Source organism: Mesoplodon densirostris, chromosome 5 (assembly GCF_025265405.1).
Source record: "Mesoplodon densirostris isolate mMesDen1 chromosome 5, mMesDen1 primary haplotype, whole genome shotgun sequence".
Taxonomy (NCBI): domain Eukaryota; kingdom Metazoa; phylum Chordata; class Mammalia; order Artiodactyla; family Ziphiidae; genus Mesoplodon; species Mesoplodon densirostris.
In genome coordinates this window covers 109,951,064-111,094,617 of record NC_082665.1, presented here as the reverse complement: position 1 = coordinate 111,094,617, position 1,143,554 = coordinate 109,951,064, and the positions used below count along the sequence as shown (strand labels likewise).

The following is a 1,143,554-nucleotide window of genomic DNA, read 5'->3' as shown; positions in this document are numbered from 1 at the left end:
ACCCCAAGGGGCTTCAGTGGAGGGAAAACACAGTTGGTTAGGGACTCATGAGTGAAAAACCCTCTGTAGATCATATTACAGGTTACTTCCTCTGATTCTCCCAGCAACCCTAGAAGGATGGTTTTATCTCCTTCTCTCTGGGGATCCCAGAGTTGGTGGGACCACCCTCAACCAGGGCACACTTGGATACTCGTGACAGCACACAGCCTCCCACTCAGGACTCCCAAGCACGATTTGAGTCCAACAAGCCCACCATGATGCACACTGTCTTACAGCAGAAAGGGCTTCGCTGAGTTTTCAGATAATTTTTTAAAGTTATTAACCTGTGAGAAATACAAGGGCACGCATGGAAAAGCAGGAGAAATTTACTCTGTGTGTGAGAGAGAGAGAGCACTGAGGCACTGCGGCCTCCCTGGCAACTGGATGCTCTATTTTTGCAGGTCTGTCGCCTCTATTACAGTGGCTGTTGGAAGGACATGTGTTTCTATAGAGTTCCCTGTAACCTGTGAAGGAAGGTTTGTGCCTTTGGGGAAGGAAAGCCTGCTTCTGTATTTGCAGAATTCTGTGAACTGGAGCCTAACAACAGACATCTGTGAAAGGCTCCAGTGCCTGGAAAACAGAGGGAGGATTTAAATAGCACCACTTCCTCTCCCTCAGGCTGCCTTCTCTGGAAATACTCGAGAAGGGAAGTGAAGCACTTGGAGACTGAGATTTTGAGGTCCAGGAAGAAGGAAACTCTCAGCTCCAGTTAAATTCTGACAGTCGTGAAGCGTAGAAAAACTGAGCCCAGCCACCTCAGTGCAGAATGATTCCAGCTCTGTTGCAGTCATGGGGACTTCTTTGCAAGGACAATGAATGTAACTTGTTCAACAACCTCCCGGATATGAGAGGAGTGCCATGCGTCGAAGCAGCCCCCAACGGTCCTCAGCGCCACCTGCCCAGACAATGTTTATTCCCAATTCAATAAAACACATCCTCCTATCTCTGCTTAACCAGACTATATACATTGAAATACTATATACACTGAAAAGCTTGTACCTGGATAAATTACGTCTTGCCGCAGACCCATCTAGAGCCATTTAGATTTGAAAAGGATCATCATTCCCTAAGATTGCCCAGAAAATTTATTTTAGCATGTGGTGCTCAAGAAAGTAAAGGCAGTATAATTTCTAAAGGAAGCAAAGGGTCAAGGCTTAGAAACGAATTATGTCCGTACTTTTTGACCTCATTTTCTCATTTGAGGGAATTCATGTAATGAAAGTTATCCTAAAAAAAGAAAAGCCTACAACACTGCACTAATTGCATATTCTAGGCAGTAATGAAAAATTGGGAACCAGCTAAAGACCCAATGGCCAAGGAATTGCTAAGCTACCCAATTGATATTGAGCAGACATTTAAAATATGTGTTGCAGCAGCTGGAGTAAACGATGTATCTTCTTGGGTCAAGAAAAGCAAAAAACAGAGATTTTCTCTGGGATGATTGAATAATCTTTACATTGGTAAAGACCAGAAGGGAAATACTTGGATTTATTGATAGATTGACCATAAATGAATTTTTTAACTTTATATCATGTTAGTTGTGCTTTAGTAATAAAAAATAAAATATATGAATAAATGTGTTGATTCACAAACTCAGGAGAGCTTCCTGGGTGAAATCTGAAACTGACCCCTGTACAGAAAGGCCAAAAGAGACCAAAGAAAGCAGCAGACCACTCCAGATTGGTAGGTGGCAGGGTTCATAATCAAGGGAACTTACATACCAGGCTTGTCTTGTGTGGCCTCAAGGTGAGTAGATCTCCACACCTGCCCGCCAGAATCTTAAAAGCTTATAGAGAGGCCTTAACTGGGTCCAGTCATATATTCAGTCCAGATGGTCTCAATACCACACTGCTCTCTCAAGGCTGTGTCCTCAAAAAGAGCTGCCATGGTGGGAATGGTGGGTGAAATGTACATGTACATTGCAAGGACAGGGCAGGGGTGAGGAGCCGCCCATTGCCCAGTCCACTTGCTGGTCAGCTAGCAACCATGTCCTCTGGATGACCTCCTCCAACAATGCCAAATAAATACATAAGAAAGTGCTACCCTGGGCTTCCCTGGTGGCGCAGTGGTTGAGAGTCCGCCCGCCGATGCAGGGGACACGGGTTCGTGCCCCGGTCTGGGAAGATCTCACATGCCGCGGAGTGGCTAGGCCCATGAGCCATGGCCACTGGGCCTGCGCATCCGGAGCCTGTGCTCCGCAACGGGAGAGGCCACAACTGTGAGAGGTCCACGTACCGCAAAAAAAAAAAAAAAAAAAAAATCAAAGGGAGATCCAACATAGTCAACCTCCAATGAATATGTGTTTCCCGGAGAAGTAGATGAATAACTACCTGAGAACTACTAATCTGCTTGAGTGGCCACAACCCCAGCCAGAGGCAAAGAAAGGTGGAGTCTGGGGATTTTTTTTTCCCTCTCTCAAGAGTTTGATATAGAACAGTTTGGACTTAACAAAAAACATCATATTTCTGATCAAGAAAGCAGGACTGACATTACATAGAGATACTGGTAAAACTCGGGGCTGTTTCATGGTGAACCCCTTCTTAGGGCAATGTACTCTCCATTTCCACAGCACGATTTTCCTCTTTGTCCGTCTAGTTTTAAGAAGTCCTTCCTGGCTCCCTGCTCTCTCTGCCACTCTGGAGAGCCTGCGTGGCCAGTCTCAACCTTGCTTTCTTTACTTTCCATGTCTGTCTCCTAAGAGCTCCATTAAGTCTCCCTGAGATTTATTTTTTAACCCTTGCAACTCGAATGCAGATATCTGTGATTTCGACAAAGTTTTTGCAATATTAATAGCTACTCGAGTCTCCCCATTACCACCTCCCTGGATCCTTGGAAAGATAGAATGCCTCATTAGAAAACACCCATCTATTCTAACCTCCACATTTTGTAAATGAGGAAACTGAGGCCCGGATGGGTCATGAATCCCCTGAACTCTCAGTTTAGTTAATTTTTTAAAAGTTAAAGGCAATAAAGAATGAAGTTACAGCCACCATAGGATTAAAAATATAGTATCCAGAGGAATATCTGTGGGCTGACCAGGAGCTTAGAAAAGTCTATGATTTTTTTTTTTTTCTTTTGCGGTATGCGGGCCTCTCACTGCTGTGGCCTCTCCCGTTGTGGAGCACAGGCTCCGGACGTGCAGGCTCAGCGGCCATGGCTCACGGGCCCAGCCGCTCCGCGGCATGTGGGATCTTCCCGGACCGGAGCACGAACCTGTGTCCCCTGCATCGGCAGGCGGACTCTCAACCACTGCGCCACCAGGGAAGCCCCAAGTCTACGATTTCTTACCAAGAAATGCTCCCCTCTTGCAGGTGAGGTAGTGCTGAGCTAGGGAGGAAGTGTGAGCCTTAGCTCCTGTGGCTTGGGTTGCATTCAAAGATGTCAACTGTGTTTTTCTGATGGTGACACCTCTACCCACATGAAGGGGTTAACATTCTCGAGGCACAGGCCCCAAGTAAAAACCTGCTTTTAGTTTTGACATTTCGTAAAGGTAATTTATGTGAATTTATGTGTGCAGCCTTTCCTGGGTCTCTCTGTGAGAACAGCTGAGGGATGTGCAGTGGATACACAACAGTACTCTAACACCTCGAAACTCTGTGCCAGTTGAGATAAGAAAATTGGCAAACAATTCTTCACAATTTCACATTTGTACATTAGTGATAACACGCCAGCAGAGCTGCTCTGTGTCCTGAGGGAAAGTGGAATTTATGGAGGGTCTTTTCCCTCCCAGCTTCTCTTCTGCCAGGCAGGGCCCTCTGCTCTGCTACCTGAGCTTTCACTCAGTAGATGGGGGTGGGAGGATGAGGGGAGAATACAGGCCCGGGATAAAGAAGTGTGGGTCCCCACTCCCTCCCTCCCTCACTGGGTAACCCTGGGCAATTGCTTCCCCCATTTTGTAAAGCAGTTCTTCATCTACAAAATGAGGGGCCAGACTTTATGGTTGGCAAATGTGTACTCCTGAAAATGACTCACCCGTTTCCATCAAAACAGATCCACTTATCTGTTTCTGTACTTCCTCTGAAGCTTTCATTTGTGGGGGGAAATGTATTGAAGTCTGAAGTTGTTGGACTAAATTATTCCTTCCAGCTCAATCACTCCACAAGATTTAATTTTTCTCCAGTGCCCAGAAGATTCCAGATCTAAGCCTACAGAGGCCATTCAATATGATTTCCCCATCCCCTCTCCAGCTGAGCAGGTTAGTTCCTTGTGATGCAAATGTTGTGAGGTCAAAGGAGGAGGATTATGATGGCCATCGTGAATTCAGGCACCCACTGTGGAAATTCTGGGGTGTTTGGCCTCTGACTTACCTCTAATGCAAGTGGATATCCCCAACAACCAGAGATGTTAGGGACACCCACAGTGGAACATTGGACACCCCACCTGCACCATGGCCAGAGACATGCTAGATCCTCAATAACTATTCTTGCATTTAGGAAGGGAAAAATTTAGAGGTTTGTTGAGCTTCTCACACAAAACATTAAGTTTTAGAGGGGTTTCCTCAAAAATATACGGAAAAGAATTGATTAAGATAAGGATATTGGCTAGAGAACTCGGTGAGATTATAGATCCCTTGAAATTAACTTTGCCCATTTCCATGAACACTTCCACCACTCACCCAGTCCAGGTTACAATGACACTGGAGTTCCTGACTCCTGTAGTGTTTGTCACACTGTTCTGTAGTCACCATTTACTTTGCTCTCCTGGCTTCACTCCTGGGCTGTGAGCAACTCTGGAGCAGGGACTGTGCTACCCTCATTTCTAGAGACAGCCCTTAGCATGGGATGATCCAGAACAGGCACTTAGAACAAGTTCTCAAATGCATGAATGGATGCCTTGCTTGTTTCTCTGTTAGGTCTGAGATCTGAGGGCAAGTCTTATGTCTGATCCATTGCTGTTTGCACATTACCTCATGCGTCATCCATGAGCACTCAGTAAATGCTTGTGCACTGACTAATGAAGCCCTTTGTGGGGCATGAATGGAAATAGCTCTGTACACATGCACTTACTTACACTCAGACACACATCGAAACACATGCCACAGTCTTTCATCTACAGAAGCTCATAGTCTAGTGGAGGTGATGGAAACATAAGTGGATAACTGCAGACTGATATGATAGACCCGGAATACAAGAATGTGAACAAATGCAATGGAAACAGAAGATGGGAGTAACAGGGGTGAGTGGAGAGAGAGGCTGGAGAGGGTGGAAAGTTAGAGCTATGGAGAAAAGTGCCTCAGAGCTGACTGCATGTTAGAGGATGGGTGAGGACATTCCTGGCAAAGGTGCAAAGGTGTGAGGTGTGAGGAGAAGGGTGTGTTCAAAGGATGGTGGGTAATATGGTGCATGTAATTCAGATATCAGCTGCCCACATCCAGCCCCTACCCCTTGAAGAACTGGTAACACTTGGTTAAAACTTCGGATCTCTGACAGGATGAAACTCTGGAATCCTCCTCACGTGTCCTCTGTATTCCCTTCTCTCTACTGTCACACCTCCATCCCTGCTGGTATAGGTCCCCCACAGTCAACCCAGATGCAGTGTCTGGGCTCAGCACTGTAAGATTCCACTTGCTTCAAGAACTTCATGAGATTAACAATTTCCTTAAAGATTTAGAGCAGTTGTGGAGAGGTGAGTCACATTGTGTATGGTCCAAATTTGCCCCATTCATTTGTTTCTTCTCTGTCCAGGATAACAATTTCTGCTTTGTGTGTGTTTTCATTACTTGAAACACTTATCTATTTTATCCACATAACCTGATCTCTCAGGTTCTCCCCTCAACATCCCAGAATAAATGGAATTCCCCCACCAAGATGAATTCTGGAGGTAATTATTAATATAAACCTGTACAAGGATTTGTGAGTCAGGGAGATGTGTCTGAAAAAGTAGAAGGCATCCAGCCTATAAGCCAGACATCAAGGGTAATGACTTATCTCAGGCAGTAGCAGAAGCATCTACTTTGCAGTTGGCCTAGGTCAGAGAGGGGACAGGAAAGTGGTGGCATTCTCCTCCTGTGGAAGAGAATAATTAAGGTTAAATCAACAGCCTCCCTACATGCTCCAAAGAAAGAAAAAAGAAGCATGTGAGGAACTGACCAGGTTAAAGATATTGGTCCCAACAATGTACTTTGGGGGTCTTGTAAGCACTCAAATATTTTTTTCCTGTACAAGTGAAAAAGAAAGGAGCAAAGAAATGAAAAGATTCAACCAAGGCCAACAATTCAGCTTGCAGCAGCTCCATTTTTTTCTCTCTCTAAAGTAATAAGATCCCTGATTTTGAATCTGCTGATTCAGAAACTAGATGGTGACAATGCCTAGAAATTAGAGCCAGCCTCTTTCCCAGTTATTGGGACATCCCAGGGGAGTGTGTGGATTATGCTACCAGGGATTACTACCTACCCAGCATTAATCCTGGTGCCAGGGAGAGGGGCACTAGCCCACATTCCTCAACCAGGTGTTCCCATCTGGGAGCTCTGTTTCAGGAAGTCATCCCAGAGCCTGGGTTTCCTGCTAGGCCAACCGTGACTTCTCACATACAGATTTCATGAAATTCAGGGAAAGACATTTATCCAAATGCTGACAACAGTCTTTTTCTCCCCCGAATAAAAACTACAGCCTTTATTATATTAATGACGTTTTCATTATAAACATTTTTATTGAAGTAGGACATGCATTCCAAAACTCATAAGTGTGCAGATCAATGAAGTATCGTAAAAATAAACACACACATGGACCCATCACATAGATCAAGAAACACCACATTACTGACATCCTGACAGGATTATTTTTCTCAAAGTGAATATTCAGTTGGTTTAATGGAATCACTGCCAGACAGTTGACATCTAACTCAACACCCTCAGTTTACAAATAAGAAACCAGATGCTCCCATGGGATCAGGGAAGTGACTACCTCAGGTCACAAAGCAAGTTAGAGGCAGTACCAGGGTTTCAGGGCCCTCTTTCCTGTTTTCATTGCCTTCAATTCCTAGGAAGCCTTAGCTGGCCTGTGAAGAAAGAGGAACTTGCTTGGTGACTCCTTTCTCCAGGAGTCTGAGGTCAGCCCTCGCCTGTTCCCATGAAGCCAGGCTCTGAGGACCTGTCCTGAAGACTCTGCTCTGAAACCTACACAAATCATCACTTTCCTCAGTCGGGGTGCCTGGTATACTTCCAACACATGGTAAACTGTTAAGTGAATTAATGAAGAGACACTTCCTGTTATCAACAGATGCTCTTCAAATCCTCCCTCTTCTTTTTCCATTACCAGACTGGTTATTTGGACCCATGGCCTGTGAGATGGCCTTCCTCTTTTCTAAAGAAGTTATCACATGGATGGTGAGTGACCACTAACTGCGTCACAAGAAGAACAACAGAGGGAACTGGAGAAACTGAGTTGAGAAGAGAGAAAATGTGGAGGACTCTGATCACTCTCTTCGGATATCTAAAAGCTTACCAGGAGGAAAAGAGCACATTTATTTCATTTGACCTTAGAAAGTCCAGGAAGGATGAATGGTTATCTTGTTTTTCATAACCAAGTTTCTAGAAAAAATGGTCCATTCTTGCCGTCTCTCATTTTATCTCATCCACCCCTTAATCCACAGATTTTAGCGTGTCTTTGAAATATTCTCAACAAAGCTCTCATGATTTAAGCCAATACTTTCCACTCTTTATCTCCTTTGCTCTCTTTTGCACTGTTGATTGCTGACTCATGCTTCTTGAAATTCTTGTTTTCTTCTGTTCCTTGGCATGGCAGATTCCCAGTTTTTTTTTCTACTTCCTTGTTCATGGCTTATAGTTTCCTTCATGGAAACTATACCCCCATGCCTCTCACGCTGATGTTTGCCAGAAATCACTCTGTATGCTCTCACTAAGCTATCTCCTTTGTTCTCAGTGTTTAACCACAGTTTGTAGATCTATGACTCCCATATCTACAACTACAGTCAGATCTCTCTCCCAAGCCCAAAATCCATCTACACAACTGTCTACTAGATCTGTCCTCTTTGCTGGCCCATAGGTAATTCTTCCTGTCCAAAGACGAACTTATCATCTTCTTACCTCCCCCATAAACATGCTCCTCCTTTTTGTTCCAAGCTCAGTGAAGGAGGTCACAGCTATACAGTTGCCCAGGCCAGAGAGCTGCCTGATTCCCTCTTCTTGCCCAATACTGACCAATCAGCTGCTTAGTCCCACAGTTTTTAATTCCTTAGTAGCTACTGAATTCTCTACTTTGCTCCACTCCTTGCCACAGCCTTAGTTCATCTCTTGAGGATCATCATAAAGGTCTTCTAACTGATTTCTCTCCAATATTACTCTCTCAAATGTATGCAGCACACAGAGGGAAGACTCATCTTCCTAAAATACAAACTGTATCGTGTCACTAGCCACTTACCCTTCAATGAATCCCCACTGCCCTCTAAATAAAATCTGACTCCCGAGCATGGTAGGCAAGACCTTCATGATCTGAACTCCTACTAACCTGTACAGATTCATGTCTCACCAAGTCTTTTCCTTCCTTTTTCTTCTCCCTCTTCTTCTCCCATCTTCTTCACCCCACCACACATTTATATCCTATGCTTCAGCTGTACTACTCTACCTGTAGACTCATAAATTCACCAACCTCCTACTCATTTCCTTTACCTGATTAACACCCATTTCCCTTTTTTGTCTCAGCTTAGAAAGCAGCTATAGGCTTCCTTGGCCAATCTCATCTCATGACTTACATGCCTCTCCACTGTTTCTCCTTATAGACCGTATTTATCATTACAACAGAACTTATCATACAGTACCTGTCAACTTGCCTTAACTTTCACAGCCTCCTCACTAGTATGTAAGATCCCTGATGATAGGGACAGGGTTTTGTGGTTTTTTTCACTACAGTATCCTTAGCACTGAGTGGAGCACATAGAAAGCATTCATTATGTGTCAACTGAACAAAATGGATCAATAATAAACATCCATACTCCATGGAGCGCCCATGGCAGAAAATGCAAAGGAGATTCATCTTAGAGAGTCTCTCTCCTCAGATGTGATGGAATGGGACCTGACAAGTGATGATTTGAAACCCTTTCTTCTAGACCAAGCTCCAAGCTCACCAGTTCCCTCAAGTTTAGCATAAATGGCAATTTAGAAATGCAGTTTGACCTGTGCTCTCCACAGGCACCATGATCTTTTATCAACCCATTCTTTAGTCATTGCCTGTAATTGGTCTCCAGGAGGAGATCATGAGCTCCGTGAGGGAAGGAACCATGCCCTCATTTGTCCTATTGGATGCTCACAGGATGCTGGTCCCTGTGTTTGGCACAGTGAGCTCAGTCACAGAGGATGTCACAGAAGCTATCTATACCACAAGAGACACAGAACAAGGAAAAACTCCCTTCTGCCTGAAACTACCCTGCGGGCTAAATGACAAAAATGAGAGCCTCTCTTAAGAGCTGGATGGAGGAATAGAGGAGAGTTTATCTGAAAACCAAAGGGCAATATTTGTTGGGGAGCAGGCATTTGAAAGGGGTGGGAAAAGGCCAGAAAGCAGAGTGTCTAGTGTCACAAAAACAATACTACTACCTTCTCATCTTGTGGGTCACCATCACTGAAGGACAGTCTGTGGTTTAATAATGAAGTACACACTGAGTTCCTAAAATGCTGAATGCTAAACAAGACACCTAATTGGACAAACTAAGTAGTATAAGAAAGTGTTAGGGCTTCCCTGGTGGTGCGGTGGTTGAAAGTCCTCCTGCCAATGTGGGGGATGCGGGTTCGTGCCCCGGTCCGGGAGGATCCCACATGCCGCGGAGCGGCTGGGCCCATGAGCCACGGCCACTGAGCCTGCGTGTCCAGAGCCTGTGCTCCGCAATGGGAGGGGCCGCAGCAGTGAGAGGCCCGCGTACCGCAAAAAAAAAAAAAAGAAAATGTTAGAGGAATAGTCTAAGGCAACTTTGACCCTTTTCCACTCCTACTAGGCGAGAATGTAAACACCTGAAATTCAGTCTGTTCTACAAGGTGCAAGAAGATCTAAATAGGTCTAGAGAGTTCCACCAGAGAGAGAGAAAAGGCAAGAGAACTAGAGCAAAGGGGTAGCTCTCATGAAAATAATGAAGGCCAGGATACAAGTATAGAGAAACCAAAGAAGTTCAGTTTCAAGAGTGACATTCAGATTCATTACAAGATGATTGAAGAAAAGTTCACAGTTCAGAATGCTAAAGAATAAAAACTATATATATATATATAGAGAGAGAGAGAGAGAGAGAGAAAGAGAGAGAGAGAGAGAGAGAGAGTATGCATATATAGTATATATAGAGAGTATTTATATAGTATATATATATATTAGCTTGCTGAAGGTAGTTAGATAAGAGAAACAGGTGAAGAACAGTAACATCTGTCAAAAAAGGCCTTTTCTTGTTTCTGTATTTCAGCAAGAAAACAAAACAAAAATATGTGTCTAAGAAAATAGAATTATATACACCTATAAGTGCATAATTTTAGAAAGTAAGGATAAATATATATTTATGTGTGAGTATATGTGTGTGTATATTTATGTGTATATTTATGTGTGCTACAACTACTATTAAAGCAATGAGTAACATTAGCCAGAATAAATAGTAAATGCACTGAGAAAATTAAAATGCTACCTTGATATTCAGATTTCCTTGGTTCTGTGAATGTATATCTCAAGGCTGGCTAACTCGGGAGAGGTGATGTTTGGTTTTGTTTGGTTTTGTTTTTTGCAGTACGTGGGCCTCTCACTGTTGTGGCCTCTCCCGTTGCGGAGCACAGGCTCCGGACGCACAGGCTCAGTGGCCATGGCTCACTGGCCCAGCCACTCCGTGGCATGTGGGGTCCTCCCGGACTGGGGCACGAACCGGCGTCCCCTGCATCAGCAGTCAGACTCTCAACCACTGCGCCACCAGGGAAGCCCTGATGTTTGGTTTTGATCAGCCTTTCTGTAAATGTATGACTTTATTCAGAGTGATCAAGATAGGGGTAGCATATGGACCAGGGAAAACAACCATTATTAAGTGTGATCAGTAATGTCATCTTCATATACTAACTGTAGGCATATGTCCTAGTAATACATCTCAACTTCTTTCTCTGCAAAAATGTGCATGGAGACACCTGCCCTGCTTACTTCCTGAGATTTTTTTGTAAAGATCAAATAAAAAAGTTTTGAAAGTACTTTGTAAATGATGGAGTGCCTTGATCTTACATCTTTTGAAGAGCCATTAGTATATTATCATAGAAGGAGAAGGTAATAAAATAATATTTGAGCAGTGCTATTGGCAGTCTCTGAAAGACGCCAAAGGGAAAGTGGCACTGCCCAAAGGTTTTAGGGAAGGTCAATTCTATATTGACGGAGTTGAAACTACTGGCAAGATGTGGGGGTGATGGTGAGGAGAGGCAATGTATTGAGACCAGGGCTGTGCTAAACCTTCTCAGGAGGCCATCTTCCCACCCAGCCCTGGGGACCAAATGGAAACCAAAGTCCACAGGGCCAGAATTTGATGCTGCCCAAGTTACTTGCACACATACTTCCTGAGTCAATTCCTGCTCTAGAGTATCCTTTCAGAATCCAAAAGCAGTGAAAAAACATCTGTGGCTTATGTATGTCCTATTTGTGATGGAGAAATTCAACTGAATTGATAAGTTTGACCACTCCTTAAAGCTTCTCTTTTGAGATAAGTGTCACCAAAGTAGGTTAGTTCACAGTATAACCGTTTGACAGAATCTCTGCATCTAAGAACTTCAACTGTGACACTGCATGGTATTTAAAGAGATCAAGGAAATGTTTGACACATCTCCAAAATACATTCCCTGTTATCTGTAAGGGAAGTTCCATCTTCCTTTCTTAATGAATTGGGACCAATCTACAATATCCAGTACTATTCTTAGTTAATGTTATCACTACTTCTCTTGCAACCCCCCAAAAATAGGTAATGCCAGGTTCCAAATACCATCAGTGTTTGACTGTGAAACTCTGTAATTCTCCCACCAAAGCCCAGCCAGTGGATAAACTTATTAGAAAATGCTACAGAGAGAGCTAAAACCAGCTCTCCTGTTGGGAGTGACTGAATGTAGAATCTTGAATTTAGGAGGGACCTTAGATAGTTCATCATATCCAGTAGGTATCTCTAAGCTGGTTACTTTGTTTTTCTAATAACGTTACCTACCTATAGATTTAGGTCTCATGACAAAGGAAGTGGGATTAATCAGTACATCACTAGAAACTGTGCTGGTATATTTTAACATATGAAATAGAGAGATCATTTAAAATAAGTGATATATCTAGCTGTCTTTTTAATTCATCATCTTCCAGTGGCAAATCTAAGTGCATTCCTATGCCATTGCCTTTTTGAAAACAGTGATACTATTTTATAATTTATTTTATTAGCTAAACCACCTAAATGAAGTTTAGATAAAATATTATGTAGCTGTTATAATTAACATTGTACAAATACAATAGAAAAACATCCACAGTATATTTTTGAAAGTTATAAAATAGGACATAGAATGATCTTAGTTTTTATCAAAATAAAATATCATTACATATAACTAATATATATGTATTACAAGAATATCCACAAAAATGTTAACATAGGTTTTCTCTGGGTAATTTAGATTATAGTTTTTTTACTTAATTATATTTTCTAATTTTCTACAATGAAAATATTATAAAGAAAGTAAAATAAGAAAAAAGTATCGGCACTAGTCAGAACATTTGAAAACATAAAGGTTTTTTAAGCATTCACATTTTCATCACAAATTACCTATTCTCCAGTACAAGGGGAAAAAATAGTTTCATACAGTAAATACACCAAAATTTAGCCCTCAGAAATTTTCCAAAAATTAAAGTCAAAAGAAGACTAAAATTCATACCCAAATAAAGACTTTCCTATACACAGATGACTGTATTTTTGGGCAATGACTTTTATCTGCCCACTAATATGCAAAAGCTGCATTCAAGAAATAAAATCAAAGAAGTTTTGAGAGATGGTGAAAGATAGTGTCTCTTGGGCAAGTTTTATCACAAGAATTTATGAAACTGCTATGTGGGCCAAGAAGTTACAAACTCATTATGTAAATTATGTAATGGAAAAAGGTGGGAGAAATATTGTCTTAGAGAGATAAGTCCAATGCACCTCCAGTGAACAGATCCTAAGAACAAAGCCCTTAGTTACAGAGGGACTGGACAGAATAATTTGGCAGAAGTTCTAGTTTTCCCAGCAAAAGGTCATAGCAAGTGATGTGGAGTTGGAGAGGAAAGGGGTGGCAGTGACCCTGTTTTAAAGAGTAACCTTGGGGAGGGATAGTTGGGGGGCTGTGGAGGGGAGCCATTCCATACCACCCTAACCTTGACCTAGGCCAGTTTCAAAAACATTGGTCTGAAACGAACTAGAGGAAAATAATTTTCCTTTTTCCTCCTGTGTTACATCAAAAGAATTAGAAGTCATGGTATAGCCCATCTTTCTTTGAAAAAAGGTCAAGAAAAAATGCCTGGCCAAGGGAATCCATATCCCAAAACATAGCCCTAAATTTCTTTCAAGCCTGCTAACTCTTCCATGACTCTTCTGACATCAGTGCTTCTCCTTGAATACATTCTCTCTCTTAGCAGAGATGACATTACTTAAATTGAACAAGGTTTTTTTCTTTCTTTCCCTTTCATGCTTCTATTTTCTTCAACTTTTGCAAAACTTTAATTATTGTTTGTTTTCCATTGTTAAGCTTCAATCCTAATTGAAGCTTAGCTGAGCTCCATTGGCCTGAGGCGACCCAGCACTGGAGCCTACCCGGCTCTTTGGTGGGGCTAATGGTGGACTCTGGGACGGCTCACGCCAAGGATTACTTCCCAGAATTTCTGCTGCCACTGTCCTCGTCCCCGCGGTGAGTCACAGCCACGCCCCACCTCTGCAAGAGACCCTCCAACGCTAGCAGGTAGGTCTGGTTCAGTCTCCTATGGGGTCACTGCTCCTTCCCCCTGGGTCCTGATGCGCACACTGCATAGTGTGTGCCCTCTAAGAGTGGAGTCTCTGTTTCCCCCAATACTGTCATCAAATCCCGCTAGCCTTCAAAGTCTGATTCTCTAGGAATTCCTCCTCCCGTTGCCGGACCCCCAGGCTGGGAAGCCTGACGTGGGACTCGGAACCTTCACTCCAGTGGGTGGACTTCTGTGGTACAGTTGTTCTCCAGTTTGTGAGTCACACACCCAGCGGTTATGAGATTTGATTTTATTGTGATTGCACCCCTCCTACTGTGTCATTGCAGCTTCTTCTTTGTCTTTGGATGTGGGGTATCTTTTTTGGTGAGTTCTAGTGTCTTCCTGTCGATGACTGTTCATCAGTTAGTTGTGATTCCGGTGCTCTCACAAGAGGGAGTGAGCGCACATCCTTCTACTCCGCCATCTTGAACCAATCCAAACAAACCCTCAGCTGAGCTCCATTGGGAGCTCAGCCAATCAGTAGGAGGGGCTAAGCCACACAGTTTAGCTTCCTCCATTGGAACCTGAAAGATGCCTTTATTTTTTATTTAAACACAACTTTGTGGGCTATGTGTTAAGATCACTCACCTACAACTCAAAGACACAATAATGTTTGGAGAATTAATTAAGCCAACTTTTCCACAAGATAATGGATAAGGAACAGGAAAGACATAAATTGATTCATTTCATGTAATCAATTCCTGTATCAGGAAGTAGGCTGGCATAGTAGAGAAAGCTTTGGAGTCAGACAGACCTGGGCTTCAATCCAGACTCCACAACTTACCAGCTGCCTGAGGTTGGGTAACAATTTAAAAATCCTGAGCTTCAGTTTTCTCAAACGTGAAATGGATCCAGTATTTACCTTGTAGGACAGTGTAAGAATTAGGGGAGCTAACGGATCTAAAGGCTTACCTAACAAAGTACTTAAAATATAGTGGGGTTTCAAAACATAGTTTTCAAGGTTTGAGGAAAAGGATGGATAGAAGGAGTCTAATAATCAACTGAATCTATGTGAGAGCAACTTGAACAACTGGGAGAAGACGCTACGATAACTAGTGATGGTGGAAAATGCCTTAAAGTGATAGGAGTCAGGAAATCTGGGTTCAGATGTAAGTCATTTCTTCTCTCTGGGCATAATTTTTTCACCTGTACTAAGAGGGTATTGAACCACTTGGCTCCCACATTTCCTCCTAGCTCTGGTGGTCTAAGACTCCACACAGACCTGATGGGGAATCTCTATTCTAAATCAAGGTGGAGAGCTAAGAGGTCATCTGCAAAGCAGGTCAAATACCAAAAATAATAAGGCTGGAATATATTTAATTGTATCACCTTTATCCCACTACAAATCAAAACTTTCTAGTCCTTGGTTGTATGTTTAAAGAAAATTGCATCTTTAAGAGCATCCTGGAAAAGAAATCAATAAGAACAAGAGACCAAGCTACCAGCTTGTTTTTGTTTTTGAAGTTAACAGGCAAGGAACACTGAATGGTAAGAACTTCTCATTTGGTTTCGTTAGCTGATTCCTCCAAACTATGAGAGCGGCACTTCAGAGAGGAGTGGCCTTCCTAGGCTGGGACATCATCCACCTAGACCTGGTCCACCCAGAGTAAAATTCTCCCTCCCTCCCACCCAATTACAACATTGTGAGTAAAGCCTCTTCACCAGTCTCTGAAATAACCCAGTCACAGCTTCCTGGATCCCTGCACATCATAAAGGCTTCCACTTAGAGTTCATCTCATTTAGAACAAAGGATTTTATCTTTGTCAATTAACTACAAGACTACAAAGAAGATTCAAAACTAGATCTTCCTGCATGGAGTTCAGAACTTAGAAGAGGAGATCATGATTTAAGCATCAATCCTAAATTAGAGGTACTTATTGTATCACACTATATGTACACACTCATAGTGGAATATTATGCAACCCTCAGAGATGGCATTTTTTAAGACAATTAAATGACAGAAGAAAATTCACAGAATAATGCTAAGTGAAAAGTAGGGTCCTAAGCTACACATACCCTATGGTTTTATTTTCAAAACCACAAGTATATACAAATAGGCAAATAAAGATACTAGAAATTAACATATTGAAGTGTTAAAAGGAGTTTATCTTTAGGAGAGGGAGGTTGTAAAAGATCTCATAGAATAATTCTGTAGATAAATATTAATTGGCATGAAAAGATATATTATTATGAAGCAGAAATGCAGCTTATAAAATAATATTAAAAATCACCCACACATGCATTGGAAGCACATGCACCAAAATGTTATAAATGATTATTTCTGCATGACTAGCTTATGGATGATTTTTACATTTTTTTTACATCTTTCTAAATTTTCCAATTTTTTTTTGGCACTGAACATACATAATACTTATGATTGAGGGAAAATATATTCAAGGAAGTATACCAAGTGAATATAAGTCAGAGTCATAGGGCTATGGCTACAAAAGAAATTAATTGAAATAGAATGGAAATCAAAGACCCCAAAAAGTGGTGGGTAAAGAAGCAGTCATACAAGAAATCTCATCAAAGGTAATGTGACACAAGGAGCTTGGAAGGACTCCATCCTAGTCAAAGATGACTATACCTGTGGGCTATGGAAACATAGTTGTTTTTAAAGTCCATCTAATAATCGTTCAGCCCTACCTCCTTAAAGAAGGTTTCCCTAGCTACCAAAACTCATTTGTGACAGATGGACCTTCTCAACAAGATGAAGCATCTCAACAAGATGAAGATGAAACATGCACCATTAAGGTAAATGTCCTTTCCCTCTACGGCACTCTAAACTCCTCTAGGTCAGAAACCACCCTCTGTGCTGCTTGATAACCCACCCCACTGTCAACACTGAGTGTTCTGAACAGAACAGATGCTTAACAGATATTTATGGTGCACACCACATGGGATATGGCAGAAGGACAAGGATAGAGGAGCAAGGGAGACCTGGAGGTAATCAACCAAGCACTACCAACCATTGGATATATAGCCTTCATAACAATAGTATGGAGAGATTTTCATGACTTGACAATGAGGAAACGGTGATGACACAGGCAAAGAACTACTGCATTGATAAATGTTCATTTATTTATAGGGATAGATGTTAGTGATTCATTGGACCCATTTAACTTTTCTTATTACATTATTGGCCATACATAAAAGCAAAAGAAGAAAAAGAAATCTTTCCTTAAATCGACCATGCAGAGAAAATGAAAATAAATCATTTTGATATATATCCTTTAAGACTTCTTCTACATTTATGACAGATAATGTTATTTTTTCTACTTCAAAAACTGAGTTATGCTGTAAACATCGTTTCAAAAGCTGCCCTTTACACTTAACATATTGATGAGGATGCTGACACTGACGATGGTAGCAATGTTTATTAAGCACTTACTATGTACCAAACACTGGGCTTTAATTGCATTGGCTCATTTCACACTCACCATAGCCCTGTGCTCCAGGTATTACAATGATCCTCATTTTCCAGATTAGTTACAATGATCCTCATTCTCCAGATTAGTATACTGAAACTCTGAAAGGTTGAGGAATTTGCTCAAGTTTGCACAGTCAGTGATAAGAGCTTTAAGTTGATCAAATATCTCTCAGATTTCAAGCCCCTATTTTCCACCACTGTGCTACACTACTCAGCTCATGAATAATTTTCTACAACAGCACATTAGTGACTGTGTAGGGTTCCATTATATAGTCATTCATATTTATTTAACTCACCCCTTATTTTTACTTGTTCATGTTGCTTTTTTTTCCCCTTTGCTTTTATAATGACCATGCCCTGAAGATCCCTGTAGGTACAGTTTTTCATAATCCTTAATTTTTTCCTCTGTATAAATTCCTAGAAATGGAAATGCTGGGTCAAAGAGTTTCTAGATTTAAGGTTCTTGGTATATATGGCCAAATTGCTCTTCCCAGCAATGTTGTAGCAGCTTAAGTCTTAGCAGATTATGAAGCTTATTTATATGTGGAATCATTAAAAAAAAAAAAGCTCATAGATACAGACAACAGATCAGTGACTGCTGGGGGTAGAGGGTGGGGGGGGAGCTAAATGGGTAAAAGGGATCAAAAGATATAAACTTCCAGTTATAAAATGAATAAGTCTTGGGGATGTAATGTACAGTACGGTGACTATAGTTAATACTACTCTATTGCATGTTTGAAAGTTATTAAGAGAGTAGATCTTAAAAATTCCCACCACAAGAAAAAAATTTGTAACTATTTGTGGTAATGAATGGTAACTGGACTTATTGTGGTGATCAATTCCCAATATATACAAATATTAAATCAGTATATTGTGCACTGGAAACTAATATAATGTTAGATGTCAATTTTACCTCAATATTTTAAAAATTACAAAAAATTTTTAAAAGAATATGAAGCCCATTTTTCTGCAGGTCAGGAGACAGTTTCATAATTTAAAAATATATATTTGGCAATAAATAGTTTTAAATAGCCCAATATTTGTTTAAATTTGCAATGCTTTTTTGTTTTTTAGTTGTGAGATTGAAAGGTTAGGGGAGTGTATGTTTGAACATTTTTATTAGTTTCATCTCCTTTGTCTTATTGATCCACAAGACTTCTTCATTTATTAAATACATTAACAATCAAACGAATGTTTATTACATCAACAGCTGTTAATGACTGTACTGGCACTCCTGAGAGTTATAGGCATGAGTAATGATGATGTGAAAATTTCAAAACGGACACATCCATTATACAGGTTTATGTATCCCTAACTATAGAGCAAAATGAACCATACCAGCTAGCTTGCAAATTAGTGATTTGATTTGCCTCATTCATTAATTCTGTTTATAAGGATATCTTAACTTGGATACTCTACTTTTTTCTTATATGACTTAGGTTAACCTCCATCATGAAGCTCTACATGGTATGAATTGTTTCATTTAATTTAATATTTCAAACACATTTTGGGGGGACTTTCTCTGTGTCAATCACTGTGCTAGGGAAGAAAGAGAGAGGTGGAAAGTAGAAGAAAACCTGCAAATATAATTTCTTTCTCTTTTTAAGGAGCATGCTGTCAGTGAAAGAATTAGATCTGCAAATAGATAATTACAAGATGGCTGGATAAAGCCTAGATAGTAATCTGTACAAAGTGCAGTAGGAGCATTCTAGGGGCATCAAAGAATCACACTAAGCTGTCTAGATACATTTGGATCGAAGAGCTCTTGCACAAAGCAAAACAGGTGCCAAGGACCCAGTATGACCTGCTGCTGAAAGATAACAGCTATATTTTATGTTCCCTTTTGGTGCCATCAGTGATGAGAGAGAACACCTGCAAGCAGGCAGGAGGGTGGGGGGCTGAGGGGGAGAGGGGACAAATGGTATGCAAAGTTTTTTATTCTAGACATTGATGACAAATTGAAATTATAGTGGAATAATCATAGTTCAGGTATACAAAAATGGAATGGAGTGGCCAGTGAGGATCTGGTCTCAGACATGTCCCTGCACCACTGAGAACTTGAATTTTCTTTACCCAAGGACACCACCAGCATATTCAGAACAACAGCCAACAGCTGCAACTTTATGGTGTCAAGGTCCTGCTTTGTAACCATCAACCATTTCAGATCCTAATCAATCCTTGCTTAATAAACATTCTCACTTCTTGCCAGCTGCGATTCTACTTCTTGACAAACAACTTGTGTAACTCAATAGCCTTGCAGCTTTTGCCTTTATAAGCTTCCTCTATTTTGCTGTCCAGCAGTCCTAACAAACCCAAAGTAAATGTCTCTTTATTTCAAGCAGGTCTCCTTTTCTGCAATTTTGGTTAACAACCTGCACTGTCCAGGGCTGGATCAAATAATATGTGTTTCACTGTATCCCTGTTTAGGGACTAGCAATATCCTGACCCTGAAATATGTGGTTGGAGCTCCATGTAAACAGAAAGAACTTTAACAGTGTATCAACCTCAAGTGGACAGAAAGCAGAGAGCATTAAGAATGTATCGTGAATGTCAGTGAGCAGATAGAAATTCACTACTAGAGAAAGAGATTGATGTGAGAATCAGTCCAAGATTACCTGCCCAAGAAAGTGCATTCCCACCCCTCAGCAGATGGTTCAACCTGAAGCCCTGTGTTGACCATATTTGAAAGGCTCTTTCCTAATATTGCAAGTTTCCATTGATGCAGATGCTGAGTTCTAGTTCCCTCTTAGGGTCCCAAACATCCTGCGTCTGGTATAACAGCACATGCAGCTCAGGAGACATACCTGAGAAGCATGAATTCCTGGGATTTAAAAAAGGTCCTTAAATAATAACAAAGTGAAAGTTCTCTAGAGCTTCATAGAGAGTTCTAAAGCTATAAGTGACCTCCAAAATTATCTGTTTAGTATGAGGCAGTGGCAGTGAAGAGAAAGGGGACTTCGACTTTTTGAACCAAGGTGTGAATCCCATCTGGTATTAATTTGCTCTGTGTTTTAGAGCAGATGACTTCAACCCCCTGAGCCTTATTTTCCTTCCCTGAAAAAAAAAAAAAAAAAGTAAGAAATAACCCTTACCAGGACTACTTACAGGGGTAGGAGAGATAAAATAAAATACTCTGTGTGGATCAATCAAGTTACAATCTCTATAAATAAAGTACATTTCCATCATCTTCCAAAAGTAAGCTCCTGATGTTCCTTCCAAAAACCTGCTCCTCTCATGGTCTTCTCCGACCCAAATGAAGGCCACTCCTTCCTACCGGTTGCTCAAAAAAATCTTGGAGTCATCCTTGTCTCCTTCCTGTCTCATTCCTCCCCATTAAATCAATCAAACACAGGTCGAAATGCTTCTCACCACCTCCACCACTACCCGCTTGTCCAAGCTTCCACAGCAATCATCTGGACGCTAAGGAGAGGTCAAAGTACCTAAAACTTGCAATTGAAAGGAGTCTTAAAGGGCATCTAGGTATAGCCCCCAAAATGACAGAGCTAATGCTTCTACTTAGGGGTGCCCAGCACCATTCACTACGTGTAATGGGCAGTGAAAGAGTTACAGCCCCAGAGACTACAGGCTGCCTGGCCCTGTGCACACCATGTCATCTTTCTGAGCCTCAGTTTCTCTATTTTGAATAAGGTAATTGGTTAAGTGATTTCTTCAAGACCCTTACAGCCAGAAAGACACTTAAGAATATATAGAAGCCTGCTAAAAATTACATAACATTGCAACCCACTGCATTGTGGTGGGCCCACGGGGATGAATATTAGTACTGTCATAACAAACTCAAACAGACACACACACACACACACACACACACACACAGGAAACATTTCTTTCCACAACTAAGAAAGATGCAACCTTTAGCGCATGAAGAAAACAAATGATAACTAAAATTAGCATCTTAAAAAATAAACTACATAATCACCGAAGATGAGATTTTCTTAAAACTGTAGGACAATGAGATATAACGATAGCTGTCATAAGAGAGGAAATTGTAGGAGTCAATCTGAAAGGATTTGGGGATGTTTTTCCCCCTATTGAGATTTGTTTTTCCACATACCACAGTAAGACAGAAAAGCTAAAATATTTCCCCAGGGCCGGGCCGTTGTGATCGGTGCCTCATAACACTGCTGATGACATTAAGAAATTGTCATTCATGTTGATTGATTTGTGTATATTGAAGAATCCTTGCATTCCTGGAATAAACCCCACTTGATCATGGTGTATGATCCTTTTAATGTGCTGTTGGATTCCGTTTGCTAGTATTTTGTTGAGGATTTTTACATCTATGTTCATCAGTGATATTGGCCTGTAGTTTTCTTTCTTTGTGACATCTTTGTCTGGTTTTGGTATCAGGGTCATGGTGGCCTCGTAGAATGAGTTTGGGAGTGTTCCTCCCTCTGCTGTATTTTGGAAGAGTTTGAGAAGGATAGGTGTTAGCTCTTCTCTAAATGTTTGATAGAATTCGCCTGTGAAGCCATCTGGTCCTGGGCTTTTGTTTGTTGGAAGATTTTTTTTTTTTTTTCTTTTTGCGGTATGCGGGCCTCTCACTGTTGTGGCCTCCCCCGTTGCGGAGCACAGGCTCCGGACGCGCAGGCCCAGCGGCCATGGCTCACGGGCCCAGCCGCTCCGCGGCATATGGGATCCTCCCAGACCGGGGCACGAACCCGCATCCCCTGCATCGGCAGGCGGACTCTCAACCACTGCGCCACCAGGGAGGCCCTGTTGGAAGATTTTTAATCACAGTTTCAACTTCAGTGCTTGTGATTGGTCTGTTCATATTTTCTATTTCTTCCTGGTTCATTCTTGGCAGGTTGTGCATTTCTAAGAATTTGTCCATTTCTTCCAGGTTGTCCATTTTATTGGCATAGAGTTGCTTGTAGTAATCTCTCATGATCTTTTCTATTTCTGCAGTGTCAATTGTTACTTCTTTTTCATTTTTAATTCTATTGATTTGAGTCTTCTCCCTTTTTTTCTTGATGAGTCTGAGTTGTTTTTCCACATACCACATGGTTAATGGTTTCTCAATTTTATTTATCTTCTCAAAGAACCAGCTTTTAGTTTTATTGATCTTTGCTATCATTTCCTTCATTTCTTTTTCATTTATTTCTGATCTTTATGATTTCTTTCCTTCTGCTAGCTTTGGGGGTTTTTTGTTCTTCTTTCTCTAATTGCTTTAGGTGCAAGGTTAGGTTGTTTATTCGAGATGTTTCCTGTTTCTTAAGGTAGGATTGTATTGCTATAAATTTCAGCCCCAAATGAAAGCCAAAGCATGTGTCAGGCTCCACGTAGTGATCTTCTCCAATCTGCATAACAGTGTTCAGTTAACAAGGCCGCTTTACATACGTATTCTCATCCATTCTCTAAAAATAGTCCATTTGATGAAGCCTAGATATCACTAGAAAAGCTCTCTCAGATGAATTCAAAATATCCCTCCCAATCTGCCTGAAAGAAAAGAACACCTTTTGTTTGCCATTTGACAGTTCAGGAAGCCCTTTCACTTCTCTTGGCTTTTAGAGAAAAGGTGTGACCTGCTTGGGTGGGGCGGGGTGCAAGGCATGCAGCAGAGAGGGAGAGAGAAGGAGGCATCAGATCTAATCTTGGCCTTAGTCTGCAGATCAAACTTGAACAAATCACTTCTATTCACTGAGCCTCAGTTCCTAAGCCACTGAATAGAGAAAATTATACCTATCCCATGGTTCTTACAGGGCAGTTAAGATCAAAATCAATAGAGAGGTAAGTATGTCAAGGGATTTTATAGGCTGAAAAATACTGGTCTACAAATCTCATCAACCCTGAGCAGTAAGGAATAGAGCACTTTTCATTGGGTCATGGAGAATAGGAGTCTAGATGGAACTACAAGGCAGTAGTGGAGGAGACTCAAGACACAAGTTGGGGACAAGAGGAATCAGCTCATAGAGAGGAGACCTATCTCTTTGTAGAACCAGTGACAAGCCACCTGGCCTTACCTGAGTAGACTCTGGCCAGTCCTCAAGGATCTTCCTCTCTTCTTGGACAAAGCGGGCCAGACCACAGACAGTGGCCAGTGGAGACGTGGTTGGCTCAGAGGAAGCCAAACAAGAGGGTGTTTTCGTGCTGTCACTCCACTCGGTCTGAATCTTGCCTCACCCAGAGGGCTGAGAGTGACGTGCTCAACCTCCAACAAAGGGTCAAATGAAAGGACTGGAGATATTTACAGGGAGGAACTCCATCTGTCAGAGATGGGGAACTGGGTTTGTGGGTGGAGCCTTTCTTGTTCTACAATGACACGCCTCTCTCTCCTGTCCACTCCTTCAAGAAGTCCTGGATTTTTCTGCCCACTCCCTCTTTGATTGACCTCTTATGATGGCGTGGGCAGAAGCAGCCTGCTGTCCATTCCTCCCTGGCATCTGTATGCTTCCCATTCGCAGTAAGAAAGCTTAAGCCTGAAGAGTATACTCCTTTTATTAATATTAATGATGAGTTGGGTTTTTTGGCTATTTGTGATTTTGAGCATCATCATCACTTTCAGATCAGGAGAGTAGAGGCATGTAGAGCAGTATGTCTATAAGAACAAACACAAACTCTCCGGTCAGTATTCCTATTAGCATATTTGCCACATGACACTCTTTTCCATTTAAGTGGATGTCCCTCTCACTAGACTATGAGGTCCTTGAAGGCAAGGACCACATCTTATTCTCCCATAGATTTCCCACAATGCCCAGTATGTGGCAAGCAGCAAATAAATGCATACTGAATAAATGGTGATCAATTGGTTAGTATCTAGTCAGTGAATCCTGATCTGCCATTTAATGGCTTTGCAACTTATGGCAAGTCATATTTTTACCATTTCGAGCTGATATTTCTGTAAATTGAGGATAACATTCCTCCTTCAGGGATGTGGATGGAATTTGAAAGGCAGCCTATGAAAATGAATGTAGGATAAGACTTGACATGGCAACAATGGCTAGAAAATGTAATTGAATCTTAGATTTTGAAACCCAAATAAGAGTTTACTACTTAGAGAGTCATTATAAAGTAAAATATGAACTGTGAAGAGAATCATAGGTCCACATGTCTTTTTACAAGTCTCCACAATATCTATGATGTAATCAGTTTATGCTTTCATTCAGCAAGTAGTTAACTGAGCAAAGACCTTGGCCATTCTCAGTTCTCAGAGCACACAAGGATCGGAAAATGAACTAGACACAGCCTCTGACATAAGGAGTCAGGAAGATGAAATATGTAGAAAATGATGAACACCTCAGATAGGATCAGAACAAGCACTGTGGTAAGTCACAGGAAAAAGCAATCCAGGGAGGCTTCACAGAGGAAGAGGCACTCTGGGCTGTTAAGAAGAGCTGGCATTTCAACAAGTGCAGACGATGGAGTTGGATATAAATGTTAACTGTGAGATGGACTAAGCCACTGTTCCCTGATCTCACTGATTTTTGTCCTCCTTAATATAGACTCCAGGATGAAAAGAGTTTCACATAACTGGTATGTAGGTCACACCACTTACACACCACAAAACTACAGGGCAATTAGAAGTAATTGCGAGACAAATACTGTTCCCACTGAGCTCCAAGTGTCTTTATGATGGCTCAGGATGGGGGCAAAAGGCGGAGAGGAGCAGAGAGATGCTGGATCCCAGCCTGGTCATTTAGGAGGGGGACCAACCAATGCATTGCTGTTGAAGTTACTGCTGCATTGAGCTAGTTTAAAGGGCAAGATGCTCTGTGAAAAGACACCGTGTGTCCACGTGGCAGCTATCTAATTATCACTAGGTTTCCAGGGGCTGCTGAACCCTCCTCCCAGCTCCTGCTGCACTCCTGTCACATTGCAGCCTGCGGTAACTGGAGCAGGAAACAATATACATCCAGGAAGACAACAAGCAGAAGAAAGAACGTCACACAGAAAACATGGGCTCTGGTCCCTCATCTGCCGCTCAAGGGGATCGGCAGCAAGTAGCTTAGTCTTCGCCAAGCCTCAGTTTCCTCTTCTGTGCAATAAGAATTATAATACAGACCCCACCCACCTCCCTGGGCGAGATTCTGGAAGTAATGCCAGCTTTGTGAATGATAATATTTAGGCATGAATGGGCAGTGCTATTATGATGGGACATATGATGACACATGGGATTTGCCTCATGTCTACCGTTTCCAGTTGTATCACAAGCTATGTACAGATCTCTTGGTCGACGAGAACATAATCAACAGCTGTGGAGCACAGAATCACAGAAAATTTTTACTAGATAGGCACTTAGATATCATTTCTCTTGGAGTGTTGCTCCTTCTCTCTCTTTTGCAACAGCCTTTACAATTAATTCCCCTTCCTCCGCTATTTCAATCCTGTGCTCCCTGGGAGAGAATGTAAGTTGTTCCTTATTTGGGTTAGGAAACACTGGTTTATTAGACCTCCTCCTCTCCTGCCATTTTTCAGATGGGGATGGAGGAACACCCTGATGCACACTCAGCTAGCTCTCATCCTGGCCTCCGCAGGGCTATTCTCTTACATATGTCCCGAGGGCAGCAGATGGACAGGAGAAAGCATGAGTAGGCACGGATCCTCACCACATCTGAACCAGAACCACATTTTCCGCCCTAGCTTTCCCCTCTCCCCAAGTGCAGAGAAGGATTGGTACATAGCCATGCATCACTGAGGATAAATAGGTCTGTCTATAAGAATCCCACATCCCTACTCCCCAGCTATGTGCCCTCCGTAGGAGTCTTTTAGGAAAAAGGAGCACAGTGATGATAAATAGATCCAGGCAGCAGTTGTTGAAGCAAACAGGAACCAGCAGGCTGCTTATCAACTGAGAAATGTAAGTGGTAAGACTTTCTCCTTCTCCTGAGTTCCAATAGCACACAGCAGGCATCGCTAGTATTACTCCTATTGTGGTTAGTTTTCTCCCCTCATACATAGCTGTCTACTTTCTGTAAAGGCAGGGGCAATATCGTAAACATTCTTTTCAGGATCTAGCATGGTACAGGAGCTAGAGGTACCATCCACTAAGGAAACAGAGGTGCTCAAGAGATGCCTGATAGATGGAAGGCTGAATAAATGCACGAATATGTGATCTACTCTGTTCCCCTTCCCAGCCCCATGAGGTCTTGATGCCTGAGAGATGACAAGCAGGAGAAAGAAGCAATAAGTTCCCCCATGATTTTGACATGGAACTAAATTCAGCCCAAAGCATCTTTTTTCCTCTCTCTATTTACTCTGGACAATCTGTCCCTTATCAGATGAGCTCAAGGCTGGTTGGAAATATGCGTATTTTATTTGAAAATATCATCTTCTTCCAGTTTTGTTTTGCTGCACAGACATTTGTCTGCTTTGCTGTGTGTTGTGCATCAGATAAGATTCAGACAAACTGCTTTGGCTTTCTAAACTGTTTTGTTTTCTCCATTCAATTATCATTTATCTCATTTCCTTTCCTGCATCTCGCTCTTACTCTCAAGTTCCAATTTAACCCACAGTGAGAGAGCACAATTTTGTTGTTACTCAGCTTCAGGCTGAGAAAGGGCATGGAAACTAGAAGGTCTGAGATTTAGTCCCCATTTGTCACTAACCAGCAGTGTGACCTTCCAGGAATCACCTTTCCTATCTTGGCATGCTTCTCCTTTGCAAAATAAAGTCTGCTCTTGACTGCCACAGAATCTAAGGGCAACTGCTTGAAACTCTTGGGGCACCAAGCTGCAGTCACCCTTGTGCCATTTTCCACATTCAGTGCAGCTGGGGAAGACTTCTCATCACTTCTGGCTTTGGTTCAAGGCAACGGTCTGGGGTCTACTGGCCGAGTCAAGCCCCTCCCTCTCCACCCCAGATTCCCACCCCACTCCCTGAGCCACCCTCCTGCAGGGCAGCTTCACGGGCCTGCAGTCTGAACATTGTACACAGCCCAGCTTACGGAAGGGCCCCATGTTTTGTTTTGCTCTGCTGTCACCATTTTGAGAGCCTTTATAATTTTTGAACAAGGGGCCTGCATTTTCATCTTGCACTGGGGTCACAAACTATGTAGCCAGTCCTGCCCCTCCTCTTCCACCCCCAGCCCCCAAAGCAAGAAAACTAAGAATCATTAGGAAGAGGGCAAAAATGGTGCAGCTTTGCCAGGCAGGAATGGCCCTGAAGGGATCATCCCGATGCAGAGCCTCCCTTCCTTATACATATAAAACCATTAAAAGGACAAGGATGTGGAACTGGCCATAAGCTTCATCTCTATCAACCTTCTCCCTCTTGGGAGGCTTGGGGGCCTGACTCATGCCGGGGTGTGTCTCACCATTCCTGCTAAGCCCTGGGCTCCTCCCTGCTCTTAGGGCTCAGGTGGAAACGTGGGCTGTCCTGGAGTGGATGTGGAAACCATCCAGACACCACCCGACATGGCAGAGCTGGGCAGGATCTCAGAGAAGAACCCAGACAGCCATCACAACCGAACTTCCTTTATCAGTGAAACAAACTGGAGCATATTAGAGAATGGACTGACCCAAGTTCACACTGTGAGTCAGTTTCCCAGGCTGCTCTTGTCATTAATTCTCTTTTAGATCCCTTCCCCTTTCTAGGTAGTTGGGATCCACAGTGGGGGGCGGGGAACTATTCTTCAGTCACGCAGATAACATAGTCCCACACCCAGTGCAGAGACCAGCAGGTTCTGATCCTCACTTTACATTAGTCAAATTAAATCAAGATGATCCTGATATCTTAAAACTGCAGCAAGATGAAATGATTACCATTGGGTCTCTTCTCCTATCCCAAGTTCTTCTGAGAGCCTGAGTCACTTCACATGTCTCAGCGGGAAAGAAATCAAAGGAGGAGGGGAAGCTTGACAAAATATAAACATGTAAATAAAGAGATTAATGTAAACTACAATGCAAATAAGACATGCTTTTGAAACATTGAGACTCCAAGGAAAATAAGAAGGGCACTAGTTAGGATAAAAGGTATTGTACATCTGTGTAGGTATGGAGAGTTACTTCTGGGTCCTAGTTCACTAACTCTCTCCAGGTGTTCCTGGGCAAATACATCTTTGAGAAAGTTTCTCTCTCTGGCCTTTGGCTTCCTGGTCAACCACATGAAGAACATCAGACACACTCAAAGTGACGTCCCTTTGAGGGCTGGCATTCTATGGTTCTAAGTATCAACTGTTATCACCTCCATATCAGTGTCATGACCAAAAGACTGATCTGCAGAGTAAGATTACATTCTAGAACCTAAGTTCGTGTGGCAAAATAATGAAGACAGCAAAAGAATTCAATTCAAAAAGTTGAGCTCTGACTATAGGAAGTGACCCAGAGAAGAAACATAGAATTCTTCTGATGCCAAAGAGGATACAACTCTGAGTGACAAAAGCATATTGGGGTGGGTTGGACCCCCAGATCAAGCCTTGGGCAACAAGGCTCCCACTCCCAAGTGACTTAGTTTGGACTGACACCCCCAGCCCAAGCACAGTCATTTGCACAGTCATTCTGTTCTGCTGGGACATGTGAAGATGACAGGAACAGTGGCCTCTAAGGCCAAGGCTATATTACTGAGGGACTTCAACACTAGGCCAAGAAATTTGTTCTTAATTTTCATCTTATTAATTTTGGGGGACCATGTTCCCTGATTGTCTTGACAGTTGATGAGTTCCTGTGAGATGTGACAGCCTCAGATAGCCTCTGCAATCCCATGGGGAAAGGGAGGGAGTGTCCCTTTTGTCTGACTTCGTCCCTGACCCAGCCACACTCCTGCAACATGAGGGATCCGGCATGTCGGAAACATTCTGTGACATCTGAACCAAAGCCAGAGCTGCAGTGTGGGCTTCATGACCCCAGTCTCAGGCCACACCTTCAACTCAGGGCATCCTTTAGTGCTGAGTCCAGGAAAGACAACCCTGAAGATAATTGATGTGTGGGCAGTCTGCACCACTGGCTTGAGAACTTTTCACTAAAAATGCATATTCTCGGGTCCCATTCTTGATTTGCTAGGTGAGAACCCCTGGGGTGGGCCCAGGAATTTCCATGTTAAGAAGTTCTGCCACAGAGCTTTTCTGCACACAAAAGCTTGAGAAGTAGAGTGTTAGACTTTCTCGATCTACTACCAGAAAATTCCAAAATGGAACAGCCTGTGAAAAACCCAGGGGCAGGAGCTTGAAGGCTGAATCCATCCACCTGCAAGGAGGCAGTGGTGAAACCCATGCAGCTGGGCGGTGGGCAGAGTGGAGTGTGTGGTAAAGTTAGAAGACAAATAATTTGTATATAGATAACCTACAGCCCTTTTATTTCTGTCTTGTTCCTGACTCCAGGATGCTAGAGGTCTTAGGTGAACTTTGAGTTTCAACACTCTCCATCCCAAATTCATAGCTGGATTCCTGTTCTCTCACTGCCTTATTATACACAAGAGAGGTGCTTGCTTAGCAATGATAATAAGAATAAAAATGCAAGGGACAGGGGCCAGAGCCACCCACATGATGTGAAGGTTCACAAGAGAGAAAGCCTGAAGGCTCTTGTAAAGGGAAGGAGTTTGGCCATCCATGCTTCTAGAGAGGCTCTCTGCCACGTTCAGGTGTGGGGTCAGTGAGGACAAGCTCCCACACTCTAGAGTTTTCTTAAGCACCCAGGTGATGTGGGACTGCAGAGGGAACCTGCCACACAACATGCCATATCCGTTTTCAGAGGGTGTCAACACCCTCCTTCCCACACCTGCTGTTCCCAAATATCACAACCTGATTTTTTTCTCCAACCTCCTGTCTTGATGATGATGATTAAATATTCATAAGATGCTGTGATGCCAGCATACTCTGTGAAATTTCAGATACCTTTTTTTTTTTAATGGAAGCTTTTTTTTCTTTCAGATGATCCCAATTTTGAAGAGAGGTAAAAAGAATGACAAATGCCAGTGATTCAAAAACTAGAAACTGACCCAAAAAATCTAGTATCCTAAGTTTTCACAAATGTGTACCAAGCCCACAGAATCCCACTTTAAGAAGAAGAGGAAAGCATAGAATCTAGAAAACAGAGACATCCAGGAGTTGTTCGTACTACAAAAGAATTTGTCTTTTTAGCATGGGGTCCATTTACATAGCAAAATCTCCAGCTCTGGGTAAAATACAAGTAAATTTATTCCCGTCTGTATATATTTATCATTTAGTTAATTATCACGCAAAAAGAAATTCACCTTATTTGAAAATAAATGTATATTTTTTAGAAGCAGAGTCTGTTAGCTAAAAGCATCATCTTACCCAGTTGTTTTCAGAATGAAATTCAGGGGGCCCTGGGTCAATCAAGATGCCTTGGGGGCCACCATGAGCCATAGGCTGAGCCCAAAAGGGTAGAGCTGGGGGGTGACCATCCCAAGTCACCCAGCACGATGCTACTCCCCCCAGGGTATATATTAGAGGTATTTATAGGATTTAATTTTTAAGAAGTTGGGCGGAGGTCTCCGTAGTACACAGAAGCCTAATTCCTTAATTTTACATTTTGGGAAACTAACACAGAGAAGTGACTTCCCCAAAGTCATATATTTTAGCTTCAGTCCAGTATTTCTTTTTACACTGTAACTTATTGTCCCACAGAATTTGATTAAAGAAGCTTGTTCATCTCCTAGAAAAGTTAGGGCTTAAGCCTGAAATCAATCATTAAAATAACCAATCATAACACACAGCTCAGAAATAATCATCAACTGAAGGTAAATTGCAAAACGTTTTCTTGTTGATCAAGCCTGACATTCTCAAAAGTCTCCAGTTGAGCTAGATAATGTCAGTGTTGATCACAGCTCCGTCTTGAATCACAACACAGATAACTTGAGCTAGCACCTTCTAAAATGTTATTCAAAATAGCAACTAAAGTAAGGCGCCGTCAAGTTGAATCAATGCCTCAGTGAGAAGAAGTCACTCAGAGGAAGATGTATTAATAAGAACCTTATGTTGGATCAACGTGTGTCCTATACTCATTTATTTCTAATTATTTAACAAATACCTATGTAGTTGCTTGCTATGTGCCAGGAACTGCTGTAAGCGACTTACGAATATTAATCATTTCATCCCCACAAAAACGCTGTGAGGAAGGTACTATATATCATTGACATTTTACAGGTGGGAGAGCTGCTCACGAAGAGACTAAGTAACCCTTAGTGGCCACGATCACACAGCTATTCAGAGCGACGAGTCTCAGAGACAGTCTCCTAGGTCACATTCAACACAAGGGGTACTATATCACCATCAGGATTATTTCACCAACCTCCTCTGAAGTTACTCCAAGACCTCCGAAAAGCAGAACCAATTAGAATCTGTGCCATTAATTTCATTATTAACATTCAGCTGATAATATCATCTAATACTAAGGCCTTGTAGTCTGCCAGCACTGCGTTAATATACTTATATGCATGACAAGTCTATTAGGGAGACGGCATCATTAGACCCATTTGGCAGCTGAGGGAAGAGGCATAGAAAGGTTATGAAATAGGCCAAAAATTATGGGAACCTAAAAGGTAGAGTTGGAATTCAAAAGCAGATTTATCTCATGACATGATGTATGTTCTAGTAGAGTTCTTTAACTGACTCCTGCAGATTTGTTTGTTTTTCCCAGAGTGTTTTTACAATTTTTTTTGAATGAGATGCTAAAATCTACTAATTGCAAAATTTCCATGAAAAATCCAGAGTTGGTAGAGGCTTCCCTCTTTAGAGGAGGCATGCCCTTTCCAGGATGTCATGGTTTCCCATCTTCGGACACCTAGCTGGCTTCGTGCCGTTATGTTTCTAGCCTGGCTCCGTGAAGCACTTAAGCTTGAGCTGCTGGGCAGGATACTCCGGGAGGCTCCCTGTGGCAAGTGATCCTTGGCAGACCCTCAGAGTTTTTCAAACTTGAGAAATGTATGGACACGTTTTACAAGGAAAAAAAAAACAATAGTGGCGCGAACCTCTGAAATATATCAAAAATCTTTGAGTTGCCAGAGCCTTATTCAAAAATCACTACTTTAAAAGGTAATTGCTGTGACCTACGCAAATATTTTCAACTGCAAATTATCACTGCACAGCATAAAGATTGATACAGCTTGTCATTTTCATTAACATTGAAATAATACAAAATATAAAAGCTTCTATAGCATAATGCTCTCAAAGGTCATCAGCCATGGTGTAGCATGTATCAGTCCTTCATTTCTTTTTAGGGCTAAATAATATTCCACCGTATGGTTATGCCAGATTTTGTTTATCCATTCATCCATCTGCGTTTGTCAGAGGCTGGGGGAAGGGGAGAGTAGGGAGTGGCAGCTTAACAGTTATGGATTTTCTTTTGGGGTGATGGAAAAGTTCTGAAACCAAATAGGTGATGGTTGCAACAACATGTAAATGCATTTGATAGTTAAATGGTAATTTTATGTTATGTGAATTTTACAACAATTAAAAAAAAACTTTAATAGCACACGAACCTTCCAAGAAAACTGACTTCAAAGAAGCAGTAATCAAAGTTAACTTATTTAGGTTCTTTATTTGATAGACTTACACGTACTCTGATCTCTTTTAAAATAGAAACCAGCATCACTGATATGAACCATTAGAATCCCATTGTGTTTACTTTAAATTCATCTGGTCAGTTCCCCTACTTGTATCTTATATTCACAGCAGCCTGGATTAATCTGTTTTTAAATGATTCCCAAGGCTTTCCCACCTCTGTGTCCTTACTGTCTGCTTGACTTAGAACTTGGAATGCTGCCGTACTAGCCATCAAAGACCCAGATAAATACCATTACCTGGCCATTGCTAGAGCCAGATGTAAACATCACTTCTGATACAACTTACTGTACCTTTCTTGTTCTCTCAAAATAGCCCTTAGTGTTTCCTCATTGCAAATCAAAATGAGTACAAAATCGGTATCCTGTCATTAAAGACTCTTAACAATAATGCCTCACCTTTATTCCCCATTATGTCCCTTTACATATCATATCTTCCATCCAAACCAAACTGTAACCATTCCCCAAATGTGTCTCATGTGCTTCTACACCCAAGCCTTTTCTCAGGATGTTCCCTCTGCCTGGAGCCCCTCCTCATCACCTCCGCCTAGAGGAAGTCTTCATTGCCCGAGACTTTCTCAACTGACCTTCTCCACCGAGCTTCCTCCAACTGTCACCAACCTGCCACAGCTCAGGTGCTACCTGCCTCGACTTTTACCCTCCATATTCTTTCACTTCTTTTCCAGCACATACAGTCTCTGTCTCATTATATAATTATTTCTGGACTCTGCCATTCCCTGACTAATCTGGGAGCTCTTTGAGAGAAGAACTGTCACTTTAATCACAGTAAGTCCTGTCATCCCTGGCATATAATACGTGCTCAATTAACATTTATTTCATGGAAAGGAATGTTATAAAATGGAACAAATAAAAGGTGAAAAAAACAGATAAAGACCTAGGCACAATCATTTAAACCTAGTGCCAGGCTTTTGATCCTAGAGAATGAAATATTTTGTACAGTCGTGGCATCTGAAAAAAAGTAGTTGGTGAGGGGAGGCAGACAGATGTGGATAAGAAGGACAAAAGGAAGAACTTACTATTTATTAAGCTAGGGAACCAAGTACTCTGTGGGGCAGTTGGCATATTTGTATCGTTTGGCTCTTGCAAGATCTCTGCATTCGATGGCTGAAGAAAGCTAGGAGAAGCAAGAGTGAATGCATATGTCCATGCCACTCTCTCACGTCATCCCAGCTTACCATGTGTACACTACCAAATGTAAAATGGATGGCTAGTGGGAAGCAGCTGCATAGCACAGGGAGTTCAGCTCGGTGCTTTGGGACCACCTGGAGGGGTGGGATAGGGAGGGTGGGAGGGAGGCGCAAGACAGAGGAGATATGGGGATATATGTATATGTATAGCTGATTCACCTTGTTATGCAGCAGCAACTAACACACCATTGTAAAGCAATTATACTCCAATAAAGATGTTAAAAAAAAAAGAGTGAAGGAATTAGTTGCTCAAGGCCACACAGGCAGTCTGATTCTAATGCATGTGCTATTTCCCGAAGCATGTGGTTTCTCATAACAAAAGAAAGGGGAGAAAGACTGTGCCTATTCCCTCTAATCTTCCCCTCCATGCTGATCTTCTACTAGATTACGTCAGCAGTTATATGTAACAAAAAATTAACGATAAAAGCTAATACATGTACATGTCTACCATGTACTCAGTGAATAGGTACTTCACAAACATTGTCCTAAAATTTCCTGATCATCCCATGAGGTAGGTATTACAAATATCATTACAAGGAAGGAAGCTGAAGTTCAGTGATGTGTCCATGGTCATGCCACAGTGCAAAGCCAAAGATCCAACCCAGATCTCTACGAGGTGCCCTTTCAGTTAAAGCTCATTTCCTCTACTCCATAGACTCTAGTCATAAGGGATAAAAAAAAAAAAAAAACACCTTAGAAGGAATCATTGCTTTGAATATGAAGGACACAAGAATTTTCCATTTGGTGATCTACATTTTTATCCCCCAGAGAAGACTATACATGGAAACAGTTCTGGCAGGTGAAGAGGGTGGGACAACGCCAACACCCCAACACTTCCTCTGAGCTTTTACCTTTCCCTGGACTTCTTTTATTTTGATTCCTGTCGCCACCACCAAGCTAAGTCCCCACCTCCCAGGGCTGGGGAGGCAAGGAGGATGAGAGAGAAATACTTTCCCTCTTTTCTTCTTCACTCAAGGTAAACAATGTTTCTCCTTGTTTTTCTTAGCACAACTGAGACAGGCTGACACATTCAAGATGAAAATTTACCAAACACTGAGAAAAACCTAAAAGTAAACAAAGAAAATAACAGTACAAAATAGACGACTGATCCTAAGACTTCTAATTAAAGAAGGGGTTTAGAGCGGGGGAAGATGGCGGAAGAGTAAGACGCAGAGATCACCTTCCTCCCCACAGATACATCAGAAATTCATCTACACGTGGAACAACTCCTACAGAACACCTACTGAAAGCTGGCAGAAGACCTCAGACTCCCCAAAAGGCAAGAAACTCCCCACATACCTGGGTAGGGCAAAAGAAACAAGAATAAACAGAGGCAAAATGATAGGGACGGGACCTGCACCACTGGGAGGGAGCCGCGAAGGAGGAAAGGTTTCCACACACTAGGAGCCCCTTCGCAGGTGGAGACTGCGGGTGGCGGAGGGGGGAAGCTTCGGAGTAGCGGAGGAGAGCACAGCAACAGGGGTGCGGAGGGCAAAGCGGGGAGATTCCCGCACAGAGGACCGGTGCCCTCAGGCACACACCAGCCCGAGAGGCTTGTCTGCTCGCCGCCGGGGCGGGCGGGGCTGGGAGCTGAGGCTCGGGTATCGGGTTTCAGTCGGAGCGCAGGGAGAGGACTGGGGCTGGCGGCAAGAAGAGAGCCTGAAGGGGTTAGTGCACCACGGCTAGCCCGGAGGGAGTCCGGGGGAAAAAGTCTGGAGCTGCCGAAGAGGCAAGAGACTTTTTCTTCCCTCTTTGTTTCCTGGTGCGCGAGGAGAGGGGATTAAGAGCGCTGCTTAAAGGAGCTCCAGAGACGGGCGCGAAGCGCGGCTAAAGGCGCGGACCCCAGAGACGGGCGTGGGACGCTGGGGCTGCTGCTGCCGCCGCCAAGAGGCCTGTGTGTGAGCGCAAGTCACTGTCCACGCCCCCCTTTCCGGAGAGCCTGTGCAGCCCACCACTGCCGGGGTCCCGTGATCCAGGGACAGCTTCCCCGGGAAAGCGCACGGAGCACCTCAGGCTGGTGCAATGTCACGTTGGCCTCTGCCGCCGCAGGCTCGCCCCGCACTCCGTGCCCCTCCCTCCCCCCCCCCCGGCCTGAGTGAGCCAGAGCCCCCGAATCAGCGGCTCCTTTAAACCCGTCCTGTCTGAGCGAAGAACAGACGCCCTCCGGCGACCCACACAGAGAGGCGGGGCCAAATCCAAAGCTGAGACCCGGGAGCTGTGAGAACAAAGAACAGAAAGGAAAATCTTTCCCAGAAGCCTCAGAAGCAGCGGATTAAAGCTCCACAATCAACTTGATGTACCCTGCATCTGTGGAATACATGAATAGACAACGAATCATCCCAAATTGAGGAGGTGGACTTTGAGAACAAGATTTAAGATTTTTTCCCCTTTTCCTCTTTTTTTTTTTTTTTTTTTTTTTTTTTTTTTTCTTTTTGCGGTATGCGGGCCTCTCACTGTTGTGGCCACTCCCGTTGCGGAGCACAGGCTCCGGATGCGCAGGCCCAGCGGCCATGGCTCACGGGCCCAGCCGCTCCGCAGCATGTGGGATCCTCCCAGACCGGGGCACGAACCCGTATCCCCTGCATCGGCAGGCGGACTCTTAACCACTGCGCAACCAGGGAGGCCCTCCCTTTTCCTCTTTTTAAAACGAATTATCCTAAATTGAGGAGGTGGACCTTGAGAGCAAGATTTACGATTTTTTTCCCCCTTGTTCTCTTTTTGTGAATGTGTATGTGTATGCTTCTGTGTGAGATTTTCTCTGTACAGCTTTGCTTCCACCATTTGTCCCAGGGTTCTATCCGTCCCTTTTTTTTTTAAATTTTTTTTAATAATTACTTTTTTATTTTAATAACGCTACTATATTTTATCATACTTTATTCTATTTTACTTTATCTTCTCTCTCTTTTTCCTACCTTCCCTTCCTCCCTCCCTCCCTCCTGTGTTTCTTTCTTTCTTAATTCTTTCTTTCCTTCCTCCCTCCCTCCCTCCCTCCTGTCTTTCTTTCTTTCTTTCTTTCCTCCCTCCCTCCCTCCTTTCTTTCTTTCTTTCTTCGTGCCTTTTTTCCTTCCTTCCTCCATCCCTCCCTCCTGTGTTTCTTTCTTTCTTAATTCTTTCTTTCCTTCCTCCCTCCCTCCCTCCTGTCTTTCTTTCTTTCTTTCTTTCCTCCCTCCCTCCCTCCTTTCTTTCTTTCTTTCTTCGTTCCTTCTTTCCTTCCTTCCTTTCTTTCCTTCTTTCTTTCTCTCTTTCTTTCTTCTACTAATTCTTTCTTTCTACATTTTCTCCCTTTTATTCTGAGCCGGGTAGATGAAAGGCTCTTGGTGCTGCAGGCAGGATTCAGTGCTGTGCCTCTGAAGTGGGAGAGCCAAATTCAGGACACGGGTCCACAAGAGACCTCCCAGCTCCACATAATATCAAGCGGCAAAAATCTCCCAGAGATCTCCATCTCAACACCAGCACCCAGATTCACTCAACGACAAGCAAGCTACAGTGCTGGTCACCCTATGCCAAGCAACAAGCAAGAGAGGAATACAACCCCACCCATTAGCAGAGAGGCTGCCTAAAAACATGATAAGACCACAGGAACCCCAAAACACACCACCAGACGTGGACCTGTCCACCAGAAAGACAAGATCGAGCCTCAACCACCAGAACACAGGTACTACTCCCCTCCACCAGGAAGCCTACACAACGCACTGAACCAACCTTAGGCACTGGGGACAGACACCAAAAACAACGGGAACTACGAACCTGCAGCCTGCAAAAAGGAGACCCCAAACACAGTAAGATAAGCAAAATGAGAAGACAGAAAAACACACAACAGGTGAAGGAGTAAGATAAAAACCCACCAGACCTAACAAATGAAGAGGAAATAGGCAGTATACCTGAAAAAGAATTCAGAATAATGATAGTAAACATGATCCAAGATTCTATTTCCAAGCTCCAAAATCTTGGAAATATAATAGACAAAATGCAAGAAACAGTTAACAAGGACCTAGAAGAACTAAAGATGAATCAAGCATCAAATAAAAACACAATAAATGAAATGAAAAATACTCTAGATGGGATCAATAGCAGAATAACTGAGGCAGGAGAACGGATAAGTGACGTGGAGGATAAAATAGTGGAAATAACTGCTGCAGAGCAGAATAAAGAAAAAAGAATGAAAAGAACTGAAGACATTCTCAGAGACCTCTGGGACAACATTAAATGTACCAACATTCGAATTATAGGGGTTCCAGAAGTAGAAGAGAAAAAGAAAGGAACTGAGAAAATATTGGAAAGGATTATAGTTGAAAATTTCCCTAATATGGGAAAGGAAATAGTTAATCAAGTCCAGGAGGCACAGAGAGTCCCATACAGAATAAATCCAAGAAGAAATACGCCAAGACACATATTAATCAAACTGGCAAAAATTAAACACAAAGAAAACATATCAAAAGCAGCAAGGGAAAAATGACAAATAACACACAATGGAATCCCCATCAGGTTAACAGCTGATCTCTCAGCAGAAACTCTACAAGACAGAAGGGAGTGGCAGGACATATTTAAAGTGATGAAGGAGAAAAACCTGCAACCAAGATTACTCTACCCAGCAAGGATCTCATTCAGATTTGATGGAGAAATTAAAACCTTTACAGACAAGGAAAAGCTGAGAGAGTTCAGCACCACCAAACCAGCTTTACAACAAATGCTAAAGAAACTTCTCTAGGCAAGAAACACAACAGAAGGAAAATAACTACAATAACGAACCCAAAACAATTAAGGAAATGGGAATAGGAACATACATATCAATAATTACCTTAAATGTATATGTACTAAATGCCCCCACCAAAAGTCACAGATTGGCGGAATGGATACAAAAACAAGACCCATATATATGCTGTCTACAAGAGACCCACTTCAGACATAGAGACACATACAGATTGAAAGTACGGGGATGGAAAAAGATATTCCATGCAAATGGAAATCAAAAGAAAGCTGGGGTAGCAATTCTTATATCAGACAAAATAGACTTTAAAATAAAGACTATAAGAAGAGACAAAGAAGGACACTACATAATGATAAAGGGATCGATCCAAGAAGAAGATATAAAAATTGTAAATATTTATGCACCCAACATAGGAGCGCCTCAATACATGAGGCAAATACTAACAGCCATAAAAGGGGAAATCGACAGTAACACACTCTTAGTAGGGGACTTCAACACCCCACTTTCACCAATGGACAGATCATCCAAAATGAAAATAAATAAGGAAACACAAGTTTTAAATGATGCATTAAACAAGATGGACTTAATTGATATTTATAGGACATTCCATCCAAAAACAACAGAATACACATTTTCCTCAAGTGCTCATGGAACATTCTCCAGGATAGATCATATCTTGGGTCACAAATCAAGCCTTGGTAAATTTAAGAAAATTGAAATTGTATCAAGTATCTTTTCCGACCACAATGCTATGAGACTAGACATCAATTACAGGAAAAGATCTGTAAAAAATACAAACACATGGAGGCTAAAAAACACTACTTAATAACGAAGTGATCACTGAAAAAATCAAAGAGGAAATAAAAAAAATACCTAAAACCAAATGACAATGGAGACACGATCACCCAAACCTATGGGACGCAGCAAAAGCAGTTCTAAGGGGGAAGTTTATAGCAATACAATCCCACCTTAAGAAACAGGAAACATCTCGAGTAAACAACCTGACTCTGCACCTAAAGCAATTAGAGAAAGAAGAAAAAAAACCCACAAAGTTAGCAGAAGGAAAGAAATCATAAAGATCAGATCAGAAATAAATCAAAAAGAAATTAAGGAAATGATAGCAAAGATCAATAAAACTAAAAGCTGGTTCTTTGAGAAGATAAACAAAATTGATAAACCATTAGCCACACTCATCAAGAAAAAAAGGGAGAAGACTCAAATCAATAGAATTAGAAATGAAAAAGGAGAAGTAACAACTGACACTGCAGAAATACAAAAGATCATGAGAGATTACTACAAGTAACTCTATGCCAATAAAATGGACAACCTGGAAGAAATGGACAAATTCTTAGAAATGCAAAACCTGCCGAGACAGAATCAGGAAGAAATATAAAATATGAATAGACCAATCACAAGCACTGAAATTGAAACTGTGATTAAAAATCTTCCAACAAACAAAAGCCCAGGACCAGATGGCTTCACAGGCAAATTCTATCAAACATTTAGAGAAGAGCTAACACCTATCCTTCTCAAACTCTTCCAAAATATAGCAGAGGGAGGAACACTCCCAAACTCATTCTGCGAGGCCACCATCACCTTGATACCAAAACCAGGCAAGGATGTCACAAAGAAAGAAGACAACAGGCCAATATCACTGATGAACATAGATGTAAATATCCTGAACAAAATACTAGCAAACAGAATCTAACAGCACATTAAAAGGATCATACACCATGATCAAGTGGGGTTTATCCCAGGAATGCAAGGATTCTTCAATATATGCAAATCAATCAACGTGATACACCATATTAACAAATTGAAGGAGAAAAACCATATGATCATCTCAATAGATGCAGAGAAAGCTTTCGACAAAATTCAACACCCATTTATGATAAAAACCCTGCAGAAAGTAGGCATAGAGGGAACTTTCCTCAACATAATAAAGGCCATGTATGACAAAACCACAGCCAACATCATCCTCAATGGTGAAAAACTGAAACCATTTCCACTAAGACCAGGAAAAAGACAAGGCTGCCCACTCTCACCACTCTTATTCAACCTAGTTTTGGAAGTTTTAGCCACAGCAATCAGAGAAGAAAAGGAAATAAAAGGAATACAAATTGGAATAGAAGAAGTAAAGCTGTCACTGTTTGCAGATGACATGATACTATACATAGAGAATCCTAAAGATGCTACCAGAAAACTACTAGAGGTAATCAATGAATTCGGTAAAGTAGCAGGATACAAAATTAATGCACAGAAATCTCTGGCATTCCTATATACTAATGATGAAAAATCTGAAAGTGAAATCAAGGAAACACTCCCATTTACCATTGCAACAAAAAGAATAAAATATCTAGGAATAAACCTACCTAAGGAGACAAAAGACCTGTATGCAGAAAATTATAAGACACTGATGAAAGAAATTAAAGATGATACAAATAGATGGAGAGATATACCATGCTCCTGGATTGGAAGAATCAATATTGTGAAAATGACTCTACTACCCAAAGCAATCTACAGATTCAATGCAATCCCTATCAAACTACCACTGGCATTTTTCACAGAACTAGAACAAAAAATTTCAAAATTTGTTTGGAAAAACAGAAGACCCCGAATAGCCAAAGCAATCTTGAGAACGAAAAACAGAGCTGGAGGAATCAGGCTCCCTGACTTCAGACTATACTACAAAGCTACAGTAATCAAGACAGTGTGGTACTGGCACAAAAACAGAAACATAGATCAATGGAACAGGATAGAAAGCCCAGAGATAAACCCACGCACATATGGTCACCTTATCTTTGATAAAGGAGGCAGGAATATACAGTGGAGAAAGGACAGCCTCTTCAATAAGTGGTGCTGGGAAAACTGGACAGGGACATGTAAAAGTATGAGATTAAATCATTCCCTAACACCATACACAAAAATAAGCTCAAAATGGATTAAAGACCTAAATGTAAGGCCAGAAACTCTCAAACTCTTAGAGGAAAACCTAGGCAGAACACTCTATGACATAAATCACAGCAAGATCCTTTTGGACCCACCTCCTAGAGAAATGGAAATAAAAACAAAGATAAACAAATGGGACCTAATGAAACTTCAAAGCTTTTGCACAGCAAAGGAAACCATAAACAAGACCAAAAGACAACCCTCAGAATGGGAGAAAATATTTGCTAATGAAGCAACTGACAAAGGATTAATCTCCAAAATTTATAAGCAGCTCGTGCAGCTCAGTAGCAAAAAAACAAACAACCCAATGCAAAAATGGGCAGAAGACTTAAATAGGCATTTCTCCGAAGAAGATATACAGACTGCCAACAAACACATGAAAGAATGCTCAACATCATTAATCATTAGAGAAATGCAAATCAAAACTACAATGAGATATCATCTCACACCAGTTGGAATGGCCATCATCAAGAAATCTAGAAACAATAAATGCTGGAGAGGGTGTGGAGAAAAGGGAACACTCTTGCACTGCTGGTGGGAATGTGAATTGGTACGGCCACTATGGAGAACAGTATGGAGGTTCCTTGAAAAACTAAAAATAGTACTACCATATGACCCAGGAATCCCACTACTAGGCATATACCCTGAGAAAACCATAATTCATAAAGAGACATGTACCAAAATGTTCATGGCAGCTCTATTCACAATAGCCCGGAGCTGGAAACAACCTAAGTGTCCGTCATTGGATGAATGGATAAAGAAGATGTGGCACATATATACAATGGACTATTACTCAGCCATAAAAAGAAACGAAACTGAGCTATTTGTAATGAGGTGGATAGACCTAGAGTCTGTCATACAGAGTGAAGTAAGTCAGAAAGAGAAAGACAAATACCATATGCTAACACATATATATGGAATTTAAGAAAAAAAATGTCATGAAGAACCTAGGGAATGGAGACACAGACCTACTTGAGAATGGACTTGAGGATGTGGGGAGGGGGAAGGGTAGGCTGTGACGGAGCGAGAGAGAGGCATGGACATATATACAGTACCAAACGTGAGGTGGATGGATAGTGGGAAGCAGCCGCATAGCACAGGGAGATCAGCTCGGTGCTTTGTGACCGCCTGGAGTGGTGGGATAGGGAGGGTGGGAGGGAGGGAGACGCAAGAGGGAAGGGATGTGGTAACAGATGTATATGTATGACTGATTCACTTTGTTATAAAGCAGAAACTAATAATAAAAAAGGGGGTTTATTGAGCACCAAAGTCTATTGTATTCCACCAACCAAAGATTATCGTAAATAATATACCAGCACCTTGCATGGGGTCCCCACCCCCTTGATGCCCATGTGGGATTATCTTCCCACCGTGAAGAAGAAATCGCCCAATCAAATCCCCAGAGTCAACTCACAGACTGCCTAGGGTCCTTCCACTCAATTTTATTTTTCTTTCAGAAAATTCAACTCATAGATCATTTGTCGAGAGGTGCTAACTGACATCCTGGACATCCGTAAGTCCCAGTGAGGTCTGTAGCCCATCTCAGTTCAGGCTGACAACTCCACCCACTTCCTTCTCAGCAATGTCTACCCCTCCACCCATCTGCCCACCCAACCACCAGAGAGGTGTTCCTTTGGAATTTGAATTTTAGAATTTATTATGACACGAAGCAGAGAGTGGCAATGTCTGAGAAGGCCACCTCCTACACTCTTTCGCAATGCTTATAAGACTGATGACAGTGAATCTTTGCAGCTCAAACTCCACAAAAAAACTTTCCATCAAAGCATCAGCTACCACAACAGACTTTACCCTAAAGTTACGGGTATGAACCTGCAGGACCTGAGAAAAACAGACGTCCTGTTTCTCATTGCCCATCCCACATTACATTCCTAAGACCAAGAACAAATAGAAGATAATTTAAAAACACCAGCCCCTGAATCAAATCATTCCTGTGTGGGACTCATGGCTGACTTCAAGTCTTTGGTAATAACAATGACAAGAACACGTAAATAACAATATCGGTATGAGCAAACGCAGCTGCCTTATATTCGTGCAGCGCTCCATAGTCTATAAACACTTCCCATCGTTCATCTCTATTGGGCTTCCCTTCAGTTCTAAGAAATCACCAGGACTGGGGATATAACTCTGTCCTTCCATCTTCCCAGCCTCCTCCTCCAGAATCATCTCTCACTTTCCCCTGGTCTCTCCCTTTCTATGACCTTGACACACCATGCTTGCTTATGCTTCTCTAATTTTGTCCATCCTATTTCCTCTACCTGAAATACCACCTCCATCTCTTCCTTTACCTGATGAAATATGCCACCTTTGGAGACCTATTCCTTGGGTAACTTTTGTAATTCTCAGAGTTGGTTCTTCCCTTGCTTATCTCTTTATCTGAAAAGCTGGAAAGAAACTTTATCTTTTTTTAAGTGCATTGCTCAGATTAATTACCATTTAAAATACTTTTTAAAGAGTATACTTTGATTTAACATTGAAGCAGAAAGTTGTGAGCACAGAATGGCACAGACCCAGGGCAGCAGGGTGTAAATGTGGTGTGAGTGGAGTACATTTTTATCATTATAAGAATAACTGCCAGCTACTCTGAAGAAAATTTTGGAGACAACAAACTTTGTTGTCTTCACAGCTTTCACAATAATTCTTCTTAAGAAGAAATTTGCCTTTGTCTAGGGCAAAAAGAAAAAAAAATACCTTGATAAGCTCTTGAGATAGAAAATGTGTTTTTGCGGACAGCTTCAAAGAAGTGGGCAAACATCTGCAGTGAAAATGAGAGTAAGTTGGTTTTATTCCTCAGAAGAGGGAATGAGAAAAGAAGACAGCAGAGCTGTGAAAGGAAGGAAAACAGAGAGAACCCAACAAGATGGGAGCAAACTGAACTAAATAAATGGAGGCCAGTGTAATTCCACGTTGGTGGGAATGATGGTTTAAGAAAGGTGATGCCTGCTTTTCCCATTTGATGGTATTAAAAGGCTTTAGGTCCACTTGATTTCTGGGAGCCTCGGTTTCCACAGCTGTCCAAAGAGAATAATAATGAAACCTAGTTCACAAGGGCTGCTTGGTGGACTGAGTGATACAAATTAGTAAGAACAGTTTGAAAACCAGGAAATAAAGATGGTTACTATTTCCTCCATGAGATGGTTTGAGGGACCCTCCCACGGTGATGGTGAATAACTATGACGTCGTCATTCAATATCTTTTCTATCACAAAAGGTTTGGGCAGAGTCTTTGTTTTATAAATGTAATCCCTGAGAACAGAAAGAGTGATGTAATATTAATGAAGTCCCGCAGTAAATAGACAATATCCTTTTAATCCATTTGCTTATTTATTCAAGCTTTTATTAGTCTATATAATACACATTGCACAATACATGGCACTAGTAATTCAGTCTTTGGTGTTGTTAGACAGATCAGGTTCCCCACAGCCAGAAAGGAGAGAGGATGGTGGAATTTATGAGAACTCCTGTCACGTAGACCCAGCAGGCTCCAACTCATCAACCTGGCCCAGGGAAGAATATGGAAAGCATGTTCACAAAGCAGATCTGCCTGTCCTCCTGGGATGCAGCAGGAGGGTGTTTTGTTTTGTGCTTTATTTTCATGGAAATGTCCTCCCTCAAGGTAAAGGATTTCTGCCACACTGTCTAAACAGTCTAATCCCTTCCTTCTTTGCTTTTTCTCTTCTTCCTTGTCTTTCACCAAAAGCATCATTAGGCAAACCAGAACAGAAGGTGGCCGGAACCTGCCCTGTGTGTCTGCCTCAGAGAGCTCCGAGCCAGAAGGAAGGTGCCCCTCACCGAGTTCCTGGCATTTGATGTCCAGTCTGGAAAGGAAGTGTGGCCATCTGCCTTGGACTCTATTGAATAGATAAGAGCCTCACAGCTCAGTCCTGTGGACATGTGAATCATGGACTACTTGGAACAGAAACAAGCCCTCTAATGCAGCCTAAGAAATGATCACTCCAGGGTCAGAATAAAGCCCAGTGGGATGGCAGGGAAGAGAAGATAAGAGAAGCAGGTCAGTGCCTGCTCCTCAGAATGCAAGACAGAACCATGGCTGGCTGAAGGCTCGTTCAAGCTTCTAAGACACACCACTGATATTGGTGAGAACCAGAGAATCAGGTTCAAGGAGCCTCGTGGAAAACATTGGCTCTGGAACTCTCAATTTACAGATGAGAAAACTGAAGCTGAATAAGAGAGAGGGACAGCAGGTGAGTAGCAGAGTCAGAGTCAGAGTCAGAGGGGCCTGTCGCTCCTCTCACTACTCTAATAATACTCGTCACTGGCTGAGGATAGCCAGAGAAGGGTAGTGTTGTAAGCGGCTGTTTCAGTGATGCTCTGTGTAAGGAATCTACCCCACAGCCTGAGAACCCCATCAGCAGACCATCAACAGGCCTCCAGATAATACAGTTTACATCAAAACGACTTTTATTTCCTGAGTGTTTTCTCAGCTGTGCCTTAAAATAAAATATATGTGTCTAATCTCATCCAGCTCTGTGCTACCTGCTGGCATCAGAGAACAGTGAGGAAGTGCTGATAGAGAGAAGCTGCAACAGAGAGTGTGAAACTCTGCCGGGAAATTAGGGGAAGGGTGATGGCAGTGGAGAAACCCATCTGACCAACTGAGCTGGGTGCATCTCCCATGAATGTCATCCTGGCTCAGCTCTTTCGCATAGTAAGAGCAGAAAGGGCACAGCCAGATGGACCTGGACTCACTGTCACAGAGCAGGTCTTTCCCACCACAATAAAGGACATCCTTCCAGTGACCATCACAGACTCTTAAAGTTAGCTCCGACTTTCTTTTTCTCCCATTTTGCATCCATTCCATCAGTAAACACTGTTGGTTCTAACTCTATAATATAGCTTATATTTCTTCCCTGTTGCTGCTATAACAAATCACCACAAATGTAGTGGCTTAAAAAAACAACACAATTTCTTTTGTCTTATAGCTTTGGAGGCCAGAAGTCTGCAAGGCTGCATTCCTTTTAGAAGCTTTAGGGGAAAACCTTTTCTTTGACTTTTCAGAGAAGCTTCTGGAAGCCAGCTCTATTCCTTGTCTCATGGCCCCTTCCTCCATCATCCAAGCCAGCAGTGTAACATCTTCTCTCTCTGCTTCTCCTATCCTCACATTGTTTTTTCTCTTTCTTACTCAGCTGCATCCCTCTTGTAAAGATCCTCGTGATCGTGATTACACTGGGCTCATCCAATAACCCAGAATAATCTCCCCACCTCAAGATCTTTAAACATACCTGTAACATCCTGTTTGCCATAAGGCTCTAGGGATTAGGACATGGACATGTTTGGGGACCATTATTCAGCCTCCCGCAGAGCCCAACTCTGATTATTTTCTCAGCAATCTTAGCCTCCATTATCACTCACCTGGTCTATTGCAGTAACGTCCTAACCAGTTTCCCTGCTTTTGCCATCCCTCTACCAACACTGCCCTCCCCCACCCCCAGCCCTACACACAGGAGTCCTTCTAGAAACAGCAGTCAGAGTGATTTATTTGAAATGTAAGTCAGATCACGTCAGTTCTCTGCTCCATACATTTTCTGATCTCCAAAGCCCCTGTGATCTAGCCCAGTTACCTCCTCTGGCCATTCTCTTCCTTGCTCTCTCTGCCCCAAACACACTGGCTTCCATGCAGGTCCTTGAGCTTGCCAGGTGCACCCATGCCTCCTAGCGGTTTGCACTTGCTGTTCACTCTGCCTGGGAACACTCCTCTCCAGACCCTCACATGCCCACCCCCTTATCTCTTTCAGGTCTTTGATGAAATGTCACTGTCTTAGCGAGACCTACCTTGACTGCCCAACTTAAAATGGCAAAATCTTCATAATAAGTCCACTTCCCCCCTCTCCCTCCGTGAGTTATATTTCTTTCTAGTATTTATCTTGATCTGATATACTGCGGGATTTACTTATCTATTATTTTCTGCCTCTATCACCGCCAACACACACAGACATGTACACTACATGAGGGCAGGGATTCTTGACGATTTTGCTCACAGCTGAAACCCCAGCACCTAGAAGAGTACCTAACACACAGTAGGCACTCCACAAATATTTGATGAATAAACGATTGAAGGTTCTTAACCTCTCTAAATCAGTGAATGAAGTTACTCCTCTGAACCTCAGTTTTCATACCTATAAAATGGGAGTAACAATATCCATTTTGCAAGTTTCTCAGGAGGTGTTTTACACATGCCTTCCATTTTCTGTCCAGCATCCAACCTTTCTTCCTATTTCTGAAGAATATCCCATGATGTGAGTTATGGATAAGATGAAGTGCCTTCTTCCCATCCAAGAAAAACAAAAGAGTTTCCCTCTCTTTATTTCCAGGCATTTGGTAAATGGACATATGATCTAGATTTGGCCAACAGGTGCTTCTAACCAGAGGTCTGGCTTTGGAGGCATCATGGGATTTACTTACAAGGCTCTGGTCCAGTCCAGTGGCATCTAGACATGGTGCTGTCTTAGCTAGTCAGTTATGGCTGAAAGATCCTCACTGCACTGGGGGTCTTCTAAGACGTGATCCTCTTGGCCCTCTTAAGACTGCGTTGGCTTCTGCCAATGGTCCAAATCTATTCCTCCTCCCTCTCCTCAAATCAGTCAGCCCTCTATGGCTTCCAATCAGTTCTTCTTTTGCCTACACTAGTCAGAGATTTTTTTGCCTGCAGCCAAGCCCCTGTAGTAGACTCAGGGGCGAGATCTGGAATAGATGCTACTGGTGCCCCATCCAGATCCCACTTGCCAACTGGTGCACCCATCTTGCAGCCCCTGAAGGTAGTGCAGCTAACAGCTTACACACATGATGTTCAAAGAACTGCCCTGGGCTAATGGAACCTGGCTCCTCAGAGACACTTGGGAGGTTATCCCATCCCTCACCCCTTATATTCAATGATTGACTGATCAAGGAGTCAAGAAGCCCAGACCTCTTGCTTCAGGTTGGAACCACTCTCCTGTGTGAATTATACTCCAGACCTGCCCTGAATCAGAACAAGTCTTGATGTCACCTGAGATCACATTGTTCCTTGGTTCTTCCCTTCCCTCTCCTTCCCTTTCCTCATTCCCTTGGTGACTTTTTTTCTGCAGAGCATACCCTCAATTCACCATGTGCACCCAAATCCCTTCTCAGTTTCTGATTCTAAGGAACCTGAATTAAGACAGATCTTGACTGATAACCAGATGAAGAGAACTAAAATATTTACTTGGAACAACCCTATAGCCAGTGCCTGGCACATAAATGCCCAATCAGTGCTAATGATGATACCTGTCAAAGTCTGGCAATGGTAAACTCATTATCTGATATAACCTCCAACTCCATCTATATTGTGCTCCGTCAGAAGAAATATTTTCCTTAAGTTAAAAGATGTTTCCCTATATACGTCCTGTTCCTTTGTCCTATTTCTCTCCTCTAGAGTGATCCGAGCCACACTTGATACCACTTTCATAAGATAGTTGTGTAAATAACAGTGTGGCAACCTTAGTCCTTCTAAGGTGTTCTCTTCACCAAACGAACATTCCCAGCCAAGCTGACACAACTGCCCCACCATCACACAGTCCTTTGTAAAGGAAACTGCCCTTGTACCATCTTCACTGAGTGATGGGATCTCCCTCTGGGTTTAGAGTAGTTACGTTCATAGGCTAGAACCTGCTTCTGGCCAAAACTGTTTAGACCAGGAAGTGCCCATGATCTAAGGGTTGCTAAAATATAGGCTAATCAACAACTATGGAATGACTTGAAGAAAACAATCGACCCAGCCAGGAGTTATGGTAATTAACCACAGTAATCAGATCATGTCTCACCAGATTTTATATTATGGACTAAATGACGAAGTTTGGTAGCATAAAGAGAAAAGGATAGATTCTGAGAGAAGCAGTCACTGACAGCAACCGAGTTGCACTGAAGACGAAGCACAGGATCAAGGCAGGTGTGCCTTACTTCCCACAGTCCTTAGAGCAGGTTTAAGTCAGTCTGTTGGACCCAGATCGCCTTCCCTTTCCAGACTCTGGGTGAGGCCTGATGGTTAAGATTTACCTGGCTTCCAGTAAATCCAGAGGCCTGTTTTCACATGTATGTACCCTTAAAATTAATCCTCCATCGCTTGATCTAAGTGGAGTGACTTTCCCTTTGTCACAACCAAGGGAACTTAACACCCTCAGTTACTAAGTACAAAGTAGTACCCTATTCTAAAGCCCTTTGCAATGCAGTGGTTTTAGCTATATTTCGGGTCAGTTTTGACTCCATAGAACATCTCCAACGTACCTACACTACAAAGTGAGAAGACTTTGGATTACTGAATTTGGTTACTGGATATCAGCTCTCCCTCTCAACTCAAATCAGTTTCTTCAGCATTGGTGAGTAACTAATAATACAGGAACTGCAAAATCCACCTGCTCTTCTGAATGCTTGAACTTATTGCACCCCAAGGACAAGCAGTGCTAAGGGACTCATTTTGGAGGCATGCTTGCCGTTTGAATTATATCTGCCCTGATCTTTGCCCAGACATCTTGAGAAGTGAATGGGAGCCAACACTGGACTTTTACTAATTGAAAATTACTCAGCAGTTTCAATCAAAACGTTGGGGTTTTTTTGGTACCTGAGACAAAACCAATGAAATCTAAGGCACTGTCAGAGATGGAAGGTCCTGGAGAGTCAATGTCCTTATTTCACAGGTGGGAAAACTGAGGCCCTAAGGTGAGTGACTTACCCAGGGTCACGTATGCAGGAGCTGGGAGAGCCAGGGCTCTAATACAGATGTCAGAACCTCCAGCACTGCCTCTCTCCATCAACATTCACTCCTCCCTGCCCTCAGGGAGCTACAAAGGAAGCTGAACAACCCCAATGCATGAGTAGCAGGGCATTGTATTTACTTATTGATTTTCATTTGAAATTATTCCAGGAAAAAAAAAAAAGGACATCTGGTCTTAAGGAAACTCTACTGAGGGCCCACATGTCTTCTGTATCCATATGGGTTCTTATATTGAAAATCCATTGGAAAAGTAGTTATTGATCATGTACTGGGAGCCAGGTCCCAATCCAAGCACTGAAGGCTTCTTCCTTCGAGGAGTTCAGAGTTTAACAAAGGGAGACAAGCAGCAAAACCAAGAGTTACAACTGAGTGAGGTAAGTGAGCAGTGGATATTCATACGAAATCTAGACAGTGCTCAAAGACCCTCCGGCCTCGCCTCGCTGCTCTTCATCAAGGGCTATAGGCTAAGTTACGTTTCCACTTTCTCTAATAAAACATAGAAGGGCGTCAACCCATTCACTCCAAAGTGTGCTATTCACTCGGTTAATGTTTACTGAACTTGGCACTGGGTGCATAAAAGGACACTGGCCATTGTGTCCTCAGGAAAATAACAATTAACTTAAGTAATGCAGGCAAGAGTCTATGCTAAAGTACCTGTTCAACCATGTGGAAAATTCTGTGTACATAATCAAGTCCTGGGAAAAGTCTGAATGGAAGTTAACATCTTTTTGTGAAAGCTTCCAAGAAAAGGTGGGGGCCTGAGTTGGAAAGATGTGGCAGATGTCAGCTGCCAGATGGCAAGAAGGAGGCAGTTCCGGACACAAGCCTGCAACAGAGAAGCTAGTGTGGGAAGGTGAGAGCAAACTGACCCCATCGTGCTGAAAGAGTGGGCAAGGCGTGAGGAAAGACAAGGAGCAAGAGAAGGAATGAGAGGAAGTGCTGTAGGGTGGGTGGCATTTGTGTTTTGAATCTGAAAGGATAGAAGGATAACCGCATCAGGGGAACAAAGCAGCTTTTGGCCATCAAGGGCACAGTCACTGTTGATCAATTAGACTGAAATCCCTCTCCTTGTGGCAAATGCCATCCAGAGGCTATGCGTCTTTACAGAACAGAAAGACCTGCAGCTCTCCATAATTCAGCCACTCATCAAAAGGCTCTTGAATATTTTCCCAGAGTGCAGTTCTTAGAATGAAAGCAACAAGTTGCACGACATTAGTGCGAGCCAAAAGATTCCTTCTCAAAACTCCTTCATAGATGGTCTGTGGGCTGAGGCTGGAACATATGCTGTAGATACTGAATGTGAGTTTATATATTGGGCAGTAGACAAATGATGCTTAATAGACACTGCAGAGATGACTGGTCTCTAGTCACCTTCCTACAGATGCCCTCTTATAACGGGAGCTAGGGACCGGGTGATAGAGGTTTAGTGTTTAAGAAAGTTAATTTACTCATAAAATGGGGGTTACCATATAATGGGGTTTTCAGAACTGTAAGCAACTCTAGTAAAATGCATAGGAAAGAAGTCAATCTGAAAAGGGTACATACTGCATGATTTCAACTATATGACTTTCTGGAAAGGCAAAACTTTGGAGACAGTAAAAAGCTCAGTGGTTACCAGGGAGTGGGGAAAGGGATGAATAGGCAAAGCACAGAGTATTTTTAGGGCAGTGAAACACTAATGCAAACTGTGCACATTGGTTGATTATGATGTGTCAATGGAGGTTCACCAGTTGTAACAAACATACCCCTCTGGTGAGGGATGTTGATAATGGGGGAGGTTATACATGTGTTGGGGAAGGGAGTATATGGGAAATGTCTGCACCTTCCTCTTAATTTTGCTAAAACTGCTCTAAAAAGAAAGAGTATTTTTAAAAATCAAAAATAAGTAACACATTTTTTTGATTAATTTAAAAGATAGGAAAAGATCTAGAACCTAGTATATGAAGACCCATGTCATAGGAGGGAAGGATGTAGTTACCTCCAAAACCAGGCAGAGATGATCATGTTAGCTAAGGGACCCTCCACAGTGGTAGGTATCAAACCATGTTTGGCTGGGCCTTAATATTGCCCCAGAGCATCCATATATACCAAGGATGGGAGATGGGAGATGGGAGACAATTCTTCAGGCTCTGGACTGTCACTTCTGCTTCAATATGAATATCTATGGCTTCACCTCGTTCACATAATGGATTTCCATTGAAGATTTCAAATAACAAGAGGGTCCAGATGCTTAAAATCGTACGTACAGACACTTGTCTATATTAATTTACCAATGAAATCTGATCCCATCTTTCCCTGCTAACTCATCTTGAGTGGAGTTATTGCCTTGCTCAGACATTCAAGGTCCTTCGTGGTCTGGCCTCAAACTTCTTCCAGCTTTTTGTCCATAGCTTCTTTCCCACATTCCTTACTTACCAGCCAGACTACCTAACAACTTACACTTTACACTCCTAAAATGGTGCTTTTTAAGTTAAAATTACTTGCTAACATGTCAAGTGCTTCCATTAGACTGGGAACTCTTCAAAGGCAGGAACCATGTTTTGTTCATTACTGCTTCGTAACAAACGGGAGAACAGCCTGGCCCCTTCTAAGCGTTTGTTGAGTAAACGTTCTCATCCAACTTGCAGTGACCAGCAGTTCCCACCAGATGGCAGTGTGTGGATATCAATCAGAAGGGAGGGGAAGGGTTTAGGGCAAGTTGTCTTTCATCTCTGCCCTTGCAGACCGACAAGCAAATCTCTGCAGACATCAGGGCTTGTGACTGGGCAGGAGAATTCACATCGTTGAATCAGAACCTCAGGCGGCCGTTGCATTCCCTCGATACTGCCTCTCTCTGAAAACATTCCTCCTGGAGGCTGAGAAAGGATTATGCTGCTCTGTGTTCTAGGAAGGATGGAGGAACTTGGAGTTGAGTTTGATCGTCACAGGCCCAAGGTGACCATCTTTTCAACACTTAGGAAAAATGGCCACCAACACCCACTGATTGCTGCCATCTGTTGAGGTTCTTTAACCTCCTGCCCACCCCCGTCTGTCAGACCCAGGCAGCAAGCAAAAGTCAGCCAAACTTGCAGGCTGACTTCTTAAGACAGTGTCTTCCTGGGGTTCCTGCCTTCCCCACTTGAGAACACTGGGATGGTCAGCTCAGCAGACCTGAGGTGCTCTGAGCATAGGGCACCTCCCCTCTTTACCTGGGGACCATGTGCTCTGCTCTGGAGCTTCTCAGAAGCAAATGGCTCCCAAATGGAAGACATCCCCAGTCCAAATGAAAAGCAATGAGAAACATCTCCAAAGAAGGTCCCAGACTAAAAACACCCAGGGGCAAAAGGGGCCTCACCTTTTCACGTCCTTCTGTTTCTGTGAGTCTCTCTCCTCACTAGAGTCCAGGAAGGCAGGAGCCTTCCCTTCTTGCTACTATGAAAGCTTCTATGTTGTTTCTGCCATCATCCTAGATGCTCTAGCTCCTCTAAACTCATCCTATTCTTACAGACTTCTCCTTTCTCACTGCTAGAGCAGAATTTATAATGGGATGTGAGTCAAGAAGATTCTGGAGAGTTCAGCTTCTTTAAACTAAGCAAGGCTCTCACTTCTAAGGGGGTCTCCCTGGAGATGGGACTCACTGGCTAACTCTGCCCCACCCTGGGCAACATGCCTCATTCAGTGAATAGCAGGGTGGTTAACACCCAGGCTTTGGAGTCAGCAGACCTGGGTCAGCTCTGGCTATGCCACGTCCTAACTATGTGATCATGGGTGAATTGCTGAGCCTCTCCAGATCCTTGATTCCTCATCTATAGAATGGGGAGAGTATCTACATACCTCAGAGGGATGTTGTGCTAGTTAAATGACATGTAAAGTGTTTAGCACAGTACCAGTTCAAGGTGCACTAAATAAATGCTAGCAATCACTACAAGCATTAACAGAAATACCCTGCAGAAGACACAGCTCCCTAGGAGTAATTCTTGGTGTTACACTCAGTGCGGCTTCAGAAACATCTAAAGAATCCAAAAGCTCTTCATAAATCATGTCAGGACCCAACCCTTAAATGAGAGCAGTTTTGCTTTTATTTATTTAGTCTTTCATTCAATAAGATCTATCTGAGTCTATAAGCTGGGGCAAGCTCGGGGGAGGCCATGAAGATGCCCGTTTGTATGAGACATGGTCTCTGTCCTCAAGGAGCTCACAGCGCATGGAGAAGCCCACCCATAAGCAATTATAGTGTAGTGGGATCCATGCTCTAACCTGGGTATGCACATGATACAGCAGATGCAGAGGGAAGGAGCCTGAGACCTGACACGCCTTGCAAGGCATTGCCATTCTTCATGCTCTAACCCTTGCCTTCCTGTCAGCGTCTGCTCCCAGAAATAACTGTCTCCCTGATGATACATTATGATATCACAGACATCTAAACTTGGCACTGACTATGCTCTCTTATGGAATGCCCGCCTGCCTGGAAAACGCCTACTAATCCTCCAAGTTTCTGCCTAAAGGTGGCATCCTGTGAGAAGTCTTCCTCAGTCCCCCCAAGGAGACTTAGGGGCTTCTTTTCCCCAAGTAGCTGTGATCTCACTGAAAGTGGGACCCACACACTTCCACTTTGGCCCTCAGCACTTGACTCAGTGGCCAGTGCACAACTGGCATTCAGCAATGGTGATGCACAAATGAAACCTGCTTCCATGCTCCCCACCCCATCCCACCCCTTGCAACTAGCACTGGCCTTATTTCAGCCAGTCCAGGGAAACCCAGCTCGCCGAATAGAAGGTCCACTGTCCATCAAATCACCTGGATCCATTATAGGAATGCTCTATTGCCACAGAAAGTTTTCTAATGTCATCTGTAGTTTCCTTCCTTTTAATGCCCACAAGTTTGGGCCTGGTTTTTCTCTTTAGATCAATGCAGAATAAATACGTTCCTATTCTCTTCAATATGGCAGCCCTTCAAATAAATGAAGACATCAGACAAATATAATATGAATATAAAATCCTCCTTTGTGCTTTTCCTCTTCAAACACACAGAGCTAATTAAGCCATCATTAACACACATTATTTAAGTGCCTAACATACGCTGAGCTCTTCTTAGAAGCTTTTTTTTTTTCATAGAGATCTATGCATGTTTGGTCCAATTTCTTCTTAAGCAAGAAAATGGTGAATGGTAGACAAATTTACGATAGTGGTTACCTCTGGAGGGGAGATGAGGAAATGGAATGGGAGGCTCCCTTCTCCCCAAAGAAAAATAAATTAATCAGTTATTACATCCCCAGAGAGTGTTCACTGGATTTTTCACACACACACACACATACACACACACACACACACTGTATTTTATTTTTACAAGAGAGAAATAAACTGACACCAAGCACTGTAAATGGATGACCACAACAAAAGCAACAATGATTGCAATTACCAAACACAAAACACACTCATACTATGTCATAATATTGACATTCAGTCCAGTAATCCTCCACTGTAACAGCTCCTTTACTTTGCAGTGAAAATTGATTTGTATATTTTTTGCGTCTGAGTCCTTGTGGGTTCTTAGAAGCTTTGAGTGTCATAAATTTAGTCCTGATACCTCCAACACCACCAGCATACACATACCTAAGTTTCGATTTATTTCATCATGTTGGTTTCAGTCCCATGTTCTAGAGGTTCTAGATCATTTTAGATACTAAAGCTTCATTATTGTTATTAATATTGCATTAATTTATTAAAAATATATGCCAAGCATAATATTAGGCTTCTTTTTAGATACTCATATTGAACTGAAAGGGCAAGCAACTATATTGCTTCTTTATAGGTAATGAGACTGAACCAGCAGAGATTAACCCCTGTTCAATGTTACCTTGCTGATAAGGGTCAGAGACAAGAGACAAGGTCAACCCAGCCTTCCTCCAAGGCTAGGCCTCCTTCCACTGTATGTACAAGGCCATCTCTTTGTGCCAGTCTGTGGCATTGCTTTTCATTTTAGTTTGGTGTCATCTGTAAATTTGGACATTTCTCCTTCTAGAGAACCTTTCAAGTCATGAATAAAAAATATTGAAAAAAGCTTTTGGTCCTCACCAGGGATCTCTTTCTAGCTGACATGGAGCTGTTAGCAACCCTTAAGAGACATTTTTGTTACCTAACTGTGAAACCACTGAATATATGACACGATCCTGCTCATATGTCACCATCTTATGCAAAATCATGTCACAGGAAGCCGTGTGAAGTCCGTTGTTAAAACTTCCTCATCCTGCTGATTCACCAATTTAGTGGCACAATAAGAAAAGAAAATGTGGTGTTTCTAGCATGACCCGTTAGTGGTACACTTGCATGAACTTCTAGTGATCAGTTCCTTTTCTTCAAAATGCCCACAGATCAGCTGTGTAATGATCTGTTTCAAAATTTCAGCAGGAACCTAGATAAAACTCATTATTTCCTCGCTTCAGTGTTTAGTCCTGTATTAGGATGCCAAGTAAACCCCTTTATTCAAAGGGAAAACCCTTATGAACTTGTCAAAATGTTATCTGTTCCCAGGGCTACTGAGAAGCATCACCAGTTACGTTGAATGCTCAGTTTGACAGCAGAACCTCCTGCTTCTTCATTTTGGTGCATGATGTCACATCTGTATTTCATGTCCCTTTTTCTTTCATTGCCTATTTGTCACCTGGAAGAGTGTTTGGCTAAATTTCCCTAACACCCAGATTAAAGGCTAAAGGTTCTTTAAAATTGTAGGAATAAATGGCTGCCTATGAGGTATGCGGATCTCAGGAGTCCACTTACAGGAAACAGCTTTCTTGCCCCAAGTGTGTTAAATCCAGGAGGATGTGGGTGGGGTCAGATTGTTCATCATTGTATCCCCAGTGCGAGGAGCATAGTAAGTGCTCAGGAAGTATTCTTTACAGAGAGTGGGGAGAAGATACAGCAGCTGCAGACCAAAGAATAAAAATACGAAAGTACGTATACCTGTAGGAGAGGGAACTCAAAGTTTCGAATTCATACTAAAATATGTGTGACTGATATGAGAGACTTCCTAGAAACCAGGTCTTGTTGGAAGACTGCAGGAAGAGTTCCCGAAGATTCCTAAAGGAGGATGGGAAAGCTGTGGAGAGAGGAAAGGGAAGGGAAAAGTAGAAGGGCCGCGGAGCTGCACTGGAAGCAGTAGAATAAGCTATAATGTTGGAGACAGAGGTCCAGGGTTTAAGCCTCCAGTGTCCACTGTTGGCTGTTTGCCCTTGAATAAACCTCACACCTTAACAGAGCCTCAGTCCTAAGTGATGTGACAGAAATAAGAAGTCACATCTCACAGAAGCGCTGTGAGCATCTAATGAGATAAAGAATATGAAAGCACTGTATCAAATCAGTGTCACTTACACCCAAGTCTGTGTTGGGGTCAGCGTGAATAGAAGAGCAGTGGATCACAAGAATATAGTTAGGATGGGTGAAGAGACTGCTGTCTAACTGTGAGCTTTCAGGCAAACTTGAGATGTTTCTGACTTAGGAAAAACGTTGATCTCCACCGGGTTGAGAAGACAGTGCTTATGCAGTATTGGAGCAGCTGAGAGACAAAGCCATACACATACCCATCCAGCTCTGGGTCCTCTAGTCCACTGAAACTCAGTACATCCTAAACTGAATTTAGAATCTTTCACAGAGAATCAGTCATCCCTATTTCTGTTACTGATAGAACTGTATCTCAAGCCACTTGAGCCTGAAATCTGTGTCTTCATTATCAACCCTCTACCAGCCTAAGGTGGGGGGGCGGTGGTAGGGATGGAGAGAACTGATGCAGATAATTGTCATCCTGAGACATCTTTTCTCTGCTCTGAGCCCCATTATTCTCATCTGTTGAATGGAGACGACTCCACCTGCCCCACTTGATTTCAGCATTTTATGAGAATCCGTGATTAATGTAAAAGCTTTTTGAAAACTGTAAAATGCTCTGAAAAAAAATAAAGATGTTCTTAATATTTGCAATAGTTAAGACTAAACCTGCAAGACTGCCTTTGTCTAGCTTGTATGCAGAAAACTGAGTCCAAAAAACTGCTATTTAGTAATACCAAAAGATATTGTCACGAACAATCATACTACCACTTGTCTAATTGTTCTACTTGTTGTCTAGCTAAATAGCTTGAATCTACAGAGTTCTGATGCTGAAAGAATTAAGGAAATCATTACCACATTAAAAGTGCAAAAAATTTTTTAAATGTATTAATGAGGTGGTGGGAAGTGGGCTGAGAGTAAAGTAAGTTCGGAAGTGTTTGGTTTCCCTAATTAAATGGAGCTAATGAGTTTCTCCACTGAGCCTCAGTGCTGGGCTAAACAGTCGAACAAGCCTCAGATTTCTGTGATCTCAATAAGAAATGGCCAACTGGCAGCTGAAAATAACCTGAGTCATAGGGTGACTCATCCTTCACACCTTTGGGTGAAACCTTTGCATCAAAAGGCAGGAGCAAGTCACAAGCACCATGCAAGGCTGAAGTCAGATCCTCTGGGGTCTTCAGAAGATGCAGATTCCTCATGACAAGGGACCTTAGCATCATGTCATGACGAGGTACAGAGAATCACAAAGTGAAAGCTACCCTAGATCACGGATCAGAACAAAGTGGCAAAGAGGAGATGGAATTTAATTTAAATGACATTCATTGAGCCTGGAGGTGGGGAGTAGGATAAAGAGATATAAAAGGCATAGCCCTGCCCTCCTCCTACAAGCTTTCGAACAAGTTGAGGAAATAGATATGATTTTTTAAAATTAAAAGACAATTTAGAGCATCCTCAGGGCTTCCATGATATTTCCAGATATAAACAATCTCTCAGCATAGTTTATGAAGCCAGTTATGACATGGCCCCACCTCCCTCTCCATTTCTGGCCACGCCCTGAATTTCTCACCAGCACACACAAGGGGCGTGGATGGAGCTTCTCTCAGACCTGGAGTGCCCTTTCAGACCCCTCTGTGTGTGTGTGTGTGTGTGTGTGTGCTGCCCCTTTTGCCTGAAATGCACTGTTTTGCCCTCTGGCCTTGGAGAACCATCCTTAGTGAGGCACATGGTCGAAGCCCTTTCCGGTCACTCCTTCTGGTCACTCTGTTTCTCCCAGTTCCTCAGACTCTCTGTGCTCATTCGCCTGTGGGACTCTGCGCATGCACTTTCCTGTCTCTCCCATTCTTGTTCCTACTCAGTTCTCAGGTGTCCACTTAAATACAGCATAGAGAAGCGTTCCCTGATGCCCCACCGCATCTAAATCAGGGCCCTATCTTATTGTCAGCTAGAATCCTGTTTTCTTCCTTCATTACACGTATGGAAGCTTTGAAGTGAGTAATAAATAATAAATTGTGGCTTAATTTGTCTTCCAGCTTCCCTGTGGCAGGAATGGATTGTTTCCCACTACATCCCTAGTGCCTAGCACTGTGTCTGGCACACAAATCATTTTTAAGAGACTAAATGAATCAATGAATGAATGAGTAGAATTTCTTCCTCCCGATGTCCTGATCCTCCAAAGTACTCTTCAATTGTTGAAAGAATATTATGTCCCAGGTCTCTGGTGTTTCATACACCTTCTGTGCCTGTGATTCCTGCTTGGAGCACATCCAGTAAAATGTATAAAACTTCCTATTTACAGAATAGTTGCACAACAAGGGCATCAACTACCTTGAAATAATGATTTTTCTCCACAAAATGATGCAAAGACCTGGAGGCATGAAGCTTCCCTCCCCCACTGAATTTAAAGCATCATGTGATTTATTGAAAATTGGTATCTTTGAATTTCCCAAGGAGACGTCTATTCTGTAAAGCTTGATGTAGTCTGGCAAAACATCACTCATCACCAGATAGGACCCAGCAGATAACAGGCCCCCTGTAAATACTGTGCTCGATGCGGCATGGACACACCCCAAGCAAGTCCAAGAAGAGCAGCCAGGCTAGAAGGGGGGCTCAAAGCTGCACCAGAACAGATGAACCGGTTTGCAGGGCAGAAAATGAGACACAGATGTAGAGAAAAAATGTATGGACACCAGGGGAGGAAAAGCCACTGGGGGCCAGGGGGATGAATTGGGAGATTGGGATTGACATGTATACACTGATGTGTATAAAATGGATGACTAATAAGAACCTGCTGTATAAAAAAATAAATTAAATAAAATTTTAAAATTAAAAAAAAAAGAAAGCTGCACCAGAATAGGAAGCTGAAGGTATAAGAGGTGCTGCATGAGAGTAGAGAATGTTTGCAGGGTGCCTGATAGCCTCTCCAAATACCAAAGGGCTACCACCCAATTCAACTTTGGTTGTGTGTCCCAGAAGAAAGGCTCAAGATGGGGGTGAGATTTTTGATTAATATAAGGAAAAACTGTTTCACAAAGTCATACAGAAGAGAATGGGCTGCCTTAGAAGGGACTGACATCCTGGACACCAAAGGGATGCAAGCCCAGAACAAGAGAACAATGAAGGGTGAATCTGTAAGAGGCGTGAAGCATCTGATTTGGGACTGGGGATGGTAGGGAAGAGGTAGTGAATCCTAAGGGGCATAACTGATTGAGTCAGGTGTGTGCTTAGGCATTTAATCCTCACAGTATCCTAAGTTGTGAAGGTACTCTTATCACCCTCCATTTCATAGATGAAGAAACTGAGTTATACAAAGCTTCAGAAAGTGCCCTATGGCACCAATCCGGGGATGGCATCAAGATTCATGCCCAGGTTCACCCTACTTCAGAGCCAGTGCTCCAAAGACTGCTAAAGTCCCTTGCAAACCTAATACTCTGCGACATTTTGAACATGGAGATATCAAGGGAAAAAAATCAATAAACCAGTCTCAAATGTAACTCATGGAGCTGAGTGAGTCCTTTGCCTTCTCCCTTCCTTTGTCCCCCAGTGTAATGCCTATGCTTGTGAGTACAGAGCATCTAACCAGGTTTCAAGTTTCCCGTGTGTCTCTGTGCGTATAGAGCTGACAGGGCTAGTTCATTTCAAGTAACCAAGTATGTCTTTGGACAGCTCTTGTCAAGATCCAATAGAAGAGCCAATTCCAAAAATATGTTCCTTTAGTGGTTTTTTAGGGTTCTCTGCTCTGCACGGATTGACAATGTGGTAACAAGAGACATTCTGGAGACTGGATTTAATGCAACCATATGCTAGACAGAATGAGAACCCATATTGCAGCAGACCAGCCGGTACATTTCCATGTTAACAGAAGCTTGATTGCAAATTACATTTAGTCTCAACAGCTCAGTTCACTGCACACAGATGCCATGGGGGACTGTAAAGTTAGCGAGATGTGGGGGAGTACGACTAACATTTTTTTCTTGAAAAAAAAAAATCCTTCAGCTGATAGAATGCCAAGGAGCATCAGCGCTGATGCTGAAAAGAAAATGCTGCTATATTTGTTTTGCCAGGAAAGGAAAAATAATCATTGTCGCGAGTTGTTAGTCAAATTATGAATACGAGCTCGGCTGGTAATTGTCTGATAATACAAACAGTGATATTAGGGCTATCAGATGCTTCATGCGCTGTTTGACAGCTAACATGTACATGCTCTCTGAATGGGGAGTTGGTTCACTAATTCCAAAAGTTAAGCAGACAGAAGGGCGGGTAATGGAGGAGAATTTCCCCAGGCTCCTGGCTTCATATCCAGGACTGGATCTGGGTCAGCTTCCTAAAGTGTGGTCAGTATCTCCCCCATGCAGAGGCGGATCTGTGGAATTATAGAAAGAGCACAATATGGGTTTGCGTTGCAGGTCTATCTTTACTTGCTGTGCAACCCCGGGTAAGTCATCTAACCACTCTGGGCATAGGTTTCTCCACTTCTAAAATGGGAATGATAATATTCAACCAGGTCCTCTTTCCAAGGATATTTTGAAGATCAGCTGAGAGCTGGTGTGTGAACATACAGTAAACACATGGTGCTCTAAATGTTGGGGCTATAATTTGCCTACTTGGCTGAGTTTCTTTTTGTTCCCATTTTAAGAGCTGAGCTGAAATGATTTCTTGTCCATTGTCTCGTGGCTGGAGCAGAATTTTTTTGTCTAGGTACAAGCACTTTTCAGTTAGGATTATCCATCTTCTTTCTTTGAGGAGTCTGGCTACCGGGCATCTCTCACCCAGAGCCTGACTTGACTCCTTTATCACGTGCTTTTCCCATAGGGAAGCTAGAAGGCTTTCATCAGATCTCATCAAGGATGCAGAATGCCTTTATTCTCTCTACCCTCCTGTACTCCAGACTCCAAGCTGTGGTAGAGACTGTTCTATTCAACAATACATACATGTTCTCCCCTTAACTGCTAGTTCCCAGAACCCCATTGCAGCTAAGTGTGGCCATGTAGCTAGGTTCTGGCCACAGGAATATGAGCAGAAGTAAAGTCTACGACTTCTTGGTCTTATCTTTAAACTTCTTGCCTCATTCTCTGTTGCCATCCACCAGCTGAGTGGCAAAGACTCAAGGATCTATGGGAGGACAGGGCCAAAGATAAAAGGAAATTGGGCCCCTGAATCGCTATCTGGAGCATAATTCCCTGTCAACCTGCTCTAGGCTCTGAAGTGAGTGAGAAATGAAAGTCTACTCTCTTCATCCACTGAGGTTCATTGGTCGGTTGTTAAAGTCAGTAGCCTACCATAAAACCCAAGCAATCATCTATTTTATCTCACCATATAAAATGTACTGTTACCAGAAACACAATGAGTATCTCAACAAACACACCCCCAACACAGCACGCACATTCACACGTTTCCTCTGCCTCTGTCATGCCCCTCAACCCCAACTATATACTTTTCTACTGAGCAAACTCCTATTTCCAGGGTTCAGCTCTGAAGAACCCACTCAGATGGAGTTAATGGCTTTCTTTTTTGGGTTTTCACAGAACTTGTACATGCCCCTTATTGGATTATAGTGGAATTATGGTTGACATACATCTCCCTCCTCTTAAGGCAGAGAAACTGTCCCATTCAAACCCTTAGTGACTGTGTGAGAAAGCATCTTTCTTACTTTGCTTGTTTTCTTTAGTCCACTAGCTGTGGGATTGGGGGCCCTGGGGCTATATCTTCAGCTTAAAGATGGAAGAGCACAGAGGCAAATGTAAATGCCCATTTAACTTTACAAGCTCTCTTCCTACAGCTCAGGAAAAGAAAGATCATATCTCTCTTTCTATGCGTCCACGCGGCCTGCACTTGATACCTACAGAGATGTGAGGAGGGGGCGGGTACTGGCCTGAGAAAAGCCTACAGAATGTGTCATGGGCATGAAGCATGCCCCATGAATGGAGGCCTCCTCCCTCTCTCTGCTCACCCTGTCCCCCACTGTCACCCCACTGGGACCCCTATTGATCATCCTTCAAAAGGCAAGAGGTAAAACCATGGCCTTTTCACATCAGAGTCCAGCTCAGCCTGTCAATCAGGGATACTTGGAAGATACAAATGTAGAGTTCTGTCCACAGCAGGATGAGATGCTCGCATCAAACACTGCTTTGTACAACTTAAGGACACCCTGCTGGGTTCCAGCTCTAAGGGAACAAACCATTCTTGTTTTTGTTTTCCAGTGGCTATTTCTCTTGTTCCTTGTTTTGGTTTGTGATCTATTCCCCTTCCCCCACTTTGGGGTTTTCAAGAACTGCTTTATTTTCTTACTTTCTTCTATTTGTTACTTTGGGCTTTTCTATTTGCTGCTCTCACATCCATCTGCATTGGCATTAACTATTTTTTTCAGATAACACCTAGGGAATGCTCAGGGATCTTCCAATGGCAGTGAGACACAAGGATGGCTAAATTAGGGTCCTGGATTGGGAATGGGCAGTCCAGCTGAGTTCCAGCTCTATCCCCTACCAGGGACAAATCATTTCACCTTTGTCGCCTTGTCTCTACAAATAAAAATATGAACTTGGTCCCTCTAGACTGTAAGCTCCATCAGGGCAGGGGTCATGTCCATTTTGTTCAAAACTGAACATACCCAGTGCTTGGTATGTTGTAGGCCCTCAGTAAGGATTGTTCAGTGACTGATTGTCTATTGTAGAGACCAAATAAGGTAACAGACATAAAAAAATCTTTGTAAATCCTATAGTGGTATACACAGGAAAGCGTTATTATTGCACAGATGGGGAATGCATGGACTGTCCTCAAATTGAGAGTTGCTTAGATATTTTAAGATATTGAAAGATACTTTGGCAAATATGTTTCAAATATGCATAATATCCTTGGAGTGGCCCAGGGATGCAATTCAAATGGGAGACAGGGTGGAGAGGTAATTGCTGTCTTAACAAAGACAAAGAGAGGAGAAAGCAGCATGTGTTAGAGTGGCCTGGAATGTTCTGAAGCAGAAGAGTTACATGTCAGAGGGGAATCTTATGCTCACTTGTTCTAGCAGAACAGGTTTTATTGGCTGGCCAAGGTCACTGAAATCTAGAGTCAGATAAGGATTTTCCCAAGGAGTCATTATTTCTTAATGTGTTTTATATTTATTTATAATCCCACCGAGTCTGAAAAATGACTTGTCAAAATAGACCATCCCAGCTGACGTTTGAGCTGGTCGAATCTCTCATCTCATTGATGGGAGGAGAATTAAGAAAATGATGTGTCCAAGGTAACTCAGCTAGGTGTGATATTCAGTGCTAGCCACATTCTGAACACAGCTTTCTGAATCACAAATAGCTGGGAACACTGATATTGGCCTATAGCAAGAAGGAAGATTAAAACACAGAAGAGGCACACAGAAAGAACAAGGGCAAAAGTAGAGCCGCTTCTTGGGTTTCTATGGCTCTCCATCCCTTGGTTCCAGCTCAGTTCAAGACCTAGTTACTTCCTTGCCCTTGGGTTCTGACACCCTCACATTCTTAAAATAAATTTCTCTTTGTAGCCTGGCTAGCAGAGTTGGGTTTCTGTTCATGGGAACCAGGAGTCTTTACCAACCCAACTACTTGCAAGATGCTCCTTGAGGGTTCATATGTTCCCACAGCTCTGGCACAATGCCCTGCACAGAGAAGGTGCTCAGTAAATATAAGATTTGATACTGAAGCTTCAGGAATGTTCCCCAATATCCTCTCTCCAGGAGTAGCTCTCCTTTCCCCGAAGTCCCCTCCCATACAGATCTTGTACTGTAATTACCAATAGGCTCATCCCATCTCCCTTTCTCAATGCTCCCCTGTCCCAACATAACCCCCACAGCTTGCCATCTAGACCAGGTAGTAGTGGGGGAGGTGAAGAGGCTGGAGACCACTGTCCTAGAACTGTAAGCTTGTGTATACATGAAGTTCATCAAGCATCCACCATAAATTACTCAATGAATGTCAAAGGAAGTGAAAGAGAACAGAATCACCATTCCAGACTTGTGGCAAAGAAATGAATAAAATATAGTCCCCAGCCCTTAAGGAGCTTAGAATTTGTTGGGAGATACAAACAAATACACACAACTAGAATATAACTTAAACATCGTAAGAGACAAGTACAGAGTCCTCTGAGAGCTCAGACATCATTCTGAAACGTGGGATCAAAGAAGGCTTCAGAGAGTAGGAGACATTTGAACTGGGCCGTGAAATATGCGTAAGACTTCCCCAGATGGCCAGAGTCAGGGAGAAGGGCATTCTAAGCAGAGGAAATAAAAAGTGCAGTGACAAGGAGGGGTGGACACATGTGCCAATGATGGGAGGCTACAATTCATCTGGAATGGCTAAACTAGTATTTTCCAGGAGATGCTCTGGAAAAAAATGCTCTAGGGCCAATAAGTATGGGAAATGCATCCTGTATTCCCATTTAGAAATTTAAAATGCCTATTTGCCTATTAAAGTCTCTGAGAAATAAGTTAGGAGACTACATAGCTAGTCCAGGGAAATATGGCACAGGGCCTGAAGAGGGGCAGTGGAAGTGAGGACAAAAGGGCATGAATGTGAGAGAGATCTCAGAGGACGCATAATCAAGACTTACCAAATGCAGAAGAGGAAGGGATTTAAAAGGACCAAGTTTTAGCTTGTTGGACTGAACGGGTGGCAGTGCAATTTGAGAAGAGAAGTATTTGAGGAAGATAGCACAGATTTTGCTTCAGTCCTGTTGAATGTGAGCTGACAATGGGGCAACCATGTGAAGATGTTAACAGAGAGCTGACAGTACAGGTCTAGGTTCCAAAAGTGCTGCTGTAGTTCAAGAAGATGCTGGACAACCATTATAACCATTATGGAAAAGATCAATAGCTGGACAGGGCATTGGATTGGATAAGCTCCAAGGTCCCTTTTGGCCCAGAACTAGTATGATTTTATGGCCAGAGGGGCCCACACTGAGGAGTGTAGATGGTCCAGTCTCTGCCTGCTGATCACATCCAAGTGCATAACCTCTTGCAGCCGGTCATGGACGTAATGACTGCAGAGGAGTTTGACATCTGCACACATCCCAATGAATGGAAGTGGTTTTAAAAGAAATGTCTTTTACTAGTAAAACTTTGTAATGACCTTGTAAAATGGTTCCATTTCTTATGGCCTGGCCTCACTGGGGAGAAACAGTGGAAATACAGGATATTCAAGAACCATCATGGAAATTGAGTGTGTTCCTTTCAGTGTATTTCATTGACCCTTCCTAGGTATCCATGCAGCCTGGGAGAGTGGAGACAGCACTGGGCTGAAAGTCAGGTAGCCGAGGTCCTGACTATATCATTAAACCACTTTACATCCTTCGGAAAACTACCTACCTTCTATGTGTCTCCATGCTTCGATTTACACATGTGTAAAATACGTTAAAATAATGTTACCCTCACTGCTTATTCCTAAGGTTGTCAGGAGGGTTCAATGAGATGGGTTTGTATTGTGAAAGATAACATTAACAATGAGGACCGCCTGTTCTAAATATACATCTTAAACTAGTGGAGCCTCATGGGGCCCTGGACACTGAATCACAGAACAGGCTCATTTTGCAGATGGGAAATCAAGTCCCAGGGAGGGCAGGTGATTTACCCAAGATCAGACAGGAAGCAGAGCAAACCCAGCATATAGGTATGTGCTCTTCCTTCCAAGCACCACTGCCTTCCAAAGACCAAGAACTGGGACCGTGGCTGGAAAGAAACCACAGGCTGGAAAAAAATGTGGTTGCCAACCAATAGTATTCAGAACCCCAACCAGCAAATCAAGCCTTCAGTGTGAGTAGGCCAGCTAAAAACTATTTACCCCATATTTCTACAAACTGAGCAATCTTCCTTTGTTTGTGTCAAGCTGAGTTGGCCACAGCTGAGTCTCCCTGACCCCTCAGCTCAATGACTTCAACATACACTAACACATTCTATGATGGTGAGCATTTTTATATTGATATCTTCACTGACTAGATGAGAAGTTTAGACATATGAACTTCACCCTCTCTTGTAGATCTTCTCCTCTCTAACTCCAGAGGGAATGTTCTAGGTGGGGAGCAACGAGCTGTCCTCTGACAGCAAATGTGTGTGGGATGGTTTCCTACACTGACCAATTGTCCAGCTATCTAACGCTAATGACTCAGGATTAAGGTGGACCCCACGGGTTAAGAGCTCATTTCCACAAGACTGTCCCCATTTCAGATGCCAGTTTTATCATGTATACCTCTGACCAAAGAGTTATCAATTCAGGGGTTTCCCACAAGCCTCTCCTCACGTTTGATAATTTGCCATAGTAACTCATAGGACTCAAGAAAGCACTATTTACTATCACAGATTTATTATAAAGGATACAGGTCAGGAATAGCCAAATGGAAGAGATGCATAGGGCAACACATGGGGGAAGGAGCATGGAGCTTTTCTGCCCTGAGTGTGTTACCCTGCCAGTACCTCAATGTGTTCACCAACCTGGAAGCTCACCAAACCTCATTGTTTAGGGGTTTTTATGGAGGTTTCCTTATGTTGGCGTGATTGATTAAATCCTTGGCCATTGGTGTTTAATTCAAGCTCCAGCATCTCTTCTCATTCCAGAGGCTGGGAGATAGGGCTGAAAGTACCAACCCTCTAATCATATCTTGCTCTCTTTCTGGCAACCAGCACCAATCCTGAAGCTATCTAGGGACCCTCAAACACGAGTCATCTCATTGAAAAAAAAAAAAAAGACATTCCTATCACCCAGGAAATTCCAAGGGATTTAGAAGCTCTGTGTCAGAAGATCAAAAGATGCTCTTATTACTTCTATCACTCAAGAAATTACAAGGGTTTGAGGAGCTCTATGCAAAGAACCAGGGACAAAAACTGAGTGGTGTATATTTCTTATTATGCCACAGTGGTCCAATTTTATTTAGGCAGTGTCTCCTAAGTGACCCTCCTGGATCTGACTTCTCTTTCATCTCTTCTCCCCACAGTTGTCTTGTTATCTTCCCATAGCGTCACGCTTCTCCCCCTCCCCAACTCCACAGAATACAGGGCAACACCCAAAACTTCATCTTGGCATTCAAAAGCCTTTTTGATCTGGTCCCAATCTGTCTTTCAAGATTTATTTCTTCTACTCCCTTACTTGTACCCCACACGCCAAACTAAACCTGGACTCTTCATTGAATTCTGAATACACACAGGCCTTCCTTCACACTAATCTCACACTCTGGTAGGCCATTCGTCAAGGTCCACCTCTGTTTCTTTTGCACCTTCATAGTCTCATGTTTTTCCTGTTTTCAGCACACATTTTCTTTCATAATACCGTGACGTGTGTACTTGTCCCACTTCCTCATTAGATGGTCCTCATGTCCATCCCCCACTGCACTCAGCTCAGTGACTGAAAACCAAGTCTTAGCCAGAAAATAACATATTATTTGAAAGAAAAAAAGATACACACACTGCACCAGAACTGAAGACCACCATACTCAAAAACAAAAGCAAAAACAAAAACAAAACACCATTGGCTAAAGATGAGAGCAGTTCCATGCAGCTTCAAATCAGAGCGAAGTAGCTAGTCCTCCAGACAAGCACTTGGAAAAACTGTTTTACCTGTTCCCTCTCTTGTCTGTTCAGTTGTCTAAGTTGCTTTGAAGTCTCTAAAATGGCCAATAACTCCAATCAGAGCGGCATTTCCTTTCCAGACAGGAAGACTGCTAAGGAGAGAAGCCACGCTTGTTTTTGAGGTCTGGGCTGCTGCGGTGACTCATCCAGTAAAGCCAGAGTCTGTCTATTTTGATCTTTCTATGTTCAGAGTCTATTTACGGTTATAATTTTCTTTCTTTCTCTTTCTCCCTTCCCACCTGTGGTGACTTATCGGACTGGTCACACACATTTGACAAACGGAACCTGTATGAGGAGACAGTGAGCAGAATGGAACAGGTTTTCAGCTAAAACCCAGGAATGAATGAATGCTTGTGTTTACAGCTCTGTTGATAGTGTTTTGGTAATGACTTGGCCTTTTTCTCCTTGACTGAATATTCCCTTGGGCCTGCCAGTCTGGGCTCCTGTTATTTAATGAGAACATTGGAGCACAACCTCAAGATGTATGCAAAAATGACCTTTTCTTCGGGCTCATTCCAAATGCAAAGAAAAGTAGAGCCCCAATTAGACAAGGTGCTTCTGGAATACAGCTTTGGAATCCACTCTTTTCCCCAGAAGCTCAGAAGCTTGGAATCACACCCTCTCAGAGCCAGAGAGAACCATAAAGATGATCCGGTTACCCATTTTCATTCTGTGGATGCAGAAATCCAGGACCAGAGAAAAAAAGCAAGTCGTCATAAATCACCACCGGGCAGGCACAATCACAACAAACTCAGGCTTGGGGCCTAAGTCTCTACATTGTAGTCAGTGTATTTTTGAATGGGTAGAGATAGAAATTAACAGCTGGCTAAATGGTGGTTTACAGAAAGGAAAAGCTTCTCTTAATTTCCCCTGTGTGATACCATGGCAGCATTACGTTCTCCTTTAGCTGTGCTCACAATGAGAGAATAGCAGCAGAGCAAAGGAATTAGCCTCTAACTATAAACTCAGTCTCACACTTTTAGCTTTAAAACGCAAGAGGGAAGAGATATGGGAACATATGTATATGTATAACTGATTCACTTTGTTATAAAGCAGAAACTAACACATGATTGTAAAGCAATTATACTCCAATAAAGATGTTTTTATAAAAAGCCAATATAGTATTAGCATAAGAGTCAGTGGTGTTGAGTCTTAACTAGGACAACCTCTGGGGTCCCAGAGCTGCCTCATTCACTCTACATCTGCATTTTGGCTTCACCTGCAAAATGGGGAGGGAATTCATTTACTGACTGTGAGATTTCTTATAAAGTTTAAATGAGAAAATATGGTCAGAAAGTTCTTGGCAATATAAAGCTCTGTTCTACTCGTGAAAAGGATTTTTTATGTTGTTAGACTTCTACTTATAGGGTCTTATTTTCTTCAACTTGGTGATTTCATAGTCTCCTATCAAAGGTGACCCCTTAATTCTAAATGAGAGATTTTAAAGATTATTTTTCACTACAAATGTTTCACATGCTCATTGTAGACTACCTGGAAATCCAGAAACATATTTTTAGAAAAGAAAATCAACCATCTCATTACCCAGCTATAACCACATCCTTACACTAGGACTAAATTATTATAATTTTGCCTTTTTTGTGAGTTTTTTCCCAGGTCATGAAATATATGTATATAATATATATCTGCATACTATTCCAGCAGAATGCATCATAATATATTTAAATGACAATCATTTTTTAAATATTTAAGTAGTTTATTAGTGATTTCCTTAACATAAGTTTAAAGACTGCATGCAATCCAAGTTGGAAGTTCTCTGAGCCATCCTATAAATAGGGTGACCCTATGTTCTCTGGTCCAAAACAGGGCATTTTTTTAGAGTAGAAAGTCAAACTATTGATAATTATGCTGTGACAAAAAGCATAAATCTGAACTGTTTTGGGCAAAGTGGGACATATGGCTACTCTACGTACAGTCATAAAGAATTTTAGAAATATCACTGTCCCCAGGCAACATTGCATAAGGTAAAAAATACACACTCCAGAATCAGAGCATTTGGGTCCAAGATTGGGATCCACCATTGTTAGAAAAAATAACAGAATAGCACTGGACTTCAGTTTCTTCATTTTAAAGTACAGGCTACTACCTGAATCTCAAACTTACCTGCATTTGAGTAAGAATGTAAATGAAGGCCTGTTGTAGCTGGAATTAGCTCAACAGTTGGGAAGATTTTTTTTTTAATGGTATTAGTGCAATGGAGCTGGGTTCTCCGCACATCAGCATTCTTCATGGGGTGTTCTAAACAATTCATATTCTGCCTCAATATGCAAATGATTCCTCCAACAGGAGATAGGATAGTAAACCACTGACCCACACAAGGAGAAGCTACATTTGCCCCTAGACGGATCTCATTACACTGCACATAAAAGGACAATTAGTGTTCTCTTTAAAGCTGTCCTTTAGCTTTATTGACTGCTGGTTAAGATAATAGGCTACAGTTTAGAAATCGTTTGACCATGCCAGTCCTTTATCCTCTGATGATATTTGGGTCACTGGGATTATACCTATATGGTCTGTTTCAGTCCCCTGTTAAGAAAGAAATCACTAAGAACAGAAGTTTAACTTTTCCAAGTAATTTCCAATTTCCTAATGAGGAACAATGCTTGAATTCTCTGAAGCCTCATAGTTTCTCTCAGGCAGGAAAGGAATTGTGTGTCCCAAAGGTAGTCAACTGGTTATCTTTTAGTTGGGTTCTTCTCTCTATGAATTAAGAGAGACTATGGTGCTTATAACTCTATGAACGAAGGCATCCAAGATCTGCATATACATCATCATATGACTGGGGTTGCTGCACACTACACAGAGCGGACCTTGCAGTGAGAGCTTGATAACTGCATTATGGATACACCTGTCCTTGCCATAACCACCAAAGCAGTCATTTATCAGTGCAGTATTCAACTGAAAAGCTTCATTATCACTTTAATAGAGTGCCTTAAGTATTGACCTTTATCAGCCTCCTTGAGATATGTGTACATTTTTCTTTTCTTCACAGTGCTTCACCCAATGCCTTGTACAGAAATAAGTGTTTGATTAATACTTGTGAAGTGAACAAAATAATTCCCATCCCCTTTCCAAGGCACACTTGAAACAACCATACCTTTACAGTAACCCAAACTCTTTTACTTTCTCTTTCACCTGTGCTTTAGTAACAGGAGCAATAAACTCGGAATTACAATAACTGAGTTTAAATGAGAGTGAAACTACAACTCTTTCCTACAGAAGAATTTCAATTAATAAATGTAGAAGGAATAAGAAAAATAGAAAATGGCCAGAATACCACAATAATCGTGCAGTAAGCTAGATCCACCAATAGATGCTAAAATTAGTTGGTGAAAGTTTAAATAGAAACATGGTATTTATATCTCCTCAAGGCATGTCCTCTCAAAATATTTAGTAAACACAAAGGAAAAAAAATAGTAAATTTACAGTGGAGAAATCCAGCAGATGCCTTTTTTTACCAAGTGATTAAGGTTAATGCTTCCAGTAGTACCTATCAATGTAATCTGATATGCCTTGAGAAAAATACATCCCCTCTGCATTATCCTTCCCAATACCTTCAGTATAATCACAAAAAAAACATGGTAAGCCAGAATTGAAGGTTATTCTACAAACTAACTCATCAGTACTCTTCAAAAGTGTTAAGATCATGAAAGACAAGGAAAAACTGTGAGGCACGGTTCCAGATGGCAGCAGATGACAAAGGAGATGTGGCAATGACAGTAGTGTGGGAATCAGAATTGGATCCTGGGAAAGAAAAAGGATATTAGTGGGAAAATTGGTGAAATCTGAATAAAGTCTGTACTTCAGTGAATAATACTGTACCAAGGTTAACGTCTTAGTTTTGATTATTGTTCTATGGTTATACAAGGCATTAATGTTAAGGGGAGTTGGGTGAAGGGTAAACATAAATGCTCTGTACTATTTTTGCAACTTTTTGGTAAGCCTGAAATCTCAAAATAAAAGTTTAAAAAAATAACTGAACTTGGGTGCTAACACTGCCACCATACATGTCATGTCCTTGGGTAAGTCGCCTCTGGGACCCTCACCTTTCACCATCTCTAAAGTTAGGAGACCTGTCCTCCTATTTGTTAATGTGAGGTCAAAATGAGATAAGGGAACTAAGGGCACTTTTAAAATTATAAACTCTTTCTTTAAAAAGGTGTTTTTATTATCATTTACCCCCCTTAGACGTTTCTGCCTCATCCACCTAGGGTTGCCAGATAAAATACAGGATGCCCACTTAAATTTGAATTTCAGATAAATAATAGATTTTAGTATAAGTATGTCCCACATGATAATTGAGATACACTTAAAAACCGTATGTTTGTTTATCTGGAATTCAAATTTAACTGGGTGTCCTGTATTTTCATTTACCAAGTCTGGGAATGGTACCTCCACCCAACTTCCAATACTCTGTCCCTTTCTTTAAGACAGCCCTTTCTTGCCTCATTCAGTCTCTCTATACAATGCTGATGCTCTCAGCTCTGAGCATCCTTCAGCGCAAGGATTCCACCTATGCACTATGGCAGTCCATGCTCCAGGAATAACCCATGAAGGTTAGTCAATAACAGGACGCAACTCTGGCAAAGTGAGTTCACAGGGAATGTGTGACTCAGAGGAATCTCTTCTCTCTGACTTGTGATTGTACACAATTTATTTTTAAATTGTTAGGGTATTTTTATGACCCACCATTCACAACAGCCCAACGATAGTCTTATGCACATTTTTAAGCCACAAGGAAAAATCAGAACAACCAACAGCCCAGATGATAGACCACCTCTTGAGACCTGTGGTCTGGTCTTGGGGAGGGAATGAGAAAAAGAGGTAGCGTTGAGCACAACACTTCCATATACATCACCTAATCACATGGGGAAGTAAGCCTGTTCTCTCTTTCCTGAGTAACTGAGGCTGAGGGAAGATGAAGAACCCAGACTCTCTTAAACTTATAAGGACATGACCATCTTTTTGCTTTAGGTCTTTCATTGCATACACTTCTTATTCCTCCAGAGCATGTGGTCATCAAGGTTCTGCTCAAGGGCCACCTCTTTTTGTGAGTTTTCCCCCCTGATTCTCCAAAACAGGTATGGTTTGTTTTTTTTCAGGCTTTCCACATTACTTTGAAAAGAACTAAGACTTTTACCTGGGATTGTGGTCACACATGTGCACATTTGATCTCATTTTTTGGCTTTGAGGGCAAAGAGTGTGTTATGTTCATGTCAAGATTTCCTACAGTGCCTCCAAGCAAAGGTGAGACTCTCTAAATTGGGGATTGAGAGGCCAAGTCCTGGTTCAGATTAACCACGAACTTGGCCCATTGGTAACAGTACATACTGTTACAGGTAGAATTTCAACGTTGGTAAATAGTGCCTGTTTATTCACATATATAATTGCCTAGATGATTTCTAAGATCCTTCCAGGTCTGACATCCTGCACTCCAGGACCCTGATGTCTGATGGAGCAGGCATCTGAGTAATGGGCTTGCGCTGCCTGGCTACTGAAAACAACTTCCCGTATCACAATCTTCCCTTTTGATTGAGACTCCTACATTCCTTCTCTCCACCTTGGAGGTATATCAGAAATATTAAAAGCAAGGATCTTCTGTAGGGGATGCCCCAGGCTCCAAGCATGCCATTGAGCGAGCAGTAGGCTTTTGGTGAATCAACAGCATTAAATCTCGGCTGTCTTTTCCCCCAGGTCATCTTCAGGAACGATGTTTGCTGCCTCAAAGGGAAGATGCAGTTTAATTCTAACCAGCAGTGGTCACAGGCTCTAAGTTTATATGTTGCTTTACAGAATATTCCTGCTAGATTTAAGTAGAGTAACTTAAATTACATTTCATCTTTTGGGGCCTTAGGTTACCAACTGTTCCACAATGGAAACCATGTGAAAAAGAGATGCTCTTCTTTCCTCACAGTATTAGGTAGAAATCAAATAAGATATAACTAGTAACCACTTAGAAAGTGCACATCACAAGCCAGGTACTGGGTACTTCACATGTATCATTTAATCCTTCTAATGCCCCTGTAACTTTGGTATTACAATTCTCATTTGAACAATGAGGAAATCTATGCTCAGTAAGTTTAAGCAAATTGTGCAAGGCCACAAAGCTAGGAAATAATTGGAATGGGATACAGATGCATTGCTGCCCCACAAACCCATGCTCTTAACCTCATGCTCCCCACTTCTTACATGAAAATGCTTTAAAATCAGAAGGCATCATGCACATGAAGGAATTGTCACTTAATCCTCACAACACATCATGGGATAGTAACACAGATATTTTTATCCCCACTTTATAAATAAACATAGATCGGACCTATTTTTGTCCAGCTAGTAAGTTGTAAAACTAGGAGCCAAAATCATTGCTTGGTTCCGTGACCAGATTCCCTCAACTAAAGAAAGAGGTATATAGTTCCCTGTACTATACAGTAGGACCTTGTTGTTTATCCATACTATATATAATAGTTTGCATCTGTGCATAACTGAATGATTTTGCTGTACAGCAAACTAACACAACACTGTAGATCAACTATACTTTAATAAATATTTTTTATGTAAAAAAAAGAATAAAAGGTATTGCCAAAAAAGAAAAAAGAGAAAGCCATAACATTCAAGCTCTGTCTGAAAGTAGAATGGTATATATTTTTAATACTAGAAGAAGGTCATGCCACCTAACAAGAGCATGGCCCTCCCCTCCATGTGTCTTCTGAGTCAAATTGACTTATTTCATCTGGAACAAGGAATTTTCCTGATGTCAGCACCTCATAGCTCGAAATGGGCTTTTCTGTCTCATGTATCATCCCCCAAACCTAAACTGCCAGCAAAGTCCTGCTTCCAGAATTGTTATTATCTATAATGATGCTCTAAACTAAGGGAAAGAGCCGACCTCCGTTCCAGGCATCAGCAGTGCTCGTTGTGCTGGCAGGGAGAAATCCACCTTGCACTTTGTCAGGAAAGTTCATCTGACAGGAGACAATAAAGATGGAAAGCCACGAGGGCAATGTTCCCGCAGAAGCACTTTCCTGATCATGAAAGACATTTTAAAAATAAAACAAAATATAACAACAACAACTAAAAAACAGAAGCTCCATTTTCTGAGCAGATAATGAAATCTCTCACTGAAAAAAAAAAATGTAAAATCTGCCATGAAGAATCTTGCAAAAGAAGAGGATGGTCTGCTCAGAGGTCTGAGGTCCTGCAGCTGCCAGGATCCTAATGTGGGGCTGGAAGGTGCTGCTTCCTTTGTGGCTGTTATTAAGAAGTCACATGAATAGGGATACCAAAGAAGGATTAAGTGGGAGAGAAGTTGTTTACATGAAGCTGTAGATTTTCATTTCTTTGCCAATCCCCTACGTCTGTGAACCTCAAAAAGCAGGAGAAGCAGGGAGGAATTAATCAACTATAAATAAACAACCCTGGAAAAGATCATATGGTCTGGCAGGGCCAGGCCTCAACAAATAATAAGCACCTTCATTTATGTAACACTTTATAGTTCACGGTACAATTCCAGTTAGATTATTTCTTTTGATCTTCAAAAACAATAAGGTAAGTCAGCTGGGATTAGAATCCCCATTTCATATGGGAGAAAACTGAAACCCAGAGAAGAAGCAAAATTTGGCCAAGGTTACACAGCCAGTTTGTAACAGAACAAGAATTTGGACCACTTTCTCTGACTCTAGAATACAGCTATCCCCCCACTATGCAACATTATTATCATAAAGTAAATGCTGAAAACAATAACACTTATGGTTTGAGTATAAGTACAGTTCTTCATGTAGCTGCATAGAAATTAAGTGAATAAAATCTACCTTTATCATCCAAGATTAGAAAACAGAAAGTGTAAGTGAGCACTTAGTGCAGGCAGGTACCTAAAAGATCACCTATTAAACCAAGTCAGAGTGAATCACTTAGGATCTCATTGCAAGATCTATTGTTGCTTTGGTAGAAAGTTTACAAGATAACAAACTACGTGTCACGATTTCTTTAAGGTGGGTCTTCTATACAAAGATAGGTCTAGTCACTGCAATGGTTCACCCATTCAGCAAATATTTAAGGGCTTCCCTGGTGGCGCAGTGTTTGAGAGTTCGCCTGCCAATGCAGGGGACACGGGTTCATGCCCCGGTCTGGGAAGATCCCACATGCCGCGGAGCGGCTGGGCCCGTGAGCCATGGCTGCTAAGCCTGTGCGTCTGGAGCCTGTGCTCCGCAATGGGAGAGGCCACAACAGTGTGAGGCCCGTGTATTGCAAAAAAACAACAACAACAAAAAACACAAAGAAACAAAAAAACAAATATTTATCTTGCTCCGCGCCAGTTGCTAACCTTCCCAAATTGAATGCAAAACTACTTCAGTAGGTAGGTTTCATGGAGGAAGAACTAAGGATCATTATTTTTAGCAATGACTACAAAATAACAAATATTTATTTAAGATAAATATTTTCCTCACATGTGAAATGCGGAGGACATTGACTCGTGCTACCAGGAGTTAATAAAGACAACTTATATTGTTTGTCTGTATTTTTTCTATAAAGTCCTTTGGTCTCAAAAACTCATAAGAAATATGTCCATACAAAGCAAGAAAAAGAGGAAGTCTTCACTTGAGGGGAGGCGGGCGGTGGCGGGACGGCAGAAGAGTAAGCCAAGCCCTCCTGGTCAGCCTGTCTCCAGCCTTCTCCTGCCAGAGCCCCATTAGGGAACCACTGCTTTATTCCCTGTACAAGAGAGCCCTCAGGCCCCTCTGAGCCCCCAGTGCACGTTGCAACTGCCTCTCTTCTAAGTCACCGCGTTTTACTGTCATAAGGAGTTTTCCTGCCTGACCTCCCCCCTACCCCACCAGACTGAGCAGCCCTTGAGGATACGCCCCACGTCTTATTTCATGTCCCCACTCCAGAGCCTTCCCCGTACTGTCTCCCACACTCTGGAATCTGTTAATTAATGCGTTCTGAATAAAAGTCTGAATTAGTGAGTGAGCGAATGAACATAAGTATCTTTAAGGAGGAAGGCAATATTCTTGAAAGATCTGATCAGAACAAATATAATTAGGGAAAGACAATATTCTGGCATCACTCTAATGCGTTTTGAAACCTAACTGATCATAGGGTAACACCCCTATTTTGTAAATGGAGGAGACGCCAGCCTCGATGGACCTGCCAAGACCAGCAAGTCAGGGTCTGGGCAAGAGGGCCCCAGGAGAATAGTTCCCAGGCACATTCTTGTCCTTAAGGAGAATGGCTGCTGTCAAGTTAATCAGCCAAATCCTCCTGATTACCAGAGGTCAAGAGCACAGGCAGCAAACCATTTCTCTGCTGGCTTAGGCCAAGGAAAGCCTTGATAGAGTGCCAGGAAATACAATGAATGTTTTACCTTACAAATGCTGAGGAGACAACATGTTCCTTTTAGCATTAATTGCTTAATTCAAAAGAAGCCATTTAGAATCTGAGCCTGGTCTTTTTCCTTGATGAGTAATTTCAGGCTGCCTACCAAAGCTTTTGTTTGTTGGGAGGAGAGAGGAAGAGAAAGCATTTTGTTAAAGCATTTTAATTTTCATATTTAATGAAACAGACTGGGTAGCAGGTTCCTTTGATTTTATTTTTCTATTCTCTGAATACCTTCTTGTGTATTACATATTCTGCTGGAGCTTCCTACAAGAACTTTTCAATATTTCATGAGTTAAGGCTGTCAAACGTTACCCACTGAATCAAATACATTTCTTGCACAAATATTTGGTTGTTATTATTATTGTTACAGACCAATCATAAAAAGCTGGAGAGAAAAAGGGAACATGTACTGATGTTGCTCCATAGTCTCTTGAGCACATAAAACTATATAACTCTCTGAAGCCCTCTTTTTATTGCTGCATCTAAAAGGCTTTGCATTCTTTACAGAATAATTTTTGAAGGGGTTATTTCTCCTTATTAAAAGAGAATTAGGGCTTCCATGGTGGCGCAGTGGTTGAGAGTCCGCCTGCCGATGCAGGGGACACGGGTTCGTGCCCCGATCCCGGAAGATCCCACATGCCGCGGAGCGGCTGGGCCCGCGAGTCATGGCCGCGGAGCCTGTGTGTCCGGAGCCTGTGCTCTGCAACGGGAGAGGCCACAGCAGTGAGAGGCCCGCGTACAGCAAAATAAATAAATAAATAAATAAATAAAAGAGAATTAATCAATCCATCAGATATTTCATTTGTTTTAGTTAATTAACAAAAACATTGAGAAAAACACCACTGGATTAGTGTCAGGAGGCAAGCTCGCTCATTTCAGCTATTATTTATTATAGTGCTTTCTCTCTCTTTCTCCTGGATAAAAGGAGGGCAGAGACTTTGTCTGTTTCATTCATAATTATAACAAAACAAGAACAGTGCTTGGACCACAAAAGGGGCTCAATCAATATTTGTGGAATAAATGAATAAGATAATTCAACGATTTGGCTTGCTTTTTCTGGGCCTCAATTTCCTTGTTTGTGAAAAACCAAAAGAATTGTTAATGTCTGTGTTCTCCAGCTTACATAGTTATTGTAAAGATCAGAAGAGATAAATAATGGCTTTGTGAAACTGTTGAGTTTATGCACATAATTAAAGGAGCAACAGCATTAGTAATAACAGAGGGTCTGTACCTAATCAGCTCCTGTGACCTTGGCCTAAACATTCCCATTCTCTAGGCTTTTGTTTCATCATCTATAAACAGACAGGCTTGGACGTGATGATCCCTAAATTTCTTTCCAGCCCAAACCAAGATCTTTAAACCAGTCAGCAAATACTTAGTTACTCCCCACTCTATGCAAAATACTCTTCTAGGAATAAAACACCAAGGAATACTGGAAGAGATTTCAAAGAAAAACAAAAACAATAACTTTTCTAAAATACTTCTTCTTGGTTATTTTTTTGAAATATAAAAGCAATCATTAAGCAAAGAACATGGGAAGATGTGAAAAGCAGATTTCACAAGAAAAAAGTCATTTGGGGAAATCAAAAATTGAGTTAGCTGCTGGTACATATCTTGTGGAGATCATTCTGACCTTCCAAACTGCTTGTGCAACAAACTTGGATTTGACATTTTGTGTTGGCTTTTACCATCTATCTAAGGAGAACTATCTTTAAAAAGAGCAAGAGTATGCTGCATAAAAATGTTCAGGAAAATGTAGATTTGGGGGGAGGGGAGCCAAGGAGAATGCAGCACAAATATGCTATTATGATTTAAACAATCTACTTCCTTTGAGTGTGTGGACAACTCAAGGCCATTCCAGCACAGAAAGAATAAGCATCTTCACAGCTCTCTGGGGAATTCATTGAACCAAGGAGTCAGAAAAAATTCCTCCAGAATTCAGCTGAGCTGTGAAGGAACCAACCCATCAACAAATGTAGGTGTTATATCCATAGCTTCTCCAGGAAATTAAACCTATAAGACCACAAGTATATTCACAAAATACCCTCAGTGATATTTATAAGATCATTCATGATATAAAGCTAAATATTTTTCTAACATAACATGTCCAAAATTAATTTCATATTTTTAATTCTCAGACCTACTCATTTCAACTCACCATTTCATCTACACAAACCAAAAAACACAAAAGTTTTTCTTGATTTCTTCTCCCTCACCTTCTATGCCCAATGATTTATCAAGCCTTATTTTTATAAATGATCCTCACAAAATCCAAAGAAGGGCACGGGAATACCTCTAAGTGGAGGAGTGTATTTGTCAGAGTATGCCAGGCTATGCCTCAGTAACAAATAATCCCTGGAATACCAGTGGCTTAACCCAACAAACATTTACTTCTTGCTCATGATGCAGTTTGACATAGGTTATCTCTACTCAGTGGTTCTCCTAAGCCATGATTCAAGGATTCAGTTGCTTCTGCTTTTTAGCTAGAAAAAGTATATTGTAGAAAGAGAGATAATATATGAGATATTTTCACAGGCCAAGGTTAGAAGTGGTTTACATCTCTTCTGCTCACATTCCATTGGTTAAAACTCAGTCACACAATCCTAATCTAATCCTTAATCTTAATGAGTCACTCAGTCCTAATCTAACTTCACGGAGGCTGCTAAGAGATGTAGCCTTCTAATGTATTCAGGGAAAGGAAGTCGTACAGTGAACTCAGAGCCACAAGGACTGATCCTTAAATTAGATTATCTTATCCTATTAAAAGAAATTTATCAGGCACTGAGATTCACAAACACTCAGGGTTCTCTACCTAACTGACAAAATCCACTCCTAATTAAACTGTTCCTACAATTCTTGTGGTTTTATCCCCTAAGAAAGTTAAAATATACAGATCTGTGTCTTTATTGTCACTTCTCTCATTCTGAGATAAAAGACTTCTGCACATACATTTCTGCACAATTTAATAATTTACCTTTAGCTTTCCCACAAGTGTAATCCTTTCTCCATTACACAATAAAATGCTTTACTAGTCAAATAAATTTTCCCATTTTCCCACATTCCTTTGAAACTGCAGAGATCTCAACATAACCTGGGCTCAGGCAGAGGTGTCTGACAATGAGGAGAAATTTAGATTTCAAAACCCTGAAGTCAGTTGACCCACACCATCAAGGTTGACCAGGTGTGCCTTTCAGCTATAATTTAGACAAAATTTCCTGAGTCCTTTTAACATTTTAGCCTCTCCAGCCCCATTTAGCCATCCAACCCTCATTCATCTTTCAGGTCTAAACATAGATATCACTTTTCTCTGGGAGGCTTTCCTGGCCTCCAAAGTCTGTTTGGGTGTCTCTTTTATGTGAACTCAAAGTACACTGTTCTTACTTTTCTCATAGCATTTGCCATGCTCTGTGTTCAAAGCATGCATTTCTTTTTCCCCCGATGGGGAGGTGGTCAGTATTCCTCACTAAACTGTAAGCTCTTTGACATAAAGATGAGTTCTGGTGGCAGTGATGGTGGTGGTGGTGGTGCTCATTGTGTCTCCATCTCCTAAAGCCATGTAGATCCTCAAAACCATGTTTGTTGAATGAATAAATGAATGAATGAATACATGCATGAATAAGGAAAAGTAGCAGCTAAATAAATTTTGGAGTAATTTAAGGGAGGCCAAACAGTGTTGGTAATTGGTGATCACCGCTGAAGTCCATGTAGATGGGAATAAGAAAGTTTCATAAGGATTACCTCTGGAAAAGAGCAATGACTTTCAAGGCACACTTGAACATCACTTCTTTCACAAAACTTGCTCTGGTCACCTCAACTTAGAAGTGGTCATACTCCATAATCATAGGACCTATAATGCATGGGGCATTTCTTATAGCACTGAATATATGTGATTTGGGGTCATAGTGTCTTTTTCTTATGGTTCTAACTAGATGGTGAACCCTTGAGACAAGGAATATACTGTGTTTTAGTGCGTTTCCCAATACTTAGTTCACTGCCCTATGTGTAGTAAGATTCCTAAATATACGTTGTAGATATTATACCCTATAAATGTATGTTGAATTGAGTGTAGATACAACATATAGTAGAATTTTATATCTGAACACACAGTAAATTTTCACATCTTTAAATCTGTTCTTGTGTGTTTATGTTGTTTCAAATCTTATCTTAAAGACTCTGTTTCCAGTCTCTCTCCCATTTCATATAATTGTTCAGGAATATCAATGACTAATAGTTTATAGACCATAAAGTAGCTGCATGACTTTTGGCAAATTCTTACACCCTGTGTTTCATTATTCTCCTTTGGAAGTAGAGGATAGCAAACCTTGTCCTACATAAATCACAATGTGGTATATAGCTCAAATTGGATATTGTTTATTATCACACTTACAGTGTGAGAAAGTCTTTTAACCATTTTACTTTACAGGCCACTTGAAGGCAGACTAGCTGTTCACTTTGAGGGAAGAGACCAGCATACTCTTGGGGTAATATAGCTCCCACCTTTATGAGAGTTACTCTTAATCAACCAAGTTGTTCCTTTGCGTATCTTCTGGGACCGACCAAGGTGGGCAGTTTAGCTTTTGCCTATAAAATATTCAAATCGGTAAGAAGAGGAATTCATATTATTCTGTAGACCAAACATTCTCTTGTCATTCTAAATTATTCCCTTTAGCATCATTCAATATATATAGAGAGACAATGAGATCAAATGTCAAAGTAAAGATAATTTTTTAAAAAATGTTTTAGATTTGAACAATAAGAATTTCAACCTATTATCAAATTCTCTTGGAGAAATTGAGATCCAAAGATTAATGTCCTTATTGTATGTCTTGTGCCAAGAGACAAAATATTCCCTATTTCTTTTTCATTTCAGCCAGAAGGTCGATTGGCTCAGAACCCTGGACAGAGTCTGAGTTCCGGTATCATCCTCAGCCTGTACTCTGTTAATACAATAGGGTAGTTCCTTAAATACATTCCAAATTAAATTAATATAATCATGGCTTTCTCGTGGCTCACGAGTTTAAAACACCAGAAAGTTAATAGACACAAATGTTATCACAATGCCTGCTCCACACCATCAAAATATAAAAACCACAAGCAAATTCCCAACCCCTAGAACAAAGACACCAGTCAAAATGATGCCCTAGATCTCAAGTATAGAACATTAAGACATGTAGCTGTTGCCAGAGCACAAGCAGATAACCAGGATATCTGAGTAGAGGAGAGTAAAGAGAAAAAAATAATATCCACACCTTTCAGCCTTACCAATCTCTTCACCCAGAGTCTACTTTGAACAAAACTTGGAAGTTATACTTGGTAAGAATAAAAATCACTAAATTAAGAATAAGGATATTTACCCTAACTGCATGTGGGGAGAATTCACCTGTGCATACTCTCAACTTTTCTTCAGAGACTGACTTTCTTGCTTTTTTTCCAAGTTTAGAAATTTTCAGTGGTCGCAGCCCCAGGCATCAGTCATTGTTGAGTTTGTTTGTTTGTTTTCCTCAATCAAAAATACTAAACCTCTAAAAATAGCCAACTCTACCTTGAACCTGTGCTCCTGATACATCAGCTCTGGATTGAGAACTAATATAGCCTCCACACTCTATTTTAAGTGGGCATTGTAAGCATAGTGGCTATTGCCACTGCCTCTGACAAACACTGTCTGGTGTTTTTGCAGTAAGCACTTTTGCTATAGACATTTTTGCCACAAACTTTTCATTGCATAACTAATTGACCTTAAGGCAGTTTTGCTGTGAAAGATAAAATAACTTGTTGACAGTTTTTGGTTTGACAGTTTGGTTTTAACTGGTTGAAATGTGTTAGTATTTCTTCCAGTTAGTGATATTACTGATGGCTTTATTGAGCTGACAGATGATGCTGATTTAGCCCAAGAGTTGGTTTCTTATTTTGAAACACACTACAACGGAGGAGAGAGGCCCAGGGCCTCATAGGTGCAGAGTTGAACCCATATTTCCCATAGAATTCCAGAATGTCTGTCAACAAACATGTGACAAGATGCTAAGAGCAAACAACACAATACAAAGCTCAGTTACAAACATTCATCCTAGTATTTGGAACTGATACCTCTCTTAATGAAGGAAGAAATTTTAGCGAAAAAGAAAAAGTGTGATGCCGAACCAGGAGACGAATCAACACACACACAAAAAATGTATAAAGACTATGAACCAAAGACTTGAAAGACAAATGCTTAGGTACAACCCACAAAACAAAGTCATTTATTTGCACAGTATTGCCATGAACCTACACACATTTTAAATGTATTCAAATATTTTGTGTTTCACAATGGAGTCTTTTTAACTTTGTTATTCATATCTCATGTTTCATTACATTCTTTTTAATTCCCTCTTTTATTTTTCATGATTTTCTCTTTTACAGCAAGTTAGTTATATAGCAAAAATGCTTGTGGCAAAGATGCTTAGAACCCAAACACTGATATTTGGGGTTTTGTTACAGCAGCTGCTATCACTTACCCTTACTAACATAGGGACTCCTTCACAGAGAAAGTTATGAAGTCATGAGTTCTGAGTTTTCCAGTTGTGTTTATTTTCAACAGGATCTGGTCTGTCCACATCTCCCAGCATTACATGGTCACATTTTGAACATGTTGTCCCATCAGATTAATATTTATATCAAGCCTGGACACCATCTCTATTGACTTAGTATTTTTTCCTTTAGTATGTCTCTGTGTTTGGCACAGTTAAAATGCCCTTTCAGGTCTCACACTTTCTCACTTGTTTCCCGGATATTTGGCTCTTCCCCATGGAGAGCTCGGGATGCCTCTGCCATCTCCAACACCTCCTCATCTACTAACATGGCCTCCACTGTGCCTGCTCTGGCTGCAACTGGAGTAGCTCCAGAAGCCATGTCACAAAGGTGTTGCTTCCTTCTACCACTTCTGGACTTGGATGCAGTTCAAATCCATAGGGTATGGAACCCAGCTTCCCCAAGGACTAAGTACAAGGGAGTCTCTCTGTAATGAGAAGTTTGAGTAACAGGTGGTTGTAAGGAGCTGGCAGGTTAATTCCCCTCCCTCCTCCTTCCAGAGATGACCCCCATGATTGAACAACCACTGATTGCTTATGAAGATGTGGACAGCTCAGTAACTCCCACCTTGTATTTCCTTACCCTCTTCCTCTTTACCCTCTTTTCCCTCACCCTCTCTGACTGAGATTGTACCTCCCAGTGAAGTATTTATATTAAACTTTGCCTCAGGTGAAGGAAGAAAGACTGTTTGAACTAGAGAAAGAGAGATTTCCTTAAGGGAAAGTTTGAGATCTTGGAGGACAGGCAAATTGATATGAAAGGAAAGGGGGATACAGCCAAGTCTAACTTCTCTTTGAGAAGAATATTTTTAGTGCCTTTTTTAAATTATTTTATTTTAAATTGTGTTAAAATATGTAAAACATAAATTTTATCATCTTAACCATTTTTAAATGTACAGTTCAGTAGTGTTAAGTACATTCACATTGTTTTGCAACCAATCTCCAGAACTCTTTTCATCTTGTAAAACTGAAATGCTACACTCATTAAACAGGTCTCCATTCCTCCCTACCCCCAGCCTCTGGCAACAACTATTCTACTTTCTGTCTCTATGAATCTGACTACTCTAGATAGCTCATATAAATGGAAACATACAGTACTTGTCTTTTTGTGACTGGCTTATTTCACTTAGCAAATGTCCTCAAGATTCATGCATGCTGTAGCATGTTTCAGAATCTTCTTCTTTTTAAGGCTGAATAATATTCCATTGTATGTATATGCCATATTATTTATTCATTTACCTGTCAATGGACACTTGGGGTGCTTCCACACTTTGGCTATTCTGAATAATGTTTCAATGAACATGGGTGTACAAATATCTTTTTGAAACCGTGCTTTCACTTCTCTTGGGTATATACCCAGAAGTAGAATTGCGGGGTCATAATTTAATTCTATTTTTAAATTTCTGAGCAACTGCCATACCATTTTCCACAGTACCTGCCCCATTTTAAATTCCTCCCAACAGTACACAAGTGTTCCAACTTCTCCACACCCTTGCCTAAACTTGCTATATCTGTATTTATCTATTTTATAGTTGCCATCCTAAAGGGTGTGAGGTGGAATCTCAGTGTAGTTTTGATTTGCATTTCTTTGAAAGGGATTTTTAAAAGAGATTTTTCAATTGTTAGTAGATTCAAACAAATAATGAGCCCAAGAAAAGTCTCACAGAGAAAGAGAGGGATGATGATAAGAGTTAGAACTCGAGGACCCGGAGGAAGATGGCGGAAGAGTAAGACGCGGAGATCACCTTCCTCCCCACAGATACATCAGAAATTCATCTACACGTGGAACAACTCCTACAGAACACCTACTGAACGCTGAAAGAAGACCTCAGACCCCCCAAAAGGCAAGAAACTCACCACATACCTGGGTAGGGCAAAAGAAAAAAAGAATAAACAGAGACAATAGGATAGGGACGGGACCTGAACCGATGGGAGGGAGCCGTGAAGGAGGGAAGGTTTCTACACACTACAAGCCCCTTTGCGGGCAGAGAATGCAGGTGGCGGAGGGGGAAAGCTTCGGAGTAGCGGAGGAGAGCACAGCAACAAGGGTGTGGAGGGCAAAGCGGAGAGATTCTGGCACAGAGGATCGGTGCCCTCAGGCACACACCAGCCCGAGAGGCTTGTCTGCTCGCCGCCGGGGCGGGCGGGGCTGGGAGCTGAGGCTCGGGTATCGGGTTTCAGTCGGAGCGCAGGGAGAGGACTGGGGCTGGCGGCAGGAAGAGAGCCTGAAGGGGTTAGTGCACCACGGCTAGCCCGGAGGGAGTCCGGGGAAAGGGTCTGGAGCTGCCGAAGAGGCAAGAGACTTTTTTCCCTTTTGTTTCCTGGTGCGCGAGGAGAGGGCATTAAGAGGGCTGCTTGGGGAAGCGCCGGAGACAGGCGCGAGCCGCGGGTAAGGCGCGGACCTCGGAGACGGGCGTGGGACGCTGGGGCTGCCACCGCCGCCGCCGCCGCCGCCGCCACCGCCACCGCCGCCGCCGCCGCCGCGGGACCTGTGTGCGAGCGCGGGTCACTGTCCGCCCCGCCTTCTGGGGGCCCTGTGCACCCCGCCACTGCCGGGGTCCCGGGACCCGGGGACGGCTTTCCCAGGAAAGCGCGCGGAGCGCCAAGGGCTGCTGCAACGCCACGCCGGCCTCTGCCGCTGCAGGCCCGCCCCACACTGCGCGCCCCTCCCTCCCCTCTGCCTGAGTGAGCCAGAGCCCCCGAATCAGCGGCTCCTTTAAACTCGTCCTGTCTGAGCGAAGAACGGACGCCCTCCGGCGACCTACGCGCAGAGGCGGGGCCAGGTCCAAGGCTGAGACCTGGGAGCTGTGAGAGCAGAGACAGGGAAATCTCTCTGTGCAGCCTCGGAGGCAGCGGATTAAAGCTCCACGGTCCACTTGATGTGCCCTGCGTCTGTGGAGTGCATGAATGGACAGCGAATCATCCCAAATTGAGGAAGTGGACTTTGAGGACATGATTTAAGACTTTCCCCCCTTTTCCTCTTTTTACAACGAATTATCCCAAATTAAGGAGGTGGACTTAGAGAGCAAGATTTCAGACTTCTCGCCCTTTTCCTCTTTTTACAATGAATTATCCCAAATTGAGGAGGTGGACTTGGAGAGCAAGATTTTTGATTTTTCCCCCTGCTCTCTTTTTGTGAATGTGTATGTGTAATCTTCTGTGTAAGATTCTCTCTGTATAGCTTTGCTTCCACCATATGTCTCAGGGTTCTATCTGTCCGGTTTTTTTTTCAATAATTACTTTTTAATTTTAATAACGCTACTATATTTCATACTTTATTCTATTTTACTTTACCTGCTCTTTCTGTTTTTCCTGCCTTCCCTTCCTCCCTCCCTCCCTCCGCTCCTCCTTTCCTTCTTTCTTTTTCTTTCCTCCCTCCCTCCCTCCCACCCTTCTTCTTTCCACTTTCTTTTTCTTTCCTTCCTCCCTCCCTCCCTCCTGTCTTTCTTTCTTTCTTTCCTTCCTCCCTCCCTCCCTCCCTTCTTCCATTCACTCTTCCTTTTGCTTTCATTCCTCCCTCCCTCCTTTCTTTCCTTCTCTCTTTCCATCCTTCCTCCCTCCCTCCCTTTCTTTCTTTCTTCCTTCCTTCCTTCCTTTCTTCCCTTCTTCCTTTCTTTCCCTCTCTCTTTCTTTCTTCTACTAATTCTTTCTTTCTGCTTTTTCTCCCTGTTATTCTGAGCCGGGTGGATGAAAGGCTCTTGGTGCTGCAGGCAGGAGTCAGTGCTGTGCCTCTGAAGAGAGAGAGCCAACTTCAGGACACGGGTCCACAAGAGACCTCCCAGCTCCACATAATATCAAGCAGCGAAAATCTCCCAGAGATCTCCATCTCAACACCAGCACCCAGATTCAGTCAACGACCAGCAAGCTACAGTGCTGGTCACCCTATGCCAAACAACTAGCAAGGCAGGAACACAACCCCACCCATTAGCAGAGAGGCTACCTAAAAACATAATAAGGCCATAGGCACCCCAAAACACACCACCAGACGTGGACCTGTCCACCAGAAAGACAAGATCGAGCCTCAACCACCAGAACACAGGCATTAGTCCCCCCCACCAGGAAGCCTACACAACCTACTGAAACAACCTTAGCCACTGGGGAAAGACACCAAAAACAACGGGAACTACGAATCTGCAGCCTGCAAAAAGGAGACCCCAAACACAGGAAAATAAGCAAAATGAGAAGACAGAAAAACATACAGCAGGTGAAGGAGCAAGATAAAAACCTACCAGACCTAACAAATGAAGAGGTAATAGGCAGTCTACCTGAAAAAGAATTCAGAATAATGATAGTAAAGCTGATCCAAGATTCTATTTCCAAGATCCAAAATCTTGGAAATAGAATAGACAAAATGCAAGAAACAGTTAACAAGGACCTAGAAGAACTAAAGATAAATCAAGCATCAATTAAAAACACAATTAATGAAATGAAAAATACTCTAGATGGGATCAATAGCAGAATAACTGAGGCAGAAGAACGGATAAGTGACCTGGAAGATAAAATAGTGGAAATAACTGATGCAGAGCAAAATAAAGAAAAAAGAATGAAAAGAACAGAGGACAGTCTCAGAGACGTCTGGGACAACATTAAACACACCAACATTCGAATTATAGGAGTTCCAGAAGAAGAAGAGAAAAAGAAAGGGACTGAGAAAATATTTGAAGAGATTATAGTTGAAAACTTCCCTAATATGGGAAAGAAAATAGTTAATCAAGTCCAGGAGGCACAAAGAGTCCCATACAGAATAAATCCAAGGAGAAATACGCCAAGACACATATTAATCAAACTGTCAAAAATTAAACACAAAGAAATCATATTAAAAGCAGCAAGGCAAAAACAACAAATAACACACAAGGGAATCCCCATCAGGTTAACAGCTGATCTCTCAGCAGAAACTGAACAAGCCAGAAGGGAGTGGCAGGACATAATTAAAGTGATGAAGGAGAGAAACCTGCAACCAAGATTACTCTACCCAGCAAGGATCTCATTCAGATTTGATGGAGAAATTAAAACCTTTACAGACAAGCAAAAGCTGAGAGAGTTCAGCACCACCAAATCAGCTTTACAACAAATGCTAAAGGAACTTCTCTAGGCAAGAAATACAACAGAAGGAATATACCTACAATAACGAACCCAAAGCAATTAAGGAAATGGGAATAGGAACATACATATCAATAATTACCTTAAATGTAAATGGACTAAATGCTCCCACCAAAAGACACAGATTGGCTGAATGGATACAAAAACAAGACCCATATATATGCTGTCTACAAGAGACCCACTTCAGACATACAGACACATACAGATTGAAAGTAAGGGGATGGAAAAAGATATTCCATGCAAATGGAAATCAAAAGAAAGCTGGGGTAGCAATTCTTATATCAGACAAAATAGACTTTAAAATAAAGACTATTAGAAGAGACAAAGAAGGACACTACATAACGATAAAGGGATCGATCCAAGAAGAAGATATAACAATTGTAAATATTTATGCACCCAACATAGGAGCACCTCAATACATAAGGCAAATACTAACAGCCATAAAAGGGGAAATCGACAGTAACACAATCATAGTAGGGGACTTTAACACCCCACTTTCACCAATGGACAGATCATCCAAAATGAAAATAAATAAGGAAACACAAGCTTTAAATGATACATTAAACAAGATGGACTTAGTTGATATTTATAGGACATTCCATCCAAAAACAACAGAATACACATTTTTCTCAAGTGCTCATGGAACATTCTCCAGGATAGATCATATCTTGGGTCACACATCAAGCCTTGGTAAATTTAAGAAAATTGAAATTGTATCAAGTATCTTTTCCGACCACAATGCTATGAGACGAGACATCAATTACAGGAAAAGATCTGTAAAAAATACAAACACATGGAGGCTAAACAATACACTACTCAATAACGAAGTGATCACTGAAGAAATCAAAGAGGAAATTAAAAAATACCTAGAAACAAATGACAATGGAGACACGACGACCCAAAACCTATGGGACGCAGCAAAAGCAGTTCTAAGGGGGAAGTTTATAGCAATACAATCCCACCTTAAGAAACAGGAAACATTTCGAGTTAACAACCTGACTCTGCACCTAAAGCAATTAGAAAAAGAAGAAAAAAAAAACCACAAAGTTAGCAGAGGAAAGAAATCATAAAGATCAGATCAGAAATAAATGAAAAAGAAATGAAGGAAACGATAGCAAAGATCAACCAAACTAAAAGCTGGTTCTTTGAGAAGATAAACAAAATTGAGAAACCATTAGCCAGATTCATCAAGAAAAGAAGGGAGAAGACTCAAATCAATAGAATTAGAAATGAAAAAGGAGAAGTAACAACTGACACTGCAGAAATACAAAAGATCATGAGAGATTACTATAGTCAACTCTATGCCAATAAAATGGACAACCTGGAAGAAATGGACAAATTCTTAGAAATGCACAGCCTGCCAAGACTGAATCAGGAAGAAATAGAAAATATGAATAGACCAATCACAAGCACTGAAATTGAAACTGTGATTAAAAATCTTCCAACAGGGCCTCCCTGGTGGCGCAGTGGTTGAGAGTCCGCCTGCCGATGCAGGGGATACGGGTTCGTGCCCCGGTCTGGGAGGATCCCATATGCCGCGGAGCGGCTGGGCCCGTGAGCCATGGCCGCTGAGCCTGCGCATCCGGAGCCTGTGCTCCGCAACGGGAGAGGCCACAACAGTGAGAGGCCCGCACACCGCAAAAAAAAAAAAAAAAAAAAAAAAAAAAAAAAAAAATCTTCCAACAAACAAAAGCCCAGGACCAGATGGCTTCACAGGCGAATTCTATCAAACATTTAGAGAAGAGCTAACACCTATCCTTCTCAAACTCTTCCAAACAATATCAGAGGAAGGAACACTCCCAAACTCATTCTACGAGGCCACCATCACCTTGATACCAAAACCAGACAAGGATGTCACAAAGAAAGAAGACTACAGGCCAATATCACTGATGAACATAGATGTAAAAATCCTCAACAAAATACTAGCAAACAGAATCCAACAGCACATTAAAAGGATCATACACCATGATCAAGTGGGGATTATTCCAGGAATGCAAGGATTCTTAAATATACGCAAATCAAGCAATGTGATACACCATATTAACAAGTTGAAGGAGAAAAACCATATGATCATCTCAATAGATGCAGAGAAAGCTTTCGACAAAATTCAACACCCATTTATGATAAAAACCCTGCAGAAAGTAGGCATAGAGGGAACTTTCCTCAACATAATAAAGGCCATATATGACAAACCCACAGCCAACATTGTCCTCAATGGTGAAAAACTGAAACCATTTCCACTAAGATCAGGAACAAGACAAGGCTGCCCACTCTCACCAATCTTATTCAACATAGTTTTGGAAGTTCTAGCCACAGCAATCAGAGAAGAAAAGGAAATAAAAGGAATCCAAATTGGAAAAGGAGAAGTAAAGCTGTCACTGTTTGCAGATGACATGATACTATACATAGAGAATCCTAAAGATGCTACCGAAAAACTACTAGAGCTAATCAATGAATTTGGTAAAGTAGCAGGATACAAAATTAATGTACAGAAATCTCTGGCATTCCTGTACACTAATGATGAAAAATCTGAAAATGAAATCAAGAAAACACTCCCATTTACTATTGCAACAAAAAGAATAAAATATCTAGGAATAAACCTACCAAAGGAGACAAAAGACCTGTATGCAGAAAATTATAAGACACTGATGAAAGAAATTAAAGATGATACAAATAGATGGAGAGATATACCATGCTACTGGATTGGAAGAATCAATATTGTGAAAATGACTCTACTACCCAAAGCAATCTACAGATTCAATGCAATCCCTATCAAACTACCACTGGCATTTTTCACAGAACTAGAACAAAAAATTTCAAAATTTATTTGGAAAAACAAAAGACCCCGAATAGCCAAAGCAATCTTGAGAATGAAAAATGGAGCTGGAGGAATCAGGATCCCTGACTTCAGACTATACTACAAAGCTACAGTAATTAAGACAGTGTGGTACTGGCATAAAAACAGAAACATAGATCAATGGAACAGGATAGAAAGCCCAGAGATAAACCCACACCCATATGGCCAACTTATCTTTGATAAAGGAGGCAGGAATGTACAGTGGAGAAAGGACAGTCTCTTCAATAAGTGGTGCTGGGGAAACTGGACAGGGACATGTAAAAGTTTGAGATTAGATCATTCCCTAACACCATACACAAAAATAAGCTCAAAATGGATTAAAGACCTAAATGTAAGGCCAGAAACTATTAAACTCTTAGAGGAAAACATAGGCAGAACACTCTATGACATAAATCACAGCAAGATCCTTTTGGACCCACCTCCTAGAGAAATGGAAATAAAAACAAAGATAAACAAATGGGACCTAATGAAACTTCAAAGCTTTTGCACAGCAAAGGAAACCATAAACAAGACCAAAAGACAACCCTCAGAATGGGAGAAAATATTTGCTAATGAAGCAACTGACAAAGGATTAATCTCCAAAATTTATAAACAGCTCATGCAGCTCAATAGCAAAAAAACAAACAACCCAATCCAAAAATGGGCAGAACACTTAAATAGGCATTTCTCCAAAGAAGATATACAGACTGCCAACAAACACATGAAAGAATGCTCAACATCATTAATCATTAGAGAAATGCAAATCAAAACTACAATGAGATATCATCTCACACCAGTCAGAATGGCCATCATCAAGAAATCTAGAAACAATAAATGCTGGAGAGGGTGTGGAGAAAAGGGAACACTCTTGCACTGCTGGTGGGTATGTGAATTGGTACAGCCACTATGGAGAACAGTATGGAGGTTCCTTAAAAAACTAAAAATAGAACTACCATATGACCCAGCAATCCCATTACTAGGCATATACCCTGAGAAAACCATAATTCAAAAAGAGACATGTACCAAAATGTTCATTGCAGCTCTATTCACAATGGCCCGGAGCTGGAAACAACTTAAGTGTCCATCATCGGATGAATGGATAAAGAAGATGTGGCACATATATACAATGGAATATTACTCAGCCATAAAAAGAAACGAAACTGAGCTATTTGTAATGAGGTAGATAGACCCAGAGCCTGTCATACAGAGTGAAGTAAGTCAGAAAGAGAAAGACAAATACCGTATGCTAACACATATATATGGAATATAAGAAAAAAAATGTCATGAAGAACCTAGGGGTAAAACGGGAATAAAGACACAGACCTACTTGAGAATGGACTTGAGGATATGGGGAGGGGGAAGGGTAAGCTGTGACAAAGCGAAAGAGAGGCATGGACATATATACACTACCAAACGTAAGGTAGATAGATAGTGGGAAGCAGCCGTAGAGCACAGGGAGATCAGCTCGGTACTTTGTGACTGCCTGGAGGGGTGGGATAGGGAGGATGGGAGGGAGGGAGATGCATGAGGGAAGGGATGTGGGAACAGATGTATATGTATGACTGATTCACTTTGTTATAAAGCAGAAACTAATTTAAAAAAAAAAGAGTTAGAACTCTATTGTTCTCTCCTTTGCCCCAGAACCAAATGCAATTTCAAATAAGATAAAGAGTAAGGGAAATAAGGCACGTTGAGCTAATGCTAAAGGCTAACACCTAATACAACTTAGACACCATGTCTCACCTACTGTTACTTTGTGGAACTCAGTTTTAGCTTTTATAATTTTAAAACCCAGCCTGCAATCCTGGAAAAATACACAGCAGGGAACCATTGGTCAACTATTAAGACTTTAAAGGTTTGTATAATGAAATACCAACTGCATTGTACAAATCTATGCCTTCTTTTGTCCAAAGTAAACTGTAGATGTGTGTACTAGTGGAAATCCAGCCACATGGATAAAACATAAGCCAGTGCCAATCACCTAAGTCAGATACACACAAGAATTTGGCTTACCAAAGTATCAAAGCCTACACCTATTGCCCTAGCTATTGTGCAAGGCTCAATTTCTCCTGGAGGTCAGCTTCCAAACACCAGCCCTTGGGATTATTTCTCAAGGTTCCCAGCCCATGCACCAATCTGTTGAAGTTTGCATTGGGAGACAGTACATAACACTCCTTTCTCCTCTCAAGATCTGATCCACTTAAATGACTCAGGAATCATCAAAGATCAAAATGTCAGTTTTACTACATAGAAAAAGCTTTTCTTCCTCCTCAGTTTCATGCTCCACTCCTGAATTGAACACATACATCCTGTCTTAAGCAGAGCTGGGCAATATAACCACAAGCTCCCACAAAGCAGAGTGTGTGTATGTCCTGGGATCAAGTCTCTCCAACATTAGGTGACGTGGAGCAAAAACAAGTGTTGTCTTCCCTTTACTTCTGCAAAAACAGAAATCCCTACTTTACGTACTTTACTTTCTCAAAATATTATCTTTGTCTATTAAGAAAAGTTACCTCCAGTGCCTGAATGGTTGGGAAAGGCTCTGGAAAGTATAAGGGAGACAAAAACATTTCTCACTTTAATATCTCCAAAAACTATTTTGCTGCATATAGAAATAATAGTAGAAGTCTCTAGTTGATAAAATTTATGTATTATTTTTATTTCTAATTTAAATTTTCTATAACAATCATGCATTATCTTTAAAATCAGAAAAGAACACTAGAGCATTTTTTTAAAAAAGAGTGCAGTGTTATCATTTGGACAAGTTCATATAAGAAGAAAATTATCAGATTTTATGAATTACTGTTTCCCCACCTATGAAATTTTTTTGAAGGCAAAAAAGATAACCTGAATACACAGCACCTAGATGTCTGGCATAATCTCTGTGCCCAACAAATTGGTTTCCTTCTCTCCAAAAGCAGCAAAGCTTGCCCTAGAGCTGGTGCCACTGGAAGGAAGGAAGGGAGAAAGGAAAGAAGGAAGGAGAGAATATAATTATATAGCAATATCTCTTATGGATATAGATGCAAAATTTCCACAAAGTACAATCAAATAGAATCCAATAGCATATAAAAAGGATTCAATCAATCCTTTTTGTCTTCACCATGACCAAATAGAGTTATCACAAGAATGCAAGGCTGGTTCAACATTTAAATATCAGTCAGTGTAATTCATCATATCAACAGAATATAAACAAGGAAAAAATAGATCACCTCAATAACTACTGAGAAATTTTTTGGCAAAATCTGACATCCATCCTGATTAAAAAGAAGAAAACCTCTCAGTAAACTGGGCATAAAAGTGAGTTTCCACAATCTACTAAAGAGTACTCACAAAGAGCTAAGCTAACCTAATACTTAATGATAAAAGACTTTCCCCCTAATGCTTTTCCCCTAAGACCAGGATCAAGAAAAGAATGTCTGTCCTCACGACTTCTATTCAGGTACAAGCCAGTGCAACAAGGCAAGGGGGAAAAAAGGCATATAGGATAGAAAGGAAGAAATAAAAGATTCTCTATTCACAAGTAAGATGATTGCCTAAAGACAGAATCTCAAAATGTATCCAAAAAAGTAACCAGAACTAATATATGAGTTTAGCAAGAGTGCAGGATATATGGTCAATCAAATTTCTGCATGCTAGCAACGGATAATTAGAAATTTAAAATGTAAAAGTCTTATTTACAATAGCAGAAAAAAGCATGAAATATTTATGTATAAATCTTTCCAATTATCTAAAAGACCTTTGCTGAAAACTATACAATACTGATGAAAGAAATCAAAGAAGACCTACATAAATGGAGGTATATACTATGTTTATGGATCAGATTACTCAACATTATTAAGATGTTAATTTTTCCTAAATTGATCTACAGATTTAAAGCAATTCCAGTCAAAACCCAGTAGGATTTTTTTTTTTAGAAAATGACAATCTGATTCTAAGAGTTACAAAGAAAGGTAAAGAAGGCAACAATGTTGAAAGAAGAAACAAAGTTGGAAGATTTATACTACCTAATTTCCAGACTAACAAGGATACTATATATAGTCAATTACTATAATAATCAAAACAGTTTGGTATATAGAGAAAGGTTAGACATATAGACTGATGAAATGCAGCAGAGACTCCAAAACAGACCCACACATGGTCAACTGAGTTTCAATAAAGGTGTAAAAGCAATTTCAACAGTCGTCTTTTCAACAAAAAGTCCTGGAACAATTGGATGTCCACTTGCAAAGAAACAAGCAAGCAAACAAAACAAAAAGAACATAGATCCTTGTACCTTATGCAAAACTTAAAATGGGTCATAGACCTAAATGTAAATACTATAAAACTTCTAGAAGAAAAAGGGAGAAAAAACCTTTATATCTTTGGAATGAGCAAAGAGTTATTAGATAAAGCATAAGCCATAAAAGAAAATTTGATATACTGGACTTAATCAAATGTAAGAACTTCTGCTTTTTAATGACACTTGGTAAGAGCTTAATATGAGGCATAGATTGGGAGAAAGTATTTCCAAATGATATGCCTGATTATGAACTTGTAGCCAGAATATATTAAAAACTCTCAAAATTCAGCTACTAAACTAAAAAGCAATTTAAAAGTGGGCAAAACATTTGAACAGATAATTTACCAAAGATATAAAAATGGCAAGTAAGTCATGCAGATTAAAATCACAATGTAGGGCTTCCCTGGTGGCGCAGTGGTTGAGAGTCCGCCTGCCTTTTCAGGGGACACGGGTTTGTGCCCCGGTCTGGGAAGATCCCACATGTCGTGGAGCGGCTAGGCCCGTGAGCCATGGCCGCTGGGCCTGCGCGTCTGGAGCCTGTGCTCTGCAAAGGCAGAGGCCACAACAGTGAGAGGCCCACGTACCGCAAAAAAAAAAAAAAAAAAAAAAAATCACAATGTAGTACCATTACATACTCATTAGACTAACAAATAAAATTTTTAAAAAACTGACAATACAAAGTGGAGCAGGCAGAACTTCTCACACATTGCTGATGAGAATGTGAATTGTTATAGCCACTTTGGAAATTGATCTGACAGTATATTATAAAGTTAGGCATAAATCACACAATGCAGCAAACCTATTTCAAGGTATTGACTCAAGTAAAATGAAAACCTATGTCCACACAAAAACCTGTGTGTAAACGTTTATAGCAGCTTTATTTGCAGTCACCAAAACCTGGAAGCAACCATGGTACATATGTACAGTCAAATACTACTCAGTAATAAAAAGGAACAAACTATTGGTACATGCAATAATGCAGATGAATCTCAGATGCGTTATTCTAAGTGAAAGAAGCTAGACTCAAAAGGCTTCAATAGTTTTGATCCCATTTAAATGACATTCTTGAAAAGCCAAAATCACAGGGAGAAAAAACAGATCAATGGCTGCCAGGGGAGAGGGACTGACTACAAAGAAACACTGGGGAATTCGGGGGAGTGAGAGAACTGTTCTATATCGTGATTGTGGTGATGATTAAAGACTAAATGTTTGCCAAAACTTGCAGAACTTTGTACTAAAAGAATGAATTTTACTATTTGTAAATTTTACCTTAATTTTTTTAAGTGAGAAAACCAGTTCTTGATTGTACAGCAAGTATGTCTCTCGGTCCTCTCACCTAGGTGTACAATAAGCATTCATTTTCTATAATTCAATGTAATATTTCTATATTGAGTTTCTATTCTGCTGGGTTGGTGGACAAACTTATTGCCAATTCTTCCTGAGACTTATCCCCCTATTCTTGTCTCTCCCAAGCTTATGCCATAGTTAGGACTCCATATGCAGTAGCAAGGTGAGAGGGCAATTACAATAGAGTTACAGTCATAAGTCCACATGAGTTGCTGTATCCATTGTCCCATGGTGCATGGCTGATTATATCTGGTAACTCTCCATTGTTCCCTGTCACTCTTGGGGAAAAGAAATTTTTCTTACAAGGCTGCTGCATATCAATTTTTACATCGTATTCCATGCAGGAGGCTGCCATTTCCCCTTTAGGAACTCCTTACTGCTCCATCAGTGCTGCTGGGAAGTAGGGGGGAGGGTCCTTCTTCCCTCTGGACCACAGAGCTCTCTGAGTCATCCTTTCTCTCTCCCCCTCTCCCTTTTCCTCTCTTTCTTTCCCTCTCTCTCCCTCCCCCATCCTCTCCCAACCCACACACCCTCACAGGCTTACAAAGTGCCCAGAGGAATACTCTGCTCTCTCCTCTGCCTGCTTCTGGCCAAAATACTTTGTCTATATCCTTAAATACCAACCTTTCACCTTCTCTACAAAACTCTCAAAGTTCCCCTGAGGGCTTAGGCTTTTCTGTGACAAATGTCAGAAGGACAAGCAGGCTATTTCTGAGCTCAGCCCTTTCCCTGCCTCCCCTGAAGCCATCAACTACTGAGTTAACTACAGGGGTGCAGAGAGAGGGAAGGGAGAAACACTGGTTGGAAAAAAAAAACAGACTGATATCTTAAAATATTACTCCATCTCACTTGGATAAAAAAATCTACAGGTGCTACCTTTATTGCAGTTTCTCTACAGGAAGATGGAAATATCTGAGCAAACCACATCATTTCACAAGGTACCATAAATGTTGGGTTTTGATTTGACATGGTTAAAATTATGTTATTATGGTATAAATTATGTTATTCTACAGAATGCAGAAACGAATGTAAGGAATAATATGTGAACCAACAAGTGACAAAGAATGTGCATAAAATCTTACTTAGAAAAGTTGTGGTTCTATCAGCATTCTGGACAGTTGTTCTGAAGAAAAAAAAAAGAAAGAAAGAGAAGAGATTCTAAAAACTACAATTTATTAAAACTGTGCTGCCCAACGGTAAGTAAAAAATAATCAGGGAAAAAGACTAATTAATTCACATATTACATATTCCCCTTTTTCTAATCCTCCCCAATGGCAGTCATGCACTTTTGAGGTGGACATCTTGAACCCTAGGCTCACTTAAAACAGTCTTTTTCTAGCAAGCAGCTAGCCCGGAATCTCCATATTCTGAAAGCTGCTGTCAGCTTACCCATGCTTCCAGCCCCACATGAAGGTAGCCTGCCTTGCTACCAGAGAGTCCAAACAATCACACACTGGTTCTGAGAGCAGAGAGCACTCTCCAGGTGTCCAAGAATCAGGGAAGCTACTGTCCAGACATAATGAAGCCCCATACTGCACAAGCCAGCAACTCACTGGAGGGTTAGAGGGATCACATTTAGTTGGGTAGGCAACCAACCTGGTTTACCCTTGGGTGTATATGGTAGAAATGAGGTGGTGACTTCCCCATCACACAAAGTACTCAAGCAGGCAAGAGATGACTCTGGAGGACACAGTGCAGAGGAGATTCAAAGGCAGTTGGTCTAAATGACCTATAAAATCTCCTGCCACCGTGAGACCTTATGATTCTATGAACTTCCCTTTTTTCAAAGAAGTGAGAAAAAAATACTACATGATAAGAAATTTCCCTTCCTTAATGAATCAAAGCCTGGCTGATTCCATACAGAAATGAAAATATATGATACCATATTCAGGAATTATATAACCTGAGATATAAATCAGAGATAGTATACAAATTAAGGAATATTTTTTTTAATATACATCAATTCAGTGAAATACTTGTAGTGATATACATAACTCTTCATTTGAACTAAGTTTGTGTTCTATGACTGTTCTGGGTTTCTATGGTTTTCTGAATGTAGGAGGATAAACAATTTCTTGCATTGCTTTCGAGTCTCCATATTATTGCAAAGCAATGACAAATAAAGTGAAGTAATAACAGGAAAAAAAGCATAATTTGTAATAGACGTATTATGAAGCAAAAGATATGTTTGAGAGTATTTTTAATTTTTTAAGCCACTGGCTTGATAAAAACTAATGTTTGGGCTTCCCTGGTGGCGCAGTGGTTGAGAGTCTGCCTGCCGATGCAGGGGACACGGGTTCGTGCCCCGGTCTGGGAGGATCCCACATGCCGCGGAGCGGCTGGGCCCGTGAGCCATGGCTGTTGAGCCTGCGCATCCGGAGCCTGTGCTCCGCAACGGGAGAGGCCACAACAGTGAGAGGCCCGCGTACCGCAAAAAAAAAAAAAAAAAACTAATGTTTTCATTTTGACCAATTGCTCTCATAAAAAAAATACATTAAATGTATTCAGATGGAGACATTGTTTCCTTTAATCAATATATATTACATAGAGCATGTGTGAAGTTCTATGAACCCCAAAGAAATGGGATCAAGTCAGTGAAATACTCCCCTCACATTCTTCCCTAGCATAGGTCACATGAAGAAATCAAGTTTTAAAAGTCATGGGGTTGCAGGAGACAAAGGAAAACTCTCTGTACCTTTTGCTCAATTTTGCCATGAACATAAAACTGCTCTAAAAAAATAAGTATAATGGAAAAAAAATTAAGGAGATTATATTTTACCTAGATCTTTCTAGGAAGTGGTTACTATTTTTTCCCAGGTTAAAAAAAAATTAAATTGTGGGCATTAAATCATTTCTAAAAGAAACTATTTTTTAAAATTACTAATAGAAAGAGTACTAGAAAAATAAATAAAAAATAAAAGAACAAAACAATTTTTTCAAATCAAAAAACTTATTTTAATTAAAACAAAAGCACTAAACTGAGTCAACAGCTCCACATGTCACCATCTAAGTGAGTGTGTGTTAGTTCCTTTTTCTGGACCTCAGTTTCATCAGACAAAAATTGGGACAGTAATGACCACCCTTCCCTACCTAAAATGACAGGAACCTGAAAACCCTTTGAAAACAACAAGGCCACATACAAATGTAAGCAAAGAAGAAAGAAAACAGTATGCTTTAGGAATCATTCATTCATTCATCCAACAAATATGTGAATTCCCAACATAAACCAGGCTCTCTGCCAAGTGCTGGGGTTTCCACAATAAATAAAGCAGACAGAATTGCAACCTTTTTGGAGTTTACAGTGTAGGGGAGAAGGCAAGTGTTATATAATCATACAAGTAAACATATTTAAAATTGTGATGTTTGCCATGAGGAAAAGATAAAGGCAAGTTGGAAAATATATCATGATGGGTGACATGATTTTCATGGGGACTGGGAATAAGGGGTAAAGGAATCAAAGAAAAGTTTCTCAGAGGCTTGAGGCATGAGGAGTTGGCAGGAAAAATTTTGATGAGAAGAGGTTGCAGGGAGTATTCCAAGCAAAGCAAAAAACATGTACAAATGCCTTGAGGTAAAAAAAGCTTGACACATTCAAGGCACTAGCAGAAGGCCAGGGTTGCTACTGATGGTTTTTGTGTTCCTGCTACCATGATAATGATTTCATACTACTTTTGAGAACAGACTGGAATAACTATGAATATTGACACACTAATTTTTACTTAGGCTAAACTTTCCTCAACCAAGGTTTCCAATTTAAATGTCTCTATATCCAAAGCAAATCCTAATCTCTACGGTTTTAGTGTTTATTATGCCTAAAGGACATTTGAAATATCCTCTATCCTGTAGGCTTCAAAGAGAAAGTCAACCCGTTAAAATTAAAAAATTTTTAAAGAAAATTGATACACCAGAATCTATCCTGAGAAAAGCTAAGTGGAAACGAAACTATAACACATGAGCAACAGTTGAAGGTCCTAAGGCTGGTGGTGCTGAAAAAGAGAAAACAAAGGAGACACAGTCTTGATCCCACGTACCTCCTCAAGCTGTCATGTGGAGAAGAGGTGATGCTGACTGCCTCTAGTGGACACCAGAGGATTTCACAGTTAAAGCCTGCAGGAGGGCAAAATGTTCCTCAGTGGATAAGAAAGAACTGGATAAGAGTGGGAGATGCCTAATTTTGCAGAGGGAAGAAATAGGTATTCCTCTAGAAGTCACAAATAAATCATAAATATAAGTACAGATTACATCGCTACTTGGGGACACTTAGAGAAGATTCAGGTATCTTTAAAGACCAATGTAGTAAACAACCTCTAAAGTGTCTTCTGGCACTGAGAGATGCCATTGAAAAATGTCACCTTAACAGAAAGATTTAAGAAACTATTCTCAGTAACAGAGAAGTTTCATCTCCCAAAGCCTTTAACCATTTAAAAGACTGACACTGTGATGTAAAAGAATGAAATTAGAACACTCACTAAGACCACACACAAAAATAAACTGAAAATGGATTAAAGACCTAAATGTAAGGCCAGACACTATAAAACTCTAAGAGGAAAACATAGGCAGAACACTCTATGACATATATCACAGCAAGATCCTTTTCGACCCACCTCCTAGAGAAATGGAAATAAAAACAAAAATAAACAAATGGGACCTAATGAAACTTAAAAGCTTTTGCATAGCAAAGGAAACCACAAAAAAGACGAAAAGATAACCCTCAGAATGGGAGAAAATATTTGCAAATGAAACAACTGACAAAAGATTAATCTCCAAAATTTACAGGCAGTTCATGCAGCTCAATATCAAAAAACAAACAACCCAATCCAAAAATGGGCAGAAGACTTAAATAGACATTTCTCCAAAGAAGATATACAGACTGCCAACAAACACATGAAAGGATGCTCAACATCACTAATCACTAGAGAAATGCAAATCAAAACTACAATGAGGTATCACCTCACACCAGTCAGAATGGCCATCATCAAAAAATCTACAAACAATAAATGCTGGAGAGGGTGTGGAGAAAAAGGAACCCTCTTGCACTGTTGGTGGGAATGTAAATTGATACAGCCACTATGGAGAACAGTATGGAGGTTCCTTAAAAAACTAAAAATAGAACTACCATATGACCCAGCAATCCCGCTAATGGGCATATACCCAGAGAAAACCATAATTCAAAAAGTCATGTACCACAATGTTCATTGCCGCTCCGTTTACAATAGCCAGGACATGGAAGCAACCTAAGTGTTCATCGACAGATGAATGGATAAAGAAGATGTGGCACATATATACAATGGAATATTAGCCATAAAAAGAAACGAAATTGAGTTATTTGTAGTGAGGTGGATGGACCTAGAGTCTGTCATACAGAGTGAAGTAAGTCAGAAAGAGAAAAATGAATACCATATGCTAACACATATACATGGAATCTTAAAAAAAACCAAAAGGTTCTGAAGAACCTAGGGGCAGGACAGGAATAAAGACACAGATGTAGAGAATGGACTTGAGGTCACGGGGAGTGGGAAGGGTAAGCTGGGACGAAGTGAGAGAGTGGCATGGACATATATACACTACCAAATGTAAAATAGATAGCTAGTGGGAAGCAGCCACATAGCACAGGGAGATCAGCTCGGTGCTTTGTGACCACCTAGAGGGGCGAGATAGGGAGGGTGGGAGGGAGATGCAAGAGGGAGGAGATATGGGGATATATGTCTATGTATAGCTGATTCACTTCGTTGTAAAGCAGAAACTAACACACCATTGTAAAGCAATTATACTCCAATAAAGATGTTTAAAAAAATAAAAAAAGACTGCCACCATGATCAGGAGTGGGATGGCCTTGATACCATGGCCATCTGAGAGTTGTTGAGAGCTTTGTAAACCATAAACGGTTTCAACAAAGTATTTACCAGTGGAGAGAAATTTTTATTCATCAGAAACCTTCTTTAGCATTACCCAGTATGGGTTTAGAAGAAACTGTTTGGTAATGGAAATTAGGGTAGGGGGTGGGAGCCCCAGGTATCTGGCTTGAGCAAAAATCCCCAGGTCTGGGGAAAAGTTGTTTTATAATTTCTGGAGGTAGATGGGGATGGGTCAGGAAAGTTATAGAGCCAGAACAGATACTGAAGGTTGAAGAGCTATGCAAATGAAGGTAATGGGGCAGAAGAATGCATTTCAATATGAGATAAAGAGCAAATGTGACCCAAGAGAGAAGGTATGTCCAGGAAAGTACAAGAATCAATAGTTTGGGTGTACGTTGTGTGAGCTAGTTTGGTGAACAGGTAAGCTAGAGCTTTGCTCATGAAAAACATAAAAGTTGACCCAGTAGGTCAGGGATTCTTAACCTTGAGTTTCTGTTAGTCTTCTGAACACGTGAGTATAGTCACTTATTGGTACAAATGAGAGCTTTGTTCTGTGGTGTCCGAGATTTTTCTTAAGGAATCTGGTAACTCAGGATGAGCCAAGGGCAAGTCCTGGCTTTATTTATGTTGACTGAAGTATGATTATGAGACAAGATGGGATACAGAGACTGATAGAGATTTTATCAGATCATCATGCTGATGAAATTTTTAAAAGGTGACCTGCTATGATAAATTGTCCCTAAATCCTCCTCCCAAATCCACCCCAAATGAGGCATTAGAAAGTTAGATAGCATTTACTGAGCGTCTATTACCTACCAAGTATTGTATTAAGTGCTTTATTCTCAACTCAAGCCTGTAAAATAAATGCTATTCTCATTTTACAGCAGAAGAAGAGGTTAGCTCCTTTAGTCATTTCATTTAGTCATTCATTTATTGAGTCAACTTATATTAGTTAAGTACCTCTTATATGCTACTGTGGGTGGGGGCATCTATCAGGTGCTATTACAGGGGGAACCTGCCAGGAGCTACTATAGGAGACACCTATCGTTTTATCTGTTCAGCACCTCTTCTTCTGAATAGTACCACTTCTGTTTTGGGATCTTCTTCTTTCTCCAGTCTATATGTATCACTAAAACTTCCATTTTCTCATCTAACCCTATTCCCTGACCACAAGCGATGTTCAACTAACTTTTGGGATATGGGACTAAGAGAAACTCAAAACAAGGTCTGGTCAATAGCTGGAAGCTATAAGGTGAAATATTGAGGAGCTGAGATGGGCCGTGATTTTGCCAGCTAGAGGAAGTCCATAGTGAAAGGGGAAAATGAAGCTGCCATAGCAACAAACAGCAGAGACATGAGACAGAGACATGAGATCCTGATGGCAGTCATTTATCCGGTCCATTGTATGCCTTTCTCTAGGTGTTCACCTCTTCCTGAGATTCCATGAGTATATCCCAGGATCCTTCAAAAATTCTTTCTACATAATCCTGTCTTTTATTTATTTATTTATTTATTTATTACTTCTAATAGCTCGTTACTGTGCTCAGCATGGAAGACACAAAGATGAAAAACACACAGTCCCTACCTTACGGCACTCTTAAGAGGTGTTTCATAAGGACACATGTGTGGACATAGACCATTACAACATTATTAGTGGGATGGGGGGGTGACATGATCCCCTACGTTGTGTATCTGAATCAGCCAACTACCCCTTTCCTAGCCACTCATCCTCTGTAAGATCTCAATCCACTTCCTCCCTCCAGGCATGGGCTCTCTAAGAATCTGGCTATAGTGATGCACAGTAATTGATGCAACGTCAGGGGCCTGCAAACATTTTCTGTAAAGGACCAGATAATAAATATTTTGGCATTGTGGACTATATAGACTCTGTCACAACTATTCAATTCTGCTCTTATAGTGCAAAAGCAGCCATGGAGAATATTTATGTGACTGACCATGCCTGTGTTCCAATAAAACTTTATTTACAAAAACAAGTGAGAGTCTGGATTTAGGCCCATGGACCATAGTTTATCAACACTAGCTCTAGGTGTTTGGGGCAAAGTGAAGTTCAGAACCATGATGTACAGTGTTAATCGATTGGCAGACGTATGTACCAAGTGCTGTAGAAACTTGGAGGAAGAAACAACCTGTGCCATGAGCATCAGGAAAACACATTTCTGCAAGAGATGACATCTGAACTGAGTCTTTAAAGGAACACAAGGTGGAGTTAGCCAGAGCAAGAAAGGATGGTAGGAAAAGAAGCATTTACAAATGCAATGATCTTTGAAAGGCACTGGCACTTGAGGGACTGCCAATAGTTCCCTACTAGTGGGGCAAAAAGTAAAATGTAAGGAGAATAGCAAAAATAAGAAAAAGGAGAGAAGCAAAGAGAATATTATTTTTTTTACAACTTTATTGGAGTATAATTGCTTCACAATGGTGTGTTAGTTTCTGCTTTATAACAAAGTGAATCAGCTATACATATACATCTGTTCCCATATCCCTTCCCTCTTGCATCTTCTTCCCTCCCACCCTCCCTATCCCACCCCTCCAGGCGGTCACAAAGCACCAAGCTGATCTCCCTGTGCTATGCGGCTGCTTCCCACTAGCTATCTACCTTACGTTTGGTAGTGTATATATGTCCATGCCTCTCTCTCGCTTTGTCACAGCTTACCCTTCCCCCTCCCCATATCCTCAAGTCCATTCTCAAGTAGGTCTGTCTTTATTCCTGTTTTACCCCTAGGTTCTTCATGAGAGAGTATTTTTTAAAAGACTTAATATACTAGGAAATTTAAACTTTATCCTGAAAGTTTGGGGGTGCCATGGAAGAATTTTAGGCAGAAATCATCTGCCAAAAATCATTAATCAGACATCACCCAATTCCTTTTTTTTTTAAACAATCTTTTAGGACTATAAAAAGTAGAAGCAGGAATTTTACATAGGAAAACACTGCAATTGTTCAGATATGAAGTGATAAGGGCCTGAATGTAGGCAATGAAGTCAGTTGAAGCATTAGAATCAATAGGATCCAACTTAGAGATAGATTGTATAGAAGATCAAGAGAAGGAAAAAGAAGATACCCATAGGGCAACTGGGTAGAAAAAAGGGGATAGTCATCAATATTGAAACATTTGGGGCATGGTGAGTTTAGTTTGGGACATGTTGAGTATGAGATACCAGTGAGATTCAAGATGAGATGCAGAAGGAGAGTCATCAAAGGGCTGTGAAGGTAGGTCAGCTTTTACATACATCTCCTTACTACATATGACCCTATGAGGTAGGTGCTGTTCTTATTTCCATTTTTCAAATGAAGAAACTGAGGTAAAGGAGAGGCAAGTGGAAGTGGTTTTTACAATAATTCCAGCTGGATTACAGAATTGCTACTTAACTGAATACAGGAGCAAGTGACAAGTTCATATGGAAAGAGTATGTAGGATGAGAAGAGAGGAAGACTGAGGCTGAAATCTCAGGAACAAAAACTCACAGGAGATGGGGACAGTAGTGACTGCGGTTATACACTAAAGCCAAAATGTCTGAGTTCAAATCCCAGTTCAGTTGCTTATTAGGAGCTGTGTGATTTGAACAAGCCATTTAGACACCTCCAGCCCTGTTTCCTCATCTGAAAAGTGAGAATAATAATAGCACCTAGCTTCTAGGTTGTATGCATTAAATGAAAGGATGTATGTGAAAATCTGTCCAGGTAGCATGGCAATAGTGAATACTCAAGAAATAGTTGTTATTATGGTTATTACTAACTTGAAAAGGAAAAAGAAAAAAGAAATGACTGGTAAAATAGGAAAAGTAGGAATAGCTACAGTCCCAGAAGCTAAAGAAAGAGAAACTTCAAGAGACAGGAAATACACAAAGCATCAAATACTATAGAGAGGTCAAGAAAAATAGGTCTCAACCAGATCTGTTTGGTTTACCCACTTCAGGGTCATGTGTGGAGTTGTGGAGGCAGCAGCCAGACTGGCTGGTTGAGGAAAGAGTGGGTGGTGAAGAGGTAGAATCAACAATAGCCAAGTATACTCTCAAATGGTTTGTAGGTGAAGGAAGCAGGGACTGTTGGCTAAAGGAGGTATCGGTGGGATGTAGTTCTTAATCAGTTTGGGTTGCTTAGGGAGGAGAGATAGGCAATTTTCTATGCTGCAGGGAAAAAGCAAGTAGTGAGGAAGAGGCTGGAGATTCAAGGAATAGGGGAGAACTGTTAGAACAGAGGGCTTGAGGAGGAAGAGGTACATAATGAAATCCAGAGCTCAGAGGGCAACTGACCTGAAAGGTAAAGAGATATCTATTTGACAGAGGCAGGTATGGACAAGATAAGGAATGATCCCAGATACAGTTCTCATCTGATAACATCAACATCACTGTGAAGTAGCAGATATGGTACATTGCTGACAGTGATAGAGCCATAAGATAGAGCAATTGAGTCTCTAGAAAATTCTACAATATGTGTTGTAGGAAATAAAAGGAGGACAAATTCTGGATACATAAAAGACTTTACAGGTGTCATTGATGACCAAACTGAAGTTGAAACCATGAATTTATAGTGCCTCCAATTTATGATTTTCCCCAGTTGGCTCAGTGGTCTAAGTGCAGGAGCAGAGGAAACAGAGTGGAGTTGATCAGAATGTGCAGTGGTCAAGAAAAGGGATGTATGATACCAATAAGAATGGCTCTCTAGGCTGGACAGAATGAACAGATGGACAGGAAAGCCGAAAACTGGTAGGTGAAGGAAGGTAAGCATGGACATCACAAGGAGTGTCGAAACCTCAGGGAATAGATGAAGAGGGTGAGAGGTGGAAAGATAGAGGTTTGTGGTCAAAGGATGAAATGCTGAAGTTTTTGAAAATCAAGGAATTGGATAGCCCTCTAATAGTGACCACCCAGTACAGGGGTAGGACCTAGGAAAGGAGGGAGAACAGCCAGTTGCATGCCTAAGTCTCCAATGAACGTGGAGAGAGATTAAAAGGGCTATGATTGGCAGTGGGGCTGGGGTGGAATGTGGAGGATTTGGGTGGTGTAGCCAAAGACTATGCTATTTGAGAGCAACAGGGACTAGGAGGAAGGATAATGACTTGGAAGCAGCAATGTGGGGTGCAGGAAAAAGTCCCATTGCTCCGACGTCAGGGTAAGACTTAAGAAAAGTGTGTTGGAAATTCAGGTAAGAGAACTTCCAGACAAGTGGTACACCCTGGGGAGACCAGCTTTCAGTAAATGCAGAAGATAAAGAAAGAACTCAATAAAGAGACTAAAAATACGAGTTTGTCAGCATGGACAGGCAAACTTCAAGGGAGCAACACAAATGGCTGGGAGGGGTGATGTGCAAAAGAGAAAGGGAGGAAGCAAAGCAGGACAGGGATGCAGGGATGTGCCCGGATGAGCAATAATGACCCAAGGGCATGGTTACCAAGGAGAGCTGTGATGTGAAGACTGGCAGAGCTCACTGCCTACGAATTTCCAAAAGAAACTTTGGAATAAACCTATTCTGATGTTAGAAAACCATGGCATTTGCTCAGAGTTCCAAAAAGCATGTTGGTGAAAATACGATGCCTCCAAAATAATATTTTTCTGTGTGTGCAGGGCAGGATTTTCTTTTACCAAAAACATAGCTTGTGGTGGAAACTGTAGTGATTCCACTACCAAGTAAGAGGGCGCGATCTCTCTTGGTGGCACGAACAGCTACCTTGGACTGATCAAGCCAAGTGTCCCAGCTCACCTAGTCACCCAACAATAAAGCCTATACTCAAACCCTTACCTAATGCAATCAAGGTCTGTGCTTTTTGTATTAGTTTACCTCTATTTAAAGCAGACTACCAATAAATATTCTAGCTGTTTCTCAGAGTCACTATAGAGGAAGAACAAATGAGTTAACATTTGCAAAAGCAATGAATTTTGCTAGCAGAGATACACCGTACAAATATTAGTCACTACTACTACCAAATAATTTATGATGTGACAGTTTGAGGTATATACTATAAACAAAATATGAAGTGCAATAGAGTGGGGTAGAGAGGTAAGGCCAAGACTCAAGGGGAGTGACTTGGCAAGGGTTTCTGGAGGAGGTGAGATTGGAGCTGGCCATCGAATGATGTGTATTTTTTGTTTGTTTGCGGTACGTGGGCCTCTCACTGTTGTGTCCTCTCCCGTTGCGGAGCACAGGCTCCGGACGCACAGGCTCAGTGGCCATGGCTCACGGGCCCAGCTGCTCCGCGGTATGTGGGATCCTCCCAGACCGGGGAACGAACCCACGTCCCCTGCATCGGCAGGCAGACTCTCAACCACTGCATTACCAGGGAAGCCCGAGGCGTTTCATTCTTCCCAAAGATCCCTCTCCTCTAAATTCCCAGCCATACCTTGCCTAACTCCATTTCAACCAAGCTGAGGAATTCTGACCTTCAGTAGGGAATGGGGGAAAAACCAGCAAGCCCTCCCTCTGCTCACTGGAGCCGGGTGTGGGATGGGAGAGCAGGGCCCACCTACCTCACAGACCATCATCTTCCCTTGGCAAAAACACTTCTTGCTTCTCCAGCACAGCTCCTGTGGCCTGACCTCTTTTTCAAGCCTGTAGTCAGCCTGCTTATCAGGCCTAACCTCCTCCAGCTGGATCTTGTTTTCCACTTGGCTTCTTTCTTCTCAGCTGTTTCCATTTTAGGCCTCTGTTACTGATTCTTGAAAGCAAAGTAGCCAAGCTTCTTTCCTCTGCCCAGGTCATGGCAAAGGGATTGTATTTGGGCACAATGGACCTAGGTGGGACCAAGGTGTCCATCATTGGCCTTCTGGTAGAGGTCTCATTTGGGTACAGCTGTGCCTTCTCTAAGAGTCTGGGGCTCAGAAGAACAGGACTAGATAACCTACTGTGTAAGAACAAAATGAAGAGAGACTCAACAGGGAGGAACCGCAAAGACTTTGTTTTTCAAAAAAATGGCTAAAGGACAATCCAAGGCCCGAGGGAGTAGATCCCTGAACAGCCATTGTCCACTTTCCTTCCATTTTGAGCAGCTGAGCTACCAAGGGGCACTCAGTCCAGCCCCACGTATTATACAGCTTTTTTCCAGCTCTGAGGCCCAGCATGTACAGAGCCAGAAGCTCACCCATGCTGTCACATAAACAACAAAGACACACAGAATCCTTTCTCTAAATTTTTGTGCCACAGATTTTGTGTTGTGTCTCCACCTCCAGGAGCAAGTGGCTTCCTGGAAGGCTCAAGGGGATAAAAGAAAGCAAGACTGGTTCTCCCTATTACCCACTGTCACGCCACCACCCTGCCCGCCTTCCCCTTCCCACCCACAAGCCCTCCTACTCCCCAGGGTGCCATTTTGGAGCCAAAATCCACTTTGTCAGTGTAAGAACAGCCCTGCCTTCTCTTGCTCCACACACCATGTGACCCTGGAGAACCTCCAGGGCATATTTCATCTGGCATCAGCAACTAGAGGTCACCGTGACCCAAGACTTCCTGCATTCTCGGGCCTGGCAGCCCCTGCCAAAGCCAGCCATAGCGGGGGAAGGAGAGCGCCACTTGGTGGGGAGCAGACCACGTGTGGTGTCTGTCGCCCTGGCTGCCAGCAGACAGCAGCACTGGTTTTCCACTGCCGGCCATTCATTGGACTTGGAGAGATTTGTTCCTTCCCTGGGACCAAGTCAACAAGCTGAGACCAGAGGAGCTGCAGCCCTGGCATGCAGAGTGAAGCCATTTCTGTTTGCATGCACACTGTGGGCAGCAGCTATGCTCCATGGCCCCCAGAGATGCTGATTCCCCACCTGTCCTACCTGCTGGGCACTGCAGTGTGACAGGGTTCAGGATTCCCAGGGATTGCTTTTTTTTTTTTTTTTCCTACATAAGAAAAAACAAATTGTTATAGAGCCCAGAGACTTCATGTTTAAAGAGAGTGAAGGTGAACCTCTAAGGCCGGGAAACAATTTTAGGATTGGTTCGCAGAGGCCCCTTGTATGCAAGAACCATAAAGTTTTAGGGCAAGAAAAGATCGTAAACCAACCAAGTCGGTGGTTCTTCATCCATTTGGTAAAGAGACCCTTTGGTAACTGATGAAAACAACTCACTCCCTGCCCTAAAATAACCCATGGACACACAAGATTTGCTCACAATTTGGGGAGTGCAAGGACTCCTGGAGCCCACCTGTGGAAGGTCTTGTCTACCTCCAGTTCCATTCCTTTCCCACTTAGCCCTCTCATTTTGCAGAAGGGGAAATGTGAGACCCAGAGAGGATGTAAACTCTTGCAAGAATAGAGGCTATAAGTGGTCCTATTGAACCCAGACCTCCTATTCACATCTTTCTAAGAGATCGCATGATGCCCTCTCACCCCTGGAGACCCTCTTCCCTTTGTCTTATTTTCTTTACTCTATTGTCTTTCTTTTTCTTCATTTTTTCCCCTTTCTGCCTTCTCTCCTTAGTTCTTCCCTCTTTCATTCTCATATTCTTCCTCTTTAAACCTTGTTTCCTCTGTGCTTTCTCTGACCCCATTCTCTTCTTTTTTTCTGCCCTGTGCCTCAGGCACTCAATCGCTTGATCAGTCTTAACTCTGAGGTCCTCTGATTAGGTCACCAGCTCCTGGTGAATCCAAAGACATAACATGTAAACCTAGGAAATAATGAAATTGAAGAAAGTAGTCAAATCAAGAAGAAAATCTCTCTCCCCAAATCTTCAAGATAGATCTAGCACAAATGGGTCTTTTCACCCTTAGTAAAGAAAAGATGCATACATAAAGAGGGAGAAATACAAAATCAATCCTATAGATCAGTGGTTCTCAGAGTATCATCCAGGGACCCCTAGGGATCTCTGAGACTCTTTGAGGGGGTCTACAAGGTCAGAATTGTTTTCACCATAACGCTAAGATATTCTTTGCCATTTTCATTGTGTTAACATTTGAATTGATGACACAGAAACCACAGTGGTTAAAAATTTCTGGGGCCTTAGCATGTGTCAAGGCATTGAAACCAAATTGGATTCATGGTCACTGTACTCCTCACTGCTATGGAAAAGAATTTTTTTTTAAAAGTAAATTATATTTAAGAATGCCCTTAAAGTAGTGGTTCAAATTATGTATTTTATTAAATTTAGAACCTTGAGTACACATCTTTTTCTGTTCCATGACAAAATGAGAAACAGGTGTAAAGCACTCCTACTGCCTCCTAAAGCATAATATTTGTCTCAAGGAAAAGTAGTTATGCAACTGAGATGTAAGCTATACCGATCAACTTTTCCAGTTTTATCTGGAAGAATGACTGACAAACTGTGGTTATTTACACCTGTGTGTTTAGCAGATGTTTTCTTAATAATGAACAAAGTGAAGGAGAGGATGTCACTTCAAGGGCAGACTGACAGTACTTTTTACCAACCGTACATTCAAGCTTTTGGTCAAAAATTAGAATGTTGGAAAATGTGTATCCACCACCATAAACTTCACGGCTTCACAATACTTAAAACTTTTCTGATTAGATCAGTGGAGATGGTAACAAATGTGACTACTTGAATTTTGGAATCAAATATGTCAACATTTGAAAGATCAGTGTAAGTCAGTAAAGCAATGTTTTCCAAATGACCAATGCCTGCATTGGAAAAATATCCACTTGAAATGTAAGATAGATTAATAGATTTCACTATATCTGAGTATCAAATATTCATTAATATGGTTTCAGACTCCACAAGGCAACTAAATTTTAAGAAACTACCACATATTGAATTTTTGATGTAGTAGCAAAGAAAAATGTCTACAATTATCTGAAAATGTTATTAAAATATTCCACCCCCTTTCCCAACTGCATGTATGTACAAGGCAGAATTTCCTTCATCTACTTTAACTAAACACCAAATTATTGCAGGTTGAATATAACAGAAGATTAAAAAAACTATGTTTCAAGTCAGACTTTAAAGAGATTTACAAAAATGTAGAATAATACCACTGTTTCTTTTGGAAAATATGTGAATTGGTGAATTTTTTTTAATTTCTCAGTTTTAATTTCTATTACAGTAAATATGAATAGGTATAACCCATACAAGAAAAACTCTCTAGAGTCCTCAATAACTTGAAGGAACACAAAGGAGTCCTGAGGCTAAAATGTTTGAGCACCCCTGCTACAGACTGTCCTAGGAGGAAAGAGGGATAAATCAGTGCAGCACTCATTTGCTGAACATCTAGAATGGGCAAGGCTCAGTGCTAAGTACTATGGGGGATCGAGCTCTTACAGACCTCACGGTCCAGTGAGAAGAGAAGACATTAAGGTCGATAACTACACTACGAGCACAGGAGTGCCACTGGAGAGAAAAAATGAAGAGCCACCAGAGCGTCACGTGGGGTATGGGAAGAGGTCTAGAAAAGTCTTCACAGAGGAGATAACAGTCAAGAAGCCCAAATAGAAACTGAGCATTTAGACAACAAAACCAAAAAGAGGCAGAGGGGATGGGGAGGGGTTGTGCCTACCCAGTAAGGGGAAGAACCCGGGAACAGAAGAGCAGATGGTTTATTGGGTGGAGAGTAAATATTCCATTAGGACCAACTGAGGTACAGTATGCAAAGCCTCATGGGAGAAGCCCCTTGTACAGTTAGTGCTCCAGAAATGTGTGTCAGATGAATCTATATATAAAAACAATGATTGACTAAGCCATGGATGGTCTTATCTGTATCTTATCAAGCCCACTTCCCACAGTGTAAAGGAGAAAATTTTATGGATAAATCTGCTAGAGGCCAAGAGAAGTGAGATAATTCATACAAAATCAGAGGCAGAGCTGGGCCCTGATCAAACTTCCCTATCCTGTCTTCAAAGTCTCCTTCACCAGTCAATTCCTTCTGAAGTCAAGTCCTGGCTGGAATTTCTCAGCCCAACTTGGAAGTGATACCGAATGAATAAGGGTGAGCCAGACCAAAACTTGGAGATTTATCATTTGAAGCACTTCCTCAGAATACCCACACCCTGATAGGAGCAGTGAGTACTCAGAAATGAAAACACACTGCTCTTGTCCTCATAGTCTCTTGAACAAGACATTCAGGGGAGCAAGACCCATCTGACCATGACTGAGAGGGAGTAAGTACAGAGCAGAGAGAAGACCTCTGTCTAAAGACCTCTGTCTAAAGCTTCTAAAGAAGATTTCAAGAGGGATGGAGAAGATGGGAGTGATTCAAGAGACTTTTAAAGGATAAAGGCTGATTAGATACACAGATACAGAGCACTCATTCACAGCCCTGCAGGGCTGCAAGTCTGTCTTCTTTGTCTCTGGATCCCTAACACTCAGCATAGGGCCTATCACAACAGAGACATTCCATAAATGTTTGATGAGCTACTCTGAATGCAAGGGTGAGAAAGAGTTATGCTACTAAGACCCAATTTTTTTCCATCTTTATGAAGATATTTTTGATGTATAATATATGTAAGTTTAAGATATACAACACGATTTGATACACATATATATTGCAAAATGATTACCACAATAAGGTTAGTTAACACCTCCATTGCCTCTGATAATTACCATTTTTGTGTGTGTAGTGATAACTTTTAAGATCTACTCTCTTAGCAACTTTCAAGTATGTAATACATTATTGTTAATTATAGTTACTGTGCCATATTTACCCAGAACTTACTCCTCTTATAACTACAAGTTTGCACCCTTTGACCAACATTTCCCCATTTTCCCTACCCCCCAGCCTCTGGCAACCACAATGCTAGTGTCTATTTCTTTGACTTTGATTTTTTTAGATTCCACATATAATAAAGAACATAGAGTATTTGTTTTCCTCTGTCTGACTTATTTCAGTTAGCATAATGCCCTCAAGGTCCATCCATGTTATTACAAGTGGCAGAATTTCCTTATTTTTTATGGCTGAATAATATTCCATTGTAAATCTATACCACATTTTGTTTATGCATTCATATCTTGATGGACACTTAGGTTGTTGCCATGTGTTGGCTATCATGAATAATGTTGCAATGAACATGGGGGTGCAGATACCTCTTTGAGAGAGTAATTTCATTTCCTTTGGATATATACCCAGAAGTAGAATTGTTGGTCATATGGTAATTCCATTTTTAATTTTTTGAGGAGTCTCCATACGATTGCACCAATTTACATTCCCACCAACAGTGCACAAGGGTTCCCTTTTCTCCACAGGCTCACCAATACTTGTTGTCTCCTTTCGATAATAATCATTCTAACAGGTATGAAGTGATACCTCATTGTGATTTTGATTTGCATTTCCCTAATGATTAATGATGTTGAGCATCTTTTCATGTACCTCTTGGCCATTCCTAAGACTCAGTTTCAAATATGCCACACATTATCTATGCTCTGGTCTGACTCCGCACTCTCCGCTTCTCCACCATTAGAAATCTTGCCAGTCATCGGGACCCAAATCTGCCACTGCAGGCAGCCTCTCCTGGACTGGCATTCAAAAGGTAGAAGGTGTCTGATTTCACTGCAGACAGAGCTTCATAGGCAGCCACGACAAATGAGACAGTAGTCACTGCAGATCGAGTCTGTGTCACCTTCACACAGTCTTTCTCATCTCCCTCTCTCATCAGGCAGGGACCACAAGAACTGCATTAGTACCCTAGACGTGAGCCAGAATCTCCGCAAGAAATGCTACAGTCAATACGCATGACAGAAGACTGATATGATGTCCTGGAACTGGGAGAGCAACCTGCAAAAATGATGCCAATCATCTCCTGAGGTCGTGCACTGTGCTCCTCCAGGATGGATGGGCTGCTCCCAGCTTGACCACAGCAAGGAGGAAGGCTTCAGTGATGGAGACAGCAAGAGGATTAGCACCGCTAAAGAAGGGATACTGCGTACTTCTCTCACTGCCCCATCAGCACTGACATGTGCAGAGATTCAGCCCTACCCGTCATCTCCAAAAATGCCCACATTTAAAACACTTCCCCTTTGGGGGATCGGCTGACAATACAAGTGACACCATGAGATAATTAATTACACCTGGGTGAACTTTGGTGCCGTAACTCACAGAGCTGTGTTCATCAGAACAAATGACACAAACTTAAGATGTAAGCAGGAGTCAGTGAGCTTTCAACAGGATAAATAGCAAGCCAATTCCAAACCCATGGACCCGAAGCAGTCTGGTCAATCTAAGACTTCCTAAGCACCATTTAAAGGGGAATCTCAGAGCACTTTCAATAGATATTTTTTGTTTATCAACAAAGCTTTAAAAGTGGGGGATTCAAAGGCATGTTGGAGTGAGTAGGAGAAGTGGGGGCAGTCATGGAGTGCTTGAGGATGTATAAGAAATAACTAATTTTACTGAAGAATATCTATTCATCTTATGAATCCAGGTAGAAGGTTACCTGTCCAAGACCCCCACTTACTCAGGTGGAGTGAGGCCTCCTCTAAGCTCATCTCACGTGACACCTTTTGCGGCACCTTCTTACAACACACATAATGTGTCATAGTACTCTATTTCCAAGTCTGTCTCCCTATAGGACCCTGATGGTCCCTGAACCCAGGGACTTGGTGGAATTATCTTTGTGTCCCAGGGCTGGAACCTAGGGCTGGGCCCATAGTAGGAGCTCAGTATATTTAGAGGCTGTATTTTGAGTGCGGCTCAAGTGAAAAACTGAAAAATGAACAATTGATTAGAAGTGGAGATAAACCTAAACAAAGCCAATGTCCCAAGGGCTGCTCTGACCATGTCTTTCTGTTAAGCTGCTTTCTTTACCAGGAATAATACTGTTTGATCTTAATTAAAAACAGTTAAACAGCTCTTGGAGGCACAGTAAAATTCAAACTCTAAAGAAATAGATTTGATAAATATAGAGAATTGGGATTGTGCTTCCTTTGTAAAACAAATACCTTTAAAAATAGGGGGGGTTCCCTGGTGGCGCAGTGGTTGAGAGTCCTCCTGCCGATGCAGGGGACACCGGTTTGTGCCCCGGTCCGGGAAGATCCCACATGCGGTGGAGCGGCTGGGCCCAGGAGCCATGGCCACTAAGCCTGCACGTCCAGAGCCTGTGCTCCGCAACAGGAGAGGCCACAACAGTGGGAGGCCCGCATACCCAAAAAAACATTAAAAAAATAGGGGAGACATTTTTAAGTGTGTGAGCTTTGAAATTCCCAGAACCCAACATACTGGAAATTAGTGGCCTGAGTCCAAAATACAGATGGTTTCAACTTTCTTTCCATTGTCCATCCACATCCTGAAAATTATAGGAAAAATTCCTACAATAAAAGATCACATTAAGCTGCAAATTCAAATCAGTCAGGTTCCAAGATTTAAATGGCTTCCTCTTTGGCATCTAGGTAAATATTACCAATAAAATCCCTACAAGCCCACAAAATAAAAGACCATTTTATTTAGCTCACAGAAACAATCCATACAACACAGGACAAGATGTCTCTCCAATAAACTTATGAAAATCTGCCTTTTTGTAAGCCGAAATTACTATTCTCCCCGTTCTCCCGGGTTACATCTCTAAGGTCACTATACCCAGAGCTCTCTCTGAATGTCAAGGGCTACTCAATTAATCTTCTTGTTTGCAGAGATTTGAAAGCATTTAAGGAAGGTCAAAAACTAACATCAAGCAAATGCAGCTGAATTCCCCACTCTTGTGCAAATTTCACCTTCACTCTATTCTTCTTTCCCCTTTCATTGTCTTTTCTTTGTTGACACTTTCTCCCCAACTTCTCCTTTTTACTTCTTCTTTCTTCTCTTCTCTTCCTTTCTCTCTGTCTTTCTTATTTGCTTTACTCTGTTCCCTTCCCATTATACAGGGTTTGGCTTTTGGGTTATTATCCAATTACCCTGGAATATTTGGTCTATTTCATCCAAATAACTATGTCTTCAGCATCCTTCCATTTACTCCCAGGAGTAAAGAAAGAAAAGAATATAGGATGAGAATAAAGACAAATTGTGTTCCTCAATCTAAGTAAGTTAGAGGGACGAAACATACAGAGAGGATGATTGATGTGGTTTAGATTTTCATGGTTTGACAAGTTCCATCCATTAAGTGAGTTAATACATGTAACACTTAGTGCCTTTCATGCCACAGACACTCAAAAATGTTAATTTAATTGTTTCTGTCATCTTAATTATTAGCTGTGCTCATCAGTCCTATCCAGCTCGTGCTAAACAGTTGGTAGCAGTGGTTTGCTCATATGCTAAAGCAGTGAAAGGCAACTCTGAAGTTGGGAGGGGGCTGGATCTAGAACCCCACATGCTACCATGCACTCCTCTGAGCAGAAGGCCTGTTCCTCCTCCACCACACAGGAGCAGGTAAGCAACAGGTAACTGACAACCAACTTAAAAATAAGGAGAACAGAAGAAAAAAAGGAAAGGAGGGCTTCCCTGGTGGCGCAATGGTTGAGAGTCCGCCTGCCGATGCAGGAGACACTGGTTCGTGCCCCGGTCTGGGAAGATCCCACATGCCGCGGAGCGGCTGGGCCTGTGAGCCACGGCCGCTGAGCCTGTGTGTCCGGAGCCTGTGCTCTGCAACGGGAGAGGCCACAACAGTGAGAGGCCCGCGTACCGCAAAAAAGAAAACAATAAAAAGGAAAGGAAAGGAAAAGGAAGGGAAGAGAAGGGAAGGGGAGGGGAAGGGACTAAAAGATAAGATTTGAGAAAAACCAACACCAGAAGAGAGAAGCCACAAACTCCACAAACACAAGTATTAACAATCAAGAAACAGAGTAAATAGAGGATACAGAGGCAGACATTTAAGATTAATGATTCAGATTTTCAGAAAGATTAAAGCAGACATCACAGTCATGAAAAAGGAGCAGCCAGAGCCTTGCTTATCAAAGTGTGGTCCACATCACCATGACCTGGGAGCTTGTTAGAAACAGAAATCTCAGGTCTCTTCCCAGAATGACTGAAACAAAGCCTGTATTTTTACAAGATTTGTATGCCCACTGCCGTTAGTGGAGCACTGTGATAGAGGGCTTGGCATTTGAAAGTTTGACCATTGGAAGAAAATAATTGGCAGGCAGAAAAGAAGAAACAGATTTAGCCGAATTAAAAATTAGTGAGTTAAAAGCCCCAGTGGAGGTGGTTTCTTTCAGTATTGCATCTGAGCTCTCACTGGCAAAGCAAGACATTAAGAGAAATTAAAGGAAGAGATATTTTTCTTAGAATCTTATACTTAGTATGTAAATTACCAGTGAAATAAGGGAGCAAAATCAAGGAGTATTTAAGATTGCAAAGATTCAGAAAAGTTACTCTGGGGGTGGGTGGGGAGGCAGGGGGCACAAGGAAACATCTGTGTGAAGCACAAAGAAAATAAATCAAAGATTAAATAATATATAAGATACAAGAAAGAGTGGTGAGTAAATGAGGTAGAAACCTAGATTAGGTTTAAATAACTCCTGATGCATGATTTTAAAATATTTATAACTAAAATCCCAAATAATCTCAAAATGGAAGGGGGCAGAGGGAAAAGAGAGAGGAAAGAAGAAGAAACTACTTAGGTTCTGGTCCGATTTAGAGGTGAATAAAGGTATTGAGTAACTAGATAGTAATAACAAAATATGTTTAAATGTATATGTCATGAAAGACTGCAAGCTGTATGATTTCATTTATATTTAACTCTAAAAAAAAAACAAATTAATCCATAGTGGCAGAAAGCATATCAATGGCTACCTGGGCCTGGAGAGGGTTAGATGGAGTGGGAAATGTACTGTATGGAAAGTGGTACAAGGTATTTTGGGGTGATGAAAATGTTCTATGTCTCAATGTGGTGACGACTAAATGTGTATACAAATTTGTCAAAATTCACCAAAATACTATACACTTAAAATGGGTATGTTATATTGTATGTAAATGATACTTCAATAAAGTTGATTTTTAAAAATGCATGTGTCACATAGACAAAGTAACTGAAGAGTAAAAATTAGATGTATCACTTCCAAAATACTGGAAGAAGAAAGGGGGTAGGGGGTAGTTTGATTAACTCAACAGATACAACTGGGGAGTATCTGATAAATACGCATAATGATAAAAATAGCTAACATTTATTTGGTACTTACTCTTCCACAGGCAAAGTTTTAGATACCTTACGTATAATAATTTCCTAATGCCTATATCAAGGCAACAAATTTAGCATGATTATAGTCATTTCCATTTTATTGTTGAAGACACTGAGGCACAGAGACTTTATAGAACTTAACTAATGTTAAACACCTAGTATGAAAGAGCTAGGGTTCCAAACAAGGTCACATAACATTCTGCTTTACTTTTTTTCATAGTAAAGAGAAACCATAAAGTAAAGTGAAAGAAACAATTGCAAAAATGTCATTAATCAAGCAAAAAATTCATGAAAGGTTGTGATCTCAGTATAAATGTTTACTTTTGTTGGTCAATATTTAAACCCACTTTCCAGATGGCTCTTGAAGAAGCTGAAGACATGAGTTCCTAGCCCTTATTGGGAGGGGACTATATATTGGGACTTGACCGGAAGTGGATGACCCAGAGCCAGAGCATCAACAACCAGCTCCTGTAAGTGAAGCAAACATTAGTCTGGGCTAAGCTGCAACATCCAGTTGCTGGAACTCCATAGTAAATACACACACACACACACACAGAGAATATGCAAAACACTCGTGCAAACCATGCCCATCACTAGCAGCCATCTTTCCCTTTTGTTCCCAGATATGATGGGGACAGGACTTACACACCTTTACATGGTGAGAACAGCTCACTCTGGAGCAGCTCCTTGACGGACTTACCCACCTTCAGGCATTGTGTAGCCTCTAGCCTTCTCCACCTGCAGGGGACATAATTTATACATGCCCCACTTGCTGACAGAGCCTGTTCATGGATTTTGGTTTTATTTTTGTTTTTTTGAGTCTAGGCTGTACTACTTTATGATTTATGTGATTGTGGACAAAATCATTCAATCTATGTGTCCTCACTTGTTAAACAGCGTAATAACACTGTCCTTACATAATTGCTATGAGGAAAGTGCTTGCAGCTATGCTTGGTAACGTTTGTGTGCCTGTACTATCTCTTACTGCTATGTAACATTTTTATTAAGCAGCTACTATTTATGAGGTGATAGAAATGACAAAAATGTGGTTGCCTTCCTCTAAGGATGTAGTCTCTCCTGAAATATTTGGGTAAGATCATCATGTTTGTAGCAACTGCATAGATATACTAAGTACCCTGTCTTCTTGGCATTGGGTAAGGTTATCACAATAACAGAGAAACAACAGTTTTATGAAACTCACCTTTGTTTAGACAACACTGCAGTGTTCTCTCTGGAGGGTGGGAGGGGTGAGAGGCCCAAGAAAAATGAGGCGAGATGGCCATTCTGAGAACCACACACGAAGAGACGAAGAGACAGAAGCTTTTTGGCTTAGGAGAAGCTTTCCCCAGAGACTGATTAGAAATGAAACAAGTTAACCTAATTAAGCAAGTGCTACTTTAATTAAGTTGAGGAAAATATAAGTTGCAAAGGTGGGGAAGACCCTTGGACTTTGTTCTGATTCTTCTCAGAGAAATGGTAGAGATCTTGCTGAGAGAAGTATGAGGAATGACAACCTGAGAGGAATTCTGAGGCAAACTTAAATAATGATAAAGAGCTAAGAGCATTTTACAAGGATGTCTCCTTATTTTTATGATAGAATGTATCTTCAGGAGAAAATTTTTTGATTTAGCAAGTCTTGTTGACAAGCTCAAGTTTGTGGGTCATCTCTATTTGTACACTTTAAAAATTTACATTTTTATTAAAGGATTGATAGGGTTTGATATTAGAATATCTAACTAAAAATACACTAACAGGGGCTTCCCTGGTGGCGCCGTGGTTGAGAGTCCACCTGCCGATGCAGGGGACGCGGGTTCGTGCCCCAGTCTGGGAAGGTCCCACATGCCATGGAGTGGCTGGGCCCATGAGCCATGGCCGCTGGGCCTGCGCGTCCAGAACCTGTGCTCCACAGCGGGAGAGGCCACAACAGTGAGAGGCCCGCATAACGCAAAAGAAAAAAAAAAAAAAAAAAAACCACTAACAGGATCTTCAAGATGGCGGAAGATTAAGATGTAGAGATCACCTTCCTCCACACAGATACATCAGAAATTCATCTACACGTGGAACAACTCCTACAGAACACCTACTGAACGCTGGCAGAAGACCTCAGACCTTCCAAAAGGCAAGAAAGTCCCCACATACCTGGGTAGGGCAAAAGAAAAAAGAAAAAACAGAAACAAAAGGATAGGGATGGGGCCTGCACCAGTGGGAGGGAGCCACGAAGGAGGAAAGTTTTCCAGACACTAGGAAGCCCCTTCATGGGCAGAGACTACAGGTGGCGGAGTAGGGGAAGCTCTGGAGCCACAGAGGAGAGCACAGCAACAGGGGTGCAGAGGGCAAAGTGGAGAGATTCCCGCACAGAGCATCGGTGGCGACCAGCACTCACTAGCCCGAGAGGCTTGTCTGCTCAACCACCGGGGTGGGCGGGGCTGGGAGCTGAGGCTCGGGCTTCAGTCGGATCCCAGGGAGAGGACTGGGGTTGGCAGCATGAACACAGACTGAAGGGGGCTAGTGCACCATGGGTAGCCGGGAGAAGAGGCAGGAGACTTTTTCTTCCCTCTTTGTTTCCTGGTGCGCGAGGAGAGGGGATTCAGAGCGCTGCTTAAAGGAGCTCCAGAGACAGGCGCAAGCCGCGGCTATCAGCGCGGACCCCAGAGCTGGGCATGAGATGCTAAGGCTGCTGCTGCCGCCACCAAGAAGCCTGTGTGCGAGCACAGGTCACTATCCACACCTCCCCTCCATGGAGGCTGTGCAGCCCGCCACTGCCAGGGTCCCGTGATGCAGGGACAACTTCCCAGGGAGAACGCACGGCGCGCCTCAGGCTAGTACAAGGTCAAGCTGGCCTCTGCCGCTGCAGGCTCACCCCGCACTCCGTACCCCTCCCTCCCCCCGGCCTGAGTGAGCCAGAGGCCCCGAATCCGCTGCTCCTTTAACCCCGTCCAGTCTGAGCGAAGAACAGACGCCCTCAGGCGACCTACACACAGAGGTGGGGCCAAATCCAAAGCTGAACCCCGGGAGCTGTGGGAACGAAGAAGAGAAAGGGAAATCTCTCCCAGCAGCCTCAGGAGCAGAGGATTAAATCTCCACAATCAACTTGATGTACCCTGCATCTGTGGAATACCTGAATAGACAACGAATCATCCCAAATTGAGGAGGTGGACTTTGGGAGCAACAATATATTTTTTTCCCATTTTTATTTTTTGTGAGTGTGTATGTGTATGCTTCTGTGTGTGATTTTTGTCTGTATAGCTTTGCTTTTACCATTGGTCCTAGGGTTCTGTCCATCCGGGTTTTTTTTTTTTTTTTTTTTTACTTTTTAAAAATTTTTTCTTCACAATTATTTTTTATTTTAATATGTTTATTTTATTTTATTTCATTTTATTTTATCTTCTTTCTTTCTATTTTTTTCTCCCTATTATTCTGAGCCATGTGGATGAAATGTTCTTGGTGCTCCTGCCACACGTCAGGGCTGTGCCTCTGAGGTGGGAGAGCCAAATTCAGGACACTGGTCCACAACAGACCTCCCAGCTCCACATAATATCAAATGGCGAAAATCTCCCAGATATGTCCAGCTTCACTCAACAACCAGCAAGCTACAGTAGTGGATACCTTATGTCAAACAACTAGCAAGACAGGAACACAACCGCACCCATTAGCAGAGAGGCAGCCTAAAATCATAATAAGGCCACAGACACCCCCAAAACACACCACCAGATGTGGACCTGCCCACCAGAAAGACAATATCCAGCCTCATCCACCATAATAAAGGCACTAGTCCCCTCCACCAGGAAGCCTACACAACCCACTGAACCAACCATAGCCACTAGGGCAGACACCAGAAACAACAAGAACTATGAACCTGCAGCCTGCGAAAATGAAACCCCAAACACAGTAAGTTAAGCAAAATGAGAAGACAGAGAAGTACGCAGCAGATGAAGGAACAAGGTAAAAACCCACCAGACCAAGCAAATGAAGAGGAAATAGGCAGTCTACCTGAAAAAGAATTCAGAGTAATGACAGTAAAGATGACCCAAAATCTTGGAAATAGAAGAGAGAAAATACAAGAAATGTTTAACAAGGACATAGAAGAAATAAAGAGCAAACAAACAATGATGAACAACACAATAAATGAAATTAAAAATTCTCCAGAAGGGATCAATAGCAGAAAAACTGAGGCAGAAGAACGGATAAGTGACCTGGAAGATAAAATAGTGGAAACAACTACTCCAGAGCAGAATAAAGTAAAAAGAATGGACAGAACTGAGGACAGTCTCAAAGACCTCTGGGACAACATTAAATGCAGCAAAATTTGAATTGTAGGGGTCCCAGAAGAAGAAGAGAAAAAGAAAGGAACTGAGAAAATATTTGAAGAGATTATAGTTGAAAACTTCCTAATATGGGAAAGGAAATAGTTAATCAAGTCCAGAAAGCACAGAGAGTCCCACACAGGATAAATCCAAGGAAAAACAAGCCAAGACACATATTAATCAAACTATTAAAAATTAAATACAAAGAAAAAATATTAAAAGTAGCAAAGGAAAAACAACAAATAACATACAAGGGAATCCCCATAAGGTTAACAGCTGATCTGTCAGCAGAAACTCTGCAAGCCAGAAGGGAGTGGCAGGACATATTTAAAGTGATGAAGGAGAAAAACCTACAACCAAGATTACTCTACCCAGCAAGGATCTCATTCAGATTTGATGGAGAAATTAAAACCTTTACACACAAGCAAAAGCTAAGAGAATTCAGCGCCACCAAACCAGCTCTACAACAAATGCTAAAGGAACTTGTCTAGGCAGGAAACACAAGACAAGGAAAAGACCTACAATAACAAACCCAAAACAATTAAGAAAATGGGAATAGGAACACACATATCAATAATTACCTTAAATGTAAATGGATTAAATGTTCCAACCAAAAGACATAGACTGGGTGAATGGATACCAAAACAAGACCCGTATATATGCTGTCTACAAGAGACCCACTTCAGACCTAGGGACACATATAGACTGAAAGTGAAGGGATGGAAAAAGATATTCCATGCAAATGGAAATCAAAAGAAAGCTGGAGCAGCAACACTCATATCAGACAAAATAGACTCTAAAATAAAGACTATTATAAGAGACAAAGAAGGACATTACATAATGATCAAGGGATCGATCCAAGAAGAAGATATAACAATTGTAAATATTTATGAACCCAACACAGGAGCACCTCAATACATAAGGCAAATGCTAACAGCCATAAAAGGGGAAACTGACAGTAACACAATCATAGTAGGGGACTTTAACACCCCACTTTCACCAATGGACAGATCATCCAAAATGAAAATAAATAAGGAAACACAAGCTTTAAATGATACAATAAACAAGATGGACTTAATTGATATTTATAGGACATTCCATCCAAAAACAACAGAATACACATTCTTTTCAAGTGCTCATGGAACATTCTCCAAGATAGATCATATCTTGGGTCACAAATCAAGCCTTGGTAAATTTAAGAAAATTGAAATTGTATCAAGTATCTTTTCCGACCACAATGCTATGAGCCTAGACATCAATTACAGGAAAAGATCTGTAAAAAATACAAACACGTGGAGGCTAAACAATACACTACTCAATAACAAAGTGATCACTGAAGAAATCAAAGAGGAAATTAAAAAATACCTAGAAACAAATGACAATGGAGACACGACGACCCAAAACCTATGGGACACAGCAAAAGCAGTTCTAAGGGGGAAGTTATAGCAATACAATCCCACCTTAAGAAACAGGAAACATCTCAAATAAACAACCTAACATTAAACCTAAAGCAATTAGAGAGAGAAGAACAAAAAAACCCAAATTTAGCAGAAGGATAGAAATCATAAAGATCAGATCAGAAATAAATGAAAAACAAATGAAGGAAACGATAGCAAAGATCAATAAAACTAAAAGCTGGTTCTTTGAGAAGATAAACAAAATTGAGAAACCATTAGCCAGACTCATCAAGAAAAAAAGGGAGAAGACTCAAATCAATAGAATTAGAAATGAAAAAGGAGAAGTAACAACTGACACTGCAGAAATACAAAAGATCATGAGAGATTACTACAAGCAACTCTATGCCAATAAAATGGACAACCTGGAAGAAATGGACAAATCTTAGAACTGCACAACCTGCTGAGACTGAATCAGGAAGAAATAGAAAATATGAACAGTCCAATCACAAGCACTGAAATTGAAACTGTGATTAAATATCTTCCAACAAACAAAAGACCAGGACCAGATGGCTTCACAGGCAAATTCTATCAAACATTTAGAGAAGAGCTAACACCTATCCTTCTCAAACTCTTCCAAAATATAGCAGAGGGAGGAACACTTCCAAAGTTATTCTATGAGGCCACCATGACCCTGATACCAAAACCAGACAAAGATGTCACAAAGAAAGAAAACTACAGGCAATATCACTGATGAACATAGATGCAAAAATCCTCAACAAAATACTAGCAAACAGAATCTAACAGCACATTAAAAGGATCATACACCATGATCAAGTGGGGTTTATTCCAGGAATGCAAGGATTCTTCAATATACACAAATCAATCAATATGATACACCATATTAACAAACTGAAGGAGAAAAACTATATGATCATCTCAATCAATGCAGAAAAAGCTTTCAACAATATTCAACACCGATTTATGATAAAAATCCTCCTGAAAGTAGGCACAGAGCGAACTTTCCTCAACATAATAAAGGCCATATATGAGAAACCCACAGCCAGAATCGTCCTCAATGGTGAAAAACTGAAACCATTTCCACTAAGATCAGGAACAGGACAAGGTTGCCCACTCTCACCACCATTATTCAACATAGTTTTGGAACTTTTAGATTCTGCAATCAGAGAAGAAAAAGAAATAAAAGGAATCCAAATTGGAAAAGAAGAAGTAAAGCTGTCATGTTTGCAGATGACATGATCCTATACATAGAGAATCCTAAAGATGTCACCAGAACACTACTCACTGCTAGAGCTAGTCAATGAATTTGGTAAAGTAGCAGGATACAAAATTAGTTCATAGAAATCTCTAGCATTCCTATACAATAATGAATAAAAATCTGAAAGTGAAATTAAGAAAACACTCCCATTTACCACTGCAACAAAAAGAATAAAATATCTGGAATAAACCTATCTAAGGAGACAAAAGACCTGTATGCACAAAATTATAAGACACTGATGAAAGAAATTAAAGATGATACAAATAGATGGAGAGATATACCATGTTCTTGGATTGGAAGAATAAGCATTGTGATAATGACTCTACTACCCAAAGCAATCTACAGATTCAGTGCAATCCCTATCAAACTACCACTGGCATTTTTCACAGAGCTAGAACAAAAAAATTCACAATTTGTATGGAAACGCAAAAGACCCCAAATAGCCAAAGCAATCTTGAGAAAGAAAAACGGAGCTGGACGAATCAGGCTCCCTGACTTCAGCTTATACTACAAAGCTACAGTAATCAAGTCAGTATGGTACTGGCACAAAACCAGAAATATAGATCAATGGAATGGGATAGAAAGCCCAGAGATAAACCCACGCACATATGGTCACCTTATCTTTGATGAAGAGGCAAGAATATACAGTGGAGAAAAGACAACCTCTTCAATAAGTGGTGCTGGGAAAACTGGACAGGTACACGTAAAAGTATGAAATTAGGACCCTCCCTAACACCATACACAAAAATAAACTCAAAATGGATTAAAGACCTAAATGTAAGGCCAGACACTCTCAAACTCTTAGAGGAAAACATAGGCAGAACACTCTATGACACAAATCACAGCAAGATGCTTTTTGACCCACTTCCTAGAGAAATGGAAATAATAACAAAAATAAACAAATGGGACCTAATGAAACTTCAAAGCTTTTGCACAGCAAAGGAAACCATAAACAAGACGAAAAGACAACCTTCAGAATGGGAGAAAATATTTGCAAATGAAACAACTGACAAAGGATTAATCTCCAAAATTTACAAGCAGCTCATTCAGCTCGATAACAAAGAAACAAACAACCCAATACAAAAATGGGCAGAAGACCTAAATAGACATTTCTGCAAAGAAGATATACAGATTGCCAACAAACACATGAAAGAATACTCAACATCATTAATCATTAGATAAATGCAAGTCAAAACTACAATGAGGGGCCTCCCTGGTGGCGCAGTGGTTAAGAGTCCGCCTGCCGATGCAGGGGATACGGGTTCGTGCCCCGGTCTGGGAGGATCCCACATGCCGCGGAGCGGCTGGGCCCGTGAGCCATGGCCGCTGGGCCTGCGCATCCGGAGCCTGTGCTCCGCAACGGGAGAGGCCACAACAGTGAGAGGCCCGCATACCGCAAAAAGAAAAAAATAAAATAAAATAAAAAAAAACTACAATGAGATATCATCTCATACCCGTTAGAATGCCCATCATCAAAAAATCTACAAACAATAAATGCTGGAGAGGGTGTAGAGAAAAGAGAACCCTCTTGCACTGTTGGTGGGTATGTAAATTGATACAGCCACTATGGAGAACAGTATAGAGGTTCCTTAAAAGACTAAAAATAGAACTACCATACGACCCAGCAATCCCACTACTGTGCATATACCCTGAGAAATCCATAATTCAAAAAGAGTCATATACCAGAATGTTCATTGCAGCTCTATTTACAATAGCCAGGACATGGAAGCAACTGAAGTGTCCATCAACAGATGAATGGATAAAGAAGATGTGGCACATATGTACAATGGAATATTACTCAACCATAAAAAGAAACGGAACTGAGTTATTTGTAGTGAGGTGATGGACCTAGAATCTGTCATACAGAGTGAAGTAAGTCAGAAAGAGAAAAACAAATACCGTATGCTAACACATATTCATGGAATCTAAGAAGAAGGAAAAAAAAAGGTCATGAAGAACCTAGGGGCAAGACAGGAATAAAGACACAGACCTACTAGAGAATGGACCTGGGGATATGCGGAGGGGTAAGGGTAAGCTGTGACAAAGTGAGAGAGTAGCATGGACATATATATACACTACCAAACGTAAAATAGCTAGTGGGAAGCAGCCACACAGCACAGGGAGATCACCTTGGTGCTTTGTGACCACCTAGAAGGGTGGGAGGGAGATGCAAGAGGGAGGAGATATGGAGATATATGTATACATAGAGGTGATTCACTTTGTTATACAGCAGAAACTAACACACCATTGTAAAGCAATTATACTCCAATAAAGATGTTAAAAAAAATACACTAACAGTGACTACCACCTACTGGGCACACGACTATGTCCCTGATATGTTGTATATTTGTTTTTAATGACCCTGACAGGAGGTGTCACTATCCTCATTATACAGATGAAGAAGCTGAGGGTGATAGAGACAAAGAAACTTGTTCAAAGTCACAGAGGCAGTGAATGACAAAAATAGGACCTGAAGTTGGATCTGCCAAGGATCACAGGTAATGACATGGTTATGATTCCACATCTAGAATTTGTCAGAAGTAACTTGACATAGGGCACTTGGAAAATAGTTGTTTAATTAATTGACAAGAGAACAATAAATTCAGTAGATGAATAATGTTAGACCTAGGAGGATATTTCAGATCAAATCCAAAATCCTCATTTCCCAGACCACAAAACTTAGAAAGGAAGGATGACCTATCTAAGGAACAAAGCAAATCAGTGACAAAGCTGATATGAAAGGTTAAGTCTCGTGATCTCTGCTCCAACTGTTCCCTAGATCCTTGGACAAGACCACACACCAGGCCCATGAACTAGTCATTCAGCTACAGTGACCATGAGGTGCCCATCTTGGCCTTCCCTCTCCTTCTCTGGGTTCTGCTGGTTCTCCTCTGTTGCCCACGTACCTTCTAGAAGAAGCCTCACCGTTGCTGTTCTAGCCCTGGTCAGAACCTAACATTCCAGCCAGAGTGGTCAGAGTTTCCAGGCCTCTGTCTCCAGGGCTGTGCTGGCTTCCAGGCAGTATCCGTGAGAAGTGCCTCTTCCGCAGCTCAGTGCCACCCTTGGTCACCTGGGCCCCAGTGGTTCTGCTTATGCCAAGAATCTCACAAAATAGTTTTTAAACAAGACCTGCCAGCTTCCTCCACCCTGCCCACCCCAGTCCACACTAATTATAGGCACTCAAAGCCAGTCAATGGAAAACTGAAAGAATGAACCATGCTGTCTTCTCTCTTTTTCTTGTCTTTCTCTTCCCACACTCTGTCCCCACCCAAACTTCATCTCTCTCTCCCCCCAGTTATGTATAAGACACAAATACCCATAAATATTTCCTCCGTGTGTGTGTGTGAATGTGTATAAACGCAGCAGTGATGTTGTAAGCAGTCAAATATTCTGTTACGCTTGGTATTAATTTGCTGGCCTCTTTTAAGTGTCAGTCACACAGTTAATGGCTACTACAGCTGCCTTTATTAAAGTTCTGACCACTGGAATTTCTCTCTCTGAGCTCAAGAAATTCAAAATAAATTGTAAAGCTTGACACAGAATCAGTCTGAGCAAATAGCAGTGAGTGACAGGGCACCTGAGAGTATTTGTCTCTTGCTCAAGTACTATAAGATGTCGCAAGTCTTGAACTGGACTCGGAATCAGTTGTAGGAACTCCATTAATGGGGATGTGTACAGGTAAAGCCCAGAATACTTCCTGCAACCTTGAGGAGTTAGGCAGAGAATTCACCAACTGTTGTGTGGCCTTCTGACAAGAAGCCTAACAGGTTTCTAGGTTTTCATCCTACTGGATGAAGTATACTAAAAAAAAAAAAAAAAAAAAAAAAAAAGAGTTCCACATATTCATCTTCCCTTGGTAGATCCTCTCAAAAGCTATGTAAGGTCCAGAGAGGTTAATTAATGATCTATGCAAAAACATGCACCCAGGGATGGCAGAGCCTGGCAAGGACCCAGGTCTTCTCATGTGAAATAGCATGGCTTTCCTGTGCACATACTTACCTGCAGACCATCTTTCCACAAATGAGACACGCCCTCTCCTATTTTCCCCCTTGGCTGTCCCCGTCTTGTCACTCACCACTAACAGAGTCCTCCCTGAAGAGACAGTTATACAGTCTACTCTTCCCACTGAGCTGAGGCCAGTAGATGTTGATAGCTTATTATCAAATGGGCTCCAACTCTTTACAAATGAGTTTAACCCCCTCTTAAGTCTCTTTTTGACCTCAGAACAGAAATTAATTGAACCTAGATGACTCCCAGGCAAATTTCAACCTCTACAGGCAGATAAATAGTACTACAAAAAGAAAGTTTCATCTATATGGAGTTACAACCAAGGAAACCTAAAACATGTAACACCATTAATGTTGTAGGACATTGTAAGTTTTGGCATACAGTTTTCACAAGGAAAGAAACTGGAAGAGAAGATAATTATATTGAGTGTGTGTATGTGTGTGTATGGTGGATTTTTTTAATGGAAAAAAATACATCACTACATTTTAACAAAACTTGAGAATAGAGAGGTAATCTTTGTTACTAAAGGATACAGAGTAAATAGAGCAAGAGGTCTTCTTGGTCTGTATTTCCATTAAATTCTCTGTATCATTCAACACCTTATGACCATACTTTGTTCTTTTCTTCCATTCTTTCATTCAAACACGAATTTTGGCTTGCTTATTATGTGAGGATACCTTACCAGTTGAACCATATTCCCTGCCCCTGTACAATACTGACTCCCCAACCTGCCCTGACTTGTCTTTTCATTTTCCTTCTTAAATGTTACATGTCTTCCTAACTTTTTAATTGCACTCTGTTACCTTTATGTCAGAAAGAGAAAAACAAATACTAAGTCCTTTTTACCTCCTGTTTCTTAGGACATTAGCCAAGGCTAGTCCTTTGCTCTCACAATAATCCCTCTCCCATGCATTCTCTTTTCATCTTCTTTTTATTCATTCTCCTAGCCAGCTGATGACCTCCAAAACTACACTGCCACTTCTGTTCTTTCAACTACGTGCCAGTAGTATGTCTGTTTTCCTAGATTTGTCTGTTTATATTTTGTCATTATCTCAAATCCAACTCATCCAAAGGGTACACATCATCTTCTCTCACCAGCTCAGCTCAATTACAGTTATTCTTCCAGTTAGTCAGGCTGAAAAATTGGCATTATTTTTAACTTATTCTTCATTTTCACCTCTTATAATTAGAAAAGTTTGTCAAACACTGAAGTCTATTTATTCCTCTCTATACCTGCTGCCATTACCTTGTGAAGACTTGCTGGTCCACATGTGAACTACTGCAGTGGCTAGATTTGTGGCTTCCCTGTTTCTGGTCTCTTCTCACTCCAACCCACTCTGCATACCCCTTCGAGAAATTGTTCCTTCAACACCATTTTCATCATGTCACTCCTCTACTCAAATATCTGTAATGATTTTTTTATAAATAATTCTGAAGCTCCTTGTCAGGTTTTCAAAGCATACCATGTCATGGTATAATCGTGTTGACTAGTTTAATCCCAGTACTACTCTACATTCACTTTCTCATCTACCCAGAGTGGCTTTCCTATTCTGTCATAAATATGCCTCACACCACTTTGTCTTTGCTCACGTAGGTCCCATTTTCCACAAGTGGCTCATTCTTGACCCTTCAAGTCTTGAGATTCAACTTATCCTTCAAGACCTAACCCATGCTCCTCTTTCTTTAGGAACCTCTGTTGGTCAGCTTCCAGTTTGCTCCCAGGTCCATCCTCTCCCTTCCCTTGTGCTCCCTGTATCATTACTAGGGAACTAGGCTCCTTTGCCCTCAAGCTTCTAGGTAGCTTTGGCCCCCAGAACCCATAGGAAAAGAGTACAGGGGAAGAGGAAATCTAGCAGCGTTTTTCTTTTCTTTCTTCTATGCTTTCTGTGATGTCTCCAATAATGGCTATGTCTCCTCCATGGCTCCGCCTAATATGGACAGTCCCAGCTTCTTAAGTCTGGAAACAACAACACCTTTCTTTGGTCCTACCAGGTTAAGGGTGGTTTTTGTTTTCTGTGTTACCTCAACAGCCCCTGTTTGGTTTCTCAGCTCTTCTATCACAGGTATGGCCAATTCCCTACATTGAAATTCCCTCTATTTAAATATTTAGCATTTCTGTTTCCCTGTCCAGACTCAAGCAAAGTTGAACAAATAACTTTAAACATCCTTCCTTGCTCTAACAGTCTTTGTCCATTACCACATAATGTAGCCCTTTGTTATATAGGGGTTGGAATTGTGCAATGCTTTTTCTCATTTATTCATTCATTCAACAGATGTCTATTAATATATATAATGTACATTCAACCATATCAGGTCTTGGAGATTGAAGGGTGGACACAAAAAACTATTGGGTACAAAGCATTTATAATCTTGGTGGTAGGGAGAGGTATCCACACACAAGTCAAGCACCAACATAGCAGTACTTGGATAAAGGTAGTGTGAATGTGACAGAAAATGATCACTGTCCATATTTAAACTTTTTGCCCTAAGAGATGACGTTTTAAATATGTGTTTAGAGGATGAAGTTTATGTCTAGACGGTCATTAAATATCAACTGGTTTATTTTTTCACAGTAGAAATTGCATATGGTATTACTGGGTTATGGGAAGTATAGAATGTCAACCAAAACCAAGAAAATCAAAAAGATTTATTTATTTATTTATTTGGTTGCTCTGGGTCTTAGTTGCAGCATGTGGGATCTTTAGTTATGGCATGCGAACTCTTAGTTGCAGCATGCATGTGGGATCTAGTTCCCTGACCAGGGATCGAACCCAGGTCCCCTGTATTGGGAGTGTGGAGTCTTAGCCACTGGACCACGAGGGAAGTCCCTCAAAAAGTTTTTAAGTCCAAGAATCAAACACCAATTAATCCTTTCAAAAATTATTGTTAGGTTGCATTGCTATTGAATTAATAATGAAAAGAGATCCTTAAAATGAAACAAATTATTTATTCATTTATTTTTTAACTATACTGGGTGCTGGTGAAAAAATGTAAGTCATGATCTCTGCCCTGGAGAAGCTTACAATCTAGTATGGGACACAAACAAGTAAACAAACAATAATGTATAGCCTGATAATGATAATTATGGCTACCTACTATGTACCAAACATTACACTATTACTTTACTTAAATTACAAAAACAAACATTTTTGCAGATATTATTACCACATATCACATTATTATTGTATAGAATAAATAAATAAATAAAAACATAGACTCAAAAATTGAAACTTTGTTTAAAGGACACAGCTAGTGTGTGCTGGAGCCAAAATATTTAAACCTAAGTATGACTAAACTCAGAGTCATGAGTCACTAATTACACAGTGCTGCATACTGTATCTGTCACCACCAGATCATTTTCCTTCATACAACTGTGAATTTATACAGCAATAAAGAGCTTATAGAACTTAGCTTACAAAGGAGTTTAGACTACAACCTAGCTAAGGGAAAGAGCTTTCATTGCTAATCTCATGTTTCCTCTTCTTCCCTTATTCAATAGGAGGTATGTAGGAAATTAAGAATGCATTTGTAGGACATTCTAATTATAGAAACACATTTTTAAGGAAAAAGTTTTCAGGAAAAATGTAATGAGACAGTGTTCTTCAGAGTAGATTAGCTGGAGAAAGTTTCTGTGACCAACTTTGTTGGGAAGAAACCAACTTTGTTAGCTTTGTTTGAGGAACATTGCATTAAATTTGAACCACTATATGTTTGGTTCTGTTCAGGTACAAAGCTGACAGTGCAATTTCTCATTTCTCCAACTAAAACAAAGTTCAGAAAAACATGTAGTAAGAGATATTTGTATCTCAACTAACCCATACTGAGTTCTTGAAAAGTGTAAGGTGTGAATAGCAATAGGCCGGCTAGACTGGAATTTATGTTTCTCTATATCACTTTTTAACTGAGCTATAATTAACATACAATAAAATGAACAAATCTTAAGTGTTCAGTCCAATGAGTTTTGACAATTTTATACACCTGTATAGTCACTCCCTCAAATAAAATATTGAATATTTTCACCATCCTAGGAAGTTCCTTGTATCCTTTTCCAGTCAATTCTTTCCATAGAGGCAACAACTTTCTGACTTCTAGCCCCACAGATTAGTTTCACCTGTTCTTGGACTTTGCATAGAATCAGATAGTATGTATTTTTCTTTTGCATGTAGCTCTTTTCAGTTAATATATTTTTTATGTCCACCCATGTTGTTATGTGTCAGAATAATTCATTATTCTTTATTGCTAAGTAGCATTCCATTGAATTAATATACCACAGTTTGTTTTCTTATTATCCTGACAGGGACATTTGCATTGTTCCCAGATTTTAGCTTTATTAATAGGTTTGCTAGAAACATTGTTGTTTAAGTTTTTGTGGACTTATGCTTCATACATTTTTGAGTAAATACCTGCAGATTGAATTGCTCAGTCATGGGATACATACACATTTAACTTTAGAAGAAATTGCAGAACATGTCTCCATAGCCATGTACCATTTTACACTCCCATTAGCAATGTATGAGAGTTCCAGTTGCTCCACATCATCACTGACAATTTACTCTTGTTGGTCTTCTTGATTTTTGCCATTTATAGCTTATCTCACTGTGGTTTTAATTTGCAGTAAGCACTTTCTCATGTGATTATTAGCCATTAATATATATTCTTTTGTGAAGTGTTTGCCCATTTGTCTACATTTAAAAAAATTAACTTCTTATCTAGTCTGATTCAACATCATAATATTTAATTTGATAGTTCAGGTATTCATATATCAATTCCAGAATAAACAGTGATAGATTTGCCTAGGTGGCCCATTAGTGTATCCTTGGAAATTATTGGGCATGTTTTGCTTAGTTACATTACTCTACCTCTTCCAGTAATAATATATATGTATTTAAAAGCAGGGAAGGAGAGATCATTAAGCCCAGGGGTTAACAGAAACTTCTGTGTGGAATCATTAATCACTTACTAACCATCTGCTTTTGGTGATGAGCCCATTCTGTTTTATTACAGAAGGGTTTTTGTAAAGAACAGTCTTAGTGACACATAATACACATATCTTAAAAATAAGTGATATTTGACAAACTATGGCTTGTTGAGAAAGGAGCAAACTAAGGTGATTCAAACACCATTACAGCTGAAAGGGAACTTAAAGCTCATCTCAGCCAAACCATAATGTTCTAGAAAAGACTGAGGCCCAGAGACTTAAATAATTTCCCAGCCAAGAACATAACCCAGGTAATTTTACTTATAGCCCAATGCCCTTTCACCGTATTAAGACTCCGTTAAAGAAGAAAAGTACTCTCATCTCATTTACAGTCCAAAGTATTAAAGAATGTCTAAACTCAGTAGAAGTTTAGAAAAATACTAAATGGAGAAATAAAAGCCAACAGAAAGGCTACTTGGAGTCACTAAAAAAAATGTGGAATCTGAAGCCAGGAAACCCAGATTTGAATCCCAACACTTTCACTCATTAACTGCACTTTAATATCCTCAACTGAAATTTGAGGTTGATGACAATAAATATGTTGTTATATTGAGAAACAGAGCAGAAGTGTAAATTGGGGAGGGGATGTTGAAACAGAAGACCTGCTGGACTCCAGAGCCAGAAGTCAGGAGTGGCAAAGAATAATGGGATAAAAGTGTTTTATGTAAGATGGGTGACAAAAACTAGGCTCACTGTTTGAGGCTAGGGATTTGCTGTAGGGGGTGTCCACATGCATAAAGGAGACAGGGGGGAAAAAAGGGTTGACAATTTTATCCCTGAAGCTATGTTTTATAGTTTATAGAAAGCTGTGGAGCCAAGGAAGTAGGACTACAAAAACACAGCCTGATGTGAAACTGAGCTAGAAACCCACTGACTCAAAGATTGGATCTCAGACTCCCCTGGTGGTCCAGTGGTTACGAATCTGCCTGCCAATGCAGGGGACACAGGTTCGAGCCCTGGTCTGGGAATATCCCACATGCCACAGGGCGACTAAGCCCATGCGCCACAACTACTGAGACCGTGCACCACAACCACTGAATCCCGTGCACCTAGAGCCCGTGTTCTGCAACAAGAGAAGCCACTGCAATGAGAAGCCTGTGCACCGCAACGAAGAGTACCCCCTGCTCGCCACAACTAGAGAAAGCCTGAGTGCAGCAACTAAGACGCAGTGCAGCCAAAAAAATAATTAATTAATTATTTATTTAAAAAAGATTGGATCTCGATAACCTCTAAAATCCCATAGAGCTGAAACCTTAAAATGCCATTATAATATCAAGCTTGGGACTGGGTTTATAGGAGAGGTAGTTTCAAATGCCTGTGAAAATAAAAAACTACTGACTATGAAGAAAAAGAGATAAAAATAATTCCTCTGACTCAAAATGGGCCCATTAGCCCAAATTTGAAATGAAATGATGAAATATGTAGCTAAGAAAGACAACCAATGAAATCAATGATTAGAACATGAATTAACTCTTTGTAAACTTAATTTTAAGAGAAGTGTGAAAAAGACTAAAATAAGAATGTTAGCCTAGCCAGAGATAAAGGAAGGCATAACATAATTAAAATGAACCAAAGATATGAACAAATGATAAATAATACAAGAATAAGTAGATATGACAATATGAACTTAATTGAAAAAGACCAGAACAGAGATAACAGAGACATAGAAATAGAAATATTAAAGAACAGCTAAGAACCATGGAGAATAAACTGAGATGCTCCAACATATATCTAATAGGAGTTACAGAAGAAGAGAAGAGAAGAAAATTAAGAGAAATATCAGAGAAGTTTCCCAACTTAAAGAATAAAATAAGTTCTTAAAATAAAAACACTCCAAATACAAATGTGAATTAATAATGACAAATCTACACTACAACACATGAAGCTGCAGAATTTCAGGGACTAAGAGAAAGGCCAAATTCTACACATAACAATTATACTAATGGCATGAATGAAAAAATAACACATATTTGTGCTTACATTTCCTAAAAGAAACATGGAAAGGATAAACCAGAAAATAATCAAATTGCTTACCTACCAGGGACACAAGGGACAAGGGAGAATGACACTTCTATGAGTATCCTTTTTTTGTAATGTTTAACATATGAGATCATGTTAATTACCTACAAATTCAAAACATAAAATTAAATCAGCAAAGATGGGAAAGGGAGCAATAAAACCAAGTACAAACAAATCAATGAACATAAGTATATCAAATGACTAACATAATCACACTAAATGGGAAAGAAAAAGAGCTATTCAGGTAACTTTTGACCCTGTCCTTTGTCTATCTTTCATCTAAAGAAAAAAAAAAAAGAACTGGAAGCAAATCTTGAATTTTTAAAAATTGGTTTGTTTTCATAGTGTTATAACAATATTTAAAGAATTTTTGTGTGTTAAACAAAAGAGTAAATATATTGAAATTTGGGGGAGCTAGCGTTCTTACTTGGAAGGAAGGGAATACAAATATGGAATGGGGAAAGGGGAGGATTAACTCTGTGGGGGTGAAATGGAATTGGAGGAACCAGTTTAAATTCATGATTTCATATGGATGTCTATTTCCTGGACCTGTCCACTGAAAGATCTTGAAACAATGACACTCCCATAGCAATGAACACAACTAGTGCCCAGATCTTGGATTCTAAATATCATTCTCATTAAAGAAACCAGTGCTCCTTGGGAAGATGGCTGATTCGAGAACTGGAACGGGGGAAGTACAAAATAAGTATGAAACATCTTGTGCCAGAAAGTTAAAAAGTATCTAAAAAATGGAGGCATATACAAATACACAAAAGTCTACTTGAAAGTGCTACCATTTTAAAATCTAGGACAATCTGAGTGTAAAAATAAGGATTGTTGTGGATTATAACCAGTTAAATATAAGAATCCATCAATCCATACTAATAATAAATAGGTAGGTTGATAGATAGATATAGTTGGATGGATAGATGGAAGGGTAGACATTTAGATAGGAGAAATGCTTCCTTACAGATGAATGCCAACTGGTAAATATAGAAGAAATGATGAAATTAGAAAATAACAGTTTGAAACCATTATAGTAAAAATTAAATTTAGGCAAAAAGCAATCATGAATTTTGGCTAGAGGAAGGTAGTTTTGTGAGTAACAGGACATTTACAAATCTAGAAGTATATCACTACAAGTTACTTATAAATTAAGAAAGGAAAAAGCTGGAGAAACCAAACACTTTAACCAAGTGATCAACATTAAGCTTACCAATGAATGGGAAACAAGACATCATGTGTGTCTGGATGTGAGGCCCCCAAGAAAGACACAATATCATTTATAGAGTAAACGAACCAAAAGGAATATTATCATGAGGGAACATCTGAAAAATTCACATTGGGGAACAATCTTTGAAACAGTGGACCAGTATTTTTCAAAATTATCAATAACATGAAAAACAAAGAATAACTGAAGATTTGTTCCCAATTCAAAGAAAATAAAGAGCCATAGCATCTAAATGCAATGCATGACTCTAGATTGGATCCTGAACTGGGGGAAAAATAACAGTTATAAAGGACATTATTAAGGCAGTTGACAATTCTAGAATATGATGTGTAGATAAAAGTATTGTATCAATGTTAAATTTCCTCAACATATTGATGAAAGAAGGGAAATCCTTGAGTAATAAGCCCATCTGTTATGCCACTTCCTCTATATAGTTTAGAATCCAATTCAGTAAGAATATTAAATATTCATTTTCCCCCTTCATCACTGTCCAGTCTGCCTGATGAGGCCCAATATGGCCAACATTTCACATTCCCTGATCACTACTCCTCAAGTAATTGAGGCTTAGCTGTATTCTTCATGCACATGCCAAGGAGGAGAGAGATGATACTGGGCTTTAAGAGTGCAGCCTGCCTGAACCCAGCTCCGTGGAGACTTTCATAGAGATCCAGGTCCTGATTGTATTTGTGGGAACCGAAGCTGGATTGAAATGAGCACACAACCTAATTAACAGATTTTGAACCTTAGAAACCTTCATTATGCTAAAAATCCCACATCATCTTTTGAAGCCAAAAAAAAAAAAGTAGCTCTGTTCATTACTTTATTGCAATAAGTGCATCATCTCTGCCTTTGAATATTCTGAGGCTAATGGCGTGCCAAAGTATGCTGCAAAGAAAGATTCCAAATGTAAAATAGATAGCTAGTGGGAAACAGCCGCGTAGCACAGGGAGATCAGCTCTGTGCTTTGTGACCACCTAGAGGGGTGGGATAGGGAGGGTGGGAGGGAGACACAACAGGGAGGACATATGGAGATATATGTATACATAGAGCTGATTCACTTTGTTATACAGCAGAAACTAACACACCACTGAAAAGCAATTATACTCCAACAAAGATGTTTAAAAAATAAAAATAAAAAAGAAAGAGGGCTTCCCTGGTGGCGCAGTGGTTGGAAGTCTGCCTGCCGATGCAGGGGACACAGGTTCGTGCCCCGGTCTGGGAGGATCCCGCATGCCACGGAGCGGCTGCGCCTGTGAGCCATGGCCGCTGGGCCTGTGCATCCGGAGCCTGTGCTCCACAATGGGAGAGGCCACGGCAGTGAGAGGCCCGCGTACTGCAAAAAAAAAAAAAAAAAAAAAAAAAAAAGGATTCATAGTAGTTTTTCTTGTAGGGAGCTCTCTGTATGTATATACATATGCCACTGTGAATGAAATTTTTTACACCTGTGTGATGGCCTCTTTCAGCAGTGTGTGCACAAGGAGGTGTGTGTTTACAGATGCACACTGGTGTTTGCGGGTGTAGGTTCATGCCTCTGCACAGGCATGTGGACACCCCTGCACTGATGTATTTCTGTGTGTACATGAAAACTTACACACTGCTGAGTATAAGGTCAATAAACAATGTAACTATTCAGGATCTCACAATTGGAAATGACATTAAATCAAACTGAAAATTGTTTAAGCAAAAAGGAAACTTACTGACACATTTAACTGAATTGTCCAAGATTAGCTTTAAATCCCCATTTGGGAAAGGGAGAAGTAGGGAACCACACCTAGTGGTGACTAATTCTCAGCACAATGCTGCTGAGCAGGAATGCCCAGGATTCCCTGACCAGGAGTTCTTGCTTTTGGTCAGCTGATCTGGGAGCCTCCGCTGAGCTCTCCCCAAGGCACTTTCCATTTTTTGAGTTTTGGTCTCTTTGCTTCTGGGAAATTCCTGGGGCAAATAAAAAATCCAGAAGTCTTATCAAATCACCATATTTGAACCCAGAAATTGGTCAGGGGATTTCTGTTTCCTAGCAACAAGCCTCTCTTCATCCCCTTCACCCTCAGCTTTGTGGTCTGTCTTGATCAGTCAAAGGCCAGTTTGAAACAGTGGTCACCCAGGGAATAAAACTTCTTCAAGCCCTAACTTAGTTTTCTGCCATATTTCTTGGGCCACTGCGTTTGCTCATACTAACTGAAGATGAGGGAAATCTGTTTTTTCAACACTAAGACTCTGGGATTCCTGGGTACTCAGATATCTGAAATTTCAAGTTATAGGTAGAAAGCGTTTTCAGAGCAAAACTGTATTGTCATTCTCTCTTTCTCCCTCTCTCTTTTTTTTTAACTATATGTTTATATAATTTAAATTATTATTGAGATTATTGTTGATTTACATGTGGTTATAAGACAAAACACAGAGATATCCTCCAGACACTTTTCCCATTTTCCCCATTGGTAACATTTTGCAAAATTATAGTACATTACAATCAGGGTGTGTGGACTTTGATATGATATAATCAAACCAATCTTATTCCAATTCCTCCAGTTTTACTTGTGATTATTTTTGTGGTGTGTGGTCTTTGTGTGTGTGTGTGTGTGTGTGTGTAAGAAAAGATGCTCAACATTACATCATTAAGGAGTTGCAAATTAAAATAACATGGAGATAACACTATACACCTATTAGAATGACCAAAATTCCAACAACACAAATGCTGGTGAGAATGTGAAGCAATGGGGGCTCTCATTCATTACTGGTGGGAAAGCAAAATGGCATAGCCACTTTGGAAAACAGTTTGGTAGTTTCCTACAAAACTAAACACATTCTTACCATATAACCCAGGAATTATAATCCCTGACATTTACCCAAATGAGTTGAAATCTATATCCACAAAAAGCCTGAGCATATATGTTTATAGCATTTTATTCATAATTGCCAAAGCTTGGAAGCAAGCAAGTTGTCTTTCAATAGGTAAATGGGGAAATAAATGGTGGTACATCCATACAATGGAATATTATTCAGCACTAAAAAGAAATGAGCTATCAAGCCATGAAAAGACATAGAGGAAACTTAAATGCATATTAGTAAGTGAAAGAAACCAATTTGAAAGGCTACATATTTTATGATACCAACTGTATGACATTTTGGAAAAGCTTAAACTATGGAGACTTAAAGCAATCAGAATTTGCCAGGAGTTGTGGGGAGAGAGGGATGAATAGGCATAGCACAGAGGATTTTTAGGGCAGACAAACTATTCTGTATGATACTATAATGGTGAGAACATATCATTATATATTTGTCAAAACCCATAGACTATACAACTCCAAGAGTGAACCCTTATGTAGATTATGGACTTTGAGTGATAACAATGTGTCAGTGTAGGTTCATTGATTATATTGTTATTGGTACAATAACAAATGTACCACTCTGGTATGGGATGTTGATATTGGGGGAGGCTTTTGCAGGAGAGGGGGAGGAGGAAGTATGTGGATTTTCTCCCTATTTTCTACTCAATTTTGCTGTGAATCTAAACCTGCACTAAAAATAAAGTCTATTAAAAAAATTAGTTGGGCGTATTTGTGTGGGCCTGTTTCCAGGTTCTCAATTCTGTTCCATTGATCTATGTGTCTATCTGTCCATCAAAACCACACAGTCTTGATTACTATAGCTATATGCCTCAATAGAATGATTCCTCTCACTTTATTCTTCTTTACAAATTCCTTTGCTTATTCTAGAGTCTTTGGATTTCCATACAAATTTTGCAATAAGCTTGTCTATGTCTACAAAAGACAGTTCTGGGATATTGAAAGAAATACCATTTTAGGAGAATTAACACCTTTAATATGTTGAGTCATCCAATCCATGAACACAGTATGTCTCTCCATTTATTTAGGTCTTATCTGATTTCCTTCACCAACATTTTGTAATTTTCATATTCTTAAAAAAAATTGTAACTATGTGAGGTCATGGATGTTAACTAAACTTATTGTAATCATTTTACAATATATACATACATCAAATCATTGTGTTTTACACCTTAAACTTATACAATATTATAGGTCACTTATTTCTCAATAAAACTCGGGAAAAAACACCTGTTTTGTTAAGTGTAGACACATAAGTGTTTTATTTTCCTTGGAATGATTTTTGAGTTGCAATACCCAATGAAAACTTTGAACTTTTAGGCTCAGGCAAGTTTCCTTGACAGATGTTTTACATATGCAGTCACAATACATTGCTGGAGGAATTAAGTGCATCCTGTGTGACTCCACTAGCAGAAGACTCTTAGAAGCTTGTGCCTGGTTTCCTTCAGACTTTGCGCCATACACCATTCCCTTTGCTGATTCTGCTTTTTATCCCTTCACTATAATAAACTGGAACCAGGAGTATAAAAACTTGAGTCCTATGAGTCCTTCCAATGCATCACCAAACCTGTTTCTAATGTAAGCATTTTGGTGCTATAAATTTTCCTCTCAGGACTGTTTTAGATGCCTCTTACATATTTTGGTGTATTGTATTTTTCAATATAATTTGGTTCTATATATTTTTTAATTTCCTTTGAGATTTTCTTTTTTACCAATGAATTATTTAGAAGTGTGTTATTTAACTACATATTTAGAGATATTTATTTCCATTATGGTCAAAGAACACATGTTGTTAGATTTCAATTCTTGTCAATTTATTGAAATCTATTTTACAGTCCAAGATATGGTCTGTTTTGGTGAATGGTTCACAGGCACTTGAAAAAAAAATGTTTATTCTGCTGCTGTTGAGTGGAGGATTTTTTTTAATATGTCAATTAGATACTGTTGGTTGATTATGTTATTCACATATCTTATATGCTTTCTGATTTTCCATCTAGGAATTCCATTATTTGCTGAGAGGAGGTGTTGAAGTCCTGAATTACAGATTTAACTATTTCTCCTTTCAGCAACATCAGTTTTTGCTTCATGTATTCTGAGGTTCTTTTGTTTAGTCTGTACACTCTAAGAATCATTATGTCTTCCTGGTGGATTGATCCTTTCATATGTAATTTAACTCTTTTTCCACTTTATCAGGTATTAATATACCCACACCTGCTTTTTCGTTTTACTTTGCTTTGCTTTGCTTAATGTTCTCATAGCATGTCTTTTTCTATACTTTTATTTTTGATATAGCTATGTCATTGAGTTTGAAGTGTATTTCTTATAAACAGTGTAGAGTTCTTATGTACTTATTTTTCTAACCAGCTCTGCCAATCTTTGCCTTTGATTGGTGTATTTAGACCATTTACATTTAAGATAATTATTGATGTGCTAGTATTTAAGCCTGCCATTTTATTATTTGTTTTCTGTTTGCTTTCTGTAGTTCTTCTTTCTCTGTTTTTTTTTTCTTGCCTTCCTGTGGGTTATATGAACTTTCTTATGATTCCATCTTGATTTATTTACAGTGTTTTTGAGAGTATTCCTTTTTATGGTTTTTGTAGGATTTCTTTGGGTATTACACAGATCATATATGGCACATCACATTCTACTGGCATCAATCTTTTACTACTTCAAGTGAGGTGTGACAAACTTTCTTCCATTTAGGTTCCTTTACCTTCCTCACTTTTAAATATCATTGTCTTGAGTATTAGGTGATGTTAGAATTTTTGTTCAATAATCATTTATGATTTAGAAAACTCATGAGGAGAAGGGTAGTCTATTGTATGTACTCATATTTTTGCTCTTTTTGCTATTTCTTTTTCCTAATACTCCAAGATTTTTCTTTTTTTATTGTTTCCTTTCTGATTGAAGAAATTTCATTAGCTGATCTTTTTTTTTTTTTTTTTTTTTTTTGTGGTACGCGGGCTTCTCACTGCTGTGGCCTCTCCCGTTGCGGAGCACAGGCTCCGGATGCGCAGGCTCAGCGGCCATGGCGCACGGACCCAGCCGCTCCGCGGCATGTGGGATCTTCCCAAACCGGGGCACGAACCCGTGTCCCCTGCATCGGCAGGCGGACTCTCAACCACTGCGCCACCAGGGAAGCCCTCATTAGCTGATCTTTAAGGGTAGGTCTGCTAGCAACAAATTCTCCTAGTTTTTCTTCATCAGTGAATGTCTTAATTTCCTATTTTTTTTTTTTTTTTTTTTTTTTTTTTTGCTGTACGCGGGCCTCTCACTGCTGTGGCCTCTCCCGTTGCGGAGCACAGGCTCCGGACACACAGGCTCCGCGGCCATGGCTCGCGGGCCCAGCTGCTCCGCGGCATGTGGGATCTTCCGGGATCGGGGCACGAACCCGTGTCCCCTGCATCGGCAGGCGGACTCTCAACCACTGCGCCACCAGGGAAGCCCATCCTATTTATTTTTAAAGGACAGTTTCACCTGATAAAAAATATTCAGTTGACCATGCTTCCTTTGAACACTTAAAAAATGTTGTGCCAGGCTTCCCTGGTGGAGCAGTGGTTGAGAGTCCACCTGCCGATGCAGAGGACACGGGTTCATGCCCTGGTCTGGGAGGGTCCCACGTGCCACAGAGTGGCTGGGCCTGTGAGCCATGGCGGCTGGGCCTGTGCGTCCGGGGCCTGTGCTCCACAACGGGAGAGGCCACAGCAGTGAGAGGCCTGCGTACTGCAAAAAAAAAAAAAAAAGTTGTGCCTCTTTCTTCTGACCTCTACGGCTTCATGTGAGAAATCTGTAAGTAATGCCTCATTTCTCTCTGGCTGCTTTCAAGATTTTGAAGCCATTTTGAAAACTAGAGATTTTGTCTTTAGTTTTCAGATGTTTAATTATGAAGTGTCTTTGTGTGGATTGGGGGGAATTTATCCTGCTTGTGATTTGCTCAGCTTCTTGAATCTGTAAGTTTCTGTTTTTGCTTTAAGTTGTAACATCTTTGATTACTCTTTCAGCCCCATTCTCTTTTGCTCAGCTCTGGAACTCTGATGTTATGACTTGGGGTGTTATTGTTATTGTCATACAAGTCTCTGAGGCTCTGTTTTGTTTTCTTTTTTCAGTCTATTCTCTTTCTGTTGTTCAGATTGGGTGAATTCTATTGATCTGTCATCAAGTTCACTGATTCTGTTCTCCATCACTTCCCTGCTTCTATTCAGCCCATCCAATAAGTTTTTTTTTTAATGTCTGACATTTTATTCTTCAGTTCTTTAAATTCCATTTGGTTATTTTTTGTAAATTCCATTTCTTTGCTGAAGTTTTCTCTTTTTTCATTTGTTTCAAGGGAATTTGTAATTGATGTTGAATCACTTTTGTGTGGCTGCTTTCAAATCTTTGTCAGATAATTCCAACATCATATTCATCTCCAAGTTGGTGTCAGTTGATTGTCCTTCTCATACAAGTTGTGATTTTCTTAATTCTAAGTATGATGAGTAATTTTCTATTGTATTCTGGACATTGTTTCTATTATGTTAGGGGAATCTAGGTCCTATTTAAATCTTTTTACATTATCACTTTGTTTAGATTAAGCATGAAGGTAGGTCCTGGCCTACATTTTGTGCTGTGGTTCTAATGATAGCATAATTTGCACAGCACTTTCAACATTACTTTTGTCTGGTTTATGTGAGGATATTGGGGCTGGTCCCTGCTGGTGCTGCCTGAGGTGGTGGAAGTATTTCTCTGGGCTGGGCCGCTGTGTGTTCCTGTGTTCTAAGAGAATTCCCCAGCTAGCCCTCTTCTTTTGGCTAAATTTTTCTTCCTGCTTCCACCCACCCACACTGATGTCTCTGGGTAGCGGAGGAAATTCTCAAGTCCAGTTAGGAAGCCCACTTCCCTCAGCTGCTCCAGTTCAATTGTTCTTGCTGGTGATGTTTAGCACACCCGATGTTGTCATAGAGACTCCTATTTAATCTAGGAAAGAAGAAGTCTACCTGGGCTGCCTTCCATTGCTGGGCTGGAGGTAAGGAAATTCTGGGATTCCTTTTTCTGTTTTGGTGGAGGGGGAACTATATGAGAAAACTTGCCACTGTGTTTTTCCTCCGGTCCTGGGGTTCTAAATGAGTTTGCCTTTTTCTTACCACCTTTTAGAGCTCTCCTTTTGGTTGCCTTTTATTAAATAACGTAAGAGGGTTTATACTTGTGCTTAGTGAGGAGGAACACAATCTATGCCATCTTGTCCAGATGTCATTCTCTTTTCATCAATAAGCCAGCTTTAATCTTAGCTGATCTCTTTCTTATAGAGCTTTTCTGGAGGCCACGTTAGCCAGTAGACTCTAACGTCATGAAAAGTACTGCATAGTCCCCAGAAGAATAAAGGAACTCTTTCTGCCTTTCATCCAACTCAGTCAGTTCTACTTTTTTTTTTTTTTTTTTTTTGGTCAGTCACTTGCAACATCTCACTTCCTGGATTAATTTCTATATCCCTTAGGACCATGGCATAAGCAAAACAAATTGATTAACTAAAATTTTCAAAGGATTTTATTGTAAGAAGAAGGATCACTTGCAGAGTTGAAAAAAGAGGGGAGTGTGTGGAAGAATCAGGCTTGATAGGTCATAAACAGGTAATCCCAAAAGTCTCAGTAGGACAAACATCCTGAGGACTTCATCAGTCTCACCACTGAAATGTGAAGAGGAAACATTTCTTCTATTTTGGGGTTATACTATTAAGACTCAAATTACCAGAAAAAAAGGGGTCCATTTGCCTACATTTTTCACAGACCTATTCCTTGGTCAAAAGATGGCAGAGCTCTTTGATTAACAGCCTTTCTAAGACAATGCATGATGGAGGAGAGATAATTCCCTAAAAGAATTTTGCAGGGCTCCATCAGCCCCTTACACTCACTAACTAGTTCTCTTATTTGTAATCATCTCTTGGTCTATACCTAAATCCTGCCTTCACATTTTCTTCCCTAAAATAATATAGTCTTTGAACTAACTGATCTTCTCAAGATTCTTTACATTCCAAGTGATAGAAATCCAACTCAACCTAGCACATGTATACAAAGAAAATGTATTAACTTAGATAACTAGGAAGTTTACAGGAAAACCTCAGATAAAACTGGCTCTAGCAGTTCAAATGAAGTGACTAGGATCCAGCCTCTCCTTCTCTCCACCTCTTACCTCTCCTTGACTCTTCTTCAAATGTAGGATAAGCTTGGCTCCTTACCACGATTTCTTATCACAAGGTCTTGATGACCTGGTACTTTTCTAGCCTTATCGCCTGTATTTTGTGACTCTGACTTCAGATTCTGGCAACAAACTCTCCATATTCCACAAAGATGCTACACCTAAAACACTTTGCTTACCCAACCCGTCTTCACCTACTAACTCCTCTGACCCTCTCCCTCCTGTGCTAGAAAAAATAAATCCCCCTTCCTCAATGCAGGTTTGTTAAATTATTAGTTACTCTGCATGCAATTTACATAATGTCCTAATTTGTCCTTATGTATTGTTCTAAGAATACAATAACAATACAGGTAACATGTAAGAACCTCTGGAGCCAGACTGTCAAGGTTTGAATTGCAGATACTCAGCTATGGACTATATGACCTTAGAGAAATTATATAACCTCTCTATGCCTCCATTTCCTCATTTGTCAAATTGAAACAATACTATTATCTCTCACAGAGTTGCTGTAAGGATTTAATTGAGTTTATACATGTGAAGTTCTTAGAACCGTGCCTAGTACATAGAAAGAGCTCCGTAAATATTATTCTTATTGTTATTGTTAAGACCTCGTTATGTGCTAAACACTTGGGACTATGTCATATAATCCTCACAACAGACCTGTGAGTTAGATAATATCATTATCCACATTTTAGGTATTAGGAAACTGAGGCTTGAAGTGATTTAATAACTTGCCCAAGATCACAGAGCTAGCAAGTGATGGAGCCAGAACTGGTACAAATCTGCCCTGGGACATCCTAATGATCTTGGAGTCTTGGTTGTAGTGTGCAGAGGGGCAAAACTAGATATGTTCATAGAAGGAGGATTGTCTACATAACACTTTCCTCAGTCTGTGTTTGCTACATCTTGCTCGTGAACTGGTCTCTGCATATATGGGCCTTCTCATAGCCTCTGAGTGTGTCCTCTACTTAGTATATTTTGAGGTCCATTTCACCAATGCAGCCTGAGCAGCAAAAGCGTAAATCATCCATCTTTTCCCCAGCCTCAGGAGTAAAGACCGAATGTGTGTTAAATACAGCTGTTGTAAGTTGGCCACATCCTGGGTAAATCACCTTTACAGACAACCTACTGCTTTCCCAAGAAAGCATTAGCTTTAAAAAACCAGCATTAAGGATTATTTTTCTTAAAACAGTTTCATGATGCATGCCTCTTTGTTGAGGATCCTTATTTGTGGAGATTGTGTTAATCCTAACAGTAACTTGACCCTTCTAAATTCAGTGATCTAGTGGGATGCTTTATGAGCCCCACAAAGTGGTCCATACACAGATATGTATGCATACAGAATAAGTTAGGTTGAATGTTTGGTACTATGTTATAATAACCAGCTAAATTCTTCATTTTCTACCTATTACACTGTCAACTGAGGCCAGACCATTTTGTGGAGAATTTTTATGTCCCAAGATTACATGCTTTGATCACACAGAAGGAGTCCATTGTTAAACTGGTCAGAGTTGGCTTCAAGGAGAACAAAACACAGGGTGGTGGAAAGATCCCAGGCTGCTAGGTTAAAACCTTGGCTCTAGCAAATATTTAAATTACTTGTCAACTCTAAGGCCTCATTCTTCTTGTATGATTTGTGTAGGTGAAGGTGTATTAGGTAATATCTAAGGCCCCTTTCTGGCCAAAAATCTATGGGTGCAGAACTCACCATCCAGGTAAAGAGTAGCCCAAACCAAATGAGTTTCAATTAACACTTTGGAGGTCCAGAAGAAGTTCCTGACATACATATATTCTTATGTTAATACACATACAGAGGTATGAACTGTGCTTCAGAAATGAGAAGCACAGTTGTTGTTGTTGTTGTTGTTGTTGTTGTTTTGGGGGTTTATTTAAATTTATTTTATTGAAGTATAGTTGATTTATAATGTTGTATTAATTTCTGCTGTACAGCAAAGTGATCCAGTTACACATATACATACATTCTTTTTCATATTCTTTTCCATTATGGTTTATCACAGGATATTGAATATAGTTCCCTGTGGTATACAGTAGTACCTTTTTGTTTATCCATCCTATACATAATAGCTTGCATCTGCTAATCCCAAACTCCCAATCCTTCCCTCCCCCACTTTCCCTCCCCCTCGGCAACCACAAGTCTGGAGAATAGCTCTCTCTTGTCTTCTATCAGTGGGTCCATTTCTTCTGGTGTTTTATTTATTTATTTATTTTGTTTCAGTGAAAGGTTTGCCCACAGCTGTTAATACTTTCTCCCTTGGGCCACACAGAAGGGTGGTTAAAGAATTTGCAGAAGGTGATGGGATTGTGGAAATGAGACCATAAAATGTGTAAAGAGCAATCATGTCTCTGTAGGAAGTGCATCTTCTCGCACATGCCATCTTATTATCATCTCTGATGATTTTCTTTTTTTCTTGCCTCGTGTCTAGACAAAATAAAACTGCCGAAGGTTTATGAAATAATTTCCAATCCGAAAATTTTCATTTTCAAGATATAGCCCAGAGGGGTTATTTTCTACTTCAATGATTTAGACCCAAAGAGATATGGCACACAAGCAGGCACTTCATGGCTGAAGCATACATCATATGCTGGCAACACAAACAGTAATAAGCCCAGGGCTTCAAATGCCACTGTGTATAGAACATTTTTGGATTCACTCACTTATTTCCGAGAAATATTTTCTTGCTCAGCCTTTACTATGCTCCCAGCAACTTCCCAATCCTAACGGGCCTTAGAGAGCTTACAGAAAGCATGATAGATGTGATGTCAAGCTGTTAATTTAGCAATGCTCCAAGGAGGAAGAGAGAGTGATTAATTCTTACACTTCAGAAATTATCCCTCTGGGTGGGGAGGGAGGGGGGAATCTCAAGATGCCATTGGAAGAAGAAAGAGTTAGTGGGAGTAAAAAGCTCAGGCAGTTGAGATTACACACCTTCTTTGATATTCACCTGGCGTTGGTACTTCCCAAAGGGTCTACCATCATTTTGATTAGTAGCCCCAGACAGTGAAGTCCCCAAAGGAGTCAGCACGAACCAGAATAAAAACTAAAAATCCCACCCTGGTCCAGGACTATGTATTCAAGCTGTCCATCTGTCAGCATTGAGAGAATGGTTCAACCATTCCAGCTGGAGCTGCACACAAGTGAGGGAGAGAGAATAAACAGCCATACGTCTAGTATTACAACAATGGGAGTAGGCATGAAGTGCCCTGCATGTCCTCCTCTCCTTCTTGGTCTCACTTCTCTATGTCCTTCTGGTTGCTTCTGGAAACACTTCCTTTAAACTGGCTTCTTTAAAACTGAATTTTTGCCACCTGGTCTGCTTCTGGGACCACAACCCAAGTAGGGGACATTACTTAGAAAGAAGATGGAAAAGGAGATGACACTAAAGGCTGTGGCATTGATGACTTTAGACTGGGAACTGGGAGATGCTTTCCCATAGCCAATTGGTAACCTTGAAAAGCACCTCCTATTTCTTGCCTAAGTGTTCATACACAGAACTTCTAATTTGGTCCAGAGGAACTACATAACTAAATACCAGGTAAGATTTCATTGGAAAAGATAATTTAGGGCAAATGGATATTTATAAAAGACCACACATATAGACATGTCTCAGTAATATACATGTTAAATCTCTTACATTGATATCAATTTTTGTAGCATCCTTCTCCATCTAGTTGGCCTTGACAGAAAGAGCCATACCTATATTTTCAGAATAAAATAAAATAAAGCTGCCTGGATTCCAATATCTTTCTCTGCCTTAAACGGGGGTTGTACTTGTTCCAATACTTTTTTCCTTCCCTTCTGGGTTCAGTGAAGACTCAGGTGTTTTTGGTGGTAGTCTAGTGGTAGTCTGAGGTGGTGTTAAGGGATGCAGTTGAAAGTGTTGACTAACAGCCATAAAACAAAAATTGCCTTCCCTGGACAGCTTCCACCACAGGGAAAGAAGAATGGAAAATGTCTTTAATCTTCAAACTTTTTAGAGAAACCAGTAAATCTTTTCAAGAAGCTTTAAAAACTCTATTGTAATGTTTCTATTATACAATCTTTGGATTTTCCCTGGTTTGTCAGATGAATCATTCCCTTTTCACTGTATTTCCCTGCTGGGTTTTTGACTTAAAGAATTCCCTGCATAACTACTCCCTACATCTCAGGCCAGGAAATTTTTCCTAGATATTTCCAAGAGAAACAGCTAGCTCTGCCTCACATATTTAATCATTGGATCTTTGCAAGAGTCCTGAGAAGCGTACTTGATCATCCCTCTTACAGGACTGCATCATGTTCTCTGAGTCCACATGGGCTGTGTGTACCTCAGTGCCCAAGAGGAACAGAGTTTATCAGCCATATCTGTCTGCCAATCAGTGGACCCTGAAATTAAATCTTACTGTCACTAACCTAGAAATTCAATGTGCACATGAGGAACCACTGATTCCCAACCAAGACTCAACTGGGCTTTTGCCTCAGTTTCCTCAACTTGCTGGTCCCCGCACCCTGCCTCTTTGCAAGGCCCCAGGAGTCTGCTGACCTCCTGCCAGTTCCATTCTGGGAGCAGTGTCCTAGCTGAGACCCTGAGTCACTATGCTGTACACCAGAAACTCACACAACATTGTAAATCAACTATACTTCAATAAAAATAATTTTTAGGAATTCCCTGGTGGTCCACTGGTTAGGACTCCAAGCTTCCACTTCAGGGGGCACGGGTTTGATCCCTAGTCGGGGAACTAAGATCCCACAAAAAAAATTATTTTTAAAGAAAAAGAATTTAATATTAATGACAGTGATAATGATTAAAATTCTACCATTTAGCAGAGAATTACTCTCTTCCGGCTCCTATTCCATTCACTATACAAATATTTTCCCATTTTACAGATTAAGAACTGAGGTTTAGAGAAATCAAGAAATCTGTTCCAGTATTACTATTATAACTGACAGAGTCAAAATTGAATCTAAACATCTAATTCCAATATCTGTTCTTTTTTCCACTTATACCACAAAATGTATAAATTCTGATCTTATTATTTAGAACATTTTGAGACTTATTGCCCTTCTTTCTCCTAGTGACAAATAGCAGTTATACAAACCATTTGCCCATGAAGATGAAATGAAAAACTGGACCTAGACATCAATGAACCTACTGTAATTATTGCAATAGAATGCTGTGCAATTGGCAATTAGATTGTATTAGCGCTGAAAATAAAATCGTATTTGTTTGGGAAGTCCTTTAGTATTCTTAGAACTGAAATAATATGTTTGCCATTCACGATATTTATCTTTACTGTAGTGTTTAAAAATATATATATGAGCATTGGTTAAAAATAGACCTTAGCCAATGAAGGGCATGGTTAAATAAGCTCTCTGAGGGTGTATTTCTGCTTATGCTAGATAAATTAGATCTTCCAGGGTAGCAGCGTTTTATTTGGTCATTTTCCAGGAGTACTAATGAATACTCTGATTGCCTGAAAGAGTTCATTTTCTTCACCCAGGATGAGCATTACACTTTCAAAGAACAATCACACTTTGACCTAAAATGTAATACTATGGCCTTTTTACGGTATACTAGCCTAGGTTTAAATGAATGAACTCTAATCCTTTGTTCTGAAAATAGCCTGCTCTTTCTCAAAAATGTCCAGTGGCTCTCCACTTTCAACAGAAGTCCAAAGCGTCTGTCATTCTAGTTTCTTCTCAAGACCACCACCAAGTGATTTGATTTCTTCCCCACCTCATGTATCCTAGACCACAGATCTTTTCTGCCCAAAATAGTTCCTTCCTGCCCTTGCTATGCCTTTCTTAACCTGGGTCTCCTCTCCTACTCTTTACCATTTTTACGTATAAAAAACATACCTGTCTTTCAAGGCTCTACTCAAATTCCTTCTTTTTCATGGTGTCCCATTTAATCTCTCCAGCTCTGAAGTCCCTGGGATACTTATCTCTTTCTTATAGTACAGGTCACAGGCTACCTTGTATTTATTAATTTATGTCCATGTCTCCTCTGTCTCTTTCCTGTTAATTCTTTGAGGAGATGTACTGATTTTAGACATCAAGATTCATTTATTTATCCAACATTCCCTAGATATCAGCTTTGTGCCTACTATTTATAGAAAACAGACACCAGTGAAACACTAATATTGGATCATGAGATAGAAAAATGAGACATAAAAAAAGTTCAGTCCCTCGTGTTAGTTCCCTCTCCTGGGTATAGCTCAAATGCTGTAGATGGCACTCATCATTCAAAGACCTCATTATTTCGAGAGAGCCGGCTTTCTCCTCTGGTAATGAAAGTCACTTCTTGTAATGGCATTCTTGTGGAAACTTTTGGCTCCAGTCAGTAGCCATCTTTGGATCACAACCCAGCTACTAGTTTTAAAGAGCAATTCAACCACTAGCCCCAAGCAGAAATGCCAATGTCACCGTGCCCTTCTCCAATTCAAAAGAGTGGGCGTCATAGAATTCCAGGGCCATTCCAGCACCGAAATTGAGGTGGTGAATGGCATGCTTTCAATATACACAAGCCAGACCCTGCAGGAAGTTGTCGCCCAAAAAATTTCAACAAGCTAAGCACAGGATTGACTTTGGTGACGGACTGCTTCTTAGTAAATCAACAAATTGTTCTTTCACCTGGGGAAAATATGAAAAATAAAGAGAATACTTAATGTCACAGAAGGTCAAATCCCATAAAAGGCCCGCGTGATATGTGGTTCAAACTTGCCATGTTGGTGGATGGAAAAACTGAGCCTCAGAAAGAAATGGCTTGCTCTGGGTCACAGAGAAAGCCAGGGGAAGTGTTGGGAGCCTCTCCACAGCCTGACCCCCCTGATTCCCAGTCGTGGGGTCGTTACAGTGCTCCTTTTATGTCCCTTTTCATTTGCACCTTCTCCATATTTTTTCCTTAAAGAATCTTATTTTTGTAAAAACTCAGACTTAATTAGGCCCTATTATATTCAAGCCAGTATTTGATGCTTCAGATTTACCTTCTCTCTTAGTTTGGATTTAGTCTGTGTATATTCTTGCCTCTGTTTTCTGAGCAGGACCCATTTATTTGTGACCTTAGAAGCGAGGTGAAACTAGAAAGGCCTTATAATTAGTAGGTGCAATAGTATTCTCTGTGGCCTGACAAAGGAGAATAAACAGTGGATGGTCAGTGTGATCAGTGTCACCAGTCACAAGTGGTGAGGGGAACCAGGCCTACTATGGCTAGTTGCCACTGTCCCCTTTATGTAGGTCTGTGGGCCAAGACTGGGGTTCTAGTGCCCATCCTGCTGGTGAGCCACCGTGCATCTCATGCAAGTAACTCTCCCCCTCTCTGGGCATCAGTTTCCTCCTCTGTAAAATAAGGTGCCTCCCAGACTTAGCAGATTATATGCTGTGATATAATGCTTTACCTAAATGTCAAAAGAAACTATTGCATTTTCTATTTTTTTGGCTTACTTTTCTTTGGGCAAGACCGAGTTCATTTTCACCAGGGATTGTCAAGTGTGCCCTAAGCAGCTAAGATATAAAGAGGCAGTCAGAAGCCCTGGACGTGAGAGCCAACTCTGACACTTGCTAGCCCAGTTATTACGTAACCTCTCTGGGACGCTGTCTGCTCATCTGCAGACGTAAGATGACAGACACCTTCCTCCTTGCTCTTCATTCAAAACCCATTTATTGAAAATCTACAGTGGACCAGGGTTGGCGTGAGGTTTTTGAGATGTAACTATCTAAATAATCCATAAATTGTGAAACACCTTATAGGTAGAAAATGTTACCAATATTTTTATTCACCTCTAATTTAAAACTTTTTATGTGTCTAGCAGACTTGGATGACTCAAAGGAGGATAAAATACATGCTAAGATGGTAGAAAAATAAATGCAACCAAAAAGCATGAAACTGGCAAAGACATTTATTCTTGATAGCTTAAAAATTCATTAAAGTTGCAATCATGTCACCAAACTTCATCTTCTTTTGGCTTTCTGATACTTATTTTATGACCTAGGGTATTTTCCAATTCCTAAAGATGAGAATATTTTAGTTTTTCAATGTTTGGGGCCTCTTAAGGACATAACCAGCCCTGATACCCATCAGGTAACTCAATTCCCTTCAACTATTGTTTATGGAGCACCCCACTAAGTCAGAAACAGGCCTCTAAAGTTGACATTAATGACCCAGAAGGATCCCAAGCTTAGGAGGAGGGGTGTTGATTTTTATATCAGAATCCAAATTATTAGGCTTGAGATTTATGTCTGGATTTGTGTCTGACATTCAGCATTTTAAAGAAATAAACAGACCTGAAGCAACAGGGACAAGATGACTCCGTGTGTAAAGGTGAGGGCTCTGTGCAAGGCAGTTGCAGAATCTGCTGGGTTCCTCCCCCATTTGAAACCCTAGCAGAGAGTAAGCTCAGGTTGTCGAAAAGAAATTACTCTTCTCTGCCAGCAGAGAGCCCCATCACCAGGTAATAGGGCAGAAAATTGCCAACATCTGTGTGAATCACTCAGACTAGGAAGTTCCACCTCCCCACTTGAAGGTGGCAATTGATGCCATGAGCACCTCACCCGTGCCCTGTGTGTGATTTTGGTTTGCTCCCTAATTAATAACAGAAGTATCTCCCACATACTGGATGCTCCATGACATATGTTACTTAGTTAATCCTCACAGTAGTCCTGTGAATTAGGTAGTATTGTTAGTCGCCTTTGACAGATGAGGAAATTGAGACTGAGCGTGGTTAAGCAATTTGTCCAAATCACACAGCTAGAAAGGGACAGAGTCAGGATTTGAACCAAGGCTGATTTCAAAGTTCAAATTCTTAGCCATAATGCTGTGTTTTCCCTGTTACCTGGATAACTCAAGCAGCTTTTAGTTCATCATCTTGGACCCGGCACTGAGTTCAGAAAATGTAATGACCATGCTAAGTGAAACTTCAGCTTGTGAAATGATCCAGTTTCTAGAGGAAGGTGAGCTCCTCTTTAACCAAGTGAGAGAAAGCAGAAAAGGGAGGAAGGGAGACTGCTGCTGTCCTAAAATAGCTGTGGCTGCTCTGCACTTCAATAACCCCTCCCCCATTCTGTTTTCATCCATCATATCTAGAGCTGTGATGTTATGCAGATAAAGGGCAAAGGGGTCCCAGTTCAAGCTGCAGCTACTTTCAGCCTAAAATTGAGACAAGTTTGGAGACGCCCAGACTTATATAGAGGGGGTGCTCAGGACTGAACAGACCTGAGGAGTCTCCTGGGAAATAAGTCAGTCTAAGGAATGTTGCCAAAACCCAGGCAGAGATACCTGAAACTGCATCTGAACTGGAGAGAGGAATAATATTGAAGACCACCCAATGTTTTCCCTTAGACTCTTCACTCAGCTCAGTCCCCAGGAACTTGTACCCAAATCCTGGGGAAAGAAGACTTGCAAGTAAACCTTTAATGGGACTTTTCACCCATTGTCGCCATAAAGTTTTGGGTGTAAGGGGATACACCACCATGGGAACAGTGTAAGAGACAATAGCACAAAGAGGGGGAAGGGATTTTCTCCATCTCATAGACATCAGCAGGAGTAGCACCAGTATCAGTAGTGGTACCAGCTTTAGAAGGCAGGCACAGAAATGCTCTTAATGGTGGACAGAATGGCATTTTGATTCCATTGGTGGATGCCAAGGGCCTCAGCCACAGCAGGAAGCAAAGCAGTTTGCCTGAGGTGGGATTTAGAGGACAAGAGAAAAGCCCAAGAGAACCCTTGGCATAACTCTCTTGGCACCATCCACAGGGCATACCAGCAGCAGGGACAGTGATGAAACTACCAGGGAAACGGGCACTTTGGCAACCATGACTGAGGAGGCTTATTTTTGCATCCATAGGTGTACCTCTGGGGATGCTTAAAAATAATTGGTGGATGGTTAGAGAGTAGAGATCCAATATCTCACTCTTTTCTTGAATTTCTAGGGAGAGAGAAAAGTCAATTTAGTCTTCATTAATATTAATTCATCTTCATTAAAGTTCATTTTATTCCTCACCACAATGAGGACATCATGTGGAAGATAAGATTTATAAGAAATGTGATCTCACTTCACAGAGGGAGGTGAGACCCAAGAGTTATAACCGGGTCCCAGGGAAACTCTCTTAAGGATGGGACAATGTCTCTTAAAGGAATGGATCAATGGCCTGATTCCAGTAGATTCTTGATATTAACTTATTAGGGAATGGATATTTGTGGAGAGAATTCCACAGCAGGCTAGAGCTATGTTAGTTAACTTTTTGGAAGCCACTTCCAGCTCTAATGTTCTGTGGTTCTTTGAAAAACTAAAAAAAAAAAAAAAAAAAAAAAATCTGGAATGAGAGGGAGATATCTGAGAATGATCTCCTTTCTGAGGTTCCCTCTGAAGTGAGACAAACTTCACTTATTTTCTTGGTTTTCCTGAAATGGCAGGAAAACAAGGAAAATTTTTGTTTTAATAACTTGGTGTTCAAAACTAGATTTGTGGGCTTCCCTGGTGGTGAAGTTTGATTAAGAATCCGCTTGCCAGTGCAGGGGACACGGGTTCGAACCCTGGCCTGGGAAGATCTCACATGCCGCAGAGCAACTAAGCCTGCGAGCCTCAACTACTGAGCCTGTGTGCCGCAACTACTGAAGCCTGTGTGCCTAGAGCCCGTGCTCCACAAGAGAAGACACCGCAAAGAGGAGCCTGTGCATTGTAACGAAGACTAGCCCTTGCTCGCCGCAACTAGAGAAAGCCCACACAGCAATGAAGACCCGACGCAGCCAAAAATAAATTCATTCATTCATTCATTAAATTAAAAAAAAATCACAGATCATTACTTAAAAAAAAAAACAAAAAAACTAGAGTTGTGCTAAAACTGAAAAAACTTTGTGGCTCTTGGTACATGTTTTCACAGCCATATTCACTTATGGAGTTGCTTCCCTTTCACTATGCAAAGGGAAAGAGCAGCAGGGGGTCTCCAAACTTCTAAACCTCCTGTCTGCACTCGGAGATATCATGGATTTCTCTTATTTGGCTGTCCCTGAAACCTATATTCTATCACCACCATCACCATTCTCCTGGGTTAAGAATTGCCTTCATCCTGTGCTAACAACACTTTTTTTAAATGCTCCACTATATTCCTAATACTTTTGATGTATTTAACTTCCTAGATAGTTTCCATAACAGAGCACTGAAAAGTTTGGAGAGTGCCAGGGAAGGGGCAGTATATGGGCCTTGACAGTGTCCTAGGACTAAGGTAGAATGGGGCAATTACACTCCAGATTCAGCAAGGAATACAAGCCTGCAGACTCAGGATAGCCTGCTCTAGCTTTATTATGCTTTGTTTCTTGCTGTTGTTTCCACCAAGCAACATCTCCCGACCCAAACTATAATGCTCTGACTATCCTTGTATATGCCATCTATGGCTCCGTGTAAGTTTCTGTAGGGTATAGATCCAGAAGAGGAATTTCTGGCCATGGGATTCACACATATTCAATTTCCTGACAGATTGCTCTACAGAATGGCTCACCAGTTTACACTCCCACCAGCAGTGCATGGGGATTCTCATTTCCCCACATCTGTGCCAACAATGGTATCATCTGACTTTCTAATTTTTACCAATCTGGTGGGTGTAAAATGAGTCTCATTGTGATTTTAATTTATATCCCTCGCATTGCTTGTGTTGTTGGGGATCTCTTCATGAACATGTAGGTAATTTGGGTTTCCCCTTCTGTGAATTGCCTATTCATAGTCTTTGCCAATTCCTCTCTTTTTATTGTTGATTTGCAGGAATTGCTTAATTATTCTAGATATTAATCCCTTGTCAGTTTTAAATGCTGTAATTATCTTCTCCCAGTCTGTCTCCCATCTGCTACCTTTATGTACAGTGTCCCTTGCTGAACAGAAATTCTTAATTTTTAATGTAGTCAGATCCATTTTTCTCATTATGGTTTGGACTTTTTGGGTACTGTTCAAGAAACATTTCCCACCCCAAAGTCACCAGGCTGTCGTCCAACATTTTCTCACTAGCTTCTAATTTATCTATACATTTAGGAGTTCAATGCATTAGAAATTTTATCAATTCTTATTTTTCTCTATTTATTAAGCCACTTTTGGCAATACTATATGCTAAAAAAATCCATCTTTCCTTCACTGATTTATTGTATCAATCTAGTACATATAAGGACATCTAATCATTTATCATCCAAACTGAGAGAGATTTGAGAGTAAAGGGGGATATTATTTGTAATTTTAGTAGGCCAACAGGCACAAAGTTAGGACTTTGCCAGGCAAATTGGAATAGTTACCTTAATTTTATACCATATATCATATGGGACTGTTTATGGCTCTTTAATCTTTTCCATTATTCTATTTATCTGTTAATGTTACAGGCCTCATTGTTTCTTTTATGGTTATGTAGTAATACAGAGTACAATAATTATGCCCTTTTGCTTTTCTTTTCCAAAATTGTCATTTACTTGTGGACTTTTATTTTTCAAAATATATTTTAGACCCAGTATTTCAGATGTCTCTGCAGAAGTCTTGCTTACAATTCCAAGTGCAGTTTATTTAAGTTGGGAAAATTTGACATCTTTAAAATGTTGTTATCCCATCCATGAACATGGTTTATCTCTACACTTATTTAGATTTTCTTGTATGCCTTTAGATAGAGATATTAATTTCTCCAAAATCATCTTATACAATTTTTATTAGGTTAATACACATATCTTAAAGTTATATTGGCATACTGTGAATAACAAACACATTTTACTTATTTATTCCTGGTATGAAGAATGCTGTTGGTTGTTGTATCCATCATTTATCCAAATTATGATTCTACACCAAATAGCATAAAAGATTGTATTAGTTTCCACAAACAGTTATGTCAACTGAAACTCTTTCTCTTTCCAATATTGATATCTCACTGTGTTTCTTGCTTTACTATACCAGTTATATTCTGTAGCATTAGGTTAACTAGTAGTGTAAATAAGGCTTTCTTGTCTTATATGAAATATGTCTAAAGTTCCTTCTTTAAATAAGATGTTTGCTGGAAATATTTCATATATAGCTTTTAGCTAGTTAGTGATGTACTTTCCTATGCCTATCTTTGTGAAAAAAAATTGTATAGTATGTAAAATTTGAATTTTATTCAGTAATTCTCTACCTCTATTGAATTAAGCATATGATTTATTTACTTAGTAAACTAATATGCTATTTACATTGATAATTTTTTGATGTGAAAAAGTTCTTTCATTGTTGAGTTAAACCACATAAGATCATAATGTGTTTTTTTTAATTAATGTAATTTGTGATCTAATGATTACTTTGGAATTTTTACATCTATGTTTATAAATAAAACTGGCCTTTTTTAACATATAACATTTTTATACAGTCAAAAATCAATGCTACACTAGCCTCAGAAAATAATTTAAACACTTCAGCCTTTTTTATTTTTTCATTATCTAGGACACCTGTATAAAGAGGATTATTTGTTTCTTAATTTTTATTTTAAGAAATCACTTACAAACCATTTAGTAGAGGATAGAGGTTGGGATGGGGACTTTTCCAAGAACCATTTCAGTTTCTTTTATGATGTTTGAATGTTTATTTATTTATTTATTTTTGGCTGTGTTGGCTCTTCTTTGCTGTACGCAGGCTTTCTCTAGTTGCGGTGAGTGGGGGCCACTCTTCGTTGCGGTGCACGGGTTTCTCATTGCAGTGGCTTCTCTTGTTGCGGAGCATGAGCTGTAGGCACGTGGGCTTCGGTATTTGTGGCACGCAGGCTCAGTAGTTGTGGCTCGCAGGCTTTAGAGTGCAGGCTCAGTAGTTGTGGCTCAAGGGCTTAGCTGCTCTGCGGCATGTGGAATCTTCCCAGACCAGGGCTCAAACCTGTGTCCCCTGCATTGGCAGGCAGATTCTTAACCACTGTGCCATCAGAGAAGTCCCTATGATGTTTGAATTTGAAATTATTTTAATTTCAAATTTTCTATTTTTTTTCTGCTGTTTGTGGATTTTTTTACAAAAATTTAATTATTCCATCTAGGTTTATCAGTTTATAGGTCTTTCATGTATTTACTGTTTTTGTAATCTCCTTTACATGTATAATTATATATTATACCTATAATTATAACCATACATCTGCTCATTACATCTATAGCTATATCTTCCCATTTTGTATTTTTCTAACTTTTCTCTTCTTTTTTTATCAATATTACCAAGTACCTATATATATTATTTATCTTATCAAACAATTAAAATTTATTTGTTTATTTGTGCTCATTTATATATTTTTATTGTTTCTTATTTCATTAATTTTATTTTCTGCTTTTTATTATTTCTTTCTTCCTCATTTATATGGGATAATATTATGTTGTTGCTATTTTTCTTCTTCAGTGGAAAATGTTGTTCTTTTTTTTTTTCTTGCGGTAAATGGGCCTCTCACTGTTGTGGCCTCTCCCGCTGCAGAGCACAGGCTCTGGACGTGCAGGCTAAGCGGCCATGGCTCACGGGTCTAGCTGCTCCATGGCATGTGGGATCTTGCCGGACCGGGGCACGAACCCGTGTCCCCTGCATCGGCAGGTGGACTCTCAACCACTGCGCCACCATGGAAGCCCAAGTTTTTATTTTTATTTTTTTATTTTTTTATTTTTTATTTTTTATTAGTTTCTGCTTTATAACAAAGTGAATCAGTCATACATATACATCTGTTCCCACATCCCCTCCCTCATGCATCTCCCTCCCTCCCACCCTCCCCATCCCTCCCCTCCAGGCAGTCACAAAGCACCGAGCTGATCTCCCTGTGCTCTGCGGCTGCTTCCCACTATCTATCTACCCTACGTTTGGTAGTGTATATATGTCCATGCCTCTCTTTCGCTTTGTCACAGCTTACCCTTCCCCCTCCCCATATCCTTAAGTCCATTCTCAAGTAGGTCTGTGTCTTTATTCCCGTTTTACCCCTAGGTTCTTCATGACATTTTTTTTTCTTATATTCCATATATATGTGTTAGCATACAGTATTTGTCTTTCTCTTTCTGACTTACTTCACTCTGTATGACAGACTCTAGGTCTATCCACCTCATTACAAATAGCTCAGTTTCGTTTCTTTTTATGGCTGAGTAATATTCCATTGTATATATGTGCCACATCTTCTTTATCCATTCATCCGATGATGGACACTTAGGTTGTTTCCAGCTCCGGGCTATTGTGAATAGAGCTGCAATGAACATTTTGGTACATGTCTCTTTTTGAATTATGGTTTTCTCAGGGTATATGCCTAGTAGTGGGATTGCTGGATCATATGGTAGTTCTATTTTTAGTTTTTTAAGGAACCTCCATACTGTTCTCCATAGTGGCTGTACCAATTCACATTCCCACCAGCAGTGCAAGAGTGTTCCCTTTTCTCCACACCCTCTCCAGCATTTATTGTTTCTAGATTTCTTGATGATGGCCATTCTGACTGGTGTGAGATGATATCTCATTGTAGTTTTGATTTGCATTTCTCTAATGATTAATGATGTTGAGCATTCTTTCATGTGTTTGTTGGCAGTCTGTATATCTTCTTTGGAGAAATGCCTATTTAAGTCTTCTGCCCATTTTTGGATTGGGTTGTTTGTTTTTTTGCTATTGAGCTGCATGAGCTGTTTATAAATTTTGGAGATTAATCCTTTGTCAGTTGCTTCATTTGCAAATATTTTCTCCCATTCCGAGGGTTGTCTTTTGGTCTTGTTTATGGTTTCCTTTGCTGTGCAAAAGCTTTGAAGTTTCATTAGGTCCCATGTGTTTATCTTTGTTTTTATTTCCATTTCTCTAGGAGGTGGGTCCAAAAGGATCTTGCTGTGATTTATGTCATAGAGTGTTCTACCTATGTTTTCCTCTAAGAGTTTGATAGTTTCTGGCCTTACATTTAAGTCTTTAATCCATTTTGAGCTTATTTTTGTGTATGGTGTTAGGGAATGATCTAATCTCATACTTTTACATGTCCCTGTCCAGTTTTCCCAGCACCACTTATTGAAGAGGCTGTCCTTTCTCCACTGTACATTCCTGCCTCCTTTATCAAAGATAAGTTGGACATATGTGCGTGGGTTTATCTCTGGGCTTTCTATCCTGATCCACTGATCTATCTTTCTGTTTTTATGCCAGTACCACACTGTCTTAATTACTGTAGCTTTGTAGTATAGTCTGAAGTCAGGGAGCCTGATTCCTCCAGCTCCGTTTTTCATTCTCAAGATTGCTTTGGCTATTCGGGGTCTTTTGTTTTTCCAAACAAATTTTGAAATTTTTTGTTCTAGTTCTGTGAAAAATGCCAGTGGTAGTTTGATAGGGATTGCATTGAATCTGTAGATTGCTTTGGGTAGTAGAGTCATTTTCACAATATTGATTCTTCCAATCCAGGAGCATGGTATATCTCTCCATCTGTTTGTATCATCTTTAATTTCTTTCATCAGTGTCTTATAATTTTCTGCATACAGGTCTTTTGTCTCCTTAGGTAGGTTTATTCCTAGATATTTTATTCTTTTTGTTGCAATGGTAAATGGGAATGTTTTCCTGATTTCATTTTCAGATTTTTCATCATTAGTGTACAGGAATGCCAGAGATTTCTGTACATTAATTTTGTAACCTGCTACTTTACCAAATTCATTGATTAGCTCTAGTAGTTTTTCGGTAGCATCTTTAGGATTCTCTATGTATAGTATCATGTCATCTGCAAACAATGACAGCTTTACTTCTTCTTTTCTGATTTGGATTCCTTTTATTTCCTTTTCTTCTCTGATTGCTGTGGCTAAAACTTCCAAAACTAGGTTGAATAAGAGTGGTTAGAGTGGGCAGCCTTGTCTTGTTCCTGATCTTAGTGGAAATGGTTTCAGTTTCTCACCATTGAGGACAATGTTGGCTGTGGGTTTGTCATATATGGCCTTTATTATGTTGAGGAAAGATCCCTCTATGCCTACTTTCTGCAGGGTTTTTATCATAAATGGGTGTTGAATTTTGTCGAAAGCTTTCTCTGCATCTATTGAGATGATCATATGGTTTTTCTCCTTCAACTTGTTAATATGGTGTATCACATTGATTGATTTGCCCAAGTTTTTATTTTTATAGATGTTTTTAAAGCACCAAATTTCCTTCTAAATGCTGTTGTTCCGATCTTTTATTCCTTTTCTTCCTTTCATCTGTTTTAATTAAGAGTTTTCAAGGACTGCCCAACTCCAGATATTAATTTACCTTTATTCCACCATAGTTCTGTCAGTTGTTGCTTTATACATTTGAACATACATTGTTATGTTGGAAGCAAATATGTTTATGATTGTTATATATCTTCATCTGTTGTTTGGGTTACCAGTATGTTACATCTATCTTTTTTTTCCTGATGATAATTTTTCTCTGTTTCTAATTTGTTCAAATTTGAAATTGCTATTCTGACTTACTATCAGATTGTATTTGTCTAGTTTTTTTATGCCTTATTTTTAATCTTCCTGTACACTCTTCTTTAAATGTAGCTTATATAGATAACATAATGGTGTTTTTAATCCAAACTGAAAAGGTCTGTTTTTGGTGGGTGAGTATAATCATTTATATTTATTGTAACTACTACTTTGTTAGAACTTACTTCTACCAAATTGTTTTGTGTTTTTTATTTATAAAAATTTTTATTTGTTTCCTATTTTCCCTCCCAATATACCTGTCATTGGATATGTCAAAATTTCTTCTGGTTGTTTGGAAATTATGCCTTATATTTTTAATATCCTGAAGTAATTCTTAAATTTTCAGGACACATACCTGTATTTAAATCACCAACAATTTAAAAGCTAATCAATATCTGTATATTTTCCTCAACCAGACAAATGCTTTAATGTGCTCTGATGAACCTTTTGTCTCCCCCTGCATCTCCCCAAACCTTGTGGGTATCATTGATAATCTATAGATAGAATATTCTACACTTTTTTTCTTTTATTAAGAGGGAAAGCAATTTTACTGTTACTTGCTTAGTTGTCTCCAATATCTATTCCCCCTCTTTCCTATAGTGAGAGAGCATTGGCTTTTAATTGAGCACACAGCTACTCAAAATAAAGACTACATTTCCTAGCCTCATTTGTAGCATGACTATGTGATAAAGTTCTGGCCAAAGATATGTGAGAAATTATGTGTGCAATTTCTGGAACGTTTACTTCAAGAGAAGGAACATGATTAAATAAGTGGTGCTGGGAAAGCTGGACATCTACATCTAAGACAATGAAATTAGAACTTTTTCTAACACCATATACAAATATAAACTCAAAGTGGATTAAAGACCTAAATGTAAGACTGGAAACCATAAAACTCCTAGAGGAAAACATAAGCAGAATACTCTTTGACATAAATTGTAGAAATTGGGGGTGGGGGGTGGGGGGAGGGAAGAATCTGTCTCCTAAAGCAAAGGAAATGAAAGCAAAAATGAACAAATGGGACCTAATTAAACTTAAAAGCTTTTTCACAGCAAAGGAAACCACTGACAAAGCAAAGACAACCTACTGAGTGGAAGAAAATATTTGCAAATGATATGACCAATAAGGGGTTAATATCCAAAATATATAAATAGCTCATACAATTCAACCTCCAAAAAAAAAAAAAACTAATTTAAAAATGGGCAGAAGAACTGAATAGACATTTTTCCAAAGAGGAAATGCAGATGGCCAACAGGCACATGAAAAGATGCCCAACATCGCTAATCATCAGGGAAATGCAAAACAAACCCACAATAAGATATCACCTCACATCTGTCAGAATGGCTATCATCAGAAAGAACACAAATAATAAGTGTTGGTGAGGATGAGGAGAAAAGGGAACCCTGCTACACTGTAGGTGGGAATGTAAATTGTTGTAGCCACTGTGGAAAACAGTATGGAGGTTTCTCAAAAAACTAAAAATAGAACTACCATATGACCCAGCAATTCCACTCCTGAATATATATTAAAAAAAAACCAAAAACACTAATTTGAAAAGAGACATGCACCCCAATGTTCATAGCAGCATTATTTACAATTGCTAAACTATGGAAGCAACTTAAGTGTCCATCAACAGAGGAATGGATAAAGATACGGTATATATATATATATATATATATATATATACACACACACACACACACACAATGGAATACTACTCAGCCATAAAAGAGAATGAAATTTTCCCATTTCATTCTGGATGGACTTGCAGGGCATTATGCTAAGTCAAATAAGTCAGAGAAATACAAATACTGTATGATATCACTTATATGTGATATACAAATATAAAAAATAAAAGAAACTAGTGAATATAACAAAACAGACTCACAGATATAGAGAACAAACTAGTGATTATCAGTGGAGAGAGGGAAGAGGGGAGGGGCAAGGTAGAGATAGCAGTACAAAGATAGAGGTAAAAAGTATTATGTATAAAATAAGTTAGTTACACGAATATATTGTACAACACAGGGAATATTGCCAATATTTTATAATAAATATAAATGGAGTATAACCTTTAAAAATTGTGAATTACTATGTTGTACACCTATAACTTATATAATATTTTATGTCAACTATACTTCAAAAAAGAGAGAGAGAAGGGACATGACCTTTCTTTTCCTTTTCTTTCATCCAGCTGCTTGAAACATATTTTAGTTTTGAGACATTTTTGATCATCAATGTAACCAACATTTTTAAGAGAAAAGATTAAAAGGAATAAGCAGCCAGGATTCTTGACAATCCTGTGGAGCAAAACCATCCCACCAGTCCTATACCACCTACCACTTGATTCTTCTTAGGAAAAAAATAACTCATACCTTGTGTATTAGTTTTCTATTGTTCCTATAACCATCACAATCTTAGTGACTTAAATAAATTTATTATCATACAGTTTTGAAGATCAGAAGTCATAAAGTCATGGTGTAGACAGGGCTATATCCCTTCTGGTGGCCCTCAGGAAGAATCTGTTTCCTTGCCTTTTTCAGCATCTAGAAGTTACTTGCATTTCTTGGGTCATGGCCCCTTCTTTGTATCACTCCAATGTCTCCTTCAGGTATCGGACCTCCTGTTCTGACTCTGAGCCTCCTCCCTCCTTATATTACACTGGGCCCATCCACATAATCTATGGTAATCTCTTTATTTTAAAATCTGCAACATAACCCCATCTGCAAAGTCTCCTTTGCCACGTAGTAACAATAGTCATGTGTTACAGAGATTAGGATGTGGACATCTTTCCAGGCACCGTTAAAATACCTTATAAATAATACCTTATTTAAATAACTGTTAACTTTGGATCAGTTTTACACATAGCTAGACCTAAATTCTAATATTCCCTTTTTTCCCAAACTCTATTAGATTCTTCTTATTATCCCTTGTTTTTGTTATTTTTTTGCTTCTTTTCTTGTTAAGATATTTCTTCCAAGAGTGCTTGCAGAGAAGACTGTTGTTTGGAAAACTCTCTTTGACATGTCATGTACAGTCTCTGTCTCCCCACTTCTCAAACAAGAGCTGCCTGAAATTTCCTCTCTTGGTCTTGACCATCCCTCCACAAAGCCAATCATCAACAGTATTAATAAAGAACCCAGTCTGTGCATATTTATATTTCAAGAGCCTAAAACAGTGCCTAGAACACAGTACTTACTCAGTAACTTTTTGCCAAATGAAGCACTGAATTTGTTTTTATGTGACATCCACAGCAAAAAGAGAAAAGCCAACAACATTGGGATATGGCAGGAGAGACACTAGAAAAAATATTCAGTTATCTCTCAATATTGTATGCCTTGACTTCCAGAGATATGCACATCTATATAAAAAGGCTTGACATAAATGTATAGATATATATAACATCACTCATGCACATATCAAGTACATGTGTACCATATATCCTGTAGATAGGAGTTGTCTTGCCCACTTTTCAACTTTACATAGTTTTCAGTGCCTTTTTTAAATTTTGTATTGAATGTTTGCTCCAGCAGTTGGTGATGGAGTATCAACATTGACAAGAGACCTCTAATATTGTGGTCAAGGGCACAGACACTGGAGCAAGATAGTCTGGGTTCAGGTGCTGAGTTTGTCTTTTACTAGCTATGTGACCTTAGACAAATTACTCAACATTTGTGTGCCTTAGTTTCCTCATCGGTCAAGTGGGATGATGGTGATAAGAGAAGCTAATTGATAGGATTTATGAAGAGTTTAAATGAGTTAATAAACATAAAGCATTTAACTAGTTGCAAGTAGTAAGCTCTATAAGTGCTATAATTTTTAATGGCACTTATGAAGCCTTCAATCAATTTTAAATGAGTAAATTAAATCGTTTTTCCCTTATACTTTATTGTGAAGTTCGCATGAGCAGCAGCGAAATGGAATCCATCCCATCCCATGAAAGATTGTCATAGACGATAATCTGCCCATTAACTTTTATTTATGCCTCTAAGAGGAGTGGTCCACTCCACTCCCTAGGGCGGACTAGAGTGGGGTGGGGCATGGGAGCACGTTTGGAGTAACCCTTCCAGTTCCTCTCTTTGCTTCTTCCCCTGCAGGGGGATTGCCTGCATTTAATTTTTAGTAATTTTAATCGGGAATAATCGTTGCAAGAATGGGAAACTGGTTGTAACTCAAAGCCAAGTTATCCAGTCCAGATTTATTAGGGAAAATAAAAAGCTGAGCCCAGTGTATTTTGACTCCTGAGTCCAGTGACTATTCAAAAATCGTTTGAGAAAAGGGTATGATTGACACCTCAGAGACAGTGTTGCCAGATAAAATACAGGATGCTCGGGTATATTCGAATTTAAATTTAACTATGTGGTGGTTTTGTTTTGCTTTTGTTTTCATCTTTTACTAAATCTGACAACTCTATTCAGAAATTCCAATAATCATCTTACTCAATTCCCTCATTTTATGATGGGGAAACTGTGACATTGATGATGAAATAAAGTCTCTTCCACCTAGCAAATGGGGTCCAAGAGTCAAACCCAGGTCTTATTATGTCTTTTCTTAAGTGAAGCACAAAAAATGTCAGGAGTATTGAGGTTAAAAAGCAAGTAAAGGGGGGAGAAACATCTCTGGTTTCTACCTCTGACCTAAAAATATCTTAAATTTGGGATTCAGCTTCCCAGTCATTTGTGAAGCCCTATACTACCTTATTGTTGTTCCTAAAATCATTAACCCATTAATTAAGATCTTGTAGGCCTGCTCTGGAAAAGCTTATTGAATTGCTTTTGTCTGTTCTACAATAAACGACAGACAGTGGCAGTTTGGCATTAATTACGTTAAAGCCCTATCCATCTCTATTGATGTTAGCTCATGTGAAATGTTTTATAACATCAATATTTTATACTGTTTATTCCCTGCTCTTTTCATCAGAAGCAACAGCATCATAAAACACTGCACCTCTAAGTGAACCACATTTCCACGAGCCTGTTTTTGACTGTGAAATCACACCTCACACATAAACTGATTCTCTGTTTTTCTCCTTGAACAAATTTAAATTTTGATAAAGAGGTATTATTTTCTCTGGCTCCCTTAGCACAGGCTAGTGGACATTATCATATTAACAACTTTAGGATAGAAAAAAAAAGGTTTAATTTTCATTGAACTTCTTCCATAACTGTTCAATCCTGTTCAACCCACCTAAAAAAAAATTCTCACATTCAACCCACTAAATCACTTTGTTTTTTCCATCGAAAACACTTATTCGATTCCATCTCCAATAAGAAGTAGACCATGACTGGGGCCATTCAGAAAGTTAAATTAGTCTCCCTTCTCCTCTATTCTAAGATTCTTGCTGTTTTCTCTAAAACGCTTGTCATAATCTGCTTTGTAGGCAAACTATTTATGCATGTGTCTACCTTGTCTGCTGGAATGGGAGCTCCCTGAGGGCACGGGCTATGTTGAACCCTAACCCACACAGTAAAAATAAATTATTGTATTTGTTTATCACTTCTCTGTTTACAGAGACAAATGACCATGCTAACTGCCATTCATTGAGCTTACCATACTTCAGGCAATGTGCTCAGCATCTTATCCAAAGTATATCACAACAATACTGAGTAGTAAGAAATGTTAGCACACCTCCCTTAAAGGTTAAAGAAAACAAAACAAAACTGAGGCTTCAGGGATAATTCAAAACAACTAGAAAATGCTAGAGCAGGAACTTAAATCTAGATCTCTTTGCACCAGGAGTTCTTTGTTTGCTTAATCATTAGTTATAATTGGTGAAGACCTCAGATGTGAGACCATGACTGTGATCCTTCTCCATCCTTCACTTAGTACCAAGGAGTGCAAAAGCAAATGCACAGAAAGTGATGCTATGGCCCTGGAGAAGAGATCATTAAGTGACATGACTGATCATCTTCCAAGGCTTGATTATCTGGCCTTTCATTATTTTCCCCACCTTTATACAGTGGGCAATATGAAGAATGCCCAAGGGTCTACCTCAAGCACCAGTGTTACGTGGCAAGTAGGGCACTGGAATGGGGATCAGAGAGCTCGAAGCCTGGTCCTGACACTATAATTTACCAGAGTTTCTCCATCTGTAAAATCATGAGATCAAACTGTATAATCATAATATAGATAATAGCTGTATCTTCCTATAAGCCATGGGAATATGAGCTTCCTGAGAAACCCAGCAACTGGCACACAGTAAGTCCTCAATAATAAATACTTGGATAAAGTAATGAATACATGAGTGAATAACAAAAATATGGCTCTTACTCCAGTTCCTAGGAAACACAAATAAGGTTTTCCTTCACTTCAGTGCATGAGAGAGGATGCGAGCTCACTGTTTGCAATGCTGGTGTTTTTAAGCCTTCCAACACACTTCCATCTGGCCCTGGTTTTCCATTTTTCCGATCTGAAACAACTTTTCCCACTCACTGGAATCACTTCTTTTCTTATGTTTACAAAACAGATGATTTGGTGATTTTACATAATTCATCCTAAACATAGACTAACTCAAACTGAGTCCAAGTACCATCCACCAGCAGCAGGGAACATTGCATTGGATGTAAAAAAAATGATTCTGTATGCCTTTGAAAACCTAGTGACAACTGCAACCTGACAATATTTTTAATCTCAATAATGTTGCCTCTGTGAGCTTGTCCTGCATACACCCTGCATGTGTTTACATTCTTATACAGGGTTTATAGTGTTTTGGTTCATTACAGAATGGTTGTTCAAGTGAATCCAGAAAAATGAGATTTTTAAGCATAGTTCTGGCTTTCTATTTACTTACCTTACTTAGTCCAGATGTAAACTTTTAGAACAGCTGCATCCCTTAGGTGCAAAGGATTTACTGGTTGCTTACAGGCATTTTGGGTTTCTGGTGGGGTATATTTTGAGTTTCTCTTGGCAGGGTCAGTGGAGGCAGAGTGGAGAAGGCTGAAATATAGTTGTTTACAGAAGTAGGCCTGAGAGATAAATGTAGTGGAACCACAGGCGTCATTAAGTGAAAAACTTTTATTTTCTGGTTGGTCAGGGAAAAAAGAAAGTGTTGATTTGGGATTTTTGTCTAGTGCTTTCCCACCTTCACTATATAAGCAAACATTTATAGAGCATGCCAGGTACTTTTCTAAGCACCTTACATATACTGACTCATCTAAAACTCATAACACTTTGATCAGCCCTGCCTTTCTTACAAAGAAACAAAAACCCAGAAAAGTAATGCCATTTGCCTAAAGTTATTCAGTTATATAAGTGGTATAAATCAGGTTTGAAACCAGACAGCCTGGTTGAGAGTCGATGCTCTTACCAACCATACTGTACATACCAAGCTGTGTCTGGACTATCCATTCTTGATTATTTCAGTGGCTTCCTAACCGGCCTCCTTACTTCCCACCTAATACCCACACCTTCCAACTCATCCTTCACCAGCATAATCTGCTTATAATGCAGCTTTGACCCATGTCGTTCCCCAGCTCAAAATTCTTCAGTGGCTCTCAGCCATCTTCCCAAGTCAAGTGATACATCCTCACCCTGCTACTCCAAGGCTCTATAACTTTGCCCCAGCCTCCTTTTTCAACCTATTTCCTGTATCTCTACCTCCACAAGTATGCTATTCCAGCTAAACTTAAACCCTACCTACCATTCCCAAAACACAGTTTTGATTTTTCTATGTCCATGATCTTGTTCATAGGGCATGGAAAACCCTCCCCAATACCAAGGCTAATATAAACCTCACCTGCCTTCCAATGTGCAAAAATCACATGTTCTCTGTCATGGTCTGAATTAAATCCCCCTAAAATTCATATGTTGAAGCCCTAACCCCCAATGTGACTATATTTGGAGATAGGACCTCTAAGAAGGTAAGTAAGGTTAAATGAGGTCATAAGGCTGTGTCTAAATCCAATATGTCTCATGTCTTTATAAGAAGAGGAAGAGACACCAGGGATGCACACGCAGAGGAAAGGCCATGTGAGGACACAGCAAGGAAGTGGTCATTTGCAAGCCAGGAAGAAAGGCCTTCCCAGACCTCTCTGGCATCTTGATCTCGGACTTCCAGCCTCCTCAAGTATAAAAAAATACATTTCCGTTGTTTAAGCCACCCAGTCTATGGTATTTTGTTATGGCAGCCCAAGTAGACTAATGCACTCTCCCTTACTCCTTAAGGTAGGGATTCTCAATCTTGTGTTCAGTGACTGTTTTTGAGTCCTTTAAATTTTGGGAATGCCCTAATAGCAGACTAAAAATTAAAAAACAAACAAAAAAAAAACCCTCAAAAAATCACTATTAAAATCAACACGATCACTTCTGAGGAAAAACAGTGTCTTTGAATGTTTAAATATCACATTTTTTGCACTTTTTCTGGGTCATTGTACTGAACTGTATTTGTTTTCATTTTAGACACGTTGACTGATCTGATAGTACTTTCTTAAATATTTGAAAGGCAACATTCTTACATATTCTAGAGAACATTCCAGAAAGCAAGCACAGGCTTGATTATGCCAAGTCTCTTCCTTCTCACTGTCAGTAAGTTTCTCCCTGCTCTTACCCTTATTTCAGGTGAGATGTCAATCACTGGAGTGTATGTAGTCACTAAGACCACAATTTAGTTTAACACTGTTCACATTTCATCAGCACTCCTGAAAAGCACACCAGCAAACCAGTTAAGAATTACTGCATTTGAGCAATGACCATCTGAGAATCACAGGATAACACTATAGGTAAATATTAGGCATAAATATTAGATTTATTTCTCTTGGCAAAGGACTTTGCATTAATAAATGAATAGAAACAAAGGACCAGAAAGTGTTGGTAAGTAGAAGGAAAGATTACGGGGTGATTTTAGTGTAGTTTTCTTTTTTTAATGTCTCTCTGCATTTCCAAATTTTCTCTGGTGATCAAGGATTACTTTTAGAATCATGGGGGTGGGGGAGGGAAGAAATTTTTACTGAATAGAATTCCTAGCTCTCCAGTCTCCAGGGTCCTTCCTTATAGGATGTCAATGGGTCTTCCTTCCCTAATTAGCACGTTTCTTGCCCTGCTCCTTGGTCTAGCATCCACCCTTAAGCATCATTTACATTCACCAGGTCAATGTCCTTTCCCTCAGGTCAGTCAAATAATTGACCATATTAATGGGAACTAGTGAATTAGTAGGGTTCAGTGCTCTACAACCCCGATTAATACATTTGAATTTTGATCATGCCTTCAAAAAACACCCCCCCAAATTTGGACTTTCTAGCCTTAGTACTAGCCAGTGGTCCATGAAAGTATGGGTGGGGCTAGACCAGCCTTCTAATCACTAACCAGAATGTGGTCACTTATTCAGTAGCTCTTCTCTGTGCCGGAATAAATCATTAGTCCTGTGGTATCAAACAGACAGCTGCAGCACCACGCCAAATTGCAAGGCTCTAATTAATTCCCATAACCTGTCTCGTAACCACTTTTGCTGATCCACTCACTGTCAATCTGGAAAAGTCAGGAGGCCTTAGAGAGACAAAAGAAAGTATTGAGATGTCTATACCTTACCCTGCTGGGAGACAATATAGCATAATGCTTAAGGACTCTATTCAAACAAACAGATTTTGTTTTGATTTGTTTTGTTTTACTTAGCACATCTTAAATTCCAAATGGACTTGCCCCATGACTGTTTCCTTTACCGTACCCATTTGATGCCTTCCAGAGTCCATAAACCCTGACATGCATCATGCATGGAGCAAGAACAATCTCTGACAGCAAAGAGCAAACCCAAAATGAGAATGACATTACTTTAGAGCCTCCCAGGCATCCTCCCAGCCCAAGGAAGACAGTAAAAATTCTTGCTTTGAAAGAAGGCATAGGATACCAGTTAATTTCTCATTGAGACATTCCACTATTTAGTTAAAATAAAATAGTGCCAGAGCTTGGGTTAGAACTATATTTCAGAAACCCAGGCCAGGGTTATTGTCACCACATTAATGATTCTCAACCTTGGCTGCACATTGGAATTACCTATAAAGCTTTAATAATTACCAATGTCTAGACATACCCCAAGAGATTCTGATTTAATTGGTGTGGAGTATGGCCTGTGTATCAAGACCTTTAAAAGATCCCCAGGTGAATCTGATATGCAGCCAAGCTTGCAAACCACTGATCACAGTGTACTGCCTCTCCTAGTGACTAATGGCCAACAATCCAGGTCCCATAGATATAGTGAATGAAATAGTAGATGGACCTACACTTTTCACCCCAGCTTCCCCTTTCTGCCCCCTCTCCCTATTCACATATGTGCATGTACATACTTAACATAACGAGTTGTTTATTTAACCAGTGGCTGTTGCATGTGTCATTGCTTTTGGTACAGTGGCTTTAATTTAATAGATGCCCAATTAATGCTGAATGAATTAGTTTACTAATGATTTGTTTATATAGGCCTATATTTAAAAATTCCTTCTACTCTTAACCCTTTTAAGAGTAATAAAAATTATCCCCAAGGGTAGAAGAGAATTAGATGACTTTTTTTATAAAAAGACAACACATAAAGGGAATTTCCTTCCCAACTCAAAGGAGAATCTCCTTGGCCAAGTGCACATGCCCAGAAACACTTTTGTTAACTACTTAAAATAAGGGAACATAACTCCCAGCTGATTTCTCTTCCTTATAGAATCATTAATGCTTAAAAGGTCACAAAAGCAAAGCTGTCAGCAGGATTTTCCTGGATGAGTAGATGCTCAACTTTGGCTGAATCATCAGTAAAAATGATAATTTTCTCTTCATTTAGAATTTTTCTCGGAACACACCTCAAACTACCCCTGGAGCGCTCTGGAGAGGGTCGTAAGTTCTGTCTCAGAGCTTGATTTGCAGATACCTCACCCCAGCTCCCCAGTCACCTCTCACCTGCTCCACTGGGAAATCAGTAATTGCTTAATTAAGACTATGAGCCCCCACTATGCATCAGACACTTTACCGGACACCGAGGTGATGAAAGATCTATGAGTTCAAGCAGTTTATGATCTGATGAGTAAGAACAGATGTACAATTCTGAAATGGACTCTAAAGTATTCTACGGGGTGTTGGCTTCAAATTCCAGACAGACAGACAGACAGACAGAGCAAGGTGGGCCAGGGTAGGTGGAGAAAGCTTCCAAGGGCAAATTCCCAGCTCTAGACTTCTAGTGGTACATGTATTTGCACTGAGTACAGGCCTCTGGGCAGGCATTTGAGGAGATAATGGCTAGATGAAGAGGAAGAAGCTTTACTAGCTGGCTCAAAAGGACATCTGAAGAGCAGGTTCCTGAAGAGTTCTGCTCCATACAATCATTGAGGGGTCCATGCTATCTTGTGACTCTCCCCTCCTCTGCATCCCTGGGTTCCTCACCATTCAGACAGATGGTGAGTCCTAGGAGAGACAGGATCAATGACAAAGGTTCTTAAGGGCCAAGCCTGGAAGTGGACACATCACTTCTATTCTTATTCCATTGGTCATAACTCAGTCATGTGGTCACCCTGGACCACAAGGAAGATGAGAAAAATTTGTCTGCATGCTCAGAAAGAGGAGAATAAATCAATATTAAAGACTAGTAACAGCTTGCACCACAGTGTGCTGTTCTGGCCATCAAACTTCCAGTTTACTTTTTTTCAACATATTGAACACACTTACATCCTCCCCAAAAAACACAACACAAAGTCCCATCCAGTCACTGCACCAAACTCAAAGTCCAGGATGTCTGAATCCATCCTCTCTGTCCAATCTGGATATATCTCCTTGTGGTCCAGTGACCTACAAGCTACATGGAATATATAATAGTGAATAAGGAAGGATTACCAAAATAGAAATACTCATTTAACAAAAAAGAAGAATGGGAGACATGCAAAAGTGACGCATCCATATTAATTCCTAAATCTCTCTAGGAAGGCATTTTGAAGGCCTCCTACTATGCGGGTGGGGAAGATTAGTTGACTAGATGTTGAAGCTGCCCTTGGGAAGAGCTCTCCTGTCTATTTGTTTCTATGACAGCTGGCTCCCTCTCTGGGAAGTTCTTGCCTGTCCACCACCCTATGACCATATCTGAAGTGAATGTTTGTGCTCTTTTGGAGCAGTCCAAATTTCACAGCCAATTTCCTGCTGGTATAAATATGAGAACCTGAAGAAAATAGAGCAGCTTTTTCAGTCCTGGATCATAGTTTCTCTGACATTACAATGCACTAGAAAATTTGATAGGTTTATAATCTATTTGCTTCTTGTTAGTTCCTCATGCAAATACACACACTCTAAGTCTTTCCTAGAGAGAGGAGAGATGAATGTTGGTGAGCATTACTGGTTTCTGCTATAACTACCCAGTGTGGAAGAAAGGGGGGAGATAAAAATATGCATTTATATTTACTTGTTATTTTAAAAATAAACAGTAGAATGATAAGTACAATGAGCAAGGGAACACAAAGTGAATAGAGACAGGCTGGGAACCAGATTCTCAGTTTATATCTGTTAACACTGTTTGGATTTTTGAAACACATAACTGTAATATTACCATTATGCAAAAATGTATTACTATTTCTAAAAAATAGCAACTTTTAAAATGTACATAAAGAAAACCTGGTGCTCACGTACATCCCAATAGCCTGTCTTCAGCTCTTCAGAAGCATCAGTTCTCTTTGTGGGCTTCACTGACAGTGTTTATTTTCCCTAAATTTTGCTCAGATAAAAATGTGAGCACATTGAATCAGGGGCAAGAACCAGGTGGTAAGATTCACTCCTAAATCCTCAGCCTCTCTCCAGCTCCCCAGAGGAGTGATGGCAAGAACTAAACATACAGCTACAGGTGCACCTAAAAAATTACAACAAGGACAACTCAGGAAAACATAAGCCATGGCATTCTCTGGCATACATGAAAGGTCTTTTTTAAAAGTTACAATTGGGGAATTCCTTGACAGTCCAGTGGTTTGGACTTGGCGCTTTCACTGCCAGGGCCCAGGCTCAATCCCTGGTCGGGAACTAAAATCCCACAAGCCACTCGGTGTGGCCAAAAAAAAAAGTCACATTTGGATAAGTAGAGGAAAGGAGAAAGGACTTCTCAGACTAGCCTGCAAGACAAGAGGAAACTGTGAAACCAACTCATCCAAGGATCAAATGAAATCTCTAATTCATACCCAGACACCAAAAATGAAGCAGGGTTTACACAGGGTCCTGCTCTTAGAAGGGCCCAATCTTGGTTTAGTGCTCACTCTACCATCTTGAAATTCTTAACAATTTCTGAACAAAAAGCTATATAGTCTCATTTTGCACTGCCTCCCACACATTATGGAGCCAGTCCTGCTCTTAGATAAAATTTTCATATCTTACTATAGCTTATAAGACTTTCATAACTAGGTCCATTTTCTCTGTCTTGTCAGCCACTCATCTTGCTCTTTCTGACTGAAAACACACACACGCACACGCGCACATGTATGACTCAAATATTTGCACCCCATCGCCAACCCTTTATTAAAATACTATTCAATCTGTAGATCTCTGTTTCAACATTATTTTCTCTGCCTTATCACACTCCATTCCATAACTAGTCCCAATCACAGGCTATCTCTGCTGCTCCAATATGTCACTCATCTCCCTCTATGGCAACTGTTATTTGCTTTTCTGTATCTTTCAGAGAATGCTAAGATCCATGTCACTGTGTACTACTTCATCCACAGTGTATTATATAGTTCCTATAATATTATGGATATATGTACCTAATACTTCATAGTGAATGGTTAACAAACAGTAATTGTCGTTTTTATTTTTTTTCAAAAGAAATAAATATGTAAATGCTAAATAAAATAAAAATAATGAAGCAGGGGACTAGGCAACACAAAATGACTCTGAAGTCAGTCAATATACTAGGCGCAGCTCTGCAACAGCATTGCACAGTGATTAGCTACAATAAGTCTCCATAAGTTTTGAAGGGCGGTGTTAAAGAAGAGGGCAGAAACTTGGTCTATATGGTCCCAGGCAACAGAAGTATAAGCCTAGATGAAAGTTCCAAAGTGTCCCCAATTAAGAAAGTTTAAAAACAGTGGTCCAGGGCTTCCCTGGTGGCGCAGTGGTTGAGAGTCCGCCTACAGATGCAGGGGACACGGGTTCGTGCCCTGGTCTGGGAAGATCCCACATGCCACAGAGCGGCTAGGCCCGTGAGCCATGGTCACTGAGCCTGCGCGTCCAGAGCCTGTGCTCCGCAACGGGAGAGGCCACAGCAGTTAGAGGCCCGCGTACCACAAAAGAAAAAAAAAAACAGTGGTCCAGATATGGAATGGACTGCTTTGCATTTTGAGGAAAGAGTGCCACAGAGGCCTGGGGCTGCACTAGCTGGAGGAGCTGCAGGAGCCCTTGGGGCCAGGTGGTCTCTCAGTCCATGCCAACCCTGAAGCCCGGGGACTCAACACCTTGTGGGTGACTTTGGCACTGTAACTCTCTCTCATTCTCTCCCTTTCTGTGCCACTGCTTGAACACTATGCCTGGGATGTGGTGTGGACCAAGTAGTAAGTAGTACACAAACACAATCACTGTTTCTGAAACCACAGCTGCAGGCAACAATGGCATGTGAAAACAAAAGTGTTTGTTTCGCCTTTAACACAACTAAGGGGATAAGCTGTGGGGAACACATTACAGAACTTCATTTGGAAGATTCAAAAGCCATTAAAAAGATAATAATAATAACAGCTCATATTATTAAACTCTTAAAAATATATGCTAGGTGTGGTTAAGTGTTTTTTATATTTTAAGTCATTTAATCCTCGGAGGAAGTGGCCTTTGAGCAAGTGCTTAAAAAATAAAAAAAGAAACTGACATTCAATATAGTGGGCGGGTAGAATATAATGACTGAATTCAGGTCCTGGGTGAAGCCTGTGTTGGTTCAGAGCAAGGTCCCAATAATGTCCTCTAACCCTTTTTGGTACTGGAGAATTCTGGCTCAATATTCATCAGATGAAGGGCGACATCTACAGACATGAAAAATGTAGATTTAGAAAACTCCTTAGGGTCATCATTTATCAGCGTGTAGCTACAGGGAGAATGGAGTAAGCAGAGTTTTGTTTTGTTTTTTGGTTTTTTGTTTGCCTTTTGTTTCTTTGTTTTTAAGTTCTTGAGTTTGGAGAGACATTTGGAGAGCTTGGTATGAAGTATTCTGTTCTATAGCTGGAGCTGCTAAACCTTCATGGATAGACTTACATGTTTTTGTTGTGGTTGTTGAGCATGAAGATAAATAGATTGAGCCAACCTGATTGGCAAGACTCTCCACAGTTCAACAACTCGTATCTAAGAATTACAAATAACCCCAAATCACAAACTCCTAAAAAAGAGTTTGTAGTCTAACAGCAAAGGAGAATGGTAAAGACAGGGACTAGAAGCCAGAGAATCCTGCTTTCAAATCCAAATTTTGCTACAAGTGTTGATAACACTTGGACACAATCTCTAATCCTCCCATTCAGCAAGGCTCTGGTGATGGATGTGAAAAGACATGTCTTTGGTACCCCTGAAAGGAAGGTCTTTTTGACCCAGTTGCTGGGATTGCTGTCACAGGTCACATTCAGCAGTCAACCCTCAGGGATTGCCTCCCATGAAGAGCTGCCTTACCCAAGGTGACACCCTTCCTGTTGTGGCACATATCCAAGAATGGAGGCTGGGCTGTAAAGGCCTGGCCATTGCAGTCAAGGTGGGACAACTCTGATGGACCACTTTAGCTTCAGAGCTCCTTATGGTATTAGCTGAAACTATCAGGCAACTGTGTTCCCTTATGGCAGCTCCACTTCTCCCTCTGCCTACTCCTGCATTGGCCCCCTCCCTCCCACAGGCACTGATCCCAAGGATGATCCCTAGTAAATATACTGGTAACTAATCTCTGTATTAGTATCTCCCTCCCAGAGAACTCAATCTTCCATGGTCACTAGTATTTATCTGCATCATCCTTCAATAAAACAAAGGTCAAATTTGCATGGGATGACCTTGAAAAATTAGTTTACCTCTTTGGGCCTCAGTTTCCATCTATAAAATGGGGGCACTGCATATAAGGGCTCTTCTATATGTATGAGCCCATATAATATGTGGAATTTGCCCAGTGACCAGCAGAACAGAAAGCCCTACCTACACAGTGTGAATCCAGAAACTGAAAAATTCACCTTGATTTAAAATATTACATTTCTGACCCAGGTCTCTAATGCCTAAAGAGTCACATTTCTGCTCTATGATTTAGACTTCAGATTTGTCAATAGCTAAAATACATTAAACTCGTATAAATTCAAATAAAAATGTTATACTGTAGGATGTAATATGTAACCTTCATGGTAACCACAAAGAGAATAGCTATAGAATACACACAAAAGGAAATGAGAAAGAAACTTAAGCATTTCATTACCAAAAATATAATTAAACACAAAATAAGAAAGCAACACAGGAAATGAGGAACAAAAATGTATACCACATACTGAAAACAAATAGCAAAATAACAGAAATAAGACCTTACTTATCAGTGATTAAATGTAAATGGAGTCAATTCTCCAGTCAAAAGAGAGACTGCATCAGAATTGATGAAAACTCATTACCCAACTGTATGCTGTTTATGGGAGACTCACTTTAGCTCCAAAGACACAAACAGATTGAAAGTAAAAATTTTAACAAAATTGACAAGGCTTTACCCACCTGTACTGAAAGATAAGAGAGAAGAATCTAATCACTGAAATCAGATATGAAAGTGGAGACATTACTATCTACTCTATAGAAATTATAAAAGGGTACTATGAACAATTGTATGCAAACAGATTTGTTAACCTAGAAAAAATGAATAAATTTTAGAAATACAAAATCTACCAAGACTAAATCATGAAGAAACAGAAAATCTGAATTGAATCCATAACTAGTAATGAGAATCAGTATCAAAAATCTCCCAGCAAAGAAAACCCCTGGTCCTGAGAGCTTTACTGATTAATTCTAACAAACAAATAACTAATACCAATCCTTCTCAAAATTTTCCAAAATACTAAAGAGGAGGGAATAGCTTCTAACTCATTCTATAAGGCCAGTGTTACCATGATTCTAAACCCAGATAAAGTCACAACAAGAAAAAAAAACACACAGATTAATATCCCTTATGAACACTGATGCAAAAATCTTCAATAAAATACTAGCCAACCAAATTCAGCAGCATATTAAAAAGATTATACACCATGACCAAGTGGAATTTATTCTTGGAATGCAAGGATAGTTCAAGAGATGAAAACTGATCAATAAAATACACCTCATTAACAGAATGAAGAAAAAAAATATGAGTATCTCAATTGATGCAGAAAAGCATTTGACAAAATTCAACACCCTGTCATGATAAAAACGCTCAACAAACTAGAAATAGAAAGAAACTATCTTAATATAACAAAAGTCATATATGGAAAACCCACAGTGAACATCATACTCAAGGATGAAACACTAGAAGTTTTTCCTCTAAGATCAGGAATAATGCCAGGATGTCAAATTTAAACATTTCTAAATAAAGTAAAATCAAAATGCAATAAAATTGGAAAGGAAGAAGTAAAATCATCTCTGTTCTCAAATGATATAATCTTATATGTAGAAAACTCCAGAAATTCCACACACACACACACACACCAAAACAAAACCTGTTGAAACTAATAAATGAATTCAGCAAAGTAGCAGGATCCAAGGTCAACAAGCAAAAATCAATTGTATTTCTATATACTAGCAATGAAAAATCTTAAATACAAAGACAAGTTCATTTACAATAGAATAAAATACTTAGGAATTAACCAAGTAGGTGAAAGATTTGTACAATTAAAACTACACAATAGTGGTGAAAGGAATTGAAGACATAAGTAAATGGAAACACATCCCATGTTTATGAATTGGAATATTTAATATTGTTAAGATATCAACAGTACCCAAAGCAATCTACAGATTCAATGCCATCCTTATCAAAACTCCCAATAATTTTCTTGCAGAAATAAAAAATCCACCCTAAAATACATATGGAATATCAAGGGACCCCAAATAGCCAAAACAATCTTGAAAAAGAACAAAGGTGCAAGTCTCCTGATTTCAGAACTTACTACAAAGCTACAGTAATCAAACCATGTGGTACTAGAATAAAAATAGACATATAAACCAATGGAATAGAATAAAGAATCCAAGAATAAACTCTTGCATATATGATCAAATAATTTTTGGCAAGGGTGCCAAGATGATTCAATGGGGAAAGAACTATTCAACAAATAGTTCTGGATATCCACATGCAAAAGAATGAAGTTGGATCCTTACCTAACACCATATACAAATATTAACTCAAAATTGGTCAAAGACCTAAATGTAAGACCTAAAACTATAAAACTCTTAGAAGATAAAGTAGCACCAAAGCTTTATGACATTGGATTTGACAATGATTTATTGGATATGACACCATAGGCACAGGCAACAAAAGAAAAAATGGATAAATTGAAATTCATGAATATTTTAAAAATTTGTATATCAAAATATCAACAGAGTAAAAAGGCAACCCACAGAAAAGAAAAAAATATTTGCAAGTCATATTTCTGGTAAGAAATTAATTTCCAGAGTATATGAAGAATTCCTAAAACTCAGCAATAAAAAAACAACTGAATTCAAAAATGGTCTAAGGACTTGAGTAGACGTTTCTACAAAGAAGATATACAGATAACCAATAAGCACATGAAAAGATGCTCAATATCACTAATCATTAGAAAAATGCAAACCAAAACTGCAATGATACCACCTCACACCCATTACAATGGCTACTATCAAAAAACAAAAACAAGTGTTGGTGAGGGTGTGGCAAAATTGGAACCCTTGTGCACTGTTCGTGGGTGATTATAATGGTATAGCTGCTGAGAAAAGAGTATAGCAGTTCCTCAAGAAAATTAAAAATACAATTAACATATGGATGATCTGGCAATTCAGCTTCTGTGTATATACCCAAAAGAATTGAAAACAGGATCTCGAAGAAATATGTGTACATCCATGTTCATAGCAGCATTATTCACAATAGCAAAACATAGATGTGACCCAAGTGTCCATCAACAGATGAATGGTTAAATAAAATGTGGTATATACATACAATGGAATGGCATTCAACCTTAAAAAGGAAGGAAATTCTTCAATATGTTATCACATGGATGAAACTTGAACATTATGCTAAGAGAAATAAGCCAGTGACAGAAAGACAAATATTGTATGATTACACTTATACGAGGTACTTAGAGTAGTCAAAATTATAGAGACAGACAGTAGACTGGTGGTTGCTAGGGGCTGGGGAGAGGGGAGAATGAGGAGTTGTTTCATGGGTACAGAGTATTTGGTTTTACAAGACGAAAAATGGTTAAGGAGATGGATGGTGGTGATGGTTGCACAACATCACCAATGTATTTAATATCCCTAAACTGTACACTTAAAAGTGGTTAAGATGGTAAATTTTATGTGATGGATATTTTACCATTGGGAAAAAAAAATTTCTTCAAGGGAAAACATTCTTCTCCTTCCCCTTCTTTCGGTTTCTTGGTTTTATTTTTGGTTTTGTTTTTGCTGTTTCTCTTTCTAGCTTAAATATCTCAACACAAATTTGTTGAACCTGAGGAACACCTAAATGAGTGAATACACATCCCTGGTTGGGAAGATTTGATATATTATGTTGTTAACATTCTCCAAAATTTATTTTTACATTTAATATTATTCCAGTCAAAATTTGAAGGTCTTTTTGAAACGAGAGTTCTTTGGAAGACTTATACACCCAGAAATAAAATGGGATTAAAGAGCTATAATTCTTTAAATAGTGGAGCAGGAACACAGAGATGGGTAAATTGAATGGAGAAGAAAGCTAAAAAAACAGAGCCAAACACGTACAATAATTATGTATTTACATTAAAAACGAGGTAGATGCATTGCAGTTTTAAAATCCAGTCATCTGTATACTTATATAGGAATTTTTGCAGGTATATCTCAATAATTTGAGAGGGCAAGCATTTTAAATTAGAGACGAAATAAAAGATTCAATGGTTAAAATGTATTGATCAATTTAACTATTTTGAAAAATAAAACCTTAGATATTAAACTTATACCATAGACTAAAATAAATTTTAGTTTAATTAACCCTTTAAAAATATCACTGATATTTATATGATATCAGTATAAGGAAGGCAACTGTAATATAGTAAAAGATGTACACATTGAATCCAACAACAATCCACTGATCAAATAAATTAGATTGAAGCATATGTAGCAGTAAACAGTTGTTACAAATTGAAAAAAAAAGTCAAATACTCCAATAGAATAATGGCCAATGGCTAATTTTTATATATAACTTTCAGTCTACTCAATACTTTTTAAATATCAGTTTAATCAGTAGGAACTCCAATAGAATAATGGCCAATGGCTAATTTTTATATATAACTTTCAGTCTACTCAATACTTTTTAAATATCAGTTTAATCAGTAGGAACATGTTATTTTTTTCTATCAAATTGGTAAATTTGTTTTTCTTTTTCTTTATGATAATGTCCAAATTTGGCTACAGTGTGAGGAAATACACAACTAGTGGAAATATAAACTGGTATAATCTTTGGCAATATGTAGCAAAAGCCTTAAGTCTTGCATCTTCCAGAGTATTTGAGCCAGCAAATCCAACTGTAGGAATTTATCTTAAATAAATAATCATATGGAAAAATAGGTATGTATGTGAAAATTGTTTATTAGAGTACTATAGCTAATAGAGATTATTGGAAATAATCAATGTTTGACAAAGGGGAAGATCAATTATATAATCTATAATATATTCAAATAATGGATATCATACAGCCATTAAAATAATTTAATAAATGCAATAACTTTCATTTCTTGCCAGACATTTTCCTAAGTGCTTTACATGTGTTAATTCATTTAATCCTTATGAAATCCTATGAGATATATACTACTTATCCTTCATGTGGAAACGAGCAAAGAAGTTAATTTGACCTATATCCATGGTTAGGAAATGGCAGGATGGAGTACAAAGTTGAGCAGTGTAGCTCAAGAGCTACAACTCCTAACCACCTTGCACAATCCCATATTGTGGTGAAGGAATATTTAATACTCTGCACAAATGCTTTGCTCCCTTCAGAATCGTATCTCTTTTTCAGTAGCTCTTATTATAGGCATGCCATGATTGCTATGATCAATGAAGAGTGTTCAGACACCAAAAGCCACTTTTTTGCTCACGTCAAGAATCCAAGAGGCATCCTTAATTCTTCCTAATCTCCCACCCCTATGCCATCTAGTCCAACAGCAAGTCCTATTATCTGTACCTCCAAAGTATGTCCCAGATATGACCACTTCCTTCCTTCACTGTTCCCACCCAACAACAAGCCAGTTTTCACATTCATTTGAAAGATCTCAATACCTCCCTAATTTGGTCTCACTGCCTCTACTCTTAACTCCTATGATCTTTCCCACACAACAGTCAAAAAGATATCTTTCTTTTTTAATATTTTATTTATTTGGTTGCTCCAGGTCTTAGTTGCGGCAGGTGGGCTCCTTAATTGTGGCATGCGAACTCTTACTTGCAGCATACATGTGGGATCTAGTTCCCTAACCAGGGATCAAACCCAGGGCCCCTGCATTGGGACCTTGGAGTCTTATTCACTGCGCCACCAGGGAAGTCTCAAAAGATATCTTTTTTTTTAACATCTTTATTGGAGTATAATTGCTTTACAATGGTGTGTTAGTTTCTGCTTTATAACAAAGTGAATCAGCTATACATATACATATATCCCCATATCGTCTCCCTCCCACCCTCCCTATCCCACCCCTCTAGGTGGTCACAAAGCACTGAGCTGATCTCCCTGTACTATGCGGCTGCTTCCCACTAGCTATCTATTTTACATTTGGTAGTATATATAAGTCCATGCCACTCTCTTTGTCCCAGCTTACCCTTCCCGCTCCCGTGTCCTCAAGTCCATTCTCTATATCTGCGTCTTTATTCCTGTCCTGCCCCTAGGTTCTTCAGAACCTTTTGGGTTTTTTAAGATTCCATATATATGTGTTAGCATATGGTATTTATTTTTCTCTTTCTGACTTACTTCACTCTGTATGACAGACTCTAGGTCCATCCACCTCACTACAAATAACTCAATTCCACTTCTTTTTATGGCTAATATTCCATTGTATATATGTGCCACATTTTCTTTACCTATTCATCTGTCAATGGACACCTAGGTTGCTTCCATGTCCTGGCTATTGTAAACAGAGCTGCAATGAGCATTGTGGTTACATGACTCTTTTTGAATTATGGTTTTCTCAGGGTATATGCCCAGTAGTGGGATTGCTGGGTCGTATGGTAGTTCAATTTTTAGTTTTTTAAGGAACCTCAATACTGTTCTCCATAGTGGCTGTATCAATTTACATTCCCACCAACAGTGCAAGAGGGTTCCTTTTTCTCCACACCCTCTCCAGCATTTATTGTTTGTAGATTTTTTGATGATGGCCATTCTGACTGGTGTGAGATGATATCTCATTGCAGTTTCAATTTGCCTTTCTCTAATGATTAGTGATGTTGAGCATCCTTTCATGTGTTTGTTGGCAATCTGTACATCTTCTTTGGAGGAATGTCTATTTAGCTCTTCTGCCCATTTTTGGATTGGGTTGTTTGTTTTTTTGATATTGAGCTTCATGAGCTGCTTGTATATTTTGGAGATTAATCCTCTGTCAGTTGCTTCATTTGCAAATATTTTCTCCCATTCTGAGGGTTGTCTTTTCATCTTGTTTATGGTTTCCTTTGCTGTGCAAAAGCTTTGAAGTTTCATTAGGTCCCATTTGTTTATTTTTGTTATTATTTCCATTTCTCTAGGAGGTGGGTCAAAAAGGATCTTGCTGTGATGTATGTCACAGAGTGTTCTGCCTATGTTTTCCTCTAAGAGTTTTATAGTGTCTGGCCTTACATTTAGGTCTTTAATCCATTTGGAGTTTATTTTTTTGTATGGTGTTAGGGAGTGTTCTAATTTTATTCTTTTACACATAGCTGTCCAATTTTCCTAGCACCACTTATTGAAGAGGCTGTCTTTTCTCCACTGTATATTCTTGCCTCCTTTATCAAAGATAAGGTGACCATATGTGCGTGGGTTTATCTCTGGGCTTTCTATCCTGTTCCATTGATCTATATTTCTGATTTTGTGCCAGTACCATACTGTCTTGACTACTGTAGCTTTGTAGTGTAGTCTGAGGTCCAGAGCCTGATTCCTCCAGCTCCGTTTTTCTTTCTCAAGATTGCTTTGGCTATTTGGGGTCTTTGGTGTTTCCAAACAAATTGTGATATTTTTTGTTCTAGTTCTGTGAAAAATGCCCTTGGTAGTTTGATAGGGATTGCACTGAATCTGTAGATTGTTTTGGGTAGTAGAGTCATTTTCACAATACTCATTCTTCCAATCCAAGAACATGGTATATCTCTCCATCTGTTTGTATCATCTTTAATTTCTTCCATCAGTGTCTTATAGTTTTCTCTATACAGGTCTTTTGTCTCCTTAGGTAGGTTTATTCCTAGGTATTTTATTATTTTTGTTGCAATGGTAACTGGGAGTGTTTCCTTAATTTCTCTTTCAGATTTTTCATCATTAGTGTATACAAATGCAAGAGGTTTCTGTGCATTAATTTTGTATCCTGAAACTTTACCAAATTCATTGATTAGCTCTAGTAGTTTTCTGGTAGCATCTTTAGGATTCCCTATGTATAGTATCATGTCATCAAAACATACGTATTTTTAATGTGATTCAGAACACATCACTCTCTGACTCAAAATCATGTAGTGTCTTCACCCAAATTCTTTACCATAGCCTTCAAAGCCCTAGCATGCTCTGGTTCCCTTCTATCTTTCTAATATCATATAATAGCATATTTGCTTCCTGTGTCCCAGCCATATTGATCTTCTAGATGTTTTTCATACAAGTCAAGCTCGTTTGCATTTAGGAATCTTCATGTACACACTCTTCCTTTCTCTCAATCTTTTCAAGACTGCCTCCTCCTCATATTTCCAGCTACAACTCACATTCTACCTCCTCACAAAGGTCTTTCTTTAAAACCCAATTTAAAATACACCTCATTACTCTTTATCCACCCCACAATTTTATTTTTATTTACATCTAAATTATGTTACTCTTGTATTTCACACATTTGTGTGTTGGCTGTCTACTCCCACAAGAATGTAAGTTTCACATACTTTAAACCATCAAACCCCCAGAACCTAAAATAGTGTCTGGCACATAGTAAAAATTCCATACATTTTTAGTTGAACAAATGAGTGAATGAATGAATGTGAATGAATGTGAATTTTTTTATTTGTCCCTGAATTGTTTTCACTCACAACACTTCCAACACTGAATGTGTGTTTTTTTCCTCATGCTAACCAATTCTCACACCAACTGGATGTCTTACATTTCAATTCTGATGCTAACTACCCCAAGTTAGCTTTCAGGGCTCAGTTCCACAAGACTGTCCCCACTTCAGATGCCAGCCCTAAGTATTGGATCCTCAAGTTACCCATGCTTCTGTCTAACTTGGCTACAAGTTTAAGGGTTCCCATAACCACCCCCCCAACCCCATCCCCCCTGCAAGTTTCAATATTTGCTAGAACAACATACAGAACACAAGAAAATGCTTTACTTACTATTATCAGTTTGATATAAAGTCTACAACTCAGGAACAGCCAAGCAGAGGAGATGCATAGGACAAGCTACTGCAGGGTGATGTGGAGGCACAGAGCTTCCATGCTTTCTCCAGGAACACCACCCTCCCAGAATCCTGTTGTTTTCACCAACCTGGAAGCTTTCTAAATCTCATTGTTCAAAAATGTTTATAGAGCTTAATCTCCAACCACACCCTACCCCTTCCTGGAGGTTCATGGGTGAGGCTGAAAGTTCCAACCCTCTATTCTCTTGGTCTTTCTTGTGACCAGCCCCATCCTTAAGCTGTTTAGGAGCCCTATCCTAAATCTCTTCATTAGCATAAACTCAGGTGTTATGAATAAATAAAAGACATTTCTACCGTTCAGGAAATTCCATGGGTTTTAGGAGCTTTGTGTGTCTCAAGAACTGAGACAAAGACCAAATATATTTTTAAATTATATCACAGTCTCTAAGAGTAAAGTTAAATCCTGGTGTGTAGGAAAAGGGTATATCTCTAAGGTAAAGCAAACTGAGGGAGAAGAAGAATCATACATCTCAAACAAGACACTGGGGGAGAAAGTGAAGGGCATCCGGGGATGGCAGGAGGAGGCAAGGAAGATTGCAGATGAATTGCAGAGGGGAAAGTCTCCCTCTTTTGAGTTGGTAATAGGCAACAAGATGTATAGGAGATCACTCCTGAACTGTAGTCATTCAGATGTTCCTTCCCTGGATATATTACCAGGAGCTAGAAAAATAAGAACTCTTTTCAGGAACCTGAAAGTTTGTGCTAGTTCTTTGAGGCTGGAGGGTAAGTATCTCAGACAGTGAGCTAATTGGGCAAAATATAGGGTGACCAACACATCCTAGTTTACCTGAAACTGTCCCAGTTTTAAAACTGAAATTCCCATGTCCCAGAAACCTCTTCAGCCCCTGGCAAACTAGGATAATTGGTCACCCTAAAAGATCAGAATTTTGCACGTTCATAAGCAAAACTTTATATTTTTCTATCTTTGACTTGAGTTCCCTATAGCTTTCCTCAGACTCTGATATATTTAAAAATCCCAGGAACAACTTTCTGCAATATACAGAAATTAAGAGTGTTTAAAGGGGACCACCTGATGGTGTCAGTGTGATTATAGTGAGTGAGCCCCAGGGGAAAAATGACATATAAGGAAACAGAATTTGTGCTTCTTGGCCTAGCGATTCTCCTACCTATGCCAAATCTTGAAGACATTTTGCCAAGAAAAAAATGAATGGAGAGAAGGAGAAAAACATAAATGATTTGAATTAAAAAGCATATTAATCTGGCACTGATGAACCTCAATTCCTTTGAGTTGTTTTACCATCAATAAAGATGGAATTTATGCCAGTTAATCTGCCCTCTCACACCAAGTCCCTCTTGTGGTCAAGTTGCTCATAGCTAAGAGATGCCAGCAATACCACCTTCTCAGAGTTTAAGATTCCATTTCATTTGAAAATGTATTTGATAAATTCCAACATTCTTTCCAGGTTAAATATTTTTTTCAGTGGATGGTATCTCATTTTTTAATAAGCTTTTTAAAAATTAAGGTATAACATGCATACAGAAAAGTGTGCAGATCCTAAGTGTACAACTCCATGAGTTTTCAAAGTAAACACACCCATACAACTAGTAAACAGGTCAAGCAACAGAATATTAACACCATTTCAGAAATCTCTCTTGTTCCTCCCACTTCACTGCCCTTACTCTCACACAAGTGTCCACTATACTGACATTTTTTTAACAGCCTTATTGAGATATATTGACACTTAGTAAACTGCACAACTTAACATTTTGATAAGTTTTGTCATGTATATACCTGTCAAACTATCATCACAGTAAAGATAACATGTCTATAACCTTTAAAAGTTTCCTCGTGTCCCATTATAATCCTTCCCTTCCAGTCACCAATTCCAGGTTAAATTTTATAATAAAATCGGAAATAAGAAGAGATGGATATACCATTTTGATTTCTGATCCTTTGTATGTGACATTTTCTATTATCTAGCAGCTTTTAGAAACTTCTGTTTGTCCATGTTATTCTGGATCTTTTTCATTCATTATGATAGGCACCACAAGTACACTTCCAACCTCAAATGTCATGTGTTTTGGATTGGGGAGGTTTTATAAAATTGATACTTGAATAATTTCTTCTCCACTGTTCACTCTGGTCTTCTGGAGTGCCTAGTTGTTGGGTGTTAGAGCTTATGGTTTGACCTTCTAATTTTCTTTTGTTTTCTCTTGTATTGATGGTCTCTGTGCTTTTATTCTAATAACTGGCTTATTTCCTTAATTTTATATTTCAACTATTTTTCAGACATTTTTATTGTCATATTTTTAATTTCTCAGAAGCTCTGTCTTATTCTCTGGTTGTTTTTGTTTGTTTTATCTTTAAATATATTAATATAAAACATCTTTGTCTTATTTTCGGGATGTTTTATTTTCTCTTACCACTCTGAGGAAACTATTTATAATATTTTAGTTGGCTTTTCTATTAAGCCTGCTTGTTTCAAATTCCTTTTTATTTGCTATTTATTTATTTATTTATTTATTTATTCTGTTTTGTGAGAGACTTTTCTCATATGTTTATCTTTTTCCTTGGAATTGTCTGTTCCCTTTGCCAAATTTTCTGTTAGTCTGAGAATTTCTCTTGGTGCTATTAAAGAACTCTTTATATATTAAGGATATTGTAGGCAATCATTTTCCTACTGAATAATCATTTGTCTTATTTGAGTATCTGTATAGAAAATTTTTAATTTTATGTGGTTAAATTTAGTTGTCATTTTATTCAGTAGTTTGGATAATACTGAGGCAAGCCTTCCATAATCCAAGATTGTATTTCATAAAATGTTACATTTTTTTCTAAAACATTTATTTTTTAACATTTACATTGTTATTCCATCTGAGACTAACTCTGGTGTAAAAAGTGAAGTAAAGGTTCCACTTTGTTTTTTCCCAGATGACTAGGTACATGTCCTAACATAATTTATTGAGAAATTCACTGATTTGGTACATTTAGCTGAATATCTTAGAAACCTGATCAAAGTGATTAAATCAAGTAGATGTTTTTCCCCATATTTAACCAGAAAGCTGAAAATAAAAAAGTCTCATAGCAGGTTTTGTAATGTCATTAATATCCTAGTCTCTTTCTATTATTCTCTTCCTTGAACACTTTATTTTCATGGTTGCTTCAAGTCATATAAAGGCTGTCTGACCCCTTACATAAAATCAGCTTATTCAGGGAGGAAGGGAGAAAAGAGAGGATAAAGAGAATAAAGGGAAGGAGAAGTATCTTATGGATCTTCTTATGAGTATCTCATGAACAATATTTGCTGCAAGAGAGGCTAGAAAATAATTTTTTAAACTATATGTATTGCTGCCCTAAACAAATATTAGGCTTCCATTAATAAAAGAGAAAGGGAGAATAAATTTTGGATGCACTACTAACAGTTTTGTGTACTAAATTGTTACCTGTGGACTTGGTAGATGACCTACTGCATTTGACTACATATAAAATAATAATGCAGAGCATTTTATAAAGTTGTTAGAGCACATGGGGATTAATTAGTTATATGTACTTAAAAATGAAGAAAATTAATAAGGCAATCATTAACTCCAGGAAAACCAAAGAACTGTATACAAAAACTCAAGCAATCATGATTTACTATTTATCTCAACAATAAACCTTGCTTCTATAATCATGATAATGTAAATACTGAAGTCCTTCTGACTTCAGGAGAAAAGAAAAACCATTCCAAACAGCCTTTAAGGTTCCCATTTTTCCATCCTTGCTCATCTCCTGGGTTCCAGGTTACAGTGCATCAAGGACCTCTGTGAGGAGACTAGTAACAACAGGAATATCACAGGCTCTATGGATTCAAGTGGACTTCACATCAATTAGGACACTCTCCAGCTTAACTTTTCTCTACAGAGTCCCTGATAAATGGTTACTTGCCTTCTGCTTGAACATATCCACTGACAGGGAGCTCACTATTCCTCCAGACAGTCTATTCAATTCCTGGACAGCTCTAATCACTGCCAAATCATTTCTTATAATTAGGTTAAGGTCAACCAATTCTACTTCACTCTACTCACCCTTTTCTGCTCCATAAAGTTTTACAGTATATGTTCAATTCCTCTTTCACAAGAAAGCAATCAGTTATTTGAATATTATTGTCAAGCTACTCACTCATAATCCTCCCCATGTCAAACTCTTCCCCAGGCCCAATCATTTGATATGGTTTTACATTCCAGTGACATTTTGGACATCTTCTTTTGGATGCACTTCATCCAGTTAATGTCCCTCTTAAAATACGGCACTAGAACAGAACACATGATTGCCAGATGGAGTGGGAAAAAATATGAAATCCAAAGTTTCTGAATTTCACATTATATTTAGAAGGTACCTTGTAATATGTTTCCTTTTGGGGTTTTTTTGGAGATTTTTGGCAAAAGATACGACTGTTTGTCTTTATAAAAACTTATGGAAAACCATGCATTTCATCCCCCAGACTTTTACCAAAGACATCTGTCCCTTTTCACTATCCACAATGCTAAAAAAAATGCCAAAATCTAGGCATGAAGTGAAAGAGAACGGGGTCTGAGTGAGCCATCCTCTCTTTCAGGAATCAAAGGAGAATTGTAAACTAGGATTCTTTTAACAATGTTGAATATCAAAGAAGTCCAGGATGAGATCTTTTTCCAACACCCTGCCCTACCCACAAGAGACCATGTCCCAATTTGCTGGATTCAAACAGCCAGGGTCTGTTTCTGATCTGCAGTCTCTGTCAGTATTCTTTTTCTTCGTATCTACTCATTCCTCTTCTTTATACTCATTTAGAATACAGTAATGGAAGTAGCCTGCCACGAGGCTTTCCTTTTTGCCACTTTTTCTCGGGAAATGTGATTAAAGAACTTGGAGTGGGCTGTTTTACGCACAAATATTCCGACAGTCTCTTAGCAATAAATGGCTGTCGCTTCTATTATCTGTCTGGCTTTGAGCTCTATTATCTGTTGTGAATTGTTGCAGGGCTCTGTAAAACAGTGTTTAAGCAGCCTCATTACTCCCTTCCACACCTTCTGCTCCATCTGAGAGTGCTGCTGCTGTGATTGCTAGGTAATGTTTGCCATTAGACAAGGCACATAGAAGAATCAAGTTATGACTAATTCACTTGATGGCTGTGTGCCCTGTGTCATGCTCATTAACACCTCTCGACTTCATTATTAAAGAGAATCACAGAGCAGATCTCAGTGGGCTCACATTTATACTATAGTATGCTTTATTTTTCCATCTGAGCCACATCCTTAACACCAACTTCTCCTGATCACCCTTACATTCTACCCCAGGCCTATTCCACTCAGCCACACTTAACTAGGTCTTTCACTGAATAAATAAATGTTTATGGGGGTCTGTTGCCAAGAGGCCTTTAGGTTATCTGGAAATGTGAGTTTATACCCTCTGAAGAATCATCCAGCCAACTTTCAACTGAAAGTCATCAGACATGCTCCTGATGGAAGTCCAAAGGGAAAACAATAACACCTTAAAATATTGAAGTCTACTCAGCCCTTTTGTAATTATTATTTAATTTGAAGTTTACAACAACTTTTTGTGGTAGACTGAATAAATAGTACTCTATCAGTAGCTTGAACACTAGATTTTCTAACTCTGAAGAAGCATCATATAGAAGACAAACAGGTTATCTACAGTTACAATGCTGGGCAAAATAAAAAGCAATAGTATTATTTATGCTCGACTTTCCCAAGCTTAGTGATCAAAGTAATAGCAAAAGAAGAGAGAGAGTATTTTCCTTAGTACTGCCTTATAGTGTTCTCATCCAAGACTATAGGGGCGTCATACTTAGCTGCCTTAATCATTAACTCCAGCTGAATAGTCATAAGTTCATATGGTAACTATTACTATTGTTCACTATTATCTAGGTATCCTCTACTTCTGAGTCCATGGAGGATTGCACTGATCTGCCTCTTGAAGTTGGGCATGGCCATGTGATTTGATTTGGCCATGAAATGTGAGTGGAAGTGACAAGCATGGTTTTCATGTGGAAACATTTATTTGCAGATGCTTTAATCTATAGCTTAGCTCTTCCCTTGCCATGAGAACTACAGAAGCATGTAACCATATGGCGATACCATAAGATCTAAATAGCCTAAGATACTGAGTTAGCACATGGAAGACAGTAGCTCTGGAGGAACACTTGGACTTTTAGTAGAATTTGAATGAGCACTAGACAAAATTTTGTTATGACAAATTACTATGATTTTGGAGTTGTTTGTTATCACAGAGTGTATAGCCTATACTGACTGATGTAGTTTTCATTTGCTCTAGATGTATCATAAAATTAAGCCATTTGTGGAAAATAAAAATAGATGCAGCATGGCTGAAGGCAAAAGGAAATAACTGAACTTAAAGTCAAAAGTTCAAATCCACTCTACGACATGAACTCTGCCGGGTACCAAATAATGGTTGGCAAGGTTTTACAATGCACAAGGACAACCATCTGGTATGGACAAGTGACATCTGAAATCTAATCCATGCTTTTCTCATCATGGTTTAGTGCTATGCCCAAGAGCAGGTACCTTTCTCCAATTTACACAAAAGTGCTTTATGTGAAAGCCGATCTCACTTATTTTTAGATGTCCTATGAGACATCAATTAACTTCTCTAAAGTTTTCATTTTTTTCTCATCTTTAACATAGGAACAAAAATCTTCACCTCTTTGTCTGTTAGGAAATTTAAATTAAATAAGAGATATAAAAGTGCATATATAGTATCCATATGATAGACCAATAGCATTCAAACCTGAAGCGTTAACTTTGATTGTTGAAAGACCCCTTCAGAAAATGTGGAGGTAATGTTTGTATTACAAATGACCACTTTTCAAACTAAGTGGTTTGGGAAGCTTCACAAATGTGAGTTACATTGCACTTGTTCCAATGTTATGATAATATGTGTTTCCAAGTGACAGAAATCTGGTTTGAACTAATTTAGTAAAAAAAGAGAAGGGGGGGTGAGTGGGAAGAGAGTGGTAATTGGTTCACATAAACAAAACAAGATTTGAGTAAGCCAACCACCAGAAGAGGAGAGATGAAGCTGGACTTTGAAACAACTAGAATCAGGGACTTGAACATGATCATACACCTCTCTTTTTTCACGTCTTTTTCTTTTTTGCTCTTTTCCTCTCTATTTGTCACTTTCCTTTCCTCTCACTGCAAACTTGCTTGTTCCAGATAACAAGAAACAGAGCTGCAAAGGTTTCTTGACTTACTCTCTTTCTCAATAATATTTCAAGAAATTCTAGAAATAATTCTGATGGCCTAGTCTGATCAAGGACACACACTTAGACCAATAAATCATTTCCACATAAGAAAACACCCTGGGACTTCCCTGGTGGCTCAGTGATTAAGAATTGCCTACCAATGCAGGGGACATGGGTTCAATCGCTGGTCTGGAAAGATCCCACATGCCGCAGAGCAACTAAGCCCATGCACCACAACTACTGAGCCTGCACTCTAGAGCCTGTGAGCCACAACTACTGAGCCCACGTGCTCTAGGGCCTGCATGCCACAACTACTGAGCCCATGTGCTGCAACTACTGAAGCCCATGCACCTAGAGCCCGTGCTCCGCAACGAGAAGCCACCACAACGAGAAGCTCGTGCACCACAACAAAGAGTAGCCCCCACTCGCCACAACTAGAGAAAACCTGCACACAGCAATGAAACCCCAACGCAGCCAAAAAAAAGAAAAAAAGAGTACACCCTGACTGCCCCAATTTGAGTAATATACCATCCATGGACCAATAAACTGGCCAAAAATGGGATCAGGGTCATAGAAAATCATGGCAGCCCCAAATAAAACCAATCAGTTGGAATGGAAGAAGAAACAAAGAAATGAAAAATATAGATTAGAAAATACTATAGATGTCCAGTTTAGATAGTAATTTAAGGTGAATCAGTTGGGTAATGTGAAAGTAACAAAAACAAATTCAACATTCTGATGGGAAAGGAAGATCAAATTATCTTTATAATGGGTTCAGTGGCAGAATTTAGCAACGTATTTCTAGTTGTTTGAGTAATTTTCCAGAAAGACAGATTGTCTGGGCCAGCTGGATGTTTTCCCATCCATTACTTCTCCCATTATGGGGCACTATCCATTCATCAGGGAGATTTAGATGAACCAGAAGCCATTTAACTACATTTCTCAGAATCCCCTTTGTTCTATAGTTCTAGATAGGGTTTATCAATAAGAAAAGCTCACATGAGATTTTGGAAGGCAGAAGTGATTTAGGAGGTCAAGGCGGCCACACAGAGGGCCAGAGGAAAGTAACATAGCCGACCAAAATACTCGATTGGGAGCTTTCCCTGAGACTCAAGAATTGCAGCAGTTTCCTGGTGAAATTTTTGAAACTACTCATTATAGGGTTTGAGGCTGTTTCTCTGATATTTTAACTGCACCCTTCCTAATCTTCCCTTTCCCAGAAAACTCTCTAATTCCTATATTAAAATATTATTCTATATTCTATATAGAATTCAAAAACTCTATTCTTTATATAATTCAATATTATATACACTTATATTCAATATAAAACATATTCCTGCATTGCTTAGACTAACTCTGTTTTCCTGTCCTAACAAGACTGGTACAGGTGAAGATCCAGTTTGGTACAGGTGAAGATCCAGTTAGATGCAAGTAAAGAGATTCTAGGCTGGTTCACTGTAAAGTACAAGAATCAGAGTGAGTTAGTGAAGAAAAGGAATGAAAGATAGAGAGAATCGGGGGATTGATCACCCAGTAAAATAATACAGCAAATCTCAGGATGCAACCTGACAGAAAGAATATACTTACCTATAAACTGTCCAAGTTTTTTTTCTTGTGCTACAAAGAATGTAAGTGGGACAACTGGTAACTGTAAGATTAGATAATATTGTATCAATGTTAATTTCCTGATTTTGATAATGTACCACGGTTATGTAAAAGAATATTTTTGTTTTCAGGGTATACATACAGAAGTCATTAGGTTTTGCAACTTATTCTCAAATGGTTCAAAGAAATTGGGTGGAAAGAGAGAGAGAAAAGAAGGAAAAGAAAAGAAAACTGGAACTCTCAATTCTACCCAGCAGTAACAAGGAGCTCACCAATTGTGTGTCAATGGAGACCAAGTTGGGAACCTAGCTTCCAGCCCTACATGGCAGTAGCAATGCAGCGTCCTACCCTCCCCGTGCCTAAGTGGACTCAGTAAAAGAAAGCTAAAACAGAAGGTTTTAGTAAGATTCAGTTTCTCATAACATAGTTCAAAAATGTCCAAGTTTCAATTAAAAAAAAAAAAACCCACTCATGCCAAGGAAGATCTCAAATTGAATGAAAGAAGACAATCAATAAATGCCAACACTGAGATGACAGTGATGTTAGAACTATCTGACAAATGTTGTAAAGCAGCCATCATAAAAATGCTTCAATGAACAATTATAAACACAGTTGAAGCACATGACAAAATAGGAAACGCCAGCAAAAAAATAGGTCCCAGCAAGAAACAGAAAATAACTCCCCTCCCCAAAATTAACATTTTAGAACTTAAAAATACAATAACTGATATTTTAAAACTCAATGGATGGGTTTAACAGCAAAATGGAGGGAATATATTAATTAGTGAACTTTAAGAACAGTAGAAATTACCCAATCTAAACAAAAGAGAAAAACAGACTGAGAGGAAATGAGCAAAGTCTCAAGTACCTCTCAAAGTCTCAAGCAAAGTCTCAAAGTCTCAAATATAACAAAAGATCTAACATTTGTGTAACTGGAGTTCTAGAAGGAAAGAGAAAAAGGGCGGGACTGAAAAAATACTTGAAGAATTAAGCCTGAAAACTTCCCAAATTTGTCAAAGAAAATGAAAAAAAAAAAAACACAAAAACAACACATAAATTTCCAGATTCAAGCTGAGCAAAGCCAAAGAAGGAAAAAAACAAAGAAATCCCCAACAAGATGTATCACAGTCAAAGTTATGAAAATTGAATACAAAGAAAAAAATATTTGAAAGCAGCAAAAGAGAACCAAAAGCAAACCTCTATGAAAAACACCATTCAAATTACAGTGGATTTCTCAGCAAGAGCAAGTGGAAGCCAGAGCAAGTTGCACAACATTTTCCAGCATAAATAAAAGAACTGTCAATCCAGAATCCAATGTTCAGTGAAAATATTTTTCAGAAGTGAAAGGGAAATCAAGACATTCTCAGAAACAGGAAAATTAAAAGAATTTGTCATCAGAAGACCTACCATAACAGAATGGCTATGGAAGTTCTCTAAACAGAAAATAAATCATAAAAGAAGGAATACCAGGAAGGGAGAAAGTACATGTAAGAAAAAATATGGATAAATAAAAATAGACTATCCCTCTCCTCTTTTCTAAATTATTCTTGTTTTCTAAATTATTTTTGACAGTTGAAACAAAAAATCATAACACTATGTGATGAGTATCTAAAGGTATGTAGAGAAAATGTTTAAGCAAGTTATATTTTAAGTGGGGGAAGGCAGAGAAATATAAAGGGAGGTAAGGTTTCCTATGTCACTCAAACTGGTAAAATGACACCAATAAACAGTGATAAGTTATGTGCATATAATGTAAAATCTAGAGCAACCACTGAAACAGCCATAAAAAGAGATAACATTCAGTTATAAGTCATAATTCTAGTTATTACTTTAAAAGGTATATCTCAGAAATAACTAAATTTCCTTGTCAATTGCATTATTATGAACTTTCATCAAATCTTTAACCATGGTCATTTTTAAGTCTTTTGTCATTTACAGACAGTTCTGGGTGTACTCTGATGCTTTTGCAAATATGTTCCTATAAAAGGATTTCATCTTCAAGGAATTCATGGAAAAGACTCTGACAAGTACATGTTTCTGGTAACTGACTGTACTGCTGAACTGAATGAATAAGCATTTTCAGAACTCTAATGGAAAACTGATGAACTCATAAAAGTGCTAACAAAAGATCAAGATGAAAGAAAAATTAATTACATGGGACTGAGTGAACTGATGAGGATGATTATAATTTTTGTGACTTTCTGTTTGAATTAAAAAAAAAATCCCACAAGGACTCAGAGGCAAAAATTATACAAATCCATTTTCACTGAAAAGTAAAGGAGCTGTTACAGTGGAGGATTACTGGACTGAATGTCAATATTATGACATAGTATGAGTGTGTTTTATGTTTGGTAATTGCAATCATTGTTGCTTTTGTTGTGGTAATCCATTTACAGTGCTTGGTGTCAGTCTATTTATCTCTTGTAAAAATAAAATACAGTGTGTGTGTGTGAAAAAAAAAATGAGAGGGCAGGATATTCACTCCCAGAAAATGAAGAGGGGGTTGGGGGAAGGAAACCAAGGAAGGATGAAAATCAAGGACATAGTCTGCAAAACAGATGGCTAGCATTTCATATTTTTATGTTTTGGAAATAGAGGTCTTCAGAACACTGAAAAAAAAAGAGATAACATTCAAAAAAGCTATAGAAAAATCAAAATGGAATTCTAAAAACTTTCAAGTAACCCAGAGGACATTAGGAAAAACAAAAACAGAAACAAAAAATAGAATAAAAAGACAACAAAAAATGGCAATCTTAACCCTAAGATATCAATAATTATAGTAAATGTAAACAGGCTAAATACATTAATAAAAGGCAGAGATTGACAGAGAAGAAAAGAAGAAAAGAGTGATATAAATCATGCTACTTGATATTAAGGCTTAGTATATACTTTCATTAATCAATTCAGTTTAGTATTCATAGAGGAATAGACACATAGATCTGTGGAACAAGATAGAGAACCAAGAATTAGATTCACAAAAATATGCCCAGCTGATTTTTGACAAAGGTACAAAAACAATTCAATGGAGGAAAGACACCCTTTTCAATGTATGATACTGGAGTAACTGGACATCTACAAGCAAAAATAAATAAATAAAAAGAATTTCAATATAATCCTCACATCATCTTATATAGAAATTAACTCAAATGGACTTAAATGTAAAATAGAAAACTACAAACTTTTATTTTAAAGAATAGGAAAAAGTCTTCAGTATCTCGGGCTGGGCAAGAATTCTTATAATTGACACTAAAAACATGATCCTTAAGGGGAAACAAATGATAAAGTGGACTTCATCAAAATTAAACTCTTACTCCAGGAAAGACTTAGGCTATAGTAGAACAAGATACAGACTGGGAACAAATATTCACAAACCTCATAAACAACAAAGGACTATTATCTAGGATATATAAAAACTCTCACAACTCAATAGTAAAAACAAACAAACAACCAAGCGTATAAAAGATGTCCATTGTCATTTGCTAAGAAATTTAAATCAATACCATAATGAGCTATCACTACACACCCATCAGAATGACTTAAATAAAATGTAGTGACCACACCAAATGCTGGTGAAGCTGCAGAGAAACTGGATCACTCATACATTACTGGTAGGAATGTAAAATGGTACAGCTACTTTGGAAACAGCTTGGCTATTTCTTTCAAAACTAAACATGTAATTACCATACAAACCAGCAATTGTACTCCTGGGCATTTATCCCAAAGAAATGAAGACTTGTATTCATTCAAATCCTTACACACAAATGTTTATGGCACTGTGTTAGTTTCTAGTGCTGCCATAACAAAGTTGCACAAACTGGTGGCTTTAAAAACAAAAATTTATTATCTCACAGTTTGGGAGGCAGAAATCCAAGATCAAGGTGTCAGCAGAGTTGCTTCCTTGGGAGGGTTGTAAGAGAGACTCTGTTCCATGCCTCTTACCTAGCTTCTGGCAGTTTGCTGGCCATTCTTAGTGCTTCTTGACTTGTTGAAGCATAACCCCAATCTCTGACTTCATGTTCACATGGTGCTCTCTCTGTGTGCATGCCTGTGTCCAAATTTACCTTTTTTATAAGAAAAGTCAAACTGGATCAGGGCCCATCCTATGACCTCATTTTTACTTGATTACTTCTGTATAGACGCTGTTTTCAAATACAGTTATATTCTGAGGTACTCGGGGCTAAGACATCAACATACGAATTCTGGGGAGATGCAATTCAATTTATAACAAGCACCTTTATTTGTAATATTCCATTACTGGAAACAATCCCAATGTCTTTAAATAGGCAAATATTTAAACAAACTGTGGTATGTCCATACCATGGAGTATTACTCAGCAATGAAAAGGGGGAGGGGGATCTATTGATACACACAAGAACCTGGATGACTCCCCAGAAAATTATGCTAAGTGAAAAAAGCCAACCCCAAAAGATTACATACTGTATGATTCCACTTCTGTAACATTCTCAAAATTATAAAATTATAAAAATAGAGAACAGATTAATGGCTGCCAGGGGTTAAGGAGGTAAGAGGGCAAGCCAGAAATGGGTATCGCTAAAAGGGGAATAAGAGGGATCCTTGTGGGAATGGAATGTTCTGTATCTTGACTCTATGAAAGTCAAAAATCCTGGTCATAATATTGTGCTATAGTTTGGAATGTCTTACCATAGGTAGAAACAGGGTAAAGCATACACAGGATCTCTCTGTATTGTTTTTTATAACTGCATGTCAGTTTTAAGTTATCTCAAAATAACTTTTTAAATATATACATAAATACATAAATTAAATGTTAGTTTTAAGTTTGTGCTATTTTTCTCAGATTGCAATAAACATATATAACAAAAGCTGAAGACTTAGAAAATAAAGGATAATACATGGGGAAACATTTTTAAATCACTCATAATACACATAAGGTTGGACTGTTATTTCTAAAAAGTAATGAGGTTACAATACATACATCTGGGATCACCCTGCCCCTTAAAGGGTAGATAAGATTGAGTCAAGTACATCCTTACTTCCATGTCCCTTTCAGTGTTCTATAAAAATTGAAACAGTCTCCCCCGATTTCTGTTCTTGCCTGGAGGTAAGAGCAGGAAGTGATTAGAGCTCACAGATGCCTGTGTTTCTGAAGTCCTGCTTCGGTTGAACCAGTTCTGTTTGTGGATCATCTACCAATTCTGCTCATGACATATCCAAGTTGTTGCAGTCCCACCCCTTTCCGAATATTCTACTCTCTTGAGATAGGTGTGTGCTTAATATGTTTTACTAGTGATCAAAGGAAGGTAACTGAAGAGAGAACTACATCACACCAACAAAATTGTATTCAAACTGAACACCAGACTTCTTTGCTCTAGAAAGCCTTTGATTCTTCCACAAATGGATATTGTCACTGTCCAACTTTCTCCTGAGGTCTTCAGCCTTATGCTACCTTCTAATATCTTGTCTTTTCCCTCTTATTTGTTCACTTTTCTTCCCACATTCCCAAATTCCTATTCATCATTTATTCAAAGACGGTTTCCTTCTCCTTTGTTTTTCTAACTCCTGGTAGCCCATGACCTCTGAGTATCACTTTTCCAATAAGCATCTTGTCAAGGATTTTTCTAAACTAAGACATTATTTTCCTTAAGAGAAATTCCTGTACCATTTGTTAAGGAAACCCATTTATTTCACTTACCACAGTACAAAAGTGTATGCTCTCAGTGGATTCTGACTAGCCATGTGTCAAGGGACATTATCTAGAGACAGAGGTGATCAAATACTCTGATCTTTGGTTTCTCTGTATCATTTCTAATATTGGCCCGTTCCAAACTGGTTAAGTTTGGGGAAATGAAGGATTTAAACAATCATTACATGAAAAAATAATAATGCTAATAAGTGAGGATATCTGTTACAGTCATTCTTCCTTCTTTCTTGTTAACAAACCCCAATGTTGCCTGAGCAGTAATATGCCAAATCCCAAAGTATCAATCATAATGGATATTATGAGCTGGATTGTATCTCCCCAGAACTCAAACTATATTGAATCCCCATTACCTCAGAATGTGACTATATTTGGAGATAGGGTCTTTAAAGAGGTAATCAAGTTGAAATGAAGTCATTAGTGCATTAGAGTGGGCCTTAGTCCATTATGACTGGTGTCCTTATAAGAAGAGGAGATTAAGACACAGACACACATAGAGGAATGACCATATGAAGCACAGGTAGAAGACAGTTATATACAACCCAAGAAGAGATGACTCAAAAAATAAATAAATAAAAAATAAACAACCCTGTGGACACTTTGACCTTGGACTTCTAGCCTCCAGAATTATGAGAAAATTCATTTCTGTTGTCTGAGCCACCCTGTCTTTGTTATGGGTGGCACTCTGTTATGGCAGCCTTGAGAAACTAATACAATGGCTCCAAGTCAATCATGGAAATGTATTTATATTTTGCATATGGCCTGGTTAGGTATAACAGGTAGTCTTTAAGAGCTTTCCAAAAACTCTTATGTTGTGCTTTAGACATTATTCTATGAAGATATGATGCTTGGAACTGTAATAGCCATCTTGAAAGCATGAAAGAAATACAAAGAAAATTCCAGGAACATTGGTCTTAACCTCTGACACTGATGAATTGCTGACCCAACCCGAGAGCTGTTAATCTCTGGATGTCTTATTTTGTAAGTTTTATTAATAAATCTGAACTGTTTGGATTGGTTTTGAGAGGTACTCACTATTTGCAGCCAAAAGCATCAAACTGTTACACCTGTAAGCATTGCTACAACTGTTTTCATGTGAAGTCAGTCCCATTCTTTGTCTAAAATCTGAAAGACTCATTTTCAGAGGTAATATTAGTATAGCAATCACCAGAATGAATTTCAACACATTTCAGAAAGTGGAGGGAAATGGATAGAGGTACACTAAAAAAATACCATTAAATTGTATCTAAAGCCTTTTGGTAGAAGGTATTCCCTCCCTAGTCATGGCATATTAATTCCTTCATTCCAAAAACATTTCCCGAGCATCGTCTACTTATACTATGTTGGTGTCGTTTCCATTGAAAGAGATATTGGGCTTATTTATACTTTTTCCTGACTCTGGTTCAAGATTGTTTACTGTGTATATGGAGACTAAATATTTCAGCAAGACCCATTTGGCTGACGAATAGAACCAACTGAGTGAGGTAAAACCTGGCCTGGTGACTTTGGCTCCAAAAGCAGCCAGACACTGTTCCTTCCACTTTCTTCCCCACACCATGATAAAGCATCCACACTGGTCCTATCAGAAAATACCTGAAGAGACAATGTTAAAATGCACAGTCAGTTGGTGGCTACAGAGGGATGGTGCAGCTGTGAGTCTCTGCTCCAGGAAGCATCCCAATGACACAGGCTGCTTTCCAGAGAACAATACCATTTGTAAAAGCATGCTGGCGCCACCAAGACATGGTCAAGCGTCATTCTCCCTTGAGTCTTGCTGCTCCAGAGGTGAGAAAACAGCTGACAAAATTGATGGCAAGTTAAGTCATCCTTCTGAACCAAGCAATTCATAGCTGGAGTGAAGAGGGAAAAGTAAAATAAGCCTTGGGTTTTTGTTTCTGTATGTATGTGTGTGATGACAGCCAAGGAATCATTATTTTCTCTCCAGGTGCCCAATAACTGAACAGCCACTTTTGAGGGCGCCAACGCTACCAGCTCAGTATTGTTGTTACCCCATTAAGGGGTGGGTAGAGGCTGGCAGTGAGACAGACTGTTTTAATTGGCCTCCTCCTGGAAAGGAAAGAGCCAAACGTTTGCGGAATGCTTATTCGAGACAGTTTCAAAGTAATAAAAGTGCATCTTTGATACACAGAGAGTTTATGTTCTTCATAAAAATGCTAATTGCAATCTTTGCAGAAAGGAGTGGCTTGAATGCTTACCCCTTCAGCTTTTTAATATGAATACGGTTTACTATGTGGATGACCTTGTATTCATTAACAAGGGACAAGGCTTAAGTCCTCTCTGCAGCCTTTCAAAACCCACTTCAAGGATTCTACCACTGCGAATCTGAGAGCATTCAAACTCTTTTCATGGAAAACTGGAAAGCAATCTATTTGTTTCTTTAAAAAAAAATTTCTTAATACAAATACAGAGGGGGAGTTTAGAATATTTTTTTCCTTCAGTGAGTATGTTTTTCCAAGGTCAATTTGGAGATTCTTCCTATTTGGCTGAGAAAAACTGGAGCCCCAGTAAGCGTGTTCACAGCCCTCTCTCTGTGGCTTGGAAGCCTTCCCCACCTACAGATGCTACAAGAAGTTGCTGATGTTTTTCCAGGGTCCCACTATTTGCTTCTCTCGCTACAGAGAAGGAAGACAGGGTGATGAGTGAGGTTTTATTTATCCTGTGGGATGACTCATTCAACGAGACTTTCCAACCCAGAATCCTCATCTTTCTTTGCTCTATTCATCCGCACCCCCAGCCCCTTTTAGTTTTTGGTCCTTGGGTGGGTTTCCATTCACCCTCTCCTGTCGAGCTCTTCCTCCAATCTCAAAAAAATAATAAGAATTTTTTTTTAAGTTAAACTTCCTACAATTGCACTCAATTTACTCTGAGAACGCATTTAGAGGGCACGGGTTTTGAAACATAATCAACAAAGTAATCAATCTGGGTTACATTAAATACCATCTTTCCAGACTGAGCCAAGCCTTAAGAGGGAAAACAGCTCCCTTCGATCCCTCCCACCATGAATGGGACTCTGTTTCTCAAAAAGGTTTATTGAATATTTCCCGAAATGATGTCGTCTTTCCAACCGGGCCTATGCACAGTCTTTCTCAGAACCCCGTCCCATTTTTGGTCCAGCTGCAGGCAGGTGTTACCCAACAGTGTTGGGCTTCTCTGCTACTCACAGCGTCTCCACAGCAGATGTTCTGTATTCTCAGGAATCCTGCTCTTTTTTTTTTTTTTTTTTTTGAAAAGGGGTGGGGTGAGGAGACACTAAACAGAAGGGAATCAAAACAAAGTAGACTAACTGGACCGACAAAACATCACATCATCTAACCAGTTTTTATTGCAGCCACACATCCAGGAGATCAAATGTCAAAATCTGGGTTCATAAAACCAATTTCTAACTTCTCTATCATCTTTTCTAATTAATTATAAAACATACAAGATATTGCTCTTTAAATTTTGTCCTTCCCCATCTGCAAATTGGGCAAAGAGAAAGAAGGAACACAGAGCAGTAATATTTCTTATGAGATGCTGCTGCCCAGTCACATAATAAAATAGTTATATGGAAATCGTCTCTTCTGCCTGTTCTAGATCTGGCACAGTCCAGTACTGACCAAGGAGCCCAGGTTAATAGTAGCTTCTGTGGACTGCATCTTATAGGAAGTCAGGCTCTACCCCAGGCAAAAGTGACCAAGGCTGGGAGTGATCAGACAAATCAGACTGTGTGTTAGGGAAAGCAGGGGGGTTTTTTGTTTTGGTTTGTTTTGGTTTTTTTGGTTTCTTTTGAGTGTAACTGCTTTACAATGTTGTGTTAGTTCCCGCTGTACAACGAAGTGAATCAGCTATATGTGTACATACATCCCCTCCCTCTTGGACCTCCCTCCCACCGCCACCCCCATCCCACCCACCTAGGTCATCACACAGCACCGAGCTGAGCTCCCTGTGCTATACCATAGGTTCCCACTAGCTATCTACTTTACACATGGTAGCGTATTTCAAAGCAGGGGTTTTAACTCAAGGAAGACATTCTACAAATACCAAGTTTAGGTCAAGGTTAGCATCACAGAGCCAAGAGTTCACAGCCAAATTAATCAGTATCAAATGCTACCATGCTCTCCTAAAGAGAGGACAGGTACTTAATGGGGGGCGGGGAATGAAGCTGGTGAGTATGTTATAGTTGTGAGGAGTGGAGAGGTCTTCCTAGAAGTATTGATACCTGCATTAATGAAGGTGTCTTTAATTAACCAAGTGAAGAATTGCTGGGTGTCACGAGATGAAAAAAAGTAACAAAGGAAGAAAGAACCACAATAGCAAGAGTATGGAGACAATAAACAGCATTGCATGAGGGAGAAGCACAAGAATATATAAATGATGAATTAATGAATGGCACAAAATGAGGAAGTAATGGCAAAGGACACTGATGGCATTTGAGAAGGAAAGCAACACAGTCAGATAAATAAATATAGCAAGAATGTGTTGCAGGATCTTGGGAGAGTCATAAGACAGAGAAACCTGTGACCTCCCCTGTTTTACTCCTGTGGTCACACTATGTGCAGTTTTATAATTTAAAATTTTTAATGTATATCTTCTCCCAGGTATGATTCTTTTTTGTCTTCACCATGTCGGTATCCCCAACACCAGCTAGATATCTAGCACATAGGAAATATCCATCAATGTCTGTGTTAAACACATGAGTATATGGATAAATGAATATATAAAGTGTATAAAACCCAGAGCAATGACAGCCACGATAGAAACAGAGATAAACCCAGGCAAGTCTCTATGAGGTGTTAAAATCCATAGCACTTGGTGATTGATTCAATTTGAGGAACAAAGAGGGAGAAGTCAAAGGTGACAGTTTAGGAACTAAGTGTCTGAGTAAATGCCACAGGTTTGGGTGGAGGTGATAGGAGGCTACATTCTCAGGACCCAGAGTAAGACCAGGTCCAGATGGAGAGGAGGTTGGCTTTGGTCCTGTTGAGTTAGGGTAGTGATAGTTTTTGCTGAAATGTCTAAAAGAGCTAAAAATACAGAACTGGGGCTCAGAAAAGAGGTCAAAGCTAAAGAGAGAGATTTGATTTTACCTGTGGAGAGTTTGTTCGTTAAAGCTGTGGGCAAGGATGAACTTGTCCAAGAGCGTGGAGAGAGAAAAAAAAGCAAAGACAGAGCCTTAGGGAGGGTGGCAAGATGAGTTGGTTTCTGAAGCTTGGGGACTGTGTCTTGATATCCTGATTCAGTTATCTGATCTCTCAGCCACCCAACCAACCCAGAAAACAGCATAGATCCTTGTCCTGCCTAGGGAGAGGAGGCCTTTAAATGCATGCGGCATTCCAGCCCTTCACTACAATCAACAGTCCCTGCATTAACAATTAACAGCCACAGAGCAGCTCAAAGATTGCCACTCGAGCCTGTACCTTGCAAACTTATTTTTCCCTTTGATGCTATTTAGTGTCTGACAATGTTATTAAAATGAAAGAATTTTTTTTAATGAGCTGGAAGGAAATCCATTTAACCAAATTGTTCGAAAAAGGAATAAAACACATCAAGACTCTTTGCTTTGCGCCAATCCACCAATATAGGATCCTGCAAAAACTTTCTTATGTAAATATTTACAAGGAGAGTAAAAAAGGAAAGTGGTTTGGGGAGCAACCAGATGGAATAATACAAGAACAAACTTGAATATAGTCAAAATGGGATTCGGCAACAACAGGGCATCCTCTTAGGGATCTACTATTGCCTGGGGGGAGAGCAAAGAAAAATATAGAATTAAAAAGAAAACCAGCTCTGGGAGAGCATCTCTTGAGCCCCATTTCAGCTAATCTCTGAAAACTGGGTTTTTGTTTTTATTAAAATCTTCAAAAACCAATTATAGTAGGCTCCCTAATAATAACATGTATGAATTAATTCATTATTCATCACTCCTCTGGAACCAACTTCTACCCTCTCCGAAGTCTTTCAAAAGATGCCATTTTGGTGCCTGGGGGTCCATGAGCAGGAGTGGGGCTTCCCCCTGGGTTGTGAGCCTATGATGCTTTCTCAGTTTTCATTTCTCCATCTGCCTTGGGTAGCTTGATTACAAAGAAAGGGTCATTAACAAATATATCAACTATATAATGTTTTTGTAACTGCTTTCCTGCCCTCCCCTCACCTCTCCCTGGGTTCCCAATGCAACCCTCTTCCAACTCAGGGAACATTTGAAGCAAGCTTGGCTCACAATGCATTTTGCAAACAAACCACAGAATAACATGATGGTAAAAATGTTAGCTGCAAATTTAATAAATAAGGAAATAAATAAGTGCGTAACCACAGAGGCTTGTCTGGTTCCTCGGTCCTCTGACCACAGAGGCCCTCTGCAGCCTGTCCTCACTAGTGGGGAGGCCAGGAAACTGGGAAGACACTTCAGCCTTGCCCAGGGGTCTCAGAGGTGGAAGTTACACAGAAATAGATTTTTTTCTCTCTCTCTCTCTCACTGTGAGGTAGACAGTTCTATGTCAAAGCTATCCAACAACAAAAGACATCACCAGAGAGTGGGAGAGGTGGGCTTCTTGCCACCGTTGTCTCAGATTCACCCACCATTTTTGAGCACATAATAGGGTTCTGTGTCTCAATGCGTTCACAGGACATCTCTTTAGTAAGCTGGGGAAGAGGATATGATTAGTTCCATTATGCAGATGAGCAAACTGAAGCCATCAAGAAACAAGTAGAGGTCAGATGACAACATTTCACAGATGCTATAAAATCTCCCTAATAATTGGAATGGAGGAAGGGAGCATAGAAGAGCCATGTGTGATTTTTAACCCTGCTTTCAAGACTGGCTGCTGACACTATTTATAATAGCCAGGACATGGGCAACCTAAATATCCATCAACAGAGGAATGGATAAAGAAGATGTGGTACATATATACAAGGGAATATTGCTCAGCCATAAAAAGGAATGAAATTGGGTCATTTGTAGAGATGTGAATGGACCTAGAGAGTGTCATACAGAGTAAAGTAAATCAGAAAGAGAAAAACAAATATGTATATTAATGCATATATGTGAAATCTAGAAAAATGGTGTAGATGACCTTATTTCCCAAGCAGAAATAGAGACACAGATGTAGAGAACAAACATATGGATACCAAGGGGGAAAGGAGTGGGGTGGAAGGAATTGGGAAATTGGGATTGACACATACACACCATTGATTCTATGTATAAAATAGACAACTGATGGGAACATACTGTACAGCACAGGGAACTCAACGCACTGTGGTGTCCTAAATGGGAGGGAAATCCAAAAGGGAGGGGATATATGTATATATACGGCTGATTCATTATGCTGTGCAGTAGAAGCTAGCACAACATTGTAAAGCAGCTATACTCCAATAAAAATTAATTTATAAAAAGTAAATGTATCCAGAAGACAAAAAAAAAATAGACTGGCTACTGAGATATCGTCATTTACAAAGATTTTGAGATGAAAACACCAAAGTCAAAACACCAGGCTTGCCAAGTTTTTTCCTAACTTTTACTTTGAAATCCTGATGGCCCCAAACTCCTCTTCACCAGAAGACTTCTGTGGCTGATGGGTTCTGCTAAGAGTATGACCACTACAGTCCAATCAAAGATGCAATGGGAGGCTGAAGCCTGGGCCTGAAACTGAATAATAGAGTGCAAAATTTTTGATTCAGGGCCCAGAATCCAGTATTCACTAATATTTTATGCCCTAGGACAGGGCTTAAGTATCAGGAATAGAAAACAGAATCCCTCATGTTTAATATTCACCGAGACAGCAGCCTGCTAGGCACTTTATTCAGACCTCCTGCATCACACAACCATAGAGGACCCCATTCACTGCATGGTCATGTGAATAGTGTTGGGCAGTGTACATGACCTGCAATGCCATTCAGGAAAGTCTGTCTTCAAGGAGATACCAAAAAAAAAAAAAAATCAAGAAAAACACAACCTCAAATAAGTTAACAATCAAATGAGGGAGACAGATGTGGATGCAAATGATGCTTAGAGGTGGGGGTAGTTATAAGCGCAATGCATAGGCTGAGAATGAAACCACTGTCCAGTTTACTAATCTCACATCAATTAATACCTTTGGTTGTCACAACTACTCCATGAATAAGAGGTATTATCCCCTTTTTTTCCAAAGAGGAAAACAGAGTTTCAAAGTAGGAAAGTGAGAGACTTCCCTGGTGGTGCAGTGGTTAAGAATCTGACTGCCCATGCAGGGGACACGGGTTCGAGCCCCGGTCCGGGAAGATCCCACATGCCACAGAGCAACTAAGCCCGTGAGCCACAAATACTGAGCCCATGTACCACAACTACTGAAGCCCATGGGCCTAGAGCCCATGCTCTGCAACAAGAAGCCACTGCAATGAGAAGCCCACACACCGCAATGAAGAGTAGCCCCCATCTGCCGCAACTAGAGAAAGCCCGCACGCAGCAACGAAGACCCAACACGGCCAAAAATAATTAAATAAATAAATAAGATTCAATGCTTCCTTGTAAAAAAAAATAACAATAAAAAACATAACAATAGAAAAACAAAGTAGGAAAGTGATTTTTCTAAAATCTCTGGCTCTTAGGTAGGAAGCTAAGCCCAGCCCAGGTCCCGAGGCCCCACCTCAGACCCCCTCCCCTGACCCTCCCCGCCATGTTGGAAATGCTGTTGATGAGGGAACAATAGCATCAGGGTGCCTGCTGCTAAAAGCCACAGTCAGGGAAGAAGGAAAAGAAACTTTAAGAATGCAGGAGGCATAGAGATGATGCAAAGGAGACTGGAAGATGGGGTTGTGACATACCATGACTCACAGCACTTCTGGATTTATTAAAAGTCAAACCACATTATTCCTTGTCTAGAAGGTAGCATTCCAAATGCTGAAGCTTTCTGGCTTTAATACAAATTTTATTGTAACTCAATTGGGAAGGAACTCTTTCTAAAATAGATTATGCATTTGTCTGTATTCTAAAACAAAGCATAAAGAATATAAATTAGCCGTTTCTAAAAGGACTAGAGGCTGTCATTTTCTTCACTGAACTCTAACGTCAGATGACATTCTAGAGGACTCTCTCAATTTCAGGACTGCTTGACTCCACACTCGACCCAGATTGCTGTGATTTTTCCATTCTTGAGGATTTGTGGTAGGGTTTTGTTTTGACTTTCTGTCTCCTCTTTTATCAAGCCATCCCCCTTGTATTTCTCTCCATTTTCAAGAGCCTACCTGTAGTAGCCCCTTCTCTCACTTTTAATTTGCTGGGTTTGGTCTCCTATGTATTTATAGGTGACCAAATTTATTAGCAGTTTGTATAAACTAAAAGTAATCAAGCTCTGAGTGAAGACTACAGCCCATCAGCAAACTGTAAACATTTGTGCATTAAGTGTGAGCCCTTCTTGTGGCTGTGCCCAAGTCCTTTGCTCTTATTTGCCGGGTTTACTTGTGTTCTTCAATGAGTGGCCTTCAAGATCTAAGTCAAGTAAAACCTCCTTCAGAAAACATCCCATGAGTCCCCAGCAGAAATCACCTCTGCCTCTGAACTCCCAAACCACCAGATGTGCCTCTGGGGCGGGGCGGGGGGCACACTGCCTACCTCTGGGTTATTGTCAGTGGGGCTGCTCCCTCTACTACAACGGAAGTGTAAAGACATGATTTGCATTTGACTTGTCTTTAATATCTTCCCCCAACCAGGGCTTTGTCCATAATGAAGACATAACCTGTTGTCTTTAAGGGGATTTCATCCTAGTAGAAGAGGCAAAAGGGAGGAGGAAAAAGGGGAAAAGTGGGTGGGGAAGGAAGATAGGGAGGAGATGGGGAAGGGAAGAAGAGAAATAAGAGGTGGAAGACCTTTTATTCCCTTAGCTCAGTTCGTTTTCCCAAACCAACTATCAGCAGCACCAAGTGGGACTATTTCTGGCATTTCCTGAGCCTCTTGCTAGATTCTGTCCAGTGGCTGCCAACAAATGTAGACAGTTGCCACCAGAGCTAGGACAGAGGGCTGAACGTGGGCACCCAGGTGAGCCCCCCCCCCCAGGCCTGCCTGAAAGGACACCAAAGGCCAGGAGGCACACACACACACACACACACACTGCCAGGAGGCTCGCGGGAGGAGAGCGCTGCCCCAGCTGGCAGGAGGCTATACAGTCCGGTCACTGCAGGCTCTGCCTTTTCCTGGCTCCATAGCCCTGAGCTCATCCTGGGGTGAGCTCACCAGAGGCCCTCCTGCTTTCTCACAGTTATTCAAATGAGCGAATGTTTCATTTTAAAAGACTTTGTTTAAAAACATGGTCTCAGAACTTTCTCTGTTCCTCTTGCTCTCGTGCTCACCAATGCCAGAGTAAGAAAACTAGGCCAGTTTGAAATCAACAAAATGAAAGCTGTTAACATTTGGTTGGACTCCCAATATATGCCCTATGAATATCCCCGCTTTGGAACTTCCACAACCTGTCTTCTTCCAGATTTTTTGTTGAGTGAATTGATATTCTGATTCACCACGGTATCTTCCCAATGTGCGAAGCATGGTGTTGCCACATAGCGTTCGCCTTTTAAGCTCTTGTGGCTTGGATGTTGCAAAGTCTCTCTGTTGTTTTGACCTTTCCAGTACCTACTTTCTCCTATTCTGGCAGCAGCACTTCACTTTTCCTTTAGAGAACCACCGCTCCGGCTCTCAATCCATGTGGTTTATGAAGAACTGACCTCACTCCTCTAGGCTCTATTTGTGGAGGAGACCCAGGCTTGGCCAATCAGCATATCTAAACTTGCTGGCCACAGTGAATGACTTAGAGATGGGCACATGCCCGTGTCACTCCATGGAGAGTTAATTGTGGAATTTTTGCCAAAATTACTTGGGGAACATAAAACAACTTTCTGTTACCGTTTGTGAACCGATAGGATATAAACCTGCAGCTGCTGAGAAACACCAAGAAAAAGATGCTTGATAAAGAAGCCAACACAGAGAAAACCATAGCTGATGGAAAAAAAGAAACATCGTTCTGATTTTCTCACTGGCTATCTGTTGCAATTATTTCGTTAGGTGGCCAAAGCATGATTTTTCACTTAGTCGACTTTGAGTTGGGTTTGTTTGTTGCAACCAAAAGTGTCCTGATTAGTACAGGTGCAGAGACACATGTAATATAAAATTCTTATTGTTATAATGTTTTATAGTCTGTAAAGTACCATCATATACATTAACACATTTAAATATCATAAAAATTCCCAAAAGTGGCTATTATCATGTTCCCTATTTAATAAATGAGAAAATGGAGATTAATGAAATTACCTAAGCTCCAGTAGCCAGTACGTACCAGAGCCAGGACTGAAATCTTGTGTTCCTGCTCTAAATCCAGTGTCACCCACCCTTGTTACAATCAAAAGGAGGCAAGGTGAGCCCGTGTATAACGTTAAACAACACAAAACATGACAGTCCATTCAATGGTAAAATATACCAGATAAGGCAGCATTTGTTTGGCGGTAACATTGATGGTCCTTAGAGTAAATGATGTGTGTCCTCAGAGGGGAGAGAGCTCTGAGGACTGGCCAGCATTAGGAGAATGTATGGAGGGGAAGGGATTGCACTGCTGGTAAATTTTCCTAGAGGATTTTAAGGCATCTTGGGGTATCACATTCAGAAAGACCTCTAAAAAATCTTCTAGTCCAATCCCATCTTTTTACAAAAAATAAAGAAAGAAAGAAAGAAAGAAAATAAAGAAATAGTAGGATTGGTAAGAGAAAGGGGTTTGTTATTATTATTATTGTATTATTGGTCTTTCACTGACTATCTACCGACTTCCAGGCTCTATTTATGTACATTATCAACACTGCAAGTTAAGTATTATTATCCCAATTTTCCAGATTTGAAAAGCAAAACCCAAAAGTTTTTTCCTTGGTTCTTTTGTACAAGCTGTGCTTTTACCACAGATGCCCTTCCTTTTTTATCCAAATGAGGAGCACCTTCTTATCTTCCAAGATGTCCCTGAGGACACCTTCCACAGAGACTTTTCTACCCTCCACTCAAGCGCCAATGAACCCTGTCAAAGCACAACACTTCATTAGACTTAGAGGTTTGCACTCACCCAGCCATCTCCCCTCTACCAGACTGTGGGTTCCTTGAGGTTAGATACTCTATTTTATTTACCTTTGCATACCCAGTACCTGGCTTAAAAGCTGGCACCAGAGCTGATGAGAGGAGTGAGAGAATGAGAGAAGAAAAAACAGAGGACACAGCCTTAAGTTTAGGGATATGCCCAAAGTTAGGAGGCTGTGAAAGAACTGAAGACGGTCAGGATGGAGATGTTTGAGTAGAACCAGAGTAACGTTGGGTCTCAGGAAACACTGGGAAAGAATGTCTAAAGTATGCAATGCTGCCAAGAGATCCAAGAAAACCAACTGGAGAGAAGGTCAGACAGTGGATAACCATGCTGGTTTTGCAACCTGCTGGTAATTCTTTGGAACAAATTATCAGGGCTTTTAGATTTATTGAGAGAAAAGCTTTCTTCTGCAAGCAATCTGGAGGATTTATAAAGTTGAGTGATGGTATAATTACGCTTCTGTCTGGTTTGCCTAAATGACCAAGGGTGAAAGACCTTTGGGGCTTCCGGTTTGTTTCCATCTTCAGAGCAGAGAGAAGGGTTGTAGCAGCTTAGCTCTCCAGGGGGAAACCCAGCACAAATGATAGTGAAACACATTTTGTATGCCAAGGATATCAGGGTTCAAAGCCAAAGTGTAAGCCAAAGTGATAATAAGCTTCACCAGGGTTTAGTTAAACTCATAGGTGAGAAATTCTTAATGGATTACTAAAAAGAAAAAAATCTAGAAATACGGGAGCAACTCCCCTCATTTTAATTGTTGCAGTGAGAGAGACAACTCAGGTCCTTCTCCAGAATACTCTCCCTGGCCACTATCAGAGACCCAGTCCAGGGTGGATTAGCCTTGGGTCTCTTCCTAGGGGCAGGAAAGAACAGTAAACCAGAAGACCTAAATTCAGTGTTTCTTCTGACCAGAGGTGTAGTGGTTATGCAAGACATTCCCCTGCTCTGAACCTCGATGTTTCTACCTGTGAAGTGGGTAGTGTAATAATAGCTGTCCCACAGGACTGGTGTGGGAATCCAGCAAGATACTGGCCTTAAAAATTATTTCTAGGGGCTCCCCTGGTGGCGCAGTGGTTGAGAGTCCGCCTGCGGATGCAGGGGACACGGGCTCGTGCCCCGCTCTGGGAAGATCCCGCATGCTGCGGAGTGGCTGGGCCCGTGAGCCATGGCCGCTGGGCCTGCGTGTCCGGAGGCTGTGCTCCGCTACGGGAGAGGCCAAAACAGTGAGAGGCCCACGTACCGAAAAAAAAAAATTATTTCTAACCTCTAAAGTGTTATCCCAATACTACAAATTTCCAGCCTGGTAGAACTGCTTTCGTTACCAGTAGAGGTAAACAGTGGAAAGGGCCCCAAAGTGTGAAGTCCAAGCCCACACAACTCAATCTTTTTTCCATTTATCTTTTGACCTTTAGGATTCATTAATCTCAGTATAAGCATCTGCTGAGATAGGGACTTAACATTTTTATTCTTTCATTACATATTTACTGAATACCTATTATATGCTAAACAGTGTTCTAAGCACTGGACATATGAAGGGAAGAATAACAATAGTAAAAATAATAATAACAACAACAACAACAACAAATACCCAGTATTCCTTGAGCATTGTCTATGTTCCAGGCTCTGTATTAAGCAGCTGACATGTACTCCCACATTTAATCTTTTTAACACAATAGGAGTTGGGCATATTTATTAACTTCATATCACGGATGAGAAAACTAAGACTTGAAGACATCCAGTAATTCACCCAAAGTCACACAGTAAGTGGCAAAGCCAGGGCTAGACCTAGGATTGCCGCAGGCTGCTTGTCCCTAAAGCCTGTACGGTCACCACCGTGCGAGAGTGCCGCAGTGGACAGACAGGACCCTTCCTCTCACAGCACTTGCAGACTAACCTAGGGTGCAGACAGGTCGTCGGGCAATGACAGTAATTGCCCCCATGGGGAGCACCTGGGGAGAGCAACCTCTCTCAGGCAGGGGAACATGCAGGCCTGCTGCCCTGTGCCTGCTGGCCAGGGTCTGAGGCAGAAGGCAGCACCTGACTCTAACCGGACACTTTCAGTACAGAATATTTTCCTCTGAAATGGTTACAACCTTTTAGATCTAATCATAATACTACCCCCTCACATTTCTGTAGGGCTTCATGTTTCTGACCTCTGTTTACAAGGTATTTTACACTCATGATCTCATTTGATCCCACAGTGATGTAAGATGGGCAGGGCTTGGACAGTTAGCTCCATTTTACAGCTAAGAAAACGGAGGCCCTGAGAGAGAAGGGTCCCGAGTCATTCCAAGTAGCAGACCGGGACTTCAAACTAAATCATCAGACTCAAGTCCAGGCTCCACCTAATACCATCTATAGCACCTTAGTCCAGAAGATGTGACAACACTGAATTACCTCTCTTGTCACACCTGCAGATGTGTTACAATAGACCTCAGAGTAGGGTTTTGAAGTTCTGCTTTCCATAAACCTATAATTTTTTAGGTAAAGCTACTTTGTAGTTATAGAGTGTCTTTTGTTACTTCTCAGCCTCAGAGTTCAGAGAATTTTGTACCCCCAGGATTACTTAGCCATTAACTTTGATTTCCCCTGACCTTGTCTCATGTGATCATCTAATGTGATCACCTTAGTAATTTTAAAACATTGCTGATCACAGTGCATATCACTTAGGGATGCCTGGCACACACAGAGCACATCAGTATCAGAAATGCACTGTACTTATTCTCTGGGGCAAGGAGAGCCCTCCAAGCAGATTCTTCCATGGGCCTGAGCTTAAGAATAGCATTAAGATATGAAATCGATTTCCAAGTATCATGAAAAAGTCTTCAGAGACTTTGAACACATTTTCTACTTGCTGAATATAGTCAATATAGTTTTAAATACCAGAATATGTTATTTATTTCCACCATTTCCCTCTCCCTCTTGCCCTTCTTCCCCAAATGGCACCCAGCCATCTTGCCAGGGGAAACTCCATGCAGGCTGCCACTTTTATAGTGATTAACGCTTGGTAAGGACAAAAATTATTACCACTGACTCCTATGTGTCTTAGTAGTTATGAAGAATAAGAAGGTGGTGAATGAGGGGGTTCTATATAGAGGTCTGAAAGCTATTAATGTAAATTTAAGGCTCTTTCTCTTCTAAATCTTATCCAGGATTGTTCATGTAACCAAACATCCTTGAGTTTGATTTCTGTTGGTCCTGGGCATGTCGGAGAGTTTCTGGGATAACCAAGCTGAACCACAGATTCCTTTTCTTAGGAGACTCAGGTTGAAATACTTTGTTATTCATCAAACTCAAAATTTGAATATGTGATCTGAAATGTATACGTGTCCTTACAGTGACAACAGAGCAGAAATCCAATGCAACCTGTAAAACCCTGGGCATATGATGATTGCCAGGAGGAGAGGGTGTGGAAGGGAAGGCCCAGCCAGACTGCAATTTGAATGTGTATCTGGAGGACTCAAGGCTACTAGGGCAAGCCACCAGACATTGTAACTGTGTAACTGAGGGCTGCCGAAATCACTACTCTATCCTCCAAAGCTATCCTTTGAAAAGAGCACAGCTCTGATCATGGTACTCAGCAGTTCAAAATGCATCCCTTTCCATCCAACTCCAGAGTGGTCCATGTTGTTTGTCGCAGATGTGATTCCCTCCACCTGGAATGCCCCTATCAGACTTTTTCTCCCTGGAAAACTCCTACATCCTGATCTCCAGCAAGCTCAAATGTCACCCCCTCTGAGAACTCTTCCCTAACTACCAGTACAGTTAGTTGTTTCTGCCTCTGTGCCCCCTTAGCACTCTGTACATACCTCCAGGCTAGAAGTAACTGTTGCATTGTAATTTTTTATAGGTCTCTCTCCTTGGCTACGTTAGACAAATATCATACTATATATATATATATATATATATATATATATATATATATATATATATATATATATATATATCTCTTCTCAGTGTCATACACAATGGCTGACACATAGCAGGCACTTAAATGTTCGATGAAAGAAAGAAAAGAGAAAAAAGGAAGAAAGAGAGGGAAAAATCAGGGAGGAAGGAAAGGAATGGAGAGGTGGAAGGGAGGGACAGAAAGGAGAATGAAGGAGGGAGAAGGAAACAGAAGAAAGAATGAAAGGAACTCTGTTTTCCCAACTGATAATCCTACTGTGAAATAGGAATAATCCCTCCTCCCTCTTTGCAGATATGAAGAATCCATATTTATTTCACATTCTCTCAATTAAGTTGCTTATTTGGATCTACTAAGACACTTATTGATTATTGGTTTTCTATTGATTCTGAAGAGATCCTTAGGAAGATTTGATAAGTGTAGAAAAGATAAATAAGTGTACAACTAATAAACTCTAGATTACATAAGCAAACATTACTTAATTACATTCCTATTAATACACAGACTCTGTAATGAATTTTGAGGCATTTAATTATCAATTTGACAAGATAATCTAGGGGTAGTCAACGATTATACCAGTAAATTGTTTTTCAAAAATCACTGAAAATTATTAAGTCTTGTAACAGACATCAAATTAACTTGCTGGAGCTGTCTGGTTAAATAGACAGCAGTTAATTATGAGGTACTTACACATGCCTCACATTTTAATGTGCAAGCCTTTTTAATTGTGTAACGTCAAAAATGTTGTGTAGGGGAACAGTTTACCCACGGGGGATATTCCTGTTCTGTGCAGTGTGGCCACTGGACAGCAGGAGCATTATCTGTGATGTCCAGTCTGGCTTGTCCCACTTTTCATCTTGGAACAGAAAGACAGAACTCCCTGAGAAACAATGATTGTCATATGCAGTCCGGCCTCTGGGGCCACTCAAACTCTCTCTCTCAAAAGGAGTGATGGAAAAGTGCTCACATGACAAAAGTTTAGGATAATAGTGGTAACATTTGCCACCTTATGAGCACCAGCTATGGGCCAGACACCATGCAAGATGCTTTACGTGTACTATCTCTTTTATGGTCAAAAGGTAGAAAATCCCATCAATAGGCAGGTTTCCCTCGGAACGCTTAGTGGAGGAGGAGGAATAAGAAATTACATGTACCAGGCCACTGAGATGACTTCATCTTAGCTCAAAAGAAGGCTGCTGGCCACAAGGTCTGGAACCAGACACAGAGCAATGGTCCCAGTGTTGAAGACATAAACCCAGCCAAAGATCATTTACTCTTCAGGAATCCCAAGTACCTATTTTTCCAACTCTTCTCCAACCTGGATTCTGTGGTCCCAGGAGACACCTCTTTCCCCATGGCTGGGCCGCTTTTTATTTAATGAGCAGAGGAAAGGTGAGACTTTATAAAGCATCTTTATTCTGACCCTCACAGTTCCAGATTTGACATTCTTTCTGGAGACTGACTTATTCACCCTATATCTTACTATCATCAAAACTCACAAACTAAACACTGGCACAAACTAAACACTCAAGAGAGTATTTCTTGAATTGCCATGAATTGAACTGAATAGGATTGGACTGGATTGGATTGGATTGAATTGGATTGATAAGGTTGGATTGGATTGGATTGGATTGGATTGGATTGGATTGGATTGGACTGGATGGGCCTGCATTAGATTGCAATCCATTGGACTAGACTAATGGAATTGAACCTTGTAAGGAAGGAGAACAGACTCTAGAACCTATGTTTCTTTACTTTTAGGCCAAGGCACTTTCACTGATAATAAAGCAGCATGAGAACTATGCAGGGACTCTGTCGTCAGACTACAAAGTCCTAAGTTAAAAGTTCTAAGTTCCTAAGTGGTGATCAGTGCCACCACTTATCAGCTCTGTGACGTAGGGTAAATTCCTTAATCTCCTTGTACCTCCCTGAGTAAAGCTAGGACAATAGTTGTACCTACTTTATAGTACTGCTATGAAGATCTATTCAGTTAAGTCCTTGGAATAATGCCTGGCACATAGAATGCACTATATAATGTTTTTAAAATAAAAATAATTTTTAAAAAATCATCATTTTGAATTGTATTCCACTTTACCTTTTACACAGCCCTTTCACATATGGCAACTCACATCACAGATGCATTGGAAGGATTATCCCTATTAATCCCCATCTTGCGAATAAGAAAACCAAGGCTCATAAAAGCAAGTGCAGATCAAGAAGTCAAGCAGAACGTAAATAACCATAGGACTTGAGCTCAGTTCTGTCTTATTTAAGGCATATTTTCAGTTCAGTTCAGTATGATATCCCTGATAGTTTTCATATGTAGTCCTGACTGCAGTGTATGCTGTTAGTTGCCTGATAGACAAGAGTTAAGTAAAGTCATAGCATCCTCAGTGTTATTGGAATAGGCTTTTTCTTACCCAGTACTCAGCAAAGCAAAGGATTGCAGCCTGGACTAAGGTGAAAGGTCTGTGATGTAGTGTGATAGAAATAGCTGGACTAAGGTGAAAGGTCTGTGATGCAGTGTGATAGAAATAGCTCCACTGAAGGAGTCAGGAAACCTGAATTCTGGCCTTGACTCAACCACTAACTTTTGTCATACTGATAACTAACATTGATTGAGGGCTTACTCTGTGCCATGCCCTGTATGTATGTATGTATCTTTTAAACCTCACAGCAAACTGTGGGCATAGAGACTTTTATTATTCCATTTTTCAGGTGAGGAAACCAAGGTATAGAGTAAATAAGTAACCTGTTCAGGTCAAATTGCTAGTAAGTGCCATAATAACTCTTATTTGTAGAATGAGGGCATTAGACCACTATGACCTCAAAGGTACTTTCCAACCCAGTCCATCCATAATTCAGGGAGTTCTTGCCTAATCCTCACTCCCCTGGGGGGTAATTCTGTGGTTCTGAGCAATGCTACATCAAACCTCAGACATCTCAAGGTCTCCCAGGACACCAAGGTTGAAAAACTGGTGAATTGTTGCATAATGTGGGATTTTTCTAATCATTGAAAGAATGAAACTTAAGTGAAAAATAGTCAGAAACTAAAAAACCCAACTCTTCCCCCGCTTACCAATTTCATGTATACATTTATTACATTTGTAATCATGAAGTTCATTCTATTTTGCATTTTTCTTTCTTCCCTTAATTTACTATCACAAACATTTTTCCAATAATTATGGCTAAAATTCTTCATAATTATCATTTTCATGACTATATAAACAATCAGCAATAACTACCAGATGATATTTGACCAAAATATCATAATAAAATGATTACCCCTTTGCACAATTATTTAAGCAGTTTGGGGCGTACTTTTTAAATATATAATGCTGCAATGAACTTATTTGTGCAGTTCATTTTCCTCCTCAGATATGTTGTTTCTATAGCATACATTCCCCAGAAGGCGAGGCTAAGCAAAAGGTGTACCTATGTTTGTGGCTCATACACTCTGTAAAGACAGAGTGTAATGTTGATAGTGACCACAAATGGCCCCGCATTGATGAAATCTTAAGACAATGAATCTGGTTCCAGATTTTGAGTGAGTATTACTGGTTTGCTAAGGTCAGCAAACATTAATTTAATAGAGGTTTTAAATGCCGAATTCTTGGTGCTTGGCTTCAAGGGGGAAAAGGTCTGTAAGAAGCGCTTACAAGAAACAGACTTACAGGAGTAAAATGAGATTTTATGGGAAGTTTAAAAAGGCAAAACCTTCAAGAGATTAGTACTCAGGAGACATAAGCCAACCAGTTCTCTTGGACCCCACTGGGATATTTTTATCTTAATTCTAAAGAAACACACTGCCCTCAGTATCAGCTGATCAGAAAATGTGGTAAAGTTGGGAATCGTCTGACATATTTTAACTTAAGACATTCATCTGCCAGTCAGTAGGCCAAGTCCTTTCTTTAAGCATACCTTTTCCAATTCCAGAGTTCCTTCTCATTTTTCTTGACTAAACCACTCCCATAACATATACTCCATTATTTCCAGTTTCAAGTGTTTTTGTTTTTATTTTGTCTGCTTTTGTTTTATTTGTCTTAATGGAGGAAATCTCTAAAAACTTGCAGAATTCTTCTAGATTTTAATTTTTGTCATCCTTTACGATTGTTTCACCCACAAATTAACTATAGAGTAGTTTTTGGCAACTCATCCCCTTTAAGCCTTTCCAAAGCAATTAATTATCATTGAAACAATCTCTTTGTTTTCACACTCATACTTCATTTGTTTGCATAATATTTAAGTTATATAATTACATTAACTAATATAATTAGCATAAATAAGTTTGGGGGGGGAAAGGTCAACTGATCCTTGGTAAGCATACAGTTCAACTGATGGGAGGAGATGGGCACAGGACACCAGCCAGCAGCCTCACAGCCATGACTATCTAGTGTGCTGTGGGCATCTGTCAGAATGCTTTACAAAGGGAATTGAGGGCTTCTGGCAGCTAAGTGGGAGTTACATCTACTGACTAATGAGTGTTCCTCAACATGGAAGAGAAGGAAAGAATGAGAACTGAATTCCTGGACCCTGAATGCAGAAGCAGTGTATACCTGCTGTCTCCATGTCAACAAGGGGCTAAAGAGACACTAAGTGTAACTCTATGAAAAGAGTTAGAGCTTACGTCCTTCACTTTATTGGAAACCTAATTCTAAGGTTAACTTGGCGATTTATATGAATTTTGGGGTGATCCTAGACCCTTCTGGTGAAATCTAAGGAGGTTTTTTCTCTCTCTCCAAGAAAATTCACAGAAGCGTTAACGACTACATGCAACTTCAGAAAGCTCATAGATCTCCTGGTGCAACCTGGTCCTATAGGATTCTGAAGATCCCAAAATAAGGATTACTATTCTAAAAGGGAGGAGTGCTTTTGTAATGGTAACAGTGCCACCATTTGGGAGGAACTCTGCCAAAATGCAATGTACACTTGAAAATCTTAAACATTAGCTCTGGACCAGCACTTAGAGATCATGTAGTTTCCCTCGTCTTAATAAATTGGGGCTCAGAAAGGGCAGCAGTTTGTCTGAAGTCGTCTGTCCATGAAACAGTGCTCAGAACAGAATAAATTATTTTTCTGTACTCTACTAGCTTAAGAAAATAACCTCTCTAATGGCTAGTGAACAGGGCCGTAGGTGTATTTGAAGCCTAAATATCTGGCCAGAGTCCATCTTCCAGATTCACTGAAGGTGAGAGATTCTGGAAGGTGTAGGAATTGGATCCTGAAACTAGAGCACCAGCAAAAGGTCCTGGGCTCCACTTCAAGCTTTACTACAAAGTCACTGATGCTGGAAGTCATTTCTATTCATGTTTAATTAGTCCCATTAGATAGTTTGACTAGGAAATTTCTAAGACTCATTACCAATTCCCAAAAAGAAGTCTGGGTTTTCCTCCTTTTCTTGGCCTTTTTTCCCTTTCGCACAACCCAGAGATGATAGCCACTAGGGGTCAGACTTGCAAGAAAGAGCCCAAGTCTTGGATTTTTTTTTTTTTTTTTTTTTTTTAATTGGGAGGAAATGAGAGATCTCTAGCCTGGCAAGTAGCACCACATTTAAACTCTTTCAACATGGGAGACTCTATTATATTCTTAAGACTTCTAAGAAACAGAGGTTTCCACAACCCTCTCTTCCAAGAAAGTCTTCCTTATAGTTAACGTAGATCTCTCAAATATAATTTGAAACTCTTACTGCAGTGCTTCAGTGGATACTGGTAATTCCTGGCTGTTATCCTCTGGGTAAGATGCATGTTCTTCTGAGCAAGCATCAGTTTATGTCTCACTCTTTCAATAAGTAGCACCTAACCACCTGACACTGTTCACAGGATACACAGACATGGACCAGCCCTCAGAGAGTTTTGATGATCTCCAACATCTCTGGTGTTGGCTCCAAAGTTCAGTGATGAAATGAGATTACGTGTCATTTTCTTACGTAGGGCCTCATTTTACACTTTTCAAAATAGAGGAGTCACAGTAAATGTCCTTTAAGCTTCTTTCATGTCTATGGCTGTAGGATTCTATGGTTCTACTTGCTGGGCTATTCTAATCCTAGTAGCCTTCTTTCAGAATTCTTTCTTTCAACCATCTTAATTATGCTTTATACTTTGTTTCCCCTCAAAACGTGTCCATATTTTATGCCTCAGATGCACCTTTTCTCTAAGTATTCTTCTCACCCAGAGTTTACCATATGCACTCATTTTCCAGGCTCTGTTCACCCAGGAGCACAGAGGGTGCCCTGGCAGAAGGAAAGCCCAGACACATGCTCCTCAGCTGGACACAGCACAAGACCCACAGCCTCTTCCCATCCCACAAGGAGCTTAGTTTAGTTGTTGTCTTGTTTATAAAATACTTGTTCTATATTATAAAGTCTCTGTATATGTGTAAAAATTTCAACCAATAAAAAAGTGTCTAGGGCTTCCCTGGTGGCGCAGTGGTTGAGAGTCCGCCTGCCGATGCAGGGGACACGGGTTCATGCCCCGGTCCAGGAAGATCCACATGCTGCGGAGTGGCTGGGCCCATGAGCCATGGCCGCTGAGCCTGCGCATCCGGAGCCTGTGCTCCACAACGGGAGAGGCCACAACAGTGAGAGGCCCGCGTACCGCAAAAAAAAAAAAGTGTCTATGTTCAAGAATAAAATTTCCCATTTCTTCCTCTTGCTCCAATTGCATGTCTCATAGGTAAAAACTATAAACATTTTGGTGACTTTACCTCCATATTTTTTCTTTTTGTACTCACACACGCAAGCTTTTTGTTTTTACCAGTTCAGAATTCTCAAGGAGGTATGCACACCACTTACTAAAGATAGCTTTTTAGTGGGAATGAACAAACTGCCAATACATACAGTAACAAGAATGAGTAATTGAAAACATTATATTGAATGAAATTAGACTTATACAGACATGTACAGACTATATTATTCCATTTATATGAAGCTCTAGAACAGGTCAAAATAATCTATGGTGAAAAAAATCAGAATAGAGTTTCTCTCTAGTTGGGGAAGACAGGGATTGACTGGGACGGGACACGTGAGAACCTTACAGGGTGATGTTAATACGCCATATATCCTAGTAGCGGTTTGGGATACACAGATGTACTATTTGTCAAAATTCAGTGAATGTGTAAGACTGTTCATTTCATTGTATATAAATGTATATTAAAAGAAAAAAGTCAACAAATATGGATCTCTAGCTAATGATATTCATGCTGAAGAATTTAAGAAGTGTACTGTTATCTGTAAATTACTTTGAAATACATAAAGTGTGGATTGATGGATAAAGGAATAGATAAACAGATAAATGATAAAGGAAGTTTGGTAAAATGTTAATGGTAGAATCTAAGAAGTGGATATATGGGTGTTATGAAATTATTTCATCTTTGCTATAGGTTTAAATTTTTTCACAATAAATGGAAAAAAGAGTACCTTAAAAATTTTTAAAACATACAAATAGAATAGACTATTATTGATAATTGATTATTATTATTGATAATAAGAGTAAGTCATCACATTTTTGAGCCCTTAAGAAATAGCATAAAAGCGAGAGGCCCAGTGCTGTCCTCTAGATCCTCACAAATTAGTAGCTACATCAGTCACATAGGCTCCAGGAAGAAGAAAAAACTCTCAGGAAATAATAGTAATAGCTATGATATATTGCACACTCCTGCTATAAACTTCCAATACATTATGTTGCTAAACCCTTTCACTTTGAAAAATATTAGCTTTCCTACTTTAAGGAAAAACACGATAATAAGGCTTGGACTACTTAAGGCAACTAATTCAAAAATCACATGACCAGTGAATGGCTGGGCCAGGATTAAAATTGAGTCTTACATAACCCCAAAGCCCATGTTCTGCTCACTAGAATACACTGTCTCTCACACAATGCCCCTCCTGGCCTCTGCCTGCCAGGGAGAACCACAGACCTGGCATCAAGGAATGCAGAGGATGCAGAGAGAGGGGTCCCCAAAGTTGTAATGGAGCAGTAGCTGTCTTGGTCTCTTGGACCGCTGTGGTGATGGCTAAAGTTAGCTCCAGAAACCCTCAGAATCAATCAGTGCAGGCTTCAACATAAAGTGACAACCTTCAGGCTTTGTAGAGGAAGTTAAAGGCAGTAAACTCTAAGCCAGCAGTAAAAATTAAATGTGTTCTGATGTGTTGGATCGAAACTCGGAAACCTCATGGATTCCGCCCTCCCCCTTCCCCACATAACAGCTGCAAATGTTTGTTTTATTTCTCTCACATCTGGCCAGCCCATGTGTAAACAGAATGAAGGGTCAGTGTGAGGATCTGAACTCCTCATTTCTCACAGCCTCTTAAGGATATAGTGGAATGGGACAGAGACTGGGTTAGGAAATGTTTTTTAATTTCATTGGGATTTAAGCAGCAGTTTCCAAAGGCACATTAGGATCTCTTACATATGGGTCCTTTTTCACGCCTTTGTAGGGAAGCAGTGTTGGGGAGTGGTGAGACCTCTGGATTGAGAATTGGATGACCCAGATTCCAATCCGGGCTCCTCTAATAACTGCCCTTGAACTTTGGAGAGATTTTTTCTTTCTAGGTCTCATTGTACCATCTGGGTTATAAGAGGGTGAAATCCTCTCTAAGGTTTCATCCAGCTTTAATATTCCATTTTTCAGCATAATTTCAGTGTTTACCATATTACTGCCTCTATTTATTCAGTAAGTATATTCCTAGCCACTGCCTTTCCATTGTCTGCATGGTACTTCAAAGAGTATCAACCCCCAAAACTTTTTAAAGTTCGGTAACTTTCACCTTGTTTCCCTCCAAAGAAAATGTTAGAACTAAACTCAATGCTAAAGACAGGGTTCAATCTACCAATTATTGCTTCTGTTTAAAAAGCTAATTATTTAAGCAAGGTCTTTTGCCTTGTTCAAAATTATAAGCAGATGAAGTATTTGCTGAGCCAGATTTTTAATGTGAAATGTATGACTTTGATATTCAAATATACTTTTAAAAATTTCAATACATTTTCATTTCCTAAAAACTAGATCAAGGTAAAGTTCTTGTTTAAAGTAAGCATGCTATTAGCCTTGATAAATGAAATGCAAACAAAATAATGCATTATGAATTTATAAATATACCTTGAATATAAGGTAAAGACTGTTGACTTAATTTAGTGAGCAATGAATGCCTGATGACAGTTTTTAACCTAAGGAGTAATACAATCTGAGATTAGAAATTGAGTTATTTTAAGAAATTGCCCTTTGAAACCCAGCCATTAGGCCTCAAGAAAGTAGAATCTATAATTTTATGCCCATTTCACTAGACCCAGTTTCCCCTCTTTAAATCCTATTTTTTCACCCCAAGATGATCTTTTAGGCTGAATTACCACGGTGGATTCTTTCCCCAAATACTAATCAGCAAGATGAGACAAAAGAAAGGAAATTGAAATAGAGGGAATGAGAAATGGAGAGGCAAGAGAACCTCGGGAAATGGATCCATCTTATTTTGAGCTTGTATTTAAATAGGGGGAGCTCGGAGCTTCCCCAAGGGGAACCCAGGTCTCAAGAAAATCCCAATCCTTTTTCATCCTTTCAGAGTCCCTGTTGGCCCCATTTCCAAGATGGTTGAGACTGCTGGGGCCTGCTCTGGTCCAGCAGAGGGCACTCTTGGAACAGAATTAAGGACAGTGGTGGGAAACTCTGGGAGGACAATCTCAACCTCCTTCAACGCAGGGCTGGCTGGTGTTATCTGAGCCTTCTGCGCTGACCTGAAAGACAGATCATTGGTCCTTCTTGCCTTGTCATATAGAATTCTGCCATAGTCCAGTTAAACTGCTGAAGACCCCATTTTCTAGTTCTACCTCTCTTCCCACTACCAAGAAAAAAAAAATGACTAACTGATCCTTAAGAGATAGGAAATGAGTTAAGAAACGTGGCATCCAGGTGACTGCACAGAAAAGCTGCTGAGAGCTGAGAAATCAGGAAAAGGTTAACCAGGCTTGGTATGTGTCAGAGAGAGTCAAAGCAGCTTAAACAAAATCACCTGTCTGGCTCTCCTTACCTCACCATCCACAAGAAAATACCTACATTTTTTTAAGTGGTGGCAGATATCATGGACAGAGCCCAAATAATGACACAAAATGAACCTTAAATTAGGAATGGTTAGCAGAAATCCACAAAGGTTTTTGAGCCCAGGGATGATGCAATCAAAGCTTAGCAACTGGGTCGCCTAGCAGAAGATTTATCCATTGCAACCCAGCTAGTAGCAAAAAATAAGCACCAAGGAATAGTGCAGATCTGGGGTCCAGCCCTGGCTCTGAGGCTTCTTGGCTCGGTGTCTTGGGCCAAGTCCCTTGGGTAAGTCTCTTTAAGCCTCATTTTCTTTGTCTATCAACTGAAGGAGTTGAATCACACAATCTGTCAGATTCCTTTCACATTTTATATTCAGAGTATGGGTTACTAGCATCTTAGAATTACAATTTAAAATAGTTGGGGGGGGGAATCCATGTATGGCAGGTTAAGGGTAGCTGTCCATTCATTCAATCACTCATTATTCAGCGAACACACAGGTCCTTCACAGGACAGAAGAACTTGTGTCAGACTTTCAGCCACATCGCCACTCCCCTCCAGATATGCCCTTCATTCACCAGCAGTAGGGGTGTGGTGTGGGGCTACAAGTAAGGGAGAAAACATCAGTTTCTTAGCTGGTTTATAGACTCTGAGGTGGATTGTGGAGCTCCGTCAGTCAACTCATGTAGAGACTTGTAGGCAACTAGAACACAAGTACTAAAAGGGACCTCAAAATTCAACTGCTCTTCCCCATCATTTGATAAACGCTCAGACACAGATCTCAAGACAACATAGTAATTGATAGAGCCAACCTGGATTATTTAGCCCTTATGGGTGAAATGTCACTTTCACCATATAAACTCCATACCTGCTAATCCCATAAACTCACTAGATTATTTAGATTTTCTTCTTCCAATTATTATTGGGTCCTTGCACTGCTTACAGAAAATCACAATCCCTTCAAAACTTCTGACACAAAACTGCAACTCAAACAAAGGAGCACTAAGAAAACAGTTTGAGTAAAGGATGTTTTCACTAGGGATGCTCTGATATTTTGATATTTTGCTTCAACTAAAGTTAGGAGGGCTTCAGTCAGTTCATTAGTCATAAGTGGACTTAATTCTCCACTTCACACAATGACTCGGATCAAGCTGAACCCTCATTTATTTATTTATTCACTTATTTACATAAACTTATGTGGAAAAAATTTTTAGGAAGCTTACAATAAAAAGCATACGTATTTTTGGGCTTCCCTGGTGGCGCAGTGGTTGAGAGTACACCTGCTGATGCAGGGGACACGGGTTCGTGCCCCGGTCTGGGAAGATCCCACATGCCGCGGAGCGGCTGGGCCCGTGAGCAATGGCCGCTGAGCCTGCGCGTCCGGAGCCTGTGCTCCGCAACGGGAGAGGCCACAACAGTAAGAGGCCCGCGTACCGCAAAAAAAAAAAAAATAAAAAATAAAACGTATTTTTATAAGATTTTTTAAAATTAATTTATTAGTTATATTTGGTTGCATTGGGTCTTAGTTGCTGCGCGCGGGCTTTCTCTAGTTGTGGTGAGCGGGGGCCACTCTTTGTTGCGGTGCGTAGGCTTCTCATTGCGGTGACTTCTCTTGTTGTGGAGCACGGGCTCTAGGCCGTGCAGGCTTCAGTAGTTGCAGCACGTGGGCTCAGTAGTTGTGGCTCGCAGGCTCTAGAGCTCAGGCTCAGCAGCTGTGGCACACGGGCCCAGCTGCTCCATGGCATGTGGGATCCTCCCAGACCAGGGCCCAAACCCGTGTCCCCTACACTGGCAGGCAGGTTCCCAACCACTGCACCACCAGGGAAGCCCAAGCATACGTATTTTTAAATCCAACTATAAGACAGGAGCATACATTCAATTATCCCTGAACCTAAAGGAACTATTGCAAACCCCAAAATGGCCCCCCAAAACCCCACTTTTAATAATATATTCTTCTTTACTATATGAGTTCACCAAGGGTTTTCTATGTGGGTCTTTACCTAAGAACCATTAAATAATTTAACAGACGATGTCCCAATGGCACCTTCATAATAAAGAATCTTCTAGGTGTCAGTCTTATAGTGGACCTGGGTAAATGGCAAGTCATATTGTCAAGTCGTATTTTAAAGGCAGAGTTCTGAGGCCCCGAACCATGTAGCCCTGGATGGTATAAGCCTTCCTGGAAACCTAACACAGGAGAGGGTGAGATCCAAAGCATCTTGAGGGGCAGCCGGTTAGCATGAACCTCAATTCAGTCTTCTCAGACAGCAGCTGCCTCAGCCCGACTAGGAAGTAGGCAGCAGACAAGTCTAGATAGAGGTTGCTGACCAGGCCTTAAATCCAGATGTGCTGTGTTGGGACCTGAAGAAAGATCTCTAGGTTCTGGACACACAGGGAGTCCTCCAGACCTGCTTAAGCTCTTAAGACTGCTCAGGCTTCCTACCTGAAGACCAAGGCTGCCAGACATAGCTTTGTGTCTAACAGAGCAGTTACCACCTCCCCACCCCCTCACACACACACGCGCGCGCGCTATTTCCTGATGGTCTTTACTGTAGCATCACAGCATGTTCAAGTTATTCAGGGCCATTTTACCCATTTATTTTACAGAGATGGAAACAGAAGCTCAGATGGAGGAGAGCCGTCATTTGCTTAAAGCCAAACTGGGATGTGACAGATGCCAGCTCCAGAGTCTGCCCCTCCATCTGGCAGATGTGTCTCACTAAAACACACTGCAGATCGTGCCGTGCCCCGACTCAGTCCCCTCCACTGATCCCCCGCGGCCCTCAGGAGAGAGTGCAAATGTCCCCACCCAGCAGTAAAGCCCTCCGTACAACAGTCCTGTTTGCTTTTTATTGCCATCTCCCTGTTCCCCTTCTTGATTGCTCCCATGACACTCACTCCCACTCAAACAGCCCAGACTCATTCCCACCTCCATCTTGAGACTGATTCTCCTGCCCACTTCCAGTTTCAGAGAGGTCGTTCTCAGTGAACTGAGGTGTTCCAGAAACTAAAGCAGCATCCTAAAATGGCTTCACATACCCTTCATGTGTGCCCCTCCAGAGAGTCCAAAATACACTGACAGGACATTTTTACTTTTAATCATACTTTTTTGTATAATTACCAAGGCCTCTTAAAGCCTCAGCCCCCTCCTGTGTGGTAGGAGTGGCAAATACACCCATTTTATAGGGGAGATGAAGGAAGTGAGACCCAATGCCGAGAAAGGGCATATGATTCATGCTCCAGAAAGCAGTGAGTCAGAGGAGAAGGCGAAAAGAAGACCCAGCCTTCCTGACGCTGGTGCTCCATTCTCAAAGCCAGGCATCTTGCCTGCTGTTATTTCCAAAGGCTTGGTGTCTTTAAAAATAAGTCAACAAACACTCAGCCCAACAGGCTGACTTTTGAGAAAACTTATGATGCAAAAGGCAAGAGACCATATCCTTCCTACCCTCTGAGCCATACCCAGAATGTTAACTACATATTTTGTAATAAAGCAACTCTGAGCTTTCCAAGTTGTGACCTCCTAAGGCAACTACATAAATGAAAGTAATTCTGAAGAGTGGGACTGTTAAAGAAATTGGGCAAGACCACAAATCCAGCTGAGGCTGGAAATGAGGGCTTCATCCCACAGACCGAGTGACCTTCTCTAGCGTTTGATACATATTTCCAACACCTGGCAGCTCTCCGACTACTGAGGGGCTGAGAAGCATGGGAAGAATTGGAGTAAGCCACTTCTAGTTGGGTCAGAACATCTGTAATCTTGGAAAGGCTCGTCAAAAAGAAAGTGGCACTAAGTCCTGTAGTTCTTCCCGAGGGAAGAAGAAGAGAATCAAATGCCTCCAGGCTGGAGAAAAAGGTAGGGCTGAGAGCCCCCAGGGAATTGGGTAAGAAACATCTCTTATATATTCTTCACAACAGTTCACACATTTATTAAGTCTACTCATGTGCCAGGTACTTGGATAGAGACCCGAAGTAAGGTAACCACAGAATTTACCCTCCAAACCAGAGCACTCCAGAGTGAAAGAGGGAGCCATTAATTATACTAGGGCAACGGGCATAAAGTAGGAAGGCAAACCAGGATATTTGGTCACCTTAACCTTCAGAGTTGAGATCAACAATAAAGGGTCCCTATTCATAGAGAAATGTCTACCCCATAAGAAGGATATAATAAGCACAGAGACGGCTGGTTATACTGAGACAGTATTTAAAAGTCCCAAGAAGAGTTGAAAGAGAAAGATATCACATCTCTAGACTCTTTCTAAAGAGGAGTTGTCATTTGAGCTGAGTTTTGAGGGATGCAAAGGATCTGCATGTGTGGTAATGAGAGGTCAGTCTTCCAGGTGACTGTAAAAAAGCAGCTTTGGTCAAGCTCCTGTGACAGGGGAGCGTGGGCCTCCATGGGACATGGTGAGGAGGCAGAGTGGATCTGCTGTGGCCGCAGTGGAGGGTGGAGTGAACCCAGTCAGGGATGGGACAGGAAGAATGCTGATGCCCGGCTGGACTCGGTTTTAATTTTGTGAACACCACCAGGGATGAGCTGTCCTTTCCTAAGTGGGGTTGCATAAATCAGCTTTCCCGGTCTTGGACTTGGGGTGAGACTACCCAGATGTTCAGACTCACAGGGCATAGGCTGCTGCCGTTGTCACCAGGCCAACTGTCTTCCCTCCACTATGTAAGGGTGTCTCATCATTTGAGGAACTGCTCGACCTCTTCTGGTTTCAGTACCAAGCACTTTCTCCCTCCATCCAGCCGCTGGAGAAGTGGGTTTGGACGTTAGGGGGAAGTATCTGTTTGGCAATCCAACAGGGCTAGGCAGCTTGAGGGGGTGGATTTTAAGGGCTTTCCCCTTGTGAGTATTCAAACCTTTGAAGCTTCTTGGTGAGACTACTTATATTCCTAGTTTTCAGGAGTACACACAAGTCCAGAAGAAGTTTGGACCTTGGGGCTTTCAGAGGAGTCAAGAGAGACAGAGAGAACATCTGTGTATCTGTGACACTTAAGCAGAGCTTTGCAGTTTGTAAGTGACATTCACATTTGAGCCTCACAATTTTGCGAGATAGGTCAGGAAGGTGTTATTGTGGCCGACAATTGACATATAAGGGAATGAAGGAGCAGAGAAATGGGTGACTCATCCAAGGTCACGCAGCAAGTGACAGAGCTCAAGTCTCCTGGAGCCAGGCCCTGTATGCAGGCAGCCACCCCACAGCCTGTTCTCAGAAAGGAGACAAGGGAGGAGGGGAAAGAGGAAGAGGAGGCCGAGTGGGAGGAGGGAAGGAGGAAGAGGGAGCGTCGCAGAAGAGGGATGGCAAACCCTTCCCTCTAGTCGTGGGGTCTGGGACGGACCTAAAACCTTCTCCCTTAATCCTTTCCCACCCCAGTCCCATTTTCCCTCCTGGACCCAATAAAATGGGCCCGAGGCCGTGCGGTAGGGAAGGGCTGCCGGGTAACGTCGTCCCAGAGGCGCGAGCTTGGCCCCGCGGGGTGGCCCGGCCTTTCAAAGGCCACTTGTACACTGGGACGCGGCGCAGGGGCGGCCGGAGAGCCCGGGCCAGGAGGAGGGGCCAGGCCTGCCTTTGGTGCCTAGAAATCAAAGCAGCCAACCTTGGGCTTTTTCTTCCCCTCACACTGAGGCACTTTTATTGGCGAGATGAAGGGAGGCAAAGCGGGCCTACAGTCCTCGCTTTGCTTTTGGAGGTTAATGACCCAGTTAGCAGCTCTTGGCTGCGTTTCCGACATTTTGCAGACATCAAGCCCCGCGTCTCTGCCAAGTACATTCTGTTCCCTGGAGCTCATCCAATGCATCTCAGATTACTATGTAATGCGACAAAGAGGGAGAGGTGGCTGGGAGGGCGGGGGAGCGGGCGGGAGCGGGGAGGGCGGGACGCCGGAGCGGCGGGGCGGGGTAAGGGGGACGCCAGCCTAAATATAGCTCTCCTGCACACGCAGCCCCAAGGTGAGGATGCGGAGGGCGCCGGGGTCCGGGCAATACGTGAAGGAATCCTGCGGCCGAGAGCCAAGCCCCCGACCCGGGGCGGCGGCGGGGTGGGGGCCGCCAGGGACTCTGGGCGCGGAGGGCGGGGAGAGGAATGATAAGGGGAGGGCCTAAAGGAATAGGCCCCGCCCCGAAGCCCTTCCCCCTGCAGCGCCAGCTGTGGCCGCAGCCCGCGCGCTAATTATAGACGTGAATGGAAAGCGGCAGCTTTTGAATGATCGTGTTGCTCGCGCTGCCTTTGGAGGCTGAGGAGCAGGTGCTGCCCCGCTAGATACAAAGTGATTCATTTAAAAGCCCTCTGTCACGCACGCACGCTCACCGACGTGCACAAATCCTCTGGCTCTCTCCCACCACCTCCAGGCAGTGCTTCCAGAATTGGTTTTAAGAGGCCTGGGCCTCGGGGTGTGGGACAGAGACTGGCGGGCGGGCGGGGGGGGCTTTTCCTGTCTCTTTCAACCATCCTTCGAAAACTCCCCGTGAATAACAAGAACCTTAGGCCTTTTCAAGCCGTGGGAAAGTAGCATCTTGTTTTACGGATGGAGAAACTGAGGCTGGGAGAGAAGCTGGGATGTACCCAGGGCACAGGATGAGTCAGTGCAGAGCCAAGAGAGCCCGGTCGCCTGACGGCCTCTCCCTTTCCCTTACCAGGGTGGAACCTGAGCAGAGTTCACTTCCGTGACATTCACTTCCAGGCATGGATCCTTCCTAAGTCCATCCATCCTCCCCCTCCTTTCCCGCTTCAGCTCCTCCCCCATCCTACCCCGCACCTCCACCCACTCCCACACAGAAAACTTGCTAGCGCCATCTGATTCTCACTGGTAGGTTTAATACTTCCAGGCCTGGGAACTGGGTAACATGGAAACCATGCCCATCTTCCTGTCAGGATTGTGGGAGTCAACCTGATGTGCCCTCTGTCAGCATAACCATGGCATAACCACGTCGCGAGGAATTCCAGAGGCGGCAAAACCTAGACGCGTCTTCCTCAGGGCCTCATGTGCCCCTAGCACCCACAGTGGGCTGAATGCTCTCACTAACATCATGACCTAACCCAGGCCACACAAGCACAGTAGAAAGTCGTATGTCCATTTCACAGAGTCCCTGTAGAAATGGGGTGTCGGAAGGGGAAGTGACCTGCTCACAATCATCTGCTGATGAGTGGCCAAGTTGGGAGCCAAACCCCGGACCCCCACCCATGCCCTGGGGTGTGTCCAGTACTCGTGCTGTGGTCTGCAAGGGGGAGCAAGGATCCACTTAGTCCTAGAGAGGGGTCGCTCAAAGTGACCTGGGCGTCTCCAGCATGACCGCTGGCCTCCCCTCCCCATGATCTTGGGTCACTGCCCCAATATTCTTGCCTCCATCCTAGGCCATGGCATGAAACTGGGCACAAACAGCTGCTGCTTTCCCTAGGGCCAGAAGTCTCCAAACCTACTCACTGCTCCTGACTCCAAAAAAAAGGCCAGCCTCACTCACTCTGGGACTTATTCTAGCCCCTTACCTTTGCTGACCACTCTGGACATAACTCTTTGCCTGTGTCTCCCCGGTGCCTTCAAGGTCTCCACCAGATGGATGGATAAAGGAGCAACAACAAGTATCACGCTGAAAAAAATGAGAGAGGGAATAGGTGTGCATATTTTAATTGTTTTGTATTTGCCTCTTGGAAGCAAGGCACTGTATCCTAGTCTTTGTAAGTCCCCAGCCTGCCCAACATACACAGGGTCCAGCCCAACGAACTGAGCAGAGCAGACCCACAGATGTTAAAGAATCATAAAACTTTCACACGGCGGAGGAAATTTGTATATACCTAGGCTGGCCATTGTCATGTGTCTCTGACAACACAGATGAGTGGTTCAAGAACATGAGCTTTGCATGTACAAGACCAGGCTCTGCCCCGATCAGTTGTATGATATTGAGAATATCGTACAATGCTAATCTCTAGTTCTCAGTTTTCTCATCTGTGAAATGGGCATGATTATACTTCTCTAGTTCTCAGTTTCTCTCTAGTTCTCAGTTTAATCTCTCTAGTTCTCAGTTTTCTCATCTGTAAAGTGGGCATGATTATACTTCATAGAGGTCTAACCGAGCAGTACTGGCAGTGCTGATCCTATGTGAATGATTGTCTACCTAGTTTGGAACACACATTCAGCTATGGGTAAGTTTTTTAACCTCCACATGCCTTAATGTCCTCATGTATAAGATGAGGATGATAAGAGTACCTCTCTTATAGTGTTGCATGAATTAAATGAGCTGATAGATGCAGAGGGCTGGAAATTGTGCTTGGCACAGAGTAAGTGCTCAGTACACATGGCTGTCCTTTTTATTGGAATTAGATCTAATATATGGATCTAATATATGGAAAGTCCCTAGCATATTGCCTAGCAGAGTGTCAGCACCTAGTAATAATAATAACTATTATTATTTCCTCATCTATAAAATGAGATTGTAATAGCTTCTCTCACACAGGATTGTTCTGAGGATTAACTTAGATAATATCAATATATATGAACTCTCTTTGTAAAACTATACAGGACTGTTCACATGCTTCATTATTAACTGTATTATTGGGGCAGTCATTCAACACATATTGTGTGTTACCTGCACCTCTTATTTGAGATTCAGAGATAAATAATATCCATGTGTTCAAGGGGCAGATAAGCAGGTAAGGCCTAGGATGGGTATAACTATACATAACTATCCCACACCAGGCAGAGGGTGATGAGCGCTCTGACTAGCACAATAAGGTGAATGCCATGAGGCATCAGGGAAGGAAGGCAAGCAGATACACTGAGGCAGAAAGAGGAGTTCAGGAATGGCTGCAGCAAGGATACAGGTGCATAAACAGAACCTGGATGAATGAGCAGGATTTGGACAAGTGAGGATAGAGATGAGAGAAAGACATTCCTAGTAAAGGAATCAGAAAGAGCAAAGACCCAAAGCAGGAATAGAAAGCGGGTAATTGGAGAACTGCAAGCACGTCCGTGATCAGAGAACAGAGCCTGACAGAGAAGGGCCGGGGAGGTAAGCTAGGAGGCCAGGCAGCATAGTCCCAGGGAGCCCAAGAGGGCCCTGTGATCCTCACTGATGACGTGGAGGAACGATGTGCTGGGGACAGTCTAGGGATGAGGATTCATGGTCAAACTGAAGAATCCCATGTAGCAGAAGTGCAGACAGAATGGAGGAATGCTTTTGCAGGGCCAGAGCTGAAACGGCAGGAACTGGGATGGTTTCATAGCTCCTTCATAGCACCTCTCAGATTTCATAACTGTATATTTACTTTTGTGTTTTGTTCTTTATTTTGACATGTAAGCTCCCTGAGTGATGAGAGTAAGAATCTTTCTTTTCTTATTTATCCCCAGTGTCTGCCATGGTGACTGACACATAGTAGGAGCTCAATAAAGACTCACTGAGCAAATGTATGCTCCCTTGATTCCAAGGCCAAAAGCACCACCCACGTGGTCCAAAAGCAGTCAAAGGATTCTCCGAGGTTTTTCCTACCTTTTGCTTCAGCAAACAGGTGTCCCCAGGGTTAAAAATTCGCTGAACAGGAGAGCCGGACTTATTTCACAATCCTTCAGATAGCTCTATTTTTAGAAAATAAAATTAAAAAAGGAACTGGGAAAAAAGGGAAAAGAAGAAACCTGGAGCAGATACAAAATTCCTCCTGTAACTCTCCATCTCTTACCTAGTTACCTTAATTAGCATCTTCTGTTTTTAGTCCTTGCTTTCTAAAAAAGTAAAAAAGAAGAGGAAGGGAAGAAAGAAAGAGAGAAGAAAAGAAATTATCCAAGAAAGCTATGAGTGTGATCAACTGGTTTTGTTGCCTTCTCTACCCCTCTATGACCTGGATCCCTTCCCAGCTCAAGTTGGGAAGCAGAAAAGAAATCCAACTGGTTTCAGTTGTTAAGGATTTGGGACAAGCATCTGGCTGATAGAAACTTTGCCTACTCTCTTATTTCAGCCTTCTTTAAAATATCAATGTCATTGCCTTTCTTCCTCTCTCTTGGGATGGCAATTTGGTACTATGATTCCTGATCAGAGGCACAGAAGGCCAGAGGTGGAACAAACAGAACCTAGAGGTTATTTGGTTCAACTCCTTTATGTTATAAATGAGAAAACCAAAGAAAAAGAGAGAGGCAATGAATTCTCCAAGATCATCCAGCTCATCTGTGATGGAGAACAGGACCCAAGACTTCAAATTTCAAGTTGAGTCTCTTTCTATACTCCATGAAACCCCCTTTAATGAAGTAACATTCATATGATAACATATATCACATCATATCTCCCTGAAAAAAAAATAAAGATAGCTTTGAAAGAAGCAGATCTGGGTTTGAATCCCAGTTCTACTATACACTAGCTGTGTAACCTTAGGCAAGAAGCCGGATCTTCTACAATAATAATAGCCATCATTGCTGGGCACTGATCTTGTGTCAAACTCAGAAAAGTTAAGAAACTGGTCCAAGGCGGTACAAGTTTGAACCCAGTCTGTCTTATTCTAAATCCCATGATTTTTCCATTGTACTACACTGCTTCTCTATGCTTCAGATTTCTCATCTGTAAAATATGGGATATTTTTAAGAATAAATGAGATTAAAAGTGCCTAGAACTGTACTTGATGTATACAGTAGGTGCTCTATAAACAGCAGCTATCATTATTTTGAACAACACATCTTGAATACATGTTACACCTGAGGTCTTACCATTTTGATTACAGTATATTACTCAAGAATGTTAGCTACTATCAGTCATCATCACCATACTCATCAGCCTCCCCCCCTCCCGGTCTCAGCTTTCCCCTGATGTGTTCTCTCAAGGGGTTGGGTTCCAAACATGGAAGATCTAAGCAGAACAGGTAAGGCAGTGTGGGACCTGAACCGGCCTACTGGTGCTGGAATGCTGAGCAGACAACTCAGGTCTGGCAACAGAGCTACAGCCATTCACAGACCAGGCAACTGAGTATCCAAGTACAGATACTCTGGAGGGCAGAGTACAGGGATTTGAGATGGGCAAAGCCAAAGGCAGACAGACCACGGCTTCAAAGACCAAATCATGGGAGCAAGGTCCAAGTTACCATTTCTGGCAAAAGCCAGACAAGATGTTAGCTAAGAGGAAATAAACCTGGGTAGGAAGATCACCAGAAAAAGAACATAAAAACCAGGATTAAAGCAAAAACCAGTTGGAAGCAATTGAGATTAAATGAACCTAGGGGAGCTTCCCTGTTGGCGCAGTGGTTAAGAATCTGCCTGCCAATGCAGGGACCCCAGGTTCGAGCCCTGGTCCGGGAAGATCCCACATGCCACCCGTGAGCCACAACTACTGAGCCGGCACTCTAGAGCCCGAGAGCCACAAGTACTGAAGCCCGCCCGCCTAGAGTCCGTGCTCCGCAACAAGAGAAGCCACCGCAATAAGCCCGCCCACCTCAACGAAAGAAAGCCCACGCGTAGCAACAAAGACCCAACGCAGCCAAAAATAAATTAATTAATTTTTAAAAAATTAAAAAATAAGGCTTCCCTGGTGGCGCGGTGGTTGGGAGTGCGCCTGCCGATGCGGGGGGTGCGGATTCGTGCTCCGGTCCTGGAGGCTCTCGCGCGCCGCGGAGCGGATGGGCCCGTGGGCCGTCGACGCTGCGCCTGCGCGTCCGGAGCCTGTGCTCCGCAGCGGGAGAGGCCGCGGCACAGTGAAAGGCCCGCGTACCGAAAAAAAAAAAAAAATTAAAAATTTAAATGGACCTAGGTCTTCTGAACATGACAGATGAGTCTTTTATCCCCCCTCTGATTATAAAATCTAATAAATAACCATGAAATTGTCTTGGTTATATAAATAACCATGATATTATTTGTGGATACATCGTTTGGAGTGAAAGTAAGAAAACATTCGTGGGAATGATACCTACCAAATTCAAATGGTGTTTTCCTTGGTAGAGAGTAGGAGGGAAAGAAGGAGGGAGGAAGAGGAAATGGCAGGTGGGGGCTTTAACTATGTGTGTTACATTTAATTTCTTTTACGAAAAAAGAGATCTGAAGCAAATATGGCAAAATGTTAGCATCTGTTAATTCTGATGGTGAGTACATGACATCTGTTATATCTTTTCTGTACGGTTACATAGTTAATAACTTAAAATAAAAATATAAAGCATAAATGTATTTAACATCTAATAAATTGTATTAATATGTAATCACTAGAAAATCTGGGGATTTCATGAATAATAACATAGGCAGATAATGAGTTTTAAAAGTTATGATGTTGGTTAGCTGATGTGATATTTCTCAGGTAAGACAATAGGTCTTAATCCAATGAGATTCATAGAAGAAATTCGTGGTAGGTTTGCGCACTGACAGTCCATATATGTGTGTTAGGAGGAAGACTTCAGGATTCTTCAAATCATACTATCTGGCCAACTATTCCAGAAGTGCCCAACTGTTGATCCCTAACCTGGCTGGCCAGAAAGTCCCACTTTAAGATAAGAACCAAGATGTTATACTCTCATATGGAAAGAAAATCTAAAGAGACTTCTGGACCATCAAAGCTAATGTTACAAACTTCACAAACTAGAATTCATGGATGGAAACCCAGCAAGGATATGAAGAACAGAACACCCCCCTCAACCACTGCATCTGATTGACATTTACAGAACACTCTGCCCAACAAGAGCAGAATACACATCCTTTTCAAGTGCACATGAAACATTCACCAAGATGGACTATATCCTGCGTCGTAAACCTTCTGGATGTCTCCCATGAAACAGGGACCTTCAGACCCTCACTCAGAAATGAGTCTCATTTTACATAAAATTGATGGACCATCTGGAGTCTCTGATCACAGCATGACAGAAGAGAAAAACAGAATTGCTTCCCGATGGGCGACACTCATCAGTAATAGCTGGATGCCAAGCCATTTGGGAGGAGACAAAAGAGCTATAAAATACAGACACAAGGGCCCAGAGCTTAGCAGTCGAGGGCCATCTAGTTCAGGGCCAAAGCATAACAGGCCCAAAGGTGCCCGAGGCACTCCTGTACTAATACACTCAGTGGTTTAGTAGAAAGAGCATATGTGAGTCAGCTGAAGAGGGTTTGGGCTTGGCTCTACCACTAACCCACCAGAGGCTGTGGGCTGGTCCCTTTCACTTCTCCTTTCTGGGAACTGGCTTCCTCTTGGGCAAAATGGAGTCACTAGAATCTAGTGGCTAGGTCTCCAAGTTGATTTCCACTTCTATCTCTCTGTGACTATTTTTGTGTTCATTCTAATACCCCTGGGTCTTCAAAGAAAGGATAAATAATTCTTGGTGACTTTTGTGTTCGAAAGCAGGGCACAGTGTGAGACCTCAGAGGGCGTGTTTGCTTTCATGCCCTGGCTTGTTCCCCTCCACAGTCGTAGGCATGCTCACAAGTATCCCAAAGGGTTCCACAAGGACATATTTACAAACAGCTTCCAGAAAGCAGTAAAATGGCAAAAACAAGCCTTGCAAGAGAAATTCTGTATACCAGACAATTTAATTCAGAACAATGAACCACATGAGGGTGTATAAATAACTAATTACGCTGGACAACATGAACAGCTTTTGGGGATGATTGCAAAATTGGGGAGGAAGGAAATGTGATGGATATTTATATATTTGGGCTTCAGTCAAAGATTTCATATTCACTCTTAAGCAATTTGACTTGCAAAATTAGCTCAAACTAGAACACGGTCAAACGACTTGAAACTGGCAGAAAGTCTGCTATCAAAGGGGGATGTTTGTGCCCAAGCGTCCAGGAGACTGGAATGGAGGGTTGGGTGCATGCCCGTGCCGTCTCTGCAGGATGTTCCGTGAGAGGTACCTTTGTCTCCACAATGACCCTGAGGAGGAAAGACTATTCAGGGACATTTGTAATAAGTAGTTTCAATGGGAAGTCGAGCTCATCTTGTTATCACACAAGCACATATTCCTGGACGCTCAGTTCCACATTTTTCCTGAGTCTGTACTGTGTGATCAGTACTCTGCCAAGTCCTGGAGATACAGCGACTGGACCTCTGTAAGAAGCACTGCGATACCTCACTCACCACTGTATGTCTGGTGCCTACCTCTGCCTCTGGTACCTGTATACCAGGTGTGCAGAAATACTCGTCTGACCAGTGAATTGTTGAATGAAATGAGTAACACACAGTCCTTACCCAAACAGAATGCTCGGTCTAGTGGATGACATAAAACTGGGCAGTTCTCTCTAATACAGAGTGAGTGTCAATAGTGTGATCACCAAGGTGCCAAGGGCTCTGTGAACACAGAGGAGAAGGAGTAGTCAATTCCGACCTTAGGGGTTGGCAAGGCTCTTTCCTTCCTGCTGCAGTGTCCTCACACACCCATTTCCCTGTTGATACTCTCTGCTAAGTCCTATTCATTGTCATAACATCACTTCCAGATTTGAGCAGGACCTTGAAAAAGATTCTGACAAAGAGAGATTTAGGAGAATTCCAAGAGGATACGGTAGCATGACCAGAAGCAAAGAAAGAGAAAAATGCAGATAAGAGCGACTGAAATGGTCCCCAGGAGCAGACCTGTCTTCCCCATAAATGACACACTAAGGAATGGCAGGGGGAACCATCAGTGATTTTTGAGGTAGAGAAATAAAAGCACCAGAGCTGGAACTTAAAAAAGTGGCTCAAGAAGCTTTCTGAAGGATTGATTGGTGGAAAGAGAAACTGGAGAGAAAAAGATAGTTAGAAGGCTGCTAAAGTAATCCGTGGGAAAAGGGATGGGGATCTGACCAGGGCAGCCCTAGTAGGAATGAAAAGATCAAAGACAACACTGCAGAATGATTGGAAGGAATCAACATGTGAGGAGACAGGAGAAGGAGAACCCAGCAAGAACCCTCAAGTTTCTGCCTGGGAGACTGGCTTCAGGGAATTGAACTGTGAGCAGAGATTGCAAAGCAGCAAAAGGAGGACGAGTTTGGGAATGAAGTAAAAGAGTTTGATAGGGACAGCCAGCGTTGGAGGTGCTGAAGAGCCATTAATGGGAATCAGGGAACCACCCCCAGACACGAGGAGATCAGGACTAAGATGTGGACTTAGGCGGCACCTGCCCAGAGTGGGTACCTCCATTTTCCCTGCACAACAGCTCAGCCTGAGCCTCAGACAGTGACCCCAATCCTCCAGGATGCTAGAACCCTCTTTCTGCGCCTTTGCTGGAAACAGCGGAGGCACACCCTGCTTGTTATTCAGTCATTGGCACAAATGGAAGCACAGCTCTTGGATCCTGGAAAATCACCTCTCTAACTTGAAAAGCTATTTGACTGTCTCTCCTTCTGCTGGGTTCTTCCAACCAGTGCATGTAGCCTGGGCTGTCCCAGCCCACACTCCTAGTGAGACAGGAAGGAAGGCGGCAGGGCACAACCATTAAAAGAACAACACAACCGTTAAGAGTGGGATACGACATAAACTGGTTAGAACCTACTAGGTCCAAGATGGCAGAAGATTCAACTTCCGGTAGACCTTGAGCCTCATTCTACGCTCATTGTAATAATTAGCATGCTAAATACACACCCGCAGGCATCATGACAGTTCCAAGACTGACCATAAAAGGCCAAAAAGTGGGTGGTGTCCCAATTCCTGGAAATCCCCACCCTTCTCCAAGGTAGACTATTCTTCCCACTCGTTAGCCTATGAAATTATCCAGCCCATAAAAACTAACCTCCCCATATTTCGGGGCCACCTCTTGCATTGTGAGATGGCCCACACTCTGCCGATAGAGTATGTATCTCTCTAAATACAACCGCTTCCACATTACAGTGGATCGATCTTGAATTCTTTCCTGTGGGAAGCCAAGGACCCTCACTTGGTGACCCGTCCCAGGGGCTCACCCAAGACCTGGGACATGACCACCCTCTTGCACCCCAATTTTCCAGCAACACAAGCAGCCAAAGCTAAATTCCCCCTCACCATGTTGAGCCAAAGAAAAATATGGACTTGGCAGAAAAAGAACACAAACAAAATCCCCACATAGCTAGAAAACATTCTCCCCCCTAGCAGAAACTTTAGCTTTGACTGACAGAAAGATTACACCCCTAAGTTTTTCCAAACGTAAATAATAAGGAAACGCAGCCAAGTGCCAGATGGCTGTGAAGGAACTGCCCAAGGTGAGGGGCACCACACGGTTAGTTGGTCATGACAATGGACAGAGAGAACATTGCTTCTCACCAGATGTCCAGGGTCAGGCACAGGGAGGGCGAGGCCAGACCGATGCAGACACCCTCAGCTCTCAAGGAGTTTTTCCTTGAAAGAGAAAAACAAAGGCAGGATGAGAACTCCCCCAGCTGCTTCCTCCAGGAGATCTGCTGCGGCAGAAGTCGCCCTTCACAGATCTGCCAAGAAGGAAGCTTTGAAATTACTACTGAGGACACAGGGTCAGAAGTTCCTAGAATTACTTCCTACTTGAATCAAAGAAGCGCAGGAAGAGAAGGGGGTCTGCCGTCAGATGTGAGTGATTTTGAAGCCTGGCCCACGCTCCGATCCCCTGGAGAGCTTGACTACCTCTGGAAGTGAAGGGGGATCCTGCCTAGCAGCCTGACAATCAGCACAAGCCATTTGCTCTTTTTAAGGCCCCAAAGGGAGCAAGAACATTACTGCCCTAGGGCAGGGCCACGGCACCCTTCTCCACCTCTCTAAGGGATGCCCATTATTTTCGTCTTAATTTCAAAATTATTTCTCGTCTTTGATGTTGGTATTCTTCTTCTTACTGTGGGAGGCAGCAAATTTGGATTTGGAAAAGGCCCGAGGTTAAAACCCACTCTGGGGCTTCCCTGGTGGCGCAGTGTTTGCGGGTCCGCCTGCCGGTGCGGGGGACACGGGTTCGTGCCCCGGTCTGGGAGGATCCCACATGCCGCGGAGCGGCTGGGCCCGTGAGCCATGGCCGCTGAGCCTGCGCGTCCGGAGCCTGTGCTCCGCAACGGGAGAGGCCACAACAGTGAGAGGCCCGCACCGCAAAAAAAAAAAGAACAAACCACTCTGCCACTGGCAGGCCTTTTGGTTTCCCTGCTGAGGGTTCTCAGGCCCTTCTGAGGAATAGATAATACTGTATGTGCACATGGGAAAGGGCTTTGTGCCTTTATGCTCTCCACACATCAGAGATCATAATCAGGCACTGACTAAACCTGTCAGGTGAGTTTTCTTCCTCCTCAACTGCTGCTCCATTTCCCCTGAGGGTCATGCAATGTGGTAAATGGCCGTCACCTGCCTTCTCCGGCTGCTTTCTCTCTGTCTCTGGCTCTGTCTCCAGTGGAATTGACATGTCTACGGAGCACGAGGCTACTGAGCATCTCCAGTCTGTGAGAGCTGCTTGCGTGGCTGATGTTAGAGCAAATTAGACAGGAAAATAAAGCAGAATGATTCCCACCATTAATATAATCCATAACGAAGCACAGCCAAGCTGATCAGAGGATGCTAGATCAACCAACCTTGCCTAGAATATTTTCAAATAAAGGGAGTTCATTCGGATGGATGGGAACTTGGAGCCAGATCGTCCTGGGTTCCAGTCTCAGAGCCAGTTCTGGCTGGGTCACTCCAACAGGGACACCTAACTTCTCACACTGTCCTTATCAATATAATGTGGTTAATAATAATAACTAATGAAAAGAGTTATCAATATCAAATTAAATGAGATAGTAACTGTGGAAGTGTCTGTCACATAATAAGTCCCCAGACTTATGGGTTTCCTTCCTTCCTCACAGGACCAGAGAAAAAAAGTAATAGCAACAATGACAGTAGAAGCTAATGTCTATATAGCATTTGTGATATAGCAGGCACTGTTCTAGGAGCCTTACTTGTATTGACTCAATCTTCACAACTCTTTCCATCCTCATGTGACAGATGGGTGAGCTCAGTGAGATTAAGCACATACTTGAGGCCAAGTAGCTCTCAGGAGCAGAGTCAGGGTTTAACGCAGGTAGTCTGACACTCAAGCATTGCGCTTACCCACCATGCTCTAGTGCTTCCCATGATCACGGATAATAACCCACAAGGGCGCTTTCTGCTTTGTTCTGAGATTTGATGCATAGGCTTTTCCCCTCTCATTAATAAAAAATGGCCTTCTAGAAAATATATATTCTAATTAGTTTTTTTAATATTGCAAATGTGATTTCCTGTCATTTATAATGACTCAGCTTCTGACAAGCTTGTTAATTGAATGCTATTTTTCCCCCACCTAAACCTCCTTGGCAAAGTTCACACGCGTCATGCAGTTATTTATGGTTTCAATATCCTATATGTAAACTGAAGAATGTTTACTAAAGTTAGCATTAACAGTGATTAATTTAATTTCACTGAGTAACTGGGGAACTGAACAGGTAATTTAGTATTTACAGAAGAAGGTCAGGCGTGGTTTCTGGGAGGGGCCACCAGATCTCTTCCAGAAGACTTTGCTCAGCCTTGCTTCCCCCAAAACTACCCAACTGTGGATCAGGAAAGAAAAGCACCGCCTCTACATTTGCTTCTGGCTGATTCACTTTTCTCACTGTGATGGGATCTACTCCGACACCTCCACAGACACTGTTGCCTGTGGAATAAAACCAAGCCTCAGCTAGGCCTCAAGGGTCCTCCACACTTGTCCAATATTCCAGACTGTTTCTCCAAAACTCTCTTCTACCACACTCTAGACTCTGCTCTTCCCCAGTCACTCAATGATCCCTCCTTCCCCCGGGCCTTTGCACAGGTGGGGCCTTCCCCTTCCACTCTGCCAAAGTTCTAGTAAATGTTCAAGACGGTTTAACCTGTGCCTTCCCCACATGTATGTCCCAGATACCCCCAGTTCAGAATTATTTTTCCTGCTTGAGTTTCCCACTGCATAAAACTTTGTTAACATTTTAGAATTCATCCCTGATCATCCTGAGTTGTGTGTGTGTGTGAGCTGAGAGTCCACCCCCAGAGGCTAAACCAGCCAAGGAACTTTTTCCACAGTGACTATGAGACAACTTCAGCCATCAATCTCTGAGAGCTGGAAAGAAAACTCTTCTTCAAGCATCTGGAGATTTACTTAACTAAAAGAGTCATTCCTCCAGAACGTGTGATTGTGATTTCTCTTATTATCCAGAGTATGAATAAGAATCATTATCATGATAAATTAGTGGCAAGAGTCATTGATTTATACAAAGGAAAATTAATAATGCACCATGAAATTGTCTTTATAGAACCTTATTCAGGCATTCTTTGCACATACTCTCTAATAATAAGACTTTGGACTTCCCTGGTGGCGCAGTGGTTAAGAATCTGCCTGCCAATGCAGGGAACATGGGTTCGAGCCCTGGTCCGAGAAGATCCCACATGCCGCGGAGCAACTAAGCCCGTGCGGCACAACTACTGAGCCTGCACTCTAGAGCCCACAAGCCACAACTACTGAGCCCACGTGCCACAACTACTGAAGCCCGTGCGCCTAGAGCCCGTGCTCCGCAACAAGAGAAGCCACCGCAATGAGAAGCCCACGCACCGGAATGAAGAGTAGCCCCCGCTCACCGCAACTAGAGAAAAGCCCGCGTGCAGCAACGAAGACCCAACGCAGCCATAAATAAATAAATAAATAAATAAATAAATAAATAAATAAATAAATAAATAAATAAATAAAAACAACCATATGAATATTAAAAAAAAAAGAGTTCACTCTGTAACATTTTACAATTGGTATATCAACATATGATTTCATCCTCATACCAATCTAGAGAACCTGGACTCATTGACAATTTACAGATAAGCAAATCTAAGTCCAGAGAGACAAAGAGACAAAGAATTATTTAGTGCTAGAGTTGGGCCTCAAACTCAGGACCCCTGACTATATGCTGGATTCTCTTCTCCCAGATGTTGTGTTATAGACTGAATGTTTGTGTCCCCCCGCAAAATTCATATGTTGCAATCGTGATGGTATGAGGAAGTGGGGCTTTTGGGAGGTGAATGGGTCGTGAGAGTGGAATCCTCATGAATGGGATGAGTGCCCTTATAAAAGGGACCCCAGAGAGACCCCTTGCCTCTTCCTCCAGGGACATGACAGCCATCTATGAACCAAGAAGCAGCCCTTCACCAGACACTGAATCTGCCAGTGCCTTGTTCTTAGACTTCCAGCCTCTAGAACTCAGACACAAATGCCTGTTTTTTAAGTCATCCAGTCAGTGGTTTGTTATAGCATCCTGAACAGACTAGGACACATTGCCAAGGGTGGAACCTCCAAAAGGTACATTAGTCAGGTGAGCAGCTTCCTCTCCAGGCACCGGGGGTCTTCTCCGAGGCCTGGGTGTATATTGTTTGTGCCACCCTAGCTACACTTGGGCAAGCACACTTTAGGTGTCTCAATGCTGTGGAATTTCTCATCCTCAGGTGTTTCGGTATCTATGGCTCTCCAGACTTCTGAAAACATCTCAGGGACTTACTTTCAATTTTTGTATCCAAGTCCCCTACATTCAAGAAATAATGTTATATCCTTAACTCTCTAAACCCCTCCTTCTCCCTGTCACCTTCACCCTGCACCATAAACTGCCTTCTTCTTTCAAATTGAAATGTGACATAACTGTACCCAGAGGAGGGGTTGTTCTAAGTGAGTTCAATCTGCATCTAACTCGGTAGAACATTAGTTCACAAGATAAACTCCCCGGTTACATAGAAGAGAGCTCGGCACACAGAAAGCACTCGGTACATATTATTGCTGAGGAAAGTTAAATAAACAAGAAATAATAATATTAATCAGCATGTTATTTAGATTTGGGGAGGTAATCACCATCAAAACTAGAGCCAGGGTCTTCCCTGGTAGCGCAGTGGTTGAGAGTTCGCCTGCCGATGCAGGGGACACGGGTTCGTGCCCCGGTCCGGGAAGATCCCACATGCCGCGGAGCGGCTGGGCCCGTGAGCCATAGCCACTGAGCCTGCGCACCTGGAGCCTGTGCTCCACAACGGGAGAGGCCACAACAGTGAGAGGCCCACGAACCGCAAAAAAAAAAACTAGAGCCAGGATGGTTAGACATCCTTGCCTCTGAGTAAAATGACTCATAGTGGGAGGGACATAAATCAGGAGTGTATTGTCTTTATTATATGCCTTCCGCAGTATTTGATTTCAGGGAGGAGTCAGCCTAATCCCAGCCGAAGTCTTTTTTTGGCCTTTCTACCTGTTAACCACATCTTCCCCACCTGAAGATGGAAAACCGCCCACTGGGGAGCCCGATGTTTGCACCTGTTTTAACCATGTGTGGCTGTATTAACTTTAACAAGAATTCAAACATTCAATATATTTTACAAATCAGTCTGTTTATATGCTTTGCACCTGTGGTTTCTGGGTTGCATAAACAAAGGACCAAAAGCCTCTAGCAAGCATGCTTCCTTCACTCTCCTGCCTGTAGCCTAGAACAATGAGGCCAAATGGAAGAAATAAGCAAACACCAAAAGAGAGACGCACAGCCCTTTCACAAGCTCAACAATGTTTCTTTCAGAATGGTTTACTAAGCCATCTCCCCATCAATTTTCTCATGATCCTGGGCCCAGTGTCCACTGAAGTCCCAAACCACCTCTTATGTCTCCTACTGTCCACATTGAATCTCAGGCCTCCTTAGCCCGGGTCAGCCCTGCCCATGCAGAGGGCAGAGGGAGCGTCCCTCCAGGCTGGTCTCATAGAAGGAGCCCAGGGCACGTCTGTAAGGCTTCTGATTAGCCAGATGCTGAGGCTGAGTGTGGATGACGTGCCACACTGGAAATGACACAATTTAAACAAAAGCCCCAAATAACTGTTTAAGTCTGAAATTAAACAAGAGTGACAAAGTGGAGTGGGTAGAAGGAAGATGTGGGCTCTGGGCCTGCCTCTGCTGCCCAGTGGCTGGGGGTCTCTGAACAAGTCACTCCTCTGGACCACAGGCTGCAACTCCTCACAAGAGGAGGACAAGACCCTGCCTCACCAGCCTCATAGGCTGGCTGTGATCCTCAGAGGAGATGGAGGGTGTTAAAAAGTTTGGGGAGCTATAAGCCTTTGTATATTTTGAAAGCTTCTGTTACCATGCATTGGGTTGGAAAGAGGAGAAATTATTTTAGTTTTCCCTGGTCTGGAACTTTGAGTCACAAAGCAGCTAGCTCAGCAGCTTTGGGGCAGACCTCGGGTAGGAATTCTGGCCTCCTGCCTCTGGTCCTAGTTGTTAAAATCCAGCACATTGCTCTAGAATAGAATTCATCATATACATGTCAGCTTTAAAAGCCAGCCTGGAGGGGCCAAGGGCTGCTCGCCAGGCCCTCCCCACAGGACCCCAGAGGACAATCGCGCTGACTCTCTGAAACCTGTGCTTTCTCCCCAGGCTTAAACTTTCAGAGTCAGGTTCAGAAAAGAGGCATTGAGGGCCTCTTGTTTCTGGGGAAGGTTCATGGCATTTAGCTGAATCCCAACAACCTGTGAGGCAGGATCAATTAGCACCCCATTTTCAAGATGAGGACTGGGGTTGAGAAAGGTGAAGTGAGTTACTCAAGCTTACCTGGAATTCCAGGCCCAGATCTCTTCAGCCTGAGCTCCTGGGCTTTATGGTGACTGGACATGGGGCCAGGAAACCAGCTGTGAGGTATCAGAACCCAGCTCCAGACTAGACTGGGCCAGAGGTGGTGGATATCCCACCATCCTCCCTCCCTGCAAAGCACTTACTCTCCAGGGAAGTTCTAGAGGCTTCTGGGAGGAGCTTCTTTAACCCAGCAATAAGAGTGCTGCCAGCTTAGGGGAGACATCGAGAGGGCCTGTCTGTTTCTCTGCTCGAAGGGGCCCTTGCAGGGGATGGTCATACCCACCATAAATCTCCAGGGTCTTCATCTGGCAGGGTACCCTCTCCGGGTGACCTGCCCACGTCAATTGGACTCAGGCTGAGTGGGCGTGGCCTGCACAGGTTCCCAGCCAGCCACGGCCTCGTCTGAGACATCCGAGTTTCCGGTATGCACCCGGGAACAATTATAATAGGTTCTAGGAGAGGGTCTCTTGGTCTCTGGTCAATACAGGACTCAGGAGAGAGGGCTGTCATCCTGAAGCTGAAGCAGCCCTTATATTGTCTAAAGATCTCTGGAGGCCATGCAGTCTTTGTCTCAGGGTTTGTTCTATCCAGCTCAGCATTTGATATAGGTTCCAGCTCAGGACTAGGGGATACTGGCTCTAGGACACCCTTAAGCTAAGAATTGCATTGAATCTCTGGATCTGGAGGAAGCTCTGGAGCCAAGGCTGGGGTCCCAGATAGAATGCACTCTTCCACTGATAGTGGATGCGATTGTTCCCACAGGCCTAACAGATAGCCCTGCCCCTGCTCTCTCCAGGTAGCTCAACCTCTTACAGTTATGCTTCAGGGCGGCCCCTGGGCTCTTCAGCTCCCACCTGGGCCACAGGGAGGTAGGTGGACCTCTGGGGGGCGAGAGGCTCACAGCCTCCTCCCGCCTCTCTGACCATGGCCTGGGACTTCTGGGTCTGGGTTTAGGAGAGTCAGTCTGTGGCTCTGGGACCAGGGTTTTGGAGAAGCACTGAGGCCTGAGCCTCTCACCCGGAGCCAGGCACTGCATAGGGAGGGGCTCCAGGAGGGCTGAGGGTATGAGGGGCCAGCTCGGGGTTGCTGTGGGGGAGGATGGCAAGCTACGCTTAGGCTTCTTGTCTCCTTAGCCTCTGGGCCTTCAGGAAGGAAGTTGCTTGGCTTCCCTGACCCCTGGCAGTGGGCTGGCAGGAATCAAATTCTGATAGCGGCATTCTGAAAGGGCAGCTGGACACAGCCAGGGCAGGCAAGGATCCTCCCTGGGCCTCTACACATACACAGGCCATGAAAGGGATCTGTGGGGCTGGAAATGGGTAGGACCTCGACAGGGTGAAGGCTGCAAGGTTGGGGCAGTCACAGATTTTCAGGCCTCAGAGTCTGAGTTGTCTTGGAGGGTTCTGGGCACCAACCTGAACTGGAGGTGATTCAGAGAGAATTTGTGTATCCTCCAGAGCCAGAGAGCGGGAGAGAATTTGGGAAGGCCTGGAACCTGACTGGGTTTGGTTGGAGTGCTGCAGGAGCCACTTCCTTCCCTACAGTCTCTGGAAATAAACCCATGGGTCGGTCTCTCATTCTGGGCTTTCCTGGGTCTAGCAGGAGAGGCCATTGCTGGGCAGAAGCCTGCCAAATTCTTCTGGCACAAATCCAGGAGCCACAGGTGGAAGGACTAGGTTGTTAGAGCAGCTGTCCTGAACAGATTTGGAGGGCCTGGAAGGTTCGAGTAACCGTCAAGCCCTTCCACTCCACAACACTTCCCCCAAAGGCTACAGAAAGGCCAGGCTTGTGGGCACAAGCACCTTGTCAGGAGAACACAAATCTAGGCAAAGGGAGAAGGCTGCCAGGCCACCTACTAATTCAGGAAGGTCCTTGGGGGTTCCTGGGAGACAAGCAGAGCATGGCAGTGTGGCTGGGGACAAGCAGTGAGCAGAAATTCAAGTAGTGATGGGGGTCAGGGGACCTGGAAGAAAGTACACGTTCCTACACCTGGGTCAGCTTTGGGGGCAGGCCAGGTCCCGCTAAAATGGGAAATGTGAGAAGTCAAGGATATTAGCTGGAAGGTAGGATTCCACTCCATGAGTTTATAAAGGCAGGGCCCCAGGCCGAGGAGGAGCAAGATTGGCCCCAGGTTCCAAACGCAGGCAGAGGAATCACAGCACCAGGGCCAAAGAGGTGAAGTAGCCACGGTGACTTGGTGCTTATTTCCCAGAACTACTGATCCCGGGCTTCTTAAATTCTAATTGATTTTTTCCTTAATAAAAATAACATTTATGCACCAAAGAACCTAGGGCCAGGCTGAGCCATTACAGGGTCTACATGGAATCTGGTACAAGTTACTGGAAAGAGGATGGAGAGCCCAACTCCATCACTAAATCCCTGTTTGGCCTTTAATAAACCCCATCACCCCCTTGGGCTGTCGTGACCTCATGTGTGAAAAGAGGGTGTTGGATCACAGCAGAGGTTTCCAAACTGCTATCTGTGAAGCCCAGTGATCTGAAGAGGGGTCTCAAGGAGTCAGATAAGACGGAAGCTAGAAAAGGAGGCCAAAGCCCCATACCCACAAATGCCTAGAGTACTTCCATTTTTAAGTTTAATACGTTAGATTTCCATACAAGATTTTATGTGGAAGCTGCAACAAGAAAAGGAATGAAAAGGAAAGGAAAGGAAAGGGGGAAATAAAGACTAGAAAAGAAAAGGAAAGAAAGGAGACAAGACAAATAAGGGTTCTGAGCTGGATGATCTCCAAGCTCTTTCAGTCCTGTCCTTCTCTGACTCACCATGACGCTCTCCTGCTCACATTTTCAAGAACCACTTCTGTTCCTTCCTGCCACCCTCTCAGGGAAGCATCCATACATAAGCCCAGAAAAAGCCACTGGTGAGATCTCATTTCCCAGCTCGGAGGAGTGCTGGCTCACAGAGGAGGAAACTGGGGGGTTTATGTGGGCTGGGAGGGAGGAGATTTGAGGCCCTGAGCTGTAAATCAGGCTCAGAGGTTTGGATTCCCTGCCGCGTGACCTTCAGATGCCCCCTCCACTCCAGAAGCCGGCACGCTAACATCCAGGCCGAGGGAAACATGCCCAGCTCCCAGGCTGCCCCTGAAAGCTGGGCCCACTCTCAGGAATTGTTTTGATTTTTTCAGGGAAAACTAGTCCAAGCCAAACCTTCCCTCCCAAAAACAACACAGGCAGGGATTTTCGATGTGCTTGGGAGATGAAGCCTTTGGGCGGCTCTTTGCCATTGCCCCCGGCCAGTAAGACCAACAGATAACATCCATACCTGAATCAGTACAGATGGCTCCTAATTGCGATTTCTTTCTTTTCTGAACACCTCCCAGTCCTGCCGAGTCTCGGGACTTCCTATTTTAAATGGGTTTGCTCTCCCATTTGCCAGCCTGGCTGCATGGTTGCACATCCATCAATAGCCAGCCCACGAGTCCAGGAATTCCACAGTTGCTTGGAGATGTGGCAGTCCAGCTTGAACTGGGGGCCTCCTTTATGCGCACACACAGCCACCCAGCCAGGGCGCTCTGCTGCCCTCTCACACAAGAGGAGGGGAGGTGGAAACTACCTGACCGTGTAGGATGGTGGGATGAAATCTGGATTCCCTGGGGCCATCACAGCTGGACCCTCCCTCCATGTGAGCCTCGGTGGATCACCTGCCCTTTCCAGGCCTGTTTCCTCCTCTGTGAAATGAGGGAGATCCCTCACTCACTCAACCAGCATTTACCATGTGCCTGCTTTCTGGTGAAGTGGTTCTCCTTGACCAAGGTCACAGCCCAAGGAACGGCATGAAAGCCACATCAGTCAAATTAACTCTGGAGTTCAGTAGAGTAACTGATGTCAAGACAGTTCTGCCTGTGTAAAGGAAATGAATTAGACGTATTCTCATCCCTGGGAAAGCTAACAGTGTAGGGAAGGAGAGTGTGACATCGAGGGATAATCACCTAACAGGGTGGTAAATGCTCTGAGAGGCTGCTCTTACAGTGCGTCCCAGAAGAAGTGACAGCTAAGTTGAATTTTAAAGGCTGAGCACCAAGCAGGGGAAACAAGGTGGAGAGAAGAATATGGGAAGGGGTGAGTTTGGAGAATTTCAAGTAATTAACCAAGGATAGGATGCCATTGGGTGAGAAGGGCAGAGGAAGTAAGAGATGGAGCAAATCAGATCTGCAGGGGCCTGTGTCCATCAGGCTATGTGTATTTCAGGTTATGGGCTACTATTTTTGTTGCTGTTGTCATTTCCTGAAGGCAGTGGGGAAACACTAAAATGCAGGGGAATAAGATAATCACATTTGTATTCTAGAAGTCTCACTCTGGCCGTCTTGTAGGGCATGGCTTGGAGAGGAAGAGAACTGGAAGACAGGGAGATCACTCTGGAAGCAAGAGCAAGAGGAGATGGTGTCACAACCCATGTCAGGCAGGACGGGAGTGAAGAAGGAAGCGCAATCCAAGAAAAGAGTAAGGGCTGTGACTAGATGAGCATTCTCCACTGCTGACTTTCTAGGACTCGACAGCTAAAGAAGTCTCCCGGCACACATTCCACCTCCCATTTTTATCCATCCCTCCTCCCATCTCCCACACACCGCGAAGTCTGGCCGGACCCTCCCACTCCCAGGCTTGGATAATAGGTGTGGCAACAGGCCCAGGAGTTCCCGCCATCCCTTCCACCAGCATGTTCTGCTGCCTGAGCAGTTGGCTGCCACCATGAGTGTTAATTGGAGAGACATCTGAGGTGACCAGACTGGTGACGCCGCTGCCATGATAGACGCACTCCATCTGCTCCAACAAAGCGCGTCTCCTGCACACAGGAGGCCGGTCCCACTCCCTGGGCCTGGGACTTGTTAGAAGTGAGACTCAAAGAAGTTAGATTCACGGGCTTTGAAACTGAAAAACGCCTCTGAGAACGTTGCACCCAAGCCGCTCAGTTGATGAGGAGGAAACTAAGGCCTATGCCACCCAGGCTTACTCTTGGAGCTCAGGGCTAGGACAGCTGCTGACCTGTCCCCTGTCCTTTCTTCGTAGGTGGGTAAGGTGGGAAGCCGGAGACTGAGCGTCTAAAATCATGAGCTGACCTGTATGGGTCCCTCCACAGACCTGCTCAAACTCTCCACGAACTGGTAAGTGTAGTGACTTGACTTTAGGATGAAATTTTCATGGAATCTATCAATTTCTTGGAAAATTTTTATGGAAGTTTATTCTATGATCTAGCTGGAAGGGACTTCAGAAATAGTCCAGGCCAATGGTTTTCTCACTGGTATTCATTTATTTGGGTTTTGTTTTTGTTTTGTTTTAGTACTAGAGCCTTTTTCAGATAATGAAACTGAGGTTCAGAAAAGGTAGCACTTGGGTAAGATGACATAAGTTTAAGTGATGAAGTTACAAAATATGGTTGGAACTAAGCTCTTGGAACCCCAAGCACATAGTTCACATCCGTTATCTTATTTGGTCTTCGCGACTATTCCCACTGCTGCCCACCCCCAGTTCCACCATGGATGGGGACAGAGAGGAGAAAGTTCCGTGGTGAATAGTGTCTGTCTTATTTTAAGCTCTAAAATCTTCTAGAACAGACTCTATTAATATTGCCTGATCAATGTATGGTATTTTCTAATTAAGTATTCACTTTCACGTATATAATCTCATGTTCACTGTGAAGAATGTCATGTATGCCATTTTACAGAAGGCAGAAAATAGAGAAATGAGGGAGTCCCATCCAGGGGCCCCTATACCCGGGAGTGACCGTGCATCCTGAGAGTACCCCCACCCTCCTCAGTTGCCTTTTGTGGACTGAACTCCAGGGTGAAGGAGGAGAACTAAGCTGCTGAGCTGAAGAGATGCTAAGATGCAGCATCACAAATAGCACTGCAACTTCCTTGATCTTGGTTCATCAACAGGGAGATAGAAGTCATCAAAGAGACCAATCTGAGATCTGTAATTAACGAGGAGCCAAAGCATCCTGAGGAACCAGCAGTGATTGGAGGTCTCAGTGAAGAGAAGAAGGATGTCTCCTTTCTGAGAGTCAGCCAACACCAGGAAGCCCCAGCTTGGCCTCCTCTGCTGCCCAGATGCTGAGAAGGTAAATACGTTGGACCAGGCCTGCCAAAGGACAAAGGTGAAGCTACGTGGCAGGCCCTAACATCAGCAGGGGAGGCAGTGCAGGTGAGATTGGATGCCAGAGGACCATCAAGGCGCTCCTAGGAGACCCTGGTCATCTGTGGGCCTGAGGCACATCCTCCATCTGGGTGGGGGATGGAGGACCGTGCCTAGGAGGGGCTCAGGACTCTGTCAACACCCCTCCGCCTGGAGAATTTCAGAATAGGTTAAATCTGGCTCTAGTGACCCTGGGAAGGAGAGAAAAACAATGGAAAATGCAGCTATAGTCAGGGCCATGGTTTTTCATGGAAGGGGGCTTCAAATGCATTCTAATTTAGCCTATTTTTGATCATGCAGTGATTGAGTCACTTGGCAATGACAGCTGCCTGATTCTTGGAAGCAGCTAACAGCCCTCCCATGGCAATAATCGTGATAAAAATAATAAGAATAGCAGTGGTAATTATTAGTATAAATATATATTAAAATAACTACTATTACTTTAAGGACAGTTAACAGATATAAACAGCTTTTAGTCCACAGCAGTCTTTACTGTTTATTATAGCATTTGCTTTTCACAAAACTCACAGTTGGTAGGCAAGGCAGGAATGGTAACCACACCCATTTTACAGAAAAAGAAACTGAGGCCCAGAGACTAGGACTGGATTCCCTAAATTGCACAGTACATTAGTGGCAGAGCAGCCAGGATTTGGAGGTGGGAGAAGGGAGGAGGAAAGTTGAATAATCTGGACCTGCTAAGTCCCAATGAAGAGGGATGCAGAGTTCCCTTTGGAAGGGATGCATAGTGTTCATCCTCCTGGGTAAGGTGGCCTTGGAAGGATACACTGTTGAATGGGGAGTCAATATCCCCAAAGATCCAGCTGTGTATGTGGAACGTGCCTTAAGAGGAACACCTTAAAAAAGGGAGATTCCCGGGACTTCCCCAGCCATCCAGTGGTTAAGGCTCTGTGCTTTCACCGCAGGGGGTGCAGGTTCCAATCTCTGGTCGAGGAGTTAAGATCCCACATGCCCCGCTGCATGGCCAAGAATGAATGAATGAGTGAATGAATAAATAAATAAGTAAGTAAGTAAGTAAGTAAATAAAAAGGGAGATTCCGGTCTCTGGGCCTTGAGCACAGAGTGGACAACACTCACAGCTGCCCTGGCCTCACCTACGTGATAGATGCCACAAGACCAATGGAATAGAATGAATAAGCTGCTTATACACATCTCCGGCATTGCTCTTAAAGATCGCGCTTACCCCCTGCCCTGTCGGCTCCCGCTGCTCTGATGGGAGGAGCTTCTTGATGTCCAAGACTTGTTTTCTTCTTTGTCTTTGGTGCCTATTACATTGCCGTGATCAGTACATGTTGATTTCATTGTGCATAAAGAAATAGATGGATATACCAAGAGGCAACTGACCTGGAGGCTGGGGAGACATGAAATGCAACTCTTGACGGAGATAACCTGCTTTTTGGTGCCAAGAACTTGGTCTCTGTGTGTCTTCCCCTATGAGACCACTAATATTTACTCCCTTGGAAAGTTCAGTGGAACAAAAACAACATGGAGTCTGAGAGACAAAAGGTTAAATAGCGGCATGCACCCCAAGGCATCACTGATAGGCTCTGCTTAATAAATGCCACACAGATGATGTCCCCCTCCACATTAGGCCTGGCATCATTTCTAACCTGATGAAAACCCAGCTACCTGAAATGATGCTCGTTTAGCTGTTCCAGCCCACCTGGCTTCACATGTACAACAGTTTCAATCTAGTTCTGGGACTTCACCCAAAAGACCATTTGGTTTAAATGCAAATACCCCAAACAGGGCATTTGATTTAAATTCAAAGGCATAATAGGCATCTACATGTGCAGAGCTCTGTGTCAGGCACCCAGGGGATAAGACCATTAATCTGATTGGTCCTTGCTCTCAAAGAGTTTGCAATATTACGAAGGACAAGATAGTACCAGGCAAATAATAAATAAATGCTAAGTAGAGAATATTAGTTTCTTCTTGCAGCTTTAAAAAATTACCACATACTTCAGGGCTTCAAATGACACAAATGCCTTATCATATTGTTCTCTAGGTTAGAAATTTGAAAAGGGGCCACCAGGCTGCATTTTTTCTGGATGCTCTAGGGGAGAATCTCCTTCCTTACCTTTTCCAGCTTAGAGAGGCGCCCTGCATTTCTTTGCTCCCGGCCCCCTTTCTCCATCTTCAACAACAGAATGGCAGCCACAGAATGGCAGCTTCTCTTCTCTCTGATCTTCTTCTGCCCTTTTATAAGGACCACTGTGATTACACTGGGTCCACCTGGATAATCTAGGATAACTTTCCCATTTCAAGATCTTAATTGCATCTGCAAAGTTCCTTTTGCCATGTGAGGTGACATGGTCACAGGTTCTGGGCATTAGGACATGGGCATTATTGGGGGCCATGATTCTGTCAAGCACATAAAGGAACAGTTAGAAGCTTTGGGGGTACAAAGAAAGCCATGGTAAATTCCAGCAAGAGGCTTGAGGGTCAGAAGGGCGTCACACAAGACAAAACATTTGAACTGATCTTGAGGGATAGGTAGGATTTTATAGGGTGAGAGGACAGAAGAAACGATGACAAATAATCTGGTGAGAGTGGAGTATAAGATCTATATGGGAGGGAAGCACTGGGAGAAGAGGCTAATGGTATTGTTTAGGCCAAACTGAGGAGCACCGCCAATGCCATGTGAAGCCCTTTGTGTCCTCTATGCAGGAAGACCTCAAACGTTTTTTAGAAATGTCCTGTCCTTCTGAAAGATCATTTTCGCAACAGCTTGGAGGATGTATAAGAGAGGAAGAATGTACAAGAGAGGGTAAGGCGACCAGTTTGAAGTTGTTGTCATAGCCAATGCAATAAAAATGATGACCTTGGCAACGGTCTGGAAAAAGGGGAAGATGTAGAGATACTGAAGAAGTAAATTTGTGAGGACTTGGTAATTAATTATATAGAGAAGGTTAGGAACATGGAAGAGGTAGAGCTATAAATGCAGTAACTTGAACTGATACCCTTATGTTGATTGTTCATGAGATGAACCATTAGCTAAAATGCATATGGGAAAAGGAGCAGGTTGGGGGAAGGAAGGGGATGGGTTCAGTTTAGGACATGCTGTTGAATCCATGGGGCTTCCAGGTGGAGATGCCAGCAGATAGGTGGAGTTTCAGAATTGGACAATAACTGACAGAGCAAGACCCCTTACATCTGGCTGCCTCCCATCTCTCCGGTACTAGGGTCATAGCTAACATAAGTTTTTGAAATGAGTTGTTGAGAATTGTCATCACACGGCAGAAATTCCAGTTCTCAAGATTGAAGGAAGCATGACAAGAAGACACACTGCCACCTCCAGGCTAGTGATTCTCAGACATGAGATTTTCACATGTCACAACGAGGGAACAATTGTGGGTGCTGTTCTCAAAGAATCAGGAACAGAACCCCTGTGTATCCATGACCAAAGCCAGCCTGTGTGGGGCTCAGGTTATGAGCAGAGGCAGACAAGAGTGGGTAAGAGGACAGAGATCTCTAGGAGTGGGCTTACTCTCCTCCATTTGTACGTGTTCCAGCTCAACCCTCCTTCTACTTTCCTGCCTCTATGACTTATGACCTCCCCTTCTACTTAGATTGCTTTTTCTTCTTCCCATCAAGGCTCAGCTCAAAGGCCACTTCCTCTGGAAAGCCTTCCATGGTTCACCTCCAAGGACATAATACTCTTTCCTTACCATTGGTTGTATATTTTTTATGATTTCCTGCCTGTAGTATCTATTACAATCATCTGTGTTATAAGTATTATAATTAGTATTATAATCATCTGTGTATTTAAGGCTCTCTTTCTCACCTAACTCAGAATTTCTTGAGAGTGCAGATTTTGCCTGATCTATTTTTGTGAGCATGCCGGCACCTTACGTAATGCCCTACACACTGTCAGTGCTCCGTAAATGCAGGATGAATGGATAAAAATAGTTGTTTAGGCATTTACGTTATTCCCTCCTCTCTCCCCACCCTTTGATAAACAGACTTTGAGTGACATCCTTGTGGGCAGGGGTCAGTTCTTACTAAACTCCCAAAGCCTCTCTTATGGATACCTTTCAAATGACCGGAAATCCATCAAACATTGTTGAACTCACTTGGGTTGATGACTTATGACTTTAGCAAAGAGACATAGAATAATGAGGCCTGGGATATACTTATGTTGAAGCAATATGCCATGAGACATATTTAGGGCAGGAACTCTGCCTGTCTGATTCTTATCAGTAGCCCCATACTTTGTGTTTGTCATATTCTAGGTACCCAATATTTGTTGAGTATTTGACTACCTATAAAATAGAAAAAGGTTGGGGAGTAAGAAGAGATGATTTCTAGGAGAATTCTGTCTCTCCTAACTGTACAACTGTACATGTCAATCTGTATACCTCTGATGCCCTTGGAAATCCTGAAATGAAATATAAATTTACGTCTCCATCATTATTGCAATGACATGGTCTTTGATATGTAGTTGGTGGCCTAATTCTTCTTCAAGCCTCTTGAAAATTCTACCAATAACATCTTCTGTTTTTGTTAAGGACTATAGTTTAAAATGCATTTCCTCACTTGATCCTACAAGCACCTATGGGGAAAAGTATTATTATCTTATTTTACAAGTGAGAAAACTCAAAGCTCAGTGGGGTAAAGTGATTAGCCCAGGGTCACACAGCTTGGCTGTGGCTGAGGCTCCAGGTATCTTGATCCCAAGTTCTATGCTTTCCCCCTAGATCTCACTGCATCTTAGCCACCAGTAAGGTAAAGTTCTATACTGTATGAAAAACATTATATGCAAGACAAATTCTCCAGTCTGCAGTTGCTACCTCGCCCATGCTGGCATAAGCAGGCAGGTTCACTGGGCCAGTGAATTCTTCTCTCTCTCAATGCAGAGTCATTCCAGCTGTGTCAATACTCTGGCCTGTGAGGCCCAGGGACTCTGGTCACAGAGGTAGAGAACTTTACAGTGAAAAATAGAAGAGTACCTAGATATCACCTACTTTTACCTAAGGCACGAAGAGGAAGTGGCTTCCGAGTTCTCCTGAGTCCAGATCTTTAAGTCATTGTACCATAACTACTCAGTGTCTCATGAAGATACATGGGGCAATCAAAACTGAATTCTCTGCTTTAGGAAAAAAGTGAGGCTGGCCTGCATTTGCCCTGACCTGGTGGGGAAAGCCTGAATTAATGAGGCAACAAAGACTAAGAGCCCCTTCTCTCTGGGGGTAAAGGAGAGTGCACCCCTAGGTCCTTCAGAGCAAATCCCACAGCAAAGATGCTCTCAGGAGCCTGGGGGAATTGAAGCCTCATCCCTTGAGGACTGTGACAACCTGAGAGTCTCTGCTCCAAGCCACAAGCTGCCTCTGCCTATGCAGGTGGGCTAGAACAGGCCAGGCCCATAGGTAAACCTGAGTGGTGCCCCAGGAGAGGTCTTACCTCAAGACCCCCAGATCCAGATGGCCTCTAGGGGACACAAGGTATGGGACTTGATTTTTCCCTAAACTCGATAAAAAAGTCAAGCTCAGGTCCTCCATTTTCTCCTCTGTAGAGTATGGCAGGACAGCCAGGGCAATTAAGTGATTTCATCATTGACAGACACTAGCCCACTGGAACATTACCGTTTTATCTTTACTTCTAAAACAGCCGACCACTTAATCCATAAACAAGGCAAGAGAAAGGTGTTTTCTGACTTTTGACATTAGACAGGATTTTCGCCGTTAGTGCTTAAAGCACTCTACACACCGTTGGCATGTTGTAATTTAGTAAATGCTTTCATAGTCATTATATCACTTCACCCTGCTAGTAACTCTTGTGAGGGAGACAAGCCAGGTTCTCATTCATTCACCGGGTAGTTACTAGGTAATGAAAAGGCTTTGCTCTGTGCCAGCAGCTGTGCTAGATGTGGGGATCACGTGTGCAAAAGGTGACAGAAGGGGAAACTGAGGCTCAGGAAGACAATGTGATTTTTCCTAGGAGTACAGAGGTACTCTGCAGGGGAACTGGAGCCCAGAGCCAGTTCTGCCATGTGGCCTTTTCCTTGTCTACACACACCTCACTGCCCATTTCTGCACACAGAAATTCAAAAGGATGATCATCTCTCCCTCTTCCTTTCTTCTCCTCATTTACATATTGCTAAATGATGAAATTATACAGTACATAATTCCACACCAACTCTGCTGCTTAAAAAAAATTGGGAATGGAGTAATTAGGCAGAAAGTATTCTCAATTAGGCAGTGGATTCTGTTTCTAAAGCAGTAAATGGGGAAGAGATATTTTTTAACTGTCTCTTGCATACATTGCCACAGAATGATTGCTGCCTTGGAGAGCAGCAGCACGGCTCTGAAATGGAACCCTCTGGTCTGGCCTCCAAGCAGTATTTTGTATCTGAGTTTCCTGCCTAGTTCCAGACTCTCAGATTTCAAAGGTAACCTCACACTTTAGAATCTTTGGAACAAAGTGGCAGTCAAGACCACCACTTAATTCTAGGTGTCTTCTCTAGATTTCTTTGTTTATTTTGAGGTTGGAAATGTGAAAAGTCCAGAGGTCTTGCCAGAACCCTTTGTGCTGGGAAGCAGCAGAAAATGATGGAAAGTATCTGGGTTTTCCGGAGCTGTTGTTGAATTCCTGAGCTGCCACCTCCAAGTTGGGTGGCCTTGAAGAATTCTACCTCTCTGAACTTTAGCTCTCTGGGCTAATGAACACTGGGTAATTCCAGCCCGAAAATAATAGTGAGGATGATGGGAGGTAATAGTAGTAAGTGTAAGGACGTGATTTTAGTTCCCAACAAGTCCTTTCCTGGTCTTATCCACACCGGAACATCTATAATCCCCTGTAACGTTCTCTCAAACTATTTCTGAGCAGCCTGAGGGGGTAACTCACACATGCTCTCACACACAGCATCATTTGGAATATGTCATTTTGGCCCTTCTAGTTCCTGCTGTTGACTCTAGCAATGAACTGAGGCAGAATCTCCACACTGCCACCCCAAATTCAAGTTCATGTAACTGTCAAAGGTGCAGACACCACTCATAGTGGTGCCCTCAAAGCATTAGAGCTACCTTGTGCTGCCTCCTTCTATGTTTTGTAGGCTGATGTTCCATGGGCCCCTACTGGAGCTGCCTGGCGTTCCTAATCCTTACAGACTTTAATGACACATTGCTTCAGATTTATTACAAGCATCCATTCTCCTGAATTCTGGCATGGGTAGAGGCAAATGGGTACAATATTCTGAGAATGGCCCCTCTCCTTTCCCAAGGTTCACATTCTATGGACCTTTGTCCTCATCCCTCTCCCATCCCTTAGAAGCCTTCCTTCCCAGCAGGTTTCTTGGTCACCACTGCAAATAGTCACCCGCTGACCTATCCCACAGACCTTCCAGTCCTCTGCCAACAGATCTGCATCCTAGGCTAGGATGAACTCAGCCTAGCTGCATGTCAACATTTCCATATCACAGATGTCCACACTATATACATAGACGTGTATATATACATATACATAAATATACAATACACACACACACACACACACACACATATATATATATATATATATATATATATATATATATATAAAGCCACAGATAATAAATTGTTACATTGTGCTATACTGGCAACTGGAGGATACAAGTAACTATGGGGTAGATTTTTAGACTGTCAGGCTAAAGTTGCTTTCTCTCAGATCTTGAAAAGTGCAAGAATCATAGTCTGTTCCAGGGACATGGAATGGGCATCAGCTGTACTGCACTCTTTCAAGTATAAGTGCCACCCATGTGAAATCCATTTCCATAATTCAAATACTCAAGCCAAAGGCTGCTGGGGTATCCTGAACCTCAGCTGGACTGGGACCTCTCAGAGGTGGGTCCTCTCATTTGCAGAAGCACTCAGATATCCCTCGCCAGACCAATGGCCATCAGCCCAGCAATGCCTGGCAAGGTCTGCAGCATCCTACTTGGAGGTTTTTCTCTTAGAAGGTGACGCAGAAACTCCTTAAATGAAGAGAACTGAAGACAATAGATCACTTCCTATGTCCATTTCACAGAGGAAGACAGTATTTCAAGGAAGCGGATGTTTTATGTCTACACAGATTTCCACTTAGCCTCTGACCTCTTCTACGGTTGCTGTAAATCTGATGACTGCCCAGCTGTCAGCTTCCCAGACGGCATTTCTCTGCCATGCCCCTTTAGGAGAAGAAAAAGTGCACCAGAGGAGAGAGAGACTGTCTCAGGCAAGGTCTCTGTGAACAAAGCAAATGGCTGTAGCATGACATTAATGAGAAGCTGAAGGGGGGTGAGGAAGAAAGGGGGTGTGCGTGTGCAGGCGCATGTGCAGATGTGTGTGCCCCTTGAAGCTCTGTCCTTCTAATGATCTTTTCCTCTTGGTACCTCAACTGGGGTGGGAATTGTTGCTTAGGAATCAGTTCTGAGGTTGCAGTTATGGCAATAATGTTGTTTTAGGATTTCAGAATTGGATTTCAATCTTATCCCTAGTCACCAACCGACTAAGTGACCTTGAACAATTCCTTTAACCCCTCGAGTCTCATTTTTTTTGCATAGCTGAGAAAAATGTATTTATCCCACAGCATACATGGAGCACCCACTCTGTACCAGGCTCTCTGCTAGTTGTGGAGTTTTGTGGGGGGAGGGGAAGAAAGGAAATAAGCAACACTTTCTATCAAGTTCTAACGGGACTGCTTGATTCTTAACACTCTCCTCTCTCGGCTTGCATGGCACCATTTGCTTTCTCTGTGATCAGAACCTGTCTGGCCCCCACTCCCGATCTCATCTTTCCCTGCACAAGCATCTTTCATGTACACATCTATAGACTCTCCCTTACGCTACCTTCCATATTCTCGCTCTCCTGAACTATGAAGTACGTGTGCTATTTAGATTACCCGACATTTTTCTGTATACACACTCCCAAAGAACCATTTCTTTCACCTTCTTAGCATTAGCACAGTTATAATTTTATCTTCATCCTTATTCTTTAATTAATGACTATTTCACTCATTTGACTGAAACTTTTCATGTAGATAAGACTCACACCTGCTCTTCTTCACAACTCTATCTGCAGAGCCTAGCACGTTCCCTGATACCAAGCGGGCACTGAATATCTGTTAAGTGAATGAAGTAATAAACAGTTTGTTTCTACCCTGCTCTTCCATAGATTCTCCTTCGGGTTTATTGAGCCCAGCTGCTTCATTTTACAGATGAGGAAACTGAGTTCCTGGGGGCGAAAAATTTGCTCAACTTCACACTGTGCCTTAAAGGCTGAGGGAGAACTACACACCAGGCTTTCTGACTCCAGGGAAAGAAGATAGAATACCTATCATGCTGTTCTTCCTTTCCTTTTGGAGTGTAATTGAAATGCCTCAGGGCTTACCAGTCTGTGACTACCAAAAAACAAAGAGGTAGGGGGAGACTTATTTTTTACTGAAAGTATGATAATACAAACTCCTGGTTGCCAGAAAGCAGCTTCCGTTAAGGTAACTCCCATCTGTAGTTGGGAGTCCCCAAAAAGGAGAGTCACAGGGACCCACAAAGCAGAGTGTCAGGAACAACCACCATTCATCCGCCCTACTCTTTGCCTCTCCGCCCACTTGTCCACAACCGATTTCTACAGAATGAATTCTAGAAACCTCCCGGTTTCCACCCACCATTGCAAGAACATCAATTTTGGTGTCAAGCCTTCTGTCTCCAATGTTTTTAGTCTGCAGGATGCAAGACCGTCACTTGTTTCCTGCAGAAGGAAGGAAAGCAACTCCTCCCTCCCCCATGCCTTATGTACTGTTCTCTGTGCTCAGTCTCACAAAGGCTTGTGTCAATTCTCCAGATCCTATCAGTCTCACACTCTTCTCTCTACAGGAGCCACAAATCAGCCTGAGGACCAGTGAGGGACAGCAGGTACCACTGATACCCTGGATCGTCTTCCCCAGCACAAGCCCCCAACCAAGTCTCTCAAGGGACCTTGATGAGGACTGAGACTGGGGAATGTGACGTGGTGTCTGTCTGCGCTGCCTTAGTCCGAGCTTGGCAGTCAGTAATGTAACTTTTCATCAGTACCTGGGCTGAGAGCGCACAGAAGCTCAGACGTTTAGACAGCAAAGCTGATGACCTTACTTCTCCTTTGTAACAAAGGCACTTTTTGCTGAAATCAAAGCATTGCAGGTAAAATTACCTATTATGTGTCAGGGACTTCCTTTATATTGTAGTGCGTCTCTCACTGAGTGCAGCCCACTGTGCTTCTCATAGAAGACCCCTAATACATGTGCTTTCCATTTATAGCACATACAGGGTAACTCAATTATTTTGATGCCATGGATTTTGTCAAAACAAACACGTAGCTAAAAGTCATATGCCAAGTTCAAAGGAGAGTGAAATGGAACAAAGTGCTACTTGGTCTCTCCCAGCAAGATCCTAGAGGGTGATGGAGTTTCTCTGCTCTTTTCTCCACCCCTTCATTTATTCATTCATTAGGATTTGGGCTGGGACCTGGGGGTCCCAACATAATAAGACCCAGGCCTTGGCCTCAAGGTGCATTTAATGTCCAACTCTACTGGACACATGAAAACAGAAACAACCTAGCATCCGGCTTGCTAAAAAAATGCTGGCCATGGGGATGTCTGGGGGAGAAATGGCTAGAATCCAGATATCAGAGGAGCACAAGTTAATTCCAGAAAGATCTGAAATAAAGAGGAAAATGCCAAAACAGGAAATTGGATATAATATGGACAAATAAAGTCCTGGAAACTGAATGGGAAAGCAGATGGCCAAGTATGTCCAGACATTAGGTAAGGTCACCAAGCCATGTGTATTTGGATGGCAACAGAACCAAGCCAGGAGGAAAGAGAGAGCACATACAGGATCATAGCCTCTCCAGTCCAGGCAGGCTCCTGGGTACCTTGGGCTGACACAGCCAGGAAAGCGGAGGGGCAGCTCAGACCCTCTGCTGGGCCTCAAAGACCTTGCAGGGCCCTTTGTGGACTGAGATTTGATGTGTGACCCCAATTTAACAATGTTCCCGTCTTGGGGGGCAACTCTCAATCACTTGATCAAGGTCATATTGAAGAAGATTTAGGGCTAAAAATAGGGCCCCCCCGAACTCCACAAATTCTCCTGGTTGTCTGAGGACTCACAATTCTGCAGAAGACAAGGCCCAGAGAGCTCCCCTCAAAACTACGGATGTGGTAGGGAAGTGGAAACCAAGCCGACATTTGGTGTGTTGTAGCATTCCCAGCTCTGGTTTAACACAAGTGATGTGTTTCGCTCACAAACTGGCACTGAGAGCTCATTTACATTTAAATAAGAGGCTTGTTAATGCCAGCAGGAGGACGCTGTCAATGCCAAGCCTGGCTCAGGATTCCTGCCAAGGAGTTTCTAAGAGCATTGCTCTAGGAAACTCCCCCAGAAGAGAAGAAAGCATGCCTTCTCATTAAGACAACTCCACCACAGTGACATTTGCCTCAGAGCGGCAAGCCTTTGGCTGGGCTGGAAGCAAGTTGTCAAGTCTCAGAAAGTTATTTGTCTCTAAGACTGTCTTTTAGCTCAGTTTGGCTCCATACACACTCCAAGACCACCTGGCACATGTAGGGTGGCCTGGTCAGGAGGGTGGCAGGTTCATTCCTGACCGCTGGCCCCTCCAGTCACATCAGGAGTTACCAAGAAGCACATGCAGATCATCTTGCTACATAAAGAGAAGACCTACCCCATTATTGGACAACTCTTATCATTGGAAGTTCCTTCCAGGCATTGACAGGAAATATGCTTGTCTCTTGTAAGGATGGTTCATTCAAATACCTACATATGCCAAGCAGGGAACATAGAGGATGAGACGGGCTGTTTACAAAACCCTCCAAAGTGGTTGGGATTGTAGCTGTCTAGCCTAAAGGGGAATGCGCTACTCAGTGAGAACTGATTTTGGTTTTGTAAACATGGATCTTGTTCTCTGTGGCTTAAAAACTAATGGGGGGACTTCCCTGGTGGTGCAGTAGTTAAGAATCCACCTGCCAACACAGGGGACACGGGTTCGATCCCTGGTCCGGGAAGATCCCACATGCCACGGAAAAACTAAGCCTGTGCGCCACAACTACTGAAGCCCACACACCTTAGAGCCCGCGCGTTGCAACTACTGAGCCCACTCGCTGATACTACTGAAGCCCACGTGCCTAGAGACTGTGCTCCACAGCAAGAGAAGCGACCACAATGAGAAGCCCATGCACCTCAACGAAGAGTAGCCCCCGCTCACCACAGCTAGAGAAAGCCTGCACGTAGCAACGAAGACCCAACGCAGCCAAAAATAAAAATAAAAATAAAAACTAACGGGGAAGTCAGATAATTAGACAAGAATCACAACACAATTAGTGAGATGCTATGATGGGGAAGTAAAAAGTGCTGTGGGGTACACAGGAGTAATAGGGGTACCTAACTCATAATTTAAAGGTCATGAAGGGATTGATGTTTAAGTTCAATCTGAAGGATAAACAGAAGTTACCTAGAAAAAGAGGTTTAGGAGAAAGGGAGGGGCAGGTACCAAGGTCCTGAGGCCATAGCGAGAACAAACTACATTAGAGAACCTAGAGAAATTTTGTATGGGGAGAGCTTAAAATTCAAGGGAGGGGAAAGGATGAAGAGGTAACTAGGGACTAGACTGTGAAGGGCTTTCCAAGCCACTGAAGTGTTTAGGCTTTAACCTAAGAGCAATGAGTTTAAGCAGAGGAGTAACAGGATCAGGGTTGATGTTGGCTGAGTCTTCTAAAGGTTAAATACCCCCAGTTCTGGTAAAGGAGGCAGCACAGTGAATAGAGAAGAGCTCAGGACTTGGAGTCAGAAAGCTGTGGTTCTGGATGTAGCTTCATCACTCTGTAAACATGGACAAGTCTCATATATCTCTCCTGTAAACTGAGAAGAACATATACCATTGCTGGTGAAATAATGGTGACAGGGTACTGTCTCACTCTGCTGGTGGTAACGATAAAAGCATAAATTATTATGAAAATGTTGTCGGGGCTGTCTGACAACATGTATCAGAAGCCTTAAAACGTGCATTCTCTTGGACTTAATAGTTCCATTTCTAATATTTAGCCTAAAGAAAAAATTAAGTATTGTTTGCAAATATTTAACTACAGTGGTATTCTATGCAGTGTTTGTAAGAGCCAAAAAAAAAAAAAAAAAAGAGTGTAATTTAAGTGTCTGCTGACTGGACATTCTTCAAGTCCTTTCTCCTGCTGAAGTCATTTTGGCCGTTAATATTTAAGCAAGTTTGGCTCAGGGACTCATCTCAAGTGCAGGGAAAACCCTGGGACCCTGATCCCAATATCTCTGGTAGTTCTCGTTCTCCAAGTTGACTCTGCCTCCAAAATCTGTTTAATTCTCCATCCCTGCTCTGTTTTTGCATCTGCCCCTACTGTCGCTTTTCTGTCAAGTACAACTCTGCGTAAGACAATCCACCCCAAACATCTTTCACTCTCCCATGTACCTTGGCGAGGAGTACACAGCAAGGAGTGTGGTCAAGTTTTACTAAGGGTTTGGACAGTGAAAGGTTTCATGTTCAGCAGACAACTACCTTTCTCAGTGCCCTCCTCCCCCCATTCTAAGCCTCTTTCCATCTACTCTCTTCTTTGCTTTCCAGGATCCTGCATTCTTGGCCTCTTCTTCGGCTACCCACGCCTAAGCTATTTCCCTTCCCTTATACTTTTCAGATTCATCTGGCTCTCTACTCTTCAATTCCTACCCCGTACTAACCAGAGATTCCTGAATGGACTCTACTCAGTATCTTGTCCATTAACAGCACAGAAGAGCCTTAACTTAAGATTTCTTTCCCTTTCTTGCTTCCTCAATGGTGTCTGTGAATGAAAAGACACACCAGAGAGATTTATTTCCCCATTCAAATGCATTATTCCAAACTCTTCCCATTTTAGAAGGCAAAAGACGCACAAAAAATTGGTTTTGGTTTTCATCTTCTTACCACCCTTGGAAATAATCTCCATGTCCCCAAATCAAGGATGAAATCAATCATGTTACAACTGTGCAATGGAGCACAATGAAGAGGGTAAGATAACATTGTAGAACAGATATCAACATGTGAAAATGTTCAGGATCTTTGGTTAAGTGAAAAATGAAACTACAAAACAATATATGTATTGCAACTCCATTTAAAAAATATGTATCACTTGTTTGCATGTAGGAAAAAAGACTGGAAAATGGCATTACTGCTTATCTCTAGAATTTTAGTTTTTAATGGGAGTAATTTTGCTGCTAGAGGGCATATGGCAATGTCTCATGACCTGTTTGTTGGTCCAGTGGGGGGAGGAGACAGTGTACTACTGGCATCTAATGGGTAGAAGATGCAGGGATGCTGCTAAACATCCTACAGTGCACAGGACAGCCCTCCAGCTCTGAATGTCAGTAGTGCTGAGGTTGAGAGAAACCCTCCTCTGGATGATGGGCTTATGGAATAATAAAGCTTTCTTTTTTGCTTGTTTTTATTTCCTACTTTTTCTACAACGAGCATGTAGTTCATGTGTAGTTTTTATTTGTTTGTTTTTGTAAAACACATTAAGAGAATACTTCTGAAAAAGATTTGGAGCAAATCCCTATATTTTTTCTATGGAGATAACTCATATGAAGGTACTTAGCACAGTTCCTCAGGTCTCCTCATCACCACGGTGACTTTCTCTAAACTCACGCTTTTAAACTGGGGCCAAGGGGCAGGGGACCCTCTACCCCAGAAGAAGCAGATGACCCTCTCCCCAGCTGTGCTTCTAGTCAGTCTCCCTACATGGCCTGAGCCTTTGGGCACTGTCATCACACAGCTGACCCAGTGAACTTGCTATTCACAAGTTTGTCATATATGTGGTCTCCGAAGGCATCTCAACAGAACTAGAAGTGGAGCAGGGTTCTGGCAGAGGAGACAGGGTGCCTTGCACACCCAGAGTTCCAGGCTACCAGATCCTCCACTCATGGAGCCACGTCTTGGGGATGCCATTACCTGGGAGAACCTTTGCCAAGGAATGGTTCTTGTGGTAATCAAAGTGTGTTTGCTTAGAAGCTTAATCACTTGAAGAAGTGGTTTATTGCCCCCCCACAGACTCCTCTGCTGTGAACGTTAGTCCTAATTAGTAGCTGAAATAGTGATGATTTAGCAGAGCCTCTGTATTTGATGGCTGTGGTTTCTGGGCCACCAATCACAGTTGAAAAGGAAAAGGCAATCATCTCTGCCTTGTAATGAATCCTTCATCCTAACTCCCAGGGAGCTAAAAAGGCCCTGTGGGAGGGAGATCACCTTGGTGCTTTGTGACCACCTAGAGAGGTGGGGTAGGGAGGGTGGGAGGGAGGGAGACACAAGAGGGAAGAGATATGGGGATATATGTATATGTATAACAGATTCACTTTGTTATAAAGCAGAAACTAACACACCATTGTAAGGCAATTATACTGCAATAAAGACGTTAAAAAAAAAAAAGGCCCTGTGGGGACTGGCTTTTCCTTTGACCCTAAACCTGGTAGAAACTGAAAGGCTGTAGTAATGCCTTGCCCCCTGAGAAAAGTGAATCCAACAGCTGGAAGGGGCTTTGGTTGATTTTCGGAGCAGCGCTGTGCCTTCCTATGAATGCATCCAGCTTCTTTCAAAGAAAGGAGCAAAACCACAGAGAGGGGAGATGTAGTATGGGACAGTTAATCTCCTCTGCCACCAGACTGGTTGGGGGAGAGGAGAAGTTGAGTGGAAGCTAGGAGGGCCAGCAGCCTGGAAAAGTTGGGTGAGGCATGGGCTGGCATCTTCTGATGTTTTGGAAGGAGAGAATGAATGGAGAAAATATTGGGACTGAAAAGCTTGGGTTAGACGATTTCAGCTATCCATAATCTGCCATGATGAGGGAGAAGGGACTCTTCTGATCTTCCAAAGGCACATTTGGTGGGTGTCCTTCCTCTCTGTTTCCACTCTTTGAACACAGTTCTAGGGCTTCGGTTCTGCTCACTTCTCCATTTTCTCTCTGACAGAAGTCATTACCAACCTGTCTCTAGTGATCTAGTCCACATGGAAAAGGCTCGGGACCTCTTTACTCTCTGTAAACACCACTCTGCAAAAAAACTTCCCAGAAGGCAGAACTAAGAGGAATAGTCTACAGGGAGATGGAAGGAACTGCTGGCAGCCCAAAGGTGTGAAGGCTTGTTTTGGAAGGAACAGAGCTCCCGAACTAAGAAAAAGGGTGTTTACATCGCGCCTGATGGGGGGTGGGGGAAATGTCTTGGTGTCCCAAGGACACCACAGATCTCAGGATGGGCAGGGAAAGTGTTGAATCCTCACTAGATGACCTGGGCAAGGTCCTTTCCAATTTGGATTGTGATATTCTTTGTTGCTGTTGTGAATAACACAGGACAATAAAAACAAAAATGAAAAAATCCAAGAACAAAAAGCCATTGCTAAACTTAAGGGAACCCTTGGGAGGTTGTTTTTATTTTTTTCCCTCTTCCATTCTTTTCCCTTTCTCGAGTGGTTATGATGAGCAGCAAATTATCGTGTCCAGACAGCAACGTAGAACAGCCTGGAACGTTTCCATTCTACTGAGTCCAAAAAAAAAAAAAAGTGCCAGAGGAAGTAATATTAGTCAGTACTTAGTCACACTTGAAAACAATGGGATAGTTTAGGTTGGCTTGACATCACACATTTGCATCTGGCTATGGCCACGATGAAGTCCTTTTAGTGAGCAGATTTTGTCCCGGGTTTGAAGAGATTCCTCCCTGCCCCTGGATTACAGTAAAGCATACAAAATGGTTCTTCACAGCTCCTGAGAGAAAAAGGTTTGCATACAAACTCAGAAAGACTTGGGAATGAAACAAAAAATGGAGTGGGAAATCTCTTGGCGACAAGAAAGGGCAAGTGTGTACTGGTCAGGTCTTCCTCTCCTCCTGGAGAAGTGTAATTGTTTCCCTCCTGCTCTGCAGCCACACCTCTGTGTCCATTTCCTTTAGGGACCACTCTAGCAAGAGAGCATATCTTAACCCTTACCACCCCGTACAGAAGTGCCCATTTACTCATTCATTCATTCATTCATCCAGGCTCCTCTTCATATGCATGTATTCCAGGCCTATTACACCTGGCTCAATGCATACAGGGACGAATAAAACACAATTTTCAACCTTCAAGGTTTCAGTCCAGATGGAAATTTAACTAGAAGAAAAGATAGAAAATTTTACTTTAGTACAATATGGGAGCTTTGCTCCCCATTTTCCATTCATCTGCATCTACATTTACTAAAGAAGTTATTCGTAGGATTTTATATAAAAAGTGCTGAAAAGTGCTTAGCCTTCTTCTAAGGCAGCCTTAAGGTCATTAAGGATGTATTGAGCACTTGACTCTGCACTGGAGTGGAAAAAAGAGTTATCAGAAAGCATTTCTTTTGGAATTCCCTGGTGGTCCAGTGGTTAGGACTCCATGCTTTCACTGATGAGGGCCTGGGTTTGGGGAACTAACATCCCACAAGTTCTGCAGCACAGCCAAAAAAAAAAATAATAATAATAAGAGCATTTCTTCCTTTTCTTTCTCTCTTAACTATTATATTATGAAATATATGATAGGTGTATAACACATACTATAATGTATAATAATAAAATGAAGGCCTATGAACCTACAATCCAACTAAAGAAATCTAATATTAATAACAGCACTGAAGATCCCTTATGCCGTGTTTTTCACCAATCACATCTCCCTCTTTTTATCCTAACTCCACAACATAATGAGTTTTCTTGTTTTAAAATTTCCTATAAACAATATGATATGAATATATCTATTTGTTTATGAATGTTTTCCTCTAACATTGTTTCTGAGAATTGACCACATTGATTTATTCAATTATAGATAATTAGTTTTCAGTGTTATGCATCATTTTATTGCAGAAATATACTATTATTTACTTACCAACTCTCCTTGGAAGGACATTTGTCTTATCTTCAGCTTTCTGCCATTACAAACAGTATAGCGCCGTATGTCTTTGTACATGCCTTTGGGTTACATGGGCAAGAGCAGCATTGTTGGTCATGGGATTTCCACATCAACATCTTTATTAGATAATGCTAAATTATTTTCCAAAGTGATTTTAACAATTTATACTCCCACTAATATTGTATATAAATATCCATTGCTCCATGTCATCTCCAATATTTGACATCATCAGCCTTTTAAATTTTTGCTGATCTGGTGGTATATGATACCACCAGATAACTTATATCTTATAACAAATGATAACTTATATTGGTTTTCATTTGCATTTCCCTAATGACTAACATAAGTGTTTTTCTTATGTCAACTGGCCATTTGTATTTCCTTTTCCATAAAATGACTGTTCTTGTCCCCATTTTTCTATTGAATTTTCTTTTTCTTAAGAATTCTTTGTATATTCTGGATAGTAATCCTTTGCTATTTTTATGTCTGGCAAATAGCTTTTCCTAGCTTGAAGCTATTATGAGTCTTTTGATTAATTACATTTCTTAATTTTAATGGGGTTTAAATTATTGTTTTATTTACAGCTTTAATGTTTTTTATTTTGTTTAATAATTCTTTGTAACATAAAGATTCTTTTTAGCAGGTCTTAAAGTTTTGTATACATGAGGTAGGCTTTGGATGTTATTTTTTTCCACATGGAAAACCAATTATCTCAGCATCTACCCTTGCCATAGTGATCTGAAATATCATTCATGTCAAAGATTAAGTTACCATAAATGGATGGTTTTGTTTTAGGATTCTCAGCTGTGGTCCATTTAGATTACACATGTCTTTTTCTTATACAAATAATACATTGCCTTAATTACTATAGCTTAGAAAATTTTTATCTGGTAAAGAAAATTATCTTTTCTTGTTCTTTAAAAATTTTTTGGTATTTGGCATTTGGTTTTCTGAGTGAATTTTAGACTCAGCTTGCTAAAGTCCATAAAAATTCTGCTGGGACTTGGATTAGCGTTCCATTAAATCTATGAATCAATTTAGGGAGAATTTACATTTTTATGATATTATTTTCCTATCTTTGAAGATGGTATATCTTTCCACTTATTTAGATCTACTTTAATGTCTTTCAATAAAGTTTTATGATTTTCTTCATTTAGGTATTTTATATTTTAAAAAAGATATTCTAGGGTACTTTACATTTTTGGTCACTATTATATACGGTTTATTCAAAAATACATTATCAAACTCTTCGTGGCTATTGCACAGAAATAAAATGCAGTTTCGGTATACTAATGTTATATCTAGCAAACTGTTATGTGTATAGCATACTGATTTGACAACCAAATACATTAAGAGATGATCAACCTGATAAGTCTAGTAACCATCTGTCACCATACAAAATTATTACTGTTATACTGACTATGTTCTTTATGTTGTACATTACATCCCTGTGACTTATTTATTTTATAATTGGAAGTTTGTACCTTTTAATCCCCTTCATCTATTTCCCCCAACATCCACTCTCCTCCCCTCTTGCAATTACCAGTATGCTCTATCTATAAATCTGTTTAATGTTATTTATATATTATTTTGGGTTTCTATATATAGTTTTCTGTAGTTATATCATCTATGAATAATGGCACTTTGGTTTCTTACATTCTATTCTTTATATCTTTTATTCATGTTTTTATTATAACTGTACTGGTTAGAAACTTCAGTACAAAGTTGAATAGAAGTGTTGATAGTGGGTATCCTCTTTTATAATTTAAAATAACTACTTCTAATGTTTCACCATCTGTGGTGATTTTTGCATAGATAGACTTTACTCAAGGAAGTTTCTTTCTACTCTTAGTTTGCTGGGGTTGTTCTTTATTATGAATGTTTCATTGTATTACATTCTTTTCCTGCATCTACTGAGATATTATGATCATAACACTACTATTTTGTTCTGTGAAAGTGGTGAATCACATTAATAGATTTTCTAATGCTCAACTACTCCTATATTCTTGGGATGAACTCAGGTTGAGATTGAACTGTATGATTGCCATTCTCTCTGCTCACCATTCCTTGTGCATCACTGATATTCCTTCCTGGTTTATTTTCTTTCTTCCTGAAATATGTCTTTTAGAAATTTTTTTAGTTATGCTCTATGGACATTAAGCCCTCTCAGTTTTTGTTCATTTTTTAATTGTCTTTCTTCTTCCTAGAAATGGAGATTATATATAAAACTCTTTTTCTACTCTCTTCCACATTATTAAAGCTGTCAGTATGATAGCACAGGACTCAGGGTCAGGCCAGGACACAAGATCCAGCCTTGTAATTAAATTACATTGTGACCTTAGGTAAATTCTTTCCTCTCTCTGGGACCTAGTATTTCCTCACAAAATCAGAGAACATGCTCTCTATTTGCCCTTTCTAGCTCTCACATTTGATGAATAGGGGCAAATAAATATATGTGCAGTGTTAAAACACAAAGCAGAAGGGGGCCAAAGAACATAAAGTGAGTAATTTGTGGAAAATAGGGAAAGGAAAGGCAAGTTTACATGTTGTTACATGCCCTTCTCTGTTTACAGCTTTCTGGCAAGAAGTTACGAATACGCCGAGCCCCAGTGATGTATCTACCATTTGTTAATTCAAAGACACACCTGTGTCTTGTACCTTTGAAAACAGTGGCCTCTTGCAGAGCTCTCAGACCCCTCAGCATTAGTAGGCTGAAACATGAGGTTGGAGAGATAAAACCCAAAGCCTAAGTGGGAAGGAGTTTCATGTACCCTCTAGTTCTAGTTGTTCTTATGTTTTAGACTGGACTAGCGGTCAGGGTACTGCGTTCTCTTGTAGATCTGTTTAAAAAGTTAAAAATGAGTGTTCAGTGAACGAATGGTGATCTTGGATTGTTAACTTTATTTCCCACATTCTTAGCATATTCATCTATAAAATGTGGGCAAAAATCCTTCCAGATCACAGAGCTATTAAAAATGATATGATAAATAATGAAAAGTTTTGAAAATGCTGACTTATACTCTCCCAAGTGTCTGATTCTTCCTGTCTTCTTACCATGGTTATTTGTCAGCTTTACTAGAGACTTCTTGAAAGCAGGAGTTATGTCTGATTTATATCTGTATCCCTCAAGGAGCCTAGCACAGAGTAGATTCTCAGCATGGGAAAAGTATGCATAAAACAAGTGGAATAAAAGTGTGAAAAGTCAGCCAGCCATTAGTGATGTGAGTGGAGAACTCTCCATTTGCTGCCCCCCACCCCAGGAACTGATTTATTTGGATCCAACTTTAAAAGGGGAAAGTTCTTTACTTGAAAGTTTAAGACAAAGTGGTCAAGTAATTCCTGAACATATCTAACCTTAAGATCTTCTGTGCTAACAGTGGAGAAGAGTGGGTGCCTTCATTCTCTTGTTGGCATCATATTTGCTTTGAGAGACGTTCCCTTTCTCAGAGGACCATATGGAAAGCAAATGATGTCAAAAATGAATCACAGTAAAGGAGAAGAAAGGAGACAGGGATTATCCATCTCAAAAAGAATTCCACACATAGGCAAGTAAATGTAATAACTTTATTGGATTTCTAAATATAATAAAGTAGTTGCAATTCTTTTACAGAAAAAAAGGAATATGATTTTCATATTTATTCTTATAGAGCATTGGAAAAACATAATTGATAGGAAAAAATTGATAGAAGGTAAATAGAAACATGATTTAATATAGTTGGTAATGTATAAAAACAAAAGAAAATAACCCAAATCACTTGCTTATAACAGGTTTTATTCTCTTATTTTCATAAGGAACCACGAGGGCTATTTTGGATATGTGAGTGATGGTTCATGATGTAGTGGAGAGATGCAATTTGCTAAGAATAAAAAAGAGAAATCTGTATTTTGGGAATACCATGGTTCTGTCAGTATCATACATGTGAAAAAAGGCCTATTCCCTATACGTTTTGTGTGTGTGTGTGTGTGTGTGGCTTTCCCTAAGTCAGAGAATGTTATTCAGACCCGCAGCTGATCATGGTGGGTCTTTGATTGTATTTAGTTAGTAGGAAGTTCTTGTTCTTCGACACATTTAGCACAGAGAAAACCTGGTTTCTCCCCCTTTTCCCTTGATCTGTCTACTTGTAAGTACCATTTAACATTACATAAAACTCTCTCATAGTCACAATCAGATTGAAACCTGGAGCAAAGCCATGCTGTCTCTTTCCCAGTCCATCTTGTTTCCAAGGAGGAAAAACTCTGTAGAATCCCAATGCCCCTTTTGACATCACACAGAGATTGAACTCTTATCTAGTACTAACATCTGATTCTCTAAAAAAAAGAAAGAAAATGACTAGTGTTGAAACTGAATACAGTAAAAACGGAACAAGAACATCACCAGGAAGGGTAGACAGTTTTAGTGAAGAGTATCACTTTTTCCAAGAAGACAAGTGGTCTCATAAAGTGATAACTAAGGAAGGGTGGTCCACACTCTGGAAATTATGAAACCATGATCCGTTCCACCCTCCTCCCTAGTTTAAGTAGTGGAGCCCCTTAGATGGAAAGCAGAATGGTGGCTGACTTCAAGGGCATGGGAAGCATCTTCTACTGCTTGTCCCCCTTTACTTCCATTTGGTGAAACTAGGTGGCATAGGAGACAACTTTGTGACCAAGAGGATGCCAAGAGCTTCCTTGGGGAAAGGCTAAATGGAGGTATCCTGCCTTCCAAAAGCAGAGGCAGAATCAAGTGAATGTGGAGCCAACTGACTTGGGAAGAGAGCGACTTGGCAAGTGTAATTTGCCAGCTGGTTGAGTCAGACGACACATTGAGAAAGATCTTTTTTGGAAGCACGTCCTCCCTTCAACCCTTTTCCTAAAATCGTGCGTAGTCTACCTCTTCCTATTTGTCCAGACCCTCTCCTATTGCCACACCTGGGTAAGAATCCAACTTTCTAGGCTGAGCTGCTGCTCCATCGACAATATCTACAGTTATAATGTCAGTGACAGAACCATGGAAACAAAAGCCATTAAATAACATGGGCTACTATTTTTAGGAGTCAAAGTAAAGATGCTCTAAGGATCTGGCAAGGGCCTTTGGCCCCCTGAGCCTCCAATTCTCAGAGCCAAGACTTTTCTTTAGTTTTCACTGATGTTATCCTGAGAGATAAAAGGAGAAGCAATGTGCTGACATGCTAAGCTCACCAATGCTTAGTTTATAAAACACACATATGACACACATCCTAATACAGACCCTGGCTCATTAATTCCCTTAAACAATTTTTTTTCCTGACTAAATGTTCCAATTCCATAAAGCATAATATATTCCCTTGAAGTAGATACAGGAAACCTCAGCAATATGCCACCACCCAGTAGGATAAAAATATAAAGTGGCTGTATCAGCAAGGAATGCTCAGGGAATGTGCTTGCAGCCTGTTTCACGGTGCCACTTGGGAGGGGATATTGGAAACGAGGGACTTTGATTTGGCAAGGTTTCCTTATCTTAGCACCTACTCCTTTCGATGGTATGTTTTTGAAGGCTGCACGGTATGACTCTGGGTACCGTGTGTACATACATATGTAGGAATAACGTCTATGTTTCTCAGAATAGGCACTTTTTTGAAGGCAGTAAATCTAAAAGTAAAGTTAATAGAGCCTATATTTAGTGCTCATCTTCTCACTTTGCTGATGTGTATGCTGAACAGAAGATCACAGATTTGAGTCAGTCTCGCAAAGAGGCCGGAGTCGGCAAATGGCTATATTCAGAGCTGGGGAAGTCTTGCCAACTCAACTGTAGCTGTTAAAAGGCAGACTTGGAGAAGGTGCAATCGTTTTTCTCAAAGGTGACAGCACAGAAGGAGAAAAGCCTGTGACAAAGCCATGAAATAAAAGCTGGTGTGTATGGCTCAGAGAAAATTACTATCCTCCAGCTCTGCATCTTCATGTCACGTCTACTTCATGGCACAGATTTGCAACCCGAAAGTTCTTTCTTTTCCCTTCCTTTTTTGGGGGGGTGCATCTCATAATTGCACATATTCCCAGTAGAGAAAGAGACAGCCCCAAATCTGTTTAACTAATGATAAAGAAAGATAAAGGTAAAGTTTAAAAGGCAAAACAAAACAAAAAAAGTAATTAATTGCATAGATACCAAGGCAAAAGTTCAATACTGCATCCTGCTGTGAAAGTTTTGCATTTAGTTTAAATTTTCACTGAAGGCACATTAAATCACATAATTTTATTCATGCTAAATAATCAGACAATCAATGCCATCTTTAATTCTATTTGCTTTTTCATATATTTCCTGAAAATTAATGAGGACTACTTCAGATTTTTTGGGGGGAAATATTCTGACATTGTTTAATAAGAAATAATTCTTGGAAAATTTGCTCATTAGCTTTCCCAAGAGAAAAAAATGGGTACTAAAAGGAAGAAAGTCATTTAAAAATGATTTTGCAACTAGTTAAATAGAAGCTAATGATGGGTGACAAGATTTAGTTTCCAGTGTCCTAAATCTCTTTCATCAAGGATACACCTCAGTTAAGATATTTCAGTTAAGTAAGAAGGCTGGTACGGTTTATCCCAGTTTCAACTTGCTACCCAGTGAGGAAGGTCCAAGGCACTTTAACACTTTTTGGCAATTTTGCCCCGATATGTTAATGTAATGACATTCATCTAAAAACTAAGCAGAAGGCATGTAGGGTTAGTAAAATGCAAACACTGCCCAAATATCAACTCACCTTCTACTGTTTGAAAGTTAAAATATGAGGCCATTCCTATTGTTGGCATTTGAATAATAAAATCCCTTTTCCTCTCAAAGTCTGTGTTTGAAGGAATGAAGCATGTTGGCAGATACATCATAACCTGGCTAAGCTATTCGCCTACTTCTGGTTTATAATACTAAGTGATCATCAACTGTCACCCAAAGAGAAAGAGAGATGAAAAGAAACTGTATTTTTTTCCTTTATATTTGTCTCCCAAGAATGAAGAAAAATGGAGACATACATCCAGGAAAACCTAGCTCTCCCCCTTGTGCACTTTCTAAACTAGCTCAGAAATGGAGTGAAATAATTTGGTGAGGGAAGACATTCAGGCTTTAATATTTACTCCCTCGTGATGGGGGAAAAGGAGTCAAAAAAACAACTCATTCATATGCCTCGGTAGGAAGCAAAGCAGGCACAGTACAAGGTGGCAACACAAATGCATCAAATAATAATCGCCCAAGAATAGTTCTTACCCTTTTCCCAACAGGTAGAAATATAAAGAGAGCCTCAAGCAGCAGAGATAAATACCTTAGTCTCCACCCTCACCTCAAATTGCTTTGGCATATTTTAAGAGATAAATGGATGCACACAAAATTTAAATAGCTTTTTCTTTTCTTTTTTAGCAGTCACTAAAATGGGTCAGGTCTAGGAATTATTAGTTTCTTGGCCTGAAAAATCCAAGTGTTTTAAAATAAGATTTCCTTTTTGAAGGATCAGCCTTCTTGGAAGATGTCTGCATGTGTGTGTGTGCATGTGTGTGTATGCGTGTGTGAGAGTGTGCGCCTGTGTGCAAGCACGTGCACGGATGAGCATTTTGAGGACAACACAATTGTATTTTCCCTAAGTATGGGGGGTAATATTGTGTGTAGTGGAGGAAGAAAAAAAATACACTCATAATTTCCTTTACATTATGTAAAGATAAATCGGAGTTTGTGGCTCCCTGGATTTTTTTAAAGGGCTGCTTTTTCATATTCACAGCTTCACTGTCCTTTTATTCCCTCTAATAAGACAGCACAGTTTCTGCCCAAGTGAGTCTCGGCTCAGTCTCTTACTCACCCAGATAATTCTGATAAGTTCTCAGAATGCTGCTTCTGCTACTCCACTCCTGTAGTAGGGGTTATACCTGTTATTCTACGAGAAATCATTTTTCACTCTATCAGTCATCACATTAATCAAACCTCAAAGCAAGATCAGCCACCTTTCCAGTGTCTAAATGTTGCCATCTCAGCCAAGGAGACTCGTCTGCTGGCCCCGCTGGCCCCGCCTGTATTTCCCAGGTGTGAAGACTGGAAAGGGGTGAGAGGCCATTTGTTATTTAACTTGGCCCTCATTAATCCCCGGGGAATTCAGCAGAGGGATGATGAGACCAGCTTGATGGATGGAAGACTCTAGGGAGAGAAAATGCCTAGAAAGCTTATTAGATAAGCTCATTTTAAAGGTTCCCTGCAGTAGATTTAACTCAGATGAAGATATTTTTCAATCAGTGGACAGATTTTAACTTAAAGCCAAACAACTATAATGAGAAATGGGAGGAACTAAAAACCCAAGAGCACATATCAAAAGGCACAGCTTCCTAAGGGATGCAGCTCAAGAGAAGGCATGCCCAGTTGTTGAAATGCCATGTAGAGCAGGCTCTAGCATATACACGCAGGCTTCCAAGTAAGTATGCTGGAAACAACATAGTACCAAACACCTCATGATAAGCACACACAAATCACAAAACGACCACAGCTGGGTAAGCCCAGGCTATCAAATAGCAAAACCAAAAGTCACAAAAGCCAAGTCGCAGAACGGCAGTCAATCCCATAGCATTTGTTCACAGACATTTCAAGGTCAAGGTCGGTTGGCTGGCTCGGAAATGCCTGATGCTGTGACATATACTTGGTGGGCCTCGATAAATGTGAACTGAGAGAAGAATATGCATTGTTTACCTACAGCAGTTCCTGACTCTGTGGGGCATAATTCGTAGCCCACAGGAGAATCGTTCTAAGGGTCAAGTCACTTCTGCATGCCACTGGATTCTGAATGACATGGTCTTGGTTGATAAACAGAACCTCACAGTTCCAGAGAGTTTTTCAGTTAATGTAAAGTAAACCATGGTCTCTGGGGAAATTTGCTGCAGTGTACTTCAGTGCCAGTGTTTGTTCTTAGCGGTGGCCCTTCCTCACCGGCTCCATCACACTGCCAATCAGAATACCTAGTAGTTTCCCACAAGATGACACAGAAAATGCATGCAAGCTCTAAATGATCTCAAACACCACAGTACACACATGGCTCTGCCACCTGATAGCTGAGTAACCTATGTGAATTTCCTTGGATGCCCTCAAACAGGGGGCACGGTGGTCTGTGAGAAGCATACAGCGTGCTCTGAGGTATTTTGTGCCCTGAGAGCGGCCACTGGAGAGAGCACTGGACTTGCAAGACCTGGGTATGTCCCCAAATCTACCACTTACCAGCTCTATCGCTTTTGGCAAGTCACTTAACAATTCTGAGCCTCAGCTTTCTCTTCTAGGATAGGGCTATTAATAACCTTCCTCCCAGGGCTGTTTTATGTGTGAAAGCAGTTTGTAAGCTCTCTTAGGAATTATTATTTCAGAGCTCAGAAAGCCACCTCCAAGTCCTGCCCAGGAGCCTGATGACAGGTTCTGCCGATAGGACTCTGGTATTTAAGGCTGGGATAGAAGGGCTGCAAGCCTTGTCCTCCCAAAGACCAAGGAATGGTATTGACACTAAATAGTAACTCGGGACAATATGGAAAGAATGTATAAATTTCTATGTAAAATCATGACATAATGTAACCTCCTTCCTTTCACAGAGGACAACTGGCCAGAGGTGATGCATTTCAATAGAACCAGTATTTTCTGCTTTTGACGTTTTCCTTGTTAGAAGTGGAGATCACACGCTGACATTTCCTAACATTTTAAGGTCATTATCAGCAGAATGAATAACAGGAGAGGGTTTCATGTGTTAGTTACTGGTGGAAGGCATGAAGCTATAGAACAACGGTCAGAACAGTTTGTCTTTTGAATAAGAAAGTAAACACAGCAACCCCAAACTCATACTCTAAAGCCTAACCCTCAGAAAACCCTTCAGACTATTTTTAAGGATGTTTAAAGGTTTTTATAATCTTCAGCTAAAACAAAAATCCAAGTTTATTTTTTGTAAAGTAATGTGTTGCCAAAAGCAAAATATATTTGGAAGGAAAACAGAGGGAGGAAGCGACATTTTATTATGTACTAAGGATTAATTTTGTATGGCACCAAGGAGCACCTAAGCCCAGAAGGCTGTTTCTGGGAGCTTGGAACAAAGCATGATGGAGGAAATGGAAGAGCTTAAGAAGTAATGAGCTCCTTGATGCAGGTGATGCTTAAGCAGAGTCTGGATTATCACTTAGCAAGAAATCTATAAGGGAATTTTAACACCAAGTGGAATAGATGAATGTGGAGTCCTTTCCAATTGTGGACCTAGAAGCAATAGGAAAATAGAGGTGTCCTGCTCATTGCCTTGTGGGATCAAAAGATAGGGGTGTTTGGTGCAAGAGTGGAGTACAGAATTATGAGCCAATGCAAATGTGCATTTTGTATGTTATCAAAAAAGATTCCTGTTGATACTGTATGGGTTGGATTATAATTTGACAACTTATCCCATCTTACATTTACATAGAGATGAAAAAGCAAATTCAATCAATCTTGCTCTATGCTTTTCCCCTCTCACTGACCTTGAATATCTGGAAGCATTTTCTCCTGTGAAGGACATTCCAGAATCTGTGATACTTAAAGCAGGTCTTCTCTGAACATAACCTATGCTTTCCTTTTGTTTCTGGTGCCGTCAATGTTCTTCTCTAAACTTCTAAATCAAGCCAATGAACCAAGATTCCTTAACAAAGTTCACTCTTCCATGAAGCCTTACTGATACCACTGGGGAGAATTACTTTTCCTGATGCTATATTCCTTCCTGTGGAGTGCAGACTGAACCTATTTGATTTTACTGCAGTTAGCTTCAATCAAAGTTACTTAGGGGCTGATTCTCTTAAAGTGATTATTACATTGAAAAGATGAGTAAGGGGTAAAGATGTTAGAAAGACAAAAGTATAGAGAAAACATGGACTCCTAAGGGTAGTTCTTAACTGATCAAGTAGGGAAGCTGCTCACTTGGTCTAGAGTGCAACATCTATAGGTACTAACATTTGAGCCCAGAAGAATGAAAGCAAATCTCAAAACCCAACCAGCCAGAAATATTTATGTGGAACCTGTAAAGAGCCCAGGACTCCTTTTGTGTATTCAGTATGGGAACATGGACAAGAAATGTCTTATTCTTGAGAAGACAAGAACAAAGGGAAAGGGTTGAAGAGAATTTATGAACATTGACCAAGAAGTGGGAGTCTTATGGATGACATATATGCTAACTAGCTCACTTCCTCTTTTGACTTTTTGGTAACAACAAAAACAGTAAAGGACATAGTGTAAGAGGACTGTTTTGCACACATGGGAGATCTATCCTCATCAAGCTTTCACTCTCCTAGGTCTGAGTCCTTGGGGAAAGTTTCCACATCGAATATCAGTTTCCTTTGGATGATTCCAATTCCACTTACTTTCAACCCTGAAGAAAGTGTTTTTACCTAGCCTGACCCAAAGTGCTGGCCACATTTCACCAAGTAGATTGAAACAAAATTAGAAAATATTGTTGGGTCCAACTGTTCAAAGGAGAAGCAAGAGGGTGATTGGACTTGACACCATGTCAATCAATGAGGAAAAGTTGAAAGAGTTAGTGATATCTGACCTAGAGGCAACCATTTAGACATTAGACATTAGACTCCTTGTGCATAGCTCCAGAGCCAGAGTTTTGTTTAACACGGAAGAACTTTTGTAGAAAAAAGCTGCCCCAATGGTAGAAGGGACTGCCATGAATACTACTACATACTAGCCAGCTCTAAGAAGATGTGAAATGGAGACTTGTCAGGAAAATAACGGGAGATTCAGATCATTAAAGGACGCATGATTTGTCTAGGAACAGCACTGGGGCTTGGGGTCAGCTATAGCCCTCTACACTGGTGTAGAACACAAGATGACATAATGACACCTGTCTCAGTCTTGGTAGATCATTCTATTCCTGGGGTTGAACACTGAATTTAGAAGCTATGTTCAGTTCCAAGTTGATTGCATTTGTGGGTCATTTAATAAGACTTCTATTTGGGCCTATTAGGTAAATGTCTAACAGAGTTAGATGAATGATGTTTTCTCTTGACCATAAGTGAATAAGTATCCTGGAAAAAGTAGCAAGCACACAGTAGGGAAGGATTAACGTAACCATCTTAAGGTATTACAAAAGAATTAGCTATCCGTTTCCCTCATCTTTCTAGTATACATAACATTTTGCTTGTAGAATCCTACAAAATCTGTGCTATAACAAGGGCTAGGATAAGAGATATTTATTAGTGTGGTTAGAAACTGCTGTAAATTAAGTAACAATCAGGAATAAAGAGCGAAGATTTTAGTAATTTTTTTTTGTAACTTCACGGGAGAAAAGTCAATGAGTTTAATAAAATGCATCTTCCACACAACTTCCCACAAAATAAGCCACACGCATGTTGGATAACAAAATTATAGAGTCTACAACTTTTTGCACAGGGTCCAGGAAAATAAAAGAGGTAAAGGAGTAAGTGTCTTTCTATATTGAAGGAAAAATATGCCATTTTATATTTCTTCTTCTTTGAACTTAGTAAGCTAAAGTTAGTTTTCTGTGCTTGTAACTAAAAAGGAAAAAAGCAGTACAAATTAATTCTAGCATGGCTGTTTAGGCAGGGCCTTACAGGACGTGGATGACTGGATTTGAACAAGAGGCCCACAGACCAAAACAACGCCTGCTTACTGTGCTCACCAAGTAAGTACATCAGAAGGGATGAAATACTGAATGTGTGAAAATAGAAACCTCTAACCTTCAGAGATGCTTAGGGTGTAGTACAGCTTAACTAAGACTACGTAAGAATATGCATTGCCATCTGTCACAAAGAGAACGAGCTATGGCCCTCTCACAGAGGGATGAAATGACATGTATTATAAAAGTCTTGTGTAGTTATGGCCATGCCATGGGGCTGAGAAGCAGCTCACATTTTAATTCTCTCCTGACAAGGGAAAAATACATGGTTAGCCATAGTGATTTTTAAACGCCTCATAAACTTGGAAATATAAATATTTTACTTGTTTAAAAAACTACAATTGCCAATCCTTAAAACCCTTATGAAAATTCTGAGTTACACTGTACAAGAATCTTATTGTTTAAATTGTGACCTGCCCCTTTTCTCAAATTCCTCCTTCCCCGCCAAAGCCCTCTCTTCTTGGAGACAGGTAAAAAAAAAAACCAACCAAACAAACAAACAAAACCCCCAAAAATCCTCTGTCTGTTTATCAAAACAACACATTCACTGAGACTATCATTAATTCTCAGCTAATACATTTGTGTATTGAATTATGTATGTGTTAGTTATGCTTCTACTTTCCTCATATGTGACCCTCTATATAAAAAGGAAAATAAAGATCAACTTGTATAAAACAGAAGGGCAGAAACCAAAAATAGAAATACAGTCCTAGAATTATAAGCTTTTTCTAAACAAATTTATAAAAAATGGACACGGAAGGCATGTTTTGATCAGTATTAGCCAGAGTTCAAAAGAATCTCAGACTCATTTTAAGACAATGTTTTACCGAAAGACCCAGATTGTTCTTCTCTGGTTGCTTTTTATAAACAGACTACAGGTCTGTAATCTGTGCTTCAGGAAAAACTCTGTTGCTGACCTACTCCCTGCAAAATACTGTGATTCAAGTATTAGGGTTTAATATTATTGTCATGGGAAAAATGCTGATACGTGTAAAAATTCCAGAAGGATAATAGCTTTCCCCTGCCATAAGGAAAGCTCTCAAGTTTCATTGATCTAAAATAACATGCCACCACTTAAAAATATGATTGTTTTGTTGGTCAAAATGCTTTGGATTGGGCCTCCCTGGTGGCGCAAGTGGTTAAGAGTCCGCCTGCCGATGCAGGGGATACGGGTTCGTGCCCCGGTCTGGGAGGATCCCATATGCCGCGGAGCGGCTGGGCCCGTGAGCCATGGCCGCTGGGCCTGCGCATCCGGAGCCTGTGCTCCGCAACGGGAGAGGCCACAACAGTGAGAGGCCCACATACCGCAAAAAGAAAAGAAAAAAAAAAAAAAAAAAAAAAAAAAAAAAAAATGCTTTGGATTAAAAAAATATTTCAACCTAATCTTAGAAAGATCACTTTGCCTATAGCTGAGAAAAGTAGGCCAGTCATAAAGGAATTTGCCAAGAACTCTGTGATCTGAGTCCCTGATGAAAACTCATTAAAATAAAACTGAAAGACTCTATTAACTCACCTCACTTTATGAATAAACACAATCTGGAAAAATAGGCACTTTTAAAGAAAGAATTGATGAATGACACATATATTTTGCGGTACAATTCTTCCTTTAATATGATCATAATTCCATATGGATTGTAATGCATTGATTTAACTTATTTATGAAAAGTCCAAGCACGATAACATTAATGAGTAGGAATGGGAAGGAATAAGTAGGGAGACAAGGGGTGGGGGGAGAGAGAGAGAGAGGAAGAACTCTCACCACGCCACACAGCTTTAATGAGATCACTTTTTAAAGGTTGAAATAATAAGTGAACTAAACAACAGCTTCATGAGAAAAGTTATCCATCAAGGAAATAACTTGACCTGAAATGTTCATGATTGCACCATAATAATGACTCAGAACCAAGATCCTCAACTTGTTCTGTACACTATTAAATTAAAAAAAAACAACAACAAACAAAAAAATTGTGGCAATTAAAAAAAAAGTGGACATGCCGAATAGATGTTAAAGGCTCAAGTGGAAGTCTGTCTTCCTTATCTAACTAAAATGAGAGTAAGACCGCTAAGTCACTAACAACACCCAAGACATCACCTTGTGGCATAAGAATATTTACCTAATTGAGGAATCCGTAAGGTACTTCTAAGAGATGGCGAGAACAGAAATACTGTTAGAATACATTAAGATGAAGAGTTCAGATTTCTCTGGATTTTGACTTTGTGATGAGTATATCTTGGAGATTTGGGGATGGTTATTTAAGTGACAGACTCTTCAATGGAGCATTCATAGTAGTGTAAAGATTCTTTAAAAATAAGGCACAAATACATGTTGCTCTCTGATTGTCTCCCATGAAAGTGCACCAAAAGAGCGATCTCAGGAAATGAACTTGAGGCACATTTTGCAGAGGTATATCTTTTCCAGCCTCCTGGTTTCCTACAGATGGCTAAAGCATGGTATGGAACATGCTGTCATATTTCATTCATAACACACATGTACTGTAGCTCTAGGCAACAGATGGACAATCGCTTGTTTAAACTACAAATGTGAAATACTAAGGTAGAATAGCAATATTTCTAGAAATGTATATGGAAAAAAAGCCTTTCCAAGCCAAGAGGAATGGTGAGAGGCTGTGAGGTTATATCAGTGTTTCCCTGATCTCCCTGGCAGCTGCCATAACTTCCCCAACACCCTGCAAAACTTGATAATGGAGGGATCAAGGGGCAGCTGACAACAGATTTGACAAGAGAAGCCCAAACCATATCAAATAGAAATAACACTGTTACTCCTGGCTGGTTCACATTAATAGGATTTTTACTAACTAGGAAAACTGTTGGAAGTTGTGTTTTCAGAGTCCTGTCTATATTCCATAAACCCTCTATTATAGCCCCATGGTAAAATGCTCTTTTTTTCCCCCTGGGACCCAAATATAAAACACTTGAGAGTTTTATATGCTTGAAACATCATCACAAACATCTCTGCAGAATCTTTCACAGTGAGAAAACAATTATACTGCTGATATCTCCACTGTATTAATCAGCATACACTCAATGTAGTAATTTTGATCAGAGAAGTTGCTCTTACAGAAACTATTGGTTAATGAAAGAAAAAAGAACCCACATCTTTGAGCTGCAGAGATGTTCAGGATCTCAAAGTCTTGATGCACTTTGCTGGGACACATGACTTATTTTTGAGTTTTAAAGGCCGATTTGTTTGCAGATGAGCCTCCACACTGAGTCGCCATGAGCTGGAGATCCAGGCAATGGAGAAATCTAACTGTGAAACGGTCTGCAGAGCCCAAGACACAGTGGGTTTCTTTTTCCTTTTCCATGTCTCTCATGTTACATAAAATTACCAAATATTTGTGTTCTTGACAATTTTTTTTAAAGCCAGTATATTTTTAGTATATTTTTACAAACTTTCTCTTATAGACTCTATGATTCTTTTCTATTATTTATGTATTTAAATGATTAACAATCAAGACAATATATCAAAAGACAGTAGAATGATAATCCTTAAGGTATTAGGTCTTTATATCTCTGTTAGAGGCAAAATTTCATGTAGCTAAAACAGTAAAATGTGATTTGGCATTGCTGACACCAAATGATTAATAGAAGATAAGAAAGCAATATAAATCATATATTTAAGAAATCCTGAAATAAAATATTTTAGGATCCTTTCCTTATTATACCTTGTGAAAGAAAAAAAATCTAAATCTAAATACCTATATATGTAGGTGTGCACATTCATTATTATAAAAGTATGATAAGTCTATATTAAAAAGAGATTTACTTTAAAAATCTTTGGTAAAGATACTCTGAGGTTATGTGATAAAAATGCACTGTAAAGATTGTAAGTAAGCAGTATTCTGGCAATGCCACAGTGAGGGGTCTGTGAAAGCATTTTTTTATAACTCTCTCTTTTTTTTTGGCATGTAAACATTCAGTTACATAAGGACTTAAATGTAACAAACAAGTAGAATGTTATTGCATTTTTATAGTATAAATATTTCATAAATTCTCCCTCCTTTGGCAAAATTCATACTAATAGGACTGCACTCCAAGAGATAAAATCTAATTCATACTAATAGGACTGCACTTCAAGAGATAAAATCTCTCTCTCAATAAACTGGGCTCTTTGCTTTTGACCAAAAGACAATTTTCCCCCAAGTATTTCATAGAAAACAAGTTACTGAAACAATTCAAGCAGATTATATTATCATTATCACCTCAATTGTCTAATAGTCAGTATTCTTTGAGATCATCCGCATGGTCTGGCCTTTCATTTGGAAGACAGAAATTCAGAGATACAGGTGCCATTGTATCCTAAAATTCACATGCTGCCCGAAGTGGACCCCTTGTATTTCACATTATGAGAAATGTGAGGTCAAGGATAAGGGCAGCAAGGTAAGGAAAGGACAGTGGTCAAAGGACCCTTTGAAAAGCTGTAACTGTGGTGGTTCTAAAACAAAACCGTTTGGTGACCAAAGCAAATAAGCCACAGATTAACTCAGAAGAGCTATAAGCTGAAGAATTTCTTACAGAAAAAAAAAAAAAATCAACCACCTTTACGATTATCCCTACTAAAGTAAAATAAATTTAATTGGGACTCTTGAGGCCTGGGTTGCAATTCAAAACACGCACAATTTTTCATTTCTGAGAGTTAAAATTAAAAATTAGAAACAAAACTCAGACTAGAAAACTTTATCACTTTCTAATCATGAAAAATATCTGTGGAATCAGGGAAGGGTATACAGGGGAATGTAGCTATATTTGTTATATTTGATTTCTTAAACTGGGTGGCACAGAGATTCATTATATTATTATTTATACTTTTGTGTATATTTAAAATACTTCATAATTTAAAAGTATATACTTGTGAAAAATTTGAAGAAAGTTTTAACTAATCTTAATCCAAGATACTTAATTAGTTTACAAAACAGTAACCTGCTACTAAGAGAAGTGCCCTTCCTTAAAAGAAACATGTTAAAACGTAATAAAGTATATGCGGTCCTGGAGCTGGCAAGCAAGCATTTCACTGCCCAATAAGAGTTTGAATAAAGATTCTAGGCAGAGACTCTGCATATTTTTAGCTCAAAAAGGCAATTTTTTTTCAGTGATTGTCTTTGTAAGTGTGGTGTAAATGTCACATCGATGATATGAAAATGTCTTCTGCAGTATGTAATTTGAGTTGCAGAAGGATTATAAGAATAATGAGACTGTGGTTTCACAATCTTTTCAAGCTTTCCTGTCTTTTTAAAGTAAACTACACAAAACGAACACAATTTTATGTGCCCTGATTTGCAACTGTCAGGCAAAAGGGACCTGGGCCTGGAAAAAAAAAAATTTAAACTGCTCTTTATAGCTATTTTCCTCTAGAGAAAAAGTCAATTTTGGTACCTGTGTTTGGATATTTTAAAAAAATGGCAATATTTCTGACATGAAAAGCGAAACAGTATTGGAAATGTTATATTCTAGAGAAAACCAAGTTTGTCCATATTATTATGTCCAGGTAGCATGGAAAAGGAAAATCTTAAGATAATATTTTGGGGTAATAATGAGTTTTTCAAATATAACCCCAAAATGCTTTATCCAGCATACCCTATCTGTAATTTCTTTAGAAAAATATTGAAGTTTGGTTCTCTCTCACCAGTATCTGTTTTCAAATGAGCCCCAAACACTGGTCATTATAGATTTTGAATTAGGATGGCTGCAAATTCAATGTGAGCTTCTTTTAACCTATGTAATTTACAGCTTAAATTCTTTATAGCCTGACATATAATTGTGCATGTTTTTTCCCCAAGGGACACGACTAGTTTAGAGCAACAGAAAGATCTATTTTTCAATACACAGAAAAAGAATGGCTATCTTTTATGCTTACTGGCAATGTGGAAGTGATACGATGGAGCCTTCAAGCCTAAAAGCACCTGTGAGTTGGCAAACTCACCCAGGAAAAGCTGTGTGACAGCAAATACCACACTAAAAAAAGCCATTCAACCAGATGAAAAGTGAGACAAACATAGGGATTAAAAGTTAAAGGAATGCAGAAGTGAATGGGATGGAGCATAATCCGTGCAAAAATGTGCAAGTCCTTGGGAACAAAGGCCCATCAAGGTCCTACATGATTAAATGTGAAATGTGTATTTGGTAAGAACTTTAAAAAATCTCATACTCTATGTGTTTCTAAAGAAAGGTTAATAGTGGATGAAGTAGAGACCATCCCATAGCTTGATTGCCTTTCCTCTCTTTTCCTATTTCTCTTCTTATATTTTTCTTGTGTTTCATCCTTCTCAGAGCCACCAACTAACTGCTAAATAGGTGACTGGATTTAAAGGTCAGTGCTAGCCTTGGCGGTCAACACCCTGATGCGGGCAGAGTTGCAGGTCTTGCAGAGGATGTGTCCATCCAAAGGGTAGCAGCCTTGGTTATCTCCTTCAGACAGGAGACCACCACAATCCTGGAAGAAGGAAGACAGATGGAAAGGATATCAGTGAAAATGGAAACAAATTCCTTTGCTTTCCATTCAAGGCTTCCATAATGAGGCCAACTACTACCTTTCCTCTTCATACACCACCAACCCCTTCAAATCCTTCTGCAGGATATAACATGGTATGTCCTGCATTAAGCTTAAGTAGAGACTGGGGACATCAATATGAACAGGGTGAAATGACCCTCCTGAGATCACTTAATGGGAAATAAAGGTACAGGAAAGGAAGAACCTGAGGGTCTAGGCTCCCAAGTAGTAGTTTTGCTCCCCTCACCCAAACAACAAGAACAAGCACAAGAGAAAATAAAACAAGAATAGATCCCAAATCATTAATTCATCTTTGCCAATTATCATTCATTTAAAGATCTCTCAAAAGTAATATACAGGTGCAGGGACAGAATCTCCTGGTAATTCCAGGGCAGAAGCTAAGTTGTAGAGTGACTCCTGCTAAGCAGAAGGGTCACCAACGGGCTCTACTTACTTATTCCAACTTTAGAAAGAAAATAAAGTCTTAAGGTTTGGGGGCAGGGGGTGGAGGGAAATGACCTGCTGTACTTCCTAAAGGATACAGCACAGAGGAGAGGACACTGTTTCTCTCTAGTCATAAAACCTAGTGTAAAAGCTGGAAGTCTTTTATTCTCTTTGCTCATGTGAAGGTCAGAGAGAGGCATGTAGGGCCAAACAAAGCACACTGCATGAAACAGGTGGTCGTTACAGCTCAGGCGGTGAATGGAATGACTGCAGTCCTGGAGAGCAGGGGCCACACTGCCAACCCCACCAGCCTGCGTCTTGGGAAAATCTCCTCTTGGGACTAGAAGAGTCAATCTCATGAGGATGTGGTAATAAAGAAGTTCATACTATCTCTCGCAGACAGCTAATGCTAACTGCTGCACTCAGAAGAGCTGGTAGAAAACAAGAAAAGTGCTTTCAAAGAGGGGCTCTGGGCTTCCCTGGTGGCGCAGTGGTTGAGAGTCCGCCTGCTGATGCAGGGGACACGGGCTCGTGTTCCAGTCCAGGAAGATCCCACATGCCGCGGAACAGCTGGGCCCATGAGCCATGGCCACTGAGCCTGCGCATCCGGAGCCTGTGCTCCGCAACGGGAGAGGCCACAACAGTGAGAGGCCCACGTACCGCAAAAAATAAAAAAAAATAAATAAATAGAATAAAAAAAGAGGGGATCTGGGTAAGTCATAGGATGAGGATAAGAAAATGTTTTAAAATCATTCTCTGAATGTTTTTATACCTTTTCATACCCAGATTAGAGGAGAAAGACTTGCTGCCCTTTGCTGTATAAAGGAAGACATGGCCCTCGGGCAAGAGGCTTCCCTTGTTACTTCAAGCCTGGATTACAGGCCTCTTGTAAAACACAAGTCCCGTGAACACAGACACTAGGGGCTCCCCCAGATTTAATAATTGCTATATTTATGAAAATTCGGCTCTAGTGGGCCTGGCAGGGTGAGGGGGCGCTGACCACAGACCTCACACCGGTAGCAGTGAACATGGAAATCACGATCCAGAGCCACAATCCGGACAGTCTCTTCCTGGCCGGGGGCTGGCATGATAGGCTCCTTGCACACAGAACAGCGGGGGGCAAACTTCCTGAAAATGGAGAGATAGTTCTGGTTAGATACTGAGCATAGACATTGGCAAAAAAGATGAGACTTGGAGGTGAAAAGAAAAGAGCCAGGACACCTGGTCTGCTGTCTTGTGTGACCTTGAGCAAGTCACTTTCCTTGAGTCGGCTTCCTCAGCTTAAAATAAGAGACCCACACTTGGTGACTGTTGAGGTCCTTCTAGATGATAAATACCATGATATTTGGTGAAATAGGGGAGTGAGTGTGTGACCTGCTTCTGCATGAAGAGCTACCGTGGCGTGGGATTCACCTGTGGATAGATCGCAAACACAAACCCTAGGCTTGGGCAGGTCAGCCAGAGAGGCAAGGAGGCCCCTACTTGTTTCTGACTTCTGCTTCTAGACTTTTGTATGTGCTCCCCAGGCCCTACCCAAGTATCCTGAGGTTGGTAACTCTGCCTCATTCCCAATTATTAAGCCTCTTCTTTGAAATGTGTCTTGAATTCTAGGAATGAACACAAGAAACCTCAAATACGTATCTTTTCAAAGCAGCAGAGGTTAGCGAGTTTAAATACTCTTTATACCAAACTTCCTATGGCCAAATCTGCACTTCTTATATCTTGGTTGTGTTAAACTTTTGTTTAAAAAGAAAAAAATTATAAAGCTGTCCAGTTCTCTATTCTTCAAAGGATTTTAGAACTTCCAAAGGGTATGTGTATATGAATACACCACCCAACACACACACACACACACACACACACATATACATACACACACATATACATATGTTTTTGAGGTTAACTCTTGGTGAGGAATTTTAATATTTCCTAATCTCTTAATATTCCTTAATATGACCAATGGCCATAACATTTTTTTTTCTCATAACAGATTAATAGGCTGCAAATATAGGCTGTGCACCCATCTGTATCTTCTGGAAATTAGGTGTGGTATTTATGAAGGTGTGAAATGAGACGTGATTTGAAACGGACATGGATAAGAACTGAAAAGATTAAAAAAGAAAGACTGAGCAGCTCAGCTTGACTGAGCAGCTCAGTAATGGTTTTAAGATTAATGATGTTAAAATTTATCTATTTGTAGAGAGACTTAAAAAGAAATAATGATAGTAATCTAACTCTTTGCAGAGCACTTTATGGTTGTCAAAGCATCTTTACATACATTATACTCTAAATGTACATATTAATTTTCCTGGCAGCACCCAAAAGGCATCTGTATGGCTGCAATCTAAATAAATATGAATTAAGCAGCAGATCAATTGATTGCTATGAAAGAAAAATTTAAAGGATCATGGTACAATTGCGGCAGTAATTAGAGTTGTTATAATTGGTATTTTATGCAAGAAGTTCATACTCAGTGGCAAAAAAAATTGCTTTGGACTACTTGATTATTTTTGAATCTGGGTCATCAGTAGTGAAATAAGCAGCCTTCTGGAATCAGCTGCAAAATTTCCTTCCCCAAACCCACTGGGACTGTAAACTCTGTGAGGTCAGAAGTGTGCCTTGCCTATCACTTTATCTGTGAGTCTTCTCCAATGTCCCCAAGTAGGATTACTAACTCCTTGAGGATAAAATATTTTTCACTGAAATTGCCTATTTTAGCAGTAATTATCTGCGTATCTTTGGAGACCTCAAAACTGTGAGCTTCCAAAGGACAGGATTTGCTCTATTTCTGAGTTTCTAGAAATAACTAGTGTGACTGGTGCAGAAGGTAGAAAGTCAGGCAATATCTAATGGAATGAAGTATTTGCCACATTTCGCATAAAAAGATGTTGCTTAGGCCTTTATGTTCAATCTCGAGGTTCCTCTTTGGAAAGGCACAGGCTGTATTCTTGCTGAGTAATGATTTCTTCTTACCAATTGGCCTCATTTCTATGATGGGAAAAGGCAAAGTGAAGAGACAGGAAGTGGTTTCCACCGTCCCCACTGTGTTCCTTGGCCGGCATTTTGAGGATTGTTAAAAATCCCAGGTGGTCTATTTCAAGGCTCAGCTCACTAAGCAGACAATAGTAATAAAATTAATTTGATAAAAACATTTCTGATGGTTAAAATTGTGTGCTTATTATTGTGCCAAGCCTTGTTAAGCACTCTATACACTTAGCCTTATTTTTTACTGATAGCAAACATTATTAAGAAATACTTTTATCATTTCTGCTTTACAGCCATGGGAGCCAAAGCTCAGAGAGGGATGATCTTAATCATGGGGTCCTGGCACATTTCTGGCAATCCACAAATGGATGCTGAGTAAACAAATAAATGGATGCATGTAACATGCCTGATAAGAAAGCACAGATAGTGGAATAAAGACTCAACACAGTGAAAGGGTCAGTTAAATAAATCTGCTTTTCTGAGCTCACTGTCCTGGCACTGGGAATACAGAAATAAACTCAAACTCCAGCAATCACACTGGTGAGGGAGTTCTACGTATTTCTGCATTTGTTCTATTAACATATATACATATCCTACCAAATTGCAAAAATGATTTAAGGGGGTTACTATAAAATAGCGTGTGTGCCTGTGTGTGTGTGTGTGTGTGTGTGCATTCTTTATTACTAATCAGGCTATGTAAAGTGCTACCTATAGTGAATTTACAAAACTATAAAACATAGAGAAGGAGATATAAATTCAAACATGGGTTTAGGGAGCGTTTGAGATCAGAGGAGGATTATTAGAGCAGATGATAATTGAGTTGGGCCTTGAAAGATGGCCATTTAGGTGAAATGGGAAAGTAAGTCTGTGTGTGTGTGTGTGTGTGTGTGTGTGTGTGTGTTTTGGGGGTGAGGGTGCGATACAGACAGTCTGCCAGGGAACCAGTTTGAGCAGTCATCTGAAATGACATATGGGGAAGAGTTTCTGCCTAATAGGATGGAGGATTTGGGCCAACCCTAGCTGATGGCAGTTATGGAGGGGATGGCCCATAAGCAAGGCTTTAAAAATAGCATTTCAGAAGCTTGTTACTCAGAGTGCAGTCCAAGACCACCTGGGACCTTGTCAGAAAGGCAGAATCTTAGGCACTCCCACCCCAGACCTCCTGAACTAAAATCTGCAGTCTAACAAGACCGCTAGGTGACTTGTAAGCCCACTGAAGTTTGGGAAGCACCAGTTTAAAGGACGGGTTTCTAAGCAGGAGAGATAAATTCCTTCTCCTGGGCCTCCTGCATCTCACCATAGCTTCTATTCGCAGGCTGTTCTAGTTTGAGCCAAGCGGATCTTTCTTGAAAGCAGAGAGCCTTTCTTCACTCTGGGCCCTTTGTTAGTGCCTGAGTTGTCCCTTCTGCCAAGAATTCTATTTCCCATTTAAAACACTCTACTTCCAGAAGCCTACTCAGATCCCAGGGCCGAGTAATATCTTCTGGCTCTGACAGCTCAAGCCCTTGCCTGTGCCTCACGTCGTCACCTTTACAGTCTTTTCTGCCTGGTATCACACAGAATCTGCACTTATTCTCTCCCTTCCTCCTGGCAAGCTCCTTGCAGACAGGGGCTTCTCTCTACGTATTTCTACCTATGCAATTTCTCTCCTTTAGCACTAAGCACGGTAATTGGCTCATAGAGGGCTCTTCATAGATGTGGTTGAACAGAATTGAAATACATCTCCCAAATGCTCACAAATGGGAGATCTGTTCAGAATGACCAAGAATCTGCAGAAGGCAGCTACGTTCCCCTCTCTGCAGTCCACTCTTCTTAGCCATGCGATGTCCATGGCTAAGACATGGCTAATGGGTTGGACTTGTAGCTGCTTTTTATTCCAGTCCTTTCAAGACTCAGAAACGGAGTTCTGTAAAATGTATCTTTTATTCTTCCTTGGGAAATGGGGAAAAGATCAAAAAGCTTATCCCCCTGCATACCTGCCAATCAGGCAGACAACATTATTTTTAATAATTTGTATTTTAACTGGCCACTGAATTAGCGGTGATGGAGAGCATTGGGGGTTTCAGATTCTTTTCCCCTTTCAGCTGCTCCAGTCTGCCTTCCTGGAGTGTTCAGACCCACACACATGTCACCAGTCACAAGTCTCTAATTATGCTCCCCACTCCTAGAAATGAAAGATAAATGGCATAGATATAAACTTACATTTGTCAGAATTGATTTCCTGTTTTAATTGAGGGGTGTAACATATCAGTCTTTTTCAGCAACAGAAACTCTGTGCTCTGATTATATCTATCAGTCTTTCTTGGATTTGGGTAAGTCTAAGAAAGGAGAGAAACAGTGACAGAAATACCTTCCCCAATGGTATCTTTTCACTTCCCTTAAATAGAGGCAGGTTTTTTTTTTCATGTGTAATTAGAAGCTAAAAATATCAATAACGTGAAGTACAATTTATGCTGCGACTGCCCTTTCAAAGTGAGCCCTTTCTTGTCTAATTCAGGTCGAGAATTCCTGCCTCTGGGGTTTTTTTTTTGTTTTTTGTTTTTAATTTATTCAGCTTCACATCTTTTGGTGAGGTTTTCACTTTCCCTGCTACTTGAAAAGTGGTCAGGAAATTCTTTTTTTAAAATATGAGTCTCAGGTCCCCAAACTGTTTGTGGCAAGTACCTCCCAGTTGTTGACAATCAACAGAGCGGTGAAAATTAACCCACAAGACTGCACATCTGGAGGCCATAGAACAGATACCCAAACTGGTGAGCCATATGAGCTTCATCTCTCTGAGATCCTCAGACTGTTCTTAAAGCCACTGCGAAGCAAACACGAGCCAGAAACCTCAGTGTCTGCCATTTACAAACCACATCTATAGCTGTCATATGGTTCCTAGAAATATGCAACAAATGCGATCAACCAATTAACCAACCAACAAACTGGCCAAATAAGAATAAGCAAAATGCAAAGCTATACAATTTTCATGAAAACTCCAGCTATAATAAAGAGGGATCTACAAATTAGAGAAGTGAGGAAGTGGTGACATAATTTTCCAGGCCCATCAGTTAAGTGGTCTTGACCTTAAGATTCCACTTTTTAATCGTCATTGAAAGATTAGAAAATATCCTGAGGAAGAGAAGACCTGGGTGGGGGAAGAGCTTAGCAGAGGGTATGAATATGCTGATAATGGCATAAAATAGCCTCCAAATATGTGAGAGGCTGCATTAGCAAGAGGGGTTGAACTGTTCTCTGTGCCAGTCCCTCCCATAACCTTCTATATGCAGAGTGGCCAAGACGTAGAGGTCAGCTCTAGAGAGAACCCTAGGCTGTCAAAGATGGGAAGCTTTAAGACAGGGTCTGGTCTAATGACCAAACTGAAGAGCTCAGAGAAATTGGGCAATTTTTCCACTGTCACATATCTTGTTCATGTTTAGGCCAGGGAGAGCTACCCCAGGATCCTGCCTCTTTCCAGTACACATGTTCTGTGGCTAAGTCAACTTCCTCATAATTAGAGCTACACAAAGATGTGATGGATAAGCCCCAGGGAAGTCTTGAAGCAGAGGCCAGGCTGGAGGACCACATGGAGCACCTAATATCAATTCCTGCATTGGAAGAGGGGATAAATAACCTCTTTTTAATGTCCCACCAAATCCGGAGATCCTATAGCTCGGAGAGAGAAGAGTGTGAAGCCCAGATACAGGCAGTAAGAATAGACCCCAAGAGGACAATTAGGCTGCAGGAGGGAGAGTAGATTGCCTACTTGTGGAAGTCTTCGATGCAGTGGATGAGGCCGCCAGCGTCCACAGTGAATGGGATCCCATCCAGGCTGCGGTGGCACATCACGCAGGTAAAGCAGTGAGGATGATAGGCCTTCCCAGTGGCTCGGAGAATCCGCTCCATGATGGGCTTGGAGCACACGCTGCACTGCTCCAGGGTATTCTGAGGAGGAAAAGAAAAATGCCAACGTTAGGCTAAGACGTGAAGAGCTCCATTTATGTAGTAACTTACAGCATGACAAGCACTGTTACAGAACACAGGGGCTCATGTGCTTATCACAGTATTGGAGGAAGGCAGAGTATATATCTTTATTACAGAGAGAATGAAACACAGATGGATCAAGTGGCTTTTCTAAGGTCATGCAGGTTCTGGGTGGCAAATCTAGGATTTAGAACTCATGTTGTCTGACTTCTACTCGTGTTCCTTTCCAATACAGCAGGGGTAATAGCAAACTTTTCTGTAAAGGCCCATGTAGTAAATACTTCTAGCTTTGTTAGAGCAACTCAATTTTGCTGTAGTAGCAGGAAGGCAGCCATAGACAGTGTGTAAGTAAATGGGCATGACTGTGTTTCAATAAAACTTTATTTACAAAAGCAGGCTGGATTTGGCCATGGTGATAGTTTCTTGACCCCTTAACTACACAATCCGGGTTCTCCACTGGAAGAATACTTCTCTATTACTTCTAAAACTTGATTAGTCATCAAAATCCTCATGGGGTCACCAGGGACCTTAACATTTTAGAGTGGTCTTTCTGACGACCCGTAGAGAGCATGCTGGTTGCAAAACCCAATCAGAGCTCAGCATAATCAATGAGGCTTTTGATCATTTAAAGCCTTGATTCAAACACCATCTCCACGCTTAGTGTTGTGAACTCTTGATGGAAATGTTGAACCTAGAGGGGTTCCAGTTTTGCGAAATGAATTAACAAAGTCAATTTATTTGGCTTTAAAAATATGCTCAGCTTTAAAAATAAATCCCCCCCCCCTTTAAAAGGGATACCATTTATTGAGTCAGGACTCACAAAGATTGATACAATTAGCTGTTAACTTCCCATCCTTGCCTAGAATACCATGCTCTCTTACCAACAGCCAGGTTTCACATGTAATATGTTATATTCCAACTGAGAAGTCTGGATTGACTCAATGAGTTTACGATTTAGAATAAACCTGGGATGGGGATCTGATTAGAAACATGCAGAACTCGAAGGGATGTGGAAATCAAGGAATAATTTCCCTCTTACCACTAGAACCTTTAAATGGGCATGAGGCAAGGCGTGCCTATAGGTAGATAACTAGTGCGATGATGACAACTACAGCAACAGTTCCTGACTGGCTTCTTGTTTCCATCTCTCTTCCTGTAACACTTGCCCATCCTCACAGTGACTTCCAGTTTCCTTTCTAAAACACAGATGTGACCAAGCAGCTTTCTTGCTAGACAAACTTAGATGGCTCCACAATGTGAAAACAGCTCGTTCTTTACCTGACATGCAAACTCCCTTTTTAGGCTCAGATTCCCCTGATGTCTCAGACTGCTCACGTTTGTTCAAACCTATGAGAAACTTCCATATTTCTGTGCATTGGCTAATGCCTAGAAGGAATCACAATTTGCTATTTTGACCTTTCAAGGTACGTGTCAGAAGGCATCTCCCTGGTAAAGCCTTTCTCAATGCCTTCAGTTGGAATAAATTGCTTCTTTCTCTCCCCTTCCTGAGCACTTAATTCATGTTGCTTAAAGCACTTACAGTGTTCACTGTATTGAAATTATTTGCACATATGTCTATTTCCTCTACTATACTGCAATTCTTTAAGGGCAGGGACTATGTCTTAAGAATGTATTTCTCTGTTCCATGCTTCACCCAGTATACTACCTGGGATAAAAAGAAACTCAGGATGAATATGTGCAAAAAGAATGAAAGAAGGAATATTGTTTACATCCCACTTTGGCATCACAGTGCTGGCCTGATTCCCCTAACTCTGGAATCCAGAGGACAGCAAATCCATCACCGTACTCTCCTCCAAGTTGCGGTTGCTGGAGGTTCTGAAATTGCTTAGTATGCCTCTGGTCACAGTCTAAACTCATGGAAACTATTAACCTATTTTCTCCCCATTTTGAAGTGGTGAAATTAAAATAGCAGAAGAACATAAGATGAGAGTCTGGAGATGACGATGGTCTCGACAATGAAGGCCCTGGTTCTTTTCTACCCTGGTGATCTGAGCTAATGTGGCTGGAAACTGTCTTCCCAGGGTTTGTGTTTTGCTCTTCTGTGGGTTTTAACTTTTTTTTTCTTTTTTTTAAAGCCAACCCTGTAATGGAGTTGAACAAACGAGAAAATGCTTGACCAGAAAATATTTTTGTTTGCATTGAGGCTTGGCTGCAAGATTCAAGCCCATTTACTCAAAACCAGCAGCAGCATATAAGGTAGAGTCAGTTTCTAAGGAAAGACTTTATGGTCCATGTTTAAAAAACAGGTAATCTGAACATTTCTGCTACAAAGGAAGAACAGTGTAAAATATACCTAAAGTGAGACTATTGTAAAATGCCCCTAAATCAGAAAATAAAGGCTCCAAGAATGCATCTGACTAGAAGCTTGGACTAGCAAATGGTTGAGGAGGACATGTGAATCTTCTTGAGCCAGTTCTCTTTACTTCTCCTTTCAGTCTTCAACTGGCCCACTAGGACCCTTAGGCATATCTGCTCCTAAAGAAAGGATAAAGACTCTTAAAATGTCTGGGAGGAGGGCTCTGGGAGTTCCTCTAGTCCAGGCCTCTGATTTCCCAGGTGAGAAAACAGACCTGGAAGACTGATACAGCTGGGACCTGAGTCATGGAGATGATTAGGGGCAGAGGATGGGTTGGTACCCCAGTTTCCTGCCTCCCAATAATTCAGATAGGTATCTGATGAATTCATTATGTAGCCATAGAGAGACAAAGTTGCCTGATGAAGAATATGAATTGTCCCTCTGGATTTGTCAACATCTACTGTATGACCTTAGGTAAATGATTTCTTCTCTCTAGACCTTGGTTTTCTCACCTGTAAAACAATGATTAATTCCAACTCTGCAATTTTGTTACTCCGTGATATATCAGTATTAACAGAAACAGGTAAAGGTCAATGTTTCCATTACTAGAGATATACTAAAAACAACTGGACAACCCTTCACCTAAGGCTTGAAATGAGGGTTCATGTGTTAGAAATCTGGACTATCTAAACTTTACTTTACCTTACCACTTGGAATTCCAGAAATTGCTAGTGGTAGAATTTTAAGCACGATAGAGAAAGATCTTTGTGTCTTTTTATAGAAGGTTATTTTAAAGCCAGACTAAAAGATACACTCTTTATATATAAACATGAGGCTTTTCTAAAGTAGGTTAAAATGAAACGGTTAATAAATAAAATAGTATTTAAGAAAATAGAAAAAGAAATAACAAGTCTTCAAGCAAACAAGTGGAAGCAGGGTGTCTCTAAGTATATCTACTCCAATTACATCTTGTATGTGAAGCAGGGGTGCCAAGTTTGACAGACGGGAATTAGGAAGGAAGAGGACACTCCAGCATAAGAACCTTCAAAATCAGTAGAGTGCTTCACGGCCTGGCTCTGAACCCATCTCTTCTGGGACCCCACCCGTGGAGCCCACCTTCCAGCTGCCACACTGAGCTCTCTGCCACATCTTTAATAAGCTGTGTTCTTTTACAAACCCAGACTACCTCACATCCTTCTTTGTCTAGAGAAGACCTACTCATTCTTAAAAGTTAAGCTCAAACTTAACCTCTTCTGCAAAACCTTTCGTAATTCTTCCTTTGCTATACTCCAAGCAAAATAAGTCACTTCTTCCACTCCCATAGGATTGTATGATGCTTCTATGACACCGAATATTATAATGTCCTTGATTTAAAGGTTTATGTCAACCTCCGTGACCAAACAGTGGCACCCTGCTCTCCCCGTCTGGAGCTATAGTCATAGGTTGAGTTTGCTAGGAATCAGATTCTGAAACAGAGTTTTGCACTAAAGAAGTTATTGAAGAGTGGCTTTGAGCTCATGCCTGTGGGTGAGAACAGGAAGCATCTGGATAGAGGGAGGAATTGAACTATGATTCAGTTATAACAAAGGCTTCTGATGGTTTCACGGAGAACTCTGGAGTTAGGATGGCTCTGCAGAATTGTCTTTCCTTGAAGCTAGTGGGTAGGGCTTTTATATCCCTACATCTGCCAGCCAATGGATACGGGCTGCTTGCAAGGAAGAAGAGAGGGACTCAGCTGTGAACCATCAGCAGCCAACAATCCCAGCCAGTGGGGGAGTGAGAGCCTCAGTTCTGAAGGGCGTCTGGGCAGTGCAATACAGCATCCACAACAGTAAGCATCCTTGCCCAGGACCTCCATGGTCCATGACACACATTAGGCAACAAGTAACCAGGTGTGAAACACCTTCTAGATTAAGCTGAATGAAGAGTCTAGATTTTACGCTTTTTAAAAATCCTAGGCCCTGTTTGAAGATTTTTAAAGATTCTTTGAAAATGTTTTAAGCAGTTACTTCATTGAGAGTGTGGTTAACAAGAGATGTTAAGAGTAGCATAAAAACCAAGAAATTATTTAACTGCTAAAAGGCACAGCTTATAAACTTTTCTGAAATGATGGCAATACAATTGTGATTAAAAACAAAAATTTAAGTGAAAGTAAAAATAAAATCACCAACAAATCTTGTACACAAAACTCCCAAATGCAACTGTTTTTAAATTAGAGATACAATCTGGTTGTATCTTTTCTATCCTTGGATATTGTATAAATAACTTCTCTAATTCACAGTCAGAAGAGCTGGAAGAATCATCTGAATCTAAATGAAGCATACAGGTAACAGAAGCATTGACTACTAGTTAGATGATGGAGAAAATAATATTTCTAAAATTTATATATTACTTAGGTGTATGTGTATTCACTGTTGAAGATTTTAAATCAAGAGCCAAATATTTGAAGACTTGGAAGACTATAAAGTATTGCCATTTAGAAATGTTAAAATTTTCATTTCATAAAATTAAAATGTGATCTTATGTTCAGTCTTTATTTATTTATTTATTTTTAGGTACCAAAGCAATACTGGAACAGAAAAGACTCTTGGAAAGATTAAGGGTGACATCTCATGTTCTACATACAGTTTTGGTCTTGTTGAGCTAAGAATAAAAGAAAAAAAAAAGGAGAGTTAGAAAATATGAGACTTTTAAAAGTCTTTACAGATTATTCTGGTCCAGAAGTTTTCAACTTCCCTCACTTGCCTCCCTCTTCCATAATCCTTTGTTCAGGGAAACAATTTATCAAAGAAGCACATCCAAAAGAGTCCAAAATCACTTCTGGATGAAGAACAGGAAAGGATGGAGCCTATGGGGAATCCATATAGTACAGTTTAAAACCCATCCGTCTGGTCCAACTACCAGATTCAAGAAACTAAGGTGCAGAGAGGGAAAACTACTAGTGGAAGATTTGGAATTAGAGTATAGGTCTAATTCTCCATCCAGTGGATAACCCCACTGCTATACCACAGTATACCTAGTCCATATTTCAGTAGACATACTCCACATTACAAATATAAGGCTGACGACCTGCAAGCTACATGCATATAAATAAAGAGAGGAAACATGTTGAGATCTTAAGATAGTTCGTCTACTGTCAATTTTATTGGCTCCCATGGGTTAAGACAGAAAATTCATTGTTGGATCCCTAGCATCTACAACAGTATCCTTGCATAAAATTGATTCTCCACAAATATTGGTTTCATCATGAATAAACTCTGGATACTTGACATAAAATAAAATTATTCTATTTAATCATGCAAAACAAGTCTCTAGTGCAAAGCTTCTCAACCGGCAGGCTAAGACACAGTGTGCCTCAAATGGGCCCCAGGAGTACCATATTTGGGAGGGTCAGAAGGGGCCAGAGATTCCATAGTCCCTGAGCAGTCACCTTGGGCCAAGAGAAGCCTCATCTACTCACGCCAGTGTGCTGAATGAATGCCATCACTTTCTACATGAATCGTGATGTGAAAAAAGTTGGGAAGCACAGCCTAAGTGTAGGTGTTCCCAACAGAATAGCAATGCGGTACAGTAAGAAGAGAACAGGGCTATGACTCAGCAAGCTCCATTGAAATGCCACTGACATTATTTAAACTCAAATAATTGTATTACATACTTTAATTCTGGAATACAAACTTACTCTTGATTCTGGTAATCAAGGCTTCCCAGGTAATGACAGTACTTCTGGGTTTCCTTCACAAATGAAGACATCATTTTATCTTGGTAATTTTCCTAATAAGCCTGCAGTACAAAACTGCCCAACAGCTCTGCCTCCCAGTGAGGCACGCGTTACTTATTGAAAGTTCTTGTGCACTTTCCAAATGTCCTTTGCCTATATCTGTATCTTAATCTAAATCTATACTGTATTTATATATAATATGTGTTTCAAAACAGACTGAAAATAACAATGGTAAGCCTAGTGATACCCCATCCCTATGACTGTGATTTTCCAATTAGAATAAAAATTCCTACTCTGTAGATGAGAATTCTGATTTTTCAAAACAGGAAAAATTTTGAGTCAATTTATCAAATGGCATCAAAACCTCAGATGTCTTCTCTTTTGATGTCATTACCGCCACACAAAAAATGACAACTATGAAACATGTAACTGAAAATTCAGTAAAAGGACTTCAACATTCTTATTTTTGTCACTTCTGTTACTCTTTTTGAGCACAACTCTTTGCATCCAACGCCTGTGTTACCTCAGCTTTCTCATAAATACCCTTTAAAAAAACTTTTCACATGATTTTCTGATGAGCAGAGCTGCCTCCCCACATAATTTAACATTGCAGGAAGCCTAAAGAGTGGGACAAAACATTTAACATCCTGGCAGGTATGGCTGAAGAGAGAACAGACGCACACCATGCCTGCCCTCGGAGGTTCCCACCATGGTAGGAGAGGTAGACACTTCTGTAAATAACTGACTAGAGGCGAAGGGGACAACAAATTGCTGTTATAGAGGAATGAGTAATGTGTGATGGGAACACAAAGAAGAGAGTAATTACTTATAAATGGTGAGGGAGCAGGCAATGTGGTGGTGATGTACGATTCTGGGAATCTATTCTAAGTGGGATTTGAGTTGGCTCTTGAAAAAAAAACCCACATTATAACACTTTTTGGAATTAATGTTGCGTTATGACAAAAGTCTTCATTATATAAGTCCCAGATATGCCTACACTGAGACAAAATTCATTTCACAGGAAGAATATTGTAACAAAATCAGTGTATTGGGCAGCATTGGTAAAAGGGAACTCAGCGTTGCTAGAGATGTGTGTCTTTGTGTTAAACTAACTCAAACAAAACATGTGTGACTATTAACATAGAATTTGGGGAAAACAATTCTTATAAGATTTTCTGTTTATATTTGAACTAAATAAACTGGAGTTAAAATTAAGAAATGTGTCTTAAAACTGCAAGGGAAAAAACCCACAGAAAGGACACAAACATCAAGGCAATTAGATCATTTTATTCAATTTTGCCATGAGCCACAAATCACATTCTTCACAAAGTAAATAATGCCCTCCTGTTTATTCTGAAGCACTTAGGTTGGGCTTACAATCTGAGCTTTAGCGAATTAAAAAAAGAATCGCCATTAAAGGACATTTAGTTTGTCTATACCTTCAGGCCCAGAGAGGTGCTATTTTACCTTAAAATGTGTAGCCCTTGTGGAATGCTAGTTCGTTCAAAACAGAAACAGTTATCTTGAACGTCTCCTAACCCTTGAGAAAAATGATGGGGGAGCTGGGACTTGATGGGCGTGTCAGACCTTTATGCCAGGAGCAAAATTAAAAGATCACAGCACTCCACTGAGATTATTGTGAGAGGGGAAAAAAAGAGTAGAATTCCTTTCCTTCCAAGCTAAGTCAGATCATAGATTTCCCTTTACAACATCATTAAGGTACAGTCTGTTGGGACTTGTTAACTCAGGAACCAGAGAAGAGTCTGTGTTATGTGAGGTAAGAGAATTACTGGTAGATTTAAGAGACCTGGGTTTGAAATCTAGGCAATTTTCCTGACCTCTTAGATCTTTTGTTTCCTCATCTAGTATAGAAGAATGAAAATATTTACACGGCAGTGTTGTAAGGACTAAATGAGATCACATATATGAAAACAAGTACACAGTGCCTGGCTGTATAATAAATGTTAGTTTTGTGTAATTCTTACATATTCTAGGAGAGTAGAACATATATTGAATTAATTTGACATTCCTTGATCGTTAAATTATTATATGTAAGCACTACATTTCTAATTTTTTTTGTTTCACTATCAAATCTCTTATATTTTACATCTCTACTTAAAGAAATGGATTATTGAAGGAATTCTGTTCATGATACTCTGGGACAACTGAATTACATAATAACATAAAATGGGCTTCTGGATTTCTAAGAGGTTTCCCCCCTATTTCCATGAGAATTTTGTGGAAAAGGTGTTCTTCCTTTTATGTAAAATTATTATACCTCAAACCCTTAAATATCTTAGTTCTTCATAAAAGCAATTTACATCATTTTATACTCTTAAAACAAAAACTGACACTTTGCTTTTGTAGTTTTTAAAGTTTAGTAACTGTACACAACCAGGACCTCATTTGATCTCCACAACAGTCAGTAGAATGGTAGAATTCCTATCCCTGTTATGTTCCATGTGCCTATAAATGTGGTTGGATTTGAAACGCTATGTCTTTTAAGTCCAAAGACAAAGTTGTTCATTCTTCTACTTCACACTGTTCTCCAATTAACAGATTTTTCCTATCTCTTGCTATCTGGTTCCCTTTAATGGCAATTACATTGAATGGAGATATTAACCTTCAGCAAACTGCTGTGCTATAGCCTTTCACAAATACACAGTTTGCTTGAACTTGAAAAAAATTATTAAAATCATCTTGCCCAACTCTCTCGCCTTATATACTAGGACACTGCATTCAGGGAAGTTGATTGCCTAATGTTGTAAACTAGTGAAAGAGCTGAGCACTACATAGAAATCAAGGTTTCTAACCAATTACCTTGGCTTCTAGGTAGTGCTCTTTCCAAACCCCATACTAAATCCTTTTTGGAGCACCAGAACTTCTTTTTGGTGTTCCAGCCCTTGTTAATGATAAGAATATGACAACTCTTGTTGATTAGTTATTGATAATTATTTACATGACCAATGGAAAATCATTAGGTGGAGTATATTACATTACTTGGGTTTTTGTCACTGTCAAAACAAGGCTGTCTCACACTGTTAAGTATAGAGGTTCTCTGGCCAGTAACTCAGAGGGGCTAATCCTAAACTCAGCATCATGGCATGATGTATTAGGTCCAGCTCTTATAATGCCTGCTATTTGCAACTTGTAAACAGAGGTTATTAATAGACATTCAGACCCGTTTCACTGAGGCAGACACTTTGCAGAGTAGCTAGAATATCACGGCATCTTGAACAAAATTCCATAATCTGAGTGTCAATTTTCTCATCCATAGAATGAGATATAATTATCCTGTCCTGTCTACCTCCCAGAATTGTGATAATTAAATGAGATGAGAAATGTAAGACGCACTCTTTAAGAACATAAAGAGATGTAAAAGTATTGTCATAAAGTTCTTTTCTCTGGGTAAAATTACTGTTCCACGTGGGAACAGAACCTAATTATTAGTTCTTCAGTTTCTGACTAATCAACTGAGAGGTTACTTTGCATTACTCTTATTACTGGAGAGAAGAAAATATGATCTGTACACACAGACATCCACAATACTATGTATATTGAGTTTGAGAAAATACAGTGTGTTTTTTTCCTTTCATTTTTGTTGTTTTGTTTTCAACAGATATTTTTCTTATTATAATTTTACATACTTGGAACACCTAATAAGTGATGGACCAATTACATATCAGGCATTTAGGATGTACACAGAGAAGCCTCATGGAACATGTAGTTTACTGCAGATACACCTGGCAGGGTCCCTAACTAAACCCCTGATACCTGTGCCTGTGAGGCACCATCTTAATCACCCTCAATCATGTTCTCTTCAATTTAGAGTAGACAGGAGGTGCTGATGGGGAAAATGACTTATCTCTGGGTCCAATACTAAGCCCAGCACTATTTGAAACTGGAATTGTTGAAATAGATGTTTATGGAAATCCCACATGGTACATTGATGAAGAGAAATGACCCTAAGCCAAGGGCTGTGCTCTAGTCTTGCAAAGCCTAGCCACTGGCAGGGAGGCATGTGCAAAGCATTTGCTTCTCTGGGCCTAAACTCCTTCACCTCTAAAATAAGAGACTTAAGTTAATAGACCTCTTGGTCCCTCGAAACTCCATGATTGCTTTGAGGCTGAACAAAACTTTCAATAGGGCAGGGCTCATTGTCTTGTCCACTGCTTCACCCCTAGTTCACTGAAAAATGACTGGCACGTAGAAGGAACAGAATAAATATTTTATTAAGTCAGTAAATGAATGATTGGGAATGAATACTCCCAAGAGTCATCCAATAGCACTTATTCCCATAGACAGACCTGAAATTCCATCACCATCCTCAGATGGCCTTCCATCACCACACTATGTAAGCAGTCCCCTCTCCTGAGCCAGACTCTAGCTCATGACCCTATTGCTTTCTTCACAGTCCTTATTACTATTTGATATCATCTCCTGGATTTAGTTGCTGACATACTTAGTGCTTATCTCCCCAGCAGCCTGAGACACGAATGCATTCACAGCCTTTGGAGCAGTACTTAACATATAACAGGCACTTCATAAGTATTTGTTGAATGAAAAAAGTAAATGACACTTAACTACCTAAGGTCTCTTCCAATTCTTGGGTTTTTTGGTTCTACCTCAGCAGCAGTATGTTTCTCAGAAAAATCAGTGCTACAAACTTTGCTAAGAATATAAATGATCTGAAGTTAATCATACAACACAGTCAGTAGGACAACACTCTTTTTACTTATTGTATCTGTCTACCATGGGTAACTGACCCATCCAGGGGCAAAATCTAAAACTGGGGTTTCAGTGATGATGTTTTCAGCCCCATGTATACATAGCAATGACTGCCTGCCTGTGCATTTCAGATCAGAATTAAATCTATTGTGAATCATCCATTAGAATCAAGAACTGCAAGCAGAGACTAGAAATGTTCCCAATACCATTCTGCTCACGTGTTGGTTCCCTTCAGAACTGCCTGAAACTCAGCTCTGCCAAGATGTTTATCTTCTACCTGGCTTTATGAATTGCAATTACTTCCTAAATTATAACAAGCCGTAAGTGGTCTGAGCCAAACAACTAGGGTCACAGAAGGTCTCTCCTTGTACTTCTGGGGATGACAGAAAAGCTTGTTTGAACCAAACTTGATCCTCTTTCAAAAGAAAGAAAACTTTAAGCCTTTAACTCCTGGGAGTGGCAAAGAGAACAGCCAGAGGGCCATGAGCTAACTTCGATTCTCTAGAGATCAGTCTAACAGATTTGGCAATGATTTGGCTTCTGGTGAAAACAAGCCCTTCTAATTATAATTCTGCCTGTGGAAGACAAAAGACAGCACCATCACTTAGAAAGACCATGATGACATGGCAACATCATGGCTGTGACTGTGTAGTTTCCTTCTGAGCAGATCACTGTCAATGTATATGTCAAACACTGGGCTCTGGCACCTATTTATGAAGACGTGACCTGAAGAGTACAAAGTGAAGCCGGTGAAGTGCTTTCCTTTCCTTCAACTGTATCTTGGCTGTAATATTTTCTGACACGAGAAATAAAATAATTCCATGTTTTGGTTCCTCTCTCTACCCTCACTGTGCCGAAAGTGGTTTACATTAAGTAGTTAAGAAAGGCAGAAACAACTAATATAGGGTTTTCCATTCTGTAACTACTGAAGAACAAAGGGGACAGAAAATACAGATGTTTTCTCTTTGCTGCTAAAAAAGCGTGGTGGACTAACTCTTTCAGTGTCTCTGGAATGCAAATTTTCTTTCACAGTTTAGCAGTCTTTTTTGGATTTCAGCACAGTGAACTAACACTTTCCTGGATTCCAAGACCTCCAGAGAACCAGATGGATGAGAGGAATTGGGAAAAAAAGAACCCACGCTACTTGAAAAAGGTATGAATTTCTCACTCTGCATCTAGCCAAAAGCTCTGAAAATTAGAAGAGTGAAATCACTTTGGGTTTGTTCAAATGCATGCCATCCTAGAGTTGTTTGTGGTGGGGTAAAAAAAAAATCTAAAATGATTTGATGGTTTAGAGTCTGCGTTCAGTTTAAACTAGGAAGCAAACTTTAACAGAGATGATATGTTTACTATCAAAGGCAGGAAAGGATGTGGATGGAGATTACACAAGAGCATCATCCAATATGCCTGTGCTCTAAAGCCAGTCACTACTCCCCAGTGCCGAACTTTTTAACTTAACACTCAAGGCCCTTCAGGATATTGTCTTCCCTTCCCTTTCCAGGAACCTACCCCACCATTCCCCCAGCACAGTCTTTAATCTGTCAATACAAACTTTTTAACACTTCACACGCCTTGTTCTTGCATGATTTTACATCCACTGTTGCCTCTGCCTTGAACATTTCTTAACAAGTTAGATGGCTCAGATTTTATGACCCAGGGCATGTGAATGCAACCTTCCTTACTAATCATTTCCCTACTCTTCTGTTCTTTCACAGCACTGTGCATACCTTCATTATAGCACAGACCCTGTGTAGAGTGTCATCTGTCTATATGCTATGACACAGTGTACTTTCCAAAGATGGGACATCAACACATATCTCATCCCATATACTCCTCTTCTAGTGTGACCCTGACAGTCCATCAGGCAGAGATGGATGCTTGGGAGGACATTTGTAACTGCCTGGCCAATGGAATGTGGTAGAAGTGATGCTGTATGACTCCCAGTGCTACTCATAAAATGAGAGATGGTTTTCTTTTGAGACACATACCTTTGAAGCCCTGAGTTGTCATGTTAGAAGTTGAGCTACCCGGAAGCTGCCACGCTGAAGAGACTACACGCAGATAGAGGGAGATGCCTGAAGAACCCCAGTTGTTCTAGAACAGGTACTCAAGTATTCCCAGGCTGGGCACCAGACGTATAGGTGAAGAAGTCTTTGGGAGAACTCAGATCCAGGAATCTCATGAGGGACCCCAAGCCAGAATTGCTCAGTTGAGATGCTATCAAATGCCTGACCCACCAAAAGTGAGAGATAATAAATGTTGATTGTTCTCTTCAGCTACTAAGTTTTGGAGTGGTTAGGCATGTAGCCATAGTAACTGAAATATAAGCACAGTTTCCATATTTGATTACGAGCTCTTCCAATATAACAATTAAAAATGTATGTTTCTACCGTGAAAGAGGGTGAATGAAATATGGAAGAGATTGTTTGTTGAAGAAATACTTGAATGAATAAATATTAACTTTTGGACATGGCCATATAAATTAATATCCTGTAACTTGATGAGGCCAGTTAGGTTTATTCAGCTAGGGCATTCTGAGTAACAATAATGCCCAAACCATATAAATGTAAAATAGATCTTCCTCTTCCATACGGGGGGATAATGTGTTTTTCAAATTTGGCAAGCTATTGTTTATTCCCAGTAATAGCCTGAGAATAAACTGGTACAGAACTATATGTATAGAGATCTTTTTCTTCAAAAGCTTCCAGTACTATTCTTAACATCTCTACATGTGAAAAGATAACAACTTTCTCTTAGTGTTGGCATCAGTTAATAAAGACAAATTACCTATTTAATTGTACTGTCAAAAAAATTAAGGGGCTACAACTTCACATACAACATGCAGTAACATCAAAGTGAGAAGGACCTTAGGGACCATCTGCCCCAGTCAATCTGTCTGATCCATAAATCCCCTCTGTAACATCCTCAGTCAGTCAATCAACACTTGTCCAGTCCCTGGGACTGCTTGTGCCATGTCCAGTCACAGCAGACTGTCTCAGAAGGTGTCCATTCTACCAGTAGGTCTAATTGTTAGAATATTCTTTACTATATCAATTTACATACCTGTCACCTCATTAGCCCTATTTCCGCCCTCTCAGGACAAGTCTGTTGCTTTTTCTATATAACAGCCCTAAAGAATACTAAAAAAAATTGTCCCTCCTCTTAGCATTCTCTTTATTGGGATAAACACCTGGATTCCTTCAACAATTACTTAAGGGACATGACTTCTTTCATCTTATCCTCTTGACCATCCTCTTCTGCACCAGTTCCCTTCAATGTGTGGGCCCCAGGAATAAACACATCACTCTAGGAACTACTGTTTCCCCTCTTCTACACACTCCTATTTATATGAGTGCTGCTGAAGGTGCATTTACTTTGATGTGGTCTTATTTATTATTATTGATCTTGGGGTCAAATTGTCTCCCTTACAAGTCTTTTTTTTTCTTTTTTTTGACATGAATGTCTGTCAAATTAAATGATCCTCATATGTACTTGGCGAGTTAATTTTTAAAGCTGAGAATAAGATTTGACTTTTGTCTCTCTTATATTTTACCTTGTTGGATCTGGGTTACTGTTCCAGATAATAAAAATTTTAGTAATATTAATGATCATATTTTACGTATTTTCCTCCCATCTTTTACCTCAAACCAGTAAGTTCAAGTTAGATATATTTCAAGAGCTACAATTCTGCTACTATTAAAAGATGTTTGACAGCAAAATCAGTATAAATTTCCCTCTTCCTGCATCCCATGAGGCACCAAGTTCTACTATTGTGCCTACTAAATATGTAAATTCATCAATTATTCTCTTTCTCTACCATATTATTCTATCATCTCTCACTTAGGTATAATCACAGTAGCCTCCTAATTGGCCTCTCAGCCTCCCTGTTTCTGTCTACTCCAATCTGCCACCATATTGATTTGTTTACAACACAATAGCACGGACTCATCAGACAGCTTTAAAAACTAAAGATTCCCGGACCACTCCCAGACCTATTTCATCGTTATCTCTGGGGTCGGGGCTCAGACATCCATAACTTTTAAGAAGTTCTATGATTGTGCCAGAGCTTCCCGATCTTTGAAGACTGTCTGAAATGTGAGTTTTTATAAAGCAAAAAGGAACTGATGATGCATCTAAACAAATTTATTGTGGGTATCTGGAGAAGAGTTTTGTCAAGGATTTAGATTCCTTTCAACGACCTCCTAGGAAACTGAGGTGGCCTCAGAGGAAACCCGAGGAAGCAAGGAGAAAGGAGATGGGAACTAACGTTTGCAGCGCTAGATACCTACTTCCTTACTAAGCACTGGACTAGGCTTTTTCATGGGTATTATCCCGTTTAATTCTTAAAACAATGCCACTGATAAAATACTATCATTATTTTAGAGGAGAAAAAACTCAAGTTTATATTTTTAATCCATATGTACCTGAAGTCACAAATTGGAACACAGGAATTAAATGTGGGTCTGCCTGACTCCTATCTACAAGGCCTAGGGATTAATAAATACAAAAATATCTTAAGCAAAGGAGAAACACTGCATGTTGTATGGACACATACAATGATGAATTTATACATTTCAAAGTGGTCTATAGGCTTTAATTAAAGATCACATCTCTGTGAGAAAAATCTAGAGTCAGGAAACAGAATACTAGTCCTGGAAATGTCCTGAATTTGCCATGGTATGCCTTGATAGTTGTTGTTCTATAGCTGCTCTTCCCATCTTTCTTTAGAACCTCCAAATTTTAGCTAGGTACACAGCTGTCCTGAATAAATATTACATTTTTCAGCCTTCCCTGCAGGTAAGTTTGGCTAGGGACTTGAAGGTGGAATTGAAGTGTCCTCAGAGGGAAGGGGTCTGGTCTCAGTCCACTGGGATGCAGGAGCTGCCATCTTGGGCCCCTCAGTAGGCGCCACAAGCTGAGTAAGGCTGAGGAAACCAGCAGGAGACTGGGTCCTTGCCTACCACTGTCCTGGATCTCTACTTCCTTCCATAGAGAGAAATCAACACTGTTTTGTTTCACCACTGATTTCTGTCACTCCAGCTGAACCTAATTCTACTGAATACACTTGTTTTGTGATGTTCAGTCATCCCCCTTCTTTGTGTTTCAGTTTTCTCATTTATGTTAGAAAAAGGTTGGACTAGATGACACCTAAGGTCTATATCACATTCTCTATGACTGAATGACATGCCCTATAGAAAAGATTCCAAATTGAAATCAGGCTCTCAAAGAGATATCTGCACTTCCATGTGCACTGCACTATTCACAATAGACCATGTATGGAAACAATCCAAGTGTCTCCTGACAGACAAATGGATAAAGAAAATATGGCATACACACACACTGGAATATTACGCAGCCTTAAAAAAGAAGGAAATCCTTCTATTCACAACAATATGGATAAACCTGGAGGACATTATACTAAGTGAAATTAATCAGTCACAGAAGGACCAATACTGCATGACTCCACTTACACGAGATATCTAAAATAGTCAAATCACGGAAGCAGAGAATACAATAGTGGTTGCCAGAAGCTGGGAAGAAAGGGAAATAGGAAGTGCTTATTGAATGGGTATAAAGTTTCAGTTTTGCTAGTAAATTCTAGAGATCAGCTCTACAACATAAATGCCTATAGTTAATAATATGGTGTTGTGCACTTTGAAATTTGTTAGGAGGTCAGATCACAGGTTAAATGTTCTTGCCACGAAAACCAAAGCAAAACAAAAGGGACACAAGAAAACTCTGGATGTTGTTGGATATATCTATTATCTTGATTGTGGTGATGGTATCATGGGTGTTTGCATTGTCCAAACATCAAATTCTACATTAAATATGTGCAGTTCTTTGTATATCAATTATACTTCATAAAGCTGTTAATGGAAAGAAAGTCCTAATGTTCTAAAAAAAATTCTTACCTCCAGCAGCTTGACACCTGACCTGCTAGTGATTGGCCCTTCAAAATCCATAAGAGGGCTATGTCAGTATCAGTGGAAGCTACTGGAAGAGAGGAATCCACCCCAGTGCAGAATGCCAGTATAAACAGTTATCAAGCAATTGCCTATCGCTGGATATCCTAAGGATAGTCCACTCAGCTCAGCCCCACCTGGAAACTCACGAGACAAGACTTGAGGCTTTAATAATACCCACAGGTCTCAATCTAGAGTTTGTATCACCCCATGGTGGAGACATGCATAAGAATTAGACAAGATTATTAATCATAAATGATTAACTGTAATCAAGGCTCGTAGACTCTCATGGGATGGAGAATAACAGTTTATGATTTGTGATCATAAATACTTATTTGTTTATTTTCAAAATCTGCCTATCAGGGCCAGGATTAAGGTAAAGCAAGTGAGGCATTTAGGGAGCAAAATTTAAGGAGGTGTTCACTTTTAGGTTAAAGGATAAGTGGCTGGACACTCAGCCACTCCTCTTATGTAACCTACAGTCCAGCCAAATCAGATGCTCGCCTTACCCTGAACATGTCCTACACTTTCCCCCTTGATGCTTCTCTTCATATGACTCTTCCCACTTCATCTCAGCCTGGACAACATCAGACTCCAGTCATATGTGCTCTCTTCTCTGATGCCTTACCCGAGTTAGTCCCTCTCAGGTAGAATTGGCTGATACCTCTTTCTTCATCCATAAAACTTCTGCAGGTGTACTGTTGTGGCATTTCTGAACTGCGTTCTGGTTTTGTGAACGTTGATCTTTCCCACCCTATTTTGAGCTTCTTGAGAAGGGACCAAGTTTTACCCATCTTTTGCATCCCCAGCACAGTGTCTGGTACAAAACAATAGGGATGAAATAAGAGTGCTTTTGCTAATGTATGACTCAAAAAAAGCTCAAATGCGAAAAAGCCTTTAAGTTGATTTTGTTGAGGTTAACAGTGTGAATCCTCCTTTGGTTTAGTAAAGACTAGAATTCATAGAGAAGAGTTAGGTTTAAAAGACAAAGGGAATAGCCTGGAAGTTTGGGCAGCAACTGTAATCATTTTCCTTATCTGAGGCAAGTACAACAGTAAACACGTTGTAGCCATGTAGCATCTTTCTCCCGTGAGCTCTCAACACATTTCAGACATGATCTTCTTCACCTTGTGTTTGAATCAACTTGCTCCAAGGTCAGAGTCAGTATTTGACAGAAACAGCAGACGTAAGAGCTCTCGATTCCCATGTCAGTGCTCTGAGTTCCAGAGCACACTGTCTCCATTAACAGTGTTCTTCTTGTCAGGGATACACGGTATATACACAGGAGGAAATTTATGAAAGAAGCTGGCTCCAAGATCTGCTTAGATATGCTTCTACACCCACTCATGTTCCATCAAGGAGAACAAATCGCAAGCACTCCAAACAGTTACCTGAAGAGAGGACCATTTCAAAATTCTAGACAAATAACGCATCTCTTGCAAGTGAAAATTTACTTTATGGTGTGGATCTTTTTTGTAATTCACTAATTCTCCCTCAAGCCCATTGAATTTCTTAATCTCTCTTAAGCTTTTTACCATCCTCCCCCACATTTTCTGGTGACAGGAGGATAGTTTCCAGATTTTGGGGCTGCCTTAGCCTCGACTACACCATCAGGAGACACCTACCCATACAGAGGTCTTATCTCTGCAATGCACACAGAGTGTGGTCACTTAGTAAACATTCTGATTATGCCCCACCTGGTCCTCCACTGGAAAACAGTGGGTATGAGGCCTTTAAGATATGATTTTCTGGATCTAATCACAATTTGGTAAGCTATAAGGCAATGATAAAAGATCTCAGACTCTGTGAGTGTGCACATGAAATTTACACTTTATTTTGGAAGTTCCAAAGTTAGAGATTAAAACTTCGGGCTTTAATTTTGATGTTATAATGAGGAGTAGCAGAAATGACAACTCCAAAGTAATTGCATTATCACCTTTATTGGGTTCATGCCTTATGTGCCATGAATTTTATATGTATTATCTAAGAACCTCAAAGCAACCTTGAAAAATAGAGACTACTATTCCCAATTTACAGATAAAAATATCAAGGCTTAAAGAGGCTAAGTGATTATCCAAAGTTATTCAACTGGAACATAGCTGGGCCAACATAAAAAAATTAGCCTTTCTAACTCTGCAAGTCCATGCTCTTTCTTGTCCAATATATTGCAAAGAATATACCCAAGGAGATGGATAATAAAAATGATAGATACTCCCCAAATCCATTTTTGCTTAGAGATAGAATTTTGAATTTTCCACTGTATATGAGTAAATATACTAACCTCTAAACTCCCTTGGTATCCAAAATAATTATATTATTTTGACTTAAAAGAAGCTGGAAAAATATCCTTCTTCACTGTTCATCTCCCTCCAGTTAATTTCATTCTAAGGACAGATACAATTTCTTAAAGTGAAGCAAAGTTGCCTTTAAAATAAAAAATTCATAGAAAACATTTCCCGTAAGGAGAATGGTTGTGTTTCAAAGACCCCCTCCCTCTTTTTTTTTCTATGAATTGGGAAGAGAAGGAGAGGAGGTATTAATAAGTTGAGTTCTAAAGTAAAACAGACACTGCCAAGTGAATAATATTAGCCCAGGACTAGCTGAAATATAGGTAGGCCAGCACTTGACTGTCTGGTGCCTAAACTCAGATGACACAACTATTACTACAAACAGGAGGAAAAAACTTAAGTCAATAGTTTAGAATCCACCACCAAAGACAATGGTTCAAACATGGAAGGGAGACAGAAAGTACAAATCCACAACGTAGTTTTGAAGTATGATATAAAATACAATAAAGTATGATATTGCTGATTAACTTTGCAAATTAATAGTATTTAAGAACATGACAAATAGGTGAAAATTTAAGACCCAACACTTTTTAGGGAAATCTTTCTTGCAGCAAGTTCCAGACAACATTTCTTCTCTATGCTCCAAGTCTAGAAAAGGAACGTGTGGGGTGTGGAAGAGGAATAAGGACCAGAGATATTTGTCGAATAATCTGATGCTTTGGATACTTCACCACAGAGATGTAAAAGAGTGAAATCCTAGGACTGACCGAGAAGGATGTGATGTGTAGAGCCCAGAGGAAGGATTTGCAAAGAACCATGGGATCTCTGAGATGAAAGAGCTGAAGGGTTATCCAGTCTAACCAGACCATTTTACTGATGGAGAAACTGAGGCTTGGTGGGTGATGAAGTGGCCAGTGATACTGCTGAGTGGGGGCAGAGTTGCTGTCTGAACACAAGTCTCTTGACTCTCAGGCCAATGTTCTTCCCAATTCCACAAGACACTAGTGGAAACAATGACGTAATAAACGGCTACTAGGAGAAGCAAAGGTATATATGCCTAATGGTTCAGATTGGTTTCAGGTGACAAACACCTGAGGCCCTTGGGCCTGAACAAAAGGTGGATTTGACCCAAAGATTCAATACTTACTTATATCTCTATGTTTCCCACTTATATAAATTCAGGACCAAATAAAAAACGAGGAGAATGGATAAAGGAATTGGGAGTACGTTCATACAATGGAATACTGCTCAATAACAAAAAGGAACAGACTGATGATACAACAGCATGGATGAATGGGTGAATCTCAAAAGCTGCATGTTGAATGAAGAAGCCAGACACAAAAACAAATACGGTGTGATTCTATCTATCTGAATTTTTAAAAAAGACAAATAATTTATGGTGACAGAAGTTGGAAAGTAGTTGCCTCTGGGGTGGCAGGTGGATATTGGTTGGAGACCAAGGGAACTTTCTGGGGTGATGTATACAACTGTCAAATCTCATCAATAGTTTAGAGGCCCCTAACAGAAACACTCATGATCTGAGTATTTTATTGCATGTAAATTATGCTTTTTAAAAATGAGAAAAAAGCAAGAAGCAAGTAATAATATTAAGTGATATTATAAATAAATGCTAAAATATACTAATATAATATTTTAAAATTAAATAAATAAATAAAAATAGGAAAAACATTAATTTTATAGCCCATTTAACAAAATGAATGTCCTAACTAGGCAGGGGTCTTACTCTCAGAGTGCAAAGAAAGAAACTAAAATTGTGCTTTTTCTTTTTATAAGGATGGACATCATTAGAAAGAGATGCTCTATTTCTCTGCTGCCTTAAATAGCTCCTATTCATAACTTAACCTTTTTTTCATAATGAGATCTGTAGCTCTTTCAATCAGTTCTTTCAATCAACATAGAAAAGTTAAAGAACACTTTCAGAGAAGGAAGGGATGCTTGAAATCATCTGGTTCCAACACACAACTGGGTAGTTGAGAAAACAGATTCAGAAAGGGGAGGTGACTTTACCAGAAGAGGCAGGACTAGAAGTTAGTTTTCTAAGTTTTCAGGATAAGCTCTTTTCACTGTACCACACTAGCTCATGACCTTGAGAGATGCCTTAAAGTTAGCCTGCCTTCAGACATTCAGCTTTATAAAGCACTGTCACTGAGAATACTAAACGCATACAGGTACAAGTTATAGAGATTGCTTTTCTAATGTGTCTTCCATGTGGGCTGACAAAAAGAATCCACAAAGATTGTGTCTCACAAGCACACTTTATCGCTAGGCTTGTCCTCATGAAGAACCTATGGTACTTACGGTTACCTACGGTAACCCCAGCCCTGGTGCTCTCCTAATTCTCCTGATAGGTCAGGGGTGATCTGAAGACCCCACAGCCCACAGTAACCATGTGCATTGGGACCTGAGAAGGAAGGCAAGTCCCAAAGACATCACCATTTCCCCACGGGGTCTGGATGCTGCCACATCAGACTGCTGCTTCACCTTTAGTACAAACTGAGCCCGAGCTTGCTCTGCGGGCCTGAGAGAGCCAGAAACAAGGCTGGAGGTGGAAAAGAACGTTATTGGATTCTGGAACAAGCCAAGATGCTATTACTGGCTCATGTGATTTCATATCATGGGCAAGTAACTTCACCATAGTTTCCTCATCTGTAAAACAAAGATAATAACGTCCCTTTGTGGGACATAGTGAAAGTAAAATCCAGCTTCTCCAAATGCAGAGATTCACTGTTACAAGGGCCGGCATAACATCTTTCCTTAGCTTGGGGAATAGCTGTATGGCCTCCTTTCCCAATTTCAACATCTGGTCCTCTAGGTCTGAGAGGAAGACATGGTTATGTGCAGGTAAAACACAGCCTAACACAAAGTTGCGCACCCAACTATCCCTCGAATTCACAGATACTGGTTCCCAAATAGATAAGGGGTGCAACAAAGATCCAAACATATCATTCCCTGCCTCCACCAACAGCTGGAAAAAGGAAGGGAATCTTGAGTTTCTTCGAATATGAAGGAATAGGAAAACATATGGTGGGGAAAAGAAACTACCTCTGTTTCGTGATAAATCTTTATGTCTTTTAATTTTCTAGGAACTAGAATTGGAATAATATCCAGCACCCTAAATTGACTTGATGGGTGCTTTTTTTTTTTTTTTTTTTTGCGGTACGCGGGCCTCTCACTGCTGTGGCCTCTCCCGTTGTGGAGCACAGGCTCCGGACGCGCAGGCTCAGCGGCCATGGCTCACGGGCCCAGCTGCTCCGCGGCATGTGGGATCTTCCCGGACCGGGGCACGAACCCGTGTCCCCTTCATCAGCAGGCAGACTCTCAACCACTGCGCCACCAGGGAAGCCCAGGGGTGCATTTTTCTCACATTTTATTTGTAAAGCAGACATTTATAATTTACTATTTGTGGATAGTAAAACTAAAGTTCAGAAAAGTTAAGTCCTTATCCTGGATTGGCTGTATAAACAGTTAAGTGGTGAGGCTGGGTTTTATACTTAGGCCTGTTTGATTCATTCCTATGGCTTCTCCCCCTTTCTCTTGCTGTTGACTCAAATAAATAACCCTTTTAGCAGATGTCTGAGCCCAGTCTTGACAATCATTACTGCATTTACTGCTAGTCCTAGAAGTGACGTGCAAAATGTTTGCTAGAACCTTGGGGGCTCTAAGTACAGAATAAACATCAGCTATCCTTGTTGACCTCATAAGGGAGCTGGGCCTTGAAGTCTAACCTAGGGTAACAGCTGACACTTGCAGACAGCTTTTAGATATTTAGGTAAGACTCTATTAAAAGCACCAATAAAACCTTTTTCCTGTTTATACACCACACTGTCCACTAGCTTCAGAGTTTTTTGTTTTTTGGTTTTTTTTTGCGGTACGCGGGCCTCTCACTGTTGTGGCCTCTCCCGTTGTGGAGCACAGGCTCCGGACGCGCAAGCTCAGTGGCCATGGCTCACGGGCCCAGCCGCTCCGCAGCATGTGGGATCTTCCCGGACCAGGGCACGAACCCATGTCCCCTGCATCGGCAGGCGGACTCTCAACCACTGCGCCACCAGGGAAGCCCAGCTTCAGAGTTTAAAGAGGCTTTGCGTAGCCCAAATGCCTTTCCCTACTTGTAGGTGCAGTCAGGGTTCTCTCTCATTAAGAATTTTAGGTAAAAAAGACCTCTTCTTTGGCGATTCTTATCAAGTTGTGAGCAGACAGAGGTGTGGGAGATACCACTGCAAATTGTCACTCCCATCCCCCAGCTTGAACGTCCAAAGTCTTATAAGAAATTGCATTTCACATTTTTAAATGGGGAATGAAACCCACTCGTGTGAAATGAAACTGCTTCCAACCTAAAGCCGTATGTTTTCAAGGAATAAAATTCTTTCTGGAATATATTGTGAGAAAGACGAGACAGAGAGGGGTGAGGGGCTGGATAAACCAAGCCTTTCTCACTCCGATCATGTCAGATGTTCAGGAGCTCCACAGCCTTAGGAAAGAACCTGGGTTTAGGAGTTTCAAAATGTGGGTTCGAATCTCGCCCATTATTCAGAAGCAAACTTGTGTCACTAAGTCCTTTATTCTCCTACAGTCTCTCTTTTTTTGTCTGTAAAATGTAGATCATGATACATCCAATATTCTACTACATTCTATTATTTAATACATTCTAGATTTAAATATAATATATCTAATTAATGTAATATATATCTATATTAACATTCTAATATACTCTATTATTCAGTAATACAATACTAAAGTAAAAGAGAACATTTATTTTAATACTGGAATATCATTAAGTAATATTAACAATAATAGAATGATAAAATAATAAAGTACTGTATAAGTCATAAGATGTTAAATAAATAGTGGATGTCATTTGAGATTGTTACTCATGGGAAGCTACCTGACCAAAGAAGATTCGGAATAGGAACCACTAGAGATAGTGGTTTTTAATAATATGAGTTTGCATAGGTTAATCCCTGGTCTGAAACTGTTCCACACTTTCCCATACTAGATAGATAGGGCGACAAGGTTTCCAGGGTTCCTGACGTTCCTAAACTCATAAGGCTAAAAGGACACCGTGCAAGGATTCAGACAAGGATTTTATAGAGCTAAGTAAGGCTCTCCTCATTTCCTAGCCATTCTGCCTCCTTTATTTGACTCGAGCAATACCCCTTCCTATTTCCTAACTTGTTAAGTTGTTAATTTTTCTCCAAGTAATGACAGTATTTAGAAAGACCCCTAAGGTGGAAGAGATTTTGGAAAGCAGGGCTGCAGGCATAGCAAAAACAAACCATGGCTTTAATAGTCACTGGCCATCAAACTTGAAATAAGAGCAATTTCAAGATTTGCCAGAAAATATGAACTCGGTCAGCAGAACAGAATGAATTTCTCAGCTGGTTATAAAAATGACTATTGTTCTCTTTTCCCCCGAACAAAAGCAACCTCAATTTAGCTATGAACACAAAGGACAGAGGTATTGCCTGACAGTGAGAATAGCATCGCTGGAGATGAAGCAGGTAGCCCAGATTACTTCTTAGCTCTTCTGTACCTATAGAACCAGTCAGTCTAGGAACAGTCACAAAACAGAGTCATATTACATTTGTATTGAAAAACGTATTGTGAATATATACAGAGTATCTTGATTAGGGAGAGTGCAAACTCTTAATTCATTCCCTAGCCATAAAGAATGCAAATATCTCAGCTTCATCATCTGTAAATGATATGGATGTAGACAGGATCTCTAAAAGCCTGTGCAGCTCTGAGAGTTTAGGAATTTAGGACACATGAACACAAAGTTAGGCAACCAAGCTGGCCATGAAAGCCAGGAATTGAGTCTCATGGAGTGAATGCCATTTTGTGGGAAGATATTGAAAAGATTAACTCTGTCATTGGAAATATTTTAATTTCTAATCATTTGAGCTCTACTGAAAGTAGAGTAACACAAACCATTCATTTTGGTATTAAAAAGCAATAAGAGGGGATATGGGGATATATGTATATGTATAGTTGATTCACTTTGTGATGCAGCAGAAACTAACACACCATTGTAAAGCAATTATACTCCAATAAAGATGTTAAAAAAAAAAAGGATAGGATAGTTATACCAAACCTTAATGAATGGATAATATCAAGGCTGTACAAACTGTTTAAGAGAATTCACAAAGAGGTAAATGGCCAACTTTGCACTTGCATGACTTGGATACAAAACTGGACAAGGAGTGTATAAGAAAAATATAAATGAATTAATCTCTGGTATGAAAATAGATGCACAAATTCTAAACAAAATATTACCACATTGAATCCAGCAATTTATTAAAAAGTACATCATGACTAAGTAGGATTTACCTTACTATCTCAAGGATCTTTTGGGCATCGGAAAATCTTTCAATACATTTCCTCAGCTTAACAAATTAAGGGAGATAATTCATATGATCATTTTAGTATAGGGAAGGATTTCTTAGGACAGAAAGTCACATTAGAAAAAGACTGATAAAATCAACTACATTAAAATTAAAAATAACATTCATGCTTAGTAGAAGACACCACAAAATGTGTTTATAAAGCCACAAACTGGGAGAGATGATTGCAATGTATAACACTATGAAGGGATTAGTACTACAAGATAATAAACAGACAAAAAAACAAAGAACAAACAAAAACATTGAAACAGTTGACAAAGGCAATTAACTGAAGATGGATTCTGAAAGGCCAGTAAACATAACCTCAGTAACAGTGAAATTTAAATTAAGACCGTTATGAGATACCAATTTATATCCAGTCACCAGAATGACACAAAAGTTCTGATTGATACAAAGTACTGTAAAGATATAGAAAAATAGGAACTCTTGTACACAGCTAATAGGATTATAAATAGGTACTCCATATTCAAAGACAATTTAATAATATTTTAAAAGTTTTGAAACGCACATATTCTCCCATCTAGCAATTCTACTTCCAGGGATAGTTCTTTAAAACAAAACTCTAAGAATCTGAAGGATGTTCATTGCAACATTGCTTGTAGGAATACAAAATTGGGAAAAAATAAAATGTCCATAAGGAAGAGAATCACAGTGTAAATTTTAGTACAATGGAGTATTATGCTTCAATTAAAATGAAAATACTAGGTTTACAAACATTTATTTGGATGTATCTTGAAAACAATATTAAGTGAAAAAGAGATTCAGAATTTTACATAAAATATATTTATGTAAATGTAAAACACAGTATGTCCAACATATAATGAATATTAAAATAAAAAGCAATAAGAAAAATGTACCAATTAAATGTCTTATGAAAACCTAGGTGGTGCATCTAACTAACAGAATTAAACAGCTCCTGGAATCAAACTGAAAATTCACCCATGCGTTCATTCATGCATTGAGCCTCTACTGAGTGCAAAGCATAATTATAAGCCCTGCAGGGATAGAGTGAGGAATCAGATCATGGATGCTACCCTTGTCACGTTGCACACACAGAAACAATACAAAGGAACCCCATACAGGCCTGGAAAGTTGACAAAACTGAAAAGTCATGGAACACCAAATGCTTATTGTGTAAGTCTAGGGAAAGTATGAAAGCCCTAAGACCGGCACCAAGAATTGCTATAGAAATATGAACACACAGAAACGTTTTGTGTTTGCCCTCCTCCAAGAATATAGACTAAAGAGAATAATCTTTTATTTTATGCTTAAAGGGACAACATCAAAGAGTTGAAGGCTCAAGATGTGGGGAAGCGAAAGCTCACACAAAGAGAAATCAAAACAGTAGTTTGGCAGTAGAAGCTTTTGATACATTTTTCTTTATTATCCCCCTTCTTTAAAGAAAATTAAAATAAACATTTCCTGGAGTTTCAAAACACCTAACATGACCCTACAGTTCCAGACAGAAGTAATATATGAAATTTATCTGAAATAAAAGGCAAAATTGCCGGAAAGCATTTGTTCTAAACCCTGGCAGACAGGTGTTCACAAGATAGGTAACAAAGCCCTTGTTTTCTTTATCAAAAATGAAAAGACATGCACAGGAACAAGATGCACATGGGAGACGATTATAATGGTTTCCCTGCAACAAAAACTATTGTCCTTGCCTATGAAGACTGTGCAGAGGCTCGTCCTTGAATCAAGAGCTGTTCCTTATTGTAAACACCTCTCCTGTTAGATAGGGATGGGCACACGCACCCTGCCCACACACACTCTACTGACATCGCAGTGGATGGAGCTTTTCCTCACGGTAGCAGATGTCCTTTCTTGCTGCCACCACTGATGGCTGCTGGAACTCTTTCTCATTTGCCTTATAGCTTATTCTCTAGGGTCAGGACATGTGAATAATTATTTTATCTAACGCTGGATTAAATGAGTTTCCCTGTGGGCTAAGGGATGCAACTAATTGGTATAAACGTCTGTGATAAAATGAGAATAAACCATAAGGAAAATACACAGAACCAAGCAGGAATTAGTTCTGCCACAAACTCTTCCCAGGACTTTCAGTGAGGCAAAGTGCTCCCTCAGGGTTGAGTTGCTTCATCTCTGAAAAGGGAAGGCTGTAGTGAATTCTGTCAAGATCTATGAATTGGAATACTCATTCATCTCTGAACTACTAGAACATAACTCATCTATAATTTGGGCGCTTCCCATACGGATTGTCACCAATCATTCAAATCCTTTCACTTGGGGTCCCACATGCTATGGCAAAATTTAGGATTGCATTACTGGTCCATGAGAAAAGTGGAACCTATGAACAGTCATTCACTTATGAAATAAACAGTTATGGAACATCAGCTTTCTTCATTGTCTTATGCTAGGCACTGGGGTTATAATGAACAAGACAAGGAGGTTTTCTGCATTGCAAGAGCTTACCACCTAGTGGGGGAAACTGAGGAAGTAAGAGAAAACTTAAAATTTCAATGGTGGGCTTTACGGTAGGTTGATTAAAAATTCTCTAGGCTCAAAGATGAGAAAGCAGGTAACTTCCTTGGTGGGGAAGGCTGGTAGCATGACATCTGAACAACTGAGATCATCAGCCAGAGGACCTCCAAGAAACCAGGCTCAAATATTTCACTCTAGCATTCAGCTTAACACTGGACTTCAGGCCAAAAATCCAAAACAAACAAAGAAAAACAAAAAATGAAAATGAAAAAATAACAATACAGGTTTGATAAAGGGTGAAGACGCACAATGTAGCACTGACAGCACATTGCTATACGCTCCGGCCACTTGTTACCACGACACGTATTATGCTGACAAGAGAACAGGGTGGGTACAGAGGCAGGTAAAATTCAGACCAAAGGTAGGAAACATTTTTGTGAGACCAAATATAAAAGGCTATATAGATATTTGGCTGACTGAACACTTTTTAATCTAAGTTTTTAAAAGGAGGGGTTTGTGGAGGATTTTGGCTTTAATAATGAGATCTTGGTTTTATTCTTCCTAAAGTGGGCAAAACAATAAAAATATCATTAAAATAAAATAGTGATACTTTTAATAATAATGTGAACCATACAATGTAAAGATAGATAGCAAACAGGGTCTGTTTTTCTATTTTGCTTTTCCAAATGAGGAGAATCACAATACATAAACAGTCTGTACAAAAAGAATTAGCAGCGCTTTGCTGGGATATCCTTGAATGGACAGATTAAACAGCCTCATAATTTCTTGGGCTCTTGGGGATTAATTTACTTCATCGTGGCTCGTGTTTGTAGGGAGGACTCCTAAAGAAAATAAATGAGTTTGGGGCTGGCTGAAAGTGTGAAGTGGCTGGATTTGTAAGTGAAGACATTTTGCTTAGTGAAATCTCTCATCAGGTAAACTGCCAAGACTCCAACAGCCCTTCAAGAACAGACAAACACGTTCAAACCAGTTTTGCCTGTAGACAGAGCAATGCTAATTGCTTCACCCAGATTCTCTTGAAACTTCCTGCATGCAGAAACATTCAAATAGCCAAGCTGTATACACTGTCTCCAGGATCCAACCCTCCACCTGTGGAAAGGAATTCAAGTTTCAACTCTATCTCGCTGCCACAGGTTTGCTTTGGAGTCTAATTACCAACTAAGTTTGATGACAGTGTAACTGGCTCCAGGGCCTTCTTGTTCCTTCCAAACAAAACGAAAAACAAATTCCTGAAGCAAGACCTGAAATGCACTGCTGGGAATCCAGGGTCAGTGATGCAATTCCCAACAGGGGCTGGTCTCCTCTTATCTTCACATCAGCAGCTTCCCTGGAGAGCCTGTCTTCATAAGCATGGACCAGCTTTAACAGATATTTACTGACAAATGACTTATTTTAATAATAATAATCATTTGCAATCATTTGCTGATGTACAGCCACCAATATTTTCATAGATACCATCTCACTTCATGGCCACAATTCTATAAGGAAAATATGCAGAGCAGGGCTTATTAACTTATTTAACTGGGTGAAAGTTTAGACTGCGGCACAGCAGTAAAACTGGGAGCAAGAGATCCAGTGCTATCTACATGTCACATGCATTCCCCTTCAGTCCTCCTTTTATGAAAAAAGATGGCTCTGGACTGTTAGCCACTTGGCATAGTCCAGACCCAAGAGAACTAGGGCCTCCTCACCGGCCTACCTGAATCTATGGCTCATCCTAACCTATGTCTGCAGAGTGTATTACCTCCACAAGAGCTGAGCTTGACAACATGCAAACCTGTTTAACACTGAAATGGGTTGCCCTTTGAAATGGTAGCTCCCTGCCACTGAAGATGTTTAAGCAGAATCTTGGTAACCACTTGAGTTGGCCAACAGTAGAGGGGACTCCTTCACTGGGTGAGGCTTTTCTGAAAAGTATCTGTTTAGAATACTGTAAAGAGTACTGTATTAGCTTTCAATTGCTGCCTAACATTCTTAGTGGCTTAAAACAACATACATTTATTATCTCATGGTTGTTGAGGGTCCATGCATAGTTTTTCTGGGTCCTCTAGTAAATCTCACAGATTTGCAATTGAGATGTTGGCTGAGATGCATTCTTATCTGGAGGCTTGACTGGGGAAGAATCTGTTTGTAAAGGATAGTTGATCCGTGATGCAACAGAAACAATCCAGGATAACCACAGAATCTGAATAGATTCCTGGACTCTGCAATAATCTTGGCCCACAATGCTGAGCCTCTTACTATAACAAGACAGATCAACACATCACTTAGTATCACTGGATTGTACAGATATAGAGACGTCTGGGGCTTGCCCAGAAAAAACCTTCTTCACTGTTTCTTAAGTATGTGTGTTCATTGGAAGAGGGGCTATTTTAAAATGATATTTAAACTCTGGAGAGGGGGGTTGTGCATACACTCTTTTTTCAGCCTACAAGCTTAAAAACGCTTTCATAAGTTCTATATTCTTTACCATTAGTGTCAAATCTTAGATATACCTGAAAATTCTAAAGGGCTTCTGTTTCCCTGATGTGTGTGGAAATTATAAAAAGTGTCCATTTCTTTCCTTCACATACATCAGTCATTATATTTTCACAGAGTTTATTCATTCCCCCTGACATTTATACATGGCAATTTATATTTTCTGAAATTTCTTAACATGTCTTTTAATCTTCAAAGTATTCCTGTGAGTCAGGGAGGGCAAGAGTTAGTTTTATTTTACAGAAGTGAAAATTGAGACTTTAAGGCATTTTCCAGGGTCACAGGGTGAGTAAATAGCAAAATTTGGGTGAGAATGCAGGTCATCCAAGTGCCAGGCATGAACTTTTTCAAACTCGATATTATTGATTCAGGTAATAGTAATTCAGGTGTTGACTCTGTCTTTTTTGCCATGTGCACTTGGATTTTTCACTTCACTCCTCTGAGCATGTTTCCTTACTAGAAACATGCAGCTGATAATATCTGAAGTTTGTACCTCACACAGTTGTTCTAAGGATCAAACGAGAAAATGTAAGAAATTGATCTTTTACTAGAAAGTGCTAAACAGCTAGAATAACATGATTACTAGAGGTATATGGCATGCATGTGGGTTTTGACAGGGGACTGGGTGACTCCCAAAAGAGAGAAATGGTTAAGGTTGCGTGAAGGTGGAATGAGGCTATAGGAGCTGGCTGGATCCACGGTCAAATGATCCTCAAAAGGCTTCTGTGAAGGAGCAGAGGGGTGTGTGAGTCAGGGAGACAAGGACCATGAGTTTGGCCTTCTGTGAGAGGTGGGAAGGATGGTGATGAGAAAGCAGGGAGGGGACGAGGAGAGGATGCAGCTGGTGTTTAGATGTGATATGAGAACGGGGAGAATTAGAGAAGGATTCTAAAAACTGGCTTCCAGGAAAGATGACTGTGTCTAGGAAAGGGATATCCCATTTGTTTCTTTCTAATTTAGCAAGCGAACATAGATTCTTCTGTGTGCTGGGCGCTATGAGGGACACAGAGACCAATGAGAGGAGGTTGTCTTCAAAAGTTCAGTCCAGTAGGAGAAACAGACACAGATGAAAATATAGGTATTTTGAGAAAAATGGAATATTAGAGGCACAACGTCAGATAAGAATATCATACACACAACATATACACATATATACTATCTATACATCATATTTATATATTATACAATATATAACATCACATTCATAATAATACAAACTAACAATCATTCAGTGTCTACAGGGGACCAGCCCCTGTGTTGAACACTTAACAAGTATCATCTCATGTAATTTCCACAACAACCCAAGAAGATACCCCGAGAAGAAGATTTCTCTTATGATCCCTGATATAAAGATGAGGACTCTGAGGCCCCGTGAGGTCTATTAACATGCCCAGTCACACGACTTGGGTGGATGGAGCTGGGATTCCACCTCCAGCCCATGCTGTCTGACCTGGCACTGAGACCTTTGGTCCCTCCTCCTCTGGAACTCCCTCTTCCTTCCCGGCTTATTTTCTCTCAGCACTTATTACTTTCCCAATATTCTACATAACTTCCAATGATTTTGTTTATTGTCTCCCCCTTTGAATGGAAGCTCCAAGAGGAGGAATTTTTATGTCTTTTGCTCACTGTTGTATCCTCAACAACTAGAATGGTACCTGGGACCAAGTATGTCCCCAATCATATTTTGTTGAGCAGGTACATGAATAAATGTTAAGAGATCACATTATCCTACTGTGGGTCTCCTAGCTAGGGAAGAAGGAGGCCAGATGGAAACATTTGGAAGAAGAATGCGATGTACCATGAAAAGGTAGACGGAGAGGAAAGTAGGAGAATGGAAAAAGTTATGCAGATAAAGAAACACTGAAAGCAGGTGGTGGGGAAGCAGATGGGAGGAGCCAGGGTTGTTTGCAGGTCAGTGAGGAAAAGGATGATGAGAGATTTACAGTCCACATTCCACCAGGCACTCAGCTCAGTGCACACTCAAAGCTCTGAATTCCCTCACGTCACGCTGTTATATGGTTGGAGAAAGGAATCTTCCCCCTGCCCCACCATTTGGCTCCTGCCCACGTCTCCTTCTACTGCTGAAGTGCAGAACTCCCAGTATTTTCTTCCTGTCTACTCCTCTCCCCGTTGTGGGAATGTCAGCCAGCTCCACTACTACTTCCTTTCGTGTTGTCAATGACCCAACTGCCTGACCTTCACTCATTCAGTCGTTTACCGAGTACAAAATTGAGTAAGACTTGTCTTATCCTCTTACCTGGGTTTCTGATTCAGCTGTGCAGAACCACCACATGATGGAAGTAGTCATGTTTCCCTCTCAAGTCGCTGCTATTTGGTTTGTACTCTTTATATCAGCAAGAAAATAAAGGTATGTGGTGGTGTGCTGTAGGGGTGGGAAATTATCTTCCCATAATCATGTGTCTTGGCAATAGTATGTTTATGTCACTATTATTTTAGCTTTGTTTCAAAAGAATATCCTGAGTGGTTGCCGGATCGGAGTTACAAGTCCTAGCTCTCTTATTTCCTTACTATGCGATCTGGACTGGTCATGTATAAATCTTTGTTTCCTCATTTGAAAATGAAGATGGCATGGTAGGTGAGGTGGTGGTAACATTTTGAAGTTCCAGACGACTCTAATATTCCATCCCACTATTAATAAAATTTCTCAAATCTCCTGTATAATCAATCGCTTTTTAATAGCCCCAGTCAATGGAACAACTCACTTCGGCATCCTGCATACGGTTTCTGCCATTTATTCATACACCTATTCAACCAGTAGTCTTTGAACAGCTACAGTGTGTGAGGAACTAAGCCTGCCCTAAACCTGATTAGGAAAGGGGCAGGAGATAAGATGGGACCCTACTATCATCTCAAGGAATTTCATATCTAGTAGGTGATAAAGCATATTCAACTAAAAAACAAATAATACAAGATAAAACGTGGCTGAAGGTATCCTGGGAAGTACAGAGATGACAGTGGAAATTCAGAGGAGAGGACTGTCACTTTCAGCCAGAAAAATTAGGGCAATATCTTTTCAGAGGATGAGGTATTTGAGTTAGGTCTTAAGGGATAGGACGCATGCCAGTGGTAGAGGTGATGGTGGTGGTGGTGATGGTGATGGTGGTGGTGAAGGAATTCCAGGCAGAGACAACAATACAAGCAAAGACACAGTGATGGGAAAACCTATTGCTAATGTGAAGGGATCATGAAGGAGGTTAAGGACATAGAGTTACCAGTCAGATCATGGAGGACCCACAATGCCAATCTAAGATATCTAGATAGTATGTGATAGATATTATTTGACATTGCACATTAAGCCATATTCCTGTTTGCATGCAGTCTTCTGCCTATTAAAATGTCTGTCCTAATACATACTGCTCAATTAAGACTAATAGGCCAGAACTTTCCAGATGAGACCTTGAGCTAATTACTACTGAAAGTTAATGGGGCAAGAATCTACACTGAGGACAGCAAGATGTGTCCAATAAGTAAATCAGCAGAAACCAGAAAGTATTTTGTTAGTGCCCCAACCCAAACCAAGCATTAATTGGATGAATTCAAAAATGGCAAAAACCCCTCAGCCTACAAGAGAGCATGAGCCACTCTCGAGAGAGCTAACCTGTCCACTAGAGAGTCTGGAAGTGTTTGCAAGTGTACTGTTCTCTTCAGTCCATCTTCTGGCAGCTGCTTCTGAACCCAAATAAGTGACAGGCTATAGAGACTGAGCTGTCTGCCACGTAGAGCGGCACATAAAGACCCAGGGTAGGGGAGGGTGAGAGGAGACTTGAGGGGGTGGAGAGGAAAGAAAGGCTAGGTAGGATTATGTCAGCGGGTAGCCTAGGTAACAAGAAAACATCTTGTATATTCTGCTTGAGAGTTCAGTGGCACATGGAAGAAAAATGTGCCCTACTTCTGTCAACATCAACAGCATGGGAACAGGACATCTCTGTGCCTCGGTCAAGGTGAGAGCAGAGCTCTCCAGGACCCTTAAGTCTTAAGCATTTTGCAAAATAAGAAACACACAGATTTGGAGTGTGTGTGTGTGTGTGTGTGTGTGTGTGTGTGTTGGTGGGTGGGGGGAGGTGGCATTGGAGTGCGGTGGTGAAGAAAGCTCTCACAGTGAGTGGGAGGTATTGTGAAGGTCCCAGAGTATCAGGATTACATAGTTCTGAAGGCAGCATCTTATCAACTCAAGGGGTTGAGTGGATATCCTGCAAGGGAAGGGCTCAACCCAGCTGACAGGGGTCAACTCCAGAGACAGGACATGGAGACATGTTGTTATCATCCTCAGTTTGGCAGACCACAGGGTTCTGGGGCAGAGAGAGAGCACTGGACTTTGTAGGTTCACTAATGAGAATATTAGTGTCCTAATAATTATGGCTAATTTATAGCTAATACTTAATAGCACTTACAATGTGCCAGGAAGTGTACTGAGATATATGTCTGTGAACATACACATACATATATATGCATATGTGAGAATGAGTATATATGTATGAGTATACAGTCAACCCTCAAGATCTGTGGATTCCGCATCCACATATTCAACCAACCACAGATCAAAAATATTCGGGAAAATGTTCCAGAAAGTTACAAAAAGCAAGACAAATTTGCTGCATGCTAGCAACTATTTACAGAGCACTTACATTGTTTTTACAACTATTTACTTATGTAGCATTTACACTGTATTAGGTATTAATAAGTAGCCTAGAGATGACAAAGAATACAGGAGGAGGTGCATAGGTTCTATGCAAATACTAAGCTATTTTATATAAGGGACTTGAGCATCTGTGGATTTTGGTATCTGTGTGGGGTCCTGGAACCAATCCTCCCACATATATTTGTAGACATATATAGTCACAGACATTCTCATTTAATCCTCATGGCAATTCTGTTACAGAAACTTACAATCCTCATTGTAGATAAGAAAACTAAAACACAAAAAAGGTATGTAACTATGCCAAGACCATCTAACTAGTCTGTGGTGGAACTGGGAGTTCTATACAGACAGTCAGGTCATGGTCCATATTGGGGAAAAAAGGTGAAACTGCCAAGCATAAAGAAAAAATGTACTTTCACACTTGTGAGCTCTAGTGAGTATGCATGTGCATGCATGCTCATGCACACACACACGCACACACACATTAAAAGAGATACTCAGGTACCACTGCACCTGTACTGAAATGAACCTCAGATTGTGAAGGCGGCATAAATGGTCACCACTCTAACTTTATCACAGTGTTGTAAAAAAGAAAAATAGATGATATTAATAATCAGTACTAACTTGGGTATATGGTTTTATAGGTCATAAGCACTTTCAAAATCAGACATTTGCATAGAATGTGGGGGGCGAGCAACCATAAGCAGAAGGGGTATATATTTTTTGCTTTTTATGCAGCTGCTTCTGGTCACTTAAGATGAATTTCTGAGAATCCATAATAGCAACATGATTCTCAGATATGCCCTCACTCGTCATTCCCAGAACCATTATCCCACTTTACTTAAGGCTTCTAAAGTTCAGTACGTCATCCTCACCTTGGCCTTGGATGACTAAATTTATGAAGGAGACTGTGAGGTTTCATTTTGGAACTCAGATGAAGCCAGAGAAAAGTGCCAAAGATGACAATGGACATATGGTACTTAAAAATGATTCTGACAGAATTCAGAATAAGCATGCCCACTGATTTCACATCTGTGGTGATGCAGCTGACATGCCATCAACACAAAGTAACCACCCCCACATAGCAGGTTCACGATCTTGCACGTGGTTCAAGGAGAGACAGAGCTCTCTGAGGGTTGTACTGTTCCAGTAGCTCACAGGCCAACTCAAATTGATACCATCCACACTCAAACAGCAATTCCCAGCACTCTGGAAGGGGCTGTCATTCTAGATCAGTGCTGTCCAACAGAACTCTTTGCAATGATGAACTCTTTGCACTGTCCAGTATGGTAGCTACTACTTATTTGTGACTGTTGAGCATTTGAAATGTGGCCCATGGGACTGAGGAGTTGAATTTTTAATTTTAATTTATTTACATTTAAAGAAGCCACATGTAGCTAGTGGCTACCATATTGGACAATGAAGTTCTTGATCACCTAGACCAACATATTCATTTTACTCCTCCCACAAGTCATCTCCTTTAAACCTGACATCACCCAGATGAGTGAATCCACTGTTCAGAAGACAACACTGTAGCGACAGAGGGTAAATTACTTGCTCAAAATGGCACAGCCATTCCACAGCAGAGCCAGGATTATAAAATAAACCTCCTGATTCTTCTTCCACTTAACTACATATTTCTGAGATGAAATTATGATACAAATAAATAGATTAGTATGAGTCAAATCATGACCATTAACCTCCTCTTTTCTCCTTAAAATTAATGACTTTTGTAGCAAAGTATACTTAAGATCTAATGGTTTTAAGAATTAGCAACAGTGAAAACAACAAAAAAGGTCAGCCACAAAGACTGGATGTGCAAAGGGCAGAATGTAAAAGTTTTATGACTAACAAATGACAAAACTGGTGAGTTGAAGACATAATTTGAAAATCCTAAATTAAAAGTTATTATTAATAGCATAATCTTTTTGGACTAGTAAAAACATGCTAAAAACCCCCATTAGAATCTTTGCCAGCTGATTACTATAGTTCAACATCTTACCCCTGCTATTTGCTAACTTTATTTAACTTCGTTTGTTATTTGCCTTTCTGTACTAAAGCAGCTATGGATTGTCATAAAAATCAAAAAGTATTTTGGAGTCATGGGAATGCAAAATAGCCTCCTCAAAACAAAACATTTTAATTTGTTTTACTTGTTCTTTTTTTTATTAACATTTACAACATAGAAATTGTGTTTGTTTTTTCCTCCCTCCACCCAAATCTGTACCCAATAAAAAATGTTTCCAAACTGGGATGCCAAGTTTCCATTCAAATCCCATTTTATTTATATCCCTGGGTGAACCCTCCGTAGAACAAAGATTCACACTGAAGCTTGGATGAACTTAAAGTTGAAATAGTGAGATAAACCATCCGGTAGCCATCTGAGTCCTCCCAAGCCTTGATGGCGCTGGGAGAGGAGCCTTCAAAGGAGAAGCGCCAGCTTCAGCAAGGCCAGGCTCTCTCTCTGGCTACTAGGGAAAGCTGCTTATAATCCTGAAGGTATTTATTCTCACCCATCTCCTCTAGAAAGGCTGAGAAATCTCACACCTCTTTGCCATATTATTTTGATTATTATCCTGGTTTGCTCCTCTCTCACAGATTGGCTGGAATTATGAACAAGACTCTCAGAAGGAAGTACATAACTGAATTATAAAATGTCCAAGTAAAACCTTTACACAAAGAGACAGGCCATCTAACCTGAACCCAAGCCTTTGTGCAGGACTGCTCCCCTCTCAAGAAAGCTACCATAGTGTAAGGTTTACAGTTTCCTGTACATACATGTATGTATATATACACACACACACACACAACTATGACAGGGGATTTTACTTTGGAGGGATTTCACATTGACATAAGAAAGAATTTCCTGTACATATGGTCCCCAATTTTAGACACAATGCATTCCTGGAAATTGTATCATAAAGCAGATCACCAGTAGGGAAAGCTGTGATTGTGCCTGCTCCTTTCATTCAACAAACATCTACTGAATGCCCACTATGTCCCAGGCACAATGACAATCTCTGTCCCATTCACATGGTCTTAAAAATGATCCATGCATCAGACTGGGTAAGACTGTAAGAACAGAAATAAGTGTTTAGGAGGCTATGTCAAATGAGAGAGCAGCAGAGCACTGAAGAGTAGGCACTGCCAGGACACTCTTTGGACCACTGAGTTTGGAACTTAATCAGGAACTACCTGAAACCATGACTTTCCAAGCAGACTGTCAGCATCCTGTGAACATATGCCATGTCAAACTCAGGTGACACAAGACCCCGTGGAATTTCAGCGCTCTCATCAATCTGCTGCTTCCTCTATCACTCTTGACCCATTTCTCCCAGAATTTGGCTCAGACCTTCCTGATGCCTCATGCCTCCAAATTCAGGCTCACTTCTCTTAGCCTAAGTAGATGGCTTCAGCCTTCTTTGTCAGAGAAGATAATGTTCATACGCCACCTATTCCCCAATATTTTTCCACTCCACCTCAAAGAGTCCTTGCTGTCATTTCGTGACCTCTGTTTCCTTTCTCAGAGGAGAAAGTGTAGCCAATCACTTCCAAGGTAACCTTGACAGTTAGTAGGGACTCTTTCAAGGCCAAGGTTCAATGCTTCTAAAACCCAGGGCAGGGCTTCCCTGGTGGCACAGTGGTTGAGAGTCTGCCTGCCGGTGCAGGGGACGCGGATTCATGCCCCGGTCTGGGAGGATCCCACAAGCCACGGAGCGGCTGGACCCATGAGCCATGGCAGCTGAGCCTGTGCGTCCGGAGCTTGTGCTCTGCGACGGGAGAGGCCACAACAGTGAGAGGCCCGCGTACCGCAAAACAAACAAACAAACAAAAAAAAAACAAACACAGGGCAGTTCTGTATTAAGTTCTGAGTCTATAGGAAGAGCACAAAATAACAATTCCTTTAAATGCCAGAAAGAAATAGGGTACCAGGGAGCTCTCAAGGAGCTGCTACTACTCTCCTTCCTGTGGAAAAGTAGCCCACATAGAAAGGAATCAATAGATCACTCAATATATCCCCAAAGTAAAAATTGGATTAATGCCCCCAAATTGTTTAAGGATGTTTCCTGCAATCTTAATGTATAAGAATAGAAGAATAAGTGAATGGTGGTATAATCATGTAGTATAAATGTTACACAAATGTTAAGAACTAGGTTCTTAGAGAATATTTTTGGGAATATGTGGGAAAACGTGCCTGGAAATAAAAGAGATTTGGAATAAAACCACACACACATATTATCATCAACTTACATACGTAATGTAAAATATGTAAAAAGGTATCCAATATGTAAGTATAAATAAATTTTATATAATATATAACATAAGATCATATATATATATATATATATATGATTGCAATTTTGTTTTAAAAGGAAACAAAGAAAAAGATTAGCAGGTAAGCTATTACAAAATGTTTGTAGTAATTAAATAGTGAATTATGGAATTACAGGTGTTTTAAAATTTCCTCGTCTTTTTTAAAAACGTGTTTTTGTAAAAAAAATGCTGAGCATCATAATAAAAAAAGATTTAAACCAATAATTCCCCACACGGGAATCATCTAAAGAGCTTCAAAAAATACTGATGCCTAGAACCCACCTTCATATATTCTGTAAGTGGTCTGAGGTGCTGCCTGGGTATCGGAACTTTATTTCTTATATATTTTTTAATTTATTTATTTTATTTGTGGCTGTGTTGGGTCTTCATTGCTGTGCTTCGGCTTTCTCTAGTTGCAGAGAGCGGGGGCTACTCTTCGTTGCGGTGCACAGGCTTCTCATTGCGGTGGCTTCTATTGCTGCGGAGCACGGGCTCTAGGTGCGTGGGCTTCAGTAGTTCTGGCATGTGGGCTCAGTAGTTGTGGCTCATGGGCTCTAGAGCACAGGCTCAGTAGTTGTGGCACACGGGCGTAGTTGCTCTGTGGCATGTGGGATCTTCCCGGACCAGGGCTCGAACCCGTGTCCCCTGCATTGGCAGGCAGATTCTTAACCACTGCACCACCAGGGGAGCCCCTGGGTATCAGAACTTTAAAAGCACCTAGGTAATTCTAATGTTTAGCTATAACTGAGAATCAGTTTTAAAAATATGTTTATTTTCAACCATATGCTTTATTTATTTTAAATATACACGTTCAAAAAAGAATTTGACTTGAATTACAAGTAAAAGTCACATTCACTAAGGTTGTTGCAAGTAAAATCTGAAAAAAAAAAAATCAGAGACTACAGAGAAGAATGGAGGAGAGAACTGTACCAGAAACCTAAAAAAGATAGTTACTGTAGCACAGCATTAAATTTAGGCTTGTGCTTCCTGGTGGCCAGGACAAAGAAAGGAATTTAATATAAAATAAAAATAATTAATTTCTATTAAAGAAACTTAGAACTAAATTCTAAGAGAAAATGACCTTGGACATTGATATAGTGGAAAACATATTTATCAATGTGTCACAAAAAATAGAGACATCTTTTCTTATAGAAGTTTCTAACACTGACTTCTCATAAAAGCCAAAGGTAAAAATAAAAGCAAAATACTATAAAGTGTTTGATATTAATTTTGTGAAACATTTCAGTGGTGGACTGAGCTAAATGGTCTGGGCTTACTGTAGGTGACAATGTATTTCTTTACTATAAGAAAGATTATTCAAGAACACTGGAAACTAAAATGTGTGTCCTTTCGAAACATTGAACTTCCATATATCTGTAACACAGAAGATAATTTCTCAGTTTAGTACTTTCAGATATGTAAACTGACCAGATATAGGAAATTTAACTTTGGGGCTATGTTGGGGAGTGGGGTACCTTGGGGAGATGCAAATACAAGCAAAGAATGAAATAGTTCCAGTCAGCAAATATGAAAGTAGGTTTTTTGGGAAAAATATTGGTGTGAACGTTTGAGAACTGCTTTCCACCTTTTATACCAATTAACACACACAGACTCAGCCGTAAACAAAAAAGATAACGCACATACTTCTGTGTTTTAGTGATAACTTCCAAAATATATTTACAAACATTTGACTCAAAATAACTTGAGAATTTCAACTTGAGTCTCCTCTGATCTTTACTCAATTGCAAACGCACACACATACACACACGTGCACACACAAGTTTACAGGAGAGCAAAACATACCAGGGAGTAAAGAAATTCTATGGGGGAAAATTTTTGACCTTTAACACAGAAGCAATGATTTATTGCTAACAGTCTTTAATGTGAGGGCTTTAGAAAAATACTTAGCACACTTCCTTGGGAGAATCTGCTAAAAACAAAACTGACCCTATCACACAATAGTGAAAATAACTTGAGTCTTGTGGACTCTGCATGTGTAGCTGAAGTCACAGACACTACGTAAACTTTTGCAATCTCTAGTCTGCCTCACGTTAGAGCACAAAGCTTCCTTTTCAGATATGATGGCCAAATATTAAATATATATATATATATATATATATATATATATATATACACATACATATATATGTATATACATATAATTGCACACACATATATATAACACATACAATAATTTAATCTCTTAAGGCTTTTAAATTGATGGCTGGCAGAGTTAGTTGCTTAAAAATCCAGGTTTGGTCATGCTTATTCCACTGCTCACAAACATTCCTGTTGACCCCCAGAGGTGACACCACTCAGGACCCTCCTTGAAGCAGCCCTAAATGTTCCTTCCGATCCTTCTACCTTAATTTTCTACTTCTGTCTTTTTACATTCCTGCCCCACTGGCTGGATGATCACCACCCATGTGTTGATCTTGTCCAACTCTGATCCTCGGCCCAGGCTCTTGGATCTTTCTCCTCCTTTCTGCCCAACGTTATCTGCCAAAGATTCTACTCAGTCTTTTTTTTTTTTTTTTTTTTTGCGGTACGTGGGCCTCTCACTGTTGTGGCCTCTCCCGTTGCGGAGCACAGGCTCCAGACGCGCAGGCTCAGCGGCCATGGCTCACGGGCCCAGCCGCTCTGTGGCATGTGGGATACCTCCTGGACCGGGGCACGAACCCGTGTCCCCTGAATCGGCAGGCGGACTCTCAACCACTGCGCCACCAGGGAAGCCCTCTACTCAGTCTTTAACACGCAGTTCCCATCTCCTCTACAAAGTTTCCTCTCCCTGATCACCTGGTTAAAATAAATCCTTTCTCACCCAGTTTTATATTTCTATTATAACACCCTTCAACTTCAACTTTTTTTGTTTTGTAAACAACTTAAGGTTTTTCCTTTCCTCTTACAAACTCCCAGAAAGCAGAGTTTGCTGTGTGGGTCTTTGTAGCACCTACAGTGAAGTGTACCATAGGTATTTGGTACAGATTTTTTAAAAATGTAGTTGGATTTTAAAAACCAGACGAATCAAATAGAGTCATAGAGGAATAACAGAGATGGCAAAAATTTCATAAATTATACACATATAGAAATAACATATGTGTTGCAACTCTTTAAAGATGAAGGGAAACAAATTCTTAAATTAGCTTCAACTGAATTCTCACGACAATTATCAGACAATTATCTTCATGGCAAATTATTTTCTCTTCCTACAACCCAAGTTGGTGTTAAAACAGACGCTGACCATACAAGGCTGGGAAGGAAGCTGGTACGTGTTATGTGTTTACAAGGAGTCAGGTACTTCACATATATAATCCAGTAGAAACACTGCAAGGAAAAAATTTAACCCAAACTGCCTTGTGCTTTTTTTATTTGAAGAAACTGAGACTAAGAAAGGTAAAAAAATTTTGCCCAGGGCCACACTGTTTGAAAACAGCATAAACCCTGGACTGTAGAATTACAAAATCTACACTCTTTCTACCCCACCAAGCTGCCTCTCACAAATACATAGTTAAGACTTTAGCTGAAGATGAAAAAGAGAATGGTTCTCATATGACCTTACATTGTTTTATGGCTTTAGAGCAACACCTGTCCAACTGACATGGAACCATCAATACAAAATCCTGACATTTGCTTAGAGTTGTACGGAAAGAAATAGCTCAAGAGAGAAAGTAACAATAGAAACTACTATAGCACTCAGAAAAGCTTGAAAATTATTAAAATGAGGATGCATGCTTATATCAACTATTAAATAGTTCTGTCAGATTACACATATTGTATGTTATTATTCCCAAAAAGCACAGGTAGATGTACTAGAAAAACAAAAAGGGCATTGATTAGAACTCATGAGGCTGATTTCAGTACAGAAAACCATGGACTCAGCGGTGGTATCTTGAGTAAGTCTTTTCCTTTTCTGGGTTGTCGTTGTGGCCCATTTGTTCAGTGAAGGGGTTGATTACATGATTTCCAATGAACCCTTTGGTTCTGACATCCTGTGAGCCTGAGGCTACTGACTGATATATCTACAAGATCTCACTAACAATGAAGACAGACTCTGCTCATGCCCGCCCTCTGAACATTATTTGATGTGCATTGAATTATGATTCACACCATTTTCCTAAAAGTATTAACTCATTGTTGATGCTAAGTTAAGAATCAGAAGGAAGAACAAAAATGTGAACGCCTAAAATAGGCCTCTGAAGGCCTTGCTACTTTCCTTTAAAGGGTACCCAGACACTTCACTGCACTGTAGCATCTATTTCTTCACTTTAGGTTAGGATGTGGAATTTCAGTTTTGAGACAAACACAGGATCTGGTTTTCCACTTTTGTTCTATATACAAAGCACACTTACAACCATTTTGAATTCAAGCAGAACTCCTTTCCATCCCACGAGCCCACAAGAATTCGAACAGGGCTGGGTTTTGTTTTGGGGTGGGCAATGGCAGGGCTGCAAAACTACTTGTAAAATGGAAGAAGATGTGATACGTTGCAGAAAAGGGATGAGCTGCCAGGAGCAGCGAGGATGGAAAAACCTGGCATCCTAACTGAAACAGCTGCAGAAGAGGCATCTAGTTTGTTATATTCATTTACGTATCTTTATAGTGCAGAGCTAAGTGCTTAGGCAGCCCTTTTGAAATCTGAAAATGTGTTTTCCATTCATTCAGAGCTTATACATTGGCTCAAACTAGCTCTTGTTAGGAAGGTCATCTGGGAGGTCATGGCCCATTGTATGCCAGAGTGTGCATTAAACTTCGATAAAGCTCTGGGAAAATAGGGTGAGTGCTGCTGGGAGGATCTGTAGAACTGTACCAATGTCCACTCCCACCAAACCACTCTGGTAGCCAGGGCCCATAACACAGGACATTCTCACAAACAATTATAATGGGGAGATGACAGGAAATGGATTCATTTGCTCAAAAAACTTTGTGTTGGCTTTATATTAATTCATTTCAAATTTATTTGAAAACGGCCCTGTCTTTTCAAGGAGCCCCATTTTCCCCTCTCCATTATTTACAAATGCCTGTTTCCATTCAACAATCAAAGAGGCAGAGGAACACCAGAGTACTGGTTGCTTCTCACTGCTCCCTTTTGAGGGAGAAAAAAGGAGATCGAGAGAGGCTTTTCTTCTATCAGTGAAGGAGTTGTTATCAATGTTTTATTGCAATATTTTTTGTACCCCTACTGGGTGCTTAGCTCTATGTTAAGTGCTGGGGATTATATATGATTTTTCCAGTATTTAGGAACATAAGATTAGTTATTTCACATATTGGTCTTGACTTCCCAAGTACATTCAAGTTCTGTTTATTCCCGGCAAGTAGATAAAAAGCATAAGTTTGTTTGACACTGAATCCAAATGGCATAGGATTTTAGAAAAGGGGACACTCTCAGGAAAGGTTTCATTAATACTGATTTTAATATATATGATGGGAGGTATAAGCGCTGCCTGATTTAGGAGGGAGAAATGGGAGAGTAAATCAAAAGAGCTTCCCAGCAGATGAGGAGATTTGAGTTCTAGCTTAGATAAAGAGAGTAGAAGCAATGACTATGAGGTACCGAAGTACCTGTGGAGTGTTTTATAATTTATCAATCATAGTTTCTGATTTTACCTCAATGATATCATTAGGAGAGAAGGTCAAAAGTGGGCAGAAACTTTACTCATTTGAAAAAAAAAAAACCTCGCAAAACTAAAAAATCATATGGGCAGGATATAGATTTATTTTTCTTCTTATGAAATTTACTTTTGGATTCTCTCTGAACACAATGGACATAAGTGATCAGTAGTTGATGCAAAGACCTTAGTAATGAAATATGCTTCCCTGTGGCCTGTAGGAGCCTGCCTGCAGCCCACCATTGGCTTGAGGCAGAGAACATGGCTAGTCTACCCTGAACAGTTGCCAAGGGAACAGCCAGCAATTTATGACATTATGTTCTGATTAGGGTGAAACAGACTGACCCTGTAACAATGCCAGGAGAAGACCAGCTGCTTGGAAAATCACAATGCTTACCCAAAGTCTTCTTTCAAAAGACACATGCAGCAACAGAAAATCCAAACCAACATATACGACCATGAAAACAATTGCTTTTTCCAACAAATCCACTGTGGAGTCCTGGCCTAAATATAAAAGTTGATTACTGCTTCTATTTTTTTTTAAGCAGTTAGAATCCCCTGATATTTTGTCTCATTCAGAGATATAATCTTAAATCCAGACTTAGATTATTAACCAACATCAGCCAGAAAGGAAACGAGTCTATGATGAAGTACTCTTAATAGCAAACCTATACCTGTCTCTATAGTCCTTGAACATCTTGGCTTCCTCATAAAATATTCATGGGAATAGATGCAAAGTCTAATTATGCCTGTATCACATCAGAATGTTTACAGAAAGGCCAGAAAAGTTATCCAGGTGGCCTGGGAGCTGCCTTGAGTTCAAGGGATAGGGTTGAGTTTGGGACAAAATCCAAATGTCATGATGAGGCTTTGTTATCCTTAGGGTAGCCATCAGAGTGAAGAGTTAGGGGCACTAAATTCTAGTCCTTTAAATATGTACCTATGAATAAGTGACTGGATCTTTGCAGATGTTTAATACATTTTGGCTGAGGTTAACAGTAACTAGTGTTCATTAAGTTTTAGTGTGTGTGAGGCACCGCCTGGCATGTATTTTCTCATTTAATCCTCACAATTGCCCAAAGGGAGGAAAGACATATTATCCTTGTCCCCATTTATGGATGTGAGCACTGAGTCCTGGAGACAGGAAGAGTAATTAGCTTGATACTCCATAGCTCACAGGCAGGGAAGCCTGTCTTCTGAGCCCTGCCTCTAACCAGTCTGCTATCTTGCCTCTCAGCTGAGAGACTGAAGCAGTGCAAGGCCCAGCTTCCCACAGTGGGTGACAGATGAATCATATGCTGTTTCTGTCTTCTAAGAGGTTACAAAATAGTCTGTGTTTTAGTGTGTATGTGTGTGAATGTGCATTAGAGTAAAAGAGGGGTGGAGAATACATTGTAGAACCAAACTAACCAAACATGGAGTCACTTATGTCAGGGACAGCATGGAGACAGTCAACGCAGGTGCAAAAAGGAAAATTCACCTTGCAGGGATTTACAGCTCTTCTCAGAAATCAGCAGAGGACACCAGCCAATCCCCAAATGCCAAGTCTGTTCATGCCATTTCTGGACCTATTTGTTCCCCTGACTCAGCTTTCCTGATCCAAATAAGAAAGAAGACCACTAGGCAACCTATCAGCTGAAAAAGCCAAATAACTTCCATATTTGTCCCATACAAATCCGTTAGCCTGCGAGTAACTCGGAACTCACTGGTTCTGTAGCCTTGAGTTTCCTCAGCTTGCAAGTCAAAAGCTTTGTAATAAACTCATGTTTCTGCTTTGTTTTATTCAATATGCAGAGTTTGGGTTTTGACAACATAATGCGTGCAGACAACTCTCATCCAAGCCAGAACAAATCTACTACAAGAGAGGAAAGAAGAATTTGGGGAACAACAAAGAGGAATTTTAATCCCATTGGACCTGCGAGAAGCCATTTAGTTTATTTGAAAGGGAATATAGGAAATTCAGGTGAGGGGGCAGTTGAGTGGAATTTCAATTAGAAGTAAATAGAAAAGCTTAATTCTTTAACCCAGAGCCATTTCCATAAGAGTGGACTGTAATACTGTTAGGGTATAATAAAGAAAGGGGGAGGAGGGTTTTTTTTTTTTTTTTGCGGTACGTGGGCCTCTCAGCATTGCGGCCTTTCCCATTGTGGAGCACAGGCTCCGGATGCGCAGGCTCAGCGGCCATGGCTCACGGGCCCAGCCGCTCCGCGGCATGTGGGATCTTCCCGGACTGGGGCACGAACCCGTGTCCCCTGCATCGGCAGGCGGACTCTCAACCACTGCGCCACCAGGGAAGCCCCAAGTGGTACTGATTTAATAGATCACTGATATGGTTAAATAAGATCTGGCATGCAAAATGCTCAGCACAAAAACTAGCACAGAATAAAGCATAAAGTCGGTGATATTACTGAAGAACCCAGAGGGACATGCATGATTGAATAAATGGGTGTTGGTGTTGCTGCAGTTAAATAGCTAAGGTATTTGTTCATCTCACTGGAGGCTAATAAGTTCATGCATATGAGAATATATGTAGTGTATAATTTCCATTATTCAAAGACCATTTTTAAATTTAATTCATGAATTCTGTATATATCTGGGTGGCACAATTCTTTAAGCTTTCAGTGCTCCATTTATTATCAGGACTGGTTCCAGAAATTGGGGAAAACAATAGAAAACTTCACACTGATTCAGAAGCTATGCTTTGTTCATAATCACTCATCAATTCCCCTATTCAACTGGGTTCATTCTCCTCTCCTTCCTCTGCCCTCACTGATTGATACTTTAATTTAAACAGAGAACATAAAGGACACTAAGAGAAGTGCAAATTTTTCTCTTGAGTCAAACTTGTACCTGGAACATTAGATGTCTGGAGTAAAGTTTATTAGACATAATATACAAAAACATTAAAATATAATTGGCTCCTGGGGGTGAAGGAAATCTTAAAAATTACCCATGAATAAGTGAAAAATATGTCACTCTGGGCTTAGCCCTTTGAATTATTTAATAATCACATCTACAAAGCCCACACTAATCTACTCCATCAATAAACATTCTGGAAACTATTTAGTTGGTTTTTAAAATATAATCCTAAAAAATCCTCAATATGCACAAGAGAAATGAAAAAATAAACACAGTTGTGAAAGAAACAAACTGAATTGTGCTTTTTTGGGTCCTCCTAGTCACCTTTGCAAATTCCTTCAAAGTATGCATTTAGATCTTTTTATGTTCTGATTACATTCACCATTAAAACACTGGGTAAAATCCACCATTGCTACTATTGTGGAATTGGATGTTTATGCTAGCTGCAAGAAATAACCTTTCAGAATTCTCTGGTTGTATGGAGACTGTTATTTGCCCACTGGTACTGCAAGTACCAATAAAAGGAATTGGGAAGCATTATAATGAAGAATTTTGTACCTGAAACACACAGAGGAAAAAGAGAATAACCAGGATTCTCCAGGTTTTACTTTATTCTCTGCTGCCTAGATCATCAACTGTATAAACTACCTTTGGTTTTGAACAACAAACTATATTTACAAAATATTTAAAAATTTGCTCACCCTTGCCCTTGAACAGGCCAGGAGGAATTAAGGGAGTAAGAATTCTGTCCTGGGGCTTCCCTGGTGGCACAGTGGTTGAGAGTCCGCCTGCCGATGCAGGGGACACAGGTTCGTGCCCTGGTCTGGGAAGATCCCGCATGCCGCGGAGCGGCTGGGCCCGTGAGCCATGGCCGCTGAGCCTGCGCGTCCGGAGCCTGTGCTCCGCAACGGGAGAGGCCACAATGGTGAGAGGCCCACGTACCGCAAAAAAAAAAAAAAAAAAAGAAAAAGAATTCCGTCCTTATTTTTACAACCACAAAGTTCACTACCCAAGGTTTCACAAAGAATAAAAAGATGAGTAAGACAATGTTCCACCACTCAGAACTTTGCGTACAGCTGGGAGATTTCAACAAGTACATATCTTAGTAGAGTGCAACCCTGGTCAAGTCCTTTCCTCGCTCTGGGCCTTAGTTTTCTCATCTGTGAGAATTTAGGACCTGGCGATCCCTAAGGGACTGCCATTCCTTAATGAATGGTTCTGAGATTAGTTCTTCCAGGGGAAAAAGACCCATATATCCTCAATATCTCCTTAAAACAAGGTCATATATTTCATTCCTGACATAATGACTCTAAATTCTATGAAATCTCTGAAGAAGATGACTCTGAGATCAAATTGATGTAGGATGATGCTGATGCTGATAATGATGATGGCAGCTAACATTTCTTGAGCACTTAAGATATCCATGATGGCGTATTATTTGATTCATGTTGTTATTATGATTATTCACATTTTAAAGAAGGGAAAACTGAGTTTTACCCAGCTGGGATGTGTAGAACTAGGATTCAAGTTAAAATCTCCAGATTCCAGTTCTTAGCTGATATTTATACTACTATACTTGAGGGTCCACATCAAATGCCATGTTCTCCAATATGCTTTTCCTGATTCTTCCAGTCATGATTTCTCTCTCCCCACTCTTTTTTTTTTTGGACAGAACTTGATCACATCCCTATATTTTAAGCTCCTCAACAGCAGTGACTTCTCCTTCACCTTTCAATTCCTAAGTGCCTATTATGTTAACAGGTTCTCAGTTAATGTTTGAGTATGTGAATATCCATAGATGTGTTATGTTACATTTTAAAAGATGGCCTGTGGTCATTTAAGACAGGTGTACTTTTCTATAAGTTATACTTCATGGAAAATTTTTAATAAAAATAATTTATCAAGATGATACATGTATACCTTATAATACATATGTATGTATATATATGTACTCTATAACTCATCAATTCTACTCCTTTGTCTATATCTTACAGAAATATTTATATATGTGCACTAAAAGACATGTGATCAAAGAAGCATTATTTGAAGTATTGAACCCAACTCTAACTAATACAAACTTCTCTCCATAATAGAATAGAAAAAAATTTAATACTTTTTTCATAAAATGGAAAGCTATACATATAAAAAAATGAATAAACTGAGATGGATGGTTTCTTCATAGGATGAAGAAAGCTGGAAAGACCACTGCTACCATCCTTACAACAAAAAAACACGCCAGACAGTCTGCAAATCCACATTTTTTGAACCCATTAGAGAAGTGAGGCTGTTGAATAACCAACTAACATGAAATCTAAGGAGAGACAGATGCCTCCAAGGAGAGACAGGATCCTGAGGCAAATGCCTCTGAATGCCATACTATCTGGTAAGAAGAAGTCATCTAAAATTATTAACACATTGTTAAAGGCTGGTTGTGGATGAGTATAAGAACACAGAGCTCCTGGGCAGTGAAGATAGAAGGGAAATTTGATTCACGACCTCTTTGTAGGATTTTCTGCACAGAACTCACCAGATTCTCACAAGAACAGCCTGAGGTAGGGTGAGAGTCCTGATAAAGTGTCTGTTCTGGTGTAAGCCTAGGGAGGGGAAGAGTGCCAGCCCTGCAAAAGGCCTAAAGCCCTGCCCAGATCCTTCTCTCATATTTCCCTTCAGAACAAAAGCCTTAAGCCCTTGGGAAAAGGGCAGTGAATCCTGTTGCCCTTAGAGCACCAGTGAAAATCTACTGTGGCTAGGGAAGGAAACAAAATAAGACTGTAGTCCTAGGGGAGAGGCAGGATCATCGAGACAGCTTGCTCTTGAGACCCACAAAGTGCTGCCCTAAAACTGAGATTGAAACAGAATGGAGAGCACCTCTCTGGCTTTATGAACATCAAGTAAAACATCATAGCAGTCTAGTATTGGGAGAGAGACAAGAGAGAGTTCTCTGAGGTACAGGCACAAAGAAAAGACCTGAATCTGAGGGTGGGACAGATACTGAGAAAATCCCTTTGGCAAACCACTCCCCACTGCAAAGACAACATTAAAGGAATTTGAAACCTGTGTTGCACTGAGGGTAACCGAAGCAAAAAAAAAAAAAAAAAAAACACCCCAAACTAAGGGCAACTCATGACTAGGCTGACTCAAGCACCCTACACTAAAGGCCTAACAGAAGAAAAGATATGTCTATTTTCAGGCACAGAATATTTTGGCCTAAGTCTCTACTATCCTATACAAGATGTCTGGCTTTCAAGAAAAAATTACAATGTATATAAAAAGCAAAAATAACATTATACCTTATAGTGTATATAACTCTATAGCCCATCAATTGTACTTCTATGCCTGTACTTTGTAGAAATATACATATGTGTGCACCAAAAGACATCTGATCATAGAAGCATTATTTGTAGTAATGGACCCAACTCTAAATAATATAAATTTCTCTCAGTAATAGAATAGAAATAATTATGTTATTTTTTATACAATGGAAAGCTATACATACAAGAAAATGAATAACTGAGATGGAGGGCTGCTGCATAGGATGAAGAAAGCTGGAAAGACCACTGCTGCCATCCTTACAACAACAAAACATGCTGGACAATCAAGAGACAAAGCAAACAGCAAAAACTGACTCAGAACACAGATATCAAACTGTCAGGGAATTTAGAATAACTGATTAACATTAAAGGCTTTAATGGAAAAGGCAGAAAACATGCATGATCCGCAGAGACACAGAGACTATTAACTATGAGACTATGTCTTGTTGTCTCTTATGAGAATAAACTGAAAGTGCTAGAAATGAGAAACATAGAAGAAAAATGCTTACAATAGGCTCATGTGTACTCTCAACAACTGAGGAAAGAATCATCAAAAGTGGAGATAGGTCAATAGAAATTATGCAAACACAAGCATGCAAAAGAACAGAGCACCAAAGAGCCGTAGGACAATATCAAACATACATGTAGTTAGAATCCCAGAAGGCGAAGAAAGAGGGAATGAAGCAACAAACAACAATTTGAAGGGGTAATGTCTGAGTATCTCTAAAATTAAGGACAAACAACAAAGTGCAGGTCTGAGATGTAAGAAATTAAGGGACCATCAGGAAGGATATGTATAAAAACTAAAACTAAAATAAGAAAATGAAAAAAAACCTATAAATATACCATTTTCAAACTGTTGAAAAACAAAGAAGAAATCTTGAAACCAAAGGAGAAAAATATATACTGCATAGAAAGCAAAGAAGAAAAATTTTACAGAGACTTCTTGTCAGACATTATGCAAGTGGGAGAATAATGGAATGACATCTTCAAAGGGAGGAAAGGAAAAAATCTGTCAACATAATTCTCTACTCAGTAAAAATATCTTTCAAAATGAAGGAGAATTGAAAACAAAGATTAAGGGGGAATTCATTTCTCACAGACGTCTACTGCAAGAAATGTTACAGGAATTTCTTCAAGCAGAAGGAGTATGACACCAGACAGAAACCTGATTTACACACACAAAAGGAAGAGTGCTAGAAAAGCCTAAATAAATAAAGTTTTTCTTACTTTTAATTGCTCTAAAAATTGTCTAAAGCAAAATTAGCAGCAATGTGCTGTGTGTTCATAGCATATCCACAAATAAAAAGAAATGACAAGAGCATAAAAAATGGCAAGGAGAGTGGGAATATTCTATGGTAAGGTCCCAATACAGTACGCATAGTGATATATTATTTGAAGGTGGACTCTGATTAATTAAGATGTATGTTGCAAATCAAAGGACAACACTAACATTCAAATCAAGAGTATAAATAATTGAAAAAGAGTAAGAATAACATAGTTGTGAAAAATACACAACCCAAAATAGAAAATAGAAAAAGAATCCAAATATTTAGAAATTAAATAATATAATTCTAAATACCCAGGGGTCAAAAGGAAATAACAGAGAAATTAGAAAACATCATGAATGAAAATCAAAATGCAACATGTTAAAATTTATAGGATGCAGTTAAAACAGGGCCTTTCAATTAAATGTTTATATTAGAAAAGACAAAAGACCTCAAATCAATGATCGAAGATTTAACTTTAAGGAAATAGAGAACAGCAAATTAAAGCCAAGGTAAGAGAGAGAAACAAAATAATAGAGCAGAAATCAATGAAAGTGAGAGCACAAAAACAATAGAAAAAATTATTGATGGAACCAAAAGCTGATTCTTTTGAGAAAAAAAACAATAAAATTGCCAAACTCTATCCAGACTGATCAAAGGAAAAAAAATTAGATAAGACATAGATTTAAACATCATGAATGAGAGAGAAAACAATACCACAGTACCTACAGATGTTAAAATAATAATAAGGGAATACCGTAAACCATCATTGTGCCTATAAATGCAGCCATTTAGATTAAATAGACCAATTTCTTGAGAGACACAAACTGTTAAAGTTCACTTAGGATAAATTAAATTTGTAGGTAAAAGCTTTCTAACAAAGAAAATTCCAGGTCCAGATGGCTTCACTAGCAAATTCTGCCAAACATTTAAGGAATAATACCAATTTCCACAAATTCTTCCAGAATTTAAGAGAGGATGGAACACTTGTTAATACCTTTTATGAGACTAGTATTACCCTGATACCAAATCCAGACAAAGACATTACAACAAACGACAACAATGATAAACTATAGACCAGTATCCCTCATGAAGATAGATGCAAAAATCCTTAACAAACTACTAACAAATTAGATCTAACAATACATAAAATGTTCAGTACAACATGACCAAGTAGGTTCTAAATGATCAGTGCTCTTTCCCCCAAGTTATCTCTCTGATATCATCTCCTACTATCCCCCGGCTTGCTCACTTCTCCATGGTTACTCTGGACACTGATATTCCTCCAGCACTGAAGGCACGCTCCTGGTCTAGGGTCCCTTCCTTGCAACTTTCAACTCACTGTTCAAAGATGGTCTTCTCAAGTCTGACCCTGACCACCCAATTAAACGTTGCAACTTCCACTTGTACTGCATTCTTGATTGCTTGCTTTTTTTTCTTTTTCTTCTCCATTGCATATATCATTTTCAAATATGCTACATAATATACTTTTGTGTCAGGTTTATCATTTATCGTATATCTTCCCCTGCTAGGAAGGCAGAGGTTTCTGCTTCTCTGATGCCTACAAAGACCCTGGAATATCTGCTGAAAGAACTGAATGAATAATTTTGAAGTAACTCTAGATAACTATATATCTTTAAAGGAATAAAGAAGATTTTTGAGTATGCAAGAGTAAGTTATCTTGTAATATAAATATCTACCACTTTCCCATTTAAAAAATCTATTTTGAATAAGCCTGTGAATTAATCTGTTATACTGTCTTATTTAATGAATAAACTGGTATAAAAGAGTCCTGTAGATGACTGCAGAATTTAGCCCCTTCTTAAATGAACCAACATAGAAAGAAGCATTCAAAAGAATGTCCTCAGCTACTACCTGGACCATTTAGAGTTATTACTCCGCTCTTATTTCAGAGAGAATGAAAGAATAAGAGCCATAGCTACATCTTTTTATTTTTTTCTTTCAAGTCTAAAAAACTAAACTGGGAAAAATCAAGCCCATTTCAGAGGAGATGAGTGCTAAAATATCAATGCTAGTCTACATGATATGGGGATATGTTAAAACACATTTAATTACCACAGTTCCTGTTCAAACTAGCAGTCCTTCTTTCAACACCATAATAAAGGGCAATAGATACTTGGATTATTCCTTGCATTTTTGTAAGGTACTATGCTATTCACAAAAGGTAAGAACATTCATTATGTCTCTACTCTACCCTAGTCAGGATGACAATGCATGCATTAGTACTCTCACTGTAAAAGAGAAAAAAAGAACTGAGGTTTAGAAATGTTAAGAAGATCTGCCCAAGATTAACTGGCAAAGAATGGCAAAGTAGGTAAAATAGGAGTTAGGACTGCAGTAGGAGTCAGGACTCTAAGGATCTGGGTACTTCTCTCGTATTAACTAGCTGAGGGTCCTCAAAGATTATCTCTTAACTTACAGAATTGAAAGCTTGGTCCAAATAAGCTACTCATAACTGTGGACAGCAGATTCCTGCTGGGCCTTGAGTCATCAGGGTCCTCAGATGAATGCATCATCTACGAACTACATAAGGTAACAGATAATAAAGAAATAATCAAAATAATAAAATAAGTCCTGAGCATTGTCTATAGTCATATGCATACTTTCAGTTTCAAATATATGTTGAACAAAAATAAACAAATGGGATCTAATGAAACTTAAAAGTTTTTGCACAGCAAAGGAAACCATAGGGCTTCCCTGGTGGCACAGTAGTTGAGAGTCCGCCTGCTGATGCAAGGGACACGGGTTCATGCCCCGGACCGGGAGGACCCCACATGCCGCGGAGCGGCTGGGCCCGTGAGCCATGGCCGCTGAGCCTGCGCATCCAGAGCCTGTGCTCCACAACGGGAGAGGCCACAACAGTGAGAGGCCTGTGTACCACAAAAAAAAAAAAAAAAAAAGGAAACCATAAACAAGACAAAAAGACAACCCTCAGAATGGGAGAAAATACTTGCAAATGAAGTAACTGACAAAGGATTAATCTCTAAAATTCACAAGCAGTTCATGCAGCTCAATATCAAAAAAACAAACAACCCAATCCAAAAATGGGCAGAAGACCTAAACAGACATTTCTCCAAAGAAGATATATAGATGGCCAACAAACACATGAAAGGATGCTCAACATCACTAATCATTAGAGAAATGCAAATCAAAACTACAATGAGGTATCACCTCACACCAGACAGAATGGCCATCATCAAAAAATCTGCAAACAATAAATGCTAGAGAGGGTGTGGAGAAAAGGGAACCCTCTTGCACTGCTGGTGGGAATGTAAATTGATACAGCCACTATGGAGAACAGTATGGAGGTTCCTTAAAACACTAAAAATAGAACTATCATATGACCCAGCAATCCCACTACTGGGCATATACCCTGAGAAAACCATAATTCAAAAAGTCATGTACCACAATGTTCAGTGCAGCACTATTTACAATAGCCAGGACATGGAAGCAACCTAAGTGTCCATCAACAGATGAATGGATAAAGAAGATGTGGCACATATATACAATAGAATATTACTCAGCCATAAAAAGAAATGAAGTTGAGTTATTTGTAGTGAGGTGGATAGACCTAGAGTCTGTCATACAGAGTGAAGTACGTCAGAAAGAGAAAAACAAATACCGTATGCCTACACATAGATATGGAATCTAAAAAAAAAAAAAGTTTCTGAAGAACCTAGGGGCAGGACAGGAGTAAAGATGCAGACGTACAGAATGGACTTGAGGACACGGGGAGGGGGAAGGGTAAGCTGGGACGAAGTGAGAGAGTGGAATGGACATATATACACTACCAAATGTACAATAGATAGCTAGTGGGAAGCAGCCACACAGCACGGGGAGATCAGCTCAGTGTTTTGTGACCACCTAGAAGGGTGGGATAGGGAGGGTGGTAGAGAGATGCAAGAGGGAGGGGATATGGGGATATATGTATACGTATAGCTGATTCACTTTGCGATACAGCAGAAACTAAAACACCAATGTAAAGCAATTATACTCCAATAAAGATGTTAAAATATATATATAAGTTGAAGATATTATGAGGAGTAAAATAATTATCAGTATTAGGTATTATGGAATTCATGACAGCTCTCTGTCAGCATCTTATGTGTATCGACATATATTAACAGTATAGTTCACATGATTTAGGTGTTTGTAATGAAATTGGAACTTAATGTTTACTTTCTAAGCACCCTTCCAATTTAAAAATGTTAAGTTGTAGAGCCTGAGACAGATCACTATGACAAATCTAGGGCTGTTTCTCCCATAGGAGTGGTTTTTCAACATCTTTTTAGACCCAGGAGACTTTTTTTTTTTAAGTCTTTATTGAATTTGTTACAATATTGCTGGTGTTTTATGTTTTGGTTTTTTGGCTGCGAGGCACGTGGATCTTAGCTCCCCAAACCAGGATCGAACCCGCACCCCCTGCATTGGAAAGCGAAGTCCTAACCACTGGACAGCCAGGGAAGTCCCCACGGGAGCCTTTTTTAAATCTCAAGCCCAAAGTTCAACATGAAATGCAAGTAAAAACTGGGCAACTCTGTTTGATCAATGTCTCTGTGTAGCTAAAGTAAGAAGGGGGAGGTAGGGCTCTGGAGAGCCCAACCAGTCAGGTCAATTCTTCCTACTCAGGGTCTTCTCCAAGGAACCCACGGGGCTCTGCGGGGCAGTTTCAACATAACCACCAACAAAAGGTTAAAACTCATATTACTTCCGATACATCCATAAGAAAAACATAACTCAACCAAAAAAAGGACAGAAGATGTGAATAGGCAAATGGCTACTAAGCATATGAAATGATGCTAAACCTACTAAAATTATAAAAATGGAAAATAATCCCATTTTGGGGGCAGAAACTTAAAATATGAACATGTACAAGGTCAGGGAGGGTATGTGGAATCAGATATTCTTATACACCATTGAGAAGAATGAACTGGGACCAGTTTTGGAGGACTATTTCAGTAGGTATCAAAATGGAAATGCACATACACTTTTGACTCAGCAAGTTCATTCTAGAGATCTATTCCACAGAAAGTCTCAAAATTGCATAAAGATAATTGCACAAAGATATTTGCTTTTTTTTTTTTTTTGCAGTACGCGGGCCTCTCACTGTTGTGGACTCTCCCGTTGCGGAGCACAGGCTCCGGACATGCAGGCCCAGCGGCCACAGCTCATGGGATCCTCCTGGACCAGGGCACGAACCTGCGTCCCCGCATCGGCAGGCGGACTCTCAACCACTGCGCCACCAGGGAAGCCCGATATTTGTTTTTAATGGCAAAAATGGAAACAATGTAAATATCCATTGGTAGAGAAATGACTAAATTATGGTTCATGCACCCTATAAACACTATGGCACATGACAAAGGTAGATCCATATATACTATCATTTTCAGAAAGATATCAATCCTCTATTAGGGGAAAAACAAAAGTCCTGAGATATAGAATATTACGTATGCTGTGTCTGTATGAATATGTATGTACGCGTATGTGTTTATAATGTATAAAAAATTCTGGATTCTGGAAGTAGATACACAGAACTGCTAACAATGGCTTCTAGGGAGAGGAGTTGGGAAGAATTTCACTTTTTATTTTAGATATTTCTGCATAATTTTATTCTTTACTAGAAGATCAATTACTTTTGTAATTAAAAAAAAGAACTCTACTGTATAGCATGCTGCCTCTCTACATAAACATTGCTTGAATGAGGAAATGTAAGCCTAAATTACACATGAAGTGCAAGAGACAATTCTGAACCTCACTTCCATACCCCTTTGCTGATAAAGTCTATAAAAAGAAGGTGACAGGCACACTTTATGGGAATTTCAGCCCTTTACACATTCTGAAGATAGAGAACACTAAATACTACTAATGATGGAAAGAAAAAGGATGTCACAACAGTAAAAAAAAAAAAAGATTTAGTGGCATTAATAAAGACCTTTGTTAAAACAGCAAGACACTACTAAAATAATTAATAGGGTGAAGAGGACATGGAAACGGAAGGCAGTGAAGAGTGGAGCCTGGAAGTTTGCAGTGACCCCCATGTCATGCTTCTACAATTCTTGTGAAACGCATCTCTGAGAAAAACGAGATCAACGTACAAGCCCATAAAAAAGAGAGGTTTAAATTTTAAGTGGTTTTGTATCTGTTGAGAATACAAAGGTTAAATGGGTATTAAAAGAGCCATAATTCTTTCTGATTAAACTTTGATCCAAAGATAGAAGAAAATGTTCAAAATGAAGTGGAGACTTTATTAACAGTTACAGGAGATGCTATGAGAGTTAAACAAAATCTCACTGGCTGTGGGGGAGCTCTTCTTTCTTTCTTTTTTTTCCAGCTAAAGGTGAGGTTGTAAAATTGGAACCTTCTTGCTGTGCCAGACTGAAGGAAAACCTGTTAAAAGGCAGTTGACTAATTCTGGATTATTTTTTTATTATTGAGAAGACTTGGCTTACACTGAAGGGGAAAGAAGCAAAACAACTACACACATGTAGCTGAACTGGCAATTAAATAATTATTCATCACAAATAGTTAATCACCCTTTTAAGTGAAGAGGGTGGAACTCAGCTGCAGCTGTATTTTCACACACTGAGCAAGAACATTCAGCAGCAAGTGACAGAGTTCATAAAACGTAAACCTGTAGAGGCTTCACGGAGGGTGAAATCTGCCTCCTCTTAAGCATCTTTCCCTCATTTCTATTCAGCATCTTCCCAGCCTGGGCCACCCAAGTGATGGTGAGTACTGACTCAAGTCAACAAGTGGCTACTTCACGGTCCCACTGAAGTGTTCTTTGACACCAGGAACTGTAACTTCTATTTCTGCCACCTCTCTGAGTAGTATTTCAAAGCAGCTATATCTTATACTTTAAAAGGCACATAAAAGAATTGGAACCTGTCCAGGGCAAAGAGACCAAGATGAACACAGGGAGAGAGCAGAAAATCTGACCTGTGAGGAAAGACAGGATGGACTTGGACTGTTTATTTTCCAGAGGAGGCTGTGTAGCGGGGAACTGAGATTTTTCCTCGAATGTCTGGGAGAGTGAACAGACTTTATTATGTCCCTGGACATGGCTAGATTTACGAGTTGCATTGCCTATTTAAGTGATAATTCAGCTTGGAGAAAGTATCAAGAAGGTAGTGTCAATAGCACAGGTCCCGGAGTCTGACTGCCCGAGTTTAAGTTCCAGTACCTCCAACATCTGGACAAATTACTAAGCTTCTCTAAGTCTCAGTTTTCTATTTTATAAAATGGGATGGATCAGAGTACCCATCTCAAAGCATGAAATGTACCACATAAGTATTTACTAAATATTAAAATTATTATTTACAAGATATTTTGTATTTCGCATAAACAGAACATACCAACCACAGACATATCAATGTGTGCAGGATATAAACTACCCTCTTTAAATACCTACCATAACAAAGTCCCACACCAGGAGTTCTCTTATAAGTCTTCTCATTTATTTCTCACCATAGATTCTCCTAGTGAGGAATTTATGAGATTTAGATAGGTTAAGAAACTTGTCCATGGTCATAAATAAATGTTTTAATCATAGAGCTCTATTTGAACTAAATTCTTACTGACCTCAAAACACTTTGTCCCACTAGAAGGAGCTCTAGGAAACACAAATGTCAAGAAAAGTTACAGGCTCTTCTCTCAAAAGCTGCTCTTATGGAGAATATAAGACATACACATATAAAGGCATAAGTATATCAATAAAGATAACCTATGTCATAAAGTGAGTAGGAGAGAAAGTGATTACTTCCAAACTGTGAGACAAAAGGAAGCTTCAGGGATGAGACGACACTGGAGTTGGCCATGTAAGATTTTGACATAAAGGTGAAGGGAAAGGCATTTCAATGCAGGGCACAGAATGAACAAAAGCAGAAGGTCAGAAAAGGGTAAGAGTTTTTTGAGGAATACAAAACAGGTCAGGACAGCTGAAGTACAGGATGTATGAAATGAGGTGAGATTATCTGCTTTTTGATAATTCGGGTCATACGAAGGCTTTGATTTCTCCAACTCTTCTCTATCTAGAAGTCTAGAAGATTCCATGATTTTAATCTTTAGGCAACACTGAATCTGTAGGAATGAACATTCATCAGGCAACATGGATGGGATGGATTGGATTAACTGCAAGACGCCTTACTACCATTTTAATCACCATGAAGCTCAACCCTCTGGCACAGGAAGCATTACTATGTATGGACTGTAATACATGGGCTGTATCAGCTCATGTACTGAGGAAGAACACTCAATAATAGCTTGACCATGGTTTTCCAGCAAATTCAGGCCAAAGATAGCCTTTGAGTCCTGTCAGTTTCTGTCTTTCCCTGCTTTGTTAAATCACCAAAGTCCATACTCCCCAGTTCAGAGCCCAGACTTGTGTTATCAAGAAAAATAGCTGAAGACAATTCCCTCAAGCAGGTTTTCTATTCAGTGGGAGAAGAATAAAATCAACAAATTTGTCCTCAGGGCAGATTTTGTGGAGATGAGAGTCTTGAGTTCCAATTTGAAAGTTAGTTCCAGTTTTAGAAGGAAAAGAAAGGTCATCTCAGTGGGAAGAAGAAGGGATGAGGAATAAGTGGCCTGGTTCAATCAGAAAGGGTGTTTTAAAGATTATGGAGAAGGGAGAACTACAATTGGATCTGTGTGGAAAAGTGGAAAGTATATTGGACTAGGAATCAGAAGGCTGTAATCTAGACCCATTTCTGAAAACAACTGCTGGAAAGTTGCTGATAAGTTGGAATTGGGTGGCAGAGGCAAGGCCTGGAAATATGACTCCAAATCCAGTTGTGTCTCTCTACTGAATCATGTAGTAGATGATGCAGACAGGGATCACATTTGGAAGAGGAAAAATCCTTCACTCTGCAGGTTGTGTTCTTAACTAAGTCATGTTTCCATCAAGCTTGTCTTACTCTTAGCTCTAGGAAATAATGAGGAGAATTGGGGACGTGGAGAATGCATGGTGTGTGGCTAAAAACCACAGCACTTAGGGAAAAGGCTCTGCCATTCACTTACTCATGATGTTGCTTTCATATCTCCCCTATTGCCAAAGACCTTTCAGGAAAAGCCTATGATGGATGAGTGGTGTAAGAAGTAATGAAATGGCTGGGCTTTCCTTTACTTTTGGGAGAGTGGCTAAAATCCTTAGCATGGCCTAAGTCGTTCATGGTTTACCTCTGAAAACCCACCTTGCGTCATGCTTCTCCCTCAGCCTCTGAGCTCTGACCACACTGGCCTTCTTTCAGTTCCTCAAATCAGCATGCTCTACTGTCTGAGATGGCCAAACTCCACTCACTCCTCCTGCCTCAGTGAAGGAGCACTTCTTCAGGAAGGCTTTCTTGACCCCTCCGTCTAGGTCAGGTTCCTTTGTTTTAATCCTTTTAAGACAATCTTCTTTTTTTAAAAAAAACACTCTGTCCAGTTCTCTGTAGAACACAGACTTCCTGAGAGCAGGCTGCTTGTCTGTTTTTGCTCACCACCGAATATCCAGTTGCTGACCTGTGGTGGGCTCTCAATGAATATTTGGTGCATAAGTAAATAAACATTTTCTTCCTCAAACATAAGGTAATCCCTCTATGAGGGATTACCTTATGTTTGAGGAGTTAGAGGTTAAATTATGGGCATGGAGGAGTTAGAGGTTAAATTCTCTAGTTGGGGCCCATGGAAGCTATTTGTTAGTCATTATTTTAAATCAAACCAAGATAGAAAACATATACAGGAATAAAGATAAATTACATTATGGAAAAGTGTCTTTTACATACATTGTTAAGCTAAGTGACCCACAGAGTTTGATTTGGACAATTCCAGGAAAGTACACTGATGATGATGATGATTAAAGCATGGCTAGACATATACCAAACCACTTCCTCTTCCTTTGGGGCACATGGTGGCTACGTTTCCAAGCATTCTTTGCAGCTGTAGCCAAAGGACTGAGTCCCGGCCAATGGAATATGAGTAGAAAGGAAACACGTTACCCAGTCTGGCCCAAAACCATCCTCACCATCTCATGAGATCCTCAATGTTCTCTCTTCCCTCGTCTGAGAATCTAGTATGGGACCTGCAAACTCTAGGGAATGGTGGAGCCAGTGGATGGAATAAGGCAGAGACTCTACCTCCCCAAATGGAAAGCACCTGCCAAATATCTGATTTTATCAGAGAGAAATAAACTATTGTGTTAAATCACTGAGATTTGGGAGTTTATTTGCTACAGCACTCAGCACTACTTGCCCAAACTAATACACCAGGCATGGCATTAAGAAAATTATATTTTTAAAGTTATCTTCCTCCATAATATTTGAGGTGAAATCATAAGGGTAGATTTCAAATCAACTTTCTGCCCAGTTCTACTGCTCCGTTTTTTTTGGTGCTTGTAGATTCCCCAGGGCTGGACAAGATCTTAGGGCCATTTTGTCTAGCTCCTAGCCAATGCAGAAAGTAATCTTTGTCATCACAGGTCACCAATAGTCTCAGCCAAGACCCTCATAAGAGAAGGCAGGAGGACCCTTGAGATGGCTCTTCTCAGCCTGTATTGATTGTTATAAAATCGTTTCTTTTTTTTCTTTTTTTTTTTTTTTTTTGCGGTCCGCAGTCCGCTCACTGTTGTGGCCTCTCCCATTGCGGAGCACAGGCTCCGGACGCCCAGGCTCAGTGGCCATGGCTCACAGGCCCAGCCGCTCCGCGGCATGTGGGATCCTCCCGGACCGGGGCACGAACCCACGTCCCCTGCATCGGCAGGCGGACTCTCAACCACTGCGCCAGCAAGGAAGCCCTATAAAATTGTTTCTTATGCTGAACCCCAAATCTCTCCTTTGGCTTCTTCCAGTGAATTATTCTTTTAACACTTAAAGAAATGGGTTTAAAAAACCATGTGCCCCTCCTTGCCTTCTAATATAAATCCAGTTAAACATAAATTGGGAGCATGATAGAGTGGTGGAGGACAACCACAGTCACTTAAACCACAGTTGCAGAACATGCGAGAAAGTTTGAGAAAAGAAATCTAAATTCACCTGTTTTGCTGGAGTCACTTAGGAGCTGTAGAGTTACCTTCCTTACAAATGAGCTACTAAAAGTCAGATTCTTATGTGATATTTGATTATTAATGATTTGAAGTAATATATTGCCGATGCCTGGGCCTTACTTTTAAATATTCTGATTTCATTGTTCTGGAGTGGGGACTTAGCATCAGAGTTAAAAAAAATTACCTTTTTTTTTGGTTTGTTTTTTGGCTGTGTAGCTTGTGGTATCTTAGTTCCCTGACCAGGGATCGAACCCACGTCCCCTGCAGTGGAAGCCCAGAGTCCTAACCACTGGACCGCCAGGGAATTCCAATTTTTTAATGATTTGAAAGCACAGCCAGAGTTGAGAAACAGTGAGATACACTTCTATCAACTATCAATATAAATTATCCATGTAGGAATACTGCAGGGAATAAAATGTAAGATTGCTTACAAAGATTCTTGTCCAAAACAGCCCCTAAAATCAGGATGGATTCATGGACTGAAGAAAAAAAAAAAGCATCTTTTCTTGCCATGATTTTCACTCATTATCCAAGCACCCTAAATTGGAGGAGGATGATGAGTCTTGATGAGAAAGGCCTGGCTGGAGGTCAACCAAGACAAGGACTTATGTCCTGCAAAGCACTTCCAAAGGAAATTATGCCAGCAAGTCACTTTATGTATTACACAGGAGAAGCCCAGAGCTCCTTACAGACATGGGAATGTGAGTTCCAGGAGGACAGGGACCAGTGTACCTTGCTCCCGGCTCTATTCCAACATCTGCAACACCAGCCCCTAAGCACCTAAGGGTGCATGCAAATTCTTTTTATAGGTTCTTTGAATGATATTGAAGCTAGTTGGATAAGAAACTAGAAAAGCTGTCCACTCACTCATAGGAAGAAAAGAATGGCTTCTAAGAGATCTGGAATACCCCTTTGCTAATTACTAAAGCTCATATGCCCTAGATGAGCAGGCTTCACTTAAAGGGTGGTCATTCTGGCTTCAGAGCCAGAGAGTGAAATGATTGGTTACATCCCTCTTCTGGGTCTCAAATTCACTATCGGCACAATGGGAAAGGGTATCTTGAGTCCTTTATCTTGACAATCTCTTCCTTCTAGATTTCTAAATAACAAGAAACTCCTCTGTGCCTCTGACTGCTATGTGCCAGCCCCTCGGAAGCTAACAGCCACCACAGCTGGGCTCGCTCTGATGTGGACCAGTGCCCACTAGAGGGACTAGAGACACATTCACTCGCAGCCCACAGTCCTGACTTCTTCCCTTCTTCAGATGCTTCAAGATGCTGTGGCTTCTACTCTTTATAAAAATCTTCTCTTGCACCAGAAAGTGAGGGAGTTTGAAACTAAATGTAGCGTCGTCTTCATCTTCCACTCTCCACACAGCTAATACTTGAATGCAGTGCCTCATTATCCCAGAGGTCTTATTAGCAGGGTAGGGTGACTGAGCAGAGGATCCCACTTTGATTTTACCTGATTTCTGATTTCAACACACATTATGAGTGAGTGGGGAAGAGGCGGGACAGACTGATCTAAACCACTCTTGTCTGCTTTTTGCTGTTTCTCCTCTGCCTCAGAGTCAGCCAGGTAGGGTTGTTTACTTTTAGAAGAATCTGTGAACTTCTAGATGGTTTTGACTGCACTGCCTTAGAGAAGCTGGTCCTGCCAGGAACAGGAGTCCTTCAGAAGAAGAGGGAACAAGTGATTCTAAAATTCTGCCAGTGCATATCTGAATTCTTGTCTTAAAATTTTTAATAAGAGGTTGACTGAAACCCTAAACAGAAAGGTAGGATACACGGTCCCACCTCTCACCAGTGTCCAAACTGGTAAGGCCCAGCACAATCAGAGGTGGAAGTAGTGAGCTGGCCTTGGGTGGGGGGCAGAAGGGTTATCATGGTGCCACCCCCTGAGACCATAAATATTAACTGACATGTGATAAAGCCATCTGATTGGAGCTGAAATCAGGAAAGATGGAAAGCAATTCTCGAAGTGAGAATGATTCCAAGTATTCTAGCCCTTCCCTATTAAACAGAATCTTGAAGGACGTTAAATTGTCAGCTCCTATCCTGCCCTAAAAACTCTGAGGATATACATGATCATACTGGGCACAGTGCTTGGGCTGTGGGAACAGAACAAGGGGAAGGTAGTGGGAAGAGAGCCCAGTGTAGGAGCAAAAGCAGGGTGCTCAGGCTCAGAAGACGTGGGGTCTGTCTGATCTAAAGCTTATCCATGCAGTCCACGCTGATGATGCATCTACTGTGTGTCAGGCACCAGGTCATGGCAAGGGAGGTAATAGTGCCTTCAGTACAATCGGAGGACAGAAACTTTCCCTGTCCTCTAAGAGTGGGCTGCAGACAAGCAGAGCCCAAATCCAGAGTAAAAAATAGTAGGTGCTATGAACTGCACACATTGGCAGGACAAAACTGTCTCGAGAGGCCAGGGAGGCTCCATGGAGGAAGTGAAAAGTCAACTGAGATCTGAAGGATGGCAGAGAGTATTCTAGGCAGACAAAGATTATGCACCAAAGGCTGTGGGTGGACCAACCATGGTGCAACTGGAAAACTCAAAGTATCTGAAAGTAACCCAATGCGGTCAGAGTGGAGAGTGAAGGGATGAGGCTGGAGAGATACAAAAAGTCTGCCTTATCTCAGCCACCTCTTTGGGCAGCTGACTCATTCAACACATGTGTCATCGGCTCAAGGCCAGTGACAAAAGGTCCCATAAACAAGGGCACATTTAAATACGTTAAGAAGCTTTGCATTTATATACAGAATAACTAGGGACAGGGAGCACTGGGGAGAACTGATTGAAGGGCTTGAAATAAAGGAGCAACATGATGAGGTTTGAATTTCAGAAAGATCATTCATTCTTCCATTAAGAAGATATTCTGGAGTAGGCGGCAAGCCCATGAATCTAGGTGGCAAAGGCGCCAGAAGGAGCAGAGAGTAGACAGGCACTCATTTGTCTCAGATGTAGGGCCTTCATCTGCAGAAGGAGGCTATTGTTGAGAGGTGATGTGTGGCCTCTCGGGTCCTCCCACGCTGAGGCCTACGCTCCATGACAGCTGACAGATCACACGGTGCAGGAAAGGCCAAAGATTAGTCACCTGCTTGCTATGATGATTTGGGGTGAAGGTGGATATTCTGACTTGCTGAGTGGGATTATTAATTTTTTCTTACTTTAAAAGTCATATAAATATAAAGCTTCTGAAGTGTGTTTTTTCTTCTTTAAGGTTTTTCTATTGTGGTCAATTAAATTGGGCAAACCAATGAAACCCACTGCAGCTCACTGAAATAAGAAAAACTGTCTAAGCTGAATGCTAACTTTTCAAATTTTTATATGTATACACATGTATACTCATTTAAAAATCAAATTGGCACAGAAGGATATAAAGTGAAAAATAAAACTCCATCCCAGAGGTAACCACCCCAAAATTGATGATAACTACAATTTTTCTATGCCTGTACATAAATGGGTGGTTGTGTGCACGCATGCACACATGCGCACACACACACACACACACACATACATTCACACATAAACACCCTTTTAAAAAGTTTCTCTTTAAACACAAATGAGATCTTTTATGTACTGTTCTGCTCCTTGTTTTTTCTTTAAGGAGTTTTTCTTGGGTGTCTTTTATAGCACATATAGATTTACCATGTTTAAGTCTCCATGTTGTCGTATGAATTTGCCGTATCTTATTTATTTTGTAATTTTATTTAACTAGTCTCTACAACGTTACAAACAATGCCACAATGTATATTTCTGAACAGGTACTGCTGTGCCCTTGTGCAAATCAAACAGCATACTGTTTGAAATTAAATCATAGTCTCGAAATATGGGTATAATTAAAATTTTGAAAGATAGTACCAAATTTTGTTTCCAAAAGATTGTATAAATTTGTACTCTAATCAAAAACACACAAGAGTACCTGTTTCCCTCAGCTTTGCCAAAAGCAGGTATTAAACTTGTAAATCGTGGTCATTTTGATGAGGGGAAAATGGTATTTTAAACTACATTTCTTTAAATAAAATAAGGCTGAACATCCTTTCATAGGTTTAGCAGCTATTTTTATTGTCTCTTTTGTGAATTGCCTGTTGATGTCCTTACTCTTTTTGTCTAATGGATGATGCTTTTTAAATCAATTTTCATGTGATCTTTATATAAAACCAAAACTATTTGTTCCACTGTTTATTATTTTTGTTCACATGAATAAGTCACTGAACCACAGTTTCCAAATGCGTGAGGATTAAATGAGATAATGGATATGAAAGCATATTGAGAAGTATAAAGCACTACAGACAGATAATTCTTAGACTTTACAAGATTTCTTCACTGGAGTGCTCCAAATCATTGCACACATATAATCTAGCCACACAATGGGACACAATGAGATGTGTTTACTGCCATAAAATAAAGACACCCTTTAAAGGGATGGGCACGTCAAATGCTCCACGGGAGCCCCTTAGTCAGCGGCAGAGCCAAGCAGGTCCAACTTTCCTGATTTCCAGTTCAATGTACTTTCCACTAAGCCAGACGTGTTATAATAACTGTTAAAAAACAACAAAAACCCCCGACTCTCTATGGATGAGGTAACATATTAGGTGAAATAACCATTGATGTTGGAGGGACCACAAACTGGGAGGATTAGCCACGCCCTACTGCGATGAGCCAGCCAGCAGAGTAGCGGCCACTAAAACTGAGAAGGAGCGCCAAAGACTCATGATGTCACACTTAGAGTCAGTATCGGTTAGACCCTGAGTCATTCTGGTCTATACAGTGTGAGAGAACTTGCAAAAACAATTGAGAAGAGGGCTGGCAAGATTCACAGGAAGTGACTAAAAGGTCTGGAAATCAGGGGCTGTGCAGTGGAGAATCATTCATCCAGTACACGATCATTTACGCCACAGCTGTCCCTATAGCACTTATGCATATGGCTTTGTGTTCAGTGATCTCATCTTTGTTCAGTTCAGTCCAACCCAGCAGTCAAGGAACGTCTGAGTGCTTACTATAGGACACATGAGGAACAAGATAACATCTCTGCCCTTGGGGAGAGTTTATAGAGAATGGGGTACATGAGAAATACATGGGTCATTGAAACACAATCTTCTAAGTGGTATGGTAGAGGTAAAGCAGAAAATGCTACCACAGTGCACTGGGGAGGACAAGGTACAAGGACCACACTTTTATTGATGTCTAAATTGAGGTCTTAAGGAGGATAATTCTTGGCTAGGTGATGAAGATGGAAGTGAGAGGGTCACGTATTCCAAGAATGGAAAGTATTTGCTCAGCCACAGAGGTAAGAGAAAGTCTCCCTGTTTCAGAAGACTGTGTGTGTGTGTGTGTGTGTGCGCGCGTGTGCGTGCATGCACACACATGGGCATGTGTATGTGGGTGCATGTGGCTATGGGCTTTTTATATGACACTCTGAGCAGTGTGAACTTTATCGTGAAGGCAGTGAAAAGTCACTGAAGGATTTCTGAAGGTAGATATAAAGGAAGCTAAAGTATTATATCAGAATTTGGTGAGTGATGGATAAGAGGAGACAGTGAAACAAGGGCAGGAATCAGGACAGCTCCTGTGCCTTTAATCAGGGAACACAAGTGGTGTCATTCACCATGGAGGAACGCAGGAAAGAGCTTTTTTAAAAGGGAAAATCGTGTGTTCTGTTTTGAAAGTGTTGAATTTGTGGGCCTAGAAGCCAATTTATGAAGACTGGTAAGCGGATAGATACATCCTCTGGAGCTCAGAGGGAGCTCTCAACTGCAGATCTTGGCCAGAGAGCTTTCAGCACATAGATGATATTTGTGGTCACGGGAGCCGATCACTTAGCAGAGCGTGGAGTGAGACCAGAAGGGGGATTAGGGCAGAACTCAGAAAAACATCGAAATAAGGAAGGAGGAAGGAAAAGGAAATCTGTTAAAAAAGAGTGGGAGCTGTGAGTAGAGAGGTAGAAGGAGAACCCAGAGTGGATGGTGTCACAGAAGCCAAATGAAGAACACGTTTCGAGGAGATGGTGTCAACAGCTTTAAATGGTGAACAGGGTTCAAGCGAGATAAGTACAGAGCAGTCCCCAGCATATTTAGCATCAAAGAGGTCACTGGTGGTGCTGAGGAGTGCAGTGTAAGTGGAGAGGTGGGGACGGAAGCCAGATTGCAGGGGGTGAGTAGTGAGTAAGAGGTGAGAGAGCAGAGAGAACAAAGCTTAGATGTGTGTGTGTGCATGCACCTGCACGCACACACATGCACATATTTATTTCTAGGCAATTTTATTACATGTATACATGTAATATGTCCACCACCACAGCCAAGATACAGGATGGCTCCCTCACCATAAGGATCCCTTCCATTGCCCTTTTATAACCACATCCACTCCTACCCATCCTTAACCCTTGAGTTCTCCCCTCAACTGTAACCCTTGGCAAATGGTGATCTGTTCACTGTATCTAGCACCCTCTCAAGAATATTATATAAGTAGAATTATGCAATATGCAACCTTTTGGGATTAGCTTTTTCCACTCAGCATAATTCTCTTGAGATTCATCCAAGTTGTGGTGTGTATCAGTAATTCATTCCTTTTTTATTGCTGAATAGTATTCCTGGGTAAGAATATACCACCTGTTGAAGGACATCTGGGTTGTTTCTAGTTTGGAGCTATTATAGATATAGCTGCTATGAACAGATTTTTGAATAAACACGTCTTCATTTCTCTGGAATAAATGCCCAGAAGTCAACTGCTGGCGTATATGGTAGTTATATGTTTAATTTTTAAAGGAACTTCCAAAGTGTTTTCCAGCATGGCTATACCATTTTACATTCCCACCAGCAAGGTATGAGTGATCCAGTTTATTCACATCCTTTCCTGCATACTATCATCATTGGCCATTAGGGAAATACACATTAAAACTATAATGAGGGGCTTCCATGGTGGCGCAGGGGTTGAGAATCTGCCTGCTAATGCAGGGGACACGGGTTCGAGCCCTGGTCTGGGAGGATCCCACATGCCGCAGAGCAACTAGGCCCGTGAGCCACAACTACTGAGCCTGCGTGTCTGGAGCTTGTGCTCCGCAACAAGATAGGCCGCAATAGTGAGAGGCCTGCGCACCGCGATGAAGAGTGGCTCCCGCTTGCCACAACTGGAGAAAGCCCTTGCACAGAAACGAAGACCCAACACAGCCAAAAATAAATTAATTAATTAATAAACTCCTACCCCCAACATCTTCTTTAAAAAAAGAAAAAAATAACTATAATGAAATATCACTATACACTTAGAATGGCTAAAATGAAAAACAGTAACAACACCATCCAGGTACCTATTTGAGACATGACAGCATACTGATGGTACTTAGATGCCTGGGAGGAAATGAGAGTGACTACAGAGAGAACTGAGGGAGAAAAGGAGCCAAGAAAAGCTAAACAATTTAGGGACATGCAAGAAGGAGCAAGACAGCGAACCTGAGAAGTAGATAAATAGAAAAATCAGAAAGCTGGAGATGTCAAGGGAGCTGGGAGGATAGCTTTTTAAAGATGAAATGTCCATCCCACCCCCTGCTGAGATATCACGTCAGATGAACACTGACTTTGATCTATGGTTCTGGCAATGTGGAAGTCACAAGTCACAGATGTCCTCAGCCAGGGTAGTGGAGGTAGGAGTGCTGGGGAGAAAAGCCAGAATGTGAGCTAAGGAAAAGGAGGCAGCATGTGTAATGAAAAATCTTCTAGAGTCTGGCTTTGGGGAGGAGATAATGCAACAGCTAGAGAGAGCTGTGTAGGCAATGGGGGCGGGGGGTGGCAGGGAGGGGATCTACGTCATGCTAGAACACAACTGGATGCTAATGAGAAGAACCCAATCAAGGACCCAATCAAGGACAGGATCCAGGATGAAGAACAGATGAACAATGGAGTGAGGGCCCTCTCAAGATGAAGGAAACGGGATCAGAATACATTTATGCCAATTGGTGTTTGTTTGATAATCTGACGAGCTCTTCTGCTTGTTGTAACAGAAGGAACAGAGAGGACAGGCACAAATTTGACAGCAGAAGCTGAGGGAGTGTCTTCTGGTGGCTTCCATTGCCACTGCGGAGAATGAAGCAGTCATCTCTTAAGGAGGGGGGAGTGGGGATGGGGTGCAGTCAGATACTGGGGGGTAGAGTAGAGAATGTAGGTAACAGCTGAGAGCAGCATGTAAGAATGTAGGCTGTGAGTGGGGTTAAGGTGGGTCACAATTTATTCTGCTATCAACATGCCTGGATGTGTGCTTTTCTCCAGCAACATCCAGCCACTTTGGTGAGCAAAAGACAAGTGGTTGAGTTCATCCAGATTACAGTATCGCCAGGAAAGAGTGACAGGAGAGAAAAGCAAAGGATTGAAGGAAGACATTATGATGTAAATTTCTATGGTATACTTACAATCTATTTTCCAGAGGAGGTATGGTATGATAAATGTCTTCAGGGTGCATCTCAGCAACAACAGATAGCATTTATTAAACACCTATTAGGAGGCAGGCACCGTGCTTGGCACTTACATGAACTCATTTAACCTTCCCAGGGGCCCAAAACTGTAAGTACTATCAACCTCCTTTCATAGCCTTGCTTTAGAGAACTAAATAACCTTGACCCATCGCAAAGTAAGAGTAGTAAAGTCTGGGTTCAAACAAATTTCTCTTTGATTCAGTCTGAGTTCTGTGCATTGCCTTGCAGCCTTCAGTTCAGGTACATGGAGACTGAGCCAAGTGACAAAAATGGTCCCGAATGTCACAAGATACTGAATTTGGATTTTTCATCTTGGTATGTCCTGATGTGAATTTGCAGTTGCAGGTGCAGCTCAGTACCCTTTAACTAAAAAAGGCATTAACTGCTATTGTCATAGTATTTCCATGCAGGGCACATGAATAACTCTGCTACTCTTTAAAGAAGACAGGTATACCATGTGGGCTGTGGATGCAAGCATGTCGGGGCTTTATGGACAAACAGGTCCTTTCCTGTGTTCGACTTTCATGTTGGGAAGACCGGTCGAGGTCATTTTCTCCACGGCCCCTTCCTTGACAAGAGTCGTCTCTGATGAGTGATCATCTAGAACCTGCTCCTTTCCTTCCAGTGGCAGGATGCTCCTGTTTGACATGCTGTGTTCAGTCTCTTTGGGGATCTCTCAGGTATCTGCCTTCCTTTTTATGCAGTATATGTTGCTGAGGGCTGAACATGACCCAGGAATGGCAGTAGCCGTTGTCTCAAAAAGTTCTATCTGATATTCACAAAACCCTGAAAAATATTGTTATAGCAATTTTACATGAAGAAGAAAGTGAAAACCCTGTTTACCTCTCCCAGTGAGTTCTATCCCATGAATACACACAGGACCAATCTAACAGCTCTTTCACCCAAAAGCTCTCCAGTGCTGTCACAGTCAGGGTCCAGATGCATGCTTTAAATACAACTTGAAAATGAGGTTGCTTAATCTCCTTTGAAGGGGTGAGCATTGCTTAACAGCTGGAAGTGTCTCCTCCATTACTGGAATTGGCTGCGCAGTATGGTGGTTACTGGAATGGGCTTTATGGCTGGGACACTTAATCAAATGTGGAAAATTTCAGGAGCATTCTGAAAGAAAGAGTGGGTCCCATTTGATAAGGACATGAACCCAGAAACAGAATGGTGTGATGAGAAGGCTCCCCGGGCAATGGTGAGGTGGGATAGATGTGGAGTGATGGTGGTGAGGTCAGAGAGGCAGTGAGGAGGAGGTTTTTCACGAGAAGGGAGAAACAGGTAGAAGCATTGGACTTTTACTGCAAGTCCAGACTAAGCATAAGCTTGGGCTTCTGGACGACTGCGTCCGGGTGGCTGGGGAAACTGGCTGGAGACTAGGAGTCCCGAGCTTGAGCTCTTCCCCTGACCCCATAACTTACTTGTTTGGGATCATCACTCTTTTCACTGAAGTCTCACTTCTCCCACTTGTGTTTAAGAATTTGGATACAAAATGAACCTGTTGCTGGGAACCTTTAAAGAGGTTCCATTTGCTGTCTCAGTTCTGGTCCTCACAGACCACCCATTCCCCCAAGTTACCGCAGATTCATTTTGGACAGAGAGGCTACAATGCTCCAAAGAAATGCTGCTCTAATGCAGCTCCTAGAAACCCAAAGGATTGCTTTCAAATTTACCAAAAGCCTTTGAATCTGAGTAACACCTCCGGCAAGGGTATAGAAATCAAAGCTCTCCCTCCCCACCAAAGCATTTAAAAATACATTCTACCCAGGCAGAAACCAAGGAAGAGATAACCAACTAACCGATGCTCTGTTTAAATGACAAAGTTTAGAGCCACAATGTCTTACATTCAAATCTTCTGACCGGCTCTGCATTCTTGAGTAAATCCCTTAAAACCTTCTGAGTCTTGACTTCCTCATATTAAAAAACAACAACAACAACAAAACATACACACAAAAACAAAACCTGTACACCAAGCTCAAATTTAGATTGGAAATGTTTTATAAACTGGAAAGCACTAGGTATTATTATTATTGTTCCTTAATTCTAAACAATTAATGGACATCACCTATACCAAGACAGTGCTGACTGCTAAAGGTGCAAAGAAATAAGTAAGTTACCCCTGGATGGAGATGAAACATGTACTTTAATGTAAGTTAGAAAATGATAAGTGTCGTAAATCTCGTTTTACTTCTTATTAAAACAGATTGAAGAGAACAAGATCTAATATGCAATTTTACTTTATTCCAGTAGAATTGGGCGATGGGTTATAAAATTTTCCTTCAACTTTAAAACACGTATTATTACTCAGAATCTTCTTTTTTGTTGTTGTTATGTATTTGTCTTTTAAATCAAGTTCTACATATCCCAAGAGGTCAATTTCTTTACACAAGGCAATGGAAATTCTAAGTACTACACTGAAAGAATGATATTGATATGCTGGACGAATCCATTAGAAAGTGGTCAGGATGGAGAATTTCAACATTCATTCAACACATGAATGGAGAAGAAGAGAAGATTTAGATGGACTTGAGAACTTTCTTCAAATACCTAAAAGGCTTTCAGATGGAAGATGTATTAGCTGTCTACTTTGTGGACAGATGAGTAGCTGTTGTAAGGAAACAGACTTCCGTCTAAAACAAGAAGTAACCTTATAACCTTTAGAGAATTCAACAAAGGAAAAAGCTGCCTTGAGAGCTAGTAAATTTCCCATCACTGGAACTACGCTTATTTAAAAAAAATAAAATGATAAATCCATTGCAAAACAACTTTGCAAACTCCACAGCAAAAAGACTTCTTTTGAAAAGTGAGTAAGCACACCTCTGTTTCTTTCTTTCATAAACTGTTCACTTGCCTAACTGGCACAAAATGAAAGTAGACCTCCATAGGCCAAGACCCACCCAGAGAAAGAGAACCAAATGGCACACTTGATGAGTTTGAAGGGGCCTTTTATGTACTACTCAAGTGAGCCTCTGCCATCATTGGATCCCTGTGCTCCATCCTACATTGATCCACAACCCTTCCTGATTTTCTGCTGTCATTTGTACTAAATGCAATAACTTATTGTCTATAAAGTCTGCTTTACAATCTGATTTTACTCATCAAGGGAATGTGTCTGCAGTATGTACTTTCTCCAACATCCCTATCTCTTGACAACGTTATCAACAGGTACTTTTTCAGAAAGGGAGGTGGCAAATTACTTCAAACTGCATGAATTTCTATAAGTGCAATAACATTCCTCAATTTTTAAAGGGCATCTTTTTTTTTTTCTTTTAAAGTTGTCATTTGAATTCAAACTCTTTGGAAAACATGCGTAATAATCTTAATGATCCCACTGAGCAGTTTAAATTCAAATTGTGGAGCATCTGAAACACCATGCTGGCAGCACTTTCCATAAATTACTTTCAAATTCAATACACACACACACACACACACACACACACACAATTTAACCAGTATCACACTCAAAAATATTTAAATTACAGTTTCTCTTTTCTAGTCCCATTTAAATTGTTATTTGGTTGATAAATTAGTGTCATACTATCTGCTTATAAATTTCCAAATTAATTTTCAAGAAAATAATTTTGTGGTAGGCATAAATTTTTATTTGCCCTCAGGATAAATGGAACTTTGCTTTGTGGTAGGGTTCCTGGCTTTGGTGTGAGCTTGTGCTTGTGCTTGTATGCACACATGGGTGGGTATCTTGGTGTTTGGTATATCAAGTCCAGTTTACTCATTTACCTTGCAATTCACTCTGTACACTATCATTTTTAGGAAATGCTGGGAGACAATCAAAAAGGCCACTTTTGCTAGAGAGACTGCTCAACCTAGATTCTTTATAATGAGCTCCTATCTACAGCAGAATTGAACTAATTACATCTTGAGAATTTAATGATTAAAGGAAACTCTTAGATACATGAGAGAAAAACCTCATTTTTGCTTTATTTCTAGTATCTTTGAAATTAATATTTGTTCACAAAGCTTGCCAGTAACATTTCAGAAACCAGGAAATATATATAAGTGAGCTGGGAAATATTCTGTTTGTAATATATGGTCGAAATAAAGCAATACAAAATGTGGGCATTGTGCAGCAGAATTCCAAGCTTGTGCAATTGACACATTTAATCACAACTTGGCTATGAGGAAAAATTTCCCCATAATTTTGAAAATATGGGTGTTCTTTGGCACTGAATAGCACTGAAATCCATCCCCTTCCTGTGCAACACAGTTGCAATGTTTGATACCACTCAAATTATCAATGAAACAGTAATGATTAGATACTTGGGAATAATTAGAATTTTAAAGACTGATTAAAGGCTGTTTTGATGTGTTAACAGCCCCTAATGAAAGATACAATTCACTGACTGAAGAAGAGAACAGTCATACAAGTACAACACTCTAAACTGCAAATGTTGGGCAAAGACTGGTTAAAATAGAGGATCTACTCTATTAGTATGTTAGTATTTAGAAGCTATCTCATAAAGTTGTTTATTTTTCTTAAAAGTGATTTTTAAAAGGCTAACTCAAATTTGTAAATTAAACTCTGCTCTACTCAAGGGCCAGCTGGAAACGTCTCCAGCGTGAGAGTCAGAGGGAAAAATCATCAGCATCATCAACAACAGATATTGACTGAATGCCAGTAGAGTATGAGGCCTGTGCTTGGAGTCTCGGGGGAGACAGAGACACATGCCATGGTAAGATATTTACAATCTAGCTGGGGAAACAGGACTGTGACATGCTTAGATAAACAGCTACAAAATTATTCCCCCAATCTTATGTGTCCCCCTTCCCTCAAAGACCCAGTATGCACTTAACATGCTACATATTTGTTTGAATGGCTATCTCCTTCAAATGGGGAACTCCCCAAGGACTCGGGGTTGTATCTTTCTAAACTTTGTAACCCTAATGCCCACTACAATATTTGAAATATAGAAGGTGCTTAGTAAATACTCAGTGGTTGGATAAATGACTGAAGATCATTTAGTCAGGCAACTGAGATGCCAAGGTAAGAAAACCAGACTCCCAGTCAGAAGATGGAAGTCAGAGCCCATTTCAGTTTCTTAGCTATATAGGCTACTTTCTCTGAGCCCTAGTTTTCTCATGTTTAATCTAGGAATAACACCTGCCTTGTGGAATTGTTGTGAGCATCAAATGAAAAACAACTATAAAGGTACTTTGGGCACATGCATTTAAGTATAAGGTATTATTATGCTAAGCAACTGGTACAGGTGGTAAATGCTAAAAGATATATAATTATCATAGCCGGACAACAGGTAGGTTATTAAGTGAAGTTGCCTAATACCATCCAATAGTAACTTAGGGAATTGGGAGTCAACTTATTCCGCCCTGAAAGCCTAATCATTCTCTTCCATGTGAAGGTAACACAAATACCTAATAATAAACCGGTTGTTATGTGATTTAGGAAGTTCACTTGGCTCTCTTTCACCTAGAAAAACTGTATTCTGGGCTTCAGTTTACTAATATGCAAAAAGTGGGGCTTGGTTAGAGAGTCTTCAAGGTCCTTTCAGGTTTCAATGGCATCATTATTGACTTCCACTCAATTCTACTAGCAAAATGGACTTAAACCGTCCAAAGGTATAGTAGCACTTTTTCATAGTTTTTAAGTACCCACTTTTTCCAAAAAGGAAGAATAGCATCAACATGGCTTTTCCATTGGTTGCTGTTACTGGTGGTCTCAGGACAAAGGAACTTGGCCTTTGTAATAAATCCAATTAAGATGCCATCAGAAGAAGGTAATGAGTCCGAGACTATCTTGTTGCGTATACAGAAAAACCCATGAACCAGAAGATATTCTTTACTTCCTCTGTTCCCACTTTCTCTGCAGAATAATACACATATAATGAATGTTCAACAAATCCTTACTTAGCAACAGGCTGGTTTCTTTTCCTTTTATCCCAGGTGTTGTAAAGGAGTTCAACATGGAAAACAAATGTTTAGAAATTGGAATTATTTTTGTGCATTCTTTTCCCCCTATCATATCCAACACTACTTTCAAGCCCTAGCTCAAATGCTGCAGCATCTGGGAGGTCTTTCTTGGTGTTGGTGCCCTCCAAACCCACCCTTTTCTGAGCTCTCATCACTGCCTGAGTCTCCCTCACAGACAGATTGTGCCTTATATTATACTTGTATATGTGTGTGGTGCTGCTTCTCTGTCTAAGGGCTCCATGAGAGCAGGGATTGCACCTCATGCTGCTCGTATCCCCCACAGCATTGTACAGCCCTCTGTACACAAAAGGTGTTCATTCGATGGCTCTCACAATCAGCAAATAGTTTATTCTTCAGTTAAAAATATTCAAGAGACATATGTTTAAATGCTTGCTTTTCCCAAGGCAATGGAGACAGTAATCCTCCCCTCCATCTCCTGGATTCTATTCCATAAAAACTCAGAAACACTCTTGAGCAAAGTCTGACAGCACAATTTCACAAAAACAACCTTCATTTTATTTTACTTTGAACTTAATTAATAGTAATGCTTAACCTACCACCTCTTAATTATATTGGCAAGTTGGTGAGGCTTATTGATCTGTGCCTGAGGAGTTAATTCCAAAAGAGACTTTGACAAAAAGTACTGTATTAGAGAACACATCGTTATTCTGGCAGCTTTTCTGGAATGACCTGCAGACACTGCCTGGCCAGACACAGGCCAGTTTGGCTTCCTGCCACTTGTGCCAATTTCCTAATGATCTAATAGGAATGCACAGCAACTCTCCAAAGAACCAAGTTTTTCTCTTTTCTCTGGTCTAAAAAATGAGGTAAGATCTAGTGGGTAAAAGTGTAACCTTAAAGGAAAATGCAGCAGGGCTATATGATGTTTTAAACATTAATAGGTCCCTATTAAGGGCCCACTAAAATTCTTTAAAGGCAACAGGATACGCAAACACCTGTTAAATATCTCAGTATGTAGCTTCTATATCTAGAAACACAGGCTATTCTAATCACCACTCCATCAACCAGGACCAATAATGCATTTACAGACCTATGGCCAAAAGGTGTAGTTCACTGTTATGGACTGAATTGTTTCCTCCTAAAATTCATGTCCAAGCCCTAACTCACAATGTGATAGTATTTGCATATGGGGCGTTTGGGAGACAATTAGGTTTAGATGAGGTAAGAGGGTGGGGTCCTCATGATGGGATTAGTGCCCTTATAAAAGCAGACACCAGAGAGCTTGCACTCTCTTTCTTTCTCCCTGTCATGTGAGGGCATAGTGAGAAGTCGACCTTCTACAAGCCAGGAAGAGGTCTCATACCAGAAACCCACCATGCTGGCAGCTTGATCTTTGATTTCCAGGCTCTAGAACTGTGAGAAATTTCTATTGTTTAAGCCACACAGTCTGTGGTATTTTGTTATGACAACCTGAACGGACTAAGTCATTCATTTAAAAAGAAATAAGTACTAAATACCTCCCAGGGTGAGAGGTATTGCTTTGGGCACTATTTTGGAAGATGTGGAGTAAGGTTTGGGCATGAATAGGAAAGAGACACAAAGAAGAACAGGAAAAAATGAGCCTGCTTCTTAAGGAGCTCACAGTCTCTATACATGCGGGTGAGACTCTCTGCATAATGTAAGGTTAAGACAAAGGTGAATGATTAAAACAAAGGTATAGATAAAAGCTCTGGGGAGTCAGAGGAGGAAATGCTTATCTTCAGCTGGAAGGACACAGGGAAGGATTCTCAAAACAGTGGTAACCAAACTGGGACCTGAGGGCTGTGAAAATAAGAGAGAGAAAAAAAAAAGCCTTGTTGATTAAAAGAAGACCTATCTGATGACAGGCCATCTGTTAACTTGAATTTATTTAAGAGAAAGGTAGAGGCTAAGATTTAGAATGAAGGAGCTCAAAGTTCTGCTCTAATCCTATGCTAATTCCTCATTTTCCAAAGCCCTTGGTTTTTTACGCCTTGATTTTGTTAATTTGTAAAAAGGAATAGTAACAGTTCTCACTCACCTGTCAGGGTAGAAAAAGAATAAATATGTGGTATTAGAAGAAACTAAGATTTACCATGTGACACACTGGTACTGGTCTCTTCCTCCACGAAGATGCTCTTGTTGAATTCCTCCTTTTTCCTCCAAATATCTCTACTCCCTTCCCTTAGTTCTTTCCTCTGAGGCCCCAGCACATTCAGTGCTATCTACTTTATGGAAAAACTATTTGTCTATTGGTTATGCTTTTATAATAGAATTTACTTAGAGTTTTTGCCTAAACTAGAATAAAAATATAAACTTTCACTTTTTTAGGGATACATTTTAGAAGGTTCAGTTTTATTTTAACTACTGTGTCCCAATGGCTTTATTGATATAAATTGCCTCAAATATCTTTTAGCATTATTAAAGAGCCCATAAAGTAAAAGTAACTTCTGTGGAAGATGTTTATAATCCAAAATAACTGATACAATTTAAAAACTCATCACATATGTGCATTTGTGATTTTCAGATTTCTTAGAGTTCTCAGTGCATCTATGCATTCATGACATCCCAAGCAAGTCTTCTCCCCTCTCCTGGCATCCTATTTTCCTGTATTGTAAATGTAGGAGACTGAATTATTAAATAATCTTCAAGTTAAAAAAATACTTTTCAAAGACCTATCAGGTATACCAGATATACCAGGCCCTTGTCACTACGAAGGGTTCAAAAAGAGTACCTGCCTTGCTGTAAAGATGATGCTAACCTCACCTGGCATCCCCTGACTCTGCAGGGAGGTGAGTAAAAGAGAGGTTCAGGAAGCAATTTTTTTTTTTTTAAGTAAGCCAGGCTATGGGAGATAATTACCATGTCCCATTCAAAGTCATCAGAACATCAGAGAACCTCCACCCTAACTCCCCGGCAATTTTCCTGTGTGTTTGACCTTGAGTACAGCAGCTCATATGAAGATTCTACAGCTGGAAGCAAGACAGCTGGCTTCACTCTCACATCCCTCCTTTCAATCTTTTACATTTACATTTCAACAGTGACTGCTCCCAGGCTCCGGAGCCAAGTTCCCTTCTTTGCTTCTTATACACACATAGAGTTCCAAACCCAAGGTATAGCAAAGGGCAAATGGTCAAAGACTCTCTCAGCAGACACTGTGATCTAGAGGGAAACCCAGTCCTTCTCCAGCCCCTCTCATCCCCAATAAATATCAGAGCAGCCATAGGCTCGCATGTTGGGACAAGAACTAAGAAAAAGAAAAAAAATGAATAAAATCTGATAACCCCCGACTCTAACATACACACACACACACACTCTCTCTCTCTCTCTAAGGATTTCAAATCAGTAAGGAAATGTGCCAGAGTCTCAAATGACTATAATACCAGTTGTAGAGGGTTAAATCCTATAAGAGCAGGAGAAACAAAAGCCTTGCATGTTCAGGAAAGGCCACATCTATTTGGGGAAGTTCCAGGAAAGCTTTTTAAGGTTGGATGACACAGATTTTCAAATGATGGAGACGAAGAAAGGTACAAGACAGACAGCAGTCTGGGCACAGAGAGAGAAGGCTAAGATAGCAATGTCTGGGAGAAGTGTCTAGTTTGGTCAAATGTTCGAAAGGAATGTGTAGGAGAGAGATGGGGATAAAAGTGAAGTATTTGGGGGACTAGTTCTTACAGAAACTGGGGCTGGAGGTACAGGCACATGGATCTCAAACCTGAGCATGCCTAAGAATCTCTCCTCAGAGCCTTGTAAAAGATGCTAATTTCCTGGCTGGCTGTGCAGGGATTCTGGGGAGTGGTCCAGAAGTTTATTTTTAATGAGGACTTCAGGGTGATTCCAAAGCCAGTGACCTCTGACACGTTTGGAGAAACCAAGTTTCCAGAGTCTCATGACTGGCCACTGCCCTTCAGACTCTTAGAGCTCTCAAACCAGTAGTGTGCAGGTAACATTGCAGAAACTGAAATGCTGGAGAATAACCGTCCTTTGGTGATGCAAGTTAGGCAAACTTCCTTTGCAGGTTTTGTAGGTGTGTCCCTGAGGCTTCGTCTGTGCAGTTATTTACTGCTCAAAGCCCCCATACCTTGAGCTTTATTCAGCCCTGTCAACCTCTGAACCCTCACTTAGCCACTGAGGTAAGAAATACCACTTTCATTCTATTTGTGAGGAAATTGAAGCTAAAAGAAATGAGGTGAATGCAGCATAGTAGCTGGCCAAGCTGGGTGTGAATGAGGTCTGACTTTAAATTCCATATTCTTTCTCATTTGCTGCTTCACATCAGGTCCCCTAAGTGAAAGACTGATATCTTACCTAGGACTCTTGAACTTATTTTCAGGTTTATTTTTAAGATCAATTTGAAAGCATAAACTCACTCTCTCTCTCTCTCTCTCTCTCCCCTCTGCCCAAATCCTTTTTCTGCCAATTGAAAATCCTATTTCATTTGTCTCTTCTGAGGGTATGGAGTAGTTCAGAAGACGCTACTAATGCAGGTTCCAAGCTGTAGCTGGGTAATTATCATTCCTTTATCCTTTAAGAGATATAAGATAAATATGAAAGAAAACGAGGAATAGACTCCTTCCCTATTTTCTTTCCATCCTTTTATCTCTAAAGTAGGAAGTTTACTGAACCACTGCCAACAATTCACTCAGCCTAATGAAGTATATAAGTAATAGGATTAAATAATCTTAAACCATTATTACAGTGGTCTGATGCTGACATTCATCCAAACTCTGGCAAACACCGAGTGGTGAGTTCATGCTTGATTTAAAAATAAACAAACTAGGGCAGTGGGAAGGTTCTAGCATAAAGTTTCAGAGGCATTTAACCTGGAAATCTGAGACTCTCCATCTTGGTTGGGGCTGAAGCAAATGCTGTCCTATTTCTAAACTCTCCAACCAAAATTTACGCAACCAACATTTTCTAGGGATGTTTCTCCGGGGCCTGTAGCCCCATATGGTTAAATCTCTTGATGTCAGTCACAAAGAAAGCAGTTCTTTGAAGGCATCATCAAGGCTCATGGTTTCTATTTCTGCCCCTGACATTAATAAACCATATAACCTCAGGCAAATCAGTCAGCTTTCTTGGGCTTTAGGTTTTCTTGGCTATGAAAATGACGTTATTGAATTTCTAAGGTTCCTCCTGGCCCTTAAAAAAGCATTCTAATTCTATGACAACAGAAATGAATATAGTTTGGGATAGGAACTGGAGGAAAAGGTTTTGTTCATCTAGGTCTCTTTCTTATTCCGGGAGGTCTACTTACAGGTGTGAGCTTTACTACCCTTATCAAGGACTGCCTTGAAGCCTGCAGGGATGTGGTGGGCAGTAATCCAAATCAGCAAAGGACTGGGTGCTATCTGGGGAAAAGGGCTAAATAAAAACCATTAGCAGAGGACAGTGCAGTAACTATTCTTCTCCCACTGAAAGCTGTGCTGTTGTATAATTACAAGGTGCTGATATAAATGCCTGTTAAAGTTAGAGGTGCTTTCCAAACCATATTCAATCCCCAAATCATTTTGCTCATGAGTTAATTATCCTTGTAAAATTTTATAGCATTCTTCACTTAGATCATTTACACTTTGAAAGGTTTACCTAGGTGTTTCATATTTTTTGTAACTTCTGTATAGGGATTTTTTTTTTCCTGTTATATTTTCTAAACTTAAATTCCTGATTTTAATGTTGGTAGGTTACTAAACTTTTCTTATTCTAATACTTTAGGTTTTCTCAGATTTTCTTAAACAATAATCTTATCATCTGTAAACATTTATACATCCTAGTCTTATAATTTTGAGTGAAAAAATCTCAGAAAGATAGGCACGATACAATGCCATTCATTTAAAATTAAGAAACACTGTATACAAACAATACTATATATATATATTTATATATTATTTATATTTACAGGTATAAATATATATTTTAGAGATATGTAGTAAAACTACAAAGAAATGCATGGATATGATAAAAAAACAATTTAGCATAGTAGCTACCTCTGTACAGGAGTCTTGAGAATGTGATTAGTGCAAGAACCTAAGGGATTTGAACTGAATTTCTAATATTTTATTTCTTAAATTGGATAATGGATACATGGAATTTCATCTTATTATGTTTTTTAGCTTTATCTGTGTTAGAAATATTATGTAATTGAAATATATATAAAACAAAGAAAGAGTCATATATATAATATATATTTATCCTTTGTTTCTAAATTTCCATTACAAAGACTAGAATGTTAAGAATAATATTGATATAATAGCAGGGATTCTGTGCATATCTAGGAAAATCTAGGAAGAAGGCTCACTATTGGTTTATTTTATTCTATTGAAATTGTACATCTTTTTTCTTCTATTTTACTTAGAGCTCATTTTGAGTTACTGCAATTGTTTCTGTTTTTAAACAAGAACGTGTGACAAATTTCATTAAATACCCTTTTGGCATCTATGGAGATGATTATCTAGTTTTTTTTAAAATTTGATATATCAATACAATGAATTATGTTAAAACATTCCTGATACTATTCTAACATTGGAATCATGGAATAACCTGGGTTGTTTTATTATGTGGCATTCAATTTGCTAATATTTCATTTAGGATTTCTGCATTTGTGAAAGTTTGATTAGCATAGAGTGTTCTTTGGGGGTGAACCTAGGTTAGGTATTATTATTCAGGGTCAGGCTAGCTTTACAAGATGATTTGGGAAGCTTATCTTCTCTTACTAAGCTCTGAAAGTTGAAATAGCACAGGAATCAGTTGTTCTTCAAAGATCTGAAAAATCCTGTTAGTGAAATTTCTTGGTTCTTTCTCAGGAGGTAGCTCTGCATTTCACCCATGTTTATGAGGTTATTTAAGTTTTCTTCCCCTGTATTTAGATATGCACAGAAAATAGCCTCTTTTACATAAAATTTTAAGTGCAATAATTTTTATATGTCTTCTATACCTATGCTAAAAGCTTCTTTTTTCATTCCTAATTTTCTGTAAATTTTGTTTCTCCCTTTTTTTCTTGATTATCTTCACTGGATGTTTATTTTATTGTGCTTTTCAAAGAATCACCTCCTGGACCTGAAAATTCAGTATTTTTCAATGTATCAATAACTGCCTTTATTTTAAACTAATCCCTTCTCCCTGTGGGTTGATTTTATTGTCCTTTTCTAGCTTTTTAGGTTCATATATTTGCACTCTTGTTGCAATTAATGATTCTAACTTTACTTGGAATTCAAGTTTGGCTGCATCTCATCCTCCTGTCATACGGTGTTATCATTATCACTACTTTCTAAGAATTTTTTAACCCAAGAGTGTGTTTGTTTATCCTTTTATAGATTTCTTGTCTTACTATAACATATGTACAACTCTGCCTGCCAAAGTAGGAACTGTCTACATTTTCCTAACAGACTATATTATGATGCTTTTCTAAATCTTCCACAAAGATTTGGAAAGACATAATCTCTTTGGTTGTATGGACCAAAGAGATTATATTAATCATATTAATCATATTTTCAACTTCTATAATTGGTTTGTCAGAGACTGCAAGAAATGTGTTACAGTTTTATAAAGACTATGGTTTTACCATTTTCATTTCATATTTCATCAATATTTTTATAACATATATTTCAACATAATGCTATTTAATGAAGAAAGACTCAGAGCTATTCTTTGGAAACTGTGACATTTATCAATAAAATAATGTTCTTTGGCTTGATAGTTTTGTCCTAAATTGTATTTTGTCTGCTATATTTTTTTCTCTCTCTCTTTTGTTTATTTGGCTGTGCTGCATGGCTTGTGGGATCTTAGTTCCCCCACCAGGGTTTGAACCCGGGCCCCCTGAAGTGGAAGCATGGAGTCTTAATCACTGGCCACCAGGGAATTCCTGTCTGCTTTTAATATTATAGTTAGTAGGTAATTAATATTATTTTCTTTTGGTCTGAATTTGCCATTACATCTTTTCCTATCTCTTTATTTATTTATTTATTTATGTATGTATTTATTTATTTTTTAACATCTTTATTGGAGTATAATTGCTTTACGTTGTTGTATTAGTTTCTGCTGTATAACAAAGTGAATCAGCTATATGTATACATATATCCCCATACCTACTTATTTTTACCTATTAGTTTTATTGGTTCATGGCTTATCACCAATTTATTTGCTCTGGATTTCCCACACACTTTTTGATTAATTTATTTGTCTGCTGGAATATTTCTTTGAGTCACTTTTTCAGAAAGGGCATGTACATAATACACATTCTTTTTGAGTGTCCATGGAATATTTAAAAGAAACTATTTCTGTAGAAGGCAAAGTTTGATACACTATTAAGTAATAAAAGCAAGTTATTAATTCATAGGAATAGCATGACCTCATTGTGTTTGTGTATATGTGTAAACATTTATACAGATGTGTGGTTACATTTATAAGCATATATCCATACAGAGGTACACTGAAATAGAAAAGGAATATGTAGTAAAGAGTAAACTGTTATAATATTTAGACGGGAGAGCTACATACCTTTTAAAATATTTTCCAATTTTTCTCTAATAAGCATGTAATAATTAAAAACTGAGTTTTCATTGTTTTTTAAAAAAAAGTTACTACCATAAGAAAAAATATTCTGAGCTGAATATGGTAATAGAGAAAAAAATTAATAGGAAAAAAGAAGTCTAGTAATAACAAATGAGATTTTCAGTGATTTGCTGGATATGTGGAAAGAGCTGGACTTGAGAATCAAAAGCCAGGGTCAAGTCCTGGATCTGACACTCATGCTCTGTGGAACTGAGCAGGCTGATTTTTTCTAAAACTCAGTTTCTTACTACTGGAAATGAAGGCAATAATAACTGTACCTATTTTCTAAGATCACGAGAGAGTGACATGAGATAAAAGAAAAGTGATTTGTAAAAGTTAAAGCACCACAAAAAACGTTAGTTATTCCTATATTATTTTTAACCATAAAAAGAGGCTTTTGTCTTAAAACCTGAGTCATTTCAAAGACAGCAAAAAGTAAATGCTCAAGAAAAGACAGGGCTATGGTTTTACGTTGGTAGAAGTTCAGCCTTCCAGGTTCTGTAATACTGGAATGCATGACTCACGTGGTCATCAATGAAAATTGTGGGAATCGAAGGCTATAATCCCAGGCGGCTGTCAGTATCTGCACATTTTTAGGAAGCTGAACACTAGTTTCAGGGTGGCAGTATGGATCCAGCCATAAAATGCAAGTTAAATCTGTTCCCTAGTCTTCATTTTTGTCTTTTACTTTGAAAATATCAAAGCCACTGTAAATGGGACTAATAATCTTCCCCTTGTCTCTCTCACAAGATTCTAATAGGTATGGTAAGGTGCAGTAATAGAGGCTCAGGAGCACTGTAAAATGTAAGGGGCTGTACAAATGGAAGAGATAATTATTCATAGTAGTTAGCATGGTTAAATCTCTCAAGAGCATACTTGACAAATTATCTTCTCGCTTGAAGCACTTTTCTCCTTCCTGGGTGAGTGCTTGTGGGATGATGATGTAACATTAATTAGAAAGTGTGTGTGTGTGTGCACCCATGTGTGTGTGTGAGAGAGAGAGAGAGAGAGAAACACTCCTTGGAAATGAGAGAGCAGAGGTGGGCAATTAAGAAAAGAGGAGGAGGGAAGTTCATGTGAATTTTTCAAGTTTAGTCCAAACTCCAAGTCCTTTCCTAATACCCACATAAAGCACTGGTCATAACTGCTTTTAAAACATTTTATTAGGAGGAATTGAGCATATAAAAGGACAACTTTCCTGCAGTGGTACAAACCTACCTCCTAATGTAGCTTGAAAAGTTAGAATGTTTTGACTGTAGCCATTTAGTGACAGAGGGAGCAAATGGCTGTTAGTGTGTTGGCCACGAATGCGTCAAATTCAGGAAACTTCAAGTGTTTAGTCTCCTGTGGAGTTGGCCTCCTATTTCCTGAGGTCTTTTAATCGCTTGGATTGTAACTATAATAAAAATGTCTGTACCAACTTCCACTGCTGGAGAGTCAGGAGTTGGATTTCACCCACTCTGAGTAAGAGCCCTGGTTTAGGGGAAGATCTTTGGCTGCCATTTCATAAACAGACTTCCTGAGAATCTCTGATGCACTGTGTCTCTAGGCCCAGACTCTTTGCCAATGCTGAGAACACAGCAATTCTGTTGTAAATCTGTACTTATGAGTAAACCTGTCTCATTAAGGGCAGAAGGACACATAAGTGGGAGGCATGGTTGCTGCCTATACCAACACAAAAATCTTCTTAAGCAAAACATGAACCTCTTCTTCTCATATATGTCCTCATATTCTTTCTATGACATCTATTTATTTCAGTATTTCCATAGCAACTGCAGCAATGAAATTACCCCAGACATAGAGGATTTCTAAATTCTATCAGATTAAGCTAAGGGAAAAAGCAATGATAATAATGTTATTAATCAGATTAAGCCCTTATATTAGTAAACAATTTCTTCATGATGTACAAAGTATGACACTTGTTCATTCCTTCCCTTTGAAGACAAGGAAGAAGTTAATATCTCCCTTTAATAAATGAGGATACTGGTACCCAGAAATTAAATGACTTATCTAACATCACACCAGGAGAGAAAGGACTAGAACCAATGTATTCTATTTACATCCCTTTCCTTCCCAAGGAAGCTTAGTGCTCTTAATTTTAATTTGTTCATTGATCCAAATCCATAAGAATAATCAAAACTAAGCTTTTAAGAGATCTATCATCAAAGTAGAAAAGCTTCTCATTGATTTTGCTAATCACAAAAACTCAAATTAAAAACTATTACATAATGCATCTATTAAAAATTGGTTCAAAATAAATGTAAACAAACCTCTTCAGTAGTGGATAGGGTATAGTTTAACATTTGGTCTCATTATTGCTCATGGTTCTGAAAATTGGAAAAATCTTTTAAGGTAAATCCAGTAAAAGTTCTCCAAATTGCCATAAAGTAAACTTGGTAACATAAATCAAGGGATTTATGTTAAGAACATAATTCAAAATAAAATAACATAAAATTTTTTACTCATTTATGGGCATGTTATGTACAATACTAGAAGTTTGGAAAATACCCAATATCTTCCTAGTGGCCAATGGTTTTAAAATGTGGTGTGTAAACATAATGTAAAACTAAACAGACAAAAAGCTAAAATGGAAATTATTAACAATGGAAAGCTATATACATATTTACATTAAGTCAATCAATAGAACATACAAAGGAAAGCCTGTATAAAATGATTAAAGAGAATTACAATGCCTTACTAAATCCAATTTGTTTGATTACAGCTATGTATATGTAAGGATTAAGGATTCAAGAGATCATAGGAAAATATGAATAATCATTAAATCCAAGATAAAGCCATAACTGGTATAGTCTCTCTCCAAATTATGTAAATGTTTAATTTAAATATGACCTTAAGTTGATCAGTAACCAACATAGGCAAGAATAAATTAAATTTATATTAGACTGGTCTCCTTCCTGAACTCAGAGCATCAAACAGGGTGGTCCTTACACAGAAATAATTAACTAACTAAACCACTATCTTCAATATTCTGATTCCATCAACCAAAAAGGAAGAAAAGAAGAAAAAAAGAAAAAAAAAAGGAACAGACTGAGCCCAGAGCTTAGGTTTTCTCTGTTTTGTACAGCATGTCTTTCAGACATCTTGTTTCCACTAGTGGAACAAGAGGCAATTTGGATGAATGACATTGCTCTATCCTAAGGGCTTTGGTTCCAAGAGAGATACATACAGCACTAGGGTCCTCCTTAAACAAACTCTATTTTCAAAAAAAACTTATTTCATTTTATTCTCCCAGCTTCCCCAACCTCCCCCAAAAGAGAGCTCTTTACATTTTTCGTGTGGCAGCTTATTGGACTTATGAAAGTTCAGAAGAACTTAAAATGCTAAAACATCCATCTGAGGGCTTGAGGGCTGTGCTGAACTCTGAAATCAATATCGAACCAGGAAAGGTCTTTCAGTAAAGCTTAACTGAATTCCGATAAGAATTAAATTACATTTAGAGTCACCACGGATAGATCTCATTAAAGAAAAATCTTGATTAAAGTTTCTTCAGAGGGAGTGAAGTCAAAAAGGATGGTAAGAATTTCCATTATTTGAATTCACCCACTTCTTCCAAGGATGTGATTAAATATCACCCAGATAGTGCTCCTAGTCATGAGCATAGTATAGTAACAGGCAACCAAGTCCTAAGGAAACACATCCTAAAGAATCACTGAGCTGCTCCACCTGGAATGGAGATGGAAACCTCAGTCCACCACTGTAGAAGCTCATAATTAGCCAGCTTACACTTTCTTAAGTTTTACTATGCCCTCAGGAGAGCAAGCAAAGCATTTAAAAATGAGAGTGGGGTTAAGTCTGCGATTTCCCAAGCCCGATGCATCTCACCTTACACATGTAAGGTGCTCACTTTCAGAAACGCTAAATAGGCCAGAAATCTTATGAATATTAATCTCAGAATAACGTTAATTCCATTAGCCTTCCCTGAGCCAGACAAGTGTACTTTACAAGGACTGCCTCATTTCATATTTGCAAGTCTGGGGAGAATCCAGCAATCATCACCATTATATATATGAGGAAACTGAGGCTTAGAAAGATCAAGGAACTTTCCCAAGGAGTCAAAGTATTAAGTGATGCGGCATGCCTCAGGCTGGTGTAACGTCAAGCCAGCCTCTGCCACTGCAGGCTCGACTCGCATCCATACACCTCCCTCGCCCTGGCCTGAGTGAGCCAGAGCCCCCGAATCAGCGGCTCCTTTAACCCCGTCCTGTCTGAGTGAAGAACAGGCGACCTACACACAGAGGCGGGTCCAAGTCCAAAGGTGAACCCGGGAGCTGTGTGAACAAAGAAGAGAAAGGGAAATCTCTCCCAGTAGCCTCAGGAGCCACGGATTAAAACTCCACAATCAACTTGATGTACCCTGCATTTGTGGAACACCTGAGTAGACAATGAATCATCCCAAATTGAGGAGGTGGATTTTGGGAGCAAAGATATATATATTTTTTTCCTTTTTCTCTTTTTGTGAATGTGTATGTGTATGCTTATGTGTGTGAATTTGTCTGTATAGCTTTGCTTTTACCATTTGTCCTAGGGTTCTGTACGTCCATTTTTTGTTTTTTTTCTACTTAAAAATTTTTTTCTTAATAATTATTTTTTATTTTACTTTATCTTCTTTCTTTCTCTCTCTCTCTCCCTCTCTCCCTCCCTCCCTCCCTTCCTTTCTTCCTTTATTTCTTTCTTTCTATTTTTACTCCCTTTTATTCTGAGCCGTGTGGATGAAAGGCTCTTGGTGTTGCAGCCAGGCATCAGGGCTGTGCCTCTGAGGCGGGAGAGCGAACTTCAGGACACAGGTCCACAAGAGACCTCCCAGCTCCACGTAATATCAAATGGCGAAAATCTCCCAGAGATCTCCATCTCAACGCCAAGACCCAGCTTCACTCAACGACCAGCAAGCTACAGTGCTGGGCACCCTATGCCAAACAACTAGCAAGACAGGAACACAGCCTCATCCATTAGCAGTGAGGCTGCCTAAAATCATAATAAGGCCACAGACACCCCAAAACACACCACCAGACATGGACCTGCCCACCAGAAAGACAAGATCCAGCCATATCCACCAGAACACAGGCACTAGTCCCCTCCCAGGAAGCCTACACAACCCACTGAACCAACCATAGCCACTGGGGACAGACAGCAAACACAACGGGAACCACGAACCTGCAGCCTGTGAAAAGGAGACACCAAACACAGAAAGTTAAGCAAAATGAGAAGACAGAAAAACACACAGCAGATGAAGGAGCAAGATAAAAACCCACCAGACCTAACAAATGAAGAGGAAATAGGCAGTCTACCTGAAGAAGAATTCAGAATTATGATGGTAAAGATGATCCAAAATCTTGGAAATAGAATACAGAAAATACAAGAAACGTTTAACAAGGACCTAGAAGAACTAAAGAGCAAACAAACAATGATGAACAACACAATAAATGAAATGAAAAATTCTCTAGAAGGGATCACTAGCAGAATAACTGAAGCAGAAGAACAGATAAGTGACCTGGAAGATAAAATAGTGGAAATAACTACTGCAGAGCAGAATAAAGAAAAAAGAATGAAAAGAACAGAGGACAGTCTCAGAGACCTCTGGGACAATATTAAATGCACCAACATTCGAATCATAGGGGTCCCAGAAGAAGAAGAGAAAAAGAAGGGGAATAAGAAAATATTTGAAGAGATTATAGTTGAAACCTTCCCTAATATGGGAAAGGAAATAGTTAATCAAGTCCAGGAAGCACAGAGACTCCCATACAGGATAAATCCAAGGAGAAACATGCCAAGACTCCTATTAATCAAACTATCAAAAATTAAATAAAAGAAAAAATATTAAAAGCAGCAAGGGAAAAACAACAAATAACACACAAGGGAATCCCCATAAGGTTAACAGCTGATCTTTCAGCAGAAACTCTGCAAGTCAGAAGGGAGTGGCAGGACATATTAAAAGTGATGAAGGAGAAAAACCTACACCCAAGATTATTCTACCCAGCAAGGATCTCATTCAGAGGGAGAAATTAAAAACTTTACAGACAAGCAAAAGCTAAGAGAGTTCAGCACCACCAAACCAGCTTTACAACAAATGCTAAAGGAACTTCTCTAGGCAGGAAACACAAGAGAAGGAAAAGACCTACAATAACAAACCCAAAACAATTAAGAAAATGGGAATAGGAACATACATATTGATAATTACCTTAAATGTAAGTGGATTAAATGCTCCAACCAAAAGACTGGCTGAATGGATACCAAAACAAGACCCATATATATGCTGTCTACAAGAGACCCACTTCAGACCTAGGGACACATACAGACTGAAAGTGAGGGGATGGAAAAAGATATTCCATGCAAATGGAAATCAAAAGAAAGCTGGAGTACCAATTCTCATATCAGACAAAATAGACTTTAACATAAAGACTATTACAAGAGACAAAGAAGTACACTACATAATGATCAAGGGATCAACCCAAGAAGAAGATATAACAACTGTAAATATTTATGCACCAAACATAGGAGCACCTGAATACATAAGGCAAATACTAACAGCCATAAAAGGGGAAAGGAAAAATCACAGCAGGGTACTTTAACAGCTCACTTTCACCAATGGACAGATGATCCAAATGAAAATAAATAAGGAAACACAAGCTTTAAATGACACATTAAACAAGACGGACTTAATTGATATTTATAGGACATTACATCCAAAAACAATAGAATACACATTCTCCTTAAGTGCTCATGGAACATTCTCCAGGAGAGATCATATCTTGGGTCACAAATCAATCCTTGGTAAATTTAAGAAAATTGAATCGTATCAAGTGTCTTTTCCGACCACAATGCTATGAGACTACATATCAGTTACAGTAAAAAATCTGTAAAAAATACAAACACATGGAGGCTAAACAATACACTATTTAATAACCAAGAGATCACTGAAGAAATCAAAGAGGAAATCAAAAAATACCTAGAAACAAATGACAATGAAAATACAATGACCCAAAACCTATGGGATGCAGCAAAAGCAGTTCTAAGAGGGAACTTTATAGCAATACAATCCTACCTTAAGCAACAAGAAACATCTCAAATAAACAACCTAACCTTACACCTAAAGCAATTAGAGAAAGAAGAACAAAATAACCCCAAAGTTAGCAGAAGGAAAGAAATCAAAAAGATCAGATCAGAAATAAATCAAAAAGAAATGAAGGAAATGATAGCAAAGATCAATAAAACTAAAAGCTGGTTCTTTGAGAAGATAAACAAAATTGATAAACCATTAGCCAGACTCATCAAGAAAAAAAGGGAGAAGACTCAAATCAACAGAATTAAAAATGAAAAAGGAGAAGTAACAACTGACACTGCAGAAATACAAAGGATCATAAGAGATTACTACAAGCAACTCTATGACAATAAAATGGACAACCTGGATAAAATGGACAAATTCTTAGAAACACACAACGTTCCGAGACTGAAACAGGAAGAAATAGAAAATATGAACAGACCAATCACAAGCACTGAAATTGAAACTGGGATTAAAAATCTTCCAACAAACAAAAGACCAGGACCAGATGTCTTCACAGACGAATTCCTTCAAACATTTAGAGAAGAGCTAACTATCCTTCTCAAACTCTTCTAAAATATAGCAGAGGGAGGAACACTCCCAAACTCATTTTACGAGGCCACCATCACTCTGATACCAAAACCCGACAAAGATGTCACAAAGAAAAAAAAACTACAGGCCAATATCACTGATGAACATAGATGCAAAAATCCTCAACAAAATACTAACAAACAGAATCCAACAGCACAGTAAAAGGATCATACACCATGATCAAGTGGGGTTTATCCCAGGAATGCAAGGATTCTTCAATATGTGGAAATCAATGAATGTGATACACCATATTAACAAACGGAAGGAGAAAAAGCATATGATCATCTCACTATATGCAGAGAAAGCTTTTGACAAAATTCAACATCCATTTATGATAAAAACCCTGCAGAAAGTAGGCATAGAGGGAACTTTCCTCAACATAATAAAGGCCATATATGACAAATCCAGAGCCAACAACATCCTCAATGGTGAAAAACTGAAAGCATTTCCATTAAGATCAGGAACAAGACAAGGTTGCCCACTCTCACCACTCTTATTCAACTTAGTTTTGGAAGTTTTAGCCACAGCAATCAGAGAAGAAAAGAAATAAAAGGAATCCAAATAGGAAAAGAAGTAAAGCTGTCACTGTTTGCAGATGACATGATACTATACATAGAGAATCCTAAAGATGCTACCAGAAAACTCCTAGAGCTAATCAATGAATTTGGTGAAGTAGCAGGATACAAAATTAATGCACAGAAAACTCTGGCATTCCTGTACACTAATGATGAAAAATCTGAAAGTGAAATCAAGAAAACACTCCCATTTACCATTGCAACAAAAAGAATAAAATATCTAGGAATAAACCTACCTAAGGAGACAAAAGACCTGTATGCAGAAAAGTATAAGACACTGATGAAAGAAATTAAAGATGATACAAATAGATGGAGAGATGTACCATGTTCTTGGATTGGAAGAATCAACATTGTGAAAATGACTCTACTACCCCAAGCAATCTACAGATTCAATGTAATCCCTATCAAACTACCACTGGCATTTTTCACAGAACTAGAACAAAAAATTTCACAATTTGTAAGGAAACACAAAAGACTCTGAATAGCCAAAGCAATCTTGAGAAAGAAAAATGGAGCTGGAGGAATCAGGCTCCCTGACTTCAGCGTATACTACAAAGTTACATACAGTAATCAAGACAGTATGGTACTGGCACAAAAAGAGAAAGATAGATCAATGGAACAGGACAGAAAGCCCAGAGATAAACCCATGCACATATGGTCACCTTATCTTTGATAAAGGAGGCAAGAATACACAGTGGAGAAAAGACAGCCTCTTCAATAAGTGGTGCTGGGAAAAGTGGACAGGTACATGTAAAAGTCTGAAATTAGAACACTCCCTAACACCATACACAAAAATAAACTCAAAATGGATTAAAGACCTAAATGTAAGGCCAGACACTCTCAAACTCTTAGAGGAAAACATAGGCAGAATACTCTATGACATAAATCACAGAAAGATCCTTTTTGACCCACCTCCTAGAGAAATGGAAATAAAAACAAAAATAAACAAATGGGACCTAATGAAACTTGAAAGCTTTTGCACAGCAAAGGAAACCATAAACAAGACCAAAAGACAACCCTCAGAATGGGAGAAAATATTTGCAAATGAAGCAACTGACAAAGGATTAATCTCCAAAATTTACAAGCAGCTCATGCAGCTCAATAACAAAAAAACAAACAACCCAATCCAAAAATGGGCAGAAGACCTAAACAGACATTTCCCCAAAGAAGATATACAGATTGCCAACAAGCACATGAAAGAATGCTCAACATCATTAATCATTAGAGAAATGCAAATCAAAACTACAATAAGATATCATCTCACACTGGTCAGAATGGCCATCATCAAAAAATCTACAAACATTAAATGCTGGAGAGGGTGTGGAGAAAAGGGAACCCTCTTGCACTGTTGGTAGGAATGTAAATTGATACGGCCACTATGGAGAACAGTATGGAGGTTCCTTAAAAAACTAAAAATACAACTACCATACGAACCAGCAATCCCTCTACTGGGCATATACCCTGAGAAAACCATAATTCAGAAAGAGTTATGTACCACAATGTTCACTGCAGCTCTATTTACAATAGCCAGGACATGGAAACAACCTAAGTGTCCATCAACAGATGAATGGATAAAGAAGATGTGTAATGTGGAATATCACTCAGCCATAAAAAGAAACGAAATTAAACGAAACTGAGTTATTTGTAGTGAGGTGGTGGGACCTAGAGTCTGTCATACAGAGTGAAGTAAGTCAGACAGGGAAAAACAAATACCGTATGCTAACACATATATATGGAATTTAAGAAAAAAAAAGTCATGAAGAACCTAGGGGCAAGACAGGAATAAAGACACAGACCTACTAGAGAATGGACTTGAGGATATGGGGAGGGGGAAGGTAAGCTGTGACAAAGTGAGAGAGTGGCCATGGACATATATACACTACCAAACGTAAAATAGACAGCTAGTGGGAAGCAGCCACGTAGCACAGGGAGATCAGCTCACCTAGAGGGGTGGGATAGGGAGGGTGGGAGGGAGGGAGATGCAAGGGGGAAGAGATATGGGAACATATGTATATGTTTAACTGATTCACTTTGTTATAAAGCAGAAACTAACACACCATTGTAAAGCAATTATACTCCAATAAAGATGTTGAAAAAAAAACAAAAGAACAAGTATTAAGTGATGTAATCAAATTCAAACCCATGTTCTTCAAAGCGTGTTATAGTGTTTCCCAGTATTGTTCATGTGATTCCTAGGTCATAAGAGATAAAAGAAAACTGAAGGAAGCAGCCATAGGAGTATCATTCAAGTAACAAGAATCAACAATGCAGTCAAAAAAAGGGTGAAAAATAGACACAAGAATTACAAAAAACAGTGTATTCTGTGGTCACTTAGTGTATGGACAAACAGCCATAGTTGTTTCTAGAGGCTGAGCTCACTGTAATAAATAAATTCACTGTGGTCCTAGATCAGTGTGAACGACAATCCACACAGTCTGTTTACAAAGGCAGGGGATTTTGTAATTTTCTCATTCAAGAAAGATTTCTAAGAGTGATATTTGAAACATTTTTACATCCTAAAGAGGCATACTTTTGTTCACTAGACTTTTCCTGATATGTAATTGTCCCTTCCAAAGAAACGGGATATCACTGTGTTTGTGTTTATGTTCTGGATAAACTAAAGCCTTGTGGTGTGTTTATGTTCTGGATGAACTAAAGCTTTGCAGTGTCTGCAACAAATACGAGACTAGTGTGACCAACTGAATTTAATTCTGGCTTTGACACTAATAAAATAAGTCATTTTGTTCCCCTCTGTGTATTCTCACTTCTCTTTTTTTTTCTTTTTCTAAATTTATTTATTCATTTTTGCCTGCATTGGGTCTTTGTTGCTGCATGCAAGCTTTCTCTAGTTGCGGCGAGCGGGGGCTACTCTTCGTTACGGTGTGCGGGCTTCTCATTGTGGTGGCTTTTTTTGTTGAGGAGCACGGGCTCCAGGCACGTGGGCTTCAGCAGCTGTGGCACGTGGGCTCAACAGTTGTGGCTCATGGGCTCTAGAGAGCAGGCTCAGTAGTTGTGGCGCACGGGCTTAGTTGCTCCGCGGCATGTGGGATCTTCCTGGACCAGGCCTCGAGCCCATGTCTCCTGCATTGGCAGGCAGATTCTTAACCACTGTGCCACCAGGGAAGTCCCTGTATTCTCACTTCTAAAGAGAGGAGTTAGACAAATGATCTTAAGCTTTTTTTTCCAGCTCCAACATTGTGTGGCACTATAATGATGTTTTATGTGGCCAAGTTGCCCTTGGGGAGGAAAATGAAATAAAATTGAACTTAAGAGATGCAAAGCAATATTTAATCCTGCAAGATCTTAATCTCGAAGATATTTCAGATCATTGCTACAGATTCCAGGGCTGCAATGAGTTTGAGCTGTCAGGTTATGGGAAAATCCCAGTGAGGCCAGAAACTTCTGCAATAAACCTGAACCTTGGGGCTCTGCAAAGCTATGTGTATAACTTCCAATACCTCACACCCAAGGTTTCTCTTACGTTGAAATGCCGGGGGTGCTGAGGGCCAAATCATGCCTCTTGTGTGGGTTTGCAAAAAAGCACTACTTTTTCCACTAACAAGTGTTCAACAGAGCGATAAAATCGTGTAGAAGGATAGCAAGGAAATTTACTTTAGATTAAAAAAATTTATGTTCATTTATCAAACTGCTCTATCAGAAGATAGCTTAACGTGTAGATTTAAGTAGCCTGACAAACAGCTAAGATAATGTGACTATGAGTATTTTTTAGTCACCCAGCTATGTTATTAAAATATAGTTGTGTATTTTAAAAAAGGAGACAATTATTAGCTCAGTCAGCATGACTATTTATTTCCCTTTAAGGTACTCTATAATAGCTTCTCTAACTGCATCATGAAAACCTGTTGGGTATGACAGGTAAGAGAAATTCTGGGCAGAAAAAAGGTGATTCAAAGGACCCAGGAGTTTGAAAGAGCACTCACAAGTCCCAAGGCCCTGCAACGTTTCTCTACAGATACGACATCAAATACGGAGTGAGATCTAATAAGAAGTGGTGTGACTCTGCTACTTGGGAAACCTTCTGATGCTTTAAGGGGGAGCGCGCTAGCTTGTACATATATGCTTGTAAGCCACAGAGTGATGATCTTCCTGGCAGGCCACTAATTGAATGGTAGCCCCATCTAATGAACCCTTTGACCTCATATGAACAGGGGGCATGTGGATAAAAATTAAGATATACCAATTTACACACATGCATATTTTGAAATCTGATGAGAAGCAAAGATCTGATGGCTACGTTTGAGCTAGAGTGACGGGCATTTTGCCAAATAAGTCATCTTTGTAAAGGACCTGAGGACCAAATCTGAACTTACGATGTAGCAGGGCTCACAGTAGGCTTTCTTCTCCACCGCATAGAAGGGCTGCCCTCGGAGCTTGTTGTTACAGATGATGCAGGTAAAACAATCCACGTGGAAGACCTGATCCATGGCAGTGCATCCTGTACCTTCCCCTACTACATTTTCCCCACAGCGAGCACAGCGGCCTGAAAGAAAAAAGGGGTTGACTGTTAAGAACACCTTCAGTCCTTCTAAAGAAGACAGGGTGTGGTGGGGACAGCACATTTGTAATGTCAACAGCGGATGGGATCACCACCACCGCCATCACCATCATGAGCAGGATGACCACTACAGCCCCCATGAGGCCAGCATGACGGGGATTTGACGAATCAGTTGAGAAGTTGACCCTCACAGCCAAGGTCCCATGGAGAGTGACTGAGTAGAACTCGGGTCTCCTGATGTTGAGGCCAGTGATCTGCCTCTAATCTCACACACAAATTAAGAGGAACATGACTCAGGATGGTAGGAGTGGAAGGCATAATCTAGAAGAGTCTTTCTCCTTGAACAGACTATGTGTCCAGCTAGACTGTGAGGGAACTGGGTCCAAACTCAAACTTCAACTCCTTCCACAAAAGCCTGGCTTGCAAAACCTCTGCATCCAGCCCTCAGTGACAGGCAGATAAAAAAGTAGTCCCTTTTATTTCCAGATAGCGCTGACTGCTAGAAAGTGTTCTTGTATTGAGCCGGAATGCTTCCTCATTCTGTTACCCAATAGTCCCAGTTCTGTCCTTTAGGAACTCAAGAAAAAAGTCTCATCTCTTACACTTGACACCCTTTAAGATATTACAACTTAGCATTGCCTCCAAGTCTGTTTATAGTTTGAATATCCCTTAATCATGCAACATTTCCACAGACTGTAGGATTTTGAGTCCCTCATGGTCTTGGTTGTCACTGTCCAGCCCAGTGTTCTGCAAATTTTCAGCATGATTAAATTGATTCGTGGGGCTTCTGACCACATATGGACACTGTGTTTAGGTTAAAAAAAACTGCATTAAAATTTGAATAATAACATTAACATGTAATTTACACACAAAAAAGTTATGTCATTGAGAGGCACTGTGCTGGCTGCAGTCTGTATCCATAGCTGGCTTCACCATGGTAATCTTGAGCCAGAGGTCAGAGCCGCATTCAGTTTCCCTTCTTATCCTTTATTTCTACGAAGGTAAAAAGTTTTAACAAGTAATTACAAGTCACTGGGAACATCAGCAAGAATCGGCAGGCTTTTACAGATAAGCTTTAGCAAAACTAGTGCTTCCTATGGGTCAGGCATTTTCTATGTGCTTTATGTATACTAACTCATTTCATATTCACAACAACCTGTGTGACAAGTACTATTAGTATCCCTATTTTACAGATGAGGAAACTGGGTTACATAAGTGGTTGACTACCTTCTAGCTCAAGCAGTCTAGCTTCAGTGTCGATGGTCCTAACCATTCTGCTGTCTTGCTTCTGCCTAGTTCTGTGCATCAGGATTGAACACAGAGCTGAAACTATGGAGAAATTTCTCACTAAGGGCTGCCCTCAGCCCTGCATCACATTGGATTGACGACTATTTCACACCTAGAAGGGAGGAGGTTTTAAATGTTACAAACTTGGGAGAAAAGAGGCAAATGTGTTTCTAATCTTCTCTTGCGCTGGCCCTGGAAAGTATTTCTTTACATTTTGTTGCAGAATTTGAATGCATCTTTAAAATATAGCCCAAACTATAGAACATTTTCCCCCTAAAGAATGAGAAATAACAAGCGCTGAAAAAAGAGTCAAACTTTTGGAAACTGAGCCACTTCCACCACAGTTGATATTTTTATTAAGTCTTGACATCATATTCTTGACATTTGATAAACTTTTATAAAATAAATGTTTGTAATAAACTTTGTGGCTTGATTTACAAACTTCTATCCAAGAGTGAACTTGTGTCTGTTTTTTATTAAAAGATGTACAACCTTAGAAAGGTGCTTTAAAATTTTAGACTCTCATTGCCTTTAGTATCAAAATTAGGATTTTCATTTGGCACTATTTTGTGATTATTCAGAAAAAAAAACTTCACTGATTTACTAGAAAGTTCACTATACTATGTTTGAAAAGGATGCTGAAAGTCTGAGAGCTTCATGCCACTATCTGACAACATTTCACTACAGAGAACATATTGGGAATTACAGGCGAATGGATCACCAATCCATAAAATATAGGTGAATTGATCACCAATCTATAAAATATAATTTAAAAAATTACATCATCATCATCATAGCATTCCAAATTTTCTTTTTCAACTGCTTGTGCAAAATAATCACATTCATCCCAGTGTATATAGATTCATTTCCAATATTTATACTGGAATTGTCTTCACTAATGTTTACATTTGTAATATTAATCTAAAGTGGTATTTATGGGATTATCTTTATTACTATTTTTTCTACTTTCAAAGAATCACATGCAAATCACTGATCTATTTTGGCGAACTGAAGAAATAGGGTAATATAGTAATGATAAAAAAATGTAGGTTTATCAGCAGTAGAAAAAAAACATACTAATGACATGAAAATGCTGTGAGCTTAATGGCAATGTTACTGAACATTGGATAAACAACACCGATCAACACAGGTTTGGTGGTACATATGTAATCTTTAAGAATGTGATTCATTAAGAGCATATTGGATTCCTGTGAATATTGTAGTTTTACAATTCAGATTCATTAAATGCAAGTCAACAAAATAATTATTTACTACTCTTTCCTTTTCTAGACACCAAACTGGACTCCTTGATACTCCATCAGGGACTACCAGTGATCTGTGGACCACACTTAGGAAAAAATCTGTTCTGGCCAAATGTGATTGACTATCGGTCATGGTGATCGATGAGACAGGTAGAGGTAGCAATTATGATTCCAGACCATGGCTGCCCAATGCGTAATATCTGGAATCCAGGAGGCTGAGCCTACATGGTTTATGGAGAGTTTGAGAACTACCCATGAGGATCTAGGAGAAAATTTCAATCACTGATTAAAGGGAAAGATTGGAGCAGAGCCCTAAAGGGCAGGATGAAAAGCTAAGCTTTGGAATTCTCGTTGTATTCAACAGGCATTCCCCAGGTATTTACTCTTTGCCCAGTACTGTAATCTGTATGATACCCAGAAATGAATTAGGCGACGTCAGTGCCTTTCACATTAATTATGAGACTATATAACATCCTACAATCACATGACAAAATGTGCTGTCATCTGAGAAAGTGCTCTGGAGATGTGGGAGGAACATCACACTTGAGAGGGCTCAGGAAAGGTTTTGCGGAGAAAGAGGCATTTAAGTCCAACCTTAAAGGATGGAATTTTGACAGGTGGGGATGGAAGAGAAAAAAAATTCTAGTTTTTCCACATAGTGGATGAGTGGCTGGGTTTCCTGGTTCCAGAAACTCTGCAGTGGCTTGGTGGTGGGACAACAAGGTTTTGTCCTCTCAGCTATGAAAGCAGATGGACTGTGTTCACAAGGAACAATCTTTTCCTTTATATTTTGGAGAATATTCTTCCAGAGTGGGTCAGGCTAATATGCTGGACCCAGACATGACCAGCTTGCTGCCTCCCGTATTTTTCCTATTCTTGGGAGAAATCAGGGACACCACGCTCGAGGGCAGTCAGTCTGGCACCTTTAAAATCACAAGCACAGAAAAGGGCAAAGAACAAAAATTAAAAATAGCTCTCTCTACACTTTCTGTCTACAGCAGGACAGAAAAGATGCCCGAATGTTACCTTTTCACATTAACAAAAATGTACAAACTATACCTTTTAGGGAGACATTCACAATGGAAAGAAAGTCACTAGAGCATAATACGTCCTTGCCCCTAGAGGGGTTCATGCTACACATCATTAAAAGCATCCGGCAATCTTGCTGCCCATCTTGGAGACAAGTATCTCAGCGCTTCTAAACGAGAAAAACCAGGGGAATGGTACCAGACTTGGAGGCATGAGAGTATGAAGGAAACATTGTTGATTAGGGGCCAGTGGGAAGCTCAGGGTCAAGTTCAGACCCAGGGATGGTATGAGGAGCTCAATGGCAAAGCTTAGCACAGTAACTTAAAAAATCCAAGGACAGGGCCTCCCTGGTGGCGCAGTGGTTGGGAGTCTGCCTGCCGATGCAGGGGACACGGGTTCGTGCCCTGGTCCGGGAAGATCCCACATGCCGCGGAGAGGCTGGGCCCGTGAGCCATGGCCGCTGAGCCTGCGCGTCCGGAGCCTGTGCTCCGCAGCAGGGGAGGCCACAACAGTGAGAGGCCCGCGTACCGCAAAAAAAAAAAAAAAAAAAAAAAAAAAAAAAAAAAATCCAAGGACAGAGGGTTAGACAGCCTGGGGGGAACTTTGTCAGTGAATTGAGATGCCGGAATCAAAAAAAGTTTGTCCATGTATTATCGTTTGTTATATATCGATAACGCTTTGTATCGATTGTGGAGCCAGTCAGGGACTCTTCTCACCCCTCCCCCTCCTTCTTTCCCACTCCCACAACTATTACAACCTCTGCAAAGTCTCTGAAATGCTTCTCTTCCATCACAGGTCTGCTGCCCAGATTGGGATTATTATCTTTCATGGGTCATTGCAATGACTTCCTGATTGTTCCACTAGCTCTGACTTACTCCCTCTTACAAATGGACAGGCTTTATGGTGGTCTTACTACTTGAGCTAAGTCTGGAAGTTTAGATAGTTTTTGAACAAGCCATTTTAGGAATGGCATGGGTGAAGGGTGACGTTACAGGCAAATCTACAAGTTAAGCAAGACAGGTGGAGTAGTGGGACATGAGTTTTCATATTCACTGGTGCCAGCTTTCTCTTTCTGTAATGTGAATTTATTTTCTTTATAATATGAAAATAAAATTTCATTTAAAAATGATGTTCTTGTGACCCGTACACCATTAATACGATAGGCCATAGACCCTCTTCTGCAGATACTGCTTGTTTCTGAGGTGAGACCAAAAATGTCCAGTCATTTTGAGCACTGGTGGCATGGTGACGGGGGGGTGACATACTCTCAAACTTGTGCATCATTCAACATCAAAAGCAAACTAGTACATTTATGCAGACATAAAGCCAGGTCACATATGTCTCCATCTCCTCCTTGCCACTTGCCTTGTAACAGAAATTTTTGGCATAAGCAAAATTAATAGTCTATCTTTAAATATTATAATGAATTGAAACTCTATATGCCAATTGTATGATCTATCAGCTTTCTCACTAAGCACCTTTTAAAATATATTCTGAACAAAGTCCTGCTCCAAAAGTTGAATCAATAAAGTTATATCAGAGTAGTGAACTGATAGCAAATTATTCCTAGAAAAAAGCTTGCTCCAATTTACCCTACATGTGTCCACTGGAGTTATTTTCCTAAAGCACAGGCTCCATTAAGTTGATTCAGAAATTATCTTCCACTGAAAGTACAAAAAGATCATAGAACAAGTTTGTACTCTTTATGTGACAAGTCCATATGACATTCACTGAAGTCTAAGATGATGGCATTTTCTAATCACCAAAGCTTTTACTTTATGAAACCCTGTAGTGTTAATGCATGGCATAATAGACAACCTGTTTTTTAAGCTGTGTTAAGTCCTAGGACAGTGATTCTCAACCTTTCCTGTATGTTGGAATCATCTGGGGAATTAAAAAAAAAATACTGATCTCTGGGTCCCAGCTCCAGAGATTCTGATTTCATTGGTCTGAGGTGTGATGTCTTAGGATTGGAATTTTTAAAAGCTCTCCAGGTGATTGCAAGTTAAGCCACTGTTCCAAGGGGTACCTATTTCTGCACTGCTTGTCAGAATAACAGCTGACAAGAATCGCCCAGACAGACCTCATCTGCACGCAAAACAGTTAGGGGACAGACTGCTAACTATGAGTTGGCTGAAGAAAAGAAATTTCTGTGGCATCATAATATATCTTGCTTTTCACCAACAAGAGTAATTTCCCTAATGCTGTCTCTTTATGTCCTAGTTTGAAGAGTTTTCAATGACTTTCCATCCATTGATAACATATATGAAGAGAATCAGCTAAGTTTTACCATAAAATACTTTGACAACATTAAGCCAGAGAAAGCAGTTCACATATATTAATTACAAGTATTCCTATAGAAGAGGCTTCTTTTGTGCTGTAAATAAATTTATCATATGGCACTGCTATGTGGCCTTAGACAATACAGAACACACAAAGAATGTCAACCGATAGCCTTTTAAGGTAACGATACCACACAGTATACATCATACATCAAATCAAGTTTTATATATTTTCTTGGACTCTGCCTTTAAATACTGTACCAATATCCGGTCTCCTATGGTTAGTGCTATTTAGCTCTGTGAATCTTGGGATCCTTAACATATATTAAAAGCTGGATTGCAGGACACATCTAATTTTGTCACTGCTTGTGTGTATATAATTGTACTATACTACTTCACAGTTATTGCTTAGATGGTCCTTGCAGAGACGGCTTGCAGATTCAATGGGCACATGGATAGGAATGAGAAGCAGAGGGCAGATAGCTGTTCTCCTCTCTTTCTCTTCTCTATTCTGTCTCTCTCTCTCTCTCTCTCAGGCACACATGTGCACAGGCAGACAACAGGAAAAGGAGCAATGACTACAATAGCACTAGAACCAACGGTAGACATGTAGAGCTTCCAGAAGGAGACAAAATAAGAAGCATTTTAGTATAAAATAAGAAATTAAGCTAAGTAACAAGAAAACAAAACAAAACAAACAGACTCCCAAAAATTGTCCAAGAGAATGGTTTGGGAATTGGTGGACAGAGGCCTGGGCAACAAACCAGATGAGATGGAGTCAGAAATGAGTGACCTGGTAAAAGGAAGTCATTACAAAGTCTAACCATGAGGTGATTCATTTATAGACACATATTTGCTTAGGTTGGACCTTCAGGTAAGGAGGTAAATTGGGAGGGGAAGTCCCACATAGGGCTGCATAAGCAAGCATGTTTCACTGATGTAAATACACTGACTGCATTGTGAAGGAGCATAACAAAAACATAAAAGAAAATGACTGTATTTTTTCCATTGGGTCAGACACTGCCTTAAGCTCTCTACATGCATTCTCTCGTTTAGTCCCACCAACATTTATCTATTCTTATCTGATAGATAAGAAACCAGGGGTTAAGTCTCTTGGCCAAGGTCTCAAAGGTAGAAATTGAGGTGAGGCTGGGATGGGAACCAGGTCAGACTTCTAAAGCCCATCTTCTTAATCAGCTTGTGGTTTTCTAGGAATACACTTCATTATTCAATCATAACTGTGATGTTTTCGGCATTGCTGAGGAGTGGGGTGTGTTCCCACTCCCAGGGAAAGAAGAGCCAGTAAAGCATCACTTCTCCAACACCCCAAGCCTCAGGCGAGCTTAGTGAAGTGTCAGAATCAGCTACACATGGTGAAATCAGTACAGCTAAGGGTCCTTCAAAGACCTTTGGTTGAACCCTAACCCTTACCCTTTGTTGAATCTCAAACTCTGGCTTCCCACCAGGAACGCTTTTAAAATAATACTGATGGCCACACTCTGCTTGCAGAGATTCTGATTTATTTGGTTTGGGGGATGGGCCCTAAAATCACGATGCTAATGCGCAGTGGGGTTGGGGACCATTGTTCTAAAGGGAACCACGCGTTCATATGTTCCACAAAGTGGAGTTCATCCTAGAGTGTTCTTAGAAAGCAGTGATGTTTGGGACCAAAAGACCTGACCCTAAGGAGCTACATCCTAGGAAACTGCAGAAGGAGCAAGTTGGTCACCATGTACCCTGGTCCTAACCTTCACTAAACTAATATACACAGGCACAGTGGTCAGGAAAATTACTTTCTGACAACAACTTCCAGTCTCAGGAGGAGCAGTAAAAACATAACCAAAAACCAGACAACAACAAAAGCAAAACAAAAAAACAATACTGCTTTGCAGTTTGGGATACAATATATGGTGCCCTTTGAACAAAATTATATATTCCATGGTATAAAGGCAATCAGACAGAATTGCGAGTCTTGCCTGTGTTACTCACTAGCTATGGGAACTTGGAAAAGTTTCCTAAATTCTCTGATCCTGAAGTCCCTTGTTTTCAAAACAAGTAGTTGAGTCATCTATCCAGTTATTCTTCTAAGAAGAATAACTGTGCTAAGTCCTGTGCACAGGGGTAACTTTTTCTCAGCCTCTGTAAAAAGGAATGGATAAACAACAAGGTCCTACTGTACAGCACAGAGAACTGTATTCAGTATCCTGGATAAACCATAATGGAAAAGAGTATAAAAAATGTATATACATATATGTATGTATAACTGAATCACTTTGCTGTACAGCAGAAATTAACACAACACTGTAAATCGACTATACTTCAATAAAAAAAAAAAAGTCATGACGATTGACTGCCTTGACTACCGGGTCACCAAGTTCAATGATGGGAACAGCTACAAAGTGCCTAGTACAGTTCCTGCTTATTTCCCCCTCCAACTAAGGAGGTAGAGGAAAACTTCAAAACGAAGAGCTCATTATGACTAGGACCAGAGATGGTGGTCCATGAGCGGGCAAGAGGAAGCTGCATCTATGAGGCAGTTATGTAAGATTTATATTTACCAGTATGGTATTAATAGAATTCAGTGCTCGAAATTCAATCCCAATCTTGAAAAAAACCTGTGGACCCCAGAGTGATGATAATCATCAAGATTTATTCAGCACTTATTATGTCTCAAGCACTGTTTTAAGTATTTAAATATATTATCTCAAGTAATCCTTCCAACAACCTGATGACGTAGGTCCTCTCTTTATGTTCATTATAGTATAAGAAATGGCAGCCTAGAGAGATTAGGTAGCTTGTCCAAGGCCACAGAGTTAACTACTGAAGCTGGAATTGGGGACCAGTCGGTCTGGCCTTAAAGCCCACTTAACCAGTCCTTTAACCTGGCTTTTGACTTTAGAATTCCAAAATTCTTAAAAACATCTGGCCTGGCAGATGTAAGCTTGCATAAACCTTACAACATTCCTAACAGGAATATTAGTATCTGTTTTGGCTAAAGCAAGATTTCTTTTCACTTTAATTTTTACACACGGGCATGTTCATATCCCGACTCTTAATTTTTAATCTATTCTTCTATATTTAAAATTTATTTCATGATTGATCTGTTAACGGAAAAAAAAATCAGTGTTTACTAGTACAGTTAAAACTGCTACTGCAGTGTTTATTTTTGACTTATGATTAAAATGTGCTCTAGGGTATCTCTGATGGGAATGTGCATTTCCCTCAGCCTCCACTCAAAGCTGAAAAAAACTTTGTTTGCCATGTTACTTTTAGTTTGATTGATGGGAAATCTCCGAATGTATTTTGGTTATTTAAGAGCAAACCTAACACTGGGTGTTCCCGAAGCTACTGTATTTCAAAGCCTAACAATAGCCATAATTTTCTCCTTATAATATTAACAAGCACTCCTTATATTTATATATTGCCTTATAATAGTAAATGTACTTTCTTACCCGACGCTACCAAAAAGAGCAAAATGAAAGCTATAATTAACACTACTTCTTTTAGCTTTCTGATATATGAAGAATGAGAGTAACCCTGCAAATTCACATAAAACTTCATCGTTTCCATGTTCTCATTTGAACCTTACAAAAACTAAAAGCCAGATAAGACAATTATCCTCTTTTAACAAATGAGTTAGCCTAGGAATAACCTTGTGCATGACTTGAAAGGTAGATAATAGAGTCGGAATTCAAGCTCAGTTCATCTGACCCCAAGACTACTGATCTTTGAGCTGGACCACGTTACCTGCTTGCATGGTGCTGGACCCAGAGATGGGTGATATTCTCACCTGACACGTCCCAGGGAAGCCAATTAGTCTTACCTGGGTTTTGGATTTTCTACTTAGTGCCGAAATGCCCATAACACATTGTTAGAGGATTTTAAAAGTCCTAAAATGTAAGAGCATGTGAAAACTTAGAAACCATCCAGTGCAACCTCATTTACAGATGAAAAAGCAAAGGCTCAGGCAGAGGCAGCGCCTAGATTAAGACCCTACAGCAAGCCAACAGCAGGTGAGACCTGAATTCAGGCCTTCAGGCTCTCAGTACAGTGTGCTTTCAGCTGCACAAAACTAATTCCCAATGTGCTGCCTCAGCTGTTAGTTTCTTTCCACTAGCAGGCGCTGTGGCCTGAGCATAAGGTAAAGTTTCACTGTATCAATAAATCAAAGTACTGTGTGGGGACTGCAGTCCACAGGATGACTCCTACATGATTCCAGAACAAGGTTAACGCCATTACCCTTGAAGCAGCACAATCATTCCATTTCTGTCTGAAACACCTGGTATACTTTGGATTTGTACATCTGTGTGCTCTGAAAATGGAAAAAAAAAGGGCAGCAGGATGTGGGGTGCCAGGTCCCGCAGAGGTACCTTGGGAACAAAGAAGGCCAGGTTCTGGTTCCTGTTTGACCATAGCTGGTCTGAATCAATTTGGTTTGTACATTTGAGTTACATTCAATATTCACTTGATAGGTTTCCAGTTTTATTTTGTTATTTATTATTATTTTTTTAAAGACTAAGAACCACTTGAGTGAAATAAGTGGCAGATTTGTGGCTAGAAGAACTGGGTTCTTGTCCTAGAACTATCATATCTGTGACTTTGGGTAAGTAACTAGGTGACTCAAAGTGTTACTGGGAGGAATATACATATACTAAATTATAAGTGACAAGAAGATGTAAGGAATTCCTTCAAAACATATCACTGTAAAATAAATTTTGTTATGAATATTAATACAAATCACAGGCACAACAGAGCAGAAAATATTTACGTATCTGGGACTTGCATCCAGAAATCACATTCTAAGGAATTCCTATGCAAAAGCTACAAGATGGAATGCAGTACTGGATGTGAGTGGAGACGTTGTGAGGAGCTAAGCTTCTTGGAAATGCTGGCAGTGCCATTTATCTTCGCAGTGGAGTGGGCAGATGGATGCCATGAATATTTGACACATGATGCTACATCGGAGCTCAGAGGGAGACCCAGGCGTGAAGTCTTAGACCTCAGGCCATCTTCGCCCTTGCGTGTCTGTAAAATCCTCATTGCTAAACTGCAGTCGGCATGGATTCCATCTCTGGCACTTGCATAGCAACACTGAGCTCTCTGAGCATTGAACTGACGTCTTGGGAACAGTTATTAATACATGTATGTAAGCACACAGTATGTAAAAATATGCAAGATTGAAAGCGATTAGTGGATTGCTTTTAGGTAATACTTCCCACCGGGACTATGCTCCTGGAAAAATTCCTCTCTCTCAAAAAGCTTGCACAATTGTCTGCTATCACTTACCAAAATGTTTGGGATAAAAATGGTGTCAATTTTAAGGAAACACACTTCTCAATTTTCTTTGTTAACATCTGAATAAAACATGAGAAGGTTCCTACTTTTCCCCTCTCCTCTTTCATTCAGAGAATAAGTCCCTTCACAACCTTGCTTTAAGTGAGAGAGGAAATAAATAGTCACCCTTCTTTGCCACCTCCAGAATAGCACTATCACTGAGTTTAAAGGTAGAAAAGTTTAAATTCCATTCTAATAAATTCCACTGGCTATCATCATTTCTGAGGTGCAGTGCAATGTTTTATAAAAAGAACAGAGCAAGAAATCACATTTCTACCCTTGTAGAAGCTTATGGTCCTGTGAGATCACGGGAGAGCAGCACAAGAAAGGCACAGAAAGTTCTACAGGAAGGATCTGGTTGGGATTGAAAGAACACTTTCTGGACCATATGAGAGTTTGAGAAAAATATGGAACATTTCCTTAATGTAACTGGGCTGGATATATACTTTCTATCTCCTGTTATAAAATGAATATACTGAATTAACTGTCAAGTGTTTTTCTAAGCACCCTCCCAGTCTTCAGTTTTTCATTCTAAGGTACATTTTATAAGATGAATATGCAAATTGAAGTTAGAGTAAGTCTGCCTGAGTGTAAGGAGAATAAGCTCAATAATAATCTTTGGACAGCTTTTCAAGACCCCAAATTTGTTGAAAAACTACAAAAGTTATGAACTAAAAAAAAAAAAAAAAAGAAAAAAACAAGAACACCAGGCAATAGGCATGTTCTATTTATGTCAGCAGAGTATTTCTGGTGATTCCTCTTGTGCTAATGTAGTTTCCATTTTTAGATTATCATATTTGGTAAACATTTAATTTTTACAGGATGACTAATACCCAAATGCCTCAAATCTAGTGAGATAAGTAAAGGGCTCTTCCTTACTAAGGCTTATAGGGAGCTCCCAGAAACCAAGTAAATCCACAGAAACTGCACAAAAACAGATAAGCTCAGTAATGGGTTGCTGCATCGGCTCCTGAGTATGTGCTTTTATTTGTAGTTCTGTCTTGGGCAAGAGATACCACACAAGGGGAGTGCAAAGTTGAAGGTCTTTAGCAAAAATATGGACTGTAAACACAGACTGGCATTATCAGCATTCTGTTAAGTTCAAAGAAGAGATAGTTACAACAAATACAGCTTGCTTTATTTCTGAAACAAAACTGTGCACATATTTGTGGCCATACTACTAATTAACCTATAGATTGTTCCTTTCATCTATTCAGAGTGTTTTTCTGCCCCCTGTTACAACATGTTGGGGTTATTTTTTCCCATCTGGAATACCCTCAAACTGTTCTCTTAGAGGCACTAGAGAGAAGAATGGTACAAATATGAAGAGACTAGAGACACTGACTTGTACAAAAAGATTAGAGGAGCTATATCTGTACATATAATGTGGCCGAAGGATGACTAAGGAGTGCCACGATAATGGTCTATAAATATTTGAAAGGTGTAAACACCGAGGAATAATTTAGCTTGGTCCAGGTGGTACAATTGGAAGCGATGGTGTATCTTTTTTTTTTTTTTTTTTTTTTTTGCGGTACGCGGGCCTCTCACTGTTGTGGCCTCTCCCGTTGCGGAGCACAGGCTCCGGATGCGCAGGCTCAGCGGCCATGGCTCACGGGCCCAGTCGCTCCGCGGCATATGGGATCCTCCCGGACCGGGACACGAACCCATATCCCCTGCATCGGCAGGCGGACTCTCAACCACTGCGCCACCAGGGAGGCCCGCGATGGTGTATCTTAAAGAAAAGGGAAGATCTCCATTAAAGAAAAATGTTTAAATAAATATAAATGTTTAAATGTTTCAGATGTTATCCATGGGATTCAGCAAAATTGAAACAGAAAGGCAGTTTAAAAATATTAGCATAGGGGCCTCCCTGGTGGCGCAGTGGTTAAGAGTCCGCCTGCCGATGCAGGGGATACGGGTTCGTGCCCCGGTCTGGGAGGATCCCATATGCCGCGGAGCGGCTGGGCCCGTGAGCCATGGCCGCTGGGCCTGCGCATCCGGAGCCTGTGCTCCGCAACGGGAGAGGCCACAACAGTGAGAGGCCCGCATACCGCAAAAAGAAAAAAAAAAAAAATATTAGCATAAAAGTCAGAAGACATGGGCTTATGGGTTGGCTTTACCATACATACACAGCTATGTGACCTTAGGTCATTTAACCACCATGGGCCTCAGATACCTGTTTCATAAAGTGTGAGCCAGAATTAGATATTTTTAAAGTGTGCTCCGAAGAACCTTAAGGGTTCTGAGGATTCAGCTATGTTGGATCCTGAGAAAAGAAAGAAGACTGGAGGGGAGTGATGATGACCAGAGCCCCTTTATCAGTTTCATCTCTACACCATCAGCTTCCTCAGAATAAGTTTTTAGGAATTTCCTAAGTTAAAGAAGTTTGCACGAGAAACTTTCCAGCTTAAAAACGTTGAGGAAGGTATTAGAGATCAGTTTTAGACCCGTTCTTGTTCAGAAGACTCCTGAGAAGACAGAAGACTCATTAAAATTATGCTTTCACAAAATGTTTACTGAGTACCTACTATGGGCCAACATAGTTGATAAAGCAGTAATGCAGATACACCCTTGTGGAATGCACATTCCAAATGCAATTTTTAATATAGAATTGCCCAAAATTCTAAAATGAATAGAGGCTTAACTCATGTAATTCCATGTAACATTGAAAATAATTCAACACTTATTGAGCACTTAGTATCAAATCCTTGAGACTCATGATATATAATATAGAAGGCAAACATTCAAATTAAGCAGATATTGAGCACATACTATATGTGAGGCACTGTGTGACAAACTAGCAATCTTCAGTTTCCATCCCAGTGGCCACTCAGTCGTGTGTCTTTGTGCACAACCAGTGAACGTCGCCATGAGCACAGCCTGACTCATGCTCCAACCTGCTACCGGAGTCAGCTGGATTTGATCCTAAACCTACTCATACCATTTGAACTTGTTATTGCAATTAAGCTATTTAATGAACTATTATGTAAGTTAGCAAAAAAGTGAAAATGTTTTAATTTTTTAAAATAACATCTAAATACAGCATTTTGGAAAAGTTCCAGAGAGACATTTCACTTAGGGAAAAAAAATAAATTATTCAGTAAGGTATGAATAAGCAACTTTAAAATATTAGGAAAAAAAGCTTAAAAACTGTAAAGCATTCTGCACTCACATTATTTCACAAGTGTTTTTAAATTCTTGCTCTCCGACAATTTCCAAACAGGTTGGAAATTGTCGGGGACCCATTATGGCATTATGCACAATGACACAACAGACACAAAGCTGACAGACCTCAATCAAATATGCCTTGTTCATATTTCAAAAAAAAGGTGAAATATGCATTTTATTTATTTATTAAAATAAACTTTATTGAGGTATAATTTACATGTAATAAATGAACTCATTTTAAGTGTGCATTTTGATAAATTTTAAGAAATTCATAGGCCCTTGTAACTATCACCATAATCAAGTCCTAAAACATTTCGATTACCCTGAAAAGTTCCCTTGTGTCCCATTAGAGTCAATCCTTTCCCCCAGTTTCAGAAATCCACTGACTGTTCTCTGTCACTATAAATTTGTCTTTTCTATGATTTCATACAAATTGAGTTATATAGTAGATACTTTTTTTTTTTGGCAGGGGAAGAGGTCTGGCTCATTTTGCTCAGCATAAAGTTTGTGAGGTTTTCCCACGTTGTACTTATTGGTAGTTCACATTTTTATTAATGATGGGTAGCATTCCATTCTAAATATATAGCACAATTTGTCCTTTGACCTGTTGATGGGCATTTGAGTTGTTTCCAGTTTTTGGCTATTGCAAATAAAGCTTTTATGAGTTTTTATGTACAAGTCTTCATATGGAAAAACGTTTTCATTTCCCTTGGGTCAACATATGGGAGGAAAAATGCTGGGTCATATGATAAATATGTGTTTTATTTCTTTAAGACACTACCAAAGTGTTTTCCAAAGTGGTTGTACCATTTTACATCCTCACCAGCAATGTATGAGAGTTCTAGTTGCTCCATCTACTAGTTAACACTTTGTAATGTCATTCCTTTAAATCTCAGTTATTCTAATCAATTTGCAGAGGTAGCTCACAATTCGTACTTCTCTTAAGACTAAAGGTTTGGAACATTTTTTAATTTGCTTATTGGTTTTGTATATTTTATTTCAATAAGTGTGTTCAAATATTTTGCCAATTTTTAAATTGAATTGTTTGCCTTCGAGTAGTAAGAGTTCTTTCTATATTTTGGACACAAGTGCTTTGTCAGATATGTATATATTTCACTTATTTTCTCCCAATATATGGTGTGTCATTTCATTAAAAATTTACTGAGGTGGGCTTCCCTGGTGGCGCAGTGGTTGAGAGTCCCACTGCCGATGCAGGGGACACGGGTTCATGCCCCGGTCCGGGAAGATCCCACATGCCGCGGAGCGGCTAGGCCCGTGAGCCATGGCCGCTGAGCCTGCGCGTCCGGAGCCTGTGGTCCACAACGGGAGAGGCCACAGCAGTGAGAGGTCCGTGTAATGCAAAAAAAAGAAAAAAAAATTTACTGAGGTAACACTAGTTTACAGAATTATGTAAATTTCATGTGTGTACAACATTATATTTCTACATCTGTATACCCTACAGCATGCTTACCACCAAAAATATACGGATGGTCATAAGAGGGGAGGAGGGTAAAATCAGATGGTATTTGTCTTTCTCTTTCTGACTTATTTCAGTCAGCATAATACCCTCTAGGTCCATCCATGCCATTGGAAATGGCAAGCTTTCACTCTTTTTATGGCTGAACAATATTCCATTATTTTTTATCCATTCTTCTGTGGATGCACATAGGTTGCTTCCATATCTTGGCTACTGTAAATAATACTTCAATTAGGGTGTATATTTCTTTTTGAATTAGTGTTTTTGTTTTCTATGGATAAATACCCATAAGTGGAATCACTGGATTGTACGGTAGTTCTATTTTTAATTTTTTGAGGAAACTCCATAGTTTTTCCCATAAGTGGCTATTCTAATATACGTTCTCACCAACAGTCCTCTAGGGTTCCCTTTTCTCCACATCCTTGCCAACACTTATTATTTCTTGTCTTTTTGATAATAGCCATTCTGAGAGGTGTGAGGTGATATCTCTCACTGTGGTTTTGATTTGCATTTCCCTGATGATTAGTGATGCTGAACATATTTTCATGTGTCCATTGGCCATGTGTATTTCTTCTTTGGAAAAAATGTCTATTCAGATCCACCGCCCATTTTTCAACCAGATTTTTTTGATATTTAATTGTATGAGTTCCTTATACATTTTGGATATTAAGAATATCATTTACAAATATCTTCTCCCATTCAAATTGCTTTTCACTTTGTTGATGGTTTCCTTCACTGTGCAAACATTTTTAATTTGATGCAGTCCCATTTGTTTATTTTTGCTTTTTTTGCCCTTGACTGAGGAAACAGATTCCCCACCCCACCCTCCCCACCCAAATACTGCTAAGACCAATATCAAAGAGTGCATTATCTATGTTTTTTTCCAAGAGTTTTATGGTTTCAGGTCTTATATTTAAGTCTTTAATCCATTTTAAGTTTCTTTTTGTATATGGTGTATGAAAGTAGTCTAGTTTCATTCTTTTGCAAGTAGCTGCCCAGTTTCTCCAAAAACATTTCTTGAAGAGACTGTCTTCCCCATTGTTATATTCTTGCCTCCTTTCCATAGATTAATTGACCATGTAAGTGTGGGTTTATTTATGGGCTCTGTTCTGTTCCATTGATCTATGTGTCAGTTTTTGTCCAATATCATTCTGTTTTGATTACCTTTGCTTTGTAGTATAGTTTGAAATGAGGGAGCATGATAACTCCAGCTTCTTCTTTCTCAAAATTTCTTTGACTTTTTGGGGCCTTTTGTGCTTCCATACAAATTTTAAGATTTTTTGTTCTAATTCTGTGAAAAATGCCATGGGTATTTTGATAGGGATTGCACTAAATCTGTAGATTGCCTTGGTTATCCTAGGACTTGGGGCATGCTGGGTGACCTTAGCAGATAGGCTAGAGCACCTGGACCATGTTCCTGCAATACTATAAGGTGGAAGGGGAATGCAAAAAATGGCACTCTCTGGCTCCTCTGACACTAGAGAGAGTTCCAGCAGTTTCCTGACCATTTGGCAGATGCATTAGGGCTAGCAAATGGATTTTTTTCCCGTATACTCTAGGTGTCCTTTAAACTGCTCCTTTTTCACTGTGCTTCAGAGTGGGTGAGTCTGTGTGCAGGCCCCTCAGTGATGTCCCTTTCCACTGCAGGTTTCTGCATTGAGGGTGGGGCTCCTGTCAGTACTGTATCTCCATCTGTCCTACCCGTCTCTATGTGGTCCCTCTATCGTTTGTTGTGCAGAAGCCACTCAATCAGCTCTCAGTTCTTCTTCAGGAGGAACTGCTCTATATGCAGGTATAGATTTAGTGTGTCTGTGGGAGAAGGTGAGTTCAGGGTCTTCCTACATTGCAATCTTGGACTGGAAATTCATTTCATTTTTAAAATGGGGTTTTTGAAAAGCCAAAGTTTAAAAATTTTTATAAAATACAATTTATTGTGTGTGTGTGTGTTTTTTTTTAATTTGGCTTGTGGGTTATTTATTTATTTTTATATCTTCTCTAGGAAATCTTTTCTTCCCCCAACATCATAAGGATTTTCTATGTTTTCTTGTAAAAGTCTTATAATATAGCTTTGACATTTAGGTCTATGACCCAAAACATGTGTAAGACCTTTACAATGAGAATCATAAGACATTGCTGAGAGAAATTAAAGAAGATCTAAATAAAGTGAGAAATATGCCATGTTCATGTATTGGAAGACAAGTTAAGGTGTTATTTCTCCCCAATTTTATTGGCACAAATTGGTAAACTGATTGTAAATTTTACATGGAAATGCAAAAAATGCAAAATAGTCCAAATAATTTTTAAAAAGAACACAGTTGGAGGACTTACATGATCTGATATCAAGATGTGATCTAAAGGTACAGTAATTAAGACAGAGGAGTACTGGTACAAGGATAGATATAAAGGTAAAAATATTAAAATTAAATTATGTAATCTCTCTCTCTTTTTCTCAACTGGGACTCCCCAATTCAAAGTGCATTTTGATTAGCTCAGTGGACCCAAATGCATTGAAGAAGGTTCTATTATATTTCTTTTCTATAAAATTTTGCCATGAAATTTCAAGGTTTTTTGTTTAAATAGCATGTTTAGGAAAGCATCACACTTCCTTTACTAATTTCCTCTATAAGGATACTAAAAACTAGTATTTTGATTTTTTTGATGGTTCATACCAGTGAAACATACGAATGCCTTTTTATTTGTTTTCCTCTCCAGAAGAACATTTGTACATATTTTATCAAATATATTACTATTGTCCCTCAAATTGTTTTATTTGCAAAAAAAAATAATTGTGTATGGTCATGGAAACTGAGAAGAGGTAGATGATCAGCAGAGAGGTTTTACAATCTGTCAAAAGATGGAATTAATACCTGGTTTTTGATGTTAAACAAACAAAAGAACAAACAAAACTACACACTTTATTTTCCTGGTGTGGGAAAGATGATAATCATTTTGCAACTCACAGATTCAAATTTAAAAGTATTTCATTACGATGAAGCCATTTTTTTTTTTTTTTTTTTTTTGCAGTACGTGGGCCTCTCACTGTTGTGGCCTCTCCCGTTGTGGAGCACAGGCTCCGGATGCGCAGGCTCAGCGGCCATGGCTCACGGGCCCAGCTGCTCCGCGGCATGTGGGATCCTCCCAGACCGGGGCACGAACCCGTGTCTCCTGCAGCGGCAGGCGAACTCTCAACCACTGCGCCACCAGGGAAGCCCTGAAGCCATTTCTTATGGATCACTACATAAAGATATGAATTTTACAACCTGCTGAGCCTATCAAATAAGTTTAACTATATGATCAAAATCTGAAGACAAAAGACTTCTAAATGGTCCTTACCCTATGAATTCAGGCTTATTTTTCATTTCTTACCATTTATTGTGCCTGAAATATTTAAAGTAAGTTATGAGGGCCTGAAGTATGAAGCACTCCTTATAAAGGAATATTCTTCACTAATAAGTGAATGTAATTTTTCTAACTCTGTGGAATAAAATATTCATAATGGATTAATGTGAAAGGATAGAGACACAATTAAATGTAATTTCTCCTTATTAAAATTGATGTCAGATATTGGGCTTAGATAACTATGCTTTAATAAAAAATATGAATGTAGCAGAGCATAAAATATGTTACTATATTACCTTTTTCTTGCAGTCCTAAAATGCAAGAGTACACTCGGAAGTCTGCAGGTAGATCCATTACTCATTGCTATTATTATGAGCAAATTAAGGCTCACAGCCTATTAGGTACCATAGTCCCTATTACAAAAGCAACATTTAGTAAACAAAGTGGCTTGATGATGCCTGAGTTAACATCCACATTAGCTCTCTATTGACAACCTGGAGGAAATCACCTTCCAGAGTCTGTTAGTGCATATGGAAATACATTTTGGCCCTGGATAGACATAGATAACACCCTTGCAGAGTTCTGTGGGCATTCAGACTGAGAAGCAAAAGGCAAATTTTTTATTACTTTTTAGTATCAACAAATTCGAGACAATGATGGCCACTGAATGATAATCGTTGATCATTTACCTTTATGAAATGTGAGATACACGTGAAGACCTAAGAAGCAACTTTCAGAGATTATTATAAAAAGGCACCATTGTCAGTCAAACTGTTTTATCAAGCAAGAGTAAGGGATTACTCCCAATTCTGGCCTTTAGCAGGAGATAAAGATAGGATGATGGCAACTCAAAGGACTATCAAAAATTCTGGTCTTTAGTAGGCTTATAGATAACACTGTTACATCCACGTCAACCTGGTTTATCAAGAATATTTGTGACCCTGAAGTAACTAACTCCCATATTCAGTTACAAGGCTCTTCTATCAGATGGGAACAGATTTTCAGGAACTTCTGGATTTATCTTATCACCCCATCCCCAGTTTCCCAGAATTCATCTTCTAAAGAATCATGCAACGACACACCATTTGAAATGAAAAGTCCTCCATTATAGGAATATAGAAAGTTATCCCTATACAACCTCCTAAGAACCAGCATAGATCCTTCAATATTATAGAGAATTACGTGTTTCCCTCCTGACTTCTGTTTTCCAATTGCTCCATGTTTTCCAGCCTCTATGTCTTTGCTGAAGTTACTCCTACCTTCTTCATTCCCTGCAACCCCTTTTCACCAATCACAAGTATAAATAATTATCCAAAGCCTGTCTCAAATGCTGCCTTCTGACAGAAGCCAGACAAGAAACCAGTCCTTTCCTTCTCTCTTTCTAATAAACACTGCAATATTCCCCTGCTATGAATTGCCTGTTTAAAACTTTGACCCATTTTTCTGTTGGGTCATTCAGGAACCCTTTCTTTATACTCCCAAAGTATATATAACATCTCCCTTCTTCAAATTATTGTAGAAATTTTGGCTCTTTTCAGGCAATCATATTAATTCAGTTTGTGTTACAGGGATTTATATAATTGACTGATCCCCACGATAAGATCTTGAGAACCTTTACAGCAAAAACATTTATTTATGTACCCATGGGATCCCAGTCTGTGCCTGATAGAAAGACTTCAAATAAGTATATACAATGGTAAGCCCCCATTTTTAAGAGAATTTTTTGAACAATCAGGACAGCAAGTCTTTGCAAGAAAGGAGTTTGATATTTAGGCCAGTTAATGTTCTCACGGTGAGAGTTGAAACATACATTGCTCCTTGGTTTATAGGAATTATGTCTTGATAGTGCCAAATGAAGGAATAAAATGAATATAACTTTCATATCAAAAGTCAAATAGACATAGCACCAGGGATCCAATTAAATGTTCAAAGTTAAGAGTTAGGGGACACCAGAAAACTTGTGTCATCAACAAACATTTGTGATTAAAAGCAGCCCACATTCTATCAAGTGACTATGTTTGTAAATGGGAATCCCTTGTACCTATATAAAGCACCACAGTAAAATAGAGAGCTTTAAACTCACCACTAGGGTAGACTAAAATTCTCCAGATGGTCTCAGTCACATTACTATATTTAGAAAGGAGCACTCAGGAGCAAGGTTTCTGAAGTCATATTATCTGCCTTTAAGACCTGGCTTTGTCACTTACTGGTGTGTGTCCTTGGGCAAGTCACCTAACCTATCTGGACATAAGTTTCCTCCCCTGGTGAAGCACATATAATGTTTTATTATATAATAATATTATTATTCAATATGTTTCAAAAGGTATAGTCATACCTACTTAAGCAGAGTTGCTGTGGGAATTACATGTCAATGCATAAAAAGAGCTTTGCAAAGCACCTAGTGCATCTATAAATACCATCTTTACTGTTATTGTTATTGCCAAAGAGTCTGCGGATACCCCGCATGACTGATCCTCATTTGGAATAACACTGAAAGCTTGTTTGTTATGAAATTTAATTTCCTTATAAACAGATCAAGATGTGGGACTAAGAACAAAAATGCGGTCCCTGACTCTACTGAAATAAGAGCATACAGGTACCAAAAATAATAACAGCAAAAAGTGGGGGAGGTGAGAAGAGGAAGAAAAAGAGAATGTATGTTGGGTAGGAAGGTTACAACAGACAAGATATTTCAATTTATGTCTGGAATTTTTTAAAAAACAAACAGCAAATGAGAACAGGTTGCCACAAGATGTGGAATAGGCTACATCATAGAATAAGGTAGGTTGGAGCTAAGAAAGAGGTAAAGTGAAGGCTGAACTGCAGACCATTCTAAACTAAAGGTTTCTGGACATGATGACTACAATTTCCATCTGAATCGCAGGGTCGGAAAAGGTGGATTTACACTTCCTTAGTCCCATACTTAGAGGGTGCTGCCACATTTCCTAAGGCTATTAAACATTTCAAAATCCATGGTGGGTATATTCAGCAACAAACCACAGCCAACGCCAGCCAAAAATCACTCTGATGTTGAAGTGGTGTGAGGGTCTAGAACTGCCTAAGAGCACAGATATTACTGAATATATGCTTTCCCCATCTCAAAGCTGATGTCAACTGGGAAGGGGACAACTGGCATCAGTAATTTCTTAGTTCTCTTCCAGAAGAGTGAAAAAGGATGATCAGTGGGAAGGAGTTCAGAAATTCATCCACAGTAAATTTAGTCTGGGCTACTTATTGTCTACCAGGGTTGGCAGGCCCATGGGTATACAGGGAAGGGCGCTTGCGTAAAACACTGGCTCGTAGAATCTTTGAGCCAAAAGAGACAATCTCAACAAATCTCTCTGGATTCTAGAATCCAGGTCCCCCCACTTCCAATCTAGAACTCTCTTCACTATCTCACTCATAACTTCATTTACTTGTTCTTTCTTACATTCTTATTTTGCTAGTTAGTTCTATTTCTCTTTTTTAAATGTATTTTATGATTACAAAAATAGCACATGTTCATTGTAGTTACTTTGAAAATTAAGGAAAATTATGAAGAAAGTAATAATCATATGATCTGATTAGTGAGAACTAGTCTGTTTACATTTTAATGTGTTTTCTTAAAGAACTTATACACGTATTTTTAACTTACGTTTGATCATACTAAACACACAAGTTTAAACCATTCCCCCTCCCACAGAAGAGCATTTTCCTAAATATATTAAATTCTTCAAATACAGTATTTTAATATTGCATCATTTGGGATCTACAATATTTTATACAACAGGTCCCCTACTTTTGGTAATTTCAACTTTCAATTTCTCATTATAAATTATTCCTCAGTGAACATTTTTGTAAATAGGTTTTGTTTAAATTTCTATTTCCTTGGGATAGGTAGATGATATATGTGTTTATATGTGTATCTATCTCCCTGTCTGCCTGCCTATCATCTATTTGGATTGAGAAATATGAAACATTTAAAGTTCTTGAAGAATACTGCCAAATAATTTTCCAGAACTACTGGGCGGATTTATACTCCTACCAGCTGCAGATGAGGGTAGATTTTTTTCCCTAAATCTTTGCTAATTTCATATGAAAAACTAGACTTCAGTTGCTTTAATTTTTGTTTCATTTTAGTGAGAATAAAATTTAAGTTAATCATCCACTGTACTTATTCTGTTAAGAGTTATTTACAGCCTTTGTGTTTCCCTATTGGGATTTCTCCAACTGTGTAAAAGTTTTCATATCATATATATCATATATAATAAATATTTATTATCATATTTTTTGCAAATAAAATTCCCATTTATTTTTTCTTAATTTTAATCTCTGACATTTATAAATACTTTAATTTTTTCTCAAATCTATTGCTAATATCTTTTGTTATTGTCCTTATTGCTTTATAAGCATAAAGCATAAAGAACATCCTTTCTCAATACTAGATCAGATCAATTCAGATCTGATTACATTTCACCAGAGGTTATTTTTAAATTGTTGTTAGTTTTTAAACATTGAATTCTTTAATTCATCTGGATTGAGCAGATAGTATGAGTTAAGGAACTTTTTGATTTTCCAAAAGCACTATTCTTTGGATAAGCCATAAACCTTATTTTTAAAGTAGGTTTAACTTTCAGGAGAGGTTTGTGACAGGTCCTGTCTACCTCTTCTAATTTCACTCATCCAAACCACCTCTTGCATGCAAGGCTAGCGGGTCCCTAAGTCAGAATCCCTCTAACTCTGCTACAATGGTTAAATGAATCAGTTGGCCTATCCCATGTCCACCTTTGCAAACTGGCCATGGTTGGTTTATAACTCCTTATGTCTGACATATCATTCTGAAAAGATTTTGGGGCATTTCTCTTCCTCTATGACTTTAAAATAGATTAGGACATTACATACAATGAAAATTGGATCACATTACATACAATGAAAATTGGATCACAATTAAGGTGATTTAACTTGGTTAATTCATTTAAGCATTTTGCCTTTGTACCTATAATACCTTTAATGTTGATATGCTTAGGGCAGCTCTGCTGAAAGATTAATCAGACCATTTAACTGCCTGAAACGAAAACACAATAACCTCTGAGGAACAAGGTTAGAAATGTCTAGGTCAGTGGTCACTGCATCATGATCTGGCTTAATGAGAAGAAGCAGACTCAACAGCATTTGAATTTATAGATATGGATCAGTTGGGCTACCTGCTAACAAAAAAAGAACTCTGCTTGTGATCAAAGATTTGAACTACACTAATTTGAACTACATATGCATATAATTTTCAAGGGTGGAATAACTGAATGCTGGGTTCACATGTAGAGGATGGCCTTCTTGAATTCAGGGCACAGGGTGACACTGAGTGGCTACAATTTCAAGAAGGGCTGAATACCCTCAGGCTCTTGACCATATGCTCCCCAAACCTATCAGTGTTTCTCCTGGACTCTTTTCAAACTCAGCAAATGCATCCTTTCCACTGAAGTCACTGGGATGGATGACAATCTTCACAGGTCATCTAATCCATGCACCTGCCTTTAGGCAGGGCTGCTCTTAAAACCACCCAAGACAGATGGTTCTTTACTGTTCTCAAAATTCCCCAGGGAAGGAGGTTCCACAGGCTGCCACAATAATCCATTCCCATGTCTCCCAGTCACCCGCAGGACACTGAATCCTAAGTATTTACTTAATAGCAGGTGGCAATGAGACAACTCTTTGTCTCTCTCTGAGGAATTGGAAACTGGCCAAATTAGCCATGGGGCAATTGCCAAAGTGTACAGGAACCCCAATGTTGCTCTGAGCTTTACAGATATCAAGTTAAGTGAGGGTATTTAGTGTTCCCAGCTGACAAAACACCAAATCCAGCAATGAGCTGGGCACGTTTTATAATGCTCAGTCTGGAATTTATATGTCAGTAATAAAGTTCAAGGCTTAATTTCTTTCAATTTAAAAAACAGAAAAATAAAAAGATGAAAATAACTTGGGAATAAATTTCTAAATAATTCTTAGATGGAAGAACTGAATTATAAAATATTTATAATAAATCTAAAAAGACATATCAAAAACCCATGGGATACAGATGAAGTTAGAGGAATATTTATAAAATTAAATGCTTTCATTATTAAACAAAAGAGACAGAAAATAAATGAACATTCAGATTAAGATGCTACAACAATGGAAAAATAAATGAACTAAAATAAGGTAGGAAATATAAATTAATAACACACTAAATGTAATGAGTTAGAAAACAAACAAACAAAAAACAACTCCAAACACACATACACATATATACATAAGAAAACTCTTAGAAGAGCTTGGCTAAAAGGAAAACAGGGAAATTAGGCAAAATTTTTAAAAAGAGATAAATATAGACAAAGATATTTTAAAAATTACAAGTGAGTAATGTGCCTACATCATGCTAACACAGTTAAAAATGTTGATGAAATGGATGATTTTTTATAGCATTTGGATATAAACTACCAAATGAATTCCAAGAGAAGTTTAAACCCTTCAGCAACCCCATAGTCACTGAAGAAATTTAAAAGTTTGTTAAAGATTTACCAATGAAAAAGAGATGACTTTAAAATTCAGTTCACCCTAATGTTTAAGGAAGATATAATTTCTAAATGAATCAAACTATTCTAGACCATATTAAAAAATGGGGAGCTTTCAAACTGATTTTAGGAGGTTAGCCTATGCTTAATACCAAAATATAATATTGTGCAAAAAGAAAAGTAGAGCTCAATCCTAATTTATGAACATAGGTACAGAATTCTAAATGAATAGCATTAACAACTTGAAGCTATCAGTTTATTAAATAGTAAAAATTATAAAGTAAAATGTAAACCAACAATGTAAGGATGGGTCTACTTCAGGGATTCTACTAACATAATTCATTTACATGAATAAATAAAAGAAAAAAAATGTAAGTAAGGTTTAGTAAATCTGAAAATTTAATAAAATTTAATGGCTATTTCTAATTTAAAAAATACAAGAGAGAAATAGATAGAAATCTCCTATAATAAAAAAAGTATTTGACTGAAGCTACCAGTAAACATTATGTCAAAATATGAAATGCTGAACTCATTTCTATTGAAATAAGTAACAAGAAGAGATGTCCAATATCATTGCTACCATTCAGTAACATTTAATAAAACTATAGTAAAGCCATAGGACAAGAAAATGAAATAAGCAGTATAAACATTGGAAAAGAAAGGACAAAATTGGTAAATAACACTGTATGATTAAAAGAACCCAAGTAACCCCAACAAAAGAATTATAGAATAACATAATTCAGTAATGTGTTTGGATAGGTAAGTAAAAGTCAAGAGCTTCCTTTTATACAAGCAATTAACATTTAGAAATGGAAACAAATGAATACAAAAATTGCACAATAGGAACAAAAATTGATTTAGTTTACTGAGGAAAGATATATGACTTAGATGAAGAAAATTATTTAAAAAATGTACTGAAGGGCATGAAACAGAATTTAAGTAAAGGGAGAGAATATCACAAGGAAGCCTAATTTTTTAAAAAATTGACTCTAGTACAGAATTATGGAGCAACATGCAAATAGTAACTTATTTTTCAGAAGTATTATAGAATTGTTTAGCTTTTTCACAGATTTTTTGTGTGTGTATGTCTGCATGCATATTAGCATGGATATACGTATACAGACACATACATATACACAGACACATACATACATACACACATTTTTGGTGAAGGAAAATAAAATGGGATGAGTATACTTTACTGTAGACATAGTCACTCTGCAGCACAGAAATATAGGAATGTTCCATTTAGGCTATGCCTATTGCACAGTAACAATGAGACTTGGGTTAGAATTTAGGACTATAAAGGTAATCATCCCTAAAGAAACAAAGTTCAAACCCTCTGCGGATATGACTATGGCAGCAGGAGCTCAGAGATAGCCAGTGCTGGTGCTTTTTCACCAAGTCTGACTTCCACTTACTCTCCCACTTTGATACCCATGGCCAAAGTAGTGGCTAGACCAACTTTTCTCCCTGGCTCAGGTAAGAGAAAATCAAGTATCTCTGAGGTGAAACAACAGAATAAAGAGGAGCAGAAAGAAGAAATTTTACAACTCTAATAGTTTAAAGAATATTTTTCACTGATATTATTCAGTTTGATCTATATCTCAGTACTGTAGGAGACATATTTAACAATTTTATGAAGAAGAAATATGAATCAGACACCTTAAATTTTTTTTACTTTTCTCTTGTCAGTAGGATATAATTTTATGATCAATATTGGTTCATCTAATTGTTATAATCAGTCAGCATTAATATGGCAACTTACAGTGCAGTGGTTCCTGGAAGAGGGAATTTTGGATGTAAATGCAAGTGTATCTTGAGGACTATTAAAACGCATCCCCTTATTTCTCCTCCTACCCAGACCTCAGAATAAGTTCACTCATTTCTGAATTCTGTCTAACCTGATTCTTATGGTCGGAAATAAACATTTCCACTTGGGAGCCATGTTTGTTTTCTAATTGAGAGAAAACCCATGCTTTGATGAACACATCCTTCCCCATAGTACCAGTCATAAGATTCTTTATTTCCCTTTAGTGTCTTCCATAGAGCTACTACTCAATTCTGGAACTCTTGGCTTAACTATTTCCAGGAAACACAACCGTTTTATAGGGCTACCTAAGACTGGCAGGGGGTTGGGGATACAGAAGCTTTCCTCCTGGCCTCTTCTCTTTACCCATAAACTCTTTTTTTTAAACATCTTTATTGGAGTATAATTGCTTTACAATGGTTAGTTTCTGATTTATAACAAAGTGAATCAGTTATACATATACATATACATATATCCCCATATCTCTCCCCGCTTGCATCTCCCTCACTCCCACCCTCCCTATCCCACCCCTCTAGGTAGTCACAAAGGACCGAGCTGATCTCCCTGTGCTATGTGGTTGCTTCCCACTAGCTATCTATTTTATGTTTGGTAGTGTATATATGTCCATGCCACTCTCTCACTTTGTCCCAGCTTACCCTTCCCCCTCCCTTATCCTCAAGTCCATTCTCTACTAGGTCTGCATCTTTATTCTCATCTTGCCGTAGGTTCTTCATGACCATTTTTTTTGTTTGTTTTTTAGATTCCATATGTATGTGTTAGCATAAGGATTTGTTTTTCTCTTTCTGACTTACTTTACTCTGTATGACAGACTCTAGGTCCAACCACGTCACTACAAAAATCTCAATTTCGTTTCTTTTTATGGCTGAGTAATATTCCATTGTATATAAGTGCCACATCTTCTTTATCCATTCATCTGTTGATGGACACTTAGGTGGCTTCCATGTCCTGGCTATTGTAAATAGAGTTGCAATGAACATTGTGGTACATGACTCTTGTTGAATTATGGATTTCTCAGAGTATATGTCCAGTAGTGGGAATGTTGGGTCGTATGGTAGTTCTATTTTTAGATTTTAAGGAACATCCATACTGTTCTCCATAGTGGCTGTATCAATTTACGTTCCCAACAACAATGCAAGAGGGTTCCCTTTTCTCCACACCCTCTCCAGCATTTATTGTTTGTAGATTTTTTGATGATGGCCATTGTGACCAGTGTGAGATGATATCTTATTGTAGTTTTGATTTGCATTTCTCTAATGATTAATGATGTTGAGCATTCTTTCCTGTGTTTGTTGGCAATCTGTATATCTTCTTTGGGGAAATGTCTATTTAGGTCTTCTGCCCATTTTTGGATTGGGTTGTTTGTTTTTTTGATATTGAGCTGCATGAGCTGCTTGTAAATTTTGGAGATTAATCCTTTGTCAGTTGCTTCATTTGCAAATATTTTCTCCCATTCTGAGGGTTGTCTTTTCATATTGTTTATGGTTTCCTTTTCTGTGCAAAAGCTTTTAAGTTTCATTAGGTTCCATTTGTTTATTTTTATTTCCATTTCTCTAGGAGGTGGGTCAAAAAGGATCTTGCTGTGATGTATGTCACAGAGTGTTCTGCCTATGTTTTCCTCTAAGAGTTTGATACTGTCTGGCCTTACATTTAGGTCTTTTATCCATTTTGAGTTTATTTTTGTGTATGGTGTTAGGGAGCATTCTAATTTCATTCTTTTCCATGTAGCTGTCCAGTTTTCCGAGCACCACTTATTGAAGAGGCTGTCTTTTCTCCACTGTATATTCTTGCCCCCTTATCAAAGATAAGGTGACCATATGTGTGTGGGTTTATCTCTGGGCTTTCTATCCTGTTCCATTGATCTATATTTCTGTTTTTGGGCCAGTACCATACTGTCTTGATTACTGTAGCTTTGTAGTACAGCCTGAAGTCAGGGAGCCTGATTCCTCCAGCTCCATTTTTCTTTCTCAAGATTGCTTTGGCTATTCGGGGTCTTTTGCGTTTCCATACAAATTGTGAAATTTTTTGTTCTAGTTCTGTGAAAAATGCCAGTGGTAGTTTGATAGGGATTGCAGTGAATCTGTAGATTGCTTTGGGTAGTAGAGTCATTTTCACAATGTTGATTTTTCCAATCCAAGAAAATGTTATATCTCTCTATTTGTATCATCTCTAATTTCTTTCCATCAGTGTCTTATACTTTTCTGCATAAAGGTCTTTAGTCTCCTTAGGTAGGTTTATTCCTAGATATTTTATTCTTTTTGTTGCAATGGTAAATAGGAGTGTTTTCTTAATTTCACTTTCAGATTTTTCATCATTAGTGTATAGGAATGCTAGAGATTTCTGTGCATTAATTTTGTATCCTGCTACTTTACCAAATTCATTGATTAGTTCTAGTAGTTTTCTGGTAGCATCTTTAGGATTCTCTATGTATAGTATCATGTTATCTGAAAATAGTGACAGCTTTACGTCATCTTTTCTGATTTAGATTCCTTTTATTTCTTTTCCTTCTCTGATTGCTGTGGTTAAAACTTCCAAAACTAGACTGGCTGAATGGATACAAAAACAAGACCCATATATATGCTGTCTACAAGAGACCCACTTCAGACCTAGGGACACATACAGACTGAAAGTGAGGGGATGGAAAAAGATATTCCACGCAAACGGAAATCAAAAGAAAGCTGGATTAGCAATTCTCATACCAGACAAAACAGACTTTAAAACAAAGACTATTACAAGAGATAATGAAGGACACTACATAATGATCAAGGGATCAATCCAAGAAGAAGATATAACAATTGTAAATATTTATGCACCCAACATAGGAGCACCTCAGTACATAAGGCAAATACTAACAGGCAAACAAGGGGAAATTGACAGTAACACAATCATAGTAGGGGACTTTAATACCTCACTTTCACCAATGGACAGATCATCCAAATTGAAAATAAATAAGGAAACACAAGCTTTAAATGATACATTAAACAAGATGGACATAATTGATATTTATAGGACATTCCATCCAAAAACAAGAGTATACACATTCTTCTCAAGTGCTCATGGAACATTCTCTAGGATAGATCATATCTTGGTTCACAAATCAACCCTTGGTAAATATAAGAAAATTGAAATCGTATCAAGTATCTTTTCTGACCATAATGCTATGAGACTAGATATCAATTACAGGAAAAAATCTGTAAAAAATACAAACACATGGAGGCTAAACAATACACTATTTAATAACCAAGAGATCACTGAAGAAATCAAAAAGGAAATCAAAAAATACCTAGAAACAAATGACAATGAAAACACGACGACCCAAAACCTATGGGATATAGCAAAAGCAGTTCTAAGCAGAAAGTTTATAGCAATACAATCCTACTTTAAGCAACAAGAAACATCTCAAATAAACAATGTAACCTTACACCTAAAGCAATTAGAGAAAGAAGAACAAAAAAAAAACCCCAAAGTTAGCAGAAGTTAAGAAATCATAAAGATCAGAAATAAATGAGAAATAAATGAAGGAAATGATAGCAGAGATCAATAAAACTAAAAGCTGGTTCTTTGAGAAGATAAACAAAATTGAGAAACCATTAGCCAGACTCATCAAGAAATAAAGGGAGAAGACTCAAATCAATGGAATTACAAATGAAAAAGGAGAAGTAACAACTGACACTGCAGAAATACAAAGGATCATGAGAGATTACTACAAGCAACTCTATGCCAATAAAATGGACAACCTGGAAGAAATGGACAAATTCTTAGAAATGCACAACCTGCCAAGACTGAATCAGGAAGAAATAGAAAATATGAACAGACCAATCACAAGCACTGAAATTGAAACTGGGATTAAAAATCTTCCAACAAACAAAAGCCCAGGACCAGATGGCTTCACAGGCGAATTCTATCAAACATTTAGAGAAGAGCTAACACCTACCCTTCTCAAACTCTTCCAGAATATAGCAGAGGGAGGAACACTCTCAAACTCATTCTATGAGGCCACCATCACCCTGTAACCAAAACTAGATAAAGATGTCACAAAGAAAGAAAACTACAGGCCAACATCAATGATGAACATAGATGCAAAAATCCTCAACAAAATACTAGCAAACAGAATCCAACAGCACATTAAAAGGATCATACACCATGATCAAGTGGGGTTTATTCCAGGAATGCAAGGATTCTTCAATATACACAAATCAATGAATGTGATACACCATATTAACAAATTAAAGGAGAAAAAAACATATGATCATCTCAATAGATGCAGGAAAGCTTTCGACAAAATTCAACACCCATTTATGATAAAAACCCTCCAGAAAGTAGGCACAGAGGGAACTTACCTCAACATAATAAAGGCCATATATGAGAAACACACAGCCATCATCGTCCTCATTGGTGAAAAACTGAAACCATTTCCACTAAGATCAGGAACAAGACAAGGTTGCCCACTCTCACCACCCTTATTCAACATAGTTTTGGAAGTTTTAGACAGAGCAATCAGAGAAGAAAAAGAAATAAAAGGAATCCAAATCAAAAAGAAGTAGTAAAGCTGTCACTGTTTGCAGACGACATGATATTATACATAGAGAATCCTAAAGATGCTACCAGAAAACTCCTAGAACTAATCAATGAATTTGGTAAAGTAGCAGGATACAAAATTAATGCACAGAAATTTCTTGCATTGCTATACACTAATGATGAAAAATCTGAAAGTGAAATGAAGAATACCCATAAACTCTTTAATACATTTGTTTAACCCTCATCTTTCTTCCCTTAATCTTCTCCTTCCTTTCTTCCAGCACTTCTCTGTAAGTGAAAAGAAGGAAAGAAAGGGCGATAGGGAGGGATAGAAGAAGGAAAGAATGAAGAAAGGAAAGAGTTAAGATATAGTAAGGGAAGGATTGGAAAAGAGTGACCAATGTTGAGAGAAACCATAGCTTCGTTTCTAATAACTTATGAGCTTAAATGTTCCATCAAAAGGATCAAGCTTACCAGGGAATCAGAAAATTTGTTTTAGATACTCCAGGACCTTCCTATGGTTGTTTAAGTCAGAATGACTTTTTTCTCACAGTGGAGTTATCAGCACAATAAAATTTGTAGACAAATCTCAAGTTTTCCTTTACTACAAGATTAGAATCCATAGGAAGAGTTGGGACCCTTAATAGATAGGTTTTGGGGGCACCTCCATCCATGTCCCAAGGATGAGCCTGGCAGTGTAATCTCTAGAAGACCACCAGAAATTTACCAGAAGAGAATTTTGGTAGGGAGCATAATGGTTTCCATATCCTAATCCCTAGAACTTATGAATATTTTATGACAAAATATAATACATGACAAAAGGGATTTTACAGATGTGTTTAAGGATCTTGAAATAAGGACATTATCTGAGATTACCTAGGTAGGCCCAGTCTAATCTCAGAGGTCTTAAAATCAGAGCGTTCCCAGTTGCGGTCAGAAAGAGACTTGACTATGGAGAAATGATCAGTGATGCTATGTTGCAGGCTTTGAAGATGGAAGAAAGGGGCTACAAGTTAAGGAATATGAGCAACGTCTAGAAGTTGGAAAAGGGAAGGAGGATTCTCTCCTGGAACCTCCAGAAAAGAATGGAGCCCTGCTAACATGTTGATTTTAGCCCACTGAGACTCATGTTAAACTTCTGACCTACAGAACTGTAAGATAATAAATGTGTATTGTTTTAAGTCCCTATGTTTTTGGTAATAGGAGCAATAGAAAACTAATACAGGCCTCATAAACTAGTTCTGACACAATCCTTTACAGTTGATAAAATACCCTTTCATGTCACATCAAACCAATTTGAGAATGAAGAAGGGAGGAGAAGCCCTCACGTTCTGCTTACCCATGCCCTACCTTCTTCCCCTTGTGAAAGATGATTTGAACCAAGGTTGCTATGATAAATCCAATCATATACTTCCTTACCAAATTCCTCTAACATTTTTTTCTTATTGTTTCTACGTTCACAAATGAGTACCAAGATATCTGTTACCTTAGGATAACTCACTCAATCCATAACTACCAAAAACTTTGCAAATAAATGATACAATAAAATGAAGTTTCCATTTTTATAATGAATTTATAGTAATGGAAAGAAACAAGTTTTAACCTGGGCACTGCTACTCGGTGGCTGTGGCTTGGACTACTGCTTCTCTCTGGACATCATTTTCTTTATCAAAAAAATGACAGAATTAGGAGATGACTTCAAGATACTTTCTATGCTAAACACTTCATCTATTTTAAATTCTTAAGGAGGAATCCATACCTTGAAATGTTTTCTGCTTGAAGGTAGGACCAGCACAAATAACACACATGCACATACACAAACATAGAATGATTTTCTGAGGATCTGTGTATTTTTTGAAAGTTGAGAATCATCTTTAAATTTGTAGGTTCATATGATCACTTTTAAAATCTGCTGATCCTCCATCAGTTGAATCTGGTGAATTATTCACATAGCAGTACTCAGCAGCAGTATCGCTGATGTGCAAAAAGCAGAATACACACAAAATACACCAAGAACACAGTTTCCTTGACTTGCATTTTTGCATACCCAGGCACTTCCTGTTTTGAACTATGAGTAAAAAGATAGCCATTTCTTTTTTCTCACTCCACAAGTCACTTAAATCTGTTCTCATGAAATCTCCAGCTTCATTATCCCTTGTGAACTGGCTCTATAAAGTTATCTAGGCCACTAGTAGTGTTACATGGCAAGAGAAGTGGCTATCCCCTCAATTTTTTATAAATCACTAATCTGATATTGCCCTCTGTTTAACAATAGTTAACAATTTCCCATTTTTCCACAAAAAAGATACAAAAGTTCCTTTCTATGACATCACACCTGATCTTTCATCACTACCCCTCAGGTTCTCTATACTCCCATGTCCCAAGACTTTTCCCTCAACTCAACTTTGCTTTAGTCCCAGGGAGCTTCTGATATGAAGTCTGTAATGCTTCCTGTTCCCCAGTACCTCCTGCTTTCCAACCTCTATTCTTTTGAACATGCTGTTTTTTCTCTAGCATCTTTCCTCTCCTTTTCTACTTGGAAAAATTCTATTCCTCCTTGAAGACTTGGCTCAGGTATCACCCAGTAATCTCCGCACTCACCCACAGACCTCCAGACGTTCTCACAGCCACATGCACAAAGCTCCTTCATAACATTTATCACATGGTAAAAGGATTATTACATATTTTTTACTCTTTAACCTCTAGTAGTCTACCAATCTCTTGGGAGCAGAGATCTCTCAATTTAATTACTTATAGCACATTTTTCCCCCCAGAAAAGATTTATAACAACTCTTGATTCAACCCACCTAGGTCAGTGATGGACATACGGTAGGCTCTCAATAAATATCTACTTAACAAACAAGCCAAATAACCTTAGAATCTACTGTGTCATTACTAGATACACTGATTCACTAGAGAATAAAGATCACAGAAAATCTAGGAGATAATTCTCCTTCTGAGTTTTGTCATCTCTGCTATTTGTTCTGTTATCAAAGGAACAGAAATTGAAAACAGACACAAAAAAAGCTATGCAACCCACAAACCTACTATTATGAAATTGTGCATTCCATATTGATGAGCTGTTACTTTACTAGAACCAAGTGAATAGGTGGAGAACAGCATAATATAGCAAACTAATCCTCTCTTGACCAACTGATTTGTTATGGGAACTTGGGCAAATTAATCACTCCCTTTGTTTTGCCTTATATTCCTCTAGAACTATCAAGGAGGGCATAGTGCATTCCACAAAGGCAGTTTTGAGGAATAAACAGGAAAATTGCCTAATACCGAAAGTCAGAGGGCCCAGGTTCTACAGGTAGATGTGAAATAAATGAGCTGTGATCTTGGGGAAGTTACTGTCACTCTCTGATTCTCAAACTTTATGACATGAAAATTTATCAGCAATTCTCAAGCCACCCCCCTCCTTTTTTTTCTTTCCACCACCTGGGAACTATGGCACACTCCATCAGCTAAATTTTCTCAGAGTAATAGCATGTTCTCAGTGGAGGTGGGCCTAAGGTTATGTCAGAATCACAATGTATGTACAAGGTAGGTGTGTGTGGGTGTGTAGGTTTAGTGATAAAGTTCCCTCAGGTGATTCTTAGTCTTCAAGTTGAGAACCAGGAAACTCCCTCCAGATCCTGCCAGCAAAAACAACCTATGATTTTATAATTTTATGAATGAATAGTATGAATGGCACAGAAAGGACAGTAGTGTAAAATGCAGACTGCTTGCAGCATAAGTAACTACTTATGAAAAAGTATCATCATTAAAAAGTCATGTGCTGAGCAAACAAGAATGGACTGGTTTATGAAAATTTAGTCTGTGCCTCTTACTATCTTATTTGTGTGACCTTGGACAAGGTACTGAACTGCCTTTGGACTGAATTTTCTCATCTGTAAAATCCAGATACAAATGCCTCCCTGCAGTGGGATTAAGCATGATCAACTATGTAAAACATTCAAGCATGGTGCTTGGAACATAGTCAGTACTTATTAAATGGCTGTCAACAGTTATAGGCCAATCTGTGCTAGATGTACGTAAATGGATCCTGATGTATTCTTGTCTTTAAAGGCTAGGGTTCCATTTCTGGTTTAGAATCTCATATAACTCAGTTCTAGAATGAACTGTCTAGAACTAATGTGAGTGAAATGAATATCAAAGTTATTTTAATATGTTCTATATTTACTCAGTGACCCAAAGGAACTTGTTAATATTTTACTATATTAACTGGAAATTCCAGAAGAACTTATGTATGGCCATCATCACAGACTGGCTTCAAGTTTATACCCAAACATACAAAGTCTAAATAAGCTATATCATAATGTTCTAATACTCTTAGTATTGTAATAATTTAGTGAACATTTTCTGAACAGTAACTGTGTGTCAGGCACTGCTGTGAGTAATTTACATGTATTAATATTAACTTTAATCCTCAAAAACACTCTCATAAATACTATTATAATCATCCCTATTTTGCAGATGAGGAAACTGATGCAGAGAGGTAAAAATTCCTTAAGGCCGCTGTGGCAAAGGAGAAATTCAAACCCAGGAAGCCAGATCCCAGATCCCAAGCTTTGGGTCTGTCTGGTACAGTGGATAATGGTAGGAGTTCTAGATGAACTGTTAGGAAACCTAAATGCTAGACCTACCTGGGTGTCCTCAAATAAGCTATTTTCTTTCTCTGTCTAAACTAAAAGATTTGGATTAAATCCAAGGCTCTCCAGCATTAAAATATAAGAATTATTATCCTGGTTCAAATATTATCTCTCTCCTTTCTGTGAAATTCTAATTCATACTATCCAGCATTTTGAATGACAAGGATTAGTGTCTGAGGGAGCCTCCGGTTTTTTACTTTAAAAAAATATATATTTACTTTTTTTTGTGGCCTCTCCCATTGCGGAGCACAGGCTCCGGACGCGCAGGCTCAGTGGCCATGGCTCACGGTCCCAGCCACTCCACGGCATGTGGGATCTTCCCAGACCAGGACACGAACCCATGTCTCCTGCATCGGCAGGCAGACTCTCAACCACTGTGCCACCAGGGAAGCCCTATATTTACTTTTTCAGGTGCTGTTTTCTTTTGTTTTTCTTGGCATGTGTTATGTTGGCAACACAAACCATTGTGTCTACATTTCTGTGTTTGTAAATGTTTATGTTGCTATTTATTTCCTTTGTTTAGGAGAAATAACAATTTATAAAACACAAATGAAAAGGAAACAAAATTAGGCAGACCAGATTTCACCAGCAAGAGGAACCTCACAACTACATTTGTCACATTTTTACTGTGTTACTTCTACCCCAACCGCCAATGCTGCATTCACTGTCCCCCTTCTTCTGCTCAATTTTTCTCTATAGGATACATCACCATCTGACATAGGATGTATTTGACTTATTTATGTGTTGTCTTTCCTTACTAAAATGGAAGCCCATAACAGAGGCTTTATGTCTGTTTTACCCCTGCTTTGTGTCAATGCCTACAACAGTGCCTGCACACAGCAGGTGCTCAATAAGCACCAACAAATAGAACTACATTGCTTCCGGATAAGGAGGATCTCGGGGGGCTGAAGGCACGTCACTACTGAACTTCTTCTGTTTTCTCACCTCACTTAATGTCATTATCCACCGAATACAGAAGCTCGGGAATAAGCCTAACCACATCCCTCTTACTCTCCCCTGAATTGTCACAACATGACTGCCTTGGCTCAGGCTCTTTATTGTCCCCATAGACTGAGGCAAATGACCTTCAGTCTCCCAAATCACCTCCTGTTCAACGCCAGTCTCTCCAACAGTACCCAGCATGATCTTTAATCAACGTCTATCAGATCATGTAGTTCCCTTGCGTAAATCCTTCATGGATCCTCAGGGCCTTCAGGACAGACTCTAGACTCTTTAGCAGGAAACAAAAACCCCTTTTGATCTGACCACTGATCATCCTTTTAGTCTCATTTCCCCACTACATTACCCTAGTCATTCTGCACTTTTTGTAATCCTCTCTTGGTCTCTTTGTATCCACTGAATCGTTTGTCTGAAATGCCCTTAAATTCATGGTTTACCTGGGAAATTACACCACATTCAGCCCCAACATCACCTATGCTGGAAAACCTTTCTCCACTTTTCCAATCACACTAAGCATTCTAACTTTTTTCCTCCCATAAGACTCTTCACCTAACTCCAGTAATACATTTATCATATTGTAATTCAGTTATTTTTAAAACTTCTCTTTCTCTTTTGTAGACTAATGTTTAATGGAAATTAACACAGTGCTTGGCACATAGTAGGCCGTCAACAACTACTGAATAAAGAAATGAACAAACAAATACCATAAATGTCCTATCTAGAAATCCTTATCCTTCTCATTTAAAAGCATGTTTATAAACAAATCAGATCCCAAATCCTTACCGATGAGACAAAAAAAGTTTAGAATTTTCCTAGTCTTACCTAAACACATCTTGTGGCCTGTCTAAGGTATCTCTTGACTTTGACAGTAACTGCAGTGCTGAGGCCATTCCTTCCATAGGTATCTTCTTACGTGATCTCCAAATGAAAATCCACCTTGAACCTAATGTATCAGTGAGAATGCTGCTATGACAGACACACAGTGGAAGGTAACCAGATGCACACACCTGAGTTGTATTTCCTTGGTCGGCCAGAGGAGAACCAGAAGCAATGGTATCCCCACACCACCTGTGACCAGATGTAGAGCAGGGGAGATGCCAGGATAGTAGGATGTGGGGTAGACTGTTCCCAGGATTGCTTTAGAAGCACAAGAAAAGTTTTCTTTAGCATCAGCGTATCACAACAGCTTCCTGAAGACAACACACATCCAAAATTAGGAGTGGGAACTAAGTCGAAGAATCAGTTAATCAGTGTCTGGCTTCCTGAACCACCTTAATGAAATAAAATGCCAAAATTCATAGATACATTGACACTCCCTGCTGACAGCCTAAAATAGCATCAACTTCCGACTGAGTGAGCCAATTGCTAGCTATTGCACAGAACTCTTCTACCTGATGATATGTCAATAGGGTGACCTTATTTTCAAGATAAATTCCCTTCTCCTTGCTGTCTCTCATTTCTGCTTTGACAGCGAGACTGAACTTGGCTTTTTCTAAGGCTCACTAGATTAGAAGATGCCACTGCAGATGGATTGCTGAAAGTTAAAAGTAACTATTTCCATGTGTGAAAGAAAGCTTCACTGGATTGGGATGAAGCATTGGGAGAAGGGACTTTCTGGATTTAGATAATGTTAAAATCACAAGAAACAGGTTTCAATTTCAAGAGGGAACAGAGGAATAGAAATGTACATTTCAAGTGCTAACAAAAATAGTTTTACATTCAGCACTTGTCTTACATTGTCTGGAGTAAGTAGCACACATGGGCACTATTATCCTTGTAGGGGAGCCAAGACAGTATCCCTGAAGACATCTGGTAGACTGCAAACAGAATGATGGCATGCAGGGATTTCTATCTGCTGCCTGGCCAGTTGTGGGACTCTTCAATCAGAGGAAATCAAATCATACTAAAAAAAGTCCCCCAGGAGAAGCAGAGGGAGAAATAGAATGGAATTTGGCAGAAAAGCCATATGATGAGCACAGGCTTTGTGGCCCAATCTTCTGCCAGGCCTAGTTAGCTGACCTTCTGCAAGCTATAGTCATTGACAAAGTACATACAGTGGTTAGGAGGCAGACTCTGGGTTCAGATTACAACTCCAATAATTACTAGACCCTGGGCAAATTATTTACCTTCTTTTTGGTTCCGTTTTCTCATCTGGAAAAGAACAATGCCTACACCTCACAGGGTTATAGTCAAGAAATGTGTATAATGCATGTAAAACTTGCAGTACATAGTAAGTGCTCAGTGCATGCTAGTCTTATTGTAAACAGAACCATTAGTGGGGATATTTAGAATCAAGTCAGACTAGAGAAACTCTACTGCAAGCAAAAGTCTTGATGGAGGGGCATAGAGAGATTTAAGAGCTCATCTAGCTCTATCTCCTTGTGGTGCTCTTCGGGGAAGAGCAAGATAAGGAAGAGGTGGACTTTCTTCACAATGATCTTATGGTAAGGTAGAAGGTATAGACATATAAACATATATTATGTATATTACATAGTATATATAACATATATACACATGTGTGTATGTATATATAGATGAGAAATAAAGGCCATGAAAATTATGAATAAAATACAACAGTAACAAAAATTTAAATGAAATTAATGCTGACTTAGAAATTGGAGACTATATCCTAGGGTAGGTTACAGTGCCTTTCTATCTGTACCAAACCCTTTTTTTAAAAAGCTAGTAAGCTACCTTTGCAAGTAAGGTAGATTATACATCTGAATCCTGGACTCCAGCAGGACAAAGCCTTCATTTTTCTTTAATCATTCACATCAATAACCAAAGTAAGTTAAATTCAAGGAAGCAGCAATTATACCCTGGCCAAGTTTCTGTTATTTTGCTGTCACCCTGCTCCCTACTGAACTGACAAAGGAAACTGGGATCAGATGTGGTCCAAGCTTGCCCCATCTCTGACTGGCCTCTAATTGTTCAATAGAGATCACAGGTACATTTCTGAATGCTTTGGACAACTTCTGATGAGTCCCAAACTCTCCTGATTGGAATGCTTTAAACAAAGCAGGAAAAAAAAAATCAGCAAAGAAAAAATTAACCATGTTTTCTACTACCTGCAATTCTTAGCCTAGTAGTAATACACTCTTTGTTCTGTGGAAAAACACTCTATATTGATTCTGCTGACACTGACAGTAAAGCTGTGTGGTGGCTGGCTTTATTTTAATTTATTTTTTCTTCACATCTCAGATGAGAAAGTGGGTTATGATTCATCCTGCACAATCTGAGTCAAAATTCATTTTTGTCTCTTTTCAATTAGTTCTTCTTCATTCCACATTAAAAAGCAAGAGTAGTTTGCTCAGCAAATGAGAACACTGTGGTATGTCTGTGTGTTGCTTTCTCACACACAATGACTGAAAAACATTTTTTGTAATGATATTCCAATAACAAGAGAACATCATAAGAAAATTCAAAGTGTTAATTTAAATAGAGATAAACAGTGACATTAAAAATTCAGAGCGGCTGATTATTACACACTAATCATAAGCGGCATAAATCAAGCTAGATGCTGCACTGGGAAGCAATATTGACATCTCTTAAATTTTTGATTTGTTATGGTTTAGAATACATTTTCACATATATTTCTTTAACTTGGTCCTCACAATAATTATATAAAATAGATAGGATAACCTTTATTAATAGGTGAAATGACTGAAATTCAAAAAGCTTAAGAGGTTATATAAAGTTGCTTAAAGTACATGTAATTTAATCCAGAAAACCTACATTAAGAATTTGGTTCCATCTCTTAACTGGTCCTTGTTTAAGCTGATTTCTCTCTAATCCTAAAACTGTTAAAAAAATGTTTTCAGGGCTTCCCTGGTGGCGTAGCGGTTAAGAATCCGCCTGCCAATGCAGGGGACACGGGTTCGAGCCCTGGTCCGCAAAGATCCCACATGCCACGGAGCAACTAAGCCCGTGCGCCACAACTACTGAGACTGCGCTCTAGAGCCCGTGAGCCTCAACTACTGAAGCCCACACGCCTAGAGCCCGTGCTCTGCAACAAGAGAGGCCACCGCGATGAGAAGCCCGTGCACGGCAACAAGGAGTAGCCCCCGCTCGCCACAACCAGAAAAAGCCCGTGCACAGCAACAAAGACCCAACTCAGCCAACACTAAATTAATTAATTTTAAAAAAAGTTTTCAAATAACGCATAATATGTTCTAAAGCACATTGCAAATGTCAAATGTCACCAATGTCACACAGAGAAGATACTTGGATTTCTTGACTCCAAGCCCAGTTTTGGTGTCACTATGCCATGTAACAACAGATGAATTATTTATTTTTATGACAATGCTATATTATACACTGAAGACCATGATCACATTCATGGTTACTAATATTAATATTATTTATGTATACAAAGTATCATCAGTGAACAACATATTAAACCAGGAAAATCCTTAAACAGTGATGCTAGAATATCCAACTCAGTACACAGTGTTCCTTATGTTCTACAATCTTAGTTTATGTTTGTTAACTGACATTTAAAGCTACTTCAAATGATGTGAACCTTCTCGTAAATCTTAGGAAATGAGGAACAATACTGAGCAGAGTATAAAACAGTCTAGGAAATATAATTCTTGGGTTTCTTTTCCAATTCTTCTGAAGCAAGCAATGTTGTAATTCTACATAGGGCAGCTATTTTCCTACCCACTTATGTTTTAACAGTGTATAGAGGACAGTATATGAAAAGTATTTGAGGTAAGTAAATTAAAAGGCCAAAGGATCCCAAGAGATCATGAATCAGTCTATGAGAGATGAGGTCCATGGAAAAGAGGCTGGCCTAATATGTCACAGCAAGATTGTGGGACAGTGACTGGCCCAGAATCTGGCCTCTGGTTACTTGATACCTGGCTCTTTACACCACTACACGGCCTCTCATGATAACATGATGATGCTGGGTATAAAAAAATTTTTTTTTTAGTAAAACTTAACTCAGTGGGTAACCTTTGACATCATTTCACCATAATATTCCATCAATTTATCTTCTGGTTGAGTTATACACACATTTCTCAGTATTTGAACATTGGAGGGTTCATGAATGAACATTTTAAATTTAATTATGGTATTTAGTTTCATGCCTTTTAGGGGAAAAAAAGCAACAAGTACCTTAATCCATAAAATCAAATTATGGATATTATTGACATGAATGAAGACAAAATAGGTTAAAAAATAAATGAATTGATTTAAACAAAAATGTTAGGCAAATAATAGTACAGATGGTTTGCATATGTGGTGAAAATTATGAAGCTGGCCTCCAATGACCAAAGAATGGGAAGCTTTCAAGTTGGAAGATTTATAGCCGGCTCTCTAACTGTGCCATGATCCTAGGGCTGAATGGTGTGTGTGTGTCTGTGTGAGTGTGTGTGTGAGTGTTTCTGTGTGAGTCTGTGTGAGTGTGTCTGTGTGTCCCTGTGTGTGTGTCTGTGTGTGTCTGTGTGAGAGTGTGTGTGTGAATGTGTCTGTGTGTGTCTGAGTGTTGTATGTGTCTGTGTGAGTGTGTGGAGAGCGAGACAGTAGATGTTAGTAACTGTTTTCAATTACCTCCTGCCTACTGTATCATCTTAGCCTCCTTCAACAAGTCACTCCTGCACAGTGTTTGTGTTCCTTCTTGTTGAATTTTAACAAATGATGTTAACTTCCAGGTAGGAGTGGAGCCAGGTCCAGGACTGATATAAATTGAAATTTTGATAGTCAGAGAATCAAATGGGGACTGAGATCAGAACTGTGCAGTGCTGTAATGAAACTGGGAGAATTTAGTGTAACATGACTGGCATCAGCGTGAGAACTAGGAAGAAAATCAGGATAAGGTCATTAAATTTGGACCTGCTTGTGGGATTTCCCAGTTTATCGGCCTTGGATATTTTCTGCTCGCTTTTCTCTTAAAGCATTCAATTGTCTTTGCTGAGAACTCTGTCCACAAACAGTGCTTCACCAATAGGTCTCTCTATTCCCCAGCAATAGGTGGACTCCTCTGGCATTTTATCTGGCACAGGCCAGCTGGCAATAGTGGCAAAAGCCCCTGAACCTGAATGAAAAAGAATGTATTTTCCACTTCCAGTCATGAAATCTGTTTTCCATCAAAGCCCTTGGTGCTAGAGGATTGAACAAATGCTTTCTCTCCTTGGTCATTATGTTACCTTATTTCTTTTCTCTCCCATAGCACACACTTCAATGATTGGTATATTGCAAGCACTCAGTAAATATTTGAAGATGAGTGAATCGGTTCAATTGAAAGTACAACAGATGCCTACCAAGTAGAACTCTGCAGATGTTCAAACAATGGCTTTGCTGACAGTCAATTAATTATGCCTTCTGACAATTCTAATGTCACTTCAAAGTCTGGAAGGAGATGATTATCTGGTTTTAGAGAAAGTTGTGGGGAAAGTTCAGGTTGGGGGAAAGGAGCGTGGTTTGCAAAGGAAAGGGAGTTGAGTTCACAGTTATCTGTATTTGTGTGTTTAAGATCAGAAAATGCGTAATTAGCACTTGTAGGTTTGGGTCTCAGCTCTGCATGTCTCAGTACACAACCACAGACAACCTACAAGTTGAAACTTTCTTTTGCCATACACATTGTGTGCCCCTCCAGCTCTTTCTCTCTCAGGACATCAAGCTTATTTCCACAGTTATTAGGTAAAGGATGCTTGATTTTAAAGTAAAAATCTCTTTTATACTTTTTTTTTCATTCTTTGATAAAGAGAATGGTGATCCCAATGCAACAGAATGAGTGAGTATCTGCTGTATGTATGAAACACCAATCCTGGGTGAGTCTTCCCAGCCTTGAAGGGGTGGTAATATAAGAGAATGGTCTTTTATAACTGGTTGCTAGGGAAAAAACATGTAAACATGGAGAAAGGATTTTTTTTTTTCAGTGTGATGCCCTGCCCATCTGACCCAATTAGATTAGAACAGAAGAAAATTGAGGAGGTAAGAGATTGTCTTGGGAACCAAGGACCACAAAGGAATCCCAGAGGGAAGAAAATATGATTTAGAACTTAAAAAAGAAAATCCTAACTATGTAACCTATCCATTGACGAATTTCAATCTTTAATTTTCAAAGAAAACACACGGAAAAGAGATCAAGTCCAAGGGTATCAATCTAATTTTGACTGAAGTTCAATGATCGTAGCAACCATGTGCTGTTCTACCTTAAACATTCTCTAGTGCCTTTAAGTGATTTAAAAAAGGAATGAGAAAGTCTGAGTTATAATCCATGGCTCTGTTACTAATTAGTTTGTAAACCTAGAAAACTCCCTTATTTTCACAATATCTAAAGATGAGAGGATTTTCCTAGATAGTCTTTAAGATTCCCTCTAGCTGTAACATTTTAAGATTCCATAAGGTGTTAAATAAATGAAGTATTTTCCCTCTGTATTTTATACCATGTCCTGCCACAAGGAATATGGAATGTCTGCTCACAATTTTTATTCATGATTTAATTAATTAATTAAACACTAAATATCTACTATGTGCCAGGAATTGATCTAGGACCAAAGATGGGGTCACAGCAGTGTACTAAACAAAAGCTACCTTCAATCAGACTTATATACTAGTGAGGTAAACAATAAGGACTACAAGTAAGTGACTTGATGAGTATGAGAAAAGAGGATATTGGCAATCTCTTCAGTTCATTTATATTTGAAAATCAAGGAGATAAGGACAGTATATGTACAAAGGTTCTAACAAGTTTTTATCATTTTATTTTATCATTTTTAAGGGCAATGTGTTCTTAACTCAAATTTGAATAAGGTGTCACCGCGTCTGGGTTCACAAAAATAGCAGGCCCAACCTACTCCCTTACCTTTGTGAACAGCCCTGCCGTTCCTCTTCTTACCATCAGAGACTAATTTCTGTTCTTTGTTCAGAAAAGAAATTTTGGCCATAGAGTTCAAATCACTCCCAGCTGTATGACCTTGAATGAGTCATTTGGGCTTTAGTTTTCTGGAACATGAAAGGTTGTCCTAGATAGTTTCTAAGATTAAATTATTCTTTATGATACTACAAGTCTAGGTTTCCAAATCGATGCTTAAAAACACACTATGTAGCCAAATTAATTAAAAATTAATGTGTGCTAAGATAGAACACATAAAATGCTTAGGATTATTATTTATTTAGTGCTGTGACCATATATTGCCCCAAGCAAACATTTTACCAGAAATCACTACCACAAAAGGAAATACATCAAATATGTCTCATTAATAGAAAACATTCTATTCCCATGACCCACAGAGACCTTAAACAAAAAGCTAGAGAGAAACAAAACCAAGAAATCCATTTTTTTTCCCAAATCAATACCACCTTTTCTCTAAACCACTTATTTTCTACTTATTCTTCCATTGTGGTTTTGGGGTTTTTAATTAATTAGGTTATTTTTCTGTGAAAATAAGATCCTTACGGTTTCAGGTTCCATCTGTACTAAAGGCAGCTCCCACTTGGAATCACTTTCTAGTTTGTAATTGACAGGAGCACTTTGGAAACCATTTCCTTGACACAAAATAATAAAAACAATGAAATACAAATTACTTAGCACTTGCCAGTTGAAACCCTCTAAAAACTTTTCAAAGCAATCACATTGTTCCTTGTACCGATGAAGAAGCTAAAACACAGAGTATGTTCACTGATTTATCTCATAGTCTATGACCAATCCAGTAACATGGTGCTAAGAGAGCATGATGGGGTGGAAAGAGAACAGGATCTGGGATCAGTAGGCCTGGGCCCCTGTGGAATTCTGATGCTAATGGGATCTATGACTAGCAGGGGCGGCAGAGGGCTCTGAGGCATGGGGAGTCCCTTAATCACACAGATCCCGTTTCTTCATATACCAAATGGAAATAAACATACTGTCTGCTTTGCAGGGCTGCTGTCTAGTTTAAATTAAATTATATAACAAGTATAAAAGTGCTTTACAAAGCACTATATAAATGTTAGTTGTAATCATGTAATAATCATGATAAGCTGGGGGTAGCACTAGAAGTTAGATACAAGAGCTTGATTCCCACGCAAGTTGAGACACCTAAGTCACTGAATATCAGAGTTGGACAAGTATTTTTGAAATCTAATCTCATAGTCCATTGAATGCTTGAGTACCTTTCACCACTTCCCCAACAAGGGGTTACTGGGCTTTGGCCTACGCTCTTCCAAGAAATTTCTTCTGTCTGTTAAACATGTTAATTCATTATACCGAATGTAAATTTGCCAGCTTCCCCTCACTTGCCTTTGTAGCTAACTTTGGAATAACACATATTAAGTCTAGTACCTTTTCGACATGGCAGTTCTCCAATAGCTTTCAGGGCTCCAGGTTTCCTTTTCTCCACTCCTTCAACTGTAGCTCAAATAGTGGTTTCCAGTTTCCTAAGCCTCTTAGTCCAAGTCCTCTAGACATGCTCACTTATCCTTTGGTCTTACTAGAATAGAAAAGAAATAAACCATCTTCCCCATTGTTTGGGGCACTCTGCTTCTACTCACGAACATCCTTTGGACCTCCATCTTGCTCTCAATTGAGAAGATATATAGTACCAAGTATGGTGAGGTCATTTTATCAGTAAAGTACTCATAGCACACTCCCCTCCATGCTTTTCTTCTCTTAGGGCTTGACACATGCCAGGTCCCCACTGCCTCATATCTTCCACCCTGTCCACCTGTCCTTTGAAGCAATAAAGCCTACTTCCCCTAGAACCAACTTCTGGCTTTATGCAAAAACTCACAATATGCCTCACTAACAATGCTCAAGAGATAAACAAAAAAATTCTTAGATAAATGCCAAGTTCTGTGAAGAGAATTTACCTAGTGCTGCTCTAAAGGCATAGGGATTCTTCAAATGGCTCACTAAACAATATTAAGACTCACACACTTCAGTTTTTTTTTGGAAGAAGGAATAAGACAACACCATGTAAACACTGCCAAGATAATTACAGCTTCCTGCTTAAAAATAAGCTGGTAGATATTTTTAGTCCATCCTCAGATATATAACATTGTTCATTTCCAGAGATACTGTATTCCAAGATTGTAGCCTTCTGCCTTAGGGTCTGTACAGACAGAACACCATTATTTTGGAGAGAATCATGCCATGGCCACAGATTGAGACATGGAACTTCTCACCTACAAACATGCTTTCTCTTTCAAAATGAATGAAAACACAAAACTTAGAGGCTCTAGGTAAACCAACCAACATGGAGAACACCTGCATAAATTCACAGGCATGGCTCAAGGATATCTAGAGACAAACTCAACTTTCCTTTACATTTCTCCCTCAAAACTATCTGAAAAATATAAGCTCCAAATGCTGGCCACTAGCCCTGTAAGCTCCCTAATTTTCTAGCAATGAAAACTTTCTCCCCCATTAATTTTAATAGCTAATTTAAAAATCCTCCCTCTCCTATTTTAAGTTCTGAACTTTACCCTAAATTATAGTAATTTATAGTTCATCACCCCCTGTTCTTTCTATGTATCTACACCTGGCACTGAGAATCTCCTCTAGTAGAAACATAGTTTTCTAGTTGCCCAGGGAAACAGGTTGCTCCAAGATGCAAGCACTTGAACCAAGGCCTGTAGTCTTGCAAATGATGTAAACTAAAGATCTACTGCCTGGTTAACTGAATTAGATGAGAATTTCTCCTTACCTTCAACTTTCTTCTATATTTCCTCTCTTCCCCCTATAGCACAGCATTCTAGGCCCACTCAAGTACACACTTGCTAATGGAAAGACACTTAGGAATCTGCTACAGCCAAAATTCAAGTCCAAGTAGATGAAAAATGTTCAGAACATGAGAGGCTATCTTCCCTTCAAAGATCTGGACTTATCATACTGCTCTACTATGATTCATCTGCTATGGCATTTAGCTAATACTGTAATGCAACAGATACAATTTTTGATGAAGATGTAAAAGGAAGGGCATGGAAGCACTAAAACTAGCACATTTTCAGAAGAAATCATTAAAAAAAATTAGCTCAGACTCAATTGAAGGTTCCAGCTTGTAATATTTTATCAAGAAATGACTTGAGGAAACAATCACTATAGCTCTTAGTGATTTTTAGTGATTTGCTTTCCCTTAAGGTCAACAGTCAGCTAACATGGCTGATAGAGAGGCATTAGATGGGTTATCTCCCTACAGTATGTATCTGAGCCATGGCAGAAAGCCTATGCTTAGTGTCACATCAGTTAATTCAGGAGTTAAAGATAGTCAAAGTATATTGCCAGTGACACTGAAGTCTGGGCTACAGACGCCCTCAGAACAGTTGGTCTCTTACTTAAAGATCATGAGTCCAGGAGGTAAAGGATGACATGAGGCAGGAATAGCTACCTACAGGAACAGCTTATGCCTTTTTGTAACGGTAATGAATCAGAATGGACTTGCGATCTGAAGAATAAGTCGAAATCCTAAAACTTATAGCTGTGTGACTTGAACAACTCATTGAGTCTCTCTGAATCTCTGTTTCCTCATCAGAGAAATGAAAACTTCATGGCCAGATATATGAGTCAGAACATGACTGGGAGTGGGCTTTTTAAACTTGTAGAGCTTTAAGTAAATATAGCTTTCATCATTTCCACCACAATCGTTATCATCTCACCAACAATAGAAAGGGTATGTGTCCAGTAGAAAATAAAGAAACAGATAAACAAGAAAGGGAAATTTTAAAACAGTCAAGTTTACAAGATATAGGAATGACTCTCTATTTCTCCCGCCCAAGAAGGGAGTGTTAAGATGATTCATTTGTGGGACTTTCCTGGCGGTCCAGTGGTTAGGGCTTGGTGCTTCCACTGCAGGGGGCACAGGTTCAATCCTTGGTTGGAGAACTAAGATCCCGTATGCCGTGTGGCACATAAAAAAATAAAAGATAATTCATTTGTGATAGGCTTCAATACTCCTGGGGGGGAGAAAGGGTATCCTTCGTAGCTGTGCAGTTATAGTATCTCTCATTGTTATAATCTGAAGAGATTCTGCCCTCCTCATAATATCTCTACATCTATCTATCTTGTTTCAAATAAGTTGCTGACATAATGACACTTTACCCTAAATACTTCAACATTTTGCTCCTAAAAACAAGGATATTATCTTATATAACCACAATGCCATTACCATACCCACAAAATTAACATTGATGTATTATCTAATATATAGTTCATATTTAAATTTCTCTAAACTTGCCCTAAATACTTTGGGGTTTTTTTTGTTTGTTTTTCTTTTTGTTTTTTGTGGCACATGGGCCTCTCACTGTTGTGGCCTCTCCCGCTGTGGAGCACAGGCACCAGGCGCGCAGGCTCAGTGGCCATGGCTCACGGGCCCAGCCACTCCGCGGCATGTGGGATCTTCCCGGACCGGGGCACGAACCCGTGTCCCCTGCATCGGCAGGCAGACTTTCAACCACTGTGCCACCAGGGAAGCCCCAATACTTTGTTTTTTTGATCCAGATTCAATCAAGATGCATGCCTTGCATTTGAATGGCATGTCTTTTTTCATTTTCTTTAATCTTGACGTTTTTAAAGAATTCAGGACAATTGTCTTGAAAAATGGCACATCATTTGGATTTGTCTACTTCCTAATGGTTGGATTTCAGGTTAAATATTTCAGCAAGACTATGTTACACAGGTGATGATGTGTACTTTCTACTACATCATATCAGCTGGCACATGTCATTTTGTCCCATTATTGGTGATGTTAAGTTTCATCACTTGGATTAAGAAAGTTTCCAAACTCTCTATTTGTGAAGGTATCTTTTCTCCTTTGACTTAAGTCACCTGTGAGGTGATATTTTGATATTTCTCCCCTACTTTGAAGCATGCCATAATTATAGTTCTTCAAACAAAGAAAAACTGCTAAGAGTAATGGGAAATTCCATAATGAAAAACAAAACAAAAAACAAATATATTTATGAATTATTCCACTCAAGGAAAAAGAAAATAGGGGCTGCACAGAAAAAAATGAACATGACCACAGGGGAATCTATTCCATTGACACCATTTATTTACATTTTGTTCCCTCTCACTCACTGGTGCAGCTCATAATCTAGTAGGAGATCTTTGACATGAAAGCATTTAATGACCTTCAGCAAATCAGCTATAGTGTCAATGAAAATTCCAGCATTAAATAGGCAAAGTGATAGAAAAGGTGATGGGGTTGAGTTGGGGCTGGGCATGTTAACACAAGAGTGAAAAGTTCTTTTAAGGTGGTGATTAGCAATGCTATTTCCAGCCCAGAATGGAACGCAGGTAAAATTCTGATAGAGAACAAGAGATGACTCTTCTTCATCTCCCTTGGGTCAGGCCCTTCTGTTACAAACACATTATCATGTAGCCTTCCTTCTCTCATCTTCAGACTTAACTCTGTCTTCTATGCTCACCTAGTGCCTCAGGCAGACCCAACACAGTGCTGCACCCCTTGCTGCACTGACATTCCTTACATACCTGCCTCTCTCCTGTCCTTCCCAGAACTTGTGAATCCCCTGAGGGCAGAGACTCTGCTTGGTGTCCCTTGCACACAGCAGCAGGCATGGAAAACATGTTCGGGAAATGTTTAATGTTTGAGTAGAACAGTAAACCATAGTTCTGTTAACCCATCCTTTGCTTCCTGCTTTTATCTAGCCAGTGAGAGGTAGAGCTGGCATTCAAACCAAAGCATTCTGGCTTTGGAATCCACATTCTTAACCACATTTCATCAAACAGTTCCCATAACCTTTGATCTCAACGTGCAGCATTCATTGCATAAGATAAAGTGCTTAGTCTTTAGGCCATTGGTCCCAGCCTACCTCTCCTACCTTATTTCCCAAAATTTGTTCCATCCCACATGGGTACCTCATTCCAATGATTTTATTGCCTATTATGTTAAAATTCTACTCCTCAGAAATGACATCACTTCTCTACTATCATCGCACTTCCAAATCTCTATTACCGTAGTTTTAAAAACAACCCAAAGGCTATCCACTCCACAAGCACTTTTCCATTCCTGCCTCACAATGTTCTCTCTCCTTTCTTCTCAGTTCTCAAAGTACTTTGGCTGAACTTCAAATAAGTTACTGGTCGCTTTCTGTCTCATGTTAGGATTAAACACCACAACGCCTTACACATCCTCTCTTAAGACTATAAACTCCTTTAAAGGTAAGACCCACGTCTCCCTAGCTCCACATGTCTCCAACACCTACCTAGCACAGTAGCCTGCACATAATAGGCCCTTGGTGGATATCTGCCGTATAAAGTAATTTTCCTTAAAAAATCTTGGCCTCAATTTATATTTTATTCATTCTATCTACTTAGAAGAGAATGCCCTTCTCTTATTTTCCATCTGTCCAAAGCTGATCTCCTCTGTAAAACCCTTCCTAAATATCCAGACTAAACTTTGGAAGTGAAGGATATGTTTATTACCTTGGTTGTGGTGATGGCAAATATAAGCGTACACATACATCCAAACCCACCAAATTGTATACATTAATTATGTGACTTTGTTTACTTCAACAAAGCTGTGGAAAAAGTTTTAGAAGAAAAAAAAAAGCATAGACCTGGAGTTTGGATTCTAATCCAGTCCTGCAACTTATTAGCTGTTGGTATTGGGCAGATTACTTAACATTTCTGTGCCCTGATTTCCTAATCTGGAAATAATAATAGCATTTACTTCACAGGGTTATATTTTTTTCTGTAAGGATTAAATGAGTTAATTCTTAATAAAGTACATACTGTATAACAGTGCTGCCATATTGTAAGCACTCAATAAAACTTATCATTATTCCACATTCTCTCTCATGGTTTGTAATACTCATTTGGCAATGATTATTTACCAATAGGTGACATATGTTCTATTTTTGCTAGGAACTTCAGTTTAAATCACGTATTATTAATGGCTTTTTAATGGGCATATCTTGTTTTCTTTAGTAAAGCATGGGATAACTTTGATTATTGAGCATATTCTACATGCCAAGAACTTGGCTAAGTGCTTTCTATAAATATTTCATTCAGTACTCACTATAAAAGTATAAACTAGGCATTATTTCCACATTATAGATAAAGCAAAACAAAAAGACGTAGAGAATAAGCAATTTGTTCAAGTTGTCTAAGCTAGTGAGTAGTAGAGCTAGGACAGTTCTTGAAGGCAAAGATAATATTTAATTGATCTCCCAGAGCGATTAATATATACTCATTAACACAGTTACTACCTATGTTCAATGTTTTTTATTGCTATCTATTTTGTTGCTGTGAAAATTGAAGCATGTATATTTGGTATGTTAGTTTTTGTGCTTGGTATACCTTAATACAGAGGCCTTATTTTTCACTCTTAATAAGCTTTTTAAAAAAGTTACCTTAGGCTCCAATATAAGCCCTTCTCCCACGTCAATGACAAGAGCGTGATATACTTTTAGTATAACATAACTAGAGACTTTTTTTAACTATTCTCTCTGCATTTGTGCTAATCTATATCAACTTACATTTAACTTTTAGTTTTATGTACTTCTCTGCATTAATGCTGTTTCTACAGAGAACTTACTATGAAAGAAATGCTAAAGCACATTTGCTTCACACCTATGATTCACCAAGGTGGGAAATGGGGTTGAGGCAGTTGAGGAACGGGCCAATATTGCTTAGCTGGTAAAAGGCAGAAAAGGAACCAGAACCAGAACTCTTTATCCCCACTACTGTGCTCTTTTAGCTAAGCTACACTGTCTCCTGCATACAAAGAAATGTCATGTTTTTCATATTTTAACCCAGTGCATTTATGATGTGGCTTTGTGCCCTCAGTTTACCTGTCATTACATCTTCCCAAATAGGAAGCAAGTGGGAAGGCAGGAAAATAGGAAGTGTATGAAGAAGTAGAAGTCCCGTGCACTTTTTCCACCTCTATGCCTTTGCTTCCACTGCTCCCCAAATGTAATATCCTCTCTCCAGATGCCTCAAAAGCAGTGCTACTCAGAATGATCTACAGATTCCTATCTGACTAAGACACTCTGTGATGAGACAAGTACAGACAGTATTTAGAAAATATGATAGCAATTTAATAGAGTAATTTATTCCTGTTAAATCTAATAATGGTAAAACTCATTCTTCCATTTTGTATTCTGTTTATTTCATTTTCTTAGTAACTAATTTTAATTGTACTCTATGGAAATATTGGTCTCCAACAGATTAGGGAGAAAACAGAAAATCTGAAAGGCACTGCTTTGAGTCCAGGTTCAAGAACCACCAATTCTTCTCAAAAGCATTCCCGATGTTCTTGATGAATAGAGCTTTTACATTTTGTAATATTTGACCTAAGCCTCTCTTATGCCTCATAGCTTTCTACCTAGATTAGCAATTGTTTGTTTTTCTTATCTTTTCTAAATAATTCCAACCTCCCTGAGGATAGGTTATGTATCTTTAACACCTCATACTTGGCGTATAGTTCATAAATTCACATTACACAAATGGACTGGATGGATTAACCATTGATAATTATTCACAGGTTTGGAGAGAGAAGTTAAAAAAAATACAAAGGGAACAACTTTTCCTAAATAGGGAAAGGACTGAAAGCACAAAGTTTAGATACTACCCGATTTCACATTTTGTAAATGAACATTTAGATCAGTGAGAGACCTGAACACACACAGAAACCCTATTTATGCCTAATAAGAAGCTAATAAATTGTCAAAAATTAACTTTTAAAATCAAATTTATATTCAAGAAACTCTGCATTACCCCTGAAATTTTAGTCCAAGCTAAACAGACATCATATTTACAGCAGTCTCACAAAGCAATTTCCAGAACACTCAGGTGTGTGTGTACATGCATACCAACTCCAACGCATCCAGACTCAAAGCTTTTACCAGTGGAGCCAGTACTATTCCTAATTACTAATTAAGGAAAACAGAACAGAACCTTTACTTCAGAACTCAGCCCTAGACCCCACTCACCAAAGTATTCATCAGCGGGTGGATTTTCCATGTCATACAGCATCTTCTTGGTTAGATGCTCGAGCTCATCTTCAGGGCGGAATGAGGAGGGGACAGCCGGAGGCCCCATGGATCCTGTTTGTCCACTCTGAAAGGCAGAAAACACAGTCCTTTAAGTGCAACCTAGACATCAACCAAGGCAATCAGGTAGTGTTTGCACTGTAGAGGAAAAAGCACTGGACAGGGCTATTAGGAGGCCTGGGTTTAGAATTGGTTTTATCAGCTACTCAGTGTCTGACCTTGGGGGCACTACTTCACTCACTTGCCTTATATAGATGAGCCATGTATCAGGCTTAGAAATCCATGTTTACAAAGAATAGGACTCTATTTCATTCAACAGTTGCTAAGCAGTCATTATGTGCCAGTTGTAGATTTATAAAAAAAGATGAAGAAACTGAGTCTCTTCCCTTACAGAGCTTACGGTCAAGTAAGAGATAAAGGCACCCTAGTAATTAAAGATAAAGCAACTGTAGAAAGTGCACAATCAGAGCACAAAGGGGACTCCCACGTGGCTGGAGAGGAAGAATTCCAGAGGAGAGGCATCAGCACAGACTAGGATTTATTCAGCTAAAGGAGAGGAACCATAAACGTTGAAGTTTTTTTACATTCAGGTGAGGAAGAAGCCAGGTGGCATACGGAACTCCTATTATTGGGTACATGGGGTCCACAAAGTGAAGGGCCTTGTGTTCCAGTTAAGGAGGTTGAGTAACCCCCCTGCCCCACCCCACTAGACCACCCCTGCACTGCAAACAACCAGATGTCAAATGAGGAGGTAAATCAGCAGCAGTAAACACTGGATTGGTATTAAATAGGCGGATGTGCCTGAATTAAAGCAATGCAAGGGAATCAAATGCCAGGTGAAAGAACACTTGAGGTGATCAACCAAGAATCTAAAGTATGTAAAGAAAGAAGAAAGACCAGAGGCCAGATGTAAAATAGCTGGTGCTATGTAAATAAGAGGGAATTTGTTATATTTTCCTTTGCCTATATTATAACTTTGACCACTTCCGATATTACACCCCAGTATCTTCAAAGTATTAAAAATAAAAAGACTGTTAAAGGTTTAGAAATATCAGTGATGATATTCCCCATGGCAAATGGGAAGAGCTGACATTGGGAATGCACTGCCTTGATCTTTATGCGCTCTTAAAATTGTTGACCAAGAGTTTCTCCTTTCATGAATAGTTTACAAGAATCAGTTCGACAAGACTTGAAGCTGCATATTCATTCACCCGTTATCTTCACTATACCAAATGAGTTCTTGGATGTGACAATCCTGTGAAGAACAAATCCTTGTACAAAAGTTTCATTATTATTACCAGCAACATTTCAACAACTAAGAAGGGTATTAATTACTTGTGTTACGGCTAGGGCATGAAATGCCTTCTAAACATATGTGAAATTGTTGATTGGTACCTATTTGGCCTTTTCTCTCTAATTATCTTTCATCTGGCATCTGTAGGATCATTACCTCAACCTACTCATTGTGAGGTAAAGAAATTGACACCCAGAAAGATCGGGCAGGGTTAATTAGGATAAAGCCAGGACAAGAGCCCATCCTAGACTCACTCATTTGTCCTAAACATTAATCTCAGGGCCTCCTCTAAACCGCAAATAATGCGTGCCCTATTGAGTTAGTGTGAGGGTTAAAGAAGTTCTTGACTCATTCATATTTGTTTTGCTTATTAGTTTATGCACACGTTCTTACAGTGCCTATTTTGTGTACCCTCTGCAAGCATCAGGGAGGAACACAAAGACGTATTTGACACAGTCTTTGTCTTTGAAAGGACTGGAGTCTAGTGAGGGTGAAAGACAGACACAAGTGATCATCAGTTCTATAAAGCACACTATATTGGGGGGAGTGTATGCAGATATAAGCATTGGAGGAGTGATTTGCTAGTATAATTAAACTTCAAATTGCTCATACATGCTATCAACTTTCAAGAAAATTTTACAGAAATATTCATATAAGAACATAAAGTTATTATGGCCAGAGATAGCGAAGGGATATATGGTGTGGCAGTGGCATTGTGGCTGGAGACAGATTTAATGAGATGAGCTTGTGAACCTGTCTGAACTTGAGACCCCCTTCTGTAAAATGGGCTTGCAATGCTACCTCACAGTCTTTGTTAGAATAAAGATGAGATAGCTTGCATTTCATGCTAAATAGAGCTTAACTACTTTCAAGCCATGGCAACCAAGGGACTCTAGATCCCCCAACCTGCCTCTGAGGGAGGGGACTATCCCAGTTCAGGTGACAACATTGAAGACAAGATAGGAAAATTATCTACAACTTGTTTTTTGCAGGTTTGCAATTAAGAGAGAACTTGAGCCTCAAATTTGGTATTACCTGACTCTAAATTCTATGTATTCTTTTCCAACCAAACATTGCTTTCCATAGAGAATGTGCTAGAAAAGTATGAAATATTAATGGTGGTGGCTGTTTTAATTTAAATCAACAACTAGTAGAGAAAATCTGATAATTCCTTCTTCCAGTCTTAGGGTGAACCCTCAGGGAATGGACACAATTTATTATTGTTTGGCCCTAAAATCTGCTGGCTTCCCTTTTCATATAAACAAAGGCAGCAAGAAAGCCAAGTCTGTCCTCTGTAAATAGGAGCCAGTAATTGAGATTCTACCTTTAGCACTTACATTTCAAGCAGAGGCATAATTTCAAAGTACTTAACTTGTCAGTATTTCACAGATTTTAAGAAACAATACGTATAGTATACCTTTTATTCTACAAATACTCCTTCCTATTTGCTTGTGATACTGTTTCTGAAGTTTGGAAAGGCTCCTTTCTTTTAGATTCTAATCTCATATATTGATGATCTTGGATTCCTGGTATTCCTTCTGAATAAAGACCCCAGGAGATCATCTTTCCAGTGTTTCTGGACCTTATTTGGCTAGAGAACTCTCCCCACTGCCCCCACCTCCAGTGGGTAATACTCAACATCTGTGGAATACATAGTGGTAAAAAGTCAAGTTCTTCCCAGTTGTCTCTCACACCCAGGAAGATATAGCTCAGGACTTTCTTCAGGGTTCAAGTCTCGTAAGTAGTAGTTTAGCACTTTCTCACTGTGATGAAGAGATCCCTTTCAATTTCTCTCTCCCGGGAGTGCTTAGGACTCAACACATCCTAGGAAAAATTAATAATTGTGTCCAAATCATTTCTAAATAAGCAGCTTCTAAAATTGTGTCTGGGCAATAAAACACAATTGAAAATTTATAAGTGGGGGGTGAGGGAGGGCTGGCAGGGGATGTGATAAATTATTTTGTTTTTTATTTCTTCAGAAGTAGAAATATGAATAGTATCAGCAGTATATTCATTGTGACATAATAACAGTTCCTTGTATCCATATGACCCTTTTCAAAGTGCCTGCTTTCACATATGTCATCTCAAATGTTTATACAACAGCCCTGTGTGATATATAATCCTATTTTATGGATGAGGAAATTGAGGCTCAGAAAAGATAACTGAGCAATGCTGTGCACAGTACCAGCCCTGAAAGCCAGCAGAGCCCTGACTGAGACTAGGTATGCTGAGATGGCTGTGTTTTGGCTCCACTTCAATGCCTTGCTGGATTCCAATATTGTTATTTCCAAGCCGTCCAGCTCTATCACTATAGTCATTTGGATTTTAAAATACTGATTGTATTATCTAATAAGCAAAGATGTTTTTCAGAGTGGAGGCTTACTGCTAAATAGTGAAACAAAAGCACTACAAAACAAATATAAACACAGCCTCTAGCCTTTTCTAAGAAAAAGACATTCTTATAAGTATCAATATTAATCACTAATATGTGCATTCCTTGAAATGCCTGGATCTCCTAGTAAAGGCAAAAAAAGAAAAAAAAAAGACATTACATGACCCACAGATGAAATTATTGAGAAATAAATTTCAGAGAATTCCTTCACAATTCTCTTAACATACTTTTCCTAAGGAAATGCCAAGTACTAAGCACTATCATTATAAAGTCAAATTATTCAGGATTCCTGCCTCTGACAACTCAGTTTAGGAAGAGAGAGACATGAAAATAGGTAATTACCATAAAGTGTAAGTACAAAAACACAGGCATGAATTCAGTGTTCTGAGATAACAGAACACTGCCAGAAAGGAGGTGACCACTTAGTTTGATATTGAAGGATAAACTGGATTTTACCAGATGAAAGAAAGGAAGAAAGAAAGAGAGAGAGAGAAAGAGGGAGAGAGAGACAGAGAGGGAGAGAAAGAAAGGAAGGAAGGAAGAAGAGAGAGAGAAAGGAAGGAGGGAGAGAGGCAGAGAGAGAGAGAAAGAAAGGAAGGAAGGAAGAAGAGAGAGAGATAGGAAGGAAGGAGAGAGAGAGAGAAAGAAAGAAAGAAGAAAAGGAAAAAAGAAAGAGAAAAACAGTAAAGATATTCCAAGAACAGTATGTATGAAAGAACATGAATATTAGCAAAAATGTTAAGAAGTAGAGGAAGAACAGAGCTAGGAAGAGGCTAGAGAAATGGGTTGTGGTCAAAGTCAAGACTGTTTTAGGCAACAGATAATCTTTAGGAGATTTAAAATGGTGGGCTGACGTTACTAAAGTCATGCTTCTGAAATATGCCTATTGGCAAATATCTCAAACCCAAAGCCAATGATGACTTAAAAAAATGCAACCAGACATTATGGTATTTCTGAGCAATTTAATGGTTAATATGCTTTAAAAGAACTTTGATATGTACTATGTAAATTTGCTAACTCCTCAGCAAAATGTGTTTCCTCTTCCTTCTGAGCACATAGCTAGATTATTTTCCATTCTCCCTTACAGTTAGATACAGCCATATGAGGCATAGGAAGAAAGGAGCTCACTCCTGGAGGAGAGCCATCCACTGACCAGGCTGGCTTGCCTCGAACTGTTACAGAAGGGAGACTGGAAAGAAATATGCTCAGAGGTTAATGGTTAAAAGTGATGGGCAGTGGTTTACATTCCTTTTATTTATACTTTCCTTTTTCTACAATGAAGATTTTTTCCTCAGATGTGAAAAAATATATATTTTTTCCTGACACAGAAAATGTCCAAGTATCTACAGCAGACTCTTCTCTGCCATGGTTCTTTCCTTGCCAGGGGCCCAGCTGATTATCATTCTGGGGAAGGCCTAATATGAATACCACAGCCAAATTTGGATCTAGGCCCCTGGTAAAGGTTATGGATGAGACTGTGCAAAAATAAGGACTGTTTCTGCAAATAAAATGCATATGGACAGAATCTGCTTGGTGAGAAAAAAACTCTGCCAGATTAAGAATAGCACAAATAACTGTATCCATCATACTTATATAACACTTCATGGTATTTGAAGTGTTTTGTATTTTCTTACATCAGAACCTATTAAGTCAAAAGACCTATTTATCTCTCTAATCTTAGTTCCACCTTTAACTTGTCCAGTCATTTGGATCAAATCATTTCTATTCCCTGAGCCTCGGTATGTTTATGCGTAAAATGGTGTTTTCAAAGATTCCTTTGATTTTAACTCTATCACATTTTTGTACCCATAATATGCAGATATTTACAGATATTTATAGTGAAATCACAGGTATACATATTTATGGCAACTTTGTAGTTTATAAAAACAGAAACACTGAGCAAGTGGAGACCTCATTATTATAGAAATTTCCATTTACATGAGGACTTAAACCACTTGTCAGCATCCCCTGAAACAATCTAGAACTTCATTCAGCATTCTAAATCTGAGTAAGCAGCTGGCAGGTCACAGGGTTTCTGCAGCCTACAGAACTTTCACTACACATGGGGCATGAAATCAAGAACATACAAAGGTTAACCACCCTTTCCTACCACCACCCTTCCTTGGGTGGGGAAAGCAGAACTGTCCCTCCTAAAGAGAAAAGGAAGCATGGTAAACAGCCTACGCTAAGGTGCAAACAGCAAAGACCCCTAGGAGAACACCCACTTCCTTGAATCCTTGTTACACCAACTTAACTAATTAAATATATGTGTTAAGAATCCATATTACAAAATGGCTACCTAATCTGTCATCACATCAGCCTTCTGGGTTACTCTGATGTTGACTTCACCATGGGCCATTTTTCTCCCATGAGTCCTTACCTGCTGTTGACTTCCTAGTTACAGAGTGCTAGGTAACTGGAACTTAGTGCAAATCTGAACCTTACCAGAAAATCACCGCCCAGGCAGATACAACACTGGGAAAAGGCAGCCAAGATATTCAGAGGGATTACATGATAATGAATACTCTACCACTCTAGGTACCAGAGCTTCTCATTTTTCTTGTCCACTTGCAATGATGTACAAGAGGTTCCTTCTCTCAGAGGGAAAATAACTTCAATTATGTGTTCTTGAAAAAACAAACACTGAAATTATCTTCTTTCAAACCGTAGAATTAGCCCCATTTTGAGCTGAAAGCCTGCCAGAAAAAAATATATTTCTGATATTTTCGTTTTTTTTCTCCCCTTATTTAACTGTGTCAAGTTTTCAGTTTGCAATTTCCTGAGGCTGCTTCTACTTTCTGACTCTCACTGAATTACCACACTCTATGCTCAATGTCTCACTGTTCAGTGGAAGGGGCACCCCGCTTCAGGCCAAAGGCAGAAGATGTGCTGGACACCCACCCTGCTTCAGGTTTAAAGCAATGGGTCTCAGAGAAGGAAGGGGGAGGAGGAGAACCACTTATTAACAATTAGAAACCCACCAGTGAACAATCCTCACAGCTGCATGGGAGCAGAAAGGCATGTGCTTAGTTCTTCTATTCCTAAGGTCCATTTTCTTGGAGAATGAATGGTTAAGGGCACAAAGAAGACCATCCAGAAAATGTGGCTTTAAAAGTTTGATTTTACCTTGGACATCCATGCCAGTTAGTCTTCAACTTTCAAAAGGTTTGTTTTTCTTACAACCCGTTTTTCATATTCCTTTTCTCATGCCGTGCATGGATGCCCCTAAATCACCCTTCTTAGGCCAAATTTGGAGTCATAGCCAAGGACTGATGATTCTGAATGACAGCCTGGTGGAGTTGCTGGATGTCACCGCAGCCAGGGGAAAGTGCTGGGTGTCTACCTAGGGGCTGTGGTGTTTGCACACCAGAGAATTACGGTAACGTAGGCTGAGCTGAGAGGTAGTGGCTTCTCTCCATGCCCACTCCACCAGTCCCCAAAGTATCAAGGTAGCCTTAAGAGTGCCTCGCTTGGAGCATGCTTATTTCTGGCCCTGACAGCTAGGGCGCCATTTCAGTTCCCTAAGGGTTTGTTTCTAGATTAGACTTTCCCATCTATAAACTGGAAGATACTAATATCTAATTCATATGAAGAAGCTCTGTGAAATATTAAACATAATATTGTGTTTAAATTACAGTTGCGGTTACCAGGAGGGACACCTTACAAACCACTAACAAAGATGATTTTCTTCTTGGAAGTGGAATGTTTGCAGATAATAGTATCTCTCCAGTAACTCTTCACTCTTCTATCTGCTGATAAAGTACTTCAGTCTAGTCTATTTGAATTTCACATTAATTGTTGTAGCAAGAGATGTAATTCCTCTGAGTCTTTTTAATTGTAAACCTTGAAATACATGACATTTGGTGAAGGTATGCTTTGCTGGCTCTCCAAATTGTTAAACTCTCTACTTCTTAGCCTTTGGCACCAAAGATAAACAGTAAAGCAGAGCTCATGTTTGGTTATTCAGAACGAAGTAGCCTCCCTTATGTGTTCCTGCCTAGATGAGCTCCAAGCAAAAAAGGCATAACCACATATGCTCTCCCACCTGGTAGGCAGGTAGGAAAGGTCAGAAGCAGGAGTCCCAGATACTCAGGGTCAGGTTGAAGCTAAAGCAAAGATCTCTTACCAACCTGCTTCATAGTTCTCGTTTCATGACTCTTTCTCTCCATACTCCCATATTCTCCATACTTTCCATCCTTCAAGAAGGCAGGCCTTCCTTAAAGGAGAAAGCCAGTGGCTTCTGTGGCAGGTGATAAGATCTCTATCAATTTGCTTCCTTCTTATATACCACCATACACGATTCCTACACAAGGCTACTAGAAGCTATTTCCACAGCACGAGAACTAAAAGCTACCTGCATTTCTTTGCTCCATTAATTAGGCCTATGTGTGCTATGCAGAAGGGATCTGATACAACAAAGGAAAGAAAATGACAAGACATTATTTCCATTGGTAGGTTTCACCTCAACAAGACTCAAGACATAAAAAGTTTGATGAATGGGATGAACTGTTGTTCAAGGTTGCGTTTTCAAACAAAACGAGGTCTTGGTCTTTGCTGTGCTCCACTAGTACCTGGCAGTGACTTTCACTGAAAAGACATTTCATCTTTATTTGATTGCCTGGAACAATGCAAAGGGCTAGCTGCTCTAACACTGGGAAGAAAAGTGTTACCACAATGCACTACTTTCCATGCACTGTCCCATAGAAAAGCCATCCTCAACCAGACATCTTACTGTTTCTCTTACCAGGGCTGCAGCCTTGACCATGGTTCTAATTCACTGGGGCTTTACCAATTCCTTACTGTTACATATTTAGATTGTTTCACAATTCTTGTCATTATCATGTTAAAAAAAACCCCAGAAAGATATTAAAATAGTACTATCTGATAATGCCAAATGTATACAAATATATATGTAAGGGTGCCAGCATGTGTGTCTATGTAGGTATAAAAAAACAGATACTGGAAGAAAAAAATACCAACATGTTAACAGTTCATGTTAGGATGATGGGAATATTAATTTTTTTTAAATATTTTAAAATTATCTAAATATAGTAAAAAAATGGATGACCCTTAAAAAATAAGAACTATTCTTTACAAGACATGGGATTTCAGTCTTTTCTTTAGCATTTTCAGACACAAAGCCAGAAGAAAAAGAAGAATGTAAAGTGGGGACAATTTGTTGAAAAAAATAAAGGCACCTAGATTTTCAGTCAGATATGCACAGAAACACTTTCCTATTATACAAGCTGTTTCTATCTAAGTGGGCTTGACAGATGCCTGAACGTGACACAAGACACTGAAATAACATGCAAATCAGTTTTCGGTTTTAATATACAAATATGACGCTTGGCACATCACTTTCCATGGCTGAGGTGAATTTCTGTTTTTGAGTTTTTCGTGGGAAATGCACGCCAGCAAACAAATGGTTAACTCCCCATATTTCACCTAACACAAGGTGGTTTTCGTTTGAGTCAGAAAGGTTCTTGCTCAGCAATCCAAGGCACTTAGGATGCAAAGGAAGGGCATGTGTTTTGTTCAGTAACAATGCCACCCGCAGCAAACAAGTCCATCCACTGACAGATGCACTGATCACACGGGATTTCTGGGCCTTGGCGGGGAGGCAGGTGAAGTGTGTCCATGAGAATAACAGAGAAAAGGTTTTTTGCTTGACCTGTGAAAATCAAATCAAAGTAGCTCAACATGGTGGGAAGATTAGCTTCTGGAGACAAAGACAAGCAAGGAGTCAAAAGTCCTTGCTTCCAGGATACTGAAGCAGTGTGAAAAACTGTACCCTCAGTGAAATCTACATTAAATTATCCACAAATACTAGTAATTAGGCATTATGGCAATCATCAAGATAACTGAGGTGTATTCAATATCTCAATTACTGGAATTGAAATTCCAGTTCAAGGAATTTATAATTCAGTCAAGAAATCAAGGCACATGAGGGAGAAATAAAGAACGAAGCAAAACACTGACTGCTGATGGTAATCAGTATGGTTTAGACACTTAAGAGTATAGGCTCTAGGGGCTGGCTATCTGCTTGGATTCAAATCCCACATCCACCACTTACCACTAGTGTGACTCAGGGCAAGATGCTTCATTTTACGAAGTATTAGTTGCATAAACCATAAAATGGGGTCAATAGGATTTACCCCATGAGTTAAATGAGATGGCCCATATAAATCATTCACTGCCTGCACTGATTAAGAGCTTATTCTTTTTTTTTTTTTTTGTGGTACGTGGGCCTCTCACTGCTGTGGCCTCTCCTGTTGCGGAGCACAGGCTCCAGACGCGCAGGCTCCGCGGCATGTGGGAATCTTCCCGGACCAGGGCACGAACCCGTGTCCCCTGCATCGGCAGGCGGACTCTCAACAACTGCGCCACCAGGGAAGCCCTAAGAGCTTATTCTTATGCTTAAAGATATGCTACACAGTAATAGATAGCACGTGAATACTCCAATGGATGATATGAATTTAGAGGAAAGAGAAGTTACAGTGGACTGGGGCATACCAAAAACACGCCACGGGGGATGAGAAGATTGCATTGGGACTTGAAGCAAAGGAAGAAAGGCCTTTGCATTTCCACGCTCCTTCACAGGCAACAAGGAACTCTCGGGCAACACACACGCACACTGCATTTTATTTAATACTTTCCAAGGCAGGAATGTGTGTCGTCTGTACAAAGAAACAAACAACGTTAGTGGTTTGTTAAGTGACTATGTTAAGTGACTTAGCCAAAATCACACCCATAGGAAGTGGCAAGCCAAGAGTTAAACATGAGTCTTCTGATCCAAGCTCAGTGTTTTTCCACTAATTTACAGCTGTCTCTATATATTCATTTAGAAATATGAAACTTACATGATCTGTCATAAAGATTAATCAAGACAGTCAACCTCACTGATTAAAGCATGATGCTAATTATATCAGAGGTTGGAGACCAATGTGGCCCCATTTACTTTCAGAAACATTGATTGTGGTGTAATGGAGAAAGTGTGGGCTTTGGAAGCAGAAAAAGCTGGTTCAAATACCAAGTTATATCCCTTATTTTGCATAACACTTCACAAGTTTTTTTAAACTTCTCTTAGCATAAGCATCTTCATCTGTAAATGGGGTCAGAGGGCAGGCAGGGAACAGGGAATGCTTCCATTTCAGGGCTGTTGTAATACCTAAGATGATACATGGCATGTGCTAATATTTAATCGGGGCTCATGACTTGTATTAAATGCTCACAAACAGTCTGTCAAATTTGAGCTATGGCTGCCTTTCAAATGTGGCAGAAAGGTGGATGAGGGAATATGAATGACTCAGTGCCATTCATCAGCACTGCAGTAGAGGGGGAAATAGATCATGCTCTGATACTGAATCTAAAGGTCAATAGCATTGAATACTTCTAACTGATCAGCAACCTTGCTTCAAATAACAGTAATTCTATTGAAGGAATATCTCCTTCCATAAACTCTGAAGGGTAGAGATATGTAAGTATTTAATTTATATATTTATTGATTTATAATTGATGACACTGAAAATAATTAAGGTATACTGAATAGTTTAGCACGGACCAGACAATGTTCAAAATACGTTAACTCATTTAATCACCGCAGCAGCTCCATCAGATCAGAGATTCCAATTTTACAAATGAGAAAACTGAGGCACAGAGATCACCTTGACAGTACCTGGGGACTTGGAATCAGAATGCAGTCATCAATCCAGAAAGTGCATGCTTAACCATCATACAATTGCCTCAGCCTCTCAACCCATCTACATTTTTTTTCAGAGGGATTTTATGACCTATCTACTTATGTTTAGGAGAATTTAATCTTGTATTATGAAGTCTTGAACTACGAAAGGAAACTTCCTAAGGGACAAATACCAACTATTTTTTTTAATTGAAGTATAGTTAATTTACAATGTTGTGTTAATTTCTGGTGTACAGCAAAGCGATTCAGTTGAATATATGTAAATATATTCTTTTTCATATTCGTTTCCCTTCTAGTTTATTACAAGATATTGAATATAGCTCCCTGTGCTATAGAGTAGGACCCTGTTGTTTAACTATTTTATATATGGTAGTTTGTATCTGCTAATCCCAAACTCCTAATTTATCCCTCCCCTGCCTTTCCCCTTTGGTTTCCATCAGTTTGTTTTCTATGTCTGTGAGTTTGTTTCTGTTTTGTAAATATGAAGTATTTACTGTGTAGAAAGATGGCAACCTAGAAAATAACAAGCGTCCTCTGATGTAGGTGGACTGAGCACAAGAAGTAGAGAGACAGGGCCACTTTTGATGAAGCAAGAGAAGTAGAACTGCTCTTCAAAAGACTACTTCCTTTATCAATCTCTGACACAAGCTGGGGGTTAATGCTAAATCTTAAAACAGTAAAAAGAAATGATAACTAGCACTGTACTGGAAGTGAGCAAAGGAAAAATCATGTAAAGGGTCATTAATACTCTGATATAAAAAAACTAAAAGATAATACCATTTCCTAGTGACCAAAGTAATAATTTTTTTTCTGCTGGGTTAAAAGTCCAAGCATGAATAAAACACTATGCAATATTCTATTCTAGAAGAACTTGGGCCTCACCGAAATGTAAAACGCTGTAGTCTGCGTTAGTCTACTGGGAGGTAACTGTAGATCCCCGGCACTCTCTGAGCATTCCAGAAACAGAACACACTAGACATCATTTAGTGGTAGGTGAATCCCCTCATTTATAATGAGAAAACTGAGAGTCAAGGAGGGGAACTGAGCTTTCCCAGGTCACCTAAAAAATGAGTGGTTCAATCAAGAAGGGCTCAAATCAGGAAAGAGGTCTGTTTTGAAACTAGTTCGTTCTTTTTCCACCGTGAAAGATGCACTCAGCACAGTGATGCATTCTCGATGCCCTATAAAGTATGTTCCCTCTTGGCACGACTTTGGGAGCCCTCACGTCCATTTATGCAGCATTCTGAGATCCTGAGATGGAAGCTGCTTTAAAGTGAAAATCATGGCTGTTGTTCTCGGCGAGCTTGCACAGACTGACAACAGCTGGCACAAACAGATGTGGTCCCCAGAGGAGTCTGCAGGCTGTGCTGGTGTCACCCCCGTGCCAGTCTCCTCTTCCTTGACTTAACAAAAGGTGTCTCTCCTCACATGATGCAGACCCCACAAGCCACTTATCGTCACAGGGGAGTCCAGAGTCCTAGACAAGCTGGCCTCAATATCTCCCCTCTCTTTTTGTCTTATCCATTGTTTCCTAATGACACACATGGCTTTCTGAAAGAAATACTTCCTTCTGGTAAGAATTTTCTTGATCCAGGGCCTTATTCAATTGCCCAGGGATTATAATAATACCGTTTATGGAGTCACTTACTGTCTACATGTGTTATCTCATTTAGCCTCTGAAATAATCCAACTACATGAACACTTTTGCTACCTTCACTTTACAGATGAGGAAACAGACACAGAAGACTCCAAAGAGCTTTGCTCAAAGTCATGGAGCTGGTGTGAGAAGGAGCTTGGATATGTATCCAACCACACTGATTCTAGAAACCGCCTCTCAAGTTCTAGTAACTAGAGATTAAGACCCAGAAGGATGGGGTTGAAAGTGTCACTATAATGAGAATGAAGTGGGGTGGTTAAGAATCCACCTGCCAATGCAGGGGACACGGGTTTGAGCCTTGGTCCAGGAGGATCCCACATGCCGCGGAGCAACTAAGCCTGTGTGCCACAACTACTGAGCCTGCACTCTAGAACCCGAGAGCCACAACTACTGAGCCCACGTGCCACAACTACTGAAGCCTGTGCTCCTAGAGCCCATACCCTGCAACAAGAGAAGCCACCGCAAAGAGGAGCCAGTGCACTGCAACAAAGAGTGGGCCCTGCTCGCCGCAACTAGAGAAAGCCTGCGCATAGCAACAAAGACCCAACAGAGCCAAAAATAATAAATAAATAAAATTTTTTAAAAAAGAATGAAGTGGATTTGATATCATTAAGTGCCCAAAACTTACAAACAGTTATTGTTATAACACCACCATGAATATCATCAAAAACTCTATATGTTTCATCATCACTGTCATTCTAACTATGCTCACTGATAGGTAGGAAGCAAGTTATTACTGGCTTTATTCTTTTTCTAACCAAGAGACGTATGGCAGTGACTGACCCAGGTCACTCGGCAGGCAGTGCCTCAATCCTCATGACAATGCTGAATGTTATGGACTCAGCTCACATTGCTTCTTGAATATAAAATGAGCTTGTGGGAGAAGAACAGGTATAAGATGTTATAGTACATCAAGCACATTAAAGATCACATTGTTTCACATATGAGATGCAACCTAGCAAGTTCCTAATAGCAGAGAAACTAAACATAACTGAGGAGATGACTGTAAGTAATACATTTATTCAAAGCACAATTGCCGAGTGCCTAGCAAGTGCTAGAGCTAAAGAAATTAAAGAAATAACTGAGACATGGCCCTGCCCTCTAAGAGATGTAGTAGGAAATATTAGACATTTGGAAATATCCAAAAGTAAAATATCCAAAAATACAATAACCAGAGTTAAATGTTTTAATCAATGCTACCAGAACACAGAGAAAGAGGAGGTGGCTCACATTGGGAAGATGAAGGGACATTCACAAGAGAAGGTGGCATTTTAATCACGTCTTGGATGAATAAGGAATTTGGATATCCAGAGATGTAGCAAGAATGACATTCCAGGTGAAGACCCCAAGGGGGACACACGAGAGAGTCAAGTTGATAAGTTATCATCTTTCATTTCAGGTAAAAATCACATGTAATTGACCTTTGGCTCTTCTGCCCTCTATGTTCCTTTTTGTTTGTTTCACTGTGCTGTGCATGAAGATGTCCATACTACTTTAGTGAAAGTGAAGGAATTGTCTACTGGGACATCCACCCCTACATGAGGCTGCAGGAGAAGATGTCTACAGATCAGCTCATGACCTCGGCACAGCAGGTCAGCTGCTCCAGACTCGAGTGCATACTACTCACTGAAATGTTTGCTTTTTGCTGCTGATCTTAAAAAAATGATTGCTGTAGTGAGAGGCTGAAGAAAATGAGCATACAAGTGGCTGTGATGATTTCTGATGCCAGCAACTCAGTGCCTAGAGGAAGGTCAGAGTAGAGAAACATGGGGGCCCGGGGATTTTGCTGCAAGGGCTGTGCGGACACATAAAAGATGAGAATCATGATGGAAGCTGTTTATGTATTTGTTTGTTTGTTTGCTTTTGCAGGTTCCACAGAGGGATATGCTGTCTTTACGTAAAGCTTGGCTGTACGTTTTCAGGAATCCTCCCCATTTGCCCCTTAGAAATCTACATAGGTATCTATGTCCAGTTGATATGAAACACTGTCATACAAAACCAGATTGAAAAAAAAAAAACTAAGTGTGCTTTACTGTCTCTTTAGCTTAATCTGCAATCTCGGATAGTAACTAGAGTCAAAAATTACTTTCTCCAACTAAGAAGTCTATATAGGAAACAAACACAGAGCAGCCTGGTGGTTAGGAATTTTAGGTCCCTCTTTGCCATAAACTTGCTAAATACAACTTAGATAGTCATTTCCCCTCTCTGGGTCTGGTTCTCTCCAATGGGTATAATCTTCAGTCTCCTAATGCATGTTTCTTACGGCAAACAAAGGGAGCAGGAGAGGTAAAATCACTCACGTAATTTGTGAACAGCAACATGCATAAAGGGGACACACAAATCATGCGCATCCTCCTCTTCCTCATCATCACAGCTAAGATTTATTGAGTCAGGACCTGTTCTAAATGCTTCAAATGCACCTCACCCTCCCAACCTCCTGCTCAGGTAGTTACTCTTATTGTCCTCATTCAGTGATGAAGAAATTGAAGCCTGGAGTTGTAAGTATAGTGCTCAAGGTATCATAGCCAGAATTCAAACACAACTACAGTCCATGGCCTTGACTGCTATACCATGTGTGGTATTATGAGTGTTGCACTGTCAGTGTTTTCTATTCTCTATTTTCTAAACTTTTGGCTATGTTGTTATGTTGCTCTCGTAAGTTAAAATTAAAATTTATTAATCCAAATCGTATTTACTGAGCTGGCACAAGGTGGCAGATACTGCATGAGTCAGCACTTTGATTAGAAAGGTGAAGATTAGAAATGCAAAACACCCCACGACACGGTAGCATAAACTGACGTTAAATGTAGCTGATACTATTTCTTCTCTATGGAAAAGACACAGACAGACGTATCCTAAAGGGTAAGAAAAAGGGTCTTGGATGAAGATAAACAACAGTGGTTAAGAGGTAACCATAATTACCAACTAAAAATGTCCAGGCATTGTACTAAATCAATGTTCTACAAATTACATGAAATAGCATTAGACCTCTTTCTCCAAATGAGGAAAACAGAGGCCCTGGAAGGTTAGATAGATTGTCTACAGTCTTGCAGGTAGTACAGGGAGAGCCAAGATTCAAATCCTGGACGGTCTGGCTCTAGTGTTTGTGTTCTTAACCATGAAACTACCTCTAGAAGAGGGAGGAGGATGGGGAAGGAGAGAAGAATGCCATGACTGTTCTCTTATTCTACCTGGTTCTGACTACAGGGATTTTGGTGAGTATTTATAGAACCCATCTATATTTCACACTGCTATTTATCATCCTTTAAAATGTGTTATTGCTTGTGCTCGAAGGGAACATAGAAATTAGGCCAACCTCTCACTTCCAACTTGTAGATTAAAGAAACTTGGAACATTTTGCGGAATGTTAAAAAAATTAGAGGTAAAATTGGGAAATAAATGAAAACTTCTCTTTAAACAAGTGGAGCAGTCCCTTTAAAGCCACATATTTTTCACTTCGAAGGGTATATCACACCTGCATCACTATGGCAAATTTAGAAGCTTGTCAGTTTAGCTTTGCCAAGTTCTAACTTCCAAAGGGAAAGCCTAACCCACAGCAAACAGCAAGGAGGTCAGATGGAGGCTGAGATGTCAGATACTATAACAAATACCGGAGTCAGAGCCAGAGGACTAGGATTTCAGCCCTAAATCCGCCACATACTAGTCACATGACCCAGCATATGTCACCTGATCTCTCTAGACCTTATTCTGGACCAAGTGGGTTCTACCTATACTTCACAGAGTAGGTTTGAAGATAACTACCCTTGGAAGCATTATAGAAATCTTTAAGAGTTTGTCAAATGTAAACATGGTCAATATATTGAAGACATGGTCTATGATGGAATAGGTTTACCTTGTGATCAGTCAGGGAAAGAGAGACAGCGATTTCACAGGTCAGAGAAGCGTATCAATCTTAAGAACCCCATTCTGCGCTGCCTACGCTCACTGACTGAGCCAAAAAACGAACCCAGATCTCCTGACATACCATCATGGGTTAATCAGACAAAACTGTACTAGTATCTTTCCTCACAGTTTCTCTGATGTAACAGCAAACCTCTTACAAACACATAGCACAAGGAGCTTTATGACTTTGGGCAAGTCAGTTTACTTTTGTGGGTCTCAATCTCCTTGGTGACTGAATGAATACAGTAAAGTGTTCAAATTCTGACCACATGGACTTCAGAGAGATTTTATTAGGAATGAGTGACATCATGAATTGTGAAAATGTGAAAACAACAAAATGTCAGACAAAGACCAGGGACAGCCAACACCACCCCTTTAAGCCACTGTGAGAAGGACTCAGTCACTTGCGAATACAATTATAAGCACAGGCAAATCAACTTCTCTTGCCAAGAAGTTTTGTTGCCCTTGATGAAATGATAGCATTTTGGCCAGAGAGAAAATTTCGTCATTTTCCTTTGACTTTGCTTCTGACTTTTACAAGATGCATGCCTGGGATTCAGGGACTGAGGATCCAGAAGGCAGTACAGTCCTGACTGCAGTTCACAGCCTGGAGTAAGCAACTTGATCACTGCCCAAGCAGAGAAGAGATCTGCCAGCTACAGATCCTAGGCTGAAATCCCCCCAACCTACAGGCACCAGAGTACACAGGCCTTCCAACCAGACAGACATCAGAAGTATACTTCCTGAAGCCTACCACAGGCCAGGCACTGTGATACAGAAAGAAACAGATTACAAAGCTCCTGCTGTGTCAAGCACATCCTATCTTCTCATTTAATCTTTCCACATCCTCAGTGAGGCAGGCACTAAGAGCCCTGATTTACGGATCAGTGAACTGAGGTGCATACAATAAAAATAATAGAGCTGGGATTGTAATCCAGGTTTAACTCTGAAACTTTCACTTTTTTTTTTCAGTTGAACAAAAGTGCCTGCCCTCCAGGAGCTCACAATCTAGTGGGAAAGTCAGAAAGGCAACTCAATAGACTGTGAGCTCCTTGAGGGCAAGGACCATTTTTTATTCTTTCTTGTATCTTCAGAGCCAAGCGTGGTATCTGCCATGCAGAAGGTGCTTAATTATTGTCTGCTGAATGGATAAACCATAATCAGATGTTTTCTCTCTTCAAATACAAATCCACTTACACCACTCCTCTGTTCTCACACACCTCTGCTGGGTGCTCTTTGCCAATCCCCCGAGAATGACTTGACAAAGTTCTTTGCAGCCCTGCCTTCAAAGCCTCAACTTTCACTATTCATGCCCTTCCATATGCCCTGTGCTCCATTTCCCTAACCTCCAACCACCTGGCCATGGAGGTGGCAGTCAACAAATATTCACTGAATGAACACACGAATATGAGAAGGGAACAATCAGTGCTATGTATGAGCCCTGAATATAATAATGCCTTGTGAACACCAGGGTTAGATTTATCCATTAGGAAGCTTCACAGAAGACAATGGATTTGGGCCATCTAACTCTAAAATCTCAAAGGCTGGATGACATTGCATAGGGAAAATTCAGTCCTTTTTTCTTTTACTATTAATTAGACAAGTGACATCAGAACAAAACATTTTTCTTTAAATCAGAATATAAGCTGTGGCAAATTGTATCTTCTCCTCAAGGATCTGGGTGCAGGGCCAAAAGCCCATCATATGCATTATTGTTTTTCCTCTCCTAAGTACTCAGGGAAAATTGAGTCTCATCTAGCATGCGGTTGCTCTTAGCAAGGTCATGGTTCTTCTGCGGTGGTGCCTAGGGCAGTTAAGGTAAGAACTGTGTTTTCAAAAGGAAGAAACTTCAGTCATCTTTGAAAATAAGACACATGGTTAGCCAGGATGGCATGGGAACAGTCCAGGCTTTGGTCAAGAAAACAGAAGGAGTAGGAGAAAGTTGGAGACACTCCTAAGTTAGCCCTTCCATCCTTGAACCCCGTATTGAGTAGACCATGGTGCACTGCCCGAGGAGACAAGAGATCTGTTCCTACAGGACTGTGAGATGTCGGGCATCACTCAGTTTGCTCATCTCTAACACGAGGCAGCTGGAACTGAACTAGATGATTTCCCATAATTTGGAAACTGGAAATGAGAAAGCACGGAGAAAAGAGATAAGCTGAAACCAAGCCTATAAATCTAAAGACTCGTTAGAAAGCCACAGAATTCCTTTATTATTTTGACAGCAAGCCAAATTAAGAAAATCTGTCCTTTCAGAGAGCCTGACATTGAGACACTCACATCAGTACATATACTTCACCTCAGCACGCACATACCAGGTGCCTTCACTGGTCCCCACGCTAGAGTCATAAAGCCCCTGCTTACTATCTATTTGAAGATTAGAAGCAACTTTCATATCCTTGATGTTGACATCCCCTTGCCCCTGCTTTTTCTGTACTGCCTGAAAATGTGGCCCAGAGATAAGAGATGGAGCAGAAGCAAAGCTCCAGCTCCCTGAGCATTTGATGAGTCTGTCTCACATTGAACCTTCTCGTGGTTGCCGTCAGAGCATTTCCATTTCCTCCCTCGGTTCCCCCATCCTCTAAGTCATGGGTTCTGAAGCCTGGCTGCCCATTGGAATCACTTGGGGAGCTTAAGAAATAATAATGCCACTCCCCACCCAAGAACAATTAAATCAGTATCTCTGGGGATGAAGTTCAGGAATTGGTGTGTTTAAAAGGCTCCTCAGATAATTCTGACCAGCAAATGGGGACAAGAACAAGTGCTAGTTTAAAATTGGAAGTCATATACCAAGTTAACTTCTCTTTTTTTTACTGTCTGGCATTCCTCATGGGAATCCTCTATCCCTCCTGCATCCATGGTGCCCATTAGATTTCTCCCCAGAGCCATCAGTCAGGGTAAGAGTTGCAAGAACGGCTGTGGGGATAAGTTGGAGTCACTCAACTTAGTTTAAAGGAGGCTAGAACTTTCTATACCTTCTCCTTATCATCATTGCCTTTCGTATAGGCCTGTGGCTACATAAAATAAAACCATCCAGAGGAAGAGCTGGTACTTTGATTGGTATGATTCATCTTTCATGTTGTTATCAGTATTAATAATGCCTACATTTATCAGACACTGAGAGTGTGCAGGCACTGGGCTAAGTGTTTTATATAGATTATTGCATTGAATCCAAAACCCCTGTGAGGCAAGTACAGATAATATCCCCATTATACAGATGAGGAAACTGAGGCTCAGTGAGGTGAACTATGCATAACACACTCTGGCCCAGGCTGCCTGCCTTCAAAGCCTGTAATTATACACATTAGGCCATGGTGATACCCTGACTGCATCACTGTGTTCACAAAGATGGAGGGAAAATGAAGCTCTCAGTATGTCCACGTTTGGCTCCAAGAGTAAAAAGCCATCCTTTGGACCTGTTTGTGTGCCTAATAATACCTCTGACACTGGCCTAAATAATGGCCAAAGTGAGTGAAGAAAAGGGAGGTGGTGCTTGGTAGAGGAAAGAGAACCTTTAGAGGAAAATCGGTTGTTAAATTAAGAAAAATTTTAAGCATAGGTGATAAACTAAGCATGGCAGCTAAACTCAGCACAGGCTGTGATATCAAATGTTTTTTCAAAAGATTTCAAGAGGCATCTGAAAAAGGGAGCTGTGCAGCTCCCAGGCAGCGGGTTCGTCTTGCTGGTTGATAAAGCCAGCACCGTGGAGAAGGGAGAAGAGCTGCAGCTGTGTGTAAGCCATTGGAACTGATGCCCAGGCGGGCAAAGAAGCTTTCCTCAGCACTTTGCCCTGCTAAAGGGCACCCCCTTCAGGGGGCTCTTTACTCCTGTCTCTGCTTTTCTCAGTGGAGACTCATACGTACCTAGGAAGGGGAGACCCAGAAATTATTTAAGAAGGGTAGAGAAGGTTGACCAGGGGAGCAAGAAAAATGTCTACAACTCAGAATTCCTTGGCTCCAGTGGGACATGGGTTGTACTAAAGCAAATGGGTTGAATTTGGAAAGCTTCCTTCACCAACAGAGAGGTGAATACCTTTTAGGGAAGTGGTCCAGCTTGCTTAATTTGGTTTATGCAACTGGGGTGCTCTCTCTCAGGACGGCAGGTATTAGCAGTTAGCTTCTCTACCTTGAGCAGAGTGCTGCAGCAGACGCAGGTGTGCTCGCTTGCCATGCTGGTCTTAGATCTATAATTGCCTAGTGGCCTCACACAGACAAATGAAATTACTATTCTTTCAACACAACCACAGAGGCCATTTTCCACCTCAAGGCTACCGCCCATATTATGTCCACTGTCATGAATGCCAAGGGCCAGACAGTCCCAAACATCCTCTGTAGGGTCAGTGCTACTTGTCTTCACATCCTACTTCAGATGCCTCATTCCTTGATCCTGAACCCAAACCAATTTCTTCTTCCTCTCACCTCTCAAAGCATAGCATAGTGCTTATGAGCACAAACACCAGAGCCTACTGCCTGGACCCGTTGCTATTAACCGTGTGACTCTGAGCAGATGACTTACCCTCTCTGTGCATCAGTGCAAAATGGAGATAATCACAGTGCTCACATTTCAACGGGCTGTTTTGAGGATGACATGAGTTAATAAATAGAATGGTGCTTGACATGTAATAAGTGCAATATAAGTACTTGATAAATGAATAAGTGCCCCCTCTGAGGCACCAATTACTGTACATAAAGTAGTGTACATTATATGTTTTTAGCACATTATAGGAACTCTTTCTTTTAACATCTTTATTGGAGTATAATTGCTTTACAATGGTGTGTTAGCTTCTGCTTTATAACAAAGTGAATCAGTTATACATATACATCTGTTCCCATATCTCTTCCCTCTTGCATCTCCCTCCCTCCCATCCTCCCTATCCCACCCCTCTAGGTGGTCACAAAGCACCGAGCTGATCTCCCTGTGCTATGCGGCTGCTTCCCACTAGCTATCTATCTTAAGTTTGGTAGTGTATATATGTCCATGCCACTCTCTCACGTTGTCACAGCTTACCCTCCCCCTCCCCATATCCTCAAGTCCATCCTCTATAGGAACTCTTAAGTGTTTGTTTCGGGATTAGTAGTGTCCATACTTTCACAGCATGGACCCAGCACCTGACCCAGAGAAGGCAAATGGTAAATGTTCACTGAAATGAATTGTGTTGAACTAATGAGTATCAATGCCACATTCCTATGATTCTGCAAACCGAATAGCAAAGCAAGAGGCTTTGGCTAAGATTGAGCACCTTTGTTATCCTATAGCATCTTCCCAACAGCACACAGAGAAAACTAGTAAAAAGGAATTTTTGTTTTCTTTTCAGTGTTGTATAATTTTGGTCTCATGTTAACATGCCTCGGGGAATAAAATATGTATTTACATAAAATTTCTGGTAATGGCATCTTGAAAAGTAATTAAATGAAACAACAGATTCTATCTGCTGAGGGCTCCGTTTCTAACACTAGGTGTGTGATGATGTTCTGGAATGTGACCTGGACAGCTGCTCCCCCCAGTCTACCCATGAACCACAGGGGAGAACCTGGCTCATCTATGACTTCAGGAAGCCAGAACTATCTTAGGAATATGCAAGAACCTGGCAGACCTTAGGCCCACTGACATAACTCCCTGGGTAAGGTGAACATAGGTGTTCCATAATTAAGAAGACAAACTTCCTTCTCCTTCTCTGCCAGCTTTCACTCCCCAAAAGAGTTTGGGAGAGAGTTCAACCTAAGAACCTGGAGAAGATTTTAGGAATCATCTAGGTTAATGGTCCTCAACCTTTTGCCCCTAGGGCCTGGTGTGCCATGATACCTGTATAATAGAGCTTCGGGATGACTTCAAAATTTTAAAAAGCCTAGGGCTTCCCTGGTGGTGCAGTGGTTGAGAGTCTGCCTGCCGATGCAGGGGACGCAGGTTCATGCCCCGGTCCAGGAAGATCCCACATGCCGCGGAGCGGCTGGGCCCGTGAGCCATGGACGCTGAGCCTGCACGTCCGGAGCCTGTGCTCCGCAACGGGAGAGGTCACAACAGTGAGAGGCCCGTGTAACACACACACACACACACACACACACACACACACACACACATTTTAAAAAGCCTAAAATACACAAGTATTTGGCTGGGGTTAGACTGTTTACTGATAAGAGTATCAACTCATTGCAGTGACATTGGTTATATCACTCTATGATCAAAGTGTCTGAGCTGGAGTATAAAAACTGGAAACTGGATATGTAATATCTTTTATATGTAATATCTTTGCATCTATAGAATAAGATTTCTTGACCCTCCTATTGTTCACTTACACTGGCTTACTTGCTGTAAACATATAGACAACTAGAAACACACAAACACAAACACTGCCCTCCCTACCTCCCCAACTGTGATTTCCTAACTGACCATTCATTTTCATAAACTTGTTTTTAAGAAATTTCAAGAGTTTTCCCTCATTTCACACCTTGTGCCTTTCTGTCAGATTAGGAAATAATCAGAGTGCACAATCAAAAACCCAAGCGGGCAAGGCAGATGGACCAAAAACACAGCAGTTTGACAAGCTGTTTCCCTAGGAAACCAGGCAAAAAGCAGGATTTTGACCAAATATAGAACTGGCAGTCAAAATGTGGAAACAGAAACTTCCAGTCGTGGATGGGTGGGAAACCCAAACAGCCCACCTCTGCAAACCACATACAGGAGGTGAAACCAAAGGAGAGGCGTGCTTCATTGGGTGAATCCAGTAAGCTCAGAGGACATGCACTTCCACGGTGCTAATTCCAGGATGAGACACTCACATGGGTCTCCAGTGAGTCTCCTGAGCCATTTATGAGAAAGGAAAAAGGAAAGAAATGAGTCCTACCTACACCGAGCACCTCAAGTTCATGGACTACAGCCTGACTCATGGTCTAATGGAGAATCAGACTCATGAATGTGTAGACATGCCTTTCACCCCATTATGATCTGTCTGAGTGGATAAGAAGAGAGGCCTTGGGGAGTTCATGGGCTACTCACTGCCACTGCCACAGAGTCTGTGACTTAAGATCTCCTTTGTACAGTTTTTTACTGACTCATCTCTCCCCTCATGGGCTTCGGATATAAGCAAATGCTTGTTTTCTCTTGTACTTCACTGTAGGCCTGTATCACTGTATACCTTATTCCTCTTTGTAGTCATCCTGTTTTAGGATAAAAGCAAAACAGAGCAGTGCCTGAGAATAGAAAGTGACTGTTGCTACACCTCAATTTGCTGCCAAATGTCTTCAGGTTCTTCCATGCATCAGGGCCTTAAGGGGTGTCCTTTCCTGGCTGGTGTGTATGCACCAAATCTGTCTGCAATGATAGGGGGACACGGCATGTGATGCCTGGCTTCTGTTTCAGTAAAACATGATATTTCATTCAGATTGCATGGTGATTGATTATTGACACCCTTGGACACTCAGTACAACTTAGTAATTTGCATGGATGTTTATTGAGTTTGCCAATGTGAGCTACAATTAGGGTGAACATAAACTTTTGACAACAGCCCAGCCTAGTTCTACTCCTGAAATGCCTGCTCTGCTGCTTCCTTCAAGCCCTTTGCACTTGCCAAAGGGACCATAACGAACCCTGTTGCATGTCACTTGGCCTTGGCCTGACCAAGCAACAGCCCTGACAGGTACCAGTGCTATCAGGGCAGGGAGAGTCTATAAGAGGAATTAACAAGGGACTGGAAAAGTACAAGCTGAGAGCTGCAGGGGGTGTGTGTGTGTGTATGTATGCATACACTGACACATATGCTAATAAAGGCAAGAGGATGGAAAAGAAAGGCTTTTCCTCCCCCCAAAATCACACAATCTGTGTTATCATTGGATTGAAAAATCAGTAATTTCTTGTGTACGCATCATGCATTTAAATTTGGAAACAAAATTTCCTTGTGTGACTTTTCCTGCTTTGCTACTAATATAGCAAATTCCCAGAAGACAGAAGGGAAAGGATATGGAAATAGAAAATCTGAGTTCAAGTCTTGGTTGTGCCCATGACTGGCTATGTGACCTTGAGTGGTCTCGAGGCTTTAGGTTTGCTACCTGCAAAACAGGAAGACAAGCATGGTGTTGTATTCACCTCACAAGGTTTGGATGACCAAAGAGTTAATATCTTCATTCATTCATCTAACAAATATTTATTGAGCTTCCCCTCTTTGTCAGGCACTGTTCAAGTAGCTGGGGACAGAGTCATGAACACAACAATGTCCTTGCCCCAAGACAGCTTATGCTTGTGGGTGCACAGAAAGTGTGTGTGTGTGTGTGTGTGTGTGCTTGTGTCAGAGAGAGAGAGAGAGAGAGAGAAGCAGAGAGAGAGCAATATACACACATATTAAAAAGATACACAAACAGATAGACACTACACACCCATGTACACAATATTAGGATAGTGATGAATGCTATGGAAATAGTGCAAAACTGTACGTGGTAAAAATGGCATACAAGTCAAAAGTGTTATTTAGCGTTATTACATTAGGGCCCTAGATATAAGCATTCTATAGTTGTAATATATCCTTCCTTTCAGCTTTCCCACCTTCCCTCCCTTCTCTCCCTTCCTTCCATAAATATTGGTTAAAAGCATACTTTGAGAATTGCATTGGGGTGCAGGTTCATAAGGGAAGCAGATAAATTAGAAGCAGCTCCTGCCCTCAGGAAGCTTGCAGATGGCATAAAGATAAGGCGTTATATAAGTTACCATCGTTGTAGGTACATCGTGATCAAAGCGATTTCAGAGAAGAGTAGGTCTAATGCCTTGGAGATTTCCCCCAAAGAGATCACTTGCGCTTGGGAGGGCGACAGCTCAGGAAGTACCTCCTGGAGGCGAGGGGGAGGCAGAGCCTGCGGGGGGGAGGGCTGTCCCAGGAAGAAAGGAAGGAGGGAGCAATAGGAGTGTGTCCTAACATGGACTCGTGACGCTGACTGTCTCCCAGGACGTAAACGGGAAGTGAACTTGGGAAGATGCAGTGGGGATCCATCAGCCCCGCACCGTGGAGAATCAGCCCACTTAATGTTCTCAGCTCCATTTTCTCTGTAACAGGAAGTCCTCACTTCTTCTGGGAAATTAGTTTTCCAGCCCCTAAGTTCTGGCCTTAACCAGAGTAAAACGAGATCTGTGTTTCATAATGAGATTTTCCCTAATCTCAAAGTTTGGGTAACTATTACACAGGCTCCTTTTCAGTAACAATGACACAATGATCCTTTCACACATGACTTCTAAGTAAAATGATAAGTAAAGGCATCTTCCTCTATTGGGTCTGTATCTCTACTTACTTCCTAAAGTTACACTTTGAGGAAAGCTGAGGCCTTTCCTATAAATTGAAGCAAATGATTCTTTCTTTTCTTGCTGCTGTTTGAGTCTGAATGTGTCACTGTCATTTTCCGCTGCTGATTTGGGGATAAGGCTGGGTAGTAAGGAAGTGTTCTTCCATTACTGCAAGCATCTGTAATATGAAGTTAGAGAACTAAGTTATGCTCTTTGGCTTGATTTCAAATACCCTTCTTATTATGAAGGGTGTGAACTGGAAATAAAGATGTCTTCTTTCATTTGAAAGATTGTGAGCATTCCTGCTTGATAGTCCAAATAAATGGATGAAAGCTGCCAACAGTATGTGGCTTCAAATTAGCTTGTTCTTAAAGCCACAGTGAACTGAGACAATCAGCTGTGATCCAATTTAGAAACACTCCTCTAATTGTTACGACTGAAGAACAAAATCTGAGCAGAGGGTAAGGAAGCATATAGTCAGAGCCTACATTTCCCATTTCCCTGAGAGATGGAAAAGAAAAGAAGAAGATGATGATGATGAAGAAGCAGCAGGAGGAGCAGACTCAGCTCTGTGTTTGTAAAATAGCAATTTGAAAAAAGTGCCAGATCCCTATAAACTACCAATGGCATTTTTCACAGAACTAGAACAAAAAATTTCACAATTTGTAAGGAAACACAAAAGACCCGCAATAGCCAAAGCAATCTTGAGAAAGAAAAACAGAGCTGGAGGAATCAGGCTCCCGGACTTCAGACAATATGACAAAACTACAGTAATCAAGACAGTAGAGTACTGGCCCAAAAAAAGAAATATAGATCAATGGAACAGGACAGAAAGCCCAGAGATAAACCCAAGCACATATGGTCACCTCCTTTGATAAAGGAGGCAAGAATATACAATGGAGAAAAGACAGCCTCTTCAATAAGTGGTGCTGGGAAAACTGGACAGCTACATGTAAAAGAATGAAATTAGAACACTCCCTAACACCATACACAAAAATAAACTCAAAATGGATTAAAGACCTAAATGTAAGACCAGAGAGTACAAAACTCTTAGAGGAAAATATAGGAAGAACAGTTTTTGACATATATCAGAGCAAGATACTTTTTGACCCACCTCCTAGAGAAATGGAAATAAAAACAAAAATAAACAAATGGGACCTAATGAAACTTCAAAACTTTTGCACAGCAAAGGAAACCATAAACAAGATGAAAAGACAACCCTCAGAATGGGAGAAATTTTTTGCAGATGAAGCAACTGACAAAGGATTAATCTCCAAAATATATAAGCAGCTCATGCAGCTCAATATCAAAAAAACAAACAACCCAATTCAAAAATGGGCAGAAGACCTAAATAGACATTCTTCCAAAGAAGATATACAGATTGCCAACAAACACATGAAAGGATGCTCCACATCACTAATCATTAGAGAAATGCACATTAAAACTACAATAAGGTATTACCTCACACCAGTCAGAATGGCCATCATCAAAAAATCTACAAACAATCTACAAACAAAATGCTGGAGAGGGTGTAGAGAAAAGGGAAGCCTCTTGCACTGTTGGTGGGAATGTCAATTGATACAGCCACTATGGAGAACAGTATGGAGGTTCCTCAAAAAACTAAAAATAGAACTACCATATGACCCAGTAATCCCACTACTGAGCATATACCCTGAGAAAACCGTAATCCAAAAAGAGTCATGTACCAAAATGTTCATTGCAGCTCTATTTACAATAGCCAGGACATGGAAGCAACCTAAGTGTCCATCGACAGATGAATGGATAAAGAAGATGTGGCACATATATACAATGGAATATTTACTCAGCCATAAAAAGAAATGAAATTGAGTTATTTGGAGTGAGGTGGATGGACCCAGAGTCTGTCATACAGAGTGAAGTAAGTCAGGAAGAGAAAAACAAATACCGTATGCTAACACATATATATGGAATCTGAAAAAAAAAAAAAAAGGTTCTCATGAACCTAGGGGCAGGACAGGAATAAAGGTGCAGACATAGAGAATCCACTTGAGGACACGGGGAGGGGGAAGGGTAAGCTGGGACGAAGTGAGAGAGTGGCATGGACGTATATACGCTACCAAATGTAAAACAAATAGCTAGTGGGAAGCAGCGGCATGGCACAGGGAGATCAGCTCGGTGCTTTGTGACCACCTAGAGGGGTGGGATAGGGAGAGTGGGAGGGAGATGCAAGAGGGAGGGGATATGGGGATATATGTATATGTATAGCTGATTCACTTTATTATAAAGCAGAAGCTAACACACCATTGTAAAGCAATTATATTCCAATAAAGATGTTAAAAATAAATAAATAAAAAATTTTAAAAATGCCAGAATAAAATGATTCTTTCTTCTGATGGCTGCTCCTCTGGGAGCAATGAGCATTCAGTGCTTATTGGCTCATATTCACCAACAATTCTAATGACTATTTTGCTGCTGCTTCCTCATACCAGAGGAGATTAGAACCAGTAAACATTAGAAGGTGGTGGGAAAGACTGTGAGAGGCAGTGCAGTGACAGCAGAAATGGCAGCTGACAGCCTGAGGGGACAGGAGAGACAAATTCCTGCATTACAGCAAAGTCAATAATAGATGGTCATGATGATGACCTTGAGTCATCAAGAGGTTTCAAATGCTTAGAATGGTCTTTATGGACGGAGAGAAATATGAAATGTATTTGAATAAGGTTTTCAAAATAAGCCATTACAACTGCTTTCCATTATTATTATTATTACTACTAATTTTGTCTCTGTTAGAGGAGAAAGCTTAAGCTTTGTGGAAAAGTCAAGTGTAAGGTACAAAGTAGCTATATAGAGCATGCATATAACACATTCATGAGTACACAGAAATGCACCAGTTCTCCACTGAGGCCACATGTTTCTCTCTCTCTCTCTCTCTCTCTCTCTCTCTCTCTCTCTCTCTCTCTCTCTCTCTCTCTCTCTCTCACACACACACACACACACACACACACACACACGTATTCAAAGTCTTGGCAAACTAAAGCAAGATAATCACAAATATTGAAATGTGTATTTGCTTGGCTAGAGTGGACACGGTAATAGCCATGATTTTACAAACAGGTGAAAGGGCACAATCTTAAAGAAGGTGGCTCCTATTATATTCCTGATAGTAAGAAAAATAATGAGTGAACTTTCCCATAGATTTTCATGATTTACAGCCACACCTGTGTTGTTATCTGCATGTTTTCTAATCACCCTGTGAGGTGGGCCTTCCAATGATCTCCATTTTACACCTGAGGAGTCTGAGGTGTCTAAGCCTTGGCCCACGGTCACATGCTGCTGGGTGACTGGAGCCCAGGTCACTAGTTACCATCCCACATGGCTTCTTCTGTTCAGCACTACTCCTCCCTTAGTCAGGGGCCTCTCTACCAAACATACCCCAAAGCTCACTTTGCTACTCTTACTGTGGATTGTCTATTCAATGCCAGCCACTCCCCATGTCTTCTCATTCAATCTTCCCAACCAATCTGTAAAGCAGATTATTAGCCCCCATTTCTCACATGAGGAAACAGTTCTCAGAAACATCAAGTTACCTACCTACATCAGCAGATTTATAATCTAACTGCACTCACTTGAGCCTGGCCTTCTTCTTGTGCAACTTTTTCTTTCTTTCCACAAAACTCAGAATTTTCACTTCCTTAATTATCTTTTTCCTTATAAGGGCAAGATCTAGGCCTTATTTATCTGTGTTCCCTCATCGTATCTAACATGGTACATGGGACATAGTGGATGCATAGAAAATGTTAGCTAAATATACGTCTGTGCATAAAGCAAAGAGTATAAAGTTTGGAATTGGCAAGACTAGGATTTATATCTCCTCCCTGGTATTTTTGAGCTTTGTGTCCTTGGGAAAGTCTTCATAAGCCTTAGGAGTTCTCTGCTAACTAGTAATGCAGAATTGTGTAACGTATTCTGAACCCAGAAGATAATCAATACTTTCTTGGAAGATAATCAATACTTTCTTGGTTAAGTTACAGTCCAATTGATTTCCCCATATTCTTTTGGGTGACCTATTCAGAACGTTTTAGAAATAGTTTAACAAAATGCTTTTAACTCATAAAATAAATCTGAGTTATATGTAGCTATACCAAATGTAATGTCCCTCACGGGAAGAAGAAAGTGGTTTGTCTTATTAACATTCAAGCATACTTATCTGCTCATTCGTTTCCTTTTTCACTCATTCATTCAAAATTGAGGGAAACGAGCTGTAAGGCAGGACCATGATGGAAATGGAAGGTCCAAGAAGAGGGGCTCTGCTGATACTGGAACAGAAGCTGGAATGATGTGATGAGTGTTATAAAGATAGAAGTATGAAGTAGTGTTTCCGGGAACTTTCCAAATAGCTCTTTATCTTCCATTTGGTTGAGTGAATAAAGAAATGATAGAGAGCTTAGTTGAGGGTTTGGTAATTTCCCATGTAAGTCAGAAGAGGCATGACCATACTGGGGCCATATTGGGGTTACTCCAGGGCTACAACTTGTTTCAGAGTATTAGGAGTATTAGGATCCTCTGTCATTTCCAAACTGTCAAGCCCCTGTCTTCCAGCAAACTACACCTGGGGGTCACCTAGGCCCGCGGGAGATGAAAGAGGCGGCTCTGATACAGACACATCCTTCTTTTGGCCAGTTTGAGTGCCTGCCCCACTTCCCTAACATTCTTCAGGCTCAACAGTGACCTTGTAAAATGGTAGTTTCATTTTAAGCCTCCTATTCTCGTGATTTTTAACTGAATTTCACTAGAATGCAGATGACAGAGAAGCTCAAAGCATGACCTCCACACCCCATTTTCCAGTAGGAAAAGTTCTGATATATCACCTATGGCTCAGAAAGATTTAAATACAGCTCTCAGAGAAACTCATCTTCATATAATTCAACTGGATTCAGCAAGGATATATCAATGATTTTCATCCTTATCCAACTTCCTTATAACACATAGTCAAGGGACATCTCCTTTGAAGAGATACTGGAAACTGAGAAGCACATTTAAGACCAACACAAAGCCACAGATAAGTCAATTCCTAAATAAAATACCCTCAATGATTCTGAAGATGGGGTAACAAGCCACTTTGACTTAGTAACTATTCTGAAGAGAATGAAAGATGAAGAAAATGGTGGATTCTAAAAATAACATGATTGTATTAACTGTTGCTGCACACTGATAAAAACGTAGTGGAGTGAAACAACGTACATTTATGGTCTCAGTTTCTGTGGGTCCTGAGAACCATCGTGGCTTAGCTGGGTCCTCTGCTTCAGGGTCTCACAGGCTGCAAGCAAGGTGTCTGCCAGGATTGTGGTCTCACCATTAAGTTCAACTGCGGAAGGATCTGCTTTCAAGTTAACATGGTTGTGGGCAACATTTAGTTCGTGCAGGCTGCTGGACTGAAGGCTTCAGTTTCTTTTAGCTACTGGCTGCCCTGAACTCCTTGTCACATGGTCCCCTCCTACGGCAGCTTACAACATGGCAGCTTGTTTCTTCAAAGCCACCAAGGGAGAGAGCCTCCTTGTAGGACAGATATTACAGTCTCATGAAGCACAATCCTGTATGAGTAATCTTGTACATGCCATCACCTTTGCTTTATTCTATTGGTTAGAAGCAAGTCACAAGTCCTGTCCACTCTCAAGGGCAGTGCCATACACAAAGGTATGAATACCAGGAGGTGGGGATAATTAGGAGCCACCTTAGGGTCTATCCGCTTTCATGACATTTTCTGCCTTCTGAATAAATATCTGTCTAAGAGGCTGCAGTGGTCTTAAATACAAGAGAGCGGTTTTCATTTTCTAATTGAGAAGGAACTGCAGGTATTGATGAAGATTTTGCCCTGTCATCATTTGTCTGATACAGAACACTTACTTTTTCCTCTGTTAAGCACAAAGACATATGATAAAGAACGGAGAAGGGGCTTCCCTGGTAGCACAGTGGTTAAGAATCCGCCTGCCAATGCAGGGGACAGGGGTTTGATCCCTGGTCCGGGAAGATCCCACATGCCACGGAGCAATTAAGCCCGTGAGCCACAACTACTGAGCTTGCGCTCTAGAGCCCGAGAGCCACAACTACTGAGCCCGCACGCCACAACTACTGAAGCCCACGTGCCTAGAGCCCATGCTCCACAACAAAAGAAGCCACTGCAATGAGAAGCCTGCGCACCGCAACGAAGAGTAGCCCCTGCTCGCCACAACTAGAGAAAGCCCGTGTGCAGCAACGAAGACCCAACGCAGCCAAAAATAAAATAAATAAATAAATAAAATAAATATTAATAAATTTATAGGGCTTCCCTGGTGGTGCAGTGGTTGAGAGTCCGTCTGCCGATGCAGGGGACGCGGGTTTGTGCCCCGGTCCGGGAAGATCCCACATGCCACGGAGCGGCTGGGCCCATGAGCCATGGTTGCTGAGCCTGCGCGTCCGGAGCCTGTGCTCCGCAACGGGAGAGACCACAACAGTGAGAGGCCCACGTATCGCAAAAATAAATAAATAAATTTATTTAAAAAAAAAGAATGGGGAAAACATTTTTGTTGTTTTTGTTTTAAATCCTTCACAGTGTAACCTCTGGACAGAGTTAGAAAACTCAAGGGTTACTTTGAGACGCATTAATCCTGCTCTGAAGTCCAGCCCTGGACTCAACTTCAGTGCTAATGGCCTGTCCTATACCCACTTCAAATTACCTAAGAGGTGGGGAAACAGAGTAGGTGAGTGAAAACACTTAATTGAGAGTCGCTACAACCTGCCCTTAGGATAAAGTGTAGCTGTTTCAACAATTTGGTGTATACTCCCAAAAAGTACAAGGCAGGATTTTATCAAGAACATTCCATGAATAGACAAATATTCAAGGGTTGGAGTCCACTAGAATTTGGTAGTGACTGCTACTTACTTTTTCTCCAGCATGTTCCCTTTTCTAATGCTTTCTTCTCAAAAATATTATCTTTTTATCCAGCCTATCTCAAATCCTGAATTAGAGATGAGTAATCTTTCACTCCTAGTACTCTTACTCATTAATAAATAAGGGGATTTCACTCGTCAAAACTTAAAACTGGCTTCCAATGTAAAAGGGAAGAACACCAAAACTTAAAACTGGTGACTATTATAAGAAAAAGGAACACAGCAGCAGAGACATTAAGGTACAAAAAGGAAAACTGAAAATTATGAATTTTGAAAGCATGATTCCAGAATGTTTTTTTATAAGAATGTCAGCCCTTAACATTTGAGGAGAAAGAACACACCTCTTTTGATGCATACTAAAGTAGTTAATGTATGTCCCATACTGCAGTGGGCAATCAAAGCACACTACGAATTGTAAAATCATTAAATGCTAGAGCTGAATTAGAACTTTATGATCATCCAGGCTAATCCCTACAATTCCAGGAGGACGCTGGGGAGCTGAGAGGTTATACACTAACAGTAACCTGACGGTAGGAATGGAATTAAACTCGGTACACTTGGCTTCTAAACTTAGTCGATTTTACCACCACCACTTTGTGATGTGTTGTTCTTCATACCCAAACAGCCATACATATACCAGGAAATACAGACTCGAAGATATTTCTCCTATTTGCTGGAGCTATTGTCTCCCTCTTTCTCCCAATCTCCTTCCCTCCTTTGTACTTGTGTTTTTTGGTGAAGTTTTTGAATAGGGAAGGAAGTCAAATGATGGAAATGGAGACCCAGGCTACCCATTCACATCTTATTATTCCTCAAAACTGGTTAACATCCACGCGCTCCCTCTGCGAGGCTCTCATTATACCCCAGCGAAAAGTGACTTGACACACTGCCTCATCTCTGTAAATTAACCTAATCAGTGCCAGTTATTTGATTGTTTCAATTCTTCCATCTTTTTATCTACCATCCAGAAGGACTATTTTTCTCCTTTTATATTATATAAATAACTAAGCCTAGTGCTAGGCATGTAGGAATGGCTTAAAAAATATTTCTTGATTATTCCAATGCCCACATAATCATAATTATTTTCAACGGGATTGGAATGGTATCAAAAAGTCATTTTGTCAATGACTTACACAACAGAATACCAATATTTCATTCACACATCTCTAGTTGCTAAGGCAGGATACATGCTCTGGGATTACAGACTTTGAAGTAATAGATATGTCATAACCGCTGAAGCTTCCATCTTGATCTTCTGTATGGTTTTCCATGAGGTGGAAAGAGCATGGACTTTGAAGTCAGAGATGTTTGGGTTCATAGCTCACCTCAGACTGTATCCTCAGGCAAAATATTTAGTATCTCCGAGCTCCAGATTCCACATTGCAAAGTGGAATGGTAACCCACACTTAGCAGGGTTACCATGAAGATTAAATGAGAAACTATAAGAAGAAGCCTAGCCCAGTGTCTGTTGCAAACTAGGTACCCATTATATGTTACTTTTCCTTCTTTACCTTCACTGAGAGTATGAGTTAACTCAGTACTTGGGCACAGCAGTATCAACAAAACCAAGTGAGGTTTACAAAGGAAGAGTTTCCTAATCTAAATCATATTGTGGTATGCTAAAAGATTCAAATGCATTACTGTGTATCCAAGACAGGATGGAAAAGAGGGCGGAAAGCCAAGCCACTTCTGCAATGAATGAAAAGTGAGAAGAAAGAAGGGAAAGAAATCAAGCAAAAATAGTAAAAATTTACCCAAAGTGTCTACAGAAAAGAGGTTGGGAAACAATGAATTGAAGAGTAGTAGGAAGAAAGATTATTAGGAATTTGAAAGCTGGGAACTCCTTTGTGCCAAAATTAAAAGTTAAAGAGTTTCCAACCACATTTTTGTAAACCTAGCATCCCTGAATGTACTAAGTGAACACTTAGCCAAATATGACTAGCTCGGCTCAGAATGCGGCAATTCCATAGGGAGGGCTGTCAGGCTAATTCGGTAAACCAAGAGTTCAATAATATATTCCAGAAAGCGGTGGTGTTTGTTATGACATGCCCATGGTTATAATGGGTTGGGAATGTTCTTCCTTATACTCTACAGGAATGAGATGCAAATAACCCAAGGGGTATATTTCATCAGTCATCTCCCAGACAGACTGAATCTTACTCAATCTTCTCTGAAGGCAAGACAAAGAAAAAAAAATTACCAAAAAAAACCAAAACAAAACAAGAGGCTCTAATTTTCCTCAAGAGACTGGGTGTCGGTCTTGGCCATATTCCAATTCATCGCTTTTCAGTTACTCCACCAATACACCACCCCCGCTCCAGTTTCAGCAGGGCATGTTAAGTTTTCATTTCTTGTCTTCAATATGGAAAAGCAGCAATGTGGTTCATTTCTTTTATGCCAGGAGGGGCAGGAAGGTGCACAGAATCCAGAAGCATAGCTTCAGGGAGAGCTAGAACAGTTGAGATCAGCTGGTTAAATTAATCCTTAGCTGATAAATGAATTCTGCCAAATGACCTCTCCCCCATGATGTCTTAAAAGCCTCAGAGACAGAAAACATGAGTCTAGTCATCATCGATATTATAGATCCTAATTTAAAATGGGAAAGTATCATAGAAGTGCTATGTCCATTAATTATAGAGGTTGTATGCTATCAAACCATATTATAAATATTTAACAGTTTACATAAATGTTGATGGCGTGAACACATCTTTATCTTTCTTTGACACTATTTTATAGTTTGTTTGTTTGTTTTCACATGCAGGGCCCTCAGCCATTCAAGAAATGATGTAAACTGACCAAGCTCACAGGGGCCCTCACATGAAAAAAAGAAAAGAGGGCCTTCTTTATCACAAATTTGCTTGGCGGAAATAAGCTTTCCTGGCTAGCAATAAGCTTTCTCTCACCTGAACCTCCACAGGTTGTTTTATGTGTACCTCCCTAAGCAATCTCATCACTTGTAGGAAAGTTATTTATATGATATTTCATTTCCTCTATTTGAACAAACAGACCATGTGGCCTCCATCTTAGTGCCCAAATGGGAGTTAAGACAGTTGGAGAGTCTCAGTAAAGGAGTGCTGAATGGAAGCAAAACAAAAGAACAAATGAAAAAAGAAATCAGTTTTGTCCTCAGATATAGAATTTGTGTTAAACTTTATGTCATGAAGTCTATAGCAATTCGTACACTGTATCAACTCCATTCTTCCAGTTCCTGTCCTTTCAGGGTCCAGACATTTAGAAGAGAAGCCATTCTTTCTTTTAGCCACAGTTCAGGGAGCAATCCTAGAAGGTATTGTCAAGGCAGTGAAGAGAATGAACAAATTTTTTTTGTGGAAAGAACAGGTGACTCAAGAGTAGTGAAGATGCAGACTGCAGTGGCATGGAGTAGGAGGAAGGCACCTGCCAGCAGTCCCTGGGGGCAGGGAGTGAGTTGGCAGCAGCGAATAGAAACAAAATGGTACACGTACAATCATTTTCAGGCACACTCACTGAATATGAGAAAGGGCAAAAGACAAATGGTATTTTTACTTGTGTCTTTCCCATCTCTGTACAATAACAAGAACAAAGACAAAACAACTAATCAAAAAAGTTGCATATATTAAAATAAAATAAGTGCAGCCCCTGTGGACAACAGTATGGAGGTTTCTCAAAAAACGGAAAATAGAATTACCATATGACTCAGCAATTCCACCCCGGGTATACATCCGAAAAAACCAAAAACACTGATTTGAAAAGATACATGCACCCGGATGTTCATAGCAGCATTATTTACAATGGCCAAGATGTGGAAACAACTAAGTGTCCATCAACAGATGAATGGATAAAGAAGGTGTGGTATATATACACAATGGAATACTACTCAGCCATAAGTAAGAACAAAATTTTGCCATCTGCAGTCCATGGATGGACTTCGCATTATGCTTAAGTGAAATAAGTCAGGCAAAGACAAATACTGTCTTATATCACTTACATGTGGAATCTAAAAAATACAACAAACTAGTGAACATAACAAAAAAGAAGCAGACTCACAGATGTAGAGAACAAACTATTGGTTAACAGTGGGGGGCGGCGGGGGAGTGGGCGGTACAAGCTATTGGGTGTAAGAGAGGGTTAAGGATGTATTGTACAACACAGGGAATATAGCCAATGTTTTGTAGTAACTGTAAATGGAAAGTAACATTTAAATATTGTATAAAGATTAAAAAACAAAACAAGAGCCTAGAAGACAATGTACCAAACTCAGCAGGGTGAGCCCTGGGGAGTGAAGGCTGCTAACGGTGACTTCCACTTTTTCTTTCACATATTTTTGCATTGGTGATAAAAAAAATAACATCCTTTATAACAATTTAAAACTTAAAGACAAAAAGCTCACCCTAAACAGCATTTGGAAAACAGACTGCCTTTTTTTTTTTTTTTTTTTTTTTGCGGTACGTGGGCGTCTCACTGTTGTGGCCTCTCCCGTTGCGGAGCACAGGCTCCAGACGCGCAGGCTCAGCAGCCATGGCTCACGGGCCCAGCCGCTCTGTGGCACGTGGGATCTTCCCGGACCGGGGCACGAACCCGTGTCCCCTGCATCGGCAGGCGGACCCTCAACCACTGTGCCACCAGGGAAGCCCCAGACTGCCTTTCATGAAGTACCATGAAAGATTATAATAAAGCTGAGCCCTGCCTTCCAGGAATGCAAATAGCTTCCTCATTTCTGCTCCTCCCAGTTCTTACTTAAATTCTTGTACAGTCAGTTCAGACTCATTCAGTCCCTTGATACCAAAAGTGTGAGCAGGAAAGCATTCAAAATGCAAAAATGAAGATTAATGGAGGATTTTCAAGCACTTCTATTTAAACAATGTTTTGCACAGAGTGCGTTCTCACTCTTCGGCGGCAGTGTTGCTAGAGACCACTGAAGAATACTTATTTTTTTCATAATTAGATGTCCCACAAATGCAGCAAATGATGCCAAAAGAGCGCAATGTTCAGAGCTGTCATTTATGGTCAAATAATTAGTCGACATTACATTCAAATGCTACCTCTGGTATTACAGCCTGAAGGGTTCTGTATTTCACTGAATGCAGGGACCTATTCCAGTAATTTGTCTAAAATAAAACTCCTTGCTTTCTGGAGAGAATGGGTCAACCCCTCTAAACCAGTTACATTTCAAAATGCAAATAAGGAACAGCACAGAATTAAGTAGAAGCTTTTTCCCCCTAAAAAATAACATATGCAACTACCTCTCAATTGCTTTTCAGTAAGTAATCTCCTTTATTTAAATCACATACACATATGCAAACATGTATGCACACATATGGGTGTGCATATACATGCTCAGTGAAAATGTTTATTAGGTTATCTTCACTTCTGAAGCAAAATTATGTTTGGTATGCAGCAGATTACCAGGCAACTCTTGAAAAATAGATGATACATGGGTATTCAAATTAATTCGCTCTTTGATGAGACATTTATTGCACCTCTGCATGCAGAAGACCTTGTGCTATACAATACCATGTGGGGAAATCAAAAGATACAAGGGACCCCCGTCTGTGCAGAAGTGTACAAGTACAGGGACAAGACAGTAATACAAGGTTTAACACAGAGTGACTGTGTGCCTTAGCTAGGTTTTAGTCCTGGAGTTTTTCCAAAACTCAGTTATTACTAGTAATACTAGATGTAAAATGGTAAGTAATCTTAAACATCTATAAAAATACTATAGAAGCTCAGAGTACGAAGGCACTCTGCCAGTCTCACATAGAAAATGGTGACATCTTTGATTCCTCTCTGCCTCTCCCACCCCACACCTAATCCAGTGGCAAATCCTGTCAACTCTACCTTTGAAATATAGACACAATTGGAACACCTCGGCTACCACCTGAGTCCAAGACACCATCATCTCTTGACCAGTCTATGGTAATAGCCTCTTAACTGCTCTCTTGCTACTGTCCTTTATCCCTACAGTTTATTCTCTGCAGAGCAGCCAGAGTCATTCATTTAAAAACTGGTCAATATGGCACATATATACAATGGAATATTACTCAGCCATAAGAAGAAATGAAATTGAGTTATTTGTAGTGAGGTGGATGGACCTACAGTCTGTCATACAGAGTGAAATAAGTCAGAAAGAGAAAAACAAATACCGTATGCTAACACATATATATGGAATCTGAAAAAAAAAATTGTTCTGAAGAACCTAGGGGCAGGACAGGAATAAAGATGCAGACATAGAGAATGGACTTGAGGACACGGGGAGGGGGAAGGGTAAGCTGGGACAAAGTGAGAGAGTGGCATATACATATATACACTACCAGATGTAAAATAGATAGCTAGTAGGAAGCAGCTGCATAGCACAGGGAGATCAGCTCTGAGCTTTGTGAGCACCTAGAGGGGTGGGATAGGGAGGGTGGGAGGGAGATGCAAGAGGGAGGAGATATGGGGATATATGTATATGTATAGCTGATTCACTTTGTTATAAAGCAGAAACTAACACACCATTGTAAAGCGATTATACTCCAATAAAGATGTTAAAAAAAACAAAAAAACAAAAAAAACTGGTCAGCACATGCCATGCTTCAGCTCAAAACACACTATGCCTTCTCAACTCATTTAGCATAAAATCCAAGTCCTTCCATGGCTTATAAAACCCTACAGCGCCTGGTTCTTGGCTGCCTCTCTGACCTCATGTCCTTCAACTCTCCCCCATCGTTGCACTCCAGGCACCTGGCCTTTCTTGTTTCTGCATATTTCAAACCTGCTTGGGCTTCAGAGGCTTGCATTTCTGTTCCCTCTGCCTGGCACGTTCTTCCGCAGATCCTTTGCACATCCTACATGTCATTCAGGTCTCAATCCAAATGCACCTAATCAAAACAGCACTTCCATAATCTACCCCACTGCATCCATACTCCATCTTCTTAATCTTTGTTTTTCTTCCTAGCATTTAATATCATTGAACCGTGTGTGTGTGTCTCTGTGTGTGTGTGTGTGTGTGTGTGTGTGTTAACTGCCCTTTTCTACCCTCTAGAATTTAAGTTCCACGAGAGCAGGAACTTTAATTTGTTCACTGCTGGGGTGAACACTTCAGCACCTAGGACAATGCCAACCATATAATAGGAGCTCAAATTCTGGTGTAGGTCCTTAAAGGGTGGAAGGATCTAGACATGATAAGGATGGAAGCAGTATCCAAATTATTCAACCAACAAATGTAAATCAAGTTCCAGTGCTTTGAGGACACTCATTCATTCAAACTATATTGAACGCCAACTTTGTGTGAGGCACTGTGGTACTCTATGCATAAAAAGGCCAAAATGGAAATTATGGGTTGTCTATGAGTAGACCAAACTCCAAGAGGCTGGGAGATGTAAAATACCTCTCAAGGAAGTTGGAATCAGGTTAACCACTAAGGTCTACAGTGTTAGTTATCACCTGAAAGGAGAAGGCTAAGAGCACTTGATGTATTGAGAGTAACATCAATCCAATCAATAACCTCACTATTCAACCCGCCTTATGATGCCAGAGCTGCACAGACCCTCAGTGAACCTCCTGACCAATCTTCATTTCAGGTGGCATGAAAGTTGTATTTTCAGAACATGTCACTTTACTTCCATTGCCTAATCAAGCAGTTCTGATGGAGAAACTGTGACATTTAACACTGATCAGAGCTGCCCTGACCCATTTCACTCTAGTGTCACTCAAGTTTGAGGAGTGAGCTAGGTTAGATTCTGAGAATTCATGAATTTGTGGATAAAGGGGGCAATGGGACAAACTGTTAATATTAACAAAAATGTTTCTCCTTTTATCATATCAAGATATAATTCTTCCTATTGCTATTGTGAAGGAAAAGGGGAGGGGAGGGTATTAGTCAATCGGATTTGTGCTTTTTTTGAGAAAATTGCCAATTTTTATTTTTCATTTTCAGTGAAGTAAATATTGAAACATGATAAACTGAAGGAAATGCTGACAGCTTTGCCAACACTTCTAGATGTCAACTTTTATAGTTTTTAACATGATTGCAAAGAAGGTCATGTGAAATTTTTAGGGATACGGGATAGTATGCCAAAATAATTTATTTCCCATATATTTATTAAGTGAAAAAAAGGCAATGCTAGGTTCAATGGAGATAGTAACTATAAATACAAACTATTTCTCTTTTCAAGGTTGCAATATCTAGTGTCAGGATAATAAACTATAATCCAAGATAGGCTTTAATAAATGCCATAAAAGAGGCAGAACCATTTTAGCCTGGATGGTGCTTGATCTGAGACTTAAAAATTGGAAGAATTTTAAAAGGTAAAGAGAGCATCCCAGGAAGAGCTAAATTGCATGAACAAATGTGTGGAGAAAAGGCAACTGCTGTGGAATATGTGCTGGGGGCTGGAGGTATTAAAATTGGTCCATTAGGTTGGAAACACGTAACTGACAAGTAGCAATGATGGGCGCCAAGGCCAAAAAGGTCATGAAAGACAATTATGGAATGCTTCGGATGGCAATGGGGCCAGCAGTAATAATGGTACTGACTGAGATAAAAAGTCTGTGGCCATGAGATGTGACAGTTCAGAACTCCTTGACTTCATTTTGCTCCCCTGTCTCCTACCCCTATCCAGTTTGGAGGCAAAGGAAGCTGCATCCAAAAATAAGTAAAATCTTCAAATATGTTTGTGGTAAAGGCCTTAGCTCCAACCACATGTGTTAAATCCAATAGCAAAATTATAAAGGGGAAGAGGAAGTAATATGTGTGCCAACACAGAGGTGAGTTTAGTTCAGCAGGAGATCCATCTCAAAAATGCCCTCAGCCAGAATTGGTTCAAACCCCAGTGGCTGGCCTGAAGTAGCCTTGGCTAACAGTGGACACAAATATGAACTAAAAGGGTGGAGACTATTGGCTTAAATAATGGGCAACCTGGGTTCTCATCTTGTGTTTTCTATTAAATAATGTAAAACGCCTATGTGACCATCGGCAAATCCCTTCCACACCCAGACTCTTGCTTTTCTCATCGGTAAACAAGGAGCTTTGACTAGACAAATTAGGGCAGTCTTTTAACTCTAATAATCTGACTTCATATGCTGTGTGCTCTGAGTAGGTAAGACTCTACAACCACCTGAGGGCCGACATGGAGTAGAAATGGCCTTTTCTCTATCATGATCCCACTGCCGTTGCCCAATATCAAAAGGCTCCCTACTTCCCTCCACAGTTTTCCTAAAATTATACCTTGTTCCTTCTCTCCTAGTCTATATATCACTTAAATATCCCACTGAACTCGTGTTTGTATCTGATAGAGCTCTTAGTACAGGATCTTACAAATAATGTTCATTCAATAAATATTTGTGGAGTGAATGAATGAAATGTCAGAGTTTTTGAGTAACATAGCAGATTATATTTCCAGAAAAATCTTGAAGTATTAACAATAAATATCAAGGAAGATTACACATTGTTGCTCCCATTATTATTGTTATTTTACTTTTGTATATATCTTAGGCAATTGGCCCCAAAAGAAGTAACTGTCCAAAGGAAAAATCAGCAAATCATTCAGCAATCGTGTATTTCCATGCCAGATTGTGATTCGTAGCTAAAGTCTTTATCCCCAGATTCATGCATCAGAGAAGGATAGGATGTGAGGATCTAACTTCCAGGCTTGCCTCTTATGCTCACATATCTATCAAAGAGGCCGATTACATATTGACTATTTCAGTGCCACTGGTGATTCTGGAATTAAGAGTTGTTCAGCACTGAAAATTACTTGTTTGTAAGCAATTACACATACTGCACTTCTTTCTAAGTTATCTAACACCTATTTAATACCTGAAGAGTTACATAGTTCACAAAGAAACCATACCACTGAGTTACGGTGTTTGCAGTGAACACCTCCCAATACCCACTCTGCATAACACACAGTGGGTGTAAACTAAATGACTTCCCATTGTACACTGTTCATGTCACAGGCGTAAAATCATAAGAGTTTCCATCTTCAGAGTCAAAAAAAAAAAAAAGGAAATAGGAAAAAAAAAGCCCCTAATTTAACACATCATCTTTAAGAATAAATGAGGTTACAAATCTACATTTGGAAGAACAGAATCTAGTCCATATGTACTAGATACCATTTTTTTTTTTTCAAACTCAAACTCCGGATTTCAAAATGTATACTCTCTCTCTATACTGAGGTAACAGCTTGTCAGAGGAATGTGGCAAAAGCAACAGCAGGACTAGCACAGCAGATGGGTAGTATTTTTATACTGGCTTTTAAGTGATAATGTGAGTTTACATAGGGTCATCCTAAATATTGTTTAAGTGCATGGAATGACTTGAGTCACTGTCTAACCTTGAGTAGGCTGTTTTGCTTTCAGTTTTTGTCTAAATTTGCTGCCGTCAAGGCTTCATCGAGAGAAGTCTATCTTTTCTTTGAAATAGGAACTGCACAAATTTCTCAGAAACCCTCTTTTCCGATTCTTGTAAATGTTTTAAACTGACATTAAGAACATAGGGAAGAAAACAGCTATGATAATTTCTCTAGTTAACACAGTGGACTAACTCAGTCTCCGCCAACAGGTCACAAAGGATATGTGTGCTGGGAGAAAAAACATAAAGCCCTGCAGGGTGGTTGGTGACCCTAAGTTTTCATTTCCACTTTCCTCTGTGAATTGGCTTCAAAGAATCTCTGAGCCTCAGTTTCCATATCTGGAAGATATGCTTATCAATAACTACTGTACAGAGTTGTGGGGGGGGGAGGTATCAAAAACAAAGCAAGCACCCACCAACGCACTCAGGGTTCACACCCTTCCCTTCTTGCACCTGGGACTAGTTCACTTTATGATAAAATGGAGGGAACAGTCTTGCTGACATTTAAGTTCAAATTCAAAAGATTTTAAGGATTTTTAAGCAATCCTATGTAATCAGAACAAAAATTTCATCTGGTTCATTTACAAGTAATGTACATCAATCTTAAGAAAATCTTAAGGAAGCCTTAGGATGGTAACTATTTTTTTTTTTTTTTAGGATGGTAACTTTTATCAACACCTTTTCTGTGTGGCAAGCCCAAGGGATAGAACACACAAGGACTAGGAACAGTGGCTTCCTTTATAGTGAGACTTCTTAAATGTGGATGGGTAGGTTGGAAGAGAGTGGAGTGGAGGTTTCAGGATTTTGGCAAGGTGTTAGATACTAGTTCCTTTGAAAAGCTGGGATGCCCAATATAATACAGTCAGAATGAAAGCACCCAGGAGGCAGTTATTTTTTATTATTGTGTTCAATACTGTATCTCCAGTGCCTAGAAGAGACACACTCAAAAATATTTATTAAAGGACTGTTAAATAAATGGCAGGCTCATTCAAGCATATCATTTTCCCTCTTCCCTACCGAAAAATCATGGTCCTAAAGAGATCTGTGAGGTATGTTCTTTTTCCCAAATAAGAAAATACTGTGTTCAGAATTAAACATCTTACCTAAGTTTACATATCCAGAGAGTGCCTGAAGCAGGATGCCACCCCAACTTACAGTTTCCTATTCTTTCTCCTAAGCCAGGTTACCTTGATGAATCTTATAAGTTGAAAGGCATAAGGTCAACTCATTTGACCACAGACAAGGCTGTGAATCATTCTGACCTTTCAAGTTCCACCCCTGTAAGGATGAGTTAATAATATAATACTTCAGAGAATCACTGGCTCAAAAGAGATCAAATTATAAGTGAGTAAATGGAGAAATAAGAATGTGTTCTCAGGTCTCTTGGGTACAAAGAGGAATATGTGATTTTGCTTTGTAAGTGATAAAATACTATAGAAATATTAATAATTACTGACATTATGATTCTTGGTTTATAAGCTTCTTTAGTTGAGGCACTTATTCACCTACTCATGAACGAACTGGCCAGCACCTGATAAGCAGTGTCTGGCAAAGTTGGCATTCTGAGATTGAATGACTGGATAAGTGAATAAGAATGATAAAATCTTAGAGTGGTAAATGTAAATGACTATATTTCTGGTAAAACATTAATTGTAGAATTATAGGATGGGTAAGATCCTTCCAAATAAGGCAGAGGTTAAGATAAAATGATGCACTAAATGCAAAATTCATAGGTCCCCATTTACTTCTTCAACAAAACTGATCCTTGTTACAAAGGAAAAGACAAGTTGGCCTCAAGATACGTATTTTTAAAATTGTACTTAGGAACAAAGTAATATGTTAGCTATATTTAGAGAGGAAATTACAATTTTCTAATAAAACAGTAACTACTCAAACATGAATTGTAGGAACTATGATGAAATAAATTGATTTACCAGAATCTTTCTTTCCTTTGTCCTAAAATTCTACCCTTTAGATTATCTGAAAATTTTATATTTTCTAGAACTTAATGTTCAGCACAGAAAAGGGGGTCGTACTATTTACAACAATATTCAACATATTCAATTCCATTAAAATGATAGTTTAAAAGGTCAAACAGGGCACACAGTAACAAAATCTGAATTTGAGAGGAACCAGCGAAAAGAAAAACAGCACAGGATTCTCAGGCAACCCCTGATCACAATCAGTGTTAAGAGTTCCATAAATCCAGACAGTGGTTCTCCAAAGACACCAGAGTGAGAGGATCGATTCCTTCAGGGGGCTTAATGCACTGGGAGTGTTTTTGGTTGTCACAATGGGTGTGTGTGTGACGAGGTCGTATGGGCATTTAGTGGGTAGAGACCAAGAACGTCAGTGTGCTTCCATGCACTAGACACTGCCAAAAAATGAGGAACTCTCTTGCCCTAAACGTGAATAACACCAGTTGAAAAACACCAGACTACACCCTACTTTACTCCCAAGTTTTCCATAATTTTGATCCCTAGTAATATTTCTGTAGCTAATCTGATGGTTAATTTGATGTGTCAACTTGACTTGGCTAAGGGATGCCCAGATAGCTGGTAAAATATTATTTCTGGATTTGTCTATGACGGTGTCTCTGCAACCAATTAGCATTTGAATCAGTAGACCAGTTAAGAAGATCTGCCCTCACGAATGTGGGTGAACCTCATCCAATCCACTGAGCGTCTGAATAGAATAAAAGGGTGGAGGAAGGGCAAATTTGCTTTCTGCTGGAGCTGGGACATCCATTTCCTCTGGCTCTCTGGTACCCATGCTCCGGGTTCTCAGGCCTTTGGACTGAGACCAGAAATTAAACCATCAGTGCCTCCCCACCACCAACCATACTGCCCGCCCCCCCCCCCCCACCCCGACTCTGGTTTGTAGACCTTTGGATTCTGACTGAATTAAACCACCACCTCTCCTGGTTCTCTAGCTTTCAGACAGCAGACTGTGGGATTTCTCAGCCTCCGTGATTGCTTAAGCCAATTCCTAAAATACTTAAATATATGGATAGCCTACTGGTTCTGTTTCTCTGGAAAACCCTAACACACATTTCACCTGAAAAATCAATCTTTGATCAAAAAGATCACTAACACAAAACACAAAACAGACGATATTGACAGTCTCAAAATTATTTACAATTTTTAATTTTTTCACATAACTAGAGGACATAGCCGGTGTAATGGATCTCTCTCTCTCACACACACATTCTCTTTCTCTCTTTCTCAAATGGTAAAGGTAAGTAAAATTTTAAAAATTGTTTTGATCAGACCACTGAGTATATGAAGGTGTTAGAATACACAGGCCTTCAACTTCACAGTTTTAATAAAAGCAGACATCTTGATAGTCAAAGAAATAGGTCAACTTGAAGCACACTGTGTGATTTTCTTTGTTCATTCATTCAAACAAGGTTATGGAACACCTTCTAGGTTTTATGCACTTAGCAGCATACCAACATAGGAAGCAGGAGATTAAAACTTCCATTAGAGGTGTATGATCAAGGGCAAGAGGAATTCAGAGAGGGGCATTCACTTTTAGCTCAAGGAGCTGAAAAGGCTCACTGGCTAGGTGGCACCTGAAAACAAAATGTTCCTGCTCTACCCACCCCGACACTCTGAGTATGGCACATGGTGGTGATACACAACTTACAATGGACTGGGTGTGCAAACCAGGTAACATTTAACTGTATAAATTCTAAAGCCAATTTCATTATAGTACCTTACAAAGCATTTGCCCCAATTACAAAATTCCACAAAAATCATCCTGAAGACACTAAATGACAACAGTTGGCTTTTTCCCACTTACCATAGTTTTTCACATTGCATCAGAAAACAAGGTCATGGCAGTGTGTTCTAAACATACGTGTAATATTTATCATGTGCACACATACCGCATGTAATAGCCATGCTACTTGTTGTATGTAGCTTTAAGCAGTAACATGCTTGATACTTAATATGACAAAGTAGGGTGGAGAAGAGAATAGCAAAAACTTGTTTGAAAGAACTAATTTTTAATTTATTAGGTGCAAAGGGATTTAGAAGGCCAAAAAAAAAAAAAAAAATAGAGCCTCCTGTGGAAACACTTCATTTACCTAACAGCTTGAAATCTTTACTGTGGATTATCTTTAATGTGAGTTCCCCCACCCCTTTTTGAAGTTTGTATACTGCAATTAAAGGAAATATGAAGCCTAGAAGCCGGGGACACCACGGACCTTTAACCATCCAGATCTGAGATGCCTGCACTTGAAACAAGAATGGGACGTCCACGCAAGGTTCACGTTCAGATAGAAACGTCTTCCAGTGATTTTCATGCCACCCCCACCACTTGTCCTGGGTTTTTTCTTCTCTCTTGCTTCTCCTTTCCCTGCGTTTTTTCTGGGGACTTATACTGTCTTCTGTTCCGTTTGATGACACTTTGTCAATTAGATGCATTCCGTTCAGTTCAGAAGTTCATGAAATTCAGATAACACACCATTCTTGCAAACTGACTGATGTTTATTAATGTAACATGTGAAACGGGTAATTCACCAGGGAATCTGAGCCATTCTTTGCATCGCTCAGACACCTAGAATAATGCAGTGTGTCTGGAATTCATCAGGGACATTATGATATTATTTACACATTTAAAGAATCCTTGAAAGTCACATGCCTCTGAGAAATTCAAGAATGTGTGCATTGTGCAAAGATAAATCAGATCTAGGCAATATGCTGATTCACAGCCCTAAACAGCTTTGATTTTTGTGTCTGCATTGTGGGGGCTGGAGAAGGAGAGGGGCAGGGGAGAGGCAATAAGAAGTTCTTTACATAATTAAGCGCTGGGTTTTTAATAAGATGTTTGAGATTATTAACAGCTAACCTTTAGGTTAATAACATTAATCTTTAAATTTAAATAGTAAGTGCAATTTTCAAAGTTATTTTCCTCTGTTTGTTATGTCATTAAGCTGGGGTTTTCTATTATGTTTTTCTAAAGAATAAAAACAAACATAAATGAAACAAATATTAACTGATCCAGTCCTTAGTCACATAATCTTGCTAGCAGGAAGGATTTCCAAGTTACATGGAATTGAAAGAACTGGAACTCAGGGAAGGGCATATACCCACCAACCATCTGCTCCCTCAAATCTTTATAACCTTCTGTGCCAGTTGAGCCCATTAAGACAAAGGTGGTGAGCTGAAGCCCAATGCCTACCACCTGCTGGGCACTCTTAGATTCTCTTTGATAAATCTCTTCCTCTTTGGAAGCTCACAGTTTAGGAAGAAATAAACAAGTACCATGTGTGCATAACTGAGAGCAATTATTTAAATATTGCTAATGTTCCATAGATAAGCAAAAGACTGAGCTGATGATTCTGCCTTCTTTTCCTTCCTCTCTCCCCTCTCTCTTTCTGATGACACTCACTGCAGGCATTGAAATGTCATCGTGTGTACAAGTTTGCTTATTGCAGTAATGATCAATAATTTTACTTAAGAGTTAAAAAAAGAGAGATTAAGCACTCACTGAGCATCAGAATATTCTTGTATCCCACCAAGGCTGCTTTTTACTACATGAATCAAAGACAAAAGGAATATAGAGAACTCAAAGAAAAAAATCAGCTGCTTGCAAGTAATCTTTTAAACCCATTTCAAGATATGCTATAAACAAGGGATAGTACACTGGAGCAAATGTGGTTGGACAAAAACATCTTTGTCAAGGGGATAAGAAGACAAGCACAGATGGAAAGAAAATATTTGCAAAAGATATATCTGATAAAAATTGCTATCCAAAATATACAAAGAACTCGTAAAACTCAACAATAAGAAAATGAACAGCATGATTAAAATATGGGAAAAGACCTGGACACCTCACCAAGAAATATATACAGATGGTAAGTAAGCATGTAAAAAGATGCTAAACATCTAATGTTACTAGGGAATTGAAAATTAAAATAACAATGAGATACATTACATATTTGTTAGAATGGTCAAAGTCCAAAACACTGACAACACCAAATGCTGTCCAGGATATGGAGCAATAGGAACTCTCATTCACTGCTATGGAAATGCAAAATGGTACAGCCACTGTGGAAGACAGTTTGACAGTCTCCTACAAAAATAGATATACTCTTACCATAAGATTCAACAGTCACACTCCTTCATATTTCCCTACATGAGCTGAAGACTTCTGTCCACGCAAAAACCTATACATGGATGTCTGTAGCAGCTTTATTAATAATTGGTAAAACTTGGAAGCAACCAAGATATCCTTCAGTAAGTATATGGATAAATAAACTGTGGTACATCCAGACAGTGGAAGATTATTCAGCCCTAAAAAGAAAGGAGCTATCAAGCCATGAAAAGTCATGGAAGAAACTTTAATGCATGTTACCAAGTGAAAAAAGCCAGTCTAAAATGGCTACACTAATGTACAAGTTCAACTATATGACATTCCGGGAAAGGAAACACTAAGGAGACTGTAAAAAGGTGGCTGATTGCCAGACATTAGAGAGGAAGAACGGATGGATAGGTAGAGGGTTTTCAGTTAAGACTTTCAACGGTAAAACCATTCCGCAGGACACTATAATAGTGGATACATATCATTATACATATGTTCGTACACATGGAATGTACAACAGCGCGAGTGAAAGTTACGTGAACTTGGGTGATTATGATGTGACAATGTAGGTTCACTGATTGTAACACATGAACCGTTGTGGTGCAGGGCGTTGATGGTGGAGGAGGCTGTGTGTGTGGAGGCAGGGCGGGTGGGAAACCTCTGACCTTCCTGTGGTCAATTTTGCTGTGGTCTAAAACTGCTACAAAAAGTAAAGTCTTTTCAAAACACACACACACACACACACACACACACACACACACATCTTTGGAAATTCACTTCAGGCTGGGAAAGACAAGAAATCCTATGATGCTTAGCACTGTAGCCTAAAATAGTTGAAAGAAAGAGGCTTTTAAGAGAGAAAGGATGGATTGACTCCAGGTTCTAGTCTCTACTAGTTGTTTAACAACTTCTCTAATAACCTCCACATCTGTAAGATGGGATGAAACACCTAAGGGGTTCTGTGAGCATGAGAATGAAGATAATGGACACACAAATGCTTCACACTTCAAAGCATGTGCGTGTTACTGAACGCTTCTGCTTTTAGGTGGTTACGGTAACTTTCTTAAAGAACTGATTCCAAAGAACTTAGGTCTTCTGTTTGCATATGCAAAAAGAGAAAAAATATCATGCATTCATGGCGGGGAAATAAAATTGGAGTAGGAGGTAAAAGCCCGGAGATTGGTGGTCTTAGAAGGATTCCCACCCATCCCAAAGACAGAGGCAGAAATTAAGGAGGTTGGGGGCTCCCCTGGTGGCGCAGTGGTTAAGAATCTGCCTGCCAACGCAGGGGACACGGGTTCGAGTCCTGGTCTGGGAAGATCCCACATGCCGCAGAGCAACAAAGCCCATGCGCCACAACTACTGAGCCTGTGCTCTAGAGCCCGTGTGCCACAACTACTGAAGCCCGCGCACCTAGAGCCTGTGCTCTGCAACAAGAGAAGTCACCACAACAAGAGGCCCATGCACCGCAACGAAGAGTAGCCCCCGCTCGCCACAACTAGAGAAAGCCCACGTGCAGCAATGAAGACCCAACACAGCCAAAAATAAATTAAAAAAAAAGTCCTAAAGAATAAAAAAAAAAAAAAAAGAAAGTAAGGAGGTTGGGAATGTAAAATGAAAAGCATGTACACAAATGCACACATATGTGAGTTGTGTCATGTGTCATTCCACATCCATTTATTCTCACATCCTTAGGCATTAAAAGATCCAACCAATGTAGTCTAGAATCAACTCATTTCTGTTACACGTAAAATGAAAACCACTTGGGCAAGAGATGAAGAATGAAGGGAAATGGATTAAGAACAATAAGGATTAAAGACAAAGGTTAGCAGGATTGCAAAATCCTTTCCAGCTCTCAACTTGTGTGTGTCACATGAGTGTGTGTGTAGGATCCAATCCACAAGGCAGAAGCAATAATATAAAATTAAAACTGAATAAACTAATCAGTGCAACGCAAGAAGCCTGATGGTTAGAACCTTTGCCAAGCTATGAAATGAAGGAAGGATCTGGAGCAATCCTGCAAGGGGGGTACTCTGGCAGCACTTCTGGGCTCTAGTGGGGCCTCCCTCCAAGCTCCCAACACACGTGTTTCTCCACCAGACTCTTATTTAGTATAAATCGAACTTTGATAAACAACTGTGGCAACATCTGTTACATAAGTGAATAAATGAATGGCAAAAGAATATATTGAAGGCCACCCCAGATTCCTTCCTTTATTAGCAACTTGTGAGCCACAGAGATAACCAAGTATACTAGCTCATCTGATTGTTACACAAAAATGATTCTAGGGAATGGATTAGTAATGCTATTTTATAGATGAAAACTGAGGCACTGAAAGAAGATGTAACATGGGAATATGGCCATTCTAGAAAGCAGCTGAGTCCAGGTCTCCGGACTTAAATAATAATGTTCTATCCACTGTATCATATTCCAATCATCTCTAAACAAAGATCATTAAGTCCCTGGGAGGCAGAGGGCAGAGAAATATATCACATATAACCAATTATTCCCAACACCTAACAGGTTATTTTATACCATAAAGAATCGATCAAGATACACTGTTGTTTTGCAACACTTATTAAGCATCTAGACTATATTTGTTAACAAAACTGAGATGAATATAGGCTGCCAGCTCTGTGGTCATAAGAGTACCTTGTATTTCTTGTAAGGACATTAAAAATTTCCAAGTTGTTCTATCATTATTTCTCCTGCAACTTTCAAGCCTTAGTGTTGTGGGGAAATGGGGCCCTAGAGGATCATCAAGTAACTCTTTTGGCTCAAAGGCAAACATAATCAGCCTAAAACACCAGGTCAGCAGGCCAGCAATGAAGCCAGCAGCAAAAAAAGGACCTCATTGTCACAGTTTCCTGATTTTGGAGGGAGAAAGGCTAAAGCCCCCAAACTGAGAGGCTCTAAAAAGTCAAACACACATACAGATGGAATATTCATATCCTTTGTATTGTTAATCCACAGTTAATGTCTAAAATTCATGAATCCTCAGATAGAAAACATGCCCTTTTTTTTTGAAACAGGGAGCAGTGCAAATGCCAGGGAGAAGCAGCTAAATGTTATTTGCAAAGTAGGACTGGGAGATTGGAGAAGAGTGGAGCATAAAAAGGATATTGTTTGTTTTACACCTATTAGTCCTATTAGGCTTGTTAAACTAGAAGAATGTATTACTTTAATTTAAAAAAAGAGAGAAAAAACTTGAGAAATATGGAACATTTAAATGACAAGATTGCACAGCAAAGGAAACCATAAACAAAACAAGAAGACAACCTACGGAATGGGAGAAAATAATTACAAGTGATGAGACCGACAAGGGATTAATTTCCAAAATATACAAACAGTTCATACAACTCAATATCAACAAAACAACCAACCAAATCAAAAAATTGGCAGAAGACCTAAATAGACATTTCTCCAAAGACATACAGATGGCCAATAGGCACACAAAAAGATGCTCAACATCGCTAATTACTAGCAAAATGAAAATCAAAACTACATAAGGTATCACCTCACATGGGTCAGAATGACCATCGTTAAAAAGTCTACAAATAATAAATGCTGGAGAGGGTGTGAAGAAAAGGGAACCCTCCTACACTGTTGGTGGGAACATAAACTGGTGTAGCCATCGTAGAGAACAGTATGGAGGTTCCTTAAAAAACTAAAAATAGAGTTACCATATGATCCAGCAATCCCACTCCTGGGCATATATCTGGAAAAGATGAAAACTCTAATTTGAAGAGATACATGCATCACAATGTTCATAGCAGCACTATTTACAATAGCCAAGACATGGAAGCAACCTAAATGTCCACCAACAGATGAATGGATAAAGAAGATGTGGTATACACACACACACACACACATATACACACACTGGAATATTACTCAGCCATAAAAAGGAATGAAATGATGTCATTTGCAGCAACATGGATGGGCCTAGAGATTATCATAGCAAGTGAAGTAAATCAGAGAGAGAAAGACAAATATGATATCACTTTTATGTGGAATCTAAGAAAATGATACAAGTGAACTTATTTACAAAACAGAAATCGACTCACAGACATAGGAAACAAACTTATGGTTACCAAAGGGGAAGGGGGGAGAGGGATAAATTAGGAATATGGGATTAACAGATATACACTACTATACATAAAAGTGATAAATAACAAGGGTCTACTGTGAGCACACTCTCATAGGGCTATAAGAGAGGTTCAATAACGTGCTGGGGGCATGCAGAGGAAGAAATTACTTCCATCTGGAGGAATCTGTGAAGGTGTCATAGAAGTGGTCTTTTTGAGTTTAGCTAACCTAGATTGAAAATGAAAAAAAAAAAGGAGCATTCTTCACAGAGGGACAGTTTAATTAAAAGCCGAGAAATAGATGACTAGTATGCATAAGGATCAGCGCTTTGATTGGATTGGGTAAACTATGGAGACTGCAAAGGACAATTGGCAAAAAGTAATGGAGAGAGAACAACAAAAAGTCCATGGATATCAGGCTCTGCAGTGCAGGCTTCCTTCCATTGTCATGGGAAGCTGTTCAGAGCAAAATTAAGGAGTAGCAAAGTGACTAAAGCAAAATGAAAAAGCATATAAAATATAAAGTAAGTAGTAGTAAGGCTAAATTTATATCAGCCTGTGATCGATGATTTAAAATACTGAGGAAGGCCAAGTGTTGCAAATAACATAAGGGCAAACATTTTTGAAGTTAAGGTTGTAATGACAGCCACCAAATTCTTTGCCATTTTATATTGTTTCTCGCCCAGGTCAAAGTAAAACAACTATAATAAATGTCTTACACGCTCTGCTTTTGGGTATACATTCCTTGACAGCTCTGGGAAACTCAGACATCACTACAGTATTAAGGGGAATGTGCACACTGGAGGGGAAAGAGGAGAAAATAACTGAATTCAGATATGATATTCTGGGACAACTTAAACCCCCCAAACAATTAGGCAACTAATAACGTCCTTGAAAACTTGTAAAACATCCCATGGAAATGGGCCAACACGGACCCTATTTGGAAAGCCCTGTGAGAAAGTAGGAATCTGGTATTATTTTCAAAGGAGGTAACAGAATCTCCTTTTCAAGAGCTATCAAATGGGTGGTTAGCTAGAAGCAGGATCATGTAGTAGAAAGAACAAGTGATGTGATACCGGAAAGCCTGGGCTTGAATTCTCGCTTCATATTCTACTGGTCCTGTGATCTTGACAAAGCCTCTTCTCTAATCCCCAGTTTCCTCACCCGTTCCACAGGGCTGTTGTGAACCTCCAATGTCAATGTTAGTTATTAGTCACTATTATTCCCTCAAGTGGAGAATTTTCATGGAACATTCATTCCAAACGGAGAAAATGAGCTTGATTTGCTCAACCTCATACCTCTAGCCAGTGGGAAAGTCATGTTAAGAGTGACGGCTCCAAAACCCTTCCAGATTTAACCACTAGAAATGGCTCACCTGCCAGGAGGGCACGGTCTGATGTCATTTGCTGTAATTGGGGAAAAACAGAAACTTAGCCACGAGGCCTTGGCAGGTGAGCAAAAAGGTTGTCGCTGTTTTTTCCCAACACTTTGTTTTTAAATGTAATTGTTTGTTTGCTTTTTTTGAGTCTACACAATCTGATTTGGGATCTCAAACAGTTTGCTATTACTTCACGGCTTTGAAGATCAGCTTCAAGAAACGAAATCAACGAGCTGTCACAGACAATGAGCATTAAAGCCGCCAGTATTTGCAAGCATCACCAGAGGAAGGAGCCCTCAAGTCCTGTCTTCAGGACCCTCACTTAGAGGCCTGGCAGTACCCCTCACCTTAGCACTGCTTGGCATGGGGCCTCTTCTTAAATCAAAGTGTTTTCTAAATGTGAGATTTTTACTGCTTGCAATTTGGGCAAGGAAACATCAACATCACATGTTGATGTTTTCTGAAGTCACAGTTAAAAGCTGCATACAGTAAATTTTGCCTGAAAAGTTCAGACCAATGTCAGGATTATCTAAGATAAATAAATCTGCAGTTCAGCCAATTCTCTATAACCTCTAGTAGATACCTTTCTCTATTCTTTGAGAAGAACTCATTTCAGTGACTAGAATCTTGGAATCTTGAGGCTGGAAACAACCTCCATGATGATCTATTCAACCCCCAACCTCTGCTTCACTTGATGAATCCCCACTGCAATCTTCCAGTCCAGAGATGGAAATCTCACTACTTTCAAAAGCAATGGCACTTTATCTCAGACAGCTATGTTTTGGTCTTCCTGTCATTGAGCTAAGCTATCGTTTCTTCCATGTACCTTCTTCCACTGATCATTATTATACTGTCATGTTTATTAAGCAATCTCCCTAATTCTGTCTGCCAAAATTTTGCCTTATTCATTTTCTAAAACCCACTTTAAATTTCATTTTCTCCTAGAAATTCAGCAGGGCTATTCTACCCTTTTCATATATCCCTTCTCTCATCTCGAACCTGATGGTGCTTACCAACCTCTGGGTTCTTTTCTATTCTGGACCTTCTTACCCTGAAGTTAAGAGGGGAACAGGGGCATATTTTAGACCCACACAGATATTAGGTGACTGGATCATGCAGATGTGTCAGTTAAAGGGATAGTACATCATACCCTTCACTGCAAAACAAAACATAAGCCTATGAATACCTCATTTTGCATCTTCTGTTCATAGTTGGCTTTCCAACGATATACATGCCTTCACCCAATGAATAACTTCTACCACTTTATTTTATACATATATATGTTTTTTCCATATAAATTATGTCTCCTCCCACCCTACCCCAGGGCAATTTTCCCCTTCTACAGGATGCCAGCCGAACACTATGAAATCCCTGGACTGAAACTACTGATTGCATGAGTCTGTTCTCTGAGTATGATTAGGATTATTTTCTCCCTACTGGTGTAACCAAGTTGAAGCTATTGTCCTCATTACTGACTGATTAAAGGGACTGCAGGTGGGTGTGGTCTAAAGTTCATCTGGGAAGGGATCCTGCTACCTGCAGGTGTAGATTCTCCTATCCTCAGCCACTAATCCAGGAAGGGACTGGCTAAGCTGTTGGAGACCACGAAGAAACTCAGCAAGACTGAGAAATATTGATAGATTTCATCATTTTGCTGAGTGCAGTGCTTAAGCATGCAGTTATTTGCAGAAAACTGTGAAAAACTGCTCCATTTGGCATTGTCATTGATTTGTGGAAACGTGTGGAGTTTGCGTATGTGTGTGTATGTATACACACCAGTTCAGAGAGAAAGAATTTGATTGTCTGCATTTTGAGGATTTGCTGATTTTTACCCTAAAGTATGTGGGAATCTTAAAGTAAACTGTGGCAATATTAATAAGAGGTGCCACTTTTTTTTTTTTTTTTTGCGGTACGCGGGCCTCTCACTGTTGTGGCCTCTCCCGTTGCGCAGCACAGGCTCCGGACACGCAGGCTCGGCAGCCATGGCTCACGGGCCCAGCTGCTCTGTGGCATGTGGGATCTTCCCGGACCGGGGCACGAACCCGTGTCCCCTGCATCAGCAGGCAGACTCTCAACCACTGCGCCACCAGGGAAGCCCCAAGAGGTGCCACTTTTAAGCCATACTAACAAGCACAGGCAGCTTTAATCTCCAGAATTCTCTGTCTCTCTAAGTATACTCAAACCATTTCCTCTATCAGGAATATCACTCTCCTAATACTCTGTACCCTGAGGTCACTGATTGCCCAAGCGCAGTGGTAAGACCCAATCAACACCACTTTCCTCTTGAAGCTCCTCTCAACTCCCAAAGGACATTGTTCCTCTTTGGGGCACTGAATATACTCTGCTTTCTGTACACATTTTATATTGGTGCAAGTCTATTGGATTTATCTTTTGCATAAACCTCAGTATTCTTGCTAGTTCCAAACATGATGAGGTCCCCAGCATAACTTATATTTATAAAGCATAAAATAGAGGTCATGGACATTTAATAAAGCAAGCAATGAAGTACCTTCATCGAGTCTAAGCTCACAAAGGACAGGGGATGCTGGTATGGTAACCTCTCACCCCATTCTAGCACCAAGCAATGGCAATAGTGGCAGATCACTAACCGAGCTCAGTTTACAAGCCTGAGGACAGATACGATAGGATAATCAATTAAATATCTGTCGGTTTTATATCTAAAACCCATGAGCAGATGCCATCCAACTACTGGCAGTCATTCCTTAATTAATGAGGAAATGGACATGGTCAAAATGTATAAAAGCAAAAGCCAACAAAGAAAATACATTTACTTCATAAACCAAATGACTGAGGGCTGTATACATGACCATGATTGGTTGCACTGGGGCAGGTGCTTTAGAAATGCCTGTCTTTGCAGACTTTGTTATCTTTCACCATCTGGCTCCTTCTTCAAGTTGGAGCATCTCATATAGATGAGTGACTTCAGTCCAAGAGTTTCTCTGTAACTTATCTTTTGGATATCAGGAATTCATGCTTTCATAAAAACAGTGCTCTAATTGGAGGTTAGGCTCCAAGGCTAACCCAAAAATTCTATTAAACCTGTGATTATGTGAATCATATTTTCTGAACCCCAAATAGAGACATGGTATGAAAAGTTCAAGGAGAAGAGAAAAACAATGATAATAACAATACTAACTAAAGCTTGCACAGCCAGGGACTGTCCTAAGAACTTATCATGTGCTCATTTAATCCTTACAACAGCCCGATCAGGAGAGTCCTTGCCCAGAGACATTGGGAGATGTGCTTAAGGTCCAGGCTAGTAAGTTAAGTAGCAAGATTGAAATCCTGATCAACTCATTCCAGAGCCCATCTCTTAACCTCTATACTTTATGACTTCCAGCTAAGAAAAAAAATGTACTGAAAGCTCCAATTTATTTTTTTCAAGGCCACTCTTGTTGGGATAAGAATTGGCAGTAGAATCTGTTCCTTTAGTTGCGGAAGAGTAGTGGGAAGACAGACATTTCTAACACACATTTACAATACAGTGTTAGAGGTTTCCATGGTCCAAGTCAGACAACTAAGGAGAAAATAGAGGTTTTGGGGGGTACAGAGCTTGAACATTTGAAGCTAGGGATCTGGAGAGATGACCGAGCACATAAATGGAGAAGAGACATCTGGAACAGGATTTGGTAAGGGGAGTGGGCACAAGGTCAGAAGCCCATGGTTACCAGACCGTGAATAATGGGACTTGGTGAATGGTGGCTTTTGAGGCCCCTCCCACTTCTCTCACATTCTATGAGGTGTTGGCATTTCACCAGATTCCCCACCCTCTGTCCAAAACTCCCTTAGTGAAGGAGGGAACTGTGTGATGAGGGGGTACAGGGTCTATGTGCTGGTATCCACACCAAGGAAGGGAAAGAGGGATGACAGAAAGCCGAGAAAGCTCCAAGTCAATGGGGAAGAAGAGAATCCAATGACAATCCAATGAGGGCAGCCATACTTATATAAGAGGAAAGCATATGGAGTCCCGACCATGGTTACTTGAACCAGCAGCATGTACAATAATGCCAAGTGCAAAAAAACATTTCTTAGCAATGTCTGAAATAAAGCAGGTTACTTTAGTGCAGACAAAGTCAAAGGCCCCTTTCTCCCATCTTTCAGACCAATTACAAGTTCCAGGGAATATTTGTAGACTTAAGTCAGGGAAGTTTGACTCAGGGGGACAGTCTTGTGGCTCTGGAGCCAGAAGAAGTAGGGTCAGGTCAGTTTTACTGTTTACAAGCAATGGAAATTTGAACAAGTAACTTATCTGTCCTGATCAACTCTCAGTTCTTAAAAAAAATAGAAAATTATTATAACTAACTTCCATTGTAAAGACATTACAGACAAATAGTATTTCATAAACTGTGATGCCATTGCTAGCATACCAAATTATTTCAAGGTAGAGTTGAAGCTACTAGAAATAAAATATTTGTTTCTACCCTTGATCATCTATCAAGGCTCATCCTTTCAGATGCAGGTGAAATTTTAACAACCCTGTGATATCTTTCCCCAAAATTACAAGAAGTCAGGCCACCCCTACTCTATGCATTCTCTCGGCCTCCTTATTCTATCTCCCGTACAGCATCTATCACTGTGAGAGCATTTGCTGATTTGCATGTCTGTCTCTGCTAACAGACTGGGAGCTCAGACTGTGTTGTATTTGCCTGAATATCCAGCATCTGGCAGAAATTCCTGAAACATGCAGTATCCTCAGAACAAGCTGGTAGAAGAAGATGAGGAATTATACTCTATGGATTTCTTGTCCATCATCTCTTAGCTTGGGTTTTCTGTTTTAAGTTTTTTTCTCTTCTTAATTGTTCTGAGTTTTATTCATGGAGAGTTTCAGGACCACATGTTACATAAATAGAAAAGTATGATTAGGGACATTAGAATTTTTGTTTTCTTTGTCTGCTTTCCTTCAGAGATTCATAAGTTCCCCTAGTTTGGCAAACTTCTTCTGTAAAGAGCCAGATAGTAAATATTGTAGGGTTTGTGGGCCATTTGGTCTTTGTCACAACTACTCAACTCTTTCTGTAGAGAGAAATCAGCTACAGACACATACACAAACGGGTATGACTGAGTTCCGATAAATATTTACAAACACAAGTAGTGGACCGGATTTGGCCCAGGAGCTATAGTCTGCTGCTCCCTGTCCTAGATACTAACTGAAATCTTTTTTTCTACTATTTCCAACAGCTCCAAGTCACTTAGATAATGTGAAACACTATGTATCAAATGCCCTATTGCTCCAACAACTGATCCTAAGTTGCAACCAAGTGCTTAACACTGGTGAAAATGCTCGCGTCTTGATTTTCAGTCTTTTATCTTCTGACAGCACCTGGTATAGGTCCACTGAAACCCAACCACAAGGACGAAGATAATAGGAAAGACAAACAGTGCAACCAATGTGTACATATCTTGGCTAAGATGAGCAGAAGTAAAGGTGCAATCACAATGGCAAGCATTCAGGGTTAGAAACAATGTCTCATGATAGCGGAAGAATGTATGTCCTCACTTTATGCTAGTACAGTGTCTGACGTGGAAGGAATGCATGGTAAACTCTCAAAAGATAGATGGGGAAATATGATTCTGGCTCACAGGCATCATTGACGGTAGAAAATGCCTGAGTTTGTGATTATAATGACACCATCTTCAAGAAGTTCTATGTGTCTCTTTTTCTTTAACTCTTTTATAGATCCATAACATTTACTCAGCTGTTTTTGTCTCCGTTACTCACAAGTTATTCCTAACCGAATTCTTTATCTCCATTAGGATATAGAAAAATGTCTGTCATACTGAGGGTATGAACTTTTGCAGAATGAATGGATGGATGGATGGACGGATGGATAAGTGGATAGACAGATGCTGTGTTATCATGTGAGGAATCTTTCCCAATATGAAACATATCATTAGGTGGTAACTCAGATAGATAGATATATAGATAGACACATACATAGGCTATAAATAGTAAATGACAATAATGATATAGAAAAAGGGCAAGGTAGAAGCCAAATTCATAATTATTACCTATGACTGAGGCAAATTCCTTCAGGAAGAATTCATCGAAGTCTCCTATGTGCTTCCTTGGTATCCTGTTCATTATACCTAGCTTACAAATTTGGAAATAGCAATTTACACATCTGTCTCCATTCCTCGATGATGAGCTCTCTGTGGACAGGAATCATAGCTGACTCAGGAATCATAACTGATTCATCTTCTGTCTCTGTCTCAGATGCTGCTTCATTTTTTCTGTAGCTCACTGCAAGGCCTGATCTAGTAAAAGCCTCCATAGCTATTTGAAGACTAAAAGCTCTTGGATGCCTGACAGAGGAATGTAGGGATTTTGCTATCACCTCAGCACTATAACGATGGTCTTTATCTAACTCACAATTTCACCTGTGGTTATCATTTCCCACAGGGGGCTGGGTTTCACCGCAGGAGCTCTGAGTTTTCTTACAGTCAAGTCCAGTCTCCTTTGGGGTGGCTGAGATGAGGGCTGGTTTGGTTACAACTGTTAAAACTAGAGAAGCATTAAATCAAAGTACCTCAACTGTCATCCAAAACCTGGAGGCCATTCTGGCAAAATAGCCGTATCCCCCGTTCCTCCAAGGATTTTTTTTTTTTTTGCTTGAGTAGTTACAATATAACAATAGTCTGGATTAAGCATCATCGTTTACCTGTAAGTGGTGCTGTCAGAGCAAGATGTACTGGAAGCTTAAAGCTATTTTAAATTTAGGGTTTCGAGAACTGTAAAACTAATTAGCTTCTATTACTTTTTTGCATTTGAAATTTCTTTTGTTGAATTTACGTAAAATATGGAATATCCTTGGTACAAATAGAACATTCCTGCTATTAAGCTGAAAATGACAATGACGATAGCACTTTGACAAAATAACACGGTGATAAAAGCATTTTGTAGCAAACACTTCACATGCCAGAATTAGAATCAAGCAAACACTCCTCTCCTATCCTGAAACATTACAGAAAAGAGGGAAGACCTTTTCAGAGAGAAGGAAAACATATTTTTTGACATGTGCATCTTAGCTTGGTTACAAGAGCTAAGAAACCAACACAACCTAGCAACATGCTGGCCCAAACTGGCCAACAATAAAATAGAAAGGGGAAAAAATAAACCCCCATGCCAGATCCGCCTCAAGCGGAAATCTTCTTGGTGCTTGACCACCAAAGTCTGCAGTTAACGCTGGAGAAATCCGCCAGCCTCAGGAATACTGGAAACAAATACCTAAATGATGGTGTCATTTATTTAAAATAAGGGTACCATGAAGAAGATGGTTCTAGAAGCATGGGAGCTGGAGAGAGCAATGGAAGGAAAGGGAAAAAATGAGAGACCAGTAGGACAAGAGGACAAGGCTTTTACTGCAATGGGCCAAAACTGATATGTCGAAGAGAGCTGAGTCAGGCCTACAGCTATGTCATGGTTCCCTCCTCATCCATCTTCCTTTGTGAGTATTCATTATCTGAAAAGAAAGACCCCATGAGCCAGTCATAAGCACACACCAGGACCTAACTTCCCATCCTGATTTGGCATTAGGTGAACCCCTGCTAGCTCAGTGTATTCCCAGGGGCCTGTGCGCGTCATCTATAGAGTGGAAATAAGTAAGGCACGGCCCTTTGGGAGCTCATACTGGTGGTACAGAAAGAACTCAACATCCTTCGTCTAGCCTGCATGGCCCAGAGAATTACACCAGTAGCTCATTTTCTCCAAGTAATTCTTAGGGAAAGTTTAATCTGAAGTCGACTGCATCATGTGCTCAGATCAATGCAGAGTGTCAATTTATTAATGGAACATGAGAGAAGTCCAATACTAATTTTCCTATTTATATAGTGCTCTATTGTCTATGAAGCACTTTCTCACTGAGTCTTACATTTAAACCTCACCATAGCAGAGTGAAATAGACAGGCCAAATGTAAGTATCCTGGATTTCCAAATCAAAACACCGAGACCCAATAGGACCAAATAGCTGAAGTCCTATCTTCTGACCACAGGCTCTGTGTGCTGGCAAACTGTGCAGCTCCCTTCACTGGTGCTGCCTCGTCTTTAGTTATGAAAGAGTAATACTTTTTGAGAAGCGAAAAATATGCTAGGTTAGCTAAGGCAGAGCAGAAAAGGATCAGGTCAGGACAACAGTGATACATTAGGGAAATGACCGGCAGTGACCCTTTTCTTGGAAAAATGTGCTTGAGGGAAATTCAGGTGCTCAGATGGTCTCTATTAAATCCTTGTGGCCAGAGTGGAGGTAATGTTTCTTCTGAGGCCCCCATAATAACCAGGACTCATGTGAACGCACACTCTGTCTCATACCCACACACCTTTTATTGTCTCTTAAAGATGTTCAAGGGGGAATGGGGAGGGAGGGCGACGGCAGAGAAAGGTTTCTCTTAACCTTGGAAGAGCCTCAGTAGCAGCTGTGTCCTGAGGTGTAAACACACTAAATTAAACAAAAACTAAGAGAGGGCAAGAGAAAAGGAGCAAGTGAATCAAGTCTTCTCTTCTGTTTACAGTCCTTCCTGGCAAATATTTTGTCACTAATGAAAGATCCATTCATGAAGCCCTATCTCCTAATTAGGTAGGTGCTTCCAACCAGGCCCTGCAGCAGAAGCCCCTTAGACTGGGCCAGGCCCCCTGATACTAAACACTGTATGAGGACCACTGTTAGGGTCCCAAGGTAGGCAGTGGCTTGCACAGGACAGACCCAGAGTCATCATGGTGGGACTGGGGGGTGGGAGGTGTACTGTGCTCATCTCCAAGTGGGGTTACACAGGGAAATCCAGAAATGAATAGCCCAGAACAGCAGTCCTAATAGCATAAGAGGAGGACTGAAGGGAAGAAAGGAGGTAAATATTAGTGGAGCATCCATTATGGGCCAAGCATTAAGCCAGACACTGACATGTTATCTTACTTAATAAAGGCCAACACCCTGCTTGGCATGCATTATTCACAATGAGGCTCAGGGAGGGGAAGTAACCTAACTCTACAGACATGCCCAGGAAGTAGTAATGAGATCTGCACTGAGGTCACAATGATTCCTTGGTCCTTTTATAGTTTCCTGATGCTTTCCTGTGTTTATGCATCTAACGCTCAGCACAATGTGATATAAAGAAAACTTGTGCTTTATTTCCACCTCAGAAACAATTTAGCCTTCTTCTGTCAAGTGAGGGCATCAGAGGAGATGATTTCTAAGGAAAATTTCAGATCTGGTAATGTTCCAATTCTGTGGAACTCTAGGGGCTTTCTGTACCTAAATGTAGCAAGCTACCGGTGGTTTTGAGGTCATGCTTCACAACATACCAGCTTACCAGGGGTGATTCTACTTGATATCCTTACCTTTATAAGCAACCTTACTTCTGTGGGCTTCAAATGACTCATCAGTAACACAGAGACAAAAATAACCCTGCCTTAACTAACTCAAATTTGCAGGGAGTTTATATTACTTTGTATACAAAAAGTCATTTTGTAAATATTATCAGCACTCCTGCTCCTCCAAGGGTTAGGCTATAGAGTTCCAGAACTGCCTCAATTTGCAAGACGTTGGGTATGGTTCTAACGCATTGCTGCTCCAGGCAGTGGACTGAGGTTCTGATGGCCATCGTTGGCCACTCCCCTGCATAAATCCTAAAGGACCATGGAGGGCAAACAGATATTAGGATCTTACGGTCAATGAATGAAGCTATGTAGTATATTTCCCCAGCATAATGCCTTATCATATCCACAATATCACTCCTTCCTGACAACAACCCTTAGATGTAGGGAAAGAATATTTTCTCTACAGGTGAGGGGACGTATATAATGTCAAAATCAGAAGAAATATCAGAAATGATTTCGTTTTACTTCTTTATTTAAATTTAGGAAAACAGAAACCCAAGTTTTGGAAGATATGGGCAAAGGTATTTGAGATATAAAGATGTTTGGTACTCAACATTTATCTAATGACTAGAAAATTTTATTTTCTGCCAATATTGTTTAGAACTGCATTCATTCTTTTGATCTAAGTTATTTAAAGATTTTTGGGGGGAATTCCTTTCTTTTTTTTTTCTGTTTTTGTTCAAGGAATGATATTTGGCATTGGTAAAAGGAAGCACACAACACATTTCTTCTAAATGTACTATCCCTTTACAAATATTTTATGACCAATGAAAGAAGGGCTCAATAGGTTTCTCTGAAGCTATGCTCAGTTACAAGGGACCACACGGCAGAAGTGATGTTAGAAAGAAGGGATCCAGGTGCCTACACAACAGCTATTATTGGGCACCTATCACCTAATAAGAAGAAAGTGACACTGCACTCTACTGGTGAGTCCACACCTCAAGGACAACATCTGGTTTTGAGCCATACATTTCTTAACACGGATGAGGGCAACACCCTGAATACAGATGTGGTCCTCAAAACCATATTAAAAAAGAACCATTTAAGAACTGGCAATGGTCACCCAGATGAAGAGAATATTGAAAACATTTATGACTACTGATGTAAATATACTAAAAAGAAAGCCATGTAAACAGGTATGCCCTCCCTCCCTCCCTTCCTTCCTTCCTTCCTTCCTTCCTTCCTTCCATCTTCCCAATATCAGAGAAAAAGTTCCAGAGCTTAAAAGTAGCACCAGGGTTTAGAAAGCTTTCAGCTTAATAAAAGCAGAATAGATCTATGCAAAGATGGGATGAACTGTTTTGGAAGGTAATAAGCATCTCATCACTGGGAATAATTAAGCTTATAATAACTAAAGTAACCATTAACTAAGTACCTAGTATGTGTCCAACAGGGCTACCTGTTTACATGTATTTTCTCATTTACTCTTTACCACAATCCTATAGGTACATGCTATTATACCACTTTGCAAACAAAAAAGCTGAAGCTTAACATCACATAGTGAATATAAAGCAAAGAAAAATTCTGAGCCCAGTTCTACCTGATTTCAAGATTTATACTAACCTCTTTCTTCCTATTCCTTTCCTTCTCTGCACCCTATACCAGGCCACAGCCACCTAGGAATGGATCTCTCCAACAAATATAAGATTCAGAAGAACTGACTTTCCTTTTGTTGAGTTAATTAGTCTGCCTATAGTCAGTTTTATGCCACCCATCACCCATAAGTATGGCATTTCCTCCCAATTGTTGATCCCTTGAGTTAAAGACACCATCGTGCCATATAGCAAAGCCTCACAGATGAAGCCAACGTATCCTGAATCCTTAACATTAAAAGTTAATCTCCTAAAGCGAGACCTTACCAAACACTGAATGAGGGCATTTATTCCATTTCTTAGTCCGGCACTGTGTGTGGCTTCAGGAAAGTTGTTGACTACCAAACGTTAACCAAACATCCTATTTTTAGAAGAATATTTAGCTCCATCTTTATAGTGTCTGGACTTGTAACTACCCATTTCTCTAACATTAGGCTGAGCCACACAAGAAAATTACTACAGTGATAGTATTTCCAGGGCACACTGAGTCACTGTCCAATGTCTAAAATGGGAAATAAATAATTTGTGAAGATTTGTTGGCACAGTGAGAAGGAGGGTACTCCACTGTTGCTGTTCCGTAGTAAACCTCAGGGTTTAATGTGGGGGAAATGATCTATTTCCCCCCAAATGGGGTTGCTATCTTGTTTTTTTAAATAATACTTCAGGCTTAGGAACAAGAAAGTAAGAGTGGGCCAGTACCATCAATAACTATCACGTGTCACTGCTGTAAAAGCAAAGATGCAGGGCCTCCCTGGTGGCGCAAGTGGTTGAGAGTCCGCCTGCCGATGCAGGGGATGCGGGTTCGTGCCCCGGTCTGGGAGGATCCCATGTGCCGCGGAGCGGCTGGGCCCGTGGGCCATGGCCGCTGGGCCTGCGCGTCCGGAGCCTGCGCGTCCGGAGCCTGTGCTCCGCAACGGGGGAGGCCACAACAGTGAGAGGCCCGCATACCGCAGGAGAAGAAAGGAAAAAAAAAAAAAAAAAAAAAAAAAAAAAAAAAAAAAAGCAAAGATGCAGTTTGCTTCTGATGGTAACAGGCCTTTTTGGGAGAATGAATGATCAGAGTCACCCTACCCAGCAGCCAGCCAGGAGACAGGCCAAGGATCAAAGGCCTCAAGATTCAAATCCCAGGCCACACAGAAAGAAAAGGGTGTCTATCAGAATAGGCCAAATGTCACAGCTATTGTGGGAGGTTGCCCTGCCCCCAGATGAAGTAACAGAAGTGTTTTGTCTGTACTTCGTCCATCCGAAACCTTCCTTTGCTGCCAGCTTCACCTCCAAAGGAAAAGAAGAAGAAGAAAAACAAAACAAGCCCAACTGATTATACAGGCGATGGTAATGTACCAGTCTTCACTGTGGCCAACACTATTTTGATCAAACCTAAGCTTCTTCTTCTTTATTTTTTAAATTAATTTATTTATTTTTAACATCTTTGTTGGAGTATAATTGCTTTATGATGGTGTCTTAGTTTCTGCTGTATAACAAAGTGAATCAGCTATATGTATACCTATATCCCCATAAACCTAAGCTTCTTTTAAGATAGTTCTCCAACAAATATTTCTCTTCAATTTTGATCTTCTCATAGGTGAAGAGAAAGGAAAGGATAAAAGAAACAAACAAAACTCAAAATACGATTCACTCTCCCAGCAGAGCAGCATGGTGCAAACAAAAATAATAGTTACGCTCCTGGGTTCTGAGCCCTCACAGTGTTGCTGTAGAAAATAATTTTAATGGAGAGCCAGAGAGTCTTGCAAAACACATAACGAAGCCACAATAAAGTGGGATACTTCTCCTGCTGCTCCGATTAGACCACTTCCATTCAATGGTTGTAACTAATGGCTTGTTTTTCCTCTGGTATTAGGAGCCCTATTACTGTGCTGAACATAACATACCTCATTTTGTTTTCCTAGCCATGCTTGTCTCTTTCCCTGATGACTACAATTCTATATTTATGAAATCACATAAAAATAATCTATAATCTTCCTTATTACTCCCTCCCAAATAGCATAAAATTATTCAGAGGACAATAGATTAATGTACACTCCAATGCAAGTACCCTTTTTTTTCTAACCACTTCTAACTGACAGTCTCTATCCCTCTCTCTCTCTCTCTCTCTCTCTGGCTGGAGAACACACTGTACATTAGAGATAATTGACTGTGGAATATGATGATGTTTATTCAAAAACAGGTCACACAGACTGCAATTTGAGAGTCTTCCTTTATCCTCCTTACTTATTCTCATCCAAGGGAAATGCATAATACCGTTTCCTGCCAATCAGAAATATGGAGCCTTAATTGCTCCTTTAGATTTAACCTACTGAGCAAAATCCACTGCAAATGTACCCACCTCCCTTGAGATTGGCGACATTTAGAAAACTCACTTCCGATTACTCATGTGTAACAAACTGGGATGAGATAGACGGTGCACTCATATCATTTTAACAGTACGTTCTACAGTTTCTAAACAAGCACATTATGACATTTAGACTTGTCTTCTCAGGAATTTCACAAATGGACAGTAACCGCTGAGTGGGAAGGTATGGCTGGGGGGAAAACATCTCAGGCTATCAATAACCTCTGGCAATGGTATGGACATGAAGACTGGTCTTTGACTTTGGGGTAGAGTTTTTCCTCCTGTCTGCTGCTGGTACATTCTGACTAATTCAAGTAAAAAATGGAGTTGTCCAAAAGGCAATGAGAATTCTGCCACTGAAAGTGTACTCATGTAAATCATTTATGCTTGTACAAAGAGGCAATCATGTTGAATGGGTTGAATTTCACCCTAAGGTGACATTCATAGGGATCTAGTTCTCAATCTATAATACCATTCAACTTTTAGGCCAGACACTGGGTAGAGCAGGTGACTAGTAGCATACTGTCATCACACACACACACGCGCACACACACACACGAGTCCATCACTTTCCTGCCACTTCTCAATGTAGTCTAATATAGGCCCGTGTTTAGGAAATGGGGTCAGATCACAATCACAATGATCTCATTCATTATAGTCTTTTAATAAATGTTTACTGAGTACTGGGCTAGGTGCTCAGAAATATGCTAGGTCTAGAAACATTAAGGGAATGAGATATAAACCTGGAGTTAGTTAAGAACTTGTTATTTGAAACATCATTGTGATATGTCCTTGGTATTTATTTAGAGAAGTTCTCAATGAACTTGTGAGCTAAATACTAAGCATCTTGATTCATAGGCTCTTTAGGCACTTGTAAAAGAGAAAGGAGTCCAATTTCCTTGTTTCGTAAAACTGAAGAGAGATGACTTGTCTAAAACCACTTATGGATTATTAACTAGAGCTAGAGCCTAGGATTTTTGACCTAGAAAAGTCTACTTTCCTATATCCCACCCCACTTCATTTTTTAATTTCAGTTCGGTCACTTAAATCTGGTATTGACTTAACAAACGTTTATTGAGCACTTATTGTGCCATTTGAATGCTGAGGAATAAATTTTCATTATTTCAAGGGAAGTACACATCAGTTCTTCCATCCCCCAAGGCATCCTCTCATTTCCCATGGCATCAAATTCCAAAACAGAGAACATCTAGACTCCAATATATCAGAAATGGTACCCAGGATGTTGGTGTATTGAGGCAATTCCCAGTCCCTGAATACTTGGAGTGGGGTACCCCAGGAACTCAAGCAGCATTGTCATGTTCAGCCCACATGTGGTTCAAAACGCCCTGAGTATGTCGAAATAGTCTGACAAAGCCTGCTCTCACCATATTTGTGGTGGGCTAGAAACAAACGTGCTGGGAACCTCTTGAGAACAAGCTGTCTTATGAGATCTATGCTCCACAATTCAAATGAAAGAGCTTGAGAAACACATCCAGACTGTTTGGGTAGATGCAATTCAGCGTTTCTAATCTCCCACTACTGATGGCCAAGAAGCACTGTCACAAAAGGGAACCTTTCTAATAGCCCAGAATGTGAGACAGAGGCTTCTGAGATCTCAGATCACTCAAAACTCTATCCTTTCTTTTTCCAGATGTCTTTGGAATTAATACTGAACACCAAAATTCATAAATTTGAAGCATAAAGTTTTGACACAGAGCCCGTGAAGTTTGTAACCAGGAACAAGAATAATTTCAATCCAGCTGCAGATTCTCTGCGATGTCAGGGGTTAGGGGGATAGAGCAGTCGTGGAGAACCAGAACTGAATGGTGGGCTGGGAGACCTTGTGCTAGTCTCCCTTCTGTCCTCTATGCCTACAAGGCCTTGAGCACTGGGCTCTAAGCATTACTTTCCTTGCCTATTTCCTACCCGACTGAAGTCTTCACAAGCAAGGACTGTATCTTCTTCATCTCGGTGGATGCAACTCCTAGCACAGGGTCTGGCACATGGTAAGAGCTCAATCAATGTGTGTGGAGTAAATGAGAGGAATAAGGGCTTGAACTAGATGTTACCTAAACCCCTCTCTAGCGCTTTAGTTTATTAGTTCAACCGAGAAAATATCAGGGTGGTCGCCTGAAGGTCTGAGAAGAGGGACGATAAGGAAGAAAGCTTTGATTCCAGAATCTGAGGCACTAAGTGCTTCCTGGTACTTTCTTTTTATTAAGGTTTATGGAACTACACTTTATATGGAAGATTTTCATTCAGCCTTTTGTAGAGATCTCCTTAAAATATACCTTGTGCTAAACCTCTAGACTGACTGAAACAGGTAGTACGGTTCTGGTCTAATCAAGCTATGCAGTTTATCTGATAGTTCCATGGCAGACAGAATGACCCACGTATGGAACAGAGCAGATAATGAGATCACAAAGTGAAAAGACTTCAAATGAATTCTTATGACCAAAAGCAAAAGAGAAAAAAAAAGAGGAATGCTATGTCACATTAGAAAATATTTTGATGAAACATCAGTCAAAGACAGAACTGTGATAGTTTGAAGAATTACTGTATGAGTGATATACAGATATATTTTTCAATTATATCCCTGCTGTTTTACTTGTAAATATTGTGACTGCATTACTCGCCATTTGTCAGAAGAGGGATTGATTATTTTTAATGGCATATTCCCCTCACTCCACTCAATTTTATTTTAATATACTCACGCCATTAGAATAAGTTATCTGGAAAAAAAATCACCATGGGGAGCAAAATTATGTGAGATACAAATGTGCTCGAGACAAGTGTGTTCATTCACTATAAATGGAAGAGTAGTGTTTGTACCGTCTTTCCTATTATTATTCTTAAAAACTCAGTACACAGACAGCCATTCCCACCAGACAGTAATATTAATAGTGCTCACAGGGCTGCTATCTGCCACCATTAACCCTTACAATACCAGGTACGTCAGCAACTGATTCATCATTACCTTTACTTCTCAAATTACAGTAAGAACTGTCATGGAAGCCACAACAAAAATCAATGTAACATTTACTGAACATGTGCTCTGTACAAAGAACTGTGTTTCCACAGTGAAGTGGGAGGCAACCCGGCTGGGTTCTGTTTAGACTAGTTGGTGCCTATGCACTACCAGTTGCCAAGGTATTGTGCCCTTTACTACAGAGTTCCTTACTCTCAAGGGACTCACAGTCTAGTATGTTGACAGCAAAATGTCTCTTTCGCGAAGATTAAAATAACCAACAGATCTATATGACTTGGCAGAATAATGCAAAGACGACTGAACATGCAAATATCCCTGTTGGTTCCATCATCACGTCACACTGGGTGATGCCGGGCCAATCACTTGCCTCAGATCTCCTGTGAAAGAGAAATTTTTCTAGATTCTTCTCCCCCTGGGCCACGGAAAGCTCAGAAAGAAGGCTGTGCCTAGACTGTCTTCTATGGGAGACAGAAGAGTCGCTGGAATAACTGAAACAAAGGAGCAAATGGGAGTGGCGAAAAAAAAAGGAAACAAGCAAATACTAAATTTGGGAGAGAGTTGAGGATTAGTGAGAGAAAAAAACAGCAAGTCAGGGCCTCCCTGGTGGCGCAAGTGGTTGAGAGTCCGCCTGCCGATGCAGGGGATACGGGTTCGTGCCCCGGTCTGGGAGGATCCCATATGCCGCGGAGCGGCTGGGCCCGTGAACCATGGCCGCTGAGCCTGTGCGTCCGGAGCCTGCGCGTCCGGAGCCTGTGCTCCGCAACGGGGGAGGCCACAACAGTGAGAGGCCCGCATACCGCAAAAAAAAAAAAAAAACAAAACAAACAAACAAAAAAAAACAGCAAGTCAAAAATGGAGCATCAACATTGCTACTAAATATCATTGAAGAATAGATTCTACCTGTCCATAGGTGGTAGTACTGAAACACGGGGTCTTAGTGAAAGGGTTGTCTGAAATCTATCTCTGGTGAAGTAGACAAAGCTATTAGCTTAATTCCTTCAGATGCTGTCACATAAATGACTTAAGGGATCCCACAATAAAGATGTGATCAGATGTTCTGAACCTTGAGCCTTAAAAGAGGCACCAGACTCTGGTAGACATTTCTCAAAAGCACAGAGATGGCCACCACATCAGGGATTTCCCCTTAGTCCATTTGTTTTGACCATGTTACCAAATAAACCTTTAAATGTTACAGATACAGAAAAAGGTCCTGTAGAGGTGCAGCCATATGCAGCATCGGCGGTCTGGAAGGCCCTTTTGTCTTCCCAGTATCACCAGTCCCAATCCTAGCCATCCTTTAGGCTAGATCAAATGCTGCTTCCTCATAAAGACTTCCCTATCGCTCAAGCTGAATGTGACCCTAAATCATCTGATACCAGTAGATTTTCAACAGCTTTGGCTACCCATCACTTCATCCTGTGCTGTAGGCATCATCATATGTGTTTTATCCCTCCTAACACGGGGTCTGGAATATGGTATGCACAGAATAAATATTTAAGAAAGAGAAATATGGAAGGAGGGAAGGAGGCAGGAAGGGAAGGAATAACTCTTCCCAAGCAAATACCCAGAGTAGAAGAGATACTTTTAAACAAACATGGATTGACAAGAAATGAAGCTTCAGGGCCCATCACTTCCTTCGGCCCCTTCTAGGACCTTCGGAGGGTCCAAGCAATGTGTTCCTTGCTGCCTCTTTCCACTCTGACTGTCCCCTGTTACATACTCATGTGGGACAGTGTTGGAATGGTGTCAGGAATTTGGGGGTTTGTTTAGGGGAAGATGAGTTGAGCATCATCAGATACATTTATGTACGGTTTGCTGTCACTACAGTGTGTGCATAAGGCATGGCCAATTACCATTGTGTAGGAATGACTTCCTGGCATACTTTCAATGCCCCTGGGTCCACTACTCCCCTAGCTCTGGGACTCAGGGGTATGGAGCCAAAAATCCTGTGACAAGAATGTGTCCTGCAACACCCAGCATGTGGATTATGCTGGTAGAGGAGAGAAACAGGGTGTGAAATGTATGGAGCCAGAAGCTAGGTCAGCAGAAAGTTCTACCAATTGTCAGATGTGTAAAAGTATACACACAGAGAGGGCTACTCAGTACTCAGTGATGCAAAAACAGATGCTTTCCCTTATTAGGACTGTACTCAGTGATGTACTAGAAGCAATTATAAATGTACCACTGACTTGATTTTCTTTTTTGATGTGGATTTCACAAAATAGAATGTATCAGTGTATGAACTTACAGCAACAGTATACGTATTTTTGTAACAGCTTTCAAATAAAAGAAACTTGATAGAAGATTCCCCAAATTTGACAATCATCTTAAGTTTTAGGACATTACCAACAACAGTTGTACAGATTAAAGGAAATTTTCCAAACTTTTAATAGTAATAATAATAATAATAAATTTCTATTAACCATTTAAGAAGAAAGGGTGAAATTATCTTTCTTTTCTCCTTATGGAAAAAAATTACAAAGTTGGGTTGCATGGAGAGGTGACCAGAGAGCATGCAGCCACAAAATGTAAGAATTTGGGGCATTTAATTAATTAATTAATTAATTAATTAAAATGATATTTTTCTGGATTTTGCGACTTTTGTCATATTTCCCAGATTTTTAAAAACAATTTAAAATATGTTTCATTCGCTTTTCTCACTTGAAATAAGTATTCATTTTCTTACATAATTGTTTTGGGGTGAATTATGTCCCCCAAAATTCATATGTTGAAGTACCCTAGTACCGTAGAATGTGACTGTATTTGGAGATAGGATCTTCAAAGAGACACTTACGTTAAAATGGGATTGTCAGGTTGGGCCTAATACAACATGACTGATGTCCCTCTAAGCAGAGGAGCTCAGGACACAGATGCACAAAGAGGAAAGAGCAACTGAGGACACAAGGAGAAGATGCCCATCGATAAATAAGCCAAGGAGAGAGGCCTCAGAAAAAGCCAACCCTGCCAACACCGCGATCTCAGAATTCCAGCCTCCAGAAACATGAGAAAATGAATTTCTGCTGATTAAGTCATCCAGTCTGTGGTACTTTGTTATGGCAGCCCTAGCAAACTACTGCAATAATTTTCTGGTCATCATTTTGTATTTTTAAAAGAAGTCTCCCCAAAGTGATAAGCTTCAAAGCTTTAGGTCCCACAGAATCTGAATATATCTACACACACACACACACAATCTCACTATTAACTGCTAGGTATATTAACTATAGTAGCGAAAGCCAAGGCTGCTTTGTCAGAAATTCTTACTTTTTATACATACTTCTTTACAAAAACTTTCTATCTTGAACAGTCATTTATATTGTAGTAACTACCAATTAGGATTCAATCATTTAATCAAAAGGTTTATTTGGCTTCTGAGATTTGTGTAACCTTGGCATCTACAGAGACATCATCTGTAGAGCCTTCCCAGATGGAGCACTTAAGAACACCTAGATATCAGTAGATATCAGCCCCAGCCTTTTATTGACTGTCCTGTTTAATGAATTTCCTATTTTTCAATCTAAATTTTAAGCAACTGCAGAGGGCATTCTGTAAACAGAAAAGCTGGGGATTGCCATTCCTTTTAGTTCTAAGTTGCATGCTATGGATTTTATAGACAAGGGACAAGGATTCTATGATTTATACAGTGTGCAAAATTGGGGAAGTGACTTGGATTCTCTAAAATTGTGTCATCATCTGTAAAAGAAGATAATTGCCCACTCTTTGTCCATCTCAACAAGTTTTGTTTTGTTTTGTTTTCAGGAACAAATGAGACAATGGATATGAAAATGTATTACGTTAAAAAGTTCACTGTTATTTTATCGAAGGCGATGGTAAATCACCTATCAATGTAGACATAGGATTGTTCTTGATCTCCCAAATCTAGAGGTTTAAAAATTGTTTTAAAGTCCTGCCTGTGAGACCTTGGACAGTCATTCTCTGGGTCTTCATTTCTTGTAAATGGGCAAGATGGCTTCTTAGGAAAGCAAAGGGACACATTTCATCTCTGACAGCCTAAAAATCTGTGAACTTCCCATTACTGAGAACATTTTTGTGGTAATTAGTGTGTTCCATAAGATTACTGGGAAAGCTTGTTTTCATTTCTAGGACATTTTTTTTTTTTTTTACTTTCTAATTGGTTAACACTCAAAGTAGAAAACTAGACTCCTGTTTTTAACAGGGACATTTAGCATGGAATAAGCATGGAACCAGAGGATATAAAATGGAAACCAATGACTTCCTCACCTGAACACCTCTTGCTAAAGGAAAGGGTCCTTTGTAAACATGATCCATGCAGTTCAGAAAAAAAAGGAAAGCAAGCAGCAACAGCCCACTTGTGCTCCCCCTATTAATAGCCTGGTACTAGAACTCATAGAACTGCCACAGAAGGCTGAACAGTCCTGGGCTTTGCATGTGACCAGGTTCACACTTCCACGGTTCATTCAGTAAGGCTTTCCAAACAAACCTGGCCTAGGTTCACTCATTTGGCATTTCTCTTGTAGGAATGCAACTCAATGCTCTACCCAAAGGTTCTAAGAACGACAGTTTGGGATATTTATTGATTGATTTAATCCTCTCTCAGGACCGGCTCATTTTGAATCAATGGCAAATGTCACGAGTCAATGGAACATTCACTTTGTCTGGCTTTGTACTTTGGATATAAGTGGGTTGGGTTTTACAGCTTATTTTAACTTTTTCTTTCCCCTTACCCTTTTCTGATCAGCTCTTCAAAGACAATGTCAATTATTCATGCCAATGTACAGAACAATGTTACTCCTGGCATTTTGCAAGCAGTTAACATGTTTGGGGGGAATTATATCACACTTGAAAAACTGGGCATTGTTGGTTTTGTTTTCTCACTTGGAGACACTATGCTGATGCCACACCTTGGCTCTGAGGAGGCCTTCATATCTTCATGCATCTTCATGCAACTTGTCCTGCAGCTCTCAGAGCTCAGTAGTACTTTCCTCTCGGAGATTCAAGGCTACTGGCTAGATTCTTGCCTATGACATTCCATTTGGCTCCATTCCATAGCCCATCCATCACACCCCTCATGCTGATGCTTCGTAAGTACCGGGCAGGAGAGACCAGTAGATGAGGAATGAAGAAATGAACTTATATCATCTATTAGAAAAATAATTAGGAAAGCTTTCCTGGCAGATAACCTCTCAATAGACTCATGCTAAGAAGAGGGATCCTCAGCAGCTTAGCATATGGGTCCTACTCATGATCAGAAAAGAACGTGATTTAAGGTTTACAGCTGGGTTGCTGCTCATCAGGGAGGATTTTTGTTAATATCCTTTTATAGAGAATTTGTGTAGCATCATGCATGGCTAAGAGCTTGTCATGTGGTCTTGGGCGAGTAGCCTAATCCCTCTCTATCTTGGTTTCCCACTTAGTAAAAATTCAGGATATTAATAGTACTTTCTTTTATACTTTCTTCCAGGACTAAACGAGCCAACGCACATGAAGGCATTGCAAAGAGAAATAATAACTCGCCTTGGGTGATATCTAGCATTCATATTTGAAAGCAGGTTTGAAAACTTCAGAACACACACACATTTTGCCACACTAGATTTTCAAGCATAAAGTTTCTCAAGTGATTAGAATGTGCTTGCTGAGGGGACATGAGTTCCCACTAGTTAAAAATCACTATTGTTAATATTCATCATTTATTAGGTATTACTTACCCACTAACTTTGGTAAGTAACAAAAAGCTATGTTATGGTCTTCACCAGGCATGCTTGTATTTTTTTGTTGTTGTTAATTATAATTTCTAAAAAATTTTTATTGAAATATAGTTGATTTACAACATTGTGTTAGTTTTAGGTGTACAACCAAGTGATTCAGTTATATTGATACATACATATAAAATATATATGTTTACTTTTACATTCTCTTCCATGATAGGTTATTAGAAGATATTGAGTATTGTTGCCTGTGCTATCTATACAGCGCAAGCTTGTCTTGCAGTTATAACATGTAAAGATATAAGTGGTGAGCCAGCCTTTACACTGATCTTATTTTTAGAAGGTAAATGGCAAGAAAAATGGAGAATCAGAATGGCAGTCAATTAATATTGAAATAAATCTAAGTTAAGGAAGATCTTTTGATTTCTCAGCCATTAGAGGCTCTGGATAATAAAACAATCTAATCTTGGCTACTTTCCCACCCCTCATTTTGAATCCCACTGATTCAAAACTAATAGAGGTCACATCCTACATGAACCCTTGCAAAACTGAAGATCACTACTTCTTCTGAAGGTCACTAGAACTCTCTCAGGCCCTTTCTTTTAGCATTTACAATACCTGTCTTGTGTGAACTATTTGTCCATAAGTAACTGATCACGGGGGGAAATGCTCTATTCTCTAAGCAAGTGGGAATGCTAGCTCTATTTTTTTTTTTTTTGTACTTCACACTGATCAATAAGAAGGTAAGAATGGTCAGAGACCAGTGTCACCAATAATACATATCTCAAGCTCTTTGAGGATGAACTAAATTTTAGTTGATTTTTTGCTTATCTTTTGGCATCTAGAAAAATGGTATATGTTATTTGTTGAAAGTAAAAATTTAAGAAAAATAGTTCTATGCAGCAATATACTAACATTGGTACTTTGTAAGCAGCTCTTAAGATATCCCCAAATTGCAGGTGCTGGGAAAGCGGTCCCCTATTGATAAACACTTTGGGCCATTTATACAAAGAATCGTTATAAAGACTGCAAAGTATTGCGGTAGTAGTCGTTTCAAGGCAAAGGGATAAGCTGAAAAGAACTTGAAAGAGGAGGGTGAGACAAAATATCGAGCTGATGAGAAGCACATGTCAAGGTGAATGACATGTGGTGTGAACAGAAAGTCTTGAAGAACGCAATGTCATCATCATCTGCCTTTTATTGGTTATACTGCCACCAGGGGTGGAGACTGGATGAGGAAGAAGGTCCCTGTTATCCTAGTGAGCCTGTCATAGAAATAGAAGTAGATAAAACTCTCATCCCTCACCCATGTCCATGCTGTCTTTAACTGAGTATTCCGTTTTTAACTGCTCAAGTGCCATTTTAAAAATATATATATAGTAGTGTCATACTATATCTTTTTTGGTGAAGTAATTAAAAACAGAAGATTTTGAAAAACAGTCAACTCTAGTTCGTCTCCCAAACGTCTTGAACCATCATGGCTTCCATTACTACCTATCTTGGGAAAACTTGCCCTGCCACTTGTGAGAGAACAAGTGGTGTGTATTTGCTATTTCCACTTCTCATTCAACAACCACCCTCCTCCACTGTCCCTAGAGCCAGAGACTGTGAGTCTGTTTAAGTACAGAACTATAGGAGTCTGCAGATATAAACTCTGTACTCATAAAGTGGCCCATACCTTTGCAGTTTCTTAATATAAAAGCTTTTCTATTTGCAAATAAGAAAGTTCATAAGCCCATTTTTTCAATAGTTTTAAGGGAAACCACAGAAGCATCAGAACCTAACAAATCTTCCTACAACCACTTTGATCTTACACAGTGGCTGGGATTATCTTAAAACAAAACCAGGCCCTATCAGTCCCTTGCTAAAACGCTCCAGTGGATTTCCATTTCATTTAGAATAAGGACAAACTCCTTACTACAGTCCATAAGATCTGGACCCTGCTCACCTTTATCACCTCATTTTATTCATTCTCTTCCAACAACTAAGTTCTAGCCTCCCTGGCTTTCTTTCTATTCCTGTAAATGCCAAGCTGAGAAGACTCATCCTTGCTGTCCTCTGTTTGTAATATTCTTCACCCAGATCTTAGAACAGCTGGCCCCTGTGCATTATTCAGGTTTTGGCTCAAAGGTCATTTCTTCAACGACTTTCCTGAGTTGGCTATCTAAACCAGCCACTCTCTATCTCATTATTAAAATCTTTTATTTTATCCACAGAAAGTATCACTGCCTAAAATTATGTCTACTGCCTCTCTTCTGAAAACACTACTAGAATATAACCTTGAAGAGGAATGAAATATTACCCTCTGACTCTAACCCAGCACCAAAAGTAGACATTGAATAATTTTTTAATGAACGTACAAATAAGCCACGTGTTGGCTTCCAAAAAAATTGACCTAATTTGCTTTAACTCTTAACTTTGTTTATATTCATGAAAATTTATAAAAGAAAGAGTTTCTGGATTCAGTAAACTACTTAATCTCTCCAAGACTCAGTTTTTATCTGCAAAGTGAAAATAATAACACTGTCTACCTGAAAGTGTTACTGAGAAGGTTGCATGAGCTAATCCACAGAAAGTGCTTAGCACAGTACCTGATATAGCTTTAAAATATTTAACAGCCCCATCTATCACTTAAGATTTTTGGTTCCCCTCCTTTATCCTAAGTCCTTCAAATTATAATAATAACCTTTCAAATAGCTGCGGTATTTTATAATCAAAGAGTACTTGCCCATCTGTCATCACGCAGGACTTTCTTTGTAGTTTGGACTCCAACCTCAGATTTGATGTCAAATACCAGGGTCTATCTACCATGTCAACATTACCATGGTGTCAAAGGGAGGGCTGGGGAGCTCAGGTAGTAGAAGGCGGGTGGGATGGGGAACACGCAGTTTGGGGAAATCACACATAAATGGGTGGCATATATTGGAAGACCTCAGGGCTTTGCACCCTTTTCATATAATGAAAGTCACTGTCACATCACTGCAGACTTATCTGGATAAAAAAATAACGGAGGGAATGATCCTGTGCCCAGCATTTGTTCATTCATTTTTTTCTGAGGACTTGCTACTTGTCAGACGGTGTTCTCTATATAGCAGTTAACTAAACAGAAAAACAAACAAACAAAACTCTGCTCTCGGGATACATTCTAGAGGGAGAGACACAAAAAAACAAATGATTAAGATACACAGTATGTTAGATGGAAATAAACATTACAGGGGAAATTGGGAGATCGGGATTGACATGTATACACTGATGTGTATAAAATGGATGACTAATAAGAAAAAATAAAGAAAAGAAATCAAACCAAGCACACTGTGGAGGCTCCAGATAGCTCAGAGCAAACAGTCACTATATACGGACTGCATGGCCTGCACTAGCTTTTAAAATTGTTATGTTTTTAAGCACTTATCTATGTGCCTGGTACAAATGATAAAAATACGTGGTCTCTGTTCTCTAAGAGCAGGAATGTGCAGTGAAATCATAATGTAACAAAAAAAAAAAGAGAAAAAAACAAAAAACATTACAGGGGAATAAAATGAAGGTAGATAGGGACACTTTTGGGGCAGTGGAGGGAGTTTAGGGTGGTCAGGGAAGACTTCTCCAGCAAAGTAACCTTTGAGTGAGGTCCCACAGGAGGTGAGAGAATAGGCCACGTGGATACCAGGGGAAAAGGGCTCAGCAAAACAAAGGCCCTGAAACAGGAGTGTGGCTGGAGCAGAGGGAAGGGGGGGGGCGGAGCTAGATGAAGTCAGCCTGTTAATGGGTGGAAACAGTGGGGCCTTGTAAGCACAGTTCCGGCTTTTTTTTTTTCTCCCTTGGCTGAGATGGGAAGCTGTTGGAGAGTTTTGAGCAGGACAGTGAACGAATGTGACAAACAGGATCACTCTGGGTTGAGAACAGGGCAAAGTGGAACAAAGGTGAGTAGAACAGAGCAATAGGAGGGGGTTAAATGACCCAGGCAAGATGTGCTGGGGCTTGGACAGGTGCAGGCAGTGGAGGCGCTGAGACATGGTGGGGTTTTAGACACACTTTAAAGGTGGAGATGAACGCATTTTGCCATGTGAGAGAAAAGAGGAATCAAGCATGACTTCAGGTTTCAGGCCTGAGCTCCTGGAAGAGCAGAATCACTTCTGAAGACAGCAACAATGCCATGTGGGAGAAGGTGAGATCAGAAGGTCCTATTTCCCTCAAGGATGAAAAAAGCTTCTTTAGGTTTACACATAACATGAGGTGTATGGGACAGACACAAGAGCAATTTAAACTGACCACAACAAAGGAGGGAAAAACTACAATAATGTAGGCTGGGAAATTAACAAGGACTAAAATAGACTCCATCTGAAAGACGATTAATCTACTGGTAATACAAGTTAGGAGCTAAAGACCAGAAGAGACCAGGAACACAGGTAGAATAAAAAAAAAATTAAACACCTATAAAAGCACAGCTATTAAAAAAAAAAAACAATGAACCCTCAGTAATAAGAACTGTATGTGGGTCCATGTCCATCATTTCACTTTGATTGATTCTTTCATTCATGAGTGCCTGACATATGCAAGATACTATGTTAGGTGTACATGAAACACAACTGAATTAGACATGATTCACACCCTTGAAGAACATAGATGTCTACCTGGGGAGGCAGACACATAACATGATTAAAATCAAATGGGATGTGGGGATGTGGAGGAACTGAAATGCTCATACATTGCTGGTGGAAATGTAAGATGGTATAGCTCCTTTGGAAAGCGGTCCAACAGTTCTTCAAAAGGTTAAACAAAAAGTTACCACATAATCCAGCAAGTTCACTGCTAGGTATATACCCAAGAGAACTGAAAGCAACGTCCATACAAAAGCTTGTACTCAAATATTGATAACATCATTCATAATAGCCAAAGTGGAAAAAACTCAAGCACCTATCAACTGATGAAAAAATAAATATAGTGTAGAATGTCCATACACTGGAATATTATTCAGCAATAAAAAAGAATGATGTACTAATATGAGCTACAACACAGATGAAACTTGTAAATATTATGGTAAGAATCCAGTAAAAGACCATATATTGTGTAATTCCAATGTCCAGATTTGGAAAATCCACAGATACAGAAAGTAGATTAGTGGTTACCAAGGGCTGGAAGGTTTGAGGGAAACGAGTGACTGTTAATGGGTATGGAGCTTTTTCCTCGGATGAGAAAACTGATGATGGTTGCACAACTCCATGAATACACTGAAATAATAATAACAATAATAATGATTGAATTGTACATTTAAAATGAGTAAATTCTATTGTGTATGAATTATATCTCAATAAAGTTATTACCTATTTAAAATATCCAATAAGATGCATGCTGTAGTAAAGGAATTTTAAAAAGTGCTGTGAGAAGAATTCAGAAGAAAGACAAACTAATAATATGTGGGGACTGGGTGAATGGTCAAGCTTCTCCAAGCACTTAATATTAGAGATAGCTCTTGAAGGCTAAAGAGTAGTTGACCAGGCTGGGAAAACAGGAGGGATGCAGAATCTATTCTGTAAGTAGCAGGTTAATTTGGAGTTTTGATATTTAATTCTTCCCTGCCCCCAGATTCCCACCAATAACCTCCGGCTCAAGATGTAGTATATACTGGCTAAGAAAAATATAGCTGAAAAATATTCAAGCAATTTTAATGAGAACCTAAATTTTGCAAAGTCATTTCCATATTTTCAGTAAGGGGTTGATAAACTTCTTCTGTGAAGGGACATACAGTAAATGTTTTGGGCTTGGAAGATCATACAGCTTCTGATGCACCTTCTCAATTTTACTGTTGTAGTGTGAAAGCAGCCACAGATAATATTTAAGCAAGTGAGCATGGCTGAATTTCAAATAACACATTATTTACCAAACCAGGGGACAGGTGAGATTGGCCCATGGATTGCAGTTGGCAGGGCCTTGGTCCATGTTCCCCACCTGCCTTGCTTAACTCTTCTCTGGTTCTCTGCTGGGCACTAGCAATTTCCCCACCCCTGCAGTGATTATCAGCCTCAGCTGTCTCATAGAGAGCCTGCTTAATACTCTGCATCCTTTGGATGGGATGAAAAGCAGGATTAAAAATGAGGTTTCTGGCTTCCCTGGTGGCGCAGTGGTTGAGAGTCCGCCTGCTGATGCAGGGGACACGGGTTTGTGTCCCGGTCCGGGAGGATCCCACATGCTGCGGAGTGGCTGGGCCCATGAGCCATGGCCGCTGAGCCTGCGCGTCCAGAGCCTGTGCTCCGCAACGGGAGAGGCCACAACAGTGATAGGCCCGCGTACCGCAAAAAAAAACTAAAAATAAATTTAAAAAAATAAAATTATGGGCTATTAAAAAAAAATGGGGTTTCATCTGGTAAAGATTATAAGTATCATCTTTATAGTAAGTCTATCTAAATTCATGTTAAAGATTGCAAGTATGCACAGTGAAAAATACACTTAGCTAACAAATCTATAAAGAATACAAAGCACACTGCTACTCTCTTATCCCTTTTCACAACAATACCTAAAGGTACATAAAAAATATACAAGGTGTCTATGTTTGAGCAACAAATATACCAAGTACTTATAAAGACAGAATAAAAGGGGGCCTGTTATCTGGAACTTATATTTAGTATATAGCTTCAACTCCTGGACTCCTGATATAATGTTGACTGAATCGTGGGTTTCAAATGTTAAGTGTGTTATGTCCCAGAAGTACAACTCTAAGCTTTTAACCCCTAAAGTGTTTGGCCCAATGAATATTTGATGTTTGGATAACTGTACAGTGAGCTAACACATGTAAATACAGACAGCTACGAATGAAGGCAAGTGTCACAGAGTGGAAAGAACATATTGGGTTGGCAGTCAGAAGACCTAAGAGCTTATCCTTCCTCTGACATTGGGTATTGGTATGATACTAGGCACGCTGCCCCTGGACATATTACAGAGTTTTCCCCACATATGAAAGTATTTGGTAAATTTTGTAAGGGGTTACAAAAATGCTACATGTTATTGTTACATAAACTAAGATGTTATAGTTAAGTAAACTTCTGAAATAAACCATATTGTATTTTTCTGAAGAATAGTCACTGAATTCTAAGGATGAAATAGAACAAACACTGTATCATTTGCTAAGAGTATATCCAAAAGTTGGGATTTCCATATTCCAGAAAATCTAAGACCTAACATAACAAGTAAATATTTCTGGGACAATGGCAATTTTGGAAAGTCAACTATTTGACTTTCACTCTGGGATACTTCCCAATATTCTGTGTGTAACATCTGTCAAAGGTTTTATATTCACCACTAATTATTATACATTGATAGTGGTTGAGTGTCTTTGTTTGCTGGGGAGGAGAACAACTATAGTTTCTCCTCTGAAATAGGACAGCGTGGTTGTTTGCAGCTGGCCAAGAAGGAAAGGAGATTTCTAGAGGGACATATCACTGGGTCCACTTGCAAAATGAAGTGCATTCTCTTGCTCTTAAACACAAAAAAATTACATATTGCTAGAGTCGTTTGTTAAAACTATTTAATTTTCCAAAGAGATTAGGGACCTGGGATACTTTCAAACATCTAAATCTATGAAAAACATTACACAAGTAAAATGAATAAATAATATTCACAGACATGTCTTAGTGTACTAGGACATCCATCCTCACGGTAATTTTTAAAATCAGGGGAAGGGGCTTCCCTGGTGGCACAGTGGTTAAGAATCTGTCTGCCAATGCAGGGGACATGAATTTGAGCCCTGGTCTGGGAAGATCCCACATGCCATGGAGCAACTAAGCCCGTGTGCCACAAGTAGTGAGCCTGTGTGCCACAAGTACTGAGCCTGTGTGCCACAACTACTGAAGCCCACGTGCCTAGAGTCCATACTCCACAACAAGAGAAGCCACTGCAGTGAGAAGCCTGTGCACCGCAACGAAGAGTAGCCCTTGCTCACCTAAATAAAATAAATAAAATAAAATAAATAAATTTATTTAAAAAAAACTCTAATAAAATAAATAAATTAAAAAAATAAAATCAGGGGAAGGAGAGATGACAGACTGAGTCAAAATCATAAAGACCCTAAGAACCAGTCATCTCACTGGAACAACTGTGTGCCTGAACAAGGAACACCAGAATGGCCTCCATTTTCTATTATTAAGAGGCCTTACAGAATTAGTGTGGAGGTCTAAGGCCAGGAGATCAGCTCCTTTTAACAATAGTTATTATACCTTTTAAAGGTCCTTTATACTTCTGATCTCATTGGTCTTGAACCAATGTAGAGAGAAATTGTGATTTAGAAAAAAGTGTTACGTTTTCTACTCAAATGTGCCACTTACGAGTTGTATAACTAACTCTTCAGGTCACTGTAACTCTTCAGGCCTCAGTTTCTCATTTGTAATTTTAAGGGATTATAACCTACTGATTCTGAAGATAACTTCTATGTCTGACAGTTTCAACAGGCCAGTCTAGAGGAACGGAGAGTAAAAAAATTTTTTTTTTCCAATTTCCGTCCTTCAAATTTGTAGGAAACTGTCTCTTCTTCAATCAAGAAGCAAATCTTCCAAACATAGAAAGTTGATGGATAGACTCTTATCCATAAAGGAAATAAACAGTTGAATCAAGAATTTATTTGCAGATGAAATGATCAGGTAGAAAAGCCTAAGGAGTCTTAAGAAGCTAGTAAAACTGTTAAAGAGGTCATAAGATGCAAGGTCAATATTAAAAAAATCAATGGTATTTGTATACACTACAAAATGACTGCAAATTAAGAATTTTTAAAAAATACCATTTATAATAGCACCCAGAATATGAAATAATTTAACAAAATACAGGTAAAACTACAATACATTGTTGAGAGAAATTAATTAAAAGCATAAATAGAATGAGAGATATACCATGTTCATGGGTTGGAAGACTCAATATTGTTACGATATCAGCTCTTTTCAAATTATAGATTCAACAAAATCTCAACTGAAATCACAGCAAGCTGTTTTGTGGAAGTTGACAAGCTGATGCTAAAATGTATAAGGAAATGGTAAAGACTTAGAATAATCAAAGCACTTTTGAAAGAGAAGAAAGATGGAAAGCTTATATTGTCAGATTTCAAAATCTTGTATAAAAGTCAGAGATCAAGATAGTGTGGCACTGGCTTGAGGATAGATATACAAATAAATGGAAAAGAATAGAGTCCAGATGGACCCACACATCTGTGGTCAATTGATTTTTGTCAAAGGTGTCAAGGTATTTCAATGGAAGAAAAGAGTCTTTTCAATAAATCATGTTGGAAAAACTGTGTATCTCAATGGGGGTAAATGACTTTTGACCCTTATCTCACATAATACACAAAGATTAACTCGAAGTGAATTATAACCTTGAATTTACCTGTAAAACATCTAAAAGAAAGCACAGAATAAAATCTTTATGACCATGAGGAGGCAAAAATATCTAAGGAAACAGAAAGCATAAACTATAGAAGATAAAAGTGATAAATTGACCTCCATCAAAAGTAAATACTTCTGCTCTTAGAAAACAACATTAAGAAAATGAAAAGTCAAGTCACCGACTGGGAATGCATATATCTAAGGACTCTTACTCAGAATACATAATGTACTCTTCCAAAAAAAAAAAGAAACAATCCAATTTAAAAAATAAACCAAAAATTTGATGACACTTCACAAACGAAGACATACAAATGGCTAATAAGTGCGTGAATAATAAGTGTTCCACATTATTAATCAAAAGGAAAATGTAAATATAAACCACAATCAGATACATCTGTACAACATGAAAATAGCTAAAATTAAGAAGGTTGACAATACCAAGTGCTGCCAGGATTAGGGAGCAATTGGGCCTCTCATATATTGCTGGTGAGATTGTAAAATGGTACATTTAGGAAAACAATTCAGCAGTCTCTTATGAAGTTAAATATTTACCACACAACCTAGCAGTTCCTCTGCTAGGTATTTATCCAAGAAAAATGAAAACTATGTTCATATAAAGACTTGTACATGAATGTTCATAGCAGCTTTATTAATAATCAAAAATGGGAAAAAAATGCCCCCAAACAAGTGAATGGATAAACAAAATGTAGTATATCCATGTAATGGATACATACACAAATGAAGCTCAAAAAAATTATAGTGAGTAGAAGGAACCTAGATGTGAGAGTGTATACTATATGATCCTATTTATATGGAATTCTAGAAAGGGTAAAAATAATCCGTGTTAGAAAGCAGAAAGTTTGCCTGGGGCTGAGGGTAAAGGGGGCTGACTGCAAGAGGGCTCAAGGGAGCTCTGTGGGGTAGTGGAAATGTTCTCTATCTTGATTTTGATGGTGGTTACCCAGGTGCATAAATTTGCCAAAGATTCACTGCCTTGTGCATTTCAAATGGGCACATTTTACTGCATATAAATTGAACCTCAAAAAGGTAATTAAAGAATCTGAATCAACAAATTCTATGGACATTTGACAAATGCAAAAAGTAAAAAAGACTGTGTACATAACAGCATACACATACACACATGTATCCCAGAAGGAATGTAAAACATTAGCACAATTGTGAACATGAGAAATTATCTAGCTACTTTGGATACTGAGTTGCTCATGTGACAATGTGTGTGTTATTGAGGTCACCCAAGCTAATTTGGTGGTGTAGGTTTGGGTTTTGGCATTTTGATCAACAATCTGCTAAGTTCTAAAGCAGGACTTACTCCTTATTTTACTAGGACGTAGGAAGTTTCTTCAAGTACCTTCATTAAACAAGAATGTATTATGTACTGTCTTAGTTACTCTGGATGACCCAGTGCTCAGATACCATCTCTATCCCCTAAATCTCAGAGTCTAATATATGCTAGGGCATAGGCTGGTGAAGGACAGGTACATAAATGATTCTAGTACAGTAAGTGTGTGAAAATTTACATAAGAGAGGGTAAAATAATGTACAACTTAATATTTGAAAGAGAAGGCTTCACAAGAGAGATTAACACTCTAGTTTGGTTTTAATGGGTCATGTTGGATATGCAAACATTTAATTTATTTGGGGGGAGGTCTGGGAAGGCATTTGAGGAAGAAGTAGCTCCACGATGAAAGCTATAGAGATGAAAAATAACTAGGAATGTAATTTCTCAGCTGGAAGCTGGGATGCTTAAAGGGGGAGATAAAACTGGAAATCTAGGCTGGGGTTTCAATTCATTCCATAACTGGGTGGGGACTCCTGAAGGTTTCTGAGAAAAGGCAATTAGTGACGAGCGCAGAGCTGTGGGGTAGAAAGGTTAATCTGATAGCATGTGTAGGATGAACAGGTGTGGAGCGACTAGAGGTGGGGACACCCAATAAAGGGCCATTTCAATGGCTCAGGTGAGAAACGGGGACCACTGAACCAGGACAGTAGCAAAGGGGGTTTCAGTAAGAAAACAGATTTGAGATACTGTGAACGTAGAAACACTGGAATAACTTGTACACAGTGATGGGAAAGAGGAAACATAGCCCCACGGTGCTGAGCCTGGGTGCCCAGCAGGGATTTAACGGTGCTTCCCCTGCAGCTGTTGATCTCATGACACAGCACCGCAACTGCCTGAGCCTATTGACATGTCTGCCTGTGATGTGGGCCATAGCAGAGCCATGCCCAGTGGCTGCCAATGCTGATGTGGCACTCCCCCCATCCAAACACCAAACCAACATCCATAGTTTACCAGGTGGAAAGCATGAGGACAAACCTTCTGAAAACCTGATTTGGAATCGTGGCTCACCCATGAATTTGACATACGACCTTAGGTGAGTGACTCTCATTATTGAGCTTTTGAACCCCTATCAGTAAAAGAGAGACAAAAATCCTCTACCTGTGCTTATCACTTCTGTTTTTTGTGAGGTCCTCAAAGCATTTTGGAAACTGAAAAACCCTGTGCAAAGGGGAATTACTAATATTACGGTCACTGTCCTCCTCAAGCAATCTCTTCCATCCTCAGCTTTATACAGACCTAGGTATTATTAGCACCTGACTGGAGGCCTATATCCACACCTATCCTTCTCCCCACCCTAACTAACACTTCTTTTTTGTTTCTCTGATCCTGGAATTGAGAGATATTTAGCATAGGGTTTACCATAAAGATAGTTTTCTCCCAAATGCCACCAATTCTTGCAGAACACCCAATATATACAACCTCCATTTCACTGTGGAAAAGACCACAATGAAATGAAATTTAAATATTTTGATATTACTTGAATATCTGAAATGCTACTATATCAACATTCTCAAATATTTTCTTAATCTCAACAATTCCCAGGACTTGGGGATCCATCAACACTGACCCTGGTGGTTAACTACCTTCACTCTTCTCTCTGACGCATTAAATATCCCCAGATTCAAACACTAAATGAACAGTAGTAATCTGTTCTGACTCTGGATAAGATAAATTTGGTGTTGGATTTATTGAAAGGTGATTGGTTGATCTCCAAGTTCTCACTGTCCTGAAGGATTTTTCCAAGGAAATTTTAATAGATAGTTTTAGAATATAACTTAACCCCCCCATTAGTTGGGTCTCCACAGCTTTCCAGAGATGCACAGCACCAGCACTCTTAACATATTGCAGAGGAAATACCTGTCTCTGCAAGAGCTGAGGCTGCCATAGATTAAGTTTATGACAAGGAAGAGGAAGCTAAAGCTACCTGCCACTGTGGACCTGAAAGTGATGACTGCCTCTAGGTCCTGGCTCTGGGGCTTTCAAGCTGACTCACCTTACCTGAGTATTGGAGAAAATACACATCCTACCTCACGGGAATGTGAAGATAACACACAGGACAAAAGTTCTGTGAACAACACAACAACCAGCAGATATCAGCTTTTATAAAATGGCAAAGAGAAAAGATTCCACTGTGTCCTTAAGAGGATTTCCAGTGAGAAGAGAACATTTCTCTCTTATAAAGACTTGCTTATAACAATATTTTTCAAGGAATTCAGCTCACATGGTCCAGGAAACACATTATGGTCTACTGTAGCATGCAAATTCAGTGCTCAGCGCATTATGGAAACACAAATATAATCATGATCCCCCAAGGCTTGTAGGTTCTGATTTGGTCTCCTTCCTTTCTTCATTCTTTTCCTCCTTTCTTTTTTCTTTTTCTTTCCTACATTCTCCTTCCCTTCTTCTACTTCTTCTTCTATATCACACCATGGTGTGGAAAAATTAAAGCAGCTTATCTCAAACCTCAAGGAGATTTATTTCTTTCATTGTTTGAAAACTTTTTCCTTAATGGGTTAAATGCCAAACTCCTAAGAACTTCTCAATGTAACAAAAGGTAATTGTTTTAAGGCACCGAGGTATGCTTTCCATCAGTGCCTAAAAAATTGGAAATAAATGAAAGCCAGTGAAAAAGCTGAATAGTCCTCACTTGACAATTATTCAGCCCTTGGAGATTTCCAAGCCTTTTGCAATCATTAATTAATTAGTGAAGATGACATTCCACTTTACTGAGGCTGGGAGCATGACATAAAGAGGTCTAGAGGCTTTCCTCAAGCTCAAAGAAGAATATCAAGGGAGGAACTGGGATTAGAATTAGGAGCTCACTTCTCAAGCCAGGAGTCACATCGCTAAGCCAAGCAAAGTTAATATTTGAGACAATAAGGTGCTCTGTGCACAGGTGCAGTTGAATACAGTAGTGTTCTGCTCAAAGACCAACTGAGAAAGAGCCCACCTCTTCATCCACCAATGCTCCCACAACACACACAGACGACAGATATCTGTAGCTTCATCAGCCTCCTTCCCCTTTCCCAAAACAAAGACAGGTGGCTAAATATCAGTCTCTAACCACTCTCCTTAATAATCACAGCAAAAAGTACATGATTTGATTTTCATTTTTTAAATGCACAATATAACGTTAAAACACGACACTGTTGAAAAACAAATATTTCATATTTTTTTAAATGACATGAAATCCACTGATGTCCAGAATCCTTAACAAGGTAATAGATCATCCTGAATAATTCTTTTACTCCAATAAGAAGGAAAATCAAGTTTCATGCTTTCTGGAGAGTGGTTAGTAAAAGTTCATTCTGTTAGCCCAAGTAAGTTGATGAAGACAGACCAAGTACTAGTGATGTTTCTGGACCTAACATCTTAGAACCAGGTCTTGCAGCGGGTGCTGATCCTTTTGTTTACACTACTGGATTGGCTCCAGAGGGCCCAGTGACATGATGGGAAATCAGGAAACTCAGAGATTGGCTTTGTACTTCACCAGATCGTTCTCTCCACCTAGACATACTTCTGCTCTGTCTCATGTCTGTTTCCCCAGGTGGGGTAATAGGATCCTTAAATAACTCAGGGCCCATCTCCTGCCCTCAGGAATATCACTCAGCCATCCTATTGCAGTCAGGCTGCTTTGGACAGGGCAAAACTGCATACCTATTGGAACTTAAATGTTGATGGCCATTGTCCCAACCTAAATTTTTAATCTTCTGTAGGGGAATTTGTTGCAATTGTACCAAAGTGAGGTAAAGTTGAATAACCCCATTTTCTTCTGAACCAGTTGCTCTGGGGTCAGGACAGATGAATGCAAATATACTGCAATGTTAACAAAGGGCGAGGTTGTCCAGCTTGGCTATTTTGGGCAATATTTATTTTAAAAACAAAACAAAACAAAACAAAAAAAACCTTAATAACATTTCTTTTCATAAAGAGATTTTTGGAAAGAAAGTCCTTCCAAGAGTAATGTTTCAAAAACACCTAACATTTTCACTTGAAATCTTTATGTTGGAAGATGATCATGGCTTGGTCCACTTTCATGTAATGGGCAATCATAAGGTTGATGGATGCCTCCAGCTACCCACAGGCCCCACTTGCTGGGAAGGGCTCTTTCCTCTAAGGAACCTAAAATCCATCTGCATCATTAACAGAGCAGATGCTTTCATGTGAGAATAGTGATTTAGTAAACTCCCTACCCAGAGAGTAAGTACCTCACTAAATCCTGTTATAATGTTGAAAATGTGAATGGATATGCCTGGAAATTGACAAACTCAACTGTGTAAAGGATTAAAAAAAAAAAAAAACATATAGTCCAAACTTCCACCCAGTACATCCTCCCAATTTATCACTGAACTTCTTGGTAATAAAGGGCTATCCAATTTCTGATTTCTTACAGTTCTTACTATGGGGAAGGGAGTGCTCGGTTCTAACACAATGGCTGGAAACTAGATTGGTTTCTCCATCTATCTCCTTCCAAGTAACTCTCCTTGGTTCCTCTTTTCACGGTGGGAGGAAACATCATCATATTGGTTCTAGGACACATGAAAAATCCAAGTTGTAGGTGAGTAGGTGTGTATAGTATTATATCTTACCTATTCACAGGAAGTAATTGAACATGTTGACTTAAAACACATACATGCTTGAAATTAAATCAAACAGCAAAAAAGATAATTGTCATAAAGAATTTTTTTAAGTTGCCTAATAGGGTTAATGGTTGGAGAGTAATATTCTTCTTGGAGGATCATTAATGTAGATAAACAAGGGGTAATAAACAACTGCCATTCTCCTACAGCCCCTTCCCAAAGAAAACTAGACAAGATATCTGCATTACCTTAGATCTCCTTAGCCTCACCTGTCTCCTGCGCCCTTGTCCACTTGTTCGTCCCCAGCAGTCAGTATGGTACCAACTTTGCTTGGGTTCTGACCGCCTTCACATGAGCCCAGACTGTCATCAGCTCATCTCATGTTGCCCTGAGCACCTCTCACCTCCACATGTGGGAATTCCCTGTCCCTGCTGAGGCATCAGATACTTCAGATCTATTTAGTGACCAAGTAAATGCAACATCTAAGTGTGAGGAAGTCTATGACCCACAGAAGGAAGCTCTGACCAACAGGAAAGGAGCTGGAAGATAAATTATTTTCCCTTCCTCTCCCCAAACAGATTGTCCTGAGCTGCTATGGTTCATATGGTCTTTTGGAAGATGGTCCTTCAAGATTGAAAAATTAGTTGTACTTGATACTAAATGGAAGCCATATTGGTAACATGCCCCCATATCCCCAAATAGGATCTCCCCATTTTCCTGCTTCGCTCATGCACTTCCTTCAGATTGTACTTTCTAATGAAATAAAAGTAGCACATATACTTCTGCCTTAGGCTCTGCTTTCTGGGGAAGGCAGACCAAGACAGGTACCCCCTTATTCCCATCACTATATTAATGAGTTCCCTACCTTTGGTTGCAGTGGTGGTGCACAGGGGGCTGAAACAGGATCTGTGATATAGGTCTTCTTGGGACCAGCAACTGGATACATCCCAGCAGGGTTCTGGTTCCCGGTGCCAGAAGGAGTATACCCTTGTTCCCGCTTCCAGGTATTTGGGTGACCTTGTTGACCATAGGCAGGATCAGAGTCATGTTTGCCCCCATAGCCAGGCCCCGCTGCACAATAGGGTTCATAATAGCGTCCTTGGTTGGGGGCATACCCATACCCAGGCTCAGGCTGAAGTCCTGGTGGTGGAATATACGCATAATCCATGCCTCCCCGTGTAGAAGGAGGTGGACCCTGCCCAGAGATAGGAACTGGTTGAGTGTTATAGCCCTGGGCCCCTGGCCCTGAGCCATAAAATTGTCCTGGTGAAGGGGCAGCCATGTAATGAGAGCTGGGCTGGGCTGACTTCACCTGCACATTGAAGGTAGGCCTTGAAGGGGTAGATGCCGTAGTGTAGGAGGCTGGGACAGGCTGAGGCTGGGGTTTTAGCGTTCCAATTGGAGCCACGGGGATGGGTCCAGCCTGGGGTACGGGCTGTGGCTTCAATGTAGACTTTTTCGTTGCCGTCAGAGGGGGCTGGTTTGGTATGACCATTCTCTTATGTCCTGTGACAGGGGTGGAGACTGGAGGAGAAGCTGTTGTTGAGCTAGTAGAGCCCTAAAGCAGAAAAGAGAAAAGGAAAAAAAAAAAGACAAAGATTATTGCTAATGAAAAATAAAAATACATAAACCGACAAATATTAATAAATGCCATTATTACTTTTGTATTAACTCGGCAAAACATAAACAAGGCATGGTTCCTGCCTTCTAAGAGTTCACAGACAACACAAAAATCAGTTGCGCTTCTGTGTACCAATTCCACTTATAATAACATGAAAAAGAAAGAAAAAACTTAGGAATAAACTTAACCAAAGAGGTGAAAGTCTTATACACTGAAAAGTACAAAATGTTGCTGATAAATTAAAGAAGATACAACTAAATGGAAAGACATATCATGTTCATGGATTGGAAGACTTGATATTGTAAAAACGTTAATACTACCCAGAGCAATGTACAGATTTAATGCAATCCCTGTCAAAATCCCAATGGAACTTTTGTGCAAAAATAGAAAAATCCATATGCAATCTCAAGAGACTCTGAATAACCAAAACAATCTTGAAAAAGAAGATTGGAGCTCTCACACTACGCAACTTCAAAATTTATTACAAAGCTATAATAATCAGTGTTCCATTGGCATAAAGACAGACATAGACCAATGGAATAGAATTGAGAGCCCAGAAATACATCCTTGCATACATGGTTTGATTTGACATGGGTGCCAAGACCATTTGATGGGGAAAGGATAGTCTTTTCAACAAATGGTGCTGGGAATACTGGACATCCATATGCAAAAGAATGAAGTTGGACCCTTACTTTACACCATATACAAAAAGTAACCCAAAATTCTAGCTCTAAATGTAAGAGCTATAACTATAAAACTCCCTAAAAAAAACACAGAAGAAAAAGATTCATGACATTGGATTTGGCAATGATTTTTTTTAATACAAATAGAAACATCAAAAGCACCAGCACCAAAAGAAAACAGATAAATTGAACAATGGGATCTCAAACAAACTACCCGAAGACTTGGTCACCATACTGCTAAAAGGCAATACTAGAGAAAGAGAGCTGAAGGACTAAGCAGAGGGAACAAAAAAAAGCAATGAGGGGTGTTGGGAGAAATAAACAAATACTGCTGGTACAACCAAAGAAATACTAAATTTAGGATCAAAGATTCCTGTCAAAGAGTGATTTACCAAAGATAACTCAAATGCAGCCTCCTCCCTTTACATCTTTCTGTTTTTTATCACATTCATTTGTTCAATTCGGAAATACTTACTGAATGCCCTAAAAATGTCCTAAGGCCACAAAGATTAAAAGACTTTCTGCTGAACTGTGAGAGGTCTTGGTTAGGCTGGGGATAAGTAAAGGCTTAGGGAAGGTTTGAAGATTCAAACATTCATCCTAAGGCACTAGCCTATTAGGGATCTGTAAACATTCCAGTGACAGAATGTCTTAATTTTGCTCTGGCTTACTATGATTAGATTTGTTGATACAAGAAATGAATGACCACACCCTAATTCGGTTGTTCATTAATTTCCAGGTCAATTCTAGTATGTATAGGAAGAAACGACACAAGACTTTATATTACTCTAGTGTCATTTGCCCACACCAAGCCATTAGAGATACATACATGTGGGGCAGATGCTAACTGCTTCCCCATACCCACTGCCCTTCTTCATTACTCAAAAAAAATTCAGTTTTGTTTGGGGCAGCAATGTGCCCACTCTTCCCTAGATTACTTTGCAGGTAGGAGTTGCCATGTGACCCAGTTCTGGCCAATGGGATGTATGCGAAGCATTTCTGGAAAAGCTAGAGCTCTCCTGACACAGCACGAGCCCTTCCTACTTTTCCCTTTTCCTCCTTCCTGCCTGGGGTGTGGATGTGGGGCTGGAGATAGTACAGCTATCCTGTCCCCACCATAACATACAAGTATACTGATTTAGACATATGGCTTTCTGGGAATAGCTTTCTGGTGATCTAGGTTGATCCAGAGATAAAGATCAAAACATCTCAGGGATGTTTGGTTAACATATAGTAGTTGTCTTTTTTTTTTTTTTTTTTTTTTTTTGGCTGTGCCGTGCTGCTTGCCCGATCTGAGTTCCCGGACCAGGGATCCGGGAACTAAGGGATCAAACCTATGCCCCCTTCAGTGGAAGCATGGAGTTCTAACCAGTGGACCGCCAGGGAATTCTCTGTATAGCGGTTCTCAACTGGAGAGGAAATCACCTAGTGACCAGGGAGAGTTTAGAAATGTGTGGCAATGTTTTTTACTGTCACAGTGATTAGGGGATTCTATTTTCACTGAATGGTTAAAAGGCAAAATGACATCATTGTCAAACCCAAGATGACAACAGTGCCCCTGTTGAGAGACACCAGTAAACTCTTGAGCCACATGTCTTCTGGGAACCTGATTGTGAAGTTCCCAGCTGTCAGCCAAGGAGGGTCACTGGTCCTTTCTAGGATCTCTCTTCTACCACACTCTCTCCTCCTATTTAAATCACTGCTCTCCCCCTTGGTCCTCTTGAACCTAGGGAGATGACAGTTCTGACTCTGCTAGCCCCAGATTATCACTTTGTCCCTAATGGCTTCTCTATACCCAAGGGGACCTATGTACACAATGCATTTACAAATCAGCTCCTTGAGAGGGACGAGTTTCTGTGTGCTCTCATTTTCATTGGGATCTGACTGTGACAGCTATCTTTTCCTGTCATTTGTGATTTGTCTTAATTGTAGTTTCCTAGAGATTTTGTAATTCTAGATTTAGTTTTCTGTTAAGTTACAGAAAGCTGTTGAATAATCTTTTTTCCTTTTTTGATAGCCTCTGAGGGAGCAAACCTGCCATTTCCTTTTGTAATTTAAGCATCATTGAGTATTCTTGTCTTGGTGGAGTAGCCTTTCCCTTCTGTATGAAGGTGGTCCCAAGAGTACCCAACAGAAGATGCAGTTTCCACTTTAAGTGGTTTGTTAAAATATATATCCTGAAGAAATTCCTAAATAAATGCTCAGTAAGACCCTGACATTCTGTAGCAGAGAGTATGGAAGAGTCCGTTTGAACCTAAAAAAAAAAAAAAGTAAGGTTAGATTTTTCTAGTCAACCATGTCAGTCTTAAAAAATGTCCACATTGGACTGACTCTTCCCCCCATTAGCGTGGTACTGGCCACTGAACAGAAAAGAAGCCCTGGCTCACACCTGGCTCTGGCCCTAGCCCCTCCATCTCCAGCCCCACCTCCTACCAAGGTGATAGCTGCCAGCACACCCTGGGGAAAGATGTAACTTGTGCTCACTTCAGATACAGTTCTCCCACCAAAGCCACTGGGCAGACTGTATAGGGATGCTCCCACACAAGGACACGTCTTCAAGACTGGGATGGGTAACTGTTTCATCAAATTTCATTGAGACAGAGAAAGTTAAGCAAAATGAGAAGGCAGAGGAATTTGTTTCAAAGGAAAAAAAAAAAACCTGAAAAAACAACTAATGAAACAGAGATAATTTATCAAATAAAGAGTTCAATCAAGGCTTTAAAAAAATGATGCTACTGTGCTATGAAATTTTGATAAAAGCATTGTTTTAAAAGTGCTTAAGTGTTTATCAGTGTTTAGGTGTACAGAATTGTGCAAAATCACTGATGGAGTATTTTTGAAAGATGATGATAATAATAATTGTTATTATTATTGTTAACTATAATAATTACAGCTTAAAATAGTTTATTGTGTTACACCCTCTACTAAGCAATTAACAAATCTATCATTTTATTATAATTTGTTAAAAGTTCCTGATAAATAAAAATTAAACTTGATAAATGTAAAAAAAAAAATGTCCACATGGATGGAACTGAATATAAGAAGGAATAAAGCTTTGCTTTACTTTGATGACTCAAGATCAGCAGAAACCCAGAGTTCCTATTTTAAACACTTTACAAACCCAACTATAAATGGAGACAGTGACTGAGCAACTGAGCTAATGACAGGCATACTCTGGGACGCAGCTGGAAAGGAGTCGACCCCAAAAACAGATACTTCAAAAGTCACATACTTTGAAGATGAAAACCAATCACGTTCATAAAGTAAACAAAAAAGAATGTAGACCTAACTCCTTAGAAGCAACTTTTTTCAACAAATTTCTCTTTCACTTTTTCTTTCTTGGTGAACATGCACACATGTGCACACACATTCACTACTTACAGATTCCTAAAGTCTTTGAAGGAAGGCATCAGGGAGCAATTTCAGGAGCAATTGCTATCTTCTAGGAAATATCTCCCTAGATGAGAAGGTTTCTCACAACTTTATTATGAATTCTGCTATGTATGTGCCGGCATGTTTCTGAGTATTTTCTATTTCAAAACTACGTGTGTGAAGATAGCACATTTAGCTCTATTTTTTTTCCTTTGCAATTTTAAATTCTTTACCTCATTGGAGGTGGAAGGGGTAAAGAACAGGAATCATTTTAAAGCATACTTATTTATGTTCTTGATGATAAAAGAAAGCTATGGCAACACTTTCTTGGCCCACATATTCAATTAAATACACAGCGAATCTTTTCTACTTACTGGATTAGTAGGCACTTGCAAATATTTATTTTGGGCATTTCATTTCTTTTTTGTTCTTTGCAAGAATTCTTGAAGTTTTATCATGATTTAACATTTTCATTTTGAAAAACAAGCACATTTTTAAAATTACACTCATACAGATATATTTTATATATATATATATATATATATATATATACACACACATATATATATACACATATACACGTATATACATATTTTTTTCCCCTGAGACTTGAATGTCTCTGTAGCAGTGTTTTTATGTGGTTATTTTTCCATTAATTGTTTTCTAAGCACCTTCAATATGGAAAGCTCGGTGAGATTAATGGGAGGAGGATAGTGTCCCAGGATGAATAGCACATGTCTTCCTGTCCCCCAGGAGTTTGTATGTAGTCTGGTAGAGGGACTGATCAATTACTGTTTGAACGGATGTCTCCACTACCAGGCAGAACTGGCTGTGGCCATGAGACAAGAACAGACAAGGGGCTGTAAGAGCACCTCTTGTGCTCACCTTTGGGAGCAGGCCCTCAACTTACTTTTTGCCCAACTCGGAATAACGTCTTACATTCCTATATCCCTCTTACCGTTGACCCGCCCATTCCCTGAACACACCCCGCATGTACGTACACACACACACACACACACACACACACACGCACCCCTAATCTACTATTATGTCTTCTATATAAGCCCTGATTACTTCTGGCATCCCTGTACTTTACCCTGGTCTCACTTTCTCTCTCCTAGTTCTGGCTCCCATCATCACTTCTCAGAGCTGTTTACTGCTATGATCTAACCTCACTTCTCTCTCCTATCTCCTCTTCAATACTGTCACAGTGATCTCTCTAGCGTGACTATCTGATCCCGGCTCTCTGCTGATCCAGATTTGCCAATGACTCTGCCTTGTGTGCAACTCTTTTTATCATGGTGTACTCTCTCTCCCTTTTTAAAATATACTTTATAAGGACGTTCCAATCTAGCCCTTGCCTTTCTGTCCAGACACCTCCTTATTTCCTATATTAGTCACAGCATATTAAGCCTAGTCTTAGGCTTATGTAGAGACGGGAATAGACCATACACTCATGTGTGTACTCATATCTGTCCACCAGCACCTCCTTCTATAGTCTATGATTTGTTCTTTATGACTCTCCTCCATGTTTCTCATCTGCAGCTCAAACATAGCCATCTTCTGCCTGGAAGTTGCCTACTGATTCTTTATGTCTCTGACCAAATGGTGCTTCTTCTGTAATGTCTTTCTGGAAGTCTGGAGACATCCATTAAACAGTTACTATGTATTAGCCCCTATACCAGACTATAAACTGCTGGGGGACAGGGAGACATCCTATCCTCTTCCCGTTAGCCTAACAGAGCTTTACATGTTGAAGATATTTACAAAATAATTAATGGAAAAATAAAAGCATAAAAAGACATAAAAATCCCCTGGAAGGATTTTGGGGGTTTTCTATGGTCCTCTGGCTATACCACCAATGGGCTTTGTATATACCTCCATTAAAGCAAATACCTTACAGGGTTTTCATAACTGACTTGCATGTTTTATAAGTTGGGAAGAAGTCAAACTGTAAGCTACAGAAAATCAAATTATCATAGATAGAAATCTATCTACGGTCATAGATAGAAATTTGTCTTTTGTAATAGAAAGGGCAGCCAAGAACCACTATGTCTGTTCAACAGTGACAGCAAGGACCCAGGCTCTTGCTAGCTTTCTGCTAGAAGTACTTTTCCAATCTTTCTATAAAAGTGCTACTGACAACATTAGTCAACATATTGCCCAATCGCCCCTGAATAAAGATCCTTTTTATCTGACACAGGACCTCCTCTCCTCTATTAACTCTCTCCAGGACCACGCCCACAACTTGAAATAGCTCCTATGTATGATGACTCTCTTGAAGTTCTCTCTCCAGAATCCATCTGTACATGAAATGCTAGACCCCAATATTCAACTGTCTATTTCATGTGTTTACGTGGAAGTTTCATTTGCTCTTCAGGCTCAAGATGTTAAAAACTGTTTCATCATCTCCCTTGAATCTGCTTTTCATGGCTTTCATCTGGTTTTCTCATCCACCCTAGCACTGTTCAAATGAGAACACTAGGAGTTATTCTTCAGCCTCTCCTTCACATCCCATTCAAGTACCAAATCCTGTGGATGCTATTCCCTAAATAGGAAATTCTATATCTCTCAAAGTTGTCTGCATTTCAACCATTTCCTCTGTTGTAATTCAATTCCAAGACACCACCACCTCTCACCAGGAATTATCCAACAGCATCCAAACTGGTCTCCCAGTATCTATGCTTGTTCCCCTTCAATGAATCCTTCATTCTGTAGGAAGAGTGATTTCTCTCAAATGCAGATCTAATCACATTACTTTCCTGCTTAAAAATCTTCAGTGGTTTAGTAGAGTGATTTGGACTCAATCTATTTCTTCTGTCTCTCCTTGAGAGGTACATGTCATGTCACTCTCGAGAAGTACATGTCATGTTACTCTCAAACACTGACTTCCTTTCATATCTGATGTGCTAGACTCTCTCCTATCTCATGGATTATACCTCTGGGCCTTCCCACCTCTCTCTGGATTCTATGTCTAGCTAATTCCTAGGAACCCCTGAAGTCTCAGCTTGAGTGCCAGGTTCCTCAGTGAACCTTTGCCCAAATCCTCTGGCACAGTGAGCTCTTCTACACATATCACACTTGTGTATGTCTGTTCTCATAAAGTTAGAGATTGTCCCTTTTATTCGCTGCTGCTTTTCCACTGGCTTTTTCATATCATAGTACATAGTAGGCATGTAACAAACATTTGAATAAATGAGTAATGGTCTCCCAAGAAAAGTGCATTTCTCTTGTCAGATTACAACCAAATATGTAAAATATGAGCTATCTCATTTCTCTTATTACTTGACAATCAAGGAACTCTGATATAACACATTTTTTAACATCTTTATTGGAGTATAATTGCTTTACAATATTGTGTTAGTTTCTGCTGTATAACAAAGTGAGTCAGCTATATGTATACATATATCCCCATAGCCCCTCCCTCTTGCGTCTCCCTCCCACCCTCCCTATCCCACCCCTCTAGGCAATCACAAAGCACCGAGCGATGCAGCTGCTTCCCACTAGCTATCTATTTTACATCTGGTAGTGTATATACGTCAATGCTACTCTCTCACTTCATTCCAGCTTACCCTTCCCCCTCTCCGTGTCCTCAAGTCCATTCTCTAGGTCTGTGTCTTTATTCCTATCCTGCCCCTAGGTTCAACAGAACCATTTTTTCTTTTTTTTTAGATTCCATATATATGTACTAGCATACAGTATTTGTTTTTCTCTTTCTGACTTGCTTCACTCTATATGACAGAATCTAGATCCATCCACCTCACTACAAATAACTCAATTTTGTTTCTTTTTACAGCTGAGTAATATTCCATTGTATATATGTGCCACATCTTCTTTATCCATTCATGTGTCAAGGGACACTTAGGTTGCTTCCATGTCCTGGCTATTGTAAATGATGCTGCAGTGAACACTGTGGTACAAGACTCTTTGAATTATGGCTTTCTCAGGGTATATGCCCAGTAGTGGGATTGCTGGGTCATATGGTAGCTCTATTTTTAGTTTTCTAAGGAAACTCCATACTGTTCTCCATAGTAGCTGTATCAATTTACATTATTTAACACATTTTTGACTGGAGGCGTATTATGGCCACAGGCGTTAGTTTCTGCAAAAATCCCCCAGTCAATAATGTGTTCATGCATGCTTAATTACAGTAATCTCATTAGTCTCTCCCTCCCTCTAAACAGTTTAAGGACTTTACTTTTTGAATTTATTAACACTACTATCTTTCAAAGAAGCATTTGAGGTGCTTATTTTCATTTCAATGGTCAGATTGTATATGTAAGTTCTACTTGATGCCAGACCAAACTCCTACAGAAATAGTCAAAGGGCAAATTTTAAATAAAAGTACCATGAAAAGAAAGAGACTAAAGCATTTTAAAATAGTCTTTAACATGTACTGAAAAAAAAAACACATTTTGAATTAACTATCAAAGAATTACAATATCCCAATCTCCTCAAATTTAATGAATCCAAGGTATTTATTAAACAAAAATTTATTGAAATTCTGCTGTGTCAGGCACTGAGCTAGTTGCTAAAGTCACAATAAGACAAAGTGAATCAAAGTCACTGCACTCAAATAATTCTTAATTCATTCAATTTTTTGACAAAATTTGGTGTAATGAGCAAAAATGATTTCTACTTAGAAAGGAAACTTTCTAAGGTAACAAAGGGGAAAATATACAAAAGCTAAAGCCTGACATATACACAGCAACATAAAACTCAAAGCTCCTTCATTACATTTTGATTCCAGCTATTATAAAGACATGAAAACATGCTTAAGATGCTAAATGAAAAATGTAAATATTAAATGAAAAACATAGAATGGGAAATCAATCATGTGTACAATACAGTTGAGGCTACACAGAATGGTATTTCCATATGGACAAGGACCAGACAAACTATGGAAAGAGAGATGGTTGATTTGTTAGAAGATAGGGTTACAAATATTTCAACTTCAATTTTCTTTTCATGACAACTGTTTCAGGTTATTTGAACAAGACCTGATGACCATTTGTCACCTGTAGTTATGTATTTTATCTGTATATCACTGTGGCAGTAAAAACAAACTACAATACCTCCTGGTATCTTTAAAAAGATGTATAATAATAGTAAACACTTATGTAACATTTACTTTCCGTAAATATTTTGTATTCAATGCAGTTAATACTTACTCCTCACAAGTACCCTTGAGACAGAAACTACTACTTACCCCTATTTCCCAGATGAAGATACTGAAGTACAGAGAAATTAAGTAACTGCCCAAGGTTACACAGCTAGCAGGTGTCAGATCCAGGACTCAACCCAGGTAGCCTATTCCATAGTTCGAAGTTTTAAAAAACAATTCTACCTCTCTCGGGTAAAGAAAAAGTAAAATAAACCACATATGAGAAATTCACAAAAACACAAACAAGAGGCCTTCTCAGTCTATGTGGGTACAGAAAAATATTTCTCTCCTAGAAGAAAAATAATGGAGTAAATGGGACAACAGACAGCAAGTGATACTCAGTGTCATTATCTGGGAAACAATAGAGTGACATGAACTGTATACAATAAGAGTTCATAGTCTAAGGCAGCTGCTGTACTGTGCCAGCTGATTGCTGTCGTATAAACAATGGATTCGACATTCCTCTTCTGACTTTAAAGCTTTGCTCATGATTGACTGATTGATTGCAAACACCAGGAAGCCAAATTTTGCAACTTCCATTCTCAGTTAAGGACACTGGCAGATAGAAATATCACCAGGGAGGATGAGCAATTAAATTGAAGGGTCATGCAGTAGAGCTCAGGGAGAAAACAATTCCAGCTTTGCCACTATTGAGAATTCAGTGACATTGAAAAATTCGTGTTATTTCTCCAGACGGACTCCTCATCGGAACAACAAAGAAGACCTAGGAATACTGTCATTTTCTCCTCCTATCTTTTTCTTCAAATAAGAGTCTTTCTATAACCCAAACAAGAAATGAGCTTCACTGGACAAGGCACAGAGTTGAGTGGAGCATGTCATACTTCTTGTTCTTCTAATACTATTTATTCCTCTACAAAAGAAGTCAGAAGGACATTCAAAATCCAGTGATTCTAAGAGTAAATTCTGAAAATTTGCAGTGAGTTTTACTGGCCAAAAAGAGCTTTATCTCATCATAAGGATTCACACCAGGTAGGTACCTAACAAATCATGACTGGATAAATGAATGGACAGGCTTGGTGTTTGAGTTTATACAGTGAGGGAAAAAAAAAAAAAAAGAACCACGGCTTACCCATTTCAGTTATAAAGCCAGGCATACATTATTTGCTACTTGTTTTTTGCTCGAGAAAAATTACTTAACATTTTCTCCAAGGCCTTAGTATAGAAAATAACTTAATTTTGCTTTATTGAGTCCCCTCACTGATTATCTTCCATAATTCAGGGTTTAATACTCACGGCTCCATTCCTCACTCATTCGAGTCACACCCTATCCACTTGATAGATGACCCCATGAGCTAGAAAACAACCCAACAGACTAAAAGTACAATATATGAATATGCTACTCTACATTTAGAGAAGCGCTTTTCAAGTCTGACTGCACAACAGAATCATTGAGCACTCTTTAAATACAAAGTATCTTGCATTTAGAGCTTTCTAGATACAAATTATCTTAGACCCAACCACTTGGGGAGTGAAATCTGGAAATTAAAAAGGGGAGGAACAAATTATTTTTTGTTGAGACCAGAGTTAAGAACCACCTTTTTAGGTTCTGTTGTTAAGCAGAATAGGGAATCATACCTGGAGTTGGGGGCTATGGGTGACGGGAGGCTTTTATCCCAATTGTCTTCAAAGGGCAATGTGTATATAATTTAGACTTAGGAACCAACGTGATATTTTTCTATAAACTTCCTATGGGTAGGGCTTCCCTGGTGGCGCAGTGGTTGAGAGTCCGCCTGCTGATGCAGGGGACACGGGTTCGTGCCCTGGTCCAGGAAGAACCCACATGCCACAGAGCGGCTAGGCCCGTGAGCCATGGCCACTGAGCCTGCGTGTCCGGAGCCTGTGCTCCGCAACGGGAGAGGCCACAACAGTGAGAGGCCCGCGTACTGCAAAAAAAAAAAAAAAAAAAAAAAGACTTCCTATGGGCAATCTGTGGGTTAATTTGGTGATATGTATCAGAAGCCCTAACAAAGTCTGTACCTTTCAAGAATTTAACCTAAGGAAATAACCATGGATGTGTAAATCTTCAGATTTCAAGAAATGTTCATGGTAATGTAATTTATAAAAGTAAAAGATTATATGCAATTTAAATAATCAATACATGGGGATTGGTTAAATAAATGATGGTATATTCATATAATGGAATACTGTATCATTAAAATGTTTCAAAACATACCAACAATCTAGCAACTCCACTTCTGGATATATACCCCAAAGAGCTCATAGCAGGGAGGGACTCTAACAAGCATCTGTATACCCATGTTCGTAGCAGAATTATTCACAATATCCAAAAATGTGGGAGCAACCAAAGTGTCCACTGACAGATGAATGAATAAACAAAATGTAGTATAAACATACAATGCTGTATTATTCAGCCTAAAACAGGAAACAAGTTCTGAAACATGCTAAAACATGAATGAACCATGAAAACATTACACTAAAATAAAATAAGCCAGTTACAAAAGGACATATATTGTATGATGCCAATGATATAACGTACCTAAAGTAATCAAATTCATGACGACAAAGTGGAATGTGGTTACCAGGGTGGTCAGGGGAGGGGGAAATGAGGAGTAATTATTTAATTGATATGCATTTTCAGTTTGGGGGGAAAAAAAGTTCTGAAGACGTATGGTGGTGATGGTTGCACAACGATGTGAATATACTTAATGCCACTTAAATGTATCCTTAAAAATGATTAAGGTGGTGAATTTTGTTATGTATATCTTACTACAGTAGAAAGGAAAGAAGGAAGGAAGGGAGGGAGAGAGGGAGGGAAAAGAAAAGAAAGGAAAAAAGAAAAAAAAATCAACAATTTAATACATTTTAAAATCACATTAGGGAATATTGTTTTATATGTGTTAATCAATATATGCATCTCTCTGTATCTCTCATATACACATACACATGTATAGAGCTAGAAGGATTTGTTCCCAAAATGATAACAGTGGTTAATTTAAGGGGGTGATTTTGGAGTATATACTTCTCCTATTTTCCAAAGTTTCTAACACAATCACATAGTGTGAAAAATATATATAGATCTTCCTCTGCTGTGTGCATATATACATACATACATACATATGCATGTAATATATATTTTAAATAATATATGAAATAAATTACTTTAAAAATTAATAGACACCAAAAAATAACATTGTAGTATCCCAGCTTGGGTGTGTTTGCGTGTACATAGAAAAAAAGGAAGGGACACAGGAAAAATTAAAAATGATTTAAAAATACTTTTAAAAGGTTAAAAAATGGCATCAGCTGATACAATTAACAGAAATTTTCATTTTTGTCTTCATATGTTTTTGAATTTTCTACATTAAAAGAAAAAGTTACCTCATGAATAGTAGTGGAAAACTGGTGAATGGTTAAAATGATCTCAAAGATTACTTTTGAATTAAAATCACAGAATTTTAACTGGTGCCACTGAGTTCAAAACAATGCTGCCAATATGGGGATGGGGACACTACTAATATGCTAATTTTCAGTCACTGATGGACACCTAAACCACGCACACACACCTGACGAGTCCCCCAAAGAGCTCTTGTCAGAGAGATACAAAAATGTCTTACTTCCGTGCATTGTATCAGAACTTGTTCACTTCACACTGCGGTGTTTTGGGAACACATACAACAGCTAGCAAGGGGCTATTCTCAATAACTTCAGAAGGCTGAAATTGAAAAAGCAGTATAGTCTGGTATGGTAGTCCAGGGCAGTTTTTGTCTTAGAAACTCTCCACTTAATTCTCACAGCATTCTGAATGGTATAAGATACTTCAAAGACAAAGGGCTCCCTGGACTACTGAAGACATGGATGCCAGTACATCAACTTTCTCAGAAATAAAATCAAGGCAGTTGGGAGCACCAAGATGCTGCCTGAAGTCCTCCTTTCTTAATCCCTAACTATTCAACAGAGAAGCAACGACCCAGGTGGGCCGTTCACATGTTCACATCTTCACCCACATGTTCATAAAACTAGCATGTCATCATGTTAAAACCAAGAAAGCCAGTATTTTAAGGAGTGTTTCCCCCCCAATAAACATCAAATAAGGTGGTATGTCAACAGTTTTGACTTGGAGAGGTGTCCAGGGCTCCTATTTATATAAATACCTGTACAGTACAGAACACTTAGTCCCTAGCATGCATGGGACTGGCACTGGATAAAACGCCATTGTGATGAGGGTTAATTCAATCTGAGTGTGTTCTATAATCTAGGAATGTGGCAAGAGAAGAGCCTACTCCCATAGCAAGTGACCTCATACACTGAGTCATCCCCTCAAGGGCCTATGTGCTTTTCTCCAATCAGGCCAGGGGGTTAGTGAAAAGCACCTAGAGTTGAAGCACCTAGTCAAGAAATAATAAAACACCCTCTCTGTGAGAATATGATTGTGCAGGTGCATTATTACATGACTGGTAGCACCAGAAGTTGGAATAATTCCTTTGGTGGGTAAACTGGCAATGAAAAGCCATTAAAATGCCCATAACTTACACTGATTGTACGTTTAAAAATAGAATATTAGAGGATGCTTGAGAAAAACATGGTGCATTGTTCTGACAGAATGTTATACAACTGGTAAGCAAGGAAGCAGGTATTCAAAACAATGGTCTATAAAGAAAAGTAAAATAAGAGTGCAGATGTATACTGATAAAACTGTAAACCAGTAATATTTAAGGTTAGTAGGTATTTCAAAGACTTATAGTAATGTGACTGAATGTTATAAATATGGCCATACTAATTTTTCTCCCCTTGGTATTTTAAAGGTTGTTGATTTCATCTCGTAATTACCTTCAGCCTTTCCAGTTCTCACTATTGATGTGTTGATACCCTAGTTTTGTCCACCATCACTGGTGCCCTAGTTTACTGCAAAATGTATACATACATATATATGTATACTGCATACATACACACATACGCAGATATAGGTATTTTTAAATATGACCTCTTATTGGTCACTAGTACACTCTGCTGCAATCAGAATATTCCTAAAATCTAAGTTGATCGTTGCCTTCTTTTATTAAATCTCCCAAAGGTTCCCATTGTTCTTAGGATGAAGTTCATTTTTTTTTTCCTGATACAGCCATCGCTTTGCTTTCCAGTCTCCTCTCTTCCTTCCCTCCCCCTGGGACTTGATGCTCCAGCCATCCTGCAGTTACCGGACTTGGACGCTTTCCAACCTGCCTCACCTCCCAACTCCTAACCAATACTCATCCTTCAGGTTTCAAATGAATGACACTCTGGAAAGCCAGTCAGTCCTGAGTCCCCATGTTTCAGTAAGGTATCCATCACTGGTGTTCCTTAACAGGCCATACTTCCCTTATGATAGCCCTTGTCCACTGTTTCGCAATTCCTTCTTTAATGTCATCTTCCCCTCTGAGCGTCATACAGACAAGGACTTTGTCTTTCTCATTCAACATATACTTAATGTCCAGCAAAAATATACTCCATATGTATTTATTCAATGAATGAATGATTTCAAGAATGCATTATTGACAAACCCTACAAAAGAGAGGTTCAATGAAATAAAACAAGAATGGCAGTAGTTGGCTAAATGTTAACCACTCCATACTCTTCTACTTTCCCCACCAGCTTTTTTTTTGCCAAGCCGCACAGCATGCAGGATTTTAGTTCCCCGATCAGGGATTGAACCCACGCTCCTGTAGTGGAAGCATGGAGTCTTAACCACTGGACCTCCAGGGAAGTCCCTTCTCACCAGCTTTGTGAAGCCAAACCCTTAGTTATTTACTCAAGAAGTATTTAAGTATGATAGAGGATTCTGTAATTCAATCTAATTTTTAAAAAGTATTCTGAGTTAGTTTATGCATTTTAGGTTTCTTAGCTGTAGGTAATAGGAAATGTGGTGAGGCTGGTTCAGTAGCTTTTGGTTATAATCAACTACCATGATAGAACCGACCATTCCAGTCTATTGCTGCTACCCAGAAGCCATTAAAAGACAGAAAGATAAATAAAAGAGTGAGATCCTTTCAGGAAACCCCCAAGTCCTATAGGGGTTTCTCATTGCTGAAGTTTGCCTGTCAGGGTGGAAGTTAAAATGTGGTCACCTTTGAGACACAGTCTGAAGAGAGCTATCTGGTGCAGATGTAGACACAAAGGAATTTATAAGAAGAAATAAAGTTGACTTATTTGTATATCAATAAAATACATGATATTCTTTACAGAATCACAGAGTATTAGAGCTGGAAGGAGTCTGAAGGTCATAAATTTCTACCTTCTCCTCAAGGAAACTAGGCTCAGGAAAGATTCGCCCAAGGTGATAAGGCCTTGACAGGTCAGAATTAGAATCCAGTTTTCCAAGACCACTGTTGGAACTCTAATACCAGTGTTCCTGCGATCACACCAGAATGACCCGACTTAGTAACAAGCTTACCAAAAGGCAACAAACCCAGTTTTGTTTCGTAACAAAAGTGAACCTCAGTATATAGACACTGGGCAGTATTGCGTGGAAATCACCCACGAGGCTCAAATGGGGACAGGTTGGGTTGCTGTGTTTTCATACAGGAGTTTCCAAAATAGTAGTGGAATTCAGTGAGGGAAGCCACCAGTGTGAGCAAGTGGCTATATTTGCTTCAGTGGAAACAAACAGACCCTTCGTTCACATATGTCCAAAGGAATCTGGGTGACCGAAAGCAAGTAAAAAGAAAAGGAATAGGTGGTGTGTTACAGTTCTCAGAGAATACGGTGAGCAAAAATTTGCTAAGACCTATTGAATATTTCAAATAAAATGCTGCAAGGACACCATATTTACAGTACAGTAAGCTCATAGCACAGTCATTAGATGTTTGCTCTGTTTTTTTTTCCTTTTTGCAGAAAAAATCCTCATTTTTAAATGATCACTGCATTATTATGATTTGAATATACATCATCCATATTATATATTGTATGGGAAAATGAAGTTTCTCTTCTCCTAACATATTTGTTCTCAGAAATGGAGGCTGTTTGTCCAGTTATTGTAGACAGATAAAAGGGCTGAATCACAGAAGAGTATAATTTCTAAGGAGAGAGCACTTTTGCCACCAAGTAGGAGAAAGAGTAGAAAATGTTTTCGTAAAAAGCAACTATTACGGACAAATAAAAGCTCTAGTCACCAAACCTGTACATATCCCTTTATCCTTGTAAAACAAGCTATAAAAGCACATAATGACTAACTGCAGCAAAATTACTCACATTCTAACTTTGCACAATCGCTAAAATGGTTTTGGTTTTTTAACCCTCCCCCTTCAACAATTCTGCACTCCTAAAAAATTTTTTTTCAACCACAGCACAAATGGTTATAGCAAACGAGTGTACCAGGCACATCTGCTGTTCCAGAAAGAATTCACTCTCCTGTGCCAAATCCACGTCTATCGGAAGAAATAAAAATAAATTGCGAGCAGGTTCAGCAAATGCCCGGATAAATCTCGCAGTGACCACATCAGGGTAGATTCATTTCTGCCCGTTGGTGTGGCCAAAAAAGGGTGAGGCAATGGAGGAGTTGATCTGGAAGCAAAGGTTTCTCTCACGCCTGTCTTTGTCACTCAATCACGGAGAACACACTTAAGGTAGCTCCCTACTCGCTTTCTCTGGACAACTATTTAGATAATAGGATTGAGTTTTTATAACTTCAGATGTGAAGGGAAATTGGCACAGTGTTTTCCAATATATGGATAGTCTCCTTAAAAATACCAATGACAAGAGCAAAAATAGTCCTAGTGTGCAATGGCGCCCCAAACCACCCAATGCTATTCTGTCCATTTATATTTTTGAAAGCTTTGCACATAGAGTCCATATGATATTTTAGATCATGCAGTGTGGTAAATGTGCTAAAATTTGAAGTAGTAAAGAATTTGTTTTCTCTTTTCTAGATAGACATTGTCAGCTAGAAATTTGAAGATGGCTCATGGGAGGGACCACCGTTATTTTGGCCATGGCACATGGTGACCGAGCCCTAAGGAAGAGCAAGGGAATGATGGCTAGGCCAAGATCAGGGTAGCAGCACCACTACTAAAACCCTTCAACAGCTGAAATCCTACAAATGGCTGATAGAGTTCAATCATTCGGGGGCTCATTTCTTCAGTGGAACTTCCTTCCAAAGGTAAAATGAAGAGTTGTTTTATCCTTTTTTCTTTCTTTTTAGCATTACAAAATAGAAAACAATAACAAATACAGATAAATATTCTTTGGGACACAAATTTAAATTGGGACAACAAGGTCTGAAAGTCCTGGGTCAAAACAAATTCACTTATGTTGTTCTTTGGGTCTCAATCTCCTCAATTTCATCTTATAAAAAGATGAGGGGATTTGAATGGAAGAATTCAAAGATCTCTGGTTGCACGTAGAGCATCTCAGGAAAGCCTTTGATCCCATGAACTCTGATACCTGAGGTCCTCTGTGATGGTGTATAAACTGAGACACTTCTCATTCTGATACTATTTTCAAGATTCACTTCGATACATCTCAAGATCTATATACTTACAGAATTCTAATCCCCTTATGTTATAATGTTACAAGAAAATAAAAGGACATAAACTTGTACATATAGCATGACTTAACTCCAATATCTGAATAAGAAAAAACACTGAGTGGTTATTATTAAGAAAACAGGTATTTTTCCCTTTCATTTTGTTTTATAAAATGAATGTGTATACTAATATTTAAGATAAAATAGCTTTATTTACACAGAAAAAGAATCGTACCTCCAAATATCTTTTCCTTTCAGAGAACACGCTGCATTTTCCCAAGCCACACAATAGCAGAGAAATACATTAGTTGCCCCTAAATATATGACTTAAAAAAATTTTTTTTTGAAAAATGGTGTCATTCATACAGTCATCAACCATTAACTGACCACCTTCTAAATGCCAGGAATTTTGCCAACTGCTGGGTAACAAGTTATGGTTCCTGGCCTCAATGAATTCAACTATAGCCAGGGAAAACAGGCAGAAAACCAGTGGAAACTTCTCAGATTCCCAGAAGTCTGACAAACGCTACTTGGAAAACACTGCTCCACTGCAACCCATTCATTTTTTAAACAGAGAGCTGAGTTCGAGCCAGCCAAAAAGCACTGTCTTCAGAGGCCAAGGGCCAGGGTCCTTTATTCTACTCTGTAACTACTGGAAGACATTAGACAAGTCCCTATCTTCTCCATTCCTCAGCTCCTTCTGCCTCAAGTGTTGGCTAAAAATCCTTCTTTTTTGAACATCACATAAGCAGCTGAATTCAAACATCTTCCTCTAGCCTGTTCTTCTTCTGATATCCAATGTCTATCAGATAAATGCCATTATTTACATAATTCTTATGCACGCTCAAGTTTAAGAACTGTGGTGCTAAACAATGTAAGTTGAGAGTAGGGACTGTATTCTAATATTCATCTATTATCCTTTCATAACACTCAGAACATGGTAGCACAAAGATTAAGGCATGGCAGGCTATCAAAACATCATTGAGGAAAAAAAAATCATTGAGGAATTAATGAATTAATAAATAAATATATTTAAGTATGAAGTAACTATGAAGTTATCCTCCTTTTTCTTAATTTTGTGTGTGTGTGTCTGCCCTTGTGGGTTCTAGGTATCAAATATATCACTATTTGGTGATAAAAAAGGAAAATCACAGGAATAAAAAGAAAAATTACCACAAATGATCCCAGGCATCAGAGATGTAATCCATAGAGCTTTTCATTTTATTGCTAGATTTCTTCACTCAATACCCCAGTCGTTTAAAAAAAAAAAAAAAAAGCAGCAAAACATACAATTTCCCAGAAGCACTGATCATAGATGGCAGGCAGTAGAACTATTCAAAATGTTATTTTACCTTATAAAAAGATAATTCAACTTTGACTATTTATTGTGTCACTCCATGATTTTTTAGTGATGTTTGAACAAAATAATATAATTCATTTTTGAACAAATTAATATAATGAGTGAATAATATAATTCACTCATTTCTCACTGAATGAGAGCGCTAGGTGAGCCCTCATGTAAGTTGCAGTTTCCTCATTAAAACAGTAATACTCATTGTAGAAAATACAGGAAATATTAACAAAATTAATAAAGAAAATGAAAAAATTCATAATTCAAAACCTTAGTGACAGTAATTGTAAATTTTGGTTAATTTCCAAGCTTTTTTTTTCTATGCATTTACACTTATTTTTTTGTATTTACATGTATGTTTGTGTGTGTGTCTGAGTATGTTTGTGTGTATGTGTGCATGTGTGCAAGTGTGTGGTTGGTATGGGTGTTGGTGTTTAAATGTGAACACTGTTTATGTGCAATTTTATATATTACTTTTTCTTTTAATATATCATAAATGATAAATATAAAAATTCTTCAAAAAAGCTGTTTACAATGTGGTAACCAAGTAGTCAACCTGCTTTAACAGATATGAACACTCAAATGCAATAACCTCCTATTTAGCATACATGTTTAACTGCAAAACCAAGACCAGGATGGAAAGCATTAAGATTTTCTCACTGTCCTGAATTATGCTATATTTTCTTGACAATGTTTCTGATAACAAAGATTTGAGGAGGTGCAATGGTTTATCAAAACACCAAGCATGCACTTCTAACAAAATGTCAACTCCCCACCCACTCACTTCTCATGTTTATCAGATGATCTTCTTTCAATCAGCCACGCTACACCCATGCATTCAGACCCACGCCAAATACCTCAATGTTAAACCCTCTGATATTGAATTCCACTCTGTTATCTCAAGACATCTGATATTTGAGATGGAGCATCTAAGAGCATTCACTAATTATTATTGCCATCATTATCATCATTATTATATTCCTTCTATCTGTATAACAGGTAGATTGTTATGAAGCCACATGTAGAATGATAGGACCAGGACTGTGTTAAAGAAATATTAATCTAGAAGCCATATATTTATGAAGGGCATAAAGGAAGCCAGATGAGAAGCTATGGCAATAATCCAGGCAAGGAATGATGAGGCCCAAATGAGGGGCAAAGTTTGAAAGAAAAAGGCTCCCACAGCGTCAACTAGAGAGTTTATACCTGTACAAATTCTGTCCCAGCAGATTTTTTTCTAGCATCTTTTATTTTGTACAATGCTATTTCCAAACATGAATAAGTACAGAGCAAACGAGATCCACTGGTGTAGCTGATTTGATGGAAACCAAGAAAATATAATTGAAATGATCATTGTTCAGACACCTAGGGTGTCAGAACAGAGAGAAACAGAATCATGGAAAAGGGCTGTAAAAACTGAAGGTCTCAAGTCTGGTAGTTAAAATTAAGTGATGTTTTTCACATTAAGTAATCCATGGTTCCTTTAACAGAGTGAATGATTTGTTTCTTTTGGGAAATCCAAGTACTACAGCAGTCATACATATGTTTTAACAGAGGGGCTAGACAATTTTGTGGGGAAGCACAACATACGTGTCCCAGATGACCTAAATGATTTGAGTGCAGCCAAAATCCAATGATATAATCTTGTCTCTGATTTAGAATGCTATCATCTGGTTGTGGAGATTCCTATATAAACCCTCAGGGGGGAGAGGGAAAAAACCCAAATTATATTGTATTTATTTCACATACTTATTAGACTTTATCTAAATAGTTCAACCAAAATTGGGATTTGGCATTAGAAAAGCATGACCAATTTGGTTTTGTTAAATAAAGCACTAACTGATTGTTTTCCAGTGATGTCAAATCTCAAATTAAGTCTTAGAAGTCACAAGCCATTTAAGTAGAACTCAATCCCAGGGATCTAGCAACACTGAGTTTGCACTGCTACATGCAGCTTGGGTTACAGCTGCCATACTCCCTCATCACTTCCTAGTATTTCCCAATCAGAAGCAAGGTGTCAGTTAACCATATATCTCCTTGCTTGTACTGTGGTTTTTTCTCTAATGAAGGGTAAAGTGAAATACCTCGTTTGCAATAACTTGTCTATCTGAAAAATGGAAAGAATATTTGCTTTAAGAAATATGGAAGAATATGTAAATTATTCTTAGGTGTGCTCTATGTAAACAAGAAGCATCTATAAAGAGAAAACCTAACCTAAAAAGCCGTTATGAAACAAACCATACTTTTTGGTCTGCTTTGATCACTTACCTGGATCTATGATGATGAAATTACAGCCCTAGAATAAATGCATTATCATTTAGCAATGAGAAAACATAGAGATTTTTTTAAACCTATGTACAAGAGTGCTGTGCAATGCAACAGAAATAAGAAGCAGACACGGAAACGTTGTTGCAAAAACAAACAAAAAAACAATGACAAAAGAAAGCAAAAATAAAATCAAGCAAAAAATGCAGCTAATAGTAAAACCTTCATATTTTCAAACAAGATATACAAGCTATGCATTTCATGTCTTTAAGTCAAATTTTGTTATTTTTAATAAAGTCTACAGCCTTTAAAAAATCCAATAATAAAACATTTCCCAATAGAATTTGCCACACTATCATGTTTTATGATTTTATGATTTGATTTTAAAATATAATCAAGTAGCTTCAATGTTTAAAGATTAAACTGCTTTAAGCCTCACAAGTTATCAGCGTAAAGAAATAACGCAACATAACTTTTATCATGGAATATAATGTTAAAATATTCTTTCAGAGTATAATATTTTTAAAGACATAACAGCATTAGAGTTTCCAGAATGTAACTGTTGGTTTACAACCCACATGAACATCACACACAAAAAATATATCATTCAGGCACAGAGTTTCTTGTACAGTTTTCAGAGTATATATGTGTATTAACTGTACATATAGTATTTAAATATTTTGTCTAATTATCCATCGATAAAGAACATCATTCACAGAAGTAACAGATCTGCTTTCATTTTCTTTTAATAAGGAATTTGTCATTCTTTTCCAAAACTATTGAGAGCTAAATGAGGGAAGGAAATACAAGAGGAACTCACATATTGCTTAAATGGACTAAATGTATCTATTTTGGTTCCTCCTAATTTTCTGACCTTTGCCAATGCCCAGAAGTGATAGGATTAATGTAAAAATATAGAACACATCATGTACATTCAAAAGTGTTTCAAATAAGATATAAAGAAAAGCACTCTTTGCTAATTAAATAAGCACAGCAGATCACAAGACAATGGGCTCTTTGGAGTAGGGTGAAATTCATCACGAGTTCCCTGGATTCAAGGAGCTGACATACCAGCAAAAGAGGCAAAATAACACTAGCAAATGCCTATAGCATAACAGTTGAGAATACTAAGAAACACAAGAGAAGTTATTAAGGTTTCAGATGCATTAGCCCCAAACTGGCAGGCAAGAGAGAGGGGCTCTCTGAGCTGTCTCATGGAGTGGACACAAAGATGGCTTCGTGTTTACACTTGCACGTACCTGCCTAGCAAGAGGAGGGTGGATTCTGTTTCAAGCAAAAGATGTGAGCAGTGGCACAGACAAAAGGATAGTGCACACAGGAGAGCAATCAAGTCTGGCAGGAATTTAATAATAGCTGAGACATCCTATGTGCCAGTCCTTACCTAAGTGCTTTACGTACAGCAAAGGGCCTGTTATTCCCATTTTATAGATGAGGAAACTGAGGTCTAGTGAGTTTAAGTAATTTGTCCAAGGTTACAGAATAATCTAATATTGGTGTCTGAATCTACACTTTGCAGTTCCAAAGTTGTTCTGTTAGCCACTTCCACACTAAAAGCAAGTACCTAAAACAAATCTGCAAAATGAGATCAGGACAGATTGTGAAGGGTAACAGCTGTCTTTAACTGTAGTTGACAACTAATCTGATAGAATTAAGGGACAAGTATTAGGGCAAAAGAAGGGCAGGAACGGGACTCTCAGTGCCGAGAAAAAAATACGTTGCAAGGAGAACAATTACTTTCTGAAGAGAGACACTGTTGTTTCATGAAGAGTAAGGACACACACACCTCTGATGCAAATTACTTCTGTTTAGCTGAGGGTGACATTTTCAGTCTTGAAAAAGGCAGCTTACAAACTATTTTTTTTATTAAAGCCCTATCGTCATAGCTAGATACATTATTCTGTATCCACGTACAATCACAGTCTAAAAGATAATATTTTTAAATATCAAAAATTTTCCTCCATGTATGATGTCATTTAAAATTCTTTCCTCACAGGACACTGGGGGAATTTAATTATCATGTTAACACATTGTGAAAATTAAAACAACATCAATGATGGCCACAGAGCCAGAAGCATGACTTTCCATTTATTAGGAACCATCACAGTGCAATGTACTGTATACTTCTTTTTTTTTTTTTTTTTTTTTTTTGCTGTACGCGGGCCTCTCACTGCCGTGGCCTCTCCCGTTGCGGAGCACAGGCTCCGGACACACAGGCTCCGCGGCCATGGCTCGCGGGCCCAGCCGCTCCGCGGCACGTGGGATCTTCCGGGACAGGGGCACGAACCCGTGTCCCCTGCATCGGCAGGCGGACTCTCAACCACTGCGCCACCAGGGAAGCCCCATGTATACTTCTTGAAATTAACATTATTTAATATTGCTTGGGGTTTTTAGAAAGAGTTAGAGGGAGGGAGACAGCAAAAAGCCAACAGATGAACTTTTCCCTAAATATCTTAACTAGTGAGCCCACTGAAAAGCAAGAAATCTATTTTATTTTAAAAGAAGAAAAATAATACAAGATACTTTATTAATGTAAAGTCCTGAGTACATTGCAGCAGATAATTCTGGCCGTCAATCTCTTTATTTAATTCAAAATTCAACAGACACAAAGCACATTACCACTTTAGGAAAGGTTGTTTCAAAACACAGGGCTTTTTTATTACCCTATTACACAAAAATTATGGTAATTTCTTAATAAAGTTATGGAAACAGGTCACACTATTAATTGTATTGCAAATATAGTATTTAATTAAAGATACATTATGCTGATAGGATTTAACATCTGGTGCTTGGGCTTTGCAGACCGCGTAGAGTAACAACATGAAAATACTCACTATAAATGACCTCTTGTGTTTCAGTCCTCAGTACAGTCAACTTTCTTTAGAACAACAGTTAAGGTCTATTATATGTTGTGGAAAATACCTAGGACTAAGGGAGAAACTCATTTGCAACTGCCATGTATTACATCACCCAGTTTTCTGTGGGTCCCCTTCTCTTGGGAGACATAAACAGCTTTTCTATAAGCATGTTAGTGACATGGGTGCTGTTTTGTGGACACTCACACACAATCAACTGTTTCTAAATTTAAAAACAGATACTCTAAAGACTTACATTAGTGTAACATCAAGTTTTCTTATGTATACTTCCCAAAGTTTTCCAGAATCTAATGTCAATTCGATTCTGGAAAACTTTGGGAAGTATATGGTGGACTAATGAGACATAATTAGTAGTGATTCATCATTTACTGCACTTGTACTGTTGCCTACAGGGCTTTATTTCTCCCACTAAACCACAGTCATATCTCATTAGTATTGCTTCATGACTACATTCTGGTCTAAATTTTGTTGCTGGCACTTGGTTAAGTAAAAGATTTTTCCATAAAATCTAAAGAACCTTTTCCATTTAAAAATGTCAAGTCACATATATACACTACCAAATGTAAAATAGGTAGCTAGTGGGAAGCAGCCGCATAGCACAGGGACATCAGCTCCATGCTTTGTGACCACCTAGAGGGGTGGGATAGGGAGGGTGGGAGGGAGACGCAAGAGGGAGGGGATATGGGGATATGTGTATACGTATAGCTGATTCGCTTTGTTATAAAGCAGAAACTAGCACACCATTGTAAAGCAATTACACTCCAAAAAAGATGTTAAAATAAATAAATAATAAAAATGTCAAGTCAAAGTGTTCCTAACTTAAAAATACTACAGTCAAATTAAGACGGTTAATCTCAACAACAATAATAAAAACAACAACAGAAGAGGTATTTTTTTTTCCTTCTGGTTTAAAAAGTATTCCAGGGACTTCCCTGGTGGTGCAGTGATTAAGAATTCGCCTGCCAATGCAGGGGACATGGGTTCAAGCCCTGGTCCGGGAAGATACCACACGCCATGGAGCAGCTAAGCCCATGCGCCACAACTACTGATCCTGCTCTCTAGAGCCCACAAGCCACAACTACTGAACCCATGTGTGACAACTACTGAAGCCAACGCACCTAGAGAAGCCACCGCAATAAGAAGCCCATACGCCACAATGAAGAGTAGCCCTGGCTAGCCAGAACTAGAGAAACCCCACACGCAGCAATGAAGACCCAACACAACCAAAAACAAATAAATAAAATAAATAAATTTATTTTTTAAAAAAAGTATTCCACATTGTCACGAAAACTTGGACAAGCCTGCACACAGCCACTTCTGCAGGTAGCAGTGACCCTGCTCTGCTTAAAACCAGAATGTAAAACTCTCCATACCTCATCCTGCCCCAAGGAGACCCCCTCCAAAAAACTGTAATCTTTTATTACAAGATGAAGTATGTGACAGCATTTTGAGATGGATAAAGAAACTGTAGGAGTGTTACCTAATAATGCTGCTCCTTACATAGATTTATATATGTATGTAAATACACAGATATGTGTTTCTCTGTGTGTTTGCATGTATTTCACACACATTTAATGAAGGAACAGAAATAATCTTGGCAATTCAGATATAAAACAATGCATTTACAAGTCCTCTATTTATTCCCTCATGAAATACTGATATACATATACAGTAATAGTTAGCTGTAAATGGAAAATAGGTTTTCAACTGTAAATGGTTTGGACATTTTCAACTTCAAAATTTTTAAGTTTTGTACCCCAGGGGCAAAAGCAGTATTTATGTTCAAACTCTAGGACAGAAAGAAGAATGCCAAGTCCCCTAGACTGGTCCATCCGGCTTATAGAAGGGACCCATTTCTCTATTTCACTGGGGGCCACGCTATCAGAGTTGTGAGAGAATCCTCTCTACTCCCAGGAGTCCATTCAGTTGCCAAGGGAATGGTTCAAGCTCAGAAGTCAGTCTTCAGAAAATAAGGAGAAGAAGAAGAAAAAAAAAAAAAAAACAGGAAAATAACCTGACATACCCTAACATAAAATAGTGAACCTTCAAAGAAGTAAAATGTAAAACAAAAAGGGTAAAGCCCGTGCATTTCAACAACCCATATAAACTTGTTACTAAAAAAAAACAGGCATTAATATGCTAAAGGCAACAAATTTAATAAACTTCTAACAAGTTATTCTACCTTCTTGAGGACTCTGAATTCTCTAAATGAGTCACTGGTTCTCTGTAGAATTATAAAAAAGTTGAGTCATGCCATGCCATGTAATTTATTTCTTTATTTGTTCCTTTAGGTTGCCAGCTGAAATGTGGGGTCCCCAGAGAAACGTTCAAATGACATGTATATTTGCCAGAATTCAGTGAAAAAGCTTTCCATCTCCAAGTCCTGTTGTAAATAAAACATGAAAACATATTTTCTAAACTCTTAAGGCAATGATGTTTCATTTCAATTATACCAAACAATTTTTGTTCAAGTTTTTTAAACTGTTGTAGAAATGTTACATGAATGAGATTTTTCAGAGAGGGAGGAATTTATATCGCAGAAGGAATGCAGACCATCTTCACCAGTTTGAATGTTAAAAAAGAAGTTGGTTGAAGAAATCTGGGTTTGAGAAGTGAGATGATGTGTAGCGTATTAAAAAGTAAGACCCAGATATAGAAATATGAAAGAAAAAATTGAGGGAACAGGATGTAAAAGTGAATAATTTAGATATAAAACATAAGGCATGAACCATGCCAATAAATAGACATAATTTAAATAGAAAATGTCCTGTGATTGTTTTAAGCCATGACCAAATTCACACAGATGCAAAAAGACCACAAGTAAAAAACAACATCGAAACTTATTTTTTCCTAGTCTAAAACTGGAAATAGGAGCTTACTTTTTAAAGGAAAAAAAAAAATCCCTCATTTAATTCTTGTTCTTATCAGAGAACCTTCTTTGTCAGTTTTAACAGCAGATTAATCACTTTCACAACCTACGGAAAAAGTTTTCTGGAAAGCATAACAGCCTGCAAGTGTAAATGACAGTATTACTTTTCCTACAGCTCAGCCGCCTACAAATTCTCTCTCATCCATGACTCAGCATGAGGTAAAAGGAGCTAATGAAAAGGGCCACATTTCCTTTTAAAATTTGTGAACTTTCTTTCAGCATGTAGAACTGGTAAAAAAAAAAAAAAAAAAAAAAAAAAAAAAAAAAAAAAAAAAAAGCTCCCCAAAAGCTCAACAGGAAAGTAAAGCAGCTCTCCATGAATGCTTGTCAGTTATATACCTAGGAACTTCCTTCCAAGTAATGCTAAAAGTAGGTTTGTCGTTACCCATCTAAGGCTGAATGTTATAATCTATTGGGGATTTAGTGTAAACACATCTCTGTATTACATTTATAGGATTCTGGGGAGAGCATAAAAATGTTGCTATGCTGAAACCAAGATTTCAAAAGGAAAGACAGAAAACATAGAACTTCGTGGTCAAGACAAGGGACTTGTCCTGGGGCTTTCCCTCCTAGCAAAATACCACTTGATTTGATTGTGTAAACAGCTCTCTAGAAGCAGTCAGGTTCCTAGGGAGCCACCACAGAGGTAGGAGAATTATATTTTTTGGCATGTTTTCTCCCACAGAAGGAACAATGTGATCACTTTGTTGGAAACATAAGTGAATTCGTGAGAGCATCTTGTGAACATTCATCAAATATTCACTGAGTGCTCAAACTTTGGTAGACACTGTGCTAAGCACTAGACAGCAGGGACAGGAAGCTTAACAAGATGGTCATGGTCAGTAGTCAATATCTGCACAGAACTTACAGTGGGTGGACACTGGATGATCGAGTGGGAGGAGAAGGCAGTGAGTAAATGAGCATTCACAGGACAGGACAGAAAGTATGTGGATTAGGAAGTTCAAGGAAAAAGATACAGGAGCACATAGCAAGAGCACCCAGACTACATAAGAGCAGAGGGGGCTGCTGAACAATTTCTCAAAGGAAATGACATCTATGTTGAGACATGGCAACAGAGGGCTGGGAGCATGGATAGCGTTCAATGCCTTTGGGGATCTGAGAGAAGTCCAGTGTGGCTTCATGGAGCATAAGAGGGGCAGTAGTAAAAGAAGTCAAAGGGCATAAAACACCTTAAAAAACAAAAAAAAGTAAAGAACAAAACAAAACAAAAACAACCCTGCTATCCCTATTCCTGTTTTACATATGGGAACAAACCATTAAAACTGGTTACTTGTCCAAGATCACATAACACGTAAGTGAGATTCAAACTCATTTCTATTTGATTCCAAAGTCTGTTTTCTTAATCATTCTGTTATACTACTGGGCTAAAAAGATAAGGCATTAGGGGAATTGTACAGTGAGATTTGCATTTTAGGAACAGAGTAGGTGGCAGGCAAGGGGCTAAAAGGAAACCAGTTAGGAGTGTATGGCCAATGCCATACATATGTGGTACATGTGAGATCCCTCAGAGTCAGTGGAGATGGGGAGAATTAGAAAGTGTGTTTAGGAGGTAAAATTGACAATAAGGGAAAGAGAGGAGTGTAGAAATAGTACGCAGATTTCTGGCTTAGGAAAATGGTTAGATGGTGACACCATTAAATTTAACAGCACAAGAGGAGAAGGAATTCCAGAGAGAAGTTGATGAATTTATTTTAGACATGTTGAGACTAAGTTTTCTGTGATCTATACAAATGCACCTGGCTGATAAGCACTTAGAGAGGTCTGGATTTGAAGTGCTAGAAAGCTTGCTGAGACACATCTATATAACAACATTACAGCACAGGTATTTGAGGCCACAGAATTGAGAGTTTCCAAACCAAACTGGGAAGTAGAACAAGAAGAGACTCCAGGAAAATCGTCCCCCACCCCTGGTCCCCATCACCACCACCACCAAAGAAAACGAACCTTCTGGCAGAAGAAGATGAGCTAAGGAGATCCTTAAAAGTGGAAGTGTTCAGAAAAGGAGGCAGAAAAACCAAGAGAGCATGGTATGTAAAAACCTAGGAAAGTTGGCAAGATGGCCTAAGTGCTGCACGTTGAAACAGGGCAGGTACACAAATGAAACTCTGGAAAAAAACAACTGAAAGAAAGTCACCAGCGGGAAGAATGGGCTGAAGTATTGAACCATAGAATCTAAATTGGATAAGAAGAAATACAGTCAGAGACTGATGAGGAAATAGAAATAAAGATAATGGAAGGCAAAGATGCTGAAGAAGAGTAGAGTATGAGTTGTGTAAGAGTTAGAAGAATACAGGGTCGTGGTTTGGTTTTGTTTTGATTGTTTGATTAATGAACAAGGCAATAAAAATATCCAGGTTGTAACCCTAGGATCGGTGGCTACAGTTGAGTGGAGATAAGAGTCACAGGAGATGTGAGATCAAGGGACTGAGAAGCCAGCAAATTAAGTCCTGAAATCTTCCAACAAGGCTAAAAGCCTGGATCCAGAGGAGAGACAGTGAGCCATTTGCCAAGAGGTCAGTGAGTGAGAGCCAGGGCCAGGAGACTAGGGGATGATAGCAATGTGGAGGAAAAAGCATTTTAGCCAAATGCTTTCAACTCTGAAGAAGCATATAAACACGTTACAAAGTTGTATCAATAACTCAATACAGAACGCAAAAGAAACTACAATCAACTCTGATGTTTGGAACTTAGAACTAACACACAGGAATTATTTGACAAGCAATAGTTCTATTCCCAGAGCAGGTAGGCAAAGCCTTTTCAGGTCTCAACATGCATGAGGTAGAACACTAGTCTGTCCACATTTACTGTCCCATATACCTATCATCACTCCGCCACCAATCCCAATGATGCTGCTGGGATTCTCAAGGCTCCTCCTGCACCTTTCCTGCTTTCCCTGTTTCTGATATCAGTGCCCATGGCTTCTCTACCACAGATTGATCTTTTGTGGTAAATAGCTAGCCTTATGTGATGATCAGTTTTGTGTGTCAATTTTGCTAGCCTACATTCTCACCAGTTATTGAATCAAGCACTAATCTAGGTAGGGCTGTGAAGGCATTTTGTGTAAGTGATTAGAGTCCATAATCAATTGACTTTAAGTAAGGGAGATTATCCTAGATAATGTGGGTTGGCCTGATTGAAAGTTGAAAGGCCTTGAGAGCAAAGCAGAGACTTCTTTAAAGGAAAAGAAATTCCACCTGTGGACAGTAGTGTCAGCTCTTGTAGCAAAGTTCCAGCCTGCCCTTCCTAACAGCCTACACTACAGATGTTGGATTACTGAGCCAGCCCACACAATCACATAAGATAATTCCTTGCAATGAATCTCTGAATATTTATCTCCTACCAGCTCTGGTAAAACATTGACTAATATACCTTCCATAGGCATCACCAGTCACACTGGTTGATCTTTGACCAAACAACCATTCATAAGGTCTGCCAAAGTTGCTTCAAGACTCTATGTAGGGATTGGTTCAAGATGGTGGAGCAGAAGGATGTGCTCTCACTCCCTCCCACGAGAACACCAGAATCACAATTAACTCTGAACAATCATTGACAGGAAGACACTGGAGCTCACCAAAAAAGATACCCACATCCAAAGACAAAGGAGAAGCCACGGTGGGATGGTAGGAGGGGCGCAATCACAATAAAATCAAATCCCATGACTGCTGGGTGGGTGATTCACAGACTGGAGAACACTTATACCACGGAAGTCCACCGACTGGAGTGGAGGTTCTGAGCCCCACGTCAGGCTTCCAAACCTGGGGGTCCGGTAATGGGAGGAGGAATTCCTAGAGAATCAGAATTTGAAGGCTAGCAGGATTTGATTGCAGGACTTCGACAGGACTAGGGGAAAGAGAGACTCCACTCTTGGAGGGCACACACAAAGTAGCATCAGGACCTAGGGGAAGGATCAGTGACCCCATAAGAGACTGAACCAGACCAACCTGCTAGTGTTGGAGGGTCTCCTGCAGAGGCAGGTGGTGGCTCTGTCTCATGGTGAGGACAAGGACACTAGCAGCAGAAGTTCTGGGAAGTACTCCTTGGCGTGAGCCCTCTCAGAGTCCGCCATTAGCCCCACCAAAGAGCCCGGGTAGACTCCAGTGCTGGGTCGCCTCAGGCCAAACAACCAACAGGGAAGGAACCCAGCCCTACCCATCAGCAGTCAAGCAGATTAAAGTTATACTAAGCTATGCCCACCAGAGCAGCAGCCAGCTCTACCCACCACCAGTCTCTCCCATCAGGAAACTTGCACAAGCCTCTTAGATAGACTCATCCACCAGAGGGCAGACAGCAGAAGTAAGAAGAACTACAATCCTGCAGCCTGTGGAACAAAAACCACATTCACAGAAAGATAGACAAGATGAAAAGGCAGAGGCTATGTCCCAGATGAAGGAAAAGATAAAACCCCTGAAAAACAACTAAATGAAGTGGAGATAGGCAACCTTCCAGGAAAAGAATTCAGAATAATGATAGTGAAGATGATCCAGGACCTCGGAAAAAGAATGGAGGCAAAGAGCGAGAAGATGCAAGAAATGTTTAACCAAGACCTAGAGGATTAAAGAACAAACAAACAGAGATGAACAATACAATAACTGAATGAAAAGTACAGTAGAAGGAATCAATAGCAGAATAACTGAGGCAGAAGAATGGATAAGTGACCTGGAAGACAGAATGGTGGAATTCACTGCTGCAGAACAGAATAAAGAAAAAAGAATGAAAAGAAATGAAGACAGCCTAAGAGACCTCTGGGACAACATTAAACGCAACAACATTCGCATTATAGGGGTCACAGAAGGAGGAGAGAGAGAGAAAGGACACGAGAAAATATTTGAAGAGATTATAGTCGAAAACTTCCCTAACGTGGGAAAGGAAATAGCCACCCAAGTCTAGGAAGTGCAGAGAGTCCCATACAGGATAAACCCAAGGAGAAACACACCGAGACACATAGTAATCAAACTGACAAAAATTAAAGACAAAGAAAAATTATTGAAAGCAGCAAGGGAAAAATGGCAAATAACATACAAGGGAACTCCCATAAGGTTAACAGCTGATTTCTCAGCAGAAACTCTACAAGCCAGAAGGGAGTGGCATGATATACTTAAAGTGATGAAAGGGAAGAAACTAAAACCAAGATTACTCTACCCGGCAAGGATCTCACTCAGATTCGATGGAGAAATCAAAAGCTTTAAAGACAAGCAAAATTTAACAAAATTCGGCACCGCCAAACCAGCTCTACAACAAATGCTAAAGGAACTTCTCTAAGTGGGAAACACAAGAGAAGAAAAGGACCCACAAAAACAAACCCAAAACAATTAAGAAAATGGCAATAGGAACATATATATTGATAATTACCTTAAATGTGAATGGATTAAATGCTCCAACCAAAAAACAAAGACTTGCTGAATGGATACAAAAATAAGACCCATACATATGCAGTCTACAAGAGACCCACTTCAGACCTAGGGACACATACAGACTGAAAGTGAGAGGATGGAAAAAGATATTCCATGCAAATGGAGATCAAAAGAAAGCTGGGGTAGCTATACTCATATCAGATAAAATAGACTTTAAAATAAAGAATGTTACAAGAGACAAGGAAGGACACTACATAATGATCAAGGGACCAATCCAAAAAGAAGATATAACAATTATGAATATATATGCACCCAACATAGGAACACCTCGATACATAAGGCAACTGCTAACAGCTATAGAAGATGAAGTCGACAGTAACACAATAATAGTGGGGGACTTTAACACCTCACTTACACCAATGGACAGTTCATCCAAAATGAAAATAAATAAGGAAACACAAGCTTTAAATGACACAATAGACCAGATAGATTTAATTGATATTTATAGGACATTCCATCCAAAAACAGCAGATTACACTTTCTTCTCAAGTGTGCACGGAACATTCTCCAGGATAGATCACATCTTGGGTCACAAATCAAGCCTCAGTAAATTTAAGAAAATTGAAATCATATCAAGTATCTTTTCTGACCACAGTGCTATGAGATTAGAAATGAATTACAGGGAAAAAAGGTAAAAAACACAAACACCTGGAGGCTAAACAATACGTTACTAAATAACCAAGAGATCACTGAAGAAATCAAAGAGGAAATCAAAAAATACCTAGAGACAAAGGACAATGAAAACACGACAATCCAAAACCTATGGGATGCAGCAAAAGCAGTTCTAAGAGGGAAGTTTATAGCTATACAAGCCTACCTCAAGAAACAAGAAAAATCACAAATAAACAATCTAACCTTACACGTAAAGGAACTAGAGAAAGAAGAACAAACAAAACCTAAAGTTAGCAGAGGAAAAGAAATCATAAAGATCAGAGAAGACATAAATGAAAGAGAAGCAAAACAAAAAAAAATAGCAAAGATCAGTAAAACTAAAAGCTGGTTCTTTGAGAAGATAAACAAAATTGATAAACCATTAGCCAGACTCATCAAGAAAAAGACGGAGAGGACTCAAATCAGTAAATTAGAAATGAAAACGGAGAAGTTACAACAGACACCACAGAAATACAAAGCATCCTAAGAGACTACTACAAGCGAGTGTATGCCAGTAAAATGGACAACTGGGAAGAAATGGACAAATTCTTAGAAAGGTATAACCTTCCAAGACTGAATCAGGAAGAAATAGAAAATATGAACAGACCAATCACAAGTAATGAAATTGAAACTGTGATTAAAAATCTTCCAACAAAGTCCAGGACCAGATGGCTTCACGGGCAAATTCTATCAAACATTTAGAGAAGAGCTTACACCCAGCCTTCTCAAACTGTTCCAAAAAATTGCAGTGGAAGGAACACTCCCAAACTCATTCTATGAGGTCACCATCACCCTGATACCAAAAGCAGACAAAGATACTACAAAAAAAGAAAATTACAGACCAATATCACTGATGAATATAGATGCAAAAATCCTCAACAAAATACTAGCAAACAGAATCCAACAAAACAGTAAAAGGATCACACACCATGATCAAGTGAGATTTATCCCAGGGGTGCAAGGATTCTTCAATATACGCAAATCAAGCAATGTGATACACCATATTAACAAATTGAAGAAGAAAAACCATATGATCATCTCAACAGATGCAGAAAAAGCTTTTGACAAAATTCAACACCTATTTATGATAAAAACTCTCCAGAAAATGGGCATAGAGGGGACCTACCTCAACATAAGAAAGGCCATATACGACAAAACCACAGCAAACATCATTCTCAATGGTGAAAAACCGAAAGCATTTCCTCTAAGACCAGGAACAAGACAAGGATGTCCACTCTCACCCCTATTATTCAACATAGTTTTGGAAGTCCTTGCCATGGCAATCAGAGGAGAAAAAGAAATAAAAGGAATACAAATTGGAAAAGAAGAAATAAAGCTGTCACTCTTTGCAGATGACATAATCCTATACACAGAGAATCCTAAAGATGCCAGCAGAAAACTACTAGAGCTAATCAATAAATCTGGTAACGTTGCAGGATACAAAACTAATGCACAGATATCCCTTGCATTACTATATACTAATGATGAAAAATCTGAAAGAGAAATTAAGGAAACACTCCCATTTACCACTGCAACAAAAAGAATAAAATATCTAGGAATAAACCTACCTAGGGAGATTAAAAACCTGTATGAAGAAAACTATAAGACACTGATGAAAGAAATTAAAGATGATACCAACAGATGGAGAGATATGCCATGTTCTTGGATTGGAAATATCAATATCGTGAAAATGACCATACTACCCAAAGCAATCTACAGATTCAATGCAATACCTATCAAATTACCCATGGCATTTTGTACAGAACTAGCACAAAAAATCTTAAAATTTGTATGGAGACACAAAAGACCCCGAAGAGCCAAAGCAGTCTTCAGGGAAAAGAGCAGAGCTGGAGGAATCAGACTCCCTGACTTCAGACTATACTACAGACCTACAGTAATCAAGACAATATGGTCCTGGCACAAAAAACAGAAATACAGATCAATGGAGCAAGATAGAAAGCCCAGAGGTAAACCCACGCACATATGGTCAACTAATCTATGACAAAGGAGGCAAGGATATACAATGGAGAAAAGACAGTCTCTTCAAAGTAGTGCTGGGAAAACTGGACAGCTACATGGAAAAGAATGAAATTAGAACAGTCCCTAACACCATACACAAAAATAAACTCAAAATGGATTAGAGACCTAAATGCAAGACCAGACACTATAAAACTCTTAGAGAAAAACATAGGAAGAATACTCTTTGACATAAATCACAGCAAGATCTTTTATGACCCACCTCCTAGAGTAATGGAAATAAAAACAAAAATAAACAAATGGGACCTAATCAAAGTTAAAAGCTTTTGCACAGCAAAGCTATAAACAAGACGAAAAGACAACCGGCAGAATGGGAGAAAATATTTGCAAATGAATCAATGGACAAAGGATTAATCTCCAAAATATATAAGCAGATCACGCAGCTTCCTGGATCCCTTGGAAGCTTCTACTTATCCCACAAGAAGGTGGGGGAGCAATTACAAGACATAGAAAGCTAATAAAAATGTCTTCATACTCTACATACAAAGTGGAGTAATTAAAATAAGGAAGAGGGCAGCAATGGGTAGTAATAACAGTGGAGAAAAACATATAATTGAAGAGGCAGAGGTAGCAGGCATCACTGATGCAACGATTCTTTATAGGTTTTATCTGCATATAATCATAAATAAATACTAAATGCTTTGGGTCATATTTTTTTAAATTGGGAAAGGAGGGGTTTATGGAGAAAAACAATACTACAACCGTTATAGTATTACTCTCATGAGAAATACGAGAGGATTTTTGATAAAATAGCTCTTGGAGCCTTGTCAATTGCATTGCATATAGTATTATAGTTTGTACAAGCTATGGTTTGAACCTGAGGGTCTTTAAAAGTATAATTAGATCCAGAATTGATATATCCTGACTAACTAGAAATACTATACATGTATTTTTTTCATTCTCTACAATGGGATTGCTTTTGTTGTCATCGTTGTTGTTTCATTTATTTTAGTTTAGTTAACACATAGACATGATGAACATGTATGGCCTTTCTGTTATAGAATAATCTAAAGCACAGTATATCAATGATGAAAGATCTTAGTCTGATATCCTTATTTTACATGTGATTAAATGCCAAGGAAGGTAAGTAACTTTTCCAGTATGATGGAGATTAGGTGAAACCAGGTCTAGAATGCAGGTTTTCCAGCTTTTAGCCAGTGTTCTTTCCACCACACACTGCTGGTAAGAAAGCTTTAAAACATATTCACATACACACCTCCACATCCCTGGTTTTCCCTAACCGTAATAAAATCCCAAGGGATGCTTTCCGCAGGATGCAGAGATTGCTTTGGCAACTCTAACCTCATTCCTGGAATCCATTTGCAAATGCTGGTCAGCAGAGCCTGCTTCATTCCCTTTTTGGTATTACTCACTCAGTAAAGGTTAAGTATATGTGAATTATCATAAGTTTATTTTTATTCTCCCACCACCCCCTTTTTTTGGTAAGTGATCAGTGGCTACAAGGCACAGGAAATACATTTCACTGAATGATTTTCTAAAATCAAAACTCCATCTGGGCTGGAACTGAGACAGACTTAGGGATGATCATTTATAACATTAATACCAGCTACAACAAGCCATTCAAAGATATCAGAGTGAGAAAGGGGTCTCCATCTTTTCCTGAAAGTACTTGCCAGGCTGAACCTTGGCCACCACACTGTCTAGTGTGCCAGGTGGAAGAGCATACAAGCAGCTGGTGATCGCATTGTGACTCAGTGCACCTTGGGGAGGGGGGCCACAGGAGGAACTCACTCAGAATTGTAGAACACGAGTCTCAACTAGCAAGTACTAAATGTGGTCTCCTTAGATGGACAGATCAAATTGAAAAAAGAAAAAAGTGAGAGGATAGACTACTAAAATCAGTCTCCTTAAGTGAGAAATAATATTTCCCCTTAAAAAATTCAGAGAGACACACAAACAGTTGCTCCCTTCGCTCTGGATTAAGTTCATATCATAATAACTAAAATGAACAGTATCACATGGACTGACAAGGGAAACACTACACAAAGAAAAAAGCATAAGTAGAGCAGGGTGGTCCCATAGCAGATATCTGTAGAGAAAAAGTAAAGTGTATAAGCTTTAGTTATTAGGACCCAAACTCCTCGCTGCTAAAAGCTAATGAACCAAGATCTTGCAAACTTGAAAAGAAAGAAAAAGAAATCATCATGGCCACTGAGAACTATAAAGGGCACACAACTTGGACGAGTGCTACTAGAATCACCAGACTTGGGTTTAAGTGTTCTGTTCTCTCTCATCAGGGTGGTTGGGAAGGAAAGTCTATTCATTAAAGACTGAACTTAGTGTTAAAAATCATAGCTCTACTTTTGTTTTGAGATAGGTTCAATACCATGATGATATGTGGATACAAGGACAAGACATCTCCTCTCAAAACACACATTCTATTTTTCTAACACACTGTATTTAAGATCAATATTGTTTCAGTTTCTATTCTGAAAGGTGCTAAAAAGGTGCTGGGCAGGGACAAAAGAAAGAAAGAAAAAGGGATGGAGGGAGAGATTAGATAGATTAATAGACTGACAGAAAGAAGAGGGAGAGAAGAGGGAAAAGGGAGGAAGAGGGGAGGGAAGAAAAAATTAATGGTTTTAAAATTTTCCCCTGTAGATGTTTACTGTTAAATGGTGTTTTACTTTGCCAAAATACTGTACGTGTGTGTATATACATACATACACATATTTATACAAATTTATGAAATGAGACATTATATATACATTTACCAAAACATTTATATAAATTACACTATACCTGTAAAACAAAAGCAAAGTACGTTAATTATAGAAACCTTAAAAATACATAGAATATAAGAAAGAAGTCTTATCTCCTATGACCCCCAAAATAACTGTTAGTGTATTTATCACTTCAAATGTTGTAAAATATGCATAGGTACTTGTATGTGTATGAAAATATATGTATGTCACAATCCAAGTAATATATAGATTCATATCTAATTAAGAGGAAATATAATAGATGTGGAAGTATCAAGGGTGTTATTTCTCATTTCACATGGAGCAAATTAGAGAAGAACTGTCTGTCAGGGAAATAAAAACAGAGTCAGGATATTAAAATCTAAGTCCGTACAATTATACATAAGGAATATCAAAGATACTCTCAGACTGTTTTACACAACTAGAAAGTATTGGAGTAAAGAGAGAGGTGAATGTGAAAGATAGCTGGTAATCACAAGAGTGACACTACTACAGTCCAGGAGATTCCTTCTTTGCAGCAGAGAAAATACTTCTCACTCATTTCTTCACAACCCAACATACTTATCCAATATTATTACTGTTCCATTTTTCTCATGGGGAAATGAGGCCCGAAGACATCAACCAGAGTAGTTAAGGTCACTAAGCCAGTAAATGCAGGAGCCAGGACTTCAGTGAACGTCTTTAATTACTGACAGGTAGAAAAGCTAACACAGAATGTAGAATGTTTTATGAAGATGCATAATTCTCTTCACCATTTTGAAGTTCTGCTTCTGGAAATCTGTTCCCTGGTGACAAAGTGAGTCATGGGAATATCCCTTCTCCAGGGGTACACAGTAAGATGCGGCCCCCTCTCCTCCCTGGTTATTATCCTTCTCGACAGGATGTGCCAACACTCTTTTCAAGACAGAAATAGTTCTGGCATTAGAACTTCAAGAACTCAGATTCAGTGTTTTTTTTTTTTTTTTTCTTTTTGCGGTATGTGGGCCTCTCACTGTTGTGGCCTCTCCCGTTGCGGAGCACAGGCTCCGGACGCGCAGGCCCAGCGGCCATGGCTCACGGGCCCAGCCGCTCCGCGGCATATGGGATCCTCCCAGACCGGGGCATGAACCCGTATCCCCTGCATCGGCAGGCAGACTCTTAACCACTGCGCCACCAGGGAGGCCCAGATTCAGTGTTTTTAATCCTTGTGTTGTTTTCTGAGATACAGAAGATCGACCTTGACACAGTATGGTATAAAGAAAACACTGGACTCCAAGTTAGGAACTTGTGCTCAAAACTCACCATCATAACCTCACAACCCTGCAAATGAGCAAGCCGTCTCTTCCAGCTTCTCCTTTACCTCCTCTAGAAAACAGAGCTAATAATAGAGCTGATGAAATTCACTGAAGTAATAGGTAGTGCACCTGACACAGTGCGTGATACATGCAAGGAAGTAACACAACATTCCACCAGCCTACTAGTTACCATCTCAGGGAGCTTATAGCCCACTGGAATAAAGAACATCACTTCCTCCAAGCTGGTGTCACTGGGGTAAGCACTGACTATCTTCAATTCTATGTAAATTCTGTATATTTAAAGGAAACTCACCAATCAAATCACTGTGAACCAAAGCAAATTCTTTGTGCATCAGAAGTCTGTAAAGGGCCAAAGAATATCGAAGAGCTGCATCTTTTCCTGAACCAAGTCTGGATATAAACCAATAGGCTGAAGTGGGATAAGAACCACACAAACAGATGACCATGAGCCTTGGCCATTCAGATCAGAGCCCTAAATCAGCAGACTGTGGTGGGGTGGGCGTGGCTACTCAAAGGGCAGGCAGAATCCAGTCAGGCTTTTCCCATGCACTTCCATGCTCTCCAGCCACTGCTGAAAGCCCATGGTCCAAAAAGACAATCCTAGTGTAACTCTCCAGTCCAATCAATCACCCAAAGGAGCATTTTTTTGTTTGTTTGGTGGAGTGAAAGAATGATTCCAAGTGCTCCTAAGAGGCAAGAACAACTGGTGAGAACCCATTTCTTAGCACCCTTCCATCAAGAAGTCCACGTCATCAGAACACTAATTTAATAAAACCGGAACGGTGGTGCTATAATTGGATTGCCATTCTAGCTAGTGGGTTTCCAGGGTAACCGTGTTCTTGACATAGATGAAATGCACCTAGTAGCACAAAGATTAAGTGTTTGGCAAGAGTCAGTGTCAAACAAGAGGTCAAGAATTCAGGCTGAAGAGAGCTAGCTATACCGAAAGCAAATTAGTGAAAGTGGTCTAGATTCAAAATCGCAGCCCTGCCACGTCCCAGCTGTATGAATTCTGAAAAAAACAAAACAAAAACAAACAAACAAACAAAAAACCTTTAACTTCTCTAGGCCTTGTTTCCTCATCTGTAAGATGAGCATAATCAAGGCATCTGTCTCATAGGGTTGTTACAAGGATAAAACAGGGAACTTAAAACAATAATTGGTACATTTTAAACTCTAAGTAATGTTAAAAAAAAAAAAAAAAGCTATGACAGATGTCTCTAAACCTAGATATTCAGAAGCCTGAAAAACTAGAACAGTAATTTTTGTTCTTTTCAGTTTAGTGCTTCAGAGGGAAAGACCCTGAAAGCTTCCCAAAGGAGCCTGGAATGGCTTTAAATCCACGTTGCCTTAAGGTCGTGCTCATGTTATTCCTGCCTCCAAGGCCCTGACTTCTGGGAATATGCTGCCATGTCAGAGGCAATCCAGCAAGTCTTAATTGAGGAGGGACACAGCTTTTCAGGCCACAAATTCAGGATCGGGAAATCTCCCTTGCTTAAGGGGTAGCAGCTAACAGGAATGGTTCATAGCCATAAATACAGTGGCCAACTTAGCATGCTTCCCCCTCAGGGGAGAGACTCAGCTGCTGTAAAAGTAACACTTATGAAGAAAAAGAGAAAAGGGAAATTTTCCTTTTGAATGAGAGAATGCATTTCGGGGGGCGAGAGGAGGCCGCATACCTTCCTTTGTGTCTGTTACAGTTAGAACAGGTATCTGAAGGTGAAAACCTAGAATTAAGTTCAGCTGTAAAACTTATCATGCTGGGACCCCCCCACCCCACCCCCACACACAACAGGAAGTTAAGCTGGCAAAGGAGAAAGAGAGCCACTAATAAACGTCTTTTCTCACACTCGCAAACTTCCAGGCAACCAACAGCAAAGCGGCGACGAAGATGAAGTTTGAGAGCAAGAACATGTACGCACAAAAAAAGTTTCTGTTGTCCTCAGATTAAATGCTGAGGCAGGAAGAGATACTATTCTTGAATCAAGTGAGAAAAGATGGTAAAGTGTGATATTAAAATGCAGCACACTGGAATAAGTTTGCCTCTATAAAAACTGTTATGTTCTGTATGTGATTTAAATTAATGCCTATATTTGTTGGAGATAAAATTAAAATGAAGATAAACGGTGCCAACATATAACGTGTTTGCTGGAGCAATAAATAAGGCAGTGAAAGGTACTTTACATTTCAGTCACATCTATCCGAGCGGGCAGCTCACAGCATTTGAGGAACATTTGTTAATTGAATGCTATAATAGATTTGCGAGGCCCCCGGATGGTTAGTATATGCATCTTTCAAAGAGACAGGGAGGGAGGTTCAATGACCCAGCATCCTCTGGATGCCGCTCATTTGAAAGCCCAGGGCAGTCCGGCAGTGTGCTTTCTAGTTCAGCGGATTCTCTGCCTGACGGTAGGGCCCAGAACATAGAGCTCCTTTGTCCTGCCCCATAACAGACATAAGATGTCCAGCTCTCTGTTTATTAACTATCTCAGTGGTGGACAAGACTGCAGTTTTAGCTGGGAAGAAAGGCAATAATTTTGACATACATTAACAACAAATCTCTCCTCTCCCCACTTACCTTTCCAGACTGTCCCATGAATGATTAAATACTGTCACATCATTTATCCTCAGCTTGAAAACTTGTCCATTGAGTGATGCCCTGTCTTCAAATCAACCTCTTCAATCCCGTCCTCCCCATGTCCTCACTAAGCCTGCCCAGCACAAAGCTGCCAACTAGTCACTGGCTTTCTGTTTCGTGAGTCCTGTTCTCTGAGTCCCACAAACCCAAGGAACTCAGTCTATGTTCAAAGGTCTACTTGATAGGTGGCCAGATTAACTTATGAAGCTAAGTCAAGCAGGATTGGGTGAGCACTGACACTTGTGTATGGATAACTGAGAAGCTGGTATACTGGGTTCACTATCATCTTGTATTTTTACATGTGTTTGAAATTCCCAAATAGAAAAGTTCAAATAAGTCAAAGATGGAACATTCACAGCAACCCTGGCGGCCCATTTACTGGGACAACACTCCTCTCCTGAGCTACTAGGGGAAGTGTGCTGGTCAAGGAGGGCCCCTGGCTTCTGAAGATGAGGTGGCAAAAGAAACAGGGGGGTCACCTTTTTTGCAGGTCATTTTAGGATTCAGGTGAAATTTTAGGGGGCCTTAGGGATCACTTAGTCCACTCTCTTGTTTTTTAGAAAAGAAGAAATCTCAACTGTATCTTCCTTTTACAGTTTAAAAAGATACATTCAATTCCATCAATGCAACAGATCCTGCAACAGCCCTGCTCTGCTTCTTCTGCACAGGTTAATCTACCGCTTTTCTGCTTCAGTTTCCCACCTGTACAATGGCGATCATAAGCATATATGCTTCACAAGGGCTAAAGGACTGCACATCTGGAAAGCACTTATAATGCAACAGTTCCTGGTATATAGGAACCATTATTATTATTATTATTATTATTATTATTATTATTATTATTATTATTATTATTACTGCCAACTTTGTGGTAGTCATCAATGCTACTTTCCAATATTTCCAACTCTGCTTTCTGGCACCCTTATGGCTAGATGGAGCCATATGAAGAGTTCTGGCTGACAAGCTGTGAGTAAAGTCCACATGTGTTACTTATAGGCCAGAGCATGCAATTGCCAGGTAAAGACCCTCAGAGGTCTTTCACTCTGGGATGGGGGCCAGCAGTGTTTGAGATAGTGGCTATTCCATCAGCCTGCAAAGAAGTTCTGACCCACAATGAACAAGTAACAGAAGCAAAAAATAAGCTTTTGTTTTAAGCACTAAGATTTGGAGAATATTTGTTAGCACAGCATTGCCTGAACTATCCTGACTGATAATTCTTACTATGGTTTACAAACTGCTTTCACCTCTATTATTCAACTTAACTCTCATAATCAAGAGAAAAGGGCAGTATGTAGGTATTTAGAAGTTGTGACTTTCAGCCCAAGTTAATGCAGTATCCACTGAATGAATGTAGGCAAGTCTTACTGATATAGCTGCAAGTCAAGTTCTCTAGACTTTAGGTAAATCCAAGGTATTCTTTCAACACACTTGACTCAGAATCAAAGGCCTTAGGACTGTTAACTTTGACAATGTACCTACCCACATTAACCTCAACCCCAATACTAATTACAACTGCTAGCATTTTCTGAGTGCTTACTACAAGGTCCCATCAAAAAAGGTGTCACTAATTATAAAATGCACCAGTAGTTATTGAACCACTAGAAACAAAAATACTCTGACAAATTACGACAGTGTTTTATTATTAGAATTGTTGTTATATGTTATTGAAAGAAATGTTTTAAAATTATTTAGACAGTTTTTAAAAAATCTGTCACTCCATTGCACACATACAAAAATATATAATACATGTGAAACAAATTGAAGCATTCCAAAAGCTTCTTCATATTCAGAGTTCAACCCTTTGAATCACTTTTCAACGGAAAATCATGGAAGTTTTATGCTTTTTCCCGTAATACTGTTCACTGGGCCATCCATAACAATGATAAAAGAGGGTTCCATTACCACCCGCAGGATTTTCTTCCAAACAAGTGTTGATGCGCATTTGCAACAATGACAACTATGTCATTGTTAATTATTCACCAACAGTAATTAGTCAGCAATGGTTCAGGATGTGAATATGGGTTTTAGAATTGACAAAATATAAGTATGTGAGAGACACAGTGCTTTACTGATCTAGGTGTAGTAGCGTTTTACTCCTCATAACAGCCGCATGAAGTGGGCACTGTATTATTATAGCCATTTTGCAATCAGGAACTGAGAGGCATGGAGATACTACATTGCCTGCTGAACTTCACACAGCTAGTAAGTGGAGGATTCAGAGTTTTGCATCTAAGGTAGCTTCCATCTTTCGAGTAACTATTCTTAGCCACTATGTGGTACAGCTTCTCATTACAGCAATCAGTTCAGCACTTTTTTTTGGCGGGGGGGGGGGTATGGGGTGGAGAGTGGAGGCATAAGAATTACAAACTCAAAGTAAGTGCTCACTTGTCTCTTAAAGTTTACACATTGGTCTGTTTTGTTTAAAGCAAACCAAAGGGGCCTTGGGGCTTCCCTGGTGGCACAGTGGTTAAGAATCCGCCTGCCAATGCAGGGGACACGGGTTCGAGCCCTGGTCCAGGAAGATCCCACATGCTGCAGAGCAGCTAAGCCTGTGCGCCACAACTACTGAGCCTGTGCTCTAGAGCCCATGAGCCACAATTACTGAGCCCGCGTGCCACAACTACTGAAGCCGCACACGCCTAGAGCCCGTGCTCCACAACAAGAGAAGCCACCGTAATGAGAAGCCTGCGCACCACAACGAAGAGCAGCCCCCGCTCACCACAACTAGAGAAAGCCCGTGCACAGCCCAATGCACCCAGAAAGAAAGGAAGGAAGGAAGGGAGAGAGGGAGGGAGAGAGGGAGGGAGGGAGCGAGGGAGGGAGGGAGGGAGGGAGGGAGGGAGAGAGAGAGAAACGAAAGAAAGAAATCCAAAGAAAAACTTGTATTACTGCCATCTTTTTTTTATATACTAAATGGACAAGTTAGCAGATGTCTTGGCCTCCTTTTGGTTATCTTCAAAGAATTAAACCTGCATGTAGCTTTATCTTTTTAAAATATTGGGATGTATGTGCAGTGAACACAGATATATAACATCTATACCTACACAGACATACACGCTGTAGCTCTTAAAACACATTTTAATCACATTTAGTTTTATTAGTGTCTATATTTCTACATGAATATTATCTTTGGATAGGCAAAGCAATCACCACTGTTGGATATTTGAAGACCAAATGTGTGCTTGATCCTTACAGAGCATGAAATTAGACTTAGTCTATGCCCAGAGGGGACAATCTTACTGAACAAGTGTAACAGTTGATTTTTTTTCAGCAGTTCTTTGTCTCTTCTCCTTTAAAAAGGACAGTTAGCACAACAGAACAATTACTTAGGAGGTACAATACAAAGCTTTGAGTGTAGTTTCTTTATATACTCAAATGAGTATTATAATTTGCTATAATTCTTCCTCCTGATTACATACAGTAGCTATTTCATTCTCTAAATAATATCTTATACTTTTTTTTTTAGAAATTGGTTAAATTGCTTAGGAAGAGAATATTAGGCTCAGTTTCTTTGAAGGGTAATACAGTGGGAGTGACTGTATAATTATCTCTCCCGGGCTCTCACCCACTATACAACGTTGTCTACTATATCTACTGCTTTCCTGTTGGGAACTCCAGTTAATCCTAACTAACTAGCACACAGGAAAATGAGGCAAGAGGATTTTATTTTTAACTTGGGACTGAGAAAATAAGAAAAAGAAATGCTAAGATTGATGAAATCTGGTGCATTTGCAATTTTTATTTTAAGCCATTTTAGATATATGAGCTACCAAATAGGTACAGTAATTCAGGCCGAACAGTTACTTATGTAGCAGCATCCTATCCAGTACTCTCTGCCTGAGACCAATTGTCCTTTAAGCTACTGCACAGCTGGGCTATTTTATGTCTGGCAATTACTACTCTATTCTGGATGGGGAGTTTTATTTTATTTAACATTGATGTGGATTTTATCCTCAAAATGCCAAGCAGTCCAAATGCTTCATACATACTAGATTTTTATAAACAATTCAATGGCTTCCAGCAGAAAGAAGTTTAACACAAGTCCTTCAACAAATACATCAAGACTTCTAGACGAATTCCATTCCCCAGTGTTGTTCAATGATGTGTCTATTTATGTGTCGGCATCTCCAAAAGACAAATGAACTCAAGTGTAGAGCCTGGAGCAGTCTTACTCATATGCATATGACTAATGACTGACACAGGGCTGGCACTTTTACACTTCTCTGCCCTAAATTAAGAACAGAGAACATTACTTTCATGCAGATGTTAGAAATTAGAAGTTCAAACTATGTTACACTCCTGAGTTACTGAGTAAGCCTATCAGATTGCTACTATTCAAAACAAACTGTCACTAAAATGAAATCACATTCATTTAAAGACTGATGACCACTAAAGCAGACTGGAGGTTACATAGGGTTAGAGGTGAGAATAGAGAGTGACTACAAACTGGTATGAGATTTCTTTTCAGGATGGAAGAAAAGTTCTAAAATTAGATAGGGGTAATGATTGCAAAATCATTGAATCATTCAGTTGTGAAAAAGACAAAACAAACAAACAAACAAAAAAAACTGCCCCCAAATTCCTCCTCACCAACACAATTACTGTTAGTATTTTTGATTATGCATTCAGTTGTCAATTCTTATAATTGGGCTTAGTAGCTAGACTGTTTTTGGCTCAAACACCAGCTCTTCCACTTACTAGTTCCAGGTTTCACCTCTCTAGGCCACGATCTCCTCATCTGTAAAATAGGGGGAAATGATAGGCTGCCTCATTGGGCTTTTGTAAGGATCAAGTGAATTAATACATGGAAGTGACACAGTACATTTTCAATGAATGTTGGTTAACCTTTGCATATCTCTTTTTTAATTATAATTTCCTCATATTAGAAATTATTGAACACTGGTGCAAAGGGTAATTGAATTTTATATAAAATGTTAACTAGAAAAACAATAGAGATGACATACTCCTAAGTTTCATTTACAACCCTGGGCTCCTCTGATTCAAGTAGAGCCAGAGTTATCTTAGAAGATTAGAAGCATACTTCTGATTTCTTTTCTCAAATCTTCAATGTTCTAGTCTTCTCTCAAACTGCGGTCCTTACCCTCCACCCCCAGCGGCCTACAGGATGAAGAGCACAAGGTACAAATTCATTGCACTGCACGGAATCCATCCATAAGCTGCCCTTCAACCCTCCCCAAAGTACTATTTTGGCTCTGTTCTTTCTCTGTTTCACTTACCTCATCTTCCAAGCCCTTCAAATTCCTTACCCAACTGAAAACACCATTGTTTTACACACATCTATTTCTACAATTGTAGTTCCTTCTGCCTGGACTAACTGTAGACTGCCTCAACAATCTCCTAGACATCCTTTGTGACTCAACTCAAAGGTCACATCCTCTAGCGGACCTCATCCTCCTTTGTGACCTCATAGTAAGGCACACTCCGGCACACATTGACGGACTCTCTGACCTTCAGACCCAGCAGAAACTGTCCTTCCCACACTGTCCCCCATGCTCTAACTCTACTGAACTGACATGGGTTACCTATGTCTCACCTCTGTGCGGTGGCATGTTTCTTTCCTCCTCCCTAAAAATTCTCCCTTCTCTTTTGTCCCCAGTCATCAACCCAGCAAACTCTTAACAGGCTTCTCAGATTCTGTTTAGAGATGACAACCTCTCAGAAACCTACCCAGTTCTCCCAAGAGTGGGTTTTCTTTGTCTCTCTGATATATTCCCCGAGTACCCTTTGCTGACACCAAATGTTGGTCTTTAACACCATACTGAAGAGCCTATTAAACAGACCCACGGACACAGAAAACGTATGGTTACCAAAGGAGAAAAGGGTGTGGGGAGGAATAAATTAGGGGTTTGGGATTAATACATACACACTACTATATATAACATTGATAAGCACAGGGAACTATGCTCAATATTCTGTAATGACCTATAAGGGGAAAGGATCTGAAAAAAATAGATATATATATATGTATGTATAACTGAATCACTTTGCTGTACCCCGAAACTAACAAACACTGTAGACGAACTATACTTCAATTAAAAAAATAAAACAAAAGATTCTGTTGATGGACATTTTGTGAGAGGCTAGGTTTTGTAGAACTACTGTCAGTCTCTCTAACCTCAGCACCTAAACAGTCCCTGGTACATAGCAGATGCTCATAAAATACTTGTTGAGTAAATATATAATCATCTCCTTTAAAAATAATTTGAGTCAGTGAATTGTACAGTAAGTGAATAATATATCCAAAAAATCTGTTGTAAAAAAACTCTGAGTTACCAATCCGTGATTTTCACTATAGTTTAACCTCTTAGTTGCTGGACAGAGGTCTTATAGGCTTTGCATCCCTATTGTGGAGCCTAGTACCTATAAGATGATCAATTATATTTAATGTCATGATTTAACAAAAATGAAAATGTTAGCTAGATTCTAAGCTACTGAACCACTTTCTACAAATGCCCAATTTATATGATGTTTCTCAGTAAGTAAATTAAGAGTGATATCACAAATCATACAGCTAGAAAACTCATTTATTTCAACATCCACATTTTATAAATAAGGAATCAGGTGAAATAAAAAAAGCAAATTACCCAAGATCACGTGGATAGGATCCCAAAAGAATGCTTCCTCCAAAATCACTATCATTAATGGTGTCTGACTTAGAAAGATGCATGTCACTGTTAAAGTCAGATCGAGAATTATGAGTGTAGACTATGCAAGGACCTAATACTGGTGCTAAAAGCTACTTTTAGAAATAATAGATCACCAATTTTTATATATGATCAGATTAAACAGCTGTTGATAATCATGAAAAGAGGAATAAATAAACTCTTCATGACCTAGGTCTTTCATTTACCAGTTGTGTGTCTTGGCTTGACATGAGTCATTATTTGATGGTCTGTTTCAAGACAGAATTGATATTTCTAAACAGCTGATACCAAGAGAGGCAATACCAAAGAACCACAGAAGTGGGGAAAAAAAAATCACTAATGATTTCTTTTACAGAATAATTCCATACACTGTGAAAAGTTACCATTTACAGATCTGTAGTATCGGAAACTTCCACTTGGAAAAGTGTAGGCTTTTAAAAACTCTCCAAAAAAAAAAAAAGAACAAAAACCTCCAAAACTGACACCTAGGCGTACGTATGCTTGGCCACTAGATATCACTAGCACTGTACAACATTAGAAAACTAACTAGGGAAAATCATTTCATAGCTTGTTCTTCAGTGTACTCATCTAGAAAAGAGGATAAAACAACCCATGTGCTTATATCCCTCTCTAGAATATAAGAACTTCCCTAAAGCACTCAAAAAAAAAATAAGCTTATAAGGTATGGTAAAGAATACCCAAATCCTTTTCTCCTGAGAGACAAAACTCAGTCAGCATCTGCTATGAAGCCTAAAATCACAGCCACCTTAGGACTGTAGGCATCTATCCCCGCTGGTCCACCTGACCCATTCCATGTCCTTAAAAGATTCAAGCTCATTTCTGTCTCAGGCGTGTGCATTGTTCTGCAAGTGCAAGTTCTCAACTTGACATTGAGTTATCACTTCACAAGTCAACTCCTCAGAGAAACATTGCCTGACCTTCTCAGCAAGCATCCTTTCAGACACTCCAATCTGTACTTTGTTTCCTGTTTCACTGTCTAAATTTGTTTACTGACTCGTTGTTTATGTCTTACTTTCCTCTCGCCTCTCTTCAGCATTTAAGGTCAGAGAAAAAAAAAAAAAAACCTCATCTGCCTTAGTTATCTCTCATCCTCAGTACCCAGAGTTTATACTATGTAGTAAGACTCAATAAAGGTGAGATAAATGTAGTATAAATAAAACAACCTAAGTTCACGGCCTAGGTCTTTCACTTACCAGTTGTTTGATCTCTGGCAAATATTCCTGGCTCTATTTATTAAAATAAAGATCAGGAATCATAAATATATCTGCCTCATGGTGTAGAAGTCAATGAGATTAGGTACAAATGTCCTACAAACCACAAATATGGCATTCAGACAATGATAACAGTATCGCCCTGGAAGACCTATTATGGGCCAGGCTCTGTTCTAATAAGCACTTTACACATGCAATATGATGCATTTGATAGTAAGATGCATTTTTTTTTTTTTACTGGTAAGAAAGAAATAACTGGTTTCTATTAATCTGCAAAACAATGAAATCTTATCAAATCAATCACAGTGTGCATATCAATCTCAAAGAAATTAAACCATGGGAAAAAAAGGTGCTTCATAAAATGGAAGGAATATAATTTTATACATTTAATGCTTTAACAATCCTATGAGATGTCCTATTATCATCCACATTTTCCAGATGTGAAAACCGAGGCACAGAGAGGTTAAGTAGCTTGTTTAAGGTTACACAATGAGTTTTAATGATGATAAGACAAGAGGAAGGACTCGTGAAACTCTGTGGCTTCAGCTCTCCATAAAATATCAAGAATTAGATTTGCTTTTTTTTTTTTTTTTTGCAGTACGTAGGCCTCTCACTGTTGTGGCCTCTCCCGTTGCGGAGCACAGGCTCCGGACGCGCAGGCTCAGCGGACATGGCTCACAGGTCCAGCCGCTCCGCGGCATGTGGGATCTTCCCGGACCAGGGCATGAACCCGTGTCCCCTGCATTGGCAGGTGGACTCTCAACCACTGTGCCACCAGGGAAGCCCTGCTTTTTTTAATGATACAATTCAACCAGGAAATTTTCTTCACCAAAGTGTAGGGTGTACAAAATTCTAACAATTCTCATGGCAAAGTATTATGAAAATAAAAGTAGAAAGATACCAGGTTTTTTTTTTTTTTTTTTTTTTTTTTTTTTTTTTTGCGGTACGTGGGCCTCTCACTGTTGTGGCCTCTCCCGTTGCAGAGCACAGGCTCTGGATGCACAGCCTCAGTGGCCATGGCTCACGGGCTTAGTTGCTCCGCGGCATGTGGGATCCTCCCAGACCGGGGCACGAACCCATCACCCCTGCATCAGCAGGCAGACTCTCAACCAGTGCGCCACCAGGGAAGCCAAGATACCAGTTTTAAATACTGAACTTCGCGTTCTTAATTTGCATCTTCTTTGCATTTATATAACTCAATTCTTACCAGACCAATTTGCACTCATTTAGATTTTGCTTTTAAGTTTTCTTAATCCTTTCATTTATCTGTTTTCTATATTCGTAAAGATATGGGCAGCTATTCTGGAGATGACAGTCTATTTGGTTTTAGATCTAATTTCTGCCCTTCACTCTCCACACTTTTTGCTCTGAGCTTAGTAGGCATTAAATAAAGGTTGCTGACTAATTAAAAGCAAAAAAGAGATCTGATTTGGGATATTTAAAAAAAAAAAACACAACTCAAGCAAATATTATTGTGAGCTTCCCAAATACGATTAGTGGCAATATTAGTGTAATTTACGTAATGAGAGATATGGCTTTTTGAACTAAACAGAAACATCCTGGGGTGTGGTATGTATGGGGGGAGTCAAAAGCAACACATAACAACACTTCAGAGATGTGACTGTAATATTACCAAGACTTGATCATTGTTCTCAGTCTGATCATAGTTGAGATTAAAAAGAAAAATCTCAGTTATTTGGTGAGGTTATAAAAATAGCTAATGAGGGCTTCCCTGGTGGCGCAGTGGTTGAGAGTCCGCCTACCGATACAGGGGACATGGGTTCGTACCCCGGTTCGGGAGGATCCCACATGCCGCGGAGTGGCTGGGCCCGTGAGCCATGGCCGCTGAGCCTGCGCGTCTGGAGCCTGCGCGTCCAGAGCCTGTGCTCCGCAACCGGAGAGGCCACAACAGTGAGAGGCCCGCGTACCGGTATAAAAAAAAAAAAAAAAAAAAAAAAAAAAAGCTAATGAAGCTAACGTATGAAATATGACCCAGATTTTAAAGAGCATGGTCCCCATCAATGCTCATTTTGAAAACAACGTTCTTTTATATATAAAATCCCTCAAAGTACAGAAAAGTTGTTTGCCGAGTCCTGCTCCCACATACGAAAGTCAAGACGTAATATTCAAAATCACCTGTGAAATTCTAACATATATATTAGGAAAAGCAGACAAGGTGTAAGCCCTTTCATATTGCCTTATAATCAGTAAGGGAAGATCAAAAAGAAACACAGTTGTTAACTTCTGCAATTGTTCATCATCAAAGATCTTGGCTAGTTGAAGTTACCGAGAATATAAAATTAAACCTTATTAACCCATTTTTCTATCATATGAAAAGTTCTATTAACTACACTGTAAAAGCTTCCTTGCTCATACACAGGTTAAGATCTAGAGGCTGTCCCAAAGTCATTTTGTCTCTAAATCCTAAATGACAGTACACAATCGCCCATCCACACCATCTCTTAGTGGCAGGTAGAGATGATTTGCATATTCTGGCAAAGAGCTTTATCCACATTTGCAAAAATTTGAGAGTTTGTGAGTAAAGGAACTTGTACACATTTTCCAATAATACGTGTTAATAACAATAACCTTGAGGTATAGTAAAAGTCCCTTTTGAGTCATCAAATATTGAATGTTTTCAATTAGTTTAGTATCAAATATATCTTATTCTATTTGGTTCTTTAATTCTTTCCCCACAATCCATAAGACACACAATATGCACCTGACAACATATTTATGAACAAATTAAAATTCTATGCAGCATAAAAAAAAAACTATTAGAAATTTTAGCTTTGAATGGACAGAAATGGACTGAAACCTTTTGGAAGTTGTCAAAGCTGTGATGCTATCTCACAATTGTTTTCTAAAGGGCTCATTGCTATGCTAATTGTCTGTATCAGAAATCTGTAAAGTATGTGTGTATGTATTGCTAATTCATCCCTCTTAAGGAATATTGGCACTTTGAAGAAAGGTTTACTTGGACAGGAACTTACTAGCCCTATACTCACAGGTGTGTTTGTATATGAAGAGGCCTCTGTGAGGAACTGGACATTTCACATGATGGAATTAGCAATGTGAAAGTATCAAGGGAGCCAGTTTTTTCTGCAAGGATTTTACTGTTTGAGCTTTGACTAAACTTCTTTGGCTGATAGTTTTACATTCTCTAAAAAGGCAAATACAAAAAGTTGTTCTTGAATACCTTAAAGAGTCACTAAGATGTGAACATTACTTCAAATGCACATCTTTAGTAATGACAGTAATTTCCTTTATTAATCATGCTCTTATGGGAAATTTTCCATTTTAGACGCTAACTAAATTTCACCGAGACTGCACATCAGAAACCTAAGGATTCTTTTTCATGCCTGGATCAGCCAAAATGACTATTTTACAAACTCACTTGAAAATCTCTGAAAGTAGGCACAGCTGATTGCAGATAAGGGAACGAGGCTCTGATGTGATACTGCCATTGGAGGCAAGCCCAAACGAGCTTCTGCATAAGTTGTAACGTTAGGAAGCATCATGTAGTCTACACTGCCTTGCAGCAAACCTAATACAGCGATTGTGCTACCCAACAGTTTTGAAACCACAGTGAAAACTAAGTACTCATGGAACCTGCACCAGGAGCCCAAGGCAGAGGCAAGAGGAAAATGAGAGGAGCAGATATCTAAGTTACAGAACTTGTTAGCTTGCAAGCATGGGGGAGAAAGCCCACCTCAGATAGTCAGTTCACCCTGACTCATAATTCCTCCCTCTTTCTTACCCCACTGGACACTCAAGTCCACTCAGCAGTACCCACCACCCAGCTACATTCCAGACCTCACTTCCACCTCTCGCCACACTTCCTCCAGAATAGGTGCCCCTTTAATCCTCTTTGCCTTAGCCATGTGGAGTCTCTTTGTCTTTACAAGACATCAAATCACTCCACCTTCATCCAATCCCTCAACACCCCATTTGGAACTGCCATCACTAAATGAAGGGGGAAAGTTAATTCCATACTCAAGTTTTCCACAAGGAGGGACCTTCCATGAAGAAACATTCCTATCGTCGGTTTATGCCCCACTCAACCTCCTGACAAGGAGAAATGGCTTAACCTTGTACTTTGAGGAAAGAAACAAGGCAGGTACAGTTCAGCCCCTTTCCGAGCTCCACTCAGAATGGGCTGCCTGCAAGATCATGCTTTTCTCTACTTCTTCAGGCTCAAAATTGTTTAGGGGACGGGGGAAGGGTGTGGAAGACAGCTTCACTTCAGGAGGAGCCTGCAGGTGACAAGTGCTGACCACTATCAAAGGGCCACCTGTCTATTCAGAGGTAAAACAGTAGTAATTTCCTTGGACCTAAAGGTAATGGCAGTCATCCAAGGTACTTGTTGTTTTTTTTTTCTTTTTTTTTTGCGGTACGTGGGTCTCTCACTGTTGTGGCCTCTCCCGTTGTGGAGCACAGGCTCCGGACACGCAGGCTCAGTGGCCATGGCTCACGGGCCCAGCCGCTCCGCGGCATGTGGGATCTTCCCAGACCGGGGCACGAACCCGTGTCCCCTGCATCGGCAGGTGGACTCTCAACCACTGCGCCACCAGGGAAGCCCCCAAGGTACTTTTATCTGTCATAAGGCTGACAGTTTAGTCTCCAACTATCTGATTCCTCTATTTCTCAATGGCTGCTGAACATGGGTAGAAAGGAGGGTACTATTTATTGTGTTCCCTGAAGTCACAACAATTAATACTCAATTAGCCTTGTTCCCTTGTTTTTCATCCAACGTCTCTGCTAACCTTTAACTCACAGTCACCTACAATGTCTCCTCCTTCCTTTCCTCCCTCTCTCCCTTCCTTCCTTCCTTCCTTCCTTTCATTTTATTTTATTTTTGGTAGCTGTCTGGGATTGTGCAGATTCTTGAGAAGGGCAAGAAATAGTGCAGACCTCATCATTAGACTTCAAGTGGGCCTCAGTGCTACACCACAACCTTTTCATGGATCTCTTTATTAAACATCCCCCAAAGGGTCCATCTGAATGTCCTTGGCCTCACACACTCCCATGCCCTCTTTCCGCACATAACTTCCCTCCCTACTTTGGAGAAGAGTAAGGTTCTATTAGCACAAATGTTCTCCCCTAGTCAGTCACTTCTCATCAACCTATCTTTGTTTCCATAGATGTACTTGTCTCTCTCTGTAGGAACAGAGGAAAAATACACCCAGTCTCCTTGCTAAGCAAATCCTTCCCATTGTGTTCTTGATTCCAGCCCCTACTGCCTCCTCTAGAGCCCAGTTCCCTCATTCCCTCCCTTCTCCACACTCATTAGGACCTTCCATGGCTCCCACTCCATGGGTGCATTTCCAAGGGAATACAGGTCTCACTTTTACTTGGGGGCAGAGGATTGTGGGCACTTAGCCTTAGTCCTCCTCTTCTCTTAAGCTAGCTTTTTCCTTTTTTACAGTAAACTTCTTGAAAAGATGGGTAAACTGAAGCTTAGAAATGAGAGCTAAACTACAAGAAGCTCCAATGCTTGTTGGAGTAACGTAAGAACCAGAATCTAAGTCTTCCAAATGTTTCTGGAGCATGTGGACTTGAATGCTGCATCTTCAAAACCTTCCAAATGGCTGAGTTAAAACCTCACCATGTGGACTTGAATGCTGCATCTTCAAAACCTTCCAAATGGCTGAGTTAAAACCTCACCATGATAGAGGAGGGCATAAAATGTTGAGTCTCTACCACATCCACAGCTCTGTTTAATGTGAGAGCCTCAAAAAAATTTTTTTTTAAATAAATCCACTACCACATCTTTGTAAACAGGTAATTCTGAGTTTGGCCCACAGCTAACTGGATCAGAGACTGAACCAAAACCAGCTCCATGAGATGTGTTGGAGGAAGACGTGTTTCCCAATTTGTACTGGACAGGAACCAGCTAAAATAATGGATCCCATTGCTTCGAGTGCAAGGCATACAGAGAAAGAACAGCGGGTAGCAGAAATAGAATGGGGCAAAATCAAGAGATATACAGAATGGTATGGAGAAGCCCTAAGGCAGGAGAGGGCGTTATAGAGTGAACATCACAGTGTCCAGAAGAAGACTAAACAGAATCATCAAGAGGAGCACCAGTAGGAAACGGAAAGAAAAACTGAGTGAAGCTAAGTGCTAGGAATGGAGACCCACTGGTTAAGGAAACATGGGGTGTTTACTTGGAGGGGATGACAAAATCAGCTACTGTTGTGTCCTCAGTGATCTTCCAAGTTTCCATGGGGCTTGGTTGTCTGGCTGCTGACATGGTTTTTGAACTTCTTTCCTTCTCTTTGTAGCCTTTCCACAAATTCCCACCATCTAATGTCATCTGAGGTAGCTTTAAGCACATCTTGGATTCCTGCAACCGAAAAGGACCTAAGGACAACAAACCTGAGAAATAATTTCTTTATTTTAAAAGAACTTAGGCAAACAGGATTCTGACCTATAGTGGTATTTATGGTTTTTTAAATAACTAAAGCCTTTTAACAATGAAAAAGAAAATAGAAGGATGGGGGAAAGGGAGTTTATTTTGTGTCTCTGCTTGTCACACATTATTCGTGATTTGGGAAATATCTGTGAGCAAGCTCTTCTGCAATCTATAAACTGCACAAGAGCTCTCTTCTCTTACATACCCACATTTTCAGACTTTAACCCTATTAATTACCTCCAGTACGAAGCAGCAAGAAAATGTGGAAAGAGACAGGATGGTTTGGAAGGTAGAATTGACTCTCTGCACACTCATGTAATATAACTGGTAGACAAAGTTAACTCATATTTTTTTCAAGCCTGATTATGAAAAACTCTTGTTTCTTAACAAAGAATAAATTCATGGTAGTTTTGAGCACATGGCAACATTTGCATTTTTAATTCTGATAAATATTTTCATTGCATTAAGTAACTTCTTCTAGCTGAATGAAGAATGTGGCTGTCTTGAGTAAACAAAATTGTCACAAGAATACCTTACTCTTCTTCCATGGTGAGTGCCACCTGTATGCAAGCCACAGAGCCTTGGAAAATAACCTCCCCAACATTTACTCTCCTGGCCACAAGAGTCTGTTTAGAGAAGTGTCTAGATTGTTCCGAAAAACACATCCTTGAACAACTAAGTGGAAGCTCAGGTCTATAACATGGGCTAATATGAGGATTCTAACATTTGGGATGGTGGCTGAAACTGACTTCTGATAAACCTGGAAATTCCAAGCAATTCCAATTCCAGACATTTAATTATGGATTCACACAAAAACAAAGATACCATGCAAGGAAACTCAACTTAATATGACTTATAATAAAGAAGAGCTGAAGCCCATCCTGAATGCCTATCAGTGCAAAAGAGGTACATGATGGTGCATTCAAACTATGGAGCACTGAATGGGTGTTAAAAACAATATGGCACATCTCTGTTTATTGACATGAAAAGGTCTGGAGGAAAAGAACAAATTAGAGACAAGAGATAATATCATTCTACTTATGTTTAAAATAAATGTTACCTAGGACTTCCCTGGTGGTGCAGTGGTTGAGTCCGCCTGCCGGTGCAGGGGACACGGGTTCATGCCCCGGTCTGGGAGGATCCCACATGCCGCGGAGCAGCTGGGCCCGTGAGCCATGGCCGCTGGGCCTGCACGTCCGGAGCCTGTGCTCCGCAACGGGAGAGGCCACAACAGTGAGAGGCCCGCGTACCGCAAAAAAAAAAAAAAAAATGTTACCTATACAGCCATAGCCATGTATTGAATATATTAATGTATTGGTAAAAAACTGGGAAGATGTACAAAAGGAATATAGTTATTACTTCATGAAAAAACAGTACGGAGTTGGTGTGGGTAGAGAAGAAATAAATAGAGTGGTTAGTGAGGGATGACTTTGAACTGCTATTCTACATACTTCTGATTGTTGGGATAGTGTCATGAGAGTTTATCCACATACTCCATTCATACATATGTTTCAATAAAGTTAAGGAAAAGGATGCCTCCCATGTACTGCACACATATTTGACTGATGGGCCAGTACAGAAAATTGGAGGAATCACTGGATTCAAAATCAAAATCAAGGGACTTCCCTGGAGGTCCAGTGGTTTAGACTCCTCGCTCTAAATGCAGGGCATAAGTTCCATCCCTGGTCAGGGAACTGAGATCCCACATGCCGCACAGCCAAAAAAAAAAAAGAATCAACATCAAAATCAACAGGACCACTTTAGAAGCAGGCGTTTGGGGCAATTCATTCAACCTGTGTGCATTAAGGGGACAGTAGTTTCTGGCCAGGCAAACTCACAGACTTGTTGTCAGGATAGGATGAGAAATTAACACAAGGCCACCCTATAAGCTGCTAAGCGCTCTATAAATCTCAACTACTACTAGTAGTGTTTGCATTATTTGACCTCTCCAATTTCCCTAGAAATTGACAAGTTTGTGATAATAGATAACTTATTTTAAACTCCTCTGTTTGAGCCACATCTTTTTATCTCCTCTGTCTCCTCTCACTGAGGTCTGAAATGAAAACAAACATCAAATGATGCCATAGGATTCTATTTTATCTGTCACATACTGCTGTCATTAAACACACTTGAGATGAGTGGGTTTAGTTCATATAAAACTGCTTCTTTCTCAAGCTCAACAAACACAAAGTGGGGAGAAAACGAAGTCTGCACTTGAATCGCGCTTAGAAGCGCTACACTTCAAGGAGATCCATCTGGCAGGCTGACACAGTAATAAGTTCTTTTAATTGTCAGGTCAGGCAGATTACAGATCCAGGCTGTCAATTCTTTCATTGCAGTTTTATTTTGTTACTGGTAGCTCATTTTTTAACAAAAATTCTCCAAGTGATTCAACATAAGAAAAACCACCTACTTTCTCTCCTTCCTAGGATTTTAGGCAGGCAGCAATTCAGTGCAACAAGCATTTCCCACCGAGTACCAACTATGCTGGAACCATGCTTGGTGCTGGATATTCAAGAAAGAATATATACAAAATTCTGTCCCACAAGAAGTCACTACCAACAGGGGAGATAAACTCTTACAATCCCAAATGACAATCATATGGCTCAAAGATGCTGGTATACCTGATTTTCTCCATTGTTGTAAAGGAGTTACTTCTCAGATGTACACATCTACTTAATCTTAACAGTTTATCTGTTTGCTGAAGTAAAAAGAGCAACAGTCAGGAGACCCTTAAAAGCGGTGTGGGGGCTTCCCTGGTGGCGCAGTGGTTGAGAGTCCGCCTGCCGATGCAGGGGACACGGGTTCGTGCCCCGATCCCGGAAGATCCCACATGCCGCGGAGCGGCTGGGCCCGCGAGCCATGGCCGCGGAGCCTGTGTGTCCGGAGCCTGTGCTCCGCAACGGGAGAGGCCACAGCAGTGAGAGGCCCGCGTACAGAAGAAAAAAAAAAAAAAAAAAAAAAAAAAAGAGGTGTGTATGTGCATATGCGTGTGTGTATGTGTGAGCATGCCTGCAGTACACACTGTGGAGATCCCCCAAACTCACGCCAAACTGCCCTTCCTCACAGCCTTATCTCTAACTGCTCACCTGCACGCATATAGATCCTCGGTGACGCCTCATTCTCAATAAAACCTGCACTTTCAAACTGTCCTATCATTACTCATAATTTCCTCTTTTGGATGTCTCCCTCCTCCAAACTTCCATTATACCTTAATTATATTTCTTATAGAATGCACTCAATACATAGCTGTAAAGCCTCCTAATTTTACATGCAACAAGCATTTCCCTGCAAAATGAAAACAATGACAGATAGTATTCCAATAAGTTACAAAGGAGAAAAACTTGCTGAAGAATTTACCAATCATTAGAGTTAAAAAGAACCTTAGAAAAGATTTAGTTCAATGCTTCATAAAAGATAAATGAGATGTTCAGCTAAGTGAAGTGATTTTTCCAAAGTCAAATAATTAGTGGAAGAGGAGAACTTGGAATCTGCTCTTCTGACTTTTAGCCCAGTGCTCTTTCTACACCATACTGTTCCCTTACATTTTTGAGTAATGACAGGGACGTGTACTGACAAGCACAGTGGATCATTAACCATGGGATGGCGTTCCATTAAAGAGAGGGGAGAAAAATCAAGGGTGCTTATTAAAATAAGTGTGCTTTCTTTTACCGTGACTGCCTCTAGATAAACAAAAGCATAAATAATCTATGCAGTTCTCGGGAGACCTTAAGGGATAGGACTGTCATTTAAATATGTAGAAGGAAATGGGTTGGCATAGGTCAAACACTAGGTGAATCTGAGAGTTAGGACTGGAGTCCAGGTCTGGTGGATCCCACACTACCTTATGGAGACTGAAATAACAGAAGCCTAAGAAACACACGAGGAAACTGACATCACAGTGCTGAAGAGATCCGCTGGGGAGTGATCTGAGGCCTCACTAACCTGGATGGGATCCTGAGCGGTGGTTGCCTGCCATTTTTCCTAACTTATCAGAGCAGTGGAAGACCCCTTGGGGATAGAGTAGCAGAGAGAAAAAGCAGGTGAAGCAACAGAGACCACGGGCCATCTGGAGGAGGGGAGGCAAACCTGCACATACTATGGGTCATAGGATGGACCCATGCATGAATAGAATGCTTTCTATGCATTCTTTCTCATAATTCTAGCCACGTCAATAAGTAAATGTAATCATTCCTCTCTTACCAATGAGGAAATTAGGATCTAGAGAACTTCAATACCTTCCAGCACTCACAGAGCTGCTGAGTGGTAGAAGAGAATCCAGGTCCAGGATTATCAGAGTGACACCAGGAGCTCTTTGTGCTTTGCCAGATGGATGGCCCCAGCCCTGTCCCAGCCCAGCAGGCAGAAGGGCCTGAGATGCTGGAAGGAGGAGGTCAGGAGAGCTGCTGTGTAGACAGCTGGCATTCAAAGGAGAAAGTGGTTTGGGGAACAGTGTTACATTCACATTTTCTGAAGTGAGTTTATGCGAGGTAAGTGTTTTTATTTTCTCTGATGGGAAACTGGGCAATTCTGGGTACCTTTTTCAAAGGAAAAATATTTCTCTTTGTGGCACTGCTGTGGTTAAAGAATAATAAAATATGCAAAACTATAAATATAACTGGTATGAGTCAGGAGCCAGAATGACTTGGACAAAGAGGCTAGCAGGAAGCTTTGTTTTCCAGTTTTGAGCGAAATAGTTGATTCTGTGAACATAGAGATTCAAGAATGAAAACAACACATGATCATTGGTTTTCCTTCCTACAGACAGTACTGCATACGGCAGCTCAGGCTTCCTGTAATTGGAGCTCTTATTACACCATCATCCCTAACTCACAAAAATCAAATTGTATTACTCCCTTATAATGTTCTTTCTCGCTTGGTGCATATGTCACTTATCATTTTACACTCTAATGAGATACTGAATAGGTTACATTACATATACATCTGATAGAGTATTTAGGACTCAATTTTCACCATCACTGAACAGCTTTATGCAATTCATATATTCAAAAATGTGTGAATAATCAAGTACTTGTGATCATGACGGTGGGCCAATTAAGAGCTGAAGGTTGGGTCATATGTCATCAGAATGAATTACTCCTCAATCCCAACCTAGAATTCCAGGTGGAGGAAGCAATGGAAATTAACTACTTCCACTCCCTCATGTGACATCTGGAGAGACTAAGGCCCAGAAGGGGCAGGGACATGTTAGGGTCACATGGCTAGACAGGAGCATAGGCAGAGCGCTGCACTGGAACACAGATATTTTGTTTCCTTATGTCTGTGGAGATCTGTGTCTCCCACTGGAGACAAGTCAAGCTCTTTGTTGTAACAGTAACTCTTCTTTTACCCCTGAGTTCAGAATAGGACAAAGGCCATCGCTGCTCCAAGAAAAGCAGAGTCCTATGCCCATCACTAGACAGAAAGTTAATCAAATGTAATCAGTGTGGCCCACTATCCTTTAGATCATCACATTCATTTATGACCTTTGGGGAACCTGTAGTTTTATTTTGCTTGTATTTAGAACTGTAAGTGGGAGGTAAAAATGGCAAAAACAACCATGGCCTCACAGTCCTGGAAACTCTATTCGCTGAGTTGTTTTAATAAGTGTTGAAGCAGCCGCACAGCACAGGGAGATCAGCTCAGTGCTTTGTGACCACCTAGAGGGGTGGGATAGGGAGGGTGGGAGGGAGGGAGACGCAAGAGGGAAGAGATATGGGGATATATGTATATGTACAGCTGATCCACTTTGTTGTAAAGCAGAAACTAACACACCATTGTAAAGGAATTATACTCCAATAAAGATCTTTAAAAAAAAAAAGTGTTGAAGGTTTAACTCCCACCCCACCCCACCCTTTGCCTTCATTGGTTCAGCAAACATCCACTGAGAGACTAACCCATACCAAGTATTTTTGTTAATTTTACTGATTGTTTTATTCCATTTACGGGTCATTTACTATGTGACAGATACTGTGCTAAGTGTTTATCTCATTTAATCCTCCCAATAACCTTATGAGGTGGATAATATAATTTCCTCCCTTTAAAAAGAAGCACAGACAAAGGTAAAATAAGTTGTACACACTTAAACAACCAGTAGATATGGAACGAGGATTGGACTCCAGGCAATGTAATTCCAGAGTCCTTGTATTTAACGATAATTTAGTGTGGGTTCCACCTGGACAAAGGAAAAGTAAAGCAAGTGTGAGCCAACAGCTCAGAGGAATGGTGAGAACTGCTTGTGTCAAGGTAGCACCCATCAAAGATTTAAATCCAGTGGTCCATTTTTAGTCCTCATGGCATTTAACCCAACAGTGCAGGTAACTTGTTCACTCCCTCTCTCCTGAAGCACCTTTTCCACAACATTTTTGGATGGCTCTGTCTCTTGCTTCTCCTCCCACCTCAATACCCCTGTTCATGACATCTCTAATGGTTCCTCTGTGTCTCCAAGAGACCTCAAAGTCGTGGCCTCACAGCTTAATCCAGCATCTGACATAATGTCACTCAGTGCCAAGATTTTAAATTCATATCTCCCGACTCCAAAATCTATATCAAGTCAACACTTTGCCCTTGAACCCCAGACTCAAATATATAATTGTCTACTCAACCACTACTTGGAAGGCTAACAGCTCAAATTTAACATAGCGGAAACCAAATTTCTGATCACCTTTTCTTCGTAAAACAAACAAACAAAAACAAACCACAAAACTAATTATCTTTTGTCCTCCTGACATCTCTCTAAATCGCATGTCCATCCTTCTCATTGCTCAGGCTTAAAACCTAGCAGTCATTCTTGACTCTTCCTTTGCTCCTATATGCTACATCTAATCTGTCCACTAAACTGGTTGATGATACCATCAAAATATATCCAGGGGCTTCCCTGGTGGCGCAGTGGTTGAGAGTCTGCCTGCCGATGCAGGGGACACGGGTTCGTGCCCTGGTCCAGGAGGATCCCGCGTGCCACGGAGCAGCTGGGCCCGTGAGCCATGGCCGCTGAGCCTGCGTGTCCGGAGCCTGTGCTCCGCAGCGGGAGAGGCCACAACAGTGAGAGGCCTGCGTACAGGAAAAAAAAAAAAAAAAAAAAAAAAAAAAATATATATATATATATATATATCCAGAACCCCACTACTTCTTAGCACCTGCTCCATAGCTACCAACCAACTATCATTTCTAGCCCACATTCAATTCTCCACAAAGCTGCGAGAGTGATCTTTAATGTAAGTCTGATCACATGACTCCAAGTGGTCGCCATCTCGCTCAGAGTAAGAGTCAAAGTCATCAGAACAGCCTACAAGGCCCTGTGTAACGGTCCCTGTCACCTCCCTGCCCTTATCTTTTCTCACTCTCCTTAAGATCACTCAGCTCCAGCTTCCCTTGCCAACTTTATTCTTTCTCAAACAAGCCAGTTGCCAGCCAGGCTCCTTCCCAGTGCTTTCACATGTGCACTTTCCTCTGTCTAGAACACGTTTCCCTCTGTTCTAAATACCTGTGTGGCACACTACCTCACCTACGTGCCTTCCCTAAGCTTCTCTAACTGCCTGATGTAAAACAACCACAGTTATTCCACTCCAACCAAGGCACTCTCTCTCCCCTTTTTGTCTTGCCTTATTTTTCTCTACAGCACTTAACTCTATTGGACTTAAATGTTTATTCATTTATCTGCTTATGATACCTCTCCCTAGAGGGAAAGGAACTGTTTGAGGAAATTCACTTTGTTTTATTCATAGATGCACCCTCAGCCTCTAGAAGAGACTTGTCACCCAACAAGTGTTCAATACATATTTGAAATGATCCTGAATACATGGCTCGTCTTGTTACTCTTATAGGGGTTCTAGAAATAAGACTCAACTTGAAGAATCCAATAGCATAAAAAGTAAGGCAGCAGTGTAAGCACTTCTAAAAGTGGCTTGTTGATTTAGAATCAAAGTAACATATTATATGTCACCATAGATTTGGACTGTGAGTCATAGACTATTAAACTTGGGAGGCAGCTGTGCTGGACCAGAAAGAAAGTAACTGAGAGTCAGGTGATGATGGCTCCAGCCTTGGCAGTGCTACTGACCTACTGCATGACCTCAGACAAGCAGCTTCAGTCCTGTGGGCTCTCCTCATTCATCCAAATAAAGAACAATTCACCTCAAATCTCTAACGTTTTGTAGTTTGGTATGAAATTCAACTACTACTTGTTCAACAGATACCCCTTCTGAGTTCGGGTAGAGAGGATCAGTTCACTGTTGTCAACTCTACTTGCAAGTTAGGAAAGAAGTCACATTTGAAATTGCATGCCTTCTCTGAAAAAATACATAATTAACATCTAAAACGGAAGACAGAAGCTTCTTCCACTCCATGCACCACAGTGGATGTTAGACATTATCAACTACAGCACAGAAGGAACAAGTATTCAGGATGCTAAACTCTTCCAGATACACACACCTACACACACGTATGCACACACATGTATGCATATGAAATTCACACAAGGGAAAACAACTTGCAGTTTTCCTTCAAATATGATCATTTCCCATTCTTGATATTCAGTCTCACATAAGCATAAAATGTGTTTCCTCATAAGTAATAGAGATGACCTTTAAAAACACAACCCTCTCTTTATTCCCTAGCCTGCAATCTCATGAAGATCAAAGCCAGTTTGCTCTTCTGCATCAACATTTCTGCGATCAGAGATAATGTGGGCACCCTGATTCTATCTGTGTTAAGGCATCATCTCACAAGTGACTCACTTGCTAGATGATCAGGCATTGAACATGGCTCTGACACCATGTCATTTGAGGTTGATTCCCCCTTGGTAGTATCACAAGCCAACATCCTGTTTAGCTGCTTTCCTCTGCAAGACAACAGGGCAATTGGAACTGACTGAACAATAAATCTCAATTTCCCTGTTCCATCAGGAGAATCTTTGAATTTACTAGGCTCCTTCTATTCAGCAATTCCTCCTCAGGATTACGAATCATTCCTGAATGAGTATACAAGTTAACTGCCCACTTTTACATTAAAGGCAGAGGGTAGCAGTGCCAATTCTCTCATTAGACTTCCCAGATCTGTTCCTTGGGGACCCAAGAGAAAGCTGGGGGTTGCTCCTGGGTTGAATATATGAAGAGGCCATCCACCTCCTCACTCAGGCTCTGTCAGCTCCAGGAAGCACGAGTTCTATGTACCGCTGTTCCGAGGAATAGGCATCTCTTTGTCCACCTAAGCACCCCTTGCTGCTACCAAGTTCCAGTTTCCAAAATCTGAGACAACTTTGCCCGAAGAAAGCCATCCTGAACTTTTCACCCAACAAGTCATAGACCATGAATGGCATTCCTTCAGGCTCCAGAAAAACTAAGTAGGGCGAGAGGGTAGAAAAGAACATGGTACAAAGGAATGGGGAATGTAATACTATGCACAGGACACAAAATATGTCCCAGGATACTAAGTTCAAAAATAGACTTAATTTTCCCATAGAAATAAATGCAAAGGATTGTTGGGTACCACTGAACTTCTTACTTCAATAGCTTAACTTCATTATAGATTAAATATCCTTGTACTAAAAAGAATTGACTAGCTCCCTGTTGCCATCAGGTTACTTTAGAACTCTACATAAAGCACAAAACACACTTCATGATCTGGCTACTTCAGCTCTTCTCATTTATATCCTCACTCTCTATACATTATTAACAATGTGTAATTATTTACATTCCCATAAAAAGACTATGGCTGACAGAATCATGGTTCCCCTGTAGATACCCACACTCTGATTTCCTGGAACCTGTAAAAGCATTACTTTGTTTGGCAAAAGAGACTGCAGGTGTGATTAAGATGAAAGATCCTGAAATGAAGAGATTATCCTGGATTATCCAGCTGGCCCTTACCTAATCACATGGCTTCTTAAAAGCAGGGAACCTTTCTGAGCTGTGGTCAGAGGGAGACATAGCTATAGAAGAATGGTCAAAGAGGTGCAGTGTTGCTGGCTTTGAAAGGAACTGGAATTTCCTTTTGAGAAAAATAGGCCACAAGCCAAGAAATAGAGTGTCCTCTACAAGCTGGAAAAGGCAAGGAAAGTGATTCTCCCCTAGAACCTCCAGAAAAGAATGCAGTTCTGCCAACACCTTCCTTTTAGCCAACGAGACCTGTACTGGACCTCTGAACTACAGACCTATAAGATAACAGAGAACTGTGTTGTTTTAAGTCACCAAGTTCATGATATTTTGTTACAGCAATAATAGAAAACTAATACATATACCAAGCTCATGTCCTCTTTCTGGCCTTTGCCCATAATGTTTCCTGAGCAGGTAATGGTGCTTACAGAATCCTCTACTTACTTCTCATAGAGTTTTCCAGATCATATTTAAATCAGAAACACATGACTGTTCTCCCAACCCCAGTTCCCACTGGACTTCTCATAACTTGAGTTTATTCAGTGCTGGGCCCCTGGGACCTAGCACAGGGTGCTATAGATCTACTGTAGAACCACTGCAGTTCTATTATAAATATGTACTGAATAAATAATTCTCAGTGGGAGATTAAGATTGAATAATTCAAGGAATTAGGAAACGTCAGAGATCATAGTCACAACTTAGAAGTTAGAAGGTAAAGACTCTCATTTGATAGATGAGCAAATTGAAGCTCAGGGATGGGAAGTCCCCATGGATACAATGTCATTTTCTTTCAGTGAATCAGTGAATATTCAAACTATTTGCACAAGTTTTTCCACCTGACTTGCAAGGACCTTCATGATGGGATCACATCTTTCTAATCTGAACTTTTACCATTCCTTCCTCCTTGTATCCTACTCCAAATGAAAAGCTGAACTGCTCAGGGTTTCTTGAAATTGCTTATGCTAGAGATCTCTGTTCCTAGAGCAGCACTATAACCAGTATCACTGAATGCTCACAGTTAAGTAAATAAAGGCAAGGCTCAAACATGATTTTTTTCAGTGTTGATTTTTTTCAACACTCTCCCTGGCAGAAAGTGACTCTTCAACAGCCACCACCATCCCTCTCACCTCCCAACACCCATAAGCTGTATATTCTCCATTCACCTCTTACAGACCAAAGCTCCTCCTCTCTATTCTCTGTTACTGTATATGTAATAGTTTCCCTACTAAAAGGTAAGTTTCTGAAGGGAAGGTTTCTTTTTTACAGCCTGGTGACTAGCACAGTATCTGTTCCATACATATCTGTTAGTTTGATGAGAGGCCAACATATTTTTTAAATATTTGGAAATATTAGATATTCTATAAACAACTAGGTTTATTATTAAGTTTGATATTACTTCACTAGGTAGAAATTTATACAATTCTTACTGAAAATATCCTATGATCCAGTTTCTTACTGTAGATACAACAAGCTCCCTAAGGATCATAAGGAGAAACTTTGCCAAAAGATCCATGGACACCAACTAATATTTGGAGACATATTTATTATGTCTTTCATTGATATCATCTCATTTAATACACAATCCCATGAGTTAAGAAGCACAGATACATTGTCTCCATTCTAGAAATAAGGGATATTCATTCATACAACTTTTCTCACCATGATCTCTGTTTCTTAACATCTCTAACCAGCAGCCTTTCCGGTCAACTCTCTAGTAACCTAAAGCCTGTAAGTGCAATGGACTAGCTGATCTGTGCTTTATAAAGATCTCAATTACCAAAAATAAATGAGTGCTTAAGGCTTAGCCACTATGGTTAATACCCCAAAACCTGGTTTGTCTTATTTTTCAAAAACTGTTGCACTGCTAGTTTTTGTTTATTTGATTTCTTATTCTGCTCTATCTTGAGTTATACTTTTAAAACTTTGCACAAATCACTATTTATAACACACAGGATTTTTTCAATTTAAAAAGTTGTGGAGAGTGTCAAATGGGGAGAAGGAGCTCTGTTAAGATTCTGATAAAGTAAGATTGCCTTTGAATTACCTTGGTCACATTAACACCAAAACACATCCCTTTTCTTTTACCATAGAAGTACCTTGTCAATATACTATCAATACATCATCGGAGACCTACACGAAGTTCAGGAAAGCTTCATGACCAGTGTGCAAGTGATGATGTAAATACAGTGACAGAGGTCACAAACACTACTTTCCACAAAAGTAGCAATGAAAATTTAGCAGTAATATATATATATTCTTTCCGGTACGCAGGCCTCTCACTGTTGTGGCCTCTCCCGTTGCGGAGCACAGGCTCCGGACACGCAGGCTCAGTGGCCATGGCTCATGGGCCCAGATGCTCCGTGGCATGTGGGATCTTCCCAGACCGGGGCACGAACCCGTGTCCCCTGCATCGGCAGGCGGACTCTCAACCACTGCGCCACCAGGGAAGCCCAGCACTAATATTTTAATGCACACCAACCTTGAACCTCCATGTGTTCATCAACTTCCAAGGTAGGAATGATGAACTAATGAAAAGACAACTTGACTGGTATGCATAAGTCCTATTTTACTAAATCCCCTATCTTCTAAATATTCTAAATACTCTGTAAATTTAAGCCAGTGATATGTCTCAGTGTTCTCAGTTATAGTAAAGTGCAACATATATGTGGCAGTGCTCTGGAAAAGATATTGCTGAATAAGCCTAAGATACTGGTTCTTGCAGGGAGTGGAACTGTACACAACAGCTAAAAGCTGTGTCTTGGCTCTGAATATCCCTGCAATGAGGTAATAGTGAAGCCAGTCCAAGTGTTTGCTAGAATAAACAAGAGGCCACTGATGAGATCTGACATGGCTTCCCCCACCTCCCCACCCCCAGGCAAACAACTAGTCAACAAGGTCAACAGCAGAAGATGGTGTGAGAAGTAAGGGGACAAAAATAGCCATACCACAAATGCAGATATTTTTGCATGTTTTCCAACAGACCTCTTATGGGACCATCTCAACAGAGCTTAATTACACCTCTATGTGGTTATAAACTGAATTATTTTCCCATAATGTACCTGCCCAAAATCACTAGAAAGAGACAGAGAAAGTGATAAGGACCTAGATGTTCTGATTTCTAGTCCAGATCTATTCCTACCATAATAGGTCACCTCCCTGTCTGGAAAAGTTACTTGATATAAATCTCAATGTGCAAAGAATTCTGATTGATTGATTGATTGATTGATTGATTTTGCGGTATGCGGGCCACTCACTGTTGTGGCCTCTCCCGTTGCAGAGCACAGGCTCCGGACGCGCAGGCTCAGTGGCCATGGCTCACGGGCCCAGCCGCTCCGCGGCATGTGGGATACTCCCGGACCAGGGCACGAACCCGCGCCCCCTGCATCCACAGGCGGACTCCCAACCACTGCGCCACCAGGGAAGCCCTGATTTATTTTTGAAGAGTCTTTCAAGTGGCCAAATCTTTTCTCAGGACTATCTCAGAGTACCATCGTGTAGTAGATAGAAGCTTGGGCTTTGGAATCAGACAGCCGCCGCTGTAATTCCTGCTTACACAGTCATGGGCTGTGTGACTCTGGAAAACTTACTTAACCCCCTCTCACACCTCAGTCCCCTCCTGTGTTCAATTGGGATACTACTAGTACCACCTCCTAAGTATAAACGTGGAACAAGATGATGCACGCAAAACATTTAGCAGACTATGACTACTACGTCTTCAGACGGTAAAGAGCACACCTCTAAGTAGTGCTCAGAATGTATGGGTATCTGTGTGTGCGTCTCTGTTATATGTGTAAGGTGTGTGCATAGGCATGTTAAGTGCAGAGGGGGAGTGTTGCACATGTGTATGTCTGTGTGTGACTGTGTGTACATAATTCTATATGCACACGTATGCTGCATAAGCGTAGGTGTGTATATGATGTGTTTGTATAAATGTGTAAGTATGGGGATATAAGTGAATGTGCATATGCTTGTGTGCCTGTAGAGTTGGGGAAGCTAGGAAAGGGGTGAAGGAAAAATTAAAGAACTCAGGGTCAGGTAGATGGGAAGAAGCTAGTTTCCAAATAAAAATAAAGGCCTTGACAGATAACACTTTAGAAACGCATATCCTGTGTTAAAAAAAAAAAAAAAGCAGAAGGGCAGTTAGATATCTCATAGCACAGTAATGACACATCTTTAGATTAAGTTTCCAAATCTATCTTCCCACTCTAAGGTCTTTTCTTCTCCAAAATAGCTGGACAGGGAACGAGCATAAACCTGTGAGCCTGTGCTCAGATGTTTCTTACCCACTTCAGGAAAAGGCTGTGAGGTGGTCATAAGAATATAAACTTAATTGTTCATGAAGAACTTCATTCCCCCATAAAGAAAAGGAAAGGGGCGGGGTGGAGGCCTCTGTGCTCTTCCGTCTCAGGTAAGCTGAGTTTATATGTATTGGGTTTATCAGTCTTTTCTTCACCTCACATGCTATACTTGGAGATGATGAGATAAAGCACAATGCTAGAGCCTTCAGTGGTAAAGCCAGACAACTCTTATAAAGCAGAATTATCTGGTAATCCGGCTTGGAGCTACCAAAGATACATAGACTACATAAAATTATTTTTTAAAAACCACTGTTTGCAGGTTTCTGAGATACCAGTCAAGTCGACATCCTCTAATGTCTTCAGATGGTGTCCATGGCATCAGAAAAAAGGATTTGGAGAGGTAGAACTACCACAGTGAGGCCTCATCAATTTATATCTTTCTTGGATTTTTAAAAAACAATATGGAGCTTTAATATATGAGGGGAGATAGTATATTCCAGTACTGCCATATCTTACGTTCCAAGTCAAAAAAAACAAAACAAAAATGGAATCATTAATGAGTAAAACAAAACAAATACTTCTCTTAAAACTGTCCACCAACATCCAGCTTATATGGGAAACTGCTTTGTATTGGAACATCTCATAAATATTTTCATAAGTTCAAGGGTTTTAAACACGTTAAGTACATTCCAGAAATGAGAGTGGCACCTGTTGGTATCAAAATATAAAGCTCATGGTTTTCTTTTCCTGCCATTCCTGTGGGAGTCTTTATTTCTTCTCAGTTAGGTCTCACCCCTAGCACCAAGCACCTGTTAATGACTATTTAGATGGACCCACAGTTTTCTGGGACATCTTAGGACCACCTGGCCCCTGCACCCACCGCTTTCCAGTGGAGGCCATTCTCTACAAACTACCCTGTAAAAAGAGTGTGCAGCAGCATTGTGAGTGGGCATGTCAGTCTCCAGCTCAGGACTGGTTGTCCTCCTCTTTAAGATTGAGGGGCTTGATCCAGAAGACTTCCAAGGACCCTTCCCACATTGTAGTATTGGACAGAGGAAAGGTGAAATATGTAGCCTTTTACAAAGGGCTCTGCCATCAATACCATCCTACCCCTCCTGGTGTCTACCTTGCCCTCCTTCCTGCTTTTTAGATCTGAGTCAAATCTGTCCTGATTCTTATAGGACAAGAGATACAGTGGCTGGCAATGTTTTCATTCATAGCCCTTCTCCTTTTCTGCCTTTCCCCTCCCTCTTCTTCACCCCCAGGATTTCCTCACTTATTATCCCCACATTCAAGGCAGCAATATAAGGCAGGAGGTCTAATGAAATGTTTGAACCCAATGAACCAACACATGGACAAAAAGTGAGTAAGTACTTAATTCCTACATGATGATAAATTATCCAACTCAGGAGGCCAAGCTCTATCCATGAAACATGACACTTCTGAAGTATCTACCATAGGACGTCATGAAAGGGAGTAGGAAACACTAGGGTTGATCCTTTTGGGGTCTGAGGTAGGACAAGCTATGTGTCTTCCTCAAGGAATGAAGGCCTCATGGAATATTTTCTAACAGAACCCGCGGGGACTTGGAATCCAAATCCTTCATTTGTGAATTGAAATGCTGGCACAAGAGAAGAGAAATAGCTTGTCTGCTAAAAATCCCTCAGCAAGTTAGGGGGAGAATTAAGATAAGAATTCACATGCTCTGCCCGCTGCACCAAACTGCCTTCATCATCTTCTGGTTGTTTTACTCTCTCATGGGCTGGGCTTTGAGCCACAGGAACTCATAGTAGGATCAGTGGGAAAACGGTGTGACTGACCCCACATGGGCAGTGAGTGACTCGTGCCCCTTGTTAATCCCACCCTCAGAAGCAAAATGATCATTTGGTTTTTCCTGAGGGCTCCAAGGAAGGACATGAAGAATTAGCACAGTGCAATGGGACTGGTTTTCACGTTAGAGATGGAGATGCCTCAGGGCAGCATCTGGAGTGAGCAGGATGACACTCAGCAATGCTCCAGAGTCCCAACGCCATATTTCTTTTTTTTTTTTTTTTTTTTTTTTTGCTATACGCAGGCCTCTCACCGTTGTGGAGCACAGGCTCCGGACGCGCAGGCTCAGCGGCCATGACTCACGGGCCCAGCCGCTCCGCAGCACGCGAGATCTTCCCAGACCGGGGCACGAACTCATGTCCCCTGCATCGGCAGGCGGACTCTCAACCACTGCACCACCAGGGGAGCCCTCCCAACTCCATATTTTAACCAGAGCTGTTTCACTTTAGCCATTTTATATATCAAGTTCCAACTCAGAGTTCATTTAAACAGAGATCGCACTACAGAGGACCACTGATGTACTAGAAATGTGTTGGGACTTGGAGACAGAGGATATGCATTTAAGCAATGATTTCTCCTGTCTCCTTTTCGTGAGAATTAAGGCAAGACATTTCATATTTCTGGACCTAAATTTCATCTTACGTTAGACGGATTAACAACCTATATGTGCTAAATAATCAAAAAGACACTGTACGGTAAATGTGATTTTTGTGCAGTGAAGCACTTCCAAATCATGACTGTTACCACAGGACACTGCTACAGACAGGCCCAGCAGCTTTATAAAGAAGGGACGTGAGAGGAGAGGCTGACCCTAGTGGCTCCAGTGACTTATGACTGGTGTGATTTTACCCTGATGGGACACATGACTTTCTAGCCCCCATCCTGACAGCGTTTAGGTGAGTCATTGGCAATGAGGTATTTGCACTGAGGACAGACAGATAGAGGGATCACAGAGAAATGTAACACTGTGTACGTTTGTTGTCTGTTGCCTGAGATTCCCCATCCTGAGTCATCACTGTGTCTATAAGGCAGATAGGAAGACAGAATGAGGGAATGCATTTGCAGAAACATTTACCTGCCTTCCTTTCCAGGCATATGCCATGACATCTGCCCTACGCACCCTGAGTTCCAACCAGGCTGAACTATTTCCAGTTCCTTAATATATCTACGTAAATGCCACCTCTGGAAAGCCTCCTCTGACCTCTCCAGGAGGGGACTGGAGCATCTTCCTCTATGAATCCATAAAGTTTTGTTCATTCCATTAGTCATATACCCCTGTTATCTGTTTAGGCATCTGTTTCCTACATTAGAAGTCCCCTGTGGGATGGGGAACAGTAAGAACTGTGATCCCCTTGATTTTAAACTGCAGCATCCTGTACTCAGCATGGGCTTAACAATTGTTGCTTGAATAAAGAAGTGATACGATTTGATGAATACATAAGTTTTAAAAACTGATACAAATTAATACATAATTATCTGTAATTTTCTCAATTTGGGGCTACACTTCAATAAAAATTCCAACATAGAAACCAATTCCAATATAGGATTTCGTTTGCTGGATAGGTCACCAGGCAGAATACCAAGTAGCTGAGCTTTGGTGGGACAAGGATAGATTCCCCTCAATTTCTTTAGTTTTCCAATATTGTCCCCTGTTGTCCATTTTCTCTTCTCATCTGTCTCTTCTTACTCAGCTGCTCTCCCTGGCTTTCCCCAGACTCCCATATGTCTTTTTAAATTAAAGGCAAAAGCATCATACCACTGAAATTTCTGGATGGAACCAATGGCATGTTGTTTCTTTTCTTGGGGCCTCCTAGCATTGGTCCCTGGAGCACCCGGGGACAGGCTTAGATCCATCACTTTCAAGGGCAGTACTGCTCCTGCATGCGATCCCTCCCTACCCACTCTTTTTAAGGTAGATAGGTGGAGATGGGGATGGAAATGGTGTGGGCAAGAGCATGGTACGGGGCTTCCCTGGTGGCGTAGTGGTTGAGAGTCCGCCTGCCGATGCAGGGGACACGGGTTCGTGCCCCGGTCCGGGAAGATCCCACGTGCCGCAGAGCAGCTGGGCCCGTGAGCCATGGCCGCTGCACCTGCGCGTCCGGAGCCTGTGCTCCGCGACAGGAGAGGCCGCGACAATGAGAGGCCCGTGTACGGCAAAAAAAAAAAAAAAAAAACAGAGCATGGTACGGACAAGGATCTGAGATATAGATAAAAACGTATTAGTCATCAGGTAGAGTGGTTAAAAGTATGGGCTCCAGAACTAGATCAGTTTAGAATCTGATTAGAATCTGAATTCTGCCACTTATGAGCTGGTTTGACCTTAGGTAACTTACTTAACATCTTTGTGCCTTGGTTTTCTCATCTGTGAAAATGAGAATAATGATTACTTCATAAGATTGTTGTATAAATTAAGTGAACGCTAAGAGAATTACAGAACTTACAACATGTCTGGCACTTAGTAAATACTCAACAATGGAAACCAATAAAATATAACATAGGCCATTATAATATGATAGGATAAACTATGACATGATACAGTATAGTACAATACAACAACAGATTATATTTTCCAAAGATGGCCACAACAGTATCTCTTGTACATATGCTATTGTAGAACCTTGCCACAACCCCATCAAAAGGTGGAGTCTAGGCTTCCCTGGTGGCAAGAGAGTCCGCCTGCCGATGCAGGGGACACGGGTTCGTGCCCCGGTCTGGGAAGATCCCACATGCCACGGAGCGGCTGGGCGCGTGAGCCATGGCAGCTGAGCTTGCGCGTCCGGAGCCTGTGCTCCGCAACGGGAGAGGCCACAACAGTGAGAGGCCCCCGTACTGCAACAACAACAACAACAAAAAGGTGGAGTCTATGTCTCTTGCCCTTGAACCTGGGTGAGTCTTTGTGACTATCTATCTTAACCAACAGTGTACAGTGGAAGTGACACTATACGTAACTTCTAAAACTAGGTCATAAAAATGCATGCATTTACACCTTGTTCTCTTGGGATATTCACTCTCGCAACTCAACCACCATGTTATAAGGAAGCCCAAGTAGTGTGTGGAGGTATCCACGTGGGGAGAAACCATGATCCCTGATGCACAGCTCTAGCCAAGCTCCCAGCACCAACCTGCCAACCAATAGTCAGATATCTTGAAAGTGAATGTTCCACCCCCATGTCAAGCCACCCAGCCATATCTCACAGAGATAAACCATCCTCATGGAGCAATACCAAAATTATAGATTTGTGAGCAAAATAAACAATACTATGTTTGAGGTAGTTTATCATGTACCAATAGATGACAGATGCAGATATAGAAATAGATAAAATTATCTGTATTTTTATGAACTGATATTCACCCTTTCTGGGAAAAGGGGGTGTTTGTTTTGTGCACATCATTTGTTTCAACAAAAACATAGTTTTTTCTAAAAGGCTGTTATAGGTTATAAGGAATTTTCACAAACAAGAGTCAATGTGTTCATCACACATAAATAAGTATACATGACAAATGATAGCTCCATGTTACCAACTGAGTAACCATATCTTAAGAAAGTAAATCAGTCAAGGTCACACAGCTACTCAGAGGCAAATCAAAAATCACAAAGCCACATCTTTTTACCCCAAGTCCAGAGCTGTTTCCATTGTATCATGCTGACAATCTGGACAAAGAGGTTTGAAGACTTGATCCAACTATTGGCTCAGTTACAATCCCTGTGGCCTGAGCAAGGCCCTCTATGAGCCTTGGAGTCCTTGAGAAAATGAAGTGTTTAGATCAAAAGACCTCTAAAACCCCACACAGCTCAAATATTCTCAGAGAGTAGAAATCCTTCTACACCTGTTACAGCCTTTCATTACCTCTTATTCCTTCCAGATTGGATTCTTCTCTTGATATCCTACCTGCCTCCTCTGTCCTTGACTCACACATCCACCAGATTCCACAAGCAAATTCACGTTTGTGTTAAATCCCTGTGTACAAGAAGTCTTATTTCACCCTCTCCTATGGTAGTCAGGTTTCTAAGATGGCCCCTAGTGATCCCTGCCTCCTGGTATTCACAGCCTTGCATTATCTCCTGACTCTGAGCGTGGTCTGATCCCAGTCACTTACTTCTAACCAACAGAATGTGGTATATGTGATGGGATATCACTTTCATAATTAGGTTTCACATGATTATGACTTATATCTGGTGAGCAGGCTCTACCTTTTGCCTTCTCAGATTCCATGCTTTGATGTAATGAGCTGCCATGTTGGAGAGCTGCACATGACCAGGAGCTGAGAGCAGTCCCCAGCCAACAGCCAGCTAGAAACTAAGGCCCTCATTTCAAGAACCCAGGAGAAACTGAACTGCTGACAACAACCAGCTGGGCTTGGAAGCAGATCATTCCCCAATCGAGCCTTCAGATGAGACTGTAGACTCTGGGGCCAATACACTTATTGCAGACATGGGAGAGACTGCAAACTGATGGTCCAACTAAGCTGTGTCCAGATTCCTGGCCCACAAAAAAAATGTGAGAGTGTGTGCTGTTTTTAAGCTGCTAGATTTTTAAGCAATCTGTTGCACAGCAATAGGGAACTAATACTTTTTACTATGCATTAATAATAAGGGAGATCCTCTGAATATCACTTAAGGGAAAAACTCACTAAAAACATGAAAGCCTTGCCTCCACCCACACCACCCAGCATCTTTATCTCAGGGGATCCAAAACAAGACACAGTCTTGTTACATTTTCAATCATACCAACAGAATCACAGCCCTAAGAAACCCAGTCAGACCCTGAAGGAAAGGGATGGTGGAGTTATACTGCATCATATGAAATGCAAACAGCAGTTAGGCCTGAGGCATGAAAAGGAAAATATACTATTAGAATAGATCCAGGTCAATGTGGACACTCTGTTCAGAGTTTCTCAAGAAGGTGATAAATACCATTTAAAAGCTGCCTTATAACTCTAATACCATAGACACCGTGAGTGGAAGGAATGAGTAAGATCTGGCCTCATTTACAAATGGGGACCTGAGCCTTAGACAGAGGAATTGACTGGCTTTACACAACCTGTTAATTGCAGAACTGGGAGCAGAATCCATTTTTGTTAGCTCAATTCAGTTCTGTTTCCAACGCAAATGCAAAAAAAAAAAAAAAAAAAAAGATTCATTTCAAGCAAAATAGCAATTCACGTATTTCATTCTTAATAAATGTGACTTGCAGGTATCTTACATAAAAGGATACCAGGAGAAAAATTCATAGTACATGCATATGTGTATGACAACATCTCACATACATGTAAGTATTCAGATGCATAAATAGCTAAATGACAATTTCTAATTGCTTAGTTTTAAAAGCAGATTAGCAGAGAAATCAATGTTGGAAGGAAATGAAAAAAATTCTGTGCAAAAGGTGACAGGTTTATAATGTACTACTTCCTCCCCAAATCTGTTACAAATGTCAATATTTACCCTAGATGAGTGAGAGAATGATGTGCCTATCATAAAATATATTATGTTTAACATGATATTGCATCTGAAAACTGGAATGAGTTTGAAAAATATTTGTATAGCACTTCATAATTTACAAAGCACTTTAATGCACAGTATGTCATTTACTTCTCACAAAACCATATATGGTAAGCAGAGGAGGTATTCATATCGTGGATGAAGAAAATGAGGTTCAGAGAGATAAAGCAACTAAAATTCATACTTCCTAACATGGCAGAGCTGGAATTGGAATGCTAGTTTTCTAAATCTAAATGCTTAGTCTAAGAATTAGAGATGCAAATCATTCTCAATTAAAAACAAAAATCTTCCAGATTCTGTCAATTTACTGTGTAACCAGGGGGAAATACTTCTGAGTTTGGGTTTCCTCCTCTAGAAAATGAAGACATTAGGCTAGTGTCCACTACTGACACTACAGCGAGCCTTCAGAGAATACAGCTGTAGATGTGAGACAAAGGAGGGAAAGGATGCTGCTTATAAAACATTTGACTGACAGATCAATGTTTGCTTTAAAGGGCTCTCAAAGTATGGTCCCAACATCAGCACCATCTGGGAACTTCTTAGAAATATGAACTCTTGAGAATCACTGCAGATCTACTGCAACAGAAATTCAGAGAGTGGAGGCCAGCACTCTTCTCAACAAACCTGCCAGGTCATCCAGAAGAAGAGTAACTTGACCATAGCTGTCCACGCTTTAGTCTCTGTGCAGGTGATAAACAATGAGAATAAACTATAACAATAGTCCAATATTAGGCTTATTAAATTGTGGCAAGTTCATAATCTATGAATCATAATTTTTGTTTTTAAAGTGAACCTTATTTGGTTATCAGAGGGATTACCCTACAATCCACAGAAATAGATGTTGATGATTCATGCATATGTCAGATGAAAGGTTATTTGCTCTAGCATTGGCTTTAGAATCCATGCGTTAGAAGCCACTAAAATAACCAAAAGAACTGGACAGAAGCTGAGGAACAGCTAGACCCACACTCTTTGGCATATTGTAAGAACAATTTCCGCTATATGTAAGATAGATAACCTGTTCAGAGTTGTATAGTGATTACAGACCAAATTTATAAACCAATCTTTTTTTTACATAAAAGCAGCAACTTGGACAATTTTAAAATAGGCATTAGCATTTAATTCCCAATAATAAGATCTGCTACTGCAAATGGTGCTAACTATATACCAAACACTGTTTTAAGTGCTTTACACATGGTAACTCATTTATTCCTCATTACAATCCTATGAGGTGGATACTATAACTATCTTCATTATAGAGATGAAAAAACTGAGGTACAAAAAGCTTAAGTGACTGATCTCAGGTCACACAGAAAATGGTAGAGTTGGGATTTGAACTCAAGGCAGTCTGGTCCAAGAATCTATGATTTTAATCACTACAATATACAGCATTTTGAATAATCTTAAATTCTATGAGGCTGGTTCCAAATCATCCTGAACACCATGAATCTGGGTTCACATTATCTTGAAAAACATGAACTTGCCCCTTCAATTTGCAGACACTTTCCTCTGGTTGCACATAATGACTCCCAGAAACTTCAAACCAGTCGTATTGAAAAATCTTCTATAGTGAAATAATAAAAGAACAGAAAGAAAAATCAGTCTATACATATTTTTTCTTTTATACAGGGCAAAAGCCATACCAACTCAAAGCTGAAAACACCATGAGAGATCATCTCATTCCTCAAGTCCAGTTTACAGATATTGAAACAGACCCAAAGAGAGGTAGTGATATCTTGGCCAGTCATGGAAATTCTGGAGCTTGTAAGACATCTTAAATAATTGTTTCCAGAGGTCTAACCAAGTTGTCCAACTTGTTTTTAAGAGATGACATGTTTTTGCAAGGTTGAGGAAGTAGTGTCTTTCTGCTTCACCCTCACACTGTTTCACCTATAGCCCTTCTCAGTGTTCATCCGAGTACTGCTGATATTCGTAAAGACCATCTTCCAAGGTCATTGAAAGTTCTTGTCAGTAACAGTTCTTAAAAAATCACACATCTATACTAGCTATTATAGCAAACAGCACAAAACCATTATTGAGGCTGAGTAGTTTGTCTTAGACACAGAAATAGTCAATTTGGGGGCCTGGAATAGGACCAAGGTCTGTCTTTCCTTCCAAGTTTTATATCAGGGAACAGAAAACTCCAAACCCTGTGACCAAGAATGAGAGTACCACAAAATCTTAGCATCATTCAAATCAATTCTCCCATCTGTTGCCTGAATTCTTTTCCCAGCATTATTGCCAACATTCATTTGATAATGATGATGGTGGTGAGAGCGAGAGTAATAACAGTGTCATTAAGTGCTAGACAGCGTATCCACACATTATACACACACCCATTATTTCATGTGGTCCTCATGTAAACTCTGAGATGTATTATTAACTCAGGTTAATAACCGAGGTTTTAGAGAGTTTAAATAACTCACTTGGTAAATGCCAGAGTATCATTTCAACCAGCTCCAATGAAGGCAAACTTGCCATTTTCTGAGGCAGCCTGCATTGAACTTCAACTGTCCTTATTGGTAGAAAGGTACTGTCCTTATACTGTATTGCCGATTCCCTTTCTTGGCTTCTAAATATTAGGCTTTGTTCTGCTCTCTGCAGCTGCATAGAGGTCTGTTCCTATCTGCAGAGATTGCTATCCAAGTTAAGGATGGAAAGCACAGACAGCTTCCACAACATCCAGGCTGAATTCTACCTCTTCCTCTTCCAGAAGCATTCTCTATGTGTTTCTTTCTTAGGATGTATACTCTGTGCTGTAATTGTCAGTTTGTATTCTCCCAAAGAGACTGTGAGCTTCTTTAAGGCGGAGGCCATGCACAATTTTATCTATGTACTCCAGGCACACTGCTCGATATAGAGCTTTATTTGTTAAACTTTTAAGTGAGATATAATTTACATACCACTAAATCCACTCTTTAAAAATGTACAGTGTTCCTTAATATATTTATATCACTATCTAATTCCAGACTATTTTGATCATTCCCAAAATAACTACTGTCCCCACTGGTAGTCACTTCCTATTCTCCCCACTCCTCAGTCACTGGTGGCCACCAGTCTTTCTCTCTCTCTCTCTCTCTCTCTCTCTCTCTCTCTCTCTCTCTCTCTCTCTCTCTCTCTCTCTCTATATATATATATATATATATATATATATATATATATATATATATATTAGCCTATTCATATAAATAGAATCATGCTACATGAAGTTTTTTGTGTCTGGCTTCTTTCATACAGCATAACTTTCAAGATTCATATATGTTATAGCATGTATCAGTATTTAATTTATGATTAAATAACATTCAATTTTATGGACATACTACATTTTGTTTATTCATTCTTCGAATGATGGATGTTTAGGTTGTTTCCACTTTCTGGCTATTATGAATAACACTGCTATGCACATTCATTGACAGGTTTTTGTGTGGATATATGTTTTAATCCTTTTGGATATATAATTAGGAATACAGTTGCTTGATCAAATGATAACTCTATGTCTAATCTTTTGAGGAACTGCTAGACTTATTCTAAAATGGCTGTACCATTTTACAATCAACCAGCAACGCATGACAATTCCAATTTCACTACATTATTGCCAACATGTGTTACTGTCTGTCTTTTGTATTATAACCATCTTAGTGTGGGTAAAGTGGTATCTCATTGTAGTTTTGATTTGATTATTTCCTGGATGACTAATAATGTCAAGCATCTTTTCCTATGCATATTAGCTTCTTGTATATCTTTGGAGAAATGCCTATTAAGATCCTTTGTCCATTTTTTAATTGGATTATTTGTCTTCTTAGTGAGTTGTAAGAGTCTTAATATATTCTAGATACAAATCTCTTATCAGATATGATTTGCAAATGAATTCTCCCAGTCCATGGGTTGTTTATTCACTTCCTTGATGGTGTCATTTGAAGCACAAAAGTGTTTAATTTTGAAAAAGTCTAATTTATCAAAAACTTTTTAGCCGTTTGTACTTTTGGTATCACTGACTAATCCAAGGTCATGAAGATTGCTCCTATGTTCTCCTCTAAGAGTTTTATAGCCTTACTCCTGATATTTATGTCTTTGATCCACCTTAAGTTAATTTTTGTATATGATATGAGGGAGGTGTCCAACTTCATTCTTTCACATGTGGATATCCAGTTGTCCCAGCATTATTTGTTGAAAAAACTATTCTTTCCCCATTGAATATCTTGGTACCCCTGTCAAAAATCAATTGCTATAAGTGTAATGGTTTATTTCTGGACTCTCAATTCCATTCCATCATCTTATATGTATACTTTATGCCAGTACCACACTGCTTGATTCCTGTAGCTTTGTATTAAGTTTTGAAATGGGGTAAACCTCTGCATTTTTTTTCTTCAAAATTGTTTTGGCTATTCTGGGTCCCTTGAGTTTCCATATGAATTTTATATTTCACCTCCCAACCTCTACAAAGAAGAAAACAGGAAAATTCTGACAGGAATTAAATCTGCAGATCAATTTGGGGATCATGCCACCTTAACAATATTGTATCTTCCAAGCAAAGAACCCGAATATCTTTCCACCTATTTGGGTCTTCTTTAACATCACTCAACAATTCAACAGACATTTTATGTTCAGTTATAATCAGTGAACAAAAGAAAAAACTAAATAAATGAGTGAACAAACCAATCAATGAATAAGAGAGCTCTTAGTAAAACATACACAATGGCCACCTTCTCAAATCGCATTTCCCTTTTCAAAAAGCCACCCTTTATTAGTCCCAGTTTTCAAGCTACATTTCTGTCTTTTCCTCACATTTTTGTTTCTTGGTTTTTGCTTTTTTTTTTTTTTAAATAAATTAAGGGCAGACGCGCCCACTAAGCAACTTGAGGCAGGGACAGCAGCACATGCATGGCAGGTTTCCATGAAGATTTTCTTTTTTTTTTTCAGAATGGATATTTATTTATTTTTGGCCCCCTCACAGCATGTGGGATCTTAGTTCCCCAACCAGGGATCGAACCTGTGCCCCCTGCAGTGGAAGCAAAGAGTCCTAACCACTGGACCACCAGGGAATTCTCACATTTTTGGTCATAAATTTTATAGTTTCTTTCTCTTTTTTCCATTGATATGATGCAGTGTGGTGGAGAGGTGATGGCTGAATGATGCACCTCCATTCACATCTTTCCTTCAGAAGGTCCTCCAGGAAACTTGTTCTAACACAGCTGCCAGCACACCACCCTGAACCTCCCTCTTTTTTTTCTCCATGCGCTGGTTGTGAGGTCTCATCTACAAATAGACTTCCCTATAAACAAAGTAAAGCAACATAATTTTTAGCTATGCTAGGCTGGCTGATGAGAAAAGGAGCCCTACAATTAGGATTACATAGAATATTATGTCATCCAGGATGCTATTTGTAAAATCTGTTCCCTGGCTTTGACTGCCTTGGTAAGGATCAATTTAACATCGACCATTTAGGAAATAAAACAGCACTCTGTGTAGGTTGGGTGGCAGAGAGAACCAAGAAGACTCCTTACTACACCTCCAGCAGTACCTGAGAAATAACATTTTCCAGTATTTTCATATAAGTAGTACAATATCAAGGTGGAATTCAAAACAGTTCAAGACAATTTACAAATGATTTGGGTAATAGGCTTACATGTCTCACTACTAGTCCTTCAAGCTTTCTGAAACACCACATTTCTTAAAAGGAACAAATAAATATTCTATCTCTTTAGCCCACTTTAATTCTTTTATTTTACTTACACAACCAGAATATGTTACTTTAATGGATCCACTGTTTACCATCAATATAAGCAAAGAATCCATTTAGACTTAAATTATCTCTTTAAAATAAGTATGGAGTTTACTTTTTTTTTTTTTTTTTTTTTTTTTTTTTGCGGTATGCAGGCATCTCACTGTTGTAGCCTCTCCCGTTGTGGAGCACAGGCTCCGGACGCGCAGGCCCAGCGTCCTTGGCTCACGGGCCCAGCCGCTCCACAGCATGTGGGATCTTCCTGGACCGGGGCACGAACCTGTGTCCCCTGCATCGGCAGGCGGACTCTCAACCACTGTGCCACCAGGGAAACCCTGAAGTTTACATATTTTTAAGGATGTTCACAGGGACATATAGATAGAAAGTTTATTGCCATTTAAAAAGCACAAGTTAGGTTAAGGCAATTAATTAGTTGTGAAATAGCTTATAATTGGCATACACTTAGGTCATTTCAAATATCGTGTCAGGAGGTATCAGAAATAATGTGGTAAAGGAAGGAGATGAATCATAGAGTCTCAAGCAAAAGTCATATGATAATTCTGCAGACTTTTGCTTTTTTTCTGAAAAAAAAGGAAGCATATATCAGCTCATCAGTCAGGTAACTTTTTGTCTCCTATCACTGAATTCAAAGAATTGATTGTGTTGATCTTTGTTTTAGGCAACACTGAGTAACATGAAGGTCTTCTCTTTTCAGCAGTTCCTTAGAGGATACAGAAAAGAACTTGATGTTTATTTTTATATCAACCCAATAATAAGAGAATAGTTATAGTATTGAATTATAACCCCAGATAATATCATCTTTTCAACCAAGTGCATTGCCTTCAAGTGATATAAGGCAGTGCAGGGGTAAAGGTAGAAATTTTAGCTGATTCAGCAGCTACCATTAAGTTGTCCTTATAAAACTCATTTGCCTCAGCTGTACTATTTTTTATTGGTGCAAATACCTGTTAATTATGGAAAAATCAGAAAGCAGTTATAACTATGTCATATACTAACTCGGTATCAATTCCAGAGTGGGTTCTCTAGCAGATTTCTAGGGTGTGAATCCTTACATCAATATTGGATTTGATGACAATATTTACTTATTTATTCAGCACATATGAATTTGTATGTCTCTTGTTTGCCAGGAAACGAAAAGATAATCTTGCCTCAAGGACTTCATACTCTGGTATTTAACACAATTATATTTTTACTGTTCAAGCTTAAGGCATTATGCACTTTTATACTGTCTCTGTAAGGTATAGTCTGTGAGGTACAATTATTAGAATTTTTACTTTATATTTGAGTAATTTGTGATTTAGAACAACAAAACATAATCCATTTGTATTCTGTGGTCTTGAACTCCAATATGACAGCACAGATTAGGTGCATGTTTGGGTGAGGGCCTGGGACCTCAGAGAGGTCAAATTCACAGAGAGGCAAATTCTAAAATTCACAAGTGGCCCTGTCTGCATTTACAGATGAAAATTATACTTACTGGCTCAACAGCAGTAAGTGCCCAATTTGTACCTTTTATTTCAATAAAATTCCAGTTTGTAGTTTTATGTAAACTGGAAATATGTATGTTCAAACTATGAAACATAACAAATTAAACTTTCATATTTGTAGTTGATATATTCACTGAAAGGCGATGTATAACTTTCCTGGTAATTCTTCCACAGTGTGAAAGGAAACTTAGCAATTATACTCCAACGTGGTATTTTGTGGAGAGGACAGACCAGTTACTCACCATGACAAATGGTGATATGTAGGATTGGTTATTAACCACCTCCAACCTTCTGTCTAGAGAGGCCATCGTTATCATCATTATACTTTAGTTTGGCATATAAAGGAAATGGATGTCAAAATGCACAAAACAGTGACAATATCTTATCTGAAATTCAGCTTTTGCTCTTAAAACACAATATTCCCATGTATTTGCCATGGTAAAATCTAATCATCTCGAGTAAAAAATACAGCCGGATTTGCATTTTGTTGTTTATTTGCTTTTAAATTAAAAAAGAAGAAGAAGAAGAAGAAGGGAATAAAGGGAACCATGGGGTTTGAGACCAAGGCTACTACCAAAATAGATATTTAAACAGTGGGAGAGGAAGACAGAAATAAGAAAACCAGTCCTGACAAGAAAGCTCTTTAATTTTGCAAATGTGATGTGTGTGTCTGCATGGACATAAGGCTAATTATTTCCACTAAGATGCTGTTGTAAAATGGAGAAGCTCAACAGGCATCTTTGTGAGTTTCTTTTTAAACCAATGCCTGGATGGAGTGACTAAGTGTAATGTAACACAATCATCTCTGAACCAAGGTCTTGCAAACATATCACAGCTAAAGGTTACCCCAGGGACCATGGCCAGGGTACCATAGAAGACTCCCCCCGTTCCTGCCCTAGGCTCCAGCAGAGCTGGCTTCTCCTGGGTACTCTCGGCAGCAGCTGCCTTGCTTACCTTCCTCCTATTTCACTGCTGGGAGCTAACCTACACCACATACTCAGAGCACACCCTTACATTGGGACAAGTAAAATGGGCATTTTGGGGCAAAAGTTTTGTAGAGGTTCAATTCAAGGTAGATCTTCAACCTAAAGTTCCACTCTGAAAATGTGACATTATCATGGTGCTCAAAACAAGATTAAAGTTAACTTTATTATGCTTGTCATATAAGACACAAACACAAACATCACCCTCTTAAAAAGGAGGAGGAGGTATTCATGTTATTGAGATGCAGTTATATACAATCTAAAAATCAACTGCCCATCATCAAACTCACGGCATGCAACTCTGAGTCAGCTAAGGGCTCCACCACCTCCACCTCATTGTTACTTAATGTTGAGGCTTCCTGGCAGGTACAGACTAATTCAAAATAACCCAGATCTTCTAAATATGGGCACCGCCAAGAATTAGATCCCCTGTTCTTTTAAAATGGTATTTTTGTCTCTATTATTTTATTGGACTCCATTTGGTATCATATATGAGGTTTCTACTATATTTCAACTTTGACCCTAGCTCTCAGAGAAAACTATTAGTAAACAGACAGTACAGACACATAGACAAATCTGTTTTTCTTTCTTAAGCAAATCACAGTATGCACCTCATTTTTTCCCAGTTGAATATGGGAAGAGAAAATGACACTATCCACACCTCTTCTCTTTTCCAAGAGTATAATACCCAGTTCCTATCTCCATTCCCAAGAAGCCAAACAAAGCAGCAGCAAAGTCCCAGTGTGCAGGGATAGTCTACATCTTACCACACAGTATCAGCATGTTGCAGCCTTCATCTCCCAGTGGCCTGCACGTTTGGGTTGCAACGAATAATATGGAATATTAAAAACTTAATTCCTAATTAATCTCCCCTACAGCTGCTCATGGCTTTTGCAGGCTAGAACATGGAGCATAAGAGAGTATAAGATCCATGGCACCATAAGACTCCACCCTGATTATGCTGCCTGCAAGCCCTCAGGCCACATGAATTCCAAATAAAAAGCCTTCCATGCAACACAGACACAACTGAAATAATTTCTTAGGTTGCCTCATAGATTACTGCTCTATGAAAGGGACTCAGTGTGGCAGCACTGGAATTTCAATTTGAGATGTGTCCATGTGACCAAACAGCATGTATGTACTCAGTTTCCAAATAGACTAAGAAATTACAATACTTTTTAAATGCTTTAAATGAGAAAGATAAATATATCATTGATAGCGCAACCAGCATTCAGAAAGGATAAACCCCAAACTTTCAAAGACCTGAAGCTTCAAAGTAAGCTCCAGACACAAGCTAGCAATCCCAAAACAAAAATGGGAAGGATTGAGTGGACTGTTGCTCAAAGCCAACATCTTATTTCTTGTAACTCTAGAACAATATGGTATCTCTGCAAAAGGGGAAAAACTGTAGCTACCATGCCCATTTTAGAAATATAGAAAAGGAAGCTAAGACTGGTGATGTGGAGAATTCACACAGTTGGAGCTCTTATAGAGAGGTGATCACAAGGAATTGAGAAGATAGTGCTCTTCTTATTGGCAAACTTGGGAGCCTAGACTATCAAACTAGGTCCAACCTTATTCTTATCCCTGGAATCTCTCCAATTTTTTTCATACTAGTCTAAATGAGGATAGTGAAATTTCAATTGCAAAGAAATTTGATTCAAAAATACTAAATCTCCAGTTACAATTAATATACAATGTCTGAAAGTTCTTCCAAGTCACCTAGGTGCCAGCTCCAACCCTACTAAACTCACTTCAGGGAAGAAAAGGCAGCTTTGTAGTAGGAATTAGAAGGCCAGCACTCCAGGCCTGGTTTTGTCAAGAGAAGGGAAAGAAAATCGTAAGTCCATAGATTTATCCTTTGTCTTCTAAGAAATCAAGAGAATTTCAATGTGACCCCGTGTGGCTCTTCCCAAGAGTCTAAGCTGTACTTTTATTAACAGCAGAAAGCCAGATGGGTGGGATCGAGACACATACTAATTCAAAGACACTATACTATCATAAATTTTCTGTTTACCTTTATGTTTTTGATCTGTCTACTCCTTTATGTTTCCAAGCCATATTTTAGGGAAAGTACCACAAAAGAAAGATATTTTGGAATAAACTAATTGAAATGCTAAAGGGAACCAAGGTGTCCCTTGGTTCCTCTTAGCATCCACAGGGAACCATTACCTCATGGTTCAAGCAAAACAGAAAAAAATCATTCATCCTATCTCTAGCTGAGCCTCACTGAGCAATGCTCTTTCCTTCCCTAGACAAAAACTTTCCTTCTGTAAAGTAAGAGTTTGGCTACATGACCTCTAAGCTGTGATACTCTCATATCATACTGAGTCTGCAATTCATCCCACAACCACTTCCAAGCTTCTCACACCTGTTTTTCTAAAACCACTCCCTAATACACACATTTTTAAATGATCAGAAATTTTACTGCTAAACACTAAGGTAGGTTAATTGCATTACTCTGGGCAGTGGCTGGCACAGATGTATAATTTATATCTTCTGTAAAACTTGCTAAAGGTGTTACCCCCAAACCCACTGTAGCCAGAAACACTGCTGCTACCCGCCCCTCCCCCCCAAATTTCTCCTTTTACTGAGAGAGTCCTTGGGCATCAAGGCTACTTAGGTATTAAATTAATGCCTGTGATTTCATCTGCCATTCATTTTGTATTCCACATACCCTATATCATAATTGAACTACCTTATTCTTCCAACAAGGCATTCACTTTCAACATTGCTTGACTTTCTCATTCCTGTTATTCTCTCATTTGAATCCCATGCCTTTCCCATGACATATGCAGCCAAGGGAACTCAAATTCTACCTGCTCTGTGCAGTCCTCCCTGACACTTCCCTAGAAAAGTATAAAATATAATGTTGATGAACTTCCCTGGTGGCGCAGTGGTTGAGAGTCTGCCTGCCGATGCAGGGGACACGGGTTCGTGCTCCGGTCCGGGAAGATCCCACATGCCGCGGAGCGGCTGGGCCCATGAGCCATGGTCACTGAGCCTGCGCGTCCGGAGCCTGTGCTCCGCAATGGGAGAGGCCACAACAGTGAGAGGCCCGCGTACCTCAAAAAAATATATATATAATGTTGATATTCCTATCTTTGATTTCCCAACAATTTCAACATCTGGTGAGTCACACAATAACTTAAAGTAGTACATCCAACAAAGCCCTTCTTTTGTGTCCCTCTGAATTGTTTATGCATTTGTCTCTTCTGTAAGACTGCGGATTACTCTAGAGCAAGAACATGCTGACACACTAACCTCTATATTTCCAATGCCTAATCCACAATGGGATCTCAGTAAATGTTAGCTGAATGAATGAAAAGGTGGAATGAAGCCATATTTCCCAAATAAAAATATGGAAAAATAAGTGAACAGAAATAAAGTTGGGAAATCTGAGAGTGGAAATTGCCCCTTTCGAAAAAGGGAGAAAATGCCCCATAAAAATATATTTTCAAGAGCTCAGATATTTTTCAAAGTTGTTATGTGAATAGAACAACTTTGGACCACTTACTCTACAAACATTCCACCTATATGATCATTTTCTGCTCAATCCATGAGTCAAAGCAGCCTTGCAAAGGTGATTCAGAGGTGGGTTCGGGGAAAGCACACAACACATGCTTGAATATTGAGAAATCACAGACCTGCTAGCCTACTTTAAGTAGTCAGGTGATTCAACAGGTTTTGCAGTTTGCTTTGGATCAAAAATGGAAACATCAAAATTGGGCAGTAACAGTCTACATTTCTAGGACTTTTCAAGTACCTTTTGATTACAACACAACACAGACTACTGCAGACATCATCTTCTCTTAGCACATACTTTTAATATTTTAAGTGTGTGATTATTGTTCTCACAGCATATCATTATGTTAACCAATAAATACTAACACATCTAATTTAGTTCCACCAGAGTAAACATAATTCAGAAGAATGAGCTGCTTCTCCCAATTAACTCTTGCTTTCCTAAATTAGAATAATAAAGAAGTTAGAATGGATCACTCTTTAATTTCTGAATGGAACAGGCAGCTGAAAAGTGGAATTCTCAACCTGTTCTACTTAAGAGTTATCACTATTATTTTTTTTAATTTTTATACAATTTTTAAAGGTAATTTTCCATTTAGTTATTACAAAATATTAGCTATATTCCCTGTGTTGTACAATATATCCTTGAGCCTATCTTATGCCCAATAGTTTGTACCTTTCACTCCCCCACTCCTATATTGCCCCTCTGCCCCAATTTTTTTTTACCCTTTGAATATTCTTCTTTTTATGAGAAAGCCATACTCAAGGGACACTGTTACTCATGTGACTGATCAGTGTCCCTTGAGTATGGCTTTCTCATAAAAAGAAAAACATTCAGAGGGATATTCTCAATCTGGTTCTAGAACTTAAAAGTCAAACACAGGTCTAAATTCAAGGTCCAGCTGTGCTCACATTGTACTCATATGTCCTAACTTAGTTTCCTCATCCATAAAATAAGCACACCATCTATATCTCAGAGTTGAGATATATGTATTTCACTGAAGTGTGAACAGATGTGAAAGTGCTTTATTTTACAATCAGTAAAGCACTGTCCAAATATCAGTGATTATGAATTTGTGTGCACAGTGAGATTGCTCAAACAAAAATGTGGCTACTGAATAAACCCATTAAAATGCAGTGGTTGGGCTTCCCTGGTGGCGCAGTGATTGGGAGTCTGCCTGCAGATGCGGGGGATGTGGGTTTGTGCCCCGGTCCAGGAAGATCCCTCATGCTGCAGAGTGGCTGGGCCCATAAGCCATGGCCGCTGAGCCTGCGCATCCGGAGCCAGTGCTCCGCAACGGGAGAGGCCACAACAGTGAGAGGCCCGCGTACCGCAAGAAAAAAAAAATGCAGTGGTTTATGGGAGGCATGTGTAGACACAGTCTTAAAGGATGAAGGCTATATTAAGCAAAAACCTCTATGCAGAATCTCCCCAGTGTATATCAGGGTGTGAGAATTTAGGAGGGGGAAAAAAAGAGCAAACAAAACTCCTATTTAAAAAGGGGGAGAGGGCATAGAAGTATTTACTCACAAAATGGATGAGTCCAGGGGCAAAGTCAGTGGCCTTGCTGTTCCGAGAAAGTGGGCTTGAGGTATATGCTTGGGTGGAATTGGAAACATGCTTAACATCAAACTACAGTTTGCTGGAAAACATTTCTGAGACCTGGGTCCATCCTCTTGCATCTTTCCAGAGTTTGTTTTATTTCCTATGTTCCTTTTTCAGGATGAATTATAGCTTTCCCCTGCTTGAAAACCTTCAACTATCACCCATTATTTATAAAAGACAGACCAAAATCTTAATCTGGCATTCAAACAAGTCCACAGGCTGTTAGCAGGAAACCTCCAGGCCTGTAGTCCACTTGAAGCTTTCGATGGCCTCGTCTGCAGCCACCACGCTGCTTGCAGTTCTCTGAATGCAGCCTGGACCTTCCTGCCCCGTGACTCAGGCTGCTCTCTCTCCCCTCTTTCTTCCAACATCACCGTTCCACCCATCCCTTAGCTGAACGTGCAAATCTTCAGATGAAACTTCTCAGATGTTGCCACCATGAAAAGAATATCTCGCTCTTTTCCTTGTGCTTCTATATATCTGCCATTGTTGAACTTAGGATACTATAGCCTCCTGGAAGATTACAACTTGGTCCTATTTTTCTCCCTTTCAACCTCCTAACAGTTCCCCCAAAGACCACAGCCCATGATACCTACCTGCAGCTCAGCACGTGTTTACAGAAATAAAGTGCATTTTCACCACTCACAGGTCTAGTGGAGCCAAGGGTAACGAGAGCTAAGGAAGAGCTAAGCTCTAGTGTGTTTTGCCTTGTGTCCCTACATAGCTGACAGTCCCATTGTATGTCTAGAAAAGGCAATGGGAACATGTCTAAAGAGGAGAGCACCTTACAAAGTTCTGTGTTGAAATGACTGACAGCAGAGAAGCAGGACTGGCTTTTAATCTGTGAAATGAACCATTGTGAATATAGAGGCTGCTGTTGAAGAACTGGAGTGCTGTAGGTCAAGCAAACATCACACGAGAGTTAAACAACCCAGTGACAACAGTGCCAGTCCAAGATCTGCATGCAGAGTCCTGCTGGCTGTCTTCTGAGGACTCACAAGCCCTGAAATTGATTTGCCGTTACTTTCTCAAGACTGGAGGGAGGCAGGGAATGACCACAAGCAGTGCAAGGTCGGCTTCCAAAATGCAGATAATAAATGAAGGTGCATGAGGATACGGGGAGGGGGAAAGGTAAGCTGGGACAAAGCGGAAGAGAGGCATGGACATATATACACTACCAAACGTAAGGTAGATAGCTAGTGGGAAGCAGCCGCATAGCACAGGGAGATCAGCTCGGTGCTTTGTGACCACCTGGAGGGGTGGGATAGGGAGGGTGGGAGGGAGACACAAGAGGGAGGGGATATGGGAACATATGTATATGTATAAATGATTCACTTTGTTATAAAGCAGAAACTAACACACCATTGTTAAGCAATTATACTCCAATAAAGATGTAAAAAAAAAAAAAAAATGAAGCTGCAGAAGAATAGCCATGCTCCAAAGGAAGCCAAAGGCCACAACGAAGAACTGGTAACAAGGCACCATTTGCATTAAAAAAAAAAAAATAGATTAATTGCTGTCACCAAATTCTGGTAAGATTGGGGAGAAACTCATATATTCAAACTGCTGGTGCCAGTATAAGCTATGTACCACCAGTGGAAAGAAAAGTAAAGAAAGCACTCGTAATCCCCAATGTAGAAATCCCGCTCCAAAAAAAATCTGAGTTAGGGAAATAGCTCCAAAGAAAATAGACACGAAAATGCCCCACATAGCATTACTTCCAACAAGCAAAAAAGCAAGCCGCCTCAATATCCAACATAAGGAATTTCTTAGAAAAGATGTAGCCCTCACCCTAACTTTTACATAGCCATGCTAAGCCATATTTCTGAAGATTATACCAACATATAACAAAATATCCACCTAGACAAAGCCAGAAAAAGAGCAGGGCAATGGAATAAGAGATTTAATTTTAGAACATTTGTGTTTAACACTGTTGGGTTATTTTAAAGAAAATACTAATCAAATCAATGAAAGAAATGTCTGTTACCTAACACATGTTGATATTAAATAAAAAGACAACTTAGACTGTTGACTCTGAGAAAATCCAAAAAGAATGGAAGGGATAAAAGAAGTAGCTTGTTCTTTCAGATAATTGCAGGTTATCTGTGGTGCCTATTTGCAGATAGCTCTTACCTGTGGAGGCCGAGGCTTGTAGGGGGAGCTGCACTCCAGGTCAGCCAAGATGCTGGTCAATGAGTCGATCTCAGCGTCCAGGCTCGAGCGTCTCTCCTCAAGGGTCTTGCCTCCAGGATTTCCCTGTGAGAAGCAACACAGTCATGTTAAAAAGGGAAATTTCCAGTTTCCATCCATATCAATCTGAGTTCAAATTTCTCAAGTTATACTGTGACTTTGTCCAAGTTTTTCTGCACCTCATTTCTTTTAGCTTTTATAAAATCTCAGTGAGGTAGGCTGGAGAATTATCCCTCTTTGACAGGTAATAAAACTGAAATATATGAGGTGATTTTCCTAAAGTCATACTCTTATTTAGAGGATATTTCCTTTGATGAATATCCAAGTTAAAGGAAGTAAATGTCTCCATCCCTGCACTCAAGGAGCAGATCCAACTAGGGACATAATGCAAATTCCGCGTTCAGAAACCACTGTATAGAATGATGACATTTTAGTTGGAGCAGGAAAAGGCAAGGAGAGACTTACAGTCCAGGAAGAGGAATGGAATCAGTGTGAGATCAGTAGACTAGGTGTGTCTGTGTCAGAGAGAGATGGCAAGCCCCAAGCGATGCCCCTAAAAAGTCAACTAGAATAAGACTGCTCAGAGTCCTGGCCAAGGGGCTGCAGAGGAAGCATGTGGCAGTGACCACTGATTATGAACCGGGGGATCTGTGGATTTCATATGTCAGTGTCCCATGTTAGCACAAGCACCGACTGCTACCGGCATTGAGAATTCATGTGGAGCGAACAGAGGGCAATAACACCGCCACAAGGGCATCCCCAGGAAGTGGGAGCAAGCTTAGGAAAAACAAGCAAACAGTTTGCCTAGAGCTTAAGGCAAGGAAATAGAGAGTGAAATACAAAGGAACCATAAAGGTCGCCCTAGAATTTGGAAGCAGGGTGAGTTAAAATAATTTTTTAAGGTGACAATGTAATAAGGATCATGGACATGTGATGAGACTGTGTCTGAAGACTCCATCAAGAAATCAAAGTGAATCTGCAGTAAGGCCCAGTAGGAATGAAATAATGGGAAGTTAGTGTAATTGAATTAACTCTATTGCACTTGTCTAAGGAAGTTAAATATCAGTATAGTGTCTGGAAGAGTTTAGAAAAAAACCAAGAAACCAGAGTTTCCTCAGTGACAACAAAAACTAGGGTACCCTGACAAGCTAGCATTAAAATCTTACAATTCTCTAGGTAAATTTATCTTTTTAATGAATATGATGCATCAGACAATGATAGCATAATGGTATTTCCAATTAAGACCACTAGTTTCTTTTCCCTTAGAAGCTTGTTCCCAAAACCTTCCCTGAGTTCTTATACCTATTTAATTCTCTGCATAAAACATCTCTATTGGGACCTAGCATATTGGTCAGTCTCTTGTGAATTTGGCCAGCATGAGTTAATCCCTCTGGACCTTATCTATCCCAGGCACGATGATAACATCAAGATGTATGAAGCTATAGCCCAGTCCCTTGGAGCCAAACCCGAAGACTGCTGCCTGCCCCGTAGGCAGTGGCATCTGTTCTTGTGAGCCCTCTTTAACTATGGGTACATTTAATCACATTATCTAAAACAACCTTCTCATCATTTTCTCTTTCTGGATGCATCTGTATGACCCCTCTATGGCACTCTATCCCCTCACCCTGTTTTGCTTATTTTTCTTGTAATATCTATCACCTTCTAACATTATATTTTATGTATATTTGTCTGTCTATTATCAGACTCCCCAGGAGAATGTAAGCTTCATGAGGGCAAGGAATTTGTCTGTTTCCCTCCTCATTATTTCCCCAGAATCTTGCTCAGGGCCTAATCCATGAACGTGTTCAATGAATAATTTGAGTAAACAAATGAATAAGTAATGGCAGACTCTGCCATAGGTCCAGCCCATAACCTTTTCCATATAAACATCTTTTGGGTAAAATCAGCTAAAAGTACAGCAGGATCAGTGGATACAAGGGAAGCAAAAAGGCTCAGTGTGCCTGTGTGTACACACTTGTGTGTGTCTGTGTATTTCACGCTGTACGGCCCAGATTTGAAGGTCATCCTTGTGAAAATTGAGAGGCTCTCCTCAGCCCTCTTGCTACAGCCAGAAATGGGAAAACAGTGAAATGACAGGTTGGTTGTGTCTTCTCAGAGTCTGAATTTCCATTTGACCAAACCCTCTAAGACTAGTGGGTCTCTGCCCTGGGACCAGATGTTTTCAAAGAGCTAATCCCTCTATTAGAGGTGATCTCATCTTTACTTCACTGAGTATTAATAACTATGAAATACTGTGGTATTATTAAGAAAAAAAGATCCTCAACAATTTAAAATTCAAGTGAACATTCTGGCAATGGATTCTGGTACAAGGAAAATAGGATCTCAGTTGCATTATGGAAGGCAACTGAGAATTGTGTGAACCTGATTCTCTTATATGCAGTTATAAAACGTGATTATTAACATGAATTTGATCACTATATTCCCATATACTCACAGACAGCACAAAATATTGGTAAGGGTGGTGGACTGGAGTCTAGTTAAATTCTTCCTTGGGCCATAGTTTCCTCATCTCTAAAACTAGGAGAACATCACCTGCCCTACTGAAGCCAGAGGGACATTACAAGACTCAGATAAGAAAATAGATGGGAAAAACACTCTTTAAATTGTAAAGCACTATAATTATTATGATTTTCATAAACTGCATTAATTATAGCAACCAGTAACTATAAATTAATATGAATAATATAGCTATTGTTAATTCTTCTTCTTAAAGGGAGCACAATTCATTAAGTATTCCCTTGGGGTATCAGTAAAGAGACAGGATTTAATCAGGTCTTCAACATCTGTACTTCACTGTAGCAGACAGCACAGCAACTGCCCAGGCCCTGAGTAAAGGGATACCATGGAGCCTCAGAAGTCACAGAATTACCCTGAGCCATGCAATGAAACAAGTAATTATAGTGTCCAACCAGACTGTGCATGTAAGACCTCTGAGTTGGGACGACTCCTCATTTTCAGTTTCTCGTATTAGGTTGATGCCAAGTTCCAGCCTAATGCTGTGAGATTTTTCACCCAAGACCCCCCTTGCTGCCCTACCTGGCTTTCTGATAAGAACTTTGTTCCTAAATTTCAATCCCCATTATGGACTAGGATAGGCTTCTTTCTCACCACTGATTCTCTACTTAATGTCTCAGTTCAAACAACTGAAGTCCTGCACAAGTCTCACCACCAGCCCTTCTCTTGGTGCTTCATCTACTACCACAGCACCTTTAGATCTGGGAACTACCTTGCTACTCTCAACACTTTAAACTACACACTGGAGGACATAGTCCTATAACCAGCTAATGGAATCCTACACACTTACCTACATGTCTTCTCCTTAACTCCCTGTCACTGCAGCCTTACCAGTCACCTGACAGTTGAATGACCTGCCCGAGGCCAAGTAACAATAAGGAAGAGTCTCCTGACTCTTGGCCTAATGCTTTTTCCAGATACCAAAGGGCCTCCTATAAAGTGGTCACTATAATAATAATGATTCTTATGCTCTTCAACGATAAGTAGAGAGATTCCATTGTCTTAGTCCAGGATCTGCCGAAAACAAAGCCTGAGACAAAGGCTTGTGTGCAGGTCATGGATTTTGGGAATCAGTCCCCAAAAACAGTACTGAAGGACCAGGCAAGTTAAGCAGGAGAGGAGGGAAAGCCAATTCAAAGGTGCTGAATTGAGCTGGTCACCAATACGGATAACTAGGGCTCCATTTTCCTGGGAGCCCTCCAAGGATCTCCGTGAAAAGTGCCTCAGATTTTCCCATGTAGGGAATGAGAGAAGAGAATGTTCATCCTCTGGCTCTAGTTCTCTACTGGTTTAGAATCACCTACAGGGATATTCACTCCCTCATGCTTGTCCCAAGAAGTACAGAGGTAGCAGAAAAGTCCCAGGACAGAGAGTGAGAGAAAGGTTTTACAGCTGAGGCTGTGCTGCCTCAGGTACTGCTAGGTCATACCTATGCAGTGGTGGTTGCCATGGCTATGGCTGGCGTCTGAAGGTGGAATGACAGGGTGAGAAGGAGGGCACAAAGGGTGTCCAGTGACTGTGTCCCCTTATTAACAGCTATAAAACTCACATGAATAAGCCATTCATGGAATATTATTTCCTATAAGACACTTAATTTCATTCATTCAATAAATATGTATATGATAAAAGCTCACCAAATCACAATCAGGGCTTATTATAATGTGGAAAATCATAATTCTTAGTGCCACTACTAGAATTACAGGGTGATGACTCTCCCACTGTAAGTACACAGAAATATACTTTAAAATAGGGCCCAGAACCAGAATTCATAGCATGTGAGGCCATTTGGGTTATACTGCTAGTCCACTAACTACAGGTGATAGATAAGGAGTGCCAGCAGTGAGTCATGAAAGGGCATTATTTATATTTATTTATTTACTCACTCTTTACATCCAAATATCTTATGTAAAAAATTAACTCATAGAAAAGTTGAACGAGTAGCAAAATGAACTCCATCCACACCCCCTTCACCCAGATTTATCAATGGCCAACATTTTGCCTCCCCTTCTAATAACAAAAATATATTTGCTTGCTTGTTATTGTAGTTTAACTATTTGAAAGAAGTTGCAGAAACTTCCTCTCCATGTACTTCAGCTTACATATCCTAAGAACTAACTTTTCAATACCATTGTCACACCCAAGAAATGTAATATGGGTGCAGTAATCTGATGCTTGCATGTTCACATTTCACCAGAAGTCCCAGTAATGTCCTTTTATTGATTGTTGTTAAGTTCCATCCAGAATCCAATCAAAGAGCATACATTGAGGTGACATGTCTTTTTAGTCTCTTTTAATTTAGAACAGGCCCCAGCCTATTTTCGCCTTTCATGAAACTGACTTTGTGTAAAGAATTCAGGCCAGGTGTCTTATAAAAAGTTGAACAATATGGCTTTGTCTGATGAGGAGATTCAGATTACACAAGTTTGTCAGGAAGAGTCCATGCATGATGCTGTGCTCTTTCCACTGCATCACATCAGGAAGCTCATAATATTATTTGGCCATTTAGTGATGACAAGTTTGATGACTTGGTTAAGGTAGTGTCCACCAGATTTCTTCACCGTAAAAGTGTCTTCTTCCCTTTTAAATCAATACATGATGTGTGAGGTGACACTTTGAGACTCTGCTAATATTCTGCTCATCACAAACCTTTCACCCAATGATTTTAGTATCCATAGATGATCCTTGCCTGCATGGATTATTGCACTGGTGGTTGCAAAATGGTGAGAGTATCCATTATTAGCAAATGGAAATAAATGGATCCTGCTTAGCATAATAACAATTTATTTGTTAAGTAGTCATTTCCTTTTTGAGGTAGGGAGCAGAACTAACTGCCAAGTCCTCTGCTCTGAGAAAACATCAGGAACCTAATGATCAAATCAGCATTGTAAAAGAGAGAGTTATCCTTCACGCTGTTAAGAAAAACAAAGGATTGGGGAATGGTCTAGTTAATTAAGAACCACTCTCTGCCCTAGGAGGTTAACATCCTAGAATTAGAGCCAATCCACAGTGGCACACTCCAAACATGCAAGAACTGACCTAATCCTCAATAACATCCAGAATCTTTGAGGTGGCCAAGCGATCACACTGACACATCACAGAAGGGGGATTTGAAGAGCCAAGATCTGCATGTGACTGCTCAAAATCATCAGAGAGACCACTTGATGTTGGAGGTACTAAATCTGTGATATTTACATTGCATTTCAGAAAGTTCACGAAACTCCTCGGGGCAGACCCTATGTGTAACACTAAGGGACTCCCAACCCCCCTACCTATGCCTGGACTTCCCTTTGTGGTCCATTAGAGAAAAAAGCAGCTCTCCCTGAGAGCTGAGCAATATAAAACTATCTCATCTTAGGGAACCCTAGGAGGCAAGTGGCACAAAATAGTATATTCCTTTTACATACAATTTTGATTTTCTTTTCAATGGTATTATTTCAGTATTAGTAATACAGTGTGAATTTCACTTCATTTTTGTATTCCTTTAAGGTTAATAAAGTTCATTATTCCCTTATTTCTAAATTAATGTTAAAAAGATACTGGTTGGTGAAAACAAAAAGGATACAAAAAAGCTGTATTATCTCTAAGCAACAAAACTAAGTATCTATCATTTATCCATCATCTTTCTTTCTTTGATGAAGCTGAGAATATAATCAATGAATTTCTTTGTGATCATTTTAATTGAATTCTACTCCCAAAGCATCCTTAACAAGAAGTAAGTAGTGGTGGGACTTGCCTGGTGGCGCAGTGGTTAATAATCCGCCTGTCAATGCAGGAGACACGGGTTCGACCCCTGGTCCAGGAAGATCCCACATGCCACAGAGCAACTAAGCCCGTGCGCCACAACTACTGAGCCTGCGCTCTAGAGCCCGCGAACTACAGCTACTGAAGCCTGCGCGCCTAGAGCCCGTACTCTGCAGCAAGAGAAGCCACCGCAATGAGAAGCCCGTGTACCGCAACGAAGAGTAGCCCCCCGGTCGCCGCAACTAGAGAAAGCCCACGTGCAGCAACAAAGACCCAACGCAGCCCCCTCCCCCAAAAAAAAGTAGCGCTGAAGGCTCTGGAGTCAGACTGGAGGGGTCTGAAACCTGTATCTGCCATTTATCAGTTTTGTGACCTTAAGCAATTTACCTAAGGTCTCTGGGTCTCAGTTTGTCATGCAGTTGTAAAGATTAAATGAGTTCATACATGTCAAGTACCGTTCACATCTTAAGTATTCAATAAACAACAGCTACTCAGTCATTACCTTGATCACAGTCTCAAAATAAATGCTTTGGCTGACATGGTCAGTCAACTGAGTAGGTAACCTTTTTTTTTTTTTTTTTTTGCAGTACGCGGGCCTCTCACTGTTGTGGCCTCTCCCGCTGCGGAGCACAGGCTCCGGACGTGCAGGCTCAGCGGCCATGGCCCACGGGCCCAGCCGCTCCGCGGCATGTAGGATCTTCCCGGACCGGGGCACGAACCCGTGTCCCCTGCATCGGCAGGCGGACTCTCAACCACTGCGCCACCAGGGAAGCCCCAGTATGTAACTTTTAAAAGCATTTTGATTCAAAGTAAAAATCAGCTGCTGGGGGCTTCAATTAGATGGGGCACCTATGCTTCTTAACGCATGATGGTGCTAGGAATTAACTGTGAAGCATATAAGTCTGCATCAGCAGTTCTCAAACTTTAGCCTGTATAGAACCACCTGGAGAGCTTGTTAAAACACAGATTACTGGATCCCACTCCAGAGTCTCTGATTCTGTAAATCTTGGGTGAGGCCCAAGAACTTACATTTCTAACAAGTTCCCGAGTGAAGCTAATGGTGCTGATCTGAGGACCACACTTTGAGAAGCACTGCTCTAAGTACATTTCTAACATAATGAACATTTGATAGGGTAAACAGTGTATATTTTAAATGGTTATGGATGCCATGAAAATGTCAATAGGCAATCCAAATAATGAGTAAGAGAAACCTGGATCAAAATAAAATGGAAACAGTAGCACTGCTTCTTAATATAACCCCGCATGCTATGTAATAATAGTGTGAGCATCCTCATCACACTGATTCCGGTAATGCTGGGTTGGGACAGGCAGCAGGCAGCAGTAAGAACTCCAGAAAATATGGCCGATTTTATCTAACAGAAATGTCACTTTATTGAATTTGGAGGAAAACGTTGAAAAGAGAAAGAAAATGGTTTAGTTCATGTGCATTCTTCTTCCCACTCATTGAGTTGAAGGGCTTACCTTTCCAAAAACCCATCTATCTCATCGTATATACTCCTCCAGGAAGGCATCACTGATAATAGCCCAGCTTATATGGTAATTGACTCTTCTTTGTCTAATTCTCTCTGATAGCAGAGTTCACAGGGTAACTCATAGCTGGTTCACGTGAATGGCTCTTCTCCCAGGCTGCTCCATGAAATCTTTGCACTACGTAGCAAGCAGTCTAAGGAAGGCATGATCCCCAACCTCAAGAAGCTACAGTCTACTGGATAATATGACTTTCACATCTGCCTAGTGATATCAAATACACTTATGTTCTTTAAGACTCTGTAAAGCCACACAGAGGAGGCAGAGATTTAAACAAACAAACAAACCTTCCCTAAGAAGCTTATTATCCAATGGCTGATAGAAATACAATTCAACTTTTCTAATGTGCAAAGCTAGGCTAAAACTGGAGTCTCATTATTATGTAAGAAGAGCCATCTACCCCACAGGTTAAGGACCGTTCAAGGAAAGGTGTCATAAAAAGCCATCTTTGGTGCAAACACTGTAGCCTTCAAAATAGAGACAACATCTTCACAATTCAAAGTAGAACAATAGTTTGGCAACTGAGAGTATGGCAATGAATAAACAGAAAGTAAGGTGTCAACAGGAAACAAAGAGAGGTTTTCATGGTTCTAGCATACTTGGAGCAAAAAACATCAAGATAAAACTTCAGCACTAGGCTTGACACAGGCCTCAGTTTTTTCCTTCCTATTCCCTATCATCCCATCCTTTTCAGGCCTAGAACACTCACCCAAAGTTGATAATGTTTGGTCAACCCACATCTCTTTAAAGGAAACAGTCTTGCCCCCAGACCTTGTTGCCAAAAGAGCCATGCTTTGGACCATGGGACTCCACTTCACAGCACTGTGACCCACAAAAGCAAGGCTGGACAGCCCATCTACAAACAGCCTGGTGAATCTAACCTTTGGTCTGTGACAAAAAGATGAGCTAGGCAATAAACCTCCTTCTCTTATAAATATGAACTAAGCAACATGTGACAAAACTGCCATGAGGATGAACTGTGGTCATGATAAAACAAAGAGGATCATGTTCATGGCTAATAATCAGAGCATGTAAGAAGGTAAGATGCAATTATTGGAGAGAGGAGATTAATGGGAATGCAAATAATAGAGAAGAAGAGGATCAGAGAGTGAAGAAAGGAAAGGAAGAAGAAAAAGGGGAATAAAAACGAGAGCGATAATGGTCCCATCCTTGAGCCTTCTGGTGGCAGATCTCATCCACATGGATCCTTAAGATAAACTCCTTTATATGGAAGGTACCAAGTGGCCTCTGCTTCACAGTCAGCCTTACTGAAGCAGCCAGCACAAGACCCACTCATTCACAGGGATGACAGCAAGAGGCCAGGTCTACTTGTGACACCATCAGGGAGTCACTTTTCCTTTCTGAAACCCAACTTGCACTTCTATAAAATGAAGGGTATGAACCTGCCAGGTCCACTTTTTTTTTTTTTTTTAAGCTTGAACATCGCATGAGTCTATAATGACATTTCACAGCTTGCCTGCCACTATCTTTGCTACCCACTCGCCACCAGACCCAAACCCACCAGAGTTAGGCCCACTCAGAGTTTAAGCCAACTCAGATGTAAGGAAGGACAGGGCCATGGTTAAAGTGGTCCGTGCTTGAGTACACACAAGCAGTCCCTTTGTTCACTGCTCCATTCAGAAGCAAAACATATACACACACAAATAAGCGCACACACACACACACAATATGGAATTATTTCTACTGAATTCTAATCTTCATAAAATAAATATTGATAATGTACTCTTAAAGTAGTCCCTTAAAATTAAAAAGTCAATTTGTATGAGAATAGCTATATAACATAGAAAATACATACAGTAACTATCCATCGATAAAATAAGAGCCATAAAAATAACCATAATAAGATTAATTATTTGACAGTAAAAGGGACATTTGGCATACCTTTATTAAGCAGCAGAACCCTATGGGGAAAATAAAATCATACGCGGAACCCCATTATTTAAAACAGATAAAAACAGAGCTGCTCTGGTTCAAGTACAAACAGGGAAGTGTACGATTCCACCCACTGGGTTTTTCCCATTGCCTCCAATAATGTCTGCTGAAGCAGTTCTATAAAAGATACTTGGAAAATCACTGCTGCTGATTTTCTGGGCGAGCTACAGAGGAAGAAACAGGATCCTTAGGGGGGCCACCTTGCCAGTCAGTCCACACACATAGTTTGGCAACACTATACCAAGCTGCCTTTTCTGCACTGTGTGTGCCTGTGTGTACGTGTGTGTGTGTGTAAAAAGGAGATATAGTCAACTGAAATAGCTATAAAGATATCATCATATAGTGTCATGGAAACTTTCCCAGGAATGCTCTGCTAATACAAATAACACAAAATAATACAAGTATTAGAAGTTTTAAAACGTAGAGGAAAAAAGAGTTTGGTTTGCCCTTAAGGAAATAATATCTGAGCGGGGAGGGGAAAGAACAATTATCCTTCAAACCTACGAAACAAATAGACTGACGAAATATTTTTGGTCCCTGCTATAGCATGCAGTAGAAAATAGCCCATGCCAGGTATTTTTGCTATTGATTTTGTTTTAAAACCTCGTGGAAGATAGTTTTCTGATTTTGCATTTTGATAACACAGGATCAGTGGGTTGGGGCATGATAAATTCCAGAAACCACTTCCTCACACTCCCCAACAATGCAACAGAAATACCAGAAGCAAATATTCAAATACTTAGAAATGTGATGGTAACATTATATATTGGTTCATCATCCTCACACCTTTTATCCTTGAATCCTTTCAGGACTCCTCAAAACGTTACCAAAACTGAAAACGAAGGGAAGTGTTCAGTTCCCATGTCAAGCACTCCATGTCAAGTAGCCAAAGCTATAAAGCCAAGGGGCTTGTCATCGAAGCAGATAAGGGGTAAGAAATTCCTTTAAACTTTTGTGCTTCTGAATCTGTGTGCTAAGCACCATCAACCAGGACTTACAGATAAGAGAGGTTTGGCAACGTGTGAATAGATTATAGATGATTAGCATAGAAAAGGTAACTCAGGCTCAGAAATATTAGAACTGGAAGGGGAATTGAAGCAGTCATTCCAGCATTTTCACTTAAATATAATAAAATTCCCCCAAAGAAGTAATTTAGATGTCAGCGATAATAATTCAGTGAAAGGACTGAAATCAGTCTAAAAACTGAACATCTTATACTGTGAGAGATCTTCTCCAAAGCTATTTCAACTGTTCTTCTTAAGAATCCATGAAATAAGCAGAAAGTTACTCTCATCCCATCTTCCAGATGTGGAAACTTTATGGAAAAGAGGAGCACAGGCACTGTCTGAGGATTTCCAGCCTCATCTGTGGGACAAGATCAACAAAATTAAGCAAGGACTCCATCCTCCAACTGGTGGAGAATGCAATATGGACACACAGGTGCAAACCAGTGCTACAGAAATTCCTAGAAGAAAGACACCAGAATGGATGGAGACACTTAGATTAATTGAAGTGGCATTGAAGACAGGAAGATCCTTAGCTAACATCTATTACAATATCATAATCGTACCAAAAAGGAAACAAAGGCCCAGAGAGCATAAGTGATTTACTACTGGTCAAACAACCAAGTGATAAGGATGGCACAGGGAGACCTGAATCAGTGCTTCCTTGCCCCAGTCCTCCCACTCAAAACTCACTGTCAAGTAAATGAAGACAGGATTGTAATTTTCTCCTAAGAAACTAGTAAGTACACTAATGTCAGAAGATGACTGAATATTTAGAAATGTTGACCCAGAAAAGTGACACATTATCCACCCAGTGCAACCACAGAAATCCCTTTAGTGAATACTGAGGCGAATGTGTAGGCAAGGAGAGTAGAGAAACAACAAACTAGGCATTTTGTCTTGGTTCTGCCTTAATTCAGTAGGGTGACCCTGGGCAAATCATTTTCCCTTTCTAAGCCTGTGTCTTTTCAACAGCAAAATGATGGGTTTAGACCTGATCTTTATGTTTTCTTTTAGTTTAAAAGTTCTGTTATTCTAATACATTCATATAAATACAACCTACCTAACATTATAAGGAGTTTAAAGTTTTTCATTGTTGTTGTTGTTTCTTTCCCTTATAGCCACTTACTGGAACCAAATTACTCTGTTTCTACTTAGTGTAAGTGTACTTTGATAGTCAACAATACAGAAGATATAGCGCAGATACTAACAAGATACAATTTGAAACACTCGTTTCAAAAATAGTGTTACTGATAACAACTTCAGAGAGGAAGCTGCATTCAGTTGTATTGTTTTCAGAGTCACTAGCTGACTAATGGAAATGGAAAAAGATAAGTGAGAGTGACAACACCCTAGCAAGCAGGCAGGAGGGGAAAAGGCAAAACACACGTCATGTCTTATCTCAAAGGCTAAGAATGGAAAAAATATGGGGGAAATTACCTAAAATGGCAGGAATCATATTTTCTAACAATCAATGATGCATCAGTTCCCTAATAATCATTCTAGATCTGTTCATCATTTTCTCTTGGTCAAACTCTCTGTTCCAAGACGGTTCTGGGAAATATCCTATGAACCTGCAGAATTGCTGGCCAGCTACCCAGTCCACTGTACACAGCCTGGGACATAGTAACTGCTGAGAACATGGAGAAAGAAAATGATAGCTCCCTCTCTCTACGCTGCCATTATCAACAGAGAAGTGCCTAAGTGTAGAAAAGTGCTTTCATAAATATTATCTCATTCAATTCTCCCAGCAATCATAGAGACTGGTAGCTATTATTCCTATTTTACAAAAGAGGATACCAAGGATCAGAGAATAAAAGACTTTTCCAAGTAACTCAGGTAGAAAACAGAAGAATTAAAATTAGGGACTCAAACATTTGGCTCCAGAGCTCTAATTCTTGTACTGTCCATGACACTAGGCTGGAAATGTTAAAGGCGAAAGGTCTTCCCTTCAAACATGAAACGGAGAGTATAAGGGCCTATTAGGTTACCATGAATTAGGTCACGGCCGCAGCTACTGTTAAAAGCCAAGCTCCGTTCCTCCCTCTCGCCTTCTATCTCCCCATTTAGCACAGTTTTCATTCACTTTTCCATAAATATGTATCAGATATTCACTACATATTGATATGAAGGACAGGAATTACTTTAAAGAAAAAAAAAAGGAGAAAGGAAAATCATCGATTCTCTGTCCTCCAAGGGCTTACAATTCCATTAGAGAGGTTAGTTCGTCCACATATAACCATACTATAGGGCTGAATACAGGCAGGTAAGTATTAAAGTATATGAAACACAAGATGCTAGAGCAAAAAAATAGAAAATCAGAGAGGGCTGCATGGATGCAGTGAGAAGTGAGACGATCTTAGAGGGAGAAAAATATTTAAGACGTATGCCACAGGAACATAAAGATATAGAAGGAAAACACTGAAATGTGCACTAGCACTTGGCAAATACAAGTGTCCTTTTAGGTAAAAATAGAGGAGGATCAGCTGTGGTCAGATTATGCAGGTGTGCAAACCCTAGGCATATAAGAAGCTTGGCTGGTGTCCAGGGAACAGATAACCAAAGGATAAACATGGTCCTCATGACGAAAGTAGAGAGTGGGCAGGGGTCCTTGTAACCTGGGAACAAACACATCGTATGAATCACATATATTTTGGGCCATGAACAGACAATTTACATGAATGACACTCCCAGGTGGAATTCCTAGTTTTACGAAAAGGTTGCCATTGATAAAAAGTGAGTATGGGACCATAGCAGAAAGTTGAATTCACCTTCATCAGGAATGAATGTGAGTCCGCAAGAAAGCAAACATTTCTGCCTTTGACCTCGGGAATACAAATGAACAAGTGCTATGAAAAGTCTGTTATTACCCCCAACAGAAACTAAAGAAGCCAAAGGAGGCAAGTGATGAAGCTGTCTCAAGCCTCGGCGTTCTCATCTCCACTGAAAAAGCCTTCCTCTACTCCACAACTCTGCTCATGCCTCTTATCAGGCTTTCCTGAGACATGTTTCCCTTTCGTAGAATATTCAGAGTCAAGCCATAATCAAATGGCTCCTATTTACTTAGTGATGGTTCAATACCTAGTCTATATTAAAGAACCAGGACAAATAACAAGGAAATAATGAAAAACTGAATTTGTCATTGCGACCCTTCCTGGCCTCCTCTCACCTACTGCATCCTGAACTTTCTTCTTTATGACACATTCCACTTAAACCAGTTCTAGATGCTCTGTCCCCAACTGTTGTTCAAAGTGGAATCCAGGCCCCCACTTGGATTTCAATCAAAAGGGTTTAAAGAAGTGAGATATCTCACCAAGTCATATCCCCTCTTGGTTTTAGTTCCCACCTGTGAAATAGAAAAATAATAATACAACTCCCACAGGGATACTTTGAAAACCAGGTGGGCTGAGGTCTTGGGAACCACATGTCCTGTAGAATGCTAAGGGTACAGTAGGTTCTTCTGTCAGCGCTGGCTCACAGGGTGTTTGGAAATGAAAGGATTGCAGGATTACATGAAGCGAAAGGTAGGAGACCCTACAGATATTAAATCACAAGTCCTGGTCTCAGGATGAGGCTAGATTTGGGTGGTGAAAGAAAGACCCTACAAGAAGGAAAAGGCGGAGGTTTTGAAGGGACACTGAGCCGCCTCTGAGGACAGAAGCACTTCAGATGCCCATTAAAAGGGAAAATCCTTAGGCCCCCTCCCAGATTTACCAAATCTGAACTTTTGGGAGCAGGGCCTAGTGATCTGAATTTAACAAGCCCTTTGCAACCCCTCCCCTAATTCTTTCCCACACTCAATTTGAAATCTGCTGGCCTAGAATTTGGTTATTGGGTGCTAATGCAAGTGCTAACAGTAACTGGAACAATTTAATTAAAATCCCCCAACTCTGAACACATTTAAGGAGAACTCTTTACTAATGTATTCTAACCCAATTCCCGGGGACAGGGAAAAGACTTTTCTCTCCCTCGACAGCTCTGTGTTCTCACCCACGGTGCCAACAGTGCAAACACAATCCACTTCACTTGTCCTCATCTGTGGAAATGGCAGCAGCGTTCACCACCTTGAAGGGGTGCTGTGAGTTTCCATTTACTGGCGTTTATAAAGTCTTCTGAGTGTTCTGATAAATCAACTATAAATTGCCATTACTCATAGCACCCTGTTGGAGCTTAATACATATTCAATTGGAAAGCAATGACAACAATACAGCAAAATCCACAAATTAGCATTCATTATAGCAATGTAGGATTCTCGCCCTACCGTCACAATTTTATCTAAGCAGAGCCGTTTCTGTCTGGAGACTGAAGAGTCCCTCTCATTAATGGGGAGTAATCTTTGCTCAGTGGTATCCACATTTCCTCCGGTAAAGTTCACATTACACTTGCCTCAGAATTCTGATTTTTCAGAAGAATTTCCTATTTGGCAAACACTAGGGTAGAAAGCAAATGTCTCTTTCCTGAAGAAAGTCAGGATCCTGCAAAGCATCTTGGACCCCTCCATTTCCCATCTCCCCTCTTTCCAAATGGCTCTGGACTCTAGCTCCCCTTCGCCATGGTCATGGCCACCACCCCATTTCAGGCTCTGGTCTGCCTCACTAGACTCTTGCAGTTGACTCCAAACCATCCTACCATTGCCACTTCTGACCAGTCAAGGACTTCTATATTATAGAAAGCCATCTAAATGGAGACCAGGTAATTTTATTCTCTTTCATAAAGTTCTTTATTGTTCCCAAATGATAACTAGTATAGCCTCAGATTGGGAAAATCCCCAAACTGTCACCTAAACAGCTAAAAAGAAGTAATTCACTTACTTGAATTAGGGGAGCGGCTGTAAGGCACTCAGGGAAAGAAAGAGAGCAGAGAGAGACACTCAGGCAGAAGGAACAGCTTGAGCAAAGGGCTGTAACACTAGGTGTCTCTTTATCTATGTAGTTCAGAGTTCAGCTTTCTCCAGGGGCAACATCTGGTAGCCGGCCAAGACTCCACTGATGGAGGTGTCTCCCTCCCCTCCCCCTGCCTTCTCTGCCCTGACTCTCAGGAACCAGGGCACATCTTGCCATCCTCGGTTTTGCTGACTCCAGTCTCCTCCTCTGCGTGAGCCTTTGACATGTATAGTTGAGGTTGAGGAATCTGTGCCTAGTGGGTTTGAGGTTTCATCAAGAGAAAAAGAAGGAACTTATGTGATTTCACTGAGTAACTATTTTCACTACAAAAAATTCCCATATTTATTTTTTTCCCTTTTTGAAATGGCACTAAAGAAATGCATGCCAGACTGCCATGAACAGGGTTGTACTTTCCAAACAGTAGCAAGGACTAAAAATAGAAAAGCTTGATTTGCTCAAGATGTATATAACATAACTTCCTCTCCCGTTTCCTTTCCCCACCATGCTGAGCCAGTGCACAGAAGTGTACATGTTGGACCCTTTGAGTGTTTACAACAGCATCAAAAGCATCAAAAGGGTGATAAGCCTATGTATAGTACATACTCCATAGAGGTTTTCAGAGAATTCTTACTGCCAAGACAAAGACTGAATCAATCAATCCACAAATATCTACCAAATATCCCTCAATGAGATAAACACTATGGGTGATACAGGAATGTGAGCTGTGATCCAACCTTCAGACAGTTTCTAAAAGGGGAATAACAAGAGAATAATAGATAGCATTCAAATCTGTGAGTCCAGAACTTCCAGTTGGGATGGGGGTTGGGGTCACCTCTCCTACTGTGTCACCCTGAGCAGTTGACTCAAGAAATCTGGGCACCCATTTCCTCATCACAGGAAAGATGAAATGGATTATGATCCTTTCAAAGCTGAGGCTCTATGATTTGTGATGTTAAGTGATTTCTACAGGTCTCCCCCATGTCGTATTTTGATTCTGGCTTTATGATATAGAGTTTGGAGGCACATGATATAATTACATCAGTCCACAAACAGGCATATATTCAGTGGCAGGAAAATGAAACATAATTAACTGATTTATCCATTAACTGATTCACTGTAGCCTTTACTATGAACCAGATACTACTGGATACTCTATACTCTTTACCTTAACTAATCCTCAAAATAACTTTCTAAGTGATCATTCCCATTTTGCATGTGAAGGTAACTGGTAAGCAATAGAGCAGAGCTTCCTGGCACTAAACCCTAGGTTCACGTCACTTCACCACACCGCTCAGTCAATAGAGTCAGGATGCAAAGAAGGGAGAGATGGGGATGACATATCTGGCGGTGTCAGAGGGTACGAATTAGGCTTTTAAAAAATGGGGAGGATTCCTGATCAGCTGAGAGCTGAGGATACTTCAGGCACCAAGAAAGACACAAGGAGAATTAACTTACATGGGAAACTGACAGGGACACCATCAGCCTCGCAAGAGCAAAGATGAAAAGAGCACAGTGGGAGATGAGGTGTACTTTAAAGGATGAGGTAGGTCTTGGAGTACTCTGAAAATCAACTAAGAGAGGAAATTTAGTGTGGCAGTCAAAAAAAGCCATAGAAGGAAAATAACATTTTTCGAAGACTAATTGGTTAGGGAAATGCTGCTGGAAGGGAAAAAAACCACAAAGCAATGAGTCTATTGTGATACGGAGAAGGAATGAACTAGGACATCAAAAATGAAGAGACCTAGAGCAAACCTGAGAGTCATTTTGAAACAAACAAACAAACAAAAAATCAGATGTTGGTGATAGATATATTTTAAAAGCAAGACCTATCAACAGTGACCACAGAGTTTAGAATTTGGGAGCCAAGAAAATATAGTGGTACCTCTAACAGAATGGAAGTTTTGGGGGAAGTCGTGAGTAGAATTTGTACACCTATTGAATGTGAAGGGGTTCCCTGTGGAAAGATTTTCTATGGATAAATGGCACAATAGTTGTCAAAGAAAGACACAGTGCCAAGAGTCGTAACTAGTCCAAGTCATTAAATAGACAGGGATGGAAATGGACTCTGTGAGAGTTGTGAATTCTACTGAGAGAAGACAGAAGGTCAAAAGGGACAACACTGAGTGGGCACCTAAAAAATTCAGGACAGAAGAAAAGAAAAAGGGAGTTCTAAGATAGAAAAGGAATAGCTGCAGATCTAGCAAAGGAACCAAGGAGGTTCTTTTTCTTTTTTTAATATTTATTTATTTATTTATTTGCACTGGGTCTTAGTTGCAGCAAGTGGGCTCCTTAGTTGTGTCACGGGCTCCTTAGTTGCAACACACATGTGGGATCTAGTTCCCTGACCAGGTATCGAACCCGGGCCCCCTGCATTGGGAGCATGGAGTCTTAACCACTGTGCCACCAGGGAAGTCCCCCAAGGGGGTTCTTTTTAATGAAAATTGAAGGAGGAAGCAAGGAGGTTCAAGTCATCAAGAGTGTTCCTTGCCTGACAGAGGTATAAGAACGTCTCAGAAAAATAACAGTCATTAGCAAATCAGGGATTGGTGGGGTTGGGGTGGGGGTAGGTGGTAGCAGATGCATACAAGAGCCATTTCAATAGAGTTAAAATGACTTAAGTTCATGGTAGGACTGTAACTTAAAATCGGAGAGAAACATGGTGGAGGGGAGGGGAGAGAGCCTCATTTGCTGAATCTGTAACTGTGGAAATAGTTTTCTGTAGTAGTTGCCATGCCCAAAAACTGGTTTCTGTCCCCACTGGGTCAGAAGAGAAATACTAAAGTGACACTGTATGGCTTTCAATGAGCTAAAAGGAAATGGAAACAATCCAATAGGCACTTTTCAAGTTACAAAATGGCTTGATGTAAAATGATAATAAAAATGATGAAGTTCCCTGAATGTGCACAGTGAAATATTCTTCTGGTTGCTGTATTTTTTATTTAGTTGTTTGATCATCTCTCAATGGAATACCTGAGTCTCAGCCAGCCACGTCCTCTGTGCAGTTCTGAGACGGGTTTTCTGAAGTCAGGACCCTGACTCTCAGGTGCACATATCGGCGCAGTAAACTATGGCGTGAATCCTTAAATCTGTGTTCAGGGGACAGTTTGCCATGCTCTTTTCAATACACATCATACATCAAACATACTATTGAAGGCCATTCAGTTAATCATTGCTCGAAATATATAATTTCTAATAGAAAGAATTAAAGCTCAAGGATGCTAAAATAATGTTATAAAAAAATATATTTTAAGGTAAATCCTTTAATTACTGATTCAGAAAGTGCTATTTGGGGTTATTTTCATCTGACTGTCCAAAAAAAAAAAAAAAAACAGAAGATGAGAGAAATAGAATTATCATACTAGTTCTATGACTGAAAAATTTAGAGATCTGGCTCTTAGAGATGATCCTCCCCAAATCACATATCATATGGATGTGTCATCTACAGGTCAAAACAGAAGGTGGTTTTAGGATAGGCACAGACTCCTTTAAGCACTAAAGGAAATGACACAAACTATGGGGAAAGGAGGGAGTGTCTGGGCTCTTGCTCTCGTGCCCTCTCTCTCTCTCTCTCGCCTTGTTTACACCAGGTACCACCAATTTTACTTTTTTCTACAGCAATAAAAATTGACATCTTTACTGAAGTTTATTGACAAAATAAATATAAAAACAAACAAAAAATTTGGAAAAAATTCCATTTTAAAGGCCTACAAGCAGCTTTCCTGTATTTTAATGTCAAACTACAATCTTCCAATCTGTAAAGATGCAGACAATTTAAAAAAGGCTAAAGACAATATTGCAATAGAGGATTTTACAACCAAACTCATAAAAACATGGGCTACCAATTAATGAAATTACTTGGACAGGAACATGACAATTGGTGTTTTGTGTCCTTCATTGAAAAACAGTATAAAGGAAGAGTAACAATAAAGCAGTGCTGCCAAAAGAGAAAGAAATGGACTGGCATGACTCAGAAAAAGGTAGGGTCTCGTTCCTGCCCCAAGACACCTAATACTATGGAAACCTGGACTACTACCTAACTCTCTGAGCCTCAGTCCCTTCACTAGCACAAAGTGGAGAATTATCCCTACCCTTCCCCTTCATAAGTTATTTAAAGCCTCAAGTGAGATAAAGTATATGAAAGTCTTTCATTAAAAACAAAACAATGTCAATTTTGGAATTTATGAAATTTACAGGGTAGGAGCCTTGGACAGGTCAAACTCACAAAAGTTAATGATAAAATAATGATAATAATAGCTTAACCCCTCAAGGATTCATATAAGTACTACATGCAATAATATATTTTCAGTTTTAAATACCTGACTTTTGAATGGATCAAACCAAATTAGCTATGCACAGAAAATCCTAAAACATTAGAGTTTCAAAAATAAAATATGAGTTAATGCCCTCGGTTTTTGGTTTTGGCATCCTCTATGCCCACTTTTACCCCTTCTTTCGGATCAAGTTGTTTTGTGCTCATATTGAGTGGATTACGTAAATTACAAAGGAACTAAAGGATCTGTGAGCCCAATAGGGCTTCCTTACCAAATCCACGGATAAGAAGTACATGGTACAATCGGTGAGGGGATTGTCAGGGAATATGCCGGAGGCTGGGATGGAAGATGTGCTTATTTCCACTAAAGAATTACAAAGAAAGCTATCTTGGTGGCCCCTGGCCACTAGCCATAAACCCATATTGTTGATGACTTTGGCTGCTTTTTGAGAATTTAAAATGATCTGCCTTCTCTCATTTGTAGGGATTTGATACTAAGCCAAGAGGCTTAAAAGTCCCCCAAATGCATTTTGTTTTTGTTTTTATCCATTCAAAAATAAATCACTGCTTCCGTGAAACTTGCTGTGAAATCTAAGCAAGCTGCCTCAAATCTCTGAGGCTTAATTTTTTTTGTATTTGTTAAATTAAATGTGTGCTATTCTTACTTGTGAAGATCAAATTCAATAATATAAAGTATTTTGCAGTTTGTAAACAACTATGAAGTTATAAAAAGCTAATATTTTATTATTGGTAATAACACCTTGGGGTGTTGAATTTTTGAGTCATAAGAGAGCTAAGATTATTTAATTCAATCATTTTGACGAAAGAGCTTGTGGGAGTATTTCTTTGGTAAAAAGCCTTAAAATCCTCAAGTGAACCTTGGGGAGGTGTGGTACATCATTAATGAACCTTGGGGAGGTGTGGTACAAAGCAAAGGACAGCAATAACGATGCCAGAATTCAGCACAGAGACCAGTTAACCCAGAACAGTGTAACCATAATAGCATCAATGGTAAACATTTACTAAGCTCTAGGCTATGGCAGGCTCATATGATATTCTCTATGTAACCTCACAACAACCCAAAGAGGTAAGTACAACAATTACTCCCATTCTACAGATAAGCAAACAGGGGCATGAAAAGGTTAAATAACATGATCATAGTCACATAGCTAGTGAGTGGGGAGCCACGTGTGACCCCAGGTAGTCTGGATCAGCACTTACAGTGTTCGCCATCATACTATGTTGTCCCTGAAGTTTTACTTGGCATAGATGATGCAATCGGGGAGGGCTTTTCTGTGGTGGCGCCCTCAAGGGCAGCAGTGTGAGCTTGAGATAAACAGCAAAAGATAGTAATATCTGAGCTGACTTCAAACTGCCTCGACAAAAAAGGTGAGGGGGTGGGGAAGCCTCTCAGGAAAGGAAGTTTGGGGCACATATTGAAAACCAGTCAAAACAGCAGTGAAATCACTTAATGAGTTCATTCTTTCTAATAAAAGGTACTTTGCCACAATCCCTGACACTCCTGGTGACACAGTCATCGAAAGGCATGAATGGGGAAAAAGTGAGGGAGGAAACTGAAAATTCAAGCAGAGAGCACCCCGCAGAAGGGCTGGCCACAGCCTACTGCTGCCCTCACTGGGCATATATGTACATCATGTAAAATAGGGGCTTTGCTACCTGCCAATGGATCTTCACAACTAATAAATAGCCTTGATGCTTGTTGTTCTGCTCTTGGCATGTGTATCCAAGGGAAACCTGTTCCCTGGCCTCCCACACAGTGACAACTGGATGCACAAGCCCTGTGGCTGACCTGATATTTAAAGGACTATATGTTGAGGTAGGTTCCCTCTATGTCCACTTTCCAGAGAGTTTTTATCATAAATGGGTGTTGAATTTTGTCGAAAGCTTTCTCTGCATCTATTGAGATGATCATATGGTTTTTCTCCTTCAGTATGTTAATATGCTGTATCACACTGACTGATTTGCATATATTGAAGAATTCTTGCATTCCTGGAATAAACCCCACTTGATCATGGTGTATGATCCTTTTAATGTGCTGCTGGACTCTGTTTGCTAGTATTTTGTTGAGGATTTTTGCGTCTATGTTCATCAGTGATAATTGGTCTGTAATTTTCTTTTTTTGTGATATCTTTGTTTAGTTTTGGTATCAGGGTGACGGTGGCCTCATTGAAAGAGTTTGGGAGCGTTCCTCCCTCTGCAACTTTTTGGAAGAGTTTGAGAAGGATAGGTGTTAGTTCTTCTCTAAATGTTTGATAGAATTCGCCTGTGAAGCCTTCTGATCCTGGACTTTTGTTTGTTGGAAGATTTTTAATTACAGTTTCAATTTCATTACTTGTGACTGGTCTGTTTAATCACTTCATTGTACAGCAGAAACTAGCAAAACATTGTAAAGCAATTATACTCCAATTAAAAAAAAAGTGGCAAGTAAAGGACTGTATGTTTCTGATCTAGATAAAAGATAAAGTTTGGAGTGCAAGTGAGCTAGGTCTACCAGAACAGCAGATTCAGAGCGGCCCCCAAGCACATTTTCTCCCTAAATTCAGGTGTATATAGCATTTATAATTTGAGAGTACCTCATCACCACAAAATTAAAAATAAAGAAAGGAAGCAAGCAATAGGGATTCTTCCATATGGTAGAACTACTGAAAAAGAATACCAATATGAAGAATGGGGGAAAAAATCCAAAACCATAAAATAGGGGTTCCATAAGGGAGAAAACGGCAAATGAAAAATTAAAACTCATTTTCCCAACATCACAAGAAAATCCCCCTTAGCTAAATAAAAACTTGACTCCTCAGATCAAACAGATTCACTGAATGCTGAGTAGAAATATTGGGGTGAGGGTGAGGGAAGCTGTATCTAGAAACAGTGTAGTAAAATTGCTGAATCCCACAAAGCTTACAGTTCAAACCAGAAAAAGTTACTAAATTGGAAAAAGAATCAGACTGGCATCAGATTTCTCATCTGCAACACTAAAGACTGAATGGTACAAAGTAATAACATAGAAATCTTTGTTGAATATTGAGGTAAAGAACATTTGACCCTAGAATTCTACTTGCAGCCAAACTTTTACTTAACGATGAAACCCAAAAAAAAAGTCATTTTCAGATGTGCAAGGACTTAGAAAATATATCATCCATGTAGCCTTTCCCAAATAAATAAATAAACAAATAAGTAAGTAAGTAAATAAATATTTTATAAAGTATTGTAGGAGGAAGAAAGTTTTTAAAAAAAGGACAAAAAAGAACGAATATGATCAATTCAAGAAAAAGAAATAGCAAACAATAAACAATGCAATAAACAAAAGCTATACTTTATTAATAATGTGATGGTACAATTTAATGTGAGAAATAATTCTTTAAAAAGAGGTGTTATATAGTTTAAAATATTGCAACACATTCTCCAAACTGTGTTAATAATACTTTAGATGAGGCAGGAAAAGGAGTGCTCAAACTTCATATGGTGTATATATTAGGAGTGGGGCACATATGCATATCATAATTTTTCCTTGATAGAGAAACATGTTTGAAAATATTTACTCCATATTGTTTGATTTATTTACATTACTAAGAAAAACATGCATTACTTTTTAGATGTACAAAAAATAAATAAATGTATTTCAGCTTTGAAGGAATCACTAAGATTCTTGATGGGAAAGACAAAATGGGATAAAAACTTCCACTGACTCAGAAAGAACCAACTTAAGTTTCACTTAATTTGGGCACAGGAAATTTTCTGAAATATGCAAATATTGTAAATTACTCCTAATAAAGAAACTCAGGAGCTAAAGCAAATCTAACCTCATTGGTTATCTCAACACACGACAGAACTGACTGCAACCTATTTCCCCATAAGACTTTTCTTGTCCAGCAATCAGCCAAACTTTCACTGCAGAATACACGCATGTGTCCTAGATTATTGCAAAAGAGTAGCAGCAGTGGTAATTGAGTTGATATGGGTGAATGAGCGTGTGTGTGTACACATACTCCACTATCGATCCCTGGGAAAGGGTTTACCTTTTAAAATAGATTCTTAAAGAACAAGGAAGAGAAACTAAGACATTCAAGAAAAAGGGTCAAATTACTAAATGAAACATTGGAATACTCCCTATCGGCTGTGGCCTGCTACTTTCAAAGAAGTTTTTATAAGTCTACACACCAAAAATATCTCATTTCTCATCTGAATACCCAATCAGAGGATGATTCAGAGCGAAAGGCAAACAGGAAAACTCCGACATTCGCTTCTAGAAAGTCACACTGCCCGGAGGCTGTGACATGCCTAAGAACCCACCAGCCCTGCTAAACATACACTCCTCTACATGTGTGGACCGTAAAAGGAGGAGATAATCATGAAGCAAGCTGCTGCTGCTACTGTTGTTGCCAGGGTCACAAACAACCCTACAATTCAACTAGGGCCCCTCGCTAACACAAGACCCAAAGGAACAAGGCAAAGGGCCAGGAAGAAATAAGCATCACGGTCACTCCTCTGGTATGTTTTCATGGATCAAGATATTCTTATATCCTCACTACACAGGAAGGGTAAGCACTTCAGAGTGGATTAAAGCTTTTGCTGAGCATTTTGGGTTTTCTCTGGCAATATTGCATCTCTACTCTTAATTTTTGTAGACTGGATCTCCTTTTTCACCCAGCCTCTTCCTTCCTCACACCACTACCAGGTAGCAGAAGGGATGACTTCTATGGTAGGGTATGTCCAAACCATATAAATAAAGCAAGGCCTGCTGCCTATTTCTGTGAGCTCATGAATGAATGTGCCCATGGCTGGGGGCCTGAGTTCTCTACGTCTACAAGTAAAATTCTGTCATTCCATACCTGTGATCATGATAGCACTAGACTAAGGGTCACAGGACACAGATTTCAGTTCCAGTTCTACTGAAACATCAATAGATTTTTAAGCTATTATTGATAAATGAAATACATAAAATGAGTAAGTAGATAAATGACTACAATCCACCATTCACCCTACACATCTATGAGCTTTGAAATTGTTTTCACAAGAGTAGAAATGACTTGGCCCACAAACTTTTGGACCCTGACTTTAAGACAAGACAATAAAGGATTTCAGAAGTTTCTCCAGAAACAGACTCATAAACATAGAGTACAGACCTGTGGCTGCCAAGGAAGGTTGGGGGAAAATGGGAGGGAGGGACGGATTGGATCCCAGGATTAGCAGATGCAAACTAATATATATAGAATGGATAAACAACAAGGTCCTACCTTATAGCACAGGGAACTCTATTCAGTATCCTGTGATAAACCATAATGGAAAATAATATGAAAAAGAACGTATATATAACTGAATCACTTCACTGTACAGCAGAAATTAACACAACATTGTAAATCAACTATACTCCAAATCAACTATACTCCAATAAAATAAATTTTTAAAAATTAAAAAAAAAAAGGAAGTCTCTCTTCTTCCTTCTCTTTTCAACAAACTCTGGGCATTTCCCCAAGTTCAGTGAATAGCTCACATGACACTGTTTTCATGCTCTCCTTAGAAAAGTGACCTCTTTCAGGAGTTTTATGGATCACCCCCTTGAGACAGACACCACCTCTCTCTCTCCTGGCCTGACAGTTCCTTTGAATGCACATCATTTTCTAAGAGGGTAGGAAGAAAATCAGTATGAGGAAATCATAAAGGGACAAATTTCAGTTCAATAAGAGAAAGTACATTTGTAATACCTGGAGTAACCAGCAATGGATGAGACAGTCTGTTTTCTGAGGTGGAGGCGCTGGAGGTACCCTAGCAAAGGCAGCCACCTGCCTGAAGGGATGGAAGAGCTGATGGGAACTAGAAAGGTAAAAGCCCAGGGTCACAGACACGTAAAGCAAGCCACAGTCTGGGCCACAAAGAGAGAGGCAGAGTGAGGAGGTGTCAGCTGGTGGTCATGAAGAAAAAGTCAAGCAAACATGTCATAAAAAGAGGAAGTTAAATATCGGGCACCTGAACTCAAAGCCATCAGGTATCAGCAGGTAAATCCCTGAGGAGCTCAAGGAAGTCTACCAGACAACTCAGAGCTATTTGCATAGGGCTTCCCACAAGGGCAACACGTTTTGTCTGATGGTGTGTTAAAAGCACCACTTGGCACCCAACAACAGACCTGGGGATGTTAACCTTATATTTCAATAATAACAAATACCTGCAATGATTTCAGAATATTCTTCAGAATATTCTGTATTCTTATACTTATTGCTGTATTGCCTAAAATTCCATTCCCCCATTTGAAAATTAAGATCCTAATTAGCCATCTAAGTTCAGTTCAATTGAAATTGTTTCCAAGAATCCTTATTGCATGTCTCTATACATGTTAATAGTTAATTTATTTTCCCCACCCTTTACCTCAACAAAGGACTAGGATTGTGCTTCTGACCAAAGCATGATGACTAAGGAATAATTTACTAGGAAACACCTTAATTTAGAAGTTGGGTATATATGCATCTTCCAAGCTTGAATCAGAGGTTGTATCTGATCTATTCCTTGGCCTTCAACATTGCCTCAGCTGTAGTAGTCACCCATAAACATTTTGTTAAATTGAAAAAAAATTAGGAGAGTTAAACGACAGAAAAGGCACTTAGCTATGATCTCTAATTCCCTTGCAAACCTGAAATTCTATGACATATTCTGCCTCTTTAAAACTTCTCTAAACAATGCTATATGCCTGCCCATTGGCTGGCTGAAATAGAAAGGAATTACCAATTGTGGCATGAGATCAAACAAAGCTAAAAGTTCCAACGTTGAGACTCAGGGCACTAGACCCATGATGACAAGTTCTAAGGCTATGAACCCCAGCATATGTGTCTGACTTATAGGAGTTTTTCAACTTATCATGAATGAATGAATAACAAATGAATGAAGTGACTGCTAAATGGTCACCCCAAAACTTACAGCCACTATGCTCGAACTGATACTGACAGAAAAGAAAATCTCTCATTGATTTTCCAAGATTCATCTCTTCCCACAAAAATGAGAATTCTCAAAACAAGAATTCTTGACACTAAATATTTGCCTTTTGCAAAGGAAAAAGAAAAAAGTTTACAGCATACATCAGAAATTCAGAGACAAGCAAAACTCCAACAACACCTGGTCCTTCCAAACAAAAGCATGTTACCCCCTCATTGGAACCTCAGTCTTGAGAGGCCTGAAGCAAAATCACGTGCACAGTGAGAGGAAGGACAGATAAAGAGTCAAGATTTCTCAAAAGAGTTCTGTCAGAAACTATAGGATCCACATCTTCTTGGGTCTCAGTTTCCTCACTTGTGAAGAGAGGGAATTAATTCATTCAGCAAGTATTTGAAAAGCTGTAACCAGATGCCTGGCACCAGGTTTAGACTCAATGATCTCTTAGGTCCCTTTCAGCTCTGAAAAACTTATAATTCTTAGAGTCACACTTAATAGAGGTTCTTTTGGCTCTGACCTGAAGATCTGGCTGGAAACATAAACAGATTTCTACATAAAAACACACATTTACCAGCTATAATTTGGACTTGGCAACAGGAGTTTTCACCATTGGCTGGGAGAAAAACGTGCAGAATTTTCTCCTGTGATTACATTACTCTGAGTTCCATCGTAGCTCAAATCTAAAGTTGGGGCAAATATGGCCAGAGTGGGACCAAGCCTCTATCACATCACATCACCACCACACAAGGAAAGGACATGCCCATTTTCTTCTTCTTTTTTTTTTTTAATTTATTTATTTTATTTATTTATTTTTGGCTGCGTTGGGTCTTTGTTGCTGCACGTGGGCATTCTCTAGTTGCGGCAAGCGGGGGCTACTCTTCCTTGTGGTGCGCGGGCTTCTCGTTGTGGTGGTTTCTCTTGTTGCGGAGCATGGGCTCTAGGCACGTGGGCTCACTAGTTGTGGCTCGCGGGCTCTAGAGCGCAGGCTCAGTAGTTGTGGCTCACGGGCTTAGTTGCTCCGCAGCATGTGGGATCTTCCCGGACCAGGGCTCGAACACGTGTCCCCTGCATTGGCAGGCGGATTCTTAACCACTGTGCCACCAGCGAAGTCCCTGCCCATTTTCTTTTGAACTTGCCAACAATCTTCCACATATTCAATAACAACACACCTCTCTTACCAGGTCTGCCCTTTTCCATTTGGCAAAATCTGTTTTATTTTTTTATCCTTCTTCCTTCTGTTTTATAGAACATAAGCCAACATGGCAACAGGCTTTTTGTTTATTTCCTTCCTTTTCAAAAACAAAGTCATAGTTTGGATATAGTTAACAGGACAAGATCTATACAGAAAAAGACTTATTGTAATTTTATGAAAGCCCCAGGTTTGATTTTCCTTAAGGAAACCCTTGGCAAGCCTTATTATTATTCTTGTTGCTGTTACTTTTATATGGCGACAATTATAACATCAAAATATCTGTAAGGTGATTATAGTTCAGTACATTCAAATCCATCTGTATTTCATTTAATTATTAGAGATAGATACAGTTATCTTATCTTTAATTACAAGAAAAGTGGGCCTTAGGGTGACCTGGTCAAGATCATGTGACAAGAATAAGCTGCTCAACTAGTATCAAACACAACTCTTCTTGTCACAAGGTCAAGCAAACTTTTCAGAACTCAAGATTTTAAATGCTTACAAAATAGTTACATAACTATTCAAGAAAGAAGATAGACTAAACAAAATATTTAATTGCATAAATTAAACAATATGCAAAGAACAGCCCTTACTAACATGTAAGTTTCATAAGGGCAGAACCCTGTTTGTCTTTTTTGCTATAGAATACGTAGTGCTATAAAGGTGCCCACACAGAGCACAGAAATATTTGTTGAGTGAATTAATCATTTCTACCTTTGTCTCCTCTAACCTGAAGTCTAAGAGAAAAAAAGTCACATGATGAACTGAACTACTTAAGCAGTTACTTTCTATGGCTTTTCCTCTTTAAAATTTATCATGGGAAATCTTAAACATATACAAAGGTAGAACAAATAATGAATTAAACCTCCATGCACCCAACGATTATCAACTCATAACTAATATTTTCTCACCTATATTCTCACTCAGTAGCTCCCTACTCTTACGATTCTTTTTTATTGGAGTCTAGTGGATTTACACTGTTGTGTTAGTTTCAGGTGTACAGCAAAGTGATTCAGTTATATGTACATATATATATATACATACACATATATACATATATATATACATACCCACTCTTTTTTAGATTCTTTAAGATTTTAAAGCAAATACCAGGCACTATTCCACTTCATTCACCAATCTTGCCGACATTTCTCTAAAAAATAAGGATTTTTTTTCTTTGACATATCCATAGTAATATCATCACCCCTAAAAATATGACAATAATTTTATGACAATATTATTTAGTTTTCCTTCCTGACATAACTGGCATTTAACTGCCTAAACAGTGGCAGCTGGTCACCAGTGGCTCTACGTGAACACAGGCTGAGAAATTATTATTATTATTTTTTTTTTTTTGCGGTACGCGGGCCTCTCACTGTTGTGGCCTCTCCCGTTGTGGAGCACAGGCTCCGGACGCGCAGGCTCAGCGGCCATGGCCCACGGGCCCAGCCGCTCCGCGGCATGTGGGATCCCCCCGGACCGGGACACGAACCCGTGTCCCCTGCATTGGCAGGCGGACTCTCAACCACTGTGCAACCAGGTAAGCCCCTCAGGCTGAGAACTTTTACTGTTGCTTCTGAATCTAGCCCTGACTCACTTTGCTCTCAACACTCCCTGGAGCACAAATGCTTCTAAATAGTCAACACACACAATACTGTGCACGCCTGACCTCACTGAGAAGAGAAAACCTAAGAAATTTTGCTGTTGCTTTTGCTAGAAAGATGTTGCTGACCAATTAGTACCCACAGTGACCAACCAGAACCTTAAAATATCAGCCTTACTCATTTAGAATGCAATGTCTGTGGAAAGAGAAAAAAGGCAATAAAAAAGCCTGGTTGTGTCTCCAGGATAACAAGAAAATGTGGACTTCTCAAATGGCATTCCTAAAGAATGACTTTCAGTTTCAAAATAAAATTAGTAGGTAAAAGGATTTCCAGGGCTTCAGAGGGCAAGCCAGCAGAACTCTGGGAAGCTTGAGCTGGGCAGTTGGCATTAAAATGCCTTAGTGCTTTGTGAGGTGTAAAGCTCTCTGTAGGCTCTGGATAAATGTTTATCCACCACAGAAACAATCTCAGAATTCATGATTCCTAGCATGGCTTATAAACATGACTTCAACCCCAGATCTTACCTGTGCCCTGAAAGCACTGTCATCAAGGGGAGGTGGAGGAGGGAAGTTCCCAGAGCCCGATGGAGAAGCACTGGAATCATCTAGAGGTGGAGGCGGGGGTGGAAGAAAATCACCTGTGGAAAGGGAACACACACATGAAATTAACACAGATGCAATACTATAGCACTCTTACAAATACACACAGTCCCCAACTTATGATGGTTCCACCTATAATTCTCAACTTTACCATGGTGCAAAAGCAACAGGCATTCAACAAAAAACATACTTTGAATTTTGATCTACTCCTGGGCTAACCATATGGGGTGCAATACTGTTGTGATGCTGGGCTTCGGCAGGCAGCCTCAGCTCCCAGTCAGCCAGGGGATCGCCAGGGTGAACAACCCATACACTTACAACCAATCTGTGCCCTCACAACCATTCTGTTTTTCACTTTCAGTAGAGTGTCCAATAAATGACATAATATACTCAACTTTTTATTATAAAATAGGCTTTGTGTTACATGATTTTGCCCAACTGTAGGCTAAATGTAAGTGTTCTGGGCATGTTTAAGGTAGGCCAGACTAAGCTATGATGTTTGGTAGATTAGGTGTATTAAATGCATTTTCCACTTAATATTTTCAACTTACAGTGGGCTTTTCACAATGTAACCCCATCATAAATCAAGGAAGATTTGCATTAGCTGGCATTTTACTGCTTTGTAATTGGCTTTGACACATAATTTTTTGTCCTACACAGCAATTATTCCCTAAGTTCTCCTCAGTTAATTAGCATCCTTAACTTTCAGAAGAATGAGGACCAGACAGGATACTTAGAAGTGACATAAAGCTGGTGTAGAAGCGTGTCAAGTACATTTAGCCAGAACAGGGAAGGTGCTTGGAGCGGTGGATTACTGAGGTGTATTAGACTTGTTGCTTGTCCTCAATGAATTTTCAGTCAAGTAGAGATGGAAAAAATGTGTAAACAGGTAAGGTAACACAAGATGCAATTTATTAAGCTCTACAAACTCTTTTAGAAGTTAAGATAAAGGAAAGCTTACATTCATTTGGAGTAACAAGGAAGCTTTACTGGAGTATTTAAATTGCCCCTGAACATTATGATGTAGATAGTAAGTTCATGCTACACAGAAATAAAGGAAAATAGAGGCATAATGGTAAAAAAAAAAAAAATCAGGGTCTAGAGAGTAAAAAGCAAGTTACAATATAGCATAAACATAGGAATGTAAAATAACACTAGTAGGTTATAAAAATTAAAGCAGTATGAAAATAAGCTTTTAAGTGTGTTCCACATCTAGCATAGTGTTTGAATTTTATTGTGCATGCAGTGAGGATCCATTAAGGATTTCTGAGAAGCAAACACTTCTAAGAATATGATTTTCTAAAGACTAATCTAAAAGTGTGTGCAGGACAAGATTAGGAGAAACTGGAATAAGAAACATCCAATTTGGAAATCTATACACGATCCAGGCTTTAGGATACTAGGAAATCTAACATCGCTATGGGTTCTAGGTATGGAATCTTTTTAAATATTCTTTGCAATAAATTCTATTAAGAAAAGGAAACCTTCATTTTCTAAAAAAAATTTCTCTATGTGCCCTTTTCCTTTTAGCAATAACGTTTTAGACATGTTGGGGAACTGTCCCCCTCTATGGATACATAGTTTTTCCTTGCATTTCAGCTGTTCAACACTTAGTGGTATAGTTTCTACCACTCAATGAGTCACTGTTGGATAGTACCAAAACATCACAACTTAGGTCTTCAGAAAAGAAAGAGTCTAAATCTCACAGTGGAAGGATGGTGACTTGGACTGATTGTTCTGATACACCTTTGAGATTGTTCAGTTGAGCTCCATTTGCCTTATAATTAACAGTCTTACACAGAGAACAGATTTGTGGTTGCCAAGAGGGAGGGGGAGGTAGGGTAGGGATGGATTGGGAGTTTAGGATTAGCAGATGCAAACTATTATATATAGAATGGATAAACAACAAGGTCCTACTGTATATAGCACAGGGAACTATATTCAATATCCTATGATAAACCATAGTGGAAAAGAATATGAAAAAGAATGCACATATATGTATAGCTGAATTACTGTGCTATACAGCAGAAATTAACACATTGTAAATCAACTATACTTCAATAAAATAAATTTTTAAAAAGTAACAGTCTTAGAGTTGGAAGAGTAGCTAACAGCTGTCAAGTCTAGCTCCCAGCCATATTCAGGGTACCAAGAAGTCAAACACACTATCTTTAGAGTACTCTGTTTTTTGGACTCTCACCATGCACCAGGCACTGTGCTAAGATTTTCCTAGGCTACCTCTTACTCCCACAACAACTCTATGCTGATGGTTCTGAAACTTTAGAGCTCACTAGGATCGCTGGACAGTCTGGTTAAAACACAGATTGCTGGGTCCCACACCCAGAAGCTCTGATTCAGTAGGTCTGGGTCAGGGTCTGATAACTTGCATTCTTAATAAATCCCCAGGTGATGCTAGTACTCCTGGGCCTGGGACCACACTTTGAGAACCACTGCATTAAGCAAAGTGTCATAGTATTCCTACTTTGGACCCCATAGAATTGGAAAGGTTCAATGGCATGTCATATAGAAATATCTCTACTTTTCTCATTCTTCTGGGTGTGCACATCTGAAGATATATGTTGTCTATATCCTTATTAAAATTATAAGTCTCATAAATCTTTATTAACTCCATCTAAGAGTTCTAAACATTGGCCAGATACTAGAATCACCAAGGAATCTTATCTAAAAATGCCGATGCCCAAACTCTATCTCATACCAATGCATTCAGAATCTCAGGGATGGGGAAAAGGAATGGGGAGAAGGGATCAGATGCCCGTATTCCTTTAAAACCCAGATAATGCTAATGTGCCGCCAGGACTGAGAAATTCACTGGCCTTCAAAAAAAAAATGAAATACCTGTCAAGTAAAAAGGATCGTCACCAAGATCTTTTCTACATTTAAAAGTCATAATGTATGAGATGAAAGCTCACAATGAAGTTTTAGGTGATCAGCAAAGAAGTCTAGGTTGATAGAGACTTGATGATCAAATTCTACTTCACAGCTTAATTTTCAGGTTCAAATGTTCTATCTGGACCTATGTCTTCTTCATATTCAATTTAAAAGAGAATTTCTCAGCACCTTCTTATACTACCAGATTCTTTATGTCATAGGAGTTGTCAGACCATTAAACAGTATCAGAACTGACCAAAATCTTGGAGATCATATTATGAAGGTAGAAACAGAGGCCCACAAAAGACACATGAACTGCCCAAATTCTAAGAGCAAACTTGTCTTAGAATAAAAAGTACACCTGCCTGTCTCTGAGGTCCCTTCCAACTATATCCTTCTTGACCCTATACTTCTGTCATAGAAATTAAATATAGTGAGGTGCAGGTTAATGAGAGTCCTGGGAGGGTGAAAAGGAACCGAGAAAGAAAATACAATGTATTTTTTTAAAAGAAATATCTTGAAAACAACATAAATCTAGACCATGTGTTCTAGGCAAGATTAGGCAGATTATTAAAGTCACAGTGATAACCTCATAATAAGTATCTGCTTATTTTAATCAGTTACTAAGTTAGAACAAAGTTTTCCATCTTTCAGGCTCAATCATCATAGGCTTCCTGCTACATTGTTTAGAGTGGAGCTCACTTTTTAAAAGGATGTGGATGACTGGGTAAATGTCTAGAAAACAGACACACACACATGATAAAGGGATAGAAAATGGGTCCTTTGAAGGGAAGCATGACTAGTTAAGACAGTTGCAAAGAAAAACTCTTCGTAAAGAGTTTTAAATCAGACTAAGGACTATTATGAGAATTCTGACTTAAGGCTCACCATTTTAACAGGCAGGTCAACAGAGGGAAATGCCTCTAAGTAACAGTAAGTTCAGCTTAAGAGAGAAGGTACACTTTCCATGTTTAAGGAAGATGGCAAAAAGGAAAGAACAAAACGTGTGTATATAAATGTTGCGGGGGAAGATCCTTTCCTCTTCAGTAGATTTCTTCAAACGATGAAAGAGCACCTGGCTGAGATGCTTGCGGGGCAACCCTCCTAGAGGAAAAAGCACCTGGACGGAATCAGCTGTAGTATCTTACAACCAGCAATGCTAAGCTGTAGACCTTCACATTAGTGCTTGCCCTGCCCTCTGGGCTCGCTGGGGAAATCCAAGTGAACTCCCAGACCCTGTGAATTACAGGGGCACTGAAAAATCAAACAGGCAAGCCAAAAATGGACACACATCAGGCAACTGGGGAATGTGGTGATACATAAAAGCTAAGAAAGAAATATTTAGTTTTATTATGAGTAGAGTACTCACAGACACATGTCTATAAACCTGGTTTCCTCCTTACCCTTTTCCTCACCATACAAAGCCTACCCAACACGCAAAATACATTTATTCCCCAATTACCAGCTAAAATGATTTACTCCAAAGTTATACTGCTAGTGAAATACAGAGCTGGAAATGGATGTTCACAATGCCTTGGAGAGAAGCAAGGAAAGATCTTGCTTAATTTGCTCTATACCATCCCATCTCATTCAGCTAATATTCAAAAGGTTTTTGCTTTGTGCCAGATGTAGCACCATGAGGCAGTTAAAGGGTGAGTTCGGCAAATAAGGTATTATATCCCTGATTCCCAAACACTACTTTATTCCAGTTGACATCAGAAAATAGCCCGTTATGCATACCATTAACTTGAAGAGAGTGAAGAAAAACTCCGAGAAACCCAGCTATTTATAATTTCTCAAGCTACCCTTTCTAGTCTAGGGGTAAAAAGGCAGTGGCACTGAGAAGCAGATGTGGCTACTTGATTGTAACTGAGTTATCACCCACCGTAGTTACCCCAGTAACATGGCTCAGGCATATATAAAAGGCAGCTACCTAAAAAGAGTTTGCTTAGCCCTTCATGATATGAAGTCCCCCAGAGAGGGAGAAAATAACAAGAATTTACCAACAAAGAAGATGGTAAGTCACTGGTTATGTATGATTGTAGTGCAAAAATACAAGGGAGTAATTAAACTCAGATCATCAATAAAGTCTGGATTCATTTACTATGGTTTAAAAAAAAAAGCAAGCATCATTCTCCTTCTTGATCCAAATATCCATGTAAACCTACATACACACACACATACGGATTTAGATAACAGTCCCTTTTGTGCCTCATACAGGTTCTATCCCAGCATCTATAATACTTGATTGCATTTATGTGTTCATGGCCATTCTCTCCTAGTAAGAACTGAAACTCCTAACAAACAGAGCCCACTCATAACTTATCTTTATATCCCCACCACTTGGCATAAAGTTTGGTTCATGTCATCCCTCAGTAAACATATGTTGAAAAACTAAATGAATAAAAAGCCATTTAATCACTCAATTGCTTTTTTTTATTAAATGACCTGGTGTCTTAGGTGCTTTTCAAACATCAATGTTCAAATCACCAAAAGGATCTAGCTAAAATGCAGGCTCTGATCCGCCAGGTCTGGGGTGAGGCCTGAGATTCTGCATTTCTCACATGCTCCCAGGTGATGCTGATGTAGATCTGTGGACCGCACATGAAGGGCCCTTGCAGTTGGCAGATGTTGGCTCTCTAACTTTCTTAAATGGAGAAATTCTGGTTGTTCAAGGAAAATCTAAACTTTAAGGTAATTATAAATAAAATTACTTTGGAGCTCCTCAAATTAAGAATTTAAATTATGAGTACACAAGAGATTGGGTTGGAACACATACACACACACACACACACACACACACACACACACACGAAATAAAAATAATTATGGTGACCAAATCATAAGCTTCAAGTAAAGACAGTTACTCTTTTCCATTAATAGTAACTAATAGAGAAAGGAAATATGTTCCAAAGAAAATAGTACAAAATTTCAAGCCCAAAAACTTAAAACACAAAGCTTAGCTCTACCCTTTACTTTGGAAAAGGCAGTGCTACCATCTCAGGTTCAGTTTTCTTCACCTATTAAATGAGTATAACAATAGCCACTTCACAGTGTCACTCTGAAGATCAACTCAGTTAAAACTGAGACTCTGGACTTTTTTTTTTACTACAACCCAGAGTAAAGAAATAACCTTTTATATGATGATGCAAAACTCCAATCTGGACATGTGTAAGTACATGTATATCTGAAACAAGGGTTTCATGAAACCATACTTATCGCATGTAATCTACACTAACATTTTCTCTGTTATTTATTTACTTTAAAGGTGTTGTGTGTGACCCACTAAAGTGACTGTGACCCATAGATAGGTCTCAATCCACAGTTTGAACACTGCTAAGCTAAACTGTATGTAAGTGACTTGTACAATGTGTACATGATAGATGACAATTTTTTCTTTTCACTTATGCACAAAAGAGCAGCTAAGTCTAAATTTGCCCACTCAGTAGAGAAGACCAAATCTGAGAAGATGAAGCTCTCTGAGCAAGGTTGAGAAAAGAGACAAGTGAGAAGATAAAATAAATAGAACAGGAGTGAAAAATCTCTGTAAGGTGGTTGAGTTATATCACAGCTGTAGCATTCTCCTCATAAATGAGAGGCAATTTATTATGAAACCAAGGAACTGAAGACTTTGTTTACAATTTTACCCTCAAATCCATCTTCAGTTTGCATTAAAACACATGTGCCACCAAGAAAACTCCATCAGAAAGCACACTGGGTAAAATCTTTAAAAAATGAAGTATCAAGGTTTATGACATTAAGTAAATGTTATATTTGTGTGATAACATACATACATATATGCCTGTAATATCAGGGAGTATCTTTTCAGTAGATTCCCAAGAAATTGTTAAAGGCAAGTTGCCTCTAAGAAGATCAATTCTGCAACTCGGGAACAAGAGTGGAAGAGAAACTCACTTTTCGTACACAAATTTCTAACCAGTCATTGTTCTACCCACTTATTTTAAAATGACACATACACACAATTCAAAAGAGAATTTTCAGTACTTAGAAATGTGTCATAAGTTTTTAAAAACCACCAGGAAATATTGGGATATGGCAGAGATCAATGAACCATTGAGGATAAGTCCCATTTAATGCATCACCTCCCAGTCTTCTCAATCTATTTACTACCCATTGGTTGTAACTAAAAATATGAAAGGAGTTGCACTGATTTACTCAATGTGTGGCTTCTATTACAGATAGGATAAAAAGCCTGCTTATTCCCAGAGCCAAAGCCTAGGCACCATCTCAGAGTGACCACAGACCTCTTTCTTGGATTAAGCACTCATGGAACTACTAATAAGGCAGCTCCTGAATTTCCATTTTTTTCCTGTTCTTTCAGTGTGCGGCCCCTTTGAGAACTCACTGGCAGAAGTGATAATTATCAGGGCAAGGTTGGGCATCCCTGGTTCCCTGTCCTCACTGTCATCAAAATAGCAACAATACTGCCCCCCTTAAATGACACATCTTCATCTGTAAATGAGAAGATATGTGACCTCAACCAAGTAGCTTCAGTCCTCTAGTTCTCACCAGAGACATTTTTGGAGTTCATGCTTTTATTATATATAATTATATATTAGAAGAGAAACCTTTCTACTTTTCTTCCATTTTTACTTTCTGCTGCTTAACTAAAAAACAAACAAATTTTTGATTCTGATAGTACTTAATTTTCTAAGTCATGTTATTTAAATGAAAGGTCAAAATTAAAGAGTGATGAAACACAATAATGGTATAAGATGATATAAGAAATTCAGCACTCTTGTATGCTACTTATATATAAATAGGAGTGTTGAAGATAAAACTTTCTCAAGAAAATTTGGCAACAGGTATCAAAAGCCTTAAAAATGTTTGTACACTTTGATGCAGCAATGCCACTTATAATAAATTATCCTACTAAAGCAGTGACTAAAGACTATACAGGGAAGCATGTTAAAGAATCTTAATCACAGTGAAATACAATGGAAATTATCAGACTATTCATCAATAAAATTGGGGTAAAAAAAATCAATTGAAGTCAGTCACACACTGGAAAATTGTGTTGCCATCAAAATGATGACGTTGATCTAGATCTGACATCTATTTAGTCACTGATTGGGTGCCTTCTATGTGCCAGGGATTATTTTAGACACCAGAGGGAAACATCGAACAAACAAATAAATAAAACAAACACAAAGAGCTGCACTCGTGTAATTTATACTCTATCAGGAGAAGAACACTTAAAAAATAAATTACATAAAACATACTTGATATCAAATCTTGATAAGTACTATACAGATATATAGGACAAGGAAGGGGGAAAGGACTGCTAGGGTGATGGTGGAACGTTGCAGTTTTAAAGAAAAAGGTTGGAAAATGCCTCATGGAGGTGATATTTGAACAAAGACTTAAATCTAGTGAAGGTGTGAGTCATGGAGTATCTGGGAAAAGTACAAGAAAAACTGTTTCTGATGTATTACCTTGTGAGAAAAAAATGGGCTACTGAATATTGTTTATAATATGGCACTATTTCTGTATAAACATTTTGTATACGTTAACAATGTTGTCTATAGCTCATGGGATGGTTGTCTACAGCTCATGCCTTCTCCTTTTGGTTTAATTGTTATACAATAAATGTGAATTATAGGCATGTATTTTTTAAAAATCAAAAGGAAGATACTTTGAAATGAATTGCAGAATCTACTTAAGCCAGTGTTTAATTTTAATGCATCACTATATTTACCCAAGCCAAAATGTAATGTCTCCGTCATCCTTCTAAATAACTTAGCTTGAAATGCTCTTTCAGATTCTCAAATTAAAAGCAGGAAGAATGATTATCCTAAAGTAGATGAAGTCTCCTTGATTTTCAGATGGACAATTTCACTCTACATCTAGCTAATAAGGAATCCCTAGGTCGTCACTGAGTTCAATAGTCCTCACGTTTGACCACAAATAAATAGTCTGTGTGAAGGTGAAACACCTTAGGACATCATACCTAAGTATACTGTATTTCTCTATCACATAGTGGTTTCCATTTGTTGAAAAACAAATTCACTTTCTTAGTTAAGAAACACTGAATGATTTTCAAATAATATGAAATTAGGAGGACAGTCTGGTTCTGCAAAATGGACTAAAACCAAATAGCATTTTTGAATCCACCAAGTGTCAATTGTCTTACAAAAAGACAGTAATTTCAACCGAAACAACAAACCACACACCATATAATTTGGCTTCCAAAGATGGGCATTGAAAATAAACAGGGCAATGATTTAAGCCTAAGCATCAGTCTTCTACCAACTATTGAGATACCTTTAGCCCCACACCAAAAAGTGAAATTCTCTCAGTTTAAAAATTAAAAATTCATGCCGTGGACACAGAATGAGGCAACAGTCTAGAGAAACAAAAAATCTTAACTTACCACTGAAAAAAGAAGCTGGCAAACAAATATCAATGTGCTGAGAGACTATTCCAAAAATACTCTTTTTTCTTGGAGATGGGACGTCACCCTGTGGCGGCCACTGAGGCCAGAAGCTTACCTTCCTTCCAAAGATGGTGATGGAGCTGGAGGGATGATAGTTTCCGAATAAAAACACTTTAAATAGCTCATTTAAACTTATTTCACCACTGCTATATCTGGGTAGAGTGACCCATCATCACTTCCAGTGACAACATATTGCTCCTTCCTGATTTAGCTCTATTGGAGCACGTATTCTGCTCTCTGTTAGTTTAATTGTGTATCTACTGGTTTCTCCTACTAGACTATAAGCACCTTGAGAGCAGGCTCTCTGTTTTAGAGGGCACAGAGAGCACACAGGAGATGCTTGATAAATAGTAATAATATTACTATTATAAATGATTATTATTATAAATCTATATTATATTAAACTGAATTGAACTCTGAAAAAATGAACATATGTATTTCTACCATGGACCATTTTGCCCCTTTTCAATTACTGACATAAGGTCGATACACTATAGTACTGGGGGCGGGGGTGTCATAGGTTCTGCATGATGCTCACAGCTGGACAGTTAATAACGTTGGTCTTAAAGTAGCCACCTAAGTTTTGCTGTTGTTGTTGTCGTTGCTATTGTTGTTGTTGCTGTCATTGTTTTTACACATTAACTTACTCGGAGCATGTCTTCAGGATACAGGCCCTGAGTCCTCATCCCTAAGTCACCACCTGGCTACGGGGACACCCTCATCTCAAGAAACACTGCAATCATGTGTACTGTACTTGATCTTTCTTCTGCAATAAAAGGTCTGTAGGTAGGTCTTAACAGTATCTTATCCCACAATGTGTCTAGAAAGTCCTTCAAATCCTCCAGAAATGTTGGAGGGTCAGGTTTCTGTCCATAAAGGAGACTTGGGAATGGAAGAGGAACAGGGAAATGAAGGAAGTGGAAGGAGAGATGTCATGTGAATAGAAACACAAAATGGTAGTGCTTGAGGTGTTGAAACAGCTCTGACTTTTAAACGAAGGCACGCATCAGCATCTCAGGAAGCACTTTCTTTTACTGCATACAGCGAGGCCCCACTCTACGATTCTTAGATCAGAACGTTTGGGGTTGGGACCCAGACACAAGTATCTTGACAAGCTCCCCACATGATTCTGACATGTAGCCCTGGTTAAGAGTCACTGACCTTCATAAAAGACAAACTAAGACTGAGAAGCTATCCTAGCTTAAAGAAGACTAAGAAGACAAGGCAACTAAATGCAACTTGTGATTCTGGACAGGGTCCTAGACCAGAAAAAGAATCTTAATAGAACAACTAATTAAATCTGGATAAAGTCTATACATTAGCAAGAAGTATTGTGGTCAGTGTGTTAATTGCCTAATTGTGGTAACTGTACTATGTTTATGTAAGATATCAACATTTGGGGAAACTGGATAAAGGCTAAGTGAGAATCCTTTATACTATTTTTCAACGTTTGTGTGAAGTCTGAGATCATTTCAAAGTGAAACGTAAAATTTTATTTTTTATTAAACTTTAAGAAAAAAAGTCATTGATCTAGTCCAATAACTTTTATTTCACACATGGAGAAATTTCAACCAGTTTGGTAAAGAGAAATACATATAGTGTAGAACCATACCAAGAAACCCACTGTGACCCTGTATCCCCTAACTTCTGGCTGAGGACACATTTACCACGATAGGTGGCAAATTTAGTGTGAGAAACTGAGGCTGCTTGAGAATACGGAGGAAACCTGCTCGTCCCCTACAACTTCAGAAGACTATGAAGAAGAGAAGAGGTTCTTACTATTTAGGAGACTTGGATTAGATGATCAGAAACATGTGAAATACCTTCAATAACACCCAGGCTAAAGGCAACACGGATAGGCTGGGAATCCTAGCATGACGATCAGGAGCAATGAAATCCCATCACGCTTCCTTGGCCTGACTGTGTGAGCCCATTTCCCTGCCTCAGGAGACTCCCTGAGGATAAGAAGGGCTGTCTGAGACCAGGGGCTTTGTGTGATTTCTCCAGTCTTCATCTTTTATGCACAAATGACTTCAAATCCTTCTCACTGAGAAATTCTTGTTACTATTTATATAAAATGATGCCAACGTTACTCACGCTCCTTCAACCCTGCCATTTCATCGAGACTGAGGCTTAAGCAAATGCATAAATGCTTTAAAAATAATCAAACAGAGACACTCATTTCATCTCAAGGTGGTTGTTTTTTGGCATGTTTTTTTTTTTCCCCCCCCCAAAAGAATACTGGAGCTGACAGGTACTTGCTCTAAAAATTTACTTCACCACCTGCTAGCTGAAATATTGCTTTCAGGGGTTTATATTGTATTAAAAGGTCACTGGCTGTTTAAGTCTTAAACAGTTTTAATCATTCTAAAAGTCTCTTAACAGTAAGAAAAGGAAGCTCAGAACAAACAGCAGCAGGGACTCTAATTAAAAGGGCCAATTCATTTAATTTTATTTGGGGTTAATTATTCAGGATTCATTCTTTGATGTGTAAGGAATAGCAATTAGTAATTTTAGTGATTTGAGAATCATTGGAGGTGTAATCAGTTAAAATGAGTGAGTGTTTACAACACAAGATGGTGAATTAGTCTCTCTCAGCTGGAGAACAGGAACATTAGGCTCCAAGAGATCAAGGCTAAGGATTAGAGACGCTGGTAATAACAGTCACTTCAAAATAAAACACATGTCAACAGCATCTAGCATTCTCTTTCCTCTGAGCTAAGGCAATGCACAGAAGCTTCATGAAATTACCTTTCACCAGATCTCCATCTTTGCTGCTCTTGCCAACCACGTCCCTTCATTTGGCTCTTGCCACCATGGTAACCGTAAATGCATTACATTAAAAAAAAAATTCTACACCATTTATAAGCAACATAAGACCCAGAATAACCACGACACTCATTTATTCCATGTCGGCATCTGTAACTGATGGCTGGGCATCCCCATCTGAACCTCTAGCTCAGTGTTCAAAACTGAATTCAGATTCCCTAACCCACAGACTTGCTCAGCTCCTCTTGTGTCCTTTATTTTTCTATGTATTTCAGTACAATTCTTCCAATCACAAAGGTTGGGAGAAAACCCCTTTTCTCTTTTTTGTCTCATTCATTCACACTGAATATAGCAAGCCATATTAAATTATTCCAAATATTCCAAATCCGTTTACTGCTCTCCAACTCGACTGCCACCAAAATACTTAATAACTAGTTACCTCATATCTAGACTTATGAAACAGCCTAAATAGTTTTCATTCTTCCCAGCCTAGTCCTTTCCAACTAATCTTATATACTGTTGCCAGCTTGAAAACTTCCATTGGCCCCCAAATAACCAAAACAATCTTGGGTGGAGGGGGGGGAGGACAAAGTTGGAGAATTCTCCCTTCCTGGTTTCAAAACTCACCACAAAGTTACAGCAATCAAAACAGTATGGTGCTGGCGTGAGGAAAGACATAATGACCAACAAAATAGAATAGAGAGCCTAAAAATGAACCCTCACATACATGGCCAATTGAGTCAATGGCAACTGAGCTGGAGTTTTAGAGAAGGATGGCTTGGGAATACTAGAGGCTTGGTAAGACCCCTGGTCCAGGTTTCCCAAAATCTGACAGCACCTCATCTGGCATAGGCAGAATCCTTAAACAGGATGGGTCTCTTAGGAGAAAATGGAGAGCAATGTGACAAGTTCACTCCACTGTATACCCTCCTGGAGTTCTCTGGTGAGTATACATTCTTTGAGATCACTGCTGCCAACACCAGCTCTGCCAAGTTCAGCACTTCAGAACGCTGACTTTTGCTCAGCCACATACCCAGTCACATATCTGACTACGTTCCTTGACTCTAATAATTTGCTCATGCCTTTGTCTGCATGAAGACCTCCCTCTCCACCATTTTTCATTTTGAAACCCAAGCGCTTCTTGGAGCCCAGGTCACCTGCCAACCCAACACAGCCTTTCTTGGCTTCCTCCCAACAAAAGCACCTTCCCAACTCTCACCCTCCAGAGCCCTTGGAGAGCATGTTCATGATGCATCTTGTTGAGAATACAGGACCCATTTACCTGCACCGTGTGTTCCTTGAGGGCACACATCATGTATGATTCATCACTCTATCCCAAAAGTACCTCTTCCCATGCCTCAGAGATTTGAGATGGACAAGAGTTAAGAAAATATTTGCTGAGTGGGTATATGCACAAATTCTTGACAACTACAAGTTGAATCCCAGCCAAATTAATTTATCCTTTAAAGGAAGAATCTGAGTGGTTATCAACCTCAAAATAAGTGTATGTATGTATGAGGGAGAGAGAGTGAGAGTGGTGCAGGGGAAGGGAGGAGAGAGAGAGAGACAGAGAGGCATAAGAGTGTAACTAAAACAATAGCAGAATGAAATCCTAGCAGCCAAATAAACAAATACTGTGCTCTCCCCGGAATGTTTAGAAATCTTGGAAAGGAACCACATAAAAAGCCCTGAGGTGGCACTAACTTGGCACATCAAGTGCTTCTGTGACTGATTAACCCAACATTTCCTTGGGTCTGGGAGTATTACTAGGTCACTTTTATTATGGACAAACTGTTCTTGAACAATTTGTAAGACATAAACAAGCTATTGTGATGAATCAATCAAAGAGGTCAGTTTTGTCCTGAAAACCTGCCGAAATAGCCAAGGCAAAACAACCACCACCATCACAACCAGGCAGTCAAACAAACAAGAACATCCCCAAACCCCAGTGCCTTTCGCTGAGGTCTGAATGGGCTCTTCTTGGCCCACGTTGACCTATAAACCCACGCCCTAACACCTACAATGGGCAAGTCCTGCATCACGAGAAAACGTCAAAAGGCATTCAAAACCTATTAGATGCTGCAAAATCTATTAGATCCATAAACTTATGTCTTTTCGAATTAGAATAGAGAATTCAAACAGTAATCTCCTGAAAAGTCAGATTTTGTCTCTAGGGAGGCACTCCAAGAAATACCTCATTCTTTGTATTTCATTCACTCTGCTTTCTTCACTTCCTCAGATTAGGAAGTCATGTGATAGGAGACGGTCCCCAGTGCAAAGTTTGGTGACGTGTTCTGGGCAGAAGTTCAGGCACTTTGTTATTTTAACAGACCTGGTCTGGCTGCCCAAAGACATAATTTTGCTAAATGCAGACCTCGGCCCCTCCTCCTGCTTCATTTGGCTAGCTGTCTCAGAAGATCTTTCATTCTGGAGGGCAATGGATTTATGGCTCCCTTTTATTTCTCCAACAGTAGTTCCACTTCTTTTGAGTTTCAAGTTCAATGAGCTCAGCCTTGGCATTCAAGGTTCCCCTTATGTCTCATCCTTAAGAGTGTTTGTCCCAGGTCCGTTTGTCAAGGACTTGGTGGCAGTTCCCTTCCTGACACTCAAGCTGGCAATACCATGCTTCTTCTTATAAAGAGACCCATCCCATTACCTGAGTTACCTCTTCAAGTCCTACTGGCACTTGCATGGCTTAACTGGTACTAATGGTACAACTTTATAAACTCACAAAATCATCAGGTTAGAAAGGAATTAGAATGGAATAAGGAGGTTCTGCTAATCTACGAGTCAGCAAACAATGGCCAAATCCAGACTGTCTCCTGTTTTGTAAATAAAGTTTTATTGGAACACAGCTACAGTCATAAACTCATTTTTCGTCTATGGCTGCTTTTGTGTTCTGTTGGCAGAATTGAGTAGTTGAGACAAAGACCTTACAGCCAGCAAAACCTAAAATATTTTCCATCTTGACTTCCAGAAAAATTTGGCAACCCGGATACAGCCCTTGAACTCATTTCATACATGAGAAGATTAAGATTCGGTAAGGTTAAACAATGTTCCTAGGGAGTAAGCAAAATTTGCAAAGCACAATGATTAGGGCAATGTTGAGTATAAGGTACATACACACTTGGTAAATACTAGATCTCTCCGGTGTCTGACAGAATATTTTACTCCTTTAAGGTAGAATAGTGCTAAGTTTTTTTTTTTAATGACAACATTGTTGCCTTTGAGAAATGCATTGTCTAGAGGAGAGGAGAGACATAAACAGGTAATATCAACATAATATTGTATCAGTTTTCTACTGCTGCTGCAAAAACTTATCACAAACAATTGTTTAAACACAACACAAATGTATTACCATACACTTCTGTAAATAAGAAGGCTGTCATGAGTCTCACTGAGCTAAAATCAAGGTGTCAGCAGGGTTGCATTCCTTGCTGGAGTCTCTAGGGAATCCATTTCCTTGCTTTTCCAGCTTCTAGAGGCCACCATCATTCTGTGGCTTGTGGCCCCCTTCCTCCATGTTCAAAGTCAGCAAAGGCTATTGAGATTTTTCTCAAATCACATCACTCCAAAGACCTCTTCCATCTCCATCATTCATTTCTACAGACCTTCATGATTAAGGACCCTTAATTCCATCTGCAACCTTTATCCCCTTTGCCATATAATGACATATTCACACGCTCTGGAGGTTAGGACATGGACAACTTTGGGGCCATTATTGTGCTAACCACAGGTGTCATAAAGAAGAGAAGTGTGCACACAGTGCTATAAACCTCAAAGGACAGTTTGTCTGCATAGGAGCACAGTGTAGGCAAGAGTCAAAGCTCTTTCATGGTACAAGTTTTCTGGAGTTTCCCACAATTTTCTGAAAATGTCATCCTATTTCACCATATTTTAAATTTAAATGTATTATTTAAAGTTGTTTCATTTTGTTCCACACACATAGTTCTCTTCTTTTGGCAACCATCATCTTGGTACCACATTTAAGAAAAGAAACCCTATTAGATATTAGGTTGAGGACTTTTAAGAAGGAAGTTTGAGTTAGAATTTCATACTCTCCCTGTGGGATGGCTTTTCTTAGGTCAATTCTGTGGATAAGGAAACTTAGATAGACTAGGAACCTGCCCACACAGACCCCAGCTAAAGCCTAGAGAAACTTATTTCATCTCTCTGAACCACATAAACAGAATGAAAAGTGTTAGGGCAATGTTTTTACGATGATCTACATGGCAATGCCTTAAAAAGCCAGGGGTGGGGGGGTGATAAAATCTACTACTTTGAGAAAAATAAATGTTATGATTTAGCAAAATGATAGAGCTATACATTTTATTTCAAGTATAGTTAGCTCTTTAGACAAAACTATAACTGAGACTAAAGGACATAAAAATATGTGTCTTTACTGTTATTAAGATGTAGAAAGAAAAATTAAGTTTGCTTACAAAAAATGTTAAGAATTTCACAGAAACATTAACAAATGTCTATCAATGGAGTGTAACTGCATTTACAAATCCTAAGGCATAACAGTGAAGACTGAAGAGAAATTACCTGGTTTGAGAATGTGTGAGTGACAAGTGACTGGAAGTGTTCAAGTTGAGGCAAGAAAACTACTTGATGTGTACATTATAAAGATCTGAGGGGCTTTCCTGGTGGCACAGTGGTTGAGAGTCCACCTGCCGATGCAGGGGACACGGGTTCGTGCCCCGGGCCGGGAGGACCCCACATGCCGTGGAGCGGCTCGGCCCGTGAGCCATGGCCGCTGAGCCTGCGTGTCCGGAGCCTGTGCTCCGCAACGGGAGAGGCCACAACGGTGAGAGGCCTGCATACCACAAAAAAATAAAAAATAAAAATAAAGATATGAGCTTTATAAACCCAACAGACCTAGTAAAATGGCCTTTAAAGGCCCTCTCAATACTGGTAGTTTGTGACTTCATGACTTAAAGTACAAGAGTCAATTAATGGCAAGAGAAGACTGAAGTTTCTTTTTAATGGATATAGTCAGAAAATGCCCTCTGATGCCATGATAGGACAGTTATCCCAACTACAAGTAGGTGCTTACCAAACATAGGACATAAAATAATTCTTGGAGCAAGATCCCACAAAAAGCAACTTGTAATGTAGGCAATACCTATGGTCTGACCCTGACTCCTGTGTCTCGCTGCCTCACTGAAATGAAGCTATTTGTATTCAGAATTTCCCAAAAAGTTATATTTTACTCACTATAAGGCCGTACTTTTCCAAAGGACAAATGAGTGCTCACCTAAGCAGTGTGAAGGGGAGTACCTAGGCTGTCAATTCTTGCAAATGTTACCCCTCGGGAATCCATAAACCTGCTTCTTGGAAATAGTTTATTCCCTTTGACTTAATAAGTATATAAAAATCTGGTAGAGAGGGTTCAAAACATGTGAGAACTTTCTGACCTGGCCCTTGTTAACCGAGATGGAGGTGATGCAACAATATTTCTTAAATTAAGGTGTACACATTTCCACCCTTTACAATAAAACCAAGTAAAATACCAAATTACCAAGACAGAAAATTCCCACCATAAACAACCAGAGCTACCCAGAAGAGAAAAACAAGACATCCAGTCACAGGAACTCAATGCTCTCCTGTTTAAAGAAAATATACACACATTCCCACGCAGAACCCTTTCCTTATGAATAGAGCTCAAGGTGCAGGAAATAGTTTGATAGAGACATTATATTACTTAGACAAAACTGAACTAGATTATCTGTTTGTTTATTAGATTATGGCTTTAGGCACATTGTTCTTCACTAAGAGCTCTTGACATGAGCAGACACACACATTCTTTGGAATGAAGGCTTTTGTGAGAGTATTTTATGGTACTTAGGCTCTTGAAAAGACTTGCGAAAGCCTTCACACCAGAGGATTAAACCCAGTCTTTGGGGCCACCACATTAGGAAGGTACAGTTCACTTCACACAGCCTTAACTAGGACATGTGAGCTTTCTTGGACATAATGCCAAAGGGTTCCAACTCATTCATTGTGGAATTTCTCATGTGGACCCCCACCAGCTCATCTTAGTCACAAACCAAACACCAGGTCTTGAGTGCTGGTGGATGAAACTGAAAGCAGACTACTCTAGAAATGGAATTCTACTAGGTTTCATTTCTATCTGTCACTAAAGGGGGGGGATATACGCTTGGTTTTATTTTTATTTAAATTTCAGTCAGAAATAATAAATAAATAAATTCTTAAAATAATAAGTAATAAATAAAATAATAAATAAATTCCCAGAACATATCACATCACATGTTCTAATTCTATATCTGCCTGTGAATAAAAGATCATGGATTAAAGATCATGGTATCCACATGGGTTCTACTTTGATTTTGTTGGTTTGTTTTCAATAGTAGGGCTTTTTCAGCCTCGAATTGGGTCTAAAATTAGACCAGTGTGTTGAATTCAAAGAGTCTCATTTTAAGCTTCCTTAACATTTAAAGGACTCAGAATGACTGTTCATCCCAAGCTGTCAGAGGTATAAATGTAAAAAGACCACGTACTTCTAGATACAGAAAGACCTCAACACTTTACTCAAACACCTGCAGCCTTTGTTTCTCTAGTATTTAAGGTGCTGGGCTGTGGAGAGTCTCTTAATCCCCTCAGTTATAAAATGAGTATAGTAAGTATTGATCTACCCTTGTAGTAAATGATTTTTTTATCTTGTTGTTCTGTTGATTATTGTCCATGAAATCATTTGAAATCATGGCATATCACTGTTTCATCAATCATTAAAGAAAGAGTTCTTTGACTAAAACTTACAGAACCCCATAAGGTACACCTCAATACTTCTTCCTTTTTCTTAAATCTTCTGTCTGTAGAATCACGTATACCAATGCTGTACAACAGAAATTTCTGTAATTTTGGAAATGTTCTATATTGTGTCAATACTCACCAAATGTCGCTCTCTTGAGCACTTGAAATGTGGCTAGTGACTGAGAGACTAAATTTTTAAATTCTATTTAAGTTTAATTAATTCAAATTCACATTTGTACCTTCCACATTGGACCTCACAGATTTTGTCATATTTTACTTAGAATTTTACTCCCTACCGCCCCCAAAAAATGTCTTCTATAAAAGAAATCCAAGATTTCAATAGCAAATAACTTAAACCGTATAAAGATTTTAGATTACGAGCTGGAAACATAAACACACACCTGCATTTCTATTTATGTAAATGGAGCCACACCTTTGGGAAGAAGAATTATGTCTCACTTTCTCTCAAAACTCCAAATCCAACACTGTTTGAAGCACGCTTACAAATGAAAGACTGCAAACGGGAAGAGTTTTCTTAGTATGCACTGGTATAAAAAGGACAAAGCAGCACAGGGGCCAGTGCTGGCTGTCATGGGCTTGCTGTAAACCTGGGACAAATCGGTCCACAGACAGTTCTCGTGCTTCCATTTAATGAATAATCTTACCTTTACTCATTAATTTTGCTATCTCTTTTTCTATATATGTGTTTAGTGTACAGACTTGCATATTTTGTTCCATTAATGTCTGTCTATTCTTGTGTAAACACCTCCTCATCATCAGTGTAAGGATGTTAATCAAATTACAGAAAGGATGCAAAAGTGTCTCAGGAAAGCCTAGAATAGAACTGGCAATGAACACAAGCTGGCTAAAGTCTACTCTCCACCTCACCAAAAGGTGGATGAGCAAGAGGGTTGCACAGCTGGTAAAGTTCCTACTCAGGTCCTATCCCAGCCATGACAAGCTAGCACACTGCTCATGTCTTCTGACACAGAGGAGAACATTTAATAAAATTAAGTGGGGCAGAACTGGATTCCTGCAAGTTCACTTTCTGTGTAAAGACACTGCAAAGGTGGCTAAGAAAATCTAAAATGAAACTGATGAGGAGGAGGTGTTTACACAAGAATAGACAGATGTTAATGGCACAAAATATGCATGCCTATAGGCTAAACACATATACAGTAAAAGAGATAGCAAAATTAATGAGTAAAGGTAAGATTATTCATTAAATGGAAACACGAAGACATATACATATGTCATTTAAAAAATTATTTTAGATCCTCACCTTAAACCAAAATTAGTTCCAGTTTGGTTTAAAAGCTGAATATTAAAAAAAAAAATTTTGAAACCAACTTGTATATGCTTCCAAGTTGGAACACAATTGAAAATAAACACCCAAAAAGGTAATGCATACATACACTTATATACAAAGCACAAATTGTCTAAAGACGCTAAGACAATATACAAATGATTTTAAAAAGTTCAACAAAAAGGATATACATGTGAGAGACAGTAGAGTATCAGACTAGAGACTAGAGAATTTAGAACCACAAACATGCCACTAATTAGCTTCATTACATTGGGCATGTTACTTAGTGCTCTGTTTCTCAGTTTCCCCATCTGAAAAATTAGAGAAACAGTAATAATAACAACCTTTTTAGAAGTTAATTTAAAGCAGCAGAAGAGGTAGTGTATAAAGACAATTTAGCATCATGGCTGATTATATGTACCAAAAGTATAACTGGTTTACAAATATGTGAAAAAAAGTTGCCATATTAATAATTCAAGAAAAGGAAAAAAATAGTTTCTCATAGAATTAGAGTATTTTTTTTTTAAATTACCAGCATATGGTTAAACAGGCACTATCAGCATATGGTTAAACAGGGAGGTAAAATAAATCCAAAGTTTTAAAAATGCATCACACCACTAGATTTAATAATTCTACAAATGCGAGTCAATCTGAAATACTGGGTGGGATGATGAGTGTAAAGAGATGGGGGTGGAGGGGGTATGGAACTATATGCCCAAAGACTTTAATAGTGAAAAACGGAAAACAACCTAAATCTCGAATGTTAGAATATTGGTTACATGGACACTAAAATTCTGCCTATAATTACTTATTTCATAAGGCTAGGCATATATAGAAACTTACCAAGAAGAGCACTGCTATTTAAGCCTAACTCAAAAAGTGAAGAACAGGGATTAAAAATACTTGGTAATACTGTATGGCCCCTATTATATTACAACTTCTTTCAACAGTTTCTCATAAGACGTGGTATCAAGCACTCTCTCCACCTTGGCTGGTTTTCTCTGGATGACAATATCTGTTTCACAGTGGAGTGCTCAGAAGTGAATAGCAAGTTTCCCAGTGGAGGTCTGGTTGGGGGAGAGAAAACTTAGACACAAGGCAAACTCTATTCCATTAATGGACACTCCTTGCTCTATATTGCTAACTCATATCAAGTTCATTCAAGGAACACACTCCTAATCACACAATTTCAGACATCACAGACTGGCTCCTTATCATCTTAATTATGCTCCCTGCTTTCAACTTTACCAATGTTCTTTCAAAGTAAAAGTTTAGAAGTAAAAGTTATACATATGGTCTTAGAAACTAAGAAAACATAGTTTCCTGAAATTTTACCATAAGTCATAAATGAAGAATCTGGAATAGCCCATTCTCTTACACTAGGAAAAGGAAAAATTAGGGCTGATAATGGGGGCAAAGGATTAAGGAGAATGCTGGTCCATTGGTCACTGTCCCTGGAAAAAGTCAAGTTTTCTGTGACGAACAAAGCCAGGTTTTCAAGTCCCACTACTGTCTCCAGGAGATGTTTAATCCAGAGATCAGTCATTTGAAGTCTACAAAGACCAAACTGGAGAGAATATTTAAGGAGTACCTTGTTCAATCTCCTTGTAGAGAATGGAGGAAACCAAATCTAAAGTAGAGGTGCCATTCTCAAGGGCACAAGCTCTTTGTGAGAAGAACTCTGAATGGCCTCGATATCTGCACTCCAATTCCAGACAACTTTAAGAACTATATACTCTTTGTTTATGGATCCTGTTCAGATTCAAAAACAGGAAAGGCAGGCACAGCCAATAAAGTTGGTGGTTAGTGTTGATGAACAGAAAGATGTCTTTAAATTAATGAGGCAGCTGTTTATATTCCAAAAATTTTCATCATAAGGCAGACAACACTAAAGCTAGAATTTTTACACAATTGACTACTCTACTCAATGTGCAGGAAATGAATTCATCAAACTGCTGCTATGAAATTGTCAACCAACTCTCCATCTTTCCTTGAATGTAGACATTCCAATCTCAAGCAAGAGATTCATGAACACAAGAAAGATGAAAAAACTGTTGACTAAGACAAAACATGGACACGTAACTGGGCATTCTCTTGATCTCAAAATGAAGGATCCTAAAAGAATAATCAACATATATTACTAAGAAGAAAATAGGTACGCTCTTAACCTGATTCTATTGCTGACAGTCAGATATAAAAGCTCAGAACTACATTTGGTGTGAATATTATGAAACTCTATCTTTCCCTTGAGGTCACATTCGATTAGAAAGGTCCTCATGAAAGTGGATTCTCAGAATTTCCTTTTCCACAATTTTTATTTTAAAAAGCAAGACCATACTGAAAATAACTATTTTGGAAAATAGAGCTAATGAAGCAGGTTTCGTGGAAAAGTCCACTCTGGACAGGAAACTCACTGAGCAATGGGGAACCAGAACCAGTGTATAAATTCTTCTCCCTTCCTCCTATAAGTGGACTATTTTGAGACACACTGATGGGGGATGGGGGGGACGGGCCTTTTGTGAAGACATGCTTTGAAACCAAGCCATCAATTCCACTTGTTAGGAAGTGTGGCCAGCTTGATAATGTGGCCTTTGATATCTGCTCTCCCTCCTTCTGTGTCTCGCTCTTCTTTTCCCCTGCTTTTCTTTCTTGCTTCCTGGGGGACTGCTCCTTCCAGTCAAGCAAGTTTTGCCTCAGGCTCTGTTTTCTAGGTAATCTGTACTTGGTACTAGGCTTGGTACACAAAGACCGACTTCCTCAACTCAGGGAATGGGAGGAATCACCGTAGTCAAGTATTAAAGTGCACTCAACCTGGGCTTACTTCAGTAACTTTACTTACAGTGCTTTTTAAATTAAGACCACAACTCTGCTACAAATAGAATACTAAATGATACTCAGATAATTTAAGAATGCTAGCTGTTTGGGCTTCAGGGCAAAAGGATGGCTAGTGTTCATCTAGTTTACCTGATTAGGCAAATACAAATAAACTTAGACTAACCTGCTGTCTCTCCCAACCACTTATAGTTTAAACCCTCATCCAATAACACCCTCACAGTGTGCCCCTAAAGCTAAACCTACCTCAAGAAAGCAGAGAAATGGGCAAAACAAAAGACTGCCTTTTCTAATCTCCTCTTCCATAAAACAGTAGCCACTCTCATACCAAAGCCACAAGATCAATAAATAAGCCTCTTTCAAAAGAGGCTTCCTAACATGTTCTTCATGGCTGTGAGAAATCTTTTAGACGCAACTACTAACAATGAAAATTTACAACAGCAATTAAATTATAGGGTAGCTGGGATTAGCTTTAAAATAATCTTGGGTGCGGGAAAGAAATAGGTATATAGATGAAACAAGACTGGCCTAAGTCAAATCATTGCCGAAGCTGGATAATATATTCATGGATGTTTATTGCAGTATTCTCGTTACTCTTGTATATGTTTGAATTTTTCCATAGGAAAACGTTTAAACAATAAAAAGTAAATATTTTTAAAAGTTATAATAGCAACCCCATCTCTCCTAAGATTAAGAAAGGTAATGAAGCTTAACTGTTCACCTCATTTCTTAGCTGAATGTGCTGCCCTCATCTTGTTTTACAAAATAAAAAAGACAACTCTTCAGGATCAAGAAAAAGTCCATCTTCAAGCTAGTCTCAGCCAGTATGTTTAATGTTTCATGCGGGTTGGAAGTACCTCAAAGCCTTGCTGAATCTTTTATACACATACCCAATTTACCCTATATACAAGTTCTCCTTCAGTTTTCTCTTCAGAGCTTGAAAAGGCATCTAGTGCATGCAAAACTAATAGTACCACTTGGTTCATATTTACTGGAAACTGTCTGCACTGGAATTCTAACTTGTGAACGCCTGAGGTAACTGTGCAAGTACAATATTTGCATTTGCCTAAGGAAATGAACTAAAAATACAATATCTACTGCTCCATATATCAGCTCATAGTTTAATTCCAATATGCTGCACATTACATCAATAATACCACCATTATTTGTATAGCACCAATCCAGTGACCTCAGAGGATGAGGGGAACACTACCATATTTTAATTCTCAAATCATCCCCCCAGAGGAGTGCAAGTGTTGGGAGAAATGACACTTAAACAACGCGATTCCAAATATGGGAGCATTTCATGTGTTTAGACCCAACATAGTGAAGAGCTAGTATTTTGCTCTCAGTGGGAAACTCTAGGCAAATTCTAGCACTTTAGTTTCTTCCTCTCTTTAAAAAACAAGATGGAATTAAAATTAGACTGGCACCCAAATGTCCCAGTATCCCAGTACATTTTTTCTGTGTACTAGGATCTTTTGAAAATTATTATTTAACTGTACAACAAGATAGTTAGTTTAGGCTGAGGGGATGGGTTATAGAGTAGGAAAAGATCTGAATGCCATGGTGCCAACCTCTTACCTTACTGAAATATCTCCTCTCCCAGCTCACCCAGGAACAGTATTGTCCAGACTCGAAGACTTCAGTGCCTTCTGAGGAACACTGTCCCATTTTTTAACAGGACCAAATTCTGGGGAAGATTCACTCCAAATTGACCACCCATGTGTATGTGCCCAGAGAAAACTGAAGGCTTCTTTCTAATGGTTCTCAAATGATTCTCTTCCAGATGTGAAATTCTGTGACTCTTTAGTACATTTCTGATTTGGATACCAAAAGGCAGTGCTAGAGTTTCTAAAGAGTTAATGCAAATACTAGAGCTGCCTAATTTTCTGCAAGGAGCAAGGCCAGCTCTGGTTAGTTACCTCTTGCCCTTTCCTCACAGGATTCAGGGACTAAGTGCCTGTCGCATCCTCTACACAAGCAATCTTAAAAGTAATTAGAGACTATTATCATGTCACTTCATGCACTTTCTTCATTGGACTTAGCTCTTTTTCTCATAAATCACAGGCATTCCCTAAAGCCCCAGCTTCATTGGTTTCGCTTACTTATTTGCTCAAGGTGCTCACATTCTTCTTAAACTCAGAAGCTGAGGTTAGCTCTGCCATCAGTGGCCAAAAGAAATGCAATGCTTCTTTGAAATATCACGGAATGTTTCCTCACCTTGAACCGTATCGACACACACCAATCCCCACCCTGACTCTCATATAACAAACCCCATTCAGAATTAACCAACTGTTCAAGTCCAGCACAAATGTCACCTCCTCCATTAAGCCTTCGCTGATTTCTCCATTCAAGTTCTTTTCTGTTTTCACTGCATTCTCATAGCAGATATATGTGTCATCCTTTTGGCATTATCACTTTCTACCTTGTAACTGCATCTAGACCTATTTATGTGTAAGTTCCCTGCTGATGGAAACTGTGACTGATTTCTATGACCCCGTACCATCCCCACAGCAGTTTCTCAGATATACTTGGCCATCAACCAGAAAAAGAAATGCATTTTACAGAGATCCAACACAACCTAAGTACATGTGATTGTGCACCCACCCACCCCTCCCCACACACACACAACTGAAAAGCTTTCCCAAACAACACTGACCCTCACTACATGTGACATGTTTATTTTTGCTGGGCATATCACAACCCACTAATTTGATTTGTTACCTACTAATTGGCTGTAAACCACTTTGGTAACGTAGTACGTAGTACAGGGTTTCTTACGTAGTGTCAAACAATGCCAAACGAATGCATGAGTCAGCTAACAAAGACAGATTTACTTTTTCACAACCGTATTTGTCAACTATACTTCTCTTTGTTCCCTTAATAAAAAGATTCCCTGCAAAATGATGGACAAAACTAATATCCTTTTTACAGGTCAAGAACTGAGAGCTGGTTTTACAGTTTATCAGAGCAGGTCACATTCATTTTTTTGCCCTGAAAAGTTTATCAACGTTGCCGTTCTCCTCCTTAAGTCATTATATTATGATAAAGAGATTACTTTAAGCATCATATTTAAATCAAGTACACATATCTACTGTTTTCAACCTTAACCTGTCTTACATAGAACAGGTGATGGATAAAATTCCACTGAATTAAATCTCATACATGATATCAATGACTTCACCAATCAAGGGAAGCAAGGATTTGAGCACTCTTCCTCTGAGGGTGTTTTATTTATTCCAAACATTAATTGAACCCTATTATCAGGAACACATAAAACCTTGTCTTCAGCTTCAAGGAAATCACACTCTCCTGAGTTTTACATAAACTATATAAAAGAATCTTTCTAGGAAGACAAGGCCAAGAATATCAGGTTAGTACCTCCCTTCCCCCGCCTTGTCTGTGCTTATCATGGTAACACTTTGCTCACACCCAAATTTTATTATTTATGATGATCTTGAGATTTCATCAGGCTCTCACCTAAAAATTTCGTTATATAAGCCACCATAAAACCACCCAGCTTAATGAAGTAACACCTATATTATCTATTAAACCGTCTTCTACTCTAATTGTCTCGCCCTAGAACTATGATTCTATTCTAGCTCAGCTCTTATAAAGACAAACATAAAAACGGGGTATTAACAATCTGTGTCATCTCCCTTGTATAAAGGCTACTTCTCCAAATGTTCAAGACTAAGAGAAGTTGTTTTTCCAATAACATATTGTGAATACCTTCTAGAACATAAGACAAATAGTTAGCTTATCCTTGTGTATAATGCCTAAAAATTGAAGTTGTTTGCAAATCATATAAATAAAGATTTTATGGCTGAATTATTTGCAGGTAGGAAAGTTTTACTAGTTTATCGTAAATTATAAATTTCAAATTCCACAGCTGAGAAATCTTTGAAAATGTTAAAGTCTTGAAACACAAATCAAAGAGATATGTTAGTTTTCCACTGGGATAAGTTACTGAGAAATATCATTGCCCACAATTCTCAAACATTATTAACTGAGAATGTCAGTGGCTTTAGGCTTCTATTTTGAGGCCCTGCTCTCCTGTAGCTTTGCAGGGCAATTAAGAGCATAGGCTGTGGAGCCAGACTCCTGGGTTGGTGTTCTGGCTGTCATGTGCTGGCTACATAACCTTAGACAAGTTACCTAACCTCTCTCTGCCTCACATCCTCATATGTAAAGTGGGAACAGTAAGATCAGTTGCCTTAAAGAATTTCTATGCTGATTAAATTAAATAAACATTGAAATATGGAGCACAGTGGCTGGAATACACTAAGCACTCAAAAACAGGTAGACATTACTCCAGTACCCTGCTCTCAACTGTATTACAAAAAGGTAGGACTATACAAAAAGGAAAGAATGGGGTATGGTGGAAAGAATTTTTCATTAAAATGTGAAATTAGAGGGACTTACCTGGTGGCGCAGTTGTAAAGAATCCTCCTGCCAATGCAGGGGACATGGGTTCAAGCCCTGGTCCGGTAATATAGGACATGCCACAGAGCAACTAAGCCCGTGCGCTACAACTACTGAGCCAGCGCTCTAGAACCAGAGAGCCATAACTACTGAGCCCGCAAGCCACAACTACTGAGCCCACGTGCCACAACTACTGAAACCCGCACACCTAGAGCCCGTGCTCTGCACAAAGAGAAGCCACCACGCTGAGAAGCCCACACACCGCAACGAAGAGTAGGCCCAGCTCACCGCAACTAGAGAAAGCCCATGAGTAGCAACAAAGACCCAATGCAGCCAAAAATAAAATAACTAAATAAATTTGTTACAAAAGAAAAAAAATGTGAATTAGAACCTCTACAGTTCTACCTGCTCTATTTGTGACCTGGAGTTATTTAAACTGAGTCCTGTCTCCTCATCTGTGAAATGCTAAGAAATAAAACAGAAGTACCCGAAAATGTAGCAGAAACTCAAAGGAAATGAAAATAACTCTTAGCTAAGAAATCAGAGGAGGCTTCATAGAGAATGTACTATCTTGATATAGATCGTAGAATAGACACGTGGAAGTAGAAACATTGAAAAGTGTGTTCTAGACTCGAGGAAGGAAAGCATGGCATGTTTTCAGAGAATAGCACATGGTCCAATCTGGCCAGCACAAAGAGTGTAAAGGGAAGCAGCTGGAGTTGAGGTTAAACAGGCAGATTCCATGGGCAAGGGATCATAGGTTCCTGGTTGGATTGGGACTTATGCCCATAGACATGTGAATACAATAAAGGTCACAATAGGCCATTAACAGGATCGGGTCAATAGTTTAGAAGAAACAGTGCAAGGTACAGAGTGATTGGAGGCCCAGGGCCTGGAGATAAGGAGTTCCAGAATCTATACAGGGTCTAAACAAAGCTACTGCCAAAGAATGGAGGGGTGTGATGCCATGGAATGGCAGAGAGGTTGGGGATGTAGAACAAGTTGATCTCAACACCTGAGGAAGAAAGAAGCAAAAAAGAAAAATGACATAGCTGTGCAGTGTCATACACAGATGCCTGCGGAGGAGGAGATTTAAAAGCGATGAAACCAAAGAAGCCACAAGAGGTGGTCCACCTAAAGAGAAATCTTAAACAACCAACCACAGTCTCTTTCCTGTGTGCCACTGGACACAACTGAGAACCACATTCATGTACAGTATGTGAGCTCCCTTAACGTAGAAGTGAGTTTGAACCTAAAGATCTAGGATCAAGAAAAGAACTGGGATTGGGGGAATGCTTGGAGAACAGAGATGTAGGAGCTATAACGAATGAATAAGATGTGACAATACAGGGTTTTTTCATAGGACACAAACTAACTCCATCAAATAGACAAGATAAGGCAAAACCAGGCTATGGTCTCTCTCCCATGAAATGGACCATTTGCATTATGTATTATGCCTACTTCATCCCTTAGAAAATGAAGCAAGGGCCAATAACAAAATCTCCCCTCAACATCAGCCATTTTCCACTCACAAACATTGATGGTCGGGGGCAAAAGTGGTAGGTGGAAAACATTAAACTATAAGGCCGGGAAGTCAGGAGTGGGTAGAAACTGTTCAAAAACATATGTTTTTGTTGTTTTCCCTTTACATCACGTGTCAGTTAAAGGAAAAGGAGACTTCTGCACCCCTGGACAAAAAAATAAACTTAAAGAACTGTTAAGCATTTTGCATGACAATACTGACTGAGCAGACAAGAGCCTGACTTTGTTCCATAGCAAGTGCAGTCTTCCTGGGGACAAGAAGAAACAAGAGGTGTGGAGATCAGTCAGCTAAACAGCAGACTCAGAGCCCAAAAGCTATCTATTTTTATAGCAGCTCCACACAAACAAACTATGTGCCCTTTAACAACACATACTTTTGATATATTGCTGGGCTTATGGCAAAAGAAGAAAAATAAGAAGCGATATTTGCTGATAATAGCAAGGAAACTTAACAATGGAATGCACCTCCTCGTGATAGTAAGATTTCAAATCCTACAGGCCCCTGATGAAGAGGGTCTCAGACAAACTGTACCATCTTCTGATAAAGGTAAACAGAAGGTTAAAAGAGACCTGAAACCCAATCATTAAAAAACAAACAAAAGATCACTGGAACATGGGCTGCTTGAATTAGAGAAAAATCAAGGGAGATAAGTGCAGGAAAGAACCCCTTGCCTGCCTTCCCAAGTTCATCTCACTCACTCCTCAGTGCTATGTCTTGTTCACTGCCATATTCTGGACTATAGTAGGCACTCAACAAAAGTGTGTTAAATAAATGAATAAAAGCCTTCAAAACAACACTCATTTTTCCCTTCATTGAAGATACCAGATTCCCTCTTGCCTCTGGGTCCCTGCACAGGTTATTCTTTCTGTCTGAATATTCTTCCTCAGCACTTCACCTTATCCTATAACTTTCCTGACGTACAGCATCCCCACACACTTGCATCACATAAATATAAGTACGTCAACTACCCCCATTATATACCAGAACTGCTTCTGCTTCCTCTTCATAGCACTGGTCATGGTTCATGTTGACATGAGTGCTTGATTAACAGCTATCCCCCCAACTAAACTACAGGTTCCAAGAAATCAAAGGTCATATCTATTTTGCCCCCAATTGTGTTCCCAAGTACCTGAAAAAGTTCCTAAGATGTGGTTGTCACTCAATAAATTTTGGAAAAAATAGAGGAATGAAATGAAATAAGGACCCCTCAGTAACATCAGTAGAACAGTTTGCCTTGATAACACCACTTCCTCAGAGAATCTGTTCCTATCCACGAACCCTGCTGGCAATTTGCCTCTCATGACCACAGTCCTAGAGATCTATTTGACCAGAAATGGACACCTTGCCACTGTGAAACAAACCTGTCACCCTGGTAGTTTTGAGAGAACAAGTCTGTTTATTATGTGTAGAACAGAAGCAGAAACTAGAAGCTACCACTCTACACCCATCGTATTAGTAAAAAGTATAAAGTCACATGATACTGTGTGTTGGAGACAACAAGAATTCTAATGTTTTACTGGGGGAAATGGACCCCAGTGCAGCCTGCAAGTAAAAAAATTTGGCAGAACCTAGTGAAATTGAGTATGAAAACGTACTGGGACCAAGCACTCTACTCCTAGCCACAAAGCTGAGCTAAGTTCTGCCAATCCTTGAGAACACTTGTACAAAGATGTTCAACACAGGTCACAGGTCTGTGGGAGCAGGGAATCGGAGGCAGCTTTGAGGTATATGAAAGGACAATATCTGAGGAAAATGAATCCATGAAATGCAGTAGATACATACTCCGGAATACCCTGCAGTGTCAGAAGCAGTAAACCTCCTTGAAGGGCAGCAGTGTAAATATATCTTTAAAAGACAACGCTGATCATAGAGTCAAATGCAAATTAATATAATTGTTTAACCTATTAGTAATAGTGGAGCAGTAGTTCCCATTCTGGGGGTAAGACTGTATATCAGAGATACTGCAAGAGTCCTAACGCTCACTGAGCGTTATTTGTGTATATGATTAAATATACCTCATACAAGCTTCCCAGTTTTGAAGTGTAGGCAATTTTTTCTCATCTGTTAAAAAAATTAATACCAATATTTTAGCGGTATTCAAAGTGAACAATCTAACCCATACGAATAATGTCTGATAAAACCTAAACACTCTATGAATGTTATCTATGTATTACAATTAGTAAAAATACTACTTAATTTGGGGAGCACAAAAAGACTATACTGAGCCACAATAACAGCAAAAAAAGATAAGAAATAGGACTGGGTCTACAGCAGAGTACCATGATCTATGGGCACAAGAGCAAACTAGCCAAGAGGGAGATGTGCAAAGTCAGACTATGTGGGGTTTGAATCCTGGCCCTGCTACTAGCTTGCCATCCATGTGACCTTGGGAAAGGTACCTTCTCTGTGCCGTTTTCTAACCTATAAAACAGATAAGATAATAGTCCCTGCATCAGAGTTTATTGTGAGAATTACTGAAGTTAACACAAGTAAAGGACTTGGAACTGAGCTTAGCAAGTGGGAAACAGATGATAAACATTAGGCATTATTATTAGGTAAATTAAAGTGCTATATATTTGTAAAGATTCATGCATATATAAGGACTATTCCAAACACATTAAAGCAGGAATCTATGGGGTGGAAGGGAAATGGCAATAAGGATGAAGGATGAGGCAAAGAAAAATTAAAAAAAAAAAAAGACAAAAATAAGAAAGAGGCTCTTCAAGAACCAACTGTGGAAATTTACCATCCTTGGAGTCATACAGTTAACTCAGTCTAAAGGAGGAAAGAGCAGAGATGTACATGGACTCGTGGGATGGAGGGGCAATAGAGTGAAAGTCTTGAAACTCTAGTTTCCGAGGACCCCAGAGCTACTGAGGTTCCCACCTTCATGGCTTTTGACCTCTCTTGAATTTTCTAACATACAGCAAACCAACCTTCACTTGGCTTGTATGAGTTGGTTTCTGTTTCTTGCTACCTTAAAGCATTTAACTAAGAAAGGCCCTCAAGTGGAAAAGAGATCAGACTTGCTCTGTGTTACCTCAGAAGGCGAAAGACTTGAGAAGACAGAATCCAGTATAAGAGACATATTTCCGGCATATGATTCACCCAACAAATAAACAGGCTCCAGGGAGTCATGAATCACTTATCACCTTGGATGTGCAAGCAGAGTCTATGCAAACATTAATCCAGGATGCAAGTCCTGGATGGGAGGCTGAACTAGTTAACGTCCAAGGTTTTTCAGGAATGCATGATTCTAGGACTCACTAAGATCTTTAAGAGCAGAAAAAGCCTCAGGTATACTAAGGAATAGTGCAAAATGCATCTGTGATACAAATGTTGGAGGAGATTTTGTTGCCTTACAGGCACTGCGCCTGTTTCCTCCCGCTGGCATCATGTGCCATGCATGTTTCACAGGTGAGACTTGTCCATGGTCTGCCACCTAAACCCCAGTGAACGTCCTAAGCAAGACTGACAGAAATCACCCTTGTGATTTGGCCACACACTTAGTCCTGTCTCCATTGCTGCAGCAAATCTAAGCAGACCTGCCTTACTTCCAAATCAATTAACACTTATTCAGTATCTATCCTGTGTCAGCTTTCACGTGTGTCATCTTGAGGAAACTGCCTAAAACCCAGGAAGAAGGGAAAATTTTCTCCATTATAAAGACAGGGGGAAAGACAGCTCAAAAGAAACAGAGTTTTCCCAAGTTCCCAGACCACACAAAGCCAGAATCAGAACTTGAACCCAAGATATTTGTCAACAAATATGACATCTTTACAATATACCACAAATACCTCTTAGGAACACATCCCACATTTTGAAGTATCGAGCCCTAAAGCTAAACCCTATGATCCCCTCCTTGGGAATCTATACACACCCACTTATCCAGATTCCCCTTAACATCCTGAGTCAACCACCTGCAAACGCTCCCTGTTGATAACGTTGATGAGTTGGAGCACTGAACACCCACCCTCCTGTCTACTCTCCTGTGTGATGGAAGCTCGGGAATTCTCCCCACCACCCAGGCGCAGAGGAGACAACCTGGCCCTCACCAAATGAGAGTCAATGGCAGTAAATGCAGTGGAAACAGTGCCTACTGTAGATCAGGAGACAGATGTTCTTGTCCCTATTCCATGGTCATACTGCTATGGGAGCCCGGGCAAGTCACCTTTCTCCTTGTAAAATCAGGTGGTGAGATGAACTCAGTGATTCTCAAACCAAGTTTCCCAGAACCATATTAGAAACTTTGATAAAGTACTGATGCACAAGCCCACTGCAGAACAGTTAAATCAGAATCTCTGGTGGGGAAAGCCCTGGTACTTGTAGTTCATAAAAGCTCTGTTCCTGATTCTGAGGTAAAGGCAGGGTTGACAGCCCAGATGATCTTCCAGGTTTTTCCTCAAGACTTTCTAAGGTTCTTGACCCAAAAGAATCAAAGAGTTAGACCCCTCAGACCGCAAAGGCACTTCAGGCTTTCTGAAGCTTCCATGCTTTCACGCCTCAGAAAGCCTCTTTAAGGCCAACAGCCGAAGGAGAGACACCTTCTTGTCCTCCAATAGTCATGTGGTCACCAGCATCTGCAGTTTAGAAACAACTGTGAAAACAGCAGCTCAGCAGTTCTACGGCAAATAGGACATGTCTAGAAAGCTTAGAAATGAGAATTAGGGCTAAAAGGGGCACAGAGGAAATGTAAAAATGAGAAATATAAATTGTCCAATCCTACTCTGGACAACTCTACCTCACTGTCATTTTGAAAACATAAATGTTAGCAAGCAAAGGTTTTTGAAGAAGGAGAAGGCGAGCTGGGACTTGGAGATGACACGGAACGCAAGGCACCAAGAAAGGCTGACAAGTTTTGGAATAAGCTCAGTATTTTCATCAGTCAGTAAAAAATTAGGAAAGCTCAGGGAAATGAGGTTAGAAAAGTAGAGCGGGGCTAGATTATTAAAAAAACAAATAACAAACAACAAAAAAAGAAGGAAAAAGAAAACCCACAGAAAATTTCAGACACACTATAAAAGCAGTCACCTTAGGAGTGACTAAGGCAGAGAAGTTTAATGTCCTTCACGGTAACCAACAGGTCACAAAGACGCTTTTACAAAGAAAGAGCTGAAATGATCTATGGTCCATTTCATGAAGTGTTGGCCCTGATAGCCCACAGGCACAGAGCCTGGAGAGTGGCAGAAAGAGACACATTTCAGAAAAACTAAAAGCCAAACACCACCTGCTACTTTCACTTGTTCATAAAGGCCAGGTGAGATTTGAGTAGCAGAAGGAAGCCAAACCTTCAGGCTCACTTCAAGTGATGAGATGATCCTGGTGTGCTTACTAAAGAGAGCTGATTCTAGTCATTTCAGTGGTGCCCCACAAGCCTTTTTAAGGTAAGTATTGTGGACAGGACTCTCCTGAGATTATTAAGCACAAAACACACATGCAAGACCACTGCCTTGGAGCAGAGTATGAGAAAGTTGTTTTTACTGAAAACTGAAAGCATTAGGTGCAAAAGTGGCAGACAACTCCACCCCCCATGAGATGGGACATGGAAGGACCAAATGAAATCATTCATTATAAGAAGAGAGGCCTTTAAGGATGATGGGACTGATGGCAAATCATCACATCTGTTCTGTATCACAAATGACTGGGGAATTCTTTATCTTCTTACACTGATGTATAACACACTGATACGTGTGTGTGTGAGAAAGATTTTCACCACCTGAGCCATTATACACTTATTTCTATATAGTCTATCCTCCCCCTTTTTACAGCATAAAATCCAGGAGGGCAAGGACTTTGGTCATTGCTTATTCCCAGTCCTAAAACAGCACCTGGCACATTTGAGTTCTCGATGCTCGACAAAATGAATGAATGAACAAATGAGTGAAGTAGTGTCTTTTGTCTTCTATATAACGAATTTATGCTTGCATCTTTTCCTTCACAAAATCCTGAGAACCATCTCATTCAGGTATAACAGATATGTTTTCCTAGTTAATATGTAATCAGAGAAGCGGACATCAACCTTTTGATTTCAAGTTTAGTACTGAGATGCACAGCTAAAGTGATAAGACGATTTCGTCCATAATTGTGTCTTAATGTCTCAAAATGTATACCTCTACTCCACTTTCTTTTCAAAACATACATGCAGAGATACAAACTCAAACACACATAGATACAAATGGATTATCTGTATTATTTGAAGAAGAAAACAGCCCAACCGTATCAATGCTGTAGAGGCTGAAAATATGTCATCCCTGTAGTTTAAAAGATTGAAATCTTTCATTGTTCTCTTCAAAAGAAGTGAAAAAATGTCTGAATTTCCAAAGACGAAATTTCCAGGTTGGAACATTTTAATGAAGAGAGGAAAAACACAGATTCTGAACAGGTTTGAGACAGATTTAAAGGCGTATTTGAAAATTAGGCCCTGTACATTCTTTATACACATGCTGACAAAATTAAGGGCATACCATCCTTTGCTGAATGAGAGATTATTAGAAGTGCTGGTGTGAGCCATTTCCTTTTGTTCCCTGGAGAAAAAGCTAAGGCTTGAAAAAATACTTTGTTAATGAATCATCTTAAGCTGGCGAATTTAAGTCAGTAAGACTGATAAATTAAGGTTCTGATGGCAACACGATTCTTTCCTGTCATGCACATGGTAGAGCTATAACAGGAACACTAGTTTCCATCTTAAGGATCTGGGAGGATTGATACAACGCTGAGATTCAGCATTGCTAATTAGGAATGTCAGCAAAAGTTCTGACGCTCTCTGTGTTGCTGAAGTCAAAATAGCAGAGAAAGGTACATAAGACTCATGCTCCCATCTTCTCCTTAGCCAGGGGGTGAAAAATAACAGCCCCTTCATACTCGTTCAACACTTGCAATTTACAATTCACTTCTGCACACAACTACCATTTGAACTGTATTGAACGTTCAAAACATACTGTTTACGCCCATTTGATACATCAGGAAACTGAGTTCAGTAGGATAAGTGACCTCTCCCATGTCACAGAGCCTGCAACTGATAAAGCCAAGCCTCAAAGGCAGGCCAGTACTTCATTTCTATATACAAGGCTGCACTGAATTACAGCACCGGCAAGAACTTGCCTTCTACTCTTTTTTTTTTTTTACATCTTTATTGGTGTATAATTGCTTTACAATGGTCGCTTTGCTTCCATTACTTTAAAAAATAAGCAGGGATTGCCATTTCTGTTGTTGGGACAGTGGTAAATGAATGAACCAGTAAATGGAGCCCAAGTATGGAAATGGCTTCTACATTTAGCAAGCATTATGTGTCCCTTTGTGTATAAGTGCATCAGTCGTAAAAGCATGGAAAGTCAAGTTCAAGTAGTGAAAATCGAGTTCTGAGAGGACAGATCACAAACATGCTTTCATGACTTGCCCATCTGCCTCTATCCTGCCTTTGAAACAGAAAGAAGAAAAAAAAATTGTCTTTCTTAGAATGCTTTTTGCCATCCCCAAAATGGTTTTACAAACAGACACATAAACCCCTGCAATGTGTTGTTAAGTAAGGAGGCCCTGGGAGCCCGGGAGAGCTTCTCATGGTTACTCAGATGCTCCGCTGCTTTGTAAAGCCAGGTGACATCCTCAGGACAAAACACCACAGCCTGACATACAACCGTGAAAAACACTAGGCATCTTGGCGGAGCAGTTTCTATTAAAAAAGGGGCTTATATTAAAAAAAATGTATTCATAGAGGTTAAGTTTGGGAAACTCTCCACAGTGAAAGTATGAACTGAAGCCATAGCCACAAAACAGTCTAAGCAAGAAAAGCCAAAGAAACCTACTTCAGGAAGCACCTCACTTGGCCTCGTGCTATGAGTGACAGAAAGTGTGGGGCTGCCCAGGCTGCCTACCTGTCACGTTAATATATGAACAATCTAAGTGTCAGATTCTGACAAGAAAGACAGAGGGAGAGAAGAGTAAGGGAGAATGGTGGCATGGATAGTTAAGACAGGGGTTAGAGAAACACAATAACAGATGGATAAGGAGAAATAATGAACACATTTAACTTTGCAGAGTCACTCTGAGCCCTGACATCAGTGATCACAATTCCCACTCTCTCTCTATTATGACCCGGTGATTCATCCTCATGATCCATTTGCTAAATATACTGTTCTTTCTAACATTGTTCCCATTCACAAAAAAATCTACTTTCCAAGATCCAGATGAAATACATCTCCAGGAAGCCTTGCCCAATGTCCCTGATCAGAAAAAGTATCTTACCTCTCTCTGCTGTTCGCAATAGGCTTTGCCCAGAGCCCTGCTCGAATTCATTTCACATACTTTAAATGCCTCCCCCCAATAAATTATTAGTTTTTGAGGGTGGAAACGATGTCTTGTTTCTCAATACAAACTGCAAAGCATCTATGTCAGTGCTTGGAATAGAGGTTTTTAGTAATATTTTATTAAGTTGAATTCAAATACTTAAAAGGCTCCTTGTAACACTGACATTCTGGACTTAAGAAGTGTGTATCCATCTTGCTTAATCATTTATCCATTCATTCATTCATTCATTAAACAGTTATTTACTAAGCACCTATTGCCTGCCACCCATTGTACTCAGGCCCCTAAGATGCCATGGTGCCCCCTTGGAGTTTACAGTTGAGTCTGGGCAGTGATCAAATAATTATGAAACTAAAACGGTGGTAAGTACTGCAATGGAAAAATTTAGGCGGATTTGTAAAGATCCATTCAGCTCCAACACTGAAACTTACAGGGACTAGTTATCAAAACACAGACAGAGGCAACTGTGATAAAAACAAGAAAAGGAGTATGAAAGGCCTTAAATGATGACAAATGCAGCTTCACTTCAGTTTTATTTGTATTAGGAACTTAAGCAACATTACAAAAGAAGAAGTAAATGTTCAACTTCATCCTATATCTGCGCTTCTAAATTGTCTTCTGATATATTCTCATACACAACATGGTGAAAGATTATACCTGCCTCAGGACTTTGAAAATCTGTTCAGCCCTTGCTCTAGAACACATCAGCTGTTAACTCTGACCTTCCCCATCTGCAAAATGGAGACCATAAATTCTCCTGTGACAACTACACAGGGTTGATGTGTAAGGATTCAATGACAGTGAAGTATAAACACATTTTATAAAGTGCGTATCGTGTGCACACAGAACTGTCAACCCAAAAGTCCGATATATATATATAACCATACAAAATATATACACATATTCATATATATATACACATAAATTCATATATATATAATGTATATAGTTGGATTTTGCATTATGTTACACAGTTTTTTCATCATGGCAATTTTTCAGTCACTCTGTTGTTCTTCTTTACATTTTCTCTGCCAGCAGGGAATGGGAGAGGGAGGTAAGAGGATATCAAAGTCTTTCTGCCTGACTCTTCTGCTCACAGCCAGGATAAACAAAGGACAGAGAACCAAGGACCTGAGTCAAACCCCAAAGGTCAAGCTGCACCGCTGGATGATGGTACCAATTAACATAAGCTCTTGTAAAATTGTTGCCAGCAATAAGTATCTGGAAAAATTCTGAGACTTTAATGATACCATGAATTGACATCGAGGGGAAACGGTAGCATAATTTTTACCTAACATTTTGTCAGCAATCATAGAAAAATACGAAACGTATACAACTGAAACAGCATGTTTATATCTAGTTTCCTATATAAAGAAGGCTGACGTAAAATCCTAGACTGCATGTCTCTTCTCTATCAATCATAAAGAACTGCAAGAAAATCCTAGAAAGAAATGCTAGCACTTCCCAAGCAGCAGTAAAATCATTTATTAATGATAACATGTAGTAAATGCTTACTAAATGCCAGACAGTACAATAATATCAGTACAATAATATCCAACCTTCACAAAACCCTAGGAAGTAGGAATAATTGTCCTCTTTTTTTTTTTTTTTTTTTTACAGAAGAGAACACTGAGACTCTGAGAAGTTCAGTAATTCATCTAAGATCACACAGTCAGCACTGAGCAAACACACTAAACAGTACCATTTATCTGGCACTGTGCTAGGAGGCCAGGACAGGCTAGGCAGGGAACAAGTCAAAAGGGAGACATCCTTGACCCAGAGATGAGTCATAGACTGCTTCAATCCAAAGAATCTGCAGCAAAGCTGAGACATGAACATAAATTACTATAATCCAAGGTAGAAAATTTTAAGTACCATAAAAAATGCACAGTTAAGTTCCATCTTGCTATTTATGGGTACGCAGGCGGGGCGGACGTAGGGAGTATGTGTGCAGCAGATGAGATGAATTCTAGGCCGAAAAAAATTACAGAATTAACGTGAATAACCTTATTCTTCACAACTTTACAAACGTCTGGGGCTTGATTCCTTTAGGATAAGCCTATGGACTATGTATTCTCTGAGTTTGCTTCCTGGGGTAATTCAGTAATACTGTTCACAGTAAGTAGACTGGAAGGTTCCTGAGGACAAGTGCTGTCTGTACTGTATCCTCGTGCCTAGGATGCTGTCTAGGACACAGAAATATGGAATTAGGGGTCGAATGAATTAATGTGTTAGTTAAAAAGAGCAAATGAACGCATACAGAAGCACAAAGTCAAGTGTACACTGTTAAGAAGTATAGACCACACTGGAGTTCATGAACTCAAGTTCCCTGACTGCTAAAGCCCTGTCCCCAGGTGTAACTTTGCAAACACGAGTGCCAAGGGACTTTTGCTAGACAGCAGGTGGGAGTTCTCTTAACCGAGAGACCATACTGGTGACCCACCTGGTCAGTGATTTGAAGAATACCAAGAAGCAAAGCATGAACTCTTGTTTTATTCCCCATTATGGCAGGAAGCACGGAGTGAACCACAAAAGCTGTATTATCTAGAACTTTCTTGAGAGCTATAAAGTAACTCATTTGCAGAAGTCGTTGATTTCGTACATGGGGGCTGTTTGGTGAGACCGAGGAAGCCAATGATGGCTGACTTCCTGGAGTGAGTCATGGCCGTAACCCCCTTTGACAGTATTAATAGAACAGGGGGAAAATTTCCAGGAAACGTCAATTACCACAAGCACCAAAATAGAAAAGACGGCTAGTGACTTAATCACTAAACTTTTGGGGAGACTGCTCCCTTTCTTTATCAGAAAAAGCTAACAATACATCAAACTTAACACATTTTGAAACTAGTTAACAGCAGCCTTTCATAGTTTGCAGAGTTATCTTTTAATTCTACACGAAGATTTTGCTTTAGCAAAATGACCATGCATACTCTGGGCTAATTCCAGTTAAACCAAGGTTCCGAGGTCAAGATTTAGACCTCCAAGAAACAGACATATGCACTGAATGAATCACTCATCCATTCATTCTTTCCTTCAAACCTTAAATTAATAGGTACTTAATGGGCATCTACTACTATGTTCCAGATTCATATTCCCTAAGAAAGAAATAAATAAAAGAGATAATAACTATAATAAATGTCTTGATCTCTGCTCACTGTTGTGGCTAAATCTCTTCACGTTGTTTGCAGGTTATATCGTCATTAGGGTTAAGAGATTACTTCTGTTTTGTAGCCTCAGAAAGTGCTAGGAATCTTAGGTCAATCTAATAGGTTTAAAATCCTAAGGGGTTTAGTCCTACTCTAAAGACATGTCATATCTGCCTTCATAGCTTCATTTCCTCATAACCTGGCAGCATAGTGTAGGACCTATGTGTACAAGTTCTGGGACCCGAATGTCTGGGTTCAAAGCCTAGTTCTGCTACTTAATAACTATGTGATTTAGAGCAAGTTATTCCACGCCTCTGTGCTTCAGCTTCCACATCCAACAAATGGAAATGAATGGCAGCACTATTTCATACGATTATTATAGGGATTAAATGAGTGTATATACACACACACACACACACACACACACACACATATATATAATCAGGAGATATATATGTATATTTATATGTTTGGAATGGTATCTGGAACATAACACTTCAGAAAATTTCACTATTTTTCTCATTACTATTATTACCCCCACTTAGTCCAAGAGGGGGGTTTTTCATTACTCTGCACAGGAGCAGAATCAGTTGCACAGCTCTAACCCTGGTCACATATGCCAACTGACCTCTGTCTGCTCACTCACTTGCAATGATCTCTGTGCTCTGCCGTCCTGACTACAATGAGACCACATGCGCCAGCCCAAAGGGATATTACACCCAGGCAATCCAGTTGGACCACCTTTCCCTCACTGCAGTTGATTTGCTTCCATTGCCTATTTAAATTCAATAAGTGTGGCTAAGGAAATAGCCTGCCCATCCCATGCTCACCCACCTCAAACACATAAAAACCTTCTCGACTAACCAGTTCCAAGCATCCTTTCTGGCCCCCAAGTATTTCACCACAGCTGCTGTACTAACTGCAGAATGGAATTTAATTAAAAGGATATTTTGGCAAGAACCAGTAATAAGTTGGTCATAAACATGTTCCCAATTTCTTCAACATGCTCTTTCCTTAAAAAGCTGTAGCTGTGAAGACCTTCACTATGTTCTCTAACAGAAAACACTGGAAGCAACACATATGATTGGCGACATGGCAATATTTGAATAAATTCTGAAGTATCTACTCCAAGGACTGTAATACCATTGCTAAATACGATGATGAAAATTCTTATTCTATAACGCTAAATGAAAAAAAAAATGCAAAATTACATCTCTCCCGGTTACACATTATAAAAACTACAGACCCATGTTACTGAAGACATAGAAAATTGGGTTGGTGTGTTAGGGAAGCAGTATTGTGGGTATTTTTTTTTTTTTTTCTTTTTGCGGTATGCGGGCCTCTCACTGTTGTGGCCTCTCCCGTTGCGGAGCACAGGCTCCGGATGCGCAGGCCCAGCGGCCATGGCTCACGGGCCCAGCCGCTCCGCGGCATATGGGATCCTCCCAGACCGGGGCACGAACCCGTATCCCCTGCATCGGCAGGCGGACTCTCAACCACTGCGCCACCAGGGAGGCCCTGTGGGTATTTTTTAAATGAGTTTATTTTCTTATTCTTATAAAAAGCACATGTGCACATTTTAAAATATATCTCAATAATCTTCAAATTTACCTAAAGTCCACAAAGAAAAAAAAATATCTTAAGAAGGATTTATACGATTGAAATACATTAGAAAACTTCAAGTGCAAAACACATCATCCTAATAAGCAAGAACTTTTCCCTCTGAAGGATACAAAAGTACTCCCAAAATTAAATCCAGGCATTACTCAGCACATCACTCAAATGCAGGCGCTTTGGGACGGAAGCTCTCATATCCTCCCAGATCCACCTACGCCTGAAGCCCGCAGAAGCAGCAACGTGCCTAAATCTCATTCATCAGCAGCCTCAAGTGCTACTTAGGAAGGGTGCCCACAACCAAGAGCATCATCTTAACTCCTAATTACTAGCATGTGAGTGGCTGTGTAAATGGCTGGATGAGACTCCCTAATTCCAAGGAGTTTTCATCCTTAACTCACACTATGGTTCTAGGCTCCAGGCTGGAGGGCTGGCAGTGTCTTCTCCTTTCCTTCTCTTTGATCATTCCTTCCACACCTAGGAGACCAGAACTCCCTGCTGGTGTAGGCACCTCCTACTGCCATCGTAGTCACACATCTCTCTTCAGCTGACCACCCGTTCCACCCCAGTTCCGCCTGCTTACCCCTCACCATCCCACTCCACATCTCTCACCCCATAGCCAGTCTGTATCTATCCAACCTTCAGCACCACCTACTTTCGACTATCCAGGCCTAAAAACACACACTCTTTCTCAAAATTCCTACTGAACTTGAAGTCTGGATTTTTTTTTTTTTTTTTTTTTTTTTTTTGCGGTACACGGGCCTCTCACTGCTGTGGCCTCTCACGCTGCGGAGCACAGGCTCCAGACGCGCAGGCTCAGCGGCCACGGCTCACGGGCCCAGCCGCTCCGCGGCACGTGGGATCTTCCCGGACCGGGGCACGAACCCGTGTCCCCTGCATCGGCAGGTGGACTCTCAACCACTGCGCCACCAGGGAAGCCCTGGATTATTTTCTAATTGGCTCATCATTTTTCAAATCTCACCAAAAGCACTTTTGAGCATTTCAAATATAAATCCCAGGTCTTAAGTTTTTGTCGTTGTTTGTTCCCAAGGCAATTAATAATACTGGACAAATATTAGGGCCTAAGTAAATATGTGCTTAAAGAATACTAATTATACATAGAAGATGTGGACAATAAAGAGGACTTATCTGTGAAATGCACACATACTTCTCAAGTAATACGAGCGCTGTACAACGCTATGATCAGAACAGGAGACCTGGAGAGGGGTAAATCTGTGCGGTACTATGTTAAACCCCTGAAACAAGGAATTGAAGACCTGCTTCTGTGTACTGACCTCCAAAACGCTAGGAATTCCATTTCTGTCAGCCTCAGTTTCCTCACCTAAAATTAGAAGTGTTCAAACAGATCATCTGAATTGTACATTGGCTGTGACCTTCCACAATCTACCTGACCTCCCTTGGCTCAGGAGTCAGGAGCTCTATTATTCTGGTCTTGGTACCATGACGTTATAGGTGAGTCATAGGAGATGACATCACCTCTGGATACTTCAGCTGAGACATCTACAAAATAGGAAGAGTATCCCCTGCCATTTACCTATCAAAGAAGAGTTCTAAGGATCACGTAAAATAATGGCTGTGAATGTTTTTCAAATGTAAAATACCACGTAATATTAAGGAATTTTATCTAGTCCTGTTAACTAAATTTGCTAACATTAGGTTTGGGCCAGAGGAAGTATCGGGAGTATAATCTATGGGACAGTTGCTCTAGAAGAGACCTCTGAAGAGAAAGCAGCTCAGTAAATGAACTTCAAGAGGGCAATGCACCTTTCTGTCTCATTACACCAATAAGAAAACTTCAGAGAATTGGATGGTTGAGTAAGATATGTGAGTGTCTGGCGTTTCCTCAAGGAAAGGCACAAAATGGAAGCACAATTACAAACCCAAAGTCCTCAGATTCATTCTGGTGTTTGCACTTAAGTCCCTTAAACTGACTTAACCAAACCAGTCTCGTTCAGAAAGTGACATCACTGAGAACATTATTTCCAATATCGCCAATAGTGCAGGGTATTTCCATGGTTTATAAACTACTAAAAGATCAGCTCAAACTAAATAAGGTCCTGCCTAAAGGGGAAAAAAAAAAAGAAAAAAAAATGTTCAAGCATTATTTGTTCTGAAAAAACCATAGGTATTAATTGTATTTCCTTATTTACTTTCCTCACCCCCAGGGGTGAAAAAATTTGTAATAACACCTTGTATTTATATAAGCATGTGTCTCTTAGCAGCAGGGAGTGCTGTACAGATATTATTTAATCAAACTTCACCTTATCACTAGGTAGTGGGCAATAGGTCATTATTAAGGGGTCATGTTCGTTGGGAAGAAAAAAAAGTCATAAAATATAGAAAATTTCAGGGTGGGATTGGGGGTGGGAATCAGCCCACCATACTGGGTTCACCATACTGAACTCATACTGGTGAGTTCAGAGAGGTCAAAAAACATAACTCAGAGGCGGCAATTAAGACGCCATTCTTCCATTACTTACAACGTTTAGTCTACCTGCATGACTACTATCATCAATCTCTGCGTGTATGAATCTTTTTTCCCCCCGAAGTCCAGCCCCAAAACTTCCTCCTCCTATACTAATGTAATCTTCAGCCTTTACCTTCCCAGTCAGATTAATTTATCCTTTCTTGTGATCTTTTATATTTTAATTCTACTCTAACTGTAGTGTTTAACAAGTTGTGGGTTGTTTTGTTTTCTTGTTTTTTGCCACACCGTGCGGCTTGTTAGATCGCAGCTCCCCAACCAGGGACTGAACCCTGGCCACAGCAGTGAAGGCCCAGAGTCCTACCACTGGGCCACCAGGGAACTCCCAAGTTGTGTCTTTTTGAACTTAGTTGTGTACACGTCGTTACTCCTATACCAGACTAACACATTTGAGGTGAGAAACTAGGATTCAGTCTTTTGTGTACATTGCTTCCTAACACAGAGCCTTAGATTTAGGAAGAAGGGAGTCTGTCAATGTTCTTTTTCTCAAACTGAATCTTGGAGATATAGCGATTAGACTGGATAATTTCTGGGGTCCCTTCCAGCTACAAATTCCAAGATGTCACAGTCAGAAGGAATTTATGACATTATCTAATGCAACCCCATCACTAATCAAGGGGCTCCAAGTGAGAAAAGAATGTGTCCAGCTGGAACCAAGTCTCCTGAGCCCCATCCCGTGCTTCCCGGCCACACTATGGCACTTTTTCTAAACTGTTGACAGGCCATGAGGAATCGCCTCAGGTCTATTCCCCTAAATTTCAAGCCAAGATCTTAGGATGCATCTACTTGACAGATGACAAGAAAATATTTAGCTTAAATAACCGTTACTCAGAACATCACAATGCTGGCCAAGGCCTCCTCACCATGGCTGAACTCGCTGCTTGGCATCATTTTAATACAATTAAAATGGAAGGCAAATGCCGCCCCGAGACTAGTGTTTTTCAAACTGTAGAAAGCAACTCATTAATGGATCATAAAATCAATTTACCGGATCCCCAAAAGTATTTTAAAAACTGAAATAGAATAGAAAACATCAACGTGTATCATGTAAAGTAAGAGCATGTACAGTGAAGTGAAATTTTCTTTCACATCTTTATCTAGATCTATATGTGTGTGTGTAATTATTAATGTAAAATCTATTTCTTACTGCCATTTGTGTCAAAAAAAAAAGTTTGGAAGTCACTACCTTGGACCAAAGTCTGTAGTGATAAATAGTAATAGCTACAGAGCTGACTGCTACACAGTTAACAAGCAGGGCAGGCAAAAACAGATCTTATAAAACTAATAATACCACCTCTAGACTTTGCATTCCTGTTCCTTGGAGAGCATTCTAGTATTTCCAGTCTCATCTGGAAACACTGGGCACAATGAAATGACACCACCTCCCTCCCCCAGCATCCTCTCGTGCTTGGGACCACCAAGTTCCTGTTTTAGGAGACAAAGATTCTTTGGTCCCTGCCCACCCTTGGCCTCTTTCTCCCTCTTTCTGAGATAAGTTTAAAAACACAAATTACCACAAGAGAGAGGAAGGAAGGCAAAGAAATAAAGGTTTCTGTTTCAGATATTTGTTTGTTTCTTTACTTATTTATTTCTTACTTTCCTTTAAAAAAAAGAGAGAGAGAGAGACCCAAGCCAGCCTATAGGAGCTGCCACGTAGAAATCATGTTCCTGAGCACTTTCAGCAGTCTTTCAGACTATTTTTCTTGCTACTTCCCTGGCTGGATGGCCAGGTTTGAGTAATTTTCTCTTTCTCCTGGGGTTGGTTGCTAAGAGACACTCTATTACTTCTCTTTCTCTTATGACCCGATTACTGTGATCAGCAAAGATGGCATGCAGACAACACCCTGACGTGTCTCATACAAGATCACTGGGCCTGGTTACAAAACAGTAGACTCTCTTTAACCCTCTCACAACTACTGGACCAAGATTTTCAAGTCCTTTTTTACAAAGGTGTAAGGATTTTCCCATCTTCCTTTAAATGGTGGTCATGATGGATCAACTGTATCCATCATTACAGCAGCCAATATTCATATTGAAATATATTTCCATAACAGTTCCATGCCATCTCCTTACTTTTAATATACATTTTTTTTTTAATTTCACAAGTAACCAAATAGACAAAAAAATACTCTGGGTGTATTGTCCTGGATAAGGACAATTGTCCTGGATAAGGACAAAGCTGAAAGGAAACTCTTAAATAGCTTCTTAGCCAGAGTCCTCCTGCCTCCCCTTCTTTGGCTCAAATACACAGCCAAAGTAAAGTTCCCACGTTGTTTACCTCTAATCCTACACAGCTCTTGGGTGTGTAGGATTAAATGTCCCAGGTGCTCAATGGATGTTTGCTGAATGAATAAATGAATGAGTGTTCAGATTAGGCTTTTATTCCCATTTCTGGAGGCTCCTATCCACTCCCCCAGCACCCACCACCTCCCGCTTTTATTTCAGTAGAAAGAAAAAGAAACGGTTACAGGTTCTTTGCTAAAGGTTTTGATACCCTCAAAACAGACTAGGATTTTTTTTTTAATAAATAAGTTTAAGGAAGTAACAAATATTCTGAATCTTTATCCAATGCATCTTCCCTAGTTTATGTTTCCTATATACTACCTCGAAGAATCAGGTAGCCAGCCATTCACCCATTCTCGCCTCCTGATCCCAGGGTTAACTGGGAAGAAGTTCCATTTTACCACACTTCTTGCCACAAGGCCAAGTTCCTATATCATCTCTAGTATATATCCATAGACATCATGGCCCCCAGATTCCTCTCCTGGTATCTCCTGATATCTAAACTTTTATCATTAGAGCCTCATGCCTTCAGTTTAAGGTTCTGATTTCTATTCAAAATAGAAGTCCTTCTGGCAAGGTTCCACTTTGGCATACTCTCAAAGATGTAGACCTCCCTCTTTCTGATAGCTAGTTAGCTAGCTGGATTTGAATATACAGATAGAGGTAGATATATATCTGTATCTCAGTGTGGGCACATTTAACAAATATTTCTTGTATAGATTTTGGGAGTCAGCATACAAAATACAACAGAAAGATCATGAAATTTGGATTTAGAGATGGCTGGATTCAAATCAAAGATTCATTATTCATTAGCCAGGAGACATCAGGCAACTTATTTACTACCTCTCTAAGCCTCAATTTCATTATGTGAACATTTGAAATATTAGTACCAAATTTCAAATAATGATATAAAGATGATATATCAGAGAACTGCCATATAGTAGACACAAATAAAATGTTAGCTTCTTCATGAACTATATGTAGTTAAGAACATGAATTTCTATCGTGCTCTGGTGTAGGAAAAAGAATGTTTGAGGACATTAGCCTAGAATGGAAGACTTGAGAGGGCATGCAGGCGGGTGGCAGAGGAACATGCGGAGGGTACACAGAATGGAGAACCTTTAGCCCATTTCATGGTCTTACTAAGTGCATGATATTCCATGGGAACAATTTTACTCCACGCCTCTTAGGAGTAACCAATTTTACGCAATTTCTGTAGCTGAATCATATTTTCATACAAGTTTAGAACAGGAAATGAAGAGATAATATTGTTCAATCTCACTGTTTTACAACTGGGAAAACCAACCCCGGGTGGTTTGGTGATGTACATAGGCCATAAGTGCGTAGCTAGGAAGTGTCCTTTCCACTGGACCACACTTCCCTCTGGTCAGCTCTTGTCATGTGCAGTGGTTGCCTTCTTGATTGGCTGGCGCTTCCTTTTTGGTGTAGCTAAGGTAAAAATTTCCTTTATTCTGGCAAGTTATCTGTTCTCTCCTTTCAACTGAATATCCACACAATTCTGAGGTTGCATTCAGAACAAAGTCAAACTTTGCAGTAGATCCTAGCTATTAACTAGGATTCACGGTTCTTTATACTCTGGGGAAGAAATGACAAGTGCTACTAGGGTTGAGTTTATTTCTGAAAATAGGATGTTTGAAGGGCACTTCACGAATGGTGCCCACCTTCTAACTACAAGCCTTTGCCCTAGCATTCCCTCTGTGACTCTAGCCTTGCCCTTCCTCTACTTCCAGCAAATGCCCAACTAAGGCACTGATCTACTACCAACAAGTGTCCTGGCAGCTGTTGAAGAGAAGGAAAATTCCTTGTAATACCCAAAGTGAGCATAGATCCTAAGATATCTCCTTCTTCAACCTTAGGCTGATACAGTTTTCCAGGATAAGAGGCACCAATGCCCGATGACAATTTCAGTCTACAGCTGGCAATATTATCATACAGGTTAATTTTTATCTGGGTTATATCTAATATAGAGCAAACTGCATGGGACACACTGCTTAGGAATGTTATAGATTCACCACTCGCAAAACATGATGCCTCAAAAAACCCTATCTTTAAAGGGAGCTATGGCTGAAGCTCTCTGAAACAGTAACATTATTTGGAATCCAAGATGCCTGAGAGAAAAAAAAAGAACTTAATTATGACATGGTTAAATGAACTGAAAGGAGATTATTGGCACAAATAAAATCTATATACCCCCCAAAATATCTACATTAAGGTGGGGGGGGTGTTGGAGGGCTCAATGCCATCAGTGATGATGTAAAAGTGTTTTCAGTTATATTGAACTTGGCCTTATCTATGTGACTTTGAGTTTGAAGCCTGTGCCTATGCCTCTACCTTATCAGGTTGCCACAGGAAGATCTTAGAAGTTTCAGGAGACAATCTCACCAGTACCACCTCTCCAGATGTCTCTGGGTGTTGAGTCATCTGCCTCTATTACTCTAACTATGAATTCTTTACATTCTAAACAAATATATGGGATAGTAAATCACAAAGGTAAGTATAACTGTGGAATGAATGCTGCCACTTCATCACCTTAACTCATAGGCTGAGTTTTAAGAGTTTTGATGTTCACTTTTTCAATTAACCAATGTTTTAGGCATGCTACAACCAGGTAGGGGTAGCATGTAATTGCAACACATGAATAACAAATCACTGGCATAGGCAGAGGGAAAGTAGCAGATTATCCTTCACCCTTAAGAAAAATACAATAAAAAGAATAAAAATTAAAGGTCTGTAAAACAAGACCTTTGAACCCATGAACAAGATAAACCAGGGAAAGCTATTGCAAAAAACAATTACATGGGCAATGCTGATAATCTTCTTAATAATCTTAGTTTTGCCTTTACTATTACTCATTCTGAACTCTAACTTTTCCAATTTGTCCCCTCAAAATTTAGACTTGAGTCCCGTGAACTCCAACTTATTTATTGAACTACAAATACTATTTGCCCTAATCTAGCTACTTAATCTAATCACAAGAAAGTTCTAAATTCATTTGTTGACCTTACTACCCCCCAAGACCTTGTATTCTTTTCCATTTGTAGTGAAGGAAAAAGAGTATTTTCAGAAGTATACACATGAATTTTTTAAAAGTCAACCATAATAATACCACATAGACTAGTCCTATAAGTAAGCCTGACAAACTGTGCTGAATTGTAATTGGTACTTGCACCTTTGTTTAGGAAAAGGAATTCTCTTAGAGGATTTTGCTATTTTCTATCTGCACTCGGTAGCATTAAGTTCTGTTCTGGGTCCTGACAAATGACGCTTTCCAGGATAGGCTAAATATAATAAAATAATTAAAAGCTTTAGAAACCTTACAATGTAACTGTTCAGCTTGAAGGGGGGTAAGAAGATGGGGTGAGGGACAAATCACTATCTTGTAAGGCTCCAAGGGCTCACATAGGGAAGAGGATTTTTCTTTGCAATTCACCTGAATATAGGAAAATATCTTTTAATCCAAAAGAAACACGAGTGACTCTATAAATAAAATACGCTCCCACCTCCACCATATATTAAAGCCAAAGCAAACTTCAGATTGTCTAAGAGGACAGATCTACAACAGGGGGATTGCTACTGAGTCTTACGTCATTCCGGAGGGATTGAGGGTCATTATTTTGTTTTTGTTCTTGTTTGTGTGGCTAGAGAAGTTCTGTTATCTCTTATTAAATTTGTGCCTAGGCCTTTTAAGCTTTATTCCCTCTGCTAAAGGGACCTTCTCTCACTATATTTTCTAAACTATTGTTACATTTAAAACTATCAGTTTTGTATATTTAATTTGAGCCACCTTCATAAATTTCATACATATTATTTATTCAGTAAATATTCACTGAATGCACCTTAATCGTGTTAGGCACCGTGAATTTAATGGTGACCAGCATTCCTGCTGGTTCCTGCTCTTAAGGCCAAATCAGCTAGTTGGCAAGGTAACTCTGATGATGCCTCACTAGAATAAGTGCCTGCTTAATTTGTTTCTCTGTTCGCTCTTCACCGTTCCTTTCCCAGAGATTCGTAACTCAAAAGTGGTTCCATTTAATGACAACTGGATCACAACTAGGGCAATGCAATTAGATTGTTACAGATTTTTCCCCCCTGAGGGTACATGCTTACAACATTAAGTACTAAGTAAACTCCATGACAAGAGATTATAAATTTATAAGACTAAGTGATATGGCCACTGATTTTATGAAAGCAGATTTCAAACCAGAATAAAGATGACCTTTCCAAAAACTCAGAACTGTCCAAAGACAGAAAGGCCAGTTTCAGTTTCCTGCACTAGAACTATTCAAGAAAAGCCTGAAAAACACCTTGTTAGAGACAGTAGAAACTCAAGTGTCAGAAGAGAGACTGACCTGCCTCAGTGGTTCTAAAGCTTCGAAAGTGTCTAAAAAAAAAAAAAGAAAAGGTGCCCAGATCAATTATATTAGAATATCTGAGGGTGAAGGCCAAGTCTTGGTATTTTTAGAAGCTCCCCGAGGTGATTCTTTTGCATGTCACGAGGGTAGAGAACAACTGAGAGACATTTAAATCGCTCTGCAATACAGTGCCCGCTGTTTTCTAAAATGTTTGTAGATTTTAAGCCCCATAGTAAAGGGAAAATATGGTGGAAAGACAGTGGCATAACCTCTTCCACTTTAGCAGGGTCATCAAAGAGAAAGGCAATAGGTAACGACATTGGCTGTAATAAAAGAGTCCAAGTTCTAAGATGGGTTCATGAAGGAGAAAGGTCAGAGCTATCAGTAAGTAATACATTGAAAGCAGACAGAGAAAGGGAGACACACATTTTGAGATTCCAGAGACCATTACTCTCTCAGGCTCTACATGGAAAAGTTATACTGAGTAAGATACGCATTTCAGATTGTTAGGAGTTCTTGCTCCTTTTCTTCCCTTTATTTATTTATTTTTTAAACCAGAAACTCCCCAGTCACAGTCTCACCTCTTCCAAAGCTGCAGTTATGTTAATGAGATGTTTGCAGAATTCACTGGAATTTGGGGAAGACTGGCAGGAGAAACAGCTTAGCAAAATTATTTTATCAAGGGTAGAGCTGTGGCTTTGGGTATTGAAAACAGATCTACCAAAGGCATAAAAGTAAATGTAAAATAAGCTCAAGGCCCCCACTGAATGTCTATGATTTCCAAGTACCATAATATGCTAACACTATAACACTAGAAAACAGCCTATTTTTAGTACTTGAGGTTGTTTTTGAAAATCACTGTGCCATTGAACCTTTTTTTTTTTTTTTAGACTATATCTTTTCCATCCCTTCAGAATTACTAGTGATTATTAACCGAAATACCCTATAGCCAAAGGCAACAGTGGTAATAAGGTTGACAGAACCTGGGAAGGGAAAGGTCCACCTCTCCCCTTCAGTGGCTCAGAGGAAGAGAAAGGTAAATGGGGAATAGAAAGGTAAGCACATTGGTCAAGGCCAGAATGAAAGCTGGCACTGGCCCCAAGAGAAAAATGCAGAAGTTCTGACTCTCAGCCTTATTGCAAACCACCAGCCATTCTCACTTCCCCTGCCAACAGAGCTGACTTTTGCCAGGGAGGGAAGAACTAGTTTCACAAACAATTATCACAACAAGAAACAAGGGTGGGGTATGAAGGAATCATAACCATGGTGGATTGTTTTTTTGACTATATGATCACTGCCAGGCTTTCAAAAGAAATCAATTTGTTCCTTCAACATTTTACTAGGCCAGTTTATAATAAAATCAAATCAGTAATTGTTGCTTGCGTTGATGTAGTTGAACTTTCTGTTTAAGAGTACAAAAAAGCTCCAGAGGATGGAGAGAGGGAAACTTGACCCAAACAGTTAACCTTCAAAATATAAAAGCTGCCAGAAGAGCCACCACAAATGAACCAGGGCAGGAAAGCAAAAGGGGATTTTCTACAGCCATTAATTGCCATATTACTATTATTATCATTATATAACACAGTAGCATATGGGGAGTATTAAATGGTGTACTTTCCAAAGAGACTCTGGCCAACTGGGTTAGGCAATGGCCTCCTTGAATCAAAACCTATTGCTCCTTGAGGCCTGCATAGCTGCCTTGATTAAACACAGCGGCAGGCTGCAGTTGAAGGGATGATTCTTTTTTTTGAAGGGAGGTAGAACAGAGTAATTGCCAGATGTTTGCAATTTTAGCTATAAAAAGATGGCTGCTTTCCATTCCTGAGTATGTTGAATCTTCTTTTTTTCTTTCTACCCAAGCTATTGTGGTTCGCTAAAATAGGCCACTGCACTGATGAATCATCATTCAAAACTGCAATAATGGAAGCAGAACAAATATGACATTTTAAATTCACATATAAGAGAAATAAGTAAAAATGTATGGGTAATAATTATATGCTAGGCAACAGAAAGCATATTGCAGTATAAAGAACTCAAGAATCTCCTCTTGACTGCTTTCTACCTGTAGGACCAGGTATAGTCAATTTCATTACAGAACCTCCATCTCCTCAACCATCAGATGGGAATGAATACCCCTGCGTGGTTAGAGCAAAGAGCCCATGCCTTATCCATCTCCATGCCTCGCCTTACATATGCACGGCCCAGAGGAGATGTGCAAATAGATAAAAATGTGTATCACAACCATATATCATGAGATAATTGTGTATATACAGTGTATGTTATATTGTACATTCACTGTAATTTCTAATATAATTATTAGAACCTGCACCACCATCACCACCAAATGCTCAGTTCTCTCTTCAGACACTGCCTCCTACATTTGGCAAGAGGAAAAGGAAACCCTGGCTTTTATTTAAGCAGCATTAATATTACTGGCTTGGGAGACTGGTGACCTCTTAGGCAGGGGATGTTGTCTTTCTTAATGAGTGAGTTAAGTAACTCTTTGAGGATTTGATGACATGTGGACCCTTTCCCTGAAAAAGACATACACATGGACCAAGTTTAAATACAACTTCAGGAGACAGGCTAAATTCCAAGTATGAATCCCAGAGATAAATGGGACCCAACATAAAATTCCTAAGCAAAGTAATTAATTATTTTTCTGTGATGATATAATTAATAACATCTCTAAAATCTCTCTGCCTCATTTAAGGATTTAGAAAACAAAAGGGTTTTTAAATTAATAAAAATGGTTTACTTTATATAGTTTGCTTTATATAATGTTCACTTATGTTATTATCTGTGATACTAGTTCAATAATAAAAATGTTCCTTCTTAAAGAGATACCATACATATGAATCCTTTTTCTTCCATATTGACATGGTTAAAGTAAGGCCTCTCTCTGAGAAAGGTGTTTTGCAAATTCCAAGAAGGACATATAAACACATCACAATTCTACCAGGAATAAGACAAGCTGATCCTAAAATGTCAATTAGCAAAACATTATCATAGAACAGATAAAACCATGGTTATTTTAAAAAATAGCCAGTAAGAATTATATTTAGACAATTATGATTAAAAATCTGTAGATGAAAAAACTATGGATTATTACTCCCAGGGTTAATGTTCATGCTTTAATTTTCATAATAATAGCAACAATAATGCTGGCAGCTTCCATCGATTTCACCTTTATTTTGTGCCAGATACTATGCCAATTTATTCACTTAATTTTGAAAATTTGAGATACGTGTATCTCTATTTTAATGTAAGAACATATTGAGAGAGCTTAAGTAGCTACTTAACCTAGGTAGCCCAAGTTCCTAGAGAAGTAAGGGGCAAAATCCAAACTTGAACCCAGATCTATCTGATGTGAGTCTATGTGCTTAACCACTGCCTCCTCTGAGCCTCCCCTCTTTTATCCTTCCAATCCTGTCCCAGCCCCAAGTAGACTCTTCTTTCTGAACCCTCTGAGAAGTTAACCATAAAGCCACTTCACAGACAGAATTTATAGCTTTATATTGTTAGTTACCTGATCATTTTCATATGGCAGGTTTCTAATGAAAATATAAACTGCTTAAGGGCTAGCATGTGTTTTCACTCTTTCCCTATCTACTATAGAGTTCTGTTCAATAAAAATGGCATAAGGTGCATCTGAACTCGGCCGAGTAGGGGAATTGAAGTAAAGGCAGAGGGTGAGATATGAAAATGCAAATTCAGTCTACTGGGAACCATACTGGGTGGGTATGAATGACACCTCAAATGGTGATGTTTCTAGATACACATCATATAACTTGGAGATTTCTTTTTCCAGTAAATATATTTTTTACAAAGGAAGCACTTAATAAACTACAAGTCATTATTATATATGAACAGATCAATAACAAAAATATCTGCAAATCCATAATTCACCAGAATTCATGGATATTTCAAATGGTTATTCCAAAGGCTCTCTGAAATAATGTCTTCTTGGTAATGACTTACAGAGATTACTTTGGCTGTTTTACACTTTCATACATCATCCCATACACATCCATGCACAGGTGATTCTAAGTAATTTTCACATATTTTTGGACAAATTCAATTTTAAAACATCTCTGAATGGTAATGACTAGGGAAAATAATTGTGAGAATTTTCTTCTTTTAAAAAATAATAATAGCATTAACATGAGATGCAATGTAGTGCCAAGGAAAACCTCTGGACATGGAGTTAGGAAGCAAGGATTCAAATCCCAGCCTTGCCCTGTGCTGGCTGTTTCACTTTGTATTATATTCTCTGTAGATTGGGGGTGATGATACCCATCTTTTATAGTGTAACTGAAAGATTAGGTTAACAATGAAGCAGATGAAACAGACTAATAAATCCACTAAAAAGTCTTTCACATCGTTACAACAAAGTTCTCCCAGAGAAACTGTTTTAGTAATAGCAGTGGTCAACAATTATTATGCACTGGTTATTCTATATTACCAATGCTTTACTTAAGGGAAAACACTCACGTTTGGTCAAATGTGGCTTCTACATTTATAAGCTTCGCTGTGAGTCCTCTGAATCTCAAATTGTTCATTTGTCTCTAGGAACCTTAATAATACAGGAACCATAATAATGTTACAGGATATGGTGGTAATTAAATTAGATACTATGTGGGAAAGTGCTTCAAAATCTATCCACACACACACACACACACACACACACACACACACACACATCTTTAAAGTTGCAAGTTATAGTGAATATTTCATAATAAAGTTCTTCCTTCACCGCTTCCTATTTTCTCAGGATCACCCCAAAAAGGAGATAAACCAGAACCAAAAAAAAAAAAAAAAAATGTTTTAGTTCCCTCACATCTCACATTCTTAAGGATGAGTGTTTGACTAGGTAAAAAAGGCTACTTTGACCTAGTTTGGCGAGAATTAAAAGAGACTTGTTTTTTTTTTCCCCTGCTTTTTTGACTTAGCATCTGTACAGACAGAAACATTTCATTCTCAAGCATGATAGACGCTTGGAGAGAAATGGCCTGATCCTTCTGGCCAAGACCACCAGGATAGTAGCTCTTGCCCATGGTGTAATAAGATCAGTATGCTTTGTTTCTTGGTGCTTCCTGCCTGTAGCTACCCAACTTCCTGGAGCTATTCCTAGAGATATGTGTCAAAGCACACGAGATGTTGAGTCTGCTCAGAGTGAAGTTACTTTGCTCATATTGCGAAGTTCCCAGGAGCCCCGATGCACCACCTAAGGACGTCAGCAAAGAGCTACTAAAATTACAAGGGTCAGAACCTGCACCTTGCTCTGCATTTGCATATGCTGTTCCCTTTGCTTGGCATGTCATGCTGTCCACCACCCTCTTCTGCCTGGCTAACAACTAACTCACTCTCCAAGACTCAGCTCAGATGTCCCCTCCTCTGTGAAGCTTTCCCCAATTCCTCCTACACCACATCCTTCATCTTCTTTTACGGCACTTAATTTACAGAATTCAACTTCTGCTATTATATGTCTACCTTTACTAGCAGACCATCTATTCTGCTTAAAAGCAGCAAGATACAGAACAACATACAGAATGGATAGTAAGAGAGAATGCTGGAAGGTCAAAGTGCTAGCAGGGTCTAGGTGTCACCCCTCAGGGATCTGCCCTCCTCTCTCTCTGGTGCTGTCCTCAGCTGTCCAGTCTCTGGATACTGTAAATTTAAGGAAGGATGATAAAAATATAACAGTATGATCTTTCTTTTATAGCTCCTAGGGTCAATCATTGTTCCAGGGTATGATTTCTTTATATGGCACATTTGCCCAAAGGCTTAGGTGTCAGATTTATTTTTATAATATTCATAATGAATCCATTTATAGATGATTTACATAGGCCTGTTGTGACCCAAAATCGGCTGACATTTCAGGCATTGTTACCTGAAGTTACACAAGAGCAAGTGCTCTATAATGAAAAAGTTTGGGCACTGCTGAGGCATTCTAGAAGAATCTTTTTTATTTACATCTTCTTCTGTTTTTGGATTCCAATTAAAATTCCTTGGAACAACATATGCAGGAAACTGGTATTTATGATGAAAAGCACAGCATCATGAAGGACAATTCGAGCCCCTGAATTGCTACATTGTTCATACGATAAAAGATGCATAAGACTTCCACAGCCACTATCCTTTACTAAGGAGAGAGTCTGTACCCACAGGACCTGGAGAAGGTTCAAAGGCATTAAAAGATTGGCCCCTGGAGTTACTGAAATAAACAAATGGTTCCCAAACTTTGGTTGAGTGTCAATCAGAATTATCTGGCGAGTTTTATTTCATTGTGTTTTAATGCAGATTTCTGGGACCCATGCCCTGAGATTCTGATTCTGTAGGACTGACGTGAGCCCCAGGGACCGTGTTCTTTTCTTTTTTTTTTTAATGTTCCCTAAGTCTTTCTGACGACTGGCCAGCTTTGAAAGCCACTGGTGTAAACCACCATTATAACAGTGATCTTCAAATGGTGCATGCAAGATGGCACCTTGAGAAGGACAAGAAAATATTAAGAAATCTATATGTATGTATTCACCTTATTGTTCTGAAACTTTTTATTTTAAAATATAGACTCACAAAAAGTTGTAAAAACAGTATAAAGAGTCCCATGTACTGCTCATCCCGCCTCCCCCAATGGTAACATCTGATAAAGATATAATACAAAATCCAAGCCAGGAAAACTGACATTGTTTCATTACTGTTAACTAGCCCTTATTCAGTTTTTACCATATTTTAACCTGCATTCCTTTGTCTGTGTATATAGATCTATGCTATTTTAACTCACGTATAGGTTCATGTAACCACCACTGCAATTGAGATCCAGAACTCTTTCACCACCATTTCCCTGTTGCTTTTTCTTGGTATGAATTCCCTGCCCCACTGCATCCCCAATCCTGTCCCCTAACAACCATTAATCTGTTCTCCATCACTAGAGTTTACTCATCTCAAGAATGTCTTATAAATGGAATCATACGGTATATGTAATCCTTCAAGATTGATTTTTCTTTTTTCATTAAGCATAATGCTCTTGCGGTGAATCCAGGATGCGGCATGTATCAATAGATCACTCCTTCTTATTAATGAATAGCACTATTCCACTGTATGCATGGACCTGAGTCTATTTAAACATTTACCCATTGGATGACATTTGAGATGTTGCCAGTATCTTGTCATTATGAAAAAAGTTATGAACACTCATGTACAGGAGTTTTTGTGAACATAATTTTTCATGTCTCTGGATTAAATGCTCCAGGGTACAACTGCTAAATCATATGGTTAGTACACATTTATGTTCATTTTAAGCAAAAAAGCTGCCAAAGAGTTTTCCAGAGTGATTATACCATTTTACATACAACTACCAGCAATGTATGAGAGATTCAGCTTCTCCACACCTTCGCCAGCATATATGATTTTTTATTTTACCTGGCTTAATGGGTGTATGGTGACGCCTTATTGTAGTTCTACATTTATTTTTATTCTTGAAAAAGAAATTAAGCTTTCTTCATATTTAAAACATGGAGTGAAAATCGTATCACACATTTATATAATTTAAAAATGAAGATTAAAGAGCACCTCGCCACACAATATTGCATTATTCACAGTTTTTGGAGTCAGACACGGATGAGGAATCTACCACCTCATGAAGGCATTCACTTCAGCAGTTAATTAAGCTGACAGGTTACAAAATAAAAGAGATTGTTGTCAACAATTCATGAATTTGTTTTTGTTCTAAAACATCTAATCCATTCACTCTGTGCACATACATTAATTCTATCATGGTAGGTTCTAAGCAAGTCACCCAAAACACTTCAGTGACACAGAACAGTGGCCATAATGGAAGGATCCACAGGATCCATACTCAGCTTCACCACTTACTGTTCTGTAATATTGAACAAACCACCTGACCGCTCTGAGCCCTTAAAACTGAGGTAATAACCCCTGCCTGTATTCAACAATTTTGGTTTGTTATTTACAGCATTTCTAGAGAAAAGGTCCTATACCTCCTAGAAATGTATTAGGGAATTAACCATCCTTATCTGAGAAATGAAATTGTATTAGATAATTTTTTTTCTTTTTTTTGCGGTACGCAGGCTTCTCACTGTTGTGGCCTCTCCCGTTGCGGAGAACAGGCTCCAGATGCGCAGGCTCAGTGGCCATGGCTCAGGAGCCCAGCCACTCCGTGGCATGTGGGATCTTCCCGGACTGGGGCACGAACCTGTGTCCCCTGCACCGGCAGGCGGACTCTCAACCACTGCGCCACTAGGGAAGCCCTATATTAGATAATTTTTAAGATTCATCCTGGTTCAAGAATTTTATAATATATACAATACTGAGGCACTGTGATTCCTATCACTGTTATTAGAGGTTAATACTGTTTACCAGTATTTATGAATATTATTATTAGTAATAATTATATTTATATTACTATATATTTATTAGTCTTAGAGTACTAGTATTATAATTTAGAAAAATTATTAGTAATAGTGTGTATAAAATTATGAAATGCATTTATTAAATAAATACTGTTTTATAATTTTATCAATATTATTTAATATTAATAAAAGCAACTAGTTATTTTTATTATAACAAGAAATACACTCTATGAGGGCAGAGATCAATCTCTGTTTTGCTCATTACTTCAGCCCCTAGAAGAGTGTCTGGCACAAATTCTGTTTTAAGTAAATGATTGTTGAATAAGTATGCAAAAGTAATTCCTAGAGTCTTAAGGTATTTTATAATTTATAAAACATTTTTACACTCACTGTTATATTTGATCCTCAAAACAATCTGGTAAGATAATTAAGATTAACAACTAGTTTTACAAATTAAGAAATATGGAATAGAAAATTGTCATGCCCAAGGTCAAGCAGTGAAACTGAGGCTGGCATGTAAATACCCTGACCACCAAGTCAGCACTGAACCTTGGCTCTTTGGAGTGTCAATAAGGCCTATGAATATTTAGTAAGATCTGATTTCACAATTTCACCCAAAGAATTACAAGTTCTTTCCTCTTGGAAGGTGCAATGTAAAGATCAAATTAATACAATTATTACCCAACCCCTTAATGAATGAACAGCTTGTCCTTTTTCCCCCCTGAGGCTCTGAAAATTAAAATGCATGTACTGGCACTCCACAGTGATAGATGAGGCTCAAGATGCTTACCCTGAAACAGAAAAGGGACATGCCAGTCAAACTCGAGTCTCATTAGAGTTCCTGATGTTTCAGTGAATCTGCGACTGTCCTCTTGACAGACCATGCATGGTTATAACAAACAGTCTGAGAAGTCTCGAGTGTTCTTCTGTGATGGCTGGCAACTTAACAGGACTGTCAGAACTACATAAAGAAGATGTTTCCCATTTGTACCTCCAAAATCACAGGCCAGATTCACCTTTCATGTCAGGGAAGAGAGACGATAGGACTCCAGAGACAGGAGCGTGAAGTGCAAGTATAAATATTTCGACATCACCTTGTTCAGAGCTCACCATCAGTCCTTATATATTTTCTACTACCAATTATTCCAGGTGTAAAAAAGAAAAAGCTTTTACTAACTGTAAGAAGAGAAGCAGCATCACATTGGCTTATACGGGCAAGATTAAAAATGGCAGAAAAAATACATTCTAAATTACTTCTTCAAATATATTGCCATAGGTGGCCATCCGTTTCCGTCACATTTTAGCTATCTGTTGAGAAAACAAATATGTCCTGCCTGACCAAGTTACATGACTTCATATCACTAAAAGTTAGTTCTGCACCAAGTAACAATAATCAGACTCATCAATTCCTAGGAACCAAGCCCCAACATTGTCTCTTGCAATCTAAGTCAGTGGAGACCCAATGGAATGAGCACATTTAGGGCCTGAGTTCTGGAGCCAGTTCAGCCCCAAACTCTTGGGTAACCTTGGGAAGACATTCTCTTCGCTCTCAGACTCAGTTTTCACACCTGACAAGTAAAACAATTGGCCTAGAAACTTTTCTAGTTCTGCTGCTCAAAGACTTTGTGATTAAAACATGAAGAATGGCTCTGGCAGGAGAGTGGAATGGAAAACAAGCTTGGCTGCCATTTCCATCATGGGAGATCAGTTGCTTATGAGGACATTTGTTCTGGTTACTATGTTTACCCCAGATTATCAATCGCCTATAACTATTCCCTCTCCATAGAATGGGTTAGTAATCTCAGGTAGTAGAAAGCACAGAGAGATCTAGTAAAAAATTTCCAGGCTTAGGACCCTCACTGAATAGAATTCACTTCACCTATTCTGATTTGACTTTACAAGTCAAGGTGAAGCAAGGTAGGCAAAGCTTGAAAACAGAGGCTTTGTTTATATTTTACAGAAGTGTGTAAGGTAATATACATAGGAAAAGTTTGTGAAAAGAGCAACCATTTTGAAATTAATTTCAAAGAAAAATCATGAAATAATAAAATAATGGAGTTAAAATAGACGAGGCTGTCTAGCCCAATCTCTAATAAATAGAAACCTTTAAAATCAGCAAGAGCCCTAGATATAAAGAATAGAGGCTAGCTCTACAATTTTACTAACTACATGACTATGGAATAAGTTATTTCACTTCTGGTGGTTTACCACTCAGTAAAATGGCAATAGCAACTGTTCTACCTAACTCAGCGAGCCACAGTAAAAACTCTCTTTTGAGAATTAAATAACAATGAATATGGGAGTGCTACATGAACTACAAAGGAGTGTACAAGTAAAAGGAATTCTACTGAAAGGGTCACTTGGAATTTGTACCCTATGGATTCATTTTTTTTTTAATCTTATATAAAAAATATTTTTTAAAAGAAACTTCAGACACTGGAGAAAGTCAACCTCAAGCTGTAAGATAACTCTAACTTTACAAACTTGCAAACTTTACAGATCATTCTGTATGACAATCTATTGTAATGAGGGATACAAAATATTATCAAATGTCATTCAGCCAAACTACTGAGAGAGAGAGAAAGAGACAGAGAAAATTTCCAACTGCCCGAGTTATAACAGTAGGAAAATTTCAAAACCATCTCCATAAAATAATGTATTAGGACAAGAAAAAAGCTCATGTACTTTGGTATCTACCAAAGACAAAAAAGAAAGATCTATACCCTATTCTGCCATCAAAGTCTAAGGCTTTTGGGAATTTTTGAAAATTTGAAGCAAAGAGAGGACCTGATTATAGGAAAAAGAACACTACTGCTGGGTGGGGCTAATGGCAGACTCTGGGAGGGCTCACGCCAAGGAGTACTCCTCAGAACTTCTGCTGCCAGTGTCCTTGTCCCTGTGGTGAGCCACAGGTGCCCCCCACCTCTGCAGGAGACCCTCCAACACTAGCAGACCTTGTGTCGAGAAGCAAGAACAACTACAATCCTGCAGCCTGTGGAACAAAAACCATGTTCACAGAAAGACAGACAAGATGAAAAGGCAGAGGGCTATGTACAAGATGAAGGAACAAGATAAAACCCCAGAAAAAAAAACTAAATGCAGTGGAGATAGGCAACATTCAGAATAATGACAGTGAAGATGATCCAGGACCTCGGGAAAAAAAATGGAGGCAAAGAGCGAGAAGATACAAGAAATGTTTAACAAAGACCTAGAAGAATTAAAGAACAAACACACAGAGATGAACAATACAATAACTGAAATAAAAAATACACTAGAAGGGATCAATAGCAGAGTAACTGAAGCAGAACAAATAAGTGACCTGGAAGACAGAATGATGGAATTCACTGCCACGGAACAGAATAAAGAAAAAAGAATGAAAAGAAATGAAGACAGCCTAGGAGGCCTCTGGAATAACATTAAAGGCAACAACATTCGCATTATAGGGGTCCCAGAAAGAGAAGAGAGAAAGGACTCGAGAAAATATTTGAAGAGATTATAGTCGAAAACTTCCCTAACATGGGAAAAGAAATAGCCACCCAAGTCCAGGAAGCACAGAGAGTCCCATACAGGATAACCCAAGGAGAAACACGCAAAGACTCATAGAAATCAAATTGGCAAAAATTAAAGACAAAGAAAAATTATTGAAAGCAGCAGGGAAAAATGACAAATAACATACAAGGGAACTCCCATAAGGTTAACAGATGATTTCTCAGCAGAAACTCTACAGGCCAGAAAAGAGTGGCATGATATACCTAAAGTGACGAAAGGGAAGAACCTACAACCAAGATTACTCTATCCTGCAAGGATCTCATTCAGATTTGATGGAGAAATCAAAAGCTTTACAGAGAAGCAAAATCTAAGAGAATTCAGCACCACCAAACTAGCTCTATAACAAATGCTAAAGGAACTTCTCTAAGTGGGAAACACAAGAGAAGAAAAAGACCTACAAAAACAAACCCAAAACAATTAAGAAAATGGCAATAGGAACATACATACTGATAATTACTTTAAACGTGAATGGATTAAATGCTCCAACCAAAAGACACAGGCTCTCTGAATGGATACAAAAACAAGACCCATATATATGCAGTCCACAAGAGACCCACTTCAGACCTAGGGACACATACAGACTGAAAGTGAGAGGATGGAAAAAGATATTCCATGCAAATGGAAATCAAAAGAAAGCTGGAGTAGCTATACTCATATCAGATAAAATAGACTTTAAAATAAAGAATGTTACAAGAGACAAGGAAGGACACTACATAATGATCAAGGGATCAATCCAAGAAGAAGATATAACAATTATAAATAGACATGCATCCAACATAGGAGCACCTCAGTACATAAGGCAACAGCTAACAGTTATAGAAGAAAAAATCACTGTTGGTGGGAATGTAAGCTGATACAGCCACTATGGAGAACAGTATGGAGGTTCCTTAAAAAACTAAAAATAGAATTACCATATAACCCAGCAATCCCACTACTGGGCATATACCCAGAGAAAACCATAATTCAAAGACACATGCACCCCAATGTTCACTGCAGCACTATTTACAATAGCCACGTCATGGAAGCAACCTAAATGCCCATCAACAGATGAATGGATAAAGAAGATGTGGTACAATGGAATATTATTATACAATGGAATATTATTCAGCCATAAAAGGGAACTAAATTGGGTCATTTGTAGACACGTGAATGGATCTAGAGACTGTCATACAGAGTGAAGTAAGTCAGAAAGAGAAAAACAAATATCATATATTAACACATATATGTGGAACCTCGAAAAATGGTACAGATGAACCGGTTTGCAGGGCAGAAACTGACACACAGATGTAGAGAACCAACATATGGACACCAAGGGGGGAAAGTGGTGGGATAGGGGTGGTGGTGTGATGAATTGGGAGGTTGGGATTGACATATATCCACTAGTATGTATTAAAAAAAAAAACACTACTGCTAGTACTTTAAAGATAAAAAGAAAAATTGCATCATCTTATTGCTCTCATCAGTAGAGAACAGAACGTGAGGAGACAAAACCATATATACATACCAACTTCATTCCATAGAAAAATACGTAGACACTTAACATGGTAAAATTTGCAAGAAGACAAAACAATAAAAAATATATATGGGCTCATAAGCATATAGTACAGGATACAAAGAGGCATTTGGAAATGCAGGGGCATTCCAAGACACACAAGTTGTTGAAAAAAAAATCAATGAAAAATGAGAACAATGGTAGTAAAATAAAAAGACCCTAAGTCCTAAAGAGCTACTAACTTGGAAAAAAAGTACACCTACTCTTAAATGTGCCAAAACCCTTTAGAGAAAGTTATTAGCAAAATACCTTATAAAACAATTATAACATATGGTATCACATAAATATAAGGTGATGTGGAAAACATGTGGGTACTTTTTCTACTTTCACAGTCAGAATTTAAAAATGAGAAAGCAAACCCCAGAGATTACAGACATAATAATACAAAGGTGAGAAATGTAATCGGTAACTTCAAGGTAGCAGTGGTTAAACAAATCCTGGGCTAAAAAGCTCAAGGAATGGGGAGAAGAGGTAAAAAGAAATTCAGACAGAACCATAAAGCCTAAAAAGTGGTTAAGAAGCTCGAATCTGTGCCTGGAAAAGCACGCTTATATTGCTGTAGTTTAATTATCACCGCAAACATCATTGAGTAGCTACTAGGTGTCAGGTGTCCTGCTGGATGCTGTTGGGAGTAAAGGCATGAGTCAGGCAGCCCCAGCCTCTAAAAGGTCCGAGTCTACCAAAGGAGACAGGACCATACACAAGTAAATCTATTAGAAGGACAGCTGTGAAAAGGATTGTATGAGACGCACAGAGGTTATGGCTGAGGGACAGAGTAGAATATAATACAAGGTCCTGATAACCCTGGACTCAAACAAAGCGGACCTGAGGACTGGTACCAACTTGACCACAAGCAGGCTGTGCATTTCTGAAAAAAACACTCACACTCTCTGCACTGCAGTTCTCATCTTTATACCAGCAAAAGGTGGACTGTGTGATTTCTGTTAGTTCTACACTCTGCCTTTGTGGCTGAGGTTCTTGGAAGTCAGGGCCTGAATTAAGCTATGAATGTTAAGGCTTTATGGGCTACAAATTGAGGGCGCGTATGTTCAGAGGCAAGGAATGGCAATGGCGTGAGCTGAGACATGAGACCTCATCAACTCACGCGGTAAATGAAAACTGTGTTACCTACTACCTGGGGATTTCACTAATGGTAAAGAGTATTCTAAATGGACAAAAAAAGAAAAAGAAAATGGATATAAACTTTAGAAAATGTATAAAAAATTAAACAAAAATAACATGAATTATAAAAACACTGAGAGCAACAGAGGATGCACTAACATTTAAATTAAATATAAAGGAAAGCAAATCTTACACTTCTAACAAATATCATGTCATAATATATAGCAGATGAAGAGATGGAGCTATATTTTAAAAAAGTCTGAATATCCATGAAACTTTATCCATGTTTGTCTTTAAAATGTATATATGCAAGGGAAATTTCTTCCTTTACGTATTCAAAAAAGGTTATATTAAAAAGAAAGAGGGATTGGCAGAATTGCAAGAAAGACTCAAGACTTCAGAAATTGAGTGAGACTGAGTTGCTTCGAGAGAGGATGCCACGTTCCAAACTGTTTATTGCAAGAGAAGAATTACTGAGCAGTGCACTCACCCATGCAGCCATCCGTCATCCATCCAAATGTATATACACACAGGAACATACAGACATACATTTGACCATACACAATCATTCCCACTAAAAACACAGTAGCATAATAAGAGCCAAGAGGAACATAAGGATGAGTGAGAAACCACGTCTTGTTGCTTAAATGGGGAAACAAAGCTTACATTCTTATAAGGAAGTAGGGAAGTATCACCATCATATGGGGCCCGAGTGCCACATATGCCAGGAAGAGAAGGACCAGCAGCAGAGCAGACTGGGTGAAGACAACAGCCTCACTTCAGAAACTTTGTAGCCACAAAACCACAGAGAATGTCACCTCTTTTCTCTAAGCTTCCATTTCTTTATGTGAAAAAATACTTAGTTCATAGGGTTATAGGGAAGGCAATAAAATGACAATGAAAAGCATAGTGCCTCAGACAGACTATCTGGTCAATAGTGGCAGATTAAGAAGAGCAGGAGGGGGCTTCCCTGGTGGCGCAGTGGTTGAGAGTCCGCCTGCCAATGCAGGGGATGCAGGTTTGTGCCCCGGTCCGGGAGGATCCCACATGCTGCGGAGCAGCTGGGCCCGTGAGCCATGGCCGCTAAGCCTGCGCGTCTGGATCCTGTGCTCCGCAACAGGAGAGGCCACAGCAGTGAGAGGCCTGCGTACCGCAAAAAATAAAAATAAAAAATAAAAAAAGAAGAGCAGGAGGAACAACAAAAGAAGTAGGAAGTTGACAGTCAGAATAAGATGTATGTGGAAACCCAGGGAAGGGAGTGATTACTTAGGATCTAGGTCAAGTCCAGACACTGGAGAAGGTGATACAAATAGGACTGTGACAGGTGACAGAAGGGTGTGAGGTGGCGTGTTAAGAAAGAACAAACAGTTGAGCAAAGAGCTGCAGAGGATCAGAGATGACGCCACTGTCCCTAGAGAACCAGCTAGACAGTGGGAGAGCCTCACAGAGTACAGTGACGAGGATGGGGCATCTCAATGCAGGAAGAGTCGGCCAAGGGGACAACTCACCAGAATTCACAGCACTCATGGTGAATCTGACCCCTTGTGGAGGGGTCTGAAGTGCAACCATTACCTGCTTCTCTCCTCCCTCTCACATACGCCAACACAATATAGGACCTGCCCCATCCTTCCCCTCGGGTGTGCATCAACTGTCATACCTACTAGACTTCCTCACACCTCTGCCTCCTTCTCTATAAGAAACCCTGTCTTTATTCCCTTCACATTAGAGGGGAGTCCACTGTTTGGCAGCATTTTTGGACACATGTCCATTGGCAAGAGGGAGGGACGACTGGGTGGTAGACACACTTCTACAGGACAGTGGGATGGGGATGGAGGACACAGCAGTAGAAGAGCACTGAGCTATGAATGAAGAGATGAGGGTTCTAATTTTAGCTCTGGCCCGAACTCACTGTATAACCACAGTCATATAACCCCTAAGAGATCTCAATCTTTATGCCCAAAAGAAGAGCTGCCTAGATGGTTAGTTGATGCTTTTTAACCTTTGACAGTCTATACACTATGATAACCACACCACAAATTCTTGAGCTACCTTGTTCCAACACAACATTGTACTGCAAATCACTTTTTATTATATTGAACTGTCCCATTTGGGGCACCCACCTCTGCAATCCTTCACTCACCTTCACCGCCAGGTTGCTTGTATGGGTTGTACTTGGGCTTTGGAGCAACGACTGGGGCAAACTTCTTCGGTGGTTGTTGTGTGGACACTGAAATGCTGGGGGTCCCAAAGGAATGGGTGGTCTCCATCCGTGCAGACACGTGGCCAAGGGGCTCAGCAGAGCTTTTGGGTGGCAGCCAAGATGGGTGCGACATTGTTGAATCTGGAATTAAAAAGAAACAAACAACAGTTGTTTTTAAAGAAACACAAAAATGAAGGCAATATACTTCACTTCGTTATTACTTCTTCTTAATCCATACTTAATAAAATCTTGAAAAAGGACTCTGAGAAGGAGAGAAGGAAGGAAGGAAGGAAGGAAGGGAGAGAGGGAGGGAGGGAGGGGTGAGGGAGGGGAGGGAGAGGGAGGGGCAAGGGAGGGGAGGGGGGAGGGAGGGAGGGAGGTGGGGGAGGAAAAGAAGTAGGAGAGTTATGAAAAACTTGCCTTAACTGGAGGAGGAGAAAAATTGAACACTCCCCTCAACCAATCTGGAATTCCTCTCTTCCAACAGTTACCTATTTTAGTGCCTAGGACTCTTCAGGAAACAGACATGAGTAAGAAATGGTCCCTAACCTTAAGAAGTTTCTACGGTAGGAGAATTTTATACTAGCAAGGTTGGAAAAAAGCTTCAATTTTATTAATAATCTATTAAAATGATTACCATATCAATTAAATGGTGGTAAGTTACCTAAATGAGGTGATATTATCTAAATGAGGTAAAAAAAATAAAGTGTTGCTGGAATGTAGAAAAAGATAAGATCACTTCTTGCAGGGAGCAGGACTAAGACCTCATTAATGAGGCAACCTTCAGACTGGGCCTTGAGTGCTGAGGAGAGGTCGGGCCCGAACAAAGGAGGCAACCTTGCATGAGCAGAAAAGTACACAGCACTTCATTTTAGCATGGCTGTGGGGGAATACGGAGAAGCAGCTAGCAAAAGAACTAAAAATGTGGGATGGAACCAAAGCACTGACAGCTTTGCATGCAAGCTTGAGGAGTTTGAATTTATTCTGCAGGCATTAAGGAACCCCCAAAGGTTTATTCTTGAAACAAGGGTATGACTAATGCATGGCAGGACATTGAAAATGATCCCTCTAGCAGGAGCAGTTCTGCTCCTCACCAAGGGGCACTTGGAAATTGCAAGGAGGGACATGGTTTGCCACAATGCCTAGGACAATTACTGGTACTTAGTAGCCAGGGTCTAAAATATTCAACCCCTATAATGCACAGGGCAGCCCCATATAACACCCATCAGGAACTCTGCTGAGCGGATACCATACAGGACCTTTAGGAAGAACTCAGCTAGGAAGGGGATACACCAGCCAGTCCAGGGGCTATCCTACTGGGATTAAAATATACTCTGTGAGGAAAGAAGAACGATGTCTTGGTGTCAGGGTAAGCCAACCACCCCTACAGGCAGCCTGCAGGCTGGGGCCAAGCCTCACAGACTGCCACTGAGGAGGGCTCTCCAAGTCTGATTGCAAGAGCTCTCCAGCGCGGGGAGGCCCGGAAGGCTCCCTCACCCTCTCCCAGCCCCAAATCCATCCCATAATTTATTAATCGGACTGAATTAATTGAGAGGGCTCCATGATTACCTCCAGATGTCTGTAACAACAAAGAAAACTGGAAATGCAGGAAAAAATAAAGGCCTCAGCACGTGGCATGGCCAGGGAGAGATGGGGTGGAGGGGGAGAGATGGGGCCCAGCGTGGCCTGGGTAGCATTACACCACGCCAGGAGGGGTGACATGACCCTGAGCAGCCCCACTGCCCTTATCCGCTGTCCCAGGTTCCCCTGCTCCCTGTCCTTAACTCACAGAGTTTCATGACAACCAATGAGATGACAACATTAAAGTGTTTTATATACTGTCAAGTGCTAAGCAAAGTGAGGGGAGGAAAACTGTTGGAGGTGTAGGTCTCTCAATCAAAGAGGACAACATGAAGCAATGAGGAAGCCTCTAAATTAGGAATCAGGAGGGTTCTGTTACTTAAGCCAGTGGGGACACTGGCTTTTCACTCTGGTTGCAGGGCCTTATTTTCCTCCCCTGCACCTTGTACACATGCTCATGTACACAGACACTTGGTAAATTGTAGGTTCCTTGGAAGAGCGGGGATCATATTTTATACATCCCTAAACCACCATTAAGGCCCAGCACAAAACCAATACAGAAAAACAACTGTGAATCTGGTTTACTCCTGGTTCTTAAAACTGGCTGCACATTTAGAAGTCTTGGAGATTTTTTTTTTTTAGATACCAAAACCAAGCTCATCTCTCAGGGTTGAGAAACATTAATTTTGGTTTTGTTTGTTTAATTGAGCCTCAGTTTTCTACTAAAAGGGAATAAAGTGTCTGTTCTACTCTCAACAAGATCAAAGTGAGTATAAGTGGGGAACAAGGAGGATCAAATAAAGATTTGAAAATTTTAACGTGCCCGGCACATTTGTAGTATAAATTTTATTTGCGGATTTTTTAAAAAATGGGTTAATATTATCCTTGCAAATTTTCTATAAATCTCAAGTTATTCCAAAATAGAAACTTTCAAAATGGGTTAATATAGGATACAGTGATTTCTAAAGCAAAGAGGCACATTTCCAGAGCAATCACACATTGCCAATTGACCGTAGAATCCTAGCCTTTTCAGAAATTCTGCAGATATAAAGGAACAGGAAACTTCTGGGAGAATATGAAAAATGAAAATGTAAGCATCCATGTGCAAACCATGGACCCCACCATATTTTCAGTTATCTCCAGCACCATATATCACCCTTCCACTGTACTCTCCATGGAGGCAACCCCAGTAACACCTCCAGTGAGTGCCAGGGTCTGGCCAAGTACCTGTCTGCATAAGACCTTAACAGCATTTTTTCAAACCTTTCTTCTGTATGTTACCAATGGCCCAGTGACACCACTCCCAGGATTTATAATGAAATGTAATGACCCTGAAGACTTGCTCATGCTGTGTCCACCATCTATAATGCCATTACTTTCTACCAAGTACACCCCCCCGCCTTTTTGTTATCTTGACCCAGCTGAAATGTCTCTGATGCTGTGAACATTTCCCTAGCTCCCTCCAGAAAGAGTAACTTAATTCCCAGGCTCTTGTTTCATACTATTAACAGTCCACATGTAAGCTATTTCATCACCTGCCTATCTACCCCAATGAGCTGGAAGTTCCTAAGTGGTCTCACTATACCAGCACAACGCCTGGCCAGGAAGCCCTTAGAAAAATATCTTATGCATGAATGGGTGAACGAATAAATGCTGATCTCTTTGGTTACTCCTCCCTTTCTAGAATCTGCATCTCCCTTCTTAGCATCCACTGATGGAATTATCTCTTTTTTCCCCTCCCTTCATTTAGAGATGTAATGAATTGTGTTGATAGATTTCTAGATATTGAACCATCTTTGTAGTCCTAGAAAAAAATCCTACTCAGTCACAGTTGTCGTGTTTTGGTATATTGATGAATTAAATATTCTATTTTACATAGAATTTCTGTACGTATAATACGAAGTAAAATCATTCTGTAGTGTCTTCCTCTACTTGCTTTACTTATCATTATTAGGTTTTGATATGGGGGTTCTGCATCTTCTTCTACTGTTTGGATTAGTTTACTGATAAGATTGGAACTATCTCATCTTTAAAGGTTTATCAGAATTCAGTGTAAAGCCATCTAGATATGAAACTTTCTTTAATAATAGAGCTTAATCATATTTCCAAGAACTTCTACGATAATTGTAGCAGTCTTATACTTCTTTTGAGGTCATTTTTCAGCATTTATATTCTGCTGGAAATCCATCCATTTCCTCTAGGTTTTATCTCTGCTCCCCTTCACCCAAGCTACCTCTCGATTAAAAATGATGTCTCATGGGCCTCCCTGGTGGCGCAAGTGGTTGAGAGTCCGCCTGCCGATGCAGGGGATACGGGTTCGTGCCCCGGTCTGGGAGGATCCCATATGCTGCGGAGCGGCTGGGCCCGTGAGCCATGGCCGCTGAGCCTGCGCGTCCGGAGCCTGTGCTCCGCAACGGGGGAGGCCACAACAGTGAGAGGCCCGCATACCGCAAAAAAAAAAAAAAAAAAAATGATGTCTCATGTACTATGTATCATTTAGATCTGAGCATCACTTTCTACTAGTCCTTGAAGACATAATTCACATTCTCCGTCCTCCAGTTCAAGCTATGTCCCCTTTCACTACATTTCCACAGCACCTGGGATACTGCCATCATCACTCCCATCACATGTCACTCTGCCTCTCTGCTTGCCTGTATCACAAACTAAACTCTTCAATCCTTGAGAGCAGAAGTAATTATCATGCTCTAACCTCATGGCCTAATACATAATAGGCATTCAATAAAAATGTCCGTTAATTTAATAAATGAATAAATTTATTTGCCAAGCCCTAGAGCTCCAGATAAAGCAAAGTCTCATCCTGTACTCAGATGGTTCAGATTATCATCCTGTTTTCAAGGAGGTTAAAGCCTACCTGAGGAAGATATATTTTTATATGTGAAAAGAGAAAAAGGGCAACACAAAGTATACAAAAACAAAAAAACCAATTGGGGTATGTCACAGGATCTAGCACAGGGGTACTCTGAAAGCTAGGGGGCTCTGAAAGACAAAGGGAATAAGCGAAAGGACAATGCTTGAAAATTCTGTGAACTGAAGGAAGAAGCAAGGCACTTCTTTGAGAAGGCAGCAGACCAGCTGAACTGAAATGAGGGACTTAGCATATTTGGGGGAAAGACTTGGAAGGTTAAAATGAGCCTTGCTCATTTAAAGGTCTTATACAGAGAAATAAAAAGCTAGAACTTTTATCTTTGAGCAGGAATCTAACAAGAGTGAAAATTCTATGTAAGAAAAACTAATCTATGCAAAATGGATCCAAGGAAGGAGATAAATACAATAGTATAGACATAGAGTCCCTATGACCCCAGTTCTAGTCTCAGCTTTGCCAGTGTGACCTTTAACAAGAGAGGATGCTCATTTGCAGAATGAATGTCTGTAAAGTCCCAATCAGCTCTAATATTCTAGAGTGCTTTCCTTCTCTGAAATCTTAATTACAGCCCTTCATTTTGATAAATGGGTTTGAGAAAACCTCACAAGTTTAGTGAACGGATGAACTAGAACATTTCCCTGGGGTTTCTCAGCTTCTCAGAAAGAGACCCATGGTAAACAGAGAGATAAGCACCGGTGAGAGCTGGTTTTGCTGGACCAAAACTTACCCTGCTCTTACTTCCTCTGGTTCTCGATTGGTTTCACTCTAAGCATATAATCATCATGAAAGCAAGAAGTGAAAGGGAAGATCTACACAGGGGCTCTGAAAATACACAAACACCATCAGAAGAGAGGAAAACAAGAGAAGTGGCCCTCCTCTAAGCAAGATGCCTACTGCTGATGGGAGTTAAAAAGCTGGGGTTCCCTAAGCACTGGTCTTTCAGGAACTGTCATCAAATGCAAAGCAATTAAGAAGAACCTAAGAGATTTCACTTATTGCCGCTCTGTCACTCTTCTGTCTTCTCCTCCTAACTGTTCAGTGGGTACAAGAAAGCTACAGACTGACAATAAATAGCAAATGTTTATTGAGGACTTACTATATGCCAAGCAATTTTCTACTGGCCACATAATCATTCTGACTATTACATGAGGTAGGGTTATCTTTCTCCATATTTAGCAGATCAAGAAAGTAAGGCTCGGGGCTTCCCTGGTGGTGCAGTGGTTGAGAGTCCGCCTGCCGATGCAGGGGGCATGGGTTCGTGCCCCGGTCCGCGAAGATCCCACATGCCGCACAGCGGCTGGGCCCGTGAGCCATGGCCGCTGAGCCTACACGTCTGGAGCCTGTGCTCCACAACGGGAGAGGCCACAACAGTGAGAGGCCCGCGTACTGCAAAAAAAAAAGAAAAGAAAGAAAGAAAAGAAAGTAAGGCTCTAAGAGTTAAATAACTTGCTCAAGGATACACAGTTAAGGAAGAGCAAAGCTGAAGCTTGGACACAAGTCTTGGACCCAAAAGCCATGGTCTTCACCATGGTACTACCTGTCTGTTTGCAGGAAAAAGAAAACACCATAATCCAAAGAAAGTCATCACTTAGAAACAGGAGATTTTGCTTTCACATCCATCCCTAGCTCCTACATCCCACCTGCCATAATGTCTTCTCTATTTTGTTCCATCAAACCTAACTATCATGAGCCCCAGGATCACAAATTGATGAAGCCAAAAGTCTAGCCAAATTGATTAGACACAAGAAAACACAAAAAACTGAAAAAGGCCATGTGACGTCCAAGACCCTTCCTCTATGGGTGGGAAAACCTACGGCTACAGGTAAGGTGACATTTAATACTAAAAATGGCTACCAAGCCTCTCTAAAGATAGCACGTGAATGACAAGTCACTGTCATCCACAAAAATAGAACCAACCAGTGCTTGCTCAAGTTTTGCTTCTTTTCTAAAATCAATAACAAGGGAGTTCCCTGGCGGTCGAGTGGTTAAGACTCTGTGTTCCCACGGCGGGGGTATGGGTTTGATCCCTGGTCAGGGAACTAAGATCCCATATGCTGCATGGCACAGCCAAAAAAAAAAAAAAAAAAGCTTAAAATCGATAGTACTCTTCTTTAAACATTTACATAGCTCACCAAACTTTAAAAACAACCAAGCCCCGTTGTATGGTATTATCTAACACCAATTGCTATAAGCTTAAAGAAGTGGTTTTTAAAACTGCACACTAGACTCATCTGGGAATCTTTATGTATGTATTCTGATTCAAGGGTTGGGAATAATTGACTTAACTTAGAGTGTTTATTTTAATCTTTAAATTATGTTGCATTAGTCCCTAAATCTCCCTTGGCAATTAACCCAAGTAAGGCCTGGCTCTTGGTCAATGTTTGCTGAATAAATGAATAACACTGAAGGAAGAGACAGGTATGAACAACACTATTTTATTGGTAGAATAATTGAGAGGCTGAGGGGCTTTGTGACTTAAACATCAGAAGTAGTTGATAGCCGACTGAGTTTAGGATTCGTGTCCCTTAGCAACATTTTCTCCACTTAAACAAGCAATTAAGATTTAAATAACACTGTCCTACACCTTTGGAGATTTTTCATGATCTTTCCTCTTTGTATAAGTCAGTGCCTTCCTAGAGTTTCAAAACTGCTTTCTTAAGGGGCTGTTAAAATGGTACACTGTGCCTCCCTTCCTAGACTACAGTTAATTATCCTTTTCTACATCTTGGTCCTCAGATGCAAGATACCTGATCTTCTGAATTCAGACCCAGCTCCCAGTCTCAGCTCTGCCATGAGCTCATAGTGAAACCTTTGCTCTCTCTGGGATCACAGTGACCTCCTCTGAAAATGATGTGACTCGATTATTAGATGAATGCTAATGACAACTCTACGCACAAACTCATGAGTCTAGGGAAGATTCTGACTGTAGAACTAGGCAGAAACAAGTAAAAGTCAGCCATGGAGACTCCAAATCATCCATAATTCTCCTCTTAGGTCATCAGTGAGGAAACACAGCCCTCTTTTTTGTTGTTGTTGTTCTTCTTTTTTTGTCACCCGTTTCCCTGTCTCTTCAAACCTCCCCATTGTGGGAGGGAACCTTAGAATGATCTCAGAGATTACCAAGGTATCAATCAAGATTTATTATGCACAAGTAAATAAGTACTTTAGGCAAACCTTTTCCAAACGGTGTAGGTAAGTCCCTACCAGTGTAATTACGAAGCAGATATGCTGTGGCATGTGACGGAAGCATGGGAAGACAACGTTAAACAACAAGGCAGGCTGAAAATTGAACACAATTGTTAGTTGAATAGCAAACATAATCACTCTTCCTCTGATGAGAGCTGGAAGGGCAAACAGGTTCTGCCATGGGCTGAAAATGTCAATGCATTCACTCCACTTCTCTTTACAGGCAACTCTAGTCCCGCACTAGCTAAGTGCCCCACTCTCTGCATGGACAGCTGCCATTACTCGGAAGGGGTGACGAGAGAACAACTCTACAGAAATGCCAAACATTTATATAGACTATCTGACAGACAGATGGAAATACTGGAAAAAACACTGGACTGAGATGCAGAGGACTTGGGTGGATTTCCAGCTCAGCCACTGACTGGCTCTATGACTTTAGTCCCTTGACCTCTTTGAACCTCAGTGTGTCTCCCTATCTGTAAACTGAAGATGAGATGCCTGCTACCATTCCTTCCAACCCTCATGTTCCATGACTCCCCCTACAAGTCTGCCAGCTGAGTGAGCTGAGGTTTCTTACAAATCCGTCTTCACTCCTATGAGTCCCCTTGACTGGGGGTGGTAGAGTGAGGGGAGGCAGACCAGGAATCAACAGGTTAAATGCCAACCTGCCTTGCACAGAGTTAGTACGAATACAAATCAATGCTAAAGGTGCAATCCCTATGACTGGCAACACAGCTGGTGGCAAGAAAAACCCAACTACATTTGCAGATGCCAGTAAACTAAGAAGCAGAAAGAGGGAGAAGCATCAGTCCGTTCAAGTAAACATTTGTCTCTGATAAAGAAGTGAGGCGGAATAGAGACATAATCCACATTGCACTGTCACTTCAGATTCAGAATATCACACGGAAAGGGAACAAGCGACCCTGACAGGGAAACAACAGCACTGGAAGACCAGGCCTCTCAGAAGACGGTAAAGGAGAGAATGGAACCAAACCAATTACTACCTCATGGGCTTTTATTTGCCGCAACTGGATGACAACAGCCAGGACAGGCTATTCAATGGCCAAGAAGTCACAGGGAGTTGCACCTGGATTCAACCCAGTTGTTCTGCTTCCAGAAGGTGTTTGTGGTGGAAAAGTTTCACTAAACAAGTGAGAAACTCTTGCTTATTCTTGGATAATAACTAGAAAGAGTGGGTAAAAAGCACTGAAATAGACATAGGATTAAAGAATTTCTCTTCCAAAAGAGTCAGCACCCACGCCATTGGAGATCAGCACTGAAGTCATGAGACCCCAACTTTGCACTCTAGGTCACCTTTAACGACAATGGTTCTACTTGGCTAAGTGAACAAGAAAATATGTACCCTGTCTGGACCTCAAATTCTCCAGCTCTGATCAGCTCGGTGCTTTGTGACCACCTAGAGGGGTGGGATAGGGAGGGTGGAAGGGAGACGTAAGAGGGAGAGGATATGGGGATATATGTATATGTATGGCTGATTCAGTTTGTTATACAGCAGAAACTAACACACCATTGTAAAGCAACTATACTCCAATAAAGATGTTAAAAAAAAATTCTCCAGCTCTAAAATAATGAGCATTAAGAAGATGATCTCCAACATGCTATGTTCTGCAATGGTATGGCTAGTCTGGGGAGTGTGCTGTGTTTATTTTTAAAATGTACTCTTAAGGAGCTTTCTCTAAGTCTCTGATTCTAGCAGACTTTTCTGTACAAGACCAAGAAAAGGGGGCAAACAATACCTTGAGCCCTTTGAGTTCAGTAAGTCTACTTCTAAAAGTGGAAATCTGGATTTACAAAGATGAGATTCTGAGTGCCTGATTCATAAGGGTTTAAAATTCTGGTTTATACCCTGCCCCTCCACCAGGATGAAAAAGTGACCATGGGAAAAATCGCCAACAGCATCTCTAACAAGGCCTAGCAATCTCTTTGGTGGTATCTGGCTGGAATCCTCTCATTCCAAACCCACTGCCAAGTGGGTAGGTCCACAAGTTAATTGCCGCTCACTGTCTGCTTTCCCCTGACAGCTTGTTCAAACCTGCATTAACATACATGAACACTGTGTTTTAGCTATCTGTTTACAAGTCCATTGTACCCATTAGACAGATCAGAGACTATTACTAGCACTTGAGGGGTGTTTTCATTGATTTTAATTTTTTAATAATTTTTTTGTTCTTCTTTATTACAAATTCACTTTGATATCCCAATACAACTATATTGAATAAGAGAAAAAAACTCTATTTTAGATATATCTTGAAAAGTAGAAATATTTCACTTTGTCTTCAATGAATATAAACCCTCTATTGACAAATCTCAGGCCATATTTACATGACACTACTATATGTGACACTGTGAAGCAATGTTTGCTCAGACCATATAACCTGCCAAGAGTAATCACAGCAACAAGACACAGAGTTAACTGTTACCCTCCAGCCTTCTAAACATTATATTGCTCACAAAACTGTCACCTGTCAATGCTGTTTGTATCCTAATATCTCATTACCGGTTGTAAACTAGTTCAGAGCTTTTGCATAGAGTTTGGATGCTGTAATTTGAATTAACATTATTGAATTTGGATAATATGATTATTACAAGTTAAAGTTTCCAAATTAATCTTTGTTTCTCTAATACTTAATTTTCATCTTAAATTTCTGATAAACCCCAAGTCTACTTCATTCTAAGGTTAAAATGTAAGGATATTGCTAAATTAAATTAAAATGCCCAGTCACTGGAAAAATAAAGGGGGAGGAAGGAGAGGCACAACTTTTCATCCTTCAAAGATCATAAGATACTGCTTTAAAGAAGAAAGAGACTCAATGTATTATATGCTCTGAAATAAAAATTTCCGTTTAACACCAATCCAAGAGCCTGGAGAAATTTCTCAGTATTTGAAATGGTACGAAAAACAGGCAGGCTTCTCATTAGAATGAGTTATAAATTCAAATTATGTAAGAGAGGCTAGTTTTCCAATTTCACATTTAATAGCAAAACAATTGAAACCATTTTCAACCGGTGACCTTCTTCTTAAGTCATGTTGGAAGCTGTTCCACCTTTATTTCAAGATTTTGAAACAGAGACAAAATCTGTAAGAGCATCGACCAATAGCCACTGAGTAAAAACGAGCCAGGCTCTTTCGGATCAGTTTCAGAATGACATGGGTGGATGTTATTCCCTTTCAAATTTCTTTCGATGAGAGTGCTGATGTTATGCCTTCTGCATTTTTATTAATTACTGACTACCATGCAAAAAAGGCAATGCCATGTGTGAAGAATGTACTAAATTGGCTAATATTCTGTGGAAATAAAACACATACATACACATGCACTTTAGACATATGTAAGGCAGTAGCTACCGACTTACGAATATAGACGTTTTAATATCCAAGAAGCATGAAATTGTTAATGAAGTTATTTCTTCTAACATGGAGCTGAAGTTGAAAGTTAATCACCTTCTGTAAGTGTGCTTGTCCAAATCAATGACAAGGAACTTATTACCTCACAAGGCAGCCCCTTCCATGGCAGGAAAGTTATAACTGATAGAAAGTTACGTGAGGCTGAAAACTATTCCCCTAAGAACCACCGATCAGTCCTGCTTTTTCCTTGGAATCACAAGCCCTCTTATACATGGAAGCCCTCCAGATACTTAAAATTTTTTTTTTTTTTTTTAGTTTCGTACGTAACTTTTTCTGTGTTCCAAGTTTAAAAAGTCCCATTCTAGACTTCCCTGGTGGCGCAGTGGTTGAGAGTCCGCCTGCCGATGCAGGGGACACGGGTTCGTGCCCCGGTCTGGGAAGATCCCACATGCCGCGGAGCGGCTGGGCCCGTGAGCCATGGTCGCTGAGCCTGCGCGTCTGGAGCCTGTGCTCCGCAACGGGAGAGGCCACAACAGTGAGAGGCCCGCGTACCGCAAAAAAAAAAAAAAAGACAAATTGATAAAAGAGTTCCTCGGATTTATTTAAATCTTCGTCCTTTGGCAGAATACACTTCACTTGTGGGGGAAGTATAAAACGTATTACTTCCTTAGCCCTCCAATGAGAACTATGCTATGAGCCAGGTTGAAAACCCTCTGCTCTAAAATCTTACAGTGATTGTAAGGAAATAAAGAACACAGACAGTATCTTCCTTTATTTTCCTAGTGCCTAATACAGAACCTCTCCCATCATCAGTGCTTAGCACGTGGTTATTATATAAAAGAGAAGGGAAGCTTAAAGATTTGGGAATATAAAGAGTTAAACTCTGCTTCTGAATCGTGTCAGTTCACATTTCAAGCACTGTTCTCCACAATTCCTTATAATTAGGGTGACCATACATCCAATTTATGCCTGCTGTTTCAGTGTAATTATTAACAGTGTCCCTTTTCACTCTCGATAGTGTCCCCATTTAGACAATACCTTATATATAGTCACTTTACTTATAACAGCAATAATGAGGTTTTGGTCACTGAGTCCAAGAGAATTCTGAATATGATAGGGCCCTCTCCCAAAGGCTCCATATGGCCAAAGACTTTCCAACTTTGAGTCTATTACTGCAATTGCTAAGAGGGCAGAGCAATTAGCAGTGAGAAGGTCTTGGGGGCTTCCCTGCTCCAGAAGCACGTGCTTCCCAGTAAGGATGGAAGAGGGTACCAGAATGATTGCGCAGGAGTAGAAAAATACAGGGTACAGGAGAAATCAAGAAGAAGCTAGTATCAACTACCCTATTCACTCAGCCTCTTTCTCCTGAAGCAAAGAATATCACCTTTTCCAAGAAAATCAGATTATTTACTTCAATTATATATTCACCACCTGCCCACTCCTGTCCCCATGACCATCAATATTACCAGTGATTTTATGTCTACTCTGTTTCAAGTAGAAGGACAATTCGGAACAGGAAAAATTAGGGAGTGGGCAAGAAACAGAAATAAAATGTGTCCAAATGTATTCACTAGGGTACAAGAGTAAAGATGGAGGGGATTACTTATAAATGTTTTACATTTTTAAATAGGGGTCGGGGGAAAGTTAAGGGAAACGGAAGTCAAAAGAATTCATTGCCGGCCCATAGGCTGTATGTCAATTTAATTTATTTTAAATAAACGATTTTATATTGATTTCCCTTGGAAATTCAAAATGTATATTCCACAGGGGCGGGGGAGGAGGCAAAGCATTCAAAGTGGAAAGTTGACAACCCCTGCCAAAGACGGAACTCCCCCCCAGACATGGTAAGCACTGTCGTATCATAAAATCGCATGTCTCCTTGTAGTACCTTCCAAGACGTTTGAAACCAAAACAGTTTAGAATACTCTCCCAGCTCAGGATCTTCCCTCCTTATGGCATTTTTTTCTGACAAATAGGAATTCCCCTTAGGGATTCCCTAAAGTAAAACTCTTGCCTTCCCTTCTGTTATATAATTAATTACACTGACAAATAGAGATCTAATGGAACATAATTGTTAATCCATCCTCAATTTAATATCAACTACACACAGAGCCTTATGGAAGGCATGCCCAAAATGTGGCAACAATAACCCTTACTGTGTTGGAAATGGTGGATGAGCACTCAACCTTGCCATATTGCAGAGGCTGCCTGGCAGGGTAGGGTTTGATTGCAAAAGAGATTTTGCCAAAATATATGTACCAGCTTGAGACTTGGAAGATAAAAGTAAGATGGAAGCCACGTTCTGCCACTTTGGCTTGCTGTCTGCTGGAAACACGGTCATGGAGACAGAGGGTTTTTCTGCATCCACATTCCAACATTCAGTCTTCAGCCTTGTGGTTGTCAAGAAGCAGCTGCGGCAGAGAGAGCAGCTGGACTCCAGGTTTTAGGGTCCAGTTACTACCTTCCCGATCGGGGCTTCTTAATCTCTGGTTCACAAGTAGTGTGCCGTATTCCTGACCACAGCAGTTCCATGGTAGCCTCATGAATCTCTGCTGCCCACACACAGTAATTTTATGGGGTTCTGAGATTTACTATTGGAAGCTCAGTACACTCCTTCCAATGATTTTGAAGCAATCATAGCCTGCTCTGTACACTCCTGCTCTGTACACTCCTTCCAATGATTTTGAAGCACCTAACACCCTGAATTAAAACCTTTCTGCTTCAGATATCTAGAGTGGTTTGTTTCCCAGAGTAAACCCTGACTAAACCCCACCTCCATACCCTTAAAATTCCATTTGCCAATAGACAGTAATGATATTTTATCAACAAGAGACAGGTTCAAGTCACTCACTGTGCGAAGAAATCTTGAGTGCCTATGCAAAGCCCTCTGACTTTCACTAGGGAGCAGAACCATGCCCAGGGCAGACACAGTGCCAGCCCTCTCAGAGCTCAGAGCCTGGTAAGAAGAGACATGACACGGCAGGAGAAGTATGAAGCGACATGCAACAAGCCAGCAGAGAGCCAAATCTAACTCCAGCAACCTAGCCTCCATTTTATCACTAACTGGCCACGTTTTCAAATCAAGGGGGCTAGATGGATGAAAGTCCCTTGAAACTCTAACATTCCACAGTTCTATGAGTCTTTGTACTCATAAGGGAATTTACTTGGATTCAAGTCCTAACAAAACTTCCTAAATTTTCAGTTCCCTAAATCTGAAGGTCAGAGCACAAAGGTCACATAACACACAAGCCTCATAGAGTTAAAATAGGAACAGGAATCACTGAGCCCCAAATGTGAAGCATTATAGCAGCCTACAACTAGAAAACCTCAGGGAAAAAATCCAAACTCATGATTGCAATGGTTGTTAAGAATACCAAAGAACAAACACAGTTTCTTCAGGGTCTCTGTCTTCTCTGAAAATGTCTGCCTCACTGTCTGAAAAAAAAGGGGAATATTTACATGTAACTGTCTTCTCTGAAAGTACTCAGACCAATACGTGAAAGAAATATTAGGCAAATGTAATAATGCTTAGATCTCTCAAGAAAAGTCACCAGTTTCTTCGTGTCTTGGACAAGAAAATCCCTGAAACTCATAAAAGAGAAGTAATTTCCTGGACAGGAAGAAAAATGTCAGCAGAGTCAAGGTCATGCATTTAAAGGCAGTTCTGCTACCAGCTCCAAGGGCAGTCCAAGGCCAGGGCCTTCCAGACCTCGCTGGGCCTTTGTTTCCTCATCTGTAAAATGGAGACAACAATCTCTGCCCTGCTTACCTCATAGGTGTTGATGAGGATTAAGTGTAACACAGGACAGAAGAGCATTTCATAAACAGCAGATGATACGTATATATGAAGAAAGATTATTAATAAAGGAATTTCAAAGGAAAGCTGTGAATGGTACTTCGCAGCAAAAGGAAATATAAATATAGCCATGATTTTACAATTTTATAATCAGGAGGAAGAAATAGTGTTCAGAATTGTGACAAACAATGATGTCCAAAAGAGAAGAGAAACCAGCTTGGCTCTGTCATAATGGTCTCAGTTCCTGTAGCACACGCAACAATGGAAAGACTGCCGGGAGGGGCCGAGGCACCCTTTGTGATGGCAGCTCACCCAGGACATGAGACCCTGGACCAAGAAAAGGACGCTTCCACCTCAGTCACTATCATAATCTCACGGTGTGTGTCCTCTAAGAACTTCCGTGTGGCTCTGTGCAAGTCACTTCACCATTTTCTCAGTCATATCTCTTGGAAAACAGAAATAACCATCATCACTCAGGAGTGAAACATAATTCTGATCATTCTTTAAAGTAGTGCAATTGAAGGGAGGGAGGCTCAAGCTCTAGGGTTTCTCACCAGGACAGACAGAAATGCAAAGGTAGATCTTGCCCACAACTGGATTTCAGGCCCCAAAGGGCATAGGTAGGTTCAGGTAATACTCAGACAACAACTAACTCTAAAGGAGCTGGAAGCAGCAAAGCACCACTCAGGATGGAGAAACAAAGTGGTCCTCCAGCCTCAGTCTACTGGCAAGTAGCTGGCCTAGGACACGGGTAAGAACTGAACTGAAAATCAAGTCCCAGGCCCTTGAGCACAAAGTTACAGGAAGAGTTATCATTCGTGACGCAAAATGGTGCCCTGTTAGTCTGCACTGGTCTGGAGATACCACAGGTCTCCAGGGCCTTGAGACATCAAGTGACAAGAAGATAAAATAAGTAAAACAAATTAACCCTACTTGTAATTCACTGAAGAGGAGACCTAAATGGAAAACAAATATAGCAAATAATAATAATAATAAAAATACACATACACAACTTCAACAGTAGAGAAATGCAAATTAAAATAGCAAGGAGATACTACTTTTCACACACTGGCAAAAAAAATTAAAAGATACATAAAATTCACTTTGGGAACAGACGTGTGAGGAAACTGACACAATATTATGTTTCTTCTTACAAACAGATGTGTTCTCTATTTCTTTATTAGATGTGTGACTTGTCTATGGCTGCTTTGGTGCCACAATGGCAGAGTTGAGTCGTTGTGACAGAGTCACTCTGGCCTCAAAGCCTAAAATATTTGCTACCTGGTCCCTCACAGAAAAATTTTGTAAACTCCAGTTCTAAATTTTAAAAAGTTATTATTTCCAATCTACTAAAGATATAATCAATCTGTTCATTTATTAAAGCTTTTCTCTAGTTGTCTTTTTTTTTAACATGACCTTTAATTCATAGCAAGGTCTATTCTGATATATATTCATGATACAACTCTTTTTTCATTAATGCCTACCAATTATCCCAATGCCATTAAAAGAACCCTCCCTGATCAGCTCGGTGCTTTGTGACCACCTAGAGGGGTGGGATAGGGTGGGTGGGAGGGAGGGAGATGCAAGAGGGAAGAGATATGGGAACATATGTATATGTAAAACTGATTCACTTTGTTATAAAGTGAATGTACAAGTCATGTACAATTCTCTTTAAAATACTGATTCTTCATTTTGCTGTGAAGAGGTTCCCATAGATCACAAAGTATTCATTTTCAAATGCCATAAAAAAAAATAACTAGACATGAGACATGAAGACACACGTTTAACCTCACAATAACCAAAGAAATTACTAGTACCAAGAAGACAACATATCTAATGCTGGCACCACTGGGGAGACACTGACCCACTCACTCATTCCTGCTGCAATTACAGAAACATCCCTTGTAGAACACAAGTCATCAGGGAATTTGAATAACCATAAAATGCTAACCTCTGACCCTGAGATCTCAACCCTCCAACATGTTTAAGATTTTTGACGAACTAAGCTATATTTATGCATAAAAATGTCAATCACAGCAATACATAAAAATATTGGAATAATTAAGATATGGCATAACCACTCAATGAAATATTAAACAGTTATTAAAATTGTAATCTTTCAAGAGTATGCAACAGTACAGAAAATGCTTAATATATGATGCCATATATGTATATGATACATAGCACTATGGTAATTTTTGCCTAATAGCTAAAGACTGGAAGGGAATATACAAAAATGATAGGTTGTACTTAACAAGATGGTGGAATTACGGGTGACATTCTTCCTCCTAAATGGTCTGAGCTTGATATAATGTTGCAACTTTACTTAAAATTTTTTTTAAAAGAGAGGACCAATTTTAGGTGACTTCCACATCTAAGGTTTGCAATTCCTTTGTTATTTAAAGTGGAAAAATGAGACTCAGGTGTCTGATCTGACTTTTCTAAGGCCCACAGATCAAGTCACAGACAGAATTGGGACTAAAACCCAGGTCTTCAGACTTGAGAGGTAGTATTCTTTCCTACACAGCATTTTGGTGTTGTCATTTTTCTCAAACCAACTCTAGGGTCGTTTAAAATTTTTTATACATTATTAATATATAAAATAACAATAAAACAATTAATATAAATGAAAATAACAATGTTCAATTACCTCTCTAAGACAGCAACTGCTTTTAAAAATCCTACAAAATGCTTTAATGTGCTAGAGATTGAATTAAACTTTTCTAAACATGGCTATTCAATACAGCAGAGGGTATCAAAGTATGTCTTTTCTACAAAAGCTCGCTTAGTAGAAATAGTCATTTCTGCATAAAATCATAAAGCAATTTCAGTGAGTTAAGCATTAACTTAATAAAAAGGTAAACTCCGCCTTTGGACACTTACTTTAGAACCTGTGAAGTCTCAACCTGCATTATTATTACCCTAGAGGAGAAAATACCTTCGAAATTCAAAAGCTAATAAGAACTAGTTCCTTGACTTTTCTCACTGCAGCCTGACAACAAATTTGGCAGAAGAGGTATTTATCTACCTGTATACACAATGGATAACCATAATTAGTTTGTAATATTCCGTAATGCCTAAAGATAACATTTGGAACCCACATGTATTCTAATGTTCTGTGAATTTTGAGAGGTTCTAACTAGGTCCCAGCGGAGGTAATATTTGGAAAAGAACAAGGTAAAGGAAGTCATCAAATAAAACAGAGTTAGGAATAAATGGTTAATAAGGCAGAGAGACTGGTGTGTGTGCATGTTTGTGTGTGTGCACACACTGTGATTTAAGCATCATCTGTTGAAAGCACACTTTCCAAGAGTCTGAGCAACCACTTCTTCGAGCAACTGGTGAGATAGCTTCCTATTTCCTGATATGCTACAGACCTCTCTCCCTAATTCCTATGGTTTTCTAAACATTGACATACACATCAATCATCCTCATACTTTTTCTTGTTCATCTTCTGAAAAAAAAACTCCATAAATCTTTCATTCTGCTTTGATACTATTCAAATCATAATAAAATTAAAATTAAAAGACTTAGAGAGTGAGGCAAAAGCCAGTAAAATTTTTTATAATATATAAAGAATATATATATATATGCACATATACATGTGTGTATATATAGTTTTATTTTTTAATTTTATTTTAAAATTTTGTATTACATATAAAGAAGAATCACCTCAGGCAAGGAGAATGTGGGCGTTAAATACACAATAGTAAATGAGTATACTGGCAACTTCGTGAGAATCCCCACTCAAGTTTAATCTTTTCTTCTCACATACTCCAATACATACTTTTGTGCCTTTACTGTTGAAAGCATCCTAGCCCAACCAGTGCTAGAAACTTCCTGTTAAAATGTCTGTCTCTTCCACTAGATGTAGAGCTCCTTGAGGGCAGGAACTACACCTTAACCATGTCTCAAGTCCTAAAGCATCTTACATGGTGTCTGGTTAAAAAAAAAAAATAAGTGGCAAACCATGCTAAGGAGGTGAGGAGAAAGTAAAGAAAACTGAGAATAATATTTACCCAAAAATCAATTAAAATGGATTATGTGGATCCATACTGGAGACATTCAACACAATAAAACAAACAGTAAAATTTCCCCTAATACATGGCAAAATGTTTTCTATGCCTGGTGTCATTCCTGATTATGTCTAGGAACAAACGCACCACAAAAGGGCGAAAAGGAGAGTGCAATCTGAGGTAGAATAGGATAGAACTGGGTTCAAAAACAGAATCCTAATGAAATTTTAATGTGATAAAGGTCAGTAATTTCATCCCAAAATCTGAAAAAAAATTAAAAGGCAAGAAGCTAAACAAACATCAGTAAGCCTGAGTGGAAAGCACAGAACTAGCACCGATCTGAAACCAGGACCCACACTGACCTGAACCAAACATGGAGGAACCCTCTCTGGGCCTTAGTTTTCTATGAAGCAGTTGGACTCTATGTTCCTATAGGATTTAACTGTCAGCAGACACACTATCGGCATCATTGCTGGGGCAGAGTGAGAACATCAGGATATCAGGAGAGACCCACCTGATGGCAGGAGGACAGCACACCAGCAGAAGGTGAGACACAAGGGAGGGGACCAATAAAGTCAAAGAATAAATTCTTTATAGAGGAGTTAACACGCCACTAACATACAGGGAAAACTTCTTCAAAATAAATGCTACAACAACAACCAAAAAACAAAAAGCAGAAGAAAAGAAATAAGACTCTAATCATTATTGTGCAGTGAATGTCTAACACATATAGGTACTGAGGAAGCTTAAAAGGAAAAAAAATGTATATGAGAGGAAAAAGTGTATATAAATGCAAAGGAACTTAGAGTTTACCTGGAAAGTGAAAACAAACAACATAATTACTATATTCTAAATGTGGGGAAAAATTACAAAAGGAGATTTACAGGAGTTCTGGGGCTGGTGGACATTGCCCAGGTTGGTGACAAAGGGCTATCTGGGCAGATGGGACTTGAGATAGATGTCACCCTCCAGAAGGAAAGGAGGAAGAGAACTTTTCTCTCCTCAAAAGTTCCTTGAGCCATATCGTCTACTGCTCTGCTTTCACTGTATCCTGACAGTTCCCAACTTTAGTCCTGACCTTTCTTCGAAATTTTAGTCCTGAACATACAATAATTCATTTGCTAACCTTTCAAATCCGAAAAGCTAAAAACAACTCCCATTCTGCCCTATACCCACATAACAGAGGAGCTCCCTTCAGTACTGCCTATTTCAATGACTGCCACCATCCAGTCTCCAAAATTAGAAATCAGGGAGCCTCCTCTGTAGGAGGGTAAGACGTTGGCTCCAGGTACTTTGCTTTCCCTCAACACTGTTTCGTGTGTGACAGCTCCACCAACGACCTTCTGGGATAGCGACGTGTTGACCACAGAGGAGTAGGATAGTTTCCAGGTCCCCCACCACAAAACCATCTTGGGAACATTAAAACACTCAATTACTAATGATTCCATCTTAGCTCAGTGAGGTAAGTGCTCAATAATGCTTGTTGAACGAAGAAAGGAAGGGGAGAAAGGAATGGAGAGAAGGAGAGGGAAGAAAAGGAGACAAGAAGGGGGGCGGTGCTTCCCTGGTGGCGCAGAGGTTGAGAGTCCACCTGCCGATGCAGGGGACACGGGTTCGTGCCCCGGTCCGGGAAGATCCCACATGCCGCAGAGCAGCTGGGCCCGTGAGCCATGGTCACTGAGCCTGTGCGTCCGGAGCCTGCGCTCCACAGCGGGAGAGGCCACAACAGTGAGAGGCCCGCGTACTGGAAGAAAAAAAAAAAAAAAGAAGAGAGGGGGGAAAGAGAGAGGATGAGGGTCAGAAGCAGAACCAAAAGGTCAAAAAGGAGCATTTTTATTTTAATTTTAAAATGTGTGTTAAAGTCTCATGATTTGACTTCGGGTCTGTTTGTATCATTGTCACATGTTGACAGGCATGTGTTCTTAATCACAGCACCAAATTGAACGTGTTTGACTTCTCTCTGGGCTTCTACTACCCCTTTATCAAAGGGGGGTCAATCAACTCCAGAGTCTAAACAAGGTAAAAGAGAGAAATGCAAAAGACATGCTTGGTGAAAAGGCATAAGCGTGAGAAGCATGGGCTCTGGCGTCTGACTGCAGGGTCTGAATCTAGGTTCTGTCACCTACCAGTTCTGTGACCTTGGGCAAGGTGACTTAATTGCTGTACGACTCAGATTCGTGATCCATGAGGGTGAGTTGTAAAGATTTAATAATATAAGCAAAGGAGCTCAATATGATTAGTATGGAAGAGATTTTTCCTCTTTGGAGGGAAACAAACCACTTCAGAATCTTACAGGCACTGGGGGGAAGGAGATAATGCCGCCACACAAATTTAGAGAATTACACAATTTCAGGAGGCTCATGAACCACTAACCCTTAGGTCAACAGTCCATGAACCAGATGATCTCCAAAATCCCTCCTCTTGCAAAAGCCTGTGACATAAGCAGCTCAGAAACAAGCAATGAGTAATTTCTGTAGGCTTTAAGAGAACCAAACATTTACCAACTACAATTGGGATACCTCTGACTTTCATTTGATTGGCAGGAATCTATCAAATGACTATAGGGAACATAGCCAAGGCCACAAGTCCAAAGGAAATCAAAACAAAGTAAGACTCTGCTACAGACTGAATTGTGTTTTCTACAAAATTCATATGTTGAAGCCCTAACTTCCAACATGATGATATTTAGAGATAGCGCCTTTGGGAGGTAATTAGGTTTTGATGAGGGTGGGAGGCCCTGATGATGAAATCAGTGCCCTTATAAGAAAAGACACCAAAGAGTTTGCTCTTTCTCCCCTCTCCATGTGGGGACACAGTGAGAAGGTGGTCCTTTACAAGCCAGAAAAATATACCGCACCAGAATCAGACCATACTGGTACCCTTATCTCAGACTTCTACCCTCCAGAACCATAAAAAAAAATAATAATAATGATAAATTTCTGTTGTTTAAGCCACCCAGTCTATGGTATTTTGTTATGGCAGCCCAAACTGACTAATACAGACTCTGTATCCAAAACAGCACATGACAGGATACTGCAGAGGCAAGCAAATGGGCCAGAGGAGAGCCTGTTTCCTCCTGATGTGATAAACAGACATAGTGGGCTTTACCATGAAAATATCGCCTTATCCCAAGTGTCCAAGGAACAGCATTTTTAATCATAACCTATGTAGTTTTATTTTTTACATGCTTCTAATAGTTTTTTAAAACAACTATAACAGAAAAAGTCACCTGTACTTTTTTACTCACTCCAGCTAAAAAGCAAGAGGCAGAGGCATAAAAAGCAAGAGGCAGTAGAATGTGAGGAAAAATTACTCGGGAGTTAGGAGTTCTTGATTTCACGCCTGGCTTTCCACAACCAACCTAGGTGACCTTGGAGTTTTAATTACCAATGTCTCTTTATCTTATATCTATCAAGTCATAGTACTCCCCTTTCAAAAACATCTACAACCTGAAAGAAGTTCAAACTTACTCCTAATTTTCATACTCTGCTCCAAAGTATATTTCTGTCTATATTTACCATAGGTTCCCCAACCAGCCCTACTCTGCAGACCCAAAATTCTACTTTCAACCCCTCAAACACAACCCATGCTTTCTTAAGAAGGTCCTTCTCTTACCTCACCCTAGTGCATCATTTTGGGGTGAACTTCCTTGTTCTCCAGCAATCAAAAACCTACTCATCATGCCACAGCATGGATGCAACTGGAAAATATTACGGCAAGTGAAAGAAACCGGTCACAAGAGCACCCATACCATGTGATCACATACCTATGAAATGTTCAGACTGGGCAACTCTACAGAGCAGGAAGTAGATTAGTGGCTGCTTAGGGCTAGGTGAAAGGAGGTTTGGGGAAAGAAGGGGAGACTGCCCATAGGTACACGGCTTCTGCTGGAGGTCAGAGGTCAATGCCAAAATTGATTTTGGTGATCGTTGTGCAACCCTGGGAATCTAATAAAAACCACTGAATTGTATACTTTAAAGGAGCTAATTGGGCCTCCCTGGTGGAGCAGTGGTTGAGAGTCCGCCTGCCGATGCAGGGGATACGGGTTCGTGCCCCGGTCTGGGAGGATCCCATATGCCGCGGAGCGGCTGGGCCCGTGAGCCATGGCCGCTGGGCCTGCGCATCCGGAGCCTGTGCTCCGCAACGGGAGAGGCCACAGCAGTGAGAGGCCCGCATACCGCAAAAAAAAAAAAAAAAAAAGAGCTAATTGTATGATATATGAATTAGATCTCAATAAAGCTACTATTTAAAAAAAAAAGAAGAAAAAACTTGCCCATCCAACTTGGCTTTTCAATTGCTGTATAAATTTACTCTCCCCACCCTATCAGAATTAAAATCCTTCAATTAAGCCCCCTCGGCCTGTCATGTGTACCTCTGATTAACATATTTCCTTCTGGCTGGCAGTACAATTATGTTTAGTTACTCCCATGTCTGTCTCCCCCACTAAACTATGAGGGCTTTCAGAGAAAAACAAACCTGTGTCAGACATTTCCATACTCAGGCCTCTGCTAACCATTAGGTTCTTTTGAACACATTAGAAAAACGCACCCGGTCTTGGCTTGGCAAATAGAGGAGGGGCAGGATTTGATGCCCACTTGCCCCCCTGCCCTGGAGCAGGATATAATCCGAATGGCAGCAACCAGCAGCTCTGCCTCTCCCCTTCTCCTTCTCACCTCCAGAGGTCCATTACAATACCAAAGGACCCAAGGGGGGCACTCTGAACAGATAAATAAATACATGCAGAATGAAAATGATACATCAGAAACCATTTCTTATGATAAGACACTCCCAGATTCCAGCAAAAAGCTCAAGGCATTGGTATTTCAGTTTTTCTTTACTGTTATTTATTTTTGTGTTACTTAACAATGACATGAAAAGTGTTTTTCTTACTAATTGGATTCAAGGACTTTGGGTGTACACATGAAATACGGTGAATTATTTTAACACATCTAGGAAGTAGTAAGGAAAACAGAGAGGTCTTCTTAAGTCAATTTACAATTACTAAACCAGGTCATGATGTTACAAAAGCCCACCAGTTATAGGAGGGAAAAGCACGGAAATATTCTTTTTTTAAAAAATAAACTTATTTATTTAATTATTTGGGGGGGGGCTGCATTTGATCTTTGTTGCTGCGCACAGGCTTTCTCTAGTTGTGGCGAGTGGGTGCTACTCTTCGTTGGGGTGTGCGGGCTACTCATTGCGGTGGCTTCTCTTGTTGCGGAGCACGGGCTCTAGGCAAGTGGGCTTCAGTAGTTGCAGCACGTGGGCTCAGTAGTTGTGTCTCGCGGGCTCCAGAGCACAGGTTCAGTAGCTGTGGCGCTTGGGCTTAGTTGCTCTGCAGCATGTGGGATATTCTCAGACCAGGGCTCGAAGCCGTGTCCCCTGCATTGGCAGGCGGATTCTTAACGACTGCACCACCAGGGAAGTCCAACAAGGAAATATTCTGAAAGGAGTTTTATCATCAAACCATTTTTTTTTTTTTTTTTTTTTGCGGTATGCGGGCCTCTCACTGTTGTGGCCTCTCCCGCTGCGGAGCACAGGCTCCGGACGCGCAGGCTCAGCGGCCATGGCTCACGGGCCCAGCCGCTCCACGGCATGTGGGATCTTCCCGGACCGGGGCACGAACCCGTGTCCCCTGCATCAGCAGGTGGACTCCCAACCACTGCGCCACCAGGGAAGCCCCAAACCAGTTTTTAAAACATTCTTCCTCACCTCAGCTTCCACAGTACTTGAGCTGAGCACTGACCATTTTCTACCTTATATGAGAGGTATCTGTCTAAGCCCACTCCCCTGTGCCCATCTTTCCCTGGCTAATTCCACTTCTTTCGGGAAGCATACCTCGCCCACAAACTAGGCCAAGGGGGAAAAAAAAAACTGTTTAATATTCCCACCACACCTTTACCTTTGCTTTGTGGCACCTATCACAGCCATAATTATATAATTATCTGTGAAATTATGAATGTGGTGGTTGTCACTCCTGGACCAGAAGTCCTATGATGAGCGGGCTTGTATCTGCTGGTATCCACAGTTCTGATACTCGGTCATGGTGGCCATTCAAGAAGTAACTGTTGATTAACAAAGTGAATCCTCCCCCCTTCAAGGTATTAGATCCTTATAAACAGGGATAGGGTCAAATTTATTTTGGTATCACTATTCTGTCTGATAGGTAGGTAATATCACATAATTCATATGTAGATGAAGGAATAAGTGAACTCCAGAGTGGGTCACTTATGGGGACTGGAGAGACCATCCATTGGAGAGGTGTGTTAGTGGTAAAATCTACTGAGTGGATTAGGAGTTAAAGGCAACCCTCCAAGAAAGATGGTCCCAGTAAGAGATCTTGGAACAGCATCACATAAAGAAGGAAGGCAGAGTCAGAGAGACGGAAGATGTCTGTGACCTAAGATTTATGTCAATGTCCTTGGGCTCTAAGAGAGTCAATTGTCTCCCAGTTTCAATGGGTGTGACTCTTTCCCAGATGCAACTGGGCTACAAATCTTGGATGGTATGCAAGCAGAGCCCAAGAAAACCAGGCCTTCAGAAAAGTAAAATAACAGCACAACCAAAACAATCTGAAGCAGCCAGGAGACTCTGGTGGAGAGTCTTCAACCAGAACTCACTCAGATAAAAGTTAAGCAGGCATGAGAAAGTCGGAGCGTGCACGTCACGTGGAAAACAAATGGGTGGCAACTTGAAACTTGCCTCCCCTGTGGAGACTTGTCCAGAGTCACACCACAGCAACCTCAACTGGCTTTTGATGTGAAAAGGTCATTCCGTCAAACACACTTTGGGGAGATGCCAATGGCAGGCCTCCCTGAGGGGTTCAAAGACTCTAAGGTTGGCCAGAAACCAAACGGTGCACATACAGGGAGATACTACCCACTGCCAAACCCTGCATCAGACATTGGAAATACACATTCCAGCAGTGAAAACCTGCAATCAAGATTCTGGAAATCTAATGTGGAGTTAAATGACAGCCACCACCAAAAACCTAAAGAGCTAAATGATAATCATGGAGCTGATTAGATGAGGACTCTGACAACAGGACACACCTGGGATCGCTGGAGAGTTCTTCAAATCTATCTAGCTGCTGTCATTCTGGGGCACCAGAGCAGAGTTTGAATACCAGCTCTGCAACTCACTGACTGTGCAGCCTTGGGAAAGTTACTTGAGCTCTCTGTGCTTATGTGTCCTCATTTGTAAAATGAAGATGATGATGGCCCTCAGTTTAAATGTGAGCTCTGATTACTGATCAGCGACTGAACCTGTGAGGGGTAAAAGAACTGCTGAACAGAATCACAAATCCCAGAACAGAAGGGCCCTTACATTCGACCAGAGTCCAAGTGCTTGTTTTACAAAGAATACATCTCAGGCCCAGAGAAGGGAGAAACATACCCACAACCATTGAGTAAATCGCCAGCTGATCCAGGTAAGCAGCCGCCTGGTGATTTATGATGCCAGGTGCTATTCACTAACACACAGATCTGCTGTCAGAATTGTGAACTAACAGATGTACAAGGCTTAAAATGGTACCTGGCTCAAAAGCAGCAGTGTAGTTGTGTTTGCTATTATTATCGCTTACCTGATTGCTATAAATATGCTTACAAGTACTTATAGGGTGCTCTATAGTTTACAAAGCCTTTTCATATCCCTTATCTCATTTAATCCACACAATTCCAGGTATCATGATTCCCCGAGCCCCAATGAAGAGATTGGGTCAAATGAAGCTCAGAGAGGTTTTTTGGTTTTCCCAGGATCCCATAGCTAGTTAGCAGAGAAGTGCAGCCCAGAACCCATATTTTCCACTGTTAACTTTAAGGCCCTTGCCTTCTTCACATGATATTACACCACTGTTATTGCAAGCACCAGACTACAGATTCTGCAGTAGCTTTTTAATGGGGAATTTCCTAAGATCTCTAACCACCAAATCCTTCTACCTAAAGGAAAAACTCAAAGGCATGAGAATTTTTTTTTGCTTTTTCGACAGCTGGGTGAAACCTCACAGAAGGAATGTCTTCCTTGTATCTGAGCTTTCTTTCCTGTCTTTGAAGTGAGATAGCCCTCCTGCTGAAGACATGGGCAATGGAGAAAGAAGAGAGGGGCTGAAACTGGGAGAAAGGGGGAGCGGAAGAGGAGAGAAATAACCACACAATGATGTATAACTAAGCCATAGCCCTCAAGCACTTGGTGACAGCCAGTTCTTCTCCCTATGTCGAAAACCTTAAATACCCCCTTGCTGTAGTGAATCTCTCAGCCTGAATTAAGAGAAATTAAAATGTTTGGCATGACCCTCTTTTTCACACCTCTCTCTTCCATGGAAGTGAATCGATTTCTCAAGTGAACAGTATCAAAGACCTGGCCTGAGGTGGGTGAAGTTCTTTATTTTTTTATTTATTTATTTTTTTGCGGTATGCGGGCCTCCCACTGTTGTGGCCTCTCCCGTTGCGGAGCACAGGCTCCAGACGCGCAGGCTCAGTGGCCATGGCTCACGGGCCCAGCTGCTGCACGGCATGTGGGATCTTCCCGGACCAGAGCACGAACCGGTGTCCCCTGCATGGGCAGGCGGACTCTCAACCACTGCGCCACCAGGGAAGCCCGGGTGAAGTTCTTTAAAAAAAAAAAAAAAAAAAGGAGACAACCAAGGAACTATGGAGGGTCTTCTTACCTTGAGGGTAAAAGAGTTTCTAATTATGGGCATCTATCTATCATCTGTGTAGGTACATATCTACCTACCTACTATTTAATCAAGAAAAGCAATTAACTCCTTTCTTTTTAACAGAGTGTACAATAAATAAAAAGTTACTAGGCTTACTTTAGTAAGTAAGTGAGAGTTCTTGATTTTTAGTTCTGGTTTTGTCACTAACTAGTAAAGAGACTTAGAAAGGTCACTGAAGCCTTCTGGGCCTCTATTTCCTCATCTGTCAAGTGCAGGCTGGGAAAAGATCAACAAGGACCCTTCCAGCATTAAAAAAAAAAAAAAAAAAGTTAATATCCCAAATAAACAAAAAAAAATGTCATGATGGTCAAGCCAACTGTTTCAGAAAAGTTAAAGAAAGTATTGTTTCCTCCACAAGCCCTGGTTTTGAATGCAAGAAACATGTCAGTTTAAAAGTACCCATATTTGTGCCTTTGATGGTGAAAAAGTCCCCTACCAAAAGCCATAAAAGTTTTGCTTAAAAACAACCTATTTTCAGGAACAACTCTCCAAGTTAAAGCCCTAATTCACAAAATTGGGTTTGGCTGGTATAATACTGTCTTCTTTCTGCAATTATTAGGCTCTAAAAGGGTTGTTGTTTTTTTTCTCCTAACATTTCATTTGAAAGTGTTTGATCCTGAAATAAACCTGTAATTTCTCCTATGGAGAAGCGAGGGCAGGTGAAGGTCTATAGTTTAGCCCAGATGACTTTATATTTCACACAAGATTATTACAAGATGACAGATGTGAACCTTAAGAATTTTAACAATAAAGTCATGCTATCCAAAGAATGTTCCACAGAACACAAGTCTGGGAAATCATCCACAAAATGGTTCCATGATAAAATAAGTTTGACAAAGCCTGAATTTCACATTACAGAAAGGAATGGTGTGGTTATTGTTTTTTACCTATAGGTCTTCTCAGAGTTAATCTTGCTAAAGGTACATGAAGAATCTCCAAAATAGAGATTGCAATAAAAGCAACTGATTCGCAACCTGATTTGGCCATTTGTAGAGCTAGTATACCACGGAGCACACTTTAGGAAATGTTGCCAATGGACCATGACAAGGACAAAGCTTTATCCCTGACAAAATCCCTACCCCTGAAAGGTAAGGTCTACAATTCAATTAGGAACTTGTATGTTTAACTCTATCTTTATGTACACTAGATTTTACAATAGATGTAACTATAACCAACTAGAAACTCTGATAAAGTGATTTCTGTCTTGAAACTTTCTTGTAAATATAGAAGGAGCCTCATGCCAGGAGGGCTGGGTTTTCCCCGTGCTACAGATACACTCTGTAACGTAAGGCAATGCTAAAGGGAACTTTTTCCCCTCTCCCCTTCTCTCTCTTTTTTTTTCTAATTATTCATAGGCTTAACACAGAATCAATTTTCCTTAAGGCAGAGAAACAATGAGAAAATAAGCAGAGAGAGCTAACAAGGTAATTGAGAACGGATGTTTCTCCATCTAAGGGAAAGACCCCACTGTACACATCAATATTTGTCTCAGGGCCTCAGTTTTCTCCCATTCAGAATGAGGTTAGTGGATTTCATGGTCTCACACTTCATGCTTCTATGACTTTTTAGGGTGGCTCATCAGTATCTCTGAAGGCGATTCCAAGGATGCTTTGAGCAGTGGAAGCAACTTAGGACCAAGTGCTCCCTGTGCTGGAATGGTACCCCCACAAGGCATGCTACTTGCATCTACATGTTCCAGGGTGTTGGCTAAAACTCCAGTCTTGTTATTTTGCAACCATGCCATGTCATGTTTGGCCAGCTCACATTATGGTGCCTCATCTTGCTAGAAGTGTCAGTAAGTTTAAAGCCAGCTTGCCATGGCAGAGAGTTGATGGAGAGCAGCCACAGTGCTGAAACACACTCACCGACCTCCCACAGGGCTGCTGGTAGCATCCTGACACATAGTGACCTTCCTCTACAGGAAAGGCATTTAAATACCCAGATCTATTGCCCAGCGTATAACGTATTCCAGGAAATACTCATACTTCCCGCCCAGATTTATTTTTAAGGGCAGAGGATAGAGTGATGTTAATACTTGTTCTTTAAAAAAAAAAAAAAAAAAGAAGAGACAAGGAGAAAAAAGTGACACTTTGAAATATATATATATATATATATATATATATATATATATATATATATATGCAAAAGCACCTACATCTCCCCTAAAAGTGATCTGAGAAAACATAAAGAGCACTCACTTGGCCTTCATTATAATCCCTCTACAAACATCCAACATTTCCTGCCTTTGTCTCTCCCATTCTTCCTCTCTTACACCGCCTTTAAAAGACATTCATTAGAATGGCTCCTTTGTCCATTTTTTATACAGGACCTGGGGACAAGGAAGCCTCACTCACACACTCACTGGCTTTCCAACTGAGGTCCCACCTGCAATAACAGCTCTCCAAAGGGCCTGGATAGTGGCCAGAGGGCAGCACGAGGAAAACGTGAGAAAACCAAGTACAGTTCACACGCTTCACTTAGCCTGGGAATTCTTTTCCCCTTTTCACTCAGGTCAAATTCTACCCAGCATTCAGGTCCCAGATCAAATCCCTCCTCCTCCAGGAAGACTTCCTTCATTTTCTCCACATTTGCATTCAACCCCAACCAAAGTTAATGTCTCTCTCCTCTAAGGACCACAGATTCCTTAACTAGACCTCTTAATATTTAGGAATACTATTCAAATATCTTAACTCTCATTGGTGCGATCTCTAGTCTATCTCCAATAAGAGTTAATCTGCATTAACTTTCATCAACCCCAATTTCCCCTTCAAAAAGTCCCTTAAGGGCAGAGACTGGGTCTTGTTGAATTCATCAAATATAAAGATAAAACCTGTCTAAAGAAAGACTTAAGACAAGTATACAAATAATTATCTTACAGGAATGATTCTATTAAAGATAAAACGACAAGGATAGATGAAGGATTCCAGACTAGAAGTGAAGCAAGTCCGTGTGGGATGTGTACTAAAGACCTTCACACACAGAACAGTACATTGCCTTATAAAAATGAAGGCAGCTAACATTAACTGAGCACCAGCTATGAGTAAGGTAGAGCCTTAAACATTTTCCAGGTATTAACTCTCTTAATCTTCAAAGCAACCTTGGAGGTAGGTACTGTTTTTACCTCCATTCGATAAAGGGATGAGGCAAAGAGAGCTCACACAACTTGCCCAAGCAAATAGAAGAGCTGGCTTCACACTTCAGCAAAGAGACTCCAGCTAACGTGCTTGACCACCACACTCTCCTGCTTCTGCAAAAGACTGTCCACATCCTGCACAATGGAAGAGGGAGGTGGTACTCTCTAGAACCCAGTCAAAGGAGGTACTTTTGCAAAAGGACCCAAGAAGTAACAGCATACCGGTAAAGGAAACTTTAAGGATAAACATCACATTCTAGACATCTCTACCTGCACAGTTTGAAAGGAGAAGACTAAAGCCACTTTAAAGCTGTAGCTTTTTCTAATTTACCTGACTTCCTCAAACTGGAACCTACTCATTCTTTGCTGAGAGCAGTGAGGCTGAACTTCTTTTTCCTTGCACTGTTATTTTATGAGCGAAAGAAATGGGGTTGTTACGTTGACTGCTAATGTTAGAGATGCTTTGTGATGACCTGGTCAGTATTTTCCTTCCAGAAAAGGGGAAAGGCCTTTTAACAAAGAACTGGATGTGAAAAATCAAACTTTAATGATGAAAGAGAGCATCTTGTGGCCAATCTTAATGATACTTAATTCTCAGATAAGGAATTCTGTAGTAAACAACCTCTTGATTCTGTGCAAAACATTTTTAATTTCATGCCCTGCTAATCACACAGCTGTTAAATTTCCTTTCCCATCAATTGTAAAAAAAAATAAATAGATAATAATTGTAATAATAATTTAAGAAACAGTTGGGCTTCAAACAAAATTTGAGCCCTAATGAATTTCCCCATCTGGAATTAATAATGTAGTGGATAGTGAAATTGATTCACCATCAATTCAGTGGATTCAGCTGATATAAACTTATATTACATGATTATAAGTATCAAAGTGTAAGGCTCTAAATATCAAAGGCTTCTGACATGCAGGCCACAGAATGTAAAGTCAATCTACACTGCATTCCCAGACAAGTCTGGCACCTGATGTTTCTTCCAACAGATTTTAACAACCTGTTTCCTTTCACTGTGACCTTATCTCCTCTTGGCCACACAGGCACTATACGCATATACGTACCACCTAGACTTGGTGTTACAGGCTTGGCATCCAGAGCCTGGAGAAGAGAAAAATCAGTGTGAACACATCAATCTAATCAAAACACGGACATTTTTAAAAGGCAATCGTTAATGCTGCAAATCAAAACAAGAGTGAGGATGAAAGGGGGTTTTTAAATAGTTGGGGAACAGAGAAAGAGGTGGTCCAAAGGAGTATGATGATATGGTAGCAAGGGTGAGCCAGCTTTGCAGGCAAGAGAGGCTAAGGACCAGGAAAGAAAACACCAGCAAGGAAGTGGCAAAAAGGAATACCCTGTTAAGAAGGAGGTGACAAATATACTAAAGGAAATAAAATAAGCATAGTCAGATGGACCAGAATATCAGCAGGGGATCTTCAAAGAAGATCTTCTGTTTCTGTGCTTCAATACTTTTCCCATAACCTTGGCTATAAAACACTATAGGAAATGCCTGGAGTCTCTTCATCTGGCTTGCTCCAACCTAAAGTTGGTTTGCTGAAATCCTTTCAGTTCTTCAAGGCATTCTCACACACTACCTCCTTCAGGAGCCCCTCCTCCGGGTTCCCACAGCATGCCACCTGTGTGCCTCACCTTTGTCACCTAGCTGGTTTGGCTTTGTGAAACAGCTAGTTGTGCGTGTGTCTGTGTCTCCCACTGGACTGTAAACTCTGTGAAAGAAGAAATTACACATCCCACCATATTTTTATTCCTCAGTGCCTGATCTAGACTTTGTACTGCAGGCACTTAAGGAATGCATATGCTATCTTAAGAAAACCTAGAAGAGGACACTTCCTGTTTTAGGTATTCTTGTTACAGAAAACAGAAATTTAAGGGTTTATAAACTTGGCCACTAGCAGTCACCCTACAAACCCCTGTAAGTGACAACCACTATGAATATTTCATCACTCTTCTCAAGTTTACATGAGAAGTTCATAAAATGAACACAATTTTCATAATCATTATCATGGCCTACCTGAAGAAAAAGTTCAATGTAAAGGCACGCTGCTTTTCTGACCTGAGCACGGGCTTATAACTGTCAGTGTCAGTGTGAGAATCATTTCCAGGAACTGAAAAGAACTTTCCTGAAATCTCAGCATCACTTCAGCCCCACCCTCCACTCCACATCTCATCAAAAACCAACAGCATTTCCTTCATACCTCATCATTAGTGATAAAGTGAATGAGTCAACTGCACAAAACAAAACACCAACAATAATTTACTGTGAACATTGTTGCATTTGTACCACACTTTACATACCCACTCTCTCATTTGATGTTTTCCATGAGCTTCTGCAGCAGGAGGAAATGGAATAATTATTTTAGAGATGAGAAAACTCAACTCTACAAGATGTGATTTGCCCCAAAACACAAAGGTCATAAGCAGCTATGACAACCTGTGAATTCAGGATTCGAGATTCTCCATCCGGACTTACCTTCATTTATTCAACGTTGTCTCGATTATCTAAAGCGTTTAAGCGGACACAAGAAGTTGATAATGAAGCCCCAGAGACTTACATAAATGAGAAGTTATCTAAATCAGATAGGGCCTAGGTGAGTTCCATTAGAATATGAAAGAAGGAAAGAAAAAGAGAGAGAAAGGAAGAAAGAAACCACTTTGCTTAAAGATAGTTAAATTTCCTGGAAAACAGGGGTCTTGAACTGTACTTTAAAGGTGTATTAATCAAAGTGAGCCCACAAACTGACAGTTTCAGAATCATCCGGGAGCTTGTTAGAAATACAAATTCTCCCACGCTGTGCTCTCAGGCCTCCGGGACCATAGCTTCTGAGGGTGAGATTCCCCAGGTGATTCCAATGCACAGCAAGTTTGAAAAGTGTCACTTGAAAGTTAAGATCAGACCTGAGCAAATAACAAGAAGGTAACAGGTAGGTTCCAGGAAGGGGGGGGGTGGAGGTGGGGTGACATTAAAAATTCAGAGGCCCAGAACCCAGAAAACTCAAAATATGTCAGCGAAGAAGGCCCAGAACTCTGGGCTGGAGAAGAAGTATCCTGTGAAGGATGGGGTCTGAGTGAAGTCACACAGTAGAGAAAGCTGAATGCAGGCAGAGCAGGGCAGCTCTAGAATCACTCAGGCCCCAAGTCTGAACCTTGAGAGAAAGCATGTAGCCCTAAGCAACAAGAGCACCACGCAGTTCAGGACAAGAGGTCCCACGGGGTTAAGAAGGCCTTTAGAGGAGAAGCTCTTTTACAACCTGGAGAAACACAAGTTCACCAGGCAGACAAGGATGGAAAGGAACATGGTCAAGGTCCAAGATATAAAACAATGTGATCTATTCAGCACCACTGAGACACCCTGGATTCGGTGTCCTCATCTATACAAGAAGAGATTAATAATCCTAACCTAGGGCTTCCCTGGTGGCGCAGGGGTTGAGAGTCCGCCTGCCGATGCAAGGGACACGGGTTCGTGCCCCGGTCCGGGAAGATCCCACATGCCGCGGAGCGGCTGGGCCCGTGAGCCATGGCCGCTGAGCCTGCGCGTCCGGAGCCTGTGCTCCGCAAAGGGAGAGGCCACAGCAGTGAGAGGCCCGCGTACCATAAAAAAAAAAAAAAAAAAAAAAAAATTCTGACCTAGTGGGATTGTTGAGGGGATTAAGTGAGAAGGTGTTACAGGACGACTCCGAATGTGGTGTCTGGGAAGGAGTAGACACTCAACACAGTCCACTGCCTTTCTTCCCCTTTCAGGACAATGCAGCACATGAGAGTGAGCTAGGCTCCTTGCCCTCTCTGGGGCTGGCTGGCAAGCTCCTGACTTGAAGGATGTTTTCTCATAAATGTTCACAGGGCAGCCTGCTGGGGGTGGTCCTGTGGTTGCGATCTATTGCACTCAGACACATTCCAAGACCTAGGGTTCCTTCACTTCCTGCTTCTCACTCTTACTTTTTCAGAGGGGCTGCAGGTTCTCAAGGTTATCTTGAGCACAGCTTTCTTTCTAAATGACACATAACCATTTCTACAGGCAAAAGTGCTCTGTGCAACTTCTTCTTTCAGAATGGGACTTTGGGCTGCCCTGAGAGTGGATCTGCTTCTCCTCTCAGAGGATCTGTTGGACAGCAGACACAGATCAGTCCAGCTGGTGGGCTGGAGGTCTCTGGGTGTCTATCTACTCGGGGATGTTAACTAGGGTTGCTCAAAGGGAAAAACCAAGTTCCAGAGTCAACTGAAAGTAAGCTGAGGGCTGTCCCACAGGGCTTCCTGAAAGATTTAACAAGCTAACATACATTGTCAATACCTAAGAGGGCGCCAGAGTATGCTGCATTCTGCAGGCTTACGGGGGACACCTCTTTTTAGACTGGTATCTCCTTGGACTAGTATTTATGGACCACGCACAAGAAAATAAACTGAGTCAAAGCATGATCTACGTAAGGCAGGGATCATCTATTTGCCTAGAGTTGACTCCCAGAAAGATGATGAAGATGGCAGTTTTGGGTTATGCTTTTCCATCTTCCCATTCATTACCTTCCTCGCCATGTCCTCCCCTTCCTCCACACGCCCCTTGCCTTCCCTGTTCCTCAGTGCACACTGTTCTGGAAAGAATCCGCTAAACTCATCAGCATCTGATGAACTAACGCCTTCTTTTTCACCACCCTGCACTTCGATGACTCTATTCCACTGTTCATTCCATTTGCTCAGAAAGCCTCCCCCTTTATCAAAATCCCGCTCAAGGCCAACCCAAGTGTCACTTTCCCCAAGAAGCCCTCCTTAATCCCCTGCCCTCCACCCCAGTTGGAAGTGATCATTCGTTTCTCTTCTCCGAACTTTCTCAGCAAGTTTCTACTTCCTACTTCATAGTTATTTGTGTACTGTCTCACCTTCACCTGTTGGTTCACCCCTTTCCTAATACTTTCACACCTATCATCCTGTTTCAGCCTCATGACATGCTGGGAGGTAGAACAGGCATGTATAATTACACCCACAGTATGGAGACAACGTAGCTTAGTGGTTAAGAGAGCAGCTGCTGGGGACAGACTACCTGAGTTCAAGTCCTGGGCTGTACCTTTTGGTTTGTCCCCATGTCATCCCCTCTATCCAAACAATCCTTTATACTATTCCACTTCGACCAAAACTACACACAAAATGCTTCCTGTTCCATTGAAAGTTGGACGTCTAGAGTTTGACATTGGTTTAGAACATTTTGCCTCATCTCACCAGTTTCTTTAAGGAACAAGTCAGGAACTACTCCTTGTATTTTTCTAATTATCCTATACATGTATTTTGGGTCATCCCTTCCCCCCCAGCCCAATAAGCCCAGGTGCATCCCCAATGGCTGATATGTGACTTAATAAAAGAACATCCTGTCTTGGCACTCACCTACTGCTTCTGGGCTTACACCGTTTTGATGAGATCCGTTACCAAAGGGCCATTTCACTATAAGGAACTGTCATGACAAAACTGTACACTTGACCATTCTCTCCCTTCACAATTTCAGATATTAGGAGAGTTAAACTAATCCCCGAACTTCATCCCTGAGGAACTTTGAAAATGATGCTTCTGAATGTCTAGCAAAATAGACATTCATCCTCTCTCCCATTTTTAGGACACATTTTTTTAATCTATGAGAAATATTTTCTCCAATTTGATTTTATTATGTTCATACTTAAAGGCTTTTCTAAAGTCTTGCTACGCCATATCCCTTGATCATTTGTCATTCTTACAGTCTTTTCCTTGATTTGTAATTCACAACTTTTTAATTCACCTGCCCCATCATTCTGGAGAATATACACAGGAATATGTCCTGCAGAGTGGATCTGGGCGGTAGTGTATGGGGTGGAGGGAAGGAGAAAATAATGGATGAAGTAAAATTTCAAGTTGTGGGTGCTCACCCTCCCCCCCAAATTGGCTGAAATGCTCCAGCTTAAGGAGTAACATTCATATCCTCAACCAAAAGCAGATTAAATACCTGCCAAAGTTTCTATATCTTCCTCTGTCTGTACTTGTTCTAAACAATAGTCTTTGATGATGTAAAAATCTGCCAAATTGGAAAGTAAGTTTATTAAGACTAAAAAGCTGCAAGGATTAGAATCAGACATAGATGGGTCCTCAGTTAGTAGCCCTTCCCTCAAATCTCACCATGGAGAATCCTTTGCCATTGAAAGAACTTCCAAGGGCTTCCCTGGTGGCGCAGTGGTTGAGAGTCCACCTGCCGATGCAGGGGACACGGGTTCGTGCCCCGGTCCGGGAGGATCCCACATGCTGTGGAGTGGCTGGGCCCATGAGCCATGGCCGCTGAGCCTGCGTGTCCAGAGCCTGTGCTCCGCAACGGGAGAGGCCACAACAGTGAGAGGCCCGTGTACCGCAACAAAAAAAAAAAAAGAAAGAACTTCCACAGAGGCCACATGGATGCACAGGCAGAACCTGAGGCCAGATTAGCCGAGATCTGCTGGTGTGGCTGCCAACTGATATCTCTCAGGAAATGAGCCGCAGAATCAGAGAACACTGATTTTACATCGCACAGTAGAGTAGCTGCCAACAGGTAGGCAAGTTGGTCGCTTAAGCAGTGGAGCCTTTTATTTAAATGAAATAGTATATAAAACTAAATTAAAACAGATCTAAGAGTGAGCTGCTCAGGCAGAAGGGCCCAGAGTCCTCGCCACTCTCCCCGCACCCCATCATCTGAGGCTGTACATCCACCCAGAACTCTGGGCTCCTTGAAGGTATAAGTTTAAAAATCCACTAATCTAATCTAATTTCAACCTTAACAATTCTTCAGAGGAAACTGAGGCCCAGAGACTGAGTGTGCCTTGTATCCAGAGCTAGTAAGTAGCATAGCCACAAATTCTCCCGAAGGAAACCATGCTGCTTTTTCCCAAGCATATAATATTTATGTTCTAGGATTCTGACCTTTTATTAGGATGAAGAAGTTGGTATGATCAATGTGCCAAGTAAAATTCAAAAATGCACCCAAGGTCAAAGAGTAAGGACATCTAAATTAAACCTTGGGAAACCCAGCTTAGAGAAACACAGAACATCCATTCTATCAAGGTTTCATGTGATGGTTTTGCAGTGAAAACAACAAAATTACAGTAGGGGAATTTTCTTTTTCTTTTAGCTTCTATACATAAATGTGTCAGGCACAAAAGTCAAACTACTCTGAAATGTTAAATCCATTCAGTTGTAAGTAAAGGAAAACATATCAGCATTTGTGTGAGCTGTGGGAGACACGTAACCCAAATGTGTTCCTTGGGTTAGTAACTTGAACTGGGAATTCATTGAAAAGGTGCAAGGAGCCTACAAGAAAGAGAACTGAGCAAAAAACACTGTGAGACACGTTTGATATAATAGTCATATGATTAACAAACTGTCACATCAAACTTTCCCACAACGTGGGAACACTCTGACACTTCATGTTTTTAAAACTGACATTTTGATTCATTACTGTAAATAGCACATTGGGTTAAATATTGTGACGAGGAGCAGATCCTATATATATATGATCATATATATACATATATATATGTATATATATATTCACTCTATATATTACATGTGTATATTTTTCCTAGCTCTGTAACATTTTAGAATATACGCAACCTTTTCTTACAGTGACAGTTTGGGCCAGTATGTAAACAGGCTATATTGCACTACTTAACTATCCATTTTTCTTGCAAGTAGGCAGATGGACAACATTTCTGCATTCCACAGAAAGTATATGAAGCAGAGGAATTTCAAAAGTAATGGGATGACTTCTAAGAAATTCTGAATAAGCCTATCAACTCCAAATAAAGGATGTTATCAAAGTTGTTTTGATTTACTGCACTTGAGTTCACAAAATCATTGTCACAAACATGCATAAAACATTTCTCTTGTCTTCAAGGTGTTCCCAATCTATTTAAAGAGACACAAACATATGCAATTCTAAAGCAAGGCAGACTGCTTCACACATGCAAGAAAAGGGCAAAGTGCTGCTTCTTTTTTTTCCTTTCCTTTATTTATTTAGTGTGCATGTGCATTGCTTATAATAAATAACATGTTTTCTAAGCCATAGCTCAGTGTAAACTAATCCAATCAAATTAAGCAAAGTATGGGCATCAGTGGGGGCTGAAGAAATTTAGAAAGTTTGCAAGAATACTCAGATTCCCAAGCCAAGCTTTCTTCACAAAGAAAATATAAAGATAGTGTTTGGTTTCCATCTAACACCACACAATACACTCTTCTAACCTTTCACTCTACCTACAGCTCTAAAACAAAAGATAAGATATTCATCCCCTTAAACATCCAAGTTTTGATTTCAATTTTCTCTGGTAATTCCAAAGTTATTATGTACTTTCAAAGTATAGACAACTTTATAAAAAGACTGAGCTAATCACACACACACACACACACATACACACACACACACTCTACATAAATAGATTCCATGCATATTTGTTTTATGTATTCAACTTTCTCTCTGGACATTATACCATTATTATTCAAATCATTCTCTTATTTAAACACCTTGAAAGTTAGACACAAAAAGGAAACATGAGATCTATATATATCAAGATATTATGCTCACTACAGATAAGCTTTGCCTCTGTACTGAAATTTAAATTAGACAACGGTGGTCTTCCAAAGCACATACATAAAAAAGGAAGACTGCTCCACATTTATGTTTTTTCAGAAAGGATGCAGGATGCTATCAACCAAATGCATCCAAATCCTATGAGAGTTAGGAGGCATAATGGATATCATTTAATGTATATGACAAATATTGAGAAAAACCTACAAAACGTGAATATCAACCAAAACCCAGGCTTTAGTGGCAGCATGAAAAAATTCTTGTGGCCTTCATTCGTAACCAAAAGAAGTGCTCTAATTTTGTTTTTAGCTAAACTAGTCAATTCATTTAGGGCAGAAGGCCTTTTTATCCCCATATTCTGGATGTATCCAAATGTATTAAAAGTTCAAAGAGTCTTACACACCATTTCAAAGTTTATTTCAAACTAAGCAAATTAAAGAATATAGACATGTGCTATATTTCCCTCGGCTTGCTGGAAAAAAAAAAAAAAAAAAAAAAAAAGCAGCCTAACGTTGTCCAAACCATAAGTCACTGTTTCAATCTGAGGACTCATACTTACTTTTCCAAACTCTTAAGGGGGTAGGTTACAACCTTCAAAGGTTGGAGACTCCTGGATAGAAGGGTGAACCACTGTCTATGGAACAACTGCTCTTCCATAGTACTGGGGAAGCGTAGAAGTAACATTATAACATTTGAAGACAGGAGATCTAGATGCAAATCAAATTTCACCATTTAATCTTTGAGGTGAATTGCAGCAGGTCACTTGGCTTTTGTTTCTTAATTGTAAAATGAGGATAATACTGGACAGTATACTGGGTTTCATGAAGATTAACTACAGGTGTACAAGAAATCTCACTGAATCCTAATTGGTGAGAACACTATTCCCCCAAATTTTTATTTGCCAATTTTTACCATCCACTAATAAAAATGTTAAGAGGTCATCTGAATTCAACTAAGTTCAACTCAACAAAAATTTACTGAATGCTCATTGTATGTGATTTCAGTCTCTGCCAGGTGCCATGATTGAAGGAGGGCAGGGGAAGGAGGAAGAGAAGGAGGGAGGAAAAAGGAAGGGAGGAAGGTCCAGCAAAGACACAATTTCTGTCCCCTAAAACCCTGTAATCTTGTGAAGGAGACAGCATTTCACATATGAACTTTCTGAAGAATACTTAACACTATATAATAAAGTACCCCAGGGGCTTCCCTGGTGGCGCAGTGGTTGAGAGTCCGCCTGCCGATGCAGGGGACACGGGTTCGTGCCCCGGTCCGGGAAGATCCCACATGCCGCGGAGCAGCTGGGTCCGCAACAGGAGAGGCCACAACAGTGAGAGGCCATGTACCGCAAAAAAAATAATAATAATAAATAAAAAAATAAAGTACCCCAAAAAGGGTGGTGCTGACAATGGCTTTCAATGGTAGTTTTATATGAGGTGTAACGTGAAGTAAGGAAAGTGTTCAGAGCAATAGAGAACGTGACCTAATTATTCCCCTGCCCCTGTAAGCATCGACTTCTCAGTGGACCAACCTGTGGAACCTGATAGAAAAGAGTCTCTTCGGATGGGCCGTGCTGAGGGGCCCCTCGGGCGTTTACACTGGCCTCTGTCACCCCCACGCTATCCGTAACCCCCTCCTTTCCTCATTCCTCCCTCTGCACTGAGCTTCCCCCTCTCTCTCCACCTCCTCTGCCCATTCCTAGGGAAGCCATGTCCCCGGGTCTGGCTCATCTCCATCCACAGCCATCTGGGCTGAAAAGGGCCCGGGTAAGGGTGGTACAGTTGGAACATTAGAGCACCGAGAATCAAGAGACCTGAGTTCCCGTCCCAGCTTTGTCCCTACTTCACTCTGCGGCCTTGAGCAAGTCACTTCCACTCAATGGGCCTCAGTACCCTCACTCATCAAAGGAGACTAGAGGCTATTCAACAGCCTTCTTGCTCCTAAGTGTTCAATGTCTGTGACCTGACCTACAGCTTCCAACAGTTTCCAAGTCCTAACTGGGGGCCCACCAGTCCCAGGCCTCCTGGAGAGGCACTGACATGACCACATCAACCGTTTCTACTGTGGGGAAGGTCAGGGACTCCTTCAGAAAATAGCTGATCTAAACAGAGCCCAAGGAGTGTCATGGCAACACTGCTCGCAAGCTGCCAGAGGTAGGGAGGAAAAGCAGCCAAGATGCATGTGCAGCTGCCACGTTTCAGCACAGCACTCAAACCTCGTTAATATCATCTTGCTTAATACCGAGTCCCATAGATCAGAAGCTATTTTTACTGTGTATTTAACAGATTTGTGTACCGTCTTCCCTGCCAGCGTTTTCACAGTCCAGTACAGGAGACTCTGCCATTGGAGAGCCTTCAGAACCTGAGGCCACCCAGGGTTAACTCAGGAGAGAGAGGGAGGGGGAGAAGGCGAATGAATAGAAGGGAGAAAAATAGACGCAGTGGGGCTGGAGGCTAGGGGAGAGGCGGGAGTAAGATGTAACCAGAGCAAGAACGAGCCAATACTACCAACCCCCAAGTGTGAGGCATTCTTGTCTCAGTTCTCCAAAGACTCAGGGCTGCACGTGTGGAGGAGAGAGGGGGAGAGCTGAGTCCTCTCTTATACTTGGGGGAGTACAGGTCCTCCCACGGCAATTGTGATCACCACCTCGGCTCGCTTTCATTGGTCTCCCCCATCAGTTCCCCTTAGAACAGCCAAGAGCACCACTCTGCAGAGCCCTCTGCCCACACTCTAGGAGGCAAAAACCTATCCACTACCGTGCACTCTTCGGAGCTTACAGGGAAGGGCTCTGGCTAAATGTCCTGTTTCAACCTGTCTCCCGCGTGTAGGGGTGGGAATTCTAGATTATGATGATTGACCAAGCTGAATGATGTGAAAGCACCTGCCACGGGCCTGTCACATAGTACGTCACAGTAGACACCCAGTAAACGTCTGCTTGCTTCCATCTGTTTCATACGGCAACAGCGTCACGAGTACCACCTTTATCCCTAACATTCTTCATAGAAAGAAGGAACCCAGCCAAGGCTTGCCAAGTGGTGAGCAAGAGCTCAGGTCCCAACCATCCCTCTCCTGCTTGGTCATATGGGGGCGCCATTCTCAGACCTGCCACTAATTGGGCAGGCAAAGTAGGGTAAGCCATTTCTTCCCCGGGGTGGGGGGCTCAACTAGAAAGAGAGTTTTTAAGTTCCTTTCCCGTTCTGAAATTCTATAAATCTCTAAGTGTCATATCCATCTTAAAAACAAGCAACAAGCAGAGGGGAAAACCGTTGAAGAACACAGTTGTGTGTTTCTTTATTGAGCACGATACAGAAGGCACTGTGCCAGGAGCTAAAGGAAATTCAGAAAAGCAGAATGAAGTAGTCCTTAGATTCAGAGCCCTTATAATATATGTATATTGGCGAGGGAAGATAAGAGGAAATACAAAAAGATGGCAGTACCAAATCAAGTCAATTATAAAACAAAGTCCAATTCTAAGACTATACTTCTGAGCCAAGGGGTGGAGAGAGAAGGCTTCCTCAGGAGGAGGGATGTGTGCTGGTCCTTCAGACAGGAAAGCAAAGCCCACAAAGGCAAAATGGAGGAAGGTAGCATTTTATAAGAGTGGACCCTCTCCAGTGGAAGGGTCATCAGGTCTGCTGTAAGATGGTTAAATATCTTGTCTGTTTTATGTCTTAGATTATTTTAAAATTCTGTGTTTCATACATTAAAGGATAGAATAATAATAGTCATCCCACCCACTCATCATCATAATGCTCTGTGGGGTCACAGGAAGAGCAGTGAAATAGGAAACAGGACACTTGGGTTCTGAGACCTGCTCCATTGCCACTATGAGCTGACAGCCTTTAGCTAATTGGCTTATCTAGCTGTGGGATAGGAGATCCTGCAGAATTCCAGTTGGAGTTCTTGAGGCTTCTTGAGAACCAAATTGTCCAAAGGTCATGTTTTGCAGATGAGGAAACTGAGGTCTGCCAGAGGAGAAGTGATTTCTCTCAACTACATATTTCTGTCATCTGGGCCCAGTTCTCTGGGCAGGGCTGGTACTCACCTGCTTCTGGGACTTGCCTCAAGCTGATTCTTGCCTGACAGAGATTTCCTCTGAAGTCCCTGTAATATCCCATCAAAGTCCATTCAATCATCCTTCAAAGTCAATTCCAGTCCCTGGTTTTATATGAAACCTCCCGTAGAAAGAGCTCCCATATTCTCTCACTCACGAAGTATAATTTCTGAGCCCACACGTCACACTGAGTCCTGGCTGGCCCTGAATCAAACTCACCTCCACACACCTGCCAGCTCCCTCCTTCGATGTCTTAGCGAGCCACCTTTCTCAGTAAGTGCTAAGTAAATGCTTCTCAAGTTAGGCTGGTCTGCACCTCGGTTTCCTGACACTCGGCTAAGTACCTTCTCAAACATATCATGCTGCCTCTGATCATCACAAGCCTGGATGTGTGCAATCCCCAGAGCAGCCAAAAGAGCTTCAACCACCTCCAAATCCATCAAGCTATTTACCAGATCGACTAAACACACAGCAAGAGAGAAGAGACATAAAGAAAAAAGAGGAGGAGCAAAGGGCATGGACTGCAAATCGGATAAAGAGCCATGCCTGTGAGCTGAGATGCACTGGAATCACCATTCCAGGTTTACAAGGGAGAAATCTGCAGTGCAGACACCAGTGGGGGCCCAGAGTCTCACACATAGTCCCCAGTGGAGCAAGGAGGTCCAGTGCTGTAGTCTGAAAGGATGCCATGGTAAACTGAGAGATGGACAAAGTCTCAATACCTAGCCATCGGCTAGGCAGGTCCGTTCCGTCTACTGCAGAGAGAGAGAAACATCTGGAAAGGAAGAGCATGGTAGCCCTCAACTGCAAAGGTTTTATACTGAGTGACGCTCCACCAGTAATGTCAGAGTGAAACATGGCAGAAAGATTCATGAGGTAGAGCTGTGCAACCCCAGAGGCAACCCAAGGCACACATCAGATGGGAATTTTAAATAATCCCTTTAAACACACGAGGACTCAGATGCCAGCACACACAGTGATGGCCCCAGCCAGACAGCAAAGGCATATTGGCACCACTGTAATTTGTCCATTCACCAATATGCTTCCGGAAAAACACCCATATGCTTTCTTTTAGCTTCCATATGCTTTTTTAGCAAGGAAACTAAAATATTTCATTAGTTTTGAGTAATTAATAATTACTTATTTCACAATAGTCTCCCTCATTAAAAAATGAAAATAACTGATTAAGCTGCAGGATCCTGGCTTTCAGCTCAAGCTTTTTAATTTAATTTAATTTTTTTTAATTCTTCCCCTCTAGGAATTGAGTAATAGAGTAAAACAGCAAGTGTGGAAATACTGGCACTATGGGAAATGAAGAGTTATCATCCACACAGCCCAGCATTCCTCCTGACTGAGACATCGTGGTTTAATGAAAAGAACACAGACATTGGGAGCCCAAAGCCTTGGGATCCAATCCCAGTTTGACCCCTGGTGAATAGTACTTCTGAGGAAATGAAGGGCGTTGAAAAGATAAAGCCTGCTGGATTCCTGCAACCCGGCCTTCCATTACTCTCAGGGAGGGACTTCACAGGGCTCCCTCCTGTCTCTCAAGGCTTGGGGAAGGCATGTCACGAATGCTGGCTCAGACTCAGCCAGTGTCAGCAGGCCTGCGGCCAACAGTCTTGGAATTGGTCTCCAGTGGAAAACAATGCTTCGCAAACTCTAATGAGCCTAGGAACTACCTGGGGATCTTATTAAAATGCAGATTCTGATTAGGAGGTCTGGAGTGGGGCCTGAGGTCTGCATTTCTAACAAGCTCCCAGGTGATGCTGATGTTCCTGGTCTTCAGACCAAACTCTGAGAAGCAACTTGACCTGAAAAGTATCAAGATGAAGTTAGGAAGTAGAATCTGTAAGAGCAGGACACGCGTGCCTGTCTCACTGGGATAGGATGAGGACTGTTAACCATATGGACAATAATACTTCTGTGTGTTGTACAGCACAATGGTATTTCACTTACCCTCACAACAGTCCTGCCAATAGGGTGTGATTTCCATTTTACAGACAACAAAACTGAGGCCCAAAGAAATCAAGTAATGCATCCAAAGTCATGCAGCTAATAATGCTAGGCTCCCAATCCAGTGTCAAGTATGAGCAGGAGCCAATGGAAGACAGAAAGTTTAAGCAGCTATTACTGTAGGGTGCCAGTGTGAAGGCTGGTTCTTGTTCTGCTGCCCCTTCTCGGGGCCTCCGTCTTCCCATCCAAAGCTGTAGCCCCTGAAAATCTCCAAGGCCTCTTCCACGTCTAACACCGGCCTTCATTCCCAGGGCTCCCACATAGACTCACAGTGGGTCACCAGGCACTGAGATTAAATTCACACATGTGGCAGTCATTACATCTTGGCACGATCCAAATTCTAGCTGCTCACATCTGCATTTGTGCTGATCTGTGCACTGCCAGAAGTCTATCTCTGGTAAAAAATCTCACGCTCAATATAACAGGGAGAAAACAACCAACGGATTCCCCAAAGCATCGAAATTCCAATTCAGTTGATAACTTGCAGTATGGTCAGGGCTCTGTGACCCTAATCACTGTCTCCTCCTGCACTCACTTACAGAAATGGAGAGTCTGAGACCACTAACCTGATAGAAGTTTGAAAGAAGAGGAAAAACATGAGTTATTTATAATGCAGTTTATACAATTGCCCAGCTTTTCTTATTCTGCCTTAAGGTACCAGAAGGGCATTTAATTAATGAATTATCGTATAAATGATTCAGGATATGTGATCTTGTCCTTCTCTGAACTCCCAGAGCACACATTCACTGTACTCCTAGGGGCCCACTGGCCATTTTCTACCGGGAATTTCTATCGTTTATAGAATTGTTTCATTGGCCCTATTCACATTCAGTGTTATCTCCGGAGATATTCACATATTTTCAAGCAGATCTGGATTTGAATCCAAACTTTGCTATTCATTTGCTGTATGACGTTAGGCAAATTATTCAACCTCGCTGAGCTCAGTTTCCACGTATGAAAAGTGGGAAAAAATAATTTTCTATTTTATGACATTAAATGAAATGATGTATTAAAATGGATAGCACTTAACAGATTCTGGGTTAAAAGTACATTTGAGTGAGTGAGTGAATAAATGAATACAGCAAGCAGAATAAGAATTTCAATATTAAAACATCACTCAACAGTTTGAAACATAAATGTCCAGAGTCACACTCATAAATGAGTCTGACACTCAGAGCAAAACAATAGGTGAATTGTGGGAGAAATCCAACAGCAAAGGAAATGTGTTACCCAAATGTCATCTCAAACTTCACACATTGAGAAAAGTCTTTCGCGGGCTTCCCTGGTGGCGCAGTGGTTGAGAGTCTGCCTGCCGATGCAGGGGACACAGGTTCGTGTCCCGGTCCAGGAAGATCCCACATGCCGTGGAGCGGCTGGGCCCGTGAGGCATGGCCGCTGAGCCTGCGCGTCCGGAGTCTGTGCTCCACAACGGGAGAGGCCACAACAGTGAGAGGCCCGCGTACCGCAAAAAAAAAAAAAGTCTTACGCTTAACCTAGAACCTATGTATGGCCTTCAGAAGGTTTACAAACCTCATGAAATTGTAGACAACATTCTATGCAGATGTGCATTTTCTAACTAGTTCATAGATTCATCCTAGTTTCCAAATATTCCGTAATCCTCTCCCCTACCACTACACACACACACACACACACACACACACACACACACACAGGGACGAATTAATAACTACTGCCTTAGGCAAGTCCCTTGACAGAAAGGTATCTGCCAACTGAGAGAGAAAAAGTTCACTTAATAAAACAAGGCTGAAAGATACAAGCATGCGGTTTAGAAAGTATGGACAGTGGAAGTTTTTATGATAAGCGCTCCAATCCAAAGAAAAGAGCTCTGAATCTAAGACTCAGCTTGGCTGCAAACTTGCTACAGGACCTTAGGCAAATCAGAGACTCAGGAAAACCAGGCTTTGGGGAACCTTTGACATCCAATCTATTTCACCCTCCTCCTCCTCCTCGCATCTCATAGATGGAAAAACTGAGGTTCAGAGGAAGGTAATGCCTTCACCAAAGTCATAGCAAATAAAGTAGAGCCAGGATTTGAACCTCAGACCCAGTAAAATGATTTCCACTAAGTGTGTCATTATTATGAAGTACAAGGTAAGTGTTTAGACCCAGTGGCCTCTAAGTTAACTTCCAACTGATAGATAATTACTACTCTCTTCTCTGGACCTGGAAATCTCATGAAAACATTAGTTTGGTTTTGGCAAAGATCATTCTAGCTGCTTCTCAGCCCCAGCCCAGTCCCACAAGAACAAGGCAGAGAGAAGATCTGAAAGAATGAGAGATGCTGCTATTAATCTTGTGTAGCACAGAGACTGGGAACTGCAGGCCTTGAACTAGATTTCATTGTGTTGGCTATTACTCACCTGTCCTCCTGCGTATTAATCCTGCATCTGTCTTCTCTTTATAAATGTTCCCAACTATGCACAGTACACAGCCAGCTAGGAACTCATCCTTAGCTTCCTATAATTCATTGGATCAGAAAAGGGCAGGAGGAAACAGTGTGATGTCAGGGTCAAGTAATCTCTTACAGGAAGAACTGCAAGGGAATCCACAGCCTCCTAATAAACACAGAGAGCAGAGGCCAGCCAGAATCCTCTATTCCATGCTTCATGGAATGAACGATTAAGTCTGGCATCCACTTATGTTTCAAGGGCATCTCACATCCCTGCGTTAACAATAGAATTGGTTTTGCCTGAAAGATAATGTCCCTTTAAATGGTAGGAAGAGAAACGATACTTCACATAAACAGAGATTCCTCTCCTAAAGCAGAGGTACAACTATGGAGTCAGAAGAAAGAATTCTAGCCTAGGATCTGCCACGAAAAGCTTAGACAAATCATATTCCCTCCCTGACCCCAAAATCTCCATCTCTGAGGTTTGGCTAGATGGGTCCTTAAAGTTCCCTCTGCCTTTGACATTCTGACCTCTCCTTACAGGTCACTGGCTCAACCCTGGAAAAGTCAAACAACAGAAGAGGAACCTCCCTATGTTGCTAGTGAAGTTTACCAGAGCCTCAAAACTGAGACCCAGATTATCAAGCACAGAAACATGAAGGAAGATAGATTTTTATTTTTTCCTTTCTAACCAGAAACTGAATGTTGCTGGGGGTAGGGAACAAGCAATGCATAAATGCCCAATCACAGTGTATATATAATTCAAATCACTAACTGCCCTTCAGGTATGTACAAGCATCAAAAGCTAAAAAGAACAACTATTTTCACACACTGAACTCTCCTATGACTTTGGAAAAGTGGAAGCAGTAGGAAGAAAGAATTGACCAAGAAATAAAATCATAGATATTAGGACATGTGACTAGAAATAATGCCATAAGCACGTGGTCCAACTCTACCTGTTGTTAGATACTGAAATGGACTCCAAAGAGGGAAAATGACTTGTCCAAGGTGACACAGCCAGAGCTGGGAGTAGAATTTGATTCTCATGACTCCTGGTTCATAGAACATAACCCATAACACATTACTTCGCTCCTGCAAGCGATGAGACTCTATCCAGGTAACTAAGAAAATAATTTCAAATATTTTGAAATAACAATAACTCATAACTCAATGACAATAACTCTACCTCAAATAACAATAACTGATTTATTGGATTTAAGGCAGACTAGGGCTGTTTCTATCAAATTATAATAAACAATTCACTGTAGCAATATAGACAAGTCCATGAGAATTAATTGTGCATTATTCATCCTTGCTAATGAATCACCCTGTGGAAAACAGGGATAATCAACAGTCTACCAAAGGCCAGAAGCCTGTTCTTGCTCAAGTACAGATCTTCCCTGTTAAAGAACATCAGGTATCAGCTCTAAATAGTAAACAGGGTATACAGTTTCAGATTCCATGGAGTACAGCTTTAAATAGATTCGGTTTGGAAATGGGACATGGAACACACCAAAGGCAGTGGATCAATGTTGAAAGCTGAGAAAAACAATGATTACACTAATTAAGTGGCTACCTGTTGACACATCTACTGTCAAGTCTAATTATTTATTTAAACTGTTATTCTTTCTTTATTACTGCCACTGACACCAATTATTACCACAAGATTATTTTAAATTTCTCGTAGCATGCCCCCAGAATATTGACTTCTCTACCTTCCAAAGGCTATGTGAGAAGATTTTATCCTTTTTTCCCACCAAATCCACTTCCAAAATAAAAAAGATAGATGAATAGATGAATGGATAGATGGATGGATGGAGTGATAGAGAGATAGAGACAGATGAAATTCCTCTTTCTCAAGAGCAGTTTTTCATAACCTTTACAGCCTTGCTTAAACTCTTCTTTGTAGCTTCAAGATGGGTTTCAGTGAGGAAATGGGGGCATAGTTAACCACTTTTCAAATTTTATTTTATTAATATTTAACAACCGGCATTTGGAGGAAAGTTAATATAATAACTGCAGTTTCTAAGTGAACAAATAGATCTCTGCCTAACAGAGCCACCAAAAATTATGATATCACATGTCTATAGTACATTCTTCTCTGATGTGTTTATCCCTGAAAATACATGAAGTACATAGGAAAGGATTTTTTTTGCAGAGGTGTTTTATGGACTAGAGAGGGACAAAAAGATGGGCAGGAGTCACTCCTGTATTTTTGGCTACCATCTTTTTTTTTTAGTAAACCTCTCTTTTGTAGAAATGAGCATAAAGTCTAAACAACACAGGTGGCTTCTAGGTCTGATCTGCTCATAGAAGAGTTTCACAGTCCATATGTCCCCCCTCACCGGCCTTCTTTGCACATGACCTCTTCTTATTCCATGTGTATGATGAATATCATCTTTGAAAACCGTATTAATGTAACACCAAAATTTCCACTCATTTCTAAATTGCTAACTCCTGCAAATATGGGTCAGTACCAACAAACCTCAATTCTTTCAAAGGTCTGTGTAATTAAAATTATGTTTAAACTACTATATATAAAATTGATAATTAATAAGGACCTACTGCATAGGAATTCCCTACTGCAGGGAACTCTACTCAGTACTCTGTAATGGCCTATATGGTAAAAGAATCTAAAAAAGAGTGGATATATGTATATATATAACTAATTCACTTTGCTGTACACCTGAAACTAACACAACATTGTAAATCAACTGTACTCCAATTAAATTTTTTTTAAAAAATTATGTTTAAGATCATGGAAAGAGGGACTTCCCTGGTGGTCCAGTGGCTAGGACTCCAAACTCCCAATGCAGGGGGCCTAGGTTCGAGCCCTGGTCAGGGAACTAGATCCCACATGCATGCTGCAACTAAGAAGCCCGCATGCGGCAACTAAGAGATCCCACGTACCGCAACTAAGACCTGGCACAGCCTAAATAAATAAATAAATAAATATTTAAAATAAAAAAAAAAAGATCATGGAAAGAACATACCAAAGGGATAATCAAAATATTCATCAGAACAAATGTTTACAGTACTTGAAATGCTGATATCAAATCTTCCACAAAGTTGCTATTCTATAGGGCCTGCAGTTAGGATCACCATAGTGACTACTTCACCTCTTTTTGGCTAAGACTTCTAGAAGATTACAGAGAGCATAGAGGAGCTAGCTGGGAAGTACAGATATCAGCTAGTTATCTGCAGAGGAAAACTCACATTTTGCAAATTTAAAAACTTTTTATGCTTCCTTAAACACATAAAACAAATTTTATGCTTCCTTATTTTTTTTAAACTGGTCTTCATTTTCTTTTTCTTTTTTTTTAAACATATTTATTGGAGTATAATTGATTTACAATGGTGTGTTAGATTCTGCTTTATAACAAAATGAATCAGCTATACATATACATGTATCCCCATATCTCCTCCCTCTTGCATCTCCCTCCCATCCACCCTATCCCACCCCTCTAGGTGGTCACAAAGCACCGAGCTGATCTCCCTGTGCTATGCGGCTGCTTCCCACTAGCTATCTATTTTACATTTGGTACTGTATATGTGTCCATGCCACTCTCTCACACCGTCCCAGCTTACCCTTCCCCCTCCCCTTAAGTGTCCTTAAGTCCATTCTCTACATCTGTGTCTTTATTCCTGTCCTGCACCTAGGTTCTTCAGAACCTTTTTTTTTTTATTCCATATGTATGTGTTAGCATACAGTATTTGTTTTTCTCTTTCTGACTTACTTCACTCTGTATGACAGACTCTAGGTCCATCCACCTCACTACAAATAACTCAATTTCGTTTCTTTTTATGGCTGAGTAATATTCCATTGTACATATGTGCCACATCTACTTTATCCATTCATCTGCCGATGGACACTTAGGTTGCTTCCATGTCCTGAGTATTGTAAATAGAGCTGCAATAAACACTGTGGTACATGACTCTTTTTGAATTATGGTTTTCTCAGGGTATATGCCCAGTGGTGGGATTGCTGGGTTGTACGGTAGTTCTATTTTTAGTTTTTTGAGGAACCTCCATACTGTTCTCCATAGTGGCTGTATCAATTTACATTCCCACCAACAGTGCAAGAGGGTTCCCTTTTCTTCACACCCTCTCCAGCATTTATTGTTTGTAGATTTTTTGCAGATGGCCATTCTGACTGGTGTGAGGTGTTACCTCATTGTAGTTTTGATTTCTCTAATAATTAGTGATGTTGAGCATCCTTTCATGTGTTTGTTGGCAGTCTGTATATCTTCTGTGGAGAAATGTCTTTTTAGATCTTCTGCCCATTTTTGGATTGGGTTGTTTGTTTTTCTGATATTGAGCTGCATGAGCTGCTTGTAAATTTTGGAGATTAATCCTTTGTCAGTTGTTTCATTTGCAAATATTTTCTCCCATTCTGAGAGTTGTCTTTTTGCTTTTTTATGGTTTCCTTTGCTGTACAAAAGCTTTTAAGTTTCATCAGGTCCCATTTGTTTATTTTTGTTTTTATTTCCATTTCTCTAGCAGGTGGGTCAAAAAGGATCTTGCTCTGATGTATGTAATAGAGTGTTCTGCCTATGTTTTCCTCTAAGAGTTTTATAGTGTCTGGCCTTACATTTAGGTCTTTAATCCATTTGGAGTTTATTTTTGTGTATGGTGTTAGGGAGTGTTCTAATTTCATTATTTTACATGTAGCTGTCCAGTTTTCCCAGCACCACTTATTGAAGAGGCTGTCTTTTCTCCACTGTATATTCTTGTCTCTTTTATCAAAAATAAGGTGACCATATGTGCGTGGGTTTATCTTTGGGCTTTCTACCCTGTTCCACTGATCTATATTTGTTTTTGTGCCAGTACCATACTGTCTTGATTACTATACCTTTGTAGTATAGTCTGAAGTCAGGGAGCCTGATTCCTCCAGCTCCGTTTTTCTTTCTCAAGATTGCCTTGGCTATTCCAGGTCTTTGTTAAGCTGGTCACTGTTTTCTTGACAAACTCAAGAAGAATGAATTTTTCTACCAAAGTCCCAACTCCTTCACACTGGTTCCCCAGGAGAGTGGAATGCAGACACTACAGGCCCTGGGTTTCAAAAGACTCTAACTCATGTCCTGTATTCTTAAGATTTTTTTTTTTGTTGTAGCCTTAGATTATGTCCTTTTGAGATGTGTTTTGGGCAGTTAAGAGGCAGTGACAGACCCAACGAGTAAAGTTTGGCCCCTTCAGAGCCAGGTAACACTGGTAGCATAGTGTAGTGAAAAATGCACTCAATTGACAGCCAGGAAACTGGAGAGAAAGCCCTCCTGCTATATACTCACTGGGGATACAAGAAGGCACTAGATAAGAACATCCTAGGTAGAGAACAAACATATGGATACCAAGGGGGAAGGCAGCGGCAGAGGAGACTATGATACTATTATACATAGTATCAATAGTGTATATATATGTCAATCCCAATCCCAATTGGAAGACTGGGATTGACATATATACACTATTGACTCTACGTATAAAATAGATAACTAATGAGAACCTACTGTATAGCACAGGGAACTCTACCCAATGCTCTGCGGTGACCTAAATGGGAAGGAAATCCAAAAAAGAGAGGATATATGTATATGTATAGCTTGATTCAACTTGCTGCACAGCTGAAACTAACACAACATTGTAAAGCAACTATACTCCAATAGTAAGTAATTAATTTTTTTTGAAAAAGGCCATCCTAGGACATGGACACTAGGACACTTAAATACTTCCATGTTGCCCAGACTTTTGTGCTTTTGATATGAACCTTAAAAAGCTAGGAATTGAAAGAGAAATCAAATCAAGAAGACATAAAAGGGGCAAAGTTCACTCTTGGCCATTTTTCAGGTTTTGATGCTCATGAAATACCTTACTATTTCTTCTGTTGGGAGTGACATCTACCTTAAACTTTACTGGCTAAGATGACTATCAGCATTTCATAAACATGATGATGCCAAGCCTCTCTTACCTTGGACAGCTAGCTCTTGGAATGATCAGTGGACACAAGGTTCAGCAAACTGCAATGCTAGTGTCTGTAAATGAAACAGGTAAAGGTTACTCTTAGGTTCCAAGCTCTATTTATTCATTAACAATCATAAACTCTTCTATCTATACAGCAGTTTCTTGTTTGCAAAACACTTCCACATTCATTATCTCATTTCACCCCATGACAACCTGGTGAAGAAGCAGGAAGAGATTATTCTACCCACTTCTTAGGTGAGGAGACAGAAGCTCACAGAGTGAAAAGGAGGATGAGAAGGGAACTAACATCTCTCTCTTGATTAACTTCACAAATATCATGGGAAATGGGTATTATTGTCTTGATTTTACAGATGTGAAAACTGAAGTTCAGAAAAAGTAGGTAACTTGTCCAAGACTACATAGTACAGTACATGGCAGAGTGAGAGTTTGGACCCTCTGAGCTCTGCCTGTTCGTCCAGTGGTCTTTCCTTTATACCTAGGATATTAGGTGGGAAAACACAAGGACAGACAACTCACTGACTAGATCCACAAGACTTAGTGGAAGAGGGAATAATGAAATAAAACCAGCTATTTGACTGATGTGAAGAAGTAGCAAAAACACATGGGATTTAGAGCCAGTCAGCCCTGTCTTCCTCTTACCAATGGTCTTAGGCAAGTTACTTAAGCCCCAAATGTCAATTTCCTTACACGTAAATGTGGCATATAATACCTACTTCATAGCCAAAGATGAGTTAAACTTTTTGTGGAAGATTCTCCTCCATTATTTCATATTCATAGGCATGGACAGCGGTGGTATACAAAATAGTAACATTTCTTCCTATGAGCCCACACTTATATGATCAAAGAATGTTGCTCTAAGCACGCAAGGCTAGATGATATCTCTGGGTTGGGTATTTCCTTGATTTGTGACCCTAGTTTTAAAATACCACAATATTTATCTATATCAATCTTAACATGGCCTCACCTAACAGCAGCACAAAGAACTTTTCTTCCAAATGGCAAAACCTCAAAGGTTAAGAATCATGTATCCCCCTCAACCCCAAAAAGCAAAAAAAACTGCTTCAGGTGAATGGCCTGCAGGTTTATCACAGATCATTCTAAAGTTTGTGCCTGTATCATGCTTTAGGTTCAGAGAGATGGAGCTTCCAACAGGAGTTCAAGAACAAGGGGATTTGTTTTAACATAAGGATAGATTTACTGAGAAGTAAAGACCTCTGAGAAGTTTTATGAATATATCCCATTTTTTTACAGGGCTCAAATCAGATGATATGAATAGAGCATGGTTGATAGGATACTCTGCAAGAAACTCTTATCATAGGCCACCAATATCAAGACATTAATCATCTTTAACATTATGCTTTATAGTTTGAAAAGTATTTCATGACCATGTTTTCTCAAATATCCTCGACATAACCCCAATGAAACCTTACTATCCCAATTCCACCAATCAGGAAACCAAACTTCAAAAATCACGTGGTTAACACGGAACAGATAAAAGTTTAACCTTGTATCTTGATCCCCAAACAAGTAAAGGACTCTTCTACTACACGATGCATCCTCCCATTTGGGGGCGCTCTATTTGGAGGGAAAGGTAAAATGAGTATATACCCAATAAAAATCCATTGTCAAGGCACCAAAGCACATTTAGTATTCAGTCCTGCTTCACTGGCAAGTGAAAGGAGAGAGACTTCACATCTGTGGTCTAACCAGAAGGTGACACATTACTAAGCTGAGGCAAAAGAGTGTTCGATGCAGGGTTACCATGAACACTTTCTCAGCTCTCCCCAGTGAAGTTTCAGAGATGTGACATCCTTGGGCAAGCTATTGAAACACAAGCCACAGAAACAACAGAAGGCTGTACCACTGAATTTTCGTAAAGGGGTCTCCATCACTAAGTTTCATCTCACACCGCAGAAAAGCTGAAACCTTCTAGCTAAGAAGTTCACCGTCCTCTTCTCACACGGTTTGAGTGGCACGTGTCCTCAGTAACTCGAGTATTTCCCAATGCAGTGGAGTTCTCCACTAGGCCCATAAAGACATCTGGGACAAGTGACAAATCCCACTCTAGCGTCTTGGTAATAAACTCAGTTATCCTTGGCTGCCTCTAGATTTTATGACTGCTGGCCCAGAACCTGGCAGGTCTGTATTCTCTATCAAATCACCCATCCTCTCCCAAGAAAACTGTTCTCATCTCCAGAAGCAATTTCAACCAAAAATAAAGAAATCAGTATGATCAACCTCTAACTTACAAAATTTCAACTTATTAATTAGAATCAGTGCAAAAGCAAGACTCACCAAACCTAGCTGGGACTAGTATAGAATAATTCATCATTTCTACTGTATTTGGGGGAAAATAGGAGATAACAATGGAGCCAAAGGAAAAGAGAGAGAGAGAGAGAGAGAGGAAAGGAAAATGATGGGGAATAAGGAAAAAAGAAGAGAGGAATGGGAAGACATGAGAAATGAAGAGAGCAGAGAGACCTGTTTTGACAGGTTTTTCACAAACCATGGTAACCTCTGGATTGACCACTGCACCCAGAACATTTTTTAGGCAACATAACTCTAGATGATGATCCTGACATTATGAACAAAAATTCCAACCAAATGGCATGAGAATCACTAAGGTCAATGTATAGATGCCCCTTGATATTTTACAAGTGCTACAGTACAAATGAGCAGTTGACAGAGCCTTGTAAAAACTTCCTCTAAGCCAATAAACAAGTAAGTTTTCAGTCTTGTGGTCCCAGGTTTTCTTTCTGAACAAGGGGGGTTATCTTGAAAAGAACACTAGAATGGGGAATGAGGACCTGAGTTCTGGTTTTAGCTCTACAATTCCCAAGTCTTTTAAATCAGAAGTTATATTAAATATACATTTTTCTACTTCTCTTTCCATGGGTCTTGACCATGGTTATCCCTAAACCACTGTGAAAAGGCCAAGAATTATTTTGTCTAGACTTTGTGCATTTTGGTAAGTTTTATGGATTGATAAAGGTGGTGGTGAGAGGATTATTTATAAATTAAACAATGTCATAATCTTAAACATGATTATTAGGAAGTCTGACCCCAAAAGCAATTGAAATGTGAGATTAGGCCAAAGGCTTTAGATAACAGACATGGAATGTCCTTCATTCCCATCATCAAACCCCGTACGAAGAACGTTTTTATTTTTTATTTTTTTATTTTTTGCGGTACGCGGGCCTCTCACTGCTGTGGCCTCTCCCATTGCGGAGCACAGGCTCCAGAAGCGCAGGCTCAGCGGCCATGGCTCACAGGCCCAGCAGCTCCGCGGCATGTGGGATCTTCCCGGACCGGGGCACGAACCCATGTCCCCTGTATCGGCAGGCGGACTCTCAACCACTGCGCCACCAGGGAAGCCCCTGAAGAACATTTTTAAATGCACGCTCACCTGATACCCTAAGACGTTTATCAAGAATACAACGTACTCCATGGCTTATAAACAATTTGGTTGTCTCATTAAAGTAATGTTTGCCAGTATTTAATTGCTTCCCTCCCTGATTTTAATTTCCTCACCTGTCAGCATCTATCAAAGGCACTGAGATCTTCTGACATCCTGGCTGATTGTGTTGAAATTAATCAGATTTTTAAAAAGTAAACTGCATGGCCTAAAGGTAATGCTCATCTTCTTCATGTGATATTTATAAGGGTTCTATCAATGGAACTTATAATCTAGAAATTAAATCAGAGGCTTTAGGAATGCTAAGCAGAAATATAAGTAGCTCACAAATTTCCAGCACTGGACTTCAGAAGATCGGTACTTTAAAAAATTCAATCAACAAGTGTTTACCGAACATATAGCACTTGCCAGCAGTCACTATTGGGTAAACAGAAGAAAGTAAGACAAAGCTACCTCAGAAAGTTTAAGAAACAGTGAAAATTATTTAATTAAGCTAAATTGACCTTGACAAAGTAGCCAACAATCTGGTCACTCAAAAGATACATTTTGTATTTTCAACTGTGATCAGTTATATATACTGTGTTTTCACATGGATTAATGATTTTATTGTTCACCTCAAGCCAATGAGGTGAAATTGATATTATTGTTAGTAATAGTAGCAATATTCCTATTTGACAAGTGACAAATGTGAGGCACAGAGTAGAAAAGGGACTCTTTCTTAGATACCTGGTTATGGGCAGAGCTGGTCTGTGATCTAAATAAAATCAGACAATACAGTATGATCACTTTGAAATAAAGAGAGAAAAAATTATTTGTAAATCCTCCATACATAATTATTCAGTGCTAATTCTTGTGCTAATATCTATCTGTAATAATGCTTAAGATACTCACTAAGGAAACCCACAGGCACTAACCTGTTCTATAAGAACAGGTGAGATGAGATGTTGGATGGGGAAAGACTTTGTAATGTGTCCTACCATCATGAGATTATTTTTATGTATTTATGTTATTATTCCTACTTCGGAATACAGAAATACGCATTCATGCAGTAATTAGGTCCCAAACACTGGTTCTAAGGCCCCAAAACTAACCAGAAAAAAGGCAAATGTTGCACGTATGCAATTCTGGGCAGCAGGGGTGGGGAAGTCAATGATAACACATAGAATTTAGAAGTTGGCTTTATAACCAAACATAACTAACCCCTAGTATATGGGTCTTATCTTTCCAGCGGACTCTAAGCCCCTACTCAGCCTCTTTTTTTTTTTTTTTTGCAGTATGCGGGCCTCTCACCGTTGTGGCCTCCCCCGTTGCGGAGCACAGGCTCCGGACGCGCAGGCTCAGCGGCCATGGCCCACGGGCCCAGCCGCTCCGCGGCATATGGGATCCTCCCAGACCGGGGCACGAACCCGTATCCCCTGCATCGGCAGGCGGACTCTCAACCACTTGCGCCACCAGGGAGGCCCTACTCAGCCTTTAAGTGTATCTCCTACTATGAAGCTTTTCCTGACCCAAAGGGGTTTGGTGAAGCAATCTCTCCAAAGATGACCATAATGCCTAGTTTCATATCTAGATCACTAAAATTTTCACACTGTTTTATAACTTTTCCTTGATTCTATGTCTTGAAGGAGAAACCTTGTCCAATTCAACTTCTTGAAACCAAACCCCAAATCCAGAATCTGGTCCTTAGCACGTACTCAAGAAAATGTTTACTGAATGACTACATGAACAAATGATAAAAGTGTTCTATGTAATTTCTATAGCATTTAGATCAATACATGTCATATAACAAGTGCTTAGTAAATGTCAGTTGAATTGAAATTAACTGAACAGTTAATTTGAAAAGCATATTGTTCAACTAAATGATTCTAAAAGCTACTAAGTGAGTGGTTCAGTGAAAAGTTAAGTTAACCTGCAGTGGCCCAGCCATCATTAACCCAGTAGAGGGGTGAAGAAATGTTCTTCACAGGAAGAATAATAAAGGCTGGACATATGAACAGAAATGTAGGCAGGAGTTGAGAAAATTCATGTAGAGGAAAACAGTACTTTTCAAGAAAACCACACTAAATGATAAAAAATTTAAAAATAGAGGGGGAAAATAATCTAGAGATAATAGAAATTTCTTTTAAAATTATAGGTATAAATAAAATCCAAACAAGGAACAATGGAAAAAGAAAGAGGAAGGAGAGATTCTTGAAATAATGAATACTAAAAACCAGGTCATATGTGGGGAAAAAAAAAATCAAAGACAGAACGGTGTGTGTGTGTGTGTGTGTGTGTGTGTGTGTGTGTGTGTGTGTGTACACACACATATATATAAATATATAAAACTATATATATATAAAACTGAATCACTGTGCTATACACCTGAAACTAACACGATATTGTAAATCAACTCTACTTCAATAAAAAAATGAAGATTTTTTTAAAAATTGATCAAGTCAAAAGTAATATCTATTACATGCTATGTTTCTGTAACTGAGCTAAGCCCTTCACATATTTTAATCCTCAAAAATATTCTTATAAGTCATTATATTTCCCTCTTGCATCTGAGTAAAGGAATGCTTAGAAGAGTAAGTAATCTGATCAAGTTCACACACCTAGTAAGTTATGGTACTAGAATTTATATCCCAGCTTTTAGGCCCCCAAACTCATACTGTTCTCAGTATAATAACAAAGAAAAGAAGTCGGTTTGAAAGAGGCATTTAGAGTTGGATGGCAAGATGGAACTCTAGAAAGTGGTATGAAATAGGGAAGGCATAAAGAATATGAGCATCTTGGGACACAAGTAGCAAGAAAAAGACTGAAGGAGGAAAGAAGATGGTTGGGGAATCAAAGCTATCCTGAGGTATCTGAGGATGTGGATGAGGATGTTGAATAATCTACAGTGCTGGAACTATTAGGGTTGAAATGATAGAAAATCCAGTTTCAGAGCAATGCAAAGGAGAACATTAAACATGAAGCTGTCCAGCAGCAGAACCAATTGCCCCCAAAGAAGTAGAAGTGTTCAAGTAGAGGCTAAGTGGCCATCTGCCAGGAAAGGCATGCATGACATTTGGTGGGAGGGATTCGACGTGAGAAGACGGGCCAGTGCAGCTCTGTGTTTCAGAGATTTAGCTGGCCAATACTGAGATATAAACAATAGCTCAGATCACTAGATAAAAACCTGAAGAATGCCCTTTGAAGAGAGATAAAAATAACATCCACTCAACACATCCATGGAGCTCCTATGATGCACCAAGCTCCAGAAGTTCCGACAAGACAGCGGAAAACATTGTGAAGAGTTAGAACTATTGCTAGCCAATTTTTGAGCCTAATAAATGGCTGGGAAAAACCATAACTAGAAGTCTAAAAAAGAAAGAAAAAAAAGACTTAATGGTTTGCAGGTAACTAAGGGCCGGAAACATCAGTTTTGTGGAAAGAAAAGGAAGTTACCAAAGGCCTAGATTTAGGGAAGAGTTGGTTCACAGGGGTGACCAAAGGCCAAATCTGATCACATTTTGGGGTAATGAAAACAGACATGGGGGAAGAATCAGAAAGTTAGAAAACAAAGTTTAGCTCACAAAGTTCACAGGTAAGGGAAAGCAATCAATGTTGGATGAGAAATAGGAAAAAATGACATCTTGCAAAAGAACATCCAACTTACTTGAAAATGAGAGAACAATACATGTGAGGGCCTGCAAACCTACTTTTATGGCTTGCCAGACATACTCATTTTCATACACTGAAACTGCTTTCAACCCCCAACCTCCCTCAAGACTACTCTAAAACAGGAGGAAGGTATTCAAGAGAAAATGCAATGCCTAGGTCTGGTTCTCCTGCCTCTCTCAGCATCCTTCATTACAATTTCAAACTCTGACCAATTTTTATTGAAGAAGACATCACATAAAACATTAACATAAGCAAAAGCAAAATTAAGAGTAATTTTTATTGGACAACCTCCCTCCTTCAGGGAAGGGGAGAAGGAAAGAGAGAGAGGGAGAGAGAGGGAGAGAGAGGGAGAGAGAGGGAGAGAGGCAGAGAGGAAGAGAGGGAGAGAGGGGGAGAGAGAGAGACGAGCTTTAATAGAGAATTGAAGGTTGAGGGTGGCTGGCTGGTGAGATGATTTGTCGTGATATGAAAGATAATGGTTGTGTGTACAATTTCCTTTCCTGTGACTTTTAACTAATCTAGGTGAAGAAGGAAGTCGTTGCTTCAGCCCAAACTCACTGATTCTTTTCTCCCCACAAAGCTGGAATTCTAAACCAGAAAATGAATAAGCAGTCAACTGCTCCCTCACCTTTTCTCCACTCGGCAAAGACAAAGCTCCGTTTAAAGAGGCAGGCAGTGGTAACTACTGACATATTGAAAAGCAGAAGAGAGAGCAGTGGAGAAGTGCTGAGTACAGAGTAGGGGAAATAGGCAAAGGGTGTAATACGCAAAAGAGTATAGAAATCTTCCTAAATATGTTCAATAATTATATACTTTGGCATTACCATATTCACAAAAGAACGTCACGAACATCTACCTTGAAATTTCTGAAACTGAAACAGGCAATCAAAAGAAAAAAAGAAAGAGGAATGCACTAACAACTGAGTTCTTGTCCCTGTTCTACAACTAACTGGTGGGGCTGTCTTGGGTTGGTCTTTTCCAGCTCCCCTCGGTCATAAAATGAAAAGACTGGATTAGATCAGTGACTCTAAGTGTGTGGTCCATAAACTCGTAGGTCCTCTAGACCTTTTCAGGGGAGTGTAAGTTCATAATACTAAGACGTTATGAACCTTTTCCACTGCGTGGACATTTACACCAATGGTGCAAAAGCAATAAGTGGGTAAAAATGGCTGGAGTTTTAACATGGATCAAGGAAGTGGCACCAAATGTACTGATAGTCATTGTACTTTTCACCACCAAGCACCCACAGTAAAGGGGGGTTTCAGGGGGATTGTTTCACTTAAGACTGTCCTTAATGCATTAAAAATCCTTAATTTTATTAAATCTCAGTTGTGAGGTTTTCACATCTTCTTCATAAGACTGATACATATTCTTAATATTCTGTGTGAGACAGAATTCAGATTCTGCTGAATCCCAAACTATAATGGTTGCCTCCAAGAAACACGCATGTGTGATTGTTTATATTGAGAGATGAACTAACAGCTCTTTGCATGAAACACCGTTTTTATTTGAAAGAATGACGGACAAACTGTGGTCATTCTGACTTGGTCATATCATACATTTTCTCAAAAATAAACCAAAAGAACCTATCATTTCAAGAAAAACAACTAACAGGATTTATTGTCGTTGATAAAACTCAAATGTTAAAGTGAAAATTAGAATTTTTAAAATCTTGCATCTACTATTATGCACTTGACATCTTCCTAATACTTAAAATACCCTTTTTTGATGAAATCAGTGGTGATATTAATGAACGTAATTGTTTTTTTTAAATGCTAAAGAATAAAACATGTCAACATTTGGAAGATATGCATAACTCCACGAACCAAATAACCAGTGAATGATGTTACACAACCATAGGTGAAAATCAATTCAAAGTAAAAATTAGACCAATGGATTTTAATATAATGGATTATAAAAAGAAAAAGATTTATTGGGCTTCCCTGGTGGCGCAGTGGTTGGGAGTCCGCCTGCCGATGCAGGGGACACGGGTTCGTGCCCCGGTCTGGGAGGATCCCACATGCCGTGGAGCGGCTGGGCCCGTGAGCCATGGCCGCTGGGCCTGTGCGTCCGGAGCCTGTGCTCCACAACGGGAGAGGCCACAACAGTGAGAGGCCCGCGTACCGCAAAAAAAAAAAAAAAAAAAAAAAAAAAAAAAATTTATTGATATGAGTTCAGACTTCACATTGCAACTAAATAAGAAGCTACCACTTGTCAAATTTTGGTGTATTATCAAAGAAGAAGATCCACAATTACCTCTTTTTTACTTCCTTTTCCAATCCTTTCTGTAAATCCTTTCTGAATTTTCTTCAAATTTTAATCAAAATACATGTTGCAAAAAAATACAACACAGAGGTAAGAATCCAGTTGCCACTTTTTTCACTAATTTCTTTATTTTGGAAAATGTACTTATTCTCATACAAATATTTTTATTAAAATATTGGTTTTATTTTTGTTTCATTTCTAAGATAATGAATAGCATTAGCTATCACTCACATAAACAAAAACTCATTTTTAAGAGTGTAAATAGGTCCTGAGACCAAAACACTCGACTTGATGGAATTTATGTCTGCTCCCTTCCCACCTCATACTAATCTTTGGTTCTAAACCTTTAGGGAAGATACAGAGTGGCCTCGGTTCTGCGTTCAGATCCTGCTATCTGTTTACCTTAACGCAGCTGCAATGTTAGTGAGCATTTAGGAACACTGAAACATCTGTATGGTTTCACCATGGAGTAGTCCTTTGGTTAGTCAACAGACATTCACTGGGTGCCTTCCGTGGGGCACCCACTGGTTAATACGGCACGTGGACCAGAATCCAGACTCCATTACTACTTAAGGGATGCTCTTGGTCAAGATACAAAACCTCTCTAAACTTGTTTCTTTAATGTAAAAATGAGCATGACATTAGGACCCACTCAAGATTACTGTGTCGCTCCAGTGGAATGATCCACTGAAAAGCTTAGTATACACAGCGCCTGGCCTATAGTAAAAACTCAGTAAATCGTACCAACTGTTATTATAACTAGGATGTCTCTTACCAAAACAGACTGTTTGCCATGAACATGAAAGAAATAAAAACAGTTTAACATATATCTTATCAGGGGCTTAAAACTCAACCCCAGTTACCAAAGCATTCAGCTCCATGGAAACATAGAAGCAAAATTATCCAGGAGCACTTGTTTCCCACTTCAAGAACAAGAATCTGGGGAGTTCCCTGGTGGCCTAGTGGTTAGGATTCCAGGCTTTCACTGCCATGGCCCAGATTCAATCCTTGGTCGGGGAACTGAGATCCTGAAAGCCGCAGCAAGGCCAGTAAATAAACAGATAGATAGAGAGATAGATAGATATAAATTTATTTATTTATTTATTTTAAAAATGTCATTCTGTTGTTAAAAAAAAAAAAAGAAAGAAAAGAACAAGAATCTCTCTGTGACCAGGAATGAAATCAGGGTTATAATACTGACCCAGGCACTGCATAATTGCCTAAACTTTCTGTGGTCAAACGAGCAAGCAGTTCATACTCAGCATTATTCTCAGCACTGTGGTGACAGGATAAAGGACAAGAGGGGAGTGAGGATTCAAATCAAGTTCCTGATTAGACAAAACATTGACTTTTCCTTTGTTTGAGCAAAAAGTCATGTTCATTTTATCTCTTGACTCCACTTCATTTGAAACCCAAAAGGAATGAGGTTGGGGAAAAATAAGGACGCTTGTCAAGCTGCAGTCAGACCAAAAGTTGAAAAAAGATGCCCTAATATTGCTAAGTATGGATTATAAGCAGGAGAGAGGAGGTCCTTGATAAGTTTCTTTCTTTTTTGTTTTTTTTTTTTGTTTTTTTTTTTTGACTGCATGGCACGGCATGCAGGATCTTAGTTCCCGGATCAGGGATCGAACCCATGCCCCCTGTGGTGGAAGCACATGGAGTCTTAACCACTGGAGTACCAGGGAAGTCCTGATAAGTTTCTTTAAATAAAAAATATAATCTGGAGGAACAGACAAATACACACTTATCTCCAAATTTTTATAAATATTTAAAGGTACTAATCATTAAACTAGTTATATTGATGAGGCCCAAATTTCACTTTTAAAGGGGAAAAAAAAGACGTCTTTATTTCACTTTATTTCATCAGCTCTAAGTATAACCACTTCTAGTGTCAATATCTTACTAGCCTGATAAGACTTCAACTGCTGATTTAATAGAATGATGTAAGTTATGCTTCCAGAATAATGTATAGAAACGATCATGCCCCCTTAACAGCACTTGGATCTTCAATCAGGAAATTCAATTTTAGCTGCAAAACTATGTTTTGGCAAAAGTGCAATTGAACTCAGTGTACTTGTCACATTTCTAAATATACTCCAGTCACCATGACAACAAGGGAGACTGATGGATCGCTTAAAAGAGTACGGTATATTTAATTGTCAGCATTTTAAACTGACTCAGAAAAATGCTGTGTGATAGGTGTACTCACCATGGTTACTGCCGGCTGAGTCCATAATAATAAAAGGTTCACATACACACGTCGACAATGTGCGCACAAAGAACATAAAACTCGGAAGGCCCTGTATTTCCAACCAGGCCAATCGCCAAACTTAAGGCTTCAGAAAGACTTGTTCTCATTAAGGTGCCACTCAAGAACCTCTCTCCCAGATTTTCAGGACCTGCATCTGTACCCAAGGCCACTAGAGCAAATCCTAAATCAGATTCCAATGCCTGCTCCACCTCTTAGACTAAAGATAAAGACCAACTTAAGGTTAATTTCTCCTGGAACATATCTGGAATAGGGAGGAAAGAGACTCTTCTTTCCTTGCATGTAGATTTGTTTCCAAATGACAATCTTCTGGGACCCATTCATCCCCTAAATAACCACTTCCCAAGTGCCTCTCCTATGTAAGGCAATCTTCCACAGTCTGGGGATACAGTGGCAACAGACAAGGTCCCCACCTTTAGAGAGCTGACATCCTAAAACAAGAGGAAGATAAAGATATCAATAAATAATACTTCAAGAGAATGAGATAATCCAATTACCTAATCCATTAGAGTATACTATAAGCAGTGCCTGGTGTATAGTAAGCACTCAGCAAGTATGCAGAAAGGTCACAAGGGCAAGTCATAAAAGTATCGAGACCGTTTCAGACTCTACTGCCATAGTCAAGGTTATGAATGGTGACTTCCACTGGGTCACTACTCTATCCCAGTGCTTTTCCACAGCGCACGCTCATCTGCTTAACCACCTCTTACAAAAGATGTAGTGAGAACAATCAAAACCAGGAAATATTCCAGAGGCAGAACAAACACACACTGGCCGAGCAAAGGGGGTAGGTGGCAGCAAGTGGCATTGGATGTATTGGATGTAGGCCATGCAGCCCGGTAGGGAATGTGCCCCAGGGTTCAGCAGGTCTGGAAGGTGTTCGAGATGCTGCCTGTCTAGCAAGCTATGAGGCTTGACGGTGATGCTGTTGCTCGGGGAACCGCAGTTTGAGAACCAGGGCTCTAGGGGAGTCTGGAGGCAGGAACACCAGTCGGGCAGGAGGCAATGAGAACGTGTCTTAGGGCAATAATAGGTGGAACAGAGAAAAGGGAAAATATCCCAGAGATATAGCAAAAAAAGATAATATCCAAAACTTAAGGCCAAACGATCCATGAGCGCAAATATAAAGGAAGATGGCAGAACTGATTCCAAGCTTTCTTTAATGACTTTGTTCACTCAGTAGATAGTTTCCATCTTTCTAGTACAGAGCCCTTTCACAACTAATGTTTCCTGTAGCCACAGTCAATCCCTAGAGGGCAGCATCAAGGAAAATGATTACGGTGACATAATAACAATAACAATAGCAAACACAATACCAGTCATTTATTGAGAGCTTATTCTGTGCCAGGCACCTTACTCCATGTGCTACCTCCAGTACTGACACAATCCTATCCCTGTTTCACAGGAGATGAAACTGAAACTCAGCATGTAGCTCGCCCACAATCACTCCTGCTTCGGCTGGACTCAAACACAGGAACGGACCCTATAATCCATGACCTTCACCTCAATCTTGCCTGCGAAGTTAAATCTATAGGAGAATTAGATGCCCGTGTAGAGCATTCATCCTCAAAGTCAGGGTTCTCTTCTAATCTGACTAAGCTTTAAGACTGCAAGTGGCAAAGCTTGATCCATGGACTCTATCTAGTAGCATAGGAGTGAAGCAACCAAGGTCAGCTGGCCTGTCTGGAGCAAGGCTGTGACTCATTTCATACCCTCACAAAACAAACATGGCTTGAGTGTTTCTGTGCTCACACTCACATTTCTATATACCTACTCCATGTGCTTTTCCATGGCCCCAGGCTTACTCTCTCAACTTGATTCTGCTTTGCTTTAGACTTTTTTCTGCCCGGAGAGTAACAGTCTCTCTATACATTGATGTATTCGGAGTAAGGATGTGAGAAAGAGGCCCTCGTTTGTGAAGATGCATGGTGAACGGTAGTGGATATTGACAAGGCATCAGCAGGTAAGAAAGATGAGCTTAGACATTTGCCAGCCCAGGAAGTGGGTAAGAAATGAACCACAAGATCTTCCTTCTAGTCACCCACACTGTGCTTTCCCAGGATGATTCACAGGTATGGCTCCACGGACCTGACAAAGGGGACTGTCTTCAGGAAGATGAAAGCATGTTTTTATGCCTGCTCTCTCTTTTTTTATTTGTTCTTTCTTGAGTAGTAACTATTAATTGTGCTATGCGGGCAGTATAGAGATGAGTCTACCGGGAAACCAGCACAAATCCATCAAGTGCTTTTAGTCCGAGCTTTTTAGAAGCAATTGTTTACCACATTTTCCCTGCTCTTTTTCTCACAGCCAGAATTAAAGTGGATTTTACCACACGATCACCGCAGTGCCCTCCTCCCCCACCTCCAAATGAAGACAGAAGATGGCTAGTGGTCTATCACCAGCAAAATCACAAGACCTGTGTGAGAAAACCAATTCATTTAGTCTTTGTAAAGCCTAAGGATTGGTCCCTAAAATAAGTACTGCACCTTTATTAACATATGAGAACCCTGTGAGGTAGATATTGTCCCATTTGAACCGATGAAGAAATTTATGCGCAGAGATAATATGTTACTTGTCTAGAGTCTGACAACTAGAAAATAGCAGAGCTAGGAAGTAAACACAGGTCTTCTGACTCCAAAGCCAATACTTTTTCCACTCATTACAGCCGCCATGTACACACTTCCAAGAGAATCCACTACCTTCCATTCTGTTCAGCAGAAGAATCAAGGCTTCAAATAGTCTTAGAAATAGGCTGTATATAACCAAAAAAATCTCTTTTGAGAGGCCTTAATTAGAAATAGTGAGCTACAAAGCCATTGTACATTCCATAAGCTTTGTCTCTAACCGAGGCAACATGTCCTGGGCTGCATCTGGACATTAGGTAGAGTCTGCACCATGCATAATGTAAAATCAAAACTCATGGAGGCTCCTGAATTTCCCAGCACAGGGCTCAGGCCAAATAACAACATAGCACAAAGCCTGCTCTCTCACCCAGCCCCAGGGCTTATACTGAAGAAGGAACACCCAAGGGAATGAACGTAATGGAAGAGTAAGGGCCTGTAAGTCATGTGTTCACAGAGGCTCTGGCTCAGCATGAAGCAGAATAAAATTTAAAAACCAGATGAAAAGTTAATATAGCCCAAGCTTAAACTCATTTTTCATTAGTATTCCTAGATCCTCCAAAGCATAGGTAGATAATGAAAAGGATCCAACAAGAGGAAAAATAAGAATAATCTAGTCTTCAGGCCCTTAGATTTAATATCTGAACAAGATGAGGATTAATTTGTGCAAGCAGCATCTTCTTCTGTCTCCCCTTACCCAGGGGGGTGGTAAACTTAAACATTTTGAAAAGATTCTTTATCATAAGCAAAGCTGACAGGGACACCTGATGAGAATGATAATTAAATCAAGAAGTAAATAAACACTTGGATCAATGTTCTTTACTTTTCATGACTGACTTAAGAAAAAAGGTTGCCTTATAAAGGGGGATATTTCTCTCTTCCAACCATAAATATAGGGTAGCTTCATAAGGTTTTCAGTTCTTTAAAAGTTATTTTGCTTCTCAACAAATGCCAGTTAACCACCTTCTATGTGTTAGTGTGTGGTTTGGCGGGAAAGGATGGTAGAAAGAGAAAGGACACCATCCCTATTTTCAAAGAGCTCAAAGTCTGGTACCTGAGGCCAAGCACAAAATGTTGTGATTTTTTTTTTTAAGTCAGCAAGTTATGTTCTCAATTATGAAAATACCAAATGTCAGATTCTTCTCCAGTCCAAGCAATCATGTAAAATGAACTAATTCTTCGGAATCAGACTTTTTTTAAATGAAAATTATGACTGTTGAAGCCTTTCCTTTTAATGCCAACATTATTAGAACTCAGAGGAGAACACAAGGTCAATTCACTGTGCTCCATACTTTTCCCAGGTTCTAACCACTGTCCAACAGAAATATAATGTGAGCCACATATGCAATTTAAAATTTTCTAGCCACCACGTTTTAAAAGAATATTAAAAAGAAATTTATTTTACAAATAGATACAAAATTTTATTCTTCCAGCATGTGGCAGAAGCCACATTTCAAGTGCTCAATAGCCACACATGGCTAGTGGCTGTCATATTGGACAGCACATCTCCAACTTCTCCTCAACCTTCACCCAACAAAGTGAAACATTTGTTGCAGAGAGTGAAACATTTGTTGCAGAAAGGTAACAAGTTTTGCAACAGCTATTAAGAAACTCGACTCCCACAGGCAGACCCAACTCACCCAATATTGCAAAGTATTTCTCTCAACCTTATACCTCGAGACCAAGAGACTGTAGGTCACTGTGAAAGCAAATGCAAGAGAGAGAAAATGCTCCATCTCATATGTGAGGATGAGGAAAACCAAAGAGGACCAAGGATTATGACCAACAAAATAGCAACTTAGGGCTTCCTTAGTGGCGCAGTGGTTAAGAATCCACCTGCTAATGCAGGGGATATGGGTTCAAGCCCTGGTCCGGGAAGATCCCACATGCCACGGAGCAACTAAGCCTGTGTGCCACAACTACTGAGCCTGCGCTCTAGAGCCCGAAAGCCACAACTACGGAGCCTGCGCACCACAACTACTGAAGCCCACGCACCTAGAGCCCGTGCTCTGCAACAAGAGAAGCCACCTCAATGAGAAGCCCGCACACCGCAACGAAGAGTAGCCCCCACTCGCCGCAACTAGAGAAAGCCCGCGCACAGCAACGAAGACCCAACGCAGCCATACATACATACATACATTTATTTTTTTAAAAAATAGCAACTTAGCCACTCTACCCACTGGGATACTGATATTATCACATAGAGGACCTGAGATTCTACCCTCAAATCTTTTGTGTCTTGAATCAAGTTTGTTTTCCAACTCTAGTCATCAGTACTTCTCTTCCCAACCCGACTGTGTATCCTCTGAGAATAAGACAAGGTAGGTAAAAATTCAGTAAATGTGCAATGCATCAATGCATGAAGCTACAGAAAAAAAGAAGTGAGAAACTCTTCACCTTTTCATATCTTCTGGTTTGGGTCCATGAATATGGAAGATTCCGTTCCCTTGTCAAATGCTAAAGAGCTCTCCCTCTATCACTTTTTCCCCCAAGATAGGAAGGAGGATGATAATGGCTGGCATCCATGAAGCCATACCAATCAAGGAGAAGGATCATCTCCAGAAGTCTGGCAGAGCCCATCTCTCTCTCTTTCCTGCCTTCCCTAGTGTTCTCCTTTCTGTTGGAGATTTGGTTTCTAAGGTGGGCCCCAATCCCTGTGTTGTTCACTGGGTAAGAATGCACAAAACCAGCACCGTCGTTCAACTCTCCTCACAGGCAAGGCCCAGGGTTAGGACTGGAGAAATGTTGAAGCCAGCCCCAAGACAAGCCTCACGTAGGAACCACATTTTCTAGCTGAGCTTTGGCAGACACTTGCTTTAGGAGTTCTGCACTTCCGTTAGAATGAAGCTGGTAGTTTGAAGAGTAGTCAGTGATGGTCACCACTAATGTGTCAAGATGTCCAAGTGTTAACAGCCCCAGACAAATAGTCTTTAGTTAAAACATAATAAAACAAAACTGACCAACAGCAATGTTAACATCCTAGTGAGAGGTCACGTTAGTATAATGTAGTCCCTGATATGAAGCCATGAGAAGGGCTTTACCTCTATGGTGGTCTTCCCCAAATCCACAAGCCTAGTCTAATTATGTGATAACATCAGAGGGACATTCTACAAAATACCCTGCCCAGTACACTTAAAAAGTGCCAAGGTCATAAAAAGCTAGGAAAGGTTGAGAACAGTTACAGACAGGAGACTAAGAAGACATGATAACCAAACGCAGAGGAGTATGCTGAACTGGATTATGGAACAGACAAAAAGCATTAGTGGAAAAACTGGGGAAATCCAAATAAAAGTTGTAGATTAATTAATCATGTGAACTGATGATACTTTCTTAGTTCTGATAAATGTACTTTGGTTACGTGAGCTATTAACAGTAGCAGAAGCTGGGTGAAGTGTATAAAGGAACTTTCTACTCTTTTCTTAACTCACCAACAGAAACAGGTAAAAATTACTGGGGAAATGAACACCCTCAGGCTGCTTCCAGCCAAACCAAAACTCGATCAGGAAAAGAGCTGACAACACGGAACTACAAGAAAAGACATTACATAAAGTGACTTCTTGCTTTTTGTTGTTCTTATAATAAATTAAAAAAACATTTCCAATTAGTTAAAAGATTCACTGCAAGCTAGAAATTAGCTGAATTAAAAAGATTTTTTTTTTTTTTTTTTTTTTTTTTTGCGGTACGCAGGCCTCTTACTGTTGTGGCCTCTCCCGTTGCAGAGCACAGGCTCCAGACTCAGCGGCCATGGCTCACGGGCCCAGCCGCTCCGCGGCATGTGGCATCTTCCCGGACCGGGGCACGAACCCGTGTCCCCTGCATCGGCAGGCGGACTCCCAACCACTGCGCCACCAGGGAAGCCCTAAAAAGATTTTTTTAATTATAAATAATAAAGGAATAGAATGTGAAAGGACAACTTGGCCAAAAAAAAAATTGGTAACTGAAAAAGTCACATGTTTGCTAATTATTGAAATTTTTAATTTTATATTTGGAATGGCATTATATAGGGAATCATCTTCCCAAATCATGTTTGAAAGTTTCAAAGATTATATTGGCTCTGTTTTACTGAAAAAGAGTCTGTCTCCATCTGTGCTAAGAAGAAAAAATGCTTAGCCAACACATTCACAGGGTTTTCAGATAGCAGTGTGTCCAGACATTTTACTTCCCATCCCAAGTGTCTGTGAAACTGTATAACCTAGGCTGGAAAAAATCCTTTTCTAGGAATCATGACACTTTTTTTTTCTTTCAAATTTTTCTTTCAAAAGTCAGTTTTTCTTCAACTCAGCTGACTTGATTCACCAAACCAACCAAAGTCTAACGCATAAGAGAAACTAAATTATACCATCTTCCATAGATAGGCAGATAGGGAGGGAGGGAGGGAGGGAGGTGGGGAGGATAGTAGACAGAGGGAGGAAGGAAGGGAGGGGGGAAGGGAGAGGGAAGGAGAAGGAGAGAAGAGGGGGGAGAGAGAGAAAGAGAACAAGAATAAAAGCTAAGATTGTCTGAGCCCAGCATGTAAGCTGAAGTCCTCCACTAAAGGAAAAGGACTTTTGGAAACATTTTACTACTTCCTGAAGCCTTGGCACTGTAACAGAAATATCAACATATTCACTGAGAATTTTTTTAGCCCTAGTTTTAGAAAAATGTTTTCCCTTCAACAAAGGTAGTGAGTGTTATAGAAACCAAGTCATGAAGCCCAACACTTTTTGGATGAGGAAACAGTGAAGCTAAAACAGAAATGGAATTACACAAATCAGCTCTTTCCTGTCAGAACCCCTCCTAAACACTCCTTCAGATATTTAACCTTGAATTAAAAAGCAAGGCCCAAAACAATTTTTTTTTTTAAAGGCAAGTATTGTGAACAAAGTGCTGTGCTAATGGCAGGATACGGAGACAAATAAAGAAGACAAGGCCATCCCTGACCCTAAGGAGCTTTAGAACCACTCTTACACTCCTTGGAGGGCATGTGGAGGGCTTCCTTGGAGATGGCTCTTCTCTGAGGATGCTCTTTTCCCTGCAACCTCTGTTTGTGTCTGCCTGTCCTCTCACACTCCAGACACACAGGGTCCAAAGCCACTGCCAGTATTTTTCTAGTCATTCCTTCACTATCACACACCCTGGCTTTAGCCTCCTATTCTCCCACCTCTAATTTTTACTTTTACTTTTCCACTGAGACTTCCAGTTCCTAAGATCATCTCTTTCCTCCCTGGGCGCCATCCCTTCGTGGCAGCATTTTTTTTCCTGGTTTAAGGTAGAGCCCACGTACTACACTTCAGGCATTATTTTGGCCCTTTATCTGTCCTAACCATCCCCAGTGTTGGATAAATACAACAATCTGCCTTCCCAGCTCTCAAACCTAGTAAACATAACCTTAACAGACTAAATTATCAACAATGCAAAAATAACTTCAATAACAACCGTCTCGATTTACAGTGTAGAACTAATGAAGCATTCCCTTACTTTTTAACCTCATTTGATTCCCACCACCCTAGTAAACAGGCACAAGAGAACTGGATGCCCATTTAACAGAGGGGAAGCAAAGTTGCAGAGATGGGAAGTAACCTCTACCAAGGGCTCACAGGAAAATTCTGGCACTGCTGAAACTGAGACCCAAATCTTCTCATATGTGGCCCAAGACGACTTCCGTTATCCCAAGGTTCTACGATCCCATGAACAACAAACGACACACCAGGAACGGAGAGGACAAATCTTAAACTACACCAGAATTAGACCAGCATTTTTAGTTGGTTTAGAAAGGGGGGGAAACTCAAAGAAAAAAGTTCTCCAACTGACTCTGGTAGAGACGATTAGCAGAAATATCTTGTAAAGAACGTGGGTGTCCTGGAAGACTCATCGTCGTCGTCATTATAATTTCTAATCATGCTATGTGGGCAGGTGTCCGTGCAGCAGAAACACCACTGGCACCCAGATTAGCAATTTCATCAGGAGACTAGAAACTAAGTCTGCAGTTCTTGGACCTCAGAGACTGAATCACAGCTTTCCCCTCCAGGATCAGCAAATAAACTGCCTATGCCTTAGCAAGGATTGTTAAGCCTGCCGAGGGAGGTCATCACATATCAGGTCCAGGGCTTCCCTGGTGGCTCAGTGGTTGAGAGTCCGCCTGCCGATGCAGGGGACACGTGTTCGTGCCCCGGTCCGGGAAGATCCCACATGCCGCAGAGCGGCTGGGCCCGTGAGCCATGGCCGCTGAGCCTGCGCGTCCAGAGCCTGTGCTCCGCAACGGGAGAGGCCACAACAGTGAGAGGCCCACGTACCGCAAAAAAACATATATATATATCAGGTCCATCAAAAAGCACACACTGGTGCAAAGTACAGGAGGCCTCCCGGGAGCCCGGAAATACCACTAAATGCAGAGACAGAAGGCCGGTGTTGTAGTCCCACTTTATGCCTCTAATTCACTGAGTAACTTTGAATGAATCATTTGCCTTCTTTGCATTTTTGTTTTTCATTCTCATCTGAAAATTGAGAGTTTTTGAACTTAAACTATGGTTTTCAAATGAGACATGGGAGGAGGTCAGGAGGGAAAGCAGCCAGCAGTAGGGTTTTGGGCTTCCCTGGCTCTGTGCCCTCCCCTCTACTATAGCAGGTGTGTTTTCATCATTTTACATTCTGGACTTGGGCCTGTCTGCAAGATTTAGCTTGAACAAAGGACCCAAGTCCACAAAAATCATGTGCATGATTTCTGATAACTCGTCAGCTCTCACATTATGATTCTACTCAAATATATTTTCTCTGGGCTAATCTTTACAAAATTCTTTTTACTCAGGTTTATTTGATTTGGGGGAAATTGTATTGGTAGACTTTAAAAATAAATCTACTAATAACATACTCTGAAAACAGAACGTGAAGCATGTCTAATATTTTCTCATGCCTCCACATTAGTAGATACCGAGAGAGACTGTCCAAAGGCGGCAGAGATGAGCTAGAGCAACAGGAGAGAACCAGCCACAGATCCCATAATTATTTCATAGGGTTATTTATTCATACAAAAATATTTCTTAAGCACTTTCTATGTGATAGGTGCTATGGTAGGCTCAAAATGAATAAACAGACAGGTTCCTATCCTCATGATGCTTACATTATAACTGGATCTGGCATTTTAGAAAATTGTACATAGCCAAATAGCTAAATAGAAAACAAAATGTATGGCATACAGCTAGAGAAATCTGTAAAGAAAAATGTATTCCTTATTTATATGTATAAGAAAACAAAAATGAAAATACGTGAATTAAGAGTCAAGCTCAATTAGAAAAATGACAACATAAACCTAGTCACAGCAGAAGAAACATACTATTGAAGATTTTAAAGAGAAAATAAAGAGTGGTACAGCCAATAATAAATCCAAGAACTGTTTTTTGAATGAATAATAAAACTTTTGCTAAACTAATCTAAAGGAGGATGGGGGTGGACAAAACCACAAAACTTTAAATAATAATGTGGAAATAACCATAAACAGAGAGGAAATGAAAATAATTACAAGAAATTATTTAACTCCATGCAAATAAATTTGAAATAGGTGACTTTCCTAAAATACAATTAACAAAAGTGGCCACAGAAAAGATATAAAAGAAAATCAGTCCAATTACTATAGAAGAAATAAAAAGTTTTTAAAAAGCAAACACCTCCACCGCTCTAAAAAAGGTGCCAGGTCAAGGCAGTTTCACAGAGGAATTCCAACACACTTTTAAAGAATAGATCACATAAATGTATTTAAACTATTTCAAAAAGGAACAAAGAAAAAGAAAAGCTTCCAAATTATTTTTATGATGATTTAAGCGTAACACTAATAGTAGAATCTGACAATACAAATACACACACATATACACAAACATAATTTTGAAATAGTCTCATTTATGAAAATTGATGCAAAAATTGTTAATAAATCACTGAGATCTAGACTCCAACAACACTAAAATAAAATAAAATAAAATAATGCACAAACTGTTACAAAGTGGATATTATTCCAAGAACACTAGCATGATTTCCTGTTTGAAAAATGTGTTTATAAATTTCACCAAATTTATAGGATAAAAGAGAAAAACAACTCTTTGCTTAGAAAAGGGAAAAGGAGACAATGTATGATTATTTCCACAGTTTCCAAAAAGGTATTAGATAAACATTAACAATGAGTCTCCACTTAAAAAAATAAAAATAAGAAAACACTCTCAGAATAAGGATGTTAAATAAAATTTAACACAAACTATTTCTCAAAACAAAACCCAACATCACAATGAACAGGGAACATTATGAGCATTCCCAGTCAGAAAGAAGAGGTCATTCACTCTAACACTAACACTACTATTCTATATTCATTCTTCTCTGGGTAGTAGACAATATAATTAGAAAAAAGCTGTGAGTTATAAAAATTAGAAAGAGAAAGGTAAATTATTGGCAGATGATATGATTACTTAACTAGAAACTAGAAAAAATTTAATTATTCAAGTAATAAAAGAATTTAGTAAAGTGACTGTGTAGAAAAAATACTGAAACCAAGAGGCTACACACACACACAATTAGTTAGATGGTATAAGAAATAATTCCATTAACTACAGCAAACAGAAAATACCTAGGAAAACAAACCTAGAAGAAACATGCATGGTCTACATGAAAAATTTAAACGCTCCTAGGGACATAAAAGAAGACTCCAACAAATGGAAATGCATAGTGTTCTAAGAACAAGAAATAACAAATTTACAATGCATAATGTATGAAGTTAATGAATACATTTAGGGCAACTCCCATAAAAATGTCAACAGGACATTACTTTTAAAACTGGACAAGTTCATTCTAAAGTTCATGGAAAAAAATAAACAAGTGCTAAAAGACAAAAACTTGGGGAAAAAAGGAACTAATCAGAGTGAAGTAGCACCATCAGATAATAAAACATTACACAGCTACAGTAATTGATAATGATGCATGAAGTGACAGGTGAAGGCCCCCAAAATGAGGCAAATTCCTAAGTATTAAATATTTAAGTACTTAAGCACTAAAGTATTTAATATATAACAAAGGTGGCTTTCCAAATGAGTGTGGAAAAGATGGACTATTCAATAAATAGCTTTTGGACAGGTGGATCTGAAAAAATATAAAAATGGATCCCTACCTCACATGTTTTACCAAAATGTAATTTCAATGAATTGGTGATGATAGACAGAGAGAGAGAGAGACCAGATGAAACAACCAGAAGGAAAATTAGAAGATGTTTTTAAATAAAGTGGAAAAGGCATTTCAAAGTGTTACACAAAACCCAAAAACCATAAAACCAAAAGATTGAACTGACTATATATATTTTTAAAATTTTGATCTGCAAGTTAAAAAGACAAATGCAAAATGGCAGGGTATTGCTCCTCCTATCACAGGCTAAAGGTTCATTTTCTTAACTGTAATAAATCAATAAGCAAAAAAATCCAACAATACAATAGAAAGGGAGGCAACGGGCAGTTCACAAAAAAGGAAATACAAATGGGGATAGTCTATTTAAAATGATGTCCAAAAATCACTCAACAGAAATGTAAATTAAATCTACAAGATACCAGACACAAGATACTGATACAGAAATCATCTAGATATATGATTATATGAAAAAAGCAAGATGTCAAATAATGCGTGTAGTATGCTCCCCTTTGTGTAAATATTCTATATACACTGGGATATAAAGGAATATAAATACTTATATATGCTTGTTTATACCCAGTTTATTTCTACAAAGAGACATAAGGAACGATAACAGTGTTTGCCTCTTGGGGGGGTGAGGGCACAGGCAGAGTCAAGAGATAAGACATTGATAAGAGTAAGATTTGCTTTTCATTACATGCATTTTTTTTTTGTTTTTGTTTTTTTTTGTTTTTTTTTTTGCGGTACGCAGGCCTCTCACTGCTGTGGCCTCTCCCGTTGCGGAGCACAGGCTCCGGACACGCAGGCTCAGCGGCCATGGCTCATGGGCCCAGCCGCTCCGCGGCACGTGGGATCTTCCCGGACCGGGGCACGAACCCGCGTCCCCTGCATCGGCAGGCAAACTCTCAACCACTGCGCCACCAGGGAAGCCCCATTACATGAATTTTTGTAACTTTTTAAATTGTGTACTATCCTTTAGTGTTGATTCCTCAGATTAATTTGTAGTTTTCTTTAGAGAAAGTCCGACCAACAATGCATCAGTGAGAACTTCAAATGGAGGGGAAGGAAGCCTGCTAGATGGCCAGCAACCTTCAGACTCGGCAGCTGAACAGGGTATAGCGGAATGAGAATGACAAAGGTGTCAGGGTTTGAAGCCTAAAGCAGCTACTTAATAGCTTTGACTTTGGGGAAGTTCTTTATTCTTGCAATACTTCAGTTTCTACAGCTGTGAAACAGAAAGCTAAGATTCACACCTCAACAGAGCTGTGGTGAAAATTAAATAAGATAACAAGTATAAAGCTCTTAGCCCAAGGTCTGGCAAGGAATATATGTTCAATAAACGTTAGCTCCCCGTACTATAAGGACTATTCCTGAATTAATAGTAACGATAATAATAATAATCTTTCTAGTGCTGTGCTGCTCAACCACATCCATTCAACCAAACACCCACGCCCCACCCCTGGCCTCAGCTTCCCTTCCCACGGCCATGACACCCCAAGTCCCCATGAAGCAAGAGTTGAATAAATAATCACCAATTTTAAATACCACTCAGGAGAATGACTGGAAAACATCTATTTCAACTCCCACATTTCAGTGAGAAGTGAGCAGAGGCCAGCTGTGGTTAAGTGGCAGCCCCAAGGGATGAACACTCAAGTCCCTGACCTCCATTCCATAGACTTTTCACCACATGTCATGTGTGGGCAAGGAATGGGCCTCTTTCCCTCAACTCCACTGTTCTCTCATTTTTAAAGGGTGCTTTGTTTTACCTCCAGAGAGCTCCCTTTTGACTCTACAGCACACCCCGCAATCCAGCATCTCTGGCCTCTCTCTCCTAGTGAACTTGAATAGTCCCAATACACACAAAGTCATCTGTCAGGACGCCCATGAACATTAGAGGACAAAATTACCCTTCTTGCAGTGTCATAAAAGGCCAACTTCGCCAGTCCTCCAGAAAAGGGAAAAAAAGAAAAAAATTGTTTTAAGAAATGCAGGCCCCTTCCCCTAGAATGTGATGACTTAAAAATGGCTAGTTAGAGACCACGCATCCTCTGCGCACTGGGGTTTGTTAGTGGGGATGGTGGTGGTGAGGTTTTTGTTTGTTTATTTTGTTTTATTTTTCTTTCTGTGTTGGGTCTTTGAGAAAGATTCTATTATGGTTGCTATCAATTCTCATTTAGAGAAATAAGGACAACGGTATTAATAATGAAACAAAAGTACTCCTTTTTACTCTCTGTGGTCTGCAAGGAGTTTCATATTCCACTCAGATCAGAACTCCATGTTTTACTGATGTGAAAGTGTGTGGTTTTTGCGATAGCCAAGTTCTTCTAATATTCAACTTTCTGTTGTTTCTTACTTGCGACTTACAGTAAACGAATCCCAATTTTTCCCCTTTGTCAAAATCAGCCCATTTTCAAAACAAGAAGGCCACCTCAGACAGGGCACTCTTCATGAATATCATAGAGGCATGAGCCTATTCAGACCCAGTTTATTGCGTTAAACAATCTTAACTATGAAACAGATTGCCCAAATTGTATCTTTGGACTCCACAGAACGTAACTCTTCTGGAGAAGCACAGAAGGAAGTCCAGTCCCACCTTTGCTTTTCTCCCCTTTCCCCCAAGTCCTCTCAACCTTCACTTTTGGCTACATTTGGACAGAGACACCAGGGATTATCATTCTACAGGAGGAGAAAAAACACTGCTGTCATCGCTCCCTTCATCATCATCCTTACCTTGGTTACAGTGCTTTGTCTCGCACGGGGGCTTATTTCCCATCCTATCAAGCCTGGGAAGTGAGGGGTTGCCAACATTACGCTCCCTCACTTTGTATTAGAAGAAACTGAGGCTCCGAAAGGGCAAGTGAATTGCCCAGAAGCTTCCAGCAAGAACTAGCAAGAAGAGGGCCTGAACCCAAGTTTTATCTTTAGGAAACAAGATCTCTTCCACTCCCCACCCCGTCTGGGGAGAGCGGCCCAGAGTCCCCCTCCCTCCTGTGTACGTCGCTGGCTCTTGGCTACTTTGTCATGACAGGCTCTGACTCCATGAGCAAGGCTGTACTTGATGGCACAGCTGTTTCTGTCAGGGTCGGTTTGGGTGGTTCAGTGCCTGGGCCACACCAGCGGTTAAGTATTTTCACTGTCACCGAGGTCCTTCAGTTGTCAGATGTGTCACAAGCAATTTGTTACTGTCATCATCAAAGTCCTAAAGTTCCAAATGAACTGGGTTTTTTTAGAAACTAGTGCTCTCTCAAGGTTTATCCCTATGATGCTGTCGAGCACACTCCCACTGACTTTCTTAAATGGAAGAACAAGAGGCAGAGCTGTAGTTAGGTCTCTAGTTATTCCATGTAACCTCAGCCTGCCTGCCGTTGGTCACAGCCCATGGTGTTCTGTTATAGGAATATTATCTAGTGTAAGAGTCTGTGATGAATAAAGGCTGAGAACTACTGCCCTAGGTGGTGGGGGCAGAGGGACCTACAGAAGTTGGCTTTCCTAGAAAGAGAAGAGAATATCTGAATTCCCTGTAGACTGGGTAAACCTCTACCATCAATGCTGAACCTGTTCTATGGCCTGATCTGTGGGTAAAAAAAACTCAGAATGCCCTGCTTGTAATCTCTAGCTGTCTCACTAGAACACTGTACCCAAACAGGGTAAGATGAGTGTGTTACCTATGACTCAGTTGACACTTACACACACACACACACACACACACAACACAGAAGGGATCCAGTCCAGCACAGCAGATGAGCAAAAATGCCACACAGTCCATTCAGTACATGTCAAGACAATTTATCCTAACAACATACAAGTGATAAACAACAGTATTCCAAGTTTCAGTGAAGTCAGCATGACCATCACTGTTATCAGCTTCTCTCATAGAACCAAATATGTATTATCTGTTTTCTTCACTAGAATGTAAGTACCCGGTAATGAAGGACTGATTATTCAATCAAATTAATATTTACTAAGTACCTACTCTGTGCCAGGCGCTAATCTAGATGGTGGGGATACAGCAAAAAAACCTAAATAAATTCCTGCCCTAGGGGCTTCCCTGGTGGCGCAGTGCTTGAGAGCCCGCCTGCCGATGCAGGGGACACGGGTTCGTGCCCCGGTCCGGGAAGCTCCCACATGCTGCGGAGTGGCTGGGCCCGTGAGCCACGGCCGCTGGGCCTGCGCATCCGGAGCCTGTGCTCCGCAACGGGAGAGGCCACAACAGTGAGAGGCCCACGTACCGAAAAAAAAAAAAAAAAAAAATCCTGCCCTCATGGAGCAGACATCCCAGTGGTAAAGGCAAAAAATTCACAAACAGGTAAATGAACACATAACTTTCAGAGAGTAATTAATGCTCTAAAGAAAAATAAAACAGGGTACAGAAGGTCGGGAGTGCCTGATGTGGAGAGAGAGGTTGTTATCTATATTGCTTCTACCTCTAATCACTGATTTGGAGCTTTTTAAAAAATACCCATGCCTGGGTCCCAACCCCAGATATTCTGATTTAATTAGCTTGGGAAAGAGTATTTTAAGGGTACTCCAGTGATTCTAACATACAATCAAGTTGAGAACCACTGGTATGCTTGGTTTTGAAAATGAACAGGCCTGGGTTTGAAACTCACCAGTTACATATGATCTGTGTGATCTCAGGAAAGATACTTAATCTCTCTGAGCCTCAGTGTCCTTACCTATAAATTGGGATAACAATAGTAACAGTACATCTAGGTTACTGTAAGAATTAACTGAGGGGCTTCCCTGGTGGCACAGTGGTTAAGAATCCGCCTGCCAATGCAGGGGACACGGGTTCGAGCCCTGGTCCGGGAAGATCCCACATGCCGCGGAGCAACTAAGCCCATGCACCACAACTACTGAGCCCGCGTGCCACAACTTCTGAAGCCCACACGCCTAGGGCCCGTGCTCTGCAACAAGAGAAGCCACCGCCATGAGAAGCCCACGCACCGCAACGAAGAGTAGCCCTCGCTCGCCGCAACTAGAGAAAGGCCACATGCAGCAATGAAGACCCAATGCAACCAAAAATAAAAATAAATTTAAAAAAAAAAGAATTAACTGATATATGTAAAGTCCAAAGAAGAGTGCCTAGGACATGGAATGGACTCAGGATGTGTTAGCCATCATTTACTGTTACCTTTAACAGTTAAAAATATGCACAGAAGATGCAAACTGGAGGGCTGCAGGTCAAAGCAGGTCCTTATATGGGTTCTGTTTGCCATGTACAGTGTGGACTTTTAAAGCGCTTTGTTGTTGTTTTGAGCCAAAGTTGATGTTACTGAGTGAGATCATAAGTTGCATTTTTCTCCTTCCAAGAGAAAGTATCTCTTGCAATGTTTTAAAAATATTTGAATGAGTTGCCAACATTCGAAAACCTAAACACTTCACATTAAAAATCTGACCATGCATTCCTATGTGCAATAACTGATCAGTGCCAGGCAGTGCCACCCTTCTCAGAGACAGCCCTCTCAAGCTCCCCATGTGCCCCACTACCCCCTTCAGCTCTCTCCCCAAGACACATGCTCAGACTGTGGCCAAGAACAAGTCCCATTTCATCAGCACACTTGCACTTATATCTTATCTACGACAAAAAGGAAAACAAAATATGTCCTGCTCCTAAGACTCTAAGACAGGAGAAGGAAAGCTAGATAAAAGGGCTTTGTGTTTCAAGCAAAGGGACCAGAAGCATTTCTTTGTGGCAGTCAAGGATCTCTGTCTATGAACTGTGCCAATGCAGTGTGTCTGTGTCAAAAGCGTGAAACTTACACATCATCTGCTCCCTCTTTTACATAACTCACATGACTCTGTAGGCAAATGACCTCTCATATCCTGGGCACTGAAACAGGAGCTTGGCAAACATTAGCTCCTTTAATCCCACAACTCCAGGGGTTACTTTCCATTACGACCATTTTCAAGGTGAGGAAACTGACCCTTGGAAAGGATAAGCAACGGTCTTGGGTCACATCAATAATAGATGGCAAAGTTAGGTATGGAACCAGAACCTTCTGACGTCAAAGTCGAAACTTCTTCCACCACGCGATGCTCCCTCCACCCAGGGAACGATTTAGTGTAATTTAACTACTGAGGTGAACAATAACTAGATGGGAAAATTCTTGGAAAGAACACCATTAGTTTAGAAGAGGATACTCTCTCTCTGGCCAATATGCTTGCTGTCCATGCCACTGATGACGAAGGCCATCTGTGTCTTTTGGATGTTGCCAAACCTGCAGATGACACAATGAAACCTGCTCCTCTCTCTACCTTTTGTCCCATGTAAAGATAGTTCTGCTCTTAAATCTACAGCCCAACAGATTGCAAAAAAAAAAAAACCCCAAAACAAAAACCATCGCCTTGTGTGTACAGGTGTGTGTGTATGTGTTGTGTTGACAAAGATCAAAACCAGTGGCTAAAATGAAAAAGCAAGACACATTCAGGTTCATCTCAAACAATGTCTCTTGGCTAAAGCCTCCCTCGATTCACCTCATCAGAATTAACCTGCCTCTAGATTCCAGCACAGGTTATTTGTATCTAAGATTTCCATATCACATTATATTTATGTGTTGTATGTCAACATCCCCACCAAACTAGAATTCCCTGAGAGAACAAACCACCTTTTATTCACTTTTCTATGCCGTCCCCAATGCAGCCCTACCCTCAATGTTATGTACAAAGCATGGCACAAAGTCAGATGCAAAATAAGAATGAATTAAGTGAATATGTAAAGATAAGCCTGACCATTTTCTATCCATGTTTCTTTAAGTAAATGTATACTTAGTATGAGCACCTAAAGAGCTAGGCTTTGTGGAGATGCAAAGATTAATTTTTTTAAAAGCTTTAATTCAAGATGCTCACCATCTCCTGGGAGAGACAAATGTACATATATAATCATAATGCAAAAGAAATAAAAATTAAGTCTCCTAAAGATATACAAACAAAGTTCTGGCAGTTGAGAGAAATGTGCAAGATATGAAATTCTCAGGAGTTTGCTATAATCTTTATTTTAAGTGGTCAATTAAAATATATCTTACCCAAATAAATATGCAATTTCTTTCTCTGATAATTTACTGACTTTTTTTTGAAGTTACTGACATTTAACTATCAAAAGAGCTGTTAAGAAAGGTCTCAGCCATAATGAGGAATTCAACTTTTTTTAAAAGGAAATTTAAGTATCTTTGTATTTCAGCAATTCTGTAAAAGCCTGACTTTTCTGACAATGTAACTGCAAAGAAACTTGCGTCAAAACACACAAGAAACAAAAAGGGTGCTCAAGATATTTCAGGTCTACAATTACTTGCTGAATACACGCTAAAGTGCCAGGAAATACGTTAAGCTCTCCAGGGAAACAGAGCTCAGTGTTTATTTGGGGTAACAATGAGATATGGGTCCAAGAGAAGATATTAGGATATAACTTGATGATAAGCAGCATACAAGAGGTATGGGCAAAAGGCTATGAGAGTCAAGGGGAAGAGGAATTATGTAAATTAGCACCTTTATTGATAAATGTGGCATTGCACTATGACAAGAAAACTAAGTTGAATAACTTGGTATTTGCATTATACTCCTGGTTCTGCCAATAATTTGGTGACAGAACTTAAGCAAGTCACTGCCTATGTTTTAGTTCAGCTTCCCCCATCATTAAAGAGACATATGGCCCTCCCAGTGGTCACAGTCTACAAACCTGGGCATTCAATTAAACGACCTTTTGAATTGGAGTTACAGCAAGAGAAAGCAAGTTCTCTACTGTGTTGTTTGAATCCATTTGCCCTCTTAGATGTTTGCCAATCAAGAATTCGAAAGCAATAAATCTAGTAGCTACACAGAATTTGATGTTTTCATTATCATTTATACAACTGACTAAATTACCTGCCATCCCATCATAAAGGCTAGAATACTCCTACAAGATCAGTGGGGGACATATGAAGGTGGGCAGATAATTACGGTGGATATCTACCAGAGTTCCCCCTCCACTCTATGGGCAGAAGGTACAGCACAAATTTAGGTCCAGCTGCCATCAGTCAATACTGATTCTTTTGGAAGGAAAAGTAAAAATTTTATTTCCCATCAGAAATGACCCCAGTGTATCTTTCCTGTGTCATCTCCCACTACTACTTCCTTGCAAACCTTTATTCATAAGCTAGTATTGGCCAAACTTGCCCTACTAAATCAGAATTTCTAGGGAAGGTACTGGGAATCTGTATTATAAATAACAAGCAATTTCAATGATTAGGCAGGTCAGGGAAATCCTATTACAGCCTACATCTAAACTACTCATTATTCATCACAAATGACCGCTTCTTGTCAATGTGTGTGTTTCTTCTGCCTGCAGTGTGCTTCTCCCATCTCTGGCTGGTGACTTATATTTACCTATTCTTCAGGATCCAGTTAAAATACCACCTGATTCCTCTACTCTCATACATGTATTCTTATCTCCTCTCTTGGATTATGAACTCTTAGAGATCAGAGGAGGAGTCTCATTCATTCATTCATTAGTTCATTCACTCAACAAATATTTATTGAGTGTTTGGCATCTACCACATGCCAGGCACTGTTCTAGGCACTGGTGACATCGCAATGAACAAGACAAAGTTCACAATTTCATGGGCATTCAAGTACTGGAGTTGGCAAACTGTGGCCCACAGACCAAATGTGGCTCACTGCATGTTTCTATTAAAAGTTGTACTTGAAACATGGCCACACTCAGTTGTTTACATGTTGTCTATGGCAGAGTTAAGTATTTTACATATTGTCTGATAGCAGAATGAGTAGCTGTGACAGAGACCACACAGACCACAGGGCTAAACTATTTACCACCTTCCCCTTTATAGAAAAGTTTGCTGACCCCTGTTCTAGTAGATCCCCACATAGCAGAGTGCCTGGTAGACAGTAGGCACTAACAAATGCTGAGAGAATAAACTGAAGATGGAAAGTGAGAAATAAGATCATGTAAGGCCATGCCACTCCCTCACTTCATCCCAGCTTACCCTTCCCCCTAGAGGGGTGGGATAGGGAGGGTGGGAGGGAGACACAAGAGAGAGGACATATGGGGATATATGTATATGTATAGCTCATTCACTTTGTTATAAAGCAGAAACTAACACATCATTGTAAAGCAATTATACTCCAATAAAGATGTTAAAAAAAAAAAGATCATGTAAGGCAGGTCCTATTGCAGAGCCTCTTTTATCTACTCTCTACCTTCATTCCTAGTGATGTCAAAATATTAATAATTAATAATTGACAATTTCTAGGATGTTATTAGCAATGTTACAGCTTAGGATGATGAAAAAAGAGGGGAGGGCTTCCCTGGTGGCGCAGTGATTGAGATCCCGCCTGCCGATGTAGGGGACACGGGTTCGTGCCCCAGTCCAGGAGGATCCCACATGCCGCGGAGCGGCTGGGCCCATGAGCCATGGACGCTGAGCCTGCGCGTCCGGAGCCTGTGCTCCGCAATGGGAGAGGCCACAGCAGTGAGAGGCCCACGTACCGCACAAAAAAAAAAAAAAAAGGGGGGGGATAAGTTTTCAAACCTATAGAAAATTTAAGAACTAAATAAATTTGCTGTGTCTTCAAAAGTCATGACTATTTCAGGTCCACCTGTGATCATACCAGCTGGTCTGGCAAAATATATTACAATAGCTGTTATGTCTGGCTTTCCAGAGCTTACAAAAGTTTGAGGAGAGTTGTTACTGTATTTCACTGGTTTGTCTGCTTCATTAGATGCATTTTGTGGATGGGAACTTTGTGTCTTTCAGATCAAGCTGACTAAGAAGACTCATGTTAAATCAAACACAAACACAGAGCTGCACATGACGAAAACCCCATTCTGTCAAATAAGTCAAGTTTATAGATTCAGTCTTATATCCATATCCTCAGAACTGTCTTCTTTATCATGGCCATATGCAAACCCTCTCATCTTTCAAGAAAAGAACTGAAAGGATCCTTTTCAGAGGCTGAGTTACTATAAAATTTAAAGCGGAGAGCTGATATACAGCTAAGGCTTTACAAGTCTTCAGCACAGTGTCAGCGTGGTTTACTGCAAAGAGTAACAGTTTTAGAGCCAAACAAGTCTTAATTCCAAGAAAGCTGTGCCACTCGTTAACCATGTAAACTAGGAAAATTGTTGAGCTTCTTCAAGTCTCTGTCTCTTATCTACATAATGGGAATAATACAAGTTACATCACAGAGCTGATGTGAGAATTGAAGAAGATAGTTAAGTGCAAAGCAGCTTTCTTAGAATGAGAAGAAAATAGGTTTTCATAACAGTAGGTTCCTTTCTTCCCATTAACAAGTTCAACACAGGCCCCTACACCTCAAAAATACCCTTGTTTGATATATCTAAATTCCCTAAAAATGTTACATTTATTAAGGCAATAAATTTGGAAAGATGTCATTTGCACATCTCTGACTTTTAATCCAAACTCAAGAAAATTCTGTTCCCCTCTGAATTTACTACTCAAAAGCTATATTATAAATCTTGTTTAGTCTATCTCCTGGTGACTGATTTCTAGCGAACTATTACTTGAAACAGCATTCCCCAAAATGCAATGTACTAAGAACCCCCTGATGAGCATCATAGAAGAGGTAATCAGGTCAGTTTTGAACATCCCCTCTGATTTCAAGGTGAAACAAAAATGGTCAAGTTCTAGTCATTTTCACTTTCTGGTTCTTGCGCCCTTGATTCCTACAACCCCCTTTGTAAAATGTAACAAAGAAATGCATGTGCTTCCATCAAAATAGTCACCCTTCACTGTACAGATAGATATGGATAAAGATGAGCAATGGAGACGGAGAGAGATAAGTGAGTGGGTAGATGAAATGGCCAGGGGAGAGATGATTAGATGGATGATTGGATGGATAAGCAGAAGGATGGATGGGGGGGGCGTGGAAGTCAGGCAAATGTAGATGACAAGATGCCACACAGACATGTAGAAATTCATAAAGAGGCAAAGAGATAAATCTATGACAAAAAAGCTCAATCTCAGGACTGAAATACTACCACAATTCCCTCTCTAGCCCACTGCTCCTTAAATCTCCATTTTTAAGACTAGCCAAAGGTTTCTCCTCATCATTATATCATCATATTCAAATATATGGTAACCATAGTATTATGTATCTGCCCAGCAATGGAAATTGAACCCTTTGGGCAAAACAAATTGACCATATCCTCCTAGTAAGAGAAAATAAAAATTCTTCCAGAAGGCATCAAGCAACTTTTCTAATGCAGTACATTCATGAGACTACCCTTACTATGTTTCAATGTTTCTCTAATTAATGTTATGTTAATTAAGAGAAGGTGGCCTAATAGATTGTTACCATCAGAATTTTCTCTAAATTAACAATTCACAGGTGTAATCTTACCTTAAAACTGAGATCATAACTAAAAGTACTGCTAAACTCCAGCCCAATATATATTACTATAGGATGAGGTAAAATACGTCAAATTCCTCTACTGTAAAAACAGTGTCAAGGGCCCCTGCCTTGTTTTAAAGCAAGTTTTCTTCTTGATAAACAGTCAGCACTTAATAATAGGAACAATGGTCAAATATACCACAATAAATGCAAACACAGCCATCACATAATGCAATATCATGCAGTGATTAAAATATGTACTTTTGAAGAACGTGTAACGACATGGGAAAATGTTTACACTAAATATTACGTAAAGGAAACATATACAACTAAACATGTGTAACATGCCCCCTCTTTAAAAAAAGAATAGAGTGGTTATATGTGTAAAATAGAACAGTGGTTATCTCTGGATGATGGGTTATGGGGGTTTTAATTATCTTCTTCGTACTTTCGTGAACTTTAAATTTCTAAAATGAGTGTATATAACTTTTATATCTGAAAAAGAAAGGTTTATTTTGTTTTAGGAAAATGTCCAGCAGCTGTGCTAAGGTAACAAATAGGAAGGGTTTGTTTGATTTTCCTGTTTACATAGTATTTTCATATGCATTGGTAGCTCATCTGATCCATTCAACAATTCAGAGTGATGGGGTCAAGGATCCCCACCGAAGAGCAGTCAAGCTCATTTAGCAAAATGGGACAGAGCAGAGCCAACTCAAGGTGTCCTGGTACATTATCGCTTTCTTTACAAGGTCCATTCATTTATCTCAGCAAAAGAGTTTTCTTTTTCAGGGATTTTTTTCTAAAGGGGCTCCAACCTTGTTTTGCTTTCCTCCCAACCCCAAAGTGTCAACATTCTATTAAACAAAAAAAAAAAAAAAAAAAAAAAACTACACATATAAGCATACCTGGGCTCCCTAACACCTCACCCCAGAGTAGGAAGGGAATACTGTTCAAGAATGACAAAATGTCCCACTGTTGCTACTTTCAAAGCATATAAAGCCAATTATCCTAATGGGACCAGTCCAATCTATGAAGGGCATGTCAAGGCGCAACTTTTCTAAAAGACATGGTCTGACCTAGATAAAGAAATCTGAGACAAGGATTCGAAAGCTGCTTAAGATGACAGAGTACTGAGGGAGGCTTCGAGTCAGCAGCATCAAAGAAGCACCTCAGCTCAAATCTTGCTGGTCTTGGGATGACTCACCAGCACTGCTGTGATGCCTTCCTGCCCCATTCATCAGACGAGTGTTTTCCATTAGAATTTATTGCCGAGGTGCTCCCCAGAAAGGTGGTAAGATCAACTCTGCAGTTTTGGGGGTTTTTTCTTTTTTCTTTTTGGCTGCATTGGGTCTTTGCTGCTGTGCACGGGCTTTCTCTAGTTGTGGCAAGCGGGCTTTCTCTCTGCAGTGGCTTCTCTTGCTGCAGAGCATGGGCTCTAGGTGTGCGGGCTTCAGTAGTTGTGGTGCACAGACTTCAGTAGTTGTGGCTCGCGGGCTCTAGAGTGCAGGCTCAGTAGTTGTGGCGCACGGGCTTAGCTGCTCCACAGAATGTGGGATCTTCACAGACCAGGGATCGAACCCGTGTCCCCTGCATTGGCATGCAGATTCTTAACCACTGTGCCACCAGGGAAGCCCAACTCTGCAGTTTTAAAATAGGGGAGATATGACTGAAAAGTCGTAACACTGATTCCACATACTACACTCAAAAAAGCCCAAGGAGAGTAAAATGTCAGTTGAAGGAACGCTGGCCTCCATTTCACCTCCACCACTAAGTAAACACACCAGAGTCTGTTCTGGATTTTTTTACTAAAGAATTAGCTGATTCTGACAAAACCTGGTGTATTACTAAAGGCATAAGACAGATTAGTTAGGTGGGGAATATATAGATGAAAAGGCTGGGCCTGCTTAGGGACTGCGGGCAGGAATAGAAGTTGTTTTTGTAAAAAGGTTAAAACCTATAGAATAAGATAGAGCCTCATGATTGGCTTCATCTTTAGTGGGAATGAGCTAGAAACTCCTGCTCTCAGTCCCTGTGCTGTGGAAACTTCTAGAACAGAACCCATAGCACATACATGTGGGAACGACGAGAATGTTGTTGGGCAAAATAAACACTCATTTTGGGCATGAGCCTGGGGAATACAAGAAGCGGATGGTCAGGACACTGAGCCTTGGTTCCCTTATAGTATCATCCAGCTTCCTCTCCACCCTCCTTGACTCTCTTTTCAGGCCCTGAGTTTGTCCTTCCCGTCTTGGAATCCACAGCTTAAATATCTTTTTAAAAGCTTTACCTCTAAGCACTGCACAACATAAGTAAACTGAAAAGAGTAGATTTTAAGCTGGAGTGCCCACTGGAATTACCCAAAAAGGTTTTCAAAATGCAAATGCCCATGTCCATACCCAAAGATTTAGGGATGCAGACTGAAAATCTGAAACTTCCCTAAGGGATGCCGATCCACAAATTCAGGTGAGAAACTATTGCTACAGGGAGCAATCACCAAACTGGGAACTCAAGAGAACCAATGGGAAGAAAAGCAATGGGGTACCTGGGCTAGTGTCCCCAGGAGGACCAAGTGGCCCATAGGTAACCTGCATTCATGGTGGACAAAGGGAGGAAAGGAGGACCAGAGAGTAACCAGGGTAACAGACAGGTGCCCCATGGGAAGACCAGTCTGTCCTGTCAAAGATCGCCAGAAAAGAGGATCCACTTAGGAGATATGGAGTGAGATAAATGGAAATTTGGACAGGATTTAGGTTCTGCAGGGATGGGTTTGCAAAAGGTATTCACCTCAAGAAGGCTAATTAATCATTTTATACAATATATTCAATTTATTATCTTGAAAACAGACAGGAGATAAAAATAGATGAGTATATCCTCTGCACATTTCTTTAAATATTGCTGTAACAACGACAGGATCCGGATGAACCCTGAATGAAAAGAAATTTGTCATCGGCCCCCAAATCAAAGATGTATAATCCATCATGGCCACTAAATTTCTACGACAAATCTCTTCAGCCAAAACAAGGTAGAGCGCTTAGCTAATTACAACTCCCTGATCCCTTTGGATGTCAAAACCAAGTCCAATTCATTTCGTATGAGTCCCTATAAACAAATCCTGTTGTTTCACTTCAATATGAAAGCCCCAATATAAAACAAAAGATTAATCTGGCTGATGAAACCTAGTCCAGGTGTGCTAGGATAATGATCTTCATATTTGTCTATCATTGTTTCATCTGTAAAATGGGAATAACAGACTTCTCTCCACAGTATAAAAAAGAAATAATACCCTAGGCAGTTGCCAAATAATGAAATACTTAGCTCTAATTGCTAAATAAATGACTTACATAATTAAGATCTACGTTTCCTTTGTTTTTCTAAAAGCAACTAGTTCCTAATTTGCATCCTCAACCTATTCAAACCTGAATTGCAAGAATCCCTTCTGCTTTATCCAGAATTCCAAACATGGAATTTATCTATTTGATTAGATTCTCCCACTTCTGTTATTATTATGGAAGCTATGCCTTTACCCTGTGGATTTCTTTATCCTATGACATTCTCTGGAAAGAAGTCTGGGAGGGAAGCAAAGAGTCTGATATTCACGTGTGAGGTCTGAAGTTTAACACTGAGGCATGGTTGCTTTTTCTGAAATGGAGGTTGATTCTGTGACTGATGGACCATAGACCCTGAAACCTGTTTATTCTAGTCTGAGTTATCTAAATGTGTCCTTCAGTGTTTCCCAAATAGATGAACCATCTTGAATGACTGAATTACATTATTCTTTGCTCAGAAAACTGTCCCTCACTTCACAATACAGCTCTGTCCTTCTTTCTAGCCTCCCACTACTGCCCCTAAAAAAACTATGTTGGGATCTGGGTAAGAGCTGGTGGGGTGAGGAACCTGGGGATGGCAGAACATCTCTTTTCTACCTTGCTTCATGCCTTTCTGTGTTGGACTCTCTCCACCCACCTTGTCCACAGGGAAGAAGGGGTGAGTTATCTAATTACTGACTCTGGAGAAGGAACTGGGCATGGGCAATTCAGCCCCTTCCTCCCAGTCTTAGGATGTACCTGACTGCTGGAAGCACACCCTCCCTGCCGCTCAAGATGAGGAATTTTACAGGCCATGTCCCCTATGGGGGAGTTGTCACAGGTAGAAGATATACGAGAGGAAGAGGGTAACTTTGATTCAGGGATGCTGTGTTAACAAGCCCACTGAGCTAACAGGCCTAAAGCCCATTCTCCAATTAGTCTTTATCTCCAGCTGCCTGACGCTGCATTACCTTCAACTGGTTTCTAGATGAACACACAAGAACAGGAGGCAGGATAGCAAATGGTGCTGGAACTGATGCTTAAGGGCCAAGGCAGAAGCTAGATTAAGCCTCAGCGAACTCCCTCCAACCCCGACATATCACCTAGTCTAACCACAATGAACATACCCGATCTTGCACATCACCTTGCACGTGGTACTTTGGGGCTTCTGCCTTCACCCACACTCTTCACTCATGCTCGAACTACCTTTCCAAATCCTTCCGCTGGCCCCACCCGACCCCCAGGCCAGGATTACCCAGCCTTCTCAGAGGCAGCCAACCTCAGGGACCTCTCCATTCCCTGAATCCTCACTGCTCATTCTCTCTTGGTCTTTATCACTCTGTAATCACAGACATTTTTAAATGTAAGTCTAATCTCTGGAAGAGTCTTAGTTCCTTCACGGTCAAGTCCCAATCACCTCCTCCCCCTCACTGCTCCACTGGCAAAAGTTAACTAGTGTTTATTGAGAACTTATTATGTACCAGGCATGAAACTAAGAGCATTATGTTCATTACCTTGTTTAATCTTCCCTAGGAAGTAGGTACAGTTATCATTCTCTAGAAGGAACAGGGTCTGTGCTCAGAAAGGCTCATCATGCCAAGCACATCTCACTGTGTCTGGTGTAACTATGGGAGACCTGCAAACTTGAGACAGAACAGCAGATGGGGATGGGAAGTGAGACTCAGGGGGACGAAATTCAGTCCCAAACTGAGGGTTCCACCTTCACTGCCTTGACCTTGACCTTCACCTACACTTGCCCCTGGCTTTAGGGAGGAAAAGAAGTCTCACTTTAAAAAAAAGGTGGGGGGGCTTCCCCGGTGGCGCAGTGGTTGAGAGTCCGCCTGCCAATGCAGGGGACATGGGTTCGTGCCCCGGTCCGGGAAGATCCCACGTACTGCGGAGCGGCTGGGCCCGTGAGCCATGGCCGCTGAGCCTGCGCGTCTGGAGCCTGTGCTCCGCAAGGGGAGAGGCCACAACAGTGAGAGGCCCACGTACCGCAAAAAAAAAAAAGGAAGAAGAAAATGGAGAAAATAAAAGTCCAGGTGGTCACTGCTCCATTAAAGGTCTAACTGCTCAGTATGAAAAGGCTCCCCAGCCTGAATCCTTGCTCTGAAAACAGAGGTCTGGATCACTGTGGTTTTGCTATGAGATGAATAACAAGCCCCGAGGATTGCTCGAATTACAAGGCCCAGACCAGATCCACTCAAATATAGCTGGAAGCTTTCTAGTAACTCTTACTGTGCATGGGGAATGAGCTGCTCAGAGAAGTGACTCACTTACTGGAATCTGTGCTGCCTGCATTACTCAGCTGATATTAATACACCCACTTGTTCATTAAAGTTTAATTGGCGTTCATGTGAATTGGTTTCACCGGATACTTAATCAAAGAGAAGTGTTTGTGTATGAAGTGTTCACATACAAAGCTAGAAAGCACAGCTCTTCTCCAGCCTCTGCACACTTCCACTGGCTGCTCTTCTAACTCTGTTGACACATAAGTTAGTCAGAGAGGGTGGGACAGTGATCTTGAAAAGAGAAGGGGGAAAAGCTGTCCAAACACAAAACAGGAATCAATGATAAATCCTCTGTACCACACTAGACACGGTTCCTTAGCTCATCAGCGACAGTCTGACACTGGCCAGGACTCAAATGCCAACTCCTCAATACAAACTTGTTCCTTTTTGGAGTTCATTATCAAAACTGCAGGGCTCCTTTTCTCCCTGGGCACCTGTCTCCCAGCCGTACATCTTTATTTTTCAAATGGGTAGATAAGGAAATTAACCATCATTCAACACAGTCACACACTTTTCCTGTACTGACAAGCAAGCCATGAACGCAATCCCTAACGCCTATTTATACAGTCAGGGCTGTCAGTACCCTGTTATTTCTTATCGGATATCTCACTAATCAACATTCCTGGAAATGTAAGTTTTTAAAGCTCTTGAAAAGACCGTTCATGAAGTTGAGGAGAAAAGATTTCAAGTCTGGTGGCTCTGGTTGTATTATCAATTTTTCCTTAGGGATGGTCACCGTTGGAAAGTACGCATAACTTCCTGGCCCAAAACAAATCAAGGTGGGTTAAAAACTTGACACTCTAGACTAACCCTCAGAGACTGTAGGTTGAAAGGCAATGTACTGACTTTTTTTAATAGCTTTATTGAGATTTGATTCACACACCATACAATTCACCCATTTAAAGTCTACAATTCAGTTTTTAAAGTACTCACCGGGTTGTGCAACCACTGCCACAATCTAATTTAATAACATTTTCATTGCCCCAAAAAGAAACCCATACTCATTAGCAGTCACTCCCTACCCCCAACCCCACCCCTGCCAGCAACCACTAATCTACTTTCTGTCTTTATAGACTTTACGAATTTTCCTACTGTACACTTTTCATATAAATGGAATCACATAATATGTGGCCTTTTGTGACTAGTTTCTTTCACTTACCATAATGTTTTCAAGATTCATTCATGTATCAGGACTGCATTCCTTTTTATTGCTGACTACTACTCTGTTTTATGGATATACCAAATACTGCTTATCCATTCAGCAATCCACCTTTTAAAAATAAAATAGATCTACCAAAGAATAGCAAATTATTTAGCAGCACTCAGCCTGGCAGATAATTTGCTAATCCCCTTCATGATCTAGTCACCATCAGACATGTAAGGTAAGTGGGGTTGTAGTAGGGCTTCACACATGTGGGAGGAGGCGGCAGAGCCTAGTAGCCTCAGCCTTTCAAAAGTGAAAGCTCATCACCATGACCCATCTGCACATGGCTTCACAGTTTACGAAGAGCTCTCACTGGCGCCATGTAGCCAGGCAGTGGTTCCTTGAGGAAGGAGCTGCCATGTCTGCATCTCTGACTTCCCCAAGGCGCCCGGCATTGCTTGGAATGCACTGAAAGAACAACACGAGCAACCACTTCTCTCTCTAGGAAAGCCACCTTTTTCAGCTTCTTGAGATATGACCCAACTACTTAGTAATAGGCACCTACGATGTGCCAGGCACTATCATGGTGATTAATAAGATATGACACCTGCCCTACAGGGGTTTAAAATCTAGTAGAAAAGACCAAAGGAATACATACAGGACAAATCAGTGCCAGATGAACAGAATTAAGGGTGTGAGAGAACTGAGAGAAGGAAATCTCTAGCTTATTACATCTCACTTGCCATGCTAGTGATTTCACTTCTAACCTTGTTTGCAGAGTGGGAGCTAATTACAACATGACAATCATAGATAATACATAGACTTTCATGGAGATAGAGAATTCATAGCTATGAGTGTCCTGAAAAAGTACAAACAGGTCTACAACTGGAGCATAAAACAGAGCCAACTTCAGCACGCACATGATTAACATCACCAGATAATGTAGACCAAAAAAACAACCATCCGGGCTTCCCTGGTGGCGCAGTGGTTGAGAGTCCGCCTGCCGATGCAGGCGACACAGGTTCGTACCCCGGTCCGGGAGGATCCCACATGCCGTGGAGCAGCTGGGCCCATGAGCCATGGCCGCTGAGCCTGTGTGTCCAGAGCCTGTGCTCTGCAACGGGAGAGGCCACAACAGTGAGAGGCCCGCGTACTGCAAAAAAAAAAAAAAAAAAAAAAAAAAGGAACCATCCAAGATGGAAAGTCAAGGGGGTCACCTGTCCAAACCAAAGGAATTTCTGCCTCCTTCAAAGCAGGCTTTTTAAGACACTGTCAGGAAGCTGGCAATTCACCCAGAAGTTGCCACCTAAGAAACCATATACTGTGAAGGAAAGAAATAGGCTTCCAAAATACATGTAATCGGGCCTCCCTGGTGGCGCAAGTGGTTGAGAGTCCGCCTGCCGATGCAGGGGATACGGGTTCGTGCCCCGGTCTGGGAGGATCCCATATGCCGCGGAGCGGCTGGGCCCGTGAGCCATGGCCGCTGAGCCTGCGCGTCCGGAGCCTGCGCGTCCGGAGCCTGTGCTCCGCAACGGGGGAGGCCACAACAGTGAGAGGCCCGCGTACCGCAAAAAGAAAAAAAAAAAAAAAAAAAAATACATGTAATCTAACCATACTTTGGTACATGAGGCCAATAATACAGCACTGGGCTTATTTGGTGCTATATGTCTAAGGGACTCAAAGACATTTGCCAAAGAGAACTCAGTCCTTCCCACCCCCTAAGCAAGTGTAGAGTTGACTCCTAGTCATTAAGAAGCTCAAGAGCATCTTCCATTCCTCTGTCCTGTATTCTGAGGACACACCTGAGCTCCCAGATAAAGGTACTTTGCCATCAAACGAGAAGTCCAACTCATGTTTCTGTTTTTTGGAGTGTAGGGATGTATACATTCCTTGGATCCAACTCATGGAACATGAAACATTAGGTTTTCACACAAACCAAAAACAATTGACACACTTAATGAGAACTTCTTTGACTTAAAATTTCTACCAGCATGAAACCCTCTTTAATATCTTCATCCAGTTTGTGCATCAGTACAAGTGTTCCTTTTTAAATTCCTATAGCAAGTTCGTACATCCTGTCTCCTAATTACCTCATGCAAAAAAGGGAATTTTACCTTCACCTCTCTTGTTCATTAAAGCAAGTTTCAGGAAATACTTTGACATTTGATTTTTTAAAAATACATGCTGATTTAACAGAAAGTTTTAGAGATTCATTGCTGCTTATACTTGGGGAAAAACAAGTTAATATCAAATCATAGTTAACTTTTTAACCAATGGGAAAAAAGAAAAATAAAGGGGAGCATTTTTCAGGTTTATTGCAACTCTATATAACCTAGATAGCGCTTGGTAAGATCCCATTACACCCAAACAAGGGTGGTGAAGCAGAAAGCAGCCCAGAGTTAAAGGTTCTAGGTTTGCATCCATTACTGCTTTAAGAAAACTCACCTTATCTCTCTGAACCTCAGTTACATCATCTCTAAAAGGGAAATGAATGACAAGCTCTGCCTTGCCTACCTTATGGGGCTGTCATAAGGTGCACATAAGAAAATGTGTATTTAAGTGCTTTGCAAACCGCAAAGTCCCATACACAATGTGAGGTATTCATAATATGAGGCATTATCTCAATATCCTTTCCTATAAAGACATTTTTAAATGACATGAGCAAACACGTGTGCCTTTCTGTTTCTATTTTGAATAAGCCAAAGAAACACCCCCAAAATCAGCACTACCAGTTCCAGGAAGCTTCACTCTCTCTCTCTCTCTCTCTCTCTCACACACACACACACACACACACACACACACGCACACGCACACGCACACACACACACATATAAGCTTTTTAACGATAAGTGCTGTATAAGACAATAAGCCCAAGAAAGCACCAGCTCCTGAAGAATTTTCCATCTCTGAGCTATCCTCATGAGCACAACTTTAAAATTAGTGTCTTTCAGTGTATCTTATTTTTTGAAGGTGTGTGAAATATCTTAGAGTATATCCCCTTTTAAAAACCGTTATGCCAAAATCCCTACCCACCTCTTCCTGGTGCAGGAGAAATGGTCCCAGAAAGAAGTGGCCCCAGCATATCAATGTCTTCTGGAGAGGAGGGAAATGGGAGTCAGCACTGAGGACAGGACCAGGCACATGCAGACTGAGAGAAGACAGAACCTGCCTGGGTGACACAGGAAAAATTCCACCCTACAGGCCATCTTGGATCAGCAAACTGACCCTCAGAGCCACATGGCAACACTCCAGGAAGCAGCTTTATCAAGGATGTGGATGCCTTCAACTCCCCACGCGCACTCTATCATCTGAAGTTGACTCTCTCAACTACCATCTGCAGATAAGCAAAGATCAAGGACAGAGAAGCCAAAACTTTTCCAAGGTCCTGAGTGGCTGTGCAAATGCAATTCCTATGTCCCAGGCTAAACTGGTTCCCAGTCCTTGAGTGAACAGGCCAGGGTCCTAAAACAGGCCTAAACCATTCACTTGGTACCTGTCCATCATTGTAGCAGGACGGAATAATGAGAACTAACACTTGCAGAGGGCTTGCTGTGCCAGGCACCATTAAATATGCCTTACACACATTTTTAACTTATTTGTTAGCTTACTGAACCCTTACAACGACCCTATGAGCTAAGTATATGAGATGAGGAAACCGAGGCACCAAGAGATGGAGTTGTTTGCCCAAGGTTCTATAACAACACGTAGTGGACAGATTTAAACACTGGTGGTCAGGCTTTGATGGCCGTTCTTACCCGCACACACTCTGCCTATCCCTGGGTACTTCCCACACTGGCTGAACACCCACCAGGAGCCAGGCACCACTGGAGGCTCTCACATATATTTTCTAATTTATTCTCACAGTGGCATTGGGAGACAGATTCTATTATCTGGAATTCAAAGAAAGACACAGAGACTCTAGGAGGTCATTGAACCAAAGTTTTAACAAACACTTAGAAGCACACTAGGATTTGAACCCCTGTCCAGTTTCAAGTTTGGTGCTCTCTGTAAACATCCAGGTTCTGCCCCAGCTCTGACAGCAGCAAACTACACAGTCCTCTAATCATCATTAGCACTGTCATTCTATATCTACCTAGCTATCTACTCATTCAGTTTATGACAAGTGGTGCAGCGGAAAGAACATGTGTTTAGGAAACAGGAAGACCAGAGAGGTTCCATCACTTACCAGCTGTGTGACTTGGACAAGTTATTTAGCTATTCTGTGCCTCAGTTTCCTCATCGAACCAATGAGAACAATGATAACAGTACCCACCACCACCTCAAGGATTGTTATAAAAATTAAATGAGATGATGCATGTACAACATTATGACAGTGACCAACACATCATCAGTGCTCAATAAGAATTCACTAATAATTGAGTGAAACCTGAAGATTAAATGGCATAATCTAAGAACAATTCCTAGTAGAGTTCCAGTCATATAATAGCCGCTCAAAGACAGAACTGATCTTCATTTGTTGTGCATTTCCTCTGATAGTCTAAACATGTCTTGTCTCACAGCCCTCTCTGACTCAGTCCCTAAACCCCACCACATAACTTGCACATTAGAGATGTTCCTTAGAGATGTTCCTTAGATGCTAATCTAAGATGCTAACTTCTCTGAAAGATCAGGAGCTTCGGTTGTCCATTTTCACCGGAAATGTTACCTTCAATGTGAAAATTACTACCCATAATTGAAGTCCTAAAACACACTAAAAGGCCTCAGTTGAATGTTCCTATTTATTTCTGATACATTTCTCAAGAACTAAAGAAGAAAAATGATTTCCCAACCTCCACATTTTTAAACTTTGTGTCTATCTTCTCTACAAAGACTACAGCATTACTTATAAAATCATTTATTTTGCATCAGGTCCTTCACAGATGGTAATCACAGGGCTTTCCTCAGTCATTCACTAGTGAGCAAAAGAGAGGAGAAAGGGAAGGAAGGAAGGAGGGAGAGAGGGGGAAAGAGAGAGATGGGAGGGGAGATTGTAAATACAAGAAATAGAGGACATTTGACATTAAAAGAAAATTCTTATGGCAGAACTGCTTCAACCAGGACATGAAAGGAAAAACAGCTGTAAGAGTACATCATTAAATTTGGTGGAAAGGAAAAAAATGTGTGTGGGGGGGGGGGACAGCTGTGTATGGATGTGTGTTTAGGTGTGTGTGTATGTGTGCATGCACATATGCACATATATGAAAAAGAGCTAAGATGAAAACTATCCACCACTGGGAGGGAGAAGGGGTGCCCACACCAGGAGTTTTGGGCAGCGTGCAAAGGGTCACAATGCTGCCAGGGCCCTGGGGCTGGAGGACTAGATTTGCAGCCCAGCTGTGCTGTGCCATCCAACTGCCCCATCTGGAACAAGCCATGTCAACTCAGTCTCCTATGCTCAGAATGGAGCCCTCCCAGGACTGGTGTGAGACCTAAGCAACAAAAGAGATATGAAAGTGTTTTGGAAACACCTGTACAAACATAAATGGGCGTTAGTAACCCGTTTATTCCAGTGCCGAGGAGAGCCACTTTTCATCTGAGCCACCGTTCCTCAGAAGTAGAATCTACTCCCATCCCAGCCTGCTTTCAGCACAGGAAGAAGGGATATAGACAGTTTTCCAGAGAGGTGATGCTTTTTAATTTCTCTATTATTTCCACAACAAAATAGCAAAAATCTTCCCCCCTTTTGTTTTTCCAAATAAAATAAATGATAATCCTAACTTGCTAATAAATGCAGGTTGGAGCTGTCCTTAAGTAAAAGCTTTTGATAACAAATTGCCTGCACTAACTGCTATTTTACTGCTGAATTTTTTATTGTTGCTTAAGCACAGCAATTATGCTAATAAGCCTAGGAGGATGGTACATCGAGTATCGAATCTGACAGATAAAATACTCAATGAAATGCTAATCTCACCTGAAAATTGGAATCAGACAGCCTTATTAGTATTTATGGATATGGCATCTTAAACGTGTTTTTTTTCAGATGAATATATATGAAATCAATGTTGTCTCCTAATACAGCCTGCCATTTAGAGGCCTCTGTGTGCTTTAAATTCAAGGTGACGATTCCTCATTGCCTCAGCGCTGCTTCTTGACAGAGAAACGAGAACTTATTGGTCATCTCTGCCACAGAAAGAATCGGGCAATAAAATGTGTTTCTTCCTGCACCTCCCTCCCTCTCTGCCCATCCCATCTAATGCCCCCAAAAAGGGAAGGTAAGAACTGTCTTTCTGAGCAGAAACAGGAGGCAGATTTGACAGCAACAAGAACCATTTGTCAAACCATCTGGCTTCTCTCTTCACCTGACAGGAGGGAAGAGTGATGTGTCAGAAAGAACAGGGAATTGAGGATCCAAAGAGCTGGCTTCTCATCATGAGTTTTGCCATTTCCTCCATGGGAGGACTTGATGGGACTCAGTTTCCTACAAAGGGACCTTCAGAGCCCCATGATCAAGTCTCTCTGAGAAACAAGTCTCCACGACAGACATAAAAAATGGGGGCCAAATCCCCAGTGTCTATGAAGAATGAAATATTATAAGCCAAGGTAGACACATCATGAGAACCTGAGATTCTAGAACTTGTGCTTTGATTTATATTTACACGGTCCCTCCTTACCGTGTATCCCCAGTATATATTTGAAATGGTTCAGCTTAAATTCAGAGACCTCAGACACCAAATACAAAAAAAAATAAACAAGACTGGACTGTTTACCAACTGTCCTCAGGAATTTAATTGGTTTTCTTCTTTGGTATCAATACGTTACTTCTGGGAGGGAGCAAAGAAGAGAAGTCAGCTGCCTATTTTTTTTTTTTTTTGCGGTATGCGGGCCTCTCACTGTTGTGGCCTCTCCCGTTGCGGAGCACAGGCTCCGGACGCGCAGGCTCAGCGGCCATGGCTCACGGGCCCAGCCGCTCCGCGGCATATGGGATCCTCCCAGACCGGGGCACGAACCTGTATCCCCTGCATCGGCAGGCGGACTCTCAACCACTTGCGCCACCAGGGAGGCCCTCAGCTGCCTATTTTAAGCAGCAGAAACTAATGCTATCTGAATATTGCATTATTTATTTAAAAAATCCTTCTTTAGGGGCTTCCCTGGTGGCACAGTGGTTGAGAGTCCACCTGCCAATGCAAGGGACACGGGTTCGTGCCCCGGTCCGGGAAGATCCCACAAGCCGCGGAGTGGCTGGGCCCGTGAGCCATGGCCGCTGAGCCTGCGCTCCGCAACGGGAGAGGCCGCAACAGTGAGAGGCACGCGTACCACAAAAAAAAAAATCCTTCTTTCCTTTGATTTCCATATGAACCCCATAAAGCAGGAAAGAGAAAATCCTCTTCTCCAGAAGCTGCTATAGATAAGAAAATGAAGAATCAGAGAGGACTTCCTCATCCAGCCAGAGTACGCGGGTTCTGGGGTTAGGATGAGCAGTTTTGCCTTCTGACTAATTCCAGCCTGCCGCCAAGCACACTCAGGTCCTCTGGGTCATGGGCCTGTTGACTCACCCCAAACCCAAATACCCAAGTTACTAGTCACTGCTGGACAAGAGAGGCAGTGAACAGGAACCTCAACACCTGCAGCAGCCACATCAGTGACTTCTCCCACCACCTTCAAGGCTTCAAAGGGCTGACACCCCTTCCAGAAGTTTCCATCTCCCCCGGGTAGGTCGTAGGCATGGAAAAATTCAAGCTTGCCCGGAATGGAGGAATTTGACATGTTGTGACAAAACTGGGCACAGATCCCAGGACTCCAATTCACTCTGGGGCCTTGGAGAGTCCCCTTCCTCTATAAGCCCGTTTCTTCCTCTGTGCCGCTTCGCCTTTTCAAGACAAAAGATGTCCCTTGGCCATTAGCAGAAAGGAAAAGAGAGAGAAAATGGGCTTCAAAAATACAGAGTTCAATGCAACTTACAGAGGGCCCTCACAATCCTTTCTTCAGCAAACCCTCACAATGCAGTCAAAGCTGCACTGATTATTATCCCCATTTTGCAGATAAAGACGTAAAGGCCTAAAAATTCAGAAATTCCCCCCAGATAACACAAGAGCTAGGAGATCCTCAGCCCACAGCTGGGGGTTAGGGGGAAATGCTGGTACAGGTGGTCAGCCCCAAGGCAGGGTAGAGCCAGTAGATTCTATAGGCGTTAATCATAATGTTCCAAGACACACCACCTCCAAAAAAGAGAAAATTCTGGTATTCCTTTAATATTAGTGATCCACACCACCCACGGGAGCTGACCAACTCGCTACCATCCCCCTCTGCTTCACACACCTAGAAAGTCCAGACACCCCTTTATCTTTATCATACGAGGACCAACACTGCAATTTGCAAAGCATCATTAGAACAAATTCATCAAGTAGGAATCAAAAAGCCTAAGAATAGACTAAGAAGTCTATTCACTCGCCCAATTTTCATAGGTCTCACAAAGCAGGGCCAGCACCCAGACCCAGGCCCCCTGTTCTTTCCACTTGATTAAGCCACCTCTGAATTGCCAGGGCCACCATCTCTTTAGTAAACAACCACAGCAGAAAGTCAGCTCTGAACTGAGACATCTCCCAGCAGAGTAACGATTCGAGTCATACTTCGAGGAATAATTTCTGGGAAAGCAGAGGAGGTGATGCTATCAAACAGTGAAACTTAAAACTCCTACTCACTACCTGCCTGGGACGGAGCAGGAAATGGGGCTGAGGCCCTTTCCCTACAGGCTCCCCCTGCCCATTTCTGTCGCTCACAGTCATTACTAAACTTAGCGCTTTAAGCAAATGAAAGATGTTTCCTAGCTGCACAGCCTTGGGTAAATCCCCAACCTCTTTGGTCCTGTTCCTAATACACACTTACGCACACATGCACATACACAGATGCATGCATGCACACACACACACACGCACACATATACACACACAGACACCCTAGGACCATCCCTTCTTTTCCCTAGTGGGATGGTGACAACAGAAAGCTCCTGTCCTGCTTATCCTGCGAAGTCCCGCAGCTACACCATAATTGTTCATGTGTCTCCAGCCTCTGCACCCAATACTCTGACCAGAACCCTCCACCTCTTCCCTGGGCTTCCTAATTCCCATCCTCCTTCTGCTAAGCCCCACTTCTCCATCCTCACCTGCCACTCTCCTCTGTTAGGCCTGGTCACCTCCACCCTGGACCAGCACTAACTTCTCTCTCCATCACCAATCTCAACCTTCCCCTCGCATCCAAAATCCACCTTTCCCTAACTGAAATACTGCCAGCTCTCCAACAAACGAAAGCTCTTAAAACATCCTCCACTGGACTGGCTGTACCTCTCCAGACATGCTCTGGTTGGTATCCTCCTAAAATCAGCATCTCCATAACTAAGTCTATTCTACAGGTCTGGTTTCTAGAGAGAAAGGTTTTGTGCCCAGGACACAGGAAGGAAGTATGGCGCTAAGGGGAACTTCAGTCAACACCTCTGAGACACATCGCCCCACAGCGTACATTTCACCACTCCAGAGAAGCTGGGGCAGTGGGGAGGGTCAATCCCCGGGCCAGATGCTGAGAAACACCACCTTGCTAGGGCTTTTACAAACATTCTCTAATCTTTACAACTGAGGGTGCAAGGTATATTTAATGCCAAATAAAATCCATTTAAATTGGGGCTCAGAGAGGTTTAGTAACTCAGTCTCACTGAAGTTATGTAAATCATCCTAATTCAAACAGCTACTGGAGCCCGGTTCATAACCAAGTCGATACAATTTCACTGAGATTCTCTGTTGTTGAACCATGTCCGGTGCTCTGCCAGATGCTTTGCCTAGATAATCTCAGTTAACATACATAACAACCCCTCCTAGTAATTATTAGTGTCCCATTTTACAGATCTGGAAATTAAGGCCACATGCCACACAATATGTCTCTGGCACATTTAGGACTGGAAGCAGGGGCCCTGGACTTGCTCTTTTTCTCTCTCCTCTGTATCACACATCTTTTTCACACTTGAAGTCTCCATCTTTATCTGTGATCTGTTAAACATAAAGGGTTTTTCTATGCATGAGTCACTAGAAGCAACACTCAGTAGTCTATGCAGAATCTACACTGCAAGTCAGGAAAAGGTGTTTCACAAGCAGCAACTGAGTTAAGATCCCAATAGTGATGGCGGAAGGTGGATTTCTGGAGCATGCCATGTGCGTACAGCCTGACCCTGGACTGTTCCCAAGGGTCAGAGTCACAAGGCAAGGCTGGAGTTTCACTCAGTTTCACAAAGCACACCTTGACTTGTCCACCTTCCTTGTAGCAGGGGCAACCGCAAAGTCTTTTTCAAGAAGGTTCATAACCAAAGTCAGAAATCCAGAGGTCATCACATAAACCACTTCCTCCTCTTCAAAAGGAAATCTTGGGCTTCCCTGGTGGTGCAGTGGCTGAGAATCTGCCTGCTAATGCAGGGGACACAGGTTCGAGCCCTGGTCTGGGAGGATCCCACATGCCACGGAGCAACTAGGCCCGTGAGCCACAACTACTGAGCCTGCGCATCTGGAGCCTGTGCTCCGCAACAGGAGAGGCCACGACAGTGAGAGGCCCGCGCACCGCGATGAAGAGTGGCCCCCGCTTGCCACAACTAGAGAAAGCCCTCGCACAGAAACAAAGACCCAACACAGCAAAAATTAATTAATTAATTAATAAACTCCTACCCCGAACATCTAAAAAAAAAAAAGGAAATCTTTTCCTTTGTTGAGGAGCACAGGCTCTACGCACGCGGGCTTCAGTAGTTGTGGCACGCAGACTCAGTAGTTGTGGCTCACGGGCTCAAGAGCTCAGGCTCAGTAGTTGTGGCACATGGGCTTAACAAGAGAAGCCACCGCAATGAGAAGCCCGCACACTGCAACAGAGAGCAGCCCCCACTCACCGCAACTAGAGAAAGCCCGCGCACAGCAATGAAGACCCAACGCAGCCAAAAATAAATAAATTAATAAATAAAATATTTTTTAGAAAGGAAATCTTTTCTGATAGAAGGAAGGTTGATACTCCAAGAACTTGAGAGCTAGAAGAAGACATGGTGCATTTTGACCTATCTCACTGGGAATGTCACCAGCATCTTAAGCAGACATCACCTTTCCCTCTGCCTCTGGAAAAACAGGATTAAGAAGGAGCCGGGGGAAAGCTGATAGCTGCTCTTAAGAGTCACAGGTCCCTAAATCAGCTCCCAGGAGCCCTTCTAATTCCTTGGGTTAACTGTAGATAACCTTCCAACCCCTCAGGCCTCCTAAGTAATTCAATTTAACACATATTTACACAGTGCCTAAAAATGCCAGCTACTGAGCTAGGCTCCAAAGGCTCAGAGGTACCCGCCTTCTGCAGATCAGAGCTCAGAAACAGATATCACCCATTAAAATACAAGATGGTCTGAGAAAGTGTTTCTGAAAATACAAACCATGGGATGGGGAATATAGGAGCAAAGAGACTGATTCCAAATGGGAAAGCTGATATTTCTGAGAAGGCGGAATTTGTGCTAGGTATGGAAGGATGCTGCCTGGCATCCATAGCCAGCCAGGCAGAATGGCCCTCCATGTGGGATGAAGAGTATGAGCATGGGGTAGATAGGGGGAGTCAGAGAGCAGGGGGAAAAGGCAGCCTGAAGTCAGATGGGGTAGGGCCCTGTGCAGGCTTATCACATATATTAAGGACACTGGGAGGCCAGAAAAACACAAGGCAAGTCTCATGACAGAGGCTGTGAGCTCACTACTCTCAGGGCACCCCACCAAAATAAAACCTACCCCTCCAAAAAATGAAGGAATGTGCATGTATATGCAGCCAACCTCCTAGCATGCCACAGACAGAACAAGGAAAGACATGTTGTCACTCACTCATGCCCCAATATGGCCTCTTGAGGCTGGACATGGTACCACAACCTCCAGTGTTAAAGACAAGGAAACAGAAGCCCCATAAAATATATTGGTGAGACCTGTCAATTCAGAGCTGGAACTGGGTGGCCAAAGCCTGATTCTCCAAAGGCCTATAACATCATGCAAAGTATGGTCTCTAAGACCCAATTTAAGCTAAGGACAGAGATTTTTTAAAATGAAAAGAGGAAGAAAGGTAAGAAGGTAGATAACCAGGGAGGGAGGGAAGGAAGGAAGAAAGGGAGGGAACAGATGAGAAGGGAAGGGTAGGAGAAGGAAGAAAGGAAAGTCTCCCAAGGCCACAGTGAGCAGGGAAAACAGTATAGGTACCACTGCCTACGGATAAAGAATGATTATACATAAGTCAAACATAGGGAATTCCTTAAAAAAACTAAAAATAGAGTTACCGTATGATCCAGCAATCCCACTCCTGGGCATATTTCCAGTGAAAACTCTAATTCGAAAAGATACATGAACCTTAGTGTTCACAGTAGCACTATTTGCAATAGCCAGGACATGGAAGCAACCTAAATGTCCAACAAGAGATGAATAAAGAAGATGTGGTACGTATATACAATGGAATACTATTCAGTCATAAAAAAGAATGAAAAAATGCCGTTGGCACCAACATGCATGAACCTAGAGATTATCATACTAAGTGAAGTAAGCCAGACAGAGAAAGACAAATATCATATGATATCACTTACATGTGGAATCTAAAATATGAAACAAATGAACTTATTTACGAAACAAAAATAGATAGGCTCACAGACATAGAAAAAAAAAAAACTTATGGTTACCAAAGGGGATAAAAGGGTGAGAAATAAATTAGGAATTTGGGATTAACAGATAACATAGATAAACAACCAGAACCTACTGTATGGCACAGAGCACTATATTCACTATCTTGTATTAACCGATAATGGAAAAGAATCTGAATCTATAATAGAACTGGATCACCTTGCTGTACACGTGAAACACTGTAAATCAAGTATACTTCAACTAAAAAAATAAATAAATAAGTCAAACATGGCACTGCAGCTCCAAGTGACCGTTTCAATTTTGATAGTCCTGGTATTCTTTTGAAAAAACAAAGAATGTAAACTTTTTACAAACAATTTTTGAGGGTTTTTTTATACCAAGAAATAAATATATATTTATAGCAATATAAATGTACAGGGGAAAACTAGACACATACTAAATTTTTAATGATGGTTCCTTCTTGGGAGAAAAAAAGGATGAGGGAGTAGGAAGGGGTTTGGTAAGCTGCAGAAAGGTTCACAAACTCACTCACTCCCTGCATCCTCACCCTTGCAATGTAAGTTTCAAGCTTCTCTACCCATGTTACTACAAAGCGTGTATTCGTTCATGGACCCATAAATTAATCCACTGCCTGTTTCATAATCCACCCTACATGTCTCCATGTTATCTAAAAATATGTAAAAGATTTTAAATGCTTTATTAAATTCAAAGGTCCCCATACTACGAGTAACGATAGCAACATTTACTGAATGCTTAATATGTGCAAGGTGTTGTTTTAGGATTTCACATGCATTATTTCATAGAGTCTTTCTCTGTTCTATCATTAGCCCCACTTTATAGAAGAGGGAGCTGAGTCACAGAAATTAAGCAACTTGCCTAAGGTCGTGTAGCTACTAAGCAGAGGATGCTGGATTTAAACCCAGACAACCTGACTCCAAAGCCTGCCTGGTCTACACTACGTCTATGATACCACTCTAATCCACCAGCTGATTAACTCAAACAAAAAGGGAAATGGCGAGGTGACCCTGTTCCAGCTCCTGGTGAACACAGCTTCCTTTCAAAGACTCATAAATCACCTGTCGAAAAAGCGAGTCTAGAATTATACCGGGAATCACAATAAAGTCAGCAGATCCTAGACTCCGGATACTGGTTTGTTTGGGTTTTTTAGTGGTTTTTTTTTTTTTTTTGGTAACTGATATCTATTTCCTCAGCTCTCACTTCTGGCATTTCTGCTGATTTCCAGGTTTCCTCAGAATTACTGGCCGCCCTTCCACAGTCACCATCAGACGTTCTCTGTATCCTGAGATGCAGTACATGTGGCCCATGAACTTTGAAATCATTTAGTAGAGCAAACTGCTCTCTTGCAACCTCTTCTTCTGTCGAGGACATCAATTTCTTCTTAATAACGTCGATTCTACCCTTCCTAGCTCACAGATCATCCCCTTTCCCTTGATAGAGATGACTGACAGAGGCAGAAAACAGTCATCTGGGCCATTACATCACCCTCTCCAGGTTACAGAATACTAAAGGACTCCCTCCCCTGGAGCCCATTCTAATCCCATCCCTGTCCAAGAAGTAACTGGAAACGAAAGGCTGTGATTGGCTGCCAATTACATCATTGCTCTACAGGCCTGACTGAACTCTTAATTAAGTGAATGCCACTTTACTTCCTCACCTGACTCCACGGATGAATAAATAACCACAAAGAGAACAACATGGGGTGAAGGCAGTAATAAACTATAGCCTCTGGCTCAAGTAGGAAAGAGGAACCATTTGCTGGGGTCACCTGTCATTAAGAACGCTTTGGTCACCAGGTGAGGACATACAGTTCTCTATATTAAATTAGAGGAATGATTCAAAGGGGACCAGTTTCAGCTGACAAGAGCATAAAGAAAATCAATTTCAGGTTGCCAGGACAACTAGACTTTTCCTGCAAGAATAAATTTGATACAGCCCTAAAATCTGACAACTAAATGTTTCCTCACATTACATCATATCCCCAAAACGTTTGTTGAACCAGTTAGATAATCAAGCCTACTAATTACTTTCTACAACATCCATAAGACACAGGACTGATGCTCTTGGCTCCAGTCTGGCTTTCCTCTAGCAGCTCCACTCAGTACCTTAGTTTTACAGTGAATGAGGACTATGTGCTTCTTCAAATAAATCTGAAGGCTTATCATTGTCAGGTTGTCCTTGGATCCTGGAAAAGGGAAGGTGAACACCTTTTTAATATACATCCCCTAATGGCTGAGATCTATACCCATGTTCCCTGTCATATCATTCACCAACTACCCCTTCCAAAGAAGGGGTCCAAAGTCATAGAATTATATTTAGTCCCTTTAGACAATGTTGGATCTAAAGGGACTTGGGAGATGGCCCTTGTTTTACCAGAGAGTGAATCCAAGATACAGATAGGCAAAGCGATGGCTCAAGGTCAATACAGATGGTCAACAGCCAAGTCAGGACTGGAATCCAGGTCCTCTGATAATGGCTTCTGGGCAATTTCCTTAAATAGCTACCATCATTCCACCTCTGCCTTAGAGACTCTGGGAGCTAAAGTAAAGTCCACTTGGTCTCCTATTAATCCTCATGAGGCAATGACCCCAAATGGCCTTATCCCAGGAGTTCAAAGTCCTGACCCCAGATCCAATAATATCTGATGAGATGAGCCTTCTCTATGTGCTTATGTTCTCATAAGGTTGAATATCAACTTACCTCCAGGGGCTATTAAAAACAAGAAGAGCTAATAAATCACTGGAAAGCACTTTGCAAATGTAAAGTAATACAAAAATGCTAAGCACCAATAATATAAGTGTCCCAGGCTGAGGCAGGTCCCTGGAGAGCAGATGATTTCAAGGGGCTCACCATCATCCACCAGAAGATGTGAAGGCCACGCATCTCTCCAAACTTCACTCTCTTTTCTTAGACTGCTCCCAAAATCTCAACTATATCTCTAGATCTTATTATAACATATTGTATCATGATGGATATGCAGGAAGGTACTTGCTATCAGTTCATACGGTCATAGAGTCTTCGCTAAGTGTGGAGAAACACTGAGAGGAGATCAGAATCCAACAGACAGGAAAGTAAATGTCAAGCTGTCCCTCACTGGTGATAAACCAAGTAAACCATGAAAAACAATGAACCCATTAGAAGGTACCTGTCAGCAAATTCAGCCTTGAGAGCCAATTTAGAATCTGATGAGAGGTCAGAAGAACAGAGGGCTCTGGCTACAGGTGCCAATGGGAGAAAGAAGTGAGGACAGAGCATTCCTTCCATCCAATACCTGGTCCTTGACTCTCATAAGCAAGGTGAGCAGAAAAGGGCGGGAGAGGAAAACAGGGGTGAGTAGACTAATTCAGAAATAAAAGCTGGTGCCAAGCCCTGTCATCGCATTTTGTGTGATGTTGGGCAAGTTACTTAAACCTCTCTAAGCCTCAACTTCCTCATCCATCCAACATAGATAATACTACTACCTATTACACTGGCTGGCTATGAGGATTAAATGAAAGGAAATATGGAAAGCAATTTAGTCAGTGCCTCACATTTAGTACATGTGCAATAAACAAGAGTTATCATGCTAACCAGAGAGACTGGGGGCTGGAATCCAGCACAGAAACAAAATTCAAAAAGTAAAGCATGGGACTTCCCTGGTGGTTCAGTGGTTAAGAATCCACCTGCCAGTGCAGGGGACACGGGATCGAGCCCTGGTCTGGGAAGATCCCATATGTCATGGAGCAACTAAGCCCGTGCACCACAACTACTGAGCCTGCGCTCTAGAGCATGCAAGCCACAACTACTGAAGCCTGTGTGCCTAGAGCCTGTGCTCTGCAACAAGAGAAGCCACCGCGATGAGAAGCCCGCACACCACAACAAAGAGTAGCCCCCGCTCGCCGCAGCTAGAGAAAGCCCACACGCAGCGACGAAGACCCAACGCAGCCATAAATAAATAAATAAATTTATTTTTTAAAAAAAGTAAAGCATGATGTTAGAGGTCAAGATTATGGGAACAGAGAAGAAAATCTCTACCCTACCAGTTCTACTTTGTATCTACCAGGGAGTTATCATGGTCGCATTCCCAAATATCAGATTTAGGGGTAGATGACAATAACCCAGAAATGGTCAGTCATCTGCAAACCTCAGACTTGAGTGGAAATCCAGAAGCACTTGAAAATTCAACCACTTGCTCGGTGTAGCTCTCTGCATTTGAGCCACTAAAATCTAGGATTCAGTAATAAATGTGGCTCCAAGAGTCTCATCCCAAAACAAGAAACAAATTTTAGTTTTTGTAAAATGCTCCCCCTCCCACCCCCAGTTCATTTAACAGACTTTAACACACATGGACACAGTCCATGCTTCCTAGGGAGGTGAGAAATGGGCACAAGAACCATGAAATTAAAGAGTAAGTCCCATTAAGTCAAGCCCAGATAAAGAGACATGAGACTTCAGAGAAGCAAAAGAAACTAAATTTACTGAGCTTCTATTCTGGCAAAGATGCACGATAAGAATTGAGAGGAGAGAATCAAGGAAGACTTCCTGAGAGAAGCCCCTATGAGCTGATCATCTGCTGGAGTACCTAGGATTTGGGGCCACATCCATCTCTTCAACAGGATCCTGACAATGCAGTGCTGCTGGATGGGCAACCAAAAGCTCCAGAGCCACCAGCCATCCTTCCCTCCAGGTTCCAATTGTCAGCATGGGCATCTACCCACCACTCCATGCCTGGAGGTGAAGCAGGAGCACAGGGAAGCGAGGGTGTGAGCACAAAGTTGGGAGCAAGCCAGCATCAGGGCTCATCTGCTGCACCCCCATGTACAAGGCACAAGCAGACATGAAGAGGAGACAAAGAAAGGAATGAAGAAAACATGGGCTTCTTGGTAAGACAGGGTGAGAGAATAAAGGGTGTTGAGTCAGGTTACGAAGAGAAAAAAAAAAGAGAGACAAGAGAAAGGGTAGGAGCAAAGGGCAGAAGGAAAGAGCTGGTGTGTTGTTTGTGGTGTTTATTTCTTTAAGCCTACTTCTGCCAAATCATTTTTTTAAAAATCACACTTGTGTTAAATCCTTCAAATGTCAGCTTGAGAGGACTCTGTTTTATTCGCTGACCAGCACTGAGAAGAGTTCCTGGAATATAGTAGGTGCTGAATAAATATTTACTAATTGAATGAATAATGCTCAGCTACAGTGGGTCACTGTTGCTGAGAAGAAAGAGGCTTTGAAAGTCACCAAGAAAAACAGCAAGATTCTGTTTATACTGCAGTTCACTCACTTTCATAAGGTGGGATAACACAGGTGAAAACGTAGTTCATGGCCCCTGGTGGGCAGTCACCGTATATTCACCAAATTTGAATCAGACTGACCCACGCTTCAGGACAAAGGAAAGGCAGGCCATTCCCTGGATGAAATCCCTCTTATACTGATGATTCAAAGGCAGGATGGGCCCTGACCATTCCACTGTCTCCTTTGGAGAAAGGTGCCATTTTCCATCGCTTGAGAATACCGATGGTCTGGAAGTAAAATAGAGGTGACTACAGACTCCGTAAAAGACATAACAGTTGAGGAAGAGGACAGGATCCAGAAAGGACTGGATTTAAGCAGGGAATTAAAGCCTTGCCTATCAATTAAAGACTTGCCTATCAATTTTCATGATGTTCTTTCCATCTCTCTCCTAACGATAATTGGAAGGCTTAATGCCTAGCCAGTTCAGAAAGTAACTTTGCCCACAATGAGGAATATACGGTGACTTGAAGATGGAAACACTAATTGCAAAATGATGAAAGGGGTCAACACCAACCATTTCACTCTACCACCGTAAGATCTATCAGAAGTTTCTATAGCCCGTTATTATTTATTACACATGAAGCACTTTCTATCTGCAAAGTGCTTTGGAATCGTGTTTTATGAGTTACTCAGCATTCTTAAATCTAAACACAGCTAAAGCCCTAGCGGAGGGGGGTTAACCCCCTGATTTACTTATTCATCACACTCAGTGGGTCCATACAACTCCTCCCAATGACTGAACAAGTTGAGGAAGGAGCAAAAAAAGCACAAAAACTGAGAAATCCAATCAATCCAATTCTTTTGTCAAGGCCCCCTGGCACTGGCAGTAAGAGGTACAGAAATATATCTGACACAGCTCTTGACCTCAAGGAATTTATAGTCTAGGGCTATCTGAGGGAATCTTTATGCTCCCTTGCAACTTGAAGAGTTTGCATTTCTAAGAAAGTATAAATAGTTTTCAAATACCATGTGCAGAAACATGTTCCTACATGATCCAAAATTTGAGCAATTATACAGATATAATTCTGGTCCCAAAAATGGAGTTGAAAGAATACAATACGGGCTTATTTCCCCCAATTTTCACCTTCCAGAATCAAGATAAGCAGCCCCAAATCATGTAAGAGGAAATTTTAGGAGAAATGAGAGCTAATAATCTCTCTCAGGAGCAGACAGCCAACCCAAGGAACTTACTCTAAGAAGAAAACATAAATTTAACAGAAGGATTCCATTTTCATAAAGCCACTTAACAGATGAATAAATTAACACTGATGGAAGTTAAAAATAGTTTGGGTATTTCTCTAAACGTTAAAGATCAAAGTGTTTGGAGCAACTACCCCCTACAATAAGAGATCACATGAAGTAGTCAAGTACAGTTGGACACATCACCTGATGAGAATAACAGAGGAGGGACTGATGGATGAGAGGAAAGATGGGGTATTCGACACGCATTTTAAAGTCCTTCCCAACCCTTGGTTTATGATTCACTTCTACGGATTAGCATCTAGCACTAAACCTGGCACATATTAAATGTTTGATAATTTTTAGTTCTTTGCTGTCTTAAGTAAATGAAAGTACACATGCAAGAATGAACAGTCCCAAACTAGAAATCCTCAGTTCTGTTCCCTGTCATAGTGCCCTAGTTGAGAATTCAGCTGTGAAAGTGAACTGACCGTCACATCACCCTACTCATCACCAAGGCTGATTCACCAAATGTTATGGCTCGCACAATTCACAACTAATTAAATACCACTTCTACCATCCTCTGATGGGGGAGGTGGGTGTGTACGTGTGTGTGTGTGTATGTGTTTATCCTGATTCACTGGATAGGCTGAAGCTTCAAAAAGAAACACGGTGCAGGCATAAAACCACTAGACAAATCTCTGCCATGCCATCTCTTTACCCTGTGACACTGGGGCAGCCTCTTCAACTTTATGTGAGCATCAGTTTGCTCTAAAGTAAAGTGAGGGTATATTCTTTAGCCTGCCACCTCACCTATGAGGATCTGATGAGTTAATGGGTATGGAAAAGGGTTAGTCCACTGGAAAACCCTGTAGAAACCTACATCACATATCATACTCCCCGAAGGATTAGTCACAGCCAATAAATTATTACTGTTTATATGATTGGTTTTCCCTGTGGTTTTCTCATAACAGCGCCAAGCATTTGTAACCATTACAATGTATGCTTTCTACCAAAGCAGAAGATACACTGTGCTCACTTTCCTTAAATATCCCCTAACTCACTGGTAGAGTCTATCACAGAGGCCGAGGATCCTGAGTTATTCTTCTCAATTCCACTCCAGCCCCAGTTACGTTGCCTGGTCATCGTGCACAGTCTCCTCTTTTTATACACACACCTATCTCTGTGGCACCAGAGGGCTCAAAGTCAAGATGAAGGCCACCCATGCAAGGAAAGGCTGCTGAAGCCCCCATTCCCCAACCCAGAACCATCAGTTGGAACTAGACTGTGAAGGGAGTTGAATGCCTTGCTAAAAAATTTGGTCAAAATAGTATAATGGGGGCTTCCCTGGTGGCGCAGTGGTTGAGAGTCCGCCTGCGGATGCAGGGGACATGGGTTCGTGCCCCAGTCCGGGAAGATCCCACATGCCGCGGAGTGGCTGGGCCCGTGAGCCATGGCCGCTGAGCCTGCGCGTCCAGAGCCTGTGCTCTGCAACGGGAGAGGCCACAGCAGTGAGAGGCCCGCGTACCGCAAAAAAAAAAAAAAATAGTATAATGGGGCTTCCCTTGTGGCGCAGTGGTTGGGAGTCCACCTGCCGATGCAGGGGACACGGGCTCATGCCCCGGTCCGGGAGGATCCCACGTGCCGCGGAGCAGCTGGGCCCGTGAGCCATGGCCACTGAGCCTGTGCGTCCGGAGCCTGTGCTCCACAACGGGAGAGGCCACGACAGTGAGAGGCCTGTGTACCACCAAAAAAAAAAAAAAATTGGATAATGAGTGGGAACCCACAGAGGAGCCATCCTGTCTTTGTTCTGTTGGACGTCAAAGAGGACTGGTCAGAACTCTGTGCAAGTTGATGAGCTCAGTATAACTGGGGATATGAAGTGGGAGCAATATGAGACATGAAGCAACGATCTAGAAATACGTTCAATTAAAGAACCTCCACGGCCCACTAGCATTTCACTTTCCAGATAGAGAAATGAAGGCCTACAGACCTGAAGCATCTTGACCAAGTCACAAAGAAAGCCCACGGCACAGGTGCCAACAGAACACAGACCTCTTCGCTCCCACTCTCTCTGGAGCAATCGCTCTCTGCTTCCTCAGTACTTGCCTGTCTCCTCCTCCACCACCTAGGACTTAGCGTCTATGCGGGAGCATTTATTGGTCCCCTCGAAGGGGGCATCGCAGCAAGGCAGAGCGGCACCGGAGTTGAGCCTCAGCAGGGAGAAGGGGCTCCCCTGGATGCCTGCTGAACCACCGTGGGCTCCTCCAAACAGCACCTTTCCATGACCGCTCAGCGTGCTGGTGGGCATGGGCTGCCATCAAGACGGGAAAGCCCGAGGGCTGGAACGTTTGGTCAGGGAACAGAGAAGCCTCCCTTTATCTCAACTGAGATAAATGAGAGAAAGAAAGAAATCATGTCTGGTCTCATAAAGTAGAAAGGACTGCGGTCCTCTTGAGGGCCAAAATTTTGTATTTTTCTTTCTTTCTTAACCTTCTTAACATGTGTGACAGGCAAGTGACTCATCCAGTTACTAAGTGGAAAGCCAACACCTCAATTTCACATCCCTAGTTCCATTTCCTGAGGTGTGAGGAAGTTTCTGGAGCTGCCTCCTAACAGCCCCGCTTCTCCCACAGAGGAGATGGAATTTATAAAAGACGCAGACAACTGATAAGGCCACTACAAGGCTGCATTTGCTAAGTGCACACCTGTTCCTACAACTCTGTGTTGGGCATACCTGAATTTCTTCTCCAACAACAAGAGGGACCAGCAGAGGGGGAAGACCTTGAGGATGCTGTAAATGTAACCATCTCCACCCTCAGTAAGAAGCTATCTGCCAAGTGAAAGGCTAACAATGTGTCCAAGTTATATTTAAGGAAATCACAAAGAAAAATTCAAGACCAGGGTTTTTATTTTGTCTTTTTAAGTTCAAACCACAGAAAGTATTTGGAAGAATTAGAAACTACTTTCTGTGGGGAATTCCACAGGAACTGGAAAATCTCAGGCAAAATTAGAACCAAAGACAACAGAAATAGTAGAGATCTCAGAGATCATCATATTCAGCCCTGTCACTATGACAATGAGAAAAAACAAGCCAGAGAGTTTCACAGCTGGATGGCAGTCTTATTGGGCTGAGTACCCACATCTGCTGACTCCAAGAATAATTTTTTAGTCCGAGCATTGACTTCAACACTGACTCCAAATTAAACCTACATGTGACCAAAAAGAAAAGGGAAAATAAACTGTTCCCTGTGGCAGACGCTTGGAACGTTGGCTTCTTTCTGAAAACGTCACAGTTTCATGTTCTGCAGAAGATGGAAACCAATGAGGGTCCTGTTTTGTCAGTTGCGAACGCACACTTCTCAGGAATGCATTTTATGTCTGGTATTCTCCCTCCGCTCCCTCACCCTGTTTCTCTTTTGGCCATATATGGAACTGAGCTCCAATGCCTGGGTCACAGAACTCAGGCCTCGGGTATGAAAGCAATCTGCTTTCTGAGCTGTTTGTCTTTACTGGAAATTCGATGAATCCATCTAGGAAACATTTACTAAAATGCAAAAGCCAGGGAGAATTGGTTCACACCCTGAACTTGGCACAGAGAAAAAGATTTTTCTTTTGCTCACCCAAAGGTATGCTAACCAGACTCTGTGGAGAAAGTGACAAATTTAACAAATGTAAGAAGGTCTCTTGCTCAAGAACTCTGTGTGTGTGTGTGTGTGTGTGTGTGTGTGTGTCTGTGTCTGTGCATCTGTGTCTGTGAGTGTCTGTGAGTCTGTGTGCCTGTGTTTGCGCATGCTGACATGTGTTTTGGGGGAGGGGAGGATAGTTGTCCTAATACAAGAATTAGAAAGACAAAATTGACACTGAAAAAAGCAAGACACCACCAGCAAAACAATCAGAATATGTATTAGGCATTCATCTTTCCTGATATGACTTAGTTCCCTCTTCATGTGGTGTCCGACTTTCAAACTTTGGCAAATTGCAATTCAGAAGCAGAAAATCTCTTTGAAAACTGGAATTACCTGCAATTAACATTTCAATTTAAAACAAGCATTTACTGAGCATCTATAATTCCCAACAATATTTTTGAAAGGACTTACACAAGAGAATTCAATAAGCACATTCCCCAGACATGTAAACTTAGGACAGAAAGATCAGGAAAGAAAAGCTATTTTGAGTGAGGAAGAAACCAAGGGCCCAGGAATAGAAATGACTTGCCCAATGGTGCACAGATCAGTAATTTCCCATGGTGAGCACATAAAATCTAAAAGGAAAGGAGAAGAGACTGCATAAAGATGTTACGAGCTCCAAGAACAGAGAGAAAATGGCCACCTGTTAACTCTCAACAGTATGCAGCACACACTGTAGCGTGTGGTCACCCACAAACTAGCCTTGTCATTTTCAAGAGAGCACTTTTGGTCTCCCTAGTGAGGACCAAGGATGGGCAGAGATCACATCCTCTATGTGAAAGGCCTCTGGAGGCAAGCAGTCCTGGTTAGAATACGAGGTCCACTGACTCTGTGAAGAGGAACCTTCAGCAAGTTACTTGTCCTCTCAGTATCTCCAGCGATTCGTCTTCAAACCGGACATGATCATTTCTACCTTATACGGTAGCTGAAGAGATTAAATGAGCTTTTTACAAAGTGCCTCCCTAGCAGTGTTTGACACATAAATAAGCACTTAATAAACAGTAGCTGTTAGTAGCATAGTCATTCATAATTCCTGCTACAAGGAGAAGGAATACTTTGGTACAATGGTATGAGTCAGGGAGCCTAAGGTTCACATCCTCGTAATTCTTCCAACCTGACTATGAGCTGTGAGCCCAACTCTGATTCTACATGTATTACCTCGTTGAGTATCCTTTGCATCTGCATTATTGTGAGGCTCAAGTGAGATCTTAGCTAGATAAAAAGCTCTTTAGAAATTGTCTTGCAATGTGAAAATGTAAAGTATGATCATAAAGGTCAGAACCTTCTTTGGGGAATAGTAGAGTGTCATACGATTGTAGGTACTGCATAAGTATCAATAGAGAAATGAGAGATGGCCCATGCTTTACTTTTCTGCCAAAAAGCAAATTCAGCATTTAAATTTAAAAAAAAGGTTTCCTTAAAAATGGCTTGAATGCCATGTTACTCCTCTCTTAATGTTCCTGAGACAGAGGCTGTGAGCCCAACAATGGTAGCAAGAATTTACTGAGATGACTGCTCAGTGCAGTGCAATGAATAATTATGAGGTGCTGGCCAGGGCAGGCACAGGTCCAGGCCCAGGTGAGGAGGCCTGGGGACTGAGCAGCCACCTGAGAACAATCAGCAGAAGTGAGCAAGCCAAAAGGCCTTCAAAACGTGGGATTTCACAGCCAGTGTAAGATCATGTCTCCCTCTGGGCCCATCTTCCTCATCTGTACAGGTGCCACTTTCTCAACCTTGAGAGATGTCCAGAAAGGCAGAAAGCTTGAAGAAGCCAGAACCATGGTCGCCAGGGCTGCCAGAAGTCTTGAAGCACCTCCATTACAATGGTTTTCAAAGTGGGTTCCACAGAGGCACAGAGTTCTGGATGAGAACTTGGCCCTGGATAGAAGCCTATTTAACCATTTAACAACAGCATCACCATATAACTATACTTTGGTTAGTCTATATTCAGGTATCTTCTGCTTTTCGAAAGTTTTCTTTATAGCACTTTGCTTTTATGAAAGACCTACATTACATTTGTTTTCACTAACCAAAAGAAAGCCGAAGGGCTTCCCTGGTGGCGCAGTGGTTCAGAGTCCGCCTGCCGATGCAGGGGACACAGGTTCGTGCCCCGGTATGGGAGGATCCCACATGCCACGGAGCGGCTGGGCCCATGAGCCATGGCCGCTGAGCCTGCGCATCCGGAGCCTGTGCTCCGCGGCGGGAGGGGCCACAGCGGTGAGAGGCCCGCGTACCGCAGAAAAAAGAAAGCCGAAGAGGATTTTCACTTTACTCCATTTCAGCTCATAAAACATTTTATACGAACACTCTACTTCCGGATAGCAGGGGAAACCTGCATTGGGATTTCCCATGATATTTCATGAGGGCCAGTTAATGTCTGGACCACACAGATGTTTCTTGGAGGAAGGCCTGGGAATGAGGGGCTAATGAGAAACAATCAGAAGGGGTTAAAAGCGCTCCAGAGAGCATGCACTGCAATCAGAGAGGTCAACTTCCCCCCAGCCCCAAAAAGGCTGGGAATCTCTAGAAAGATTTGAGAAGCAAGAAGTGGAGAATCATGGGAGCCAGAAGGACAGGTATCCCAGGTCTGGAAGTTCCTTAACTTCTGTCCTCCACACTCATCTCTGGGTCTTCACACCCAGGTCAACCACCCTGGAAGAAAGCTCTTCCTGCATGGTGGCTGGGCCCTGAAGGAGAAGAGCGAAGCTGGGAAAGGAGAGCACACACTCTTCTCTGGCTCTTCAGATGGCACTCTGGCAGCTCAGGTTAAAGTCCCTCTTGGGCGCCAGTAGACTTCAGCTTCGCATTCCTCCACCTTTCCACGGGCCAGATAGGAATAAGAGGATCCACGTCAACCTTAGAGGAGTCTGGCGAAATCGCAGGCAGGACTCTCCAATCTGCTTAGTAACGGCAACAGAAAGTGCTAAATTAGTGAGTCAAGAAATATTTCTGGAAGAGCTATTCAACCGGAATGCTTGGAGATCCACCCGCATTGCAATAACGCGATCTGTCCTCATCTTTTAGAACACCCGTAAGCCCGGGTTTAAAAAAGGACTTCACAGCTCCTGGGGTGGCCAAATAAATAAATAAACACATAGAAAGCTCTCAGTGGCTGATTGAAGTTATTAGGGAGAAAGTTATGTTCTCAATAAGGATACGATCTCTCTCTCTCTCTCTCTCTCTCTCTCTCTCTCTCTCTCATTTCACATCTTTTCCCCAACCACTTTTGGTAGTGAGCAATTTGTCATGCTTCCAAGGGAAGCGACGCAGTCTCCTGCACGGCTGATCCATCTAAAAAACACATCATCTGTCTCTGCGGCAGAAAGCCCAGTTGGAAGAAGCAAGTTCTGTGCGTTCAACTAGAAAACACTTCTTGTTCTCACTGTCAAAATAATTCTGTATTAAACTTCTGGGATATGTGACTAATGTGCTTGGAACCTTTTGGAGCGACTGGTTTATTTATTTTAGGGAGGGGAGGGCTGCTGCTCCTGCTGGGGGTGAGGAGAGAAAAAGAGGAGGAAAAAGGATGGGAAACCGTGAAGAACAGGCCCAGGGTCTGCTCAGACCTCACATTGGCTCCCAGGAGCCGGCCCTGCCACACTTCATTATCAGAAGCCAGACAAGGCCCCAGGCCAGGCAGGAAGAGGAAAGAAAAGACATAGAAAGACAGGCAGTGCACACTTCCCAGAGTCAAGGTTGCCTCACAGTTCCTAAAAAGACTCGGAAAATTAAAAAGTAAAAGCAAAATAAAACACACACACACCAGAGTAATCCTATCACAGCTCTTTCTAAAACTCATAATCCCTCCCTTCTGCTTACAGGGGAAAAAAAACCCCAAACATAGAAGGGGGTGGAGGATTTACCCCTTCTATGATTCCTCACCTCCGCAGCCTGCCACTCCCCATTCTTCTATGTCTTCCCATGCCTCTGCTGCTCCCTTTGTCTTGAAGACCCATGTCTCTCCTCCTTGTTGATTAAAGTCCTAGCCATCTTTCAAGACCTTTCAACACCACAACCCCCAGTGAAGCTTTCCCCAGCGGCAGCAAACAGCACCTCCAGGTGAACATCAGTTGTGGGCAGCCCAATCTACCTACTCCCTGGCCCCCCCTTCCATCCCCAGAAACCAGAATCCCCACAGCAACCACAGTGCGCATGTGCACGCACACACACAGCCAAGCCCTTGCAGTTACAAGTCCAATTTTCCTATCTCAGCATCCCCCGCAAATAGCTTGAGGCCTGCATGTGCCAAGCACTCAGTCAAGGCAAGCCCATCACTGAAACTTGGTGCCTTCCACACCAAAGCATCTTTAGCAGTAAACTCAAGAGACCAAAAAAAAAAAAGTCAGCTGAAAAATCTTCAGAAAAAGGCCAGGAATTTGCTCATGTTAAACCTCTAGAATCAGCACTTGAAAACTGCCCTGCTCACTTCTCAAATCCCGTTGTGTGGTCAGTCTCCTCTCCAGCTTTGAGTCAGAAAGTGGGTGGAAGTCTGGGAAAAGCAATGAGGAGGGGTGGCAGGAGGGGAAGCTCCCAGTGGGAAACAGATCAGGAAAACAAATCTAAAACACATCATTTTTCTAACTGAGATTGAAATTATCTGCTTGCCTTGTGTTTCGTTTTAATTTTCCTCCAGCTTCTCATTTGTAATACTTATACGATTTAAAAAAAAAAAAAAAAAAGGAAGAAGGAAAGAAGATGTTTGGAAGTGAAGAATAGGGATGGGAGAGTGACCAGGTCAACGACGAAAGAAAGACGAGAGAAAGAGCGAGTTAGTCTGCTTAGGCAGGCCCTCCCTTCTGAACTTTCTCTCCAGGGAGCTATTTGGCAAGAGAACTTCAGAAAACAGTTTTCACTTTCCTTCTCCAAACTCCACCTCCCTCCGCCACCTCATTTTAAAACTCAGCTCCAACCTCCTAAAGAGGGAAAGATAAAGTGAGACCCAATTCGCTTCACATTTTATACCGCTTAAGGAAAACCATTTCTTGGAGCGACTGCTTTACAGTTCAGAGAATAACCTTCTCTCTCATCCGTTTCTCTCTACTTCTGCAGTTTTCCTTTCATTCCTGTCTTTTTTGCCTTTCTCCAACTTGGAAGGGGTTCTCTGCCCTCGGAACTAGCCTCATCCTTCTTCCCATTCAAAATATCTCTTCTCTCTCCCTCTCCCTCTCCCTCTCTCTCTCATTTTACAGATAGAACAACACACACAGTGTTGTTCCTATTTTTTTCTATCTGTAAAATGAGAAGTTGGTTCTATTTTCAACACACACAGATAGAACAACACACAGTGTTGTTCCCATTTTCTTGCCTTTATTAGAAGGTAATAAATACCCACAAAGTGTAACTTTATTCATTCATTTATTCAATTTAAATATAGCTTAATAAGCACTCTGCTCTCAAAGAGCTAATATTCTAGTAGGGGAGATCAAACAAACCCATCCAAAACTGTAAAGCAACGTCGATGGTGATGAGTCAGAGGGATGGCAGAAGTGATGGACCTCCCCCAGCTCCAAGAACCCTGGAAGCCTTCCTAAATAATGCACCTGGCACACAACAGAATCTCTAAAAAAAAAAAATCTGTTAAGGGAATAAAGATTATGTGAATTAGTGAAGAAAGAAATGGATAAAGATGCCTTTGAGCCTGGCCTTAAAAGGATGATTAAGATTTGGACACATATGAAATGAGAGAGCCAACATGTTAAAGTTAAGGGTCGCAGCCGCCCCGAGGCAGGAGAATGAGGGGACCGTCTCAGGAATGACCAGAAGTCTAGTGCAAAAGGGAAATGCTATCAGTGGAGGAGTTGGAAAGGTACCCATTTAGTAAACAAAGAAAGCACTTTCTATGTAATGGATTAGGACCTAGTCACTGGTAAACCTTTACAAATCCTAACTCATTTACTCCCCAGAACAATCTTAGTGCCATTTTACACATGAGGAAACTGAAACACAGGTGCAGTATCCTGCCCAGGTAAGAGTGCTAATTGGCGGTGGAGCAGCCTGGCTGCCAAGTCTGGCTCTTAACTGCTACGTTATTACATCTCCATATTATATCAGTGTCAAGGATAGATCACAGAGGGCCTCAAATGCCAGGCAGGAGTCCATGCTTTGCTCTGTATACAAAAGGAAACAACTGAAGGTTTGGGGAGTTAGAATAATAGGGTCACATTTAGAGAGAATGAATAATTTGCATTTGTGTATAAGACTTATTGGAGCTCATGAATGAATTACAGACTAAGACGAATCCACCTCAACTTCACCCCCTGCCCCACCCACCCCCAGTCAGTCATGCTCATCCATCACTGTTTCATTAAGTACACAAGTTTAACAGGATACGCAGTAATTTTTTTCTGTGTACACTCAGACCCTGAAATTTGATTGAAAAAGTCTCTTCCCATCTGCTTTCTGGGCCCAGGACTCCATGGAGCCTGCCGTAGAGGGAGAGCATATGGCTACAGTCAGCAGTGAATGGCCTCTTGGTCCAGCCAGAATGCTGCGAGAGGCAGCATTGTACATGTATTGAATAGTCACAAAAATAGCTCTGAGAAAGGACACGGGGAAAAAACCTGCACTCTTTAGAACTGACGTGTTTTTCCTCTTCTCTTTCCACCACTGCTTCTATGACCTAGTAAGGAGGTATCACTGTCGAGTAGGAAGAGCCCTGGACCGGAATTCAGGAGACCTGGGCTGAAGTGTCGATTGCCACTTGTTTTTAATGTGATCTTGGACAAGTTCTAGGCCTCAGTTTTCCTATCTGTAAAATGAGAAGTTGGTTCTCAACCAGAATGATCGGTCCCCTTTGTGTGCGTGTGTGTGTGTGCGTGTGTGTGTGTGCGTGTGTGTGTGTGCGTGTGTGTGTGAGGTTAGCCTGCGTCAAAAGAGATGAATGTGCATTTTGGTTGAAATACAGTATTTTTTTAATCTCAAATGCTTTAAAAATATTATACAAAGTAGAGCTGAGAACTAGATTGTGGAGAGTGAGTTCAGGTAAAAAACCTGAGGTCACATAGCCAAATAGAATTCCACAAATAAAATGCCAAAGTAGTGACCTGTCAAGGGTGGGATTGCAAGCGGTTTTCTTTTTTTTTCTACACTTTCCTCCACATTCTAAATTTACAACATGAGCACATGTTACTTTTACCAAAAGAACAACTATGTTTAATATTAATTTGATTATTAATTAATTTTAATAACAACCGGAACCATACCTGCAGGGAATATCGGGAGAGTCCAGAAGCTCACTAACAATGTGAGTGCAGTCTTCATTTTGGTAAAGGAAGAACAGAATAGAGACTGTCATGACTGCTCCTGTGGCCCCTGCGCACCCAGCCACCCACCCACCGCAGCACATGCGGCTTCCGGGTGCGCGCACTTCGGCCAGGCTGAGACCCCGATGGCGGAAGCAGCATCTCCGGCTCTGGTTAATGCCTGCGCCGAGCAGGGTGCCAGCCCCATTCTAAAAGCTTAGTCATGTGATATCACTCATATGTGGAACCTAATTTTTTTAAATGATACAAATGAACTTATTAACAAAACAGAAACACACTTACAGATATCGAAAACAAACTTACGGTTACCAAAGGGGAAATGTGGGGAGGGGGATAAATCAGGAGTTCGGGATTAACATACATATATTACTATATATAAGATAGATAACCAACAAGGACCTAGTGTATGGAACAGAGAACTCTGCTCAATATTCTGTGATAACCTATATGAGAAAAGAATCTGAAAAAGAATGAATATATGTATATGTATAATTGAATCACTTTGCTGTACACCTGAAACTAACACATTATAAATCAACTATACTTCAATAAAATTTTTAAAAATGGAAAAATAAACGTTGAGTCAATATGTCCTCAAATAACAAACGACCTTGCTTAGAATTACTACAGGAGTAAAGCTGATAATATCCAATTTTATCTAAAGAACTTTTTTTAATCATGAAGCCATAAAAAAGGGGAGAAGGGTCATTTTAAAAGACATGTAAACAACCGCCACCATAAAAAATCCAGGCTCTTCTTTCACAGAGTTTAAACATGAGCCTCCCTCACCAGTGAGCCTGCAGGGGATATTCTGTAACTAGGTCACCGGATTTCACTCTATCACGGTAGACCTCTCCAAATGTTCACCAAAGCTACCAACATCTCATGAGGTTAATTCTGGACAACTGCTGAGTTGAACTAAAAGTAACACATTTACTCAAAAAACATTCAGGGAACGGCTCCAATATTCTCGGCACAGCAGAAGACACCAAAATTAAGAGGCTGCCCCACCCTCCAGAAGCTTACAGAAGGGGAAGAATTATACACACGCATAAATAAGAATAGCTCAAGGTACAATGTGATAAGTTCTAAAAGTGCTCCCACCCAAAGCAGTGTGGGGTTCTAGGAAAGAAAATGTTATTTCTAGCCTCTGGGATGAGGGTCTGAGGTAATGTTCCAGCAGGACGAGAAGGGAACAAAGGCAGGGATCAGGCAGACCCTGGTCCAGGGTACAGTTCAGCTGGCTGGAGCCCAAAGACAGTGAAGAGTGGCCTTAATTTCAGAGTGAAAGACTGGCATCAGATGATGGGGAGAATTCTGAATGCCAGCCTGGGAGGTTGGGTGTACTTCCACCAGAGCAAGATGCAGTGCCTCTGCGTGCATAGTGATCTTGTCAGTTGAAGCCAGTCTTTTCTACGTAGTAGTAAATTCAATCAGTAAACAAAAAGTAAAGAGGCTACATGTAAACATATATCCAAGCTAGTGTAAATAAGCCACAATAGGCTCAAGAGTAAAATCCTTGGAAGTAATTGTAAATACCCCACAACTAGAAAACACACTCCTTCAAACGCTGAAAATCTGGTGCCGGGGTGGGGAGAGAGAATGAATTAGGAGAGAAGGTGGCAAAAGTCATGGCTCTTTTGGTTGCTCCAGAGTGGCTCACTCCCGCCCTCTGAGGCCACTGATTTCAGTATCTGTGTCTATTCCCGTAACACCTTCTCCAAAGTCTAAGCCACCTCAGAAAAGCATGAATGCTTTGGATGAGTAAATTCAACCTCTCAATGGAATGATAACATCATAAGATTGAGGGTTCACTGAAGTCAGAAGAAAACATACCACATCAACAAAAGGGTGAAGAGAGGGCTTTTCTGCCCCTAAAACATTGATTTTGGCTGGACATTAGAATCCTCTGGAGTACTTATTTTTTTCAAATGCTGATACCCAGGGCCCCACCCCAGTCCATTTAAATCAGAATGTCTAGACGGGGGACACATGCATGGTTATAATTAAAACCCCAGGTGATTTTAACACACAGCCAGGATTGAGAGTCACTGCTAGAAGTTTGGATAAAATGTTCAAAGGAAAGCAAGACAGCAAATAAATGAAAAGAACTGACTGGCAGTTCAACTCAAGCAGCACAGTAATCCCAATCAGGCACCAGCTCCTTGTCAAGGAATCCTCCCTTCGGCTGGGGAGTCCAGGGTGAGCTCTTGGCGGGGGGAGGGGAGGGTCAGCTTCCCCTGGTGTCTGTCAGCAGATGCCAGTGGAGGGTCATCAGCATCCTGTAATTAATGCAGGTATGTCCCCCACATCAGAACACAAGTCAAGGACACCCGGGCAGCAGGAACCAGCACTGGCTGATGTGAAGTTCTCCCTCCCACTGTACTAGGACAGGAGGAAGGAGGAGCGTGGGGATCTGTTTCCAGACTTCAACGCGGGGGCAGTGTGGAAGTGGGGCTAGAGGCTTTGCAGTTAGGTAAATGCTGACTCTGCCACTTTCTTCGTGAACTTAAGCAAGTCCTTTCATCCCTCTAAGCCTATGTTTCCTTATTTGCAAAATGGGAATTAGAATATAAGCCTTGCATGTCGTTTTTCTTCTAAGGTTAAGAATGCTGTGTGTTTGCAGCAACATGAATGGACCTAGAGATTATCATACTAAGTGAAGTAAGCCAGACAGAGAAAGACAAATATCATATGATATCGTTTCGATGTGGAATCTTAAAAAAACGGATACAAATGAACTTATATCCAAAACAGAAATAGACCCACAGACATAGAAAACATATTTATGGTTACCAAAGGGGAAAGGAGCAGGGAGATAAGTTAGGAGTTTGAGATTAACATATAGACACTACTATATATAGGATAAGTAACCCACGAGGATCTACTGTATACCACAGAGAACTATACTCAATATTTTGTAATAACCTATAAGGGAAGAGAATCTGAAAAAGAATATATATATATACACACACACACATATATGTATAGCTGAATCACTTTGCTGTACACCTGAAACTAATACAACATTGTAAATCAACTATATTTCAATAAAAAATAAAATAAAATAAAAATACAGAAAAAAAAGATGTCTGGTACATACTAGATGCTCACTGAATGACAATGAATATATTATTATCATTATTGAGCAAATAAACTGACCTGAAATTGTCCCCAAAATTGTATTCCATGAGCACACCGTGAACTGAAGACAAAAATAAGAAATATATGTGGCAGACAACCAATTTCATCTCATACACCAGGAAGAAGTATTATGTGCACTTCCAGTGACAACTAAGAACCAGCCTGTTTAAACCTAGAATGTAATTTATTGCCCTCAGTCATACCTGTCAGCAAATACAAACTGGCTTAGACTCCAACAGTCATCAAGACTCACCTTTCCTCTATTGAGCCTTTATCACACAACAGAAAGACAAAGCTGAAAGGTCTCTGGAGAAGACATGACCATCAGGCTCACTGTGCAAGCGAGAGAGGAAACCAAGGCTGACGGGGACACACAGCATGTAAGGAGCACGTCTGTCCTCAAGAAGGTGGTCAATTTTAATTACACTTAGAAGCTACTGATGTTCAGAATAGAACTGTGAACACACCCTAATTAATGAGTTTACTAACACTTCTTCTCATAAGACAGGCAGTATGGAAATTAAATGCCTTACTCTATGTGTGCCAGGAACAGCTCCAAAGCCAGGACTAAAAGCCAGATCTGGGGGATTCCAAGCACTGGAATGGAGATGGGGTCAAATGTTCAGGGCCCCCCACCACCTGATCCTTAAGGATCCCCAGCAGAATTAGTAGATGGCAACCATGGAAACCATTTGTAAACAAATTAACAGTAGATAAACGTGAGGAATTTGTTCCAGTCTGACCTGGAGACACCTACATGTTGTCTCTAAGTACAAAAGCATAAAAATCCACTGATAGAAGATTTGTACCCATTACCCACTTGGGCCAAATGCCAAATAGCTGAGTGTTAAAAATCAATACAAAGCCAAAACTGAGACTGAAATCTATTACCATCATCATCTAGATTTCCTTGATACAAGAATAAATACAAAATTTCTCTGTGTTGAAGATAATTTATCAATTATTTGTTGTGCATGATTGTGGAGGTTTTCCTGATCACGAAATGTTGCGGGGACAAAGTTGGCAATCTTCCTGTAATTTATCTTTTAAAAAAATTAAACAATTCTTAAATAGGACTTTTCTGGAAAGATTCATGGCCTTACGTAAAATTAAATACTGAAACTTAAAAACAGTTCCTAATAGTCACTCTTTTTAATTATGAATGCATTCACCAACCAATCCTATAATGATTCGAATTATAATCTAATTTAATCTCATAAAAATGCCTCTATTACAATTTATATTTTTATAAACACTTATTAGCTAAGAAAGAATATGATGTTCTTCCCAAAGTTACCTCACTAATGTACCCTATTAACTAAGATTTCACTAATCTAATACTAGCATTTACTATCAATTTCCCTAATTGTTTAACAATTCAAAAGTTCTTAATAATTATTTTACCCATAATTTTATTAGCTTTCACAATCACCATTAAATATTGTTGCATTTTGCTCTTATATACTTTTATATGTCAATGGATTTGTAGAATTTCAGGGTATAAAACACTTGTAGAAGACTTTTCACTACAAATTACATGTAAAAGATTCATCTATATTTGAAAGTAACAATCTGGAAATTAATTTGCCAGATATTAGGTGGAAAGTAATATCTGGATATAAACAACAAATCTGAAGTACATGTTTGTTCATATTGCAAATGGTTTTATGCTGATATGACAGAACTTATGTGATATTAGCACTCAATCGCTTCTTGCACAGAGATGCCCAACATATTAATGAAGTAGGCATATGGCTATCCTACCCTTCCAAGGGCTGAAGCAGAGATCTAAGCCAAAGAGCATCTTTACACCAAATATTAAAGCAAAAACCAAAGTCAGTGCATCCTTAAAGGCAACTGAGTTGCCTAATTCTAAAATGGCACTTCTAGATTTTTAGTGTCTTAGCATGGAAACACAACATGGGGCAAAAACTAGAATTTTCAATACATATATATCAAAGGCCTGACATGAATCAGACACCGTACTAAGTAAGATATCTAGAACTCACAATTCAGCACAGGAGACAAATATGTACACAACAACCATCACTGTGTTCATAGAGGTCTGGCACAGAGTGTGTGTGGTAGGGAGCAGGGTGTCAGGAAAACCTTCACAGAACAGGACTTTCAAGCCCCAAATGGAGGCTGCATGACCTGAATCTATGAACAAGCTCTGAGAAACAGTGGTGCCCTAGAATGGCAGGGTGGACAGGAATAGTGACAAATGTCATGGCTTTCCAGACCTGGCTTTGAGTCTCAGTTTTGTGACTACTACCTCTGTGACCTGGGAGAGTAACATCAAATATACGAGCCTCAGTGTCCTCATCTGTAAAATGGGGTAGCGTCTCTATTTTGAGTGGGTGTTGGAGAGATTGTACAAGGTATTTGTTGGAAGCATCTAGCACAGTTCCCGGCTGTGGATATGGCATTGTGTCTTTTTTGCTCCTTTCCCAATATCAATGCACATGCCTAGTACATGACCGCAGCCAAATGGTTCTTAACCCTGTGGTTGAAACAACCAAGATGTTTCCACAACTCCATCAAGGCAGAGGGTACTTTCCCAAGAAGCCATAATAGGAATAACACTTAAGTAAGCCACTCAAACATTTTGTAACCTCCCTGGCATGGGGTGGGAGCGAGTCGGGATGTGAGGGTTTATCTGTGTTTGTCCAGCACTACACAGAGGAGACAGACGCTGTGACTGGTGAGTATGGCTGAGAAAGACAAAGCCTCCAGCGATCTAAATATTTAGGCATCAATTTCTGTTAGAAGTGCTGTTGAGAGGTTACACTCCAGGAAGGCGACTATCCTTCGATAACAGTTGCCCTGGGTGATTTCTGATCCTCAGCTACACATGCCACATCTTCCACCAAAGGAGAGGCAGTGAAGGAATTTTACCCACTGCATCTGGTGGGCACAAGCTTGTTGGGGCCCTGAGAGGAAGATGCCCATGGAACAGCGAATATTCTCCTTTAGATCCTCCAAACGCTTTGCTCTGATTCTTCCTTCACCATGCAGTGCCTCTAACAACCAATCCCATTCCAACAGCATCCAAGGCAGAGCACAGACACCGGCAAGCCAGTTAATGCAAAGCTCTTGCTCCCAGGCATGTATGAAAGTGGCACTGAGTTGATCCCAGGCTGCCTCATGTATCTGACTAACGCAATTTCCTCCCCATCCCACTACTGAAACCCTGATTCGCTATTTTAAAAAAGGGGAGTGGGAGGTTCCAGGCCTAAAATGATGAGGACCAGATAGATACAAACTGTGCTGACCACACAATAAACCGAGGCCCTGTCTCATAACTGGCAGACACTTTCAAATCAGCAGAGGTAACACCTACTGAACTGGTACAATCTTACTGAACTTGTCCTGCCCTTATAAGGGCACCTTCATCTGTAGTGGCTCTCACCTTCTTCTGTAGTTTTAGAATACATCACATGTAGAATTCAACTTCTTAAGAATAGGTGGGCATATCCAATTCTGGTTTAATGTCTAGTCACTGAAATTCATCATGCATTTATTGAGCAAAAACCATGTGCACAGACGGTCCTGAGCTAGCCCCTAGAAGTACAAAGGTGAACCAAGATACAACCATTGACTCACGTAGCACAATGATTTGCCTTGTAGGCACTAAGTAAAGGTTAACTGTTGAGTGTTGCAATACATAAATATTATAAATATTAACTGTAATGTTAAAAATACAGGACTTATTTAACAATGGAGGACTGGTTTAAAAAGCAAGCCACAGAACAGCAGTCTGCAGTGTGTACATACACACACACACACACACACACATACAGGATAGAACATTATTCACTATAATGTATTTTGAGGTAATAGGATCACAGGCAATCCAAATTTTGTTCCTTATACTTTCCTGTGTTTTCCAAATTTTCTATAATGAAAGTTAATTACTTGTATATTCAGAAAGAACACAAATATAATGTTGAAAATAAAGAAAGAGCTTCCCTGGTGGTGCAGTGGTTAAGAAGCCGCCTGCCAATGCAGGGGACACAGGTTCGAGCCCTGGCCCAGGAAGATCTCACACGCCGCAGAGCAACTAAGTCTGTGCGCCACAACTACTGAGCTTGCGCTCTAGAGCCCGCGACCCACAACTACTGGGCCTGCGTGCCACAACTACTGAAGCCCGCACACCTAGAGCCCATGCTCCGCAACAAGAGAAGCCACTGCAGTGAGAAGCCCGTGCACCACAACGAAGAGTAGCCCCCTCTCGCAGCAACCAGAGAAAGCCCGCGCACAGCAACAAAGACCCAACGCAGCCAAAAATAAAAATAAATAATAAATAAATTTCTTTTAAAAACAGTTCATTTAACTTAAAAAAAAAAAAAAAGAAAGAAAGCACACTAATAGCTCAGAATTCTGAGTTCCCAAAGAGCTCCTGTATTAAACCTAGATATCTGACACCTCAGCCCCTCACTCAGATGTGTGTGTGCGCATGTGCATGCACGCACCTAAGTACACATTTACGGCTGATACCAACTAACCTAAAATATGGGATCCTCTGTAAGATCCTGGTTGGGATGGGAAGGTGCAGGGAAGATTGGACAAGCTCCAGGAGATAGGTGGTCATCTTTCAGAGCAGCTGAAACTGGAATACATCAGCGCGGTCGCTGATCAGAAAAGCTATTCAAATCTATAAGATGCATGAGACAGAGAAAACCAACAGTGGTTTCCAGTCCAAGTCCTAAACTGAAAATGCAGAAGGACAGAGCTCCCGAGCACAGGCACTGACTGGTAAACTAGCTGCTTCTCCCAGGGGCATTTCTATGTGTGTATTTCGGGGTGACAAGCGGCAATGTTTATATCATTTATGTAGTAATGATTCATGATTAAGCTTTACACCTCTAGAGAGGCCAGGAAGTTATACACAGAATTCTTTGCAAATATGTTACCTGATTGTTAGGACTAAAAAGAAAGAAACTGCTGTTTAAAACATATACCTTTGGAAGGGGAACCAAACCAGAAACACTGTAGCAAGGTAGTCAATGAGAGCTGACAACTTCAAGCTCAGAAATACTTAATGAGCACCTACTATACTCCAGGCACGGTAGGTATTTGTAGCACAGTAGGTATTTGTAGCACAGTAATGAATAAATGCCTTCACAGAGCTTAACTTCAGAAGAGTTTAGGAGGAAACGATAAAACCAAAAAGGGGATATGGAATCCTGCTACTATATGATACAATATTGCAGCCCAAATACACTTGATGGTACAGATCAAAGTATCAAAGCTATTAATAGGTGTAAATGGGTTGGGAGGAGGGGGGCAGTTATTTGTTCCTGATTAAAGAAATTTGACAAATTCATACTAAGAGCTATGAGAAGTCCTACAGCAAAGAAATGTGTCTAAATTTGCATAAGCTGTCATCTCTCAAACATGTTTGACCACAAAAATTTCCCTTTTCATGGAATAGCTATCCACAGATCAAAGAAGGCTAACGTTTAGCAGAACTCAGTTTGCAAAATGCACAAAAATGGCTGTGCCATCAATATTAAATTATCATCAGGTGAGTTCTTTTAAAGAAGAGGAGACATTTATTATGCGTTCTATAAAAATTAACAAACTTTTAAATTTTGACTCCTTAAGGTATGAAATTTATTTATTTGGAATTCTTCATTCCCCAAAATCTAGGAAAAAGAGATTTTGGTATATTTCCCAACTTGATGGAGATTTATGGAGCTGTAAAGCCAGCCCCCCAAAACCCTAAAACCTCTGGGATCCCTTCTCACCCCATGTGGCTATGGGCTACAAGCAGAGATGTCACTGAAACAAAGGCAGTTGGCAGAAGTGGGCAAAGTGAGTAAACAGCGTGTGACCAGGTGCTACAGACAACAGACACAGAGTCACAGGTGCTCACCAAAGAGTATGCAGCCAAGTTCTCATAATCTATTTCAGGTAGGAGGAGTGGTTACAGATCACTGAGAAGGAGGAGAGGACAGATAATGCCTAAACCCCTCTTTTGTTTTAAACATCTTTCCTGTTAAATATGTTAGGAGAAATGGATAACAGAGGTACTTCTGATACTTGACTTATAAAAGGTCAAGTATTCTGGATTGAAAGTGAGGAGATATAGGTTTGATTCTGGTCTCAGTCTTTAGCCAGAACCTCTAAATTTTCCTCTAATCACCCTATTCCACTGTTCACCATCATTCACTCTCCTTCACATCTACTCAAGGTATAGGTTAAAAAGTAACCATCAATCTCAAGTCACAAAGAATTGTTTAACTAAATGGTGTTGGGGCCCTAGACAGCCATTTGGATAAAGATAAAATTAGAGCCATTCATCACATCACATATAAGAATAAACTGCAAATGAATCAGAGATCTAAATGCGAAAAGTGAAACTATGGGCTTCCCTGGTGGTGCAGTGGTTAAGAATCCACCTGCTAGTGTAGGGGACACGGGTTCAAGCCCTGGTCCGGGAAGATGCCACATGCCACGGAGCAGCTGGGCCCGTGCACCACAACTGCTGAGTCTGCGCACCTAGAGCCCGTGCTCCACAACAAGGAAAGCCACTGCAATGAGAAGCCCGTGCACCACAAGGGAGAGTAGCCCCCACTCGCCACAACTAGAGAAAGCCCACGCATAGCAACGAAGACCCAAAGCAGCCTAATTAATTAATTAATTATTTATTTATTTTTTTTAAAAAAAGTGAAACTATGCAGGTACTAGAAGATAATGCGAGCGAACATCGTGTCAGGAAATGCTTTCTAACTATGATCAAAGAACAGAAGCAATAAAAAAAGAAAAGATTGTTAAACTTGTCTATATAAATATAAATGTTGCCTTTTTTCATGACAAAAAGAGAAAAGCACTATAAACAAAGTCAAAAAACAAACTGGGATGAAATATTCATAATATATTTCATAAATTAAGGGCTAATTTACAGAGATATTTTTGAGGGAAAAAAAGACCAAAATCCAAATTTAAAAAATGGGCAAAAGATATGAACAGACAATTCACAAAAATGGAATTTATAAAATTAACTAATATGGTCTTTTTTTTTTTTTTTTTTTTTTTTTTTTTTGCAGTACTTGGGCCTCTCACTGTTGTGGCCTCTACCGTTGCAGAGCACAGGCTCCGGACGCGCAGGCTCAGCGGCCATGGCTCACGGGCCCAGCCGCTCCGCGGCATGTGGGATCTTCCCAGACCAGGGCACGAACCCGTGTCTCCTGTACCAGCAGGCAGACTCTCAACCACTGCGCCACCAGGGAAGCCCAAATTAACTAATATGGTCTTTAAACACAGGAAAAGATGTTCTACTTCATTCATAATAGGATATATGCAAATTTAAACTACACTGAGATATCATTTCTCACCCATCACATTGGCAGCAATTCAAAAGCTTGACGATACACTCTGTGGTTGAGGATGCTGGTGGGACACCCCCATGGAGAGGAATATGGCACTACCAAAGTAACAACATTCTCCCTTGACCCAGCATTCCCATTTCTAAGAATATAGCCTGAAGATACACCTCCAACGTTATAAAAATAAATATGCATAATATTATTCATGGCAGGGAACTACTCAACTGTCCAAGCATAGGAGATCAGTCATATAAAACAAAGAGAGAGAAAGAGAGAAAGAAAGAAGGAAGGTAAGGCAGAAAGTAAGGCAAAAAGATGGGAAAAAAAGAAGGAAGAAAAGACAGAGAAGGGAAGAGAGAGACAAAGAGAAAGACAGAAGGTTAGACAGAAGAAGGAAGGAAGTTCTAAAGAAAGAAGAAGGGAGGAAGAGAGAAAGAAAGAATAAAAGAATTTTTAAAAAGCAAAGTACAAAAGAACATGTACGTTACCTTGTGTGTAAGAAAGAAAAGGAAATATGAAAGACACAAGAAGGATAACCAAGAAAACAATGAGGCTGATTATCTACAAGAGGTGTAGGGAGTAACAGGGTAGAAGAAATATTGGAGGAGTAGCACTTCTCTGAGTATACTTTTTTGTTTAGTTTTAACATTTGAAGCTTGTTAACATTTTACGTATTCAAAAAAATAAAATTAAATCAACAAGACAAAGGTGGGAAGGAGAGAAACTAAAATCCAAAGCCAAATGAAACAGCTGAACTCAAAACAAATTTCAAATGAACAGCATAATGACACTGAGGGGTTGGGGGGAAGGATCATAAAGATAAAAGAACCAATCCAGGTAATTCCTAAACACAGTATTTGACAATATACGCTCAATCCTGGGAAGGGTTAAAGTTGGGGGAGAAGATCACAAGCAAACCCTGAACTCTTTTTAGCAGGTTTCTTTTGTGTCGTGTACAATAATAAAAATAAAATCATTATTATTATTATTTGTATAGACACATATGGATACACATCCATATAGCACAGGTATGTATATATGTGGGTGCTTTATATATACACATATTTGCCTATATACTTTTATGTGTAAAATTTCCCAGCTCTGGCCATTGGAAGGGCATAGGACCACAGGCACCACAGTACCCATGAGCATACGTAGCACTCAAATATTGGTCCCTAACACCATTCTCCACTGAAAAGAACCAGGACACAGTGAAGAAATGGTTGATTTCAGAGCTCAAGCAGAGAAGATACAAGATTAAACTAAAATACCTTTTTATCTGAGCAGGTAAATAAGTGCTACCAACAACAAAGATGGGGACATATCACAAGGACACAGGAGCCAGCTTAAAGGGGCTCCACTGCAATAGTCTGGGACAATTCAAGCATCACAATAATAAAATAGCACTAATGAATTATACAAGATTAAAACAGAAATCTGGAGTCCATACCTATATTTGAAACAGAGAGAAAGAGAAGGGAAGGAGTCTTGCTTAGACTAGACTGCAGAATGTTGCATAATAAACATTAAGAAAGCACTAAATATGGAAAACCATCATTTTGCAAACATCATAGTACAGACTGGTTTCACAAGAATTTAAAGGAAATTTTTGATGAGGAGCAAGAATAAAGTATCTCCTCATGGACTGCTTAATAACTGCAAGGGAAAAATGGTAACTATATAGTGGAGAAACTGAACAATACCTTGACTCACCATCGTGAGCCTCCAGACAGAATTCCTGAGGAGGACACAACATCACCTACACAGTATTCTAGCGGGGAATGCATAACTGAATCTTAACACAAAGAAACAGTGGACAAACCCAACATGAGGAATATTATATTTCTCAAAAGGGGGGCACGGTATTCTTCAAAAATGTCTACATCATAAAAAAAGAAGAAAGGCTGTGGAAATGTTCCAGATTAAAAGAGACTAAAGAAACATGACAACTAAATTCACTGCCTGATTTTAGGCAGGATCCTCTACTATAGGGGAAAAATGCTGTCAAGTATATTATATAACTGGGCAAGTTGACAAAACAGGAGTACAAAACAATAGATTAAAGTATTAAATCAGACTAAAGAAAAAGAAAATTACAGACCAATATCACTGATGAATGTAGATGCAAAAATCCTCAACAAAATACTAGCAAACAGAATCCAACAACACATTAAAAGGATCATACACCATGATCAAGTGGGATTTATCCAGGGATGCAAGGATTCTTCAATATATGCAAATCAATCAGTGTGATTGATTAACAAATTAAAGAATAAAAACCATATGATCATCCCAATAGATGCATAAAAAGCTTTTGACAAGATTCAATACCCATTTATGATAAAAACTCTCTACAAAGTGGGCATACAGGGAACCTACCCCAACATAATAAACGCCATATACGACAAAGCCACAGCAAACATCATTCTCAATGGTGAAAAACTGAAAGCATTTCCTCTAAGACCAGGAACAAGACAAGGTTGTCCACTCTCACCACTACTATTCAACATTGTTTTGGAAGTCCTAGCCATGGCAATCAGAGAAGAAAAATAAAAGGAATACAAATTGGAAAAGAAGAAGTAAAACTGCCACTGTTTGCAGATGACATGATACTATATGTAGAGAATCCTAAAGATGCCACCAAAAACTACTAGAGCTAATCAATGAATTTGGTAAAGTTGCAGGATACAAAATTAATGCACAGAAATCTCTTGCATTCCTATACACTAATGATGAAAATTCGGAAAGAGAAATTAAGGAAACACTCCCATTTACCACTGCAACAAAAAGAATAAAATACCTAGGAATAAACCTACCTAGGGAGACAAAAGACCTATATGCAGAAAACTATAAGACACTGATGAAAGAAATTAAACATGATACCAACAGATGGAGAGATATACCATGTTCTTCGATTGGAAGACTCAATATTGTGAAAATGACCATATTACCCAAAGCAATCTACAGATTCAATGCAATCCCCATCAAATTACCAATGGCATTTTTTACAGAACTAGAACAAAAAATCTTAAAATTTGTGTGGAGACACAAAAGACCCCGAATAGCCAAAGCAGTCTTGAGGGAAAAAATCGGAGCTGGAGGAATCAGACTCCCTGACTTCAGACTATACTACAAAGCTACAGTAATCAAGACAATATGGTACTGGCACAAAAACAGAGATATAGATCAATAGAACAGGATAGAAAGCCCAGAGATAAACCCACGCACCTATGGTCAACTAATCTATGACAAAGGAGGCAAGGATATACAATGGAGAAAAGACAGTCTCTTCAATAAGTGGTGCTGGGAAAACTGGACAGCTACATGGAAAAGAATGAAATTAGAACACTCCCTAACAGCATACACAAAAATAAACTCAAAATGGATTCGAGACCTAAATGTAAGACCAGACACTATAAAACTCTTAGAGGAAAACATAGTAAGAACACACTTTGACATAAATCACAGCAAGATCTTTTTTGATCCACCTCTTAGAGTAATGGAAATAAAAACAAAAATAAACAAATGAGACCCAATGAAACTTAAATTTTGCAAAGCAAAGGAAACTACAAACAAGACAAAAAGACAACCCTTAGAATGGGAAAAAATATTTGCAAACGAATCAACAGACAAAGGATTAATTTCCAAAATATATAAACAGCTCATGCAGCTCAATATTAAAAAAACAAACAACCCAATCCAAAAATGGGCAGAAGACTTAAATAGACACTCCTCCAAAGAAGACATACAGATGGCCAAGAAGCACATGAAAAGCTGCTCAGCATCACTGATTATTAGAGACATGCAAATCAAAACTACAATGAGGTATCACCTCACACCAGTTAGAATGGGCATCATAAGAAAATCTACAAACAACAAATGCTGGAGAGGGTGTGGAGAAAAGGGAACCCTCTTGCACTGTTGGTGGGAAAGTAGACTGATACAGCCACTATGGAGAACAGTATGGAGGTTCCTTAAAAAACTAAAAATAGAACTACCATATGACCCAGCAATCCCACTACTGGGCATATACCCAGAGAAAACCATAATTCAAAGACACATGCACCCCAATGTTCACTGCAGCACTATTTACAATAGCCACGTCATGGAAGCAACCTAAATGCCCATCAACAGATGAATGGATAATGAAGATGTGGTACATATATACAATGGAATATTACTCAGCCATACAAAGGAACGAAATTGGGTCATTTGTAGAGATGTGGATGAATCTAGAGACTGTCATAGAGAGTAAAGTAAGTCAGAAAGAGAAAAACAAATATCGCATATTAACGCATATATGTGGAACCTAGAAAAATGGTACAGATGAACCAGTTTGCAGGGCAGAAATTGAGACTCAGATGTAGAGAACAAACGTATGGACACCAAGGGGGGAAAGCGGCTGGGGGCAGTGGGGGTGGTGCTGTGATGAATTGGGAGATTGGGATTGACATGTATACACTAATATTTATAAAATGGATAACTAATAAGAACCACCTGTATAAAAATTATATTAAAAAGCATTAAATCAGTGTTATGGGTACTGAATTTGATAACTATAATGTGAATATGAAGAGATGATCTTTATTATTAGGAAATACACACTGCACTTAGGCATAGGGGGCCATGATGTATCATGACATATGCAACTTCCTCTCCATCACTGTAGAAAAAATACTGTAGAAAAAAATATATATGTATATGTGTTTGTGTGTGTGTGTGTGTATGTGTGTGTGTATACACATAAGAAGAAGATAGAAATAGAGGGGAGACTGCAAATGGGATAAAATGTTAACAATCGGTGAATCTGATGAAAGCATATGGGTATTCTACCATATGACCCAGCAATTCCACTTCTGCATATATATGTGAAGAAAACAAAAACACTAAATTGAAAAGACACACGCACCCCAATGTTCATAGCAGTATCATTTACAACTGCCACTATATGGAAGCAACCTAAGTGTCCATCAACAGATGAATGGACAAAGAAGATGTGATATAATGGAATATTGTTCAGCCATAAAAAAGAATAGTTTTGCCATTTGCAACAACATGGATGAACCAGGAGGGTATTATGCTTAGTGAAATGAATCAGACAGAAAGAAATACTGTATGATATCACTTACATGTGGAATCTAAAAAATAAAACAAACTAGTGAATATAACAAAACAGAAACAGACTCACAGATATAAAGAACAAACCAGTGGTTACCAGTGGAGAGAGGGAAGTGGGTAGGGGCGAGATACAGGTAGGGGATTAAGAGGCAGAAACTACTATGTATAAAATAAATAATCTGCATGAATATATCGTACAGTACAGGGAATATAGCCAATATTTTTAAATAACTATAAATGGTGTATAACCTTTAAAACTTGTGGGTCACTATGTTGTACACCTGTAATTTAGATAATATTGTACGTCCACTATACCTCAATAAAAAAATAATTTTAAAAATTTTAAAAGCTTATGGGTATTGTTTGGACTATTCTTTTTATGTTGGAAATCACTTACAATAAAAAATTAAAGTAATAACCACTGAGAAAGAGAAGGGAAAAAAATGTAGCAATTAAGAAGTAGCTCTGGGACTTCCCTGGTGGCGTAATGGTTAAGAATCCGCCTTTCAATGCAGGGGACACGGGTTCCAGCCCTGGTCCGGGAGGATCCCACATGCCGCGGAGCAGCTAGGCCCGTGTGCCACAACTGCTGAGCCTGCGCTCTAGAGCCCACGAGCCACAACTCCCGAAGCCCGCGCGCCTACAGGCCGGGCTCTGCAACAGGAGAAGCCACCGCAATGAGAAGCCCATGCACCTCAAGGAAGCATGGCCCCTGCTCACCGCAACTAGAGAAAGCCTACGCACAGCAACGAAGACCCAGCACAGACAAAAATAAATAAAATTAAAAAAGAAGTAGCTCTATTTTCTAACAGGATTTGAAAGTAATTAATAAATTAAGTCAAAACTACTTCATTCCATATAATGTGTCCATATGTTTCACAGCAAAGAATTTTGGACATTTTAATTTCTTAACATGGAAAATTATCCTATCATTTCTTCTTCTAAAACTCCTGGGGTAAATAATACATAACATGTACAAGGCCACAGTGTATATGTAACCAGGGCTACAATTACAAGATTTGTAGGTCAATTCAAGCCTCTGAAATTCCAGTTCACCACATTTGCAATCCGAGTACTATTTCCCTTCTAGAAAGAGCAAGTTTAGAGTTGGAAGAAGAGCTATATCTAACAAGGTAATAGCTAGTATCAATTTTTTAAAATCTATCAGCAGTGGCCTTTGAGGTTAAGGATCACCAAGTGCACGGTGCTGGGGAGGGGGTGGGCAAGGAGCACTCTTTTTGTCAAAATATAGATTCGGTCACGTGTGCTACACAGCTAAACTTCCCAGCAGGAAGAAAAAACAGTGAATCAGGCCTTGCAGTTTTCTTCCTGGATAAGTTTGGAGAGGGAAATAAAAAGATATGAAGGTTAGACATTATGAGGTCAAGAACCATCAACCAAATAGAACTTGATGTTTAAACAGAAACAGGTAAAATATCTGGGAAGGCAGCAGAACTCTCAGCCCTCTGGTTCCAAAACAGGGCCTGCTGACTGGGGGTGGGGGGGGCCACGGGGAGAGAATATATATATATATATAAATTAAAAATTATACTGCAGCTGAATACTAGGTATTGTTCCTTTCCAAAAAGCATTAAAATATAAAGGTCAGTTAGCTTAAATGGTATTTTATTGCACATACTTTAAAAAGACCTGAACAATTAAAGCAATGAAATATATTCCTTGTTATCATTTTATACGTTCTTAGAAGCATAAAAGAAGACACGTACCAGTGTAAAAAATATTAAGCCCTTCTCTCCCTTTATATTTATTTTAAGGCCTCACAGAACTTATGAGCCTTCTCAAGTAGAGTTCCCAGTGCGTTCGTGTTATTTGGGTGAAATTCTTGGTCCTCCAGCAGTTTCACTTGTGTGTCAGGTGTGACAGCCCACGGAGAGAGATATTTACCAAGATACCGCCAAAGACACAGGTTAAAGATCAAGATGAGATCAATGGGTCTCCAAGAAGCTCTAAAATAAGGTTGAAGCTCAGACACTCTAATTCAGGTGAGCAGCTTAAGGACAGGGTATTTTTTTTCTTAGTTCCTCCAGAGATTTTAATAGGTGGCCAGGCTTGCAAACCACTGGACTGGAAGACTGTAAACTCCTCTGCAGCTCTTAAGCTCTAGGAAGAACTTCAACCACCTGCTGCTTTACAGTATCCTTAGACTGACACTGACAGCATCCTACTATTTCTCTCCCTGGTTCAGTTTCCACAAAAATAAAATGACAAACCAATTTCACCAGGCTAGAGGAAAAAAAGGTGATAGACTTTAAGGTACTTTGTAAATGTATCAGTTTTTATCAACTTCCTTACATAATATATAAAAGTGTTCCTTAACTTTTCAAAGGTATTGCTCTCCTACCAAATAGTCTATACGCAGTCTAAGCCTCTGAAAATAGCCTCAACCTTCTTTTCCCCACCCAAGTACCTGGCAACTAGTACCTCGGGAGTGGTACTTGCCCACAGAATCATAGATCCCAGGGTAGGAAGACCTCCCCAGAAGTTGTCTGGACAGCCCTCCGCTTTCATGTAGAAAAGAGGTCATTGCCCCATTTCACGCATGGGTCAAGTGAGGCTCAGAAAGCTCAAGTGATTTGAGCTTAGTCACACTGACGTCCCACAACTCCACACCAACATGCCTCTCTGATTGCTGAAGGTCAGAGGCTTTCCTGTCAGGCCTTTAAGTATAAGATGACTACAGTTCCTGTTCTAGTTCATACAGGTGACGAGACAACCAGAGTCCCCTCACCAGGCCTTGGTTCACTAACGTCTAGCGAAGGAGGCTGAGCCCCCAAAACCTCTCGTCTAAGGCCGTAAAATGAAAGAAAAGCCTTAGATGTCAATATGTTGTTGTCACGTAATGGATTAATAACTTTGAGCAAGATATTTAGTGCAAGAGGGAAAGAATACCCTATAGTTACATTTCAAAACATGAGCTTGGGATATGAGAAAGGGCAGAGAATGTTAATCACAAACAAATTAGTGCAATGAAGTGCGGGGTGTCTGCTTCCTAGAGGCGTCTGAAAATTACTGAGGCTGATGATTACGTGCGTTAAGGGGTCATCATTCCACTTAAAGGTCAGAAAAATGAAGATGCCTAGAAATATCTGTCCGTTCCCAAAACTCTCAGATACCATGGATTTAATGTTAAGGAAGAAAAAAAAAAAAAAGTTGTGGAGATCATCTTGATAATCTCATTTTAGAGATCAAGAAATGACAAGGGATAAAGAAACTTCCTCAAGATGACAAAACAATTAAGAAGCAGATACAACACCCAGGGGATACTCTCAGACATTTCTCCATTAGAAAATCCTTACACCATGTCACACTATTTTATGCTATCAGCCAATACATAAAATGGAAAACTCTGAATATATATTTCAACAATTACGGTCAAGAAACGGAAATCTTTGTTTCCCCAACATATTATGATTTCATGGACAAAGGAGAACGGTAAGAGCAGCACGAGATATTTACCATTATTTGATTTTTTTTTTTTTTTAGTAGAGCATACCCAAAAGCAGAGTTTTATGACCTACAAAAAATGTGGGGTTTGGAGAAGAAAACATGCTTTATTGTTCGATTATTAAGTTTACTTTGCTGTCTTCATTGTACGGGAGGCATTAGCACACAAGCTGCCTCCTAAGACAAGGTAAAAGGCCTGGTGGCCTAAGACCTCATTCTCACAGCCCACGTTTTTTGTCAGCTCAAGAGGGCAAGGACCACACCAAAAGGATACATTAATTCACTGTGGACTTCAAAGGCAGATATAAGAAATTAAGAAATGAAGGAAGAGAGAAAGAAACCATTTGACAACATTTTGTCCACAAGTTTCTCGAAGAACCTTCCCAGACCCTGCCTTCTGCAATCCCAACCCATGTCCTTTGAGGTTTGCTCTCCCAAGTTAAACTGCCCCAACTCTCAGTGTTTCCAGCAGTCTCCGACAGCAAAGGTGGGAGAGGATTGCCAATTTCTCGTGAATCCTGAAGATTTCCTTTCCGAGTCATGGGAAACTGAAATAACTCGGGGGGTGGGGATGACTTTAGAAAGAAACACAGTTTTAAATCAGTTCCCACTAATTTGTTCTGCTGTGTGGTATAAGTCCTGAACACAGGAAAAATTAAGTTTCTAGAGTTGACGCAAAAATGGGAGTTTTTGTTAGGTTCTGTCAATTGTCACCGTGGCAATTCTTATTAGGATTTTTCTTACTGTCATTTTTTTGTTAAATTAATTATGGTTTGATCAGTGTAGGAGCTATTTTGAATCCATGGGACTTTCCTCACCAGATTGTTTTGGCATTTTAAAGTCACTCACATTCAGGGCCTAAACAATATGGTAAGTATCTCTTTTCCTCTCTCATTTATACTCAAATTCTCAACAAAGGAACCATCTGTTCTCTCTCTAAAAACATCAGCCCTTGTTTTCATTTCTCCGTTAATAATAATGCCTCAAAGTTATAGCACGTCTTTTTCCAACTTGCTTATTAAAGCATTCTATAGATACTGCCTCATTCATCTGCAACATCACCCCTGATAAACTGGGGAGAAAAGGGAAATGTTTGTCAATTTTTAATTAGATAAGTGACTATCAGATGTTTGATGAGCTTTGTACAAATGACTGCATGTGAGCCTCCAAAAGGACGTGGCCATCACCTGGCCCAGCTCTGACTCTTCCATATGTAAAAGGGAGACCAGAAAGGAGAAGTCACTTCGTGATCTATTTTTGTACTTGGTCCTCTATCCCCGACTGTAAGCAGCCAAGGTGAGAACCGTGTCTTACACTTTTTTTGTGTCTCAGGTAACTGATGTGTGAAAAGTGCTCATTTAAATATTTCTTGAATAAATGAAAATTTTGAGGGTAGTTCTGCAGATGGTTGTTGCAGAGCTGGGGTTGGAGCTCAGCTCACCCGCCCTCTTACTTAGTGTGTTATTTTTAAGACCAAATAGACCTAAATGCAAGATGAATCAAATAGGGACACCACCAAAAAGCGGGGGGAGATGCAGGCCTGTGTCTAGATGTAAGAAATTTGTTGAACAAAGCCAGTAGGCATCACCAAGTTTGGCCACTGGCCACGCTCAAACACAATCCATGCTAAGGCTGACTCTTCAAACGTTCTACGTTCCCTCTAGTCTCCGAGTACTTGGGAATTTGGCAGAACTAGTCCTTAAACGTGACCCAACTGGAAGAAATGATGTGTCTTAATGCCAAAGGACACTATGTCTCTGTAACAGCCCTGAGCCCAATAAGAGAGCGCCCTCCACCCTGAGATTTCCCCTCATCACTCTCTGTAACCTGAGAGCACTCAGTCTCAGGATCATGAAATCTACCAGCCTAGAGTTTTCCAACGAGCAGAGAGGTCACTGAAATCAAAACCTTTTTTCCATGTGCCTCGCTGGAAATCAGCAACTCATTTGGCACATTTTTCTTATTTTCAGAATGCCCTATTCCCCACTGCTACTCCTTGAAGCTAAAGGGAAAATAAATTGTTTCTAGAAAAGCAAGTTAACTGTGGGATTCTGTCATCCGAATTGCTTCTACACTAATAGTTCCAACAAAGTTGGCAACTCCCTAAAGAGTTTTCAAAAATAGATTGTCTGCGTAGATGAGAAAGCTAGAGGTCTGAGGAGAGAAGGAAAAATCCCTTTTTTAAGTAAAAGAAAAAACAAAAGAAATCATAGAGCCAAAGAGAATTCAAGTATATTATAATGTGGTCTCACATAAGTTGAATTTGTTTCAGATATGAACAGGAAACAAATTAGTAACAAAATACAAACAGGATTTCCCTGGTGGCACAGTGGTTAAGAATCCGCCAGCCAATTCAGGGGACACGGGTTCGAGCTCTGGTCTGGGAAGATCCCACATGCCGCGGAGCAGGTGAGCCCGTGCGCCACAACTGCTGAGCCTGCGCTCTAGAGCTCGCAAGCCACAGCTGCTGAAGCCTGCACGTCTAGAGTCTGTGCTCCGTGGCAAGGGAAGCCACCGCAATGAGAAGCCCGCAACAAAGAGTGGTCCCCGCTCACCGCAACTAGAGAAAGCCTGCGTGAAGCAACGAAGACCCAACGCAGCCAAAACAAACAAAGAAATAAATTAAATTAAATTAAAATACAAACAAATCCGCATAAATGAACCTTCAAACAATTCGGGTGATTTTTTTCTCAAAGCGGGGAGGTGGGTGGGCATGGTAGGGCGGAGGGGAGAGAAAGACATGGAAATAAGGATGGAGCTACTTGAAGGCCCAACACGCTGTGTCTGACACGGACACAGAGGCTGCGGGCGGTTTCTGGCATTGTCCAGCCCACGGTGGGAAGCATTTATATCAAGCCACAAAGTATCAGCAGGAGAAAAAGACAGCGAGTACTTCAGGGCAGACAGCTGCAGAGAGGGCCCCTGCACAGAGCCGACGCAGCAAGCTGAATGCGTCTCACATCAATAGTCCTTCCCGCGCTCACCACACTCGACTCCTGGAGGCCTTCAGGGTCAAGGCTGTCCCCAGAACCATACATCATTCCTGCCGCCACTACCCGTTGACCCGCTCTCAATATGTTCCTGACAAGTTTGCCCTTTTCATACATACGGACCTTCCTGCTCTCAGGCTACCTCCGAAAATATCACCTTGGACTTTGCGTACATCTCCAGTAATCCAGCATCCTAACGTTTAACGTTTAAAAGTGAAAGGGTCCTACATTAAAGAACATGTAAAAGATCCACAAAATGTTACTTAACTGGCCTTCATCTCCAAACCTAACTTTTTCAGAAGATCATTTGGAAGATGGCCACTGGGGAGGTCGGTCAAGCGTTCATCTGACGTCTGATTAGGTGTCTGTCACGGCTGCAAGAACAGGGAAGACCTGTGCTTGGAGCTGTCACAGCCCTTGACAATCTCCTCCTGGCAAAGCCACCTCTGAGAAAAGAACCCCTAAGAAGGCAGATGCTTCCTCTCACATGAGTGGCCCTACTGGCTAACCAGTAAATACGACTTGATAGTGATGATCGGTACTTTTTCAAATAAAAGTCTCTATCAAAGGATGTTGCTGGTGTGATATTCTAACTACTCAGTTCAAGTTGCATGACTGGGGGCAAGGCTCTCAACCACTCTGGACATCAGTTTCTTTTTCTACAAAATAAAGCAGTCCCGTTCAATAAGCTTTAGACTTCCTTCTGGCTCAGAAATTCTGTGCCTAATTATTTAGTTCCTACTGCCAAGTGGTCTGCCCTCTCCCTCCTAGTTTGTTCATCTCCATCCTCTCTCTCCCTCCCCACCCCACTCCTCTTTCTCTCTCTTTCTCTCCCCCCGCCACACACACACACAAACACACATAATCCACCCCAACATCCCTCTTATCCAGTCCACAAACTTGTTATTTAGGCAAACTGCAAGCAATTCCTATCCACAATCCCCATCACTGCTTCTCTGCTTAAGATTTGACACCAAAAGGATTTTTTAATTAGTTTATGAGAGAAAAAAATGGGACACATGGCCCCCCCTTTACACACAGACCTCACCTTGAGATGAGATCCTCTGGGGGCTCCAGCAGTCTCTTCATCCCCCGGCCACAGAGGCTGCCACCTGCCGGGACTCCAGCTGATCAAGTATGATCTCTACCCCTTACTCTCTGACACCTTGAACAAGTCATTTTACCTCTCTGGGCCTCAGTTCCCCTAACTGTAAAGTGAGGCATTCGGGATAAAATAAATGCCAATGTAACTACCAATTCTGACATTCTTCTCTAGAGCTCTGAAATTTCATCAGACATCAAAACAGACACCCTCCAAAGCCCTCTCTCTGATATTGGTGTTGACCTACAGGCTCCCAGATAAAAGCAAGTGACTTTTTGCATGATCTTGCACAATAAGTAATAATAGCGCATCAAATAGGGGCAAGTACTTCTAATTTGTGTTTGTTTATTTGTTTATTTCCAGGCTAAAGAAGTTGTAGGAACCACCTGCTACTGGCCTTGGGAGACCCCATGATGCCTTTTTTTTTTTTTTTTTTAACAATGAACCAGAATTTCAGAAACTATAAAGGTAAACGTGGAAACCACACAGTAAAAACATGGAGCCTGAAGAATTGAGAAAATGATTTAGGGTAAATAATACCACATCCCTCTTAAAACTTTTTTTTTAAACAACGAGAGTAAGAGGAGTACTATAAAGTAAAAATAAAATTGAGCACAGAAAAGACTGATTTGCCTAGGATTCCTCTCAGCCATGTAATCAGCACGCATAGCAAAGACCGTATAATACTCATGTTTCTATTTGTTGCCCTCAACTGACATGGTTGGTCGTTTGTTTTGTTTTAAATAAAATGGGGAAGCAACAAATATATTAAATCCATCTGCAAAAAACCCATATTTGCATGTGGAAAACAAATAAGTGGGTGTCTGAATGGGTGATTAGGCATGCAATTGCCCATCTGCACCCGGGGCCCCAGCCTCCCTGCAGGTGCGCCTGACGCAGGAGCAGAGACTCAGAAAGGAGGGTCCTCCACCACGGAGAGCAACAGACAGGAGGGAAACCATACCCTCCGCAACTGGACTTGTTCTGAGCTGCCCCCGGTACTGTCCCAGCTCTCCATCCACTGTCCCTGTATCTTAAAGCTGAAAGCCAGAAAAAACTTTCATCATCCTTTTCTTAGATTGCTGTGGATTCTTTAAATCACAAAGGCAATTTTTTTTTCTGAGCATCTTCAGTACGTGCTTAACAAATATTTGTTGTTGCATCTGTCTTTATGAGAATGGGCGGCCTCCTCTCCTGCACTCTTCACCTCGGTCACTCGACTCCAGCCACGCTGGCCTCCTCACTTTTCTGGAATGCGTCAGGCATGCTTCGGCCTCGGGGCCTTGGCAATTGCTTTCTTTCAGCCTGAAACATTCTTTCCCCTCTCCTCAGCTGACTGCCTCACTGCCTTCAGGCCCCTGTGCCTGTGTACTCGTATCAGTAAGAACTTCTCGGACCAATGAATTTTAAATCTGTGTCATCCCCATACTCTGTGCCCTTAACCTGCTTTATTTTTCTTCTGAAAATAGATCACAACCTAAATATTATCTATTTACTCATTGATTTATGTGTTGTCTGTTCCCATCAAAGAGAAAGTTGGTCTGATTTTGTTCACGGTTCTATTCCCTACACCTGGAATAGTCTAGCAGATAGTAGGTGCTAAATACCCAGTTGTTAGGTTAATGAGTCCTCATCATTATTTGCAAACCACTACACTGGGCACCGTGGGTCCTCTTATGGAATAAGACAGGATTTATGCTCTTCGGAAGCTTCTACAACCTCGTGGAGAAGGAAGACTGGAAATCTGCTTACATAGCAGAGCAAAGCAAGGTGAATGCTCCACTGGAGGTATAAGCAAAGCACTCTGATAGTACAGAAAAAGCAAGCTGTTGACATTGGAGGGGGGAGTGGGTGGGGAGCGGATTGAAGGACGCCAACAGAACAGAATTCTTTGGAACCGTCTCGAAAAGAAGCTCAGAAATCATCCTCAGAACTGCATTCAGCACAAACAAGTACTAAGACATCCTTAGGTAGCCTCCTTTCCTTCATCAATAATGCTAAGTGAAACAAGATTGCCCAAGATAAGTCAGCATTTCTGTGTGCCAAGACCATGGAGAAAAGAAGAATCACTTCCCTCCATAAAGCCTTCGCTTTAAAATGGAAATTATTTAATTTGCACACAAAACGCACACAAAACATATCTATAGAAAATTCCACGCTCTCCGGACAAGAACGACCTTAAAGGGCATCTAGTCCAACGTCTTATTTCCTCTGTGAGGACCCATCAGTATCAGCCTCTACCTAAATAACCCTAACGCCCGAAATGGCCCATGCCACTGTGGTCTGCTCTTAATACTAAAACATTCTCCCTCACACTGTCTTGCTGTTGCTTCCACCCACTGCTCCCAGAACTCCTTCTGGGGTCACAAAGAGCAAGTTCACGTCCCCTTCCATGGCAGAGTCCCACTCTGCTCCCTCCTCCTCCACCCCCTTTCTCTCTTCTCCACACTAACCACTTCTGGTTCCTTCTTTCATCCATCCTAAACGGCCCCCTTCCTTTCCCTCCTCTATCTCTCTGTCTCTCACTGTTCCAGGACTTTTTTTTTTTTTTTTTGGAGCTGACCTAGTGCTCAAGAAATTTAGCATTCTTTGGAGAGCTGAGCATTTAGTCTGGGGTCTGGGAGAGAGGCACAGAGGATCCAAAGGAACATGGGTTAACTCTGTGAGCCTTGACCCAGGAAGAAGACCCTGGCAGAGTAACCTAACTTTCTGACCTTGACCTTGAAATGCCACCTTTGGCATAAATTAGAATATTGTAGACATTATAACTCTTTGGAAGCAAATAAGGCAAAGAGGTGAAGAGCATCTCCTGAGCCCACTCCACCCCAAGGACACAAAGAATTTAGGGAGTCTTGTGCCTCCGGTAAACCATGGTCCCTCTAGTCTTGTTAATCCCAGCTTCTCAACTCCCACGGCCAGGCTGCATTAGAATATGTAGTTTTTAACCATGTCTATATCTGAGCATTGGATTCTAACCACTACTTGCCTGTGTGACCTTGGGCAAGACACTTAAAGTCAGCAAATGAAAGCATCCCAGAGGTAAAACAAAAAGAGAGCTCTAAATCATCCAGTCCAAAAATTGCCCAGAGACCTCCTGTGCGCCTCCACCCTCCCTTCCCCACCCACAGCCAGGGCAGACACTGCTAAATGATCACGGACTCTTTCCTTCTCGGTCAGGATACCGCTTCAGAATCCTTCTCAACACAGCATCTCAAAGAGCCACTACCAATCCACCATGAGGCCACATGAAATGAAACCCAAACTACTCATTCTTCAGATGAGGAAAACTGAAGCTCAAAGATGGGCCATGACCTCCCTGTGTCTCAGTGTTAGGAGCAGAACCAGAACTACAAAGGCCCCCTCCCCGTTTTCCTGAGTCCTTTCTCCTCTGCTAACTCTGATATTCAATCAGTGTTCCTTGCAGTGGGGATAGGGAACTTGCTGTTGTATTAAGTTCTGTGGTATTAAATACAGAGAAAGCATTTCTAAATAGGAGGCAGAAGCTTCAGAGAAGGCTTGGAGGAAGAGGTGCACTTGAGCTGGCCTGAAGAAGTTTGGTATCTGTAGGAACCAGTGAGCTATATCTGCCTTTTGCCGAAGAAAATTCAGGATCGGGGAAGCATTTACTGTAGCAAGAACAGCATAAGCAAAGGAATGGTAAGGACCATGGCGTGATGAGAGGAGGCTAAGGGCTGCTGAGAGAGCTGTAGCCAAAACAGAGGCCAAGGAGAGCACTGGGGGAGGGGAACAGAGATGATGACAAGACGAGATTAGAAGAGTCAACCAGAGTCTTCGTGGGGTTTTAAATGTTGATTTTTTTTAATTGACTTAAAGTCCTTAAGACTTACAAATGGGAAACAGAGATAAGAAAGGACTGGAGGGAAAGTAAAGAATCCATCTCTATTCTCAACGGAAAAAAAGCCTTGCCCTAAACTGTATTACAGGAACACTTTCATTATGTAAAAGCCTATTTTGTTTTCATGTCATTCTTAGATTACATCATAGAGTGGCTGTAGCCAGTCTCGTACCATATTATAAATAAATCACCAGCTTAATCATAGAACAAGCCAGGGCCCTAGATTTAAGAGGAAAATATTAGATCATTTTTAATAACTGATATAACTCAAGCCAGTCACCACTGAAGCAGGGGGAAGTGATGTCATCCTAAAGGAGTCCAAAGAGGAACCGGAGAGGGTCAGCCCTGGCAGGTCCCAGAGAAGCTTCCATTTACAAAGGAAGAGGTGGCTGATGGTAGCTGAGGGGAACTCATCCTCTGGACTGAACAATCTTGTCATGAAAACCAACAATGACTTCTTAATAGACCTTCCTCATGAAACACAGTGTACAAATAGTTGTTCCCAAAACGACTATATTTCCAAAGACCAGAAAACATGAGCATATTTTGATGTCTGTTATTTACGTCTTGGGAGCCATTGAGCAAAATTATAAATGTTAAGGCTTTTAGTTATTCAGGAAAAGATGAAATCTGGGGTGACATATGCAAATGCTGCAGGTCTGGCCCAAGCCAAGGAGACAGTGCAAAGTGGGGACACTGAGATAATGGTCTGACAAAGAAAAGAACCAGGGTGGTTTCTAGCAGTTACAGACTATTAAGGAGATTGGAAATGAAACCATTTAATGTGCACCAACTATGCATTAAGTAGCATACACAACTGGCACTTTAAATATGTCATGCTGCTTTGTGAGCACAGAAGAATCTGTAAGATAGGTACTACTGGCACAATATTTTTCAGATATGGAAACCACTTTAAAAATGATTAAACGACTTAAGTAAGATTATGCAGCTAATATATGACAGTCTCCCTACTCCAATTCTGCTTTATCAGGGACACATCGTTTTTTGAGGCAGGAGCCCGATGTGTCCCCCTTTGCCTGGCAACGTATCAGTAATAAAGCTATCCTTTAAAAAAAAAAAAATTTCCACTTAGCTCGTTGCTTTCCCCCAATGAAAACTACTTCTTACTATCGACTTTCAATAAAAGTTAAATAATTGATAAGAAACAGTTTGAAAGTACCAAAAGTAAAAAAAAAATATTGAAATCCAAAAGGAACTGTGGAGTTGGGAATAGTATTAACATTCTGGCCAGTGACAGTCTCAATGACCAAAGCTGGCCTTCCTTGTTTTGGCTGCAGGGCTGCTAATGAGTTTGACCATCCTTTTAAGTCTCCCATTTCCATTAATTTTTAGGAATGTTAAGGTGGGCTCTAAGGGAACCTGTCACCTTCTGTAAAATGTACTGCCGAGCTTGGTTTTATAAAAAGACTATTTTGGTGGGGGGAGGAGACGGATGCTCTGGAAAAGGGCTTTCTGCCAGACAGGAAGTACTGACTGAGGTTTTCTGTCTGATCCTGTCAGTCTCACAGTAACGTTGTGTATTGGTTCACTGTTCTTAATACAAATGTTATTCATAACTGTAGAGACACACTGTCTGAGCCAAGTAATACTGATTTATGCAACTTTTCAGGACACAGCGTGACTCAATAAGAGATGTAGACCCTGAAATTTAACTAAAAGAACAACATCAAGTCTCAAGTCTCCAAATTTTGACCTATTTTCCCCAATCTCTTTCTGGGACAGGATAGAGGTTGCAAAAAGCAGAGAATACATGCCTAAAAGTTGAATGGACTGATTTGGAGGCAGAGACTGTGCGGAGAGGTGGAAGGGACGCACTGGGCCAGAGTCTGAGGTGCCTTAGATGTCCCTCCCATGGCTACCCCTGGCTCCGTGGCCCTGGAAGAGTCTGTCCGCTCTCTGGGTCTTGGCATCTCATCTGCACAGCAAAGAGCTCAAGTAAGAACATGCAAACATTTCCACCAAAGCAGCCCTAACTGCTAAAGAAGGCAAAGAGTCAGAGGTATAGTAGCACAGCATTAATTAAAAACTTGTGTTCTTCCTCTGAAAAGCCATGCTAGTTTTTCATTCTGTGTGATTACATATCAATGCTTATATTCAGATTTTAAATGGAGTTCTCCCCCAAAAAAGTCTTCAAGTAAAATTGATCCACAGAGGTGCACTGAGAATATGCACTTTAGCACTTGCCATGTAAGCTTGGGTGTCTGAGGCAGGTAGCACCCAGAGGGCCCCCTGTAACTCCACCTCCTGTGCTTCAGGCCCTTGTGCAGTCCCTCCCCTTGACTGGGCTGGATCTAGTGACTTGCTTTCAGCAAGCAGAATGAGGCAGAGGAAATGGTGTGTCACTTCCAGGATTAGGTTACAAAAAGGCTGTGGATGTGGCTTGATCTGAGGGGTTGTGTCTTGCTCACTTGCTCTGAGGGAAGCCAGCTGCCATGTTGGGAGCTGCCTATGGAGAAGCCCACAAGGCAAGCAACTGAGGGCAGCCTCCAGCCAACAGTCGGCGAGGAGCTGAGGCCCCCAGTCCAACAACCCATGGGGAACTGGATCCTGCCAACGATGTGACTGAGCTTGGTGGTGGGTCCTCCCCAGCGGAACCTTCAGATGAGACTGCAACCTCAGGACAGACCTGGAGGTACCCATCTAAGCTGTTCCCAGATTCCTGACTCACAGAACCTGTGACATAATCAATGTTTCTTGTTTTAAAGTGCTAAGTTTGGGGTAACTGGTTATGCAGCAATAGATAGAGAAGACAGCATTCCAATCTGAGAGGTCCAGTCCTGGATTATTTTAAAGGCCCCTACCAACACCACCATTTTTCTTCAGGCTTAGGGAGTAGACCAAAAGAGACTGGCTGTCAGGAACTCTTGAAAGGAACCCGTGTCCCACAGAATGTAGAGATGATTGTTGGCTTGGTAACATATACCCAGGCATGCTCTGGCAACCTGGAGGTGACCATGGAAATAATATCAGTGCAGGTCAAAATCAACATGACACTTTCGGCAGCAGTACAGTGATTGGAAATAAACCAGAGACTGAAGCACATGTGGAAGGTGAAAGGCTCCTTGCCTGCCCAGCTGTGTTCTGCCATCAGCTACATCACCATCAGAACCTGTCCAGCCAAACTGCAGCTCCATGGTTCACTGAGAAGTTCTGAGGTCAGGCCCCCTCCTCCTAGAAACCTTCCCCAATGTTCCCAATACTTTCCACTCCCCCATCCTTTCATCTAAGGCCCTTGAGAACTGAAGCTATAACTTAATTACCTCGATTTCCCAAGAACCTAATATAAGACCTGGTGATCAGAGGGAGACCTTCAAGATGGTGGAAGAGTAAGATGCGGAGATCACCTTCCTCCCCACAAATACATCAGAAATACATCTACATGTGGAACAACTCCTACAGAACACCTACTGAACGCTGGCAGAGGACCGCAGACCTCCCAAAAGGCAAGAAACTCCCCACGTACCTGGGTAGGGCAAAAGAAAAAAGAAAAAACAGAGACAAAAGAATAGGGACGGGACCTGAACCAGTGGCAGGGAGCTGTGAAGGAGGAAAGGTTTCCACACACTCACTAGGAAGCCTCTTCGCGGACGGAGACTGTGGGTGACAGAGGGGGGAAGCTTCGGAGCCGCGGAGGAGAGTGCAGCCTCCACAGGGGTGTGGAGGACAAAGCGGAGAGATTCCCACACAGAGGATCGGTGCCGACCAGCACTCACCAGCCCGAGAGGCTTCTCTGCTCGGCTGCTGGGGCAGGCGGGGGCTAGGAGCTGAGGCTCAAGCTTCAGAGGTCAGATCCCAGGGAGAGGACTGGGGTTGGCTGCGTGAACACAGCCTGAAGGGGCTAGTGCACCACAGCTAGCCGAGAGGGAATCCAAGAAAAAGTCTGGACCTGACTAAGAGGCAAGAGACCATTGTTTCGGAGGGGGTGAGGAGAGGGGATTCAGAGTATCGCCTAAACGAGTTCCAGAGACGGGCGCGAACCGCAGCTATCAGTGCGGATCCCAGAGACGGGCATGAGACTCTAAGGCTGCTACTGCAGCCACCAGGAAGCCTGTGTGTAAGCACAGGTCACTATCCACACCTCCCCTCCCGGGAGCCTCTGCAGCCCGCCACTGCCAGGGTCCCGTGATACAGGGACAGCTTCCCCGGGAGAACACACGGCGTGCCTCAGGCTGGTGCAACATCATGCTGGCCTCTGCCGCCCCAGGCTCGCCCCACATTCCCTACCCCGCCCTCCCCACGGTGTGAGTGAGCCAGAGCCCCCGAATCAGCTGCTCCTTTAACCCCGTCCTGTCTGAGGGAACAGACGCCTTCAGGTGACCTGTTACACGCAGAGGCGGGTCCAAATCCAAAGCTGAACCCCAGGAGCTGTGCGAACAAAGAAGGGAAAGGGAAATCTCTCCCAGCAGCTTCAGGAGAAGTGGATTAAATCTCCACAATCAACTTGATATATCCTGCATCTGTGCAATACCTGAATAGACAACGAAGCATCCCAAAACAGAGGCAGTGGACTTTGGGAGCAGCTGTTGACTTGGTGTTTGCTTTCTGCATCTAATTTGTTTCTGGTCTTATGTTTATCTTAGTCTAGTATTTAGAATTTATTATCATCGGTAGATTTGTTTATTGATTTGGTTGCTCTCTTCCTTTTTTATATATATATAATTTTTTTTTCTTTTTCTCTTTTTATGAGGGTGTCTGTATATGCTTCTTTGTGTGATTTTGTCTGTATAGCATTGCTTTTACCATTTATACTAGGGTTCTGTCTGTCCGTTTTCATTTGTTTCCTTGTTTTTTAGTATAGTTTTTAGTGCTTGCTATCATTGGTGGATGTGTATTTTTGGTTTGGTTGATCTTTCTTTCTTTCTTTCTTTTTTTATTACTTTTTAATTTTTTTATTTTTAATAATTTTTTTAATTTTTTGTTTTAATAACTTTTTAATTTTGTTTTATTTTTTCTTTCTTTTTTTCTCCCTTTTCTTCTGAGCCATGTGGTTTACAGGGTCTTGGTGCTCTGGCCAGATGTCAGCCCTGAGTCTCTCAGGTGGGAGAGCCAAGTTCAGAACATTGGTCCACCAGAGACCTCCTGGCTCCACATGATATCAAACGGCGAAAGCGCTCCCAGAGAACTCCATCTCAACGCTAAGAACCAGCTCCACTCAATGACCAGCACCCTACAGTGCTGGACACCCTATGCCAAACAACTAGCAAGACAGGAACACAACCCCACCCATTAGCAGAGAGCCTGCCTAAAATCATAATAAGGTCACAGACACCCCAAAACACACCACTGAATGCGGTTCTGCCCACCAGAAAGAGAAGACCCAGCATCATCCACCAGAACACAGGCACCAATCCACTCCACCAGAAAGCCTACACAAACCACTGAACCAACCTTAGCCACTGGAGGCAGACACCAAAAACAAGGGGAACTACGAACCTGCAGCCTGCAAAAAGGAGACCCCAAATATAGTAAGTTAAGCAAAATGACAAGACGGAGAAACACACAGCAGATGAAGGAGCAAGGTAAAACCCCACCAGACCAAATAAATGAAGAGCAAATAGGCAGTCTACCTGAAAAAGAATTCAGAGTAATGATAATAAAGATGATCCAAAATCTTGGAAATAGAATGGAGAAAATACAAGAAACGATTAACAAGGAACTAGAAGAAGTAAAGAGCAAACAAACAATGAAGAACAACACAATAAATGAAATTAAAAATTCTCTAGGAGGAATCAATAGCAGAATAACTGAGGCAGAAGAATGGATAAGTGACCTGGCAGATAAAATAGTAAAAATAACTACCGCAGAGCAGAATAAAGAAAAAAGAATGAAAATAATTGAGGAGGGTCTCAAAGATATCTGGGAAAACATTAAACACACCAACATTCAAATTATAGAGGTCCCAGAAGAACAGAAAAGAAAAGGGGCTGAGAAAATATTTGAAGAGATTATAGTTGAAACCTCCCTAATATGGGAAAGGAAATAGTCAATGAACTCCAGAGAGCGCAGAGGGTCCCATACAGGATAAATCCAAGGAGAAACACACCAAGACACATATTAATCAAACTATCAAAAATTAAATACAAAGAAAAAGTAAAAGCAGCAAGGGAAAAACAACAAATAACATACAAGGGAATCCCCATAGGGTTAACAACTGATCTTTCAGCAGAAACAATGAAAGCCAGAAGGGAGTGGCAGGACATATTTAAAGTGACGAAAGGGAAAAACCTACAATAAGGATTACTCTACCCAGCAAGGATCTCATTCAGATTCGATGGAGAAATTAAAACCTTTACAGACAAGCAAAAGCTAACAGAATTCAGCACCACCAAACCAGCTTTACAACAAATGCTAAAGGAACTTCTTTAGGCAGGAAACACAAGAGAAGGGAAACACCTACAATAACAAACCCAAAATAATTAAGAAAATGGTAATAGGAACATACATATCAATAACTACCTTAAATGTAAATGGATTAAATGCTCCAACCAAAACACATAGACTGGGGCTGAATGGATACAAAAACAAGACCTGTATATATGCTGTCTGCAAGACACCCACTTCAGTCCTAGGGACACATACAAACTGAAAGTGAGGGGACAGAAAAAAATATTCCATGCAAATGGAAATCAAAAGAAAGCTGGAGTAGCAATTCTCCTATCAGACAAAACAGACTTTAAAATAAAGACTATTACAAGAGACAATGAAGGACACTACATAATGATCAAGGGGTCAAACCAAGAAGAAGATATAACAATTGTAAACATTTATGCACCCAACACAGGAGCACCTCAATACATAAGGCAAATGCTAACAGCCATACAAGGGGAAATCAACAGTAACACAATCATAGGAGGGGACTTTAACACTCCACTTTCACCAAGGGACAGATCATCCAAAATGAAAATAAATAAGGAAACACAGCTTTAAATGATGCATTAAACAAGATGGACTTAAATTGATATTTATAGGACATTCCACCCAAAAACAACAGAATACACTTTCTTCTCAACTGCTCATGGAACATCCTCCAGGATAGACCCTATCTTGTATCACCAATCAAGCCTCGGTAAATTTAAGAAAATTGAAATCGTATCAAGTATCTTTTCCGACCACAACACTAAGAGACTGGAAATCAATTGCAGGAAAAAATCTGTAAAAAAATACAAACATGTGGAGGCTAACAATACACCACTAAATAACCAAGAGATCACTGAAGAAATCAAAGAGGAAATCAAGAAGTACCTAGAAACAAATGACAATGAAAACATGACAACCCAAAACCTATGGGATGCAGCAAAAGCAGTTCTAAGAGGGAAGTTTATAGCAATACAATCCTACCTTAAGAAACAGGAAACATCTCGAATAAACAACCTAACCTTGGACCTAAAACAATTAGAGAAAGAAGAACAAAAACATCCCAAAGTTAGCAGAAGGAAAGAAATCATAAAAATCTGATCAGAAATAAATGAAAAGGAAATGAAGGAAGCAATACCTAATATCAATAAAACTAAAAGCTGCTTCTTTGATAAGATAAACAAAATTGATAAACCATTAGCCAGACTCATCAAGAAAAAAAGGAGAAGACTCAAATCAACAGAATTAGAAATGAAAAAGGAGAAATAACAACTGACACTGCAGGAATGCAAAGGATTATAAGAGACTACTACAAACAACTATATGCCAATAAAATGGACAACCTGGAAGAAATGGACAAACTCTTAGAAAAGCACAAACTTCCAACACTGAACGAGGAAGAAATAGAAAATATGAACAGGCCAATCACAAACACTGAAATTGAGACTGTGATTAAAAATCTTCCAACAAACAAAAGCCCAGGACCAGATGCCTTCACAGGCAAATTCTATCAAACATTTAGAGAAGAGCTAACACCTATCCTTCTCAAACTCTTCCAAAATATAGCAGAGAGAGGAACACTCCCAAACTCATTCTATGAGGCCACCATCACTGTGATACCAAAAGCAGACAAGGATGTCACAAAGAAAGAAAACTACAGGCCAATATCACTGATGAACATAGATGCAAAAATCCTCAACAAAATAATAGCAAACAGAATCCAACAGCACAGTAAAAGGATCATACACCATGATCAAGTGGGGGTTATCCCAGGAATGTGAGGATTCTTCAATATAAGCAAATCAATCAATGTGATACACCATATTAACAAATTGAGGAATAAAAACCATATGATCATCTCAATAGATGCAGGAAAAGCTGGTGACAAAATTCAACACCGATTTATGATAAAAAACCTCCAGAAAGTAGGCACAAAAGGAACTTACCTCAACATAATAAAGGCCATATATATGACAAACCTACAGCCAACATCGTTCTCAATGGGGAAAAACTGAAACCATTTCCTCTAAGATCAGGAACAAGACAAGGCTGTCCACTCTCACCACTATTATTCAACATAGTTTTGAAAGTTTTAGCCACAGCAATCAGAAAAGAAAAAGAAATAAAAGGAATCAAAATCAGAAAACAAGAAGTAAAGCTGCCACTGTTTGCAGATGACATGATACTATACATAGAGAATCCTAAAGATGCTACCAGAAAACTACGAGAGCTAATCAATGAATTTGGTAAAGCAGCAGGATACAAAATTAATGCACAGAAATCTCTTGCATTCCTATACACTAATGATGAAAAATCTGAAAGAGAAATTAAGGAAACACTCCCATTTACCACTGCAACAAAAAGAATAAAATACCTAGGAATAAAACTACCTAAGGAGACAAAAGACCTGTATGCAGAAAACTATAAGACACTGATGAAAGAAATTAAAGATGATACAAACAGATGGAGAGATATACCATTTTCTTGGATTGGAAGAATCAAAATTGTGAAAATGATGGTACTACCCAAAGCAGTCTACAGATTCAATGCAATCCCTATCAAACTACCAGTGGCATTTTTCACAGAACTAGAACAAAAAATTTCACAGGTTGTATGGAAACACAAAAGACTCCGAATAGCCAAAGCAATCTTGTGAAAGAAAAATGGAGCTGGAGGAATCAGGCTCCCAGACTTCAGACTATACTACAGTATATATATATATATATATATATATATATATATATATATATATATCTACGGTAATCAAGACAGTATGGTACTGGCACAAAAACAGAAATATAGATCAAAGGAACAGGATGGAAAGCCCAGAGATAAACCCATGCACCTATGGTCACCTTATTTTTGATAAAGGAGGCAAGAATATACAACGGAGAAAAGACACCCTCTTCAATAAGCGGTGCTGGGAAAACTGGACAGCTACAAGGAAAAGAATGAAATTAGAAAACTCCCTAATGCCATAAACAAATACAAACTCAAAATGGATTAAAGACCTAAATGTAAGACCAGACACTATAAAACTCTTAGAGGAAAACATAGGCAGAACACTCTATGACATAAATCACAGCAAGATCCTTTTTGACCCACCTCCTAGAGAAATGGAAATAAAAATAAACAGATGGGACCTAATGAAACTTAAAACCTTTTGCACAGCAAAGGAAACTACAAACAAGATGAAAAGACAACCCTCAGAATGGGAGAAAATATTTGCAAATGAAGCAACTGACAAAGGATTAATCTCCAAAAAATACAAGCAGCTCATGCAGCTCAATATCAAAAAAAAACAAACAACCAAATCCAAAAGTGGGCAGAAGACCTAAATAGACATTTCTCCAAAAAAGATATACAGATTGCCAACAAACACATGAAAGGATGCTCAGCATCACTGATCATTAGAGAAATGCAAATCAAAACTACAACGAGATATCATCTCACACTGGTCGCAATGGCCATCATCAAAAAATCTACAAACTATAAATGCTGGAGAGGGTGTGGAGAAAAAGGAACCCTCTTGCACTGTTGGTGGGAATGTAAATTGATACAGCCACTATGGAGAACAGTATGGAGGTTCCTTCAAAAACTAAAAATATAACTACCATATGACCCAGCAATCCCACTACTGGGCATATAACCTGAGAAAACCATAATTCAAAAAGAGTCATGTACTACAATGTTCACTGCAGTTCTATTTACAAGAGCCAGGACATGGAAGCAACCTAAGTGTCCATCGACAGATGAATGGATAAAGAAGATGTGGCACATATATACAATGGAATATTACTCAGTTAAACTGAAATGAAATTGAGTTATTTGTAGTGATATGGATGGTCCTAGAGTCTGTCATACAGAGTGAAGTAAGTCAGAAAGAGAAAAACAAATACCGTATGCTAACACATATATATGGAATCAAAATAAAATGGTTCTAAAGAACCTAGGGGCGGGACAGGAATAAAGACGCAGGCGGAGAGAATGGACTTGAGGACACGAGGAGGGAGAAGGGTCAGCTGGGACGAAGTGAGAGAGTGGCATGGATATATATACACTACCAAATGTAAAATAGACAGCTAGTGGGAGGCAGCCACATAGCACAGGGAGATTAGCTCCCTGCTTTGTGACCACCTAGAGGGGTGGTATAGGGAGGGTAGGAGGGAGATGCAAGAGGGAGGAGATACGGGGATATATGTATATGCATAGCTGATTCACTTTGTTATAAAGCAGAAACTAACACACCATTGTAAAGCAATTATACTCCAATAAAGATGTTATAGAAAAAAAAAAAAAAAAAAAACCTGGGCAGAGAGCAAGCACACGCCCTGTGAACCAGGTGTAAATATTTGGCAGCCGTCTATACAGGACTCATGCAGTTCTCCATCCATTCGCCATCAGCCCCCCTCCATCACATAGTAGCCCAATGGGGGAGAACCTGAGAACTCCTGACAACCTAGGGCTCTGCCTAAGGTAGAGTACAAGTGTGTCCACTGTGCTGAGGTCAGGAAATAGAAGCATGTGGAATTAGGAGGAAGGAAACAAAAGAAAGAGCCAGCTTCTCCTTCTACTTACATGGACAGCAAAACATCTCCAACAACACATCCCTTGGTTACAGAACAGCCACAGGGCCTCAGGAGTCTGGATGAGTCCCTGCTCAGACCCAACAAATCCTTCTGTAACTTTTGAAGCAGTAGCATAAAAGCATTAAAGCTGGCTACACAGATGGTCACACATGCCCAGAAATCACCTGACAGACTGGAGGGAGCCAAGACCTTCACCTCTGACGGAAGTGACCAATGCTTTGCTTCCGGTAGAGATTAATACCTGATTCTTCTGAGGACCAAAGAGGAAATATTAAAACTGAAAGCCCTTGGCTACCATCAACAATTGTATGCTAGTATCAACAGAGGGAAATAATTTCCTTCCTGACTCCCACTAGGCCAGTCACGCCTAGAGCAGAAGGTGTGATTATCTAATCAAACAACGCAAGTCCCACATGGCTAGACTATAGCTTCTAGGGAATTTCTCAAAGCACTGAGACTTCCTCAGTCTCTGAATCTACCTCCCTCCACCTCCTGCTGCCTAGAGCAAAAACAAATAGGGAAAGTAATCACAATACGCAACTTCATCTCAACTTCAACCATGATCATTAAGCTAGGTTCCAGATCTAGCTCCTTTCCAAGACTGAGGACAAATCACTGCCCATCCAGTCCTGGGGATGATGTGGGTACAGAGTTGGAAGGAAGGATACACACTGAGCGTATACTATGCACCAGGAACAGCGCAAGGGATTGCACATTCCATTGCCTTATGTTTCTTTATATTCAAGATCAATATTTTTCTTTATGGTCCATGTCTTATTTTTCTTTATATTCTTTATGTTGAAACTAAAGAAGAAAACAAGTGTAATGACCTATCATGTATGGACCACACTTTACAGTTTGCAAAACAAGTTGGCATCTATCAACCCACTTGCTCTAAACAAACACGAGAGGTGGGCAGGACAACGATTATTATTCCTAATCCTCTGATCAGGGGAATGAAGGCGGAGGGATGTTGTTTTCTAGGGTTGCACATCTAATATTTGGTAGGTCTTCTGATACCCCATGCCACCATACTCGCTGCCTTTTTATGCACTCGCAAACTTCTTAAGGTGTACTTGGTCCCAGAAGCCTATTTCTGTCCAGTTATTTGTTTCATTCTCATAAAACCATGAAGTTCAGCCTCATCTGTGCTAGAATTCCTAAAGCTTTCCGACAGAGAATTGGCCAGCACCTGATAGAACACCCTCAGGAAAAGGGCCAGTCACTACCTTTGGATTTAGTCTTTCTATCCAGGAAAATGCACTGTGCACCTATTATGTGCCAGAGATCCTACGAGCCTGTGGAGCTACACATATGAGCAGGAGATACTGCCCCTCTTCTGACTGCATTTTATATTCTTAAAGGCCATTGTCATGTGTGCCCTGCATCCTGCCTTTGCCGGGTCTCATTCCTGTAACAGTGGGACATCATTTCCGGTCCTCTCAACATCCTAGTGTGGATAGGCCAGTTGGCTAATGTCCCTTTCAGAGGAGGAGGTAAGGACTAAAGTCCAACACCCTAGGAGAGCCCCAACAGGAGGGTAAAAAAAAGGTTTCTGGTCGCCCACAAAGCCTTAGTCCTCTCTCTGCCCCCTATCAGCTCTCACATACTCTTTGGAGGAGCCACCTCTTCTCCACTGTGTAGCTGCCATAAGCTTCCAGGTGACAGCAGGCAGCCAGCTCGTGACCAAGAGGGGAAACATCCTGAGGATGCAGCCAACACACACACAAGAGGGCACAGCAAGGAGCACTGCAGAGAAGCAGAGCCCAGGTCCTGCTCAAACGGAGCCTAAGGCCCGCCTTACCTCAGGACTTGCCGGCTTCTGGCAGGGCCACCCACCCTCGCTGTTCTCTCTGTACTGCAGTCTGAGGCTGCATCAGTGTTTGGGAAGACAAAGGCCACTGCTGGCTCATAATTAGCTTATGGACAACAGACACTTCTGAGTTTCTTCCAACGTGCTCCTGGCAAGGTGCTCTCTCCCATTCTGTCACGACACACTCGATTTTTTGTTTGAATCCAAGTACAGGCTTCATGTTCATCACTATTTAATTTTAAGCACTGAAAAAACTCAGGCAGTAGAGCGGAGAACAAAGGTTTACAACTGATGCTCAAAGTATATGCTTGGGGCAAAACATTTCAGACCATGTTTGAAATGTTAACAGACTAAAATGTTTAAGAGTCCAAGCAGTGGTTTCCAGCCTTTCATCTTATGCAGATCCATAGGTGCAAAGAACACTGGGTGTCCTTTTAAGATACATTGATTAAGAAAACAAAGGGTGGGGCTTCCCTGGTGGCGCAGTGGTTGAGAGTCTGCCTGCCGATGCAGGGGACACGGGTTCATGCCCCGGTTCAGGAAAATCCCACATGCCGCGGAGCGGCTGGGCCCGTGAGCCACGGCCGCTGAGCCTGCGCGTCTGGAGCCTGTGCTCCGCAACGGGAGAGGCCACAACAGTGAGAGCCCCGCGTACCGCAAAAAAAAAAAAAAAAAAAGAACGAAAACAAAGGGTGACAAGATGTAACTGTAAACTCAGCCATACTTTTAAATGAAATTAGGTTTTATGGATCACAACAGCATCTGCTCCCTTTTGAAAAACTACACCATAAACATGGCAACACATATTATTTATTTGGTAAAAAGCCAGAGGTGGGGCATATAGGGACTGGCCCTGGAGATGGAGAGCAAAAATCTAGAATTCTAAACAGAAGCCTTTCCCAGAATCCCCCAGCTATTTTCCTCAGATACCCCTACAGCCCAGGGTATCCCATACCATCGATTCTTTTCTAGAATACGATGTTCTACCTGCTATAAACACAGAGGAATTCCAAAACACAAGGGAAAGTTTCCCTTACCTGCTCACCATTCTCCTTTCTGAGTGTGCAACAGGATTCCAAGATTCAAACTCAGATCCCTGTGGAGCCCGTGCAGGCCCTTTAAGACAAAGGTGCACACCCTTGACTAAGAGAATTTAGCTTCCCCTACCCTCAAAGGGTTGATGTGAAATACAGTAACATCACAGAAGAAGCATCTTGCACCGGGGTGAGCAAGAACAGCTCAATACTACTACTTCTTTTCCTCAGAAACACCCATAACACTGTTCATTGACACTTTCTTTCTGGTCCTTCAATTTCAAGAACACGTCCCTCCATGACAAAGGAGAAAGAAGGAGGCAATGCAATTATTGGCAATCTAAAATCCTCATTCGTCCAAATCTTCTTCCAATTTCTCTTCCTGCCACCTTCCAAGAGCTGAGTCCTGATTTTGCTTTGCCACACATTTTATTAGCATTATTATATCCTGTCCATTGCCAATGAAATCGACTCAGGAAGAACATTTTTGTTCTTCTTAGTCCATCCTAGTTACCAGTGCCCATGCTTTAAATGGAAACCACTGATTTTTACAACTCATTAAAATATGCATATTGATTATAAAAGGAAAAAGTTTTCTTCTTTGCATAGGACTCACCAACTGGGGAAAAATATCTACCCTCCGATGAGTGTCCTGTAGAACAACGGAGAAAGCACTAAACTGGAATCAGGTGACTGGATTCTGTCTTCAGTTCTCTTTCCTCAATGTTCCCACCTGTCGAAATGGGAGAAGAAGGTTGCTTATGAATCTCTAGGATCTTACCAGCTGTAGAACTTCCCAAGTTTATGAACTTACTGGGTAAACCATACTGGGAATACCAGGCTTGAAACCCGCAAATCTAGTGGCTGACCTCTGTATCTCCTAAGCTGCCAGTCAGCTCCTGGCACTTCTATTTCACTAATGTGCCTTAGAATGATGAGGAAGGAGAATGCTGGTACTCCAGCGTTCATACCTCAGCTTTTGGGGAGAATATGGCTTCATCATAATATCAGAAGTGAAAGAGATAGATCAATTAGATACTCACATTTTAGGCAAGAAAAAATTAACAGCAAAATCTGAACTACAATAAATAAAAACAGACAAGGAATATGAGTTTGGAGATAGATTTCTAACTATGGGATCTAGTGGCCGCTGTGAACCTTAGTTTCCTTGCCCAAAACATGAGAGCCAGTGAGCAGCAGAGGGCTGGACAACCTTGATGCTTCCTGGGAAGTTCTCATTACTGGAGGACTTTATTTATTTCATTAAGAACAATCAGTATTTTGCTATGGATTCTGCAATATATATTCCAACAGACAATTCCAGGGTAGCTGGTTGTTAAAAAGTGTGTCTTTTGTAGACACAGGGGAAATCCACATACCAGAAAAATGACTACTCCCATTTTCACTGCTGTCATTTTAAACATTATTGAACCAATCATACAATTGTTTTGTGAATATGATCCCATTCAATCTTCAAATATCTGTACAAACTCAAAGTTGAGAGAGACCTTAAAAATGACCCACTTCAACCCTTCCAACTGACAGGAGAAGAACCTGGGGGCCAGAGGAGGGAGGTGGCCACCCAGGAGTGCACCATTAGTGAGTGGCAGGCAGCCCAGGGCTCAAGTCCAGGGCTCGCTCCACTGGACCGAGGTACGGCCACTGTAACAGAAGATGTCACCGACACTCGCTGGCCAGAGACCTGCCATCAGCCACACAATCAGCTTCGGAGGAAAACCAGGACTTACACACCCAGACCTCAGAACACCCGCTTCAAAGCTCTTGCATAAACACATGAAAGGATGCTCACCATCACTAATCATTAGAGAAATGCAAATCAAAACTACAATGAGGTATCACCTCACACCAGTCAGAATGGCCATCATCAAAACATCTACAAACAATAAATGCTGGAGAGGGTGTGGAGAAAAGGGAACCCTATTGCACTGTTGGTGGGAAGGTAAATTGATACAGCCACTACGGAGAACAGTATGGAGGTTCCTTCAAAAACTAAAAATATAACTACCATATGACCCAGCAATCCCACTACTGGGCATATAACCTGAGAAAACCATAATTCAAAAAGAGTCATGTACTACAATGTTCACTGCAGCTCTATTTACAATAGCCAGGACATGGAAGCAACCTAAATGTCCATCGACAGGTGATGGATAAAGAAGATGTGGCACATATACAATGGAATATTACTCAGCCATAAAAAGAAACAAAATTGAGTTATTTGTAGTGAGGTGGATGGACCTAGTGTCTGTCATACAGAGTGAAGTAAGTCAGAAAGAGAAAAACAAATACCGTATGCTAACACACATATGTGGAATCAAAAAAAAAGGTTCTGAAGAACATAGGGGCAGGACAGGAATAAAGACACAGACTAGAGAATGGACTTGAAGACACGGGAAGGGGGAAGGGTAAACTGGGACGAAGTGAGAGAGTGGCATGGACTACCAAATGTAAAATAGCTAGCTAGTGGGAAGCAGCCACATAGCACAGGGAGATTAGCTCTGTGCTTTGTGACCACCTAGAGGGGTGGGGTAGGGAGGGTGGGAGGGAGATGCAAGAGGGAGGGATATGGGGATATTTGTATATGTATAGCTGATTCACTTCGTTATAAAGCAGAATCTAACACACCATTGTAAAGCAATTATACTCCAATAAAGATGTTAAAAAAAAAAGTTCTTGCATATAGCCCAACAGCAGAAAGAAACTAAGTTGGGAAAATGGAGTATAATCAAGGTGAGTCCAGCAAAGCAATGTGTTTCCTGAGAGCTAGCGCTCTTGACGGGCATTCGAAATTTCAAAGCCATCTCACTAAAATGAGAGAAAGGCATAACTTCAAACTTGCTGAGGGGATGGAATGTGAGTAGTCCAACACTGGCTCTGTGGACAGTGAAATCTCAAAAAAAATTAAAAAACAAAAAGACCCCACCTCCAAGTCCCAGAAAACCTAAGCTCCTCCTTGCAGAGGGAGATATCAATCATAACAGTTTCTACAACAGCAGCAAAGGGTAGCTGACTTCCCAGATTTTCAAACCTCGCTGAAAGGTAAAGCTCTCCACCTTGGGCCTGGGGCAATGTTTCAGGCACTGGCTAGCTTCTCTCCATGCACAAATGAACATGGTTCCCCGTTTCCAGTCAACTTTTCTTCTAATTTTTTTTCTTCTTTTCCATAAAGAGAACAAGCAGTTCTGCTAAAAAACCACTGTGAAATGATTGAAGTTCTCAGGCAAACAAACCATTAGCAGAGTTCAAATGCAATTTAAATTACCAGTTGTTAAAGTGCGCCTCGATTTCTCTGTAAGTTTCCAAGGAGAATTACATACTATACACCATTTAATTGGTTGTTTTCTATTTTTTAACATCCATTTATTCCCCCCCATTTTATTTTCATAAGTGTCTATAAAAGCTTCCCTTTAAAAAATTATACATTGTTGGATAGATTAAACCTGAAGATTGAAAAGTAGCAGAGAAACAGCTGCAGGATTATGCAGCTCAGCAGAAATTGATGGTTTTGACACCACAAGACATGTAGAGTTTTAAAATCTTAGGAGTCACCTGATGGTGCCCTCACTGTGTACAGATGAAGACACTGAAACCCTGAAAGGGAAAGGAAGGCTTGGCCCAAGTCCTCTCACTCGTCAGTGACAGGTGCCAGGTGAGAACTCCCTACCTCCCAGCCCCGTGCTGCCTCTTCCCACTACCACATGTTGGAGGAGATGATGGGAAATGCTCAACAGATTTAATTTCCACCTGTAATTTTTTTCTTAAAGAAAATATGAAGTCATCTTCAAATACATCCCTGACCTCAAAAGTGCAGCTGGCCAATGGCAAATATCTCCCCAAAAGGGAGAAAGAGAAGTAAAGGCTGATGAATGAGTATAGTCAAAGGCGCTCCAAATGAGCAGATTCCTGGCAGGAAAAGTCAAGACACTCTTCTAGACTCATTAAACAAGTTATGGGACATTAAGACTGCGGATTTCCACTGCTTTATCTGCCCCAGAACTTGTGGCTGCCCTGGAATGAAAGGATAAAGGCAGGTCTTGTCACTTCTGTAAATGGAAAGGATTTCTAGAGGCCATCACAAGTACAGGGCGAAGTTGAAGGCTTTGCTATGGGACCTGTGTAAATTACTTAACCTCCCTGAGCTCAAGCTTTCCTGTCTTCAAAGTGGGGCTAATATCACCTACCCATCAGGGTGTATGTAATCATTTCTTGGGATGCCGTACCCAGCATGCAAAGCACAGAGCCTGCAGGCAGTGTGCATTAATCAATGCTCACCCCCTCATCTTCCAAAGTTTCTATCTACAATTTTTCAAAGCCTATGGGTCTGTGGTTCTAATTTATTAGAACTATAACTGAGTCTTATAAGCCATGTATGCTCACTAGGTCTGCTAGATACTGTGTGCCCCCTGACTGTAAATTCATTTATTTTGTCATCCAAAAAATAAAGCAAAATAAAATACATGCCTGAAAACTTACACATCCATGCATTTTCCACCAAAAGCAAACTCTCTGGAACTGCTATCTAAAAATGTCCTTCGAATCCAATTGATGAGCCAGACAGTAGTAAAAACCCCAATTTAATGCCCAAGACCTCATTTAAACTGTCCATCAGCCCTATGAAAAAGATTTCCCAATTGTCCACTGAGGAAACTAAGGGTCAGGGAGGTCAAACAACTGTCTAAGATTTGGGGGCTAGTAAATGGTAAAGCCAAGACTTGACCCCAAGTCTTCAAAATCAAGCTCTACGACCTGTGTTTTATTATTTTGCAGTTAAAACTATACTATGGACAGCTCTTCTGCTAGAGGCAGAAATATACCTGAAAAAAAATCTTCTGCTATGTTCACATTTTAAAACAAAGTCTGAACTTTCAAACTAAAAAATGTTCACATTAAAAGCAGATAGATCATTCTTGAATGTCACCTTGCTGTTATGTTCTTTTTTAATTTACTTTATTGAAGAAGAGTTGATTTACAATGTTGTGTTAATATCTGCTGTACAGCAAAGAGATTCAGATATATATATGTATGTATATATGTATATTCTTTTTCATATTCTTTTCCAATATGGTTTATCACAGGATATTGAATATAGTTCCCTGTGCTATACAGTAGGACCTTGTTGTTTATCCATTCTATATATAATTGATTGCATCTGCTACTTCCAAATTTGCAATCCATCCCTCCCCCACCTCCCCTTCCCCTTGGCAACCACAAGTTTGTTCTCTATGTCTGTGAGGCTGTTTCTGTTTCCTAGATAGGTTCATTTGTGTCATATTTTAGATTTCACATGTAAATGATATCATATGATATTTGTTTTTTTTCTTTCTGACTTACTTCACTTAGTATAGTAATCTCTAGGTCCATCCATGTTGCTGCAAATGGCATTATTTCATTCTTTTTTATGGCCGAGTAGTATTCCATTGTATATATATAGTACATCTTCTTTATCCATTCATCTGTCAATGGACTTTTAGGTTGTTTCCATATCTTGGCTATTGTGAATAGTGCCGCTATAAACATAGGGGTACATGTATCTTTTCGAATTATAGTTTTGTCCAGATATACACCCAGGAGTGGGATTGCTGGATCATATGGAGAAAAGGGAACAATCCTACATTGTTGGTGAGAACATAAATTGGTGCAGCCACTATGGAAAATTGTATGGAGGTTCCTCAAAAAACTAAAAATAGAAGCTGCCATATGATCTTGCTGCTATGTTCTTAAGTGAAATAAAGAGCTCAGAGCCCTGGCACTAAGCAGACATCTGCCAGGTATGTGAGAAGCAGGCCTGAGAAAGGTTAGCAATGAGCTAATATCAGGGCAACTCAAAAACATTATTCAAATGTCTGGGCTCATGATCAAATGAATCACGGGTAATCCTAGCATGAGCTTCTGAACACCCCCCGGCGCAACTGTTAGCTGCCACGATGTCAAATGCCCTGCATTCAGAGGTGCACAAAACAGGCATTTGCTGGCACCTCCTGTCCTTAAGAAGGCACAGTGTACGGGCCTCGCAGATATACGCGCTAAGTCAGACATGCCTTAAGCTCTCAAAGAGTTCACAGGTTCAAGAGGGAAACACTCACCCGTGACAAGACAGAAGGAAAAGTGTGCAAAGTACCAGTACGTGCAGTGTCCTTTTGAGGGTCAGGAAGAGCTCTGCCAATGATGTCTTCTAAACTGAGCCTGAAGACCCAAGAGGATTTCCACATGTGAGGAGGAGGGAAATAGGCCCAGAGAACACAGTGTGCTAAGGCCTTAAGGAGATGAGTTCAGGGTGTTCTTCTTGGGGAAAGTGACTAATCTGGTGAGGCCAGTGGCAAAAAACATGGAGGGAAGTGGTGGGACATGAGGCTGGAAAGGAATGCTGTGGCCAGAACATGGAGGACCTTGTGTGCCAGGCTAAAACACTGGCTCTTGAGACTCATGGCTACTGCATTTTGGAAAATGACACAAGAGAAAGTTAGGTGGAACTGAATCCCCTTCCATAATCAGCTTCCAAGCACAGCAAGGGTGGGAGTGTCTAAACGAAAGCTTCCTCTGGAGGGACCCCTTCTCTGTGGCCCCACCCAGAGAAGTCAGAGGAGTGGGTGGCCCTCAGAGTTGCCCCAAACCCACCCCTCCATTGACACTTTCCTCAAGTCCGGAACACTCACCCATGGAAGACCCAGAAAAGAAACCAAGTCTCGTGTTCCAAACAGGATTTCCATTCTGCCTTTAGGGAAATGTCAGCACTACCCAATTTGATGAACCAGAAGAACGCAGGCTAAACACAAGCTCTAGCCTCTTTTCTGTCACTCAAGAAGCAGGAGCCAGAGGCCTATCCAGCACATACTATGTGTGCTCAAAGCTCCATATCACAGAGCTCCCAGCCAGGCTGGCACCATGTGACTGGGGCCTTGTAATGAGCCTGAACTGAGTGATGCCACCAGCGATGTTATAAGGAAACCTTTCCCTTAAAGGAGACTTTGTGGCAGGTCCCATATGTCAAAGGCACAGGCAAGATGTGACCCTTCCCGCCCTTAAAGACCTCCCAGTCTAGAAATAGAGATAAAACATAAAGTAGGTGATGGCAGGTGCCATAGAAGAAGCACAGATAACAGTACAAATCTTCATAACAACCTGTGGGTTGGTGTGATTATTTGTACCCCCTTGACAGATGAGGCAACTCATCAGGTTAACTGACCTAACAAATCACACAGCTAAGAAGCATCACAGCCAAAACTCAAATCCAGATCCCATGCCTGTAAGCACCACACAGGTATACTTTATTGCCTCCTGGCCCACTGTGTTGTGAGTTAGCAGAACAGAGAGATCACTTATAGGGGAGTATGGATGGTAGGGAATGGATGGTGATCAGAGGTTACTTCATTCAGAAGGTGGCATCTGTGCAGAAGTTTACAGCAGAAGCAGGAGTTCTAGGGATGAAGATGGGAGAGGTCATCTCGGCTAAAAGAACAGCATGAGTTACAGCATGAAGGTGAAAAAATGAGTGAGCAAGAACATCAAGGGTGTTCACAATGGATAGGTACTGCTGTCTGGTTATGATGAGTCCTTGGTAGCAGGGGCAGGAGTTTTTACTTAAATGCCAGAAATACTAGGAAAATGTTATGAGTAACAAAATAGGTGAATTTAAAGTCAGGGAAATACCGCTGAATATACTAGGAAAATAATAAATGTTTCAAAGCAGGACTGTGGCATAGTCTCTGCTTTCCTTGGGATTGTGTGCTTCAGTGCTAAGACCATGCACTAACCTTTCAGGACCTGGGCCAGAGTCAGGAATAAAGGGCCTTCAGGTCCTTTCAGGTCAATGTACAGTGGGACACTGGACCCTCTAGAGATTAGGACTTCTATACCTATCTCATGGATCCTGACCTTCTCGAGAAGAGTTTCTACAGATAACTAAATGAATTCCAGGCCCTCGCTGGAGCATAAGTACCCCCAGTTGGTAAAAAGAGCATGGAGTACAGGACGGGAGTTATAGAATCAAAAGAACTTACACTTGATTCTTGGGTTCTCCACTAATTAACTATGGAATGCTGAGCAAGTCACTTCCTTTTAACGAAGGCACAGTTTCCTCAGTTGTAAAATGGAAATGATCATACTTACATAGCTAGGTTCTTGTGAGCATTAACAAGGAATCTGTGAGATTAAATAAAAGGATATGTGTTTCTACATGTGGGGTGACATGTTTAGAATAGGTGCTCCCCTTAAAAGCCACCACATTGATACAAACAGTATAAAAACTGCCCAATCCTCCTGGTGAAGTATCTAAATCTGGAATTGTCAACAATTTTCCCCCTGTTGAAAATTGAGCTATATTCCCCAGGCAAAGTCATTACATCTTTTTGTGCCAAATTGTTTTCATCTTTTAAATGACCCAGTAATCCCACTTTGGGCAATATACATAAGGGAATAATCCAAAAGGAAAAAAAGAAGGCAATTTGTTCAGAGATGTTATTCATAGTGCTATTTCTAGCTCCTTATATATCCCTCTATTATAGCACTTATCTCACTGTGCTGTAATTATCCACTCCCATACGCCTCCAAATTATCTTTGAATCCATCCCCGGCACCTAGCACAATGCCTGGCATACAGTAAGAACTCAATAAATGTTTGTTGACTAAATGAATGGGTAACATATGAGAGAAATTTTAAAAGAAATTCAAGTGAGCAAAAACAAAACATTGTTTTTAAGAGATGATGCTAAAAGAGTGTAAAAAAACCCCAAAAAACAGAACAACACTGGCAACTATAGACTGCAAACTATTTGAAGAGGAGTTTGTGAAGAAGCCTCAGGAGTGAATTTCAGATGATTTTGTCTATAACCTCTGAGCATCTCCAGGCTTAGGCCAAGTGCAGTTTAAGATCGCCATGAGACACCCTGGGAAAAGAGGTCACATGCTAGGTCACTTTGGCCTGGTGGCCAGAGCACAAGGCTCGGTCAGGAATCTTGGATTCCCAAACTGACTCAGCCACTACCTAACATTGACTAATCACCTAACTTCTCTGAGACCAGTTTCTCCATTGAAACTTGGAGTACTTACAGGGAAGTCCAGTCCATTAAAAGGAATTACAGGGAGCAGGGCAAGGGCCAGCAAGTGTGAATTCAAATGTAAATAAAAGAGGAGGGCTGAGGGGTACCCTTGGACCAGGGTCCCCAAGGCAAGGTGGGGCTTTGAAGCCCCAGCTCTTCCGGGCCCCCACTGAGACTTCTAAATCCATCTGACAGGGTGGTTGAAGGCGCCTCACCACAGAGTTTACCAGAGGCAGGAGTCTCTGCAAGAACAGAGGACACATCAAGGAAAAACCGTATGTTAAATATGGCCCATGAAGTCAACATCACTCTGATGTTCTGCATTCTTGGTGGGAAAGAATGCTTTATACAAATACCCAGAAAGAGCAAAGGAAGCAGCATGTTCTGCGGGGCTCATGGTGGGGCGTTCCAGCAGCTCTCAGCCAGGAAGTCAGAAGCAGGAAGCCACTGCCCTCCGGTCCTTGGCCAGAAGCTCAAGGCTAGAAACCAAAGCGGGGAGCACTCAGACTCCTTAGTCCAAACCAGCTGCAAGTCTGTGCACCCCACTCCACCTCCATCGGGGTCTCTCAGATTGCTGCCCACTTGTGCTTGACATTTCTCTGGAGGAAACTGCACCTGACATCCTACAGAGTTAGACGATCCTACCATCCCCTTCTCTCTGGTTCCACTTCGACTACCCTCATCACTGGGACTACCACCTTTCACCTGGATTATGGCTTGCTTCTACTCCTTGCAAAGCGTTTCCCCCACAGAAGTCACAATGATGCTGGTAAACGTAACTCAGATGCTTCCATCACACCTCAACTCAGCTCCAAGCCCCTTCTCAAGCTCACTGACACCTACCAGCCACTGCCTTGCCCTCATCTCATGCTTCTCCCCCAGCAGTCCACTACTTTCTGGCACACTGGTCTCCTATGCTCCTCAAACACAAACTCATTCCCACTCCACAGCCCTGGCACTGGCCTTGCCCTCAGCCTTCAATGCTCCCTGCCCAACGCCGACTTTCCCATGACTGGCTCCTTGTCATTCAGAGCTCAGCTTAAACATCACTTCCTGGGCTCTTCCTCATTCCCTCATGGGCAGAGCATCCTCTGTGAACCCTCCTAAGCGTTACTTATTATTCTCTGCTGTTTACATGTTCATCTATTACCTGCCTCCTCCACACAACCCTACTAGAATGTAAGTTCCAAGGGATCATCGTTTTTTGTGTCTTTTTCTTCACTCTAAACCCAATACTGGATCAGCGCCCAGAGCACTAAGAGGCACATAATTGGGAATCCAATAGAGACTTAATGAAATTAGATGAATGCATGCCACAGATGACAGAAGCCTCAAAGGCTGCTTCAAGGCAAGTAGCCCAGCACTGCGGCTAACATCCTGGGCTTCGGAGTCGGACGCGGATCACTGATGCTTGCACTCAGGAGCTGTAGGAGTTCAGGCAAGTTTTCCCACTTCTCTAGGCCTTATTTATCTCAACTAAAAAGGGGACAATAGGATTTCCCTGGTGGCGCAGTGGTTAAGAATCCATCTGCCAACGCAGGGGACACGGGTTTGAGCCCTGGTCTGGGAAGATCCCACATGCCGCGGAGCAACTAAGCCCGTGCGCCACAACTCCTGAGCCTGTGCTCTAGAGCCTGCGAGCCACAACTACTGAGCCCACGTGCCACAACTACTGAAACCTGCGCACCTAGAGCCCATGTTCCGCAGCAAGGGAAGCCACCGCAATGAGAAGCCCATGCACCGCAACGAAGAGTAGCCCCCACTCGCCGCAACTAGAGAAAGCCCGCATGCATCAACGAAGATCCAACGCAGCCATAAATTAATTAATTAATTAATAAGGAAAAAAGAAAAGTAATATTAAGGGTGGGGCGGGGGGGACAACAGCACCTGCCTTGTGGGAGTGTGGGGAGAATTAAAGGAGATAAACCATGTGGAGCGCTTAGAGCAGGGCTCAGCACAGATGAAATGTTCGCTGTCATCAACTGCAGCCCCATCTTCCAGGCAGGAAAACTGAGACTCAGAAAGGTGCATGCGCCTTCGCCCAAGTTAGACACTGAGTTAACAGCAGAGTCAGGTTAGAAAATCCCCTTTTTAGTCTCTATCCACTGCTCCACAGACCAGTTATTCCTTAGGCAATAATAATAACAAAAATACCTGATATCTTGTCATCGATTTATATATTCTGCCTTGTTCCAGAAAAAATCTGAAGTACCTGACAAAAGATGCACACGGTTCATGATTTTTTTTTTAAGTAATAAAATTGGGAAGGGAGATGGAAAAATAAGGTGAAGGAAAGGGACAGAAATATAAGCCATATGTCTCATACCATTTGCTAGAGGTGGGCTTCACATTTGGCTCTGAGCTTCCCAGAGGCCAACATAAACCAGAGGGAAATACCTGTGTACCTATGGTCCTTGGGAACACTTGGTTACTGAAATGTCACAGCACTGTGTGAGGAGGTGTCACCACCCAGGTGAGAATCACCCTGGTTTTTCACACTCTTGCCAGCTGAATTCCACCATCTGCTTACTCCTGATCACATGCACTCTAAAGCCACCCGACCTGGGTTCAAATCCCAGCTCCACTACTGATTGCATGATGTTGGACAACTTACTTATTAACTCCTCAAAGCCTCAGGTTCTTCCGCTATAAAATGGAGGTAAAAAATAGTACCTAAATGGATAAATAAAATGTGGTGGCATATATACAATTTATTACTATTCAGCCATAAAAAGGAAGCACATTCTGACAAATGGTACAACATAGATCAACCTTGAAGACATGCTGAGTGAAATAAGCCAGTCACAAAAGGACAAATACTGTATGATTCCACTTCTATAAGATACCTAGAAAAGTCAAATTCATAGAGACAGAAGGCAGAATGATGGCTGTCAGGGCTGGGGGAGGGGAAAATGAGGAGTAAAAGTTTAATGGGCACAGAGTTTCAGTTTTGCAAGATGAAAAGCATTCTGGAGATTGGTTGTCCAATATATGACTGTACTGAACACTACTGAGCTATACACTTAAAAATGGTTAAGATGATGGGGCTTCCCTGGTGGCACAGTGGTTAAGAATCCGCCTGCCAATGCAGGGGACACGGGTTCGAGCCCTGGTCCGGGAAGATCCCACATGCTGTGGAGCAACTAAGCCCGTGCACCACAGCTACTGAGCCTGAGCTCTAGAGCCCGCGAGCCACAACTACTGAACCCGCGTGTCACGACTACTGAAGCCTGTGTGCCTAGAGCCCGTGCTCCGCAATAAGAGAAACCACCGCAGTGAGAAGCCCGCGCACCGCAACGAAGAGTAGCCCCTGCTCGCCACAACCAGAGAAAAGCCCGCACGCACCAACAAAGACCCAACACAGCCAAAAATAAAATAAATAAATAAATATTTTTTTAATGGTTAAGATGGTAAAAATCGTTATGTGTATTCTACCAAAATTAAAAATACAATTAAAACAATAGTACCAACTGAATCACTTTGCTGTACAGCAGAAATTAACACAACATTGTAAAACAACTATACTTCAATCAAATAATTTTTAAATAAGTAAGTAAATACCCCACCAAATAGTACCTACTCACAGGTAGCTGTAGCAGTGAATCAATGTAGGTCAAGTGCTTAGCCCAGTGCCTGGTACCCAGAGAGCAGTCAATGCATGTCAGTTCTCCTTATGGGCAGTAAAAGCATTCCCATTGGTACTACCAACCGTAACCTCTTGGTGCCCATGGTCAGCATCACAGCGGGAAAACATCCCAAGCCTCCATGCTTCGAGGTAGGCTCCTCCCACCTGGTGAACAGAGCCTACAATCACGGCCCAGGCACAGCGGGGAGGAGGAGATGGGGTGCGTGCAGGTTCCCGGGAGGGAAGTCCCTGTCTCCCCCGTGCTTCAGAGCCGCTTAGAGAGCTGCTTCCCCTCCCTTCCTCACCAACCACACAAGCTCAGGTGTCAGAGCACTTTCTCCCCTCTATTGTGATCTGTCACCTAACGCCATGGGCATCAAAGCACTTCTCCAAAACACATCTCCAACATCTTTCCTGCACTAGAGAAAGGAGCCCCCAAGCTGATCAGAAACTGATCTGACTACGAAGAGTTACTCATTAGGGTCGTGTAACATCTGGGGGACTGTAGTAGGGTGGTGCCCTCTTGGTCTCTGTCGAATGCTGCTGTCACATCAAAGAAGGCTAAAGAAGTCTCTGTGTGTCTGTGTGTGTGTCTGTGTGTTTAAAATCTATTCAGAATCAGGGCTCACCTATGAATGGGAATTATACTCCAGAATTCTTGCAGCGTTAAGAATAGTGGGAGAGGCTTAGATGGAAAGCCCTGAGCAGTTTCTTTCAAGGCATAATTTCACCTCCAAGGGTAAAGCTGAAATAAAGGCCTCCACTATTCAGTTTCTCCTCTTGGACAAGCTATCATCCTCTTTCAGGGAAGAAAAAGATAACAGGCAGCAAAGCAGATCGGAAGGTAGTGGCTCACATTCAAACAATATTCACATGACCCAAAGAAGAAAAGGGTAAGTAGAAACCAAAGAAGAAAAAAAAAAAGTGAAATTAAAAAACCAACAAATTCAGACATTTGAGTCCATGTAACATGATAGAAAGAGGTCTGACCTGGGAGAACTTGGTTCCAGTTCTCAATTTCTCACAAATTAGATCAATAAGTGTGGGCAACTCTGGCATCCTGAGTCCCAATTTCCTTATCTGCAAAATGGGCATCTTCTCTGCCTTTGTCTGAAGGGGCAGCTTCCACGTAGTAGGAGGAATGACCCGAGAATAAAAAGATCTGGATTCTAATCCCACCTAACTAGGCATGTACCTGCAAGGCAGGTGAGCTGCACTCCTGGGCCTCCCCTGCCCACCATCATGCTGTAAAATGAAACAGATCAATTAAATCATCCCAACTCTGGCAGTCCATCAGATCTACGCAGTGTCCACACACCATGTATTTATTGCAGAGTGGATGCCGTGCAAATGCTATACAGAAACCTTTTGCGTACTCTTAAGTCCAACCATAACTCTGCTTTTCAAGATAAAACTAGCCCTCCCCAAGTGCCCACAAACACCCCTTCTGGGGTGTTACTCTAGTCCTAGCAATCAGACAGACAACAACACTCCCAAATTATCTTTCTCCCCAAATTAAGTTAGGCCTCAGGTGGGAGGAATACCTCTCTAATTTTTAATATACAAATAGAATTTTTCCTCAGGCATAGCCCGTCTCTAAATCCCACTGCGAGAAGTATTACCCTGGGAAAGCAGCTGTCCACACCCCAAATTAAAGCAGCTAGTGCTCCCAGCCACATGCCCCATCACCATGCAAGCGAACCAGCCCTCAGGACTCTGAGCCGTGGGTCTGCAGGCAGAAATGTCACTGGGTCTGGCAATAATGATATACTCACGCGCCGTCAGGCCCCACAGGCAGCTGGCCTTCCGCTGGCCCTCGCTCTCTCTCACACACCCTGAGTCCCACTGCAAGGAGGTGGTCCCCAGGTCCAAGGGGAACAGCACTGAAACCTTCTCTCCTCGGCTCCCAGAACAAGGGGCAAAGGAAAGGAGGGGGAGGGGTGGGGGGAGGGGGCGACTTTGTTTCTGGAAACAAGAATTCAAATCCTGCTTCTCCTAAACCCTGAGTCACCTCCTTCCCTTCCAATAGATCAGTGTGGTGGGTAAACATTTCCATATATGGAGAAGCAGGCTGGAGGATGTCAGAAAAATCACCCTTCTCTCCTCTGGCACTTGAAGAACATGCCCCACTAAAGGACAGAATTCCTTACTTAGAGTGAATGATTAACCCCCAAAGAAGTGGAGTCTCAACTGTTCCACAGGCTCTCCTGTTACAGGAAAAAGGCTCCCTTGTCCAGACAACGAAGTGACTGGTTTGAAAGGCTTTAAGTTCATCTTAGGAATGGGGCCATCTAGAATGCAACTACATTTATGAAGTCAATTAATTAATGGGGAGGGAGGGTGTTAAGGGGGATGCACCTGAAGAGGTCACCAAGAATCCAGCCCACAGTTCTTTCAGTGGCAGATGAGTATGAAAACAACCCTTGGACCCCAATCCCTGACCCCCTTGGGCCTAGAGTCCTCTTGGGAACTTAGTTTCGCATGAGTTCTTCATAGGACAGACACCAGGCAATAAGACCCAGAATAAAACCAGACTTCCAAGAGAAAACTGGGGGGGTGGGGGGGAACAGAAGAGTGACATGCCCAATTTAATTTGTAAGATTCATTCCCTTAGTTTGTAAGATTAATTCTAATCCGAAGGTCCTGAAAAGTGTCCAATGACTAAATTGAACCAGTGGAGTCAATCAGGAATGAATCTGGTCTGAAATGACTCCAGACTGAATTAGAGAAAAAAGGAGAGAGATGAAATGGCAGTGTGGGGAAGTCGGGGTCTGCTCAGAGAAGGAATCCGTATCTTGGCTTCCTAGTGGTTCTATTCCTCAGCATGATCTTATTCTACTGCTGGCTGTAAAGGCTTTCTGTAGGTCAGATGAGCCATTGTTCAGAATCATCGCCCACGTGCTGCTTTTTAGGCCTTCACCATGAGGGTGCTTGTTCTCATCCCAAGGCAACCTTCAAGCAATAAACATCACTGGTCAGGGAGCAAGGGGACCCAAGCCCTAAGCCCAGACCAGTCACTCCTTACCACTTTGGACAAATCTGTTCTCCTCTCGTAGCTTATATTCTCTCATCTACAGATTGGGTAGATATCCCCAAACTGTCCAACTATGTGCTCTAAAAGCAGCTTCTGTCCAGCCTATCGAACAGTCCTGACATTTATTTTGATCACTTGTTTTCTATTTTTGCAAGCACGCCACAAGTACCTGAAAAAATGGCCAACACTTCTTATTCATTGCATGTTTCATAAGTAAACACAAATATAAGTGATTACTAAATGAGGTAAGGAAACAGGATCAGAAAACCTTCCACCACATGCCAGAACCAGAACTCAGCACAGAATTCTTGCAACTGCAGTACTCCCAAGAGGTCCCAGAAGTAGGCTTGAAGAGGGTAAGGAGATGGTCCTCATTTGTAACTGACACTAAACCAGCCATCAGACTTAGTGTTTCTGTAGAAAGACTGTCATCCTTTCAGGAGCTCAGAGTTCCTTCCAATATTCCAACAGGAGCATTTCAGCAGAGGAAAGAGATATTCCATGGAAAACAGCTACCTAGGGATGACCTGGGAACTCTGTAAACCAAGGACCAAGGAGGGAACTACAGAGACAGGAATGAAAACCAGAATGAAAGGTCTAAAGCTACCCTCCATTCTGCTAGTAGCATTTGGAGATCAGTTTCCATATCCACAAAGCAACCCTTCATTCCTTAATGTATGTGTGTCTTTCTTCCTCGTGACCCCTGACAACCACTGGCTCTGGGATCTCAGGGGAAGAAAAGACCATCAAGGCCACTGAGCCCAATGTCTCTCCTATTTATGAACCAAACCCTCCCCCCATGGCATCCCTGAGGTCTCCAGTGAGGTGGAGATCATTATCTCCCGCAGCTGTAAATTCCATCTTTCCCACAGAAAGTTCTTCCTTATATGGAAATAAATATGGCTTCCGGGCCTTCAACCTCTGCCTCCTTATTCTGCTTCTTTGAACCATACAAACAACCCATGTCTGTCTCATGGGTTTGGAACTTTTGTAGGTGAATGTGGCTACAAAAACAAAGCTCTCCAAGATCTCATTCCTCGGTCACCCTGGCTGCCTCCTGCCAACTTGAGGCCCATCCTTTTTGGATTTTTCCAATAAGCATTAGTGCTTAGTAACCCATTCTGCATATGTACTGCTGGCCTTGTGGGTTCACAAGACGTACCCTATTAAATCCCAGTCACTGAGAAAAGAGAGAAAACAGACTTTGAGATCAGTTCCTCATCCACCGGGACCCCGTCACCCACACCACATTCCCACCCTTTGTGGACGAAGCTCAGGAATGCAGATCCCCTCCCCAGCTCCCCACTCCTGCTCTCCAGCCTGGCCAACCTAAAACTGTCTCCAGGATACAGGACTGTTTCAAGGAATGTTAAGAGCGAGCTCTGTAAGAAAAGAGCACCTTGCCAACATAAGCGCTCTCAGAAACAAAGTGGCCTGCAGGCAGGGCAGCAGGGCCAATTGGCTGAGCACAAGGCTGGGAGCTCGTGATCCCTGACAACTGCCGGCACCATTCTCCTCAGTGTCCTTTCAAAATGGGGGGAAAAAAATGTTCTTTTCTGCCACAGTTCTGATGTGGCACTCTTTGAATTCAAGGTACGTGTGATAATGATGCCTCGCATTATTGCATTCTTTACAGTTTAGTAAGTGCTTTACCAGACAGTCTCATTTAATCCCTACTGACAACTATGCCTGGAGGATTATACCCACTGTAGTGATAGGAAAAGTGAGGCTCAGGAAGGTTAAGTATATTCCCAAGGTCACACCGATGGTAAGTAGTGAAAAGAATGCTGGTTTAAGAGTTAGACTATTTAAGATTCCAGTTCCAATTCTGCTGCATACGAAATAAATGACCTCTGGCCAACTGTTTGACTTTTCTAAACCTCAGTTTCTGCAGCTGAAAATTAGAGATGAAAACAGCCCCTCTCCCTACCTCTCAGAGCAGTTATGAGGATCAACTGAGATAAGGCTAGTGAAAGCCCTCTGGAAAATGGGTAGGCGTTACAAAAGTATAGGGGATTATTGTGATTACTTGTCAATGACTGTGCATTCCATTAAAAACACAAAAAGCAGCAAGGTCATTCTCAAGACAAAGACACATTAAGGCTCTGGGAATTGAAGGGAAATGATTGGACGTTCTGCTGGGTTCTGTCTATATGCTATTCATTCGTGCAGTTGAAACTCAGCAGCAACTGTCAGATTTTCAGCCCCACGTCACAAACGTCTCCAGGACTGCTCAAGACAAACTCGCCCTTTTGGCTACAAGCAAATGCCAGGCCAAAAGGAGGTAATAGAGATGGGTGCTGGGAAGACCCCCTGAGAGTCTCAGTTCTGAAAACGTGACCTGCAATGTTTTCCTTGGAGAACTTGTTAGAAACACAGGCTCCAGTCTCTCTGCAACAAGCCCATAGGGAAAGAAACGCAGGGTACGGAGCTATTTACCAGAGAACACTAAGGAAGCTCCCGAGCATGAATTAATCAAGGGTACAGGATATTTCAAGCTGCAGATTCCAAAAGAAACCTCCAACCCATTAAACCTCCGGCCCAGCTCAGAGGCTCAGCCTGGCATTCGGGCAGCCCAGGCTGCAGAGAAGCCCGTTTACATACCAGAGGTCCTGCAGCAGGTCACCAGGAGCCAGAAGGCACCCAAGAAGATCTGAGAGCTCAGGTGGGAGAGCCTGGCTTCCTTCAGGCCTCCCCCAACACACCAGTCATCAGGATTCTCTTCAGTTTCTGCAAAGATCCAAGTCATCCATGGCATTTATGGAAGGGCCGGATCTTCCCCAGAAATCCATTCTCAAGGCTGATGCACACACAGCTCAACGATGACTGTTTTCTAGTTTGCATTTGATCATCTGCTTCCTTGTGCTTAACGGTGAAGGAAGACCCTACATTATTTTGTTGCATAGATGTGTGATTCCTAGCATGAGTGTGCACTTGCATCCTCGGGGATGCTATAGCAAAGGGCTTTGAGATGCAAACAACTTTGCATCTCAAAGAGCTCACAAGCATGGAACAGAAAGGCTGACCATAATACAGGACAAGAGACTTCAGTAGGATCCCCCTTGATGGGAGAGATGGATTTCCGGGTCAGCTATTAAGAGGGTAGGACAGGAAAAGGGGGAGGTGAAGAAGTAAAGGACATTCCAGGCAAAAAGAAAGATTTGAGCCCAGGCGATAAGGAGCTATGTCCAGTGAACAGCTAGCTTAGCGGATGTGTAGGGAACTAGTGGGACAGGTGGGCAGGTGAGTGGAGACAAAGAGTAGCTCAGCAAGGTAAACTGAAGCCAAATGATAGCTGGAGGCTAAGGTGGCTGGATTCTAGTTCTAAAAACAGTCTTTTTCTGAGAAGCAATCTTTGATCACACCACTGATCACCTTTTAAAAAATAGTCTCTTTGGCTGCTCACTGCTAAATAATCACAATAACAACCATAATTTATGGAGTATTTCATCTGTGCTGAGCACTGAACAAAGCAGGCTGCATACACTGCCCCATTTAACCCCATCAACAACCCTGTGAGCTAGGCAGGCTGGCTCCCATAATACAGATCAGGAAATGAAGGCTTAAAGATAAACTGTGCCAGTCTTAGAGAAAGAAAGTGGGAGAGGCCAGGATTAACTAACTCACAGTGCAAACTCAACCCCTTGCAATCCTAGACCATACTCTCCAATTTCTAACCTTCTTCTTTCCTACTGTCCAGACTCTTCCTATCCCATTTCTATGCGATAAAATCATCCTATCACACATAATAATCCTATATAACAAACAAAATGATCTCCAAAAATAGTTGACAAAATTCCTTATTTGATTCTGTTTCCCCACAAAGCCCTTGGAGTCAGGAACCTTGTCTGTGTCTCAGCACTGTACACACAGTGGACAATCAATAATTACATGTTATTCAGTTAGACAACATCTTTGAAGGTTGGGCCGTGGAAGTAACACAATACTGGCTGTAATTTCCACTCTCTTCTACATAGAAATGGAACTAATCTCAGCGAGGGTCCCAAGATCCAAAGGGGAGACATAGCCAAGTTGAAAGATACAGGTCAAGGATCATGTGCCTGGAGCAGCCTGAAGGCTCTGCAGCTACTCAGGGGATGCATGACTCTGAACCTACAGCCAGGTGCTCCAAAGGCCCATCAGAAGGAGGTGGACAGGACACATATTTCCTTGACAAAAGGAAAAAGCTCCAGGACCCTCACAGCTGTGACTTGTGCTATGCCACTTTGCCCTTCAGCCTTAGTACAAAGACAGACTGGGCCAGCACAGTGGTTTTCAAACTTTTTTTCCCTAGCAGTAGAGCTTTTCCATTACGCAAAATGCTTTGTGGATGCTTAGCTTGTAACGAACATAAAAGCAGAGCTGCTAAGACTGGGCTCCAGAGCCCCCTTCCCTCCTACTCTTCTGACCATTTGTCGCCTCCCTACCTCGCAGCCCAACCCCAAGGCCCCTCTCGGAGTCTCCTAGGCTCAGGGGAGCACAGCTTGAAAACCAGCAGCCTCTGAGAGCTTCATAGTACCTTCCAGCTCTGATTCTAGTAACTTCCAAGGTCTGAGATGTACGTCCTTTTAAGCAGCTCTGCATTTTTACCAGTGAGACAGGCAATATATGGTGTAGCAGGGAAGAAAGAGGTCTCAAAGTAGAAAACTTGGATGATAATCTACTTAAAGACCTGTGTTCTCAGAAGCAAGTTATTTAAATCTTGCTAAGCCTCAGTTTTCTCATCTGTAAATGGGAAATAATATTGTTATCCACCTAATAAGGCGTTTATGAGAATTAACTAAGTTCACACATAAGTTGCTTAGCAGAATGCAACAATAAATACTGTGTTATGATCACTCCATCTATAAATCCATCTATGTCCACAGATGAAAAAGCAGGTAGCACTGCATCCAGGGCAAAGAAGATGCTCAACAAGTGACAGAGGTCCAATTTTTTCCTTCCTTGCTCTCATGGACATTTCAACCTAAACAAACAATATGATGGCAATAAAGAGCTAAAGGGAAGAATACATTTCATGTCCCAAATTCCCTACAGATCATCTTTGAAAATATTACATCTTGTCTCTGGAATCTTTGAAACTCATGGCCATCTCAGGCTTCCAAGGATGTCAATCAAGACAGTCCAGGGTGGAGAAGGTGAGTTTGAGAAAACCAGGTCACTGGCACAGGAGAAAGTATGAGACTTGGTATCCCAGGATCTGGCTATAAAACTATTATCATTTTTATTATAACCTCAAGTAAAAAGTTGAACCACTGGGGCTTCCCTGGTGGCGCAGTGGTTGAGAGTCCGCCTGCTGATGCAGGGGACGTGGGTTCGTGCCCTGGTCCAGGAGGATCCCACATGCCGTGGAGCGGCTGGGCCCGTGAGCCATGGCCGCTGAGCCTGCGCGTCCGGAGCCTGTGCTCCGCAACGGGAGAGGCCACAACAGTGAGAGGCCCGCGTACCGCAAAAAAAAAAAAAAAAAAAAAAAAGTTGAACCACTGAAAAAAATAACTTAGAATGTACCCAAAACTTGGGAATCACCTCATCTTGAGGCCCCTGCTCCAACTACAAGATTCCCTGTCTCTCACCTGAGTTTTGCCCCAGGTTCCCTGAACATCCTGAAGGTGCTGCCAGGTTAACCCCCAATTTCATCCCAACTTTCGCAGGTGACCCCTCACCAGTGCTCTGAACTGCACAAAAGAATAATGTCCAACTTCCTTCAGGCCAGCACTCATGGCCTCCAGGAGGGGCCTCAACCCATCTTTCCAGTCACACTTCCCATTATATTGTCCCTAAGGGTACCAGGCAAGAGTATACCCCCAATTCCTCCCAACTCCAAGGTTTGGCCATGCTTCCCCCAGGACTGTGCCTCCAAATCTGAGTGCCAGACCTCTTTACTGTGCAGTGGGGAAGAGGAACCCTTGGGAGTGTTCTGTGACCAGGATGTAGTCGACAGTGTCTTCACTGCCCCATCCTTTCTCTAAAGATGGTCCCACCAACTACTGGTCCATAGACATCCCCATCATGGGAAGAAGAAATAGTTGTGTATTTCTTTGTTGTCAACAAAGCTTTTCACATGCCGCACCTTTTTAAACGCTTAAGGTAAGATATGACCATGACACCCACTTTATAAATGAGGAAGCTGAGGGTCCATAATATAGTCAGGAACTGAACCGGTAGCCAAGCACAGGGCTTTGGCTCCAGAGCCCTTTCACACTACACTCTCCCCCAAGAGCTGAGTGCAACTGAAACCCTGCTATAAAAGGTGCCGTCCTCCCGGCCAGCTCACTGCATGGCCCTGGGCACATCACTTTCCTTCTCTAAGCCATAAAATAAGGGCTCTGAGGTCATCCCACACATCTACCTACCCCTTTCCCTCTCCCCTTGAAAGATTTCTGAAATAAAACCTTAGAAGGGAATTACCAAGGTAACGTCTTGTGTATGTGTTTGGTCAGTTCCATCCCAAGCTTTCCATCCCAAACTCCCACACCCAACCCGAAAGAAGGAAGAGTGACTGACCCGAGTGTCAAAAAGGCACCAGGACTCTACAGGACACAGCACAGGGAATGCAGTGTGGCAGGATCACCATACAGACCAGCAAGCTGCTCCCCAAGAACAACTGCAGTCATGGTCACAGTGCATGAACCTTGTCAGCATATTGCTGGTTTGGCTGGCAATTTATAATAAGCTCAAGATGCACAAGCATTAATGTGGACAGCACAGTATGCATCTTACATGCCCCATGGCCTATGGGCTCCAAGAGAGAGGGCAATGGAAAAATCCCTCTTTCCTTCAAGATTCTGAAGACATTAGCACATCTTCTCTCTTTAGCACGAGCAACTACAACTGCTGCCTGACCGGAACACTCCCATCCGGATGTGAGCAAGCTGCCGTGCCCTCTCTGTGCTTTCTCCTAAAGTCCAAATGCTGACTGCCAGGCTCTCCCAGGACCATCCTACATCTGGCAAAACTCAAATAGCAACTGGTCCAACTCCTGTAAACAACTTGTCTGGGGGCATTCATTCATTCAAAAAGCATCACTGATGTCTCCTTAACGCACAGCGATAGGATGAGGCTAGGTTTCTGCTCTCAAGAACCCTGCACCAATATCTTCAGTGGCTTCTCAGTGGCCACAGAACAGTCCAAGCGCTTTATCTAATGTCTCAAGTTTATCAATAACTTGGACTCAATCTTCTATTTCCACCATGAACTCCCTCCCACTCCCACTCAGCACGCATTCTTTGCTTTATTCAGACTGAACTCTTAGCTCTTGGTGCTTTTGCTTGACCTATTACCCTTCCCCATGCCAAGATCAGTTTATAGATAATCCTACAAGACCTACTGGTAGTTCTCAACTGGAACAAGATCGCTCTTTGAAGAAAGGCAGTTATTTCAGCAGTGTCTCATGCATTACAGGGTACCGAGCATCTCTGGCCCTGACCACTGAATGACAACGGTGGTCTGGCCTCCAACACTGAGATAACAAAAAACACTCCACCACATTCGCAAATGCCCCTTAAAGGGATGTTACTGCCCCCCAACAGACAGTCACCGGACCACTGTCACCCTGCATGAAACCTCCCTTGCTTCTCAGTCCAGCCAGAATAGTCTCTCTTCTCTGGATTTGCTCAGCCTGCTACCTAGGACGTGGACAGTGACCTTCCTCGTACTATTCTCACTATGTACTTGACATACTCCCTTTCCAGGGAGGGCTCCCAGTGGGAGAGTCCATGACTTATCTCTGCCCCTGGTGCCCAAACTAGCACAGCACCAGGCTCATAGTAAGTGTTTAATAAACATTTATGAACAAATTACATAAACAAGACAACTGTCCAGGGCATGACTCTCAAGAGGAGATTAAACTGAGCTGGAAAATCACAAATCAACCAGTGCCGTCAATACTAAGGAGAACTTATTGCAGGGCTGTGACTGAGCAAATGGCCTGCTTTTCGGTATATTAAGTACAGTAATGTTATACATTTATCTAAATAAACAAATATGACGTAGAACACTCTAGCAGTTATATTACAGTATTATAATTAATTATACACATCAAGTATTTGGGGAGAATAGCTCTGGGCATTTTCAAATGACTGTCAGTGGCTGATACATTCTCTCAATTGGCTCCAAGTTCCCTTACACCCTCTGAAGTGCCTTCCTGTGCCACAGAAGCGATTGCTAAAAACTACATTTCCCACACTCCCCTGAAGCTAATAAACTAGATTCCAGGAATAAGATGTACTTGTGTGAGACTTAGAAGGTGGAAGTGAGGCTGAGGCCTCCTGCTGCTTCTTCTTCTGGCAAGCTACACCTTGTAAGCATACGTCAAAATGCTGTTCCGTTTGCTAATCCAATGTCCCGCCGCCAACCATGAGGACATTGAGAAAAATGTCAGAGGTCTCTGTAGGGGCTTCCTAATCCCATCTCCCTTCTCCCCGGATTGCAGCTGTGGAATAAATTCTTAAACTCAATTGCTATAGATGTAGCCTCCTGGCTCCCACTGCTCCAGCCTTTCCAACAATTTTGTTAGCATCTCTTTCCCCGAATTAATCTCCCTTTCCATTTAAATTATGTGGATGTCTTTCTTGCACTTAAGCCTGAAACACACGCAGGAAGGGGGGAAAAATGATCAATTAACTGCTCATCCATTCATCTATTTCTGATCTGATCGAGACCTCTGTCTATCTATACCTAGACCTTCTCCGTTGCCTGTGTGAAGGGGAGAAAAATATGTCACTTTACTGTAACGAGCCAAACAGACCTAAGGGACATGAGTAGCAGGTGTCATAAACTAGTTGATGATCAACAGAAACTCTAATTCTTATCAAATGAAGAACGCTTATAGCATAATTACTGACTCTTTCCGGAGAATTCTTTGGCTTGACCTCTTTGTTTTCCAGAACTGCCACTGAATCCTTCAGTACCTCAAAGGCACACCGGCTGCACACCTAGCCCATCTGCTCTGTGCAGCCCCACAGAAAAGGCCTCCAGAAATGTCTGTTCCTGTCCTTGTTTCCTTATTTGTGACATAGGGATAGCAATAGTACCTTCCTCGTAGGTTTGTTTAGAGGATTAGGTGGATCACTATGAATAAAGCAGCTACAAGAGCAACTGGCACACAATGACTGCTTACTACGTGTCACCTAGTGTATAACCTAGCAGCAATCTTAGGACACAGGTCTAAGTCCTGTTTTATTGATACAAATGAGGAAACTGAGACTCAGATTCTATAACTCTCCCAAGGTCAAGACGGCTGGTAAGCAAGGCGTGGAGGCAGGATCCAAATCTAGCTCCATGGCCTCCCACCAAATCCGACGCTCTCTGCACCTCATATTAGCAAGCATCCTGCTTGCAAATATGAACACCTAATGGAAAAAGGTATTAAACAAAAGGAGCAAAACCAGCCCAGACATAACGGGGCTGTACCTTGGGAGCTCTCTGGGCATCACAGGATGATAAGGCCAATGTCATAAGCCCTGCCCTTCAGCACAGTCAGCTCCTGTGGATAAAATTAGCTCAGCTGTGCTCCAGTGCTACCTGGAGCCCCAAGGCAAAACTCACCCCAGGCACAGCTCGACCTCACCTGACCCTCACTCTCAGGAAGGGTCTCTCATGCACCTCATTAGGGCCTGAGATGACTTATTTTGCTCTTTCTGGCTCTGGCTGCTAAGGTCACCTCTCTGCTCTCCAGAAAGGCAGCTCCAAAGGAGAAGTAAAGATAAAAAAATCAAGCAACCATCCTGCATTCCTTTCCTCCAGGGCAGCTCAGGAGCAAGGATGGGGTGCCTACCTGCCATGCCAGCTGTGCCCTGGGGGAAGGAGGCTGTGCTCAGTTATACAACCCGGCTCAGGACCAAAGACAGACACTAGCCCAGGTGGACGGACTCCTGAGATTATCCTCCTTATTTTACTCTGGTGATGATGGTACTGACCAGGGGAAGGGCCCAGTCTATATTCCTGTGTGCTATAGAACACAGCACACTGATGATGACCACCAGGGTCTCCTCTGCATCATCCCAACCCAGTGCCACTAGACTTGAAGGTGGAGCTCAAATGTCACCTCTCCTGGGGCCTTCCCTGCTCCCATCCTTACCGAGCTAGAATTTTCATCACAATTTCCACAATGCCTTATCTCTACCCTTTTTTTTTTGGCATTTATTTGTTCAACAAATATCTCTTGCATACCTATTTTGGACTTGAGGATACAGAAATGAAAGGAATAACCCTTACTTTCAAGGAAAGACAACCAACTGCAATAAATAGCCAAAAATGGGGGAAGTGGAGCTATCAGAGGTCAGAGGTACATGCCAAGCAGAGTTGATATCAGAGCAAAGTCTTGAAAGGAACCTGTGAGCTACCCTGATACGGTGGGAGAGAAGCGATGTTTTGACAAGGAAACAGTATGTTAAGTCGTGGAGGCTACAGAGAATCCCATGTATATTCTGGAGCACAGGATCTGTCCTGGAGATTAGTGAGATGAGGATGAAAGGAGGCAGGGGCTAAATTCCCAACAGTCTTCTGTTTTATGCAAAGGGTTTTGGATTTTACCCAAAAATCATTGAAGGATTTTAAAACCAGAGATTTGGCATGACTGGATTTGCATTTTTTGGAAAATCACTCTGGAAGAACAGAGAATGGAAAGGAGAGGGGTGAGAATAAAAAACAAAGAATAAAAAGCAAAGGCCAGGGCTTCCCTGGTGGCGCAGTGGTTGAGAGTCCGTCTGCCGATGCAGGGGACACGGGTTCGTGCCCCGGTCCAGGAAGATCCCACATGCCGCGGAGCAGCTGGGCCCGTGAGCCATGGCCGCTGAGCCTGCGCGTCCGCAGCCTGTGCTCCGCAACGGGAGAGGCCACAACAGTGAGAGGCCCGCGTAGTGCAAAAAAAAACAAAAACAAAAAACAAAAAGCAAAGGCCAGTTGAGCATTACTGAAACCCTGTAGAAGAGAGATGCTGAGGGTCTGAACTGAGGCGGTGCAGCAAAGGCGGAGTGGGTAGGTCGGGTGTAGTTACATGCAGTGGGTGAGGAACAGCAGTTACCATGGTTGACTCAACAAGGTCTGAGGATGAATAGATAGAAAGGCGAGGTAAAGGGAGGAAGCATCCAGAAGGAGTCCCAGTTTCCAGGCTTGGGTGACTAAATAGACAGACGTTACTATCATTCACTAAGGTGACAATGCTAAGAGAAAAAGATAACACTAAGATTTCCAGGGCTTTCCTGGTGGCGCAGTGGTTGAGAGTCCGCCTGCCGACGCAGGGGACATGGGTTTGTGCCCTGGTCCGGGAAGATCCCACATGCCGCAGAGCAGCTGGGCCCATGAGCCATGGCCGCTGAGCCTGCGCGTCCAGAGCCTGTGCTCTGCAACGGGAGAGGCCACAAAAGTGACAGGCCCACGTACTGCAAAAAAAAAAAAAAAAAAAAAAAAAAAAGATTTCCAATCGGAGCATCCAAAAGGCACTTACATATATGGCTCTGGGGCTCAGGAGTTCCAAACCCAATATAACCCCCTAGGAGTCATGAGCACAGAGACACAGAAGGAGGCTAAAGACAAAGCTTTGCATGTGAGCAGGGACAAGGGCCAGCAAAGGAAACTTGAGGACAGATGCAGGGAAAAAATGAAAGAAGCAAGAACGGTCAAGAGTGACCATACCACAGAGGCCAGATCAGAGCAGTGCTAACAAGAAATGAACTTGGCCCCATAGACCTGCGTAAGAGCTGCTTCTGTCAGACTGAAATGGGCTAAGAGGCCAAAAGAAGGTGAGGAAGGAGAGAGAAGTGTAAAGACAGAGAAGCAAAGAAGAGGGACGGCATGTTGTTGGAGAAGGTGAAACAAGTATACATCTTACTTCCCCTACTAGCCAGTAAACTTGGAGAACAGTGCTGCCCAGTAGACGGATAATGCAAGTATCACTTGCAATTTGTTATTTTCTAGCAGCCACCTTTTCAAAAAGCTAAGAAGAAACGGAAAAATTAATTTTAATAATATATTTTACTTAACCCAATATACCCATACTCATTTCATAGGTAATAAACATAAAACTTATTAATAAGATATTTTACCTTTTTTTTTATACTAAGCCTTTGAAATCTGCTGTTTTACACTTACAGCACATCTCAATTTGAACTGGGCCACATTTTAAATCCTCAACAGTCACATGTCATTCTGATTTTACTTTGACAAGTCAGGACTCAGCATGGAAGCTGACACATTGCATTTTTTTAATATGATGAAATGAATGGACAGGTAATGGATGGAAGGATGGACGGATGAACTGTCATACCACTGAGAAAATTACTGAAGTCTCTGTGGTTCCTTGCCTTTATCAACTACACTTTAAAATTCCAGTCTTGGGTCATATTATGACTGGAGCCTTGGTATAGCTTGATATTAATATAAACAGCATAACTTCTATTCCTTGTAAACTTCCTCTCTTCCTTCAAAATTCAAAAACAGTGTCAGTCTCTAATTTTCTTAGAGCAAAACAACTCTGTCAAACACTGGTCAGAAGATCTACCACTGACATAGATCTCAAGCAGGTCACTTTACCTCTTTGGGCTTCTGTTTTCCCTACCATAAAAATATAAGCCTAGGGGGCCTCCCTGGTGGCGCAGTGGTTGAGAGTCCGCCTGCCGATGCAGGGGATGCGGGTTCGTGCCCCGGTCCAGGAGGATCCCATATGCCGCGGAGCGGCTGGGCCTGTGAGCCATGGCCGCTGAGCCTGCGCGTCCGGAGCCTGTGCTCCGCAACGGGAGAGGCCACAACAGTGAGAGGCCCGCATACCGCAAAAAAAAAAAAAAAAAAAATATATATATATATATAAGCCTAACTCTGCATATCTCATAGACTCATTGAAAACTCAAAATAGTGAAAACACTAAAGTATTACACAGAAGCAAGGTATCACCAAGAAGTTTCCCCTTATTATAAATATAAACCATATGAGCTCATCATATTATAAACTCCAATCGTGCCTACATGCACACATACAAAACAAATAAAACTCTGCGTGGCTACATTAATATTAGTATTTTAATTTCCAATACCACTATTCTTCCTGTCTCCTTGCAAAAACCACAGAAGATGTGGTCACCAGCCTTAAGTAGAGACTTGAAAGTGAGGGTCCATCATGTGAGTAAGCCTGAGAGATGGTACAGTTGAGGGCTCCATGGCCTTTCAACAGATGGGACACGGAAAATGTCCTGTATTGGACTGACCACTAACAGTTTAACAGTGAAAATCTTCTCCACCCCATTCAACTCCCAAGAGCGGAATGGTAATAACTATTTGCTTTCATTTGGCTTTTTTTTTTTTTTTTTTGCGGTACGCGGGCCTCTCACTGCTGTAGCCTCTCCCGTTGCGGAGCACAGGCTCCGGACACGCGGGCTCAGTGGCCATGGCTCACGGGCCCAGCTGCTCCACGGCATGTGGGATCTTCCCGGACCGGGGCACGAACCCGTGTCCCCTGCATTGGCAGGCAGACTCTCAACCACTGCGCCACCAGGGAAGCCCTCATTCGGCTTTTTGAGCGTGAGACACAAATACCGGGGGAGATTAGAAAAGGTGTGAAGCTGAAATGAAGACTTCTTAGGGGCACAATTGCCAAATGGAGAGAAACAAATTAAGATGATCAGTTTGTTTCTTCTGCTGACCGGGGTCACCATCCACAAATGAGATTTTTTTTTTTAAATTCCTTCAAAACTCTGCAGCTAACTGACCAAGAATGAGGGCCACTCACAGACCCCAGAATGAAGGAGCTCATCTGACCATCCAGCACCTGATTTTAGCGGGGAAGAAACAAGAAGAAGAAGAGAGAACAAGCAGGTCCCTAGTTATAGGGGGAGGAAGAGGGTAAGAGGGGTAGAGGGAGTGGGTTACGCCTGGGGTTACATTATGTGAGAGGCACCGAGAAGCCTTAAACCCTGTTGATCAGAATCCAAATCTTTTGTTGTCTCCCTTTATGTGACCCCTGATTTGTTTAAAAGCCAAATTAAAATTACCCACTAATTAACCCAGCCAGATAAAACTATTGACACACAGCTTGCAGAGTATAATACCAGGAAAAATTTTAAAATACATAAACTTAGCTGTAAATGCCACTTAATCCAACCTCTGTTCTACTAGCAAAAGACAGACCTTTGTTCCACTTGGTATTTCTCAGCCACACATTTTCCACAGCCAGTAAAGTTCTTCTGGCAAACCAGCCATCACAACCAGTCTGCACCCGACCGCCCAACACGTGAACCACCTGACACGTGAACGCATCACCTTTCTATGCTGACCACACAGCAGAAGTCAGACTTGTGCCCTCATCTGCCAGGTTTTAAAGAAAAACCAGAACACACTAATACATCCTGGCCATGGAAGGCAGAGTCCATTTATAAAATATTGCTGTTGTTGATTAACAAACACTTGTTATGTGCCAGGTAATTTTCTAAGCCTGTTACCGATATTAACTCACATAACCTTCCCAACAAGCCCTATGAAGTACATACCATTATCATTATTCCCATTTTACAGATAAGAAAACTGAGGCACGGGTAGACACAGAGGTAGATAGTGGTGGGGCTGGGAACTGAATCTAGGCCATCTGGCTCAACGCCTGTGTTCTTCCCCTCCACGCTACACTGCCTCTCAGTTGGTTTTGTTTGTCCTCCTTGTTTTTATTGTTGGGGGAGAGAACACAAACATTAATGGACAGTAAGAAATATGAAGGGCACACAACCAGCACATTCTCTCCCTAAAGTCAAGTGACAAGAGAGGCCAAATCTTAATGAGGAACCAAGTAACTGATTTGCTCTGAGAAAGCCCTTTCACAAGACCAGAAATACACAGTGTCCGTGAGATCAGTATACTCCCTGTCAGCATCAGGAGGTGGTCTCAGGAGAGGTGAAGTCAAGTCCAAGTTTCAGGGACGACAGGAGAGGCAGACTGAAGCATCACCCCCGTGATGCCTGGCTGAGGGGACTGGGAGGCACGACCGAGGCTCTCTCTTCCCCGAGCACTGCCCATGTTTGGAGTAGGGACTCCGATCCCCATTCTGCAGATGAGAACACTGCTGCCCCCAGTTTTGTTCCAAGTTACAAGAGAAGCACCCATTCCTCGCAGATGTCACTACGAGTTCATGGGACACAGTGGTGACACAGTGCAGGGGGGGACCGTTCAGGCTCTGCAGTCAGACAAATCCAAGTTCAGATCCTGTTCCTGCCACTGCATGACACTGTGACAGCTACATGCAGAGTTTTGACTTCTTAACCCGTGAAGTGGGGAAGGATAAAAATCCCTACCTCCCAGGGTTACTAGGAGATTAGAGACAATGCTTGCAAACAGCGTAACACCTGGCCCAGGGCAGCTATTACAGTCCTCCCCGCCTTATCTGCAGTTTCAGTTACCCGAGGTCAATGCGGTCCAAAAATATTACATGGAAAATTCCAGAAATGAACAATTCATAGGTTTTAAATTGAGGGCCATTCCTGAAATCTCAAGCCATCTTGCTCGGTCGCCCCCAGAGTGAATTATCCCTTCGTCCAGCATATCCCGCGCCTCTTAGTCACTTAGTAGCCGGCTTGGTTATCGAATCTACCAGCTCGGTATCAGCGTTTGTGTTCAAATCATCCTTTTATGTCACAAAGGCCCAAAGCGCAAGTGTAGTGATGCTGGCAATAAAAGGTGAAAAGTTCTCCACTTAATAAGGAAAAAAAAAAAAAAATCGTATGCTGAGGTTGCTAAGATCTACATAGGGGAAGAACGAATCCATGAAATTGTGAAGAAGGAAAATAAAATCCATGCTAGTTTTGCTGTCGCACCTCACACTGCAAAAGTTATGGCTACAGTACATGATAGGTACTTAGTTAAGATGGAAAAGGCATTAAATTTATACAAGATATTTTGAGAGAGAGACCACATTCACATAACTTTTATTACAGCATATTGTTATAACTGTTCTATTTTATTATTGTTATTGTTCATCTTTTATTGGCCTAATTTATAAACTAAACTTTATCATAGATATGTATGTATGTGTAGGAAAAAACGTAGTATATAAAGGGCTCAGCACTATCCACTGTTTCAGGCATTCACCGGGGGTCTTGGAACATATCCCCTGCGGATAAGGAGGAACCACTGCATCTTAAATAAAAATAAAAATTGCCTGACACACCCCCTGCCCCTGGATCTTTTCCTTTCCCTCGTGGGAAGGATAAAATAGACGTGGCACTCTTCCTCCTTTCTTCCCTGCTCTTTCAATGGCACTGCTATGCTCACAGTGACCTGGGCATAAAATCCCTTAAGCCCTTCAACCATTCAGTCACGTCCTCTGCGCTTACATACACTGGTGCTCTTATCCAGCTCCTCCCTTTTTTCCTAGAAAGTTTTTTACCAAACTCCTATTCATATTATAAAACCCAACTCAAGCCTCACTGACCCCAGGGAGCCATTCTAATCATTCCTTCCTCTGTGCGTCGTATGCACATCAATTATTACAATGATGACACTAAAAGATAGTTGAATAACCACGTGCAAAGCTGATATTCACAGCACACAGAGATGTGGCGATACAGATTGCTAAAATATTTAAATATGTCCTTGCCCAGCTTCTGTTTCGAGGCCCCCAAATGTCCTCACACCACCTCAGTTTTCCCAATCCCTCCCTTAGGACCCCTCAAACCTCCCCGCAATCCAGCAACAAAAAGATTCCCTGTGGCAGAGTTTGTGCCCCTTCAGCACAGGGGACTATACACATATAAATATCACCTCTGTCTGTAGGGACAACTCACCTCTAAACTAAACATTGATTTACATACTTTTTGGAGCAGGACAGGTATTAATTACTGGCTAGGATGCTCCTTGAGAATCAGAAGCACTTGATTCCTCAGCATCCAGAACACGCCCCACAGGGCAAACTCGTAGCAAATGCCCAAGTGATTCACAATGTCTCCGATGGTTCTCCCTCCTCAGCCAGGACTTGGCACATAGTAGGCTTTCAGTAAGTACTTGCTGCCCAACGGCCCTGCTGTGTGCAGCTTTGGAGTCAGACACAGTTTGACTCCCGCCTCCCCCAGCTGCCCAGTCCACCCCCTGACCCCAGCTGCTGGCCCTCCAGTCCATCCTTACCCCCCAACGACACAACAGAGAGGCCAGCTCTCTGCTCCATGCCTCCAATGGCCCCCAGTTCTGACAAATCCAATCCAGACTCTCCTGAGACTACACGGGCAACCTCATTCTTGACCTCCTTCTAGGAATACAGAGATGACCAAAGGGCACACCATTCCTCAAAGTACACAAAGGGCAGTGAATAAACATAAGAAGTTACCCTTTAAAAGTTAACCAAAGCTGTTAAAAGCAGCTCCTGATATTTTTATAACGTATTAGGGTTTTAAACACCTTTTACATCAAATTGATTCACTTCCTCCTCCCTCATCATCCAGTGAAGTAGGAAGAACAGGGATTACTTTCTCCAATGTTAGTGATGGGAGGTGACTTCGCCATGTAACACAGCTGAGTCACATCGGCCACGACCGAATTCTAACCTCAAGAACCTCAATCCAGAGCTGTCGGGTTCCCTTGGGTAAGCACATCTCCTTAAGGCACAATTTTATGGACTAGGATTTGAAAACACAACATACAACTCTGTCGCTCGCTGGGTCCTAAAGCTTCTGTATTCTCCTGTGTAGCACTTTTCACTTTCTGAAAGCATGGATCTGTTTACTTGTCTGTTGTCTGTCTCACTCGCTAGGCTGCCAGCAATCCAAGGCCATGGACTTTGTCTGTCTCCTTCATCACTATATCCCAGCACCTAGAACAGAGCAGGGTGCACTTGACTGTGAAAAAGAAAAGAGGATTTGGAGTCAGACCCAATATTGACTCCCTCCACCCTCCCTTACCAGCAGCCTAACAGTGGACAACTAAACCTCTCCAAGCCTCAATCTCGTCATCCTTAAAAGCCAAATGATGACACCTACTCCCCAGCATGCTGGGGAGGGGTGTAAAAAAAAAAAATATTTGCCGGTGCTCCACACAAGATAAGCAGTCAATAAATGTCAGTTCCCTTTCTCTACCAGTCACCAGCTGTGCTTCCTTCAACCCCCACCCACCCCTAAATGTCTCCTCCTATCAGTCACCCCCATCTCCTGCAGCCCTAGGGCCACAAATACGCCCTTCTCCACCTCCACGCATCAGATCCTTCCTGTGGCCAGTGTCTACGAGAGAGGCCCAGGCTGAGCTCACAGCTGCAAACGACCACATTTTCATGTCTGCCAAGCTCTGACCTACTTCCCAGCCAGACCAAAGCAGGTGATGCTGGTAGTGATTCAGCAAGATCTCTTTTTTTCCCCCAAGTCATCTTGAACATAGGTCATAACACAGAATCATGGGCTCACAGAGCTCAGAGCTAAAAATGTCTACAAAGCCCAGCCCATAAAGTGCAACTCTCTTACTTTACAGACGTGGAATCTGTGTTCTAGAGAATGGAAGTGTCTTAGCCAAGAACAAACCCCCCAGGTTCCCCAAAGATCAGTTAACAACAGCATGGCTCCAGTTATATCCTAAGATACAACCCTGGCTTGACCACCACGTTCCCTCATCTCAGAAACGATTCCTTGTGTCTCAGAGCTTAAATTCTTGCTGACTCCATTCCAGGCAGATGTATTCTCTCCATTGTTAAATATTCTGCATCTCTGTAGATGATGGAATATTTCTCTAATTTTCAACCCCATGAACTACAGTTTACACACCTAGAAATAAAATTGCAGCTGTTTTAAATTACAAGAGATGGTATAAGAAAAGACCAACAGACTAGAAGTGAGGGGGTATGGAGTCTAAACTTGGTTCTGCTACTAACCATTTATATGACCTTGAGTGAGTCCTTCTCCCCTCTGGGTCCCCTTTCTCTCATATTAAAATGGGACTGTTGGAGCAGATCCTCTCCAAGCTGTGATATTCTAGATCTGTGTGTCTCATCATCACCTTCAATATAATATTATCACCCACTATCCAAAATAATTAGACTGTAACTCATTAAGCCCAGAATTTTTCCATAGTGTAACTGGGTATGTGTCCTTTAGCATGTGATCAGTGTTGTCAATGAATTGTAAAGCTTTTCAAAAACAAGGGCCGCATGTTCATGTAATTATGTCACACAGACTTTATAAATACCATAGAGTAAATGCTGCCAAACTGATGAAGTTTTAGAGTAATGCATGCTATAGGGTGAGAATAAAACAATAAGACAGTCTCATCAATACATCAAAATTTAGGCTTCCCGTGACTGTGGATTTCTTCACAGTGGTTCCTTTATTCTAATAAGCCTGCCATTCTTCAAATCCCTTCCTTATAAAGTTTGTGAAGAAGCAGCTGTAGATCTTGTAGAATATTCTTAATGGGAGTACCTCTGATTTTGGAAATGGATTCTTATTTTTCCAACAGTCACTGAGAGACAATTCCAGTGAATAAGGGAGATAATCCAGTTGCAGGGGATCAGGCTGAATAATACTTGGCCAAGAAAATTATCACATGAAGTTTTTGGGTGATAACAGCATCATGGGTACAAGTCACAGAGCCACAGCTGACCCCAGAGGACTCACCTAAAGAGGCTGATACGATACTCAGTGGATTTCTAAGCAGTATCAGGTTTGCAATAAATCACACTAAATCTTCCTAAAGCTGCCAAGAAGACTCAACGTGCTGATTCAGAGGTGGTACTTCTCTCCTGCTTCCTACTGCTCTTTTTCCCAAAAAAGAAAAAAGTTTCTTCATAAATGCCAGGTGAACTCTATTAGAACCCAACACGAGCATAGTCACTGGAATATGTCCTCAAAGATGATGACACAGGTTCCCCAGTTATCTTTCCCTACTAAGCACTCATAAGACAAACTAATGAAAAAGACCTTATGCGTTAAAATGTTCATAACAGTGTTATTTAGAAAAGCAGGTAATTGTCAATAATCCATGTCCAAAAATATGTAAATGGCTAAATTTTAAAACAGTACATCTACCCAATGGAATATAAGTGGTCATTAAAAATATGACAATTATATGGGACTTCCCTGGTGGTCCAGTGGTTAAGACACCATGCTTCCACTGCAAGGGGCACAGGTTCAATCCCTAGTCAGGGAACTAAGATCCCACATGCCACGTGGCGCAGCCAAAAAAATAATAAAAATGAGAATTATAAAATATCCTGAAAGTGTCTATGAATACTCATTGGAGAAAAGAAAAGAGCAAATAAAACTGCCTAGTAAGAATAAGAAAGTACTAGTGGATAATATTTTAATAACATACCTTCTTTTGAATAATAATGATGATGACTAACAGCTAATGGCATGACTCATGACTCCTCCATGACAGCCTGGAAATATCTGAAGCTATGATAAAGACATAGGGGTTTAAATAGAAGGCAATCAGAAACTCCAGAAAAAAACAAAAGACTACATGAGAAATCATGACGCAAATTTGGAGAAACCAGTACAAAAGAAAAGAAAAAGTTGATGGAACTTCAAGAAGAAATGCAGAATAGACTCCAAGCAGGCGGGAGAGCAGTTAGAAAGACAGAAGATATATAGGATATGGTAGAAAATACTTAATTTTCTTTGCCCAATCAAAAAAATACAACCCTCAAAATTCAAGAATATTAACAACAACAACAAAAAAGCAAGAGTCTCAGTGTAGAAATAAAACAAACAACCTGGAATGATTTTAAACAACTAGAGGAACATTAGAAGGATCTATTAGATTTTGATGCTAACTAAGGGAAAGTTCAGTCCCCTGTGAGTGGCTTAAAGGTGGTGACCTCAGAAGCCTAGAAACGGAAATGAAACCACAGCACATGACTTAGCCCGGTATTGAGCAATATTTACCTAGAAATCATAATGTAAATGTTGTTGATTGTTTTCAGTTTTTGAAATCAATCCACAGACACAGCACAGAAGACTCAGTGATGGCTACAAAACTGTATAAAAGTGCATGTAGACATATATCTGTTATAAAAGCTGGAGATGCAAAAGGTAATATAAAACATAACTGACAAATTTTAAGAGTAAAAGTGGGAGAAGAAAGGTACAGAGAAACCTCAACATCTTCATCTTACAAAATGGTGGGTAAAGATACTGCCAAAAGTTGATATGGCAAGGAATGGAGATGAATGCACATTATATAAAGTTATAAAGGAAACTAACCCAGAGAGAGTAAAAGAAATGATCCAACTGTCAAAAATTGGGAAGGGGGATGGGAGGTGACAGCGTGTATGTGAGTTAGTCCTTGCCTATCACAAAAGACAAAAGTCAAACACCTAAAACTAATAACTTAAAAACTAAAGATATAAGCATACTCTTCAGAGATATGATAATAACCACTAGAAGAATTAAAAACAAAAACTGGTTACAAGTGGGGAAGGGACTGGGGTAGGGAGAGATGGGACAATAAATTCTTTTTCTTGGTTTTTTGGGGTTTTTTAATAAATGTTTCTGTAGTATTTTATTGTATTTTTACTATGAGTATTTATTTGAACAACATTTAAGATTTTTAAAAATAATAAAAATAATATTTCAAAGGAAAAAGTAATTGCTCCAAATAGCACAACCCAGAGGTCATAGAGGTCAAATGTGGAGGGGACTTCTTGGGAAAATCATTACAAAAGGACACTCTCACGAAGATACTAAATGTACAGCCAGTCCCCTTTTTAAGTCACTTTGCCCCCTTTTAAAAACTTCCCTCTCTCCTTCTCTCCCCAAGCTCTTTAACTCTCTCCTAACATCTTCCTATAAAATTTTGAACACTCTATGTCCCTCAATTTTCTTCACTGGCTTCAAAATAAAAAGTAAACCTCAATGCAAACTTGAAAATGTAAAGAATCCCTGAGGAAACCCTAAAATCAACAGACAGCTCAGCCTGTGCAGTCCTGTGGCCTAGAAGCTCACCAGGGCCTGGAGGTTGGAGCTATAATTAGCTGCTTCTGGGCAGACAACAAGGACTCCTGTTCCCTGGAAAGGAGGTAATTAAAGGAAGCAGATTTAGGCCCGAGGTGGCAAGTCTCAAGGAACTGTGGCTCCGGGCAATCCCAGCCTACACCCCGAATGAGGAAATAGGAACCTGCTGGCCTGACACTCCATTCCTAAACCATTTTTTCTTCTCTCTGGTTTCTGAGGCCAGGGGAATGCCAGCCATCAGCCCAATCACTTTTTTTTTGGTCACTTAAGACCAATTGACTGGGCACCCACTATGTACCAGGCATGTGCTCAGTGCTACAGGGAGGATAGGGATGAGTCAGACCCGAACCTTGTCCTCAGGGAGCCAACAGGGGAGCACAAGCAGAATTTAGAGCACACAGTACTCCTGACAGACTTTCTCTCCCATTCCTGCAACCACCCAGCAGGGTAAGATGCTTTCCCCCTGTTTTACAGATAAAGGATCTGGAGCTCAGAGAAGATAAACCACCTTCCCAAGGTCACGGAGCTGTAGAGTGGGCACAAACTCAAAACCAGGCTTCTCTAGCTCTAAAACCCGAGCCTTTTCTCCCTGTGCCACCAAAAGAAATAGGAAAAGAAGGCATCTCTGCCAAAGGGGCTAAGGAGATAGGGCAGTGACCAGGTATGAACCTTTCTCAGAGCTCAGAGCAAAACTCATGGATTTTAGGAACTTCCAGAATTCCACATTGCACCTGTGCCAGTGTTTAAAGGGCTCCCTCTCATACCGTCCAACACCTTAGCTGTCACCACCTCAGCACTTAGAGCCTTTCAGAACGTGGGCCCTGGCTCAGCTTTTATCTCCCACGGTTTGGCACTCCACAGGGTCCTTGCTTTACGTAGGAAAGGATCACCCAGCATGAGCCACCAAAAACCTCCAAATCTGAGCTCCATCGCCACAAGCCTAAGGGAGATAGCAGCTCCAGCTTCATGCCCTTGTCTCGTATCTCAGCATCGTCCACCTGAGACCCTGAGACCCTCCAAATACAGTCAGGCTTCTAGGGTGAGTGGCCTGGAACAGCAGCTCTGCCTGGCACATGTCTCTCCTGCATAGGGAGGCCTGCCTTCTGCAGTTCTGTGTCCATCTGCTAATTTTCCCTGCATATCCACCCAAAACTGTCCCCATAAACTTGACAGGGGTGATGCCAAATTTCCTCTGCTTGGGAAAGAGAAGAGGCACAGGGGAGGGGAGGCTTCAGGTAAGACTGGATCGTGACCTTGTCATGAACAAAGATTTAAGATACAACTCAGCTACTGGATGCACCAGTTTCCCCATTACATGTGGCAACCCCATGATTTAGGGACACTGCTTTGCTATCCTGTACAAAAAAGAAATCTAGAGTTTGGTGTTCAACTAAAAAAAATACAGCCTGAGGACAGCTCTCCCCATATCACATCCACTGATCAGTTCCTCTTACCCCAACCCTTCTTGTAGGCACATGGACATTCCTGGCCCTTTATCTGGGCATCCTGAAGTCAGAACCAAGGTTGGGACTGAGATTAGCTACTTAAATATAGCTGTGCCTTGCAAGTCCTGGCCCATGTTTGTAAGTTTGCTACATATTAGCAAGTGTCCACCTGGCTACCAGCTACCCAGATACCCCCATGAGAACTTTCCATGAATTCTTCAAAACTTTCCAGCCTATGAATTTAAGGGGACTTCCCAGGCATTCCCTCACCCATCCTTAACGGTCTTATATTGCAACTGGAGGTGAGAAGTAACTTACATTGGGCATAAGTATATGAAGGCAGATGAGGGAAGTCCTTCATTCATACCTCTGGCAAAAATGTACTGGGCAATTAATTCATGTAGGCACTATGCTGTGTTAAGTGCCTGGATACAGAGCTGAAAACACAGGGAGGCTGCCCTCAAAATATTCAGCCTAATAAGAGGCCAAGGACAAGCAAATAACTGAACAAGTACTGACACAGCAGAAACCAAGCCATCCACTTCCTGACTCCCAGCCTCCTCACGGGCAGCAGTGCACATCTCCCATGCGCCAGCATCCCTGGACCACTCTAACAGATGCTACAACACACTTCAGTTCTCCCAGCTGGAAGTGGTGGGAGGAAGATACAGCACCTGATAGGTTAGTAATACACAGTGGAATCTGTTTCATGCTGAAGAAAAGGGGGAAAAAATAGAGATGAAAAGGAACTTTTCCAAGAGCTTCTTCAGCTTTCAATTACTAGAAGATACCAGACAGAGAGACGGAGACCAAAGTACTGGGAATTTCCCAGCTCTTTCTGGCACCACACACCAAGGCACTGAATCCAGGTCAAGATCAAGGAGAGCAAAGAGATGTGGGACCCTTACACACCTCAAGGCCACAGAGGTAACCAAGTCTCATCCACACCTTTACCTACACAGCTCCCTCTTCCTGACAGGTCCCTGCCCGACCTCTCCTTCGAGCTCACCCCTGCTCATGCTTAGAGGTGGGCTTTGCTCGCTCCAGCCACAATGGCCACACAGCAAAGTGCTAATGGAATTAGATAAGACACCCCTGCTCTTTCTCCACTACTTTGCAAAATAAGAGTTTAACAGATCCTTATAACTTTCGGAAGAAGCCCGAGAGACTCATTCTTCAATTTTTTATCAGCCGAGGCCCTCCACAGCAGGGCCCGACCTGCCTTCTCAGCATACAGTGAGCTCCATCCTAGAGAGTCTAAGCATCCTCATAAGCCCAGTTCAAGTCCAATACTGTTCATAGAACAGTACAATTCCCTGCTCATAGAACCCACCCCTTCCTCTAAGCCTATGGGGCCCACGCTTGTCCGCTTTCCCCACACTATCTGCTCTTGGGCAGTTTATCTTCTCAAGGGAGCGTGTCCTCCCACCCCTACTGGATGGGGAGCTCCCTGTGGGCAGGTCCTCACAGCCAGGACACCCCAGAGCCTGACAGTCGTGGTGCATTGGGGGCACTCAGCAAACCACCACAGCACAGCTCTCGCAGCTGGAAGTACGCCACATAAAATCAAAAATTCACCACCTCTCAGTGATCAATCTATACATTTTCACATAATGTACTTTTATTGTTTTATGACTAGATCCTCCAATTAGATTTACAACATCTAGGCCAGTCCAATCCCCATCTGACAGTCTCCCACCAAGAGGCTCTCCTTGAACACTTCCAACGAGTAGAAGTCTTTCCTCGCTCATTTTTTGATATCTTTTACCATGTATTCTTACATATTGAGTTCAATCTATCTCCATGGGCTTCCTGGTTAAATCCCTAGGAGCAGCAGGTGAGAGGGGGTTAGCACAGGACCAGCTGCAGAAGCAGTGTCACGTGACAACTAAGAGCGTGGACTTGGAAATCAAGCAGAACTGGGTTCACCTTCCAGCCTGCCACTTGGGAGAAGGCATCAAACCCCAGGCTTCGGGCTTCCCTGGTGGCGCAGTGGTTGAGAGTCCGCCTGCCGATGCAGGGGACACGGGTTCGTGCCCCGGTCTGGGAGGATCCCACATGCCGTGGAGCGGCTGGGCCCGTGAGCCATGGCCGCTGAGCCTGCGCGTCCGGAGCCTGTGCTCTGCAACGGGAGAGGCCACAACAGTGAGAGGCCCACGTACCGCAAAAAACAAACAAACAAACAAACAAAAAAAAAACCCAGGCCTCTCATGGCTGTTAAAGGAGTAACAGAAATATAACTCAGGCAGAGTGCCCAGCACAGTGAGCACTCAATCAAGAGCAGCTATCGTGGTAATTAGTTCTATTCCTGTTTCCCATTCCGGCCTGCCGCAGAATCAGAGTGCTGATCGCACCCCTGACCTCTCCGTGATGCCCGTATCCTCTTCCATAGGAGGTCTTTGCAAAGCCTCAACCAACATCCTGTTCTGTTTGCCTATGGTTGGCAGGACTGGAAGCAAGGGCTGACCACACTTCTCATTAAAACCCTGGCACCAAGAGGACCGTGAAAAGTTAGGGGGAACACAGATTCTTGAGCTACTGCCTTGAAGGGTGCTGTCCACCCACCCCTCCACGGAGTGAAAGACATCAGATGCCTCAGCAGCTGCCTCAGCCACTTGGAACTGTGGACGGTCCTCAAGCCTCTCCAATCACAGCCCCTAACGCCGGCACCAGGAAGGAGGGCAAAGGTAGGGACGAAAGGGAAGAGCAGCACGTGACCACGTCTGGCCTCTACAGCCAGGCTGCCGAGCCACTCGCCGCCCTGGGACACGTCTGTCTCCTCTTCACCCAGTTTACTTCCCACCCGTCAGCAGCTCAGGGGCTGCGTCCTCGGGTAGAAGACACGGGATCCAGTCCTGGCTTCGGACTAAACTCTAGGTGATCCCGGAGGCTCAGTGATCTCTTTGAGGCTCACTTTCCTCAGCTGCACAACTGGATACTGGCTTAGACTGCTGGTTTGTTAACCAGGGAAGCCTGGCAAAAATTAGGGAATTTTCCTCTAAGTACTTGGGACCAGGCTAGCTCTCAGAAATTCTGATTCACGACTGGAGTGGCAGCTGGGCATGTATATATTTTTTAAATTCTCTGGCTGATTCTGAAGGTTAAGAATCACTGGCCTTAGTGGGCAAGGACAAATTAGGGGTATGCAATTAACAGGTATAAACTGCTATAAATAAAATAGATAAACAATAAGGATTTACTGTACAGGGAAGGGTACCCATTACCTTGTAATAAACTCTAATGGAATATAATCTGCAAAAATACTGAATCACTATGTTCTACACCTGAAACTATCACAATATTGTAAATCAACTATATTTCAATTTTAAAAAAAGAATTCGGGCTTCCCTGGTGGCGCAGTGGTTGAGAGTCCGCCTGCCAATGCAGGGGACACGCATTCGTGCCCCGGTGCGGGAAGATCCCACATGCCGCGGAGCGGCTGGGCCCATGAGCCATGGCCGCTGAGCCTGCACGTCCGGAGCCTGTGCTCCGCAACAGGAGAGGCCGCAACAGTGAGAGGCCCACGTACCGCAAAAAAAAAAAAGAATTTAAGGGGGAAAAAAAGAAGAATCATAGACCTTAAAGATCCCTATGTCCTCTCCAGCTGAGATCATCACGCCTCAGCCTTGGGAAAATGTGTGTAAAGATCTTGGCACGGGGCCTGGCACACAACAGGTACTAGTTAAAGGCCCACTCCTTCCACCATCACATCCACCCTCCAGCCAAAAGCAACGGCAGCCACACAGGCTCTAGTAGGCAAGATGGCAGCTGTGAAACAAACTGTGTTGGCCAACCCAGCCAGTCCGAATCAGTGCAGACCCATGGTCCACCCCCAGGAGGTTCCTACCAATGGAAAGAACGGGGAAGGGCTGCGTGTGAATAAACATATGCCCAGAAGAGCACAGGTGAGCACTAGAGTGATGCTTCTCAAACCTTACGGTACACACACATCATTGCAGGAACTTGTTAAGATGCAGATTCGGAGGTGGGGCTGAGAGTCTCCATTTTTAACAAGTCCCAGGTAATACTGATGCGACTGGCCCGAGAAATAAATCTTGAATAGCAGTGTTCTGAATAGAGGCATTTGGAAGGGATAAACTCACACACGAATTTGCTGAGCATCAACTAAGTACCACTCCACCCTGTGCTGGGGCCAGCAAGACAGAGATGAATAAGATGTGGAAAAGAGACATCTCAGCAAACAGTCGCAATAAAAAATGCTTCAGTTCTACATCTGAGGCAGAGCCAAGGTGTCCTGGGCATTCCAGCAAGAAGCCATTAATAATACCTGAAACAGAAAACCGTAAGGAGCAGTGAGGAGGTAGTTACCTTGTGGAGGAGAGCAACACAAAGTAGTATGTATGGCAGGGCCCCACTTTGGAGGCTAGAACTGTAAGCGTTCTAGCCAGTAGTGGTTTTTATATTTTTTAAAGGGAAAAAGAAGGAGGGGGAGGGGGAAGAGGAGGAGGAGGAGAAGATGTGACATGGACTGTAGGAGGCCTACAAAGCCTGATATATTTACCATCCAGCTCTTTACAGAAAATGCTTGCCGATACCTGGGCTAGAAAGATAGAGAGATGCGCAGATACGATACACAAATTTCACATTGGTTATTGCAAAGTGGCTACAGGTAGTTTTTTATTTTCTTCTCTGTGCTTTTCCATATGTTCCTTATTTTCTTCAGTGACAATGGGTTACTTTGAAATTAAGGGTGAAAAAAAGTTCTTGTACTTTGGGCAAGCAATCTCATGTCCAAGTAGTCTACCTTGGAAAATAATCAGAGGTGCAGATAAAGCATTTGGTAAAAAGGATGTTCATCACAGTGCTATTTACAATGATGAAAAATTAGAAATTCAAATGTCAGCTACCAAAAAAAAAATTAACAATTATGGTATATTCTTATGATAGAATAATATTCAGTCATCAAAAATTACATGTATCAAGAACACCTAACACCATAAAAAGGTGCCCAGGCTCTACTGTTTGGTGAAATGGTAACATACAAAACTGTATATACTGTTAAGACGTGAAGTCAGTCAAATGCACAGGAAAGTAATGAAAAGCACTACTCAATAATATTAAAAACAAAAGGGTGTTTGAATCTAAATCATGGATTTATGAGTGAGTCTCATTTCCTCCTTTATTTGGTTCTATATATTTGAAATATTTTATTATGAGCATGTACTTCTCTTAGAGCAATACTTATAAAAGTTGGCCTTGTTTTAAGCTTTCACAATTCTTCCTGAGGGATTGAGAGGAGGTTTGAGAGAAGGAGACATCTGTACTACCTTTTGAGGGATGAGCAAGTTGTTCACCAAATAGAAACAAAGGGCCCAAGGTCAAGAGGAAAGCACGTGCAAAGACACAGGCGTGTGAGACGGGGTGACCAATAACACACTTGCGGTAGCTGAAGCACAGAATGTGACTGGCAGGGGTTGGCAGGAGACACTTCTAGAGCCGAGGCAAGGTCAGACGATGGCAGAGCAGAGGTGTGCCCAGGGAAGGATTTTACCCACAGGCCATGGGAGACGGTGAGCGGGAAGGCAGAGGCCAGCTGGGAAGCTGGAGGAGAAATGCCTGCCCTAAAGCAGAGATGGGGATCACAGAAGCCCAGGCAGACCAGGGAGAAAACTGGTAAGTGAGTGTCTTCCACTCAGTTCCACTCACAAAGCGATTCTCCTTCATTTTCTCCTGACAAGGCTGTGCATGTATTTGTGCCTAGAAATAAAATTAATTGGGAAATCAAACCAACACGTTCCTATTGTCCCAGGCATTGTCAAAGGCCATTCTGACTTCCTCCTAAAAGCAGACCCAACTAACCCTCTGTGTTGCTTCACAAGTTACTTCTGAGTGTCAGGCACAGATGCCAGGCAAAGGAACAGGTGCCATTCTGTCCAGCGGACCCAAGGCAGGAGGCTGAGTGGACGAGGAGGAAGAAGAAGAAAGCCTCACACGAGGGGAACAAGGAGGATGAGGTAAGACAGGGCCAAGAAGGGCTGGTCCCTTCTCTAGCAGGAGGTCATGATCTTGGAGGAGAGAAGAGGCTGTGCTAAAGTCCCATTCAAGACTGGCTTCCCAGCAGGATGAGAAATGGGCCTCCAGTAAACCAAAAGGAAGGGTGTTGGTGGGAGACATTAGGACCTACTCACAAAAGCTTTAAATGGAAATATGAGAGCAAGGGAGGAATTTAGAAGTGCAGAGCATGTGTTGGGCAAACAAGTGTGTCCAAGATATGGGCACCCCAGAAGGGCAGGGGCTCCGGAATCACAGGGGAAGCCAGGGGAAGGAGATCAGTCTGGCCAGCCCTCCCAGCCTCCAGGGGCCCTGGAGCCAAGGCAGGAAATGAGCTGCAGCACTGGGGCAGGAGCCCGGGAGGAGATCGCAGGGCTGCACAGAGGGCTGCCTGGCAGAAGTTCACGGATGAGCCAGAGAGGGAGGCAATGCAAGACGAGGCCGCTGTGGAAGATTCTGCACAGCCCTCAAGGATGGCAAACTCAAAAGCCCTGGGGTGAGCACGCTGCCAAGGTTAACAGGGAATGGGGAGGACTGTGGCTCTGTAGGGCCCACATCAACGCTCGCAAATGTCTCTCTTTCTCTTTTTTGGTGGCCAAACATTTCTGCATGTCTGCAGAGTCACTGATCTGCAACCCTGACGGGCTCTCTCCATCACTCAGCTGCCAGGACGCTTCCTCTGTGTCTTATACACACACACACACCCGGCGCTGCTTCGCCCGCTGCCCCAATCTGGTTTGCATGTCTGTTTCCTGTGTCGACCACAACCTCGCAGATGGCCGAAAGGGTACCTTATTCATCTTCTCAACCCCGTCCCGGGAATGGCAGACGGTGGACACGGGGTCGACACGCGTCCTCTGCTCCACACGTCAGCGACGACTCTCCTTTGACACCAGGCAAAACGCCTGATGGATTCTCACTCTGACTCACCAACAGTGTGACCCATAGTTGAGGGAACCAGAGGTAAATGATCACCTAGAGTTTAATTCCAACCAAGGAAGAGCGGTTTGATGCAGTGGGTAGGAGCCAAACAATGGAAGAATGATACCATACTGTCCTGAGTGAAGATCTGAAGAAAGAGAGATTCCAAGACCTCGGAAAAGCAGGTGGGAGGCAAGTAGCCAGGAGCTCGGAGTAGTCCCAGGCAGCAGAGAAGAGAAACCAACCGAGATGGGTGGAGAACGCAAGATATGGGGGGTCGGGCTACGTGGAGTATGGCGCGAGGGGAACCTGCCAGGGGAAGGAGGAGCATGAGGGGAGGGGGCTGTGAGGGGCACGGAGGCCCTTCCCATGGGCATGTGGTGCACTCAACGGGGGACAGACTTCCCATCATGGATCACTCCCCCCATCTGTGAAATGAGCGGAATCCCTGAGGTCTCTCCAAGTACAGACTGGCTATGGAGCCACAAGAGAGCCTGGACACCCTGGGAGCACCATCCACCGCCCTGACACCCCTGTCGAAGTGAGACCACAAGAGCCTCGCTTTCCTCACCCGTGTGAACTGAGGGTGCTGCAGTGTCCACCCCATCGGAGCCCCCAGGCCCATCTGAGCCGAAAGCTCCATGGATGTGAAAAGAAAAGTGTACTGAATCAGCCCGGGGCAAGCAACATTCTCGTAGATGCTTAAACCCTACACAGTCCTCACACACATACTCCCATCCTCCCAGCATCCCTGTCCTCCTCTGCAATGACTTCCCAGATTCCTGTAGCAGCTCCATCTCCCCATCTCTCATGCTTCTGCAGCTCTTTGGGACTCCCCTATAAAAGAACACCACGCAGGTCTCTGGTATTTCATAACCATGAAGTGTCTTCCCACAGACAAGTACTTTCATTCTTAATCCAGACAGAATGGAGGATATCAGCATAATCACCATCACTCCCATTTTACAGATAAGGAAACTGAGGCTTGTGGGAGACCTCATCTTTATCTTCCCCAGGACCACCCCCACTTCTAGCCAGGCCTCTCCCAGCTCCTGGACCAATCATGAAAGACAGAGCAATCAAATCCAGTACCTCTCTAATCTAATCTATTTGCTGCTAAAGCAGCAAAGCCCAGAAACCAAGGTGCCAAGGTCAATCCTGGGTTCTGATCACTGCACTGTCTTTCATCCTGTGCTGGTCCAGAGTGCAGAACCATGAGTGCACCTCCAGGCCCTAGTCCAAAGCAGAGGCCATGACTCTGGCCATGCTCCAATGCTGGCAGCCCCCTCCCTGCCAGTCCTGGGGGCTCTCCACTGGTGGGGGTCCCTGACATGGGAGTGAGGACATCTCTTCGGGGCTGCAGGAGAGCCCCTCTCTGGGCTGGCTGGCCCCGTCCACCAGCACTGGACCAGCCCCAGGCCTGCTGCCCCTTCCAACACCAAGCCTCACGTCACCCAGCTCCTTCTGCTGGCCTCTTCCTCAATAAGAAGCATTCCCCATCAACCCGCAACTTGCACCTGGCAGACAGATTTCCACCTTTTCCCGATTTCTGTCCTTTTTCTTGCTCATTATGCTCTTCTATTAAATAAACTAAGTCTACCTGCTACAAATTATAGCTCAGAGAGGTCAAGTGACTTGCCCAAGACCACACAGCTAGTAAGTGTAGTAAGTGGCAAAGCTGGGACTTGAACTCAGCTCTCCTAATTCCAAGCCATGTGTTTGTTCCACTACTTCCCACTTCCTCTCAATTGTAGAGTTCAGGAAGCCACCTGTGCATGAGAGGGTAGGGACCACATCTTACCATCTTTAGTAATAATGATGGCAACAAAAGCTACCATTCACATAGTGAAGGCCGGGTACATGCTCAGCACTCTACCTACAGTCCTAGGAAGTGTTACTGTTCTCATTTTCAGATGAGAAAATGAAAAAGTAATTTACTCAAGGTCAGACTAATTGAAGCCCATGTTTTCAGACTACCACAATGCTACACCACCTCGGGTTCAAGTGCAATTCCCAGTGCACAGCAGTAGCCAAAAATGTGGATTAACTGAATAAGAATATGTAGGTGGAGACAACTAAATGGAAGGCCATGAAAAATAAATCTGTGACTAGATCAGGCAAAGCTGGTGAAACCAAACCATCACCCTGCAGTAGAACTAAAAATAATATTGCTCCTGGACAGTCTCTGGTGACAGTATGGAAATGACTTCAAACCAGGATTCGTGGTTTTCACTCCAGCCTCACTCCTGACAGCTGTGTGACTCTAGGCAAGTCCTTTCCACATACCTCTGCATCTCATTTCCCCATCTATAAAAAACCAACAGACTAGCAGTTGGACTAGGTCAGTGGTTCTCATCAGCACTGGCACAACCCGTGAGCTTGTCAGAAGTACAAATTCATGATCTATTGCATCAGAAGCTCTGGGATGGGGTCCAGCAAACCCTCCAGGATGACTCTAGTGTTCCTTTGAGTCTGAGAACCATGACACTAGATGACGTTTGGATCCTTTCATCCCTAACCACTCAGAACCTTAAGCGTCCGCAGTTCAGCATCATCAAAGTCCTCCCAATGTTGCCACTCTGATTTCGATCTGACGTGAACTTCAGTCAGCTGGCTCTCTCATCTGGCCATGTCTGACACCTCCTCCTGTGACTAATACAGAAGGCCCCAAGAAACAGACAGTTAACTCCACTGCACTTCTTTTTCCATTTACCACCTCAGCGGTATGCATCCTGTCACTATATTAAAAAAAATAAAAGTAGAGACATTAGCAAGGAAGCCCAACCATGAGCACTGTGGCATCCTGGCACCATCTTTAAAAAAACTGGGATGAGGACTTATTCCTAAGGAAGTCAGTAAGGGACTTCCAGATACCCTGGTGCCTTTCTAAGCCCAGTGATCTCTCTTTACTACCAAGCCAGCTGAAGGAATGAGAGAGCACTTGCTTTGTACACCAATAACACATGTAGATGAAACAAAACATTTCTTGCTTGGTTCTTCTGTGTCAAAAGAAAAAAAAAATTCCAGATAAACCTTACAAGAATAAAAACATATCCCAAAGAATATTCTCTATGCAGACTATCAACAAATGGACCATTCACTGCTTCAACCCTGAAGTAGTGACTGAAAGTCTATTGTGGAATGAATGAATGAATGAACGAATGAATAAAGGTGCACCTTCTCAGTACTGATACTGGGGGGATGTAGAGATTAGCAACTTAAAATCCTACTCTAAAGGAATTAAGTTTAAGAGTACTATGGGCAATGTCAAACCTGTCCATCCATCCATCCATGCATCTGTCCATCCATTCAACAAGTGTTTGCTATACGTCTGCCAGATGCCAGAGGATCGGGAATGAATGTCCTAAAGAAGTTAAAGACCCCAAACAAGATAGAAACACAGGTAACTACAATAGAAGGTAAAAAGTACTCAGTGCCCTGCATGCAGTCCAGATAAAGGGCCATGGGAGATCAGAAGATGAAGGGATTATGTCCTGCTTAGGGGCAAAGGGTGGAAATCAAGGCCTGTTTCATGTACGAAGTGCTGGCTTTGAAGATCAATTTGGATTCAAACAGGTGATGATGGCAGAAAACAGCAATCCAGACTGAGAAAACGTTCTGATGAAGCAAGAGTGAGGGAAAGTAATGGAGGTTAGGTTCCAAAAGTCAGTTGGTCCCATTCAACACAACCATAAATGGCTGAATAAAAAGGATATATGTGGAGACAATAAAAAGATCAGTGGTTGCCAGGTTTTGGGGAGAGAGGTAGGTATGAATAGGCAGATGACAGGATGTTTAGAGCAGTGAAATAATCTGTATGATATAATGATGGATACATGTCACTATACATTTGTCCAAACCCACAGAACGTACCACATTGAGAGTAAACCCTAATGTAAACTATGGACTCTGAGTGATAATGATGTACCAACGTGGGTTCACCAATGGCAACAAACATACCACTCTGGTAGGAGATGTTGATAATGGGGGAGGCTCTGCATGTGTGGAGAGCAGGCGGCATGTGAGAAATCTCTGTTCCTTCCTCTCACTTTTGCTGTGAGTCTAAAACTACTCTTAACAAGTAAAGTCTTTAAAATTTTAAATTTAAAAAATCTTTTAAAGATATACAAAGGGTTTACTTCTCCAGGATTTTGCCACCGCCTGGACTGCCTTCAGCTTCTCCACCCGGCCTCCCCACTGGAGATGGCCTCCCTCCATCTCTCCTGGCACTGAGCACGACGCCGGACGCCTGCTCGCCTCATCCTGGGTACCAGTGCCTGCAGCAGGCTTAACTGTACTTACTATGCCATGTCGTTACACTACTGTTTTCTGTAATTTATAAAACACATACTGCCCACGAGTTTGTATTTTTAATTCCTATAAGAACTTTTGGGATCCAATTTGTGTGAAAGTCAGACTGCAACATAATGTTGTATTATATGATAAAAGCCTCCAAGAATAAAAGCAGACAGTATATACCCCACTTATCAGCAACTCAAACACTGGTTCCATTTCTGAGTGTCACAGATTTCCTTATGAATGACTAGTTTTGGTTTTGTATCAATCTGTCTCCATCTTCTTAAAATCAGTTCTATGATAAAGTTTCCTAATTTTCAAAGCTTCTTTTTTTCAAACATTTACTGAGAACCTACTACGTTTCAGGCTCTACTAAAAGTAAGCATCTTGGCTCATGTAACTTTCACAAGGAAAATGGTGGTACTTTGTGAGTATTAAGTACGGTGAGGTATCACTGACCGCCGAACACACTTTACAGATAAGAACAACTGAGGCATATAGTAGAAGAGCCTGGATCCAAACCCAGTCTTCCAGAGTCCCTGACTGTTGCTCACTCATCCACTCAACAACAGAGACAAGATTGGGATATTTCCATGATCCTTTTTTGACCTTCTCTGGGCTTCCAGTTTCATGCAGCATCATCATTCCCCATTCAGGGGTCTCAGTCTCCTCCCATGAAAACAAGGAGACTGGATTATGGTGATACTTAAGCCCTGTTTTACCAGAGCCTCTTCAAATAGAAAAAGCAGGGAAGGGCAAGAAAGGAGGGTACATCCTGCCCCATTTCATCCACAGCTGCTCCAGTTTATTCTTTCAGCATTACTTGTTGTAATAGGCTTTTCTATAAAGAATCCCTCTCTAACTATTAAAAAAAAATGAAAGTTTTAGAGCCACTCTAGGCAAGGGAGATATCAACTAAATGCAACGTGGTATCCTGGGTTGTATCCTGCAAAAAAGAAAGGACATTACTGGAAAAACTGGTGAAATCTAAATAGAGTCTATAGTTTAGTTAATAGCCATGTACCAATGTCAGTTTCTTAGTTTTGACAAATGTACCATGCTAATGTAAGATGTCAAAAATGAGAGAAATTGAGTAAGGGGTGTATGGAAATTCTCTGTACAATCTTTACAACTATTCTGTAAACTTAAAACTATTCCAAAATGAAGTTTATTTTAAAAAACAAAAACAAAAAAACAAGAAAAAAGAACCCACAAAACCTCATTCATCTCTAATATCTTTTCCAAATCACAATTTGCTGACTTTATAAGGATAACACATAATAACAGCAGCCAATATTTAATGGATACTTGGCATGTGTCAGGCTCTGTTCTAAAGGCCTGACATAGCTCACTTGATCCTCACAACAAGGAGATAGGTAATTTTCTTATTCCCATTCTGTGGATAAGGCAACAAAATCCTAAATAGACTGAGTAACAAATCAAAGTAGTAATGGTAGAGCCAGGAAGCAGCCTAGCTCCAAAGGCCATGCTCTTAAAGCACTACACAGATCAAAGTTCTCAAATGTTTCTGGATTTTTTTCAAGTAGGCCTATATAACTGGGAAAAGCCACAGAACTAATCACAAAGACCAAGAGGTGAGGGTTATGTTTAATACAAAGAGGAAGCCAAAGGATTCTCAAAGTAAATTGGAAAATCTTTCCTGGAGCAGAACCAAACCTCACTGCTATTACCAATGGCGACTCCACATGTGAATGACACCTCTGGGCCTGTGCTGTGTCTTGTGCTCCCTGACACATCATTCTTGATGATTTGCACTACCAGCCCATGTTATGGCCTCTGGTGTGTCACTTGCCAGGCTGCCTGCTGACATTTTCATCCCTAAAGTGTCTGTCCGGGTAGATGGTGAAATGAAACATGCAGGCTGCCTTTTCAAGGTCTGCAAAACAAGCTTCAGCTTTCCAAGTGATTAGTTTTCCTAGATGCTTAAGAGTCCATGCCGAGGACCTAACAGTGCATCGCCCAGTTCTAGAAAGCAAAAAACCTTCCTCTCCAATGTATAATGTTCCTCACTCACTATGGTTTCCATCAAGTGTCAACGAGACGTCAGAAAGCTTCTCACTGCCACTGTGGGCTCCCTCTAGGCAAGACTGGTCTCATTCATTGAAGAATATTTGTTCAATAGAGAAACAGTTCTGAAGAACAGATAGTCTCCTGAAAAGATCTGCAGCTGGCCAGGACCGCCATTCCCCAATCTGCCCCACCATGATAGTCATTTGTCTTTAGAAGGTTCCAGAGTGGACACTCTCCATGGGTAGAGCCAGATGGGGAAAAGGAATCTAAGCGGGGGCTGGTTATCCAGTTGGGCAACAGGAGAGGAACATTTACAGCAGGGAGAGTGTTGGCAAAGAATTGGTAAGCTTGAGTGGCAGAGGAGAAGGAGGTATGACTAAAACGTAACAGGCAATATAAGGAAAATGAATCCAGTTGGAGGCTGGGCATAGGAGAACCACACCTCCCATGTATGGACATAGAGCTCTGCCCATTGCCCATTTCCAGGCTCCAAAATATGTCTCATCAAACAGCCCAGACTGACTCCAGCAAATGCTTGACTTAGCAAATGCTAACACTCAACATGTTTAGTTGAAAGGACCCTGAGAGCACACTGAGCCTACACCTAACATTTCACAGATGGATAAACTGAGGCTCAGACAGGGGAAAAACTCGTGCCCAGAAATAGAACCCAGGTCTCCCCATTCCTTTGCCTGTGCTCCCTTCCGTACAGACATGGTTAACAAGGTGGGTACTGAAAGAACCCAAACTGAGGGCAAATCTCCCCTGCTATGGAGGACGAGATCTGTAGATTATCCTCCACTTCATCCAGCATGTTCCATCTGCTGGTTGCTCCTGGAGAGGAGAAAATTCGTAGCACGATTCAAGTGAAGTAAATGACTTGTCAGGAAGAATATAAAGGGTAGCTTGCCTCAGATGGAGAGGATGATACAGATGGATAAGAATGAAAAATGCAGACACAGGCGACTCATCAGAACAAGGGACGCTAGGTTGGAAGGAAAGGTGGAGAGTGTGGGATGTGATGAGGCAAATGGAAACCGGACCTGTCAGACTGAAGCTGTCAATGAAGAAGCAGAGACGCCTCTTCACAAGGCAGAGGCTCTGCCCCAGACGGTGTCAGGATGCCTTACAGAAGGGATCCCTCCCGCAGATGGGCAGTCACTCGTTGGAACAAGGCCTAAAGAGCAGACAGCTCTGCACCAAAAAATCTGCCGCCTCTTACCTCTCCAGATTTAGGCTATAACAAAAATTAACCTAAGTTGTATCCACATGCTGGGGTGTCTCAACCAAATCAGCCATGTCAGAATTTCACAATTGTTCTGTTCCCGATGACTCTTCAGCAATCCTCCGGACCTCTCCACTTACACAAACTGTGTCTCTCTCGAAAGCCCAACTCTCCTCTATGAGGAAAGTTTGCTCTGATTTCACACCTTCAACCCCAGCCAAAAGTCCCTGTGTCTGAAATCACCCACTTTTTTCTGCACACCTTTCATACAAATTAGAACTTCCAACCCTGTATGGGTTACTAGGGTGCATGCCTGAGTACCCCTGCTAGGCTGAGATGCTGAGAGACAGGATCCATGGCTCACAGTGGCTTTTCCCAAAGCACATTGATAGACTAAGACCAAGAAACTTCTGGGGGCGGGGTGAAAGTTGGTGATACAGAGAGTCTAGGATCTAAAACTTTGAGAACAAACCTCTCGGGAAGTCACAATGCACATTAGTTTCCTAAAGATTCAGAAAAGTCCCACAGTAAAGATACCCATTTAATTCTGTTTAACCTGCCAAACTTTCTTGACTACAAGACCTTTTCTCATAGAACAATAAGGGACCTCAGAGTTTCTACAGGAGCACCTTATCCAATATTTCCACTACTGCTCGTCTCATACTAGACTACATGTCTTCCTTAACAGCAAGGACCTTGTCTAAATCATCAGGGTATCTCTGACACCCAGCTGAGTGCCTTACAAGCTGTAGGCCAAAAAATATGTGTTCAATGAATGCACTAAATCCAGTCCTCTCATTTCTAAGGTGAGAAAATAAAACCAAGTATGTCAACATGACCTCCTCTGTATCTTCCTAAGTGTCCAAAAGAATGTCTTACACAGAGAATGTGTTCAACAATTCTTGAGGAATGGAATGCAATGGAATGCAATGGAATGGAATGCAATGCAACAGAACAGAAAAATTTCTCAGCTGCACCCCAAGCCAGAAGTTCCCATAACACAATAGACTCCTACCTCTTCTCCTCCTCCTTTACCCAAGTTGGGTGTCAAGCAGATGAAAATGAAGATGACAAATCAGAAGAGGAAAGCCATGGGAAAACCAAAGGCCCTTTGGGGAGAGAGGTGGGGAAATGGTGTTTGCAAACTGATGGGGATAAACAAGACCTGTCTGTATCTAATTTAGACTTCATAAGATAGTTTGCTGAATGTTAATTAATACTCAGTGGTTGTTACCAACTGTGGTGATTAACTTAATTTTGAATTAAATAAGCAATAAATGCTTAACTGAAGTTCTATTAAATTTTACCCAGCAAGTGAGGTAAATGAGGCTCTTAATTGACTTTAAACAAGATAGTTATGGCAAGTTAGTTGAATTTTTATTACCTGAAGATAACTGCCTTATTAAAACTAAATTGACTACTTTATTTGATAGAGAAATATGTCACCTTCTTCCCATTCACCAAAAACATGTCCAAAAAGGTTCACAGTTGGTCTAAACGGCTTAGATGGGGTAATTTTGTTTTCTAGTCCTATTTTAATAATAAGTGTGCTGGGGACTTCCCTGGTGGTCCAGTGGTTAAGACTTCGCCTCCCAATGCAGGGGGTGCAGGTTCGATCCCTAGTCGGGGAGCTAAGATCCCACATGCCTCACGGCCAATAAACCAAAACATAAAACAGAAGCAATATTGTAACAAATTCAATAAAGACTTTAAAAATGGTCCACATCAAAAAAAATCTTTAAAAAAAATAGGGCTTCCCTGGTGGCGCAGTGGTTGAGAGTCCACCTGCCGATGCAGGGGACACGGGTTCGTGCCCCGGTCCGGGAGGATCCCACGTGCCGCGGAGCGGCTGGGCCCGTGAGCCATGGCCGTTGAGCCTGCGCGTCCGGAGCCTGTGCTCTGCAACGGGAGAGGCCACAACAGTGAGAGGCCCGCGTAACGCAAAAAATAAAAAAATTAAAAAATAAATAAAAATAAAAAAATAAATAATCATAAGTGTGCTCATTTAAGAATGAATGTAAATGTAAGAGGCAAAGAGCTCTAGGAAGGAGTTGTATATGAGACTGAAGAACCAGGTGATCATATTTTCTAAATCAAAAATCATGACTCTGCTTTCTCAATGTAGATACAGTTTGCAAGTGTTGTCTAGATATCACAATACTGCAATTTCCAGGATATTTCCAAGGCTTAAAAGGCTACTAATACAAAACGTATGAAATCACAATTACTGTTCAAATAAATGGTTGGCTCTGCTACTGAACAAGCTGAATGACTTTGGTAATTAATCTCTTTTTTCTAGATCTCAGCCACCACACATATTACATGAGGAGGTTGGAGTGGAGATCACTAACTTTACTCACTTATTTTTTTCTTTGTGGTATGCATAGCCTCTGGAAGAGTGCCTGGCACATAGCAGGTGCTCAGTAAACATTAAGTGACTGAATGAATGAATACATAAACTAAAGTTTAGGCAACTCAAAACACTAAACATTTTTAGCCCTTTCATATGAACCTTCTCCAGCTCAGACCATTTTTAAATATTGCCATTTGAGAATTCACGCAAGGGGACACACAAACTCTAAACCACTTCTCAGGATATTTTTTCAGTAATTAAAGGAATGCAAATTGAAACAATAATGAAATATGATTTCCTACATATTAATTTAGCAGAGACAAATGTAAAGTTATAAAATTAAATTCTAGGGAAGACATGGTGAAACCAGTAGATTCACCCACTGCTAATGACTCTGCAAATTAGTACAGTCTTTCTGGAGGCTGAATAGCAACCAGCATGAAAAGTAATAGAACTATTCAGTACTTTGTGCCTATAATTCTCCTTTGAAAGAAATTAAAACTTATTTAGCCAGCTGATAAACATGTATTTAAGGTCTACCTGCTATGGGTCATACTCTATGGGGAAATACAAGGGAAAGGATCTTGGCTGTCTTATCATCTGGTGGGTGACAAGAGAGAAAAGAGGGAAAAGAACATTTTTCAGCAGATCACATGGCAGGCTTCAGTGCTTTCCTACCCTGACCACAGAATCCCTTCCACAATGACATTACATGGAAGGCACTATTATCCTCTTTCACAGACAAGCAGTTGGAGGTTCAGAGAGGCTAAGTAACCAGTATGATTATATAACTATCAAGATACAGTGCCTTGATTTGAACCCAAACCTGTCTGACTCTCCAGCCATACATGCATTTTCTCCTACATCCCTGAGGAGATAAGATACATAGTCACATAAACACAAAACACAAGGGACAAAATGGTAACCAATGTGCGGGAAAGTGGAAGTGCCAAAGAAATTATTGTCTTCAGGAAATAACTTAGAAGGAAGTAAAAGCTATTTATTTGTCCACTGATGTTTACAACGCATGTTTTAACATACTGAATTGTATTAAATTTCTTTAAAAACTAAAAACTATCCTAGTGTCCACACGGGTAATGTCAATTTCAACAAATCCTTAGTTATATAAAAGATAAATATAGGGCTTCCCTGGTGGCGCAGTGGTTAAGAATCCGCCTGCCAATGTAGGGGACACAGGTTCAAGCCCTAGTCCAGGAAGATCCCACATGCCACGGAGCAACTTAAGCCTGTGTGCCTAGAGCCCGAGCTCCGCAACAAGAGAAGCCACCGCAATGAGAAGCCTGCGCACCGCAACAAAGAGTAGCCCCCGCTTGCCGCAACCAGAGAAAAGCCTGAGCGCAGCAACGAAGACCCAATGCAGCCAAAAATAAATAAATAAATAAATAAAATACATTTATAAAAAAAGATAAAGACCAGGCCAAAGGAAGAAAGAGCTTTTCTTGTAATAATATTAAGTGGAAGGAAACACTGTACACAAACAGAGAAGTGGACATGCCCTTTCAGGGGGGTTAAGATCAGGGTTATGGTCCCCTAAAAGATCAGAGAGAGGTATTCAGGTAAAAGAGTTTGGGTGGGAGCTTTTCTGGTGTTTTTTTTTTTTTAATGAAGTTGAGTAAATGTATTCTAAATGAGTTCTTTCTCATTGTCTTTTGATAACAGATTAATTAATGTTTAGAGGAGCTCAATTAGGTTTTTTATTACTAAAGATATTCTTATTACTAAAGATATTCTTATTTTATTACTTAAAGATATTCTTAAATGACATCAGGGATGTCATTTATTACTTCATTTATATTATTCATTCACATGTTCATTCAGCAAGCACTGATTAAATCCTTACCTTACATCAGGATCCACAATGGATTTAAGGTTATCAATAGGAATAAAGCTAGAGCCTGTCTTGGGGATCTGCGCAGGCTGGGAATAGGAGGAATCTAAAATTGTGCAAATAAAAACCTCAAGTTGAAGTCCTGGGTTCAACATCCAGCTAGCTGGGGCCCTGAGCAAGTCATTTAATCTTTCTCAGCCTCACGTTCTTGATAGTAAAACTTGAACAATAATAATAACTGCTCACAGGACTATTGTGAGGATTTACCTGTAATTTGTAGGAAAACACATGATTAACTGTAAAGCACTATAAAAATGGCGATTGGTCGAAAGCATCTTTAACTGTATGGTGGATTCCATTTTGATCAGGATCATGCTGGCTGGCCTAGGTCACAAAGGTCTCCCTGGTGAGTATTAACTTGCTGCCCCCCAAACGGTTATTCCCTCACGACTCTGCATGAACTATGGCCCACTATTCTTAGTGCCTAATCATCCATTTTTAACTCTCTCTGCCTTTTGTCCAATTTGGCTAAAATCATCCTGAGGAACCAAATGGAGAGAGGAACCGCAGGTAAGACTGGTATAAGTATCTTCTCCAAGGAAGGAAGAAAGGGAAGGAGGTAGGAAGGAATGAACTAAAAAAAAAGAGTCAGGGTTAATAGACCTCAAAGATATTCTAGACCAAGTCTTCAACCATTGCCTGAGTTTTCACTGTAACATCCCAATCAGCCACTGCTTGAATATCTCCAGTGATCACAGATTCCATAACTCTAGAAAGAGCCAATTTCATTCAGAGTTAAGAGATTCCAGGGAACTCTTAAAAGATAAAAAGTGATGGAGATCTTCCTCTTGACAAACAGCTATCTCAGCAACGAGGCACCTGTTACCCTGGGCAGAGGATGGATCACCCGGGGGTTATGATGGAACCAGGGCTGTGGACTCTGTATGTGTTACCTGCTCAGGGCCTGGGTTTCCTCTTGTTTAAATGAGGAGATTGGGTGACCTCTATTCCACCTGTGAACTGTCCCTCAGAGCCAATGCCTCAACCTCATTTCAGCTTCCGTTTATCTGGTGCCTGGACTATAGCAGCACATCTCACCATCTCCAGTACCAGGCCCCTCCAACCATCCGTAACCCATCACTTTTCTAAAGCACAGATTCAATCATCTCCCTTCCCTACGTGATGCTCCTTTCACAGCGCAGTCTCAAGTCCTCAGTCAGCAATCAAGACCTTTGTCAATCCGCGTCCCAGCCCACCCCTGCACCCTCATCCCCATGGCCTCTCTACTCCGCAGCCCATCCCCAATGACTCCAGTTTTCCAAGGTGCCATGCATTTTCTCACCTGTTCGTGTTATTTCCCTTGCTCAATGACCCCCCTCCTCCTCTAGCCCACTAGACAAATCCCCGCTCATCCTTCAAGGCCCAATCAAATGACAGTCCTTTTATCTGTGAAGTTTCCCCAGGGTCCCTAGAGTTAGTCGCCATTCAGTTAGAGTCACCAGATATTTCTTCCATATACTTTTACATCCTCTCTTGATTATTTAAATGACCTCTGGAGGCAGGGAGGGCACAGCATTCATGTTTCCATCCCCCAAACCCAGACTAGAGTTTCACTCATTCATTCACAGGTACACCTAGCACCTGGTGTGGAATGAATGAACACACAAACGCATCAGATCGATGGACAGATGTATCTGGAGGGCCCTGTCCAGCTGTCATTACTGGAACCCTCATAGTTTCCTATGAAGTGAAGCTGCTGCAGCCAAGAAGAGAAGTCCAGTTTGGAAACAACCAGACTACAGGAAAGCTGACCTGCCTTTCACCTCATTCTAAGAAAAGGTGCCGCTTACCCTCCAGGTCACTTCAGAATTTGCCTTTCCCATGAAGTCAGGGCACACCCTGCCCTCTGGGTAGCAACTCCCTCCTCCAGTTCCTGAAAATGATTCATTTTCATATCACACAAGACAGAAGCTCTAGGTGCCAACTAAGTTTTTTTTATTTCTGGTTTTTTTTTTTCTTCCTGGGAACTAAACAAGAACCATATTCTTTGGAAACTCATTAGAAGAATAAGTTACTCTGGTGACCTCTTGGCACAGAAATTGGTACCGCATTAAGCTGCCACAGTTACAGTTAAAGGTCTTTATCAAGATGGGCCATCGTTTAGAAAATAATAGATTTAAAAACCCGGCTACATTACACACATGGGGACTTCCCTGGTGGTCCAGTAGTTAGGACTCTGCGCTTCCACTGCAGAGGGCCCAGGTTCAATCCCTGGTCGGGGAACTAAGATCCCATGCGTGGTGTGGCCAGAAATAAATATATAAAATACACACATGCACAGAGATTCAATCTTATTTCTTAACTATAAGTAGCCAGAGCAATTTAGCTGCCCCATCACATCCTGGACTAAGCGTTCCTGTCTTTCCATGTTTAATCCACGGCCCAGCCCTTCCAATAAGCTTCCACACACGTTCCAGAGAACTCAATAAGCCCTCCATCCGTACCACTCTCCTGGCGTTTTTTTATATTCTAAACAGGTACTAACACATTTTTATCAACCTAATAAACCCTAACTGCCTACAAGCTAGACATTCCCTTCAAACATCCTCAAACTTTACCTTTATAAAAGTAGTTCACTGAACAAACATTTCTTGAGCACCTAGCCATCTCCTCTGACAAAAACAGTAGACGTTTGTTGACATTTTACTTTAGTCCTGGTCTTATACATATTACTTATACCAGCGGTCCCCAAACTTTTTGGCACCAGGGACTGGTTTCCTGGAAGACAGTCGGTGGCGTGGTGGGGGGACAGGACACGGTGTTGGTTCAGGCAGTAACGTGAGCGATGGGGGGCGGCAGATGAAGCTTCACTCCCTGGCCCGCCGCTCACCTCCCGCTGTGGGCCCGGTTCCTAAGAGGCGGCTGACCGGTACCGGTCCACGGCCCGGGGATTGGGGACCCCTGACTTAACACAACCTCACTCAGTACTAACAAGTAGGGTGACCTCCAATCAGAATATCTCTGAGAGTGGAAGGGGACGCTGTATAAACTGCACCAGGACACAGGCATAAACCAGGGCTGTCCTGGCAAAACCAGAAAGTATGGTCCCTCTACCTCTGCATCAGGTACTGTTGCTACAGCCATTTTTACAGACAAGCAAACCGACACTAACATTAAAGACAGGGTTCCCTTAACGCCCAAAAAGCAGTCTCCTGAAAATGCCAAGGAATTCGCACTACACATGCTCACCGCCATGTTCTCCGAAGCTGCTGGTTGATGGCCTGAGTGGCTAAGGAATGCCGACCACGGCTGCAGCGGAAAAAGTGCCCACTGTGGGGATGGAATGAGGCCAAAACACACTTCTTGAAGGACACTGAAACAACTCTGCCGTGTCCTGACCCTCTTGCTTACCTGCCCCGTGAAAGGTTCCCATACAAGTTTCTGAGGAAGGCCTGGAACCACCCCTCAGCACCAGCTTTCCATGGGAACTACAGCGGGCTCCGATGGGAGGCCGGGAAAGAAGCACCGACTGCACTAGAAGCGGAGCGCGAACACAGCGCAAACCAAACCCCAGAGAGGCCCCGCCCCGCGCCTGCCTCTTTCCAGCCTCCGCAACCAGAGGAGCTGCCGCCATGTCCGCGTGCCTGCAATGGCTGGTCGTCCGGAACTGCTCCAGCTTCTTCAGGAGGCACAAGGAGACGTACAGCACCAAACCCAGTAACCTAAAGGCCCGCAACTCCTTCCGCCACAACGGGCCCATTCACTGCAAGACTGTGGGTGTGCAGCCGGCGGCAGATAGCAAAGGGGTCGTGGTAGCGATGAAGCGGTGATCCGGCCCGCGAAAGCCGGCCACCTATGTGCGGACCACCATCAACAAGAACGCCCGGGCCACACTCAGAAGCATCCGACACGTGATGCAAAAGAACAAGCACCGCACGGACTGGCGCCTGGCCGCCCCCTGCAGAGCCAGCGCCATCCTGCGCTGCCAGAAGCCTGTGACCGTGAAGAGGAAGCAGACCTGCCCACCAAGAGCTCCTGAGTGACCCCCTTCCCCAAAGCAATAAAGATGTCAGCCGATTTTTCTCAAATAAAAATAAATTTAAAAAATTAAAAAACCAAGAGAGAGTTGGAGGATCACAATGGAGAAGAAGAAACACTGGACAGCCATTCACTGGTGAGAAACCATCCCTCAGCCTGGAAATGCCTGTGAACGTCTGTGGCACTTACCCCACTTCGCAAAGTGACTGTTGTCAACAGTGATGCCCTCATGAATAAGAAGTCTAAAAATGAGTAAGTCAGTACACCAGATCGCCCGTGACCACCCCAGGGAGCACCCTCCCTTAAGTCGCACGGCTAAGACTTGAACTTGGAGCTGCCTGGGTCTAAATCCCACAATCTCCTCTAGAAGGACAAGGTGCCATTCCTGTAGGCTAGACACCTTGCTGGGCACCAAGAATTAGACACGTGTACCCACTGCACGGCCACATGTACCCACTGCACGGCCATGTTACACGCTATACGACCATGTATAAAGCACTGTCAGGGGAATGTCTGGTTCTCACAGCTGCATTGGGATAGATCATATGATCTATAATCGAAGGTAACTGAGGCTCAGGAATGTTCTGGAACTTGCTTAAGATCACAGGGTTAATGTGTGGCTCAAACACAGGTCTTTGTTTTCTTACACCAAACACCAAGTTGGTGATGGTACTGCTGAAATGATAGTATCTGAAGCCCATATCCTCAGGGCTCTGGGGTATCCAACCAGATTCTCAGGTGCCTTCCAAAGTCACAGACGGGCAGCTAATGCTACCAATTAGTACACCATGAAATAATAACAGTTTCCCACCTGTGTATAGGGCTTGCTAAGGACTTTCACATCAATTATCTCCAGCTCACCAGCAGAAGAGAAGGAAGGAGCAAGACAGGAGCTTTAGAGCTGAGTCTGATTCTCACTCTACCACTTAAGCACCGCAGGGGAAGTTCCTTCAGCCCTGAACTTTACAAGTTTGATCCTGCCGACCCATCTCTTGGATGGCAATTGTGAGCTAAGTAATAAAAAACAACCGTAAAATGCGTTCTCCACATAAAAAGTGCTACAAAGGCTACGAAACGCTAATGGGTTCTATGAGATGGGTTGTGATGGGCAGGTTTAAGACGGAAAGAAAAAACAGCAGGATCTATCCTGTAAGGGATCTAATGCTGGCAGCCTGAAAACCTTTAGGCAAGCAAAAATAAGTAAAAATAAAAGGGGAATGAGGGTGGGGGCCGCCACAGGCAAGGAACCTTAAAGTTATCATGCAGAAGCTTGGTTCCGGCAAATAAGCGACAGGAATAAATAGCAGAAAAAGAAAGAAACCCCCAAAGCACTCGCAGACTGAAACTGAACCTTAATCACTTTGTTTTCAAAGTGCAAAGAACAAGGTTCAAGCCCAGTAACAACGATCTCCAAGTTATAGTCCCTCCCAAATTCTCCCAAGCAAAGCCCCTGGAGGTGGGGTGGGGAGAATAACACCCTTGAAACAGGGCAGGAAAGGGAGTAAGGGCCACACCCAACTCCAGCTCAGCAGACAAGGGTGTGACTGAGCACTTCTGTCCTTTCCCTGGGGCCTCAGTTTCCTCAACAGCAAAAGGAGGAATCAGGTGGCTCTGGCCACCAAGGCCCCAGCCCACAATTCTAAGGCATGAACTGGCAGCCAGCCTGCTGCTTCCACTGCCTACAAGCTTTGGTGCCGATAAAATCGTTTTTCCAGTCAAGGCTGATAAGCGGGCAAATAATTGGAAGGACAAGAATAGGAACTAAGCTGCCTGATAAGATTCTAACACTAAACAACTTTTTCCCTCTCTACTCTGCTGACCTGGTGCAGGCCAGTGTTTCCTGACCTGGAACATTTCAGCAGCCTCCTAAGCGGTGTCTCCGCCTCTGGCCCAGAACTGCTATCACTCTGCCACCAGAGTTCTCTGAAACACAGACCCAACGACACCCTCCTTTGCTCAAAAAGTAACAAAAGCCCTCCTGTTCCCTACCCACCACCACTGCTGCCATCGTCCTCAGCTCAAGCTGCCAGCCCTTTACCCTCTAATCCTCCCTGGCCAGCCCCATCTTTCTCAGTGATCTCCAAACACAGCCCCCAAACACTCTTAGGCCTCAGGCCTGTGCCTGTATAGCAAGGTCTCTCTACCCAGAAAGCTCTTCCACCTCTGTCCACCATAAGAACGCCTACTCACCCTTCAAAACCCAACCCAATGTCTTCTTCTCCATGAGCATTTTTTCCTGTTCTTCCAGGTAGTCAGTAAGCCATTTCTCACGGCTCCCATTATTTTTTTGTTCATCACTCTAGTAGGGCCTTCCCATGTTCTATTTCAGTCTGTCTCCTAGGCTGGAATGAAGATCCTTGAAGACAGAGCCTTAGCTGTCTTTGTAAGATCAGTTTCCAGCATTTCTGTCTGGCATGGGTAATCACTCAGAACCCGAATGATGTGCTGAACTGAACACAAGAGACAGAGATGCATGTGATCACACATATAAGTGGGGTATAAGGGGGCTAAGAGTCTGGGAATGGCTTCATGGCACAAGGTGGGTTTTCGCCTTGAACTTAAAAAATCATAGGTCGGGCTTCCCTGGTGGCACAGTGGTTGACAGTGCGCCTGCCGACGCAGGGGACGTGGGTTCGTGGCCCGGTCCAGGAGGATCCCACATGTCGTGGAGCGGCTGGGCCCGTGAGCCATGGCCACTGAGCCTGCACGTCCAGAGCCTGTGCTCCGCAACGGGAGAGGCCACAACAGTGAGAGGCCTGCGTACCGCAAAGAAAGAAAATAAATAAATAAATAAATAACTTAATTAATTAATTAATTAATCATAGGTTTACAACACGCAGAGAGGCCTGGAACTCCGGGTACAGAAAACAGCATAAGCAAAGGCATGGACATGAAAACAGCAGAATGTTCAAAGACAACACGACCACCTGGCTGTGAGGGAGAAAGGAAAGCGCAGTTTGAATCACACTTACTCTTGGGATGGCTAGTTAATTTAGACAATCAGTTCTACACTCCCACCCCCTAATCTTGACCCTGATGGTGGGACTGCCGAGTACCACCTGTGGCGGCTTCACAGCATCGTGGGGACTCAATCCAGTCCTGGGACCCCACAGGCCCAAACCTCTCAGTCAGTAAAACGTTCCTTTCCCCCATCATTGCTATCTTGTGGTTGCAGTACACTAAGCCAACCCCCTCTTCACCTAACAAACAGTTCCAGGGTGCCTACGCTGTACCAGGCACTCCTCCGGACTGGGGAACATGGCCCTTAACAAAGCAGGCATCCTTGCGAACCTCCTGCCGCTTATTTTAAAGGGGAGGGGAGAACAAAGTCAAGCAAATATATGTGGTCAAGCGTGATCCGTGCTTACATTGTATCAGTAAATGTTACTCATTCTAAATGAGTAATCAAGCAGTTACTGAACATCTTCAAGGTACCAGAGACGAGAGGTATTCAAAGAAGAGAAAGCCAAGGTCTTATTTACTTTGCTGGGTGCCATTCCTAGGATCTGTCTTCTCGCCCCTGAAAATATCTTACCTGTAAGTTATCCAAATGCAAATAACCCACCTGAGGTGGGTAGGTCACAGAAAGGACCTTAGTTGATCACTCGGAGTCCTGAGCCAGAAAGCCTTCTTGGAGGAAGAGGTCTGAGTGACCTAGGGAAGGGCGGGATCCAACAGGAGCTATCTGGCTCGACTCCAGAGAACATTGTCCCAGGAGCCGTAGATCAAGGGCAATGACTGAGATCAAGACCCTCCATCACTCCCCTACTTTGTTATCCTATTTCCCCAACTGCCTCTCTGTGGGGTACCTCAAATCCTTATTACTCCAAGAGACTGGGGAGAAGGCAATGTTGTGGGGAGGAAGCAGATGCTTGCTAGAGAAGCTCTGTTCTCTCTCCAGTTAGCTTTGCAGAGAGAAGACACCCAAAGGGTAGAGGGAATGGCAGCATCTCAAGAGAGACCGGGCTGAAACAGCACCAGTATGGAAGTGAAAAGGCTGCTTGCCCAGGGAAACCCTGGATTATGGTCCTGCTGGGGCCCAAGAATGGGTACTGAGTTAAATTCTGAGGAAGAACATTGAAAGACAGTGGTGACTTTGTGAAATAAAATTCATATTTTATGGCAAGGCAAGAAAATTTAAACATAAAAATGCTTCCCTGCCCTTTGGCCCCCTCTCTCCCCGCAGTGCGCATCGAGTATCTGCATTACGATTCGACCAGACCTCCCCCAGCGGCAGGAATACCTGCTCAACCGTCAAGAGCAACATGCTCCTAGCATCAAACAGACAATGCCTTAATAACATTCCTTCTTGATGTTGCAGGGGTCACATGACCCACCAGGATGATGCTTAGATCTGCATTAAGTAAACTGTTGATAATATCAATACATCATGTGATGTACAGCCCTCTGTCTCAAAAAGCTTATATAACCGTGCCTTGACTTCTAACAGGCGGAACAGTTCTCAGAGCGTTCTGAGATGCTCTTCCCGGGTTATAATGCTCAAATTTGGATCGAATAAAATTTTCCAGTTCTTTTTTAGATCGACTGATTAATTTTCATCGACAATTTTCACTTTTCCTTCTGGCGGCACAGAGAGAGTGGTGAAGATCAGGGAAAGGTTCTAAACTCGCCATTTCACTTAGTAGTTGTGTAACCTTATTTAACCAAACTCATTTTCTCATCTGCAAAATGAGATTGATAACCATAAAACCTACTTTAATGAATCAGTATGAGAATTATGTAAGTACACGGTAAGTACTCAAATTTTTTAAATTATGTTATTATTAAGAAAGAAGAATCGAAAGATAAACATTTTCTAGCCTCAATTTTGTGGTTTACCTGCTTCCAAGCATGAATCCCATTAACCCCCAGCCACCCACCCACCCTATTTGTAGAAAGTCAGGAGAGGTGAGGTCCTCATCAATGCATCAGTGTCCTTCCCCATTTCTATGACTCGCATTAAGAAGGCACTGCCATTTCCTCCACGCATCCAAGCCATCTAGAGCAGACTCCCACATCACGATTCCATTCCTTCTTCCCTTCCCCACCTCTGCTTCACACACACCTTCAAGCCCATGGATTTCCACCCAGATAAGCTTCCTGCATGCATCACAACTTTACCTCCCCTTTCCTCGCCTCGGTTTCTTCCAGCTGGGTGCTGCCTTCCAATGCCATTATCCAGGAAAAGTCCCCACCCAGCAATGCACACGCTGAGCCAGGACTCCTAATTACTGCCCAGGGTCAAAGTCTCAGCTCCACTCAACCACTTACTAAATATGTTACTCTTCTTCCTGCAGTTAGCATCCCAATACCTAATCCCACAGATGCTTCCAGAGCCCTTGCCCAGCCTTGTTTTCCTGCAAATCTCTAGAGAAGCCTTTAATGGCCCCTAGAGCCCACAAGATAAATTTAAATCTACTTAGCAAAGAATGAAAGTCCTCCCTTTTCCCATTTCCCACCACCCTGTTCATGCTGGCCATGCAAAAACCAGCCTCAACTGCCATGCTCCTTCCCTACATTTGTCTGCATATGCCTAACAGGTTCAGCCCTTACCTGTCTTCTTCCACTTGGGCGATTCCTATATAACCCTAAAGATTCTCTTCAGGCACTGCTCCCTCTGGTAGCTTCCCTGAGGTGGAACCACGTCAGTGCAGCAGAAACATAGCCCTCGAACAGCACCACACACACACACACACACACACACACACACACACAGGTGCTCCCCAGGAACAGGGACCGTGTCCTCCTCATCTTTGTACTCCCAGGGCTAGCCAGTTCCTGCTTCACAGAAGGGAGGCTCCAGAACCTGTGTGCTTCATCCACTGTTCCTCTCCTTTCTGTGTAAAAACAGCAGCGTGCTCCATCCTCTGATTTTACTGTGTTACCTGGCATCTTCTATCTTCCTGCCCATTTTCCATTTAATGCAGCAAATCTCTAGGCTAAGGGATCCTCCCAGTCCTCATGAGTTACATTCTGCCCTTGGCCAAACCCCACCCCCCCAAAAAAACCCACCATCATTCCAGCATCTTCAGCCATAGTTCTGAAATCAAATTCAATTTGACCTTCCCATGCCTAATTAACCCATGCTAGCTCCATAGCAGGGTAAAGTCGCATATTAACATCAAGAGGCAAAGTTCTAGGCTGTCATTTTGAGCACATTTCTAATTAGCTCTGTGACCTTGGGCAAGAGGTAAAATCGAGATGACAGGATCACCAGGCCCAATTCTCAGGGGACTTTTGAGATTCAAATGGAATATCTGATGGAAAACTTTTATAAAGTGCAAAGCACTGTACATTCATAAAGGGTATGATCAACAAATTTTATCAACTCTTAGCCATCAAGGGTAAGATGTACCATTATCAACTTAGAATGAAGAGCTGCTCAACTATGACACATCTGTGATTATAAGACAACCCAATTTCAGTGATATTAAAATGTGCAAAAGTATACTTTTTATATGCCTCAATACATACAATGTACAATTTATATGCCTCAGTAAAATAAGGAACCTGCCGTAAAATTTTCATCTTTGCCAATGGCACATAACAGACACACGTGGGGTAAATGTGCAACACCCCACCGATAATATTCTTAGGCCAGATTATGGCCTGTCTCACTGGAATGGGCAGCAGAAGGCCTCCCAATGCCAGTTCTCCTCTCACTCATGTCCCAGCCTGCTCAAAACCCTCGATTGATCACTTCAAGTCATATCCATGCCTGGCATTTTTAAGGACCTTCATAATGAAGCCTCCTTTCCCATCTCCCACTGCCTGGAACTGACTGTCCACTGGCATATGTCACTCGAAGAAGGGTCCTACTCAGTCAGTCCCAATCATAGTAACCAGCTCCACAGCTGTTTCTCCTCCTTCTGTCAACCCCCAAAGCCGGCTCTAGGCCTGCCCGCTGCTTACAAGGAGCATGACCCTGGGCAGCTGCCTGACCCAAAGGCCCCAGGCGTGCACCCCTACCATTCAGACAGCTAACCCCCGCTACCTATCTCGCATCTAGAGTCTACAGTCTAGACTCTGAAGGCCTGGGTGTTGGTGTTGGGGGGACTGTCTTGCAAAAATTAAATGCAAGATATACATTCTTGCACCTAGAGACTGTCACACAGAGTGAAGTAGGTCAGAAAGAGAAAAACAAATACCGTATATTAACGCATATATGTGGAACCTAGAAAAATGGTACAGGTGAACCAGTTTGCAAGGCAGAAATTGAGACACAGATGTAGAGAACAAACGTATGGACACCAAGGGGGGAAAGCCGTGGGGGGTGTGTGTGTGATGAATTGGGCGATTGGGATTGACATGTATACAGATGTGTATAAAATGGATGACTAATAAGAATCTGTTGTATATAAAAATAAATAAATAAAAAGTGTATTCTTATACTGAGATTAAAAAAAAAAAAAAAAACAAGATACACATTCTTCCTTTTGACTGAGCCTGGTACAGGCAGAGACCCCGAAAGGAAGAAGGCTGGTCATGGGGTACAGAGAACCCTACTGGAAGTTCTGGCCTCCCACCGGCTACCATTATTCACTGTAGGCTTTAGAACTGGCACCCGTCTTCTCTGGGCTTTTATTTATGTTTCCCTATCTGTAAGGGCAGGGAGGGTGAGGATGCAGGGGAGAGGAGAGTGTTAGCTGCTTTCTCTCCTTCCGCTTAAAGGCTTTCTTAAAATGCTCTTGTGCTGGGGGAGGTAAGCCATTGCCAAGTCACTAACACCTTCGTGAGAATGAGTTTTATTGGTAAGCAAGCACTAGAAAAGGGGGAGGAGGTGGAAAGAGAGACGGGATTGGACACAAGGTTAAGCAGAGTCTGGTCCTAGAAAAGCAGCTCAAACGTGAACCTAAATTTTTGCATTTTGTGTTGAGGGCGAGCAGACATTGGGTCACTGGGAAGGGAAGGGAAGCCACAAAGCTCTTTCAGCTCCCCCAGCACCTCAAAGTCCCAAAGACACCCCTCAGGCCCAATTCCACTGATTATCTCATCTCCTGTACCCATGCCTCCCAACCCCGTGCTCCCAGCACAGTAACAGTTACAGCTCCATCCCCACTCTCCACATTTTGAGTCTTCTCTGCTCTGCGGTTGCCTCCCGCACAAGGCCTCGCTCCTTGAGCCTGGCTGCCTTCAGAAAACCCCCCATCCTTCCAAAGCCTCTGATGCTTCCTGAGGGATGAGGAAACCAAACTCTTCTCCGAGACCCTTGAAATTTTACCCTTGCCTTTTCCCCAGCGCTTAGCACCTTCTACCTTGGGTCACGTCTGGCTCCTCGGGTTGACTGTGCGCTCCCTGAGGGCAGAGTAAGGGCCCTAAATGCATCTGACCCAGCAACCCGGCATGGCGCAGGCTCACAGTGGGCGCTGGAAAACTGCTTGGAGAAAAGGAACTAGGAGTCGGAAGCCATTTATTTTAATTATGGCTCAGCCTCTAGTGAGCGACTTTGAGGAGGCTCTCCTCCTCTCTGGGCCTCAGCTGCCCCAGCTGGAAAATGGGGGAACTTGATGTGAGGGCTCCTAGGCCCCTTCCACTGTGACAACTGTGATTCCGCGAAAGCTCGGAGCTGCTGGGTGTGGCCCCGCCCCCTGGGAGCCCTGAAAAGCCCGGGCAGGGGGCGCGAAGGGAAGGCCTCCACCCGCGCCCAGCCCCCGGTCGACGCTTCCCGAAAAACTCGGGGTCCCCCTCCCCCACGCGTGCACCCCATGATCACACTGCGGCCGGCACTTCCGCACCGCGGGCCCTGCGGCCCGGCCCGGGCGCGCGCTCGGCGCCCTGCGCCCCGCGCTCCTGCCACCCCGGAGGCGCTCGCGCTCGGGGAGGGCTGGGGGTTCCCGAGGCGCCCGCGGGCGGAGAGTGGGGGGAAGGAAGGAGGATTTGCAACAAATACCTCGGGGAGGAGGCGGCCGGGGCAGCGGCGGCGGCGGCGGCGGCTGGAGGCGGAGGCAGCGGAGAAGGAGGAGGTGCCCAGGCACTCCCCCTCCCATTGTCCCCAGGCCCGGCCCCGCGCCCCGCACCGCGCCCCGCGCCCCCGGCCGCGCAGCCAGCCCTTACCTTGCAGCGCCCGGCTCTCCCCCGCTCGCTAAAGCTACTTATCCCAGGAAAGCTCGCGCGGGGCCCGGGAGCGAACCCACAGACAAAAAGTGAAACTTCGGCAGGGCTGGAGCGGCTGCTGGTTGGTGCCTTTCCCCCTCCTTCCTCCCCACCGTCCCCACCCCCTCCCCTCGGTCTCCCGTGCGGTGCCCTGAGAGCTGGAGGCTGACGTCAGGGGCCTGAATTCCTGACTTTGCCTGCACGCATTTGTCCATGTAAGGTATGGGAAGGCGGGTGCCCGCGGGGCCGCCGCGCCGCGCCGCGCTCGCCGCCGGGGGAGGGGGCGCCCGCCGCGGGCCGTGGCCTTGCCCCAAGGTGGGCGCGCTGACGACAGTTGATTTCCTGGGAGGAAGGGAAGACGCGGGGATGCGGGGAGACTGCAAAGGAGGAAGGGAAAGGGAGGTGTGGAGGTTTTGCCTGCACTGGAGGAAGAGGAAGGAGACGTAGAAGGAGGAAGCGGCCGGGGAGAGGGGCTGCCGAAAAAATGGGGGAACCTGCGTCCACTGTTAGGGCGCCAGATTAGGGGCCTGAATCTGAGCAGACGAGATCCTGCCGTGGAATCCCCTTCCGAGGTCTTCCTCGTGAGCCCCGCCCCGGATTCCCAGCGAGGTTCGGAGCTGGCCCAGACCAACTTCCAGCCCGTCCACTTCACACATGGGAAAACTGGAGCTCTCGGAGGAGAAACGACTCCTACAAGGTCATGCCCGCCACAGATCCAGGCGCGGGACCCGGATGCTCGGCCTCCCAGCTGTGTTCCTGTCTCCAGGCAGAACCCTGGACTCCCTCCTTCCCGCGGAGCAGTGAACCAGGCTAGATGTCAGCGAGCAACGAGGACCACCTTGGGAAGAGATTCAGAGCTTCCCTGGGACCCGGAGGGAGTCAGTTCCTGGAATGTTCTAATTGCCAGTGAGCCCTGGATAGCCATGCCGATCAGTTGCTTCAAGGCAACTCCCTCTGTCCGGTGCTCAAATAAACGAAACCCTGGAGTTCACTTCACAGCCCTGCCGGAAGCCCAGAAAGCTTATTCTGTGCTTACAGCTTCAAAAAAAATCTGCGAACTGGGTGAAAGGCAAGCCTGTTCTTGGAAGGTTTGAGTGGGACTTTTTTTCCTCAGATGGTTGTGAATGTGAGCAACCAGGGGACCCACCAATAACGGTGTCAGGGGGTTAAAATGTGCAGCAGACATTGCCTGGAAGGCACTCCAAGGCTGGAGACTGTTTTCCTTGTATTTCTGTCCTATTCATGTCCTCACCCCAGCACATCATAAAAGCACTTTCTCACTGGTTTATTAGATCTTCTTGTTAGGACAAATTATAGTCCATCGTTTACATTTGAGGTAAAAAGTCAGGTAAAATGACTTAACCCAACACAAAATAAGCAACAGAGTAATCACCTGAACCCACCTCCCCCCAGCCAGGTCACCTGACTAATCCCATGCTTTTTCCACCCAACAAGGAGGCCCTGACCTCCTAATTTCTGTTAATGAATGTTGAGAGTACACCGTGAGTTACTAATTCATGAAACCTCCAAAACTTGGTTCTTTTGGGATTTGGTGGGATTCTTTTTGACCAAGAATTAAACGCAGAAACACATTTCTGCACTTAACCATTTATCGAGCATCTTCTTAGTGCAAAGTCTTTGAATCCAGACATTCTTGGGTCCAAATTACTCCATCTCTCTTGCTCTCAGTTTCTCATCTACTCATACAAAAAAATATGAAGATAGTAGTAGAGGTAAGGTCAAGGGTACCTATTCCATGCAATAATGAAATATTTTTGTTTTTGCAACTAATGTAGTTTGAAATAGGAAACATGAGCTCTTAAAGAGATTTTATTCTGGGGCTTTAAAAAGATCATCCTATTACACCACAATTCACTTACTCTGTTCTCAACACTTCATCAAACCCACATTTCTGAGTGCTATTGTTTAACATGAAAAACTCCTGGTATCACACGAACTAAGAATAGATTCACCCATTCCCCATTGGCCATAACGGGACTTGACCAGTGCTTCTTTTTTTTTTCTTCCCTAGTAACCCACTTATAAAGAATAATAGGGTTCTAATGAGGATTAATGAGATTTAATAACATATAATTAGCATTCATTTCCTTCATCATACACATTGTAAGAGTGCGGTGTTAGATCCAGAAATGCTCCTAATTATGTTGAAACTGTTGTATGAGTGTGTTGGGGAAGATCACTAGGTCTCTCCTCCTGAAATATTTATGAATTGCTCAGGTGGGCCTAGAGGTAGCACAAGCATGATATAAAGTTAATCACAAAAGATAATTTCTGCTCAGGAGGCACTCACCAGGAGTGTAAGAGGCAAAGTCATAAATTGGATGCTTGGGCGAACCACATGCAGTGTTGTCATCAGTGCAAATCCAAATCAAAAGCCTCCTCATTTGCTGATCGGTTTCTTTTGTATTCACACTTTTCTCAACAACCCTATTAAAACCTGCTGCGTGCAGGGACTTGGGAAAGAAGGGAAGGCTGTGTAAATCTGCAGTCTCAATGCTAGAGAAATACAGGTTTACCAATTCAGAGACTAAAAGAAGCACGAAATTTCAGGTGGGGCGGAGGGCATGTGACTGGAGGATTGCCATTGATGACACCAAAGACTGAACAACGCTAGGCTGTGTTCCCACCATTTGCTTGCATCCATGACAATCCCTTTCCCCAAGGCCTTTGTGTAGCTCTTGTCAGTCCTTTCTCTGTCCTCATATATGCCCGGCAATATTCTAAGGATTTTTCATCTGCATTTCACTTAACCCTCAGAAAACCCTTCTGAGGTTGGCATTATTATTTTCTCTAGCCCAAGGAGGTTAAGTAGCCTGCTCTTAACACAGAGCTAGTACCCGGTTAAACTGAGACGCCCCACTGAGCCCAGGCAGCCTGACTCTTCCCTTACCCACTGCTGAGTGGCCATCTGGTCTCAGGTTGAACATTCCAATGTGCAGAACTCATAAGCTGCCATGGCTGACCAAGAGGCAAAGATAGGAAAAGGCTACTGGAGAAATAATAAGAACAGGGACACTGAAGATGGAAGGTAAATACCAACCCTATGTGGCCTCTCCCCAGCTTAAAACCCAGCAGGCCAAGCTCCTCAGTGTAGTTTGCATAGCTCTTCAGCCTCATGTCTGCCAGCCCTGAACCCTCCAGCCAATTGGAGGTCTGGTGGTTTCTCAAACACCTTAACTGACCCTGCTGCTCTGCCTTTATGCGGATTCTTTCTCCCAGGAGCTGTCTTTCTTCTCCGTACACCTGGCAACCCTTACCTAGCTTCTTCAGACCTGCCTTAAATATCACGTCCTCTGAGAGGCCTTTTTGCCCCTCCCACCAGCTCCAGTGGATGCATTGCCCCTACAAAGTGCTCCCATCACTCTGTGCTTACCCTCAGTCCCTGTAACTCTGCATGATGTCACTGGTCACCTTGTCTTTCTCAGCTACTGGGCTGAGAGTGCAACTTGTCTCTGAATCTCTAACAAAGTGCCTGCCGTTGTCAATGTAGGCATTCAACTGTTGTGTTCTGTTTTTTTCCTTCTTGTTCCTGGTGAAAGGCAGAGGAAGATGCAGAAGGTAAAAGGCCTGGGCATTTAAATAAAATCAGATAACTTCCTCAAGAGATGAAGACTGGATGTAAGCAGACCAGTGGGAAGGGAGAGGAAGAATCAACAGGGCCTGGCCACTTGGAAACAGAGGCAGGATGGGCATGGGGAGGCAAAGGAGAGGAAGGTTTGTAGTCCTTTCCTTGTCCTAAAACTGCTTTGTCACTTCCTCTTTGGTCTCAGTTTCTTTATCCACACAATTAGGTTCTCAGACTTTATGCTCTCCAACACTGTCTTCAATTTGAGGCTACTTTCAACCTGTTGACCAAATTCATCTTCCCAGAGCATAGCATGCCACATTATACTCTGAACTTGTAAAGGTTCCATGATATCAACCACATTAAGTCCAAACTCTTCAGTTGCCCCTCCCTGGACCTCCAACCCTCCACCATCAAAACACACACACACACACACACACACACACACACACACACACACACACACACACACACACACACACACACACACACACACACACACACACACACACACACACACACACACACACACACACACCTTCCTGCACTTCCTGCCTCAGGACTTTTTCTCGTCTAGTTCCCTCTTCTCAAAATACTTTCCCAGGCCCACCTCCATGAATGCAGATTTTACCTGTCCTGCCAGCATCCTCTCAAGGAATCTCTTCCCTGTTGCTCATTCCCTCCAGATCTCCTCCACTGATACGAAAATAATTTCTCTATATTCTGAAAAAAAAGCACGCACTGGATTGTCCCATTGCATTGTAATTTTTCCTAAGTTTGATCTGCTCCTGTCAAACATACAGCTCTTCACAGTGGGCTCCATGTCTTCTTCATTTCTCCTCCCCAGCAGCCATTGGCAACACCTAGGACTTAACGATCAAATGTTATCCAGTGAGTGAGTGAATGCAAGAATCCTTTATCTTGGCTAGAAAAGCAACACAGTTGCTATTGTCTTTCTGGAAGACTGGTCGTGTTATCTTAGACCATGACTCTGGGCAGGTACCATGAGGGATGAGGGAGAGGGGGAGGATTTAATATTTGTCATTTGTTACAATGTGCCCTGTGTGCGAGATTCTAGAGAAACTGTGCACCTCAGATTGGGACTTGAACCCACATGCTGGGACTCAAACCCAGCCTAAACCCAGATTGGGACTTGAACCCACAAAGCTGGGACTCAAACCCAGCCAAAACCCTGACTGGGACTTGAACCCACGTGGCCAGGACTCAAACCCAGCCGAAACCCACAGTCTTCCGACTTAGTGAAGTTCAGGCTCTTGATGTCTCACCACAGAAAGAATTCAGTGAGAGACAAAGTGATAGGTAAGAAATGAATTTATTTAGAGAGAAACACTCCACAGACAGAGTGTGGGCCATCTCAGAAGGTGAGAAAGGCACCAGGGTATGGGGTTGTCAGTTTTTACAGGGGTGGGTAATTTCATAGGCTAATGAGTGGGAGAAGTATTCCAGCTATTTCAGGAAGGGGTGGGGATTTCCAGGAATTGGGCCACCACCCACTTTTATTTTTTATTTATTTATTTATTTTTGGCTGGGTTGGGTCTTTGTTGCTGACCGAGGGCTTTCTCTAGTTGCGGCAGAGGGGGGCTACTCTTCATTTCGGTGCGTGGCCTTCTCATTGCAGTGGCTTCTCTCGTTGTGGAGCACGGGCTCTAGACGTTCAGGCTTCAGCACTTGTGGCGCGTGGGCTCAGTAGTTGTGGCTTGCGGACTCTAGAGCACAGGCTCAGTAGTTGTGGCACACGGGCTTAGTTGCTCCGCGGTATGTGGGATCTTCCTGGACAAGGGCTTGAACCCGTGTCCCCTGCATTGGCAGGCGGATTCTTAACCACTGCGCCACCAGGGAAGCCCCGCACCACCCACTTTTTGATCCTTATGGTCAGTCTTGGGACTGTCATGGAGCCTGTGGGTGTGTCATTTAGCTTGCTGATGTGTTACAGTGAGCGTATACTGAGACTCAAGATCTAATGGAAATCGACTTGTCCTACATCTTGGACCCATTTGGTTCAAATCAGCTTACGTTATGTCCTCGAGCTATGTCATTCCTTCAAAGGTTGTGCCCTGCCCCCTTCCCTCCTGTTTCACTAGGTCTTCTCACATTTAGCGTATATCAATTTTAGAAATTATCTAAGGATATAGTTCTGCTCTGGGAGTAGACACAGAATTAAAACAATGGTTGCTTTGCAACTTTATATCAAATAAATTCTTTAAAAAAGTACTCAAGGTCAACTTTTTCCAGGAAGAATTAAGCACAAGTGACAGTTTAAATACTTGATGTGTCCTGCTCTATAGCTGAGCTTAATCCTCTTCTCAAGACTATCAGTACCAGCCTGTGGTGCAAACAAGACCTCTGACCAGATCAGATAAGCATCAGCCTTTTGTAAAGAGTTGAAAACTTGTATGGTAAACAATAGTGGTAGGCTTTTATTAAGTGCAGTATTAAAGATAATGAAGTCTGTTACAAAAGGTCTGTTTACTCTCTATTCTTCACATCTCATTGTACAATGGAGAAAAAATTATCTCCATGTAAAAAAGGAATAGATTATCAGACTTCCTAAATGAATATTTTCTCCCTGTTTTGAGAGGGAGAAAAGACTTGGTTTTTTCTTGAGGGAAAAATAGTATCACAAGCTACTTTCTTTATTGGTTTTGAGAAATCAAGCTAATGTGGCCAAATGATAGTTTGTATCTGCCCATGAATTTCTGCACAATTTTACCCAGCTTTGCAGCCCAGTTTTCAGCCAGAGGCTGTAATCATTGTTTGCATTTTATCAGATCGCAGGATCAGATTATCTGAATGCATTCTGGCCCATCCCAACTCACCCCTTGCACAAGTCTGCTGGCTTTTGACCTCAGGTAAGTCCAGAACATAGGAGAACTGTGACCACGCATGGAAGCCAGTGAAACTTCAAAGGTCAGGCAGTCTAGTCTGACAGGGGGCCAGTCTGTGGTAGTAGAAATGTTGATGGATGGAGCTTTAATCCCTCTTGGGCCCACTACCAATGAAACGTTTCACAGAGACTCAAACACAAAGGGAGACAGTTTATGCCACCTTTTTATTTTAACAGGTATATAATATGCACTTGCTAACTGTACTAGACCTAGGAATAGTGTTGAGAAAAATAGACACAATGCCAGTTCTACATGTTAAAACAAAGATAAAACAGGATAGCAACTCCCAAGGGAAGGAGTAGGTGAGATAGCTCGGCTGAGATCTCCCAATGGACCCCTGGATGGACTGGACCTGCTACTTCAGCCAGGAGCCTCTTTTGATAGTGATGGAGCAGGCAAGGATGAGCCTGGAGACACCCCCCAGGGCCTGTTGAAGGAACGCAAACATGGAGCACACATCTTTGTCCTCACAAAACAACAAGAGGTAGAAAATAATGTCCAGAGGTTTGATGTCTGCAGCCTTGGTCTTGGTGGCCTCTCTGCTTCCTTTAGGAAGCTGTGTAGAGCTGTGTGACTTCTGAAGAGGGTCTGCTCGTTCTTGATGATCTGCGTATCTGGGGATATGCTTTAGGATGTAGTTTGCCTCATTCGTGGCTGTGATACACAGCCTCACCCACTCTTAGGGAATCACAGCAGATATCAGGGCAAGAGAGAGAATCTCTGCCCAACAGTAGGGATTTGATTAGATTTATATTTCCAACTACAGCTTTAGGTGAATGAAAAGAGGTCCATGATATATATTTTGACAGCTTAATTGTGGTATAATTTATATATCATAAAATTCATTCATTTTAAGCATACAGTGATTTTACATAACTTTATGGAATTGTATAACCATCACTGCACTGTAATATTAGAACAGTTTCATCATCCCCCAAAGAAACCTTGCACCCATTTACAGTCATTCCCCACTTCTGCCTGCAGCTTCGGGCAACCACTAATCTACTTTCTGTCTCTATAGATTTGCATATTCTGGACATTTCATGTAAATGGAATCATAAATTGTGTGGCTTTGCATCTGGCTTCTTTCACTTAGCATAATGTTTTTGATGTTCATCCATGTTGTAGCATGTATTAATGGTTTTTGTTCTTTTTTATGGCCTAATACTAATCTATTGGATGGATATACCATATTCTGTTTATCCATCATCAGTTGTTGAATATTTGGATTAGTTCAACTTTGGAGCTATTATGAATGGCACTGCTATGAATGTATCATGTAAAACTCTCTATGTGGTCATGTGTTTTCATTTATCTTGAGTACACAATGTTTTAAAGTGGAAAAAAAAGGATAGGCATATAAAGAGGAATCTGAAAGGATATGAACTTAGGTTTTCAAAGTGATTGTCGTTAAATGGTAAAATGATTCCTTTTTGCTTACCAGAATTTTCTTACAATAAGCTTATGTTATTTTAACTTTTCCTATGTGTCTGGAATAAGACAAAGACAATATAGCGCTCATTTTTTAAGACAAAAAAAACAACAAATATTTGGACAGTTGCAGTCCCTCTTTTGACGATTGAATCTTCTTGGGAATCCTTAGCAGGTGGTTTGTAGTGAGATATTATTTTGAAATATTTAATGAGATTTTTCTCCATATTTCTAACCGTTAGCCCTTCACTCAACCAGTTAGCTTAAGACATTCTGTGTTAGTGCATTCCCAGAGAAAGGGTGGAATAGACCTCGAATTGAATGCAACTAGGTTTCTCCTACCTTGCAGAATAAATTTAATTTTAATTAGAAGCTCCCAATTATAGACAATTTTCATATTTTTGTTTCTCACTTTTGAGTTGCGGACTCAAACTAGTATTCTCTATAGGTTATCCAACCTTTACTTGAGAACCCTCAAACTCAGCATGGCTCTAAATTCAACTTCCTAAGTCCTCCCTACATTATACCTCCCTACTTCCAACCATCCCAGTCACAACCCTGAATCATTCCTGACCTCTCTCTCCCCTCAACTCCTCTCTTCAATGAGTTGTTAAGTCTAGCAGATTCTGCCCTAAACAGTTCTCTCCCACTTGTCCCCTTGTGTGAGGTCAGGTTCTCATTACAGTGTAGTCCCATCATTGATGCATGTAGCATCCACAAATTCAGCATGAGAGCAGAGAGAGGAGAGAGGTAACCATGGAAATGCCACTGGTGGTCCTTACCACCAGGGTTCTTGTGAGCAGGAGGTGCAAGATGTGAACCTGCCCTCCCACACTGGGTCTCCCAGTCTCTGCCCATCTTTCATTGTCAACTCTCCCCCTCTATGATTTTGTTGTTTAATGGTACCCATTTTTTATTCAGCATGGTCCTCAGTTAAAAGCCAGCTACTGCTTCTCGGGCTCAACCAATAAACAGCAATTAATTCCAAAGCTGGAGGAAAAACAGGCTGGGTTGCGCACCAACAGGGCACCTTCCTAAGTATTTTTCAAGGATAATTTCAAGCAAAAATTTTCACTATATGCTTTCATTTCAATCACTCACACTAATATTAGATGGGGCTCCACTGAATGGTCACCAGGAAAATGCAAAGGCACTTTGAGTACACAATATTAGCACAATCCTACCAAAGAAACAAAAAGAATAAAAATAAATATACATCTAGAATAGTAGGTCATCAATTCACGTTTGCATCCTAAAATGATTTTTTTTAAACCAAGAGAGCTTGGTGTTTTCACCTTTCATTTGAACCTTACAAGTTCCCAGTCAGGCACATGATATTTCATTTGTCAGGTTGACTCATAGATTACCCCACTACCTTAATATCTCACCTTTAGATCCTGATCCCCCCTAGTTCCAGATCACCCAGGTGGCTGCAGCTGTGTAACCTGAGGCTCAGATACCTGCAGGGCATTGAGAAGGCTCTGGCAAAAAGATATAGCTTCCTTTCTGCAGGTTTTTTATTATAAGTTTTCTCTTTGCTCGCACATATGGTTTAATAGACAGACAGGAAAAGAACAAGAACCCTTCAAGATTTCCTTAGCAGAAAGATAAGCAGTGTGAATGTTTTCTGGTGGCACTTGCAAATTCCGAGTAGGACAGGTCACATATTTTAGGCCCCCTGTACCATGCACAGATGAAGCACTCAACCATATAACTGAGCCCAGGGGAAGATGCTCAGGCAAGGAGTCAAGAGACTTGGGTTCTAGTCCCAACTCTGCTAATAATGAATAATGAATGTGAAAGCACATTGCAGACTGTAAACACCATGCAAAGGTATGAAACGATTGGTACTGGTTTCCATGATTCCTAGCACTGCTTTTCCTATCCCCACTGAACCTTTTCAACATTGTTCTCAAAGTTAGCCTCCAGTGTTCTCTCATGGTCTATTTGACTCTTAATTTGTCAACCTATTGATAACAATAGATCTACTAAACCACAGTTTGACCCAAATGCAATATATATTGAGCCTTGATTTCCCTGAATAGAATGTAGATAAGAAGACTTTCTAGGGCATCAGGCTCTTAAATGGAGGATGACTTAACTGATGCTTAAATGCTCCTTTTCTTTCAAGAGAAAAAAAGTGGGGCTTCCCTGGTGGTGCAGTGGTTGAGAGTCCACCTGCCGATGCAGGGGACACGGGTTCGTGCCCCGGTCCGGGAATATCCCACATGCCGTGGAGCGGCTGGGCCCGTGAGCCATGGCCGCTGAGCCTGCGCGTCCGGAGCCTGTGCTCCGCAACGGGAGAGGCCACAACAGTGAGAGCCCCGCGTACCGCAAAAAAAAAAAAAAAAAAAAAAAAAAAAAAGTGGTTGCCGCATTGGGATGATGGCCGAGTCTCCAATTAAATTCTTTAAAGCACATGGCTTTGACATTTTATTCCTACCTCTGATTACAGTTAGAGGATTATGCTTGATCACCATGGCAGAGGTGGAAGAAACAGATTTGATTTTGTTTCCTTCTGTTTTATATTGACTAATGATTACAGTTCAAAAAGTGTCTAAATTGCAATGTTTCCCATTGCTATTCCACACTTAATCAAAAGGAAAGTAGCATTCGTTAGGGTAAAGAATAAAAAGAATCAAGAATACTGGGCAGTTTATCTGATCCTGTTGCTAATCCCCTGCTTACAGTTTGATTCTGAGATGACAAGTTTTCATACTTAGTTTGTCCTAGAGAGTGAGTGTAATGCCAGAAGTTCTCCCTGACCCAGCACCTTTTAGCTTGGTTCCTGTCTCTGGTCCCTCTTAGCCTGCCTCATCACTTGTGGGTCAGCTTTGCATGCATATACAGGTATGTAGCCTTTAGAAATCACCAAATCCCATCCTCCACTTTAATAGGTGAGGAAACTGATCCTCTGGGCAAGATCTGTACCCGACAGAGCCCTAGGTAGCTACCCCTTCCCCCATCAGACTTCTGTTTCTGCTTTCTCAGAGCTAGGAAATCCCAGCCCCAACCAACAGACCTGCACAGAATGAAAACCTGAAGACACCAGGAGCTGGGCCGGAAATGGAATATGACATCCAGCTCTCCTCTGAGAATGGGTTCGACCCTGACCCAGGCGGATAGAGTGGAGTCAAGGATTTACTGTGTTATAAAAGCAGATGACCACTCATTTAAGAAATGGTAACCAGAAAATAAGACCACCATGGGGTCTGTTTAAAAGGTATTGATCGTATCATGCAGGGTTCTTAGTTGTAAATTAGTTGTGAATTAGTCTCTGACAATATAAACAGAAAATAAATTTATTAAACTGATGTTGAGGAGCTTTCATAGTCTACTTGGAGACTAAAGAGCAGGTTCAAAGACTATATAATAAGCTATTTAATTGCTCCCATGGTGACACTCCTAAATGCCACAGCTGGCTATGGACATTAGTGCTTGTACCCGACCCTAGGTGCTGCCTCTAGAACTGCCGCCATGCTGCATCTGGAAACTGGAGTTGGCCAGTTCTGCTCTGCTTCCTTGATCCACTCGTGTTAGTCAGTGCCTAGACCAGAGACATCTAATTGGCAGAGCCTACTCCATGTGCCCTGATGGTAAGGGAGATAGAGAAATTGAGTTTCCAGCATTTTCAGTTTCTATATGGAAAACAAGCTTTGCTCCACAAAATGGGAGATTCTCCAAATGTAGGTAGGAGGAAGGAAGAGATTCAGATGCTGAGACACAAAAAGAATGACAAATGTCCATGACCCTGTAGAACAAGGGAAAAGAGAATATCATCCTGGAAAAACACAGGGAGAACAACCTTTGATTTGCCCAAGGAACCAGAAGAAAATGAGAAAGAAGTTTTTGGTATTCTCTAAAAAGTTAAAGGCAATGCCTTTTTCAACAAGGACATAAGTAATAAAGAGAGATTCCAATATGAAAAGACAACAGGATAACTGAAATGGGAAATGGACAAATATTTAGGAAATTTTAAAAGTGCCAATAGCAGAAGTAACATCCACTTTGGGGGCGAGAACCAAGAGCAGAAATCACCCAGAAAAATCTAGCCAATGACATAGAGAATAAACTTAAGAATCTCTCCTAGATTATGGAAAAAAGCCTAAAGAGATCAAAGTAAAAAGAAAAAATCATCTATGTAAATCAGGGGCCAGAGATCCAACCTGAAAATTATCGAAAGTAAGTCCTTAGGAAGAAAACAGGACCTGGCTCGGAAACAATCACTGGTCAGAAACACTGACTAGGGCATCAGTAGAGGAAACTTTCCCAAGCTGCAGAGGTTACCTGGGTGTGCAAGTCACAGGCTCCACACTGCATTCAAGGCAAAACCAAAGACAAGAGATTCACACGCACACACATCAGGGTGAAATGTTTGTAACATGGAGTAAAGCAAAATGACAACAACAAATCCCGTAAATATCTGGGTGGCAAAAGGAGTTTACCTAGCAAGGAATAAAAATCACTTTAGCCTCAGGACTTCCCTGGTGGCGCAGTGGTTAAGAATCCACCTGCCAATGCAGAGGACACGGGTTCAAGCCCTGGTCCGGGAAAATCCCACGTGCGGCGGAACAACTAAGCCCGTGTGCCACAACTACTGAGCCCGCGTGCCTAGAGCCCGTGGTCCACAAGAGAAGCCACTGCAATGAGAAGCCCACGCGCCGCAACAAAGAGTAGCCCCCGCTCGCCACAACTAGAGAAAGCCCACGCCCAGCAATGAAGACCCAATGCAGCCAAAAATAAGTAAGTAATTAATTAATTTTAAAAATCACTTTAGCCTCAGCTTTTTGGGCCATAATACAATGTCAAAAGTAAATAAAATAAGATTTATATCATTTTGGGGAGAAAAGTTTTGACCAAATGAACATGGTTTACTTGTGTGAAAGCAACAGAAAGACATCTTAGGTATGAAAAAGAAAATATTCCAAGATCTCACTTCTGAAAGTACAGTCTGTGGACCAGCAGCACCAACACCATCTAGGAGCTTGTTAGAAATGCAGAGTCTCCAGCCCTCCGGACCTACTGAATTAGAATCTGCATTTTACCCAGATCCTCAGGCAATTCCTATGCGTGTTACTGCCTGAGAAACACTGGTTTAAGACGAACCCTACAGACCAAGAATGGAGCCAAAGTTATGAACTCGAGAATGGTGAAGTGATGGTTTAAATGATTAGCAAACTGCTCTGTGAACTGTCAACAGAGCCCCCACCGCATCAGAAGGTCCCTGAGGAGCACGGTCAAGATCACCCATGACTAAACAGGTGGGACGAAGCATCTGCAACAACAGGAAGCGTTGGTGCCCTCTTGCAGTAGCGTCTGGATCGAAGTTTCCCTTTTATCGCTTTCATTGTGGCATTTTATCTCTTCTGAGACTAATACTGTCGTTGGACACAAGAAATTTCTCTTTCAGGACCCATCACTTAATTATTGAGAAAAACAATTAAGTGTGATTAAAACAATATTTTAAAAAAATCAAAACAGTTATGTCTGTTTAAAAAAAATACCGGAAGGAAATAAAGCAAATTATTAAATAATAAAAGTTATTTCTTTTAAAATCTCTATATTTTTCAGGTTTTCTTGAATGAGCTGATTATTACAGATTACAAAAATAAATTTAAAAAATAAATGTTTTCTGGCATGGTGAGAATACTTAAGCCAGGAAGCAAATCATAACTTATATGGGATATTTCCCCTAAGCCTTCCTTTCCAGCATTTTCTCACTGTTCCCCTTCCTGCTCTCTGTTCTGACAAAACTGCATTATGCTTTGTCACCTCACTGTCTTTACTAACTGGGAAATCCACCTCTCCCAGCCTACCAAAAATATCTGAGGGGACAAATCCTATAGTCTTTCAAAGCTGGTTAGGTGACACCTTCCCTACAAAAACCTCCCTGATAGTTAGAACCATTGGTATTCTAACCCTCCTTCAACTCCCTGTATGTTTCTTCAGGTCTTTTACACTTTATATCTCATATTATGATGTTATTAATAGTAATAGTAGTATTAGTAGTAATAGTCTAATGCCTTTGCTATACTATGAGCTCTTCAAGGCCTTTTGGAGTTTTGAAAATACCTTGATTACAGTAAACACCAATAGGTGTTGTTAAGTGAATGATTCATCCTTTGTCCTAGGAGTTGAGGCAGGTGCAAAAGATTGTGGAAATATCCCACAGTCTTTTCTTTTTACCAGCTGTGTAGCATTGCTTTGAATTTGGTTAATATAGCAACTGAGTGGTTTTAGTAACAATAGCTTTTTAGGCTTGACAAATAGAAAACCCAAGGAAATACTTGTGTTTCTTTTTTAAAAACACCAAAAAGAACATGTTGTATCTTTCTGTATTTAGAACAACTTACTATCCTGCCTTGGGCAACTTGCTTCCTGGGCTCCAGAGGAACTGTTTACTCTAAAATTAGAAGAAATGAGTTTGGATTCAGAGCTCTGTAAGGCCCCTTCCAAATCTAGCCTTCTATAATCCTAAAAATGATGATAAAGCCAAGTTTGGCTTTTAGGGACTTCAGTTGTTGTGTTCCAAATATTACAATGTCAGAGTGCCATAACTATTAATAATAAATGCTTAGTATTTACAAGAATATGCAGCCTGATTTTTTCTTGATTCTCACATCATCTAGTCTCTGCTATAGTATTATTTTTTTCTTTTTAGAACAACCTAAAGCCAAAGGCTTCCTCTCTCATTGTTTGCCTTCTCAAGTGGAGACATGCCTTCTGCAGCCACAGCGGTCCCCAATTAACGTTTCTCCTTGCCACCAGTGCACAAGCCCCCATGACTCAGCAACCCCAGCCTCTGAAAAGAGTCCATCGTCATGACAAAGCATCAACCATTAAGCTTTCTTGCACACTAGCTCTGAGTCAGGCAAGTACAACTTTCTTCCCAATATAAATCTCCAGATCCATTTAAGTGACCAACTTTGAATTCATTCCATGGGAATTTTATTGATAATCTATTAGGTACATAGTTATCCCTTGTAAACTGTGGATGATGCGTAACACATAATCTACCATAACACAAACAACTAACGTTTACTTCCAGTTTTACAGTTTATGAGTGGTTTCCACATATATGTGTGCCATATTGTCTCTTAGAATTCATATCAACGATTGTTGAGTTGACTTTCAAATGTGTTGTAGTTAAGAAATACCAAGAGAGGCCTGCTCCCCACACTCTGTTGTGGTCAACACAGAGCAGAGTCCAGTCGTCAGCACTGCTGCATCAACAGAGATGGGGACATTCTATTCATTCAACCAGAGGTGATCACTTAATATATCCATATATCATCTCAACTGCCCAAGGTGAAACCAAAGTTTTCTTTCTCCATAAAGTCTTCCTAGATTTCCACCTCTCCAGCCAGAAATATCTCCCGTTTTCTGAACACCCATAGTCTTTTCTTGTATCTCATCTATTATATTTTTATTACATTAAAAAAACTTTTTTGAATTTTATTTTATTTATTTTTTTATACAGCAGGTTCTTATTAGTCATCCATTTTATACACATCAGTGTATACATGTGAATCCCAATCTCCCAATTCATCATTTTTTACATTAAAAAATTTTTATTACATTTTTCCTTCTTGTTCGTATTTTATTGCCTCGGCTACTCTGTGAATACCTACTCTAGACCCATTGAGGCAGAGTCTAAGAGGCATCTGTAATGATGAAAAGCCTCATGGTTCACATGTGGAGCCAGAGTCACCTGCGTGAAGGGCAGAAGCCATATACATAAGTCACATATCCCTTGAGAGACAGTGGACACAGCGGTGAAGAGCCCAGGTGCTGGCGTGCCAGACTACCCTGCTTCACAGCCCAGCTCTGCCACTTACAAGTTAGGACTTCAGCAAGTCACTTAACCACTGTGAACTTAATGTGTGAATGAGGAGATAATAGAACCTGCCTCATGGGTTCATGGTGAGCTTCAGTGCGTCAACATGTATAAGCACTAGGAGTGACTGGCTATGCCTGTCAACTCTCATTGTCCCCTATGGAAGCCTGTGCCCAGGAGCTGCTTTCTGATTAAATATATTTTAAAAAAACCATAAGCATATAATTCTATTGCTGTGAAGCACAACCACATGCATAGACTTGTATCACTTATTTCTCAGGGGACTTAGGCGAACTAATTGATTTAGGTTCATAAATCAGAGCCCTCTGTGATCCTTACAAAGCGTACATACTAGTACATGCATTATTTCTGTTTTTACAACAGTCGGGCCACTTTCCTCTCTCTGTGGCAAAGTTCATTCATGGGCATGTAATTGTTGTCAGCAAGCACCGGGCATTTCTAAAGACTTCATTGGCCCAACCATGCCATGGGTTGAGAGCCCCCAAGCAGAGGAACTTTCACAGGTCATTTCCCAGTGACATGTGACAAACTGGAATCCCAACAGAAGCCTCAGGTGAGTGAGGCCAGAGGGTGCACTGGCCAGACCTGAGGACGCTGTGGGCAGGAGATTAGACTTTATGGTAGTGCAGACAAGTGAAGGACTCTGATTTATTTTCACTTTTCCTACAACTTGTATATATTTTAGTTCCCAGGCTGCATTTTTCATATGCTATACCTTGTTTAAATATCAGGAAGTAAGAAAACTTTAAGTATCTTTAAGCAAAAATCGCCATTGGTTAGGGCAGTAGCATGTTTGCAAAGATGGCTACAATAATCTCTTTGCAATGTGACTCTCTCTGCTATTCCTCCCACAAAAAGGTGGAGTCTACTTATCCATCCTTTGAATGGAGGCTGGCCTTGTGACTTTGACTAATAGAAGAATACGGCGGCAGTAATATTTTGCAACTTCTGAGCCTAGGCCTTGAGAAGCCTCGTAGCTTCTGCTCTTACCCTATCTTGCTGTGTTTACAACTCAACTGCATGTGAAAAACCCTGAGCTGGCTTGCTAGATGTTGCAGGCACACAACCTAGACAAAAGCACACAACATTGTAAATCAACTATACTCCAATAAAAATTTAAATAAATAAATAAATAAATACCCAAAATTAAAAAAAAAAAAAAAAAAAAAGGATGGGTTCAGCAACTACGAATGAGTGTAAAGACACTTACATAGCTCGGACAGCTCATTCACAGACAGAAACCAAAGTGAGTTAATGAACTCCCCACCCCATTCTACACATGTGAACTCAGATTTCCAGACATTTCCAGAACTCAGATTACCACGGACCCTACAGCTCCACTGTTATCTCCATTTTCCACAGGTGAGGGACCTGGGCTGAGAAACTTGTTTGAGATCATTCAGACCGGGCAGGGCTCTAACAGGAGTTCACTGAATCTAAGCCCAGATCTTTCACACTTGCCAATGATGTTTGGGAATTGGTAACTCTGTTGAGTTAAAGCTCAACCACAGGAAAATTATATACTACATGTATGTCATTGCCCACTATGGTCACCATAAACCAAGATTCATGATTAATTTTTTTTTTTTGGCCACACCATGTGGCATGTGGGATCTCAGTTCCTCGACCTGGGATCAAACCCGTGCCCTCTGCAGTGGAACCTCAGAGTCTTAATCCCTGGACTGCCAGGGAAGTCCCCCATGATTGATTTCTAGCGAGTGAAATAGCCTGTTTTAACATTCTTGTAGAAACACTTGCACTCAAATGTTAGAAAAGCAATGGCTTTCTTTCTTCAGCAACCCACAGAAAAGAAATGAACCTGCCCTTGTGACCCCAGAGGTGCAGAAGTTAGAATAAAAATTTGGACGTGGCAAGAGGTAGATTGTAGCTTATATTGTTTTAATCCTTTTTTTTAAAATCTAATTTCTGTCATAAAATTGGCATCTCCCATCCCTAAGGTGTCCAGAATCTCGCAGATGGGACTCCAGGGCTAATCAAGAGGCCGGATAATCTGACATCCCGGATTCCTATAAGGAAGTTTATAAAAGCTGAGGTCCTTGGACTTAAGTGAGGATTACTGCTTTTATTGACTCTCTGAAAAATCTTGTCCCCAGAGAAAAGGCTTGTTGCATCTGTTCCCCAAACATTGAGGAACCCTTTATTCAGGACCCTTTTGGAACATAAAGATCATTTGTTCTGACTAGGTAGCCTGGCAACTGAAATTCACCAGCCCTTTGTATGTGCACATTACAGTGCCAAAGATATTTATGGCAGAGTCTTTAGGGGTCTCAGATACCCTTGGCCAAATGTCTTCAGTATTCGGGAGACAGGCTTCTGCAAGAGGAAGAGCCACCTGTAATTTTTGTCTATTTCAGTTTTCTCATGCATGTCAAAGTAGGAAGAATTAAGGTGGGGGAGGGCAGGAAAGAAAGAAACTGATACTGGTCCTTGAGGGTATGCCAGGAACTAGACTAGGGGCTTTGCAAAAGTTATCTTCTTTAATCCTGTAGACAACCATAGAGACAGCTGGGTTTATTCTCTTTATTTTACAGACAGGTAAACTGAAGCCCTGAGATGTTAACTTCTCCCTGGTTCCATAGCTAAAAGGGGTTAGCTGGCTCTAAAGCCCCTACCTTTCCCTCCAGCAGCCCCGCAGAAAGGCTTTGGTGAAAGTAGCTCAGTCTCTCTCCCGGAGTCCAAAAGAAGAATCATGTACAGTGTTCTTAAGCCACGTAATCTGTGTGATACACACAAGCCCTCACCACCTCAGGAGGCCCCCAAGGAAGGGAAAACAGTGTTCTGATTCACCGGAAAGCCCACTGGGCTGACCAAATGCCCATCTCTGCTCTGAATTCCAGTTTGTCCACTTGTAGATAAAGAGCTTTGGACTACTTGCTTTCTTCAGCCCTATTTCTAGTTCTGAAAAATGTCCATGGAATCAGTCAAAGAAATGATTACCTGACTAATGTGTGCTAAGGAATTTCTTTCAACAGTGAGAATCTCTACCTCTGTGAGTTCTGTTTAAAAAAACTTTTTTTCATGTGCATACTTGGTAGGAGTAGAAGGTGTGAGAGTGGGGACCTTTATTTATTCCCAGGTTGTCCTTGGCATAAGCAGGATCTGAGACCTTCTGCCACACATGAGCATCACAGACATCTCCCCCAGGGGGTGTGAGCAGAGCCCCGCTCAGCCTTTGCTGAGAAGCTAGCAGCCTGCCAAGTGGGGATGGAGGTGACAGGGAATGTGGTGGGAGACAGATGGAAGAGCAGTGTTGGGCGTCACGAGTTGCCGTTCTAGCGTGGGCCCCAACTCAGGGTGTGATGGCAGGTAAGACGTGGCTCTTCCAGCCTCTAGTTTCTCAGCTCTGAAAGAAGGAACTTGGGCTGACAGATGGCCAAGCAACCTAATAAGATGGCCCGTGCATGATCATATAACTTGATTCATTGGTTATAGACTTCAGTTCTTTAGAGCTGGATTTAAAGGTATGCCCTTTGTACCTTCTTTCAGCCTTATAGATCATCTTGGGCTAGTCAAGTTCATTTTGTACACTATGTGTCTGTGAATAAGTTACCTTATGGATCATCCAAGATTCCTACTCCAGGAACAAAATAGATTTTGCTCTTTATTGAGCAAAAATGTATTACTTGAGAAGGTGCAAAGAACCAACCAAAAAACTCCTTGAATTAGACAAAAATGGCTCTGGGGAAGTTACCCACTCATCACTGAGAATGGGGCTTGCTACCCCTCACAGACAGTCAAGTAACTGGTCTAGATTTAAGAACCCAGTCTCAAGGAGACCAGAGAAAGATACTAAGCTCAGCTCTTTCCACTAGTGCTCAGACCAAGTCCCAAGTCGTCCAGCTTGAGAACCTTCAGTGAGTCACAACCAGCTGAGAGGCACAGCTTGAAAAGGACCATAGGTCTCTAGCACTTGGAAAGCATTTTCATTAAACCTGTTAACTAGATGCTAGTACATTCTCCCGCCAAATCCAATAATCCCTTCCAGAGCATCCCTGACAAATGGTTGTTCCATTTCTATTTCAACATTTCCAGCAACTGGAAATGTACCACTTCAATGTGACAGCCAGTCCCATTCTTTTCCAGCAATTAGTTAGAAAGTTATACTGTGAGAGCAGTCTCTCTGTAACTGAGTAAAGAATGTCTTTCTATCATTCACTTGTATCAAGCTTTCTAAAGGAGGAAGCATCTCCGATAGAGCTAATCAGGATTGTTAACTGCAAGCAACAGAAACAGACTCTGGTCCCTTGTGAAAAGGTACTATATTGAAGTGTTATTAGGGCTCACAAAACAAGAAGGAGACTGAAAGAATGAGCTTGGGCAACAGGCAAGATCTACAGTCAAGACTGTATTTCAGGAACAATCTGGTCCATGTGTAGGTGCTCTGACTGTCTGAGCTGCAAATGTTTCCTCCATCTATACCTATTCACTAAAGATTCCAAGTCCTAGGAGTAAGTGTGTGATTGGTTAAAGCTCAAGGCATGTGGTTTAGACTTGGAGAACTTACAAGTCAGCCTTTCTTCTAAAGGAGTGACCATAAAGCCTTAGTCATTGAACTCTCTGAGTACATATATATGGCTTACTTCTTTTTACCCTAATTATGCCTTGTACAGACTAAAAGCCCACTCTCTGTCTCTAGTGGAGACACATAGTTCTCCTCCAAGAGGGTTTTTTGCTTTTGTTTTTTTAATAAACTTATTTATTTATTTATTTATGGCTGCATTGGGTCTTCATTGCTGCACGCGGGCTTTCTCTAGTTGCAGCAAGCAGGGGCTACTCTTCGTTGTGGTGCGCAGGCTTCTCATTGTGGTGGCTTCTCTTGTTGCGGAGTACAGGCTCTAGGCGCAGAGGCTTCAGTAGTTGTGGCTCATGGGCTCTAGAGTGCAGGCTCAGGAGTTGTGGCTCAAGGGCTTAGTTGCTCTGCGGCATGTGGGATCTTCCCAGACTAGGGATTGAACCCAGGTCCCCTGCATTGGCAGGTGGATTCTTAACCACTGCACCATCAGGGAAGTCCCAGGAGGGTATTTTAGAAAGGACAAGAAATGAATTTTGCCATCCAATCCAGTTGTACCTTTCAGCTTGTTAATGCTGTGTATAACTTTACACTTCTATTACCTGTGCTAAAATGCACCAGTATCACTTAATGAACTTTTTAATTGGCTCTTTAAAATGGTAGTGCAATCAGGCTCCTCATTTGATTCATCCAGAAAAACCTTCAGACAGCCTGAAAGGAAAAATGTGAATCACAGTTTAAATAGATGCTTTTCAACTACTTTGTAAGACAAACAGATGTATTACTTAGCACATACTTTAGGGCATGCTTTATACTTGAAAGGAAAGGAGAACAGAATGTCATCTCACAAGAGGCAATAAGAAATATTTGTGTTCCGACCCCAGAAACAAAATGGCATCTTGTTTTCAGAAATGCCGATTCCTGAGAACAATGAATTCAGGGGCTTAGATTAGGGCTCTGAAGGCCTGAACAGGCCAGAGAAATGGTCTCTGGATTTATGGAACAAGGAGGCTCTTGTCTAAGAGGTATATAAGAAGCAGACCTCAGCCTTAGTAATGTGGGGAAAAGCCTTTTAACATAGATATGCATGAAGAAATCCAGTAGTCATAGAGCTAAGACATTTTAAAAGGTCTTTAGTAACACAGCTGTGCTCTTATATGCCAAGAACTTAAGTATAAGGAGATTAGGCTAAAGGTAGAGGCAAAATTCTGGGCATACATGATATTATGCTAAGTGTTATTGAGATAACAGAGACACCAAGGTCCCTACCTTGCAGGAGATTTGAAGGGGTCACATGGACACAGACATGAATTTAAGGTAGCATGTTTTCTTATTGTGGTAAATTCATTTTTTTTTTTTCTTTTAACTAAAAGGTGAGACAAACTCTTTTTCTTAAAGTGATGATTATGTGATTCTTTCTTGCCTTGAGTTTCTTTGGCATCCATCCCCACCCACCTTTGGTCATTATTTGTAGGTCTATCTTATTAGATTTTATGCATGAGAGAAAGAATTATGTCTCCTTCCTTTCTTTGTCTCTCTCCACCCCCCATTCTTGCCGAGCACATAGAGGATTCTCAGTATGTGTGTGCAGAATGAAAGAACCATGAAACAGAATCAGGAAGACATAGGGCTCCTTGTAGTCGAGGAAGAATTCTTCCAGTTTAGACAAGGCTGTATAAAGTTGGCAAGGAAATTCACCTCTCTCAGGCCTTCCTTTGAAATGAAGGGGTAAAGTATTGGCTAGATTGAGGATGGTAGTTTTCAACTTACATGCCTACTCAGATTGCTAGTGGCTGAATTGAGCTCTAGTTTGGGAAGGATTTGGAGGCCACATCTGGGCTTAGTCGGGAAGAGGATTGTGATTGAATAGCCATGTCTGTCATGGGCATTGGAGCAGCAAGTAGTTACATGTGTCATCTCTCTGTTGGAAGATACCTGCATCTAGGACCTTTTAACTGTTACTCAAACTGAGAGCTTCAGTGGGAAAATAAGATGGAGATGGACCAAGGAGATGGTCAATTTCTCTGGGTTCTTTGAATTCTCTCTTTGGCCAAATTGCATACTTCTCATATGGGCAGGCAGGATGCTGCCTGATGGAAAAGAAACAGGACATTCTGAAGCTTCTGTGCATCTGATCACCCATATGCCCTGCTCACCTATAGGTTGTTGTATCTACATTGTTTTATAGAATGAGGAAGTAAATGATTTGTAAAAGAACATTAACAGAATACGAAAGTTATAGGGGAGTCATTGCCTGCCCTTCCATGTAGATAGCTTCTTACCCTCTAGGCAGTTCCCTAGAAAAATCATGTTTATCAAGTATGCTAGTGAAACTGAGCAGGCAAGGTTATGGTATAACGGGATTTCCTAACGGGATTTCCAAATGCAGGCTGATGGATCCTGATGTACTGACTGATAACCACATAAGATGCTTGTTTTAGGTACAGCTTCCTGGGTCCTTCCCTAGAACAAGTGAATCAAAATCTTGAGAATAGAGTTTGGGAGGAATAATTACGTTTGAAATATTTTCACAATGATTCTGGTATGAAGCTAGGATTGGAAAGCACTGTTTTTGATTGCTGAATCAGAGTCCAGAAGTGTCTGGAAAGGGTGAACAAACAAGATAAAATGTCAGAGACAAATGTAAATTCCTCAATTTTACAATAACAAGAATTGGGGAAACCTAGGCTGACAACCGCATGTGTAATAAATCTGCAGTATTTGATTTTCTGTGAACTCAGGATGAACTCTGAGACTCAGCCTCCCAAATGGCAACTGTGGTGTTAGGCTAAACGCATATGAATGTAACATCCAGAGCAGGGGAGATCTCCCTTTCCTAGTCTGCACTCTTGGAACACAACTGGATTATGCTGTTGATTTAATAGTAGTAATTGTTATTTTTCAGTAGTAATATCTAGCAGCAATAATACATTTTTATGTGAAGCATTTCATCATTTATGAGATTTCTGTGTCCAACATTTCATTTACCATACATAAAAGCTTCAGTTCAGCTGTGTTGATGGAATACAACCCATTGGTAGAGGCACAATTCAAACCTAGGTCTTTTGTCCCCCAAGTCCCATGTCATGTTTGACAGTGTGGAGAATTTATAGACCAGAGGAGTAATATAGCTGAAAACTGTGCCATCAGGAGAACTGGAGTTTCTTATCCTTGAGAAGATGTAATAAGGCCTTATGTGTTGCCTCCAAAGATCTGGTGGGTTTCCATGGGGAGAGAGGATAGATTGCCATGGAGGCCCCAGAGGACAGAGCTGACCAATGGTAGAAATTACAGGGAGACGGACCTTGACCAACACCTTGACCCAAGACATTTCTTAGTAGTCAAAGCTCTTTAAAAATGGAACAAGCTGCCTCCAGACAGAGGCTGGAAAACTATTTACTAGGAATGCAGGGAAGAAGTTTGGAGTTGGTGACTTCAGAGGTCCTAGAAAGAACCCTGAGTTGTGAAACCCAGGCCCATCCAATCTTCTGATGATCAGGGTTGCTGAAACAGCAGGTCTGGGGGCAGGGGTTGTTGGGGAGAATGGTGACCTCAGATGTGGGAACCTCCCACTCTGTGCCCAAGTGGAGGAGAGTCTCACCTCTTGCCCTCTGACCTATTGCTGGAGAAGCTCATGCCTTAAGCTGAGCTAGAGCATTGGGAGCAGCCCGATATCCCTTATGCTTCTGGCAACCACAGGGTCTCTCCTTTTCTATCTGTTTAGTGATCGCTGATTTAGTCATAGAACCACAGATTCCCAGAGCTAGAGGGCACTTAGAGGTCATTTGGTCCAACCTGGCCACATTATGGATGAAAAAACAAACAGTGAAATATGTGACTTGAATCACAAACACCATTAAGTATTAGAGTTGGAATAGGATCTTAGGACCCCCTGGCCACGCCCCTTCATTTCTCTGCCACTTGAGAAGGGGAGTGATTGTCCCACCCTCATAGGGTGAAAGATAGTGAGGCTGAGACTGTGGCCCAGTCTCTCAGCAGAGTGATCCCCTTTGTTCCCCACGTCACCTCCTGTTTCTCCCTGGGGATCTTTCCTTTCTGTCCCAGTAAGGACAGTATCCTCTGCTGTGAGATGGATAGAGGCTGGAGCTGAGCTCACGGAACGCCCACCCCATCGTGCCCAGCACCACCTTCGCTCCAAGCTGGGCCTCAGGAAGGCGTGCAACCCTGCCATGGCTGCAAGCAGGGTTCTCCAAGCACGAAGCAAAATGTCGGTATTTTATAATCTGCAAGTCACATCACTCAGGTTTTCAAGTAAACAGACTAAACATTCTTTTGGATAATTCTACTCATTAATCCTTCCCTGGGTGAGTTTTGTTTGTGTTCCTGTGTTGGAGACCAGAGTTAGTATTATGGGTGGAAAATAGAATTTAGTATAGAATAGAATTTATCCTTATATTTGTTGAGGTTTTTTTAATGGAGTGAGGGGAGAAACAGCATTTGGCTATTTTCTTCCTCCTTCCCTCCCTCTCTCCCTCCCTCTCTCCTTCCCTCCCTCCCTCCCTCCCTCCCTCTCTCCTTCCCTCCCTTCCTTCCTTTCCTCCTGAATTTTCCAACTCAGGGCTGCAGATGCTCATCAGTTGAACGAGTGTCCTCACTCTGAAGACCTAGTGCATACCGCTCTAATTTAAGGATGCTTTATTCTGCCTTTCAGCTTCTTTGCCCGTCTAAGAACACAACTCTAAAGAACTGGGCCATCAGACACTCTTCTTTGCGAAAGGCTATACCCAAAGCCAGTGCAAAATCCCTCTTAAGTCTGACTAACACCCTCATTTGTTCTGAACTTATTATCTCTGAAAGGCCTGGTGTTTGCAGTCACAAATACCAGAGGTTACCAAATGCCCGGCCTGTTTCAAAATTTCTATTCGTGATTGCTCACGGCTCTTTGAGAAATTTTCCTTTCTCCACTAGAATTTTCCATAGAGTACTCTACCTTAAACGTGAATTTTTCTGTTGAGACAATCTGAATATCCCATTTACAGATTTTTTTAAAAAAAATCATGACTGCGCTTGCCATTTTTAGCAGGAAAAAAAGTCCAAAATCAGAAGGTCCACCTCTCCTACATCTAATTGCCCTAGGAAGCGACTCTCTAGGGTAAGAGTCAGTTTCCCCAAAAGTACTCAGAAAAGAAGAGCTTGGAAACTAGTGATGTCACCTCCTGAGAGAATGGAATGAATGTGGAAGAGCAGGCGCCTCCTTGGGATGGAAGACCTGGGCTCATCTCCTGTTTTTTCTACTCCTCAGAACCTAGACTGACAGCTCTACTGTTTACAAGCTGTGTGACCTTGAGCTTAAGTGACTTAACCTCTCTGTACTTCACGTGGGGGTAAGACTGCTCCACACTTCATATGTTTGTTATGAGGAATAAAGGAGTATCTGCATCTAAAGCATGGTGAGAGGGCTTCTTTGGCAACAGAAGAGCTGAAGTGGAGGTCTGGAGGCTGGCGTGAGGTGCCTGTGTGAGGGACAGGATGATGAGAAGAAAGGCCAGCTGATCTGGGCAGGCCTACAGCGAACACAGTGGGGCCGCAGATGGCCAGGGCTGGCCAGACCTGCTCACTGAGGGCCTTGGGAATCAGGCCAAATGAAGATGTGTCGGAGAGCTGGGATTCCCTCTCTTCAAATGAAGAACTGGAATTCACAGCTGGGAATAGACAGTGAGGTCAATCACTGTTTTAGCAAATAGACCATATAACAAATTACCAGATTTGGAAAAAATGTTGGCCATGAGGACAGGAGATCTCAACCTTGTCTCAGCCTGCTAGGAATCTGATATTTGACTACGGCATGTAAGTAGGCAAGTAACTTGCTCTTTCCAAGGCTCACTTTCCCTGTTTCTTAATAAAAGAAGCAGGGCTAGATTACTAGATTTTCTCCTCTGGCGCTGATATTCTGTGATTTCTGATTTATGAGCATTCTCCTTAGTGCTTAACAAGGAGAGAAAAGGTTATGCTGAATTGCAATTAAAAAAAAAAAACCCTTAAGCTCTAATAGAACTAGTGAACTGTGCACCATTTCTAGCAATCCTTGGCAAGTGTTTCATAACAGGAGCAGCTTGCTTACCCTTATGGAATATTTGCAGACAGGGAGGTACAGATTGTGAGCAGGAAGACACTCGAGATGTTGAATATCTTTGAACGTCTGATAAGAAAAGGGAAAGGAGGAAATGACATTTGATGGTAATTTTATTCACTCAGTAAACATATGTCAAGTGCACCCTGTGAGCCTGTGCAGCTGGCCCACGTGAATCCCACTTGATTTGGGTCCTCAAGAAGTCACAGTTTCGTGTAGGAGATAGACATGTAATAGAAAACCGACTCTACAGACATAGTGAAAAAAGAGCTGGAGAAAGGAAGGATTCTTCCCAACTGGGGGAGGATTAGGAAAGGCTTCACACAGGGTGTTGTTGAACTAGCCTTTAAACGATGAGTAAGGTTTTGATAGGTGAAAGTGAGAAAAGGGGGCATTCCAGGATGAGATAATGGCATGAATAAAGGATTGCAAGTGGGAAAGTCTGGGTATTTTTAGAGCACAGAGGTAGGCCACATTGCTGAAACAGCAGCATGAGAGATCTCAGAAAAGTGGCTAGAGAAGAAGGGATGTTTTCTGTTTCTTAGTTGCTTTCACTGAAATTAACTTACTGATGGTTCTTAATAGAGAATTCTACCCAATATTCATTAGAGGGACAAAGAACCATATATAAAATGCTTGGGAAGATGATGTCAATGTTTAATAATCCAGCCAAGATGTGATCTATGTTTAATAATCCAGCAAGTTTGGAGTACAAAGGCCTATGGAAATGACATATTGTCAAGAAGTGAATCTTGGTTTTCATTCTTTGGCTTTCTATTAAGAGTAAGAAATCTACTGCGGACTCAGTGATTATGGTGAGGGGACTTGGACAAGTCAATTTATATCTTCAGGTCTCTCTAGATGAATGACCTGCAGTGAGTTAAGGGTGACTTTCTTTTTTTTTTTATAATTAATTAATTAATTTAATTTTGGCTGCATTGGGTCTTCGTTGTGGTGCGTGGGCTTCTCATTGCAGTGGCTTCTCTTGTTGTGGAGCACAGGCTCTACGCATGAGGGCTTCAGTAGTTGTGGCACACGGGTTCAGTAGTTGTTGCGCGTGGGCTTTGTTACTCTGCGACATGTGGGATCTTCCCAGACCAGGGCTCAAACCCGTGTCCCCTGCATTGGCAAACGGATTCTTAAGCACTGTGCCACAGAGAATTCCCAAGCGTGACTTTCAAAAATAAAGATTCTGGGGCCACATATTCGAAGCTCATTTGACCCTGTCACAAACAAACTCTGTGACCTTAGGCCCAATCAACTGGCCTTTCGTTGTCTTAGCTTCTTCCTCAGAAAACCGTGGCAATGCTACAGTGCCCTGAGTCACCGTGGGAGGCCCAGGGTGGGGTGTGAGGAGCCCTGGAACAGCAGCCAGGAGCTGGGTCTTCTAGGGTGGCCTCCAGGCAGAACTCAGGGTCCCATGGCCCTGTGTGGAGGCTGCTTTCCTCATTCTAAGAATAGTGATAGTATTGCTTCTTACATCGTAGGTTTCTTGAAGATTAAACAAGGTCAAGAATAAGTAATAAAAACCATCACAAAAATGTGATAATATATGATTACTTAAAAATTAGCTTAGGGCTTCCCTGGTGGTGCAGTGGTTGAGAATCTGCCTGCTAATGCAGGGGACACGGGTTCGAGCCCTGGTCTGGGAGAATCCCACATGCCGCGGAGCAACTAGGCCTGTGTGCCACAGCTACTGAGCCTGGGCTCTAGAGCCCACGAGCCACAACTACTGAAGCCCGCGCACCTAGAGCCCATGCTCCGCAACAAGAGAAGCCACTGCAATGAGAGGCCCGTGCACTGTGATGAAGAGTGGCCCCCACTTGCCACAACTAGAGAAAGCCCTTGCACAGAAACGAAGACCCAACACAGCAAAAATAAATAAATAAACTCCTACCCCCAACATCTTCTTTTAAAAAAAAAAATTAGCTTATATATATATGATTAAAAATAGTTTAAAAACATAGATATGGAGTATATTTAATCAAAATACAAGTTTACCAGCCACATCACATATATTTAGTACAAAATTTATGTCTAATGCAACAATCAGAAAAATTTAGGATGGAAGATTAGAAAGAATATAAGACTTTTCTTGAATAATTTTTTTTGATAAAAAATATAAGATGCAAAAGCACCTATTCGGGTCTAGTTTAAGACCTGCGTTGGATGATGCCTTGGAAATTGTCCCTTTGGCTTAGAGACAGAGCATCATTTTCACAGGGTAGACCAGTCCTCCAAGGAGATCCAGTTTCCCTGGGGGCAGCTCTCAAGTTTGAAAGGGTCTTTCTTGTGGAGTTTTTGGAATTTTAGAAATTCAGAAATGAAAGCGCCCTTTGAGTTGATCTAAGCCCATCCCCCAGAGAACACAGAAATATCTTCTACAACCCAGCTCCTGGGGATGGGGGTCTCTGGGCCTTCCAGATGGGTTTCTCAGCACTCCAAGGAGAAAACCATGGCGTTATTGAGCAGGCCTAATTGTTAGAAAAGATGCTCTTCTTTCTTGGCCCAGGTTCTCTGAGACCACTGCAGACTGTGTGGCCTTAGGCCCGATTAACTGATATTTGGAATCTTAACTTCACAGAGAAAGGCTTATCTGCCTTCGATTTTATTACCCTTCACATACATGGAAACCCAGAATTATCTGGGTGTTTTTTTTTTCAGCTAATCATTCCCCGTTCCTTCAGGTGTTCTTCATTTCATCCCTTTCCCCAAACCTTTCCTCACTTTGGGCCCCATCTCTTAATGTCTGGCTCAACTGCCTCTCCCCTGACTTCTTCCTGCTTGAGTCCTACCACTCATGGAAGCCTGGGCCCTTTCTTCAAGGCAGTTTCCTTGACCCTCCCCCTTAGAAACAATGGCTCCTTCATTCAGACTCCAGACATACTCTACTGTCTACCATCTTCATTTTCTGCCTTATCTACATATCTGTGACTATATAATGAAAGAAAGGTCACACTTTCTTCTTATTGACCTACATTTTGGGGAGCGTTGAAGTTATCATTTACCTTCAGCTTGAAGAGTATATGACGTTCTCTATGTGTCAGCCTTGGCTAATTATGCTAGTGTTTATATCCATGGAGGAGATGTTGGAAAAGGAGCATTATTCCCTGACTTACTGCTAGAAGGAAATTATGTGGTGTGGCTGCCATCATGTGAGAAGTCATATGCTGTCACGAGCACAAACCGGAAGACATAGATCTCAGCAGATGGACAGTCTTGGGTCTGCCACTTAACCTTCTTGTGCTTCATTTTATTTCAACTCTGGGACGTGAATAATAATATCCTCAATATAGGGCTGTCCTGAGAATCAAATGAGGTGCTATGTGACAGCACCTGGCTTATAGGAGCTGCTCCATAATGTTACATGAAGCCCAGTAGAGTAGAATTGCAATTCAGTATGACCCCTTAAATTAGAGAAGTTGACGTGAATGTGCAGGATTATGCTTAGCTGAGGGAAAGGGAGTTCTCTGACAGAAGAGGAGTAAACAGCTATTATACAAGAAGAGGGGATGACAGCTTATGCTCAAAATAAATATCAGAGTGCCATACAAATATCAGGAGGTATTTTGCAAAGAATGCAGTAATTAGAAATTAGCATAAGTTAAGTATTATTTAATGATAGCTTATTATCAAAACTCTTTAGGCCTGGGGGCCTCCCTGGTGGCGCAGTGGTTGAGAGTCCGCCTGCCGATGCAGGGGATACGGGTTCGTGCCCCGGTCTGGGAGGATCCCATATGCCGCGGAGCGGCTGGGCCCGTGAGCCATGGCCTCTGGGCCTGCGCGTCTGGAGCCTGTGCTCCGCAACGGGAGAGGCCACAACAGTGAGAGGCCCGCATACCGCAAAAAGAAAAAAAAAAAAAAAAGAGGATTAAAACTCTTTAGGCCTTGTTTATAGTTCTTTGTCTCAACACTATAACTGAGGACCTTAAGCAAAACCATATACGTTGGAGCCGCAATTTTCTAGTGTGCAAAATCTAGATGTTTGGAAGAAGTGATCTCTAAGATCTCATCAGCTCTAAAATCCTTAGACTCTAGCATTGTTAACTCAGTGCAAAAATTCTTAGATTAAAAAAAATACATATATATATAAAATATCACTACATTTATGAGCGTTGGGAAATCCTACGGAAGAGCTCTATCAATACCAACCATCAGGCATCAGAAGGATATTACTGTAAGGGTGGGGGTATGGGGGTGTGTGTGACAAGCTTTTTTCCATTCCCAGTGAAGACAGAGCCAAAGCAAACTCACTTCAATTGCATAAGGGAAGTCTTTCCAACTATCTGGGGTGTGTAACCCAGAAACAGTTACCAAAGAGAGCTTGGGAAATCAGACCTTTAAGAAGAGCAGAGCAAAATGTTTCAGCAAATGGCTTTGTGAAGGTCTTTCCAGCCCATTGGCTCTCAGACACATCTCTGTGCTTGGTTGGCTATCAGGCACCTCCCGACTCTACATCCTGGCCTGGTTCAAGCTCTTCTCACTTTCATTCAATGTTACTAGGGAGTGTGACTCAGAGCCAGATGGGTGAGCTGGATTCCTAGTTGCTCAACGTTTTTTATAAGCAGTTAGATGACGCTGTGTTGGTGCTAACATGCTTCACAATGAGTTTCACTAGCTGCTCCTTGCAATTATTTTGAAGGGCGTTTCCCCATTTTTTAAGATGGAAATACAACCGGAGAGGTGAGGGCAAAATCAAAGATGGCACTGGAATGCATAACTTCCCAAGCCTGAGTCCTTAACTTGGTCTTCAGCTATCCATGTTACCTAGTAAGTCCTCTTAAGTCCTAATAGGTACCCATTTAACAAATAGGAAAAATAGAGCATGAGCAAGTGAGGGGCAGGAAAATGGATAATGTACACACCAGAGACCTCTACTATACTTATTCCAGAGCTAGAAAGAGAATATAGAAAATCCAGCCAAATGCTGTAAACATTTGGTGTCACTAGAATCACTGGATAGAGGTAAACATGGTCTTTGACCCGTGCCAAAGTTTGTGACCTGGGTGCCCGGGACCATGGACCTGTGGGAGTATGTCCAAAATGTCCTTCCTCGAAATACCCAGGAAAATAATGTGTTGTAGGAGTGGTATTCAGAGACCTCGGTTCGAGTCCCAGAAATACCATGAACTGCTGTGGGAACCTGGGCTTGTCCCTTCTGGCTCTGAGCCTCTGTTTCTTTCTCCGTGCTGGGGCAAGTCTGTGGATGTTGGGGGGCAGGAGTTGTGTTCTGTTCATAGGTGAACTGCCTCTTTCTGCTCCAGTGGCATCACTGTGGACGTGTGGATGCTTCTGGGGCCACGTGCTATTGCAAGATGGGTCTCACAGCCTCTGGGGGATCATGAATATCAAGATCATCCAGGATTATCAGACCACAGCCAGCACCACCATGGCACGGAAATGCCATGTACAGAGTGGGTATTCAGCATGTGCCTATTACGGGAATGCATTGGGCTCAGTTGTGGGCAAAAAAGACCTGAAAAACAGTAGTTTGTATAAGATAGAAGTTTATCTCTCTGCAGCTATATTGTAGGCCTCACAAAGATATCCATATCTTAATCTCTATAACTTGTGAGTATCTTAGGTTACATGGCAAAGGGGAATTAAGAAGGCAGTTGGAATTAAGTTTGCTAATAAACTGACCTTAAAATATGGAGATCATCCTGGATTATCTAGGTGGGCCCAATGTAATCCCAAGGATCCTTAACAGTAGAAGAGGAAATTGGAAGAGAGAACCAGAGTGATGGCAGCATGAGAGGGAGTGGCCAGATATTGCTAGCTTTGAAGATAGAACAAGGGGGCCATGACCCAAGGAATGTGGGCAAAATTTCCCCTATGCTTCCAGAAAGGAATACACCCTGCTGACACTTTGATCTTGCCCAGTGAGACCCTTGTCAGACTTCTGATCTATAGAACTGTATGGTGAAAAAAGATTGTGTTGTTTTAAGTCAATGAATTTGGAGCAATTTGTCAGAGTAGCAATTAGAAACTAATACAGTCCCGAAGATCAGGGACCCAGGCTCCTTCTCTCTTGTCACACTAATGTGTGACTTTCATTCTCAAGGCCACCTCAAGGACAAAGATGGCTGCTGCAGCACCAACCATTACATCTGCAGTCTGAGTAGAAGAAAGATGAAGAGAGGAGAAGTTCTTCCTCTGAGAGAAACAGGGAAAAGGGGAGGGACAGGAAAGAGGTAGGAGAGTTTCTGGAAGTCACACATACATCTGCTGACTTTTCACTGACTAGGACTTAGTCATCTGGGCACATCAAGCAGCAGGACAGGCTGGGAAATCCAGCTGACTGATTCTGTGGGCGGCAAAAACCAGGGTAATTACTGAAAAGGAGACACTAGATGTTTGGAGGCAACTAACAGATCTGGCATGATACTGGCAGTCTTTTTTGCTCTCTCTATAACAGATTTTTAAGGAAACAAGTTCTACTCTCAAAACCTGCTTTTGATGCATGGTGAGAAAGAGTGTAGACTCTCAGTGTGTCAGTTACTTGTCTTCTAACCCTTTCATTTTGGCCCAACACATACTCTCAGCCTTTCTCTCCACTTAGCGGCCTTTCAGAGCTTATCGCTCTCCGCCTTGATGGCCCCTGTCTTTTTTCAGGCAGAGACTTGTCCCCTCTTGTCTGGATTCTTTCTGAAGCATTGACACTCTGTTGAGGTAGATGATGTAGATATATTATCCCCCATCTCCCCCACCTGAAGAAAGTGACATGCAGGGAGGTGATGTGACTTGCCCAGGATCCCAACTGGTGGAGGGCAGGGGAGCAGTGTTGAAAGGTGTTTGGCTGGGTGTCGGCTGCCTAATTGCACCAGAGTCCTTTTCCATTGCTAACCAGGCCTCTGGGTGGGAAATAAATTTACTGATCATGTTCTGAGATAAGTTTTTTAACTTATCCAAAATAGTGGCAATGTATAATCTATTATCTGTTATGTAGAGCTCCAAGCAGAGTAGAAGTGGGAGAAGAAGAGATAGAAAACAAGGACAGGGGTCAGCTGTAAGGTAGGCTTCCTCATTCTCAGAATCTGTGTTGACATGCTGGTATTCCCCCGAATGGAACCTCTCCATAAATCCACTGCCCCACCCATATCACCAAAGTCTCTGTGTTTCCAGGCTAGAAACCTTGGGATTGTCTTTTATTCCTCCCTCTCTTACCAGCTCCTTTACCTGGTCCCCCGTCATCTAGTTATTGCCAAATCCTCTGGATTATAAGTCAGCAATGCTTCCTTTATCCATGTCCTTCTTGTCATTCCCACTACCAACTGTTTTTCTGTTTCATACTTTGGTAGCTGTCCAAGGGTCTCCCTTCCTCCCATCTGTCCCTCCCTTCTTCTTTCCCGCCGTGCTGTCAAACAGTGCTGTCTAAAATGTAGCTATTGATTCCACCACTGAGAAAAGTTCAATGCCTCTCCCATTACACCAGAACATAGTCCAAACCTTGCCCTTTCCTGCTTTCTGCCCTTGTTCACACTATGTCCTTTAAATGGAGTCCCCTTCCCCTACCAACATTCAATAGCCAAATCTTACACAATCTTCAAAACAGGCACAAGTGGCACTTTATCTCTGAAAACTTCTTTAATATCTGTCCCCATATACCCAATGAGGGAGCAATTCCTCCTCCGTCATTATGATCTTCTAAAATTTTATTTTTCTGTTTGTATTTGTATATTTATTTGTATAATTATTTGGCTAAAGTCTACTTCCTCCATTCCTTGTGTAAGTTCTATGAAGTCTTGGTCACCAGGCAAGGATGTGGAGAAAAGGGACCCCTAGTACACTAGTACATTGGTGGGAATGTAAGTTGGTGCAGCCACTATGGAAAACAGTATGGAGGTTCCTCAAAAAACTAAAAATAGAACTACCATATGATCCAGCCATTCCACTCCTGGGTATCTATTCGAAGAAAACAGAAACACTAATTTGAAAAGATACATGCACACAATGTTCATATGTTCATAGCTGCATTACTTACAGTTGCCAAGATATGGAAACAACCTAAATGTTCACCAACAGATGAATGGAAAAAGAAAATGAGGTATGTGTGTGTATACACACACACACACACATACACACACACACACACACACGCACACAATGAAATATTACTCAGCCAGGAAAAAGAATGAAATTCTGCTGTTTGCAACATCATGGATGGACCTAAAGAGTATTATGCTTAGTTAGGTAAGTCAGACAGGGAGAGACAGATACTGTATGCTACCACTTACATGTAGAATCTAAAAAATAAAACGAATGAATTAAAACAGAAATAGACTCAAAAATGCAGAGAATATGCCAGTGGTTACCAGTAGGGAGAGGGAAAATGGGAAGGACAAGAAGGAGGTAGGGGATTAAGAGGCACCAAATACTATGTATAAAGTAGATAAGCTACAAGGATATACTGTACTGCACAGGGAATATAACCCATATTTTACAATAACTTTAAATGGAATGTAATCTATAAAAATATTGAATCACTTAAAAAAAAGACATGATCACCATTGTATGACCAGGGCACAGTGCCTCCACATTATACGTACTCCAAAAATATTGAATGAATGAATGAATGCATCAGTTGGATTAGTTCTCAGGGTTGCCTGGTTATATTGGTATGCCTTGAATGTTTATATAAATAGGTAAAACATATATATTATATATGTATATAAAGATATCTATAGCTATAGATATATCTACCTCTATCTATAGATATAGGGATATCTTAACACACACACCAGACACACACACACATATATCTGTATCTATCTATCTATACCTATTTCTTTCTATCTATCTATCTATCTTTCGAGAGACAAGTTCCTCACAGCCTACCTCCCCACCAAATAACCAAATAACCAACAAAGAAATAATCAAAATAATTCTGAACAAGAAACAGAAGTGGGGGCTTCCCTGGTGGCACAGTGGTTAAGAATCTGCCTGCCAATGCAGGTGACACGGGTTTGAGCCCTGGTCCAGGAAGATCCCACATGCCGCAGAGCAACTAAGCCCGTGTGCCACAACTGCTGAGCCTGTGCTCTAGAGCCCGTGAGCCACAACTACTGAGCCCGTGTGCCACAACTACTGAAGCCTGCATGCCTAGAGCCCGTGCACCACAACGAAGAGTAGCCCCCGCTCGCTGCAACTAAAAGAAAGCCCGCATGCAGCAACGAGGACCCAATGCAGCCATAAATAAACAAACAAACAAATAAATAAATTTATTTAAAAAAAAGAAACACAAGTGGGGAGGAATTCAACTTTATTTTAATTTTTTTGGCTGCACCACGAGGCTTGTGGGATATTACTTCCCCAATCAGGGATCGAGTCCGGGCCCTGGCAGTGAAAGCACCTAGTCCTAACCACTGGTCTGCTAGGGAGTTCCCAAATTTAACATATTTTGAAAAAGCTCCTAAGTGATTTTGATAGGAATGCTTTCTTACCCCACCTCTTGGGCATGCCTTTTGCTGCCCACCCAGACGAAACTCTTAATGGACTAGCTGGAGTCTAACTCATCTCTGTATCTCCACCCTCCAGCACATGGATGCATCACACCCTCAGTAAGTGAATGACAAACCAACTAGATGCGGTGGAGCAGTGCGTGTTGCAAATTGAAGAAATATTGTTTTCTTCTCTTGCCCAGAGCAAAGGAATATTTAGAAAGCCCAACCTCTTGCCTCTGCCAGAGAGAGCCCTTTTGGTAATGAGAATGCTTGGTTATACAAAAAAAAAAAAAAAAAATTAAAAGCAAGGGCCAAACATTTCAAAAGGCTAGCAGATGGACCTCCAGGTAGTGTTCACTGACTAACTGGGATGCTTTCAACCGCCCGAGCTAAAATTGGTGCTAGAGGCTAATGTCTTGCTTGTCTTGCCTCATTAGAAAGTCTTTCTCTTTCTAAGACGTGTTTCAGGAAAAGAAGAAAGAGAAATGAAGGAGAGAAAAAACGACAGCTGCTAGGTTGCCACCGGAGGGGAACAGGGTCTAAAGATGCAGTATGTATTTGAAGATTGGACTGATCTGGCTCACCTTTCATCTCTTTTTATTACTACTTCACACTCCCATGTCAAGCTTCATTTCCTATTAGGATCCTTCCAAAGAAAGGAGCTTGCCTTGCTTTTGCCTCCCCCAAACTTCCAAAGGCATTTCTGATCTCTTTGGCTAGAACTAGCTGAGAGGGGCCACGGACTCTCTCTTTCCTGCCACTTTGAGGAGGAACGCAGAAAGCAGAGGTGAGGGCAGATGACCTACCTTACAGTGGGAGTAGGGAGCGCTCTGCCCAAATTAACATCATAGAGAGAGGCTGAGGCTCTCCTTTCCCCGCCCCCCCACCGCCCCCGACGCTGGCGTTAGAGTCTGGTTCACAGCAGCAGTCTGAAGCGGATTCTGTGGGGATGCAGGAAAGAGAAGTAGAAATAGTAGTGTAGTTAATTTCCCCTTCTACACACACACAGAGGCAGAGGGAGGGCAGCAAAGCTACAACAAGTGACAACAAAGAGTGGGTAATCCCAATTCCACATCCATCCACATCTGCTGGAGCATGGTACAGAGCTGGCTTGGGGTCTGGAAGAAACATTTGTTATCAATTTTTCACGAAGTGGGTGAGTGAGAATTGACCCAATGTTTTGGACAAAATGTAAATATTCTGTAAATAATGTAAATATTGTGATATTCTTTATACTTCCTACTGTTGAAAAAGTGCTTAATTCAGGGTTGCTTGGCTATTGGAGCATTGATCTTAAACTCACCCCGCCCCCCGCCCCCCAGGGCATAACACTGGATTAAAAGGCAGTTCAAAGCATGATGAGAGGAATTGTGATCAGCTTCTCCAGGAGCACTGGCCTCACCCTGAATTCTCAGGCACCCTGGACCTTTCTCTCTCTCTCTTTTTTTTTTTTGTGGTACGCGGGCCTCTCACTGTTGTGGCCCCTCTCATTGTGGAGCACAGGCTCCGGACGCGCAGGCTCAGTGGCCATGGCTCACGGGCCCAGCTGCTCCGCAGCATGTGGGATCTTCCCAGACCGGGGCACGAACCCGTGTCCCCTGCATCGGCAGGCGGACTGTCAACCACTGCGCCACCAGGGAAGCCCTGGACCTTTCTCTTTTGAGTCATTGATGAGTGGAGGATACATCTTATTTAAAACTATGGCTTGGACTCTGGCCAGTGAAAATGTGTAGACTGGGTCAGGTTTACAAATACCTGCCCCTCTTCATGGGTAGATGGGTGTCTGGCAGAAGCAGGAGTTTCCTCCTCAACACACCACAGTGCCCACCTTAGAGAATGGACTCTACAGCAGAAATTGAGCCAGGGAGGTGTACATGCACCACACTGACACACCACCTCTCCAGCGAAGGTTCTAGAGAAGAGCTCTGACAGAAACCCGGGACTATCAGAAGAACCCAGGAAAGCTCTATCCTGTCTTTGGTCATAAACCCAGGCTGCAATGACTTCCCCTTATTTGGAGATAATGGAAGAGAAAGACCCCCAATGTAGGCTCTTTAAAAAAATTCTATCATGTGAAAGAAGGACTACATTGTATTCAAGATGTAGAGAGAGGACACACATTTGGAGAGATGTATTGTTGGGCCACCCTGATGTGCAGCCTTCTGGAACAAGGCTGTGAAACCTGGAGCCAGCCCCTGCAGAGAAGCAAATCACATCATGTGAGTTGGGATGCAGGCTACTTTCACTGGGCAGTAGCCCTGTCCTTGGAGGCCCTTCATCTTCAGTCTTGCCTCTGTGCCATCCCTGAAGCATGGACCTTATACTCATGGTCCAAGGTAGTGGTTAGAGTTCCATCCATCACATTAATATTCCAGGCATCAGAATGACAGAAGAAACAAAAGTACACACTCATTATCTTTTAAGCAAAGTTACCAGGAACTGCTATACACTTCTGCTTGCATTCTATTGGTCCAATTTTATCATATGGCCACCCTCAATTGCAAGAGATTCAGCCTAGTGTCATATTCATTTAAAGTATGCATCCTTAGCTTATTTAAACAAATGAGATCACTCTGCTAGGTAATTTGCATTCTTGCTCAAACTACCTTGCATATGCAGGAGCACTTAGTTGTTTTTAATAGTTGAATGGTATATGTCACCGTATGGAAGTACCTTGATTGAATTAATCACTTGATATTTAAATAATCTTCTACCTCTCCTTTCTCCCCAACCACAACCAATCCTGCAGTAAATATCCTTGACTATCCTTCTAGTGTAGTTTGTAAGCAGTACTTTTTTTTTTTTTTTTTTTTTTTGCTGTTCTTTGTCTTAGCTTGAGTTCTTCAGAAGTCATAATTGAAGTAGAACTATGTTGTTTTACTTCATTAAGGAATTTAATCTCAGGCAACGTGAGTGAAAAGGGAGCAAAGCAGGGAAGGAGGGAGAGCCAATATAAAAATGGTTATTGAGCTTGTCATTACTTTGTGATACTGATTGCTCAATAAATGAGATGGCACCCCAAGCTGCCTTAGAAACTGCATCTACTGACTACCCATTAATAGGGGGAGAAGAGAGAGGACTTTATCCCCTGGCTTCTGTCTCCCATTGGTCAAAGGTTTACTCCACAGAGTGTTAAATCCCCTACACTTCTGACTAGCGCATATACACTCAGGGCTACTGACCTGGTCGTGCAGCAATCTGTGTAAGGAAGCCCTGAGGTAGGAGAGGAGCAGGGTTCAGTGTGAACATGAGATGGTCAGTTTGTCACTCTACAGTTCACCGAATCCACACAAAACTGAAACAAGAAACATGAGGCCAAGAGGATCTGCCCTGGTACAAACAGTGGACTGTATTAGACATTTATTATGCACCCCCTGCAGCTCTGTTTATTTTCCTTCTTATATCTGGTTTCCATGCTGCAATAGATAAGGATCTCTACAAGAACAAGAATGCTTCACTTCTTTTCTATTGGGGTGATAAAAGTTCAATGAGTCTTCTTCAAGGTGGTCTTGAAGCCAAAATTGAGATTCATTATATCTCTGTTTAACCACTCTTTCTAAATGTCCCTCTCCTTGGCTGGCACATCAGCTGGTCGGTTTGCATGCCTGGTGGAGTGGCCAATTACACGTCTTACGTGAACATCGCAACGCATCCAGCTGTCCCCTGAGCCACACTCATGCTACCGACCACTACCTCAGTCCACATCTGCTTCATCTCTGCCTCGATTGTTACAATAGGCTTTCAGTGGATCTCCCCAGCTTTCATCTTTTCAGCTCTCCGTTCCATACTCACAACCATTTCCAGACGAAAATTTATAAAACTGCAGATTGGTTTATGTGATTATCCACACAAAAACGGCTGCCCCTTGCTCATGCAATGAAGTCTAAAGTCATTAGCTGCAAACTTAAGGCTCTTGTTAATCTGACTCCTACCTGATTCTTCAGCATTATCTCCTCCTTTATACCCTCTGACCTCATGTGCTCTAATCCCAGATAACCACTCTTGATTCTATGCTTTCCTGTTGTCACCCCTCTTCTCATGCTGTTCCTATCACATGTGCGCATACTTAAACCCTACTTATCTTTGGAGGCTCAACACAATGAAGATACTTACTAAACTAGGGGGTGAGGGATAGAGTCAATGGGAAATGAAGAGAAGGGGTCAGGGATCATCCCAAAGAAACAGGGAGGTTAGTCAATAGCAAGTTTAGGGACCCCTTGCCCTATCACTCACTGGGTACTCTACTGTCTCTAACACCCTAACTACAGTGTTCTTCTTATGAGCTTTTGCGTTTAAAATACTTCTCTGGTTTTGATACATCACTCCTCGTTTAGATCAAAGGCTTCAGAACCAGGAGCAGATTTAATGCTGAAAATTAATATACAATATTTTAGACTAAACAAAATAAAAATAATTGCTGTGAATTCTTTGATTTACAAGGGAGACTACACTTACATATTTTCATGTTTAATTGACTATGTCACTTAACTCTGTTTCTATTTTTTTAGATAGACCAATTCAAAAGAGGGATTTAAAAGGCTTTGCATACATGTATGTGTGTGCTGAGCAATACGTCACATATTTTCTGGAACTTCTTTTGAGAGCATATTCAACAAATATAGTAATAATTATTTATAGATTAACTAGTATATTCTAGGCACTGTGCTAATGGTGAAAAAGACACACACTTTGCCACTAAGGGGCTTACATACTAGTCAATAAAATAGACAAGTGAGTAGGAAGTTAAATATAGGAGGAAAAGTGGTTTTATGGAACACTGCAGAACTAGTAAGGGGTGGGAATGTGTGACACCTGGATAGAGGATTAGAAAAAGTGACAGGTGAGCTGAATCAGTCTAAGAGAGTGTCTCAGTGTCAAACGTTCATTTATCCGTTTCTGTGGTCATTATTCAGTCATTCGCTTTTGTCCCTTCATACAGCAGACCTTTACTGGGAGCTGTGGCAGACACTCTTGGTTAATTAAACTGTTTTATTCCTAATCACCTTCCAAGTAAGAGTAGCCATTTCACCCGATTCTCGCCAATAAGGTGAAAGAATAAAATTGCTGCAGGAGTCCTATACATATTTTGATTCCCTGACAAAGATACCACCATTTTCCTTTCTTCTTTTTTTTTTAAAATTAATTAATTTATTTTTGGCTGTGTTGGGTCTTCGTTTCTGTGCGAGGGCTTTCTCTAGTTGTGGCGAGTGGGGGCCACTCTTCATCACGGTGTGCGGGCCTCTCACTGTCGCGGCCTTCTCTTGTTGCGGAGCACAGGCTCCAGGCGTGCAGGCTCAGTAGGTGTGGCACTCGGGCTTAGTTGCTCCGCGCCATGTGGGATCTTCCCAGACCAGGGCTCGAACCCGTGTCCCCTGCATTGGCAGGCAGATTCTCAACCACTGCACCACCAGGGAAGCCCTTCCTTTCGTCTTTGTTTTTGCAGGATTATATATATATGATGGTTGTAGCTGCTGCAGCCAGAATGTAACCATGAGGAAAAAAGCCCAGAGAATTTCAAGTTAAAAGAATTGTGATGACTTTATTGATCCTCTAAGCTAGCACCAGCAATCATCTTCTTGTGTATATTTTATGTGAGAAAAAGAAACTTCAATTTGTTTAAGTTGGCATAGCTGAGTTTTATGTTACTTGCAACTGAAAGCATTCTCAACAAAACTGGGCATGTGCTTTGGGCCAGGCCTTTTGTTTGGTGATCTCTTAATAAAGTTGTCTGTTGCAAACAGCTTGAAAAGGTGAGAGCCCACTACAAAGGAGCAGGTGATATCTCTTCAGTTGTTCCTCTTCAGTGAATGAGGCACTAAGATTTATAACTGGGAGATTGGGACAAGAGTTATAGGTATCTGGCCCCCTGTCTCAGCACCATCGTATATTTCTTTAATGAAGTGTGAGACCAGAACTTCATAAATTCACATAGTAGCAGAAACGGGCAGCAGCTCCTCAGCGTAGCTATTCAGGGAGCCCAGCATCACTCTCTGTGTATTAGAGAAGTTCATTGCTGGTTAAAAATAGGCTTGGAGAGAAATCGCTTTTAGATCACAGCTCATTTTGGATTTCTCTGGAGCTCCATTCTGGGCCACAGTGTATTTCCTTTTTCCTTTCCTTTGAGTAAGAGCACCCAGGCAGTTCCGAGACAATAGATGCATGGTTATCTTTAGGTCTGCTGTGCACTGAAAGCAGAACTAGGGAGAAACAACAGTAACCCCTTGGGCACAGGGAGAATTACAGCTTTTTAATAAATACCTGCACTGATTGAGGCTTCACTGTGGGCGAGGCTTTAAATCCTCAAAACAACCCTATGAGAAAAATAGTATACATAGCCTCTTTTCTCTGAGGAGGAGCCTGAGGTTCAGAGCAGACCAGCAACTTACTTAAGGTCACGCAGCTAGTAAGTAGCAAGACCAGGATTTGAACCAATGTCTGTCTGGTTCCACTCAGCACCGTGCTCTCAGGCGTGCTCTCAGGCTGGTCACACAGGGCTTTTGACCTCACGTCATTTTGATCCTCAGAGCAGCCTTGTGAAGTAGGCAGGGTGGGGAGATGACCCCAGTTTGTGGAGGAGAAAACTGAGGACCAGAGAAGTGAAATGATTTGCCAAGGTCAACCCACCCATGCGCAGTAAAACCAGGACTTGAACCACACCTTCTGATTTTGTCCTGTGAGCACAGTGCAAGCTGAGCATTCAAGCCCCTCAGTTCTGAAAGAAGAACATCCTGAATTTTGGGGGGTTGACTTCTGAGGTTCAACAGCAGGTCCTATATCAAGGAACCAAATATCTCAGGGTTAACTTGATTTATTCAGAGTCTATGATAGATAACTTCCTACCTAGTACCTCTGTTGAATGATATTTGGTACTGACATTTAAAATCCCCATTGTAGGGCTTCCCTGGTGGCGCAGTGGTTGGGAGTCCACCTGCTGAGGCAGGGGACACGGGTTCGTTTCCCCGGTCCGGGAAGATCCCACATGCCGCGGAGCAGCTGGGCCCGTGAGCCATGGCCGCTGAGCCTGCGCATCTGGAGCCTGTGCTCCGCAACGGGAGAGGCCACAGCAGTGAGAGGCCCGCGTACCGCAAAAAAAAAAAAAAAAAAAAAAAAAAGAAAGAAAGAAAAAAAAATCCCCAATGTAATATTGTTTCACTCTTAATTTAACAGTCCTTCAAATAAAGGCAGGGGGGAATGAGCTGGAAGGGATAGACGTCTTGAATAGGGGACTGCCAATTTAGGTGATAAAGCTAGTATAACATCTCTTTGAACATTTAAATTATCCTGTGACAAGGAAGCTGAGAATTAACTTATGAGGGAGATAGGGTAGGTATTGTACATGTGAATAATTTTTTAAACACCTGAGTTTTGAAAAATAAAAGGGCTCTGCCCACATTTTCATGCACAGTGGTAGTCAAAAGAGAGCTCTATGGAGGTAATAATACCTTGTGTTTAAATACTGCTTGTCTCTGAAGAGCTCAAAGCATGCTGTAATCATTTCCTTACTATGATTCTCAAAGCTTCCTGGGTCAAAAAGTTACAAAGTTTATACCTTAGCTCTCTGGCCTCAGTTTCCTCTCAGAGAATTTGAGGTGAAAAAGCAGGCTGGGGTCTCAGAACTCTATCAGGGCCCAAACCTTCCCCACTCTGCCCCCATCTGCCCCTGCCTGTCTCCCCAGACCCCTGTCCTTGTCATCCTACTACCCTATTTAGCCTACCTTCTTTTTTTTTTTTTTTTTTTCTAGATCTAACTGGTTACTCTCATGACATGGAACCACACAATATTTTAATTAGAAGAGTTCCACTCCAGTGAGCTAGGGCTGAGCACATAGTTCCAGGTGGGGATGGGGGAGGGTCCCTGCAGACAGACAGGTTCCACTTTTATCTGCTTTTAGATAATATTGGAGATCTGCAGAAGATTTCATCTTTAAAGAGGATTTTTGCTGTTAAAAAAATGAAATCTGCCAGTCCAGTCTAACCCCTTCATTTTGCTGATGGAAAAACTGAGGCCCCAAGCAAGGGAGTAACTTGTGTAAGGTTCCACTCCAGTTGTTGGGTGGCCCATCTGTCCTTGAACCCTGGTCTCCGGATGCCAGTCTGGAGCTCCTGGGAGGCCATCAGGTTGCTTTTCCCCCAGCTGTCACTTTCCCTGACATCACCCCAGTCCCAAATGTAGACCCACGGCTGTGGGCTCATACCTAGGTTGACTTGAATGTTCCCGACAGAACAATATCTACTTCCTTTTTTAGAGTTAAAGGGACTTATTTTACCTAGGAAGGTTAGACTAGACCACGAAGGGAAAAGCAGGGAGAATTAGTATGTGCCATTTTCACCTAGTCCCAAAATGGTTCTCCATTTCAACTAGGTCATGAAGAAAAAAAGTATAAGTACAAACATACACATATTTATATAGCCACGGCCTCCCAGTGAGCTTGAAGCATACATAAACACACACACACACACACACACACACACACACACACACACACACATTTTATTAGTTCTCCTCGAGGAAAGGAAGGATAATTATTGCCAGCCTTTTTTGTAGTGAGAAAATCAAGGCACAGGAGAAACTCATCATGACTCAAACCATGGCCTGAATTGGTGGTGTTGGCATAGACTGTCTAAACATTTGTCGTATCATATTGTGCTCCAGGAGCAGAGTCTGGGAAGTTGAAGACCCAAGTTGTAGGCCTGTGTTGAGATGTGACCTTGGGCAAGTCACCCCCTGAGCCTCAGTTTCCCCATCTGGTAAATGGATAGAGGAGGGGTGTTGGCCATTTCCTCTTAATGGATCCTTTCTTTGTACTACGAGTTATGTGTGCAGAGGTTGAAAGAAGCAGGGGTGAGCCCGGGGCAACCCACGTGGATGGACTGTGGCTGTTGCTTACTTCCCTAACCCTGGGTATTCTAGTCTTTGTAGGGTGTTCAGCTTGCATTCTGCGAGCTAGTTTTGTTGGGGTCCTAGACCAGACCACATACCAAGGGTTGAGGCTGCTCCACAGAGGGAATCCACGTCCCAGCTGCTGTTATATGAATCCTGGGGCTTAAAGTGAGAATGGGGTGTGTTGATGTGTATGGGAAGTGGGGAGGAAAGTTCAGGGGGTAGTGTGTAGTGAGTGGTGTGTAGTGGGTCCATACTCCAAGCGTGGAGATGCCTGAGTGGTTCTGCTGCTGTGGGGCTTGCCCCCCTGGCCTCAAGGAGGTGTGCCAGGAGCAAGATGGGGGACTGGGGCTTCCCTGGTGGCGCAGTGGCTGGGGGTCTGCCTGCCGATGCAGGGGACACGGGTTCATGCCCCAGCCCAGGAAGATCCCACATGCCGCGGAGCGGCTGGGCCCGTGAGTTATGGCCCTTGAGCCTGCGCGTCCGGAGCCTGTGCTCCACAACGGGAGAGGCCACAACAGTGAGAGGCCCGCGTACGGTGAAAAAAAAAAAAAGCTGGGGGACTGGCTCCATTAGAGACCCCAGAAGTACCCTGGGAGGAGTAGTAGTTTTAGGCTGTTTTTAGCTTTCCTTTCCTTTCATTATTCCTAGAATGGTAGGTACTTCACTGTAAGTCATCCCTGACACTGATCCGAAGAAGATATATAAATAGCCAACAAGCACGTGAGAAAATGCTCAATGTTATTTGTCAATAGGGAAATGCAAATCAAAACCACAATGTGATACCACTTCCCACCCACTAGAAGGGTTATAATGAAAAAGAACAAAAAGAAACAAACAAAAAACCCAGAACAACCAAACGGAAAATAACAAGTGCTGTGAGGATGCAGGGAGATGGAACACTTGTATAACGCTGGTGGGAATGTAAAATTGTTCAGCCACTGTGGAAAACTCTGGTGGTTCCTCAACAAGTTAACACACAATTACAATACGATTCAGCAATTCCACTCCTACGTATATAACCCCAAACAGCTGAAAACAGGGACTCAAACAGATACTTGTACACCCGGGTCCATAGCTGCATTATTCACAATAATCAAAATGTGGAAACAACCAAATGTCCATCAATGCATGAATGGATAAACATCTTGTGGTATAGACTGATAATGGAATTGTTTTCAGCCATAAAAAGGGAAGAAGTGTAGTGGCTTCAGAATCATGCACTAGATTAGATTAGCTCAGATTAGGATTAGAAATGAGGAAGAGAGAGAACAAAGTCTGGCCCTGGCATTTGTGAAGTCCAAGGCAAGCGTACAAAATGAGGCCCCTGGCTTGCCTCTCACCTCCTCCTTTCCCCACCCCTGCTTGCTAATGCATTGTGAGTGCCTGGCATGCACTTACAATGCATGGGCTCCAGCCTCATGACAAAGATCCACACACAACCCAATCCCCACCCCAGCCCATCCCTGGCACCCTGCACACAGCTGCTGCTTGGCCTAGGAGTACACACACTAACATCATGTTTTGTCCTCCACAGGACAGACCCGGGGAAGCAAGGTCCTAGCAGTAGGTTCAGGACCATGTGGGCAGGGAATTCTGGAGTCCTGGGTTCTATTTTTTTTTTCATTTTATTGTTTTATTTGGCTGCGTCAGGTCTTAGTTGCGGCACGCGGGATCTTCGTTGCGGCATGGGGGATCTTTCATCGCGGCACACGGGCTCTTCACTGTGGTGCGCAGGCTCCAGAGCACACGGGCTTGGTAGTTGTGGCATGCGGGCTTAGTTGTCCCATGGCATGTGGGATCTTAGTTCCCCGACCAGGGATCGAACCCGCATCCCCTGCATTGGGAGGCAGATTCTTAACCACTGGACCACCAGGGAAGTCCCTGGAGTCCTGGGTTCTTGGACTGTGGTCTAGTAGCTGAATATGGCTCTAGGTGGGCATGTCTCCTAGTGCCTGTGGACTCCTCACCTAGTGGAGGGGAGAACACGTGATGGGACGGCCTGGGGCCTCAAAAGTGCCAGGTCCTGCTGGACCAGTCGGGTACAGGGCCCAGGGTGCTCCAGTCTAAAGCAAGTCTAGAAAGAACTAAGATGTATTGAGCCAGGCCATGGCGTGGCACTTTTTGTTTGTCACTGATCATTATCACAATCTCAGAAACTATTACTTTCCCCATTTTACAGGGGAGACTCACAAAAGTAACTTATTGAGGGCCACACAGGGAGTAAGTGGCAGTGATTCTCAAGTCTGTGTTTTTTCAAGGACTGTGCTTTTCCATGTGACAACTGGAGAAGACACCAGAAAATTCTAAGGACGCTTTCTAGACAGAGGTGGTGTATTTTGCCATCAGAAGTCAGGCTGTGCAGCAGGTTAGATAGGATTTTGCCCTCGCATTTGCTTGGTGATAAGGGAGGGTCTTTGCAGGTTCCCTTTGCTGCTCTGCTCAGGGTACCCGGAGCATGTTCTATATAGCATTCCCGGCAGTTCAGGTTGACAGTCTGACAGTGAGCCTTGATATAGCTACATCTGTCCGGGACCACACAGCCGTCAGTCTAAACACTTCCACTAGCACAGCTGTGCGAAAGGCACCCTTGAGTTCCCTGGCAAACAAGGCAGGGCGGTTGCCTCAGTGTCTTTCCATCCCTCTCATTCTCATAGGAGATTATCCGCATCACAGTCCAGAAGCCAAGAAGCCTCTGAGCAGCACGATGAGATAAATTAAACCAGAACTTCCCTTTACTACTTTCCTTGCTACTGAAGAAAACGTTTCCTATTCTCATCCCGTGCCTTAGTGTTCTTGTTTGGAAATGAGACATGTAGGCACTCGCTTCATATAGTGAAGGGCTTTAAAGTGGGTTCTTCTGATTGCTGCTTTTTAAATAGTCAGCGTTGTCTACCCAGGGAGGTAGTGAGTTCCCTCAAACTGTGGATTTTTAAACCGATGACGGAAGACTTGACAGTGGTGTGTGGAAGATTCAAGAATTAGGTGCTCTCTTAAGTCTCTTTTAGCCTTATGATTAAATTACAACTATTGTTTTTATAATAGAAGAGAAAATGTGTTAAGTACCATAAAGAAGCACAGATTGAGCCCTTATAAAGACATTACATAAAGAAGAAGCTGATTCTGGCTGGGAGAGTTGTAGGAGGATTCATAGAAGGGGTGTCATTTGAATTTGGCCTGGAGAAATGGCTAGAATTTGATGGGAAGAACAGCAGAAGCAAAGGTGTGGAGCACGGAGCAGCGACGCACGAGGACCACTTGTACAGTTAAATGGAAGTAGTTTATTCATTTTGCAATGTGATGTGGAGGGTGGGACATATTGCTGGTTTAGTCACTTCACATTAGATGAGAAGATGGAAGACCTTGAAGCCTAAGACACTTTGCATTTATCCAGAAAAACATAGGAAGTTATCAGTTTATTTGTTTGCTTGCTTGCTCTTTAAGCAAGAGTAATGAAATAGTCATTAATGCTGTTCACTGAATATTTCTGGGTCCACACCTTCTGGACACATGATAGGATTGTACTTCCTGGCCAGCTGTGGATGGGGCCATGAGATCAGTTCTGCCCATTGAGCTGTGAGCAGAAGTGGCCTTTGCCACCTCCAGGCAGACATTGATCTATCAGTGTGAGACCCTCTGGAGCTCTCTCATCTCTCTTCCACAGCCTCAGCAGTGTTTCAGGTGGTGGCTGGTTCATCGACCTGGGTCTCAGAGGGGGGACAATAATGGCATGCAGCTGAATCCCCAGCTCCCAAAGATGAACGTGTAGTGAGAGTGAGAAATATGCCTTTGTTGTTTCAAGTCACTGTAACGTTGTGTTTGTCCGTTACCGTGGCGTAGGCTAACCTATTCTGACTGATGCAAATAATGACATCGGGGCTGTACTTCAGGGCTATGGTATGCAAGATAGATTGTCTTTAGAAGAGACTGGAAGGAAGAAGCAGAGTTAGGAGAGAGAGCAATAGGCCAAACCAGAGATAAAGAACCTATGAGGAAGGGCAGTGGACAGGAAGATGGAATGCAAGCTATAGACGTGATGGCTTTCAAAGGCGACTCTGAAAACGGAGCAGTCACAGGACCTGGCAAACAATCAGATTTATCTGCGGGCAGATTTCTGACTACTTTCAGCATCCCACTCTGGTGCAACAAACAGGATTCCCTAAAAATATCCCTGGAAACTCACTGTTTTGCCAGGACAATTAATTCTTCGGGACCAGAGGCTCCCCCTTCTCCCAACAGGAGGAACTGCACCCAAATTCAGCTTCCAGTGAGATCTGGCGGGAGGTTTCTTCTCCCAGGTCGGAAGGGCTGCTTTTGAACCCACCTTCTTATGATTCCCCAGGGTTTGCAGGTGCTACCCGGTTATCTTTCTTAGGAAACTCCTGTAAACACTGAAACTCACTGGCATATAAAAGCCAGACAGCCTGGCACTCATGCAGTCCACAGTTACCCTCCCCCAATCCCCAAGTATGCTCTCAAGCACGACCTTTAAAAGGGAACGTTCAGCTACGGTACATCTAGCAGGGTGTCCTGGCTCTGGCATGCCTCTCCATGGAAAAGTAAGAGACTGGTCCACATGTCTTCCACTGCTGACCTTTGCTTTGTAAGTTTTCCTAATAATCCCTGTTGTGAAACCCATATCATGCTCTGAGCCCCGTTGCATGTTGCAAAATAGGTGTGACAACAAAGGGACTCAGCTGCAATACCACCACGGATGTTGATTTACTGTGTCACTCCGGATGAGGGAGTTGGGAGAGCAGGCGTGCAGAGGCCCTGATACGACAGGATGTATCCTGCTGGCCTGGAGTTCCTTCAAGCAGAAAGACGGAGAACACCCCGGATCAGAGTGAAACACAGAGCCTGACGGGAAAACGTAACAGTACTCCGAGATGTATACTCCCCTCCACGCTGGTAAAAATTATTTGATTGTATTCAGTAAATCACCATTTTTTTTTTTGAAAAGAGGGCCATTATTGTTCAAAATGATCAGCCTGCACATTTCCATTTTTCAACTCCATCACAGAGCTCCTTGGTGAATTCTTGAAGGATCGCAAGGCATGGACAACTTCCCTGTGAGTTGACTCCTTGGGGCTCAGGGCACATTTCCTAGATGATGCTTTCAGTGTTAAGCAGAGCCCCAGCCCATGTCTCTATGGTCTCTGAGCCCCATAGTATAATTGAAGCATAATATATTTGTGTTAAAAATAGTAAAACCCACTCTAGTAATTTAAAATCTAGGGTGGTATTTTTGTTTGAGTTTTTAGGTAGCACATTGGTACTTGAAGACAACAGAAGGTGAGGGTACTGACAGGACTTTGGTAGGATTGCCCAAGTAACTTCTGGGCATTTTCATGGACTTTAAGGAGCTGATGAAATAAGTTTCTTGTACTGCTCACTTCACAACAAAATGCAAGTCTCCCTTTGCCTTTCAATTGGGGTGTCATCAGCACAGCACTGAGGGCTGTCAGTCTGAGAGAGTGGTTTAGGGCTCATGCCAGAGTTGATGGAGGAGAAAGAGGGCAGAAGAGAGATTTTCCTGTGGTAAATGGGAGAAAGCTGGAGAAGAGACAGGAAGAGAGGGCCAGAGAGGCTGTGTTTGCACGTGTCAAAGAGAAGTGGCTGGAGGGGCCTTACCTCAGTGGTAGGTGGTAAATGAGGGGAAAGGGGAGCCATATGGTAAATGCAAGATTCCCAGAGGAAGAAGAACCTTGTGGGAAAGCCAGCCTCCGTACCAGCCAGTTCAGTTTCTCCCGGAGTGTGGGATGAACCAGAAGCATTGTGTGGGGCCTATGCCACACGTGTGTGGGATTTTATAGGCTGGAGTGTGTTTCTTCATGACCATAGCAGCAGCGTGGTGTAAGAGGCTCCAAATCAAAACCCCTAAACTCTTATCCTGACTTCTACTTTAATTCATTACATGAATAAGGAGTACCTGTGAGGTGGCCGGCCCGGGGTTGGGTGCTGAAGGGTCAAGAGTGATGTCGCCATCTTGAGGAACTTGGGTCTGAGGAGGAAGCAGCTGCCCCCCCTGCTGTGTTCCGTGGTCATGTCACTTACCCTCTCGGGAGAGTGTGGTTTATGTCTCTGGGGTGAGTGGACTTCCTGATACTGAATCCCGGTTGTGTTGATTTATCCATCCTGCCACAAGCACTGCTGGAAAATAGCAGCCTCTCACAAGCCCAAGGCCTTGGTTGCTATGTTTACACTGGGGCAATTGAGACCACATATTCTCCGAGGGCAGACTGAAGGGGAAGAACTGGAAAGGTGCACAGGCCATGACCCCACTTCCAAATGACCCATCGGGGAAGTGACTGCTCCTCTCTACCCAGGGAGGGGTGCAGGGGGCCTGGGGTATCCCACCTTTGTAGCTCCCTAGACTGAAGGAACCGTCAGAATGGAGAGTAGGGAAAAGGTTTCCCCTCCTAACAGACATGTGGTAGGGAAATTTATTCTAGCCCACAGCTGTCTTATCATTTCCCACTGGGATAATAGTCCTCTAAATTGGATAGGAAATGAGAACAAAATGGGGGCAAAACACATATATGGTGATGTATGCACCTCCATCTCAACACATTCTAGTGGGAAAAAATAATTAAATGCTTGTCAAAAGACTGCTGAAATATATACCTGGCTTCTACTTATTATAAAAAGATATAAATGACATTGACTACTTTCATTTAAAATGTAATAGCTTATCTTATTTGCACATCCATTTTTTTTTTTTGTATATTGTAAAGCTGAGCAACAAAGTTCCTCTAAACTCAAGTAGGTTGGAGCCTTGACATGATCAATAAAAGAAACTTGGCCACAAAGTTTCCCCAAGCTATTGGAGCATAAACCTGAACTAGTATTGTGTCGGTTGCAATTTGCTCTTATTTATCCATCAGCATCTTCAAATAAATATGAGTGTGAAGAGCAGTTGCAGATATAGACAGGCATCGGTGTCTCTAGAATTATTAAGAACCACTGACGTGTGAAATATCAGTATTCAAAAGTACTGATTTCTCCCGTGAGGTACTTTTCATATCTTATTTTGATATCTGAATGCAAATGAGCCTTAGTAAACCCTTCCTCACCTGGGTTCTTTGCATGATGGTGCAACTGCATCTGTTTATTACAGACAATTAACAAATATATAGCCCAGTTTAGATTTATACAAATTGACTGTTAGGTGAGTTACCAAAAAACATATTTGAAGGTGAAATCAAGCCTATCTTTAATTACAGCTCTGTTGATTCTTGGCTTTCTATAATTATCATGATTTGCTACAGTGTGTGGGCATGTTCACTGCCAAGAATGGAGAGTTTGAGTCCAGGCTCTGCCACTTACTAACTCTTGGATCTGGGACAGTCACTTCCTCTGTCTGACCTTGGGAAAATCGGGATAGGCATCCTCTCCGCGCCTATCTTACTGGTTTGCTCAGCGGCTTAGAAAACAGGATAGACGTGATAGCTCTTGGTGAGATTATCCAAACATGTAAGGAGGAGCATGACTCCGCATAGAAGAGCCCTAGAAAACCAGGGACACATCTGCTTGTGTCCTAGGAGATGCATAGACACCAAGAGCTCTTTGGAAAAATTACTTTTGCTGTTATTGTTTCAGTCATTTTCATCATTTAGCAGCCATGATTAGATGTAATAGTAATCCCACCTCTCCCTCTTAGGGGCCTCATACATCTTGCATATAGTTAATTTGACAAAAACTGATGAGGAGCCTACTGTGTACCAGACACTGTTGCAGGGGACCTGGATTTGGGTAAGAAACGTTCTTACTGCACACAAGTGATTCTAATGAAAGGCAGAGGTGCGAACGGGCCTTTGGGGTGGCACAAGCTCTTTGTTGAAGGAGAGCTTCATTCCCATGGGGGTGGGTTGAAGGAGTGCTCATAGGAAAGGTGGGATTTCAGCAGGTCCTTAAAGGGCCTGACACAAGTGTCTGCTAGATACTTCCTAAAGAATGGGCCCCCCCCCCCACAAAAAAAATCACTTTTTGCAGCAAGGCTGGTTGAATCCATCCCTGGGTGGCAAACTTGCTGCAGTCTTCTTTCCTCTTCTTCATGGCTGGATGTCTGGAGTTTAGCAGAGGACCAGCACATAGTGAGCACTCAGCAAATGTCATGGAGGGAATTACTGAGCAAAGTCATACTGCATTTTTTGGAATGCAGTTGGGTGGGTCAGACACTAAAGAGAGGGAGTGCACCTTGCTCCAAGAACTTGACCAGGTCACTTTCCTTCTTCTGTCATCAGGACGCTGGAGGGGCACATCTGATCTGCTTTACAGGCTTGTGAGCTGTCTGCTGCTTGGGAGGTCTCTGGAATCGACCGCCAAGTAGCAAGAATAAAGCCACTTTCTGGAAGCATGCTGGGGACGATAATGACTATCATATGAGACTTAGCATGGGGAGAGAAAGCGTCACGTGAAGCAGCCATCACTGTTTTGTACAGGAGACCCAGCCTGAACACTAATACCAGAATAAAAGAAGAAGATGATTAACAAAGGTAATTGTCTATTGTGTCGAGGAAAGCTTCCTAGGGCCCTTTTCTTTAAGGAAGTTAATTATCTTCATAGATAGCTAGAATATTAGGGTTATTGGGGGGGAAAACAGCTGATGTTTCATCTGTAATTATTGGTGACATGCTAATGAGTTGAGAAAAAGAAAGCTGATTGGCCCAAAGGCTTGGCACAGAAAGATCACTGGGGAAGAGCAGAGGATGGGTTGGCCAACTTCTGAGTTGTCGCCATGCAGTTATCAAGTAATCACTGCTTCCCGTTTTAGCAGAGATCATGTCTGAGGAGCAGGCAGGGGCTTGTGGGCACAATGATTGTACTTTGTGGGGGAGTCTCTGAAAGGTGCAGAGAACACCGTCCAGAGTAGCCTGTGCCTACATCCTCACCCACCTGCGGGACTAATTTTATCTTTGTTTTAGCTGTTAGTGGAGTCTTTAGAGACTTGGAGCTGCTGGTCTCCCTTGCATAAAGTGTGATGTTTTGTAAGCATGTAAAACACTCTTACATATTTGAATTTGTTTTGTCCCGTTTGCAAGAGTCAGAGAAATGCTGTTGACCTCAGCTTATGGGAGTTGAAGGTAGTGGGGAAATTAAGAGTAAAGCCTCTCTCTGGCAGAGAGACTGGGTCTCCGGCTATGAGGAAATGTTCGCTGCCCTTCTGGAAACAGCTGTCATGCCTTGTGGCCATCTCCTCATCTGTGGAGGCCCCTCAAGTCACTCTGACGTTCTCAGGCCTCAGCTTGTCCTCCATCCTAGCACCTCTTCTTGTCATGGCTACTGACCTCTTCGCTCTAGGTTTCTCTTATCTCATGGCTTCTCCTGTGTGATCTCACTCCTAGGTCTCTCAGAGCCTCCATTTCTGCACCTACTTGTCCCTACTTGTGGTCATACCACCCTTAAGAGAGAAACCACGCGACCTAGAGGATCTCTGTTGGCAGGACTGGCTTCACGGGTGTGCAAACTATGCATTCTCACAGCACCCTGCGCTCCGAAGCGGCCAGCACTGGGTTTAGTTTTCTCCTCTGGAAAGACTCTCAGCAGTGTGACACCTCCATAAAAGCACACATTACATTGCAGTGTCTTTATCTGCTTGTGTATCTGTCTTGTCTCATATACTGTTAGCTCCTTGAGAGCAAGAAACACATCTCTTTCATTCCCGTGTCCCTGGCACCTACCTCAATATTCAGCCTCTATTAGGTGCTCATTAAATATCTGTGGAATGAATACAAGGGCCCACAGATGGTTGGTGGCAATGGGACTAAAACCAAAGTCTCCCATCTCTCCACCTTGGGCTTCGACAACTGCACCAAATATGCAAATGGTTTTCAGTTGACAGCTGTTATGGTGACTTTCTTCTTTTCTGTCTTTTGTGAGGTGGATTCCTAAGCCAGCCAAATTGCACCTGCTGCTCCACTCTTCCCTGAAAGGCAGATGATGTTCAGGTGAGCTCTGGATTTCCAGCTCTACAGCCACTGCCCCCAAGGTGACCCAGGCTCAGAAGGACCCAACGTGGTTTAGCATGGACCCCACTTGGCATAGTTGCAAACAACAGAGGCAGGCAAAAAAAGAAAGCACTAAGAAAATTCCAGTTTGGGAAGCTAGGAGGGAAAGGAAGTTGTGAGGTACAGAGAGCTCTCATTCTTTTCTCTCTCCAGGATTCTTGGTTTCTGCCCCAGTTCTGTTATTCAATAGTTGTGTGACCTAGAGCAGGTCACTTAACCTTGATGGAATTCATCAATAAATATGATAGTGACATCTCAATTGCACACCTTGTGATGTCTTAATAGGCTCAAATGAAAGTGCTTATAAAAATGCTTTGTAGGGCTTCCCTGGTGGCGCAGTGGTTGGGAGTCCGCCTGCCGATGCAGGGGACACGGGTTTGTGCCCTGGTCTGGGAAGATCCCACATGCCGCGGAGCGGCTGGGGCCCATGAGCCATGGCCGCTGAGCCTGCACGTCCGGAGCCTGTGCTCCGCAGCGGGAGAGGCCACAATAGTGAGAGGCCTGCGTACCGCAAAAAAAAAAAAAAAAAAGCTTTGTAAAATTTGGAAAGCATGTTGCTCATATCATGCTGTTATTCTATGTTATTCTATGTAATAACATGTCTGTTATTCCCAAATATACTTATCATACATGTGGCTTTCCACTGAATTTTGGCCAGGCTTGACAATCCTAACTGAACATTGGTTCCTAGGGTAAAAATAGAGATTTGTGGCAGTCATGAAAACCCAGAAGTGCCTTTATTCACATGAAATATAAATGGCAGGCAGTCCTTGTTGTTGCCTCTGGGGAGGACAAATGTTATCAACTTTGGTCTTTATACCTTGTAGAAGTTGTCTGTTGCTCTGACATTTCCCCATCAACCCCACTTCACGTAAAGTCAAAACATATTTACCTATGACCTCGTAGTATGTAACAGCATAAGGGTTAATGTAAGATATCCTGTCTGAAGTCTTAAGAGAAAAACCAGACGCCAACATGATTAATTATAACCCAAGGTAGACCATAAAAGAAGGAACCACAATGGTCTTTGACAGCTTTGAAGAGGAGAAATGATATCCCACTGGAAGGTTGAGGAATGATTCATGGAATCTATCTCTGAATCTTGTCGTTCTTGGACCCAGTCCCTTTGATAAGGGAAAACCCTTCAAGGTTCCTACAGAGCTCATGGACCCATAGGGAGAGGGCATCTTCAGGAATCTTTCTCTCTCGGAGCCTGGGAATAGCACTGTCAGGCTGTTTCAATCTCTCTCTCCCTGTGAGGCCCAGAGCTTTGCAGAGATGAAGTTTGAAATGCTTGGCCTCCTAGAATCTTGACCGTGTTGCCTCTAGGCGAGCCCCTTAGCTTCTCAGTTTCCTCATCTGGAAAATGGACATAATAATGCTAACTTCAAAGCAATGTTGTAACATTTAATTGATGTTTGCAAAACCTTCTGAGATCTGCAGATGAAAGACCTTGGAGAAGAACACAGCATGATTATTATATGGGAATTAATCCCTTCATCAGCCTTTGGGAGTTCTCTGTTTGTTCAATCTGTACCCTCTTTGGGGGTCACTGGGCTGCATTTCCAGATGCAAAACATTCTTACAAGAAGAAACAAGTGGTTCTTGATTTCCTGGTCACCCCTGGGAATTTTTCACCTCAACATCATCCCTAGACTATCACCTTCTCTCTTCTTTTTTCCGACTCTTGAGGCAAAGGTCTTACTCTTTCACACTGGGGCAGCGGTCAGCCTGGTCTCACCCTGGAGAATGCTGTGGGTGAGAAAAAGCTGACCCATTAATAATATGTTTGTTAGCTTCAAAGACTCAGTATTTTCTGCTTTTTGAGCTACAGGAAAAATGTTCTGCCCACTCTTGGAATCAGTGACGGCTTCTTAGCCCCTTAGAAAACATAGCTCCCTTGTCCAGAATCTGATACTTTTCATCTCTTCATCCTGAAAATGAGATGAACGTCCTTGGCCTGTGATTCCATAGGAGGAAGAACGAGCCCCCAGATGAAGTCTGATAATTTCCCTTGATTTTATCATTGATTTGCTTCTCTTGGCCTTTCCTTTCTTTAGATTCTTCTACTATAAAGCGAGTATAATAATTCTTCTCAAAAATTTGTCCTGAGGAGTTAATGAGATCATGTAATTGAAAGCACTTTGTAAACTCTAAAGGACGTGTAGATACACAGAAGTGAAGTGGAGTATTATCTGATTTGTAATGCAGAAATCGTTGGATACACCCAACGCTTACAGAAGTGGATTTGGCATAAAAAATAAAGACATAAAGATCAGCCCCACTCTTTCCAAGTTTGCTGAAAGAATCTCCTCGACAAGCTCCCTGTCTTTTGAACATCTGGCCTCTGAACACCTCTAGTAATGGGGAGCTCACTTCCTATCCAGGCAGTCTATTTCATACTTGCAGGCTTCTCACTGGTAAAAAGTTCTTTCTTTGGCTAAGATGACATGGGTCTCTCTGTCACTTCCAACTGCTTTGCAGTTCTAGTTCCTGATTCCACACCAAAAAAATCAAACCCTCCTTCCTTACAAGGGTCCTTCAGATTTCTGAAATCAAGGATCCCATCTCTCCTGGGTTCTCTCATCACCAACTAAAACTCCCCAGTTCCTTTCATTTTTCTCAAGGCACTATTTCCAGGCCTTTCACCATTCCAAGAGGTAAGATCCATTATTTGCCCAAGAAATGGGGGAAGCAGAGGCTCCAGGACCAGCAGTAGAGCAGGGTGGGAACAGTTGGACCCCTGTGCACTCAAGGTTACAAGGAACAGCATGGAAAGGACATTTTTATCGCACTGACTAGTGCCAGCTAGCTCAGCACCCAACATTGTCAGTGCCTTGCACACAGTTGGAGCTGAAGGAATAAATACCGTGAATGAATTAACACAGTGAAAGATTTGTTGTCCGTAATGGATACATATTTTCGTTCCTCCAGACCATTGTGATTTTGGAGTGTCTTTTAATAATTCTTCAGCTGCTATATCACTATGGAGGGACAGGACGGCTTTTAGTTTCTTCTTCAGCCCCAAGGTATATCAATTTCATCCAAAGTTCTATCTTTGGGTCTCATACTTTATAGGTGCACATGACAAAATGGGGTATGGGGGCAAATTGGAGAGTGGTTCAGATAGGATGCCTTCCCAAGATCTCTCTGACGGATGTTTGTAGCTCTTTCCCATGTCCAGTCTTAGAGTGACAAAACGTTTGGCCTGGAACAGAAATGAGGTCCCAAAGCATTAAAAAGGGGGTGGGGGGCTTCCCTGGTGGCGCAGTGGTTGAGAGTCTGCCTGCCGATGCAGGGGACACGGGTTCATGCCCCGGTCCGGGAAGATCCCACATGCCGCGGAGCGGCTGGGCCCATGAGCCATGGCCACTGAGCCTGCGTGTCCGGAGCCTGTGCTCCCCAACGGGAGAGGCCACAACAGTGAGAGGCCCGCGTACTGCAAAAAAAAAAAAAAAAAGGGGGGGGGGGTGGGGAGGCCTGAGTCACAAATCCAAGCAGAAGAGATATTGGATGTCAGCCAATCCAGATCAGCTTCTGATGACTGATCTCCTTTATAATGCCAGATTCTATTTGGTTAATAGTTACTGAGAGGTTATGATATTCCAGGCACTCTGCTAGATGCTTTAAAACACAGTCTCTTACTTAGTCCTCCCTTCTATGTGATGAGAAAGGGTTCACAGTCTCCCAGAGTCAAGAGAGATTGGACATCAACAACACCCGCAATTAGTGTTCTCCTACCTTCCAAGGGAGCATGCTTCATTCATTAATCAAGAAATGTCTATAAAGCCCTCAGCAGTGGTTCCCAGACTTGGGATTCTTTTAAACCTATGGAGTTTTTGCAAGAAAATCTCTGAATCCACATGTGTGCTCAAAATTGTCTAGAGACTGCAAAAGACAGGCGTATTTTACTCATATGTACTTGTATTTCTCAAGCATATGTGGGCGCTGTTGTGATTAATCAGATATAATTTTTAAAACCAGGCTATGAAAACCATGGTGGTGTTGTCATCATATACTTTATGAATCATTAGAATTTTTAAATTAATATACATTATTTTTTGAGCAGTTTTAGTTTTACAGAATAGGCAAGCGGGAAGTACAGCAAGTTCCCATACTCCCCTTTGCCCTTCCGCCAAGTTTCCCCTGTTATTAACTTCTTGCATTAATGTGGTATATTTGTTAGAGTTAATGAGCCAATACCGATACATTATCATTAGCTGAAGCCATAGTTTACATTAGGGTTTACTCTTTGTGTTGTGTATTCTATTGGCTTTGACAAACATATAACGACAAGTATCCACCCTTACAGTATCATACAGCATAGTTTCAATGCCCCCAAAATCCCCTGTGCTCCACCAATTCATCTCTCCTTTCCTCTCTCTCAATCACTGATTTTTTTTTTTTTTACTGTATCTACAGTTTTGCCTTTTCCAGAATGTCATATAGTTGGAATCATGCAGTATGTAGCCTTTTCACGTTGCCTTCTTTCACTTAGCAATATGCCTTTAAGGTTCCTCTTTGTCTTTTCATGGCTTGATAGCTCAATTTTTTATTACTGAAAAATGTTTTATTGTATAGATGTACCATAATTTGTTTATCCGTTCTCCTACTGAAGGACATCTTGGTTGATTCCAAGTTTTAGCAACTATGAAAAAACTTGCTATAAAAATCCATGTGCAGGTTTTTACATGGACATATGTTTTCAGCTCATCTGAGAAAATATCAGGGAATGTGACTGCTGAATTGTGTGGTAATAGCATGTTTATTTTTGTAAGGAATTGCCAAACGTCTTCTGAAGTGGCTGTACCAACTTTTCCATTCCCACCAGCAATGAATGAGAGTTCCTATTGCTCCACAGTCTCATCGGCATTTGGCGTGTACTCAGTGTTCTGGATCTGGGCCATTCTGATAGATGTAGAGTGTATCTCATTGTATTAATTTGAAATTCCCTATTGACATGTGTTGTTGAGCATCTTTTCATATGCTTATTTGCCATATATATTTTTTCTTTGGTGAGGTGTTTGTTCAGATCTTTTGCTCATTTTAAAATTGGGTGGTTTGTTTTCTAATAAATAAAATAATAAAATAATAATAAAAACTGGTGTATTTTTGATACCGGTCTTTTTTCATATATGTGTTTTGCAAATATTTTCTCCCAGTCTGTGGCTTATATTTTCATTCTCTTAACAGGGTCTTTCACAATGTAGAAGTTTTGAATTTTAATGAAGTCCAACTTATCAATCTTTTCTTTCATGAACTGTGCTTTCGGTACTGTTTCTAAATAGTCATTGCCAAAGCCAAGGTCACCAAAATTTTTTCCTATCTTGTCCTCTTGAAGTTGTATAGTTTTGAGTTATATTTAGGTCTATGACCCATTTTGAGTTAATTTTTGGAAAGATGTGAAGTCTGTATCTAGATTCACTTTTTTTGCATGTAGATGGTCAGTTATTTCAGCACCATTTATTGAAGAGACTATCTTTTCTCTATTGAATTGCCTTTGATCCTTTGTCAAATATCAGTTGACTGTATTTGTGTGAGTTTATTTCTGGGCCCTCTCTTCTGTCCCATTGGTTTTTCTGTTCCTTTGCCAGTGCCACATCGTCTTGATTACTGTAACTTTATAGTAAATCTTACTGTTGGGTAGTGTCAGTCCTCCAATTTTGTTCTTCTTTAATACTGTGTTGATTATTCTGGATATATATATATATATATATATATATATATATATTTTTTTTTTTTTTTTGCCTTTCCACACAAACTTTAGAATCATTTTGTTGCCATCCACAAAGTAACTTGCTGGGATTATAATCCCTTGATTGAGATTGCTCTGACTTTATAGATCAAGTTGGGAAGAACTGATATCTTGACCATATTGAGCTTTCTAATCCATGTACCTGGAATATCTCTCCATTTATTTAGATCTTCTTTAATTTCTTTTCATCAGAGTACTGTGGTTTTCCTCATATAGCTCTTTAACATATATTGTTGAATTTATACATAAATATTTCAGTTTTGGGGGTGCTAATGTAGATGGTATTATGTCATTAAAAGTTGAAAGTATAGCTGGTGTCAAGTGGGAGTCTGTGATAGTTTTCAGGTTAAAATGTGGTCTGTATAATCCCGAAGATGAGAAAGTGCTGGCTGACGTGATGTTGGACATGAAGTAGCCGACAGTAGGGCTCTGAGCTCCTGTTGCCAGAAGGGTGTCTAATGGTGTTACGGTGGCAATGTCACAGTACACTGGAAGGAAAAATCTCATTTGCAGCTCAGACTTTAAATGTGAAATAACTTTTTCCATCCAAAAGAGTTTAAAACTCTTCCTCCTTGTCACAGACCCCATAGAGAGAAGTGGGCACCAAAGAGCCTGTGCAGAAGGTCCAGGTTAGAGGAATGCAGAACTGTGGCAACAGCCCACCATTTTATTTTTTTCACCAGCAGAGTTAATAACTCACAATGCTCATGGGATAAAGATAAACATTCTTACCATCGCCCACAATCCTGGAATGGTCGGACCTCTACCAGCCTCTTAAACCATATAGGCTCCCTCCTCTGCTCAGCCACTTTGTCCTTGCACATCCTTTTCTTTGCCACACTTCTTTCCTGGGGCCTTTTCATATGCTGTTCCTCCCCCTCCTTAGCCAGCTCTTGAATCACTTCCCTGATCCTCCTTGGCCAGGCCTCTGAAAGCACAGCTTACTTCTGAGCACGTATTACGTTGTGATTTTACATTTATTTATGTGATTAGCTGATTACAAAACTGTAAATTCCTTGAAGGAAGGCACCGTCTGTATTCCTCACCTTTATGGTCCCAGCGCTGCAGTTGTTGAGCGAATGGATGACTGATGGGATATACTAGAGAATCATGAACTGTGTATATTTCTCAGTTTTGAGTATGGGGACCGCTCAATGAATCATTTAGTTTCCTAAAGGGCTCCTCTAGGTGTTATGGTACATGCAGTTACCTGGTATGGTTGGTTCCCCACCCAAACACTGTAATCAGTGTTCTGGTCCCTAGAGCAGTGAAACCTGAGTCAACAGCTTCCTTTGCATAGTGTTGGCTAACTGAGGCTTATAGCGCTTTGGGTAAACATTTATTCTTTTAAATTTTATTTAGCAAACAGGTATTAAATGTCCACTATCTACCGCACATTGTGTTAAATGAGAACCAGGTATGGAACCCCTGCAGCCATGTCTCCACCTGGGAAGACTGGTGTGACAGTGTAGGAGGGGTGTTCACCAATCCAAGCCAAGCTGAATGTTCCAGGGTGGAGTTAGAGTAGGGGCTGTAAATTGTTGGCTCTGGGGCCCAGGCTGCATTCTTTTCTTTTTTAATTTTATTTTTATTATTATTATTTTGAGGGGTATAGTTGTTTTTGCACGCTTCTTTTGGCTGTACGATCTTTTTAAAACTTTTGGACCTGAGTGTCTTAGGTGGGTCCTACATGTTTTGTTCCTTCAATCTCCTACCACTCCCTACTGTCTCAGACCTGGCTTGGGATTTCTTGTGTTTCCGCTGCCTGCCTGATCCCTAAGCACATCCAGTTGGTGACCCTTGCTTGAGTCTAGTCCTCCTCTGGGGTCAGTGGCCGGCCAGAGAGAAGGACTGCTTTTCACATTCCTATTTTGTACAGGAACTGGGGGAGCCCCACAGCTGGATCACACAGGCCCGGCTGAAGAACTCACAGTCCAGTCAAGGAAGTGATATGCACATAAACGGCCAGAACATTCTGCTTCCGAGTGTTTACAAAAGCAGCTCTAAGAAGGGCAGTGACTGGAACACATGCTTCTGACCTGCATGTTTGTGGGTCTGGTTCACAGGACGGTGGCGGTGTGGGCGAAGATGAGGCAAAAGCAGCCTTCAGGCCCTGGTCTCGTCCTCCATCAGTGAAACACACTGTGACTCTTGCTGTGGGTCCCTGCGTGAGTTACTTCAACTTCACCTCTTTGAGCCTCAGATTCTATAACTATAAAACTGGAGGTGATGTGAGGAGCAAGAGGGTTGTTGTTTAAAAAAAGGGGTTAAAAAAAAGAATGCCTATGAAAACGCTTAGCATGATGCTTCATACGGAAGAGACAAGCGGAGACTGCTGAATTTGAATCCTGCTTTACAGGAACCTTTATAGAGACTGCTGCAGAATATGTCTTGGCAGCTCTTGGACCCACCTTCCAAAGGACGCCTCAGTAGGGGGTCGGGCAGTCCTCCTCTTCGCCCAGCCATCGGCTGCATAGAGTACCCTGTGCCAGCAGCAGGCCGGGCCATGTGACCTCTTCTCCTTCTTGGCTGTTCCCACTGGCAAGCAATGAATAGCCAGAGAGACACCCTCCATCGTGCTGAGAGTTTTCCCAAGGAGCCCAGAGGGAAGAATGTTCTGTGTTTTTGCAAAGCCTGACCCTCTTCTGGAGCCAATTCTGGTGGAGATACAGGAACCTAATTGTTTACTGTTCTTCAGGTCCCCTCCATTGGGGGCCACTTAAGCCCTCCTTTAACACAATGAATGGAATGCTTCAAAGAGTCAGTATCTGACAATCTCAGCTTCCAGTGGTCACAAGAGCACCAGGAGTTTCAGGTTTACAGATTCAGAGAGTGTCAGAGCAGGAAGGTGTCCCAAACTTATTTGTCCTACTCTCTCACTTTACAGCTAAGTAAACTGATGCCCAAAGAGACAAAGCCAGTGACAGACCTAGGTCTCTGGCCTTCCAGTCCTGGGCTTCTGCCATGACACCATGCTGCCCTCCATGTACGGAAAGAAACATTAAGCATAAATGTGAGTGTGTGATTCCACCAGTGTCAGTTATCGCAAATGATAGAACAGCAGATTCAGCCCCCCCACTCCCCAAAAAAGAGTGTGTGCATGTAGGGGGGATTTATTAAGTTCTGTAACTGAGACGTACAGGACGTCTGGCTTTGGCAATGTTATTGGGATCTGGTTTTTCTCTCTCCATCTCTTAGGTCTTCTTCTCTTTTCCTTCAAGAAGGCCATCAGAAGTTTCCAGGGCAAAATCCTTTCAGGATCATGTGCCATGGGAAAATATGAAAGTTCTCTGTCCTTGCTTTGTCTGCAAAAATCCCAAGGTTCACCTTGATTGGGGTTTCTGTATCATGTGCTCTGCTGTCAGCCAATCACGGGGGCTGGAGACTGCAACATGCTAATTGATGTAGGTCTGGGCCACATGCTCCACCCCAGGGCTGAGGGTGAGGCCCACTTAGACCCTGTGGATTGAAAGTGGGGTGCTGCCAGGAAGGGGAAATGGGGTTCAGTGGCTAAAAAGATGAAAAATGTTCTCTGTGCCCCAACAGTGCTCCCATGTCTGAAAATAAATGTGATTATGTCTTAGGTGCATCAAATCTTCCATCTCGTCAATTTAGGGAGTGTTTTGCTCTCTAACAAACAGTGCAGTTGAGACAATAGAAATTAATGAGAAGAGACTGGGGCATTTTGCTGTGAAGTGGAGTTCTGGGGTTTAGGTAACATGACATTCTACAGTCAATCAGCTAACCTATGTCTTATTCTGCATGTACTTCTATGAAGTAAAAAAAAAAAGAGACAAGCAGACAAACAAAAATCAAAACCAGCCAACAAATAAACAAACAAAACTACTCAAGGCCTAATCTTTCAGCTTGCTAAGAAAGTCTGATTAAACATATTCCAACATAAGACAGGGGCTACTGTAGCTGTATGAGGGGCTTTCTTGGTACCTAGAAATATGCAACCCACCTCACTGAGTATCAGTTTATTCACCTTATAAAAGTCAGGTAAGGGCTTCCCTGGTGGCGCAGTGGTTGAGAGTCCGCCTGCTGATGCAGGGCACACGGGTTCATGCCCCGGTCCGGGAAGATCCCACATGCCGTGGAACAGTGGGGCCCGTGAGCCATGGCCGCTGAGCCTGTGTGTCCGGAGCCTATGCTCCACAACGGGAGAGGCCACAGCAGTGAGAGGCCCGTGTACCGCAAAAAAAAAAAAAAAAAAAAAAAAAAAAGTCAGGTAATGTCTAACAGTTGCACAGAGCTAACCGTTTATGAAGCACTTTCATGACAACTATTTCACAGCCTGGACAGACAGGAAGGTGAGGCACAGAGAGGTTGAGCAATTGTCAGAGGTCACCCAGCTTGTCAGTGGTAGATCTGGGAAGCCAGCCCAGGCCCTTTGACCTCAGAGACATCTTTCAGTATGTCATGTTTTCTCTGAAGAAAGTTAACACATTTTAAGTGTTAACACTTTTTATTATTTCCCATTTGAAAGGAAAATATGCTTGAAATGCAAATTAACATCAACAATGCATATTTTATTTTTACTATCAGATTGGCAAAAAAATTAAGAGAATCGATGATATTAAGTTTTAGTAAAGGATATAAGGAAATAGGTCCTCTCCTACACTGTTGGTCAGCCTGCAAATCAGTGCAATACTTTTGGAGTCAAATTTGTGTTTCTAAGGTGACACATACAAAAATGTTCATTGCAGCACTGTTGGTGATAGAGAAAAACATAAAGATCACTAGAGGTCATTTACAGGGGAATGGCTTAACTGCAGGGTAGTAATATGAAATACCAGGGAATACAGTACATCTATGAGAGCTAACAAGGCTAGAGTTCCTCTATGAGTTAAGTTAAAAAAAATTGTAAAACAACGTACACACCATTAGACCATTTACATAAGGAACAAACTGCAAGACACACTGGGGTATTTCTATATGCACATGTAATTAGTTGCATAGAGTGAAGGGCTAAAATGATACTGATAAGTACGAACAATAGGAGTCGGGAAGGGGGTGGGGGTGGGGGAAGAGGAGGAGAAGGGTGGGGAGTTAGCAGGGAGTAGGGATTGGGATCGGGGGGTCAGTCAAAAGGACATTTGCTTTTAGATATTTGAACATTTTGCAGTAAAACTATATTCATGTTCTATTTGTGTAATTTAAAATATTGAAATATAAAATAACCCGAGGTTCTTACTAAAACATATTAAGTCATTTGTTTTCTCCCGTTGTGGAGCACAGGCTCCGGACATGCAGGCTCAGCGGCCATGCCTCACGGGCCCAGCCGCTCCACGGCATGTGGGATCTTCCCAGAGCGGGGCACGAACCCGTGTCCCCTGCATCGGCAAGCGAACCCTCAACCACTGCGCCACCAGGGAAGCCCAAGTCATCTGAATTAAGAAATGTTTTATTGGTAGCTGAGTTTAGATGGAAAAGATGCGGATTCTTTTCCCAGTTCTCCAATCATTACAAATGCTTATCCAAAGCCTCCTCAGTTCCAGGTCACCTTGCAACTTTGACGAACCTGTAGATCTATAGAACTTTATGTCAGAAGGAACTTAGGGATCACTGCTGTTCACCTGCAGGGAGGAGGCTACTGGGGACTAGAGGCCAGTTACCTTTCTGGTTCTTTTCCAGATGACTCATCCGGGAGTGAGGTCACGACCACACTCCTGGGACTCCATCTCTAGAGAGAAGAGCTAATCATAATGCTTCCTTCCCTGCTTTCTTGTAAGGATTAAATCAGCCAGTGATTATGAAATTGTTAGGGAGCTGTCAAACATGATAAAAATGTTAGAGAGTGATGTCAATGCTTGTGTTTCCATTGTTCTGAGCCTCAAAGTTGAAGCGATTTGCCCAAGGACACATGGCTGCAGGACAACTTCGGCTCCCTCTTTGTCACAGTCCTGGTGGCGCTTTGCAATAATGCTCGTATTGCACTGTCCACAAATTGTGAATGTGCCTGTGTTCTCTACAAGGTGGGGAGTCCTCTGAAGTCAGAGACCTGAGCCCAGTCATCTTCTTACCCAGCATCTGTCTAACATCTTGCAGGCCTTCAGGGAATGTTATATATGAGACTTTCTGGACTCAGCTTCTCCTTCTCTAAAAGAAGAGTGGGATCTAAATTTCTAATATCGGGCTTCCCTGGTGGCGCAGTGGTTAAGAATCTGCCTGCCAGTGCAGGGGACATGGGTTCGAGCCCTGGTCTGGGAAGATCCCACATGTCGCGGAGCAACTAAGCCCCTGCGCCACAACTACTGAACCTGCACTCTAGAGCCCGAGAGCCACAACTACTGAGCCCGTGTGCCACAACTACTGAAGCCCGTGCACCTAGAGCCCATGCTTCACAATAAGAGAAGCCACGGCAATGAGAAATCCACACACCGCAACAAAGAGTAGACCCCGCTCACCGCGACTAGGGAAAGCCCGTGCACAGCAACGAAGACCCAACGCATCCACAAGTAAATAATAAATTAATTAATTAGTTGAAAGAAATCATAAAAAAAATAAATTGCTAATATCCTTTTCACCTGCAAGGGTCTGTGATTTAAAGATCGAGGTCTTCACTTCACTCATCTTTAACCAGATGGTTGACTCACCCCAAATCCTCTGAAACTTGGACATTTCAGCTGGATGAGAAGCTGAAGGACCAGCTGGTCCTTTCCGGTCCGGAGAGAGAGGAGTTTCTGCAGGGACCTGAACTGTGATGTCCTTGGCTGATGTGTACTTGGAGGTAATAGCACCTTGTGTTTATGGAGCCTCTTGTTTCTGAGGTGCTCCAAGGGCTTCCCAGACATTATCTCACTCTTCCTCATGATCATACCCTGGCATGCCCAGCGCCAATGGGTTAAGTGGTTTTCCCATAACCCTCCGGCGGCAGAGTCAGGACCAGAACTCAGGTCGCCAGACCTCTCATTGCATCCTACCGCTTCCAGGATCGATGCTCTGCCTCATGGAGAAGGGACAATTTACCATCACAGTTGTAAGGGTTTGGGACAGCTGCTGGAGCCCCTGGGAAAAAAACGCTCTTCTCTCCTCTCCTGCTCCAGCCTCTTGAAGCTGATAATGTATGAACTGATTCTAATTTGAGCATGGGTGATTCATCCTCTGGAAGAATGAATCAGAGACATCTAGTGATGCCAGAGTGCAATATGGGGGGCCATTGGAAGCCTGGGTGGTCTCCCAGGTTCGGTGGGTACTGTGCTTCAGTAATACGACATCAGAAACCTTAGCTGGACCATCCATTTCACTCCTTGATTATTTCCGACATGATAAAATGACATTACGGAAGCTGGGAAAAAGGACTGGATTTATAGTCAGGAGATCTGAGTTTCATTCAAGTATTAGTATGTATTCTGGTGCCATGTGCTACTGGGAAAAGTACTTAAGCTCTCTGTTCTTCAATTTCCCCATTGATGTAAATGGATAATACCTGCCTCATCAATTTGTTATAAAGAACAAATAAGAGACAGTGTAAGCCAGTTGTGGCTTTCCAAACATTTGGGATACTTGGTAGTGCCAGGGAATACTCTAAGCCACAGTGATATCAACTTCAGCCAAGATTTTGGGGAAATTAATTTTATATTAAAATAAGGACATGTTTGGGCTTCCCTGGTGGCGCAGTGGTTGAAAGTCCACCTGCCGATGCAGGGGACACGAGTTCGTGCCCCGGTCCGGGAAGATCCCACATGCCGCGGAGCGGCTGGGTCTGTGAGCCATGGCCGCTGAGCCTGTGCGTCCGGAGCCTGTGCTCCGCAAGGGGAGAGACCACAACAGTGAGAGGCCCGTGTAACAAAAAAAATAAATAAATAAAAATAAAATAAAATAAAATAAAATAAAATAAGGACATGTTTATTATAAAGTAGCAAGCTAAAATTGAATACATTTTAAAGATAAATTTTACTTTGCTCCAGAGCTGGAGGAGGGCGTGACTGATCCTCTATCTCCCCATCCCACAGAGGATTCCTCTTCTCTCTGCCGTTGGGTGCTATTAGGGACACTGGGTGGAGAAGTTTGAGAAGTGTTTGTTTAAATAGTTCATTCCTTTGATTTTTCTGAGTTATTTTCTTGTATCCATTTTGGTTACTTAGATGATATTAGCTCAGGTTCCTGTAGCAATGACTTCACAACTTTTAAAAAATATCATGTCCTCAGATTTTTATCAAGTGTCAGCATAATAAATGGTTGTGTGGAGAATGATTCTGCATTGTCTGCAAAACCACTGTTGAAGATTTGGTTGCTTATGTTACTTAGCGCCTCCTATAAAAGGATGCGGATGATAAAACTCTTCCTCAAATTTTCTGCCCAACAGAAGTTTGTCTCCTTTGAAGAATGAGTATTTGTACTTTTGATCACATAATAAAAGCCAGGTAACTCAGCACTTTTCTAGTTTTGCTTTAGCAGTCAGGAGGCTCAGAGTTGTTTTATTCTTATATTTAGTAAAAATTGAATCCAAGCTTCCTGGCATGATTATTTCCTTTCTTTCATAGCGTGGCAAATCTGTATATTTAGCCATCTGGTATTTTTACTGCAAGCCTTCTCCACGTTTTTGTTTTTGTTTTTTAGAAATAGATAGGGTATCAATGATAAGGAAACCAATTCTGAGATAGCCTTATTCCAGAGAGAGAGGAAGAGATGCTAAGACTCACCTTTAAAATGTAAAATCAAATTTCTCCGGAAGAGAGGCCTGAGGCAAACCTGGGAAGGAGCCTGGGTTTGCCTGTGGGCCTTTGAAGTGACCGACTGGACAGCTACAGCCTGGGAAGAGCATTACCACTCAGCGGCCCACTCTTCTTCCCACCACCTTCCAACGTGGATCCTTCACAGCCTGCTGTTCTTTGGCAGCCAGCCCCACACCCCAGCATTTGCAGGTCAGGTATCAGTACAAATGGAGGTTGCTGGTCATACCCCACTGTCCCCACCCCCTCCCCGCTCTCTTCCATCCCCGGCCCTGCTACTCACTGGCGTTGATAGGCATTCGCACCCCAAAGACAAATACTTTGCAAACTTTTCCACCCAAGTTTTTCTGAGGGCAGGGAAGAGTGGGATGTGGATTTGGAGCATCAATCACACCCCCCATCCCTGGACCACACCTAGGGGTGTGCACCCTGGGGCTGTGATCTGCTCTGGGGATGAGGAACCAGGGGAGAGATCAGGTAGGGCCTGGAAGCAGAACTTGGGCCATTTGCACAGGCTCTTTCAGGTCCCAGGTACCCAGAGTTTGCTTTGAAAGGGGGATGTGGGCTCCAGGTACACATGTTCATGGCACCATGGACCTCTTCCCTGTAAGGAAGGCCAGAGCTGCCCCTAAGGCATGGGGCCCAGGGCAGGGTGGTGGTGGCCTGGTTGTACTCTTATCTGACAGCCCTCATACTTAGAAAGACTACCCTTGTCATTACAGCTGACCTGCTCCGTGTTTCCTTCAGTCATACGGTCCTGGACTATTGAAGCTGGAAGCAATTATGGAGACTCCTCATTTTAAAGATGGGAATATCGAGGACTAGAGAGGCAACTAACCGACTCCAGTCCTTTAAATTGTGTTCTAAATACTTGAATCAAGTCCTCCAAGGATGGGGGTAGAGTAAAAAGAGAGAGAGATTTATAACATTATGTAATGGTGATAGCATAACCAGATCCGTGTCTGTTTAATACATCTTCGATTAAAAATTCCTAGAGGCTCATGGATGAACAAGGTGTGAGAAATGAAAGGTGGGAGGAGGAAAAAATTCATATCCAACTTCCACCGTCAGAAAAAGTATTTTCCCCCTTGGATATATTGCACGGCAGAGATAAAAATTAATAGCTTTGTCGCCTGTGATCTATTATCAGCCAAAGTACAAGACTGTGGCTCTCAGTAATTTTAATGGAAAAACTGAAGTGGTATTATCAGGTGATAAGGCTGTGTCAGGCGTTATTTTATTCTCTTATCTCGCTTGTTCAAGGCGAGGTGTTCTAGCCTTGAGGGATGAGCCAGGCTACTGGGACTGTGACGTTCCCTGTGCCTTGATCTCACTCCACCTTTTAAGATAACTGTGGCAGGTGAGAGAGGGCTCTGGGGCCAGCTGATTCTGAGCACGGGTCCCAGGGAAGGCTGTGATGGCTGAGATCCTTGTCGTAGGAGGCTGGGACAGGTAGCTTGAGAGCTCTGCAGACTCTGTCCCATGGCCCAGGTCACCTACATGGCTGAAGCTTTCACGACTCCTGCAGGAGAATTTATTCAGCCCACACTAATTGGTGATCTTGGATGTTCCCAGCGTTATGTCTGATAGGGAGAGAAAGATGAGTCATGCCGGTTCCTGCAACCCTAGGGAAGCTTGGGAGGACAGACGGTTGCAAGTTTGGTTGCATGGCAAGGAGGCTTAGTCACATCCTCCTGCTCTGGGCTTCTAGAGTCCATCTACCTAGCTGCACTCTGGCTTCCGTCACGGTGTGTGGTCATTTATTTGTCTGCGTGTCTGTTTCTTCTCCTGTTGGAATGTGTGTTCCTCTGGGGCAGAGACCAGACCTTAGACATGGTCTCTGGTCCGTCTTCTGTGCCAGCTGAAATATTATCAATGTTTGTGTACTACATTAAGGTGAGAGCTACTGCATTTATTCATCTGTTCATTCATTCATTTAGTATCCAATGTCCAGTTGCTGATTTCATTATATAACACTACCTCTAGTCAGCCTTGTCACTAATATCAGAGATTTACAAAAGGAGTAGCTCGGCTCTGAGTGTCAGGAGTGGCTCATGGAGGAGAATAAAGGAGACCCCTGCCCCAGCTCCCTTGTCACACCAACAAAGACCCCTGGCCTCTCATCCTTTGCCAGCCCTAGGGGTGATTCAGAACTGGCTCTGGACAAGACCCCTCAGACGTTGTAAAATGAGTGCTGGCCACCGTGGGACAGGCTGGGTTCTGACTGCCCCAGGTCTGCTACTTCTTAGATGGGTGAGAGGGGACAGGTGGCTTCCCCTCCCCGAGTCTCAGTTACTTCACCTAGGAAATGGGGAGGATAGAACTCAGTCTTGCCTTCTTCACAAGGCTTTTGAAAGAGTCATGGGTGTGACTGGTAAAAGTGCACCAGGGGAAGCAAAGATTATTACAGACTCAGGCAGCTCCCTCTGCACCGTGCCCTAGGACCCTTCATGTGCTTTGGAAAAAAGCCATCCCATAGGCACACACCATGCCTTCCTTTTGGTATGTAGAATAATTATTTCTTCCCTTTATTATGTTTCTGAGAGTTTGGAGGAGTGGCTTGGCAAGAAGTGGAACCAGTCCCCAAACTGCCACCCCTGATGGCATCCACATTTCACAAGAAGCCCATGTGGAGCTCAAGAAGACTGCACCCTCAGCAGGGGCTTTCTTGTGGAGATTTTATGGTTATTGGCTAGAAAGCCAATGAAACAATGGTCACTGGCTAAAGAGCCAAAGAAAGTCCTCCAGGCCTGCATGACTCAGCACCAGGAGAGGCTCATTGCATGTTAAAATCAAGGGAAGTGTATATATGTCCATGCCACTCTCTCACTTTGTCATAGTTTACCCTTCCCCCTCCCCCATATATACACTACCAAACGTAAAATAGATAGCTAGTGGGAAGCAGCCGCATAGCACAGGGAGATCAGCTAGGTGCTTTGTGACCACCTAGAGGGGTGGGATAGGGAGGGTAGGAGGGAGGGAGACGCAAGAGGGAAGAGATATGGGAACGTATGTATATGTATAACTGATTCACTTTGTTATAAAGCAGAAACTAACACCATTGTAAAGCAATCATACTCTAATAAAGATGTTAAAAAAAAAAATCAAGGGAAGTGCTGAAGCAAGGCAAGGAACAGGAAACTATCCGAGATAAAAGACAGCATCGATCAAAATACAATCCCAGACTCCTCTTCTCACTCCTGCTGGCATGGAATTGAAATAATCATGGTGTCTCCTTTGAACTGGTCAGAGTCCTAGAGCCCTGGGTTCTGGGAATGACTCTGCGGGAATGATCTTGGACTAGTCCTTGACATGTTCTGTTTTCCAGGCTTTTATCTATCATATGAAGAGGCTGATTAATTCCCAAGGTCCCCACTAGCTCTGGCATCTAATGATTCTAGATATTCAACTGTTTTATGATTTCCGGATACTCTGAGATGATTTACAGGCAGGTGGCTCTTGTCTTATGATTCCCCCAAAGTACTTCTGTGTGGCCTGAGCCCCTGTCTCTACAGGAGGCCCCACATAGCCATTAGCAGGGCCTGGGGGACAAACAGCAGCAGGCTTTTTCCTCCAGAACATGACCCTGCACTAGCACTGACCCCTGTGGGGTTTAAGCTGTAAATTAGACAAGGAAGCAGAACATGGGTTCTAGTCTAGGTCAACTGTGACTCACTTAATCCCTTAAGGCCCATCTCTGGTGAACTCTCTTTTATGAAGCTTTCCCAGATTCACACCTAGAAGATTCTGTTCCTCCCCTGTTGTCCTCTTAAGTTCTTTTACCGGTCTGTGAGAGTGGTAGGGGCTGGTGGAGTCATCTAGCTTCCCACAGGTGCCAGGAGGATTTTGTACATGGTAGAAACTCAATAAGCATGAATCAGCGAATTTGAGATTGAGATTTGAATTAGATATGGATTCAGATCGACAGATATGGCAAAACATTTCTGTGATTTCCTTGGTGCTTGGTTAATGATTCCCAACCAGGGATCCCTGGTGCCCAGAGATCTATTTAAGTAATAATAAGAGGAAGGAGGGAGTAGATAGAATTATTTGGTTGTAAGTGACAAACACCTGACTTACATTGGCTAAAGCAAAAAAAAAAAAAAAAAAGGGGGACTTCTTGGGGGCAGAGCTGGCTTCTGGTTTGACAACCAAGGCACTTGAGCTGTCATCAACTTCTGCTCTCTCACTCTCATCTTTGCTTCCTTCTGTGTTGGTTCGATGCTCAGGCATACCCTTTGTGGTGGCAGTATGGCTGGTAGCAACCCCAGGGAAAACGAAAACCCATTTCTTCCCTAACTTTTTCAAAAGAGTACTGGGCTGATCTCTCAAAATTTATTGTTAGTTAACAGTCCTTATAACCAAAGAGGAAGTGGACTTGGATTGACTTTGGTCCAAGTACATCCCTGGAGCTGGGGGTGGTCTATGGATTGATGTGGTATGGGGTAGGATGGGGAAAAGGGGTTGGTGCTGTAACCAGAAGAAGGGGGATTGATACTTATGGCAAAACCAATAAAGAGTCTTCAAAATATTTTCAGTGTTTTAGAAAGCCTAGCAGAAATAGTCCATTTACTGATGTTAAAGTCACAGACACTAATGAAAATGTCAAGTTTTTTTTACCTTTGTCTGAAATTTGACAATTTCAGCTCAGTTTGAAAACATTGGAAATCTCTTACTGACCAAAAGCTCTTTGCTTCATAAAGAATGGAAAGGAAAGTTAATTTCTGGCATACCCCATTTAATAACACAAATTCATTTTAACCGTAATTACTATGAATTTTTTCCCTTGAAACATGTATTATACATAGCATATCATAAATATTTCTACCTGGGATTGGAGGGTTAGAATATGCTCTCAGCCAATAAGACATGGATAAACTTGGCTGTGTCCTTTCAGCCAATAATCATTACTGCCCCATCCTACAAGTGGCTCTCAGCCAATGGGCACTCCAACTGTACTTTGAGAATTAAGAGTCTTTGGTGACTTGTGTTTTTTCCCCCAGGACCCTCTCTTTTTGCTGTATATATTGTGCTCTGGTCAACGCTTTGCCATGGGACTATAAGTATTGGAGAAAGATGAAGAAACAAAGTTGAGGGCTTCCCTGGTGGAGCAGTGGTTGACAGTCCGCCTGCCAATGCAGGGGACATGGGTTCGTGCCCCAGTCCGGGAAGATCCCACATGCTGCGGAGCAGCTGGGCCCGTGAGCCATGGCCGTTGAGCCTGCGCGTCCGGGCGTCCGGAGCCTGTGCTCCGCAATGGGAGAGGCCACAACAGTGAGAGGCCCACATACCGCAAAAAAAAAAAAAAAGAAACAAAGTTGAGTAACAACTGCAGGAGCTTAAAATGCAAGACTCAGGAGGTCTTCAAAGAAGGTGTCCAGAGTTAAGATGTAGAAGCAATTAGGCAACTGTGGGAATCTTTTGACCTTAGGAAGGGCCTGGTGAGCACATCTGAGCCCAGGGGTTAAAACTCTGTAATAATAGGTAGGAGAAGCCATGGCCAGGGCAAGTCATAACTTCAGGGCATTGGAAGGAACCAGAAGATCCACTGCCTAGGAGAGTCAAAGGCTGGGAACAAGCTCTTTTTTTCTGGCCAACCTACAATAGTTGGCTCTTTAATTCTGAGGATTTACAAATGCTAATGAAAAATTTTGTAGCTGCTTTATGTAATCATTAGAATATCTTAACGAAGGGAAAAAGAACATCTCTGCCTAGTATCCCTTATGTTAAAGGAACTCACTCTCTGTTCAGGTTTTGCTTTTTTCTGAGTAGTTCAAGTTGATTAATCTGGAGTATCACCTGCTTAGTGGACTGTAGATCTGAGGCAGGATTAGGGGTCTAGAGAACCAGGCAGTTCCTGGACATTCCTGCCTGAGGACGGACAGTGGGTTGCAGAGGTGAGGGCCCGCAGACTGAGGACCCGCGGTGGTGAAAAGGAGAACAAGTTAGAGAGCATGCTGCAGATGGTGTGCAGCGGGGAGGAACAGGCAGGGAACCCCTGAACCCCTCCATGGTCCACACTGAGCTCTGTGTGAACGAGTACCTGTATTTGAGTTAAATGCTGCTGTAAGCACATGGCCCATCTGGGCTACAGAGCTAACCCAGAGCAAGGCAAGGACCCAGCCTGTTCATTCCCAAGTCATAAGAGCTCCATTGCCTGAATCAGGAGGTGATCTTACAGATGATCCTTGTCCTATCTCTTCATCCACATATGGGGAAATTCAGGCTCAGAGAAAAGGGGACAATTTGCCTACAGCTGGTAGGATTTTGGTATGTTTGTTCTACCATCTAGTGATATCAGGATCAACTAGGAATGCTGGTTAAAATGCTGATTCTTGGGAACTAAGGCAGACTTAGGAGATTGGATGTCCTGGAAGTGGGTCCAGGAATCTGCATTTTAGTAAGTACCCCAGGTGATTCCTAGACACCCCAAGTTTGAGAAGCACTGGTCTAATGTTCCAAAGCTGGTTCAGTATCGACTCTGTAGAAAGACTCCTGACTCCAGGCTCACTCCTCTGTCTGATACCAGAGGGCTGACAGAGCTGGTGACCGTGGGGAAAGACAGATCCAGGAGAGTGAATTGGGGAGCTATGAAGAGTGAAGTTTTGTTTCTAATTCTTCCTGCACTCTGCGAAGACATGTTTGCCTTTCTTCAGACTAGATATAAAGAAATGAACCAAATGATTCCTGTTTGCGGATCAGGCACTATGGTGTTTGAGTGAGTGTGTCTTGAAATACTCACTAAACTGCAACTGATCATTTGACAAATGAAAAAGCTCACAAAAACTCCTCTCTCTCTCTTTTTTAAAGTTAATAGCTCCTCTTTAGTCTCCAATACTGCATGTGTAACAGTTTAACAGGTTGGCATGCATCCTTCTACTGCGTTCCCATCTCAAACTTAAATTGCTGAAAACCTCAAGAGATGATCTCCAAATCTTAACTACAAAGATTAAAATGAAAAGAATTGGTTCTTTTTGTTATTTTTACAATGACATAGTTCTTTACTGATGGTTAAAATAACATTTACCTCTTGCTGTAAAGTTGTGTGTATTGTCTTACGTTTCACTATGTGAAGACTTCTTTAAGCTTTTTAAGCTGGATTCCATTGGGATGTCCTAGGACCCCAGTAGAACTAGAGGTTAGTTGCTAAAATTTTAATTTTCAATTATAAACAGTCAATAAATAGCTCATCGAGTTACTAATAAAGGTTAAACAAAAGAATAGGTTTTATTTTTCTTTAAAAACTCAGCTTGTATGTGTATGTTTCTTTAGAACATTTGACTGGCATTCAGGACAGGGATCCGATGCTGGCTCTGCTCTAAATAGGCTGTGTGAACTTGGACAAGACACTGCCCTTCTCTGGGCCTCAGTTTCCCCTTCCAGAGAACAAGAGGGTCAGGTGATTTCTGAAGACCTCTTCAGCTCTGAAAGTTTAAGGGCAAAGTACCAAGGGGTTATGAAATGTCACACAGTGTGGGAGGGAACAAATATGTCATGATTTCGTTCCAGTTTAATCTGTTTCACATTTAGTATAGTCCAATCTGAGATAAGTCCTCTGTGGAACACAGATGACTCACTTCCTGTCCTAAGTGGGTCTTCTCTGAGGTGTGGAACAGATCCTTCTTTCAAACGTCAAGCCGGCCAAGGGGGTTAAGTCTATGGGCCTCTGGACAAATTCAGCATGTTCTTTATCTGTGTCAAATTAAACCTGGTAATTAGCACACACAGACAGCCCCCCCCACACACACGGACATTTAAGTACATGGCGGTTTAGAAGCTAGAGATTCCTGAAAATTGTGCACTTCAAGTTTTTATAATCACAATCGCAACTGAAATGAAGATTAGGGTGACACTTTTTGTAAGGTGACAGATGTCTTTTGTGTAAGCAATTATGAAGGCTGAAAAAGCCCAGCATATTTCAGAAATATTAAGAGTCAATTGTTAAACCATCCTTGCATTTGGCTATGGTGGGCGTACTTACGCATGGAATTTGGCAAAATCAAGACTTTTTTCTTCAGAGAACCGGATTACCAGTACATCACAGTAAGACCCAGAGTTACCAACTCAAATGCCCTTTGAAGAAAGGAAGTAACATGTATAAGTGATTTGTTCAGATCTAGAACCATTTCTTTCAATGAAATATCAAAGCATGCTGGCCCCTTGCTAGACTAAAATTAATACCTAAGGAAGTCCAGAAACTGAAATTTCTCAATATAAAATATATGTTTATATAAATATATATCATATAATATATAAAATATAAATTACATATTTATAAATATAAATGTGTATTAAATGTATCTATTAGAGGTTATTACAATACATCCAGCTCCCCTGTTACTTTCTGCATAAATGTTTTTAAATTTGCATGATAGAAAAGCCCTGATGAACATTTTTCCTGAATTCATACAGTCTGTCTCAAGATGAAGCCAAACTTTCACCTCTAATTAGGGAGAGATGCATCCCCTCTATAAGAAAAAGCACTAAGATGTCAGTTGCCACTGTAAAGATTCCAGCCCAGTGTTGCTAGATCTTTTGCTTTTTCAAGAGAAGCCAGAAATCTGGGTTTTAATGAGAAACTTCCCAGCTACTAAAAGTTGACTTAAAATTTTTAAAAAAGCACTGTGGGCCAAACAAAACACTTGCACAGCCTTCATCGGGCCCCAGGGCTGCCAGTGTGTAACTCTATGTGAAAGTTCATGTACATGGACATCCATCTGGGGGAGGGGAGGGATCCACCCCACCTCCAACATGCCAGAAATCAACTTTCTTGTGAACCCTGGCATGTGGCATGTAGATATCAAATTTATTTCATTAAGAAACATTGTTCAAGTGACATACGTTGTCCTCCAGCATGCTGGAGCAAGTCCCATCAGTTATATTTGTTCTTCCCATTTAGCTGTGGGCTCCTCCAGGTAAGCCCCTGGACTGCATCTTTATCTCCTCCAAGCATGTAGTACTGAGGACAGCAAATAGGAGCTTGCTATGGAGGGAGCCTTATAGACATCTTGCCCAGTCTCTTGAAGAAACTGGCGCCCAGAGAGATGAAGTCACTTGCCCTGGGCCTCAAGAGTGAGTTAGGAAAGAACTAGAACTGGCCCAGATCTCTAAATTGTAGATTCCAGGGCTGGAAAGGACCTATGGTTCTCAGGAAATACTTGCTGAATTAATGAGTATGTGAAATAACGATAGAAGAATCAGTGAATGTATGAACGAGTGAGCACTATCTGAAATGACCAACTGCTTTATGGAATAGAGTTTACAATATAGATCGCATGAGCTCGGACTTGGTTTCAGTTCTTCAGCTCACTATCGTGTTGCCTTAGGCATGTCCTTTATCCTCTCTGGTCCTTGACTTTCTTATCTATATGCTGTCTTATATCTCAGTGTTGTTTCAAAAATCATAAACCAATAGCAATAGTCAAAATTATTGAGTGCTGTATGCCAGCCATTGGGCTAAATGCTTTACAAGGATTTCATCAATGCTTATGATAGCTCTATGACGTGAACACTGTTTATATCACCTCCATTTCATAGATGAAGAAACAGACACACAATATTACAACTAAGCTGTCCAAGTTCACACAATTTGCAAGTAAACAGTAGATGGGATTTGAAGCTAGACATTTTATTCTGGAATTATAACAGCAATAAAAATGTTATGAGAAATGAAAGGATGACACAAATGTATGATCAGAATGTTTTGGGGAGTTTCAGAGACGTGGCATTCCTAAGGCTCTTGAAAAGAATGATGCTCAGAGTTAAGAGACATTTTTTTTCTGTGTTTCACACTGTAGAGTTGACATTCGAATCAACTTGAGTATTAGAATAAGTGACCTCTGGGGAACCTTTTAGAGTGATGAAAAGACCTGGCTTCTAGTCCTAGAACTTTTCTGGGTAACTTTGAGCAGATCCTCTCAGTTTATATATTCACGGTGGACTGGAACACATTAGAAACTATTTCAGCTCTGATATTCAAAGGCCCTATGGAGGATCTAATATGAAGCTAACTAACATGAGTCAAGATTATTTTGGCTGCAAATGACAGAAACCTAACTAAAATAGCCCAAGCCAAAGAGGGTATTAATTAACTCAGTAATAGAAAAGCCTAAGAGTAGTCTTGCTTTAGGCTTGGCTATATCCAGGGGCTCAGATAATATCATAATATCATCAGGTTTTCTTCTCTCCAGCTCTCTCCACATATGGGCAGGATAATCACCTGTAAGACTCACATTATATCAACTAAGTAAACCCAATGGGAAAAACTAATCATCTTCCTTAAAAGCAGAAAAGTCATGGTGAGCCATTGGATAGACTTGCTTTGGTCTCATATTCACCTTCATCTTCATATGGTGACCTGGCCCAGGACATATGTTTGCTTTTTTGCCTATGTGGGAAGAATCTGTTTCCATATATAGTACACAGGATAGATCTTCCACTGAATAAGAACTTTCTATATGAGAAGAAAGAGAGAGGGGGCTGGACAAGAAACAGAGAAGTTGACTCCAAGAAGTTTCACCTCCCACTTAAGAGGAAGACTGACAGAATGGGCATTCTGGGGCTGAACTTTCAGCTCAGAATCACAAGCTGTGCTGTTGGTCTTCAGTATTAGAAATAAGTCATTGCTATATATGTCTTTTGGAAAGTTTTCCTCCATCTTCAGGGACTTTTGGACTTTATTTTGGTTGTTATTTTGGTTGTTATTTTGCCCTATAATTACAGTTCCTTGGAGAAATATATACAGCAATGATCTCAGCACAGGTAATAAATTAGGCAATAAATGATCAAGCTTTGAGCAAAGTTTGCCAGAGCTGTATTTATGAGGAATCAGCCAATTAGGCAACTTGGCTAATGCCTCTGATTTAATTCACCACCCCCCTGGTTTGTACTGGACAGGGTGACCAGCCCCTTTGCCTTTTTTAGCCAGCACAAGTAGTTACTTGTGGTAATCAGCAGTAGGGCAAAGGGGCAGGAAATATCCACCAGCAAGATGTGATGGGTGACAAAAACCTCTCCTGGGCACTGACTTCTAGGACGCTAATGGATAGAAAAGTATTTGATCAGCCCCCCATTCAAAAACACCTACACTTACCATTTGGATACTCACAGCTTATTAGAGCTAGAAGAATGTTTAGACATTACCTGATACAACTCTGTTATTTTTCAGATGAAGAAACTGAGGCCCAGAGAGGGCAAATAACTTGGTCAAGGGAGTGCCGCTAAGGAGTAGCTGAACCAGAACTTCAACCCAAGGCTCCTTATTCATTTTCCAAGTGCTCATCCCTGCATGGCAAGCTCCCTTTGGTTTTGCCCTCAGGACTCTGGTAAACATTTTGAATTGCGGAAGTTTTGCCCAGGAGGAAACTTCATTTAATTTGATCTTCGCTGGAAGTGCAGGGAAGAGAAATAAGAAGTGTCTGTTGCAATGCCTTAGACTTAAATATTCTCAGCTCTCGCTTCTGCAAGCTCAAGGAAGGAAATAATAGCTTGAGGCTCTTCAACATTAGAAAATCAAAAGGTAATTCATGAATCTTTGAAAGGTACAGAAGGGATATAAGTTATGTTTCCTAAGTCTATTTATGTTTAGTTAGTATTAAAAGAGTGCTAAAGGAGGAGTTTGGGCATCTGAATTCTACTTGGATGTGGATCTTGATGGGTAATCTTGGCCAACTCATTCTCTCTGGGTTTTGGTTTCCTCGTCTGTAAGTTTAGCCAATTCTTAAGACTCTGGTCAACCTCAATCTTCAGGGGTGTAAAGAAATTTCTATGCTTTGAGTATCATTGTTATGGGTAGGGAAGGAACTTTTTGGATGGAAGGTAGCCAACCTAAAGCCAGTCTGCCTTTGCAGATTAAGTGCTCTCCTTACTAACTTGGCCCAATGGAGGAAGTACAGGGCCAAGAGCCTAGGACAAGACTGTGCTTCCCTTTGCTCCCTGACCTTGGGCAAGTTCTTAACTTTCCCTAGGCCTTTAAAAAAAAAAAATCTCTCAAATAGTCTTAACACCTTCACAGGCTTGCCTCACAGGGCTGTAGCCTGGAGCTAAAGGATGTAGAAATGCTTTATGATATGCAGGCTCTTTTATATGTGTGACTTAATACTGAGTTTGCCTTTGGTGTCTGAGAACAATGTAAAAACAACCTGTAGATCCAAGTTTCCATGTGGCCAAGACCACACTGTGGGAACTGAAATCTTTTTTCCTCAAGGTCATTTTGTTTTCTTGTTTTTCCAGTAATAGTGCAAGTTGAAACAGGGTTTAATAAAATGTCCATACATCCAGTTTGCCTGGTACAGTCCTATTTGCTATGGTCATAATTATTAACAATTTTTCACATTCAAAAGTGTCTCTATTCTGGCAGTAAATTACATTGTTACCCTTAGACGTAAATATCATTCTATTCAACCTCTTCACTTCACATATTGGAAAATGGAGGCTCAGAGAAGAGAAATGACTTCCCCAATTCACTCAGAGTTTGCCCAGGGCCTGGACTTGACAAATTCTTTCTCCTTGTGCCTGGGAAGAAAGTGAAGGGGAAAGCAGGGTAAGAGAATGCTCCCTTTGTCTGCCCTCTAGCTTCCCAAAGCAACTCCTCAGCAGGAGCAGCCCCGCCTCTCTCTCGATTTCCTGGAAAGTGATCAGCAATCCTGTGGCTGCCAGTGGCCAAGAGGGAGCTGGGGGATGGAGCAAGCATTGCAGGATGCTGGAAAAGGAAGCTTTTTCTCTTCTGTACCCAGAAGAACAACCCCAAGGGGAGAACAACTCCCTATTACTAACTAGCCCTTATTTAGGCACATAGGTTTTTTGAATTAATATTATTGTTCACAGAGCACGTTTATATCCATAATCTTAATTGGTCTAATTCTTACTGCCTTTGGAAAAGGCCTTGGAGGCATGATTTTTCCCATTTTGTAGTTGAGAAATTGAAGACCTACAAAGACAGTTGATTTGCTTTAGGTTTCACAGTCAGTGTCAGAGATGGGAACAGGGCTTGATCTCCTGACTCCTGGCCCAGTGTTCCTTCTACTTCTCCTTGCTTCCTGCAGGGTCTACCTTTAGGCATCTCCTAGGAGAAACCTCATTATAATAAGGTATTTTGGTGTTCAAGTAACTAAACACTTTGGATGCAGCCCAAGGCAGAGACACCTTATACCCTGAATTTGTCTCTGTGGCAAATAGTAGTGTCAGAACACAGTTCATGATTAACCATGGTCTTCATTCTGTTGACATCATCTCTGAGAAAATGAGTATGTGGATGGGGAAAACGATATTGAGTCCCGGTATAAGATTTTTGTCTTTAAAATTATTGCTGGGAGGGCTTCCCTGGTGGCGCAGTTGTTGAGAGTCCGCCTGCCGATGCAGGGGATGAGGGTTCGTGCCCCAGTCCGGGAAGATCCCACATGCCGCGGAGTGGCTGGGCCCGTGAGCCATGGCCGCTGAGCCTGCGCGTCCGGAGCCTGTGCTCTGCAGCGGGAGAGGCCACAACAGTGAGAGGCCCACATACCGCCAAAAAAAAAAAAAAAAAAAATTATTGCTGGGATCATGGGGAATAGACTCGCACGACAGTCCTTAACTGCACGGTGCTTCCAAATCACTGACCTGATAATTTGCCCAACCCCCGTTTCAGAAAGGTTTGTTCTAGCAGAGACTGAAATTCTTTATTTGAAACTTGACACATCCCAGACCTATAAGACCTCAGCATGACAAGATGTGCAGCTACATCCATCATGACTCAGCCCTAAGCAGGCAACAATGCAGGGCAAGGCTTTGATGGGCAAAAGTCAGGGACCCCAGGTACGTCCCGATTGTGTGTGTGACTCGTGTGATGTTAGGAAAGCCACTCTTCTGTTAGGAAGCTCAGTTGCTTCAACTGTCACATGTTGAGATTGGATTAATCAATGTGCTGCTAACTTTGAAAGCCACTTCATTCTTTTTTCTGAGAATGCTGTGGGAACCTAGGATGTAGAAATGGTAAAACAGGTAGGGCTCAGGACTTGGAGCCCCTTCATTTAATCCACCTGTGTTGCCATGTGACATCGGCATGGACGATTCAGTGTGGAAATGACTGGATAATTTCCCAAAGCCCTTTTAGTCCCCAACACTGGCATTCCAAGGACCAGTAATATTGTGGGTAGATTGAACACCCGAGGGCTTGCAGTGAGCCCAGAATTCAGGTTCCAGAACGCTGGGCAGACAGGGGAAGGGGTTATAATGGCGTCACGAAGAGTAGAATTTGGGGTGGAAGGCAGCATGATAACAGTTGTTACCCTTCACAGGTGCACAGCACTTTTTAGTTTTTGTGCGTCAGTTATAAGTACTTGCGCATCAGTTGTCTCTTTTGGGCTTGCCCAGCACTGTACATTCAGATATTTACACGATGACCATTCATAAGGCAACAGTGGTATGACCCATACTGTGGCCGTGCTTGGAATATAAAGAGGATCCGTTCGATCCTCAAGAAGCTCATCTTCTGATGAAGGAAAAGGCATGTAAACATATCATTGCAATTGCAAAATTGAAAGCCTCTTAGAGAGGCGCATGCAAATGTTGAGGAGAGAAGAGAAAGAAACGATTCACTTTTCCTGGGGAGGGGAAGAGGCATACTTAGGGTGTGGCTCTGCAGGTGGCGTTCTCTAGGGGGTTAATCAACGTCATTCTACCTGCTCTGTCCAGGCTACTTGAGAAAGCCAGCGGGGGAGAGGGGAAGAGTTTGGGGAACCCGGCCAGCGGGGAGCAAACAGAGGTGAAGCTGTGAAGGTAGATTCACTGGGAAGGGCTTTGCATGCCATGCAGAGAGTTCGGACCCCGTGGCAATGAGCTCTTAGTTTTCCAGTTGAGGAGACAAGCCCACAGGCGCCGGAAGGGAACTGCAAGGCCGGCGCAGCCGGCGTCCTGCCGCTCTTCCTGCTACCCTGGGCTGCCTTCAGCAGGCCTGAGCGGAGCAGGCCGTGGTGGGAGAGGCCTCCGGGCTGTCGCTGTCGATCCGGCTCGGCGGCGGCGCAGGCCCCGGCGGGGAATGGAAGTGGGTGGGGTGAGGCCGTGCAGGAGAGGAGGGGCCTGACAACAAGGGCGACATTCAAGGCCTGCACTGCAGCCGGGCGAGGAGAATGGAAAGCTACAGCCTGTCGGAGCGTCCAGCCTTGGCAAGGCGGTCGGGGCCTTATAAGGAAATGTTGTTCTCTCCCGGCCAGAGGCGCTGGGACGGAGCCCTGTGCCCACAGGACAGAGCTGCCCTTGTGGGAGGAGGCCGGGGTGCCACCCGCCCTCGGCTGTGAGTGGGAGCTCTCAATGGGCCACTTCTGCAGGCTCAGCATTCCCTCTCAGCCTCGGCAGGCCAGCAGCCTCCACCGGCTCTGTGCCCTCCCACTCCCCTGTGCCCTGGGCTGATTGGAGGAAAGGAAACAAAACAAAACAAAACAAAGACTTGGCCAGATTTCAGGCCTCAATGCTGTTTGATACCGAATTACCCCGAAAACAGGCTCAAGTCAGATTCCCTCTCCTGTCCCCGCAGGGAGCACGAGGGAAGGGATGGCTCTGTGCCCTCCGTCCCTGCCCTGCGCCCAGTCTCTTCCTTGTGACCGCAGGACTCCCAGCGCTGGGCCCTGTGGGCGCAGAAAGGCAGGACCTGAGGCCGAGAGCGGGGGAGGAGGAGGCCTGGTGCTGGTGCTGAGGAAGGGCAGAGCCATGGGCGCATTCATCGGAGCAGGGCGACTCTTCAGGCTCCTTGCCAGTGCCCGACAGGCCAGAGGGCCTGGGAGACTCGGGAGGCGCAGAGGAAAAACACAGCCAGCCCACAAAGCAACGGAGAGGGCTCCCTGGGAGAGGGCTGTCGGCATTAGCTCCTGGAAGGAGCACCTCTCCATAGCTGTGCCACCCCCGTGAGGAGTGATTAAAAGCTCCCTCGATCCCTAAGGGAGCTCCCTGAACCTGGGATTGGGGGTGGAAGCAGAAAAGATGCTTAGCGTGGCCTTTTGCTTTGCCTATTCATAGCCTCACAGGCACATGAAACCCTGGAGCTACCAGGAAACAGGTCAGCCAGCTCAGCTCTCTACCTAAAGCTAACGTAGCAGAACTTCAGGAGGCCTGTGCTCTCCCCGTGACCACGAACGTGGTCCCTCAAGCCAGCCCCTCCGGTATCTACAGGTGACCCTGCATGTCAGCCATCACGGGCCCCCCTGAGGGCACTCTCCAGGGCCTAGCCATGAGAGGCACACAGGGAACAAAATGCTAAGGAGAAAGTTACGAACACTGAGAAAAACACAGAAAAAATGCTCTTAGAGTTGAGAGAGAGGGAAATTCCTCTTGAATAGGTGACCAGAGCAGTGGACAGTAAAGGCCCGGGTGAAGAGAAAACATTTGGGGTGCAGAAAGGCTCGGAGCTCAAGAAGTGACGTTGTGAAAGCTTGGAGAGTAGGGGAGATGGTTTCTGGGGGCTGCTGGCACGGGCAGGCAGGTGGGATGGGATGTCATGGGGCTGGCTTGGTACATGGAGGATCGGGCATGGCTGCTGTACAGAGTTGGGAGAGCGGAGCTTTGTCGCCGCCATCCTGGCTAGCACCAGACTTTGGAGGCCCTGAGTGTCAGAGGGAAGAAGAGATTCAAGTGAAAGACAGCTGGGAGCCATGGAAGGCTTTTTTTTTTGCGGTACGCGGGCCTCTCACTGTTGTGGCCTCTCCTGTTGTGGAGCACAGGCTCCGGACGCACAGGCTCAGCGGCCATGGCTCACGGGCCCAGCCACTCCGCGGCATGTGGGATCCTCCCGGACCGGGACACGAACCCGTGTCCCCTGCATCGGCAGGCGGACTCTCAACCACTGCGCCACCAGGGAAGTCCGGAACCCCTTAATTTTTTTTTTTTTTTTTTTTTTTTTTTGCTGTACGCGGGCCTCTCACTGCTGTGGCCTCTCCCGTTGCGGAGCACAGGCTCCGGACACACAGGCTCCGCAGCCATGGCTCGCGGGCCCAGCCGCTCCGCGGCATATGGGATCCTTCCAGACCGGGGCACGAACCCGTATCCCCTGCATCGGCAGGCGGACTCTCAACCACTTGCGCCACCAGGGAGGCCCGGAACCCCTTAATTTTTATTGCCACCTCTTAAATTGCCTAGTAACCTCAGCCTCCATTTCAGGGAAATGTCATTGGCAAATCTCTGCAGATTTTCATTTTGTTTAATTTTACCTAACTGTTCATTCCTTATTCACCCATTTATTTGAGTTGGTAATGAGTAGTTCAAAAAAATAGAAAAGCAGAAAGGGAATGCAGTAAAAGTCTCTCTCTTACCCTTTCCTCAATTTCCTCTTGTCCTCCCCCAAAGCAGCCTGTGTTACCATCTGCTTGTGTATCCTTCTCCTCTGTGATGATTTTATGGAAACCATTATCAAGGACTTTTCCTCATCCAGTAGATATAGGTTCAGATTCAGAAAGATGCAAGCTTGTTCAAACAAAAATTTCTAGGGGCAGTTGCTCTCCCAGGTTTGCCTCCCCGGGATGCTGATCCCTGATTCTGGATGTCGGAGAGCCTCACCTGATCCAGGTGTCTATAGAGCAATCCCTGATGTCCTAAAAGACTTTATCATGATGTGCTGAGGATGCCTGAGAGCAGCCTCTTGAATGAGATTTAAATACCACCCCCTGCATGATCTTATAGAAAATGAATCGTACAGAGACTGTACAATGAGTTCTGGTGCCAAATTAGGAAGGATGTGGTATCCAGGTGGCTTGGGTTGAAGGAAGAGTCCCTGAGGGGTTAGCATCCTCTTCTCTGGGGCAGAATTCTCTGGTTCCTCATGGTTTGAACTGGACTGAAATGCCTATCACTTGTTCTAGACTTCTACTTACTGACCACAGAGGAATCTGTGTCTGCTCACCCTGCGACTGGAAGCTCCACTAACACTGCAGCAACTCACCCATCACACGGGAGCACCACTGGCTCACTGATGGTGCAGGGGCACTCTCTTGTTCAGCGATGGTGTTGGAGCTGTGTTTCCTCAGCGAGAATCAGGATTCATCAGTCCTGGCAGCTCTGGTCTCTGCATACTGGTTGCTGGGAAGGTTTTTAAAGACTCTTTGGTGGGAAGACTTCCTGATCCGAGTCCAAACTGAAAATGGATACTCCATTTGCAAGACAGTGACACTTCCAGTGTGGCATCATCCAACATTTCCCAAGCAACAGCAGCCTGGAACATTATTGTTTAACCACTTCTTGCTCAACATTGTGTGGGTTTCACTTACAGAAGGATCTACATGGTAAGTGAGGTAGGAGCAGGTCAGCACAAACAGAACTATAAATATCTTGATAGAGACAGGTGTATGAAATCAAACTCAGTGGGGAAAATAGACGTAGATAAACAGCTGGATAAGAACACAGGCTTGAACCTACTGAAATACTAAGATGATATAAAATATAATATTCAAGAAAAAGTTACCTGTGGTTCTTTTATTTTTTGCAACAATTTTTATTTGCCACAGTCCCTTTAATCTTCTTGTCCATGTACAATGCACATTCTTACATAGCTGCAATCCTATCACATATACTATTCAGTCTGTGTTTTTGCTTAATGTTATAAGCACTTACCATATTGCACCAACCTTTATTTTATGGCTGCAGAAATGCCATTGTGGTGATTCACAATACATTTCTTGTTTTTACCTATTGTTGCAATTTTATGTCTCCAGCTGCTCAGCATTATGGATAATTTGGCAAAGAACATCTTAGGATCCTTTGTGCTTTTGTTGATTTCCTTCAGATCAATTTCGTGGAAGGAGATGATTTGGCCAGAGTATGGACAGCCTTATGAGGAGTAGCATTCCCTCTGGCACAAGGCTAACTGTGTTGGGCAGAGCTCTGAGCCTCATACGGATCTTTTTTTTTAAGATTTATTTATTATTTATTTATTTATTTTTGGCTGTGTCAGGTCTTAGTTGCGGCATGCGGGATCCTCATTGAGGCACGAGGGATCTTTCGTTGTGGCGTGCGGGCTTCTCTCTAGTTGTGGCGGCGGGTTTTCTCTTCTCTAGTTGTGGCGTGCAGACTCCAGGGCGCCTGGGCTCTGTAGTTGTGGTACACGGGTGCCAGAGCACGTGGGTTCTGTAGTTTGCAGCATGCAGGCTTTCTAGTTGAGGCACGCGAGCTCAGTAGTTGTGGCATTGGGGCTTAGTTGTCCCGTGGCCTGTGGGATCTTAGTTCCCTGACCAGGGATCAAACCTGTGTCCCTTGCATTGTAAGGCGGATTCTTTACCACTGGACCACCAGGGAAGTCCCTCACACTAATCTTATTGGCCTGCTGCTCTAAGCCAGCAAATAGTATGTCACCTGGCAACTGAGCAGAAGAGCAGAGGTTTACTGGGCCCTGAGGGAGACCTGTTACTGCACAAGTTCTCTACTTTTGACAGCAGAATATATATGGGTGCCATTCCAGGGGTCTGCTTTATTTGCAAAGGTTGTTCATTTGTGGTTGCCATATAAGGGCCTCTGAACCAACCATTGTTTGGGAGCAAAAGCAAACCAGTGCTGAGATCCCAGCTCTTGTACTGTGGCTGCAGGGCGAGGGCTGCATGGGGTATAGAGGTGCAAGTCACTGTATTCATGGTACGAGGACACGATGGGCCTCATCAGTGGCACTGACCTGGGACACAGCCCTTGGGGCAGATGTCCAATTATGTTCAACCCAGATGTTGGCCGAGGCCCTTGGAGATTTCTTAAACTTGACCCAAACCCCAATGCCAAGCCTCGTGGGAGCCTCAAATCCATCACCCTACTTCTGCAAGTGCCCACAGTGTATGTCATCACACCTCGCTCAGCCTCCATGCCCGCTCGTTGGAGTGTGTTATTCAGTTCTGCCCCACATCGGTTCAAGGAGCAAAGCCAAGTTCCTTCCCTGGTCTTCACAAAAATCCCCTTGCACCCAGGCCTTTGTGAATTTGCTAACTTTACTGAAGATGGAGGGTCATGGGGAGGAGTCTCATCATGGACTGGGCAGCCTTTTTTTCTTTTTACCCCCTCCAATCTCTCTTTGTCAACCTCATGACCCCGGGCAACACGCAGCTTATTTCCCCCTGTCTTCCTCAGAACAGTTCTCCCACATTCAGGCTCCTGTGCCATCCAGGGAAATACATGTCACTCCCTGAAAGGGATTCTGCTGGATAAGATTTCTCTGTCCATTGTCAGTACCATGCCCTTGCTGGAAGCTGGCAAGTGTGGAGTTTTATTTTGTTTTGTTTTTTAAAATGAGATATAACTTCACACAGTGAAGAGGTGTTTGCAGGGCACTTTATAGATATCATCTCATTTAGGTCTCCCAGTGACCTTGACAGGTGATCAATTGGACAGGCATTCTTATCTTGACTTAGAGGTGTGGAAACTGTGGCAAGGAGAGGGGAAAGACCTGTCTTAGGCCACTCAGCTGACTATCTGATGAGCTGAAACTAGAAGCCAGATCTCCCCTGGGCTCAGTGAGTGGTCCTTTTTCACATCACGCTGCCCAGCCATCTGTTTGGGCGACTCATGGAGCTTTAACCATGGCAGGCATTGATAAATGCCCATTGACCGTGCCATCGCCTTGTGCCTACCTTTAAAGAGTGCAGAGGGAAGGACGCATGAATAAATTGAGGGACTTCTTATTACCCCAGTACCAACTTAGTTAAAACCAGGTGTGATAGACCAAATATGGTATATACATACAAAGGAATATTACTTAGCCACAAAAAGGAATGAAGTGCTGACACATGCTACAACATGGCTAGATCTCAACACATGATTCTAAGTGAAAGAAACAAGACCAAAAAGGCCACATATTCAAAGATTCCATTTATGCGAAGGGTCCAGAAAAGGCAAATCCATAGAGACAGGAAACTGGTGGTTGCCATTCTGGGTGGTGGCGGGGTGGTGGGGGAACTGATGACTGAATGGGTATGAAGTTTTCTCTGGGGGCAGTGAAAATATCTTGGAACTAGATGGAGGTGATGGTTGCACTACACTGTGAATCTACTAAATGCCACTCAGTTGTAGACTTTGAAATGGTCCATTTGATGTTATGTGACTTTTACTTCAATTTTCCAAAAAAGGAAAACCAAGCCAGCAAATAAAAGCCAGGTGTGAATTTCATCTCCCCGTCTTCTGCTCTCTACTTCCTTGCCTGGTTCCATGCCATGATGTTCCCTCCCTGCACGAGGAATGAACATGCAGACACAACTCTCAATTCTGTCACTTAGCAGCTGTGTGGCCTTGAATAGTTTATGCCTCTCTCTAGACCTCAGCCTCCAGATCTACAAGATGAGGAGAATGACTCAGATTTTACCCAAAGTCCCTCCTGGTCAGCTTCTGGCATCTGGAGGGAGGAAAGGGGATGATATTCACTGAGGGGAGGGAGGCATCCTCTGAGTTTCTTTTGAAGCTTTCTCTTCTCATCTAGTGGAGTGCGGTGACTTTCAATTTCCTCTGTCCTCGGGCACCAGGGAAAGAGTTACAGAGATAACAGCCTTGGCCCCTGACCTGGCTGGCATCGCCGGGGCTCCCACCATGCTTCATTGAGCAACGTGAGCCCCTCGGTAATCCTGTTAAGCCGCTGGGGCTGTGAGTCATTTCCATACTACCCAAGCACCTTCCTGTCCCGAGGAGGAGAGGCGCTCCGCCAGAATGTTAAGACTTGACCTGCAGCAACATTCTAAACATAAACTGGAGCTTTTAACTGGGCTGTGACTTGGAAACCCATCATGCCTAAATTAGTGTTTAGAAGAGCTCAAACTGTGCTCATTTGTTTACTTATGACCCCTTTTCTGAGCCTCTGTGACATCCCCAGCCCTGTGCTAAGCTTCAGGAAGACACAGCTATATCTGAGCCTCTGTCTTCAAGAAATTCAAGGACCTCTGGGAGAGATAGACTTGTAAACAGGGGGGAGATGTAGCACTACAAAGGCAGGGGGAAAAAATGTAAAATATGACAGACAGCAGTCCAGAGGAGAGAAGCATTACCTCTGAGGGCGAAGGGAGGGCTGGGGTGGAAGGTCAAGGAAAGTCTTTACAGATGCAGGGGCACCTAGGCTGGGTTTTGAAGGATGAGGTGGGCTTCCCTGTTCCAGTGGGGCTCCAAGGGAGTGTGATGTTTCAAGTGGTGCCTGAGCGGAGAGAAGTGTTTTGTCCCCGTCCATATTTAGAATTGCCAGTGCAAGGTGCCAATAAAAAGAAGACTAGGGCTTCCCTGGTGGCGCAGTGGTTAAGAGTCCGCCTGCCGATGCGGGGGACATGGGTTCGTACTCCGGTCTGGGAAGATCCCACATGCTGTGGAGCGGCTGGGCCCGTGAGCCATGGACACTGAGCCTGCGCGTCCGGAGCCTGTGCTCCGCAACGGGAGAGGCCACAACAGTGAGAGGCCCACGTACTGCAAAAAAAAAAAAAAAAAAAAAAAGAAGGCTACATTTTAGTTGGTTTTATTACTGATTTTAAATTCCTACAAACAATGCACCCCCTTATTGCCTAGTCTGGTCCAGATTGCTCTTTCCCCCACTACTACCAGGCATACAAGGTAGGGAAGGGCATTCAAAACAGTGGGAACAGAATGTACCCAAAGCCCAGAAGTATGAAGCTTGAGAATATAATTAGTGGAATGGCAAGCAATTTGGTAGGATGGGACATGGGGTATTTGGAGAAGGAGAGCTGGAGATGAACTGAAAATGAAGCCTCTTTCCTTGCGGGCCCAAGTTACTGTGTTACGTCTGGGTTTTATCCTAGAAGACAATGGGGAGCCATAGATGGTTGTAAGCAGGAGCACGATATAATCGCCTCTGTTGTTGATGTAGCACTTTGACAGCTGATAGGATAGGATGGAAATGAGGATGGAGGAAGGAGACTGGTCGGGAAGCCCTTGCTGTCATCTGGGAGAGAAGATGAGAATTATATCAAAGCTGGGTCCCAAGGGGAAAAGCAGAAGGTGGGCTCAAGGGATATGTAGGAACTCAACTCCAAAGGCTTAGAGTCTGATTGGAGGTGTGGATGGGAGAACGAAGGTCTAAATGATGACTCTGACTTCTCTTCCCATGCAAATGTCAGAGTTGGAGGGATGTTCAGGACCACCCACTCAACTGCTGTGGGCCAAGGAAGGGTAAGGTACTTACCACCCAAGCTCTTGAGTCAGTGGTGGAATCAGTGGGAATCCCTGTCTCTAAAGCCCCTGTTGCAAGGCTCTCTTCCACTGTGGCAGCCCTCCTGTTGCCTTGACTCTGCCCTCCACCCACCTCCGCTGGCTGAGCAGTGCACTGGACAGGCCTGCATTCTCACCCAGACGCTGCCCACAGAGTGACCTCCAGGAAGACCCTCCTTTCTTTGTGTCTCTGTCTTTCCATCCCCCAAAGAAAGGCCTGCAAATGTGGGGTGTCTCCATTTTTTCTCTCTTGCTTTCTGGTTTTTGAGTTTTTATTTTGCTACAGTCCGTGGCCATTTCCTCTTGCTTTACATTAAGCTCACTTCACTCATTTATACTCTCTGACTGGACCTGAGGGCATTTGTGCCTGGGAGTTCCTGGGCTGGATCGCTTCCCAAGCCTCTCCGTCTTATCTCTAGCAATCTGAGCTTCTCCAGGTAGAGGATATGGTTTTCCAGAGCTGGACCTCCTCTCTGGCTCAGAAAGGCTACCTCCTCTTCTGTGGCTCTCCCTAGGTTCTCTACCCCTAGAGCAAAGTCACTGAATGCAGGTGGTGTGGGTCTGTAACTGTGTCTGCTGGGCCCAGCATAGCTCTGACCAAGTTTGCTCAGGAGGAAACAGCTTTGGGGCCTGTGATCTGTGAAGACAGTGTCCTCAGTGTGGATGAGCCCAAATTGCCTGCTCTCTTGGGGCATCACAGTCTCTTGGGTCGGGTGCCTTAGAGGCAGATCTCAAGGAGAGAAAGTGGCTCAGGTGGGCTTCCTCATCTAAACTTCTTCCTCCTCCTTCCTGCCCCTCCCTTCCCAAGTGGCAGGAGACTCAGAATGCAGGGAGGGGTGAGGGTTCCCAGAGGCCCTGGGGCCACCCTTGCAGCCAATGCAGGATCACTTCTTTGGCTTTCCTGTCCTTTAGTCCCTTAGCCTCACTTGAACACTTCATACACTTCATGTGTGCCTGTTTGGGGCATCTTGTCCTGTCCTCGTTTAGAACTGTCTTCTAGATGAAACTGCCTTCTTGTAACTCCCAGTGACTGGTCCTCTGAGAACGTACCAGATCCCTCTCTGGCAAGACCGTCTATTTTTGTGTGTGTGTGGTACGCGGGCCTCTCACCACTGTGGCCTCTCCCGTTGTGGAGCACAGGCTCTGGACACGCAGGCTCAGCAGCCATGGCTCACGGGCCCAGCCACTCCGCGGCATGCGGGATCCTCCCGGACAGGGGCACGAACCCGTGTCCCCTGCATCGGCAGGCGGACTCTCAACCACTACGCCACTAGGGAAGCCCAAAACCGTCTTTTGAATGTATGAAAAAAAAAAGATTTTATATTCTACTCCCATCCAACTCCATTCTCTTCTGCAGGTTATCACATCTCTTATGACATGTAGTTGCCATACTCTAGCAATGTGGTGCTTCCATAAGGCAAAGATTCCGGATATGGGTTAAATAACTTCTGAAACAAACAAACCAGAAATGCCAGTGGCCTAACACAAAGGAAGTGTACTTCTCCATATATAACTGGTCCTGGTCTGTGGGTGGTCTTCTTCCACACGGTGATTCAGGGTTCCCGGTCCCTGCTAACTTGGATCTCCATCAACCCCTCCCCACTGCTGGGGACAGAAAGGAAAGGTGGAGAGGGCATAGAGAGCCCCCCTGGAAGGGCGTCTCTAGCCCTCCATTCTCATTCCATTGGTGAGAACCAGTCACGTGGTCTCACCTCATACTCACATGAACTGGGAACTACAGTCCCCAGCTGGTCTGCTGTCCCTTGGAGACAAATTTATGACGGGGAGTGGGAAGGTGGGGGACACCTGGAAGGCAGTAGGCCACCTTGGCCACACCTGAGTCACTCTCCTGCCTCTCACTTCTGAGCACCCAGCTTGGGGGACATGTTAGAGGCTGAGAATGGGTCCCCGTCTTGTTTCTAATTGGTAAGCAGTGTTTTCCTAAGCTTCAGTTCTGCAAACACCACTTTGGAGACTTTGGGTGTATTTGCATAACACCTGTACTCTACTTGACATAATATTCTCTTTAAATTGATTCACTTTTTAATTTAGTTTCACCTGAATAATATATCTAGGAAATCATGGTTTTGATGTGCTAATTATATTTTTCCTAATATACTCTGAAATAAATTTATAGTTACTCCAATAAAAATATTTGCACGTATACCACCCCAAATATTTGCACACACAGGTAGTATGCATTGCACATTTGGGGACATATGAGGATTGAGTCTGTATAAAACCCTTCATGATCTAGCCCTAGACTTTCTCTCTGACCTCATGTTCTGACCCTTCCCACAACTGTCCACATCCACAGATTTTTTTAGTTCCTCAAACCTGCCAAGCTCATTCCTACCTCAGGGCCTTTGCACCGGCTGCTGTCTCTGTCAGGAGCACTCCCCCCACCACCCTCACATCTGCACATGTCTGACTCTTTCTAGATATTAATGTATTAGCTCAGATGGCTCTTCCACAGGGAAACACCTAGTCTAGCTGTCTCACACCCTAGTCCACGCCACCCTTCAAAGTCACTCCTCTTGTCAGGCCCTTCAAAGCACTTTTCAAGATCTGACATGCTCTGTTTATTTGTTTGCTGATTGATTTACTGTTTCTCTGTGCCCAGTAACAGGTAGACTCTGTAAATGCAGGGTTTTTTTTCCTATTCTATTTACCCCACTTTCCCAGCACTTAGCACTGGCCCTGACATATAATACATACTCCATAAATATTTGTTACATGAATAAAAACCGTAGAAAATAGACACATAGGTCACTAGTCAAATGAGACCTAAAATACAATTTTATCAACTGCTTGGTAATCCCTGACATGCATCTCATCAACTGCTGGAGAAGGCAGCTTGGAGATGAGGCCACCATGATGTCTCCAATTCCATCCCTGAAATTCACAGGTGTGTTGGTCACCTGACTTGCTCTCCCAGCCACAGAGAGAGAAGCTGGACAAGGGAGAGCTGGAGGACCAGACCCACCCCTAGAAGACACTTGCAGCAAGGAGACAAGAGGTGAGGAGAGAACAGGCCAAGGCCCAATCACCCCCGCTTGGGGCCGTGAGCAGCCATGGTGGCCCAGAGAGCCTGTCCACTGGAGCACATGGTCCAGAGGCCATCAACCTCCACCAGGTTGGCTCCTGCCCCTACTCCTTGTGTGTGTGTGTGTGTGTGTGTGTGTGTGTGTGTGTGTGTGTGTGGCGGCACTGGTGGGGCTGGAGATGGAGGTAGAGTGTAAATAAGGGATGTCGAAAAACCTGAAAGTGTCCAATCCACACCCTTAAATGGGACCTGGGATCTGGGAAGGGGAGTGAAAGTCTCCTTTCTTTATGAAGAGAGTGGTCATCGTTTTCCTTGCAAAAGGAGTCAGTCCAAAAAAGAAATCCAAGTTGCGGGAAAAGGTCAACGTTTCCATCTCCTCCCCTCTCCAGAAGTACATTTGTCACAGATGCCGTGATGCACCTGCCTGACCCCCCTTCAGAACCAAGGTGCTCATTCCTGCTACTCACTGCTGCTGGATCACAGCTGAGTCTCTTCCCAGGAGTCGTCCTAGGCCAAAGGGAGCTGCCTTACTCAAGATAATACCCCCAGTCCAGGGACAGTTCACATTCAATGTGGAGTACAAAATCCTGGCCCTTTGCCTCGACTGAGGACAATTCTGAAGGGCCAAGCCCGTTCTAGACCAACCTTGTCTGCTGTCCAATCCTCCCCTTCTGTCCAATCCTGCTTCCTTCTCATTCCCAATAGACTCCTTGTTTCCCAGATCTTGAAGTCTCTTCCCAGGGAACCCTAGGACAACATGGGTCAAACCCTAGTTGGCTCTGTCCTTCACCATCAGTTGCCCTATTGCTTGGGTGAGAACTAATTTCTCACCAAGTCTTTTATTAGATTTGCTTCCTGTACTTGAAGTTAAGACAAGCCACATACAAACAAATGATGTGTGGGTGTGCCTAAGAGAATGGTGGTCATTCCCTTAAAACTACTCAAGACAATAAAGGTTAAAATTAAAGGAAGGCAATAAAAATAAAGAAATATTTCTAGAGTGGTTGACATTTTTCAAATCTGTTTCACGTGAAGCATTGGACTCTGTTTATGTTCTGCCCCATTTGTGTGACCCCACCTGTTCCCCCTGGGCCCTCCACATACTCAGGGAAGAACCCCTGTGTGTCCTACCTCCACCAGTTTTCTCAGACACCCTCACCCTGTCAGGCTGAGCCTGTGCTTGGGCATGACCTCACCACACTCAGTGCATGGGACCCCCACTGTCGCAGCTCCAGTGCCCAGGACCCACCAGACAGGACCATGTAAGCTTGTCTCCTCTCATGGTGTCTAGATGCAGACGGTGAGTCAGATCTTGGATCCCCAGTGGCTGCCCAGAGGAATGGGGTGATACCACCTGGAAATCCAGGAAAGCTCGTTCTCCATGGGGTGAAGTTTGACTATCTAGAGACTGGTAACTGTTATACTCTCACCCTTCCGCTGTCCCCTCCTTACCCCAACAATGGATGCCTAACAGAGGTTCTATCTGTCCTACCCAAGGACGTCTCACCAAATAGCACTGGCCTCATTATCTGGCGATGCTGTGGCCAGGGTGGTGCTCATCTTCTTGGACTTGTTTCCCCTCCTTTCTGCCTCACTTCTCTTTTCACCTCTTGCTACCCTGAGATTACAACCCCTCAGGAAAGCATCAGCATGTAAGCTACATGTAAGCTTTGCTTTGCGTATTTCTCCCTAGACAACCCACATGAAGACATGACATTTGCTTATTTGATTGATTTTCACAAAAAGTCATTCTATGGGGGGTAGCAATTCTTACTGCCATTTTTCAGTTGAGTAAACTAGAGTTAAAATGAACTACTCAAGACCAAAGCTACACAGTAAGTGGCAGATCAGGATGCAGTCTACCTGCTTCGTCTCCACACTGGGTGTTTTTCTTACACTTGAATGTAAGTTTCCATTAAGAGTTACAAGAACCAGTTAACTAGTTCTTTTCCTGTAAAGATGGTGTCTAGGGAGGAGGTGGGGCAGTAATTACTAGAAAGTGGATTATTGAAGAGCCTCCTGAAAGGATGAGTTGAGGTGAGAGGCCCATAGACTCTGGCTAACTTTTACTTTCCATAGGTTCAAGGTCAAATGTATACAGTTTGGACCGATGAGAGTACAGAGAACAGTGTTACCAGGTGTATTATTTCCCCAGGGTTTCCTTAACAAATTACCATAACTTGGGTGACTTAACATCAGAAATGTATCCTTTCACAGTTCTGGAGGTCAGAAGTCTCAAATCAAGATATTGGCAGGATCGTGATTCTTCAGGAGGCTCTAGGGGAGAACCTCTCCCTTGCTTCTTACAGCTGCTGTTGGTCGTCCATAATCCTTGACTTGTTGGTTGAATCTCTCTCTGCTCAGTCTTCATATGGCCTTTCTCCTGTGTGTCTGCACTAACTTCCTTTGCCTTTCTCTTATAAGGACACTTGTGATGGCATTTAGGGCCCTCCCGGATAATCCAGGGTAATCTCATCTCAGTATGCTTAATTTAATTACATCTGCGAAGACTCTTTTCCCAAAAAGGTAACATTTATAAATTCCAGGCATTAAGACTTAGTATTTCTGGGTGGCCATGATTCAGTCAACTACACTGTATGAGGCCACTTTGCCTAGAGACATCAGTGTGTGCTTAAATATGCTTAAAGACAGTTCTGAGTGTTCCTCTACATTACACTATTTGTCTTACCCACTGGCACAGCGGAGGAGTAATCAGGGTGGTAGAGGTGGCAGAAGCCAAGCTGTCTGCCTATTGAGCAGTGAGCTAGAAGGGGCACCAGAGTGGAATTTGCCCTGCCCCTCCCTCCTAGCCTTAGGTATGGGAGAAGGTCTCCCAGATATTGTTAAGATGGTGACACAATTCCCCTACTGCTGGGATCGTGGAGGACACTGGGCTGTATTGCTTGTGTTTGAATTTTCAGTTGCTGTCAATCACCCTGATCCAAAGTGTGTATTTTGCAGAACTATCTCATGGCAAGTTTTGGAGGAAAGACTCCTCCTAATCACAAGTATTTGCAGTACTTGACCTCTTTGCACTTTGGCCAGTGATTTTGAAAATGGGTCATGTGCTGCCCTGAGGGACCCTACGGACATGTCTGTTTGGAGGGTTTACTGGCCATGCCATCTTCTTAGGCCTCTCTTGGAAAGGACAGAGGGGCTGAAAGGAAAAGAACATGCTGTGCCTGACAGAGGGCCAGATGCCATGCAAAGAAAGTCTTCACAAATCCCAGCTTCCTTCTTTTGTTTATTCTCAGGCAGCTTCTATTCCTAGCTTGTTGAGTGTCTTTTTTTTTTTTTTTTAAATCAGGAAATTGTGTTGGATTCTGTTAAATGCTTTTTCTGTGTATTTTGAAATGATCACCATTTTTGTTCTTTATTCTATTAATATGGTGCATTGATTTTCATATGTCAAACCAACTTTCCATCCCTGGGATATATACTGCTTGGTCATGGTGTATAATCCTTTTTATGTGTTGCTCAAGTCTCTCTTTCTCTTATATCTTCCATATTTTTTTCCATTGATTTCTTTCCCTTAGCTGATAAACTTGCTCACATTTCTTTCATAATAACAGAGAACAAAACAAACTTACCTCATGGGCTCTATGCCCCCAAACTACTGTCTTCTCTCTCTTCTCCCATTTTTATTCAAGTTTTGGAAAGGGTTGTTCTCTTTCTGGCTTAATATCGATTTGTAACTTAATCATAATGGAAACTGCTTTCATTAAAATCAGGAAGGACTTCCTAATTACCGAAGTCCTTTTTTTTACCAGACTTACATATCATTCTCCAGTTTCCTACTTCCTTCTTCTTTGAAACTTTCAAATTCCTGGTTTTCTTTGTATCTTTTTGATTATAGTGTCTTGCTCTCCTTTGTGGGCACTTTCTCCCCTGCTTATAAAATAGTGGTATTCCTTAATGTTCTGTCTTTAGTTCACTTCTCTTCTCACTTTATACCTTGTCTGGGAAAACTTACAGATACTCATCACTTTTATTATCATCTGCATGCTAATGAGTACTGAATTGTTACCTTTTCTTGGATCCAGCCAGGTATATTCAAACACCTCCTGGACATCGCCACTTGAAAGTTCCACAGGATTGTCAGATATAAGAGGTCAAAACAAAACTTTGAAACCTTCTTATCCTGCCTAACCTGTCCTTCTTCCAGCCTGAGGCAAATCTCTGGAATTTAGGGAAATTTCAATGGCTTCCTAGATGAGGTGAGGATTGCCTTAGTTTACCAAGGCAGGTTGGCAGTCCTGCTTTTTCATTGGTGTGAGATGCTGGGCAACAGAAAGCGAGAATTCAACATTTTACCCTAACTTCAGAGAGATTTTAGTCTTAAGTAAGAGACAGGAAGAGACACAGCTGACTTTATTCCAAGAAAGTTTAAGAAAGAGCAACAAAAATGAATGATAATAGGAGATCAAAGGAGAATGAGCTTGATTCTGCCTGGGAAGGTAGCAGATGGGAGTGGGGAGACCTCCCAGACAGAGATGGTGATTCTGAACTGAGACAAGAAGGTGAGCGGGACTTAGACGTGCAGGAAGGTAGAGAATTGGCTGAGCTTTCATGGGGGATAAATCCAGTATGTTCAGGGAGGAGCATATGGTTTGATGTGTCTGGTGAGAGATTGAAAAAAGTAGCAGGTATCCAGGTGAGGGCCAGAACTTGAAGGGTCTTGAATGGCCCCATGGAGAATATGAGATTTTATTCTGTAGACAGGAGAGACTCATTAAAGCTGTTAGGTAGTGTGGTGTCAGGGTCTGAGCCATATTTCGGGAACACTCAAAGAGTCCTACGCATCTAGAGTTTACATGCATTTAAAGTTATTCTTGGGCCTCTCAGAGTTAGTGATGTGGAAAAGGTCTTTAGAAGTCACCTGTCCTTGTTATTGCTCTGGAAGGTGTGGTTCTTATATTTAAAAATAAGAAGATAATGAAGCTGCATTGGACATTAGCCTTTGAAAGACTGACCATCTCTGCCTAGGGGCTCTTCCTCCCCACACTCTTCTGGCACTGTGTCCTGAAGTGCCACTGAAATGTGTGTCACTATTTTCCGAGGGCGGTAGGAAAACATATGTGAAACAAACAGGAACAAAAGAGGCCCAAAGAAAAACCCACCAACAGCCATACATGGCAGGTGTACTGACTCTTCCTCATTCAACAGCCTTCCCCCACCCTCCCATCCTGTAAGGTTGCTGAGGTCAAAGTAGAACATGTACAAAGAGGGGCTTCCTCAGGGTATAAAGCACAAAACTCTTTGTATGCTTCATAGCCTCCAGGGCTCCCTCTTCCCTAAAGACTCCCAGCTCTTCTCCAATAGGAAGAGATCTCTCTTGCCTCTGCTTTCACAAGACACTCTGATATCTGTGAAGTTCTCATGGCATTTGCTCCTGACTGCTTGTGAATCCAAGAGCAGGACTGTGTCATCCATCACTGTATACTCCGTGGCGTTCAGGCTTCTTAGGGCAGTGATCTGCAAATGTGCGCAGCCTTGGGGGATGTAACCAACAATCTTTTGGAGAGTGGGAAGAAAGTATTAGAACTTCATTTATGCTTATTTCTAATCCAAGATAAGCAAGAAATCAAACTTTATTATTCTTTAATATATAGATCGACAAGAGTATGTACATACAAAATACAAATAAATAAATAATAAATGAGGAAAGCTCAAAAAATTTTGTTGTTGAGTTTGATTAAGAAAATGTGATCACAGTTCTAGGTGCTGAGTTAATGATTGTTGCATGAAGCAACTCTAAAGTATTTGATGATGAATAGGAAGTTTATTGCCAAAGAAGAACCTGGATCATTAATTTATTCATTTATTCTTGTCAACAAACAAATACAAGCATTACATAGTGCTTTTTATGTACCAGGCAATGTGCCAGGCTCTGTGGGTTGTTCAAAGATGAATACAACATATGTACGAATACTTTGAAGAAGTTTTAAATCCACATAATATAATAGAATGGGAGCGACGTTACAGGGGAGCATATGGGGAAATGGGCACCTTTGTCTCCTCAAAGATCTTTAAAAAGTCCATACATTGACCCAGCAAGTCCACTTCTAAAAATATATCTAAAGTATAATTAAGGATTCGTGCAAATATTTAGCTACAAGAGTGATTATCACAGCATCATTTCTTTTTTTTAACGTATATGTATTTTTAATTTTAATAAGATTATCAGATTGCCTTCCCAAAAAGGTTGTCACAATTTCCAATTCTACTAACAATACACGAGTCCTCTTTCCCCTGTATTCCACCAACAATAGATATTAGGAGCTTTATAGTTTTTGCAAGGCTGTTTGGTATAAAGTAATATCTACTACTTGATTTTTCATATCCCTATGAGTGAATTTGTACATCTTTTTGTGTGGTTTTCTTTTTTATTGGGGGAGGGAAATGATGGTATTTGATTTGTTGTTCTCTAAATTGACTTTAGTATTTTTTGCCTATTTTTTTGAGTTATTTTCTTGTTGTCAGTTTGAAAGATATCTTTATTATATATAATAGCTATCATAATAGCTATATATTATATATTACAGCTATTAAGTTATATTTTTATTATATTTTTCTCCAAATATAGTATTTGATTATTGACTTAAACTTTTCTTGCTGTGCATTTTTTTCTTTTTTTTTAACATCTTTATTGGAGTATAATTGCTTTACAATGGTGTGTTACTTTCTGCTTTATAACAAAGTGAATCAGCTATACATATACATATATCCCCATATCTCCTCCCTCTGTGTCTCCCTCCCACCCTCCCTATCCCACCCCTCTAGGTGGTCACAAAGCACCAAGCTGATCTCCCTGTGCTATGCGGCTGCTTCCCACTAGCTATCTATTTTACATTTGGTAGTGTATATATGTCCATGCCACTCTCTCACTTTGTCCCAGCTTACCCTTCCCCCTCCCCATGTCCTCAAGTCCATTCTCTCCATCTGCGTCTTTATTCCTGTCCTGCCCCTAGGTTCTTCAGAACTTTTTTTTTTTTTTTTTAGATTCCACATATATGTGTTAGCATACAGTATTTGTTTTTCTCTTTCTGACTTACTTCACTCTGTATGACACTCTCTAGGCCCATCCACCTCACTACAAATAACTCAATTTCATTTCTTTTTATGGCTGAGTAATATTCCATTGTATATATGTGCAACATCTTCTTTAACCATTCATCTGTCGATGGACACAGATTGCTTCCATGTCCTGGCTATTGTAAATAGAACTGCAGTGAACATTGTGGTACATGACTCTTTGAATTATGGTTTTCTCAGAGTATATGCCCAGTAGTGGGATTGCTGGGTCGTATGGTAGTTCTATTTTTAGTTTTTTGAGGAACCTCCATACTGTTCTCCATAGTGGCTGTATCAATCTACATTCCCACCAACAGTGCAAGAGGGTTCCCTTCTCTCCACACCCTCTCCAGCATTTATTGTTTGTAGATTTTTTGATGGTGGCCATTCTGACTGGTGTGAGGTGATACCTCATTGTAGTTTTGATTTGCATTTCTCTAATGATTAATGATGTTGAGCATTCTTTCATGTGCTTGTTGGCAATCTGTATATCTTCTTTGGAGAAATGTCTATTTAGGTCTTCTGCCCATTTTTGGATTGGGTTGTTTGTTTTTTTGATATTGAGCTGCATGAGTTGCTTGTATATTTTGGAGATTAATCCTTTGTCAGTTGCTTCATTTGCAAATATTTTCTCCCATTCTGAGAGTTGTCTTTTCGTCTTGTTTATGGTTTTCTTTTGCTGTGCAAAAGGTTTTAAGTTTCATTAGGTCCCATTTGTTTATTTTTGTTTTTATTTCCATTTTTCTAGGAGGTGGATCAAAAAAGATCTTGCTGTGGTTTATGTCAAAGAGTGTTCTTCCTGTTTTCCTCTAAGAGTTTTATAGTGTCCGGTCATAACATTTAGGTCTCGAATCCATTTTCTAAGACTTATTTTTAATTTTAGTTTTTTTGTTTTTTTGCGGTACACAGGCCTCTCACAGTTGTGGCCTCTCCCGTTGTGGAGTACAGGCTCTGGACGCACAGGCTCAGTGGCCATGGCTCACGGGCCTAGCTGCTCTGCGGCATGTGGGATCTTCCTGGACCAGGGCACGAACCCGTGTCCCCTGCATCGACAGGCGGATTCCCAACCACTGAGCCACCAGGGAAGCCCTTAATTTTAGTTTTTAAATCAACATACTGTAATGTACAATTGTATGAGTTTTAACTACGTATAAATTTGGCTAACCACCACAACAATCAGGACAGCCAGATCTATCACTTCAAAAAAAATCCTTGTGCTGCCCTTTTGAGTTAACCTCAAATCCCTGGCAACCACTAATGTGTTCTCTGTTGCTATAGCTTGGCTTCCAGAATGTCATATAAATGGGGTCATACAGTATATAATTTAAAAACTTACTTCTTTCACTCAGTGTAATGCCTTTGCGATATGGCACTAATAGTTCCTTTCTTTTTATTGTGAGTAGTATTCCATTGTATGGCTGTACCACAGCTGTTTACTCATTCACCTGTTGAAGAACATTGTTTTTTTTTCTTTTGTTTTGTTTTTTTACTTTGAGGATACTATGAATAGAGCTATAAACATTTGTGTACATTTTTTACTTTCTAAAAACCTACCAAACTGTTTACAGATGGTTTTATGTTTATACTTTCTCACCAGCAATGTATGAGAATACCAGTTGCTCTGCATTCTTGCCAACACTTGGTATTGACAAGGTTTTTTCCTTTTTTTTTCTATTTTAGTCATTCTAATAGGTGTGCAGTGTTCTCTCATCATGGTTTTCATTTTCATTTCATAATGGCTAATGAAGTGAACATCTTATGTGTTTATTTGCCATCAGTAGATCCTCTGTGATAAAGTGTCTATTCAAGTCTAGTGTCCATTTGAAAAATCAGACTGTGTGTTTTCTTTTTATTGAGTTTTGAGAGTTCCTTATACATTCTTGTTATAAGTCCTTTGTCAGATGTGTGATTTGCAACTATATTCTCCCAGCATTTACCTTGTCTTTTCATTCTCTTAATATTATCTTTCATATAGACAAAGTTTTTAATTTTTATGAAGTCTGATCAGTTTATCATTTTTTTCTTTTATGTATTGTGTTTTTTGTGTCATAACTAAGACATTTTTGCGTAACCTTAGGTCATGAAGATTTTCTCTTATTTTACTTCTAAAAGTCTGATAGTTTTACATTTTATCTTTATATCTGAGATCCATTTTAAGTTAATTTTTTTCTAGAATGTGTGAGGGTTAGGTTGAAGTGGTCCATATACTTGCATATAGATCTTCAGTGGTCCCAACATGACTTTTTGATAATAAATTAAATTGCCTTTGTGTCTGTGTAAAATATCAACTGACTATGCTTGTGTGAGTCTATTTACGAACTCTGTATTCTGTTCCAATGATCTCTGTGTCTCTTCTTTTGCCAAAACCACACTGTTTGATTACTTTACCATAGGTCTTGAAATCAGGTAGGGAGAATCCTCCAATCTTATTCTTCTTTTTCAATTTTGTTTTGGTTATTCTAGTTCCTTCACCCTTCTATATAAACTTTAGAATCAGCTCCTTTGTATCTACCAAAAAAAAAAACTTGCTAGGATTTTGATTGGAATTTGATTAATTGTATATATCAATTCATAAAGAATTGACATCTTCACTATACTGAGTCTTCCAATCCGTGAACATGGTATATATCTCCATTTGCACTAAGATTTTAACAAGGTTTTTGGTTAGGTTTTGGTCGTTTTCTTTTTGCTTATTTGCTTACTTTGATAATGTCTTTCTTTAAATATTTATTGTTATTTTTCATTAAAAAATTGAAAGGCCTTTCAGTAGCAATGGACATGGCAGATCAGGAGAAGAGTAGAACTGGAGATTAGAGTTGTCTGTCATGGAGAGTTGGAAGCAGACCCATTTGCCAGTGGAGTGAGGGATTCCAGTATATAAATATATCACCTGGAGAGTATGGTATGGGGTAGCTGTTGTACAGAATCAGGGAGTACCAGGGAGAAGAGGAGTTTCCAGGAGAAAGTCAGCCAGTGATGAGACAATGTCACATGCTGGTTCAGGGTCTGGACATTGTAAGAGGTTAGGAAGCAGGGTCTTAGCTATTGGGATTCAGGAGGGGGACATTCAGTCTCTCATTGTAGTAGAGATGGTTAGCACAGGCTTGGGATAGGAAGCGGGCATTCTGGATACTAAAAGTGGAGTGACATGGGGGGCTCCGGGAGAGGAACAAGGCAGTAATCCAGATATGGACTTGACATCACTGTGGAAGGATTGACCAGATCACTAAATTCTGAGTCTCTTGGAAATCTAAACTAAGCCTCCTGAAATTCTACTTGACTAAGTCCTAAATTGATCCTAAGAATGGTACAGTGTTAAGCCTGAAGGTGGAATTCAAGTAGCCTCAGTTGTGACAAGAGGAGGAATGTTGGGGTAGAAAGCCAGGTGGAGCATTTCTCACTTGTTCACTTATTCACCCAGTATTTACTACATGAAAGGCATTCTTATTGTTATTGCTACAGTTGACGGCAATGCTGTCTACTTGTGGAATGAGCAGATAGTATGCCTACACACGCTTGAACACACCCACACATTCACACATGCATGTGCACATGCGCACATGCATGGGTGGTTGCACAGAAGGAATGGCAAGCATTGGCCAAATGCCAGCTGGGAAACCCACAGTGATACTGAGCCTTAGGCATTGGGAGCTCCATGGATCAGTTCACAAAGTAGCTGCTAACATCAAAGAGCACTGGGAATGTCTCAGAACTGGGACAAAGGTGACTGTAACCCTGAGGTGTTGTGACACCAGAGAGTAAGTTGATGCATTTCCTTGGGATTAAAAAATATTCTAGGTGGCATTTGAACAGCTGAGCCTAAGGACACAATGAGTTGGCCAAAAATAGGAAGGGAACCTATAAAAAATATATTAAATAGTTCTTGATTTAGGTAGCAACATGAATGGGGTAATTTTTTTTTTCCAACAAGACAGGGGATTAGCAGCTTCTTTTCAGCATCTAAAAGCAAGAAGACAGCCAGTCTCTTGAACCTGAACTTGCTTATTATAAGCCCTTATCATAAACCATCACTCTCTGTGTATCGATTTCTAACCAGCGATTAACTAGATGTGACCTTAGAGCCTTGATAATAGCTGGGGGACTCACTCAACAGAGGGAAGCCTGCTAATTTTATGAACAAAGCAGGTATTTATAGACCCCTTCAGCCTTAGGCGAGTACTTTTCCATCCAGGTGGCATAAGAAGTCACAAACACAGAGCTCTGATGGGCCCCTGAATATGAGTTTGCGTTGACCATCAGGAAGGATGAGGCAGTCTAGGCCTGACTGGAAATGACTCAGTGCCAAAATTGTGAGACCAGCCACTTGCTATGGAGGGTTGAAATTCAATGCCTACATGCCCATATAATAAGATTACTGATAATAATGTCATTCACTTCTGCATACATTATGCTTTACAATTTTTTTGCATCCTTTATCATAATATTTTTTTCTCTATGATTCCATTTATATAAATTTCAAAAATAACTCAAGTAAACTATATTGTTCAGAGATGCACGCTTAGGTGGTAAAACTATACAGCAAATTAAGGAAATGATCACAGTAATGTCAGGAGAGCAGTGACTCTTGGGGGAGAGAGCAGGTATGATTGGGAAGGGGCACACACAAGCCTTCTGGGGTGTGGCGTGTTCTATGTCTTCACTTGGATGGAGTTTACACAGGGATATACTTTGCAATAATTTGTTAAGCTGCACATTTATGACCTATGCACTTTGTGCATGAATTTATGTCTTACTTTACACACAACAAACAAAAAGCTGAAAAAGAAAAGAAAATCAGTTTCTTTCCTTTGCGTCATTCCAACCATGATTGGTTGTTAGTTATTGAGATTCTAGGCTAGAGATGGCTAAAGCAAATGCAATATTTAACATGAGACTGCCTTGGTGGTATTTTGGATATATTGATCTTTCATATCCCTTCATTAAAAAATATCAATCTCTCTATATAGTCCCAGTCTGAGAGTTCCATGGAAGGAGTAGAGACTTGTTCAAAGTCACCAGCTAATGTCAGAGTTAGAACTCAATCCCAGGAGTTCTGACTCTATATCCAATGCTCTTGGGTGATGATACTCATATTTTATTCCCAGATTTTAAAATTCCACAAATATCTTTATTTCAAATTGAATTGAGTTGGGTATCTTGGCAAATGGTGGAATTGTCTTTTGGTTTTCAAACTTGCTTTAAAAGATAGAGAATGTTTGGCTCTATACTAGTTAGAGATGCAAAGAAAATTTCACTTAGTATTGAGAGTTAATCCAGTAGGAAAGACATGCCTGATTTCCTAGTCACCACAGCATCCTAAAAAATGAAAATCTTTTACATGTAAGATTCAACTCATTATAACATTTTTGTACATCAAATATATTATGCGTTCATTATAAGCATTTAGAAAAATTCAGGAGAGATAAAGAAGGAAATAAAAACCACCCACAATCCCAACCTTCTGAGATAAGCGTTGTTAAATTTTGATGTTTTTAATTAAAAAGTGTTACCAAAATTGATATCCTAAAAATACTGTTTTGAAACTTTTTTTATCTTAACAGTATATTATGAACATTTTTTCTTATTATTAATTCTTCTATAACACATTTTTAAGGCCTGCACATTGTACAAACGGATGTATCATGTTTTTCAAAAAGCCAATTTCCTTTTGTTAGCTATTTGTTTCTTTTCCAATTACTTCTATTGTAAATAACACCACAATAAGCGTCTTTGTAAATGAATCTTTGCATATACACATTATTATTTCCTTACAGTAAATTCCTAGAAGTGAAAACATTGGGTCTGGGTCAAAGGGTATACACACTTTAAAGGCTTTTGATATATTTGCCAAATTACCTTTCAGAACGATTGTCTCAATTTATACTCCCGCAAGGAGTATATAAAAGTGTTTCCCCCAGCCAAGCCAATACTAGATATTCTAATCTGAAATGTAAAAAAAAAAAATTGTTTACTAATAAGGTTCCATTTTCTCCTGTGGTTTTTTTAGCCCTCATGTTGATTTAGTCCTTCAGTCCTTCAAGAAAAAAATGTGTATTATCTCTCTTATAGGAGTTCTGATGATCAAACATGAATTACAGGACTGAGATATCTCTCCTGTCTATGCACGTTTAAAATTTTCCACTTAAAACATGAAGGGAATCCATTATTAATACAAAGGAGAGTGGATTTTTGTCTGTGTTAACACTACAGTTCTCAATTGAATCACTTATTTACATACCTAATGCCCATTAGGCGTTCTAAGCACACTTACATATTGTTAAAATACCTAATGATCATTCTTAGAAATGGGAAGTCAAACAAGCCCAGTGTATAAATTTGCCAGATTCAACAAACTCCTTGGCAATGTGCTTACAAGACCCTGTGGGGGACAGCAGTCAGGAATAGGCTAGACATGTTAGTTAGGCTAGACAATAGGCTAGCATATTAGCTTATGAAAAGAGCTGTCGATGCAATCATAATCTACTTGCCTGCATTTCACTGACATTTTTTCTGAGCTTATGGTGATAGAAAACTATTTCCCACATTCCTACTTAGGCACTCAGCAGAACGATAGGCAGGTTAAATCCCCATAAAACAAATCTTGCTATGATGCGAATCTTTCTGTAACTGAAAGAATGTTAGGCCCCAGGTGGAATTCCATGTATTTGAAATATTTTTTGATATCATAAAATCCTAACACAACAAAATAATTGGGACAGTACCTTGGTTTACATTCTGTTGGGATTTGACTTATTAGTGATAGCTTGATTAACAAGGCTTCTGGAAAGAAATCTGCTTTGATTAAAACATCAGCCTGGGGGACAGAAGTTTGGGAGAAGTATGGACTTGCTCTTTGTTATTCCAGAACCCTAGAGGGTAGAACTAAGGTCAATAGGTGGAAACAGAGAGTCTGATTATAGATTTCTTAAGGAATACATTTCTAACAACCAGAACTGTGCCAAGAGTGACTGCCTTGTGCAGTAGGAAATGCCCCTTTTCCTGTAAGGGTCCAAGCTCCTGCTGGAGGAGTAGGCAGGGATGCTGAAAAGGAGTTTCCTTTATTGTGGGACCCAGGGTCTGTGTTTTTGGAGGGGATCACATAGACATTGTTGGGATGGGTTGCTCTACCGCTGGCTGTTTACTAAGTAACAAGAAATGTGAGAAATTTCAAGTTCATATTTTTCAAAAGGCTTATTCTTTTTTGAATAATATGCTAGTCAAATACTGATTGCAGGGCTTCCCTGCTGGCGCAGTGGTTGAGAGTCCGCCTGCCGATGCAGGGGATGTGGGTTCATGCCCTGGTCCGGGAAGATCCCACATGCCGCGGAGCGGCTGGGCCCGTGAACCATGGCCGCTGGGCCTGCATGTCCGGAGCCTGTGCTTGGCAACGGGAGAGGCCACAACAGTGAGAGACCCATGTACCGCAAAAAAAAAAAAAAAAAAAATACTGATTGCAAAGGTGAGGGACAATATCAGCTGAGTTAGGCCAAAGTGACAGGTTAGATTACTTTCCCCAAATCTCAGAATCATATATTTCTTTCTCACAGAAGCTTCGTTGAACCCTGGAGGGTCCTCCAAGGCAGCTCTCTTTCAATCAGTGACTTAAGGATTTAATCTAGTTTAATTTTGCATCATACCTCTCTTAACATATGACTTCTAGGGTCTCCATGGCAAGGGAAGAGAAAGCATGGAAGACTTACATACATTTTTCTATTCTTTTACTTATGTCACTTCTACTTATTGTCCATTGGTCAGAACTAGTCACATGGTCCATTGTATTTGCAAAAAGGAGTGGAAAATACCGTCTTCCTGTGTCCCTAGGAAGAGATAAGTGAAGTAGGTCTTGCGAACCTATAGCACTAGTTTTTGCTCCTGAGTTTTCTTTACTTTTATATTCTACCTTGAAGAAAAAGAATGTGAACTTTATCCCATCATAGAACAAGCTGTAGCATGACTTAGCTTTACCACAGTTGCAGAAAGTTTGTCTGGTCTGAGAAGCTGGGGATACGTTTTCTCCATGTGCATCCTTGCCCTCTTTCCTGATGCTTTATTTATTTGGAGTAGGGTTATCAAGAGCCTCTATTAGTTCTAATATATAGTTCTAATATTTTTCTGACTTTCAGCTCTGGATTCGGTAGTCCTGGGCCTTCTGAACAATCGCTGTTGAGGAAGAGGAGTGTATGAGTTTGCTAGGGCCATCAAAACAAAGTACCACAAAGTGGGTAGCTTAAACAACAGAAATTTGTTGTTTCATAGTTCTGGAGGCTAGAAGTCTGAGATCAAGGTGTTCTTTCTGAGGGCTATGAGGGAGAATCTGTTCCATGCCTCTCTCCTAGCCTCTGGTGATTTGCTGGCAGTCCTTGGTGTTCCTTGGCTTGAAGAAGTATCTTCTTGATTTCTGCCTCCATCATCACCTGGCGTTCTGCCTGTGTGTGTGTTTCTCAGTATCCAAATTTCTCCTTTTTATAGAGACACCAGTCATTTTGGATTAGGGACCACCCTAATGATCTCATTTTCACTTGGTGACCTCTATAAAGACCTTATCTCCAAATAAGGTCACATTCTGAAGAAAGAGACCTGAGTTTAGACCTACTTTCCTTTTCTGAGTCTCTGTGCTTTAACCTATAAGAAGAGGAGGATGGACGGGTGAACTTTGAACTTCTAGCCTGATCTGAGCCTCTGATACAGTTAGTGACACTATAAGATATAAAGACATCATGATAGAAGAGTTCATGACTAGAAGGGTCTATGTGGCTTTCTGAGTCCCTAATTTCCTATTATAGCATGGCTTAGGTGCAGGGAAAAGAGGTCACAAGTTGTGGCTTATGTTTTTAGGGTCTCACCCTGGCAGGCAGGCTTGAATGCAATCTCTCTCTCTCTCTCATATACAAACAGTTATATGCACACAGCTTTATTTTTGAATAGAAAAAGGAGATTTTTTAATAGTAGAGTTTTTTTTAAATCCCTCCCTTCTTTTTTTCTTGGAAAAAGATGAAATCATCTATTTATTCTGGACCAATTACAAGCACTAGAAAGCACAGGAGGAAGAAAAAGCTTGATCACAAATAAATATACACTGGGGGAAGGGGGTATGGAGGAAACTGTTATTGATTGGCCTTGCAAAATCTGCTGCTGAATTGATAGCAATTTCTGGAAACACCAGACATTTATTTTGTGTGGCTGGAACAGCGGAGATAATAATAAACGTACTTATGAAGTGGGTCTCTTGACACTATTTCCTTGAACCCCTTATAAGAGCACACATACATAATGGATGTGATAGGTCTACAAGCCATAGTGAATAGACTTCAGATTTAAACCCCAGGCTGAGTTGCCCACCCCAGCCTCTCCACTGTGTTGGACATAGCATTTGAATAAGTCTCTATTAAAGAAACACAAACAATTCTTGCATGAAGACGTGGGAGAGGTGTCCTCATCAGCTGTGGAAAGGCAAGCCTGGGCTTATTCTGATGCTCAGGGAAGAAAATCAGATGCTGAAACTGCTGGACCCTGCCCTGCCCGTCTGAATTTCTGGACCTGCTCTGTTCATTGTTTCTTTCTAACAATGGGCAGCATACTTTATCAGGATTCTCCCTCACCCCTACCCATCACCCTCACCTAGTCCCTTCTCCCACTCCTTATGCAAGGGCATTTGATAACCTTGCCAGGGCCATTAGACCTAAGAAAAGACTCAGGGGTGTAACCAAATAGAGAAGTTGCTCGGTGTGCTTCAGCATAGTAAAAATAATTACTGTTTATCGAGTACCTATTAGGTGCTATGTACTTTAAACTCATGACCTCATTTATTTCTCACAACAACATTTTGAATTATTATTCTTTAAACGGTGTTTTGTAAGAAAGTGAAGCTCATTAAGGTTAAATAAGTTACCCAAGATCATGAAGTTGTTACAAAACTGAGCTAGATTTGAACTCAGATCTAATTCTAGATTATTTCCATTCTGCTTTTGCCCGCTGGTGTGTAACAGGGATTGTGGGAGGTGAAGTTATAACAAAGAGGGCCTTGAATGCCTGGTGAAGGCACATCAACATTATTCCTGTGCAATAGGGAATGTATGAAGGTTTCTTTGAAAATGTAAATGGTATAATCAGACTTAAGTTATAGAGAGATCTTTTTGGTGCTTGTGTTTAGGATGAACTGATGCAGGTAAATGCACACGGTGGGAGACCATATAAAGGATACAGTAGCAGATATGGTGGGAAGCAAAGAGGTTCAGACTAGGAGATGGACAATGGAATCACCAAGAAGTGGCTCTTGACAGTAACAGGAGTGGCAAATGTTTCCCGTTTTCCCTACTTTGTCTCTGGCTCCCTGCCCAGCTACCTCACCTTCTCCTATTTTGGGATGGCAGGAGGATTCCCTGGAGAATATTCATTCCCACTCTGGGCCTCTTGATGCAAAGTCAATGTCAAAGATGTTGTTGGATATGGATGCCTGCTGAGCTAGGAATAGATGGAGATCACTTTTCCATCCTGCTTCCTTAATACATCTCCATTTAGTATGGTGCTGCTAAGGAGAATTTGAACCACTAATTTGGATGGTGGGAGATGTTCTTCTATAAACTGGTAGACTTCCAAATCCCTGGTTGTGTCCTGTCTCTTCACAATGAACCTATATTTTTGTGAGATAGTCTTTAGGCTCTGAAAACCAGTCTTTCCCTTGAGATAGGGATTGGTGGCGACAGTGATGCTTTCCCTCCAATTACTCAAGGAGCCAGCTCTTTTCAGATGCTAAATCCCAGTTTCAAGAGCAGGTCCTGAAAAATAGCTCCCTAAATATCTGAAGAAGGGAAGTCAAAGAGACTTCTTGGATGAACTGTCATGTGAGGACCCATATGAGTTAATTCTTTGGATGCCTTTTGTGCACGTATTTTGTGCCATACCCTGTACTGGGGCCTATGGAGGAAGCCAAGAAGAATCATACAGGGTTTCATCCTTCACAGTATGGTAAGGGGACATAAGTTCATGTTCATAAATAACTTCTATACAATTTCACACCACAGAACTGCCACAGATAGTATAGGTCATAAGAGTTCCAAGGGAGATAGGAAAGATAGGTTGCAGTTTTCGAGTGGCCCTAGAATGAGCAAAAAATTTATTTATTTATTTATTTTTGTGGTACGCGGGGCCTCTCACTGTTGTGGCCTCTCCCGTAGCAGAGCACAGGCTCCGGATGCGCAGGCTCAGTGGCCATGGCTCACGGGCCCAGCCACTCCGCGGCATGTGGGATCTTCCCGGACCGGGGCACGAACCTGTGTCCCCTGCATCGGCAGGCGGACGCTCAACCACTGCGCCACCAGGGAAGCCCCTAAGAAGAAAAATTATTTTGAAGTTGTGAGGTATTCCAGGTGTAGAGAATGACAATAGCCAGGTGAGGCAGTGAGAAAGCACAGAGTGTGCAAGGAATCCCAGAGAAGAATCCAAATTACTGCAAGCCCAATTCACTGAGATTCATGTGGCCTATGGAAGGGAAGAGTAAGAGATTGAAGAGATGGGTTAGCATCAGATAGAGAAGAATTTAAACACCAGGCAGATGCAATAACTCTACATACAAAAATTTGACAATTTGGATGAAACAAACCAGTTCCTCTAAAACTACCACAGTTTACCCAATACAATATAGACAATTTGAATAGTCCTATAATTATACAGAAATTGTACTCATAATTTTAAAAAGTTTCGATAACAAAATCTCCAGTTCCAGATGGTTCCACTGAAGAATTCCTTCCAACATTTAAAGAAGAGTTAACAGCAATTTTACACATCTGCTAGAAAATAGGAGAAAGCAGTCTACAGTTCATTTTATAAAGATAGTATCATCCTGATACTAAAATGACAAACACAGTACAAATAAAGAAAACTACAGACTAACATCCCCCATGAATATAGAAGTAAAATCTTAAAAAAAAAGGAAAAAAACTCAGAATGGAACAAAATAGAAAAAAATATAAATTAGAATTTATCAATTATGAAAAGAATTATGCACCATGACCAAGTAGGGTCCAGAGATGCAAGCCTGGTTTAGTATTAAATAATCAGTCAATATTAATCCACCATATTAATTATCTAAAGAAGAAAACCAAATGATCATATCACTCAATGCAGAAAAAGCATTTGGTAGTCAGTAAGATTAAAAGACAAGCAACCAGCTGGGAAGAAAATATTTGCAAATCACATATCTGTTAAAGAACTAATATCTAGAATATATATAGATATCTCAAAATTCAACAGTTAAAAAACAAACAACCTAATTTGAAATGAACAAAAGATATGAAGAGACATTTTACCAAAGATGACAAGTGAACACATAGAAAAATAATTCAACATCATTAGAGATCAAGGAAATGCAAATTAAAAACACATGAGATACCACTATACACCTATCAAGAGTGGCTGAAATAACAAAAAATAGTAACGACACGAAGTGCTAGCAAGTATGCAGAGAAACTGGTTTCATGGGAATGTAAAATGATCTCATTTCTCTGGAAAATAGTTGGGCAGTGTCTTAAAAAAAGAAGTAAACATGCAACACCATGCAACCCAGCAGTCGCACTCCTGAGCATTTATCTCAGAGAGAAGACTTATGCTCACACAAAATCCTGTACATGAGTGTTTATAGCAAAAGTTCACAACTGCTGTAAATTGGAAACAAATGTCTTTCAATGGGAGAATAAACTGTGGTACATTCATACATGAGATACTACTCAATACTGAAAAGGAATTAACTCGATGCACACAACCTGGATGAATCGCCTGATAGAAATTATCCTGTTAGGAAAAAGCAAATTCCAAAAGGTTACATATGGTGTGATTCCATTCCTAATTGACAAGATTTTAGAAATGGAGAATAGAATGGTGGTTACCAGGGATTAAGGGGTGGGGGGGTGGGAGTGAGAGGGAATTGGGTTTGTCTATAAATGGGCAACACGAGAGATCTTTGTGGTGATGGAAATATTCTCCGTCTTGACTTATTAACATCAATATATTGATTGTGACACTGTACTATAGTTTTGAAAGATGTTAACATTGAGGGTAAAGGGCGCACAGGCTCTCTCTGTATTATTTATTATAACTACATATGAATCTATAAGTACCTAAGCATAAAAAGTTTAATTAAAAAAATAGTTCAGAGGAGACACAACTAGGATGCTGATAGTGGTGGTGGTGGTGGAGCGGGGAATGAACTGGGGTTGTTTACATGACTCTGGTTGTTCAGCCTTTCTCTTGTCTTCTCACTTACTTGGTAAAGAACCGTGAGGGACTTCTCCACCTAGTGTCCATTGTTGCCTTGGAGTATTGTCCTGTACAAATTTACTTCAATGACTTCTGGAGGCAAATCAAAGGGACATTCATAAGAGCCTTTGAGGGACCAAACTGGCCTCATGTTGGCCCCAGTGTCCAAGGTTGGAGAAGTCACATAAAGAAATTTTCTAAAACTCTCCAAGCCAGTAAAGAGGTGGGAGTGGAGGCAGTATGGGCATGAGCTGAATATGAGCTTGCCTGGTAAGCCCATTGGATTAATAAAGAAAAAGAGCAAAAAGTGAGAGAATGCTGGCTTCTGGAGCAGTTGGGAGGTCCTCCTCTCCCCTCTCCTTCACACCGATGTCTGCTCCCACACACGCACTCCACCTTCACACACACGCACTCCACCCTCACGGATGAGTCAGGGTCAAAAGCAAGGGTGTTCAAATGTAAAATAGATAGCTGGTGGGAAGCAGCTGCATGGCACAGAGAGATCAGCTTGGTGCTTTGTGACCACCTAGAGGGGGTGGGATAGGGAGGGTGGGAGGGAGACACAAGAGGGAGGAGATATGGAGATATATGTATACACAGAGCTGATTCACTTTGTTATACAGCAGAAACTAACACACCATTGTAAAGCAATTACACTCCAATAAAGATGTTTAAAAAAAAAAAAAAAAAAAAACAAGGGTGTTATGGACTCCTGAGTTAGGGAGGGAGCTTTTGCAGGGCTGAGCTGATAGCTTGGATGTTCTATCCCCGTTGCTTGCAGGGGGCAGCTCTACTTGGAGGGTGACTGCCCTGGGAAGGCCTGAGGGAAGAAGGCTCAGGGGGAGTTGTACTGTTTTCAGCCTGCAGCCTGAGCACAAGGGGGCCTGATGAGTCCCAGCGGGCCCAGATCAACAGGAACTAATGGGGGTCTGGGGGCCGGGCCCAGGCTTGTGGTAATACATCGCTCCTCTGCCGGACTTTGCTGCTGCACGGCTCCCTCAGGAAGAGGTCTCGGCAGTTTTTGCAGCCTGGATCAAGATTCCAGATCTGAGAGAAAGAGAGAAGGGGAGAGAGATGGGGCAGGGGGAGGGAGGCAAAACAAGTGAACAGGATATGGTCTTTTTTCCCTTTCTCTTTCTTTCCTCGTGCCTCTCACTTTTTCTTTCCCTCTCTTCCTTACCTAACTTCAATCCTCTTTACATGCTTTTGTTGTTGCTCTTATTGTTTGATTCTGCATTTTACTTCTTTGTCTAGTTTTATTTTAGTTTTGTCTTCTCCGTGTGGTTGGTTTGGTTTTGGCGTTGAGTAAATGATAGCAGATTCTCTAGGTCAATGGCAGGTCTTTCTCACGGCCTCCATGATGTATCCGCAAACTCCACTCTCCCCAGCTTCCCCCTTGTCCGTCCAATCCAGCCACACCTGACTCCTCAATGTTCCTTGCACGCGCCAGGAAGGTACTGCTTCAGAGTGTTGGCACTTGCTGTTTTTTTTTTTTTTTTCTGACCCCTCCCTCCCAACTCCATATATCCCCATGGCTCATTTGTTCACCTCCTCAGGTCTTGATTTAAACACATTTCAAGGAGATGGTCCCCGAACAGTCTGTGTAAACTTGTATCACACCCCTCAACACTTCTTACCTTCTACATTTTTATTCTTCAAAGCATGTATAACTCTCTTACGTACTCTGTATTTTACTTTTATCTCAGTCACTGTAGCAGTGCCTCAACTAGAATGGAAGCTTTAGGAAGGCAGGGCTTTTGCCCATTTTGTTCACTATTGAATGTGCCTAGAACAGAGTGTGGTATAGAGTAAGCAGTCCATAAATATTTGACCAATGAAAGATGGGAATAAGGGAGAGAATAAAATTCTTTCTGGTGCTAGGAAGACATGTGTATATAATATGTAATTTAAATGAAATATATCATTAATTAATTTAATACTTTAAAATATATTTAAAATAAATCTAGTTTAAGTATGTATGTATTGATAGATTGATTAAAAGTCTGTGACCTTCAAAAGAAACTTGGACTGGAGTTTGAAGAGTTGATGTCAGTTCTGGTGTCTTTAAAACAGATCTGATAGGGCAGAAGCATTTCATCTCCCCGCCTCGGTGTCTGCCCTTGTGAAATAGGTATAATGTTCCCTTTGTACCTTACAGGATTATCATGAGAATCAAATAAAATATTGGACAGGGGTGTGTAAAAACTAAAAGGCAAATCACACATACACTCAAACCTCTGCAGGGATAAAACACTGTTATATTAATGTTTAGTTATCACATAATGAAAGGATTCAGAATGTGATCTTCCTTATCCTAATGGTGATAGAAACGCATAATATAAGAGAGCTGGGTATTCTGTAGGACTTAATCTCCACAGCGATACCGTGAGGCTGTCTGAGGAACTTATCTTATGAAACCTGAGTGTTATTTGGGAGCTTATCAGGAATGTTTCCTGAGAGGAAAGGAGAACAGAGCTCAACCGTGTCATGGAATATTCCTTCCTTTCTTCCATTGCCCCAAGCCCTGTGCTGTTGCATTTCTTGCTGTGTATTATTGACAGAGGAAATGCTGATTCATGGGTCTGAGTTACAGGAAATCTTGTTTCCTGGTGAAGAAACAAGCCTGGTGGTGCTGCCAGCATCCTCCTCTGCCAGTTGCTGCCACAGACCCTTCTCCCAGGCCGGCACCAGACAGACTGACAAGGGGTAGAGTCAACTTGAGCTTAACCAGTGAAGTTACCTCGCTTGCCACAGAGTTTCGCACCATGCCTCTCTAGACCCTTTGGCTCTGACCCCATGATACTTTTCCAGCTCAGCTCCCTCCCCTTCCTTCTCATATCCTGCGCTGTGGCCACACATGACTACTCCCAGTCCTTTGTGAACACCTAGTATTTTCCAGTCTCATTGCTTTGGCTCATGATGTGCCCTGCCTGGAATGGTCCCTGACCCAGTGTCGGCTCATTGAAATCCTACCCATGCTTCCATCCTGCTCAGCAGCTACCTGCTATGTGAAGCCTGCTAACTTTCCTTCTCTTTGTTTTTATTATTTTTAGTAAGGGTATTTTCCAATATGCACATAAGTGGACAGAGCTGTATGGTGAAATTCTATGTACCCATCTCCCAGCTTCAACAATGACATGATTTCTTTTAAATAGTACTTGATCCCTCCTTCTTTGAGCTCTTCTAGTAGCTCTTATGTTCTGTACTTAAACCATATTTGCTGAATTGAATGAGAAGAAGGTGAATCGGTGGATTTAGAATGCTCTGTTTACCCACCTGCCACAATGGGGAAACTGAGGCCCAGAGAAGTGAGGTGAGTCACCCAATGTCATAAGACAGGGAGTGTCAAGCTGAGACCAGAGTCTTCTGAAGGACCCCGTGGTCTAATTGGAAGACGTGAATAATACACTTGTAACAAGTACATGTTACTGGACCTCAAGCACTACAGGAGTTCAGGTTAAGCGATTAGTACGTGTGTGGTGAGTGAATAAATTAATCTTCTATCCAATTGATTTTTAAAAATAGATTTATTTTATTTATTTATTTTTGGCTGCATTGGGTCTTCATTGCTGCATGCAGGCTTTCTCTAGTTGTGGCGAGTGGGGGCTACTCTTTCGTTGCAGTGCACAGTCTTCTCATTGCGCTGGCCTCTCGTTGCGGAGCATGGGCTCTAGGTGCGCGGGCTTCAGTAGTTGCAGCACACCGTCTCAGTAGTTGTGGCACGCGGGCCCTGTAGTTGCGGGGGGACCTAGAGCATGTGGGCTTCAGGAGTTGTAGCTCACGGGCTCTAGAGCGCAGGCTCAGTAGTTGTGGCACATGGGCTTAGTTGCTCCACGGCATGTGGGATCTTCTCAGACCAGGGATCGAACCTGTGTCCCCTGCATTGGCAGGTGGGTTCTTAACCACTGTGCCACCAGGGAAGCCCTATCCAATTGATTAATAAGATGATCTCTTAAGCTTTGCACGGAGCAGCCCCCTGGCCCTCTCCATGCTGTAATCTGATGTTAACATGCTGAAGGCCTTGGAGATATCTGACTTATATGGAAAGAAAAGCCATCTAATTCTAAAGAACACTAAGAGTTTGTGAAAAGTTTAAATTGATAAATATTCTAAAACAAATTCTGTGTTATTACTACATGGATTAGAGAGCAGGCATTCTGTGTCTGAAGAAAGCAACTGATTCTGAGTTAACTTGGACTGGAAAGTAGAGAGGGAAATTAAGGGAGTCTTAAGTTTTGTGGTCTGGAGTACTTGTGCCTTTGGTCATTTGGGAGGAAGGTAGGAAGAGAAAGCGTGGAAAGATAAAGCAAGAACTAAAAAGCCAGTAGGGGAATAATGGCAATTTTTCATCTTGTTCCTGATTGGGCTTGAACCTGGATTTTGGAAGGACAGCAAGAGGTCATCTGGATGTCCTGTCTGAGATACCCTGACTTTACTGTGTCAAAGTGGAAGGAAAGTCATCAGCCAAGGAGCTGTTGCCACTGGGGTAGAAAATAGAACGTGCGTGTGGATTTTCCTCATAAAATGAAGTTAAAAAACAATTGGAGATCCTTGCCTTGATAAAGATCTTTCGAATCAGATTCTTTCTAAAGGTCACGTATAATTAGGGCACAATCCCTGCCTTTCCTTGGTAAGGCAAAATGGGCGTGTGCTGTGGGGAGCTGTAGGGGTCTCTGACGAGGCATCTACCAGGCCATCCGTCTGCACTATCGCACTGGCCCGTGAAAACGGTGGCAGTCACGCCATGACCTAGGTCCCAGGGAGGCTGAGGCTCACCCGAGTAACAGACACAAAGAGATTTGTAGGCTGTGAAGCGCCTCACCAAGGTCATGACATCTGCCATTACTAGAAGCACAGGAGTAGTAATCTGATGGCCTTGGAGATGTCTCCGGGAGGCAAGAGGGCAGGATAAGGAGACGAAGAAGAGTTATTAGAATCGTGGGCTCATGGTTTACGCTTCAGTGTGGTCCAGAGACTTGGTGAGGAGAACGTAGGAGAGAATTATGAAATTGTGGCCCTTCCCTGTGTTTGGCTCTCTCTGCCGGTGTCCCTGTGAAGTTTATCATTAAAAGTGTTGGGGGCTTCCCAGGTGGCGCAGTGGTTGAGAGTCTGCCTGCCGATGCAGGGGACACGGGTTCGTGCCCCGGTCTGGGAAGATCCCACATGCCGCGGAGCAACTAGGCCCATGAGCCATGGCCACTGAGCCTGCGTGTCCGGAGCCTGTGCTCCACAACGGGAGAGGCCACAACAGTGAGAGGCCCATGTACTGCAAAAAAAAAAGTGTCGGAAAGAATACGTGGCTGTGTGCCTATTTTAGAGGCAGCAAGTCGAGGGGAGAGTACTCAGGAGGAAGTGGGGTCCTGAGTGATGCTTTGAGTTCTCTAGGTGGTCTGGAATCATGAAGAGAGGAAAATGGGTAGAATTTATGGATCCCGTAGGGAAGAAAGAGGATTTTAGGTTTAACGGGCAGATGGGTTGGGTGTGTTCCCATTTGGGCCGTGGGAATCCGTTCAAGTACAAGCAGGAACAAAATAACTGCTCAAAGGAGACCTGCGATAGTCACCAAAGATAGATAGGATTCCACTACAGCAGGTGATGGTTTACCCGCTAAAATCCATGAGAACACACTTCCCTCACAAAGAAAAATATCCCGCCCTCCACCCCACAACACACATGCTCACCCACCTGTTTTATTTGCTTAATGATTCTTCTTCAAGGGGATATAAAGGTTAAGTGTGTCTGGCACTAAGTAACTATTAGAAACTCCAGATGTGGCCCTCGGTACAGCCGATGTGAATCGAACACCACCGAGGGGCAGTGCACTTTCTCAGGCCTCTGAGGTACACAAACTGGAACAGGATCTGAGTCCTCAAAATGCTAAAGCCTTAGCAAACTCATGTTTGTGTAGAGCCTTCACAGAGAAGAAGGAAAGGCAGGGCTTTCTTTTGACCCCTGTGAAAAATTCATCTTCTTCCACTCTCTCTTTGGTAAGAGACATCAGTGTTTCAAAGCCAGACGCATTCATGGGGTAGTGTGAAGGGCACGGGCCTGGAGGGCCTGGAAGATTTTCTTTACAGAGCTCAGGTGAAGGCCTCGGCTCCGGGAGCCTGCCTCATCTGGAGGGAGTCAGGTAGGAAGAGAATGCTTTGGCTGTGCTGAGCAGATCTCATTAGCCTTGGGGCTAATCCTGAGGTTAATGTATATTCGTTAGACTTTTTTGTTTCCTGGTGTCGTGTTTCCACTCTTAAGCTGAAAGTTGTCCTGTAGACTTTGGCATGGGTTTAGCTGCATTCTCACTGAAACTCAAGGCCAGTTTGTCTGCGTAGGCAAGCTTCTGATGCCTTCCCGTAAAAGGATTACACCTGGGTGCTCAGGTCAGATGATCAGGCCCAGAGAAGGTACAGAAAGAATGAAGGTTCCTCACCAGTGTGCATGTAGCTGGTGAACAAGAGACTCTCAGGGGAGACAGCCCTACTGTAGTGTTGGTGATTTCGCCTGTGTAGATAGTCTCACCATAGCCAACCTCAAGCTACCAATATGGTCACTGACTGTGGAGTTGGGAAGAGATGTCAAGAATCAGCTTTGTGCCCTGGTGGGATCCACCCCAGCACACCACCCGCCAGCGGTCAGAATGAGGCACAGCGGCACTGGCCTAGAGGAGCAGGAGGAGCTGGAACCCAGAGACCAGAGGAGGCGATTAAGTAGGTAAGGGTGTGGGCAGGGCCAGCGGCACATGAACATAGACAGGAGATGACAGGCCAGGAGGCAGTCAGCACCAAGCCAGCCATAATAGATGGTCATCCAAAGAGAAACAGCTACTGGGGATGGGGAAGGGTAAGCTGGGACGAAGTGAGAGAGTGGCATGGACATATATACACTACCAAGTGTACAATAGCTAGCTAGTGGGAAGCAGCCACATAGCACAGGGAGATCAGCTCGGTGCTTTGTGAGCACCTAGAGGGGTGGGATAGAGAGGGAGGGAAGGAGACGCAAGAGGGAGGGGATAAGGGGATATAGGTATACGTATAGCTGATTCACTTTGTTATACAGCAGAAACTAACACACCATTGTAAAGCAATTATACTCCAATGAAGATGCTAAAAAAAAAAGAAAGAAAGAAAAACAGCTACTGTTCACTGAGCAATACTGTGGGTCAAATTCTCTGCATTGTCACTAATTCTCACAGGATCTCCACCAGGGTATTTTTATTCCCATTTTACAGATGAGGAAATTGAGGCCCAGGGAGATAAAATGGCTGGTCATGTGAGACATGGTGGAGTGAGAATTTAAATCTGAAGCTTGTTTCCACTACAACATCAGGACAGGGGAGGCTGGGAATAAGCCCTGCTCCTAATCATGCCAGACAGGATATATGGCTGCTGGTGGCTGACTCTGATTCCTGGGATGGCTGACAGTTTTGTAGGAATGAGGGCACTGGTGGATTATGAAATCAGGGACTCAGTATCAGGGATGAGTCATTGGACCTAGGGTGCCAGATCAGAGAGAGATGAACTTGCTGCTAGGTCACAGTAAAGGCCCTCAACCTTGGAGTGGGATTGAAAATTATTAAGTTGGGAACTCTCTGAATGTCATCTGACCAGAGTATCCATCACTGAGTCCTTTTTGTAGCCGTTGGCACTTCTGAAGAAGGACCTTATATAGGATGACTACGGGTACCTGTGTTTTATACCAAGATGATGTCTACAGTCCTTTAAAACTGTAGTACAGTCGATGGAAGCTAATTTGAAAATACAAACGTGTATTTAATTAATAAATTACTTAGGACCCTACACAATTCAAAGACAGAGCTGAGGCTATTGTACAGCTATGCACTGTGTAGGGCAGGGGTCCCCAACCCCCGGGCCGTGGCCTGTTAGGAACCGGGCCTCACAGCAGGAGGTGAGTGGCGGGTGAACAAGTGAAGTTCCACCTGCCGCTCCCCATCGCTCCCCATCACTCGCATTACCACCTGAACCATTCCTGCCTCCCCAAACCCTGCCTGGTCTGTGGAAAAATTGTCTTCCACGAAACCAGACCCTGGTGCCAAAAAGGTTGGGGACCACTGGTGTAAGGCATGGAGGTTGGATGAAGGAGGAGCTGTGTGGTCCCTGTGGGGATGCAGATCCAGTGAGTTAGGTATTGAAGAGGGATGCGACAAAGTGTCTGGAAATTGGAGAGAAATGAAAGCCTAAGGATGAGATCCAGAAGAAGAGAGGGAAGAAGCCCACCCTCCAGGTGGAGGATCAAGAAGGCCCAGTTCTGGGAAGAGCCTGTAAGGCTTCCAGGAACTCCATGTGGGGCTGGCTTGAAAGGGAAGCCTGGGTGGGAATAAGTTGCTGAGAAATCATGTTTAACTTTACTGGTATTTCTTATCTGTTTATGTTCTGAAGTTTCTTTCCTGAGTAGGAGAGTTTAATCATATCTCTTCACTTTCAGTATTTGTGTGTGTGTTAATTGCGGTGGCACAAGGTGGGAAATTTGGATATTATTGGAAGGAAAACCCGTAGGAGATTGATGGTGGGGCTCTGCGACGTGGACGTCCTGTCTATGGAGGACTAATCTCCCTTCTCACTCTTGGGTGCTAGTGACTAAAGGCCGTGCCTTGCCATGGGCGCTTTCATTTGTGACAACCACTCTATGAGGTAGGTTCTATTGCTATCCTCATTTTAAGTCATAGACAGGAAAGGTTACTCTGCTAATAAATGTCATGGGGAGGATTTGAACCTCAGGCACTCTTCAGAACCCAAACCTATATTATTAGGGCAAACCATAGGAAATGGTCTTTCTTTTATTTATTTTTTTATTATTTTTTAAATTTTTGGCTGAGTTGGGTCTTTGTTGCTGCGCACGGGCTTTCTCTAGTTGTGGCGATCGAGGGGCTACTCTTCATTGTGGTGCGCAGGCTTCTCATTGCAGTGGCTTCTCTTGTTGCAGAGCACAGGCTCTAGGCGTGCGGGCTTCAGTAGTTGCAGCACGCGGGCTCAGTAGTTGTGGCTCACTGTCTCTAGAGCGCAGGCTCAGTAGCTGTGGCACATGGGCTTTGTTGCTCCACGGCATGTCGGATCTTCCCGGACCAGGGCTTGAACCTGTGTCCCCTGCATTGGCAGGCGGATTCTCAACCACAGCACCACCAGGGAAGCCCGGTCTTTCTTTTAAATTGAATATTTGTAATTCCATATTGTGCTATTTTTGACCCTCTGGATCCTGAGAGTGTCCTTGAAGTAACCAGATCTTGCTGTTACAGTGAGCAGACCCAGGAACCAACCTCAGCTGCAAGGTGGTGGTGTCCTGCCTCTTTTGTCACATGTGATGCCAGCAGTGGGAAGAGAACTTTTTCAGTAGCAAAGGTGATGAACTTGTGAGATTTTCAAACCTGCAGACGTGACTTGAATGGCTTCCCTTTGGGTAATGGACACTGGCTAGAAACCTAGAAAGGGATCGGCCACAGGGTGAACCACTTGAGAGAGCCAGCATGGTTTCCAGCACATAGTGTCAAGCAAATGGTGAGCAAAGAACTCGTGCTTAGGTGAGACTTCACACTGGGATGACATAAAAATATGGCTCTCCCCCGTACATTCACCGTTCAGCAGCTCAGCCTCTTGGCACGTGGTAGAAATTGTGGACCAGAGCAAATTTTGGCAGAGCAAATGGTGATGATGTGGAAGAGTCAGCATTTGCCCACATTGTTCTTCCACTGGCTGAGCCAGGTGACTTCAGGAATGTTGCTTACGCTTCCTGGGGCCTCTGTAATGTGGGCAGGCTGATTCTTTCCAGCTTTCTCTCTAGATGGCTGGGAGGATATTAAGAGCTTAGAGAAAGTAAGTCTTTGTGAGCTTAGAAAGACAAAGAGAAAAAAAATTGTCTGAGGTAGAAAACAAAAGGCTTAATTTTGTAGGAAAAAGAGGGAAGCAATATGGTGGCTGGTTTGGAAGTCTGGACAGGTTCACTACTAGTGGGACAGTGGATGGGTCAAAGGGGACAGTGAGAAAGCACTCCTGACACTTTGCCCAAACCTGGCCCAGGGCCTGGATGTCTACAGAGGCCACATCCCGTGCTGCTGACTCAGTGCCTTCACCTGCTGCAGAGGGTGACTAATTCCAATGCCCACCACCACAGCTGTGGGCTTCCTGCCCCTGTCTGCCTCCAGGCCCCTCTCAGCCTCATTCCTCCCAGCCTCCTCCCTTTGCCCCTTTTTGGAACAACTGTGCATAATCCGCTCTCCCCTTCCTTCCCCCTCCCCCAACACTCCCACCTGCCCCTCTGATTCAGTGCCAGCAGCTGGTCAGTGAGCAGAGCCAAATCAAACAGATGTGTGTGGGATTGGCCGGCACGTGTCATAGGGCTCCCTGTCCAGACCCCTCCCCGAGCAGGGCTCTCTCTCAACTGGTCAAAGCCTGGGTGTCCCTTTTCAAGGGCACTGCAGGGCTTAAGCCGAGAAGTGGTGAGATGCCTCTGCCTTCTGACCCTTCTTGTCTTTCTCCTCCTCTTGCAATTCTCTTTTTCTTTCTCTTAGAGCAGTATCCCTTCCCCTTCTTGATTGCTTGTCTTTTATTCTATTTTTTCTTAAAAAAAATTCTTCCTCATTAATCAAACTCATGAGCCTTTTAAGGATTACGTTAGAAAAATAAGGCAGGACACCTTCTTTTAAAACAGGTTTTAAAGTTCAAATTCTCGTAGATTCATAAGGGACATCACAACAGGCCAGAAACCAGCCAGAAGAAGAATAACAGCTGGTCTTTTTCACCGCAGCCCGTCCCAGCCCAGGATCTTCAAGACATCACTTCCTTCCTTCCTTTCTTAGTCAGTGGCATGCAAAATTCATGGTAATTCTCAGAAGTAGGTACCCTTGCAAGCAAACATCTTTGATTTTTCGGTGCAATTGGCTAATTCTCCTCACTCCCACCTACCTGTCTATGTGGGGATGACTTGAGAACAGCAGCAATTAACCCAAGAGAGCCCTGTGACAGATCAAAGCCCTCTGGGCACTGAAATCTTGGTGAAAATAAGTTTAGCAGGTCTAGCATAATGATACAAAGATTGCTCTGTTTTCAAGTATATTAATTTTTTTCTTAAAAACACAAGAAGTGAAACAGCTTGCATTCTAGCTGAGAAACAGTCCCAACAGAAATGATAAACAACAACAAAATAGTGTAATGTCATACAGATTTTTCTAAAATAATGGTCTTACAGGTTGATAATGGTTACTGGCAACCTGAATGTCTCAAAATTCCACAGTCACGCATGCCTTTTGCTTTTGTTAGATGAATAGAAAATGCAAGGTTACTGGATTAGGCCTTGCTTAGTTTTCTGAATATCGCTTAAGAGAGTGTTAGCATTTGAGAAATATTAAATTATGATAATGTGTTTCCCATCTTGCCCTGACTTCCAGGAAGCTCAGAGTTGAATCTAATGCTTAATCTAACAATTATATTAGCCTTTGCCATTTCTTTTTGTTTTACTCTAAATATCTAGTTCTATCTTTTTATACCTCAGTGTATATCTTCTTTAATGTTATAAATCGTTCAAAATTCTTTTTTTTGAAAAAAGGATGATATACTAAATATGGGGAATTCCATAAAAATGACTTCTAATAATGATGAAGATAATGATTCATGACACTTCACTTTCTACCTTTAATTAGTTATTTATGTACTTGCCCTAAGATCCTCATTAGACCTCAGATTCCCTGAGGGGAGAGCCACCAGTGTCCCAGAATCTCCCCTGGGGTGGGCGTTTAGTAAGATTCTGTTGGATAAATACAGCCTGAGGATTAATTTTAGAGGAAACAGAATGAAGTTTTCTTCCCCTTTCTTTTCCATTCCATTCCATTCCTTTCCTTTCCTTTTTTCCTTTTTTTTTTTTTTGCTTTCCTTAGAGAAGCCTCCATTGATGTGATCTTTGCACTCAGGCAGCTTGCAGCTAATATACGGGGATGCTTCTACTGTGCCAGGTGAGAAGTTATTTCCTCCTCATTCCCCTTTGAAACCCATCGTAAATTTTTCTTTCTCTGTATTGTTCTCTCCCTCTTCCTGCATCATACTCAGTAATGTTCTCCTACATAAATAATAACCACTTACATTTACATAAGCATCAGTAACAGTGGCACCTTCCTTCCCAAAAGGATTTGAGATGGCCGGCTTAGAGGATTTTTAAACTTTACAACGCACTCTCAGATGCCATCACTGTTATTAGCTAATATTTATTGCATGCTTGCCATGTGCCAGGCACTAGTCAAGGGCTTTGTGGACACGACCTCTGTTAGCCCTTACAGTAATCCTATGGAGAGGCAACCGATAATATCCCCACTTTCAATGCGAGGAAACTGCGAGGCTCTGGAAATTGCCCAAGGTGGCACAGGGGGAAGGGAGCAGGACTGGGATGGGAACCCTGACCTCCAACTGCGAAACCCAGGCTCCTAGCCTCTGAATACATATAATCCCGTTGGGTCACTGTTTCAACCCAGTGAAATGGGTGAAGTGGGGGTGATTCGCTCTGTCTTACTGATAAGCGGAAAGAGGAACGATGTTTACTGAGGCCTGATGATGTCCAGGGCTTACAGTTTACTCATTTGGTCCCTCCAGTCATCCTACAAGGTAGACATCAATTTCTGCATCACAAATGAGGGAACAGAAGCTTCGAGTGTTTAGTTAACTTGCATTGGCACTCAGCCGAGGAGGCAGGATTTGAGCCCGGTCACTTTGGCTCTAAAGTCCAAATTTTTTTTTTTTCCATTGTACATGTGGAGGTAACAGCCCAAGTTCACACGGTAGTTTCCCAAAAAAACAAACCAACCAACCACCAAGTTTGGTCAAAGTAGAATTCTTTAAACTGCCCTTTTCAAGTTCTGGTGTCCTGCTGGGGTCAAAAAGTGCAGTGTCTGTCTGGCTCCTGAGTGTCTTTCCCCATGTGACCTGGAGAGGGAGGGAGCATCTTATTATGACTTGACAAGAAGAATGCAATTGAATTTCCATCTCATTCAGAGCAGAGAGAGAATAGCTTTGGGAATGAGGCTAGTTTGAAACAAGGGCTCCTGAAGCTAATTAAAAGCTAGGCTGGAGCTGTGCTTTTCATTCCTTAAGAATGTTCGACCTCATTAAATAGGAAAAAGCAAGTGGAATTTTCTGATTTTTTTTTTTTTCAGGTTCTGCAGGGGATGGAGACTCTGAGCCAGTGAGACACATTACTACGGCTTTCAGGCTTTCAGTCTGCATGGTGCCGGCATCGGGCATCGACATCACTGATGTGATGGAGACTTACCCTTCTCCAGTGCTTATCACCCTGAAAGGATCGCAGCTTTGTAAAGCAGACGCAAAAGGACACACGCTCCCTGCTTCAGGCTCCGGTTCCCCAGCACTCCATCCCTCCTAGTCACAGGGGGTGGAGGAAGCCTCTGTGGGCTCAATACAGTGGACCAAGTGGTTGGTCTTCATAAAGGCCCCGCCCACAGAACCTGGAGCTAACAGACACTCACAGGCATGAGGTTCCAGCTAAAAGGGACAGAAAAATTCACAGACTCTCCATGTGGCTTCTGGATGGAATAGAAGACTCCAAAATGGACTTAGAACTCACAGTGGGAGCAGCAAGTCAGGGGCCATATGCTCAAGCCACAGAGTTGCCTGGGACTGCAAAGATCAGGCTCACAGAGGCTGAAACTGGAAATCTTTAGGTTTTGATTTAAAAGTTTCCATTGATGGGGCACCTACTGAGTGCCAGGCACTGTGCTAGCAGCTTTGCGTCTATTGTATCTAATCTTTCCAGCCACCCTGAAAAGTAGGTGTTATTATCCTCATTTTAGAAGTGAGGATGCAAGAGGCAAAGGCTACACTTTCCCTTTTCATGGTTCTTGGTCTTTACTAAGTTAGTACAGCATGATCAGAGGAGTCCTAGTTTTACAAGGTATCGGAACTGGAAGGGATGTTAGAGGTCATGTCTACCATCTGAGGATAATGATGAAAAAAGATCCAAAGTGAGAAAAGTAAATTATTTTGCTCAAGGACACACAGCAGAGCTGGCACCTCCTCCTCGGCCTCTGGGCTTGCCGTGTGGACCTGTCTTTTCTTCTCCATGTAACAACAGGGGAACACAGGGATGCCACTGCTGCCTGCGAGGAATGGAACAAATGTCAAGGCCTGTCTGTCTCTAAGCAGTGATCACCACAGACATGGCCGTTTTCAAGTCGATTCTCACTTGATCTGCTCAACATTCCTTAAAAAGGAGGAAAGGGGAAGCTTTGCAGTTTTGGAAGATGAAGCAACTTGCAGATGATGAAAAGGCACATCCGTGTCTATCAAATGTTTTAAGCCCCTCAGAAGAAAGGTGCAGGAGGAGAGTGAACTGTTTTGGTATTTTCTTATTTCCATCATCTTGTGATCTTAGGTATCACACACTGGGAAATCTTCCCTTCAAGACAGTAATGAGTTGCTTTTTTCACTCCTTGGTTTTCTCCAAACTGCTTGGGGTTGCAGTGGAAAGCTCTTCTAGAAATGTCCCTGTTTCATCTCACCACGTCTCTAGGGAGTGTATAGTCTACATTCACACCCATAACATAAACCCCAGTCTCTTTGAGCCACATGCAGGATTGCCCAGATGCGGGCATCTGGCAACTCAGAAATGGTTCTACGTGCTGGGGTCTGGCTGCAGCACCATGCACAGGATGGTTAAGAAGCATTAGGGCTGAAAGGGATCTTGGAGGCTATTTCAAACTCTTATTTTCTGAATCACATGGTACCTGTTTTTCATTAAACAGTGGCTTTCAGAAGTTCTCAGGGATTGAACCTGTTAGTATAGTGACGGTCAGGGTCATTTGCAAAGGCACAGAATAAGCAGTTTAGATGCTCGGTTCTACTTTTCACTTGGAATGTTCTTTATGAGCCAGTTTTATTTATGTGTTAAATCAATAAAATACTGGATGAACACATGTTTTTAAATGGAATGAAATATAAAATCCACACAAGTCTTAGTCATGGTCCCTTCACTTCAGTCACTGGTTGACTTGCTGGTCCCTGAAATTATGTCATGACAATGCCCACTAGAAATAAGACTAATAATTTCTTCAATTTGCTATCAGTGCTTTACACTCTTATCACAAAGGACTAGAAGCTTTGAAGTTAAACTTTCAGATCTACTTTCCCACTTAACCTTCAAAAGCACCCTGCAAAGTAGATGGGAAAGGGATCTTTATCCCCCATTTTGCAGATGAGCCAACTGAGGCACAGCCAGGTGAAATAATCAGACCAAGCTCATGCAGTGTGTTAGACACAGGAATAATGGGTCTCCTGAATTCTGATCAAGAATTCTTTCTTCTGTATTATATAGGGTAAGTGCTTAACGCTCCCAGATTTGGAGGATATGTTTGGCCACTAAAGCTTTCTCCCAAGATAGGAAAAACACCTGGCTGCTGCTTGCCCAACACAGTAATGACCCCATACCTCATGTGCACTCAAGCTTCCCTGCCTTGATTCATTCTGGTCCCTCTGATGGGAATGCCCTCTCCTCCCCTTCTCCAACTGACCAGCTCCTCCTAATTCAGTTTCAGGCCAACTCAAATCATACCTCCTCTCCACGCGTTCCCTGATTAAATTCCTTTTCTATGTCTTTGCATGCCTTTGCTACAGCATGACAATGGGCCCTAAGCAGTAGCCAGGCATTTCTTATGGAGTCACAGAAGGAAGAGAAGCCTGTGACCAACTAGAAGTCCAGCCTGTTGAGATCTGGAAGCAGGTCTTTGTTTTTGTATTTTCATCACTTAACACAGTGCCTGGAATATAGTAGATATTTGACCTAAGGTTGTCCAGCACCTGAAAAATAGGTTACTCCTAAAAAGAAACAAGGTGACAGGCAAGGAGTGATGTAGTAAAAATGGAAACCAGGATCTCAGCCTTCAGATTTCAAGGTGGATTTCTCAGGGCTATGGATAAGTTCCTGCAGTGCTGTGCATCTGAGATGGTTATGAACGCTTTGGAGGCTGAGGGACTTGGAACCTCTTGTGAGATGGATCTGCCAGCAGTTCCTGTTCTGAGTGAATGGGAGCCCACTAATGCCTTGAGGGCTGAATGCTGGTGTGCCATGTACTGTTGCCTTAGACCAGATTTTTTCCTTCTAAGTGTCAAAAACAACTTTAGATGGAGAAAATGAACTGAGTGGGGTGAATAAACCTATGAGTCCCAGAATAACCTCCAGCTTGGTAATGATTTATCCTATTTCATTGTTAATTTTGCAATTAAGCAAGAGTACTTTATATGCCTGAATAACCCATGGGCCGTATCATAATCAAATTAATGTGTCTGTAACAAAAGACTGATTCAGTGTTCAACTATTAGGATAACAAATGATGCAAAGGCCAAGTTTTCTCTCTCCTTTCTCTCTCCTCCCCCAACAAAACCCGCTGACACGAAAGGTCAACTGCCTGAAAGCCTGTTGTTTTGATGACTGATGTGAGATTCTATTGGTTAAAAATGTGAGAGAACTGGCTACCTCCCCTCCCCCCCACTTCAAACCAACTGTATGTATATGTGACAGTGTGTGTGTAAGTTTGGATGAAAAAAAATTGTGGTTAATTCTTCTTGTTGTGTACTTCCTGCCACTGACATTTGTTGCTGCTGCTGTGTAATGACGTTGAGGTTGGGTAGGAAAATCAGATGCAAATGACCTATTTACTTATTCCTCAATTATGACTACCCTTCTCAACTCCTGTTCTTGGAAAACCTGGAAAGCAGAGAAAGGGGGTCAGGAAAGCCAGCTGAACATGGCCTTGCCCTGAAACAACCCCTAGAACTTTAGGTCATCCTAGTTGATACGAAATTTGAAAAAATATGATTCTGTTTAATAAAATGGTATATATTAAAAAAAATTATAAGTCACGAATAATGGCTTTTTAATAAAGATTTTGTGGTTTAGGCCAAGGACCAGGATTTTTGTCTCCCAGGGCTCACTTCATCAGCTTTTACACGGCCTTCAGCCATATTTTACCATCCTCATCCACTCCATTTTCCACAGTTAGTGGGGTAATTTAAAAATATGTTAATCAGATCACGTCTCTTCCCTGTCTCAAATCTTTCAATGGGTTTCCATTCCACTACTTAGAATAAAGTTCAAAGTTCTTGCCATAGCTTAGAAGGCGCAACATAATATGCCCCCTGCCGGGGAAAGCGGTATGGTGGGGGGTGTGGGATGAATTGGGAGACTGGGGTTGACATATATACACTAATATGTATAAAATAGATAACTAATAAGAACCTGCTGTATAGCACAGGGAACTCCACTTTGCTATACAATAGAAACTAATACAACATTGTAAAACAATTATACCCCAATCAAAAAAAAAATGCCCCCTGCCTTGCTCTCTGGCCTTTTCTTTTTCCCTGCCTCCCTTGAGACACTGGCTGCTTGCTTTCCAGCCTAAGGGCCTTTGCACAGGCTGTTCCTGCTGCCTGCTTGCCCCTCTGCCCCTGTCCTGGCTCACAGCATAATGCCACCTCTTTAGATAGGACTTCCCTCACGTTTCCTTATGCATTCCCCTCTCATGACTATATCATAACTTGTAATTTTATATTTAATTATATAAATTAAATATTGCTGAATTTTATTGTTATTATCTGTTTTCTCACTAGTCTATAGGCTTTATATCTGCTTTGTTTGCCACTGTGTCCAGTTCTGGGCCTATCGTAGGAGCTTAATTAATATTTATTGAAAGAAAGAATGGGCAAACCATTGACTTTCATAATACTTAAAACTCCTTAGCCATAAAATGGGAATAGTCATCTTTATTCTGTGGCTAGCTATGGAATTCATTTTGATATTTGTTTAGCACTGAACTTTGAGATGTTAGGATATTGGTTGGACGTGGAAGGAAGGTGAGACTGAGAGTTTTGTTTTCTGTTTTTCCCTCTCTGTTCAAAGTTCACTGGCTCCTGTGGCAGGGATTAGACACAACCCCTATTCTTCATCCCAAGCCTGGCAAGGGTAGCCACTCCATGACTGGATCTCCTTTCCTTCGGCCCCTTGGGTTATTGTCTCTGCCTTTAATGAGCCAGGTAAATCATGGGGAACGTGTAAGCCAACTGTTCAAGACTTGCTCCTCACCGCTCCCCCATTCTTTAGGAGCTTCTCATTGTCTAAATAACCCTGGAGATTTGAAGAGAGGTGCACAAAAAATGTGGGAGAAGATACTAAGTACAAAATGCCACTGTGCCCCCCACCGTCTCTTCTCAAAAGGCTTCAAATCCAGTCCATCTAATTTCTGCTCGGCCTCCCTTCTCTTCATCCCTTTCCAGCCCTGGGATGCCAGAGCCGAGAGTTCCTGCAGAACCCATGGCTCTGCTTTCTTTTTAGCCCTGAAATTTCTTCCAAGGTGGATACAGAAACCTGAAAGAGGTTGAAAATAAAAAGAGTCAAAAGGAGCTACATGTCTTCTGGAAAGCCCGTGAATGTCTCTGAACTTTGATTTATCTATAAAATGGGAGTTAAAAATACCAACATAACAGCACGACTTAAGAGTAAATTAAATCACATATGTAATAGTATTTTTACAATGTCTGATACTCAATGTTCAATAAATATCAACTGATTATTCATCAACCACCTTCACTTCTCCCTGCTCTTCTTTGGCCGCTCCAGAATGCATGTGATTCCTTCCGCCCTGGAAGGGAGGAGACTATCATTATGTTGGCCCCCCTGTTTGTCAAGAAAGTGGGAAAATGGGTTGAGTTTAGAAGATGAATCAGTTAGGAGCATTGACCTCACATTGGATTTTCCATCTCAGCTCTGTGTGTGCGCTAGAGTTTAGCCTCTAGAATTCCAGTATGCGGAGGGGTTTTAACGGTAAGCAAATTCAATCTCCCCCACTCATTCATAACTAACAATCTAGTGAACAAAGCAGTCTTTGTAGAACCATCCCACTGTCTGACTTTGCAAACATGCTCCATTTCCACTTCCCAAGGGAGAAAATCCTAGAAAGAATGTGAGATGACCAGAAGAGAAAAAAAGATGCCACCCCAAAACAGGACCCTAAGCTTGTTATGTTGGCCTAGAGAAAAATAGCTGGGTTCTCAAACAGGAAGCGTTCTTTACAAAATCAGTTCCCTTCAAACAGTAGGGTCCCTGACCATCTAGAAGCTAAGTGGATGAGGGATGTGGCAAGATGCTTGTAGAAGACCAAGGATCTGCCTTGAACCATATGATGCCTGCCTGGGAGGCATGACTAGGCTGGTGACATTTGAAAGGGATGAGAGAACTTCCTGGTTTCCAGCTTTTTCCCTCCAATGCTGTGTGCTTTCCAATAGAACTTGGTTTTCCCCATTCTGCCTTTGTTTTTTCCTATGTCTACTATGCAGAATTCTGCTAAGGTTCTCAGGCTGGGAGAAAGCTTCTGGTTCTGTGCCAGACTCCTCTCCTGGGACTCCCCCTCCTTGAAAAGTGCAAGCCTGGGGACTTCCTTGGCAGTCCATTGGTTAAGACTTTGCTTTCCAATGCAGGGGTTGTGGGTTTGATCCCTAGTCGAGGAGCTAAGATCCCACATGCCTTGCAGCCAAAAAACCAAAAAACATAAAACAGAAGCAATATTGTAACAAATTCAATAAAGACTTCAAGAAATGGTCCACATCAAAAAAATCTTAAAAAAAGAGAAAGAAAAGCACCAGCCTGGAATCAAAGAGTTGGCCCATCAGAGTCAGTGGATCTGAGTTCACGTGCCAGCTCTGCCATTTACAGCAGTATGACCAGTCACCTTACCTGACTGTGCCACACAGTTTCCATATGGTAAATGGAGGAAGGTGGCGTCCACCTCACAGAGCTGTTAGGGGAGATTATGTAAGACACTGAAGAGTGCCCGGCACTCGGTCAGCAATCAAGGCTAGTTGGTTTTCTTTCTTTTCCAACCTCCCCTTACTCCACCATGTTCTGTGCTGTAGAAGGAGCCTGGCAAGCCTCAGGAACTATGGGGAAGGTTGAGAAGAAAAATTTCAGGTGGAAATGGTCTCCGGGACTTCAAGATGGAGGTGAGGAGCTCTGTTTATCAGGTTAATTTCGCACATGAAGGAGTCTTGTCTTGAACTTGTACCAAAGTTTGGTTGTGCAGGACTGGAGCCTGGAAATAAAATTGAAGCTGTAGACAACTTTCCTAGTCCAGATTTATGGTGCTACTTTGAAATATACCCAAAATTCCAGGGGAAGAATTCCATTTCAAAACTATATGATTTTTATTTTTCCTCTTGCTGAAAATGATCTTTTCAGCAAAGGAGCAGGAGCATATGAAGTTTATCAGTTAAAAGACTTGTGTGTTGGGCTTCCCTGGTGGTGCAGTCGTTGAGAGTCCACCTGCCGATGCAGGGGATACGGGTTCGTGCCCCAGTCTGGGGAGATCCCACATGCCGCGGAGCAACTGGGCCCGTGAGCCACAACTACTGAGCCTGCGCGTCTGGAGCCTGTGCTCCCCAATGGGAGAGGCCGCGATAGTGAGAGGCCCGTGCACCGCAATGAAGAGTGGCCCCCGCTTGCCACAACTAGAGAAAGCCCTCTCACAGAAACGAAGACCCAACACAGCCATAAACAAATAAATTAAAAAAAAAAAAAAAAAAACTTGTGTCATGGCAGTATTAGAGCAAATGAAAAGAGATGCCCACTTTGTTGACTTTTCAGTGGGGAAGACAGAATATGAAGTAAGTAGTAATGATGAATTGAGTGAGGGCTCTGAGAAGGGTAGCACACTGTGCCCTGAGAACACATAGCAGAAGCACGAACCTAGTTTGGTGGAGGTGGTTGCGGGGGAGGAGGACAGAGGTGTGGTCAGGGGAGGCTTCCTGGGGGAGGGGCATTTAAACTGAGACTTGAAGAGTGAGGAGAGGAAATCTACATGCAGAGAGTCAGAAAGGTAGAGGAACCAGCATATGCAAAGGCACCCCTGGTGAAAGAGCATGAAGCAAGGTAGAGACTGAAGGACATTTGCTTGGGCTGGAGTAGAGGGTAGTAGGTAGGATGAGTCAGAGAAATAGGCAGGGGCCTGCTCATGAACATTCTGGGAAGCCAAGCTCAGGGGTATAGACTGTATCCTAGAACCAACCAAGTGTTTTGCTCAAAGAGTGATCCTAATCAGCAATGCTGGCTGCTGGGTGGGGCATATCTAGACAAGTCAAGCAAGAGAGGCATGTGGCTCGGATTCAGGCAGTGACCACGGAGAAGGAGAGAAGGGGAGGGACCAAGAGATGTTTAGGGGGAACGTGGGCAGGAAGTGGCCGGGGGTTGGATGTGGGGTGCTGGAGGAGGAGGGAGGTTGGAGGAGGATACCCGGGAATCAGCCCGGGTGAGGTTTAGTGAGACAGTAACCCAGAGCAAGAAGCAGGTGCTGGCAGAGAGGGGGCGAAGTTCAGCCTGGGAGCTGGGTTGGGGGGTTTCAGTGTGTACACAAGAGCTAAGATGGAGATAAAGATTTGGAGGTTATCAGCATGTAGCTCATTGTTTCTCAAATTATATTCCAGGTACCACCTGCACCTGCGGTATTCGATCAAAAGAGATGACTGGGGAAGGCTGGGATAACGGCTAAAGAGTTGTTCAATATTTTGCCCATAAAATGAGCAGAGAGAATATAAATTTGAACACACTTAACGGGAATGGTGTCTGAATATTCCTGGTGTGGTGAGATGGCAGAACCGCTGAAGAAGCGGGAAGGGTTCCTTTCCTCTCCTCTCGTTCTTGTTACCCATTCCACACCCCCTTGCCCCCAGCGGCACTCTTTGTTTGTTTTGTTTTTGGGGGGAGGAATGGTACAAATGAAGCCCAGCCCCATTCTTTTTTTCTTTTCTTTTCTTCTTTTTTTAGTCTAATTCAGGACAGAAAAAGCTTTCATTGAAACAACAGATGTCATCTGCTTTGGTCCTTTGTGGTGGTTTTATTTTATTTTATAAAAAAAAAATTCTCCTGCAGATGAGGCTAATTTAAACATAATGAAGAGGCAACAAGAGACCTCTCACAGAGAAGGCTCAGATTCAGTCTGACTCAGGGGAGGGAGACCAAACAAGACACTGTCCTGTCCACCGGGCTCCCCTCTGTAGGGCCCCAGCAGCTGCATTTCAGATGCAAATGGGAGAAGAGGGTGGGAGCGGAGGAGGGGAGGGGAAGGGCCCAGGAAGCTGACATGCAGGTGTTGAGGATTCCAGACAGCCCTGTAACAACAGGCTCTGAAAACACAGAGCTCACAGACAGAGCGGGCTTGAGAGCGCTTGCTTGGAGGGCTCAAGTGGCCCCGCAGCTGCAATGGACATTCCTTTTCAGAGCCATCAATGGGCCCTGTATTGAAAATATGAGAGCCAGCAAATGGCACGTTCGAAGAAAGGAAACGCTTTGGGAATGGAGCAAACACCAGGCTGAGGGGGCTTCTCTTTGGCCGTGCTCATGATTGAAATCCACGAACAGGCATGAAATAGATATTTGCTGTACGACACTGGCATCCTGGGGCTGGAAGGGTTCCAGGAAATCGAGTCCATCCCTCTCATTCTGTAGACGAGAAAGTACATGGCAGGGGCCTGCAGGGCTAGCCCCAGGTCACACAGTGCGTGAGAGGAACAGTTAAGAGCACAGAACCGAGACAGTGGCATCTGTGGAGCCCTCTCCGTGCTAGATGACATTCAGTATTTTGTGCACATGATTTAATGTGCACAACAGGCCTCTGAGAGAATTTTCATTATTTCTGTGTTTAATATGGGGAAATTGAGGCTTCAGTGAATTTAAAACTTGTCTCAAGTCAAAAAGCTAATATGTCATAGAGTCATCATCAGGATTTGAACCTAGATGTGTATGTCGGATTCCAAAACTCATGGCTTTTTGCGATACACTTCCTTCCTGATTCCTGGGCAAGTATTCTTTTCTTTCAAGCGCACACATGCGCACGGACACACACCTGTGCATATACAAACATTTTTTTCTATTCCCATATATGTAAAATGCATGAATATATATATATATATATATGTACATACACACACATATACACACAAACACACACACATATATACACACGAACACACACACATATATATCTTGAAAGATGAAACTCTTGACTTCAGACATATAAATATTAAACTACAGCACTATTGAATTCAGTTATGGAAGAGTTATGGTTAAGATTGGTAACAACCCTTTGCACTGTCTGGCACAAAGTACGTAGTCAATAAATATTTGGATTTGAATTGTTCCTTTACATTTGAAAAGGTGCGTTTCCTTAGAGACAGAATCTAGTGTCTACTAGTATAATTACTCCTATGAATCCTACATGTTTGCATTGTGCCTGTGTTTACAAGACACATTCACATGTATTAGCTCATTGCATTTTGGTAATACCTATGTAAGGAAGGTAAGCAGGGCCACTAGGGCCATTTTATAGATGAGAAAACTGAGGCTCAGGGAGATCAAATAATTTCCCCAGAGAAAGCTGAGAGGTGAGCTCAAGTCTGCTCACACCAGCATGCTGGCAGGAGCTGTTTAGTGAGGGGCAGCTAATGATGGGGGTCAGAGGAGGAGAGCCATCAGAATACAGGTGCACCTGTCTTATCTGCTGAAATATGCTGTGGTCTGATGGGTAGACCTCCAGATTTTCAGACAGATGACCCAACACTCTGTGGGTCTGTGAGTGTGGGGTTGGTGCTGGGAGGTATGAGGACCATGGAGATAAGACCTGGGGGTGGTGAGACTGTGTGGGTGACTTCCTTTGCACAGATGTGTCACCCTCTTGTGCCTGCCTGACGACTGTGGCAATGCCTGTGTGAGTGCCCATAGACAGGCACCCACGGGGGTGGATGATGCCCATGACTTGCTGGGGATGTGGTTAGAGTCCTGGCCTGTGGTGGTTTCTGGGTCCTCTTGTAGAGCACTGGCTTTGAGCAGTTCTGTGATTTCAATCGGAGCTTCTGAGACAAGCCACTTTGAGTGTGGGTGGACCCACAGTCCCACTCCTTCCTTGGGAAAAACAACTCAGCAATATCTCCTACTAATGAGTGGGCTGGGAGTGTGAACTGTGTTATTTGAAGGATGATGCTGTATAAAGTCTGAGGCTGATAGAGTTGTAAGGTACCTGGATCAGATGCCTATTTTATGGATGGAAACACAGAGGATCAGAGGACAAAAGTGACTTTATTATTTCATGCTTGTCTTTAATATTTTATTTATTCAAAAAACATCTGTTACATAGGCATTCTGTGAAAGCACCTGCCTCCAAGTATCTCTAAGTGGAGAGAGACGTGTATAAACAAGAAGTCACAGTGCCAACGGGTGCTTAGTGAGAGTGACCATGGTTTGAGAGAGAGCTCAGAGGAGGTACCAGAGCATTTCTGAGTATCTGAAAGGGCCACACAGAGGAGGTGACATTTCAGCTGAATCTAGAGAGATAATGTTTCCAAAGGCAGAGAAATGCTTACCTGTGGAAAGAACAACACGTTCAAAGACCCAGAGGAGGAAAGAGTGCATGTGATACCAGGACGCTGAGGGTTAGCTCCAGTCTAGGTGGTGTCTCTGTGCATAGGATTTTTGAGGTGGGCTCAGCAGATGAAACCAGAAGGTGGGCGGGTCCTGGATCCTGAAGGGCTTCATACACCAGACTGAGGAGTCTGGGCTGTTTCTTGTAGGAATTGGGGAAGCATTGAAGGATGTTAAGCAGGGTGATAACAACATAAGAAGTGAGGTTTGGACATTGCATTCTGTGGACAGTCTGGAAAAGACCGAAGAGAATCAGGGGTCAGGGAGACCAGTTAGAAGAGGCCAGAAAGAGTCGTACTGAATGATGACAAAGGTCCAGCCAGAGTCAGCTGTAAGTGGGGAAGGAGAGGAGGAAATGGAGTGAGATATTCAGGAACTGAAATTGACATGGATCATGGGGCGATGAGAGTATGGGTAGAGGAGAGGCCCAGGAGGGGTCTATGTTGGCTGGTTGGGTAGATGGTGGTACAGCCAGTGAGAAGAGGAACTGAGGGAGGTGGGCAGGAGGGGGGACATTTTCAGTTTTAAACTTGTTGCACGTGCAATGTTTGGGGATATCAAAGGGGTGGTGAAGGTCGGGAAAAGAGTCTGGAGCCCAGGAGAGAGGCCCAGTTTGGCAATCAGGCAGCTGTCAGGATTAGAACCCCTGCACACTGATTTTGGTGATATGGGACACTTTTTAAAAACCAGTTCTTCAAAAGTGGTATCCAAATGTGGCTCAGTCCTTGGGCTGAAAGTTTCCAGAGGGCAGAATGACACCCAGCATCTGCCCTGGAAGGTCCCCCTGGGCCGGCAGGGTTTAGCTCACCATGAGGTGAGGTGCGGGAGCTCATGAGAGGGTGCACAGGCCCCTGCCTGTCTGCACCATGTCAGAGCCTGGAACTTACCAGGGCCACACACCTTTATCTTCGAGCCATCCTTCATCAGATAGGGTATTCACTCATTTCCTCTCCAGCCCCTGTGCCCTTCCCACCACCACTACCTCCTCACCTTAGTCACTGGAGCTGAGTCATTCTGTGAGCCTCTTCCTGTCACCTTCCCCTCCATCGGGAGGGAAAGGGTTTGGGCAGGAGCCACTGGGCATAGGTATTGCCATCTGCTGGCCAGATTGGAACAAGGGAATGGGTCTCAGACTCCAGGTTCCAATCCCTTTTCTATCGTTTGCTTCCCAGGAGGCCGAGGGAGAAGGCTGGCCAGTCTCTGTGATTCCCAGAAAGGAAAGGAGAAAAAGGAACTAATGTGGGTGGAGCACCTCTGGGGTGCCAGGCAATGCCAGACATGTTAACATCCATCCCCCATCACAGTGGCCTTAGGGCAGGGGTGTTATCCTCAGACGGGGAACACGAGGATCATGAGGTTAAGCCATTTTCCCAAGGTCACATAGCAAGTATAACTGAATGATTTCAAAGCTCGCACTATTTCCACTACATTTCTCTACTATTGCTCTATCATCTCTGGGGGGAGGATGGCATTCCAGTCAACACATGTTGAATACCCACTACATGCAAAGCATAGCCCCAAAGTGGTTAATAGAGGCATTTTGCTCTTGAGAAGCTCAACATGTCACGTTGGAAACCCTTGATCCTTTGATTCATTCACTGAATATTTTCTGAGCTCCGCCGATGAGCAGAGCCCGCAGGGGGGCCATGGAGATGGAGGACACAGGGGCTCAGCCCTGTCACACTGTAACACTGACCTCAGGATGCAGTGGGAAAGCAGAGGAAGGGAGTTTTCATATTCTGTGAAGAGTTCAAGGAAGATTTCTCAGAGTCATTTTCGACTGATGTCAAGGTTGAGGCTTTTATAGACAAAGAACGTGGGGAAGGGAAGCCAGGGCTGAGAGAAATACAAACACCCTACAGTGAGGAAGTATAGGAAACAGCAGGTATAAAGGAGAGTAGCATGGCTTAGCAGATGTTGGGGAGATGCTGGATTGTTGAGATAAGCTTTCAAAGCCCCACCAACAAGAGAGAATTACTAAAGATTTGAGTATTTGTGTGTTCGGCTGACCCCTCAGCTCTTCCTTGTAGTCACTCCCTTTATTGCTCCCTTGATATCAGGGGCTGGGTGAGGGGTCTGGGCGACAACAGAGAATAAAAATCAGGGACAGTCTCTGCCATCAAGGAGGTTAGAGACCCATATCAGAAGGTCACACTTCAACAGATGTTTGCAAACTTGGATAGTGCTCGGAAAGAAAGGAAGATGGTGTAAGAGGCCATGGAACAGGGGGACATGTTTTGGGGGGATGGTGGTGGTAAGGAAGAGCTGCTTTGAAGAAATAGCACTTAAATTGAATCTGAAAAAGTATATAGGAGTAATTAGATGGTGTGTGTATGTGTGTGTGTGTTGAATGGGTGGTGGAAACGGGGGTAGAGGGCAGAGAATATTATCCCAGTAGGATGGCATTAACAAAGCGGAGACAGATGATATAACAAGCATTCTAGCGAAATAAGAATGCAGGATGGTCTGGAAGCTGTTGGCACCTTGTTGGGATCCCTGAATCCAGTTATTGAAGCCATGCCCTTGTGCTTATCCCGAGGAACAGCAGCTGTGTTTGGTCTTGGTGACATTCCTGGGTTTTGCTCTAGGACTAGGACCTTTGGGTCTCAGCATCTTCATCTGTAGAGTGTAATGGAACTCACCTATGCACTTTTCAGAATACTGATACTAATAAGAAATGACAAAATACAAGTTATCTACAGATATTTCCTGAAGGATTAACAATTTGGAGTTGATGTAAAAAGTCAGAAAAGAGCTTCAGAGGGTTAATTAAATATACATGCCCCTATGGCTGCGCAGCTCAGGAGTTAATGATGTCAGCTACTAGTAGACAAGTGTGGGTCTTCATTTCCATATCCACCTATCTCTAAATAAAGAGGTGGGATTTGATAGAAGCAGGGCATGGACACCCCTACTGTGCTTCTTAGGAAGCTCCTGAAAAGAGAACGCTGCTTTCATTTCCCTCCATTTCTTGCACGCTTTTCCTTCCTGGGCTACAAAGGGGCTTCAGTTTGGAGCCAAAGCACATCAGACACGAGGATTAGTGTCTGAGCTGGGAGGAGAATCCAGATTTCCACAGCACTGAGCTGCCACTTTCTGAGAGCTGAAGCCCTGGCAGAGTTTTCCAGTTTGTTGTATAAGAGCCTAAGAACGCTTAGACCCTGCAAACTTCAGAGGCCAATGAGAAAATGCGTCCATGTTATTCAGCAAATTCCCATCCCTGAGAGTTTAAGGGCAGGGACAGTCATCAGAACATCAGTGGGCATTTTGGCCTCTAGCCTCGGTTCTGCCACATATTGACGGTATGACCTTGGACACAGTCACTTCCTGGATCAGAGGCCCTGTTTGCCCAACTCCAGAACAAGGTGGTTGGTCCAAGGTCTCTGACCTGCTGTGTTTCTAGGACTTGAAGCCCTTGCAGAAAGACCCTGGGTAGTATTGAACCTGGTTTTGGATCACTGTTTGACTATGTTTGCCATTGGAAGGGCTCTCTTTCCTGCTCGCTGTTGTCCTATTACCTAATCCCAAGCTTCAAATAAGGTTTTTTCCACACGCTTTCAGTACCAGCATTTCATGGATGACTTCCACATCATTTCAAGATTTTCTGTTGATGAGGGCCCTGGGAGTCTGAACTGATGCCAGATTAAGTTTCATTTTTAATACAGGTAGTGCAGTGACCAGTCAGGGCAGGCCGAGTTCAAGGTGATGGATGGCATGATCAAGGAATAGCTGGGTAGGATGGGCAGATTGGTTTGGTCTAAACAACCCATAATTAAAGCTTTCCCCTTCACCCCCACTGTCCAATGCTCTCTTTCCAGCTCCTGATAGAGAGTGAATTTCCCTGACAGTTAAAAGTTTGCTTGTGAAATTTGATAAACTAAAACAAAATTTACAGTTCTACATGTTTATGTATATATGTAATGTAGTACAATACCTACAGTTATATATGTGTATGTAGGTATATATGTATTATAGACAAACTATATATATACACCATATACATATACACACTATGTATACATATACATATATACATATATATACATACATATGTGTGTGTATATATATATATATTTTTTTCTTTGATTTGACTCCTGTATATACCCTGATTTTTTTTTTTTTTTTTTTTTTGGCTTAACCATGTGGCTTGTGGGATCTTAGTTCCCCGACCAGGGGATGGAACCCAGGCCCCCTGCAGTGAAAGTGGGGTGTCCTAACCACGCTGGACTGCCAGGGAAGTCCCTCCCCTGATTTTGATACAACTGTGCTTCCTAGAGTCGTAGAAAGTGGTAAAAGCCCCAATGCTGTAAGAAAGCCTATTATGAAGGAGCTTTCTCACTTCTCCAAGACTTATACAAAATAAGAAAATAGACTTCATCCTCCTGAATTGAATCAGGGTAACCCCCAACTCATATAGTTTTCTTTGGATTCTCATGATAACCCTGTGAGGTAGCTTGGTCTGGATGAAGAAAGAGATCTTAGAAAGTCACCCAGCTAGCAGGTTGCAGCACTAGAATTCAACTGCTACCTTAAGAAAAAAAAGAATAATGTAATTGTGTGTCTCTCATTATGCACCTATTAATCCAGTTTTGCAGATGAGGAAACAGAGGTTCCATAGCTGATCTCCAAAGTGCCCTCTGATTTGTGACTTGGCCTGGCTCTACTGAGGACTTGGACAGATTCCATCACACGGTGGTGCTCCTTTTTGCTCCATTATGAGCATTACCATTCTGGTGGGACAGTTTTAGTCACGGCTTGCATGTCTGTCATTCTCTGTCCCTTGGAAAACACATTTCATGGTCCAATAGAGCAGAGTTTCATCCAATAGCACTTTGACTGGGTGGCTTCAAAGTGTGGTACCAACCTCCGGCTGGGTTTGGGGCAGTAATGCATAACAGTCTGGTAGTTAAATTAGAAACAACAGTAACACAACAGCCAGGTTTGGTCCAAAACCCTAATGATCCCCAAACCTCACTCTGTAAGTGGAAGAAGTGGAAGGGGATGGATGAGTTTGTGACTCTGTAGAATTCCTACCTTATTCTTCTACAGCCAGACAGAGCAAGAAATCCCATTTAGCCATGGACCAAAATCCCACTCTATGGTTGAAAAAACTTGTGCTTTGTCGACCACCTCTCAAGTCTCAATGCTGACAGGCTGGAAATAAATGGGATAATTAATTCTAAAATTATCCCAAAGACAAATCCTTTTTTCCAAAGATATGGGTTGCTTTAATGTCTGGAGTGTGTGGTATTTGGGTTTTTCTTCCATCATTAATGCAATTATACATCTAGCTCGGGTCCCAGGGCTCTAGTGTCTCCAGAAATGGAGTGTCTCATTTCCAGGTCAGCCCTCACTTGAGTGCCCCAATGTGACAAGGCAGTGGACTTTCAGGGTTTAATCCCCTCAGGTGCTCCGACCAGGGTGGCTTGGTGTGTGGTTCACCTCAGGACAATGCAAACTGAGCTATGAATTTACTGTAATTCTAATCAGGTGACTCTATAATTGGAAGAACACCAGTGGCATTCTGTCTTTGGAATCTTCTCCATTAAGTGACTGAACGAGGGCCAGGGGACATTTGCTTGTCCCAAATGCAGGTCCTGATAGAGATGTTGGGATCTGGGTACTATGTTCCATTCTGCAATAGGATCAAGTTCTTCCTCTGTTGGCAAGATTCTAAATCAGTCTGGAATTGGCACATCGCGTGTATAGCAGTCATTTCCCCTCTGCTTTCAGTAAAGTCTGGCCAATTGCTCTTCTAATAGTAAAGAACAAGTGAAATGAACATAGAGTGTGTGGGGCAGGTAGGTGGGAGATCTGTGCATAAGCTTCATGACAGTGACTGAACATTTTAGGTAAACATTTCCAAGTCTAGATCATAATCATATGTGGTCATTGTTGTCTAAAATAACAAGAATAATAATCTGAATTTCTTAATTGCTCTGGATACCGCTGTTAGAGATAGAAAGAAACATTAAAGACAAATGCATCGAGGAACCAGTTTGTAGTAGGAACTTTGCAAAGTATTGTGTGGCTTTGGGAAATATAGAAATGAATCAGACCTAGACTCTGACCTTGAAGAGCTCATATTGGGAGAGAGATATAAATCACTCTCATAAAAATTATAATCCAAGATAGAAAGTACAAGCCCTGTGGCCTTGAGATTTAGAGGAAGGAAAGATCACTCCCTCGTGGGGACATCTGGCTTGACTTCTTGGAGGAGGTGGATTTTGAGCCAGACTTCAAAGAATGGGAGGGATCTGGTTCACAGAAAAACCAGGAGAAGAGGTCGTAGGAGCCAAGCTGAGAGGGGAAATGTGAGGATGTGGGGATTGGTGAGGGTTGTCTTTAAGCAGCCAGGGTGAGGAGGACTTTATGCCCAGGGTCAGGAATCTGGGCTATATTCTTTGTCAGTATTTCTCAACACTCAAGTGCAGACCCATGGGGATCTTATTAAAATACAGATTCTGAAGCAGTAAGTCTGGGGTGGGGCCTAAAATTCTGCATTTGGAATAAACTCCCAGGTGGTGCTGAGGCTGCTGGTCTGAGGACCACTCTAAACAATGAGGAATCACTGAGGATTTTATTTTAAGTTTTTTCTTCTAATTTTTATTTTATATCGGAGTATAGCTGATTAACAATGTTGTATTAGTTTCAGGTGTACAGCAAAGACCACTGAGGATTTTTTTTTTTTTTTTTTTTTTTTGCGGTACACGGGCCTCTCACTGCTGGGGCCCCTCCCGCCGCGGAGCACAGGCTCCGGACGCGCTGGCCCAACGACCATGGCTCACAGGCCCAGCCGCTCCGTGGCACGCGGGATCCTCCCGGACCAGGGCACGAACCCGCGTCCGCTGCCTCGGCAGGCAGACTCTCAACCACCGCGCCACCAGGGAAGCCCAGTAGTTGTGGCTCACGGGCTCTAGAGCGCAGGCTCAGTAGTTGTGGCGCATGGGCTTAGTTGCTCCACGGCATGTGGGATCTTCCCGGATCAGGGCTTGAACCCGTGTGCCCTGCATTGGCAGGCAGATTCTTAACCACTGTGCCACCAGGGAAGCCCTCACTGAGGATTTTAAACAGTAGGGAAGGAGTTGCTGCTATAATCAGCCTTACACATCCCTTTAAGGAGATATTCTGAGGTTGCTGACACACACACACGTGTGCGCTCGCACGCACGCATACACACACACACACGACTGGTACGAAAAGCAGGGTTCATGTGAGCATTTGCTTTCTATCCTTTTTTCCTCAATTTTACTGTCTCAAAATAAAAATCCAGTTAGAGGGTGAAAGTGGAAAAGGGGTGGAAAGATAGTCAAGACCTGGATTCGAGGAACCAGATAGACACAAACCACAATATAAATGCTGTTTTGGCTTCAGAAATGGTTTCTTCTCCTAAACTGTTTGTTGAAGGGCAGAAGTGAGCTGATGAGTGTCTTTGTATTTGAAGCAGCTTAAATACTGGCCCTCTGGCTTGGTCATTAATACAATTTTGCACTATGATGAAAATACTTTAATTGTACTACGGATGAAAGAATAGAGATTACAGTCAGGAGATCTGACTTAATCCTCTAACCTTTCTGGGTCTCACATGAAGTTCCTCATCTAGAACATGGGAGAATCATCCTTTCCCTGGTCAGCTCTCAGTTCTTCATAAAAAGCAAATGAGTCAATAGGTATGAAGGTCCTTCTTAGACTGACAAGTGCCTTCCAGGTGAAGCGCTTGGCAGGGGCAAGGGCCACCTTTTATTACTACAGATGGAGACATTAGTCTTTTCTCTGTTCTTGGGAATTGCTGGTGGAATGACTTAGCATCTATGGGGAGGGGCCTGTGACAGCCTCAGGGGCAAGGCCTCAGGTACTAAGGTGTGTGAGGTCCTTCCGTGGAGTTTTCATCCCCTGTCACAGCAGGATGCACCTGCAGCTGGTGGGTCAGACTTGCCCTCGCATCTGGCGGTGTAGCTTCCTGTGATCTCTGGGGAAGTGTTATCAGCAGCAATATTGCCGTGCAAAGCATCCTCTGGGAGTGACTTTGAGGCCAGACTCAGGTGCTCGTGAGCTGTTGCCTGAGTTATGTCCTGTGTTCTCTGCTGCCCAAGGAAGGTTTTTCTGGCTCCAAACCCAGAGCCGGTAACACTGGCAGGTGGGGATATTTGTTAAATAAGGGTAGAGTCAAGAACATTAGGGCTCCAAGGGCTAAGAGAAAACAAGCAAGACACCAAGAGACAGTCTTTGGGCCAGATAGAGAGGAAGGCAAAGAGGTGGCATTCAGGGTATGTGGGGAGAGGAGAAGAAAGCTCCTGAGAGCCAAACCTGCAAAGTCAATAACCTAGACCAGAAAGTTCATTTTTAGGGAGGATTCTACTACATTTCATGCTTGATAGAATTGGGTGTTCTTAAAACAATGGGCAGGGCCTCCCTGGTGGCGCAAGTGGTTAAGAGTCCGCCTGCCGATGCAGGGGATACGGGTTCGTGCCCCGGTCTGGGAGGATCCCATATGCCGCGGAGCGGCTGGGCCCGTGAGCCATGGCCGCTGGGCCTGCGCATCCGGAGCCTGTGCTCCGCAACGGGAGAGGCCACAACAGTGAGAGGCCCACATACCGCAAAAAGAAAAAAAGAAAAAAAAAAAAATGGGCATTAGAGATAACCATGGGGTCAGGTTCAATCCCTTCATTTTGTACATGTGGCAACTGAAGTATTTGTCAGGGGCTTGCCCTGGTTAAACTCTAAATTAATAGAAGACCCCAGGGTGAATGCCAGGTCTCTTGATTACCTATTGAAGTTTGAGAAGGATCATCCATTTTGCCTCTCTTGGCCTCAGTTTCTTCATTTGGAAAATGAGGGGAATGGAAGAGCTGTTCTTTCCCTTCTAAAATCTTCCAGCTCAAGTATTTGATGAGTCCCAAGGACCCAGACTCAATATAGGCCTAGGACATTTCCCCCAACAGGTTGTGCTCTGAGGAATCACACCCTCTCCCCTTATTCTTCCTCAGGAATCTGCAATAATGCTCAATTCTTGCTCCCAGACTCACTTTCGCAAGAGGAAATCAATAGATTCTTCAAGCGGTTGGACCACAGGATGATGCCTGGGCCTAGTTTGTCAACCAGGTGGCTCTGGTGAGGGAAGTCGTATGAGTCATCGTCGGCCAGAAATGTAAATCTAGCCTGAGGCTTCCCTTGAAGCAAAATATAGGTCATTAATAATAGTGAACGTTACAGCACGTTACAGTTACAAAGCACTTTACATACCTCATTTGTTTATCACAACTATTCAGAGATGTAGGTGTTATTGTTATGCCCATCTTACAGATGAGAAAAATAGGCCTGGCAGGCATGGTAAAACTTTCCTAAGGTGACTGGAAGTGTGAGTGGTCAATGTGGGACTTGGTTAAGTCTTTGGACTTCATAATCCGTGCTCCATGCCCCACCTCTCTTTACATCAGGCTTCCTACTGCCAATTCAGCCTCCATGGAAATAAACAGCAGCAAGTAAGGTCAACCTGCTCAGAGTCATTACCATGAAGAAGTCATGGTGGCAGCACCAATGTGGGTGTGACAATCATGGTGATGGGCCCGGGGAAAGACCTAGGGGGGCTAACAGTTTTACTACCTCTGTCCACCTACCCTGCCTCTTTCACCTTCCATTCCTCAGATGGAAGCCCAAGCCTCCTGATTTCCAAACCAGGGCTTTTTTTTTTTTTCTATTCTGTAAAACATGAAACGTAATTCAAACTCATAAAAAGACCGATGAGAACTGTAAAAAATACCCATTGTGGTAAACTTTCTTGCCGTTAGCCAAATATTTCTGATTCTATCTACTGCTGGGCTTATACTTGGGATTGTACTTCCTGGGCCCCGTGAGCAAGGGAGGATGATGTAATTAGTTCTGGCTAATTAGTTGTGAGAGGAGGCGACCATGTCACTTCTAGTCTGGAGCATGTAATTGTTCTTTCTTTTCCTTGGCACAGCTGCCAGCAAGAAGGTGGTGGCTGCTCTGTTAGCCTTGGTCCCTGAGTGACAGCAATAAGCAGAGTCCCTCTGGTAACCCACCATGTGTGAGCAAAAAACTAAATCTTTGTTGTTTGAAGCTACTATGATTCTGATTTTTTGTTACTGCAGCAAAACCTAACCTATCCTGACTTTTATATTCATATTTCTACCACCCTGACTTTGAAGAACATTAACGTTTTCTTACACCTGCTTCAGCTTGTAAAAGAAACAAATATCACCCAAAACAACTGAGTCTCTTTCTAGCTTACCTCTTCCCAGCCCTTTTCCTTGTTCCCCCAAACAAGCACCATCCAAAGATGGGATGCCTCTGTCTTGTCCATGTTGGATACCTTTACTCCATAAATGTGTCCAAGACAATAGATAGTGTTGTTTCATGTTTCTAAAATCTGCATGAATGATATCATGCTGACTTATTCTGTAAATTGTTTTTTTCATTCAATATTATTATTTTAAATATGCTGATATTGGTACATAGTTCATTCCCTTTAACTTCTACATCACATTCCTTTTTATAACTGTGTCACAATTTATGAAGCCTTTCTCTACTAATGGGCTTTTAAATTTATTTTACTTCTTATAAGCAATGATGCAGTGAACATCCTTGTGTAAAGCTCTTTGTGTATATGTGCAAGAATTTCTCTGAGTTGTGAACCTGAGAGTGGAGTTGCTGGGATATAAGATATATATATATAGCCTCAAATTTAGTAGAGATTGCCAAATTTCTCTCCAAAGAGTCCGTACCCATTTGTAGTCCTATCATCATGGATTTGTGCTTTGCTATTGCTTTATATCATTATATAAACACTTCATATTGTCAGACTTCAAAAATTTTGGCTAATCTGATGGATGTGAGATGGCATCTCTTAATTTTTTTAATTTGCATTCCTTTGATTGTTAGTGAAGTTGAGTCTCTTACCATATGGTAAGAATCATTTCCTTTTCGGCACTTTGCATGTTCATATCGTCTGCCAATTTATTTCTATTGTTTTTTCTTCTTCTTATGGATGTGTAGGATTCCCCCCCCCCCATATTCAGTGTATTAATCCTTTGTCAGTTACATATTTTGAATATGCGTCTGTGACTTGCTTTTAATTTTATGCATTGCCCAGTTCTCATTCTCTTGCAAGCCACAGGCTGCCTGCTTCTGGACACACTTGACTTTTCAGATCACAGCAACAACATGGTGAAAATGGCTTAAAGGTGTATTTTGAAAAGTCCGTGTGAATAAATGTTCCCTGACCCTAAATATCTGTAGTAGGCTAAGGAATGTGTTCTTACAAAAGAATCTGTGAAGGACCTATTTTGCTTACTCAAGGATCTCATTTGCTAATATAATTGTGTGGTGAAAGCAAAAGAACCAGGTGTAAGTGGAAAAAACCTTAGTCACCAAGGCTTGTTTGGGCTTCTCATTTCTGGATACCAGGGGTGACACGCTCCCCTGCCACAGTGAGTCCTGGCATGATTTGCCTGGCTGTTTTGACATTCTGTAGCCCCAACATATGTGGGAGGACACCTGAGAGAAGTTTCTTACTCAGGTGGTCTCTCCATCCCCCATACACACCTTGGAGAGCTGTTGCAAGGGTGTGATGATGGCGAGGCTGGGACATGTTCATCAGAGGTAGGAGAAAGCAGTGTCTTGGAAATGCTTCTAGATTTCCAGTGGAGAGAGTCACTTTCAAGCTTTGTTTATCTCTCAGTGCCTCAGCTAACCCCAGGAGAAAACCTTAGCTAAGGACAGGAAGCTCAGAGCACCCAAAAGGATGACTACACAACTCAGGTCTATTTATGTCTGCCTCTCACGTGTCCCTCCATCTCTTCCCCAAGAGGCTGGGCTGCGCAGGTGCTCTAAGGAAGCCTGATGCACCATCACTCCCTAGGAAACCACTGGGCATGGCGGAAGCCGAGCTCTGGGATCAATTACGCTGGTGAAACTACAAAGGCAAGAGATAAGCCAGGAGTGTAGTGGCTTAGGAATGACTTTCTGAAAAAAGACTTGATGTTCCCAGGTGGAACCCAGTGCCCCAGGGGAGGTGACCCTGCGTGTCTGACCGACCGGCTGTAGCGCTGGGGGCGAGGAGCCAGGACACGCCTTCCGTTCCAGTGGACTCACTTAAGTGGCAAATTCTTTTCTCTCGTGCAATCCTCTCATCTTCAAAGGGAATTCAGTAAGCCCCACAATGCCATCAGCACTTGGCCAGGTGTTGTACTGGCCCATTAGGTGTATACAGGCCACTACCCCAGGGAGCATGCCGAATGAGGTGGAGCATCCAGCTGAGACCCGTTGACATCCCCCAAGATTGTCGTGAAGCAACTTCTATAAACCTCCAGCCGTTTCAAACAGTGTGTACGTGGTTCTCAGCGCATGCTGTGTTCTCTCCTCATCCCCATGCCTTAGCTCACTCTGTTCCCTTTGCCTGGAATGCTTTTCCACACTGTGTGCTCAATACCTTCAAATGCCAACTCTTAAGTGGAGTCTTCTCTGATCGCCCTGGGCAGAACTGACCTCTCTGAAGTCTATGCATCCCCATCCCTATAGCGTTTTGTATCGTTGTTAATATGGCACATACCATATATGCCAGAATCGTTTGCTTACATGTTTATCTTCCATAATGGAGTCTGAGTTTCTTGAAGGTGGATTCTCTGCCTTATTCATCTTTGTTTCCCCACCAAGAGTTCAGTAGGTGCTCAGTAAACATGTGCCAGATTAAATACAGCAAGGGCACAATTCACGCTTTTATCTGATTCCATCTTGTGGTATGACTGTAAGCAGGTCACGGCTCTCTGAGTCTTAGTTTCCTGCTCTGTAAACTGAGAGTGGGGAGGATAAATGATATAAAAGGCTTCTAAGGGGTTTTCTGACTCTATTGTCCATGATTTGAAGATTCTGGTCTCCTGGCAGAAAGCTGAGAGTTCATTATAACTCTGTAAAGACCAGGGTAGAGTTCTCATGTACATGTATGAAAGGGCTCCATATTCCTTCCCACCTCTAGTCTGTCACCTTTTAGAAAACGTGTACTACTTAGCATTTTGCAAATTCTCTGACTAAAGTTTCAAGAAGCTGGTGAGATTGATTGATTACAGGAAGTATATACATTTTATCTTCCCTGGGGAATAAAACTGTTGAGCTAAGTGATTCTTGGAAAGGAATTTCTGACTATATTTTCTGACGACGTTTGTCAGCCTGCATGTGTGTAGAAGGGGTCATTGTGTAGCTGTGTATGTCACCCCAGCATCTCTCTTCCCACCGATGCAGGCCTGCTACATGTGTCAGGCCCAGTAGCTCCAGACCCATGAGACCACCGCTTTTCCTATGCCACCTCTCTGCCCCTTGAGTTATAGGTTTGGAATTCCCTGCATGAATAGGTTTGAGTGGCTCTCATATTCTGAGAACACATTTATAAGATGCTAATAATACACAACTGTGATCTTTGTAACCGACCTATGAAGTGAGGCAAGACAGAGGTTATTACTGACCCATTTTGCAGATAGAGCTAAGACTCAGACAGGCGAAGTGACTTGTGCAAGGCTGCATGGTTAAGAGGATCTTCTGGGTCTGGCCTAGTGAGATCCATTTATCCTCCACTGTTCTAAATTTTATTGACCTCTTTAAAAATTGTTTAGATTGCTGTTTTCTTGACTGATTGCTCTGAGGCTTATTATCTGGTGTAACCAGAAGCAGGTGAATTCCAGCAGAAGGAAAGAAGGCGTCCTAACCCACTTTTGATTTTGTGGTACCAAGAGGCTGCATTCATTAATGAGGAGGGAAGTCAGATGAGTTAGAGCTGCCCATTGGGGGTTTCTATCATTAACATCTCAATTTGCCAGTGAAGAAGTTGTTGAAGCCTGGAGGGTCTCCCTCTGAAAACCTGAGAAGATTCAAGCTGTAGGGCAGGGTTGGGGGACATCTTAGGAACATGAGGTCTTAGTGCCCTCCCTTTACTTCTCCAAATCCAGCTCAGAGGGGGCATAACTTGCTAGCTGTATCTGTGAACTGGAGATGATACATCCTTCCCAGCTTACTGAGCAGGTTGTTGTGAGGGTCACATATTATATGGAGGTGACAGTGCTCTGGAAACTCAAAGTGCTGGGTGAAAATCAGGCAGCATCAGTATACTTCCATAGCTACAAATGGTCTTACTGGAGGGATAGGAGCTCAGGCCAGTGTTTTTTTCCTAAAAGTGGTTCCAGGAAACATTATGCAAGAGAACACATAGCATGAAGTATGAATAACCACAGTTCCTGCCCTACATACCTGTCAGAACACTACAGAGGATTAAGTTAGGTAATGATGTAAGGGCATTTTAAAATTGTAGCAATTGCTATTATTATGACATTCTTGTTCCTCAGAGGTTAAAAGGTAGTTCTTCTACAAACAAGACAAAAAGACAACCCTTAGAATGGGAGAAAATATTTGCAAGTGAATCAATGGACAAAGGATTAATCTCCAAAATATATAAACAGCTCATGCAGCTCAATATTAAAAAAACAACCCAATCCAAAAAGGGCAGAAGACCTAAATAGACATTTCTCCAAAGAAGACATACAGATGGCCAAGAAGCACATGAAAAGCTGCTCAGCATCACTGATTATTAGAGAAATGCAAATCAAAACTACAATGAGGTATCACCTCACACCAGTTAGAATGGGCATCATCAGAAAATCTATAAACAACAAATGCTGGAGAGGGTGTGGAGAAAAGGGAACCCTCTTGCACTGTTGGTGGGAATGTAAGCTGATACAGCCACTATGGAGAAGAGTATGGAGGTTCCTTAAAAAACTAAAAATAGAATTACCATATAACCCAGCAATCCCACTACTGGGCATATACCCAGAGAAAACCATAATTCAAAAAGACACATGCACCCCAATGTTCATTGAAGCACTATTTACAATAGCCAGGTCATGGAAACAATCTAAATGCCCATCGACAGACAAATGGATAAAGAAGATGTGGCACATATATACAATGGAATATTACTCAGCCATAAAAAGGAATGAAATTGGGTCATTTGTAGAGATGTGGATGGATCTAGAGACTGTCATACAGAGTGAAGTAAGTCAGAAAGAGAAAAACAAATATTGTATATTAATGAATCTATGTGGAACCTAGAAAAATGGTACAGATGAACCAGTTTGCAAGGCAGAAATAGAGACACAGATGTAGAGAACAAAAGTATGGACACCAAGGGGTGGCAGGGGTGGTGGTGGTGGTGGGAGGAGTTGGGAGATTGGGACTGACATGTATACACTAATATGTATAAAATAGATAACTAATAAAAACCTGCTGTATAAAAAATAAGTAAAATTCAAAAATTCAAAAAAATAATAAATAAAAGAAACTGTCAAGTGGTTTAAAAAAAAAAGGTTAAAAGGTAGTTCTTAATAACCTGAAAGGAATTTACCCAAGCCCTCTGTGATGCTATTTATGCTGTAGCCCTGCCTCATCTTGGGAGCAGTTTTACTTGGCTGAGAAGTACAAACTGGGCTGGGTTGGAACTCCTCTGCTCAGATTTTGTTTCTCATATCTTTTGGATGCTCTTTTTGAGTCAATGGCTCTAACTTTCTATAACGATCTGTAGGCTTCTGGCCCCCTTGGCTCTAAGTGGTCCCTGAGGACTAATTCCCTTTCCAAAGAGGGCTTTTTTTGGTTTGTTTTCACTCTTGTACCTGGGGAAAAATAGTTACTCTCATAGATCGTAAAGAAAAACTCCTCAGAAGGCTAAAAAATATTTGAAGTGGATAGGGTCCAACCTTAGCTTGATATTATCAAATGAAAACATATATACTTTTTATTTCCAAAGAGTAGTAGAGGCAGCTTATGATATGGGACATGCACTGAGGATATTAAATTGTAAATAAAAAATTAAAGCCATAAAAATAGCAAGAAAACAAATATGTTAATTATAAGGCTAAATTAGTATATTATTGCAGTTGAGCCTTAAATATAACTCTGAGCTTCCTGGCAGGCCGGGCAAAAGGTAAACATGATGACTTATGTCCTTTTTTCTGACTGAAGGGAGTGTCCTGATTGTTTAAATTTTTTTTCTGGTACTAATTTTGAAAACAAATTTCATACCAAGTAACCCTCAAGGGTAGTGAATGTCTTTAGCAAGAATTTCACATCTAATGCAGGAAAGTTCTTTTTATATTTCCATCTTGTTCCCCTTTTTGAGTTCAAAGGCCCATATTAACTAGTGACTAAATTTCTTCCCCTAGATATTCCAGAGTCACCTCAAACTGAACAAATACCAAATTGAATTTAACTTCTTTCTAAAATAAGTTCATTCTCCTGGCTTCATTAACTCAGTTGAAGCATCGCATGTACAAGCTGCCCTTGCCAGAAAAATCTCAGGTTGTTTAGATGACTCCAACCCTAACCTCCAGCCTGCACCCAGTCAATCCTGGAGACCCTGTCTTTTGATTTTGTTTAAGTGTCCCCTTTCCTCTTCACTCCCATCACCACTATTTTAGGTCAAGCTCTCACCATGTCTCACATGGGCTACTGCAATGGCTTTTTAACTTGCCTTCTTATTATTTCAATCTCTTCTTCACACTGCATTTCTAGAAACTGATCTATAAAAGATGCAAACCTTCTGCAAACTTTCCAAAGGCTGCACATTGCCTTCATGGTGAAATCTAAATTCTGGGCTTGGCAGGTGAGACCTTTTACCTGCTGAGTTTCCAGCCTCATCTGCTGCCATGGCTCTTACAAATTCTCTAACACAGGCTACTTGTTCCCTAAGCACACATCATGCCTTCTGCCTTTGCACAGCCTATTCCTTCTGCCTAGGAATCTCTCCTACTTTGCAAACTTGGTGTCCTCCATCTGGGAAGCTTTTCTGATACCCCTGCAACATCCACCATAGTTAGGTTCTCCCTTCCCTGGATGCCCCAGGACCTGGGCATATCTCAGGTTATACTTACCACATGGTGCTGTAACCACTGTCTTAGTTTCTGAATCCTCCAAGAATATTAACTCCTTAAAGGTGGAAATGGAATCTCATTCATCCTGGATTTCCAGCTCTGTATGTATGTCTGACATAGTTGGAGCCTGATAAGTATTTGTTGACCAAATGGGTGGAAGAAAAGAGAGAACACTGTTAGACATGTCCCAATGAGGCCAAGTTCAGGATGTGTTCACTACCAGTACAGGGATCCACAGAACTTTTTCTTTAAGATATCTGGGGGCTTCCCTGGTGGCGCAGTGGTTGAGAGTCTGCTTGCTGATGCAGGGGACATGGGTTCATGCCCCGGTCTGGGAAGATCCCACATGCCGCGGAGCGGCTGGACCCGTGAGCCATGGCTGCTGAGCCTGCGCGTCCGGAACCTGTGCTTCACAACAGGAGAGCCCACAACAGTGAGAGGCCCGTGTACCAAAAAAAAAAAAAAAAAAAAAAAAAAAAAAAGATATTTGGAAGAGTGAGTGGATAGACAGCACTTTAGATAAACCTCTCTGAAAGTATCTCTCTGTGCCAGCCTTTGGTAGGAGCTGGTGGCTAACAATGAATGGTTTTGCTGTTTGCAGAGGCCTCAGTGGCTGCTATTCTATGCTGACCAGGCAAGTCTGTATACCTTGACCATCCTGTATGTGGGTGGATGGGTAGGGAGAGTATTATTCTATTAAGAGAAGAAAGAAGCCTGACCAGGACATGGATTATGAGTGTATCTCCCTGCACACCCAGGGTTTCCCTCAAGAAGTACTGCTTTCTATCAACACCCTGGCACAGCATTGATCAAGTCCTTTTCTTGCTCCACTCCATCATCATGTAGCGTTTTTGTCAAACACATCTGAATTAACTGGGGCACTTGTTTAAATGGCAGACTCTCCAGGCCCCCCTCACCCCACAAAAGACCCCTGCCTCAAAGATGGCCTCCAAGTTGGCTGGGGAAATCTATCAAGCAGGCCCCATTGCTTAGTTCCTTGCTGATCCTGTCCTGGCTCTAGACTGATGGAGCTTGGGCTTGATCTTGTTTTTAACCTCCACAGGCCATTTGGTGTGAAGGTTTGTGGGCACAAGCAATTTCCAATGCCCCTGGGCCCAGTACAGCAGAGCTAAGCTACCCCACAGGCTCTGGGCACCGTTCTTTTCATGTTACACAGGCCCCACCTGAGAGCAGGTCTACTTCAAGGAAGGAATGCGAGCTCCTGTGCAGGATTTGGCCAGCGTGGCACAGGTTGGTAATTCTTATGAATAATAATGTCCAGTAATCCATTTTTGGAAGTAAATAATAATCATTCAAAGCCAAATAGGATTTTGCTGTTATCCAAACTCTTGCTCTTGCGTGATTTCCTTTTATCTCACGATAGCCCTTCGAGGCGGGCAAACCCGGGCTGTTCCCATTGTATAGACGTAGAAACAAGGTGACTTGTACAAGGTCACACAGATGGGATGTTAACACCTGGTCCCAGGTTTTCTGACTCCATTTTCTCTTTTTTTTTTTTTTGTGGTACACGAGCCTCCCACTGTTGTGGCCTCTCCCGTTGCGGAGCACAGGTTCTGGACACGCAGGCTCAGCGGCCATGGCTCATGGGCCCAGCCACTCCACAGCATGTGGGATCCTCCCGGACCGGGGCACGAACCCGTGACCCCTGCATCGGCAGGCGGACTCTCAACCACTGCGCCACCAGGGAAGCCCTGACTCCATCTTCATGCTGCATTCCATTCCACCTTGCTTGCTTATCATCAGATTTGCAAGTTGAGGAATAGGAACGTTACTAAGGATGATAGAACTGTATTTTAGGGCTCAACAATGTCCATAAAGAAATTTGCTATCAAATGCTAGGTACAAAGTTAAATAAAAATAAGAGTTTACATTTCTGAATTGTTGGAGGAACAGACACTGCGGCTGGATGTTAAAACTTAAGCCCCATGTATTAAGAAGTCTTCCAAAATCCATTATACCAACCTAAGCCTTGAGCAAAGTTTCCGGGGTATGCTGCACTCACTAGGGAGAGCCAGTTGTGGCCCTCTTTTCCTCACTTCATGGTTTAGTGATGTCATATCGGTAGCTTGAAATTGGCATGGCGCAAGAATTTACCCCATGGAAATCAGCAAATGCTACAATTCAGGGCTTTTTCATTCCAGAGAACCAGTTGTTAAACATTTACCAGCACACCACTGCTTCCAGCTAATAGTGACTGGCACAAACTTAGAATCTGAAAGTTCTCCTCTGTCATCTGCATGGGACCATTTTCAGTGTTGATTTCACTTCTAACCACAAGTCATACCTCATTCGTGGGATTATGCCATCCCTTAAATAGGAGACTCTTTCTATCTGAGCTTGCAAAATCAAGGTGGGTGGGCTTCTACTAATAGTCCTTCATGTTTGTATAGTTGGCAAAGTGTTTACACACCCTTCATCACTTCTGAGGTTTGTGTGGTCTGTGGGGCAGATGCCTTCTCCTCTTGGTAGAGAGAAAAGGCCTGAAGATCCCACAAGGGATGTGACCTGTCTCAGGGGCATAGGCCTAGCAAGTGGTAGACAGGGGCTTGAATGGGGTCTTCTGCCTCCTTGTTCTGTGCTTCTTCCCCGTGTACCAGACCCCCTCCTTTACTAGGGACACTTGCAATACCTGCAGCTCAGGCTGCTGTCTGGGGCATAGAGAAGGGACGCCTAGATAAAGTCTGGGGTGTAACATTTCTCTTAGCCCTTGACAGAGGACAGACATGCTAGCTCGGGAATTTTTGCAAAATAACAGCTAGCTCCACTTTACTGATCTCATGCAAGGGGAAAAGTCTACTTTCACTCCCCCTTTTCCTTGATCCTCCCTTTGATTCCTTTAAAAACTGTTATGGGGATCTTGTGTTTTTAGGTCTTTCTCTCAGAAGAAATTTGGAGTCTCCTGGGTGACCGGCATTAATGCCCTGCTTCCCCTCTTGCACAACTCCCACCTTCTCTACTGCCTAGTGATGGAATTATTGATTGGTATGCATTTCACAACACATTTTCAAAACATGCTGAAGGTCAAGAATTAATGACTCATGGGCAGTCACATTTCTTTCGCCATGGACCCTCTGTATTATATTGATGAGGCTGGTGAATGCAAGGCATGGGAGAAACTGAGAAAAAGTTAACTCTGTCCAACTCTGGCCAGCAGGACTATTATGTAGCTTGAAAAAATAATTCTTGATCTTCTATTTAGTGCTTGATCTGCTGAATCACTTGGTTTTTAATACCCAGTCTCTTGAAGAATATAAGATGTAATTAAAGGATTTCAGTGCTGATTTTGCCACCAACTTGTCCCAGGGGACCAGAGTACCAGAGAGGTACTAAGCTGAAGAAAAGTCTTGGGTTATATCTGAGGGGAATTTTGCTGCTCCGATCGTCCGTGATTGTACAGCAGGTCCTTCAGAGAACAAATAGATAACTCCCACTCCAGTCTTGTAGATAATTATTCACCTCTCTGCTTGAGGCCAATAAGAGCTCCCCTTGGGACAGTGTGGAAGAACGCCTAGCACAGGAACAGAGAGTTCCAGACCAGGAGGCAAAAGGTCTGGGTTCACTCTCAACTTTGCCACCTATGATTTGCATTCACTAACAAGTTGCTAGACCTATTAGAGCTTCAGTTTCCTTACCTGTGAAAGGGAGACATTGACAAAGACCTTCTTTCAGAGGGCTGTTTCAAAGATCAAGTGATATCATGTGTGTGAACTTTTCAGTTATAAACTCTAATGCATAAAAAGCCCTACAATCTGGTCCTCCATGGGCTGCTTTAAAGGTTTTGGGGCAAAGAATGTCAAGGTGATATTTTTTTCTTCTTGATATGAAAATTTTTTTCTCACCTTTTTTTCCCCCCCAAAGTAATCTAATTTGTAGAATTAGAATTTCTGAATGCCTTTTCAGTAACAATTATGGAACTGAAAATTTCTTAATGATTCTCCTGTAGGTGTTCATAGTCTAAATACCCTGAAGGTCCTTTAATATCATCACAGAAATAAGTGTGATGCAGTTGAAGTAATTAGTGGAGCCTGTGCCTCCTTAGCAGCATGGGCCCTCCCCACAGATACTCCTGTATCTTCCCCCTCTCCAAGCTGTTGTGGGCAGCGTTGCTTCCCTTGCTCCCCACTAAAGAACAAACCGGTAAAAAAGGAAGTAAATTCACTTATGTAAAGCACATTCTGGGTGAGGAAAGGCAAGCATGTGTTTTGCCTTGACTGAAATTGCTTTGTCCCACCAGTTTGTCCTCTCTCCAGGACATATCAGAACTTATACAGACCTTGGCAGTCACCACTCTCACCTCTCCATTGTGAAAAAGAGCCACAAGGCTTAGAGCTGAGAAATGACTTCACAGGGTCACACGTCTAGCTTGGGGAAGAATCAGGATTCAAGCACCCATCACCTGACTTCTCCCTTCTCCTCTCTCATTACAACAGATATGGAGAGAACACAGAGAACCTAAAAGAAGAGAAAAAAGAAGTACATCCTGGTTGAATATCTTGGGCTTCTGGTTTTCAAGGACAGTTTCAAGGACAGATCAGGAGCAATAATGCCTCAAAAGCTATTGTGATTAGCTTGAGTGAACTTATGTAATAAACACTTACCACAGCACATGTGGCGTCAAACACCTGCTAGATCTGAGCGTTGGAGCCAAAGCTGCTTTCATTGTCAAAGGAAAGGCGGGGGAAAAGGAACTTGGCTGAACAAAGCTGACAGACTTTTCACTAGAAAATTCAGAGGTGGTTTTTGGAGGAATAGGAACACATTTCCAATGGTTTAAAAAATTTATTTAAATGTGAGTGGGTGAATTTAGTAATTAAAGAAGTGAA

General features: G+C 41.2%; 2 protein-coding genes across 8 annotated transcripts; one reads left to right on the top strand and one right to left on the bottom strand.

Moving 5' to 3' along the window:
• Window positions 1-293,066: 293,066 nt before the first annotated feature.
• On the bottom strand, window positions 293,067-981,757 carry LPP (LIM domain containing preferred translocation partner in lipoma). 7 transcript variants are annotated; one of them, XM_060099284.1, is made up of 13 exons: window positions 981,614-981,757; window positions 944,094-944,288; window positions 911,390-911,506; window positions 798,483-798,546; window positions 744,729-744,929; window positions 676,695-676,807; window positions 646,445-646,567; window positions 552,484-553,176; window positions 459,277-459,403; window positions 404,542-404,711; window positions 305,395-305,573; window positions 299,672-299,792; window positions 293,067-298,163 (listed from the first exon to the last, which is right to left on the bottom strand). In XM_060099284.1, exons 5-13 carry the CDS (start codon window positions 744,919-744,921, stop codon window positions 298,035-298,037), a joined length of 1,848 nt encoding a protein of 615 aa, XP_059955267.1. In that variant the 5' UTR covers window positions 744,922-744,929; window positions 798,483-798,546; window positions 911,390-911,506; window positions 944,094-944,288; window positions 981,614-981,757; the 3' UTR covers window positions 293,067-298,034. The 7 variants fall into 7 exon arrangements, with proteins under 7 accessions (XP_059955267.1, XP_059955266.1, XP_059955265.1 ...); XM_060099283.1 differs by having other exon boundaries at window positions 944,094-944,263; XM_060099282.1 differs by lacking the exon at window positions 944,094-944,288.
• On the top strand, window positions 972,154-972,351 carry LOC132491246 (large ribosomal subunit protein eL28-like). The gene has a single exon (XM_060100121.1). The coding sequence runs from the start codon at window positions 972,154-972,156 to the stop codon at window positions 972,349-972,351; it is 198 nt and encodes a 65-aa protein (XP_059956104.1).
• Window positions 981,758-1,143,554: the final 161,797 nt, after the last annotated feature.

What these genes read in the sequence shown, in the direction of transcription:
- LOC132491246 (XM_060100121.1), top strand. Translation starts at nt 972,154, where the DNA reads ATGTCCGCGTGCCTGCAATGGCTGGTCGTCCGGAACTGCTCCAGCTTC.
- LPP (XM_060099284.1), bottom strand. Translation starts at nt 744,921, where the DNA reads ATGTCGCACCCATCTTGGCTGCCACCCAAAAGCTCTGCTGAGCCCCTT. An exon ending in CACCACCACTGCAACCAAAG is followed by an intron (nt 459,404 to 552,483) that starts GTAGGGAACTCA and finishes TCTGCCTTTCAG; the next exon opens with AGTGGACAAACAGGATCCAT. An exon ending in ACTGTGAGCCCTGCTACATC is followed by an intron (nt 305,574 to 404,541) that starts GTAAGTTCAGAT and finishes TTTCCTCCTCAG; the next exon opens with AATACCCTGGAGCAGTGCAG.